Below are 1,153,433 nucleotides of genomic sequence, written 5' to 3'. Positions count from 1 at the left end.
ATTATTTTGCTTCTCACAATTCCACCTAATCTTTAGGTATTACTGCAGGCTGTAATGAGACGTGTTTGATACCTTTATTAGTACCTGCTGTGTACATTAAATTCACATTATGCACTTACATCAATAATCTCCCACAAAGCGGATTTATCTTACATGTTAAATCAGGCATTACATACCTTTACATTAACAGGCTCTGAAAGAGTATATACATTATAATTTACTCTGTGGCCAGTGTATTATATACACACTTAAATAGATCATTTAATCTGTGATTTATAGGATTTGATTCTTTTACTCAAAGCAGAAGTGGATCAAAAATCCAAATTGCATTGGAGGGCATGTGAAAAAATACTGACTTCTTTTTTAGAACTGTATAAAAAGTGTTAACAGGAAAGTTGTAACATGATTTTTATCTAATGATAATTTCCAATCTGGAGATCACTGAAATCATCTAAAGGAGTTTTTTTGGAATAAAGAAAAATAAGAGTAGGAAATGTGGTAAAATAACCAAATACTGTTTAACCAAAATCTGTTTATCCCTGGCACTTTAGTGCATTTTCTGCAATCCCCTCAGTGGTCTTCTGCTTTACAATGTAGCATCACTACTGACATTAAACAAAAAACTGTTCGGTGACCATAGCAGTGGTGGTGTACTGCTAGGGTTCCTAGGGTACAAATAAATGTACATAGCAGTCTCTACCTCTAGAAAATAGCTCAGAGGTATATCAATATCTAAAAGCACCTCTGATGAATCACCACAGTTGTGTGGTGTGGAAATGCAGTAGACGCCAATGTGAGTACTAGCTTCTGATGGAAACAGCACAATTGTGCACCATCTATAGCACTTCAATTGGAACTAAAGGACCTGAAGCGTCTTAGAGGTATATTAGGACCACACTAGATAAGGGAAATACAAGGTAGAACAAGAAGTTAATGATGAAACTAGTGTCCAGACAGTATTCTGGGCACTTGACTAAAATAACCCGATACCCTATATTGGTATACAATATTGGTCCTAATGCCCAACACCTGCTTTGCTATGTTGATGGGCTCTTATCCTTAATAGCCCAATGTTTTTCCCATTTAATAAAATTATAGTCAAGGATCTATTTTCTTAAACAAAGACCAGTTCAGTTGACTGAAATCAGCAAATCTCTGAGATGCCCCTGATATTTGGCATAGTTATTGGTAAGAGTTAAGGACTTATGAAGCAATAACCATCAGTTTTCTGTCATAAAAATGGGATTTTAGTTACTCCTTTTTATTTTTACATTGCTCATGGCACATTGTTAAATATTGGGTGCAGTTTGGACATAAAGGGGGGCATATCCCTAGCATGTTTGCAGTGCAAAGTGTGTTAAAGTGCCTACTAAATTTGCAACAGATCATATCAAACTCTAAACTGTAATATAGGCAAGCAAAGTAACCATAATTTTAGGTACAATATATGTGAGCTATGTCTGTTCTGCTGAATTATATATGTCACTAACAGGTTAGTTAGTAATAGTATGCACATGGTAGGTAAAGATTTTGTCTTTTGGCCAGGACCCCATTCCTGTCTGGTTGGTTTTTTTTAACACTTAATAAACATGGTAAACTTTTGGTTACAGTTATAATATCAATTGGAAAGCTTTAGCAGAAGTGTAAAAGGTTCCACAACAGTGGAAGGTTACTTCGGACTGTACAGTAACATTGAAGTACACTGCATGTTATGTAGACTTGTCTTGGACACCACTGTAGAACTGGACTATTCATTGTCCCACATGTACTATTACAATGAAATAAATCAAAGAAAAACAATATTGAAAATCAATAAGTGGAGTTAATTTGTGTTGTAAGGGATATTACTTGAGGGGGTACAGAGAAGGACAATATATAAATGGAAACAGCATATAGATGCTGCATGACTGGACTGTAGTCTCCAGTTGTACAGATCATGTGTATCAATCCAATATATTTTGTCGAACATATCATAAAACATACAAACAAAAAACTGCATGAAATAAGCGTAGAAGACTATACTTATCCATCACAATATCTCCCACAATATATAGAAAGACTGACTACAATTTTTTTTAGTAATTATAACAGATGGCTGTAGATTCAGCATTTGGCTGAATTTCGGACCCCGGACCTGATCCAAGGCAAGCACAGGGCTGGGAGGAGTAGGAGTGATGGCTCCTCACCCCTCCTCCCTCCACAAGAAGACAAGCAGCTGACAAAATATAGGACATATATATTTTGCGGTGCAGCTGCTCGCATTGTGACTAAGAGACATAAAACGGCTGTGTGAATAAGCCCTAAAGACCTGTGGTGTAATATATTGCCATAGTACCATCACATTTCTGAACTTAGGCCCAGTTACCATCTGAATTATTTACTTGTTTGTAAATGGGACAAAAAAACATCATAAACACCTCAGTTCTGAGGGTTAACAATGACCTCCTTGATCTTAATAGAGTGCTTTGAAATCCATGAACCTAAAACGGGACAATTGAAGTCATTATGTAGAGCAGGAATCTTTCAAAAGGTCAATTGGTATTAAATAAAAAACAAATCTTTGAACTTGGAGCTCAGAGCTGCTATTTTTGTTGTTATTATTCAGAACTTTTTAGGCGCACTCTCCGGGTGACCTGTGTTACATTTGTTAATTGTCTTTTTTAAAGATGTGGCTTAAGACCATAGAACATAGAACATTGTCAGGTGTTTTTTTTATTATGTTTAACACTAGCCAGGTGGAGATTGTATTCATAATGCTAACAACAAAGGCAGACTTGCCCCTGCATGAGGAGAACTTCAGAGAGTTGAGAGGCCAATGAAGTGCTGACACATGCAGCTGTAAAGTGTTCCGCCCGAGGCTAGACTATACCCAACATATATTTCAACAAAGTGATAAAAATATCACTTAGCATTAAACCCTTAAATCTACCAATATAGTTAAACTGTGGTGTCGCGGAGTGTGATATATCCTCTGTCACATATAATGAAAATGTAACTCGATACTGATTTTTGTAAAGTTTTAATGTACTCTGTTGACACATATCCTACAGGTTAATAAGGTGCTTTATATGGTGACTTTAATTTACAACTTTGCCCTATTGCATTGCAGCATCTTCACAACCAACAAATACTAAACATTTAACATGAACACCTTTAATTGAATTTTTTTTTTGGAATCTGGCACAAATTTACCAGATGTCCATGGACTTACCAATTTAACAATTTGGGAGACCATAATTGAGAACCAGGTATACACCAGTTGCAGCAGTCTTTGTACTGTTTGTTTCCTGAAATAGGTGTGTCTTGCAATTTAAAACGGATCAAATTATCAAATGCTTTTGTTTTTGGCACAATGTAACATCTGGTTTTATGAAAACACAGACTAATACTATTCACAATGATTACTGTTTCACATAAGGAACCTGATGTATAGAACTAAACTGAACACGAGTCATTTAGAAGAAAGCTCAGTGTTTTCATAGATGTCATTGTGTGAGTGGGAGAATAACATGATGGTAGACCATGCATGTCTCCTATAGTAGACTACACATTCATAGGATTTAATAAAGAACAGTAATATCTCAGATGGAAGGGGATTTTAGTAGAACTGCTCATCAATATGGAATTTCTTGAAGTTTCTTGAATGCTTGACTAAGAATATTGGGGCACATTTACTTACCCAGTCCCATGGAGTTCATGAAAGTACATTGTCCGACGATCATGCACTGTGCCGTGATTCACTAAGATTGTGCCCCCAATATCCTGCATGTGTCACTTCCCAGCTCAGGTCCGACGGAGTGCGATCAGAGACCATTGCTAAATAAGCCCCATTTTTTCCTTCAAAGCTTCCACCACTACATAGCCCTGCACAACTACATTGAAAGGGTTATTTAGTTTTTCTTCTATTCATTGTATAAAGGATCGTTATCTAGGACTCAAACAGCCCTTATCAGTTGTAGGGTGACTTTCGAATTAACTTTTATAATCAAAAATGGCTACCGGTAACGGGGTGAGAGCAGACACTAAGACACACCAGTCTCTTGGAAAATGCAGACTCACAATGTTTATAAGCATGCTTCTACATATATAAAACACAGAAAATAATCTGCATAGGTGCAGGTTTTTACTTATTGTCCTTGTGTTAGCTTAGTATAAGTCACAACATGGCCTTCAAACAAAGAAGCTGCAGAAAGACAAGGTAAACAGTTCACAAAAATGAAAAATGACATGGCTGGACAGTGGTCAGCCTGACCAAAATGGTGTCTATAGAGAAATATACCTCTCACAATTCAAATCAAAGGAATGGGGGGTTAGCATGTGTGTTATATGGAAAGAGAGTTTGACTCTGACACTGACACTGCTGGGAGATTACTTCCCTTGGAGGTCTAATGGAGCTATGCCTTTGCATGTATACCAGTACTATGTTCACATGGGGAACATGCAAACCCCCTGATCTCATATGTTCTGGGGTTTCCAGTGACTAAGCACCATCTTGTGGTTGAGGGATAAAGCACAGTAAATGAAAAGATAACATTAATTTACTATGTTTACAGTGTATTCACATTTACAGTTTTCCTTGCACGTCATGATCTACTGTAAACCCTGGCTACCTGTATATGTGTTGGACTTAAATGGTATACACAGTACATGACCTTATAGTAAATTAAATTTAATATTAAATCAAATTACAAAATAAATGAACAAAATTAAAGCTAGTTTTACAGATAACATGTTACATTGTACAGTAATGCATTCTCAGTTAGTTACAGTCTTTCCCTGCCAGGAAGCAGAGCCTGATGTATCGGAGCATTGGGCAGCACCAGTTTACACATCGGACCTTGGGGCTACAAGGGGAAGAATTGGATCCCCTGATAGATCTTTTGGGGGTCCAATCCAGGAGCAGAAGGTGCCTGCAATTCCCTTGTCCAAGAGATTAACACTCATGATCAGAGTTATCTCCAATTGGGGGTGTTACAGGAGGTTATCAGCTGTAATATACGATGCCAGAAGCATGACTTCATAGTACTGCTTGGGTCAGAAAGTCACTGTATTCCGTGTAGTATTATTACGTCCCACGTCATGAAGGGTTTAAGGGATTAAGTACAATTTTGAATGCAAAAGCATCCCAGAAACATTGTTCTATTGATTAATCTTAATAGGCATGCAGTCCGCTGTATTGAGCCTTTTTGAAGATGGGGTATACAATTGATAAACTGCCTGCACTATGAATGTCAGCAATGTGGGAGCTTCTTTTTCTCATTACAGATACTTGTGTGGAGGCTTATTTTTCAGGTAGTGCTCCTTTTTGGAAGAAAACTATAGAACTTTCAAAAATGTAACTACCAAACGGATGCTGTAGGATAATATATTGCTCAAGCTCACTTTCTATTTGTCATTTGTGTCAGCAATGTTTTCATGTATAGCAAAAGAATTTGTGGAAATCTAAAAAAAAACAAAAAATTGCTGCAATCAAAAGGCACACACATCCATGACACACATAATCAAGGGTTAGTTTTTTTCAGTGTAAGGCCTATGGTCTCACAGTAGAGTTAATTGGGAATATGCAAATGTGTTTTCCTGTAGAGACACTGAAGAATTCTGACACCTATTACAGACCACAATGTAGGAGTGTATGCAAACAAGCACTCTGGTTACACATCTCCTATATAGTCATCCTTGTTATAACACGTTCAGCAGAACAGACCTATGGCTGTTTGTCAAACCATAACTGATATGCACACAGCTCTGTAGATGGCATTAAGCCACGCACGAGCTAAGCCCACTTCTATTTATCAGAACAAGCAAAGCTGTAAGATATATTTAATTTGCCGTATGTGAAACACTTTTATTTCTACTACATTTTGTCACTGTTCCAGTTACCTTCCCACTTGAGATGAGATGGATTCAAATTACAATCTACCCACACATTCTCCAAAGATACTTCTATGTAGGTAGATGACCCAACCTCTATATTGAATCTCTAAAATAGCTATTTATCATATACAATAAATAAGCACAAACAAAACAAAACAAATGAATCTGTGGAGGACAAAGTAATGTGATCTTGGCATATTAATATTTAATTAGACCAAATTAGTCAAATTCATCTTGAATATTTACTGGCTAGAACATTAGCACATTAACTGTAATAAATGAAATTGTATTAGTGATAAGAATTTAGAGTTAGACCTTTACCACTGTATTTGAAGTCATTATTTATGTATCCATATAACATCATCCTTGCAATGTCTTTAACTGAACTAGGCCTTTATTGAGACTGTGAGGGAGGGGCCCAAAAAGGTCTGAATCAGTAATTTGGACATTAGGAAACTGTAAATACTGGTGGGTGACCACAGTGTCAGAGTGTGGCCTTTTTATGGCCTTTCAAATGGAAAACTGTCAGAGTTTTATTTTTTCCTTTCTGTGCCTCTTTTAACTAAATTTATGAAGTGTCAGCAGCACAATATTGGTGCTTTTCGACACTCTCAACTTGTTCTTTTTTTGGGCACATAATTTTGGCGCTTGTGAATCCAACAGTTTTCTGGCGCTTCTATTTGTCAGACACATTTCTTGGTGCAATTTGTGGCACAAAACGAGAGCAGCTAAAAACTGCTCTAAGGAGTTCTAAACCTTTTAGTCTGTGCGCCATTTAATTAATCCCTTGTGCCACAAACTTACATCCTACTGAAAAATGTTGCACGGTTTCAGTGCCACCCAGTGCCAAAATGAATACATGCCCCTCAATATGTGTGGAATGATTATAAAGTTCTAACTTGCTCTACTTATGGTTATATAGTACTGGGAAGACTTCTTATGAATGTAACAGCCACATTCACTAACTAATATTACTTTGATTGTCAGTAAACCAGAGCCATATGACGTGAATTCCTTCTCATTCATCAAGTGGAATTCACCATGTTCCAAGAAATGATAGCTGGTACAGGAAGTTAAACATTTTCATTGTAGATCTTAGGTGCTTGTTAATAGGACAAGTATAATATAGTTATATTGAAATGTTTGGCTTTTTAGCTGGCTGAGAATTGACAGTTTGCAGTCCTTGGATAGGCTTCTTTAGCACCAACTACTGTATGTCTGTCTGTCACAGCAGCCCCTCAATATATCAATGACATGTTGGTCACTGCCAATCTCTGGCTCACCTCCACTGGGCACCAATGCACTAGGAGTAACTACACCTCTGTTACAGTGTTGAACAATTCACGTTCTAGCTATCTAAGCACTGTATAAGGCAGGGTTCACATCTTGTTATTTGTATACGCTAAGGTAGAAATCGGGAAAGCACCCAACGTATACGCTTATACATAAAACGTATTAGTGTATACATTGACAAATAGTGGCAGACGGATGCATAGTTGTTGCCTCCATCTGGCCTTTGCAATCTGTATGTACAAAAATACTGGACGGAAAGACATAGCAACTAAATCGTTTTATCTTACATACAGTGGAATACATCTGTGCCATACAATGTAAGGAGATGTCGGAATCCTCCTGACCTGTCCATACAACATATGCTTATAACGTGGTGTGAACCCAGCACAACAGTCACTCAGTTTCAGTCTCTTAATTGTCTTGAGTATCTCTTACACGTAACCACTGACTAAACTCCGATGTGGCTACCTTGCCCCTTAGTAAGTGTTGAAGAGGAAAACTTGCATAAAGTGGAATTGTGAAGTTAAATCTGTTTTAACCTTTATTCCTCCATAACTTCTTTTTGGATTTGTAACAGCACATGTCTGTAGACCAAGTTCTTAAGAAATCATAGGTGCCCTGACCTAAGTAGCACCCATGACAGATATATAAAGCTTAGACCGGAACTATACAATTCCTAAGTAGCTGTAACACTAGGCCAGAGGTTGCAACACCCTGATAATGAGGTCCCCTTCTAACACCATAAAAGTGTCTTTTTCCTGAGCATTACCTCCTATGTGCCTGTCCTACTATCAGGAGGGCCACAATATATTCTTAGATGTTTATATGAAGCTGTCTGTATGATAATGCTTTACTTAGCAATGACTCTCTGAAGTCCAAATGCCCATCGTTTGCATTGTAAGAGGATTCAGATCCATTTTTAACTCTTTAACAAGTACTCTGCCAACATGTTACGTGTTCCCTTTCTCCTCCTCCTCCAAGAACCTATCACCACGACTCCAGTTCCTCTTGTATAATTTAGAGGCTATCTACGGAGGCTGTGGACCCTGAGTTATGAAAACTATTTGATTGCTAAATCTGACATTTCATTTATCTGGCAAGTTGAGATGTTTTTCTTATTTATTTCCTTAATTATTTGTGTCCTAAATTTAAAGTGTCTTTTTCCAGAAGCCACAGCAGAGGGTTATGTGTTATTCACTGATACCTTATGAATAGAGATGAGCGAACACTAAAATGCTCGGGTACTCGTTATTCGAGACGAACTTTTCCCGATGCTCGAGTGCTCGTCTCGAATAACGAACCCCATTGAAGTCAATGGGAGACTCGAGCATTTTTCAAGGGGACCAAGGCTCTGCACAGGGAAGCTTGGCCAAACACCTGGGAACCTCAGAAAAGGATGGAAACACCACGGAAATGGACAGGAAACAGCAGGGGCAGCATGCATGGATGCCTCTGAGGCTGCTTAATCGCACCATTATGCCGAAATTATGGGCAACAGCATGGCCATGACAGAGTGACAGAATGAAGCTAGATAGCATGTAAAACATCCAATAATTGACCCTGACACTACAGGGGACGGCATGCAGAGGCAGAGGCAGCGGCAGCAGGCTAGAGAGTGGCATGGCGACATACCCTAATTGGACTCAGGCTTCAAACCAATGGGTGTCAGAGAGGAACCAAAGGAGGTGAGCAAGAAGCGCTCAAATAATATCGGTACATGATAAAAGTTTGCCAGTATATTTTGTGGATTACACAGCAGGGTGGCGACAAAGTTAACATGGAAGCCATGAAAACAACCCAAAATTCTGCCTGACACAGCTCGTTTGATAAGGGGACCATGTATGCTTACAGTTCATGCCAGTCGCTGCACTGGCTGCCAGTCTCCTTTCGAATACAGTTTAAAATAATAATAACCCTCATCCATAAAGCTCTGTATAATGCTGCACCCCCCTACCTCTCCTCTCTTATCTCAGTCTATCGCCCAACCCGTGCTCTTAGATCCGCCAGTGATCTTAGATTAACCTCTACCCTAGTGCGGACCTCCCACTCGCGTCTCCAAGACTTCTCTAGAGCTGCACCAATTCTATGGAATGCTCTGCCCTGGACTATCAGACTAATACCTAACCTCCAAAGTTTCAAACGTGCTCTTAAAACCCATTTCTTTAGGCAAGCCTATAACACTCATTAACTGCATGAAGTTTTAACTCTTCTACTAACCCGTCCTGTGTCGTCCTCCCATCTGTTATCCAGCAACCAACAGGCACCAGACTTCTCTGCAGTCCCATTCACCCTGGACCTGGTATATAAGATGACGGCTGAGTGGTTCAAGCGACAGCAATTCCATTTATTACATTTTGTTCTATTCCCTAAGAAGAATGGCTTGACCGTTAAATATTCTTTTACCTCGTGTTACCCCATCATCTTCATAAACCGTAAGCTCTGGCGAGCAGGGACCTCACTCCTGTTGTTCCATACAAATGTTGTGCTCTGTTACAATACATTTGTATTTGTTTCCTATGATTTGTAAAGCGCTACGGAATATGATGGCGCTATATAAATAAAGATTATTATTATTATTATTATTATGGAGGCAGTGAACTAGTAGTAGATTAAAGGTGCTGCAACTATGTTAGTTGGATCTTGGGATGGAGCTGGCGCTCTGCAGCCAGGCGAGCTTTTGCCAATCCAAGCCCCTGTCTCTAGGCTACTCCCCAAACAGCACTTCTAAGAACCTTTTGTATAAGATCAAGTGTAGTAGCGTTCTTATAAGTTTAGGATATGGCGGGTGAGGGGAATGTAAACAGATGCGCAAGAAGCGCTGAAATAATATCCCTAAATGGTAAAAGTTTGCAAGTATATTTTGTGGATTACACAGCAGGGTGGCGACAAAGTTAACAACTTTGATGTGGAATGCCCTGTAATAGCTCTTGGGCGGTGTGCCTTTTATCGCCTAGGCTCAGCAGTTTCAGCACCGCCTGCTGTCGCTTAGCGATGGCACTGCTGCTGTGCCTAGAGCTACCGACTGATGGCGCCATGCCCACGGATGGTAATTCGGAGGAGGAGGAGGTGGAGGAGGGGTGGGAGGAGGTATAGTAGGCCTTTGAGACCTGGACCGAGGTAGGCCCCGCAATTCTCTGCGTCGGCAGTATATGACCAGCCCCAGGGTCAGACTCGGTCCCAGCCTGCACCAAGTTAAGTGTAGTAGCGTTCTTATAAGTTTGGGATATGGCGGGTGAGGGGAATGTAAACAGATGCGCAAGAAGCGCTGAAATAATATCCCTAAATGGTAAAAGTTTGCCAGTATATTTTGTGGATAACACAGCAGGGTGGCGACAAAGTTAACAACTTTGATGTGGAATCCATGAAAACAACCCAAATTTCTGCCTGACACACCTCGTTTGATAAAGGGACGATGTATGGAGGCAGCTATATGGACGACTTTTGGAGGTAGCAATGGAGACAACGTGTGGAGGCTGCTATGGAGACAATTTAATTTGGATAGTGCCTGTATGTGGCAGTCCCAAACATTTTTCAAACCAGAGGAGCAGGTAGGTGGCCCTCCAGTAAAATGGAATAGATTGAGTGCCTGTATGTGGCAGTCCCAAAAATGTTTCAAACCAGAGGAGCAGGTAGGTGGCCCTGCAGTAAAATGGAATAGATTGAGTGCCTGTATGTGGCAGTCCCAAAAATTTTTCAAACCAGAGGAGCAGGTAGGTGGCCCTCCAGTAAAATGGAATAGATTGAGTGCCTGTATGTGGCAGTCCCAAAAATGTTTCAAACCAGAGGAGCAGGTAGGTGGCCCTGCAGTAAAATGGAATAGATTGAGTGCCTGTATGTGGCACTCACAAAAATTGTTTCAAACAGAGGACAGGGTAGGTGGCCCTCCAGAAAAATTAAATGCATGAAGTACTATAGCAAGAGCCAGTGGGCCCTGTCAAAAAATAGCCATTTTCCTCTGCTTTACTGTACAAAGAGGAGGAGAAGGAGGAAAATGAGGAGGAGGAGGAGTGGATCAATTATTCAGGTTGAGCTTCCTTCACCTGGTGGAGATTGGAAATTCTGAGAAATCCAGCCTTTATTCATTTTAATAAGCGTCAGCCTGTCAGCGCTGTCAGTCGACAGGCGTGTACGCTTATCGGTGATGATGCCACCAGCTGCACTGAAAACCCGCTCGGACAAGACGCTAGCGGCAGGGCAGGCAAGAACCTCCAAGGCGTACAGCGCCAGTTCGTGCCACATGTCCAGCTTTGAAACCCAGTAGTTGTAGGGAGCTGTGTGATCATTTAGGACGATGGTATGGTCAGCTACGTACTCCCTCACCATCTTTCTGTAAAGATCAGCCCTACTCTGCCGAGACTGGGGACAGGTGACAGTGTCTTGCTGGGGTGACATAAAGCTGGCAAAAGCCTTGTAAAGCGTACCCTTGCCAGTGCTGGACAAGCTGCCTGCTCGCCTACTCTCCCTCGCTACTTGTCCCGCAGAACTACGCACTCTGCCGCTAGCGCTGTCAGAAGGGAAATACTGTTTCAGCTTGTGCACCAGGGCCTGCTGGTATTCATGCATTCTCACACTCCTTTCCTCTGCAGGGATGAGAGTGGAAAGATTTTGCTTGTACCGTGGGTCCAGGAGAGTGAACACCCAGTAATCGGTGCTGGAATAAATTCTTTGAACGCGAGGGTCACGGGATAGGCAGCCTAGCATGAAATCTGCCATATGCGCCAGAGTACCAACGCGTAAGAATTCACTCCCCTCACTGGCCTGACTGTCCATTTCCTCCTCCTCCAACTCCTCCAACTCCTCTTCTTCTGCCCATACACGCTGAACAGTAAAGGACTCAACAATGGTCCCCTCTTGTGTCTCACCAACATTCTCCTCCTCTTCCTCCTCATCCTCCTCCACCTCCACCTCCTCCGATATGCGCTGAGAAACAGACCTGAGGGTGCTTTGGCTATCAACAAGGGAATATTCTTCCCCTGTCTCTTGTGACGAGCGCAAAGCTTCCGACTTCATGCTGACCAGAGAGTTTTTCAACAGGCCAAGCAGCGGGATGGTGAGGCTGATGATGGCGGCATCGCCACTGACCATCTGTGTTGACTCCTCAAAGTTACTCAGCACCTGACAGATATCAGACATCCACGTCCACTCCTCATTGTAGACTTGAGGAAGCTGACTGACCTGACTACCAGTTCTGGTGGAAGTTGACATCTGGCAGTCTACAATCGCTCTGCGCTGCTGGTAAACTCTGGATAACATGGTCAGTGTTGAATTCCACCTCGTGGGCACGTCGCACAACAGTCGGTGAGCGGGCAGTTGGAGGCGGCGCTGCGCTGCCCTGAGAGTGGCAGCATCTGGGCTGGACTTCCTGAAATGCGCACAGATGCGGCGCACCTTCGTGAGCAAATCAGACAGATTGGGGTATGTCTTGAGGAAACGCTGAACTATCAGATTTAACACATGGGCCAGGCATGGCACATGTGTCAGTCTGCCGAGTTGCAGAGCCGCCACCAGGTTACGGCCGTTGTCACACACAACCATTCCCGGCTTGAGGTTCAACGGTGCCAGCCACAGATCAGTCTGCGCCGTGATGCCCTGTAATAGCTCTTGGGCGGTGTGCCTTTTGTCGCCTAGGCTCAGCAGTTTGAGCACCGCCTGCTGTCGCTTAGCGACGGCACTGCTGCTGTGCCTAGAGCTACCGACTGATGGCGCCGTGCCCACGGATGGTAGTTCGGAGGAGGAGGTGGAGGAGGGGTGGGAGGAGGAGGAGGCATAGTAGGCCTGAAACACCTGGACCGAGGTAGGCCCCGCAATCCTCGGCGTCGGCAGTATATGAGCAGCCCCAGTGTCAGACTCGGTCCCAGCCTCCACCAAGTTAACCCAATGTGCCGTCAGCGATATATAGTGGCCCTGCCCGGCAGCACTCGTCCATGTGTCCGTGGTCAGGTGGACCTTGTCAGAAACGGCGTTGGTCAGGGCACGGATGATGTTGTCTGACACGTGCTGGTGCAGGGCTGGGACGGCACATCGGGAAAAGTAGTGGCGGCTGGGGACCGAATACCGAGGGGCGGCCGCCGCCATGAGGTTGCGAAAGGCCTCGGTCTCTACTAGCCTATAGGGCAGCATCTCCAGGCTAAGCAATCTGGAGATGTGCACATTAAGGGCTTGGGCGTGCGGGTGGGTTGCACTATATTTGCGTTTCCGCTCCAGCGTCTGGGGTATGGAGAGCTGAACGCTGGTGGATGCTGTGGAGGATCGTGGAGGCGACGATGGGGTTTTTGTGGCAGGGTCCTGGGCAGGGGGCTGACTAGCAGCTGACACAGGGGAAGGAGCAGTGGTGTGCACGGCCGGAGGTGAACGGGCTTGTTGCCACTGAGTGGGGTGTTTAGCATTCATATGCCTGCGCATACTGGTGGTAGTTAAGCTAGTAGTGGTGGAACCCCTGCTGAGCCTGGTTTGGCAAATGTTGCACACCACAGTCCGTCGGTCATCCGGTGTTTCCTTAAAGAACCTCCAGACTTCTGAAGATCTAGCCCTCGCCGCAGGAGCCCTCGCCACGGGAGCTTCACTAGTTGACACATTTGGCGCTGATGCACCAGCTCTGGCCCTGCCTCTCCGTCTGGCCCCACCACTGCCTCTTCCAACCTGTTCTGGTCGAGGACTCTCCTCCGTCTCAGAAGCACTGTGTTCACCCGGCCTCTCAACCCAGCTTGGGTCTGTCACCTCATCATCCTCCGATCCCTCAGTCTGCTCCCCCCTCGGACTTCCTGCCCTGACAACAACTTCCCCACTGTCTGACAACCGTGTCTCCTCATCGTCGGACACCTCTTTACACACTTCCACTACGTCAAGAAGGTCATCATCACCCACAGACTGTGACTGTTGGAAAACCTGGGCATCGGAAAATTGCTCAGCAGCAACCGGACAAGTGGTTTGTGACTGTGGGAAGGGTCCAGAAAACAGTTCCTCAGAGCATGCCGGTTCAAATGCCAAATTTTCCTGGGAGGGGGCAGACTGGGGGGGAGGAGGCTGAGGTGCAGGAGCTGGAGGAGTGGCGATTTCGGTGACATGGGTGGACTGCGTGGAAGACTGACTGGTGGTGGACAAATTGCTCGAAGCGTCAGCAATCCACGACATCACCTGTTCGCACTGTTCTGGCCTCAACAGTGCTCTACCACGAGTCCCAGTAACTTCAGACATGAACCTAGGGAGTGTAGCTCTGCGGCGTTCCCCTGCTCCCTCATCAGCAGGTGGTGTCTCACCCCGCCCAGGACCACGGCCTCTGACCCCTGCAGTAGTTGGACGCCCACGTCCCCGCCCTCGTCCTCTACCCCTAGCCCTCGGGTTAAACATTTTTAAAATGAGAGTTATAACTTTATTTTTTTTTTTACTTTTTTTTGTTTTTTTTTGTGTTTTTTTTGTTTTTTTGTGTTTTTTGTTTTTTTTTGAGTTTTTAAAACCAAACAATGCTATCCTATTGCTATGGCTATTTTCTAGCCAAGTATCAAAGCACACTACTATGCCAGATGAGATGACACTGAGTTAGTGCCTAATTGAAATCCAACCCCTACTAAATTTTCCCACTTCGGTCTTTGCTATGGATATGTGCGTCACTAAGCGCAGAACACAGCGGTCGCAAGTCTCGTCACTACAAATTGCTCAGAATTGGCTAGTACATGCACTGCAGAAAGTACAGCCACCAGCAGATCAACCAGAAATCAAATATATAGAACGCTACTGTATGCGTAAGTAAGCTCTTTGTATTCTCCTATGGCTATTTTCTAGCCAAGTATCAAAGCACACTACTGTCAGATGAGATGACACTGAGTTAGTGCCTAATTGAAATCCAACCCCTACTAAATTTTCCCACTTTGGTCTTTGCTATGGATATGTGCGTCACTAAGCGCAGAACACAGCGGTCGCAAGTCTCACTACAAATTGCTCAGAATTGGCTAGTACATGCACTGCAGAAAGTACAGCCACCAGCAGATCAACCAGAAATCAAATATATAGAACGCTACTGTATGCGTAAGTAAGCTCTTTGTATTCTCCTATGGCTATTTTCTAGCCAAGTATCAAAGCACACTACTGTCAGATGAGATGACACTGAGTTAGTGCCTAATTGAAATCCAACCCCTACTAAATTTTCCCACTTCGGTCTTTGCCATGGATATGTGCGTCACTAAGCGCAGAACACAGCGGTCGCAAGTCTCACTACAAATTGCTCAGAATTGGCTAGTACATGCACTGCAGAAAGTACAGCCACCAGCAGATCAACCAGAAATCAAATATATAGAACGCTACTGTATGCGTAAGTAAGCTCTTTGTATTCTCCTATGGCTATTTTCTAGCCAAGTATCAAAGCACACTACTGTCAGATGAGATGACACTGAGTTAGTGCCTAATTGAAATCCAACCCCTACTAAATTTTCCCACTTCGGTCTTTGCTATGGATATGTGCGTCACTAAGCGCAGAACACAGCGGTCGCAAGTCTCACTACAAATTGCTCAGAATTGGCTAGTACATGCACTGCAGAAAGTACAGCCACCAGCAGATCAACCAGAAATCAAATATATAGAACGCTACTGTATGCGTAAGTAAGCTCTTTGTATTCTCCTATGGCTATTTTCTAGCCAAGTATCAAAGCACACTACTGTCAGATGAGATGACACTGAGTTAGTGCCTAATTGAAATCCAACCCCTACTAAATTTTCCCACTTTGGTCTTTGCTATGGATATGTGCGTCACTAAGCGCAGAACACAGCGGTCGCAAGTCTCGTCACTACAAATTGCTCAGAATTGGCTAGTACATGCACTGCAGAAAGTACAGCCACCAGCAGATCAACCAGAAATCAAATATATAGAACGCTACTGTATGCGTAAGTAAGCTCTTTGTATTCTCCTATGGCTATTTTCTAGCCAAGTATCAAAGCACACTACTGTCAGATGAGATGACACTGAGTTAGTGCCTAATTGAAATCCAACCCCTACTAAATTTTCCCACTTCGGTCTTTGCTATGGATATGTGCGTCACTAAGCGCAGAACACAGCGGTCGCAAGTCTCACTACAAATTGCTCAGAATTGGCTAGTACATGCACTGCAGAAAGTACAGCCACCAGCAGATCAACCAGAAATCAAATATATAGAACGCTACTGTATGCGTAAGTAAGCTCTTTGTATTCTCCTATGGCTATTTTCTAGCCAAGTATCAAAGCACACTACTGTCAGATGAGATGACACTGAGTTAGTGCCTAATTGAAATCCAACCCCTACTAAATTTTCCCACTTCGGTCTTTGCTATGGATATGTGCGTCACTAAGCGCAGAACACAGCGGTCGCAAGTCTCACTACAAATTGCTCAGAATTGGCTAGTACATGCACTGCAGAAAGTACAGCCACCAGCAGATCAACCAGAAATCAAATATATAGAACGCTACTGTATGCGTAAGTAAGCTCTTTGTATTCTCCTATGGCTATTTTCTAGCCAAGTATCAAAGCACACTACTGTCAGATGAGATGACACTGAGTTAGTGCCTAATTGAAATCCAACCCCTACTAAATTTTCCCACTTCGGTCTTTGCTATGGATATGTGTGCCACTAAGAGCTAAACACAACGGTAGCAAGTCCCCCTGCTAATTCCTCACAAAATGGTACTAGATGCAAATTAAAATAAAAAAAGTAGAACGTTATTGTAGCCCTAAGAAGGGCTGTTGGGTTCTTTGAGAATCACTCCTGCCTAACAGTAAGCTAATAGAACACCCTAACGCTTTCCCTGACCAGCAGCAGCTCTCTCCCTAGCGGCATCCAGACACAGAATGATCCGAGCAGCGCGGGCAGCGGCTAGTCTATCCCAGGGTCACCTGATCTGGCCAGCCAACCACTGCTATCGACGTGTAAGGGTACCACGTCATGCTGGGTGGAGTGCAGAGTCTCCTGGCTTGTGATTGGCTCTGTTTCTGGCCGCCAAAAAGCAAAACGGCGGGAGCTGCCATTTTCTCGAGCGGGCGAAGTATTCGTCCGAGCAACGAGCAGTTTCGAGTACCCTAATGCTCGACCGAGCATCAAGCTCGGACGAGCATGTTCGCTCATCTCTACTTATGAACAGAGGGGCTGCAAACTCTTGCTAGCTTTTGTACACATTGCTGGACTGGCACAGATTTGAACTAAGTCAATGTATAGTAAAAAGGAAAGTACATTTGATACATAGATGGAGCTCTGTATTTAACAATTTAAATATAATTACTGTATAACTCCAAATTCTCCAAAACGCTTTTTAAAAATTGTCTTATGTGATTTCACCTTTCAAAACAAAGGGGGCGAGTGAGAGCTACAGTGCAAATCTATTCTAGGCCACCAGATATATCATACACTGGTGCACGGGAGATACACAGAGAGCAGTATTACATGACTTCCCCCTCCCACAAGAGTGAGCAGAGAGCAGAAGCCCCTCCCCCCCAGCAGTTACAATCCTTCCAGTTTCTCATGCAAATACTCTATGGTCTCGCAGAGATAAGTAGCACAACCAGAGGAGAAAACTACCTCAGCTGTGTCACATGACAAGCTACTATAAGGACATCTACCATCAAAATTTAGAAAGGATAAACTTACAGGTTCACTTACTAATAGATCCAGGCACCGTGACTGTGGTAATTTACTTTATTAGTTATCCATGGTCTGCTCTCTTTTAAAACTAACGTTTAAAGTTATGCTAATGCTTTGGGGGCCTTAACCAAAGCCCTTTCACGCTGCAGCTTCACAGGCTATTACACTGTGCAGAATCATGTCTCGCTTTCCCCAGTTCCCTCAGCAATTCCCCCTACCTCTGCCTCCTGTAATCTCACACAGTGGGAGGAGAAAGTCCTGAGGGAGTAGGGAGTAGAGTTCCGAAGACACTCTAGAAACTGGGGCAAGGGCAATGATAAATCCCCCACTGACTGCAACATGTACATTAAGTGGTTAGTTTTCCTTTTTACCAACAATGTGATCATGAGGTACCCATGGTTGGTACTAGAACCTTCATATATCAGACCTTGATAGAAGTAGTGTATTATAGTGCATTCAGCAATTTTCTGAAAGGAATAATCATATATGCAATACACCAAAATGTGCTGGAAGCTGGCAGATCCTAAACCACCATGAAAACTATATAGCTATAAAGACACACAAATCTCAGTAATGACTTATTGATTTTGACCCGTCATGTTTTTCTATTGGTTTTATCTTAGGGTCACCTCCAGTGTTATCCCTTAACCAGCATGGTCTGCACCCCTGTAGAGAAATCTGAAAGATCACTAGAATTATTCTACTATACAGATATTATGTGCATGGCTCCTGTTTGTCTTCTCCTGCCCTCTTTTTCTCTTCTTTTCTCCTCCTCCCCACATGATGTCGCGTAATGATTTTTTGGTGATTTTTTTTTTTATAACACATTACTGTGTAAAGTGACAGTGAAAGCATGAGAAGAAGCTAAATGTTTGTTATCGTGTGTGTTTTGTCCCTCTGGAGTTACTGCAGACCATATACTATATGCAAGAGAATGTTCAGGGACAGTCCAAGGTCGGGGCAGGCAGTGTACTAACAGGTTGAGAAAACAAGCAGTGGGTCAAGTAAGAATTAAACAGGTAAATCCAAACCTCGACTTTCCCTTTGATTAATGCTGTAATGCCGGCGTTACTGAATTGTCTTGGATGTAAAATTGCTGGTTAACAATGATTTCAGTTGAAAGATAATTGCACTGATGAAAATATATTTTTGTCTTATTGATTTTTGCAAATATATCATAACCAATTATTGGAGATAAACATATGCCCAAGTATTCCACTCACCTTGGCAACCATGCATTGCAGTTTAATGGTATGACAGAGGGAAACCTTGCCCTCCCATGACTGGATTTACACATGTCAGTGGCCATTAATTGCATATTTTTTTTTTATTCTCAAATCAGCGCAAATAATGGTAAAAGTGATGTAAAATTCTGATTTGTGGATAAAAAAAGAATTTCTGCAACTGATATACATGAATGCACCATAAGAAGCTAAAAAGTCTGATGGTGCATCCACACGTTTAGTTTTTCAGATGCAGTTTTTGAAGCCAAAAGCAGGTGTGGATGATAATGGGTTGAGACAAATAATTGAAAGGTGCTGCTCCACCTCCTAATTTTATTCCATTACAGGTTTGGGCATCAAAATCCTGCATCTAAAAGACTGAACATGTGGTCAAACCTTGAATTATTTGGCTGTTACATTGGGACCAGTTGCAGGTAAGCTCCTGTTATGGTTTGACCACTTTTATGCACAGCAATTTTCAGGGACTCCACTTGTGGTGTACATGTACATCAAATGGGGTTGTTAAAAAATTTACCTTGTAACCCTGTGTATATCAATTTAATTTGCTACAAATGTTTCTATTAAGTACAATAGAGAATTAGTAAAAATTGTAAAAAAAAAGAAACAAGCAACAAAACCGAAATGAACCACAGCAAAATCTGAATATGTTGACACACATACACACACCTAAAAATCTGTGTTTCACCGGTGTTTTGGTAAGTCTCAGTGCATAATACTAGCTTCAGGCATCATCATGCCAATCACAAGACTCAACAGTCACATGTGTGTCATTGCTGTAGTCTGAAGAACAAATACAGGTTAGGGAAACAGAAGATCTATTTATCTATCTGCAGCATCTACCATACCTTTAAATGACTATATAAACTGGTCAACGAGGGTTTTATTGACTACAATATTTTGCTTATTCTTTAGATAAAAAATTGAAAGTGCAAATGTGTACGAGTAGACTAATAACTATTGTGTTAACATCTGTATTCAATATCCTAAATGAAAAAGTTCATTTCTTTTCTTTTTGTGGTTACACTTATGATGGTACAATTTAACATTTATCCCTTAATCCTCTGTAGCTAGATTGTTTTTCATCTAGTGCCCATATTATGCAGTCCAAACAATTGCCTATGTGTTTCTTGTGTTTGTGGGGGATTTTGCAAACACAAAATATTATGGTTACCTTGTGGGATACAATAATGTTTCTTAAGACAACCGATATCCTGTAAATCTCACAGCAGCAGAAAAAGAGTTCTAGCATTAATGAAAAGCAGCCTCCAAAATAACCAGGAGAACAGGGAATGCAGAGGATGGAAAGGGTCAGTTCATGAAGAGTTAATGGCTAGTTACCTTATCAATTTTCCTCAGCTTCCGTTACACTCGGCAAGCGTTCATATTACTGTATATAGTTTATTTGTTGGTTGCTAGGGAATGCTCCAATCCATTTAATGTCCATGTTAGTGAATTATGCCTGTCAAGAAAGAAAAGGAGCCTTTAATGGGAGATAAAGATATTGTAACATTGAAACCATGTGCAATAAATTTGATTTCACGTTTTTCTTTAGGAACAAAAAGATGGTGGAGATTGATGTTTAAAAGGCAACACATGCAGGTTTATGGGCCACTGGTGTCTTCATGATATTTTTATTCATCCCTCTGGTTTACAGCGGCCTCTATTACACATGGAAGTTAGATAGCATAGGAATTCGAAACCAATATGATAAGAGGACACGTTCTACAGTCTACACCAAATCGATCATAACATACAGAAACTCAGATTACTTGGACAGTTAAATGCAATGATTAAGAACATTAAAGGATTAGATTTGACTCCCAGGATTCCACATATTTTACCAATCATGGATTCATGAGAACTTAGCTGACTTTTTATGTTTTTTTTTTAATGCTGAGAAAAGCATAAAAGAGACCTGAGAATTAATGGATGGTATATATGGTTGATAATAAAGATCCTTGAGTCTTAGCTGTGAATTAATAACATATGATAGAAAAACAGATCCTGGTTCTGTCAGATGCCAGAATGAACTTTAGGATAAGCTTTTCGAATGAATGGGATTCATCAATGCAAAATGCAGAGCACCATATGACTGATAAACCATGATTAAGAGCTCGTTCACATTGGCGTTGTTTTTCACATCCGTGGTTCAGTGATTTCCACGGATGTCTCACAAAGCCATTTGGGGGAGTTTTATCTTTTCTCTTTCTAGTCTGGTTCCTTTTTTGTCTTGTCTAATTTGTCTTAGGTGGATTCTGTGTTAAATAGCACCTGTGCCTGTTAGGGCTTTTTCAAATTGGGGCATATTTATCTGGACCTCTGCGCCACGTCAGTAGCGTAGAAGCCCTGAAATAATCGCAAATGCTAGCTTATTGCTAGCACTTGCGATTATTTAGCCCTCTCCCCCACCTTCACTCCAGTTGGGTGTGAAGTGGGGGTGCGGCCGGCCCAGAGTGGGCCAGCATCGCCTGCCGTAGAAATAAACGCTGGACGGGACCCTGCTGAATACATCAAAAGGCTGAAGCCTCTTGATGTATCGCACTGCGAAATTGCAGTGGCGGGGCTATCATACGCTGGCGCACAAGTGCCGGCTTATGATAAATATCTCCCATTGGCTTTGTTTTTCACGTCGGTGGTTCAGTGATTTCCATGAAAGTCTCACAAAGCTATTTATTTCTAATGATCTGTTGTCTGGTGAAAAAATTATGAAACATGTCCTATTTTTTTCACAGATGCGGATCACGGAAGGCAATAGAAGTCTATGGGTCCTCAAAAAAAACCCCAAAAAACAGATGAGGCTGAAAAAGCAGTTGTGATGTTTTCAAAGTAATGTTAAACCTTCTGTTTCTTTTCTTCCGGACAAAACAGATCCGTTGTCAATGCACACCCAGCACCAACGGCAATGTGAAAGAGCCCAAAATCTGACATTGCTTACTGGCGTGGAAGATGCAACTTTTTTGCGCAAAAAGTTCTCACAGACAGCTGTCCGATAAACCTCCCCCTTTATTTATATAATGTTTTTTGTTATATTGTCTGTATATTGCAGCTGAAAGACTGTTCATGGGCAAGTTTTTTTTGTTTACAACTAAAAATGTCTTTATAAAAAAAAAGAATTGCAGTTTGTTCAAATTTTCACAACTTTTTATGTGTCTAAATAAAGCTTCTAAATCCAAAATGTTTTTTTTTTACTGAAGTTTTACATTGTTGACTAAAATTTTTTTTAAAGTCCCAGTTGGTAAATACATCTAACTTTAGTCTAAACAGCTGGATTTGTAATATAAATACAATGAATCTGGCATGGCTAACATCACTTCCCATCACATTCTTATACTCTCCCATAAGATTATTTACATTCACTTAATAAATCATAATATATTAATATTTCACAAATATATTGCACTATATATACATATACCTCCTTTTGTTTCTGTAGGGATAGAGGAGAACTAAAATCAATAATTTTATACAGGTTAATAAACAAATTATAGAGATTGATGACTTCATGACTTGTGATACACAGAATCTGATCTTTTATTTAACTTGCCCATGCGGCTGGGGGTATATAGGGCGGACAGGCAGGAAAATGAAAGCGAGAATTCATGAACATTGCAGAAACATAAGGAAGGGTATTTTTACACATAGCGGCACATTTACTAAGGGCTGCGCACCAGTTTTCCGATGGACTTTGCACGTTCTTTTAGGTGTAAACTGCTTTTACAGGTATTTAAGAAGTGTCCATGGCACTATTCTGTCGCATGTGACCCTTTTGTGATGCAGCTGCAGTAGCTTCCATTTGACACAAATTAGGGGGCATTCTGGTGCTCAGTCTGACCACGCGCCGGATTTCACATGCAAAGTCTGTTAAGGGCTATTGCAGAGGGAAGAATTTTGGTCAAAAATTAAAAAGAAGAGAAGGTTTTTGGACATATACATTAAGAACATTGGCACCGATGGGTTTAAATATGGATTTTGAATTCAAATGTTATTTTAAGGACTAGATGATGAGGTGTACAGATATCACAGTGGATATATGAGGGAGTCATTATAGATTTGCTTGTTTAGGATACTATAGATAGGCCTATACGTATGCACAGTGTATATATAAATATTCATTTTAAATTACATTGGTGGGGTTATAGAAATCAGAAATAGCTTTATAAACATAAAATGGGAAGTCTCTTAGAACATAACTATTCTAGTTTACCTCAGAAACTTACCTTATATACTCGAGTATAAGCCTAGTTTTTCAGCACAAAAAATGTGCTGAAAAACCCAAACTCGGCTTATACTCGAGTCAAAAAAATAAATATATCTAAACTCACCTTTCCGGTGACCCCTGTATATCTTCTGTGCGATCTGTCCGGCAGCGGCAGCAGGCTATATACACCGGGGCAGGGTCTGGCAGGCTATATACACTGGGGCAGGGTCTGGCAGGCTATATACACTGGGGCAGGGTCTGGCAGGCTATATACGCTGGGGCAGGGGCTGACAGTCTATATACACTGGGGCAGGGGCTGGCTATATACTGCATTTCCCACCCTCGGCTTATACTCAAGTCAATAGGTTTTCCCAGTATTTTGTGGTAAAATTAGGGGCCTCGGATTATACTCGGGTCGGCTTATACCGTATTTTCCGGACTATAAGGCGCACTTAAAAGCATTGGATTTCTGTGGAAATCCAAAGTGCGCCTTATAGTCCGGTGCGCCCTATGTATGGCGCTGGGCACAGGGCAGCGGACCATACTTACATAGGTCCCCGCTACCGGAGATCTCCAGCGGGAGATCTGCTGTCTCCGGTAGCGGGGACCTATGTAAGTATGGTCCGCTGCCCTCCTCCACCTCCCCCTCACCTTCCCCGCTCACCTTCCCCACGTTCCCCGTCGCGTCTCGGCGTCGCGTCTCGTCGCCGCGTCCCGTCGCCGCGTCACGTCGGGTCTCCGCCACGCCCCCGGACCTCTGCCACGCCCCCGGCCGCCGGACCCCGCGCCTTATAGTCCGATGCGCCTTATATATGTAATTATTACATATATAAGGCGCATCGGACTAATGCGCCTTATAGTCCGGTGCGCCCTATAGGGCAGAAAATACGGTACTCGAGTATATACGGTATGATAATTGCCCCCAAAATGTAATTTATGGCTACCTAATAGGTAATTGCTACTTGATTGGTGGATGCAGCAAAGCCTTACCAGCTATGAAGAGTAAGCCCCAATGTTTATGAATAGCACTAAGGATGGCTTTTGTGTGTGGAATATAATTGAAGGAATAGCACTAATCGAATAATAAGTGCAGGCCTTGGTGTACATTTCAACATCCACAGAACCTGTTTGGCCACATATGGCAATTTGGTAATGAGATGGTTATGTGAGGAGTATATCATAGTCTAGGGGCGGGATTGCAAGGGGCACGGGGAGAGTGCATTTTCTAGACCAGTGATTTTCAACCTTTTTTGAGCTGCGGCACACTTTTTATACATAGAAAATCCTGGGGAACACCACCAACCAAAATAGTACAAAATGACACTAAAACAGTCATATTATACATATAGTTAATAATATAGATTCTAAATTTATTTTACTCACTCTGTGTGAAACCTGGGCCTGTTTCGATAAACACAACAGGGATATCCTGGCAGGAATGGTGGAAAGACACACAAAGCTCTTCCTCAACAGTTCTCAGTTTGTCCCTGGTTTTAGTATATGATGCTGATTATTATGTGGCTCATATACAGCTAAATAAAGGGGTACAATGAGAAGTACTATGGCCATGAGGCCAGAGTACAAGTGCCAGCTCATATACTCAGCATATGAGCTGGTACTTGTAGTACTCCAGCCTCATGACTATAGTATTTCTCATTTTACATTTCTCTGGGAAACAAAACACAGGGGGCACCATAGTTTGGGGAACTTTCCCCTGCGGCACACCCGACCATGTGTCGCGGCACACTAGTGTGCCACGGGACACTGGTTGAAAATCAATGTTCTAGACCCACCCAGAGTTTGTCGTACCTTTGATAAATCCAATGTAAAATTTGAGATTTAGACCTGTATGTGTATTCCTATGGAATAGAGTGGAAAAAGGTTTTAATATTTTGAAAAATATTAAAACATGTTAATACCGATATAAATATGGTATCACCATCATCTAACCAAACCAAGAAATAAACATGAAACCAATGATCCAGGCACAGACTTTCAGGCAAAGATCAGGTGAAATTACGGTATCCATCTTTGTCCAACTGTTCTTAAAAGACAATGGGGCACATTTACTAAGGGTCTGCAGCCGCGAATCCGTCGGGTTTTTCCCGAATATTTCCTCTTTGCGCTGTATTTCACGGAATTGTGGTGCACGCGACAGAAATCAGGGGGCGTGGCCACCGGACAACCCGAAGGATTCGGAAAAACCGCAGAATTTAAAAAGCCATTTGTGTCGCAAGATCAAGCACTCACATACACCAGAAAAAAGCAGGTGAACTCCAGCGGACCTCGGCGCAGCAGCGACAACTGGTGAATATCGGCGCACGGACCTTAGTGAATCCCGGCAGAACCCGAATCAGCGCCGGAGAACCCGCCGCTGGATCACGACTGGACCGGGTAAGTAAATGTGCCCCAATGTATCATCATAGCTGACAGGTAATTGACCGACATGTTTTGACTGTAAAAGTTTTATTTCTGCTTTAAAGACTATGTGAATCCAGTGCTATATACAATGGCAGGCAAATGATCATGTGGTACCAAGTCTCTCCTCCATGATCATGTGACTTCCTTACAAAAATATGTAAAAGGAAATACTCTAGTGTAAGTGGAATAGAGCAGAGGTGTCATTTGGAATGAAAAGTTAAAGTTGAAAAAACAGAGCTTACCTGGTTTGGAATATTTTTACTACATATTGGGGCACATTTACTAAGGGTCCTGCGGCAGCGATTCCGTCGGGTTTTCCCGAATATTTCCGTTTTGCGCCGTTTTGAGCTGAATTGCTCCTGGTTTTGGCGCACGCGATCGGATTGTGATGCATCCGTGCAGGGGGTGTGTGGCCATAAGACATCCCGACAGCTTTGGACAAACCGCGGAATTTAAAAAAAGAATTGTGTTGCAAGATCAGTATATACATGCACCAAGAAGAAGAAGGTGAACTCCGGCGGACCTTGGCGGAGCAGCGACACTTACTGGACATCGGGCTCACGGCCTTAGTGAATCCTGGCAGACCCGAATCCTCGTCGGACAACCCGCCGCGGGATCGCGACTGGACTGGGTAAGTAAATCTGCCCCATTGTGTTATATTTCTCTGTCACTATCAGAGTATTGCGATGATAAGGTAAAAACCAGTAGGTTGCTTGCTGTGATTTCAGAAAAAATACCACCACACCTCCACCTTGTCCTTTTTTGTGGTCATTTTTATTGTGGTTTGAATTTAGAAAACTCTGCTGTTGACGTAACAGAAAATCAGCAGCGGAGCAACCTCTTATGGACCTAATTGTTTCTCTAAATATTTGGAGATGCACTTCAATCTATCAGTCGCTAAACCACTTTATACTACGGAGGATAGAGGTAATCAAACTACTCCACAGAAATGAAAGATATCTGCATGAGGGACGGATGTAAAAATGCTCATGTATGAGGCCTAAGGCCTTAAAAATAATTCTGGTTCTTCAACTAACTGAGTTAGCCATGGCGCCAGTGATCTAACACTTAGATTGCGAACACTCTTTTTTTTTACTTCTGATTTGATCACCCTTTTACCATATTCTAAATAAATATACATTCTGGTTTGCGGATGTGAATATTCAATGCTGAAAAAAAGGACAAGGAGAAACACAGATCAACATCAAAGAGCTCAGAATTGATCAGAGGTTCATGCATCAACCTCACACAGTGTATGAAACTAGTGCTTCAGCCATTTAACTTTGATCTGCTTCAATCATCTTGACAGCTTTCTCCTCTGAGTGATTGCCTGACTCTTGGAAAGTATTTTGTTTTTCTTTTGCATGCTGTGCTTGATTATTAAATACCACAAGCATAAATAATGCCAAGTAAACCATGTGTTATGCAAACGCTAATAAAAATAAAAATAAAATTTCAAATGTGTCTTAAAAAACACCAATATGATAAAGTAATGTTTAAACCCTGGTTCCCACATTTGCTATATATAAATACAATATTTACCATCTGTTTTAAAGCACATGTTACCATTTACAAATAACTATAATCCATTCATTACCAAATATTTGATGATCCATGATTCTCACTTATTTTGGTAAGGTTAATACATTTTCTTCTTTACTTATAATGTTCTTTGTTATACTGTGATCTATGTGTTAATTAAGGGGATCCTGGAAAACAAATTGGGGATATCATATTCCCCCTTCCAAACCTTCATTCCTTGTAGATTTAAGTTTATGTTAAAGGGAATTACAGATTTACTGGGGCAATATGGTAGTATATAGAACGACCAGGGGAAGAACAAGTTCTGTTGTTTCTCAAAATCATTGTTTCAGAATGCTTTCAGAATTTCACCACCTACAGTCCCTCAAGATCAGTATGGTAGGATTCATATCCACAATAATTAATTTACTTTATCCAACTACATCTTTCCCATCTTATATTTTCTTTTATAAAATCTAAAAATTGCTCCCACCTCCTTAGCAGAGCCCAGGGTAACCAAAAAGTTGAATGAATTGGTCCTTTGCTGTTCACAGGAAGGCCATGGGGCTGTAAGACAGCCATGATCCATGGTTCTGCCTCCACAGTTTTGATGCATGTAAATAAATATAGGAGCTGCTGTCCAAAAAAATGTACTGTGCCTATCGAAAGTTTGTCCAAGATGCTACAAAATGTATTTAGAGGAACATTCTACAGGAAAAAAAATGTTTTAGCATAAATGCACAACTTGAAAAAACACCATATTTGCATATACAAATATACAAAACATATTAAAAACTGTTCCATACTAAGTCATAAAGTGAACGAAATACAACAACGTAGGATGAATTTCACTGTGTGAAATTCTAAAACCAGCGTGGAAAATTAGGTACATTGTTACTGCTTCTTTAGGGATAAAGATTGCAGGTGATTGATAGCCCACAGGCGTATACCCGTAAGGATAATGATTGCTCAAAGGTGGCTAACAGTCAGAATGCAAAGAAGTGTGTTGCTTCACCCCCTCTCATCTTCATGTATGTGAGGCATATGTGCCAGGGGAGCTGGGCCATTAACGTGGGATGTACAAATGGTGAGCATTTGCCTAAATAGCTTCTTCATTGGTTTTCCTATGTGTTCTGCGCTGTTTGAGGATGCGTCATTGTTTTTAGTCGGCCTACAAACGATGACGCATCCTCAAACAGCGCAGATCACATAGGAAAACCATAGCTTTTTCAGCATGGCTGCTGCCACTTCTAATGGAGACCTCCACTGACGTTCCCAGTTCTGGACTGGCTCCTACTACCCTGCTCCAGGCTCTGGTAGGAGACACCACTGAGTCATCTCTCCTGGCTATGTACACTCTTAATTTGAGGGGTGAAATCATCTGCCACATTCGCTGACCTGGAGTGATTTACGTTTTTTCTCTTATCTGTAGTTGGTGTGGAAGAAATAATCCCAAGGACAGTATGGTACAGAGCTAAAGATGCAGCTGCTATAGAGGGGTTGCAGCAATACTCAGGTGTCATGATTTGTTTGCTCCAGAGTGGTGCTGCCTCAGATCAACTGGTTGGGGACATTTATTGATTGCTGCTACCTGATGGGGTCCATCTTTCGGACATCTGCCTTGACATCTTTTTGTCCAGGTTGCTGGTTGGAATGAAGATGAAGTGTTGTTTGTTGGCTGGGGGTTGGAGGGTGTTGCAGTTCAAGGGTAATACTGGCCTACATGCCATTAGATAAGGTTGGCAAAAATGTTGTTATTTGGTGTTATTTAAAGCTGAATGGTTAAAAGTGTATATATATATTAAAATATAGAAAAGCTTAAATAACTCATGGTTTCATTAAAGCCTGGGCTGATCCTGAGTCAACCTGTCAGGCACCTGGGTAGTGCACTCACTGGACCACTGCGGACGATGACTCAAGCCAACACCTGGGAGCGCAGTCTAAGTGGCACCCGGTTTTCACCAGAGCCCGCTGCAAAGCGGGTTGGACTTGTTGCGGCGTGGTACTACCAGGTCACTCCACAGGCATGACTTTGTCTGCGGTGGCAGCCAAGGTGAAGTATGGAATTGTGATGCAGGCTCGTGGTCGGGGATAGGCAGGAGGTCAAGACAGGCAGCACAGGATCAGAGTCAGGGGCGTAGCGGTAAGTCAGGGCAGGCAGCATGGAATCAGAGTCAATAACGGAACTGGGGCCACAACAGGAAATCATAATAACTGCACAGGGGATAGGAACAAAGCATTCTCTACGGCACACTGCCCGACGATCCAGGGGAAGGGGGGTGCAGGAAAAGGCTGGCTTATGAGGAATTCCTTCCTTCCCACCCTCCCTTACTTTTTATATAGTTTTTTTATTTACTTCTGTTACAGTGGGCAGTCTCTCAGGGGTAATACTGCCCTACATGCCCTTAGAAAAGGCCAACATACTGGGTGTTATCTGGTATTATTTAAATTTAAATAGTTATAAGTGTGTATGTATTCAAATAAAGAAATGGTTGCATTATTTACGGTTTCAATAAAGCTGTGGCCGACCCAGAGTCATAACCCACAATTTAAAATGGTTAACCAATGGTTTTCTGTGTGGTTTTTTTATATTTGTATGGTAGTAAAGAGCCAATCCTTCTCCCATTTAAAGAGCATTTATTATATCAGCAGTCTAGAAATCTAATGAAGTTAACAGAATACCAAGGAGGAAAGACATTAACAATGTCTTGGATCTTGGAATAAAAAAATGTGCTTCCTATAAACAATGGTAGGGTTCCATTTGCAAAACAATTCTAAAGTGAGAATGGCTCACAGTTGCCAATCTTCCCAGGAGTTAACAGTAAATTGACCCCAAAGTTAGACTGCAATGATCAAAGAAATTGTAAAGAACCCAAAAAGTCACATCTTGGACTCCAATGGGCCCAGGCCTAATCTGGTAAGGCTTGTTTGGAAAAGTTGCCAAGTTGCCAGCAGAAAGTCTGCCTTTTCTGAAAAATTAAAATACTAATAAATTAAGCAGAAAGCTATAATTTGGTAGAGTTACCTGAACAAACCACATGACTTCTGGAATAGCTTTATTTATGATAACTGTCTCATCGTTAAAGTATCCTTATTGTTGGAATGAACCAAATACCTATCATTATTATTATTATCATTATTATTTATAGAACAAGAGTAACTGGTAGAAGTCAGTGGACAAGATAGATGGTCCAAATTAGAGGCCCGTTTCGTCCTCAGAATCGCACTGGCACTGCCAGTGTTGCAGCGCAGTTCACAGCAGGAGACCATCTCTTACATACAGCCTGGTCCTGGGCTGGGAGACCTGCGATCGTTGTGTTTAGCTCTTAGTGACACGCATATCCACCTCAAACACCGAAGTGGGACAATTTATTAGGGGTTTGAGTAGAATTAGGCAGAGTCTGCTGATTTAATATTTTTTTTTATCTTTATTTCATTTTAAACTCAAACTCATCTTGCAAAGCAGTGTGCTTTCAGTGTAGGCTACAAAATAGCCACAGGAGAACCCCAACGGCTTACTTAGGCCTACAATAGCGTTATATTTTCCTTTTTTTTGCTTTCTTGTGGCTGGGCTTGCTGGCATTAGTTGTGCAGCTAGTACCATACTGTGAGGAATTTGCTGGGAGACCTGCGACCGTTGTGTTTAGCTCTTAGTGACACGCATATCCACCTCAAACACCAAAGTGGGACAATTTATTAGGGGTTTGAGTAGAATTAGGCAGAGTCTGCAGATTTTTTTTTTTTTTTACCTTTATTTCATTTTATAGCTCAAACTCATCTTGCAAAGCATAAAATCCAGTTGTGTGCTGTCAGTGTAGGTTAGAAACTAGCCATAGCAATAGGATAGCATCGTTTTGTTAAAAAAAATAAAAAACTAAAAAAAAATAAACACAAAAATTTTTTTTTTTCAAGTTTACACTTTAATTTGGAAAATGTTTAACCCGAGGGCTAGGGGTAGAGGACGAGGGCGTGGACGTGGGCGTCCAACTACTGCAGGGGTCAGAGGCCGTGGTCCTGGGCGGGGTGAGACACCACCTGCTGATGGGGGAGCAGGGGAACGCCGCAGAGGTACACTCCCTAGGTTCATCATGTCTCAAGTTACTGGGACTCGTGGTAGAGCACTGTTGAGGCCAGAACAGTGCGAAGAGGTGATGTCGTGGATTGCGGACAATGCTTCTAGCCATTTGTCCACCAGTCAGTCTTCCACGCAGTCCACCCATGTCACCGAAATCGGCACTCCTCCAGCTCCTCCACCTCAGCCTCCTTCCCCCCAGTCTGCCCCCTCCCACCAAAATTTGCCATTTGAAGCGGCATACTCTGAGGAACTGTTTTCTGGACCCTTCCCACAGTCACAAACCACTTGTCCTGCTGCTGCTGAGCTATTTTCCGATGCCCAGGTTTTCCACCAGTCGCAGTCTGTGGGTGATGATGACATTATTCACGTAGTGGAAGAAGTGTGTAAAGAGGTGTCGGACGATGAGGAGACACGGTTGTCAGACAGTGGTGAAGTTGTTGTCAGGGCAGGAAGTCCGAGGGGGGAGCAGACTGAGGGATCGGAGGATGATGAGGTGACAGACCCAAGCTGGGTTGATAGGCCGGGTGAACACAGTGCTTCTGAGACGGAGGCGAGTCCTATAGCAGAACAGGTTGGAAGAGGCAGTGGTGGGGCCAGACGGAGAGGCAGGGCCAGAGCTGGTGCATCAGCGCCAAATGTTGCCCGTAGTCAAGCTCCCGTGGCGAGGGCTAGATTTTCAGAAGTCTGGAGGTTCTTTAACGAAACACCGGATGACCGACGGACTGTGGTGTGCAACCTTTGCCAAACCAGGATCAGCAGGGGTTCCACCACTACTAGCTTAACTACCACCAGTATGCGCAGGCATCTGAATGCTAAACACCCCACTCAATGGCACCAAGCCCGTTCACCTCCGGCCGGGCACACCACTGCTCCTTTCCCTGTGTCATCTGCTAGTCAGCCCCCTGCCCAGGACCCCGGCCCAAACACCTCCCGTGCGAAAACCCCATCTTCGCCTCCACGATCCTCCACAGCATCCACCAGCGTTCAGCTCTCCATACCCCAGACGCTGGAGCGCAAAAGGAGGTATAGCACAACCCACCCACACGCCCAAGCCCTCAACGTCCACATCTCCAAGTTGCTTAGCCTGGAGATGCTGCCCTATAGGCTGGTAGAGACTGAGGCCTTTCGAAACCTCATGGCGGCGGCCGCCCCTCGGTATTCGGTCCCCAGCCGCCACTACTTTTCCCGATGTGCCGTCCCAGCCCTGCACAAGCACGTGTCAGAGAACATCCTCCGTGCCCTGACCAACGCCGTTTCTGACAAGGTCCACCTGACCACGGACACATGGACGAGTGCTGACGGGCAGGGCCACTATATATCGCTGACGGCACATTGGGTTAACTTGGTGGAGGCTGGGACCGAGTCTGACCCTGGGGCTGGTCATATACTGCCGACGCCGAGGATTGCGGGGCCTACCTCGGTCCAGGTCTCAAAGGCCTACTATGCCTCCTCCTCCTCCCACCCCTCCTCCACCTCCTCCTCTGAATTACCATCCGTGGGCATGGCGCCATCAGTCGGTAGCTCTAGGCACAGCAGCAGTGCCATCGCTAAGCGACAGCAGGCGGTGCTCATACTGCTGAGCCTAGGCGATAAAAGGCACACCGCCCAAGAGTTATTACAGGGCATCACGGCGCAGACTGATCTGTGGCTGGCACCGCTGAACCTGAAGCCAGGCATGGTTGTGTGTGACAACGGCCGTAACCTGGTGGCAGCTCTGCAACTCGGCAGACTGACACATGTGCCATGCCTGGCCCATGTGTTAAATCTGATAGTTCAGCGTTTCCTCAAGACATACCCCAATCTGTCTGATTTGCTCACGAAGGTGCGCCGCATCTGTGCGCATTTCAGGAAGTCCAGCACAGATGCTGCCACTCTCAGGGCAGCGCAGCGCCGCCTCCAACTGCCCGCTCACCGACTGTTGTGCGACGTGCCCACGAGGGGGAATTCAACACTAACCATGTTATCCAGAGTTTACCAGCAGCGCAGAGCGATTGTAGACTGCCAGATGTCAACTTCCACCAGAACTGGTAGTCAGGTCAGTCAGCTTCCTCAAGTCTACAATGAGGAGTGGACGTGGATGTCTGATATCTGTCAGGTGCTGAGTAACTTTGAGGAGTCAACACAGATGGTCAGTGGCGATGCCGCCATCATCAGCCTCACCATCCCGCTGCTTGGCCTGTTGAAAAACTCTCTGGTCAGCATGAAGTCGGAAGCTTTGCGCTCGTCACAAGAGACGGGGGAAGAAGATTCCCTTGTTGATAGCCAAAGCACCCTTAGGTCTGTTTCTCAGCGCATATCGGAGGAGGTGGAGGAGGATGAGGAGGAAGAGGAGGAGAATGTTGGCGAGACAGAAGAGGGGACCATTGTTCAGTCCTTCACTGTTGAGCGTGTATGGGCAGAAGAAGAGGAGTTAGAGGAGTTGGAGGAGGAGGAAATGGACAGTCAGGCCAGTGAGGGGAGTGAATTCTTGCACGTTGGGACTCTGGCGCATATGGCAGATTTCATGCTAAGCTGCCTATCCCGTGACCCTCGCGTTCAAAGAATTTATTCCAGCACCGATTACTGGGTATTCACTCTCCTGGACCCATGGTACAAGCAAAATCTTTCCACTCTCATCCCTGGAGAGGAAAGGAGTGTGAGAATGCATGAATACCAGCAGGCCCTGGTGCACAAGCTGAAACAGTATTTCCCTTTTGACAGCGCTAGCGGCAGAGGGCGTACTTCTGCGGGACAAGTAGCGAGGGAGAGTAGGCGACCAGGCAGCTTGTCCAGCACTGGCAGGGGTACGCTTTACAAGGCCTTTGCCAGTTTTATGTCACCCCAGCAAGACACTGTCACCTGTCCCCAGTCTCGGCAGAGTAGGGCTGATCTTTACAGAAAGATGGTGAGGGAGTACGTAGCTGACCATACCATCGTCCTAAATGATCACACAGCTCCCTACAACTACTGGGTTTCAAAGCTGGACATGTGGCACGAACTGGCACTGTACGCCTTGGAGGTTCTTGCCTGCCCTGCCGCTAGCGTGTTGTCCGAGCGGGTTTTCAGTGCAGCTGGTGGCATCATCACCGATAAGCGTACACGCCTGTCGACTGACAGCGCTGACAGGCTGACGCTTATCAAGATGAATAAAGCCTGGATTTCTCCGCATTTCCATTCTCCACCAGGTGAAAGAAGCTGAACCTGAATAATGTATGCACTCCTCCTCCTCATTGTCCTCCTTCTCCTCCTCTTTGTACACTAAAGCAGAGGAAACTGGCAATTTTTTTGCCAGGGCCAACTGGCTCTGGCTATAGTACTCTATGTATTTAATTTTTCTGGAGGGCCAACTACCCTGTCCTCTGTTTTAAACAATTTTTGGGAGTGCCACATACAGGCACTCAATCTATGTAATTTTCTGGAGGACCAGCTACCTGCTCCGCTGGTTTGAAAACTTTTTTGGACTGCCACATACAGGCACTCAATTTATTTAATCTTTTTGGAGGACCAGCTACCTGCTTCTCTGGTTTGAAAACTTTTTTGGACTGCCACATACAGGCACTCAATCTATGTAATTTTTCTGGAGGACCAGCTACCTGCTCCTCTGGTTTGAAAACTTTTTTGGACTGCCACATACAGGCACTATCCAAATTAAATTGTCTCCATAGCAGCCTCCACACGTCGTCTTTTTAGCTGCCTTCACACGTTGTCTCCATTGCTACCTCCACACGTCATCGCCATAGCTGCCTCCAAAAGTAGTCCATATAGCTGCCTCCATACATGGTCCCCTTATCAAATGAGCTGTGTCAGGCAGAATTTTGGATTGTTTTCCTGGCTTCCATGTTAACTTTGTCGCCACCCTGCTGTGTAATCCACAAAATATACTGGCAAACTTTTATCATTTACCAATATTATTTCAGCGCTTCTTGCGCATCTGTTTACATTCCCCTCACCCGCCAGAACCCAAACTTATAAGAACGCTACTACACTTGATCTTATACAAAAGGTTCTTAGAAGTGCTGTTTGGGGAGTAGCCTAGAGACAGGGGCTTGGATTGGCGAAAGCTCGTCTGGCAGCGGAGCGCCAGCTCCATCCCAAGATCCAACTAACATAGTTTTAACTGCAGCACCTTTAATCTACTACTAGTTCACTGCCTCCATACATGGTCCCCTTATCAAACGAGCTGTGTCAGGCAGAATTTTGGGTTGTTTTCATGGCTTCCACATTAAACTTGTTAACTTTGTCGCCACCCTGCTGTGTAATCCACAAAATATACTGGCAAACTTTTATCATTTACCAATATTTTTTCAGCGCATCTTGCGCATCTGTTTACATTCCCCTCACCCGCCATATCCTAAACTTATAAGAACGCTACTACACTTGATCTTATACAAAAGGTTCTTAGAAGTGCTGTTTGGGGAGTAGCCTAGAGACAGGGGCTTGGATTGGCGAAAGCTCGCCTGGCAGCGGAGCGCCAGCTCCATCCCAAGATCCAACTAACATAGTTTTAACTGCAGCACCTTTAATCTACTACTAGTTCACTGCCTCCATACATGGTCCCCTTATCAAACGAGCTGTGTCAGGCAGAATTTTGGGTTGTTTTCATGGCTTCCTCATCAAACTTGTTAACTTTGTCGCCACCCTGCTGTGTAATCCACAAAATATACTGGCAAACTTTTATCATTTACCGATATTATTTGAGCGCTTCTTGCTCACCTCCTTTGGTTCCTCTCTGCCACCCATTGGTTTTAAGCCTTAGTCCATTTGGGGTATGTTGCCAAGACACTCTCTAGCCTGCCACTGCTGCCGCTGCCTCTGCATAGTCTCCTATAGTGTCAGGGTCAATTATTGGATGTTTTAGATGCTATCTAGCCTCATTCGGTCATTCTGTCATTGCCATGCTGTTGCCCATAGTTTTGGCATAATGGTGCAATTAAGCAGCCTCAGAGGCATCCATGCATGCTGCCCCTGCTGTTTCCTGTCCATTTCCGTGGTGTTTCCATCCTTTTCTGAGGTTCCCAGGTGCTTGGCCAAGCTTCCCTGTGCAGATCCTTGGTCCCCTTGAAAAATGCTCGAGTCTCCCATTGACTTCAATGGGGCTCGTTATTCGAGACGAGCACTCGAGCATCTGGAAAAGTTTGTCTCGAATAACGAGTACCCGAGCATTTTAGTGCTCATCTCTAGCTGTAAGGTTTTATTGATCTTTCTGGTTCCCATTACAGCAAAAAATTTGGAAAATCCAATTGTCACTGGGACAAAAAAACATTGCCTGGAGCTATAATTCTAAAATATACAGTTCCGACTTACATTCAAATTCAACTTAAGAGCAAATCTAAAGAACCTATCTTGTACGTAATGGAATAGAAAGCGATCAAAAAGTCAGATATACCCTATAATAGTACCAAACTAACCATTACCTTTTCCTGCAGCAAAGAAGCCCTAATAATCCTCTTATGATTGAGGAAGGAAAATGTTATAGCTCTCAGAATATCGGGACACATATGCAAATGCGTTTTCCTTAAAAAGTTTTTTATTTGCTAAAGTAGTTAATCATAAGAAAACCTGTATATGTTTGTGTCTGCTAAATCATACTAACCTACAAAATAAACTTATTGGGGCACATTTACTAACCCGGTCCAGTCGCAATCCAGCAGCATGTTCTCCAACGCTGATTCGGGTCCGGCCGGGATCCACTAAGGTAGTGCGCCCTATGTCCACCAGGTGTCGCTGCTGCGCTGAAGTCCGCTGGAGTTCACGGAAGTTCACCGTCCTATCGTGGGTGCAGGTAAGCGAATGTCAAGAGACACTTTTTAAAAAGAATACGGCGGTTTTTCCGAATCCGTCGGGTTTTCCGATGGCCACGCCCCCGATCTCCGTTGCATGCATGCCGGCGCCGATGCGCCATAATCCGATTGGGTGCGCCAAAAAACCTAGGTAATTCAGGGGAAAACGGTGCAAATCGGTAATATTCGGGAAACCTGACGGAAAACCGTGATTCTGTGATTCTGTTCTGTTGATTCTGTTCCACAGCAGGAAAGAGTTAATAAATGTGATTTAGCTTGCTATTTTTACCATAAAACTAATGTAGATGCAAAAAAACAAGCCAAAATAAGGATACAAAATAAAACAAGTTCTGTCTTTTGGAATTTGAGCAGGGAAAAACAAAAAAAAATGCTGTGTATTGAAATCCATTTTAGGCTGTGTCCTTAAGGTGATAAAGGACATCTAATACCAGAATCAAGGATTGTAAACTAAGCACACTGACATACTGATGTGTGCCCCTTCTGGCATGAGCTCATCGGCTCTTCTTTTAGCTTCTTATTCCTTTTTTGGAATAAAAAAGATGTTACAATTATGCAAATGAGCCCGAGGAGCTCCAGATTCCATGGGTTTTAATGGAGCCTAGAGCCCCTCAGGCTCATTTTTATAATTGTTAAACCTTTTTATTCTTAGAAACAAGGATGTAAAAGGCTTATAAGAAAGTGAATCCTGCTAGATGGGGCACACACCAGTATGTCAGTGTGCTAGGTTTACAATCCTTGATCCTGGTGATAGATGTTCTTTAATTCTATGGTTCTGTACAAACAGTGAGTGGTTCACATAAATTACATTAAGACAAGAATAAATACAAGTACAAAAACTACAGGGATCTACAAAAAGTTGAAGGAGAACCCTGCCTGTGAGGGCAAACTATTTATGTGGGAGGTTGGATGGAGACACATGATGAGCATTGGGGTAATTTCATGTTGCAGGCAATACAACAGATTGGTTTTCAGGTTACCTTTAAAGGTTTGAATAGTAAGGGAGAGTCTGACATGTTTTGGTAGAGAGTTCCAGAGTATGGAGGATGTATGAGGGAAGTGAAAGTTGAAAATCCCGGCACACATGTGTAAAGACCGATGTAGACCTAGTGAAAGTAAAATAAAGATTCTTGTTTATTGATATACGTTAAAATACATGATCCATCCACATAGAAGAAATTACCTGCACGTTTCGGCACTGAACCTTATTCATGGTCTTAATGTATGGGGGAAGTCCTGACTGTTAGAAGAGTGGTTGGTAATAGCCTGAAGAAGAAGGTCTTGTGGGGAACAGAAAGTATGTGTGTGATATCAGCTGATTAATTGAGAGATATATAGAGGGGACAGGTTGTAGACAAATTTGTAAGTAATGGTTAAAATTAAGATAAGGCAGAGGAAGTGGAGAAGAGGAGAAGTGAGGAAAATAATGGATTAGGCAGGTATTAGAGATAAGAGTAGATTGGAGGGGCATAAGAGAGAAGTTAGGAGACCACAGGAATATTGCAGTACAGCAGTGTAACTAGGAGAGGCTGGCTCCCAGACGTACAGCATAAATATACACACAGTATATACACCACATATACATACAGCCTATACACACATACATACAGTACCACATACAGACATACAGCATTTATACACACATACATTATATAAACACCACACACACATAAAACATACACCCAAAACACACAGGATACCCCCCATGCCAGGGCCCCTTCAAACTCTGGGCCCCAAAGCAGCTGCTATGGATGCTACCACTGTAGCTAAGCCCCTTTTTCAATAGTTCAAGCAGGACATGATGAGGGCATGGACTAGGTAACAGAACAACATTTTTCCAGTTTTTCAGAAAAAATTGGAGAAATTCCTTAGAAGCCTACATAGAGCAAAGTGATAAATTCATAAGCGATAAATAGGACTTGGATAATGATTTTATATTTGATCCGCGTAGCTGTAAATCGTTTATTAAAAAGAGGAAAAACAAAATGAAGAGCAAAGACTATTGCACAACTGATTCTAATTCTAGCCTTTCAGATGAGGTTGGGCTAATGACTTCCCCTAGTCCAACCTCACAAAATCTGCACAGATTTGCCAGAATGTAGTAGTACTTTAAGGTTATAGTCAAAAAGAGACTACAAGAAAATAGGTGAGAAAGAGAAAACAAATGTCCTATATGGGATAGAGAAATTCAAAGAAACAAGTGGCCAAATATTTGTGAAATTAATGCATCCTGAATGCAACAAATGATGAGTTTCAGTTTAGTCCAAGATTTTGAGATGGATTTGTTTAAAGGGATTAGAAAGATGACTTTGGGGGAAAAATGTAACCAATATGAACAAGAAGTGTAAAGTTTAGGTTAAAAAGTAAGGTGAAATATTGTTCTACCCCTCCCTTCAGCCCTTATGAAGATGCAGCAAGATTAGGATAGGATGCAGAGTTTCTTCGAATGATAAGAGTAAAGGTGAGCATGAAAGGTGAAGCCAAGGATCTTAGATGGTTAATGGGAATTTCAGTTTAATTTTGAAGCATGCTGACAAGGGGACAAAGGTGGTTGTAATTTTATTAGATTATCACAACAAAGGAGCCCTAAAGCATTTGGGTAATACCTCTGTCTAACAAACGTTATAAGAGGAACCCACCATCAAAATAAAGAAACAACTCTATACTTTTTTGAGGGCAAACATAGAAAAAGGCATTCTGTGCAGAAGGGGGTAGGGTCGGTTACCAAACACCTCTCAAGATACATGGACTGGCTTTTGCACCCTACCCTTCTAAAGATTCCCACATACTTAAAAGATACATATCATTTTTAGAGACATATAAATGGTTTTGAATGCCAGGACAACTACATGTTGGCAACAATTGCAAGTCTGTGTCCTCATGTGTGGTTAGAAGCCAAATGTAGTGTCCTGGCCAATGTGCGTAACATGCAATATCTCACCAGCTTCATATGTGATGCTGTGTTATTCATCTTAAGATACCTTAAAGGGTGTTTAAGTCAGTGATCTGTTTAAGTCAGATCATTACTAAGATGCTGCAAGTCGGAAGGAATTGATTTTATTGCCCCACTGTACATGTTTTTGTAACTTTTGGACAAATAAAGAATTTTCACCCATCATCAAAGCTGAGTATGCTTCAGTGCTGGACAAAAAAATTTTCTTGGTGTTGCTTACTACCCTTGGACTTCGTGGTGTCTCTGTGCACCACAGGCATTTGAATTGGGCTAACATCAACCATCAAACGGGTGAGCTGGCTTTATTTTTTTTATATAATTGTATGTGCTGCTCACTCCTCAGCTTGCAGCCCCCACCTCTCTGCTGCTCCTTCACAGAGCTCACAGAACGGTGAGCTGACATCCCCTCTTATACTGACTTCTGTCCTCCATACTCTTCATATTGTGGCCCTCTGTCCTCCATCTGCCTCATATTGTGGCCTGCTGTCCTCGATCCTCTAAATTTTGTGGCACTTGTCCTCCATCCACCTCATTTTCAGGGCTATGAGTCTGTGGACCCTCTAGACCACCTCTGGACAGGATATGCTGGAGACACAGGATATGCTGGCAGACACAGGATATGATGGGAGACACAGGATACGCTGGGAGACACAGGATACGCTGGGAAACATAGGATACGCTGGGAGACACAAGATACGCTGGCAGACACAGGAACGCTTGGAGACACAGAAACGCTTGGAGACACAGGAGGGCTTTCTGTTCACAGGAATAGCTTGAAGATCTGTCAGGGAATGATGGGAGCTGCTAGATTAAATACCACACATTTTTTTAAGCTACTGAAGAAGAAGCGTCACGCTTCGAAATGCGTCTAGCATATGTCATAAGAATTGAGCAGCTTCATACCTTACAACATCTATGAGTCACATTGGTGGACTATTTATTTGAAAGTACAATATAACCTTGCTCCGGAGCTTCAACGCCGTGTGTACTACAAAAGCTGATAACACGTGACATCAAGATCAGCTAGTTTGGGCTGCGGGAGGTGAAAACCCACGATCCACAAGCCGGTCAAAAGCGTCATCAGCGGCGTCTTCAACGGCGTTCTGAACGCCACTACAGAACAAAGAACGCATCCAGCTTGTACAGCCCAAAGACACTCTACATAAAGTCCCCTGGGACAAAGCGGCGAAATAGACATAGCTGGTGATCGGAACCCGCAGAAGAAGGCAACGCGGTCCCGCTAAGAAACACCAACATCAGCCCAGCTGAATATCAACTAACCTTGAGTGCCAAATGACATAGCAAACAGTCGCATATTACAAACCATAAAGGTACCACATGAAGGCTAAAATTGTCTTAAAAGATTGAAAGCTGCTCAAAGAAACAAATTTTATTGTTTCTTTTTTTATTTTTTATTTTTATTTATAATTTTTCATTTTATTTTTCATTTTTTATTATAGAAAAACATGTATTACAGGCATAGGGCCCTATGACCTGAAAACATAAACCTCCTGGAATACTTACCCCTTGGTCGTAAACCTTAACACATATATGCTAATCAACAAATATAGATTTCATCTATCAAATATCTGTGAACTTTTTTCTTTCCAATTTGGGAATTTTATGAAAGTACCTTCAAAAAGGATTTCATGTTTTACTTCTCTGTCTATGTATAATCGTGGTAATGTAACTGGTTACAGCCTAATTGTATTTACTGATGTTTGGATACTTTGAGTGTATTTACCATGTATTGTGATATTTCAGACCACCGCCACACCTTTGTGGTTTTTATGTAAGTTTTTAACCGTGTTTTGTGATGACCGATTAAATAAAGACGCATATTGCTTATTGTGAACTGAGTATTTAAATTTATTGTAAATTTATTCATTTATTTGGGTATCCTATATACTTCCATTGGTATTCTATATGTATAATCGTGTCTTTTGTCTATATATAATCGCTATTTTCTATGCATGAATATGTTTTTTAATGTCTTAAATATTGGTCCTCAACTATTGTAATTGAATATTATATAGAGACAAGCAAATTAAATTAAATAGTTTTTTGTTAACAAGTTGTTTACAAATTCTTGTTAACAAGTTGTTTACAAATTGTTTAAATCGTTTTTTGTTTACAAATTGTTTACAAATTCTTGGTAACAATCTGAGACAGTTTCTATTTTAGTGCCCACATTCTTTGCAAAAAATCTGTGTAGATTAAATACCAACCCGGAAGTGGCCAGCCCCAATCACCTGTGCGCTGGCCCTTTAAATCTCTGAGCTCCGTCTCGTGTGTGCACTAGTGAGCGGACGGGAACAGCAGGAGCATGGAGAGGTGAGTCCAGAGCCGGGGCAGCAGAGTCAGCACAGTGGGCACGAGTGCACCCACGATCCGTGATTTGGATCGTTGGGGTGCCCGTGACACTCATATTGACACTCCTGACCTCCATCCACCTCAAATTGTGGCCTCTCGACCTAAATCCTCCGTTTACAGTCCTGCTTCCTCTTCAATCCCCCAACTGCCCGGGGTCAGGACAGTGGATAAAAACGGGGGGGGGGGGGTGGATTGGGAGCTACGTCTACACTGAACACTATGGGTGCAGTGTATTTATTTAATCAATTATATGGAGTTTAGTGATCTGGACAAAACCTCCATATCACTTTAGTATACTAATCCTACTGTGGCCCATCTCCAGTCATTGCTATAAACTAATCATATACTGCATATGTATGCTTAGGTGTCCCCTCCTTGTATATGGTGTTTATTTTTGCATTTGATGACTTCCATCTCACTGCTTCTCAGTAGTTATGGCAGCAGGTAGTATCTCGTTGTACATACTGTATAATGAGCTGCCCTGTGAATACCTTCTGTGCACTATTGTATATTACATGAGTGTTGGATGGTACAGTATTGTGGGGATAACATGCAGCCTCAGTCTATAATTGTGAAAAAGTATTGTGAAATTCTTTTACATGTGTCCCTTTAAATTATTGTGTTTAGGGCATGGTTGGAGATTGGTTACTGCTGCACTTAGTTCTATACATGGATCCTAAGGATACATCCAGGTCACCTGTGGTGAAAGTTGGATATTTCTGCTGTATGCCTACGTTCACATGTTGTGTTTCAATTGCGTTTTGGGAAGGATCTTGGACCAATCATATATACATTTCATTTATGCATTGCAAATTGGTGAAAAAGAATTTCACATATTTGGGTGCTGTTTTCCGTTACAGGGTTCACTGCCAGGAATACATTAGGAGGTGGGATGTATGCAGCGGGTAGCAATGCCGATGGGCAAGACTATACCAGTTATTGGGAGGGGAATGCACCATGCCCTCCCACTCCGCTGGCCACCTCACCCCTCTACACCCATCCACACCCACATAGCGTGGAGGTGGTGTAGTCACTGTAAAAATAGCAAATTTTTGCACTGTGCAAGAATGTGTGATTCTTTCACCGCTTCTATGTCAGAGAACTAGGACCCACAATGGTACTTTAACCCCGGAGGGTCATTCCTACCATAAACTGCAATACTTCAGTATTGCCATATATATGAAGAATTTGCTAAGGATCTATAATAGTGGGGCTCATTTACTTACCCGGTCCTGTCGCGTTGTCCGACGAGGATTCGGGTTCTGCCGGGATTCACTAAGGTCGTGCGCCCGATATCGCTGCTGCGCCGAGGTCCGCCGGAGTTCACCTGCTTCTTCCTGGTGCATGTGAGTGCTTGATCTTGCAACACATTTTGTTTTTTAAATTCTGTGCTTTTTCCGAATCTGTTGGGTTGTCCGACGGCTGCGCCCCCGATTTCTGTCGCGTGAAAGCCGACGGCAAAATTCAATCGCATGCGCCAAATCACGCCAGAATTCGGCGCAAATCAGAAATATTCAGGAAACCCGACGGAAATTCGGCCGCGGAGCAGTATTACCTACTGCCCTAATACTTTTATAATGATGAATTTGCAAGAGTAGTGTATAAACTGCTAGATTATCCACTATGTACCGCAAATAGTTGAATGTGCCTTTGCAGTTAAAAACAGTTAAAACATTACTTTGGGGGCCCACTCAGATTTGTTTGCCTCCCCTGTGCTAAAATCCTAGCTATGCCATTGATCTGCCTAGATCAAACCAACTGGGTAGGCATAGAAGTCACCATTGGGCTCCACTGAAAACACACACAAATTGAATCTTATCACAGCACAGGCATAATATACACAGAAAATGTCACAATATATCTTTATTAAAAGTGGAAAAGCATAATGCGTTATGCCTGTTATTCTGCTGTTGTAATTGTTATTACCTGTTATGGAGTAATTGTGAGGATCCACATATTAGAAGTACGCTGCACAGACCTTTAACAGTGACATCTCTTATCCTATCATAAGGATTTCTTTGAGGCTCTTTTTTTCTGCAGAGAAACTTTATAAATAGTTTGCTTGTAACACTTCAATTTTGAAGACTCAGAAAAGACATATGAATGATCAGCCTATTCCATAAACATTAAAGATATAAAAGCACACAGGTGGGAAAAATCCCACTTCTTCATATTTACGTATGCAATGGAGCCAGCAGGGTTCTGTGATTCATCTCAAATTTAAATTGACATCCCTTAAATAAGTTTTGTTCAGAAGTAATGTGGGTGTCTCCAGAACATTTCTATAATTTAGCAATGCTTTGAAAGGTTGACTCATGTATCTGCCCAATATTATGCCAGCAGTAAGAGTATGTAAACACCTAAGCTGGATGTAACAATATTAATATGCATCATCAGAAAGTTCAATATCCTAGAACAAAAAGAGTCTTTACTAAGTCTAAAGTTAAAAACTTGCATAGCTAAAATACTAAACTTGCTAAACTCTAGTTATAGGTTCATCAGGTTTCTTGCCCCTTATGGGGCTGATTGGCGCTGGCCATTTCCCAGATTTAGATAAAAGCCGGCTTCTCCCAGCATTCCCCGCCAGATCTTCGTGCTATAAGCCTAAGAGAAAGCTTGTACCCTTGCTATATTTTTGTGTATTGATTTTCCATTGTGACCACTCTGGACCTGTTCCCTTTTAGGCTCCTCCGCTGCCAGCCCTGACCTTCTGCTCCAACTATGACCCTGAACCTTTGCTGCCAGCCTTGACCTCCTGCCTGTCTCCGACCACAAACTTGCCTTCTGACTCTGTACCATGCCTTGGCTGGAACGACCTGGAACGACCTGGTGGTACCATGCCGCAGCAAGTGTAACCCACTTTGGTGAAAACTGGAAGCCACTTAGATTTCAGTCCCGGGTGTCGGCCTGTGTCTTCATCCATGGTGGTCCAGGGGGTCCACTACCCCTGAAGCCTGACAAGAATGTGTACATTTTTTGAAAAATACAGTTTACATAAAAATCGTGCTACATACATTGAGGAATGGATGAGGTAATGGTGTAATTTATGTGGTTTTACTATTATGTAGGCCTCGCAAAGTCACTTGAAAACCTCAATAGAATGATTTTGCGTTTCAAGCATTTCAAAGTTATAACTTATAGTGACACATATCAAATTTGAAAAAAAATGGGCCGTGTCAGGAAGGTGCGTTAAGGGGATTATGTATCACACACTCCATGAGTGAACCCCAGTACTTGCTCCTAAAATACAACTATAGCTGTATTACTAACTGTACAGATTATTCAGTACTTGCAATTAACTTGAAGCAAAGTGCATAATTGGCATTACAAAGATGGATCAGCGACCCTTTTGGTGCTGATACTGCCCGTCATGTATCCTGATCCTCTGCTCACTCATAAATCCATAACATTATTCTTCACAGGCTACTGTATAAAAAGTTTAATATGCTCACTTATACTAATTTTATGACTAGTACTAATATGGGCTCATCTCTGGTAGGAAAATTGTTGTTAATTGTACATTGTTGCCGGTATGTTAATAGTGATGGGGGCATTAAGTTACTCAAAAAGCTGATAAGACCCTGTAACATTTTAAAATAATTTACGAGCAAAGTACAACAACTTTCACATTTGCACTACTGCCATCCTTGTCTATTTAAATAAGACTCTATTAAGACTAGTCAGTTAAATTTATGGCTCATTACCAGATTCACGAACCCCAATTGTAAACATTGTAGAAGGCATCACTGATTCTGACTTGATTTTTTAAAGCTGTCCGCTGTCAAATGGGCAGAACCAAGCGTTCTGCTCCAGCCCAGGATCCTTCTAAAACTATAACACAGCATATTGCCTAATTAGCACAGTAAAATCAGAGTAGATTTAATAACCATCATGCTAATTTGGCCCTCGTATCTACTGTCACATTGATGGCCCTGCTTAATAAAGAAACTAAATAATTGACATTGGACATTGTCAGGAACTGGGGGAGGGGGCACCAGATTACAACTACTCTGGAATCAGTCTATTAGCACTTCTTAAAGGAGGCAAAGACAGGGTTTATGATGGTAGTAAAAGATGTTTAAAAAGAATATTTTGAGAAAAGATTTTAATAACACAGTTTAAAGCTGGTTAATATTGGTTTGTTAATATTAAAAATGATAGAACTGTTTATGGTCAAGCTGCGTTTAATTGTATGAATTATTACAGTACTTCCCTTGACTTCTTCTGGCATTATGTTATAACAAGAAAAACTTTTTGGCATCAACACTTGGATGCTGTAGTCAGTGAAATTAGTCTTACGCTGCAATGTGAAGATTGTTGCATGTCCCAGTGCAATCTACTATACACTGGGACCACTGTAGTCCTTTTAAGATATCCCTATAAAAGAAAGATGTCATACAATTTTTAAAAAAGTTGAAGGAAACCTGTCACCAGAAATGTAATTTTCAGCTGGTAACATGCTCCAATAGCCTATTCTATGCTGATTTTAAAAATATCTTGGTCAGCCTTCTGTATCATTTCAACAGTTTATATAAGTTTAATTCACATTACCTGGCTCCCTGCCAGCCGCATGCGGTGAGTCCCTGTGTCAGTCTCCTCTCCTTCATTCTTCACATTGGGCAGGCAGAGGAGGGAGATGAATTGTGTGGAGGAGAGGTTCAATGCATGAGGAAACCCAGGTACATAAAGGCTGCTGCCCCTCCCTGGGACTCACCACACGCTGTTGGCAGGGAGCCTGGTAAAGTGAATTAAACTTATGTAAACTACTGAAATTATTGAAAATGTTTACAAAGGCATCTTTAAAATCGCCATTGCATAGGCTATTGGAACCTGTCACCAGCTAAAAATCATATTCTTTACGATAGGATCGCTTGGCATCCGTTTACTGTAGTTCTAGTAACTCATAGAATGTAAGTAACATTTCAGACCTCTGTGGCATTTTGTGCTGCAATGGATTATGTAATTATGTAGAAGGACCATAGTGTTTCTTTAAACAGAACAGCTTGACAAATAACTATTTAGGTTAGAAAAATCTCTTGCTTGCTTTAGTATGCTGTAGCTACAAAATCCTAGCATGTTACAAGTTTTGTTCAGCTCTAAAGTACTTTCCAAGAAGCCGGACCAGATAGAGATTATGGCATGACATCACCTTCTGCAGGATTTGACTAATCAAAGTGTATGCGACATCGAAAACTCCAAGTGCCTTATTTGCAGTCAATCAAGCATTTTTAGCAAACTTGGAAAGTAATGCATTGACAAAGATAATACACATGAACTATACAACCACTTCACTATGAAATCTAATGCAGCAACCTTTAGTAACCCTTTTTGTCTGTTTTAGGTACACCACACAATTATTGTTTCAGTGACTTCTGCAATTAATTATCTTAAAAAAAATATAGAATTCATAATTATTCATTCTGAAAATGATACTCTGTGGAGATTCCAAAAAAAATGGAAGGAAAGATTTTCACAAGCCAGCTTTTTAGATCCACCACATTTCCAAGGAAGGAATATCAATCAAGGTGTACCATGGAACTAAACCCCGTCATAGGAGCCCTCTAAGAAAGATCTGGAGAAATAGTTAGCAGGGAAAATTTGTACCCAAAGCGCTTTTCTAATCACTAAACTACTCCAGTATATCCTTACTCCTGTTAAAAAACTATCAAGCAATCTTTTAGAAGCAGACTTCTGGCAGGTAACTGGGTCATATTCTTTATTGGTCACACATGTGAGCAACCATCTGCCAGATTAAATGAATACTGTGTACATCTGACTCATAGGTGGCAATTACTTGGGTGGCACAAGCATTTGGCATGTACAAGCGCTGAGTAAGAATGCTATATTAATAGAAATAGTGCTGATTACACCAGAAATGTAATACCAACATATATATAAAAAGATATTTTTTACAGAACCTGTCATCAGCTAAAAATGACAGTCCTGGTGACAGGTCCGCTTAAAAAAAAAAAGCTATTTTTTATTTAAGTTAAGCAGCTCCTCTGTGTGACATTTTTCTGTTATTTCTTTCACTTTTAGTGACAAGTGTTTCTAAAAAGATTTCTGAAGTACATATTTCTATAATAAAGACATTTTGTAACAAAGTTTAGTCACACTTTAACAGTACATTTTAACATTGGTATTTCTCCAATTGCTGAATGCTAACTGTGGTATATCATCTAAGGTAGATAAAAAAAGTAAAAAAAATTAATAAAGCTCTTAAACTTTTATTAAGCTTTAACCAGCCCCCCCCCCCCCCAAAAAGCCAAAAGGTTTTTAGGTAGCATGCAATATTAAGAGGATATGGCCCTTTAATTACAGAATTTTTGTATTTAGGGGTTAAAGCCTTTTCATTAAAGGGGTATTTTCATCTGGGCATTTACCGTATATACTCATGTATAAGCCGAGTTTTTCAGCACAAAAAAATGTGCTTAAAAACGTCCCCTCGGCTTATACACGAGTCAATACTGACTAAAATTGACTAAAAAAATAATAAACTTATATACTCACCCTCCGGTGGCCCCGATGCGCAGCGCTGCTCCCCCGATGTCATCGCGGCTCCTCTTCTGGCTTCCCGGCTGTTCTTCTTCCTTCAGCGTGCTGGGCGCCGCCATGCTCTTCTCGCGGGCGGCGCCTAGTATGACGTCAGCAGCGGCGCGTCATACTAGGCGCCGCCCGCGAGAAGAACAAGACGGCGCCCAGCAAGCTGAAGCAAGAATAGGAGCCGCGATGACATCGGGGGAGTAGCGCTGCGCATCGGGACGCACGGTGAGTATATAACTTTATTTTTTTATTCTGCTGGGGGCACGGCTGTATACTACTGGGGGCACGGCTGTGCTGTATACTACTGGGGGCAGGCTGGGCTGTATACTACTGGGGGCAGGCTGTGCTGTATACTACTGGGGGCAGGCTGTGCTGTATACTACTGGGGGCAGGCTGGGCTGTATACTACTGGGGGCAGGCTGGGCTGTATACTACTGGGGGCAGGCTGGGCTGTATACTACTGGGGGCAGGCTGGGCTGTATACTACTGGGGGCAGGCTGGGCTGTATACTACTGGGGGCAGGCTGGGCTGTATACTACTGGGGGCTGGCTGGGCTGTATACTACTGGGGGCTGGCTGGGCTGTGTACTACTGGGGGGTCTGTGACCAATGCATTTCCCACCCTCGGCTTATACTCGAGTCAATAGGTTTTCCCAGTTTTTTGTGGTAAAATTAGGGGTCTCGGCTTATACTCGGGTCAGCTTATACTCGAGTATATACGGTACATTCAATTTAATTAATTTGCCATTTATAAACTTTTCTTCAATTAGATTTTATTATAAAAATTTTACCTGGGTGAAGATAATTTCTCATAAATGTAGTCATATGGTCCCTTAGAAACAGGACTGTGTCCCTAGATATGGCCACCTCTGCTGGAGGGATTGCACAAACAAACAAAAAGCTTTTATATATGAAATGTCTGGAAGTTACTGCAGGTCCCGCAGCCGTTCTGTGATAATGATAGCTGAAGCCAGGTGGTCAGGCAGGGCTCAATAGCGCATGTCCAGCCACTGCTGCTGAAATGTGAGGTGGTCGTATCCGAGGAAGCTATCTCGTTTCTAAGTGACAACATTACTACATTTGTGAGAAATTATCTTCACACGGGAAAATTTTTTTTAATAACATCCAATTGAAGAAATGTTTACATATGGAAAATGAATTCAATGAAATGTGAATGGCCAGATGGGAATACCCCTTTGAAGGGCCTTGTCATTAAAGGGTTATCATTCAGATTCTATACCTCAATAAAATAACAATATATAGTGACATAAAATAGTTTTAGCTGGTGAGAGGCCTTGACAACATTCCCAACAATATCTGTATCATGCTACTGGCTTTTTCCTAGGCTATGATACAGCTTGGTATATCTATCAGTCCTTTATATAAAATCATATCAAGCTATTCCTGAAGTAGGCAGCACTTCCTGGTTGTGACTTCAGCTAAGGACCACTGAGGCCAGAGCCTTCATATGAATCAGGACAGCATGTTTATAATTGGAGAGAGCCTTTGACAATGATTCCAATGATTTATGTATCATGTTGCTTGCTTCTTCCTAGACTTAGTTACAGCTTCATATATGTAGCAAACCTTCATATAAAATCATATTCAGCTATTTCTAAAGTGGGTGGAACTTCCTGGTTGTGACTTCAGCTAAGGACCCTGAGGCCAGAGCATTCATTTGAATTAGGATAGCATATTTGTAATTTGACGACTTGAAAAATATGATGAGCCACATGCTTGTGGCATCACACTCCTGTTATCAGATAAACACCTGAAGAAAGCTAATTAAATAAAGTAAAGTAATAAAGTAAATTAAAGAATTACTTATCTCTGCTTATTGCAGAGTTAGGCAAAAGTTTTTATACTTTTATACTTTACAGTTGTTCTTTAATTCCTTCAAGCTCTGTGACGCATATATCCGCCACGGAACTGTGAAGGATGTATTAAGAGGGCTCACGGGCTGAGCCCTCTTCATATAGAGATGGGCTTTGCTGCATATTGCAGCAGAGACTCATCGCTAACACCTGTGGTCGGTGTTTGCAACAATCGCGGGTGTTAACCTCTTGTCCCCCGTCGGCAAGATTCTGAAGATTCATTATGAGCCAGTGGCTCAATGTAATGAATCCTATGCAAAAACGCCATATACTGAAATACAGTAGTATTGCAGTATATGGCAGAAACAATAAGACCATCTAGGATTAAAGTGCCCTAGAAGGTTTAAGAAATAGTGAAAAAAAGTTTAAAAATGTAAAAAATGTATAAAATTTTAAAAATTCACCCCCCCCTTTCCCTAGAACTGATATAAAACATAATAAACAGTAAATCATAAATATATTAGTTTTTGCCGCATCCCAAAATGCCTGATATATCAAAATATTAAAATGTTTATTGCCGGAAATCTACCACTTGCCTCTACTTACATGCTGGTGGCATGATCGTGAAACAGAATCTTATCTTCAGTGACACTAAAATTCATCAAATCTTGAGAAAATAGATTTATAAAAAATATGTAAATTAAGCTTGGGCACTTCTGTGAGTGTCATCCAGGCTGCTCAGCGCTCAATTGGCTTATAATTATTCACGCCTATTGCTAGCGCTTATTTCCCACTCCTCCTTCCCATTCTCCTGCCAGAGACCCAGTGACATCAGGAAGAGGAGGGAATAAGTGGCAGCAGAGCTGCTCACTTTTGTCGGACTGTGTGCCTTTTTGGGGGATTACATGGCTTGCACAGGTATTTAACAAGTGTCTGCTCTTGGATTTTGTTACATGCAACCCTCTTTTGGCGCTGCTGCGCTGGCTTACATGGGACACAAATTGGTGGGCAAGCCGTTGGACAGTCCGACTGATATGGACTGAGCGTGGGATTTAACATTCAAATTGTGTCGCAAGCCCTAGTACTTAGATGCACCACTAAAAAGATGGTGAACTCTGTCGGACCTGAGTGGGGAGGCGACACATTCATGAGATCTTAGTGAATAGCCGCACGCCGCATTATCATTAGACAATGAACTTTCGGTGAACTCCAGCGGCCGGGTATAATTGAGTTTGCTTATACTAATATTTATACATGCATTTTGCTGTTATTTGCTCTACATGATTGAGGGACATTGTCTTATTGGAGGACATTTATCAGGACTTATATGCCAGTTTTCTGGCGTACAAGTCTTGAAAATAATGTCAATTATTAGCAAACCGCCAGTCATGATTATCTCCCCATTAACACCACCTCAACGCCAAGTGGATGATCATGAAGGAGGGTGCTGCCGGCAACAGAGTAAGTCAAGCTGAATGGTCATTTATGGCAGTCCCTGGCATAGAATTATACTCTGCACAGCTCCACCGCCAGGTTCATCATGAGGCCAAGGCCTCCTGTTATATCTGAGGCCCCCAAAGGGGTGGGGACTTTATCATATGCCTGGACACAAGCATCAGCAAACAATGAATGTCCCAATCGACCCCTCACCATGTGCTCAAAAATAAACAAAATTTCTCATATCAACCAACCAGTTATTTTTCAGGCCGAAGTACGATAATTGAAGCATTGCCCTTTTTGGCCGAGGCTACGCCACCTTCTTTTCTTCTACACTGGCTGTGAAATATAAGGCTCAATGTACTTTAACAAATGTTAACACATGCACAGAATGTTCATTGTATGTATTTTTCCACTTCCTGACTGATGTTCAAGGAAATGTCATTTTCCCATGTGTGCGATTTAATCCACAGGAATTATTCTAGTAAATGCTACTCCAAAACGTGTAGCTTTATCTTCATGCAGGTGACATCATTCAAGGTTCTGCCTCCCACAATCTAGTCCTGTATGTAACATTAGACAAGAAGCAACACATCTCATAAACTACAGTCAGACACTAACCCTTCATACCTCAACCCTCAGTCCCATGATCTCATGCAGTGAAGGAAATCTGTTTATTTAATGCGGCAATACTAATTGCTTGAAGAAGCCAACATTTCACTGAAATGATAGAAAAGGTCAGTGTTATAGAAATAAGATATACTTTTTGGGCAAAATTTCAAATTATTTAACTTGTGAAATGTGCAGCTAGCTTGAATAACACGGCCTTGCACTGACAATATGAAATATGACCTACATTTCTAACATTAGGAAAATAGATATTACATTGAACTCATTTGTAATTACAAACTTGAACAAGACATTGTGCTGAATAGAGGAGGGAAGGGGAGATTGCCAAGAATTCATTTTATCAGCGTGAACCTATCATTCACACCAAGAAATACCTTTAGATTATTAAATACCAGTTTTCCCAGATATTACATACAGGTTCATAGTTGTTTAACTGAATTTAGTGTAAGATCTGTTTACAATGTATAGTGCTACCTTAAATATTACACTCTAGACTAATGAATTATTATACATTAATAATAACTTGGTCCATGAGTCAGATAGACTAACCACCCTAAACCCAGTACAGCTCATCTGAACTAACATGCAGAGTCAAGTTTGGCCTAGTTTATCTGGCCAACACATGTGTAGAGTCTACGGGACCAAACCCAACTGTGTACAATGGCATCAACTCTGTGCCTGTTTAATAGCTTGAATCTAATTAAGTCCATTACCCAGAACAGGAATAACTTACATCCCTCACTACAATACTCTTAATATATACAACCCCAATTACAAAAAAATTGGAGCATTGTAATATGTTTTGACAATCTCAAAGAAATATATATATATATATATATATATATATATAAACAACATTTGAAAAGTCCAGCAGCACCAAGATTGACAAAAAAAAGCCAATAAGTCAGTCTCAGAACCAACCCAGATAGCACACATCATCTATGTATCGCTACCATTCCAGAAACTTCTGAAAATGGGGCGACACATAGATGACATGCTCCTCAAGGTACATGCTCCTCAAGGACTTATTGGCTTTTTTTGAGGAACTAAATACATTTGATCCCACTGTTAAGTTTACTCTAGTATACTCTGCTGAAAAATTGCAATTCCTTGACACATTGATAAAGAAAGGTAATGAGGGTTTGGAAACTGAGCTGTATCAATAGCCTACTGATAGAAATAATCTGTTGGATTTCTGTAGTGGACATCCCAGGAGCATGATACGGAGTCTCCCTAAAAGCCAGTTAATGAGGGTGAAAAGAATAGTAAGTAATGAAGAGAAGGTTGAAGAGGCCATGAATAATAGGTGTATAAAATTCGAAGAGAGGAATTACCCCAAACAACTTCTTTTTCGACAAAAAGAGGTAGTAATGGATATGGATAGACAAAAACTGATTGAAGTTGAAAAACGGGAGTCAGGTGGTTCTAAGCGAATTCCACTGGTGAGTACTCTCACAGAGGATAGTAACCGGATAGCCAGAATTGTAAGAAAGCATTGGCCCAAATTGGGTAGTAATCATAATGACATACCAGAACTTAAAGAACCACCTCTTTTTTCATATCGGAGGGCGAAAAAATATCCGTGACAGGGTTGTAAAAGCTGACGTGGGGCCGGGCAAAAAAAGTGTCCAGATTTGGAGACCTTTACACATCCCACTGACGGTAGGGTATTTAATATACGCCATTTCTTAACATGCTCCTCTGAGTATGTCATTTACATTCTTCAATGCCCCTGCAAATTAGTCTATGTTGGTGAGACTATTAATGAATTTAAGGTGAGAATTAACCAGCATAGATACACCATTAGAAAGGGAAGAGCGGATTTACCGGTTTCATGTCACTTTAAAGAAGCGAAACACAAAGAGAGGGATTTGAGATTCATGATAATAGACCATGTCCCACCCCTGAGGTGAGGAGGAGACAGGGAGAAAATATTAAAACAAAAAGAGCTACAGTGGATTAAGATTGGGAACGCTCAAACCAGGTGGCCTAAATGTAGACTATTCATTGAAACCAGCCCTATAAGACCGTCCTCTAACAGTGAACCATTGATACCAATGATGACATCATCCAGAAAGTATAGCCATGTGATAAATCTATGAAATCAATTTTTTTTAAAAAAATTGACAAATTTTGTGAAAAATTTAAAAAATTTAAATTGACACTCTCATTATGTTTTTTACAGAAACCACATGAAGAAAAGTCACATATGTATAGAGCACTTATGGGTTATTCACAAAGAAGACACATGAATATCTCCAATGGCGCTATAGTTTCTTTTATTTATGTTATTTAAGATGGGGGCTATGTACTTTATCATCTATTCCATGAACCTTTAATAGTAAATCCCTCTTTGAGGATGTGTGTTTGTTGAGCAGGGGGTCATTTTTTCTTTCTTTTTACTGCCATAATGTATGAGGTACGCAGCAGTTTTACAGAGAGCACGGTGTGCTGTACGAAAGTATGACACACTGTATGCAACTCTATACTGCATTGTAATGTTTGGCTATAAGCCGTGGAACTGATGGGCAAGTTGCCCTTAAACATGGCGTTAGTAGGAATGATCATGTGATCTTGACCCTAGGTAACTGCTTAGTGATGGTGAATGAAATAGTAAGTGAATGCGCCACAATATGGCGCGTGCGCCAGAAATAGGCGGCTGCACCAAAAAGTGTTGCAGCGTGTTTTGAAGGAAGGAGGTGGTTACAATGTGGGGTATATGATAGGTAGATAGCTCTCTGACGTCATAGGGACACGCGCACATGCGCCCTTTGTACTTTTGAACGCCGAGGGAGATAGTATTATTGTCACCAAGTTACAAGAGGTAAAGAAATGAGGTTATTACACAGGACTATTTACTGATGTTTCTTAATATATCAATGGAAGCTGTTCACTGTGTCACATGTATGGATGTTTTGAAGTGTAATTTTGTTGTATAAATGCAGCTGATATGATCACATGACTTATGAGGTTGTCTATATATATGGAGTGTTGGATTTATCACATTGCTTGAAAAAGGATCCTGAACAGGGTCTGAAACGTTGCACTTGGGCTAATAAAGCTCCCATCCGTTTTTTCACATTTTACCTTGGAGTGCAGTCTCATTTTTTTCTTGGATATTTTTTTCTTTTATATATATATATATATATATATATATATATATATATATATATATACCGTATATACTCGAGTATAAGCCGACCCGAGTATAAGCCGAGGCCCCTAATTTTACCACAAAATACTGGGGAAACCTATTGACTCGAGTATAAGCCGAGGGTGGGAAATGCATTGGTCACAGCCTCCCAGTATATAGCCAGCCAGGCTCTGCCCCAGTGTATATAGCCAGCCCCTGCCCCAGTGTATATAGCCTGCCAGACTCTGCCCCAGTATATATAGCCTGCCAGACCCTGCCCCAGTGTATATAGCCTGCCAGACCCTGCCCCAGTGTATATAGCCTGCCAGACCCTGCCCCAGTGTATATAGCCTGCCGCCGCTGCCGGACAGATCGCACAGAAGATATACAGGGGTCACCGGTGAGTTTAGATATATTTAGTTTTTTGACTCGAGTATAAGCCGAGTTTGGGTTTTTCAGCACATTTTTTGTGCTGAAAAACTAGGCTTATACTCGAGCATATAAGGTATATATATTTTAGCATAATATATTATGGAACAAATAAGATGTTTAAAATCATAAATAAAAAGAGCACATTAGAGAGACTGAACCTCTCATAAGCAAAGATGATAAAGCTATATCATGCAAATAAGAAACCATATATAAACAATCTAGTGAATTGCGAATACACCGTATATTCTTGAGTGTAAGCGGAGTTTTTCAGCACAAAAAATGTTCTGAAAAACACACTCAGCTTATACTTGAGTAAAAAAAAACAAAGTTAAAACTCACCTTTCCTGTGTAAGTTTTCCCAGTTTTCCCAGTTTTAGTGGTAACATTAGGGGACTCGGCTTATATTCAGGTTGGCTTATACTTGAGTATATACGGTATATTCATTGGATCTTAAATTTGATACAAATATGGCATTTTCCAGGAAAAATGATTGTATCCAATTCTTTTGTAATTCACTTTGGACGAATCTTAATAAGTAATATTAATAATATACTTTTGTCATTCATCTCAGAGGGTAGGGGTGAGGGAAAATTAAAAAAAAATGTAAGCAATTTACAAAGTGAGAATAAAATCTGGGGAGCTATAAAATTTCCAAAACAATTGATTCAGGTCTGAATCCAATATGAACAATTTAGGAAAGAATCTACAAATCTAATCTTTAAACACCATCATCTTCTCTAGGCCAAATTTTATGAACTGTGAAAAATGGATTACTGTTCTGTGGTCAGAGGAAAGAAAACTTCATTTTGGAAATCAAAGATGCCATAACTGAGGAGCTAAGTGATCTTCTAGCTTCTTATCAGAACACAGTTAAAAAATGATTGCTTATGCGTGGGCAGCCACCACAAATGTAAACGCAGTACCAATGGGTATATATGATGTATGTTCAACATCCCCCACTGTGGCCTAGCCTTTTCTTGGGGCCTGGAGGCAGCCAGGGCCCGGAATACTGGAGTGGCTGGCTATTGCGGCCTAGGGCACGCTGATGTCACGGTGCTTGGTATGGGGCCCTACAGCCTGGCAGGTCTGCAGAAGGTGGTGTGTGCAAGAAATATGGAAAGGATGAAGTACCTATTCCTCCCTGGGGCAACTCCTGAGTGTCTGTAAGATATGTCCCTGGGTAATGGATATCGAAGCCTGTGGAGGTAGACAGCCCATTCCAGGGATCAGACTGAGGAAACATTTTGCAAATCAACTCACTGTTCTTTCTTGAACAGCAGATAGCAGGCAATGGGCCAGAATGGTCAAACAGCAGATTCGGATTCTGGTACTGGAGTGACTGTGAAGACTGGTCCACAGGAATAATGCACCAGCCTAGTATATGCAGGCTGGGATAATGGAGATGGAGCTGTGTCCATCAGCTCGGGATTAGAATCTCCTGACTCCTGGGATTGGTTTCTGTGACAGCACTAAAGGTGTGCTTAATACACCTGGGAATATTTACTTACCCGATCCCTGCGCGATCTGCTAGGTGCGTTGTCCGACAAGGATGAAGACGGCCGCGATTCAACAAGATTGTGCACCCGAGATCCTGCATGTGTCGCATCCCTGCTCGGGTCCGCAGGAGTTCAGCTTCTTCTTCCCAGTGTAAGTGAGTGCATGTCTTGTGACACAATTTAAATTTTAATTCCCGCTCTCAGTCCGAATCAGTCGAGTTGTCCGACAGCCACGGCCCCCGATTTGTTTCGCATGAAAGTCGGCGCGATTGGATTTTGGTGCAATCGCGCCGACTTTCATGCGAAACAAATGGCTGTCGGACAACTCGACTGATTCGGACTGAGAGCGGGAATTAAAATTTTCCCAATGCACAGGGGTTTTATACTCCCCCTGGTCAGGAGGTAGAACCTCTCCAATCACACGCCAGTTTACAATACAGTCAACTGATTGGATAACACTTTACACCATTTAACTGATGCCTTGCCAGGCAGAGTCTACTGCTGCAATTACATAATCTCTCAGTGCTAAAACTTTCTAGAGGGTTCATGACTCCCGCTGATTGCTCCTAACCTGGAGAGGGCGCAATTCGCAACTACCAGCCTTACTATATATTGGCAGGGATGTTGCATATGTTTAAGCCAAAACACCCTCACACCTGGAATACACACATATATTTTTTACAGTGGATCATAACTCCTTAAAAAGGAATCTATTTTCTGAATTAGTTCTTATGGTATATTCCCCCTCCCTGCAGCAGCTGCATCCCATTTTTAACTAATTCTAGGATGCAGCCCTTGCAGAAATAAACTTTAATCCTTAGTTATGCAAATTATTTTCAGAGGCTACTGGGGGTGTGGATTATCCTTAGAGAGCTTTGGAGGTGAAGGCAACATGCCCCCAGTAGACACTCCAAGACAGCGTTCTTCTGGAGCATCGCAAGCTCAGTAGCTCCTGTTCTAATTCCAGTGATGTGCCTGCTGCTGGGTAGCTCTGTGCGTGCGCCAGCTACTGCGCTCCCCAGAAGCAGGGGCGAGCTGGCAACAGAACAGGAGTTACTGCACTTGCACAGAGCTCGAATACTGTTGGAGATACACCAGAAGAACGCAGCCAAGCATGGTGGGCAGGTTGTGTAGTGGCATAAAGTGGAGGGGTGTGGAGTAGCCTTCGACCACAGAGCACTCTGAGACTACTCCACATCGCCAGTAACATCTGAAATTAATTTACATAATTTAGTATTAAAGTTTATTTCTGCAAAGGCTGCATCCCAGAAATAGGAAAAATGGGATGTAGCTGCTGCAGAAATGGGAAATCTGCCATGGGAACTACTTCAGAAAGTAGATTTCCTTTAAAGGGGTATTCCGGGAATATGAACGTCTGATACAAAAACCCCTAATGCAATGAAAAAACAAATAAAACAAAACTTAATGTTATTAGTCCCAAAATGGAGCTTAAATAGTTTGATTTTATGATTCACAAATTTTTATGGCCTCTCTAAAGTATGCAGAGTTATCTCCAAGATGACCGCCACTGGAAACTACAAGTCCCATGATCCTTTATTTCTCAGTAACCCCTCCTCCCTCTTATACTCTGCTCCCAGTAATGATGTAACAGACTGTCCTGCTCTGTTAGATAGTAATGATGTGTATAGCTGCCATCACTGCACGCTACCCCACTGAGATGATGTCTCACCAAAACACTGGCCATGCACTGCAACCAACCGACTACAGCCAAACATAGTGGTGATTATATGACCTGCCCAGGAAGGTGCAGGACATGTGATATGGACATGTGACCCGCAGGCATCTTCTGTCCTGTGTCTTGCGGAGGAAATCAACACATTGATTAAAGGGCCAGTAGCATTTTAATTCTTTATTATTGTGCATGTTAACAGCATTTTTCTGTTAATGGAAGCAAAATTTTAAATAACAATTAATTACATAAAAGCTTATATTTTACTCACCCAATTGTATATGAATTATGCTGATTCCTGGAATACCCCGTAAAGAAAAGAATTGGATTTCATGTTCACCCATCACTGATATTACGATTCCCTGGCAGGTGCAACAATCCATGACCCATTCATTATTTTTATATGTAGTAATTATACATTTCTGCAGACCTGCAAAAAATAAAAGTTTAACAACAAAGTGTTCTGAGAATTAGCTTTTCATGGTACCTGGTCATACATCAAATAGATGAAATGCCATAATTTGTGTAAAGTGGTTTCAAGAAAGCTTTGAATCACAAACTTATTTAAAATGTGTAAAATGTTCTTATGTGAGTTGTGTTTAGCAGTATTATGCTGGTATGTATGGTGATGTAGGCTTAAATTTTTTTTTAGAATGTATTGTTTTTATATGGTGCACTATTTGCTCCCCATTCAAACTTTACATCACTGTTATGGCATTTGACTTGTGTCAAACAGGTGCCAATTGACTGAACATGACCCACTCCACCCTAAGTAACTGCACTTGAATTGTAAGTAAAATACTAATCATAATAGAGTTTTTGTATATTACAGATTACCTCATATACCTGGAGCATCTGTCTCATAGGATATTTTTCCTCTTTGGAGGATATATTTGCTGTAATGATTTAATGGTTTTCTGCCTATAGTTCTCCTAAACTCACCTTTGAACAATGCTTGTTCACAGACTGGAGTAATATTGGCAATTGTCCAGTCATCTGGTACCCATCCTGTCTTTAATGAGAGGTTACATACTAATGTTATTAGAGCAAGAATTTCATGTGTAATTTCTCAGAGATGCCCCGTTGAATATCATCTGGGATAGGTGATTTGCTAATGGTTTTCATGTTAGAGCTTACATGCCCAAATGCTTTCTTTCTCTAATTTTTTACTAGGAAATTGATATTTAAACAAGTGGAATGCCTGTAGCTAAATGATAATTTAGATATAAAGTACTATAAAGGCAATAATTATGTAATACTACTCAAAAGATAAATCCTTGTAATCCACCATCAGTCACTGTAATCAGTGTTTAACCATGGAATTGTGTTGCAAGCCAGCTTTAGGTGGCCATAAATGGGAATATTAGTAAGAAAAAAAGTCGATTTTGGCTATAGTGAATTTATGTTATTACGCTTTGTTAATAGTAGTTTTTAGGGGAAAAATATGTCTTGGATTTCGGGAATGCGTTATTCTTGTGTTCTCAAGGAAGTTAAATTGCTGGCAGAGGTGTCTAGCAGCTACTTACTCATCTTTCCATATTGCATAAGAGTGTCGGGAGCAATAAATGTCGGCCTATCAACAGCTATCTTCAGTATGCAATCTGTGTTTTGTGAGTGTTCTGCACTGGATACTAATAAACACTTAGCTGGCAGTAATCTAAGCAAGTGTCAATCTTATTCATATTTAGACACTTCTAGAAGGGTCAATGACTTCTAAAATATAAAATTTCACTTTTAAAAAATATTTGCATTTTTATTTTCATTTTAAAAAGTGATGTTTATGATTTTTGCAGTACAACAGCTTATTTCTTAGCATCCTATGATAATTTGCTTGTAAATGCACAATAATAAAAGAGGTGTTGTTATCAATTTAATATATTTCACTTGTTTTTAAACAAGTCTAGATACTATTAACTAATTACAAAAGTGTATCATTTAGATTGGTGAGTGTGAAAAAGCCTTGTGACAAGACAACCAATTAACAGTCTCTGTTCATTCGATTAGATCAGAACTTCTGATTCTGAATAATGTGATGGATGGGGAGAAAAGTTGCTATCTTTAGACAGTGATCTGGATGAAATCGCAAACCAGAGTAAAGTAAAAGATGTAAAGTGACAACTAGTGATAAGTGGTTTGGTAGAAATTTGGGTTCATTGCATTTGTCCGAATATCCTTAAAAAAATGGTTTGGGACAGAACGTGACCCTGAATTTCACCACAAACCCTATTGAAGTCAATGGGTACCAGAATTTTAACAACCAAAAATGGCAGTAAAACAGAGTGAGTAAGAGGTAAAAAATTGTGGTAATAACAGGGCAGTTGCCATACCAAAAATAGGCTAGGAAAAGTACTTAAAATAATAACATAACATAAAAAATGTAATAAACAAAAATATTAAAACAAAAATTATATAATAAAATGCTGTTTATGTCATTGAGGTTAAAGGTTCTGGGTATTCAGACCATGTTATTCTTATAGTGGATTAAAGAAGCAGGTGAAAAAGCAGCAACCCTTCTACTCACTGGTGCTCTGAGCGTTCTCAGTTAGTGTTAAAAAAAGCAATGGGAAAACCACACACCATTCTTCTCACTGTGGTTAAAATCCCGTTACTACAGTATTCGATAGATTTCAATTTTGAATCTAGCTATAGCCTTTAAATTTTTCATCCAGTGAATGCAGAATTTGTACCTTAAGATAACACTGATGTAAATACTTCTAAGACTAGTACTGTAAGTTAACAGTAATGCAAATTTTTCTAAAACTTATAGTGTAAGATAACACTGATGCATATACTACTAAGACTAGTACTTTACATTAACACAAATTAAACTAGTTGTAAGACTTATAGTTTAACTTAACACTGTTTAAATTGCAAATAGTACTAACATAGGTCCTGCAAAATAATGGCATTTTATTATAAAACTGTTAATAGTACTAAAATGGCTTCTTTAAGATATTGCTCTATGATGTTGGAAATGCAAATTGTACTTACACAGGCTCTGCACTATAGAAGCCCTTGAATAGCAACATGCAGCTCTACAGAGTGCCCTAAAATGGGCAATTATTTCCGATGTCCACCTGTCCCTAATCATAGCAGCCTCCTCTCCCTACCTAACTGCCACGAAAAGGGCAATTGTTCATTTTTGATGAGTCTCTGCCTGTTTGACTAACCATAACAAAAGCTGAAACTGCTCCCTAGTCTCATACCTGTTATGGCACCTAAACATGTGAACATGCCTCTTAAACAACAGGATCACATGTCCCACCTAAGCAATCTCAGCCATGCTCAATTTGGTTAAGGCATTGCAAGCTGGTGTATTGGCTCAATCAATCAGCTTGCCACAAACCTGAAGCCCAAATGCAGGCTGTCTTTCGGGTCCAGGGTTGTGGGTGCTGAACCTTCTACGTTCAGTACTGATCTGAAGTTTGCAATTGAGATCCAGTCACAACCAGTTTTCAACATAGTATCAGGAGGCAGTGGATGGTCAAAAAACAAAGCAGAAGGTTATTTATTCTCAAATCCAGTCAGGGCAGAAAAAAAACTGCTAGTTTAGGTAAAACCAGATCACTGTCATTAAATTCCAACCTCAAACCACTCAAGGTTTTAACTCTTGCCTACAGTAACAGTATGGTGTTAATGTCTAGTCATTTTATATTTAGGCCTGGTAAGATTTATAAATATAAACATAATTTTATACAGATGTTATGATTATGTCAAAGGGGTGGAGTTTCAATAGCCTTCTTTGGCAATGTGAGGGAGTGGGTAATTTGGTAATGATGTATGTGAGCAAGGTCTTAAAGATCTGTTGCATTGTTATTAGGTGAACTCAATTGAGGAGAAATACGACTGGGGAGTTGGACTTTGCACTGGTCTATTCACCAACAGTTTTGACAAATCTCCCCAACCTCCTAAATGTAGGTTACATACAAAGTATACAACAGGGTACATTGAGCATGCTGTTACACTCGTTCAGCCAGGAATTACTACAATTAGTTGTACTCCCGGCAGGATCTGGCATAAAATTCAGCCAGGGCCTCTTAGTTTATCCGGCATGAACTACACCAGCGGGGGAAATATCAAGACTGGTCACAATGTGCCACCTCTTGATAAATTCCCATAATATTCTTATATGAGCATCTGGAGAATATGGAAATAACAATCGTATAACACAGCAGCCTCTGTTCAGAAAAGTCTAAACTCAATTCTAATAGATACATACCACACAAACTTTGAAAATAAACTATACTAACACAAGGTGTTTTGTGAAATGGAGATTATCTGTGCTGCGCACTTTTGTCAGTCAGACTTGAAATAATACAAAGAAGTGCAGAAGCCAAAACAGTTGATTTCCACAGAAGTGCTGTATAGTAAGGGGATTATTTATTTAGTGGTCTGTGATGAAATTCCTTCCACAGCCTGTCTTATCTGTGTACAATATGTTAGCCATTTAAAATAAATACCTCAGCCACATTTCTTCCCTCTTGTTTTCCTGCTCCACATTATCATATCCTATTGATTCTGTCAAACACATATACACAATGTAAAACACAAGTGATCAAGCTTTGTAGGACATAATGTTGTCTTTTCAATTTTGCAACTTATTGCATTTTTACACAGCTTACTCCAACTATAGAAAGCCACATCAAATGCAACTTGTGAAAATTGTGGCAATTTTACTCATCTGGTAGGAATTTTAGAACGTTGTGTAACACCTCAGGAAAGAGGAGCTAAACTTAAAGATGTGCCACTTTTATTACACTTCAGTACGATCTTTGATAAACTTCAGTACAATCTTTGATAAACAAATTACAGGAGCATAGTTGATAGAATTTACGACTTTAGAAATTGTCATCATGATAAAAGTGCCTGATCTCTAACATCTGTGACTATCCATGCTGGAAAGAGGGAACTGTGAAGTGATCCTGTTTTAGGCTTCATTGTTATGCCCTCTGTGGTATTAAATTTAAGCAATAGTTAAAGTGGGCAGTTAAAGTATGTCTTATCCTGTGTCTACACTTCAGGTACTTGTAGGTCGCCGGCTGTGGACAACCAATCACATAGCGCGAGCGAAGGCCGGTCGTCTATCCAAGCGGACCATATATTATGAAATTGCTCATACCTTCCCTCATCACTTGCCTTTAATTCTTCCATGTGTCAATCCGATTTATAAATCAAATTTCAGTGAAAATAACCACTCACCTCTGGACTACTAATTTGAAATAATCATAGTACAATCTATAATATTTATAACACTTAGTAAACACCTTATTCACCCAGTTTGAAATCTTTTGGATCCTTCTCTCAAGCTCTACAGAAGGAGTTGATATTTTGCACATTGTGTGAATTACTCATTATATTTTTTTATTTAAAGCATTTAAATGCTGCCTACCCTTTATTTGCATGTTTTTAGCGGCTGTGAAAAATTTCTATGACGCTCAACTGTTGGAATACTTGGTATTTGTCTTTTCTGTAGATATAAAGATAGATATGAGATAGATGAATAGATAACTAGATAATATATATATGGATAGAGTGTTAATAGCAGATCACTCAGGGCACTGTACAAACATGTAAATGTTATCATAATAATAATAATAATCTTTATTTATATAGCACCATCATATTCCATAGCGCTTTACAAATCATAGGGGACATATACAAATAAAATATTGCAATACAGAGTACACACAGTCATATGGAACAATAGGAGTGAGGGCCCTACTCACAACAGTCTATGAGGATGAGAAGGTAACACAAGAGATATAAGAGCTTGTACAATGGTCCACACATTCTTCATAAGCGAACAGTATATCATCTTATATCTTATACAGACATCTTATATACAAAGTCCAAGGTAAAAGTGACTGCATAGAAGCCTGGAGCTTGGTATATATCTGGTGTTTGCCGGATAACAGACGGAAGGAGGACACATGATGTGTTAGTAAAAAGGGAGTTGAAATTTCATACAGTTAGTGAGTGTTATAGGCTTACCTAAAGAGATGGGTTAAAAGAGCATGTATAAAACTTTGGAGAGTAGGTATTAGTCTGATAGATGGAGAAGGGCATTCAAGAGAATTGATGCAGCTTGGGAGAAGTCCTGGAGAAGTGCATGAGAGGTTTGATTTAAGTAGAGATTAAAGATCAAAGATCAAAGATCATGGGTTGGAGATATACTAAGATAGGTAGGGTGGTGCAATATAATGCAGAGCTTTATGGATGAGGGTTGTTATTTTAAACTGTATTGTACTGTATCTTTCAAGTGCAGTGACTTGCTCAAACTGGCATATCCGTGTAGTGTTTGGTCTTGTTTGCTTGCATAAAGATGCTAAAAGTGATTTATCAGGCTCTGTTGATATCAATGTGTTATACAATGCTGTAGATAGGATGTACAGGCCTAGCGATAGCTTGATTGTAATTCCATACATATAAGGTTCTGATTTCATGTTTATGGATTGTGGTATGTGCCCTTTATAGACTTTATCTTCTTATTTTATTGATTTTATACCTTTATTTATTTGTATACGCAAAAAATAAAATAGTGTTAGACCATTAACCTAAGCATAGTTTTTATGGTTGGGCTGGGACACGTGGAGCACTCTGGATTCTCCATTTCTTCTTTACAAGAACTTTGTGGTTACAGTTGAAAGAGAGGGGACTGAACGCCTGTCACCAGGCTCAAAATACAATTTTGAGCCTAAGTACCATCAAAACCATTGAACCATCGAATAGTTAGTTAGCCTCAAAAAGATACCGCCTGATTTCTTCACTCTCCTGCTCTCTATGGCTAACACAGTAAAAATCTACACTGCAAGCAACCTGAAATCACTCCAGGTTGTCATTTACCACTGCAGAGTCGGGAAACCACCTGTCCAAGGCTTCCCTGTATTCTGAGAAAATCTGACATTAATGGTCCTGGAAGACATGACACAAACCAGCAGACCTGCAAGGGAGCCTGATCACACTGTCAAGGAAAGCGTAGGTGAGGCCTTGTCTAATGTTGTGCTGTCAGAAAAGGAGGGAGAGGCCACAGAATATACCATAGTTAGTTCCCAGTTGCCTGTATTTCAGAAATCTCATAGGAGATAGTTAACTTTTTCCATGACATTACTACAGGAAGATAAACACATAAACACAGGGGTTCCCCCATCCATTAAACCAGTTTGATGTTGTGTCTCTGTAGAGGTGAAGGCTATGATAGTGATAGAAGATGAGAAGGTGTTGAGACTGGGGTGATCAAAAAATCTGAAATTGCATGGGCGTCAGCTGTAGTGCTTGCTTCTAAAAGGGACAAGTGACCCTGCGCTTGATGAACAAATGAGTTTCAAGGTTTAGCTCTTGCCTACTTGGACAGATTTGCCATGTTCCTTCAGATCTGGGAGGAGCACTTGATATGCCTGTCACAGGTGTCTAAGCCAGTAGATAGATAGATTTATTCAATAACAATACTTTTAATGCTAACATTTATCACATCATGGGTGCACCAGCCATAAGGCGGGTTTAACCTCTTGCCTCAGGCAGCACTGCCTGCAGCAATATGTGAGGCTGCATCAGGGGGATGTTATCTGCTACAAATAGTGTCATTGGTGTGAGACGCTGCATGGAAAACCCACTTTCTATAACTGTACAAGAACAGGTCTGCCTCTGTGCTTCCTGTCTCTCTACAAGAGTGTGTTTTACTAATATAAATTTATTAACAACATGACAAAAACCTTAGAGAAAAGCCTCATATTTATAATACACAGATAAGTAGTTGTTGCATTAACTACAGACATAAGTATTATACAAACATTTACATAATTTGATTCTGCAACTTAAACTCTATAACAAAATTGTCATGCACATGTAGAGAATAGAATGAATGCAGGCCTCCAAAATGTTTTTTTTCTTGTAGGCTAAATCTATTTGTTTATAGATAAATATAAAGATTGCTAGACAGGCTGCAGAAGTATATGACTTCTCTTGGAGGGGCAAAAGGTCTAGTAATGGCAGGAACCAATCAAAGTGTTACAAAACATACTCTATTTAGATACCAGGAAAGAGAGTAACTTCTCGATCTAGAAAGACATAATTCACAAAGTGCTTTAGTTTTATTTTAATAAGAGCCTATATAACAAAAGCATTGGAGATGTAGAATCATTAAATAAAGTAGTAAAGAAGCTTGTATTAAGTATATTCCATTAGAGGCTCTTGAGGCACAGATGCATCTTTTGCAGTCCGTCTAGCCCAGTATTTATCCTATTTTCATGGCATACTTGAAATTACACAGCTATCATTCCTATCAGATTGCTGGCAATGACTTTGGCACCAAAGAGACTCAACAACAGATTTTAGCACATAATGACCCCACATAAAATAGCAACTCCTATGTGGCTAACCTCATGGGAATGGACATTGAGAAATAAATATTTGAAGGTCAGTGTCTTTATAAAACAAACCAGTAGCTAAAAAAAAGTCTGGCATGCTGCTTGTATTTGCAATTCTACAGTCCTGGCATGTGTTTCACTGAGGTGAGTACAATGAAAGAAAAAAAAAATTCTAAATATATTTTAAAAAAAGACTTAAATCAGGGTTAATACATCACCATGTGATAAGTGTAGCAGTTTAATCCTCTGTGGGAGGCAAACCTATTTCTTTCAGACTTTGTTCAGACTATAATTTCTAGTTAAAGAGAACCTGTCAGCAGAAATTGACCCAATAAACCATTTTCAGAATGTTGTCAAACATATATATATACCTTCCAGAAGTTTTATTTACACCTACGCACACCTTGATGTAATAGTACACTCGAGTGGAAAGCTACTTTCCGCAACCAGACATACTATTATGTCCAGCTTCTGGCATGGGCTCACAACTGACACCACTCTGTAACATGCCGAGGTTACAGATGATCGCAGTGTGTAAGGGGATTCCCCCACGTACCACTTACTGGGGGATCCTATCCACTTTAGGACAGCCCCAAGTCATTTTCTTCCGCAGCCAGACCTTTTCCGGGTCTGACTGTAAGCTGTCTGCGCATGCATCTGCACGCTTAGTTAGTTTACACTGCGCTACAATACATTGGTTTTGCAGCAGCGATCAGAGCATTGCCGCTTCAAGTCCAAGTTTGTATAAAGTAAAATAAGTTAAAAAAGTGAAAAATATAAAAAAAAAAATAAAAAATAAAGTTAGAGACTCAAAATGACACATTCACTTATAAAAAATGAAAAAGACAAATACACACAAAAAACACAGATTTGGTATTGCTGCATCAGCAACAATCTGCATAATAAAACAGAATCATTATTTGACCTGCACGGTGAACGCTGTAAAAAAAAACTCCAAAAACTTTCAGAAAAAGATGATTTTTCATCAATACCCTTAAATAAAAAGTGATCAAAAAGTTGCACATCCCAAAATAAGACAGCTGAAAAGAACAACTCTTCTCAGAAAAAATAAGCTCTCAAAAAGATTTGTCAGCAAAAAAATTATTCATCTGAAAAGATGGTGATTAGAGATGAGCGAGCACTAACAGCAGGGGCAGCATGCATGGATGCCTCTGAGGCTGCTTAATCGCACCATTATGCCAAAATTATGGGCAACAGCATGGCCATGACAGAGTGACCGAATGAGGCTAGATAGCATCTAAAACATCCAATAATTGACCCTGACACTATAGGGGACGGCATGCAGAGGCAGCGGCAGCAGTGGCAGGCTAGAGAGTCTCATGGCGACATACCCTAAATGGACTCAGGTTTCACCAAAGGAGGTGAAATGATTTCCTATGTGAACAAAAGGTTGACGGTATATTTAGTCGATAACACAGCATGGTGGCGACATAGTGACCAAGTTCCATAACATATCTGGTGAAACACCCGAAAAATGAGCCTGACACAGCTCTTTTGATAAGGGGACGACATGTGGAGGCAGCCATGGAGACGACTTCCATGATTAAGAGCGACAGTATGGGGCATTCATATTGCGCTGCTATGATTGCACCTTCAGGTCTCCAGCATGGCGGCGACAGATGGGCCGAGTTCCACTATGTATCTGGTGAAACACCTGAAAATTCTGCCTGACACAGCTCGTTTGATAAGGGGATGATGTGCTGCATATCCTCTCGTGCTCCAGCGTCTGACTGTCCATTTCCTCCTCCTCCAACTCCTCCAACTCCTCTTCTTCTGCCCATACACGCTGAACAGTGAAGGCTCAACAATGGTCCCCTCTTGTGTCTCACCAACATTCTCCTCCTCTTCCTCCTCATCCTCCTCCACCTCCACCTCCTCCGATATGCGCTGAGAAACAGACCTAAGGGTGCTTTGGCTATCAACAAGGGAATCTTCTTCCCCCGTCTCTTGTGACGAGCGCAAAGCTTCCGACTTCATGCTGATCAGAGAGTTTTTCAACAGGCCAAGCAGCGGGATGGTGAGGCAGATGATGGCGGCATCGCCACTGACCATCTGTGTTGACTCCTCAAAGTTACTCAGCACCTGAGAGATATCAGACATCCACGTCCACTCCTCATTGTAGACTTGAGGAAGCTGACTGACCTGACTACCAGTTCTGGTGGAAGTTGACATCGGGCAGTCTACAATCGCTTTGCGCTGCTGGTAAACTCTGGATAACATGGTTAATGTTGAATTCCACCTCGTGGGCACGTCGCACAACAGTCAGTGAGCGGGCAGTTGGAGGCGGCGCTGCGCTGCCCTGAGAGTGGCAGCATCTGTGCTGGACTTCCTGAAATGCGCACAGATGCGGCGCACCTTCGTGAGCAAATCAGACAGATTGGGGTATGTCTTGAGGAAACGCTGAACTATCAGATTTAACACATGGGCCAGGCATGGCACATGTGTCAGTCTGCCGAGTTGCAGAGCCGCCACCAGGTTACGGCCGTTGTCACACACAACCATGCCTGGCTTCAGGTTCAGCGGTGCCAGCCACAGATCAGTCTGCGCCGTGATGCCCTGTAATAGCTCTTGGGCGGTGTGCCTTTTATCGCCTAGGCTCAGCAGTTTGAGCACCGCCTGCTGTCGCTTAGCGACGGCACTGCTGCTGTGCCTAGAGCTACCGACTGATGGCGGCATGCCCACGGATGGTAGTTCGGAGGAGGAGGTGGAGGAGGGGTGGGAGGAGGAGGAGGCATAGTAGGCCTGAAAGACCTGGACCGAGGTAGGCCCCGCAATCCTCGGCGTCGGCAGTATATGACCAGCCGCAGGGTCAGACTCGGTCCCAGCCTCCACCAAGTTAACCCAATGTGCCGTCAGCGACATATAGTGGCCCTGCCCGGCAGCACTCGTCCACGTGTCCGTGGTCAGGTGGACCTTGTCAGAAACGGCGTTGGTCAGGGCACGGATGATGTTGTCTGACACGTGCTGGTGCAGGGCTGGGACGGCACATCGGGAAAAGTAGTGGCGGCTGGGGACCGAATACCGAGGGGCGGCCGCCGCCATGAGGTTGCGAAAGGCCTCGGTCTCTACTAGCCTATAGGGCAGCATCTCCAGGCTAAGCAATCTGGAGATGTGGACACTAAGGGCTTGGGCGTGCGGGTGGGTTGCACTATATTTACGTTTCCGCTCCAGCGTCTGGGGTATAGAGAGCTGAACGCTGGTGGATGCTGTGGAGGATCGTGGAGGCGACGATGGGGTTTTTGTGCCAGGGTCCTGGGCAGGGGGCTGACTATCAGCTGACACAGGGGAAGGAGCAGTGGTGTGCACGGCCGGAGGTGAACGGGCTTGGTGCCACTGAGTGGGGTGTTTAGCATTCATATGCCTGCGCATACTGGTGGTAGTTAAGCTAGTAGTGGTGGAACCCCTGCTGATCCTGGTTTGGCAAAGGTTGCACACCACAGTCCGTCGGTCATCCGGTGTTTCCTTAAAGAACCTTCAGACTTCTGAAAATCTAGCCCTCGCCGCGGGAGTCCTCGCCACGGGAGCTTCACTACGTGACACATTTGGCGCTGATGCACCTGCTCTGGCCCTGCCTCTCCATCTGGCCCCACCACTGCCTCTTCCAACCTGTTCTGGTCGAGGACTCTCCTCCGTCTCAGAAGCACTGTGTTCACCCGGCCTCTCAACCCAGCTTGGGTCTGTCACCTCATCATCCTCCGATCCCTCAGTCTGCTCCCCCCTCGGACTTCCTGCCCTGACAACAACTTCACCACTGTCTGACAACCGTGTCTCCTCATCGTCGGACACCTCTTTACACACTTCTTCCACTACGTCAAGAAGGTCATCATCACCCACAGACTGCGACTGGTGGAAAACCTGGGCATCGGAAAATTGCTCAGCAGCAACCGGACAAGTGGTTTGTGACTGTGGGAAGGGTCCAGAAAACAGTTCCTCAGAGTATGCCAGTTCAAATGGCAAATTTTCCTGGGAGGGGGCAGACTGGGGGGGAGGAGGCTGAGGTGCAGGAGCTGGAGGAGTGCCGATTTCGGTGACATGGGTGGACTGCGTGGAAGACTGACTGGTGGACAAATTGCTCGAAGCATTGTCAGCAATCCACGACATCACCTGTTCGCACTGTTCTGGCCTCAACAGTGCTCTACCACGAGTCCCAGTAACTTGAGACATGAACCTAGGGAGTGTAGCTCTGCGGCGTTCCCCTGCTCCCTCATCAGCAGGTGGTGTCTCACCCCGCCCAGGACCACGGCCTCTGACCCCTGCAGTAGTTGGACGCCCACGTCCCCGCCCTCGTCCTCTACCCCTAGCCCTCGGGTTAAACATTTTGAAAATGAAAGTTATAACTTTAATTTTTTTTTAACTTTTTTTTGTGTTTTTTTGTGCTTTTTAGTTTTTTTTTGTGTTTTTTAGTTTTTAAAACCAAACAATGCTATCCTATTGCTATGGCTATTTTCTAGCCAAGTATGAAAGCACACTGCTATGCCAGATGAGATGACGCTGAGTTATGAAAAAATTAACGTAAAATAAAAAGGAAATGGCAGACTGTGCCTAATTGAAATCCAACCCCTAATAAATTTTCCCACTTCGGTCTTTGCGATGGATATGTGCATCACTAAGCGCTAAACACAGCGGTAGCAAGTCTCACTCCAAATTCCTAACAATTGGCTAGTAGATGCACTGCAGCAAGGACAGCCACCAGCAGATCAACCAGAAATAAAATATATATAACGCTATTGTAGGCGTAAGTAAGCCGTTTGGATTCGCCTTTGGCTATTTTCTAGCCAAGTATGAAAGCACACTGATGAGATGACGCTGAGTTATGAAAAAATAAACGTAAAATAAAAAGAAACTGCCAGACTGTGCCTAATTGAAATCCAACCCCTAATAAATTTTCCCACTTTAGTCTTTGCGATGGATATGTGCGTCACTAAGCGCTAAACACAGCGGTCGCAAGTCTCACTCCAAATTCCTGACAATTGGCTAGTAGATGCACTGCAGCAAGGACAGCCACAAGCAGATTAACCAGAAATAAAATATATATAACGCTATTGTAGGCGTAAGTAAGCCGTTTGGATTCTCCTTTGGCTATTTTCTAGCCAAGTATGAAAGCACACTGATGAGATGACGCTGAGTTATGAAAAAATAAACGTAAAATAAAAAGAAACTGCCAGACTGTGCCTAATTGAAATCCAACCCCTAATAAATTTTCCCACTTCGGTCTTTGCGATGGATATGTGCGTCACTAAGCGCTAAACACAGCGGTCGCAAGTCTCACTCCAAATTCCTGACAATTGGCTAGTAGATGCACTGCAGCAAGGACAGCCACCGGCAGATCAACCAGAAATAAAATATATATAACGCTATTGTAGGCGTTAGTAAGCCGTTTGGATTCTCCTTTGGCTATTTTCTAGCCAAGTATGAAAGCACACTGATGAGATGACGCTGAGTTATGAAAAAATAAACGTAAAATAAAAAGAAACTGCCAGACTGTGCCTAATTGAAATCCAACCCCTAATAAATTTTCCCACTTCAGTCTTTGCGATGGATATGTGCGTCACTAAGCGCTAAACACAGCGGTCGCAAGTCTCACTCCAAATTCCTGACAATTGGCTAGTATATGCACTGCAGCAAGGACAGCCACCAGCAGATCAACCAGAAATAAAATATATATAACGCTATTGTAGGCGTAAGTAAGCCGTTTGGATTCTCCTTTGGCTATTTTCTAGCCAAGTATGAAAGCACACTGATGAGATGACGCTGAGTTATGAAAAAATAAACGTAAAATAAAAAGTAAATGGCAGACTGTGCCTAATTGAAATCAAACCCCTAATAAATTTTCCCACTTTGGTGTTTGAGGTGGATATGTGTGTCACTAAGAGCTAAACACAACGGTAGCAAGTCCCCCTGCAAATTCCTCACAATATGGCACTAGCTGCACTACTAGTGCCAGCAAGCCCAGCCACAAGCAAACAAAAAAAAAAAAAGTATAACGTTATTGTAGCCCTAAGAAGGGCTGTTGGGTTCTTGTTAAATCACTCCTGCCTAACACTATTCTAATAGAACACCCTAACGCTTTCCCTGACCAGCAGCAGCTCTCTCCCTAGCGGCATCCAGACACAAAATGATCCGAGCAGCGCGGGCAGCGGCTAGTCTATCCCAGGGTCACCTGATCTGGCCAGCCAACCACTGCTATCGACGTGTAAGGGTACCACGTCATGCTGGGTGGAGTGCAGAGTCTCCTGGCTTGTGATTGGCTCTGTTTCTGGACGCCAAAAAGCAAAACAGCGGGAGCTGCCATTTTCTCGAGCGGGCGAAGTATTCGTCCGAGCAACGAGCAGTTTCGAGTACGCTAATGCTCGAACGAGCATCAAGCTCGGACGAGTATGTTCGCTCATCTCTAGTTAAAACTATGTTAGTTGGATCTTGAGATGGAGCTGGCGCTCCGCTGCCAGGCGAGCTTTCGCCAATCCAAGCCCCTGTCTCTAGGCTACTCCCCAAACAGCACTTCTAAGAACCTTTTGTATAAGATCAAGTGTAGTAGCGTTCTCCTCATCGTCCGACACCTCTTTACACACTTCTTCCACTACGTCAATAATGTCATCATAACCCACAGACTGCGACTGGTGGAAAACCTGGGCATCGGAAAATTGCTCAGCAGCAACCGGACAAGTGGTTTGTGACTGTGGGAAGGGTCCAGAAAACAGTTCCTCAGAATATGCCGGTTCAAATGCCAAATTTTGCTGGGAGGGGGCAGACTGGGGGGAAGGAGGCTGAGGTGGAGGAGCTGGAGGAGTGCTGATTTCGGTGACATGGGTGGACTGCGTGGAAGACTGACTGGTGGACAAATGGCTAGAAGCATTGTCCGCAATCCACGACATCACCTCTTCGCACTGTTCTGGCCTCAACAGTGCTCTACCACGAGTCCCAGTAACTTGAGACATGATGAACCTAGGGAGTGTAGCTCTGCGGCGTTCCCCTGCTCCCTCATCAGCAGGTGGTGTCTCACCCCGCCCAGGACCACGGCCTCTGACCCCTGCAGTAGTTGGACACCCACGTCCACGCCCTCGTCCTCTACCCCTAGCCCACGGGTTAAACATTTTCCAAATTAAAGTGTAAACTTTTAATTTTTATTTTTTTGTGTTTATTTTTTTTTATTCTTTTATTTTTTTTTTAACAAAACGATGCTATCCTATTGCTATGGCTAGTTTCTAACCTACACTGACAGCACACAACTGGATTTTGTGCTGTTCCTGATGACTTTGAGCTATAAATTGAAATAAAGGTAAAAAAAAAATAAATCAGCAGACTCTGCCTAATTCTAATCAAACCCCTAATAAATTGTCCCACTTTGGTGTTTGAGGTGGATATGCGTGTCACTAAGAGCTAAACACAACGGTTGCAGGTCTCCCAGCAAATTCCTCACAATATGGTACTAGCTGCACTACTAATGCCAGCAAGCCCATCCACAAGCAAACAAAAAAAAGGAAAATATAACGCTATTGTAGGCCTAAGTAAGCCGTTGGGGTTCTCCTATGGCTATTTTGTAGCCTACACTGAAAGCACACTGCTTTGCAAGATGAGTTTGAGCTATTAAATGAAATAAAGGTAAAAAAAAAATAAATCAGCAGACTCTGCCTAATTCTCCTCAAACCCCTAATAAATTGTCCCACTTTGGTGTTTGAGGTGGATATGTGTGTCACTAAGAGCTAAACACAACGGTAGCAAGTCCCCCTGCAAATTCCTCACAATATGGTACTAGCTGCACTACTAGTCACAAGCAAATTAAAAAAAAAATGTATAACGTTATTGTAGCCCTATGAAGGACTGTTGGGTTCTTGTAGAATCACTCCTGCCTAACACTATTCTAATAGAACACCCTAACGCTTTCCCTGACCAGCAGCAGCTCTCTCCCTAGCGGCATCCAGACACAGAATGATCCGAGCAGCGCGGGCAGGGGCTAGTCTATTCCAGGGTCACCTGATCTGGCCAGCCAACCACTGTGTAAGGGTACCACGTCATGCTGGGTGGAGTGCAGAGTCTCCTGGCTTGTGATTGGCTCTGTTTCTGGCCACCAAAAAGCAAAACGGCGGGAGATGCCATTTTCTCGAGCGGGTGAAGTATTCGTCCGAGCAACGAGCAGTTTCGAGTACGCTAATGCTCGAACGAGCATCAAGCTCGGACGAGTATGTTCGCTCATCTCTAATGATGATGCTAAAATTAAAAAGATCTTCTCCAAATTAGTTGTATTCAGTAAAATATATAAATAAATGCACTATATAATTCAGTATAGTTCATTTCTTACACCAAGAAAGGGTTAATAAAATCTGTTCAATTAGCTATAGATGCCACAAAAAGAATTACCTGAAAAGTCCATCTCATTTGGCAAAAAATAAGCCCCCATATGTCCACATAACAAAAAAGTTTAAAATCATACCCTTTGAAATGTGAGAATTCAAATCTGCTTGAATGGTGCTCCTTCCATTTTATGCATGGCCGTCTGCCCATACAGCAGGATATTACCACATACGGGATGTCGACATACTCAGGAGAAATTGGGTATCAAAGTTTGTAGTATTTTTTGTCTTTAAATCCTTTAAATCCATTGTGAATGTATACATTGACAAATGTATATATTGTCCAAAAAAGCTACAATTTCTAAATTGCGTCTCCATTTTGTTTTAACCCCAATAAAAAACCTAAATGGTAAACAGACTTCTTAGAAAGTGGTTTTGCATACGTTGAGGGGTGTTGTTTCCACAATGGGGGAATTTATGGCGTTTTAATATTATTTAGGTCTCTCAGTTATATGAAAGCTGAGCAAGTGCCTATAAATCTAGATTTTGGCTTTTTTTTTGGCTTTTTTTTCCCAAAATGGGAAAAATTGTAGCAAGCCTTATAACATTCTAGAAAAATGGATGCTTAAAAACACACAAACAAAAAGCAGACATTTGGGAAATGTAAGTTCTGAATTTTAGTTTTTTTATAACGTAACACAAAAGATCTCATCAAAATGTTTAAACTAATTTCAAGCACTATAACCCGGATTTATTTAAGCCCCTGCACCAGTTTTCTATCTGACTTTGCACATTTTTTTTAGTGCAAACTGCTTGCACATGTATTTATAAAGTATCCACAACACATTTGTGTTGTGGCTGCCCAACGTGACCCAAAAGTCTGTACTGAAAGGGGCTCAGTAGACCGTTTTCTACATTGATCGTGCAATGTCTGACAGATTGAGGGCTGTTTCACATAATCACCTAAAGAAATTGGAGCAAGTCTTATACTCTCTGATCATAAATTGCCCAATCCCCAGTTCATCACCGAATCTGTACTGGTAAATAATCACTTGGCATAGAATTCTGAGAAGCCTAAATGAGCTCTCTGAAATTGTATGTTTTACTGGATATTATTGCAGAAATTACAACAATTATCCTAAACAGAAGTTCCTCTGTTGTCTTTCTATATATAAAATAAGCATAAAATGTTGCTACAACAACAATACCAGTTGTAGATAAACTTGGTTGTTTTATTTAAGAGAACAGCAAGGATGAAAACAGCACAAATCTTGAAGAGTTCATAAAGTACTTCTAGGGAAATTCAGAAGAAAAATAATACTTCCCTTTACTTTCACATTCATCAGAGATATCTATTGTGGTTTAGTGTTAATTACTGTCAGTTTGAGGTGTTCTCTGGCCCAAACAAACCCAGCTACAATGGATACAGTGTCCAGGGAATGTATTGTAAACCATAAAATCATATCTGTAAAATTTTTATAAATAACAGCAGTATAAAAATATAACTATGGCCATGATAATGAAGAGAATGTGCTAGACATTATTTGCTATTTTTTATGTTATTGTTTTTTTATCCATAATTTGATGTTTTCATAGCTTTGTGTTTTATATTTTGAAGGGACTTTGTAGAATAATTAAATTTATGATCTATAAATCATAAATTTATAACAGAACAGTAATTTACAGTGCTCATCAGGCCCACCGATCAGCTTCCTCCCGCCAGCAGACATCAACAGAGAATAATAGCAGGAGTCAAGCTCCATTCTCTGAACAGGGGGCAGCACTTGGAAGTAAGGCTGAGCTCTTCTATAGGATAACTGCAGTTCCCAATGCTGGCCACTGTACAGAGAACAGAGCTGAACTTATAGCTTTATTCTCTGTTGTCCTTCTGTCATCCAGTGGAATCGGCAAACACGCGAGATTTCCATTCATCTGTTACTGACAGGGCTGGATTATAGAGGGGCCCCCACCACTTTGCCCTTAAAGGGGCCCCTACCAAATGTGGGAGATTCAGACGGTATTCGGCTCCGGGCTCCCTACTCGCAGAATACGACTTGATAGTCTTATATTAGGACAGATTTATCATCCAGCATTAGACACGTATATGAATCTGGTGCAGAATAAGACTGTCTGGTCTAACTCTGCAATGACGACCTTCAGGAAACTTTTTATAAATCTGCCCCAATGTATTTGAAATTAATTTATAAATGTGAGACTAAAACATTCTCAGTTTTCAAAGTACTAAATTCACTACTTTCCATGCAGATAGTCAACCACTCAAATAAAGTAAAAACATACATTTACTCAATGGGGACATGAATCATAGTTTTATTTTTCTTTGGTTTATAATTGAGACATTTGGCAGCTCTTTTTTGAGCCTTATGTATGATCCTGTCTTTTTTCTGATGATACCTGTTCAGTTTTTCCTATCCTGACAGGCACAAATTTTGGCGACTTTTTGTTGCAAATACACAAACTACCCCCCAGAAGGGGATCAACTTGACCCTAGAGGTGTATGCACAAGGTGGATAGGGGCATCAATAACACTTTAAATTTTCCAATAGTCGCCCGGCTAGCGACCAAAATAGCCTCTTTAGATCCACCAAGGCCAAAATATTAAAATGTAACTTTTATTAATTTTTACTTAAGAACAGTGCTAGTAGTGTATTAAGAATGCTAGCAGACAGTGTCCAAACTCATAATGGTATATTGATGCACAGGGATATAGGAGATACTATCCCTTGAAACATAAAGGTGATAAGGCCCAGGGGGGTGGATCATTTCCCCCCTGTAATTTTTAGGTAGGCATATTGACCTCAGACTTATGGATGGACCTATCCCTTTTAGTCCCTGTAGGAAAGCTGGATTTCCTAAACTCTGTGTTTCTCGTACAATTCCTAGAGAGTATTTCTGATGCTCGTTTTTCTTGTATAAGAGTTAAGGCTCACTGTCTACTGCTGATTAAAAATTTTTTAGATCAGCTATGCCCACCCGACATGTTTCATCAGGGCGTCATCAGGGGTATAGGGCTGACTATAAAATGGTGTGTGTCTACGGAGCTTATATAAACTGGGGATCATTACTCTGCGCCACTAGGTGAGGGGTATATCAGCCAATAGAGAGGTATTTTTCATTCCATCGGGGTACCAAAACTTTGAACAACCAACATGGATAGGTTAATTGGATTCGATCCATCATACCTGCGCCGGATGTTTACCTTCTTTCCAAAAGCGAATAGCGATGACATCACATTGCTTGTCGCACAATGATGTGTGGTATCGAAATGTCCACCCATGCGCAAAAAGGGCCAGAGTCTTCCAGCCGGATTGAAACTGGCGCCTGTGCATTGGAGTGCGGAAAGGAAAGGCGCACGTCTGCGGGGTGGGACCATTGGATTTCCCAACTGCAGTGTAAATGGCGCCTGCGCATTAACAAGGTTAGGTACCAAGTGAGAAAAAAAGAGGATGATCGGCGCTTGCGCAAATAAAAGGTATATATAACAAGCGCATCTCTACAATCTCAATATAATAACTTACATTGGGAATTATGCTAGGTATTGAGGTAAAGTATTTAGAAATTTGTTTGAAATTTTTGGATCCATAATGGCTTAATAGATGTACCTACAGTGTATATCCAAGGCATACTAGATACGCAGTTTAATGGCAGAGATAGTAAGAGTATTTCCACATATGTAAGAAAAATAAACCCAGGATGTAGAAGAAATCCTGGAAGTAAATTTATATTCTCCTAGAAATGCTGTTCTCAGCAATAAGCTATATCTGAAGTAAAATTTACAGTGGGGCGCACCGGTTATAGATATGGTTCATGGCTAATCTAGTACAATTTTAGGTATTTGTTATAAGCTCAGATCGATAGAGTATTAGTTAAAGGTCAAAGTTAAAGTTAGTTAAAGTTGCAAATGTCTCAAATCCACATGTGAGGGTTGTGGGGGGGGGGGGGTTATATTCAAGAGTGGACACTACTGTAAATATTGGATTTGAGGCCACGTAAATGCAATGTTGACAACAATGTAATTAGGCAATTTCCTCTCCAGCTGTTTAAAAACGCATGTGTTAAATGAAAACAAAACACTACAGTCTTAGAAGTAACCAGTAATTTTTTTTAAAAAGTGCAAATGTTAAAACAGGGTTCATGAATGAAAAAATTCTTCCTTTGCACCTGCCCTGGACCAGGTGAAGATTTGTGCCTAAAAAGTCGGAAAAATAACCAAAAAAGTGATACATAAGTGATAAAGTCACACGGAACATCTGGAAATTAAAGACACATAAGGCACTGCACAAGGTGCAGACCAAGGTGTACTTGAAAACAACAGCAAATGTTGCAGTGAAAAAATCGCAAAAATGACAAAAGTCGCAAAAATGAGACAATTCAACTAGCAGAAATAAAGATACATGTCCCCCAATGTCTGCTTTATGTTTCCATGTTTGATATCATGTAATTTTCACGGATGTCGTGAGGCTTTAAAATTTGTGTTCTATTTTTCACATTTTCATGAAATTTACCAAATCTTACATTGTGAAGGTCCTGCTCTGCTTCCAAGTGACTTTGAAAGGCCTAGGTAATAGTAAAACCCCATAAATTACCCCATTATAGAAACTACAACACTCCACATGTATAAAACAACTTTTAGGAAGTCTGTGAATTTGTTTCACAGGGTTTATAACAAAATAGTGGTGCATTCTAGAAACTGAAATTGTTGTTAAAAACGTATTGATTCCACTTTCACAATGTATTAAATGACAAAATGCAGCATAGAGTTTTAAACCCAATTTTTCCCATGTGTGCAAACACCCCATATGTGGGCACGTCAAAGGGCATTGATGCAAAGAAGCATCATTCTTTGCTTTGCCGCATTGTACCGGCTATAATTTTTTTTGCTAATGTGGACATTTAAGGGCTTCTTTTTTGTTGATCTACTTTGCAGATACTTTGTTTTGGGTCATGTATAAATAATTGATGAGATTTTATTAACTCTTTCTAGGTGAAAGAAGAGAAAATCATACATTTATTTAGGGATTTTTTATTTTATTTTTTTGCCCATTTGCTGTACCAAAAAATAATGTTTTTTTTATTCTTCACATGTATTAGTTTTTGCCAATTTTACTGAAAAAAAACTAATTTAAGGAACATTTCATTTGTTTTAGCCTCTGCATCTTTTCAGAGGCATACAACTTCTTTATTTTTTATTTGACAGAGTTGGTTTGGGATTTATTTTTTTCAAGAAAAGTTGTTCATTTGGGGTCATATAAATTTTGGATTACTTTTTTGAACATTTTTGTGACGGAATTTGGCGGAATCATCTTTTTGGCTAGTTATTCTGGTTCTTTTTTGACGGCTTTCACCGTCCATTTATACATCAGATTTATAGTACTGATTGTTATTGAGCAATAACAAATATGTGGGGGGGGGGTTGAGTTTGTGTATTTTACACTTTATTATTTATTTCTGTGGAAATGTGGTGTTTTGGGACCTTTTCATTATTCATTTATTTATTAATAGCTTTTAAAAAGTTAACTTTATTTTTAACATTTTTACATATTTTAGACTTGGGCTTCAACAAGAGTTCCATAAGCCACTGCACTTTAATGGTAATGTATTGTAGTGTAGTGTAACTGATGGAGCATACTGACGCATAATCAGTCAGTTACAGTCAGACCTGGAAGCTGAATATGGTGACTAGTGATATCAAGCAGCCAAGGGGTACACATTGGACCTCGGTGCTGCCACAAAAAGGACTGGATTCCCTGTGGGAATCCAATCCAGGGAGAAATATGCCAGAATCCCTTTACATGCAAGGTTACGCCAAATGTCGGAAAGGAGTTAAATAGTTGCCCCTGCTGTTTGCCACTCTGCTTCCTTTTCTGGCTGCTCCAAAAAGTCTTGTATACTTCCTGCAGATAAGAAATAGTTTATGCTCTTTCATGATCTGCTCCATCTACAGCTGGAGGACAACTGATGAGGTGGGGCTTGGGACTTCTTGTCTTAGTGCAGAGAGGACAAAGCAAGGAGGACCCTGCTCTAACCAGTTGTTTTACGGCCAGATAAATATCCATGAGGAGGAGACAGAACATGGCTGAGATCATGAGACATCTAAAGCATATTTCCTTCTACAGTGAATGTGTCTAGCAGAATGGGACTATTAGAAAAGTAAAGATAAAAAAGATACAACAGACATTTTCTTATTTATATTTTTCTATATTTTGTGAAGTTTTACTTTAATGGGAACCTGTCTGCAGAAATTGACCTAAAAAATCACTACCATTATGTTATGAAGTAAAGTAACAGTTTTCACATTATTTTATTTTTATGGCCCAGTATGGTAGAATCACCAAGAAAATCTACTATGAAGTAAGATGTAAATTAGTTATATAAAGTTATAGAGGCAGGTACGCATCAGGGCATCTGTGCCATGCTAGTGGCGGAGAGATCCTGCAATAATCACAAATTCTAGCTTATCACTAGCACTTGCAATTAGAGACCCCCACTGATCAGCATGTAAGGCCCGATCCCTTGAATAGGGCCTAACTTTGCTTTGTGGGAAAACCCCTTTAATGAACTATTGTCTCAAACTCATAACTTTTGGTAATTTCTACTTATGTTTTTACTATTATTTTTTCTTAAGAAGTACTTTATATTAAATAAAAGCTAAGCTATGGTATACATACACTACAACTATGTATTATTTTGACTAAGAACTGCTTGGTTCTTGTGTTATCCATATGGCAGCAAAAACCTAGTTAACATTTTTTGGAAGTGATGTGTTCTGTGGGTGTGGCCTGAAAAAGATTTTTTATTTTCATTTTAATGTTGCTTCATGTAAAGATTTAGTAAAGACACTTAAGAACAGTAAAGACGGTAACAAGGTTTAAAATACCAACCTTACTTAGAAATGACATTATTATTATTATAGGTTTCCAGCTTAATCCATTTAAAGTCCCAATTAAAGAAATGCTGCAAACAAAATAATAAAGCTTCAAGTCCAATAATATAACACACATTGATATGAATCATATAAAATATAACATGCTTTTGTTTTCTCGCAGTAACTTAGCAGCATACACTTTTTGACTTTTCCTTTTGTTTACCAGCTTTACCACGGGTATGTATTTCAAGCATTGCATGATACTTTTAAGTAACTTAATGATTTCCCAATAGTGGCTGTTTTTTGCTAAGAACATTATCTTGGTGTGTTGCTGATTCTGAAGCTGAGATAGACTGTTATCATTGTATATCTTTCCTTTTTTATCCATCTCAAGGTTTCCTTCATTTTCTTCTTTGAAAATAGTACTCAGGGTATACTGCCAATGTATTTGGACACCTTACCAGATTGCCAGTGAAAATTAATAGAAGACAAAGGGCTTTTGTGATTAGATAAATAGCCCCTTCTTAGCCTGGCATATGCAATCGTGTAGAAGTTCACCAAGTACTTGGGGTTTCTGCCAACTGCCAAACAGAAGAGCAAACAGTAGATACTAAAAGTGAAGCTCCTTGGGGCTTTCTTTGAGACATAAAAACTGACATACAGTATAACACTGTATAAATATATGGGTAAAACTATCAATTCTTTTTTTATTGACAATAATTAAATTACACAACAAAGCATACAATAAATCTTCTGATCTGCTGATCAGAAAAGAAAAGTCCAGAGCAGCACCACTTCAAATGAATGCAAAGCCGTAGATCCCAGGGTGAAATGGTCGCATTTGTAATTCCATTGAGTAGGCAGCATTGCAATCTTTATTCCATAGTACTACTATGCTACTACTACATAGCGCTGCTATGGAATATAGATTCATCCTACTTTCTCTGATATTGGAATGCTGCCTCTTCATTGCAATTACTGATCTAGCTATACATGCAATATTGTACATAACTGGAAGCCGTTGGATTCATAAAATATAACAATGGTTAAGACATCACAATTACGGAAACACTTAAAGTGTATGTTATTTTTAGAATAACATAAAAAGGTTGAGAAATCATATGAATAAATGCTACTCCTCACTTGTATTGAGCCTGGATTGCAGCCGGTTTCATTCACTCTTTAAATGTACTTTCCCAGACTTCCTTCATGACTCAATAACTGTCCTACTGCATTATAGGCTGCCACTAAGTTGTGTGGAATTTCATGTTGCTTAAAAGGGGGTTTCCAGGTAGGAAATAGCAAATAAACATTTGAAGCGTTATTTTTCCAGAAAAAATTCCAGAAGTAATTATTGCAGGTGAACAATATACAATGGAGATCAAAATTGAAGAACAATGTATGCTCACTTTATTTTTTATGAAATACAGGCAGTCCCTGGGTTACGACAAGATAGGTTCTATAGATTTGTTCTTAAGTTGAATTTTTATGTAAGTCGGAACTGTATAATTTATCATTGTAAACCCAGCAAAATATTTTTTGGTCTTTGTGACAATTGGATTTTAAAAATGTTGGGTTGTCATAAGAACCAGGATTAATAATAAAGCTTAATTGCTGACACCAGTGATAACTGTTATAGCTGTTTATTGTATCCTGTGACTAAAGTACAGTAAATTATTAGCATCCAGAGGTCTGTTTGTAACTAGGAGTCGTCTGTAAGTCAGGTGTTCTTAAGTAGGGGAATGCCTATAATGTACATTGATCAATATTTGGGGTCTTGTCTGAACACAGGGTTACGGTATCATGCTGTATTTTGGTCAATTGTTGTATTGTATGTCGACATTCTCGACTCGTTTTAACACACAATGTAACCAAAGCTGTGCGATGCTAATGAGCCGTGGACCTGTATGTACAGTATGTGCATGAACCTGTGTGTGTCCATGGTCACTTGACTATGGACAGGAGTTTACCTAGAGGAAGTTAAAAAATGACATCTTCTGTTGCATAAAAGCAAGAAGACAGCAAACAGAGATCTAGAACACCATGAAGAATTAATAAAAATGAATATTTTTCTCATTACACAAACTATATAAATTATTTGCTGCAATGTGCTTAAAGTGGACAACCCCTTTAAGGAAATTAGCACCAGGTGCCGGATGAACTCCAATAACTTGCAGGTATCTGAAAGTGTTCTCTAACTTCAGTGTTCTTTTTCAATTATCTCATTTACATTTTCTATTCTATGCTTTAGAATACATACAATTTCTGAATGAAGCGTAAATACAGCTATCTTACACACGTTAGGATATATTCACACAATGACCTTGATTCTTAAACTTTGTAGTATACTTCATTAACTCCCTCCTGACTACATCTTGTAAATATATGTCTGCTTTCAGTGTGCCAATTTGCAGTCCCCCTTACCCAGTCATCCGGGGTGTACTATTGGTGGAAGAGGGAAGGTATAGCCTTATTTAATAGCCTGCTGTCTTGTTGCCCTTACTGATTGGCTTAGATCCTGATAATAGACTCAAGACCAGAAGGAGTTAAAGGTGTTGTCCAAGTTTAAAGATTTTTTTTATACATGACTATGGGGGCTTAAAAATAATGAAGAATATACTTACCGTTCCTGTTCTCCCACGGTACTACCCATAACAGCGAGGCCTTTATTCTATGCAAGTATTTTCTATCAAATTTTTCACTTTATTTTATATATTCATTCATAATGAGGTTTTATGTTCTCTCCATGTTTCCACCGTGTCCTACGGTTTCCTCCGTAGGTTGATTAGATTGTGAGCCCCATTGGGTACAGGGACTGATCTGAAAAGCTCTGTGCAGCGCTGCGTAATCTGTGTGCTATATAAATAAAGAAATTATTAAAGGAATTATTATTATACTATATATGTATTCAATTATAGGCAATATACCTTGGGCCACATTTATCACTTTTGTGCGCCTAAGTGTAGTAGTTGCGCCTAAATTCAGGCGCACTGTTTTGCCAGAATTATCACAAGCTACAACCATCTGTGATAAGTATATTTTCTGCCTCTTATTAATCACTTTACTTTAACACAGTTAAGGCACAGTTTAGGCGCAGTTTAGGTGCAATGTTAGATTCAGGCACTTACATGTCATCCTGCTACAAGCTCCTCTCTGCTTCTCCCACAGCCCAGAATGAAGATAACACTCACAGCAGCACCCAGGTGTGTGACACCCAGCACCCAGTGACCACCTCAGCAGCACCCAGGTGTGTGACACCCAGCACCCAGTGACCTCCTCAGCAGGGGCTTCTCCTGGAGGGGATCCCCCAGTGCTGGTCTCCTGCTGCACCCCTGTAATTCTGCACAGTATCCCCCTCAGACATTCTGCAGAATTACATGGGGGACACTTGTATGTCGTATCTACAAGCTTCTGCAAACTTGTGCAAACTTCTCTTCTCTCTTGCTGTGAGCTCAGCGTTTTGCAGAATATTTAGTAAATAGAAGGTGATGAACTGTAAATAGAGTCTGCAGCTCCTGTCTGCAATGTATCTAATGTATCTATTATATGTTCCAGTGTCTGGCTGAGCTTTGCTGCTAGAAATGAGCTCTTCTGCAAAGGGGCTCAGTGCTTTCCTCTCAGATAACGCCACCTTCGGGCTGGAGTGTTTTTGCGCCCGTTTTTGCGCCTAAATGCAAAAGTCGCACGTGATGAATATCATTAGGCGCAGCAAAACATCTGGAATTGAACGATAGATGAGGGAAAGGTGGTTATTTTAGCTGCGCTGCTAATTTGACGTTTAATCGCAAAAATGGCACAAAAACGGTGCGCCTAAACGAAAAGGTGCAAAAACAACAGAAAAAACAAGTGATAAATGTGGCCCCTTGTATGCCACATGATTATGGTGATAGATCTAGATATTATGCATATGCATAATAGAATTTATACAGGCACAGTTAGTTTTTTGTATTATCTTATAGAAAAAATATGCAGTTACTGGGGTATTTTGTAATATAATGTAGATTTTAATGTTATATCATTTATGTTCTTAAGAATTATGTAATTTATATTGATTCACATTCTGCTTGATGTGCTTGCACATTATGGAGTATCCCATTTCCACCTGCTGCTAGATACAGCTCTTGCAGCGACAATGAACTGGTTAAAAAAATTTATGAAAAACTAAATACTTGTCGCTACATAAGCACAATTTCTTAGTCACTGTTGGGTAACCACATGCTTAATCTGGAAAATACCACATTTAATCCAATTGTTTAAATTAGGTATTAAGAAATGTTAAACTCCAAGGATTATTTTGGTTTGTGTTGACAACAGAGTCATTGTAGCTTTATGACTGTGCTTCCCCAGGTTTTATGTCATCTTAGAATGTTGAAAAAGATCATTTCTAAAATTCACAACATAGAAACAATAATTGAAAGTACTAGCACAGCAGTAGCCAATGTTTTACATGTATTTACAGCTCAGTTCAATAGAAATGGTAGTAGGTGAGTATATCTGCAGGTAAAGAAATCATTAATGAAATCCCACAAGCACTAGATACCAATTTACAGGCTACTCTTCAATCAATTGTAAAGAAAATGGAAATATGTATGGATATAATATATGGAGTCATTAAAGAAGGACCCTTATTAGGTATATATTGGATCAATGGCATTTATGCAACTGTCTTGATGCAATGGCCAAGATACCAGTACATATGCTTGTATAGTTTTCAAATATGGTGTGAACACTCCTTAATCCCAGGTAGGGTGGAAATACAAGGCATGGCCATAGAGTGGCTGAGATGGTGCCAGACACATCCAATGAACACATTTTGCTGATAAAACATGATCAGGGGTGTAATTACAAGGGTAGTAGCCATTTATTGCTATGGGGCCCGCAGTGTCAGTGGGCCCCAGCATCCAACCTAACCCTAAAAAATAGTGAATGTACACCATTATATACATGAAATGCTGCACATTGTACAACATAACATGGGTACGTTATAACAGTGCACATCTTCCCCAGTACACGCCCGAACCCTCTTTAATGTTTATTGGTTTCCTAAGCTTTTCTCCTTGGATAGATAACCAAGTATAACATCCTGAGGCCAAACATTTTCATTAATACAGAGGGGCGTGAGGAAAAATATATTAGTCGCTGCACTGTTAAACTAACTGTTGGAAAAGTGTCATACTGCACAATACATACATTACATAGTGCAAACCGGAACTTCAATAACATCAAGAAATTTTATTGATACACATAAATAACAAAAAAAATCTCTAAATGGTATGTAAAGGGTCATGATGGTAAATGAAGCTATATCTGAAAGCATGTATCCTAATATGTAAACTATTGATTCCTAAACCTAAAAGGTAATTAGAACCAAAATGAGGAAACCAAGTTTACCAATAGGTATGTTTGTGTCCTACCAACCCCAGGGGTTGTTACTGTTGGAAAAGTGACACACTGTACATTATGATATGTCTTGCTGACAATTCTTCAATGTACTCATTTATGGCATGCATCACTTTAGACATCTGAATCTGGATCCTGGTGCTTTGATCAAATTACTTCTAGAATGAATATCTGACTAAACAGTGATGTAATTTCACTGGGAAAAAAAAGAATGTAATTGAATAGATTTACATTTTAATGTCACATTCTGCATATCGCATTGGGGTATTTGGGATTAATAGAACATTGTACTACATGCAAAAATGGTTCTAGATATCTGGGGGAAGTAAAAAGATATAATTCTTAGATCAGCCTTCAGGCTGAAGAATGAGAAATTATTTCAGGCCTTTAATTCACATACAGCAATTTTGTATTTTGTTTTATGCTGCTCATGGTCACACAGATGCACGGCTCGTTATAACACACAGCTCTGATTACTCTCTGTGATAATGAGCTGTGCACCTGTGTAACCATGGTCAGATTTCTGTCCACTCAAAGTAAACATAGAGGCTTTTTATAGCAGGACAGCAAGCAGAGATCTAGAAATCTGTGAGGAATTGATACAGAAAGTGTAATGGAAACTTTTTATAATACAAACAATAACATTAATTTGTTGAAATGGAATACTCCTTTAAACTTTGTCGTATTTAATCCTATGAAATACTGCCATACTACAGTATGGCACTATATGGGGATTTTCCACATCATTTATTACAATATTACAAATTGCACATTGTAATAGGCTAAAATCAGACAGCCTCAGGTCTTTGTATGACCTGAAGTTGTTATGGTAACAGATCACCGCTCCCAGGGAGCAACAATCTAAGCCGATATTTTAATTCCGCCAGAAGCTTTAACAACAGCGTTCAAAGAGTTAACATCTGCGATCGGTGCTAATACCAATCAATGGTGTTATCGGTGGGTGTTTGTTGCAATAAGAGGGCACAGCCTGTATGGAGAGGGCACAGCCTGTGAGCCCTTATCTATATAAAATTAAAAATCAATGCAAAAATGAGTCTTTAAAGGGGTTGTCCGAGAGTTCTGGAAAAAAACAAAAGGTGGACGGGAGAGGGCTGCTTAAAAAAATAAAGTCCTACTTACCTTCCGGTGCCCTCCGGTATCCAGCGCTGCTGTCACCCCGGTCCGGGCGCCATGTAAACAAACATGGCCGCTGGAGCAGCGCAGGAAGGTTGCCGGAAGTTTGTTTACATGGCGCCCGGACCGGAGCGACAGCAGCGCTGGATACCGGAGGTCACCAGAAGGTAAGTAGGACTTTATTTTTTTAAGCAGCCCTCTCCCGGCCACCTTTTGTTTTTTTCAGAACTCGGACAACCCCTTTAACATCACCTAGGATTTCATGTCTAAATGCTGGAAGGAAAAAAATGTTGGAAATTGTATTTAGATATATTCACAGTATATATAAACTTGGACAGTATATAAAACAGTATTTAAATTACTCCCATTATTTTCAATGCAACTGTATCACATTTTGTAATTTTGGTAATCATTGGTTATAAGTAGTTACATAGTCACAACACTTTTTATGCCAAGTAAGAATTCAAAAAAATTGGTTTTGACAATAATATATTCAGTGTTTTATGTAGAATGGTCATTTCCCCTCCAGGAGGCTTACATAAAAAGGCAATATGGCTCAGGATCTAAAGATCACATTCCCTTTTATCCTTGGTAACTAATCAAATTACTGGCTAGAAAAGTACAATAAGAACAATTTCAAGGTTAAAATAAGATAGAAAAAGCATATATGTATTTTAAGTTATTTTATGCCAAGATACAATCTCTGCAAAATTCATTATCAAATTTACTCTTGCAAGATTCTCACTTGCTTTCTCATGTTCAATGTTCTTTTTGTTCTTCTGTTTATTTCCATCCTCATGGTACTACTCTGATGGAATATATGAAAGGGGGGAATCAAATAGATTACTGGGTGAAACGTATAATTATTGGCTTTTTTTCTTTTAGCCTTATGTTAGCTATTAAAGTAGGAGAATTTTTCAAAAAATGTGGTATGATTTAAAGAGTACCCGTCATTTCCAATGATTTTTGATATTGTGGGGAGGGGGCAGTTGTGAACATTTTTCTAATATATTTCATTTACAAATTCTCCTTAGTTTGTACAGTAACAGGCTGTAAAGTGCCCCCTAGTTACAATGTTACTTATACGTTGCTAGGGAGAATCCATCTACAGGGTTGAAGACAGATCTCTCCTGTTTTCTACACATCTGTGAGTGTTAACCCTTCCTGCACTCTTCCTGGCTGCAATATGCTTTGAGCTTAATTTTCAAACATCAAGCTGAAAGGGAAGGGGTTAATCCTCACTACCAGAGTTGTTTAACCAAACACAGGTATATTAGATGTCAGCTCATGCAGCCTGCATAGACACACACAGTACAAGCTGGAATACGCATCTCTATGGAAGGGTATAGCTTGAATTTTTTTTACAAACAAAGCAAAATTTGTACACAAAGTGTAAAAGAAAAATGTTCACTACATTCTCCTATACACAATGTAAAAAATTATTTCAAATGATGGTTTGAGAATGAGGAATCCATACAATCTTCTTAAACAGAAGAGTACAGCTATTTGGCCTTAAAATATATCTACAAAAAAAATATCACAAATTATAAAAAAAAAGAAAAAATATCAAATATCACAAAACTGCATAAATCAATAGTTCAGATAATGAAACTTTATAATATACTTTATTAAAGAAATATGTTCATATACTCTTCCTTTTTCACTTGCCTTTATTCCTTATTAAAGCAGTTTGTGTAAATCAGCTTTCTGTCCTGTTCTCCATTGACAGCTGAGAGATAGAATCTGATACTGTTTCCAATGAGCTAAAGGGGTTGGCCACTTCCTGTTTTTTGTAATAGTGTGTTTTGTAAAGTGTGGGGGCTGAATTTTAGGTAACTTGCCAATATACATCTATTAAATGTTCTGCACCAATTTCTTAATATGTAAAGTAAAGACCAGCGCTCTCAACCACTCACCCCCACCACTGCTCCCAAGCCAGACGTCATCCTTGCTTACAAGAAATACATGGGTGGATTTGATCTGTCAGGTCAGGTGTTGAAGCCACACAGGGCCCAATGGAAAACGAATATGTGGTACAAAACACTGTCTGTGTACATTGTACAGATGATGCTGTACAACTCTTATGTGCGGCCATGCCGTATAATTTCTTCATTTTCCAGAGTAGGTGAATATGGGACTAATGTGTGGACAAGAATGACAGGGCCCCAGTACCTCTGGATTAGATGCCCCCATGTTTTTTGCCAGGGCAACATTTTCCCTGCAAATTCCTAAAACCTGCTTCTAAAGGAAGAGTCTGCTGCAAAGGGAGGTTACGAAGGATATGATATACTATGACTAGACCTGTGAGAACGTATAATCAAAGACCTGACATTAACAGTGGCACAAACTGGGCAACATATAATGGGCACCAAACTTTTGCATTTCCAAAATAATTGCAATTTCCATCTTGGGCATCCATTGTACATCATATTTGGAAACCATCTGTATGTTCAAAATTCTCACTGCACCACTTATATTACACTACATTACATATTACACCTTCCGAAGTTATCCAGGGGGTGTGTGTTCAAAAATTAGTGTCACTTTTTGGGTTCTCCACTGTTTTATACCACTAGGGCTTTCCAAATGCATCCCGACACATGTAAAGGATTTCTGTAAAATTTGGCTTCTAAAAGGCTAATGCTCCTCTTTCCTTCTACTGTGTGCCCAGGGTCGGACTGGGGTACCTGGGGCCCACCAGTGAAATTGATTTTGGGGGCCCAACTACTACTACATAGAAATATTCTGGGATGAGGGAATTTCTAAGTACTAGCTGGGGCAGTGAAGCAGAGGATAAGCTTAGCCCTTTCTCCCTCCCTCTCTGCTGGTGCTCGGCTCTTGGTTTGTGCACAGGGCCTGCAGGGGTGACGTTATCTCAGGGCATTAATGCTAGGGATAGTACTGTATAAGAGTTACCCCTGGTATCCCGGGCTTTCTGCTGGTGGCTGGGCTATGGTTAGGGATGTAAGTGTTCGCTCTGCACCAACCTTCCAATAAGGAAATGCTGAAAACCTTTACAAGAACTGATAACAAGTCACACCTAGCTCTCTGACCCTATAGATATAACAGTACATAAGCTGAGCGCTGTCTTAGGCTACATTCACACTGCCGTTGCCTGTTGTACCATAGCACGGCGGGCAACTGCAGTGCACGGGGAGAGGAGGAGGAGGTGAGCGCCGCTCACCCCCGCCCCTCTCCATAGCAACATAAGACGCACGGCGCCGTACTATAGAGAAAGATAGGACATGTCCTATCTTTTTCCGGGGTACGGAGCGGTATGGTGCTGCACCGTACCGCTCCCGTTAGGCGCTGTGCGCCCATTGCCGTCTATGAATGTAGCCTTAGAAGGTAAGACCTACAAAACAGATCTGACACATGAAGAAGTAGCATCTAGTACCTCACAGGTGACTTGTCTTCTCCTTCACGTCCAGAATCGTCGTAAAATCTGGTTGCAGAATTTTCTGGCAGATGTGTTCAGCTCTGGGAAGCAGATCCCCCTTACTGCGCCCCTAAAAATACCACAGTTACTTACAGTATAATGTCACCTGGATAAAACAATGTCATACACCTTGACCCCCTGCAGATTTTAATAAGGCCTCCTTCATACACACTGCCACCCCTTCTATATTTTATTAAGGCTGCCAATGAACACTGCCATGCCACGCCCTCCAAATTTTATTAAGGCCCCCCTCCCTTCCATAATATATTAAGGGACCCCCTCCCCTTCACATTTAATTAAGGGACCCCCTCCCCTCCACATTTAATTAAGGGACCCCCTCCCCTCCATATTTAATTAAGGGACCCCCTCCCCTCCATATTTAATTAAGGGACCCCCTCCCCTCCATATTTAATTAAGGGACCCCCTCCCCTCCATATTTTATCAAGGGACCCCCCTCCCATCCATAATTTATTAAGGGACCCCCTCCCCTCCATAATTTACTCCCTCCACATTTAATTAAGGGACCCCCTCCCCTCCACATTTAATTATCGGACCCTCTCCCCTCCACATTTAATTAAGGGACCCCCTCCCCTCCATATTTAATTGAGGGACCCCCCTCCCCTCCATATTTAATTAAGGGACCCCCCTCCCATCCATAATTTATTAAGGGACCCCCTCCCCTCCATAATTTATTAAGGGACCCCTCCCCTCTACTATATTTTATTAAGGGACCCCCCCTCCATATTTAATTAAGGGCCCCCCTCCCCTCCATAATTTATTAAGGCACCCCCTCCCCTCCATATTTAATTAAGGTCTCTCCCCCTCCCCTCCATAATTTATTAAGGCACCCCACCCTCCATAATTTATTAAGGAACCCCCCCTCCCCTCCATATTTAATTAAGTGACCCCCTCCCCTCAATATTTTATTAAGGCCCCACCTTCTCCTTCCATATTTAATTAAGGGCCCCCTTCCCCTCAATATTTAATTAAGGGCCCCCCTCCCCTCCATATTTTATTAAGGGACCCCCCTCCCCTCCATATTTTATTAAGGCACCCCCCCCACTCAACTCCATAGTTTATTAAGGGCGCCTCCTCCCCTCCATATTTTATTAAGGTCTCCTCCCCTCCCCTCCATAATTTATTAAGGCACCCCACACTCCATAATTTATTAAGGAACCCCCCTCCCCTCCATATTTAATTAAGGGCCCCCTCCCCTTTATCAAGGAAAAAAAAAATCAACTCACCTGAACCAGCGTCTTCATTTGCTGGTGCTGCTGTGAGAGATGAGCAGCTGCGCGATGACGTCACTGCGCGGCCGGTCATCTAGGGCCTGAGTGAGGCGTGCGCCGGGAGGTACACGGCGATGTTCGCACTATCACTGCAGTCAGTGATAGTACTCGATGCGGCCGTTTCCGGAGCCACTGGCATCCGATCGGAGGCCCCTGCCATAGTGACAGGAGTCAGGGCCCACCGGGGGTGTTTTGGGGGTTATTTCATCCCTTTTATCCCTTGTGGTTTACAAATATTAGGGGTAAAAATCACCTTTATGGGCAAATGTTTACCTTTTTTCCTTTTTAGAGCCTAATTGGATCATACACCTGTAGGGCAAATATACATATTACATCTTGTGGTTCTCCTCTTTATTGTACCACTAGGGCTCTCCATATGCATCCTGACACATGTAAAAGACTTCTGTCAAGTTTGGCTTCTAAAAGGCCAACGCCCCTCTTTCCCTTGTGAGCACTACTGCATACATACAACATTTTATATGCAGAAAGGAGAAATAGTTTTACACATTTTTGGGGGTCATTAAATTTTTTTATCCCATGTGTCTTACAAAAATTAGGGGTAAAAGTGACTTTTTTGGGAAAATTTTCACCTTTTTCCTTTTTCGAGCATAATTGAATCAAACACTTATTGGGGCACATACACAAATTACACCTTGCTAAAGTTTCCAAGGGGTGTAATTTTCAAAATGGTGTCACTTTTTGAGGTTCTCCTCTGTTTTGGTACCAGTAGGGCTTGTTTTGGTACCATTAGGGCTCTCCAAATGCTAAACAACGCTCTTTCTCTTCGAAAGGCCACCCTGGGTATGTACAGCAGGGTACAGTGACAAAATGGGTATTGGCATACTCAGGAGGAATTGCACTAGACATTGTAAAATACATTTTCCTTTTTAACCCATTGTGAAGGTGCAAATGTTAGCCTTCAATGAATATATAGTTAAATAAAATTACATTTCTCTAATTTCACTTCCATTTACTTTTCACCCTCATGAAATGTCATAGTGTTAACAAACTTCCCAAAGGTTTAATATTTTGAGGGGTGCAGTTTGTGGTGTCATTTGTGGTGGTTTCTATTATATAAGTCTTCTAAAGTTACTTCTAACTAAATTGGTTCCTCCAATAGGTTTTGAAGATTTTCTTGATAATCGGAAAAAATGTATTATACCTACCTCATCAGTTGTCATTCCTGTCCATAAAATGACAACTGATGGAGGGCCATGTGATCCCTAACTGTCCAATTTCCCTTCCTGGACCTTAAAGCATAACTGTAAAAACTGTATAAAGATTTTTTCTGTAGCTGCAATAACTGAAAACTAAAACTTTTCCAAAATACATTCATTACCTTATTACACCTAATGCTCTCCTTTCTGCCTTTCAGACCCTCTCCCTTGACCCTGCATTCTTGCTGCCAAACATAATCCATACAGTGGAGGCAACAGGACAGACTCCATGGTAAGCAGGAGATGAAGAGATGGGACTTTGCACCATGCTTGCTCCCGAACCTCTGCTCAGTAATTACAGGAAGTCAGCAGCTGAGGTGCATGTTTACTCTGTCTTATCTACAATTTGCCCATTACATTCTCCCCCTACAGCTACATAATTTAATAAAGAATCTACTATCATCCATATGCCTGCTCTACATATCAACTCCTTCTCTGTAGGCTTTGACAAGGCCACATATAAGTCAGTGAGGAGAAGGGGTGAGGGTCAGCAAAGCAGTCTAATACACAGGACAAATGATATCTTGTTCCTATTGTGTTGTGTCTTCTCTGTGCTCCTGCATGTCAGAAGCTGCTTTCTTATCATTCTGTGTACTCTTCATCTGCTGAACAGTCTAGCTTATGCATCTATCGTGGCAGGTAGTGTGTATAGTTATCATTAGGCTGTATTAGACTATAGGTCTATCTGTATAATAGTGGATAGGTGTGTGTATATGTGTGTGTAATGATCTGTTTGTATATTTTACTGTAACTGTAATGCATGTTAGTATGCATGTGAAGATGTAAAACTGACATTGAATTTACCTGTCAAGTTATGGTCACATCTGTGTTTCAGCCTTATTGGCTCTGAAGAGAGGTTTTATTCTAATTTGCTGTGCTGTAAAAGCATGTAAAATGTTCAGCATTATGGGAATTGATGGAAAGCTGCCCTGGTCTCAATTCCCTTAGCTGAAGTCAAGCTGAAGCTGGAGATGATTTTCAAGTAGAGATGATAGATATATCTGTCTGGATCTCAGGCTACAAAGAAGCCTGCAGCTCTTCAAACCAGTAGCCGATTTTTCAACATGAAAAACCAGCCATGAGAACTTGTCCTAGTATTTACTCTTCAGTACCCTGTAAGAAAGCTCTATAACATTTTCTTATTTTGCAAGTCATTGATTGCAAGTTGTTTACATAGTTACAATGCAAGTAAAAACAGTTTATGCCAAATAAGACTTGCGAATAGTATTGACAATAATACATTCAATGTTTTATGCAAAGATATAATTTTCCCTCCAGGGACTTTACATGTCAAGAAATCGATGCAACTATCAATAGATTTATATATTGGAAAATGACCCATTATCAGACCCCACACTTGCATACATATTATAAAAAACATAAAGTAAAGTGACCAACCCCTTTAACGCTTAACAGATAGTCTAGTCTTCCCACAGAGCCCAATCATAAAGTGAAATATGCTTTAGATTTTGAAAGAGCAAAACATCTCTCTGGTGTAAGATGCCGAAAAGAGGCACAGGGAAGCAGTTTTACTTAATGAAGTATATTGCAAAGTTTACTAACACTTTAAAGCTTTACCTCCCCAAAAACAGAAAATTGACATGTGTGTAATTAAAAGAGTTTGTCCTCCAATGAAATATTATGATCTATTCAAAGAATATATGTTTTGAGGTGCTAGTTCCTCCTCAAATCAGGTATGTGCCCTTCCACTTCTATCTTGGTCTATGAGTAAAATTATAATGGAATATAGCACTTGGCTATTTCCTTAACATGCCTGACTACTTCTCCTTTACTTAAACATCACATGGAACCTCAAACTCCATAATATGTCACAGGCCATATGCTTTAGAAAAAAAAATATTGTGAAAACATTGTGAAATGGTACATTATGTATAGTGATTACTTTACATTATATTCCAGGTATATCTATTGCCTCAGTCACTCTGTTTCTATCATATGATGTATATAAATTATATTAAATATGCCACATCATCACTGTGTGATGTGGTTTCCTTTACCATTCCACATCAGGATATTTGATGACCAGACAACTGTTATATGTGTTTTTTACCAGCTAGAAAAATTTCTTTATTGTAACTCAAGGAATAGCTGAATACGAAAGCAAGATCTTTCTAAAGGAGACTTCAAAACTCTAGGCTACATCTGCAATCTAAGCTTCTAATATTCCAGGTAAGATACTTGGAAAGATCAACTATTGTGATAACTTGTGATTAAAGGAAACAATTGAAGTCATTCACATCGGCCACTGAATCTATCAAGTAGAGTCTAGAATGTGTTGCTAAAATTTTTCTTCCAAGATGCTATAGTAGAAAACTGATGGAAACTGGCACAGTGTACATCATCTAAATGTATAGAAGTGTTTTCATTTTTGCAATTAATACCAATTGGACATTTTAGTAAATATATAATAAACATATAAAGTGACAAAATGGAATGAGCTTAAATTCTTAAAGTAGCGACATCATTAGGGATTAAAAAGAAATTGTCTCAATACTGACCCTTTGGCAACTGACTGTGATAACTTTTTGTGTAGTATTCCTCCAATTCAAATCTCTTTTATCGAAATGTAAATGATTTTCAAACTTTGGGTTTTTCAGTTTAGTAAAACAGATGGGCTCTAGTAATAATGTACAAATATCTCAATGGGCAGTACAGGAGTCTTTCCAAAGGACTTTTAAGACCTGGGCCAGTGGTCAAGACAAGGGGTCATCCTCTTTTCAAGAGACGCAGTTATACTATTACCATAGACAGAGATTCTTTACTGTAAGGCTATATTCACACAAACGTATGGGGGAAGTATATAAGGCTGACGTATATACGCCGATATAGCTCCCCATAAATCGAAATGGGCTCATGGTACCCAATGGGAGCGGTACGGTGCAGCACACGTGTGGCACCGTACCGCTCCGTACCCCATAGAAAGATATGACATATCCTATTTTTCTCCGGAATATGTTGCCGTGCACTGTATAATCCTTTGGAGAGGGGTAGGGTCAGCGGCGCTCTCCCCCTCCTCCTCTCCCCGGCACTGCCATGTGCCCGCCGTACTATGGTACGGCAGGCAACGGCAGTGTGAATGTAGCCTAAGAGCAGTGAGACTATGGAACTCTCTGTTGCAGGATGCTATAATGGCTTGTAATCGTTTGTACAAGTTAAATGGGGACTTGGATGCCTTTCTGCAGATCAAAGATATAACAACTAAATTGTAACTAACTTGTTGATGGAACGTAAAGTATTTGGAGTTATAGGTCTTTTTGCCTACCTCTGGATCAACACTGTAGAGTTATAGTTTGATAGAGCTACATCTTTTTGATAGAATGTGAAAATAGAGAGCTACTGTCTTTATTCTGTAAAATGTATGGGAATGTCCCTGCAGAATCAGGTCTGAACTGCCCTGATGCATTATTCTATGGGAACTAAAGGAATATTTATAAGCCAACCTATCACCATATTCAAGCATTATTATTATTTATAGAGCACCATCAATTCCATGGTGCTGTAAAATCAGTAAGGGGTTCACATACATTACAGCATTTCCCCATGTCCCTATTTTTATAATGATGGAAAAGTCATGAAATGCAAACAATGCGGAATTAGATGCCCCTAGCACTGAGTGATGCGAGAGGACACGCTTTGAAATTATTTTACTCTGTCAGGCTTTGTGAAAGCCTTATGGCTACCAGGAAATCCCCCCCCCCCCCCCCAATCAGCAGAACTGGTCAGTTCTTACATTTTGACATTTCGGACAAGGGTGGAATGTAAGATAGACTCATCTGTATCAGTATTACCCATATAATTTAACTTTTCCATTGGTAGAATCTTATAATACATGTATATTTTCTTATTATGGCTGGATAGGATATAGATCATCCTGGCAGATTGGTGGATCCTTTTTTCTTTCTGCAAATAAACATCTTGACAAGTCACTTACTCCTCCTAAGTGTAGTAATATTTCACATCCAGGTGTACAAGACAAACTACACACTGGGAAAAATGAAGATTTAATTTATGATGTAGTTTATTGCAAATAATTATCTCTGTAAACTGGATGATCAGCAACTTATTTCGGAAGATTTCCACAATGTGATGGAGAAAGTTCACCTGTCATGGGGGAGTTATATATCAAACCTTTGCCCGACAAAGACATCTGGGGAAATATTATTTTATACCTTTGCTATCACACATGGAGATAGTTAGTTTTTTGTGGGTCATGGGAAGGTTGATCTATCTAATCTCAGTGGTCGAGTGTATCACAAGTGGATACAATGAACATGAACATGTCAGTATACAGATGTACAAACCTTTATGTCAGCAACAGTAAAGTTATATTGATAATTCATTGCAAGGTAAAATAATAGAGGCTGATCTCTACATCGGGACTAGATCTCATGCAATGGTGGACACATCATATCAGTGGCTTAACTAGGCTGGGCTCTATAGCAAACTTGCTCATGGAGCCCTTCTCCCCTTAAAAAATATATATACATATTTGTACAAACATGTCTATATAATCACACACATTTATACACTCATATACACACACATAAAAGGTCTACACTCATAAACACACATTCATAAACTCAAACATACATGCAGCCCAGTAGCTGCTGACCACATGGAAGTAGAGAGCAGGAAGCTAGAGAAAAGAGATTCCTACTCCTGACATCCCTTCTCTCTGACATTTCTTGTCTGAGCTAGCGACTCAGCAGTATTATATACATTTATGCTGTACCATGTGCAATATAAAAGTGCACATCCTCCATTTGTTAGCGTAGCAAGTTGGGTGGCCAGGCCTCCTGACACTGTGGGTCCCATAGAAGCTGCTATGGCTGCTATCCCTGTACCATATATGAAACCGCACCAGAGTTCTGCACAGAAGGGTCTTCCTTTACATTTCCTATTTGATGGATATGACTTCTGTGTGTTACAAGACATTATTGTGAACTCCTGCCTTTCATGGCTTTAGCCTGCATGTTGGGATATTACACTCACCGGCCACTTTATTAGGTACACCTGTCCAACTGCTCGTTAACACTTAATTCCTAATCAGCCAATCACATGGCGGCAACTCAGTGCATTTAGGCATGTAGACATGGTCAAGACAATCTCATGCAGTTCAAACCGAGCATCAGTATGCGGAAAAAAGGTGATTTGAGTGCCTTTGAACGTGGCATGGTTGTTGGTGCCAGAAGGGCTGGTCTGAGTATTTCAGAAACTGCTGATCTACTGGGATTTTCACGCACAACCATCTCTAGGGTTTACAGAGAATGGTCCGAAAAAGAAAAAAAACATCCAGTGAGCGGCAGTTCTGTGGGCGGAAATGCCTTGTTGATGCCAGAGGTCAGAGGAGAATGGGCAGACTGGTTCGAGCTGATAGAAAGGCAACAGTGACTCAAATCGCCACCCGTTACAACCAAGGTAGGCAGAAGAGCATTTCTGGATGCACAGTATGTCGAACTTTGAGGCAGATGGGCTACAGCAGCAGAAGACCACACCGGGTGACACTCCTTTCAGCTAAGAACAGGAAACTGAGGCTACAATTTGCACAAGCTCATCGAAATTGGACAGTAGAAGATTGGAAAAACGTTGCCTGGTCTGATGAGTCTCGATTTCTGCTGCGACATTCGGATGGTAGGGTCAGAATTTGTCGTCAACAACATGAAAGCATGGATCCATCCTGCCTTGTATCAACGGTTCAGGCTGGTGGTTAATGCACCAGGATAATGCGCCATGTCATAAAGCTGGAAACACCTCAGACTGGTTTCTTGAACATGACAATGAGTTCACTGTACTCAAATGGCCTCCACAGTCACCAGATCTCAATACGATAGAGCATCTTTGGGATGTGGTGGAACGGGAGATTCACATCATGGATGTGCAGCCGACAAATCTGCGGCAACTGTGTGATGCCATCATGTCAATATGGACCAAAATCTCTGAGGAATGCTTCCAGCACCTTGTTGAATCTATGCCACGAAGAATTGAGGCAGTTCTGAAGGCAAAAGGGTGTCCAACCCATTACTAGCATGGTGTACCTAATAAAGTGGCCGATGAGTGTATATTGAACTGTTTTAGAAGAAAGTACAGTATTTTACCAAATTTGAGAGATGCTCCACAAGTGGCATATCTCTCTACTAGCTATTGGTCTAGTTTCATATGTGTCATCAAAAATACAGACACTGTCCTTTTTCTTAGTCATTTATTATCTCTGGGAAAAATGGATGAAACACGAACAACCAATAACTGATATCCATACATAAAAGGTGAGAGTAGAATGCCAAAAACTAATGCTTTTAATGATAATTTTTTCTTGTGGATCAGTGTGAATGGCTTCATTGACTGTAAGGCCCCTTCCACACTTGCGTTGCAGATCACATCAGAGTTTGATCAGGGTGCGATCAGGGTTTGGTCAGTGAAAAACGCACATTTTGAATCAGTGAGTTGGTTCAGTGTCTCAGTTTTTCATGCGCGTTTTCAATGAAATTTCAATGCGTTTTTCACGTGCAGAAAATGCGTGTGAAATGGACTCAGGACTGAGCTCTATCTTTTCTATGGCAACTGATGCGTGAAAAACGCATTGCACTTGCATTGCACTTGCGTTTGTCTCAGAGTGCAATGCTTTTTTGATGCATCTCCATAGACTTGTATGGTGCATTTTTCACGCGCGTGACTTGCAAAAGTAGAGCATGCTGAGATTTTTTCATGCACACACGCCCATTTTTTTAATGCGCGTGTGTGCATGAAAAAAAATGCAAGTCTGAAAAGACCCATTGGTTACAATGGGTCAGAGTGCAATGCAAGTTCTGCCCGTCAAAAGCACACGCAGAAAACGTGCATGAAAAACGCAAGTGTACCATAATAGTATTGTCATATTGAGGCCGAGTGTACAATAGTGACCACATTAATCGTTCTCATGGTCTTTGCTAGATTAATAGGCACATTGGGGAACCACAACAAGAGCAATGGACGGACAAGCCTATAAAAGCTCATATTACATTTTGCCAGGGGGATCCTTTCTAGTACATTTCTGCCAATGATGGAAAATTGCATTACCTCTGATTTGGTTATTTAATTCTGATGATCTAGCATCTATGTTTACTGTTACTTTATATTACTTACTCTCAAGTATTTATGGCTTATGATGTTACAAATGATTTACCTTTTCCACTTCTGTGACTTTTTCTCAACGCTCTTTTCCATGAGTCACACAAAAGCACTGAGAGTTCTCAGCCTAAAAAATCCCATAAGTCAAAGGTGTCTTGATCGCCAAAATATATAACTTTGCATTTAGTCACTGTAAATCACAAATATCAAAAATAAAGCAATATCCTTTCGTACTCAATATGGATTTGATGACAGAACCTTTGGATATTTTAAACATATGTGTTTTTCATTTAACTCTGTCAGCTTATCAAGACACAACTACTTCCATGCTCATTTTATAAAATGAGTGATAAATATGGCTGGATGAGACTTGCATATTGATTTAATGGGAACAGTCCTTTCCGATTATATGCTTGGCTTAGGAAACAAGCAATGTTTTTGCACCTGGCTATCCCAGCTAATATATCTATGCTAAACAGGCCAGTGATGGCTAAGATTGTAATCATTGTGACTGATCACAAATCATAGCTACGTCAACTTCAATTGTGATCAGCCCTGGAATTGTGAGTTTCAAACCACCCACAAGTTTTACAGATTTCAAAAACATTGGTCTAAAATTGGAAGGATTAAACAAAACACTTTCACCACAGTACCAGATGTGAAAAAAACATGAACTGTTCTTGTAGAATATATTAAAGCTCCAGGGCTATAACCTTAAAAAATCTGCCTTAATCGTTGTGCCAATGTCATGCGTATGTATAAAAGAACTTACATACTAATGCTGAACAAGCAAATAAATAACAATGTATCATTAAAGATAGTCTACCGCTTATAAATTTACTTTAAAATCAGTTTTATGTAGAATGTTTCCTTAGCTTACTTAGTAAATACTTTCATGTAGTTTACCTTAAAAAAGCATTTTATGTTGTACAATATCTTCACAATTGCAAAGTGGTCAGTAACAACATATTTTTGTACAGACAGTATTATTATTCAAAACAAAAAAAATGCAATGAAGCAAATTTATACTCATAAGTTAGGTAAGTGATACAATTTTTGTTTCACAAAAAGTATTTGTAAGTACAATAAAGTATACCTTTATTTTTAAATTCATGAGTCAGGTGTAATGCAGAGTCTGGGAACAGACTGAACGACAATGAGCCATAATACTGCACCTACCAGACTGGCCCTACCAACTTACTAGAAACTATCCTAAACAGTGGCCAGTAACTGGGTGTCAACCCCTCCCACAGCCAAAGTGCAAAACACAGACACATGGACAGAACAAGACAAACAGAAAAGAATGGCCAGACCTGTGTCACAACAGAGGAAGCAAATGAAGTACCAAATCGATAGACAAAAGGGAAACCAGGAGACAACCCAAGGGAGCCAGGGATATCTTATATAAGCAGAACTGGAGCAGAGTACTGGGTGTGGTGCATTCAATAAACACAGCTAACAAACTTAAACCATTGTTCACACTAGGAATGAATCCTCATACACATTCTTTGATGTCATGTAATAAAACATATAGTTTTGAGTAAAAGAAAGATCACTATCTTTCAATTATTTCCTAACAGGACACAAAATAAAACAACTCTGGTCCTCAAAAGGTCTTAAAATGAGATAAATCTAACTTCAGGCGTACAACAACACACATGGACAACTTCTTTGGTTCCAAAACAATGCATAATGGTTTTAGTGTTCAAGCTCATTTTCACCAAATGTACAGTAGATATTCATTATGGCCAAACATATCTACTTTGGTGTCATCTGTGCAGAAAAAAACATGTTGCTGATGTCTAGTATTTTTTTCCAGACTAAAGCTAGGCTGCAATTGTCTTTCTCCTGGCAACTGTTTCAAACAAGCCCTACTTGCCAGTATTTTTTCTAACTGTGCCTTCAGGGACTTTTAATATATTAACTTGGACCCGTCAAGACACAGCGGGAATAACTTGTACCTTTTTGTAAAACACCACATCCAAATATAGAAATCATTCAGATATTCAATGGTTATAGAAAGACATGTTAAATTTTGAAACATTTTACATTTTCCTTGGGCTGAGTTCACATTTATGAGCCATATAATACAAGATCTAGGGACAACTGATGACTATCATTACGTCTCCAAAATTTTGCATGCAGTGTCCTGGCCAGGGAGATGTCATCCTATACAACTGATGGCACTAGACAAAATTTGTTCCCATGCCATATCTAGGGACAACTGATGACTATCATTATGTGTCCAAAATTCTGCATGCAGTGTACTGGGCAGGGAGATGTCATCCTATACAACTGATGGCACTAGACAAAATCTGTTCCAATATATAACTATGGAATAAAAATGTTGGTTATGTTCGGTCATAACTGGCTGAACATGTGTAAAATAACCCCTATTATAAAAGAAAAATCATAGGACATAACAGTCCAAAATGTATGTATTGCATAACAAATGATGGACAACCCAATCCAGTTGTTAACCATTTGAAAACATTTACTTCATCAATCATTTCTCTCTCTTTTTATAACCCATAGAGCCTAGAATAATCGGTCACAATTGATACTTCCAGGAACCGCTGCTTATTCCTTGAAATAAGAAAGAAACAATGCAAGATAATTATTTTCCTCATACAAATTCATGACATTTCTTGTTGAGGAACATTTGATTACAATAAACTGAGCTATACAGGAAATGCAGCTAAAATAAATTTGCTCTAGAACATATATCAACCAATGCTGGATTTCCGTAATATGTTTCCCAGCAGTTACTAAGGTTCTTAGCAGAATTCCTGTTATGGAACAGGTTTGTACAATTTAAAATCTGTTTAGTGTTTTGAAAGAACATCCAGACTGTTCTATAATTGATGTACAATGAAAATATGCTAGGCCTAATTTTTCAGGTGCGATTGAACATGAAACTACAGAATGAAAACCACTTCATTATGCAACCACAAATCACTCTGAACTACAGTGTCCAAGAATACAAGTCATTAATTTATATTGTAACATATGTAGCAGCTCAAGTCCAAAATGAAATAAAATATTACTTTGTGTGTGGTAGTGGGCAAAAAGTATTTATTTTTTTATATTTTTATGCCACAACGAATACATTTTTATATTCTTGCAACATAGCTGTCATAGTTTGAATTCTGTTTACTCATTTTCTTTGTTTTCCCTTGGCATCAGCTCTCCGTCCCATTTGGGGACAGCATAAAGTGGCCATCTACTTGCTCTCAGTCAGTTTCTGGGATCACCTGGAACGGTAAGCATTCAAGACTTGGTCACATAGTGCTCCATGCTTGTGGTAACCACCACTGAGAGACATGGGAACTTAGCCTGACAGTATGTGTATAGGGGTCTCTGCTGGTGCTGTGTTATGGTGATAGTGGATGTCATGTGATGATGCACCCACTAGAATGGGGACAAAGTAAAATAAGGTGAGTAATTTGATCAAAATGAAACCTTTGGTATGACTTTTAAAAAAATCATGCCGAACAGAAGAGATGTATAGATTTCAATACTGTAGGAGCAGTATCACCAACAAAAATGATACTATCTAAGAGCCCTACCCCAGGTGTAGCATTGTTAAATTGCTAGCTTTATCAGAACCTTCCGATAAAGCTAGCAAATACTACACTATGTAATAATAATAATAATTCCTTTATTTATATTGTGCATACAGATTATGCAGCGCTACACAGAGTTTGCCAAATCAGTCCCCAATGGAGTTTACAATCTAATGAACCTACCAGTATGTTTTGGAGTGTGGGAGGAAACCGGAGGACCCGGAGGAATTCCACACAACCACAGAGAGATCATAAGTAGCCCTCAGAACGCAGTGTTAAACATACCAATAAAGCTAGCAAACACCGTTGTAATTAACCCTCACCATAGACTGGTGGTGACTGCCAGGCTTCATGCGGCAGTCACCGCCTCCTCATGAATATGAGGGCTACATAGTGCAGTGTTTGCAAGCTTTATTGGTTTGTTCAGATAAAGCTAACAGTTTAACACTACTACACCTTGGGTAGGACTAGAAAGCTAGAAAGATTTTTTGGGGTGACAGCTTCTCTTTAATAGAGATGATTTATGAAAGGGAGATAAAGTTGATAAATTATTAATTTTTTTTTGTTCAGATATTAGTAAACATCTCTTAAAATTAAGGCACACAAGTAATTATTTTCCAGCTCAAATCCCACGTACCAAGGAATTGGTTAAAAACCTTTTTCTTTATTCATGCTGTGTTAAAATCATATACAGACACACCGATTTTCCAACACGTTTCAGACGCTAGATGCGTCCTTAGTCATGGATGATGTGGTTCTGATCTATGAGAACTCTACTAATCCTAATAGCCAGTGCTCCATCCCCTTCTCTCCATTCTCAAGCTATTCGGTACCACATATTTTTGAGGTAGACTTTTCTGATTCCATGGGAGAAATTCGCCTCAAGTGTCTGGCATTTTTTGCAAGGACAGGTTCCTACATCAACTCCCCCAGTTTTTTCTGGAGTGTATAGCTTAAGTGTCAATAATAAAAAATGCTCATGAGAAAAAACTGCACAGGGAGAAATATGCCTACTGAACTAACAGTGCCGATTTCTATTGACTGCAACAGGAGACTAGAATTTTCCACAGGTATTTTGACATTGGTAAGCCACCAATATCCACCTTTTAAGAAATTACTTATGGAAAAAACCTTACTGGGCATGAACATCGCTGCTGAAAGATAAAAAGCACTAATAGTGTAGCTTTGTATAGCTAAAAGATATTATAAAAATGACCATTTCCCGTAAGATGGCGGCTCACCTGGGGTAGGTTATGCTTCGAATTGTATATTAAGTCTGGCAGGACTGGCAGGAATCTAAGTGCCACCCGCTTTTCACCAGAGCCTGGTGCAAAGGGGGTTGGATTTGCTGTGGCCTGGTACCACCAGGTCGTTCCGCAGGTAGAACAGAGTCAGAAGGCAAGTTCATGGTCGGGGACAGGCAGGAGGTCAAGCCAGGCGGCAAAGGTTCAGGGCCAGAACCAGAGCAGAAGGTCAGTGTTAGGGTTGGGTAACACAGAAAACAGGGAATAGTGTGCCCTGAGCTTGCCCCAACCTCTGTCCCTTCCTATAGCCCCCCCACGTTAAACTGTGGGGTGACTACTTGAAGACTCGGAATACACTAGATACTTGCGGGAAGGGAGCAACACTAACAGACTAACAAACATAAAACACAAAAGAGTAGTAAACTAGCTGGAGTCACAATGAGAGAGTACATCAATAGTAAGTAAGCAAAAGGGTCAATGTCAAAAACTAGCCGAGATCACAACAATTCAGAATACAAAGTCAAACCTATAGCAAGGAGCAAGCGATGAAGGGATTTCAAACACTGGCATAGGTCACTAGTGAACCTGCAATTTATGCAGCCAGAACCCCACCTCCAGTACCTGATTGGAGCTGGACAACATCTGGGAATTAACCCCTCAAGAATAACAAAGCACAATCACAGACACCATGCAGTCTCCCAGCAGTCCAGAACACAACGCCTAAACAGTGTGAGGTCTTAGCAGCCGCTGCCCAGAGCAGCGAGAGGGGGAGTTTGCACTGAGACACGCAGGAGGTCAAAGAACGCTGCTAGCACCACCAGAAGGATCGGAAGAAGGACCATAAGTCCCGGCGTTCTCCCCTGCGAACCTGAAAGTCAGGTCTGGCAGTGGAGGAGCATAAATGGGAACAGGTTCAGGGTCACAACGGGAGATTAATACACAGGAATATAGCAAGGGTACAAGCTTTCTCTTAGGCATGTTGCACGAAGATCCGGCGGGGAATGCTGGGAGAAGCCGGCTTTATCTAATCCTGGGAAATGTTCAGCGGCAATCAGCAGTGTGCTGGCCCTTTAAATTTATGAGCGCCCTAGGAGACGGGGACGCGCGCGCTGGGAAGCCGGGATGGGAACAGGAGCGTGGAGAGGTGAATGATGCCGGGGGAGCCGGCGATGAGGAGAGGGGCACGGGTGCACCTGTGACCTGGGATGTGGGTCGCAGGAGCACCCATGACAAAGGCTAACTACTACCTGGGCTGCTGAATCCTGTTGGGGTGCCGATCAATGGCTGGAAAAAAGAATTGGTTCTCAAGTGTCTTGTTACACGGTCTTGAGTCACAGGCACAGTTTTATCCAATAAATCTTATCTTATCTGTATTCTTATGTGGATGACAGTGTGATGAGACACTCCAGCTCCCGTTTCTTGGATGCTTTTTTCTAGCAGTCGATTGTGCATGAAAAGATTTAGAGTTGAAAGAGTTACTGAAGGGCAAGAAACTGATCTCAAATCAAAGGCCTATTTGGAGGATTATAATTAAACGTATATGTACATATTAAAAAAAAACATTGATCCATCATGTAACTCATACAAGCATCATAGCATTAAAAATTGATGACTTTCTTAGACAAGATGGACTAATTTAAAGGATATAGTATATAGGAGGCAATGTGGTTCCTGTCCTATGGTAAGCTTTGATGAGCCTAATGCATCTCTTTTCTGGAGTACTGTTGTCCAATGACATAAAGGCTCAGGTCTCATGAGAAACATTTTCAGTGGAGATAGCTTAGAATCTTACTATCATCTACAAAAATGTACTATGTATTTCTAGACGGCAACATACAGAGAAATTAGAGTCATTTTATTGCTCAGCAGGTTGTCACATATCCCTTAACACCTTCAGCAGCACTCCTACTGCTTGGATCTTTCTGCCAGGTTTTAACATAGTAACAAAATAAACTGTCTGAGTTAAACAGTCAGGCAGCAGTTCAACCGTATTTGAACAAAAGTCAAAATGGAAAGAGATACCTTTTCAAATCAAACTCTTTAAAGATCAAAAGAAACATCCTACTCTTCTGTGCAGTGAATTGACTTATTTTCCCTTATTTCACTGGAAATCTATTTATGTTGAGAAATGGCTGTTTTTGTAATATAATTTTGGGATAACTGAGTTTCAAGCACTCTTGTGTCAAGCTTTTTTCCTCTCTCTTTTGTTGATTACAATTCTCCAATTCATTTAAAATGTCAACTTTTCTTATGCAGTGTTTATGCCCACTTTAACCTTATCTTCTTTTCCCTGTTGCATTGAATTTTCAGTTTTTACCATGAGATGTTCATATATGATTTGTAAAGTGCTACGGAATTTGATAGTGCTATGTAAATAGAGATGTATGTTATTATTATTATATATCTACACACCCCATGATATTTACAGTATCCTCAGAAACCAAGATACAAATATTCCTATATTTGCACTATATGCTAAACTTTTGTCAGCCATATTAAAACAAAAGTAAGCCATAGATTGGTTGTAGGTAATATAGTCTACTTCTAACAGCTAAACTAGACATACATTATACACAACTTACCTTAATCGGAGCTTTCATGTACATTACACATGGTATTTAATGATGCCACTAGGAAGTACAATTTTGACAGCAGATAGCCCACATATAGTAATGTGAATGAATAAAAAGGTTATGGATTTAGAAATTTAGAAGAGAAAAAATGGAAATACAAGAAAATGGGTCTAGACCTCAGGGGTTAACAATGCCTTACATAAAGGTAACCTTTACCAAGAGGGGCTGTCCTGAAATGTATAAGACCATGGCTTTATGTTACATTCACAGTGGTCACACTAATCTTTTAGTCCTTTTTTCTGAGTTATATGCATTGCTTTTCTATAAAAGCCATTAGCTATTTTACACTTGACTTATTGGTTTGTTGCCATTGAATAAGACATTGTACAAAATTGCTGTTTGTTGCTGTTTATGTTAAAGCAAGTTTTATACACACACACACATATTATTCTGTAAAATTATACCATTCACCATTTGAGCACACATTGGGGAAATGTATCATAGTTTGTTTTTGAGGCTGCGGTTACACATTGGGTTTTTAAATGCATTACAACAGCTGAGGACATGTGATTTGCCTAATTACATTACAGTTAACATTTGTGTTCACAAAATGCTTAGTAAACCCGATGTGAACGTATGTGTTAACATCACATTTACGTTGATTTTGTAAAGGCAAATGTTAATAGTAATGAAATTAGGCAAATCTCCTCTCCTCTGCTGTTGTAATGCATTTCAAAATGCAACCAAAATGCCAAGTGTGACCTCACCAGGTGCAGATTTGCCCCTAAAAAGTTGCAAAAATAAGCAAAAAAAGTGATACATAAGTGAAAAGTCACTCGGAACATCTGGAAAATAAAGATACATATGGCACACTGCACAAGGTGCAGACCAAGGTGTACTTAAAAAACAACAGCAAAAGTCACAGTGAAAAGTTGCAAAAACTACAAAAGTCACAAAAATTTGACAATTTGAATAGCAGAAATAAAGATACATGTCCCCCATTGAGTATTTTCCCTCAATTTTAACTAAGAGAAAAAAAGAAAATTTTACTTTACTTATAAAACAAATAATTAAGCTTATGAGATGTAATTGTGACAAGAAAAAACATCAAGAAGAATAAAATTGTTTCTTAATTCAAGCTGAGTTTATAATTTATTAAGTAGTCTTGGATCTATCAACATTTTATTCACAGCTACCATATGATTCCATAAACTATAATCATCCCTCTTACAAGCTGACTAGTGCTGAAGATGTATTAAAAACATATTTTGTTCCTAAGATGTTTGGACACCCACCATGAGAAGGAATTATTGAACTCGTTATTGTTGTATTGTTTTATGCCAGCACTGTGAATACTATGGTAATATATTCTTTTGTTTCTTTGGAGGAGGTTTTCATGAACTTCTTGGCCTGATACCATGTCTTACATTCTCAAAAGATTACAAAAACAACATTAGAAATCACAAAAAGTAAGTCCCTTTGATACAGATCTTCCATTTCCTTTCATGGGTCATGTTTAGAATACATTATGCACAATAAACATGATAATTGAAATATATATATAATTACTGCATTTTAGAACATTTGGTTCTACCAATAAGTTCATGAACACCAGTTTTGAGGTATAAAAAAAGAAACTTCATCATACTCAAAGTGTTGTATCCAACTTGCAAATTAGTTAAAATTTTAAAAGCACTTAAGTAGAAATCCAATTTAAAATTAATTTTTACCCCAAAGCAGATTTACCCCATATACCTACTGGTATTAAAGTTGATATTAGAGTGGATTAATTGGATGGTGCCTTGGCGGGTTTGGTGACTCCCATACCAGTGGTTCCTAGATTTAAATATTTGGGGATAGAGGTCTCTCCATGTGTATGGGACTTCTAAGAACTTAACTTGATGCTGCTTCTTATTAAAATTAGAACTAAGATAGCAGCTTGGTGTAAGCTTCCCTTGACGGTAATAGGTCACCTGAACCTTGTAGAGATGGTGGTGATGCCCAAGCTGCTGTATGCCTTGCACAACGCCCTAATATGGTTGCCCCTTAACAGGTTTCATAAGATCAATGCCCTATTCAGGGATTTGGTGTGGGGGCAGAAACACCCTCGCAGCAAGTTAGAAACATTGCAGCACTCATAGACGAACGGGGGATTAGCCATCCCCAATCCATGGCTTTACTATATGGCAGCGCAGCTCCAACACCTACGGGGGTGGGGGGCTGACAGAATGGATGGTTAGTTACTATTTAAGTACCACAAGGCTACTGATGACCTTGGATTGGGGGGGCTTCCACCGGAAATCTGATTGGCTTCCGACTATGAAACTTATTCACACCTTATGGGGGAAAGTGAAGCAGATCAGAGGGATTACAGGCTATACAGAATATACCCTTTTATGGCATAATGGAACTCTTTGCTAAATTAGAGGACAGTGAGTATTGGATTTCGGTGGGTTTGGTTAAACTGTCCCAGCTATCTGAGGATGGTAACGTTAAATCATTTCAGCAACTGCAGGAGGAGCCCTCCTTACCGCACAGCAGCTTCTATAGGTATCTACAGGTGCGCCACACATTTGATGCACAACAGTGACTAACTCCCTTAGAAATCAGGAAGGATCCAATTATTCGATTTGTGGCCAATGCGACTCATCTACCAGGATTGATATCCTTGATGTATCAACTTTTATTAGATACATTTTTGGACAGCCATCCCCTTAGTGTCAGGCTGAAGTGGGAAAGGGATGTAGGTGACATCACTGATGACCAATAGGAGGGGATACTGGAGGCGATCCCATCTATGTACATCAGTGAATCTGGTAGATCTCAAATCTATATTTTACAATGCGCCTACCGTACGCCTAAACTATTGCATGATATAGGTATCCGTCCTGATGATAACTGCCCAAAGTCTGGGGAAGCTCCCGCAGATATGGCTCACATGTTGTGGACCTGCACACATTTGTCATCCTTTTGGTCCGGAGTGCTGGATCTTCTGGATAAGGTTTTTCTACACATTTACATAGGAACATACTGCTGTGTGTGTTGGGAAGTAGTGAATTGGAGACTGTCTGTTATGGCACACACATTTGTTGGTAATCTCGGAACACAACGCGTCTCGGAGTATCGAGGACTCCTTTCTCAAGGGAAGTGAGACTTACAACTGAGGCCTAATCTGTTGTAATGCATGGAGGAAGTACAGTTGACTAAGAGATGTAAAACGGCTGTTGGTCACCTTCTATTGGTAGCGCGAAAGACAACAGCGGCCCACTGGATACAGCCTTTTTTGCCCAGGCAGAATTGCAGGCAGAATTGCTCACAAAAGCGCATGGGCTGTTGCTATGCAGTATTCCAAAAAAGGGGGAAACCAGAGAAATTTGAGAAATTGGGGAGTGAGTGGTTGAATACACCGGGACTGGCGTCACAAGCATTGCTGAGAGGAAGGATTAGCATGGGGGATACGAATGTCAGGGTATGATGTGGGTCTGGTAATGTGCTGAAGGGCTGGGGCATGGCCTAAGTGATAGGAGTGGGCAGACAAGGCCCATCCCAGAATCGCTGAAGGTGAAGCTTTCGGGGGGCCCGAACCAGGGGTGGGAAGGATGGGGAGGGAGGGGCTGTTTTTTCCCCAATTGGGGCATTGTTGGTGTTGTATTGTTTTCTTTAAAATGTAAAATCAATAAAGACCAATCAGATTTTTTTTTTTAAAAGTTGATATTAGACAAAGCGGGTGAATTTGTTGAAATTCGGTTCGACCCAATTAGCGGAACCTTTTGCAAAATATTAGGTTTGACCCGAATCGAATCATGATGAATCACGTTAAAAAACAGGTATTTCCTGGCTGCAGTGTGCCTGTAGGGTGTTGTAGAAAGTTGTGTAATGCTTAAATATGCATAGGGAAGGTGGTTTGGTCTTCAAACAATGCTGTGTTTTAGTATGACACGCACATGACAACCATCCATCTTAGAATCGCTTCACTCTTCAATTTCATGTGCACTTACAGGGGCCAAATTCACCAAATAAGCGAAGCGGGAACGCAGCCTGACAAGGTAACGTCTGTGCCAGCTTGAAAGGACCGAGCTGAGGGCCAAGATCCCACTATAACATCAAAGAGTGCACTCTTTTTACACTGACATCAGATGATTCTATAGATAATGACAGAACCTGTTCTGTTAAATGCGGATACATGTAGAAACCCCCCTTAAGACCCCCCCTTAAGAGTGGAGAGGTTGTCGGCAGTAATTCTGCATTGACGTCACTGATCATTTTGCCCTTCATTTCATCCATCAATGTCTGCTTTCAATCAGTCAATAATCCATCATCAGTATTGCTAAAGCCAAAAACAAACAGGAGTGGATCCAAAACAGAGATGACCAGTAAATGGGATATTTGCATGTCCTCTGTGTTCTGTATCCACTCCTGCTTTTGGCTATCAATCCTGACATTTTCACTCCTTCTGACAGATGAAATGAAGGGGAAAACTAAACATAGTGGCAACGTCATACAGTGGTGGAGGGTGAAAACAGCATTATGGCAGTTGGCAGCAGCATGAGTAGGCCGCAGAGTGGCACAATGACAGTATGGATGTGGCAGCAACATGCAAAGAGTGTACACAATGATAGAGTGTGCAGGTGGCGGCAACCTGGTAAGCCACAGAGTGGCACAATGATAGAGTGTGGAGGTGGCAGCAACCTGGCAGGTCACAGAGTGGCACAATGATAGAGTGTGGAGGTGGTAGCAACCTGGTAGGCCACAGAGTGGCACAATGACAGTGTGGAGGTGGCCGCAACATGGAAAGCCACAGAGTGGCACAATAATAGAGTGTGGAGGTGGTGGCAACCTGGTAAGCCACAGAGTGGCACAATGATAGAGTGTGGAGGTGGAGGCAACCTGGTAAGCCACAGAATAGCACAATGATAGAGTGTGGAGGTGGCATCAGCAGCAGCAGGAGCCCACAGAGTAGCACAATGATAGAGTGTCGAGGAGGCGGCAGAAGCAGCAGGAGCCCACAGAGTGTCACAGAGTTGTCTCTTTGTAATCGCCTCTTTCAACCACTTCTGGCAAGGAGAAGGAGCATCTGGACCAGGATATGATGTCAAAGACAAACAACTCCCTTTGGCAGAGGTGCTGGAGCCTTGACTGGCTGACTTCCACATCTGTTCCACGTTTCTCCCAGCCCATTAGATGGTGACTCTGCATGTGTTGACACAGGGCCATGGTGCCAATGTTTGCTTCCTGGCCATGCTTCACTTTCTGCCCCAGATTCTACGCATACACATGCTTGACTCCTCTGGTGTCTTAACAAAAAACTGCCACACCGCCAAGGTGGTGATTTTACCGCCAACACTCTGCACTGAGTGACTACTAACACCGCTGCCCTGCTGACCCCCTCTACCACTGCTTACTTGGACCTCTGAATCTGGATTTTGTACCACGCGGCCGTTTGGCTCCCGTCCTCGCACTGCTGCCACCCTGCTGACTCACGGCGACAGTAGCAACTTGCTGCCTGCTCCGCTGCCTGACGTGCAAGCTGACACTCTCTCTGCCCCATGTAACACATTGTGCTCATGGCCATTTAGCTAAAAAAGTGGGGAAAAAAACTTCCTGTTTCTCACTCCTTCAGTATGTCTGTCATGGCAGCCTTCATGTGTCTATTTTCTCTCGTCCTGACAGACACAGGGTAGTGGGAGGGGGACAGCAGGATGAGTCATCATCTCCTGCTGCAGGTCCCTCCTATTATCCAGGGTAGGATCTTTGTTTACATGTCTATGCAGAATGCACAGAGAGTCTACATACAGCAATAAAGGAAGCATCAGGGATGATAAATCAATTGGTCAGCATTCAGGGATTGTTATTATTAGGGCAGTAAAGGCACAAGGGCAATTTATGTTAAAGAGTGGCCAACCCCTTTAACATCAAATGTAACTGTTTAAATGCAACTGTTTTATCTGTCTGAGGGCTAGCTTTATTCATTTGGAATAAAAGTTGGCTGTGTTTTTACATTTTTTGTCAGATAGATGGAAGAAAGATCTTTAATACTTACAAACAATGTTTCTTCCTTCCATTCTATGCCCAGAAAGATTTACTGTATAATACACCTGGTGTCTTTCAACATATCTGGCTAGTTTGATATACTATCACAGCAACTCATAACAGAAATGTGTATGGTTGCCTCCAAGTGACACTCATTGGCAGTCAATAGTTTATTGAATGGTTGATCAACCATTTTGCTATTATTTGACCGCTATCTAATCTCTTTGGCCACCTCAAGAATTTTAAGTAGAAGAGAAATAGACTTGAACCTCTTCTCCGTTAAATCACTTATAGATGTAGTCAGTCTGATTCCAGAGATCACTAGCCTTTATCCTAGTTTTAATACAGTTAAAGGGGTATTCAAGGAATGAGCATAATTCCCATACAAATGGGTCATTAAAATTTAAGCTAATAAACCGATCAGGTTCCCTCAAGTGCTAGCTGGATCCACCCTCCAGCCCTTACGGTTCTTACAACCTAACGAACATCTCACCCCCACACACCACCTCCAATACAACCAACTTAAACACTTCTACGACTCCATTAAGAGCCACAATAATTTGTCACGCACCCTTTCTGACTTTGAGCAGGCGTGCCTCAACACTAACCCAACACCCCATGCCATCTCCTTTATTTATAAACTACTAATTGCCATACGCTCATCCTCGCTTCCCCCATTCTGCGCTGCATGGGAGACTGAATTGGGAAAACGCTTCTCCCAATCCCAATGGTTGAAGTGCTTCTGCCTCACTCAGAGGTCTGCTATGGCCACCAGACACCAGGAGACCAGTTACAAGATCCTCTCCAGGTGGTACAGAGTGCCCGTTCAGCTGCATCTATGGTACCCAAAGGTCCCTGATGTCTGCTGGCGATGCGGATCAGGGAGCGGCACCATGACCCACATTTGGTGGTCCTGTCCAAAACTCAACAACTTCTGGTCCACGGTTATTGCCTGCATCCACAGCATTACCGGCACTGTAATACCAAGCACCCCTGAAGCGACTCTTTTATTCATGTTTGATATGCCGACACACAAATATAAGAAGTCCCTCACCCGCCACCTACTTCAAGCGGCCAAGACAGTCATTCCAAGAAGATGGCGATCCGATTCCCCCCCCACCATATCTGAATGGTTATCAGAAGTATCCGCAACACACAGAATGGAGGAACTCATAGCACAATCCCCCACAGACTGTACCCGGCTTTCCAATACCTGGTTACACTGGCAATCATTCCTTTCCTCCCCTGAATACCGGGCACTCCAAGACTGAGTGACTGACGGAATCGACACACCCAACCCCGTGCCTCTGGCTGCCTCCCCCTTCCCCTTCCTACATTATCCTGTCCTCCCCTCTCCTCCCTACCCCTTCACCACTCCCCCCCCCTTCTTTTTTTTTTTTTTTTCTCTTTCTCTCCCTCTTCTTTAACCCTCGATTACCCTAAGTTTTATAAGTTTTATAAACGACTTCACAAATCGTTGTAATGCTCTACCATAGTTTGGTACCATGCCTATTTCAATATTTATGTTTGGCTTCGGTTCCACAATGCCCTACAAGGCGCTATACTGTCACAATGTCTTTGTTATGCCGCTGATGTTGTATTTATATCTGATGTTTTAATAAAGTTTTTCTTGAATGGAAAATTTAAGCTAATAAGTAATTAGTTGTTATTTAACCCCTTAAGGATGTCAGGGTTTTTTTTATTCGTTTTATGCTTTCCACTTTCCAAAAACCATAACTTTTTCATTTTTCTGTGTACAGAGCTGTGTGAGGGCTTATTTTCTGCATAACAAATTTTACTTCTCAGAGATGTTTTTTATTATTTCATGCCTTGCAATGGAAGCTGGAAAAAAAATTCCAAATGTGTTGAAATTGTCAAAAATAACTCATTACTCATAACTGTTACATCATCACTGGGAGCAGGGCATAAGAGGCAGGAGGAGTTACTGAGAACTAAACGATCATAGGACTTGCAGTTTCCAGTGGTGGCCATCTTGCTGATAACTCTGCATACTTTAGAAAACCCATAACATTTTGTGAATTATAAAATTCAAACTATTTAAGCTCCATTTTGTGAGCATTGAGGTTTTTTATATTTATTTATTTATAGCATTATGAGCTTTTGTATCAGACGTTCATATTCCTGGAATACCTCTTTAATTAACATACACTGCACTAACAATGAGGGAAGTGAAGATACGGGTTTCCCCGGGGCTGTATTGGCCACACCACGTATATTCCTGGAGCAGTTCTTAACTAGTACTTCTGCTGAATTTATCTGGAGCAGGCCTTAAAGGGGTTGATCACTTTTTGTTATTTTCTCACTTTATATTGGAAACATAATATTAAACAGCTTACAAATATATATTCAGATAAAATTCTGCCTTGGATAGGAGTTAACTGCTCACAGGATGCTTTAGAGGATTTAGTTCTCATTGGATTGTATGGTCACAAGACCCTCCATCTCTTGCCATTTTACGGATGGGAGCAGCAGTCTGCTGATCAGGAAAGCATTTCTGATGGAGGGCTGTGGCGCAGAACTTTATCTGAAGATATATATTGGTAAGTTGTTTCTTATCATGTCCCTAATACATAATAAAATATTAACATCAAGCGGCCAACCCTTTTAACTAGGAAACCAAATTTTTTGCCTAAAGGTATGAAAAGGTAAAAATCATGTTATTATTATTATTTAGTATTCAAACCAAATTGAAGGTAGAGAAAAATCTAAATTACAGTACATGATAACATATGAGAAAGGGTTCTATTCGTTTCATAATACATCTTCATTGCTCATGCAAATAAAACTGGGATGAATGGATTACTTGTCTGATTTAGGTTAAATTAAGTGTCTGGCTACATTAAATGTATGAGAAACCAATATATTCTATTTTAATATTAACAGAGCATATTTGGTTTCTCTTTTATTCACAATGAAACTATTTTGCAGAATTGAAGACAGTTAATTTCTTGGCTCAAGAATTAAGGTACAATTTACGTAGTATTTCCTAAGCCTTGCAGTTGTTAAAGAGAAACAAGGAATGGAGACTAATTCAATCCTCACAGCTCATGTAAAAATCTGTAACTTCCATGTTGATATGATTTACTTAGTGTCTTCCAGACTTGTACTGCCCAGAGGGACCTGATCTATAACCACAGAGGGAGGATGGAAAACTAGCTGGGACGCAAACCAATCTTTAAACTGACTGCTATAGTAATTTATTTAAATGCCCTTCAGAGTGACATTAGAACTCATACATCCTCCCACTAGAGCACATATAAACTCATGGATTTGCAATGAAACCTGAAGAAGGATTTTAAAACAGATTATTCTATCCTACAACCTTATATTTAAAAATTTTTGTAGGCACTCTAGAGTATAATTTCTTTGTAGAACATATATAAGCACACCGTAACATATGGCTTTTCAAACAGTGGGTGAAAAAAGGTATTTTACAATATTGGGTTATTCAGCAATACTTTCTCTGTGTTGTGGTTTCACACAACCAGGAATAGTGTTAAGTCACCACAACCACAGAAGCCCCTGGTAATAGACATCAAATGCCGAGGCTTCTTAATGTGGTAGGGGATATGGCTTTGTGCCTTTAAAACTCTATGTAATCTAACTACTAATGGTGACACATACTTACCATGAAGCTAATGAATCCTCAAACAATATTCAGAATGAGAATAAAATTATTTCTGTACAGGCCATTCCTATCTTCTGACCTATACAGCAGGTGATTTTCATGACTGTTCACTGCTTTTCCATTCACCATGAGTTACATAAATCATTGCATCAAACGCATAATGCAGCATTATGTGAAACTGGGCAAAAAATTCTTATGCCAGAGTCCAACCCCTCAGACCCAGCACCCTCTATATTGTTTATTCTGCTGTTGATCCTGTGTTGTTCAGGGGCAATTCAGCAACCTATCACAGGTCATTGCTGAGGCCCTTGATTGGGTGCAGCGGTGACATGAACAAGGGTCAGGCATATATTTAAAATAACCAAGCTCATTTGTGCCTTGATAATACAGAGAAAAACGAAACAGGAGGACAGCGCCTTGAGTGATATTGTGATGGCGGTGGTGAAGGGAGTGTGCAATACTGCTCACCTGATTACCACTTGCTGGTAATTGATAAAAGTGACAATAATACAAATAGATAATGGATGAATGCAAATGCACTACAATAATCATGTATTGCATTACATTAAAATTGTCAGCCTGTGCATCTGCATAGGCTGACAAGCAGCTACTCATCCAGCCAGGAGCAGGCAAATGCCGATGGCAGCCCCAGTGACCTTCATTAGGTCCCTGCCTGTAAAGACCGCACTCCAAGATCGCATCATGTGGGAGGAGAGGGAGGGAGCCCCCTTCCCTCTGCAGGTACATAGATTCCACGGTAACAACGTTGACTGTGGGATCTAACGGTTAACAGTCAGAACAGAACTCTGTTACAATACGGACTGTTAGAGCAGGGTCCTGGCTGCTCTTTCTTGCATGGGGGGCCCGTGCAGACCTTAGGTTAGGCCAACAGAGAAACCTGTCGACCTAGCCTAAAGCCTCTTAGTGACCGACGTAGAAACCTGTATAGGCTGCAAGATCTGTATTAAAAGAATACAATTAAATCCATGAATGATCCATGCATCTACTGAAAAATGGAATAATTTCTGCAAAAGATAATTTAGAAGATGTTAAGGTACATGACTTTCTTATATAAATTTATTTTCAATGATGAGCAAACCTGTTAGAATTCAGATCATGGGTATAAACAACAGGGATTTGAGCCAAAGCCAGACCTGAACTTACAATAACGTTCGGGGTCCGGTTCATGTAGGACCACATACCACAAAGTTCAAAACAAATCGCCCAAGCCAAAACTTAACCTCACATACTGAGTTTAGTTTGAAGAACTGCTGCTCTGTAAAATACTCCTAAATGTTGCCCTTTGTGGCTGGCAATAATTGATATATCCCCTGATGATTGCACCATACTAGTGCATGAAACGCTTAGGGATTTTTCTGTATATGTACACCCTGTTATAGACGTAGGGTCTATTAGGTCTGCAGGGTCAGTATGGACACTTTGTTAGGGCGGGAGTAACGTGGGGCTCAGGCACCAGTTTCACCAATTGTCCACCAATCAATGATTGGTGCAATCTTAGACTTTGTATTTACTATATCTTTTCCCGCATATGATATTTGACTGACACTAAGGCAAAGAGGTTTAGCTTATTGCACATTTTTAACTCTGTATTGGTTTGTTGGGCAGTTATGGCATTTTAATGTGATATCATTAAAAGTTATATTTAAGCTTTGTATACATCCTGCTATTAATAGAACCTGAATTGTGCTGTTCGGGTCCACTCTACACTAATTATGTGTAATAAACTTCTAAATGACCTAGTCAATATGCATAAAAAGCTTAGCTTTATTTTAGTTAAGATAATGTAGCATGGAACCAATTTAAAAGAATCTCACATCATGCAAATAAATCTCTGGAACTGCAACAATTCACAAAATAACTATTGGGTAGCCATGCATAGATACATATAGGATTTGACTTTTTGACACAAAATCACAAAGAAGACATCCATTTCCAATGCTTTTTTGGGTGATGTACTTACTAATACCTCCATACAAAAAGGCCCCTTTGACGTGTTTTATAATTTCAAATATAGACTAAGTAACTTTTCATTTATCAAAGCTTTATATAGGTCTCCAAAGAAAGAACACAATTTTTTAACACTGACCCTTGGGATAAAACAGACCCCTAAAACTACCAAAAACTTCACTATTATTGTCAAACCTTCACAGAAAGGATATAGCTAGTTTACATAATATCAATGTATAAAGAAAGTAGATCAGACAGAAACCCTGTGAATAACAGTCTCGTCTTTTGAATATAAACATTTAAGGGGCATTCCAGGAATAAGAATAATTAATATTAAAATGTGTCATTAAAATATAAGCAAAAATGTAATGTTATTTAAAATTTTGCTCCCCTAGCTGAAAAATCTTGTGGATATACATCATAATGAGGAATTAAAATGCTACTGGCCCTTTAATCAGTCCATTGATTTTGTCCAGGTGGACAAGACACAGTACTGAAAATGGCTGCTGGTCACATGTCCACACCACATGTCCTACACCAGCCTGGGCAGGACATGTGATCATCACTTTTTTGGGCTGTAGTTGGTTGCTTGCAGTTGGTTTGATGTCACAAGGGCCTATATTATTATTATTAGCTTAGAACTGATTTTGATTTTTGGAGACTTTCACTAAAGGATAAATACTGCATGTATTAATAAGGAAAAACTGCTAGGATACATTTGACCAGCAGAAAAGTCAAGAAAAAAACAGACAAACAAACCCAGACTTGCAATACATGTGCCCCATTGAATTTGTTGGAGTCATTTATTTGTAGCATTATGGGTTTTTGCATCAAACGTTCTTATTCCTGGAATACGCCTTTAATGTTTATTGCCAGTACACAGGTCTATCACTAAGTAAAAGGATGCATAAAATATCCCTCTGGGGTCAATGCTTTCTGTACTTGCACCTAAATACAGAATAATAAACAGTATAATAGAATTTATGAAATATGTGAAATACCAAAGTAGTCTAGAAATATACATTGAAAAAAAACTTGATTCAATCTATCAGTTTTAATTATGTGGTTCTCAGGTTTCACTTCTGCAAGAGTGTTGTGTGGATGAAGTCTCAAAGTGGATTGAAATGGATCATTTACAAGGGTAATAGAATCATTTCACATTTTTGCTTGAATTTATGTAGGCATAAATCACCCCTCCCTTTCTAAAAGTCGCCCATTTTATTTATGTCTATATAAACATATCCATTAAACTGCCTTCCGTGATGATTCACAAATATTTAATGCATACATAATGTAGATAAAAAGCCCATTTGTATATACATTTTCGTGTTCAAAATGTGCATTTTTCTTACTAGCAAATTATTAGCAGAACATTATGTAGAAAGTCATCTTATCAACTGTTTACATGACACAAATGAAATGTTGGAAGCATTTATTTTATTATAAATAAAGTCAGAGCACTAAAGCACTTGCAAAGTTTCCTGTCATGACCTATGATATAGATGGACAGTAGCCTATAGAATGTTATCACCTGGTCTTCTATCCAGACTTCCTTCTCTTTTGCACTTAATCAGCTCAGAATTGATAAATTATTTACAGTGGAAGAATGTAAAAGGACGCCAGTTTGTCTGTATGTATCCCTGACACCTCAGCAGAATAAATTTGCAGAGCACAAGGAGAGAACTTTGGGGAGTCAAGTATGAAATGAGTTCTAAGACTCATGTATTGTATTTCAGTAATAATAAGATTTTAAAGTGAATTAATATAATTTAGTTGTGTTTATTTTCATTTAGAACATTTCAAAACCCTAAGCTGATTCATTTCAATTTTAGCGACGTGCTAGAAGAAAGGGGCTTCTTAGGACAATGTGAAGCAGCAATATAGCATAGGGATGGAATCTGGTTGACCTATTTTGGTTGTACGTTGGATTCAACTGCAAATTTCCTTTACATTTTTATAAATAGCTCTTCTCATGTTGGACGACTTTGTCTATTACTTTCATTACCTGTCAATAGCCTAGGATTACTTAGCAATTGTACTGAGTTTAGCCTGTCACAGCAGCACAAGGGGAGAGGTTGCTTTTCCCTATATATTTTGGAGGGAGAGCGAAATTATGTAATTGTGCTCTCTTTCTAGCTTGTAGAAGAGTATTTTGCTTGTGCAAAGTCTCCTGCAATGTAGGACGGGTGGATCTTTCAGATTAGGATTTCAGAAAGCAGTGACCAATACTGTGTTCCACTAGTATCAACAAAAGTTATGTACATAGCATATTTGTCACTTTAATGCACTAAATATGGTCAATGCATTTTTGGAAATGTATTCTTATGATTTTAAGGACAATTTAATAATTTAATTATTATAAAAATAAAATTCATGTTGTTCTGCTGGGGAAAATTGAAGCCAGACATGTCTGCCAATTTGTCTTCTCATGTATAAGGTCAAAATTATCAAAAGGCTTTATATCTCCCTCAAAATCCTTCCTGTCTTGTCTGCTTCAGTGGAACCGCCTTTCTTGTAAAAATAAAATGTAGAATGCACAGATGCAACCTTTCCAAAGACATCTCAGTAAACAATCTAAATTGTTAAATTCCTACAGTCATTTTAATATGAGAGGAGGTTTTCATGATAACTGTTGCTGTCTGGAAGACCAGATGTATTAATAGTGGTCAGGCCACAATCAGATTGTATTGATATGCATTAGACTTAGCTCAACATCTGCCTTCCGGAGGATCAAAAAAAAAAAACGAGAGAGAGAGAGTAAAAAAAAAGCAACCATAGATGAGAAAGAGGTCAAGAAATTATTAACATGTTCTTAATTGCAAACTAAAGTAAATTATATGTCTCTTATGGTTTGACAGTTTGAGGAAAAAGAAATTATACTTTATGATGGTACTCTAATCTGTTCAGCTGTCAAGTTTTCTTACATAATTGTCATGTGTACAAGTGCCCTATGTTTTAAAAGTTTATCTCAGTCTAAGACCACCCCTGTCTCCAATGGAGAGTTGTCTTAAATAAGTCTAATATTGCAGACATCTGTGCCTGTATAACATGGATTGCCACTGATCTAAATACCATACATACTCAAGTATAAGTTCCCCCAATTATCAGCCGAGGCTTACCACAAAATACTGGGCAAACGTATTGACTCAAGTATAAGCCTTGGGTGTAAAATGCAGACACTGCAATTTAATAAAATGTCCAGCAGCCTCCTCTCATTGATAAAATTAACAGCAGAGTCCCCTCATTAATAAAATGTCCACAGCAGCCCCCTTAAAAATAAAATGTCCAGCTGAATGCTTTCTTTCTTTCTTTTATGCAATACCCGTTATTTTTTTGTCTGTTACTACATGTGAAATTCTGTACCCCCTATGGGTTAGCTATGATTATTCACAGACACCCCCTGGACACACGGGCTTAGGGATGAAGTGGAAGTGAGAGAGAGTAGTCAACACAACTTCTGGCACCACAATCACCCATTACCCTGAAAGGCTGAGAGACCCTCTTCAATTGCCTCAGTGAAACAGAGCCAGTAGTCTTGTCACTAACATCTTGTGAGAAATAAGCTCAGTCCATGAAGGGATTCTATAGGGCCAGAAGCCAACCCCAGCACTTCATATATGAGACCAAGAATACAGACTTGTAAGTTTGTGGATAAAGTAACAGAAGAACCTAAATGTAGATATTTAATTGTCTTAAGGGCACACTATGGAAAGTTGAGTACGACGGGTGGTTTTAGGGTTTCCTCCAGTACAATGTTCAGCATGACCTCAAAGGCCTCCTGGCTCTATCACAGAAGCCCCTTTTGTGATGTTGCCAGGAATCCATGAGGCTCATTTGCATATTTTTTTTAATACATTTTTCTCAAAAACTAAGCTATTAGAAGGAAAAAGTTTAAGTTTGTTTGGTTTAAAAGCACTGCATCCTTCAGTTAACCTGCTCCACTTGCACTGCTTAACCATGTAAATATGGTATAAAGAATAACAAAAAGGCAGGAAGTTTTCTACATATTGTGAATAAATGATTATTTATCTCTCATCTCAACAGAAAGACACAAGACATTTTAATTATGAACCATTCCAATGCTTAAGTAAACAAAAAGTAATGAGTTTAGACTAGATTAAAATCTTGGATGTATTTATTCATCAAAAATCTGCCCCACTAAATGTTTCCAAACATAACTTAGCTTTCATTGCAAAAGTCTTTTCATTTACTCCTAGCATTTGGATTTTCTTTAATAAAAGTGTACCTGAACTATCTTCATTTATATTTTCACTATACAGTAGCACCGTATTTTTCGGGCTGTAAGGCGCACAAAAAATCCTTTGATTTTCTCAGAAATCAAAAGTGCGCCTTATAGTCCAGTGCGCCTTATATACGAACCTTACTTCCAGACAACAGCTGCCTTGAACTGTGCACAGGTCTGCCACCTGCTGGTCATTCATCCTTATAATCAGGTGCGCCTTATAGTCCAGTGCGCCTTATATATGAACCTAGATGTTTTAGCAGGCATTTATTGATGGTCACATGTCCAGACACTATTACATATAAGAGATAGAGCTAGGGAGAGGTTACTGTTCATCATGTAAGTCAGATAGGCAGGGACTTCTCAAAAACCAGCAACTGTCCTTTTCAGGGCACTTAGGTATAGAGAAGAGGCTGTTATAAGGAAGAGGTGGAAAGCTGAAATAATGTCAAGAACTGCATTGAGCTACTGATAGGAAGCTATGGTGCAGGGATATTCTTACAGCTAATAGAGGATTATACAGCAATACTTGGAAAGACCAGACAGGAATATTAGCATGAACTGCATCATTCAACATTATCTTGAAAGTCCTGTCTCTGAATATTTTTCAGCTCCAGAAAAATCATAAAGGTACTGCTGTCAGTGAGTAGTGTCCAGTTATACCTTGATTGTAAAGCTGCTTCTGTCAGTGAATCGAATGCAGCAATACCTTGATCATAAAGCTGCTGCTGTCAGTGAATAGCATCCAGTAATACCATGATTGTAAAGATGCCCCTGTCAGTGAACAGTGTTCAATAATACCTTGATCATAAAGGTGTTGCTGTAAGTGAATACCTTCCAGCAATGTCTTTACTGTAATGTTGCTCCTGTCAATGAATAGCATTCAGTAATCACTTGATCATGAAGTTGCTCCTGTCAGTGAATAGTGTCAAGAAATTCCTTAATAATTCTTTATTTATATGGCACACACGAAATACGGAGGCTTGCCAAATCAGTGCCTTGATCATAAGGGTGCTGTCAAAGCATAGTTTGGTACTGAAGGTATTTTGAAATGAGGAAAGCAGGAATTAAAGAACAGGAATGTGCCCATGGTGCTGTTGGTGGTGAAGGAACTTTTGTTGCAGGAAGAAGACGTGTTCCATCTCTGTCTGCTCCAAGTTCCTCTGGTGCGAGTAGGCTTGAGAGTGTGGTTTTTGTCTTCGTAATGTTCGTTCGCAGTTGGAAGTGCAGAGCCCTCCACCTCACCCCCTTCAAAGTCACAAAGCTATTTTAGCCACAGGTCACGGAGCACACAATTTTGTTGTAAGATAACAAAAGCTGGGATTTCGTAGCCCCTCCACCTGCCCCTGCCCCAATAGCAGACATAGAGTTCTAAGATTCACAAGAATTTATATTGTAGTATAAGCGTAAGGATATCAATCATCAGAAGAGACCTATGATGATGAAACACAACCACCAATGGCTGTGTTGTGCAGACTGAGAAGGAGAGAAATGGTGAGGGCTCGATGTTAGAAGAAGTGAGGGGTAATGATTAGGTCCTAGAGCGAACATGGGTAGTAAGCAGTTTTACTTCAGATGAAGAGGTGGTGGTCAGGAAACCCAAAGCAGCTGGTAGTGAAAGGGGACCTAGGCACAGCAGTCAGCTTGCAGCCACGTTGTCACCTGCTACTGCCCGTGCCCAGGTTGTCTGCAGCATGCCATTATTTTCACAGAATTCAGAAGACAGAACATGTGTCATTTTAACGCTGTACCACCAGTCCTTAAAGCTTAGCCAAAGCCTTAACAATATGAACACATCATGTATGACCAGGCACCGGCAAAGTAAACATGATCTGCAGTGGCTGAGACACCAAAAAATCCTAAAAACATCAAAGGCTGCCCTGTTGCTTCAGTTGACTGAGCTTGTTCCACTACCATCACCACAACCATCAGCTCCCCCTTCACCATCACCAAGCTGAACCTTTGTTAACATTTGAAATTCTCCCATTCAGGCTTTTGGAGACCGACAGCTTTAAAGATCTGATGGCAGTGGCTGTCCCACAGTATGAAGCGGAAGGGTCAGTGTGGTTTGTTTTAAATCCTCTATTTTAATAACTGCACCAAAAAAAGCCCAGAAAAACAAATGATAAATAACCCACAAGGTGTTTACACTGCTAAAAGAAAAAGGAAGCTATGAAATGTTCTAGGATTATAGAGAGAAAAATAAACTTTGATGGAAGAACCTGGGGGTCATGGTGCAGGGAGATTAGGAAAGGGCCAATCTATTGAATGTTGCCTTCTCAACTGTCTTTATCCATTAAAATTCCATGGTGGATGACATGATCCAGTAAAATGTAATTCTATATTAAATGTTAATAGTTTAACCGAAGATGAAATGCAGCGCTACCTCGAAACACTTGACAAAACAATGGGCCCAGATGGAATACTGATGGAATTAAGTGCTGTGATGGATATAGATTTATTTTTAATATTGGAAGATTCCTTCAAGGAACCGGTGCTTTGTACAGAGTAATAATCTGAACACTGGCATACTTTCATGAAAGATAATCACCAGATGATTGATTATAAAAGTTCTTAAATCCTTATGTAAATTAGCCTGAATGGCTCGAGGGGCCTAAGAAGAGCACCCAGCTCCATGGCTATAAGCTCCCACAACTCTTCTAACTCACCAGCTGCTGCTTCATCACCTGCTCATGAACTATCCTGCTGGAGAGGGTGGTGGAGTTGAAGGCAAGAGGTGATTTAGAAGTGCTGTGGGGGGCATTTTGCCGAAGCCCGGAGAGTCTCTGCTTGTGCTCCCAGGAGCCCTTCAGACTAATTTACATCAGTTTTTAAGTATTTTTATCATCAATCAGACAGAAAGTATCAGAGTATCTACATTTTGTATGAATGTGGATAAAGGCATGGTCATTTTTTTTATTTAATTTTTTTATCATTTAAAAGTTATTTTAATTTTACAATCACTATGTAAAATAATGTACAATATTCTGAAATTACCACTCCTGCCACTTGGCTTAATTATATATTGCCACTTGTAGGGTTTTCTATGCAGCAGTCACTTTTGGGGGATTTATCACTGCTTCTGTTTCAGTTTTCTGTCATAAAAGCAATTAAATCATTGCAAATTCTTGTGCCCTACGTTACCTCCTCCCCCACGCCATGTAGGCATCATATTATCATATTATTATACAAAATTAAATTATTATTATTATTATTGTAGGCATCATATTATCTTATAAATATAAGAGAGAGAGAGTTACCCCTTCTAAGGAAATAAAATTCACATCTCTTGGCAAGATAATCTAGAAGGATGTAAATAATTGAATAAAAATAAATAATGAATTGAAAAAAGATTGCACATATCTGGTCACCTTTTCTCTTGGAAATAAAAAAGGTGAGAGGCATATGCTTTTGGAGTAGCTATCAAATGGGGAATAAAACAACAGCTATCTCATGTTAACCCCTTCCCATACTGTTCTATACATGTATGTTGAGGGGTTAGTTTAAAATGGGGTCTTTCTTTAAAGGTTTCCGCTGTTATGGTATTATAGGGCTCTGACATGGCAGTTGAAAACCACAGAAATGTGGCATCCAAAAGCTCCATTACTCCGTTGCCTTGTCTTTTACCCACAGCAAAGATAGGGCAAAATTTACTACCAAATAAAATGTGGTTTCAATATTTTTGCAACTTGTCAGTGAATGCAATGCATTCTCCTACATCTATGGCTCTCATCCAGCCAAATCAGTTCCCTACACTGTGCTGATGAGATGTGTGCTTTGGAGTGCCGCCAGAGTGGGAGCTAATATAGCATATTTTCCATATTCCAATGGGACCTATATGTGAAAATATCTAATCCAGGACATCCCCTTTAATGGAATTCTGTCTTGATATCTTGCTGGAGATCACTTAGGTATTAGATTACACAGAAACTTCCTTATACTCCTTATACAGGAATACTAGTGTACTCAACCATGTAAGGTATAATTTTTGCACGAAAAGCCAATTGTCAAAAGCCATTGTCATTGATGCCATTTTGTGGACTGAATGACCTTTTGATTACTTTTTAAAAAATATGTATTGGTGGTGAAATGACGATTCAGACATTTTTCCATTTTAGCTTCATTTTTAGCTTCACTGCATTAGATGATAATTTTTATATTTTTATTTATACTGCAGTACTCTTGTATTGCTTCAGGAAGCATCTTTCAGCAATCTTATTCTGATGTGATAGGCCTTAAGGAGTTAAACAGACTTAGAAGAAAACTATAATAATCCCAGAAGGAAATTAACCCCTTGATAACTTGGCCTTTTTTGTTTTTCTGTTTCACTTTCAAAATCTGTATTTTTTGTATTTTTCCATGTACAGCCATGAGGACTTGTTTATTGTGTAACAAGTTATTATTTCATATCCCATGCTATGGACTGAGAAGTAGGAAAAAATTCCAAACACCAAAAAATTGACAAAAAACATATGCGCAATTTTCTTGTGAACTTTTTCTGTGCATTCCAAATTACACCTCTTCTTTATTATTTGGTTAATTTTGCCATATTCTGCCATGAATAACTCTTTCAAAATACAGTGTACAGACCTGTGTAAGGTGTCATTGTATGAGGGTCATGGTGACATTTTTATTTAAAAATTACAAAATTGTGACATATATATATTCATATCTGCATTTTACCACCCAAACAGATTTCTATGTTGGTCATTAAGGGGCTTTAAGCTAGGCTAATGTGTTTCTCCATCGGCCTAGCCTTGGGAAGAGCATTGACCCGGCTGTCATAAGACAACCAGGCCCCTGCTCTAACATACCTGATCAGAATGAGTTCCGATTCGGACTGTTTAATCTGTTAGATCCTGCGGTCAAGGCTGTGACCTCGGGATCTATGTACCTGGTGAGGGAGGGGGCCCCTCTCTCTGTTATCAGCACCCCGCAACGCCCTAATCAAGGTCTGTCCACGGCATGTGCCTGCTCAATCCAGCAAGTGCATAGGCTGACATTCCTTATGTACTGCAAGACATGGATATTACATTATTATAAATAAGTGATCAGATGATGCAGCATTACAGTAGAAATAAAAAAGCAAAAAATAAATAAAAATGAAAAATACAACGTTAGCTTAAAATAGTATTAGTATTATCAAACCCTTTAATAGCTTTTGAGTCTATTTGAATATACATCCGTATATATATATATATATATATATATATATATATATATATATATATATACATACATATACACTCACCGGCCACTTTATTAGGTACACCATGCTAGTAACGGGTTGGACCCCCTTTTGCCTTCAGAACTGCCTCAATTCTTCGTGGCATAGATTCAACAAGGTGCTGGAAGCATTCCTCAGAGATTTTGGTCCATATTGACATGATGGCATCACACAGTTGCTGCAGATTTGTCGGCTGCACATCCATGATGTGAATCTCCCGTTCCACCACATCCCAAAGATGCTCTATTGGATTGAGCTCTGGTGACTGTGGAGGCCATTTGAGTACAGTGAACTTATTGTCATGTTCAAGAAACCAGTCTGAGATGATTCAAGCTTTATGACATGGCGCATTATCCTGCTGAAAGTAGCCATCAGATGTTCGGTACATTGTGGTCATAAAGGGACCTTCTACTGTCCAATTTCGATGAGCTTGTGCAAATTGTAGCCTCAGTTTCCTGTTCTTAGCTGAAAGGAGTGGCACCCGGTGTGGTCTTCTGCTGCTGTAGCCCATCTGCTTCAAAGTTCGACGTACTGTGCATTCACAGATGCTCTTTTGCCTACCTTGGTTGTAACGGGTGGCGATTTGAGTCACTGTTGCCTTTCTATCAGCTCGAACCAGTCTGCCCATTCTCCTCTGACCTCTGGCATCAACAAGGCATTTCTGCCCACAGAACTGCCGCTCACTGGATGTTTTTTCTTTTTCGGACCATTCTCTGTAAACCATAGAGATGGTTGTGCGTGAAAATCCCAGTAGATCAGCAGTTTCTGAAATACTCAGACCAGCCCTTCTGGCACCAACAAGCATGCCACGTTCAAAGGCACTCAAATCACCTTTCTTCCCTATACTGATGCTCGGTTTGAACTGCAGGAGATTGTCTTGACCATGTCTACATGCCTAAATGCACTGAGTTGCCGCCATGTGATTGGCTGATTAGAAATTAAGTGTTAACGAGCAGTTGGACAGGTGTACCTAATAAAGTGGCCGGTGAGTATATATATATATCTATATGTATATATAGGGTAAAAGCCAGAAAATATTTATAAATAATATATGTATGTAATTTCTGGCTTTTACAATTTGAGTCTGTAGAAAAAGAGTTAACTACCTTTGTTTTTTTTCGCTGTATTAGTATACTGAAAGATAACTGTCGTAGAGGAAATAACAGGATTGTTTTTCTCGCTGTTCATTGTTGTGTCTTTTGCTTTTGTAGAACCAAGAAGAAGGAACTTTTCAGTAATGACTACCACCCACTCTGAGCACTCTTATCTAATGTTGTATTACCTTGAACTGAAATGCACAAAGACATTTTTCAGGCTGAAGTTTCTAAATGATTGTACACCAATTGGGCAGACAAAAACAGTTAATAAAAGTTATGACTACATCTAACTGTGCTTGAAGGAGCCAATAAATTGTTTGCCTTTCGATTATAAATAAAATGAAAGTTTGGGTTTTAGTTCATTGAGGCTTGCCCAGTTTTTTCCAGTCAGTTGCAGAAGCATTTTCCTAAGTCACAGTAAGCACATTTCTACAGATTTAGTGCGTTCAGTCTAAACAGTTACATTTTAATACTGGATGAGATACATAAAAGTGGTCAGCAAAAATGTTTCAGATTTTTTCAATACCTCTGATCTCCATTAAATGTCTCCTGTATAACTTAAGAGGAAGTCGAGAGCCGCCTTAAAAGACTAAAAATAGGCTAAATCCAGATGGCTTACAAGTCTTGAGTTTTGTGGGAATTAACTACTGTCCAAGACAGACCTCTGTTTCTAAAATATTACCCTCTGACAATTCCTATGTAATGACGGGCAACAGATAACTGTATAAATATTAACATTGTGCTTGGACTAGACCAAAGAATCCTGTAGCATTTAATGCTGTTACTTTTCTCACTTCTTTGAATTTATGAACTTTCTATGTATATACAACAATGTTTATATACTAAAGCACACCTTGGGGGTTTCATTAACATAACTTTGTTATGTATATGTATATATGAGGTATATGTGTAATTTTGTAGATGACGTGCTAATACCTTTATGCTAATACCTTTTAAGTATTTCATTATCGGGCAGGTGCACTGTTTCTAAATTCTCTTTCCCTTTCTAAGGTTATCTGCACACAGACATTTGCAGCCCATCGATGGGAGTCCCACCCTGTGCAATGTGTGCTGTCTGTGGGATTGAACCAACATATGGTCAATTTCCACGGGCTCCACATGTTCATAGAGGAATATAATGTGAATATAATGCCTATAACAGTGGTGGCGAACCTATGGCACGCATGCCAGAAAGGGCACGCAGAGCCCTCTCTGCTGGCACGCACTCCACCGTGTGCAGTGGCGTAACAATCACGGGGAGTGCACTTGCGATCGGGCCCTTGAGAGAGAGAGGCCCGTAGGTCCTCAGTTTAGAAGAACAGCATCTGCCCCTTGCGCTCAGATACAGAGCAGACAGGTCACACTGCACGGGGTAGATGCAGTTCTTCTAAACTGAGGACCTGCGGGCCCCTCAGATGCAGCACTTGGCCAGGTGCAGGACAATGAACTGGCCAGTGCAGTGCAGTGAATTTCCCAGTGCAGCGCTGGGAGCAGGAAGCAGCGTGGTGAAGCTTGTACCTCCCCCTCCTACTAAGAGACCTAAAGAGGAGCCGGGACAGAGAGAGAGGGAGAGGGGGATGCTGTGACCCGGAACATCCAGAGGCTGCTTTGTGCCTTCCTAATAGATAACTGTAAGTTGAATAGTGTCTAAAATTTGTTTATACAGTTCACATACATATATACCTGTGCAATGCATATATGTGTGTGTATATGTGACATTTACTTTTAACATATACAACCGCCTAGGGCAGCGCCTTTTGGACGCTACTGAGCGCGAGTGTACCTATACGTGCAGCAAAGTGATAGGTTTCTGTGCACAACCAGGATCGTGTTCGATCTCGGATCACAGAACCAAATGCATCGGGTTTAAAAGATAACCCCCTGCATCTCATATTACTGGTACCTACACGAATCACTTCGCTGATATAGGTTCACTCCTTTTTGCCCCCCTACCCAGTGCATGTCAAGTCTAACTACTCCATGAGGATATCTCCTACCAGACAAAACCGCTAGTGATTATATTTGCCAGTCCCGGCCCAAATGTCGCCCCAGTAAGGACTCATAACTACAGCCATTTGTTTCCACGAATATTGTGTTCCACAACCACTCTACCTAGGATACCTGTGTTTTTAACATAATTTTCTCTCTCAAACTGAGCAGTCAGTAGTTATACTACTAGCACTTTTTATCTAGTATAGCAATAAAAGTGACGTTTTAATTGTATTTCATTTGTCCGGATATGGGTAATTTTGTGCTGCCTTAGGCGGTTGTATATGTTAAAAGAGTTTTCAATATCCCTGCCGAGACAATAGGTCCCATGCTTAGAATGAAATATATGGGACATTTACACACATATGCATAACACAGATATATAATATGTCTTTGTTATGCACATGTGTGTGTGTTTATGTCTGTTATGTGTATATAAGTATATGTGTGTGTCTGTATCTGTGCTGTGCATATTTGTGTGTATATGTGTATATATATGTGCCATGCATACTGTATATTTGTGTGTACTATATATGTCTGTGTTATGCATATTGTATATATGTGTGTACTGTATATGTCTGTGTTATGCCTACTGTATATATGTGTGCACTGTATATATCTGTGTTATGCATACTGTATATATGTGTGCACTGTATATGTTTGTGTTATGCATACTGTATATATGTGTGCACTGTATATGTCTGTGTTATGCATACTGTATATATGTGTGCACTGTATATGTCTGTGTATGCATACTGTATATATGTGTATACTGTATATGTCTGTGTTATGCATACTGTATATATGTGTGCACTGTATATGTCTGTGTTATGCATACTGTATATATGTGTGCACTGTATGTCTGTGTTATGTATACTGTATATATGTGTGTACTGTATGTCTGTGTTATGTATACTGTATATATGTGTGCACTGTATATGTCTGTGTTATGCATACTGTATATATGTGTGCACTGTATATGTCTGTGTTATGTATACTGTATATATGTGTGCACTGTATATGTCTGTGTTATGCATACTGTATATATGTGTGTACTGTATGTCTGTGTTATGTATACTGTATATATGTGTGCACTGTATATGTCTGTGTTATGCATACTGTATATATGTGTGCACTGTATATGCCTGTGTTATGCATACTGTATATATGTGTGCACTGTATATGTCTGTGTTATGCATACTGTATATATGTGTGTACTGTATGTCTGTGTTATGTATACTGTATATATGTGTGCACTATATATGTCTGTGTTATGCATACTATATATATGTGTGCACTGTATATGTCTGTGTTATGCATACTGTATATATGTGTGTACTGTATGTCTGTGTTATGCATACTGTATATATGTGTGCACTGTATATGCCTGTGTTATGCATACTGTATATATGTGTGCACTGTATATATCTGTGTTATGCATACTGTATATATGTGTGTACTGTATGTCTGTGTTATGCATACTGTATATATGTGTGTACTATATATGTCTGTGTATGCATACTGTATATATGTGTATACTGTATATGTCTGTGTTATGCATACTGTATATATGTGTGCACTGTATATATCTGTGTTATGCATACTGTATATATGTGTGCACTGTATATGTCTGTGTTATGCATACTGTATATATGTGTGTACTGTATATGTCTGTGTTATGCATATTGTATATATGTGTGCACTGTATACGTCTGTGTTATGCATACTGTATATATGTGTGTACTGTATATGTCTGTGTTATGCATACTGTATATATGTGTGTACTGTATGTCTGTGTTATGCATATTGTATATATGTATACTCTGTATATGTCTGTGTTATGCATACTGTATATATGTGTGTACTGTATGTCTGTGTTATGCATACTGTATATATGTGTGTACTGTATATGTCTGTGTTATGCATACTGTATATATGTGTGCACTCTATATATCTGTGTTATGCATACTGTATATATGTGTGCACTCTATATGTCTGTGTTATGCATACTGTATATATGTGTGTACTGTATATGTCTGTGTTATGCATATTGTATATATGTGTGCACTGTATATGTCTGTGTTATGCATACTGTATACAGGCGGTCCCCTACTTAAGAACACCTGACTTACATACCACCCCTAGTTTGGTAATTCACTGTACTTTAGCCCTAGGCTACAATAAACAGCTTTAACAGATATCAATGGTGTCTGTAATTAAGATTTATTGTTAATCCTGGTTCTTATGACAATCCAACATTTTTAAAATCCAATTGTCACAATAACCAAAAATTTTTTGACTGCGGTTACAATAATAAAGTATACGGTTCCGACTTACATACAAACTCAACTTAAGAACAAACCTACAGACCCTATCTTGTATGTAACCCGGGGACTGCCTGTATATGTGTGTACTGTATATGTCTGGTTTATGCATGCTGTATACACCTTTAGTGTTTTAGTTTGCCCTCCACTCCACAACACCCACTTTGCTCCAGAGAGATCTTGCCAAACAGGATTCCCCAATCCCCCCAGTGCCCTGCTAGTTTGTTTTATTTTACCAGATTTGGCTTAGACGTCATTTAGTCACCTTTCTTGTCACATTCAGTGCCTTCCCCTTTTTCCCCGCTCCCACTGCTCCCTGGCAATGCTGCTTTCACCTACTATATCTCTTAAATTAAACCTAAATTCTTGTGATCCAGAATAATCACCACATGTTTGACATGTAAACAATGGAAAACATGTGGTGTTCATTCATGGATGTAGTGTTGAGGGTGTGTTCACTTGTAGCAGTAATACATGTGTTTGTTAATGCTGCATTAACACATGCATTACTGCATGTGTTTTGTAAGCACATTGTTAACAGCTATGCTAATCTCCACTTCTCAGCTGTTCTGATGCGTTTGAAAACGCATGTTTTATTTCCCAGTTGAACCCACTCTGAGGTCTAATGGTGCAGTCTCTTGTACAGCTTTGATTTAGTTTAGAAACAGAATAAAAGTGCCCGGGGAGCGCCACGGCTCTATTGTATGTGAGCAGCAGCAGAATAAATATCTCTTACATTATGCCAAATCTTCACTGTATGGCACAAATATTTATAACTATATGGTGATAATGTTCAATATTAGCAATACAATCAATTACTGTATGGTGGTAATATTAAGCATTATGCTATTTATGTTGTTGTAATAGTGGTGGTAAACATGTGGCAGTATTATTTGGCCCTTATGTAGGTAATATTGCTCTAAATTACCATGTTGGCACTTTGCGGTAGATAAGTGGGTTTTGGCTTGCAGTTTGGGCACTCGATCGCTAAAAGGTTCGCCATCACTGCTCTATGCCTTGGGGGAGAGGCGGTTTGACCATCGCCATATACGGGTCCTTTACTGTAAGAGCAGTGAGACTATGAAACTCCCTGCTGCAAGTGGTTGTTAAAGCTGATACTTTGTACATGTTCAAGAGAGGCCCGGATGCCTTTTTTGAACATTACAGGGAAAAAAACATTTGTTTAATCTATTATGTTGCACTACAATGATACTACGGTATGTTACTGGCCTTATGGTGGTGGCGACATCATTGATCTTACAGTCTCCACCACTAGGTCAAAAATGCTGATGATTGATAGTTGGAGCTGTAGGGGCTCCATAACATCTTCATGGTCTGCATTCATTATAGCCCTGCCAATGGTATTGGGCCTAGCTGTTTTAAAAGGGAGCATGTCATGAGGATTAAGGCCCAAGTGAAAGCAGCGTAATGCTACTATTATATCAGGAATGCTGTGTATCACACCTGTACACTTTTATCATATGCCGGCGCTTGTGCGCCCACGTAAGGTCTGGCGCAGAAATAAACACAGATGGGGAATTTTCACATGTGAAAAGTCACCGGCTGCAGCGGGTGCGTTACTGTCCCTGCACTGGCCTACTCCCCCCCATTCATGCCCCTTTACTCCCCGCTGGAGAGAAGGTGGTATATTGGGCTAAATAATCACAAGTGCGAGCAAAACAAGCTAGCAGATTATTTTGGGTCTTCTACGCCACTGACATGGCGCAGAAGCCCTGATAAATATACCCCTTTGTGTTTATAAATAGATCTACACAGTTACAGAAAACAATAATTGCTCTGTGGTGTTCACTAATTTCCTTTAAACCTCTCACTTCCGGGGTTGTCTAGAAGTTGCAGAAAAAAAATGACCTCATTCATGAGATGTTTTCGATCTAAATGCCAAGTATCAGGTTGTTCCTGCTTGAATCAGGTGAAAAGAATGAACTAGTAAAGAGTTGTTGTATTACACAGTTCATGAAATAAAAATATGTGCGAGAGCCAGCAATACGTAATACAATTACATTAGATCACCTTCAGAAGGACATTATAAGAGTTATTAAGGAAAGAAAGGAAAATACATGTGCTATTATTTACACAGACTATCCAGTTTTATACTATGCATAGACTTTTATTAATAGACTTTTCAGAACAGATATGGTATTAACAGTAGTGATGAGCAGGTCTGTACTGAATTTGGCAGATTTGGCACTCCCGACGCCGAAGCTGCATCTTCTGCTGGCTATGTAGGATTTTGTGACTACCACATTTTCTTCCAAGCCATCATTACCATTGAGCCATGTTGGGTCTAGAGCAGTGGTGGCGAACCTATGGCACGGGTGTCAGAGTTGGCACTCGGAGCCCTCTCTGTGGGAACTCAGGCCATCACCAGAGGTACCAGGTATCTTCCTGTAGTCCCAGACAGCTGTGCACAGAGCTATTTTAAGTGACTGTGATACCTGGGACTACTGAAGGAGTGGGAAGGTGTGAACAGATCTGGATTATCATTGTAGCTCCTGCTCTGGGCCCAGGCAATTCTTCCTGTTTAGGGAACCCTGGTGGGAATTTACAATGATCATCCAAATGAAGGAGCTAAATCACAAATTAAATTACTGTGTTTGCACTGTTGCAATAAATAAGTGGGTCTTTGGTTGTAGTCTGGGCACTCAGTCTCTAAAAGGTTTGCCATCACTGGTCTAGAGCATCACCACCTCCGCTCAGATCTTCTTTCACTAAGCCCTCACCGCTGCCCTGATTGTCAGTCTCCACATTGCAGAAAGCGGTAAGGTTAGCAATTTCATCAAAATCATAATAGATGTCCTGCAATGTTTCACTGTCCACATCCTCATCCTCTGAAAAAAACGGATCTAGGAACACTATAGGGTACATGTATAATTTTTTGGTTTGCCTTTTTCTTTTTGAAACTTTTCATGGTGCCTGTTTACTTCTTTATTGTGCCTAAAACTGTTGCCCTTGAAAGTCCCCTATTGTCTAGTTTTCTGCAGTATTCCCTATGTTATCCCCCGAATCAATAAGGAAAAATGGGTAAGATACATCTGACCAGCAGAAAAGCCAAAAAAAGCCCCAAAAAACAGACCAACAAAGTCAGACTTATGATACATGTGCCCTTATGTCTGCAACTGGAGCAGGTAAATGTGGAATCGCAGCTAGGAGTGTTATCATCTGGCATTAGAGACTGCTCTATGACCTGCGATTGAGACATCCTTGCTGTTTTGAATGGGGGTTAGGAGGAGGGCTTTGCTTGACCCCTTAACGCTCTGCGCCGTAGCTCTACGGCGCAGAGGTACAGGGAATGTATGAAGAGGGCTCACGGGCTGAGTCCTCTGCATACAAAAGTGGGGGTTGTTGCATATTGCAGCAACCCCCCACCGCTAATAACCGGCTATTAACCCTTTGATTGCCGCCGACAAAGTCGCTGGCGGCATTTAAAAGACGGCGGCACGCCGGCGCCGCCATCTATATTTTGATCGCCACGCCCCCGAACATCATCCGGGGCGGCGATCGGTTGCCATGGTAGCCTCGGGTCTTCGTTTGTGGCCCATTGTAAAGAAAGAGCTGCAAAAATGCCATATATTGCAATACAGAAGTATTGCAGTATATGGTAGGAACGATCTGACCATCTAGGGTTAATGCATCCTAGATGGTCTAAGAATTAGTTAAAAAAAAAGTTTTTTTTAAAAAAAAGTTTTTTAAAAAATAAAAAAAAAATTAATAAAATATTAAAAATTTAAATCACCCCCCTTTCGCTAGAACTGATATAAAACATAATAAACAGTAAAAATCACAGACACATCAGGTATCGCCGCATCCCAAAACTCCCAATCTATCAAAATATAAAAACGGTTCCGGTCGGCGGTGACCTACGAGACGGGAAATGGCGCCCAAATGTCCGAAATGCGACTTTTACACCTTTTTACATCACATAAAAAATGGAATAAAAAATGATCAAAATGTCGCAAAGACCGCAAAATGGTAGCAATGCAAACGTCGGCTCATTTCGCAAAAAATGACACCTCACACAGTGCGCCAAAGTATGAAAAAGTTGTTAGCTTCAGAAGATGGCAAAAGGTTTTTTTTCTTTTTTGTACACATTCGTTTAATTTTTGAAAATGTATTAAAACACAATAAAATCTATATAAATTTGGTAACACAGCGATCGCACCAAACCAAAGAATAAAGCCGAGGTGTTATTTTGAGTGCACAGTCAAAGTCGTAAAAACTGAGCCCACAAGAACGTGGCGTTTTTTTTTTCAATCTTTCCACATTTGGATTTTTTTTTCAGCTTTGCAGTACACGGCATGTTAAAATAAATAACATTGCAGGAAAGTAAAATTTGTTACACACAAAATAAGCCCTCACACAGGTCTGTACACGTAAAAATGATAAAAGTTATGGACTTTTGAAGGTGGAGAGCGAGAATGGGCGAAAAAACCCTGCATCCTTAAGGGGTTAAAAGAGTTGGAGAAGACAATCCAATGGAACTTGAGTTACTCTTTGCAATGTAATTGACCAAAGCCTTAACTTTGTCTTGCCTATACATTCTGGGAATTCATACACAGTACTTTACACTGACTTGAAAATGCCAATTATTTAAAAAATCTAGCTGCCCCTCACTGTCATTCTAGCTGCCTCCTCTCCCATGAACAGTGCTGGTCAGATCCACTCATCATTAAAGGGGTATTCCGGGAATATGAAAGTCTGATATAAAAACCCATGATGTGATAAATAAATGAAGTAACAAAACTCAATGTCATTAGTCACAAAATGGAGCTTAAATAGTTTGATTTTATGATTCACAAATTTTATGGATTCGCTAAAGTATGCAAAGCTATCACCAAGATGGCCGCCACTGGAAACTACAATTCCCTTTAGTTCTCAGTAACTCCTCCTACCTCTTATGCTCTGCTTCGAGTGATGACCTAACAGGTTCTCTTGCTCTGTTACCATAGTAATGATGTGTAACTCCTATCACCAAAATACTGGCCATACTGAATGCACTGCAACCAACCGACTACAGCCATACACAGTGGTGATCACAGACCTACGGACTGATTAAAGGGCCAGTAGCATTTTAATTCTTCATTACAGTCTATGTCATCAGCATTTTTCTGCTAAGGGGCGCAAAATTTTAAATAACAACTAAATACATATTAGCTTATATATTAAAGACTCATTTGTATATGAATTATACTGATTCCTGGAATACACTTTTAACTATACTGTTTCTAGTGCACTGACATCAGAAGAATTTTAATTTCTACATTATATTGTAATTATTTCTTTGTTTTATGTAAGCACATTAACTCCTTCAGTCTCTGCATCAGGGGCCTCACTAGGTCAAAAGATCCGGGGCTCATGCCCCGGATCTTTTGGCCAGTGCCCCGGATCTCCCCGGGCATCCTACCCTCTCTCAACATGATCCATGGCTGGCACGGATCGTGATGAGAATGTTTGCTGTCACTGCTTTCCCCTGCAGCTCAGCCTCCGGTGAATAATAGTCACAGAGGCTGAAGGACCTGTGATGATGTCATGGTCACATGACCTGCCGGGGAAAGCAGTGCAGCATCTGTGAGGTAAGAGGGGAGACATGATAGGTAAGGGGGAGAATAAGGGGGGTTTGTGTGAGCACATTACTTAGTGGGGGGCTGTGTGTGAGGGACATTACTTAGTGGGGGGCTGTGTGAGCACATTACTTAGTAGGGGGCTGTGTGAGCACATTACTTAGTGGGGGGCTGTGTGAGGCACATTACTTAGTGGGGGGCTGTGTGAGGCACATTACTTAGTGGGGGGCTGTGTGAGGCACATTACTTAGTGGTTGGCTGTGTGAGCACATTACTTAGTGGGGGGCTGTGTGAGGCACATTACTTAGTGGGAGGCTGTGTGAGGAACATTACTTACTGGGGGGCAGTGTGAGGCACATTACTTAGTGGGGGGCTGTGTGAGCACATTACTTAGTGGGGGGCTGTGTGAGCACATTACTTAGTGGGGGGCTGTGTGAGGCACATTACTTAGTGGGGGGCTGTGTGAGGCACATTACTTAGTGGGGGGCTGTGTGAGGCACATTACTTAGTGGTTGGCTGTGTGAGCACATTACTTAGTGGGGGGCTGTGTGAGGCACATTACTTAGTGGGAGGCTGTGTGAGGAACATTACTTACTGGGGGGCAGTGTGAGGCACATTACTTAGCGGGGGGCTGTGTGGGGCACATTACTTACTATGGGGGGATGTGTGAGGCACACTACTTACTGGGGGGCTGTGTGGGCACCTTACTTACTGGGGGGCTGTGTGGGCACATTACTTACTGGGGGGGCTGTGTGAGGCACATTACTTACTGGGGGCTGTGTGAGGCACATTACTTACTGGGGGGGGCTGTGTGAGGCACATTACTTAGTGGGGGGCTGTGTGAGGCACATTACTTACTGGGGGGCTGTGTGGGGGCACATTACTTACTGGGGGGCTGTGTGAAGACATTACTTACTGGGGGCTGTGTGGGGCACATTACTTACTGGGGGGCTGTGTGGGGATATTACTGGGGGGCTGTGTGGGGCACATTACTTACTGGGGGGCTGTGTGGGGCACATTACTTACTGGGGGGCTGTGTGGGGCACATTACTTACTGGGGGGCTGTGTGGGGCACCTTCTTACTGGGGGGCTGTGTGGGGACATTACTGGGGGGCTGTGTGGGCACATTACTTACTGTTGGGGCAAGACAAAGTGTGAGCGCTGCCTTGCAGTATTTGGGGGAGATTGTTAGGGGCAGCAGCAGGATAATATTGCCGGGGAACCAAGATGTAGGGACAATGAGGAACATAAGATGTGGTGATGCCTAATGGAGAAGATGGAGGAGACGCCACCTGCAGTCACTGGAGGGAAAAAGTAGGGATTTCTCTGGTGTTTCTGTAGCTGTGTACACTGTCAGTAAAGTTGTTATGTGAGGGGTTATGTACAGGAGGGGGCATTACTAAAAGAGCGCTACATATGTATTGGGGCCCGTGCCCCGGATCTTTTACAACCCTAGCAACGCCCCTGCTCTGCATCATACATGTACGTGTGGAGGCTGTATGAAGAGGGGCCAAGGGTGAGGCATGTTGCAACAAATACCCACTGCTAATACCCAGTGATCAGTGCTAACCAACAAACAAATACAGGCGGCACAGTGAGACAAGAGGATTGTAATCCAGTGTGGGTGCAGGCTCCAAGGATTTGACTCAAAACCCCAGCGGATATCCAAAATTTGTAGACAGAAGAGCAGCACTCCTTGGTATTCAAAATTTATTCACAAGTGGAAAATACAGTGCAACGTTTCAGCTGGCTTAATGCAGCCATCTTCAAGCAATGTGAACAAGGTTACATGCCGGGTTTAAATAGCCCCGCAGGATGTGACATCATCAATGGTCATGTGATACAAACATTCAATGTAAACAACAAAAGTGCATAATGCAAATCTAAATATCACCAAAATATTGTGTAAAATACATCAGATTCAAGTGTACAATGGTGTACATGTATTTGGAGGAGACATTCACCATGTTGCGCTCAAAATAAATACCAAGCTCATGTTCAGTGGTTGCTAAGCAACCCGTCACACTGGGTATAGTAACGATCAGCTCGGCACAGCTGCGTCTAATATCCTCCACTAATCCGGGCCATACCTGTCTGCAGTGGTGACTCTTGATGGAGAAGACACCGTAGTGTCGGCGCTAACTCCGCAGTGTCACTGCAAGTATCGCGAGACCAACTCTCGGGCAGCCATCTTTGTGTGGGGAAAGCGCAGTGTGTGCCAGTAAGCTAGGGGGACACTGTTCGGTGGGTATCCAAAGTTGTGTCTGGGTACAGTATGTGTACAGGTCATATATGGTTGGCTTGTGTCTCCCAGGACAGTAAGTCCGGTGCAGGTAGAACCCGGGTATTGTGCACTTGGAATACCAAGGGCGTTACAATGGCTACCGCATGGAGGCACATCTGGCCACCCGGACCATATACATTGTACCGTATGCACAGGATCCCTCCAAGGATAGCGTACACCCCAAAAAATGGTAAAGCTTTAGAACATGGCCAAAAAACAAAAGAAAAAATAGTAACAAATGCATAGTCCAATATATATATACAACGGGCAGTTTTCTGGTGAGTGTCTCTCCGTATGGTGCAGGAAGTGATCTAGGTAAGATACCCACCGAACAGTGTCCCCCTAGCTTACTGGCACACACTACACTTTCCCCACACAAAGATGGCCGCCCTGACATGAGAGTAGGTCTCGTGATACTTGCAGTGACACTGCGGAGTTAGCGCCAACACTATGGACAAGGTGTCCCGCGGCTTGACCCTCGAGCTGCGTTTTGGTCATGATCGACCTACAGTGCCTTCTCCATCAAGAGTCACCACTGCAGACAGGTATGGCTCGGATTAGTGCAGGATATTAGACGCAGCTGTGCCGAGCTGATCGTTACTATACCCGGTGTGACGGGTTGCTTAGCAACCACTGAACATGAGCTTGGTAGTTATTTTGAGCGCAACATGGTGAATGTCTCCTCCAAATACTTGTACACCATTGTACACTTGAATCTGATGTATTTTACACAATATTTTGGTGATATTCAGATTTGCATTATGCACTTTTGTTGTTTACATTGAATGTTTGTATCACATGACCATTGATGATGTCACATCCTGCAGGGCTATTTAAACCCGGCATGTAACCTTGTTCACATTGCTTGAAGATGGCTGCATTGAGCCAGCCGAAACGTTGCACTGTATTTTCCACTTGTGAATAAATTTTGAATACCAAGGAGTGCTGCTTTTCTTTCTACAAATCAGTGATCAGTGCTAGTGCTAAAGGACAGCGGCGCGTGGGTTCCACAATCTTTGTTACGATCGTTGTTCCCCAAAATGTCATTGGGGAGTGGTGATTGGTTATCATGACAGCTTTGGGTCTTCTCAGATCCGAGGCTGCATAGACTGAAGATTTGTTACAATGAGCCAGTGGCTCATTGTAATAAATGCTATTTTAAAATGCCATATGTAATAGTATTGCAGTATATGGTATGAACGATCAGTCAATCCAGGGTTAAAGTACCCTAAAGGGTATAAACAATAGTAAAAAAAAAAGTTTGAAAAATATTAAAAAAAAAACAATTACCCCCCTTTCGCTAGAACTGATATAAAACATGAAAAACATGTTAGGTATCGCCACATCACAAAATGCCTGAAATCAAAATACAAATATATAAAGTTTTCTCCATAAACAGCTAACCCCATAACGGAAAATAGTGCCTAAATGTTCGAAACACGACTTTTACACCAGTTTACATCACATAAAAAATGTAATAAAAAGTGATCAAAAGGTCTCACAGTCCTCAAAATAGTAGCAATAAAAATGTCAGCTCATTACATGAATGATATCTCAATCAGCTCCATACAACACAGTATTAAAAGTTGTTGCATCAGAATATGGCGAAATTTTATTTATTTATACACATTCATTTAATTTTTGAAAATGTATTAAAACATAATAAAAACCTATACAAATTTGGTGCACTTTGTTGCATGATTTGGAGCGCTCAGTGAAAGTCCTTGAACTGAGCCCACGAGAAAGAGACACAAATGTGTTTTTTTGCCAATTTTACCACATTTGGAATTTTTTTCCAGCTTCCCAGTACACGGCATGGAATAATAAAAAATGTCACTGAGACATTGTACTGTGTACACTGCTCTGTACACAGAAAGTTATGGATTTTTGAAAGTGGAGAACAAAAAATTTACCAAAAAACCCTCCATCCTTAAGGGGTTAAGTATTAGCCCATTTTGCAGCCCTCTAACTACCCCCAATTTACAGTCATCTTTGGGTGTTAAAATTCGGGTCCCTATCTCAATGGGACTCATGTTTGGCTTCAAGTTCCTGCCAAATTCTCCCCTGATATTCGGAAAAACTTAAATGGAATTTTTGAATCCCCACATGGGGAAGGGATAGTAGCAAGCAATCACAATAAACAAAAAAATGTGGCCATTGGATTTGTGTGAAATTAACCTTAAAATGTCACCTTTTTAAACAATTTAACAAAAATGGCTAAATAAGTAGCGCAGATGATAATAATCCTTGTAATATTATTTTTTGTAATAAATAATGCAGATGATAATAATCTTTGTAATATTGTTTTTTGTAATAAGTAGTGCAGATGATAATAATCTTTGTAATATTGTTTTTTTAATAAGTAGTGCAGAAGAAAATAATCCTTGTAATATTATTTTTAATAAAGAAGTATCTTTCTGTGCCCTTCTTTTATTCCTGCCTTTCTACATTATTTAATGCATTTCTCAAATCAGTTTTCTGCCCGGTTCTCCACTTAAAGCTGAGAGATAGAGCAACGTGATAAAGGTTCCAATAACTAAACTGTTTTCATATAGTCATTGGATCGTCTAATCACCTCAGAAATCTGAATAATCAAGCGAAATAGGTAGGTATGGAAAAAGAGTCATTGGATCGTCTACTCACCTCAGAAATCTGAATAATCAAGCGAAATAGGTAGGTATGGAAAAAGTTAATCATTGTTTGTCTTGCTTGACCTTAGACAGTTTTCAGATATACTGCTTATTGCATGAGGATGAAGCAGAAAAAGGCGCAAATATACTGCTTTTATTTATTAAGTATTGTAATGGTAAGACACAAGCAAGGACATTGAGCCCTGGCACTGAGCCCCCAATCTGTCCCTCCCTGCTTATTGGGGCCCCCCTAAACCAAGGCCAATAACTACAGTAAGGTGGAAACATGTAAAAAGACAGACAGACAGACAAAACACAATAAGGCAGAGTAAATAATCCGGATCGGCAACAGCAGGATTAAACAATATCCGAATCACAATTCAAACAGAATGGTCAAGCCACTGGCAAGAGATCAGAAACTAAAGGCTACAGCATACAAGAGAAGAGCAAGTGAACACAACTAGATAGCACTTTGACCAACAAGGAGTGAAGGCTTAGCTTGAAACTTACAGAAAGACTATGCCCTGCCGCAGGTGAAAGCAATCACAGGTCCACAGTGTGAACTCCTGCAAGACTGAAGCAGAGTGAGAGGTGTGGCAGACATCAGGCAGGCACTAGAGCCCAGTTCAGACTGCAGGAAAAGACAAAACTCAACCTCTGCTAAAATCGGCTGGCATGGACAGAGGAGGAAACAGGCACAGATGTATTACAACTATATTTAAAAGATTACTATTATCACCTGCTCAATTCTTAATTTCTGAAATAAAAACGAAATGTACTTCAAAGGTTTGGTTTCAAACCCTTGTACTGTATCAGTGTTCAAAAAGTAGAGAGTTTTTCTTCATTGTAATCAATTTGCTTTTTAGAAGTCTTAAGGAGTTTTGCCATGGTTTACGCCAGCGGTGGCGAACCTATGCCACAGGTGCCAGAGGTGGCACTCGGAGCCCTTTCTGTTGGCACTCAGCACAGGATTTCCAAGATAAGGCTCAAGGCTTCCTCCTGCAGTGCTATTTTAAAGCAACACCTACTAGGTTGCCAGGACTACAGGAGGAGGAAGAAGGTGTAGAAAGAGATGGATTATCATTGGAGCTCCCCTGATTCTTCCTCTTCAGGGGACCCTGGAGGGAAGTTACAATCCAAATGCCTCCTGCTTTCTATTGTATTGGTGTCCTCAGTAATCATGTGATACAGCAGAGATCAATAGGTTACTGCTCAAATTGTCATGTAGGCACTTTGCGATATAAAAGTGGGTTTTGGTTATAGTTTGGGCACTCTGTATCTGAAAGGTTTGCCATTACTGAGAGATCATCATCCCGGCGGCTAGAATATAATAGAAGAAGTGTTATATCTAAGAAACATAGTGCAACTCCAGGACTGCGAACAAGGAACATGTCAGTAGCTCTATACAGGAATCACGCTGTTAGGAAATGCTAGTTGACAGTGATTCTTGACATGCACAGTATAATACCCAAGCAAAAAGCAAAAGAATCAGGCACAACATGCATTAATGAAATGTCCTTCAAATAGCTTCACTGACACTGATTGAACCTTTTTCAGGCCCAAAACAACTCTAACTATCCCCTTGTTAAGCAGTAAAGCAACCTTATCTCGGTTGGCCACTAATTCAACTTAAAGGTTTAGTATAAGGCACTGAGAAGGTCACCTATACTTCACTTAGGCTATATTCACATGACTGTATGGGGGGCATATATACACCCTAGACCAGTGATGGCGAACCTTTTAGAGACCGAGTGCCCAAACTACAACCAAAACCCACTTAATTATCGCAAAGTGCCACCACAGAAATTTATACTCCCTGCTCTGTCACAACTTTCATTCATATCAGCACCTGAGGACACCAATAAAGCAGAAAATAGTCCCAGGTAGCGCTGTCTCTCTAAAATAGCTCTGTGCACAGCAAGTCCTGGGTTTTCTGGGACTTCAGGAAGATGTCTGGAGTCCTCCCTGGTAATGGCCTAGGTGCCCACAGAGAGGGCTCCGAGTGCCACCTCTGGCACCCGTGCCATAGGTTCGCCACCACTGCCCTAGACCCATAGACGGCAATGGGGTCTTGGCGCTGTACGCGAGCATATCCTATCTCGGTGCTATGGAGAGGGGCGGGGGTGAACATTACTCATCCCCTTCCCCTGTTCTTGGCACCGACGTGTGCCCACCATACACCAATAGTGGTGACTGTATAAAAACCAATATACTTGTAAAGGATAGATACACAGATAAACGAGGTTCTGGGCAATAAATACAAATCAATAAATAACTGTAAAACTCTCTCATCAGTTATATACGTCCCCCATAGGCAGGCAATGGGCGCATGTGCGGCACCGTACCGCTCTGTACATGGGGAAAAAATGTCCTATCTTTTCCTGTGTTACGGCATCATGCGCCATGCATCACAATGGAGATGGGAGGGGTCACCACTCCTCTGCTCCATTGCAGTGAACATATAGCCTTAGTACACAGAGAAAGAGGGTCAGGGCCTTGATATATTGTTGCTATTCTTTTCTGCACCATATGAACTTAGAAGTTAGAATCCCCCTAACTTACATAGCCTTACATAGCCTCCTCTAGGTAGCACCACACAATGGGGGTAGGGGCCTACACAATGGGGGGATATAAGAGGGGGCCCACATTATGCAAGAGAAATTAGAGGGGGCCCACATTATGGTGGTATGAGAAGGTGCCTACATTATTGGGGTTGTGAGAGGGGGCTCACATTATGGGGGTGATATGAGAGGGGGCCAAAATATGGGGTGTATGAGAGGGGGCTATAATATAATTTCTCCGGCACAAAACCCCTTTTGAAACAAGGAAAAGAGGATGAGTGGGTGAGCCACAATATGGGGGATATGAGAGGGGGCCTAAAATATGGGAGGGGATTATAAGATTGGGCCCAAAATATGGTGGGATATGAGAGGGGGCCCACATTATGACGGGGGGTATGAGAGGGGGCCCACATTATGGCGGTGATAAGAGAAGGGGCCCACATTATGGGGGCTATGATAGGGCACCCGCAATCATGAAGGTTATGAGAGGGGTCCAAAATATGGGTCATATGAGAGGGGGCCCAAACAGGGCCGGCTCCAGGTTTCAGTAGGCCCCTGGGCTACAGAACCTCAGTGGGCCCCTTTGCAGTGAACTCACATGGCAGCATTTAAAATTCAGAAACTAAAACAGTCTCCTGTTACCTAAAATATTCCCTAATTTATCATCCCAAACAGCCGTATCACGGTCAGGGCAGTTTTGAGGTCATTTAACCAACAGGACAAGCCTAAAATTTTGTGCCCCTCTGCCAAGTAATAAAACTGAAGCTTCAACTCAGCTGCTGCGGAACCTCATAATACACCCCTCAGCTGATGCGGAACCTCATAATACACCCCTCAGCTGCTGCGGAACCTCATAATACACCCCTCAGCTGCTGCAGAACCTCATAATACACCCTTCAGGTGCTGCAGAACCTCATAATACACCCTTCAGATGCTATGGAACCTCATAACACACCCTTCAGCTGCTGCGGAACCTCATAATACACCCCTCAGCTGCTGCGGAACCTCATAATACAGATCACTGCTGCTGCCTAACATCATAATACACACTTCAGCTGCTTCAATACAGCATAATAACAGTTCAGCTGCTGCAGAACCTCCTAATACACAACTTTGCTGCTGCAGAATCTCATAATACACATCACTGCTGAAACAGAAGCCTCTCTCCTTCTCATGTATATACAAACAAACAGGCATTCACACATGCAGCAAGACATATATGCAGGCAGTCACACATACAGGCAAGTATAGCTACATACAGACAGATACATACAGACAGATACATACAGACAAGCATTGAGGCAAACACACACACTGACAGACAGATACATGAAAACAGATACACATGCAGGGAAACACATCATCACACATACCATACACTCATCATATGGATCAGTAATACACAGCCATACATGTGACATACCATTACACCCTATGGTGTCTGCAGCAGCCCTGGTATCACACTGAGGAGTCTTCAGGCTTCTCCTCCTCCTCCATCTCTTCGTCCCGATCTCTAAGTTGCCAGATCTCTGCTATGCTGCAGCTCCATGTGAAGAGGAGATGGGGGAAGGGTGGGTTAACCCATTATGTGCTGTATCTCCCAGGCTGCTCAGCAGCCTCTTACTGTCCTGTGCCTTGTCCGAGTGAGGGAGGAACAGTGCAGGGCACATGACACTTCCTCAGTCAAAACAGGGAGTGAAGATGTGCACAGCGTGTGTGGGCCCCCGGCAGCTCTCTGGGCCCCGGCACTTGCCCAGGTATGCCGGGTGCTGGAGCCGGGCATGGGCCCAAATATGGGGAATATGAGAGGGGGCTAAATTATAAGGGAGAGGTGAGAGGGGACACAATAAGAGGAGGAGATAAGAGGTCACAATATAAGGGGGAGATGAGAGTAGGCCACAATATGAGGAGGAGATGAGAGGTCACAATATGAGGGAAAGATAAGAGGCCACAATATAAGGGATATGAGAGGAGGCCACAATATGAGGGGGAGGTGAAAAGCCACAATAGTAGCTGGCAGAGGGAGTGATTGCTTTCAATAGGTTCTACCTAGTGCTGGACCTTACATCCATGTTCACAAGATTGAATTACATTTTAGACTCATCATGGGGAATCTCCTCCCTGACGTCTGAATGCAGACAATCCGGGAGGAGATTCTCCAGATGCATCTAAAATGCATTTTAATAAAGTCAAGGATTCAGCTGCTCTGGAAAGAGATCCAATCTCTTCTGATGCAAGTAGTAGAAATTCCAGTCACACTTATGAAATTAATTTCTTCTTGCTTTAATTAACATTCTTTTCACAGCAAACAAATATGTGACATTTCAGTCCTTCCTCAGACACAGTTTTCAGTATGGGGCATATGTGAAAACAGCCACATATAGCGGCGTGCAGGCCCTTTGTAGAATTGCGGCATTAACCGTTTAGGGAGATGTGCTCTCCCTAAGCAGCTAGTGCAAGAAAACATAAATTTCATAAATGTGATTTGATTTCAAAACACAATTCTTGTTATGTGGTTGCATTGCATTTTAAAATACATCGCAAAACACATCTCATTTACTGTCATTAATATTGATATGTTTTGGGATACATTTTACCTGATTCATTTCCCTTTGAAAACGCAATGAGAATGCATTCTATAAACGTGGCTTTAGAATATACCGGAAACATTTTCAGGTAGCTGTAGGTGGTATCCTTTCTTGACAGTTTAGTGACACATACTTACTTGTTAGGAAGCCCTTTTTTGTGGGTTCAGTAAATTTGCTCGACTAACCATCTATAAAGATAACATTACTCAATAATTTCTGTAATGCTATACCTCTTAGCCTTGCTTTGTCAGTATAATGGCTCACTAAAACTAGTACTGGGGGTCTATAATGTATTTTACAACCACAAGTTGTGATTAAAGCACATATAATACACAATGTCACTTTTACACATATAGTCAGTGTTCAGACTTCTGTGTAATGTCTTAAATATTTGTGACTGAGCAGCTTCCTATCTGGATGAAGGCATGAGAGCGGGAGCCGTGGCTGGACCTGAGGACTGAGGTGAGTATTACTTTATTTTTTTACTGACCACATTTAGTCCATAGGGGGATGAAGGGGGCTGCATGTAATTAATCCAAGATGGGGGTAAGAGGGGCTGCATATAATGAATCCATGGGGGATGAGGGGGCTGCATATAAGTAATCCGTGGGGAGTGAGGGGGCTGCATATAGATAATCCATGGTGTTGTAGGGGGGCTGTATATAATTTATCCATGGGGGCGAGGGGATCTGTATATAATTAATCTATGTGGAGTGAGGGTGGCTGTTTATTATTAATCCACAGGGGTTGAGCGGGGCTGTATATAATGAATCCATGGGGGGTGAAAGGGCTTCATATAAATAATCGATTGGCAGGGGTTGATAGGGGCTGTATATAATTAATCCATGGGTGGTGAGGGGGGCTATATATAATGAATCAATGGGGGTCTGTATTTAATATAACCATGTATATAATGTAATCATGCTGTATATAATGTAACCATGCAGGAGCCACATATAATATAACAATATGGGGATATAAATAATATAACCTTAATATGGAGCCTGTGCTCATTCCGCAACCCCACCTCTCATTGAGAATGGGATCCTCTTTCTCCAGATCATGGCGTTCACGTTTTTGTGATCCGTTGGGGTTCCACCGTTTGGACTCTTATCCTTTGGGTAGGTGATAACTTAAATACTTGGGACAAACCCTTTTATCATACTTTAACCAATGAAAACACAGCAAAATTAACTGTTAAATCAATGTAAACACATGTGGGTTTACCACAGTTTCATTATAAAATGCTGATAAACTGTAATGTAAGAGCAGGCCATCCCGGGCAGTGGAACACTCAACCTCCCTCTACTTGGTAAGGACTGCTTCTTTATTTGAGTAGACCTCCATACTACTTATTTATCGTTCAGGCACAGTATTCATCACCAGCATGTACTTTAGAGGTCCCCTCGGTATACATATTGACCCAGTCCTGTGTAACATTTTATACCACCATGTTCCTGTACTGTCCCGGTTCTTGACTGCTATTTTCCTGTGACCCACCGCACTGTGTGTTATGTATCTTTTTCATGTATTTGTCATATTTTAAGAAATTCTTTCTTGGTATAAATAAATTTTTTATATTTTATGCTATTGTCATAAATTAGTCGTTCCTCTCTTCCCTCCACTTTCGTTGGGGGGATATCATTGGTTTCATTAATTGTCTGAGGTACTAGACTTCATGCGTACACCATATGAGGGGTGCCACTTGGGCACTGAGTGAGGGATCCAGTACTATACACTTATAATTCACTGTTTTTCCCCCTTTTTCCTTCCCCTCGATCTGCTCCTTCTCGTTTGGTTCAGTGTAAGAGCATAGCCTAACTATGTCCACAGTATCAGTATAGTTGGACTGTACTATGTGTGTTTCTATAATTATAGATAATAAAACAATCAGACCAAATCATATTGGTAATTAAAACAGGCATCCAAGCAATTACAAAGGGTTCACTTCCTTTTTTTGCAACTTTATCCAGTTAATAAACATATAATGGAAAACCTAATTTGGATAGTGAAGTATTATATGTGAACCTACAGTAAATAGTACAATAGAGCAAATTATTGGCCTTGACAACGTAAAAGGAATGTACAGTAAGGAAACATGTTACCTCCGCTACTGGAAATGTGTGCCTACAGGAATCACAAAATTACTGGCATGACTCACACAGAAATCTGAAACAAATAATAGCATTTAAGTTCTAATGACAAAATTCCTCCAAACATTCTTCTACTACATCATTGCTTTGGAACCTGCATTCAACATCTTTCATTTTTGTTTCTTTGTCCTTCACCTTTTCACATTCTGTCGTGCTGAAATAAATGATCAGTTTAACAGGAAGTGGACATATAATCTGGCGTTGAGGAGTCATGAATGCTATGCATTACTACATTGCCACTCGTATCTCTCATTACACCGCTCTACAAAGAACACCTTCACAAGATGAGAACACTTTACACTTACATCATATCCTAGTGATAATCTCTTAAAAAGCAGCGCTTCCAATGACATCTTTTATCAAATATTTGCCTGTGTATTCTAGCGGCACAGGTACATAATCCAGGTACAAGCAAATTTACTTTTTCTACAGCATTTAAAAAATGTTTTTTCATGCTCTTCATAGAAACACGTTTAAATTACCATATTATAAAATCCCTGTAAAATCAATGATTCCTTACCTATGAAATCCGGGAGAACTAGTCAACAATGAGAATTTACTGTACAACTAGACCCGGGCTATGTACAAGATAGGTTCCTTGGGTTTGTGCTTAAGTTGAATTTGTATGTAAGTCAGAACTGTATATTTTATAATTGTAGTTCCAGACAAAATCGGATTTTCAATTTTTTTTGTTTTAATGGGACCAAGGATGATCAATAAAACTTCATTACAGGCACCTTACAGCTGATCAGTGCAGTCTGGGACTATAGTAAAGCTTCCAGAGAGCTTCATTAGACTTCACAGTGGCCAGAGGGGTCCGTCTGAAACCAGGGGTCATCTGTGAGTCGGGTGTCCTTAAATAGGGGGCCGTCTGTAGTTTTTATTTCTTATGTGGCAATGGGAACATGAAAGCTGCGCTGGGATTGATTACTACTGATCAAAATATTGTGACAAATAAAGCAAAGCGTTAGCACTGGTTCTTTTTAATGATCACATTGAGGGAGTTGTGAGGGGTGACAGAAGAAACTGAAGAACTGAAGGAAGACTAAGGAACTCAAAGGGAATAAGACCCAGGTGCATCATGATGAAGGCATTTTTAAGCATCTGAAGATATTTGTGCCTTTATTATCCTGAAATTACAATTCAAGATAATACTATTGCGTTAAAATGTGCCACAAAATGAAGTACTTAACGTGTCTATATTCACCCAACCATTGTTAGTGCTGTGAATTGCAGAAGTTTAATAACACATTGCAAAGTTACATTTAGTTGGTTTCACAAAATTTAAGAAAGTTTGTGAGTGGATTCACCTATACAGTCTAAATTACCCAAAAAGTGGTATATCCATGGGCACAGGACTAAAATCATCAGCATAGATTAATTTATTAAAATCATAATTTTGCAGGAAAACTATGTTCAGTAATCTGTTGCATGGAACACATCCACAAGTTACAAACTAAAACAGATGTACATGCAATCCACTTAACCCCTTCCTGCCGCAGCACTTTTTCTTTTCTGCGTTTTCATTTTTCACTCCCCACATTCAAAAATCTGTAACTTTTTTTATTTTTCCATGTTCAGAGCTGTGTGATGGCTTATTTTCTGCATAACAAATTACACTTCAAAATGGTGTTATTTAATATTCCATGCCATTTACTGGGAAGCAGTAAAAAAATTCCAAACGCAGTGAAATTGCCAAAAAAACGCATTTGTGCCGTATTCTTGTGGGCTTGGATTTCACTGTGCGCCCCAAATGACATTTCTACTTTATTCTTTGGGTAGGTACGATTACGGGGATAACATCATATTTTGATATATCGGGAATTTTCGGACACGGCGATACCAAATGTGTTTATGATTTTTACTGTTTATTTATATTTATATCAGTTCTAGGGAAAGGGGGGTGATTTGAATTTTTAGTTTTTTTTATTATATTTTTTTTTTTTTACTTTTTTACTTTTACTATTTTTCTGACTCCCTAGGGTACTTTAACCCTAGGGTGTCTGTACGATCCTATCATATACTGCCATACTACAGTGTGTATTTTACTACTCATACATTACAATGTGCTGATAGCACATTGTAATGAATGGGTTAACCCGAAGTAGCTTCGGGTCTTCATGAGACCCGAAGCTACCATGGCGACAGATCGACGCTCCACGATGACATCACGGGGAGCGACGATCCTCAGAAAGATGGCGGCGCCCAAGACTTACCGGCTATGGAGAGGGCTCGGCCTGTGAGCCCTCTCCATGCACCGGGACCCGACATGTGATGTACTATTACGTCACATGTCGCTAAGGGGTTAAAATTGGATTCATATTTTAGAGCATCAAGATCTTCATAAGCTCATATATAATATCATCATATATCAGACATAGGGAAGGCCACTGGGGAATCATTAATGGAAAATGAAATGCATAAACCAAGAGACAAAAAATTAAAAAATAGAGAATATACAGTGTTTACACACAGAGTTAAATCAGCCTTTTAATGGCACAATTTCCTTTAGTACATTGTTTTTAAAACTTTTTAAATTATGTACTTTTTAGTCCTGGAAGAAATCATATAATCATGAGATGAAAAGAAATGAATGAGAAGAAGAGAGAAAATTGAATCACAGAGAAAGATACAATTGCACAAAGTGTAGTAATAGAAAACTGTTTGAAATTGATGAAATAGGAAAGCAATGTACCAATGCCTTGTGTAGATGCATGTGAATCAGATTTTGTGGTCAGCAATCAATCAACCAATGACGTTCAATCTCATTCCCAAATAATGTATGATTGTAAAACACTGGTGACACAGGAAACTGAACAACATTAGTATCCTGTATATTGCGTGTTTTACTTGTAATTATGACTAATATGTGAAAATAATTTACCAACTCCCACCAATTCTTACTAAAGTGACTTAAAGCAAATGGTAAGGCAATTATATCTCCTAATTATTTCCATGAAATCGGCTACATCATTTCTATGTAAACATTTATAATCCTACATTTTCCAAATAAAATAAAGTTAAAAAAATCTTGGATGGAATGGAAATAAGATTGCACAATATTTAACCTATTCACTGTCCAAGGACTGCTGACATTTTATTTCTTAATTTATTTAATACCATTTAGACATTCAGACGATGTATGCCCGCTTTACCGTAGTACGGCGGGCATACATCGGCGTGCGGAGAGGAGCAGGGGATGAGAGCTGTTCACCCCCGCCCCTCTCCATAGGACTATACAGCGCACGGTGCACATGTCCTATCTTTCTACGGGACACAGAGCGGTACGGTGCTGCCCCCCCCCCTATTTATGATGAAAATATACACAATTTTTCAGTATACTTTGTGTATCAATTCCTCATTTTGTAAATCTCTGCTTGCTGTGATTCTATAGAAAGCTTCTTTCTATTTCCAGTGGACCGACTTCTGACCATGGTCACACAGGTGCAGGGCTCGTTATAAGACACAGCTCTGATTACTCTCTGTGATACTAACGAGCTGTGCACCTGTGTGACCACGGTCAGATTTCTGTGATTGGAGCTCACTCTGACTGCGGTTGTGACACAGGGATGTCAGCAGTAATGTACAGATCCCTCCTCCCCCACTGATGTCAGCTCACCAAGCCGGAGGGAGAGGATGTACAGGATCACAAAGGTGGCGGCTGAGAATTGAGCAGTCTGCAGCACAGACAAGTGACATGTTGTTTTTGCAATGCATCTTAACCAAAGCCCAACCCCTGGGACTATACAGAGGATTCTGTCAGGGTGCAAGGTAAGTTATAACATACAATTATATTGTAATGCAAATGCTTAGAGAAGGCAGACAGGCATATTTGTAATGCAGCTGTAATGGGCTTTTGCAACCTGTCTTTGGTGAAAATGAGGTCGCTGGTGACAGGTTCCCTTTAAGGAACTTGTGTGCATGAGACTTTGTTAGGAGCCTTTATAACAAGTACTGTATAACATTACCCTTAAATAAAAGTTAGCTGTTTGTTTAACTTAACTTTTTCTTTTGGCACGACATGTGCAGATATTTGAGTTTTAATGATATTTTGTTATATTACAAAATATATTACAAAATTATATCCATTATGTGTCTATATTCTCCCATCCCATTGTAAAATTGTGAGTTGCAGTCTTTTACGAATTTTGATAGGACTCATATAATATTGAGTTGGTTTCATCAAAAACTGATACACATATCATAATACCACATGCTTGCAAAACCATTGAAAGGCTCAAAGTTAAAAAACATGCAATGGGTTAAGAGAGAACATATCTGTAAGTCCAGTTACACTTTACCCAATACTGTAGATTTTCCCATATGAACCGGCTAGGGAACTGGAAATGAGCTTGTTGATTTAGAAAATCAATAAATGTCTAAATTAGATTTGGGACATTGACACTGGTTGACTTGAGCAGCAAAAGTCGTTTTAGGATTTTGACCCAGAGCAGGATTGTGGCCGATTGATTTGTCAAAGTCCTTTGTACACGCTTTCACTTAGCTGATAAGAGCATTACATGATATCTATGAAACTAAAAAATACTATAATGCAAATACTACATAATAAAAAAGCCTATAAATGCACATTGAGCTTTTCATAGTTTGCAAATTACAAAACATACCAAATGCTTCTGCATTCATTGAATGTGAAAACCAATATGCTTTCAATAAATTTAGTGTTAGGCTACCATTCTGGATACTTGTGGCTAGCCCTTACCTGATGAGGCCAATGCATGAAAGGTTAGCTATAAACCAATTAGATGATGAGGTCACTTGACAACTAGAAACAACAGGGGACAATTATCCACCAGGTCTGGTCTGGTGAAGATTGCTTTCTGACACACATGCTGAGCTCTATACTGACCTTCTTAGTAAAACCGATGTACAGTATGCACAGCCGGTGGGGGGTTCACACTAAGTGCCAGTCTAAACATATTCCCCCCAATGTTCACATGCAGCTGAAGCTTTCTAAAGTAGGTGTTCTACAGCTCAAACAAGACATACGTTGCATAACATGCCACCTCCAGTAACTGATCAGAAACCAATATAACACTAGTAGTGAAAATACAACTCACAGCTTGTCTGTATTTATAGCTAATAAAGCTATAGTCACCCTCTTTTAAAAAACAAAGCAGGTAGAACATAGTCTATACCTTCAGACAATCGCAAGAAATACAATAACTATATTCAATTTTCAACATGCAAAACAGTAAAAACTATACATGTTCCTGTCCTGTTCCTGTCGGATTCAGACTCATAATGTTTACAAGCTGTTATTTCCCTAGATATGCAATGGACAAGGACTGCAGCATCCTCCTGTGGTCAAGTAAGAAAAATGTAATTTTCCTAGATTAACTAAGTTTTTTTTACTCTATAATTAAACCGGAATTATATATATATGTATATATACAATGTTTACAAAAATTTACTCATAGGAATAAAATTAATGATTTTTTTTGCTTAAAACAAAGATGAGCTTTTAATTGTATCTAATCTGTTAAAATAAACTATTTACATGTTTTTACAAGTGCTTTAGATCTTGTGCATATAAATAAGATATCTTGTGCTGCAGAAGTTGAATTTCATTTTTTCATGGCAATAGGTAAATGCAGAATCCAGAATGAATCCAATAGATGCATAAGTTGCCATCAGTGTATTTTAATGTGTATTTTAATATGGAGACAAAGCATCTGTGCTGGATATCAACTCTGGGACAATACAGAGACCCCTATACCCATAATATAGTCTGCATGTAAGCAGAATAGAAGAGAACTTTTTTCTATTTTCTAACATTTTAGAATAGTCCTTAATGAGGACAGAAAACTAGGAGCGGTGGTTCTTGGGTCAAGTGAAACAAATATCTTTGCCCATCCCACAGTGCCACTGTGGACCTCTGCTGAGCACTTTCTATGCCATACCCTAGTATACCTAGGGGATCCTACACCAGAGTTCATGCAGTAAGAAATGCAGGCACTCCAGATTGGTTGCCAAAAGGTGATATAAATTTTAGTGCGGCATGTGTGTAATGTTTCAACCAAATCAAGGTCTTTGACAAAGACTTATCGTCACTCGTGGGTAGAAAAAAAGTAAGGCATGACTAGAATGGCACCTCTGTGTCCAGAAAAGATATGTCTAGTCAAGCCCAACTTCTTCTACCACAGGTGATCACTATTTAACAAAGACCATGATTAGGATGAGAATGTAGAACTGAAAAATTTGAAGGTGGCGTTAGAAGAATTAAGATACTGAAAAAGCAAGTTGCATGGGATCCATTCTTGTACATCTTAATGAATGTTAGGATAATCATGTTGAATGTAGAGAAGTGAATCCTCTTGTTAGTGATGACACCATTGGCAGTGCTGAAGCTCTGACATCACATTAGCCACAGGCGAGGACAGCACCTGCAAGACAAAGAGGCAAAGCTCTGGCCAAGTGTCCAATTTTACCACAACTCATGTGTCTCATGGCCGAGGCTGCCCAGACTCGCTTGGTGGGAGCTGTCTCCTCCTCTGCATCTCGCCAGCCATGCTACACTGATGTCCATGAGCTCTGGGTTTTCCCAACTACTTATCCTTTGCATCCTCCTGCACCAAAAGTCCCTGGCTGGACAGTGCGGTGACTACTTGTCTGGAAACCCACCCTGCGAATCTTGTGTGGACTATCCTATCACCTGTTCCTCTTCCTCATTGCCACCATTACATCCTTCATATCCTGAAGAGCTTTTTTAAGCAGTTTAACAATGGGGATGGTGGAGCTGATGATGGCATTATCTGTGCTGATCACATTGGTGGCATATTGGAAGCAGTACACCACTGAACAAATTTCCTGAATAGAAGTCCAGTCAGTTGTGAAGTAGGTGTGGTCACTACTTCAACTCACCTGGTGTTCTGGAGCTGTAATTCCACAATTGCCTGCTGCTATCATCAATGCGAACACATGGCACGCACTTCAAGCAGTAGATTTGGTAGGTTTGTAGTGTTGTCCAGGAACTTTTTCAGCACCAGCACAATGCATGGAATGTGCATCAAATTGGCTCAGCCAAAGCCGATTCTTGGTTCCGGCCGTAGATGTTCAGTGGCAGTTGGGAGACAGGTGGTCTTGTGACTAGAGAGGTGGGACAACTGAAGCAGCAGGGGAAGCCTTAGATGTTTAAAGGCTATGAGCTGGCCACTGTGCCTTGGCCCCTTTTTGCTTGTTCTATGGGCTGCCTATGGCTGCCTGGCCAACACCTCTTCATCCAAAGTATCTTGTCCTTCTACCCCTGTTGGGTCTAGGACCTCATGATAACTCATCACTTCTTACACCACCAAACCGTTACCGATGCCTACTTTGACCAGATGAACTTAGAGCAGACAGAGAAGGAATACATCCTTTCCCTGTCCATTCATTCCTGCTTTCCTCATTTTAAAAGACCTGCAGTACCAAACAATACTGTGAAAGCACCTTTACAATCACAATATTACTTGACACCATTCACTGAAGACAAGACTTTTATGATCCATGTAAAAAAATACAATGGGGCTCATTTACTTACCCGGTCCTGACGCGATCCAGCGGCGCATTCTCCGTCGAGGATTCAGGGCCTTCCGGCGATTCACTAAGGTAGTGCGCCCGATGTTCACCAGGTGTCCCTGCTGCGCTGAACTTCGCCGGAGTTCACTATCCTATTCCTGGTGTAGATAAGCGCCCGTCATGCGTTTTTTCCGAATCCATCGGGTTTTCTGACAGCCACGCCCCCGATTTCCGTTGCATGCATGCTGGCGCCGATGCGCCACAATCCGATCGCGTACGCCAAAAACCTGTGGCAATTCAGCGCAAAACGGTAATCTCTGGGAAACCTGAGGAAAAATAGCGATTGGTGCCATTAGTAAATGACCCCCAATATTCTCTAACAACAGGACTTTTCTGAACTACATAAAAATCATTATATTCTGTGACAACAGCACTTTTCTGAATTACGTATTAAAGCACAATATTCTCTAACAACAGGACTTCTAATTATGTATAACAGCGCAATATTCTTTATCAACAGGACTTTTTTGAAGCACGTAATTAAAGGGCAATATTATCTGACAACAGGATTTTTCCGAACTACATATAAAAGGACAATATTCTCTGATAAAAGGACTTTTCTGAACTACATATAAAAGCACAATATTAACTGACAATGGGGCCTTTCTAAACTACACATAAAAGGACAATGGGGGGACAACGCCCGATATCCTGTGCGCTCCCCGCTCAGGTTCGCTGGAGTTCACCATCTTCTTCCCCGGTGTATGTCGGTGCTTGATCTTGCCACACATTTGAATGTTAAATCCCGTGCTCATTCCAAATCAGTCGGGAATGCCCGACAGCCTGCCTCCCAATTTCTGTCGCATGGAAGCCGGCGCAGCTGCACCAAAATCCGATCGCGTGCGTCACAATCCCCTGCTAAATACCTGTCCCAGTGGTGCAAATCCCAAAAACGTTGGGAAGTCCAACAAAAATGTGATTTGTGGAACCTTAGTAAATAAGCCCCAATATTCTTTGACAACAAAAGTTTTCTGAACTACATATAAAAGTGCAATCTTCTCTGATAACAGGACTTTTCTGAACCATGCATTGAAACGTAATATTCTCTCACAACAGGACTTTTCTGAACTATGTATAAAAGCACAATATTCTCAGACAACAAGACTTTTCTGAACTAAGCAGTTTTAATTTGTCCAAGGGCATAAGAGCAGAGTTTGTATATTCTCCCAACACAAGGATTGCTTGGTATATGTTAATATCTTTTTGTGACTCAAGGGGGGATTTATTTGCAGCTATATTGTTATTGTTATTATTATTTTCATATTTTTTTGAAGCTTTTTTGGGTACATTTGATATATTTGTGCCTAGATTTCAGCACAAATAGAGGTTTAAAAGTCACAAATAAGCTCCAGTCCAGAGCATGTGTAGGAAAAACTTTAGAAGAACTTGCAGTAGAGTTTGAGACTTTTGTGCGACTTTGGTCCAAATAATAAACTGTTTATATTCATTATTTAAGGCTACCTCCTCTTTCATAATTCTATTTTTTGAATAGCTATTTCTGTATAGTCTGTGATGTGGGAGCGCCAAGGGCTAGCAGCTTCCCTGCTGTGTAGATAATGTGCCCAGAGAAAAGGGTCGCTGCAGATAATGAAGGAATAAGGATAAGGCAGTCTGAGCTGCAGTATGAGACACAGAAAGTTGTGCAGGTGCACAGACTGGTTTGGAGGAACATGTGAAGAACGGAGGGACCACTTTGTCATAAGGTATACCCTTCCTAAGATAAGGAACTATGAAAAAAAATATTTAAAAGGTAAAATGATAAACAAGCCAATAGTAAGGCACCACTCAATTTTTTTTAGAAAAAAAGACCAAGACAGAAAGATATATAAGATATGACCATTACAGAAAGAGCCTAAATAGAGAAATCCTTATGAAAAGCTGCAAAAAGAAAGACTAGTTAAAGAAAAATAACTTGAAACAATCTCTCTATCAACAAAGTCAGTCACGAGGCAACCTGCATGTGTGACCCTTTATTATTGATTTGCATTTCTGCATAAACTATAGACTTAGTGGCCGGGTGGAGAAGAGAGGGTTGACCTCTCCTCACCCCTACCACCTCCATCGGAAGCTGGGAGTCTAGGCTGCAAAAGGGCCAAAAAAAGGACATGATCTATCTTTTGTAATGTAGTCAATGTGTGGGGAGACATGGCTTGCTGTGACGGTGTATAATGTAAGTCTACAATGGAAGTCTATGGTGGCTGTGACTGCCAAAAATGGTTGTATGCATGAGGCCTTATAGAGTATGTTCTCTCATTTTCTATTTTGAATTCTCCTTTGTCTTACCCATCTGCAAATGTTATGCTTCTTGTATAGTATGCTATGCCATTGAGAATGGTTTTATAAGCCTGTGATTCAATTTCCAAGATCTATAACATTGTTGCTGGATGAAATCCATGAATGACCGTGCACCAGTGTTTTTGAAATGGCTTTATGAACATTAGGGAGTCAAACTGAGGACTTGCTCTAGAAGTGTGTAATCTGTATATTTGCTGTCAATAGAGAAGTGGTGTCAGTCTTATACCTTAGGAACAAGGTCCTTTTAAAAATGTATTAATATTTAAATATTTAATGTTATACCATTATTTGATGTTTCAATAGATTCTTTGGTGTGCATCTCACATATTCACATCACAAAGGTTAGTAAAATTACATCACATAAATTCTGACCCAGCAGTGAATCACAGGATGACGTACTCCTTTGTAAAAATGTTCTCCCGAAAGGAAATCATTTAGTTTTTTTATGGATCAAGAGTATACCTATAAATGGAAGCCAGTTATCCTTAGACATGCTAAGGCATTGTACACGCAGTTAGGATGACATCAGTATGGTATGGGAGCTATGCAATGATTTGAGAATGCCATAAAGATGTCCCTCCCTTTAGGGTTTTTTCCCCCTAGGACATGACAACAAAAGGAGAGATAAAAGCAAAGTCACTAGTGGTTAGACTCTTCATATTGTTTCTGAAGTTATAATTGGAATCTTAAAAAACACAGTAACATAATCTTTTAAGTGAAAGCGCAATTGTGAAAAAAGACAGAGCAACCTACAAAATAAATAAAGCGTTAACATATAAAGGAGGAGTGCGTTTAACTTATTATGCAATTATATAAATTATTATTTAGTAAATTTGATAAACTTGTCAAGTGCATACTATGGGCTTAATATATATATATATATATTTATATCTATATACATTCTTTTATATATATATATATATATATATATATATATATATATATATATACTGCTCAAAAAATAAAAGCAACAATAAAAGATCAATGAAAATCAAAATTAATATCCCATGGAGGTCTGGATCTTGAATGATACTCAAAATCAAAATGGAAAATCAAATTTCAGGCTTATTAGACTTCAGTAGAAATACCTCAAAATGATAAAATGAGGCTCAGTAGTGTGTGTGAGAGTACAATAGGTGGGTAACGTGTGTTCCCAACCTCATCCACCTAGTGGAGCATGAAAGAAGTACAAATGGTGGAGGAAAACAGTAAAACAGTGAAATAAAGTTTATTTGAACAAAGAGGTGAACAAAAAAATTACGCTGCAAGTGATCGAGGGAGTAGAGATCAATGCAGTGAGCCGACAAGGAGAGAAGAAATCTCTCATTGAGAGACAGTATAGGGTCGGTGTGCCCTAAAGGTGGGGCTGGGGGTCCCTGATGATCAGTAGTGTGTGTGGCCTCCATGTGCCTGTATGACCTCCCTACAAGGGACCTCCTCCCAGATATGGATTAAAGAATCAGTTCATGCCTAGTCTGTGGTGTAATGTGGCTTTGGTGGATGAAAGACATGATGTCTTAGGGCAGTGAAGGCGAATCTTTTGGAGACAGAGTGCCCAAGCTACAACCAAAATCCACTTATATGTCGCAAGGTGCCAACATGATAATTTAAGCAGTAACTTATTGATCCCTGCTGTATTACAGGTTTTAATTGTAATGGCATCCTGAGTTCACCAATACAATAGAAAGATGATGGAGAAATTTGGATTGTAGTTTCCCTCCAAGGTCCTGATCCTTTGTCTTCACGGGACTCGGAGCATGGGGTCCAATGACAATCCATCTCTATCCACACCTTCTCACTCCTCCTGTAGCCCTGGCAGCTAAATAGCACTGAACATGGCACGTCCTGAGCTGTATTGGATCACATGAGAAAGCTTTGAGTCCTAGCTGGCAAACTCTGTGTTGGGGTGAAGGCCTAGGTGCCAACAGAAAGAGCTCCGAGTGCCACCTCTGGCACCTGTGCCATAGGTTTGCCACCACTGTCTTAGGGAATAGGCAGGCTAGTGCATAGCGCCAATATCTCAACACCCTAAATCTACATGAGGCTTAAAATTGTAATGCATCAGAAGGAACCCAGGACCCACTGCACCAGCATATGGTCTCACAATGGGGCAGATTTATCAAGCCATCTGAAAGTCAGAATATTCCTAGTTGCCCATTGCAACCAATAACAGCTCCCCTTTAAAATATTCATGAGCATTGGTAGAATGAAAGCTGAGCTGTAATTGGTTGCCATGGCCAACTAGGAATATTCTGACTTTCAGACAGTTTGATAAATCTGCCCCGATGTGTCTGAGCATTTCATCCTGGTACCTTATAGCAGTCAGGGTACTTCTACCTAGCACATGGAGAGCACCTGCCTGATGTAATTTCACAGAAGCAAAGCAACTTTCAGAACATGGTGATGGCGTCGGGGGGGGGGGGGGGGCTTGGTTGGAAGAGCTTCTTGCAAACAGCAGCCTGTGAGCTGACTGTAACAACCTCTCTGTGATACTACAGCACATATAGGCTCTGGTAACACCTCCAGTAGCCCTTCAGGCTGATTAAATAAATTTGTTCAAGTTTATTTTAGGAGGAAGGAAGATAACAAATATAAGAAGAATGGCGCCTGGATCTATGAGTAAGTGTCCCTGATTCATCACGCTTTATTTTAATGATAGACTTTAAGGAAGAAAGACAGGGGAAAAGAAGGACACACAAACATATTTCTTTAATAAGTGAATTACAAAGTTCACCATGTTTGATGTATGCAATCCTGTTAAAAGTTTAGTTATGTTTTGTGCAGCAAGATAGAACCCTGAAACACAACCCAGTGGCATTTCTATCTTCCACCAAACTTCAAGGTAGATAAGTGTCATTACACCAATCCAACTGATGTTTGGCACTGTGCTTTGGCTTGCATACAACTACTCAGCCATAGAAAACCATGTTGGCATACAGTTTTTGTGCTGATGATAATGGCAGGTGGTTTGCAACTTTTATGCACTCTGCACCTTGAAGCTTGGTGAGAGAGCTGCAGACAATCCGTTTTTTCACTCCCATGGAGGGACTGGAGAAAAATAAATGCCTAATCACAATAAATAGAAAAAATAATTAAAAACTATCAAATACCCCTTGTACATATAAAATTGCCTTAAAATGATGAAAACTGACAATCCATAATCAAACACTACATAAATGTAAAATAATTATTGCATCCAACAATTAAAAAAAATGAAAATATTTAAAGTTACACCTCTATTTAAACAACCTATATATACAGTTATTTATTGATAGCATCAATTTTGTTTTGTAGATGATTGTTGATAAAGGTCTTGATCCTGATTTTTAGGACAGGAATACTGTATATACTGGTGTATAAGCCGAGTTTTTCAGCACAAAAAAATGTTCTGAAAAACGTCCCCTCGAATTATACACGAGTCAATAATTAAAAATGGACTAAAAAAAAATTAAACTTATTTACTCACCCTCCGGTGGCCCCGATGCGCAGCGCTGCTCCCCCGATGTCATCGCGGCTCCTCTTCTGACTTCCCGGCTCCTCTACTTGCTTCTGCGCCGTCTTCTGTCTTCTTTAACATCGTGCTGGGCGATGTTAAAGAAGACAGAAGACAGCGCAGAAGCAAGAAGAGGAGCCGGGAAGCCAGAAGAGGAGCCGCGATGACATCGGGGGAGCAGCGCTGCGCATCGGGGAGTAAATAAGTTTTTTTTTTTAATTTTGGGCTAACTGTATACTACTGGGGGCACGCTGTATACTACTGGGGGGACGCTGTATACTACTGGTGGCATGCTGTATACTACTAGGGGGAAGGCTGGGGTGGCTGTATACTACTGGGGGCATGCTGTATACTACTGGGGGGCAGGCTGGGGTGGCTGTATACTACTGGAGGCAGGCTGGGGTGGCTGTATACTACTGGGGGCAGGCTGGGGTGGCTGTATACAACTGGGGGCAGGCTGGGGTGGCTGTATACTACTGGGGGCAGGCTGGGGTGGCTGTATACTACTGGGGGCAGGCTGGGGTGGCTGTATACTACTGGGGGCAGGCTGTATACTACTGGGGGCAAGCTGTATATTATAGGGGGCTGGCTGGCTATATACTTGGCTGGGTCTGTGACCAATGCATTTCCCACCCTCGGCTTATACTCGAGTCAATAGGTTTTCCCAATTTTTGGTGGTAAAATTAGGGGTCTCGGCTTATACTCGGGTCAGCTTATACTCAAGTATATACGGTAGTTTTTTTTCCTATGGGGCCCCAAGATTTCTATGTAGGCCCCTGTTGAGATTGGCAGTTGCAGTAGCAAAGGACCCCACAGCACATAGATATGTTTACTCCACAGTCCATGAACACATTACTCCTCCTTTTTAAATAGTTTTACCACTATAGACTCATGAGATCCAAACTCCTTTAGATTTATCTAACCTTTAAATGTAACTATGATTACTTTTCCTCCTGTCTAACCCTAACCCCATAGCAACCAATAATCTCAACCTTCTAAACTTTGAAAAGAATGAAGTATGAACACCAAAGATCATTTTACTAACAGACAGTAATGATATATAAGGCCCAGGGTGAGTTACTATGATCCAAGACATTGGAAAGAGCCTATTCTAATGGATCATCAGTAAGGTTTTTGTGATGCTGTTGTTGTGGCTAGGATGGCTACTCCACATTTATTATGATATACGTTCTGTTATATTTACTTGTCGTTATGTGTGACAGGGAAAAAGCAGCTAACATAAAAACATACCAGTAAATAGCCAGACGAATAATGTACAGTAACATAAGGAAAGAAAGAAGCAGAACGTCATTACTGGTAAAGACATTTTTTACACAAATCCTGTCTAGTCCAAACTATGACGTCCATTGTAAATGACTTGGCATAAAGTAATCCAGCAGGGCCAGAGGAAATACAGTAGAAGTTGTTTATACTTGCTGAGAGCTATATAATCTATGGTGATGACTGAAGGCAGAGACAATGAATAATAAACAGGTAAAAAGTAAAGCAACATGAATGTGCCTTAAAGGGCTATTGTCCTAGTGAAAAAAAAGTTTACAAAATGACACTTTTGAATATACAATTTGGTCTATTTATAGAATGAAACAATATTTATGCTTACAATATGGCTTCACTGGCGTGCCATGCAAACTAACACAGATTCCAGCATTTCCACACAGTCATTCGGGAAAAATCTGCAGCATTCTACCTTTGCCACCAACCAAGGGGTTATTTATGGCATATATTTGCAATCTCAGCAACTGCTTTCTCCCTTTGCAGTGCAGCATAACATGTGTCATAACTTAAAATGTTTACAGTTGGAAACAAGAAATCACATTGGGGCCCATGTATTTTATGTCTGGCTTTGTATGCCCGTTTTTTAAAAATTTTGGGTCTTTCTGCTGATCCGATGTATCTTAGTGGCTTTTTGGCTTTTCATGCCGGTAAGATAATAATAATAATTCTTTATTTATATAGCGCACACAGATTACGCAGCACTGCACAAAGCATGTCAAATTGGTCCCTGTCCCCATGGCACTCACAATCTAAACAACCTAACAGTATGTTTTGGAGTGTGGGAGGAAACCGGAGTACCCGGAGAAAAACCCACACAAACATGGAGAGAACATACAAATGCTTTGCAGATGTTGACCAGGGTAGGAATTGAACCCAGGAACCCAGCGCTGCAAGGCAGAAGTGCAAATCACTCAGTCACGGTGCCGCAAGCACTTGTATCTTAGTGGCTTTTCTTTTTTAACACAAAGTTAAGAGGGAAGATTGATCGTAATTTTTTTACGTAGTATGCTAAATAAAAAGAGACAAGTTTTTGAGTAATGGGAAATTTGCACTTCAATTAATTGCACACAAGTCCAATGTCTAGATGTTTTGCTACATGTTAGTTGCATTGGCCAGGGTGCAGTAAGAATGAGCGAGGCATAACTCACCGATACGTTCAATGCTTTATTTCAAACTCCACCGTATCAATCAATATGCAAGCTGCGGAAGGCGACAGGCCCATGATAGCGCATCCTCCAGCCTTTGTCAAACGACTTGCGTATTGTTTGATTCGCTTGAGTTTGAAATAAATCATTAAACATGCCGCCTTGCTTATTCTTACTGCACCCTGGTTTTCTGCCCATGATTGTCAGGTGGTGCCGGTGAATTTCTGTATATTTAGATATTAGTTGCATTAACCATCAGCTTTTTTAAAAAAAAGTCTGCAAAAAAAGCACAAATGTTCACCTAGTATTGGAAGGAGAAACAGAACAACCAACTTTGCAAAACGTTTTTAAAAGTAATTTGCAATTTTTAAAAAATAAAGTTACATTTCTCATACAAGCCAAATATGTTAGAATGACAATGACAAGCAGAGGTCTTTAGTGAATATGTTGCTATTTTCACATCTGGAATCGAGTGATATCTCAGAGAACATAGAAGAAAACTAGACCCTGGTGAACACTAAAGGTAGATTGACACAAAAAAGTTGCAAGACATGCGCCCAAAAAGTCACAATATTGAAAAATAGCCAAGACAAAAATCAGATACATGTGCCCCAATGTGTGCATCAATACAGGGATGGATTTAAAGGAATATCTAAGGATACTCACCTGCACAGGGACAAGATGGGCTCTGGGCTGCTAATTATGCAAGCCCTCGCCATCTCCCTATCCCATGCTGAGAGCAATGGAGAGGGAGCTGACTTCAAGCAAGAGGCATCCCCGTGCTCCATGTTAATAATTATAAGTTTATTTTCAAGATGAAGCTGGTATGTCAAGTTTAGCAAAGACAACCACTCTGATCAAGATGAAGAGGAGTGCAGGTGAATATCATTAGATTTTTTTTTAAGTGGTTGAAACCACTTATCTGTGTCCCAAAAGACATTTTATTACCACCACTGCAGCACACATTGCTCTGTTGTAGAACAACATGTTGGCAGGTTACTACTAGACCACTTACTGGCTTCCTTCCATTCTCCTGGCCAATGCTGAGATCAATTTTTTTAAAAAGCTGGCACTTTCCGGCAAACTCAGAGTCATGAGGGGCATAAGTGACTCTCTGAAGAGAAATTTTTGAGGGGCAAGTTTTAGCTTGCACAACGTCTCCCTCAGTTCCTTCATTCCCCCCTCCCTCAGTAATTTCTATTGAATTTGTGACTTGGCCAACATTTCCCTCAACTCCTGCATTCCCCATGAAGAAGCTGAAGAAGATGTTAGATAAATCACATAGTGACTCACTGAAGATTAATTCTTGTGGGAGCTAACAAAGACGTTGGAGAAGAGTAAACACACCCCTTGTGAGTTTGTTGCCAAGTGCCAGCTACTTTTTTGATTTGATTTAATAAAGATATGAGCAATGGATTTATATAAAAAAAAACTTAATGGGAAACAGTGAGAAGACTTCTGTGGGAACCAGTAAATTAGGTTTCATAACAAATTTGTAAGAGGTTGCTTCCAAGAAAAAAGTACTTAAAATAAATACAAATGATAGACTGACTGATAAACTATTCTAGCCTAGTCAATGGGGCTTGTTTACTAAGGGTCGCGGATCGCACTTTCATCGGACTGTTCGCCGTTTACGGTTATTGAGCAGCTTTGACAGGTATTTAATAGGTGTCTGCGCTGGGATTGTGTCCCACTCAATAGTTTTTTAGCGCAGGATAGTGAATTGCAGTGTATGATAGCAACAACTTTGTAGGTTCTTGTTCTTTATGATCTAAAATGGCCCATGCATCAAAAATCTGAATGTGAGTCTGGAACCTAAGGCTATTTAACATTAGGCAATGATTCTTCGTATCAGCACCTACAGTATTCTGATTTCGCTAACTTCTTTGATTCATGTAAATACAGAAATCCTCTCTACAATAAGGAGTTCAACAAATTTTTAATCCGTAGTTGGCTTGCTTTTCGCAGTAGTTGTTTATTACGAACAAAATTCTTCCTAAATAAAATGCTTGTTTGTCAGGTGACCAATAGCATGTTTACCTCGGTCAGTTATAGAAAACAACCATTTATAGGAACAGTGATTTCTAACCCCTTATCACCGACACTAGCTTTCAGCTCAATGACCAGACTTGATTTTTCAAATCTGACATGTCTCACGATAATTGGTTATAACTTTGGAATGCTTTAACATATCCCGGTGATTTTGAGAATGTTTTCTCGTGACACATTGTACTTCATGTTAGTTATAAAATTTAAGTGATAAGTTTTGTGTTTCGTTCTGAAAAAAAAGGGAAAATTTGGCAAAAGTTTGTAAAAATTCTTCATTTTCCAAGTTTGAAATGTTCTGGTTTCCAGACAAGATGTAAAACTACCCAAAAAGTTTGATAATTAACAATGTCTTCTTTATGTTGGGATGATATTTTATGCTTCCGGTCATTTTTCTAGAATGTTATGAGGCGCAGAACTTTAGGTGCGATTTTTCTTATTTTCATGAAAATTGCCAAAGCTCACATTTTGAGGGGCAACTCAGCTTCCAAGTGACTTTGAAAGGCCTAAATAATAGTAAAACCCATAAAATTTCCCCACTATAGAAACTTCACACCTCAACGTATGTAAAACAACGTCTATTAAGTCTATTAACCCTTTAAGTGTTTCACATGGGTTAAAACAATATGGACCTGTGATTTAGAAACTATAGATTTTTTTTGGAAAATACATTCATTTAGGCCAAAACTGAAAGTTTCAGAATAAATTAAATGATGAAACGCACTGCAACGCTAGATTTCCAATTCCTCCCTAGTGTAGCGATATCCCATATGTGGTGGTAAACTGCTGTATGGGCGCACGGCCAAGTATAGAATGAATGGAGGCGCCCTTCACAGCAGATTTGTATTGTCACATTGTACGACCTATAAATTTTTTTTTTTTGGTAATGCGAACATATGAGGGATTATTTTTTATGGGATGAGATACAATGGGGCAGATTTATCAAGCAGTCTGAAAGTCAGAATATTTCCAGTTGCCCATGGCAACCAATCACAGCTCAGCTTTCATTTGACCAGTGCTCATGAATATTTTAAAGGGGAGCTGTGATTGGTTGCCATGGGCAATTGGAAATATTCTGACTTTCAGACTGCTTGATAAATCTGCCCCAATGTATCGATAATTCATTTTGGGAGTCTAAAGCTTATTCATGAGATTTATTAACTATTTCAAGGGGGACACAAACAAAATCAGCAATTTTTATTTTGGATTGTTAGCATTTTTTTTCCCCCGCTCACTGTAATGTAAAAATAATATTTTATCTTTATTCTCTGGTTCACTACGATTGCGGTGATACCTCATTTATATAGTTTTTCTTATTTTTTCTCAATTTTCATGAGCAATACCAATATTGGAGAAAATCGCATTGTTTTTACTATTGACAACTTTTTAGGGCCATAACTTCTGTATTTTTCTGTTGTCAGTTCTGGTTGAGGGCTTATTTTTTGCGAAAACAGTTGTTCTTTTCAGTCGTATCATATTAGGGAACGTAACTTTTTTTGATCACTTTTTAGAACATTTTTTGTGATGGTGTTTGAGTAAAAATGATATATTATGGGAAGTTTTTCGATTTTTTTTTACGTCGTTCACCGAGCGCGTTCAATATTGATTTAGATTTATTGTACAGATTAATACGGATGCGGTGATACCAAATATGTACGTGTTTTTGTGTTTTATATACTTTATTTGCATTTTATGTGGCACTGGGGAGATTATGGGACTTTTATTTTATTTATTTATTTATTTAATTATATTATAAAATGATTGAATTTTTTTTTTTACATTTTCTACTTCTTGGCTTGAACAAGCGATCATCCGATCGCTTGTTCAAGCCTTTACACTGCAATACACTTGTATTGCAGTGTATAGTGTAAGTAACTGAGCATGCCGCGCAAGCTCAGTTACTCACAGCCGGGTCCTGCCAGGAAGGCAGAACCCAGCGGGGAGAGAAGCCTGCATCCTCGGATCACTCGTCGGGACTCGGGGCAGCGGCAGGAGGGAGGGGTCCGATCCACGTGGGACATACTTGCATGCCGCGGTCATGTTTGACCGCAGCGTGTAAGGGGTTAAACACCCAGGATCTGAGTTTTTCCGATCCCGGGTGTTAGTGCCGGGTCCGGGCTGTGAGATCTATATTTAAGAACTATATTTAGTTCGAAACGCGTAATTTTTTTTCACCATGGTACCGTTTTAATATTTTTAAAGGATGAAATGAACTTCAACTTTTTTATTCACAATTTTGTCTTCATACCTGCCTGGCTGCTGGATTACCATTTGCATTCTTCCAACAAAAGCCTAACTAGTTTGTAACCGAGGCACTGCCTGTATTGGAAAAAATTAAGTAGGAGCTTTATAAATATGGTGCTCCGGCTATATATATATATATATATATATATATATATATATATATATATATATATATATTTATTTATTTATTTTCATCTCTTTCAATCCCAACATAGTGTCATAAATATGTTGAAGAGTCAACAGAAATAAAAAAAAAAAATACATATATATTTTCAAATTATTTTAAGAAGCATTTTTAAAGGAAACGAGTGATAAAGTCTTTGGGAACTGTTCAGTATCTATTACTGCCTAAATAACCTGTTTGACTTGGCAAAGTACTCATTTACTTAAGTGCTCATTTGGAGGGATGTGTAACACATTTCCTATATCATGGATTTACAACTACAAAATGGTTGTGTATTTTTCATTAAAAAGCATTCTTAAAATGATTACTGTACAGATGTGAGTAGAGATCAGTATCACCCATGCCATGATGGAAGCTGATGAGAAACACGTTGTGACTGGCAGTAGTTAGCTCTGGTCGCACAACACTGCCTATATCAGATAAATATGACATTGAGATAAGTGGATATTATTAGATCCTGAAATTACTCTGCACTTCTTCAATTACACATTAGATCTGCTTGGCTGACCAAGTAATTTAGGACAATTATTAAAACAACATATAGAAAATTGCTATGTACACATGGGATGCTGGAAGAGAAAATATGTGACATTGTAAAAAGAGAACATATACAGTAGCATAGAAGGATTTGGCTATGCTTATTGCAGGAAGGAAATTGGTTCATTATGCACATTCAGATGCAGCATTTATTGTGCTTCACATGTTAATGGAAGTACATATTACACAGGGCATACTAGAATATTGGATCTTCAATGTTTATTAACTTGAAGCAGGGAAAAGCGGATACACTGTAATGTACTAAATCTGGTTCAGGGTGGGTGAGGGGTCATTGCATGACACATCAGTTCTCCCTGTTATGTGTGTTTAAACATGCAGAACACACCCTGCATTATAAAAACCTTTTCATTGTTCAGTTATCCTTCTACCTAGAGGTGTGACTAAAGATTCACAGGCTTCATACAGTACTCTTAGTCAGGTTCATTGTCAGTCTTTAACAGCATGCATACCATAGCTCAGCTCCATGCATGGTAGACCCCTCTATAAAACTGTTTGTACCCCAACTGTCAGGGCCGGATTAAGGTTGGTGGGGGCCCCTGGGCGCAAAATGTGGTGGGGGCCCCCATTAAATGTAGTCCAGACAGGGAACAGAAATCGCTATACAAAGGCCCCCTATTATTATATACAGCTCCCAGTAATCACTATATCCAGCCCCTCAGCAATCACTATATAAAGCCCCCCAGCAATCACTATATACAGCTCCCCCAGCAATCACTATATACAGCTCCCCCAGCAATCACTGTATACAGCTCCCCCAGCAATCACTGTATACAGCTCCCCCAGCAATCACTATATACAGCCCCCCCAGCAATCACTATATACAGCTCCTCCAGCAATCTCTATATACAGCTCCCCCAGCAATCACTATATACAGCTCCCCCAGCAATCACTATATACAGCTCCCCCAGCAATCACTGTATACAGCTCCTCCAGCAATCACTGTATACAGCTCCCCCAGCAATCACTGTATACAGCTCCCCCAGCAATCACTATATACAGCTCCCCCAGCAATCACTGTATACAGCTCCCCCAGCAATCACTATATACAGCTCCCCCAGCAATCACTGTATACAGCTCCCCCAGCAATCACTATATACATCTCCCCCAGCAATCACTATATACAGCTCCCAGCAATCACTATATACAGTCCACAGTAATCACTATATATACAGCTTCCCCAGCAATCACTATATATACAGCTCCCCCAGCAATCACTATATATACAGCTCCCCCAGCAATCACTATATACAGCTCTCCCAGCAATCACTATATGTACAGCTCCCCGAGCAATCACTATATAAACAGCTCCCCCAGCAATCACTATATACAGCTCTCCCAGCAATCACTATATATACAGCTCCCCGAGCAATCACTATATATACAGCTCCCCCAGCAATCACTATATATACAGCTCCCCCAGGAATCACTATATATAGAGCTCCCCCAGCAATCACTGCATACAGCTCTCCAGTAATCACTATATACAGCCGCAGAGTAATCACTATATACAGCTCCCCCAGCACTCACTATATACAGCTCCCCCTGCACTCACTGTGTACAGCTCCCCAGCAATCACTGTATACAGCTCCCCCAGCAATCACTATATACAGCTCCCCCAGCAATCACTATATACAGCTCCCCCAGCACTCACTATATACAGCCCCCCAGCACTCACTATATACAGCTCCCCCAGCAATCACTATATACAGCTCCCCCAGCAATCACTGTATACAGCTCCCCCAGCAACCACTATATACAACCCCCTAACAATAACTATATACAGCTCCCCCAGAAATCACTATATACAGCCCCCCAGCAATCACTATATACAGCTCCCCCAGCAATCACTGTATACAGCTCCCCAGCAATCACTATATATAGCTCCCCCAGCAATCACTATATACAGCTCCCCCAACAATCACTATATACAGCTCCCGCAGCAATCACTATATACATCTCCCGGCAATCACTGTATACAGCTCCCCCAGCAATCACTGTATACAACCCCCTAACAATCACTGTATACAGCTCCCCCAGCAATTACTATATACAGCTCCCCCAGCAACCACTATATACAACCCCCTAACAATTACTATATACAGCTCCCCTAGCAATCACTATATACAGCTCCCCCAGCAATCACTGTATACAGCTCCCCCGGCAATCACTGTATACAGCTCCCCCGGCAATCACTGTATACAGCTCCCCCAGCAACCACTATATACAGCTCCCCCAGCAATCACTATATACAGCTCCCCAGCAATCACTATATACAGCTCCCCAGCAATCACTATATACAGCTCCCCCAGCAATCACTGTATACAGCTCCCCCGGCAATCACTATATACAGCTCCCCGGCAATCACTATATACAGCTCCCCCGGCAATCACTGTATACAGCTCCCAGCACTCACTATATACAGCTCCCCCAGCAATCACTATATACAGCCCCCCAGCAATCACTGTATACAGCTCCCCCAGCACTCACTATATACAGCTCCCCCAGCAATCACTATATATAGCCCCCCAGCAATCACTGTATACAGCTCCCCCGGCAATCACTGTATACACCTCCCCCAGCAATCACTGTATACACCTCCCCCAGCAATCACTGTATACAGCTCCCCCGGCAATCACTGTATACAGCTCCCCGGCAACCGCTATATACAACCCCCTAACAATAACGATATACAGCTCCCCCAGCAATCACTATATACATCTCCCGGCAATCACTGTATACAGCTCCCCCAGCAATCACTGTATACAACCCCCTAACAATCACTATATACAGCTCCCCAAGCAATCACTATATACAGATCTCCGAGAAATCACTATATTCAACCCCCTAACAATAACTATATGCAGCCCCCTAGTAATCACTATATGCACCCCCAGCATTAACTATATAAAGTCCCCCTATAACAACTATATACAGACCTCATAATAACTATAAACAACTCCTATAATAGCTAACTATATACAGTTCCCTATTATAACTATATACCCCCCATAATAACTATATGCACACCCCTACAATAACTAACTACATACAGTCCCAATATTATAACTATATACATAACACCTCCTATAATAACTAACTATATACACCCCCTATAATAACTAACTATATACAGTTCCCTATTATAACTATATACCCCCCATAATAACTATATGCACCCCCTATAATAAATAACTACATACAGTCCCATTATTATAACTGTATACAGACAACACCTCCTATAACTAACTATATACCCCCCATAATAACTATATGCACCCCCTATAATAAATAACTACATACAGTTCCATTATTATAACTATATACAGACAACACCGCCTATAACTAACTATATACCCCCCATAATAACTATATGCACCCCCTATAATAAATAACTACATACAGTTCCATTATTATAACTATATACAGACAACACCTCCTATAACTAACTATATACCCCCCATAATAACTATATGCACCCCCTATAATAAATAACTACATACAGTTCCATTATTATAACTATATACAGACAACACCTCCTATAACTAACTATATACCCCCCATAATAACTATATGCACCCCCTATAATAAATAACTACATACAGTTCCATTATTATAACTATATACAGACAAAACCTCCTATAACTAACTATATACCCCCATATTAACTATATGCACCCCCTATAAAAACTATCTACTCCCTTTAATAACTAACTATATACCCCCTATAATACCTATATACACCACCCTATAATAACTAACTATATACTCCCTATAATAACTAACTATATACTCCCTATAATAACTAACTATATACTCCCTATAATAACTATATACACCACCCTACAATAACTAACTATATACAGTTCCCCTATTATAACTATATACACAACACCTCCTATAACAACGAACTATATACCCCACCAATGATAACTATATACAGTTATATACAGTTTATTGTATAAATAAAATTGCACATCACCTTCCTCCGTTCCCCGATGCGCGCCGTCCTCGTCTTCTTCCCTCTCGGTTATCTTCGGAGGTGTACCAAGATGGCGGCGCCCTGATAGCAGCCGGCGCCGTGACATCACACACGGCGCCGGCGCCGTGATGTCACACACAGCGTCAGCACTGTGAACACAGGGCGCCGCCATCTTGGTTTCCACGGATCGTCAAATGGCAGAGCAGGGAACTTATTGTTCCCTGGCTCTGCCATAGCATTAACCATTAGTATGCCCCATGCGTGGTAGTTCTAACGGTCAGCCCTGACCCAAATACACAGTGGGCGAATCGGGCGGTCATGCGACCGCTCGAATCGCCCACATTTGGTGGGGGCCCCTTTAAGGGCAAAGTGGTGGGGGCCCCTGGGCTCGCGCCCCATGCGCCCCCCCTATGATCCGGCCCTGCCAACTGTAGACAGTGAGATGAAACATCCAATGATATAATCTCTTACATTAGTGGAGTAAAATGGAGTAGTAATCCTGTAACATTTGTAGCAACATAACTCTATGGCCTTAGTTACTTTTTATATACTTAAAGTATAAGTAAATCCAAGCACTCCGTATGGGTTTTTTGATGCCAGAAAGTGATATTTTATTTACACAGAAGTGATCAAAAGGTGTGACGTTTCGACCTACACTCAGGTCTTTGTCAAACACGATCAGGGTGGAGATCAGGGCTTGGCTGGCTGTGCTGGCGAGCATCAGGTATTGACACTATGGGGCAGATTTATCAAGCAGTCTGAAAGTCAGAATATTTCCAGTTGCCCATGGCAACCAATCACAGCTCAGCTTTCATTTCACCAGTGCTCATGAATATTTTAAAGGGGAGCTGTGATTGGTGGCCATGGGCAATTGGAAATATTCTGACTTTCAGACTGCTTGATAAATCTGCCCCTATGTGTCTGTAAGGCGGTATGCACAGACACATAAGGGCAGATTTATCAAGCTGTCTGAAAGTCAGAATATTTCTAGTTGCCCATGGCAACCAATCACAGCTCCCCTTAAAAATATTCATGAGCACTGGTAAAATGAAAGCTGAGCTGTGATTGGTTGCCATGGGCAACTAGAAATATTCTGACTTTCAGACAGCTTGATAAATCTGCCCCATAGTGTCAGTACCTGATGCTCGTCAGCACAGCCAGCCAAGCCCTGATCTCCACCCTGATCGTGTTTGACAAAGACCTGAGTCTTTGAAACGTCACACCTTTTGATCACTTCTGTGTAAATAAAATATCACTTTCTGGCATCAAAAAACCCATACGGAGTGCTTGGATTTTATTGGGGTGAGAACCCTAATCCCTAACAGCACCCAACATCGATGTGCGACCGCACAAATTAGATGATTTTTATATACTTAGCTACTACTACTTCTGTCATTTCCTATGGACATCGGCACAATGTCTCACCTCCCTGTCTCGTGCGCATCTGCAGTAAACTTCTTTTTTTAAAACTCATTTATTGCAGAGTCTCCTCACACACCCACCATGCGAAATTATCTGATTGCTCTATCCTGTCAATAAGTATCATCATGTGGCTTTGCATATTATATCTAGCCAGGCCTATCCAGTTTGCACCTTTCGCATAGCCATCCTAAATCTAGGGGGGGAATAGTTGGTCACTAACGAGTCACACCAGCTACTCCACATGTGATCAAATTTATATCATATACTTTGACAAATAGTGGCAGACGGAGGAATAGTTGTTGCCTCTGTCTGCCCACTAAATGTTCTTTCAGCCAAAAAAAAAAGGGTGAAAAGAAGTAGGAAGCTAAGTCTTATCATACTGCAGCCCCCTCCTGAGCGAAGAATATGCTTAGCGGAGGCAATGGACGGCTATGAGGAGTGGATGCAGTGTATTGCATCTCTCCCCACAGCCCCGCCGAGAGCATAGGTTGCTCGACAGGAGGGAGGACCCGGGGGTGTCACTGTCCATATTAGGACAGTGACATCACTGGGGGAATACCTGTGATTGGTTGCTGTCAATGTAAACTCCTCACCTACATTCAGGGGGAAGGGAGGTCCCTGGGCATAAAGTGGGATATTTTTATATATAAATTTTAAATATCTTGTCTAGAGCTACACCGACCAATGGAGAGTGTAATATGTTTCTATTAGTTGTTTAACATTTTAACCCTCTGCGTACCTGGGTGTTATAGTACGTCACTGCAGCAAGATACTTCCCACACAAGAAAGTTCTATTATGCCCAGCTTCTGGCACCGGCTCACGAACGGACCCCTTCCCCCGGCTTACGGGGGGATATGATCCTCTTAAGGGCAGCCCTTAGAAAAATGCTCTAAAAAGTGATAAAAAAAGGTTATGCGCTCCAAAACAAAACCGCTAAAAAGAACAACTCTTCTTGCTAAAAATAAGCCCTTAACCAGATTTGTCAGTCAAAAAAGGTTATGCTTCTGAAAAGATGGTGATTCTAAAATTGGGAAACAAATATCAGTACACTTGGAATTAATTTGGTATCAAACTTTGTGGAGATTTTTGTAATTTAATCCATTGTGAATGTGTAATGTTTTGCCCAAAATAAATCTATCATCCAAAAGTATTACAATTTGTAGACCGCACCTCCTTTTTTTCCCTATGAAACACCTTAAGGGTTAACAAACTTCGTAAAAGTGCTTTTTCATATGTTGAGGGGTGTAGACTCTATAATGGGGTAATTTAAGAGTCTTGCTATTATTTAGGCTTCTCACAGTCAATTGAAAGTTGAGCAGGTCCCGAAGTGGTTAAAGATGCAACCCTTTTCCCTTTTTTGTGTTTCTTTTATTTTAATTCCACATCTTCCAGAAGCCATGGCTATTAGTCCTGTTTCTGTAATTATATATCAATATATAAAAATAACAAAATATTTTAAGTGAACAGGTGAATATATTGTAAATTTCAGCGAATGTGGGAGTAGTATGTGAACATAGTTATTGTTCTGTGCCTGCAACGTCCTGAAACAATCACTGCATAATATTTTCACTTCTTATTCCATAAACGTACTTCCAAAAATAGTCTTTGTCTGTTTTTTATTTATTACAAGATTCATATCTAGTTTGACATTGTCAATAGGAAACATTCTTTGAATGACTCTTAATGTTTATTGCACAATAGTGTTCCATTGTAGCACATTTATGTTTTTTAATAGTTTTCAGATTTTACTTGAGCTTCAAATGATCTGCTCTTATGTATTGCTTCACTTACTACTCTGTTTTTGTTCATTATTGCCAGTGACTTCAAAGTCAATGAATACAAAGTCACTTGTATGGGATAAGAAGTCAAAATAATCTAGACTTTGAACATATTTCAGAATTTCTTCAAATGACTAGCTCTCTAAACTAGTAGAAAAAAGCTCAATAAAAAACACTGTTGCACCATTTTCCTATGAGCTATGTTTACTGCTTGGTCTCAATGGCAAATTTTCTTTATTCTTTCTCTTTATCAGCATTTTCTTACACCTGTAACTTTTTTATACCTAAGTGATCAGAGCTGTGCAAGGTGTTATTTTATTTAGGAAGAGCTAATGCTTTCATGGATAGTGTTCTAGTACTGTATGACCTTTATCAATTTTTACTAAAATCTTTTGGGCGGTAAAAGTGCAAAAAAAAGTGGCAATTTTTTTGTTCCATCATGAGGTGCCTTGTATAGGATAATACTTTTAATTTTTTCATACTACACAGGGATATCTAACATGTTTATGATTTTGTTTGTGTATGGTAATGTGCGATCTAGGAAATGGGGTCTATTTCAATATTTTTATTGAATTTTTTTGGCAACAGGAATAGTAATGGTTGAATGGCAGCCAGGTGAACCTCTTTCCATTTTGTGGTTACTGAGTGAAATTAATAGGCTTCCATATCTTGTTTATATGATTTTTATTCAATGTCAGAGCTAGGAATTTGGAAAGGGGAAAAGAACAGAACTTGAAAAAGCTCATATATACTGTGATACAGTGTATATAGCAAGATTGGTTGATGTCTGTTATAAAGCTAACTTGCTAAATAAAGTACAGGAAGGAAGTTTTGAATTCTAACAGAACTTTAAAGTGAAGGAACTTTTCCAAATACTGTTGCTAAGCTAACTGTATTGTGTTGATAATGACATGTTGCGGGGGAAGTGGTGGTTTTACTTGGATGAAGAGCGAAGGAGCTTTGTTTGATTGATGTAGCATATGGGGGTCAAACCACAAAATCACTAAGTTACTCACTGGCCAACTGAGTAGAGTTGGGTTACTCAAATTTCCAAAAGTTACTTCAGATTTGTAGCGAGTGGCAGTATTTCACAAATTAAATATGTTTCCTCCTGAGGGCTTCCTCTACCCGTAAATTTACTTTCCACTTGTTTGTAATAGGTTTCACTAATCTCATGCTGAGTCCATGGTGAAAGTATAGATTGCAGTTCTGAACAGGCCACCCATGCTAATAGTGAAGTGCAGCAGAAATTGAAAGCAAAGGTCACATTTTTATGACACAAGTTTGTTAACAGATTGGAAACAAAAACAGATGTATAAACTTTACTCAATTATAATATTAATTAGATTTTATTTGAATAATTCTGAATTATAATTTATTTAAAAACATGAAACAAATAAAGTTATAGATTTGCAACAGATAATAGCTAAAATAATAGCTTTGTTTAGGTAATTAAAGGGAAACTGTCACCAGATTTTACCCAATAAACTACCAGCCCCCTCGGGTAAGGTATGAAATGTCCTTTTTTCCTTATAATAAAATTTCCATTTTTATGTGTAATCTTTTTCACATGACTTTGGTGAAGATTTTTTATAGGTAAAGAGGGGAGATTTCACATAAATACCACATTTCATACCCTACCTTAGGGGACTAGTAAAATGTATGAAGTAACTAAATGAAGTAAAATCTGGTGACAGGTTCCCTTTAAAATTTTCACAAATTCATACCAATGTTTTTATGTTCAGAATGCTGTTTAGGTTTATTGTTTACCATAAATATGTAGGATTTCTCATGATAGCAATATAACAGGAGTAAAATAATTCATTAATTGGGGTGGGGCCTAAATCAGCAGATTCTGCTGGGGCTTTTAACAGTCAATTCTCTATGGCACGCTTAAATTGTAACCTTTAGCAAAAGCTGAAATCTGCACCTGAATCGACAAAAATAACTGACACGCTGCATATTCAAAACTTTATTCAAAAGTGTTTATTTTGTACAGCATGTGAATTGAATTTGATAAAATCCCATCTACTATGTTGAGACTGTTAATCCCTATAGCTGGGCTATTGGCCTTTTCACAGCATCTAACCCACAGCGATCTGTCCCCAGCTTTACCACAAAATAAAGGATAACTGTATGGTGAGTGATCAATTGCTAAGGTCCCAATGATAAGAAGTACAAGGGTAAACAAGTACTGTTGTCCAGTATTTCTATGTCCGAGACCTATGTATGTCCGGGTTACCAGGCAACACCAAATACGACACGCTACAGGATCACGTGACCAGTCATGTGATTCAGGTCACATGACTAACTATGATCCGCCTACTATACCGGGACTGTGCTAGATGGACTTTCCAAGAAATAAGACAACATGCACCTGCGAGCTGCTCGTACCTTGACCAGAAATTGCAGCGCCATCGGATATTAGAAATGGACAACATTTTATACTATTGTCACATTTTTCTGTGGGTGGGCGGCAACGGAAGTGGGCGGGAAAAGGGGAGGTACCTCTAATTGTACTGGGCTTTAAATGTAGCAACTTATGTCTGTAATGTAGCCATGACTAAGGACAGGGATACTGTCCGAAACGCGTAGGCACTACTGTCTATCTGAGTGGATCACTGAAATTTTGCATATGCACTAAATAAAATCCTTGGTGTTTGGAGCCTGGCTGGACCGTGAATTCTTCATTTCTTCGACATTGTTGTGCCCCAGCAGAAGGGTGGCCCGTGCCGAGTTCGACACCGAAGGGGGCAGGTGAGCTGGCATTATCTTTTTTGTTCTCACCAGTAAACAAGTACCCCTGAATGCCCCAGGTGAATAGATGGGGATGAAGATGCTTGGTTTTAGTTTAGTTTAATAAGATCTCCACTTCAGAATCACAATAAATCTAGTGCCAGGAGAAGAACTCAATGAAGCATGTGAAGGAAACATTTACTGTAAAATAGACCATAAAAATTATGAAAACAATAGATAAGGGAAATTTGTATAATAGATTTACTTGAGTTACCTTATCATTTGTGTGAGATAATGTCAGTTTAACATGACCCTTCACCCTGCAACTTGACAATCTCTCAGCTGAGAGCAGTCATCCGGCAACCTGTAACTTCGAGGGGTAACAAGAAACAGTATTGCTAGAAATACACTTTTCTTCTTTCCTTCTGTAGGAGAGTTATAATGTGCACTTTTTCCTAATGCTTTGGTGACTTCATACTAGATGGATTTCCACAAGAGAACCCATAGCTCTTAAGAGGCTCTTATTATTTGTGACCCAAAGATGTATGCAGTTTGAGGGTAACATACAGATGTGTACTTCCTTAAATTCTTTTTTATTGGCTCAAGATATCCCAAAATGAGACAATCAACTTTGAAAATAAAAAATGACAATTAGCCAGCATTATCAAGGCTATTCTGTATGAGCCTGTGTGATAATGTTCTGCGTTGTTGTGGGGAACACAATGGAGGAAATTTAAAACACGCAAGCAGCGCTGTCGTATGATGAAACTCTACGGCCTCACATTCTTTTGCACTATTACCATGCCCTCTCCACTCCAGTGCTGACTGTGCCCCCTTCAATCCCCTATATCTCCCTCCATGCCCTCTTGACATAGAGGTGGCATTAAGGGGAAAATAATGGCAATGCTTGGTGGTTCTCAAGGTAATGTGATTATTTCAAAGCTTGTATGACAGAAAACTGTTCCCCAATAACTTTATAAAGTGATTAAAAGAGCAAGGGTGGACACATCAGTGTATTAAATTTGACTATTAAGACAATCATATATCTAACTATAGAGCATTGACATCTTCATAGGTGTTAAGCAAACATAGCCTCACTCTGGCAACTCTTTCCATTGCTGTGTTTCCGACCACAAAGCTGCATTATACCTAGGCCTGTAACCAGGACAAGGGGGCATCCTCTACGCCTAGAGGAGAGGCGATTCTACCATCACCATACACAAAGGTTCTTTACTGTAAGAGCAGTGAGACTGTGGAACTCTCTGCCATAGGAGGTTGTTATGGCGGACTCTATGTACATGTTCAAGAGAGGCCTGGATGCCTTTCTGCAGAGAAAAAATATAACGGGTGATGGGGATAAAACATTTATTTAATTCTTAAAAGTTGGACTTGATGGACTTGCGTCTTTTTCCGGCCTTATGTACTATGATACTATGACTATGATACTATTATCACATTTAGCATTGTATTCATTTCTGTTCGTTGTTTCTGTTCATGCAATATTGCCTGTATATTCTAATGATGCAGATCTCATGGTACCTAGAACTCCTCTATTTTCACAGCTGTTAAGTTTTGTGATAATTAGTAGCATATGGACCTCTGGGAAAGATACCTTTTGCATCTGGTGATCCTTGGAGACCTGAGAATGAATGTTTAATGGCTTTCAAACCTCATATTGTAATTATGATTTCCATTTCACACTCTTCTAATTCCATTGGTAATATCTCAGTAAGTCAGCCAGTGTCAGCTGTATGGAACACATAACAAATGCCAAACTGGTGTAAAACCTGTCCTGTCTCTTTCCATGTGGAAGGCAATACGGGATGATTGTCTAGGACATTAATTCTTTTTTTCCCAAACACTGAACTTTAGGAAGGGTTGACATATAAATCTACTTACAAGGAATCCTAAGTAATAGAGATCACAGTGCTTTGGGAATTACACCTAATACTGTTTTCTTCATTTAACGTTAAGAGTGCACACACATATAACAAGTAATAAATTTTGTGACTTATGTTTTCCTTGGACTAAGTATAATACAACACTATGTATTTCCTCTTATTAACACGGTATGCTTTAAACTGTATCAAGGTCCTTTAAAATGCAATTTATGGCTTCCTGTATTAAGAGGACCTGGAGCTGATTTCGGATTTGTGTTACTGATTCGGTATGGCCTTCTTTTTGTATCAAGAATAAATGGCGCAAATGTGCAGTTGCATGTTGTATCCTATTATTAGGTCTCAATGTCGTTTCAAAATTATGTGCTCCATTGTATTTATATGGCATTGCCATTGTTCAATAGTTATTAGTACACAAGAGAAAATTGCAGTATTGCTTTGGTGACATTTCTAGACAAGTCCTTGTTTCCATTACAGGCCATGAAGCAATAGCTTAAAGGGCATCAAGCACCAGGATGAAGGACTGTATGCAAATGAACCTGAGGGGCTCCAGGCTCCATAGGTGTTAATAGAGCCTGGAGCCCCTCAGGCTCATTTGCATACATCCTGGTGGTAGATGTCCTTTGAAAAATCCCCTTTAGCAGCAATAAAACACTTTTATCAGACACAAATCCCAACTTCAATAAAGGGAAAACAAAACGAGCTTTAGTTATTAAGGTCTGGAAATCCTGTTTCCCCGTAACAATATAACAGTAAATTTCTCAACCAATCACGGAGCTGGAGAAAATCAGTCAATAGTCCATAAATGCCAAGTTAAGAACCACAATAATAATAATTATTCGCTGCTATGATGATTCAATTTCAAAAGTATCAACAGAAAAGTTCCTCTGTGGCAAATCCACCTTTGGAGTAGAATTCAAAGACGGGCAAATAAAGACCACTAGTAATGATCACTATCGAGCATTCCAACATCCAATGTCCAGTGTGTCACACAGAAACAAGTATCTCTGAAAACTGACATTCACCTCCCAAAGGTTTGTGGTTCACTCTTGGTTTTCTTGAACTGGCTTACGCTCATCATCTTTTCCCTTGAGCATAAGCCAGTCCAAGAAAACCAACAGTGAAGAAGGAACAATGCGAATCCCCAATTTCCGGAGAGACCTTTTCTGTTGGAAATTGAATCATCATAGCAACGGAAACCACATTCCAACTGGTAACACCCATTTGCCCATTTATCTACACATTTCTAGTAGGAATAGAAGAACAGCATTACAGAAGATTAAAAGAAAAGATGCCCCAGAATCATTATTATACGTTCGACAAAAAACTTTTTCCATGTTGTATTTATGCCATGCATGTAAATGCCATGGTGGCTTGAATACCAGAGGCACATTTACATTATGGCACAATGGGGGTTATTAATCAATGTGCAACAATGTGCAAAGCTATATTCATCTACTTTTGCAAAAAGTACCCATAAAAGTCTCATAGTTACTCCAGTCCCTTAGTGGTGCATATGGTGGGAATTTTAGGCATTTTGAGACTTTCTGGGACTTTTTGGAAAAAAATCCCAAACAGAAAGTAAACCATAAGAACATTTATTAAGGGGCCAAAACCACTTTAATGAATCTGATGGGCAGTGGAGCTCTAAAAATAAACATAGAACTGTTCCATGGTGCTCGCCTAAAAATAAATAACCCCAATAATTTTTTGTAGTTGTCAGCCATATCCAAATCATCACAGACTTTGATTATAGTGATTGACCTCTGAAATAAAGAAACTGGTAACAGCACCATCAATTGCAGCATCCCAAAAGTTAAACATGAGGAGGGAGATCCCTATTTCTTCCATCATCCTCACAATGGCATTCAGGTATGAAATATTACATTGTCAGACAACAAAACTTCTATACTGAGAAAACAGTACCAAAATATTAAATCCACAAATAAAAAAATCTCATTGTGTTATCCACTAGTAGTCCACAGTGAAAACTCAGTTAAAAAAACACAACTAAACAAATAATATTATTATTTGTACGATAAAAAGTCATATAATTTTCCAATATACAATCTATATGAAATTCTCAATTTTCTAGATCTCTGTTGTAATACGATACAAACATTTTATATTCACTTTCAGTGAGTAATCTGTCCAAGGTCATTTGTGTGACTGTGTGATATCACATGACCATGGACAGGTTTCTATCCACTGAAAGATTTCTATAGAATGACAGCAAGCAGATATGTAGAAAACTATACGGAATTGATGCAGAAAGTATATTGGGAAATGATATAACTTACCATTTTACAAACAATAAAATTTAGTGTAATGGGTCTACCTCTTTAATATGAACACATGGACCCACATTTATTAAAGTGTTTGCACCAGTTTTCTGTCTGACTTTGCACTAAAAGAACGTGCAAACTGCCTGTTCATGTATTTATAAAGTGTGGAAATCTTTTTGTTCAAAAGTTTTAAACCATAAAAGTCCATGCATATAGTATTTGGTACCAGCCTATTGGTAGAAATCAATAGGGGAATACCCAGTTTTATCCTCACAACTCCCACAAAAAGGGTTTGGAAAAGTTAATCAATTTGCTTTTCTGTACTAAAAACAGTATGGATCTTTGATTTTAAAAATGAAAACATGACATAACTGCTTGGTCATAAAGGCCCAAAATAGGCTGGTCCTAGAGTGGTTAATGTATTTATGTGGGTATTGTATATGCAATGGCATTTTTAACAGCCATAAAGAATTAAAAAAATCTTTCTCAAGCTGAATTCAATGGTGAGAGTCAGTCAATAAACATATTTTTCCAACTTTCTCACAAGGCAGGCAGATGAGAATGCTACCACAACCTTATTATGAGAAACCACATATAAAGGCAGACTAAACATATAAACAGTCTGTCAGTACAACAAGATCAGTGTTGTAATTATTTTTCTTTTTTTCTCTTCATCACTTTTACTGTAAGATCTTTTGATAAGAAGCTCAGTACTCCCTATACAGCTTGAAGATGAAGGACAGACAAATAAATATATTTTAGTCAAAGTCAATGGACCAAGTAAGTAGTTGTTCGGTGTTTGGAAGAATGAGAGGAAAAGCCTTCTTAGAAATGTAATAAAAATGACAAACTTTGTCCTTGCTTTCTAATATGGGAAATTTTAGAAGGAGTTGAGTTGACTCCAAGTATGGCATGTGTTCAATGGGTTGTGGATCAGAAAATATGTTTTGCAGGATGGAGAATGAATTTCTTCCTGACCCATGTAGGTGGCCTCTCTCTCTAGCCAAATGAGTTCTCTATACTTTAATGAGTCAATGTAGTAGCATTGAAATATTTCAATGAAATATATATGGGAGTCTATTCCCCACTTCACAGCAAAGCACACTTCACTTCATGCCCCTCACTGCCCACTTCGCATATAGGTGGCATAAACTGGGACAAGGCTTGTTTATCAAGGGTTGTATGCCAGTGTTTATTTGAATCTCCAGCCAAACATACATCAACTTTAACACGCTGTATACCTGTAAAGGTGACTTGCAAAGAAATTCTCCATAAGGAGAATTAATTCCTAGCCTTAAAAGGTAGGAAGGTAACTTGGAATAGGAAGGTAAGGACTAATTGAACAATCCTATGTTTTATTCTCACAACAAATGTATGTGTCAGGCTTGCAGGTGTGGATCCTCTGGACCACTGCAGACTATGACACAAGCCACTACCTGGGACCGGAGTCTAAGTGGTACCCAGTTTTCACCAGAGCCCGCCGCAAAGCGGTTAGACAAGCTGCGGTGTGGTACCACCAGATCGTTCCTCAGGTGTGACTTGTCTGCAGTGGCGGCCAAGGTCGAGTTACAGAGATGGCAGACAATCTCGAGGTCAAAGTCCAGGCACAGGGTTAGTCCGATCCGTGGTCAGCAACAGGAGGTCCAAGCAAATGGGTACGGAACACGGCACACAGGACAGCTGCACGGAGGAACACTGGTACACAGGAACATGGAGGAGCTCAGGTAACACAGGAACATGGAGGAGGTCAGGTAACACAGGAACACGGAGGGACACAGGAATGCTGGAGACACAGGAAGGCTGGGGACACAGGAACGCAGGCGACACAGGAACGCAGGTAAATCACAGGAGACACTGGAACGCAGGTAAATTGCAGAAGAGCTTTCTCTTAGGCTGTTAGGTACAAAGATCTGGCAAGAGTGTAAGAAATGTGGAGGGTTTTTAAAGGGGAAGAGATCAGCCAGTGCACCAATTAGCGGTGCGCTGGCCCTTTAAATTTCCTGAAAGTGCCACTGCGCGCCCTAGGAGACAGGGACGCTCGCGGACGGAACTCGGCAGGCATTCCGGAACGGGGAGAGGTGAGATGCGCCGGCACCGCGCCTGCAAGCCCCGGGGAGCACGGGTGAGCCCATGACCTGCGATATGGCTCGCTGGACCACCCATGACAGTATGTATGAACCAGCCAAGCCATTATTCACATGTCTGTACCTTTGGTACAACCTTTACCAATCACAAATAAATAGTTAAACATGTTTGCTTTCTTAGACATCATAAGAACGAGAGATTACGTTGTTAACATTGCGTCTTACAATAATGTTTCTGTCATAAGATGGAACATTATAATCTACCTATGTACCACACATAATTTAATAGACTTTAAAACAATTTACTCCATATTTATCATATGAACCCAGATGTCCATGACAGATTTATGAATTTTAAATTTTCAAAAAGTGGCAAATTTAGGTGCAAATCCACTCCAGTCTCCTCCTGCTGCTCAAAAAACATAGAAACTAGTTGCACCAAATTTGCAATTTCTTTGCTACTTTTTAGTTAAAAAGTCACAAATCCACTTCAGACATTAACAACTTGTGTGTAACTTTTATCAGGCTCCCACAAAAATAAATCTGATGTGAAAATAAAGCACCTAAGACACTCTGAAAACTGAAGTAAGATACCTACTTAAAGGAAACCTGTCATAAGGAGCTGGCAGAAAAGTAAAAGGTCATCAGGTCAGGAGTCTCCTCCATGCCCCCATAGAAAATAGGGTACACGTTGCCAAATAGTTTTGTTAGTGAACTGTCTTTAAAAAGAAAAAGATATAAATTAGATCAAAGTTCTTTCATGCAATAGTCCTAATAGAACCTTTCTGAACAACAAGGTATATTTAATTGTATATAATTGCTAATAAATATTATTAGATCTATTCTCCAAGCACACCATTAAAGCTACTCTGTTAAATATTTTTACTAAATGTACAGGCAGCAAGAATGTTAAGGCTTCAGAAAAGAACTACAATCCACTAAAAGCTTTCTGTAGAAGTTTAGTTTGGAAATAGTTTATCTTTTTCTGCCAAATGTGATTGCAGCCAGTAGGAAATGTCTGAACTTTTCCTTCATGGTGGCCACATTGATCCTTTTAATTTTTCTCTCTTAGACTTTTATTTCCCAATGGCTTATTTTAGAGTTTGTCTTAGAGAGGAAAGCCAGATAATTGGCTTGTTAGTAAGGATGTCCCTTTAACCTATTAAACCGTGCTGTAAAGTGTATTAGTGACTTCCTGATAGGGGAAATGACATCATCTTACAGAACGATAACGTTGGGACCAATACAATGCTACCTCAAGTAATTTTTTTTTTTCCATAATTCTAAGCATGCACCACTAGAAGTAAGGGAACAATAAATCAGTAAAAAATGACAATTGTTTGAAATGTTTTTGACTGGAAAGTCAAATAAGAAAATCTTATTACTTGTCCTCTTGAATCACAGATGCTTCATCTGAAATTATAGCAAAGCGTGGAAATATAAAATATAAAGCAGGGTTGTAACTAGAAGGGATGTGGAAGCTATCACATTTAGCCTCCAAAGCCTGAGGTCTCTTTAAAGTCTTGCTATTGAGCAGTTAGGGCTTAATTTGTGCAAAATTGTGCCAAAAACTGTTATCTTAAACCTTAGACCTATGAAGAAGATGTGGTATTTATGTATGTGTTTTTATAAACTATAGGTTTATGTGTCTTTTGTACACACAAAATCATGTTTTCAAATATGTTATGTGTGTATGCTCATCTGGCTATTATGTAGTCAGCTGGAACATGGACCTCTGATAAAGTCATATAAACATGCTTTTAATCTTCTCCATCGTGGAGAAGAAGGCTAGAGAAGTGGATTGACTTTGCCTATGGAGCTGTTCAATCACTCAGAGCATAAGGAAAGAGAGAAGCGAAAGATTCATGTATAGGTTTAGTAGATGAAAGGGTTAATGTCAATCAGTATTTGGGGGCTCACCTTCTCTGTAACTTGATATACAGAATGTAAAAAAAGGGAAGTGCTGCCAAAGGTCTGGTAGTAGTGGGACTTAAGTCCGGTGTCAGAGGCCCACCGATACAATGGAAGTGCTATAGGCTCACAAGAAAGACTTTTACTCTATAAGGCCCCTTCCACACTAGCGAGTGTGATGCGATGAACTCGCATCACACTCGCAACGCAAGCTGCCAGGAACGCACGGCCCGAACCCTGCACCGCGGGAGTGAACTCAGCATGTCAGTTCACTCCCGCGGTGCAGGGTTCGGGCCGTGCGTTCCCGGCAGCTTGCGTTGCGAGTGTGATGCGAGTTCATCGCATCACACTCGCTAGTGTGGAAGGGGCCTAAGGGTGGCATATTTTATACGTCTAAAATACATAAACATTTAAGGTGTCTTCAGGTCTGTGAAAGTGTGAAAAAGCATAGAAATACAAATACAAAGAATACAAATAGTAAACTAGCCTTTTTAGAGCTTATTTTTTGCCTTTGATTGAATTCAGTGGGAATAAAATCAGTTTTTTTTAATGCTTCAATAAGTGACTTATCACTAGTGGTTTATACATGGTGTGTATTTTAAGTAGGTAGTATTATATTATGCGTCATATGAACAATTGCCCATATTTCACATTGAAATCAATGTAGAAGAGATGGACAATCCCCTTTCACCACTTACTGAGTGAAATCATGTTCATTTCAAGTAGAAGACTTGAAGAAATTAATTGGACTAGGACCTTAATCAGGTTTACATTGAAATTTTAAGGTCTGTTTAATGTAGTGTAGTTTCTACACTACATTAAAGATTTTAGAGAAACACTTCTTTGGTTGTTCCTCCACTGATCATAAATAAAATTGGCCATGCATACCATAAAGGCTAGAATCTTATTTTAAGTCTTAGGGTGCTACTAAATGGTGCAGTTTGGATGAGGCTGTGACATGGCTGTGTTGTGGCCAACCGCATCAATTAACTGTGACCATAATTTATAACGAAAATATTATTTAGTAACAGTTTCATGTACTTTTAATATGAAACTGTTACTAATTTATAATTTTGTTCTGAATCATAGTCACAATTACTTAATTGATGTGGCCGGTCACATCAAAGCCACATCTCAGCCGCGTCACAGCTGTGACAAGCCGCATCGTTTACTTGCACCATTTAATGACATCTACCTCCAGGATGAATTATTGTAAAGCAAGCCCACTGACATACTGGAGTGTGCCCCCACTGGCAGAATATGTTCTTCTTTTATCTTCTTATGTCCTAGTTTTTAAGATTAAAGAACTTTAAAACGTAGGGCTTCAGGTTAAATTAACACCTATTAAGCCTGGAGCTTCTTAGGATCATTTGTATGATTTTAAAAGCCTTTTTTGTGGGCTTGGCTCACAATCCTTTATCCTGGTGGTAGATGTCCTTTAATCTCTAAGCACATACAGAGACTTATTTTTTTCATTATATTTTTTTATTCATTTATGTTCTGTAATGAGGTGTTGTTTTTGTAGGCCCATATTTTAATGGCAAAATTGTTAAAACATATTTTTTTAGCTTTTATTAAACTATATGGCCAACTATGTTTTTCGGTTAAAAATACTCACAATTTATCCCCTGGTTAAAAAAAAATATTCCATTATACACTGTAAAAAAGCAATGTCCAACTGTGTCTTATGAAAAAATGTATATCGTACCAATACCATAAAAGAAAAGCCTTCCAGTAACCAGACTCCTACTTTGCATCCTTATACCACCTGTATCACAAGTATCAATCTAGTAATGAAGTGCTGCTAATTTAATCAGATAATCTTCATCTTGAAAAAGCAGACACACATTAATTTAAGAAAGCAGCTTTCAGGCACAGGTCATCATACCTGGTTGTCACCCTGTGCAGGTCTGCTCCCTCTGCAACCACATGATCACCCATGGTGATGCTCGGCCATGTTTGTATGTTAAAGATTTCATTTTCATTATTTGTTGAAGGTATCAGCTAGTTCCATAGTTAAAACATGTTTATATTCCTTTTCAGATGCTTTCAAAAGAAACAGTTTTAACTTTAAAGTCCTCTCTTCCCTGCAGAAAAAAACCCTAATACATAAATTGGGTCAATGAAACAGAAGCCTCCCAGTTGCTTTAGGTTTTAATTGAATGTTATTTTTTTCCCTAGCAAAGCTATTTGTGAGATGGCCTCTCTGCATGTCTTCTCTGAGCACTTGCAGATACATAAATAATTAACAACCGCCTCATATGCTCCCCCGACCCTAAATAAGCAGCAGAGGTCACTACACAGGGTTTCCTAATGCTCCTTCTTTGACCCAGAATTTCATGTAACAACTTTACAGCTGTTCCATCCCAGTAAAGCCAAGTTTATAGCAAAAAGAAAAAGAGTGAAAAATCAGTATACTCTATCATAATCACTAAATAAAAACTTGTTTGAGAATTATAAGTAAAATAGTATTGGAATTTCGGGGACGGTATATATCTCCGGATTAGCCGGCACAGATCATTTGATCATTGTATTCAATTCCATTACCTCCATGTGATCACAACATTTTACATTTTTCATATGGTCTTATCATTTTTTTATTTTCATCCTTAGAACACAAATTAGATGATTTCTTCTGGAATAATTTATCTCACTTACATATAATCTACTGTAACCAGTTAGAGTAATGGAAACCCTTGCATGATGTCTATTGAGGACAGGTCACAGGGTCCAATCATTCTCTAAATCAATAGGGGGTCCCTTCTTCTGGTATGAAATATCTGATTGACATATCATCATCTTTTAGAAGAAAATGTCATTCGCACATTTCTCTGTATTTTTTTTGGAGTTCCCTTATTTAGTTGAAAATATTACCATCATGTTCTACTAGGTATCAGCACTTTGTGCTGTAGATACAGTACCTAATGTACACATCAGGGACATATCAGGATGAATTTATGAAAAAGTTTTGTAAGGTAATAATTACACTTAGACAGTCTTATTCTTCACAAGATTCATGTAAGTCTTCTGCTTGATGATAAATTTGTCCTAGTTTAACACTGTCTAGTCGTTCTTTGCACCTCCTATTAGTTGACTAACTTTACACTCAAAGACTAGGACAAAATTCTGTTGAGTCAGTATTATTTTTTATTGATTAATAAATCTCCCCCCCCCAGTATGTGCAAGCCAAAACAATAAATTAACACCATAGTGCAGAATATAAATTTATGCATAATTTGATTATGTTTCTTCCTCTGCTGCAGTGAAATTATGTCAGGCAGAGGCAGTAAAAATGCTAAGGGAGCGGGGGAAGGGTGAGACAGTGTAACAGCCTGTAAATCTGCGACATGGAGAGGCTCTGGTAACCCCCAGGAGCCTTTATGGCTCATTAGCATGATTTAAAAAGTTTATTTTAGAAGGAAAGACACAATGGATTACAAATATAATTAGTAATAATTCATACTTAATAAATCTAAGCCATTTAGTTACCTTGTTTATGACCAGGCACAACTTTTATAATTGTAGATTGTTGATTTTCCCTTTGCTGTGGCTTAAAAACAAGTCCTATTTTGGGATAAATATAGGTTATTTAGATGCTTGTAGAACTTGAGCTTTTACAGTGTCATGAAGCAGAAAACACCATGGCTGCTCAATAATAGGTATAGACGTCACCATATATAAATTATCAATTTTCCCAGACCTTTTTACGATTGACTGATCTGAACCACTTTGGGTCTCTGAAGGCGATGACAGGAGCCACAGTACTCGTGTACGCCACAAATCTCTAAAAGTTGTGTCTCAACTATCACAACACCGTTTGCCCTATAAAAGTGATGTCAGTTACTGCTACCAACTGTATGTCATAGTTGCCATCTGTTTTTCTTTTGCCCTCACTGATTTAAATGTAGACCACAGAAATATACCATTTCTGCCTCCTTTTAGCGGAGGAGAGTTCAGTTGTAAGGAGCCATGTAAACAGCAATCTTTTAAGAGGTTGGGAAGTCAGCAAATAGTTAAAATATTTAAATCTTGAAATTTCATCTTTGTTGTTCATATAATTCTATAACTTTTTTCTGTCATTTATATTCCAAATCATTCAAGTATTGAATACTACATGTAGGGGCATTTATCCTAATTAAGGGTATAAATCCTTAATATAAGTTCTGTCATGGAAGACAAATACCAGATTCCCATTTTTAAAGTGATCAAACAATAATAATTTTAACTTAAAACATAAAAACTATTCACACGTACACCGATGAGATAGATGGGTTCGGCCCTTGAAACAACATCAGATGAAAAACAAATAGCTGTAATTTGACTGCATTTGTTTTTGTAACCTCTACAATATCTGAGATTGTGTTGCTGTTTTAGCCTTGTAGAAAAACATTTCAGATGTCTAACAACTTAAGCGTTGTTTATACAGAAGAGAAGTGAGTGAACACGTTATTAATAACATATTATAATGATTCATTCAAAATAACGGCCTTACTACCCTCAATTACATAAAAACTACCAGCAAGAAGTTTGCTCCGGTACTTATTAGTTCCGAAAAAAACACTTGATAATTCCAAGATTAAACTAAACAATGGATACATGGGGGGAGGTCAGTTGAAATTTATCACTGAATTTATGTCAGTTTACTATCTTCAAAGAATCTTAAAATTTTCAAATTTGAAGATTTGTGGCAAATTTGCACCACATTTGTAATTTTTCTTGCCAACCCACTTTCCTTTTCCTTTTAGTCAACTTACTCCAGATTTATCATGCGATATATAAATAATAAGTTTTCAGAAAGCCGAGTTCCCAAGTGTCACTGAAGCAGTTTGGATTAGGTCTACTCTTAGGTCTTCTTTACAGACCCAATCAGATTTCACCCTCCAACCCTATAAATTGATTTGACTACAATATTTGAGTTATGGATTTAAATCCAACCAAGGACAACATAGTATTTTTATTATACTTTCCATGTGGGATAGGATTTATTTTGGGTGGTTCAGTTTCTTCGCCCAATTTGATAGGGGGAATTAAATTGTGAGCTTCACTTGGAACTTGTGCTTTTGGCGGCCTTTGTAAAGACTAGCCAAACATCGTGGTTCTTCATAAGAAAGGGGATATGAATTGAACATTGGTGTACAAACATCACATGATTTTATTTGACGTGATAATGAAAGCGATTTTGAGTTTTACTACTTATAAATTATAACTTCATAAAGTAGTATTGAAGATAACATTGGAAGGGGAGTGCCCATATGCAATTTTGGCTTCCAACTTAAGTAAGTAGTGTTTCTCACGAAGATTGGTGTATGTAGTTAAAAACTCATTCCCATGTGACATGTTTTGCTTTCTAAATGAAACTTGCTGTAAGGATTAAAATAAGCAGACACAGTTTTAGTATCAATTTAATTGGAATACATCTTTAAAATTATTTGCACTCTGTTCACTTGCCTGTCCTAACAAATCCCCAATGGTAACAACTTGCATATTTGATAAATGAAGCCCGTGAGCCTCTTTAAACTGAAGTTTACCTTTAAGAGTAGCAGCTGTAACTGAGCCAGGAATTTTGATTCTTCAGAGAAAGAACACATTTCTAGAGATGCAGTGCAGGTTGCTGAGAGCATCTGTTTTATATATATATATTATATTAAAAGTGAGTAAAGGTAGATACAGCTAAATCTACAGGCAGTCCCCGGGTTACGTACAAGATAGGGTCCGGAGGTTTGTTCTTAAGTTGAATTTGTATGTAAGTCGAAACTGTATATTTTATAATTGAAGTTCTAGACAAATTTTTTTCTTTTGCCCCAGTGACAATTGGAGTTTCAAAATTTTTTGCTGTAATTGGACCAAGGATTATCAATAAAGCTTCATTACAGACACCTTACAGCTGATCATTGCAGCCTGGGACTATAATAACATCCAGAGAGCTTCACCGGAGGTCACAGGGGGCAGAGGGGTCCGTCTGTAACTATGGGTTGTCTGTAAGTCGGGTGTCCTTAAGTAGGGGACCGCCTGTACTATTTAATCATAATAAATGGCAAATATGACAAGTTGAAAAAATTACCGTATTCTATAATATTAATCATATAGAGGTTCCTAAAATATTTAAGTTTTTTTTTATTAAAGGGGCATTCCCGTCTGGGCATTCACATTCAGTTTCATTAATCTGCCATATATAAACATTTCTTCAATTAGATGTTATTAAAAAAAATGTTCCTGTGTGAAGATAATTTCTCAAAAATGTAGTGATATGGCCCCTTAGAAACAAGACTGACTCCTTGGATACGACCACCTCTGCTGGATGGATTGCACAAAGAAACAAAAGGTTTTTGTATATGAAATGTTACTACATATCCTACAGCTGTCTTGTGGTAATGAAGAAAGTGGAAGGAGGAAAAGTTTTACACAGCGCAGGCAATGTGATGATTTGCAGTCATAAGTGAGTGGGATGACAGAATACAATTCAAGATGAGGTTTAGCACATAGATAGAGCTGCTGACCCATTGTCAGGTTTGAACAATGGGCATGACACAGTTGGGTTCGGGTAAAGAAAAAAATACTCAGGATGTTCGTCGCGCTGCTCTAGTTCAGTGAAGAGTTTATTTCGATCGTTGTGGACAACGCGTTTCGGAGGTGGACTACCTCCTTCATCAGGTCCAAAATTACAAGGTCTAAAATTAATGTAGTATACAGACAATAAAAAACAGTTCTTTACAGATAATAAATATTTAAAATAAATACCAGATGGATACATGAAGATAAAAAATGAATACTTGTGTCTCATTACAGGATTAATATATATAGACTCTTTTAGTTGATAGAAGAGTGGTTAAAAGGCTGGCATACAACGATTGGACTAAATAAATCAACATTGATAAAACACATATATGATAAAAAGCCAGAGAGTGTGCAAAGTAGCTGAAAGTAAAAGTCAATATATATATATAAAGGGGTAAATATAGAGATGACAGGAGAAATAGTAGTGGAGGGAGTGTGCAAGTGTCCTAGTTGCAATAGGTGCAATGGTGAATGTGGGCCTAACATATGTATTGCCTAACATGTGTATTCACCTGTAGTAGGTCCGTCCTGAGGGTAGACCTGGATGGTGTCGGAGGGATATGAACAGGTTGGAGATACCAACAGGCAGACCTAAGTGGACATGGGTATTAGAGGAAGCGTATGGTGGATTGGTTTGAAAGGCATGTAAGGGGGATGTAGGTTACCTCGGGGTACAGGGACCGGAGCAGACTTGTCAGAGGTCTGTGGGAAGAATGACGGACCGGTTATTAGGAGGCTCCGGAGGGGGTGTGTGACCGGTGCTGGGGAGTTGCTACTTACTTGGTGTAGTGACGCGAGTCTGCACGGACGCTGTGTCTAATGTCCGTGCCTACTTCGCGGTTTATATGACAGATGTCATATGACTGCGCGTGCGCAGGATTTTGACAGTTCAAGTGTAACTGCGCATGCGCCAGAAGAGTTTTTTGGCGCACGCGCGTTGGGGAGATGTTACGAGAATGAAGTGTGAAAATGGAGCGGATAGAATGGAGGTGAGTGAAGAGTACTATGGGGATGGAAGATGGATGTTGAATGAGAGAGGTATATACAGAAGTATATGCAGAAGGGGTTGCTGGAAGATAGATTGAATGGAATGTATGGGAGGTGGTAGGTGGGAGAGGAGGAAGTTATGGAAGGGGGGGGGGGGAAAGAAGTATTGTGGGGGAGGGGATTATACACGTTCTAAGGACTCATTCAAACCGTACGGACACATGGAGTTTAATTTGAAAATCCAGAAATTCTCTCTCTTTATAAGTTGGTTGAGGCGGTCCGGGTGTTCCTTGGGTATGTGTTCAATCGGAATAAGGGATAAGCTATTGATATCGTTGCTGTGATGTTGATGGCAGTGTCGGGAGACACTGTGTAATTGGTAGCCGTTTTTTATCTTTCCTCTATGGGTGTTGATCCTTTCCCTGAGGGATTGCATAGTTCTTCCTACGTATTGTAGGGGACAGGAGCACTGTAGGAGGTATACCACGTAGTCTGATGCACAGTTCATGAAGTAATTGATGTTGAAGGTTTCTCCAGTGACTGTGGAGTGGAAGGAACGTGTGCGATGTGAAATTATATCGCATGTGAGGCATCTGTTGCTGTTACATTTGAAACTGCCTTTGAGGTCCGGGAAGAGGGATTTGGAGTTTTGTACCCCGAGGTAACCTACATCCCCCTTACATGCCTTTCAAACCAATCCACCATACGCTTCCTCTAATACCCATGTCCACTTAGGTCTGCCTGTTGGTATCTCCAACCTGTTCATATCCCTCCGACACCATCCAGGTCTACCCTCAGGACGGACCTACTACAGGTGAATACACATGTTAGGCAATACATATGTTAGGCCCACATTCACCATTGCACCTATTGCAACTAGGACACTTGCACACTCCCTCCACTACTATTTCTCCTGTCATCTCTATATTTACCCCTTTATATATATATATTGACTTTTACTTTCAGCTACTTTGCACACTCTCTGGCTTTTTATCATATATGTGTTTTATCAATGTTGATTTATTTAGTCCAATCGTTGTATGCCAGCCTTTTAACCACTCTTCTATCAACTAAAAGAGTCTATATATATTAATCCTGTAATGAGACACAAGTATTCATTTTTTATCTTCATGTATCCATCTGGTATTTATTTTAAATATTTATTATCTGTAAAGAACTGTTTTTTATTGTCTGTATACTACATTAATTTTAGACCTTGTAATTTTGGACCTGATGAAGGAGGTAGTCCACCTCCGAAACGCGTTGTCCACAACGATCGAAATAAACTCTTCACTGAACTAGAGCAGCGCGACGAACATCTTGTGGTAATGAACACTGAATCCAGGAGGTCAGACAGAGCTTAGTAGGCCATGTCTGGCCACCGCTGCCAAAATGTGAGGTGGTCATATCTGAGGAAGCTGTCACGTTTTCTAAGGGACAACATTTATGAGTAATTATCTTCACATAGAAACATTTTTTTTAAATAACATCCAATTGAAGAAATGTTTACATATGGCAAATGAATTTAATTAAATGTGAACGCCCAGATGGGAAAACCCCTTTAAGTCTAGAAAATTCTGAGAGCCTCTTGTAAAGCAAGTAATGTCTTGTATTGAAAAACAACAAGACCTGGTCCTGTGTTCTTTACTTCTTCATCAGCAAATGTTATAGGAGCTCTTCAAATAGAAACATCAACTTCATGTAATCCACTGTTTATAGGTTTTCACGTTGTTGTTTGCCATATGAATGAGGATCTCTGGGAAACGGTCTTGAAAACGCAAATTCCTGAGAATTCACACTGACAATGTATAATTTACTCCTCTGATACAACCTGTACATGTGCAGGTTTCCGCCCCCCACATAAGCTGTGTGGAGGTTAAACAAACGTATTCTTTTTAATCAAGGCTACAAAATTCCATTAATTTATAGTTCTGCATTGTTCTGCAAATGGGATTCTGCCTTATTGCAAGCAATGAAATGAAATGTTTTATGGAGTAGCAGAGATGGACAAAAGAGGGAAAAGGTATGTGCCAGAAAGTAGAGTCTTCTTAGTAACCCATGATTACATCTAAATTCCAGAGTAAATGCTCTGCAATACAGCTCCTTTTGCAAAAGTCAAGAGAATACAAAAGTGTTTAACATACAGCATTGCACAAAGAACAAGACATCGATGGCAGATGCACAAGACAAAATTGGACAAGTTCTGAACAGCTCATGGCTGCACTAAAGACAATAAAGCATATTTACTTACCCAGTCCGAGGAGTTCACCGGAAGTGCATTGTCCAACGATAATGCACTGTGCCGCGATTCACTAAGATTGTGCGCTCGATATCCTGCATGTGTCGATTCCCCGCTCAGGTCCGAGGGAGTTCACCTTTTTCTTCCTGGTGCATGTAAGTGCATTGTCTTGCGACACAATTTGAAATTTAAATCCCACACTCAGTCCGAATCAGTCGTATCGTCAGACGGCACCCTCCCTGATTTCTGTCACATGAAAGCCACAATCCGATTGCGTGCAGCCCAATCCCAGCAAACCCCTGTTAAATACCTGTCAAAGCTGTGCAAATCCCAAAAAGAGTGTACAGTCCAATCAAAGTGCGATCCACAACCCTTAGTAAATAAACCCCAATGCTTTTGATGGATCAGTGCTCGGCCATTAAGTTAATTAATTAAACACATGGTTAAAAAGTATTGCATTTAGAAAAGCAGGCACTCATAGGGGGATGTATCATATTCTTTTGTCTTTTTTGTTGCACTTCTTTTTGCAGCTTTTTGTGGCACACTAGTGGATTTGGGAAATAATTAGTTACATTTTACAATTAAAGGGAACCTGTCACCACATTTGCACATATACAGCCAGTGACAGGTTCCTATATTGCTCTATTAACTGACTGACATCCTTTTTTTAGCTAAAAATTATTTTGCTTACATCCACAGAAATCACCTTTTATCTTATAATACCTGGCATCAGAGGGGGGCATGTTCTGCTCTGACAGCCCCTTCCATCTAATCCCCACCATGCCTTATGCCTCTTTACTGGTCACAGGTCATGTCATGTGTCCATATACGATCTCCACAGGCTTCCCTAGAAACAAGGTATATTTAATTCAATTAAATACATTTTTATCCAGCCTGGGATTTGAACCCACAACCTCCACACTCCACCTGCCATAGAGAGACATAGCCGCTGTCCACTAGGCTGTCTATGTGGTTATTATTATTATTATTATTATTATTATTATTATCATTATTATTATTATTATTATTATTGAAAAAAGCTGATGGGTTTCTAATTTACTAATAACCATCTCCATAATAATAATAATCATCTAATTGATAATAATAATAATCATCATCATCTGAATAATAATAATAATAATAATAATAATAATAATAATCTCTAAAAGATTCCTCTCTATATACCCTCTCAAATTCCTGGGCTGGGCAATAAAATTATTTAATTGAATTAAATAGATAATTGTCTGGGGAAGCCATGGGAGATGTAGAGACACCATATATGGACAGGTGGTGATATCTCCCTGATGAAGTAAAAAGCAGTGGGTGGAATTGTTTTCTTTATAACTAAATGTCCTTTCTAGTGATGGTATTAAATATTCCATACCATGTACTGGGAAGCTGGAAAAAAATTCAAATGTGGAAAATTTTACAAAAAAACCCCACAATTCTCTTTTTGGTCCGTTTTTACGGCTTTTACTGTGCGCTCCAGTTGACACCTCCCCTTATTCTTTGAGTCAGCACAATCAAGGGTATACCAAATAAAGATAGCTTTTATTACATTTTAGTAAATATTTTCTGAGACCAATAACTTTTTTACACTTTTCTGAAAGTAGCTGTTTAAAGTGTCATTTTTGCAGTACTCAGTGATCGTTTACATTAATGCCAATTTTATGTGTTGCAAAATGGAAAAAATGGGGTTTTGGACATTTGGGTACTATTTTCCGTTACAGGGTTCGCCAACGGAAAAATCCATTTGAAAATATTGATATATCAGGACTTTTGGGGAATATAATGGAAGGACTCCCTGTCTGCTGGCCGAATTGCAGTGCTCACACAGTAATTATGGTGCTTGCTGGTGTAAATTTGGGGCATGGCTAGGGCGTGATTAGGGGTGTGGCTTAGGGGGTATTTGGTCCCTCTTTCTCTTCTGTAAATCTTGGGAGGTATGCTAAAGTACATGGCAGCTTTGAAACCTGGAACATTGTAAGCTACTGTATATTTTAACTACATTTTTCTGCACATTTGGGTTTGACACATTTGATAACCAGCACAAACAATGATGTTGTACAACTTAAAATAATATAAAATCATAAAATAAAGAAAATTGAGATAATAAAAGAACATGTAGAAAACATGCAGAAACAATTATCATATATAGAGTGATCTTTAAAATGCATACTTCCTGAAATAGTTTGGATAACCAACAGCAGTGCAAAAACCAGCAAAATCCTATCAAAGCAATATGAGATTGTGAGATGTCTACTGACTTATTAAAGCAGACATGCATACTCTAAAGACAATATAACCAGAAAATTTAAGACAGGGTCAGCGAGGACAAGCAGAAAGAAAGAAATTATTTTGAGCCGATCAAAAAGTTTCCAAACAAGTCATGCCAAGCAGTCTGCATCATTCCTTAATTCCCTCTTGAGGGTATTGATTAAAATGTCAAGATTCAGTAAAGATAGTTACCATGAACAAAGTATTTCAGGGGCAAGATAAATAATGTAAAATATTACTGAATAAAATACTAAGTATAAGATGTTAGAGCTGTGGATTTGGATTCATAGCCCTCAGGGTTCGTATTGTGACCAGGTTTTTGTACGGTTAGGGAAAAAGGCTATGGCATTTTAGAACTGAAAGATCTTGTTTGTCTTGTATTGTAATGTTACAAGAATGTGCTTATTATAATATTAATTAAATGGGATTCATTTTAATGTATTTCTCATGTTAAAGGCACATTCAGTAGGCATATCATGATGGATAATCCTTTGCACCATTACCATCAGGAAATATGAGAACTCTTGCCTCTTCAATGTATTTCAAGGCACTGTAAGTGAACATTTTAGTCCGTAGTACCATACCGTACCAACAAAAATGGCATACATTGGTGACTACCTACAACATCAATAAAGTTATCGATAATGCTATCTTTTATTTATTTCAGAAACACAGAGTGCCAATTAGTATGCCTGTCACATAGTAATGATATGTGTGATAAATCGTTAACTCTAATGTGGGCCATTTGAGCAGCTGTGCAGGGCTTAAACATCCCGAAAGGCCACAAACTGCATGCCAGACCTGCTGTGAGCAATTGATGAAAAAAGTCGTGGGACCCCTGGAAGTTAAGTCAATTTTGTTTTACTCCTGCCCACAGCCTAGTGAGGTGTTTGAGTTACATTACAAAATAATGCTCAATGGAGGATATGTATCACTCCTACTGGGTTCTTTTTCATTTTTGTGCAACTTTTTAGGCGCAGAATAAAGCAGCGTACCAATGTTAGCTGCCTCAAGATTTAGTGCAGTGTGCAGGTTTTATCTTTGTAGCCCAGATGTTTGTTCCACTTGGGCTCTGAAATTGTCCCCTCCTTGTGCCCAATAAGTCGCAAAACAGAGCATGCTAGACCCAGACTTACTTTTGGAGATTCTATTTGAAAATAAAATGTTTCACATCCAAACAAAAAGTCCCAAAAGTGAGACTAAACAGGCAACTCATCACATGTTTCACAAAGGGAAAATGATTAAGTAGGCCAAATTCAGCAAACTTGAAAAAGCAGCAGCCGAAAAACTATGATACATGAGCACAATATCTTTAAAGAGAAAATTAGGGGGCACTGTATACAAAATAAAAACATAAATAAAATGGGGGTACTGTACATAGAGGTCTGCAGTATGTAAATTAACAGTAAGTGCTCCTGTATACAAATTAGGGGGTTACCCCCTAAGCTACCTAAAGGATCCAAACAAGAGACCTCAGGGTTTTTTTTCTCAGTCTATTTTTCGACAAGTTTAAACTATCTAAAAGGCAAACTTTACTGACCATAGCAACTAATAATAGCAATGCTTTCATTTTTTTTAAACAACAGAATAAGTCATAAAAGTATGGTTTCATCAGTACTTTTACTGGTAGGGTAGTATCTTACTATCAATTCAAGTTCCCACAAGACATCTCATATTGTAGCCGGTATTTTTACTTGCAAAATGGGCAACCCTACATTAAAGCCATGCTTGTTTGCAAACAGCAACAAAGAAAGTTTTTCCTATTGTGACACCCATATAGAACATATTTAGATTGGGTGTAATCTTTGGGGCTCATTTATTTTAGGAACAGTTAAGAAATCCCAAAACCCCAATATAATTTGTACATTTGTATAGAATTAGTTGTAGGATCTTTTTGTTTCCTGTGTATTTCCTGAGAAATGCCAGTCACACTTACCGTTATGATGCTAGTGATGAGCTCACTTGTGGACCCTGTTTTCTTGTACTGATGTTGCTATGTTTTCATCTCGACTGTATATTGTGCTGTTTTTAATCAGCAAATTACCATATTGTATCCTATTTTGGTCAACATCTGTTCAGAACAGAAGAAGAATGTTACGAAAAATAATGTGCAATGTGTGGGCAGACAAAAGATCCTTTTTGTAAGGGGATACCACACTGCTTATGGTTGGTAAATGTCTTTTTCCCACATAACAATTGCACATTCTGAGTCTACCAGTATATGTACTTAAAAATAATTTCTTATTAGAAACAGCTGCAGCAGTGGCTACTGTGAAATGTCAGATTGTGTTCTGTAGCTTCCTCTTTCTGACACGCTGCATTACTGATTCTTCTAAAATGAAAGTTAAACAATTTGGGATGATTTCCTAGAAAATTATTTTCAGGGTTACCCTGGTGGGGCTTTTCAGATTCATTCCATATTTCCTCCCTGGTAATTGAAAAGACCAAAAATGAATCTCTAGTTATAATCAATGCTCAACTATTGCAACTTTTAAAGTGAAATACCGTAGTAAGTCTTTTGTTAGACTACAAACACACTGTTTAGTGATTTATTGTTTTTGTAGATTGTGGATAAAACTGACAAAATATCATTGACTATAGAAATTAAATTATTGTTGTAGTTTAGAAATAGAAAAGGAAAATCCCGGCACTTCGAGGTAGGTGAAAATCAAATATCCTTCTTTTATTTCACAAGACATCAAGTATAACACGCAAGGAAAACGCGTTTTTTTGGCTCCACCTGAGCTGATGAAGGCTCAGGTGGAGCCGAAAAAACGCGCTTTCCTTGCGTGTTATACTTGATTTATGATGTCTTGTTAAATAAAAGAAGAATATTTGATTTTCACCTACCTCGAAGTGTCGGGATTTTCCTTGTCTATTTATAAGCACCATTTGTCCACAAGCACGAGGCGCAGGGGACCGAGTGCCGAACCATCACAACTAAACTTATTGTTGTAGTTGTTCAGCCGAAACTTAATTGGGGACATAACTCCTAGACAGCTAATTAAATTATAGAGGTTTCTACTTTCAGCATTCATATTATATTTTAAATATAAACATATTATATTTTAAATATAAATATTATATTTAAAAAATTATGAAGCTTCCTGTTGAACATCAAGAAGCCTAGTTCTATAAAACAGTGAGGAATTGGAAAATTGCATAACTTGTTAGGTCACGACCATTAAGAGGGTTGTGTTGTGGCCAGATCTTGGCCCCCATAGAGGTCTATTGCAACCGATCACAATGTGATGAGCACACTGGGGCAGATTTACTTACCCGGTCCATTCGCGTTTTTTTCCGAATACGTCAGGTTTTCGTTAGGCCACGCCTCCCGATTTCTGTCGCGCGCATGCCGGCGCCCATGCGCCACAATCCGATCGCGTGCGCCAAAATCCCGGGGCAATGCAGGTACAATTGGTGCAAATCGGAAATATTCAGGTAACACGCCGGGAAAACGCGAATCGGGCCCTTAGTAAATGACCCCCACTGTGTCTCACCACATCATCATAGTTTATCATAGTTTATAGAGTTGAATAAAGTCACAGGTCCATCAAGTTCAACCAAGGGAAGGGATTGGATGAGGAAGAGATTTATGGGAAACAATTCTATATAGCATAACCATCAATGTTATTTAGGTGTAAAAAGGCATCTAGGCCCTTCTTGAAGCTCTCTGCTGTCCCTGCTGCGATCATTGCCTGAGGCAGGCTATACCACAGATTCACAGTTCTCATAGCAAAAAAGCCTTGTCGCCTCCGGTGATTAAACCTTGATTTCTCCAGATGGAGACAGTGCCCCCTTGTCTTTTGATTTGATTTCATCTGGAACAATTTGCCACCATATTTTTTTATGGACCATTCATATATTTATATAAATTAATCATGTCCCCTCGTAGTCATCTCTTAGACCTCCACCCCCCTTATTATTGTTGTGGCACCCTATCCAGCTCCAGGGCATCCTTTATATGGGCTGGTGCCCAGAACTGGACGGCGTATTCCAGGTGAGGCCGAACCAATGCCTTGTACAGTGGTAATATTACATCCCTACTCGAAGAAACCACTTTTGATACATGACAAGATCTTGCTGGCTTTAGAGGCAGCTGATTGATATGACCTGACTATTGAGCTTTCTATGGAGAGGGGAGGGGTGAGGTGCACTCCCCCCTCCCTCCAGCCCTGTGCTACACCTGGGTTATTGCCCAGCTGAGAAGACACGACTGTGTGCAGGAAGCCTAATGAGAAGGGGTGCAATATAGCAACTTGCATTCTCCCAACTGCTGTGTTAACTGTATGGCCGAAATACATGGCATATGTATTGAACAGGAGTTTTTAGTACAGCGTATGGTGTAGCAATTGTCTACCACTTAAAGCAAAAGTCAAACAGGTTTCTCAATAATGAATATTATTTTGTCTTTTTTTTACACATAAAAAAGCTAATACAGTATACTGAGATAGTCCACTAATAATGTTAGAATAGCAAGCCTTGTTTTATTAACACCTTAACGACAAGCAATGTATATGCACCGTGTTGTAAAAGGCTCACAAGCTGAACCTACTCCTCATAGGGCCATTAACACCAAGTACCAATCTCAGGTATTAATTATGTAATATTCACTAAGTTGGATTTGATCATCACTCCCTGTGACCATATCAGGGATAGGCAATTGGTTGCTATTTCAGCCAGGAGCCATTATTAAACCCTACAGTGGCATTGTAGTATATTGTATAAGCAATAAGACCCTCTAGAGTTCAAAAAAATATAGTAAAAAATACAAAAAGTTAAATCCTCCTCTTTCCTTAGAACTCAAATACAAATAATCCATAAAAATCACATGCTAGAGTCCCAAAATGTTTGATCTATCAAAATGTAAATATAATTATTCCATAGGGTAAATGCCATAAAAATCCCCTTCTAAAAGTCCAACTCACATTTTTAACCAATAAAAATTTGAATAGGTGATTAAAAGGTGGCACAGTCCACAAAATGGTCTCAATAAAAATATCAGCTGTAGACTGAAACATAAAAAAAAAGGTTTAAGGTGTTAGAATGTGACATCGCACAATGTGGACTTTTTTGCAATTTTACTGACTTGAAGGATAGAGTAAATGTGTCATATGGGCTGCACAGCAAGGAGGCGTAAAAATCAAAGAAATCATAAGAAAATAGTGCAACTGTACAGTGTATGTGCAAAATAGTAAAATAGTTTTATTTTCTGTAGAAATTTAGCTGATATTATCATTATAAATGTAAGTAAACCACAGACAGTGAATTATTTCAATGATAGAATAGTAGAGTATAACATTGAACTCATAAAAATAGACCTTTGTAAAGTTCAGGCTATGTCGTTGAAAGGTATTGAGTGCAGCTTTTAGCAGTTACCTAATACAGACTCGCAGAAGAAGTCTGATTCCAGACTCAATGGGTCATAGCAAATACTCAAAGTAGATGATGAAGTAGACACACAAGAATGTTGAACATGTATTAGTGTATTATCATGTCAAATCCAGTCAAAGAATCCAGACTCGATAAAAATTATTCACATTGTTGTAAAGAAGCAAGCTTCCAATTGTGGTTTTCTCTGGAGAGACAACAATGAAACATTAATAATGTAAAACATACTCTGAAGATCGTGTTTGTTACTTAAATTGCACAACCTCATGATAACTAACAAATAATGTTCTGTCTCTGAACTAGAACTAAAGCGTAAGCATTACTTAACGCTGATGTAAATTCCACAGCCTGACGTGGAACCAGAAACAGTATGTGCACTATATGTATAGGTGTTGGAGCGGGGTCTATTTCAATGCTTGTATTGGTGCGCTGGCACACCAGCTATAGTCTTTGCCCATTCCTGGCACAGGTTATTGTGCAATTGCAGGGTCTGGCATAAAATTAATGTTTCCCCAGGCAGAACCTGGCATAGAATTGTCTGGCCACATGGTTGGCCACCACATAGACTAAGAGAGTGGAGCCTCTTGATATATCCAGTGGACCAAAGAGGCAGGGGGAACATCGAGCACTGCCATATGATGCAGAGAACTTGATCAGTCTCCCATTTGGTGTTTTGATTATTAATATGCTGAAATACATTGTGAATTTAAAGTGTATCTCAATATCTCTGTGTATATGTTTGTCATATGATCTTTTTAGGTTGCTTATAATTCCCCAGTGTTTGGATTAAGTTAAATCCATTAACATGATAAGCTGTGAGATGGGTAACGCTTATCAATAGCAGCCAACATATTGATATGGAGCAGATGATGTGGACAGAGAGCAGTCAAAATAAGTCTTAAAAAAGTTAAGGTTCATCAAAACGCTACCCAATGAAAAAATCTTAAAACACAGATAACAAAAAAATTGTTGTTTTATGAAATAATAAATTCAGCAGTTGGAATTACCACATCGGACCATTAAGCACAACAGGTTTCTTATTCACCTAACTACTTTAATGTTGTGTCTGCCTTCTATAGTTTACCTGCCAATGTATTCAAACAGTCACAGAGCTTATTTAGTCCAAAAAGAAGAACCATTTACATAATTCAATGATTATGCAGCTTGGACTATTCAACCCCTGAGGAAATCTCCAGTTGGAGAAGTAATGCGTAGGGAGCCCTTCACCTCCTGTATAGTCACCACCCCTATTTGATGCTGTGATATCTGCATGCTTGCTTGATGCTATGTGATTTATAATGTATACCAGGGATTTGATTTGTGTACTGATTATGTTTCATGACCTTTATCATTCACTTATAGGCTTATGTTTATGTGTCCAGCCTTGGTAGTGTTTCTCTATGCCAGGGGTCCCCAAACTTTTTAAATAGGGGGCCATTCATTGTCCTTCTCAGACCGTTGGAGGGCCGGATAAATATGTGACCGCATCTGTAGTACACTGCCCCCCCCTCAATTAATATACTGCATAATATACTGCACCCCCTTGTGAGCTATTTTAAATATTGGCCCAATGAATAAATTAATTGGGTCAATTAATTATTAAATATACTGGGACCCCTCTCCATTAATTATTGAATATGCTGCCCTATTAATTACTAGACTGTCCCTCATAATTAATTATTTCCTATACCCCCCACAATTAATTATTTCCTATGCTGCCCCCCACCATTAATTATTTCCTATGCTGCCCCCGACCATTAATTATTTCCTATGCTGCCCCTCCACCATTAGTTATTTTATATGCCCCCCAACATTAGTTATTTTACATGCCCCCCAACATTAGTTATTTTATATGCTCCCCACCATTAGTTATTTTACATGCACCCCAACATTAGTTATTTTATATGCCCCCCACCATTAGTTATTCTATATGTCCCCCCACCATTAGTTATTATTTTTTTATATGTCCCCCACCACCACCACCATTAGTTATTTTATATGTCCCCCACCACTAATTATTTTATATGTCCCCCCACCATTAGTTATTAGGGACAATGTTTTTACTGCTGTTTAAAAAAAAATTAAAAATCCTATACTCACCTCTGGCTCCTGCGTCTTCTTTCTTCTTGCGGCTGCCGGAAAGGAAAAGGTGCGTGGCCGCATGATGACGTCATGCAGGTTCAAAGAGCGATGTGCGCCGGGTTGGTTTTCCGGCCACATCGCTCCGCCTGCAATAATAGTGCTCGAGCGGCCGTTTCCGATCGCATCGAGCACTACACTGTGATTAGGTCCATCTCTATCTTCATGTTGCTTATCTCTGACGTCCATTAAAAATCTGGGCATTAGGTATAGATTTTGTATAGTCTGATTGCACTGATGATGTAAATTTCTCTAGTCTTAGAACTACTGTTGAGGACAATGTGTAGTTAGTAGAGATGAGCGAGCACTAAAATGCTCGAGTGCTCATTACTCGAGTCGAGCTTTTTCCGATGCTCGAGTGCTTGTTTCGAATAACGAACCCAATTGAAGTCAATGGGAGACTCGAGCATTTTTCAAGGGGACCAAAAGGACCAATAAAATGAGTCATTTTATTGAGAAATAAGGAAGTCAGTCCTGTTTCTTCGTTTATTTCATTCAATGGAATATTCCTGGAACTTCAAAAAGGAGAATGACCCATGTTAAACATCTGCAATGTGTTCTTCACACAAATTGTTCTTCACATACTATTGTGAAGAACACCTTACTGCACTAATATCTTCTGATAAGTTAGCAGATGTATGGAAACATCTGCAATGTGTTCTTCACTGAAGAACACATTGCAGATGTTTCCGTACATCTGCTAACTTATCAGAAGACATGAGTGCAGAACAGTGTTCTTCATAATAGTATGTGAAGAACAATATGTGTGAACTTTCTTCACATATATTGTTCTTCACATACTGTTGTGAAGGACACCTTTCTGCACTAATGTCTTCTGATAAGTTAGCAGATGTACGGAAACATCTGCAATGTGTTCTTCACTGTGTTCTTCACTGTGTTCTTCATTTAAATGATCCTTAATGATCCTTAAATGATCCTGTGTTCACTGTGTTCTTCACTGTTCTTCACTGTGTTTCCTTAAGTGAAAGCTTGTTCTCGAGCAAGCGAAATACTCGTCCAAGCAACGAGCCGTTTTGAGTATGCTAATACTCTAACGAGCATCATGCTCGGACGAGTATGCTCACTCATCTCTAGTAGTTAGCAATCACGTACAACATGTGACCATAATAATACTTACTATTTCCTTACTACTTAGTAGATAGCAGAGCTTTATTGACAAAATAAATCTATTTCAAGCTAAATACTCCATTGGAAAAAGAACAAATGAAAACAGATGGTTTGCCATCAGCCAAGAACATTTCAGGCAAAAAATAAAAAAAAGAAAAAACATAAATCAAGACTACTTCAGAAACTGAATGTAAGAAACACCATGTAAGTCACTATTATGAGGATTTTAATTTTTTTATGTTTTTTTATTTTTATTGTGTCATCATCAATATCACGTTTTAGTTGATTGCTCCTGTGTTTTGTTACAACTAATAAATAAATGTTCCTCCCAACAAAAACAAAGAAGTCTTGGGTAAAAACATGAAAACATTAGGATAGGTCAAATCTTATAGAGAAACATCACACAGTGTTGTCTATTGACTCCATAGCTACAGACAATGGCACATGATGCTTAAAGTGGTTTACTGAAACTGTTATTTTTAAGCCATTCTTCCTGTCCCATCAAACTGCATTGGCTGCTCATAAGGTCTCCTACCAATGAAATCAATTCTTGTAAAAAGTTAACCCCTTAACGACTTGGCCTTTTTTTAGTTTTTTAGTTTTTTCACTTCCATTTTTCACTTCAAAAATCTATAACTTTTTTATTTTTCTTATAAAGAGCTGTGTCATGGCTTATTTTCTGCGTAACAAATTGCCCTTCGTTGTGATGGTATTTAATATTCCATGGCGTGTACTGGGAACCGGGAAAAAAATTCTAAATGCAGTGAAAATGGTGAAAAATCACATTTGCAACGTTTTTTTGTGGGCTTGGATTTTACAGCTTTCACTCTGCGTCCAAAATGACACGTCTACTTTATTCTTTGGGTCGGTACGATCACGTGGATACCAAATTTGTATAGGTTTTATGTTTTCATTGTACAAAATATTTTTTTTTTATTTTGCCATCTTCTGGCGCCAATAACTTTTTCATATTTTGGTGTACGGAGCTATGGGTAGTGTCATTTTTTGCGAATTTTGATGGCATTTTCATTGCTATAATTTTTGGGACTGTGCAAACTTTTGATCACTTTTTATAAATTTTTTATATTTTTCAAAATGGCAAAAAAAATGCCATTTTAGACTTTGGATGCTATTTTCCGTTACGGGGTAAAACGCAGTGAAAAACCGTTATTATATTTTGATAGATCGGACATTTTCGGACGTGGCGATACCTAATGTGTTTATGATTTTTAGGTTTTTTTTTTATAATTTTTTTTTTCACTTTTTTTCATTTTTACTTTTACTATTTTTCAGACTCCCTAGGGTACTTTAACCCTAGGTAGTCTGATTCATCCTATCATATACTGCCATACTACTGTATGGCAGTATATGTGGATTTTACTCCCCATTCATTATAATGTGCAATTAGCACATTGTAATGCATGGGTGAAAATGGAGTAGCCTCGGGTATTCGGAACACCCGAGGCTACCATGGTGACGGATCGCCGTTCCCCGTGACGTCATTGGGGAGCGGCGATACGCGGGTGTTACCGGTAAGCCGTTGCTGCAATATGCAGCAAAGACTTAGCGGCTATGGAGAGGGCTCGGCCCGCGAGCCCTCCCCATGCACCGGGACCCGACGCGCGCTGTACTAGTACGGCGCGCATCGGGAAGGGCTTAAAATCAGCCCTTTTCCATTTCTGCAATTCTATTTTTCACTTCACACCTCCATGTAATGAGCTTTTGTTCTTTAGAAATTTTACTTACTAAGAGCACCATGAAATATTTTGTGTTATGTACAGAGAAACCTGAGGAAAAATTCCAAATGGTGTGAATTGGTGAAAAAACACATTAGTGCCATATTCATGTGAGTTTTGTTTCACAGCTTTTATTGTGTAGACCAAATAACAGATCCCCTTTATTCTTTGAGTAGGTACATTTACAGAGATACCAAATGTATGTAGTTTTGTTTCAACGCCTTTAAAAAATGTGAAATTTTCAGGAAAAATTCTGTATTACCAGATGTCATGGGTGCTCCCGCGATCCCTATCTCGGAATCGCAGGCACACCAGTGTCCATCCGGCTGTCTGGAATTTAAAGGCCCAGCACACCGTTTATTGGTGCGCTGGCTGAACACCTCCACCTTTATTAATCTGCAACTCCCTTCCTTCCCCACCGGATCTTTTTGCCTATGCCTATGCTTTTAAAGGACACCGATTCTCATCAAACCAATTCCAGGTAATATTATTGGGTCAAGTGGGGTGCCATGTTTCCTTGTTTGCAAGACTGATAATTGTAGGTAAGCTGAAACGACCAGTAAGCTTTCCTTTGAATTCTGGGCATGTCAAGAGTAATAAGGAAAGATTCATCCAACTGTGTATTAAAGGGCTTTTCCAGCAATTACAACGTGTTTATTTTTTTTGTTTTAGTATACAGTGTCCTTCAAATTTCCAAGAGATGGCAACTATCTAGTCTGTAGGGATTCTGTTCTATTTGTCCTTATATTTTTATATACATAACCAATATTCAAAACTGAAAAGAAGCAAATGATTTCAGTAAGTGAAACTCCCATAGAATGGACCCATACTAACCTGTTTCCTCTAAAATAGGACATCCCTGAAAATAAGACCTAGTTCAATTTTGTTCAAGCTTAGAAGTATAAGGCCTCCCCTGAAAATAGGACCAAGTAGCAATTTCCCCAAGTCATACATTAACATTAAGATGCTGCATGAGGTTGTGACATTGGTGAAAAATTCATGGGATAAAATCACTGACTGTTGCATTGCAAATGCGATACAATCAACTACCCGGACAAGAAGGACTCATTTAAAGAGGACATGTCCCCCAGAAATTCAGCACTAGGAATTGCTTATCCATCGTACCGCCCCACTCGCTCCATAGCTCATGCGGCAGTCACTGCCCATATTCCCGCCCACAATCCCGCCCCCCTAGTGAATACGCTGGACTGCTTTGAGAGCAGTCCAGTGTTTCTATTGTACTCTGCAGTGGTGTTAGAAAGCGTTATCAGAGGTTTCTGATAACGCTATCATTGTAACACTGCAGCGCTTGTTTTAGAAGCTTAGAAGCTCCTATTGCCGAATTTCTGGGTGACAGGTCCTCTTTAAGGAAAGTGCTATTGCTAAACAGAGAGATTAGAGCCCAAGATTCCAATAGAAATGGAGTCACAAGAAATTCAGCATGAAATTCAGAGTTTGGAGAGTTATAAAAGTGATAGAGAAGTTGATTTTCTGTTCAACAATAAATGTGAATTCTTGTTCATAGATATAAGACATCCCTGAAAATAAGACTTAGTGCCTCTTTAGCAAAAAATAATAAGACACTGTATTATTTTCAAGGAAACCTGATAATAACAAAGTGATGGATATCCTTATAGAATTCCATTACCTAATAAGGTATGAAGACTAAGTTGTAATCTAGAGAGGAAGCAGTAATAATAAATCACCAATCTCCAGCATAAAAAATGTGGACAGGGCATTCTCTTTCTATCCATTGGCAACCACAACTGGGACATTGATCACCACATAGAACCACTGGCTTATAACCTCATGACTGGGGTGATTGTAAAAGTGCTTGTGGCTGTATTGATGTTTGACATAAGTCATGATGACTACTAACTGATGACTTAATTACTCATTTTCTTAAGTGTGTAAAGCTTTGATACATGGTTTCCTATGAGCCTCTTCCCTACTGTGAGGTCTCTTACGAGACGCTTCCTCTTGGAAAGTTGAATGAGTAGAGGATGGATTACTATACAAAGCAGACACCTATTACTTTACTGACACAACTCATACAGAAAGGTCAGACTTTGATCCATGTCCTACAGATGTTTCTTGGCTTTATGACATCACCTCAGTGAAACTTATGCGTGCTCTTGCTTTTCATCTTAGGACTTTTGATTTGCAAGTGAAAGCAAAATATGTAGTGTACATCTGTTTCTTTCAGTTTGCGATTAACAAGAACAATGGGCATAATTCCTGTATATTTCTTCCAATCTATACAAAGTATTTCTTGTGATAGTTCAAATATCAATATGTCTTTTCTATATTCTGCACCCCATGCCTAGTTACATGCAAACGTCAAAACGTAATCACATTAAATAAAGAAAACCACATATCCCAATATTATTTATAGGTTTTAGATGAAAACCTTCTGTATTTATTTACGTACATTATTACAGCACAATGTATATACTTACCAGTACTTTTTACAATGTTGCAGGTGGGAAAATGTATTTTTAAAAAAAATAAATTGCTCGAAATTAAAAACACTTATAGGGATATTTTGACTTGTCTATGACTAATGATTTAAAACTTAATTAAGTTTTCAAAATGATGCTTATAATTTTGCATAATTTTTAGCATAATAGATTCAGCTGCACAGGCTATTAAACAGTGCAGGATTACACTTCATAGTATAATAGTTTATAAGGTTGAAAAAAGACACTTGTCCATCAAGTTCAATCAAGGAAGGGAAGGGATTGCAGGGGTTTCAGGGGAAACAATTATATATAACATAACAATCAATGTTATTTAAGTGTAAAAAGACATCTAGACCCTTCTTGAAGCTCTCTACTGTCCCTGATGTGACCAGCGCCTGAGGCAGGCTATTTCACAGATTGACAGTTCTCATAGTAAAAAAGCCCTGTCACCTCTGGTGATTAAACCTTGATTTCTCCAAATGGAGACAGTGCCCCCTCGTCTTTTGATTTTATTTAATCTAAAACAACTTGCCACCATATTTTTTGTATGGACCATTCATATATTTATATAAATTAATCATGTCCCCTCATAGTCGTCTCTTTTCCAGACTAAATAAATCTAGTTGTTTTAATCTTTCCTCATTACTGAGACCCTTCTTACCCTTTATCATTTTTGTGGCTCTACGTTGAACCCTCTCCAGCATCAGGGCATCCTTTTTATGGACCAGTGCCCAGAACTGGACAGCATATTCCAGGTGAGGCCGAAACCACTGTGTGTAGAAATGTTGTCTGCTCCAGTGAGATCAAGCAAAAGGAGGGGTAAGTGCTGAGGAAGCAGAGGGGGTGGGCAGACAGTCTAATAGCATGTAATGTTGCAGGAAGGAGGGGCCTTAGTAGCAGGATGCAGTAGGATCTAGTAGCAGAATCCCATAGCAGGATCATTAGCATAATTTAAAAAGTTGATTTTAAAAGGAAGGAGGCCATGGATAACAAATATATGATTATTATCTATGAATTACTGTTCCTGGTTTGTCTACCCTGGTCATCCTGCTTTGTATGTGTATTTGTATAGTGCACTTGATAAAGGATGATGGCCGCACTTTTTTTGCTTTTTGAGTTCATTTACCGTTATGGTCATCTGATGATCACCAGTTATCCTAAATCAAAATAGAATCAATTGGCATCAGATGTGTAGTGGGTCAGACACATTGGGGCTCATTTACTAAGGGCTCCGCATCCGAATTCCGCCCAGATTTTGGCGCAATCGCGCCGGCTTTCACGCAACAGAAATCGGGGGCGTGGCCGTCGGTCTATCCGACAGATTTGGAAAAAACGCAGAATTTAAAAAGCAAAATGTCACAAGATCAAGCACTTACATGCATGGGGAAGAAGCAGGTGAACTCCGGCGGACCCCGGCGCAGCAGCAACACCTACTGGATCTCGGGCACACAACCTTAGTGAATCCCGGCAGAACCCGAATCCATGTCGGACAACGTGCCGCGGGATTGCGACAGGACCGGGTAAGTAAATGAGCCCCATTGTAGTGTATCACTGGGCTGTTCCAGGTAATGGATCTCACCAATGTGACCGGATAAATATAAATAACTTTATTACATCAAATTAAAAGCGAAGATGTTCAATAAATACTGTTGACGCGTTTTGGACAAATAGTGTCGTAATTCATAAACAACACTTACGATTAAAGACATTGTTTTTCCGAAGAACATCAACAATGTTTATAGTGCAACTTTGCTTTTAATTTTAATGAAATAAAGTATATTTTTTTTATTTTACCTGGTCACTTGTGTGGATCCACTTTGTCTGTATCCTAAATCCGCCTCTGTCATATCTTTGGTACAGTGTTTAAATGCCAGTGCATTTCACTCAGACTTTATATAAAAATGAGAAAAGTAGTTTTCACATTTATTAACACTTCTATATATTTTCATTGTCTTTAGCACATTAACATTTTGAAATAAAAGATAACAGGCACACACAACAAAGCAAAAGTTTTCCCACCACAGCTTTCTTCTTTTCGTTTATCAGATTTTTATTAAACATGTATATTGTTTCCTGTCCCACCCCATATTACATGTGCACAAGAGGAACGTGCATTAGATCATCACAAGGTTTCCCATGTAAAAGTTTTCATCACACCGTATTTGGCCATGTGTATAAAATCTGTTTACAGTGCCGGGAAAATTCCCCTTATGTTTAAGTTTCACTTGTTCCTAGCAGGGATACAAGATTACTGGAAGTTCTATTGACGTTATGGGAAAATATGGAGACATATACCACTTTGGTGGCCCTGTACTGGATGTGTGCATGGTGCATTGGTAAACAGTATGAAGACATGGGAAAATGGCAATTTTGGTGGCTCCCTGTCATTTTGTGTATTTTAGAAGAAACCCACAATGGACTCAGCTTCCTGAATGGATCCTAATGTTGTTTGCATGGAAAAGGAATGAGTAAGCTTGGCTATAGAGAAAGTATTTATACCTGGATGATTCACCTCACAGACATGCAACCAGTTCACAAAGGTGTTTGTCTGCAGTAGTTGGAAGCAGATTGAATCATCTTGTGAGTGTCTGTCTGCTTGGTTCTAGTGGTAATTTTCCAGAGTCGTTTAACAAAACAGTCCCATGTGCTTAAATTCCATAAGTGTCTTTATTGTGTCTGCTTCCACAATTACATGTTTCACATCAATATGAAGTCAGCTGTCTACATTATTTGTAAAATCATACTTTACATTACAAATTCTTTTCCACAGACATTTCAGAATTTGCTGTATTACAGAACATTTTATTAGCCACCTTTTTTATTATTTACTGCTATTTACTGGGTATTGAATGGTGAATCGTGAAAGTTGCTAAAACATGTTTTACAGGTGGATAGAAATATTTTAGTTCATTGGTTTTGGGCCAGAATAATACCTATTTTCTATATATTGAAAATAAAATGATGTGTGCACAGATGAAGAGTATGCTGACATTATTTAGGGTGTTTTTAGTATTTTTATCCACAATAGTGGGAGGCAATACCCACCAAGGTGACATGTAGCAATATTTAAAGAGCTTAAGGCAGCAGTATATTTTACAATATAGTGGAATCACTGGGCAATATTAATGTACTGTATAGTGGAATTATGGGCACACTATAAGGCAACATTAGTAATAATAATATTGTATGTAGCTCTTGTGCACGTGTAGCTAAGCAGATCTTACGGCAATTTCATGCAGTGTATGGAAGTATTTATTGGACAGGGTTTCTACATTTAGGTTTTAACATGGAGGTTCTGAAACCAAAACCAGTAGTGCATTGAAAAAAGAGTAGCACCTATAATTCACCCTGTTCCTTTATAATTTACATTTGTTTCAGCTTCAAAAACTACATAGGAAAGACATACAAACACACAAGGACAGGGACACGGATTAAGGGCAGCACAATTGCACAATCTAACCCCAGTGATTAACATTAGCTGTGAAAGGGGAGTTACCATTTTTTTCTGTCCGTTCCTGGCCTTAGACAGACTAATGAGTAAATAAAGGCTGTGCTAATGAAATGCATTCATACACAAATGCATTCATATTTGTCTACAACAAGGGAATAGGCCTCTTTGAAGTTTCTGGCAGATTTTATTACAGGATGAGAATGGTATCCAGAGACAGTAAGACTTTACACACCTAGGCCTGGACTGTGCCAGCTTCAAAAGAAAGACAACTGGACAACTCCCCCACCACTCCTGTATCTGGACTCTGGAATTTGGACATGAGACAAAGAACTGTAACTGTATTATTTCTGATTTTTACCCTTTATTACTACACTGTCCAGTCATGATGCCTACATTCATTTAATAAATTAAAGGGATGTGCTGAAACTTGAACCAAAAACATAAATAACAAAACTATGTGTTTTACTAGAAGCCTTTGATCACACTGGCGTGAAAGTGTTCCTCAATTCCCTCTTATCCTAAAGGTAACACAGGGATTGCAGTTTTAAGTCACTGCTACTTTCTCCCATTTGAATTTCTAAATGGTTTATGTGTTTCATAGTTTTATAGTTGGAAAAGATGCAAATCTATCATGTTCAACCAGTAGATTTTAGAGTCAGACAAAAAGCCCTACAAAGATGGTGCCAATTGGCTAAAAACAGGACCAATGTAGCAAGCAAAATAACTCTCTAGATCAACATCAAATAAACAACATGTTTTGTCTATAACATTTTGTTTGTCTATAACATTATATATTTTTGTTCCCAGAAAGGAATCAAGGCCTCTTGAACTTATACAAATTATCCACCATAACAACCTCTTGCTGCAGAGTTCCATAGTCTCACTGCTCTTACAGTAAAGAATCCTTGTCATGGGGATGGTAGAGCTGCCTCTCCTCTAGAAGTAGAGGTTGCCCCTTTTCCGGGCCACAGGCCTAGGTATAAAAAGATCTGTGGAAAGATCCCTGTACTGTCCATTGTATTCTTACCCATGTACACAGATATTTCCCCTAGTCTCAGCAGTCTATGCAGTATGCAGTATGCAGTAGAGTGCCTTGGAGGAGTCTAGATATACAACATCCAGAACCTCAGCTAGGTCCACTCTAGAACTTACTTCCTCATATAAGACGATAAGATTAGTTTAACAGGGCCAATCCCTCATAAACCCATGCTGATGCTGGGTTATAAGGTTATTTAAAGTGAGAAGCTCCAGGATAGCATCGCTAATAAACCCCTTAAATATTTTCCTGAACAACTGAAAAAGAATTTGCTTAAATTTGTGGCTTATATCAAAGCATCAGACCATAAAAGAAAATAAATAGAAATATTGTCTCATCAATAATCTAGTTAGTCGTGAAACCACTGTTAGAGTAGCCAGCAGAAATTGTGCCATGAGACATTTAAACAGCAAGGTACTAAAGCATTCAATAAATAAAAATAAGAACAGATCTTTGCAACATCAGATGGGATATGGTAATCTACAGAAGCTAAATAGTATAATGGAAAAAACTGACGCATTATAATGTAAAATGTACCTTCATACAGCATCAATACACACATTAATGTCATGAGGGGAAGTCAAGCCACCGGAGCATGGACAGGCTGGATTTGTAGGTCAGCCAAGGGGACCAAGTCATGTGGAAAGAATCATACTGGTCATGATCTTCAGCAACCATTTTCTCCATTAACATGATATAATACAATTCGCATATCCATTCCAAAATGGAAGGGGGCACATCAGATTTCCAATGTCTTGGTATTATCAAACAGGTAGCCGGCAAAAACAGGGAACACAGAAGAAGGGAAATCTCTGAAGATCCTGAAAGGCACCTTCCTGACATCTCAGAGTAATCTTGAGGTGCAAGTAAGAACACCCCCACCAAATGTGGGCGATGAAGCCAGAGGGGGCACTGCAACGTCAACAGATTTCAGGCACAGAGGGGTACATTTTATGCAGAAGTGCTGGCACCCTGTGCCACCTGGAAAGTGTTTTGAAATCAGGTCCCAGACTCTCATCACCATCTTCTCACAATATATAAAATAAAAACAATGTATAACCTGTAATTGTGAACTGTGTCATATAAACTTCAAATTGGGTGTTATCTGTTTTACTCTAATTCAATAAAGCAAGAATGATAAAGAAATCAGGTCCCAGAAGCTGTCCCAAACAAGGCCAAGAATCACACTTTCAACATAGAAACTGAGAACTCCCAACAGTTGGTGAAAAATGAAAGTTGTCAAACAGAGGGGAAAGCAGCCTAAAAAGAGAAGAGAACTTGAGGGACCTCAAAGCTTGAGTCCACATTGTAATTGTCTCCAAATCTCAGCAGTAGAACACTGCATAGCACTGAGAAACCATGATGTGTCTGCTCAGCTAGTTACTGCCCTAAGTGCGGAATCTTACACTATCCATAACTGAGGGATTAAAATTTTGAGAACTTTCTTTCATGGGCAAACTCCTTTAAGGAATCTTCAAATAGGTTGATGTTGTATTTAATTATATAATGAGTCTTTTTTATAATCCTCGTTGTAAGCAATGAGCCCTCTTGTATTGTTAGTGGTAACTGTGCAAGCTTAGTGGAAAATGCAAGAATAAATTACCTATTGCCGTCGAAAACACATAGCATAACAGGACAGGACTATTAAGAACAGATTATTTGTAAACAACAAGAATCATAAATCAAGAAATAAAAAGTCAAGTTATAAGTTTATCCTCAAGTCTGAGGTTAATAATAAGTTATAAGCATATCCCCAAATCTGAGGTCAATATGATAGTTGTCATCAGTATAAGAGTAACTTCCTGTGTATCATTCCAATTATAAAATGATATCACAGAAAAAACTGAGGATACTTTTTATATTTGTACACTACAGTATGACCAGAAAACTTGGTCCAATGGCTCTAAAATGACTGACTATGTTGCAAATGTATGTCCATTGCTGCAGCAGAATGGAGACTTTCAAGTTTTTAAAAATTTTTTATTTTTTTTTTTTTCAAAAAGATCGGTTCTTGAGAACAAAGTCGTTCCTTCATATTTTTTAATTCTGTTCTAACTGTGGCTCAAAAACCTGCATGAAAAACATCAGTGTATTTTCCAAAAGCAATGATGCGTGTAACTACCCTATAGCAACTTCAACTGTATTAGAATATTTCCCCTAGCAATGTAAATTACAAAATGCTTTTTCTCACTATCATTCCTATATCAAGTTCCATGGGAACAGTCCTTCTAAAGTAGCAGTCATTTCCCAGACATTGTACAGTATGTCATTCTAACAACACAACATTGTAGCAGTGGACAATCCAGTCATGTAGACTCACTCAGTGCAGGAAGTGAAGCAAAAGAACTTAGATTATCCTAAATGTATGGATTAAGGAACTGAAATATTACAAAAATTCTGTGGTTAACGTGCCAGTAGTAGAAAACAAAAAGCCAATTTCATGATTTCTGGGGTTTTCTTTCCATAAATGAATTTTAGTTATTTCATCCTGTTTGTTACTTTACTAAAATTAGCACTCAAAAAAAATCTAAAACATGTGGTCTCCATGAATTGGACAGTTTGATTTTGTAGCAAATAGCAAAGTCCATATTCAGTAGGCCAGATGTGCAACGATAATGTGACTTTAGATGCCATTGGTTTAATTAGGTTACAGATTTTTTCAACACTGAAAAAAAGGTCACAGCGAACTCTGCTGATCCTGTGAATAATGAAAGGACTGGTCAATATGTTTACACACACAAATGTAAAGAGTTTATGAAAACAATATAGAAAATGTTTAATATTAGCATAGTGTCTAAAGAGTACCAGCACTCTAAAACTGGTTCTTGTAGTTAGTGGAAAAAGATTCTGTCAAGTATGAAAAATGCATTTCAAGTATTAGTATTATAGTTCAGAACCAAAATTCTGAATTGAATGCAAGCTACTTAGCTGTGGCATCCAACTTAGAGCCTGCTACAACTCTCTCCCAGCTTTGACGGAGGAGCCCTGGAGGATCTCAATGCAGAGAGGATATATCTCTAAAATTTGAAGCTCCTCCAGATGTGAATATTTAAAGAATATTTGAGATTGGAACCAAGCAGATCCCAACAGAGTCGACATCAAATATCAGGATATGCTAGTTCCATCAATCTTCTACCCCCAGTGGAGTGGATTCCACCTTTTTGGTCAGAAGATGAGTATATATTTTCTACAAAATGTCTTTGTCCTTGTGTTTGCAGTATTCCAATTAATTGGCATTTGGAAATAGGGGTCTTTTACGAGCAAATTATTGCTGATGGTCCTGGAAGGAAGACAATACATTTTGATGGTAAACAGTTTGAAATTTTACAAGCGTGTTCCCCCTCCAGTTCAGACAGTTGAGGCAAATTTAGATTGTGTCTTACGAAAATCTCTGCAGTATCAGTTGCAAGGAATTTAGCTTCCCTCCAAACCTAAATGACTAATCTATGAAGTAGTAGTTAAGGTATTACCTCAAGGAAGGACCGCTGCGATTTGAGTACAAGTGGCGGCAGAGATGTTGTTCAGAGTTTGGCACCCAGATGGCTATTCCAGGCTCAGTGTTTGGTCGCTGTAAGGTAGTCAAGTTCAATTTGGAGAGGATCCAAAGGTTCTTGTATGGAAAAAAAACAACTGTTAGTTGTTTTATATGGGGTCTGTGAGATTTTGGTAAGTTTGTGTATACTTTAGGATTGTAAATTCCCTGCTACTGTATATACTGGGTACAACAATGGTTTTCTATTGTAGTACTTTAGAAGGTTTCCACCACCCAGAGTACAGATGTATATATGACAGCTGCTAAGTACTTCTGAGCAGTTGAGGTATACCCATAATCAGTGATTACTACATAGAATACAGTGACATGCCCGCACCAGATATAGGTTCTATAGACAGATAAGCACTTGTAACAACACAGGGATTCATGTGATTGCAAACTCATTGGTTATGAAACAATCTTAAAAAAAGAAAAATGTTTTGGTTGTGCTACACAGATTAAATCTTAATAAAATCTTAAGTTATTTCTGCAATGTAAAGTAAATCTAGGAGGCATATGCATACATCAGAAACCTTCCAGAATTCCAAAACAAAAATCAAACCAGATTGAGACATTGTTGGAACCATCAATTAACTTTGCCAATGTAAAAGAAAAAATACTCTCAATTTGTATCTTCTTGAAATGTTATAACCTTTCATTTTTGCATGTTTCTGAATCCACAAAAATGATTAAATCCTTTAATGAATAGAGGGAGGAAATGTTTTAAAATTTGGCCCCTTTCCCAGTTTCTCAGCTATGCAGAATGCCTCCTAGCAAACACATGTGCATACAGATGTTGTCCTTCTTACGCAAGTCCTTTTTCTATTTCATAGATGCTCTTTGGCTGTTTATGTTTATCCAAATATAGGATATGTGCATTTTGGGATGATAATCCTAAAGAAAGACTGATACTCTTGTCTCATTTCACATCCTGAGACGCTGGGCATCTCCAGTCTGTATTACCCTCAAACTCACTTATGTAGACATGACATCATTGCATATCCCCTTATGCTGCTGTAACATGCTGGGAGATTTATACATGCACATCATTACTTTCGCTTAATGGGCTTAGGTATATAGTGTATAATTTTACATTAAACTACTATAATTAAAGTATCCAATGACTGTAAAGTAGGTAAATTGACAAATTATTGCTATAAATGTGACTGCTTCATGTTGACCTATTATGAGTCCAACGATCTTGCCTGGAATAGTGAACAACTTTGGGATAAGCAATTACATTGACTGTAGACTCCTGGTGATTGAATTGGCTGTGCCCATTACCTATTGTCGATGAAGAATCCAGTTGTATCAGTTTTAATCTTTACAAGATCAGTGAACATGCAGCTGTGAATGTTTGCCTGTTTTTTATAAAACCTATGCCAGGTTGGACCTGGCGTAGTTTTATCCACCAGCCAAAACACCCAGTGGATACATTATGGCTGCAGAAGTAGTCAGGTATCGGAGGGTTCTGAGGGTTGGTTCTATGACATACTGTAGATCTGACAAGGTTCAGTCGTCTCAATTTGAAGGAGGGGGGGATATACATGTGCCTAAGGTGCCTATTGTAAGGCAAGTGTAGCTGTCTGTAGCAGCTGCATATCCATCACACTGGAGTGCTGCCTCATAGCATTGTACAGTATATACAATTACTCTGCATTGTATAGTATATACTGCTACAATGTATTCAGTATAGCATATTTGTACAAATAATGCTACTACAGGAGGTCCACTAATTCAGAACACCCTACTTACAGACGACCCCTAGTTACAGATGGACCTCTCTGCCCACTGTGACCTCTGGTGACGCTCTCTAGATGCTTTACTCTAGTCCCAGGCTGCAATGATCAGCTGTAAGGTGTCTATAATGAAGCTTTTTTTAATAATCCGTGGTCCCAATACAGCAAAACATTTTGAAAATCCAAAAAATATTTAGAGCTACAATTATTAAATATATCTGTTCCCACTTACGAATTCAATTTAGGAACAAATACGAATTCAACTTAGGAACAAATGTAAGGAACCTATCCTGTACATAACCAGAGGACTGCCTGTATAGTATGTGATGCTACAGTAGCTGTATACCATATGGAAATGACTACATGTACAGCTAGAGAGGATGTACACAGTCAGTGCTGCTGTATGACATATACATCTCTAGTTTTGGAAGTTTTCTTGAGTAAATGGCATGAAAAAGTTTCTCCTGCTGATCCCTTCGCAAAAGTGTGTGTGATGGCCAAACTGTTAGGACACCAGTGTGAGAGGATAATAAATAGGAAAAAAACCCAAGAGGGTAAATTCATTATACCTTCTATATTGTTTTCTGGCAGAGAAGGCACATGAATCTCCCTCTCCCTACCATTTCCATGCTTCTCCCACGTAAAAATCCTCCAGAGAGTATAGGAATACACTCTGCTAGTTCAGACTTTATCTACAGGTCTAAACTAGAGAAATTGGCCTCTTAACCGATATCTTCATAGGGGGAATTTTAAGACTGGCGTTTAAAATACCAGTTTTAATGAATTTCCCCCAATATGTTTAATACCTAGTAATACTATCATCTTTGGTAAACAGAAAAGGATACACAAAAGGTAACGAAATAAACATGTCATGTGACAGAGAATAAACACCAAAGAAGCCAAAAACCCTCTCAGAGTATAGCACAAATTACCAAAAAAGAAACAAAAGAGGAAAAAACAAGGCTTGACAAGAAACTGGTAATGTAATAGAATAAACCCAAAGATGGCTGAATAATGAAAAATCCTCTCACACTATGTATAAGGTGCGTGCCAAGGGCAAAAACAGTAACGCAAGTGTGGAGGATAGGGGCACAAACTATTACCTGGCGAGCAACCCCGACACGTGTTTCAACCGCAGCTGGTCTTTTTCAAGGGATGAGGATTTTTCATTATTTGGCCATCTTTGGGTTTATTCTATTTTACATACTTACGCCACACTAGCATATAGCATATATATATATATATATATATATATATATATATACACCTATACCCTTTTACATATAAAGACCTTTTTGTATGTTCTTCTTTTGGCTGTTCTAACACGTGGTATTTTATTACTCTGTTACTGTTTTGGTAGACCTATTACCTGGCTTGCACAGTTTTTCCTTCTGAGATGCCTTTTTCAGTTTTACATATAATTTTTTAATCTTTTATAATCTATCTTTTAATCTATTTATAATAAAGATTGTTCACATTGCCAGTTTCTTATCAAGCCTTGTTTTTTCCTCTTTTGTTTCTTCTGTACTATCATCTTTGGTTTGAATTCACTGGGACATGTGCCCACTGATCAGAATGTGGTACATAAGCTACTAGGCTAAGGCAACGGATCTTTTAAAAACCTAGCAATGCTCCTGGTTAGCACCTTCCTTTTTAATACCATAAGTAATAATAATGATATGATTACAGAAGACTGTTCTCTACTGAAAGTTAAAAAATGGCAGCTCTCCTTACAAAAAAACATTTATTCTAGAATGCAACATTTTGGCTTACATGTCTGAAGCCTTTCTTTTCTTCAGACATGTAAGATAAAACAATCACAATTCCTGACTGTGCTCCCAGAATTGCAACTATTTCAAATGCTGCTCACACCGCCAATGTCCATTGGATGCACCACGCTGTAACCGAGCCCTATAGAAAGTAATGGGCTCAGGCAGTGGCTAACTCACAAAATGGGGCACATTTAGTTACCTGTCCGACGGAGTTCACAGAAAGTGCTTTGTCCGACGATAATGCACTGTTCCCTGATTCACTAAGATTGTGCGCCCAATATCGTGCATGTGGCGCTTCCCCACTCAGGTCCGACGGAGTTCATCTTCTTCCTGGTGCATGTAAGTGCATTGTCTTGTGACACAATTTGAAGTTAAATTCTGTGCTCAGTCCGAATCAGTCGATCATCAGACGGCACGCCCCACAATTCCTGTCGCATGAAAGCCAGCGCAGCTGCGCCAAAAACCGTTCATGAGCGACACAATGCCAGTGCACACACCTGTTAAATACCCAAGTCCGATGAAAGTGTGATCTGCGAACCTTTGTAAATAAGCTCCAAGCTGTTCAATCCCAGAATTCCTATATTTTCTACTTAACACCACTTAACATTAAATAACACTAACACTTTAGAGATGTTTAATTTCTCCTGTAAAATCTTTAGCTTGTGTATATTCGTCAGGGTAACATGCAATAAACCTTATTTTTTTAAGAAATTATGCTTCACTGAAAATTTGTATAAAAAACAAAAATTACACCCAAAGATTGATGATAATGATTTAAGTGCATGATTTAGACTGAACTAACAATTACGCTTTAAAATAGTGATTTCATTGTACAGCCTATGGCAATATTTCATTAATATTACAATATTCTATTCATGGGGAAGTGAATCGCTTAGGCATAATTCATGGATTTATGTTGCCTTTGGTCGCAATAAACATCAATGTTTTCCTTGGAAATTTGTCAGTTACTTCTCATATCTATTACATAGTTGAAAACTATTGTTCAATCTCTTTAGTTCACGTCTATTTCCAATTGTTTAGCATGCCAGTGGGAAACATAATTGTCAGTTCAACTTGGAAATGTTTCATAGTATCTTTTCTATATAAAGCATTTTATTTTGGTGATCTTTAGCAAGTTTAATATTTATGCCTGTTCCAAAGTTATTTTTCCTGCTTCTTAAACACTACACAGTGTATCACATGTCTGACAGCAAATGGCAACAACTATAAAAGCGGTGATGGGCTGATCTATGATAAAGATGAGAGCTGGAGTGGAGTGACTATCGCATGTTTTTTTTATTTTCAAACTCCCCTGGGCCAATATAGATAAATACCTCATCTTGGACAACCCCTTTTATTTTCTACAAAATTGTTAACACATTGGAGTTCATTTACTAAGGGCCCGATTTGCGTTTTTGCGACGGTTTAACCGAATATTTCCGCTATGCGCCGATTTTCCCTGTATTGCCCCGGGATTTTGGCGCACGGGGGGCGTGGCAGTAAAAAATACCTGACGGATTCGGAAAAACCGCCGCATTAAAAAAAAAAAGTGTCGCTCAACTCACGTCACACCTGGTGGACGTCGGAGGAACTTCCTTAGTGAATCGCCGGAAGACCCGAATCCACCGCAGAGAACGTGCCGCTGGATCGCGAATGGACCGGGTAAGTAAATCTGCCCCATTATATAAACTTGCAATAGGGCTACTTTGCAGTGGACTACTGATAGATGTTTTAAGCGCTACCTAATAGCATACAAATTTTTGAGATACGTGTCTGATGATCACATTTTGTTATTGAATTGTAAAGACATCATAGTTTTCATTGTCTCCTAAATGATAACAAGAACCTTCCTGCTGGTAATAAAAAGATTGGGAAAAAGATTGTGCTAATCCTTATTCTTGGCTTACCAAGTGAAAAAATGCAGGCATATAATTATGAATCACATAGAATTTACAGTCTAGGTCTTTCCTTGGTACAACGGTCGATATCCCACCCCCATGTTTTCTAAGAATGGAAATGGGAGTTCTATAAACAGCATTTAGAATTGAAGATGATAGGATCAACCCACAGCTCAATAGGTGTATTGCAGCTCCAATGTCTAAAACCATAGTACTGTCTGTACACCCTGAGATATATATAAATATATATATATATATATATATATATATATATATATATATATATATATGGAAATCCTCTAATGATAAAAATGCATTCATATAAAGAAAGCATTCCTTATGCAGTTGGCTTCCTGTTTACCAGTTTTTGAAGGACACCTATGGGTGACACATGAAACCACAAGGCACAATAGCTTACATTATCAACAAGCTAAAGTACAAACAAAGTGTGGTGATTCATACTGTTCCCATGTGAAAATGAAAGATATTCACTGTCTCCTTTGTTTAATAGTATTAGAAATAATATCCAGGTAGATTGTTTAATGTGTCCAAAAGAGAAACTGTCCTCAATAACCATCACAACCTAACACATAAGTGCTTTTAGTTCACATTGAAACATATGAGCTTATCATTGATTGGTTGCACGGGACAACAAATATCTTTTTCTTTTAGTCAGTTTCATGGTGGTGAACACACATTCTCAGTCATGCCTCTTTCTCTGCATTGAGCTGGTATAGTCTGAGGATGTAGGAGATGCTCATCAAGGAATAAGAAAGTATTACAGTATTACTGCTACTCAGTTACATCTCCTCTGATATTTAAAATCAGTTTCTTTACCAGGCGCAGCGTAAGACTGGCCATCCAGTGTACCAATGGATCCTCCAGGACAGGACTCTAACTTAGTATTGGACCCTCTTTGTTCCAGGAGCAAACATTACAGTTAGCAGTAGTTTGGTAGGGTTTGTCTTCTTGCTGTGGACAGCACCAGATAACTTTATTTGGTAAATTGAAGGAACCCCAATCTGACACTGACAGTATTCATGACATAATAATCTCTGTTTTTTCCTATGAACTGACTGGGTTACATTTACCACTGACTTTCAAATGAGAACCTGTCTGAAAGTCTTTTTTTCCCCTGCTGCACCTTTTGTGCCTTATTTATAAAGAGGAGGCGCCACAATATTGGTGCTTTTCCGACATTCATGAGTTGTTCATTTTTTGGGTGCAAAATTGTGTTGCCCCTTGTGAATTTGACATTTTTCTGGTGTTTCAATTTATCCAACTCATTTTATGGCACAATTTTTGCTGCCTAATTACAGAAGCATAAAGCTGAGTCTAGGTAATATTATTTCACCTTCATTAATGGGGAGATAGTTCTAAACCTTATTGTTCGTGTACAAAAACATTAATCCCTTGCACCACATACTTACATTCTCCTGAAAATTATAGCACACTTCCAGTGCCACCCTGCACCCAAATTAATAAATGCATGAATAATTCTGAATAAAGTTTTATTATGATTTTATTTACTGTACAAAAATGTATTATGAATATATGTACGAAGATTGATTTTGATTACTTTACATGCCACTTTTCTTTTCCTGCTGAGCTTTTGACCTTTAATTCTCCATTTGCAGACTCATAGGAGAGCTGCTAATTGACCACTATTTTCACTTCATTAAAAACACACATGGGGGCATATTATATTTATTGCATTGTAAAGTCATCTTCATTTACAGACTATGGGGCATATTTATCATATAGCACCAGATCAGTGGTGTAGAAACCCTGAAATAATTGTTAATGCTAGCTTATTGCTAACACTTATGATTGTTTAGCCCAACCTGCCATCTTCATGCCAGTGGGGCGTGAAGGAGGGGGCGTGGCTGGCTGAGGAGAGGGCCACGGCCGGCCTTGAGTGGGCTGGCGTTTGATAGATATTGCCCATAGTGTGCATTTTCAAGAATTAGAGATAATTTAAAAAGATTTAGTATGTAGACAATAGTATGTATTTTGTAGCAATGTAATAGTTTTTATTACTATACTGATGTAAAGCTGCTTTAAAGGGAACCTGTCAACAGGGACCTCCTTTTCACTAAAAACTGGTTGCAGAACTCCATCACAGCTGAACTGCAAATATGCCTTTCTGCTTTTACTAAGCATGTGCATTACAATACAATTGTGTGTTTTACCTTACCTGGCTTCCTGTGTTTAGTCCCAGGGTTGGATTTGATATGCATGTATTTCAAATAACAACATGTGCCTTGTCTGTGCTCACTCCTAACCTCTGAGCCCCCACCTTTTTGATCCTGTACATCTCCTTCCTCCCCCACTGATGTCAGCTCACTGTGAGGAGTAGGAGCTGTACAGGAGCACAAAGGTGGGACTGAGAGCTGAGGAGTGAGCAGCACAGGCAAGGCAGGTGTTGTGTTTTGAAATACATGCAAACCAAATCCAACCAGTGGGACTAATTTGTCAAGAAGTCAAGTAAGTTAAAACACACAATTGTAATGCAAATGTCTAGAGAAAGCAGAAAGGCATATTTGCAATGCAGCTGTGATGGACTTCTTCAACCTGTCCCTAGTGAAAATGAGGACCCTGGTAACAGGTTCCCTGTTCTATCAAATTTAAAGCTCATTGTCTATTGGCTGTTACAGCATGGACAACAAAGACAATTTTACATTGGCACAATGAGCCATAAGTGCAGTGTTTGTACAGATCCTCAATGGAGTTACATGGGCTTTTTGCATTGCAGTGCTGGTTTCATTTGGCACCATTTTGTGGCAGAGTGTCAGGAGAAGTGATGGATGCGGTGTCCAAGCTTTCTCATGTTTTCATATAGGATGCATAAGGATTTTGTGTAAAACCCACTATCAGCGACTGTATTTCTCAAGTGTGGAAGAACAGATGTGCCCCACTCAATTTAGACAATACCAGTTTTGGGCTGACCTTTTTCATTAGTCCACAGCTATCCTTTTCAAATTTATGATCAGGATTTCAGACACACGGGGCTCTCTATGCACTTAAGAAAAATGATTGTGAGTTACCATTGTACTTTTGGGAGGTTGTGCAGTAGGTGCAGTCTATTGGCGGTGCAGAAAACCCGTTGTTTAGTTGTTGGCCAGGCAGCCTAGGATTTTTGTTGTGTATTGTTTTACTTTGTTTATTTTCTGCTTTTAAAGCAAATAAAACTTGTTGTAACAATCATGACTGAAATGTCCTGTGTCCTTGTCCTACAACAACAATATATAGAGTAATATACAGTCATAGAAACTATTCTATTCATAAGGTGTTTGCTTGGTAAAGAGAACCTTTCTTCACCTTTTTGCATCTGATTCTTGTACAGTTACATTTTTTTTAAAAGAGAGACATATTGAATGTTGGCATATTGCAGTACATACAGTGTCACCATACAAGTGCCTTATTTTGGATTTATAAGTACTGTGTGTTCTGTATTAAACATGGTATCACTATGTGGCCTTAATGCAAAGATAGAACAATAATTATTAAAATTGATTTTTTTGTGTGACAATATTCACCAGTGTTATGACCTGGCACCATTTCAATTGTTGATGAGGAAACGGGATCACTGGAGCAGAAGTTTACACACATTTACAGCTCCAAAATGTAAAACATAAATCTGAACTTTCTGTCTTCACCCGGGCGTACATTTTAACTGGCAGAATCATAGAAGGGTGTTTCTTCCCTTTTATTCAGCAAACATTCTAGTCAAAATGATTCAATGTTAAAAGCATCCTAGTGGCTTTTCTGTAACTAAGAATGTCCAATAAATAAGGAATTCTAATGACTTTTCTTCAAAGTAGAAAAGAGTGTAGTAAGATGTATACAATGCAAGAAGTAGTCCAGCAACCACAAGAAAATTCATAAAGCATTCCATTGCTCCTACCAAATTCATGGAACAGCTGACTGAGGTATACCATTCCACTGACTACATTGATATAAAGCAATCTGTATATTATGTTAAAACTAAAGGGCTATACCAGGTTCTTAACATAGGAAAACAATATCTAAATGGCAGGGGTCTACCAGCAGTCAGCACCAGCTTTAGAGGTTGTCATGTCCATCAGTCCACTTAGAGCCATTATACCATATATGTGATATGTGAAAGGGAGCGTTATCGTAAGTCATTCCTCCCCGCTGCCATCAGGCTGTTCAACAAACAAGGCCCAAACAGAAGTAACCTGCGTCCCCCACCTAACCAGTCCCTGCAGGTCCCATCCACAGACTAAACATCAAACTGCTGATCATTGCTTGTCTCTTTTTTGTCTTTTTATCCCCCTTTTCTTTTTGTTCATTTATCCCTAATATTATTGTTGTCATAGTTTGTACTTCACTCTCTGTACCCTCTCTGCTGCTGTATTGCTGTGAATTTCCCCACTGTGGGACTAATAAAGGATTATCTTATCTTATCTTATATATGGCCCTATGAATGGTAGACTATGAAGAAGAAACAGTCAGTGATAACTGACCATTTGGCAATAAATACCTATCTCAAGGATAGGTGATCAATATAAAAAAATGAAATAACCATTTTAAATCATTCCAAGGGTTTTGGACCAGGCAACCTACTCTAAGGATACATGATCAATATCAGATTGTGTAGGTCTTAATATTTGGGGAACTTACTGTGGACATCTAAGGCCATGTTAACACTTTGCTTGTGAATTCTGATGTAATAGGGAAAGGTTACACCCCAACACAGATTTGTTTAGAGCTAAACTCTCGCATTCAGTAAGTAACAAAATGTGTTTTGCTGGTTAACAATTAAATTCATTTTTTGCTTCTTCCTGATTGCAACAATTTAGGTCTAAGCATGTCTGCTATTGGGGATAACTCATCGTCAATGTGCTTGAATTGCATTTTAAACTCAGCCTCAAACTACTACTTAATCTATTAAAATCCAACCTTTTTTACTCATAGATCCAGGCACCGTGACTGTGGTAATCTTATGTTTGTATATGTATTTCTTATATACTTGCGGTAGCTTCCAGCTGTTACAGTGTGCAGGAGCACTTATCTCCCTTCAATGTGTGCTGAAACTTTCTCTACTACAGTGATATTGAATTAGCCATAGAGAGGGGGAAAGTGCAGAAATGGAGCAGGTCATTTTTATCTATAGCCTTTCCTTTTTTCTGTTCTGTCAATTCATAAGTCTGAAATCTTGAGTCCAATGCCCCATCATTTCTATAAAGATCATATCTAGATGTTACTGAGTACCATTACATAACAACTTTGTCCTTGTTACAAATTTGTTACCGAATTTTACAAATGTTTTTGCAGTATTTATTACAGCCTGTGCAGATGTGAAATACATCCAATTAAATGTAAATGGTGATGATAGCATTTTTGTATTTATTCATTAAATAAAAGGTCCTATTTCCTAAATATGTATTACAAAAGGGTGTACGGCATCATTTAGCTTTAGAAGTATTGCCTTCTGAAGGTTTGTATAAGTAAAAGGGATGAATTTTATGAGAAAACCATATGAAGATTAATGCAGGTAATAGAGATGATCAGGCTGTGTAATTGCCATAAGGCAGTTTGATAATAGTTTCTTGCGGTTCAGCTGGTGTAGAATGATGTGAGTAGTCTTAAGGATGTGTTTTCCTGAGAAGTATATCAAAGTTTAGAATTTAATTAAATTTCCTTTCATAATTCCACATATGTTTTAGCTCTGTGATGAATACGTATCGTGACCAGAAAGCAACAACATCAATGTAATTTATTAAAGTGTTTAACATATGTACAATTCACGTGTTTGGAAAGTCCACTTGCAAGCACCTGGTGTGTTTTAGGGCAGAATCAATATGTTATAGTAGAAGCTTCACACCCAAGTTATTTAGCATCCGCTTCCTTGAAGCAATAAGTAACCACATCCGAGGTGCAGGAAAATACTTAAAAATCCTTGGGATTTACATCCAATAATTGAATACAGGATTCCTCCTACACTAATTTTCTTTGCCTTTTGATATTAAGAGCCTGTTTATATAATATTTATGAATTTAATATCTATATTTATGTAATTGATTAACACTTTATAATTTCTTTAAACAGTTCTGCTTCAAAGCATACCAGCGATCCTAAAATAACTTACACAGGCTCAAAGCTTTACAGGCATGATGGCAGCTAATCCTTTGGAAGTTCAGATCAGATTCCTGTGAGAAGTTGCATCATTCCCATAGGTGGCATATGCATGGAAAGCATGTTGTAACAAGCAGCGTGTTGGGGACCCACTGTACCACTAGACAAGTTTGGTACTGGGGGTGGTTGGCATAGGCAGAAGAGAAGACAAGGGAGAGACAGGGATCGACAGGGTGAGCTAACCCAAGGTCCAGACAGGCAGAGTTTGAGCAGTCTAATAAATAGGATGAGGTCACAACAAGTAACACAAATTAAAAGCAAAACCTTGGAAGCACATTAGCAATCGATGAGCCTTTGCTGAGGCTTCTTTTTACAGAAGTGGTTGTATTTAATAGCCCACAGGTTCAGCAGATGGGTTGGAAGCAAAAGACAGGGTCTTCAGATTCTGAAAGGACCAGCACTTTCTACTAGCAAAAGCAAACTAGAAAGCATAATGCAGCTGGTAACAGGGGAACTCTGCCAAGAAGAGCCAGGCGGCATTACAATGTTTTCTAGCTTACTTTCACATTATGGCAAAAAACAGGCAAAAATAAATGGGAGAGTCGATCCTTTGCTATATCAATAAGTAACATAGAGTATTTATAATGAACGTTAAAAATATCAAAGAATTAACAAAATTATTAAGTTTTAAAGTGTATATAAGAAGTGACTTAAATCCATCTCCAGCTATTCCCATTATCCAACAAATACAATGGTTATATACATCATATCTTTAATTGAAATCTCTTCGTTGTATAAAGTTCAAGTGATATTATTCTGCACGTGGACACTGTAAAATAAAAAGTGTTCAGTTATTCTAATAACAGTACAGGCAGTCCCCGGGTTACATACAAGATAGGGTCTGCAGGTTTGTTCTTAAGTTGAATTTGTATGTAAGTCGGAACTGTATATTTTATTATTGTAATCCCAGCCAGAACTTTTTTGGTCTCTGTGACAATTGGATTTTAAAAATGTTGGGTTGTCATCAGAATCAATATTAACAATAAGGCTTCATTACAGACACCTCTGATAACTGTTATAGCTGATTATTGTAGCCTGGGACTAAAGTACAATAAATTACCAATATCCAGAGGGCCGTTTGTAACTATGGGTTGTATGTAAGTCGAGTGTTCTTAAGTAGGGGACCGCCTGTATTATTTTATTAAATACTGCAGATGTACTGCAACTTAGCTTATATTGTATGGACTTCACAGGTGCAGACATGATACACCAAGTCAAATTCAAAATTCCACCATCCTGTTTAATCACATCCTCCCGACAATGACGCTCATCAAACAGTCGTCTTCCCAGAAGCCTTGAACACGTCAAGGAACTTTAGAATTCCACAAATACAATAATCACAAGTTAATTTATGACAAATGCTTTTGTACGGACTTAAAAATGTCTGTGTTTACTTCAGATGATATCCTCATGGAACTATAAATAGCAAATATCCCACAAACATTTGGGAAGTAAATTGATTAATGCCCTTTCCTCTTCTTGCACTGTTTCCTGTGTAAAATAGGAAAAACCACGTTGTTAGAGGTTAAAACTAAAAAAGGGCAAGAATAACTCTAGATTTTGGATGATGATCTGGCTTTATTTTTGTTTTCCCTTTGGTGATTGTTCCAGATTTCAGTGTTTTTAGCACAGGTTGTAGCTCTTACAATGTAGGGTACAATGATATAAGTTATATAACACAGAGTTCAATTTAACAAATACAGCTTTTTCATAATAAATGTAATATTTAATGTAGTGTTTCTATGGAAAGTATTCAGACCCTTTACATGTTTCACTATTTGTTTAATTGCAGCCAATTGGTAAGATCAAAAAAGTTCAGAAAAAAAACAGAAATGTAAATATTTTTGCTAATTTATTAAACAAGAAAAAAATAAAATATAACAAGGACATAAGTATTCAGACCCTTTGCTCAGTATTGAGTAGAAGCACCTGTTGAGCTAGTACAGCCATGAGTCTTCTTGGGAATGATACAACACGTTTCCCCACACCTGGATTTGGGAATCCTCTGCCATTCTTCCTTGCAGATCCCCTGCAGTTCCTTCGGGTTGGATGGTGAACATTAGTGGACAGCCTATTTCAAGTCTCTTCAGAGATACTCAATTGGGTTTAGGTCATTGCTCTGCCTGGGCCAGTCAGGAATGGTCACTGAGTTGTTCTGTAGTCACTGCTTTGTTATTTCAGCTGTTTGCTTAGGGTCATTGTCTTGTTGGAATGTGATCATTCAGCCCAGTCTGAGGTCAATACAATATCTACAAAAAAAAAAACATCCATTTAGAATCCATTTTGTGCCGATCTGGCATCCACAACCATTTTTTTACATTCATATGGCATTCATTGATGATTTTTGTTTATGGTTTACAAAAATTACATATGAGAACATGTGGTTCTCCAGCATGGACTGCAGATATATATCATAATAAGTAAGATAACTTATGAGCAGTACATGCACTTATCTATCAATTTTTCCTCCTTCGCCTCAGTGAAATAGTGAGAATTATTGGGTATGGTACAAAGGTTGGATAAATTGTAGCAGGTTGTTTATTTTAGCTTCCATATTATTAATTTTATGTGTTGTTTATAAAATGATAAAAATAATTTAAGGGGAAAAAAGAAAAAAAGAAAAATAATGGACACATGTGTATCTGATCAGTGGATCTGGCTGATGAAAAACCCATTGGAGCTGATTTACTGTATGGATGCCAGCATTTTGTGTTGAGACATCACATATCTTTCTTGCATGTCTCTTCATAACACTGGCACATTTAACATAACCCCCCCCCCCCTAAACCATCCTTTCCCCATTAAAATATTGAATTATGTAAAAACAATAAAAGCATTACATACTATTATCACTGCATATGTAATGACCCAACCTAATTAATACATCATTTAAGCTGCATAGTCAACTGGTTACAATAATTAAAAAAAACTTCTCTAAAAATATAAATTCTAAAGCAATCAAAAAGTAATATGTACAGAACTGAATTAACGGAGATACAACAAACAACCAGAAACATCAAGCTGTAAACTGGCTAAAATTTTTCTCTGCTTCCATCACGGGCGTAAATACAGGGGTAGCAGCCACAGCAGTTGCTATGGAGTCTGCAATGTAAGGTGGCCCTAGCCCTGACACAATAAAGAATGGGGCGCTGTCCACTGGATTGGAGTATCAACGACAGTATACTCTGGCTCAGCTCAACGTTATATGTGTTTTTATATGTATAACTTTTCTATTTTTTTATGTAATAGTCTTTTATGTAGATCTTATGATTAAAATTGCATATTTCCTTTGGAGTTGAGCCAGTGTATACTGTCGTTGATACTCCAATCCAGTGGTCAGCTCCGCACTTTTAGCCTGGACGTTTTATGTAGTACGTGTAACCGTCCCAATATTTTGCAAACTGTTAATCCCCCTCTTTTTTTGGCTAAAGGAGCTGCAGACCATGTCCTGAGATCCATCACTGAGAAACCATGGAACGCCTACCCGTAAAAGGGTTATATGCACAACAGCCAAGTTTGTTTTTGGTGACGCCATTGGGTCTGATGATATTACCCGAGGCCCCGCCCACTGTTTTTTGCTTTTTTTTTTAAATTATACAATAAAGAATGGATGATTTTCACCATTATATGCATAATATACAGTGTATATTGTATACATAATATGTATATGACATTGCACATCATCCATAGTAACTTGCTGAGCCAGCAGCTCAGATAAGAAATGTCATGGGGAAAGGGACAGCAGGATGTATAACTGGGAATTTTTTATCTCTATGTCCTGCCATGCACTTCCCCCATGTGATCAGATTCCTACTGGGACAGTACTGTATAATTGTATAAGTGTATATATCAGTGTATAAATGTGTGAGTAAAAATTGCATTAGCAAGTGATTTTAAAAATAAAAAATAATGTGTATACATTAGGGTTAGGGTTAAAAAATGAAAAATAAAGCTGTGTTGTGAAGGTAAAAAGTGTTCTTAGGTGTATGCTTCTTGACAACTTTGGTTTATTTTGGTCAGAAAATGAGCGTTTGTAAACCACACCTACTGTACTCACTGTAAAACATTCACCTCTGTTAGCATTTTTGAAAACAAAAGCCCTGTGCTATGAATTTGGGGGAAAAAAACTGCTTCTAACTATAGTTTTGGTCACCTCTGTCTTTCAAAGAATTAAACTAGTGTCCCTAATAGAAAAATAGCAAGAAGTGATGGAATGCCAGAATAATTGGTACTTGGCCTCACAGGAATGACATTCAGTATTTCCTAAACATGTTGAAATAATGGTAATACCTTATACATCTGGTGTTATTGCCCTTGGATCAGGCAGTTTTGGAAGCACTTTAAGCAAATTTTGTGTGACCTTATTCCAGCAGATGAGTTGGCGCTTATGGCGGCTTATTGTCTGTTGAGTCTAAGCCCAGGTGGACTTGGATAGAAAGGAACACATCTGACATAAATTGTGTGCGAAGTCGAAAAAATGCACATGACTTACAACAGGAGGTTTCCCCTCTGTTTATATCTCAGGTTGTTAAATAATTGACCATATCTGGAGAGAAGAAACAATAAAATACCAGAACACCTGGCTACTCTCTAGTGCTTCATGCATTGCTTCTACTTTTGGCTTCTTTCCTTTTATCTTTTATCGGGCTTGTGTTTACCCACTTTATTGCATTATGTTTTGAATGTATTATACCTATAGCGCTTTATATTTTTACATTGGAAAAAAAAACATTCCATTGACTAGTGTTATGATGGTCAGGCTTCCTTTTTAATACAATCTTTATCCTTATTTATCTAACATGTGTTGGGCAAATTCATCTTACTACCCTAAAAATAAAACAAACTTGGTAGTTTATAATATTTTATTAAATCTGATCCTATATGATATGGGTATGGCTGAAAATGTTGATGGATTAAATAGGGCAACTGTTAGACATTTACTTTTAGAAACACAATTACATGCTACAGACAGAAATGGGGAAAATTCATTAAAGGGGTTTGTCCATGAAAGAAAGTTCTCAAATGTTAACCCCTCTCAAATTTTCTAAAATTTTAACCCCTTACTTTTCAATTTTACTTAGTTTTATTGCTGTTTTCGTTCATATAACTCAGTGATGGTCAGTGTAAAATTCCAGAGTGTGGCCATGGCTCTCAAAGCTAACACTTTATTATTCTTCTGTGCTATGAGATGCTGTGTGCTGACAATGTTCTTAGATTATCAGGGTCTGGGGTTTATCTACACTTTTATTTAGATTCTGAATAGTCTACAAGTATCTCATTCATAGAAAAAGAGAGATGAGACAGATCAAATATGAGAATTGATGAGATCCATGAGATGGACATAAAACACAATGACACTCTCAGCTCGACTAACTTACCTATAACACACACAGTCAGCTCTGCTATATGCCTCCCTCTTGGATAAAAATCTTATCTGTCTGTAACTTGTAGAGTAAGTCTCTACACGCTGCTGCTGATTGCTGGCAAGAAGTGCCTGTGTCTGAGCTGCTATTGTAATGCAGGGGGGAGGGGCAGGAGGCATAGAGCATTGCAGTGTGCAGACAAGAGAATAATCCTACCAAAATTGTAAACACCAGAATTGATAGAGACAAATTGGAATTGTATGTGAAATTCTTTATTTTTGTTAAAAACAGTAGATTTTTGTGTATCCTGAGTATACTGTATCCTCTCCCCTTTAAGATACTTGTGCTGTCTATTGGATATGTTGTGCTTTGTTGCAGAATAACTGTCTGGCAACAGATTTATCTATTGCACTATGCCTGTCATTATTCATTTAGCCTACATTTATTATTTTTGTTTGGAGAAAGAGCTCCAAACAAAATTGGGCCAATGTTTAAAGACTTTCTGATGTGCAACATTTAATAAATACTAAGAGGTTTCGTCCTCTTAGTTATTCTAATGTAGCACTTGAGTGCTGGAAATGTAAACTACACCAGCTCCAGGCTGGCATAGATTTTTGATGCAGATTATAGTATAAGTATAGTATATACAGTGTATATAGTATAATAAAGTATGCAGGTTTCGGAAGTTTAAAAATAAAACTAAGAAGTTTAGAAATTTGTTTTAGCCTGCAATTAACTGATATTAATTTATTTAATAACGTGACAGGTGGAAGGTAGCTCATTGCTCTTAGATGAGATTAGTATTGTCATGCTAGTCATATTGGTTTAATGCTGGCATGTTCCTATGCACCTTTCAGTATTGTCATGCTCTTTTATGTCTTTTATGTTTGTCATGTCTATTTATTGTACTGTAGCGAAAGCAATTTCCTACTTGGGCAATAATTAAAGTTTTATTGTATCCTATCATATAGTAGTAAATTTGCCTGGCCAAAGCATCCCAACTATTGCTTGTTTTGTTGGTCACCCCACCATACCCATTATTTTTAAAGTTGCACATGTGCTCCAGAAGCCACAACTTCTGTGTGCTTTTTATACCTACATATATATACAAAATGCTAAATGCAGAAAATAGTTGCATGGAAGTCCTCAAGTCTTTAGTCTTAGATCATTAGATGATCACTATAAAGCCACAGACAAGATAAGACTTTTTTAAATAGTGGGATTGAGCAGATAAAAACAAAACAACAAATACTTACCTCTCTCCCCATCTGGTGCTGCATGATGGTTCACATTACTGCTGGTCTTTGTTGGTTTACAGTTGCTACAGCCAAATGCAGGGGCAGGTTGAAGCAGCTAATGAGACAACCCAATGCAATCCCTTTAACACCTTAACGATATATGAAGTACCTGTACGTCACATGTCTGTTAAGGCTGTATAGAGTAGAGCCCACTCCATATACAGCACATGCTAGCTGATTTATGAAGCTCACATCCACGCTGACACGGTGTGCTGCCATCAAACACAACGTCAGCACTTAAGTGTGCTGCCATCTTTGATCCGGCCTGCACCCCATGTGATGCTATTGAAGGGTTTCAGCCTGTTACTTTGACAACCATGACCCTAACCAAGGCTTCCATAGCTTCTTTCAGAGATCCAGCAGGCACTTAAGAGATAAAGTAATTGTACAATATACTGCAACACAGCTCTAAGTGCAGTACATTAAACATCATCAGAGCACCTAGGGTGCAAGTGCCCTAGGGATCTAGAAATACAGTAAAAAAAAAGGTTTTCAAAAATGTAAAAAATTAAAAAAAAAATTAAATTCAACCATAGAAAACAAATAAAAATAAATAGGCAAACAAACAGAATACATACAATACAGATGGTTCCAAAAGCTCCTGGGAGTGTGAGCTTATCAATAGGAATGCTACAGAAATGTACATACTGTATACATTAGTATAGGGTACACAGCCGTATATTAGCTTCCTATGTTATTGTTATATAAAAACGCATATATACAGTATGTATGCATATATACAACTGGACTGAACATAATGATATCATTTAAAATAAATTGTTTATTCATAAACATATTACATAAACTGTACATATATGGTACACATAAAAAAGTATCTATCTATCGATACATATGTATTTTGTAGATTTTATTTCTGAGAGATCTGCATATTACAAACATTAAACTCTATGAATCCCTAGTCATACTTTTTAAACTAAACAATGCATTGCTATACATCTTAAATGTTGAAACTATAAATTTGATTTCCTTTTTTGGTAAGAAGTTTTCTTTAGTAGTAATTCTCAATGATCATTTCTCTCCAAATGAATCATATGCCTATGAGGTCACGGTACAAATGGTGAACATTTCCCCAAGTTGTCTGCAGATATTAAGTCAAACATTGACAAAGGTAAGCAGTAAAGCAGCGGCTCTAAACAAGCACTATGATTAGTCTCTACTTCCTGCCCTATGTGTTGACTCATGAATACTTTTTACCATTAGTGAAACATTGGTCAGCTTGCACAGGAAACACTGTTACACTTCTACCAGATCTGTTAAGATATGGCTCTGGCTGCAAGGTCTCCTTTTCTTTGTACTGCTGATACTTATGACTGATATTCCATTTCCTGCCTTCCAGATAGGAAACAATTGAAAATTCAAGTGTTTATCTTCATTGAATCGGGAGTGGTTTGTTGTAGCTGAATTATGTAACAAGCCAAATATTAAAACCTTTGACACTTCAGAATTCGGTGAATCATCTGTTATGTCTATTATACTTCCACTCCTACACAGTTTATTGTTTAGAAAGCATTGAGGCTGGTTAGGTTAAAGTGCGTAACTTGTCTCCTTAGAGACCCCTAATAGATTGTGTTAATATACTTGAGGTCAGATAGGACAACACATTCCTAGAAAAGGTCTTCTATAGTTTATATGAAACCTAGAGTTTTCTAAACTAGTTACATGTAGTACTAATCTTTGATTTGATGAGTTTATATTTCTGTTGTTTTTTTTTTTAGTTTTTATTTTGCTTTTAGTGGCATTAGACTTTGACCTGCACTTATAAAAAAGGATAAATATATACTAATATATAATTGAATCATATCTTATTTATAGATTTAGCTAACAAAAAAAAGTAGTTTTGGGTAGGCACTGTGAAAAGTAGGTAAACACAATTCGAATTTGACTGGATTCTATGATCTAATATAATCACAGGGACAAAACCGAAGGAAGAGGCACTCGTAAAGAACGTGGGAATTTATTCACCTTTGATGCAGTGCAAAACTTCTGCTGGATCCCGTTGCACTTGAAAATTGCACTAAATAGGAGCTGGAATGTTGTAGTGCATCAAGAGTACAGGAGGTCCCCTACTTAAGAACACCTGACTTACAGACGACCCCTAGTTACAAACGGACCTCTGGATTTTTTTAAATTTACTTTACTTTGGTCCCAGGATAAAATAAACAGCTATAACAGTTATCAATGGTGTCTGCAATTAAAATTTATTGTTAATCCTGGTTCTTATGACAACCCAACATTTTTAAAATCCAATTGTTACAGAGACAAAAAAATATTGTCTGGAGATACAATTATAAAGTATACAGTTTCGACTTACATACAAACTCAACTTAAGAACAAACCTACAGAACCTATCTTGTACGTAACCCGGGGACTGCCAGTATATATATTCCCACTTTCTTCAGGAGTTCTGTTTCTGTGGATTCTGTTTTGTCATTACATGATGAATGACTTTCTGATTTTAACAAGCATATTTCCATTTTGCGCCGAATTGCCCCGGGATTTTGGCGCACGCGATTGTATTTTGGCGCATCGGTACAGGCTTGCACGCAACAGAAATCTATGGATTCAAGGTGGGAAGCTCTGAATGCCCCATTGACATCATGCATCAGCCTTTAGAAGATTTGGTTTGTGATGTCTCTGGATGCAAGACAATGAATTGATGACCAATCAATTACAATGAAGGAGGTATTCTGAGGAAGAGAGAGCAAGATTTTTATGTTAAAATTCACGCCTCCTTGACTTTATACAACCAAGTTACATCTCACTTTAAGTTGATTTTCTGGATGATGGCACCACACTGGGTCATGAAAGAAACACAATCTTGAAGGTGTTCAGCTGCTTGGCAACGTAGTGGTACTGGTTTATTAGGTCAATATCTACTGACAGGTTCCCTTTAAATTTTTGAACAGTTTCAAGAAATACATTCTAGCACCCTCTCCTTTGGCTAAAGACTGACAATTACTGCTTTGCTGCTCCATCTGTGTACTTGACAAACTGACTGGCTATTTTTTTAAGTGCTGCGAGTACTGGGAGATGGCTATATGAGCCATGATGAAGGTTTTTTTTACTTGAAACATGTAGCTGTTTGTGGATACCACTATGTGCTGATCGATTTTATATGATGATTTAATAAAGAAGCAAGAATTTTTCATATAAAAAGTGCTGGATCGTTTGAATCTTTTTCATTGTCTCCAAAATCCTGCAACCAGAGAGTGTATCCTTTTGCACTTTCAAGAGGACGGGGAGGATCACCAAATGCTCACAGGTGTAAGGATTTGCTTCAAAACACACTTGCCTCATGTACTTATCTTTTGAGACGGCTATATACTCGGATGGAAAATGGGCTGGCTATCCACTGAGGGATGCTATGTACTCAGAGTATGGGCTGGCTATATACTAGGGGCTGGTTATATACTAGGAGCTGGCTAGCTATATACTGGAGAATGGCTGGCTATATACTTTGGGGGCATAAGCTGGCTATATACTGGGTGCAGGCAGGGGGCTGTTTATATACTAAGGGCAGTTTGGCTGGCTATATACTCAGGGGCATAGGCTGGCTATATACTAGGGGCTGCCTGGCTAGCTATATACTGGAGGTCATAGGCTGGCTGGCTATATATTGTTGACTGGCTATGTATGTACTGGGGGCATGGGCCTGAATAGCTGTCTATACAATGGGGGGAATAGGCTGGCTATATACTAGGGGGCATAGGCTGGCTATCTACTAGGAGCATAGGTTGGCTATATGCTAGGGGCTGGCTGGCTATATGCTGGGGGATAGTTAGCTTTGTACTGGGGGGTGGCTGGCTATATACTGGGTGGGTGGCTAGCTATATACTGGGGGATGGCTATTAATGGGGCTGGCTATATAATGGGGAAGGGGCTGGCTATATACTTGGAGGCATGGTCTAACTGTATAACAGGGACAGGGCGCTGGCTATCTATATACAGGGGGCAGGAGGCTGGCTAGCTACATACTGGGGGCATGTTCTGGCACCAAGACATATCAAACCCTAGGCTTTTACAAAAAAGTTAGGTAAAGTTAGGTATTTCAGCTTATATTTGGGTCGGCTTATACTCGAGTATATATGGCATTTTTTAAAAAAAGTTCCCGTACATATGATGAATAAAGTCATAAATTCCCATTTACTAAAGAAAAACAAAATAATTTCCTTTATAACCTTGTTTGCGATAGTGTACGCTTTCTTATGCAGTTGGTAATTAGAAAAAGTATACAACACAGTATTGTTATTTATTAACTATTGAGGCTAGTTCTGACAAATGACCCTGTGTGAACAAACCACACATATTTGTGATACATTGATTTGGAAAGTGGCTTGAATGACAAAATTAATGAGGGTTGGGTGGCTGGGGCGTACCTTAAAGAGAACCCGTCAGGCAAAATAAAACCCCTAAAGTAAATATATTTTCATAAACTGCCATTAGAGAGCATTGTCTCTATACCTGCATTGTCCCTCTACATGCCTGTAAACTTAAGCAATGAGGTCCTAAAGCTGTATGCAAATGACCTGTGAAATATCTAATGAATCATTAGCATATTCAAGCTGTCCAGCTTATTCATGAGTGGGAGGTACAGCCACACCCCCAGTACATGACTCACAGCCTGTATCATGATGTGAGGCTGTATAATGATGTGCTTCCTGGTGCTGGTGGCCACACCCCTGCAGCCTGTGTGTATATGAGATACTCCTATAGACATGACTGTAAAATGCTGTGATGTTTGCTCCATGTGCTTGCTGGTGGCCACGCCCCCTGCAGTTTGTGTGTGTGTGTGTGTGTGAGATACAACAGTTCCAGGCAGCCATGTTATAGCAGAACACAAGTACCTGATATCTGTCTCTCACATGTGTATTAGGAGGATACAGTAGATAAAGCACACACACTAACTATGCTTTACTATACATTACACACAGACATGAGCAGGGGGAGGAGAGGGGAGGGGTAACAGGGGTGATGTCATTGCCTCTGACCATGTGACCAGCCTCATTTACATAATAAAGAAAAGATGATTTTGCAATGATTAATGTATGAATTGACTAGATAAAGGCTGGGATGGGATCCTTGTGAGCTGCTCCAACAGGTGTCCTTTAAAGTTCACCATTTAACCAACACTTAATATACTTTATATACGGTATTTTATTGGTCATACAATAGAACAATATTAAAGGGAAAATCTGTCAAGCTATGTAAAATACAGTAAGAAATGCAGGGTCATATGAGTTCTTTACTGCCTAACCTTCAATCTATGATTCATACAAAATGAAGTTTGAATTCAAGCATAATGTATATTTACCTAAAGGCTGTCTGATTGCATCAGTGCATAGGATCTTAAAAAATTGAGACATTATTTGAGGCAACTACTGTTCAAAACAATAAATTGAGTTCAGCATTACCTACATATTTAGAAGGTAAATGTAAAGAGATTTTAATGTTATAAAATAAGGTATAACGTGTCACAGAAGGTAGATGATGATTGTTTTACCTTACTGGTTTAGAGTGAACTGTTTGACACCATTTTAATATTATGTCGGGCTCAATGTTTTGAACATTTTGTTTAGTACAGACGAGTGACATTTTTTCTTTTTTAAAACAAAACTAACAGCTCTGATACTAATTCCCAATTTGCTTTTATAATTAACATTACTGGCTTCATTCACTTTGGCAGAAAGGAGGGGGGAGGAGGGAGAGAGGAAGAGCTTGCAGAGCAGGAAGATAACAATGATGCTAATCATTATTCGATTTTATAGATGTTTGTTTTTATATGTGAAAAGACATGGATATCTACATCTATATTTGGATGATAAGGATTCAGAACTGCATCAAGGAGCTCCAATAAACAACTTCATTAGTCTTGTCATCCAAAGTCTTAGATCAGATTAGATTGGTTAAAAATTCTATGCCTCCTTATAAGGTTTTAAATAAAGCCTGCATTAAAGGAAACCTACCACTTTGAAATGGTCATATTGACCCACACTAACCTGCCCATAAGGTGAGATGAGCTGGTGCAGGCACATACACTCACCGGCCACTTTATTAGGTACACCTGTCCAACTGCTCGTTAACACGTATGGGGGCAACTCAGTGCATTTAGGCATGTAGACATGGTCAAGACAATCTCCTGCAGTTCAAACCGAGCATCAGTATGGGGAAGAAAGGTGATTTGAGTGCCTTTGAACGTGGCATGGTTGTTGGTGCCAGAAGGGCTGGTCTGAGTATTTCAGAAACTGCTGATCTACTGGGATTTTCACGCACAACCATCTCTAGGGTTTACAGAGAATGGTCCGAAAAAGAAAAAACATCCAGTTAGCGGCAGTTCAGTGGGGGGAAATGCCTTGTTGATGCCAGAGGTCAGAGGAGAATGGGCAGACTGGTTCGAGCTGATAGAAAGGCAACAGTGACTCAAATCGCCACCCGTTATAACCAAGGTAGGCAGAAGAGCATCTCTGAATGCACAGTACGTCGAACTTTGAGGCAGATGGGCTACAGCAGCAGAAGACCACACCGGGTGCCACTCCTTTCAGCTAAGAACAGGAAACTGAGGCTACAATTTGCACAAGCTCATCGAAATTGGACAGTAGAAGATTGGAAAAACGTTGCCTGGTCTGATGAGTCTCGATTTCTGCTGCGACATTCGGATGGTAGGGTCAGAATTTGGCGTCAACAACATGAAAGCATGGATCCATCCTGCCTTGTATCAACGGTTCAGGCTGGTGGTGGTGGTGTCATGGTGTGGGGAATATTTTCTTGGAACTCTTTGGGCCCCTTGGTACCAATTGAGCATCGTTGCAACGCCACAGCCTACCTGAGTATTGTTGCTGACCATGTCCATCCCTTTATGACCACAATGTACCCAACATCTGATGGCTACTTTCAGCAGGATAATGCGCCATGTCATAAAGCTGGAATCATCTCAGACTGGTTTCTTGGACATGACAATGAGTTCACTTTACTCAAATGGCCTCCACAGTCACCAGATCTCAATCCAATAGAGCATCTTTGGGATGTGGTGGAACGGGAGATTCGCATCATGGATGTTCAGCTGACAAATCTACGGCAACTGTGTGATGCCATCATGTCAATATGGACCAAAATCTCTGAGGAATGCTTCCAGCACCTTGTTGAATCTATGCCAAGAAGAATTGAGGCAGTTCTGAAGGCAAAAGGGGGTCCAACCCGTTACTAGCATGGTGTACCTAATAAAGTGGCCGGTGAGTGTATTTTGGTTAATCAAATAACGAACTGGATGGATTATAACTCACATGACGGCTGCGCCTACTATCGCCAAAGTCTCATGACGACGACAGCGAGACTTCGGCGGTCTCCTTGCCAAAGTCTTGTGATAGCACGCGCAGCCGCTGATTGGCTGATAGGTCTGCTGATGTCATTGAGGGTTTTCCTTTCTCCCTCCAAGAGTTCTCTGCCCCATGTAACACAATGGGGTAGATTTACTTACCCGGTCCTCTCGCGATCCAGCGGCACGTTCTCTGCAGTGGATTCGGGTCATCAGGCGATTCACTAAGGCAGTTCCTCCGATGTCCATCAGGTGTCGCTGCTGCGCTGAAGTCTGCCGAGGTCCGCCGGAGTTCACGATCCATTGCTGGGTGCAGGTAAGCACGTATCCAGCGAAACTTCTTTTTTTTTAAATGCGGCGGTTTCTCCGAATCCATCGGGTTTTCGTTAGGCCACGCCCCCAATTTCCGTCGCGTGCACGGCGGCAACGATGCAGCACAATCCGATCGCGTGCCGCAAAAACCCAGGGCAAATCGGAAATATTCCGGTAACCTGCCGTAAAAACGCGATTCGGGCCCTTAGTAAATGACCCCCATTGTGCTCACGGCCATTTAGCTAAAAAAGCGGGGGAAACTTAAAACTTTGATTCACCCATCTCTACATATAATATGTACAATACATAATAACCAATTCAGGTGGTTGTTAGATGACACCTGCCCATTGGTGGTCATGACAGTTCTGTTCAGCTGAGGTGAGAAGCTGACCCTCACAATATAACATTTATCCAATTTTCATTTATTGAAGAAATACATAAGCAATTGCATGGACACCCCAATGACTTGATTCAGTTTGCTAGCAGGGAGCCAGGTATACTTTTAAAAGCAAATAGAACCAGTAATGTTAATTATATGAGCAGTTTGGGAATTAGTTTTCACAAGGCTATGGGAACCTGTCATTAGGTAAAAATCCTGATGACAGGTTCCCTTTAAAGAATACTTAGGCAGAAAGAGAACTGGATAAAAAAATACTGGTAAGATGTAATGATCAAATAATTTCATGAGACAGTTTGGCTGCTGTATCTTTCCCTTACTTGTTCCTCACCTATGCCTTGCTACCAGTTTACTGTTCTCATCTTGCCCTTACAGTAAAATGTACTTGACTGCTTACTTCCTTGCCCCTGGTGCATTAAATTGGTGTATCTTTGCCATAATCAATCCAAGGAGGGAACAATCTGTACAATAAATCGGAAACATTACTGGACCCACTCAGTGAACACCATGAAAATAAGAACTTCACAAAAATGTTCTTAAAAGTGATCAAAACATGTTACGTGCTCTTAAATGGTACCACCGCAAAGAAGAACTTGTCACACAAAAAAATAAACACTCAACCAGCTCTGTCAACTGAAAATACTAAAGTTATGCCTCCGAAAATTGGCAATACCAAACCAAATGTTCTATATATTATTTTTTCTTCAGTAAAACTGTAAAAATATATAAAAAACTATTTAAGTAAGGGTCACCAAGCCTCATAACATTGTACAAAAATGAGAAGAAGCATAAAAAACCATTGCAACATAAAACAGACATTTGGTTAATGATACTTATCAAGTTACTTTGGTGTTATGATCATGTGTCAGAAATGTAGAAAATTTAGATATTCAAAAATGTTGGATTTTTTGCCAAATGTTTTCATAAATAAATGCAAAACATATCAACCACATTTTTCAACTAACATGAAGTGCAATGTGTCACGAGAAAACAGTCAAAATGACCTTGATATGTTAAAGCGTTCCAAAGATATAACCACTTACAGTGAAACCTTTAAAAAAAAATGGGCCCGGTCAGGGCCAAGTCATTAAAGGGTTAAAAATGGAAATTTTCAAAACAAGATTTATAGTCGACAATAAACATGTAGACAAGCATAGCCTAAAGTAACAAAAAATCCTAGTCTGTCTGTGACTGCTTACTAAGAGTTACCCAAAAAAAAATTCTGCTCTGTCAGTGTTTGCTGACATGTTGCTGTGCACGCTGTACTGATTCATGGTAGTCCTACTCATAGCTATGAGCAACCAAATAAGACATGAGTTAAACGTGTTTGATAAGACGTGTCACATGGGTCAGGAGGGTGTGTGCTCCATGGAGACAGACTACTTGTTTTAGCCATGCTTGTGTCACTTTCTCAGCAGACAAATAAATCTGCCTGGAAGGAGTGAATATTTCTTATGAAGGACTATTACAGGCAAGGAAGTGACAGCTGTGGTATTCACACTGTCAATGAACCATTACGTATGGTCTTAGAACAGGGTTTCCCTAACGCAAACACAATATACCAGTGAGGGAAGACAATTAGGAAAAAGACTTTTCTCATAGTTTGTTTCCTGTTTTGCTCAACAAGTATACGTCATAGACAAAGTTCACATTATCCTTCCCTTCAGTGAATCACAAGTACTGTAGATAACTTGTAATGCTCACTTCTAATATCATAAGCAAATCTTTATATCTGAGAAAAGTAATTGACTAACGATAAGTAACAGGATGTGTTGCTGTAATACGGTTCATAATATACTGATGTGTAGTATTACGGGAATCCAGCCTAATAACAACAACATTTACATTGTGATTTGATGTATGACAGACACGTTATTGTGCAGAGATATAATTTAATGACAGTTGTAATTGTGCAACAATCACAACAAACAGGGAATTTTTATAAAGATTTTTGATAATGGAGACAGGTGAACCACCTTACTGCAAATACTCAAAAGCAAAAACCTCCAATGGCTAACCAATACCTTTCGCTTGATGCAGGTACACATGCGTACACATACACTACTCAAAAAAATAAAGGGTACAGAAGGGACTAAAATGCAGCATCCTAGATCCTAATGAATGAAATATTTCAGTTACAATTCTTTATTTATTGTTAGTGTTTGAGTTGAGAACAATAAAACATAATAATAAATAATGAAAATCAAAATTAATATCCGGTGGAGGTCTGGCTTTTTACTGATACTCAAAATAAGTGGAAAATCAAATTTCAGGTGATTCAACTTCTGTTGAAAATAGCTCAAGACAAGAAGATGAGGCTCAGTAGTGTGTGTGGCCTGTATGTGTCTGTATGATCTAACAACAGTGCCTGAGCATGCTCCTGAGGAGGTAGCAGATATTTTCCTAAAGGGGCCTCCTAGACCTGTAATAAAGCATCAGTATATGCATGGACAGTCTGTGGTGCAGCGTGATGTCCCAGATATGCAGTCAGCACCTATCCAGCAAACCGCGCAACCACAACCAGGCTTGGTGCTAGCTGTCAGACTAGTCCCTGCAGGCTAAGGCCCTGCCTAAAGCAGATAAACCACCCTGGTAAGGGCGAACCCACTATCAGGAACCTAACTGACGGTCCCTGAGCGACCCTACAAGATGGCAAGGAAGAATTACTTCGTCTGGCAGCAGCTGGATGGTGGAGCGGACAGGTAACTGGAATACAGGTATAGACCAGACACTGGTGCACAAAATACTTACACAGGTCTGAGACAGGAAAAGCGGGATAACACTAGGAGGTAAACAATACTGAGGGACAAACAACAGATACAGGAAGACAGGCGGGATATACACAGGTCAGGTCAAGATCAAGCAAATTATAGACAGGTCAGGTCAAGATCAAGTGGGTTATATACAGGTCAGGTCAAGATACAGGCAGACAAGCAGAGACAAACAAACCAGGTCAAAACCAAGATGGCTGCAAAGGTACAGAATCGGGAACAAAACACAGAATACCAAACAAGATAGCAAGAACACTAGATAGACAGGTAAGACTTAAAATAACCAGCAAGGTATGATGGCAATAGGCAGGTATATAAGGCCGTTCCCGGAAACGCCTCCAGCAGCACACTGAGGAAACTATCAGGCTAGTAACCCTTGCTGGGCAGGACTGAAATGCAAGGAGCAGGGTGTGGCTCAGTTAATCCAAACACAAAACTAAGCCACATTTCACACACAAATAAACTACATCTATTCTGCCAACTGCGGATAGAGCGAAGTTTAGGCGCGGACGTTACATATGCTGAATTGGATTCAGGTCTGGGGAACAAGTGGGCCAGTCTGCAGAATCAATGCTTTAATCATGCAGTAACTGCTGACGCATTGCAGCCACATGAGGCCAAGCATTGTCATGCATCAGAAGGAACCCAGGGCCCACTGCACCCTACAAGATGGCAAGGAAGAATTACTTTGTCTGGCAGCAGTCTGATGTCAAAATGGGTTCGGGGATTTCCTCTCAATATGTGAGTTCCAGGAAGGGTTCCTCTGGCTAGCACATGGTGTGCTACCCTCAATAAAATGCCCTGCACACCATTACTGACCCACTACCAAACTAGTCATACTGGAGGAAGTTGTAGACAGCAAAACCTTCTCCACAGCGTCCCCAGACATTGACATGCCTGTCAAATCTCATCCATGAGAGCAGCATGGTGGCTGAGTGGGTAGCACTTCTGCCTTGCAGTGCTGGGTCCCTGGGTTCAAGTCTCACCCAGGTCAACATATGCAAAGAATTTGTATGTTCTCTCCATGTTTGCGTCGGTTTCCTCCCACACTCCAAAACATACTGGTAGGTTGTTTAGATTATGAGCCCCATGTGGACTGGGACCAATTTGATATGCTTTGTGCAGCGCTGCATAATCTGTAGGCACTATATAAATAAAGAATTATTATTATGAGCAAAGCAGAGGGTGCCAATGTTGTATGCCTGGTGCCAAACTTGGTGTTCTCTGGTAATTGTGAATCGCCCTACACCATAATGGGCTGCACGCATAACACTGACTTGTGGACATTGGGCCCTCATACCACCCACACTGTTGGATCAGATGCATGGATATTTGTGGCCCTGGAGGTCATTTTGCAGGTCTCTGGCAGTGCTCCTTCTGTTCCTCCTTGCACAAAGGAGGAGGGAACAGTCCTGATGCTGGTTTGTTGCCCTCCTGTGGCCCCCTCCACATCCTCTAATGTACTGGGCTGTCTCCTGGTATCTGATCCATGCTATGGACACTGTGTTGACAGACACAGCAAACCTTCTAGCCACAGCTCGCATTGATGTTACATCCTGGATGAGCTGCACTAACTGCGCAATTTCTGTGGGTTGTAGACATCCCTCATGCTAACTTTAGGGAAGAAAGCAATAACAACATGCTAAATTTACCTACAGCCTGAGAAAAGCATGAGAAAAGAGAAATGGTCTGTGGTCACCACATACAAAAACACTCCTTTCTGTCTTCCATATTGCTTCCTTTTACCAGTATTAATTTATAACTGTACAGTTTGATTTCACTGAAGTGTTATTGACATGGACTTACAAGTGTTCCCTTTATTTTCTTTGAGCAGTGTATAAATGTCTGTGTTACAATGAAAGAATCTTACACAGCAGCTTTTATTAATGACTCAATCAAAAAATAACAATTCAAGTACCCCTCATAAAATGATGGGGCACATTTACTTACCCGGTCCCTGCGCGATCCCCGAGGTGCGTTGTCTGACGAGGATGAAGTCTGCTGCGATTCAACAAGATTGTGCGTCCGAAATCGTGCATGTGGTGCTTCCCCGCTCCGGTCCACTGGAGTTCACCTTCTTTTCCTGATGTATGTGCATGTCTTGCGACACAATTTTAATGTTAAATCCTGCGCTTAGTCCAAATCAGTCGGTTTGTCTGACGGCATGCCCCCCTGATTTGTGTCGCATGAAAGAAACATATAGCAAGCTTCAGGAGTCACTTTCACCTTGAACCTTGTATATAAGATGACGAATGATGGTTCGTCCAAGAGGCATTTTTATTTATTAAATTATTTTATTCTGTTCCCTTATAAATAAGGGCTGGACTATTATATAATTGAGTCACCCGATCATCCTCATAGACTGTAACCTCTTGTGAGCAGGGCCCTCAGTCCTATTGTTCCATATGACTGTTTGTACTCTGTTATGTAGTATTTATTTATATATATCCCCTATGATTTGTAAAGCGCAACAGAATATGATGGTGCTATATAAATAAAGATTATTGAGCTGCAGTATTGAGGCAACTCTTACACAGGGTAAGGTACTTTCTGCTTCTAGCTTAGCACAATGGAGCAGATTTACTTACCCGGTCCTGTCGGGATCCAGCGGCCCGTTCTCTGTGGAGTATTCAGGTCTTCCGGTGATTCACTAAGGTAGTGCGCCCGATGTCCACCAGGTGCTGAAGTCTGTCGGAGTTCACTGAAGTTCACCGTCCTACCCTGGGTGCAGGTAAGCGCGTGTCAAGCGACGCTTTTTTTAAAAAAAATAAGGCGTTTTTTCCGAATCCGTCAGGTTTTCTACTGGCTACGCCCCCCAATTTCCGTCACTTGCATGCCGGCGCCGATGCGCTACAATACGATCGCGTGCGCCAAAAATCCAGGGCAATTCAGGGAAAATTGGCGCAAAATGGTAATATTCGGGTAACCCGATGGGAAAATGCGATTCGGGCCCTTAGTAAATGACCCCCAATATGTTTTGCCTAGCTTTAATAGCTATCTTCTCCTCCTATCAGATATTGATGGCCTATTCTAAGGATCGATCATAAATATAAAATTATGGAAAATCCTGTTAATATGCCTATTTTACATTCAATATGTTTTTATTATAACAAAAAAACTTGTAATAAAACACAAAAACAACCATAGGGACAAGCACTACCAGCGTGGAATACCAATCAAGAAAACAAGAAAACAGAAGGATCCGTATATTGGACAAACAATATAGTACAAAGTTTATTGAAAAATAGAACATACAGTATACAAAAGACAAGACAAAAAAATTATTAAAAACACTTAAAATATACACCTCCAGTGTAACTAGCTACCAGGGGCCAAAGTGAGACCCGCTGCTCCCTAGCTCAATCTGCCAGCAAAGTTAAGCATATGATAAGAAAAGACCTAGAAGCACTACAGTTTAAACCTAGTGGTTGCGGTGACCAAAAAGGTGCATATCGCTAGTGCATGCAGACACGCTATGCGGCCAAAATATATGATGCCAAGAGGTGACTCATTAATCCATTTGTAAAGGGCTGTAAGGCATGGTCAGAGAGCGGGGGAGGTGGTAGACCCCACGAGTATCGTCACCACGGGTTAAGTCACTTGTAATACAACAGATATGTGTAACAAAAGGAAAAAGGTTATGCAGAGCAGTCATATTACTGTCAGCCATATCTGTCTGAACATATACAAAACCAAAAAATTAAACCAAGCTGTCAGAACTCCCAAATTGCTTTGATAAGATCAGGTTTCAGGCTTCCTGCTCTAAAACCACACACAGAGCTGCCTGTGATTGATAGCTCCCTTTCTGATCTTTGGGAAAGCTGGGTGTGTCTTTGATCTCGTTTTGTCTCCAGCTGCGGTTTGCGTGATGGATGGCTGAGCCAGTCAGTGCTGGAGGTAGTGTCTATTACTGCCTTATATTTTGCCCAGCCCCTTGATTGGGTGCTGGTTATTCAGCATTGTATCTTGTGCTCTTGTTATCTTTGCTTGCTATTCTGTGTTTCGACTTCTGCTTTGCCCACCAACTATTCAATTGCTATACGATTCTGTACCTTTGCTGCCATCTTGGTTTTGACCTGGTTCCGTCCGAATCTGCTTGTCTGTCTGTTTCTGTTGTTTGTCCCTCAGCGTTGTGTCTCTCCTGGTGTTATCCTGCTTTCCCCGTCTCAGACCTGTGTTAGACTTCTGTGTACCAGTGTGAACACTGGTCTATCTCAGTATTCCGATTAGCTGTCTGCTCCACCATCCAGCAGCTGCCAGATGAAGTAAGTCTTCCCTGTCATCTTGAAGGGTCACTCAAGGACCGCCAGTTAGGTTCCTGAAAGTGGGTTCGCTCTTGTCATGGCGGTTTATCTGTTGTAGGCAGGGCCTTAGCCTGCAGGGACCTCTCAGGGTGAGTTCACCACCATTTACCTAGTCTGACAGCTAGCACCAAGCCTGGTTGTGGTTGCGCGGTAGCTGGACAGGTACTGACAAAAGCTTTACAAGGTGATCACTTCTGCTAAATCCATTTTTATTCTATTTTGTGGGAGGAAAAATCAAAATACAATAATTCTCACATTCTTCTTAGATTTTATTTTACACAACCTTCTTCCTGGCAAAAAGCTAGATCATTTTATACAATAGTTTAGGTTGCAATGAATGCATCAATGTCAACTATGTGTTTTGTTTGTTTTTTGTTTAAAAAATAAGATTTGGTAAAGGGGAAAACTTTTTTTTTTAACCTAGCATTCATTAGAATTTCACTAAGAAATTAATGAACTTGATGTTCTGAGAAACTGTCAAACTTTCAATTGATTCTAGTTATGAAATAATAAATGATCCAAACATATAAAATAATCTTATTTCATATGTGGTAATCTTAGTCAGTTGGTGAAGTCTTACTTGAATGACTTGTTCATACATATAATAACCACAGAAAATAAGTCATTTATTTGGAATCACAGATAGGGGAATGAATATCCAAACTATTCTAGGGATAAAAAATAAGAACTGAAGCTCTAGGTCATACAATAAGACTCCATTGAGAAGTATTTTTGGAAATCATGTTTCATGAAAACATGCATTTTCTGTGTGCGTCATCGGGTAATAAATTTAGCAGTGGGTGTACTTTATGCGGCTTAAAATGCTAATAGTGAATGTACTGTTCTAAAGTAGAACTCAAAGTAATCAGTTATCTCAGAATTACTCAAGATTTTTAAAATTTAACCTACAAAAAGTCTACAGATTTAGATGGATCATCGATGAATTACTGCAACTACGTTACCCTAAAATATAATATTACAGAAATAAGCCTTGTGCTGCAAATCTTTTTTTTTTAAGTGATTTATTAATAGTAAATCTTTCAAGGAATGAACATGCGGTTCTTAGTACACAGTTTAATCAAATGGAATAAGCCTACTGTACCTTTCACTTCACAGCAGCCTATATTAATGGACAAGTTAGTGTAACAGTGCATGGTGATGAATGCCAGCTACCCAACTTCACCTTTACTGCCAGGCTATGTCTCTATTTCAGGGCCACATGCTACTGCAGGCAACACGCCAACAACAGAGGCCGACACACAGCATCACTAAAAGACGAACAGATCATATATGGCTACATTTCTATGTATCCTCAACCAATGGAACAGGAAAGAATTGGGAATACATCCTTATTTAGTCTCTTGTACATAATGAACACTTAGGACATCTGGTCACCAAGGCAAACCTGAGTGTAGCTGTGGCTGCACAATGGTTGATACCTAATTGCTCTAAGTCTATAAACTTCATGGGGAAAAGTGAGATTATTTGATATTTTCAGTGGTGTTGTATTATAGTCTTTGTGCTAAAGTGTTGTGCCGGTGAAAGCCAAGAAATTGATATGGCAGTAGAGTTATTGTTTAATTGCGAGTAACAACCCCTTCCCATGCTCTTTACTGCATGATGCAGTGTTGTGTTCTATGAAGAAGGGATCCACTTGAAAGAGGTCACCATGTTGTGCAATTACAATTTAATTACAATATGTACTAAAATCCTAATGCTATCTGCAAACGAATGTTACAAAAATCAGCCTTGAAAAAAAAATATTAACCCCAAGGGAAGCATGAAGGGGGCTAAAGTCCCCAAAATGAAAGATGTCAGCTCATCCCACAAAAAAGACACGTTATACAGCTCCATACACCAAATTTGGCATCCCAGTAGTTGTACCCACCTAAAGAATTAATGAGAAGCATCATTTGGAGTGCAAAGTCAAAGTAGTAAAAACAAAGCCCAAAAGAAAATGGTGCTAATGTGTTTTTCAATGTATTAATCAATTTCACTGTAGTTGGATTTTTTTCCAGCTTCCAGTACTCAACATGGATTATAAAATACTGTCACTAGGAAGCAAAATTTGTTACACAGAAAACAAATCCTTATACAGCTCTGTACACAGAAAAATGAAAAGATAAGAACAGGGATCAAGAATAGAGATGAGAGAGTATACTCGTCCGAGCTTGATGCTCGTTCAAGTATTAGCATCCTCGAAACGGCTTGTTGCCCAGATGAGTATTGAGCTTTTACTTAAGGAAACACAGTGAAGAACAGTGAAGAACACAGTGAAAACAGTGAACACAGGATCATTTAAGTGAAGAACACAGTGAAGAACACATTGCAGATGTTTCCGTACATCTGCTAACTTATCTGAAGACACAAGTGCCGAACGGTGTTCTTCACAATAGTATGTGAAGAACAATATGTGTGAAGAACACATTGCAGATGTATGGAAACCTCTGCAATGTGTTCATTATTCGATACGAGCACTCAAGCATTGGGTAAAGTTTGACTAAAGTAACGAGCACTCGAACATTTTAGTGCTTGCTCATCTCTAATCAAGAACCTTCTTGGCCAAGAGAGCCATAAGCACCACATATTTTAAATTATAATTCTGTGAGAGCCGTACAATATGTTTATACAGTATATTGCCAGCCAGCCCCCCAGTATACAGCCAGCCAGCCCCCCAGTATATAGCCAGCCTGCCTCCCAGTATATAACCAACCTGCCAGCCAGTTTAAAAAACTATATAAATGAGGTATCACCATAATCATAGTGATCTATAAAATAAAGATTACATATAATTTTTATGTTACAGTGTATGGCCCAAAAAATACTAAAAGAAAGGAAACCAGAAATCATGATTTCTTCATTTCTTCTTCTTGATTTCTTCACCTCCATACATTCAAGAGTTGATAATATCTCATCAATAAGCTAAACACTAAAATGGGTCACGTTTTTTATGAAAATGTGAAAAATCGCACCTAAAGTTCAAACATAACATCCTACAAAAATGAGATGATGCATAAAAAATGCTGTTATACCTATGTGTAAAAAAGTAAAATTTTGAATTTTGAAAATCAAGATTTTTTAAAAATTTTCACCAAATATGAGTTTTTCATAAATAAATGCAAAACATACCACTAAAATTTTTCATCTAACATGAAGTACAAAGTGCCATGAGCAAATAATTTCAAAATCACAATATTTTAAAGCATTCCAAAGTTATAACCATTTATAGTGACACAGGGTAGAGTTGGAAAAAATGTCAGAAAGGTGAAAAGTGGCTTTGGCGGCAAGGGGTTAAAGATGGATGTCACCATCCATCTTTAACAAATGGATAGCACCAAGATGATTTTAACTGTCAAGCATCTGCTTCTTTATAATTTTTGGGCAGAAATAGGTCACTGTAAAAATGCATGTGGTCGTTTTTTTCTGCAATTGTGGATCACCTTAAACTACTGCATACGTATTTTCCCTCATAAACTTCTCACATTTTGTCAAATAATTATTCTCCTCTTATCCGTTTAACAAATAAACACTATTCAATGCAGGCATGTGAGAACCACGAGACACATAAATCCCCAATCTGATAAATAGACAGACATCTTTTTAGTGGGATTAACTGTACATTTTTGCTTTACATTATCGCTCTTTGATGATAGCATTTAACAATCTATCCAGTTTACTTGACACATAGATCTAAGTAAAACTCAGAAGGGCAAATTCATTTACTGTGAAGGAATATATAGAGAAAAAAATAGAATATTTTAAAAATCAGATCCATTTTTGTGTTTCAAGATATTCAACAAGGAGACTACTTTTTTTTTTTTTTTTTTAATTTTAACCACTTAGGAACTAACCCTGCTTTGGTATAAAGGACAAAACCTTATTTATTTTTTTCTCCTATAGAGCCATACATTTTCCTTTGATGGAATAATACATGAGATGGTTTTCTATGCAGAATGAGTTGTATTGTTTTAATAGAAAAATTTTAGGGTACAAATTTATTATTGCGATAGAAACATTTGTACCATTAAATTTTGCCCTATAAATTTTGCATGAAAAATAATATTTTGAAATTATGCAGTATATACTGCACGCCAAGTTTCAGGCTGTTCCCTGCATTACAAACGTTCTATGAACTTACCATACGGGATATTCGATCACTCCCACTGGATAGGAATAAGATGGAAAATCTCTCGAGACCCGAACGTACAGCCCTCTCTAATCTCAAGAAACATAACGACTTCTTAATAAAAGAAGCCGATAAAGGGGGAAATATAGTAATCTGGCCCACAGATATGTATTTGGAGGAGGTAAAAAGACAACTCACCAATACCGAGTTCTACACAACTTTACCCTCGGATCCTACTGCCACTTTCAAAAATAAGATAGATCGACTTTTGGCGGCAGCCTTACATGCAGGGATTTTAAATAAAGGGGAATCGAGATTCCTCACTACAGAAAAACCCGTAATCCCCACGTTTTATGTACTGCCAAAAATCCACAAATCTATAGAAAAACCACCTGGATGCCCGATAGTATCAGGGATAGGCGGGCTGAACGAAAAATTATGCATGTATCTTGATTTTTACCTGCAACCTTTGGTCAACAGATTGGCTTCCTACATAAGAGACACCACGCATCTGATACAAAAAATTGAAAACTTACAAATTTCGACTCCAGTGATCCTGGTTACCCTAGATGTGGAGGCCTTATACACGATAATCGAACATAAAACAGGTATTGAAGCAGTCTCTTATTTCCTAGACAAACAATGGTCTACGGACAGGAGGCATGATTCGTTTCTTTTGGACCTCCTCTTCTTAATCCTTCACCAAAATTACTTTGTATTTGATCGTGTCTTTTACAAACAGGTCTCAGGCACCGCTATGGGGGCCAAATGCGCACCCTCATATGCGAATCTATTCTTGGGGTGGTGGGAGGAAAATGTGGTATACCGTTCAATCAACTTCCAAAATAAAGTGATTTGTTGGTCTCGTTTCATAGATGACATCTTATTTCTGTGGACAGGAACTTTGGAGGAATGCCAGGACTTCATCAAGGACCTAAACATCAATCCATGGCACATTAAACTTACCTCACATCTATCAGACAGGTTTGTAGAATTCCTGGATATTAAAATCCTAAATACACGCCCCACTTTAACTACCACACTCCACAGAAAGGAAACAGCCACCAATAACCTTCTTCATTATTCCAGCTTTCACCCCCACCACCTCAGGAATGGAATTCCAACCGGACAATTCTACAGAGTGAAAAGAAACTGCAGCGCGGAATCGGATTTCAGAGACCATGCATGTGATCTAACAACTCGCCTCAAAGACAGAGGATATCCACGCAAAGTGATTTCCAGATCGTTTACACGAGCAAAGAATAGCGAGCGCAAAACACTATTACAGACCAAAACTCGACTGGCAGACTCAAAGCCACGAATAATAACTACCTTCAACAACCAATGGAGTGATATTCGTACCATTTTGGGACAGAATTGGCGTATCCTACAGAGTGACTCCAGACTTGCACCCTTCCTTAGTGAGAAACCACTTCTGACAGCGCGACGCTCCAGGAACCTAAAAGATCTACTCACGTCAAGCCATTTTCAACGGATTAATCCCTCTTTGGGAAGAGGCACCCGATTACAAGGTTCCTTTCCATGTGGAGAATGCTCGGTTTGCCCCTACATGAATCGGACGAAAGAATTCACAGACCCGAACCGAAGAGATACATATCAAATCCGGGATTACATCCACTGTAAAACTAAGGGCGTGATATACGCCCTTATATGTCCATGTCCGAAGTTATACATAGGTCAAACTACTCAAGAATTGAGAAAAAGATGTCAACAACATCTTTCAACAATAAACACAGCAAGATCGGACCTGCAGAAGGGAAAGACACTTACCTCTGTGGCCTCACATTTTCTCCAACACCACAACGGCCGGACCCGGGACCTGAAAATTATAGGACTGGAAAAAGCATCACAGAATATTAGAGGAGGCAATCTAACCCCTTACCTACTACGTAAGGAGTCCAGATGGATTTACAGACTAGATACAACGGCGCCAAGGGGCCTGAACGAGGAGTTACTTTTTACAGGTCATTATAAACAATAGATTTTTCTTCGGTTTTTGACACAGTCATTAATTATACATCTACTGAATTCTCTCCCTATATCCTTTACTGTCACTTATTGTAAGAGCTTCACTCACCAGTACACTTATCCCCTTCACAGTCACTTTGAATTAACTCTTGGACCCCATAAATAGTATTGCTTTGTACCCTGGGCCCCTTATCACTTTAAGTTTTTGAGTTTTCTTATTAACACTATTCTTTATCTTTACAGGATCAGTTTACCACATTTAGCCTCCATTGATGAAACACGTCTCCACCTAACTTTTGATTCTTAGCACTTCACTTCTAAGAAGAAGCCATTGAGAGAGATCCAGTCTGTTGTTCAAAGTGAATTTTGATGTCAACTTCTTCACTGATAAGACTTCAACCTAACCTTCTATTTTTTCTTTCAATTTATATACATTCTTTACATCCACACATAAATCAACATCCCTTACCTCCCATTCTGTGTATTTCCTCTTCTCCTCGCTAAAACCAGTTATTATGGATTACAACTTGACATACACCGATACCTGTGTGATAGTCAGTGCTCACACTAATGCTACTATACATCTTCTAAAATTGTTTCACACTAATTTGTATTATACAGGCCTCAATATCTGCCAGTCCTTGTGAGATTAAATATCTGTCACCCCCTTTTCTTACTAGACTTCATCGAGGATATGCTGGAATTTACATAATTCATCCAGTCTGGGGTGAATTACATCTATGTATACTTTACTTATGTTTGTGACCCATGCTTAATTGATTTCTTATGTACTTGATATTTGTAATTGCATAATTGCTAAGAATATACTATTTGAATTACATAATTTTCGTGCTTTTGTTTAATGTTTGCTCTGTTGGGACTGAGGTTGGCTCAAAATCCCCCCCTTTCCTCCCCTCCTTTCCCTTCCCTTCTTTCCTTCCCCTGCTCACCTAATATGCGCTTGCGAATACTACAGAAACCCTTCTTTATTGTTAGGTTCTTGTTGCCCCTAAGGCTAACCAACTACTACTTTTTAATGTATTATCAGTTATTGTTTTGAGATATTACTTTTGCATAGAAGTGCTATTAATATTGAATATTGAATAAGAATTGTATATACATAAGATTATGATTATGATATGAACTGTCACCTAATTTAATTTATTATAAATAGATCACTTATTAGTAATTGCACCATTTAAATGTTTCATCTATGTTTGTATATAAGCTTTGATACCCAAGCACTTATATTCTTTAATGGAGTTTACGATCTCCATAAGATACCTATCTAATCTTACCTGACATTATATCATTACGATGCTGGAACGCATCGGAACTGACTCAATGCACTTTACTTCCTTGAATCTGACACGCACCCAATGCAATATGGGTATGACGTACTTCCCGTTCGGACCGGAAGTCTGCGCATCGCGCCCCGCCAGCCGCGTCCCATCAGAGCAAAATGCAGGTATTTAAGGCGGTGGATGTATCCTTACACTGTATCCCCTGATGAAGCCCGTTTAGCGGGCGATACGCGTGGGGCTTTCCTACCTCCTCTCCCCCAGGACTCAAATTATCGGTAATATTATTCTACAAAATTCTCTTGATTCATGCACTTTATCTATTTATTTGCTCACTTGCACTTTAGTGATTAATTGACCTGATAGCACATTTTACACTTTAGCTACCGTGCAGCACTTTATAACATTTGATGTTTTATATAAACAAATGTGTATAATCATGGAATATCTGTTTGTTGTATAATCATGAATTTTGGTGACACTTGTTTACATACCTGGGGGTCCTGAGTTTTTACCCATCTCTAGGGTATTTTAAGTGGTTTTATTGTGTATCTTGTATTTTGAATAAAATTTACATTTTTTGCAAATTTCATCTGTCTTCTTTTTATTAAGTGTAGTCATATACTGATATAAAATACATAGTGATATTAAATAAAGGATCGGAACAAAGGGGATTGGTTGCAGGCACCCGTCATGGGATGGGGAATGTGATAATTCAAAACCTAAAACATGTTCTGGCTTAGTCAGGATAAAATGATAGGTAGTGAACTTGTCAAAATGCCTCACGGATGCAGCAACCCCCCTGTGGGGACTCGAAGGGATGAAGGATACTTATATTTTGCAAAAAAACAGAAATATCAGGTGCGCTTCCAGGTATGATTGGAATTAAGTGAATCCAGGAAAATCATCTGAACACACCGGAATACACCGAACTGGACCAGTTGAAGGTAAGCGCTTCCCAAGCGACACATTTTCGTTTTTTAAATGCGGCGATTTTTCCGCATACGTCGGGTTTTCGTTCGGCCATGTCCCCCGATTTCCGTTGCGAGCATGCCGGCGCCGATGCGCCACAATGCGATCGCGTGCGCCAAAATCCCAGGGCAAATCAGGTACAATCGGCGCAAATCGGAAATATTCGGGTAACACGACGGGAAAACGCGAATCGGGCCCTTAGTAAATGACCCCCTATGCGTTTTTGAACAGAAGTCTTCATCAGGTGTGTTCTGCAAACTACAGATGGCTCTCTGTTCCACTGACAAAGAGGACGAATATAGAGGACCCACACAATTGGCTCCTGCAAGAAAGACCATTTGTGTATAGGAAATGATTACAGGTCTCCTGCTATTTGTTTAAAATGAGAGGACTATCAGTCAAGCTGGGCTGGGCTGGTAGAAGTCAAAAAAGCCATCCTCCAAATTCCTTTCCATGCCTCCAGATTTTTTAAAACAGTGTTTTACCTGAAACATGGCAACATCATAGAATAATACATTGTCATAATGTGAAGGCTATCTACGTTTAATTCTCTCTCAGGGTAGAGCACCCTGAATCTAACAGATTTCCTTTAGTAAGCATAATTCATATTCAAATTTGTCTTTAAAATATAAGCTAATATATAATTAAATGTTGCTTTAAATTGCGCTCTCTGTAGCATAAAAATGCTGTGGACATACACTATAATGAACAATTAAAATGCTACTGGCCTTTTAATCAGTCTATTGAGGTTGTCCTTGTGGAGGAGACACAGGAAAGAAGATGGCTGATGGTCACATGTCCACATATTCTGCACCTGCTTGGGCAGGTCATATGATCATTAATATGTTTGGCTGTACATCTAGTATGGACAGTGTTGTGGTGAGACCCATCTCAGTGGTGCTATTAGGTCTCTTAGACTATCAATGGTAGCAGAGCTTTAGAGGGAGGAGCTGTTACTGAAAATTGTTGTGGTTGTAGATAGTGGCCATCTTGGAGATAACTCTGCCTACTTTAGATAGCAAATAAAATTTTGTGAATTATAAAAGCAAACTATTTAAGCTCCATTTTAAGATCAATGATAAGGGGGGTTATTTATCATTCGCAGGCACTCAAACGGATCCCAGCACCAGGTTGCAAAATGTTCTTTTATTTCTTATAACACAACCAATTTCATAAACATTTCAGAATGCATTTAGGCCTTTTGAGCCTCTAAAAGCTGCAAAGGCTCAGGAGAGCCGAAACACATTCCCAAATGTTTATGCAATTCCGTGTGTTATAAGGAAAAAAAGAACATTTTGCAACCTAGAGATGCCGGGATCCATTTCATATTGAATGGATATAACCATGGGCTTTACTTCTGGTTTCTTGAGTGGGGAAGTTACATAATGGAAGATGTTGTGAATTATGATCATAGATATGTAAAAGGGCAGTAAGGTACCTTGAAGTGGTTATGATTTCATATTCCCCCATAAATACCAAATTGATGAAAAGACTTTCAAAGCTTTCTTTCTTTGTATTACTTTCAGGGACCACATCTTAGGACACTTTCATCAACAGGATGTTTCAAAGGAAAGAGGTTATTTTATGTGTACTGTATTACTCACCATGAACCTCAAGCAATGACCTTTCAAATGAATGTTTGCTACAAAAATATGCACTAGGTTTTGTAGGTAGACATGTTATTCACCTCAGTAGATTAGAGGAAATGTTTTATAATCTCAAGTTGAAAAATCTGAAAAATATCTTTTTCTAGGACGTTTAATATCAGATGATGTCTATTCTGTGCTTATATTGTGTTTTTTAAAATGTAAAATGCATGTATTTTTAGGTGGTTTAGTAACAATTTTGGGAAAACATCACTGTCTAGGCTGCAGGATATGTGAGTCTCTGTCTTGTTGCCCAATTAAACAAAACTAAATGTTTGATTGACCATTAGAAATCTAAGGTAAAATATTAAAGAACAAAAAGCTACTGCATTAAAGTAGTTGTGCCATGAACAAGTCTTTACCAATAGAACTTTAATTAGTGGGGTCGAACTATTGAAAGCTCCACTGACTGTAACCCATAGTCCCCTCATTTGAATAGAGAATTGGTCACAGACTTCAGGCATACAGAACAATTTCCTCTCCCATTCAAGCTGAAGGGGGAGGGGATGACCCAGTTTAAGACCCAGGGGTTTGGATTATAGCCTAGGGTGGCTGGGGTATCAATTCACGTATTAGAAAAAACTCTCATAGCCGCTCGGCCAGCGGCCAAAAATATCCCTTATGCCACCCGGGCAGGTGATAAAATATAACTTTTATTGGTTTATAGATATAAGAACAACTGAACTAAAGTATTAAAATACACAAGGGGCAGTAACTCGGAGGTCGAGTATAGCAAGACTGGGATGCTTAATTGAGACTGGGATTTGTAAGTAATTGATGCTGGGGGGATTGATCAGTTCCCTCTCTTGTTGCAGACGGCACTACAGTAAGCGTCTAAATGCAGATGAGGATTATTCTCAAAGTCATCCCTGCACTACCTGCTCAGTTCAACACTCCTCTAATTCTTTATCTTAGGCCATAGCCTATATATAACTTCGACCTAGGTATATCCTTTGAACTGCCCTATGCTAATTAAAATGTATCGCTCAACCAGACCCTCCCGACATGTTTCGCCAAAACTGGCGTCATCAGGGGTTTTAGGGGTTTTAGGGCTGACTATCACACACTTCCACTCCATTCTGTATTACAAAACTATATCCCACTGAGACTTACAGAGAGCAGCCGAGCTCCGCACTGGGCCATCTCCAACCCAAGCTGGTGATAGGTTTTGTTCAAGTTACAGTCTTCTGACCTAATATGCAAGGTTTTTTTCTTAGTCAAACTATTAAAATACATTAAAGGTAAGAACTTCATTTTACTGACAGCTGTGTCATGAACACGTCTACACCAATAGGATTTTAATTAGTAGGGTCCGACTATTGGAACCCATAATATTTTTAAGGAGACCTCTAGCCCCCCTTTTTAAATGGAAAATTGGTCACACAAACTTTCTCTCCTTTCTATATTATGGAACTATATCTCCCTGAGACATACAAAGAGGATCCAAGATCAGCACTGGCTCCTCTCTATCCCTAGCTAGTGATGTCTTGTTTAGGGTATACTATCTTAACCTAATAAGCAAGATTTTTTTCTTAGTCAATCAAGATTGAATATATAATTATGATCTGTTTTTTATAGTCAAACCATTCCTTTACTGTGGCTTAGACGACTGAAGAGTTTCTGATAAACTGGTGACTCCACGATTAAGAGTAGATAAATACATACACCGAAACTACACTGAAAAGTACATTTTCGGATTTCTAGTACACATTTCTCAGATAAATAAGAATATACAGTGCCACCATGATAAAAAAAGATTGGGGCCATGTGTAAAGAGATGCATGTGTAAAGAAATGTATAAAACTTGATAACAAGTATAAAAGTCCAATTCTAACCTTTGAAATCCCATTGTTTTCATACTCCTGGGGTACACAGAAAGCCACAATATGGCACAGTAACACATTCAGTATACTATAATAATATAAAATACTAAGTAAAGAACAGGAAATGTGCTTGCATTCAATTTGTAAAATTCTAAAATGCTTTCTCACTCAACATAGTCACAACCTGAAAATCTATTTAGCTGAGAGGATTTGGACTCAACATTTTGATCCTTCTTCTTGCTGGTGGCCTAGGACAATTCATTCAAAGCATACAAGGAATTTGGATATGGGCTTACAGATGAAATCTCAGTGTGGTATTGTTATTTCTCAATAAACATTCTTAAAAATGAGAAACATGACATTATAAAGTGATAAATCGGTTCCACAATGTGTCACATAAAAGAAAGAGCCAGAGTTATAATGGCATATTAGACGTGCACTATCCATTTCCTTGCACACTGCATACCAGCGAAAAAGTGGATACATGTGGGCGGATGCAAAACATTGTCCACATACCTACGATTAACCCTTCTTTTTGTTTGTAACTTTGTGACTGCTTTTTAAATAATCTGCATGAATCTTCATACACAAGAACTGTATAAAGGAGCCCAAGTAGAGCACAGATTTATTTTCTGTAACCCTATGGTAATAAGTAAATACATGGTATGAATAGTTATGCGTTTTTGTCTTGTACAGTGTATGGTTTAAGTACATTTCCGCAGCAAATTTTTTGTGCTTCTACAAAGCAAAAAAACTCATGGCACATTTGTAGACTGTATGCATTGCATGATCTAACTACACAGATTTAGGGATCATTCACACGGCTGTCTGGGGGGACGTACATGCGGCCGCAAATTTGCGGCCACATATACATCCCCACAGACAGCAGTGGCGGCCCGGCGGCAGTACAGTGCCACACTCGTGGAACCGTTCCGCGCGGAACACTGGGAAAAGATAGACCATGCTCTATCTTTTTCCATGTGGTCGGCCATGCGTCGCTGTTTTCCATGGAGGGAAGAGGGGCCACCTTCTCTTCTCTGCAGCACACGGCGGTATGCCCGCACGGTGGGTATACCGCGTGTGAATGAACCTTTACAAAGAAAAAAATTTGTTTATTTAGTTAATATTGATTGGTGAAAATACTGTAGAAAAAGACAGTTGCAGGTGCTGATTTCTGGTTTGCTCAAAATAAAAGTGTGTATTGGCAGGACAGAATAGAGATAATGTAGGGAGCACTGTACCCTATTTTTACAGTGTGAATTAAAGGGAACCTGTCATCAGAAATTGCCCTAATTTCTAGTTTTTGTTTCTTTCATGCTCCAGTGTAGTGGTATCAACCTGAAAATCAACAGTGAAGTGAAATGTAAATTGGTTGTATAAAGCCAAGGAGGGGGAGAATGTAGGACCATCAATTACAGTAAAGGGACTTTCTGAAGAAGAGAAAGCTTGATTTCATTGGTAAAATCTCCACCTCCTTGACTTTATGCAATCAATTTACATCTCACTTCAAAGTTGATTTTCTGGATGATGCCACCACCCTGGGTAATGAAAGAAACACTATCTGGAAGGTGTTCAGCAGCTTCAACATAATAGTAATGGTTTATTAGGTCAATTTCTGATGACAGTCCCCCTTTAACCCCTTAACGCTCTGCGCCGTAGCTCTACGGGTGGTTTGACAATAACAGCCATGCATAGTTTCTAGGGGTGTAAAGCCACCTATTTGCAACAATGCCCAAAGGAGGATGCCAAACCTAAAGTTCAGGTCTACCTGTGAGACAATCAGGGCAACCCTCCCCCCAAGTGCATACAAAAGAAGATAGAATTTAAGATGTTCCAGATGCTGGAACTATTTAGTTATATGTAACCTGTTCCTTTTGCTCACATGCATTATACACCACAGGTTGCTTGGATCCATATGAATCTGCCATTTTCCCTGGGATCAAATCAAGGATTCAAGTCAAATCAATTCTGCAAAATGCAGACTGGTACTATTTCAATAGCACGAAAGCATGCATAGTCATGAAAGCATGCATGGCAACTAGTATATATTCAAGAAGATATGTGATCTCAATCCTCGTCATGACTCATATTGCAACCCCGCTTCGTGAGGTCACATGTGTTAACTCGACATAGTAAGGAGATGCAAATCTCCTACCCAATATCATAGTCCAAGTCCATTGCTGCGATCGCATCGGGATTAAATATGAAAGATGATGGTCATCAAGGAAACACCAATTCCACATAATCCCATCATAGCAAGTTAAGTATGTTTATAATAAAATAATATATGTTGTAACTGCATAAATATGTCTTACTTTATATAATAGTACAAACATGTAAGTATATGTATACAAAGTGTAAGGAAGTGTCTGGGAAAGTCATCAATGGCCTCTATGGCTTGGTGAAGGGTTGGCCCTTGATGATTAATCCAGGTTCTGGGGCATCCTTAATGCAGCTCGTTAGCCTGCACCTGGACCAGGGCTTTATAAACCCTAGCTGCACCACCGGAGACCAGAGCTAGAGGTGATGCTCAGAGTGAAGCAAGCCTAAAGGTAAAGACTGCCATTGCGTTAGTTTTGTATTTAGTAGCTAGAGAGGGCAAAGCTACTGGGCCACATTTACCTATCTGTCCTGTTGCGCTCAATATCCTGGATGTGTCGCTACACTGCTCAGGTCCGCCAGAGTTCACCTTCTTCTTCCTGGTGTATGTTAGTGCATTGTCTTGTGACACAATTCGAATCTTAAATCCCATGCTCAGTCTGAATCCGTCAGATCCTCCGGATTTCTGTAGCATGAAAGCCAGCGCAGCCATGCCACAATCCGATTGCGTGCGACACAATCCCCAGTTAAATACCTGTCACAGCCACGCATATAACCTAAAAATTAGACAAAACGACAAAAGTGAGATTCGTAGACCCTTAGCTAGCACCCGGACGGGCAGGTGTTTTGTTTTCTATTTTGTTTCTGCTTGTTATGAGCCTATACATGTTGGGCCTGTAAATATACCTGATAATAAAGAATAAATAAAAAATTGGTCTGACTCCGCTTCTCTGTGAACTGTTTTGGCTCTCACCAATGAGCTGAACCCCTGGTTCAACATTTGGTGGAGGCTGCGGGCAGTTCCTTAAAGAGAGAGAGATTTGTTTTTCAACAACAAAATGGAGAAACCTCTAAAACGGCTTGTGCAAGCTCATGTTAACCTCCAAGAGGCCAATGCCATGCAGCAAGAGGCAAATGTTTTACAGCAACAGGTGCATGAGGGAGCCATGAAAGCTCAGCGACAGACCAATCATCTGTTGGTGAAAGCTCAGCAGGTGAACCAATATCTACAGTAGCAAATCCAAGCCTTGGCCAAGAAACATGAGGTGTTGCAGGCACTGCTGCATGCACCATGGCAGCTGGTGCAAAACCTCATGAGGAAAATGACCAAGGAGGATGATGTAGAGGCTTTCCTGGGCATCTTTGAGAGTCTACACCTGGGGGTATGATCCTGCCAAGCCAGCCAGGTCACAGGTGTATGATCTCTTCCACCTGACTAATAAATGGCTGTTGTGGAGCGGGTTGTTGGTGACTGCTTTGTCCATGCCCTGCCAGCAAAAATACAGAGGTGTGTCGGGTACTCAGACCCATATACAAAAAAGTGGAGTCCTGCACCACAAGTGATGTTATATTTAGGCCATAGACACTATAATAATACATATTGCGAAAAAGAAAGAGAGTGTCATACCAGCCCAGCAATTGTCAATAATAATAGCAATCTTTATTAGAACAAATATAACGACACAAGACCTCAAAAACATAAAAACACTTAAATGGTGCAATGAAGCACACTGTACACGATTCGGTGAGGTGAGTACAATATAGTCAACCTCACAAACAAAAAAGTTAACATGCAATACAAGAGTATAATAAACAAGTGAAGCAACCCTCACTATATAACCTGTCAGAAGCCTATGTCACAAGGTAAGTAGGTCCAAGCACAGGCTAGGTATAACAGGAGGGTAAGAAACACCAAGTACAGCCATGGGGCCCAGGTAATCACCCCACGCGTTACGTCGCTAAATGTGAATTTATCAGGGGAAGAAGTAAGCATTGTGAGTCTGCATAGCTGTTATCCAATCATACCTGGGCATCCCCTGGGCATCCCCAATCATTCAGACAACCTCCACCTGTGTCCACACTCGCACTGTGTAGTTCCTGGGCCGGAAACTCAAAGTAACAATAAATATGGCACATGCAATGGATTTAGTGGTTTGTTAAAAAAACTTTGCAAATAAATACAAAAGGGAAGATGGTATACTAGTACTATAAAGAAGTGTCCCTCACCCACAATAAAATTAAGAAAAAATAAATAAATAAAAACGACAAATTACACATGTAACACAACCCAGACATCAATGGTGAAGGACTTTTCCATCACTAACTAGAGTGATCCAATGAAGTGTTATAAGTAATTAATATCAAGTGAAATCAACCAAACATATATATACATATATATCTATATATATACATACACACACATACATATACACATAAAATAGTTCCATGATGTATGAAAAGAAGAAGAACATCCATAACCCAAAATAATATACTGATGCGGCAAGTTACAAATGTAGCAAAGCGCCACGCATGAATAATCCCAAACACCCAAAATGAAGTACAATACTGTAAATTATCCTTTACTAAACAAAGAATACTGTGAAGTGCTATAAAGTAATGTCTCTCACACACAATAAATAAATAAGGCGACTTACAGATGTAGAATAGCCCGCACTATAGTGATTCCAGATATCATTGGTAGAATAGTTGACTTTCAGAAATCCAAAGAAGTGTCATATAAAAATATTTTATAACAAATGAATAATGAAAATATGTATACAAAAAAAGGGATTATGAAAAAAATCATTGTGTGTTAAAAAGGAATACCCCTGACTCAAAGAAATACGGCGAATTACAAGTGTATCAGAGCGCCGCACAAAAGTAATCAAAAAACACCCAAAAAAACAAAAGTTAAAAATAAAATAAATTATTCTTCACTGAATAGAAGATATCAAGAATGAAAAAAGCATTTCATAACAAATGGCACAAAGTGCAAGATACATATAATGGAAATATAATAATTAAAGTAATCAACACCCATAATAATTAAGCTAGACGCAGTAATACAGAGTGTGTATGTTTGTGAGTGGCAATTCAATCAAAAAATATTAATAAATATATAAGATGCTCAGACCCAAAAACTGTGGATGATCTGGTCTCCATAGCGGAGTGCTTTACAGCTACAGAGGAGTATCTTCAGGTGTTGTGTCCCACATCCCCTAGGAACAACAGGAAACCACAATTTGGTAAGATTGTTCCTTTTTCTAAAGAGGTAAGACTGCCATCCAAAGAGGGTGGGTCACACTCTTGTGATCCTAGTGACAAGCCTTCAAGTCCAAAACAGGATTCTATGGGGCAGATTTACTTACCCGGTACATTCGCGATCCAGCGGCGCGTTCTCTGCGCTGGATCCGGGTCCTGCCGGGATTTATTAAGGCAGTTTCTCCGACGTCCACCAGGTGGCGCTGCTGCGCTGAAGATCCCTGGAACGCACTGGAATACACCGAGCCGGGCTGAGTGAAGGTAAGTGCAAGCTCCGCAACACATTTTTTGTTTTAAATGCAGCGGTTTTTCCAAATCCGTCGGGTTTTCGTTCGGCCACGTCCCCCTTTTTCCGTCGTGTGCATGCCAGCGCCGATTCGCCACAATCCGATCGCGTGCGCCAAAATCCCGGGGCAATTCAGGGGAAATCGGCGCTAATCAGAAATATTCGGGTAAAAAAGCAAATTGGGCCCTCAGTAAATGACCCCTGTGTCTTAAAATCTGGGTCAGGTAGTCTACTGGTGCAGCCAAGGACTGGGATATATTGCTGCTAACTGCCTGGTGCTAGAAGAACCTATGGAGTGTGACTTGGGAAGGCGTGTGTCCTTGTTTGCTAGACCTTCTTGTGCTGCACATATGGACAATGGGGGTCATTTACTAAGTGCCCGATTCACGTTTTCCCGACGTGTTACCCGAATATTTCCGATTTGGACGATTTTCCCTGTATTGCCCCTGGATTTTGGCGCTCGCGATCGGATTTTGGCGCATCGGCGCTGGCATGCACGTGACGGAGATCGGGGGGCGTGGCCGAACGAAAACCCAACGGATTCGGAAAAAACGCCGCATTTAACAAACAAAAAGTGTCGTGGAGCTTGCACTTACCTTCAGCAGGAATAGGCCGATCTACTTGAGTGCATTTCACCGGACTTCAGCGCAGCAGCGTCACCTGGTGGACGTCGAAAGAACTACCTTAGTGAATCCCGGCCGGACCCGAATCCACCGCAGGGACTTATCCGTGGGAGAGTATGCCATCCATACCCTGCCTCAGAACTCTCTTGGTACGATCCCCTGTCCACGACATTTAAAAAAGGACTCTCTTCTCAAGTTAAGGACGCATTGGCTGCTCATAACCTGCTGTCTACCCTGAGTGGTCTCATCACGTTAGGCAATCAGATTGACGTGTGGTTTATCGAGCATGCCGAGGAGTTATGTCACAGGCTTCCCCAAGTCCATCCTCGACGTGTATATCGCCTGGCTCCAGCCTGCCAAAAGCCGCTTTAGCCTTCAGCCGTACCGTCTGCAGAGGAGCCCATACAGGTGGACAGAGCCAGACTCTCCTCCCAGGAACGCTCCAGGCGATGTCAGGATAATCTTTGCCTGTATTGTGCCAGTCCTAAACACTTCATTAGGGCTTGTCCAGTCCGTCCCCAGCATCCGGGAACCGCCAGAACCTAGGGTTATTGAGAAAAGCGTCCCTAGGTGTGAACCAAACTTCTCCAAGATTGACTATTCCTGTGCTCCTCCATTCCAGCTACCATTTGGAGATTCAAGTTTCAGCTTTCTTGGACTCGGGGGAACTTTGTGTATGCGGCCCTGTTCTCCGGCCATCACATTTCGTTGGTTCCTCTCGTTATTTCCTCAGTCGGTGGACAATTCCTGTCTGATCCGGAGCAGTGAGCCAGTCTCTCTGCAAATAGGAGCCCTCTACAAGGAAAGACTATCCTTCATGGAGTTCTTTAACCATCTGCGCGGTTCTAAGGGCTCCAAGTTGGATCTGCATCCGGATTATAATCTCATCCGGATCCGCAAGGGTGATGAGTGAAAGACAGCGTTTAACACATGTGATGGATATTTTGAGTATCTCGTGATGGCATTTGGACTATGTAATGCTCCTGCTATCTTACAGAAATTTATGAATGACATCTTCAGAGATCTGCTGTATACGTGTGTCGTGGTCTACCTAAACGGCATCTTGGTGTTCTCCCCTGACCTCGAGACTCATCAGTCCCACATACAGCAAGTTCTTGGCCACCTCCGGGCTAATTATCACTTTGCCAATCTGGAGAAATGTAATTTTCACCAACGCAGTCTTCCTTTCCTCGGCTATATAATCTCAGACAGAGGTCTCCAGATGGATCCTGCTAAACTGTCTGCAGTGCTACAGTGGCCACACCCAGAAGGTCTACGAGCCATACAGAGGTTCCTGGGTTTTGTGAACAATTATCGGTAGTTTATTCAGCATTTTTCCATTCTGGTGTCTCCCATCATGGCACTCACTAAGAAGGATGCCAATCCCTGTACCTGGCCCTCAGTGGCTGAAGAAGCCTTCTCCAGGTTGAAGTCCACATTTGCCAAAGCTCCAGTTCTCTCTAGGCCTGACAAGGAGAAGCCCTTTCATCTTGAGGTTGATGCATCCTCTGTAGGTGCTGGGGCTGTGCTCATCCAGAAAGGCCTAAAGGCCGTTTTTTTTACTCCAAAACTTTTTCCTCTGCAGAGAGAAATTATTCTATTGTAGATAGAGAACTGTTAGCCATCAAACTTGCTCTGGAGGAATGGTGACATCTACTGGAAAGACCCCTCCATCCGGACCATAAGAACCCCCTGTATCTCCAGACAGCCCAGAGCCTTAATCCCAGGCAATCCCGTTGGTCACTTTTCTTTCCACGCTTCAATCTGTTGATCCATTTCCGTCCAGCAGAAAAGAAAATAGAGCTGGATCCTATATCCTGTGCCTCTAACGTCATTGGAGAAGAGCCGGTCCCATGGCATATTATCTCTCCTGAACAACTGGTTGTCAGACTTATGTCCAACCTGCACTCCGGAAGAAGATTCTGTCTTGGGGACATTCTGCGCGTCTGGCTGGGCACCCTGGGATGCAATGCTCTGTGGCCCTGATTTCCCACTACTACAAGTGGCCTGACCTGGTCAAAGATGTCCAGGATTTCGTGGGATCCTGCACCTCCTGTGCCCATAATAAGCCTTCTCACCTGAACCAGCTGGCCTGTTGCTTCCGTTGCAAATACTCAGTAGCCCACGGTCTCACGTGGCTATGGACGTTGTCACAGATATTCTGCTGGCAATATCGTCATCTGGGTGGTGACTGACCTGTTTTCCAAGATGTCCCATTTTGTTTCTCTTCCAGGTCTTCCCATTGCTTCATGTCTTGCTAGTTTTTTCTTCCAGCACATCTTCCAACTGCATGGACTTCCTCAACACATCGTCTCTGACTTAGAGGTCCAGTTTGTGTCCAAGTTCTTTCATTCCTTGTGTAACCAGCTGCAAGTGAATCAGGACTTTTCTTCTGCCACCCACCCTCAGTCAAATGGTCAAGTATAAAGGGTGAATCAGATTTTGGGCTTTTACCTCCGCCACTTCGTTTCAGCACATCAAGATGACTGGTCCTATCTGCTACCCTGGGCTGAATTTTCCTATAACTCCCTGTATTCTTGGTCTGCTGAAGCAGCGCCTTTCTTTGTGGTCTATGGTCCAATCCCTTGTCCTCCTCTTTCTCTGTCTACTCCTTTGGAGGTTCCTGCAGTAGAGGAACTGGTTCAGGATCTCAAATCGATTTGGGAACAGACCCGTCTGTCTCTTATCTGAGCCACAGACCACATCAAGACACAGGTTGATAAGAAGAGTCGGACTCCTCCTGTCTTTTCTCCGGGTGCTAAGGTTATCTTCCAGATACGTCCGGCTGAAGATACCTAACTACAAGCTTGGTCCATGCTTCCTTGGCCCTTTTGAAGTCATTAAACGCAAACGCAAACTGGTGGCGTACAAGCTCCACCTTCCTCCTACGATGTGCATCCCGAACTCCTTCCATGTCTCCTCCTAAAGCCTGTCATCTTGAACTGCTTCTCTCGGCTATCTCCTCCTCCTACTCCAGCAGCTGATTCCACTGATTTCTACAAGGTTAAAGAAGTACTGGACATGATGACCGTGAGAGGTAAGCAGTTCTTCCTCGTTGACTGGAAGGGGTTCGGGCCTGTAGAGAGATCCTGGGAGCCAGAGGAGAATATTCTGGACTGTAGTCTTACCCAAAGATTTCTTGGGACGAAGAAGAGAGGGGGGCCCCTCTCCATGGTGGCACCCATTATGGCCCTCACTTACCTCTCCACACCCCTGGTAAATCTGGTTGGCGTGCACATCCCTGCTCCCTAGGGCATGCACGTGTTGGCTCTCTTAGATTTAAAGGGCCAGGTCACCGCTGATTGGTACTGGTCACTTCTGGGTTTTCCATATAAGTCGGCTGCTCCCATCAACCCCCGCCGGATGTTTTAGCTAAGCGCCATAGAGAAAGCTTTCCTTGCCTTTGCTGCTCCTGTTCCCATTGTTGACCCTGGACCTGACCTAGACAAGTTGCACCTGTGGAACGACCTGGTGGCACCACGGCGCAGCAGGACAATGCTGCTTTGCTCTGGTGAAGACCGGGTGCCACTTAGATTCCATTCCCAGGTGTCGACTTGTGTCATCATCCGCAGTGGTCCAGTGGGTTCACTGACACCAAGCCCTGACATCTTGTTAATTATTCTATTCTTTTTGTCTCTTTTAGATTATAAGATTAAGGAAATACTTCATGCCTCATGTACATACCATACCGTATGTTGTCAAGCAGCTGAGCAGCTTCTAGATCACGTTTATTTCATGGCCTGGAGTGGTGGCATCATCCAGAAAATCAACTTTGAGAGAAGTGGGATGTAAATTGGTTTTATGAAGTCAAGGAGGCGGTGAGTTTAACACTGAATTCAAGCTTTCCCTGCCTTAATATTCCCCCTTTACTGTAATTGATGGTTCTGCGTCCAGGGACATTACTAAACACAGCTGCTGAAGTCAGGTGCATGATATAAATCACATGGGAGAAGGTATACAGAGGCAGGGAGAACATGACTTCAATGTTAAACTCTCCGCCATCCTGACTTTATATATCTCATCTATATCTAACTTCAAAGTTGATTTTTGGATAATGCCTCTGCACTGGGGATGTGTCGCATTGATAAATTGTGTACTTCCTAATGCTTCTTTTATAAGCCACCTTACACCTCTTTTGAGTTTTTCCCTTACTAGCAGTTTGGGGAACTTTTCCTGGAAAGTACAACATGTGTCACCTCGCTTCCAGAAGTACTGTCACTCCCCACTTCCTGGTTTCCAAAAAGAAAATGTTTGATTACCAACTCTTGAAACTCCAGGAAAGTTCCCCTCTGCACTGCATATCAATGTAACATGTATTATAGAGTGCTATCTGCATGATGTTCTAAGCCAGCTTCTATGACTGAAGCACCAAGTCCACCCCTCCCATGTACCTTTTATAATCCAGTATGCAGTCAGGTTTGGGGGTTTCTGTACTGCTACCTTGTTCTGGGACAGGGGTGCTGGTGTGACCATGTATTGTGGTTAACACAAGGCCCTCTCTCTGGTCCTAGTACCTAACACACAATACAGAATTGCTGCATAGTGCCCGATGCTCACGTTTTTCCCAAAGCAGAGACTATGGGAGACTTTTTTGATTTCTATTTACCTCATTGCAGGCAGCAGTATTTCTGGAAAGGAAGCACATGAATAGTGCAACACTGTTAAACAAACTGTCCAGGTAGAGGTTGTAGCCCTTTTCCAGCTCCTTTGCAGTAATACCCAGGAAGGGGGAACATTCTGGGGGCACTATAGAGGAGTTCTTCCCTTTATATACCCTGAACTTATATATATACACTCACTGGCCACTTTATTAGGTACACCATGCTAGTAACGGGTTGGACCCCTTTTGCCTTCAGAACTGCCTCAATTCTTCGTGGCATAGATTCAACAAGGTGCTGGAAGCATTCCTCAGAGATTTTGGTCCATATTGACATGATGGCATCACACAGTTGCCGCAGATTTGTCGGCTGCACATCCATGATGCGAATCTCCCGTTCCACCACATCCCAAAGATGCTCTTTTGGATTGAGATCTGGTGACTGTGGAGGCCATTTGAGTACAGTGAACTCATTGTCATGTTCAAGGAACCAGTCTGAGATGATTCCAGCTTTATGACATGGCACATTATCCTGCTGAAAGTAGCCATCAGATGTTGGGTACATTGTGGTCATAAAGGGATGGACATGGTCAGCAACAATACTCAGGTAGGCTGTGACGTTGCAACGATGCTCAATTGGTACCAAGGGGCCCAAAGAGTGCCAAGAAAATATTCCCCACACCATGACACCACCACCACCAGCCTGAACCATTGATACAAGGCTGGATGGATCCATGCTTTCATGTTGTTGACGCCAAATTCTGACCCTACCATCCAAATGTCACAGCAGAAATCGAGACTCATCAGACCAGGCAACATTTTTCCAATCTTCTACTGTCCAATTTCAATGAGCTTGCGCAAATTGTAGCCTCAGTTTCCTGTTCTTAGCTGAAAGGAGTGGCACCCGGTGTGGTCTTCTGCTGCTGTAGCCCATCTGCCTCAAAGTTCGACGTACTGTGCGTTCAGATATGCTTTTCTGCCTACCTTGGTTGTAACGGGTGGCGATTTGAGTCACTGTTGCCTTTCTATCAGCTCGAACCAGTCTGCCCATTCTCCTCTGACCTCTGGCATCAACAAGGGATTTCCGCCCACAGAACTGCCGCTCATTGGATGTTTTTTCTTTTTCGGACCATTCTCTGTAAACCCTAGAGATGGTTGTGCGTGAAAATCCCAGTAGATCAGCAGTTTCTGAAATACTCAGACCAGCCCTTCTGGCACCAACAACCATGCCACGTTCAAAGGCACTCAAATCACCTTTCTTCCCCATACTGATGCTCGGTTTGAACTGCAGGAGATTGTCTTGACCATGTCTACATGCCTAAATGCACTGAGTTGCCGCCATTTGATTGGCTGATTAGAAATTAAGTGTTAACGAGCAGTTGGACAGGTGTACCTAATAAAGTGGCCGGTGAGTGTATATACCCAGCTTACACATCTTCACACCATACCTTTCCCTTATTGGAACACTTTTTGGGACATAGTATTAGCATTATATGCGATATGCACTCAAGGATACGGCACATCTAATAGATGGCACACAGAAAAAAATATATGAAGTTCACCTAACTATACCGTGTATCTAATAGATGGCACACATAAAAAAATTATATGAAGTGCACTTAACTACATGGAACACCTAATAGATGGCACACAGAAAAAGGTTATCAAGTGCACCTAACTATATGACACACAGAAAAAAATTATATGAAGTGCACCTAACTATATGACACACCTTATAGATTGGGTTCAGGGAAAAATTATAGCAAGTGCATGCTGCACCTAATAGATGGTGCACTGGAAAGAGTTATAACAGGCCCAAAAAAAACACTTATGTGCACTGCGTGTAAAGGTTACAAACGCACCAAGTTAGTAATCAAGATACCTTACTACCACTCCAAAAAGTACTCACATGGCACACTGAAGAGTCCTTCCAGTCTAAATAGTGCTATCACAGCACAATAAAAAGTGCTAACAAAAAACTATGTACCTATGAAGCGCTAAAAGGCGCTACAAATGTACCTAGCTAATAATCAGGATATCTAACTACCACTACAGAGAATACTGTGCAGCTCTATTCACAAGGGGCACTGAAAAGTGCATGCAGTGTTGAATAACGCTAGCACAGCACACTGAAAAGTTTGGGTTCAAGACAAATGATGGGAGGAGAGGATGACAAACTGATTGCACAATGTGATCACACAGGTATTAGACATGAATTCACTTTTTGCTGATCTCCATTTAATAATAGTATGCCATAGAGCGGCGACAGGTCAACTCTATCGGAAGATGAGCAAGTAAAAACGTTTAACAAATTTGTTGCAAACTTTTTTTTGTCTAATACAGTTTCATTTCCTTGGGGAAAAGAAAGACAGCAAGGAAGCCTAATATATTATATAAATGCTGACACTGCTAAGTAAACATGGTAAAAGTAATAAGTGTAAGAGACACCTGTTTCCATAGCACCTGAATAGTTTTTGGTCCAAATTAAGGTAATTTTGACATACTGCCAGTATAATAGAAATGTAATGGATCTGTTAGCTAAGCATATTTTGTGCCAATATATCTGTGCAGTGTAACCGTGAGTTCAACATGTAACAATATATATTATTTCACATGTCACTATCCTTCTCCAAAGTAATTTCCAGAGGAGAATGCATTTTGGTATGTATATACATATCTAAATTTCAACATGCTTCATGGAATATGTAGCAAATTAACCTTAAGGTTTGACTTCAATACTAGCTGAAAAACAGCTGCTAGCTACTAGAGAAGACTCCCCTTATGCCAAAATATGTGAGGTTGAGAGGAAGTTGAAATGAGAGATGTTTAGCTCTTTAATGCTCCTGTGTGGGGATAAAAGGGTGAAAAGAAGGGAATCTTCTTTGGCATGGAGTTTCGAAGCAGTTCTGGAAATTTCTGTTTTTATAGAATATGATCTCCTCATATGCCAGATGTAAATAGTGAAAAAGGCTCAGGCATATGTGATGATGTAACACAGGTTAAAGGGTCAGGCACCTGTGACTTTGTAGCCACATTAAGTGGTTCAGAAGCTGTTTTTTGACTTAACAGTGTGCAGTTTTCCATCACATATGTATAAAACATTCCGCCCAATACTAGTCTCCTTGACTGTAATGTTTGTATTCTTCTATTTACATTCACAACATTTTTTTTTATTTAAAAATATATTATGTGACTGGTTTCCATTGCAACAAATTTATAAAGTTTATAGTTGTATTATTTATTAAACATTCAAATTAACGTACTGCAAATAAACTATAAATATTGTGGACCAAACTAACTGTAATTTATGTAAAACCTCTTTTTTGGGTCTCAAAATTTTTATTCTTGAGTATTTTTAAAACAAAGGTATATCATATTTTCTATGTACTTTTCATTGAAAATAAAACAGGGTCTTTTATTAGGTTTTTTTCAGAAAAATTGGGCTGCACCTAAAATTCAGGTGATATGTTCTTTCTTTTCATGAACAGAAATCCATATTTATTCCTGAGCAAAACATCAGCATGTCTTTGGCTCATGTGCAGTATGCCTGTGTAGTGTGCAGAGGGCGCCAGATTTATAAATTGTGGCGCCCGTTCTTCATGAATCTGGTGCCCTCTGCAGTACTCTGACAGCGTGCACCAACTTTTTTTGGTGTGTTTGGTGTTTGGCATGTGCCACACTCTGCATGATAAATGTGTTACAAGCACCGACTGTGCACCGGAACGCTCCCTTCAGTGTTGAAATTTGTGTCATGTGTTGAATATTGCAGCCGCGATAAAAAAGGGTTGTGTGCAACACATATGTGGCTCTGACTTTTCTTAAATACCTGCGCAAGCAGTTTGCAGATTAAGAATCTGTCCGCCAGAAAACAACGACCTTAGTAAATGTGCCCAATTATCTTCTGAATCATCATAATTCTCCAAATTCTGAATTTCATTGTGAAATTCTTGTGACTCTTTTGTCTTTACAAATAATTGGCCACACATTCTTGGGTCTAGCAATGGTACCTAAATGAGCACCTCTTTGTCTATATAGCTGCTCGTAGTACATTGAGAAAAATATACAAAAGATGTTGGTGAATAGACCAGTGCAGATTTAGATATCACTTCATCAGCCAGACATTCTTGACCATAAAATGGCTGCAGATTGATGTGATCTCTATCTGTCCATTAACAATCACACTGCTAGGACCTGGATTTTATAGTCATGAAGATTATCAAAAGGTCCTGGCAGGGCAATTGCTCATGGACAGATAGAGATTGTATGACCCTCCATCTGCGGCCATTTTATGGTCCCGGATGGCTGGATGATGTGGTAAAAGACAGGAGACTTCAATTTAAATATTAAAAATGCAGTGCAGAACTATTAATAGATGTGCATTGGTAATATCCTGCCTCCCACACTCACACACATTACAAAACGAACCCCTTGAAAGAGGAGAATGTCTTCTTTAAACGGGTATTCTCGTCTGGGAATTTACATCCAGATTCATTAATCTTCCATATATTAACATTGCTTCAATGAGATGTTATTAAAAAAATTTGAAAAAATTACCAGAGTGAAGATAATTTTGATTAAAAGTAGTGATATGATCCCTTCGAAACAAGACTGTGTCCCTGGATACGGCCACCTCTGCTGGAGTGATTGCACAAAGAAACAAAAAGTTTTTGTATATGAAATGTCCGGGAGTTACTGCATGTCCTACAGCTGTCCTGTGGTAATGATTGCTGAATCCTGGTGGTCAGGCAGGACTCAATAGCACATGTCTGGCTATTGCTGCCAAAATGTGAGGTGGTCGTATCCGAGGAAGCTATCTGGTTTCTAAGGCACAACATGACTACATTTATGAGAAATTATCTTCACACAGGAACATTGTCAATAATACGGACTATGTGCAGCATTTAAAATACAAATTGTGTTGCAAGACACACACAAGCACCGGGAAGAAGAAGGTGAACTCCAACGGACTTCAGCGGGTAAGCGACAGATGCAGGATTACAGGCGCACGAGCTACGTGAATCGCGCCAGACTTCATTTTCAGACCATCCAGATCGGCAGTAAATTTTCTCCACTCTGTTTGACCCATAATGTCACTTATGAAACAAAGATGATCACATTTTTTTTCACCATAAATTGACTGAAGTGCTGTTCATTTTCTTGTTTATATCCCTGGAGGACCCAAGGCCCAGGCCTGTGTAGCTTGCCCCCACCTTTCCTTATCTGCTTATTTGCTGCTTGGACTTTCCTGTCATAGTAGTTGGATAGAAACATACAAAAACAGATGATCAAGTAGTACACTTAGGGCCAAGAGACAAAAAGAATAAAAACAGGTGCACATTACCATTTTCCATAAAAGATCAAATTAAATGAAGACCACATTGAAAGAAAATGATCCTTAGAAGGTCTTAATTAAGCAAATACAAGATGTCCCCTACCTAAGAACACCCAACTTACAGACGACCCCTAGTTACAAACGGACCTATGATAATTAGTAATTTTCTGTACCTTAGCCTTAGTTATTAAGTTAAGTTATTAACAATTAAGCTTTATTGTTAATCCTGGTTCTTATGACAATCCCAGATTTTTAAAATCCAGTTGTCACAAAGACCAAAAAAATTTTGTCTGGAGTTACAATTATAAAATATACAGTTCCGACTTTATACAAATTCAACTTATGAACAAATCTACAGAACCTATCTTGTACTTAACCCGGGGACTGCCTGTATAACCTCATACCCAACAACACACAGAATCCAATGTGTCATTATTTCTTTACTCAAACTAGGCAAAAATGGTAGACTATGTAAAAAAAATGAAAGACTCCACATGAATTAATAGCTCAATATTAGAACTATCTTATGTACTTGAAGTAATAGTTTTCCATATGACATTATTATTATCTAACATTGTTTAACCTTTTAATGTCAGTAGTAGCAGTAGATCCATATAATGACAATTGATACATTGTTCTTTTTTTCCTCCCGAGGATGTAACTGCACTTTTCACTCTGTACAATTGGCATCTAAACTTTATTATGGATATGTCTACCATAATGTCTACCATGTCTACCATACAAAGAGCTGTATAATTATCATGGAATCTACAATACTCCAAGCTGATCTACTATTATAAAGAATCTACTATAGATGGACTTCTGTATCTAATATACCATGTTAAAAAGTTATCTAATAAATATACTCCACATACATGAGATGTCTTGGGTGAATGGGACAAAACAGATATTTTGTGCATTTGTCCCTATTTACTTTTTTGAAGATTTAGCCACACACTGGCTGCAAGTACTGCATCAATGGCCCATGGCACAAGTCATGAATTTTTTTGGTCTTTGTTTCTAGAGAATACATCAGAATTATGTAACCCACTGAACCACCACGGATAATGACGTAAGCCGACACCTGGCAGCGGAGTCTAAGTGGCACCTGGTTTTCACCAGAGCCCTTTGCAATGCGGGTTGGACTTGCTGCAGCGTGGTACCACCTGGTTGCTCCACAGGCACGACTTTGTCTGCCCTGGTGGCCAAGGCATGGTACAGAATCATGAGGCAAGACAGAGTCGTGGACAGGTAGGAAGTCAGGACAGGCAGCATGGGATCAGGGTTGGGGACGTGGCAGGAGGCAAAGCAGGCGGCAAAGAATCAAGGTCACAACGGGAAATCACAATAATCACAGAGAACACAGAAGACAAGCTTTCTCCAAGGCACGAGGCACCAAGATCTGGCAGGGGTCACAGGAAGAGGCTAAGAATTTATAGGTTGTCAGGTGGCCACCGGCAATAAGAGGTGCACTGGCCCTATAAATTTCAGTGTGTGTGTGCGCCCTAGGAGGTGGGGTCGAGCGTGCTGAAGCGAGGAGACCGTCACTGGAGTGCGGCAAGGTAAGCAAAGCTGCTGCTGGCGTGAGGGGGCACAGGAACACTCACAAGTGTGCCTGCAACCTGGAACATGCGTCGCAAGTGCACCCTTGACAATTTGGAGTGTACAGGGAAAGGTTTAAAAAAAAAGTGTTCAAAGGAAAGTAGCACAAATGAGCTTGAACCTCTTGGTATCTACAACAGCTAATGCCAGTGCCAAATTCTGAAGCAGTAAATATTGTCGAGGGAAATATATGTCCTTTACTGCCCACTCAGTTAATATGGCTGAGAAGTAGGCACACTAGCAACCCAGTGTCTGGGTTCAGAAATGTTCTAGTTGCTCATGGCAACCAATCACAGCTCCGATTTCAAATTCCAACAACTTATTGTTGAGCTCTGATTTGTTTCCATGGACAATTAAAACATTTTTACCTCAGACACTTCAGATAAATCTCCCCCCTCTTCTTGTTCTGAGAACCAGCATCCATATACTTTACCTTGTCCTCACTGTAGGCACCATTGGAAGTGGTCCTCTGGATTACAATCAGTGCATGGTTTGGCCATGTCATGCAGTTATTCACCTGACTATCCTGGGCAGAAGCTGTCTCACAGGGAAGAACCTTTTCTGTGTGCTTCAGAAATAAATCTGGCAGTCTTGTCAATAACCTTGTCAACAACATATGCAAATGAGTAGACATGATTCAACTTTTCTGAGAAGTTATCAAGAGAAGAGTCAAGTTTTCTCCCAGGCTGCCAGTGAACCATGCTCCTTCTTTTGTCTGCCAGCTCTATGTCTCAAGATCGCAACAGTGGTGACCGATAGCAGGATGAACATTCTGTCAGCACTGTCTTTAGGAGGCCTGACCCTATTCCTCTGCATGGTTTAAGTGGGTGTTAAACAATTCCCGAAGTCCAACATATTGAAATTGTACAGAAAACTGTGCATGCACTCAAGCCATTCAAATCATGCTAAACAGACCCTTCTTGACCTGCCAAGGCAGAACAGTGTCCCCTAACATCAGCTCATACGCTCAACTTCAGCTACACCTACTTGACCAGTTATATTAGCAGTGGAAATGTAATTTTTACTTAACTCAACTGATGCTTGACACCTGCCGTTTACTATGTTTCCTTAAAGAGGCCACTATATTTAGAGTACGGTATGAAATAGGTTATTCCACTTCAACACATCCTGGAGATGATGCTGATAAACCTGGGTGGCTTGTGGATACAGAACCTGAGCTTCCATTCACTGATGAACACCTTCCTCCACCCACCAGAAGAGGAAACTGGCCGGCTGCAGCATGAGCAGAGCCTGAACCAGCAGGTGTTAGCCTACTTGGAGCACACCATTTCAACCCATATTCAAGATCCCCTAGACATCTGGGCAGCTAGACTAGAATTGTGGCTACAACAATTTGCCCTGTGATAACTTTCCTGCCCAAATAGTAGCAGGTGTTAAGTGTGACAGAACATGCTTTTACACACTGTCTGGAATGACTAACAAGGATCCAGCAGGACTTTAACACACCTGTAGTTGATGCCAATGATAAGGTTATTCTGTAAGTCTAAATGTCCCATTAATGAGTCATGTGAAACAAGCAGAGATCAAGTGGGAAAGCAGCCAACTGTACACAGACATCTTTATGGTACATATAGACTGGGCATTTTAGTATGCCTTCTAAAGGGGTCAGTGTCCTAGGCATACAGGGGGAATACTCTTTCACTGTTAAACTAGCACAAGAATCCCAAAAAAAGGTTATAGAAGATGCATAATTTGTAGTATGGTAAAAATAGGGCAGCAATGACCTGAGGTATGACTCTGGAGTGTACAATCATAGACCTATATTATGGATACTCCTCAAATATACCTTTGATTAACAATGCAAACACAGATGAGAACAGTCTTATTATGTACTTGTAAACTGTAAATCACTCGTGGGTAATGTTACTTTATAATGCCCTAATAGGTATGCTTATATCCCACAGAAAACATTTTAGATTACATAATTGCCCATAAATACAGCATTCTATTAGTCATATGCAGACTTTCTTTGCATGGGATTCTTACAGGCAATACTATAAATTCTGATGCTATGTTTTTTTTTTTGTTTGTTTTTATAGAGGAATGAATCACTGACACTGATTTCTGTATCTTTTTAGTCTTTTCAGTTAACACACGTTTGTCATCAGGGGATCTCTTCCACTCTTTCATCAGTTTGGCTTGTGACGTTTGAGGGATTCATCTGACCTCTAGATCAAGGCTTCCCCACAAAGCTGTCTCACGCAGAGAAGCTGTCAAAGTTGATACTCTCAGTATGAAAGTGCTCATCCTTCCCACACACTGATTTAAAGTTACGATGAAAATAGCTATTAACCAGTGTGGAGGGCATCAGGATTGCAGCACTAGTCATTCTCTGACCACATCTGATCTTTTCAGTTAAATACGTTTTCAAAGGACACTCCAGACAGGCAATATACATTTTGTTTATCCTAGTATAAGTCACTGTATGGTTTGTTGGCTTGGAGTCAGTGACACAGTTTTGGCCTGTGTTGTCTGATGACACATTAGGTCCTGCTTCTGTAGTTAAGGCCAAACATTTTTACAGGGCTTCAGTAGTTCACAGGGGCTTGCCATTATTTCGGATAAGGGGAAATCATAAGAAGATCCTGTTTAGGATTACTATTTGTGCTCTAATGAGTTACAATATGCTAGATTCATAAGAGCCAGATGTCACAGCTGACCCAGACAAAGTACTCAGACAGATCCCACGCGTTTCATGTGTCAGACTCACATCCATTCATGAAATGGTCTCCTCCCAAAATATAAGTCTTGGGAAAATTTGAAATTGTTGCGCAATGCTAACATTTATTTCATTGATTCCTGAGCTTCCTCTGCTCCAGACTATGTTTGCTATGTTGTGGTACAGACAAGACAGGCAGGAAATCAGGTCCTTACATCATTCTTAAAGATAGTTAACAAAGGTTTAAGGTAAACAGACGAGGAAAAGAGCTAATATTATTTTTCCCCCTCTATAAATTTTACAGGGAGAGAAAGAATCTCCTTTATGCAATCCAACAGATGGGTGGGTTTTTTTCTCCTTCTTTTCGAGTAAACTTTTTTTTTTTTTTACATAAAGACTTTCTCAGTCACACAGCTGAAATGCTCTCAGAAAAATTTAAAAAAATGAAAAAGTACAAAACAGCAGGCGTTGGAGGTGTCTGGAGCTGTGGATTACTGCAGTTTTTTAAGTTGGCTTCCCTTGTCAGAATTACAGCTGCATAAAAGATGGTAGAGCCTATCAAACCAAAAACTCAGAAAGACTTTTTCCAGCCCTTGCGAGCCGTACAATTTTGACATCCTGCAGCTGTAGTCAACACAGCGTTGTTAAATGTTTGTTATCAATGCTGTATTGTTATGTGCAGATCTATTACTAAGGATTACAGACTGATACCTCCCTGCTAATGTTTACAGAAGACAAACACTTTATGATTTCCTTCCAAGTCTAAAAAGTCCCTTGCTGGCAAGCTCCAGAAAAGTTATGCAAATCCTAAAGGATTTTTCAGCAGTAGGAGGGTTAAAATGGTACATAGTTACTTTGTCCAAATTTGTTCCTCTCTTTATATTATCCCACAAGAAAATCTTTGAACACAGTCCAGAATATTTGCCATTTTCTCACTCCTCTATTTTATGGCTATAATCTGTCTTCTTAGCATATGTGTGACTTTTTTTTTTCATTTTATTTAATTGTTGCCTCATAAATCCAAATACAGTTTAGGGCATTTCATAACTAGACTCTAAGCAAACACTAAATACTACAGCACATATACACTACGTCCTGACTAGATATAGGTTTTGTACAACGTTTAGGAAAGAATGCACGTAGCAATTCCAAACTATTTACATTCATTTTCAGTTAAAAAATCTATGACATATTTTAAGAAGCCTATAAAATGTGAAGTCACTTTAATAGAAAAAATACAAAACACAAAGTAATTAAATAGCACTACATTACCGGTCTAGGTAAATTGCTCCTACCTTTATACAAGAGAACTTCTTCAAACAATACTACTACTACCAAAGCAAAATGAGTTACACTGTTCTTTTAATTAAAATGAAAGAATATATATGTCTTTATTTCATATATTAAAAACGTAAACAGATACAGCTAATGCAATATAGAATAAACCAGTATATGTAGTCTAGAGCAGCTACCTCCCATTCATAATATACAGTGGTGGCCAAAAGTATTGGCACCCCTGCAATTCTGTCAGATAATACTCGTTTTCTTCCAGAAAATGACAGAATCACAAATTATTTGGTATTAATATCTTCATTTATTTTGCTTGCACTGCAAAAACACAAAAGTGAATGAATAAAAGGGAAATCATTTTACACAAAACTCCAAAAATGGGCCGGACAAAAGTATTGGCAGCCTAAAACTTGGTAGCACAACCTTTTGACAAAATAACTGCGAACAACCATTTCCAGTAACCATCAATGAGTTTCTTACAATGCTCTGCTGGAATTTTAGACCATTCTTCTTTGGCAAACTGCTCCGGGTCCCTGAGATTTGAAAGGTGTCTTCACCAAACTGTCTTTTTGAGATCTCTCCACAGTTGTTCTATGGGATTCAGGTCTGGACTCATTGTTGGACACTTTAGAATTCTCCAGTACTTTCTCTCAAACTATTTACTAGTGCTTTTTGAAGTGTGTTTTAGGTCATTGTCCTGCTGGAAGACCCATGATGTCTGAGGGAGACCAAGCTTTCTCACACTGGGCCCTGCATTATTTTGCAAAATTGGTGGGTATTCTTCATAATGCCATGGACACGGTCAAGCAGTCCAGTGCCAGAGGCAGCAAAGCAACCCCAAAACATCAGGGAACCTCTGCCATGTTTGACTGTAGGGACCATGTTCTTTCTTTGAAGGCCTCTCCTGTAAACTCTATGTTAATGCTTTTTCCCATAAAGCTCTACTTTTGTCTCATCTGACCAGAGAACATTTTCCCAAAACATTTTAGGCTTTCTCAGGTACGTTTTGGCAAACTCCAGCCAGGATTTTTTATGTTTCTGTGTAAGAAGTGGGGTCTTCCTGGGTATCCTGCCATACAGTCCCTTTTCATTCAGACACCAACGGATAGTACAGGTTGCACCCTCGGACTGCAAGTCAACTTTAATCCATTTCACCTAGCTGCAAGTATGATTTAGTTATTAACAATATAAAAATATAGGTTTTGACCGCACTCCTTACAACTGTGCCCAAATAATAAAAGTTGCAGGCACGTACCTACAGTCCTCTTCTGGTGATAACTTACCGGTGGTTGGATTTAGAGTCAACATCGCAGAACTATCAACAAACAAACACTTTGCGTTTCGTATCGGTGTGGCCCTGGCTACCGGCCACTTCCAGATACCAACAAAAAAATGTGTCTATGGATCGCTCTGTGGGACAACTTCTGATGCATTTTTGAAGAAAATCGTCTTCCTTCATCAGGGCATGCTGTCTCCTGTACCGTTGATTCCGTATATAGCCTCAAGTTGATTGAATGGTTACATCTTTTTGGTCAGTATATTCATCTAAACGCAAATGTTTCTAATTCACTGTTTAGTTTGTTAGGAATAAAAGTATTCAAATTACAGATCCATCTACTCTCCACTTGGGACATTTTGTTACTTAATCCCCCCCCCCCCCCCCTCCAATCTGGTTTAACCCTTTCTAGGCCTAATATTATGGAACCTGTTATAGTGCCTGCATGTTTTTCTGCAAAATATAAAGGATGGCCTTTAACTTTCTTCTCTATATTTCGTAGATGTTCTCTAATTCTGCATGCCATTGTGCGCTTGTTTCTGCCAACATAGATCTTATTACATGGACATTTAAGACCATAGATTACACCTTTTGTATGACTGTTTAAATGGTCCTAAATTGTAAAAGTTTCCTCACAGGCATTAGAACTTATCTAATCTAGTTATCCAATTTTAGTAGCCAACAGGCTTGACAGTTCTTAAAAGGTGTTAGGGATGGACGTTCCTTCTCTTTCTCATAGTCCTTATCATTTTTATTTTTAACTGTGGGTGCCTCCCAATTCCCGATATTCCTAGCTCTTCTGAGTACAAATGATGGATTTTTAGCTAAAAATCCACTAAATTTTCAATGCCTGGAGCCATGCGCTCATAAGTAGTAACCATTTTGATGACACTCCATAGCCATTTATGTAATTCAGTCTCTAGGGCCCCATATAATTTTTGCTAAACCACGTCAAGCTTTTTTTTCCGGAAGCTTTTCCAATTCAGCTTTCATTTTCCACCACTGCCTCACTTGTTTTTCGTAAAAAAAAATTTCCTGCTTGCAATACTCTTATTGTTTTCTTCTTCTCTGGACACAACCCTAAGTTTGAAACCAGCTATGTATGACCTGTGTTTTTGTTTTAGTCCAGGAAACGTAGTATTGATATCCACTTCTAACAGGAGAAAAAAAAGACTTTAAACAAGAATGTCATTGGTATCAAATTCCAATATTTCATGACATGACTCTGTGCATAGAGCAGCCTGTCTTAGGGCCAGGGGCATTGCTAGGGTGTTAAAAGATCCGGGGCACGGGCTCCAATGCATGTGTATCACACTTTCAGTAATGCCCCCTCCTGCCAATAACAAGGTTACTTCTGGTATATACAGCGAAAGACAACACAGGAGAAATCCCTACTTCTTACATCCAGTGACTGCAGGTGACGCGTCCTCCATCTTCTCCATTAGGCATCACCACATCTTATGTTCCTCATTGTCCCTGCATCATGGCTCCCCGGCAGTGTTATCCTGCTGCTGCCCCTAACAATCTCCCCAAATACTGAAAGGCAGCGCTCACACGTTTATCTTGCATTTAAACAAAACCAGGTTCATGTTACCCATCACAGATGTAGTACTGGAAGCGCAAACAAGATCAAACCGAGGCCTGTCTTAGTGTCATGTGTGAACACGCACCAAGAAATGTGACCCATGCAGCCCCCAGTAAGTAATGTGCCCACACAGCCCCTCAGTAAGTAATGTGCCCACACAGCCCCCCAGTAATTAAGGTACTCACACAGCCCCCAGTAAGTAATATACCCACACAGCCCCCCAGCAGGTAATGTGCCCACACAGCCCCCCGTAAGTAATGTGCCCACACAGCCCCCCCAGTAAGTAATGTGCCCACACAGCCCCCAGTAAGTAATGTGCCCCACACAGCCCCCAGTAATGTGCCCCACACAGCCCCCAGTAAGTAATGTGCCCACACAGCCCCCCAGTAAGTAATGTGCCCACACAGCCCCCCTAGTAAGTAATGTGCCCACACAGCCCCCCCAGTAAGTACTGTGCCCACACAGCCCCTAATGTTCTCCCCTTTCCCTAGTCCCTATCATGTCTCCCCCCTCTGATGCAGCTCTGTACACTGCTTTCCCCCGGCATGACATCATCACCGGTCCTTCAGCCTCCAAAACTACTGGAGGCTAGGTCCTTGCAGGGAAAAGCAGATCTTGATGAAAGAGGGAAGGAATCTCCCGGGCCATGGGGCAGATGTCCTGCTGACCCAAGGAGATTCGGGGCACTGGACAAAAGATCCGAGGCATGAGCCCCAGATCTTTTGACCTAGCGACGCCCCTGTTTAGGGCTCAATATATACTGTACATGCTATGTTGTATATGCACTGTGCTGCTGCAAATGTATGGAAACGCAACACATGCAGTAACACAATGTGCAACACATGCAGTAACACAATAATAATCCAATGAATATTATAAGCTCGAACACAGGTTACATGTCATGTGCATATCTTGTTTTCCATACTGTGAACTGGGAAGCTGAAAAAAAAAATTAAATACTGTGAAATTGATGAAAAAAAACATTTGCACCTTTTTCTTGTAGGCTCCGTTTTTACGGATTTCAATGTTTCCTCCAAATGACACCTCTCCTCAGAGATAGATTAAGACTGCCATGGGCCCTGGGCTGTATGAATAGCCCCTACAAGTCCGGAATTCAGTTCCTACATATGGTACTCGAAGCTTCTTGGGGAATAGGGGATGTGTCCCTTACACTTGCTTTCAATCTACGTTTTCAGGTACTTTGGAGGACCTTAAAAAGTCTTGAAATGGCTCTTGTGTACATGTGTATTGAAAGCAGGAACAGATGTACAAGGATTTCATGGGTGAAAGTCCTTCTCAGAATAAAATTTGGTTGGTTTTTTGGTGGCAATGGGTCCCCTAAAAGGCTTGGACTCTGGGCTACCGCCCAGATCACCTATATTATGATCCACAACTCTATGGGTTGGTACAATTACAGGGATGCCAAATTTATATAGGTTTTACTATGTTATGTTTTAGTAATGTATTAATTTTTTTAAATCTTTCTCCAAAAAAAGTTTTGATTTTGTTCTTGTTTGTGATGTTTCGGTCAGACAATTGACATTCATCAGACTCTGTAAATATATCATATAAGTGCAATTTAGATACAAGCCTGTCTATACAAAAACAGAAATCAAATATATACATATATACAAAAATTAGCAGAGCTCATATCATAGAGTCGAACATATTGTTAGCAAACCTGAATTACTAAACACTAGACTTGAAAAAATGCAGACCAAATTCACTGAGAGAGGATATACACAAAACACTTTATCCGAATACAAATCACAACAACCACGACCAAAACACCACAACAACCACTCCTGTATTCCATTTGTGAACTCTTACCATCCATTTGCATACAAGATTCATAAGTCAATTAGAAGATACTGGTCAATTCTCCAGAAAGGGCATCCATCAGTTACTGAATTCCAACAGCCATACCTATCATGCTTTAGGAGTGCACCAAACCTACAAGAAAACTTGTCAATGCAGACATAGGCATAACTTTGAAATTGCAACAACAGATGTTCTTACGTACACCCAAAAAAGGTATCTTCCCTAGTATCAATTGTGCTCAGGTGACTCATTCACTCACACACTATCAGGCAAACTATATCCCTTTAACGTCAACAATACTTGTGATTAAGACTTTTCTATCTACCTCATCAAGTGCCCATGCGGCCTGGGCTATACAGGCGGTCCCCTACTTAAGGACACCCGACTTACAGACAACCCATAGTTACAGACAGACCCCTCTGACCTCTGGTGAAGCATTCTGAATGATTTTGCTATAGTCCCAGATTGCAATAATCAGCTGTAAGGTGTCTGTAATAAAGCTTTATTGATAATCCTTGGTCCCATTACAGCAAAAAATGTTTAAACTCCAATTGTCACTAAGGCCAAATTTTTTTTTGTCTGGATCTACAACTATAAAATATACAGTTTCTACTTACATACAAATTCAACTTAAGAACAAACCTCTGGACCCTATCTTGCACGTAACCCAGGGACTGCCTGTATTCGCGAAATAACACAACATATCCGAGACAGAAATTCTAAACATAAATCCACCATCCGTCTTTCCAATACACTATTCCCCATACCTGCTCACTTCGAAAAGGCTAGACATTCCACCAACCAATTAAAATGTAAAATTATCGAATAGATAAGGATGCCGAAAAGATGGGGGGAACGAGTGGTATTACTTAAAAGTCTTGAATCATATTGGATACACACTGTACAAACGTCACATTTTCTTTCAGAGACAATATTGTAGCCTGAATAAGGTCGTCTGGACATCATGATTGATAATGAGTATAATTCCCCATCCTCCATGTGTTCTGAATGTCCAGGTCAATATTTGACGTTTTGTGATGTGCTTCTTTAAATGACAATATCTCTGAAAAAGCTTTAGAAATCATAACAAAGTTTTTTCATGACATATGAGACTAACTTGATAGTTAGACTAACTTGATCGTTTTATTAAAGGGCTATTCCCACGCAAGTTTCTTAAATATATTCAGGATAACAAAACATCTCATTCTCTAATTCACTGTTATTAACAAAAATACAACATTTCACAGACTTAGGGGCTTATTTACTAAGGGTTCGCTTTCATCGGACTTCCTGACGCTTTTGGATTTTGCGCAGTTGTGACAGGTATTTAACAGGGGATTGTGTTGCACACGATTGGATTTTGGTGCAGCTACACTGGCTTTCATGCGACAGAAATCGGGGCAGTGCCATTGGACGACCCAAGGGGTTCGGACTGAGCACGGGATTTAACTTTCAAATTGTGTCGCAAGACCAAGCACTGACATGTACCACTAAGAAGAAGGTAAACTCCGTCAGACCTGAGCAGGGAAGCGACACATGCACGATATCAGGTGCACCATCTTAGTGAATCGCAGCAGAGTGCATTATTGTGAACTCTTCCGGATGGGTAAGCAAATGTGCCCCATAATTTTAACCTGTCAGGGGGAAAACAAAGGCTCAATCCTTGAAACGCGCGTCGGGGAGGGTGCCATCCCGGACAGTGGAGCGTGACTTTTAATACCTGGGTAAGACATATGTAATACTGTAATACTGTGATGGGCTTTTTTTCCGCTTGACCTTTGTATTTAACTATGTATGTGACACAGCCATATTATTCGCCCACATTGAAGTCCTAGTCTGTACCTCTTCATACAGTATATGTATTGACTATCCTCCATATTGTGTCCGGTAATGCCCTATTTCTTCCTCTGCCACTACCTAGATGTTTTAAAGTTTTAATGTACTGTATGCAATAAAGTTTTTCTACATTCATACATTTTTCTTAGTTTGGCTTTCTTCCCTTAAAGGGATCTTTCCCTTTTGAGGACAATAGGTTCTATGCATAGCTAGCAGCCACACCTATAGGTGCAATATTCAGGGATCCACACTAGTGGTGAATAGTAATGTGATGATCCCATCTTCCCTGTTCCAATATTGTCTTTTTTGGAGTCCTGCATATAACCTCCTTACATGACTTGTGTCAATTCAAATTTGGAACATTTGCAACAAAGAGTCTCAAAAAGAAGCCAAAATTTGTGCTTGCCAGGATAGGAAAAGCTGAACATGTATCACAAGTAAAAAGACATGATCATACATAAGACTCAAAAAAGAGCTGCCAAATGTCTCAAAAATTCACCACAGAGAGACAAAACTATGATACATGTCCCTCACTGACTTCCTGCTGGAAAACAACAGCAGCAACAAGAGGAGAACTACAAGCTACAGGCAGATAAGTTATTTATCCGGGGAAGGGGATAGTATGATACAGCAGAGATGTAGCTGACTGTGTCATTGTGTGTAATATGTATCTCATGGAAGTACATGCACCCTTTGCTTCTTTATTTACACAATAAAAATAATTTTTAACCCACTACTATATCATTTGACTCAATTTTATTGCTGTTGCTCCTATCTCTTAGTGATGGTCAGTGTAAAATCTAAAAGTGTGGGCAGGGACTCTCTTAGCAGACACATTATGATCCCTCTGTGCAATTAAATGCTGTGCACTGGCAATGTGGTCAGATTATAAGGGTACAGGGTTTATACACACTTTCATTTACCTTCTGAACATTCACTAGTAGCTGACACATAGAAAGAGAGAGGAGACAGATCAGAGATGAGATGGTGAGATCCATGAGATGCATATGCAACATCCCCCACCGGGGCCTAGCCCTTGAGGTGAGGCCTGGAGTCAGCCGGGGCCCGTGGTACCGGAGTGGCTGGCGGTTGCGGCCTAAGCACGCTATGGTCACGGTGCTTGGTACGGGGGAACCGGAGGGCTGTCCTACAGCCTGGCAGGTCTCCAGCAGGGTGGTGTTGGCAAGAAAAGAAGAGGGAGCGGCTGCTATAGCGGATCTCCCTGGGGCAACCCCTTAATGTCCCGAGTGTGAGTCTCTGGGTGATAGACAGGGTGCCGGTGATGATGGTAGTTGTAGTAGCAGGGACCAGACGGAGACAGAAGTTGAAGAAAACAACTTACAGTTCGTTTATTGCAACCGGCAGGAACTGCAGAAAACGGGTCTTTAACAGGTGGAGTACTGGAGAGGTATTTGGAGGGAGCCACAGGATGTATTTCACCAGCCTGGATGTATAGAGCAGGCTGGGAAGCAGCTGTGTCCTTAGAGGAGGCTTCAGCTCGGTCCTGGATCTCTTCAGGTATCACCCTTGAAGGTAGGATGATACCCCTTTTCCTCACTACACTAGCTCTAGTCTAATCTTCCACTTCAGGCAGGGGCTAGGCTCTTCCTGCACTGGTCTGGTGTGCTAGAGACTCTGAGCTGCTGCTCAGCTAACTACTCTCTGCTTTCGTCCTGCAGACCCAGAGGGCCTGACTAGGACCGGTCTATTCTCCCTTCTGGGAGAGACTGCTCTCTTCTCTCTCTTGGGAGAGACTTCTCTAGAACATTCCTGGCCAGAGGTTTTATTACCTTCCCTTGGTCAGGTGGTGGCTGCTCCTCCAATTACCTCTCAGTGCACAAAGACAGGATGTAACACAGACATTGGTTGACATAATTACATCACAGATTAACATCTGCCTTGCCAGGCAGGATTAACCACTGCAATTTCCCCTTGATCCTATAAGGACCATGTAGTGTAATGTGGTGTTACCTACAGGTGGGACGTATTCGCAAGCACTACCTCGCCATTGCATCGGCGAGGGTGTTGCATACCCCGGGGGCAATTGAAAGAGCCGCCCTCGGCTCGACTACAGATGGTTTGGGGCACAGAGGGGGCTAAGGGCACTTCTGGGAAGTGCAGGCTATGTGAGGTGTAGGGACAAACCGCCCATGGTCCTGGAGACAGGCACCTGGGTTGGTGTCGGACTAAGACAAAAATGTAGCTGTATGACAGTTGGTCGCTGACGCCATTAAACCGAACTGTACAGTAGGAAAGGTGTGGTGTCATGTCCTGTAATCCACTCCTTGCACCAAGGCCTGTATATTTGTTTGATCAACGCTTCTTCCCTGGCGGCAATTATATGGTGTCTATCTGCATTGCATGAGCATATGCGACACGAGTACCTCCTGACTGACAACCTTACCCATGTATGAGTGGCATCCAGGTGCTATCTGTGTAACACCCCCGGTCCCCTAAAGACCCGCAGTTTACGGACTACCCCCATGTGCAAACCTCAGTTTGAGGGATCAGGTAGCGGTCAGTGTTTTACATAGAAAGACGGTCCGACACAGCCACACTACAACCTGAAAAGCCTATGAAAGGGTTAATGCAGACTACTGGCATATATGACAGTGTGCAAACAGGTTAATTCACATTGGCTTAGGAGCCCAATGGGTACACATCTTGAACGTTACAAACGTTACAGAGGTGGATAGGCTACTCAGGGTAGCACGGTAGTAAATGTCTCTTTTCCTGCAAAGAAAAGGCATAAAGAGTGCAAGCAGAATGTCCGTACCTAAAAAGGAAAGGCATTAAGTGCAGAATGATAATAAATTACATAGCAACTTTTCCTTGAGGTTGGCAAAAGTCTCTCAGAAGGTCTCTAGTAACAAAGTCCATCTTCTGAGTACAGCCCTTGATGTGGGGAAAAGTGCAATGGAAGAAGCAAAGGGTCTCCTCTATGTGTAGAGGGACAGAGTCCTTTGAAGGAATCTCTGCTGTGGCAGAGGAAGAGGTGCTATCATAGCACATGACAGTGTATAATCTCTTGACTGAGATAAATAAGGGTAAGAGTCTCAGGAAAGTCTCTGGCTCTTTGGGGAAAGGACAGAAATATACAATATGTACACAGTACCTGGAGAGGGCTACAGCCCTCCAGGGGTTACTCTGCATCTTCGCTGCTCAAGAGCAATGGCTGCAGGCATGGGAGCAGGAACTGCAGCAGGGACATCATCAGCCTGGGTGAAGAAAGCAGTGTTGAAATCCGTCACCTGAAGACATCTGGTGGTAGACAGTGGAACTGCTGACATGGAACACCCAGAAGCTGGAGCTGGGACAGCAGGGAGGTCATCTGCGGCGGCAGGCATCTCAGCAAAGGAAGGAGACAGGCACTTCTCTGGCTGACCTTCTGTAGCTGGGGGCGCTGTGGAGCGCATGATGATGACCGCAGGAGCTGTAACTTCTTCACTGCTGACAGCTGAAGGATTGTTGTTCCTGGACTGACCTGCAGCTCTTGGGGGCGCTGTTGCGCTGGCGGTGGTAACCTCTGTAGCTGGCAGGGCGTTCTCACCGGACAGCCTGGGCCTCTTAGCAGGTGGTCCTGGATACTCCGCAGGACGATCAGCAGCATTAGATAAGGGGTCAGGCCCCTTTAAGAGAGTCCCTTTTGTAGCCGGGCCTCCTATGGGGAGATGTTGACCCTCTGCAGGGAGGCCGGACTGTACCCCAGCCGGGGCTAAGGGAGATATAGTCACAGTCACTGTGATATAGGCCCTGGGGGCCATGGTACTCACATGCGCGGTGGTCCTCTGAAGGTCCGGAATCGGAGGAGGCAGCCGCTGTGGAGAATCCGCCATTGGAGACTGCGTACAGGAGACAGCAGTAAGCGGTGCAGCAGAGGAAGGGGCCCGAGGCTCGTGGGCAAGCCATGTGACACTTGGTTCTTCATCTCGGAGGCTGTGCGGCATGTCGGCAGGACAGGAGACAGCACGTGGAGAAATCCAAGATGGCCGATTAACCTCTTTGATGCTGGATGGCGGCTGCGCTGACTCTGAGGTACCTCGTGGGCTCTCACTGGCGTTGCAGCGCGGGAGAGTTTCGCGCCAGAGGGCGGAGCTTGAGTCTTTCCCGCCAGGAGCTGTGGCGGGCTGAATTTTCTGCTGCGCCACAGCGCGCTAAGGCAGGATTCGCGCCATGCGCAGGGGGCGGAGCTTGGCGATGTCTCTGGGTTTCCCGCCAGTGAAAGTTTTGGCGGGCTGGAATTACTTGCTGCGCCACAGTTTCTGAGGTAAAAATCTTCAGGCGCGGCAGCGCCGGATGTAGCAGAGCTGGTACAGTTCTTGCAGGGATTAACCTCTTGAGTGCTGGAGCGGCGCTCGACAGCATGTGGCAGCAGTATAACACAGTTCAGTCCAGAAACACACAAGTACTTGGGCCTAAACCCGGATGGCAGCAGGGTTAGGCAGCACAGTCTTTTTAATAATAAAGTACAGTCTTTAGTGCCAGGATAAGGCACAGAAGTATGTATCCTGTGATTCGTGACGCCACTTGCAACATCCCCCACCGGGGCCTAGCCCTTGAGGTGAGGCCTGGAGTCAGCCGGGGCCCGCGGTACCGGAGTGGCTGGCGGTTGCGGCCTAAGCACGCTATGGTCACGGTGCTTGGTACGGGGGAACCGGAGGGCTGTCCTACAGCCTGGCAGGTCTCCAGCAGGGTGGTGTTGGCAAGAAAAGAAGAGGGAGCGGCTGCTGCTATAGCGGATCTCCCTGGGGCAACCCCTTAATGTCCCGAGTGTGAGTCTCTGGGTGATAGACAGGGTGCCGGTGATGATGGTAGTTGTAGTAGCAGGGACCAGACGGAGACAGAAGTTGAAGAAAACAACTTACAGTTCGTTTATTGCAACCGGCAGGAACTGCAGAAAACGGGTCTTTAACAGGTGGAGTACTGGAGAGGTATTTGGAGGGAGCCACAGGATGTATTTCACCAGCCTGGATGTATAGAGCAGGCTGGGAAGCAGCTGTGTCCTTAGAGGAGGCTTCAGCTCGGTCCTGGATCTCTTCAGGTATCACCCTTGAAGGTAGGATGATACCCCTTTTCCTCACTACACTAGCTCTAGTCTAATCTTCCACTTCAGGCAGGGGCTAGGCTCTTCCTGCACTGGTCTGGTGTGCTAGAGACTCTGAGCTGCTGCTCAGCTAACTACTCTCTGCTTTCGTCCTGCAGACCCAGAGGGCCTGACTAGGACCGGTCTATTCTCCCTTCTGGGAGAGACTGCTCTCTTCTCTCTCTTGGGAGAGACTTCTCTAGAACATTCCTGGCCAGAGGTTTTATTACCTTCCCTTGGTCAGGTGGTGGCTGCTCCTCCAATTACCTCTCAGTGCACAAAGACAGGATGTAACACAGACATTGGTTGACATAATTACATCACAGATTAACATCTGCCTTGCCAGGCAGGATTAACCACTGCAATTTCCCCTTGATCCTATAAGGACCATGTAGTGTAATGTGGTGTTACCTACAGGTGGGACGTATTCGCAAGCACTACCTCGCCATTGCATCGGCGAGGGTGTTGCACATATTACACACAATGACACAGTCAGCCCTGCTACATCTCTGCTCTCACACTATCAGATATGATGTGCCCCCCTCTCCCTTCCCTGCATAGTGAATCCATCTGCTGTAGCTTGTAGCTTTGATCTCACTGCTGCTGTTGTTTGGCGGCAGGAAGTTAGTGTGTATCAGTGTGAGCTCGATCTACAATGCATGGGGAAGGGGCTGCTGCAGGGAGCAGAGAAGAGCTCAGCTCCATGGTGTCAGACAAGTTGTCTGCCAACTCTAAAGTCAGAGGATACAGGGTCAGAAACCAGGAGCAACTGAAATTGTATATACCATGACTGATAGAGAAAGTTTGGAATTATACCTGTGAAATGCTGTATTTGTGTTGATAACATTAAATTAGCAAATATGTTATTTTGTTATTCTGAGTATATTTAAGAAACTTGTGTTCATGGGAATACCCCTTTAAACAATTCTGAGATAATCATTTCCTTGAAGAAGGCTATTCGGGCTACACCCCTGAAAAGAATTTCAGCTTCTTTAGTAAAATAATTTTTAATTTAATTTTACCATATTCATATTTATATTCATGAAGAAATATTTTTATATTATATCCTGTAATGCTTATGAGTAAGTGTTATAGTTCATGCTAAATCAAATACATATGGCTACACTTTAGGGATCATCCAGTTGTATTTTGGAAGCACAGATAGATTGTATACATAAAATGAAATCTGAAGATTATGTTTTATTAACTTGATTTGCTGGCTGGTATTTCTTGGCCCTATGGGAATTTCTACCTTTCTATATAGTATGATGTGACTATAAAGGGTTCATCTATGCACAAGAGGTAAATTCTGAGCCAATGTAAAGACAAGGTTGTCATATTGAATTATTTCAAGTGCTTGTAATGTGTGTATTGGCACTGCGGCTTGTTTCCGGAGCATTTATAGTATTTTAAACATGGTCTTGCAAAGGGTATATCATATTTGCATATTTGACCTTATAATAGACAAACTTTGCAAACATTTTTCCATTGTACAAATTTACAACTACCATTCTAAAATCAGATAGAGCTTGATAAGATATAGCCCAAAAAATAGAAAATAAGAAGAGGAGATAGTTGCGTTGTCTAGATATTAATCTTAGCAAGTCTCTTCCCTCATGCTGTATACAAGTTGTAATTATTCATGATTTTACTTCTGTCAAGCTTTAGAATCTTGTAAGACTACATTACCTAGTAAGTATTACACATTACAATTCCCATTTTAATTATATTTGAACATAGTTCTGTTATTAATAGATACATCTTATAGATTGTAAGCTCTTTTGAGCAAGACCCTCACTCCTAGTGTTTATAAGAATAATGTATTCATCTGCAATGTGTTATTTTGCTATTTTGTATACGTTTCCCATCATCTGTGAAGTGTTACATAAATTTAGAGTTGTTATTATTATTAACTTACACAACCTATGCCACAAAGAAAAATCTGCTACAGGGCGTTCCAACTATCATGTGTTTCTCATATGGTAGAAACATTTTGGTTCCATAATTACAGGCAAACCCCGGGTTACATATAAGATAGGTTTGTACTTAAGTTGAATTTGTATGTAAGTCGGAACTGTATATTTTATAATTGTAACTCCAGACAAAACATTTCTTGTCCCGGAGACAATTGGATTTTCAAATTTTTTTGCTGTAATGGGACCAAGGATCATCAAAACTTCAATTACAGACACCTTACTGCTGATCATTGCAGCCTGGGACTAAAGTAAAGCATTGAGAGGGCTTCACCAGAGGTCACAGTGGTCAGAGAGGTCTTTCTGTAACTAGGGGTTTTCGGGTGTCCTCAAGTAGGGGACTGACTGTACTTTAGTCCTGGCATTGCATTCATACCCAGCATAAAGGAACGGCATTGATTGCATATCCTAAGGCAATTCACCATTCGACAATTGTAGTCTCAATGGAGCCCTTCTATAATGTATCATTTAGTATATATAATGTATAATGTCAATGAATTCAGTAAAGGAAAATGTTTTAAAGAAATGGTAAGTGGCTTTTCTTAAATAAATTGTATTTTTTTTCTTTAATTGCCATTTACTTCAATAGTTTTATAGAACAAAAAAATGTCATGAAATCAAGAAAATAAATGTCATCTAAGTTGCTTAGATAGTGGAAGAAAATTCCATGGAAGCTGTTCTAGGGACATTCTTCACATGACAAAGGCAAGAAGTAACACATCATGAAGATGGAAAGAATGCTCTAGATGCTGAAAAGTGCACTGATATTAATTTAGAAACCAATTTACGTAAATCTGGCAGTTAAGGATGTGACTGGCACTTTTATATGCAGTGCCAGTGGTTAAAAGCTTTCACGAATGTTTACTAAGACTGTCTGAAGTTAGGAAAGCCAGGATTAGCGGCACAAAGGGATGGGACACTGCCTTTGTTCCCACATAATCACATGCAGTAATATGTTTTTATGGCCCTTTGTACATGAGGACAGATTATAAAGCTATACTTCATCTGTGAATAGTTATCTGTGCTACCAAAATGTGACAAGTATGCAGTGTAATTCTGGATGCCCTAACAATTTGCTTATGCCACCAAACAATTCTTTAAAATAATTAAGAAATGTTCCTTATTAACATTTTTCAAGCATTAGTATACATAAGCATGCTAAGAATGGTTGTCTTGACTGCATGGTTGCCAACCTTAAATTGCTTTTCTAGACATTCAAGGCAAAATATGACCTTTTGTCCTCTTTCAAAAAACCAATACCAAATTTTAAGTTTTTTTTTATTACCTTCATTTGCATAATGAAGTCCTTTTAAAGAAAAAAACAATTTCAGACATCAACTTCAAAGCACCATAATTTTTGAAAGCACATCATTTTGTTTTTCTTAGGCCACTGAATGGACTTCTTGTGTTTTTTGATCATTGTTCTGCGCTTAACCCAAGAATGCTTCAGCTTGAGGTGTTGGTAGACAGAAGAATTCATGGTTCCATTTATCTCAGCAAGTCTTACAGATCCTGAGTCAGCCCCAAACGAAGACACTACCACTGTTGTGTTTGATTGTCCGTATGATGTTCCTTTGCTGAAAAGCTTCTATGTGAGATGTAATGGAAAGTACACCTTCCAAAAAGTTCAACTTTTGTCTCATCAGTCCACAGAGCCTTCTCCCAAAAGTCTTCATCAAGATGTATTGTGGCAAAACTGAAACAAGTTTATATTTTCTTTTTACTCAGCAGAGGCTTTGCCCTGTCTTATGGTGGAGTCTCTTAACTGACCTGCCCTTAACTGAGGCAAGTGAGCCCTTCAGCTTTTTGGATGTTATGGGGGTTTTTGCGATCTCTTTGATAATTCATTGCTGTGCTTTTGGGGTACTTTTGGATAGCCTATCAATCCTGATAAGGTTCACTACAATTCCTGCCAAATGATCTATAAAATTTCTAGGCCTTCAAAATATAACCAATTTTTACAAAACTTTCTAAACTTTCAAAATGCAATCAAATGTATAATAATAAATCATAATTTAATCCTCGATAACTATATTTGTTTTTTCAGAAGAAACCACATTACTAAAAATAATTATGATGTATTCATGTGTATCATCTGTAAATGACCTGAGATTATTACTAGGATATTCATTGTTTTTCTTCAAGGAATTCCCTTTTATTTCTATTCAAGACCAATATACCTAATTATCTAGGTTTGTTATCACTACATTCATGTCTCAGTTATGTTATCAGTAAAGGAAAACATTATAAGAACTGGGAGCATAAGGTCGGTAACCTTTACAATGCGTCAGAAGATCTGGCAAGACCTACCTCTTTCTCACTTGCTTCCTTTACAGCACATAGTAACTTTTATAGAGTTTTGTTAAGAAATATAATTCCGAGTCAGGATATCGGTGGCCAGTTGGCAAATAATCAGTACATTAACTTTTGGTTTTTACAGTCTGTTTGGATGAAGTCAACAATAATTTCCCTTGAGAATGGTCTATTTCTTACTTCTGAATTTGAATGCAATGCATAAAGAAATACAGTATTTTGCCTATAAGCTAAACTGCATAAAAATCATAGTATATTGCTTAAAGTTAAAAGTTACTGAAATTCCCATGTAATTCAAAATATGGGACTGTCCTAAGCCTCTAATAGCCAATACTTAAAGAGAACCAGTCAGGCAAATTAACCCCCTAAACGAAATATATTTTCATAACCATCCATTAGAAAGCATCGCCTCTATCCCTTCATTGTCCCTATACACGCCTGTAAACTTAAACAATCAGGTACTAAAGCTATGTCAGGAATACACTCACCCGAAAGCATAGTGATGGGTGGTCTATGGGAGATCAATGGGGGCCAGTTGTACACCTCGACGTGCGTTTCGCACTGATGTTACGTCAGGAGGTAAAGTAATTGTGCCATGTCTCATGAAATATACCCACTGCCAGCAATTATTATACAATACTTATACAGAAACTGCCCATCATTCTTACCATAATACAATATATCCAGAGATCCTAATGTCACAAATTATTTTCTACAACACAGTACACACATTTGCATCATAAATAGCAATTACAATATTTCTGAGGCATAGAACGCCGACTGGAAATCTCAAGGAAGTATATGTAAACCAATATTATTAAGTTGCCATAGGAATAAAAAGTGCCAAATACTTATGATAATGACAACCTCCTATGACAATCAAAAACACTAATCACTGACCTGGATGTACATATAACAATGTGTAAAGCGCACAGCTATTCCCATGTGGCAAACATGCGGAATGCAATGTTGCCCATGTGTTGTTAGTTATATACAACTAATTACAAAATACAATATAAGAGAAACCCTATATAAAGTGCTAACAGTGGAAAAGGGCAATACAGACCATTGCATACACAACCCTCACTGATGTCTGTGTCTCACACATGTGTATGGGAGGAGAAAGCATGTCAGCTGATAAAGCAAAGACACTAGCAATGCTTTTCTATACGTTACACACAGACATGAGCAGCGGGAGGAGAGGGGAGGGGTAACAGGGGTGACATCACTTCTTCCTCTCCATTTGCAGAGCCTCATTTACATAAAAAAGGAAATATGTTTTTAGAAAGATTTTTGTACAAATTAACTAGATAAAGGCATGGATGGAATCATTGCGAGCTGCTCCAACAGGTAATGGTGACAGAATTAGTTACAGAGACCTGATGACAGGTGTCCTTTAGGCAATTTTCAGATTTGGTCAATGACTGTAAAATTCTGCAAATTTAGGCAATGTGCTAATGGCTAATTACTCAATTATAAATTACTAGTCTTCCCAGAGAACAGGGATGTAATTAACAATATTAATATAAATATTTAACAAATGGCTATGCATAAGCTTTGTTAGCACTCTCTGTAACCATCATAGATTTCAATGTGAATAGAGATGTGGCTGGTTTAGCTAGCAATGTAGTTGCAGAAGATGCATTGAACATGGAGCAAACTAGTCCAGGTTGTCTGCGTTTATTTTAATATAAAAATAAAAAATAAAAATTATATATAAAAATAAAACCCATTCTCCACAGGCCACATAAAGGTGTGGGAAATAAAGATCATTTGACACTTATGAATTATCAGAGCCCCCCTCCATTCAAATCAGTTCTTTTGGCTATGGAAATAAAACAAACATATGCACACCTTTCCCTGCTCACCTAAAGCAGCAACCATCCTCTTCTCTTCTGTGCAGTGGTTGTACATAGGGGCACGTAGATGGATTTGATAACACAGGGGCACAAGCCAGATTTAGCCTATGGGCCTTTTGCTTGACTCCTGTGTTGTACAGGGTGAAAGTTACTTTCTTTAAAACAAAATGCTTATAGTTTTCAGAAGACTTTACATTGACTACATTGTTGTAGAATTACTGATCTTCACTATCATGTTAGCTTTATTTCCAAGTATACATGCAGAACAACAGTCTGTACTTGTGTAATTCATGTTATTTCAAAAATATCAATTTTGTCATACTTGAGAGTTGTAACAAAAGCAGTATACTTTGTATAGTGTGGGATCACTATAGCACCGAGGCAGCAGGCCCGCTGTCTTGGGGTTGTGCTGGACTCTGACCTCTCCTTTTTACCATATATTCAATCTCTTGCTCGCTCTTGCCGTATGCATCTCAGAAACAGCTCCAGAATCCGTCCGTTTCTGACATTTGAAACTTCTAAAATGCTAATTGTTGCACTTATTCACTCTCAACTAGACTACTGTAACTCCCTACTAATCGGTCTTCCACTCTCTAAACTCTCTCCTCTTCAATCTATTCTTAATGCAGCAGCCAGGCTCGTCTTTCAGGCCAAACGCTGCACGGATGCCTCCAGTTTGTGCCAATCACTGCACTGGCTGCCTGTCTCCTTCCGTATTCACCTTAAAATAATAACCCTCATCCACAAAGCTCTGAATAATGCTGCACCTCCCTATCTCTCTTCTCTCATCTCAGTCTATCACCCTTCCCGTGCTCTTCGATCTGCCAGTGACATTAGATTAATCTCTACCTTAATTCGAACCTCCCATGCACGTATCCAGGACTTCTCCCGAGTTGCACCAATTCTCTGGAATGCCCTTCCCCAGACTCTGAGACTAATACCCACCCTCCAAAGCTTCAAACGTGCTCTTAAAACCCATCTCTTGAGGCAAGCCTATCACACTCGCTAACTGCATGAAATGTCAACTCTCCCTTTACTAATCCATCCTATCTCCCATCTGTTATCTGGCAAACAGCTGATATATACCAAGCTCCAGGCTTCTCTGCAGTCTTTTTCACCTAGGACCCTGTAAATAAGATAGCGGCTGATGGCTGGTTCAAGCAGCAACATCGTTGTTTAGTAAATTATTTATTAAATTATTTTATATTGTTCCCTTATAAAGAATGGCTGGACCATTATACAACCTCTTGTGTCACCCCCTCATCCTCATAGTCTGTAAGCTCTTGTGAGCAGGGCCCTCACTCCTATTGTTCCATATGACTGTTTGTTCTTTGTAATGTAATATAGTTGTATATGTCCCCTATGATTTGTAAAGCGCTACGGAATTTGATGGCGCTATATAAATAAAGATTATTATTATTATAGTATTGACATTGCAGGGCCTATGAAAGCCTGTATTACAGTAATGGTGCATCGAGCAGCTGAATAACATCATGGAATGATGTTTCATTGGATCACAGTTTTATAGCTTTGTAAATGACTTTTCACATTCCAAACATCAAGGTTAGCCAGTTGCCAATTTTGTATATGTCTAATTGCTTGCAGGCCAATTTACAAGTATGAGGCGTTCTAACAAAACTGAATAGAGCATCTAGGAAACAATTAAAACATGAGGGGTTGTTTCTACTGTGGTTTTTGTGTTCTGTCAAATAAACCAGGTAAATAATCCAAAACATTTTTTTTATTTCTTTATATATAGTTTATGCATGGGAAACAAAACAATGGGTCACAGCACTTATATATCTTGTGTGTGCATAGCAGACAAAAGGACTAATTACCCCATGTGACATACCCCCACTCTCAGTGCACCTACACTACGGCACCTCACAATTTACCACATAAAACCACCCAACTTTCTAAGATGGCATATTTGTGCTAATATCTACTCTCTTAGCACCTGTACCTTCACAAATTTGTATTGGGCTACATTCACACCACGGCGCCAGAGAGAGGAGGAGGGGATGAGTGCCGATCACCCCCATCCCTCTCCATAGTGATGTATGTCGCCCGGTGACATATTCCAGAGAGATAGGACACACTGTATTCCTCCCGTATGGCGCCGTGCACCCATTGCCGTCTATGTGGGATGTATATATATATATATATATATATATATATATATATATATATATATATATATGGCATACATACATCCCCAATACTGTTGTGTGAATATAGCCTTGCTTTTTATACTTTCTTACTGATGCAATTGCGGCCTATCTTATATAAATTCCTTAGCAATTTAATAACCCATAATGACAGATAGCTATATTAGCTATAGAATCCCTGAAAAAACAATAACAGTGTTATCTCTTTCAAAACTAAAATTCTTTAAGACTAAAAGTAGAAACTTGGGTGTATATGCAAACATAAAAAAACAGTTGTCAGATAAAAAGATGAAAAAATTGTTACAAAGAATGTACACACAATACAGATAAAAACAGTTAAAAGGATTAAGCCTTACTAATAAATAGTAGAATTACTCCTGCTAGGGGGAACAGTATGAAATTATTTGGGTAGCCCTTCCAAATGAAAAATAAACAATTTGGGCATTTCCCAGCGCACTATTTTAAGCTCAGTGAGTTTTCCCTGTAACTCCATGGCTTGTGAAATCACTGAGACTAGGTCAGGGGTGGCGAACGTATGGCACGGGTGCCAGAGGTGGCACTCTGAGCCCTTTCTGTGGGCAGCCAGGCCATCACCCCAGAATGAAGTTCACCAGACAGAACTCAAAGATTCTGCCTGCAGAACCTTCCTACAATGATAGATGAATTTGCCCTCCTCCTTTCAACTGCGTTGGTGTCCTTCGGAGGCTAAAGTATTGAAAGTTGTCAATGAACAAGGAGAAATACATTACTACTTAAATTGCTGCACTGGCACTTTGCAATAAATAAGTGGCTTTTGGTTGAAGTTTGGGCACTGAGGCTCTAAAAGGTTCGCCATCACTGGACTAGGTTGTTTGCATACTCATGTGGCTTACCCCTCTTCTCAGTGTGGTACATTTTGGCAACAATATTTATTAAACTCCATAACTCTTGAAAGGAGAATGTCATAATTATACAATTGCATCCAATCAACTGGGAGCAGGCAGTCCCCTAATTATGGACACCTGACTTACAGACAACCTCTAGTTAAAGATGTAACCCTCTGCCCCATGTGATCTTTGGCGAAGCTCTCTGAATACTATACTATAGTCCGAGACTGCAATGATTACCTTCAAGGTGTCTGAAATGAAGCTTCATTGATAATCCCTGGTCCAATTTCAGGACTCCAATAGTCACTAGGGCAAAAATCAGAATGGTCAGATTGGGGAGCAAAGATAGGGGAGACACTGGGTAGAGGAGTAGGGAAAACAAGGACACCACAGAAAACAAGAACAAAGAATTGGGGGGGGTATACGAACAACTGTCATGAATCACGTTCCGTGACCACGTACAAGTAGAGGAGCCAAATGAGGCAGACTTCTATTCAGTCGTCCGTGGAGTCCTGGGGTGTCGGGCACAAAGTATCCCACTTAACCACAGAACTTGAGGAATCGTATTAAACTAACAGTGAGTAATCAATAATAAAAACAAATAGTGCAGGAGACTTATCTTAATGATGTTCAGAAGGGAGAGGAGAAAAAAAGTTCAAAGGCCGGCACTGCTCACACCAAAATTAATAAACACCTTCTGCAGACCAAAGGCAGGAGACTGGGCATTAGGGAAAACAAAGCAGTCCAGGGTGCACATCCAATATGTGCAGACAGATGAGGCAAAACAAAAGAGTGAAATGCGGCACTCACCGGAATGATGTGAAAATGCTTCCTTTATTATTGTAGAGGTACATAGGAGAATGAGGAGCTGCCTTGCCAAGGCGACGGGCCGTTTCGCCTGCAAGAACGCTTTCTCAAGCCTTCACAAGGCTACAATGGAAGCGCGTTAGCAGGTGGAGAGCATTGTCTAGCTGCTTGGGGCCAAATGATGTGATGAGTGCTGAGGCAAGAGAGGGGAGTACTGATCTGGGATTCCCTCTGCTCCAGGATGGTTCTGCCCTCAGCAAGAGTGCAAACTGTGTACTGTTGGTTTTGCAGGTGAAAGGGAGAAAGGAAAACCCCAATGGTAACATATTCCTGCTCTCTGAAGTACTTCGGTAAGTGGCCAGAGAGAGCATAGCTTGAGGAGGCTGGAAGGGGCCAAGCTGAACCGAAGTATGGACTCTCAGGAGTTACGCTACGTTCTGTGCAGTTCGCAGCATTTGGCCTCTCGGATTTTCTGGTTTGGTGAGAGCTCTATTTATGCGGTCCATGAGGAGATTATTTTTTGCCACTTGCGTCAACAAGACATTGAAGCGGTTAAAGGCAGCTTCAGGTAGTATCGTGATAGACTATGGCAGCCCTTTAGCCCTGATGTTCCCCCTCCTATTAAGGTTTTCTAGATCCTCACATTTCACCTCTAGCAGGTCTACATGAGACTGAAGCCTATATATCATGGTTCTCTCTATCTGCAAAGCATCAGCAAAGTCATCAGTTTTCTGCTTAATATCTGTCTTTCTTTGCCCACGGTCTTGAATTTAGGTTGAGATATTTGTGCCTGCAGCAATGAGTTTCCTGGAGAGTTATCACGTCATCCAGAGAAGCTAGACCAGATGAGGCAGAGGGCCAATCATATACTAATGATCCAGGCCAAGTGAGTCAGGGCACCTGTCAGGAGGTTGCGCTGGCTTATGGCAAGAGGATGCAAGAGGATGCCCGAGTCTTAGAAAATAAGTCCGTGATTTGTCCCCTTGGGGGTGCCTCTGCATTTTTGGAGGATTTTCCCTGCTTGCTTGACATTGTGTCTCAAGGAGAAAATGCAAAGAAGCTTAGAGATTTACTCACAGGATCTTCTTATGGCTGGATCCATGTGGCAATGGGCATGGTGTCTATGGAGATATGGTTGTCACTCCACTAATGTAATAAATGACAGAGTGTGGTTTTCTGTTCCTGAATACTACAAACTGAGCTATCTAGACAAGGTGATAAGCCTGTGATGTTAAAAAGGTATTCTCATCTAGACATTCATATTTAATTTAATTATTTGACCATTTCTTCAGTTGGATGTTAAAAATTTATCTTTTTGAAAATAATTTCCCATAAAAGCAGTCATATGGTCCCTTAGAAACAATAGTTGTCCTTGGATATGACCATCACTGATGGAGAGATTGCACAACCAACAAAAATCGTTTTTGCAATGTTTTTTTCAAATGTCTTCGATATGCTGAATGTCCTGCATCCGTTCCGTGGCAATGAACATTGAATCCAGGTGATAAGGCACCTCAATAGTGCATTTGTGGCCACAGTTATAAGAGTGCAGGGTGGTTGTTTCCAAGGACAGCTATTTCATTTTAAGGGACAACATGGCTACATTTATGAGAAATTATCTTCACACAGCTAATTTTCTTTTAATAACACGCAATTAGAGAAATGTATACACTCACCGGCCACTTTATTAGGTACACCTGTCCAACTGCTCGTTAACACTTAATTTCTAATCAGCCAATCACATGGCGGCAACTCAGTGCATTTAGGCATGTAGACATGGTCAAGACAATCTCCTACAGTTCAAACCGAGCATCAGTATGGGGAAGAAAGGTGATTAGAGTGCCTTTGAACGTGGCATGGTTGTAGGTGCCAGAAGGGCTGGTCTTAGTATTTCAGAAACTGCTTATCTACTGGGATTTTCACACACAACCATCTCTAGGGTTTACAGAGAATGGTCCGAAAAAGAAAAAAACATCCAGTGAGCGGTAGTTCTGTGGGCGGCAATGCCTTGTTGATGCCAGAGGTCAGAGGAGAATGGGCAGACTGGTTCGAGCTGATAGAAAGGCAACAGTGACTCAAATCGCCACCCGTTACAACCAGGGTAGGCAGAAGAGCATCTCTGAATGCACAGTACATCGAACTTTGAGGCAGATGGGCTACAGCAGCAGAAGACCACACCGGGTGCCACTCCTTTCAGCTAAGAACAGGAAACTGAGGCTACAATTTGCACAAGCTCATCGAAATTGGACAGTAGAAGATTGGAAAAATGTTGCCTGGTCTGATGAGTCTCGATTTCTGCTGCGACATTCGGATGGTAGGGTCAGAATTTGGTGTCAACAACATGAAAGCATGGATCCATCCTGCCTTGTATCAATGGTTCAGGCTGGTGGTGGTGGTGTCATTGTGTGGGGAATATTTTCTTGGCACTCTTTGGGCCCCTTGGTACCAATTGAGCATCGTTGCAACGCCACAGCCTACCTGAGTATTGTTGCTGACCATGTCCATCCCTTTATGACCACAATGTACCCAACATCTGATGGCTACTTTCAGCAGGATAATGCGCCATGTCATAAAGCTGGAATCATCTCAGACTGGTTTCTTGAACATGACAATGAGTTCACTGTACTCAAATGGCCTCCAGAGTCACCAGATCTCAATCCAATAGAGCATATTTGGGATGTGGTGGAACGGGAGATACGCATCATGGATGTGCAGCCGACAAATCTGCGGCAACTGTGTGATGCCATCATGTCAATATGGACCAAAATCTCTGAGGAATGCTTCCAGCACCTTGTTGAATCTATGCCACGAAGAATTGAGGCGGTTCTGAAGGCAAAAGGGGGTCCAACCTGTTACTAGCATGGTGTACCTAATAAAGTGGCCGGTGAGTGTATATTTGGCAGATGAATTAATTTAAAAATGAATGCTCAGGTGATAATACCCCTTTAAACATCTGTATTGCTGTTTATTCCGTCATTTCTGAGAAATTCCTATTTTAAACCATATGCTAATAAAACAGTTGGCAGTTGGTGTAGTAGCAGGGTGCCAATAGTTGCTATAGCAACCAGTGGCCTTGCTGTGGTGCTCCAGGACTGCTCTGAGTGCATAGAAAAAAATGGATGTTCTGTTCCTTCAGGAGAGGTAACAGATGTCCGTGACCACTACATTACCAAATGGTTTCATAGCTTGATCTCATGACTTCTCAGAGGGGTCTATAGTGGTAGGAGGGGATTTTAATTTCACACAAGACCCTTTACTTGACACATCTTTTGGACAGAGCTAAGTGCCTGTTAGACAGCATTTAAGAGTGAACTCCATACTCTTCAGTTGATAGACATCTGACTGGTTCTAAACCCCTGTTATATTGATTATTCTTACAACTCCCCATCCCACAACTTCTATAGTCATACCAATTATTTCTGGATCCATCATGTAGCCTTGTCCTGGAACCCAAGCACGACTATAGGGAACTGTGCATTCTGACTATGCCTTACATTTACCCTACATTTACATTTTCCAAGCCCGCCCCAAAATGCGTAGTCCAAAATATTGATGTCACTCCACCCGATATTGCTTCTTTGAAATAAATAAATTGCCTGATTGAGAAGCGCGTCTTTGAATCCTGCTTTCTTTTCTCATTTCCATACTATAATTTCTGAAAGGAAACATCACAGTCATCCCTAAAACTGGCAAGGACCCACTGTCGCCGGATAGTTATCACCATGTTTCGCTCCTTAAAATCAATATCAAAGTGTATTCAAAGATCCTAGTTGACCGGCTGACTCCTCTCCCCTCTCTCATCAACTCCAACCAGGTGGGCTGTGTCAGGGGATGCAAGGCGAGAGATAATTTGAATAAAACCTTCCTGCTGATGTTTCAGGCCTTATCTCACTACCTTCTTGTCTTCTGTCGGTTAATGCCAAAAAGACATTTGGCTGGGTTCATTGGGGCTTCATGACAACAGTATTTAAACAAGGCACTTTCTTTTTGGGAAAGGTCCTATCCTTGTACTCTGGACCTACTGCCTGAGTCCAGATCAATTGGTCTTTGAGTGACTTAATTTCCCATCAACAATGGCATTAGACAGGGCTGCCTTCCATCTCCCTTTTTGTATGTTGTCAACATGGAGTACCTTGCCAGTGCAATCTGTAACAACCCTGACATTCAGGGAATCCAGATTGGCATGGCTCACTGTTAAAGGGGTTATGCCACGAAACAATTTACTACAAAAAGCTGTCAAAGAGGTTAAAATATTTCAAAAATCTATTTGTAATGGTTACCTGGAATTAAAGATACCTTTCTATTTGTTATTATGCTGCTTATTCAGCCTCTATTCTGCTCCACACAGAAGCAGAAGTGGGAGGGGCCTATCCAGGCACATGCACTCCTTCCATCTGCTGTGCTCAAATAGTCCCTGCATTTACTGATCCCCAGCACAGCAGCAATCTGCTATTGGTGTCACCTACACTGCTTCCTCTCTAAGCTCAGTATAAGGTGTGTGTGTGTGTACATACCGTATATACTCGAGCATAAGCCGACGCAAGTATAAGCAGGCTTTACTACTAAACTTTTGTAACTTTTGTATTTTTGTAGGTTACTTTGGGGCCGTTAATTACATCTCTTTCTGTGTATTTTGTAAGGAGTTGCAACTAAATCACAAGATAGATAGATAGATAGATAGATAGATAGATAGATAGATAGATAGATAAATAGATACATAGGAGATAGATGATAGATGCAGCCTCCTGTGTGACCTGACTAATGGTGGAGGGAGGAAGGGCTGCTACATTGCCATGATCCATGTTAAGGGAGGACTCCTCTGTGCAGCAGATAGCCATGTCTGGCTGCAGTTACCTTGTATCTGCTGCTGTAGGCTCCTGTGTGACCTGACTTATGGTGGAGGAAGGAGAGGGCTGCTGCAATGCTATTATCCATGTTAGGGGAGGACTCCTCTGAGCTGCAGATAGCCATGTCTGGCTGCAGTTACCTTGTATCTGCTACTGTAGAGCTGGTAAACAGTGGACATCACCTGTCTGAGCTCTCTGCCCCTCCTCATCTGTCACTTCCTATTAGCTGCAGTGTGTCAGCTCATCTCTCAGTGTGGAGAGGAGCTGTGAGCCTGTTGAGTGATCTGTAGTGCAGAGCAGCTGGGGGAATCCTTGTGCGCAGACTTGGCCAGATCAGCTGTAACTCAGGACGGGACACAGCTACCAGCAGGGGGTGCCAGCAACCAGGACAAAAAAAGTTTTCTCAGTAAGGCTGCAGATTTTGTAATAAGTATAAATGGTGAAAGTAATTGTCACAATGCATTGGACCCAATTACAGCCATGTGCTATGGTGACACAACCCCTTTAAGCCGCTTTCACCTCTCATTTTATCATAAGAAACTACTCTCATGGTTTTGTCACATTAACGCATTAAGGGTACATTTATACAGCTGTATGCGCTGGAGAGGAGGTGACCTCCTCCCCCCTACATAGAGAAAAGCGGCGCACTGGTGCACACACAGGGAAAGATAGAGCACATGTGTGGCACATGTGTGGGTGGGCTGCATGACTTTAATTCATTCCATAGTCACTCTTGTTCCATTTCTTGGACAAGCAATATCACAAAACACCAATCAGTGGGTATCAGTAGAACAGCGCGGCTCTCCAGCCCTGCTGAGACTTCCCCTTTTGCTGCCTCCCACATCCATTCTGTCTGCCTCCCCACCTGTGACTTTTGCGCACTATGTTGATGATTTGGCAAGAATTGCTGTGGCAAAGGATACTCTCGAGACCTCTTGCCATTATTCCGCAACCTGAAATTCCCTCCAACACTGACCAGAGATTTATTCTTGAATTTCAATCAAAGCAATGACCCCAGAATGGTCGACATCTTTGGAGGCTCTCCCCTTTCTTCTTTCAGTGACATGAGCTCCAGTCCAGAAGCTAGTAACTTGTCCTGGCTAGAATAATCTCTCAGGCCTCTTCCGCATGTCTCTCCCTCCAGAACACTTTTTAAATATACTCTTTACTGGTTAAAGAGTGTTACACTTTTTCCTTGTCATATGTAGCTGATTGAGAATGGGAATTAAGTACATTGTTTTCCTCCGAGGTTTGGCAAAAGGCCTTTCTATATTGTCATAAACACGCATCGTCTTGCTTAGCGCAGGAAATGCATTACAAGATCCTTCTGGGATCAGGTGTATACAGCATACGGTTCCATCTCGGGAGTCTCTAATTTTGATGGCAGATTTCCTTTTTGGTAAGAATTACATCTACATTACATTAAATACTGTAAAATAGTAAAGTACATTTTGTATTAACTTAAAGGGGTATTTTAATCTGGGCATTTACATTCAGTTTCATTTATCTGCCATATATAAACATTTCTTAAATTTGAGATTATTAAAAAAAAAGTTCCTGTGTGATGATAATTTCTCATAAATGTAGCCATGTTGTCCCTTAGAAACGAGATCAGCTTCCTTGGTTACGACCACCTCACACTCTGGCAGCAGTTGGCAGGCCATGCCACTATTGAGTCCTGCCTGACCTCCTGGATTCAGCAATCATTACCCCAGGATGGCTGTGGGACCTGCAGTAACTCCCGGACATTTCATATCCAAAAACCTTTTGTTTCTTTGTGCAATCCATCCGGCAGAGGTGGCCGTATCCAGTGACACAGTCTGGTTTCTAAGGGACTGTATGACTAAATTTATGAAAAATTATCTTCACACAGGAACACTTTTTTTAATAACATCTAATTGAAGAAATGTTTTTATATGGCAGATTAATGAAACTCAATGTGAAACTCAACAGATGAGAATACCCATTTAAATATAATATAATATAACTTAGACAGAAGATGTACAATTTAACCTAAACTCACACTTTTCTAGACAAGTCGAAAGTATGATGACTGAAAACAAAGCTTAGTATTAAGAGTTTTACTTTAATTTTGGCTTCTTGACCATGGATTAGCTGTACTGTTTTTTATCATCACAATAAACACATAGGGGGTCATTTATTAAGGGCCCGATTCGCGTTTTCCCGACGTGTTACCCGAATATTTCCGTTTTGCGCCGCTTGTACTTAAATTGCCCCGGGATTTTGGCGCACGCGATCGGATTGTGGCGCATCGGCGCTGGCATGCGCGCGACGGAAATCGGGGGGCGTGGCCGAACGAAAACCCGACGTATTCGGAAAAACCGCCGCATTTAAAAACCGAAAATGTGTCGCATAAGGACCGCTTACCTTCACCTGGTCCAGCTCGGTGCATTCCGGCGCGATGAGTTTACTTTCAGCGCAGCAGCGCCACCTGGTGGACGGCGGAAGAACTACCTTATTAAATCCCGGCCGGACCCGAATCCAGAGCGGAGAAGCCGCCGCTGGAACGCGAATGGACCGGGTAAGTAAATTTGCCCCATAGTGACGTAATACTCATAGAAAATGCAAGAAAAATGTTTCAGAGGCACATTTTGTGGTTTAAGTATTCAATTAAACAACGTAATAAAGACCACATAGAAACTAAAATATTAAAAGAAGTTAGTCTACAGATTCATAAACTTAGGGAACATTTATCACAGTTATACTTTCTTTTCTCTCTATGTGCCTTTTTAAGCAATTTACACCAATCTATTTCAATGGTTGTAAAATTTGGAGAAGTTGTTTTTTATGTTAGGGTTGCCATATTTATCTTAGCAGGGCAGATGTGTTCGCTTGATTTAGATCGGCTAAATTGTGCCAAAAATAGGCGCAAAACCATGCCAGAAAAACCTTGGCATTAGAAAGATTTCATAGAAGAACAAAATTGTGCCTTTTTGTTTAGAGGACTTGCACCTGTAACATAAAAATTAAATAACAATGAAATTAAAAATAACACCAAACACAAAATTGAACACATTTAACATAACAAAAAACCCTTATGATGAATAAGCACCATAAAAAAATGGAAAAGAAAAACAAACAACAAAGACACCCCACTATGATAAATGATCCCCTTAGTCTTGTTTATTGTATACATAAAAAAGGGGAAAAAAAACTGAAATTGTACTTGTAGACACAGTATGAGCCATAAGCCCTGGGACTCTCTTTTGGTTCAGAAATGAATATGAATTATGAAAGTGGCCAAATTGGATCAAGGGAACATTTTTACAATGGGTAGGTGGCCATGAAGCATATCAGAAAAGATATATATTATAATTGTGATAATATTACCACTCTACAGTTTTTTAAAATTGACACCTTGGGCCAACTTGTATTGAAAGACACAGGATGAAAGACTGCGTGGTATTTTCCCTCCAAAAACCAACAGACAAAAGAAATACCGTAGCTGGGGAATAATTCATAATTATGGGTCAGCAGTTACACGGGACAGCTATGGGGTCCAGATAAACTCTTGGACCGATTTTCAAAAGCCGATCTGCAGGGGAAGCCAGCCAATGGCAGAACACCTAATACTAGGCTTAAGCACCCCAAGCTTGGTATGGAGTAAATGGTAATAAGGTACTCGGTTGATTGGAAGCAATGGCACGGTTGTGCCATCCTCCAGTCAAAAGTTATGGGGTTTTAATAAAACCCCAGACCCAGAAAGTCTCTCACCCTCTCGGATGGGAAGGGGGATTGTCAGGTCCGCTAGGGAGAATGCTGGGACTTCTGGTTCTTCTGGTGCTGCCAGCAGCGTTCTCCAAACCCCGGCGCGTATCCGCGCAAACTCCACCTCTCGTCCCGGGCAGCGGCTGCTAAGATCTCGCGCTGTCTAGGAGCTGTTCGGAACTGCTGTGACTTGTGGTACCTCTGCATGGTGCTTGGTTGTTCTGCACCATGAGGGGTTAATTCCCAGAAGCTGTCCAGCTCCTATCAGGTTCTGGAGGTGGAGTTCTGGCTGCATAAATTGCAGCTTCACTAGTCACCTGTGCCAGTGTTTGAAATCCCTTCTCCACTCGCTCAGCATTAGGTTTGACTTGCTCTGTATCTGTATCTGTATCGTTGTTGACCTCGGCTCGTTTTTGACATTTGACTCTTTGCCTACTGATTTTGCTATTGACGTACCCTCTCATTGTGACTCCGGCTAGTTTACCATTCTTTTGTGTTTTATGTTTGTCAGTCTGTTTGTGTTTTCCCTTCCCACACTTAGCAGTGTATTTCAAGTCTTCAAGTAGTCCCCCCACGGTTTAGCGTGGGGGGGCTATAGGAAGGGACAGGGGTTGGGGCAAGCTCAGGGCACACTATCCCCTGTCTTTTGTGTTACCCAATCCTAACAGGGATAGAAAAATTCCCCCTCACAATGACATCACAGTCAGGTGGGGGGGCAAAAAATCCCCTGGGTTTTTATCTGACAATATTGTTTTGAGTGTACTGTATTTTTTATGCATATTAAAGTTTTAACTTAACTAAGCCTCTTCTTGTAGCCTTAAAGAATCTGAGTCTCCGAAGGTAATTTTTTAGCATAGTATATATAGTAAGCAATTGCATGGGCTGTGTGAATTCATCATTTTAATATAGTATAAGTAGTGCATGCATGTGCTGTGTAAGTCATCAGTTTGCACTGTCTGTGTGGTTGAGGTGCCTACGGCCTTCTTTGCGTAAGTAACTTGTGGGTAATGACAGTTAGGACTGGATTGACTGGATGCCGAGATTGTGTGGAGTAAATTTAACATTAGGACATCATTTTGTGCAAGTGGGCAGAGCTTAAGGGCTAAATTATGGGACTCCATAGAGTAGGTGCACCTGGTATTTGGACTGAGTGGGGTTCGTGACAGACTGATCCATTTGATCCATCACAGGAATGGACTGCTGAAATCAGATGGGCTAAAAAGATATCAACACAGATATTCTCCACATCTTCTCATGCCTGTTCATAATGATCGAATTTGTGCCTGAAGCTCTGTGTTTAACACCATGGACAACATGTTATATAGCTGTGCATCACAGGGAACATTCCTGGTTGTTGTTCCAATTTTCTGATTGATAACGTTTTTTTTTTCCATTTGAAGATTTGTGCTAAAAAGAACCAGAAAATTACAAAGTTATGTGACAATTCCCACATACCCACTTTCATATCCTGTCGTGCAATGGCCTTTTTCTTCAAAATTTGTTTTTTTTAAAAAAATATAACACTAAGAAAAAAAAAAAACATCCCCTTGTGAATATACTTTAACCCCTTAAGGACGCAGCCTGTTTGCAGGTTAAGGCTCGCAACTTTTTTTTGAAATTTGACCTGCGTCTCTTTATATGGTTATAACTTTTGAACACTGTTACTTATCAAAGCGATTCTGATATTGTTTTTTCCCCACATGTTGTACTTCATTTTAGTGGTAAATTTTGACTGATACGTTTTGCGTTTATTTACAAAAAAAAGAAAAAAATGATGAATTTTTAGAAAAATTTGCCATTTTCGAAATTCAAAACCACCGCGTTTTCAGGCAGATAGATTTAACACCTAAATAACTTGCAGAATAACATTTCCCATTTGTCTACTTTACATTTTCATAATTTTTGAAATGTTTGGATAATTTATTTTGACGTCACGCGGCCTACAAATCGAATAGCGATTTTCCGTATTTTCGGAATTGACTATTTTGGGGATAAATACTGTTTGAAATCAAATTTTACATATTTAGCAACAAAACCGCCTATATAACCAACCCATTTTCAAATCTGCACCCCTCAAACTATCAGAAACAGCATTTACAAAGATTGTTAACCCCTTGAGATCTTCATAGTAATTGAATCAAAATGGCGGTGAAATTTAGAATGGTCAAATTTTGACGGTTATACGTTCATCTAGCCCTAAAATTTACACATTTCCAAAAGATAAAAAGAGAAAACTCACCATAAAATTTGTTCTACAATTTCTCCTGAGTGCAGCGACCCCCCACATGTGGACATTACTTGTGTTATGGGGGCACAGCAAGGCGCAGAAGGGAAGGAGCACCCTGCAGCTGCCAGGATTTTAGTTTTCTGGTTGCCCCCTTTTGAAGGCTATAACATTTTCGCTTTTCCGTTATTTGGGCCATGTGACAGCATTTTTTTTGCGGGACGAGATGCTTTTTCCAGTGTTACCATTTTGGGGTTGGTATCACCTATTGTTGAAAATTTTGGAACTTTTTTTGAGGTCATGAGTAGAAAAGCATCAATTCTGTACTGGATTTTTTACTTTTTTTTTTTTGTGTTCACTGTATAGCCTAATAATCATGTTATCTTTATTCTATGGGTCGATACGATTACGGGGATACCAGACATGAATATTTTTTCTTATGTTTTACTAAATTTGCCAAATAAAACCCTAATGTGGAGAAAAATCTATCATTTTTGCATCGCCGTCTTCCAAGTGGCATAACATTGTTACGTTTTTGGCGACAGAGCTGGTTGATGGCTTGTTTTTTGCGGGACATGTTGTTCTTTGCAACAATATCATTCTGGAGTACATATGTTTTGTTGATCACTTTTTATTGCATTTTTAGTGGGATATAATAGGTAAAAATCATAATTTTTGGCGGGTTTTTAACGTTTTTTTTTTACGGCGTTCATCATATGGGTTCAATAGTTATTTAGTTTTATTCTATGGATTGTTACGGACGCGATGATACTATATATGTGGGGTTTGTGTTATGATTTAGACTTTTTTGAGTGTTATATGTCTCTTTATATGTTTTGGGGCTTATGGGCATTTTTAGTGATTTATAAAGTAATTTTTTATTGAAAAACATTTTTTTTTACATTTTTTACATGATCCACCATGGGATATGAACAAGCAATCATCTGATTGCTTGTTCTTGATAATACTCTGCAATACTAATGTATTGCAGGGTATTATCAGTGCCAGCCTATGCAGATGCATAGGCTGACACTTTGCCTTTAAGATGACGTCACAGACGCCATCTTAAAGGTAAACCCTCCAGGCTTCTCTGGGGTCCCGATCGGACCCCAGAGGTGGCAAAACAGCAATCGGACCCCCCGAAAACGGTGCGGGGGGGCCGATTGTGATGTAAAGACCCCCAGAAGGCATGTTAAATGCCGCGGTCGCGTTGACCGCGGCATTTAACGGGTTAAACACCCGCGATCGGAGCCCACTCTGACCGCGGGTGTTAGCCGGGGATGTCAACGGTAGATTACCGTTGAAATCCCGCGGCTAACGGTGCCGGTTCGGCTGCTATACAGCGCTGAACCGGCATCGTCTCTGCGCAGTAGCTGTACTGCGCTGAGCGCTATTCGCGGGACTCAGCGCAGTACAGCTACGGCGCAGAGCGCTAAGGGGTTAAGAAGCTTATGGCAACGTCAAGGCACTAGAGGCCATTTGGATTAAATCCTCCATGTGATCGAATGCCATTGTCCTTGTTCACCGTATTTTCCCTACATGATGCTGCTCATCTATTCTGTCTAGTCCTTGTCTGCGGTTCCTGCTGCCCCCTTGTAAAATTGGGCTACAAAATCTGGGTCCTGTTTTTCCAATACTAATTAGTTTCTTTCATCCAGTGTTGATAACTTTTATTACAAATATTGAAAAAATGTATACAAATAAATTATACAGTTACCTTCTTTTTATTGCAAAATATTACAATATTTTGTTATATAGTTGTTACAGAAACTGATGGTTTGTTGATGTGATCTAGAGAAAATGATGTCATGTTTAGGGACACTTTTTACAAAACTGCTGCTAGTGAGCATCAACCCTTTTTTGCCCTGGGACCTCTACAGATCTTGATTCAACCAAGAAGGAAATTTAAGTGATTAAGATAAAAAGTATGAGTAGAAAAGTTATCTTTAGAATTACTTGACCAGTTGATGATTTACATATGAACCATAGATTGTAGAGGTCTCTTGAGGGCTCTTCCATTGAACACTACAAAACAAATTGCTGTGGAGCATGTGCTGAACATCATATCTTGTTTACATGTGCGAGGACAACTCATTTATAACTGACATATCATGCAGCGCTCCAGCCAGGGTGTATTTCTACTAATATTCGATGCTTTAGCTGACATCCAAAGGCCAATGAGACGTTTTACTTTATGCGTCATAATGTTATCTGGGTAAGTTGTTTGATCTCATTCCTGCCTTTAACACTGGATTCTTAACTTTCCAGCAGATTCATCCCCCTCGGGAGTAAAGTGGAAACTCAGTAACAAAAAATGTCAGTGCTGCAAATGTATTTAATTATCTCATAATCAAAAGAACATGGGCTAAATTAATGTACAACATTTCTGCATACTCTCACATTCCAGTTTCTATTGAGTTGCCAACACTACAACTCTCGATGGAATTCAGTGTTTAGATGTTTCAGATTTTTTTTTAAAACTCTGCCCTGAACAGATCATGACATTTCATTGGTACGTTCTGTTACTCGCTTTGGATCTTCTTGAATTAACAGTTTATTAATGAATGATTGTTTTAGTGGGGACGTTTTAAACTGCAAAACTGATGGTCAGATGTCTATGAAAGAAAATATACGTCATTAAAATTTACAGTGTATTTAACACATTTTACATTCTAATACTATTTATTTTTCTCCTACTTTCATATGATTATGCGATGCTGTACTCATATCCCTACCTTTCCTATCACACATATGCATAGTGCAGCCATGTTTATTGGAAGACGTTATCAATGTGTTCTTTGACCCCTGGCCTGCACTGCTGGGAGACAACAGTGATAAACAATAAGGATAGCCATACACTTTGGATTTCTGTTGACCTATCCTTACACACACTTCCATGTGTTAAGAACTTAAACCAGGCTCCACTAGCAGCAGCTTACCTCCCCTTAGAAAGAAGGCATAGGGCCAATTAAAATCTGACTGTTGGGGAAGAGTAGAGATCTATGTATATAAAATAAGGTAAAGCCATTTTTAAGGTAGTGGGAGTAAATGTCATATTAAATCCATTACAATTTACATTATTTATAACTCCATACTGAAACCTTTGGAACATCAAATTATGATGGATGGCAAATTATCCTTTAAAGGAAATCTGTGATCAAAATCAAGCATGGATAAACCAGGGATGCTTACTCATAGACCAGGCACGTTGACTTGGCAATCTTCATATATTTGTTATCCATGGCCTCCTTCCTTCTAGAATCAACTTTTAAAATTATGCTAATGTACTAGAAGGGCTACTGGGGTGGTTTCTAGAGACCCTGCTGTAGCTCCACAGGCTGATGGACTGCCTCCTCCTCCTGCCCTGCTCCCTTGGCACTCCCCACAACCTCTGCCAGTTTTAATCTCATAGGAACAGAGGAAGTTTCAGAACACAGAGGGAGGGGGAAATTTATTTTAGTATCAACAGAAATGTGAATTTCAAAATCTTGTTTGTGGTCATAAGGAAGACAAGATATTCATCAATTTTCAGATTGCATTTTAATTACGCATATGGTAAAATATCATACATTAGGCCCAGATTTCTGACCTAATAAGGTAGATCCCATTGTAGTTTCCTGCCATAACATTAATCCCTATGGTTTTTTAAATTATCCATTTAATAAATTGTAACCCCTTAAAAATGTAATCTTTATGTTTATATAAATTAGGGGTGGAAGCTTCTGGAGGGTGGCATAGCCAGTAGTACAGGCTAGTCCACGTCTCAGTAGCCTGTATCGACACTGCCTACCAGCTCCTTTTCAGCACCCAGCTCCACGCAAAACTGGACCTGCTGTGCATCCACAGAAAATCTGGTAGGAGGCGTTGATACAGGCTACTGGGTGTGAAGTAGCCTGTACTCCTGCTCCAATGTGCAGATATTCCACACTCAAAAAGTCTCTGGAGCTAATTTACATCAACATAAAGAATACATTTTTAAAGGGTTATACTGTATTAAATAATTAATAATTTTAAAAAAACATATGGATTCATGTTGTGACAGGAACCCAACATGGGATATACCTTATTAGCTAGACATTTTATGAATTAAATTTGAATTATCAATATCTCATAAAGTAACCTTTATTTTCTTCTCATCACCACTAGACTAACCTATACCAGTGCAATCAAATTTATGCACTAAAAATATATGTGATCTGACAAACTTTCATCTTAGTCGTTATTCACTATAAACACCAATTGAAAGAAATCACTTAGCAGGTATGCCTAATGATTTATTGTGGGTCTCTCTTTTTAGAAGTCTTTTCACTTGTCCTGACATCCAGTCCACATCTTAGTATAGGATGTGTATAGTGGGACATGTATACATTAATCTCGGGAGGAAACTTCTTATGGATATCCTATATGTGTTCTTCTTTTCTTTATTGTACACTTGCCCCAGACACATTTAATAATAATAATAATTATTATTATTAAATTAATCAGTCCCTGTCCCCATTATGTTTTGGAGTATGGGAGGAAACCGGAGTTGGATGACCTGATAGTAGTGAGGATTTTGACAGATTTATTAGAAACAAACATAACTGATGGTACAAAGGGACCTTTTACCAATCTTAAAGAGATCTAAAGAGATAACATCCATATAGAACTCTTTACACATTTGGTAGTGAGAGATCTGGAGGCAATTGAGGGGAATGTAAGAGAACATTGGAATATTACTCATTTGGAACATGAAGCCCTGAGTCTCGGAGAGAACAAAATGATTGTTCTAAAGGGGGTAATGTGGTGATTCTAGACATGGATAAATACAGGGATTTGTGCATGACAATCTTATCAGATACAACAAGATACACTCACCGGCCACTTTATTAGGTACACCATGCTAGAAACGGGTTGGACCCCCTTTTGCCTTCAGAACTGCCTCAATTCTTCGTGGCATAGATTCAACAAGGTGCTGGAAGCATTCCTCAGAGATTTTGGTCCATATTGACATGATGGCATCACACAGTTGCCGCAGATTTGTCGGCTGCACATCCATGATGCGAATCTCCCGTTCCACCACATCCCAAAGATGCTCTATTGCAGGGGTCCCCAAACTTTTTACATAGGGGGACGATCACTGTCCCTCTCAGACCATTGGAGGGCCGGACTGAAGTTTAAAAATAAAAAAAATATAAGAAATTACAGTGCTAGCGGTACATGCGACCGCATCCGTAATACACTGGGACCCCCTCAATTAATTATTTAATATACTGCACCCCTTTGTGAACTATTTTATTTATTGGCCCAGTTAATGAATTAATTGGGTCAATTAATTTTTAAATATGCTGCCCCCCCATTAATTGCTAGACTGCCCCTCATAATTAATTATTTCCTATGCTGCCCCTCATAATTAATTATTTCCTATGCTGCCCCTCATAATTAATTATTTCCTATGCTGCCCCTCATAATTATTTCCTATGCTGCCCCCTCATAATTCATTATTTCCTATGCTACCCCTCATAATTCATTATTTCCTATGCTACCCCTCATTATTAATTATTTCCTATGCTGCCCCTTATAATTTATTATTTTCTATGCTGCCCCTTATAATTTATTATTTCCTATGCTGCCCCTTATAATTTATTATCTCCTATGCTACCCCTTATGAGGAAATAATTAATTATGAGGGGCAGCATAGAAAATAATTAATTATGAGGGGCAGCATAGGAAATAATTAATTATAATTAATTATTCCCTATGCTGCCCCCTCATAATTAATTATTTCCTATACTGCTCCTCATAATTATTCCCTATGCTGCCCCTCCATTATTATTTTCTATAATGGCCCCAGAATCCATAATTTCATATATTAGGGCAGCCACAATGTTTCTACTGCTGTTTTAAAAAAAATAAATAAAAACCCTGTACATACCTCTGGCTCCCCCGTCTTCTTTCTTCTGGATGCTGCCGGACAGGAAGCGGTGCGCGGTCACGTGATGATGTAATCACACGGCCGCGCATCCAGGTTCAAGGAGCGATGTGCGCCGGGGTTGTCTTCAGGCCACATCGCTCCACCTGCAATAATAGTGCTCGAGCGCCCGTTTCCGGCCGCATCGAGCACTATTCAGTGACGGGCAGGAGCTTCCTATCCGGATGCACGGAGGCTCCTGCCCGACTGCCGAAGGCTGTGGCCTAATCATTGGCCCTACTGGAGCACCAGCCCAGGGGCCCCCAAATAACAGATCTGTATCCGGGGGCTCGGCGCTGGATGGGACGGGGGCCGGATAAAAACGCGGGCCGTAGTTTGGGGACCCCTGCTCTATTGGATTGAGATCTGGTGACTGTGGAGGCCATTTGAGTACAGTGAACTCATTGTCATGTTCAAGAAACCAGTCTGAGATGATTCCAGCTTTATGACATGGCACATTATCCTGCTGAAAGTAGCCATCAGATGTTGGGTACATTGTGGTCATAAAGGGATGGACATGGTCAGCAACAATACTCTGGTAGGCTGTGGCGTTGCAACGATGCTAAATTGGTACCAAGGGGCCCAAAGAGTGCCAAGAAAATATTCCCCACACCATGACACCACCACCACCAGCCTGAACCGTTGATAAAAGGCAGGATGGATCCATGCTTTCATGTTGTTGACGCCAAATTCTGACCCTACCATTCGAATGTCGCAGCAGAAATCGAGACTCATGAGACCAGGCAACGTTTTTCCAATCTTTACTATCCAATTTCGATGAGCTTGTGCAAATTGTAGCCTCAGTTTACTGTTCTTAGCTGAAAGGAGTGGCACCCGGTGTGGTCTTCTTGCTGCTGTAGACCATCTGCCTCAAAGTTCGACGTATTGTGAGTTCAGAGATGCTCTTCTGCCTACCTTGGTTGTAACGGGTGGCAATTTGAGTCACTGTTGCCTTTCTATCAGCTTGAACCGGTCTGCCCATTCTCCTCTGACCTCTGGCATCAATAAGGAATTTCCGCCCACAGAACTGCCGTTCACTGGATGTTTTTTCTTTTTCGGACCATTCTCTGTAAACCCTAGAGATGGTTGTGCGTGAAAATCCCAGTAGATCAGCAGTTTCTGAAATACTCAGACCAGCCCTTCTGGCACCAACAACCATGCCACGTTCAAAGGTACTCAAATCACCATTCTTCCCCATACTGATGCTCGGTTTGAACTGCAGGAGATTGTCTTGACCATGTCTACATGCCTAAATGCACTGAGTTGCCGCCATGTTATTGGCTGATTAGAAATTAAGTGTTAACGAGCAGTTGGACAGGTGTACCTAATAAAGTGGCCGGTGAGTGTATATGAGGTTGGATCATAATCATAATACTTTATGAAGGAACTTCAGGAGATTCTGAAGAGGGCACATAAATATTGAAAATAATAAGCAATGAGGAATTGTATTTTCTATGACCTGAGTACAACTGCTCACTCCCGATAATTCACATGGGCCTTGAACCCCTTAAAGGCAGAACTATTGTTTGGGGAGTGAATAGCCTAAATCAAAACAAAGGCATATATATATGTGGATGAGATTCTGAGACCCTTTGTGGAAACTCTTTCAGCATGTATCAGGGACACATCTGAGGAGCCCATGTGCTCCCTTATACGCAAAACTACTCCTGGGCTGGTGGGAGGCTAATATGTTTTTTTTCAGAGGATTTGCTCAATTGGCAGGAATATATTCTAGTCTGGTACTGCTTCATGCTGTGGAGGGGTACACGTACGGAATTTGACCAATTCATAGGGACCCTTAATACTAAGGATTTGGGCCTATTCTTCACCTCTGAATGCGACCCTGACACCTTATGCTTTTTTTGGATATTACAATACGGAAAGGGGATAATGGCTAGCTCACAACAGAGACCTCGAACCAATAGCCTTCTAAGGTGGGAGAGCACACACCCTTATTCCCTAAGGCAGTGATTTTCAACCATTTTTGAGCCGTGGCACACTTTTTATACTTAATCCTGGGGCACACCACCAACCAAAATAGCACAAAATGACACTAAAACAGTCATATTATACATATAGCTAATAATATAGATTCTAAATTTATTTTACTCACGTGGGCCTGTTTCGATAAACACAAAAGGGATATCCTGGCAGGAATGGTGGAAAGACACACGAAGCTCTTCCTCAAAAGTTCTCAGTTTCTCCTTATTTTTAGTATATGGTGCTGATTATTATGTGGCTCATATACTGCAAAATAAAGGGGTACAATGAGAAATACTATGGACATGAGGCCAGAGTACAAGTGCCAGCTCATATACTCAGCATATGAGCTGGTACTTGTAGTTCTCCAGCCTCATGACTATAGTATTTCTCATTTTACATTTCTCATTGTTATATGCAGTATACTGCTGGAGTACTAAAAGTACCAGCTAATATGCTGAGTATTCTGCCAACAGTTCATATACTCAGGCAAAAGCTCATATAGTCAGCATTATTGGTGGGCATTACCTTGGCGGTGGGCAAATACGAGAGCCTTTCTGCTCTCAGGATGATGCGCCGGCCTCGGTGACGTCATTTTGTTACGCGAGGTTCAAAGCTTGCGCATGTGTTATTGTACACGTCTCCTGCATTGTAAGAAGCCGTGACTGGGCATCGCTGCGCATTGCCGGGAAACAAAACACAGGGGGCACCATAGTTTGGGGAACTTTCCCCGTGGCACACCCGACCGTGTGTCACGGCACACTAATGTGCCACGGCACACTGGTTGAAAATCACTGCCCTAAGGAAAGGTATCCTGAGGGGACAGTATCTTCATATTTAGAGAAATTGCTCCAAAACCTCTGTGTTTAGAGATCAAGCAGCTGAGCTACGGCAGCCCTTTCAAAGGTGGGCTACCCTGACTACTGCCTACAGGAGGCATTTAAAGGGGCGATCTTGAGAGACAATCTCTCCTAGCCCCCAAAAAAATACTGTCCCAAAAAATGCATACATGTCCCACTATACACATCCTGTACTGGATGTCAGCACAAGTGAATAGACTTCTAATGAGAGAGAACTACAATATATCCCTAAGCATACCTGCAAGGTGATTTCTTTTAATGACTAAGACGAAAGTTTGTCAGATCACATATATTTTTTATGCATACTTAATAAAATTGATATTTTAACTGTTTTGTAAATACCACCAATGAATTTTCAAAACTAGATTTCTGATGGTAGGTTTCCTTTGAAAGATCTATCTGCAGTTAAGATCTTAGTGCCTCATACAACAGGACACAAAAAAGAACACAGCTAAAGAAGTCCAAGTCTTTATTGGATATAGCTGTTTTAGTAGCAGAGAACCAATTGCACCCAATATTAGGATAAGGCTTATTTTAATGCTGTGGTTGATTTAGCATAGTATAAACAACAATATTCCAGAACCCAAACTATGTTTGTACCATAATAATAAACAACTTGAGGAAAAAATTAGCTGCAATATTTTAATCCACATCAATATTGACCAGACTCATGAAGTTTATAGATCATTTTGTAGTTTGCATTCCCTTGAGTCAATGAGTTACTTGTTCTTTACTGTACATCTGGTCTAACGTCACTTTGACCTCATCTTACTACTCATGTCTTGTGGTTTTGCCAACCTGGGGTTAGGATGGTGTGAGTAAAAATATGATGTGATAGAGCTCTTTTTAAAATATTCAAATTGAAATGTCCTTGCTTACTACTTACATGTATACACAAAAAAGCTGTGGATGACATAGACATTTGTAAAGATCTTACAGTAATAAGTGTGATATACAATACTTTGTCAGTTGGATGTAATGCAGAGAAGGGGTTTAGAAGTGTTTGAAACCACTGGACTGAACTTTATGAGCCTGTAGCAATTTAAAAAGATGCAGGTGCAAAGACAAATTGTTACAGTATATACTAAATGTATATGATACATACCTGTGAGTGGTGTTCTCCACAAGAGGTTAGCCCTGAAATGTAGGCAATATTAGGAGCATAGGCATAGAAATTAGACTTGGCAGATAGTATGCTTATTTATTTAGGTGGGTCATTTTGTAAGTAAAAATATTCAAGGATTCGGTTGGGCTGCCATAATAGGTCATGAAAAATATCAGAGGGATACAGGCGGTCCCCGGGTTGCGTACAAGGTTCTACATGTTTGTTCTTAATATACTACCACAAAAAACGGAGTTACAACGTTCTTTTGTAAAAACAATAAATATGAACCTTTATTTATTACACAAGACAACACATAGTTGTATTATCATAAAATCATCGGTATATTTTTTACTGAGGAAATCCAAACAAATAGACAGACAAAAAACATATGACTGCATTGCAGGGTATATTACTAAATTGTATGGTTCACACAGCAAATTGTTTACTGTCATTACCACTACTAGTCAAAAGTGAGCTTGGAGTGTGCCCCAAATTTTGAGATTCACAAATAACAGACAAGTGTCCTACCCATTTTGTGCCGTCTATGGCTGCCTCTCAGACTCCCCAACGCGCGTTTCGCCCACGCTTCTTTAGGGGGTGCGAATGAGGATGCACTGTTGTCTATTGCATGTTGGCTCTATTTCATGAAACAGTTGTTGCTTGTGATTTAGGGCAGACCCAGCAAGTAGGCAGGGACAGAGGTTGTAGAAAGCTCAGGAATCACTCTCTATGTCAGTGGTTCTCAACCCTTCTAGTGCTGTGACCCCGCAATACAGTTCCTCATGTTGCGGTGACCCCAAACCATGTACAAGAATATTGTATTCGTGCCAAATAATGCAATATAATCGTGGCTCCCGTGGCTTTAGGCGACCCCTGTGTTTTGGTCATTCGACCCCCGCTGGGGTCGTGACCCACAGGTTGAGAACCACTGCTCTATGTGATGACAGGAATAAAAGGGTAAATTGAAGGTGATTAAAACTAATACTCCACCGTGTTGCTAAGGGAAAAGGAGTCAAAGTTTATAGATAAAAAAGGACTCTTGTTGCTTGAATTTTTAAATCTATTTGGGGTGGATGCAGGGTTATATTCAATATTCTGTACAGAGCACATTGTAGTAGCACTCCCATGTCCCTGGCCAATGCCAGCAAACTGCATTGAGTAAGGGGTATCTTACTCAATGAGTATCTTACTCATTATCTATATGTGTCAGTTTTTCTGTGTCAGTTTTTTTTTTCCAACCACTTCCCCCCACTATTAAGGAGCTGAAGAAACGACTCAATGAAGTAATTAGACTTGAAAAGGGAGTATATAAAAAAAGAAAGGCTATGAAGAAGTTTGATGCTGTGTGGGGCCCATGGATTGCTACACCAGGTCTCCCCTCCAGGTTCTTGATAAGTGCTCTGTCCTCTTGAGACGACCATACTATGCTTGTGAGAAGGTATACAAATAGTCCCGGCGGTGTCTAGTGTCGGATTGAGTGATGCATGTTTGCGGTAAATTGGATGATTAAGATGATATCCTGCAGTTCATGAAGACGGATACACAATAACATGAATGGAATTACCTCCTTGGCAGAAGTCCAAGTTATGGACTTATATGGAATTGTACTTGGGTGGGGGGGGGGGGGGGGATGTAATAGGGGGAAATGTTTGTTGGGATTTGTCTTCAATGTTGAAAATGGAAAATGTGATGGAGAGGTTTCAATAAAAATGATCAGATTTTTTTTAAAAAAGGGTGAAAAATGTAGAGGAAATTAAATACTTTCCGTACCCACTATATGTATAGGTATTATCCAATATTTTTATAGGTATTAAAGGGGTATTCTTGTCTAGGCATTCACATTCATATAGTCCCTTAGAAACAAGACTGTGTCCTTGGATATGACAGCCTCTGTTGGAGTGAATGCACAAAGAAACAAAAAGTTTTTATATATGAAATGTCCAGAAGTCCCTGCGTGTCCTATAGCTGACCTGTTGTAATGATTGCAGAATCCATGGACACATAGGGGGTCATTTAGTAAGGGCACGAATCGCGTTTTACCGGCGGGTTACGAGAATTTTAAAGTTTTGTGTCGATTTTCTCTGGGATTTTCCCCGGGATTTTGGTGCACGCAATCGGTTTGTGGCGCATCGGCGGCAGCATGCACGAGATGAAAATCGGGGGCGTGGCCGTCCGAAAACCCATCGGATTCGGAAAAACCGCTGCATTTAAAAAAAAAAAATCCACCTGGTGGATGTCGGAGGAACTGCCTTAGTGAATCGCCGGAAGACCCGAATCCACCGCAGAGAACGCGCCGCTGGATTGCGACAGGACCGGGTAAGTAAATCTGCCCCATGGTATATATAGCCACAGACCTCACCCATCTCTCCTGTAGGTGAATAGCAGATGTAATCTCTGCCTGCTGCACCTGTTGCACTCCACAACCCCATCAGTGCTTGTGCACAAGGTTGTCTACTGCCTACGCCTGCGCTTTCTTCCCTTCCTGGCTATTTCAGCCTCGGCAGCCTTGGGAATTAGTTGTATCACACAGGGCTCCCATGGCCACAAATACAACCAAACAGTACGGGACAAACCTCTCCCAACTTCCTGCCCCTACTATTGCATAATAATACCTAAAAACTCCACCAATTAATCTCTACCCTTCCTTCACCTTATCAGTGAACCAAGAAGTTTTATATCTAATGGTTTAGGTCATTTCTTCTTCTAAATTAATAAAGACCTCAACTCAGAACAGATCACAACATTTTCAGGTGAACAGCTCCAAATGTGAAGTCTCTCCTACCTACTACTAATCTGGGTAATCATCCGCCTAGAATTTCTAGGCTCATTAATAATTTAAAGGGAACCTACTACCACAAATCTACCTTTAAAGGTAGATCGGGTGGTAGGTGGATCAATAGGACGTGAGGATAGCCCTTTTAAGATGATATCCTGCAGTTCATGAAGACGGATACACAATAACATGAATTTGTGAACTTATATTAAAGGTTTATGCTAATTTTGTTATGCGGCTACTGGGGCGTGGAGTAGCTGCAGCTGTGGCTACACGGCGCGGCTACTCCACGCCCCAGTAGCTACTTTACCCCTCCTACCCACAATCTTCGGCGCGCAGCTCCTTGCAGCTGCGCGCCCTCGTCCGGCGATCCAGCCGTCTGCGCAGGCGCAGAACAGCAGGCCCACGCCTGTTTCGGAGCAGTGACCGCACAGGCTCGGGCCTGCTGTTCTGCGCATGCGAATGCTAGCTGTGAGTTTGAATTTGTTTTGTGTGCAGCTGATGCTTTACTGATAAATAGCTGAACCAGTCAGCTGCTGGGGGCAGCATCCATTACTTCCTTTATTTTCTGCCTATTTCCATAATAAGATTTTGGTTAATTCTCAGCCTTCTGACACTTGTGTATTTGCTATTATTACTGTTTTTGCTACTTGCTTTGCTTTTCTGTGTATATGACCTCTGCTTGTTTGCTTAACTAGGCTATTGCATTGTATTTCTGTGCTATGCCACAGACACAGTTTTGCCTGATACAATTTGTTCTGTTTTCTATGTTGTTTTGTCCCCCTGTGTATATTATCTTTCATGTGCACCCAGTTAGCGAAGGGTACGGCGATCAGAAGTCCTTAACTTATAGGGTTTGCGAGGCTTCATAGGTAGTTGACAGGGGTTGCGGGTGAGATTAGGGTTTGCACTCCTTCCCTACCATGACAGATATTATTCATAGTTAATTGTTTTAAATGACATCTATGGAGTGTTCACAAGAATGAGGTCATGTATTACAAATCTCAAAAAACACCATGAAGAATTTTGAAAGATGAATAACTCTCTTAGTCTATAAGTATGTTTCTAATTAAACAAAAACATTGCCTGTTTTAATTAAAAAAAATATAATTCGTTTTTTTTTAGCTGCAGTTAATGAATTATATATTTGAAAACATATGCGGCAAGACTAATGATAAAGGAGGTTACAACAATTTGTTTGTAAAAATTGGTACTGTACTGTTAAATATCCTTGTATCATGTTTCTATCCATATCAAGCTGTAACTTCACTTCAAGTCTTCTGGGGATTACTGTATACAAACTGTCTAAAAACTATGCTTAATAAATCATAAGAGAATCACCTAAAACTTTAAATGGAGCAAATACACATTTGTGACAGTATCTGATGAATAGCTTTAGTACATATTGGTCAAGTTCTCTATGTATGAGGGCTTTAAGGATCATTGCACAGCTCATTTAAATTCCAGAAATGAGCCTTGGGATGTGTCTTACTGGATGACTACAATGTAGATTTATGGTTTATCAAGGGGAAGATGATAGAGTCATGGGGTGTTTTTCCATTTATGGGAAGTGCTTGACATATTTAGTGTTATGTGATGTCCTTTCATTTTACTCAAATGCTAAAATGTACAGTACATGGTAGCTCCATGAATGTGCAGGAAACGGGCAATTATTTTACCAAAACGTAGTGTTGCCCTCATATTGCATTCTATTAATTACCTCACTACTACATCCATTTGTGTTAGCCACACAATTGCATTAAATAGTAAAACCTATGTTAGACATGACATAAACATTGATTCAAGAAATGCCATCTTACCATATTGAAGGCTGAAATGTGAAAGCAACTGTGTAAAATGTCTTTAAACGCTTGCATCACAGCAACGGATATATATCCGTTACTGAATTCTGCTAGTTAATGCTCATTGATGGATATAAAAATGTGAAAAAGCCACAGCATTTAGCAAAGTGAAGAAGTGGGTATTTTATTCACCCAAGTATAACTTCTGCAAAGTTTTGATTCTCCATGAATTTTTGACAAGCATAAACTGCACATCATGTGTGCAATATAAGATGTAACGTTTCAGCTCATCTATACAGCCATTATCAAGCATATGTATGCTTGATAATGGCTCTATAAATGAGCTGAAACGTTGCACCTTATATTGTCACGGGTGAATAAAGACCACCATTATACACACTGGAGTGCTCATCACATATTTTGTATATTTGACCATACAAACCAGCTGATCGGGAATGTTGGAGGTGTGCACCCACCTTTGGACTTGATCCACTCGCTGTGCTGCTCCACAATCGGACTGTTTGCTATACATATATATATATATATATATATACATACATATATATACATACATATATAGATCTGCCTCAATTCTTCGTGGCATAGATTCAACAAGGTGCTGGAAGCATTCCTCAGAGATTTTGGTCCATATTGACATGATGGCATCACACAGTTGCCGCAGATTTGTCGGCTGCACATCCATGATGTGAATATCCCATTCCACCACATCCCAAAGATGCTCTATTGGATTGAGATCTAGTGACTGTGGAGGCCATTTGAGTACCGTGAACTCATTGTCATGTTCAAGAAACCAGTCTGAGATGATTCCAGCTTTATGACATGGCGCATTATCCTGCTGAAAGTAGCAATCAGATGTTGGGTACATTGTGGTCATAAAGGGATGGACATGGTCAGCAACAATACTCAGGTAGGCTGTGGCGTTGCAACAATGCTCAATTGGTACCAAGGGGCCCAAAGAGTGCCAAGAAAATATTCCCCACACCATGACACCACCACCACCAGCTTGAACCGTTGATACAAGGCAGGATGGATCCATGCTTTCATGTTGTTGACGTTAAATTCTGACCCTACCATCTGAATGTCGCAGCAGAAATCGAGACTCATCAGACCAGGCAACGTTTTTCCAATCTTCTACTGTCCAATTTCAATGAGTTTGTGCAAATTGTAGCCTCAGTTTCCTGTTCTTAGCTGAAAGGAGTGGCACCTGGTGTGGTCTTCTGCTGCTGTAGCCCATCTGCCTCAAAGTTGGACATACTGTGTATTCAGAGATACTCTTCTACCTACCTTGGTTGTAACGGGTGGTGATTTGAGTCACTGTTGCCTTTCTATCAGCTCGAACCAGTCTGCCCATTCTCCTCTAACCTCTGGCATCAACGAGGCATTTCCGCCCACAGAACTGCCGCTCACTGGATGTTTTTTCTTTTTCGGACCATTCTCTGTAAACCCTAGAGATGGTTGTGCATGAAAATCCCAGTAGATCAGCAGTTTCTGAAATACTCAGACCAGCCCTTCTGGCACCAACAACCATGCCATGTTCAAAGGCACTCAAATCACCTTTCTTCCCCATACTGATGCTCGGTTTGAAGTGCAGGAGATTGTCTTGACCATGTCTACATGCCTAAATGCATGGAGTTGCCTCCATGTGATTGGCTGATTAGAAATTAAGTGTTAACGAGCAGTTGGACAGGTGTACCTAATAAAGTGGCCGGTGAGTGTATATATATGATATATATATTTACATCATTTCCTGTTCCAGTATAATATTGTTGTATCTTTATAAAAATTAAATATTAAATTCTATAAATACATTATGGGCTAAAATACATGTATACAATTATATAAAGTGCACTTATTACATTAAAACTATATCCCAAAATATACAATTCCACGAGCAAAGATACAGGAAGTAGAAAATCAGACCCAGCTATGTTGCAGATCTATTATTCATTGCCCATGAGCCGCTTTCTCCATTGTTAAGACCTCAATGCCTCATTGGTGTATTCCCTGCGCATGAGCCTCTATCTCCATTGTCAAGACCATGATGACTAAGTCGTATTTTTGCGGGATCACGGAACTCCGCTACTTTCATATAGAAATATACATGCAGCATAATTCAAAAAGGTATATATAATGGGCTACATTATATAATAAAGAAAGATAAGATAAATCAGAGAAGCTGACTTCTAATGGGGATCCAGACATATGTTCATATATACGCTGCCTCTATTAATGCTAAAAGGAAAGAGGGGGGAGATACATCTCAGACCCAAAGTGTCAAAGAATAATCACCCCCGTATCCTCATACAGCACTACACTTGGGGCACCCGATTAGCGTAATATTAATAGGTTATTGGTACAGTTAACTCCCACCATAAGAATAATTCCCATTATAGGAATATCTTGTGACTAGAGATGAGCGAACACACTCGTCCGAGCTTGATGCTCGTCCGAGCATTAGCGTACTCGAAACAGCTCGTTGCATTTTCGCCAGCTCGAGAAAATGGCATCTCCCGCCGTTTTCATTTTTGGCGGCCAGAAACAGAGCCAATCACAAGCCAGGAGACTCTGCACTCCACCCAGCATGACGTGGTACTCTTACACGTCGATAGCAGTGGTTGGCTGGCCTGATCAGTTGACCCTAGAATAGACTAGCCCCTGCCCGCGCTGCTCGCATCTTTCTCTGTCTGGATGCCGTTAGGGAGAGAGCTGCTGCTGCTGCAGGGATAGCGTTAGAGTGTTATATTAGCTTACTGTTAGGCAGGAGTGTGTCTACAAAAACCCAAAAGCCCTTGTTAGGGGTAGAATATTTTTTTTTTCTTTGCTTGTGGCTGGGCTTGCTGGCACTAGTAGTGCAGCTAGTACCATGTTGTGACGGATTTATTTAGCTCTTAGTGACACACATAACCATCTCAAACACCTAAGTGGGCCAATTTATTAAACTTAAAGTCACAGGCACAGCACAAAATCCAGATGTGTGCTGTCAGTGTAGGTTAGAAACTAGCCATACAAGAACCCAACAGGCCTTCTTAGGGCTACAATAGTGTTATATATTTTATTTTATTTTATTTGCTTGTGGCTGGCCTTGCTTGCACTAGTAGTGCAGCTAGTACCATATTGTGAGGAATTTGCAGGGAGACTTGCGACTGTTGTGTTTAGCTCTTAGTGACACACATATCCACCTCAAACACCGAAGTGGGACAATTTATTAGGGGTTTGATTGAATTAGGCACAGTCTGCCGATTTTTTTTTTACTTTTATTTTTTTTTCAAAATTAAAAGTCATCACAGGCACAGCACAAAATACTGTTGTGTGCTGTCAGTGTAGGTTAGAAACTAGCCATACAAGAACCCAACAGGCCTTCTTAGGGCTACAATAGCGTTATATATATATATTTTATTTTATTGGCTTGTGGCTGGCCTTGCAGGCACTAGTAGTGCAGCTAGTACCATATTGTGACGAATTTTCAGGGAGACTTGCGAACGTTCTATTTAGCTCTTAGTGACACACATATCCATCTCAAACACCTAAGTGGGACAATTTATTAGGGGTTTGATTGAATTAGGTACAGTCTGCCGATTATTTTTTTTTTAAACTGAAAGTCATCACAGGCACAGCACAAAATCCTGTTGTGTGCTGTCAGTGTAGGTTAGAAACTAGTCATAGCAATCATCGTCATCTTCTGTGGTTGCTGTGTGATTTCTTCTGATCGTTTTGTTAAAAAAAAAAAAAACACAAAAAAAAATTGACAGTTTACACTTTAATTTTGAAAATGTTGAACCCGAGGGTTAGGGGTAGAGGACGAGGGCGTGGGTGTCCAACTACTGCAGGGGTCAGAGGCCGTGGTCCTGGGCGGGGTGAGACACCATCTGCTGATTAGGGAGCAGGGGAACGCCGCAGAGCTACACTACCTAGGTTCATGTCTCAAGTTACTGGGACTCGTGGTAGAGCACTGTTGAGGCCAGAACGGTGCGAATAGGTGATGTCGTGGATTGCGGACAATGCTTCTAGCCATTTGTCCACCAGTCAGTCTTCCACACATGTCACCAAAATCAGCACTCCTCCAGCTTCTCTACCTCATCCTCCTTCCCCCCAGTCTGCCCCCTCCCAGGAAAATTTGGCATTTGAACCGGCATACTCTCAGGAACTGTTTTCTGGACCCTTCCCAGAGTCACAAACCACTTGTCCGGTTGCTGCTGAGCTCTTTCCCGATGCCCAGGTTTTCCACCGGTCGCAGTCTGTGGGTGATGATGACATTGTTGACGTAGTGGAAGAAGTGTGTAAAGAGGTGTCGGACGATGAGGAGACACGGTTGTCAGACAGTGGTGAAGTTGTTGTCAGGGCAGGAAGTCCGAGGGGGCAGCAGACTGAGGGATCGGAGGATGAAGAGGTGACAGACCCAAGCTGGGTTGATAGGCCAGGTGAACACAGTGCTTCTGATACAGAGGCGAGTCCTCGACGAGAACAGGTTGGAAGAGGCAGTGGTGGGGCCAGACGGAGAGGCAGGGCCAGAGCTGGTGCATCAGCGCCAAATGTTTCACGTAGTGAAGCTCCTGTGGCGAGGGCTAGATTCTCGGAAGTCTGGAGGTTCTTTAAAGAAACACCGGATGACCGACGGACTGTGGTGTGCAACCTGTGCCACAGCAGGATCAGCAGGGGTTCCACCACTACCAGCTTAACCACCACCAGTATGCGCAGGCATATGAATGCTAAACACCCCACTCAATGGAACCAAGGCCATTTACCTCCGGCCGGGCACACCACTCCAGGACCCCGGCCCAAACACCTCCCATGCGAAAAACACACCTTAGCCTCCACGATCCTCCACAGCATCCACCAATGTCTCCATGCGCAGCGTTCAGCTGTCTATACCCCAGACGCTGGAGCGCAAGAGGAAATACAGTGCAACCCACCCACACGCCCAAGCAATCAATGTCCACATCTCCAAATTACTCAGCCTGGAGATGCTGCCCTATAGGCTGGTAGAGACCGAGGCCTTGCGAAACCTCATGGCTATGGCCGCCCCTCGGTATTTGGTCCCCAGCCGCCACTACTTTTCCCGATGTGCCGTCCCAGCCCTGCACCAGCACATGTCAGACAACATCATCCGTGCCCTGACCAACGCTGTTTCTGACAAGGTCCACCTGACCACGGACACGTGGACAAGTGCTGCCGGGCAGGGCCACTATATATTGCTGACAGCACATTGGGTTAACTTGGTGGAGGCTGGGACCGAGTCTGACCCTGGAGCTGGTCATATACCACCGAGGCCGAGGATTGCGGGGGCCTACCTCGGTCCAGGTCTCTCAGGCCTACTATGCCTCCTCCTCCTCCCATCCCTCTTCCTCCTCTGAATTACCATCCGTGGGCATGGCGCCATCAGTCGGTAGCTCTAGGCACAGCAGCAGTGCCGTCGCTAAGCGACAGCAGGTGGTGCTCAAACTGCTGAGCCTAGGCGATCAAAGGCACACCGCCCAAGAGCTATTACAGGGCATCACGTCGCAGACTGATCTGTGGCTGGCACCGCTGAACCTGAAGCCAGGCATGGTTGTGTGTGACAAAGGCCGTAACCTGGCGGCTCTGCAACTCGGCAGACTGACACATGTGCCATGCCTGGCCCATGTGTTAAATCTCATAGTTCAGCGTTTCCTCAAGACATACCCCAATCTGTCTGATTTGCTCACGAAGGTGCGCCGCATCTGTGCGCATTTCAGGAAGTCCAGCACAGATGCTGCCACTCTCAGGGCAGCGCAGCGCCGCCTCCAACTGCCCGCTCACTGACTGTTGTGCGACGTGCCCACGAGGTGGAATTCAACATTAACCATGTTATCCAGAGTTTACCAGCAGCGCAGGGCAATTGTAAACTGCCAGATGTCAACTTCCACCAGAACTGGTAGTCAGGTCAGTCAGCTTCCTCAAGTCTACAATGAGGAGTGGACGTGGATGTCTGATATCTGTCAGGTGCTGAGTAACTTTGAGGAGTCAACACAGATGGTCAGTGGCGATGCCACCATCATCAGCCTCACCATCCCGCTGCTTGGCCTGTTGAAAAACTCTCTGGTCAGCATGAAGTCGGAAGCTTTGCGCTCGTCACAAGAGACAGGGAAAGAAAATTCCCTTGTTGATAGCCAAAGCACCCTCAGGTCTGTTTCTCAGCGCATATCGGAGGAGGTGGAGGAGGATGAGGAGGAAGAGGAGGAGAATGTTGGCAAGACAGAAGAGGGGAGCATTGCTCAGTCCTTCAGTGTTCAGCGTGTATGGGCAGAAGAAGAGGAGTTGGAGGAGTAGGAGGAGGAGGAAATGGACAGTCAGGCCAGTGAGGGGAGTGAATTCTTGCGCGTTGGGACTCGCGTTGGGCGCATATGGCAGATTTCATGCTAGGCTGCCTATCCCATGACCCTCGCGTTCAAAGAATTTATTCCAGCACCGATTACTGGGTATTCACTCTCCTGGACCCACGGTACAAGCAAAATCTTTCCACTCTCATCCCTGGAGAGGAAAGGAGTGTGAGAATGCATGAATACCAGCAGGCCCTGGTGCACAAGCTGAAACAGTATTTCCCTTCTGACAGCGCTAGCGGCAGAGGGCGTACTTCTGCGGGACAAGTAGCGAGGGAGAGTAGGCGAGCAGGCATCTTGTCCAGCACTGGCAGGGGTACGCTTTACAAGGGCTTTGCCAGTTTTATGTCACCCCAGCAAGACACTGTCACCTGTCCCCAGTCTCGGCAGAGTAGGGATGATCTTTACAGAAAGATGGTGAGGGAGTACGTAGCTGACCATACCATCGTCCTAAATGATCACACAGCTCCCTACAACTACTGGGTTTCAAAGCTGGACATGTGGCACGAACTGGTGCTGTATGCCTTGGAGGTTCTTGCCTGCCCTGCCGCTAGCGTGTTGTCTGAGCAGGTTTTCAGTGCAGCTGGTGGCATTATCACCGATAAGCGTACACGCCTGTTGACTGACAGCACTGACAGGCTGACGCTTATCAAGATGAATAAAGCCTGGATTTCTCAGGATTTCCATTCTCCACCAGGTGAAAGAAGCTCAACCTGAATAACCGCCATAACCAAGCCAATTACTTATAAGAACAGTAATACACTTGATCTTATACAAAAGGTTCTTAGAAGTGTTGTTTGTAGCCCCTGCCTGCAAAGTAAACACTTCTAGCCCCCAGGCCCATTTTGGGTGGGGAGAAACCAAGAGGCAGGGGCTTGGACAGGAGAAAGCTCGCCTGGCAGCGGACCGCCAGCTCCATCCCAAGAGCCAACTAACATAGTTTTAACTGCAGCACCTTTAATCTACTACTACTTTACTGCCTCCATACATCGTCCCCTTATCAAACGAGCTGTGTCAGGCCGAATTTTCGGGTGTTTCACCAGATACATAATGGAACTCAGCGCATCTGTCGCCGCCATGCTGGAGACCTGAAGTTGCAATCATAGCAGAGCTATATGGATGCCCCATATTGTCGCTCTTAATCATTGAACCATTTCCGAAAAAACTATTAAAAATAGAACCACTATGCTATTCCATTATTCCTAGATGAAATATTCAAACGACCCTGCCTGCTTTGAAAATTCTAATTTTTTCAAAGTAAACGCTTCTGGCCCCCAGTCCCATTTTGGGTGGGCTTGGACAGGCTTGGACAGGCGAAAGCTCGCCTGGCAGCGGACCACTAGCTCCATCCCAAGATTAGGCAGCCTCAGAGGCATCCATGCATGCTGCCCCTGCTGTTTCCTGTCCATTTTGCCTCCACGATCCTCCACCAATGTCTCCATGCGCAACTTTCAACTGTCTATACCCCAGACGATGGAGCGCGAGAGGAAACACAGCACATCATCCCCTTATCAAATGAGCTGTGTCAGGCAGAATTTTCAGATGTTTCACCAGATACATAATGGAACTGAAGTTTCAATCATAGCAGCGCAATATGGATGCCCCATACTGTTGCTCTTAATCATGGAAGTCGTCTCCATGGCTGTCTCCACATGTCGTCCCCTTATCAAACGAGCTGTGTCAGGCTCATTTTTCGGGTGTTTCACCAGATACGTTATGGAACTTGGTCACTGTGTCGCCATCATGCTGTGTTATCGACTAAATATACCGTCAACCTTTTGTTCACATAGGAAATCATTTCAGTGCTTCTTGCTCACCTCCTTTGGTTCCTCTCTGCCACCCATTGGTTTGAAGCCTGAGTCCATTTGGGGTATGTCGCCATGCCACTCTCTAGCCTGCCCCTGCTTCTGCATGCCAACTTCTATAGTGTTAGGGTCAATTATTGGATGTTTTAGATGATATCTAGCCTCATTCAGTCACTCTGTCATCGCCATGCTGTTGCCCATAATTTTGGCATAATGGTGCGATTAAGCAGCCTCAGAAGCTTCCCTGTGCAGACCCTTGGTCCCCTTGAAAAATGCTCAAGTCTCCCACCGACTTCAATGGGGTTCGTTATTCGAGACGAGCAATCGAGCATCGGGAAAAGTTTGTCTCGAATAACGAGCACCCAAGCATTTTAGTGCTCGCTCATCTCTACTTGTGACCCAATCACCCAAGGTAAACGTATTTGTCAGGTATAACTTATATAGTCTACAGGTGTAAAGTAACCATGTGGGCAATCCCAACAAGGGAAATCCCACCATGTAACTTTATTAATACCTGTATTACATGCATCACCCCTACAGAGAGGACACTGGGAAAACTAGAATTAAATTGGATTTATGAACTAGATGCCTTGGAGCCGAAAGGTAGAGAGTTTAAGATGGTGGATGTTATCTAAGTGATGGACGTATATATATCTCTCTGCATAATGTCTGTACATATCCATTAACATAAAATATATTTCCAGGATTCAGAATGCAGAACATATTACAAGACTTTGCGTGCTACCCATAAACCAAAGCTTTTTTTCCTCCAGCTTGCTAACACATGGAGGGAAAGGGTGGGTCATTTCCTGAAAATGTCCAGTAACCCTTAAAACTATGACATGTGCTTTTATTAATATTTGGTATTAATAGAAAGAATGACACACTAAGGATGATAGCATGATTTAAGCAGTGAATAGCTTTGTGAGCTTTTACATAGAAGAGAATGTAAACTGTTTTTTTTATGTAATCAAGACATTTCCTAACCAAATCAAGTTTTTATGAGTTGTATATTCTGAATTCAATTCACTTATCACTGATTTATTGTTATCTCATTGTCATCAGACAGAAATGCAATAAAAAATTTTACCTATACTATATATATAGATAACAAATAAACCACCATCAACTCTATGTAAAGTTCACCACCATCCCTTCCCAGCATAGTGAACTCCCATCATAGTAACCTACCCTACAGGTTGCAGCAGTATGGCAAGAGGTTCTAGCCTCTTAGTATATCTGGCTTGCGACCATAGTAAGATAATTATACATCAGGTGCTGCACTTATGGCTGACTTGTGGCACGGCCTACTCCATGCACCATGTGGAGGTGGCATTAGGGGGAGAATAGTTTCAATTCCTGTATTCATATCAAGCACTTCCATTTTAAAAGTTGCACAGGTTAAAGGGATTTTCCAGCAAATTGAGGACAAAAAGACAAGAAAAAAACTCACCTCCCCCTGGCTCCCAGTTCCTGCACAACTCTGTGTCAGATGTCAAATGACCATTGAGGCTACGCAGTGTCAGGAGGGTGAACAACCTGGAAATCAGGTTAGGTCTTGAACAAAATAGAGAATCACAGGGAAGAATTGTTGAAGTCAGTGGCATAATTTTAGAGAATTTTAGAGCCGGATGCCTATAGCTCCCTGCTTCACCACGCACTTCAGCTATATCAATGTATCAGTCTGCAGTCTCCATCTATTGTAGGGCATTTATATATCAAATTTCTGGCTTGGCTTTTTCTTTAATTTTTGAGACTTGAGTCTCATTTTCGTTTGCCATTGTCTAATTTTCTGCAGTGTTCCCTGAGTTATCACCTGAATCCAGATGTGAAAGTTGTGACATTTTTAAAAACATGCAAAAAGTCACAAATTTTGGTGCAAATGTAATGCTGCCCCTGACCAGGCACAGAAAATATCTTGGAACCGACTTTTGGAGACTTATTGTGACCGAACTCCACGTGTATCAATAAGGAAAAACTACTAAGATACATCAGACTAACAGAAAAGCCACGAAAAGACCCAAAAAACAGATGGACAAAACCAAACTTATGATACATGTGCCCCACTGTCCCCTATCTGTCTCCAGTCTAGTGTGACCACTGCCATCATTCAGTCTTCAGTCTAGTTTAATTACTGTCACCAGTCAGTCTACAGTTTAGTATTTAGTGAAAGACCACTGTCAATGGTCCATCTGCGGTCTACACTACACAATATCTACTGTCAGTCCTCAGGCTTAGTGTATGCCACCAATGGTTAGTCTTCAGTCTAGTGTAATCGCTGTGAATGTTTGGTCCACAGTTTAATGTGATGTCTGGTGTAACTAAGTTGTTACTTGAACACTGCAGTAAGGCACAGATAAAGCTATATAAGACCTGTATATGGAACTAATGTATGCAGATTTGTAGCTGTTTTTACAGGTGAAACAGAATGTTTGCCTGTAAAAACAACAGCCACAGAATAAAATAAATGTATTTTATTATTGTTTTATTTGGAGCTTAACATCATCTAACTGCATTGTGTGTAGATAATCTAATATAGTAGTGTGGAATTTGAAACGGTTGTGCGGGCCTGACATTGGTTTTTATTTAAAGACAACCATGGGGCATGGGGTAAATTGCTGCTGGTATGGGACACTGACAGGTGGCAGCACTGTGTGATGCTTCCACCTACTGACCATAATTATCTGCCCCCCTACAGCAGAGGAGAGGTAAATATTGAACTTGATGAACAGATCCCGGAGAACCACTTTTCCTATGCATAAAGACAGACACTGACTGACAATATGAGTGGATTTCCAAGTGCCTGGGCCTGGTGCAATGGCCCCTCTTGCCTCCTTACTAGCTGACCCACTGGTTGAAGTACAAGTACAAAACACAAAGCTTTTCTTTGAACTAGCACTAGAAACTTTTCCTCTTAGACACATCCCATCAGGGAAAATGCTTTTTATCACTATGAGGGTACACTGATTGATCAGGGGCACTTTACACATGGGCACACTGGTCCTTTAAATCTCCAAATTAAGTATGTGTGCTGCATGCAACCTCAGGAGACACATGGCCAGAGGGAGGAGAACCCTGAGGGGCCATGAGCAGAAGCATGCCAGAGAGAGAACTATGTCAATTGGTCCAGATATATAGTGCATTGGATAGGTGTGGACATTGGTTGCTTTTCCAGTGCAGGCACCGAACAAGCAAAATGATATGATAGCAAACCTCAAATAACCCCCACCCCTCATGAATCCTGGTTGTGATTTTTAAATGCTCAAGAATCAAATGGTTGACAGTTAGCAGGCAGCTCACAGCCCTCTTGCCTTAAAAGTTTCATGTTTAATAATAAAATAGTGAATGCAAACTTAACTAACTAGGCCAGTTATGGATCTGTGTGCAAACTGGGAGTACTCCAGTCTACGGATACTAAAACTCTGTTTACAAAGTCTGAACATCAGACATCATTAAAAATTCCCTTTAAAAATAGATACCCAACATGTAATCACCTTTATATTACCACAAACATTTGTGCTCACTGCAGTTTCATTGCTTTTACTGTAAATAATTTATTAATAACTTTATAGGAAAACCTTCTAGATATAGTAAATCTCACACATGAATGGCTTTTTGCTCAAAACCAACCAAAGTAACATCTGTACAAAATGTCTATCCTCTTATGCTTCCACAAGATTCCGCTGACCTAGATCCCACCCACATGATGACAGGTTATCCACCCCCATAGCGAATGAGTGACTGTAATCTTTGATAACACTATGTAACAAATTGGCTTCTATAATAATTATAATAATAATAATCGTTATTTATATAGCGCCATCATATTACGTAGCGCTTTACAAATCAATAAATCAGATTAACTATTTTAATGATAATCTTGGTAAAAGTTGCTTTCTATTTCCAGTGTTTTGCAACAGCTCTGTCAATCCATCAATATAAATATAAAATCAGTGGCCACTTGTGCTTTGGCTGCATGACCTAATGATAAAAACATATTCTGCTCTACTAATGATTGTCAAATATAGGTGAATAGTAAAAATGAATGTACAATGTGTCAGAATGTTATTGACAGCCCAGGGATATTGATACTTCAGATGAGTTGTAAAAGAATTGAATGAATAAATAAAACACCGGGGATTCATAATCGGAAACATGCATTTTCTTGGAAGACTGGACATAGCAGATGCTATCAGAGGGAATTTTTAAGATAAATTGTCCTATGTGGTATGCTTGACCTGAGTCACCCCCTTTTCCTTCCTTCAGAAAGTAGAGACGCTGCTTGACTCTGAAGCTCTTCCAATATTTTACAACTTTACAGCTGCTTAAAACCAATTTAAATGTTATTTCTAGTCAATGTCTTGTAAATTATGGCTTGACAAAAGCTTGCTGTAGACTTAGATGGCTCCTGCCCTCCCCCTTACACAGATTATATTTCATCTTGAATGACCAGCGTTCCATATTGTTTGTTGATTTTGGAAAGATTATTTAAACACAAGATGTTTCACAAAAGAGGGACCTATTGACACACCCTTCATCAGTGTGCTGAGGCTGGACAGACACACATTGTTTAGAATCGTAGAGTAAGAACCTCAATGAAAGCAGGGCTGATTACAGGGGTCTTACGATAGGAGATCAGGACCTGGTCTTGTTCATAATAACTGGAAAATCAAATGGCACAACTATCTCACTACCTTATATAAATATGTAACATGACTAGTGTGTACAGAAAGTTTTCTGACCTTCTCCTGCAACTGATGTTTTTCCTATTAAACACCACTGCATAATCAATCTTGATCAAAAGGCAACATGCTGAGTGAGAGGGAAAACTTTGCTTCCTCCCCAAGGTGTAATGCTTTTTCTCACTGCCTCTGAAATAAAGTCACTTCCACATGGTATGACCCCCACTCTTAAATTTTGTTCAATTACGTCCAAATTGTCTGTGCCTGCGAGTAAAGCAGAAAGTAGTAGCAAAGATTTCCATTTCATATTTTAGAAAGATTCTTTGTATGTACAAGTATTTTCAGATTTATTTTTAAATATCGACAAAAATGGTGAACAAGCAGAATAGGATTTTAAAAAACTTGTTCAAGTGTAACTTCACAAAAGATTTCACTTTTCATTGATACACTTCAAAAGTAAAAATAAAGTGGTGTATGCATTTTACTGAGCTCAGTCTCTCCTCAGCAGCTTAAGTCTCCAATGATCTCCTCACTGCTAAATCCAAAGGTGACTATTCTGTTCTCATTCTTATCGATCTCTCGGCAGCATTTGATACTGTGGGCCATAAGCTCCTCCTCAGGATGCTTCGCTCCATTGTCCTCTTCTTAAAACTTCCCCTATCCGAGGAAGCTATCTCGTTTCTAAGGGACGAAATGACTACATTTATGAGAAATAATCTTCACACAGGAACATTTTTTTTAATAACATCTAATTGAAGAAATGTTTACATATGGCAGATTTATCAAACTGAATGTGAATGCCTAGACGAGAATACCCCTTTAAGGTGAAGGCTAAGAGCCCCAGCAGTGGTCCTTCTGGAAGGGATATCCCAAGCGCTCACAAACAGGTGTTAGGGTGAAATGGGGCTAACCAGAGTTTTTCTATTTCCATCCACTTCGAGTAGGTCCACAATGTTGACCACACTGGGATATGTCTGAGATGTATTGCCCAATTATATTTAATAAGGTCCAGTACTGATAGTCCACCCTAAGATCTATGAGACAGTAAAACGGATTTGGCTACTCCATGTTGCTTGTGGGCCCACACAAAGGAGGAAAGTCATTTTAATGGCTGCTATCCTGCCAAAAAATGATATTGGTAAAGCATTCCATGTATTTATTGACAACCTAATTTCTCAAAATGGTTTTGGGAAGTTATGTTCATACGTTGAGCTATAGGTTGGCTTTATATTTACTCCCAGATATTTAATAGTCTCTGTTTTTCAACAGAACCTGTAATTAGCTTAGCCTGTAATAGGTCTATCACCTGTGCAGGAATATTAATTGGTTGAGCTTAAGTTTTTGAGGCAGTAACCTTATATCCTAGGAGGCAAAAGGTTTTTAATTGGCTTTTAGGTTAGGCCGGATATATGTGGTTGGGTCAAGGTAAGGAGGACATCATCCACAAATATTGACAGTTTGAATTCTTTGCTCCTCACACTAACCTCGTGAATGTTCGGATCTTGGCATATTATAAAGACTAGGGGTTCTATGCATACCACAAATAGAAGAGGGGATAGGGGGCATCCCTGTCGCGTATCATTCTTGATGCATATGGGGCTAGAAGAGGCACAAGGGAGTTTTATTGTCACTGTAGGTCTGGAGTAGAGACCTTTAATTTGCTTCATAAATGGGCCCTGTATACCTATAAATTCTAGTGTTCTGAACATAAATGATCCGTTTAATCTGTCGAAGGCTTTCTCCACGTCTAAACTAAGGATAAGCGCTTGTTCCTCTTTGTTTAGGACCTCTATCAGATCAATCGTCCTCCTTGTGTTATCCCCCACTGACGGCATCGAATGAAGCCCACTTGGTCCTTGGTTATCATGTGAGGGAGTAAAGGGAGCAGCTGATTTTCTAGAATCTTGGTGAAAATCTTAAAGTCGGTGTGAAGGAGTGTGATTAGCCTGTAGTTGGCACACCCTGCCGCTTCCTTAACCGGTTTGCAAAAAAGGTTATGTATAAATGAGTAAGGGTAGGGGGAAGGGATAGCCCTTTTAAAAAGGCGTTAAACAGGCGGTTCATATGAGGGAGCATGACCTGTAGAAATACTTGATAGTATAAATACGTCAGGCCCTGGTGCTTTGCCAATGGGCAGCACGTCCACCACCCCCTCTATTTCTTCAAGTGACATAGGGTCAAGACCTCACAGCCTTTCTGGAAAAGTTGAAAAACAACCAGAAAAAATAAATGCTCAATAAATGTGGCACAGAGCATTTCAGGAAGAAATGACTCCACAGTTCTGGTGTAGGCAGGTTAATGCATCCCCATAAAATAAAGTATGTTTTCTAAGTAATCTACAGGATCAAAGCTCCATGATCAAAGCTCCATGATTTTCCATGAATTGCCCCTGGATTTTGGTGCTCGCGATCGGATTGTGGCACATCAGCGCTGGCATGCACATGACGGAAATCGGGGGGCGTGGCCGAATGAAAATCCAACAGATTCGGAAAAACTGCCACATTATTTTTTAAAAAAGTGTTGTGGGACTCGCGCTTACCTTCACTTGATCCGGCTTGGTGAAGATCAGTGCATTCCGGGGAACTTCAGCGCAGCAGCGCCACCTGGTGGACGTCAGAGAACTACCCTAGTGAATCCCGGCCGGACCCGAATCCACCGAAGAGAACGCGCCGCTGGATCGCGAATGGACCGGGTAATTAAATCTGCCCCATAATTTTATTCACACTACTCGGAGCTATCCAGCAGCATTAATGGTTGATCTACCATGAACAAAGTTGTAGATTATCTTTAATTAATAATAATCTGTATTTATATAGCGCCAATAAATTCTGCAGCGCTTTACAAATCATAGGGGACATTTAAAAATATAACACAAGAGCTTACAGTCTATGAGGATTAAGGGGGTGACACAGTAGGTATAAGAACTTGTATAATGGTCTAGCCATTCTTTTTAAGGGAACAGTATAAAATTATTTAATGAAAATGCTGCTGCTTGAACATCAGCCCACATCTCATATACATTTGAATGATGAAAATGACTGCAGAGAAGCCTGCAAGCCTGGTATTTTGGTGTTTGCCAGTTAACCGACGGGAGGAGGACATAGGATGAATAAGTAAAGAGAGAGTTAGCATTTCATGTAGTTAGCGAGTGATAGGTTTACCTAAAGAGATGGGTTTTAAGAGCATGTTTGAAACTTTTGAGTCTGACTCAGAACTGATCTATTCACCAACATTGTTCATACATGTCCCTCAATGTATTGCAATTTGAATCATATCTCCTTCTGAGTCTTTTTCGTTCATCAGGAATTGGAAAGATATTGTTAGCTATAACAATATTTTGCTCTGTGGAACCCTAGATGACACAGCAATTGGTAACATAGTTACATATTTACACAGTTTATATGGTTGAAAAAAGTCACATGTCCATCAAGTTCAACCAAGGAAGGAAAGGGATTGGATGAGGAAGAGAATTAGGAGAAACAATTTTATATAACTGTTGATGTTATTTAGATGTAAAAAAAACCCATCTAGACCCTTATTTAAGCTCTCTGCTGTCCCTACTGGGACCAGCGCCTGAGCCAGGCTATTTCACAGTTTTCATAGTAAAAAAGTCCATTCGCTCTGGTGACCAAGTGGACCATTCATATATTTATATAAATTAATCATGTCCCCTCTCAGTCAACTCTTTTCCAGACTAAATAAATCTAGTTGTTTTAATCTTTCCTCATAACTGAGACCCTCCATACCACTTATAATTTTTGTGGCTCTTCATTAAACCCTCTCCAGCACCAAGGCATCCTTTTTATGGACTGGTGCCAAGAACTGGACAGCATATTCTAGGTGAGGCCAAACCAGTCCCTTGTACAGTGGTAATATTACATCCCTATCCTGAGTGTTCACACCACTTTTGATACATGACAAGATGCTGGCTTTAGAGGCAGCTGATTGACATTGCATGCTGTTATTTAATTCATGATCTACTAGTACCCCCAGGTCCTTCTCAACAAGGGACCCTCCTAGATTTACTCCACTGCGACCAGTAACTAGGAGAGCTTGGGCCCCATAGCAGATTTCTGCATGGGGCCCCCCTTCCCCTTGGTGGCTCTATGGGCAGCTTTACGTTAGGCACATCAGACGGGGACCCGTTACATTGCACATAATGGAACACCTGTTACTACTGCACTACAGTACTCCAGGCAAAGAGGGGCCCGCACTAATGAATTGTTCTGCCATCCATCCCTAGTCCCTGTGTACCACAAGCCTGTAGCAGCCACTACGGCTGCTACAGCTGTCGTTATGGTCCTGACCACGACATATGTTGCATCTGATGGATTACTCGCCTCCAGGTGCATAACCTTACATTTATCAATACTGAACCTCATTTGGCAAATGGATGACTAAACACTTGACTGTCCAAGTCACCCTGCAGCCTATGAACATCCTCCATAGACTGTATTACACTACATAGCTTGGTGTCATTTGCAAAAATGGACACAGTGCTATTAATTCCTACCTCTATATCATTAATAAATATATTAAATAATAGTGGGCCAAGAACAGAACCCTGGGGTCCACCAATTATAACTGGTGTTTATTCCGAGTAGTAATCATTGGCCACAACTCTCTGGATACAATCCTTGAGACTCTTTTCAATCCAACTGCAAATGTTTCCTGCCCAACCTATAGACCTTATTTTAGCCATCAGGCTTCTATGTGGGACAGTGTCAAATACCTTTACAAAGTCCAAGAACACAATATCCACAGCAGCTCCTCTGTCCAGGAATCTACTTATCAAGGCTGTCACTTATAATACTATTCGATGTCACATACTCCTGTATGCAGTCTTTTAGTAACCCTTTCAATATTTTCCCCACATGGCACCGTACCAGTCATTAGGAAATATCTCAAGATTTTAAACAGCAGCAAAACAATGACAGAACTGAGTTCTTTAAGAACTGTGGGGTGTAACCCATCTGGTTCAGGAGCTTTGTACGTATTTATTTTATTGAGCTTAGATTGGATCATGTCTAAATTCATCAAGTCATGCATATTACAGGATTAGAGATAAGCGAACATACTCGTCCGAACTTGATGCTCGTTCGAGCATTAGCGTACTCGAAACTGCTCGTTGCTCGGACGAATACTTCGCCCGCTCGAGAAAATGGCAGCTCCCGCCGTTTTGCTTTTTGGCGGCCAGAAACAGAGCCAATCACAAGCCAGGAGACTCTGCACTCCACCCAGCATGACGTGGTACCCTTACACGTCGATAGCAGTGGTTGGCTGGCCAGATCAGGTGACCCTGGGATAGACTAGCCGCTGCCCGCGCTGCTCGGATCATTCTGTGTCTGGATGCCGCTAGAGAGAGAGCTGCTGCTGGTCAGGGAAAGCGTTAGGGTGTTCTATTAGAATAGTGTTAGGCAGGAGTGATTCAACAAGAACCCAACAGCCCTTCTTAGGGCTGCAATAACGTTATACTTTTTTTTTTTTTGTTTGCTTGTGGCTGGGCTTGCTGGCACTAGTAGTGCAGCTAGTACCATATTGTGAGGAATTTGCAGGGGGACTTGCTACCGTTGTGTTTAGCTCTTAGTGACACACATATCCACCTCAAACACCAAAGTGGGAAAATTTATTAGGGGTTTGATTTCAATTAGGCACAGTCTGCCATTTACTTTTTATTTTACGTTTATTTTTTCATAACTCAGCGTCATCTCATCTGGCATAGCAGTGTGCTTTCATACTTGGCTAGAAAATAGCCAAAGGAGAATCCAAACGGCTTACTTACGCCTACAATAGCGTTATATATATTTTATTTCTGGTTGATCTGCTGTTGGCTGTCCTTGCTGCAGTGCATCTACTAGCCAATTGTGAGGAATTTGGAGTGAGACTTGCGACTGCTGTGTTTAGCGCTTAGAGACGCACATATCCATCGCAAAGACCGAAGTGGGAAAATTTATTCGGGGTTGGATTTCAATTAGGCACAGTCTGGCAGTTTCTTTTTATTTTACGTTTATTTTGTCATAACTCAGCGTCATCTCATCAGTGTGCTTTCATACTTGGCTAGAAAATAGCCAAAGGAGAATCCAAACGGCTTACTTACGCCTACAATAGCGTTATATATATTTTATTTCTGGTTGATCTGCTGGTGGCTGTCCTTGCTGCAGTGCATCTACTAGCCAATTGTGAGGAATTTGGAGTGAGACTTGCGACCGCTGTGTTTAGCGCTTAGTGACGCACATATCCATCGCAAAGACCGAAGTGGGAAAATTTATTAGGGGTTGGATTTCAATTAGGCACAGTCTGGCAGTTTCTTTTTATTTTACGTTTATTTTGTCATAACTCAGTGTCATCTCATCAGTGTGCTTTCATACTTGGCTAGAAAATAGCCAAAGGAGAATCCAAACGGCTTACTTACGCCTACAATAGCGTTATATATATTTTATTTCTGGTTGATCTGCTGGTGGCTGTCCTTGCTGCAGTGCATCTACTAGCCAATTGTGAGGAATTTGGAGTGAGACTTGCGACCGCTGTGTTTAGCGCTTAGTGACGCACATATCCATCGCAAAGACCGAAGTGGGAAAATTTATTCGGGGTTGGATTTCAATTAGGCACAGTCTGGCAGTTTCTTTTTATTTTACATTTATTTTGTCATAACTCAGCGTCATCTCATCAGTGTGCTTTCATACTTGGCTAGAAAATAGCCAAAGGAGAATCCAAACGGCTTACTTACGCCTACAATAGCGTTATATATATTTTATTTCTGGTTGATCTGCTGGTGGCTGTCCTTGCTGCAGTGCATCTACTAGCCAATTGTGAGGAATTTGGAGTGAGACTTGCGACCGCTGTGTTTAGCGCTTAGTGACGCACATATCCATCGCAAAGACCGAAGTGGGAAAATTTATTAGGGGTTGGATTTCAATTAGGCACAGTCTGGCAGTTTCTTTTTATTTTACGTTTATTTTGTCATAACTCAGCGTCATCTCATCAGTGTGCTTTCATACTTGGCTAGAAAATAGCCAAAGGAGAATCCAAACGGCTTACTTACGCCTACAATAGCGTTATATATATTTTATTTCTGGTTGATCTGCTGGTGGCTGTCCTTGCTGCAGTGCATCTACTAGCCAATTGTGAGGAATTTGGAGTGAGACTTGCGACCGCTGTGTTTAGCGCTTAGTGACGCACATATCCATCGCAAAGACCGAAGTGGGAAAATTTATTCGGGGTTGGATTTCAATTAGGCACAGTCTGGCAGTTTCTTTTTATTTTACATTTATTTTGTCATAACTCAGCGTCATCTCATCAGTGTGCTTTCATACTTGGCTAGAAAATAGCCAAAGGAGAATCCAAACGGCTTACTTACGTCTACAATAGCGTTATATATATTTTATTTCTGGTTGATCTGCTGGTGGCTGTCCTTGCTGCAGTGCATCTACTAGCCAATTGTGAGGAATTTGGAGTGAGACTTGCGACCGCTGTGTTTAGCGCTTAGTGACGCACATATCCATCGCAAAGACCGAAGTGGGAAAATTTATTAGGGGTTGGATTTCAATTAGGCACAGTCTGGCAGTTTCTTTTTATTTTACGTTTATTTTGTCATAACTCAGCGTCATCTCATCAGTGTGCTTTCATACTTGGCTAGAAAATAGCCAAAGGAGAATCCAAACGGCTTACTTACGCCTACAATAGCGTTATATATATTTTATTTCTGGTTGATCTGCTGGTGGCTGTCCTTGCTGCAGTGCATCTACTAGCCAATTGTGAGGAATTTGTAGTGAGACTTGCGACCGCTGTGTTTAGCGTTTAGTGACGCACATATCCATCGCAAAGACCGAAGTGGGAAAATTTATTAGGGGTTGGATTTCAATTAGGCACAGTCTGCCATTTCCTTTTTATTTTACGTTTATTTTTTCATAACTCAGCGTCATCTCATCTGGCATAGCAGTGTGCTTTCATACTTGGCTAGAAAATAGCCATAGCAATAGGATAGCATCGTTTGGTTTTAAAAACTAAAAAACACAAAAAAAAGTTAAAAAAAATTAAAGTTATAACTTTCATTTTCAAAATGTTTAACCCGAGGGCTAGGGGTAGAGGACGAGGGCGGGGACGTGGGCGTCCAACTACTGCAGGGGTCAGAGGCCGTGGTCCTGGGCGGGGTGAGACACCACCTGCTTATGAGGGAGCAGGGGAACGCCGCAGAGCTACACTCCCTAGGTTCATGTCTGAAGTTACTGGGACTCGTGGTAGAGCACTGTTGAGTCCAGAACAGTGCGAACAGGTGATGTCGTGGATTGCCGACAATGCTTCGAGCAATTTGTCCACCAGTCAGTCTTCCACGCAGTCCACCCATGTCACCGAAATCGGCACTCCTCCAGCTCCTGCACCTCAGCCTCCTCCCCCCCAGTCTGCCCCCTCCCATGAAAATTTGGCATTTGAACCGGCATACTCTGAGGAACTTTTTTCTGGACCCTTCCCACAGTCACAAACCACTTGTCCGGTTGCTGCTGAGCAATTTTCCGATGCCCAGGTTTTCCACCAGTCGCAGTCTGTGGGTGATGATGACCTTCTTGACGTAGTGGAAGAAGTGTGTAAAGAGGTGTCCGACGATGAGGAGACACGGTTGTCAGACAGTGGTGAAGTTGTTGTCAGGGCAGGAAGTCCGAGGGGGGAGCAGACTGAGGGATCGGAGGATGATGAGGTGACAGACCCAAGCTGGGTTGAGAGGCCGGGTGAACACAGTGCTTCTGAGACGGAGGAGAGTCCTTGACCAGAACAGGTTGGAAGAGGCAGTGGTGGGGCCAGACGGAGAGGCAGGGCCAGAGCAGGTGCATCAGCGCCAAATGTGTCACGTAGTGAAGATCCCGTGGTGAGGGCTCCCGCGGCGAGGGCTAGATTTTCAGAAGTCTGGAGGTTCTTTAAGGAAACACCGGATGACCGACGGACTGTGGTGTGCAACCTTTGCCAAACCAGGATCAGCAGGGGTTCCACCACTACTAGCTTAACTACCACCAGTATGCGCAGGCATATGAATGCTAAACACCCCACTCAGTGGCACCAAGCCCGTTCACCTCCGGCCGTGCACACCACTGCTCCTTCCCCTGTGTCAGCTGATAGTCAGCCCCCTGCCCAGGACCCTGGCACAAAAACCCCATCGTCGCCTCCACGATCCTCCACAGCATCCACCAGCGTTCAGCTCTCCATACCCCAGACGCTGGAGCGGAAACGGAAATATAGTGCAACCCACCCGCACGCCCAAGCCCTTAATGTCCACATCTCCAGATTGCTTAGCCTGGAAATGCTGCCCTATAGGCTAGTAGAGACCGAGGCCTTTCGCAACCTCATGGCGGCGCCCCTCGGTATTCGGTCCCCAGCCGCCACTACTTTTCCGTGCCCTGACCAACGCCGTTTCTGACAAGGTCCACCTGACCACGGACACGTGGAGGAGTGCTGCCGGGCAGGGCCACTATATATCGCTGACGGCACATTGGGTTAACTTGGTGGAGGCTGGGACCGAGTCTGACCCTGCGGCTGGTCATATACTGCCGACGCCGAGGATTGCGGGGCCTACCTCGGTCCAGGTCTTTCAGGCCTACTATGCCTCTTACCTCCCCTCCTCCACCTCCTCCTCCGAACTACCATCCGTGGGCATGGCGCCATCAGTCGCTAGCTCTAGGCACAGCAGCAGTGCCGTCGCTAAGCGACAGCAGGCGGTGCTCAAACTGCTGAGCCTAGGCGATCAAAGGCACACCGCCCAAGAACTATTACAGGGCATCACGGCGCAGACTGATCTGTGGCTGGCACCGCTGAACCTGAAGCCAGGCATGGTTGTGTGTGACAACGGCCGTAACCTGGTGGCGGCTCTGCAACTCGGCAGACTGACACATGTGCCATGCCTGGCCCATGTGTTAAATCTGATAGTTCAGCGTTTCCTCAAGACATACCCCAATCTGTCTGATTTGCTCACGAAGGTGCGCTGCATCTGTGCGCATTTCAGGAAGTCCAGCACAGATGCTGCCACTCTCAGGGCAGCGCAGCGCCGCCTCCAACTGCCCGCTCACCGACTGTTGTGCGACGTGCCCACGAGGTGGAATTCAACATTAACCATGTTATCCAGAGTTTACCAGCAGCGCAGGGCGATTGTAGACTGCCAGATGTCAACTTCCACCAGAACTGGTAGTCAGGTCAGTCAGCTTCCTCAAGTCTACAATGAGGAGTGGACGTGGATGTCTGATATCTGTCAGGTGCTGAGTAACTTTGAGGAGTCAACACAGATGGTCAGTGGCGATGCCGCCATCATCAGCCTCACCATCCCGCTGCTTGGCCTGTTGAAAAACTCTCTGATCAGCATGAAGTCGGAAGCTTTGCGCTCGTCACAAGAGACGGGGGAAGAAGATTCCCTTGTTGATAGCCAAAGCACCCTTAGGTCTGTTTCTCAGCGCATATCGGAGGAGGTGGAGGAGGATGAGGAGGAAGAGGAGGAGAATGTTGGCGAGACACAAGAGGGGACCATGGTTGAGTCCTTCACTGTTCAGCGTGTATGGGCAGAAGAAGAGTAGTTGGAGGAGTTGGAGGAGGAGGAAATGGACAGTCAGGCCAGTGAGGGGAGTGAATTCTTACGCGTTGGTACTCTGGCGCATATAGCAGATTTCATGCTAGGCTGCCTATCCCGTGACCCTCGCGTTCAAAGAATTTATTCCAGCACCGATTACTGGGTATTCACTCTCCTGGACCCACGGTACAAGCCAAATCTTTCCACTCTCATCCCTGGAGAGGAAAGGAGTGTGAGAATGCATGAATACCAGCAGGCCCTGGTGCACAAGCTGAAACACTATTTCCCTTCTGACAGCGCTAGCGGCAGAGTGCGTAGTTCTGCGGGACAAGTAGCGAGGGAGAGTAGGCGAGCAGGCAGCTTGTCCAGCACTGCAAGGGTACGCTTTACAAGGCTTTTGCCAGCTTTATGTCACCCCAGCAAGACACTGTCACCTGTCCCCAGTCTCGGCAGAGTAGGGCTGATCTTTACAGAAAGATGGTGAGGGAGTACGTAGCTGACCATACCATCGTCCTAAATGATCACACAGCTCCCTACAACTACTGGGTTTCAAAGCTGGACATGTAGCGCGAACTGGCGCTGTACGCCTTGGAGGTTCTTGCCTGCCCTGCCGCTAGCGTGTTGTCCGAGCGGGTTTTCAGTGCAGCTGGTGGCATCATCACCGATAAGCGTACACGCCTGTCGACTGACAGCGCTGACAGGCTGACGCTTATTAAGATGAATAAAGCCTGGATTTCTCATAATTTCCAATCTCCACCAGGTGAAGGAAGCTCAACCTGAATAATTTATGCACTCCTCCTCCTCCTCATTTTCCTCCTTCTCCTCCTCTTTGTACACTAAAGCAGAGGAAACTGGCTATTTTTTGACAGGGCCCACTGGCTCTAGCTATAGTACTTTATGCATTTAATTTTTCTGGAGGGCCACCTACCCGGTCCTCTGTTTTAAACAATTTTTGGGAGTGCCACATACAGGCACTCAATCTGTTCAATTTTTCTGGAGGGCCACCTACCTGCTCCTCTGGTTTGAAAACTTTTTTGGACTGCCACATACAGGCACTCAATCTATTTCATTTTTCTGAAAGACCACCTACCCGCTCCTCTGGTTTGAAAACTTTTTTGGACTGCCACATACAGGCACTCAATCTATTTCATTTTTCTGGAGGGCCACCTACCCGCTCCTCTGGTTTGAAAACTTTTTTGGACTGCCACATACAGGCACTCAATCTATTTCATTTTTCTGGAGGGCCACCTACCTGCTCCTCTGGTTTGAAAACTTTTTTGGACTGCCACATACAGGCACTCAATCTATTTCATTTTTCTGGAGGGCCACCTACCTGCTCCTCTGGTTTGAAAACTTTTTTGGACTGCCACATACAGGCACTCCATCTATTTCATTTTTCTGGAGGGCCACCTACCTGCTCCTCTGGTTTGAAAACTTTTTTGGACTGCCACATACAGGCACTCAATCTATTTCATTTTTCTGGAGGGCCACCTACCTGCTCCTCTGGTTTGAAAACTTTTTTGGACTGCCACATACAGGCACTCAATCTATTTCATTTTTCTGGAGGGCCACCTACCTGCTCCTCTGGTTTGAAAACTTTTTTGGACTGCCACATACAGGCACTATCCAAATTAAATTGTCTCCATAGCAGCCTCCACACGTTGTCTCCATTGCTACCTCCAAAAGTCGTCCATACATTGTCCCCTTATCAAACGAGGTGTGTCGGGCAGAAATTTGGGTTGTTTTCATGGATTCCACATCAAAGTTGTTAACTTTGTCGCCACCCTGCTGTGTTATCCACAAAATATACTGGCAAACTTTTATCATTTACCAATATTATTTCAGCGCTTCTTGCGCATCTGTTTACATTCCCCTCACCCGCCATATCCTAAACTTATAAGAACGCTACTACACTTGATCTTATACAAAAGGTTCTTAGAAGTGCTGTTTGGGGAGTAGCCTAGAGACAGGGGCTTGGATTAGCGAAAGCTCGCCTGGCAGCGGAGCGCCAGCTCCATGCGCATCATGCGCTTCTTGCACATCTGTTTACATTCCCCTCACCCGCCATATCCCAAACTTATAAGAACGCTACTACACTTAACTTGGTGCAGGCTGGGACCGAGTCTGACCCTGGGGCTGGTCATATACTGCCGACGCAGAGGATTGCGGGGCCTACCTCGGTCCAGGTCTCAAAGGCCTAGTATACCTCCTCCTCCTCCTCCCACCCCTCCTCCACCTCCTCCTCCTCCGAATTACCATCCGTGGCCATGGCGCCATCAGTCGGTAGCTCTAGGCACAGCAGCAGTGCCGTCGCTAAGCGACAGCAGGCGGTGCTCAAACTGCTGAGCCTAGGCGATAAAAGGCACACCGCCCAAGAGCTATTACAGGGCATTCCACATCAAACTTGTTAACTTTGTCGCCACCCTGCTGTGTAATCCACAAAATATACTGGCAAACTTTTATCATTTACCGATATTATTTCAGCGCTTCTTGCGCAGATGTTTACTTTCCCCTCACCCGCCATATCCTAAACTTATAAGAACGCTACTACACTTGATCTTATACAAAAGGTTCTTAGAAGTGCTGTTTGGGGAGTAGCCTAGAGACAGGGGCTTGGATTGGCGAAAGCTCGCCTGGCAGCGGAGCGCCAGCTCCATGCCAAGATCCAACTAACATAGTTTTAACTGCAGCACCTTTAATCTACTACTAGTTCACTGCCTCCATACATGGTCCCCTTATCAAACAAGCTGTGTCAGGCAGAATTTTGGGTTGTTTTCATGGCTTCCATGTTAACTTTGTCGCCACCCTGCTGTGTAATCCACAAAATATACTGGCAAACTTTTATCATGTACCGATATTATTTGAGCGCTTCTTGCTCACCTCCTTTGGTTCCTCTCTGCCACCCATTGGTTTGAAGCCTGAGTCCATTTAGGGTATGTCGCCATGCCACTCTCTAGCCTGCCGCTGCTGCCGCTGCCTCTGCATGCCGTCCCCTATAGTGTCAGGGTCAATTATTGGATGTTTTAGATGCTATCTAGCTTCATTCTGTCACTCTGTCATGGCCATGCTGTTGCCCATAATTTTGGCATAATGGTGCGATTAAGCAGCCTCAGAGGCATCCATGCATGCTGCCCCTGCTGTTTCCTGTCCATTTCCGTGGTGTTTCCATCCTTTTCTGAGGTTCCCAGGTGTTTGGCCAAGCTTCCCTGTGCAGAGCCTTGGTCCCCTTGAAAAATGCTCGAGTCTCCCATTGACTTCAATGGGTCTCGAATAACGAGTACCCGAGCATTTTAGTGCTCGCTCATCTCTATACAGGATGCATCACCAGCACTGGCACCACCCAATCCAGATGTTCTTTCTTTTATTGTATAAACGGAGCTAAAAAACCCATTCTCTTGTCTCCAGTCACTAAAGCCCCATTTTCAGAATATGGGGGTCATACCTGCTCTGACCCATTTTTTTTTCACATTGATATACAGGCAGTCCCCGGTTTACGTACAAGATAGGTTCTGTAGGTTTGTTCTTAAGTTGAATTTGTATGTAAGTCGGAATTGTATATTTTATCATTGTAGCTCCAGACAATTTTTTTTTTTTTTGCCCAAGTGACAATTGGAGTTAAAATTTTTTTGATGTAATTGGACCAAGGATTATCAATAAAGCTTCATTACAGACACCTTACAGCTGGACATTGCAGTCTGGGACTATAGTAAAGCCTCCAGAGAGCTTCACCAGAGGTCACAGTGGGCAGAGGGGTCCGTCTGTAACTATGAGTCGTCTGTAAGTCGGGTGTCCTTAAGTAGGGGACCGCCTGTATTTAAAAAAAATCTTGGGATTTGTTTTGCTATCTTTGACCACCTGTCTTTCACTTTCTATTTTGGCTGACTTTATTTCCTTCTTACAGATTTTGGTAGGTCTTCTGTAATTATTGAAGGCTTCAGGTCACCCATCAGATTTATGTTTTTGGATTGCTCTCTTTTTATCATTTATAAAAAATGCTGGCATCTTGTTTTATTGTGGCATTTCAAGGGAGCCTGTCAGAACATTTTTCATAAATACAACTGTGGCAAGTTTCCATATTGCCCTATTAACTAGCTGACACCCTTTTTTTTAGCTAAAAATTGTTTCCCTCAGATCTCCATTATAAACTTTATAATTTTACCTGGTATCCAGGGATAGCTATAGCAAGTTGAGGGTGGGGGTGACCTCCTCAGGCTGAATCCATCAACTCCCCATGCTTTCCCATGGTGACATCATCTCAGGTGATGTTAGCCTCGTAACATTACCAAACTGGACACCTCTCTATGCCTTCATTTAGGCATGCTGTGATTTCATGTGATTAGGTATATGCATTTGTAAAAAATGTGGTGATCGCTTCCCTTTAAATTACATAAACATGGAAGGTATTTCCATGTGTGAAAATGCCCAATAAATAAATAAAATAGGTTATTACCGGTCAAAATAACCAATTGAATAAAAAGGGAACAAAAGCCTTACAGTTCTCAAAATGGAAGCAATGAAAACTTCATCACGTCTCACAAAAAATGACTCCTCACACAGCTCCATACGCCAAAGTATGAAAACTCTGGCAGTGATTGTCACTGACCATCTCTTTGAGTGACTGTCACTGACCATGTCTTTCAGTGACAGAGTTTTATCTCCGTCATTTATAAAACATCTCCCTATATCTCTGCATCCCTATCCATCTTACCTCACACATAAGGGTCTTATACTGATTGCGTATAGTAAACAAAGCTCAGAGCTCATATTAAAGAGAACCCGTCATGCAAAATAACCCCCCTAAACTAAATATATTTTCATAAACTGCCATTAGAGAGCATTGCCTCTATACCTTCATTGTCCCTCTACATGCCTGTAAACCTAAGCAATGAGGTCCTAAAGCTGTATGCAAATGACCTGTGAAATGTCCAATGAAGCATTAGCATATTCAAGCTGTCCACTCTATTCATGAGTGGGAGGCAGAGCCACACCCCCTGTGCATGACTGACAGCCTGTGTAATGATGTGAGGCTGTATAATGATGTGCATCCTGGTGCTGGCGCCCCCTGCAGCCTGAGTGTGCATGTGTGTGTGTTTAGGAGAGATACAGCAGCTCCAGGCAGCCATGTTACAGCAGAACATGTCAGATTCATGTGTAGCTGATGTCTGTGTCTCTCACCTGTGTATTAGGAGGATGCAGCATGTCAGCAGATGCAGTGCACACACTAGCCATGCTTTACTATACATTACACACAGACATGAGCAGGGGGAGGAGAGGGGAGGGGGAACAGGGGTGACATCACTGCCTCTGACCATGTGACCAGCCTCATTTATATGATAAAGAATAGATGATTTTACAATGATTAATGTATGAAATAACTAGATAAAGGCTGGGATGGGATCCTTGTGAGCTGCTCCAACAGGTAGTAGTGACAGGACAAGTGACACAGACCTGATGACAGGTGTCCTTTAATGACCTGTGGCAGAAAAGCAACCAATCACGGCTCAGCTTCCAACTGCCACAGCAGCAGCAGACAATGGCTCCTGTATCCGGTGGCTAATAAGTGATTTTGGAAAGCGCGGGATGAACATTTCAGCCATGTCTGATATTCCCTGATTCACAGACAGCGGCTGTGCAAAATTTGGTGATTGCAAACGCGACGGTGCAGATTCCATACACACACATACACTCAGCTTTATATATTAGATTATAATATTTTATTATAATATAATATAAATACATAAGATTGTTGAGATACTTTGTGCTGAATATGTTTTCGAAGTACAGTGAATATACTCTAGAATGAAACTCAGGGGCCCTATAGCTAATTCTTTTGTGCACCTAGGGGCTACCCTGGTAGAATGTTAGATATTTGCATGTCTTCTGTGTTCTGTATCCGCTCCTGCTTTTGGCTATCAATCCTGAAGCTTTTCATTCCTTCTGACAGATGAAATGAAGGGGAAAACCAAACATAGTGGCAACGTCATAGAGTGGTGGAGGGTAAAAACAGCATTATGGAAATCACAGGGTGTTCCTGGGAGACAGCGGTCAGTTGGCAGCAGCATGAGTAGTCTGCAGAGCGGCACAATGACAAATTATGGTTGTGGTAGCAACATGGTAGGCCACAGTGTGGCACAATGATAGATTGTGGAGGTGGTGACAACAGCATGAGGTAAGAGAGTGGCACAATCACAGTGTGTGTAAGTGGGTGGCAGCAGTAGCAGCAGCATGAGGCCAGAGAGTGGTACAATGACAAATTCTGGTGGTGGCAGCAACATGGTAGGCCACAGTGTGGCACAATGACAGAGTGCGGCGGCGCCGGCAGCAGCAGCAGGAGGTCAGAAAGTGGCACAATTGAGGTGGGTGACAATTCCAGTCCCTGGTAAAGATGGAGCAACTGGCAGCAGATGTGTGGCATCAGGCGGGTGGCAGCATCAAAATAGTGGCTGAGGCAGGTAGTTAGAATCCAGACCTATTTCTCAACATTTGGGGGATGGCCCCCGCCACACTTGACACCTGCTCTAATGCCACACTAATGGCCGGGCAGGAGAGCTTCTCTACTGCAAACTCCACAAGTTGCAGCCACACATCAGGTTTGCAATTAAAAAGGCTTGTTATACTTACAAGATGCCAATGTACCATATTTTCTCAGGGGAAAACATATAACATATCTTATCAGAAGGGAACGGTGCAAAGAGGGACAAAAGTGGTAGGGTCCGTCAAAAAACCACAGGAAACAACAGTCACACAAACAATGGCGTTCCTCTGCTTCAACGCTCCGCTCTTCAATACGGTAATAATATATTCCGGGAGAATGAAAGGAAATGTACAGTACCTCTTTCACTGCACACACAAGTCACAAGTAGGAATAAATACCATGGTTGATCTCCGCATCCTACTGAGTTCTCCGGCCGGGGAGCTCCGAAGGAGTAGCGGCAAGGTCTCGTGTAACCGCTGGTTCTTCCAACTGGGAACAAAAGCTGATTCAATGTTGGTTCCGCTTTCTCCCGGTCCGTATAGATCTTAGGCTCAGAGGAGGAGAAAAGAAGATCGCGATAGTGCAATAAGGTTTTGCAAAGTTAAGAAATGTATTTCTTATAGTATACTCACAAACATAAAAGTTAAAAAAGCTTTTAAAATTGTATAAGATGCACGCTCCGAGTTTCGCCAGGTACGGCTTCTTCTGAAGCCCCAGAAGAAGCCGTAAAGGGGGGAAAAAACTTTGTTAGAATCGATTCGCCCATCTCTAAACATAATATTCTGCACAATTAAGCACATGCTAAATAGTAGTCAGTCAAATTTAGGTATGAGATAGACAAGATGCTTGTCTATAAAATAATGGTAGCCTCACATTCAGATCTGTATTGGATGGTGAGATATGGACCTGGAATTCAAATGTTTAAAAAACTGTTTCTCTTTTGCTTGTCAATGAAAATGAAAATATTTTAACCGCTCCCAAAAAATGCAAATTGATCAAAAGTGGTAATTTATAAAATTCTATTCACATGGGCAGGCAAAATAGCACTTTTTAAAATGTTGTATGTATTATACAAAATTCCAGAGAATAAGTTTACATTAGGAGGTACTCAATGCTGTACACAATTAATGGTAATGGCCCTCAAATATAAAATACTGAGATCTATGTCTCAAAGGTACTTACCTTTATACATGCTGCCACTCCTAAAATAATTCCATTCTGGAATAATATTTTTGAAGCCAGCAAAAGATTTTTCAAGACATATCTTCAACTCTAGAACTGTCACTATGCATTTTGCAGACTGATATATTACCCCTTCGATAAAACATTTACACTTAAATAAATGCACTCTTTCTCACTTTTTGCGACTTTTATTTTTAAAAATTCAATAAAGACCAAACGCCACATGTACCAATAAGGAAAAACCACTAAGATACATTTGACCAGCGGAAAAGCCAAGAAGAGTCCCAAAAAACAGACAGTCAAAGTCAGACTTATGGTAAACGTCCCTTTATGTATTGCATTCCATTGGTATAATCTTCATAGCTCAGTGATGGCGAACTTTTTAGAGATTGAGTGCCCAAACTGAGACCCAAAAAACACTAGCTTTGCCCAAAGTGCCAACATGGCAATTTAGGCAGTAGCAAACTTATTGCTACCAGAATTTTGGTGCTCCAATCTGACCCTGTCCACACCTTTTCACTCTTTGGACAGGACCAATCAGCACAGGATGGGTCACTTTAAAATAGCAGGGCACTACTTGGACTGCCTGAGACTGCAGCAAGATGCCATGTCTGGCAAACTCTGTGTCTGGGAGACAGCCCGTTTGCCAACAGAGAGGCCTCCGAGTGCCATCTCTGGCACCAGTGCCATAGGTTCGCCACTACTGTCATAGTTGGTGTACATTTGTTCTAACTAAACTACTGTAACTGTCTGCCTCTTAATCAGTTTGCCGTAACGCGGAGACCAGGATTTAATCTTAAGTACTCCTAAAATGTCTTCTTCGCCGGTAAATTCTTTGGAAAGAAGTTACATAGAGAGTATATTGCTTTACTACACCATTTATAAATAACATCTTGCTTTAAGAAAAGTTAACTTCTACTGATACTGTTTTTTGTTCTTCCTGTTACATGTTTGTCCCTGATAAAAGATATTTCCATAAAAAAAAAAAAAAAAAACATTTATCTCCTGTCATGAGAAGGCCCCATTATATACTAGACAATCCCACAATGAACCCAGGAAGACATCACACATGTAAATACATACATATGCAAAAGGTCAAGTAATGAGTTATAATCTAGTTGACAATTTGATTTATTCTTTTATGGAATCCAAAGGATGTATCCATTCCTGATGAGTGACACCGGCATCTCCTCCACAGCTCCTGCTAAATGTCATTGCTATTCCAGCAGCTACCGCCTAGGATATTAATGATGTCCTGCAGAAAGACGAGTTAATCCAATCAAATCTTCATTACATTATAATGATGATTATGTGGTAAAGTAGTCAGAGATATGTGGACACAAAGGAACTTATATTTATGTGTAGCAAGCATTTAAAATGTATCACACCATGGCTTGGTGAATGTTAAATCTATCATAGAAGAATAAATACATATTTGTAGTAACTTGGATTTCTCAATAAAACATAGCAAAAAAAACCACCCCACTTAAAAAAATCTACATTCACAATCAAGCATGATAAACCAGTGATACTTACTCATAGATCCAGGCACTGGTCTGTGGTAATCTTCTTATTTTTGGTATGCATGTACTTCCTGCAAAAATCTATTTTTTAAATTCTGGTAATGGGCCAGAAGGACAATAGATCATCTATGCTGCAGCTTTAAAGACTGTTACAATGTGCAGGGAGCATATCTCCACTCATCCCTGCTTCCTCATAACTACCCTCTGACTGCTGTAATTTTATGGTAGCAGCACAGAGTGAGAGGGTAAAGGCTCCTGCATGGTTCAGCAACCTCTGAGACTGCAACATGGAAGGGCTCTGATAAAGGCCACAGAACCCTTCTAGCTCATTAGCATAATTTTAGAAATTGATTTTAGAAGCAACAGATAACAAATATAAGAAGATTAACACAGTCAAGGTGCCTGGGTAAGTAAGTGTCCCTGGTTTAGCATGCTTGATGTTGATGGTAGATTTCTCTTAAAGGACATCTATCACCAGATCAAAGATTGTAAACCAAGCACACTGATATATTAGTATGTGCCCCCTCTTCTTTTAGTTTCTAATTCCCATTTTTTACAAAATATAGGCTTTTACAATTATGCAAATGAACTGAAGGGGCTCCCTGCTCCATAGGAGTTAATGGAGCCTGGAGCCCCTGAGACTCATTTGCATCTTTTTTTATTAAAAACAAGGGCAAAATAAGCTAAAAAATAGAAGATCCTGCCACACATAGAGGGAATACACAACAGCATGTCAGTATGTTTGGTTTACAAACCTTGATCTGGTGATAGATGTCCTTTAAATACGGAGCTTGAGGTGCTTTTTCCCTAAATTTTCTTACCAGGCAGTGCGAAAACAAGGGCAAAAGAAGCTAAAAAATAGAAGATCCTGCCACACATAGAGGGGATACACACCAGCATGTCAGTATGTTTGATTTACAAACCTTGATCCAGTGATAGATGTCCTTTAAATACGGACCTTGAGGTGTTTTTTTCCTAAATTTTCTTACCAGGCAGTGCATGCCTGTGACTTTGAGGATGTCAGGCTGAATCCAGCACTCATCTGACTTGCGGACATGCTACTACCGGGCTGAACATTTCTATATATAAAATATGAATATGTATTTAAATGTTTGTCAGATACATTCTCAATTTTACTATACAGTATAACCTTATGCACTGTCTGTATTCTCCACATGTTTATCTCATTTATGCTTGTTTTATTATTATACTTTTTTTAAAAGCAGAATATATTCTATTTTAAAGCAGAATATATTGTGACTGGTATAATCAATGGATCTATATTTCAGCACCACTATTTCCAATTTTTTTATGTATGAAAACAGGAATCCATTCCAGTACCATACATATAGTTTTTTGAGACATGCATTCCCAATATAAAGCAGAGCTAAGAGTTGCAGTACACATAAGCTATCACTGAGGAAGGAAGTGAGAAACTTCTGAAACGTGTTTGATTGATTAAACCCGTAATTCTATTCCTTGTTTGTTGTGAGTAGACCGGCAGGTCGTGGAAAAGCATCTAGAAACTGCACTTAAAATGTTGTTTTTCTGTGCTGGATGACACATCCTGCAAACCAGTCTTCCACTCACCAAACTCTCACCTCTCCAATCTACTCCTAATGCAGCGCCAGGCTTGTCTTTCAGACCAAACGCTACACAAACGCAGACACAAACACTACACCAAACGCTACTCTGCATAATGCTGCACCTCCCTACCTCTCTTCTTTCATCTCAGTCTATCGTCCAACCCGTGCTCTTCGATCTGCCATTGATCTTAGATTAATCTCTATCTTAATTCAAACCTCCAACTCGCGTCTCCAAGACTTCTCTAGAACTGCACCCATTCTATGGAATGCTCTGCCCCAAACTATCAGACTAACATCCAACCTCCAAAATTTCAAACATGCTCTTAAAACCCATTACTTGTTAACTGCATGAAGTGTTAACTCTCTGTACTAACTCGTCCTGTGTCCTCCTCCCATCTGTTATCCAGCAACCATTTCTTTGCAGTGTCATTCACCTTGGACTTTGTATATAAGATGACGACTGATGACTGGGTCAAGCGACAGCACTTCTATTTGTTATATTATATTTTGTTCTATTCCCTTATGAAGAATGGCTGGACCATTATATAAGCTTTTTACCTCTTCATCACCCTCATAGACTGTAAGCTCTTGTGAGCAGGGACCTCACTCCTTTTGTTCCATATGATTGTTTGTGCTCTGTCATGTTTTATTATATTTGTATTTGTACCCTATGATTTGTAAAGCGCTATGGAATATGATGGCGCTATTTAAATAAAGATTATTATTCTAACTACCAACTGCTATCGTATATACTACGTGGATTACAACAAGTTTTTGTGTCATAATCATTGCAACAATTAGCAGCCCCTTACGGCTTTTGTAGTGCAACAGTAACATCAACTGCGCATGTCTGCTTGTTTTTGGACTGCCGGAATGCCAGGGACCCACCAGGTGCTTTCCAAGTATGATGACCTTATACAAATCTATTTGTTTCTTACATGGTGGATATATGGACAATCCTATATATGACATGCCAATATCCCTGGGACATTTTAAACATTTTATCTATGTGGAAAGGATTATCAGATTTGGACTTTATATATCCAACCGAAGAGATCCATTTTTACATATAGTCGAAAAAAAATGTCTTTTGTGCTGTTTCAATGTCACTATAGTATACAGGATGAATAGAGGGTTAATAACCTGTTACTTATATCTATAATTGTATAACAAATAGTTTTTATCTAACTACTTCCTGGAATCCATAAGTGGTGCTGAATTATTATTAGTTGTTCATATTTGACTACCGGTGATATCCTGGTATTATATTCAAAGCATACTCAATAATTTTGATTAATTTCAAGAATAATGTTGTGCTTCAAAGCCATGAATGTATAGGGGAATAAACTGTGGGAAGTCATATTCTCTTATCATTTGTAAAATTGCATAAGCCATATATAGAAATCAACAGTAAATTATTCATTTCAACTGGAAAATAATATTATCACCAAGGTTTTGAGTTTTAATGCTTCTTATTCCAAACACATTTTTTAAAAAGATCTCCTGCCAACTTCTTTAATGTAGTTGAGGTAAAAGAAATCCTTGTGTCCAAGATAAACTCTATACAATGTAGTCTGGCAGCTAAAATTAAGAAACAAGTAGTTATTGTAAAGAGAATCAACTCCATTGAGAACAGAATACATATTGCTATTTATATTATTATGGGAGAGGTCAACATAACATAGATGAAGTTTGAAAAGATTCTTATTGCAACAGAAATCCCCCTTAAACCTTTCTGAATGATTTTATATATCAATGTTCTAGTACATTAGAGTTTGGCTTCTTACACACAAACGTATGCTACACTCGTGCTGGGACCCGGACGTAGCATACGCTCGGCTGGATGGGAAGGCTTTCGACTGGACTGTTCTTACCGCAAAAGATAAGGCAAGCTTTCTTTTATCTGGCAAAGCCATATTACACATGTGTGTGCTCACGGTTACCATGCCGTGCACAATGCACTGCTATGGCAGCCATATGCTAGCTACCATTCATACAGCTAGCATACGCTCACCATATCTGGTCATGTGCAAGTGGCCTCAGAATATGTGGTAAATGGATGTTCTTGGAAGTTTCATAGACATCTTTGGAGGATTTCTAATGAGAAGAATGCTTGAAAATTGCTCCAATAGGGAGTTGCAACGTTTTAATAGTTGAATAAAAGAATATTTTATCACCAAGATAATACTGGAGTGCTGCTTTCGTGGAGATGGCTGCGTTCAGGTCTGTTGAGGCATACCCCTTTGTTTGTGTGCATAAAACATAGTAAAACATGCAATGTTGAAAAACCATGGCAAAATTTTAAATTGCATACAAGGTGGTATCTGGTCCCCGATAGATTGGCAAATATGTACTAGGGGTATTTGTATTTATGTTGGCAAGGATTTAACCAATCAGCAAATTTACCCCATATATGGTTGAACTGGCTGAAAATAACTACATTTTGGAGAGAAGCATTAAAGTTAATAGAGGGTTTATGCGACGGTGCAATATTATTAACTCCTTCTATTACTTATTATTTTTTCCAGTTGTTTATTGAAAGAGTGTAATGAATATTTTTGGGTCCTTAACAGGATAGGTTCTGCAGTTAGGGCTGCCATTATTAGAAATTGGAAAACTGCCTCATGTCCAACAATCTTTAAGGTTATCTGTGGGGTCAATGAAAATTGGAGAACAGTGTATCTGGAAATATGGAGTAATAAACATTCAAGATCTTGATAATAAATGGAAATCCTGCCTGCATACATAATGAGTAATAAATGATAATAGATGTATAATGAATGGAGGTTATATGTGTATTACATACAATATATGCTCTTTCTTTCTTTTCTCTTTTTTATTGATTTTCCTTTTTTCCCTTAATCATTTATTCTTCTTTCTGCTCTTAAAATTGTCATTTAGATTGCTATGAGTGATTTATTGAACAAGTATTACGTATTGTGATTTCTGAAATTTAAAAAAGAAGAAAAACCATGCCCATAACCTTAATGTCTGAAATAAATATTTATCCCTTTAGTAGCCACATCCTCAATCCCATCGCCACCAGTGTCTCTAAAGTGAGTCTACCAGCTTCCAAAGTACTCCACATGTAAGAGCAGCATTGTGCGTGGCACTTCATCAGATTTCCAGGTAAACCTTTCTTCTTTACATAGCTATCTCTCCTTTTAGAGAAATTCTGTTTTATCTTTACGCCAAAAACTTCTTGTGGGCTATCTGCTAGCGCATAATATTTTCTTCTTTCTTTGACTTCTATCATTGACTTATTGTAAAGGGTGTCAAGCATTGTGTCACCATTTGCAGCTGAGAACAGGTTCACAAGGTGAGGAGGCCATGTATTTAATTGTGAGATGATTTGGAGCTGGGTAGACTCTCTTTGAGGGGTTAAACTCAGTTACATCCTTCTTTGGTTCCTTATGTTGAGGAACCTATGATGGAAAGGAATCCTGATTTAGTTCACAGAGTTCATGAAGAAAGAAGATGGAGAAAACTTGGGCTGCTCAGATTTGTAAAATAATTGAAAATGTCAGCAATGAGCTAAGATTATGAACATGTCTGTAAAAACTGATATTTTTCTCATAGGAAATGATGCACTACTACATGCCGGTTGTAATACGGAATTCACACAATTTCATAATAATGAAAATATTTTTTCGACAAAAAAAAGAGGATGTGGTAAATGAGTAGCATTGGTTAAGTACATCATTAAACAGTGTTTTGAAATAAATAAGACTTTTTATGCAATGTATGCCCAACGTACACAATCAGCAACAATTTCTAAGACACTATAGACACTGCAAACCAAAATAAAAAGTAGATGTTAATGTCAAAACGTAGTATCTTCTATGTGAAATTAACCATGAATAATAGTCATATCAATTATTACTGGAAGAATCCCCCCTCCAAAACAACCATGATTGCTAAATATCTTAGCAGCAAGAATAAACATCCTTTACAAGGAAGATCGAAGTCGCCTCTTACTGTCAGCTCCCAAAAGCAAACAGTAAATCCCAATCTATACTATACTTAGAGTCCATGATTCCTACAATTTCACGGAAGCAAGAGCCGTGTCCTTACCTCTTGTATGAATAATAATCTTTATTTGTATAGCACCATCATATTCTGCAGAGCTTTACAAATCAAAGGGGACATAATTACATTACAGAGTACAAACAGTCATATGGAACAATAGGAGTGAGGGCCCTCACCTTTCTCTCTTAGATCCAAAAATCTTAAAGTAGGATTTCTTCCATTGACTAGTGTCAAGTTCCTGTACTATCTATCCCACAGTAGCTTCATACATACAATAATAGGCCTTAGGAATGGTTTCTGCACCCTCAGATGCTGGTCACCCTTGTGCCAGTAGACTTATTGGGGGAGATTCATTATGGCTTATGAAACCATACGAATCTCCCTCTCCCCACCAGTTTCACCAACTATGGGCATGTCAGGACGGAGAGGGGCGGAGACTATAGTAGAAAACTCCACCAGTTCTGATCTTGTCTTCCATCATCTGAAGGAGTTTTAAGACTGGAGTTAAAACAGCAACTAAATAAGCAGAGATATTAGAGCAATACTCTTACAATCTTTTTTCATCAGTAAAAAAAAATAAAATGATGTATTAACATTAATACATCCCCATTAATCAATCTCCCTTTCCCCACCAGTTTCTCCAACTATGGGCATGTCAGGACGGAGAGGGGCAGATACTATAGTAGAAAACTCCACCAGTTCTGATGCCAGTCTTAATGACTCTTCCCCTCTATGTTCTATGTCTAGTTACCCCACAGAGAGACCAATGGACCCAGGGGGAGGTTAATACAACGGCCCAGATTTACAAAGCTCCAAGCGCCAGTTTTCTGTTGGACTTTGCATGTTTTATGTATAATCTGCTTGCTCGGTTTTCAACAATATTTTATGTTAGTGTGGGTTAGTTTAAATGTAAAGTCCCCTTTAAACAACACCTAGTGATAATAGAAAACTTCAAACTTTTATAAAAAAAATATAATTCTTACTATTTGCAAGGCTTTTGGCCCAGCAATTTGAACACTGTTTATCATATTAACCCCTTAACCCCTTATAGGGAATGTATGAAGAGGGCTCACGGGCTCACGGGCATATTGCAGCAAACCCCCACCGCTAATAACCGCCGTCGGTGCTTGCACCAATCGCGGCTATTAACCCGTCCGTTGCCGCCGGCAAAGTCGCCGGCAGCATTTAAAAGATGGCGGCGCGCGGGCAATTAGTTGCCATGGTAGCCTCGGGTCTTCGTTTGACCCGAGGCTTTATGGCTTCTGCAGATTCGTTACAATGAAAATCACCCCCCTTTCGCTAGAACTGATATAAAACATAATAAACAGTAAAAATCACAGACACATTAGGTATCGCCGCATCCCAAAATGCCCGATCTATCAAAATATAAAAACGGTTACGGCTGGCGGTGACCTCCGAGACGGGAAATGGCGCTCAAATGTCCGAAATGCAACTTTTACACCTTTTTACATCACATAAAAAATGGAATAAAAAATGATCAAAATGTCGCACAGACTTCAAAATGGTAGCAATGAAAACGTTGGCTCATTTCACAAAAAATGACACCTCAAAAAGCTCTGTGCGCCAAAGTATGAAAAAGTTATTAGCTTCAGAAGATGGCAATTTTTTTTTCTTTTTTGTACACATTCGTTTAATTTTTGAAAATGTATTAAAACACAATAAAACCTGTATAAATTTGGTATCAATGCGATCGCACCAAACCAAAGAATAAAGCTGAGGTGTTATTTGGAGCGCACAGTCAAAGTCGTAAAAACTGAGCCCACAAGAACGTGACGCACGTGCCATTTTTTAAAATTTTTCCACATTTGGAATTTTTTTTCAGCTTCGCAGTACACGGCATGTTAAAATAAATAACATTACGGGAAAGTAAAATTTGTTACGCACAAAATAAGCCCTCACACAGGTCTGTACACATAAAAATGAAAAAGTTATGGATTTTTGAAGGTGGAGAGCGAGAAATGAGCAAAAAAAACCCTGCGTCCTTAAGGGGTTAATACAGTATACTGTCCAGTTGTGTGAAGAAGATGCTTTGAATTTTTCTTCATTTTAATCTAAAAGACATATTAAGATCCTCACAACCCTTAATTTATTCCCTTTTTCTATCATATTAGTTTGCAGACATATTCAAGATTTGAAAGTAAATTTTCAAGATTTTGAAAAATATTGTTTCCTATTACAAATAGTTACAAATTACATTGGCGTTTAATGGATTTATAAGAATTAAATGTGAAGCAGCAGTAGAAGAGAAAATGTACAATTTCATCAACATTTCAAAACATTTTTAACTAGCCCATAAACAATAAAAACAATCAAAAATGTTTGGCATATGCTGAAACAAAGAACAAGAAGACAGCATACGTTTACAATTCCATAATTCCACATCTGATGTCAATTACATTCATGTCAAGTAGTTTTATTATTTGACAAAACCATTCCAAGGAAATAAGCTTTGTCGGATGCCTTGAAATATCATTATGAGACAATATACATAGACACGCAAGGAAGTCACGTTTTCCACCTTACACAGTGAAGGCAATCGGATGGGAGCTTTAAGGACACAGCCCTCATTAATCAATTTCACTACATTCATTCTTGAGTAAATCATTGTTTCCTTTTAACAGACCAAAACAAATAGACAGGGATTAGCTTTTGTTAATACTGTACATCATTTATTTTTTTACTGATGACAAGAAGTGGTTCTCAGGGATTGTAAAGGTATTGCTCTAACATCTCTGCTTATTTAGTTGATGTAAATGTTTCACTTATATTATATTTCAATTATAATCAGATAATGATCAGATTTTTTCTAATCTATTTTTATTTTTGTATTGCAGACTTTTTCATTTAATCTATATACATTGACACAGATCAGTCATTTTGCCGAAACTGGTGTTAACAGAATTGAGGGATATACTTTACAGAATCCACATGGACTATAGACATAAAAGGCTAATATCTAGTGGAAAGTTTTGTAATCATGCTTTGTGACCTGTGCAGAGGCCATTTTGCAGTAGATGAACTAAGATCATTAGCCTGTATTTACATGACGGAACCAGTTCCTGGTCGTGAAAAACAAAAGTTTTCATCTGCTCATCAGAAGCATGGTCTTCAATAGAGATGAGCGAGCACTAAAATGATCGGGTGCTCGTTATTCGATAATCTTTGGTTCAAACAGCATTCTTCACAATCTATGATGCAAAAAGTCCAGCAGGTTCTAAGAGAGACAAAGACTAAATATTCAGGAAGTGGCCTCAACAAGGTGGAAGGAAATAACTTTAAGAGAGCCCAGGAGTACCGTTCTGTGTTATCTGTAATGTGCAAAACATAAGTGGTACAAATCCTGGAGAAATGACAATGGAGATTTATGCCTCCATGGCATATTTGCAAAGGTGTTGAGTCCCTGCTGCTTTGAGTTTTCCTAACATTTTAAAGGGAACATCACTTGTGATATTTTGGACCCTTTACAGGTTTCCAAGTTCAATTAGTTATTGACTTAGACTTTCCCTAAATGCAAGGATTCCAGGAGGCACAGGAAGTAAGATGGAGTTATCTGCATAACCCCCAGTTTGACATAAAACTTACCCACAAAATCCCCTTTCTGAAACAGAGCCTTATCAGCACAGTAGTGAATGAAAGTCTATTACCTTATGCTGCATCAATGGGGAGGGATGGCCAGCACCTTCAGTTTCTTCGTCCCTTTTAATGAGGTCTTGATATAATTATAATCCAGGAAATAGAGAAAAATGGACAAGGAAACCCAGTTGCTTTTGCAAAAACACACACCCTGCCCCTAGGTGGGTGTGGAAATGCCTCCCAGAATCTTGAATTGATTCTAACTTTTCAATAGGGGGAGTGTGGGGGGGAGAGGTTTCTATGATGACTCGTCCGAATCTCCAGTGTCTTTTGAGACTGAACATGACCCATTTACTCTTCTCCTATTGAAAGTTCTATGTATCTCCTCATCCGAGGCCTCCAGAATAGATAGAACCAGGTGCATGTTTGTCCCGCTGCCCCATTTCAAGAAATATATCTGGTGTCTGCAGGGGTGGCCCATAATTCAATAACTGGCATATGAAGTTATCATACCCCATGGAGTTAATTACCCTATACAGCCTGTATTCAGGATAATGCTGGGGGAGGTGAGGGATATTTATGACAGCTCAAAAAAAGAAAAATAAGGAGCAGCACCGTGTTGGGGAGAGGAAAACTCGTGTGCAGGTCTTCACAGCAGGGTCCACTAAGTACCCTCGTATCCAAGAAAGAAAAAAATACTGAAGCAGCACTCCGTAAATGTGTATTTATTCCACCTTCATGATGCGACGTTTCGTCTATTCAATCAAGACATTCTCAAGCATAGTGAGGTATCCGCCTGGCGCCTTAAATGGCTGTCAGGTAATTACCTCCACATGTGTGTACAAGGTTAACAACGTGAAAACATTACAATAGAATATATTAGTAATAATACATGTGTCTCCATACCAATACAATACAGAGTACTGATAATGGTACATCAATAAAGTGCATAATATAAAGTGAACAGAGGTTAAGAGGTAACACACTCTCCACACGGTAGTCATGGTTACCAGTAACGCTTCGCATATGCTCCCAGACCAATCGCTCAAGCCTGGAGCAAAGTGCTTAAGTGCAATAAAGTGCAAAACAAATAAAGTAAAGAAAGTCTGGGGTATACAGAAAATATACATATCTATTAAGTTCTTTGAAAATACATCAATTATGTGGCTTACAGGCTTCTCAGTTCGGGTCAATCCCCAATCGGGGGAGGTAAGACCGCGCATGCGTGAAGAGCATTTGTATGTAGATGATAATCATCCTGTGTGCTAGAAGAACTACCACCGTGTAAGCCCATGCAGCTTGGGACAACTAGGTGACCAGGGACGACCGGGACGAGACATCGAGGGACGTCACGGGAAGGTGCACGGTGGCCCAATGGTAAGCAAATATTCGTGGGGCAAGGACGTCAACATGATGCCTAATGGCCAGAGGATGTCCTGCCTATCATAAGTCCCATCCGGGTGCACTGCTCCCTTGTAGGGCTCCACCTGCTCCATTTTCACCCAATCGTCACATCGTCATCGTCTGCTGTGGAAGTCCACAAGGTCCCAAATTCATGCCCATTAGATGCTGCGGGATGAAATAAAACGGTATTAGCACACGTTGGATGTTATATACATAAAGAATTGGAAAATCAACTATTATACCGTAACCCCAGACCTAAGTAAATTGGGACTGGTAAATCAATTTTGTTGGTGCGTATACTAGACTTGTGGTTGTTTAGTCGTAGTCTGCACTCCGTGGTCGTCTCACCAACATATAACAAATTACAAGGGCACTGGAGAACGTATATTACATAATCACTTCTACAGGTAAGTGTATGGTTTATCTTAAACCTTTTACCAGTTGTTGGGTGGCAAAACATGTCGCCTTTCAATAGTAAAGGACAGTTGTCACAGGCCATGCATGGAAAGCATCCCTTGCGGGACACTCTATCCTTTCTTGCGGCTATATCCGTTTTGACCAGCAGATCTTTTAAGTTTTTACTCCGTTTATAGGAGATTAAAGGGGACGATTGGAAGTAAGGTGAATTTTTATAAAATGTTTTTAAAATGCACCAGTTATTACGAATAATAGAGGCAATATGCTGACTGTGATGGGTATATGTGGTAATAAACGGAATGCGAGTATCAGTATTAGTTACCCGTTTATGCGTAAGTAAAGTCTGGCGGTCTAGTTGTTGGACCTTCTGTATCTGTTTGTTCACAAGCCCTTTTGGATATCCCCTATCGACAAATTTACTGCCCATCTTAGATAACTCAATTTTTTGGGTATCAGTATCATCAACAATCCTTTTAACCCTCAGCATCTGGCTGTAGGGTAAGGAGCGTACCATACTCCGAGGATGTTGACTCTCGTACCTGAGAAGAGTGTTACAATCTGTTTTTTTAACATGAAGGCTAGTCTGTAAGCGGTTGTTCACTATATAGACATTAGTATCTAGAAATTGTAGGTTGGAGTCCGACACGACCATGGTAAATTTTATATGCGGGTCCACACTATTAAGGAATTCCAAAAACGTGTCAAGAGAGGGGCGGTCTCCCACCCATATGGGGAAGACGTCGTCAATGTATCGCCACCACGACAGCACTTGACTGAAGTGGTGGGACACAAAGACGCACGCCTCCTCCAGGTCGGCCATCACAATATTGGCATAGGCCGGGGCCACATTGGACCCCATGGCCGTGCCACGTAACTGCACAAAAAACTCATCATTGAGCCTAAAATAATTGCACGTGAGGATCATCTCCAAGAGACCTAATATGAATTCTTTTCCCTCCCTTGAATAATGTGAATTAGATAAAGCCTTGCCCACACTTGTCAAGCCTTGGTCATGGTTGATGGACGTGTACAAGCTCGTAACGTCAAAAGATACCAGAAGAGCCCCTGTTGGTACATAAACAGTAGAAATTTTGTTTAAAAAGTCAGTGGTGTCTCTTACATACGATTTAGCTTCGGTCGCGTAGGTTCGCAGTACTTTGTCAAAAAAAATAGCTGCTGGGCTAAAGAGTGAATCTCGCCCAGACACTATTGGTCTGCCAGGGGGGGGTGACAGACCCTTGTGTATTTTGGGCAAGCAGTATAGTAATGTGGTCTTCGGGAATTTGGGAATGAGGAATTCATGTAATTCCTTATCAATAACATCCATAGCAAACGCATGGTCTACCAGAATCCTAAGTCTCTTAGAAAACATCAATGTAGGGTCTGTCTCAACCTTTCTATACACCTCAGTCTCACCTAATTGTCTATAAACCTCATCTAAATACATGGTGCGGTCCATAACGACAATCCCTCCCCCCTTATCGGCGGGTTTAATCACTAGACTGTCGTTATGGACCAGCCCCTCAAGGGCACGCTTCTCAGCAATAGATAAATTGTGTCTGATAGACATAATGTCTGGAGTCTGTTTGTAAACCTCAATGTCCCTCGTCACCGTGGTAATGAAGGACTCCACTGCGGAAGAGGTGGTGGGTGGACAAAACCTGCTTTTTGCATACAAATCACAATCTTTCAATCTGAAATCCTGTATAATGTTACCCTTCATAGTGTCACCTTGCACCACTTTCCCCTTAGTTATATCCCCTTCTTTGTGGGAGTGTTAGACATAAACCAGGTTTTCAGCTTAATAGATCTAAAAAACGCATTAAGTTCAATATCTAAATTAAGCCAGTCCATTGCAGTTACCGGACAATACGACAGTCCCTTACTCAGGACCTGAATTTCATCGGAAGTGAGAATATATGAAGAGATATTTACCACAGGATGTTTCATTGTTTCTTCCTCGCAGTCTGTGTCTGTGTATTTGAGGATCTGCCACTCCTGGTTTTTAGATTGTCGGTGATACTTGCGTCCTCCCCTTCTTCTTGCGGCACCGGGACCTGTTGTACCGCTCTGTGTATGTACATTATTTTACAATTATGTTTGTTTATTTATTACAATTTAATTAGGTCTGGGGTTACGGTATAATAGTTGATTTTCCAATTCTTTATGTATATAACATCCAACGTGTGCTAATACCGTTTTATTTCATCCCGCAGCATCTAATGGGCATGAATTTGGGACCTTGTGGACTTCCACAACAGACGATGACGATGTGACGATTGGGTGAAAATGGAGCAGGTGGAGCCCTACAAGGGAGCAGTGCACCCGGATGGGACTTATGATAGGCAGGACATCCTCTGGCCATTAGGCATCATGTTGACGTCCTTGCCCCACGAATATTTGCTTACCATTGGGCCACCGTGCACCTTCCCGTGACGTCCCTCGATGTCTCGTCCCGGTCGTCCCTGGTCACCTAGTTGTCCCAAGCTGCATGGGCTTACACGGTGGTAGTTCTTCTAGCACACAGGATGATTATCATCTACATACAAATGCTCTTCACGCATGCACGGTCTTACCTCCCCCGATTGGGGATTGACACGGACTGAGAAGCCTGTAAGCCGCATAATTGATGTATTTTCAAAGAACTTAATAGATATGTATATTTTCTGTATACCCCAGACTTTCTTTACTTTATTTGTTTTGCACTTTATTGCACTTAAGCACTTTGCTCCAGGCTTGAGCGATCGGTCTGGGAGCATATGCGAAGCGTTACTGGTAACCATGACTACCGTGTGGAGAGTGTGTTACCTCTTAACCTCTGTTCACTTTATATTATGCACTTTATTGATGTACCATTATCAGTACTCTGTATTGTATTGGTATGGAGACACATGTATTATTACTAATATATTCTATTGTAATGTTTTCACATTGTTAACCTTGTACACACATGTGGAGGTAATTACCTGACAGCCATTTAAGGCGCCAGGCGGATACCTCACTATGCTTGAGAATGTCTTGATTGAATAGACGAAACGTCGCATCATGAAGGTGGAATAAATACACATTTACGGAGTGCTGCTTCAGTATTTTTTTCTTTCTTGGATATTTATGACAGGTGTAATGAATTTATGTACATGAAAACTCCTTACATGTACCCGCCTTGCTGCATATCTCTATATATCTTTCTTGAAGGACAAACTGGTGCTGGGGTACAGTAGGGCTAGTGGCACCATAAAATTAGTTTGGCACTTGGTAAAGCAATTGTAAGTTTCCAGTTCAAGTAGTATTTTTGTTTTTTAGTTCTCTTTAAAAGTGGGAGATCTTGGTTTCTATTCGGTAGTGTATTAAACTTTTAATTACATTAAATAATTTGAACAGAACCCATCTCTAGGGATTATCATGACTTTTATAGCACATCTTCAATTAGGCACTTTACTAGATTACACAAATCAAAAAAATCTGTTAGAAGAGAAAAACAGATATCTTCATTTGATTTTTTTTTTACGATGGCATCTCTGGTGCATGAATTGGGCAGTTAACATAAAATGTCATTGGAGCTCTTTGTGGTTTCAGTTCAGGCTTTATGTGCTAAAAAGGCCCAAATGTGCTGAAAGGAGTCAAGAAAAAAATAAAGTAAAAACGTACCTTTCCGATGCAAAGACCCCCTCCCACTCCGCACAGGTCTTTTGTTCTTCGGACCAGCAGCGGCAGGTCCATGAGCACCAGATGCGCAGATTATGATGTCAGCCGCAGCTGTCATCATATTGTGTGTGCCAGCTGAAAAAGAGCATGGCTGGTGCGCCGGAGCGTCACATCGACCTAACGCTGCCAGACCGAAGAAGAGAAGACCTGCGGGCGGCGCCGGAAAGGTGAGCTCTAACTTTATTTTTTTTAGGAAATGGGCAAACGGGGGCTGGCTGACTACAGCGGCATAGGGAATTGCTGACTACATGAGCGGGGAACTGGCTAACTACAGGGGCAGGGGGCTGGCTAACTACTCAGGCATGGGACTGGCTAACTACTGGGGCAGGGGGCTGTCTAACTATTGGGGCAGGGGGCTGGATAACTACTGGGACAGAGGGCTGGATAACTACTGTGGCGGGGGGCTGGCTAACTACTGGGCAGGGGGTTGGCTAACTACTTGGGCAGAGGGTTAACTACTGGGGCAAGGAGCTGGCTAAGTAATGGGCAGGGGGCTGGTTAACTACTTGGGCAGAGGGCTAACTACTGGGGCAGAAGGCTGGCTAACTACTGGGGCAGGGGACTAGCTATATATTTTGGCAGGGGACTACTTATATACAGAGGGCAGGGGCTGGATTGCTAAATACTAGGGTAGAAGGGGACTGACTAGCTATATACTGGCTGTGACCAATGAATTTCCCACCATAAGCTTATACTTTAGTCAACAGGCTTTCCCAGTTTTTTGTGGCAAAATAAGGGGCATCGCCTTATATTTGAGTCGGCTTATACTCAAGTATATACGGTTACATAGACTTCTTTTGAATAGTGAAATTGTGTCGCAAGACAATGCACTTACATACACCGGGAAGAAGAAGGTGTCCGTCGGACCTGAGCGGGGAAGCGACACATGCAGGATATCGGGTACACGATCTTAATGAATCACGGCACAGTGCATGATTGTCGGACACTCAGTACTTCAACTCCTCCAGACGAGTGAGTAAATGTGCCCCAATGTGCCAGTTTAGATGAAACTGACACACTCTGCACACTCCACAGGCAAACTGCACGTAGTACAGACTGCACTAGTTTTGATAAATGTGCGCCATGGAGTTCCTTTACAACTAGGTCCAGAGTTTTACCATCTGGGCTCTAAATATATGGAAGATAAAACTATCTATTTTGCTTCATCGTTCCCCTTTTTATATATAGTTATCTAAGCTTAGAAGTGTCTTTAGTTGAGACAGAATCCAAGCAGACAGAGCTATTTATTTATGGTAATATTACTCAATGTGATAGAGCAGGTCATCCTGATACAAGAGCATTACTAGCTGGAAGAATGTGGTAAAGGAGAAACTTCCATTTTAATAGTTAAGCTATTAATGAGGCCAACGTCTGAATCTTCACTATCTTCAATCTTGTAATTGTTCTCAGTGCTAGTGCTAATATGATATTATCATTATATATTGTTTATCTATCTATCTATTATCTATCTATCTTGTTTATCTAAAAAATAGGCAATTTATATATTTGTATCTAATTCCATTAATACAGTAGCCAAACATTGTCATTACTTACTTACTTTCTGCACAAACTATTTTAATGTCACTATAAAATATTTGCATTCCAAGTCTTATCTTATTTTAACTCTGCAATTTAATGAGGGAAACATATTAAATCAAATAGGCAACACAAACTCTCTTTGTGTCTCCCGGGTTCGAGTTCTGCTCCTGCCCAACCCTGCTAAACCTTTAAATTATAGATCACCAGTAGAGATGGGTGAATTGAATCAAACTAAGTGGAATTCAGTCCGAATTTCAGGGCAAATTCGATTCGTTCTAAGTTTACGGTGATTCGTGTGTACAAAAAAATTTTCCCCCCTTTTTTAGCTAAATGGGCACAAGAACATCGTGTAACATGGGGCAGACAACTGTGGGAAGGAGAAAGGAACACCCTCGATGACATGTGCAGACCTGTAAGCCAATCATTGACCTGCAGGCTTATGTGATGTCACACAGCCCTATAAAAACAGTGTGTAAAATCCACATATTTTCTGTAGTGATTTCTGCTCCAATCCTAAGGTGTCTGTTTTTGGAGATCTGTATACCCCAAATTGCAGGTTATTTTTGTTGCTGAAGTGAATAGGAAGAAATATATGTAAAATCTGCATAGTTTCTGTAGTGATTTCTGCTTAAATCCCAGGGTTTCCATTTTGGGGGGTCTGTAAACCCCAAATTGCAGGGTTTTTTTTGTTGCTGAAGTGATAAGGAATAAATCAATGTAAAATCCACATAGTTTCAGTAGTGATTTCTGCTCCAATCCCAGGGTTTCCATTTTTGGGGATCTGTATTCCCCAAATAGCAGGTTTTTTTTGTTGCTGAAGCGAATAGGAAGAAATCTGTGTAAAATCCACAGTTTCTCTAATGATTTCTGCTTCAATCCCAGGGTGTCCATTTTAAGGGATCTGTATACCGGAAATAGCAGGGTTTTTTGTTGCTGAAGTGAATAGGAAGAAATCTGTGTAAAATCCACAAAGTTTATGTAGTGGTTCCTGCTCCAATCCCAGGGTTACCATTTTGGTAGATCTGTATACCTCTGGCATCCTCCGGTCACGGCTCCACACATGAAAGTCCTGCCTCACAAGGGAATGCAGCTGTCTTCCACCATGTCTCAGCCCTGCATGCACCAGCCCCTCGACCTGCTCGTGGGACTTTACGACTGCTGTACATCACTGCATGAATGCCTTGCTCTCTACTTGCACTGACTGTCTGAATGGATGGGAATGATTGACTGACGTGTACACACACTCTTATCACTCTCTTCCTCCATGGCACATCACCCCCCCACCCTAATGTTCAAATTCAAACTGAAATTAAAAATTTCAACTCCAAATTCATTTCAAACTTCACATTCATTTCAGACTTCATCATTGTGCCACACCGTGGCCTACCATGTTGCTGCCACCTAAAGAATTTGTAATTGTGACACTCTCTGATATCATGCTGCTGCTGGCACATCCATACGCTATCATTGTGCCAAACTGTGGCCTACCGAGCTGCTGCCACCTCCAGTATTTGTCATTGTGCCACTCTCTGACCTCCTGCTGCTACCACCACCTACACGTTCTATCATTGTGCCACACTGTGACCTACCATGTTGCTGGCACCTCCAGAATTTGTCATTGTGCCACTATGGGACTACTCATGCTGCTGCCAACTGACCGCTGTCTCCCTGGAACACCCAGTGATTTTTATTATGCTGTTTTCACCCTCCATCGCTCTATGACATTGCCACTATATTTGGTTTTCCCCTTCATTTCATCTGTCAGAAGGAATGAAAAGCTTCTGGATTGATAGCCAAAAGCAGGAGTGGATACAGAACACAGAGGACATGCAAATATCCCATTTACTTGTCATCTCTGTTTTGGATCAACCTCTGTTTGTTTTTGGCTTTAGCAATACCGATGGATTTTTGACCGATTGAAAGCGGACACTGACGGATGAAAAGGTGCCAGGTTAGGAACCATAACTGATTTAATGAGCCATTCGCAGTTTCAGCACACTCTCTCCACTCTTTTGGGGGGTTTCTACATGTACCAGCATTTAACAGAACAGGTTCTGTGGTAATCTATGCAATCATCTGATGTTAGTGTAAAAAGAGTGCACTCTTTGATGTTATAGTAGGATCTTGGCCCTCAGCTCAGTCCTTTTGAGCTGGCACAGACGTTACCTTGTGAGGCTGCGTTCCTGCTTCACTTATTACATAGATACTGGTAAGTGTATTGAAGGTCGCTTGATGACATACAATGAAATAATGGAATAACAATACATTTATTGAAAGAGCGCAGCTACAAATTTTAACAATGGTAATCTCTAGTTCCTTTTGAGCACATTGAATATTGCATTGTCCTCACAGACTGAGCTCTCTCCATACACAGCAGGTGTCAGCTGTAAAACACAGCTGGCTCCTATATGCAACTGCTGCAGCCTATTATGTTAACCTGGCACCTAACAGAGCTCCCAATGGGCACTGCCATTTTGGATGGCTGATCACCTCCCCCCATGACATCATCAGGGGCATTAATCAGTTACCATGACAGTCTAGAGTCTTATAGAGATAGCCAGCTGACAGACTATAAGAGATCAGCAGTAAAATGAACATATACTAAAATACATTAGTATAGTGTAAGCAGTCAGACCCTACAGGGTTAATTGCCCAAGAGGGGCTGAAATAATAGTAAAAAAATTTTTTAAAAAAATATTTAAATTTTTTTTTTAAAGTAAAAGTTTAAATCACCCCCATTCCCTAGAACATATATAAAAATAAACAGTAAAAATCATAAACATTTTAGGTATCGCCACGTACCAAAATGCCTGTTGTACCGACCCAAATAATAAACGGAGAGTATCATATGGAACACATAATGAAAGCCATAAAAACAGAGCCCAAAAGAATATGCAGCAAATGTGATTTTTTTTTGTCAATTTCACTGCACTTCGGCTTTCCAGTACATTTCATGGAATAATAAATAGTGCTACTAAAAAGTACCTTGAGACCATGCGTAAGAACAGACATACAATTGTTCGAAATGCGTAGGTCGCTGTATATTATGCACCTTGTTTTATGGATATGGAATAAAGCATCAAGATTTTTTAGCAGATTGGAGTGCCGGTCCTATCTCTACTATTTTCAAGTTTACATGGAGATCTCCGACAAATCTCTTTGGACGACTAGTGCACCGGACTACACAGAGGATTTGGCCTCCTACATATAAAGGTTGATGTAAGTGAGCGGGCAGCTCAAAGCATTTTCTCTCTACAGTGGGCACATGTTCTTCTGAATGTAGCCTAAGTAGTAGCGTAACAGATACTGGTAAAATACTTAGCAAACTATTCTATACTCTATGATTTTGTTGAACGTTATAATATCTTGCAATCATATAAGAGAGATCAAGGTTGATGTGCAAATTACCCTCCGCCCCGTTATGTCTATCCAGGGTCCGATGGAAGTCAGTGATGGGGAAACATTTATTGTGTCTGGGTGATATAGTTATGTCTGTGGCAGTATTCTAGAGAGTGAGTCTTGGTATCTACGAGGAGAGTTAAATTAGAGATTCATATGGTAGCATCTGATTGATATTGGATTTCCACATCCTCACAGTGGATGTAATGGAATCATATCATCTTAAAGTAACACATTTTAAAGTGATTCCTGTAAAAATATTCTATGATCGTGAAACCAGGCATCTTCTGATAGTATCTCAACTAAACATGTTTCAGGAGTACAAGGGATTTGCAGGGAGAGTAAATAGGAAAGCAGTTACCCTTTTTCAGAAGTGAGAAAAAGAGTAACACTTCCAGTACGGCTTTCTGGGAACTACATACCATTCTATACAATAGTATTTGGGTAAGATATACAGTACAGGGTGTACTATATAAAGTTGCATCATTCTATTGTTCACTGAGGGGGCCCTAAGATGAGAGGATGATCTCATCTATCTCATCCTGAAGAGTACAGTTGAGTTCATTCCACCTGTTGAGTGCCTGTAGTGGAAATGTTTAAATCTTTTGGATATGAGGTGCGTGTAGACTATGGAGTCTTGACCTTTTTATATACCAATAAGAGGATATTTAGATAGGGGTGGGGGGATTTCAGGAAATTGTGCTTACTATGCATGTCGCAGTGGGAGATACCTATAAAACCAGAGCCTGCCTAAATCATATTTATCTCGCAGCACTAAAGGAGGCCAATACCCCATTTGTGTAAATATCTAATAAAAGGCTTATACTCATAGTTTTCCACCCCTGCACTCCCTTCAGCCTCTCCAGTTGGAGCAGTGCTGCATTATGCCATAAAAGCATGTCAGTTATGATGTCAGTGAAGTGAGGTACAGATTTAGCTGCTTTCAGACCTGAATTGCCATCTGTGCAACAGCAGCATAGGAGGCTGGGGGGAGCCTACCGGTATAGACCACAAGGTCCAGAGCTGCAAGTAGAGACATATATGATCTTCTGAAGGTAGTACTAATTAAAATCTTGGAGTGCTAAACCAGCAAAACTGCTGAAGGGTTGCCGGACTGAGTTTTGACCTAGAGTTCCCCCATATAAATCTACTTGTACATGAATGCAGTTCTTTGAAGAACATTTTTGGGAATCTAACTATCGGGAGTGCTGGAGCAAATAGATTCACTTGGAGAACATTCGATCATTTCTTAATAAAGGAAATTGCTGATCGAAGACAATCGCATAGCATCCTTCTGGGTCCGTTTGACATAGCAAGGATTAGCAAGCAAACCCCTCTAGATGCCGAGATGTGGTATGAATGCTGTGCCGATTGAACCCAAGGAAACAACATGGGTTTCCTGCAGGCAAACAACATGAGGGTTATGTAACCTATTTGGTTCCAAACCATAATGCACTTTTTAGAGGTGGTCAAGCCCCAGACGTTCCAAGAAAATGGCTGAATGGGGAGTCATTTCAGGAGAAGTCGAGAAGGACTGTGGGGGCAGATGGACCCTTTAGTAGCTCACGTACGGAGTGACTGCAAAATGCTAGTGACATTCGAGAACATAGTAACAGAGTCTGTAGAATTAATCCTATCTAAACATAACTAAAAAATACCAAACATGAAAAAAATTGGCCTATTTCCCTGGCCTATTCTGCCCACCCGAGAATTTCGCCAGGTATAACTGTAATCTAGATATTCAGAGATACCCTTTCCAGAAAGTCATGTTTAGCTGGCAGAGGGTATGAGCTTGACAGCCCACCTTAACATATTTTTAATAAGGAGCACCAACCTATTAGAAGTATATATAACACATAATAGGTATATAGTAGAAGAGAATGTTCAGATGAGAATAAACCTGCACACAAAAATTCAAAATTTGAGAAAACAATGCGTCACATCCTCGGCAAAGTCGCCATCATAATTTGAAACCTGATCGAGAGGGCACACGATACTTAAGCAGACGCTTCTGTATGAGGCTATAACTAAACAAGAGGGGCTTCAATTGTTTTATCAAATGACAAGTATATTTTATGTGAAACAACTATATCACAGACAGAAATGTAATCTATAAAAAGCATAGCTCTACATTTTGAACAGCATTTCTCTTTTGCTATTAGTATATTCAGCACATTCTGACACTTTAACATGAAGACATTGGGACACATTTACTAAGGCTTTGCGACACACTTTTTTCGGACTGTGCCCTGTCTTCAATGGTAAAATGGTTTGCACAGGTATTTATGTAGCGGGTGAGTTGCGATTGTGTGGCACACAACCCCTTTTTTGGCGCAGCTGCGCTGGCTTCGATGCAACACAATCAATCAAATCCGATTGATTCAGACTGGATGCAGGATTTAACTTTCACTTAGCTGCACCACTAAAAGATGGTGAACATTCTCAGGCTCTAAATTCCGGTGACCAGGTAAGTAAATGTGTCCCATTATGTCTATGCATTGCTTCTATACTATGGGGCAGATTTATTAAGCTTTCTGAAAGTCAGAATATTCCTAGTTGCCCATGGCAACCAATCACAGCTCAGCTTTAATTTTACCAGTGCTCATGAATATTTTAAAGGAGAGCTGTATTCTGACTTTCAGACAGCTTGATAAATCTGCCCCTGTGTGTGCTTGTTTCTTCAATGGACAATTACACATAACATTTCTGCTTACTTCACAAAATAGATGGTATGATGAGTCAGTGATTTTCAACCTTTTTTGAACTGCGGCACACTTTTTATACTTAGAAAATCCTGGGGCACACCACCAGCCAAAATAAGGTGTACAATGAGAAGTACTATGGCCATGAGGCCAGAGTACAAGTGCCAGCTCATATACTCAGCATATGAGCTGGTACTTGTAGTACTCCAGCCTCATGACTATAGTAGTTCTCATTTTACATTTGTACATGTCAGTCACTTGTAAGGGAGGATGGCAGAGATAACATGCTAGATAAATGACAGGACACAGGGCTCTGCAGCTTACCAGATGGAGTTCTTGATTTTCTATTGCAATGCATAGGCCTTTGTGCCCTGCAGTCCTGTCATCGGAGCTGGCAGTGCTCCTGGTGACGAGGAGGGCAGCTGAGGGAGCTTGGGGCAGCTGAGGGAGCTTGGGGCAGCTGAGGGTGCTTGGGGCAGCTGAGAGTGCTTGGGGCAGCTGGGGTTGCTTGGGGCAGCTGAGGGTGTTGGGGCAGCTGAGGGAGCTTGGGGCAGCTGAGGGAGCTTGGAGCAGCTGGGAGTGCTTGGGGCAGCTGAGGGTGCTTGGGGTAGCTGAGGGTGCTTGGGGCAGCTGAGGGAGCTTCTGCACATCTTGTTGTTGCTCCTCTGCCATGAAGATCGCTGATGCTGGGCTCAGTGTGTGAGGGAGGGGTAGAAGCAGGATGACGGACGCAGCTCTGCACACTTGTCCTTTACCCCGACCTCCAGTATATCACCTCCCATGGCTGTAGGGACATGATGGCGGCAGCTTGTCCGGGGGAGGGGAGGAAGGAAGGCAGCTTGTGCCATACAGCAGTGTGCAGCAGGGTGTGCTTGGACTGGAGGACAGTAAAGGGCCAGGTGATAGTAGCAGGATGGGATCTGGCAAATGGCTTTTTTTTATCTGGATCTGCAGTACTGTGGAGCATGGGAGTGTGTGTGGCTGAAGTCTGGCAGCCGCACAAACTAATGAAACATGTGCAGACTCCAGTGCACTCAGCCATTGACAAAGCCCCTTACATGCTGCTTTATACTAACAGCATGAAAGGAGCTTTGTTATTGGTCTTGTGGACACTGCATCATGTGCTGAGCAGTGCCCGCGCGCTGCGATCACAGTGATACTTTCCTCCACGATCGCAGCGCGCCGGTCTGCTTATCCAGGACTTTACAGGGTATAATTGCCAAGCGTACTTTTAATAGTAATAGAGTAATAGTGCCTCATCATGCGTCTATGACGCTTGGTAAGGCGTTAATGAGACCTCTGGGGGGCACCATAGTTTGGGGAACTTTCCCCGCGGCACACCTGAGCATGTGTCGCGGCACACTAGTGTGCTGCGGCCCACTGGTTGAAAATTACTGTGATGAGTAAAGAACATTATGTGGCAATACTGAAGCAACATCTCAAGAAATCCGCCAGGAAGTTAAAAGAGTTTTGACAAAGATAAGAGAGGGGTCCAAAGGAGGTACGTGGGACCCCATCTGACCCCTTGGTTTCATGATCTGTGGGGTTCTCATCACCTGGGGGTTCGTGGGAAAACCCCTTTAAAGCTTGGAAGAAAATGGGTCTACCAAATGGTCAATGACCCTAAGACAATGCCAAACTGGTTACAAAGTTACTTAACCCCTTATCTCTGCACCTGCGTTAATATATTTATATATTTCCACGTTAATGCCCATGCTTAACCTTTTTTAACCCTTTCTGCGCAGTATATTTTAAAAGAATGCAAATCTGATGTATTTTCTGCCTTAATCATTGAACCTATGCATCGATACCAACACATTTAATTACATTTTTGTATAACGGATGATTAAAAACTGTTAATTTTGGCATTGCTTGTCTTTTTTTTCCAAACTATTAAAGATTTGTAGCCTGGGTAACTTTTTTTTCTTTTAAACAGTTGGACGATATGTGTATTCTTGTGTTTTTTGCAACTTCTTTTTCCTTTTATTTGTATGAAGCTTTTTCAATTTTTTTTTTACATTTTTTATATTACATTGTCCCACAAGGAGACACTCACATAAGATTGTTTGATCTGTTGTATAATTCATTCTACTACTTATGTGTTGCAGGGCATTATATCTTCCCTGCCTCCCACCTGGTCCTTCAGTGGACCCCAGGCTACATTGCGACACTTTCCGCACCCCACAATTGCAGCTTCAGGCTGCTGTTGGGTGGCAGAAAGAGCTAACTCCCTCTGCAGCTTATTAGACATATCAGACCATGGTATCTAAGCAAGGGTTGGCTCTAGGTTTCAGTAAGCCCCTGGGCGACATAGTCTCAGTGGGCCCATTTGCAGTAAATTCACATAGTGGCATTAAAATTTCAGAAACAAAAACAGTCTCATGTTCCCTAGTTTATCGTACTGGGTATGGCCAGTGCTGGCGCCAGCCCTGGTCTAAAGGGGTAAGACACCTGGAATCATAGCTTTTCTGATCCCAGGTCTTATTGTTGGCTCAGGCTGTGAAAACACACGTAGATTTTATGTGGATTTTCTGTATGACAATCCGAAACGTACATATAGCTTAGGAAAATAACAAACACTAGTATAAGGGCCAAGAAGCACTTGGCAAAGTAAAAAGAGTTAAATATAAGCAAAGAAATAGGATAAAATACACAGATGTTAAACTACAACAGGCAACTCAATGTTGAAGCCAGTCATTCTATATTTAAAGAGTGGATATCTAGTCCAGAATGCTTTCCTAAACAAGACTGAGCTGCATTAGAATGAAAACTGACCACTACTGGATCAAACAGTCAAACAAAAAGGTTAACTGTCATCTACACCATTACTATTTCCTATCAATCAGGGATATCAAGAATTTCGGAACACAAGAGGAAATGATGCTGAAGATCCGGCGAGGAGGGAAGCAGGCTCAAGGAGAAGTAAGTCCGGCTGGGGGAGGGTGCTGGGCCACACAGAGAGGCACGGGTGTGCCCGCGATCCGCGACAAGGATCGCGGATACATCCGTGACACCCGTCTCGTTAATTTATATACAATGCTCTCTTTTTTGATTTATATACAGGGCTCCCCTTGCTTTACAGAGCCCTACTCATTAATATACATAAAGGGCCCTTCTCATTAGTTTTTATAAAGCCCAATATTATAATAAAATAAGGACGATGAGCATACCAGTATTGAGAAGAATATAAGATTATATTGTGTAACATGGACGAATGAGAGTTGATGACTGTAAAGACTGTTTTGACACACTTGGGAAAACAAGCTTTAACATGATTAAGTAGATCAATAGCAGGGGACTATTCAATTTTTCCTTGACCTAAACAGGAATAAATTGTATGTTTACCATATGTGAGATGAAAACTTATGAGAGCATTCAGAACTGGAATTACTAGAAAGCGCTGCATTTTCAGAGTACAGTCACTATGATTGTTTACATTAAGTGATTCAGATGTAACTTATACATCCAAAGGATACGACTACACCAAATCACATGACAGCAACTGGAAGAGCAGAATGTGTCATAATCGAAAAACATGACTTATTGCTGAACCTCTTTTACTAAACATGTTCATTTAATTAGTGTGCATGTATGGTGGGTTGTAAACAAGATTCTGATGACAGGCAACATCTGGAAGTTTTAAAGCTATATGAGGGATGGGACTACTTTTTTGAACATCATGTTTGTATGATAGATAGGCTGTTCATACAAGGAGGATGTAATCAGTAAATGATGTAATTACAAAAAGTGTTTATTCTTAAATAGATTTACAATTGTTAAATTATAATTTTAACTAATGAATAATAATAAATAGTTTCCCCCTACACTTCCCAGCTAGATATGTTTAGATATGTGTCACAATATATTTAGCTTTTGAAGGAAAATGATTGTGTACAATGGTATCATTGTGGAGAATCATTAGGTACTTTATCACTATAAATCTATTAATAGTTCTGCACAAGATTCTTGATATTTAAAGAGAGGCCTCCTTTCTTTCACCTCTTCAACCAGCCATTTCTGTCCATAAAATGTCCACAGATGGAATGTTAGAGGTAAAAGAATGGAGGCTTAACTTCACATATCAAGAAACCAGTGCAGAACTTTAAATAGATGTGTATTGGTACCTAATATCCTGCCCCCCACACTTACACACATCACAAAAAAGGTAAAGTGGTCCACACCTTTACGGTAACTTATAATATATTGAGGACAAAATGATTATAAAGTACATTTTACTAGTTGCAGGTCCTACCCAGAGGATATCTAATATATAAAGATGAGTCAAAATTTTCGCTTTTCAAAATACAGTTATTAACCACCTTATACAGGAGTCATCAACTGTTGGCTGCTGTGACAGTTAGCAACCAATCACAGCTCACATGACATCAATATGCACTCTGAGCTCTGATTGGTTACTATAGGCAATCCGTATAAGACATCTTATGTGTGAGGTAAAATGGATAGAGACAGAAATAGAGAGACAAAGACAGAGAGACCAAGACAAATGACACACAGAGACAGAGAGAGAAACATACAGATATAAATACAGGCAGAAAAAATCTGACAGATACAGAGAGAGACACAGAGAGAAACAGACAGACAAAGAGCAATAAATAGACAGTAAGACAGACAGCTGGACAGAGAGAGACAAAGAGACAGACAGACAGAGAGACAGACCGAGAGAGAAACAGACAGAGAGAGACAGAAAGAGCGACAGAGGGAAATAGATGAATATATAGGTCTCTCTGCCTTTATTGATACCTTTCTGGTCTGCCATTCTTCTCCCTGGTTCTTAACCGTTATTCATGACGCCCGGACGTAAAATGTCTAAGGCTCCAGAGAAGCTGGAGTGCTTCAAGAGGCTGGAATCAACTACCTCCTCCCCTGACCAGGTGGTTGGGTCGCCTAAACAGCCTTCAGCTCCAAAACATACTGTTAGGTTGTTTAGATTGTGAACCCCATGGGGACAGGGACCAATTTGACATGCTTTGTGCACCACTGCATAATCTGTAGGCCGTATATAAATAAAGAATTATTATTATCAGCTCCTAACTTAGAAACACAAAAGGTCCTCCTGGCAACTGAGCAGTGTCAAATGTCCCTTACTGCAAGAATTGATGAGGTTAAGGTGGACATTGCTCTAATTAGGCAAGATGCCCAACATACCAGGGACAAGTTACTGATGTGGAAAGCTGTGTGGGAGATATGGAACCCAGGATGTGACTGTTTAACTGGAGAGGTTGCACAAGTGCATCAAAGAGCAGAAAAACTGCCTGTGCAGATGTAAAGTCCGTTTTGTGGGTCTGTCTGGGCGCTCGGAGGGTCAAGATCCAGTCACATTCCTGGAAAATCTGCTGACATCTACCTACAGGCGTGATAGCTTCTCCTCCTCCTTTGTGGTGGAACAGGCGCACCGTATTCTACCTAAACCTCCTCCACCTGGCGCTCCCCTGCGCACGTTTGTTGCTAAATTCCTCAACTATAGGGATTGAGATGCCATTCTCAAGAGAGCATTCATTTGAGAGAGCAGGGTAACCTAAGAGTGGATAATGCAGAGGTCATGGTAATCCTAGACTTCTCTGTTGAGGTGTAGAAGAATCTGGCACAATATGTGCACGTTAAAAAATGCCTATGGGAGTCCAACTTGAAGTCCGCCATGCTCTACCCTGCTAGGATCCGTATTGTTGGTGGGGAGCAAGTTTGGTTCTTCGACACCCCGAAAGAGGTCTCCATGTGGTTGAACACTAGAGGCCGCTACACTCAATACTCCCCTCAAAGAAACTGATCCTGTAATGGCTGGCTGCGCTACTGCATGGTTATAATAATAATTCTTTATTTATATCGCGCCTACAGATTATGCAATGCTGCACAAAGCATACCAAATTGGTAGCCCTTTACATGGGAGCCAGTATCCTTTTACTGTTCATTGTGAGGGGGAAGGGAAAATCCCCTGCCCCTACCCCTCTGGAGCTCGTCTAAGGAAACATAAGTGCTTATATTGGTTGTATGTTCTTTCTGTTTTTCTAGGTACAGAACTGGTTAGCCCTGGACATGCTGACTTCTGAACCTGCCACTGTTCTGCTTCAGGTTGGGATTTATGCCAACACCCTTTGTAGCTGGTATATGGCCTGGGGTGGGGTTGTTTATGCCTATATTTTTTCTGGGTTTTTTGCACCTACTGCATCTATGTTTTGCACCAATGACCACTGTTGATTTGTTACACCTCAACCCAGGGTTCTACTGCCCAATATACTATTTTGTACTAATATGATATGGCGATTAGGGACCTAATGATTGCCTCTTGGAATGTCAGAGGGATAAATGATAAGTGAAACATTTCCTGGTCCTTTGGTACCTTAGGTAACATCATTTCTATATCATGTGCCTACAGGAGACACACCTGAAGGGGGACCGGCTACACTGGCTAAAGAAAGCTTGGATGGGGCAACCACTCTGTTTTCTCCTTTGATGCTAGGGGAGTTTCTATTTTTGAGTGCAGGAGTGTGTCTTTTACCCTGCTGGAAGTGTCCATCAATCCTGATGGCCGGTATGTCATTCTCTATGCTTTTTTACGGAGCCCCCCTGATATTGGGCAATATCTATATCCCCCTCCCATTCAGGTGCGATCTCCTCCTCTATCCTTGACTTTATGTTACTGCATACAGGAGACTGTAATGTGGATGGTAGACTTTAATACTGTTTAAAATAGGTCCTTGGATAGGAACTTGGCGGGTGACCGGAGGTCTGTCCGATGCTCCCCAACTGCGCTCCATGCCCTTGTTGAGAAACCGGGGCTGGAAGATGTTATGTACTACTTTAAGACTTTTGCTTCCACTGAGATTGTGGCTGAAATCACTGTGTTACAACTTGAGCATTGTTTAGAAAGGGAGATCACCCATATACCTCCCAGATCCACCATATACCTCCCAGATGCTCCTTCATTTCTGTGCATCCTGAAATTGGAGATCGACAGCTCTATTAATCTGAGGGAGTGTAGCACACTTGTGCATGCGCACACTCACTAGGAGGACCCTGAGATAATCACCATCATTTGCAAGGCCCGCACAGCGAGGCATCGGACCCCAAGGAGGATACTGTGTCATTCAACTAAACCATGAGTGTGACTGTATACAATGAAAAAACTAAAGATCTGACGGTCGTAACAAAAATCTATTGTTGGACCTGTATCCTAATACCACACAGGACCATTTTTTGTTTACTCTTTCCCGCAATATATCGCAGAGACATTACCATCTAGTCAGAGCGACACGGACAGTGTAAAAATACAAAGCATTGACTTAACTGACTTTGGTAATCAACAACTAAACAGCAAAAATAAAGAATAAAACATTACAAGAACTCAAAACAATCATAGTATCCACGGACCACGTTTTTGTAGTCTATATTTTATTTTTAAAAGGCAGAAATGTGCACTTGGGCCCTATTAGTGCCATTTCTGCCTCTTTTTTAGCCCAGCCTGAGGTCTTAAAGAGTGTGTATATTTATATGTATAATAAATTATTTTTATTTTAACTGTTAGGCTATATTCACACTGCCGTTGCCCGCCCGTACCATACCGTAGCGGGCAACGGCAGTGTACGGGGAGAGGAGGAGGAGGTGAGCGCAGCTCACCCCCGCCCCTCTCCATAGCAACCTATGGCGCACGGCGCCGTATTACGGGAAAAGATAGGACAGGTCCTATCTTTTTCCCAGGTACGGAACGGTACGGTGCCGCACGTGTGCTGCACCGTACCGCTCCCGTAGGGTGCCGTGCGCCCATAGAAGTGTATGGGGGACGTATATCGGCCGTATATACGTCGCCGTATATACGTCCCCCATACGTTAGTGTGAATGTAGCCTTATACTTCAAGTTTTTGCACTAAGGTATACCTTTTAAGTGGATGAATATCCCGGGAATATTTGTGAAAGTGAAAAATAATTTTTTTTTACTCATACATCTATAGCTACAGTGTGGCTTGGTGCTTTGTGCTACTTTCTGTCTTCTATTGCGATTCCTATAGGCCCATTTCCCTTCTTTAGATGCATACTGAAGTGCTGCAAAAATGGTGCACACTTCCAGGGCAGTGCAGGGGGTGTAAATGAAGACAGTTCTGATGAACCTGGCACACCCTGCACACTCCACAGGCAAACTGCACATAGTAAAGTTTTCACTAGTTTTGATAAATGTGGGCCATTGTCTACCAATTTATTACATGCTGCTGCATTTTTTGTATTAGTTGATAACACAAATCTATATGAGTAAAAAATCATATATGCATAAGACATTTATTTAATGGGTATTTTTATTTTAACAATTTACACACATTTTCTACTTTGCTATTTTGTTCTTAATTTATAACTCACATACTTTAGTAATGAGCCACTTGTGATGAATGCATACTGTATGAATAAATAGAGGTATAAAAAGTCTAAAATTAGATATACCCACAAACATTCACATTCACTGTTCGATTTCTTAAAAAATAAGCATTAGAAATATTACTCATACACAATTTACTAACATGGTAATCTACATGGTTATCTTACATTTTGGGAACTGATTGGTTTTTTGTTTCTTCCTATTGATTTTGATAAACATTTATTTCTTAAGAAATTCATTTCTGCTGTAGAGCTTTGTCTTTTTTTTTCAATAATAACTTTGGCAGTCTCTCTATAGCCAAAATAATTTCTTTTCCGATTGCATGTCAGTTGGGACAACCTCCTTGGAATGTGTACTGCTACTTCCCTTACCTCCTCTCAACACTGCAAGCCTCTGTGGAGTTCCAATCTCCCATTCCCATTCCCCCACCCAATCAATTTCTTTCCAGTTTTCCATTTGGCAGCCCCAGTAAAAAATGTTATAATTCTCACACCCTTCTCCCCCAGCCGTCAGCTGAAAAAACAACCGCACTATACAACCAAATTCCCACTGATATCCTATACTGAATCCAACAAGTTCTACTGATTTAATACCACTATAGAATCTCATTGAGAACAATAATTACCCAGTGATTGGTGGTTTACACACTGTAGTCACAAATTGTTATAGTATCCATAATACATCAAATAACTTAGATTCACACTTCAACTGTAACAGAACATTTTCCAAATTCACTGTATAAGTAACAGAAGATTTAACTGAATAGCTGGGTTTATCAAAATAATAATAATAAAATATATATATTAGATAATTCAGTGTTCTTTTTAAAAGAAAAAAAAAGGAATCCATGATGCATATGCACTATGTCAGTTAAGCAGCTGCTGCACTTTTATGTGTTGGATCCTTTTGCTTTGTTTTTTTTTTCTAACTCATAAAAATGTTTTCATGAACTTGAGGAACTTGGAGATGGTGCCATCTACATAATATTTAATATTTTTTTAAACTGTTGACCTCAAATTATTCAAACACTTTCTTTTGCACTTTATTTTAATTCCTAAAAATTTAATATTGGTTTCAAATGTTATTTTACACTATAAAAGAAAAGGGTTTGTCATTGAGGTTAATAATTGTTTTCAAGGATGTCGATATTTTTAAACATAAGCAAAAAAAATATTTATTGCATCAACTGGAATTCACACTTTGGATCAGTAAGTGATTGAAACGCTCCATTGAGCTTCCCAATCCTGTTACCACAGACACCCAGACAAACTAATGGACACCAGTTCACGTGGTAATAATAAATCATGAACCTATTATAAATCACTTTAAATAATATACAGTTAAAGGGAATTTGACCCCAGATTTTACCCCACTTAACACACCCTCAGTAAGAATATGGATTGTCTCTTCTAGAATTCCCTCTGTTATGGGAAATATACCTGTTTGGCTTTTAAAAAAACCCTCCAAAATCATGTGAAAATGAGCAGAGAATAGTCATATTTGTCAGACTCAATTCAAGTGAAGAGACTGCAGGGGGAGTGTCATCCAAGATAGGATGACACTCCCCCTGCAGTCTTTTCACTTGAGTTATATTGGGTTCACTTGGGTTATATTATACCTAAAAATATGCTTTTGGTGTCATATTAAAGAGAAAAATCTCAACTTTAAAAAAGTTATGGAAATTGGATTTTTATGTGGACTTGCATTTCCAACGACAGTATTTTTCGGACTGTAAGGCGCGCCATAGTATAAGGCGCACCATCAATAAATGAATGCTAAAACATCTAGTTTCATATGTAAGGCACACCGGATTATAAGGAGCACCGGATTATAAGGATGAATGACCAGCAGGTGGCAGACCTGTGCACAGCTCAAGGCAGCTGTTGTCTGTAAGTACAGTTCATATATTGCAAGTACCTTCAGTTCTGTAGATTCCAAGAACGACACCAAAAAGTTGAGTTTCTTATTTTTAACATGGCACCAAAAGCATGTTTCTAGGTACTATAGAATCTGCAGCCAAAAGTTCACTCAATTCTGGCAAATATGACTCTGCTCATTTTCACATGACAAGTGGAGGAAATTCTTTTATATATAAAAGATAGAAAATTCTTATAAATACTAAAAAATAAATCTCATAACGTACCTGAAGTTGTTCATAGCTTAATGGGATAAAATCTGTTGATAGTTTAAAGCATAACTTTTATATGATATAAGTTATTATATTGTGTGTGTGGGGATGTGGTGAACATTTTTCTAATATACTTCATTAACAAATTCCAGCCTGTCCAGTGTTTGTCTATGGAGGCTGCATGAGCTCACATCTAATCTCCATGTGTTTAGTTAAACAACAAGGTGTCAATTACTCTATGCTCTGCCATAACTGGATGCCAAAACTGTTTAAAGCACATAAGAAGGATATGGGTCAGTATTCTGCCTTTGTCTTGTTACTCTAAATAGCATTTTTTTTTTAATAACCAGTCTGGAATAATTGGCTGAATCCCACTGCTACCTGGGGTCCCAAGTAATAGCATGAGTTACATGAGGGCTTAGTTGGTCATAGTTTATACGGTTGAAAAAAGACACATGTCCATCAAGTTCAACCAAGGAAGGGAAGGGATTGGATGAGGAAGGGATTTAGGGGAAACAATTCTATATAACATAACCATCAATGTTATTTAGGTACATGACCAAGAAAGGAACAAAAGGGAGTGTGTATAGGCCAACAACGTCTATATACAAATCTTTATTTATTTATAATTATACACATAACAAAACATGCATGTTCTTAAAGACACCTAAAACGTACAAAAAGTACATACAATTTGACCCATGTATATGACCGTAATAGGTCTATACATAACACATGACCCTATATAGACAAAAATGCTAATCGGTTGCCTGTTTTTTGCCCTGTGAAGACAATATCTGCAAAAGGGGAGCTGGTATGGCACAATACAATGTCAAAGTCCACTACTAATGGTTCCCTCAAGTATAATGCACATGTTAAGACACAAAATTGGTAATCCTATATCAGCAACTTATCTGTATTTATCTTGAGTGTGCTTTTGTTATTTGCTCTTGTTTGTGTCTTAACATGTGCATTATACTTGAGGGAACCATTAGTAGTGGACTTTGACACTGTATTGTGCCATACCAGCTCCCCTTTTGCAGATATTGTCTTCACAGGGCAAAAAACAGGCAACCGATTAGCATTTTTGTCTATATAGGGTCATGTGTTATGTATAGAGCTATTACGGTCATATACATGGGTCAAATTGTATGTACTTTTTGTACGTTTTAGGTGTTTTTAAGAACATGCATGTTTTGTTATGTGTATAATTATAAATAAATAAAGATTTGTATATAGACGTTGTTGGCCTATACACACTCCCTTTTGTTCCTTTCTTGGTCATGTACTTGTAATTAGAGTGTGGTGGCCTATTAAGGCACTTTGTCGAATATATTTTTGCTGTGCGGGTTTCTATCTTCCTTAGCACAATGTTATTTAGGTGTAAAAAGGCATCTAGACCCTTCTTGAAGCTCTCTCCTGTCCCCGCTGTGACCAGAGCCTGAGGCAGACTATTCCACAGATTGACAGTTCTCATAGTAAAAAAGCCCTGTCGCCTCCGGTGATTAAACCTTGATTTCTCCAAACGGAAACAGTGCCCCCTCGTTTTTTGATTTGATTTAATCTGAAACAACTTACCACCATATTTTTTGTATGGACCATTCGTATATTTAAATAAATTAATCATGTCCCCTCGTAGTCGTCTCTTTTCCAGACTAAATAAATCTGGTTGTTTTAATCTTTCCTCATAACTAAGACCCTCCATACCCCTTATCAGTTTTGTGGCTCAACGTTGAACCCTCTCCAGCTCCAGGGCATCCTTTTTATGAACTGAACAGCATATTCCAGGTGCAGCCGAACCAATGCCTTGTACAGGGGTAATATTACATCCCTATCACAAGAGTCCATACATACATGACAAGATCCTACTGGCTTTAGAGGCAGATGGTTGACATTGCATGCTGTTATTCAATTTATGATCTACTAGTACCCCCAGGTCCTTCTCAACAAGGGACTCTCCCAGATTTACTCCTCCAAGGACATAGTTTGCCTTTGGATTATTGGCCCTCAAGTGCATAACCTTACATTCATCCACATTAAACCTCATTTGCCAAGTGGATGACCAAACATTCAGTTTGTCCAAGTCACCCTGCAGCCTATGAACATCCTCCATAGACTGTATTACACTACACAGTTTGGAAAAAAGGAGGGTCTGAAAAGTATGGCTAAGCCAAAGGGGCCTTAACATATAAACATCCCAAATTTTAGTTATAAAACACAGAAGCAAAGCAGGATGTATATGAACATATGAAAACTTTATTAAGTCAAGAAGGAAGCACCCCTGAGGAAGCCTGCATAGACAGGCGATACGCGTGGGGAATCCTTCCTCCAGCTCCCTCCCTGACGGCACTATGCACTTTAGGTAACTATATCTACCATTATCTTTATGGCTAAAACACTTTGTCTATATTATATTGTATAATTTGTACTTTGAACATGATAGCATAAAATGGTTGTTGGTGTTTCTAGCCATAATAGGCTTTATTTCCTAGAATATCTACCATACATTTTTTTGCATTGAACTCAGGGATGGCTGCTGGACTTTAGCACATGCAGTGCTTTTTAATTGCTTTTATGTTTCCTTCTTGACTTAATAAAGTTTTCATATGTTCATATACATCCTGCTTTGCTTCTGTGTTTTAACACTACACAGTTTGGTGTCATCTGCAAAAATAGACACAGTGCTATTAATTCCTACCTCTATATTATTAATAAATATATTAAATAGCAGTGGGCCAAGCACAGAACCCTGGGGTACACCACTCATAACTGCTGACCATTCCAGTTTTCAATCCAATTGCAAATGATTTCTGCCAAACCAATAGCCCTAATTTTACCCATCAGGCGTCTATGAAGGACAGTGTCAAATGCCTTTGCAAAGTCCAAGAACACAATATCCACAGCTGCTTCTCCATCCAGGCACCTGCTCACCTCTTCATAGAAGCAGATCAGGTTAGTTTGACAACTTCTATTCTTAGTAAACCCATGCTGGCTGTCACTTATTATTCTATTTGATGTCACATACTCCAGTATATAGTCTTTTACTAACCCTTCCAATATTTTCCCCACAATGGAAGTTAAGCTTACAGGCCTGTAATTGCCTGGCGGTCCATAATGGGATTGTTAGTGGCTCAAACCCTTTAACCCCTTTAAGACCTGGCCCTTTTTGTTTTTTCATTTCCATTTTTCACTCCTCACTTTCAAAAACCTATAACTTTTTTATTTTTACATGTAAAGAGCTCTGTGATGGCTTGTTTTCTGCTGCATTTACGCCGTTTTCTTGTGGGCTTGGATTTTACAGCTTTCACTGTGCCCCCCAAATAACATGTCTACTTTATTCTTTGGGTCGGTGCATGGGGATGCCAAATTTGTGTAGGTTTTATAATGTTTTCATACATTTATAAAAGGTAACCTTTTAATACTTCAATGTACTGTGTGGTGTCTTTTTTGCAACTTTTATGTTTTCAATGCTATCATTTTTAGGACTGAACGGCTGTTTGACCACTTTTTATTGAATTTTTAAAATATTATTCATAATGGAATAGTTTGGGCGCTATTTTCCGTTACGAGGTTAAACGCAGTGAAAAAACATTATTATATTTTGACAGATAAAGCCTTTGCAGATGTGGCAAAACCTAATGTATCTATGATTTTTACTGTTTATTTATATTTATATGACTTCTAGGGAAAGGGGGGGTGATTTGAATATTTATGTTTTTTAATATTTTTTTTTACTTTTACTATTTTTCAGACCCCCTAGGGTACTTTAACCCTATGTTGTCTGATCTATCGTACCATATACTGCCATACTACAGTATGGCAGTATATGGGAATTTTCCTCCTCATTCATTACAATGTGCTAATTGCATGCGTCGGTAAGGGGATAAACAGTCACAAAAACGCCAATACTTCTTGCCCAGTCAGTATCATAGAAACATAGTTTGGAAAATGACACAGGTCCATCAAGTCCAGAATATAAGATTACACAAATGTTTTATCCTGTATCTCTGGATATTTTTGTTCTCAAGAAAGGCATCCAGGCCTCTCTGTGCCCGTGGTAGAACTGCCTCTCCTCCAGGCGTAGGGGATGCCCACTTGTCCTGGTCAGAGGCCTAGGTATGAGAAGATCTTTGGAGAGATCTCTTTACTTCACTTTTAGGTATTTATACATTGTAATGAAGTCTCCCCTCAGCCGTCTTTTTTCTAAACTGAATAACTCATTAGTAAAGATATTAAAAAGAAGGGGACTTCAAAACTGACTCCTGGGGCACTCCACTGGTAACTTCAACCCAAACTGAGAATATATACTAATTGCTTACGCAAATACACAAATTTTCCCCTAGTCCCAGCATACAATAATTTGGGATTACTTTTACTCTACTTGGCAATATTTCTTTCAGTCTCTAATTTTGCTGCCTTTATCTGTTTTTTACAGAATATATTTTTCTCTCTATAATCTTGTAATGATTCATCACTACCTTCTTGTTTTAGCAACTTAAATGCCTTATCCTTCTCGCTTACTGGTTGTCTTACAGTACTAGTGTTTTGTTCTTCTTTTTATTATGCTTTTTTTGGTATGTGTGAGGAAAGTATAGAAAATATATGTACCTGGGGGAGTGGCATTATAGTCATAACTGCTACTAACAGTCACACACTTTCACCTGCCTCATCTTGAATAGCTTCATTGAGTTCAAGTGTCTTTAAGTCTCCGGGAGGATTTCTTGAGACATACTGACACTGACTGTTTCAGGAGGGTTGCCTCCACTTTCAGACAAAGGGTTATATAAATCCCAGACCAATATTTTGGTTATGGACCATAATGGAGTTATGATCAATCTCAGCCCAAGGTCAAGTACTTTTTTGGAATCAGGATAGCCAGGATATCGTACAGCTATGGCTAAATAGGTTCTAACATTCTTGGACAAAGAGATATAAATATCTCTGAATGCGAACATAGCAAAGACGTCATGTCTGGTATCAATGTGATCCAGGGATCAATGTGATCCAGGGACTCATCCAGATCCAATGAGACCAGAATCCTGACCCTATGACATCCCATTGAGAAGCTAAAACTCCTCCGAGGTCCTCGATCTGATCCCAGGTAGGAGGGGCCCTAGAATAGTGTGTCTACACCTATTATAATCAGAGCACCACTTGTGCCCATAGTCTGAAGGAACTTTTCACCATCTATGTGCAGGAAGGATCATCCGGTGTGGACTACCCAACCCGATTAGGTCCACACAGGGTAATTAACTCACTGCGTGCTGATACTTGTAGTCCTACACTTGTGTATCTGGTGCTAACTGTTATTTAAACTGTTAATGACAAATGATTGATCTCTACATCATGGTGTCATTAAGGGGTTATGGAAAGAGATCATGAGCTAAGCCCTCTACATATATAATGGTTGATTTAAGGGTAACACTCTTATCTAGTAATATTTACTTTTGGTCATTTGGTGGTAATTTGGTATTAATTTATATGTACATCATTTTTATAAAATATTTCAAGTTTATTGTGTGTATATGAAGATTTACATAGTGCGCCAAATTCAGATGAGGTGAGGCATCAACATTCTCTGTTATTTTATTTTCATTGAATCCAGGTGCAAGATGATGTGGTAATAATTTATGCTGTTTTATAGGCATTTTTATACTATTTTGTGCATAACTGCTGCAAAGATAACAGATGTTGTTAATCAGTTCCATAGAATAAAGTAGAGTCTATATAAAAGCCACTTAAAATGAAAATCATTGATGCACTTTACCATGGAATATAGAAAAGGCAAAACCTTCTGGTCCCATGTTTTATTCACCTGTTAAGGGCAAGTCAAAAATGTATTCATAGGGAAAAAACACAACTATTTATAAGCTACCTAGAATACTGCAAGCAGACCTATACTGTGTGATATCCAGTGGACCTGTTTGGTGGAATATGTTAAACCAATAGCATAAGTCCCTTGACACCCTATATAGTGTGTAGACAAATAATGCTAGAAAGTCAGTTTTACACTTACTCCTTTCCCCAAAATTTAGTCCAAAATGTGAGAAGTCGACTGATGGTTGACTTCAGTAACCTGTAATAGAATGGAAGGAGGTTTTCCCTGCCTGCTACGTGTAGACCTGTAAATTGAAAAGTGCACCCAGTTTCCAACATGTTAATGTCAGGCCTGCGTGACTTTCTAAGGCTCATGATAGTTGTCAGGCTTGCAGGTGTGGATCCTCTGGACCACTGCAGATGATGACGTAAGCCACTACCTGGGACCGGAGTCCAAGTGGTACCCGATTTTCACCAGAGCCCACTGCAAGGCGGGTTAGACAAGCTGCGGTGTGGTACCACCAGGTCATTCCTCAGGCGTGACTTGTCTGCAGTGGCGGCCAAGGTAGAAGTACAGAGATGGCAGACAATCTCGTGGTCGAAGTCCAGACACAAGGTCAGGGCAGGCGGCAGAGGTGCAACGTCAGAGTCCGGTCCAGAGTCATCAACAGGAGGTCCAAGCAGAAGGGTACAGGAACACAGCACACAGGACAGCAGCACGGAGGAACATTGGTACACGGGAACACGGAGGAGCTCAGGTAACACAGGAACACGGAGGAGGTCAGGTAACACAGGAGACACAGGAATGCAGAAGACACAGGAACGCAGGAATCGCAGGCAAATCGCAGAATAGCTTTCTCTCAGGCTGTGAGGCACAAAGGCCCTTTAAATTACCTGAAGATGCCGCGCGTGCGCCCTAGGAGGCGGGGACGAGCGCGTGCGGAACCTGGCAGCGATTCCAGAGTGAGGAGAGGTGAGTCGCGCCGGCACCGCGCCTGCGAGCCCCGGGGAGCACGGGTGAGCCCGCGACCCGCGATATGGGTTGCGGGACCACCCGTGACAATAGTACAATGAAGTAATATCTTAAATTGAATTAAAAACTAATTAAAAATTTATTTCTAGGCCGCAATGCAGAATCTATACAAGTCTCCCCCAAATACAATGTATTGTTTATACTGTAGTACCGTTATCCTTATCTGGAAAAAATTACACATTATGAGCACCCTAAGGCACCTACGACCAGATGCAACAACAGCCTCTGCACCCCTCAAGTTATACACATTATTATTAATATTATTTTTGCTTAGTTCTGCATACTTTTGCATACTTCTATTTCATAAAAAAATGTTAATAACAATAACATTTCTAATTATTCATTTACTTTTATCTTTTTACTGTCTGTCAAGCTGAATAAGTTCAAAGACATTGAATAAGTAAAATCCTGAAGCATCTTAATGTGGAAAACCAGAATTCAGCTGCCTGGGTAAATGTCATAGAAGTCCTGTACACTATATCATACTCATTTACACAGGGGTGGAAGGAGATCTAAAACAGATAATGATCTGAAAAACATACAGTAATGCATTTCAGAAATTATTCACAATAACCTTCCATGGTTTGTAGAATTTATCGGATACATGGAGGGTTTTTAAAGCTTAAGGGGAAAAACATGAAAAGCATTTGTGGTTTCCTTCCAAGAAAATTACTAGTTACAAAAGTCATTTTGAAGAAAAATGAAATTTGCTTCCGACCATAGAGATTTTTAAAGGTCTTACTCTGAATTTACTCATCCTACCTGAACAAGAGGCTTTTGTAGGTTTGCAAGGCATTTTAAAGAAAAATGTTACCAATTTAATTATGAAGCATAAAAAGGTCCAAAAATAGCTTCTATAAAAACGCAACCTGTTTTGAGTACATAGTTTCATGTAGTCTGCATACTAAATACTAAAAATACTAAATATAGTATACTTCTTTCTTAAATGTGGAAAAGAATTAGATTGCATGCCAAGAAGGCCTGAAATAAATCTGTCACACATACCTACAAAGCATTGTGCAAAATGTCTGCTTTCAGTGATCTACGCAAATTTACAGTTGAGCTTGATGGTAGATTAAAACAACCTGTGCTGGATAATCAGTCCTTTTCTCAATTATTGTAACAAATACCTTTATGGTAAGAAAAGAGCAGAAAACATTATTTGACAAGTTATATTCTCCACTGTAAACCATCTCCTTAAGAACGCACAATTTACAGACTGCTCCTAATTAGCCATGGATCTCTCTGCCCATTGTGACCTCTGGTGAAACTTTCTGGCTGCTTGTAATCTACTGATCTTTAGTCCAAGTTTGAAATGGTGACCTTAAGGTTTATGCAAATATCCTGTATTATTATTTCACAACCCAAAAATGATCAAAATCCATTTACACAGGGACCAAAAAATACTCTTAGAAGATATACCTATTCCGACACACACAAATTCATCTTAAGAACAAACATCCAGAACCTATCTTGTGCATAACTTGGGGATCTTCTGTTATTCCTCTCCTCTACTGGGTACCTTCATCTTTACTGTGAACCCTCTCTTCTAATAGGAGCACTCATCTCTATTTGAACTCTCTGATCTACTATTACTAATCATCTGCTTTAATGGAAAGACTCCAATATGAACCCTGTCTATCAAAGGCACCCAATTCCTTCAATATTAACCCTCTTCTTAAAGGGGTATTGCCAATTAATCTGACATAAATATACATTTCTTCAAATGGTTGTTATTAAAAATAATGTACCTGTGTTCAGATAATTCTTCATAAATATAGTCATATTGTCCCTTAGAAACAGAGGACAGCTATTCATGGATTCGACCACCTCTTCTGGAATGTGTGGGCAAAGAAACCTATTGTTTTTACATATGAAATGGCCGTTATTACTGCATGTCCTGTGATAATAAAGATTGAATCTGCGTTTTAGGCTGCCTCAATGGAGCATGCCTAGCCACCACTGAATAAATATATATATATATATATATATATATATATATATATATATATATATATATATATTTTAGGTACAGTTCAAGTCAGCACAGTTAAAAAGCGGGCAGCACTCCAAAGTTCAAATCAAGCGTTGGTGATGTTTATTGGAACAAGTGGCGACGTTTCGGTGTTATACTCCTTTTTCAAGGCCTTTTGTGTGTATATATATATATATATATATATATATATATATATATATATTAGTAAAAAGCAGGCAGCAGCACTCCGTGGTTCCAATTTCAAAATAAAGGGTGAACTTTATTGAACAAGTGTATGACACCTTCATCAAGCAGGAGCGCTGCACCCCTCCTTATTATGACTGTATAAGATTGTGCTGACTTGGACTTTACATATATATATATATATATATATATTGTGAGACACTGAAGGGGTTAACTGTGGATGGGCGGTATGTTTCCCCTAGGTTTTGCTTCTATGCAAGGCCTTAGTGCTGAGGTGGGTTTGTCCAGCACCTTGGACACAGGTGATGGGAACAGCCTAATTAGCCTGGATAAAATGACTCAGCAGAGTTGAGTGGGTTGTCTCTCTCTGTGGAAGGAGGCTGAGAGGACACAGCTCTGACCTGTGTGTCTGGAGCAGCCACGTGATCTTTGGTTAGTGTGAGCTAGTGGACTATGTGTATAGTTAGCACCCTGACGGGTAGGTTTTCTTTTGTTTATTCAAATACCTGAATGTAAAGGCTGGTTTTATTTTGCTGCAATAAACGCAGGCGAGACCTGTTTGGACTGTACCCTGGTGTCCCTGTCTTGAACTGCATCCCAGCACCCCGCTACCACGGTCTCTACTGGGCCAAATCCTCCACATATGGTGCTTCGGATTGCGGGCAGTTCAAAAGACACACACCTGAAAGGCTCGCTACATCCTGCAACATTGCATGGCCTGGGTGAAAGCAGCAGGCAAAGTGCAGGATAAAGCCAAGATGGAGGACATTATTAAATACCTGCAAGAGGAGGCCAGAGCTAATCGGCAGCAGCAGCAGGCCATGCTCCAGCAGCAGGAGGAGAGGTCCCGCCAGCAGCAGGAGGAGGCCAGAGCTAATCGGCAGCAGCAGCAGGAAGAGTCCCTGGCTAATCGGCAGCTGCAGCAAGCCATGCTCCAGCAGCAGGAGGAGAGGTCCCGACAGCAGCAAGCCATGTTCCAGCAGCAGGAGGAGAGGTCCCGACAGCAGCAAGCCATGCTCCAGCAACAGCAGGAGGAGTCCCGAGCCATGTTCCAGCTGATGATGGAGAAGTTTTCTGGCATTATGGCAGCACCGCAAGCGTCGGCTACTGAGGGGTCCCATACTGGTCTGCAAGGGTACCCGGTTGTCCAGCATTCCGCACGGGCTGCAGTACAAAAGGCTTTACAAAAAATGGCGGCGACCGACGACGTGGAGGCGTATCTCACAGTGTTCGAGCGAGTAGCTGAGCGAGAGGAGTTACCGGCTGAGCAGTGGGCAGATGTCCTGGCACCGTTCCTGACCGGAGAGTCGCAGAAGGCTTACTACGACCTGAGTGAAACGGAGGCCCGTGAGTACCCCCAGCTAAAGGCGGAGATTCTGGCTCGTCTTGGGGTCACCGTTCAAGTTCGCTCCAGCCGGGTCCACCAGTGGGCTTACTCAGAAAAATTACCCCCACGCTCCCAAATGCATGACCTGATCCATCTTGTCCGGAAGTGGCTACAACCAGAGGACTGCACCCCCGCACAGATGGTAGAGAGAGTGGTCCTCGACAAATTCACCCGTTCTCTGCCCTCTCGGCTCCAGCGGTGGGTTGGACAGGCCGGTCCCACAAAAGCTGAGGAGCTTGTGTCCCTAGTAGAGAGGTATCGGGCTACGGAGGACCTGCTACTTACCTCTCCGACACGAAGCAGTGCCAGTGACAGGGTCACCAAACCAGCTGGTAAGACTGCTACTGCGGAAAAGGGGAGACATGTCAGGTTGGGAGGGGGTTCATTGGGGGGCGTGGAAACCCAGAAACCCAGTGAGGCTCGTGACAGAGGTCATGGCCGCATCCAGTGCTGGCGGTGCCATGAAATGGGCCATATTGCTGCCAACTGTCCCCTGTCAGTGGAGCCAATGGACTGCAACCAGACCCGGCGAGTGTCACTGTTTGCCCGGCCAGTTCTGGCGGCTGAGTCAGTCACGGATGCAGAACCCCAAGTATGCATGGTCACAATCGGTGGTCACACAGTGGAAGCCTTGCTAGACTCAGGGAGTCTGGTCACCCTGGTGCGGGGAACTTTGGTTGATCCTGGACTATACAGTGGGCGGAGAGTGGGAGTGTTGTGTATACATGGGGACACTCGCGAATATCCCACTGCTGTCATCAACCTACATACCCCTTGTGGTACTGTTACCCATGAAGTGGGGGTGGTGGGGACCCTTTTTCATGAGGCTATTATCGGCAGAGACTTACCGGTGTTTTGGGACCTCTGGAGACGAAGACCCACCTCAGGTGCTGTTGCAGATAATGGACATCAGGTATGTCCGGCCTTGGCCCCTGAACCCTTTGAGGCCGATGTACACACACCAGCAGTAGGGGTGACCCCATGTGATGAATTCTCTCCCCTAGAGGTCCTAGCTGGTGAGGTCGAGGGCCACGAGGAGGTGGCCGACATGCCGGACTTTGAGATTTCCCGTGAAAATTTTGGGGCTGCACAGCTACAGGACCCTACCTTGGTTAAAGCACGGGAGAACGTTAAGGTGATAAATGGGGTACTCCAAATACCAGGGGCTGATAAAATATACCCCCGAATGGTGATTATTGGGGAACTGTTGTACAGGGTCGACCAGATACGGGGTGAGGAGGTTGAGCAACTTGTAGTACCCCAATCTCACCGTAGGCTGGTGCTAGAGTTGGCACACAAACATGTGCTGGGAGGGCACTTAGGTGCTGAGAAGACCCGAGAAAGGATCCTGCAGAGATTTTTCTGGCCCGGGGTGTGGGAGGAGGTAAACCGGTATTGTAGCTCCTGCCCTGAGTGTCAACTTACTGCCCCGGTCTCCCACTTCAGGAGTCCTTTGGTCCCACTACCGATCATAGAAGTGCCCTTTGAAAGGATTGCAATGGATCTGGTTGGCCCCATAGTCAAATCCTCCAGGGGGCACCAATACATCCTAGTTATCCTGGACTACGCTACGCGGTATCCCGAGGCGATTCCATTAAGGAACACCTCCTCCAAAAATATTGCTAGGGAGCTGTTCCAGGTGTTCTCACGCACAGGCCTCCCCAAGGAAATCTTGACTGACCAGGGTACCCCATTCATGTCTAGGGCAATGAAGGAGATGTGCAAGTTACTACAGGTAAAACAGCTCCGCACCTCTGTGTATCATCCTCAGACAGATGGCCTGGTCGAGAGGTTTAATAAGACCTTGAAGGGGATGCTTAAGAGGGTGGTCAGCAAAGATGGGAAGGACTGGGATTGTTTGTTGCCCTATTTGATGTTTGCCATACGTGAAGTTCCCCAGTCCTCCACGGGTTTCTCACCCTTTGAACTGTTATATGGCCGTTCCCCACGTGGGCTTTTGGATGTAGCCAAGGAGACCTGGGAACAGGAGAGGACCCCCCACCGTAGTGTGATAGAACACGTCTCCCTTATGCAGGACCGCATAGCGGCGGTAATGCCCCTTGTAAAGGAGCACATGACAAGGGCACAAGAGGCCCAGTCTAGGGTCTACAATAGGTCAGCCAGACTCAGGACCTTTAACCCAGGCGACAGAGTGCTAGTTCTGGTGCCCACCGTGGAGAGCAAGTTCTTGGCAAAATGGCAAGGACCATATGAGGTCATGGAGAGAGTGGGGAAGGTAACCTACAGGGTATCTCAGCCGGGGAGAAGGAAACCCGAACAGATATACCACGTGAACCTCCTAAAGCCATGGAGGGAAAGAGAGTCCCTGATGGCCATGGGAGTAGAGAAGGCGTCTGTCCCCAAGAAGGGGACACCGGAGGTAGGTGTACCCGATGCCAAGGTGCCTGAAGTACGGATCTCGGAGTCCCTCTCCAGGGCCCAGATTCAGGAAGCGAAGGAGTTTGTGCTCCGAAATATGGATGTGTTCTCTAAGTTACCGGGACGTACTTCAGTCATCAAGCATGACATCATAACCGAACCCCACATCCGGGTACACCAAAAACCCTACCGGGTCCCTGAAGCGCGCCGGCTTGCCATATCCGAAGAAGTCAGGCAGATGTTAGACCTGGGGGTTATCGAGGAGTCTAAAAGTGACTGGTCGAGTCCTATTGTGTTGATTCCCAAGCCTGATGGTTCCCTACGGTTCTGCAATGATTTTAGGAAGTTGAACGAGGTGTCCAAATTTGATTCCTATCCCATGCCCAGGGTTGACGAGTTGATAGAACGACTTGGACAGGCTAGGTTCTTCTCCACCCTTGACCTGACGAAAGGGTATTGGCAGGTACCCCTGACTGACAGGGCTAAAGAGAAGACCGCTTTTGTTACCCCTGATGGGCTTTTTCAGTACGTGGTACTCCCCTTTGGGCTACATGGGGCTCCCGCCACATTCCAGAGGTTAATGGATCTCGTGCTAAAACCCCACCGGAGTTATGCCTCGGCCTACTTAGATGACATCATAGTCTATAGTAGCGACTGGGAGAGTCATCTAGCCAAAGTACAAGCAGTGGTAGACTCCCTGAGGGCAGCAGGGCTGACAGCGAACCCCCAAAAGTGTGCACTGGGTCTGGAAGAGGCCCGTTACCTGGGGTACCGTATTGGGCGAGGGGTCATCAAACCCCAAGTAAATAAAGTAGAGGCGATCCAGCAGTGGCCACGACCTTTGAGCAAGAAGCAAGTGAGGGCTTTTCTGGGCATAGTGGGCTATTATCGCCGATTTATCCCCGATTTTGCTACCATAGCGGCACCCCTGACTGACCTGACCAAGGGTAGCAGGGCGGTGATGGTAAAGTGGAGTGAAGAGGCTGAGGGGGCGTTTCAGCGACTTAAGACGGTTTTGTATGAGGGACCGATACTGATCACCCCTAACTTCACCAAGACCTTTATTGTGCAGACTGACGCTTCTGACGTGGGCTTGGGGGCTGTCCTGTCCCAAGTAATGGAGGGTGAGGAACATCCTGTAACATTCCTGAGCCGCAAGCTCACACCTCCTGAAAAGAACTACAGTATAGTTGAGAGGGAGTGCTTAGCGATCAAATGGGCTCTGGAATCCCTGAGGTATTATCTGGTAGGGCGGCAGTTTACACTAGTGACTGATCACTCTCCCCTAACCTGGATGAGTCAGGCCAAGGAGAGGAACGCCAGGGTCACAAGGTGGTTCCTAATGCTCCAGAATTTTAAATTCACGGTGGAACATCGAGCAGGAAAGCTGCATGGGAATGCCGATGCCCTATCCCGTACCCACTGTCTGATGGCCAAAAATGTTCGTCCCCACAGGGTCAAACAGAGGGGGAGGGTATGTGAGACACTGAAGGGGTTAACTGTGGATGGGCGGTATGTTTCCCCTAGGTTTTGCTTCTATGCAAGGCCTTAGTGCTGAGGTGGGTTTGTCCAGCACCTTGGACACAGGTGATGGGAACAGCCTAATTAGCCTGGATAAAATGACTCAGCAGAGTTGAGTGGGTTGTCTCTCTCTGTGGAAGGAGGCTGAGAGGACACAGCTCTGACCTGTGTGTCTGGAGCAGCCACGTGATCTTTGGTTAGTGTGAGCTAGTGGACTATGTGTATAGTTAGCACCCTGACGGGTAGGTTTTCTTTTGTTTATTCAAATACCTGAATGTAAAGGCTGGTTTTATTTTGCTGCAATAAACGCAGGCGAGACCTGTTTGGACTGTACCCTGGTGTCCCTGTCTTGAACTGCATCCCAGCACCCCGCTACCACGGTCTCTACTGGGCCAAATCCTCCACAATATATATATATATATATATATATATATATATATATATATATATATATGGTAGAATAATTAAATTAAACGTGAATGCAAAGATGGAAGTCTTCTACTTCTGGGCAGGAAGTGTGGTAGGTAATTCTACAACAGCACAGCACGTGTCTATTGCTGTCTCTTTACCATTTTGGTAAGGCTGAATTCACATTACATTTTCTTACATAATCCTCACTGTAAGAGTAAGTGTTGTGAGGTAAAAATACATTCCCTGTAAAGATTTCATAAAACAATGCCTAACTCTCTGTAAACTTCATATTTTAAAATTTCCCAAAATTTCCACGCTTGATTTACAAGAGTCAATTCCAATCCCACATTTGATTTGCAGATGGAGGAACAAAGAGAAAAGGAAATGGAAAAAAGCAAGCAGAGAACCAGAAAGGCAGCAGTATTGATTGCTGTGATTTTACAGTACATAGTATTACTTCTGAAATAAACACTTTCAGGAACATCTTGATACTTGCACTGCTCCATGGCAAAATAATGTTGTATCATCCACTTTCCTTTATGAAGTTACAGAAGTCGGCTCTGGTTTGGATCTTAAAAAGATCACCGAGTTCTAATCAACTGGAAACAAGAGTTTCCTTTTACTAATACATAAACTATGTAATTGAAACTTATCTTACACAAATATGATCATATCAAACCTTTTTATTTATTTGAGATTTCAAGCCTATTATTATTAAAGAAAGCAAATAACATGCAGTCAACTGATCTTCTCTTTTATTTTAATGGTATGGTGACCTTCTGCATTATGGAAATAATCTTTGCATGCCTAAAGCAACTGTTGAATCTAAACGAAACAACCTTGCCTGGCCACACATATTCTTAAAGCAACAAAATTGCTAATTCCCTTGTGCTGGGGGGTACCCTCCAACCTTGAAGGAGAAATAGAGTGAGGAACACAATAAATTTTGAGTAATCTGGGGATTCTGCTTCTCTTTTGCTTCTTTGGCGGATGATTGCCAATGTATTCTACATCTACCAAATTAGAAATCCATGTAGCTTCCATGCGAAATCTATTGACACATTACTGACCACATTCTGCATCTTTATTTGGTTTGGGACCTACAATTCGAATCAAACTTTGACCCGAACAAAAACCCCACTGAAGTCAATGAGGATCCTGATTTTAACATCCAAAAATGGTTGTAAAATTGGGTTACTAAGGGATAGAGGGCTGAAAATGATGGGAATAACAGGGCGGTTGCCCTGCCTCAATTGGCTAGGGATACTTGAATTCTTAAATTACTAACATATCATAAAAACACACACAAAAGAAACAACAAAAAATAATAATAATAATAAAATGCTGTTAAAGTCACCGCAATAAAAGATGGCATGGGTAGTGATGAGATTTGGTTCTCTTTGCTGTTTCGTGGTCTAAACCTCCACAACTGCCTCCCAAGTGACAGGGCCACCTGTCTCCCAGCAAAGGGAGGATATGACACCACCAACACCACCAAGCCTGCCAAGCCATCCCAGGGAAAGGTTTAGCTTTATATCCACCAAACAATGGAGAGAAAGCAGGAGTTTGACCCATCTCACCAAAAATCCCTGGTGCTGACTGGGACAGTTTCAATATTGTTGGCCTTTGATAAAGCTACCATTCCAGACAGCTTTAAAAAATGTTATGCCTGGGCTGTTGCAAAATATGTAATTTCCAGCCACCACTACTTCTCTGGGTAGGCCATCCCCGCTCAGAACCAACAGGTTGTGGAGACAATTATGGTGTGGATGGGGCAATGCCATTAGTCGCATGGTATACATCAAAAATGATATGTGTACAAAGTAAGCATGGGCAGGGACATTACATCTCTTTAACTGCCCACTGGGTTAATGTAGCGGTGTCTGGAGCTAAGGCAGGAAGCGCTAAGGCACATATACTTTCACCAGTGAGTATTGCCAGATATCACCCCTTGCTTCTATTTGCCTCCTCCTCATCTTCTCCTGCCTCCTTAGCATCGGCCATCCAGTCACAACACCAGCTTTAGCACCACTATGGAGAAACTCATCTATCAGGGAAAAGGCCACACACCACCCAAATTAGAGAAAATCCATCCTAAGAATTGCAGTAACTCCCTGGATCAATTAAATCTTTTTTCGAATAAAAAAAAAAAAAAACAATAGAAATGTTTTGTAAAACAAAAACAGCTTAATTGTTTGGCTGTGTACTTTAGCAACCAAAAATGATCCACATGATTAGCATACTGCAGAACTTAATGAATATTAACTGGTAACTGATAAAAACAATTCTGGCACAGAAAATGGCATGCAAACACTATTCACTGAGAAGAAAACTTTTATGACCATTGTGTTACTGCACGCAACTCACTGAGAAGAGCACTTTTATGATCCATGTATAACTGTGTGCTATTCACTTAGAAGACCACTTTTATAATCCATGCATTACTGTGTAATATTCACTAAGAAGAGCATTTTGGTGATCCACATATTGCTAAGTAATATTCACTGAGAAGAGCGCTTTTATTACCCACTTATTACTGTTTGCTAGTCACTGAGAAGAACACGTTCATGATCCATGTATTACTGTGCGCAATTCACTGAGAAGAGCAAATTTATGATCCCCGTATTACTATTGCTATTCACTGAAAATTCACTGAAAAGAGCACTTATATGAACATATAAGTGGATGTTATTTACTGACTGGAGCATCTTTACAATGAAAGGATTTAAATATCCAAAATAAGAGTAAGAAAAGCCAAAATGGCAATCACCAATCTTCAGTAACATCTTCAAACTTTTGTTTCTTCAGAATATACTTACATAGATGAACAATACAAGGGAGGGGATAAATATCGCTGGTAGCATACTAAGGCAATGGCCATTTCGTGCATACTAGAGTTTCATCTGGCCTCTAATATAGAACCTCCACTGTTAGACTTTGCTGGAAACAGTTATTTTGGTTTGAATTGTTTGTGATACAATAAAAATAAAGGGAAACAATTAATAGTGCGATTATCTTTAAATGGACTTTACAATCCAATGTTTTTACTATCATGATGGTTTATGATTTTTTTAGAGCTGAATCTTGCTGGATGATGCATTGAATTCTAATATTCCTATCAGGTCTTTCCAAGCATTGCTGTATAATCCTCTATAATCAGTAAGAATATCCTTGCACCAGCCTAGCCTACGAGTAGCCTAATAAACTTATTCGGAATGCTCAATAAGAGCAATTATTTCAGATTTCCACTTGTTCCCAATAAAACCAATAACCCTATAGACCTATATGCCCTGGCTATCTGACTGGCCCTATGATGAACATCAACCTCTCCCTAGCTGTCTCTTTTGTCTCATGGCGTCCAGATATGTTAGCCTGCTCTTATACAACAGAGTCACATGCCCAGCTTGGTCAATCACAGGCATGCCTACAGAGGACAGACCTGTGATTGCTAAGGGGTTGTAAGCTGCTTGATTGAGTGCTTCTGTACCCAATCAAGCAGCTTGGCACTTCTTCCCAAACAATGACCAGGATCCCAAACAGCAGCGCTTGTTTGGTTGCAGAGCCTGTGGGTGCAAAACACACAAAATTTGGTAGGAACCCAAATTGTACACTTTGGGTTGGTTCATCACTTTTGCCAACCCAAAGTGCACTATTGACCATTGCCAACCAGAGTGACACCTACATCTACACTCTTCTCTCCCATTCCTATGTTCCATAAAAACAAACCGTAAAAGAATAGATAAAATAAACCACCCACAAAAATAGATAATGTAAACCACCCACATTAAACACATTGTCGGCTGGGCAAGGTCCACCCACCACCTCATCTTTTGCCGCCTACTAAATCTGATGTATGTAAAAATATGATTCAGCTTTTACATGATATGATGCAGCTTTTACAGTGGTATCAATCTGTCTATGCCAGAAAATGCCAGTAATTGCACCTGAAATGAAGGGAGTCACCTTTATTAAAGGATTAAGAATTTTTGGGCAGTTTTCCTATCCGCCCGCAGTCAGTCAATGCACCAGAAAATTCAACATTGTGGTTCAGCAAACTAGGCCAACTAATAGGTGTGTTAGAATCAGTGGATCCTCTGGACCACCGTGGGAGATGTAACTAGCCAACACCCGGAACCGGAGCCTAGCAGCACCTGGTATTCACCAGAGCCCGCCGCAAAGCGGGTTGGACTTGCTGCGGCAGGATACCACTAGGTCGTTCCCAGGTGTGACTAGCCCACGGTGGCAGCCGAGGTCGAGGTACCTTAGCGGATGACAATCTCGTAGACAGGTCCCGGCACAGGGTCAGGGCAGGCGGCAGAGATGCAACGTCAGGTCCAAGTCCGGGGTCAGCAACAAGAGGTCCAGGCAGGTGGGAACGGGAACACAGGCACACGGAACACAGCAGCACGGAGGAACTCGGGTAACACAGGACACAGGAGCGGGAACACACAGGAATACACGGGAACGCAGGAATACACAGGAACACAGGAATAATCGCTTGGAAGCTTTCTCTAAGGCTATGAGGCACAAAGATACGGCAATGGTAACAGGAAGAGGCAGGCTTATGAAGAATTGGGTAATATGGCCAGTGCCAATTAATGGCGCGCTGGCCCTTTAAATTTGGAGAAGGTGCCGCGCGTGCGCCCTAGCAGTCGGGGACGCGCGCGCACAGCGGAGGGGAGCGAGCCAGGAGCCGGGACGGGTGAGATGCTCTGGCGGCGCGCTGGCGGGGGCAGGGCGGCACGGGTGAGTCCGCGACGGACCACCCGTGACAGTACCCCCCCCCCTTCGGCCTCCCCCTCCTCCTAGGCTGGAGGAACCTCTGCAAAAGACTACGATCCAATATGTTGTCCTCTGGCTCCCACGACCTTTCGTCAGGCCCGAACCCCCTCCAGTCAACCAAGAAGAACCGCTTCCCCCTCACCGTCTTCATGTCCAAGATCTCTTTTACCTCATAGGTGTTGGTAGAGTCCGCCACTGGAGTAGGAGGAGGATCTTGCTGGGAGAAGCGATTCAATATGAAAGGCTTGAGCAGGGAGACATGAAAGGAGTTCGGGATGCGCATGGTGGGAGGAAGGCGCAGCTTATAGGCCACAGGGTTAATACGCTTCAGCACCTCAAATGGACCCAGATAGCGAGGGCCAAGCTTGTAGCTGGGAATCTTCAACCGGACATATTTTGAAGACAGCCACACTTTATCCCCTGGAGAGAAGATGGGAGGAGACCTGCGTTTTTTATCGGCCTGAGTCTTGGTGCGGGCAGAGGCCTGAAGCAGGGACTGACGAGTCTGTTCCCAAATAGCTTTAAGGTCCGTTACCAACTCTTCCACAGCAGGAACATCAGCAGACACTGAGAGAGGTAGGGGTGGACGTGGATGTCTTCCATATAGAACAAAGAAGGGTGATGCACCAGCAGACTCTGAATCCAGGGAGTTATATGAGAACTCTGCCCAAGGTAGCAAAGTGGACCAGTTATCCTGACGGGCAGAGACAAAGTGACGCAGGTAACAGCCCAAAGTCTGGTTAACTCTTTCAACCTGTCCATTAGACTGAGGATGGTACGCAGAAGAGAAGTCCAGTTTTATCTGCAGTTGTTTACACAGGGCTCGCCAGAAGCGGGAGACAAACTGGACCCCTCGATGTGCAACGGAAGTCCATGTAGGCGAAAGATGTGGGTGAAGAACTGGCTGGCAAGGTGTGGAGCAGACGGCAGGCCTGGCAGAGGAACAAAATGAGACATTTTGGAAAAGCGGTCAGTTACCACCCAGATAACGGTATTGCCAGATGATGGTGGCAGATCTGTAATAAAGTCCATAGCCACGTGAGACCACGGGCAGGTAGGCACGGGTAACAGCAACAGAAGACCAGCTGGTTTTTGTCGTGAGGGCTTATTACAAGCACAAGAGGTACAGGACCGCACAAAATCCCGAACGTCCTTGACCAAATCAGGCCACCAATAGAATCGGGAAATTAGGGCCACAGAGCGCTGCACCCCAGGGTGCCCAGCCACACGAGAAGAATGTCCCCAGGTCAGAACCCTCTTTCGAAGTCCAGGTCGCACATAAGTCTTGCCGGGAGGTAATTGCCGGAGGTCCACCGGTGCTGCCAGCACAAGTCTCTCAGGAGGAACGATGTATCTCGGGGCACAGTCCTCCCCCATAACATCCGTAGCACGGGACAAGGCGTCAGCCTTGATGTTTTTCTCGGCAGGGCGAAAATGGATTTGGAAGTCAAAACGGGAAAAGAAGAGAGACCACTGGGCTTGACACGGGTTCAACCGCTGAGCCGACTGTAGGTATTGGAGGTTCTTGTGGTCAGTGTAGATGCTGACTGGAAATCTGGCTCCCTCCAACAGATGACGCCACTCCTCCAAGGCAAGCTTGATGGCCAGAAGCTCACGATCTCCAATAGAATAATTCCTCTCTGCAGGGGAGAAAATTTTGGAGAAGAAGCCGCAAGATAGAGTTCGGCCCCTAGGCCCCTTCTGAGTAAGGACCGCTCCAGCTCCTACGGAGGAGGCATCAACCTCCACAAAAAATGACTTCTCGGTATCTGGTCTGGTAAGGACAGATGCAGAATAAAAAGCAGACTTTAGTCTCATGAAGGCCTCGTCAGCCGCTGGGGGCCAGGGGGTACTCGGAGCGTAGTTCCTCAGCGCGCTCCTTAAACCGCACATCAATTCGAGTGGCCAGGGTGATTAGACCACTCAGAGTTGATGGCAGGTCCCGTGCTGCCAGCGCGTCCTTGACCTGCGCAGAAAGTCCTTTCTTGAAGGTAGCAATGAGGGCCGCATCGTTCCAGGCAAGTTCAGAAGCCAGGGTGCGGAACTGAACTGCGTACTCTCCCACAGATGAGTTACCCTGGCGCAGGTTCAATAATGCAGACTCCGCAAAGGAAGCTTGGGCCGGTTCCTCGAAGACTGACCGGAACTCTGGCAGAAATTCCGAGAGGGTAGCGACAACCGGGTCATCCCTGTCCCAAAGAGGAGTAGCCCAGGCCAGGGTCTTCCCGGAAAGGAGGCTGAGGACAAAAGCCACCTTGGACCGCTCTGTGGAAAATTGTGACGGCATAAGTTCTATGTGCAGGGAGCACTGGGTGATGAAGCCCCTGCACATCTTGGGATCCCCGTCATACTTGCCGGGCAAAGAGAGACGTAGCCTGGGTTCAGCAGCAGGAAGATAAGCCGGGGTAGCAGGAGTCGCAGCGGCCACCTCAGGAGACTGTTGCTGATGCTGGGTAGCTAGCAGCTGTTGCAGCATGGCGGTGACTTGCTCCAGTTGATTCCGTTGTGCAGCAATCTGCCGGGACTGGTGGATCATGATGGTGGCGAGATCAGGCTGACTGGGAGAAGGAGCCTCGGCGGGATCCATGGCCGAATCTTACTGTTAGAATCAGTGGATCCTCTGGACCACCGCGGGAGATGTAACTAGCCAACACCCGGAACCGAAGCCTAGCGGCACCTGGTATTCACCAGGGCCCGCCGCAAAGCGGGTTGGACTTGCTGCGGCAGGATACCACTAGGTCGCTCCCAGGTGTGACTAGCCCATGGTGGCAGCCGAGGTCGAGGTACCTTAGCGGATGACAATCTCGTAGACAGGTCCAGGCACAGGGTCAGGGCAGGCGGCAGAGATGCAACGTCAGGTCCAAGTCCGGGGTCAGCAACAGGAGGTCCAGGCAGGTGGGAACGGGAACACAGGCACACGGAACACAGCAACACGGAGGAACTCGGGTAACACAGGACACAGGAGCGGGAACACACAGGAATACACGGGAACGCAGGAATACACAGGAACGCAGGAATAATCGCTTGGAAGCTTTCTCTAAGGCTATGAGGCACAAAGATCCGGCAAGGGTAACAGGAAGAGGCAGGCTTATGAAGAATTGGGCAATATGGCAAGCGCCAATTAATGGCGCGCTGGCCCTTTAAATTTGAAGAAGGTGCCGCGCGCGTGCCCTAGCAGTCGGGGACGCGCGCGCACAGCGGATGGGAGCGAGCCAGGAGCCGGGACGGGTGAGATGCGCTGGCGGCGCGCTGGCGGGGGCAGGGCGGCATGGGTGAGCCCGCGACCCGCGATGTGGGTCGCGGGACCACCCGTGACAAGGTGCTGAGTATGACTTGCCAGTCTTATACTTCCCTAGAAGAATCATCCAGTATCAGACACAATGATTAATCTGGCACAGCAAAGAACTGCCTACTCTGCACTAGAGACAAATTGATACATCTCCCCGATTTTGTGTCCAATTGCCTTTAGAAGTACCTAATTAGTAAATACATTACATCTGTATTCAATTTATTCTATAAATAACTACTGTTTTGTGAAGGGTGCGTTCATACATGGCGTTAACGTAAACGCATTACAACAGTTGAGAAGAGGAGATTCGCCTGATTACACTGCTGTCATAATTGTGTTTACAAAACGCATGTGTTAATGAAATGCATGCGTTAATGCGACGTGTGAATGTACCTGAAGCCCACAGGAGTTTATAAGAAAACGTTATTGAACCAACAACATCATGAACACCAGGGAATACAGCAGCTAAGGGATACATTTGTGGGAAAGTATACTTCAGGATTACAGGGTAGTTTAAATAATAGTCCAAGCTCTGGAAAGCTCAGTGTTCAATCCATCACACGTGGATGATGTGGGGTCCAACTGCTAACCTGTAAAGTCATTGCTGTCAACCTAAAGTGACTGCCAAGACAAGGAAAAGCAAACAGAAAGCCCAGGGTCACAGATGAAATTATGAAACCTCCACTACCACTGTATGAATTCATTTTCTAAAATGATTTTTGGATTTGACAATGGAATCAACAAAACATCCTGGTACTCATTTGTAAGCAATGACAAGGGACAATAGAATTGTATAAATAAGAGGCAAAAGATGAGTTGTTTGCTGGGCAAAGTCTGGGCAAACAATAATTACTTTTCATTTTATATGTGTCACTATATAAATTCTTTCCTGGACACCCATGTCCTCCTTTAGCAATTTTCCATTCCAATGGAATATAAACACCAAAGAAATACATTGCTCTGGTTGCTTTTAAAACAAAATGAAAATTCTTTACAGATTACATTCTTTCCAAATGATGAGGAAGAAAACTTCTTAAAAGTGAAAGGGACAAATGTTTTAAAAATCCATTCAGCTACTGCCTTTAATTATCTTACAAAAGAAACATTGTTATTTCTATGTAGTGCAAAGAAGCGTCTTCCCTTATAGCGTAAAGGAACAAGGGATTGAAGAATAATTTTTTTTTTACTTTTTTCCAGTAAACACTTTGACGTGTTATTCCTTCCCTATTCTCATGACAATTTAGACTTGGGTCAATAAGTATACTCAAGTCTCCTTGGTTCCATCATTGTATGCCATATTTCACTTCCTATTACTTCCCCAGTGTAGGCAAGGCAGGTAGGCAAGCACAATGCACTTGTTACCTCTTCCACTGTGTTTGGGTCCTCTTCCAGAATTGTGGGCCAATGGTTTGATAATCATATTGGGAAGTGGTGACTGAAGAGTAAGCAATGGCACTGCAGCCCAAGCCTGCAAATGAATGCTTTACCCTTGTCTGACCACTACACTAAAGCTTTCAGCTTTGTCTGCTTTGTCAGCTTTCTGTTCCAATCTCTGTTTATCAGCAGCCGATCTGTTGTGGTACTTGGTTATAGACTCCCTTCCCCCTAAAGCTGATATTAAAGACCTATTCAATGTTACAATTGTATTTATAATAACAATGAATGCACAGTTTTTGGCTTTCACTTTTCAGGAAATGCAAGTATCTAAGATATGTATCAATACAAAAGTAAATTTACCATTTTTAAAATATTATTTTAATATTCAAAGCTACTTACAAGACAATATTACAAAAGCGTGCATTCTGGTAAGCCCTGATGTTTTACAATGTTTCAAACATGTGTTGATGTACATACTGAATCTCACAATTTGAATCTGAACATAAAACAATAGCTCCATATTTGGCATTGTCTAATGTCACATGTTAGAGACTCTGCCAGCATTCCTGAACTTTAACATTACTTTCCTGAACAACTATTTTAGAAATGGATCTAAAAATATACTCCAAGTCTCAATACCACTTATACGGTCAAACAATAACCACATTTGGTCCTATGGTTGCTGTTGATGCTACTAAAAGCACATGCCTTTTATTCTAAAAGCAACAGAGTCCTGAATTAAAGCAAGCAGCTAAAGTATCTCAGTGACAGAAGAAAAACATTGGAGAAGGTCTGTAATTTAGTTTCTGCTGTCTCCCAAGACCTCACCTAACCTAGCTTCATTGTAAATAAACTACTGTGGGAAAGCTTGTCAAAGGTGACAGTTATTTTACTAGTTCCTTTGTTATTAGCATTGTCAGCAAACGGAGTTCCATAAATACCTCGGCATAAATCCACCCATGGCTGCTGCTCTCTACAGAACTGTTTAAAATAAAAATGGAAATATTTTGCTTATGTGATCTTTGAGGATATGAGTCAGATGTTAATAAAAAAAACCTCACAAGATGAACTCATAGCTAAAAAATAATATTAAAGTCTCTCAAAACAAGTCAAGGTATCTCTTATTTCTCATAGTATGGGAGTTCTTCATGTGTTTTTTTGCAAACTGTATGCTGGTTTTCATATGTCTTGCACTGAGGAGAGGCTTCCGTCGGCACACTCTGCCATAAAGCCCCACTGGGGGCAGCAGTGATGATTGCTTAGTTTGGCAGGACGGTCAAGGAAGAGTTGTGGTCGTCTCAAACTTCTTCCATTTAAGGATTATGGTTATTATAGGTCACTGTGCTCTTAGGAACCTTGAGTGTGACAGAAATAATGTTGGCCAGATCTCGAAATGTTGCCACAATTCTGTCTTTGAGCTCTTTGGGCAGTTACCTCATGATTCTTACGTGCTCTGACATGCACTGTGAGCTGTGAGGTCCAATCTGCTTTAATAAATTAGCAAAAATATCTACATTTCTGATTATTTTCTGTCAAGATGGGGTGCAGAGTGTTAAAAAAAATAAGTTTTTGGATCTTACCAATTGGCTGCAATGATACAAAGGGTGAAAAATTTTAAGGGTTCCATACCCATTGAATAGTTCCTTAAAATGCTCAATAGCGATCAGCAAACCCCACTTTTCTGGAGCTACAGGTCCCAAAGTTACAATAATTCTCACATATAAAACATATGGAGGATTATATCATGAATTTTTAATATGACATAACATGATACCATTACAATACACGAGAAGCTGATAAACTGACCGTTATTTTTAATGGTGGTTTTGCCCGAGTAGGCAGGAAAAAGCTACTCTTCATATATATCATTTATTGACCCATTTCTATTTTTGTAGTAAAAATGTGTTCTCATCTAGTATTTGATTTTCTCACTAGTCTCTGCCACATGTAAAAACATCACCATTGTATAAGATCACCATTAAGGATAATAAATAAAAAGGTGGAACATCAAATTGGATATGTTGTATAAGGCAATCTGCAGAAATAACATTTACATGTGGGGGACTTGTGGAAATTATTCATAAACTAGCAACATGTACCCCCTATCCTGTGATTAGTGCACATGAGTAACTAGCAATAAATTAACTTTTAGGTGAGTGAAAAGGTACTATTACTCACTTATATTTGTCAGTCCTATAAAATAAGTACCGTAAATACTCGAGTATAAGCTGACCCAAGTATAAGTCGAGACCCCTAATTTTAACACAACAAACTGGAAAAACCTATTGACTCGAGTATAAGTTGAGGGTGGGAAATGCATTGGTCACAGTCTCCCCAGTATATAGCCAGCAAACACCCTGTAGTATATAGCCTGCCAGCCCCCTGTAGTGTATAGCCTGTCAGCCCCTATAGTATATAACCTGCCAGCAGCTGTAGTATATAGCCTGCAGCCCCTGCCCCCAATATAAAGCCTGTAGGAAAAATACAAACAGTGTACTCCTCTTCCGACACCCCCCCAACAGGTCCTCTTCTATACAGCGATGTTCCGGCATCGGCTCTGTGTCGCTTCTCTGTCCGTTGCACCATGACGTCTGCCACTCGCCAACATCATAGTGTGTGCCGATGCCGGCACACATAGTAGAATGTCAGGGAGCAGCTGATGTCACAATCCCTGTGACGGACAGTGTGGGGACATGGAGCCGATGCCGGAGCATTGCTATATAGAAGAGGACCTGTCGGGGGGTGGGGTGGTTGGGTTGGGAGGTGAGTACACTGTTTGTTTGTTTTCTTGACTCCAGTATAAGCTGAGGTGAGATTTTTCAGCAAATTTTTTTGTGCTGAAAAACTCAGCTTATACTCGAATATATATATGGTAGTTTATATTTGCACTATTAGTGTATAGAGGTCATCAGGTTCCATTACCAATTTTTCCCATTGTGTAGATAGGGGATCAATTATTTTAGTGATAAATCTGTTTTTTATTTTCATTTAATAAAAATCAAATGTTTAGTAGCTCATCTTTTAGTATCACTAGTGGATTCAGTAGGTTTGGAGAAGTTTTTCATTGGCAGGTTCTAAATGTATAGTTGATGTCCCACCCTGCTGGTTCTGTCTCGGGGGTACACAGCTGAATAAGCCATAGAAAGCTGACAAGAGACACCTCATTGGGGCACATTTACTAATGGTCTTTAGGAGGACTTTGCACATTCTTCTAGGTTTAAACAAAAACAAGGAATAGAACTGTACGATGATGTTAGACTTTATCAGTGTTACTTTTTATATTTTTATATTGTAGCTGTTATCATGTACACATTGTAAGCTATTTAGTATGTATAGTGTTGTATATGTATTTAAACAAATATTTGCGCACATACACATAATGGGACATTTTCTCATCTCAAGCAGTTCAGTTATGTACATACATAATTTTAGAGTATCAATGTAAGAGGACTGAAAATACCGGTAAACCTCTAGAAAAAAAAAGAATAAAGGGAATCACCTTTCATATAATTGCCCACTGGAAACACTAAACTATAACTGCATTTTGTAAGTACAGCAGAGCCAGACGTTGTGCATGTAAAATCCAGAAGAAAGAGAAAGCTTTTACTTTGGTCTTATTTTATTTATAAATTAGACTGTAGTTGGTGCCATGCTGACTATGCTGCTAGCTACTGGTGCAAAAAGGCTCATTCACCATTCAAGTCATTAACTCTGAACTTATGTTCTACTTTACAGTCAATAAAAAGTTAAAGCAGCGCTTGATTTAAGCAACACAATCTGAAAATGCCATAGAAACACAATGTAAAGCAAATATTTACACAACAAAACTGGGTAATGGATCCAAGCGTTACAGTGACACCGTATTGTTAGGCTCCTTGTTTATTTTACTGATTAAAATAAGAAAACTATATGATCAAAGTGCATTCTCATGTTTAGAATAAATCACCAAGAGAAACATCTGGTTTATTATCTTATTAATGCTGAAATTATGAATAGTTTGGGGAAAGTAGACATCTATGGAAAAATGCACATTTTCAATAATCTCTTTGTCCTGTAACTGTTTGCTCAACAAACTTGGCAAAAGGAATCTCAGAATGACTTATTTTTTTCCCAGGCTGTGTGGATAGCATCAAACACCATATTTCTGTTCTTGAAGTCATCTCTTCTTATTTTAATTCTCAATTATTCTTCTTTATAGGGTTGGGTATTGTTTGCATTTATGGGGATATAAGTTCTAATAGAATTTAGAAATATTTACAGGATATGAGGCTTGCTTTTCTCCACTGCTGTCAAAAGTATAAATCCAGAGGCCAATGCTCATTTTACATGTTACACAATTTAATAATGCTTTACACATTTAAGGGGCCAAAATTATCAGTTCATAAATTTGATAATATATCCTAAGAACAGTCAGAGCTACTGTACATGGTTGCTCTAAGTTCCTTGCATAGTCACATAGATCAATTATGTTTTGTAATGTAAAAACTTTAAAAATATATTTGAATTAAAAAAAAATATTATATTGTGCTTTCTTCCTATAGAGCAGTGATGGAGAACCTTTTAGACACCGAGTGCCCGAACTACAACCAAAACCCACGTATTTTTCACAAAGTGCCGATGCGACAATTTAAGCAGTAACTTATTACTCCCTGCTCTGTCACATGTTTAAATTGTATAGGCACCTGAGGACACCAATACAGTAGAAGGAAGGAGAAGAAGTTTGGATTATCATTGTAGCTTCCTTCTAGGGTCCTGCGCTGCCTGGGAGTACAAGAGGCCTTGAGTCCTGTCTGGCAAACTCTGCGCTGGGGTGATGGCGGGGGTGCCCATATAGAGGGCTCTGAGTGCCATAGGTTTGCCACCACTGCTATAGAGGGTGCCAAGGTATTTATTGCATGCTTCTCTATTAAATATATGGATAGATCCCTTTATATTAAATTAAAGCGTCCTAAAAGGAAATCTACCATCAGATTTCCACTTTTTAACAGTTAACATTGATAAGAAATATATGTCTATAAGGAACTCTGCTGCTGGAGTATTATCCATGTGCTGCCTCTATATTTTGAAGCTGGGAGGCGGGGGAGGAGGGCCTCAAAGTGCCCAAAGCATTTGTGTTTCATTAACATAAAAATAAAATATTTTTTTTTAAAGTAAACTAAAGATGAAGAGCTCCTTATAAATATATTTATATGGTATTTATCCAGCAGCTTTAATGGTTACTAGATTGGAAATCCAGCAACATATTTCCTATAAGGTCAAGGAGACAAAGGCAATTGTAATTTGATTACTACAAAATTATAATGGTTTGCATTCTCAATATGGCGGATGATATTTATATACATTTGTGCCCCTTAAGTAGCGGACCGCATGTACTCTATTTTGTTACTTCACACAGAAAGGAAAACAATGATTTTGGAAACGGGGTAATTTAGAGAATTTCAATGAACCCCAACCATCGCTATCAGTCTATTTGTAACTATCATTGGGAACAGTGTTGAGCACTAGCATGTTTATCAGTCTATTAAACATGGGTACAGGATGAAGCAGGACATGCAGAATAGGATTTATGCAGATTTATTGTAAAACAATATCATTATATAAGACCTTAATAATAAGTTAACAACAGCTTTCAGCAGGATTCATTACACATTCCATAATTCATAGCAAAAAATAAATGGGCAGCAGCACTACATTTTGTTTCTGCCATTAGTAACAGGGGCTTAAGGAGGACCTGAAATTTGTGACTCTAAATTAACTACAGGCCTTTACAAACCTTTGGTTTAGGGTCTCAAATTGACGTGGATTAAAAAAAAACCAAACTTTTATACTTACCTAGATGTAAATCCACTGAGGCACATCAGAATTGCATCTGAAGATCCCTCGCCAGTGCCTACTCTTTCAAAATGCAAGAAGTGAAGCTGGAATAATGCCCATGCGCCATTGGAAATGCGCAATACCTATGGGATATGTGCAGTGAAGTCGGGGTGTACTGTGTACTGTGTTCTTAAATGCCTGCTTAAAAATCATACGGGGCAATTTGGGACCTGTGGGTGGTTTAGTGTCCTGAATTGGCATAGCTAAGCTTAGAGAATAGAATGTGAACATTTTAATTTCTCTTACGCTCTCCCTAAACGTAAAGTATGGATGCTGGTGTAAACTATGCCTAAAAATAAAATTAATTGATTACAGCTGGATAGCAAACTGTACATTGAAAATTCAATTGGATTAATAAGTGTCAACATTATCTAGTATTGTTTGTAGGTAGAAACAAAATGCAACTACAGCATAGATATAAGCTTCTAAAATAATGAGAAATGATAGTGAAATAGTTAAATGTGCTTTTTAATTGTTCATTAAAATATGGAGTAATGCTACAATTTATTTCAATCTGTCATTTGAAATGAACAAAGAAGGAATTACATACTGACGCTGTCAATGGTTTTAGGTCATTGGACCTCATTCTGAGATACTGTCTTATCTTCTATCAGTTCAGCTATATAGTTGTCCTCATATCCCAAAACACTCTTCAAGACCTCTACTGTGTGCTGTCCAATGACCGGAGGTGGCTCAGGTGCACCTATGTTGAAATTGTTGAATCTTACAGCAGGACCTATGAACATACAAAAATATATCTTTAGCTTACTGATGATAGATGTTTTTTACAATACACTCCCCAGCAAATAAGCAGTTCTGCAAGGAGCATCTAACTCCTTGCCTTTTTTTGACTGGTGAATAAAATATTTTTTTTCCCTGAGGAAGCCACACAGGAGCTTTGCGTACAATCTGATTTCCTTGGTGTGGCGTAACACTGGAAATTTTGCTGTTCCGGGTACAGAAATGTTCTTATTAACCATAGATGACTAATAACTAGTGACTTGTGTATATTTGAAAAATTCTAAAATTTATTTTGAACATAACAACTTGGTTTTAAAATAGGGCATTTTCTGGTGACACATATCCTAGATCTGTTCAGTACTATATAAATAGCAAAAGGAAAATTGCCGAGATAATCTGAAGTCTGCAGAAAGCCTTGGAATTAGATATATTTCCCGATTTAATCTTACATATAGTACAGCACATTATTTTTTTTTTAGTTTAAAACCTTGAATGTTGTTTGTTTGTGCACTAACTTCCATGGGATTTTGCGCACTTGAACTGATGGCTTTGAGGTTATATGAAACAAGCTTAAATATATTCCTGTGACATTTTAGGTAAACAGAGCCAAACCAAAGCATCAGGCCTCAGAGTTAACTATTTCAGAAAATGTCCTTGGAAACCATTTTGTGGTGTGTTTAATTAAGACACAAATCAAACAGTTTCTGAGGTGATGCAGTACTTATCCATAGTGGACTACCATGATAGCAAAAGTAAAACAGATGAACTGTGATTTAAGAAATCAATTACAGTTACACCAAAGCACCTTGTGCAGCACGCCATAAAGTTTTCTGGTTCGCAAATACTGAATGATCCATAGTAATCTAAGTGCAGGTAAGGAATAACAGTTACACATCTATGGATAAATTAAGCACCATGTTATAAATTATGTTTTACACATATTTGCTTCAATTCAACAAAATACTGAATGTGTTGTTTCTGCGGCCTAAGTAATGCTGCATGATAAACAGAGTGCACCTTTGTAAAGCACCCGAGACAGCAAAGCTATAACAGAACGAAAGCTGCTGTGGTTTCTGCAAAATATGTTTTACAGTCATACCAAGGCATAAAACAACGTTGTTAGTAAGAACCCCCATGATAGAGCCCATTCCCTGAAGTCATGAATACTGTTGATGCAATCAAGAATAAGCCCTGTTATAGTGAAAGGCCTCTCTTTTATATTACAAAAACAACTTGCATTTCAAACATTTAATTGGAAGGCAGATGTTGTTAAATTTTTACTTTTTAAGCAACCTCTCTCTTTAAACTACTTTCGTTTAGGCTGCTAGAGCCAGAATAAACTGATTTACCTTGAAAAATATTTCATTTTTGCTCTAAACGTTTGATAGAAGTGACGTACGTAATATCTACAGTCTGTGCTAGAATTAATATCAAATAATTAGCAAATAATTTGGCCCAAATGTTAATGCAAAATGAACAAAAGTAATGTGACTTTTTACATAAAAAGGAAAGAAAAATAGATGAACAAAGGTAAAGGACAAAGGCACTTCCATAGTAAAAAAAAAAAAAAATATTACAGTGTTATTAAAAATTAAATATAAAAGTGAGCAAAAAATTTATTAAATACTCCTTCAATTGCATCGACCCAACAGCTCACAGTAGTTATTGCATGGCAATTAATTATGAAAAGCTTATCATATAAGACACATAGCACACCTACTAATTGGTCTTCCACTCACTGAACGCTCTCCTCTCCTATCTACTCTTAATGCAGCTGCCAGGCTTGTCTTGTTCTCCTCCCATCTGCTATCCAGCAACCTCCAGACACCATGCTTCAGGCTTTGCTGCAGTTCTATTGACCTTGAACTTTGTATATAAGATAGGGGCTTGTCAGGCTCTTGGGGTAGTGGATCCACTGGACCAATGTGGATGATGACGTAAGCCAACACCTGGGACTGGAATCTAAGTGGCACCCGGTTTTCACCAGAGCCCGCCGCAACAGGTTGGACTTGCTGTAGCATTATACCACCTGGTCATTCCACAGGTGCGACTTTGTCCACGGTGGCAGCCAAGGTGAGGTACAAAAATGTTAGGCAGAATCGTAGTCAGGGACAGGCAGGAGGTCAGGACAGGATGCAAGGGAACGGAGTTGAGGGCGTAGCAATAGGTCAAGGCAGGCAGCAGAGGAGCCTAGTCAGGAACGGAATCGAGGTCACAACGGGAAATCAGGATAATCGCAAAGGGCATGGAACAAAGCTTTCTCTTAGGAATAGGAGTACAAAGATCCAGCAGGGGCACAGGAAGGGGCTGGAAATTTATCAGGGAAGGCGGCTGGCCAGTGCCGATTACCGGCACGATGGCCCTTTAAATCTTAGCGAGCCGGGGCACGCAGGAGCCGCAGAGCACGCCGCTGGAGCTGAGAGAGGTGAGTTACCTTGCAGGGAGGAACCGGAGGCACCAGGAGGAACATGGGTGCACCTGCCCAGGGCCACCCATTCCTATGACACGACTGATGGCTGGTTCAAGCAGCAGCAACTCTATTAATTATATTATATTGTTCTTTTGCCTTATAAAGAATCACTGGAGCATTATACAAGCTTTTTACCTCTTCTGTCCCCCCTTCATCCTCATAGATTGTAAGATCTTGCAAGCAGGACCCTCACTCCTTTTGTTACAGATGAAGGTTTGTGGTCCGTCATGTTTTATTTTATTAGTATATTTCCCCTATCATATGTAAAGCGCTATGGAATATCATGTTGCTATTTAAATAAAGATTATTATTATAGTTACAAAAGCTATATTGTACAAAGCCTTATAACCCATAATATGATCACATCCAATAAATAGGAGCAACCTACAGTCCATACTCGAAAGACAATAAACTATTAGTAGAAGAAGATATCACAGAATCCTGATATTTTGGAAGAGAAATGTGGAGGATCTTGCACATATATACAATTATTCTGTACACAAGCATTAACACTATGGGGCACATTTACTTAACCAGTCCTGTCACAATGCCCGATCCGGACGAAGATGAAGTCCGGCGCGATTCGCCAACATCGTGCGCCCAAGATCCTGCATCTGTCGCTTCCCCTGCTGAGGTCCGCTGGGGTTCACCTTCTTCTTCCGGGTGCTTGTAAGTGCGTGTCTTGCGACACAATTTTCGATGTTAAATCCTGTGTGTTGTCCGAATCCGTCGGATTGTTCGACGGCTCGTCCCTCGATTTGTGTCGCGTGAAAGTTGGCACTGATGCGCCATAATCCGATTGCGTGCGCCAAAAAACCCCGGTTAAATGCGGCGCTAATCGGAAATCATAGGGAAACCCGTCGAAAATGTGCTCTGCGGACCCTTAGTAAATGAGCCCCTATGTCTTCTGTGATGTTTTTCTGACAGAGAAGACATATAAAAATCCCATTTGGACAAACAAGGACCTGGGGGGCAGAGCGTGAACGCCCTTGTCTGGCCCGCTGCATTTACTATAATCTCTGCAGAAAACCCAGTAGATCCTATAGCTGGATCCTCCTCCAGGATAGACCTGGTCTAAACTGGTCTGACCTCATGGAGATTGCTTCTATTAAAAACACTAGTCTTAATAAATTTGGTCTACACTTCATACGACTTGACAGGTCGGTGGTCACTTTGTATTGTGGTTGGAACAAGACATATCAGAAAAGATTCAGATTTAGTGCCCACAAATGCTCCAAAAGCTCAATGAAAAATTTTACCTAAAAAAGGGCATGGTGACCCTGCGATCAATATCCCAGGTCCCAAATGCACCCATGTGCCTTCCTGTGCCCCTGGAGCCAGCCTGCATGCTCACTCACCTTTCCTGGCTCCAGTGGTGGTCTGGCACCCAAGCTCCCATCTTCTAGGACAAGCACACGCCAGCTCTGTAAGATTTACAGGGCCAGTGTTCCGATAACTGCCACTGGCCGGCCGCCTGCCCTCATAAACTCCTGCCCCTTCCTGTGTTCCCTGCTGGGTCTTTGTGCCTCATAGCCTAAGAGAAAGCTTACTCCCTATGCCTTGCGACTGTTTGCTGAATTTCTATTGTGACCCCGGTTTCGTTCCCGACTCTGCTCCTTCACTGCCTGCCTTGACCTTTTGCCTTGCTCCTATCCTGTGCCGCCTGTCCTGACCTGCTTGTCCCCAGCCACGACACTGTCTCACGATTCTGTACTTCACCTTGGCCGCCACCACAGATAAAGCTGCGCCTTGCCACAGCAAGTCCAACCCACTTTGTGGTAAGCTCTGGTAAAAAACCAGATGCCACTTAGATTCCACTCCCAAGTGTCATCTTAGGTCTTTGTCTGCAGTGGTACAAAGGATCCACTATGACTGATCCTGACAGCACCACATAGTAATTAAATAAAGTAATCTCAAGTCCTATTCTTTGTCATATACAGAAAATCAAAATGAAAAAGACAATGTGCGAGCTACAAAAATATACAAACTTTATTGCAAAAAAAAAAAAAACATACCAACATACAAATATATTAAAAAGAAAATAGAAATAGGCATACAAATAATGCCACCAAAAATGTGGTTCAAAACCAATATGGACGCAGATACCACCTCCCCCTACAAAAGGTATATACAATATTGCCAACAGTGTAGGTAAATAAATAAATCACAGGTAAACATCTACATAATATATCCTAGTGCATACTGTTATAAAGTTGGAGCAATGGAGGGTAAGGAAGGGGGAAGAGGAGGGATAGGTAGCAGTCCATACACGTATCACTGCTCTACTGGCAGCTTCCTTTAGTGGGAAGACAAAATACCTGAACTAAATAGAAATTGGCTCCCTGGCATCTGGTTCTGGTTTCTACATGAAGGGGCTTAGACCTCAAAAACATGGCAGTTTTCACCAATCTGTGCATGAATGTGCAGGTGCCATGAGCCAGCCAGTGCAATCTTTGAGCTTATAAAATTTGTTTAATTAAAATGAATACTATTTCCGTTTCTCTATAAAATGAATACTATTTCCGTTTCTCTAAAAATGAATACTATTTCCGTTTCTCTATAAACCGTTTCATCGAGAAACAAAATAAAAACATTTTAACAGATAGCAATTTCTAATACCATTATTGGCCCATACCACCTTGTATCCCAATTTTACTAAAGAAGAATCAGACACTTTCCCCTAAACACAAAACAATGCCTAAAAAGGGTATTTTGGAAGCATTAAATTGTTGTATAAATTGATACATATGGTCACAGATGATGCTTAGAATTCAACCATACAGGGGGGCGTGGCTGGAGCCTGACCGAGATGGCCGCACATTAAAAGAGCTCTGCAGCCCCGGTGCCGATATAACCCCAAAGGAGGGGTTCTACCCTGGCCACTAAGCCCAAAAGGACCCCCAGAAGGGGAAAGAAGCCACCAGGACCACAAAAAGGAAAAAAAGTGGGTGAAACACCGCTCACCCGGTTCCTTTTGCGCGCCGCAGACAGCTCCGGAGCAGGACCACGTGTCAGGCGGAGGTCCGGCACCACACACGCCGCGGACCAGCACCCGGAGGAACCGACCAATATGCCTCCGAAGCCGACGGCAAATAAGCGCGGAGCGGCGGTGTCCTCCGCTCCACCGCCCGCACATAAGGGCCGCAGCGCGCCCGAGGAAGCTTCCCGGAATGCGCCGAGCCGACATCTTGGCGCCCAGCCAGCAGGGCAGCGCGGCTCCCCTGAGGCGCAGCAGCGCCAGAAAACAGCAGAGAGCCCGCAGCAGCGTGATTTGGGCGCATGCCAGCGCCACAATGGAAGGGGGGACCCCCCTCAACCTAAAGGTACTGTTTCACCTCCAGCACAGTCCCCAGATCACAACTGCAGCCAGAGGTTGCCAGGCGGAGAGGAAGAGGACGGGGTTAGAAGATCCTCTGGGGATCCCCTGCTAAGATCCCCCCACTTACCGCTACCAGGAGAATTCATCCCCGGTTTCCCATATGTCCCCAGAACACAAGGGATGGAAGACGAGTTAGGTGCTACCCCCACTCTCGCCCGCTATGCTGCACCTTCTCCAGAGTGGGCGTCTTCACCTGAGCAATATAGTAGGGACACTATGCCAGATAAGAGACCATCGACATCAGAACCACCCTGGCACGCTCACCTCCAGAATCTGCCTACTAAAGAGGACTTTAAATCTTTAATTGCCGAAGTCAAAGAGGCATTCAAGTCTGAAATTTCGGAGATACGGCGTGATATTCAGGGTATGACACAAAAGATTGATAACTTAGAAGCTGAACAAGTAGACTCAAGGCGCCAGATTACGCAGACGCAACATGCAGTCCATTCTCACTCTGTCGCAATGCAGGACATGGCCAGGCACCTGGAGGATCTCGACAACAGAGGCAGGCGCAACAATATTCGGGTGCGGGGTCTATCGGAAGTGGAGGGTAAAGAGGATGTTCGGAATACGCTACAAGCTCTCTTTTCAACATTATTAGGAGAACCGGACACACAGGTGAAGCTCGACAGAGCTCATAGAGCATTGAGGCCTAAAGTGGCGGGGGCGAATCCGAGAGACATCATTTGTTGTGTGCACGACTTTGAGGTAAAGGAACGTCTCATGCTGGCGGCGAGAAAGAAGAAGAACTTGGTCTTCAATGGGGATGCTATACAGCTCTACCAGGATCTTTCGGGGATCACCCTTCAAAAGAGGCGGATCTTACGACCATTACTAGATATCCTGCGCGAGAACGACATATCCTATCGTTGGAATTTCCCCTTTGCCCTGTCTGCCACCAAAGATGGAATAACGGCAACGCTTTCAGTAATGGAGGAACTGCAGGAATTCTGCGCCATCTGGAACATCCCGACCCCACGATTGGAAGATTGGGGGAGTCTCCCCCCTCAACTGCGCCAATCGCAAAACAAGAACCAACCGCAACAAAAGAGAAGACGACCACGAACCAGAGCCCTGTCTCAGGACTCTTATGAATAGAAGAGAATGCTCGCTGAATACATATCCTTTGTGGTTCTTGCATCTGAGGGTCTGATGAGGGTCCTATGTTAGCTTATGTTTGCTTATGTTACCCTATGTTTGCATATATTAGGGGTATCTATCCCCTCCTTAGTTATATAGGTAGTAATGTGCATTTAGGCACCGGGGTTAATCTCTGGATAGATAGTAGTATTTTTTACATTTTCAAATTTTGTGTGATATTATAATTGAAGTATTTCCCCCCTTCAAAAGGGTTCCATTGCCACGTTATCCCCTAACTGGTGGGTCTCTGCTGGATCTCACCCTCTGGCCCTGACCAAGGGTTTATACGGGAGGTGGTGATTCCAGACCAGCCGACTATACTTCCGGCTGACCGGCTGAGTAGACCTACACCAGGGTCAGGAGGTTTCTCCTCCCCTTGGTTATACAACTAGGAGTTTATCCTTGGTTTTTTTTTTTATTACTTCCTTATTACTTTTTGACTTGTTTCTTATTTGTTTTAATTGTTTGTCTTGTGGTGTGTAAGTTTTGTCCCCCCATTGTCGAACCCCCGTGTCTTCCCCCCCCTACTGACATATTAGGCCTACACACACGGGTACTCTCCTCCACTCCCATACCAGAGTCTTATTGTGTAAGCTACACATAACTCGTGTAACCCCCTCCCCCCCCTAGGACCAGTTTTACTGCATATTACATAGAGGCGTACCGGACACCTTGGTCGGGAACTTTGCCTGGCTCATCCATCATGGTCCAGCTATTGACACTAAATGTAAAAGGGCTCAACTCGGCCCGGAAACGCCGACTTACACTCAACGAGCTTAAGAGAAGTAGGGCAGATGTAGTGTTCTTGCAGGAGACGCACTATGATACGACGGGGAATTTTAACTTTGCTAAGCATCTTTACCCAGTATCCTATATGGCGTCCACCGAGAATAAAAAAGCGGGAGTGGCGATCCTATTTTCAGCCTCATGTCCCATAGTACCTGACATTGTGACATCAGATCCCATGGGTCGCTTCATTATTGTGCAGGGTAAAATGTTCGGCTCGCCGGTGCTCTTATGCAATATATATGCCCCCAACTCATCGCAGGTCCGTTTCATCACCAAAGTCCTGAATAAAATAGCTAAACTCCCAGCGGCACCTTTACTGATAGGAGGGGACTTTAACGTTATTTTCTCAGAAAACATGGACCGGCTGGCAGTCAACCTCTCCCCTGCCAATAGATCGCAAAGCACTACCTCAGCGGCTTTTCGCAGAGTCATCAGGAGATTTGCTCTGTTTGACTTATGGAGAGTGGGCAACCCAGGGGACCGTTCTTTTACCTTTTATTCTGCCCCACATGGCACCCATACCCGTATAGACTACTGGTTTGGAGATATACAATTCCTGCGAATGATGCATACTGCAGAGGTGGGAGACATATCGTGGTCAGATCACGCACCAGTTTTATTACGACTTAATGAAGGCCTATCTACAACTAGGGTATGTCACTGGCGCCTCAATGAATCCCTTCTTAAAAAAACTCTGATTCAGGAGGAGTTGACTGGAGCACTGAGGGAATATTTCCAGTTTAATGAGGATTCCATCCCTTCTGTCCCTATAATGTGGGAGGCACACAAAGCGGTTTTCCGCGGTCATTGTATAGAACAGGGAGCTAGACTAAAAAGAAATAGGGCCCATCTAGAAAAGGAGTTAAGAAAACAGATAGCCAAACAGGAGGCAGCCTTGTTAGCTAATCCGACTAGGAGGAGACTCCAACAGTTAATTGAGGTTAGGGAACAGCTGCGAGAGGTCCAGACGCAAGCAGTAGAGAAATTGTTGGTGTTCACTAGACAAAGATACTACGAGCAAGCAAACAAACATCACTCTCTTCTGGCAAAACAACTAAGGGAGAAGAGGGAACACCAAACCCCCCATATTATACGGGATTCTGGGGGGAATTTACTACATGACCCGAGAGCGATCGCCTCTTGCTTCCAAGAATTTTACTCAAAATTATACTCCCTACCAAATACCCTGCCCCGGGACGAGACCCTTAGGAAAAAATCGCTAGTAGATTTTTTGAATTCTTGCTCCATTCCTGGAATCCCCTCGGAGGCTATAGAGACACTCGGTTCAGAGTTCACATCGGAAGAGATTGAGGAGGTCATTAAGGGAATGCCCAATGGAAAATCCCCAGGTCCAGATGGACTTACGTATCTTTATTATCAAACCTTCTCCCCTGTGTTGCTGCCACATATGACGAAAGTGTTTAATGCATTCCTGCAAGGCGCACCTATGCCTACAACCTTTACTCATTCTTACATTACTCTTATTCCCAAACCCGGGAGAGATGCAACTGACTGCGCCAACTATAGGCCGATTGCATTACTGAACGCAGATTTAAAAATTTTTACAAAACTGCTGGCCAATCGTTTGATACAGTGGATCCCTCAAGTAATCCATAAAGATCAGGTAGGCTTTGTACCGGGACGGCAAGGTGGTGACAACACGAGGAGAACAATTGACCTCATAGATGTGGTCAATAAACAAAAAGACCAAGCTCTGATCCTTAGCCTAGACGCTGAGAAGGCGTTTGATCGCCTTAGTTGGCCCTTCATGTTCCAAGTACTTGAGCACGTGGGAATAAGGGGTCCCTTCCTGCAGGCCTTGAGGGGACTATATTCAAACCCCACAGCTGAAATTAAGCTCCCACATGCGTCCTCCCCACCTCTGCAGATAAGGAACGGCACCCGACAAGGTTGTCCACTTTCTCCTCTCCTGTTCATACTTTGTATTGAGCCTTTGGCATCCATCATCCGACAAGACCCTAATATCCATGGTATTATGGTCAGAGACAAGGAATTCAAACTGTCTTTATTTGCGGATGATATCCTACTAACGATAACTCAACCTTTAATCTCTCTACCCAACTTACAGGCACGGTTGCAGCAGTATGGCCGCCTTTCCGGCTATAAAGTAAATACCTCAAAAACGGAGGCCTTGCCCCTTAACCTTGACCAACCCCTGGTAGATCAACTGAAGGCCGCGTTTAGATATAACTGGAAAGCAGATGCTATAAAGTATCTGGGGATACTACTGACCCCCTCTTATAATACGCTTTATGCGCAGAACTTCCCCAGTAGTTTTCGGGAAATAAGGACTCTACTTGACAATTGGAATAGCCTCCCCCTCTCCCTTTTTGGTAGAATAGCGGCGGTCAAAATGACCATCCTACCCAAGCTGCTTTATCTTTTTGAAACCCTGCCAGTCCCTGTCCCGCTGGGCGTTCTGAGGGCCCTGCAAGCATCCATAGTGCACTTTATTTGGGCAAAAAAAAGACATAGAATCTCCAGGACTGTCCTAGTCGCTCACAAGTCTAAGGGGGGCCTATCGGTACCGGATATCACCAGATACTACTGGGCAACACATCTGCGGCGCATTCCAGCATGGTCCACCTTGCTGGCATTCTCCAAATGGATGGAGATAGAGAAACTGTGGTTGGCCCCTTTCCATCCCAATTCTTACCTCTGGCCCAAAGAAGCACCTGCGCTGCCTGACTCCCAACTAGGCCCCATCTCTTTCACGATTAAACTGTGGAGAGCTTGTCTGGCTAGATTCCCATTGGTTTCTAAATGCTCTCCCATGCAATCTTTCTTACACACCCCCCTTATGCAACAGGCAGGAGTCGGGCAGGAAACTAAACCTTGGCACGAGAAGGGGTTGTTTAGGTTTGCAGACATTGTGGACTATCGAGACAGGAAGATTTTGCCTTTTGCAGCTTTGCAGGATAAATTCCATCTCCCGCACGCTGCAAATTTTCATTACATACGAATTAGGCACCTTCTACAGGCTTTGAACAGCACTGAAACGGTTTCGGCACCCACTACATTTGAACACATCTGCAAAACCGCCACCCACACTTCGGGTCTCATATCCGACATTTACATGATCCTACTACACCCGAAAGCAGATGAACCTATGACGCACCCATACATGGCCAAATGGGAGAGCATAGTGGGGAGCCCAATTTCTCAGGATACATGGCAACTAATCTGGAACAGAGCGGCTAAGACCTCCTTGTGTGCTACACACAAGGAGAATCAGTATAAATTGATGTTGCAATGGTATCATACCCCATCCGTGCTACACAGGCTCTTTCCCGATACGCCGGATACATGCTGGCGATGTGGCTCGACTGGGGGCTCTCTTCAGCACATCTATTGGACATGCCCATTGTTGCAGCCCTTTTGGCAGGAGGTCAAGTCTCTCCTCAAGGAGGTCGTAGCAGTAGACATTCCACTCTCCCCACTGTACTACCTGCTGAACGTCTCCCCCCAACCCATGGCTAAGACGGTTACGAAATTGAGTCTGCACATACTTACAGCGGCAAGGTGCTTGATAGCACAATTCTGGAAAAGACAGGCCCCCCCCTCCCGAATGGACCTCCTCTCTAGAGTGAGGGAAACACGTAGTATGGAGTATCTGACTGCCTCTTTGAACAATCGTATCCCACTATTTGACAAGACCTGGGAACGGTGGGACCGATACTGGTTGGAGGAGCGAGCGGGAGGTGAAGAGTGATGTGGTCCTCCCCTTTTGTTTTTACCCAATTGTTACCTGTCGTGGTGAGTGCGTATGACTGTCCTTTGTTGATATCCCCCTCCCCCCCAAACCCACCTCAACCGATTAGGCGTAAGACTGAGGCCATACTGAGCAAGTGTGTAAACACAAGGAAACACTGTATGGTCAGGCCTAGTGTCCTGATACACAAATGGATGATATAGGCTGTTACTGTATATTGAAACACAACTTGTCTTTCGGTTGTACTGTTATTTGAAATACTTTATTGTAAAATATGCACCTATTAGCTTTGATGTTAAATTTATTTGGAAAAACGACAATAAAAATACAATTATAAAAAAAAAAAAGAATTCAACCATACAAATCTAGTAAATTATGTTACTATTACCTTTTCAGGAAAACATTCATTTGGAAGATCCGAACTGTATAGCTGAAAAACAATGCATTGTTCAGCATACAAGCGGCCGTATTGTACGCCCAGCTGTTTGGAGCAGTCTGGTGTAATGTAGCCATGAGGTGGTTCTGGAAAAGCTTACTAGCGCAATAGCAGTTTAGAAGTCAAGTACATAATTGTACAAGTAGTTATCATACTTTCTTGCTTGGACAATACACATCTTTAATAATTTTAAATACCAATTTGATTGCAGACAGCCGGTAAGACATGTGGAATCAATTACATGATAGTCTTTTAAATAACACTTTTGGAGCACTATTGGAATGCTATACTCTGCAACAAGTGCCTACAAGTGTATATATTCAGATATACTAGTTATTAACCCATACAAATACTAAAGACAATTTACTTTGTAGCTTTTTTTTATAAAAGCACTTAAAAATAAACCTTTAATTTTTACCCAACCAATGTTTCAAGTCAAAGTTCTTGGATCTCAAGACAAGCCAAAATGACATGTGTGAAAAGGGGTCATTAAAGGGACTCCATAGATTTTACCCCATTAAAAATCTTAAGTAGGGTATGAAATGTCCTTTGTAGAATTGCCTCTTTTATGTGAAATATCACCCATTTGCCTATGATAAATCTCCTCCAGAGTGAAAATGAATGGAGAATCGTATTTGCCAGAAATGAGTCAGATTTAGAAACGCCTTTAGTAGCATTAACTTTAGTAGCATTAAGTTATAATTTTCAGTTTGACCATAACAGATCTCTCAAATCATTTTGGAGGAATTGTGGCCCACTCTTCAGTATATAGGTATAGGTTTGTGGACATGCATTCTGAACAGCTGTCTTCCGGAACCACATAGCATTATAATCAGGTTAAGGTAGGGACTGGATTTTTCAGCCGTTCTGTTGCAGGTATAATGATGTGCTTGGGTTTTTTGTCCGGTTGCATGATCCAATATATTGCAATTTTAACCAAAAGATATATTAAATTCAAGGGGGGCTCTGCTGTGGACATTTCTTTAAAGGTGGGATCAGCTGTGGATATGCCTTTAATGGGGGAGCCTCTGCTGTGGACATTTTATTAATGAGGGGTCTCTGCTGTGGACATTTTAGTAAAGGGGGGGTTTGCTGTGTACATATAGTGGGGGAGGCTGCTGGACATTTTATTAAAAAATAGCGGCTATATTTCCCATCCTAGGTTTATACTCCAGTCAATATGCTTTCCCAGTTTGTTTGTGGTAAAATTAGGTACAGTACGTATACTTTTTTTTTCATCATAGTGAAAAGGTCAAAGGCCAAAATGGGGAAATTATAGGTGTATGGGGGAGCTATAGAAAAAGGAGTATTATAATATCCCCTTTTCTGTAGCCCCCATCTTATATAGACAGAAAAAGTGGCAGAAAAGGGGGCAGCTGCAGCTAAGGGGACATTTTAGACAGGGGGCTGCTGAAAATGGTATACTATTATAGTGTACCAAAAGCCACTGACTCAAATTCAACTACACAGTGCTAATTATATTTATAATTTTTTAGAAAAAATTCTTTGAATATTGAATGTTACCTCAGATAAATCATAGATTTTAGAAAATGACTAGGATCCCACATGTTGTAGCGTGTTATTTAACTAATGACAGGAAGTATTTATTACATTTAGAGTAATGTTTTCTGTAGTTTTTTTTTCTGTACTTTAATTTTCTCACCTAAAAGCAGCTGAGCAAAACATCTGCCTACTATGTCTTCATCTTTCCTTATTCCGTTATTCCGGTGACACTTGGGGAACTGTACAAATGAGACTAATAGAAACCAATGACATAAGAGGAGATTCCAACTTGATAATTACCGTTTCCTCCCTGCATTACTTCAATCTCTCAGTGTTAGTAGGCATTGGGACATTTAGTACACACTTTCCAATATTGTACATTGTGTATAGTAATATTTCACCTGCTTCCATCTTATCCTTTATCTGGTCTACTCACTATGTAAACACTATAAGGCAACAGCCCTGCATGAGATGTGAAGCTCATTCATAAGATGAGCTCCTCTGGCCTCTAGCGGAATAATAACATCATACTACAACAATACACAGCTGCCACCACCACACCCTTCCTCCCGGAGAACAAGTGCCTATACTGCTTGTTTACATATGCATGCTGAGATGTAGCATCATCCACTACTTTGACTTGTAGCCAGCAAAAACATGCTACTTGTAATAAGCTGTTCCTTATCTGAACTAAAAAATGCATAGTGTACAGTATTCAATATACTTTATTTATTCATCTATATTTTTATGTGTTAATTTATTTTTAATAACTCATTTGTATTAAATTAATAGTGGCATTTTTATTAATGTGAATGGTTTATTTATAGGTTTTTTTTCTGTAATTTTTTTATTGCATTACATAGTTGCAAAAAAACGGAACGTGATAGAATAATATTTTTCTACTGTCAGCCACTACAGGAAGCTTCAGCTGTTACCTGTGTCAATGCACACAGAACACAGATCATAGGGCAGTAGGGACTGGAACAGACCCTCTTTCATATGCTGAAGCAGTGAACAGGACCTATGATGACATCAAGATAGGGGAGCCTGAGTCCAGCGATCCATTGTCTCATACCTAGCATTGTCTGCATTGTTATAGGCTTCTGTACTGATCTGCACCGTCCAAACAAGCACAGAACCATGTACAATATGTTCTGCTTTCAGGAGAACAAGAGCAGGAGTCTTACTGCTACCCAATTATGACATCTTAAAAAAATGAAGCTCCATTTAGTGACTAAAAGTTTTATTTGTTTAAAAAATAAAATGTAATTTTTCACATTTCCCAAACTGATGCCCTAAAAATCGTTCAATAAACATTAATACATGCATACATTTTATAATATTAGAGATACATGCCCCTAAATCCCTTCCTGACTGTGGGTCATCGGTGTCTGAATGTGTCTGTGTCACCTAAAAACACAGTCTTGATATTATATTAAAGCGGAGATTATTCTCTCCTCCCCTCTTAAATAATGGCATGGTTAAGGAGATATGACCGCATGAAGTTTGACACTGTCATGAAATATATATATATATATATATATATATATATACATATATTATGCTATCTGAACAGGACATGTGCAAGTAGGACGTTTATTACGATATGGCATTCGAAAACCCCAAATAAGGGTATGCTTATAGAGCATGGGTACGCAATACCCAATATTCAGTCTGGAGTGTAATGGGTTACATCTGAGTGCCATCTTTTCATTTCTGCCAAACACCAATGTGGCAACCAGCCAAAAACAACGGTGGTTACAGTTCAAAACCAGCTGGAGAGCCACATGTTGCTTACACATCTACAGCATGTTACCTAAATAGTGTTAATATTATGAAATGATGTTTAGCAGGAGAGACATTTAGCAGCTAGGATGGTCGGCAATTTAATGTTTGCTTAGTTCTGGCCTCTAAGTAACGCTGGAAATTTCCTAACCACACATGTGGCAGAAAATACATTCCTGACATCCATTTTATTCTGACAGCTTTTTATTTCAGTAAATATTTATGGACATTATCTCTTATAAAAGCAAAATGTTTCTAATATTACCCGAGCAGCCCAAGGATAGGATTTACACACAGATATCGAAACATCTGATAATAATGCAGAAACATATGGGTGATGGCATTTAATAAATGTGTTTTCACTTCATATACAAATAAATCCTTTTGTTTCTCTTTACTCCATGTTGTAAATGTTGAAGCATCTTTCTCTTCTTATCTGTCCCTAGCCCATTGGCTACAGTTAGGTTTTGTTAGCTGTATATATATCAGGATCAGTGGTAGTAGATTCTCTGGACCACCGCAGACGATGGCGTAAGCCGACACCTGGGACTGAAGTGGCACCGGTTTTTACCAGAGCCCGCTGCAAATCGGGTTGGACTTGCTGCGGCATGGTACCACCAGGTCATTCGACAGGCGCAACTTTGTCCACGGTGGCGGCCAAGACGAAGTACAGAATCAAGGTCACAATGGGAAATCAGGATAATCGCACAGGGCATCAGGAAAGCTTTCTCTAAGGCTATGAGGCACAAAGTTCAGGGAGAGGCAGGTTTATAAAGAATTCTGGAAAATGGCCAGCGCCAAGTAATGGTGCGCTGGCCCTTTTAATTTTCTGAAGCCAGCAGGGAGTGGGGGAGAGATAAGCAGCTCGAGTGCCATACTTGAGAACACAGAGGGGCAAAGTGAGCCCGCGACCAGAGATATGGGTCGTGGGAGCACCCGTGACAATATATATGTACAGGCAGTACATATAAGAATTACATACTTAAGTTTTGTATGTAATTCGGAACTTGTATATTTTATAATTGTAGCCCCAGGCAACATTTTTTTTGTCCGTGTGACAACTGGATTTTCTAAATTTTGTGCTGTCATGGGACCAAGGATTAGAATATATAGAAATATATTTATATTTTTCATATTCAAATTTCCATTCCCCACTTGACTCCCTCTAAATTAAATATTGATTTCACATTAAATAACACTAAGGCCCATATTTATCAATAGTGAAGCAAAAAGCAGTTTGTCTCACCCTGCACTTCTCGGGAAGTGTGCACCATCTTTTTTAGGTGTACATTCAACACAATTCTGTTGAGTATGTATTAAATATGTCGCAAACTCCAACTAAGCACTAACACGCCCCTTTAGGTGCACATTTTTTCTGTCTTGTCAGACACATTGCAGCCGCGACACAAAAGTGCCACAGACACTTCTTAAATACATGTGCAAGCCCCAAAGACATTCTTTTTAGTGCAAAGTACGACATAAAAGTGGCACATCCAGATTAATAGATCTGGACCTAGGTTCTTTATCGTTCACTGAAATATTAAACATTTAGTATTAAATAGAGATGAGCAAACACTCAAATGATCGAGTGCTCGTTACTCGAGTCGAACTTTTCCAGATGCTTTAGTGCTTGTATCGAATAACGAACCCCATTGAACACATTGAAAGAACGCTGAAGAACACATTGCAGATGTTTGCAGATGTTTTCACTGAAAGAACACATTGAAAGAACACAGTAAAGAACATATTGCAGATGTTTCCGTACATCTGCTAACTTATCCGAAGACACGGGTGCAGAACGGTGTTCTTCACAATAGTATGTGAAGAACAATATGTGTGAAGAACACATTGCAGATGTTTCCATACATGTTAAGGGCTACTGTTGAGGGGTTGGGAAGATTTATCTAAAATCAGGGACAAAGTCTCTAATGTGGTGTCCCAAGTTAGGTCCCTGGAGCGAGAGACTAAAAGCTTGAAGAAGGACGTGGGAGGACTGTCTTAGGCACAGGTATCTCTCAAGGATAAACTGATTGACCTGGAAGACCGCTCTAGGCGCTCTAACACCCGGATCATCGGTCTCCCAGAGGACCTAGGGAATAACTCTCTTGATGCTTGGATACAAGCCTGGCTCTTGGAACTTATGGGGGCAGATGGTCTCTCCCCACTGTTCATGGTGGAGAGGGCCCATCAAGTCCCGACCAAGCCTCCTATCGCCGGCGCCCCTCCTCGAGTAATTCTGGCAAAAATTCTCTGCTCCCAGAACCGAGATAAAGTCATAAGATTTTCGCGTTCTAGACAAGATATTACTTATAATGGGGTTAAGATCTTTATATTTCCAGATTATTCGGTAGCTACACAGCAAAATGAGTAAAATTTAAGGATGTAAAACAACGTATGAAGGAAGCCGGTTTGAAGTTCTCATTACTGTACCCAGCCAAGTTAAGGGTGGTCTTTAATGGAAGGGTGGTTTGTGGGGGAGGGTGGGAAGCAGGGGGCAGGGAGGAGGAAGAGAGTATATTAGTTGTCTTTTTCTTTTCTCTCTTTTTTTCTCTTTTTAGAATATGTCAATCAGAATTTTTTTTTGGAATATAAGAGGGCTTAATAACTGGCGCAAATGCTGTATAGTCAATGATATTACGGTTCGGCATCTCCCGGGTATTATTTTTTTGGTTGAGACGCATCTCACCCCGGATTCCACTTACCTATTGGATCGGAGATGGGCCTCTTTGTCGTTTCATTCTTGTGGTTCCGCATTCTCCAGGGGAGTCTCTGTGTTGGTCCATAATAAAGTGGACATTAAAATCCTTACCCAGTGGGCGGACAAAAAAGGCCGATTTGTCTTCCTATTTTGTTGCTTATATAGAGTCCCGTGTATTCTTGCATTTATCTATGTCCCGCCCCCCTTCTCTTTCGAGGTTTTGAATTCTTTAATTCAGTTTGCCTCTGATAGGGGCGATATTCCGATATTGATAGTGGGGGATTTTAATGCAGTGTTTGACTCCGCTATGGATAGATGTAAGCTGGGAATTCCTCGGGGTTGTCCAGGTAGGGGTACCCCAGGATTTTGTGATACATGGCAGTTCAAAGATGTATGGCGTATCAACTATCAGGACAAACCAGCTTTTCCTGCTTTAGCCGTACCCACTCCACGTTGTCCAGGATCGATCTATGTTTAGCCAATGACGGTTTTATTTGTTACATCTCAAAAATGAAGTATGAATCCATCTTAGTTTCAGATCATGCTCCTATCTCCATATCTTTAGATTGGAGAAAAGGCAAAGGTTGGTTAATGGGGGGTTCTTCCAATTAAACCCTCATTGGCTCTCGATCCTGGACAGCGCGGAAAAGATTTATGGTTTGATTCAGGAATACTGAGATCATAATACTAAAAGTGGGGATCCGAGGCTGATCTGGGACTGATTTCTCAGAAATAAAATGGAAAAAAAAGGAATTCAGGAAGAAGGAAACAAATTTAAAGAAGGCCTTAGATCTCAGACAGCAGGAATGGGCATCCTGTCACACTGAGTCAAACAGTGACTGTTTTATAGAAGCCAAGTGTGCTTATTACTCATATATGGAGGAGAAGGCCCAACATAAAATCCTATTCTCAGGTCAAAAACACTATACAGAGCGGGGCAAACCAGGCAAGCTCCTGGCAAATATGCTAAAAAAGGGCAATAATAATAAGGGAATCCATACAGTTGTTAATCTGGGCGGAAACCTTGTACAAGATCAAGGGGAAATCCTAGACAGCTTTAGGTCTTTTTACCAGTTCCTATATCAATCCGAGGCAGAATTCACGGACACTCAACTAGATCAATATTTGGATTTGGTATCAATCCCGAGTCTGTCTGAGGAACAGAGGGCTCTGCTGAATACCCCAATCACTGCTGTGGAAATTTATGACACCATTAATAAGCTGTCCAGGGACTCTGCTCCGGGTTTAGATGGCCTGCCCTTTGACTTCTATGAAAAACACTCTAAAGTCTTAGTCCCAATCCTGGTAAAGGTGTTCGCCGCTATATGCAAGGTGGGGGCCGTATCCGCCTCCATCTCGGAGGCATCTATAGTGTTGATTCTAAAAAAAAGAGAAAAATGAAATCGAGACGGGCTTGTACAGGCCCATCTCGTTGTTAAATACAGACGTAAAAATTCTAGCCAAAATCCTTCCGGTCCGGTTGGAAAAGGTGATTTCCCTCATTATACAACCGGACCAAACTGGGTTTATGCCTTCGAGGGGGACGGGTTTTAACCTCCACAGGATATTTACGGACATCCAGCTGGGTAGGGGATCCATCCTGTCTTTAGATGCAGTTAAGGCATTTGACAGGGTGGAGTGGCGATATCTCTGGAATGTTCTGGAGCGATTCGGGCTTGGTAGCGTATTTATCGGACTGGTTAAGTCTATGTACTACTCTCCTACAGCTAATAACCAAATTTACCCTCCAACCAAGAAGGGAAAGAAGAGACACTAATGCACATAGTTATGAATAAAAGTATTGACATAACCTTTATTAATGATACAGGGTATAATACACTTTAAAAAGAAGGACAAAAAACCATGAAGACAAATTATGTGGCCTCACAGTGGAGGGTATCCACAGATTACAGCATTGTATAGGGTGGTAAACACAAAAAGACCAAAGAAGGGGCGGTAGCATTCCAGGCTAGGTGGAGCTAATGCCTATCTATGTAGGGTATGAATGACTGGTAGCCAGAGGGACAGTGCCCGAAGTATGTGGTGCCAAGGGACTTGGCTGTAAGGCTGCCAGTGCTTACCTATTAAGTGTGGTATGCTCCACCGCCCGGGAAGCCCGCCTCCCCGACACGTGTTTCGGCTCTAGCTGAGCCTTCGTCTGGGGGTAGCGTCTTCCCGGTCCATGGCCAGTATTTAACCGATGGCCGGACCAATCAATGTGTCCGAAGGTAGTCACATGGCCGCGGTCTCGCGAGATCTGTGACGTGTCAGTCACGTGACTCCAGTCCCGCGAGATCTGTGACGTGACAGTGACACCTGGTTGCGAGTCACGTGTGTCGCGGCTCTCGGGCTCGCAGTGAGGGCACGTAAGTATTCAAGATCTGTTAAGGCGCATGCGTGACTAACATGTTGTATAAAGATCTGTTAAGGCGCATGCGTGACTAACATGTTGTATAAAGAGGGGGAACAAGTAATTGCATTTACATAGCCAGCATATTGCATATAATTGGGATAGGGTAAAACATTAGGAAGGTAGAAGGTTAGTTGTATTCATAAAAAATATGGGCTGTTTCTGTAATTATTACAGTATATGGGTCAGGATAATTCTGTAACTATTACCAATGTATAAATGTGGCTATACCGTGTTAGATGTACGTGCGGTGAAGAAGGTGACATATATATTGAATATGTCAGGAATTAAGGTGCATTTGTATTAAATATCAGCAGACGAGGTGTGAACACATACAGCGACCGCATGTAGTCACAATCCGTCTACCGATGTGAAATCGCATAATTAAAATGAAAGAGTACAAAAGTGAGCCAGTGAACCAGGTATCTGTATATACATAAAGTGACATGTGCATCAAATTAGAACAATGTTATATCATACTTGCTTAGAATACAAAAGTAGATCAAATCTCTGTATATACATAAAGTGACCTGTGCATCAAATTGGACATGGTTGTATCTTGCTTATCATAGTACGTGCTAGTATGTGGACATATGCCCATAGTGCGTCTCGTAGTACTTTTCATATGATTTGTTGTTACAGGACAATGCAGTAAACACTAGTACATGTGGAATATAAAGAATCAATTTTTCCATCCATAATTATCTGTCCAGTACATGATATTAATATGAGTGTTGGTTGGTGAGATGGGGCAGTGAGGGGTGACCAGGACGACAGTGAGGAAGGGAGTGGTGATGTGCAGGAAAGTGAAGGACAGGATATGATGTAAGCATTGTGGTGAGGAAAAACGATATATCACACTAACCATAATAGAGGAAATTATTGTAAACCCACTAAGTGGGTGAATATGTATGCATATTAAATATCAATAACATTTTAAAAACCATTGTTGATACTTATCCACTTAAGGAGTGGGTCGGCAAATTGCCGATTAACCCCCAATCGATCTGTATTACTTAAATGGTGGGAAATTATATTGCATCGTTGCCCATTACTCTTCCCATATTTCTTGTTTCCAATTGTTTTTATCCTCCGTCATTGTGAGTGTCCTGCCGTTATTGTTCCCAAGGAAGGGGTCCATAATTGTCCGATGATGCCATCGAGGTGACCATAGACCAGACAAAAAAGGATGATATCTGACTAAAATAATGAAATGACAAATACAAAACATGGTTAGTTAAAAACACTTAAAAACTGGTGTATAAAGACGCCAGTGCGCATTTGCAAAACACGACCCAGAACGGAACCTAGGAAATGTAGGTGGCCCCTAACTTATGGGGAATAGTATGGTGTATGGAATGCCTATTGGAGAAAGGGAGCAAAACTCAGGGTCTCATTGAGTCCCATTGGTTTGAGGGTGTTGAGGGTCCAAATCCATTGAGCTTCGCATTGCGCCAATCTTTTTTGAATTGGTCCACCTCTAATACCCAATTCGATCTTGTCTATCCCACGTACTCTCAGGAGCTTTGGGTCTGAGTTGTGTTTCGCCCTGAAATGTGCTGCCACTGGTTTTCCCTCAGGGTCGAAATCTTGCTCCATAGTGGCCCTGATATCCCGCATATGCTCTCTGATACGGGTCTTCAGTGGGCGACTTGTCAATCCAACATAGATCAGGTTACAGGGGCACGTTGCATAGTATACAACTGCCTTTGTGCTGCATGTGATGCTATGTGTGATGTTGAACACTCTATTGCCGGATGAGTCTGTAAATGTATTTGCCCGTTCCACATTCGGGCATGCGATGCAACGCCCGCAGGGTTTGCATCCCCAAGGTGGTCGTTTGGCCCCAAAGATTGTGTTGGTTTTGCCCGATGTGTAGTGACTTCTCACTAATATGTCCCGCAGATTTTGTGCTCTCCGGGCTGTCACCGATGGATAGGGTGTAATATATTTATTTATAGTGGAGTCACTTTGGAGTATTGGCCAAAAGCGTGTCAATATTTGGCGCATATCTTGCCAACGAGAATGAAAGTTTGTGACAAACCTTACCAAATCTGTTGTTGGACGTTTCTCTTTAGGTGTCAAAAGGGTTTCACGTGGTGTGTTCCTTGCGCGTCTATAGGCCCGTTTCAATGATCTGTTGCTGTAGCCACGTTGCTGGAATCTTCGTCGCAGGTCTGCTGCTTGTACTTCGAAATCCTTTTCCGTAGAACATATTCTTCTGATTCTGAGGAACTGTCCTGTAGGAATTGCTCTGATCGTCTGGATTGGGTGAGCTGATGTGGCATGTAATAAGGAGTTAACTGAGGTTTCCTTTCTATAAACATCCGTTTGTAGATATCCATCCGCGTCCTTCCTAATAGCCACATCCAAAAAAGAAACATAGGATTTATCAGCGGTATATGTTAGTTTGATATTGTACTGGTTGTTATTGAGGAGTTCAAAGAACCTTTGTAGTTCAGTCAAATCACCTTTCCAAATAATCAGGATGTCATCTATGTACCGGGTCCAAAGTAGGACCCGGTCCATAGCGACATCGCAGTTGCTGTCCAGGAGGTCCCTCTCCCACAGCCCCAGGAACAGATTTGCATATGAGGGCGCACAAGACGCCCCCATAGCTGTTCCCTGGAGCTGCAGGTAAAAGGCACCCCCAAAAACGAAAAAGTTGTGGTACAGGATGAATTCTAACAACTGTAGGATGAATGAGGAGAACTGATGTGACAAGTTTTCCATGGAAAGGAAATACTTTACCGCTTGCAGACCATCCTGATGTCTGATGCATGTGTAGAGGGACTCCACGTCGCAGGTCACCAGATAGGTGTCACTGTCGACGTGGAGTCCATCTATTTTGCGCAACAGGTCCATAGTATCGCGAGTGTACGAGGGTAGAGTTTCTACTATTCTCTTTAAGTAGTGATCTACAAACTTACTGGCATTTTCAGTAAGGCTTCCTCTCCCCGAGATGATCGGACGCCCGGGTGGAACTTTGGGGTGTTTGTGCACCTTAGGCAAAAGATACAGCGTTGGGATAATCGGATCTGGGTTTTTCAGACATTCACAGAGTTCGCCATCAATGGTTTTATTCTGGACCGCCTGTAAGAGTAGTATATTTAGATCCTGTGTAAATTTAATCAATGGGTTATATGTGAGGCGTTGGTAGCATTGCTTATTTCCAAGTTGTCGAAACGCCTCAGCCTCATACATTTCTCGTGGCCAGAGGACCACGTTCCCCCCTTTGTCTGATTGTTTTATGACAATCGTCTTATCCCTCTTCAAGTTATTAATACTTCTACGTTGGACATTAGAGAGGTTATCATAACTCACCTGTTGATTCATTTTACAAAATTCGTTTGTCACTGTCTTGACAAATTGGTCACCCGCTGGACAGGATGCTAAATTGGGAAATTTCTTGGATTTCCTCTTAATGCATTGTGGGATTTGTGTATCCGCATTATGTTCTTCTTGTAACTCCTCTAAAATCCGTACAGCCTCAATTTCCCTCTCTGTTTCAAATATCTCCTCCGGGTCGCTTGTGTGAAACCACTTCTTAAAAATCAGGGATCGCCCAAATAATTGAAGGTCTTTTACTGCAGAAAAAACATTGAATTTAGCACATGGAGAGAACGTCAAACCCTTTTCCAACACTTCCAATTCGTGAACTGTTAGTGTGCGATTAGAGAGGTTAATTACCTTTAGTTGGTTGTCATTGACAACACTTCGGGTTTCCGGACGTCTTTTGTTATTGGCCTGTGCTTGGGTATATTTCCTTTTCGTCCCTTGGTTTCCTTGGGTTGATGAGATGTCACCTTGATCATTCTGCGACCTTGTTGACGAAACCGATGAGGACCGACTGAGTGTCCGTTCCGAGCGGTTCGACCGTTTGTTTCTGCCGGGGCGTCCCCAGTGATAGATCTTCTTTTGCAGGTAATCATTCTGATCACGTTGGTATTTCTTTATCTTTTTATCACATAGTTCAACTTCCCATTTCTCGAATTCTTGTTCGAGATCCAAGTCAAAAGTCTTCATTTCATCCTGAGTTTGTAGGGATGAAAGTTTTGTACGAACCTCCTCAATCTCTTTTCCAATAGAATCTAGGGTGGTTTTGTTATCACTGATCAGGAGATTCATAAAGGTCTCAGAGCATCGGGAGCACGCTGCTTCCCATTGTGTTATAAATATCTCATTTTCAATGGGAAAGGAGGGAAAGACTTGTATTCTAAGTCCCCGGGGGATTAGTTTGTGCTCCAAGTATTTCTCCAAAAAGGCCCCATTCCACCATATTCTCATTTTTTTATGCATAAGATTTTTTAGGGTTCTCTGGGTCGCGTTTGCGCTTGCGGTGATCTCTGTGCTCCCACCCGGAGCTGAATCTTTGAAGACATGGTTTAGTTTGGTTCGCCAGGTCTGTTCCCTGGACGAAAAACTCATGGTGCGTCGTGGTCCTTAAATCTGTGAAATATGACACAGCAAAACAAAGTAAATGCAGACTTACGGATAGGATCAGATTTGAAAGGGGGGGGGGGGGAGGCCTAAGTAAAAAGGCTACGTATCATGTCATGAATGCTATTTCAGCTAAACCCCTTACTTCGTGTGACCGCACCTGAATAGTGCCACTACAAACACTACTAATAACCAAATTTACCCTCCAACCAAGAAGGGAAAGAAGAGACACTAATGCACATAGTTATGAATAAAAGTATTGACATAACCTTTATTAATGATACAGGGTATAATACACTTTAAAAAGAAGGACAAAAAACCATGAAGACAAATTATGTGGCCTCACAGTGGAGGGTATCCACAGATTACAGCATTGTATAGGGTGGTAAACACAAAAAGACCAAAGAAGGGGCGGTAGCATTCCAGGCTAGGTGGAGCTAATGCCTATCTATGTAGGGTATGAATGACTGGTAGCCAGAGGGACAGTGCCCGAAGTATGTGGTGCCAAGGGACTTGGCTGTAAGGCTGCCAGTGCTTACCTATTAAGTGTGGTATGCTCCACCGCCCGGGAAGCCCGCCTCCCCGACACGTGTTTCGGCTCTAGCTGAGCCTTCGTCTGGGGGTAGCGTCTTCCCGGTCCATGGCCAGTATTTAACCGATGGCCGGACCAATCAATGTGTCCGAAGGTAGTCACATGGCCGCGGTCTCGCGAGATCTGTGACGTGTCAGTCACGTGACTCCAGTCCCGCGAGATCTGTGACGTGACAGTGACACCTGGTTGCGAGTCACGTGTGTCGCGGCTCTCGGGCTCGCAGTGAGGGCACGTAAGTATTCAAGGTCTGTTAAGGCGCATGCGTGACTAACATGTTGTATAAAGATCTGTTAAGGCGCATGCGTGACTAACATGTTGTATAAAGAGGGGGAACAAGTAATTGCATTTACATAGCCAGCATATTGCATATAATTGGGATAGGGTAAAACATTAGGAAGGTAGAAGGTTAGTTGTATTCATAAAAAATATGGGCTGTTTCTGTAATTATTACAGTATATGGGTCAGGATAATTCTGTAACTATTACCAATGTATAAATGTGGCTATACCGTGTTAGATGTACGTGCGGTGAAGAAGGTGACATATATATTGAATATGTCAGGAATTAAGGTGCATTTGTATTAAATATCAGCAGACGAGGTGTGAACACATACAGCGACCGCATGTAGTCACAATCCGTCTACCGATGTGAAATCGCATAATTAAAATGAAAGAGTACAAAAGTGAGCCAGTGAACCAGGTATCTGTATATACATAAAGTGACATGTGCATCAAATTAGAACAATGTTATATCATACTTGCTTAGAATACAAAAGTAGATCAAATCTCTGTATATACATAAAGTGACCTGTGCATCAAATTGGACATGGTTGTATCTTGCTTATCATAGTACGTGCTAGTATGTGGACATATGCCCATAGTGCGTCTCGTAGTACTTTTCATATGATTTGTTGTTACAGGACAATGCAGTAAACACTAGTACATGTGGAATATAAAGAATCAATTTTTCCATCCATAATTATCTGTCCAGTACATGATATTAATATGAGTGTTGGTTGGTGAGATGGGGCAGTGAGGGGTGACCAGGACGACAGTGAGGAAGGGAGTGGTGATGTGCAGGAAAGTGAAGGACAGGATATGATGTAAGCATTGTGGTGAGGAAAAACGATATATCACACTAACCATAATAGAGGAAATTATTGTAAACCCACTAAGTGGGTGAATATGTATGCATATTAAATATCAATAACATTTTAAAAACCATTGTTGATACTTATCCACTTAAGGAGTGGGTCGGCAAATTGCCGATTAACCCCCAATCGATCTGTATTACTTAAATGGTGGGAAATTATATTGCATCGTTGCCCATTACTCTTCCCATATTTCTTGTTTCCAATTGTTTTTATCCTCCGTCATTGTGAGTGTCCTGCCGTTATTGTTCCCAAGGAAGGGGTCCATAATTGTCCGATGATGCCATCGAGGTGACCATAGACCAGACAAAAAAGGATGATATCTGACTAAAATAATGAAATGACAAATACAAAACATGGTTAGTTAAAACCACTTAAAAGCTGGTGTATAAAGACGCCAGTGCGCATTTGCAAAACACGACCCAGAACGGAACCTAGGAAATGTAGGTGGCCCCTAACTTATGGGGAATAGTATGGTGTATGGAATGCCTATTGGAGAAAGGGAGCAAAACTCAGGGTCTCATTGAGTCCCATTGGTTTGAGGGTGTTGAGGGTCCAAATCCATTGAGCTTCGCATTGCGCCAATCTTTTTTGAATTGGTCCACCTCTAATACCCAATTCGATCTTGTCTATCCCACGTACTCTCAGGAGCTTTGGGTCTGAGTTGTGTTTCGCCCTGAAATGTGCTGCCACTGGTTTTCCCTCAGGGTCGAAATCTTGCTCCATAGTGGCCCTGATATCCCGCATATGCTCTCTGATACGGGTCTTCAGTGGGCGACTTGTCAATCCAACATAGATCAGGTTACAGGGGCACGTTGCATAGTATACAACTGCCTTTGTGCTGCATGTGATGCTATGTGTGATGTTGAACACTCTATTGCCGGATGAGTCTGTAAATGTATTTGCCCGTTCCACATTCGGGCATGCGATGCAACGCCCGCAGGGTTTGCATCCCCAAGGTGGTCGTTTGGCCCCAAAGATTGTGTTGGTTTTGCCCGATGTGTAGTGACTTCTCACTAATATGTCCCGCAGATTTTGTGCTCTCCGGGCTGTCACCGATGGATAGGGTGTAATATATTTATTTATAGTGGAGTCACTTTGGAGTATTGGCCAAAAGCGTGTCAATATTTGGCGCATATCTTGCCAACGAGAATGAAAGTTTGTGACAAACCTTACCAAATCTGTTGTTGGACGTTTCTCTTTAGGTGTCAAAAGGGTTTCACGTGGTGTGTTCCTTGCGCGTCTATAGGCCCGTTTCAATGATCTGTTGCTGTAGCCACGTTGCTGGAATCTTCGTCGCAGGTCTGCTGCTTGTACTTCGAAATCCTTTTCCGTAGAACATATTCTTCTGATTCTGAGGAACTGTCCTGTAGGAATTGCTCTGATCGTCTGGATTGGGTGAGCTGATGTGGCATGTAATAAGGAGTTAACTGAGGTTTCCTTTCTATAAACATCCGTTTGTAGATATCCATCCGCGTCCTTCCTTTAGTTGGCTGAGGCGTTTCGACAACTTGGAAATAAGCAATGCTACCAACGCCTCACATATAACCCATTGATTAAATTTACACAGGATCTAAATATACTACTCTTACAGGCGGTCCAGAATAAAACCATTGATGGCGAACTCTGTGAATGTCTGAAAAACCCAGATCCGATTATCCCAACGCTGTATCTTTTGCCTAAGGTGCACAAACACCCCAAAGTTCCACCCGGGCGTCCGATCATCTCGGGGAGAGGAAGCCTTACTGAAAATGCCAGTAAGTTTGTAGATCACTACTTAAAGAGAATAGTAGAAACTCTACCCTCGTACACTCGCGATACTATGGACCTGTTGCGCAAAATAGATGGACTCCACGTCGACAGTGACACCTATCTGGTGACCTGCGACGTGGAGTCCCTCTACACATGCATCAGACATCAGGATGGTCTGCAAGCGGTAAAGTATTTCCTTTCCATGGAAAACTTGTCACATCAGTTCTCCTCATTCATCCTACAGTTGTTAGAATTCATCCTGTACCACAACTTTTTCGTCTTTGGGGGTGCCTTTTACCTGCAGCTCCAGGGAACAGCTATGGGGGCGTCTTGTGCGCCCTCATATGCAAATCTGTTCCTGGGGCTGTGGGAGAGGGACCTCCTGGACAGCAACTGCGATGTCGCTATGGACCGGGTCCTACTTTGGACCCGGTACATAGATGACATCCTGATTATTTGGAAAGGTGATTTGACTGAACTACAAAGGTTCTTTGAACTCCTCAATAACAACCAGTACAATATCAAACTAACATATACCGCTGATAAATCCTATGTTTCTTTTTTGGATGTGGCTATTAGGAAGGACGCGGATGGATATCTACAAACGGATGTTTATAGAAAGGAAACCTCAGTTAACTCCTTATTACATGCCACATCAGCTCACCCAATCCAGACGATCAGAGCAATTCCTACAGGACAGTTCCTCAGAATCAGAAGAATATGTTCTACGGAAAAGGATTTCGAAGTACAAGCAGCAGACCTGCGACGAAGATTCCAGCAACGTGGCTACAGCAACAGATCATTGAAACGGGCCTATAGACGCGCAAGGAACACACCACGTGAAACCCTTTTGACACCTAAAGAGAAACGTCCAACAACAGATTTGGTAAGGTTTGTCACAAACTTTCATTCTCGTTGGCAAGATATGCGCCAAATATTGACACGCTTTTGGCCAATACTCCAAAGTGACTCCACTATAAATAAATATATTACACCCTATCCATCGGTGACAGCCCGGAGAGCACAAAATCTGCGGGACATATTAGTGAGAAGTCACTACACATCGGGCAAAACCAACACAATCTTTGGGGCCAAACGACCACCTTGGGGATGCAAACCCTGCGGGCGTTGCATCGCATGCCCGAATGTGGAACGGGCAAATACATTTACAGACTCATCCGGCAATAGAGTGTTCAACATCACACATAGCATCACATGCAGCACAAAGGCAGTTGTATACTATGCAACGTGCCCCTGTAACCTGATCTATGTTGGATTGACAAGTCGCCCACTGAAGACCCGTATCAGAGAGCATATGCGGGATATCAGGGCCACTATGGAGCAAGATTTCGACCCTGAGGGAAAACCAGTGGCAGCACATTTCAGGGCGAAACACAACTCAGACCCAAAGCTCCTGAGAGTACGTGGGATAGACAAGATCGAATTGGGTATTAGAGGTGGACCAATTCAAAAAAGATTGGCGCAATGCGAAGCTCAATGGATTTGGACCCTCAACACCCTCAAACCAATGGGACTCAATGAGACCCTGAGTTTTGCTCCCTTTCTCCAATAGGCATTCCATACACCATACTATTCCCCATAAGTTAGGGGCCACCTACATTTCCTAGGTTCCGTTCTGGGTCGTGTTTTGCAAATGCGCACTGGCGTCTTTATACACCAGTTTTTAAGTGTTTTTAACTAACCATGTTTTGTATTTGTCATTTCATTATTTTAGTCAGATATCATCCTTTTTTGTCTGGTCTATGGTCACCTCGATGGCATCATCGGACAATTATGGACCCCTTCCTTGGGAACAATAACGGCAGGACACTCACAATGACGGAGGATAAAAACAATTGGAAACAAGAAATATGGGAAGAGTAATGGGCAACGATGCAATATAATTTCCCACCATTTAAGTAATACAGATCGATTGGGGGTTAATCGGCAATTTGCCGACCCACTCCTTAAGTGGATAAGTATCAACAATGGTTTTTAAAATGTTATTGATATTTAATATGCATACATATTCACCCACTTAGTGGGTTTACAATAATTTCCTCTATTATGGTTAGTGTGATATATCGTTTTTCCTCACCACAATGCTTACATCATATCCTGTCCTTCACTTTCCTGCACATCACCACTCCCTTCCTCACTGTCGTCCTGGTCACCCCTCACTGCCCCATCTCACCAACCAACACTCATATTAATATCATGTACTGGACAGATAATTATGGATGGAAAAATTGATTCTTTATATTCCACATGTACTAGTGTTTACTGCATTGTCCTGTAACAACAAATCATATGAAAAGTACTACGAGACGCACTATGGGCATATGTCCACATACTAGCACGTACTATGATAAGCAAGATACAACCATGTCCAATTTGATGCACAGGTCACTTTATGTATATACAGAGATTTGATCTACTTTTGTATTCTAAGCAAGTATGATATAACATTGTTCTAATTTGATGCACATGTCACTTTATGTATATACAGATACCTGGTTCACTGGCTCACTTTTGTACTCTTTCATTTTAATTATGCGATTTCACATCGGTAGACGGATTGTGACTACATGCGGTCGCTGTATGTGTTCACACCTCGTCTGCTGATATTTAATACAAATGCACCTTAATTCCTGACATATTCAATATATATGTCACCTTCTTCACCGCACGTACATCTAACACGGTATAGCCACATTTATACATTGGTAATAGTTACAGAATTATCCTGACCCATATACTGTAATAATTACAGAAACAGCCCATATTTTTTATGAATACAACTAACCTTCTACCTTCCTAATGTTTTACCCTATCCCAATTATATGCAATATGCTGGCTATGTAAATGCAATTACTTGTTCCCCCTCTTTATACAACATGTTAGTCACGCATGCGCCTTAACAGATCTTTATACAACATGTTAGTCACGCATGCGCCTTAACAGATCTTGAATACTTACGTGCCCTCACTGCGAGCCCGAGAGCCGCGACACACGTGACTCGCAACCAGGTGTCACTGTCACGTCACAGATCTCGCGGGACTGGAGTCACGTGACTGACACGTCACAGATCTCGCGAGACCGCGGCCATGTGACTACCTTCGGACACATTGATTGGTCCGGCCATCGGTTAAATACTGGCCATGGACCGGGAAGACGCTACCCCCAGACGAAGGCTCAGCTAGAGCCGAAACACGTGTCGGGGAGGCGGGCTTCCCGGGCGGTGGAGCATACCACACTTAATAGGTAAGCACTGGCAGCCTTACAGCCAAGTCCCTTGGCACCACATACTTCGGGCACTGTCCCTCTGGCTACCAGTCATTCATACCCTACATAGATAGGCATTAGCTCCACCTAGCCTGGAATGCTACCGCCCCTTCTTTGGTCTTTTTGTGTTTACCACCCTATACAATGCTGTAATCTGTGGATACCCTCCACTGTGAGGCCACATAATTTGTCTTCATGGTTTTTTGTCCTTCTTTTTAAAGTGTATTATACCCTGTATCATTAATAAAGGTTATGTCAATACTTTTATTCATAACTATGTGCATTAGTGTCTCTTCTTTCCCTTCTTGGTTGGAGGGTAAATTTGGTTATTAGTAGTGTTTGTAGTGGCACTATTCAGGTGCGGTCACACGAAGTAAGGGGTTTAGCTGAAATAGCATTCATGACATGATACGTAGCCTTTTTACTTAGGCCTCCCCCCCCCCCCCCTTTCAAATCTGATCCTATCCGTAAGTCTGCATTTACTCTCCTACAGCTCGGATGTGCGTACACAGTTTATATTCTGATCCCTTCGCGCTGCGAAGGGGCACTCGGCAGGGATGTCCCCTCTCCCCCCTTCTCTTCGCCCTGCTTCTCAAGCCCTTGAGTGGGCTGAGGGAGTGGGGGGGAGAGGGATAAGATATCCCTGTATGCAGATGACATCCTGTTGACAATCCAGGACACCAGTCAAATTCTAACGGACGTACTTGGGCTAATAAATGGCTTTGGGATCTATTCTACTCCCTCTGGATGATATTGCTCAGGAGGCAGGTTCAGATCTATCAGTGCTCAAAAAAGAGGACTCTTTCAAATACTTAGGGATAAGGATTTCAGTAGACCCAGGTAAATTTGCAGACTTAAATATCGCTCCGATCATTGACAGGATAAGAAAAAATATTACGAGCTGGTTGAAGATGCCCTTCTCCAGGTCAGATAGAGTGGGGATAATAAAGATGATCTTGCTCCCCCAGCTGCTATATCCACTTTCGGCATCCCCAATATGGCTCCCTAATAAATGGTTTAGAACTTTGGAGGGGTTACTAGGGGATCTGATCTGGGGAAAGAGGCGCGCCAGGATTAGTATGTCTTCCCTATACTGTCCTATGGAATCTGGCGGTCTAGGGGTGCCATATCTTTTTGGCTATTTTATTGCTGCGCAGTTAGCTTTTCTTTCCTCTAGAAGGAACTGTAGTGCCTTTGATAAATTTCTTTCTCAGTCAGGGAGACAGGGACTCCATGTTTTCTCTTTTGGAGAGCGGGGAGCTAAGGACGAATCACCATAGAGGTATTCACATGGCAGGGTTGTTAGATAAATGTTGGGTTGCTTATAAGAAAATTATGGGTATTTATGGGATTTTGCGGTTCACACCGATTTGGGATAATTTTCACTTTAGAGAATTTTCATCTATCCCCGATAGTGGATATTGGATTCAAAAGGGGGTAAGATTTTTTCACAGATCTTTAGAAACATTCGCTTATATGATAATGAGGAGTTCACTACTCGTTTTGGGGGATTTGATTCTGTTTTTTTTTAGGTATTTTCAGCTTCGACATGCATACGACTTAGTTGAAGATAAATGTAGGTTCACTGTACAAAACAATTTCAGTATAGAATTTTTGCTCAGTAGCACAGGGTGTAAAAAGGCGGTCTCCTTTTTATATAGACAGATAATTTTGGGATTAACAAAAAATGTAGCTCACCCGTCAAAGAAAAAATGGCAGGCACTATTTGGCCCCCTGACCAATGATTCTTCTTTATCATGGAACCACCAAATGGTGCAATTTAATTTTGTGCACCAGCTTTGTTACTCCCCGAAACTCCTGTTTAGGATGAAATTAAAAGAGTCCTCAGGCTGTCATAGATGCTCCCTGGAGAATGCGGATTTTGTTCATGTGGCATTTGGATGCCGGGAGGAGTTTACTGGGAAAAGGTTTTTAATTTTATCAGTTTAAGATTATCAGTGACTCTCAGCGGCTCGGCTCAGGTTGCATTGCTTAGTCTTTTTGAGTTAAATAGAGAGAATCTGGGGAAATGATATGTTATATTCAAAATTCTTTTTCTGGCTAGGCTGATGGTTGCTCGTAAATGGGGTAATCCGTTGGCTCCTTCGTTCCATGAATTTTTAGTGGAGCTTCGAAGGTGTAAGCATTTTGAAAAAATATTGGCTAAACAGAATGGGAGCATGGATAAATGGAGTAGGATATGGCTGGTCGGAGAGGCTAATTTTCAAGATTTATAAGTTATGAACTTTTTTTCCCCCTCTTTCTCCTTTCTTTTACTCCTCTGGTTCCCTCCTCTCTCCTTGCGGTGGGTGGGTTGGAGCGGGGGGTGGTTTCTCGGTTTTAGGCCTTCATAGTTGTACTCCGGTACATTCTCAATTTTTTCTTCTTTTTGGACGTTGTATACAATTGGCCATCTGCTATGGAAAACTGTTTATTTATTCGCGGGGGGAGGTGGGGAAGGGGGGGAGGTGGGGAAGGGAGGGAGGGGGTGAAGGGAGGGAGGGGGTGAAGGGAGGGAGGGGGTGAAGGGAGGGAGGGAAATGAAAAGTGAAAATGCAATGTAGATTTTTTTTAATGAAAGTATTTTGTACTGAATAATTGTTAATAAAAAAAAGAAAAAGGGAAAAAAAGAAAAGAATGGTTCAGTAAGGCATTCATGAAAAATCACTGAAGCCAGAAAGAGAAAACCAATCTGTATGTGTCCATAAGCCAAAATGGGTTTAGTGAGAAATCACGGATATGAAAAAGTGCCAATGTGAAACCACCCTTAAACTAATACAAATACCTTGACATTTAAAAAAAAAAAAAAAAAAGATGAATTGAGCCTCAAGTGGCACAAAATAGCAACATTATGATCTACCACTGGGTAAGGACTCATTGTGCCAAATAACTCATCCAAATCACTAAAATAGCAATCCTCAAATCTGGTCCTCTCTGCAGAAATGTGCAGAGAGGGGTTCTTTTTTAACCCCTTAATGCCGCAGGCCTTTTTTTGTTATTCAGTTACTATTTTTTGCTTTTGACCCTTAAAAATCTATAACTTTTAGATTTTTCTGTGTACAGAGCTGTATAGGAGCTTGTTTTTTATTCAACATTCAAACTGTCCTTCCTAGTGACGGTTTTTAATATTCCATGCCATGCACTGGAAAGCTGAAAAAATTCTAAATGTGGTGAAAAAACACATTTGTGTCATTTGCTTGTGGGCTCTGTTTTTCTGCTTTAACAAGGCATGGCACCTCAAATTTATTCTTTGGTTCGGAACAATCACAGCAATACCAAATTTATATAGGTTTCATTATGTTTTAATAGGCCTTAAAAAATGTAAACCTTTTGTACAAAATAAATCTTGATTTTGCCCAATTATGATGCTAATAAACTTTTGCATACTTTGGTGTACAAAGCTATGTAAGGTGTAATTTTTTGCAGGATGAGTTTTCATTGCTACCATTTTGGGGACTGTAATACCTTTTGATCACTTTTAATTTAAAATTTTAAAAGATGCAAAACGGTGAAAAAGTGGTGATTCTGACATTTGGTTACTATTTTCCATTATGGGGTTCACCACTGGGAATAACAATTTTTATATTTTGATGGATCAGGCATATTAGCAGCGATACCCTGTTAATGATTTTACTTTTCTCTACAGAGCTGAGTCCCATGGGAGTGGCCAGTGAGGAGTGATCCCCCCCACCCTGGAGAAACCACTCCGTCATGTGTCTAATTTAAATAGGAGGGATATGGATATGAAATTTGAAATAGATGCATGACAGAGCCGTTTCCAGAGAGTGGGGAGAAAGCGCTTTTCACTGGCCACTCCCATGGGGCACAGCTCAGCCGAGAGAAAGGTAAACTTTCATCTAACTTTTCTTTTTAGTGGATAAAGACTATTCTCTATGGGAACATGGGGGAGCCAGAAAAAGGGTTCCTAATTACATGTTCCCTTTACAGTGCATTTTATGTGTTTTGTGGTGCATGTAGAAAGATGAAGCAACCCTGTATATGTCACCTAAATTCAAATTACATTAGGAAAGATATCTATGACGTACATAAAGTATGAATTTTGCCAGTAAAATACAAAACTGTTACTCATGGCCTTTCTTCAAGGTGAGGTTTCCTTGTAATTGGGTATGACAAATTCTTTCAGTTAGATTTCCTTGTTAGCCAGAACTTTGATTTGTTCTGAACTACTGGCACGTATTCTCAAAGCTACAAAAAACAAATATTTACATTAATATTCGCTGTAGAACGTTCTCAGAAGAACAGGCAGTTCCCTTTACCTTATCGTCCAGGTCAAACAATCATCTGTTTTCTATCTTTTCATTCATTTGTAACACACCGTGCAGAATTCGCATCTAGCAACACGCAGAGAACAAGACCCATAGCACTGATAAAAGTGACTGAAGAAACAAAGCAATAGTTGTTTTGTTTCACTTTATCAACATATTTTATTTTACTTTCACTAGAAACAAAAAGAAAGAATAAAACTCAGCAATATTTCATTTTAAAAATCAATCACCAACAGGGCATATATGTTGCGAGGGAATACAGTCTATGGCAATATGCTTACTATTAAAGCCACTGGGATGCTGTAAAATGAAATGTCCTGAGACACATTGCACCTGTTACATAACTTACTGATCTTTGCAATAACTCTTAATGCAGTACTGCCCATAGAGACCAAATGTACAACAAAAAACAAGGTCAATAACATTTCCTTGGTAGTAACTGCTCCAGCTGCAGGTTAATGTGGTTGCCTGAGATTAGGGTCTGTCCCCTTTCCCAGCAACAGCACCACTGTTTTTTTACAGGCTGTGCCTGGTATCACAATCATTTAAAATGGGCTGATCTGCATTTCCTGCATGTACATAAACCATATGTAAGTATATAGCTGTTTTAGAGGGACAAAACAATACAATAGGGAACTTATTAGTATGTTTTTGATATGAAACCTTTTTGGTGCCAGTAAGTATCCAGAGCCGAAAAGTGACTAGCCACATACCTTCACATACATGAACCTTCACTGAAGGAAGATACTAAACAACCTCTGAGTAATACAGGGCTGTAATAAAATTTGGTATAAAGCAGAACAAGCTTTATTTTCTTTTCCAATTTTACATGATAATGGTATACCTCTTTTTTTTGCCAAATATGAGGTCTCAAACTCCAAATTCCTACTTTAATGCCTTAAAAAGCAACAAGGCCAAGACAGCAATTGGAAATGCGAGGTGAGTGCTTCAGCTGCCAAGACAACATGTAAGTAGAGGGCTCACAATGAAAAAATCTATATACACACTTGTTTTTAATTTTTTTCAACTAAACTTAACTTACAAATCTAATATAGAACGCTAAGTATACTGTAAGTGTGTGTGTATGTATGTACACTCACCGGACACTTTATTAGGGACACCATGCTAGTAATGGGTTGGAGCCCCTTTTTGCCTTCAAAACTGCCTCAATTCTTCGTGGCATAGATTCAACAAGGTGCTGGAAGCATTCCTCAGAGATTTTGGTCCATATTGACATGATGACATCACACAGTTGCCGCAGATTTGTCGGCTGCACATCCATGTGAATCTCCCGTTCCACCACATCCCAAAGATGCTCTATTGGATTGAGATCTGGTGACTGTGGAGGCCATTTGAGTACAGTGAACTCATTGTCATGTTCAAGAAACCAGTCTGAGATGATTCCAGCTTTATGACATGGTGCATTATCCTGCTGAAAGTAGCCATCAGATGTTGGGTACATTGTGGTCATAAAGGGATGGACATGGTCAGCAACAGGTAGGCTGTGGCGTTGCAACGATGCTCAATTGGTACCAAGGGGCCCAAAGAGTGCCAAGAAAATATTCCCCACACCATGACACCACCACCACCAGCCTGAACCGTTGATACAAGGCAGGATGGATCCATGCTTTCATGTTGTTGATGCCAAATTCTGACTCTACCATCCGAATGTCGCAGCAGAATTCGAGACTCATCAGACCAGGCAACGTTTTTCCAATCTTCTACTGTCCAATTTCGATGAGCTTTTGCAAATTGTAGCCTCAGTTTCCTGTTCTTAGCTGAATGGAGTGGCACCCGGTGTGGTCTTCTGCTGCTGTAGCCCATCTGCCTCAAAGTTCGACGTACTGTGCGTTCAGAGATGCTCTTCTGCCTACCTTGGTTGTAACGGGTGGCAATTTGAGTCACTGTTGCCTTTCTATCAGCTCAAACCAGTCTGCCCATTCTCCTCTGGCATCAACCACAGAATTGCTGCTCACTGGATGTTTTTTCTTTTTCGGACCATTCTCTGTAAACCCTAGAGATGGTTGTGTGTGAAAATCCCAGTAGATCAGCAGTTTCTGAAATACTCAGACCAGCCCTTCTGGCACCAACAACCATGCCACGTTCAAAGGCACTCAAATCACCTTTCTTCCCCATACTGATGCTCGGTTTGAACTGCAGGAGATTGTCTTGACCATGTCTACATGCCTAAATGCACTGAGTTGCCGCCATGTGATTGGCTGATTAGAAATTAAGTGTTAACGAGCAGTTGGACAGGTGTACCTAATAAAGTGGCCGGTGAGTGTACGTATGTATGTCCACTAAAGGAATTCGCACCGTTGCGTTAACAATCACGAAATTTTGAACAGCCACTTTCTATGACTCAGGGAATGTCATAGACCGGGTTTTGAGCTGACATTTTCACCCCACGGTTTCCAAAATACACTTTTTAACCACCATTTACAGGAGCTATTGTCTGCTGCTGTAGCAGTTGGAAGCAGAGCCGTGATTGGTTGTTATTCTGCCACAGGTCGTTAATATGACAGAGTTGAGTGACAGACTGTCTCTCTGTCACGTTGAGTGACAGGGAGACAGGCAATGAGTGAGAGACAGACAGGGAGAGTAACTGAGAGACCAGCAGGAAGAGTAAGTGAGTGAAAGACAGAGAGACAGGAAGGGATAGTGAGTGAGTGACAGACCGGGAGAGATATATACATAGATAGATATAAAATATTTTTTTGTTAACTGATTCTACTTTTTATAGCTAAGGGCAGTTATTTATTATCCCAGGCAATACCAGGATCTACAGCTAGTTATACTAGAGCTTGTGCTCCTGTGATAGATGCACAATATGTGAAGATGGAGTAAAAGTGGGGAGGAAGATTTGTGCTTACCCTTGTGTTGCATTAAAAGTTTGAAAAGAAGACACTATCTATAAGGGGCGGGAGGAGCAAGAAAAATGGGTGGGGGAAGGCGATAGACATTCAACGTCAGTGTTTCTTCGTTACAGATGGGAAGAGTAATTAGGTAGCATGCTCATTTCTTTTGTTAGTACATTCTAGCAGCACTCTAGCCAATAAGCATTTATAGGAGTTAACAATGTTAACATTGATGTCACTTTTCCTTTGAGGAAGCCAAGACCCATCATCCATTCAATGAATTGAAACTTAACGTGTATTATAGTATACCCCTATGCCATTAAACCCAAAGATTGTCTGAGTTTAATTGAGTCACAGAATCCTCAGTCACCTCAATTGAAAAGCCAACCAATACACAATACATTGTCCCAGGCACATGGAATGGAGTTTTGCATTTTAAGCCATTTCTTGCTAAGCATGCCAATTTTTAAAAAAGGACAGGGGAAATAGGGGCCAGTCATATTTCTTATAATTCGCACCGAAGTCGGACCTGGCTTAGATTTCAATTTCACACGATTGCTGCAATGGAATTACTAAGAGGTTGGAACCTAAGTTCTCATATGGTGCAATGCATGCAACGATTTTTAAGAGGTGCACAATGGGCCAGTGTTAATAAATGTTCCCCATTATGTATTATAGTCACTGACATTAGTATTTGGTACTTTCCCTTGTTGTTGACATATTCGAAACTGCAAAGCTGGATCTGGAAATCCTACTAGCAACACCGGAAACCTTAACAGGCACACCCTGAACAAAGAACGAGCAAGCAAGTTATAAAACAATTTCAGAAAAATTTCCTTGTTCTCTTTCTGGAACAGTGATCTCTTTTTCCATATGACAACTAAATAGCTCATGAAATTAAAATCATATTGTTCAAAGAAAACACACAAAAAAACATTGTGCAAAGCTCTTGGGAACCGGCTTGTATGCATTCATCAGATGCCAGTATCATTTCTCCCATTCTCATTGCTACCATCTGAATGCTTTTGCCATGCTCTTTGCCTCTTCCAATTGTAATTCTCCTGAATATTTTAAGAATTCTAAATTGCTGACCTTTAACAGCAGGTGCTTAGATTTAGACGTTTCTGCAATTTATTGGGTGACTAGGACATTCCACAGCAGCATTAACTCACACTAGTAGGACTACTGAAAAGCTGTCATGCACGAATTTAAACCTTTTTTGAGATGTGGTTTGTTTCTTAGTTTTCTACTTCCAGTCAAGTTAAAGAAATTAATGGGTTAAGATACACCTTACACAGACACTATTTTTGTTCATTGTTATTATCGGAAATGTATCTGTTATCAAAGCAGCAACAACACAATAGAATACATCTTAAAATATATCAAAACATCATGTAAACACTACAGGGGTAGGGGTGTAACTGCAGGGGTAGCATCCATAGCAGCTGCTACGGGGCCCGCAGTGTCAGGGGGCCCCAGCATCTGACCTGACACACTAAAGAATGGAGGACGTGCACCATCATATACATATTGTATAACATATTATGTATATAAGAGCAAACAGTATGAATCTGCAGCTCTGATAAGAAATGTCAGGGAGGGGGAGAGGAAAGAAGAATAGCAGGACTAGGGGGATCTTTCATCTCTAATTCTTGCTGTGTACTTTCCACATGTGGGCAGCAGCTACTTTGACAGATTTGTGTAAGTGTACAAATGTATTTATTGGTACATAAATGTGTGCACATAAGTGTATAAATGTGTGTATGTATGTGTGTAAGAGTATCACACATCCCTCCCACCACACCTAAACATCACAATTCATGGCTCCATACTTTCCCCGATCCCTAAAGTCCGCTGCCTTGGAGTCATCTTTGACTCTGTTTTACCCTTTTAGACTCACATACAGGCCCTTACTACAACCTGCCGCCTTTATCTCAATAAAATATCTCGCATCCAACTCTTCCTCAATACAGAGTCTACACAATTGCTAGTCCATGCCCTTATCATCTTCCACTTGGACTACTGCAACATTCTTCTCTGTGGTCTCCCAGTCAACTCTATAACGCCCCTTCAGTTTATCCTAAACTCTGCTGCCTGGCTAATCCATCTGTCTCCTTGGTTCTCCTATGCCTCTAATCTCTGCCAGTCTCTCCACTGGTTATCGATTGTACAGTGAATTCAATTTAAAATACTAACCATGATATACAAAGCCGTCCACAACCTGTCCCCTCCATATATCTCTGAACTCATTAGGCAAAATTGCCCCACTCGTAATCTCCACTCTTCACAGGACCTTCAGCTTCACACTATTACCATCCGCTCTTCTCACAACGGTCTCCAGGACTTCTCTTGTGCATCTCCCATACTCTGGAACACTCCACCAAAATGTGTCGGACTTTCAAACCATCAAACGTAACCTAAAAAACCCACCTGTTCAGGATTGCCTACAATGTACAATAACTCCATCTTCCCTCCTATTTATAACTTGAGTCCTCATGGGCAGTGTTCTCCTTCCACTTGTCTCCTAATCACTATAGTTGTATCTATGTATGTATTTTGTACTTGCATTTGTTTTTGTCTTAATGTAATGTATGTGAACCCTTTAGAGCACCATGGAATCAATGGTGCTCTATAAATAAATAATAAGAAGAATAATAATAAGAGCGTATATGTGTGTATGTGGGTAAGATTGTTTAAATTTGTGAGTATACAAAAATATATATATTTTCTGAGGAGATGGGGGTGCATTCAAAAGTCTTCTTTGGGGTCTGCCTCTCCTAGTTATGCGTTGCCTTGTGCCAAAGTAAACTAAGTGGGTAAACGGAAAAGAGAGACAAAAAAATTAAAGACACATCTAACTATATCATAATATACAATACGAACGTCCCAGCAGCACAACATTAAATTATCTACAGGTGAGTGCACTCTAAATGAGCTGTTTGTAAGCCACCCTCCAATAATAATAGTAGAAAAAAAGCAGCACTTCAAAAGGGATCGTACAATAAGTTGCCTTTTATTCCATAACAGGCCGCATTTTGAGAGTCTTAAGAACGGATCATAGATTGGAAACATTGCAATAAAGGGATTTTTTTTAGCATGAAGCATGGGGCTTCATATTGGTTCCACAGAAAAGAAGCTTGTAAGTTGCTTCCGAATATGTAAATGTGTTGCAGCTCCGGTGTCAGGGTGATCTGGCATTCCTGGCTCGGCTATATAGCCTGGTGACTCCCAGCATCCCCTGTGGATCTTCAGGTCATTCTACTGGAGTGAAACCCTTCCTGAGTGTTTCCATATGCCTCCGTGTTCCTGTGGTGATTCCTGTGTTCCTGTGGTGATTCCTGTGTTCCATTATCCTGTGGCGGTCCTTCTATCCTGTGGTGGTTCTGCAGTCCTGTGGCGGTCCTGCAGTCCTGTGGCGATCCGGTATCCTAGTGGTCTTCTAAGGTCCTGCCAGCCATCCTTCTGAGGTCTTGCCAGCCGTCCTTCTGAGGTCCTGCCAGCCATCCTTCTGAGGTCCTGCCAGCCATCCTTCTGAGGTCCTGCCAGCCGTCCTTCTGAGGTCCTGCCATCCCGAGGTCCTGCCTTCCCGAGGTCCTGGCATCACGTGGTCCTGCCTTCCCGTGGTCCTGCCTTCCCGTGGTCCTGCCTTCCCGTGGTCCTGCCCTGTGTCCCTACCTTGGCTGCCACCGCGGGTCTAGTCACATCCGTAGAGCGACCTGGTGGCTCCCCGCCGCAGCAAATCCATCCCGCTTTGCAGCGGGCTCTGGCGAAGACCAAGAGTCCACTTAGACTCCGCTCCCGGGTTGCGGCTAAGGTTGTTATACCCTGCGGTGGTCCAGGGAGTCAACTTACTTAGTCCTAAGGGACTAATCCCCATAGACTGTGACAGTAGATGACTATACTGGCAAAACATCATTGAGCTGTGAGGTATATGGTATGCATGTAATTATTATGCCATTCATGTGATAATATATTCCCACCAGTCCAGAGGACATAACGGTCTGATTTCCTCAGTACAGGTAAATTCATTTAAGTTGAAGACAATTAGATTGTCATAATATTTTGAAACAAGCCTTGACATTTACTATAATCAGTATGTTTAAGATTATTGTATTAAGCAAACCACTCTGAGTGCCAATGATTTTCAGCGGGAAGTGTAATACTAGGTCTTTGCTTAACAATAAGACAATGGTTTATTTTACTTTGGGTGCTAAGACTGTGCTGCATAACTTCACAATAACAGTGTAAGTAAAAAAAGACATCAATCAAGCTCAACCATTCATTTATTTACTGTGATTGAAAAAATAAATCCTAATGTGGATCTTGACAGTCTCCCATGATACCCTGATGGCAGATAAAATGGAAGCAGATATGAGGAGTTGGTGTGTATTTATTGTGGTTTATTATACATGTGTGGCACATTTACTAAGATCCTTGCACCAGTTTCCTGTCGTACGTTGCTCGTTCTTTCTTTGTTTTTAATCAAACATTTTTATTAAAACATTTTCCATCTTTTATGACATAGTAGGCACAAGACAAAAAACACATTTCAAATTACATAGAATATACATAACTCCCCCCCTAACCCCCAAACGTGCAGGTATAACGACATGGCAGGATATACATGCATATGTACAATTCGGTTCTGACTGTGGCACAGGACTAACAGTGTCTGCGGGCAGAAATATATATATATATTCAGCAATTCCACATTTTTCCTAGAGCACAAGGGTCACCATTTACTGGCCTGACAGACAATAAGACTTTCACGCAAATCCATCTACTCCACAATTTTTCTAACTGTTTTGGGCATTTTCGTTTTAAATATACACCCCACTAAAGTCTAATGATGTTATTGACCTTTTGTACAAATTCCTTTATAGCAAACTCTGGATCCATCTGCCAGCTATAGCTTTACGGGCCAGATATAGCAGCTTCAATATGCATTGCTTAGTCACTTTATCCACCTCCTTTGGCTCAAGGTCAACGGATAGGACTGTTCTAATTACTTGAAGTACCTCCTTCCAGAATCTGCCCAACCTCCCACATTCCCACATCATATGTAACAGATTGGCCTCTGGGCTGGAGCAAAGAGGGCAGTTGGAATCTGAACGGACCCCTATTTTAAGAAGCAAACTCGGGGTTTTATATACTCTATGTAAAAAACTAATTTGAGACATTCGTTGAGCCTTGGATGGGGATAACAAAGAGAGAGTATCTTCCCACTACTCATCCGTCGACGCTCCCACATCTGCCTCCCATTTTTATTTTACTGAAACAGGGTGGCCCTTTAGCTATTCCTACAAAAGCCGTCTATAAACTACTGATATTACACCCTTACTTGTACCATCAACCACAATAAACTTTAACAGGTAGTTGGATGTGCAGGTAACTGGTGCTTCCCTTATCATTGTGTCATAAGCATGTCTAAACTGAAGATATTTGTAAAATTGTGCATGCAGAATATCAAAGCTCTCTCTCAGTTGGTCAAAAGATTTCAGGTCTCCGTCATTAAGAATCCTCCAGTCCAAATATTTCCGTAAGTTTGGTATTATTCCATAATTGCTCATTCTTTCTAGTGCAAACTGCTTACTCGTGTATTTAAGAAGTGCCCGCACCACATATTTGTTGCATGCGACCCTTTTTCTGTAGCAGTTACAGCAGTTACACTATTCTTCACGCAACACAAATTTCATCATTGAAAGGAGCGTTCTGGTGCACAGTCAGATCGTGTGCCACATTTATCATACAAAGTCTGACAGAAGTATGTTGCACATCCTTTGTTAAAGGTGCACCAAAAAGTGGAGCTCTCTGCCTGGGCAGTGCATGGAGTGACAAATTCATGAAGAATGGGCACCACAATTCACCCTGTATTCACTACACAGGCAAACTGCACATTTTTGGTAAATGTAACCCTGTGCAGCTGGCCACCGAATATATCAGGATGTCTCCTGATACATCCAGTGTAGCGGGAGGGGCTGTGTTTAATCATACGCAGATGCACAATGTGCCAGCATATGATAAATCCCTCCATGATTATATAAGTCAGACCAAACCTATGCTGATGCTTACAATGTTATAATCATTAAGATAATCCTGGACAGTCTCACTAAGAAATCCCATTAATATTTTAAATATAACAAATGTTGTACTGAAAGTTCTGTAGCTTCCTGGTTCACATTTGACACATTTGCTCAGTTTTAGTCCTTCCAAAAAGTATTAGAAAGAAGGGTATATTCATCACAGCTTTTAATTGCTGGAAAACCCAAAAGTATATGCCATCAGAACCTTAGATGGCCCTGCTTTTCCTTCATAAATTAACCCTTTCATGACCAGTCAAAGTCCAGCCATGAAGGGGTGTACGCAGCATGTGTCAGCTGTATTAAAAACACTTAATCTACACAGCACATCAGCGTCGTCATCTTAGTTACCAATGGACAACCATGAAGGGCCACAATCAGTTGTCATGACAGTTGTGAGCCTGTAAGAGGTTCTCATATCTTACATTAGGCATTATGTAGTACAGCCTATCAGAGGCAAACTGTAATAAGGAAGCAGTATATTTACAATATACCGCGTACAGTTGTATTGCAGTAGATTGTAGAAGTGATCATAGCCTAAGGGGCCAGATAAAATAGAAAAAAATAAGAATGATACTCAGAGGTAACCCACTGGATAGAGCTTAACTTGCTGATCATTCGGGGTCTCAGTGATGTCCCATGTACCTTTGTCGCACCTCATTGCTCCGTCAGACTAATGTTGCAGACGGACACTCATGATCGTTCTGACCCCATCCGACCCCTCTTTTTCATGAGGGGGTATCTGCACTGAGACTCCCACTGATCAGCAAGTTAGGTCCTATCCCCTGGATAGGGCCTAACTTTTGTTCCTGGGAAAACCCCTTATTTTTTAGTAGAAAAATAATTTAGAATACTGTTGTTTCCACCTGTATTTGTCATTTAATTTGTCCAATTAGATAACAGAAAACATAGTAACACAGCTACATAACATACAGTAATTCAGTGTTATTGCATAAAATGGTTTTGTAGCATTTACTTTATTTACATTTTTGTGGTTTTATTTCATACTTAATTGCGGTTTCTGAAGAAACTAAATAAATCATGTTTAACCCCTTCACGCTCCGCGGCGGATATATCCGCCACGGAGCGCAGTGACTTAGCGCTCAGTGGCGGATATATCCGCCACGGCGCTTATGCCGGCTCGGCTCTGGATCAGAGCCGAACCGGCATCGGGAAACACGGGGTGCCGGCTGTAACTAATAGCCGGCACCCCAGTGTAACACCCGCGATCGGAGTTGTCTCCGATCGCGGGTGCTTAACCCTTTAGATGCCGCGGTCAGCGCGACCGCGGCATCTAACAAGTATCTGGGGTGTCTTTCCCCCACGATCGGCCCCCCCGAACCGTTTTCGGGGGGCGCCGATCGTTGCTATAGTAACTCTGGGGTCCGATCTGGACCCCAGAGTTACTAGCAAGAATTGCCAGTAAGATGGCGTCTGTGACGTCATCTTACTGGCAAAGTGCCAGCCTATGCAAGTGCATAGGCTGACACTGATAATACTCTGCAATACATGAGTATTGCAGAATATTATCATGAACAAGCAATCAGATGATTGCTTGTTCATATCCCATGGTATAAAAGTAAAAAAGAAAAAAAAAAAGTTATTCAATAAAAAAATAAAGTCATAAATCACTAAAAATGCCCCAAACCCCCAAAACATATAAAGAGACATATAACTCAAAAAAAAAGTCTAAATCATAACACAAACCCCACATATATAGTATCACCGCGTCCGTAACAACCCGCAGAATAAAAGTAAATCATTATTGAACCCCCACGATAAACGCCGTAAAAAAAAACTGTTATAAACCCTCCAAAAATTATGATTTTTACCTATTCAATCCCACAAAAAATGCTATAAAATGCGACCAAAAAACCATATGTACTCAGACATGATACTGGTGCAAAGTACAACATGTCCCGCAAAAAACAAGCCATCAACCAGCTCCGTAGCCAAAAACGTAACAAAGTTATGCCACTTGGAAGATGGCAATACAAAAATTATAGATTTTTCCCCACATTAGGGTTTTGTTTGACAAATTTAGTAAAACGTAAGAAAATATATTCATGTCTGGTATCCCCGTAATCGTATCAACCCATAGAATAAAGATAACAGGATTATTAGTCTATACGGTGAACACCAAAAAAAAAAAAGTCAAAAATCCAGTACAGAATTGATGCTTTTCTACTCCTGCCCTCAAAAAAAGTTCCTAAATTTTCAACAATAGGTGATACCAACCCCAAAATGGTAACAATGGAAAAAGCATCTCATCCCGCAAAAAAAATGCCGTCACATGGCCCCAATAACGAAAAAGCGAAAATTTTATAGCCTTCAAAAGGGGCCAATGAGGAAACTAAAATCCTGGCAGCTGCAGCGCCCTCCTTCCCTTCTGCGCCTTGCTGTGCGCCCATAAAACAAGTCACAGCCACATGTGGGGGGTCTTTGTACTCAGGAGAAATTGCAGAACAAATTGTATGGTGGGATTTCTCTTTTTATATTTTGGAAATGTGTAAATTTTAGTGCTAAATGAACGTATAAGGGAACAGTATGACCATTCTAAATTTCACCTCCATTTTGATTCAATTACTATGAAGATCTCAAGGGGTTAACAATCTTCGTAAAAGCTGTTTCTGATAGCTTGAGGGGTGCAGATTTGAAAATGGGTAGATTATATAGGGGGTTTTGATGCTAAATATGTAAAATTTCATTCAAAACTGTATTTATCCCCAAAATAGTCAATTCTGAAAATCCGGAAAAGCGATATTCTATTTGTAAGCCGCGTGACATCAAAATAAATTATCCAGACATTTCAGAAATTATGAAAATGTAAAGTAGACAAATGGGAAATGTTATTCAGCAACTTATTTAGGTGGTAAATCTATCTGCCTGAAAACGCAATGATTTAGAATTTCGAAAATGGCAAATTTTTCAAAAAATGTATCATATTTTCTTTTTTTTGTAAATAAACGCAAAACTTATCTGCCAGAATTTACCACTAAAATGAAGTACAACATGTGGGGAAAAAACAATCTCAGAATCGTTTTGATAAGTAACAGTGTTCAAAAGTTATAACCATATAAAGCGAAGCAAGTCAGAATCCAAAAAATCGGGCTGAGCCTTAAGCTGTAAAATGGCTGCGTCCTTAAGGGGTTAATCATATTTGTTGTCATGTGCAGCTCATTATAATTTCACAAAAGGACGTAAACAGTTAACTAATAATTGATATATTGGAAATAGTATCTTAATATCATTTAGATGAGTAGCAATTCCTGAGGAAAATACATATTATAGTTTAATGTAGACAGGATTATGAAATAAATCTTAAAAATGGCTAGTAAATACCATAATAAATAATATTACATATATAATGCAAATACAGATATAAATCTAGATAAATCTTGGAACCATGGAAAATAGGGAAAAAATGGGAACCTGAAAATTGCATAAAGCTAGCAAAAATAAGAAAAGAAATCTAATTTTAAGTAACATACCTTTCTTAGATTACACTGATTCTATGAATGATTTGTAAGCCATCTGTGCTCTTCCTGATTTAATATGCAGACGGTTGTATAAACCACTGAATGTTTCCTCATAACCTGACATAAAATTTGGGTCTTACAGGTGTACAGCATTGAAGGAATTTTGGATTTAAAAAAATCCTGAAATTGAATTGCTGGGCTATTCTGGAATTTACGTCTTATTGTCTCCTGACTCCCTAAATTTTTTAGAGACTACATCAAATCTAGCTTTCCAAAAATGACCTCATCCCGTTCTTATATACCTGTTAAACATTTTACCAATTTCATAATTAATATCAAGGCCAGATGTTCCGTTTAAAAAAAAAAAACGGAAATTCACTCTTTCCATTTAATTCAACTGGAAAATGTATGTTTATTTTTATTGAAAAAAATAGTAGAAGTGCACCACACAAATGTCACTATTATTTTATAAATGATACTAAACTGCTCTACTTGACTGTGTCAAGATTTGTCCAGAAATAAAATGACAGTACAAAAAGAAAAAAACGTTATTAAATCTAATAAAAAATCTACAAAATTAAGATAAAGAACAGGAAGCACTTCTATATGAAATGTGAATTATTTCATTAATTTATATAGCTACATATACCTAATTAACAACTATTAGTTGATAAAAATGGTCTACTAAAAACAAAAATCATGATATCGGAAATTTTGTTTGTCTCCCCGTTCCAAAAATGAATTTCTATATTGGTAAGATTCCATTTGCCAAAGTAAATATAAGGACAGTGACTTAAAGAGAACCTGTCGGCAAATTAACCCTCCAAAATAAAGACTTCATCAAAAATAAGAATTAACTCTTACAGGACTCAGTCCTTTTTTGTGTTTCTGTGTTTTACTAACATCATTCCAAAATCGATAACTTTTTTATTTTTACGTTTACAGAGATGTGTGAGGGCTTGTTACCTGCTAGACTTTTACTTTTTAATGGCCTCATTTAATATTCCATGCAATGTACTGGAAAGCAGGAAAAAAATTTGTGGTGGAAATTCTTGTGGGCTCTGTTTTTATTGATTTCATTCTGTGCTCCAAATGACAACTCTCCTTTATTCTTTGGGTTGATAAGATCACAGGAACATCAAATTTATCAAATTCTGAGGCCAATCATTTCTTCACACTTTGGTGTATAGACAGACCTATGTAAGGTTTAAATTTTTTCATCCAGACATTTGGAAACTAATTTTGTTACCGTATTCACAGCCAGGAGTAATCTTTTTTATATTTTGATAAAACGGGCATTGTGGGATGTAGCAATACCACATAACATTTTTATGATTTTTACTGTTTATTTTCTTATGTGTTTTAGGGAAAGGGGGGTGATTTAAACTTACATTTTCTTTAAATTTCCTAAATATTTTTTTAAAGATTTTTACATTTTTTTTATATTATTTCAGACCCTTTAGGGTACTTTAACCCTGAAGGAAATGATTGCTCATACTAAATACTGCAATACTAATGTACTGAAGTATATAGCAATTTTACTAATAGCCAGCCATTGTTTGGCTGTAGGAGATCAGTATACATCATAAGCCTACAAGTCTCTATGAGACTGTAAGCTGTCATGGCAACTGATCGCCACCCTCCGATGACGTCACAGGGGTGACGATTGGTCATCCAAGATGGCAGTGCCCCTGAGAAGCTATTTTAGTTGCTGTGTTCAGGTTAATTGTCACCAGCACTGACCCTGGCAGTAACAGGCGGGTGTCAGTTATATTATACAGTTGACATCAGTGGTGTATGGAGAGAGCTAAGCCTGTGTGATCTCTCCATACACCCCCTGCAGCTCCAGGGCGTTATAATATGCCCTGTGACGCAAAGGGGTTAAAAAGCATTGCCCTTATCCCTAAATGGTTCCTTTGCATGGCTGCAAAGTAGCAAATTACAGTTTATAAACTTATATGCAATTCACCTGATATGAGCCATGTACTAAGTAAGCAACACATATTAAAATTTACTTGCATTCCCTCCACATCTAATTTATGTTGGAGAGGGTGCGGACATACAGGCACCCTCCTTCACATCCTTTGGGCATGCCCAGGCATCCGTAGTCTATGGGAGGCAACAGAGAGAATCATATGTAGAATAACCCAGACTAGTACCATTTTATCCCCAGCCACGGCCTTGCTTTTAATAGATGTTAATAAACTTCCCCCACCTAGCAGGAATGTTATCACACATCTATTAATGGCCACTAAGCTCACCATCACTAGACACTGGAAAGAGACAAACGGTCCGAAGATAGAAGAAGTTATTTCCTTGGTCAATACTAGTTGCAGGTATGAAAGAGCTATCTCATTCCAAAATCATACAAAATACCTAAAGATCTGGAACGTCTGGATAGGCAGCCCTTACTATACTGAATAAGAGGATAGACACGAGTGTAGAACAGGTCGTTGTTTTAAGAATTTGTATGGTTTTTAGAATTTGTATTGTTACACATGTTGTTATGGTTGGAAACCACTCACAAAACCCGACTAAAGGATCCTGGGAAAAACAGGACACTTTTTGTTCATTTCACATCTGGTTCTATATACATGGGAATACTATTAGACATCAGGACAGCGTCGACTACCTCCGGCAAGAAACAGAACTCTGGAGATTCGCAAAGACCTTACGTAACATTGAGATATGCAATAGAATTATCCATGTTAACATCTGTAACATTATGGTCTTGGAATATTGATATATTTTCCATGTATGCTTGTTTTTGGAAAATTTTATAAAAAAAAAAAAAAAAATTTACTTGCATTGCCCAGCCTCCTTATACCGGATTGAAAAGTGCTATGATATTCTGTTATATGGAACACTGAGTGAGAGCTTTGTTACATCATTGGGCACTTAAAGTCATGTGACCAGGAAGACATTATCAAAGGTCCTGTTACATCTGCAACGTCTACCCCATGTATGTATCCGATCACATGAAATCACAGCATGCCTTCATGATTGATCGGAAGAAGTTGAATGGAGGATGGTTAGTAGTAAAAGTCCATGGAGGCATGCTGTTATTTTATTTGATCAAATAAATACTAGGTGTAGACTTTGCAAATGTAACAGAACATGATATCACGCTGGTCACATGACATCATGAGAAGAGGCATGTGACATGAGGAGGAGTAGATGGGAAGGGCCGCCAAGCAGGACACGCTCCCTCTGATGCCAGGAACTATAAAATAAAGTTGATTTATGAGGATGTAAGGAAAACCATTTTAGCTAAAAAATGGTGTCAGTTACTAGGGCACTAGCTATATTTGTGAAAAGGTGGTCAAATGTTTAAGCTATAAGTTTGACAGAAGCTAGACCTCCATTCACTGTCAACATATCATCACAACCTGTTCCTCCAATTCAGCAAAACAGTGGTTCATACTAGCCAGAGTAGAGTACTAAGTATGCATGAAACGAATAATAAAAAAAGATTTGTCACAGCACCTATAAAAAAATAAATAATTTAAAAATTATTTTTTAAAAAAAAATCAACACACTGGTTGCTGCTGTTGATTTTTAATGTTAAGTATATTTGCCTGTCCTGCATTGGGCAGTAAAGTTCCTCTTTGGGATTAACCCCTAGGCGCACCACGACGTTATACTACGTCCCCGGGGCTAGATGCTTAGCGCACCGGGACGTAGTATAACGTCTAGCTTCTGGGACCGGCTCACGAACGGAGCCGGTACCAGAAGCAGCGGCTGTCAGCTGTCTATCACAGCTGACACCGCACTGTAACACCCGCGATCGGAGCCGGCTCCGATCGCGGGTGTTAACCCCTTACACGCCGCGGTCAAGCATGACCGCGGCGTGTAAGGGTGTTCCTGCTGTGGATCGGATCCCCCGTGCCGCTTACCGGGGGATCCGATCCTCTTCCGGGCAGCTCCGAGGACTGGCATGTGCCCCGGAGCTGCCCGGTCTCCATGGCAGCCAGACCCCTTCCGGGTCTGACTGCAAACTGTCTGAGCATGCGCAAGCTTGCTCAGACAGTTTACACTGCTCTACAATAAAATAGTATTGTAGAGCAGTGTATTGAACTTAAACCAGTGATCAGAGCATCACTGGTTTAAGTTCAAGTATGTATAAGTAAAAAAAATGCAAAAACACTTAACACTACACATTATAATAAATAAAAAATAAATACATAAAATATAAGCCCCTAAAATGTCACTTTCCCATAAAAAACTTAATAAAGTATAAAAAACATAAAAACACAAAAAAAACCTGCATATTTGGTATTGCCGCGTCCGTAACAATCTGCATAATAAAACAGAATTGTTACTGGACCCGCACGGTAAACGCCGGAGGAAAAAAACGCAAAAAACGTTCCGAAAAAAGATAATTTTTAATTAATACCCTATAAAAAATGCTCTAAAATGTGATTTTAAAAATTTTATGCACTCTAAAATAAGCCCACTAAAAAGAACAACTGTTCTCGCAAAAAATAAGCCCCTAACCAGATTTGTCAGCCAAAAAATAAAAAAGTTATGCATATAAAAAGATGGTGATGCTAAAATGAATAAGATTTTCTCCAAATTAGTTTTTATTCAGTACAATTGAATAAAATACACAAAACCCCCACATATTTGGTATCCCTGCGTCCGTAACAATCTGCATAATAAAACAGAATCGTTATTAGATCCGCAAAGTGAACCCCGTAAAAAACAACCTAAAAAAACTCTCTCTGAAAAAGATGATTTTTTATTAATGCCCTTTAAAAATGCTCTAAAAAAAGTGATTTCTAAAAAGTTACGCAATCTAAAATAAGACCACTAAAAAGAGCTATCATTCTCGCAAAAAATGAGCCCTTAAACAGATTTGTGAGGTGAAAAATAAAAAAGTTATACATATGAAAGACGGTGATGCTAAAATTAACAACAATTTTGCCAAATTACTTTTTATTCAGTAAAAATGGTAAAAAATAAAAAATATATATAAATGAAGTATTTTCATAATCGTGGCGACCCATAGAATAAAAATAATATACTATTTTTATGGTATGGTTAACGGCCAAATAAAAAACACATAAAAATTTTCCTAAAAATTGATGATTTTCATTTCCTCCACCAACAAAGAGTTAATTAAATCTCACCAATTAGCTGTAGATGCCCCAAAATTACATACCAGAAAAGTGCATCTCATGTGGCAAAAGAAATAAGCCCCTATAGGTCCTCATTAAAAAAAAGAAAAAAATTATAGCCTGTACAATGTGACATAGCAAATCTGATCTGCATGGCGCCTCCTTCCCTTCTATGCCCGGCCGTGCGCCCATACAGCAGGATACCACCACATATAGAGTATCCGTGTACTCGGGAGAAATTGGGTATCAAACTTTGTGGAGCCTTTTTTTAATTTAATCCATTTTAAATGTTTAATTTTCCACCCAAAATGAGTGTATTGTGAAAAAATATTACAATTTGCAGACTGCACCTCCATTTTGTTTTAACCCCTATAAAACACGTAAAGGGTTAACAAACTTCTTAAAAGTAGTTTTTCATACGTTGAGGGGTGTAGTTTCCACAATGGGGTAATTTACGAGTCTCACTATTATTTAGGCCTCTCAGTGTCAATTAGAAGTTGAGCAGGTCCATCTAAGTACGGGTTTTGGCGATTTTACAAAAAATGTGAAAAATGGCACCCAAATTCTGAGCCTCATAACATTCTAGTAAAATATGTGGAATCTTAAAAAACCATGCCATCATAAAGCAGACATTTGGGAAATGTAAGTTATGAATTTATTTTGTGCTATGACTATCTGCATCAAAAGTAGAGAATTTAAAACGTTGAAAATAAAGAATTTTTCAAAATTTTTGCCAAATTTTGTTTTTTTTCATAACTAAACGCAAAAGATTTCATCCAAATTTTTAAACTAATTTGAAGTACAATGTGTCACGAGAAAACAATCTCAAAATCCCCTGTATATCTCATAGCGTTCCAAAGCTATAACCACTTATAGTGACACAGGTCAGATTTGAAAAATGGGACCGCGTCCTTAAGGCCAAAATAGGCTGTGTCCCCTAGGGGTTAAGGTGGTGAATTGAGTAAAAGGTAAATGTTTACATTTAGGAAGTAACAATTGCAGTTGGATTTCCAGTGTTTCCGATCTACAAATTAGCTACTGATTATGAAACAGTACAACACTGATTGTACAACAGTTTCTTTAGTATCTATATCGCTTGCCTTATAGTAAGAACGCAGAGACCTTTCTGTTTGTTTTTTGTTCTTTTACAAAAATAACTTTCAAAATATAATAAACCAAATCCAATTAGTGTGTGCTTGTTTAATAATATCAAGCTCTGTAGAATGCTGGGTGCTGTATGGGCATCCCATAGTCCCACAGAAGTTAATGGAAAACAAGAGAAAGCTCCTGTGGGACTTCTGGTCAGTTAACAGAACAGCTAAAACCCAGAGTCTCTGTGATACTCTTAAGCACCTTGCATTTATCAAATAAACATTTTAAAAGTCAGTTAAAAACAGTAATTTCTTTACACTATCTCATGCAATTTTTGTATGCAACATTTTGACAAAATTTGCTGCAGTTTCCCTTGACAACAAGGCAGAGAAAGCAATGAACATTATCTGATTCAGTGTGTTAGTTGGTAAAGTGCACCACTTTTCTGAAGAAAAGATTTTTACTGAATAATAATAATAATAATTACGCAGATTACGCAGCGCTGCACAAAGCATGTCAAATTGGTCCCTGTCCCCATGGGGCTCACAATCTAAACAACCTACTGGTATGTTTTGGAGTGTGGGAGGAAACCGGAGTACCCGGAGGAAACCTACGCAAACACGGAGAGAACATACAAACTCTTTGCAGATGTTGACCTGGGTGGGATTCGAACCCAGGACCCCAGTGCTGCAAGGCAGAAGTACTGAAGATTTAGTATCCGCAATAAACAATATCTGGAGTATATTTAGTTTTAATTTATTGCAGTAGAGGCAGAATTTGACATTTGCAATACAAAGGTTGATCCCCCCCCCCTCCTACTCAATACCAACCCTTTCCCCCATTTTTTGCATGAAAGATAAACAAAGTAATGGATTAGTTTCATGTACTTGTTTATTTTGAACTGATTAAATAACTGTGATAGATAAACATATTATATGTTTAAAGAAGAAAATATTAATTAGAGATTATTATTGCTTATCACATTGGAAGTATAGATTACTTCACTGTTGGAGAAGACATCATATACTAAAAGATGTTTCAGTGCAGTAAATGTTAAATATCAAACATTCCATTAATTTAAACTGGGACATATACAATGTGTAAATTAGTTGCAGATAGCCTAAGGACACTATGATGCTATTAGGACATTTTGGATATCCTCACTAGTTTTTATCTGTTTATGCAATATTATTTTTCTTAAAATATCTTAGAAATTGCCCAAGCAGAAAAATGCTACAAATTCAGGTAAAATATAAGCTATCATTAAAAAACACTTAAACACTTAAACTTACAAATTCCATTCTTAAGTTAACACTGTCTATTAGAGTTACTGTAGAGCCAAGAGTTGGAAACGAACACTTTACTCATCATATATGATTGTGAACGACAGTAAAAACCTTCAACCAACACTACTTCACAGACAGCTCATTTGGAATGGAAATTAAAAGCAAATATATTCTCTAAAAAGGCAAGTCAAATGGAAATGTCTAAATCAATAAAAATAGTAAAGCGCTAGAGAGCCTGCGAAAATATTCCTCCTTGTATATAATGTCTGTCACAGAAATTTTCTTGGCTGACTTTTCTAATTTTTGTTTTTGTATCAACTTTTATTTTTAATCTTTAAAAAGTATGTGGGGGACATGTATCATAGTTTTGTCTTTCTGTGGTGAATTTTTGAGACATTTGGCAGTTCTTTTTTCGCCTTATGTATGATCATGTCTTTCTTATCCCACTCTGGAAAATGTATTTATATATTTCCAACCCCGCAGCAGCACCCTCTACTAATGTGCATGCCCCCTTTTACACCCCTTGAATCCCACTTGGCGTGGAGGTGCTGGAAAGTGGGAACTCATCTCAATTCCTGGTGTTGCACCAGGAACTGCGATGTTTTTTTTTCAGGGCTTGAACACCAAAAACATACAAAGGCTGGATAAATATTCCCCAACATATTAAAATGGACGTTACCTAATTTTTTACATTTATAAAATACACAGCTATTTCAAGGGTAGCACTGCATGGAAGCAACAATATCAACAATACATTCAGCAATATTAAAAAAAAAAAAACCTAAAATTTGAATTGAGCTTGTGGGAGGTGGGCTACAATGGCTGTTAAGATTTAAGACCAGATTTGCTGTTTCAAATTAAAAGCATGAAAACCACCAACATCTTTTGTTCAATAAGTTAACTCCCGTTTTTAAAAAGAATTAATAATTAGGTCTCCTTACAATTGAAATTGCATGTTACACCCATGGAAGCGCAAAATAAAGTAAATTCTTTACCAAGTTAACAAGACCCAGAATTGTTAACAAATTAAAAACAGGACTTTGTAGATCTGGAGACTTAAAACAGCAATTATTGTGCTTTGTCTAGCTGCAGTCTTCTATCATTAGGCATAATCTACTTCCATGTTTTCGGAAGGCATGAGAAAATGAAGCCAAATGGCAAAATTACCACAGACTTTCAATTGATGCTACACAAAAATTCAAATCAAGTTGTGTTTACAATGTGTGTTTTATGTAGGAGGCTGCCCATGACTAAAAGTGAAAACAGATTGACACAAGGAATGTAAAACAACGGAAAACAAATGGTTGCCCCAAGGTAATAATCTAAGTCTCAGCCTACTCCACCTCTTTAATTTATCTTTTACATTATAGCACATTCATTTCAACCAGTTTCATTATGTGGAACAGCAGCTTACAGTAGATACAATTGTGGCCCATATTATTGCTGGAGAAGTTCAGATTCATCTATTTGGATGAACTATAAAGCATGCTTTTCTAAAAATTTGGCTAATTTCCCTAAAACTTGTTCATTATAATTTTGAGCTACATTGTAGAATGTTTGGGATCATTTTTCCCCATAGATCACATTGCATTGTGTGCATTGCATTTGTTTTCTTAGATTACATAAGATTACACTACTTTAACAGGGAGTGAGAGCCCTTTCTAGTCATCACTGTAAAATTAAAAGAGGAGTAAAGAGGAGTCACCCTAAGGATCTTTAATTTCTATTGGTACAAATCCCATCTCAGGGCTGAGCTAACTGTAGCCCTGAACTGAACCACTTTAAATCTAAGATAATCAAAATGACCTCCTTGATAAGTATTCTGCTGGTGGCCAGATTGGAGGGAGTGTATCAGGCTGTTTCAGAATGCTTAATCACCAACATGCTTTGTTAAACTGAGGTTTATGGTCCTAAGCACATTTATTGGTCAACACAAGGCTTTCGGCACATGCACAGTTTGCGTGGTGAATCTGGAAAAAACTTTATTGCATCCGATTTTTGGCGAATATGCTGGGAAGCATGGTTTAGTGCCCTCGTCAGTCACCAGCCCGTATCTTCAATATCTCCAATTTGTGGCAATGACCAGAGATAAACTAAATATGTATGGGACACTTGACCCCCAACAGTATAACAGTAAAAAGGCTTCCTGGCAGTTCAGTGGTCCCAAACAACCTGACAGGTTCCCTTTAAACAAAATCCAGGATTCAAGCATATTACATACTATTCTTGCCTTTCAGTTGGGGTTTGACACATTTTGGCATACAAGTGTTGTTATTATATGTAGCTCTACAAAGTTTAAAAAGAAAAAACTACACTATGCTATAGGTTTTCCCTTTAAAGCAGGGTGCAGGAGGCTATTTGTAATAGACTTTCAAGGTAGTATAGAGTTACAATAATCACCCCACATAAAGTACTGCAATTCATTGGACATATTTTGTTGATGGTTTTGTCGCACATGTGGTTGCAGGGCCCAGTATCAAACTACTGGGCTACAGCGATGGAGTTGGTCTACAAGACCACTGGTCTCTTCATGTTTTTTAGTTCCATGTTTACTGCATCAAGAACATGTATCCCGCTACACTGAAAAATAACTTTCTTCTTACTATAACTAAATGGTTTCCAGATATTGTGTACTTGCAAGAAATGGAGGGAGTGGTAGTTCAGAAAATGCTCCACTCAAAATTATGAGATCTGGACCAAATAGACAGATTTTCAATCCTTGCCCGATTACAGTACGCATAACATGGACCAAGGTTTGTTGAGACCTTAGGAAAAACCATTCATGTTTAGGTTACAGGTCTATAAGTTTCAACTACATCCCCAACATAATACTCAAAGCGTCTTTTATCTATATTCAAATTAATCTTTTTTTCTTGGACTAACATGTTGGTAAATTCATAAATGAAATCTTTATTTTCTATATATAACAATTGTATTCTTCTGTTGCTCAAGAGACATACATGTGGCTTCATATATACCGTATATACCGGCGTATAAGACGACTTTTGAAGACAGAAAAATCTTCTGTCTTCTCTGGGGTCGTCTTATATGCCAGTAATGTTTCTTCTCACCTTTTCCGTGATCCACCGAAGCTCCGCTGCTACGCTCCGGCCTCCGGTGACAGCTACGTGGGTGCCGGTGTCGCAGAGAATATGACGTCGGCACGCGGCTGACGTCATATTCTGTGAGCCGCCAGCGCTCAATGAGCTGTCACCGCCGGCCGGCGTGTAGCAGCGGAGCTTCGGTGGATCGTGGGAAAGGTGAGAAGCTGTTTTATTATTAGTGTGCCAAGCAGGCTGGCTATATAGAGGGGGAGGCGGCAGGATGCAAACTGGGGGGGCCGGCATTCTGCACAATTGGGGGCCGCCAGGCTGTATAATAGCTGGCTGTATACTGGGGGTACAGGCTGGCAGTATACTAGGGGGGGCAGTTTGGCTATATACAGGGGGGCTGGCTGTATACTGGGGGTACAGGCTGGCAATATACAGGGGGAGCTGGCTGTTGGAAAAGGGGTAGTCTTATATGGCGAATATATCTTAAACTCTATATTTTTAACAGGAAAGTAGGGGGGTCGTCTTATACACCAGGTCGTCTTATACGCCGGAATATACGGTAGTTAAATCAAGGCCAAATTGTTTGATGTATGGTTCTCTTCAGTAATCATGAAATTCATGAAATCATCTTAAGTCCAAAATTAGTTCTCAATATATATAATCTATAAAAAATAAACTGCTGCACACATTAAAATAGATTTCATTTATTATTGTAGGAAGTGAGGAATGAAGTTGTATTTGACTCTACCTAACATTTTCTCATCTTTAAATCATAATTATGACACTTTCCAAACATAGCCAACATATCATTAGCCAATCTTCCCTGAGAAATTTATTTCCATTGCTGAAGGAATATTATACAGTAGTCTATTGATTCTATACTTTGTGTTCTACCAAGGAAAATGATTTTGCCTTAAGCAGGCTTAGTCAGTGTGGCTCAATAAGAAGTAAATGCTACAAGATGTGTTAGGATAGTTCATTTTTCTAGATATTCCGGGATATCATAACAGTTCATCTATTCTCTAAGTAATACAATAATCAGGCCAGAATTTCCCAAATCAACTAAGCCTTCTTTACTAATCCATTGTGCCTGAACTGACAAACTTAATAAACTACAGGATACAAACATTTCAAAATTAAGTGAGGATTTTTATTTCACGTCTGACAAGAGTTACAGGGTAGAAACACTGAGACGTACAGAGTAGTAAAATAGTAATCCTTTGCAATTTCCTATTTTTCTCAAATGAGAATACCTTGTGAATGGTAAGTGTCTCAAGTGTCGGCCAACTGTTACACCGATACATTAAGAAAAACACAAATCTGTAACTTTTAACCCTTCTTGAATAGCACAGCATGTCGAATGGAAACTGTGTTCTAACATAAGTGGACCAAGTAGTCTCTCAGAGGGAATGCTGAGTTGGAAACATAACATGGTAGCCAGGAAAAAGATTTGTCCACTTAAATCAACATTTTATAGCCTAGGAGCGGCAAAGGTTTAGTATTGTATAGCAGCCAAAAAAGCTTTACTTTTATCACCCCTATATTGTATAACTATTATTAAGCTTTACTTCAGGATAATTGTAAAATGGACAGGGTGGATATTTCTGTCTGTCTAACAAGGTTTAACAACATAAAAACATATGGCAGCCAAAAGCCATATACAAAAATAAAGGAGAACATATTATCCATTGACTCAGTCTCATCTGGTTTCATTTGTTGAGCCCTTTCAGGTGTTTGGTTGTCTTCAGTTCTTTAGCTTAGAGCCAGCTCTCCACTACTGAAGTCTGCGATAATATCTCTGTTTCCAAGTTATTCAGAAAGAGTTTCTGCTTATGTAGTGTGTCTGTCCATTGAAAAAAAGAGAGCCTCTTTTATCCATGAAAATATATTACTGTCTTGTCTAGTGAGGTCTCTGAATAAATAAAACAGTATTCCAAAGAAATATTCGCACCTTATTTGCAGAGAGTTTCTGAAAGTGAAAGCTAATACTGTATTTGCAATTTCTCATAAATCACTTGGTTTTCTGAACCAGAAAAAAATGCCAAATAGTCTATAAGACAGTGGCACACACTCTCTGGTGCATACAAACTAAAGTGCCACAGAAACTCATTCATCGACTTTAGATTTTAGGGTAAGATTAAATATCTCAAAGGGAAAGCGAAAATAAGTTTGTACTTTGTATTCTTTTTGAAGTCTAGACTCTCCACTGAATAATCATTTGGTCCTGCCACACACTAAGTAAATGCCAAAATGTATTTGGGCTGCTGAGACAGAGATCTGCCAGTGTCATCAACCGTCAATACATACAATACACATTTGTCAGTGAACTTAGAAATAGGTACAGCTTATTCTTATACTGAATGCAGTGGCAGATGAGTGATCATTTAGGGAATCTTCATAGACATGCTATACAAATTTATTTCACTTACCTTTTGGCTGGCTTACTGTAGACTGCTGTTTTTTGCCATCCATCACATTAATGGACCAAGCATGTTTAGACATTTCTAGTTTCTTAGCCATAACCCATTTTTAAACACTTTTGAAAAATGTCTGGTGAGTTATCTTACACATCAAACAAATTTGTTCCACGGCTGGTAAGACAGTTTTGTGGTAAGCATGGAGACATAATTGTAATACAGTAAATCTGTCTCATTGGATCAAAGGAAATAATTCATGTATTCTTCATTTATATATTAATAATAGAATATATTTAGATTCTTTTTAAGTTTTATTTATCATTATTTACCTAAAAAGCTAAATTCACACTAAGGATTCATGCACACATGTGAGTCCTCATATACAATGGAGTCACAAGAATTTGATTGCAACTATATAGTGTCTCCCCCAGTGAATAAGTGTGTAATGCAGCAACCAATTATCATAACAGATATTATAATAACCATTTTTTGTTAGAACTGGTTTCAAAGCAGCTCAGAAGAACTTCTCTTGGCTATTATCACACCCAAGTCTTTTACTCTGCAGAGGGTCAAGCATTCATCTTGCTATATTTTATTAGCTGAGTGTGTGTCTCAGGTGCTGTTGGAGTGATGGAAGGCTGAACCAATCATCTACCATTTCCATTTATACGCAGTCCTCACTCTATCTCCTTATACTAGTCTCCTTTTACTTGTAGTTAAGCATTCTCTATTGTATAACCCCTTGCTTGGCCTGATTTGCCTCACAATTCTGTTCCCTTACAGCCATTTTGGTGTTGGCCTGAATATTTGTCTCTGTTTATTTGTTTAATGCACATACCTAGAGTGGGCCCTATTGTCCAGTTGTCAACTGCGGGTTAGCAAAGTGTGGACAAGAAGGCAGGGACAGAGGTTCTGGGAAAGCGGAGGGCCTGCACCTCTTCCTTGTCCTGACACCTTTCCTATGAAGGTTGGGCTACAAGAAGAATATAGTCTAGAGGTCTTTTTCCCACTATAAACACTAATCTTGCTTTAATGTATATTTAAATATGTAAATATGTTAAATCACTATTCTAGATGTACAGGAAATTTTAAAAAGAATTTATAAAAAATATTGGACACAGTTATAAAGCACACATTGCTAACAGCTGTGCAAAACAAAAGGAAAACCAATTCTGGATGCCACCTTTAAATCGCATGTCAATAGCATATGCGAGCCATTAAACACCATTTTACATTGTTTTGAAGTTGCAAAACAAAACTGTGGCTTAATGTCTCAGCTTTAGCTATCATTTAATATGTCTAAAATGTTAACAGAACTGCAGCAAGATCTAAGTTTTTCAGAATGTGTATTAACATTGTGATGACAATGCTTGATAAAAATATGATGTATTGTGACCAATGATGTAAGAGTAATGATTAATGACTTGTGTAGATTCTAAAGACGTCTGAATTTCCTCTGTTATTAGATCTCTCATGCTATCAGCTGCATACTCCATCATATACATGTATGACCAACATATCATGACCAAGCTGGGCGTATACACTAGATGTGTGTGGGAATACTCTGGTGATCTCCTGGCTCTCTCTTCCAAAGGTAGATGTTAAGGAAGAGAGGGGCTAGGCATTTCAAAATCTCTCATCCTTTTGTTTTCCAGAAATGTACAGTGGGTACGGAAAGTATTCAGACCCCTTTAATTTTTTTACTCTTGTTTCATAGCAGCCAATTGGTAAGATCAAAAAGGTTATATTTTTTGGTTATTAATGTACACTCTGCACCCCATCCTGACAGATAAATAGTAATGTAGATATTTATGTTAATTTATTAAACAAGAAACACTGAAATATCACATGGTCATAAGTATTCAGAATGATTTGACAAGCTTTGTGCAGCGCTGCTTAATCTATGTGTGCTCTCTGCCCTTCTTCCTTGCAGATCTTCTCCAGTTCCCTCAGGTTGGATGGTGAACATTGGTGGACAGCTTATTTCAAGTCTCTCCAGGGATACTCTATAGGGTCTAAGTCGGAGCTCTAGTTGGGCCATTCAAGCATGGTCACAAAGTTTTTCTGAAGCCATTGCTTTGTTATTTCAACTGTGTGCTTAGGGTCATTGTCTTGTTGGAAGGTGAACCTTCTGCCCAGTTTGAGGTCCAGAGCACTCTGGAATAGTTTTTCAGCCAGTATATCTCTGTACCTTGCCACTTTCATCTTTCCTTCAATTGCAACCAGTCGTCCTGTCCCTGCAGCTGAAAAACAACCCCATAGCATGATGCTGCCAGCACGTTTCACAATTGGGATTGTATTTGGCAGGTGATGAGCAAAGTCTGGTTTTCTCTACACATACCGCTTAAAAATAACACTAAAAAGTTCTTTCTTCATCTCATCAGACCAGAGAATCTTATTTCTTATAGTCAGGGATGTCACAATCTCAGGGGAATAGTCCCTTGGGAATAAAGTCTTGTGGACTCCCTGGACCACCGCGGGAGATAACAATACTAGCCGCAACCCGGGAGCGGAGTCTAAGTGAACTCCTGGTCTTCGCAAGAGCCCGCCGCAAAGTGGGATAGTCTTGTTGCGGCTGGGAGTCAGCAGGTCGCTCCGCGGGTGCGACAAGGCCCGCAGCGGCAGCCAAGGTAGGGACACGAGGACCACATGAAGGCAGGACCTCGGATGTCAGGCAGGACCTCGGATGGCTGGCAGGACCTCGGAAGGCTACTGGATTACCAGACCGCCACAGGATACCAGGATCGCCACAGGATGCTAGGACCATCACAGGATGCCAGGACCGCCACAGGACACCAGGACCGCCACAGGACACCACGGAACATGGGAACACCACGGAACACGGGAACACCATGGAACACGGGAATCACTGAACACATGGAGGCGTATAGAAACGCTCAGGAACACGGAGGGCTTTCTCTTCAGTAACAGGACATGAAGATCCGGCAGGGGATGCTTGGAGTTGCCAGGCTATATAGTCGAGCCGGGAATGCCAGAGCCAATAAGGAGGATGTTGGCCCTTTAAGGCTGGGAGAAGTCCGCGCCTAGTCCTAGTGGCAGGAGCGCGCAACTGCAGGGAAGAAGCATGCGGCCTACACGCTGGGAGCCAGAGTACAGACCAGAGCCCGGAGAGGTAAGTAAGGGCAGGGGGAGCAGGGACCGCGGCAGCAGGCACGAGTGCACCCGCGATCCATACCGAGGATCGCGGGTGTAACCGTGACAAGGGATTTCTTCCTGTGTATTTTTGCAAACTGTATGCAGGTTTTCATATATCTTTCTCTGAGGAGAGGCTTCTGTCGACACACTCAGCCATTAAGCCCTGACAGGTGGAGGGCTGCAGTGATAGTTGCTTACTTACTGCTTCTCTGGTGCTCAGCCACAGTGATCTTGAGGTTTCTCTTAATGAGTCTCACCATGGCTTTTCTCCCATAATAGCTTAGTTTGGCTGGTAGTCCCAAACTTCTTCCATTTAAGGACCACTGTGCCCTCAGGAGCCTTGAGTGCTGCAGAAATTCTTTTGTAACCTTGGCCACATCTGTGCCTTGCCACAATTTTGTCTCTGAGCTCCTTAGGCAGTTCCTTAGAACTCATGATTCACATGTGCAGTGACATGCACTGTCAGGTCGTATGTAGACACGTGTGTGCTTTTCCTAATCAAGTCATTTACATTTAATTTAACACTGCGGAACTCCATTGATGGAGTAGAAACATCTCAAGAGGGATCAGCAGAAAATGGACTGCATGTGAGTTAAATATAAGTGTCACAGCAAAGGGTCTGAATACTTATGACCATGTGATATTAAAGTTTTTCTTGTTTAATAAATTAGCAAAAATATCTACATTTCAGTATTTTTGTGAAGATGGGGTGCAGAGTATATATTAATTACCAAAAAAAGAACATTTTGATCTTACCAATTGACTGCAATGAAACAAAGTATCCAAAATGTATAGGGGTCTGAATACTTTTTGTACCCACATACAGGGCTAGATTAAGGGTGGTGGGGGCCCCTGGGCGCAAACTGGTGGGGGCCCGTCCAACAATGTTTTTGTAGGTATATAGCCTGCCAGCCCCCTGTAGTATGTAGCCTGACAGCCCCTGTAGCATGTAGCCTGCCAGCCCCCTGTAGCATGTAGCCTGCCAGCCCCCTGTAGTATATAGCCTGCCAGACCCCTGTAGTATATAGCCTGCCAGACCCCTGTAGTATATAGCCTGCCAGACCCCTGTAGTATATAGCCTGCCAGACCCCTGTAGTATATAGCCTGCCAGACCCCTGTAGTATACAGCCAACCGACCCCTGTAAACTTTAGCCACCAGTCCCCTGTAGAAAATGGCAATCTCGGCGATCTCCCCCAGCGAAGGCAGCTGTGTCCCACTGACACAGCTGTCATCCCAGACCCCTATGTGTTACAGGTGGCCACAGGCCACTGCGCATTGCACACAGAGACATTCAGCGACTCAGCTGAGCTGAGTTGCTGACCCTTCGGAAACTGGTGGGGGCCCCTTAAAAAGTGAAAGTGATTTGACCAGAGAATCTTGGGTTCAAACAACCCAACATTGACCAAGAGAATGTTGGGTTCATACAATCTATTTGTAAAAGAATGGATTACGTATTTGAAAAATAGCCAGGTGACCAGGGCAAATCATATGGCGTCCTAATAAAGAGCAGAGGTGAAGATCATTTCACATAAATACTGCCTCTTCCAGCCACCTGTGCTTTTTTCTTAGGACTTATTTTCCCTAGTTACCTCACACTTCTAAACAACTGGGGGGCCTCTAGTAGATGATAGGGGACCTGAAGAAGGGAATGGTCCGTTCCCAAAATGTGTACTCGATTATCCCCATATCCTCTTGGCTATTTATTCAGTTAATCAAATTCAACCTGTTTTTTCTGTATACTATCTAAATTGCCTCTTTCCCTTTACCCATTAGGATCCAGGAGACCCAGCAACCACTTCTACAATCTACAAACGTATTCCAAATACAGGCAGTCCCCGGGTTACATACAAGATAGGGTCTGTAGGTTTGTTCTTAAGTTGAATTTGTATGTAAGTCGAAACTGTATATTTTATCATTGTAATGCCAGCCAGAACTTTTTTGGTCTCTGTGACAATTGGGTTTTAAAAATGTTGGGTTGTCATAAGAATCAATATTAAAACTAAAGCTTCATTACAGACACCTGTGATAAATGTTATAGCTGTTTATTGTAGCCTAGGACTAAAGGACAATAAATTACCAATATCCAGGTCCGTTTGTAACTAGGGGTCGTCTGTAATTCGAGTGTTCTTAAGTAGGGAACCGCCTGTATTATTATACTAAGGAGCACTGTGTGTTCTTTGTAGTTTTTTGGAAATATAAGCCATCATCAGAAGTATCAGGAAAGCTCCTTCCTTTCCATCGCCATTTAGAAAACATGGACATTGGGCCATGCCAAGTCTGTACTTGAATGGAGTTATCAGGAGAAATCATTGTAGTGTTTATAGTCGACCTGAGTGGCTGCCATGCTTGTCATGTGTCACCTAACTTTAGAGGAATCAATTAAATGGTAGGGTTTCATTTGAAGGCTGTTGGATAGACCCCATACATAGGAGGTTGTTGGAAGAACTTACTGAAGTCTAATATAAATGATAACGTGGATATGTTTTTGCACAGTGAATACACATACATTACATTACATCAGTTTTACTCTATCCAGAGTATTTAGCTACTTGCTTTTTGTCTATCCACAGTTGAAAAGAATATTTGTGCTATAATCATTCATGCGTGAACCACAAAACTAGAATGAACTAACCCCTGAATATGTAAACAGTGAATCTGTGAAATCTCACATTAGGCAGTATATGTTCATAGTCTTTTGTCTTCCTTAGTAGCTCTTAGTTCTAGGGGAAGATTTATGTCTCCCAGGATTGTAAACAGTTTAAATGTTTTGAACAGAATCAAGGTTAAGTGAATGACTAAATACAAGTCAAACCAAGGCAAACCTGTTCCAGTGATTTCCTGCTGTCAATGGGTGCACAAACGCAGGGAACACACTGTGTGGTCAATGGATCATCCAACCTTACTTTATATTTGACGTTTTATCGGGGCAAAATGATGGTCCGGCACGGACCACTTTTAGGCTGGTTTCATACACAGGGTGGAATTCATTTTGACTCATTTTGAATCCCCCCCCCCCAACTGGCTGTCCTGCACCCATATCCACTAAGAGGTATTGGCCTCTCCTCCACCAGTTGTGGAAGAGTTTTCGGTGTGTTCTCTGCCCGTTTTTTTGGCTGAGACTATTGTAAATGTGACAGGGCAGGCATTCACACCTCTGTCTGCCCTCCGCCCACCCCGCTCTCGTTTAAGTCCGAGAGGCTCGAAAACTGGCAGGGAGTATGTCTTCTATGCCAGAAAACTTGTCAGAGAAGGCTTCATGAATCTCCTTCAGAGTGTTTTTCTAGAGCTTGAGTTTTTCTGGTAGATTTTTTATGCTGTATTTTATGACAGATCCAAAAGTGCTTTAAAAATGAATGGGGAATATTAAAGAAGGATTTCTCCTTCTGAATGGGGAATAAACCTCTGACTTGTTTGTAATGACCCAAACAAAAGGTGGAATATATCAAGACTGCGCGGTGAAAGCAGTTAAAATAAAATCTGCATTTTTTGACATTACAATTGGATAATTTTTATATTAAATGGTGCCATAAGGAAGTTACAGCTTTTGAAATACAAATAGTAACTGCAATGGAAAAGAACTGTACTATTAAAGGGTAAGGGCACAGAAGAGTCAGTGATTATAAAAGAACAGTCTTTATATTAAATGTAAAATGACAAGACAGTCAGTAAATTGTATTAAAAGTTTTATAAAGAAATATCATTAGTATTGCAGCTGTGGTATAGCTGCCAAATGTACAGATCAATATTTGTTTAATATAGTCTACATAAAAGCAAGGTCTGGCATGAGTCAAAAGAGAGTTTAATTCAGATGGACATTGTCTAGAAGTCTAGCAACGTGCATAAAAAAACAGCCTGAACATCATTGACTTTAGAATATACATTCAAGTATTCATCTTTTAAGAAATTTGAACATAATTTACATTGTACCCCTCATTGAGGTTTGTAGTATTGAAGGTCCACTTTTCTTTTTAAAGGAAATCTACTGTCAAAAACAAATATGATAAACCATGATAAAATGATGCTAATGAGCCCGAAGGACTGGCTGCCGTTACCAGAGCCCCTCTGGTAACAGCTTTACAGGCTGTTAAAGGGAACCTTTTTTTAATTTTCAATAAAAACAGGTTGCAGCCCATTATACCTGCATTGCAAAGATGCCTTTCTGCCTTTTCTGAGCATTTGCATTACAATATAATTGTGTGTTTAAATTACCTTGCTTTCTGACAAAATCCCCTGGTGAGAAGCCTGTTTTTTGTTGGTGTGGATGCATTTAAAAAAAAAAACATGTGACTTGTCTGTGCTGCTCACTCAGCATTTCTCAGCCCCCACCTTTCTGCTCCTGTACAGCTCCTCCTTCCTGCTCCTTCACTCGAACAGGACAGAGCTCATGGCCTGGTGAGCTGACATCAGTGGGGCAAGGCGGAGTTGTACAGGAGCAGAAAGGTCGGTGCTAAGGAGTGAGGGAGCAGCTTTTTTTTAAATGAATCAAAACCAAAACATACCTTGGAACTCACCAGAGCATTTTGTCAGGAAAACAGTTAAGTTAAAACACACAATTGTATTTTAATGCAAATGATCCGAAAAGTCAGAAAGGCATCTTTGAAATGCAGGTGTAATGGGCTTCTGCAAACTTACTTTAGTAAAAGATTCAGGCCTAGTGACTGTGGTAATCTTTTATTTGTTATCAACGGCTTCCTTCCTTATTAAAAAAAAAAAAAAAAGAACATTATATTAACGAGTCAGAAGGGCTTTGGGTAGGACACATTGTTTGCAGACAGTGTCTTGGAGCTCCGTGGACAATATGTAGATAGTATAAGTCCTTGAAATATAAGGTCTTTAAGGCCACGTGTGAAGGAAACTGACGTTTCGGACCCCTGAAGGTTACACAAGGTCACTTAATTATCCTTTTATGACACGCCCAAAACACATGGGTTCTGAGAGGCGCAGAAAGTGATTTAAAATTGTCCACACAGCTTCCGGATATTGCGCAATAATAAATCACAGCCCTGAATGGTTATAAGACTCCTTTCAGTAGCCTCAGTGAAACAGAACCTTATCAACCCAATTTAAGCTGCTACCAGTTATCCTTTAATATAAGCCCAGTTCATAACGGGAAAATATACGATGAGGAGCCAACCCAGTAGCATGTATATAAGCAAGACTTGGATGGGTGATTCATAGATTGAGATAAAAGAGCAAAACAAGTTAAGTTTTATATTTAATTGCCTTAAGGCACACTAGACAAAATAATACATACAATAGAGATATATACAGTTAAGCAGAGCACACAATACAAAGGTAGAACTACAGTAGAAGTTCAGTAAGTTAGTTACCTTGTGTGTGGGACTAATAGAACCTGATAGTCCACACCTTAAGATCTTGCTCTGCACTTGATGTTAAAATGGGTTCCTAGACAAAGACAAAGTGGCCTCAGAGGTGTCTGATTATATCAGGTGCAGACACACCTCTGCTCACCCCAAGAAGGGGTCATGGGTCCCGTGTTGGAGCTTTATCTGTGACCCACTTTAGTGGTTGTAAGGTTGAACTTATCTGTACTAATTTCTGTGTATGTGTGTGGTAAATAGATATGACTGGGCCCCATAGGAAAGTTTTAAAGCCCACCAACTCAACAGCTGCCATGGCAGCTCATTGATATCCCAGAATTACATTGTTTTACTCAAATGCTCATAGCTGCAATGACTAGGGATTGTTACATGTAAATGGAGACATCAGTTCATGTCAGCTGTATACATTATTATAGTCTCCCCTTGGTATATAATTCTGATAGAATACTGTGCAACAGGGGCTTTGCTAGGGTTGTAAAAGATATTTATTGAATTTTTAGTAGTGGCCATTCCTGTGCATAGCCTCCCTCAAATAATCTTCCACCAAAAACCAATGAAAATACAATAGAGATTGATGTCCCCCAAAGCCCCCAGCAATTCAAGTCCTTAGCAGTTCCCTCAGCAATGGATGTCCCCCCACAGGCACCCAAGCAATTGATGTCCCACCAAGCCCCACCCCCATTAATTGATGTCCTCCAAAACACGGCAATTAATGTCCTCCGCGATCCCCACAACAATGGATGCCTCCTCTCAGCAATTGATGTCCCCCACAGCCCCACCCCAGAAATGAATATGCCACAAAGCTCCCCCCAAGAAATGAATGTTCCTATTAGCTCCCCTGTAATTGATATCCCCCCACTGATCAATTGATGCCTTCCAACCCAATCGACTGATGTCTCCCTAGCCTTCCCAGAAATTTATGTCCCCCACAGGTCCCAAGCAATTGATGTCCTTTGTTTTCCCCCTCATAATCGCCTCAATGGGCCAACTTCCTACACTCTGAATTTTAAAAAATAACCTAATGGTTACTTGACTTCCTTCCTGCTTCTCCTCTTTTTGTTGGTGTGTAGTATGAGATGCAGTGATAATCATTATAACGCGTCTCCGGCTCCCAGCTGCTGGAAGCAAGAGACGGGGTATAATGATATCTCCTGCAATCTGTTGTGAAGGATGGAGCTGGCGGCTCCTTTCTCCATTACCATACTCACTTCTATCTACTCAAGGAGGCCACAGGGGGAAGATGGCCAGACAGTGATCTGGGGCACAGACCAAAAGATCATTTAGCCTAGCAATGCCCCTGCTGTGAACCATAGTTTAATTCCAATGATTTTCTTGGTATTTGTTGACAAGTATATATAAAGTATCAGCAACTAGTCAGCACTAATGTATGTATGTAATGTATGGGTATCAGCACTCAGCATTGGAAGTTACAATGCTAGTAACAGCATCTAGTAATATTGGCCACTAATTATTAATGGTAATCATATGTTGTCTATGCTATGCTGTGTATCCCATGCCAAGAGCCAGCAAATTCCTTGCAAGTACAGTTCTAGCTTTTTAAAGTTCACCAGCAGTTTTTATCTTCTACGAATAAATAAAAAAAATATAAAAATATGTATGTACTGTGGGAAAATATGTATTCGGTACACTGTTGATTTTGCAACTTTTCCCACTCAGACCTGTTAGTTTTTCTTTATGAAGCTTTACCTACATTGCAACCTGTATATAAGACACCTGTCCACACACTCAATTAAGACCAGTTAGACCTGCACAAGGCTGGGACTGCAAGACAATAGGCAAGCAGCACATGTCCAGGCCTGTTTGAAGACCATCATAGTGTGGGGGGCTTTTGTGGAAAGTGGACAGAATGACTGCTCTGTATTGAAGGGAGGGTGGATGGGGTCATTTACTGCGAAAGTTGGGCTAACAACCTCTGTCTCCCAGCAAAAGCATTGAAGATGGGTCATGGCTGGGTCTTCCAATATGACAATGACTAGAAACACATAGTGAGGGCAACTAAGAAGTATTTCAAGTTCCAGAAACAGCCCTGAAAACCTGAAAGATCAGGAGAAGAACTGTATGGAGGAGTAGGCCAAAATCCCTGCTGCAGTGTATGCAAACTTGGTCAAGGGCAACAGGAAACATCTGACCTCTTTATTTGCAAGCAAAAGATTCTGTACCAAATATTAAGTTATGTTTTTCTATTGAATCAAATACCTATTTATGCAATAAAATACAAATTCATTATTTAAATTTTTTTTTTTTATATTCTATCTCTCACAGTTGAAGTGTGCCAACGATTTTACAGACCTCAGCAGTGTATCAAATACTTATTTTCCCAACTGTATCTGGACACAAACAGTCAAGGTGAGGGGTAAGAAACGGCACACCAATATTTAGATTCTGTATATGCATTGAAATGTTACACAGAAATAACAATTAATGAACAATTTTTTGAACAGATATTTAGATGAATGGATGCATTATCTATAAACTTGAATGTAGAAATATTATACACATTGGGGCACAGTTACTTACCCATCTAGAGGAGTTCACAGAAAGTTAATTGTCCAACGATCATGCACTGTGGTGCGACTCACTAAGATTGTGCACCCGATATCATGAATGCATCGCTTCCCCGCTCAGGTTGGCAGGAGTTAACCTTCTTCTTCCTGTTGCATGTAAGTGCTTGATCTTGTGACACAATTTGAAAGTAAATCCTGCACTCAGTCCGAATCAGTCGGATTGTCCGACGGCCCTCCCCCCAATTCTGTTGCATGAAAGTTTTGAAATGTTTTTAATAATGAATGCATGCTTCTACTGTACTATAACCAAGTTTGGTATTATGTACTTTCAATAGGAAATATTTGCTTCCGGCCCGTCCTGCATTTGTATTATTACCTGGCACTTTTTAAATGACAAGCCTGATAAATATTTTTTTGAAAATGCTAAGGTCTTTTTTTCTCAAGCAACTAGGAACGTTAAGTCCTGCCAAAGTTTCCTCCCTGCCAAGTCCTATTAGCATAAATGAAAGGTTTATTTTCAGAAATGCCTGATAAATTACTTACACAATCAGTAATGAGGGTGCTGTCAGCAAATGAGAATCATTTCCAAAATCCCCCTGGCATCAGTGAGTGGTTGTCCCCTTGATGTTAATATAGCCCTTATTCAACTCCTTCAAAGCTTAGAGTGGGTGTCAAATTCCAAAAACTACAAAAGTTCCCACTAAAACTTTTATTAATTAAAGTCTTTGGGCGGTTAATGTGGCGTTAGGCTTTTCCTGTAGGCATTAAAAACTGTATATAGACATCAATTTAACATCAAATCTCACGATTATATGGCTATCTGGCCCTAATAATATCTGTGAGAGGATTCTCTTCTTACTCCATTACTCTGGTGTATCAATATTTCTATGCTAGTAATAGAAATAAACTGTGTTCAAAACACACTACTGGGGAATAGTATGGATTAAAAGATAAACAGGATAAAAAAGCAGCGTTTAAGAAACAGTGACCAGTACCAAAAGTACCTAACCTATATGAGTAAAAAGGTACTAGTACCTGCATTTAGCCATTTTCAAATATGTGTACCGCTCAGCAGATGTGGACCATTTATTCACCTATTATGTTTCCGGAATAAAGGGATTATCGCTGTATTCACCATTTGAAGAGAACCTGTCACCAGGTTTTACCCCACTAATTTACCAGCCCCCTCAAGTAGGAGATGAAATTCCGTCTCCGTTTACCTATAAAAAAAAATCTCCCTCAAAGTCAGTCAAATATGACCTCATTCTCACCTCATTTTCACATGAGATGAGTCAAGTTTAGTGGTTGCAGGAGAAGTGTCACTATCTTTGGTTCTATAGCACCTACAATCATGTAGCTGATGCTGTTATATTAAAGATAAGCATCTCATCTTTTAGATAATGGTGAGCTACAGAACCGGAGAAACAGTCAGCTAAAGACATAGGGGCAGATTTATCAAGTTGTCTAAAAGTCAGAATATTTCTAGTTGCCCATTGCAACCAATCACAGCTCAGCTTTCATTTTACCAGTGCTCATGAATATTTTAAACGGGAGCTGTGATTGGTTGCCATGGGCAACTAGAAATATTCTGACTTTCAGACAGCTTGATAAATCTGCCCCATAGTTGAAGATGTGAGCTGCAGATAAAGATCCAGTTCTCGGGGAGTTTTTAACTGACTGTTGCCCAGTTCTGTAGCTTACAGAATCGTAAACTGAAGTGATCTGAAAGATGAGATCCTTATCTTTAATATGACACAAAAAGCATGTTTAAATGTATTGTAGAACAGAAGTTAGGCACTTAAGTCATCACTTGTGAAAATGGAATGAGAAGAGTCAAATTTGCTTGACTTTGGGGCATATTTTTTGCAGGAAACATGTGCGTCTTTCACACACCTGGGGGAATGGTAAGGGACATTTCATCCCCTACCTGAGGGGGCTTCTAGTTTAGTGCAATAAAATCTCATGACAGGTCCCCTTTAACCCCTGTACACTGATCTAAACTTTGCTGAGAGGAGGTCACCAGGGAAATCATGGACCTAAGTCCAACTGAGGTCAGGGTTTTGTGCATAATCAATCTTTCAAGCAATTGTTCAGGGCAGTTCCTTATGGTTCCTCGTGGCCTTAAGGTGCCCTACGTAGAAAAAAATGACTTAACTTCCCATACGCCATAAAATAACATCAGAAAGATAACATCATTGGTATAGAGGAAGTTAATTGGAACCTGTCAGCAGATTCATGATGCTCATACCATGGGCTGATAAAAGATAAAGATAAGCTCCTTATTATAACTATGTAATTATCATTGCACGTTTCACAAAAACATAGTTTTATATAGAATGACCATAGGCTTGTGGACCCACCAGTCAGGGACTCCTTCTCATACTGTGTACCCCAATTTTCCTCTGCTTCTCACGCAGCCTGTCCCTGTAAGTACCCCATGTCTCCTTTTCCACACAGTCAGGAGCCCATGTTCCCCGTCCATATCATACAGCTACCATCCCTATAGCCTATTCATCCTCACACAGTTATCACATATCCATCAATTCTGCACTACTTAGCCACTAAACTATGAAAAAAATCAACTAACATACTACAGCATTGTATATTATGTTTGCTAATTCCAAAATCAAATGCATTTCATCATGTGAACCCTCCAGACCAGTAGACATTGCATTCCCAAAGCACTACTTCACACACATCTCGCTTCAAGGTTTTATAAGCTACAATTTACTGCAGAATGTTTTTATTGCAATTGAGAGCTTTAACTAATGCCAAAAACTCTAAAACTGCAATTGTTCAGAATCACTGCAATATCTGGTTCTCAGAGACTCTACCAACACATTTTGTAAACATGTGCTTGGCGTATTATATTCTTTCTATTGGCATCATGAATAAGCCGTTTGTGAGTAAAAGTTATTTATTGTGTTGCCAGTTGAGTAAATAGCCAAAGAAAACACAGAAGTTAGATCAGGCCAAAATAAAGGAAGGGGATACCTACATTTAAAGGACAAATGCCAAAATGAGGCTAAAAATGAAGGAGGCTAGAAAAGGGTTTTCTAGAGATAATAAGAATAATAAGTTTAAAACCTCCTAATGCATACAAGTGCTTCTTTACATTTTTCACTACTTATTTTGAACCTTAAAAGTTATTTAAGAATCAAGGGAGGGGGAGATCTTGCAGGTAAACTGATTTCGATTCAGAGAGAAATGTGTGTATAGAGCAGTGATGGCGAACCTTTTGGAGACAGAGTGCCCACACTTCAACCAAAACCCTCTTATATATTGCAGAGTGCCAACATGACATTTTAAGCAGTAACTTATTGATACCTGCTGTTTTACAGGTTTCAATCATAATGGAGTCCTGAGCTCACCAATACCATAGAAAGATGATGGAAAAATCTGGATTGTAGCTTCCTTCCAGGGTCCCCTGAAGAGAGGAATCAGGGTTCCCAGAGCAGGAGCTTCAAAACTAATCTATCACTATCCACACATTCTTGTTCCTCCTGTAGCCCTGGCAGCCAAGGATGTTGCTTTAAAATGGTGCAGGGCATGGCACCTCCTAGGCTGTATTGGACCACAGCAGGAAGCCCGAGTCCAGTCTGGCATACTTTGTGTTGGGTGGAGACCTGGGTGCCCACAGAAAGGGCTCTGAGTGCCACCTCTGGCACCCGTGCCATAGGTTCACCACCACTGGTATAGAGGGTGCACACTAAAGCCCTCTGGATGATATAATGTGCCCACAGAGTGCCTTGCAACGCTCTTATAAGGTCAGCATCATCCTTCATTAGTCCCTTGGTAGCATACTCTACATTAATGTGACAGTACCAGGGGAAAACCTATATATGTTTCCCCAAGATTTCTCTCCTACACGTTCTTGGAAGAAATAACACAGTGTGCAGGACCTGGCTGCAGCAGTTTGAGAGCAATGGGCTTGGTCCCTACTTAGCTTAGTCACACAAGGTAATGGAGATGATTGGGGCTAACCACCAGCACCTATGAGGTTTTGCTTTAAAAAGTCAGAAGGTGCACAAAGGGATGGCTATCTCTGCTCCTGGGGAAACCTTATATGTCAGTTGCCAATTGCTGTGTTCTGTGAATCTCTACATTAGGTTACAGGGTCCTAGTAGTGAGGTAACTATGACATTGTATACAGGGCCGAATTATCATTGGTGTTCTTGGGGCACCAGCACTCTGCTTTTTGCGATTTTTTAGGGGGGGGCCCGGCCTGGAGCTCCAATGGTGATCCAGGCCTGGTTTTCAGTCTCTAATAACTTGAATAAGTGTTTATAAGGTGTGCATTCAAACGATTCTGACGGCAGTGGGGCATATTTCATACCCTGTCCGTAAGGCCTCTTTAAGAAGCAGGTGAGTACTTTTTTATTTACTGTGTGCTGCCTTGGACTGCAAACTAACTGGAAGGGGGGGATTACTAAGGGGGCCCTGCCTAGTGAATTATAAAGGGGGGTGTCTAATGAATTAGTGGCTGTGGCTCCCTGCTTAATGAATTACTAAGGGGCCCTGCCTAATGAATTACTTTGGGGACCCTGCCTAATAAACTACTTAGAGGGGGCTGTCTAATTAAGTACCAAGGGGTGGTCTTTCCTAATGAATTATTAAGGGGGTATAATCAATTACTAAGGGGGGTCCCTGTCCATTAAATTACTAAGGAGCTCCCTTCCTAATAATTTAATAAGAGGACCCTACCTAATGAATAACTGAGGAGGGACCCTGCCTAATAAATAACAAAGGTGGCCTGTCTTATGAATTACTAAGGAGGGGCCTGGCTAATGAATTACTAAGGGTGGCCCTGACTAATGAATTACTAAGGAGGAACTCTGCTTATGAATTACATGACCTGCCTCATGAATTACAGAGTAGGTGATTGCCTACCTAATAAATTACACAGGGGGTGGCCTTATCTATTGAATTGTAAAGGTTGGTTGACATGCATAATGAATTACAGGAGGTTGTGGTCCCTTTATGTGGGTCAGAGTTTGAAGGTATCATTTGGAAATTGTGGTGTTATTGTACCAACCCCTGCTTAATGAATTACAGTGGTGGGGTGGCCTGCCTAAGGAATTACAGGATGGGGTGTTCAACCTAATTAAATACAGAGAGGGGGATTTGGCTGTCTAATGAATTACATGGAGGGGGGAGGTGGCCTGTCTAATGAATTACAGAAGGGGGTTGTATATTACATGGATTATTGACTGAGGGGGGCTATATATTGCTGGGGCGTGTGGTGTTATATATGAATGGAGGTTTCTCAGACTGTACATTCATTTAGGGATGTTGTCACTGTATAAAATTATTGGGTGCTGTATATGAAGAAGGAGCTAACGTGTATAATTCTTAGGGAAAATGTATATAATACAATTAGGGGGCCCTTTATGTAATTCAAGGGGGCTCTAAGCATTGAATATGTGGGAAGGAATAATAATGAAATAATAGGGGACTATAATTTAGTGACTAAAATAAATATTTATATTCAGGGAATATACAATACATCTGTCACATTATGGTCAGTTGTGATGTGATGGGCATATATGATATATATGGGGGGCAGAATGTGTTTATTTGTGGTGTGAGGGGTACATACAGTATGATATATGTAGGGGCACAGTGTGGTCAGTTGTGGTAGAAGGGGTGTATAGGATAAAATGGATGCACAGTGTGGTCAGTGGTGTGAGAGGTATATATGATGTATGGGGCCATAGTGTAGTCAGTGGTGTGAATGGTAAATATGCCATACAGGTATATGGGGGAACAATGTGCTTAGTTGTGGTGTGAGAGTATATATATTATATAGGGTTATACTGTGTGATCAGTTATGGTATGAGGAGTATACATGATATCTGCAGGGGGGCACAGTGAGGGGTAAGGAGTATTTATGATTTATGGGGGGGCACAGCATGGTCAGTTGTGGTATGAGTGGTATATAAGATATATGTGGGGTTCAGGTGTGAGGAGTATATAGGATGATGCCAACCATGCCTGTTTTATAAACCTGCAGAGACGAATTGTGCCTGTAATAAGTCACCTGGAAGATCAGACACAAACAGAGAGCGGGTTTTGGGTTATAAACAAGGATCCAGTGTCTAGAACCAGACTCCAAATGGGGTGCTCACCTGGGCTTCACTTAACTTTTATGCATCAAACCCCACTCATGGGTAATAGGTTCCCATAGCTCCTCTGTGACAAAAATTCACCATTGAGATCCACTTGTGTTTGTGGGGTAGCCTGTTTTTGTTGTTTTATATTATATTTATATATATATATTACTTTAACCCCTTATAGACGCAGCCATTTTGTAGCTTAAGGCTCAGTCCCATTTTTTGGATTCTGACTTCCGTCTCTTTATATGGTTATAACTTTTGAACACTGTTACTTATCAAAACAATTCTGAGATTGTTTTTTCCAACATGTTGTACTTCATTTTAGTGGTAAATTTTGGCGATAAATTTTGCGTTTATTTACAAAAAAAAAAGAAAAAATGATGAATTTTTAGAAAAAATACCACCTAAATAACTTGCTGAATAACATTTCCCATAAGTCTACATTTTCAGAATTTTTGAAATGCCTGGATAATTTATTTTGACATCACGCGGCTTACAAATAGATTATTGATTTTCCGTATTTTCAGAATTGACTATTTTGGGGATAAATACAGTTTTAAATGAAATTTTACATATTTAGCATTAAAACCCCATATATAATAAACCCATTTTCAAATCTGCATCCCTCAAACTATCAGAAACAGCTTTAAGGAAGATCTTCATAGTAATTGAATCAAAATGGAGGTGAAATTTAACCTGGTAAAATTTTGACGGTTATACGTTCATTTAGCGCTAAAATTTACACATTTCCAAAAGATAAAGAGAAAACCCACCATACAATTTGTTATGAAATTTCTCCCGAGTGCAGAGACCCCCCCCCCCACATGTGGCCATTACTTGTTTTTTGGGCGCACAGCGAGGTGCGGAAGGGAAGAAGGGACCTGCAGCTGCCAGGATTTTAGTTTCCTCATTGGCCCCTTTTGTAGGCTATAAAATTTTCGCTTTATCGTTATTGGGGCCATGTGACAGCATTTTTTTTGCCGGATGAGATGCTTCTCCCAGTTTTACCATTTTGGGGTTGGTATCCCCTATTGTTGAAAATTTAGGAACTTTTTTTGAGGTCACGAGTAGAAAAGCATCAATTCTGTACTGGATCTTTTACTTTTGTATTTTTTCATGTTCATCGTATAGCCCAATAACCATGTTATCTTTATTCTATGGGTCGATACGATTATGGGGATACCAGACATGAATATTTTTTCTTATGTTTTACTAAATTTGCCAAATAAAACCCTAATGTGGGGGAAAATCTATCATTTTTGCATCGCCGTCTTCCAAGTGGCATAACATTTTTACTTTTTGGCTACGGAGCTGTTTGATGGCTTGTTTTTTGTGGGACATGTTGTACTTTGCAACAGTATCATTCTGGAGTACATATGTTTTGTTGATCACTTTTTATTGCATTTTTAGTAAGATTCAATAGGTAAAAATCATAATTTTGGCGGGTTTTTAAATTTTTTTTTTTTGCGGCGTTCATCAAACGGGTTCAATAGTTATTTAATTTTATTCTATGGGTTGTTACGGACGTGGTGATACTATATATATATGTGGGGTTTATGTTATAATTTAGACTTTTTTGAGCGTTATATGTCTCTTTATATGTTTTGGGGCTTATGGCCATTTTTAGTGATTTATAAACTTATTTTTTATTGAAAAACATTTATTTTTTATTTTTTACCGATCAGACCCCAGAGATGCCATAGCAACGATCGGTGCCCCCGAAAATGGCGCGGTGGCGCAGATCATGGGGGAAAGACCCACGGAATGCATGTTAAACGCCGTGGTCGCGTTGACCACGGCATTTAATGAGTTAAACACCCGCAATCGGAAGCCACTCCGACCGTGGGTGTTAGCTGGGGATGTCAGTGGTAGATTAACGCTGACATCCTGCAACCCCTGATGCCGGCTCGGCTCCTGTACAGAGCTGATCTGGCATCATCCCTGGGCAGTAGCTGTACTGCGCTGAGTGCTATTCGCAGGATTCAGCGCAGTACAGCTACGGCGCAGAGCGCTAAGGTGTTAATAAATATTTTAAATTTACAAGGAGTAGAATCCGTGTAATGCTACTGATGTAGACACTCCACATTTTGTACAATTAGCCAGCTATCTTTTTGGAATTTTATTTTATTGTCAGACTAAAGATTGCAGGTAATCAAGATCTAACTGATCAAATGAGAAGATGCAGTCGTCATTAATCCGTTAGACATCAATAAACGCAAAGAAAGAATTACCAATGGAGAAGACTTACTATTAGAGATGAGCGAGCACTAAAATGCTCGGGTACTCGTTATTCGAGACGAACTTTTCCCGATGCTCGAGTGCTCGTCTTGAATAACGAGCCCCATTGAAGTCAATGGGAGACTCGAGCATTTTTCAAGGGGACCAAGGCTCTGCACAGGGAAGCTTGGCCAAACACCTGGGAACCTCAGAAAAGGATGGAAACACCACGGAAATGGACAGGAAACAGCAGGGGCAGCATGCATGGATGCCTCTGAGGCTGCTTAATCGCACCATTATGCCAAAATTATGGGCAACAGCATGGCCATGACAGAGTGACAGAATGAAGCTAGATAGCATGTAAAACATCCAATAATTGACCCTGACACTATAGGGGGCGGCATGCAGAAGCAGCGGCAGCAGCGCCAGGCTAGAGAGTGGCATGGCGACATACCCTAAATGGACTCAGGCTTCAAACCAATGGGTGGCAGAGAGGAACCAAAGGAGGTGAGCAAGAAGCGCTCAAATAATATCGGTACATGATAAAAGTTTGCCAGTATATTTTGTGGATTACACAGCAGGGTGGCGACAAAGTTAACATGGAAGCCATGAAAACAACCCAAAATTCGGCCTGACACAGCTCGTTTGATAAGGGGACCATGTATGGAGGCAGTGAACTAGTAGTAGATTAAAGGTGCTGCAGTTAAAACTATGTTAGTTGGATCTTGGCATGGAGCTGGCGCTCCGCTGCCAGGCGAGCTTTCGCAAATCCAAGCCCCTGTCTCTAGGCTACTCCCCAAACAGCACTTCTAAGAACCTTTTGTATAAGATCAAGTGTAGTAGCGTTCTTATAAGTTTGGGATATGGCGGGTGAGGGGAATGTAAACAGATGCGCAAGAAGCGCATGATGCGCATGGAGCTGGCGCTCCGCTGCCAGGTGAGCTTTCGCCAATCCAAGCCCCTGTCTCTAGGCTACTCCCCAAACAGCACTTCTAAGAACCTTTTGTATAAGATCAAGTGTAGTAGCGTTCTTATAAGTTTGGGATATGGCGGGTGAGGGGAATGTAAACAGATGCGCAAGAAGCGCTGAAATAATATCGGTAAATGATAAAAGTTTGCCAGTATATTTTGTGGATTACACAGCAGGGTGGCGACAAGGTTAACAAGTTTGATGTGGAATGCCCTGTAATAGCTCTTGGGCGGTGTGCCTTTTATCGCCTAGGCTCAGCAGTTTGAGCACCGCCTGCTGTCGCTTAGCGACGGCACTGCTGCTGTGCCTAGAGCTACCGACTGATGGCGCCATGGCCACGGATGGTAATTCGGAGGAGGAGGAGGTATACTAGGCCTTTGAGACCTGGACCGAGGTAGGCCCCGCAATTCTCTGCGTCGGCAGTATATGACTAGCCCCCGGGTCAGACTCGGTCCCAGCCTGCACCAAGTTAAGTGTAGTAGCGTTCTTATAAGTTTGGGATATGGCGGGTGAGGGGAATGTAAACAGATGCGCAAGAAGCGCATGATACGCATGGAGCTGGCGCTCCGCTGCCAGGCGAGCTTTCGCCAATCCAAGCCCCTGTCTCTAGGCTACTCCCCAAACAGCACTTCTAAGAACCTTTTGTATAAGATCAAGTGTAGTAGCGTTCTTATAAGTTTAGGATATGGCGGGTGAGGGGAATGTAAACAGATGCGCAAGAAGCGCTGAAATAATATTGGTAAATGATAAAAGTTTGCCAGTATATTTTGTGGATAACACAGCAGGGTGGCGACAAAGTTAACAACTTTGATGTGGAATCCATGAAAACAACCCAAATTTCTGCCTGACACACCTCGTTTGATAAGGGGACGATGTATGGAGGCAGCTATATGGACGACTTTTGGAGGTAGCAATGGAGACAATGGAGGCTGCTATGAAGACAATTTAATTTGGATAGTGCCTGTATGTGGCAGTCCAAAAAAGTTTTCAAACCAGAGGAGCAGGTAGGTGGCCCTCCAGAAAAATGAAATAGATTGAGTGCCTGTATGTGGCAGTCCAAAAAAGTTTTCAAACCAGAGGAGCAGGTAGGTGGCCCTCCAGAAAAATGAAATAGATTGAGTGCCTGTATGTGGCAGTCCAAAAAAGTTTTCAAACCAGAGGAGCAGGTTGGTGGCCCTCCAGAAAAATTGAATAGATTGAGTGCCTGTATGTGGCAGTCCAAAAAAGTTTTCAAACCAGAGGAGCAGGTAGGTGGCCCTCCAGAAAAATTGAATAGATTGAGTGCCTGTATGTGGCAGTCCAAAAAACTTTTCAAACCAGAGGAGCAGGTAGGTGGCCCTCCAGTAAAATGGAATAGATTGAGTGCCTGTATGTGGCAGTCCAAAAAAGTTTTCAACCCAGAGGAGCAGGTAGGTGGCCCTCCAGAAAAATTGAATAGATTGAGTGCCTGTATGTGGCAGTCCAAAAAAGTTTTCAAACCAGAGGAGCAGGTAGGTGGCCCTCCAGAAAAATTGAATAGATTGAGTGCCTGTATGTGGCACTCCCAAAAATTGTTTAAAACAGAGGACCGGGTCGGTGGCCCTCCAGAAAAATTAAATGCATAAAGTACTATAGCTAGAGCCAGTGGGCCCTGTCAAAAAATAGCCAGTTTCCTCTGCTTTACTCTACAAAGAGGAGGAGAAGGAGGAAAATGAGGAGGAGGAGGAGTGGATAAATTATTCAGGTTGAGCTTCCTTCACCTGGTGGAGATTGGAAATTATGAGAAATCCAGGCTTTATTCATCTTAATAAGCGTCAGCCTGTCAGCGCTGTCAGTCGACAGGCGTGTACGCTTATCGGTGATGATGCCACCAGCTGCACTGAAAACCCGCTCGGACAAGACGCTAGCGGCAGGGCAGGCAAGAACCTCCAAGGCGTAAAGCGCCAGTTCGTGCCACATGTCCAGCTTTGAAACCCAGTAGTTGTAGGGAGCTGTGTGATCATTTAGGACGATGGTATGGTCAGCTACGTACTCCCTCACCATCTTTCTGTAAAGATCAGCCCTACTCTGCCGAGACTGGGGACAGGTGACAGTGTCTTGCTGGGGTGACATAAAGCTGGCAAAAGCCTTGTAAAGCGTACCCTTGCCAGTGCTGGACAAGCTGCCTGCTCGCCTACTCTCCCTCGCTACTTGTCCCGCAGAACTACGCACTCTGCCGCTAGCGCTGTCAGAAGGGAAATACTGTTTCAGCTTGTGCACCAGGGCCTGCTGGTATTCATGCATTCTCACACTCCTTTCCTCTCCAGGGATGAGAGTGGAAAGATTTTGCTTGTACCGTGGGTCCAGGAGAGTGAACACCCAGTAATCGGTGCTGGAATAAATTCTTTGAACGCGAGGGTCACGGGATAGGCAGCCTAGCATGAAATCTGCCATATGCGCCAGAGTACCAACGCGTAAGAATTCACTCCCCTCACTGGCCTGACTGTCCATTTCCTCCTCCTCCAACTCCTCCAACTCCTCTTCTTCTGCCCATACACGCTGAACAGTGAAGGACTCAACAATGGTCCCCTCTTGTGTCTCGCCAACATTCTCCTCCTCTTCCTCCTCATCCTCCTCCACCGATATGCGCTGAGAAACAGACCTAAGGGTGCTTTGGCTATCAACAAGGGAATCTTCTTCCCCCGTCTCTTGTGACGAGCGCAAAGCTTCCGACTTCATGCTGATCAGAGAGTTTTTCAACAGGCCAAGCAGCGGGATGGTGAGGCTGATGATGGCGGCATCGCCACTGACCATCTGTGTTGACTCCTCAAAGTCACTCAGCACCTGACAGATATCAGACATCCACGTCCACTCCTCATTGTAGACTTGAGGAAGCTGACTGACCTGACTACCAGTTCTGGTGGAAGTTGACATCTGGCAGTCTACAATCGCTCGGCGCTGCTGGTAAACTCTGGATAACATGGTCAGTGTTGAATTCCACCTCGTGGGCACGTCGCACAACAGTCGGTGAGCGGGCAGTTGGAGGCGGCGCTGCGCTGCCCTGAGAGTGGCAGCATCTGTGCTGGACTTCCTGAAATGCGCACAGATGCGGCGCACCTTCGTGAGCAAATCAGACAGATTGGGGTATGTCTTGAGGAAACGCTGAACTATCAGATTTAACACATGGGCCAGGCATGGCACATGTGTCAGTCTGCCGAGTTGCAGAGCCGCCACCAGGTTACGGCCGTTGTCACACACAACCATGCCTGGCTTCAGGTTCAGCGGTGCCAGCCACAGATCAGTCTGCGCCGTGATGCCCTGTAATAGTTCTTGGGCGGTGTGCCTTTTATCGCCTAGGCTCAGCAGTTTGAGCACCGCCTGCTGTCGCTTAGCGACGGCACTGCTGCTGTGCCTAGAGCTACCGACTGATGGTGCCATGCCCACGGATGGTAGTTCGGAGGAGGAGGTGGAGGAGGGGTGGGAGGAGGAGGAGGCATAGTAGGCCTGAAACACCTGGACCGAGGTAGGCCCCGCAATCCTTGGCGTCGTCAGTATATGACCAGCCGCAGGGTCAGACTCGGTCCCAGCCTCCACCAAGTTAACCCAATGTGCTGTCAGCGATATATAGTGGCCCTGCCCGGCAGCACTCGTCCACGTGTCCGTGGTCAGGTGGACCTTGTCAGAAACGGCGTTGGTCAGGGCACGGATTATGTTGTCTGACACGTGCTGGTGCAGGGCTGGGACGGCACATCGGGAAAAGTAGTGGCGGCTGGGGACCGAATACCGAGGGGCGGCCGCCGCCATGAGGCTGCGAAAGGCCTCGGTCTCTACTAGCCTATAGGGCAGCATCTCCAGGCTTAGCAATCTGGAGATGTGGACATTAAGGGCTTGGGCGTGCGGGTGGGTTGCACTATATTTGCGTTTCCGCTCCAGCGTCTGGGGTATGGAGAGCTGAACGCTGGTGGATGCTGTGGAGGATCGTGGAGGCGACGATGGGGTTTTTGTGCCAGGGTCCTGGGCAGGGGGCTGACTATCAGCTGAAACAGGGGAAGGAGCAGTGGTGTGCACGGCCGGAGGTGAACGGGCTTGGTGCCACTGAGTGGGGTGTTTAGCATTCATATGCCTGCGCATACTGGTGGTAGTTAAGCTAGTAGTGGTGGAACCCCTGCTGATCCTGGTTTGGCAAAGGTTGCACACCACAGTCCGTCGGTCATCCGGTGTTTCCTTAAAGAACCTCCAGACTTCTGAAAATCTAGCCCTCGCCGCGGGAGCCCTCGCCACGGGAGCTTCACTACGTGACACATTTGGCGCTGATGCACCTGCTCTGGCCCTGCCTCTCCGTCTGGCCCCACCACTGCCTCTTCCAACCTGTTCTGGTCGAGGACTCTCCTCCGTCTCAGAAGCACTGTGTTCACCCGGCCTATCAACCCAGCTTGGGTCTGTCACCTCATCATCCTCCGATCCCTCAGTCTGCTCCCCCCTCGGACTTCCTGCCCTGACAACAACTTCCCCACTGTCTGACAACCGTGTCTCCTCATCGTCGGACACCTCTTTACACACTTCTTCCACTACGTCAAGAAGGTCATCATCACCCACAGACTGCGACTGGTGGAAAACCTGGGCATCGGAAAATTGCTCAGCAGCAACCGGACAAGTGGTTTGTGACTGTGGGAAGGGTCCAGAAAACAGTTCCTCAGAGTATGCCGGTTCAAATGCCAAATTTTCCTGGGAGGGGGCAGACTGGGGGGGAAGAGGCTGAGGTGCAGGAGCTGGAGGAGTGCCGATTTCGGTGACATGGGTGGACTGCGTGGAAGACTGACTGGTGGACAAATTGCTCGAAGCATTGTCGGCAATCCACGACATCACCTGTTCGCACTGTTCTGGCCTCAGTAACTTCAGACATGAACCTAGGGAGTGTAGCTCTGCGGCGTTCCCCTGCTCCCTCATAAGCAGGTGGTGTCTCACCCCGCCCAGGACCACGGCCTCTGACCCCTGCAGTAGTTGGACGCCCACGTCCCCGCCCTCGTCCTCTACCCCTAACCCTCGGGTTAAACATTTTGAAAATGAGAGTTATAACTTGAATTTTTTTTTTAACTTTTTTTTGTTTTTTTTGTTTTTTTTTTGTGTTTTTTAGTTTTTAAAACCAAACGATGCTATCCTATTGCTATGGCTATTTTCTAGCCAAGTATGAAAGCACACTGCTATGCCAGATGAGATGACGCTGAGTTATGAAAAAAATAATCGTAAAATAAAAAAGGAAATGGCAGACTGTGCCTAATTGAAATACAACCCCGGGCCCTAATAAATTTTCCCACTTCGGTCTTTGCGATGGATATGTGCGTCACTAAGCGCAAAACACAGTGGTTGCAAGTCTCACTCCAAATTGCTCACAATTTGCTAGTAGATGCACTGCAGCAAGTACAGCCACCAGCAGATCAACCAGAAATCAAATATATATAACGCTACTGTAGGCGTAAGTAAGCCGTTTGGATTCTCCTATGGCTATTTTCTAGCCAAGTATGAAAGCACACTACTATGCCAGATGAGATGACGCTGAGTTATGAAAAAAATAAACGTAAAATAAAAAAGGAAATGGCAGACTGTGCCTAATTGAAATACAACCCCGGGCCCTAATAAATTTTCCCACTTCGGTCTTTGCGATGGATATGTGCGTCACTAAGCGCAAAACACAGCGGTCGCAAGTCTCACTCCAAATTGCTCACAATTTGCTAGTAGATGCACTCCAGCAAGTACAGCCACCAGCAGATCAACCAGAAATCAAATATATATAACGCTACTGTAGGCGTAAGTAAGCCGTTTGGATTCTCCTATGGCTATTTTCTAGCCAAGTATGAAAGCACACTACTATGCCAGATGAGATGACGCTGAGTTATGAAAAAAATAAACGTAAAATAAAAAAGGAAATGGCAGACTGTGCCTAATTGAAATATAACCCCGGGCCCTAATAAATTTTCCCACTTCGGTCTTTGCGATGGATATGTGCGTCACTAAGCGCAAAACACAGCGGTCGCAAGTCTCACTCCAAATTGCTCACAATTTGCTAGTAGATGCACTGCAGCAAGTACAGCCACCAGCAGATCAACCAGAAATCAAATATATATAACGCTACTGCAGGCGTAAGAAAGCCGTTTGGATTCTCCTATGGCTATTTTCTAGCCAAGTATGAAAGCACACTACTATGCAAGATGAGATGACACTGAGTTATGAAAAAAATAAACGTAAAATAAAAAGAAACTGGCAGACTGTGCCTAATTGAAATCAAACCCCTAATAAATTTTCCCACTTTGGTGTTTGAGGTGGATATGTGTGTCACTAAGAGCTAAACACAACGGTAGCAAGTCCCCCTGCAAATTCCTCACAATATGGTACTAGCTGCACTACTAGTGCCAGCAAGCCCAGCCACAAGCAAATAAAAAAAAAAGTATAACGTTATTGTAGCCCTAAGAAGGGCTGTTGGGTTCTTGTTGAATCACTCCTGCCTAACACTATTCTAATAGAACACCCTATCGCTTTCCCTAACCAGCAGCAGCTCTCTCCCTAGCGGCATCCAGACACAGAATGATCCGAGCAGCGCGGGCAGCGGCTAGTCTATCCCAGGGTCACCTGATCTGGCCAGCCAACCACTGCTATCGACGTGTAAGGGTACCACGTCATGCTGGGTGGAGTGCAGAGTCTCCTGGCTTGTGATTGGCTCTGTTTCTGGCCGCCAAAAAGCAAAACGGCGGGAGCTGCCATTTTCTCGAGCGGGCGAAGTATTCGTCCGAGTAACGAGCAGTTACGAGTACGCTAATGCTCGATCGAGCATCAAGCTCGGACGAGTATGTTCGCTCATCTCTACTTACCAGGGGCGGACTGGGAATTTAAAATGGCCCTGGAAAAAACTGTAAAAGCGGCCCCATTTTATGGGCGGAGTCAAGACAAGTGGGTGTGGTCAGATAATATGGGTGGGGTCATAACCGACAAATTGTTGGTATATATAGAATAACACATTTAATCCTGCCTACTAAAATACGTTTTCCCATATACAAGCTAACTATCTATAACTATCCTACCCCCTATGTACAAATATAGAACTACCGTACTATAATACTGCCCCCTATGTACAAAAATAGAACTACCGTACTATAATACTGCCCACTATGTACAGGAATAGAACTACTATAATACTGCCCCCTATGTACAGGAATATAACTACTATAATACTGCCCCCTATGTACAGGAATATAACTACTATAATACTGCCCCCTATGTACAGGAATGTAACTACTATAATACTGCCCCCTATGTACAGGAATATAACTACTATAATACTGCCCCCTATGTACAGGAATATAACTACTATAATACTGCCCCCTATGTACAGGAATATAACTACTATAATACTGCCCCCTATGTACAGGAATATAACTACTATAATACTGCCCCCTATGTACAAAAATAGAACTACCGTACTATAATACTGCCCACTATGTACAGGAATAGAACTACTATAATACTGCCCCTATGTAAAAGAATATAACTACTATAATTCTGCCCCCTATGTACAAGAATAGAACTACTATAATACTGCCCCCTATGTACAAGAATATAACTACTATAATACTGCCCCCTATGTACAAGAATATAACTACTATAATACTGCTCCTATGTACAAGAATATAACTACTATAATACTGCCCCCTATGTACAAGAATATAACTACTAGAATACTGCCTCCTATGTACAAGAATATAACTACTATAATACTGCCCCCTATGTACAAGATTATAACTACTATAATACTGCCCCCTATGTACAAGAATATAACTACTATAATACTGCTCCTATGTACAAGAATATAACTACTATAATACTGCCCCCTATGTACAAGAATATAACTACTATAATACTGCCCCCTATGTACAAGAATATAACTACTATAATACTGCCCCCTATGTACAGGAATATAACTACTATAATACTGCCCCCTATGTACAAGAATATAACTACTACAATACTGCCCCCTATGTACAAGAATATAACTACTATAATACTGCCCCTATGTACAAGAATATAACTACTATAATACTGCCCCCTATGTACAAGAATATAACTACTATAATACTGCCCCCTATGTACAAGAATATAACTACTATAATACTGTCCCCTATGTACAGGAATATAACTACTATAATACTGCCCCTATGTACAAGAATATAACTACTATAATACTGCCCCCTATGTACAAGAATAGAACTACTATAATACTGCCCCCTATGTACAAGAATATAACTACTATAATACTGCCCCCTATGTACAAGAATATAACTACTATAATACTGCCCCCTATGTACAGGAATATAATTGCAAAAAAACTGCCTCCTATGTACATGAGCACTTTACATAGAGGGGATGGCAGCAGTCCTGTGTAAGAAAACAAAGGTGGTCAGGCTGCAGCAGGCCATCGTAAAGTATGGACCTATGGGGTGCAGCAGACCTGTGTAATTTATCCACATGGCTGCTGCACCCCATGGCAGCATATTATATGCAGGAATGCTGCGCCAGGCCTCCCTATCTTTCCTTCCACAGGACTTCTGTTTCTACCTCGAGTAAAGCAGAAAGTGTCACACTTTGTACAGGATTGTCAGAAGTGACATTTAGCTACTCACAGGTGATGATCATCTCCATCAGGTATAAAAGTGCACTGATTCTCCAGGACATCACTTGTCGATAAAGAATTCGCGCTCACGTTTAGTTGCTTCCTTGCAGCTCCTCTGTGAGCCTAAAGACACTACAGTCACTTACACTATAGTGTCACCTGAATAACACTGTGCTCCTAAGTAATATCATATATACCCCTCACACCACAACTGACCACACTGTGCCTCCACATATATCATATATACCCCTCACACTACACTGACCACACTGTGCCCCCACATATATCATATATACCCCTCATACCACAACTGACCACACGGTACCCCCACATATATCATATATACCCCTCACACAACTGAACGCACTGTGCCCCACAAATATCATATATACCCCTCACACCACAACTGACCACACTGTACCCCCACATATATCATATATACCCCTCACACAACTGTACACACTGTTATTCTCGGTGTTGAACCCAGTAATGCAAGTGATCAAAGGCCGCACAGATTTCAAAAAGGTAGCAAAGAAAACATCAGCTCATCCCGCAAAAATTCACATCTTTACACAGTCCCGTACACCCAGAGGTCGCACTAAGATATTTCCAGAAGGGTAATATTACTCCTCTTACTACTTTTGAGGAGTATATTTGGCCGGGAGGAGTATGAAATTTTCAGTAATACAAGTATATAACTCCTGGCGGTATAGAATGTTGATAGACGCTATTTATATATTCATGTGTCAGTGTCTTCTGTGTTTAAATTGAGGCAGTTGTAGTGATGTTACATCATGCATTGCCCAGACTGGAGCTGACGCCACCAACCCTTCCCCCCCCCCCCCAACCAGACTGAGACTGCAGCCACCGAAACCTCCCACCACCAAACTGTGGCTAACGCCACTGACACCAAACACCAAGACTGCAGCCGACGCCGCCGAACCCCAGTGGCCAGACTGCAGCTGATACTGCACATCCATGATGGTTGCTTTGTAAAAAGCTTCTTTTTTTTTTTTTTTTTAAGAAATTTAATTTAATTTTTTTTTGTGTGTGTGGGGGGGGGGGGGGGGCGTTTTTTCATTATTTTATTAATTGAATTTGCATCTTTGTCATTTTTTGCCACCTGTGCACCCGCCAGACATGCAGCCCCACGTAACACACACCTCATGCCACCTGAGCACCCGCCAGACATGCAGCCCCACGTAACACACACCTCATGCCACCTGAGCACCCGCCAGACATGCAGCCCCACGTAACACACACCTCATGCCACCTGAGCACCCGCCAGACATGCAGCCCCACGTAACACACACCTCATGCCACCTGAGCACCCGCCAGACATGCAGTCCCACGTAACACACACCTCATGCCACCTGAGCACCCGCCAGACATGCAGCCCCGCGTAACACACACCTCATGCCACCGGAGCACCCGCCAGACATGCAGCCCCACGTAACACACACCTCATGCCACCTGAGCACCCGCCAGACATGCAGCCCCACGTAACACACACCTCATGCCACCGGAGCACCCGCCAGACATACAGCCCCACATAACATACACCTCATGCCACCGGAGCACCCGCCAGACATGCAGCCCCACGTAACACACACCTCATGCCACCTGAGCACCCGCCAGACATGCAGCCCCACGTAACACACACCTCATGCCACCGGAGCACCCGCCAGACATGCAGCCCCACGTAACACACACCTCATGCCACCTGAGCACCCGCCAGACATGCAGCCCCACGTAACACACACCTCATGCCACCTGTGCACCCGCCAGACATGCAGCCCCACGTAACACACACCTCATGCCACCTGAGCACCCGCCAGACATGCAGCCCCACGTAACACACACCTCATGCCACCTGTGCACCCGCCAGACATGCAGCCCCACGTAACACACACCTCATGCCACCTGAGCACCCGCCAGACTTGCAGCCCCACATAACACACACCTCATGCCACCTGAGCACCCGCCAGACATACAGCCCCACATAACACACACCTCATGCCACCTCAGGACCCGCCAGACATACAGCCCCACGTAACACACACCTCATGCCACCTGAGCACCCGCCAGACATGCAGCCCCACGTAACACACACCTCATGCCACCTCAGGACCCGCCAGACATGCAGCCCCACGTAACACACACCTCATGCTACCTGAGCACCCGCCAGACATGCAGCCCCACGTAACACACACCTCATGCCACCTGAGCACCCGCCAGACATGCAGCCCCACGTAACACACACCTCATGCCACCTGAGCACCCGCCAGACATGCAGCCCCACATAACACACACCTCATGCCACCTCAGGACCCGCCAGACATGCAGCCCCACGTAACACACACCTCATGCCACCTAAGCACCCGCCAGACATGCAGTCCCATGTAAGATACACCTCATGCCCCCTCAGCACTGCCAGACATGCAGTCCCATGTAAGATACAGGTGTTCCCTGACCTTACTACAGCCATCCTATCCCCTCCTGTGAAGCCCCCTCACCTCCATACACATGTTTACACAGTCCCCCTACCAGTTCTTCTTGCAGGCAGCCATTACAGCTCCACTTCCTGCACTGTGAGGAGACTGTATAAAGTCACGCCCCTTTCCCGGAGGCTCCGCCCCCTCCCGTGACATCACTGCTGCACGGAGCAGCTCCAGTAAGATACAGTGTGAGCTGAGCGGTGCCGGCCTGCGCGCTGTACAGTATATACCTGTGCGCTCCGGACACTCAGCTCACAGGCAGCGCTGCTGCTGCACTGCCTCTGTGTGTCACTAGTACCCGCATCAGTTATAGGATGTGGGTACTATGATTACAGTTGTAGGAAGTCCGAGGAGGGGGAGAGGAGACCGGCCCCAGACAGAGGAGATCGGCCCTGTCCAGCCAGAAACCGACCGGCCCACCGGGAGAATTCCCGGTGAGTTCAATGGCCAGTCCGCCCCTGCTACTTACTATGCCTTCTCTACCAGTTTTCTGGTGTAGAATACATGTAATAAGCCCTATCTCTGCCTCCGAGGTGAACGCCTCAGACCGCCATATTAACTTTAGTCTCTGCCGGAATACTAATGGTGCCTTAACAAGTCTGAACTGGTGGAGATTGCATCCGTATCTACTATGAGGTCAGAGCCTCTTTGTATATATGCAATCCGCCAGTGGGGGAATATTAAGAATGGTGTTTAAAACAGAAATAGATGCGTCCATCACAACATAGAATGTTCTGTACCTCCAATCTTGACAGACATTCATTTGCAATCATTTTAAAATATCTGCCAAAAGAATTGAAATTTAAAGGTAGAGGCTACTTATTATGCATTCTTTGTCGGCAAGCTTTTAAATATAGGTTATGTCACCAAGTAAGGATTATTTTTCTCATTTATAAAGCAGTTTTAAATATTCAAATATTGTTCTAGGATTTTCTATAGTTTGGCATTCATTTAAAGGAACAAACAAATTCCATATGATTTTTATAAGAAAAATTAATTCAATATTCATTGGCTGGAAGCCTACTTGGGGTGAAAAAAATGGCCATAAGTTGTATATTATCAAGCATCATGAGATCTAAGCGTAAAATCTTATTTTGGTTGAAGAAAGTGGGTTGGTTGAAGAAAGAGAGCTTCTCAGGACCAAGTTATTTATCTAAGAGTTTAAAAGTTCCAAACTCAAAATGCTTTTAAAATTCTACTTTTTTTCAGATTAATGAAGAAAATCCTGGCAACGAAATATGGTGATAAAGTTGTATAAAAAAGTCACCTGTGTTTGACAAAAATCAATGATGTTCAATGATGTGTATGTTTATGTATGAAAAACTATAGGCCAGGGATGGTTGCAATACAGTTGCAACCATCCCCCATAAACTATTATGGCCCCTACTGAGCATATACATTGCTCAGCAGAGAGTTGTACCAGGCTGCCGAGTGGTAGAGTTCCTGCCAAAGGTTATAGTACAGTTCTATGCAAGGCAGGGCCTGCCTTATAATTGTCCAGCCTCAAAGTCTAGTGTTGGTAGTACTAAGATACCAGAGTCTCTTGGTAAATATCCAGCAAAACCTGCGGCATGTTGTAAACCTCAAGCTCCAGTGCAAGATGAGCCATGGCTTGAAAATATTTTTAGATTGGTTTGCCTAGGTACCCTGCTATACTTTTTTGGGCTATAACCTACACTCATCTATTTAATAAATCCATCCTTTTTTTTAAACTTGGCTAGCCTATGTTGGGATCTTCAGCAGAGCACAATACGGACAGACGGAGCTGAAACAGAGTCGGAAAACAGAGAATCAAATAACCAAAACACCAGGCACCTTCTAGTTGGGGAAATGCCTTTTATTAGCAGAGGTAAGCAGTACTTGGTGGGACCAGATAAGATAAGCGTGCACTAGCCCTTTATATTACGAATGACCAGGATAGTGTGCAAGGACCAGACCATGCCGAGGGGCATGATGAGCAGCAACTGGACATTGGCAATATCAGGTAATATGGCGATGGGCACGGAGTGCCGTCATTACTTTAATGTTTAGATTATTCACCATTTGACTTTTGGTTTCAGGTGGGGTAAATCCTAAAGATGCTAAGAACCTCTTACTGTTTTTAGAGTTTTACGTAATTAATTAGAGGAAATGTAGCCCACGATGCCATTAACGTGTTTGTTTTATTTTTAACTAGCAGGAGGATGAGAAGAAAGATACAGTAGACAGATACATAGATAGATGGATATACAGTATTATATAGACTTAGAATGATATTAATACATCAAGCATTCTATATGTTCTCTTATCGCTGCTACCAGCAATATCAATTGATCAGAATAAAGCAGGGTACAGTAAAATATAGGTTTGAATCTACAGCATGTGAAAGATCATGGTAAGTACACCTGTGCACACCTCCCAGAAAATGGACTGCTTCTAAATCAAAGGACAGATGACAAGAGACGGAATCTTCTCACTATTGCCACACACACTACTTCTCATCTTCCTATTAGATCCTTTCACAAACAATCCTTTAAAGGGAGCTTTTAAGTGGTTTTCAACTTATTCTTCAGCCATCTGCAAGCTGAGTACACAAATTGTGTCAAATTAATGAAGTCTTCTGTAGAACACCGCTTCATTTATCACACTCATTATGAGTATTTTAAGCATTCATGTGTATAGTCTTATGGTATTTGGCTTGCAATGAATAGAAAGACATTTTCTCCAAGCCACGGTATCAAATGCTTATTACAGTACTCAAAACAGAGATATGTTTTTAAAATCCTCAAATGATAGATTTCAATATAAGCTTATATCAACAGAAGCGCCTAATATAACTGCCTACACAAGCAAACAGGATGTAGTAATGGACTGTCCCAGTAACACATAGGGGGCAGCACAAGACTCATGAGAAAAGTATGAAGGCAATATTGCCTAGCTACCAACAGTAGGACCTACACACATTCTGAAACTATAGCTTTCAATTTTATATTGGAGTAAAGTTGGTGCAGTGCTAAGGCCCGTTCCACACTTGCGAGTCTGATACGATGTACTCGCATCACACTCGCAACGCATGCTGCTCGGATCTCCCGGCCTGAACACTGCAAACTCAGCATGTCAGTTCAGTCCCGGTTTGCAGCGTTCGGGCCGGGAGATCCGGGCAGCATGCGTTGCAAGTGTCATGCGAGTTCATCGCATCACACTCGCAAGTGTGGAACTGACCTAAGTTTGGTGTATGAAGGTGTATTCGGCAACCCTTTTTTTACTATCATTATGTGGTGACCTGCTATTCGGCATAGAAATGCATGGAAATGTAAACCTGGATGTTACTAGTTGGTATGGACTGTTCCGTTCATGTATAGGGACACATCTTTTAGTTGATTGATGACTTCTTGGTGACATCAAATGTCAGGCAAACCAGCAAGCAATTTTGCGATGACCTTATAAAACATCACTGCAGAGTCTGTAGTTGATCAGAGAATTAAATGGCCACTCGATAGAGAACTATTCCTGGAACAGTAACACTCAATAGTTCAGTGGACAGTCTACCCCTTTACTATTCACTAACCCCATCAGGGGTGTAACTAGAAGAGGCAGGGCCCCATAGCAGGCTTCTGGAGGCCCCCCTTCCCACTTAAAAAATACACATATTTGCAATACTCACACATGCGAGTTACAATCACACATTTATACACTCAAGACCACACATAAAGAGCATATACACACACATACAGTGCTATATACAAAAGTATAGCATATATATACACACAATTATTTAAAAACCCAAGTGCCTCAATCATACATTACCCCCAGACGAAGGCTAGCGCCGAAACGCGCTTCGGGGCATTTGTTTCAGGCCGCAGGTGAACCTGCAACAATGGGTATGTGCAATATGCAATAACGAATTTATGTGCTTTTACAGTAAGGTATGCCCATTTAATGTAAATTAATATGTGAACTTGTCCTAGGTTATATCTGGGCACCATGCACTTTAAATATTTGATACTGATCCCAGACTACCACAGAGACATTTCCTTTTTGGACTCATAGCATATCTCTCTGGGCACACCTCTCTCAGGAGAGTAGCACCTACCCCCATATATTACCCTGCAATATTTGTCTGATTTTGTGTAGTGTCCTTGTTTTCCTTTTATGTGACCAGCTTGTTATCTGTTTTTAAATTGTGTATCATTTGATTAGCCATTTTTTTGGCTTTTTTTCTTTAGATAGGTGTCGTATATATACACACAGTATATGCACCATAGACACATACAGCATATATACATCACATATATGTGATGTACATATTATGCTGTACAATGTGCAGCACATTATGTATGTAATAATGCACATCCCTCACTCTTTAGTGTGTCTGGTTGGATGATGGGGCCCCCTAACACTGTAGTTACGCACCTGAACCACATCATTCTAAGTCCTTCTCAGAATGCTACAAATGGTTTTTTAACAGAAGGTTTAACTATAAAATTATGTTTTGTAATGAAGATGTTAGGTAAATTTTAGGTCAAATCTTTAGATATTTTGATGTCCATATGAATATCTATATTTAATAGCTATATGCATTAATTTTCACTTGTTCAACTTACTGTTATGTTACATGGCTGTATGGGGGACGTATATACGGCCGACGAATATACGCTGTATACAGGCAGTCCCCGGGTTACGTACAAGATAGGTTCTGCAGGTTTGTTCTTAAGTTGAATTTGTGTGTAAGTCAGAACTATATATTTTATAATTGTAACCCCAGTCAAAAATGTTTTGGTCTCTTTGGCAATTTATTTTTTTTAAATGTTGGGTTGTCATAAGAACCAGGAATAACAATAAATCTTAATTACAGACACCTTTGATAACTATTGTAGCTATTTATTGTAGCCTAAGGCTAAAGTACAATACATTACCAAAATCCAGAGGTCCATTTGTAACTAGGGGTCATCTGTAATTCATACATCGCTATGGAGAGGGGCGGGGTGAGCAGCGCTTACCCCCTCCTCCTCTCTCAGGCGTCGGCATGTCGTGTAAATGTAGCCTAAGACTGACAATTCCAAATTCTGTAGGGATTTACTATACAGCAGTCACCGCATTAAATCAAACAGGATGCAATAGAAAAAAAACACTTATAAAGGAAACTCTATCTTTGTGTCTTATATTAACAATAGATGACGTCACCGTTAATTTACATGTGCACAGAGTAAGGCTAGAAAACTCTTCATAGACCTCAAAGAGTCACTAAATGCTGTTATTAGAGATCATACAATAATAGAAGAAAATTTCATACATAAGCAAAAAGTGATCTGAAATGGTTAAACAGGCAAAAAAGAAAACAATTAATACATTTCCTATAAGGGGTTTTATAGCTTGAAATACATAATAGATATAAAATCTTAAATCTTTTTTCACAGTGTAACAAAGGCGGATGCCATAATGTAGTGCTGAATATTTATTTAATGCTTGCGTACAAAGAGCTCAATTTTGTAATCTAATTCTCTCACAGGTTTTAATGACTACTGAGTGGATAATCACCTATTATTGGTAATAAAAGAAACATTCATCACTCCATACATAAAATTTGTTGTATAAAACGATAATCAAAGCCCCCCTCTTGTATTTCTTTCTTTTGTGAAACACAGCAGTTTCATGTTTAAATACGTTCCGGTCTACTGAGTTTACAGCACCTAAGGTGCACTGATGTACACAGAACATATGCACATGTGTGGCAATGCTTCCACTTGTGGAATAAGCACAAAGGAAACACTTGTACACACGGGATTAAAACATAAGGCATCAAAGTGATTCTTATTTGAACTTTGAAACCACCAAAGCTGCTGTGTGTTTAGCCCAATGGTAGGTGTGGTGAGCAATGAGAGATGGGTTTGAAGTCAAGTACAGTATGTGTTTATGAATGACTGATTTTCTATGCCAGATCTTTCTCATTATTGTGGTTTCCTTTAGTCATCTTTACGCTTTTGACATTATTGTAACTAAAGATCTCAGTCCTGTATATAATAAAACCATTCAGCGCAACACGGCATCATAGCACATTCATCACAGCATCTTTGTATTATTTTTAGATTGTTAAAGGCTATTGGTTATAAAACCTACCCTATATGTACTAGTATATGTATCAGTTTACCTCCAAAGAAGTTTCACTATTATGTAAGAAATTGTAACACAAAGATTAGAAAACAAAGATTAGAAAACAATATATAAACCTTCAGCTTTGTGTGTAAAAGATGCAAAAAACCTTTTAAAAATTAGAAAAATAGACTAAACAAACTACATTAGTTATCAAAGCATCCAATGCTGTATTATTAATCTGTCACATTGTTTTGAGTTTACATCTCCTATTACCAAGGCACTTAGGCTACCTGGCAAAAATAAAATATCTGGCACTGGTGGGGGGGCATCATATGCTGATAAATTGCTCCCGATCAGTGAAACAGTCTAGGACTTGCTCTAGTTTTTAACAAATCGGTTGCACTTTCTAACTCATCCATTAAAAAGTATTGCACTTATTGCAGTCATATTACCATCCGCTCAAACAACCGTGGCATAGGTACGATTTCCGTGTCGTGTGCCACCAGCCTTAGGCCCCATTCAATTTACAAAATAGGTTATGCCTCTTTTCTGTATAAGTTCCTAAAACGTCTAAAGATGATCTAAAACTGTTTTTTAAATGTTGCACAGGGCTATTATTATTATTATTATGACACCCCAGGTGGGTTCACAGACATTCTGCGGCTTTTCTAACCATGGCGGAAATATATGGTTAAAACCTCAGTTACCACTTCAGGATGTGTACAGGAATCCCTTTCCATTCTGCTGCCAATGTCATTTTTCTTAGAAAGTTTCAAACGGCTTTATTGTTATTATTGTATTTGATTGCGTACTCCCTTCTACTAATGCTTAGTCTCTAACTACATCCTTAATGTTTTTCCTTAACACTTTAACACTTTCTTGAAGCATTTACCAGTGGAGATACACAAAATTAATAACAATAGTGGGAATGAGATGTCTGATGATTTCTAAAACACTCCAAGGAAAAATCATTCAAACATTCACTACCTTGTATTTTCCATACTTGTAAAATTGGCACATACTTTTATTGAGTTCATTAAATTATTATTTGATTTTACTGTTGGTGTAATATTTGGCAACAATGATAAATACTTGTTCTCACAGACTATGGAAAACACACATAACTCAGGTGGCTTTTTCTTTCCTCTCTGCTAAACCTAATTTTACAATATTTCAATATAATGTAATATCCAGTTATGGATAACAGTTAGATGAGGGAGCTCAGAAAGTGAGATGTGATTAGGAAAAATGTTTTCCAATGACAAAAAAGCAATTAGAAAGCCATGTAGTGAATATTGATTTCAATCTACCAAATAGTAAAGAGTGGTATGGCATTAATTGATTCCAGGTAACAATTCATTGTGGGATATTTATCATAAGCCGGCGGGCCATTGCTGCATTTTCGCAGCGCGATACACCAAGAGGCTTCTGCCTCTTGATGTATTGGCAGGCTGCTGCACACCGTTTATTCTATGCCAGGCCCTGCGACATGTTAAAAGTCGCCGGCAGCAGAGAATGCGTTGGTACGGGGAAAAGAACGCCCTGCGCCAGCCCACTCCCGGCCGGCCGCGCCCTCCGCTTGCCCAGCTGCCCCCCCCCCTGGAGTGAAGGTGGCGGATTAGGGCAAATAATAAGAAATGCTCACAATAAGCTAGCCTTTGCGATTATTAGTATTCTTTTAATTGTAAGACTTATTCAAAATGTATTCAAAGTATAAAGTATTTAAGCAAACTTGCCAGGGTCTCGCGTACTCCTCTCACAAAGCATGTGGCAGCATTCATGTATCACTGTGAAAATTAGGGGAGTTCCCATCTGCATTCAGATTTCTGTTTTGCAATTTGTTTAAAAAGAGGATGAATAACTGATCCATTTTTTTCCCATTGATTTCAATGGACTTGCAATGGTGTCAGTTAGCATCCGTTAAACCTTACATTATTTGAGTAGATAGTAGGAATTAAAAAATGGGTGGATATAAAAAAAATTAAAAATAGAAACTAACTGACACTAATGGAAAGCAAAGTATCCATTCGTTTAAACTGATCAATTAAAGGTATCCATAAAAAAACGCAGACGAGAACTGGCACTTAATCTGTCACTAAGATATTTATTTGACTATATGAGAGAATAAATACTTCTATTATTCTCACAATGGATGAATAAAAGTGAGGTTCTATAAGACAACCTTGATTATGCTATGGAATCAGTGAGGACAAATGAGAAGACAATGGAGAACATTAATAAAAATAACCAATAGAAGTATAGAAAGGGGTCAGTGTATTTTTGGGTACCACTAAAGTGATTATTTAAAGAAAATCTACCACTTTTTAAAAACACAACATACCTTTAGACAGCGTTTGGTATGCTGATGCAGGAACTGATCTTGCCGTTTACTGTAATTCAACATTTTTGGCAAAAGAAATTGATTAGAAGATTATGCTAATGATGCCCCCACACAGGTGGCTCTGTGCTCTGGTCTTAATTATACACACCTCCAGCATGTATGTCATAGCATGGCCCAGTCTCTCTCATTTCCCCTTCCCACCCTTCCTTTTCCCCTTCCCGGGAGCTGTCTAAAGGTATGTTTGGTTATAAAAGCATCTTAGAAAGTGGTAGATTTACTTTAAGATCATCATTTCTGTTATCTAATCTTTTCATCCAAAACTAAACAAAACATCTAGTTATTTCCAGTGAAAAGCTTAGAGCAACAGATTTGTGATCATTTAGACACAGTCAATTGTTTTTGTTTCACGGTTATATATCAGATAAGTATTATGATTGACGGCCATTAGGGTAATTATGTAAGTGCTCAATTAGGCCAATGTTCAGCTGTGAGATAGAAATCTAAGCCATGGTTTATTTTTCAGTATGTGAAACACATTTACAAGTCAAGATCTGTATCAGATTAATGAACAGCAAATACTGCTTATGTGCTTTACAACCATAAGAAAATAAATAGCCCTATACCCCTTATACTATAATATCAGTGTCTGACCGAGAAGCAATCTATTAAAGGGGTTGTCTGGAATTTGATAGACTCGACTGGCTTCTTCCATGAATAGCACCACACCTGACTTAAAGCTGCATAACCACCAACTACCCACGGTCAGGGGTTTATAGAAGAAAGCAGGCTTTTCCAAATATTGTACAACCCCATTCAGCAATTACATAGTTCTGGTAATCCCAGAAGTGTTGGCGTGGCTTCCAGCTGTCATGACAACTAGCTGCACAAATAACTGTAACAAATAAATTGTAATAAAATTGTTCATTTTTCCACAAATGTGAGTGAAATTATGTATAAGGTTTGCATTAAATAAATTAAATTGTTAACCCTATAACATTTAAATTTATTTTAGTGTGATAGTAACATACATTTAACAGGGTCTTTTTTTGGCATTTTATTTGTGTTTCAGGTCGTATCATCTTTTTGGACTATAAGAAGAACCTTAGTACATTATAAGAAACGCCCCAAATTTAGATCTTCAAAAAAGTTAAAATATATTTGACACCAATTAAAAATTTCCTGGTGGTCACACACATCTTTTCAACATACAGTGCACACAAGGACAGCTCTACTACGTACACACACAGAAAGCGCTGCTATATACTCACACAGATATATACACACACACACTCACCGGCCACTTTATTAGGTACACCTGTCCAACTGCTCGTTAACACTTAATTTCTAATCAGCCAATCACATGGCGACAACTCAGTGCATTTAGGCATGTAGACATGGTCAAGACAATCTCCTGCAGTTCAAACCGAGCATCAGTAGGGGGAAGAAAGGTGATTTGAGTGCCTTTGAACGTGGCATGGTTGTTGGTGCCAGAAGGGCTGGTCTGAGTATTTCAGAAACTGCTGATCTACTGGGATTTTCACGCACAACCATCTCTAGGGTTTACAGAGAATGGTCCGAAAAAGAAAAAACATCCAGTGAGCGGCAGTTCTGTGGGCGGAAATGCCTTGTTGATGCCAGAGGTCAGAGGAGAAAGGGTAGACTGGTTCGTGCTGGTAGAAAGGCAACAGTGACTCAAATCGCCACCCGTTACAACCAAGGTAGGCAGAAGAGCATCTCTAAACGCACAGTACGTCGAACCTTGAGGCAGATGGGCTACAGCAGCAGAAGACCACATCGGGTGCCACTCCTTTCAGCTAAGAACAGAAAACTGAGGCTACAATTTGCACAAGCTCATCGAAATTGGACAGTAGAAGATTGGAAAAACATTGCCTGGTCTGATGAGTCTCGATTTCTGCTGCGACATTCGGATGGTAGGGTCAGAATTTGGCGTCAACAACATGAAAGCATGGATCCATCCTGCCTTGTATCAACGGTTCAGGCTGGTGGTGGTGGTGTCATGGTGTGGGGAATATTTTCTTGGCACTCTTTGGGCCCCTTGGTACCAATTGAGCATCGTTGCAACGCCACAGCCTACCTGAGTATTGTTGCTGACCATGTCCATCCCTTTATGACCACAATGTACCCAACATCTGATGGCTACTTTCAGCAGGATAATGCGCCATGTCATAAAGCTGGAATCATCTCAGACTGGCTTCTTGAACATGACAATGAGTTCACTGTACTCAAATGGCCTCCACAGTCACCAGATCTCAATCCAATAGAGCATCTTTGGGATGTGGTGGAACAGGAAATTCGCATCATGGATGTGCAGCCAAAAAATCTGCGGCAACTGTGTGATGCCATCATGTCAATATGGACCAAAATCTCTGAGGAGCTTCCAGCACCTTGTTGAATCTATGCCACTAAGAATTGAGGCAGTTCTGAAGGCAAAAGGGGGTCCAACCCGTTGTACCTAATAAAGTGGCTGGTGAGTGTAATATATATATATATATATATATATATATATATATATATATATATATATATATATGAAAATATATATGAAAAAGGCTCCTTATTCAGGAGCTGAAACGTAGCACTCTTGGAATAAAGTAATTAGTTTTTTTTCACTAATTTGGTGTGCCACCATTTTTTGATTTATATATTTGTAGGACTTAAAGGAAACTTACCACTTGAAGTGGTAGGTGCAAGATGCATATACCGAGCACCAGCTTCAAGTGGTAGGTTTCCTTTAATGAACCCGGGGGTTGAGCACCCACCTTTTCCAGACTGTTGCAGCTGAATTCTTTATGAATATATCACACACAGAAACAAAAAAGCTCTATTACATTCACATGCATGCACACACAGCTCTGTAACATTCATATACATGCACAACTATGATGCATTCTCATGCATGCAAGGACACACAGCTCTACAAAATTGAAATGCATGCACACACAGCACTGCTACATATACATGCACACACATCCCTGCTTCTTCTACATTGATCCCTCTTGCCACGGTAGAATGAATGATTATTGTCCCACCCGTGGCTTCTCCCCAGCATGTGACTGATCACAGCCCTTTACCCAATCTCCAGGACAATTGTCAGAAGGGTCTGGCAGTGCTCGATCCTCCTGACTTCAGAATATAAAATGCAGCACCTTTTAACAAGACTTTTTATCTATTATATTCTGAAAGTCCTTATGTTATACTTAAGTTATACTTATGGTATAAACTGCTTTAAAACAACAAGCTCATACCCCGCGTAACCTAACTCCAACAAAGATAACAGAAACCAAAATCATCAGTGTCAACAATAAATGGAAATGTTTTCTGTTGGATCAAAGAGTCTAATATTGTGTTATGATACAGCAAGGATAATTCTATTTTGGTCATTCTGGATACTGCAAGACAATGCTGACAGAATCTGAGAGGTAAAATACTATTAATATCAAGCAAAAGGTGCCTGTGTTCATAAGCTTGCCGTACACTATTAGAAGAATACACTGAATGTTGAAACAATATTTGCCAACGGAAAAGGGTTAAAAGGTTTTACAGAATAGAGGGCCCATGGGAAAAATTAATAAATCCTTCTCAATTTGTGTTATTATCAGATATAAATCATTAATTATTAAACATATTGTTTTCAATTAGAAGCTGAATAGAATATGTTGAAGGGTTTTAAGGTGTATCTTCCCATTTCCTGTCTACACAGTGATGTTTCACAGCCTAAACACAGCTTGGACCATAAATCCCATTCTTTGGTGGTATGGAAGATATCTCCTAGTTAAACATAAAGTATGTTTTACCTGCGCTGTGCAGCTTAATTTGTAGTTTCCCCTGACATCCATGGACATTTCTTTCAACTTCCACATCTTGCACTTGCATCTGTCCCTGAAGGGGTATACTCTTTCTCAAAGATAAATTAAGTAATGTATGCAGAATGATTGCAAGTTCCCTCTGAAACCAAAAAGCTTTCCTACCTGCATAAAAAAGCTCAATGTCCAAGTCCCAGACTGCCAATAATTTCCAGATGTGTCTAAGTGTCTACAAATATGTGTAAGAGTGTATATGTGCAAGCAATGATACATATCTAAGGGATACATTATTATTCAACTACTTAAAACCCAAAATGACATTATTGTAAAGTGTCACAATGGATATTAGTTACTAAAAAGAAGTATTTTTAATATGTTAATCCTATTTCTTGATAATGTATGGTTTAGTTTCATTCCTACTATTACACTACGTTTTTCTGAGAATTATCTGTATTAACCTTTAGTTTACAAGAACTGCTTTAGTCAACACAGTGTTATGATGACCTCACACAAAGGGGGTCATTTATAATACACTGGTGCTAAGTGCTGAAATCCCTGCCCCTCCATCACACCGGATATATCAGGAGGCTCCAGCTGTGTTCAGGCTTCAGAAGCCCAGGACAGGCCATAATAATTGACCCCAAAGACTTTTTTTAAGCATAACTGAACATATGATTGGGTGTTTAGGACTATGTGTACATATAATACATATTATTTACTTTGTGTTTAATTATTGGTGTAAACTACACTTTCTACAACTTTTTATTTCATCCCTTAGCTTCTGTTTGGGGTGGAGGGAGGGCAGTGTGCTGCAGTCTTATGTTAGCAGGGGTAAGAAAGGGCTTTCTTACCCCTGCTTCTATGGACGAGATCTAGTATTAAGAAATACAAAAGCGAGATTGCGCACCTCTGTGGTCGATAAAACACAATCAAATGGTGTAGACCCCAATTTACCTTATTAACCCCTTAACGACCTGGGCCATTTTTATTTCCATTTTTCACTCCCCTCCTTCAAAAACTTTTTTTTACACGTAAAGGGCTCTGAGAGTTTGTTTTCTGTGTAACAAATTGCACTTTATAGTGACATTATTTATTATTCCATGCCATGCACTGGAAAAGAAAAAATTCCAAATGCAGTGAAAATGGATTTTTACTGTTTCTTGTGGGCTTGGATTTAACTGTACACTCCAAATTACATGTCTACTTTATTCTTTGAATCAGTGCGATCACAGGGATACCAACTTTGTATAGGTTTTATGATGCTTTCATACATTTACAAAAATTAAAATCTCCTGTATCACAAATTTTTTTTTTGCAATCTTCTGGCGCTAATAACTTTTTCATACTTCGGTGTACGGAGCTGTGGGTGGCATCTTTTTTTTATGACTTTTGATGGGGTTTTCAATGCTACAATTTTTGGACTGTACGACCTTTTGATCACTTTTTATTGAATTTTTTTATATTTTTCAAAATGGCAAAAAAGTGCCACTTTCAACTTTCGTGGTTAAATGCAGTGCAAAAACGTTATTATATTTTGATAGATCAGGCATTTTCAGATGCGACAATATCTAATGTGTTTATGATTTTTACTGTTTATTTATACTTATATCCGTTCTAGGGAAAGGGGGGTGATTTGAATTTTTATGGTTTTTTTTTTACTTATTTTTCAGAGCATCTAGGGTACTTTAACCCTAGGTTGTCTGATTTATCCTACCATATACTGCCATACTACAGTATGGCAGTATATGGGGATTTTGATCCTCATTCATTTCAATGTGCATATCGCACAATGTAATGAAATGGTTAAAACGCGACAGCCTCGGATCTTCGGAAGCCCCGAGGCTGTCATGGCAATCGATCACCTCTCCCTTTTGAGCATTCAGGCAGCTTTGCCAGTGGTGACCGACAGCAAAGTATGCAGCAAAGACTTACTGGCTATGGAGAGGGCTCTCCTCCTCTCCATGCACCCACACCCGATGCGTGCCGTACTATTACGGTGCACATCGGGATGGGGTTAAAGCTTTGTTTCAAGCCTTTCATTAAATATCAAGGAGGAGCTGCCCAAAAGTCATAAACTGCACTTGTTCGTTAGTACTTGGGGAGACCGGGGAGGGGTGACTGGAAAGGCGCTAGTTGTATGGTAAGATGGAAGAGAGAGCAGCAGCATGGGCTCTGTCAGTGCGCAATCCCTGGGCTGGTGGTGACAACAGCGCTCCCCCACATCCCCCCATTACTACCACTTGTACACAATGCAAAGCGAACAATGATGAATAGCTGTAGGAGCAGAGCGTACATTAAGCACTGTGTCCCTGCCAGTGGTACAGCAAAGGATGAGGGACCGCTGGGTGGCATGTGGCTTTATTGTAAAGCTGTCCAAGGAATACTACAGACAAGTTACAGTGCTGCCCTAGCAAGTGTACCACAGTGACCACAGAGGGGAGACATGGTAGAGCTATTGTGCATATGCAAGAATTTAGTTAGGTGGGAACCCTGGCAGCGCTCAAATCCTTAGCATATGTAGTCACTATGGCAGCCTAGCCACTGAAGATGGCCGTTAAGAAGCTTAAACAGCTTTAACAGCATCTACTGTATGCAATAAGTTACAGAAAGTCTAGTCTAACCCCACAAATACGCCAAAAGTAATCAAATACATTTCAAAAACTATTTTCCAGACGCTTGCTTCTAGAGAAGCAATCAAAGTTAATCAAAGGTTAGTTAAAGGGGTTGGCCATTCTTTTACATGAGATGCCCATGTGCCTTTAATATAATATTCCCTAAATGTTCAAGTGATTCCGTATTTCTGCTAATTTAGTGATGTCTGCGGACCCTCTGTGATTCTTTGTTTACATGTTCTGATGAATAGGAGGAGGAGCTGCAGCAGCAGATTTATGACTCATCCTGCTCCCCCTCCCCTCTTCTGGTATCAGTGAGGATGGACAACATGAAGAGATACACAGTGGGAGATGCCAAAATGACTTCCTGGAGCAGGGAGAGAGATTTAAGCTTAGGGTCAAGAAGAGAATTAAACTAATTTATGGTGAACTTTAAAAAAAAAAAAAATTATGGTGATTTCCACTATAGGAAATGTTTCCATGCATGCACTCCTGAGGATTCTTTGAAAGGAATATGTCAAAAAGTTTTCCAGGGAAAAGGACTACTCTAATATACCTTAAATAAATGACAACTTTCAGGATGCCTGGTCACAAAATGCTTTGAAACTACGACTGTCTCGATACCCATTTAAGCCTAGCCCAGTGATAGCGAACCTTTTAGAGATTGAGTGTCTAAACTACAACCTAAAGCCATGTATTTATCGCAAACCCACTTATTTATCACATCTTTCATTTGTATCAATGTCCTGAAGATGCCAATACAGTTTGGACAGTCTTTACAACCTGGCCACAGCCTTATTTTACAGAGCCCATGTCCTTTTCCATAGGTCACACAACATTTGTCAAACGAAGCGAAAAAAGGGGTTTTATGGCACAAATTATACCAAACTTGTATAATAAATTACCCCCCAATGTATCTGTTTTGCGAATGTTACATTAAATAAAAAACATTATATGCAATATACCATAAGTGCCATTAAGCAAAACTTTCTAGCATGTTGACAATCAGAGTTATGACTGTAAGTCAGTGCCCTAACCGCTTCCTTTATGATTATGTACAGCTCTATATATGGGTCATGTTCAGTTTTCATTTCACAGTAGCTACACAATTCTGTATCTTCCTACCTAGAAATTACTTAAGCATGGGAATAAAAGAAACTAAATGTGATGTCAATAAATCGCTGTAAGTATACAACCAGACTGGAATTGGGAAGGTTTTTAAATATGATATCTAGGAAGAAGCAACATGAAACACAATAAAGTGGTGTATTCTTTGCTTTATAAGGTATACCTAATACATAACAAATTTATTGCAAATTAGAACAAAGTAATGGTCTAAATGGAAGCTTCATCTGCAGATTTGATGAAAAGAATAGCACAACATTCAGCACATAAATGGATCCTATGGCTTTCACATGCTGCTATGGGTATTTTGTATCAGCCTGGCAATTGTGGGCAACTTATGATGTAATGCAGAAGTGAGAGATCTCCCTCCTGGTGTTGTCAAAACACATTGGTTTGCTGAATTTACTCCTCAACTGAATGAATCCAATGATTAAAGCCCAGTGAAGAAGAGGTGAAGTAATGATATGTAAATAATTTTGGACTGACACTAGTTGACACTCCTACACTCATTGATGGGAAAGAGAATAACATGTACTAGTAATTGGGCTCTCTATGAGAGGCTTTGATAGCGGCATCCTTTATAGATAAACATTATTATATCTCATTATTAAAAAAAACTAGTTACAAAAAATCTTATTTATGATGAATTGTTAACCAACCTGGCACAGATATCTTCCCTGCCACTGGATGTTCCATCTCAAGGATAAGGCCATTGTGGGCAACCTGAAAAAAAATAGCTGTTATTAATAGAGCAGATAAAAAAACACTGGCCATATAAAGTGGGAAAATACATATTTGTATTAAGCTTTATAAATCCCTAAAAATTTATGTTTTGTCAGAAAATGTTGCACCTCAAAGAACGTGCAGAGTCTGATGGAAAACTGGCGCATAGCCCTTGTATGTAAATGTGCCCCAACGTGTTGAAAATACACTGTATGACTTTAGTTTGATCAGAGTTTAGTCAAAGTTCAGTCCAAGTGCTGTGCAACAATGCCGTTTTTTTGTAGTTCTAATCATCTTTTAGCTGTGTCACATTTATCTGCTACTTGCTTGCTACTGCATCCTAGTGTTGTAATTTTTTTGTGCACCCAAAGAATACAATGGATGTTTTTCTCGACAGATTCGCATCAAAGTAGGACATGTTCTGTTTGGCAAAAGGAGGATAGCACTGCTTAGGACGCTTTTGTTCGTTTTATGCCTGCAAACTGCAGGAAAACTGCTGTAGGATACATCTGATATCTCCACCAGGTTTCAAACATAGATTCACACAAAATATGCCTTAGCCAGGGCAACACATACAGACACGTGCTGTAGAGGAGGAGGGATGAGCACTGCTCACCCCTCCCCTTTCCTAAGAGAAGCAAGAGGCGCGGTAACAAGGCACAATATATGACATTTCCTTTTTTTCTCCGAAGACGGTCACAGCACAGCAACTGGGCGCCATAGATGTCAATGGACCCCGTATATGCCCCCCCCCCCCCCATTACGTTCCTGTGAATGAGCAATAAGAGGCCGTAGCCACTTAGTATATCTGGCGTGCGCTTGTCTTAATAAATAGTATGTTATCATTTACAAATCTATAAAGGGATTTGGAGCTAATTAGTTGAAGGACAAATTGCCAATATGAAATATATCAGTATGAAAATATTTAATGCTAAAATTTTGCACCTTAAGGTGAAACCTCCCAGAAAATTTCTTGTATATGTAATCTTTCAAATAAAGTATGGAGATGAGTATATGTTTTAGTTGCTAACGATATTCCTTTTGGGAGAGAATATTAGTTCTGCAGCGCTATGAGTCATCTGTCTGGCAGGATGTGCTGGGACTTCTAGCTCCACAATAACTGGAATGCTACAGGTTATTTTAATCTGGAGGAGAAACCATAAGACTTTAGCAAAATATACAAGTGGGAAGTCTTGAGAGGTCAAGTAAAGTTTTCCTTTGTAGCTTTGTGAAATTAACACACTTAGTTTTTTGAACAACACACAGAGAAGACAAACATTCTCATGTACTATGGAAAAACTGGGAATTGAAATAGTCAATAACTTTTTAACAATACTGTACATTGATAAACAAGTGCTTCTTTATACACTTAGGGGGGATTTATCATGGCTTGTCCATGGCTTTTTCCCCCATTATTTCACATCCATGCCTAGTAAGCAGAGTGGGACGTGCCAGGGCAAACTCTGGTACATTAGCTTTATCGTCTGTTGTATAATTAAACCAGGTGCATTTATTAAGGGTTGCGGATCACACTTTGATCAGATTGTGCACCTTTTTCGGGGATAACAAAGCTTGCACTGGTATTTAACAAGTGTCTGCACTGGGATTTTGGCGCACACGATTGTTATTTGGAGCAGCTGTGCTGGCTTCCATGCGAAAGAAATTGGGGGCGTGCCGTCGGACGATCGGACTGAAAATGGGATTTAACTTTCAGATTATGTCACAAGCCCTCGCACTTACATGCACCACGAAAAAGATGGTGAACTCTGTCAGACCTGAGCGAGGAAGTGATACATGCAGCATATAGGGTGCACAATCTTAGTGAATCGCGGCACAGTGCATTATCGTCGGACAATGCACTTTCTGTGAACTCCCGTGGGAATGTAAGTAAATGTGCCCCACTGTGTGGAGCAGGGAAAACATCAAAGGCTGGTGCATAATGCACTGCCTCTTGACATATTCCCCTCTTACTCTATCTTACTATTGTTCAATCTTCCCTACAGGTCACTCCAAAATGTCTGCTTTCTCTCAATTACTGAGATGCAAAATTCCATAAATGCAGAGTGGGCAGTAATCAATTGGAGCAAAATCACCTCCTAGTTAGTCCTATTCACACCTGCATTTGGACTCCATCACTAATATGTTCATAACAGAAGTGTATTTGATCTGTTGATTTCAATGTACTTTCAGTGACTTTCGTTACCGTACGTTTGCACAGCTTTCGGTAGCCTTTTGTTTTTCAGAAAAAAATAGCACTGCAGCTTCCAACCAATTATGTTCTCTATTGATGGAAACACGAAAGATGATAATATATTTTAAATTCAGGTGTGATCCAGGGGGTGTAATTAGGTCGCGTCAATTAGGCTGCCCTGCTCCTACTTTTCTTGGGATCATTTTAAATTTTTGTAAAAAAATTTGATCAATGTATGTTCTTTGTTTTAATATTAATGCAATAAAAAGTACATTTTTTTAAATATATGATTTATGAGTTCCCCTTTTTGTAGGGTGTTTGGTACATATACATGTAGAGATATTTCTAATAAAACAGATTTATTGAAAAGTGGCCAACCCCTTTAAACGGAAAATAATCAATCTCAATTAAGTTATTCAAATACAACATACGTGATTGTATCAAGTATCCCAAGTATCCAAGGTTTCCACAATTGCTTATATTTTCAGCAGGTCATCATTTGGGATCCATATTTCCATATGTATGCCTTAAAAGGTTTCCAAGCATATAAACTAAAAATATCCTTGAGAAATGGTTTGACCTCTCACAACAAAATTGCTTAAGATCCAGATCTTTGTTTTTAAATAGTTTGCATTATATTTGGGCCAAGTTGTGAAGGCTGATCCAAATATATAAAACATCTATTTCATAAAGTAAAAGCTAAAAACCTTTCATTTTTCATAACAAATCCAACATAATAAACTTCAGTAAAATTGGATTTCTCATCCTTTCTTTATCATGCAACATTTATTTGACCAGATTTAATAAAATGAATGTTTAAAATATGAATGGGTAGTCAAAACTGTATATTTTATAATTGTAGATCCAGACAAAAAAAATGTTGGCCCCAGTGACAATTGGAGTTTCAACATTTTTTGCTGTAATGGGACCAAGGATTATCAATAAAGCTTCATTACAGACACCTTACAGCTGATCATTGCAGCCTGGGACTATAGTAAAGCATCCAGAAAGCTTCACCAGGTCAGAGGGGTCTGTCTGTAACTATGGGTTGTCTGTAAGTGTGGTGTCCTTAAGTAGGGACCGCCTGTATATATGTATGAATAATGTCTCTTAAAGGGGTTGTCCCAAGTTTAAGAAACATAACCACTTTTTCCAAAAAATGCCACTGCAGCCAATCAGAGTCTCAAATGTGCCATATGTGTATGGATTCACCAGTGAGCCTGTTGATTGACTGCAGCCTTGGCCTGTCTTTGAGCAGCAAATCTCAGCAACACAACAGGACACAAACTACAAGAGCCTGGCTGGTACTGGAATAGAGGGGTCAAGTAGGACAACCTTTAAAAAGACTTCTCCTATCAAGGAATATAGGAGAACCACATTCACAGTGTAATGTCACTAATTCTACTGAGGATTTAAAAATATATGAATATAAAAATAATAATATATTAAATAATATATAAAGCAATAATGCTGTTCATAATAAATATTGTTACTAATACATTGAACATATGGTCCAAATTTTTCCAGCTGCAATGAAAAGCAATGTGGAAGGCTCTCTTTTCATGAAGTATAACTGGTTTATCTAAGAGGTGTCATAAATATGAGGCACAAAAACACTATAAATAAAGTGTTTATGGTATTTCTAACATAAAGATAAAAGTTTTTCACATCTCACATTGCTTATAGTCATCCTTACTGTATTATTTTATCTAGGACATAGTGTGAAATAAATGTGCAATATATGCATTAAATGGATATAAATCTTACCCTATCTGCTGGATTGTGATGTACAGGACAAAGTTTATCTCAAGTATGAATGGTAGTTTTGCCAGTTGTCTACATGCTATTTTGAAACATGAAATAGTCTAAGTCATAACTGATATACTTCTACTTGCACAATTAAAGCAAAGGGTAACAATTTCAAAGCACATTATTTGCTTTTTAGAGAAAGCTAATTGTAAAAGGACATCCACTGTAAATGCTCAAGAACAAAGCTCTATTACAGTTCTAGGTTTTAGGATCCATCATACATGTGGCTGTTTTATGTGTAGACTTGTACCCAGGGCCGCTTCTGCCATGAGGCGGGATGAAAATCCCGCCTCAGGCGGCAACTGACGGAGCCCTCTTGGAAGCGGCATAATTGCAATGTAGGCGATTCGGCAAGTGCCCGAATCGCTCACAGTAAGTCCGTGCAGCGCGATAGATATCCATGGCATCGGTGTCTTAAGACATCAATGCCATTGATATGAAGAGTGTCGCAGCACCGACCTGTTTCTATGCACCGCTCTCTTGATCCAGGAATCCCAGGCACTTCTGGTCGGGTCGCGGGCAGCGAGTGATGACGTCACCACGACCCGAGCTGAAGAGTCTGGAGGAGAAGTAAATGATTGCGGCAGCGCGGGAAGACAACAACATGTAAGTTTAAGTTTTTCTTGTTGAATCCTGCTTCTAATACAAAACATTGTAGTCATTTATCTCAGTTTATATTTTCTAACTGCGCTGTAATGCATTGTCTTCATTATGTTAGCAGCGGCTATTTAACAATGAGATTGGGCACTAGGGTAAAAGTGGGGATGGGGAAACTTTACAATTAGACTGCAACATAATTAAATGAGGAGTAGGAGACTTTCTGGGGCTGCTTACATAACTAAACAAGGTCTGGGAGGCTGTATATGTGGACAAGAACATACTGTATATAATTAAAGTGGGGTGGGATCTGTAAATAGGGGACAGAATTTCATTAAACTTGGGGGATGGGGATCTGTATGTAGAAGGCTGTATGTACAGTAATTTCAATGGGGGAAAATTGTATATAGGAACCTTAGAAACTGGTGTGGGAGCTGTATATGGTTTACTTTATATAGTTATGCGGGGAGGATCTGTATATAGGGGCCTGGCTTTAATAGAACTGTGGGTAGGGGATTGTATATGGGGGCCAGATTTTTATCAAATTTGGGGCTATATTGAAGGGAGCTGTATATAATGTAATTTGGGGGGCTCTGTACCTTGAAACGAGTTGTATATAAATAATTATATTTGTATAACAAATAAGAGGGGTCTGTGCATAAATGCATTAGGGGGTTCTATATACATTTTTAATGTGTCATTGTCATTGTCTTTATATTATTGTAACTAAGAGGGGGAAATATATATGTATTAGATTAGGGTGGCAGCGTATATAAAATCATAAGAGGGGCTCTATGTAAATGAATAATAATAGCGGGGTGTATATTAAAAGGGTTGGCCGAGACCTGGAAAAATGGATATGTGACCGGGAGGAGGCTGCTAAAAAGAATAAACATTCACTTACCTCCTTGGTCCCCATATACAGTTCTGAGACATAGCGTTTTTAGCAGCCCCATCCAGGGCACATTTAATTAGAGGACAGACTAATGCATTTATACTATATTTTGATGCATATGCATTTTGTAAACAGCAATGTGTGTTTTGCTTTATGGTGGCTTAGTAGGGCTAGCACGGTGGCTTAGTGGTTAGCATTACAGCCTTGCAGAGCTGGGGACCTGGGTTCAAGATGTTTGCCTAGGTTTCCTCCGGGTCCTCTGGATTCCTCCCACACTCCAAAAAATACTCGTTGGTGATTAGATTGTGAGCCCCATTGGGGACAGGGACTGGTTTGGCAAAACTGTGCAGCGCTGTGTAATCTGCAGGTGCTATATAAATAAAGGAGTTATTATTATTAAGGCTTAATATTAATGTCAAAAGGGAAAACACATGTTATCGGGGAGGGGGGGGGGCGCATTTCAGTTTTTGCCTCAGGCAGCAAAAGGGCTAGAATCGGCCCTGCTTGTACCATGTGAGCCAAAGAGAGCAGAAGAAGAGTGAAGAAATCAGGTGATACCTTTTTGAGGTTAACTGAGTATATTTGTTGGCGAGCTTTCGAGAATACTAGTTCTCATTGTTAGGCTACATTCACACTGCTGTTGGCCGCCATACCATAGCTAGCGGGGAGAGGAGGTGAACGCTGCTCACCCCCGCCCTTCTCCATAGAGATGTATGGCACAAGCCGCCGTAATAGGGGAAAAGATAGGAAGCGTGTGCTGCAACGTACTGCTCCCGTAGGGCACAGTGTGCCCATTGCCGTCTATGGGGGAAGTATATCGGCCGTATATACGCCGGCCATATATACGTCCCCCTTGCGGCAGTGTGAATGCAGCCTTAGTCTGATTAAGAGAACTAGTATTCTCGAATGCTCACCATCAAATATACTTTGTTAGTCTCAAAAAGATATCGGCTGATTTCTTCACTCTTCTTTTGTTTTATGTGAATATTTTGTTTTGTCATTGCTTTTTGGGTTAAACACAGTGCCTTGTGACAATTATTCTATAATATTTTTCTGTTTAAAAAGGTTTTAGATTCTTAATAAATAAAACACAATGGGGGACATGTAACTTTATTTCTGATTCTAATAAAATTGTCTCAATTTTGCGACTTTTCACTGCAACCTTTGCTGTCATTTTTCAAGTACGCCTTGGTCTGCACCTTGTGCAGTGCCTTATGTATCTTTAGTTTCCATATGTTCCTGTGTGACTTTTCACTTACATATCACTTTTTTTGCTTATTTTTGTGACTTTTTAGGCACAGATCTGCACCTGGTCCAGGGCAGGGGCAAAGAAAGGATTTTTTTTTATCATAGACCTTATTTTAACATGTAAAATGGAATTATTTCACATGCTTTAAATGTTTAAAATTTTGCACAGAAACCTCTTTTTTAAAAATTCAGAAATTTTTGCAATTGAATTTTTTAAAATGTATTGGTTACCTCTAAGTGTGCGGTCACATGTTGCGTTTTAATTGCGTTATGAAACACATTACAACATCTGAGGAGAGTTGTTTTGCCTAATTACATTACTGTTAACATTTGCGCTTAAAAACGCAATGTAAATGCGATGTTGACGCATGCATTAACATCACATTTACTATGTGTTTTGTAAATGCAAATGTTAACAGTAATGTAATTAGGCAAATCACCTCTCCTCAGATGTTGCAATGTGTTTCATAATGCAATTAAAGTGCAATGTGTGACCTCACCCTTAACATCATGTGTGACTGTAGACCCATATGTCGTCATCTCCCTGGGGTGTGACTACAGTGCTTAAAAATGCAGGACATGGCCTCAAATCCAAATTAACAGCAGTGTCCGCTCCCGCATATAACCCCCTCAGATGGCTTGTGTCCATGTGGATTTGAGACATTTGCAACAAAAAGTCTCAAAAAGAAGCCAAAATTTGCACCTTAACATGTATCACAAGTAAAAAGACAGAATCATACAGAAGGCGCAAAAAAAAGAGCTGCCAAATGTCTCAAAAATTCACCAAAGAAAAAAAAACTATATTACACGTCCCCCAATGACACAACATAATCATTTATTGGCTGGTTCCTGGTACCTTTATGCATACCCTTTTTTTCCTGGAAACCAGTTATTTCCAATAATCAGTCAAAAATCCTATAACAATTATATGTATTAACCAGTGAGTTACTTCTTCCTGGCACAGTGTACTGCAACGTTCTGTCATGTTATGTCATGATTATTCCGTCAAGAGACTAAATGACTCTAGGTGCTGAATCTACTGGATGTGAACCCAACAGGTATTATCAAAATGAGGGTTCTACTAGAATAAAGTATTGAAAGCCTGTTCCTTAACGCCTTCCCGCAGCTTTTTCGTTTTTGCGTTTTCATTTTTCACTCCCCACATTCAATAATCTTTAACTTTTTTATTTTTCCATGTACAGAGCTGTGTGATGGCTTATTTTCTGCATAACAAATTGCACTTCAAAATGGTGGTATTTAATATTCCATGCCGTGTACTGGGAAGCGGGAAAAAAATTCCAAATGCAGTGAAATTGGTAAAAAAACGCATTTGTGCCGTATTCTTGTGGGCTTGGATTTTACGAATTTCACTGTACAATGACATGCCTACTTTATTTATTGGGTTGGTACGATTACAGGGATACCAAATTTGTATAGGTTTTTATAATGTTTTCATACATTTAAAAAAAATTAAAACCTCCTGTACAAAAATTTTTGGGGGGATTTTTCCATCTTCTGGTGGTAATAACTTTTTCATACTTTGGTGTATGGAGCTGTGGGTGGTGCCGTTTTTTGCGGATTTTGATGACGTTTACAATGTTATCATTTTTAGGACTGTACAACCTTTTGATCACTTTTTATAGGATTTTTTATTTGTGCGCGATTTTCCGTTACGGGGTTAAACGCAGTGAAAAACCGTTATCCTATTTTGATAATGGGGCATTTTCGGACACAGCGATACCCAATGTGTTTATGATTTTTACTGTTTATTTATATCTATATCAGTTCTAGGGAAATGGGGGTGATTTGAATTTTTAGGTTTTTTTATTATCATTTTTTTTTTAACTTTTTTTTTATTTTTACTATTTTTCAGACTCCCTAGGGTACTTTAACCCTAGGGAGTCTGTATGAGCCCTCTCCATGTACCGGGACCCGACATGTGACGTACTATTACGTCACATGTAGGTAAGGGGTTAATTAACCATGCATGTCCATGGGTTGTGAATAGTGATAGCTCATCTTAATTCATGACCTTCTAGTGGCGGGTTATCTGTTATGGGAACGAAAGATTGGGCTTGTTGAAATATAATATGTCCAATTGTTCTTTCTCCAAGATATAACATTAAGAAGAGTCTGTACAGAAGATAATTAACCAGGTTCTATTGATGTTGCTCTTATGGGTACAGGAATAGCACAAATCCGTTGTAACAAGGCTAGTTTATACAGTGTATACAGAAGAGTCAAAATATGCAAGAAAGACAAACTAATGGCCTAATGAGAATATAAAAACTGAACATTCCAATTCTTCTTATTTATTCTGTAAATAATAATTTGTAATACTGGATATACTGTACATTTACAATAAACAAGTTTGTCATGGATATTTTGATTAAAATATTTTTTATGATCACACTGTAAAAATAGATCAAAACCATATGTGCTTGCTGATCTGATAAGTTGGCAATATGAAAAAATAATTCTGCGCTTTGCCTCATTTTTAAAAAACAATTGCAAAAAATACAGCAGTAATTCCAGTACAAGAACGGAGATCACAGACATTACAAGCACCCTTTGGAATGTATTATGTACTTAGAAGTATCCAACTTAAGAAGCATGTTAGTGTAACCCTGCAGAACGTGCATAAGCACACACTATTAGTATGTCAAGCCAAAGAACAGAGGTCAGCAATCTACTATAGCACAATTTGGTAAGTTTACATATGACTGTCTTCCTAACACTAGAGAAAATGTGGCTAAACTGTGAGAGAAATGATCAGCTGATCAAAAATAAGTAAGCAGTGACAGAAAATATATATCAAGTTCAATTTTCCTATAGAGGTAGATTTTTGACAGTTACACTGCATATTTGAGCACACAGTATATATCCTATTCTCTAGATGTAAGAGTGGTGGAGGTCTGACCGATGGGATTCTTACACATTGCTAAGATTGGTAGAAGTGTCCTTCTCTAATATCTAATATATAAAACTGAGTATGTGTGTCTGTCCGCTAAACACATTGTGTTTAAAATCACCAAATTTTGTACAGCCGCTCTCTGTGACTCAGGGAACGTCATAGACTAGGTTTTGTGTCGAAATGTTCACCCACCCTGCACTTTCCAAAATACACTTAAGAACCTAATTAATATAGGAGTAATTGTCTGCTGCTGCTGTAGCAGTAAGAAGCTGATTGATTGTTATTTTGCCACTGGTAATTAATATGATTGGTTACTATAGGCAATGAGTATAAGACAGCTTATTTGCGAGGTAATATGGATAGGGAAAGAGACAGAAAGACAGACAGGGAGAGTGTGAGACAGGCAGGGAGAGTGAGTGGTAGACAGGCTGGGGGGTGAGGGAGAGGCAGACAGCGAGAGTGAGAGAAGGGTAGAGAGTGAGAGACAGGCAGGGAGAGTTAGTGAGAGACAAAGAGACTGACAGGGATAGTGAGCGACAGGCAAGGGGAGTGAGGAAGAGACAGATATAAAATATGTTTTTATTAACCCATTCTATTTTGCTATAGCCCAGAGCAGTTATTTACTATCCTGGGAAATGCTGGGATCTACAGCTAGTACTGTATGTTTCTAAATGTCTTGTTAAAGAGGGCTGTTTTAAAAGTTAGCCAAGATGTAAAGTTTCCCGGAATAACCAGTTGAGCATGAATAGCTTGTAAGTCTCCACCAACCTGCAAAGGTGGCCTTCAATGAAAATGCATCAAAACAGCCCTGCCCCCAGTTGGGAGTCTGTTCCTTTTGGAATATATATATGGGTTTTGGCCATAATCCCACTTGATGTTAAGGGGACTTTGTTACAAGAAAGCTAATTGGCAAAGTTTTTCTTATCCCATACTGGAAATATATTTCTCCTGTACTTTTTTTAAGCACATTTGGAAATTTGCGTTTAAATTTGCGATATTTTCACTCGACTAGCAAAATTAACCTGCAAGAATTTTACAATGTTGCTCCTAATATATGTTTAAAAAACGCAGATGTCTTTGAATGAAAAAAAATCAAAATTGTGGTGCAAATGGTGGTTAAAAAGTCATAAATAAACTCCAGTCCCAAACAGATGTAGGAGAAACTTTAGATGCGGTTGCAGAAGAGTTTGTGAGTTTTGCGCAATTTTTTAGCCCCTATGCGCACAAGGGCATAATAGTATGCCCCTGCCGGAAGATACTTTCCGCACCAGGACGTTCTATAACGCTCGGATTCTGGCATTGGCTTACGAACTGAGCTGGCACCAGAAGCAGCGGGTGTCAGCTGTATATTACAGCTGACACCGCGCTCTGACACTCGTGATCGGAACCGGCTCCGATTGCGAGTTATAACGCCTTACACATCGCAGCCATGCATGTTCGCCTTAAGGATTGGTCCCCCTGTGCCACTTACCCAGGGATCCGATCCTTTTCTTGGCAGCCCTGAGGTCTGCCGAATGCCCTGGGGCTGCCTCAGCAGTCCTACTTTCAGATCCCTTCCGGATCCAACTGTAACCTGTCTGAGCATGCATTAGCATTAGTAGAGCAGTTTATTGGACTTGAACTAGTGATCAGAGCATTGCTTGTTTGAGTTCAACTAAATAAAGTAAAAAAAATGTAAAACATTGAAATTAAAAAAAAATATATATATATATATATATATGCCCCTTAAATATCAACAACCCACGCAAACACTTAATAAAGTATAAAAAAATAAAATAAAACAAACCAAACAGAATAACAATATAACAAACAAAATAAACAGAATCATTACTAGGCTTGCACAGTAAATGCAGTAAAAAAAAAACTCCAAAAACACTTCAAAAAAACCCATTGTTAAATAATACCCTTTAAAAATGCTCTAAAAAGTGATGTATAAATGTTACACGCTCCAAAATAAGACCAAGACCACAAAAACAAACGGACAGGTGTATCCCATACATCCTCAGGGTGCCGGTGTGACAGAGAAGAGAGTATAAATAACTAATTATATTTCTGTGTTGGCACTTTGAGATAAACAAGTGGGTCTTGATTGTAGTTTGGGCACCCTGTCTCTAAAAGATTCGCCATCACTGCATTAGACTATGGGCTAGCTAAGAGCTGTCAGAGTGCTACACTGTTACAGAAGCTTAATGCACTAGTACATAGAGATGTATCTTCTCAAGAGATCTCTCTACATATAACTACATAATCACTTTTTTAACATATAATTAATACAGTTTAATTGAATCAATGTATAAAAAATAAATTATATATTTTATATTAACATTACTAGGACAACCTTCAAAGTACATATAATAAACTGTCATTAAAAAACCAAAGCTCTAGTCACAAAATGTTGGATGATCGCTACTGATCGCGGGTGTTTTATTGGAATCGCATATGCGATTGGGTAGTCTTGCCCAGAGACTTTTGCATTGCGTTTCTAAACACAAGATAAACACCCATTTGACTGCACCCTAAACGTTGAATTCAGATAATACTTTTTTCTTTTCTTGAAAACAGTGGCCCACATTTACTAGAAATAGTGCAAAAATGGCGTACGGTCTGCATGAATGTGGCGCCCCCTGCACTACGCCGGTCGAGTGCACCACTTTTTTAACGTACAAAGTCCACAAGAAAACTGACAAAAGGTCTTTGGTAAGTGTGGACCATTCTATTGGTAACAAGTGTCGTGATACTTCTAAAGATATCATATCATTCTCAAAATTCTGGTAGAGTGCAACCCTAGTTTACATGCTTTGCTTCCTGAAGGGGCATCATTTTGACACATACATGATCCAACCCTTTCTCATTCCTCATTCCTTAGATCCATTTACACTGAACTTAACTTAATTCATAAGATAAATCACATTGTTAAAGTGTTATTTCATAGTTTCAAGCATTTCAATGTCTATTTACCTATAAACAATGATCTCGTGGTGTCATATGTCAACATGACTTGTGCCTGCAGCTATTTCTAAATTATGACCATGGTGCTTAATTCTAGTGTGGAAAATGTATATCTTGTTTCCCAAAATATAGTGGAACTTGATAAGAAATAAATACAGGGCAGCTGATAACCTCACCTTTCAAGATCAAAAGGAAAATTAACAAGCATGAATAGCATTAGTGAAGCTTCACCTGTAAACAGCAAGCCAGAAAAGGGTCACATTAATCTATGCTGACAAAACTCATTTACAATAAGGAAAAGTGTCCAAGACCAGGTACATGGCAGGTATGTCATAAAGAGCTTAACTCTGGATTATTACTCATAATTGTTACATTGTTACATTAATAACGATTCCATTTTAAAAAGCTTCAAATAGTTGTGAGATGTGAAAACTTTAATAGAAGAACTGAAGGGCAAACTTTATGTCACATAGTAAAATTAAGGGGAACCTGTTACAAGGATTTAGGACCACAATCCATTGCTTACATGTTATCCAGGACAGTGACATGATCCCAATGATGGCCTCCTATAGTCCAGGAAAGGCAGCATTACACAGAAATAGGTTCTAATAACCTGTAAAGAGTCATAGCAGTAGGGAGTCACCTTTTGCAGACGGTATCCATCAGTTGATGCAAGACATGTAACTTGGCCTATGGGATATTATTCAAGTCAGGCCACGGTGACTCTTCTCTCTTCCCTGTAACTCCTTACAGATTATTTAAATGCAGTGATCAAAGCTCTTTTTCTGCATAATGCTGATCCCAAGAATATACAGCATCATCACTGGGAACCAGCCACCAACCCATATATCAGGTTGCTGCCAGTTCTACTGCCTACATTCTCATTTAAGGTTGGACACATGTATATGTTCTATCCTCAAATTCTTCGTATTTGCTTTCGCTCTTCCACTTTATTCAATCTCAATGTCAACGCTATAGCCAACCTCACCTTTAAGACATGTAAGAAATATAATGAGATGTACATATCTCTTTAAAGCTGGGATTTTTTTTATTTATTTCTGCATTCGCCTGGGGGGAAATTCATGCCCAACAGATGGCAACATTTTCCATATAATGGTCTATGGCAGTGATGGCGAACCTTTTGGAGCCTGAGTGCCCAAACTTCAACCAAAAGCCACTTATTTATTGCAAAGTGCCAGCACAGCAATTTAAGCAGTAATGTATTTCTTCTTATTCTGTGACAACTTTCAATTGTCGTTCAGTCTCCTAAGGACACCAACCCAGTTGAAAGGAGGAGGGCAAATTTGTCTATCTTTGTAGGAAGATTCTGTAGGAAGATTCTTTGAGTCCTGTCTGGTGTACTTCATGCTGGGGTGATGGCCTGGGTGCCCACCCGTGCCATCGGTTCGCCACCACAGGTCTATGGCATCTAGCTGATGTCTCCCTGTGCTGAACAAGCTTGCATACTATGGGCCACATTTGACACTACTTTTACGGCTGAAAATAGGCGTGAAAAGTGTAACTTTTCCAACCCTCTACTTAAGTTGGTTGTGGAGAGGGCGGTGCCGCGCAGTGCAGTACAGCCTGTGTACTGCCTATAGCCACTGCTCTGCTCAAGCACAGGCTATGGTGCAATTCTAGGTCATATCTGGTGTAGAGGTGCCTAGACATTGTTGTGCGGTGACAGCCACCGAGACAGCCACCAAGATTTATTAGGAAGCTGGGACCTCCTGATAGATTTGGCATGTGCTGGAGAGTGTGTGCACATACACTAGCGCACATAGCAGCAGCCTAAGATTAATATGTACCTATGTTATTTCAATTGATTGGGGTAAATGCTTGAAAAAATATCTGCTACCCCTTATTAACATAAACCTTACATTTTTGTTTTAAATGTGGAGACTATGACCCTTAAACATATATTATAAAGTAACTATAGCGCATTCCAATTTAATACTCTTATTTATAATATGTTATATATCAGTGTCAAGTACACAATTGAGACAGGTAACATGTATGCAACAACGCCTATGGCTACTGAAAGAAAGCCTTTGAAAATGTTGACTGGAAAACTCAATTCAGCCATTTATATAAATGTACACAATATATCAAAGAGCTACAAATATGCATTCTAGCACTTTCTTCTGTAAAGTCTCCATATTTTACATGGGAGTACATATTTAAGTTCTATGTCACATAGAAGGCTATTAAAATAATGAAATTTATTTTAGATAATTGGATAATTAGATAGATAATAGGCCCCCTAGAAAGGCAGCAATTTTATCTATTTCTCAAGAAAAGATCCACTGTAGAGAATTTCTTTACAAAGTTTTATGTCATAATTCTGCCCTAAAAAATGTAATCCAAAATGAAATAACAGTAGAGAACTTTAGGCTAGAGTCATAATGGTAAAGACTGCCAGTTTAATAGTTAATATCACCATTGCACATAATAAAATAGATCTCCTGATGGTACATACCTTGGCAAATGGCACAAACTGGCAAAATTAAGATTTATGTTCTACAGGAAAGGAAAAAAGGTTTGGATGATTGCCACCTTATCTCCACATATTGCCTGTCCTCTTCTCTACTGATCAAGTCCTTTCATGTTTATTGGGAAATAGCTTTTTACCTCTTGTTTGTTTTCATGTGTGAAACACTTAGCCCTTTTGTGTGCAGAATTGTAATGACTGTAAGAAACTGTGCACACAAATATCTTTGTATAAGGATTATCATATTTACAGAGGCAAACATACGACTCTTGGCATTACATAAAAAGATTACACAGCACTGGGAAAAGGTACAAGCAGAAAGCAGAGATCAATAGAGTTTTTGTAATATAACATTTTCCACAACAGCCACAGAAATAAGACTACAGGGAAAAGAACATTAATATCATTTACATCATTTTTGTGCTTTATTGGCCTTTACAATGTGATTACCAGGATGGGTTTGCTAAACTGTCCATTAATAGGGGTTGTCTAGGAAGTAATATAAATGCTACAAACCTAGAAAATAAATACCAACTGACACAGTTGCATTTAAAGTTGCACTGAAAGTTACTACATTACATATCTTTTTTTTTTTTTTTTTTTTTTTTTTTTAAACCTACTTTTTATACAAAAACTCTTTGGCACTGTATGTACTATCCTATGTGGGGACTGGGTTGGTGCTAAAAATGTGTCTCCTGGTGACAGGTTCCCTTTAAGCCAAAACAGTATCCTCTTCAATGAGGAGTGTTTCTGTAAGACGCTCTGATGTTTGTACACGGTAACCAAATAAGGTAAGGTGGATAAAGGTTATCTCCAATGTAAATAACTGACACCATCATATAAGGTCGTTGACAGGGTCTATTTAGACACCACAGGTGATTTTTCATATATGAAATTAAGCTCTTTGCAGATTACTGTAGATTGATTTCCATTTATAGCAATAGCATGTTTTCTCATAGACTTTATTGCAGAGCATATAACATGAGTAGTATTTGCTATAGTATGAAATGCTATTGTATAAAACAGAGATGCAACTGGTCTGGTCAGTGGTGACTGAAAGGAATTTTTACAATAAATAAAACCCCTTTATGCGTATAGACTAAGCCAATAATCATGATAGGGCAGCAAAATGATGTTTTTGTCATTTATAACCTTCCATCATCACATTCCCAATATTGCACAACGAGCATTCCATCTCTTATCTTATTTTGTTCAGACACAAAAATATTTAAAGGATTAAAAATAACGTGACTTTGCTGTAGTAAGTCATTATGGGACAATGGAAAATGCATTTCCCTTGAAGAGACATGGAGTAAGCTTGGTCTTGAGTTAATCTGGACATGTCTTTTCAGTATAGCAGACTGCGGTCCTGAGCTGGGCTGTCTTTGATTAAGGCAACTGACTCCTTAGTGGCTGTTTTCTGTTTTCATCCATCAGCACATGCTCCAAGTGAAAGGAATGGCTACACACTGTCGCCAGTAAATATCTACAAGTTCTTCTGCCAGAATCACAGAGTTCTTTGGCCTCTTTCTGTTGTATAAACAGAGTTTATCTAAGCAGGGAACATCAAAGGCAACTAGCTGTCATATGCTTGCACCCTTCTTGTCTAGCATCTAGTATTCCAGCAATTAGCCTCACTACTAGCCCAAGCAGGTACGCCTTTGAAAGCGGAGTAGTACTTAGCATTGTAAAAAAAAAGGAAAAATTTTCTAAAAGATATTTAACATTGACCAATGAAAAAAGAAAAGGAATACTGCTGGTAGTGGATGTGTAAACTAAGGTCTGCTCTATTAGGGATGGAATAATAATAATAATCTTTATTTATATAGCGCCATCAAATTCCGTAGCGCTTTACAAATCATAGGGGACATATACAACTATATTACATTACAAAGAACAAACAGTCATATGGAACAATAGGAGTGAGGGCCCTGCTCACAAGAGCTTACAGACTATGAGGATGAGGGGGTGACACAAGAGGTTGTATAATGGTCCAGCCATTCTTTATAAGGGAACAATATAAAATAATTTAATAAATAATTTACTAAACAACGATGTTGCTGCTTGAACCAGCCATCAGCCACCATCTTATTTACAGGGTCCTAGGTTAAAAAGACTGCAGAGAAGCCTGGAGCTTGGTATATATCAGCTGTTTGCCAGATAACAGATGGGAGATAGGACATAGGATGGATTAGTAAAGGGAGAGTTGACATTTCAAGCAGTTAGCGAGTGTGATAGGCTTGCCTAAAGAGATGGGTTTTAAGAGCACGTTTGAAGCTTTGGAGGGTGGGTATTAGTCTCAGAGTCTGGGGAAGGGCATTCCAGTGAATTGGTGCAACTCGGGAATGATTTTGCATGTTTGTTCCTAGAGGTTCATTTAAGCCATGGGTAACTGCAGTGGCGAATCAAGTGCCCTGGGCTGATTACGCAATTAGGGCCCTACCCTCCATCGAAAAAAATGATTATCTAATATGGTGAAAAGTGATCAAATGTTCGTTTACGACCACAATGATTGCAATAATAATGTCAGTTTGTCCTGCACAAAATGACAGACTACGTACGCAAGCTGTTATTATCACACATCTCTGTTACTCTCAGTGATAATAACAGCTCGTGCGCCTGCATGTCCATTACAACACTATGGACAGATTTTTATCCACTGGAAGTAAACATAGAAGCTTCCTATAGAAGGACATCAAGCAGAGATCTAGAAAAGCATGAGGAATTGATACAGAAAGTATATTGGCAAATTGGATAACTTTTTCTTGAACAAACAATATCAATTATTTGCTGAAAGTGGGCAACCTCTTTAACCCCTTAGCGCTTAGCGCCGTATCAGTACTGTGCAGGCTCCCGCTATTAGCGCTCAGCGCAGTACTCGTAGGGCGCTAAGCTGATGGCATCCGGCATCAGGAGTCGCCGGATTTCAGCAGTAATCTATCGCTGACATCCCCGGGTAACACCCGCGGTCGGATTGGGCCGACATTGCGGGTCTTTAAGCCGTTAAATGTCGCAGTCAGCGCGACCGCGGCATTTAACATGCCTTTGCGGGATCTTTCCTCCACAATCTTCCCCCAAGCCGTTTTCGGAGAGCGGCAATCATTGCTATTGCAGACCCAAGGTCCGATCAGGACCCCAGGGCTGCTGCCAGGCGGTGCCTGATAGATGGCATCTGTGACATCATCTTAAAGGCACAGTGTCAGCCTATGCATGTGCTAATACCCTGCAATACATCAGTATTACAGAGTATTATCATGAACAAGCAGTCAGATGATTGCTTGTTCATTTTACATGGTGGAAATAATAAAGTAAAAAAAAATGTTGTTCAATAAAAAATAAATTAATAAATCAATAAAAATGCCCATAAGCCCAAAACATATAAAGAGACACATAATGCTCAAAAAAGTCTAAATCGTAACACAAACCCCACATATATAGTATCACCGCGTCTGTAACAACCCGTAGAAAAAAAATAAATTGAAGTAATTATTGAAACCGTACGTTGAGCGCCTTAAAAAAAACTTTAAAAACCCACCAAAAATTATGACTTAACTATTTATTCCAGCAAAAAATGCAATAAAAAGCTATCAATAAAACATATGTACTCCAGTATGATACTGGTGCAAAGTACAACATGTCACGCAATAAAAAAGCCATCAACCAGCTTTGTAGCCAAAAAAATTTAAATCTTCTGCCACTTGGAAGACGACGATGCAAAAATTATAGATTTTTCCTCGCATTAGGGTTTAAATTGGCAAATTTAGTAAAACATAAGAAAAAATATTCATGTATGGCATCTTCGTAATCGTATTGACCCATAGAATAAAGATAAAATGATTATTAAAAAAAAAGAGAAAAATCCAGTATAGAATTGGTGCTTTTCTACTCTGGACCTCAAAAAAAGTTAGTAAAGTTCTAACAATAGGGGATACCAACCCCAAAATGGTAACACTGGAAAAAGCATCTCACCCCGCAAGAAAATGCCATCACATGGCCCCAATAACACAAAAGCTAAAATTTTATAGCCTGCAAAAGGAGCCAATGAAACTAAAATCCTGGCAGCTGCAGGGCACTCCTTCCCTTCTGCGCCTCGCTGTGCACCCATAAAACAAGTAATGGCCACATGTTGGGGGTTTCTGTACGCGGTAGAAATTGTATAACAATTTTAAGATGGGTTTTATCTTTTTATCTTTTACAAATGTGTAAATTTTAGGGCTAAATGAACGTATAACTGACAAAATCCGTCCATTCTAAATTTCACCTCTGTTTTAATTCAATTACTATGAAGATCTCAAAGGGTTAACAATCTTCCTAAAAGCTGTTTCTGATAATTTGAGGGGTGCAGATTTGAAAATGGGTTGATTATGTAGGGTGGTTTTAAAGCTAAATATTTAACATTTCATTCAAAACAGTATTCATCCCCAAAATAGTCAATTCTGAAAATACAGAAAATCGATATTCGATTTGTAAGCCGCACAACATCAAAATAAATTATCCTGACATTTCAAAAATTATGAAAATGTAAAGTAGACATATGGGAAATGTTATTCAGCAAATTATTTAGGTGGTAAATCGATCTGCCTGAAAAGACAATGATTTAGAATTTAAAAAATGGCAAATTTTTCAAAAAATTCATAATTTTTTCTTTTTTTCTTGTAAATAAACACAAAACCTATCAGCCAACATTTACCACTAAAATTAAGTGCAACATGTGAGGAAAAATCAATCTTGGAATCGCTATGACAAGTAATAGTGTTCAAAAGTTATACCCATATAAAGCAACGCATGTCAGAATACAAAAAATGGGGCTGAGCCTTAAGCTGTAAACTGGCTGCTTCCTTAATGGGTTAAGCAAACTATTTAAGAAAAGTCTATGAGTTGCCAAGTCATTCAGATAAAAGTAATGTTGCAGAGGGGTATGGCCGCTTCTAGCCAGAGGTGTCAACAAGGTACCAGAAGTACCATCACAGGAATAGGAAGCTTCTTTTTCCCACCTGCTGGCCAGGGTTTTTTTTTTCGGATAAGCATTTCAGACATATCTTTTCTGTTTTCTACTACAATAACGCAATGATTGACTTACCCTATAGAAATATAGTTAACCAGGCACTCCATAACTCTTGAGGAGGGCTTATTATCTGCGGGACAAATTGTACTTTCTAATGGCACCATTCTATATTTTGTTCATTGTATAAATTGCCAAAACACACACTTTCATCATATTCCTATGTGCTTTATTTTTACATCTTTTCCTGTGCAGTCCAAATAACACACCTCCTTTATTCATTGGGTTAGTTCACAGAGACACACAATTTATATAGGTTTAAGTGTGTTTTCATGTTTTAAAAAAATTTAAATCTATTGTCCAAAAAAAGAAATTCATAGTTTTGCCATACAGGCGGCCCCCTGTAAATAGCGCACAAAGTAGAAAATTACAACATCAACAGCTCCGTACACCAAAGTTTGAAAAAGTTACTAGCACCAGAATATGGTAAAATTGAAAAAAAAATGTGTACAGGAGGTTTTCATTTTAGTAAATGTATGAAAACATTATAAGACCTTTACAAATGTGTTATCTGCGTGATTGCACGACCCAAAGAATAAAGTAGAAATGTCTGATAATCTGCTAGTAAGTGAATTCACTTACTAGCAGATTATCAGAATATGTGGACATATTCTTACAGAAACATGTAACAAAGATGCAATCATACTTACGTGATTCCCAACAGATTATCGAATTATTAAAACGTACGGAACTGCTGAATTATAACATTATATTATGCAGTTGTGATGTATCCTCATTATATACATATATCCCTCAAGAAAAAGAATTGACGGCCATTGCAAAATTCTTAATGAAATATGTAGAGATACAGCGCACAAAAAAATGTATTCTAGATATCATAAACTAGTTTAAAAAATACTTATTTTTGGCACGATGACTGTTATTACAACCAAGAAAAGGGAGCGAAATTTGCTCCAAGTTTCGCTAACTTATATATGCAAGATTGGGAAGATAATTTTATTTTCTTAGAAAGTAACTCTTTTGGGCAACACATCCTTTTATACAAACGTTACATAGATGATTGTGTCATTATCTGGGCAGGGAACAATGAAGAGCTTAAGAATTTTTTAAGTACATTAAAAAGATCAGAAACAAAGATCAGAAAAAAGATCTGAAAAAGATCAGAAACAAATCCAATTTTTGGATTTAGAAATCTTTTTAGAAAACAAAAATTTCTATACCAAAAACTACTTTAGGCCTACCAATGTGAACAGTTACACCTGGGACCCGAATCTAAGTGGCACCTTGTCTTCACCAGAGCCCGCCGCAAAGCAGGGTGGTCTAGCTGCGGCGGGGTGCCACCAGGTCGTTCCACAGGTGCTACTAGCCCACGGTGGCAGCCAAGGTCGAAGTACAGAAACACAATTCAGGCTCGAGGTCAGGCACAGGCTGGTAGTCAGGGCTGACAACAGAGATGCAAGGTCACAGGTCAGGTCCGGGCTCACAACAGGAGATCAACGCAGAAATAGAACACAGGAGCAAGGGAATCACAAAGGAAGCTTTCACTAAGGCAGGCAGCTCAAAGATCCGGAGGGGAATAATGGGAACAGTCGACCTTTAAGGAAAACCTGGAAGTGCCAATGCCAATCAGCGGTGCGCTGGCCCTTCAAATCTTTGAGAGCTGGCATGCGCACGCACCCTGGGGAGCAGGGACGCGCATTGCCTAGGCAGCACGGGAGCATAAGTGTGGAGAGTTGAGTGCAGGCCGGGGGATGCAGTTCCATGGAGAGGGGCATGTCTGTGCACGCGATCAGTGACATGGATTGCGGAGGCACCCGTGAAAGCAGGTTTAGTGTTCCAAGGCATTGAAGGTGTTAAAAGAGATTGGCGGTGTGAAGACATAAACAAAAAAATAAATAAAAGAGAAGTCTTTTGGATTTTTCATTTAAAGACCCTCACACTTGGAGGTCTGAAGGTAGAATTTGAAATAAGAGGTTTTTTATAATAAGTCAGCATTCACACTTGTGAATAGTCAGCCTGAGGATGGATTCAGAAGGCTTAACCAGCATCAAGTTTTATTAAAAGGTGTGTCTACCTCAAATAAAAGGAATTGGCTCCTCCATGTTAAGAGATGGGTTTAGCATTTTTAGTGGGCTTTCAAAATGTTCTAAATATAATCAAGGAGGAACACAAAGTAGTCTTACTTTTCAGTATTATTTTATAAACATAGGTAAAAGGGTTTTTTTTAGATGTTTTGAATGTAAACTTCTGCAACTGTGAAAACGTATAAACGGAGACATGTGAGCGAAGGGCAAGCCCCGGAAGAAGCTGGAATCAGCGAAACCCAGGGTCGGACACATGCCTCTTTGGCTCAAGTTTTTTTAAATGAAAATCTGTCTTGCTTTATCCTGTTTTAAAATCTTGGAGATCCTGCTGATACAGAGAAGGTTCATTGCCGCAATCCCGATCAGTGTGAACAGGACACGAAAGAAATTATACCGGAGAAGTGTGGACAGATTGGAAACTTGTCTGTGGTCTATTTGCAACATAAAGAAGACACTGTTTTTTTTCTGTAATCAATCTGGACAGCAATTGGAGGTAGTAGCTTAGTGTTTTCACTACACCGACAGCACATGGCTATATTAAAAGGTTTGTGTGAAAAGGGCCTAAGTATAATTCTCGAAAGTTCTCTGCAATAAATTTACACAAAACAACAATTACAGGGAACTCAACCATGTTAAAAGTTAAGGACACCTTTTATGGGGAAACCGTGTCAGGTCGATATCTCCCAACAAGGCAGAACTCACTATAATTAGTCTACAGTCAGTGGATTCTACTGGGTAGCACAGCTGCAAGTTCACGGCCAGAAATTTTGCCAGGTGCAAATTTAGTTGTCAGACAAGTGAATACTTCATGTGTACTGATGGTGGCATGTACAAGAATATGTTAGGTAATTGTAAGAAGAAAAGAAAAATGGAGGAGAAAAAATATTATCTATCACTGTACCTATTCTTGTCCAAGCTCTTCTGATCTAAAGTGAACAGCAACACAAGCTCCTTTCCCCTCTGTCACAATCCCACAAATGCTGTGTACCCGGGGTAAGCAGCAGTCTTGTATTTTAGGAAACCTGCAAACATAAAATTCCATCCCTAGAACCCTAGACTGTGGGCTAAATTGGTGTTTGTAAAGAACTATTTTCCTATCTCTAGTACTATCCACTGCATATTGAGAACAATGTATGAAGCCGGCTGATTTAAAGATGCTCTGACCCAGTTGTCTCATCATCACAACTTGCCTTTTCCTAAAATTGCTCAGATACTTAGACTTGCTAAATATTTCTGTTTTCTAAATATTAGCTTCCAAAACTGACTACTTGTTGTGTAGTATATTTTACCCCTTCAGGTAATACAATAATAACGATAGAGAGATAGCACACAGAAAAAATTAGTTTTCACTCCAAACTTTAGGACTTTATGGAGGTAGAGCATCCCATCCCTCAGGCAGGGAGCATTTGTGAACATATACCTCAGTAATATACTTCAGGATTGGCAGATAGATTCTGGATAAAATTAGGGCAAATCCAAGGAAATTGAGCAACAAAGAATCAGGATACAGAATGATTATTCTATGAAAATAAATATATGAAAGAGGAAGGGTGTTTCACTTACATATAGAAATACGTAGGACATACCAGGACTTTCAATTTACCAAGACTAATGTAGACCAGAATGATATAATAGTTCTGCTTTCAAAACCATTACAGTGTAACAAGCAATGCCTGAAAGGAGTATTGCCATCTGTTACATTACCATTTTTAACGTATAATTATCTGATAGATGTGGGTCCCACCTCTAGGAAATATGTACATTCTCACCTTGTAAAGTGAGGTATCAGAGCCTGTCCAGGTGGGTGCTGACCTTCAGACCAAACCTCCATAACAAGGTTGCACTTGAAAGTAAAGGCAATACGGATTACATAAAAATCCATGCTTACTCTGCCCCATTATTATGATAACTAACATGAAAGTAACAATGTAATATAGTGAGCTTTGATGTTTCTACAGTGCTCAAATAAATAAGGGGAACACTTTAAGGGGTATACTCATCTGGGCATTTACATTCAGATTCATCTGCCATATATAAACATTTCTTCAATTAGATGTCATTAAAAAAAATTTATCTGGATAAAGATAATTACTCAGAGCTGTGGGAGGGCTTATTTTATTTTATTTCTCAGTGACGTTATTTATTATTCCAAGATTGTGTTGTTGGGAAGCTGGAAAACGAATTCCAAATTGGTGGTGAAATTGGCAAAAAAACACATTTGCGTCACTTTCTTGTGGGCTCAGTATTTCCGGCTTTTACTGTACCCTCCAAATAACACCTCTGCTTTATTCTTTGGTTCAGTACGATCACAATGATAACAAATTTATACAGGTTCTATTGTATTTTAATACATTTTCAAAAATTAAATGAATATTTACAGAAGAAAAACATTTTTCACCATCTTCTGACAATAACTTTTTCATACTATGGTGTACTGAGCTATGTGAGGTATAATTTTTTGTGAAATGAGCTGACGTTTTCTTTGCTACAATTTTGAGGACTGTGCAACTTTTGATCACTTTTAATGTGATGTAAAATGGTGTAAAAGTAGCATTTCAGACATTTGTGTGCAACCAGCAATAACCGTTGTTATATTTTGATAGACCGGGCATTTTGAGACGCGACAATACCTATTGTGCTTACTTAAGTAAGCAGCTACTAGCACTACCCCATTTTTAGCAGTGATAAACTGGTAGCTTTATCGGAACCCACCAATACAGCTAGCAAACACTGCCGGGAAGTACAATAGTAATAGGATACAATAGGAACAAAAAGGGCGGTGCTCAAAACCCGGTGTATTCATGAGGGGGCGGTCTGAGTCACTGCTTCTTCCCCAGAACGCACCTCCCACACCATAGGCCTGCTGTGAATGTCGAGCTTCATGGGGCAGTCACCGCCTCCTAGTCCCCATGAATACAACAGACCGCTTTGAGCGGTTTCCAATAAAGTTAGCAGTTTATCAATGCTAAAAATGGGCTAGCGCTAGGAGCTGCCTACTTTCAGGTTTTTTTTTTTGGTGACAGCCAGAAAGCATTGGTACCGTTAGTACCAATTGCAGGTATTAAAGAGGACCTGATGTTTTGGTCAATTTTGAAGGTTGGTGGTGTTTCAGCATAGCAGCATGAGATGGACTCTACACAAGTGCATCCAGAATGGCACAGCAATGTGTGCTGTGGCCAGAAGGTTAGCTGTGTCTGTTAGAGTTGTGTCCAGAGGCTGGAGACACTACCAGGCGACAGCCGGTACACCAAGAGGGGTGGCGGGGGCCGCAGGAGGGCAACAACCCAGCAGCAGGACCACTACCTCCGCCTTTGTGCAAAAAGGAAAAGGAGGAGCACTTCCAGAACCCTACAAAATGACCTCCAGCAGGCCACAAATGTGCATGTGCTTGGCCAAACGGTTAGAAACAGACTTCATGAGGATGGTATGAGGGCTTGACGTTCACAGATGGGGGTTTTGCTCACAGCCCTACACTGTGCCGGATGCTTGGAAATTGCAAGAGAACATCAGAATTGGCAAATTCGCCACTGGTGCCCTGTGCTCTTCACAGATGAAATAAGGTTCACACTGAGCACATGTTCACACTGGAGACACCGTGGAGAGTGATCTGCTGCCTGCAACATCCTTCAGCAAGACCAGTTTGGCAATGGGTCAGTGATGGTGTGGCATCTCTTTGGAGGGCCACACAGCCCTCCATGTGCTTGTCAGACCTCCATGTGCCTTGTGAGACCTTGTGGTGCAGTTGGCCCTGGGTTCCTCCTAATGCAGGATAATGCTAGATCTTATGTAGCTGGAGTGTCAGCAGTTCCTGCAAGATGGAGGCATTGAAGCTTTAAACTGGCCTGCTCTTTCCCCAGACCCGAATCTGATTGAGCAGATCTAGGACATCACGTCTCGCTCCATCCACCAACGTCACGTTGCACCACAGACTGTCCAGGAGCCGGCAGATGCTTTAGTCCAGGGCTGGGAGAAGATCCCTCTGGAGACTATCCTCAACCTCATCAGGAGCATGCCGAGGCATTGAAGGAAGGTCATACAGGCACGTGGAGGCCACAAACAATACTGAGCCTCATTAGGACATTTTGAGTTGGATCAGCCTGAAGTGTGTTTTTCCATTTTAATTTCCAAATTCAGGTCTCCATTGGTTAATAAATTTGATTTCCATTGATGAATTTTTGTGATTTGTTTGTCAGCACATTCAACTTTGTACAGAACAAAGTATTCAATGAGAATATTTAATTCATTCAGATCTAGGTGTCGTGTCTCGGGTTGCAGGCGCACGTGTGTATCCCCGGGTCCAGGTACCTCAAAGCGGCAGCTGGAGGCTCACTAAGCTGTCCACGCTCCAGCAACGGCTCCTGTGGTCCGTGCATCCCAGCTCCCTAGTGCACACACGCCGGCTTTGTGAAATTTAAAGGGTGCTGGCAGTCGCTTCCCTGATATATAGACTGCCTCTTCCCTTGTCCCCTGCCAGATCTTTGTGCCCTGTTGCCTTAGAGAAAGCCCTATATTGAGACTATTGTGATCTATCCATTGTGACCTCTGCTCCGTTTCCTGACTTCGAGTCTCTGCCACCTGTCTTGACCTTTTGCTACGTCCCCTACTCTGATCCTGTGCCGCCTGTCCTGACCTCCTGTCTGACCACGACTCTGATTCTGCCTGCCATTTCTGTACCTCGCCTTAGCCACAACAACGAGTAAGTCGTGCCTGTGAAGTGACCAGGTGGTATTCCACTGCAGCAAGTCCAACCTGCTTTGTGGTGGGCTCTGGTGAATACCGGGTGCCACTTAGACTCCGCTCCCAGATGTCAGCTTATATAATCTTTCACAGTGGTTCAGTGGAACCACTACCTCCATCTCTGATTCTGACACTAGGATGAGTAAGTGTTAAGTGTTCCCTATATTTTTTTTGAGCAGTGTATAATATTGATCATCTCTGCTTTTAATTGGAGAACAGTTATAGCAGTCAGCAGCCACAACAACAAGATACCAAACCCTTTCTACTGCTATCAGTTTAGGAACATGAGTACCTGCATCTATGAGATTATTTTGGAATATTCTGATAATTTTTATAAAATATCTATAATATTTAACAGTCTAATCTATTGTGTACTACTCCTTTGTTTTTATTTACAGTATTTATTTTCTGAAATGGGACAAGCCCTTTAAACCTGCATAAAGTCCATCATGCATCCTTGGGCTAAAATATACTCATACATTTCACAAACATGTAAAAATGTGGCGTGTACTTATTTATAATACAGTACTTAACTTTGTATTTTATTATATTAACTTTACAGCTCATATCTGATTCCTTTCAAAACAAAAGGTAGGTACACAGGTACAACACAAGAAGAGCCATAGACCTCCAACTGAATTGGGGTACTCAAGGTAGTTCATAGATTTGGTTAATGATCTCTTATCTTCGTAAGACAAACTATTTTCTGTAACATAACAAAAATATTTTCATAACTTTACTGCTTTGGCTACTAATTTGTTTTAAAGGAGCCCAACAAATGCAAAATCCTGATGTGCATGAAACACAGCTGCTAGCAGCCTAATGCAAAAGATCACACACCTGTGTTATTATTGCATGGATGACTTTTATTGATCCTTTTTATAGTTGCTCTGAGGGCAACAAGGGGGTGTTAGAAATTTATTTTTAATAGAAATTCAGAGCTGCAAATACCATTTATTTAAAAATGTCACAATGTCAAATGTATAAAGGTCACTAAATGACTGTTATAGATCAAAAGTACATTTTCCATTTGAATATTGACCCCTTTTTTGATCCATTTAAGCTTCCCAACACAACGGGGACATGTATCATAGTTTTTTTTTCCTTTGGTGAATTTTTGAGACATATGACAGCTCTTTTTTTGCGCATTATGTATGATAATGTCTTTTTACTTGTGATACATGTTCAGTTTTTCCTATCCTGCCAGGCACAGGGAGATGACGACATATGAGGCTGCAGTCACATGTGGTGTTAAGGTGCGGTCACACGTTACGTTTTGATTGCGTTTTGAAACACATTACAACAGCTGAGGAGAGGTGATTTGTCTAAATACATTACTGTTAACATTTGCATTTACAAAACGCATAGTAAACATGATGTTAACATATATGTTAATGTCACGTTTATATTGTGTTTTGTAAACATCTCCTCTACTCAGCTGTTGTAATGAGTTTCAAAATGCAATGATAATGCAAGGTGTCCTCACCCTTAGAAGTAACCAATAAATTAAAAAAAAAAAAAAGTAAAGGCAAAAATGTATGAATTTTCAAAAAACAGGTTACTGTGCAAAAGTTTTAACATTTAAAGCATGTGAAATAATTCAGATTTACATGTTAAAACATGGTCCATAAAAAAAATCCTTCCCACCCTAGAGCAGGTACAGATTTGTGCCTGAAAAGTTGCAAAAATAAGAAAAAAAAGTGATATATAAGGGAAAAGTGGCAGGGAACGTCTGGGAAACAAAGATACATAAGACACTGCACAAGGTGCACATACAAAATTACAGCAAAAGTTGCATGGGAAAATTCGCAAAAAAGCCAAAAGTCACAAAAATGAGACAATTTGACAAGCAGAAATAAAGATACATGTCCCCCAATGTTTGTTTGTTGTTATCAGGCAGTAATCCTGGGGTCTGAGACAATACTTCCCTCCCATGAGTGACAATAAAGAGGCAAAATATACACAATGGGGAAAATATACACAAAAGTAAGTGGTAGGAACAAACTGTTCAGAATGTAAGTAGAATGTTCTTTAAAATGTCCACATGAACATTAGGGGAATATACAAATTCCATTCAGATGGTACTCTGGTCAGAATCAAACTCACATAAACAGCAATGCAATTGTGATGGGATGAACAAGTATCTGGAATAAACTTACATATGTTCGGTTCTATAAATATACTGTATATACAATATTACAACTTGGCAGTCATTAAGTCTAACTTTGTAATTGTCTTCACATACATATAGAAAAAGTATCACTCCAGAGAAGTCCTAAGAAGACTACTTGGGTATTAGGCTACCCAGGAACCCAAAAATAGACAGGCATATTTAGGCAATATCAGCTCAAGTAATTTGTATGAGATGTCCTAGAAACAGATTTAGGGTAATTTCAGATATTTTTAAATCCATATATTGCTGGAAATTGTTCTGCAAATTCACCACAGATTTCATCCCAATACAATGGAGTTGAGAATTCTGCAGTGAAAATCTTTTGTATTTCTGCAACAGAAAGTGCATTCAGTGGATATGAATGTAGCATGATCCATTATAGCATGATCCTATTGTGTTTCTTTGTGTATACTTTATGATACATGTAGCATGGCATTTATAAAAACTTAATGTACAGGTATTGTATTGCAATATGTTGTGAATTGGTACTGTGGACTTTACATTGAAAAGGTGGAGTAAATCTTTCATGCCACAATAACCATTGACTGCAAACTGCTGCTCCGGAGGTAGAGTTAGTCTCTCACTTATTGTAGATTATGTCTAGCCACATGTAATAATAGTATTTCAGTGTTATAAATCCATAGAATCACATAAAATGTTAGAGTAGTGGCTTGTGCATAGGTTCATGGTCTAGGTCAGGGGTCAGGAACCTTTTTAGCTGAGAGAGCCATAAACGCCACATATTTTAAAATGTTATTCCATAAGAGCCGTACAATATGCACATGCCCCAAGTAGATAGCTGGTCCCAGTGTCACAGGTGCCCCTGCGATCTACGTCTTGATCCTGTACCTCAACCTTGGCTGCCACCGTGGAGAAGTGGTGCCTCTGGAATGACCTGGTGGTACCTGTTAGGATTGGTACACAAAAGACAGGGGATAGTGTGCCCTGAGCTTGCCCCAACCTCTGTCCCTTCCTATAGCCCCCCCACGCTAAACCGTGGGGCGACTACTTGAAGACCCGAGATACGCTGGATACGTGAGGGAAGGGAAACACAAACAGACTGACAAACATAAAACACAAAAGAATCGTAAACAAGCCGGAGTCACAACGAGAGGGTACGTCAATAGCAAAATCAGTAGGCAAAGAGTCAAAGTCAAAAACTAGCCGAGGTAACAACAATACAGATACAGATACTGAGCAATACAACCTAGTAGCAGCGAGTGGAGAAAGGGATTTTCAAACACTGGCACAGGTGACTAGTGAAGCTGCAATTTATGCAGCCAGAACTCCACCTCCAGAACCTGATAGGAGCTGGACAGCATCTGGGAATTAACCCCTCATGGTGCAGAACAACCAGGCACCAAGCAGAGGTTCAAAGTCCCAGCCACTCCTAGACAGCACGAGACCTTAGCAGCCGCTGCCCAGGACGAGAGGTGGAGTTTGCGCGGATACGCGCTGGGGTTCGGAGAACGCTGCTGGTACCACCAGAAGAACCAGAAGTCCCAGCAATCTCCCTAGCGAACCTGACAGTACCCCCCCCCTGACGGGGGGCCTTCGGACCCCTAGATCTTAAAGACGGCTTCTGAGGGTAGGTCTGATGAAATAACCTGAGTAACCGTGGAGCATGAACATCTCTAGCCGGAACCCAAGACCTATCCTCAGGACCAAAACCTTTCCAATGGACCAGGTACTGCAGGGAGTTACCTACCCATCTGGAATTCACCACCTTTTCCACCTCAAATTCCTGATTCCCCTCCACAATAGATGGAGAAGGAGGGTCAGAAAGAGGCAAAACAGGCTCAACATAGCGCTTCAGAAGACTCTTATGGAAGGTGTTATGGACCCGCCACCCTGCTGGAAGTGTAATCTTGAAGGAAACCGAGTTAACAATATGAGTAACAACAAACGGACCCACAAACCTTGGCGCAAACTTCAAAGAGGGGACCTTCAATTTAAGGTTTTTCGTGGATAACCACACTTTATCCCCCACCTCAAACGTATCGGATTTAGTGCGCCTTCTTTCAGTTTGTTGGACCATAGAATTTTGTGCCCTCTGAATATTCTCCCGAACTTGTGACAAGAGCGAGCGCAACTTGGATGTAATAGCTTCTGCTCGAGGAATATTAGAGACAGGCACAGATGAAAAAGAGAAACGAGGATGAAAACCATAATTGCAGAAAAACGGAGATACCTGTGTGGACGAACTACAGTGGTTATTAATAGCAAATTCTGCCAACGGAAGGAATTTCACCCACTGGTCCTGACTGTCCGAGACAAAGAGTCGCAGATATTGAATCATCTCCTGATTCATTCTCTCGGACTGACCATTAGACTCAGGGTGAAACGCCGACGAGAACGACAAATTAACTTCCAGTCTAGAACAAAATGCTCGCCAAAATTTGGAAACAAATTGTACGCCCCTATCTGACACAATATCATCTGGTATACCATGGAGGCGCACAATATTCTGTATAAACAATTCAGCTAATTCTTCAGCTGAAGGCAACTTTTTTAATGGAACAAAGTGTCCCATTTTAGAGAAGAGGTCCACTACCACCCAAACCACTGAACAGCCTTGAGATGCTGGCAGATCAGTGACGAAGTCCATAGACACGTTAGACCATGGCCTGGTGGGAACTGGAAGCGGAAGAAGAGGCCCCTCAGGACGTCTCCTGGGAGTCTTTCCTCGCGCACAGACCTGACAGGCTTGGACAAATGCGTGCACATCCTTAGTCATGTGAGGCCACCAGTAACTTCTCTTTAAGAGATCCAAGGTACTCCGCATTCCCGGATGACCTGCCAATACCGAGCAATGCGTCTCCTCCAACACTCTCAAACGACAAGAAAGAGGAACAAATAATTTGCCTTCCAGAAGGTCTTTAGGTGCAGATCTTTGTCCTGCTAAAATTTGAGAGGAGAGGTGGGAGGAGACAGCTGCCAGCACAACCCCTGGAGACAAAATATTACTGTCAGCAGCCTCTGGAAGCTCAGGAGTCCCGAAGCTACGGGACAAGGCATCAGCCTTCACATTTTTTGACCCAGGTCGGTAGGTGACCACAAAATTGAAGCGAGAGAAAAACAAGGCCCACCTAGCCTGACGTGAGTTCAAGCGTTTAGCCGTATCCAAATATACTAAATTCTTATGATCCGTGAGCACAGTTATCGGATGAAGAGCTCCCTCCAAAAAGTGTCGCCAGACTTCAAATGCCCACTTAATGGCAAGGAGCTCTCGATTACCAATATCATAATTCCTCTCACAAGAAGAAAATTTTCTAGAGAAATATGCACAGGGCCTAAGTCTGGTGAGAGTGGAAGACCCCTGAGACAACACTGCACCTACTCCTACCTCGGAGGCATCAACCTCCACAACAAACGGTAGAGAGAGGTCAGGTTGAACCAAAACCGGGGCTGACGAGAATGCCGCTTTTAAAGTTTCAAACGCTGTGCACGCGGCAGGGGACCAATTGTTCGGATCAGCACCCTTACGGGTCAGATCCGTGAGGGGTTTGGCGATCACGGAAAAGTTCTTTATAAAGTTCCGATAATAGTTAGCGAAACCTAAAAAACGTTGTAGGGCCTTAAGATTGGTAGGCCGAACCCAGTCCGTGAGCGCCTGAACCTTACTCGGATCCATCTGTACATCAGAGGGAGTCACAACATAACCTAAGAAGGAAACCTTCTGGACGCAAAAAACACACTTTTCCAGCTTAGCGAAGAGGTGGTTTTTGCGCAACCTGGTAAGTAGTTGGCGGAGATGTTGCTGGTGAGAAACCATATCAGGAGAGAAAATCAAGATATCGTCTAGATACACCACCATAAACACACCGATGTAATCATGAAAGATGGAGTTCATAAACCCTTGAAAAACCGCTGGGGCATTACTCAAACCAAAGGGCATAACCAGGTATTCAAAGTGCCCCAAAGGTGTATTAAATGCGGTTTTCCACTCATCCCCTTCTCGGATCCGAATCAGGTTATAAGCCCCTCTGAGATCTAATTTAGAGAAAACTTGGGCCCCAGAAACCTGATTTAAGAGATCCGGGATCAAGGGGAGAGGACCTGAGTTTTTTTACCGTTATCTTATTTAATTCTCGATAATCAATACACGGCCGTAAACCACCATCTTTTTTCTCAACAAAAAAGAACCCGGCCCCAGTGGGCGACTCAGAGGGACGGATATGTCCGATTGCCAAACTCTCATCAATATAACTCTTCAGTGCCTCCCGTTCTGGTACTGACAGGTTATATATACGACCCTTTGGCAATCTAGCATCAGGAAGAAGGTCAATTTTACAATCAAACTCCCTGTGAGGAGGAAGGACTTGGGACAAGGGTTTTGAAAACACATCTGAGTAATCCGAGAGAAAACCTGGAAGACTCTGATCTTCCGCCACTACTGTACATAATGAAACTTTGGACAGGTGATCCTTACAGTGAGGACCCCAATGAACCAGCTCCAGAGTTTCCCAATTAATTACCGGATTATGGATCCGGAGCCAGGGAAGACCAAGAATGACATTTTCAGACAAGTTTTCCATAACTAGGAAAGAACACCATTCTTCATGCATAGCTCCTACCATAAGCTTTATCTGCGGGGTTCGGAATTTGATCAACCCTGCCTGTAGAGGGGTCAAATCCGCACCCGACATCTGGATAGGAGTGGACAATGGAATCAATGACATGCAAAACTGAGAGACAAAATTATAATCGATTAAATTAGACGCAGCACCTGAATCCAAAAAGGCGCGACCAGTGCAGGAAACAGACTGAAACTTAACCGTACAAGGTAAATACATTCTAGACACAATTGGGAGTACCTGAGCTCCTAAGCAGTCCCCCCGACTACTGCTTAGGAGCGGAAGTTTTCCTGCTGCTGCCTCTTGGAACAGGTGTTGACCAGATGATCAGGACTTCCACAGTAGAAACAAAGATGACGTCTCAGTCGATGTTGCTTCCGCTGTGCAGGAGAGATGCTATCCAGCTCCATGGATTCCAATTCTGGACTACCTGGAGACAGACTGGCCGCTGGCTGACAGTCAGAGGACACCCGAGGTGATTGCCTCGATCTTAGGCGACGATCAACTCGGATGATCAGAGTCATAGCATCATCTAATGTCTGAGGCTCGGCATAAGCTAAGACTAAGTCCTGTACTCGGTCTGACATTCCGGACATAAATTGGTCTTTTAGGGCGCAGTCATTCCATTGCGAGTCAGTCACATACTGTCTGAACTGGGCACAATAATCTTCTGCTGTCCGTTTTCCCTGACACAGAGATCTAAGGTGGGAAACTGCAAGTGCTCGGCGGTCAGGTTCGTCATAAATCTGGCCTAAAGCAGAAAAAAAAGCGTCAAGAGAAGAACGGGATGGAGAGTCAGGTGGGAGAGAAAAGGCCCAATTTTGCGGATCCCCACGCAACAGGGAAATTACCACGCCCACTCTTTGAATCTCTGTGCCCGATGAACGAGGACGTAAAGAAAAATAAAGTTTACAGCCCTCCCGAAATGAAAAAAAATTCTTATGGTCACCAAAAAACACGTCAGGGAGAGGAACCTTAGGTTCAGGTGTGGGTGGCAGTGGATCCTGCGGTGATGTCTGCCGTGGAACCTGCATAGATTTCTGAATTTGGAGGCTAGATCTTGAACAAGCTGAGTTAGGGTCTGGACCTGAGCGACCACAGCTGACAAAGGCTCCATGGGAGGAGAGAATGTAGCAGGTCGGATACAGGATGCAGACCTATGTGTGGCCAGTGTTTCTGTTAGGATTGGTACACAAAAGACAGGGGATAGTGTGCCCTGAGCTTGCCCCAACCTCTGTCCCTTCCTATAGCCCCCCCACGCTAAACCGTGGGGCGACTACTTGAAGACTCGAGATACGCTGGATACGTGAGGGAAGGGAAACACAAACAGACTGACAAACACAAAAGAATCGTAAACAAGCCGGAGTCACAACGAGAGGGTACGTCAATAGCAAAATCAGTAGGCAAAGAGTCAAAGTCAAAAACTAGCCGAGGTAACAACAATACAGATACAGATACTGAACAATACAACCTAGTAGCAGCGAGTGGAGAAAGGGATTTTCAAACACTGGCACAGGTGACTAGTGAAGCTGCAATTTATGCAGCCAGAACTCCACCTCCAGAACCTGATAGGAGCTGGACAGCATCTGGGAATTAACCCCTCATGGTGCAGAACAACCAGGCACCAAGCAGAGGTTCAAAGTCCCAGCCACTCCTAGACAGCGCGAGACCTTAGCAGCCGCTGCCCAGGACGAGAGGTGGAGTTTGCGCGGATACGCGCCGGGGTTAGGAGAACGCTGCTGGTACCACCAGAAGAACCAGAAGTCCCAGCAATCTCCCTAGCGAACCTGACAGTACCATGCTGCAGCAAGACCATCCTGCTTTGCGGCGGGCTCTGGCGAAGACCAGGTGCCACTTAGATTCCGGTCCTAGGTGTCTGCTTACATCATCATCATTCGTGGTGGTCCAGGGGGTACACTACTCCAAATCTTGACACCCACCACATGCCTTCCAGTAGATAGGTAGTCCCTGCACATGCCCCCAGTAGATGGGTAGCCACAGCACATGCCTCCCAGTAGATGGGTAGCCACAGCACATGCCTCCCAGTAGATGGGTAGCCACAGCACATGCCTCCCAGTAGATGGGTAGCCACAGCACATGCCTCCCAGTAGATGGGTAGCCACAGCACATGCCTCCCAGTAGATGGGTAACCACAGCACGTGCCTCCCAGTAGATGGGTAGCCACAGCACATGCCCGCCAGTAGATGGGTAGCCACAGCACCCATCCAGTCCAGTGATCAGTCTAAAGATCTGTCTGAGAGCCAGATGCAGCCAACAAAAGAGCCATATCTGGCTCCCGAGCCGTAGGTTCCCTACCCCTGGTCTAGGTTCACCAAGGGAAATACTGGGGCACATTTACTTCCCCATCCGAGTCGCAATCCTCAATCCAAAATGTCCGCTGGACTGCACATCTGCTGCGATCCATATAGATTGTGCACCTGATATCCTGCATATGTCACTCCCCGTTCAGGTCCGCCAGAGTTCACCATTGGATGCGACACAAATTTGAATGTTAAATCCTGTGCTTAGTCCGAATCCGTTGGATCGTCCAACAGCCCGCCCCCTGATTTGTGTCACCTGAAAGCCGGTGCGATTGCAACACAATCCCCGGCACGATTGTCGAAAAGTTGGGAAACCCGACAAAAACGCAGCCACGGGACCTTTAGTAAATAAGTCCCACTGTGTTTGAATACGTTTTCTGTAAGCTTCTAGTCACTCTCCAAAATTAGCTGAAATGTCTTAATTTTGGGGAATCTTGTGTGTGTGCAAAATCAGAAGAAAAAGGGGACAGTTCTAAATTGATGAGATTAGAAAAGACCACGACTAATTGGTGCACAGTATTTTTGATTAATTTATGATGTTCTTTCTCCTAATTTTTTGAACTTATTTTCTGCCTTTTGTTTTTCAGAAGAGGAGATGTATTTCATTTGGAAATTTCCTATACAATTACATATACAGGCGGTCCCCTACTTAAGGACACCCGACTTACAGACAACCCATAGTTACAGACGGACCCCTCTGCCCACTGTGACCTCTGGTGAAGCTCTCTGGATGCTTTACTATAGTCCCAGACTGCAATGATCAGCTGTAAGTTGTCTGTAATGAAGCTTTATTGATAATCCTTGGTCCCATTACAGCAAAAATTTTGAAACTCCAATTGTCACCGGGGCAAAAGAAAAAAATTTGTCTAGAACTTCAATTATAAAATATACAGTTTCGACTTACATACAAATTCAACTTAAGAACAAACCTCCAGACCCTATCTTGTATGTAACCCGGGGACTGCCTGTAATGATTTTAAAACTATATGAATTAATAAGGATGTATAACCATGGATTTAGAATGCAGAACTGTTAAAAGTATATTCTTAAAATTTTACTATTACACTTGAGAGAAATATAACATATTTTATTAAACATTGTGGAAGGTCCACTTTATAACATTTTCTTTATGTTCTCAGTTTATTTTTCTTCATCCTCCCAATCCTATATGATATCGCTCTAATGAGAGGATTAATATATATATTAAACTTTTCCTGAATTTATTGGTCCATATTTCTTGCTGTCTCTTCCATCTGAAATATAATATTTTGCATATTTTCCATATTACCTTCTCCAAAAATAAGCCAACTCAAACAGTAAAGTCTTTCAGCAATCACTTTTACATATACTAGCAGGTACATCTTATAGGTCCAGAGAGAATCTTTTCTTTTCAAAAGATTTTGAGAAAATGGGCAATTGTTAGACATTCAAAGAAACCTGAAGCCAGCAAGTTATTGTAAAGACAGACAGACATTCTTTATTAAGTAGACAGACATAGCACCTTTAACCATTAGTTTATTACAGAAAAAGAAAGTGTTTCCTAATGACCGGATTATGTGGAAACTTTTTAAAATAAATATCATTCTATTCTGGTTAAGTTGGCTTGTCTTTCCCAGGTTCTCACCTTAGTAAATACTTAGATGAGGGAAGGAAACCAAGTGCAGATTTGATATTGATAGTGACAGATGTGGCAGACTTCAGTATTTCCAGGCGATACATGGATGGAAATCCCCATTGCTGCAGCAAGGTGAAGAGAGGCTCAAACATTGAGATTATGTTAACACCTTGTCAGCCTGGGCAGATTGGCGAATGTTTCCTAAAATAAAGCTCTATGTCCATAAACACTTGCTAAAGTACTGTACCTTTACCTTACTTGTATAATTTTACCAATAAGAAAAATAAAAACGTACTTTATAATGAGATGTATATAATATAATAAACTTATATAGATATACCGTAGATATATATATTATATGTAAAGATCAAGTGGTAAAAGTTATTGAAACTTTTGCCCTATAATTTAAAAAGTAAGGAAGTTTTCTTCCTTTTCAGAGGATAGCAGAATAGTACTACTCATATCCTGTATATATAGGCAGAGCACAGTACTACTATTAATATCCAGTATATATGGACATAGCACAGTAGTGCTACTGCTATCCTGTATATGTGGGCACATCACAGTATTACTACTCCTATCCACTATATATAGGCACAGCACAGTATTACTACTGCTATCCTGTATATGTAGGCACAACACAATATTACTACTGCTATCCTGTATATATAGGCACAACACAATATTACTACTGCTATCCTGTATATGTAGGCACAACACAATATTACTACTGCTATCCTGTATATATAGGCACAGCACAGTATAACTATATAGGCACAGCACAGTATAACTACTCCTATCCTGTATATATAAGCACAGCACAGTATTACTACTCCTATCCTGTATACTGTATATAGGCACAGGACATTATTACTACTCCTATCCTGTATATATATGCACAACACAGTACTACTACTCCTATCCTGTTTATTTGGGAACATCACAGTATTACTACTCCTATCCTGTATATATGGGCACATCACAGTATTACTACTCCTATCCTGTATATACAGTATGGGCACATCACAGTATTACTACTCATATCCTGTATATATGAGCACATCACAGTATTACTACTCCTATCCTGTATATGTGGGCACAGCACAGTACTACTACTCCTATCCTGTATATATGAGCACAGCACAGTATTACTACTGCTATCCTGTATACACTCACCGGCCACTTTATTAGGTACACCTGTCCAACTGCTCGTTAACAATTAATTTCTAATCAGCCAATGGCGGCAACTCAGAGCATTTAGGCATGTAGACATGGTCAAGACAATCTCCTGCAGTTCAAACCGAGCATCAGTATGGGGAAGAAAGGTGATTTGAGTGGCTTTGAACGTGGCATGGTTGTTGGTGCCAGAAGGGCTGGTCTGAGTATTTCAGAAACTGCTGATCTACTGGAATTTTCACGCACAACCATCTCTAGGGTTTACAGAGAATGGTCCAAAAAAGAAAAAACATCCAGTGAGCGGCAACTCTGTGGACGGAAATGCCTTGTTGATGCCAGAGGAGAATGGGCAGACTGGTTTGAGCTGATAGAAAGGCAACAGTGACTCAAATCGCCACTCGTTACAACCAAGGTAGGCAGAAGAGCATCTCTGAACGCACAGTACGTTGAACTTTGAGGCAGATGGGCTACAGCAGCGCCTGAGCGTCAGCGTATGATAAATATGCCCCTGTATGTTAATATCTATGCAGCCATTGTCGCCTTTCAGCACAAACTGAAACACACAATTCCATACAATCATCTAAGAATTCTGTAAGCATCCATATTAACTCTTTGTTTCTCTTTTGTTTCACATGTCTCTCATATATTATTTTCATATATAAGCTTGATTTATCTCACATGCATTTCCTTCCGGAAAAATAAAAGTCACTTATTTCCTCACATTCTCTAAGGATTGTTTTTAAAACTCTTTTTTTCTAGGTATGAATTACTAACCTCTCTTGAAAGGTAAAGAAAGGAATCAAGACGTTATTCATTAGGTTTTCCGTGATCTATTTTACAGACCTGGATTTCCACACATTGCTTCCTTTTCAAAATACTTCTGCTGTCTTGCAGTTCAATTTCCTGTAGCGCTGGTCATGTGCTGCACAGAATCTTCTCATGCAAAATAGTACTATACAGTGTGCTTGGGAAAACTCAAGACAGATGCATCTCCTTAAAAGCTTCTTAGAGCTTTAATATGATAGCAAAGGAAGTTGACTTCTCAGCCATCACTACAGCTATAGTATGTGAACTCTATACTAAGCAAATGCTTTCTTGCTTGTATGAGAACTTGGGTAGACATCAGCAAAACATAACAATACAAAGAGTTACCGTGGCTTGGTCTCATTAGCCACTCTAGTGTCAAGGCTTTCATTTATACTGGCTACAGATGATATCTGGAGGACTGCATGGATTTCTAAAAGAGGTTTGATGTCATCTGTTGGAAAGCCAGAAATCGGGATGCCCTAATGCCTTAACTACTACTTTTATTAAAGTTAAACTTTTACATAAGTTGTCCATGTGCCTTTACTGCCTTTACTCTCTTCAGACGTCAGGGGGTGCAGGTCCGTAGTCTTTAGATCTCACTGTAGTTTTCTACTGCACCTGCGCTAGGCCGAATGAGAAGGGAGATCCGGTTTATTACCGCTTCTACCTTCTCAGCTCCTCACAGCATCGCGCTGAAGTAGCGGGATGCATAAAGGACCACATCCAGCACCGCTGCCGGCTCTATATACTCTGCGGTCACGTGACTGCTGGCTTTGAAAAGTTAATCAGAGCTGCTGGATCCAATCAGACCCAGTACAGCTCTGATTAACATCAGCCCTCACAGGTGGTCGTTTCCCTCTGTAACGGTGGCTCTTATAGATGTTTTCAAAACTTGTTAAAGAAAAAAAAAATGTAAAAAAAAACTGTGAAAATGTCCTCAGGGGTCTTTTATGACCTCATGGAGGACATATATAGTTAAAACACACCCAAAAAACGCACTATGCCGCAATTCACTAAGATTGTGCGCCCGATATCCTGCATGTGTCGCTTCCCAACTCAGGTCCGACAGAGTTCACCATGTTTTTAGTGGTGCGTCTAATTGCTTGGGTTTGCAACACACTTTGAAAGTTAAATCCTGCACTCAGTTCGAATCAGTCGGATCACCCCCTAAATTGTGTCACATGGAAGCCAGTGCAGCCTTCCAAAAAAAGGATCCCAGTGCAAACACTTCTTAAATACCCGTGCAAGTGTGTAATCTCCGAAAAAGGTGCACAGTCCAACAAAAGTGAGCAGCACGACCCTTAGTAAATGAGCCCCAATATATATCAAAATGACTGAAACACAATAGGGAATTCATTAACATTGTTAATTCTTAGTTAATTTGAAAATTTAAATAAATATGTACGATAAATTAAAAAAAAACACAGCAAAAAATTTTAAGGTAGCAGACAAAAAAAAAAACTGCCCCTAAACCGCCGCATGCAAAAATTTGCTAAAAATGCCTGGTTACTAGAGCCTTTTCAAGCCACGTCACTAAGGGTTGAATAATAATTTGTATGGGACTTTGTAAGTAAATGTGCCCTATTGTCTCCAGGTTCTGCAGTGAACCTTCCATATTCACTTATTAATAACCATACAAAATAGTTTTGAAGACTGCAATTCACCCCTTGGGCCACACGTTTCGCCATCTTAAAAATATGAAATACTTGAAATATGAAATTCTCCTTCACTTTCTATACATCTGCTAATTGGCCTTGAAAACAGTATCTGCTATAGACACAGTAAGCTATCTAGATGATTCTGGAATGTAAACAAAAGCATATAATTGCTCATGTCAGCATAAATGTAGTCAATGTTATCATGTTCCTGTCTGTAAAAGTCAAATTCACAAGATTCCTACAGTGTCCTAGTGTTGACAGCTGGGTTCTTTTCTCTTTGTTTATCTCCTTGAATACAATTTTCTCCAGGATTCTACAATGTGCTGAAAACTGAACTGAAAATGTTGACAAATACAATTATACATGTTATTACCCCAACATATCAAAACCATGGTGCCGTATATGCTTGAGTATAAGCCGACCCGAATAGCCAAGGTATCTAATTTTACCCAAAAAAACTGGGACAACCTTTTGACTCACATAAAAGCTTAGGGTGGGAAATGCATTGGTCACAGTCTCCCCTCAGCCAAACCCTCAGTATATAGCTAGACCGACCCCTTCCCCAGTATATAGCCAGCCAGCCCACAGTATATAGCTAACCCATGCCCCCAGTATATAGATAGCCCCCAGAACATAGCTAGCCCACGCCTCCAGTATATAGCCAGCCAGACCCCAGTATATAGCTATCCAATGCCATCAATATTTAACCAGCTAACCTCCAGTATATAGCCAGCATATGTGCCCCAATATATATCCAGCACCTTGCACCCATTATATAGCAAGTTCATGCCCCCTGTATGCCCAGCACATAACGAAATAAACATAATACTCCGCACAATATGGCTGCGCACACACTATCATTTCAGCAGTCTAATGACATTAAAGTGTGTTCACATGCAGTGACAGGTCCATCTGTGCTGGCTGTGCATACAATATGTTGTCAGGTAGATCAGAGTGTGTGCATGGCCAGCTTGCACAGACATGCCGCTGAAAGCAAAAATTGGATCTGTGTTGGGGCGTCAGAAAGGTAACAATTAGTAAACATAGTGTCTATGACATTTACAGGGATTGTTACAAGTGAAACGCAGTAAACATTAGTACAGGCAGTCCCCGGGTTACATACAAGATAGGGTCTGGAGGTTTGTTCTTAAGTTGAATTTGTATGTAAGTCAAAACTGTATATTTTATAATGGAAGCTCTAGACAATTTTTTTTCTTTTGCCCCAGTGACAATTGGAGTTTCAAAATTTTTGGTGTAATTGGACCAAGAATTATCAATAAAGCTTCATTACAGACATCTTACAGCTGATCATTGCAGTCTGGGACTATAGTAAAGCATCCAGAGAGCTTCACCAGAGGTCACAGTGGGCAGAGGGGTCCGTCTGTAACTATGGGTTGTCTGTAAGTCGGGTGTCCTTAAGTAGGGGACCGCCTGTATAAGCTTTTACATAGTATTTCTAGGGGTGCTCTGAAAGTCGTCTGGGGATCTACCGAAATGGAGTCCAGGGTGAGATTTGGAGCTGCGGGTTAGTGGTGTGATGTGTTCGAGATATCTGTAGATTAGTAGTATGTTAAAGGGGAGTCGCACCATTCATCCTAAATCTTATGGTATTTCTCAGGACGATTCCTAAGTTTATATAGCACTTTACAGTAGCAGACATTTCCATTGTGATGCCGTAGGGTGTCTATCGCCCATCCAATGGATCACTATGGATTTCCTTGCAAGGAATAAGGTCTTTTTCAAGAATAATCGCTCATAGCAAGACCATTGTTACTTGTCTAAAATACCAAAGATACAGACAAGAGGTGAACAGTGAATTGGTCTTTTCATAAATACAGATATAAGCACACAAACACATCTTACCAGAAGGAAGACATAACGGGGCACATCCAAATCATATGCCCGAAATCGGCAGGAGTATGGTTACTGTAGATAATGCAATACGGTGTTGTCATGCTACCCATCTTGTGCAACCTAAGTGGTGTCAAATATCTCTGGTGTATTGTGTATCACTTGGTTACTTTATTATTGACAGCAGGAGAGACAAAACTGTGCAACTACAGTAGTTCTGTTAATTTCTCATCATCAATCTCAGAAATAAGGAGGTAGGAAGAAATGTGTGAAGAGTGTCCTGGAACTGAGTTTTTATTACATGTCGTAAGTGTAAGTATCTATAAAATTGTGTTGTATGGGAGTTGAAAAACTTCTTACAAGTGTTCAAAAAACAAAAGTGTGCATCCATATACACTCACTGTCCACTTTATTAGGTACACCATGCTAGTAATGGGTTGGACCCCCTTTTGCCTTCAGAACTGCCTCAATTCTTCGTGGCATAGATTCAACAAGGTGCTGGAAGCATTCCTCAGAGATTTTGGTCCATATTGACATGATGGCATCACACAGTTGCCGCAGATTTGTCGGCTGCACATCCATGATGCGAATCTCCCGTTCCACCACATCCCAAAGATGCTCTATTGGATTGAGATCTGGTGACTGTGGAGGCCATTTGAGTACAGTGAACTCATTGTCATGTTCAAGAAACCAGTCTGAGATGATTCCAGCTTTATGACATGGCGCATTATCCTGCTGAAAGTAGCCATCAGATGTAGGGTACATTGTGGTCATAAAGGGATGGACATGGTCAGCAACAATACTCAGGAAGGCTGTGGCATTGCAACAATGCTCAATTGGTACCAAGGGGTCCAAAGAGTGCCAAGAAAATATTCCCCACACCATGACACCACCACCACCAGCCTGAACTGTTGATACAAGGCAGGATGGATCCATGCTTTCATGTTGTTGATGCCAAATTCTGACCCTACCATCCGAATGTCGCAGCAGAAATCGAGACTCATCAGACCAGGCAGCGTTTGTCCAATCTTCTACTGTCCAATTTCGATGAGCTTGTGAAAATTGTAGCCTCAGTTTCCTGTTCTTAGCTGAAAGGAAAGGCACCCGGTGTGGTCTTCTGCTGCTGAAGCCCATCTGCCTCAAAGTTCGACGTACTGTGCATTCAGAGATGCTCTTCTGCCTACCTTGGTTGTAACGGGTGGCGGCTCGAACCAGTCTGCCCATTCTCCTCTGACCTGTGGCATCAACAAGGCATTTCCGCCCACAGAGTTGCCGCTCACTGGATGTTTTTTCTTTTTCGGACCATTCTCTGTAAACCCTAGAGATGGTTGTGCGTGAAAATCCCAGTAGATCAGCAGTTTCTGAAATACTCAGACCAGCCCTTCTGGCACCAACAACCATGCCACGTTCAAAGGCACTCAAATCACCTTTCTTCCCCATACTGATGCTCGGTTTGAACTGCAGGAGATTGTCTTGACCATGTCTACATGCCTAAATTCACTGAGTTGCCGCCATGTGATTGGCCGATTAGAAATTAAGTGTTAACGAGCAGTTGGACAGATGTACCTAATAAAGTGGCCGGTGAGTGTATAGGTCCCCCAGTGTGTTGATTCCGGCTTCTTCCTGTAGCATCCTGGAGATTGACTCAATGGAGTAGAGTGTCGTTACATCGTAAAGGTGTCTCTTTTGGTATATCTGTGAAGGGAAATAAGCCTTTGGAATGCCTCCAGACCTTTTTAGCAGTTTGGTGAACCGATAACGAATTTCCCGTCCAGAACAGGCCACAATAAGACAAGGTTTAGATGATCTACTATGTGTTACTCTGGGTAGAGCAAGGGGTTCGGGGAGAGCCAACATAAGTACTTAAGTTGCCCAGCCATGTAGTACAAAAATAGGTCTGGGACGGCACTGCCTCCTATCAATAGGCCAGCACTTTGGGACTATGTCTGTCTTTGGAGCTCCACTACCGCTCAGATTCACTAAAGTGGCTTTGGCACTTTAATAAATGTTCTTATGTTTTACTAGCTGTCTAAAGTTTTTTTTTTTTTTTTCAAAAAGTCCCTGGACATACACCAGCAAGGGACTGGAGTGACCATGCAATTTTATAATGAGACTTTTCTTTACACCAGAATAGTTAAGGGAAATAGTTCTGTGTGAAAAGTGAAAAAAGTGAAAAGATGCAAAAAACCTCAATGCAACTTTTTAAAGCCAGAAAAGCCTAGCGAAACATAAGATAAATAATCCACATAGTGTCTAATTGTTCAAACCAAGGTTTATTGTGAAACAGTCCAATTAGGGGAGTTACATTGATATCAATGGAGTCACAAGGGATTCTGGTCAGAGTCATTCCTAGGTACTTAAAGGAGTTATTAATAGTCAAATTGCAGGTAATGGGTGGTAGAGCATTCACTCTGGAGAAAGCAAGAAACATAAGACAGGATTTTCCCAGTTAATATATAAACCAGAGTATATGTCAAAAGTGTTAATAATGTTAATAGCCCATGGGAAAGGGGTGTCAGTTTAAAACATAAACAGCAGAAAATTGTCAGCACAAGAGCCAAATGCTCCTGTTCCTGCCCTTGTGGGACACCTGAGTATATACAGTCAGTATGTATTTGAATGGCTAGGGGTGTGAGTGCCAACAGAAGAGTGGACAGAGGACACCCTTGACAGGCACCTCTTACCAATGAAAACATGGGGGAAAGCTGGCCTTTAAACACAACTGCTGCATGCAGGGTTATCCATTTAAGAAATATGGGACCTTTACCACATCTCTTCAGAGAGAAGAATGTTCCAGTCAACTGATTGAAAGGCCTTGGCTCATCTTGTGCAACTTTTATCAAAAATTATTACCTGGGCATGAAACCAACTTGGTTAGTTTGAACTATAGTGGTGATAACTTTATCCAAACGGGTGGCTAATACTTATAATAATTAAACTACCACATAAAAAAACACATATGAGATGAAGTAAGAATAATGTAAACACAGGTTAAAATATACTGGTCATCATGGATAGAGATCAGTTATACATGGACTGTAAAGTCTTGATGGGACTAATGTTGCTCTGGTCTTTTGTAGTCTCGGAGAACTCCAGGAATGGAAGGTTATGGGGTCATTCTTCCCGGATTCTCTGAGAATTACATCTCAGTCTTTGCTGCTGCATAAATGGGCAAGCATGGGTCTCGGAGCAGTTCCAGGGGGCGGTGGTCTGGCCAGGACTCTGTGAGCTCTCTCTTTTGCATATAAAGGTGTAAAAGAAGCCTGTGGTATAATCTCTTTGAACCAACTCTCAATAAAACAGACAGGATCTACTCTGGGTGCCAAGTCAGTAGCAAGAGACAGGTCAAATGCTGTGTGATGGAGAAGAGGTAGGGTGTTCAGCGCGTGCCTCTGATGGTAGGCCCCAGGGTCAGTAGTTTTGCCACAGCAGGCATCTGACGCTCAAGTCACCCATCTATCTTTACCAGAAATCCTGTGGGGATTTTGGGTGTTTCTGAGTGGCTCAGTGATGGAGATGGCTACAGATTGAGGTGAATCGCATGGAGATCCCACACCAAATGTTGGTCTCGGTGCTCAGCTAGCCACCCCCACTTCCTATTATATTTCATTATGTAAAGTTATAACTGTCTAAAATATTTGATACTTAGATAAATAATATTCAAAATAGAATAGGAATAGTGTGTTTTGGATAAAGTAATAAAAACCAATTGAAAATTGTGGGCCTCCACCTGGCTAAGTTTATTTTAATGGTTTGATATTTACTGCCTATAAAGAGATACAGAACCAAGCTTTTTGGGAAAGAATGGGATGGGGTTATGTCGGCTTTCAGTTCTGCAGATTAAAGCTCTTTGGAGGACCCTCAAAGGTCCTGGAAGAGGTCTTCTATAGAAGTGTGGCAAGGACTGACAATTTATTATGAGGAATTTTGTGCTGGTGGTCCCTTAGAAGGACAGTTTTAAATTTTCTGGGAGGACTGCTGATCATGGACCGCCTTGAGGCTTTGGCCCCAGCCTGACACCCAATCTACCCATATTATAATCCACTACTCATATAATAACCACAACTTCTTCTAAACTGGCAAAATTAAGATTAAGGAATAGAAAATTCATAGCTCCAGCTGATTCATAAAAGAATGTCAAGCTTTATTTAAGACATACAAGTTGAGCCATGAACACCCTCTAGTTTTTGATGAGCTTAATTTGTATTTCATAATAAAGCTGTAAATCTAGTACTTCTAGTCATTATCTGATGTGGTGCATCTTTTTTTCATTAAGAAAGGCACCTGGAGTTATACATAGTTCAGACAAGGTAAGCTGATCTTGAGCTGCACATTTGCTATGAACTGAGATCAATAAATGTTATATGGAGGTATCTAGTGTGAAAAATATCTCCAGTTATAAATCTACACATATAGTGGTCCCTATTACTTTGTACAATACAAAAATAAGAATAAGAAAAGAAAAACTATTTCTGGCCCTGCAAGGCTCATGGTATCAGAATATAAGGAGCATGCTGCAGGAGCACTGCTTGAAGACTGAAATCCTCTTTTCAGGTAATAGTTGCAGCATTTAGTTTTTCTTATATATTGCCAGCATGTGAACAGCTTTGACTCCTGCAGTAGCTGTATAACATGATTATTAGCCTTGCAGCTGAAATGTCACGGACATTATTTCAGCTCATTTATGACGCTTGTATGGTTCACTTGTGCTGGCACAATGTTTTATGATAGAGAATTACAGTAGAGAATTTAGTCAAGTCCCTAGAGAACCAACACTGCTGCCCTACTGAACAAAGCTGCCTAAGGCTTCTGTCCACCTCCCTGCTCTAGGTTTCCACATTTTTCTCTTACCACACATTAAAGTTACATTTGACTACTGTTTCTGATGAAAGAATCATTAATCACTGTTGAACCGCACAATTTCTTCACATATAAATAAAGATTAGGTTCACATTTCCTAAAAACATATATATATATATATATATATATATATATATATATGTGTGTGTGTGTGTGTGTGTGTGTGTGTGTGTTGGTGTGCATGTTAATATATAATATTATAATATAAAATATTAATAATATAAAACATTTGTAAAATTTTAAATATTATAATGCATCTAAAAGTTTTCTGGTCTCGAGAGCTTAACACTGTAGAGTCCCTTCATCCTGGCTATGCAGGGTCATTTACACTAATGTTACAGGTATCAAACCAGATTTATTAACTCAGAACTTATAAGAGTGAAAGTCTGTTTTTTTCCCCCAAATATACTGCCCTTTTATCAGCTGACCATCATCCTATCCAACCTAAAACTGTTTTCTTTGTGCAAAATTTTCAATAAGAAACCCTTTGAGAAGACCACACATTGGACAGGAACTGTATAGCACTGCACTCCAAATTCCAGCTTAAAAAATAGAAAAATATAGTCTTTCCCCTAAATTATATATCTTTTTAGATTTTTACACCATACAGTCGACTCCTAAAAAGTGTGGGGGAAACTTGGTGTAGTTTACCTCCCTAGATATCTGTACATCAAGAAATATACTGACAGTAACTACAGCATCACATGGATTAAAAACAATTGCATTTAGGATCTGATATAGATCTATATACACAAAAAAATAACCAGCACAAGCCATTCATCTGGAATAAATTGACAACCCCTCCAGAATCAATTATCTCATTTATGTTTTTATACACACTTATCGTTTATATGTGTTTTGTATGTATAATTATATGGATAATTTATTCATAATTGTTGATATTTATATTTACTATTTGATTGATGTATTTTATTTTCTATGAGGAATTGATGTTATAATGTTTAGATATTAAATTATATTTTAATTGTAGATTTACCAAATGTTTCTATAATTTTTTTCTGCAAGATTAAGTGATTTGTGACTATAACTAACTGATCCAATATACATTCCCTTATATATCCTGTGCATACCCTGGTTTGTACAGTTAGAGGACACACAAATCAACCAACAATTCCACACACTGGATTTATTTCATATCCCTGCTAGAGTTCCTCTATACCCTTACCCTCCTCTTACCCTTAGCTCTTGAGTTACCCCCTTCATCCTCATAGACTGTAAGTTCTTGTGAACAGAGCCCTCACTCCTATTTATCCAGGATACTCTGTAATGTTTCATTTAATTTGTAGATTTCCCTTATGAGTTGAAAAGCAATGAGGAATATGATGGAGCTATGTGAATAAATTATTATTATTATTACAATGTTTCCACTGTGTTCTTTGCTACTTTTTCAATACATAGCTCTATCTATATTTTATATATCTTTATATTTTTATATATGGTTATATATCTTTATAATGGTTACATTAATATTTCTACATGAACAACCAACTTTTGTCAAGTTGGGACGTGCAAAGGTGACTTAACTTTATCAGCGATCATAATGCAGGTTACAATCATTTCAAACGTCTTGAAAAGTGTCTACTCTCACTTAACCTTTGTTAGTACCACACAGATTAGACACCTAATAGATGAGATCTGGAGTACGGAGCACTAAAGCTTAAGTGTATTTTATCTTCTTTTCACTTTCTCTTTACCCTTTCTTATGATTGATCCCATAAACAGTTCAGCATTCCTTCTTTCTGCCTTCAGGTAACCAGTTTTTATAAATCACTGACCCAAGGCTCACAGCTTAACCTCCAAAAATTCCTTTCACAGAAAAGAGGACTAATACCCTCTCAGTTTACCACACAAATAGTGTGTGGTGAAGTTCAAACTAGATAAAAGTTTCTACTAGAATCAGGATATTTGTTTAACCAATTAAGACTTTAATTCCTTTGCCTGAGGTGGTAACAAATTGAATAACAAAATGTTAACCACAAATAATTAGAATCTGTCAATCCTTTACTTCTTTATGCTCATTACTGTCATGAGCTCTCATCATACAGGGCAGGTACAGTGGAGTAACTACGAGAGGCAGGACCCCATAGCAGGCTTCTGAATTGGGCCCACTTACCCCCCTCAGGGAATATACATATTTGTATACTCACACATTTACACACCCAGATCCAATAGCTGCTAACCACATGGGAGAAGTAGACAGCATTAAAGATGAGAGATCCCTAGTTTTGTTGTTCTGCTGTCCCCTTCTTCTGCCCTGACATTTCTTATCTGAACTGCCAATTCATGCTGTGTAGAACACATAAATGTTCAGCATAATATGTATATAATGGTTCACATCCTCCATTCTTCAGTGTGTAAGGTTAGATGCCAAAGTTGCCTCACATTGTGAGCCCAATAGCAACTGCTATGGCTGCCACCGCTGTAGTTATGCCCCTGGGAAGGTATTTGCTGTGTTATATAGCAGTCACCTGCCGATAACTGCCACGATCAGTGCCGGTACAGGGAAGACTGCTGAAGAACTACATATTCCTAACAAACTGCAATACTTACTATTCTTATCTACACTGTTCATTTATGTCAAAAGTTTAGTTATGCTTCTAGGTGCAGAGTTTACATCCCTAGAATTTCAGTCCAGAAAAACACAGATCAAGGTATTTGGCATTCAGGATGTAATACAAAGTACAGCTTAAAACACCAGGTGTTTAGCCTAGTACTCTGGGCCCTGCCAGGCAGTCTACAAGCACATAAATAGTAAGCCTTGGAATCACTGTCAGAACCAGTGGGAGGCATGTGTTCAATGTAAGATTTTACATCCACAGCATGTCACTTTAAAGGAAACCTACCATCTCGAATAAGGTAGATTCAGTAATAGGTTCAGCTAATAAATGCCATTGAAGCCCTTTTTGGTGCTAATCCTTTATTGGACACTGCGTTTGGAAATTTTTTTTGCCCTAATATGCAAATTTCTGAAAGAGGCTACTGGGGAATGGAGTAGCCGTGCAATGTAGCCTCAGCTCCAGCTACTCCACTCCCCAGTAGCCTCTTTCACAAATTTTCATATTAGGTCAACAAAACTTTTCCAAATGCAGCGGACACTAAAGGATTAGCCCTAAAAGGGGCTTCAATGGACCTACCACCGGATCTACCTTAATAGGTATATCCGAGATAGTAGGTTTCCTTTAAGCTGGGGGAATTTTTATGTGAATTTCAACCCTGATAATGCATGGATGGAAATCGGTGGGGATATAGCTGTTTTTGCAGTGAGCATTTCTGTCAGCTGTGTCTCTAGAGCAGATTTTGTGATATGCTGCTGTAAAACACCTCATGTACTGACCTAGGAAGAAGTTTGCAAAACTGTTTCCAGCAGAGAACCGACTTATTATGCAGCTTATGAGCAGATGCAAGGTCACACCCGCCATTAGGCAAGTCAATCCCCCCAACCTCAGGCAGCACCCCATGCTTTATTATGGAGGGGGGCATCAGAGTGGACTGGTAAAGTAACCCAAGGGGTCGGTGAGCCACTAGTCTTTCGCCGCTTAGCCCTCCTCTCCCTGGAACAGCGAACAGTGATTGTGAAAGGCTATGTGTGGAGTGAATCATTTAAGTAAACATGAAAGGCTTTCACCAATGAGTATCGAGGAACAAAACGACCAGTTAAATGTTGCATCCAGAGTCTGGAAATGGCATCAAAAGCAACATTATCACAAACAAGAAAACCACTGCCCCTATTGGTCGTGACAGCCAGAGTTGTGAGTGAAATTCAGAAGGACTCGGCAAGTTAGTTTATCATGAACAAGTACCTTAACCTGTACTAAGCAATGTACACTCACCGGCCACTTTATTAGGTACACCATGCTAGTAACGGGTTGGACCCCCTTTTGCCTTCAGAACTGCCTCAATTCTTCGTGGCATAGATTCAACAAGGTGCTGGAAGCATTCCTCAGAGAGTTGCTGCAGATTTGTCGGCTGCACATCCATGATGCGAATCTCCCATTCCACCACTTCCCAAAGATGCTCTATTGGATTGAGATCTGGTGACTATGGAGGCCATTTGAGCACAGTGAACTCATTGTCATGTTCAAGAAACCAGTCTGAGATGATTCCAGCTTTATGACATGGCGCATTATCCTGCTGAAAGTAGCCATCAGATGTTGGGTACATTGTGGTCATAAAGGGATGGACATGGTCAGCAACAATACTCAGGTAGGCTGTGGCGTTGTAACGATGCTCAATTGGTACCAAGGGGCCCAAAGAGTGCCAAGAAAATATTCCCCACACCATGACACCACCACCACCAGCCTGAACCGTTGATACAAGGCAGGATAGATCCATGCTTTCATGTTGTTGACCCCAAATTCTGACCCTACCATCCGAATGTCGCAGCAGAAATTGAGACTCATCAGACCAGGCAATGTTTTTCCAATCTTCTACTGTCCAATTTCGATGAGCTTGTGCAAATTGTAGCCTCAGTTTCCTGTTCTTAGCTGAAAGGAGTGGCACCCGGTGTGGTCTTCTGCTGCTGTAGCCCATCTGCCTCAAAGTTGGACGTACTGTGCATTCAGAGATGCTTTTCTGCCTACCTTGGTTGTAACAGGTGGCGATTTGTGTCACTGTTGCCTTTCTATCAGCTGGAACCAGTCTGCCCATTCTCCTCTGACCTCTGGCATCAACAAGGCATTTCCGCCCACAGAGTTGCCGCTCACTGGATGTTTTTTTTTGGTTGTGCATGAAAATCCCAGTAGATCAGCAGTTTCTGAAATACTCAGACCAGCCTTTCTGGCACCAACAACCAGGCCACGTTCAAAGGCACTCAAATCACCTTTCTTCCCCATACTGATGCTCGGTTTGAACTGCAGGAGATTGTCTTGACCACGTCTACATGCCTAAATGCACTGAGTTGCTGCCATGTGATTGGCTGATTAGAAATTAAGTGTTAACGAGCAGTTGGACAGGTGTACCTAATAAAGAGGCCGGTGAGTGTATAATAAAATAATAATCCACTTGCTCCTTCATCTTTTCATACTATCTCCAGAGCCTTACTGCTTTTCCACAGGCCATCTTGTACATAATTTAAGGGACTTGCCAACATCAGCTTCATTTCTTCATTGTGCAGCAGACAGCATATCAAGTATGCCAGCTGTTGCCCATTAACCCCCATTTTTTACTCTGATGAAATGTATACAAAAGCTTTGGTGCTGCTTCCAGACATGAGTACTAATGAAAAGTTATGTGGCATATCCATCAGGTGTCTCTTTTAACTAACATCGCAGGTGGTTAAAGAAACAAGCGCACACTACTGTCCCCAGTGTCAATAAAGGTCATTGAATGACATGACATATGATGGTTTATTAGAAACCACGTTTGGATTTAGCTCAGGAGCTTTTTAAAGGGGTATTCCCATGAAGACAAGAAACTTAAATATACTCAAGATAACAAAATAACACTTTCTCTAATTCAATATTATTAACAAAAATACAGCATTTCACAGATATGGTTTCAACCCATCTCTATTAGTCCTGGTGTTTTTGATTGTCATATTTTGGTTGTCCATGCATATAACCATAAACTCCTGACTATGGTCAAGCAGATTCTTCTGGGATGAATAGCTTCTCTTGTATTGCAGGGGTAGGAGGAACAGAGCACTACAGACAGAGGCACTTCCTGTCCATCAATGTGCAGAGCAGACACCAACTCTACAAACTACAGGCAAGATAAGGTCTAGCTCCAGGGAGCATAGCTATGATGAGACTGTTTTATTGATTAGTTGAGATGGCAGAGCTCAGTGTGTCATTGTGTCTTATATCCATCTCATGACTCTGATCTGTCTCCTCTCTCTTTCTCTATGTCTCAGATATAAGTAGAATTTTTTGAAGCTAAATGAAAGTGTAGATAGACCCTTTACTACCTTATGATAAGCACATTGTCAGTACACAGCATCTCATAGCACAGAACAATCATGAAGTGTCTGCTAAGCTAGTTCCTGCCCACACTGCTGAATATTACCATCACTTAGCGATAGGAGCACAAACAGCAATACAACTGCAAATAGTTTTTTTTTTTATTGCAATTACAAAATTGCAAAGTAAGGGGTTAAAAATTATCTTTATTGCGTAAACATCACTTAGGGATTAAAATTTAAGAACTTTCTTTCATGGGCGAATCCCTTTAAATCAAATTGAGAGGTAGCTGTATTCAGAGAGGGCCAGATGGGCAATAATTGAAGCATCCATAATAAATAAAATTATGTGCTGCAAAATATAGAAATTAAGCTTAAACTAGCCCATCCTTTAAAAACATTGTACACCTCCTAATACATTAGAGACATCCTATTGCACTGAACTTCAAATTAAGACTGGCATATAAAATACTGGCCTGAATATTTACCCCCTTTGAGCATGTATTTACCTACTATACTATCATACTATACAGTAGGCTGTAATGTTGCACGGAGCATTAGTGAATAAATTTCACTTGGAATGGAAGCATTAAGAGGGTAGTGATTTTTATATTTAAATATAAATATTGATACATATACAAATATCAAAAATATTGAATTGAGCACAGGATAGGTCTAAACTCCATTACATTACATTACCATACCATTTTCCCTATTTAAACACCAGGTTTTGCTAAGTGTCATTAAAGGAGTAGTTGATTATCTAAGATTTCCAAAGTGTTTCAACAGAAGAAGAAAATGGATGTTTTATAGTGTGCGTTATTTCAGGAACTGATGAAATGGGGAATATGTCATCAGTCTATCCCTTTCTAAGGGTCTGGTAGAAATTAATGTATAAAAATATGTCAGTGCATATATATGTACACACTAAAGACTGTATTAGTAAATTTTATTGAAAAGAAACCCTGTCGGAGTCTTCATATAGTTCATCAAAAATGACCAAATAAAACAGCTGGTCTTTAAATATTTATGGCCTTACAGAAACACATATCAACTTCTAACTACAATTATTTAATCACCTTCCATGCTTCCTAGGGGAGCAGCTATCAAGATCTCACTTATGATATCACACATGCTTTAGCCCTGTAAGAACATTTGTTTCTGGCTGTTAATTAGGCTCATACGGCAGATCTCGCTGTTGGCAATGGAAAACGATGTAACACTTATTTAAGATGTTGTACTAGAGCGGGCTTCAGAGTAGAGTATAGACATTGAAATAATAAGAGGAAAGTTATACTTGCTGCAGCAGTTCATTTTCCTAGTCAAAGCAAATCATTACTAAATACAATGAAATGCTTGCCTGAAAATGATAAAGAGAATAGTGCAGAAGTTGTAAATTCTACCGCCTGGAGATACAGGCGCATGGTTCAAAATTGGTAACAATGTAATATTAACAAATGTAAGATGTGACTTCATCTTTGTTAAATCTACTGCTATAGGGTTACAAAAACATGTGTTGCTTGCTGCACAGAGAGATAAGAAGAGAGGTGATTGCATAAATTAATGAGGTTGGCCTCTTTCAAAGTAGAAGTGTCTTATGCTTGATAAACCGTAATCCCACTTCTGAACTAAAAGGAACCTGTCCGCAGAAATTGATCCAACAAAATGTAAATTGGCTGCATAAAGTCTCAGCGGCGGAGACTTTAGCGCTGAAGTCAAGCTCCCCTCACCTCAGAATTCCTCCTCTGCTGTGATTATAATACTAATCTTTATTTACATAGCACCATCATATTCCATAGCACTTTACAAATCACCAGATTTTTGTAGAAATGGCTAGTGGTGTACCTGCAGGGGCGTTAATTACAGTGATGGGGACATTCTTAGGCAAGGAGAGCTTGAATTTACTGCTAAACTCTCCGCCTTCATGACTTTGTACAACCAAATTACATCTTACTTCAGAGTTGTTTTTTTGGATGATGCCAACACACTGAGCTATAAAAGAAATATGTCCTGAAAAATGTACTGCTTACCGGGAGATCCGATCCTCTTCTGGGCAGCCCTGAGGTCCGCCAAGTGCCCAGGGACTGCCCGAGCAGTCCTATAGTCAAGTCCCTTCTGGTACTGTATAGTATTGTAGAGCACTGTATTGAATTTGAATCAGAGCATCGTTGGTTCAAATTCAAGTTTTTTTTCAGTAAAAAAAAGTAAAAAAAAAAGAAAAAGAAATAAACATTTGGAAAAATAAAATATAAGCCCCTAAAATGTCACTTTCCCATACAAACACTAATAAAGTATAAAAAAATACATGTACACAAAAACAACCACATATTTTGTATCCCCACATCCGTAACAATCTGTATAATAAAACAGAATAGTTATTGGAAAAACTTTCTGAAAAAAGATCATTAGGGTTAGGGTAAACAAAATGCTCTAAAAAGTGATAAAAAGGGTACACACTCCAAAATAACACCACTAAAAAGAACAACTCTTTTTGAAAAAATAAGCCCTAAACCAAATTTGTTAGACAAAAAATAAAAACTTTATGCCTATGAAACTATGGTGATGCTAAAATTTACAAGATTTTCTCCAAATTCTTTTTTCATAATTCATTAAAGTTGGGAATAAAAAGAAAAGACATATAAATGAGTTATTTTGGTAATCAGGGCAATCCATACATATCTGCTCTGAATGGTGCTCCTTTGATTCTGCACCCAGCCTTGTGCCCATACAACAGTTTACCACCACATATAGGGTATCGGTGTACTCTGGATAAATTGGGTATCAAACTTTGTGGAGCCTTTTGTCATTTAATCCATTGCGAATGTTTAATTTTGCACCCCAAATGAATGTTTTGTCCAAAAATATAACAAATTTGAATACCGTACCTCCATTTTGTTTTAACCCCTACAAAACACCTAAAGGGTTACCAAACTTCTTAAAAGTGCTTTTTCATATGTTGAACGATATGATATGTAGTTTCCATAGTGGGGTTATTTATGAGAATTGTTATTACTTAGGCCTCTCACAGTCAATTGAAAGTTGAGCAGACATCTATAAATACAGGTCTTGGCGATTCTCCAAAAAATGTGAAAAATGGCACCCAAACTCAGAGCCTCTTTAAATTCTAGTAAAATATGCGCAACCTTAAAAAAAACATGCCAACATAAAGCAGACATTTGGGAAATGTAAATTATAAATTAATTTGGGTGCTCTGACTATCTGCTTCAAAAGTAGAGAATTTAGATTTTTGAAAGTGAAGAATTTTTCAAAATTTTTGCCAAATGGCCATTTTTTTCATAACTAAACACAGAACATATCATCCAATTATTATTATTTAAACTAATTTGAAGTATAATGTGTCACAAGAAAACAATCTCAAAATCCGCTGGATAATTTACAGCGTTCCAAAACTATAACCACTTATAGTGACACAGGGCACATTTGAGAAATGGGGCTGTGTCCTAGAGGCTGTGTCCCAGAATATTTCTGTTTACCCACGGCAACCAATCACGGTTCCCCTTTAAAATATTCATGAGCACTGGTAAAAATCAAAGATGAGCTGTGATCGGTTGCCATGGGCAACCAGAAATATTCTGACTTTCAGGCAGCTTTATAAATCTGCCTCATGTGTTAATTAGTGCAGGATTTAAAGTGTTGCTGTATGAATCAGGTACAGTATATACTCTAGTATAAACCAAGTTTTTCAGCACAAAAAATGTGCTGAAAAACTTCACCTCAGCTTATACTCGAGTCATGAGAAAAAACAAAAACTGTACTCACCTTCTGGCGCCCCCTGGCAGGTCCTCTTCTATACAGCGATGCTCCGGCATCGGCTCTGTGTCCCTGCGCTGTCCGTCGTGGGGATCGTGGCGTCGGCCACTTGGCACAAATTATGATGTGAGCAAGCGGTTGACGTCACGATCCCTGCGGTATAGAAGAGGGCCTGCTGGGGGGCGTCGAAAGGTGGGTACAGTGTTTGTTTTTTTTTCCTACAGGAATTATATTGAGGGCAGGAGCTGGGCAGGCTGTATACTAAAGGGGGCTGGGCATGCTGTGTACTACAGGGAGCTGGGCAGGCTGTATACTGGAGGGGGCTGGCATGCTATATACTACAGGGGCTGGCAGGCTATATACTACAGGGGGCGGGCAGGCTATACACTACAGGGGGCTGGCAGGCTATATACTACAGGGGCTGGCTATATACTGGGAGGCTGTGACCAATGTATACCTACCCTCGGCTTATACTCGAGTCAATAGATTTTTCTAGGGGTTTTTTGTGTTAAATAAGGGGTCTTGGCTTGTACTTGGTCGGCTTATACTCGAGTATATACAGTATTTTCTCATATATTTGTGTCTTTCTCCAGGCCCTGGACTTTGCAGCTGTGCACTAACTGTGCACTACATACCACTATACAGTATGTACATCATGACTTTGTAAAGCACAGTAAAGATATGTTAATTATAGTTTATGGTTAGAGTGATCTTTGCTACCTAGAGCAGCACAGAAAATGTGTGCATTTCAGACTTGGATATAAATTAAATGTTAGAACTTGAAAAGCAGATTGTCAATCTATATTTCCCTTGCAGAGTATCTTTTATGTGCTTCTTCCTAATGATTTGTGATTGGAATTTTCCATTAATTATCATATTTAGTCATAGAGTGACTACATTTTTACAGATACTCTCAAGTGCATTTAGCTAACGCATTTTGGCGGGAGTGTCATTCACTGTAAGGAAATGTGTAACCTAAGCTTTTCCATTTCCAGCTTGATTGATTATATTTGTGACCTAATAGGTGATTAGACATCCTTTCATGACACAAGTTGTCTTTCCATATGTCCAGATTTACCTAGAGCAGTTTTACTGCACTTTTTGAAAGATTATTTCTCAGCTTAATCCAGATTGAATTGAAAATACAACTATATAATTTTACCTCTGCTCAGGACTTACTTTCTGTATAAATGTTCTTAAGGGCTTCTTTAAGGTCTAGTAGAAAACACTTTTTCATTAAACTAAACAGAATGTCTTAGGCTATATTCACACTGCCGTTGCCCGCCCGTACCGTACCGGGCAACGGCAGTGTACGGGGAGAGGAGGAGGAGGTGAGAGTAGCTCACCCCCGTCCCTCTCCATAGGAATTAATGGCGCACGGCGGTCCTATCTTTTTCCAGGTACGGAGCGGTACGGTGCCGCATGTGTCGTGCGCCCATTGCCGTCTATGGAGGACGTATATCGGCCGTATATACATCGGCCGTATATACGTCCTCCATACAGTCGTGTGAATGTAGCCTTAGTCTTAAAGGGGTTGGTCACTTTACCTCATGTTTTTGTTATGTGTGTGTAAGTGTGGGGGGCAGGATATTAAGTATTTTACCAATATTAATAGTTCTGCACTGGTTTCATGATATGTAAAGTGAAGCCTCCTGTCTTTTACCTCATCAGCCGGACATTCCTGTGAATAAAATGGCCGCAGATGGAGGGTCATGTGATCTATAACTGGTGATCGTTCATGGACAGTTAGATCACATGGCCCTCCATCTGTGGCCATTCATGGTTGGGAATGTCTGGCTGATGAGGAAAAAACAGGAGACTACACTTTACATATCAAGAAAGCAGAACTTAGATTTATATTGGTAAATTACCTTATATCCAGCCACCAACACTTACACATACATTACAAAAAGATGAGGTAAAGTGGCCAACCCCTTTGATCTAATAAATTACAGATAAATACCCACATTTATTAAAGGGTTTGTGCCAGTTTTCTGTCTGACTTAGCACTGAAAAGAACATGCAATCTGCTTGCACATGTATTTATAAAGTGTCTGCATCTGCATGTCTGAACTATGTCCGTCAAGACAGAAAAAATATGCACATTAAGGGGCTTGTTAGTGCTTAGCCTGAGACTGTGCCACATTTATGACGTGCGGCACTATTCTGTCTACGCAACAACATCAGCATCAACAAAGTGCACCAAAATAGTGCACATTTTCAGAGCAGTGCAGGGCCCACCAATCAATGAAGAGTGTGTGCCAGTTTTGATGAATCTGCCGCACTCTGCACACTCCACAGGCATACTGCACCTTGTACAGTTTGTACTACCATATTTTTCGGCCTATAAGGCGCACCAAAAATCCTTTAATTTTCTCAGAAATCAAAGGTGCGGCTTATATATGATCTACAGATAAGATGTACTGTACATTTACCAGTGTTTAAAAGCTCCATCCCCAGAAATTTCCTGCACCTTCCCACACAGTATACAGGGTCCCTGGCTCCTGAAGTGCCCTGGCACCACAACTAACATTGTGCCCATCCTGCCCTCCACTAGCACAGAGAGACCGGAGCTGCCATCATCAGTAAACAATCCCCCATACCTGACAGCCCTGTAACAGGGGGAAGTGAAGGAGCCACAGGGAACCCCACAGGAATAACACCCTGGCTGAGGAGGGAAGGATAAGGGGCAGAGGGAGACCACTTAACCCCTGCTGCATCACCCTGCATTAACCCCCAGCAGCCATACCCAGTGGCGTAACTAGGAGAAGCAGGGCCCCATAGCAGATTTTTGCATTGGGCCCCCCTTAAAAATATTCATACATACACACACGTTTATACAATCACTAACATTTACACACTTAAATACACAACATAACATTCTACACTCACTTTTATACACTCGTCCACACAAACATACGTATACACTCATATGCACACATTTATATACTCATATATACATTTATACACTAATACATACAGTATATACAAACTCCCTGTACATACATACAGTATATATGCATCAAAGTTGCATGCATACTGTTTATATACACACATACTGTGTATATATACAGTATATACACACACAAAATGCATATACATACAGCATATAATCACACATTCAGTATATGCAGCATATACACACAAACAACATATACACACAGCATATACACACACCATATACACACACACACAGCATATACACACACACACACACACACAGCATATACACACACACACAGCATATACACACACACAGCATTAACGCAGCATACACACACACACACACACATATACACACCCACCCACCATATACTGTGTATATATACAGTATATACACACACAAAATGCATATACATACAGCATATAATCACACATTCAGTATATGCAGCATATACACACAAACAACATATACACACACACACACCATATACACACACACCATATACACACACACAGCACACACACACACAGCATTAACACAGCATACACACACACATATACACACACACACACCATATACACACACACCCAGCATACACACACACCCAGCATACATACACACACACAGCATACACACACACACAGCATATACACACACCATACACACACACAGCATACACACACGCAAACAGCGTACACACACAGCATATACACACACATACACATATATAGCATACAATCAATAACTATACACACATATTTAGTGACTTACATTTCTTGCAGACCGGCTGATGTGTAGTGGGGTGGGTCGGTTAGGCATCCTGCCAGCCTAGGAAGTGTGCCGGCCGGGCAGCCACGGCAGCAACATGGCGGCCGAGGAAGCAGTGTGGAGGAAGGGCGGCCGCGGGACCAGGGTGCCAGGATGGGCGGCCGCGGGAGCAGTATTGAGGGCGGTGAGCCGCGGGAGCAGCATTGAGTGCCGGCGGACAGCCCCTGGACCAGTGTGCCGGCCGGCCGGCTGCAGGAGAAGTGTGCCGGCCGAGCAGCCGTGAGAGAATCATGCTAGCCGGGCAGCAGTGTGCCGGCCGCGTGGCCTTAGGACCAGGCTACCGACCGCGCGGCCATGAGTACATTATGCAGGGCAGGCAACCACAGGAGCAGTGTGGAGGGCGGATGGGCAGCTGCGGGAGCAGTGTGTCGGGCGCGGAGCCAGGGTACCATCGTGGCGGCCAGGCAGCCGCGGAAGCAGTGTGGAGGACCGGTGGGCAGCTCCCGGACCAGTGTGCCGGCTGGGCAGCCGCGAGAGCATCGTGCCGGCCAGGCAGCCGCGGGAGCATTGGGGAGGACCGGGCACCCGCGGAAACAGCGTTGCGAACAGTCAGGCCGTACCGGCCGGCAGCCGTGGGAGCAGCGTAGTGGGTGGCCGCAGTAGCAGCGGGGCGGGCCGGATGGGTCAGAAACTCCGGGGCGGGCGGGATAAAGAGGGGGCGGGCCATGGGATTGATCTTTAAATTAATGCACCGTATAGCAGGGCCCGGGCGGCGTTCAGACCCGGTACGGAAATGCAGCGCAGTTGCAGACATTGTGATTGTGCCACTGCCCGGGCCCCTGAAGCTCACGGGCCCCGTAGCAACCGCTACGGCTGCTACGGCCGTAGTTACGCCACTGGCCATACCTCTGAGATCGGAGCTCTCCGACACGCTGAAGACAAGTTTCCCGGGAAGTGTAGCTGGCTTGAACAGTGCACAGGTCTGCTACCTGCTGGTCACTTTTAGGTACTGCATTTGATCCTGCGCCTTATACTCCAGTGCGCCTTATATATGAACCTAGATGTCTTAGCAGGCATTTATCAGAGGTGCGCCTTATAGTCCGGTGCGCCTTATAGGCCGAAAAATACGGTAGTTTTGATGTGGATGTGGACCAAACTCTTAATTCGTTTGAAAGCATCTGAGGTAGGACAAAAATGTAAGAGAGACAAAGCAACTAGCCACAATATTCCTCCCACATAATTCAAAAGTACACTGTGACAATTTATTTGAAACTGGAATAACCCATTTAAGCCAGAATTCTGCTACCTTAAGCTTAGTAAACCCTTCCTACGGTCTATATACTTTATCTACCTTAATTAAATGTGGGAAACTAAATAAGGGTTGCTGTAGATATTCTTATCTGAAATACAGTTGTTATCAGGTAGCCACTAAGCTATAGCGTTAAAAACATTAATTACTTACAGGTAATGTTGTTTCCTCGAACCACAACAGCACCACCTGAGAGCTCAGCAAACCTTTACATTTTAATTAACTTTTTAAATATTATCTTTAACATATACCAACCGTTCTTTTTGCACCTGTTGTAACCATCACCAGATAACCAGAACACCAGGGTGGGAATTACCATGGTGATGTTGTGGTTCGTGGAGACAACATTACTGGTTAAGTAATTCCTGTTTTCCCCTTTACCACCACCTGAGAGATTAACAGAGAAAAAAAATTCATGGAGGGATAATAGACGACAGGACTTTCTTGCCAATAGACAATGCTGCAGTAGAGACATTGACATGTAGACTTTTGCCAAGATGGCAGATAGCTTCCCTTTATACAAATGCAGTACAGAGGAATTAATGGAAACATTGGGCACCCTCAACCCTATTGTTCCAGATGACTGTTTAGACTCTGCAATATATTACTCTATCGGCATGACCTGAAATTCGCCACGGAATATGATGACGCCATACAAAAAAAAGACCATCATCATCAATACCCTGATTTGTTCTACCTTTGTGACCCCAAGTTTTGAAGGGAGGCAGAATGCCGGTTTTAAATCAATATCATCAATCAACCATCAGGGAATCATATCTCATTGGGAAAAATACCCTAAGGCTACATGCACACGATGTATGCCCGCCGTACCGTAGTACGGCGGGCATACATCGACGCTGCGGAGAGGAGCAGGGGATGAGCGCTGCTCACCCCGCCCCTCTCCATAGGACTATACAGCACACGGCGCCGTATCATATAGAAAGATAGGACATTTCCTATCTTTCTACGGCTATGGAGCGGTAAGGTGCCGCACATAAGCGGCACCGTTCCGCCCCTGTACGGTGCCGTGAGCCCATAGAAGTGTATGGGGATATATATCGCCCGTATATACACTCACCGGCCACTTTATTAGGTACACCTGTCCAACTGCTCGTTAACACTTAATTTCTTATCAGCCAATCACATGGCAGCAACTCAGTGCATTTAGGCATGTAGACATGGTCAAGACAATCTCCTGCAGTTCAAACCGAGCATCAGTATGGGGAAGAAAGGTGATTTGAGTGCCTTTGAACGTGGCATGGTTGTTGGTGCCAGAAGGGCTGGTCTGAGTATTTCAGAAACTGCTGATCTACTGGAATTTTCACGCACAACCATCTCTAGGGTTTACAGAGAATGGTCCGAAAAAGAAAAAACATTCAGTGAGCGGCAGTTCTGTGGGCGGATATGCCTTGTAGATGCCAGAGGTCAGAGGAGAATGGGCAGACTGGTTCGAGCTGATAGAAAGGCAACAGTGACTCAAATCACCACCCGTTACAACCAAGGTAGGCAGAAGAGCATCTCTGAATGCACAGTACGTCGAACTTTGAGGCAGATGGGCTACAGCAGCAGAAGACCACACCGGGTGCCTTTCCTTTCAGCTAAGAACAGGAAACTGAGGCTACAATTTGCACAAGTTCATCAAAATTGGACAGTAGAAGATTGGAAAAACGTTGCCTGGTCTGATGAGTCTCGATTTCTGCTGCGACATTCGGATGGTAGGGTCAGAATTTGGCGTCAACAACATGAAAGCATGGATCCATCCTGCCTTGTATCAACGGTTCAGGCTGGTGGTGGTGGTGTCATGGTGTGGGGAATATTTTCTTGGCACTCTTTGGGCCCCTTGGTACCAATTGAGCATCGTTGCAACGCCACAGCCTACCTTAGTATTGTTGCTGACCATGTCCATCCTTTTATGACCACAATGTACCCAACATCTGATGGCTACTTTCAGCAGGATAATGCGCCATGTCATAAAGCTGGAATCATCTCAGACTGGTTTCTTGAACATGACAATGAGTTCCCTGTACTCAAATGGCCTCCACAGTCACCAGATCTCAATCCAATGGAGCATCTTTGGGATGTGGTGGAACGGGAGATTCGCATCATGGATGTGCAGCCGACAAATCTGCGGCAACTGTGTGATGCCATCATGTCAATATGGACCAAAATCTCTGAGGAATGTTTCCAGCACCTTGTTGAATCTATGCCACGAAGAATTGAGGCAGTTCTGATGGCAAAAGGGGGTCCAAACCGTCACTAGCATGGTGTACCTAATAAAGTGGCCGGTGAGTGTATGTCCCCCATACATGTGTGTGAATCTATAAGTCTGGAAACACATTCTTATTTGGAGTTTGCTGTACCAGTTAGACACCTGCTCCCAGCAAGAATTCTGGTACCATTCACATTATCTCACTTACCAGTGGAACAGGTTTGTTTCAGGTTTCAATAGACCCCTGGGCTAAAAAGCCTCTGTGGGCCCCTTTGCAATAAAGTCAGCTGGTGGAATTGAAAATTCTGAAACTAAAACAGTCCCCAGCATCCTAAAATATTACTTAGTTTATCATCCCAAAAAGCCCCAACATAAGCTGCTGGGGACTGAGATTGGCCATGTGTGCTCCTTCAGCAGCTCTGGGCCCCAGGTACGTCAGGTGCTTCTAGCAGGGATTTTGGCACCATTCCCCTATTTTGGCCTTGTAGCACATCTGCACACAAAACCCCAGCCTAGAACTACTGCCTTTAGAATCAAATAGCAGATAAGATTCCTATCTTTCAGAGCACTGGCGCTCAACCTAACCACATACTATTGCTGGTCATGACTTTACTGTAGCTAGTAGCTCAAGGAAAACCCAAAACCTGTAATATGGATATTCTTTTCATCCTTTCAAATTTCATGAATGTGGATAACACCTGTGCACCTCCCTAACTATGCATAATGTATAGTGACAAATGGTCATATGTTGTGTGGCCCTGCAACCACAATGTATCATAGGAATAAATGTTTAAGAACCTATAGCAGTGGTGGCGAACCTATGGCACTGGTGCCAGAGGCGGCACTCAGAGCCCTCTCTGTGGGCACCCAGGCCATCACTATAGCATGAAGTTCACCAGACAGGACTCAAAGAATCTTCCTACAGAATCTTCCTACAATAATAGGCGAGTTTGCCCTCCTCCTTTCAACTGCATTGGTGTCTTTAGGAGGCTGAACGATTGAAAGTTGTCAAAGAACAAGGAGAAATGAATTGCTGCGCTGACACTTTGCTATAAATAAGTGGGTTTTGGTTTAAGTTTGGGCACTCCGGCTCTAAAAGGACCGCCATCACTGACCTATAGTATGTATGTAGATGCAAATCTGCCTTGCCATCAAATAAACTATAATACAATAATAACAGTACATTACCTATTATAACACTACATAGGTAACACAGGAACTAAGTGGACCACACAAGTAATAGGTACATAAGGCTTAAAGGCTGCATCCGCTATTTTCTTTCAAAAGTTAAGAGAGTAGTCTGAATTAAAACTTGACAGCTTTCCATAGCAGCACCATAATCTGTGTTTTTGCTACTTCTTGTACTTTTGAGTTGCCAGACGACCAATGTTGATGGGGAACTCACTTGTTTGGTTCAAGCAACTTTGGGAAAGCAGCATGTAGCTCTTTTATCTCAGACTCATATGTTACGTGGCCCCAAGGCTATCTGAAGAGCAACAGTGTGCTCTGTGAGGTGCCCCAGCAGTGAGCTTCTCTCCATACCGGGAGGAGAGTATAACCTGCAAGTCGTAACATAATTAACTGAACCTTCTAGAGTAATTAAATAAAGCTGTAACCTGAGGTATTGAAGCCTCCCCAATATGTCCACAGGTTATCCAGAATCCATATTACACACCACATATCATGAGAGCAATAAAACAAAAGCAGACTTACTGCCATTCATATGGGTGCAGAGGTCCCTTTTGCTCCACTTAGCTGTAGAGGACACTCATAGGCCATATTTAAGAGCATGCTTGTGTACAGAATTTATGTAGCACCTCTTCAGCCCCCTGAGGTTATCGGCTCAGTCCCACAGAAACAATGCAATCCAAACAGAGGTGTGATCTGTGCGGGATGCCAATACAGGCCCAAGTCCTGCTGCACCAGAAGTCCCGTCCAGCCAGCGCAAAGACAATCACCGACTGGTGAGGTGCATCTGGAGAGGAGGAGTTGCAGCACACTTGCACACTTGCTCCCACACTGTGGACAGTAGCGTGCCGAAGGAAACCAGAACAAGCTCATTTCATGGGACACAACATGATACTTCTGAGGCTAGGTCACACCCCATGGCGGCTGTCGACACTGCTGACATTTAGCCAGGACACACAGCACCTCAACTGTGCTGCTTTGGACTAGATCTAGGTCTCCAGATCTGGATGACCTCCAGCTCGCAGCTCGGTAGTAATCCTCTTCACACTCAGTTTCCCGTCAGGGACAGCAAACCACACCGAGGCTAGGAAAGATGCGTGTCCTTTTTATGCTCAGGTTTCCTGTCCCTGGGGGCAGATCCCTCTCTCAGGTGGTACTGTCATGGTAAAGGGGAAATATAGTTAAATAAATAATATAGATAGTAAGATAATGGAAACAGATTTCTACAAGTTTGACAAGTAAAGGCACATGATAACAAAACATCACAGTACTAAACTGCATCAATGTATAACAAAATAAGGGGAGTCCTAATGCTACTAAATTGTAATTATTGGTTTTGGTACCAAGAAACAAATATCTCTTCAATACTCAAACCTAAAAAATATTATATACTAGAAAAATGGAAATGGAATGGAAATCTTGTCACTTATACAATGATTATCAAAATTAGGATTGTTCGCTCTACTATATAAAAGTCTGGCTTCAATATAAATAATCACTCACAACCTCCAGAGTATGTTCCAGTACCTCACTTCTGGGAGTGCATTAAAGCTTACAAGAGCCCAAGCCAATGGGTTAAATTGAAAGCAGTGCTGTAGAGAGGTCAATAGTTTGCAGTTATTAAGGCAATGACATTATTAAAATGTGTGTATGTGAAAAGAATGTATGACATTTGGGAAAGGAAGTACTAGTGGACATGGAAGGCTGTCTCCAAGTCCGTTTTCATCACCACCTACACACACTTTTGGCAGCAGAGATTATAATAAGTTTCCTTGGGAGGAGAGCTTTTCAGGAAGAAGCAAGTGTGATAACCATTAGGGTCCTTCATTAAAGCTTAATAAAAAGTCATACACTGTACATATTTCTATAGGCGCAAGCTGTCAGACTACAGGCAAAAAAGCATTGTAAGTACTGGAAATTAGCTAAAAGATACAGCGTTTAACCACAGCTTGATAATTATCATATTTGAGAATACATTAAAGGCATTTCTAGTTATGCTGGAAAACCCTGGACAGCCAGATAGGGGCAAGAAAACATAAAGTAATGGTACTTAAAAGGTACTCTCCAGCTTTCCACTCCCTCCAATATATCAATAAAACCCTTGTAATTATATTGTAAGATATTCATGTTAGGATGTGAACCAAATATTGTGTTCTTTATCTTATGTTATTTCTCTGTAATGTTTAATTTTGATTGTATATGTACCTCATGATTTATAAAGCGCTGCAGAAAATATTAAAAACTACGTACATTGCTGAAGCTATTCATAAATTTACACATGCTAACCAATATGGGGTTGGCTGTTTAATAGAAAACCATGGACCTTTAGGAGTGAGGACTTGTGATTAGAGTTAAGAGACTCAATCAATGTGACATTTTGGCACATGGTAATGATATGTGAGAAGGTCAGTTTTATGGAAGTTTCTCCAGCATAAGCCTATTGTTCTATAAATGACTCAAATAAAGACATGTTTTCCATTTAGATGTATAGATTTAAACTATAAGAGGGATTGAAGTTTCCCAAACTGGAAACAGGATTCTATCCAGTGAGTTTACAGGAGGCAAAGAAAAATAGAACAAGATGTAACTAGAAAGAAACTGCCTGCCACATGACTGGTTGCTGCGTTATTTGTTTAGGCATTACAGCTTCAATGACCTGTGGAGTGTTTGTCAGGGAACTGGCTCTTTGTTTAGAAGCCACAATAATTTACAAATGTTTCCCCTTACTGAAACGGTCATGGCTGCTTAAAGGGAGTGTAGAACAATAGTTCAAGAGAATTTATGAGATTAGAAGACATTTCAAAAGGAAGAATAGCTGTGTTGAAATTCTTAGTAGCTCAGTTAAAATAGTTTTGTACTTTCTCTAAACTGTACAATGGAAATCTGTACCCATAAAGAAAACAATGTCTCATAAAAATGGTAACTGAAACCTTTTTTCAAAAAAAATTTCATTAAAATAAGGTTGGCTTATCAAAGTATGAATTAACCAAAATATCACCAAAAATAAATAAATTTTTTCTCAAAGAGAAACACTGCATCATTGTACTATGCTAAATGTATATGCCAAGAGAAAAAAGACAGAGGGCTATAGCAAAAATATGTTTCATGTGGAATACATGGACCTCTCAGACGTACTTTTCCTAAGCAAATTGTATATGGACCTTATTAGAGGTGAGCGAGTATACTCGTTTCAGCTTGATGCTCGTTCGAGTATTAGAGTACTCGAAACGGCTCGTTGCTCGGACGAGTATCTAGCTGGCTCGAGATCGAGCATTTACTTAACGAAACACAGTGAACAAAGGATCATTTAAGTGAAGAACACATTGAAAGAACACAGTTAAGAACACATTGCAGATGTTCCGAACATCTGCTAACTTATCCAAAGACACGAGTGCCGAACGGTGGAGTAGCAGAGCGGGGGCTGGAGGGCTGGAGCAAAACGGAGCGGGCATCACGGAGCAGAGGCTGGATCAGGCATGCAAAACCGGAGGCTGAAGTGGAGTAGAGCAGAGCGGGGGCTGGAGCGGGCATGGAGGAGCGCAGCGGGGGCTGGAGCGGGCATGGAGGGAGTGGAGCGGGCATGGAGGAGCGGAGCGGGGCTGGAAGCGGGCATGGAGGAGCGGAGCGGGGGCTGGAGTGGGCATGGAGGAGCGGGGCTGGAGCGGCATGGAGGAGTGGAGCAGGGGCTGGAGCAGGCACGGAGGAGCGGAGCGGGGGCTGGAGCAGGCATGGAGGAGCGGAGCGGGGGCAGGAGCGAAATGGAGCGTGCATGGAGGAGAGGAGCGGGGGCTGAAGTGGAGGCTGGAGCGGAGCGGGCTGGAGCAGGACCAACAGTCCAACCCTGATCACATCACAGCCCAGCCCGAGCACAGAAAGAACACAGTGAAGAACACATTGCAGATGTTCCGTACATCTGCTAACTTATCTGAAGACACGCGTGCAACGGTGTTCTTCACAATAGTATGCAAAGAAGAATATGTGTGAAGAACACATTGCAGATGTATGGAAACATCTGCAATGTGTTCTTCACAAATACTGTTCTTCACATACTGTTCTTCACATACTATTGTGAAGAACACCGTTCGACACACGTCTGCCGATAAGTTAGCAGATGTACAGAACATCTTTATTGTGTTCTTCAATGTGTTCTTTCAGTGAAAACATCTGCAAACATCTGTAATGTGTTCTTCTTTAGTGTTCTTTCAATGTGTTCTTTCAGTGAAAAATGCTTGAGTCTCCCATTGACTTGGGGAGACTAGGGGTTTGTTATTCGATACGAGCACTCGAGCATCGGGAAAAGGTCAACCCGAGTAATGAGCACTCGAGCATTTTAGTGCTCGCTCATCTCTAGACCTTATTTGTAGACAGTATTATGTAAAGTTTGCAGGTTTATCTTTGTTACTAAAGCATCTGATTTGCCTGTGGAGGAATCCTATTCCACAAGTAGGTGGGGTTAAAAGTCATACATCCCTCTGAGCACAAAATCTTAGACTGTCTATTTTTTCTAGAAAGTCTGAAGTAGCTGTCTGATTTACAGTAATCACTTCTACAAGACAGAGAGAAGCCATTACTATTATTATGTTGTTTTTACTTTATGTAGATGAATAGTCCCTGATATTATTCAAGCCACTGATCTTCAGCTGCTAATCTGTTTAAATTTTAAGTTTTTATTTTTGCTTTTAAGAACAAGCAAGAGTGGACAATCTCTAATCGCCAAGTACATACAATGAAAATCTCATACACAGAGATAATGCTCAGTCCTTTCATGTAATTGCAATATCAACGATTCCCATAGTCATTTCATCATGCAGTAAAGTTAAGGTCACCATGTTCTGCAATCCTTGCTACTTACATTGCAACCGTTCACACGCATGTGTTGTTCTAGAGCAGTACAGTCTAAGATGCTGGTGAGAAATTTTTGTGGTCACTGATCTTTACTTACTAACATTTCAATACATGCAGGAAATGCTTGAACTTTTCTACATAGAAAAATTACTCGTTATCAAGAGTCACTGCAGTAAGAGTGGGATTTGTACCTTACGTTTTTAGAAAAGATGGCACTTGACTACACTTAGTGCAATACTTTTTAATGGATCGACACCCACAGCCTTTATTTTAACTGACTGTGCAACTGATCCATTGTGCAACTGTACCAAGCATGTTCTGACCTAGTCAGAACATTTTTTACAAATCACTCATAGACTATTATTTATGAGGATCCATGAAAAAACAGATGACAGACTGATGCAAATCAGCTGTGATAAATGGAAGAAAATGTCAATTTTTCATGGCCAAGATCCTGTACATTTGTCTGCAGGTAGCCTTAGGCTACATTCAGAAAGAGTATAGCATGATACAAAAGCTACATGCTACATTTTCCTGTAGAAAAAAGATCCATTATCTCCTGTGTCCACAGCCAGAAAGGCTCCTTAGGAATTTTAAGTTTTGCTCCACACCATGTTTCTACACCACCCTATAAGGAAACTGATAAGGTGGCCAGGCAATTTAATTTTAGTGCATATATTTTTTATCGATAAGTAAGCACTCAGAATGATGCAAAATTTTAAGACATAAAAACACTCTTTTGTAGAAGTGAAAGAGAGAAGAGTGAGAAGCACCAGCTTAAAAAGGTCCTAAAACATAGTAAAAAGAAAGGGTTCCGCTTCATATTTACTCCATCTATTTTAGTTTTTAATCCAACAGAAAAGCTTCGAATACAATCAATCAATGTTCTGTAAATACCTAGCTCTAAAAATAAAATCTGTATATCCCTTAATCGTTTACAGTCTTCACTTTCTTATGTTTCACTCTCTTTTCTCTAACGTTTCTGCTTCCTACTCATTCACCACCATTGCATCGTAAGTAAAGTGGCTTCATTTTTAACCAGCAAACTAACCATTAATTGCTAATTTAAGAATGATTTATATAACATTAGACATTAAAAGCCATATATTAGAAGACAGCGGTTCTGGATTTCATTAGCTATACTGCAGTTTGCTTGTTGGGAAAACTGGCACATGTGAAACTAACTTGTTGTGTTAAAATGTATCACCCACCCCTCAGCCATACCGAAAATGTATGTATAAATTAGAGCTTTATTTACACAAAACCCCAAGGAACCACAATGAACACTCTTCAAAAGCGTCTATGGATTATTCAGTGGTCAAGGTCTGCCACAGGCAACACAGCAGAGACACATTAATATGCTAGATCTGTGGCTACTTTATACTGACAAATCCCCAAACAATTTTGCCTCACCCCTAAAGGAACAACTCATATGTTGCTATTACAAATGTTCTCCCTATGAGAGGTTCTCCAAGCACAAGGTCACTACATGTATGAGGTACACAGATCAAGGGTCAGCATAACATAGGAAAGCTTATGTTGCATCCTATTAAACTGTACATTTGTCACACAGCTACCTGGACAGGCTGCTAGGGAAAATGCATATTTTCTATGTAAATTATTTGATATTGAAACCTTTAATATAATTTTAAATACCAGAGTTGTCAGCAACTTTTGCATCTTAGATGAATAATTAAGTTATATCTGTAGTTCAGACCTTGACGACTGAACTTCATTTACAGAGAATACACAGAGCAGGTTCGCAATATAGTTCTTTTGGGGCTTGTTGTATCGCCATGTGCACAGGTTTGTGACTGGGATTACACTCACCTCTAATATAATTGCCCAATTTTTAGTCTGTATTAATTCAAGATAATTAATGAGTTTGAGGGTCTAAATGACAACTACTTTATCCCAGAAACAGGGCAAAGTTTCAGTGGACAATGCATGCTATTTGTACTTTACTGAACATGAAAGTGGAAAAGTAATGAAAAATACACACTGTGAAGTACAGTTTGTGAAGGGTCCCAAATAAACTTAATGGTTATGCTCACCCTGTTAATGTAGAGATAGAAATCAATGTAGTGGATGGCTGGTTGCTGCGTCTCCTCGGTGCCGATGTGCATCGGGATGTAGACAAAGGTAGTCATGAAAGGAGGAAATCCAACTACTCGCAAGCAACTTAAAATAAAAATTGTAATTCGTTACTCTAATGATTAAAATCCATAGTAATAAGTCCAGAAAAAGAGGAACAGATAAGCAGAAGAAAGCCTATGGGGCACAATTACTTACCCGGTACGGCGCGATCCCCAAGATGCGTTGTCCGACGAGGATGATGTCTGCCGCGATCCAACAAGATTGTGCGCCCGAGATCCTGCATGTGTCGCTACCCCGCTGAGGTCCGCCAGAGTTCACCTTCTTCTTCCCGGTCTATGTAAGTGTATTCTCTTGCAACACAATTTGCATTTTAAATCCTGCGCTCAGTCCGGATCAGTCGGGTTGTCCGACAGCCCGTCCCCAGATTTGTGTTGCATGAAAGTCGACGCCATTGTGCCAAAATTCAGTTAAATGCGGCACAAAACGGAAATAGTTGGGAAACCCGACGGAAATGTGTGACGGATATGTGTTTTTGAATCAAACATCTTATTCTACCCAGGAAGCTTGGAAGCTTCAGTGAAGAGACTGGCGTTGTTCAGGTCAGCTGTCTCTTCAAAGTTGTTTGTACTTAGACAATGGTAGTGGTGCAGGCAAAAGCCAGGATGGTTGCTGCCGCACTACCAGAAATGACAACGTCTTGTGGTAATGAAGAATCAGTGTACAGTATTTTATTATTCTTCATATCAGTTGTCTGCAGTCTGCTTAGACACTTTATTAGGTTCCCTTATGTCTCAACTGCCAATGGAATATGGGACAGAAAGGATATGATCTACAGAAACTGTTTAAATGTTATTTTCTGGGTACATCATCTAGTGACATTCAGACATTGAGAGTCTCAGTGGGAATGGATAGAATATTGACAGTAAAAAGAAGTGGAGTATGTTAAGTATTGCATTAATAGCAAAAATCATATTTAAATTATGAACAAATTTGAAAATGAAATCAATAGTATTTTCATAAAAGGTTTCCCAGATCCCATCATTTTATAATACAGATTAATATCAAGGTTTTGTTCATTACGAGAAGAAGTCTTAAAATTACCCTTTTAGAGAACATATAGAGGTTAGTCTTGTAATGTATTGAACCTTTGACATCAGTTTTAGGTTTTCCACAACTTTCCACTTCCACCTCTGTTTCACATTATTGCTGTTAAGCATGTACTTTGTACAAGTGCATTGTTTTTTTTCATGTTCTTTTTTCTTACTTTCTTATACTATGTGGTCACGACAGCAAACGTCCTTGCCAGCTAAGTTATAATGAACATATGTGGCCTAACTAGGTAGCTGCTGGAAAGCGTTAAAGAAGTTCATACTGAAACACTTTTTAACCCTTCGGTACTTTAACACATTTGTTAAATATGCTTTTTTACAAAACCACTGGAGTAGGTTTTATTACAGTGTAGTGTGTCCGCCTTTAACTTAGGATGAATTTGGTTAAGTACTTAATTTTCTCATGAAACCAATTCAATACAAAATTGTGGCAAGAAAACAAAGCTCTTAAAAGCCACAATACACAATAAAGGACAGCCACCCAAAGAATTATAAAGGGTGTCACTTTGTGACACAATATTTGGGCACATTTACATACCCGTCACGATCCCCATTGTGCGTTGTCCGACGAGGATTCGGGTCTGCCGCAATTCACTAAGATCGTGCATCCAATTTCCTGCATCTGTTGCTTCCCCCGCTGAGGTCCGCCGGAGTTCACCTTCTTCTTCCCGATGCATGTGAGTGTGGTGAGTGCATGTGACTGCAGTGACACTATGAATTAGGTTGGGTAAATGTTCCTATTTTGACTACTGTGGTCGCATTGTCACTATATTGGCTACTGTGGTGACCCTGTTATAATATTAACTTTTTTAGGGGGCACATTTACTGTACTGCTTACTGTGGGGGCATTGTTACTGTGGGGGCATATTGACTACCCTGGTGGCACTGCTACTATACTGTAATCCCAAAAGCACATACCTAGATGCAATTAAAATACAGTACAGGGCTTGTGATATTCTTAACTTATGTTTGTGATATGTTTTACCCTGTTTCCCCCAAAATAAGACATTGCCTGAAAATAAGACTTAGTACAATTTTTTTCAATCTTAAAAATATAAGGCCTCCCCTGAAATTAAGACCTGGTGTCATTCATTGATACATCTATCCTAATGCCATACATTGGTATTAGTAGATCATTCAGATACTGCAAGAGGTTGTGACATGGTGCAAGTGCGCTGTAAGCAGCAATCCAGACAAGAATTGATCATTGAGAGAAAGAGCTAAATATGAGATATTGTGGCCAATGATTCAAAAAGAAATGAAGTCACAAGAAATTCAGCATGAAATTCAAGGTTTGTAGGATGTTACAGAAGTTATTAACATGATGTTCTTTAATGTCCTATAAATAGTTTTATATGCAAATACAGTCACAAGACTTTCTTGATGGAATTCAGATGTTTATGCTGATGTGTTTATATCACTACAGTACATATATTAATAAATGTTTATCTTCTGTTCAATAATAAAGGTGAATTTTTGTTCATGGAAAAATAAAACATCCCCTGAAAACAAGACCTAGTGCTTCTATAGGAGCAAAAATTAATATAAGATACTGTCTTATTTTAAGGGAAACATGGCAGTAGTATTAGATGGGAAAATAATGTGCGTTGGGGGGAGGGTGGCAGGGGAGGGGGCAACCTTGAGTATACAGCAAGTAAATAGATTCCAACTTACCCTGTGCCTGACAAAATAGTGTCCTGCCACTAGTAGAAAAGACCAGCTCACAAAACTGCGTATCATTACACCAGGACTGTACAGAAAGATCTCGATGAATAGTGAACTCTACAGCGAGTCTGAAATGAACAACATCACTGCAGTAACATGCAAAGACCCAGTGTGTGGTAACAGCAGGGGCACCAATCAGCTGGTACTGTCAGAGCTATAGATGATCATCACAACATTCATTTATTTTTAAGGTACCAATTAGTAAAATGCTCAACTTAATGAGATGAATCATGAGTGAGAATGTCATTTAAGCCTCAACCAACAATCTGAAAGCTTTGAATGCCCCTCAAATCATATCTATATAACAGATGAAGTATTTGTTACTGCTATATGCATTAGGAACCCAACTAATCTAGACCATTATGAAACATGAATAAGTATTACCCCAGCTTCCTTAAACTTGCCCCTGGAATTTGTAAGTAAATGTCATCAAATCTGAGAGCTCTATAAGGTGAGATTTATTGATAAAAAAGTAAAAATTAAGTATCCTTCAGAAAAATAATACACCTTGGGTATACTTTAGAGAAAACCTGTCTTAGAGAATAATTACATAGGGTAAAAGCTTTCATCACAGGATATTTTCTAGGAAAATCTATAGTTAGCCTCGTGCTCTAAGCATTTTGTTGAAATTCAACTCCTGTCTTGACACTTCCCTTTCAACAAAAGGCATAGGAGAGCGGAAGCTACATCACAAGAAAAAAATCATTGACACCATGGCTATCATTGACAAGCCTTACAAAATGTCTCAGAATCAAAACGAAAGCTTTTTTTATCAGCTGTTGCTCTGTATAATTGTAAGAAGATGACTTACTGAGTTACGATTCTCTATTAATAAAAATATCAAGTGAAATACTGACAAGGGAGGGAAGCAGGAAAGAACAAAGTCTGAAAAAGACACATTTATAAAGAATAAGATATTGTGCCCAGTTCCTTAATTGGATATTGCAGAATTTGTGTTTACAGAAATGTGTCTCTACATATATATATATATATATATATATATATATATATATATATATATATATATATATATATGTATAATTTACCTATTTCCATGTTTTCAGCAAAGTGCTGAGATGATAATATCGCAAATTCCAATTTTATTTTTAATTCAACATAATGAATCAGTTCAATGAAACCACCTTCCCCAACTCCGAAAACCCCATGGGAGAAGCATACAAAGTGGACATGGCTTGCTAGCTGCAAACTGTGTGACTTATTTCACAAAGGTTTTTATCACTTTGTATGAGCTTTGGTGAGTGACATAGGTATAACCTGACATAGGTCTGTACCATCCGCAGTATTCTTCAGGGCTGTTTGACATTGAATAAGCCAATGCTACAGTAACAATGATGCCCTGGAAGAAGCTGAGAGGTGAAACCCTGGGTTGGGCAATGACTGGCGTCCTTGTGGGTTGATTGAGTGATATGCACATTTTTATCTTGTTTTATGTAGAACCAGAAATAAAAAGTTTTTATACTGTTTGAAACCGTCTACGCTACGTTCGTATATATCTTCTTTATAGTAGGCTGAATTACGGAGGATATTTGTTGAGAGAAAAAATTGCAGCGGTTTCTTGTCTGAATGGTGGCTTATTGGAAACATTTGAACAAAAGAAAGATCTTTATGTATATATATATATTAGAATGGAACGGAATTAAAAATCTTTTTAACCCCTTAACAACTTGGCCCTTTTTAGTTTTTTCACTTCCATTTTTCACTCACCACCTTCCAAAATCTATATCTATCTTTATTTTTCCACATAAAGAGCTCTGTAATGGCTTATTTTTTGTGTAACAAATTGCACTTCATGGTAATGGTATTAAATATTCCATGCCGTGTACTGGGAAACGGGAACAAAATTCCAAATGCAGTGAAAATGGTGAAAAAATGCATTTGCAACGATTTCTTGTGGGCTTGGATTTTACGGCTTTCACTGTGCGCCACAAATGATATGTTTACTTTATTCTTTGGGTCGGTGGAATCATGGGGATACAAAATATATGTATGTATAGGTTTTATAATATTTTCATACATTTACAAAAATTAAAACCTCCTGTACAAAATTCTTTTTTTTTTAATTTTGCCATCTTCTGGCACCAATAACTTTTTCATACTTTACTGTACGGAGGTGTGTGTAATTTTTTGTGACTTTTGATGGCGTTTTCATTGCTATAATTTTTAGGGCTGTGCAACCTTTTGATCACTTTTTATTGATTTTTTAACATTTTTCTAAATGGCAAAAAAGAGGCATTTTCCACTTTGCGTGCTATTAAAACTCAGTGAAAAAACGATATTATATTTTGATGGATCGGGCATTTTCGGATGGGGCGATACCTAATGTGTTTATGATGTTTATGGATGTTTATGATGTTCACACTATCAGCTATCAGGGATAGCAAGAGAAGTTTATATAGTCAAAGATGTCAGTTCTCTACTACATATTAGTAGCAATCGATGATCAATCTCACCACCTCTTCTTAGGTTAAAATAGAAGATTTTCCTTGGTTCCTCGCATCTCCTTGCATTGCACTCCACTATGTCTCAGTGTGAACCCCGTTTCACTCCCTTGTCTGTGGCCCACTTCTGATCCTTTTGTGGGGGCAACCGGTAGATAGTGTAGAACACCAAGGTAAAGGGAAATTGTTTTTTTTATTGCATATTCTCGCAAAATTTCAATTAAAAATTTTAAATACAAATTTCCATATGTTCATTAAAAATTCTAAAAACCAGATCCAAAAGGGAGACATATCGTACTGATGTTATTTCATGACTTAGTCCGATGTTATTCTGATAATAGAAACAAACTATTATGTTTATGTCAATCAATTCAAAATACATTTATGCATAGCTATGCAGAGTTAATACAGCTATCCAAGTTGGCCATTCCAAGTCTGTGATTTTTTAGAATATTGCATCTTTACACATCACAAACTCATTCAAACTCATTCAGGCCTAAGCCCCTCTTGATGTATGATAAATCTCCCCCAATATGTCTGCTTAACCATTAGGGTTATAATCATTGGATTCAACCTAGATTACTTTATTTTTCTCCACTGGAGTCAACAGAGGGCAACACTATTGTAATAAATTCAGATTACACAGGTTCCTCCCCATGGCTCATGATATAGGTGGTAAAGTCCTCTTCTTTTAAGGCAGCACAAATTCTAAATAAGAAACTACGCAAGACAAAACTAACTTTGGTGGAGGTAATGTTCAGGCTTGTCACCTGCATTTTGAGATAAAACAGCAAAGATGACTTAATTAATACAAATAACTTTCTTGGCTATTGTTGATGACTGCTAAAAGATTAGTTCTTGTAAGTTCCTCAGTAACTTGGCTCAATCAGATGTGCATGCAAAAAGACTTATGGGAAACCTTTCACAATTGCATCAAACAATAAAAAAACACAAATGTTCTACACACAATTATTTATCCTATCAAGAATGTGCAATGTTATGCAACATTATCATGCAATCGGAGGATTTGATAATAGAATTATGCTTGTATGATGTGGAAAAGTATCTGAAAGTAAAATTTATCTATTTCCAAAACATATACATAGAAAGAAATGTATCTAGATTAATCTAGATGAAAAGTTTCAATGTATTTGCATGTAACTAGTGTGGTTAAGTGCAATATATGGTCTCACAAACTGTAGGTGTACAAATATAGTTTTAGATTCCTATAATAATGTCAAGGGCTCCATCTTATGGCTCTTCGTACTAATACATCCCTGGGACAGATACAATACTTCTGCTTTTTTTTAAACTATATATTTACATCGACATTAAAAAAAAAAGGCTGTATAAGGGTCTAGTCTATGTAAAGTACAAAACTTTATAATTTTTAATTATGCATAGTACCTCTAAATATTCAATTTAGACCCTTCGATAGCCAGTTTCTCTCGTTCTGTAGGTCTCACCTATTGCAATTCCTCTTCTATCATGTGGTGGCATTACAGTATAACTGTACACTTATGACCAGGTTCTTTACAGATAATAGCCTACTGGGCTTCCAACCAATTGCTTTTGAACAGCTCACTATTTAGGGGCAAACAAACAGCCACTTGGAGAAGACCAGGCTAAGGTACTATGTTTTATGTTAAATTTTCAACTATAGCAATATAGCAATAACTAAGACAATTAACAATCAGAGCTAGTCCAGGAAGCAACAAACGGATTTAAACAATAGACCTGACGGGATAGTGAAAATACAACTTAAGGGTCACCGGGTTAATAGTCACCACAATATAATATTGGACAGTTGGTAAAGGTGCTCCAAAAAGAAGAAACTTCAGAAAGGCCTAAAATAACATAAACACAATGGAAAAGGCATGAAAATTTCCCAGTCACGGGCAGTTTTCCTGCTATTCCCACTTGCAGATGAATGTGGGCCAGTCTTAATAAATTTCTCCCAATGTCCTTAAAGATTTAAGTACATAAAATCAATGGGCCATTAAAAAAAACTAGTATATAATAGTATAAAAATAAGACCTGTGATATAGATTTACCATAAGTGAACAAGCAAATCATAAGCCAAATAGAAACAATGAGGTAAACTAACACAGTAGGGTCTACTATAACAATAAGGGTCTTGTACACAATGTAGGCTATGCCTACAAATATATTTGGCCAGAGGGCTGATAAATATGCCCCATAGAATGGGATATAAATAAATACATTGATAAATACATAAAAGAGATAATTTCATGGGAGAAAAGTTTGTACCAGATTCCATTCTAGGACTCCATTACCGATCTGCAACCCTCAACCATATATTTGCCTGATTATTGTTTGTCTGCTACTTGTCTAAAACTATAGCTTGCAATCTGGATTTAGCTTTGCCACCGCCAAAACAGGAAGGTCCCTATTTTCTGTCTGACTTGTGACTCACCTCGGCCAGCTGTCATCTACAGCAGGAAAACTCCAATGGCCTTGTGTCCTTGTGACTGCTGCATAGGATTTAAAGCTTTAATACAGTCACAGTAGGTCAACATCCCATTGCTTGTTATAATTGTACTAGGATTATTTTGTTTACATAGGTAATAAGAGGCATGCTTTGTTATGGGATGATCTATATGTATTGCTTCATTCAAAGTATATTATTGTAATGGAAGAACTCTACAGAAAGAAAATACATTGAATCTGAAGAGGGTTCATTTTAAACTGAATAGGTCTGAGAACAAAGATTTAAACTCAACATGGAACACATGATATTACTTAAAAACATGTAACCAGGGAAATGGCTTTTAGGAAACTCTATGAAGCATGCACGTTAACCTCACTGAGCAAAAGAGAACATTGTTTTGCAAGTCACAATCTTAATGCTTTCTCAGTGAGTCATGCCTATTAAAAAAGTTCATTTTCCGTTTTTGGAATTTATTCTACTTAATAAACTTCCATTTGATCCAAACAACTTTGCAGAAATGTCACTTAGCTAAACAAAGGAACCTCTTCAAATCCTATGAAATAAAAGCATATGCAATTCAAAATTTAGCACAGGAAAAAAAAAAGACAGCAGTGCAAATGCCTTTGACTATATGTGTTACACAGCCAGATGTTTCAGAATAAACTAAGAGAATATAGAAATTGGATGATGGGCTTATAAGCACGGCATTTCTGATGCCTAGTTGTGGTCTCTTAGTGTGTGAAGACAGGGGTAACGCCCTTATTACTGATATAATGACACACACAACATGGGAAATGCTTGATGTGGTTCAGCATTTGTGCTTGTTACAGTCTGTTCTGTTTATAAACATCCCAGCTGTGTAAATAATGTAAAACTAGGAAAAAATCCTGTCTGAATCCTTTTCTGATGCACTTGAAGAAAAAATGGGGGAGGAAAAAAGCGGAAAAAAAACTTGTCAGTGATCAGTATCCCAAAAATGTACTACTGTGTGGATCGGATGACAGGTGCTGGCAGATGACGAGAACATTTCGTTTAGCAACGACAAACACTTTTGTGCATTCCCCTAATTCAGACCAGATTTCAACGAGAGCTTTTTAATTGTGTTTATCATGCTTTCGATTACAGCTGGGAGGTGAAAGGAAATATGTTTAATTCTGTGTCCTGTCCATGTCTTCCATTTACAGAGCCTAAGCCAGCTCTAGAAAACAGCAGACATTCTCTCTGATCCCTTACATGTCGTTGCGGCCTGCTTGTTGCGATTGTGATATTATTTCAGTGGCTGGAATTGCTAAATATTTATGTGTCTTCTCCAGTTCAAATAGTTGCTTTTGCTTTAGAGATTCACGAGGGATAATTACATTCTTATGTTTTGATAGAAAAATGTGAACTCTCTCAATCACAGAGAGATGGTTTCCACCAAGCTTATCTATCTCTATCTGGTCCAGTAAACACTGGGACAGACATTATACAAGTGTTAAAGGAAAGAGCAGTGACAATAAATAAAGTATTTGGGGGATGTCTTGCCCAATCACAGCCCTGGCTGGTATCTAGGGTTGTTAAATGGCAGGATTGGGTGTTCGGCAGCCATTCCATCAATATGTCCAAGTCGTACAGGGCACACCTGAACCCCTAACCCGAATTTGAAGTTTGGGTCCACTCATCTCTACATAAGACACTCCGTAGAGTGTGTCCGTAATGTCAGTTTTACATGACAGTAGCATGCTAAATAGTTTATATCAGAATTAGAAAGCCAAAATCAAAATGGATCATGAACTCAGAAGAGTCCATTATACTTTTTCTTAGGAGGAAACCTTCCTGGTTGTGGTATTCACTTACTGATACAAAATACTAACTGAAAAACTGCCATGTGAACTTCTCCTGAAGCTTGCTAACCAGGCAACACAAAGACACTACAGCAAAAAATAAACATTGTATAGGTAGTTTTATTACAATATTATCATAGTCTCCTATTGTCCTAGTCATTAATATACTATAGGATGTTTATGAGGATCTGTGAAAAACAGCTGTCAAGGAACACTAAGATGATGTGGGGTCTTTAATAGGCAGTGCATCAACATTCTGTTTTCAGAACACAGGAGTGGCAATGGGGTGTCCTTAACCCTATAAACACTCACAGTCACTACCAATTGAGGGCATCTAAGGATTGAAAGAGCAATTCCAACAGGGGATCAAGTTTATGTCATAGCTGACACTTACTGCTGCACAGTTCAATTCCTATCTCAGCACCATCTACAAGTCATAGTACAGCACATTGCATTACAACTACCTATCACTAAGGTGAGGAGTGGTTAAAATTTCATGTGTCTGGGGTTCTCTGAATTTAAAAAGTTAAAAAAGTTAAAATATACTGTTGATAACATGGCGACCACATTTATTAACAAATAATAAGCTCCAGGTCAGCAACAGGTCCATGCACACGGCACTCAAACTATTATTCCATTCTAGAAAGTCATCTAGGTTCTTCCTGAACTCCTCTAGAATCTTAGCCATCATAACCATCCTGTGCCAGCAAGTACAATAGGCTCACTGTTCTTCCAGTAATTACAGTTGATAACTATCCATAGCACAACTGGCACAATACTGACTCCTATAGAAACCCATAGTAACTGTTAACCAATCAGAGGGAAGTTGGAGATAAAAATTCCAAACGCGGAGAAATTCACAAAAAATTTTCATTTTCTTTGGGGCTCTATTGCTTTCACTGTGTGTTTCAAACAACACCTTCCCTTTATTCTTTGGGTACAATCAGGGAGATAACACACTTATATAGGTTTCATTATAGCAGATTTAAAAAATGTCAATCTTTTGTACAAAAACAATTCTTCATTTTTCCATACTCTGAGGCCTACTTTTTTATACTTTAGTGTGCAGAGTTGCGTAAGGTGAAGGGCAGGGTTTTCACTTTTAGGTTTTTATTAAAAGTCTAGATTTTTAGCTGTATTTTAAGACGCCCCCCTAGGGTACTTTTATTGCAAAATATGGGGTTTTTCCTATTGATCTATAACAGTATGCCGCCACCACACTATTAGAGATTGTGGTGAACAATATGCCAGGGAGTATCACATGGACGATCTGGCCCAGGATGGCTGCATCGATCATAGGTGTTGGGTGGTGGGTGTTTTTTGCATTAAAAAATTTTAATAGAAAGTGCGCCCTCTTCATACACCCACGGCTGCACTATGACATTGGGGAATGTCATGGTGCAGTAAGGAGTTAATGACAACCCATTGTTTTCTATCATTAAGCAAATTGTTAACCCAGTTACACATGTTTTCCCCTGGTTACACTAGTCTCTTATTATGTAGCAACCTTTATGTGGCCCAGTACAAATGCATTGGAAAAGTTAAGATACACAACATCCTCAGCCTTCACCAAATCCCGTTTTGATCTTACCTCCTCATAGAAGCTGATCAGGACTGATCCCTCATAGATCAGTTGGGATACTGTGTTATAAGGGTATGTGCATGGAGATACTATGGTCTATCTAGCATGGTACTTAATTCCAGTCCTTTAAAATCAGTAAGATGAGCTAACAATAATGGCAAAAGCACAGAAACCAGTCCAAAAATATATAAATCATTTAATAAATAATACAGTATACGGTAAAGTTTGTCAGTAGGAGAATACAACAAGTCTTGTTAAAAAGTTAAAAAATAATTATAGCAGGGTCATAAATGGTTTGTCACTACTGGCATGTAACTACAGTCAGAAAACAGTAGCTCTTTCATTCTACATTTTACACATACCCAGAGAGGACATTGAGTACAGGTCCAATCAGGACAAAAATTTACAAGTGTATAAAAGCAAGCTGTTCTGCTGGCAAGATGCAGAGTAAGAAACACAAGAAATTATTCCAATTATTTTTCTTCTACTTACATTATGTTAAGACTGGTAACAGAAGATAATATTCTACAAACATAGACAACAGTCTGATGTTACAGGCTTGGCTACCAAAAGACACATACTGTATATGTATATTTGCAATTAGCAGCACAACTGACAATTTATGACTCATTTACTAACTCCTTTTTGTATTGTAAGGGCTTTCTTGTAAGTATGTCCGTGGAAAAAATGTTCAGTACTATCATAGAAACACAAATTTTATTTAGTTTTTAAGTCTTAAAAGTTTTACTTTAACCCCTTAATGACCGCCCTATCGGGAATCTACATGGGTCATTAAGGGTACTTCTTCTGACGCGACGCCTTTCTATGGCGGCGCATCAGAAGAAGATTTCGGGACACCGGGTCTCTCTGGTGCCGGTGTCGGGCTTTGATATCACAGCCCAGACCAGGCAGTAACACCCGGGATCGGAAAAACTCAGATCCCGGGTGTTTAACCCTTTACACGCCGCGGTCAAGCATGACCGCGGTGTGTAAGCGTGTCCCACGTGGATCGCACCCTCCTGCCACTGCCCCCGGGTCCGGCGAGTGACCTGAGGTTTCCGGCTCCTCGTCTCGCCGGGTTCTGCCTTCCTGGCAGTGCCCGACTGTATGTAATTGAGCATGCGCGGCATGCTCAGTTACTAACACTATACATTGCAATACAAGTGTATTGCAGTGTAAGGATTGAACAAGTGATTGGATGATCGCTTGTTCAAGCCAAAGGATGGAAATTGTAAAAAAAAGTAAAAAAAAAAAAAAAGATTAAATCATTTTATAATATAATTAAATAAATAAAATAGAAGTTCCATAATCTCCCCAGTTACACATATACCGTATTTTTCGGCCTATAAGGCGCACCGGAGTATAAGGCGCACCTCTAATAAATGCCTGGTAAGACATCTAGGTTCATATATAAGGCGCACTGGAGTATAAGGCGCAGGATCAAATGCAGTACCTAAAAATGACCAGCAGGTGGCAGACCTGTGCACAGTTCAAGCCAGCTACACTTCCCGGGAAACTTGTCTTCAGCGTGTCAGAGAGCTCCGATCTCAGAGGTATGGCTGCTGGGGGTTAATGCAGGGTGATGCAGCAGGGGTTAAGCGGTCTCCCTCCGCCCCTTCTCCTTCCCTCCTCAGCCAGGGTGTTATTCCTGTGGGGTTCCCTGTGGCTCCTTCTCTTTCCCCTGTTACAGGGCTGTCAGGTATGGGTGATTGTTTACTGATGATGATGATGATTGCCTCGGGGTCGGCACTATGGCAGCTCCGGTCTCTCCGTGCTAGGGGAGGGCAGGATGGGCACAGCGTTAGTTGTGGTGCCAGGGCACTTCAGGAGCCAGGGACCCTGTTTACTGTGTGGGAAGGTGCAGGAAATTTCTGGGAATGGAGCTATTAAACACTGGTAAATGTACAGTACATCTTGTCTGTAGTACATTTCTGTATAAGTTCATATATAAGGCGCACCGGCCTTATAGGCCGAAAAATACGGTAATGCAAATAAATTGTTTTTACTATTGTTGTCAATAGTAAAAACAATGCGATTTTCTCCAATATTGGTTTTGCTCAGTAAAATTGAGCAAAGAAAAGAAAAACTATATAAATGAGGTATCACCGCAATCGTAGTGAACCAGAGACTAAAGATAAAATATTATTTTTACGTTACGGTGAAAAAAGTGCTAAAAATCCAAAATAAAAATTGATGATTTTGTTTGTGTCCCCCTTGAAATAGTTAATAAAATCTCATGAATAAGCTATAGACCCCCAAAATGAATTATCTATACATTGTATCGCATCCCGTAAATAATAAGCCCTCGTATGTTTACATTAACAAAAAAATTTAAAACTTATAGCTTGTCCAATGTGACAATACAAATCTGTTGTGAATGGCGCCTCCATTCATTCTATGCCCGGCCGTGCGCCCATACAGCAGTTTACCACCAAGTATGGGGTATCAGTACACTCAGGAGAAATTGGGCATCAAACCTTGCAGAGCGTTTCATCATTTAATTTATTATGAAACTGTCAGTTTTGGCCTAAATTAATATAATTTCCAAAAAAATTGAAAAGTTTCTAAATTGCAGGTCCATATTGTTTTTACCCATGTGAAACACTTAAAGGGTTAATAGACTCAATAGAAGTTGTTTTACATACGTTGAGGGGTGAACTTTCTATAGTGGGGTAATTTATGGGGTTTTACTATTATTTAGGCCTTTCAAAGTCACTTGAAACCTGAGTTGTCCCTCAAATTGTGAGTTTTGGCAATTTTCATGAAAATGAGAAAAATCGCACCTAAAGTTCTGCGCCTCATAACATCCGAGAAAAATAGCAGGACGCATAAAATATCATCCCAACATAAAGCTGACATTCCGTAAATGTTAATTATCAAGCTTTTTGGTTAGTTTTACTTCCTGTCTGGAAAGCAGAACATTTCAAACTTGGAAAATGAAGAATTTTTACAAACTTTTGCTAAATTTTCACTTTTTTTCAGAACGAAACGCAAAACTTATCACTTAATTTTTTCAACTAACATGAAGTACAATGTGTCATGAGAAAACATTCTCAAACTCACCTGGATATGTTAAAGCGTTCCGAAGTTATTACCAATTATAGTGAGACATGTCAGATTTAAAAATCGAGTCTGGTCATTGAGCTGAAAACTAGTGTCGGTGATAAGGCTTTAAAAAAAATTACTTTTTTAAATGTTTGAACCCTAATGGGTCTGATTGCTTAAACATATTCTTTTCTGTTCTGTACAACTTTATACAGGCAGACCCCAGGTAGCGTATAAGGTTTAGGTTTGTTTTTAAGTTGAATTTGTATGAAAGTCGAACAGGTGCAGTTGGTATGGAAATTATTCAGGCCTCTTTAAAAATTTCACTCTGTTTCATGGCAGCCAATTGGTAAGATCAAAAAGGGTTTTTCTTTGATCATCAATGTACACTCTGCACACAATATTAAAAGAGTAACAACAGCAATGTAGATATTTTTGCTAACTTGTTAAAAAAGAAAATCTGAAATATCCCATGGTCATAAGTATTCAGACCCTTTTCTCAGTATTGAGCACCTGTTTTAGCTAGTATAGCTATAAGTCTTCTTGGGAATGATGCAACACGGTTTTCGCACCTGGATTTGCGGATCCTCTTCCATTCTTTCTTGCAGATCCTCTCCATTTCCCTCAGGTTGGATGGTGAACGTTGGTGGACAGACGTTTTCTCTCCAGAGATGCTTAATTTGGTTTAGGACAGGGTTCTGGCAGAGCCAGTCAATAATGGTCACAGAGTTGTTCTGAAGCTACTGCTTTGTTATTTTAGCTGTGTTCCTGGGGTCATTTCCTTGTTGGAAGGTAAACCTTCTGCCCAGTCTGAGGTCCAGAGCAGTCTGGAAAAGGTTTTCATCCAGGATATACCTTTACTTGGCCACATTCGCCTTTCCTTCAAATGCAACCAGTTGTCCTGTCCCTGCAGCTTTAAAACACCTCCATAGCATGATGCTGTCAGCACCATGCTTCACTGTTGTGATTGTATTTGGCAGGTGATGAGTAGCAACTGGTTTTCTCCACTCATACCATACCAATCTCCATCTCATCAAACCAGAAAATCTTATTTCTCATAGTCTGGGAGTACCTTTATGTGTTTTTTTGCAAACTGTATGCAGGTTTTCATGTCGAGGAAAAGTTGTGATCATCCCAAACTTCTTCCATTTAAGGGTTACGGAGGCCACTGTGCTCTTAGGAACCTTGAGTACTGCGGAAATTATTTTGTAACCTTGCCAGATGTGGGCCTTGCCACAATTTTGTCTTAGGGCTTCTTGGGCAGTTCCTTAGATCTTTTAGATCTTATGATTCTCATGTGCTTTGACATGCACTCTGATTTGTGAAATCTTATATATTGTATTTCCAAACTTTTTTCGCTGTTATGGGGACAAATATTATCAATAAAACTGGGGGCCTCTTAGAGACCCCCAGCCAGTGCACCAGAGCTTTAACCCTTTCTCTGTCTGGCGTTTCTGGAAATTTTGTAGCGTTATTGGCCAGAGCAATTTCTATAATTTTGACATGTAGAAATAAAACTGAAATTACAGCAAACTTATGCTAAACAACAAACCATATATTTTCTTAAAGCAGACACTTGCCCAGTTTTCAAAAACGTAATCTTAGATAACAACCACTTAATCAGGTTTTTACAGCCGCCTAATTTTTTTTTTTTGGAACATCTTAACAGTTGACAGCTCACACCAGCCTTATGCAACTTTGTGGCAAACATAAATTATTATTTTTTAAAAAAATGCTTTGAAACATACATTTTTACATAAAACTCAAAACAGAGATTTATAAACAAACAGGGAAGAACCGAGGCTTTCTGGTTTCAACCTATTCATTACAATATGCAATTTGCACATTGTAATGAATGAGAATAAAAATCCCCATATACTGCCACACAGTGGTATCGCAGTATAGGGTAGGTTCAAACAGACAACATCTGGTTAAAGTACCATGGGGGTCTGCAAAATAGTAAAAAAAAAAAAAACTCAAAAATGTAAAAATAACTAATATTGAAAAAAACTAAAAATTCAAATCACCCCCCTTTCCATAGAAGTCAGAAAAATATAAATAAACAGTAAAATTCATAAACATGTTAGGTATTGCCATGTTCCAAAATGTCCAATCTATCAAAATATAAAACTTTTTTTTCATGGCGTTTAACCCCGTAATGGAAAATAGCCCCACAAAGTTGAAAATACCATTTTAAATTTTTGCCATTTTGAAAAATATAAAAAAAATTCAATAAAAAGTAATTAACCCCTTAACAACTTAGCCCTTTTTTACTTACGTTTTTCACCTTCAAAAATCTACAAGTCTTTATTTTTCTGTGTGATGGCTTATTTTTTGCATAACAAATTGCACTTCAAATAACATTCCATGCCGTGTACTGGGAAGTGGAAAAAAAATCCAAATGCAGTGAAAATGGTGAATAATCGCATTTGCGACGGTTTCTGGTGGGCTTGAATTTTACAGCTTTCACTTTGCGCCACAAATGACAGGTCTACTTTATTCTTTGAGTCGGTGCAATCATGGGGATAACAAATTTGTATTGGTTTTATAATGTTTTCATAAATTTACAAAAATTAAAACCTCCTGTACAAAATTTTTTTTTTTTCATTTTGCCATCTTCTGGCACCAATTACTTTTTCATACTTTGGTAAACGGAGCTGTGGGTGGTGTCATTTTTTGGCGACTTTTGATGGAGTTTTCAAAGCTATAATTTTTAGGGCTGTGCAATCTTTTGATCACTTTTTATTGATTTTTTAAATATTTTTCAAAATGGCAAAAAAGTGCCATTTTCGACATTGGCCGCTGTTTTCCCGCTACGGGGTAAAACGCAGTGAAAAACCGTTATTATATTTTGATAGATCAGGCATTTTCGGAAACCTAATGTGTTTGTGATTTTTACTGTTTCTTTATATTTATATCAGTTCTAGGGAAAGGGGGGGGGTGATTTAAATTTTTAGGTTTTTTTATTATAATTTTTTTTAAACTTTTTTTATTTTTACTTTTACTATTTTTCAGACTCCATATGGTACTTTAACCGTAGGTTGTCTGTACGATCCTATCATATACCACCATACTACAGTATGGCAGTATATGGCGTTTTTCCTCCCCATTCATTACATGTGCTAATAGCATAAAATGAAGGCTTTACCGAAGGCTACCATGGCGACGGATCGCCGCTCCCCAATGATGTCACGGGGGCGCCCATGCACCGCCATCTTTTTGAAGCCGCCGGCACCATTGCCAGCGGTGATCTTAGGGAAAACACCCGTGATGGCTGCTAGCACCAATCACGGGTGTTACCAGTAAGCCCTTGCTGCAACATGCAGAAAAGACTAACCGGCTATGGAGAGGGCTTGGCCCGCAAGCCCTCTCCATGCGCCGGGACCCGGCTGGCGCCGTACTAGTACAGCGCTAGTCGGGAAGGGGTTAAAAGGTCACATAGTCCTAAAAATGGTAGCATTTAAAACATCATCAAAAGTCACAAAAAGTATAAAGTATAAAAAAATTATTAGCGCCAGAAGATGGCAAAAAAAAAAAAATTGTACAGGAGGTTTTAATTTTTGTAAATGTATGAAAATGTATTATAAAACCTATACAAATTTGCTATCACCAGGATCAGAATGACCCAAAGAATGAATTAGACATGTAATTTGGGGTGCACAGTGAAAGAGGTAAAATCCAAGCACAAAGAACACTAGGCAAATGCGTTTTTTTCACGATTTTCACTTCATTTGGAGTTTTTTTGCGCTTCCCAGTACACGACATGGAATATTAAATACCATTGCTATAAATTGCAATTTGCATACCGCTCTTACATGGAAAAAAAGAAAAGTTATGGATTTTTGAAGGTGGGGAGTTAAAAAAATGGAAACAAAAATTAAAAAGGGCCTTGACCTTTTTTACACTGCCAAGTATGTATACAAAAAACTAGTACACACAACAACCCACAGGAATGTGTGTGTGTTTATAGCACATAAGGCTAAAAGGATCAAATGTTCATTCTATCGCTCCATTATATAAAAAACAATCAATCAATATATGACAAGTGTGCTTGTCAGGTTCGTTAGGGAGATTGCTGGGACTTCTGGTTCTTCTGGTGGTACCAGCAGCGTTCTCCGAACCCCGGCGCGTATCCGCGCAAACTCCACCTCTCGTCCTGGGCAGCGACTGCTAAGATCTCGCGCTGTTTAGGAGTGGCTGGGACTTTGAACCTCTGCTTGGTGCCTGGTTGTTCTGCACCATGAGGGGTTAATTCCCAGACGCTGTCCAGCTCCTATCAGGTTCTGGAGGTGGAGTTCTGGCTGCATAAATTGCAGCTTCACTAGTCAACTGTGCCAGTGTTTGAAAATCCCTTTCTCCACTCGCTGCTACTAGGTTGTATTGCTCAGTATCTGTATTTGTATTGTTGTTACCTCGGCTAGTTTTTGACTTTGACTCTTTGCCTACTGATTTTGCTATTGACGTACCCTCTCGTTGTGACTCCGGCTTGTTTACAATTCTTTTGTGTTCTATGTTTGTCAGTCTGTTTGTGTTTCCCTTCCCTCACTTATCCAGCGTATCTCGAGTCTTCAAGTAGTCGCCCCACGGTTTAGCGTGGGGGGGCTATAGGAAGGGACAGAGGTTGGGGCAAGCTCAGGGCACACTATCCCCTGTCTTTTGTGTACCAATCTTAACAGTGCTTTTTTATTGTCCTGGGTAGGAGCAAGTTACTAACATGGACATTAGTTCATGTTATTTGTTTCCAAAATATATCTACAGATAAAGTCAATATTAATTTTATCCGTTGGCTGTGAGAAGCTTATCTGTGCACCCCTCTCATTTTCCTTTCTGTGGTCTGCTTACTAAAAAGCTTGAGGGTGGGCACACTACTGAGGGCTATAACTTTGGATCCCAGTTATCTAGAAACTCCTCTTTCATAATCTAGGATTAGGTTTCTAGGATTATGTGCCAGGGAACCGGAGATATTAAATGTAAAAGTGACAGTTGGGAGTGATTTATAAATGTAAAAAATACACCCGAAATTGTCACTCTAAAAGTAAATATCTGTGGATCCCTCAACCATTGAGGTGCCACCATGTGACGACGTATGAGATAAGTCCTTGGTGGTAAAAGGGTTAAAGGTTCTGTGGGTAGGTTCCAATAAAACAGGTTAATTGTCGCAATCTGTGCCAGCACAGATCACGGAGATTAACTGCATGCAAATTCAGTATAATGCGACAACTACCGTGTATAGAGAGGGCTCAGCCCATGAGTCCTTTCCATAGAGTCTTTACCATATTATGATGTAAAGGCATACCATGGTGGGTTAAGGAAAATTTTCTTAATACCATGTTAATTTGATGGGCTCTGTCAAGCCCAGTGTAGGTGGAACTCCAAGCTCTGTCCCAATAGCAGATGAGCATTTGGATTTCATAGTATGTATCCCAGGGAATAAGCCAAGATAATTTCTGGGAATTGAACTTTTGGCCAACAGCTATAAACACATGTATGGGCAACTTCAGCCAGCAGTTTTGTATACACTAGAAACTATTCTTGCAGTACTTTAACACAAAGTTTTAAATACATATTTTAATCAATAACGATAATTCATTTTATTACCCATTTATGGGACAAAATGCATGTACCGTAATTAAGTAGTTTTTGATCATTCTGAGAGAAAAAGGAAAAACAAGTGGAGTCTGCTAGACACATTTAACAGACAGTGAAATGCAGAAATCCTTGAAAATATTCTGCTAAGAAGTATGTTTGGTATTTCTAAAGCACTTGAAAATCTAATAAACACATACCATCCCTCTTCAAAGGCATGCATACCAAATGGCTTCCTAAAAAAGTACCATAAAATGAATCTTACTGCTACAGTTTTTCTACTATAGCGGCTTGAAGGAGTGAGTTCAGAGCAATGTGTGAAGTTTATATTGTTTATTAGATTATTAGAAATCATGACAATGTGGCTTAGCATGAAAGGATACCTTACTACCAACAGACATAAATTATAGATGATAAAAAAATAACAGAAACCGATAAATGTTAGTGACCTCTAGAGAGCAGAACTTGCATTACATTAACGCATCTGTCACTTTAAAGTGCTATATGATGTAAGATGAAAAGGACTTTCCCATGACAGTAGCTGTTCCATTGGCTCAGGTTTAAAGAAAATATGCAACAGGTATTTGTGTTACGTTTTAATCTCGCTATTGACATGGAAGTGAAAGGCTTTGAAAATTATCCTTTCATATGATGGTAAGGATCTAGAGTGCTCTGTGAAAATGGGTGTGAGAAATTTGTCAGAATGCAAAGGGCAAAGAGATAAAGGCAAAAGTGTACAATGTTCTTGAATGTTAGTGTCATCAGCAATAACGCGCGTATCTAATAGCGCAGCTTAGTGTCAGATCAGCAGATAACTTTCAAAGGCTACCTTGCTTTCTTGGTTGAAAAATGTGGCTATTCACTACCTGCAAGATGTGACCTGTGGTATCAGTTATGAGATACACCTAGCAGATTCTACATAGATAGTTCAAACAGCAGCAAATCCACAAATGATCACCTGAAAACCTGTTATTAGCATCGGTAATGAAGATAACAATTAAGCTTCAAAATGGAAAATAAAATACTAAATTAAAATAAGAAACCACAGAGATGTCCTTTATAGGAAATCAAGATGTGATATGTTTATTTCTTAACTAGAGATGAGCGAGCACTCGTTATTCGAGACAAACTGTTCCTGATGCTCGAGTGCTCGTCTTGAATAACGAGCCCCATTGAAGTCAATGGGAGACTCGAGCATTTTTCAAGGGGACCAAGTGTCTGCACAGGGAAGCTTGGCCAAACACCTGGGAACCTCAGAAAAGGATGGAAACACCACGGAAATGGACAGGAAACAGCAGGGGCAGCATGCATGGATGCCTCTGAGGCTGCTTAATCGCACCATTATGCCAAAATTAGGGGCAACAGCATGGCGATGACAGAGTGACTGAATGAGGCTAGATAGCATCTAAAACATCCAATAATTGACCATGACACTATAGAAGATGTCATGCAGAGGCAGCGGCAGCAGCGGCAGGCTAGAGAGTGGCATGGCGACATACCCCAAATGGACTCAGGCTTCAAACCAATTAAAAAAATTCCTTTTGGCAAGGAGCGTGTAGCACTGTATGTATCAGTATTTTGCCTGGTTAAGGCAGCAGAGAGGATCCAAAGGAGGTGAGCAAGAAGTGCTGAAATGATTTCCTATATGAACAAAAGGTTGACGGTATATTTAGTCGATAACACAGCATGGTGGCGACATAGTGACCAAGTTCCATAACGTACGAAACACCCGAAAAATGAGCCTGACACAGCTCATTTGATAAGGGGACGACATGTGGAGGCAGCCATGGAGACTACTTCCATGATTAAGAGCGACAGTATGGGGCATCCATATTGCGCTGCTATGATTGAAACTTCAGGTCTCCAACATGGCGGCGACAGATGGGCCGAGTTCCATTATGTATCTGGTGAAACACCTGAAAATTCTGCCTGACACAGCTCATTTGATAAGGGGATGATGTGCTGTATTTCCTCTCGCGCTCCAGCGTCTGTGGTATAGACAGTTGAAAGTTACGCATGGAGACATTGGTGGACGTTGTGGAGGATCGTGGAGGCGAAATGGACAGGAAACAGCAGGGGCAGTATGCATGGATGCCTCTAAGGCTGCCTAATCTTGGGATGGAGCTGGCAGTCCGCTGCCAGGCGAGCTTTCGCCTGTCCAAGCCCCCGTCTCTCAGCTCCTCCACACCCAAAATGGGCCTGGGGGCCAGAAGCGTTTACTTTGAAAAAATTATCATTTTCAAAGCAGGCGGGGTCGTTTAAATATTTCATCTAGGAATAATGGAATAGCATAGCGGTTCTATTTTTAATAGTTTTTTCGGAAATGGTTCCATGATTAAGAGCGACAGTATGGGGCAACCATATTGCACTGCTATGATTGCAACTTCATGTCTCCAGCATGGCGGCGACAGATGGGCCGAGTTCCATTATGTATCTGGTGAAACACCCGAAAATTCTGCCTGACACAGCTCGTTTGATAAGGGGACCATGTATGGAGGCAGTAAAGTAGTAGTAGATTAAAGGTGCTGCAGTTAAAACTATGTTAGTCGGATCTTGGGATGGCCAGAAAATGGGCTCCTCCCCACCCAAAATGGGCATGGGGGCCAGAAGTGTTTACTTTGAAAAAATTATAATTTTCAATGCAGGCGGGGGCTACAAACAGCACTTCTAAGAACCTTTTGTATAAGATCAAGTGTAGTACTGTTCTTATAAGTAATTGGCTTGGTTATGGCGGTTATTCAGATTGAGCTTCTTTCACCTGAGAAATCCAGGCTTTATTCATCTTGATAAGCGTCAGCCTGTCAGTCGACAGGCGTGTAGGCGTATCGGTGATGATGCCACCAGCTGCACTGAAAACCCGCTCAGACAACACGCTAGTGGCGGGGCAGGCAAGAACCTCCAAGGGCAGTTTGTGCCACATGTCCAGCTTTGAAACCCAGTAGTTGTAGGGAGCTGTGTGATCATTTAGGACTCCCTCACCATCTTTCTGTAAAGATCAGCCCTACTCTGCCGAGACTGGGGACAGGTGACAGTGTCTTGCTGGGGTGACATAAAACTGGCAAAGGCCTTGTAAAGTGTACCCCTGCCAGTACTGGACAAGCTGCCTGCTCGCCTACTCTCCCTCGCTACTTGTCCCGCTAGCGCTGTCAGAAGGGAAATACTGTTTCACCTTGTGAACCAGGGCCTGCTGGTATTCATGCATTCTCACACTCCTTTCCTCTCCAGGGATGAGAGTGGAAAGATTTTGCTTGTACCGTGGGTCCAGGAGATTGAATACCCAGTAATCGGTGCTGGAATAAATTCTTTGAACGCGAGGGTCACGGGATAGGCAGCCTAGCATGAAATCTGCTATATGCGCATGAGTCCCAACGCGCAAGAATTCACTCCCCTCACTGGCCTGACTGTCCATTTCCTCCTCCTCCAACTCCTCTTCTTCTGCCCATACACGCTGAACAGTGAAGGACTGAGCAATGCTCCCCTCTTCTGTCTCGCCAACATTCTCCTCCTCTTCCTCCTCATCCTCCCTCACCTCCTCCGATATGCGCTGAAAAACAGACCTGAGGGTGCTTTGGCTATCAACAAGAGAATCTTCTTCCCCCGTCTCTTGTGACGAGCACAAAGCTTCCGACTTCATGCTGACCAGAAAGTTTTTCAACAGGCCAAGCAGCGGGATGGTGAGGCTGATGATGGCGGCATCGCCACTGACCATCTGTGTTGACTCCTCAAAGTTACTCAGCACCTGATAGATATCAGACATCCACGTCCACTCCTCATTGTAGACTTGAGGAAGCTGACTGACCTGACTACCAGTTCTGGTGGAAGTTGACATCTGGCAGTCTACAATCGCTCTGCGCTGCTGGTAAACTCTGGATAACATGGTTAATGTTGAATTCCACCTCGTGAGCACGTCGCACAATAGTCGGGGAGCGGGCAGTTGGAGGCGGCGCTGCGCTGCCCTGAGAGTGGCAGCATCTGTACTGGACTTCCTGAAATGCGCACAGATGCGGCGCACCTTCGTGAGCAAATCAGACAGATTGGGGTATGTCTTGAGGAACTGCTGAACTATGAGATTTAACACATGGGCCAGGCATGGCACAGTTGTATGTCACTCTGCCAAATCAGTACCCTATGCTGTACTGAAGAGACCCAACCAGATTAAAACACTGCTGTCTACAGTTGAGAATCTCTTCCTTCTAGAACATACTGGTTTGGTTTAATCCTGCATCATGTCATAAGGTTTTCAGAAGGTCATGCTTGATGTCAAGGGAGCTGCCTTACCAGGTAGCTAAACGAGGCAATGTTTTCCTTATCCCATCCTGGAAAACCTATCTGCATATATTCTGCAATGGCTTCAATCCCAAATCAACTCACTAGGGTTTCTGAAAGTCATTCATGATAATAAGAAAGGGCAGCCTTACATGGTAGCAAAAGGGGCATGCTTTTTCTTGTCCCATGATCAAAAAAATGTGCATATTTCAATGAATCCCCTTGTGGGGCATCAATGTCTCTGAACCCCTGAATGGTGACCTTAATTGGCAAAGTCTCTGTAAGGAGAACTCTTACTCCCTGACCCATGATGCACAGTACTATGTTTGGTGAAAGCCAAAACAACATATCAGCAAAACTATTCCATATAGACTGTTAAAATCTCCGGTGGATATGTGAGAATTTGGGCTGGGGTTGCAGCCACAAAACCTTGTTCTTACTGTCATTCAATTGACCATGAATGCAAATAGAGCCAACCATTGCAATACTTTACTGAATACATTCATTAACCCTTACTAAATGACGGTTCCAAGTACCCATTATTCACTAACTATCAACCAAGGTTTGTACTTAAATTTATGTGCAATCTACAGACCTTCGATGGCCATTTAGCTCTTATTTGGGCAGTTGCGGAAAAGAGCTGTTGTGGTTGCTCTGCTATGTCACATATGGTACCTATTGACACTGAATTAAAGGAAGGTGTAATAGACTTCTAAGTCTACTTACAGATTACCCATTATTAAGAGCCGAATGGTTACTATACATTTCATATTGTAATTTTTATAATATTGGTATAAAATGTTTAAAGAAAACTAAGATTAGATGAGCTGGTCACTTAGGTCTATTGAAATTAATTACTTGCTAAACAAAAAAATCTGAGTAATTTCAAGGCTGTGTGGTTCTCTGAAGCCATACAAGAATGTGTCAAAGATGTCATGAAAAGAGTTTTTAGTTGTTTTGCAACTGTATCTTCATACTTTTCCTATAAATGAAACATTTGAACCATGTCTGTACGATCACATGATCCTCCATCCACAGCCATTTTATGGACAGGGATGTCTGGCTGATGAGGTAAAAGACATGGGGCTTCGCTTTACATAACAAGAAAGTGGAGCAGGACTTATAATAGATGTATATTGCTAAATTACTTAACCCCTAGGCCAGTGATGGCGAACCTTTTAGCGACCGAGTGCCCAAACTGCAAACCCATATCCCCTTCATTTATCGTGAGGTGCCAACCAAAATTAGAGCAGTATGTTATTGCTCCATGTTCTTCAACAACATTCAATCTTACTGGCCTCCTGAGGACACCAACACAGTAGAAAGAAGGAGGGAAAATTTGCATGATTTTAGCTTCTTTCCAGTGTCCCTCTCTACACAGAAAATCATGGGGCCAGCAGGAGGTCCCTCATAGATAATTAGGCCCTGTCTACACATTCTCCCTCTTCCTACAGTCCCAAGTAGCCAAGTAAGTTACTTTAAAACATCACTAAAAGCAGCATCTTTTAAGTTGCTTGGAACTATAGGAAAATTCTTGTCCTGTCTGGTGTGCTGGAGCGATGGTCCGGGTTCCCACAGAAAGAGCTTGGAGTGCCATAGGTTCGCCACCACTGCCCTAGGCGCACCTGGACGTTATAGTACTAGATATAGTACTAGATACTTAGCGCACCAGGACACACTATAACGTCCTGCTTCTGGCACCGGCTCATGAACAGAGCCGGTACCAGAAGCAGCGCGCTGTAACACCCGTGATCGGAACCGGCTCTGATCGCGGGTGTTAACCCCTTACACGCCGTGGTCATGCATGACCGCGGCATGTAAGGGTGTTTCTGCTCTGGATCGGATCGGATCCTCTTCTGGGCAGCCCCGAAGTCTGCCTAGTGCTCCGGAGCTGCCCGATCTCTGAGGCAGTCAGATCCCTTCCGGGTCTGACTGTAAACTGTCTGAGCATGCGCCTGCATGCTCAGACAGTTCACACTGCTCTACAATAAAATAGTATTGTAGAGCAGTGTATTGGACTTGAACCAGCGATCAGAGCATCGCTGGTTCAAGTTCAACTATGTATAAGTAAAAAGAAGTGAAAAACACAAAAGTTAACACATTAGAATAAATAAAAAATAAATACATTAAAATATAAGCCCATAAAATGTCACTTTCCCATAAAAAAACGTAATAAACTATAAAAAACGCAAACACACAAAAAACCGCCACATATTTGGTATTGCCGCGTCCGTAACAATCTATATAATAAAACGGAATCATTACTGGATCTGAACGGTAAACGCCAGGGGAAAAACCGCAAAAAAAGTTCAGAAAAAAGAAAAAATTTAAATTAATACCTTTAAAAAATGATTTAAAAAAGTTACGCACTCTAAAATGAGACCACTAAAAAGAACAACTCTTCTCGCAAAAAACAAGCCCCTAACCAGATTTGTCAGCCGAAAAATAAAAAAGTTATGCATATGAAAATATGGTGATGCTAAAATGAACAAAATTTTCTCCAAATTAATTTTTTATTCAGTAAAATTGAATAAAATACACAAAAACCCCACATATTTGGTATCGCTACGTCCGTGACAATCTGCATAATAAAACAGAATCAATATTTGACCCGCAAAGTGAACCTCGTAAAAAAACAACTTCAAAAAACTCTCTGAAAAAAAGATGATTTTTAATTAATACCCTCAAAAAAATGCTCTAAAAAGTTATTTTAAAAAGTTACGCACTTTAAAATAAGACCACTAAAAAGAACAATCCTTCTCGCAAAAATAAGCCCTTAACCAGATTTGTAAGCTAAAAAATAAAAAAGTTATGCATATGAAAGTCGGTGATGCTAAAATTAACATTTTTGACAAATTACTTTCTATTCAGTAACAATGGGGAAAAAAAAATTAAAAACCCTATATAAATGAGGTCTTTTCGTAATCGTGGTGACCCATAGAATAAAAATAATATACTATTTTTACGGTATGGTAAACTTTGTGGAGCCATTTTTCATTTAATCCATTACAAATGTTTAATTTTCCACCCAAAATGAATGTATTGTCAAAAAATATTACAATTTGTAGACTGCACCTCCATTTTGTTTTAACCCCCATAAAACACCTAAAAGGTTAACAAACTTCTTAAAAGTGGTTTTTCATATGTTGAGGTGTGTAGTTTCCATAATGTGGTAATTTACGAGTCTAGCTATTATTAGGCCTCTCAGTGTCAATTAACCCCATAGCGCAATAAGACGTACCCTTACGTCTTGCTGTGCATGGGGGAGTATGAAGAGGGCTCACGGGCTGAGCCCTCTTCATACTCACCGGGCATTTGCTTCATAATGAAGCAAATGCCCGTCGCTAACACCCGCGATCAATGCTTGCACTGATCACGGGTGTTAACCCTTTGATCGCCGCCAGCAAAGCTGCCGGCGGCGTGTGGGCGCCGCCATCTTGGCTCCGATCGTCACTCCCCGTGACGTCACCTGGGAGCGGCGATCCGTTGTCATGACAGAGGCTGTCATGATCGAGGCTATCTATTACAATGTGCGATGGTATGTAAAATCCCCATATACTGCCATACTGTAGTATGGCAGTGTATGGTAGGATCAATCAGACAACCTAGGGTTAAAGTACCCTAGGGAGTCTGAAAAATAGTAAAAAAAAAATTATATTAAAAAAACCATAAAAATTTAAATCACCCCCTTTCCCTAGAACTGATATAAATATAAATAAACAGTAAAAATCCTAAACACATTAGGTATCGCCGCGTCCGAAAATGCCCGATCTATCAAAATATAATAACCGTTTTTCACTGCGTTTTACCCCGTAGCGGAAAATAGCACCCGAAGTCGCAAATTGTATTTTTAGCCATTTTGAAAAATAGAAAAAATTCTATAAAAAGTGATCAAAAGGTTGTTTTGACCCCCATAAACACCTAAAAGGTTAACAAACTTCTTAAAAGTGGTTTTTCATACGTTGAGGTGTGTAGTTTCCATAATGTGGTAATTTACGAGTCTAGCTATTATTTAGGCCTCTCAGTGTCAATTAACCCCATAGCGCAATAAGACGTACCCTTACGTCTTGCTGCGCATGGGGGAGTATGAAGAGGGCTCACGGGCTGAGCCCTCTTCATACTCACCGGGCATTTGCTTCATAATGAAGCAAATGCCCGTCGCTAACACCCACGATCAGTGCTTGCACCGATCGCGGGTGTCAACCCTTTGATCGCCGCCGGCAAAGCTGCCGGCGGCAGTAAAGAGCCGGCGGCGCGTGGGCGCCGCCATCTTGGGGGAGCGGCAATCCGTTGTCATGACAGCCTCGGATCACACAAAGATCCGAGGCTGTCATGATCGAGGCTATCTATTACAATGTGCGATGGTGTGCAAAATCCCCATATACTGCCATTCTGTAGTATGGCAGTGTATGGTAGGATCAATCAGACAACCTAGGGTTAAAGTACCCTAGGGAGTCTGAAAAATAGTAAAAAAAAAAAAATATATAAAAAAAAACATAAAAATTTAAATCTACCCCTTTCCCTAGAACTGATATAAATATAAATAAACAGTAAAAATCCTAAACAAATTAGGTATCGCCGCGTCCGAAAATGCCCAATCTATCAAAATATAATAACCGTTTTTCACTGCGTTTTACCCCGTAGCGGAAAATAGTGCCCGAATTCGCAAATTGTATTTTTTAGCCATTTTGAAAAATAGAAAAAAATCGATAAAAAGTGATCAAAAGGTTGCACAGTCCTAAAAATAAAAGCGTTGAAAACGTCATCAGAAGTCACAAAAAATGACACCACCTACAGCTCTGTACACTAAAGTATGAAAAAGTTATTAGCGCAAGAACACTGTAAAATGAAGATTTTTTTTTCTGTACAGGAGGTTTTAATTTTTGTAAATGTATGAAAACATTATAAAACCTATACAAATTTGGTATCCCTGTGATCGTATTGACCCATTGAATGAAGTAGACATGTCATTTGGGGCGCACAGTGAAAGGTGTAAAAACCAAGCCCATAAGAAATGGCGCAAATGTGTTTTTTCATCATTTTCACTGCATTTAGAATTTTTTTCCCGCTTCCCAGTACACGGCATGGAATATTTAATACCATCACTACGAAGTGCAATTTGTTACGCAGAAAATAAGATATCACACAGCTTTGTACATGGAAAAATAAAAAAGTTATAGATTTTTGAAGGTGGGGAGTGAAAAATAAAAACCCAAAAACGAAAAAGGGCCTGGTCCTTAAGGGGTTAAAAGTTAAGGAGGTCCATCTAAATACTAGTTTTACTGATTTTCCCCAAAATTTTAAGAATGGCACCCAAATTCTAAGCCTCATAACATTCTAGTAAAATATGTGGAATCTTAAAAAAACATTCCAACATAAAGCAGACATTTGGGAAATATAAGTTATAATTTATTTGGGTGCTATGACTATCTGTATCAAAAGAAGAGAATTTAGAACTTTGAAACTAAAGAATTTTTCCAAATTTTTGCCAAATTTTGTTTTTTTTCATAACTAAACACAAAAGATATCATCCAAATTTTTGAACTAATTTGAAGTACAATGTGTCACGAGAAAACAATCTCAAAATCCCCTGGATATCTTATATCGTTCCAAAGCTATAACCACTTATAGTGACACAGGGCAGATTTGAAAAATGGGACCGCGTCTTAAAGGCCAAAAGAGGCTGAGTCGTGTAGGGGTTAATATCCTAGCCCCCACACTTATACAAACATTACAAAAACAAGGTAAAGTGGCCAACTCCTTTAATGTGTTGGTACAAAGCCAGAAAGAGTACAGAATGTAGGTCTAAAATATCTTTATTTCAGTTGCGCATTTATGATTTATTTACCATGTATACTCCATACATAAATGTTGGTTATTAATATGTAGCCTCAAAACATATGACAAGGTGATTAAATACAGATTTTGATAGGAGATTTGTTATTAAAATAATGTTTATATGTTGCCATCATATTCATAGACATTGTATGAGAAGTAAAATAACCAATAATCATGGGCATAACAATAGAGGTCGAAGGGTGTGCAACTTCCACCCGGCCCAAAAAAGGCGCAAATCTGCTGGGAGGCAGATACGGGCCCAAAAGAAGGGATAGACAATAAATTATCAGTCAGTATCAGTTTTGTAACTGATAGAGAAGAAATGTCATGTGTTGAGAAGTCCAGAGGTAGAAGGTTGGAGTTGCTAGGACTGAATTATACAGTAAATTATGATATCTAGCACGTCTATGGCTGCCTAGACGTGCAGTAATTTTTTGGTGCTATATAGTAATGTGCAATATATTCCCAGCCGGGAATGTATTCAGTGTATTTATTACTACAATATTTCTAGTATTGTACAGGTATGTGGTAATTGGTGAGTGTATATATATATATACATATATATATATATATATATATATTTGTATGTGCTGCGTATATATAGTGTGTGTATATATGTGTGTTATACATATCTAATGTATTTGTGCATGATTGGGCCAGCAGAAAGGGTTTAGGTATGTGGACCCCGATTCCAAGTTCCCACTGGGGCCTTGTTATGCCACTGACAGCCCTGATTGTAATACCTTGCAAACCATAAGGAAGAAAGAGCACTTGCTTTGTCTCAAATACTAACAATAAACTACAGTTACAACACTTTTATAACAATGCCAGCTAGTTTTCCGTTGAATAATAATTAGTGACACCATGGATAATGTTAATGGTGCTCTCTTATTAAGTTAGGGACACATGGGTCAGAATCAATGAGGAATATCTGCAGCAGACATTCTGCAGTTACTCCAAACATGGCAAACCCCATTCAGAAAGTGATGGTTTCTGCCACAGTTTTGAGTTGCAACTTTGCTGCAGCCAGTGGGTGAAGCTCAAATTTTGCATTGTAAAGGTTCAAATAGAATAAATAGGCTACATTTTCTGCTTATTTTTTCAGAATGTGAATGGGATTTGTATAAATACCATACAAAATGCTGCTAAAGTAAGTCACTCCAGGTTAGGTGTAGATAATTGTGCTGTGACTAACCTGGAGCAACCTGCTGTGTACACAAGAATTTTTGCTGACGTAACTCTATGCTACAATGATCAAAACAATGTGGTTTTGCTACCCATATTAGAATAAATTTAAGGTACCACCAGGGGTCAGATAAACGCCTATACAAGTGCCAAAGCTGCTTCTAAAAGCAATTTTACACCGTGGGAAAGGTCTCATGCATATTAATTCATGCAAAAGGTCTCATGCATACTGCTGTGATAGGTGCTCAGCTACACTGCACAGCAATACATCATGTGCAGCGCTGAAGGCAGTGCAATGTCTTTTGGCAGGCCATATGTCACTGTAAGGGGCGGAGCCTCTCAAAGAAGGGGTGTGGCTTTCCAAATTACAAGGCAATGTACAATATAGATAGAAGTAATGTTTATTTACATGTGTGTATATGGAGGAGATAGGATGTGCAGTTCAGGGAACAGGAGTAATGTGCAGGAGAGGACTGGATGTTTCGAGGATTGAGGTCAGAGAAGAAACAATTCTCCTTACTAAGAGTTTGCCATTAGAGGTCAACTTTGTAGGTGTACAGAGACTTAGAATCAATTCATGCTTCACTGGGGATTCTGGGAAATAAGAATGTAATTCCATTTTCCAACGTATAAGAAAATGATGCTTCAAAGCCACCTTAAAGGCATTCTCCTAACCACTGAGCATGACTTTTTCTAGAAGTGTAGCGACATAATCCAGGATAATAGCCCTAACTGTGGAAAGTGCTGTTTTGATGTTTTGCTGTCTGCATGTTTTTTTTTCTGGTGGAGCAAGCATAAACTAACGTGTGACAAAGGTAGCCCTTACTTTCTTCTATTTAATTGCAAGGATGGCCTCTTATCCAGCTAAACCAATTACATACACTGTGCTGATGAAATGCAAAACATTGGCCCACATTTATGAAAACTAGTGCAGTCTGTACTATGTGCTGTTTGCCTGCGGTGTGTGTAGAGTGCGCCAGATTCATCAAAATGGTGCAAGGTCTTCATTATTCTCGTGTCCCCTGCACTGCACTTTAAGTTTGCACCATTTATTTGTGGTGTACTTTGTTCAACCTACAGAATTGTGGCACACGTCAGTAATAAATTTGGCGCAAACTCTAACTGAGCACTAACAAGTCCCTTAAGATGCACTCCAAATGTATTATATTTGTCAGTTTTTCACTGACATTCAGCTTCTCTGGTAGGGACTAATAGGCTTCCATTCTCTGAACACCCAGCAATAGTATGGGCAGCCGTGTTGGAGGCAGAAAGAACTCCTTCCATGTGCCTGTTTTCTTAGCTGCTGCAATCATAATTGATCACGGCAGTTAGAGGGTTAAACTCACTTGCACAGAGATTTCTCCATTCATGGGAGATCCAGCCTGTGTGATACAGACAACCTACCTCTGCTGATCACAACAACTACCAGTGTACCCATGCAAAACATGCATTTTCATCCTGGGGTCAATCTGTCCCCTAACAAACATGCCTTGCCGTGGGATATTAACAGGTTAAGATATAATTATTGAAAAAGAAAAAAATTCACTACCATTCTATTAATATCAAAATTTTAAATGTGTCATTTTAAGATCTGCTAAGTTCACATTGCATTATGGTCTAACCCTGAGGTTGAAAGAGTGGTAAAAATTAAAGTTTCCTAGTTTTCCAAAGGAAATTATTGCTTATAAATGACATTGGATTTAGGTTTCTCTCTTTCTCACAGTCGATATGAGCATTGCTATTTTTACATACATCTGATAAATTTAAATGGTTCCTGTTAAATCTGTTACAAGCATAGTTCTGCTTTATCAGCCAATCTTCTCAGCAGTTCTTTTATATAGCCTTGGTACTAAAATGAGATTACCTACGCTGAACAGATCTGCAGCTGGGTTTGTCTTTATTTAATTCATCTGAACTTTGGTCTGCAACTTAACAAAAAAGACTCCCCTGGGATGAACGGTAAAGAAAAACTGATGCTGTGTACAATAACTGAGCAATATGGAAAGCAGCAAACATTGACAAAGCAGATATATGATACAAGGCAGAAACAGGTTACCCCAACTCTACTGTATCATAGATAATGTATTCTGATACAATGGGGCACATGTATTGAACGTTTGGATTGCCGTTTTCTTTATCTTTTGTAACTTTTCATGGCTCATTTGAGACTTTTTTTGTGCCTAAGTCTCCCTTCAAAGTTCGCCATTGTCTAGTTTTCTGCAATGTTCCCTGTGTTATCATCTGAATCTAGATTTGAAAGTTGAGACTTTTTTAAGAAGGCGCAAATGTTGGTGCAAATCTACGGCTGCCCCTGACCAGGTGTAGGAATTAGCTTAGATCTGATTGCGACTTTTTGTGACTTTTGTTTTAAAAAGTTGCAAATTCACTAAACAATAAACACCTGAATAAGGAAAAAACCCTAAGATACACCTGACCAGCAAAATAATCCAGAGAAAAACAAACAAACAGACAAAGCCAAACTTATGATACATGTGCCCCAATGTGTCTTCACGCCATATACAGATATGGGGGGATATTTATCAGGAACTCTGCTCACCGCCAGTGGCTATTGCTAGCTTTTGCGATTATTTTCCCCAATCCGCCACCTTCACGCCAGTGGGGCGTGAAGGGGAGTGAAGGGGGGGGGGCGTCGGGAGTGGGCCGGCGCGGGGACGACGTGAAAAGTCGCCGGCTGCGTCTTTTCCTACGCCAGGCCCTGCCTGGCGTAGGATGAACGCTGCGCAGCTGGCAGCCTGATACATGAAGAGGCAGAGCGCCAGCGTATGATAAATATCCCCCATGCTGTTTGTTTGATGTAGCAAAATTGTCATGGAATCCAGTATTGCAGTTCCTGCTCTATGTTGTGATGTGTATGGCATTTGACCTCTGCAGATAATCTGTGTGTTTTAACCTAAGGAATTAGTATTCTCAGTGGGAAAACTATCATTAATTAGACATTTCCCTCCACATCAATGTCTTACTTTCAAGAAGCCTAATGATATGACAAACTGTACACGTTCTCACATGTCCAGCCACTATAATAAATTTGGTTCAATTTATGACTGGTGCATTTTTAGCATATGATGTAACATCTTAAGCCCTGTACCTTTCTAGAGGAGCCATGCCTCCTTATGCAAAGTCCATAATGGTCTTTGGTCTTGACTTTGAATTTTAGCAAAGCTTCAGGACACATTTGCCATAATTAGTACTAAAAACATATAAGGCAGTCCCCGGGTTATGTTCAAGATAGGTTCTAGAGGTTTGTTCTTAAGTTGAATTTGTATGTAAGTCAGAACTGTATATTTTAGAATTGTAACCCCAGACAAAATTTTTTTGGTCTCTGTGACAACTGGATTCTAAAAATGTTGGATTGTCATAAGAACCAGGATTAACAATAAAGCTTAATTGCAGATACATTTAATAACTGTTTATTGTAGCCTAGGGCTAAAGTACAGTAAATTACTAACATCCAGCTGTCCGTTTGTACCTAGGGGTTGTATGTAAGTCGGGTGTTCTTACGTAGGGGACCGACTGTACAAGGCACAGGAAATATATTATCAAATTGATTTTAAATGTTTTAAAAATTATAGTGAATCAAATTTGGCAAATGTAGAGTTTTTTTAGGTATACTTTATGCAAATAGGAGGTGGTGTCAACATTATCAGTAGTGAATGTAGCAATGGTGTTTTATACAGAGGTATGCTTTGACAATTTAGGGGACAAGGAATTACATATGTGGGTCAAACACTCAAAAAATCATATGTAACTACCATGATAGGAGAATGTGCAAAAAGATGAAAATGTGTGTTTTCCAAAACTTGATTATGATATAAATCAACACATAAAAACCAGAACAATTAAAACACATGTAGAAAGTGCACAAGGGTCTGCGGACCGGACTATCGTCAAATCCTACATAGTAGGAAATGAAATATACAAATAAGTATTTTATTCTTTTGATATGACTTTTTGTTGACTGCTTGATCTAGTAATTGTTTAATATTTTTCTGTAAATCTGTAACAGATTGATGTTTATTCTCTTATTATATTGGTGACCAGACAATATATTCATAGTTTTATTTCAATATGCATATGTCATAATATGCATATTACAAAGGTCCGTGTCCTGGGCTTTATGCATGGTACCAGAGGCAGCATCAACCGGGAGCCATTTTTCAACAATGTGGCTCTGCACATGCACTATGCTTCAGAGTTGTTCGTCAGCTCACTGAGTGGAGATTCAGCTGTAAACGCTCACAGCACAGCAAAAGCTACTTTGAGGGATTGCGCACAGGACCAGAGGAACGTCCTGTGGACAGGACAGACAGCAAGGAGAGGAAGAAAGAAGATGGAGAAGAGGCTGACAGATCACCAATCAAGAATGGAAAAAAAAACTGGAAAATTCCTAATAAAGGCAAGTTAGAAAAATGTTGATAATCATGGCCCCTCCCATGCTTAATTTTTATATTGAAGAGACCAACCCCTTTAAGGGCTTTTACATATATACATTTCATTTTAATCCCAATTCTACTGATAATTAGATGACTGTGGCAAAGAAATTTCCTACAGAACAGGAAATATCACATGTATTGACCAAAAGTGAAAACAGTAAGATTTTGTTTCCACTAAAAATATTAACATGTAAATTTTAAAAACACCTAATGCATTTTTTAAAAAGTGTGCTTCTAGCTGACTTCTAGTGGTCAAGATGCACACAAATGTTATTGCTTTAACATCCATCTTGTAACACTACCATCACGTCAAGTAATATATTTCATTATTGACACACTGGTGGTTTTAGTCATATTGTTTTATTATTATAATACAATTTTTTTTTTCTTAATATTTCTATAAAAGGTACCTGTCAGGCACATCTATTCCCCCAAACTGAAAGTCCTGCCTCATTTAATAAAGTAAGTTGCTCCCCCACATTGCATTGTAATTCCGTGAATCCTGAGCGGAGCTATGTCAGCCTGCAGCACCCCCTTCCTCCTCTGTACCTCCCGAATATGTCATTCATACCCCTATCTGTGCTGCAGCTTAACTGGAGGCGTGTAGGGACATGCAGGGGGTGTGTTTACAAGAGGACAGAGGAGGCAGTGTGTGTTGCATACTGTCCCAGTACAAATAGGGAACACCGGGCTGACTCTATTCACAGGATCACAATGCAAAGTGTGTGTGTGTGTGTGTGTGTGTGTGGGGGGGGGGGTTATATTAAATTTCACAGGAGCCGCTGACTCATTTCAATATCATCATGCAGAGCAACTCACTAAAGTAAATTTGCTAGGACTTTCGGTTTGGGGGGGATAGATGTGCCTGACAGGTTCCCTTTAAATTCTAATTTTTGGTCTGGCATCTCTCCTGTAGTGCCTCCAGCAGGAATTGAGAGCTAGACTTTAAATGTGTGTTGTTATTGAAATCAATTGGCTACTGTGATATTACAACAGTTATGGCCACCAATATAACACTGGCAAATGAGTGTTATTTTTTTATAGTCTACTTAGACTTTTATGATATTTCCATTCTGTTATTAATCATAAGGTAAAACTTTTCCAATTGATTTCTGCATGTGAAATGTGGAATTTACTAGAAACCTAAACTTCCATAGATTAGCTTTTGTTAACTTTTAAAATTATGAACCAACTAAAAAAGTAAGTTGAAACCCAAAAAACAACTCACATTAACACCATTTTATAGCTATTATTTTACAGTTACAAAGTTGGTTTTGGAGACTGAATATATATTCTGTTCTAACATTATTTTAATGATATATTGTTTTAGTATTAAACAAAACTGAAATCCTACAAAAGAATCCTGGATTCCTTTTATTTTACAGAATATAAAACTGTCTGCCTTTTCTATTATGAGGTTCATTGTTTAAAAATTCCAAGATGACCAATCCAGATACCTCTTTTACATCCTTCTATAAACTAATCAAACCATAAAATCGTTACTACACGTAAAAACAAAAAATGTAAATACTGTTTGATGGGAGCGAAACCATTTCCTCTACATTCCAGTAATGTAAAACCACTGTTTAAGGTAGAAAATCATTTTTCAATCTCAGGAAACAGCCCTAGTAGCTGCCAAAAGTCCGCACATATAACAGCAACTATTTGCTAACGTTGAACACCTGCAGTTTTATAGAAGGCCTCACAGGACAGCTGAAAATAAGTGTATTCCAGTCTACTGATACAGCAGCCAATCAGAACTACAAAAGATATCATAGACATAATCTGTTTAAGGCTACATTCATACAGATGTGTGCCTGCCGTACCACAGCACGGCGGGCACACATCGCCACCGGGGAGAGGAGCTCCCTCCCCCCCCCCCCTCTCCATAGCAATGTATGTCCGCGGCACCGTTTTATAAGAGAAAGATAGGACATGTCCTATCCTTCTCCCGACTACGGAACGGTATGGTTCCACACGTGTTCTTCACCGGACCGTTCCCGTGCGGCGCCAGGCGCCCATTGCCGTATATGAGTCCCCTACATGTGTGTTTGAGTGTAGTCTTACATCTTTTTTAATTCAAATTATTTGTCATGTTAACCAAAAACTCAACTTCAAGGTATAGGCAATCACAGCATTCGAATCCAAACAGCGTCCACGGATTATACCCACAACATTGTGCTGCCAAGGGCCACTCCATGGTAAGCAGGGCTTTCCATATCCATGGTTTATCATCCATTTTTACTAGGATGTCGAACTCGAATTATTGTGATGACTTGCAATGTGTTCACCTTATAACTATTAATGTTGTGCGAGGCGGGGGAGGAGTCTTGCTCACACCCCCCCCCCCAGATCACATGATCGGAGATACGGTTCGCAACACCTCTTATATTAACAGATGAGCTGGATAGTTATTTAAAGAATTAATATAAAACAAAACAACATCAATATCATAAAAATGCATTAACAGTAGCCGCATAGATCGCAAATGGTGCACTGGGGACATGCTGAGAATAGACAAATACATGCATGTCACTAAAACATAATAACATGTAGAAAAGTCACATAAAAATGAAACATGAAAAAGGTGTTCTATATCATGGAGCCACATAAATGGAGTCTTAAAAAAGAGGTGTGGAAGGACAGAAAACAATGAATAATAAACAAATGAATAATTCAGCCACGTGACAAAACCTGGCATAATATAGTCCTATAGGGGCAATTGAAGAGATCGCAAGGGAGAACCAAGGTCGTTAAGTACAAAAATCTAACTATACACCTATAAACAAGGATTGATGCCTAAGGATCCAAATGAATGTACAATACTTCCAATGCTCCAAATATCCGAGACTCCACTATGTGGTGCAATGATACAATTATATAACAAATGAATACCATATTATTATTGCAAAAAACTATAAATTTTACAGTATATAGAATATAAAGATATCCGTGTCAGCTGGATAAGATCCTCATAAAGTGCAATACTTCTTAATATGTAAGGATAAGATCATGCCTCTTATTCAGACCCTGCGGTACCCTGCTCTCCATTAACAAAAATCCCAAAAGTTTCTCGGTTGAGAAGTTTTCTTTTAATGTCGCCACCTCTAATTGGACGTGTAACCTTTTCAATGCCCATCCACACAAAGTGACCGGTCGATTTGTTGTGTACTTCCCTAAAATGTTTGGAGGCTGCAGAGTTAAAAATCGTGTCAATTGGGATGTCAGACAGATGACGCCTGATTGTGACTTTGAGAGGCCCTGTAGTGTGTCCTATATATTGTTACTTGCATTCCCCGCACTTGATCATATAGATTCAGAGCCGGATTAAAGGGGGAGGCGCACGGGGCGGGCGCCCCGGGGCCTCCACCACTTCGCCCCCTAAAATGGGCCCCAACCAAGTGTGGCGATTCGGACGGTCCCATTGCCCGCAATCGCCCACTCGGTGCTCCGATATTCATCCCGCTTGCCGCGCGGTAGCGGCAGCTGCCAGTACATGTGTGTCTATGGCAGCTGCCATAAAACACAGCGCACGGGATGTCGGCTTCGCTGTGCGGGCGTCGCGGAGTGTGACGTCACACTCCGCGCCACCTGCAGGAGGAAGCAGATTTCCCGTTTTATGGCGGCTGCTGTAGACAAACATGTACTGGAGCCATCCCGAAAGAGGAGCAGAAGGTCGCCGCGCATCGTGGGAACGGGAGGTGAGTACAGATTAATTATTTTACTGGGGACTTGTTATGAATTATGGGGCGCTGTATTTATAACTGTTGGGCTGTATATTCATGGGGGGGTTGTATATTCATGGGGGGCTGCTGTATATTATTGGGGGGCTGCTGTATATTATTGGGGGGCTGTATGTATGACTGGGGGGCTGTTTATTCATGGGGGGATGCTGTATATTATTGGGGGTTTATGTATAACTGGGGGGTCCCTATATTCATGGGGGGCTGTAGGTATACTGGGTGGCTGTAATTATAAATGTGGGGGCTTTATATATCACCAGAGGGCTGTATAAATAACAGCAGGCTATATATATATAACTGGAGGGCTGCATATAAAACTGGGGGACTGTATATATTAATTACTGAGGGATGTATGTTTATGAATTACTCTGGGTTGTATCTATTAATTACTGGGGGCTTTATATCTAATACTGGGGGATGTATATATTATTACAAGGGACTGTATATCTTTTAATTACTGGGGGAATGTATACAATAATTACTATGCAATGTACATTTATATATTACTGGGGGCTGTAGACATCTATGTCAAATTGTGCGATCATGGACCCATTTACATTTTTGTGCATGATGCCTAAGGGGGAAACCTGTCTTACATGGATTACTGACTAAGGGGGGACCCTACCTATTCTATGGATGCTAAATGTGTACCCTGCCTGGGCTACATTCTGTAGAGGGGCCCCCACCAGGTTTTCCGCCCAGGGGCCCCCACCAATCTTAATCTGGCCCTGTATAGATTGCATTATGGGTGTTGCAATGAAGGTAAGATTTAATGGAATAACTGATATTGGTGGAACAAGAAACAAAATTTTCTCACACTGAAATAAATAAACATGCTCTGCATATTTAAAACATCCTACAGTACTGAGCTAAGTATGATTGGGGCTTAGACTACTAAAAAGGCTAGGTGATAACACACGACCTAAAGTAGGGGCTTTTCTAGCCACACATCTGATCCCTTCATCCAAAACTTTAGAGAAAGATCGATCTTGTAACAAAATAGGAGTGTATTTGTGAAGTATCCCACTTTGTTATGTCTGTTTTGTTTTTATCCATCAGCAATGCGTGTTGCTCCATATCCTTGGTTTTACCATCTGCCTTTTCCACAACAAATATACCATATCCTCTTTGATATAACCTATCCTTAACCCTTTAACGACTTGGCCTTTTTTAGTTTTTTCACTTCCATTTTTCACACCCCACCTTCAAAAATCTATAACTTTTTTATTTTTCCACATAAAGAGCTCTGTTATGGCTTATTTTCTGCGTAACAAATTGCACTTCGTAGTGACGGTATTTAATATTCCATGGCGCGTACTGGGAAGCGGGAAAAAAATTCCAAATGCAGTGAAAATGGTGAAAAAACACATTTGCGACGTTTTCTTGTGGGCTTGGATTTCACAGCTTTCACTCTGCGTCCCAAATGACATGTCTACTTTATTCTTTGGGTTGCTACGATCATAGGGATACCACATTTGTACAGGTTTTATAATGTTTTCATACATTTAAAAAAATTAAAACCTCCTGTACAAAAATTTTTTTTTTGATTTTGCCATCTTCTGGCGCTAATAACTTTTTCATACTTTGGTGTACGAAGCTGTGGGTGGTGTCATTTTTTGCGACTTTTGATGGCGTTTTCATTGCTATCATTGTTAGGACTGTGCTACCTGTTGATCACTTTTTATTAATTTTTTTATATTTTCCAAAATGGCAAAAAAATGTCATTTTTGACTTTGGACGCTATTTTCCGTTACGGGGTTAAACGCAGTGAAAAACCGTTATAATATTTTGATAGATCGGACATTTTCGGACGCGGTGATACCTAATGTGTTTATAATTTTTACTGTCTATTAATATTAATATCAGTTCTAGGGAAAGGGGGGTGATTTGAATTTTTAGATTTTTTTAATATAATTTTTTTTTTTTTAAACTTTTTTTTACTTTTACTTTAACTATTTTTCAGACTCCCTAGGGTACTTTAACCCTAGGTTGTCTGATCGATCCTACCATATACTGCCATACTGCAATATGGCAGTATATGGGGATTTTACTCCTCATTCATTACAATGTGCTGATAGCACATTGTAATGAATAGGTTAAAACGAGACAGCTTCGGGCCTTCGTGAGGCCCGATGCTGTCATGGCAACGGATCACCGCTCCCCGTGACGTCATCGGGGAGCGGAGATCCGCGCCAAGATGGCGGCGCCCATGCGGCGCCATCTTTTTGAAGCCTCCGGCAGCGTTGCCGGAGGCGATCGCGGTGAAAGCAATATGCAGCAAAGACTTACCGGCTATGGAGAGGGCTCGGCCCGCGAGCCCTCTCCATGCACCGGGACCCGGCGCGCGCCGTTCTAGTACTAGTCGGGAAGGGGTTAAGTGTGACCTAGTCGTACTAGTCGGGAAGGGGTTAAGTGTGACCTTTTCTCAGTTGAAATCAATATTATCTGAACAGTTTCTCCTTAGTCTCACAAATTCACTGAATGGTATGTTATTGATTACATGAGGAGGATGGCACGAAGATGCCAACAAAGGGGCATTCCTTGCCATCTCCTTTCTGTAAGGAATACTTATAGCCCTGTCTTTATCTCCAATCAGTGTGACATCCAAAAATGAAATTGAATCACCTCCAAAAAAGGAAGTGAATTTCAAATTTATGGAATTATCGTTGCGGTATTCAACATAATCACAAAAAGAAGATTCAGAATCCCTCTAAACCCACACCACCAGGTTGTCTATGTAACGGCCAAACAACACTATAGACGCCTGGTGTGTGTTGGAAGGTGAAAAGATGGCAAGTTCTTCCCATTGGGACATGTATATATTTGCAAGGGAGGGGGAAAATTTGGCCCACATTTTTTTTAAATTTATTCTTTTAACGCAGTACTAAATATACTAAATCTTGGTGTCTGCGCAAAAAATGTAGCCCCAAATCATGGGGGATGGACGAATACGTCACAAGACGTATCCAACTGTAGTCGTTATGCCACTCAAAATCCTTCATGATTCTTAACAAATGTTTCATGTCCTGTAAAAACAAAGGGAGTTACCCTAGTAAAGTGCTATAAGAAATGGTCAAGCCACCCCCCCCCCCCCCCCCGGGTGGAAAAGTATTTTTATGGACCTTGTGGAGTGAGTGAAAGACTGGTGTGACTGGATCCTCAAATATTCTCTCATTTTCTCTGACAATATTCCCATAGAAACCACCTCATTTAATATTTTAAATAGACAGTTTTGAACCAAAGTTGTAGGGTAGGAGTCTAAACAACAATATTTATCCCTATCGCCCAACAAGTATAACTGCTGTACATTGTTAGCGACTAAGTAAGCAATAAAGAGACTGCAGCACTAGTTCAGCCAGGTTCAGGGGGGCTTCTTGTGTTGGGCACCAACCAATCTACTACCAATAACCTGTACTAAGGATAGGTCTACAGACGTTTATCCTCAGAAAACCACTTTAATAGATGTGTGTGTGTATTTTAAAGGCAAAATATACTCAAGCTTAACCAACCTTTCCCACCTTGCTTTCCCACCAGAATGGCACTATATAATACATAACTGATACATAACTGATTAATAAACTATCGCTTTTACTTTCCCGGAGACAAGATGGATGAAAGAAAAACTAAAAATTGAAGAGAAAATATTGTAATTTTATCTGATTCTTAAACAAGCACTGATCTTTATACACCTGATGCAGCACATAAATCCACTCACTCAACTAGAAGTCACAGCTATTAAATGAAAACAACCACTTAGAAGATAAAAAAAACAAACTATAGACTCACCTGTACTTCTCTTCATTTTGATTCCGCCGCTGGTGTTCTTTAACTTTGACACGCCGTAATCACCTAAAAAAAGAATTATAATTAGCATGCCGGAATGCAGAGACAAAATGCCCGGCGCTCCGGACTGCTAATTATGCACGCCTGCGCCACCTTCCTCTCCCATTCTGAGAGCATGGGAGAGGGAGGTGATGTCACACGAGAGGTAGGAATTCACGCATCTCAAGATGTCCTCTCCCCACATGGAAGAGAGAGATAGCAAGCATAATTAGCAGCACAGAGAGTCAGATATCTCGTCCCCTTGCTCCAGACTGCTAATTATAAGTCTTAATTTCTAGGTGATCCCGGCGTGTCAACATTAGGGAAGAACTGTTGGGATCGGGATGAAGAGGAGCGCCGGTGAGTATGTCTGGTTTGGTTTTTGATATACTAAGTATTTTTGTTTTTTCTTTAAGAACTGATAGCCCTAATGTCCACAGGCAATTACTAATGCAGGCTTCCTACTCAAGAAGTGTAATGACACTACTTTTAAACAAAACACACCTCAGTTCACTTTTGAATATGGAATTATTTTGACATCTTGTTGGATCATGGAGTTTTTTCTAATCTTGGATGCTAAATCAATAACATGTTGTTATACCAAATCCCATACATATATAATGTAACTTCCTATTCATCTTTTACAACTGCATTTTATTGGTTGTGAATAAATGCCCAAGACACAAGGTTTACATCATTCCAATTTAAATTTGTCCTTTTGCCAGAACATTTGAAATAAAAATGTGCCATAGTGACCCTTTATGCTTAATAGTTTGGGTTAGATGGTCTTTTTAATAGTAATTAATGTGAGAAGATATTTCTTTCATATTATCCATCACATCTGATCTTGCTATACAGACATATTTAAATTTGAATTTTATTTAAAGTGCTCAGGGACCAAACAATGTGTTAGTTTTTTTTTTTAATATAAAAGGCTATTCTTTTATGAAAAAGAAAAAAAGAATCATTTACAGCAAAAATGATATTGGGTTTAAAATATTAGTTCTGAGATTAAAGGCTTCCGAAAATAACAGTGCACAAAGTAGGTATCAATCATGCATTGAAAAAGGAAAATCTTTCAATAAATTCATCTCTCTTTATAACATTGTTCTCTGAATATAGTTTACTGTATATAATCAAGTATAAGCCAAGATTTTCAGCATAATTTATGTGCTGAAAAAGCCACGTTCAGCTTATACTACGGTATATAAAAAATAAACGTAGTGCTCACCCTCCCGTGCTCTCCCCAGATGTCCTCTTCTCCCTGCGGCACGTCTTTGGCTTCCCGGCCGTTTCAGCAAACGCGCGTCTATGCGATCTGCTGGCACAGAACTATGACGCGGCAGGTCATCGTCTGCTGACGATAGCACCAAAGGTGCACTACACCTACATTTATTTTTTTTTAAGGGGGCTCTATGCTGGAAGGTTAATCTATGGAGGTACTCTCCTGGAGGGTTAATCTATGGGGTCACTCTGCTGAACATTTTATTGATGAGTAGCGGCAGTATATGCTTGGGTCAGCTTATACTCGAGTATATACGGTATGTGGAGAGCAGTACAGTTGCCAATACAACCAAACAAAATTAGAATGGGAATCTTTAACATATATTGCAAGGATAATCTTCAGGGTATGGAAATAACTAGAATATAGGTAGCTTTTCAACTTTTCTTAGCTTTGCGGTGAGCCCTTTATATCTAAAAGCCAACCAACAAAAGTTAAATATATATTTGGAAAAAATAAAAAGGCACTAAAATGTTAAATGATTTAATGAAATAAATCACAGCCCAACAAAATTACCAAACCGAATGTATCAAGCTTTATAAAATTTACACATTTTGCTTGTGTGTAATGCCTTCTTTGAAATATTGTAATGAATATTACAAAATATACTGGGGCACATTTACTTACCCGTCCTGTTGACGCTGCCAATCTGCATTGTCCGACTAGGATTCGGAGCTGCCGCGATTCACTAAGATCGTGTGTCCAATTTCCTGCATGTGTCGCTTCCCCGCTGAGGTCCGCCGGAGTTCACCTTCTTCCTCCTGGTGCATGTAAGTGCTGATCTTGCGACACAATTTAATTTTTAAATTCCGTGGTTTCTCCGAATCAGTCGGGTTGTCCGGTGGCCACGCCCCCGATTTGTGTCGCATGAAAGCCGGCGTCGATGCGCCACAATCCGATCGCGTGAGCCAAAAACCCCTGTGCAATTCAGCGCAAAGCAGAAAAATTCAGGAAACCCAACGGAAATGCGTCTGACGGACCCTTAGTAAATGTGCCCCACTGTATTTTAAGTCAAAGTGTATTCAGGTTGGAAGAGAATGCTTGTATTTTTCATGGGGAAAGTCGGCTTGGAAAAAGAAAATAATTTTCTGGACTATAAAATGCATCTTAATATAAGCCGCACCACCAATTTAGTCAAGCAAAAAAAGGAAATACCAATGAAATATGCCGTGGTGGTCACAAACAAGTTACATCCACTCACTAGCGTATACAGCTCTACTACATCCATAAACTCACACAGCTTTGCTACATCCATTCACTCACAGTTTAATGACTTTGCAGTCATGTAGGAAGGATGTGTTCAGTCACATGCTTCAGACATCATTCTTAAGGTCCTGCTGGTAATACTTATGTCTGGATGGTCTGGAGATTTAAAGAGCAGTGCAGAGGTTTTGCTCTCTCAGATATCAGGTAAAAAACCCTGCCAGTGTTTCACCGAATCTCTTAGACAGTGGTCAGGCGGTTCTGGCAGTGCTAGATCCTCCTGATTTTCAGACTATAAGATGCAGGCACTCTTTAGCAAGACTTTTTCTTGTTAAAAAATGTGTCTTATGGTGTGGAAAAATACAGTATCTGCTGAGCTTAAAATTACCATATATACTCGAGTGTAAGCCTAGCTTTTCATCACAAAATTTGTGCTCAAAACCCCTAAATCGGCTTATACTTGAGTCAACTAAAAAAATAAAGTCAGAACTCACCTTTCTGACGTCACCCGTAGGTCCTCTTCTGATGCTCCGGTGCCACCTCGGGTCCTTAGGATCCTCTTCGGGTTCTTCGGCTCCTCTTCCGCTCCTCTTCGGGAAGTTCCGCTCCTAAGATGAGCGGAAGAATCCGAAGAGGACCAGAGGACCCAAGGCGGCACCGAGCATCGGAGACAGAAGAGGACCTACGAGGGACGTTGGAAAGGTGAGTACAGTGTTATTTGCTACAGGGGCTGGGCAGGCTGTATACTACAGGTGCTGGGTAGGCTGTATGCTACAGGGGCTGGGCAGGCTGTATGCTACAGGGTGTGAGCAGGCTGTATGCTACAGGGGCTGGGCAGGCTGTATGCTACAGGGTCTGGGCAGGCTGTATGCTACAGGGGCTGGGCAGGCTGTATATTACAGGGGCTGGGAAGGATATATGCTACAGGGGCTGGCAAGGATGTATGCTGGGAAGCTGTGACCAATGCATTTCCCACCGTTGGCTTATACTTGAGTCAATAAGTTTTCCCAGTTTTTTGGGTTGAAATTAGGGGTCTTGGCTTATACTCGAGTCGGCTTATACACAAGTATATACGGTAAAATGAAATGTATATATGTAAAAGCCCTTAAAGGGGTTGGTCTCTTTAATATAAAAATTAAGCATGGGAGGGGGCATAATTATCAACATTTTTCTAACTTGCCTTTATTAGGAATTTTCCAGGTTTTTTTCCATTCTTTATTGGCGATCTGTCAGCCTCTTCTCCATCTTCTTTCTTCCTCTCATTGCTGTCTCTCTTCCTCTCATTGCTGTGGTTTAAAGGGGCAATGCCCCTATTGTTTCTTTGGTGTTGGAGAATGTTTTAAGATGGGGTTTCTCCTTTGATCTTTGCATAATGTATACATTTTAGGACTAAATGAACGTATTATTAGCAAAAACAGACGATTCTAAATTCCACCTCCATTTTGTTTTAGCTTATATGAAGCTCTCGAAGGGTTAACAAGCTTTTCAAAATTTATTTCAAAACTCATTAAAAACAAAAATTCAATACAGAATTCAGTGAAAATCCAGAAAATGGCTGTTCGATTTGTGAACCATGTGATGTAACCGTAAAGAATTGATATAGAAAATAAATTGAAAATTTCTATGACTTTTCATTTTTCAAACAATATCAATTATTTTTGTAATAATTGAATCATTGTTGAAATGGGAATACCCCTTTAAAGCAACGCATGGCAGATTACAAATAATGGGGATGAGCCATAACATACAAACTGGCTGCATATCGAAAGGGTTAATTTTGTGTTTTTCCCTCAGTCTTGTATGGATTATAGTAGAAACAACAGCATCAGTGAAGGAATCTAATTAAAAACTGATACACTTTATAAACTTTCCCATTATAAATCTGATCAGAAGCAGGGTATTTCATTTGATATCAATCGCCAAAGGGCAATATAACTGTTTTTATATTCTAGGTATTCAAAAAAATATAACAGAAAGTCATTATAATTTTTTTTTTTGGTAACAGGAATTCTCTCAGGAGAGGAACATATGAGTCATAGTAGAAAACATCTGCAGTAAACAGGAGATGCAAGATCTTCATAGTGTTACAGAGATTTTTACATTTAGTTGTACGTGAAAAGAATAAAGCTGATATCATCTGAAGTAAGCACTTTCTATTGAATCTAAACTAACACTGGTTTAAAAAAAAAACCTCATTTGTGTCCTGTTTTGAGACGCCACTAACTGCTAAACATAGTTGCAGAAGCTACCCGTCTTCTTCCATGGTGCTGAGCTGATCACTTTTACCCATTCATTCTACTGATGACTGAAATAAACTGATATAGAGTCCCTTATGTGTATGCAACACATAAGGGACACTATACCAATATGCATTCATTTTATGGTTAGTCTCCTAAAGTTTATTGTGAAGGAAGTGGGAAATTTTTTCTATCATTCCTGAGGAAGTGAATTCCCATTTTACAACAGTTGTAGTACGTGTTCGTCTGGGGAGGAAGATGCTCGTACATGGTAAAAAGTATGACCCATCAAAAAACTAAATGGCTCAACTGTGTCCTGTATGTAGAAAAAGCAATATCATTCTACAAGCAATATCTAGAAATCCCAGAGAAGTCTTATGGGTATTATTATAGGATATTGCTCAAAAGTTTTAAATATCTATTCTGCATGCAAGGAAATAATAGAAAATCGGAAGAAGACCGAGACCGTGCAGTATTGTTTCAGGGAGCCTTTTAGTTTCTAACAAGGAGCTATGGTCAGAATTACAGTCTTCTATGTCATTTGACCAAAAAGGATCACTGCTCCCCAGCAAAGAACACGAGCAAAGAGTAAGGGACAAGCTGACAGTACAGTGCAAATTTGCTTACAGACACTACACAGTTTAGAGCTACTCAAAAATGAAGATAATCAGTCACGTAATGATCAGAAACAATATAAGGCTTCATTTCCACCTGGTTTTTAGCCCCATGTCGTATGGATACATAGGACGCATTCTGGCACCCTTCTGTTACATCACTGGGGACCTCCCAGTGCAAACTCTCATCAGAGGCTGAGGGGCATACATTACTGTTGCATCCATCCCCCATGGGCTATTATGGCCTCCACAGAGCATACACGTCGCTTGGCAGCAGGATAGAAAACCAGAACAAAGGATGCAAAAAGGATGCTGAGAGCTTTCCTGGAGTGTACGCTCTACCTATCCAGAGAATGTGATGTGAATGTAGCATTACTCTTCATGTACACAAAATGGACAACAAATTTTGTTGAAAGGTAAGATAAGTAAGTGTGTGAAACAGATCTGGGAAAATACATAATAGAATAAGTCCCATATTTACATCCTTGTTCTTGAGATGATAATAAATCATGAGTTCACATAAGTTGAGCAATGTTGCAAAGAGAAATACATGATATTCCATGATAAGGACTGATGTGAGTGCTTGATTATTCTTGGTAATTCAATCCAAAAGTGCTGCCAGTGGTAAACTCACTTGCTTAATCTGAGCACTACAACAAATGGACTTGATTAAGCCATGATAACTATATGATTAGGTTTCTTGGTTTGTTTGATTTCCGCAGCTAACCATAGAAATCTGTGAGCGAAATGTGCTGGCCTGGGATGCCCTAGACACAGTAGGAAATTAGTGATCAGAAATCAACACTTTGATATATAGTGTACATATTGGCCCAGATTTATTATTAGTGAGGCAAACTGCATTAAGTTACCGACAGAAAACTAGCGCACCCCTGCCAGTTAATAAATCTGTACCATTATAAATCAAAATTCATTAAAACTGATGTTCTACAAGCCAGTTTCTCCCACTGATGCTCCAGCGCCCGCATCTACTAAGAGGCTTCTAAATAAATATCAGTACAAACTATGCTGGTTTGGACCTGTAGACCAGATCTGAAGTAACAGAGTTTCTTTTGCTATAGTCTCTGCCGGTTTACGGGGAAAACTCAACCTCCACCTACCCCGCTCCCTGCCCAAAGTGGCATGTGGGTCGGACAAACCTGAAAACTGATGGAAATGGGGAGATTCATGTGCTTTGTCTGCCAGAAAACTGACAGAGAAGACATAATGATTCTCCCCAAATGTTACTTATGCATCTGAATGATGAACAATTGTACGCAATTGAATGGAGCAAGCAACATACAGAACAGGTGTCAGTTGCACCTGTGATCGGGGGCTTCCACAGCTTACTCAGTGGATTACATAACACAGTGCACATTACATCTGTATGCACTGTTTTAGCTCTATTTGAGTTTGAACCAGTGATCAGAAGATAAAAAAAAAGTTAAACCAATAAAGTTTTTAAAAAAAATAAAATTAAATAATAAAAGAAAAAATAACAATAATAATACAAATAATAAAAATACCACAGTTCCCCATACACAACTAATAAAGTACATAGAACACTAAACCACAAAAAAAAACCACATATTTGGTATCGCCACATCCAACAATCTGTACAATAAGTAATAATCATAATTGTATATAATAATAAATGTACATTTACAAATTGCTTTAGAAAACATGTTCTAAAAAGTGATAAAAAAAAAAGTTACAAGCACCAAAATGGTACCACTGAAAAGAAAAATAAGCCCACAACCAGCTCCGTCAACCAAAAAATACTAAAGTTATGCCATTGCAAAAATAGTGATACTAAAAAAAAAAATTTTCTATTCTAGTTTTTCTTAAACAAATCTGAATAAAACTATATAAACAAGCTATCACGTAATTGTAGATCGTATCCATAGAATGAAGACAATAAATTATATGTATGCTACAGTGAACACCAACCCCCAAAAATGCTAAAAATCCAAAACAAGAATTGATGATTTTATTTTTCTTAACACATTAAAGAGTGAATAAAATCACTAAGCTAAAAATGAAGTTTTTTTAAGTGCATCTCGTCTCGGATTATGCCACCTCCCAGAGAGCTCCGATTGACCGATCTGTGCACTCACTGCTGGATAAGGGTTTTATCCCTTTTATCCTATCATTCCATTATTCCAATCCTTCAGTTCCAGAGGTTCTGTAGCATGCGGAACTGTATGCAAAAAACAAAGAGGTCCCCTGGAACCCATGTTAGGCAGCCACAGAAAGGGGGACATCAAGGCACTCAGCAATCAGAACATTGTGTTGGTGAAGTATAAGGACTAACGTGATGTCCTTGTTCTGACCACAATTCATGACTCCAGTACCCTCACCCCTGTCCAAAGTACAACCACTGCCTCCTCCAGGCCACACTGTATCCTGGCTTACAATAAATACATGGGTGGGTTTGATCTGTCAGATCAGGTGCTGAAGCCATGCAGGCCCCTATGAAAAATGAAGATATGGTACAAAAATGCTGCCTTTGTATATTGTATAGATGATGCTGTACAACTCTTAGGTGCTGTTCCAATGTGCAGGTCATGCTGTGTCATTTCTCCACTTTCAAGAGGTGGTGATTAGGGAACAAATATTTGGACAAGAAAGGCAGGGCCCCAGTACCATGTCCCCCTATTTTGCCAGGACAGTATTTTCCCGGTGAATTCCGCTGCTTCTAAAGGAAGGGCTCAGAAAAGAGTCTGTTCCAAAAGGTGATGTTAGAAAGGGCACTATATACTACTACAAGACCTGCAAGTACTCCAGAGTGACAAAATTTCAGTTGGTCCCCTGGTATATTCCACCACCTTATATGCAACGCATTCACAATTCACGTCCAACCTTTGTTGTGAATTCATTTCGGTAAAAGGAATTATGTAACAACTGTTAGGTCAAATTGCGCCCTATACCCCTCCATTATTTCATTGTGGCAAGTAGTTTGCAAACAAGGTTCACTTGTGGGTTTTATGTTTTTTATTTAGGTTTTCTATTTCCCCTCCAAGTCTCTGGATTTGTTAGCAGATCCTTTATAATTCTAAAAGTTCTTTATTTATTATTAATTATTCATATTCTAAGTGCTTTATAATTGTGGAGCTCTGCTGTATTTTCTGGCTTGTGTTTAGGATCACATGTAGGGTCTTGCTCACTTCAGGAAACGTGGCTTCCTAATGAGAGACCTGCCATTTCACAGTGGCACAAACTGGACGTCACATGATGGGCACCAAACTTTCCAGAAATAATTACAAAAATTAGGGGTAAAAGTGCCTTTTTTGGGAAAATTTTAATATTTTTCCTTTTGGGGGTATAGTTGAATCAAACACTGTATGGGAAAATTCACATATTACACCTTGCTAAATTCTCCAAGGGGTGTTCTTTCCAAAATGGTGTCATTTGTTGGGTTTCTCCTCTGTTTTGTACCACTACGGCTCTCCTAATGCATCCTGACATGTGTTAAGAGTTTCTGTCAGATTTTACTTCTAAGGCCCCTTCCACACTTGCATTTTTCACACGCGTGTTCTGCGCATGCTTTTGACGCGCAGAACTTACATTGCACTCTGACCCATTGTAATCAATGGGCTTTTTCAGACCTGAATTTTTTTTCACGTGCGTGAAAAATGCACCATACAAGTCTATGGAGATGCATCAAAAACGCATTGCACTCTGAGACACATGCAAGTACAATGCGTTTTTCACGCAACAATTGCCATAGAAAAGATGGACCTCAGTACTGAGTCCTTTTTGCGCGCATTATCTGCGTGAAAAACGCATTGAAATTGCATTGAAAATGCATGTGAAAAACTGAGACACTGAACAAACTCTGACTGAAAACTGAATGAACTTTGATGCAAAATGTGCGTTTTTCACTGACCGAACCCTGATTGCACCCTGATCAGACTCTGACATGATCTGCAACGCAAGTGTGGAAGGGGCCTAAAAGGCAAACATCCCATTTTCCCTTCTGACCCCTGCTACGTACCCATACAACATTTTATATGCACATGTGGGGCAATTTTACACTTAGGAGAAATAGTTTTACACATTTTTTGGGATTGTTTCATATTTTAGCCCTTGAGGCTTACACAAATTGGGGTTAAAGTAACCTTCTTGTGAAAATTTTCACCTTTTTCCTTTTTGGGGCCTAATTGAATCAAATACCTGTTGGGGGAATATACACAAATTACACCTTGATAAATTCTGCAAGGAGTGCAATTTCCAAAATGTGTCTCCTGTTGGGGCTCCCCTCTGTTTTGGCACCACTAGGGCTCCACTAGGGCTCTCTAAATGCATCCGGGCACATGAAAACTTTTTCAGCCATATTTTTGTCCTCCAAAAACGAAACAACGCTTCTTTCCCAAAGGTTGTTTTGAATATTTTGAGGGGTGCAGTTTACAAAATGGTGGCATTTGTGGGGTTTTTTTGCATATAAGCCTTATAAAGTCACTTCTAACTAAATTGGCCTTCCAAAAATAGGTTTTGATGATTTTCGTGAAAATCTGAAAAATGACACCTAAAGTTTTAAACCTCCTAATATCTTAAAAAAGGAAAGGGATTTTTGAAAAAGTTATCAAGTTATTTTGGTGATCTGACTAACTTTCCAAAAAGTAGAACATTTTCAATTTGGAAAACAGTTGTTTTCAAAATTTTTGACAAATTTTTATTTATTTGATAAATAAATACTAAACATATTGCTTAAATTTCTCCACCAACATGAAGTACGATGTGTCACGAAAAACAATCTCAAAATCAACTGGATATGTTAAAGAATTCCAAAGTTATGCCCACTAACAGTGACACGAGTCAGATTTAAAAAAAGGGTCATGTCAGGAAGGTGGAAAATGGCCAAGTCATTAAGAAAACTTTTAACAGTTTTGTCTTAACTATTTTTAAAACTAAAGAAATAAACTCATGCAGTCCCATGCATATTATTTCCCAAACAAATGTATAAAAAAAATACTGAGGTACAAGTGATACACAATAAAGAATAAACAATAACCAGATTATTATTGATAATCTGGTATACAGGCATAAAGCAACTATTAAGGATTAAGACAATTTAAATGTACTGGGAAGCTGGAAGAAAAATTCCAAATGCAGTGGAATTGAAATTTTCTTACAGGCTTCATCATGTTACAGGTAATTTGTTGTGTCTTTAACAAAGGGGGTGAGTATTGGTGAAAAATATTCACCATCACTGGCAAACCTCTTCATGACATGGTGGGAGGAGTCCGTGATTTATGGGAATGACAATCCTTTTTCCGAGGCTGCGGTGTGGTATGGCAGATCAACGATCTGCTATTTATTTGGCAGAGTGACTTGTCTTTTGGACCTCCATTTTAATGGGATTCCTGATGTTGGAGTGATAACGACTACCTATCGCTAATCAATATTGGGAAATACCATATTACATGCAAACAGTCAGCATCTCCCACACTCCGTTACATCTATTCCAGTGAAAGAATTAATATATACTAAAAGAGACTGTACTGTAGCCGGACATAGAGCTTTTAAACAGAAGCAAGGGTGGTTACAGACAGATCACACAATGGCGGTTATCCAAAATCAATGCTTAACAGAGCAGAGGATATTGTTTCTCAAAGACCTTGGAGTGATTAATACTAAAACACAGAGGAGGAATGATACATACAATAATGTCCCTATCCTTATCCTGACATATAGTTTAGAGTTTAAAAATTAGTCTGTTAAAAGAGGAACCACATTTGGAGATTAATCTAGGGAATGACTGTAAAATTATGTCAAAGAGAGATTTTTCTTTGGTCAATCAATTTCCTCTCTCTTACCTTAAACCAAAACAGAATATCACTTGACTTAAGTATAATGGTTCATCAACATGTAAAACATGAAATTTTGTATGTCCTAGAAGGATATTTACTAATCATTTCAAATTAAATGTCACATAACATGTAACTCATCATATTTTGTATGTAGGATGTACATAATTGATATTGATGATTATTAAGTTCAAAACAAGTATCCTAGAACCTCTAGGGCAGTGATGGCTAACCTATGGCACTGGTGCCAGAGGTGGCACTCAGAGCCCTTTCTGTGGACACTCAGGCCATCACCAGAGATGACTCCAGGTATCTTCCTGCAGTCCCAGGCAGCCCAGGACTTGCTGTGCACAGAGCTATTTTAAAGTGACAGCTGTACCTGGGACTATTTTCTGCTTTATTGGTGTCCTCAGGTGCTGGTATCAATGAAAACTGTGACAGAGCAGGGAGTATAAATCACAAATTACATTTCTGTGTTGCACTTTGCGATAAATAAGCGGGTCTTTGTTGTAGTTTGGGCACTCGGTCTCTAAAAGGTTTGCCATCACTGCTCTAGGGGATATAGAGACGTCAAGAAAAAGAAAAATTTTGGGTGCCACTCAGCATTTCATGTCTCAGATAGAACAAATTAAAAACAACAGAGAGTAGTGATAAGAAAACCAGATAATCAAGCTAGAATCATGTGGCTTAAAACTCATGAATAAAAAACACACAATTGTTATCTTTATTACGTATAAGTATTATAATAAACAAAGTGAAATAGTAAATTTTCATGCCGAATATAGTACGTTCCCTGCAAACAGTAAGTATTTGATATTACACCTTCACATATTTCTAGTTGTAATTCATTCATTTCCATGGTACACAAATGTCTCTTTTTTAATCATTTTTTTAATGGGCCTTTTGGACATGGGGATCCCTAATTTGCTTATTTTTCTTCATTATTACCATGTCACTGGCCCTTTAACAATGATAGCGTCCTGTTGACGCCTTTCTCATTTTACTGAAGGTAGAGTAGTCCTACTAGGAAGTCTCTTTAATATAACTGTTTACTCTGTAATTGCAGCAATATAGAGTTATAAAAATTATGCTATTTATTTTAGGGCCCTCGGGCTATGTCACTAGAGCAGCTCAGAGCACATAGTCTTTTAATTTTTTAATTTATCTACCCCCCATTCATTGGGCAGGACTGCTAGCTCAACAGGGAAGTTAAAAAATTAAAATAGAAGGAACTCAATGTTACTCAGGTAACGTAGCCTGAGCTCCTAAGGCTATTTAGAATAATTTTTATAACTCTATATTGCACTAATCGTGGCTTATAGAATTATTATAATAGAGGTCCAGAGAAGTATCATTCCCCAGAACGTATTAGTAGGACACGTATATCATCAGTAAAACTTATGGTAGCTGTCCTTTAAAGGACACCTGTCATCAGGTCTGTGTCACTTGTCCTGTCACTGCTACCTGTTGGAGCAGCTCACATGGATCCCATCCCAGCCTTTATCTAGTCATTTCATACATTAATCATTGTAAAATCATTATTTCTTTATTATGTAAATGAGGTGGGTCACATGGTCAGAGGCAGTGATGTCACCCCTGTTACCCCTCCCCTCCCCCTGCTCATGTCTGTGTGTAATGTATAGTAAAGCATTGCTAGTGTGTGTGCTGCATCTGCTGACATGCTGCATCCTCCTAATACACAAGTGTGAGACACAGACATCAGCTACACATGAATCTGACATGTTCTGCTGTAACATGGCTGCAGCCTGGAGCTGCTGTATCTCTCCTATACACACACAGGCTGCAGGGGGTGTGGCCAGCAGCAAGCACATGGAAACATTACACCATTATACCTCACACCATTATACATCACATCATTGTAGAGGCTGTCAGTCAAGCGCTGGGGGTGTGGCTGTACCTCCCACTCATGAATAAGGTGGACATCTTTAATATGCTAATGCTTCATTGGACATCTCACAGGTCATTTGCATACAGCTTTAGGACCTCATTGCTTAGGTTTACAGACATTTAGAGGGACAATAAAGGGATAGAGACAATGCTCTCTAATGGCAGTTTATGAAAATATACTTAGGTTAGGGGGGTTATTTTGCCTTACGGGTTCTCTTTAAGCACAAGTTACAGCACACAGTTAACATTCCCATTCAAGTAGCCCCCATCATGTCTCCATTAGTATAGAATAACTCATGTGCACTAAAACATAGCTTAAACAGATGTACCAGAAATAGTACCCTGCTTGTGCTCAAGTCATCGGTCATCCATACAATGTATGTAATAACTTGATAAACACTACTGTACCATATGAAAGTTGCAAAATAGGGGTTTAGCATGAAAGTGCTCCTTGTTGAATAATTCCATATGGTCCAATGACATGAAAAACTAATTTTACTGAACATGAACAAGAGGGAGCTTGCAATGTGCTTGCATGCATGCTATTAATTTGTATTACATATCTGTAAGTAGTACAACATGGGAATCCTAATAGGTACAGTTTGTAAAAAATATATAATCATATACAGATGGATATCTTGTTAGTACAGAAGATTTGTACATGTCATCCTAAATTTAGTGCAGTAGCGCACAGGACGGAGAGTAAGCGTCCCAGTGCTGGCAGTGTATTGACGTCACTACGTGTGTAGAAGAAAAGAAGCCATGAGCTTTGAGCTTTGAAGTGTGTTTATTTATTTATTTTTTTAATTTGGTCCATGTCCCCGCTGTCAAAGCGCGAGCTTCCAAACTCCGCCCGCTCCCACCCCACCGCCAACCCCCCGCTCGAACTCTGGAAGCTCTGACGCTCCCCCTCCCCTCCGAATGACGCATATGACCCCCCCCCTGCCCCAACTCCGGCCGCCCCCCCTCCCGTCTACTCTACCTCCCCCCTGGAACTCCGGCCACCCGAACGCCTGCCAACCAGCACGCCCACCACCTTGGGCAACCAAACAGCAAATGACACTTTAAGTATTTGTATGTATATATAACTATTTTTATATGTGAATATATATACATACATACATATATATATCTGTGTGAGGGCTTATTTTTTGAATAACTTATAACCTTTTCATACTTTGGGGTACGGAGCTGTGTAAGGTGTCATTTGTCAATGAGCCGTCATTTTCATTGCTACCATTTTGAGGACTGTGCAACCTTTTGATAACTTTTTATTACATTTTTATCTGATGTAAAATGGTGTAAAAGTAGTATATGAGACATTTGGCTATTTTCCGTTAAGGGGTTCACCGCCGGTAATAACCATTTTTATATTTTGATCTGGTATTTTGGGACTTTGTGATTTTTACTGATTATTTAGTTATATATCAGTTCTAAGGAAAGGGCGGTGATTCGAATTTTTAGGTTTTTGCAGTATGTGGCATTTTTACATAGGATTCATTATAGTGAGCCATTGGCGCATTGTAATGAATCTCCACAAGCCATATAGCAGACCAGAGGCTGTCATGGCAACCAATCGCGGTTCCCCGATTATGTCACAGGGAGCAGCGATCTCAACAAAGATGGCGGTGCCCTCTTCATAACACTTTGTAGCTCTGTACGGTGCAGAGCGTGAAGGAGATCTAAGTATATAAAAGTGTGTGATTGTATAAATATGTTTGTACAAATATGTATAGATTTTTCAATTCAAGGTAAGGGGGGGCCCCATGAAGAAGTTTGTCATGGGGCCCAGTCTCTCCTAGTTACACCACTGTATATATCCACCATATCCACCCAAACTCGGCTTATACTGAAGTAAAAAATAAATATATCAAAACTCACCTTTCTGGCTTCCCCCACTGCTGGCTATATACTGGGGCAGGGGACTGGCTATATACCGGGGGATATGGGATGGCAGGCTATATACTGGGGGGATGGTAGTGGCTATATACTATGGGGCAGGGTCCGGCAGGCTATATACTGGGGAGGCTGTGACCAATGCATTTCTCACCCTCGGCTTATACACAAGTCAATAGGTTTTCCAAGGTTTTTGTGGTAAAATTAGGGGCCTCGGCTTATATTTGGGTTGGCTTATACTCGAGCATATACGGTATATATATAAATATTAGTACCTATAATGCAACTTATGATAACATATGGGGCATGAAAAGGAGCCCTCTTCAAGTGTATTCACTGATGCTAAACATGCTGTCTAAATTCCTGTCACTAAAAATGATTTCCAGAGACATCAGTGCACAGTTATTGAATGCAGTTATTTCAGCAACAAGTGCACAGATAACCAGACATATGAAAAGGCTCAAAAATATTTGGAACAAATGGCAAGTGTGAAATTGCCTTTAGTCATTAGTTACTTTACACCTGTTATCAGGTGTACAATTTTTGTAGCAAAATTTACCTTTCTGACCTAAATGAGCCATTTATAGATGTATTATAGCATTTAGAGATAACATTTAATATATGTTAAGCTCATTTTAGTTGTAGAACTATACATCTACTGTATATAAACAGCCAGCACATACCCCAATATATAGTCTGCCCATGCCCCAGTATATAGCCTGCCAGCCCCCAGTATATACCTTGATCACTACTCACCTCTCCGACGCCCAATGCAGGTTCTCTTTTTTCTTACAGTTGCAGGTCCATGCGCGCTGGCAGTGCACAGACTATGCTGTCAGCCGCTTGCTGACATCATTGCCTGGGCGCCGGCAGACCTGCAGGGGATGTCAGAAAGTTGAGTATTGATTTTTATTTTTTTTACAGACTAGAGTAGAAGCCGAGTTTGGTTTTTTCAGAACATTGCTTATAAACGAATATATACAGTATTTATATTTCAACAATGTATAGGTCATATTACAGGTAAAAGTGTTATTCTACAGACAAAGTATTTATCTTAAGATGGGAAATCACCAAGTATCGCATAGGATTGTTTGTAGATATCAAGTACACTGTGTGCAGGTTTCCGCACACAGTCTTGAACTAAAACACATTACAGGCAGATCTTTTCAAGCTCTGGGTTAATAAAAATCAAGCATGTTGAATTTCCATGCCTATTTTTTTTCTATATGGAGATATGTAGTTATTAGCCCTCACTCTGTCCCTAAAACATTCATACAGTCAGGCTGCACATGCATGGTTACAAGAATGTGGTGAGGAATAGCTGATGGCCGAATCAGCACTAATCCAGCTTTGAATGTTCATGGCCACCCTTAGGCCCTCTCACATGGATGTTGTGGGGACGTATATACGATATACAGAACCTCCTCATAGATGCCTATACTGCCCGGCCTTGGTACGGAAGCACGCACGTGTGGCACCGTACCATGACTAGGAAAAAGATAGCGCATGTTTACGGCAGGGCATTATACTTAAAAGTCCATAACCCAGCATATCTCACTTTTAGATGTTGGCACCAGTAGAGTAACTTGAAGTTTATGGGCCCCAGTGCAAAGTTTAGGCCCGGTTGCAACGGCACCCACTGCAGCCACCTAAATTACACCCCTGGTTGGGCACAGAGATTCCTGAAATGACTTTGTTACGTGGATTTATGCAATCCTTCTGTTCAAAAATGATGTTTTAAAAATATGTAAAAGAGGTGCTAAACCATAGCATCACCAAAGCCCCTCCAGGCTCCAGCATCACTAGCTTATAAATGGACCCAGCAGCAGTTCTAACCTGCCTCCTTCCTCCTCTGGGCCTTCTTCACAGCCGGTGTCATCGTTGTGCAGCTGTCTGCGCAACCTAACTCACACAGTGCAGTTGCACGATTTGACAAGTAAATGGTGATATAACTAGGGAAAGTTCTGTAGGAGAAGGGAAGCGGGCTAGAAATACTGGGGTTCACCCTGTACCCATCACTATTCAATCATGTACCATGACATGGATGATGAATAGCTAGAGGCAATAATGCAGATGGACTGAAAGAAGAGACACAAGGTTGTGCTCTATGGACTATATTCAGACATACATTATTATGTTGGAGCCTTTTAACTGTGTTAGAGGGAGTAGCTTTCAAGGAAAGGCTTGTGTAGATGTAGAACACAATGGCTGGTCCACAGATTGCTCAGAGATAATTCCATCATGGACAGACGTAAAAGAATTTATACCTCATCATCCTCTTTATGTGTCTCTGTCTATCTTCAATTAGGCATCGGGGCTTTGATTTCTCCCTTGCTTTCCTCTCCCTCAACCCAACTACTTGTTGATTGACATTGTAATATTGTGAAGGCTTAAAGGGGTTTTCCCCACAAAATTTTCACATCTCAATCCCCTAGTGATGTTAACACAATAAAGATCATTTTAACCCCTTACTTTAAAATTTACTCAGTTTTATTGCTGTTTTAATTCCTATCACTCAGTGTAAAACCCCAGGGTGTGGGCAGTGCTCACTAAGCAAACACATTATGACCCATCTAGTTCTGAGGGGTGACAGTGGGGCACATTTACTTACCCGGTCCATTTGCGTTCCAGCGGCGGCTTCTCGACGAGCGTTCGGGTCTTCCGGCGATTCATGAAGGTCCTGCACCCGATGTCCACCAGGTGTCGATGCTGTGCCGAAGTCCGCCGAGGTGCTCCGGAGTTCATCGTTTTCATCGTGGTGCATGTGAGTATGGCCCATGCGACCAATTAAAAAAAAAAATATGGCGGTTTTTCTGAATCCGTCGGGTTTTCCGATGGCCACGCCCCCTGATTTCCGTCACGTGCATGCCAGCGCCGAGGCGCCACAAACTGATCACGTGCACCAAAATCCCGGGGCAATTCAGGGAAAATCGTAAAAATTCAGGTAACACGTCAGGAAAACGCGAATCGGGCCCTTAGTAAATGACCCCCAGTGTGTTAGATTATCAGGGTACAAGGTGTATATACACTTTCATCTGGCTTCTGACATTGTACTAATACACTGACATATAGAGAGAGCGATGAGACAGATCAGAGATTATGAGATGCCTATTGCTCACACAGCTCTACTACATCTCACAGATCACGAGATCCATAAGATACACAGCTCTGCTACATTTCACTGACATGTGCCTGCCTCCCCAATCCCCCGGATCACTTATCTCCTTGTAGTTTGCAGCCTCTCTCTCTGCTCACCTTGTGTTGGCAGGATGTAATCAGTGAGAGTCTCTGAGCTCCGGACAGGGGGCGTGGCTACATCCACACAGCAGAGACAGACAGAAACTCAGCTCCACAATCTCACACAGAAATGCAAGATGGATGCCACCTGACCCTAAGTCAGAAGGTACAGGGTCGTGTCATGGTCAAACTGAAATTGTACACAGCAGGACTAATAGAGACAGGTTGGACTTAAATCTGTGAAATGCTTCCTTTTTGTTTATAACTGCGATTGAGAGAAAGTGTTATTTTCTTATGCTGAGTACATATAAGAAACTTGTCTTCAGGGGAATACCCCTTTAAGGGAAATCTACCATCAAAATCATGCATCATAAATCAAGGAAACTTATTCTGTAATCCCCGTGATTGGGGTAATTGTTTTACTTTTGTTATCCACGGCCCCGTTCCTTTTAAAATCAACTTTTAAAATCTAATTATGCTAATGAGTCAGAATGGCTCTGGGGAACGTTACTTTAATTGTTCTGTATTCACAGGTTGTTATACTGTGCAGGAGTACTTTCCCTTCCCCCTGTGTCAGTTTACAACAGGCAGAGGGATAAAGGTAGTGGTGAAGGAGCAAGTGAGACCTCCTCAGTTATAGGCTGAGTAGTTCCACAACCTTCTGCCTCTACTAATATCTTTCAATTATTACCAGAACCCACCAAGACAAAGTCACTGAACATGTACAGAATAATTAAATTTGAATAGTGAATTATTTGATTAGTATTTACTACTGCCTGGTCCCTCAATATATGTCATGGTGTATATTACGCACTCTGATGCTTATTTACGTAGACCATATGATATTCTGACATCTGAAAACTTTAGGAAATTCCACAGTATACTGTCTTAACCAAATGATACTTGTAAAAATGTGTAAAGACCTCTCAAGGGCACCTTAAATTCACAAGTTTCGATAAAGTGTTTTCTGTTAACTTGACATTCTCTTCAGAGACTATTATTTGCATTAGCAAAAGTTGTATCCCAGGTCAAGGAGAAAGCAGATTTCCTGGTTTGTTTCTCGTATCTAGCTATAAAGGGAGAGTGGTTAGAAACAAACTAGTTTATACATCCCTAGTCACCAACAAATGGATAAAGCAAACTTGCTTGAACAGGTACTGAATATCTGCAAGGCTTAAATCTAACATTTAATGAGTTAAAAGGAAACAAAAGGATTTACAGCTGTGTTACTAGACAACATCAATGACCCAATGCATAAAATGTCCCAACTATCTTTTTAAATCTAGAAGATTGTGAGTATATTATAGTCTCTGTAAAATAGTAATGACCTATGAGGGGGAGAAAGATGGGCAATTTTGGGAGGTCACCAGCATTTCCAACAGGTTTTAAAAGTTAATGGTCAACAGTTTCCATTGTAAAAAAAAAGACCAAAAAAAATAACAAAATATGTCTCCCACGATATAGATATAGTGGCAATTCTGAAGTAACAGTATAGTGACAGTGGAGTATTTACCTTTAATCGAGCAATTATAATACCGTCCTAGGAAAACAGGTGCAAGATAAATATTCAGTGGCGAGTATATTTTAGAAATACATAGCCCTGAGTTATTTTATCTAGTTCATACAGCTAATCAATGCCTGATTTGTGAATCACAGTGACTAGACACTGCCTTTTTAAAGTGAATAAACACCTTATGCAGGGAGGGGGGGGGGTGTATGGAGAGAGCTCACGGGCTGAGCTCTCTCCATACACAGCATTTGTCAGCTGTATAATACCGAACCTGTTAAGTGCCACAGTCCAACCCAACCGTCACATCTAACTTACCATCCCATTGGCGCCACCATCTTGGATGGCCAATGGCCACCCCCCAGGATGTCATCGGAATATGGCAATCGGTTGCTATGGTAGCCTATAGTCTCATTGAGATCAGGAGTAAAATTGCTATGTAATATTATATAGCATTAGCAATCCGACTCTGCCGGTTTAAAGTACCCTGGAGAGTCTGAAATAATGGTCATATTTAAAAAAAAAAATTTAAAAAGTTTAAATCACCCCCTTTTCCCAAGAACACATATAAAAATAATTAAACAGTAAAACTCATAAACATTTTAGTTATCGCCAAGTCCCAAAATGCCTGTTCCATCAAAATATAAAAAAAGATTATATCCGGCCTTGAACACTGTAACGGAAAATAGTGCCTAAATGTCCAAATCACCACTTTCTCCACATTTTTACATCCATAAATATTTGAATAAAAAATTATCAAACAGTCATATAGGCCCCAAATTGATTTAAATTAATACGTCAGATGGGCTCAAGAGATGTTGGTACTGTCCCGGATGGAAGAATTGGCAGCAATAGAGCCAGACGCCTACGAGAGATATCTGAAGGTGTGAGGCGCATGGCTGGTATTTCAAGATTTACAAGGGTTCCGGGATCTGTTTGGGTCCAGGTAACTAGCTGACCCTTGAGTCTTTTAAAGGGAACCTGTCACCAGGAGATCCCTTTTTTGCAACCCCCCTGTCCTCATAGAGCATTGCACATACACTGATAAACATTTTTTGTATGAAAAATCGGTATTACAGAAGAAAAGATATCTTATATATTACCTTTCAATTACATGTACTGTGTAACTAGTCTAGTCGCCCACTGGGCGGAGCTAAAGAGGAGTAGTTTCCCCCCACCCTTGGAAAACCAGCCCTCTGTGTGTGAGATTTTCAAAAGTATACTCCCGCCCCTCATCCCCCCTCCTCCTTTATTTTTTCAGCCCCTGGCTTGCCCCGCTACCCAGATCCAGCCCGCTGTCCTGAATTCTCGCTGAGTGGTTCCCTTTAATTTCAATAATCCACTTATGTTGTTATTCTTTGTAGGATGTCCCCCCCTTTTTTTTCTTTCCTAATGTACTTTCCCTAATGCGTGTATTTCTGTAGAATTGTTATTTCTTCATTTGGTCCTCAGTTAATTGAACTGATAGTTTATTGGCAAGAGGCACTAGAATCACTATGGCAGGGGTTGTTTTCCTCACCACGACGCTGGGATAATTTGAAGTCCACTGGATGCTTAGATTTTTGATGCAGGCAGTGAGTTGGAGTTTAGTCACAGTAGTAGTCATCTGTAGCTGGTTCCATGCAATATCTTAAAACAGAGGGAAGAAGGAGATACTTTCTAAGGCTGTTGCGCCCTAGAGATCTGTAGCGCGAATGCTCACGAAGGAGCACTACACCCATTAGCAATAAGCACCCCATAAAATGACAAGATCCAGGGATCACACGTAGAGATGAACTTCCTCCTGGCAAGTATTTTTTATATAATAAAGATTAAAAATTTTTTAAAAATCTATTAAAACCTAATAAAACCTATATAAGCTTGGTATCCCTGTGTTCGTAGCGACCCAAAGAATAAAGAGAAAGTGTCATTTGGAGCACAGAATAAAACCTGTCCACAAGAAAACTCCACAAATGTGGGGTTTTTTTCAATTTCACTGCACAGATCTTACCTAAAATCTTCTTGCAAATTTTTACGCTAAGGTGGTTTGATTGGGGTCCCGGGCCCATTCAATCCAAATGGCTGATATCTTCAGGTGCGAAATTACGCCACTTCTCTCGGCCTTGATTCCCAACTATTGAAACCAACCACATTTGAAACTCTACATTTGGCTACCACAACACCTACTCACACAACTTCCTTGGTCTGCTCATTGTTATTGAGGGTGGAGATAGAGGACGACATACCCCACAAAGTCAGCAACTGGAGAGGGCTTTTATCTTGATGCACAAGACTTCTATTTCCTCCCACTTATAGGAGTTGTATTATAAGATCCTTACCCAATGGTACAGATAACCAATAAAACTATGCAAAATGTTTCCAGACTAACTATCCGCTTGCTGGCAATGTGGAGTTGCTGAGGGATCCATGCTCCACATATGGTGGGAAAGAAAACCCATCAAGGATCTCTGGAGAGATATTTTTTAAATTATACAATGACCTAAGCCGTAAGAATGTCACCCCTGCCCCACAAGTAGCGCTTTTGTCCATGTTCCATCTCAAAATGTAATAAAAAACTTATTACACCACAGTATGACTCCTGTCAATCTGTCTGTTTGTCTATTAGATGTGGTTAAGTTTCATAGTTACTGCTGACCAAGTTTGGTCTTGCAATTTTTCTTCTACATTTCCATAGCTATTTGAATTGGATATTATATTTATTGTTGCATGTACTAACGTGCATGCACTATGGATACTCTTGTTTATGTATAAGAATTATTATGCAACTGCTGTCAACGTATTATGTGTGCAATATCTAAAATAAATATTGTTGAACCTTAAAGTGAATTAGACATATTCTTTTGGCATTCTTTTCAGACATTATTATAAAAAAAAACAGTATTCCGCTATGAAAATACTGTTAGGCACCTGTTCCCCAAAACTTTCCCATTAAAATTTGTCCAACAAAAGAGTAAGTCCTCATACAGTTCCATTGACAGAAAAACGATAAAAATTTGCAAATTGAAAAGCTGTGTGTGGGAATACAGGGGAAATGAGATACTCTGCCTTGAAAATGATTATACAGAAATGTCTTAAGTGATCATCGATGAATAAATTAATGAATAATTGATTTAGTAAAATGAATAAGCATCAGAATATCTATTTTTTAATATATTAAATTAAAGGGTTTGTCACATCAAGATATGGGGGAATATTTATCAAGGCTTCTATGCCAGAAAACTGGTGTAGAATCCCTGAAATACTGACAATAGAAACTGAACCACCAGCAATTATGATTATTATCCCCTTTACGCAATCCCATTGCCATGGTAGAAAAACTAACTTAACTAATCTAATTGCTTGTCCAGTTTCCAGTGTCCCAGAATAGCTGATGCACACTGGGTTGCAAAAGTATTCACACATCTGGAAGTTTTCTTCCTTTTTTAAACATACAACCACAAAGTTAAAAGCATTTTTTGATATTTTATGTATTAGGACAACACAAAGTATCATGTATTTTTAACAATGTTGACATGAAAAGTTTTTCAAAATCTTTGGAAATTTAGAAATACAAATGTATTCAGCCCACTGTACTCTTAAACCTTAAATAAGTTTCAGCATGGCCATTAAAGATTAAACATGTGCCATAAATGAATGCACTATTACGTTAGTGGATGCCTCATGGGTCCTTATACAGCTCTGTACATTGAAAATTAAAGAGTTATGGATTTTTAAAGGAGGGGAGTAAAAAAAAGGCAAAAGAAAAAAAATGAAATTGAACATTATCGGGAAGGGGTTAATAAATAAAACACATCTGTATTTGATTTATTCTCAGTTTCATATAGCTCAACATCCCAGCACTTCACTCTTCCATGTGTAGATGAAAGGAGTATGGCACACGTGATTACCTACCAAGACATGGCCATCCACCCAAACTGACAGCCCTAACAAGGAAGGCATTCATTAGAGAAGCCAAGAGGCCCTGGGTAACTTTGAAGGCACTGCCGAGTTCCATAGCTGAGGAGGGAGAATCTGTCTACAGGGCAAATATTTGTCATATACAGCAAAAACCTGGGCTAATGGAAGAGGGGCAAGAAAAAGTCATTTTTGAAAGGAAACCATAAAAAGTATCATTTCCAGGTGTAAATATAAGGACAATCTTATTTACCAGACAAAGATTTTGCCTACAAATCTATGGCTTTCAAAAGGAAGCATGTTCTCCGGTATAAGTGATTGCTAATGTGTGCTGTGGGCTGATGGATCCATGTACCAGGATGTCAGCCACTGTTAATGTCCCAGGTTGAGTCGCAGCTGCCATGTGTTTACCGCTTTCTGCAGGTGTCATTTCTTTACTAGCCTCGGGTCTAATAACAACTGCTGTTTTAGCTGCTTTTTAAATACGAGCCCCTTAACAATCACATCTGTCTGGAATCTGACAGCTCTGGTTTTCTCCTCCTGTCAGTCAAATAGTGAAATTTGTTTCCCAGTCTTCTCTCTAAATCCCATTTTCACAACTCATCAATAATGACGGTGAAACACCTACATAGTTTTTCGGGTGTGTATAAATGCATGTACTATGACAGTGGCCCCCAACTTATGTGCTTAAGGTGTTCTAAAATTGATACATCCTTATTTACATAGTTCATGTAACTCTATAAATTACATCTATTTACAGTACTTTTATTAACTCTATGACATGGAATGCTAATAATAACAGCCCAATAACACACATATAAGGTAATGTAGTTTTGAGGTCAGAGAAGTTGTACCTGCATGATACCCTATAAGGAGATAACTCGGTTCCCAAAATTGAATCATTTAGATGCAACTGTCTAAGCCACCACAGCATCTAAGTGGCCAGACAAAAGGAGTTGTTTCCCCCATTTAGCTCACCAGTGTTCCTGTACTGCAAGTGCAGGGTGCCAATGGGTTGTCAGAGTAGCCTGAGTTGTAATGAAGGCTCCAATTTCGATCATGCATAAACTCCTACAAGACCCTGCCAGAATACTATATAAAGTTGGCATAGCCATAGAAGTAGTGAGTATAAAAATAAAAAAGGTTTCTAAAATTAGATAATAATTTGAATAGATCCATCCTATGTTGGCGCTAGGTGAACTTTAGGTCTATGCTTTAAAGATTCCAGCAGCTGTGATCTTTAGAGACCACAGAAAAAAAGCATTACACAAAATGTGCATACTTTAGTCTACAATACATTTACAATGGTGAGTGTACTTTCTAATGATTGCAGGACACATCAGAACTGTACTGTTCAGCAGCATGAGCTCTTCCACCGTGTCTCCTCCTTATTCACTGGCTTGTGTTGCTGTGTTTTGTCACTCACTGTACTTTATCTCAGCCTGTGTTATATTTTCCCCAATTGTAATCTTGTAAAGCACTGTGGACGCGGGTGGTGCTATATAAATAAAATTGCACAGTTACATACATATGGGTTTTATGCATCCCCTGCAGGTGTAGGTCTCACAAGGACATTAAACGATAACATGTGAATTGTGATCTCACATTGAGCCTACTAGGAAAAATACATTACTCATTACAAAGTATTAATTTCAAGTGCGTTATCTATGAAACACATGCTTTACGCGTCTTGTGTTTAACAGCAGAACTGTAAGCTAAATATTCCACATAACAATGTTTTAATAGTAAATTAACAGGACCACGTGTTTTCCAACAGATAAAATGTTTGCACATTTTTCTATGTCTTGTTCACACGACTTGTATACTGATATTAACCAATGGACAGTAATTTGTGCTGATTATTAGACTACTGGCTTTGGTTAAAAAAGATCTCTAAGATTACAAAAAAAAATTAAAAATGGCAGGAGGTTGTTAAAACAATAAAAAACTTATGAGCACCTTTCTCTGTGCTCGGTGCCTGTCACTGCTGATCTCTAGTTGTATTTAGAGGCCGGCAGTAATGTGCCTTCAATAGAGTGCTTGCCACTAAGCCCGAATCTCCCGCTGTAGCGGAACGCCGTGTCGACCCTGCATAAGGCCAACAGCACCGCAAACACAGCTTCAGACGTCAGCTCTGCAAGCTGTGTAGGCATTGCCGACAGACTCATACAGGTTCGGTGGGCACACATAAATTACATTCGAAACGCCCAAGGCTAATTTGAATATTTAACAAACGTCTATTTCTTCAAAATGCAGCCATTCAGTAATAATAAACTAAGATTGCAACACAGGGGGACAGGATGGGGGTGAGTATTAATCATTTACCATTAGTAAATATGATGGTAGCTGTCCTTTAAGTGCAACAGTCCCCTATAGATTTGCCTATTCCTTGGCTATTCATGCTACACTAAATGTATTCCTATCCCACTGTAAAAAGGCTTCAATCATGTATTTTTGACCTAAAATAGCAATATGTTTATGTTGGCAATTAGTGCCACACTGTGTTAAACTGTGTCATATTGTACTACTGTAGTGAAACTGCACATAACTTCACCAATGTGTGGCCAATGTATTAGTAATTTACACTGTAGCAAAGTACAAGTGCCACAGGGCATTAATATTTTGTTAAACATAGGGCTCTTTCCTACAATCGTGTGCAGCCTGTGTAAACATACTGTGTGGTGGCACAATCCCACAATACTGCACACAGTGAAGTGAACAGGAGTCCCTGCATTATATAGCATTTATATGTATATAATGTAGGCAATGGCGTTTTAGACCTGAGGACTTTTGGGGATCTATGGTCATCCATACCACTCCATATCTTTTGCATCTGCTTGACTGGAGGTGGAAGCTTTGTCTCAGGATCCACTTGCACTACGCTAGAAACAGGTTGCTGGGACCGGCCTTATCTTTCAGATGTAGTGCTGCCTTAACCTGTGGTGTAGAGGGGCCAGCGTCGGCTCCAGGTTTCAGTAGGCCCCTGGGCAACAGTTACTCAGTGGGCACCTTAGAAGTAAACTTACATGGCACCATTAAAAATTCAGAAACTAAAACATTATCCTGTCCTAAAATATTCCCTAGTTTATCATACCAAACAGCCCCCTCATGGTTATTTTATATACAGCCCTCTCATTGGTATTTTATATAAACATACCCTCTGATTTCATTAGATACAGCCCCCTTACCTGCCTCATACAGTTCCTTATGTACAGCTCATGTGGGCCCCACAGCGGCTCCTCAGCCTGGCACTTGCCAAGGTATGCCCAGTTTTGGAGCCAGCCATGAGAGTGGCCCTCACTGCTTCCAGCCCCGATGTCAGTCACTGCTCACATAAAGAATTTGAAATCCTTGCAGACCCTGCTCCTGCTGCCAAAGTGCAGAATAAATCTAGTGATACTAGCTGGAAGCAGAACATTGCAAGCAGCAATGCCCTACTCTGCAATCCAACCCTGCCTCCTTCTTCTGTGTCATTAGCAAGAGAAGTGCGACTTGTTAGTGAGTCCTATGGGCACGTTTACAAATCTCCATCCTCTGCCATATCTTATCTTTCTGCTGCTGAGTCGGAAGGTGGGGGAGGTAGTCTGCAGGTAGCTGGAGTTCCTGGTGAGACCGTACCCAAGAAACTGCACCCATCATGGAAAAAAGTTAGTGGATCTGTGTTTAATGTGTACACTTTATGTCTGTAAGTTTAAATTTTAGTGAGTATATATACTAGCCAGTGGGATCATTTGGTCTTAGGGTTGTCAGGATCGGTGGTGGAATGTCAGAATCGGAGGTGGTGGACCCAATGAGCCACTGTGAGCGATGACTTAAGCCGACATCTGGGAGCAAAGTCTAAATAGCACCAAGTATTCACCAGAGCCTGCCGCAAAACGGGTTGGACTTCCAGGTCACTCCACAGGTGAGACTTGCTTGGTAGTGTCCAAGGCGAGGTACAGAAACAGCAGGCAAAATCAGAGTTGTAGTCAGGCAAAAAAAGGTCAGGCAGGTGGCACAGGATCAGAGTGGGGGACGTAGCAGAAGGTCAAGATAGACGGCAGAGAATCGAGGTCAGGAAATGAAGCAGAGGTCACAACAGATAGATCACAATAGTCTCAATATAGCATTTTCTCTCAGGCATTAGGGCACAAAGATCCGTCAGGGGTCGCAGGAAGAGGCAGGCTATATATCAGAGCAGCGATCGTCCGCCTCCAATTAGTGGCGTGCTGGCCCTTTAAATTTCCCAGAGCCGGCGCACATATGCCCTTGGGGGTAGGACCACACCATAGGAAATGGCGCTAGAGTGCAGACAGGCGAGTACCACACACGGGTATGCCTGCGACCCGAAACAGTACCCTTCCCTCTTCAGCCTCCCCCAATTTTTTGTCAGAAGGAACCTTTGAAGAACACTGCGGTCCAGAATTTTGTCTTTAGGCACCCAAGATCCCTTCCAGTTGATGAGAAAGAACCACTTCCCTCTAACCGGCTTCATGTCCAGGATCTCTTTTACTTCAAAGACATTGGTGGAATCAAAGGCTTGCCGGGAGAAGTGATTCAGCATGACAAGCTTCAGAAGGGAGATGAGAACCCTGCACCGGCAGGAGAAGACTACTAGCATATAAACCCCTTTTGTAGATTCTCCTTCACATAAGCTGACATAGCTGCGGTTTCAGGCACGGAAAGTGGATACACCTGACTCCGTGGAGGAGACTTGCCTGGCAAAAGTTCTACAGGGCAATTGTGGGGTCGGTGTGGAGATAGAGTCTCTGACTGCTAATAAAATCAGCAAAGTCCATTTAAGAAGCAGGAAGACCCACCAGGGGCTCGGGAGACACCGGAGAGATCAAAAAAATCCTTTGTTTGCACCTGCCCTGGACCAGGTGCAGATTTGCGTCTGCAAAAATAAGCAAAAAAAAAGTGATACACAAGTGAAAAGTCGCACAGAACATCTGGAAAACAAAGATACAAAAGGCACACTGCACAAGGTGGAGACCAAGGTGCACTTGAAAAACGACAGCAAAAGTTGCAGTAAAAAGTCGCAAAAAAGTAGCAAAAACTACAAAACTCACAAAAAAGAGACAATTTGACTAGCAGAAATAATGATACATGTCCTCACACGCCTACTATTAACAGCAATATCTGCATAGTTTAGAAATGAGAGAAAAGACAGAATAAAATCTGCTCCCAAAACATGGTGTGGGCTAGTGTCTATATTACATCTATATTACAATGTAAAACTGTCACAGTAAATTATGCCAGCTATGTGCACTACATATTATAGGTAACAAAAAAGTTTAAAAATCATTCACTATGCATATAAGTGGATATACTGCAATGCATGCAATTGCAGCAACAGGAGCACCGGGATAGCAGTGGCAAGCTCATTGGCATATTTCAAAGGCAGTTTAACATCATAAAGATACCATTATGCTCAGTGTGGAGGACCCAACATTACAACCCAATGTCATTTACAGGGATTTTTTTCTTCATGTTGAAAAACTCCCTTCAATATTATTCCAAAGCAGCGTGAATATACATTTACAACTTATCTTAGCCAAGTCCTATGTTTGCTATACAGCCCAAACTTATCTTTAGTATACAGTAGGCCCAACCTAAATTTAAGAGACTGTTCATAAAAAAGGGAACTATACATTAGAAATCTATTTAGTAACTGTGTTAGTAAATTGTCAAGTAAGCTATTCAACACAGGATACAGGTGATATATGGCTTATATATGTAGCATGCATTAAATGTACTTAACATATTGACCTCCAAATAATTTATATTCCCTTTCCTTTACAAAAAGAGCATTGTCAAAGTCTGTGTACAAGTAGGTCTGCCCATAAAAAACCACAAAAAGGTACTAATGTCACCAAAACATTATACACAAGAATTTTAATTAATGAGCCTATTAAACTTGCAGAAATATTTCCATATAAATTTCTCTGATCCATGACACTGTACAGTGTTCAACCCTTTAAGGACCACGTCATTTTTGTTTTTTGATTTCCATTTTTCACTCCCCATCTTTAAAAATCCATAACTTTTTTTATTTTTTTGTTTACAAAGCTTTTTTTCTGCCTAACAAATTGTACTTCCTAGTGTCAGCATTTTATAAAACATGTTGGCTACTGGAAAGTTGGAAAAAAATTCCAAATGCAATTAAATTGTAGAAAAAAAAAACATTTGCAACAATTTCTTGTGGACACAGCTTTTATGGCTTTCACTGTACACTTCAAATTACACCTCTAATTTATTCCTTGGGTCGATTTGATCACGAGATACAAAATTTATATAGGATTGATTATGCTTTTATAGATTTTAAAAAAATGAAAACCTTTTGTACAAAAAACATTTTCTTAATTTTGTCCTAATCTGACTCCAATAACTTTTTCATACCTCAGTGTACTGTGCTGTGTAAAATGTAATTTTTTTGTGGGACATCATGCAGTTTCATTGCTACCATCTTGGATGCTTTATGACCTGTTGATCACTTTTTATACATTTTTTGTGTGATGCAAAATGTCAAAAAGTGGCACTTGGACAAATGGGCGCTATTTTCAATAACGGAGTTCACCACTAGGTGAATTATAGGTGAATTATATTTTGTTAGATTGGGAATTTGGGACTTGTTAGATTTGGGATTTTGCCTAACATGTTTATTGTATACTTAACATGTTTATTTATTTATTTTTTTAAATGTATTTGTTTGTTTTTTTACTACTTTTAACCCTTGGGGGGCCTGATTGTTCCTACTATGTACTGCAATGCTACAGTTTTGCAGTGTATGGAGAAAGTGCTATAGATCTATAATGGTGTGCCTCGGGCACACTATTAAAGATCATGCCAAATGACAGATCCTGGAGTCTCATACAGACTATAGGCGGTCATGAAAATTGATTGTCACTCTGCAATAAGGTCATGGGGAGCAACAATCTTAGAGAAAATAGCAGCACTTCTGGGTGAGATACCTGCTACTTGGATATTGCAGTGAACTGTACCTGACCTTGGTATCTCTGATCTTAAAAACAAAAATTTGACTTGATATCTACAAAAGGTATAGCACCCAAAAAGGAAAATCCAAATAAATTAGTACTAAAAAATTTTAAATAAAAATTCATGATAATGTACACTTGTTACACTTTTTTCCCTTTTCTGTAATACTGCAATGCTCGCTAAATTACATCACAGACATCAATATTCAGTACGATAACAACATCTAAGCAGCATCTTAATCATAACTAGTAAATAATTATTGACAAATATCATGAGCCCTTTCTTTAAATATTACTCAGCACGCCAATGTATAAGGAATATATGTAAACACAATTCAGTAGGTAAGTAATTAATACCTGGGATTGGTGCTTGGGTGTTTGCTGCATATTGCAACCCATCTTGTATGAAGAACTTGGTGAGCCCTCTTCCCACATTCTTAACGGCATTATGACATACATGCATGTCATAATGCGTTAATGGGTTAAAAAGAGAAAAAGGCATTGGACACCTAGATGATTCTGTACTGTAAACCATAGTCAACAATTTAAATAGGAAAAGTAAATGGTGTAGTCTCTATATTCATCAAATTTCTACAGTATGTAACTGGCAAATGACTTAGCAGCATAGCATTACCAATGCTATATCTTTTTTGCATTCACTGACTATTAATATCTCAAATGAGAGCATTTATATATATAAAATTTCTCTGACCCCTAAAATACACTTAAACATATGGTTTGTATTGCTGAAGAAAGATCTTATTTGACAGCTAAAAAATAAAGAAATCTGCAACTGGGCCTGTTTTCACTTTATGCCAAAAGTTATGGAAAAGTAAATTCCTGTTCTCATTAATCATGAGGTTTGTGAATTCAATTGGTTCTATTTTAGTTATCAAACCAAAGATTAATTTATTCCCATTTTGTGAAAGAGTTGTCTGATCCTTTTCAAACTAACATTAGTAATAAATAGTATTTATGGTTAACTCCAACATCGCCAAAATAAAGTATAACAACAAATATTTCTATAGTGTGAAATATCCTCCAGTGGCAAGGCTACGGTGCCTCAGCAAGTCTCTGAACCTGTCCTACCTGATGACATTGTGGCCACCAATCTGCATTATAGGTTGGATATTATGACAGAAGGACAGCGGAGACCAGTGTTTTATTAAAAAAATGTCATGGACAACCTCTTTAAGAGTTGCCTAATTATAACAATTAACACATTCCCAAATGTGTACCTTTGTTAAAGGGGTATTCTTGTCTGGGCATTCACATTCAGTTTCATTAATCTGCCATATATAAACATTTCTTCAGTTAGATGTTATTAAAAAAAAAACGTTCCTGTGTGAAGATAATTTCTCATAAATGTTGTGATATGGTCCCTTAGAAACGAGATGGCTTCCTCGGATACGGCCACCTCTACTGGAGGGATTGCACAAAGAAACAAATAGTTTTTGTATATGAAATGTCCGGGCGTTACTGCATGTCCCACAGCCAACCTGTGGTAATGATCGCTGAATCCTGGTGGTCCGGCAGGGCTGCCAGAATGTGAGGTGGTCGTATCCGAGGAAGCTATCTCGTTTCTAAGGGACAACATGACTACATTTATGAGAAATTATCTTTACATGGGAACATTTTTTTTTATTAACATCCATTTGAAGAAATGTTTACATATGGCAAATGAATTTAAGTAAATGTAAATGCCTTGATGGGAAAACTCCTTTAAAGTACCTTTGTACTGATACATGTGCAAGGACCCTGTATGGTTAAAATCAGAGTGATGATAGGTCCAAATTAAGATACATGGTGCCTTTATAAAGATTCCAAGTAAAAATGTGAGAATAAAACCATAACCTGCATAAAATCAGATGCATAAGGTACATTATAGAGGTCTATGAGTAGATGAGGTTGTTAAATTGTTCACTTGCAAGTTAAACATAATGATACTAACGATTTGTGCACCTCCAGTGGAGTCAGAACTATTTGGCCGCTGAAAGAGATATTCTCCCTAGAAAAACGAACGGCTTCCCAGTCAACGCCTACCAGAAGATATGGGAACCCTGGAATTCCTTTTGCACACTTAATGGCATGTAGATGTGATAGGTCCTCCCTGGGCTTGACTAGTACACCACGGTAGAGCCACTAGCACTGCAGTTCTGGTTTCCCCTCCCCAGGTCTTATCTTTCCTAATGTGTGTAGTTCATTTGGTCTAGTCTGTTATATTGGTTACTCATTACTTGAAGTGGGTATTGTAGCATTAATCCAAATGAGGAACTACTGGAGATCCTTAGCATGCTAGGACAGCTTTATTTAACTAAAAAGATGCAGTTTTACAGTACATTGCATTGTAATGATGTCCTCCACTCCAAATACTTTAACTTGAATATTGACTTAGCTGTTGTTTAACATCCTGTACACCACAAGTATAGATTAATGCACAAATCAGCAAGCATTATATGCATTATCCGCTGTATTCTATTGTGTTTGTAAAATTTATAATAAAAATTTACAGTTAAAAAAAAGATACTAAAGATATAGAGCATAGTGTGAACGTTAGGTCCCGAAGTTCTCATTTCAGTCTGTTTACCAGGTTGAGAGAAAGGAGAATAGATTTTTCAGACTGTCTCTTTAAATCTGGTACACATGACTCGAATGAGGTGGCTGAGGATAGTGTTGGTTTGCAGACATCTGGCTGTCAGTTTGGGTTGTGGAAAATGCCAGATGGCATGTTTAGTTCATCTCTTAAATAGTATATAAAGTGATATACTTGCAAAGAGCAAGGTGAAAAAACTAAAGTTTAAATTATCTGTTTACATATGGTGCATAAAATACTTTCTCCTGAAAGCCGGGGTCAAAACATGGCAAATGCATGCATCCACATAGCAATAGTTCCATAACCAAAATATATAAAAGCAAGATACTCTTTGCCTTCAGTGCTGTCAAGTCTTAAACTTTGTAAAAAATTATGCTCAGGGTTAGGATTTCCCACATAGTTGTATTAGTTCTACTGTATGGGATACAGCTTACAGTTCTACAGTGGCATCCAAAATATTTAAACAATGATAGTTGTGCATTTAATGTATTGTTGCGTTGATGTTTTAGGCCTCATGCTCATGAATGTGGGCTACCCGTAGTGTACCCTTTTCACACAGGTAGCACATTTCCACATCAACTATAATGGGCAATACGGTCATCCATATAAATGCAAGAACTTCTCACTGTACTGTCCCGTGAACAAGACACAAAAAATATAGAGCATTTTTCTATTTTCTCCTACATTTCCGCTCCGTACTGCCCAAAGAAGTCTATAGGAACCTGAAAAAAATATGCAACATACATCTTTTACCGTATGCTTACAGTGGGTAGCAAAGGAGACCTGGAGTAGTATGGATGGAAAATGTGTTATATTTATAGCCAAAATACAGCTATATAAACAGAACAGAAAAAAAACATTCATGTGAATGAGGCCTTGGTTGTGGTAGGTGGTTAATCTAATGACAAGGATCATTGATCACAATGAAAATCAGCCACTGAACAAAGACTGTGAAAAAGGAATCAAAGGACTGAGCGGGTACTTAGTGAGGATGACCAAAACATGGTTGAGTAGGGTGAAGAATGTTGGGTCCGTAGTGCCAGTATAGAGTTTAAAAATGGTGAATTTATGTTTACTACAAACATCTATAGAACCCGTTTTTGTGAATAGTGAGTGAGAAACACTTACAAAACATCAAGTCCAAAAATTTAAACCAACTTACCATGACAGGAAATTCTGATCAAATACAAAACTCTTAAAGAAAATGCTTTTCAACTGTTTATCCCTTAATAGAGACTGGCTAATTATGTGCTAAGATTGGCAAGTACAGGTCAACTATTATTTACATTCACAATCTTACTTAAAATCACAAATCTTGCCATGTGAAATGTTTTTAGGATACTCAGAATCTGACTCGTACTCATTTCTAAGCAATAAAACTGCAAGGAACAAATTATTATAATCTGGCGCTTAATAATGAAATCTATGAACTGGAAGGGAAATGGTTTCGCTTGAATTATCACTATACAGAGGTGCAAATGTGAACTTAATAGGCATGTGAGATATTATACAGCTGTGCGTACTCCTTTATTTCCAAAATGCTTGCGAGCACAACATGTTACATGGGACAGAGAACTCTGGGAAGGAGAAAGGAAAATCCTCAATCTCGGCACTTCACACTGCATGTGCTCTCTGTAGCTCCAGCTACAGTCCAGCTGCTTGTATTGTACTGTGCTGCAGTTATTGGGGGATCTGTATACCCCAAATAGCAGTTTTTTTTTTGTTGCTGAAGTGAATAAGAAGAAATCTGTGTAAAATCCACATAGTTTCTGGAGTGATTTCTGCTCCAATCCCAGGGTGTCTGTTTTTGGGGATGTGTATACAACAAATTGCAGTTCTTTTTTGTTTCTGAAGTGAATAGGAAGAAATCTGTGTAAAATCAACATACTTTCTGTAGCGATTTCTGCTCCAATTCCAGGGTGTCCGTATTGGGGGATCTGTATACCTCAAATGGCAGTTTTTTTGTTGCTGAAATGAATAGGAAGAAATCTGTGTAAAATCCACATAGTTTCAGTAGTGATTCTGCTCCAATCCCAGGGTGTCCATTTTGGGGGATCTGTATACCCCAAATATCAGTTTTTTTTGTTGCTGAAGTGAATAGAAAGAAATCTGTGTAAAATCCACATAGTTTTCTGTAGTGATTTCTGCTTGTATCCCAGGGTGTCTGTTTTGGGGTATCTGTATACCACAAATTTCAATATTTTTTTGTTTCTAAAGTTGATAGCAAAAAATATGTGTCAAATCCATGTACTTTCTGGAGTGATTTTTGCTCCAATTACAGGGTGTCTGTTTTGGGGGATCTGTATACCCCAAATTGCAGCAATTTTTGTTGCTAAAGTTAAAAGCAAGAAATCGGTGTAAAATCCAGATAGTTGCTGGAGTGATTCTTGCTCCAAGTCCAGGGTGTCCATTTTGAGGGAGCTGTATACCCCAAATTTCAGTTCTTTTTTGACAAAGACATTATAATGAATGATGCATGTGGCGTCTCAAATCTTCAAATTTAAGTAAAAAATTTCAAACTTCAAATTCCTTTCAAACTTCAAACTCTGTCATTGTGCTACACACTGGCCTACCATCTTGCTGCCACCTCCAGAATTTGTCATTGTGCCACTCTCTGACCTCCTGCTGCTGACGCCACCTCCACACTCTATCATTGTGCCACTCTGTTGCTTACCATGTTGCTGCCACCTCCACTCTCTGTCATTGTGCCACTCTGTGGCCTACCACGTTGCTGCCACCTAAAGAATTTGTCATTGTGCCACTCTCTGACCTCACGCTGCTGCTGCCATCTCCCCACTTTGTCATTATGCCACTCTGTGGCCTACTAGGTTACTGCCATCTCCACACTGCTGCTCCTCATACTGCTGCCAACTGACCGCTGTCTCCCTGGAACACCCTTTGATTTCCATAATGCTGTTTTCACCCTCAACCACTCTATGACGTTGCCACAATGTTTGGTTTTGCCCTTCAGTTCATCTGTCAGAAGGATTGAAAAGCCTCAGGATTGATATAGAGTGGATACAGACCACAGAGGACATGCAAATATGCCATTTACTGGTCATCTCTGTTTTGGATCCTCTCCTGTTTGTTTTTTGGCTTTAGCAATACTGATGGATTATTGACCGATTGAAAGCAGACACTGACGGATGAAATGAAGGGCAAAATGATCAGTGACATCAATGCAAAATTCTACCAACACCCTCTACATTCTTTTGGGGGGTTTCTACATGTATCTGCATTTAACAGAACAGGTTCTGTCGTAATCTATGGAACCATCTGATGTCAGTGTAAAAAGAGTGCACTCTTTGATGTTATAGTGGGATCTTGGCCCTCAGCTCAGTCCTTTTGAGCTGGCACAGACGTTACCTTGTCAGGCTGCGTTCCCACTTCACTTATTTGGTGAAGTTGGCCACTGTAAGTGCCCATGAAATTGAAGAGTGAAGTGATTCTGAGAGCAGCGGCTGTCATGTGCATGTCATACTAAAATACAGCATTGTTTGAAGACCAAACCACGCTCCATATGCATATTTAGCATGGAACAACATTATAAAACACCCTACAGGCTCTCTGCACCCAGGAAATACCTTTTTTTAGCATGATTCATCATGACTCAAGTCCAATCAAATTTTTTCGAAAAATTCAGCGAATTGGGTCAAACCGAATTTCAACTAATTTGCCCATCTCTAATTATGATTTCTGACAGACTCAAAAGCATAATCAGCTTTTTTTACTAATAGTTTTGAAGATAAATTCTGTTCAGCAGAACAAGTTGAGCTTAGGGGGTCCAAAAAAGGTATTACACCACAAAAAGATGGTGTTAATTCAGAGATCAACACAGAATAACATTTTATAGTACATTTTTTCAAGCATTTAACAATTGATCTTGTGAGAATTGTAAATTTTGTGTGCCCAATCACATCACAGATTTATGGAGCTGACAGGTTGTGGTTAGCCTTGTAAGTCATGGTTAGCATGTGCACATGGGTACATGGTTAGTTTCGGCAGGCAGTTGGCGAATCAGATGAGAACTGGTGGGAGAGAGGGATTAAAAAGACATAAATAAGGATGGACTGAAGGGTTGTTAGAGATTTAGCTGGGAGACCACAGAGAAAAAAGTTGCAGTTATCCATAAAGGAGATGATGAGACTAGTAAGGATGACTCCAGGATGAGAAAGGTGTTGAAAGAGCCATTTATTGTGATCAATAGGTCTGGAGGAAGGGGTGCATAGCAACGAAGAAATGAGCTTGTTTTTATCCATGTTGACTTTCAGAAAGTGGGAAGAGAAAGTGTAAGACATGTAGACACTATAGAACTGTGGCTAACAAAGTGGTAACGTCATGGCCAGATATGTAAACATGGGAAGCATCAGCCCAGTAGTGGTATTAAAAGCCCTGAAACTTAATTAACTAACCTTTACCAGAGGTGTACATGGAGAATAATAGGCTTCAAAGTGGTACTATAAGGGTGTTTAAAGAGTAGAAGAGCATAATAGAACTTCATTCCATTCAATAATAGCCATTTTAATCCGTATCTGTCACCTACATCATACTGTCCTCTCTTTCACTTTCAGGAAAACACTCAGTTTTTTGGAAGATTTTTTTAAAACAACATGTGTCACCTGATCATTTAATATTAAACTATTATCAGCAGGGATATTACAGCTACATAATGGGAAACAGTTTGTCTATAACAGAGTTGTCGTTAGATTTCAGCTGTTTGATCTTAATGGAATTTACCTCTATAACTTAATGCATAAGTAATGTGATCTTTACTAGGTACTATATAAGCAAACTGTTATACAAATATAGGGCTCCAAAAGGAAGGGCAGCGTCATCTTTGTTACTGACAGAAGACAGCTGAATTTCAGCTATGCTCACATTTCATTTCAGGTGGCTCCACTTTTATTACCGTGTTGCATTTAGTAGTAAAATATTGTTTAAGTTGAAATCTAATACAGTAAAATATGGTGTCAACTGCTTGATTTTATTTTAAAAGCAATAATTCATATGCTTAGATTTGGAAAGGTTTAGGTTGTCACTGAAAACTTGAAGGAATGTAAACAGGTTTTTGTGTAAAAGACATTCTTAACTACCGTATATGCCGGCGTATAAGAAGACTGGGCGTATAAGACGACCCCCAACTTCTGCCCTAAAAATATAGAATTTGGTATATACTCACTGTATAAGACTACCCCTCTCCCAAATGAAAAAAAGTCTGCTTAAAACTTTGCAAAACAAACAAGAGAGCAAGTGCCTGGTGATCATAACTGTAAGCTGCGATATTAATGAAGATCCGACATGCTTCTGTAAGTGCCGCCTGTGACCCCCAGCTCTGTGACGCCGACCGCTGTGACAGGGCGGCTGCATTAGCATACAGCGCGCCGCCCCGTCAGCGCGTACTAAGCCTCTTCTAATGACTGTGAGAGGCGGACTGCCGCGCATGTGCGGCGGTCCCAGGAAGCAGCTCTCTGCGCGCTGACGGGGAAAAAAAACACCTCACAGAGTGCGGCCCCCGTATATCCGGCGTATAAGACGACCCCCCACTGTAGCCATTATTTTAAGGGGTTAAAAAGTAGTCTTATACGCCAGTATATACAGTAATGCTAATTCATTATTTGCAAAGATAAGAAGTCTAGATTTACAGTATACCAAATAATAATATACACTCATGCCTGTGAATTACAGATTTTTCAGTTCCAATATCCTCTTTGGTTACAATTTATACTATAGCTAGCCTCTAGATCTAGCCAGTGCAGTTCCCACCTCAGGCTTATACTTGAGTCAATATGTTTTCCAATATTTTGTGGTAAAATTAGGTGCTTCGGCTAATATTTTAGTTCATACTCAAGTATATAACAAATAGCTTACACTCAAGTATATAACAAATAGAAAAGGTACAGATACAAAACTACATATGTGAAAGTAGTGAACTAAATAACCAAAATATACAACAATCTGTAAAGGAATAAATAGGTATACGAATAAATAGGTATAAGAATAAATAGGTAATGAATAGCAATTAAGAAAAAAAACAAATGTTTTTGGTTTCAGTGACAATTGTATTTTAAAAATGTTGGATTGTCATAAGAAACAGGATTAACAATAATGCTTCATTAGACACCTTTGATAACTGTTACACCTGATCATTGTAGCCTAGGGCTAAAGTACAGTACATAACCAACATCCAGAGATCCGTTTGTAGCTAGGGGTCATCTGTAAGTCAGGTTTCTTAAGTAGGGGACTGGCTGTACATGCAAACATTTAACAACAAGAAATTACCATATATACTCGAATATAAGCCTAGTTTTTCAGCACAAAATTTGTGCTCAAAAACCCTAACTCGGCTTATACTCGAGTCAACTAAAAAAATACCGTAAAAACTCACCTTTCTGACGTCACCCGTAGATCCTCTTCTGTCTCCAATGCTCCGGTGCCACCTCGGGTCCTTCGGATCCTCTTTGGGTTCACAAACAATGACGTCGGCAAGCGCCTGACGTCATTCTGTGTGCCGAAGAGGACCGTCAGCCGAAGAGGACCGAAGGACCCGAGGCAGGTTGCTTACTACAGGGGCTGGGCAGGCTATACACTACAGGGGCTGCGCAGTCTGTATACTACAGGTGCTGGGCAAGCTATATACTACAGGTGCTGGGCAGGCTGTATACTACAGGGGCTCACCAGGATATATGCTACAGGGGCTGGCAGACTATATAGTACAGGGGGCTGGCAGACTATATACTGGGAGGCTGTGACCAATGCATTTCCCATCCTCGGCTTATAGTCGAGTAAATAGGTTTTCCCAGTTTTTAGTGTTGAAATTAGGGGTCTCGGCTTATACACGGGGCGGGTTATACTCGAGTATATACGGTAATTAAGACTCTCACAAATCAGCATAATCATGGGCCTATGTAATGAAACACATACCCATACCACACTTGACACAAAAATAAAAATACATAATTAAATACATGCTACAATGCTGACAGGTGCGAGGTTTCAGCTCGTCAATGGAGCTATTGAAAATAGCTCCATTGACGAGCTGAAACGTCACACATGTCTCAATGGGTGAATAAAACAACTTGACTATATTGGAGTGCTGCCTCATTTTCTATTTTTGTGGAGTATCTTTGCGAGAGAATAAAATACACAACAGGATCTGATAAACATGTGAAGCTAGTTTAGCATAATAAATAGAGATGAGTGAGTATACTCGTCCGAGCTTGATGCTCGTTCGAGTATTAGCGTACTCGAAACGACTTGTTGCTCGGACGAGTATCTCGCCGGCTCGAGATTGAGCATTTACTTAACGAAACACAGTGAAGAACAGTGAAGAATACAATGAAAACAGTGAACACAGGATCATTTAAGTGAAGAACACAGTGAAGAACTCATTGCAGATGTTCCGTACATCTGCTAACTTATCTGAAGACACGCGTACCGAACTGTGTTCTTCACAATAGTAAGAACACTTTGCAGATGTATGGAAACATCTGGTAGGCATGCGCAGTACAGACTGCGCCTCCACAGCGTAAGTGCACTGACGTGCGCAGTGCTGAACATCCTTCGAACAAATGTCAGCAGGCATGCGCAGTTCAAAATCCACTGAACTGCCGTCTAAGTATACTGACATGCACAGTTCTATCTGTATGTACAACTATCCAAGTGTGCGGACATACGCTGAATTTTGACAACTGGTAAAAAGCTGATACGTCTGATCAGCTGACCAGCTTTGACAGGTGACATAGTAACAACCCAAGTTCTGAATCAGCGATATGATTGGACCATCTAGGTATATGGCCTTGGCTATGGGAGGCGAGAGCAACTATTGGCCACCAATCATGATTGGTCTGACAGCATGTCGATTAAATATAGAGGTTCTCATGGATACATTGTCCTTGTGGGGGTTGGACATTTTTACCTTATTCATTGGCTGTTAGCCTTGAAGGCGGGAGTGGCCTCATCTTTATACCTCCGGCATCCTCAAGCCTTGACCAGTATGAGCCCTTGCCCCCGATGAAGCCAGTCATACTGGCGAAACATGTCAGGGGGGTTAATGTTATATTGTTTTAATTAGCAGTGTTGGTAGCCTAGTAGTTCTCACCAATATTAATTCTAACATTGTACAAAAGAGCTTAGTAGAGATGTTGTAGTGACATTAGGTCAATAGAGGGGTTTATGTGACACTAGATGAGTACAGTGTAAGGCTGATAAAGCGCAGTTATACAAGTGCTGTCCTGCACATGCAGGAGAGTAGTCACAGTACAGGGATACAGGACAATACCCTGTACCCACTTGTTCAGAGAGGCACCACTCTAGCCAAACCTCTTTCTAGGGCTTGCACACAGTACAGTATAGTACTACTTACCTTATTGTTATCTTTGACCTCCTAAGCATGCAACCAAGGTCTATTAGAGATGTGGGGTTCAAGAGAGCTATCCACACATTGCACAGTGTCATAGCAGTACTGTGGTAGTGTTGATAACAGCCTTTGGATGATCAGTCTAAGCTCTATGACATATAAAGGGCACTCATTGACCATATATTTACCATTCTAGACGAGACTCACTAGCCTCAGTGAAAAAGAACCTTATCAGCCCAATTAAGCTGCCACCAGTCCATCACATGTACCCCAAAGGGGTTGATACATGGTTGAAATAAAATACTGCTGAGCAGAATGTCTTCTAAATAAATTGTTAGTGGACATGATATAGAAGGGGATAAAAGGAAATGTATATATGTATTTAAACTCAAGAACAGTGGAGCCCAACAATCTATATACAGCCAAAGGTCCACATGAGCCTTAATCCGTCACCACAAACAGTGAATTGTATTTACACAGTTTGACAGCTAGATGATTGTCCACATTTCTGATGACAATATGTTGTATTTCTAAAAATGAAATACACATATTTTATCACAAAAAGATGATTACATCAGGCAGACACAGCATATCCCTAGTATATTTTACTGGTCACTTGGCCAAATGATCATTTACACCATACTCTGACCTTTCAGAGAATTATAACTGGAGTGTTTTGAGTTACCTTACCAGATGTGCTGTTATTATCTAAGGAATATGTGAAAGAAACCATCTGTCTGTCTGTATGCTTGTTTACGTTTTTATGCTGTGGTATATTTTTTCTTAGGACAAACATTTTGATTGCATTCTCTGTCATATTTCCATACACAAAACACCACATATATGTGTAGATACAATCTCAATAAAATAGCAAAGATCAAAGTGATCAAACCTAAATAGCTGTATATTGTATATATCATAAAGTGCATCAGGTTTTTTTGTACATTGTATGCAACACGCAATATAAATAAATTTTTATACCTGAAAAATTTTTATATAGTCATTGTATGTTCAGTTGTATAATCCGATTTGAAAACTAATTTAGCTTTATGTCACATTTGCAGGGTTTCTAAAACTGAAAAGTGCTACGCTCATTTTATCACTGGAGATGAAATGCAAGGCCAATAAATCTATGGAGCTCTAAGGGCAGAATTTCTTGAAAAGTGTTTTCTTTTAATGCAATTAGTTTAACTCCTTTCCAACAATCCCCTTTCTTGTTTATGCTTTTCCATTTTTTGCTCCCCTCCTTTAAAAATGCATAGCTTTTTTATTTTTCAGTGTACATAGTTGTAGGATCACCCTCCCCCCTTCTCCTTCTCCACCTGATTGGTTGCTGTTTTTAATTAAGGACTTTTGAATAAAGATTGTGGACTTTTAATTGGTGAGTGCAGCAGTATTCTTCATGCTTCACATGCCTAGGCTCAGGAGTTGTATAAGTGCTTGTTTTCTGAGTAACAAAATTGTTTTAACTAGTGACAGTATTTTATATTCCATGCCATGGAATTGACAAAAAAAGCATTTTCACCATTTTCATGCGGGCTCTGTTTTTATGCCTTTAAATTTGTGCTCCAAATGATACTGCCCCTTTATTCTTTGGGTCTTTGCCATTTTGGGGACTGTATGACCTATGCATGATATTTTATTTAATTTTTCATGAGTTGCAAAACAACACTAAAAGTGGTTATTTGAACTCTATTTTCCGTTTGTAGGTTCAACACCAGGACCATTCTTGGGATACAGCGATATCTAACATGTTTATTTTTATATCAGTTGTAGGGAAAGTGGGGTGATTTGTTCCTTTTTCTTTTTTTTTACTATTTTTAGGGCCTTGTAGGGTACTTTAACTCTTCTGGTGTCTGATCAATCCTGCCACACACTGCAATACCACTGTATTGCAGCATCTGGCTGTATTGTACATGATCTGTACATGGCCTGCACAGCTAGTCCATTACAGATCAGTGCTCATAGACTGAAAGCGCTTATGCTCACCCTCACTCCTATTGTTCCTTATGACTGTTTGTACTTTGTAATGTATTATTTGCATGGACTTCTATATGTCCCCTATGACTTTAAAGTGCTACGAGATATGATGGCACTCTATAAATAAAGATTATTATTATTGATAGGTCATAAAGGCTCCAGGATGTCATGGTGACAGATTGTCAACATCTGATGACGCACCAGAGGGCAACATTCTGATCCAAGATGTGCCCACATGCCGCTGGCTATTACATGGTGCTGACAGCATTGCTGCCGACATGTAAAGGCACCGATAGTGGGTGTTAGCTGCAATATTCAGCGAATACAGTCTGTATGAAATGCGCTCAGCCTGCAATCCCTCTACAATTTCCCCTTGCAGCAGGCCAAGTTTTTTTGCAGCAAGGGGTTAATGCTGCCTAAAATTATTATTCTCTCCTAATTAATTATGATGTCATTCACTAGGGATCTCAATAAGGATATTCAGTCTTTGTCAGTTAGACACATAAGCGATGAGGCACAAAACAATAGTCACTCAGAACTTATCAATAAAAACAAGGAAGTACACAGAACCCAAACATGCCAAATCTCCCCCCCCATCAATTAGCATCCATTTGATGAGGCAACACTGCATGGTTACCAACAAGATAATCCAAAGCAGAGGTGCTACAGCAGAAGACATACATAAAAGGCACTTAATTTAGAGGGATTAGGGTTTAGGCAATCTTTTGAAAACTTCTGCCACTATTTTCTGGTGATCAGTCAAAATCAAATGTTCCTAATTAAAATGTTCCTGATAACTGTGGATCCCAATGCTAAGATTCTCACTGTTCATGAAAGTGGGGTCTCCTGTTCCCCTTTTGTAATGGTGTAGTGGTTGTGGCTGGCAATGATAAATAAATTCTAATTTACAAACCTATGTGATGCTTTGTCTAACTAAAGAACGTTGAGTAAAAAGGTAAAGCTTCTCTAACAATGGCAAAGGGTTCCGCTCCTGCACACGCCTCCTGTTGCATGATTTCTTCCAGCTACCTTACTGGACCATATCGCAGCAACCCCCTGTATTATACTCAATTCTCTGTTAGGTATCATAGCTTCTCCTGGCTCAGCTCCCATAGGGTGCAGACACCACAGCACTCACCTGTATCTATATAGTCTGCTCCCCAGCACCTGAGCAAAGGTTTTCTAGCTCGTATAGTCCTGCTGCATGGTAAATCTGCTATACTCACTGGTATGATCCTCACTAGCCTTATGATTAACCCCTTAGTGATGCTGTCTGAAAAGGCTCTAGTGACGGGCATTTCAAGCAATTATTTTTTTCCTTTTACAAGTTTTCCCGTAACGGAGGCATCTGTAAGAACCTCACTGACAGGGGAAATCACCATCTGTGACTGGGGATTCTGATCAGAGCTGCACTTGGTTTAATTAGACCCAACAGCTATGTTTCACATGACCACCTAGTCTATGGAGCCGAGTGTTCATTCAGCGCGATACTGTGAAGTGCGGAGAAGGAAGAAGTAGTAACAATCCCTTCTCCCTATGGTCGTCGGGTGCCTCTGACACCCGGAGACTGGGTCCTGCTTCCATTGCTAGCAGTCCCGATGACGCTAGCAGTAACGTCTAAAATCAACGGACAAGCAGAGAGGAGTTAAAGCTGGGCAAGATTTCTTTTCAAGTTTGGGTGTGTATTGCGCAACATGGAGATATTGCCAGATCGGGTGTTAGCTGCAGCTAGATAAAGCACTTGTATAACATGAAACAGGCTGTTGCTTGTGGTACACTACCCGTGATCAGCTGTTGTTTTCTACATAGGACTTTTAAATAAAGATTATACTTTTAATCGGTGAGTGTCGCAGTTTCCATCGTGCTTCATAGGTTTAGTACATAGAATTAATTATTGTTCCTTTGGTAGTAAATAACCTAATCAAAGACAACGCTGTGTACTCAGCGGGTGACAATACCACTCTATGAAAACATGATCAGGCACAGTTGTCTATCCTTATTGGGTTATTTCTACTACTTGAGTGACACGGGTTGGATTAAGATAAGGCACATATCAAAACAGAACCACACTTAAATATTTTAATTGTATTAATTTATTAATGTAAATGTTTCCTGCATATCACCATATCAATAACCAATTGGCTACAATATACATTTCTTTTTTACCCTTTTGGAGCAATATGCAGACATTTTTCCTCTCTGATTTAGATTGAAGGAAAATTATAGCTACCACCCAAGTGGTAAATCATTACTGTTTATGGAAACAAGATATGAGGCTGAATATGGTTTCTGTTCTTGGCAAAATATCATAAATATAAATGGCTTATTTTAAGATTTCCATTGTATATGTCAACAATTATATAAAGAAAAAAAAATGTAACTTTGCTTGGCTCCAACTCCCTGTTTAACTATTTAGCAAAGATTTTCCTTTTACAGGATGGTTGTAAATAAATTCCCATGACAACATATAACCTTTCTCATCATAAAATAACATTCACTTTTGCCCATAGAGTATTGTTACAGAGCTGTGTTTTGGTATTATCAATCACAACTTTTATTCTGTGTGAAATTATCCCTGTGACCTTCATATCACTTGTTAAAACCTGAAGATCCTGTGTTTCTGTTTGCATTATCACACAGCTGTTCAATCTATCAAGCTGTGTGCAGAGTTGTTGGTGGCACCCATGACTTTTATATAGTGCACCAATGATATGTCTACTACTTAGATGTGTTGCACAGGAATATCCATGGGAAATACATAAGACAGAGCATCAATATGTGATTAGTGGGAGTCTGCCATCCAAGAACAATTATGAGGTATTGGCACCAGGCGCTGCTGCATATACAGAATAATGGTGATAAGGCTAATTGTGTTTCTGGGTGTTAATCTAGTCATTTTTTCTACATAAACACTCATAAAATACTTAAATGCTGTTGGTTGAAAATAAGTAAGTAATATAGCTTCAAACTCGGACAGCTGTGTGTGAAAAGCAACCTCTATAGGATATGTGAAAGTGGTCTATTGTTGGGGTCCAAAAAGATGGCGCACACAGAGGTGAGTATACTAAAAAAATTTATTCAAGGTCTTTAAAACACAACACGTTTTGGGGTGTTCTACCCCTTTCTCAAGTGAACAAAAGACTGAGTACAGTGACAGAAAATAAGAATATAAATAAGTAAATGAGTAAAAAAACAAACAGATAAAAAACATGGTAAGTATTGGTTGCGTTCTTAAATTGTGAACATGGTTGTAAAATTATATCATATTGGCAGTATCACATCTGTGTATCAACTATAAAAGCAACCTGTCATAGAGGAGATGCTAAAAAACATAAACCCTTAAGGACACATCCATTTTGTGATTTAAGGTTAACCCCCTTTTTGAAATCAGATATGTGTTAAATGGTTACAACTTTTGAACACCTTCACTCATCAAAGTGATTTTGAGGATGTATTTTGTGAAATGTTGTATATATGTTAGTGGTAAATTTTATTTGATACAGTGGGTATGGAAAGTATTAAGAACCCTTTAAATGTTTCACTCTTCGTTTCATTTTTTTAATTTTTTTGCTCATTAATGCACACTCTGCACCCAATATGGAGAGAAAAAAAAACAGAAATGTAAAACGATGAGTCTTCTTGGAAGTAATGCAACAAGTTTTTCGCACCTGGATTTGGGGATCCTCTCCAGTTCCCTCAGGTTGGATGGTGGACGTTAGTGGAAGCCATTTTCAAGTCTCAACTTGGTGTAGAACATGACACTGGCTGGGCCATTCAAGAATGGTTCTGAAGCCACTGCTGTGTTATTTTAGCTGTGTTTGAAGGGTGAACTTTCAGCCCAGTCTAAGGTCCAAAACACTATTGAAGTGGTTTTCAGCTGCAATATCTCTGTACATGGCCACGTTCATCTTTCCTTCAATTGCAACCAGTCACCTTGTCCCTGCAGCTCCACACATAGTGCTTACAATTAACACCGTTAAGTTTGATTTTCACCTCATAAGACCAGAAAATCTTATTTCTCATAGTCTGAGAGTGCTTTATGTGTTTTTTGTAAACAATATGCAGGTTTTCATCCCAAACTTCTCCCATTTAAGGATTATGGAGGCCACTGTGCTCTTACCAATTGGCTGCAATGAAACTTTTCTCAAGAGTAAAACATTTAAAGGGGTTTGAATACTTTCCATACCCACTGTATGTTTTGGCGTTATTTGTTTAAAAAAAATTAATTACATTTGCCAAAATTTTTAAAAACTTACAATTTTCAAAATTCTAAATTGTCTGCTTTTCAGACAGATATTTTTACCACCCAAATGATTTACTAACTCACATTTCCCATATCTCTGCTTTCTGTTATCATCATTTTTAACATGTACTTTTATACAATGTTAAACAGTTTTCAAGTCAATCAGAGGTTTTCTGTATTTTTAAAGTAATTTTGTCATAGAAATATTTGGGGATCATTTTTGTTTTTAACTGAGATTCGAAAAATATAATATTATAAATCCACTATATCATCCCATTTACAACAGTGCACCCTCAAACAGCTTTTAGAAGGATTGTTAAACCTTTTAGCGCTTCATAGTAATTAACCCCTTAAGGACGCAGGGTTTTTCGGCTCCTTTCTCGCTCTCCAACTTCAAAAATCCATAACTTTTTCATTTTTACGTGTACAGACCTGTGTGAGGGCTTATTTTGTGCATAACAAATTTTACTTTCCCGTAATGTTATTTATTTTAATATGCCGTGTACTGCGAAGCTGAAAAAAAATTCCAAATGTGGAAAAATTGAAAAAAAAACGTCACGTTCTTGTGGGCTCAGTTTTTACAACTTTCACTCTTCGCTCCAAATAACACACCTACTTTATTCTTTGGTTCGGTGCGATCGCGGTGATATCAAATTTATATAGGTTTTATTGTGTTTTAATACACTTTCAAAAATTAAACGAATGTGTACAAAAAAGAAAAAAAAATTTTGCCATCTTCTGACGCTAATAACTTTTTCATACTTTGGCGCACGGAGATGTGTGAGGGGTCATTTTTTGCAAAATGAGGCAACGTTTTCATTGCTACCATTTTGAGGTCTGTGCGACATTTTGATCATTTTTTATTTCATTTTGTATGTTATGTAAAAAAGTGTAAAAGTCGCATTTCGGACATTTGGGCGCCATTTGAAATGTCCATCTTGGGTGCTAAAAGCGGGCTTCCATTCGTCACCCTTGCGAATACGAATGAGGTTGTAGGACGGGCTTAAAGGTTTCTGGGACTTGTTTGCACTGCCCTATGAATACTACTTGAGTTAATTTCTTAAATACCTCTATGCTGAAGGAGTAGGGTTTGAGATCACAGGATCCTAGCATCCCCCTGTTGTCAGGATTCAGGGTTATTGGACCTACTGAACCACCGCAGACGATGATGTAAGCCAACACCTGGGAGCAGAGTCTAAGTGGTACCCGGTTTTCACCAGAGCCTGCTGCAAAGCGGGTTGAACTTGCTGCGGCGTGGTACCAACAGGTTGCTCCACAGGCACAACTTTGTCCGTGGTGGTAGCCAAGGTGAGGGGCAGAATTGTGAGGCAGAGACGGAGTCTGGGACAGGCAGGAGGTCAGGACAGGCGGCACAGGAGCAAAGTCAGAAACGGAATCAAGGTCACAATGGGAAATCACTATAAACCCACAGGACTTAGGAAGAAGCTATTTCTAAGACACAGGGCTCAAAGATCCAGCAGAGGACACAAGAAGGGGCTGGCAATTTATCAGAGAGGGCTGCCAGACAGCACCAATTATCGTCGCGCTGGCCGTGTAAATGACTACAGAGCCAGTGAATTTGTGCGCCCTAGGAGATGGGGACACGCGCGCTAAAGCACGGAGACCGACGCTGGAGCAAAGAAAGGTGACTGAGGCTGCAGATTGGCTCCGGGGGCACATAAAGGCACACGGGTGCGCCTGTGACCTGGGGTATGGGTTGCAGGAGCACCAATGACACCTGTAAATGAGTGTAGCAACTAAATTATGTTTTTTGCTAATCTAAAGATTTCCATATCAACTGGAAGGACTACACCTATGGTACAAAGATGAAGATAAGTATATATTTTCTGACTTCGAATGGCAAAGAAAATTCTTGCCTATTACAATTGAGCACAAATGAGGGAAAAATTACAAAAACGATCTAGTTTTTGATAAATACAGTTACTATTTTTGGGTTTTCTTTATTCAGGTGTAATATCATGTATTGGGTGATAGGTGTGCTGTTTTGATGATTGATACAATACGCTAAATTAGGAAATGATAAAACAGCACATTGAATTCACAGGCTGATATTTTCGGTTTACAAGAGGTATCAGTTACTGGGAACTTTTCAGTTACCAAGCTTAGAGAAAACAAGTGGTTGTTGTCACAGCAATGGCAGGTGTATTTGCAGCTGGCTATCCTGCACCAGGACATTTATCTTGCTGTCACTACCTGTGGCATTACTTGATTCCTACTCTTGATTGTCAACACTTTCCTCATGTTCATTCTTCACTTTGTTCAGCGTATTCTAACTGCATTGTAGGGGTCAGTTCATAGAAACATTCTGAATCAATATAAGTCACATCTAATCCCTTTGAACATAGATGAATGTGGAAAACATAATTTACAATGGGGAAAACCAAAAGCTTGGTACATCAAAATGCCCAGTGTTCACTAGGCTGATCTGTTCTATTAAATATACATACATATTACAATGAGGAACTTGTTATTGTTCTTGTTCCTTAACAACTTCTGTAGCTAATAACTGAGGCAATATTCATTGAGTTCACTGACCAGTCAAACTCCATTCATGTCTTAATTGGCTTGTTACAGAGCTTGCTAACAGAGACTCAGTTCAGCAGTTAAAAAAATAATCTCTTCCAAAAACCAAATCTAACCTGCAAGCAGGCAAAAAATCTATACAAATGTTTCTATGTCTATGAATATTTACTGCCAATCTATGGCAACGGTTATACATACATATATACATTCACTTCATACAGTAGTTATGTTAATGGATTGAAATATTGTTCAATGGATAAGGGTCTGATCTCTGATGTTCTATACTATGGTAGACACATGGCTTTGGCAAAGTGACACTATTTGTTCTGGAGAAGAAGAGCTAGAGTGATTCTCATATTTCATTTCACAGACAGCTACTGTTTTCACTGATCCCTGACGTATAGTGTGAGGTGCTCTGGAAATTTGTCAGCTTTCTGCTTTGCTTCAGAAGACAGTGCTTTATAGATGCCTGTCAAGAATACTTCATTTGGAATATGTTTCACTCATCTCCAGAAACCAGTGGCTTCAAACTTCAATCGATTCTCAATGATCAAAGGGACAGCGCTTCCTTTGGTGTTGAACCCCCAAACTTCAATAATATATTTTTTGTATTAATACTGTGATGCCTGACAATTGGAGTTCATAAGGTTTAATGTGATTACCTCTGCAATGGAAAACATGTTATATTTCAAGAAAGTGACAGCACTTATATAAGTGTTTTTAATGGAGCATACCGAAACAGATAAAGTAAATGAGAGGCCTCACTACATTCCAAGTTTGTCAACATACATAGTGATTGAAAATAAACATTGAGTCTAAAAATATGCCTTTTATGTTCTCAAGAAGAGTATATAAAATGTTTAATTTTCAGATTGTGTTGCCAATGATGTTTGTATATACTCTTAATCTTATAGTGTGACTCTTTGACTTTGTACTTGGTAAAATCCCATGTTAACTAAATGTACTTATTTAAATGTTAATCCCTCTTGTGATGTGAATGGATGTATGTTTAGAATCGCTATGCTATTTTGCACAATCCACACATGTGGTTCTAACCAAGGTACATGTTTAAAACCTGATTTCTATACAAAATCCTTGCACAAGACTGTGCTTCGCATAATCTAAGTCCACCTCTAAGTAAAGTGTCTAGATGAGATTGAGTTATCATAAAGAAGCTTTATAAATCACCTTTTAAGGCAGCAGCCGATTCTCATTTTTGTGTCTCAAGTTTTACTCCCTGCCTTCCAAAAGCCAGAACATTTTAAAATTTTACACTTAACAAAAATGTATTAGGGCCTGTTATTTGTGAAACAAATAGTATTTTCTAGTGGTACCAGTTAATATCCCATGCAATCCAGTGGGAAGCTGGAAGAAAAATCTTCATGCAGTTGCAGTGACAAAAAAAGCACAGCTGGAACATTTTCTTTGGGGTTCTTCCAAGGTCACACCAAATGACACCTAACCTTTATTCTTTGGGTCAGTACAATCACTGAGATATATAAGTATATCTCTTATATACTAGGGGGAGCATTGATGGCTATAAGACTCCACACGCCTACACAGCAGCCTTAATTGGCAGTCTCTATAAGGAGAACTCTAAAGTTCCCGACCCTAGTCGCATGCCTCTCACTCAGCCAAACCGATTCCCTACGCTGTACTAAAGAGACCCAACCAGGTTGAAACAGCGCTGTCTACAGTTGGTAGCTTTTTCCTTATGGAATAGATATACTGGTTTGGTTTTAATCCCCCATCTTGTCATAAGGCCTCTTGTAGGTCATGTTTGATGCCAAGGGAGCTGCCTTGAAAGAGACATGGTTTTCCTTATCCCACCCTGGAAAACGTTGCATATTTCATATAAGTCTGTGACAGTCAAGCACAAGCAGATCTAGTCTCTTAGTCAGGATGGGGAATGGGATTCTCCTTTAAGGGTGAGTGATGCAGAAAAAATAACCAGTATTAATGCCATGGAAGATCACCTCCAATCAGATCCTAGCCATATGAGGTTATCAGCTGTGTGCCTCCTCTCTGCTGCAGTGTATTTTCTGAGACTGATTGAAGGAGCAGTGTAGTACCCATTTTAACTTTGTGCCATATTTTTGGGAGGTGAAGCAGGTTTCTTTTCTTCTCAACCCCCATTGTCCATGAAAATAAATAGGGGTAGCAATCGCATAAAAGGCAGCTTAACCTCTTTACACTCAATGAGAGATATATACGTCATGGATCCATTAAGAATGTATGAAGAGGATTCATGGGCTGGGACCTCTGCATATATACCGGGTCAGTGCTGGCACCGATTGTGGGTGTTAAGCCGTTACAAGCTGCAAGCAAATTTGGAATAAAAAGTGATCAAAAGGTTGTATAGTCCTAAAATGGTAGAAGTTAAAATGTCCATTCATCCTGCAAATAATTACCCCTTACACAACTCTGTAGACTGAAGAATGAAAAAGTTGTGACCGTCAGATTTGGGAAAAATTAAGAAATCTATTAAAATGTCATATCCCTGTGATCACTCCGATCAAGAGAATAAGGCAGAAGTGTCATTTGGAATTTTTTTTCTAGCTTCCCAGCACACGGCATGGGAAAGACAACATGTACACAACATGGCTATGCTTGCATAGAGTAGTCTGTGTTAGGGCTTATAATAATATAGGTTGTGTTGCGTTAGCACTTCCCACACATATGCAGTAAAGTAGCGCTTGCATACACATCGCAGTGTGTATATCATGAGCCCTAACACAGGCTGCTCTATGCAAACAAAGTCCTGCTATCACATACCAAAAATCATTCTTGCCTTTTATCCTGTTAGAAATGAATCTCAATGCTTCTAATTCCAGACAAAGACAAAATTGCAGGACATTCGAAGCTGATTTCAGATTGTCACCACTACATGTTGGAGCAGCTCACAAGGATTCCATCCCAGCATTTATCTAGTTAATATATACATTAATCATTCTATACTCATTATTTACCTTATTATGTAAATTAGCCTGGGCACACGGATAGAGAAAGTGATGTCACTGCTGTTACCTCTCTCCTGTTCTCCCCCTGCTCGTGTCTGTGTGTAATGTATAGTGAAGTGCTATTGATTGTGCTTTATCTGCTACCTGAGGGATAAAGACATCAGCTGCACAAGTACCTGACATGCTCTCTTCTCCCATACACATGAGAGACACAGACATCAGATACACAAGTAGTGTATAGGAGTAACAGCAGGTCAGGCTGCCAGTCATGTGTATAGGAGTATTTCATATACACAGGCTGCAGGGGGTGTTGGAGCCAGCACCAGGAGTGTCACATCATTATACAGGCTGTCAGTCAATCACTAGGGGGTGTGGCTGTGACTGACACTCATGAATAAGCTGGACAGCTGAATATGATAATGCTTCATTGGACCTCTCTCAGGTCATTTGCATACAGCTTTAGGATTAAGTTTACAGGCAGTCCCCGGGTTACATACAAGATAGGGTCTGTAGGTTTGTTCTTAAGTTGAATTTGTATGTAATTCGGAACTGTATATTTTATCATTGTAATCCCAGCCAGAACATTTTTGGTCTCTGCGACAATTGGATTTTAAAAATGTTGGGTTGTCATAAGAATCAATATTAACACTAAAGCTTCATTACAGACACATTTGATAACTGTTACAGCTGATCATTGTAGCCTAGGACTAAAGTACAATAAATTACCAATATCCAGAGGTCCGTTTGTAACTATGAGTCGTATGTAAGTCAAGTGTTCTTAAGTAGGGGACCGCCTGTACAGGCATGTAGAAGCACAATGTAGAGATAGGGGCGATGCTTTATAATGACAGTTTATGAAAATATATTAAATTTTGGGTGGTTAATTTACTTGACAGGTTCTCTTTAAGGTTGTATCCAAAGCAGAAAAAGCAATGAGGGAAGGGAATTTTGTGTTGATGATAAACAAGTTAGGGAGTGGCAAAAAATGAAAGCTTGACATTGTTTGATGACTTCATATGGGGCTCTAGAGACTCAATTGCATATATTTATAGCGTGTCATCAATATAGTTAAGACACATGGGACTTCATTTGCATGCTCTTAAATGGCTAAAGATGACAAATTAAAAGCATCAGGCATTGAACAACTTGTTGGATGTGTACCCGATTCATGAAAAGGTTTGAGCTAGGTTTGTGGCAAAGAATAAAGATTTCACAGAAGTTGCCAAAATTCCTATGACCTTTGATCTTAGTTTGGGAGATAATTTTATTTTTACTCTGAACCATTTGAAATGAAAAAAAGCACTGTTTATCTGTTATGTTTGGCTAATGGAACTAAACTGTGGCCCATCAATATGTTTAAAAGAAAGACCTTGCCGAAAAAGGTCAAATTCCTACCTTGAATAAGGCTGCATGTACACGAATGTATGCCTGCCTGGCTAGCATACATCTGGCGCACTGGAGAGGAGGAGGGGTGACCACTCCCCTCTCCATAGAGATGCATGGTGTACGGCAGTGCACACGGGGAAAGATATGATTTCCTATCCTTTTCCAGTGTACAGAGTGGTACGATGCCACATGTGTGTGGCACCGTATGGCTCTATGTAGCCATACATATGTCCCTGAAACAGACAATCAGGAGCAGCCTAAAGAATAAAAAGCATCAGAAAAAAAGTGGCAAAGTCTTTCAAGGGGTACATGTGTATATACACTTTCATCTATTACACATAGGCTGACAGAATTTTACACAGTTACACTTTTAGCCCTGCTACATCTATATGTGCCTGCCTCCCCTTCCCCCAGATCACTTATTTGCTTGTAGTTTGTAGCTCCTCTCTGCTCACCATGTGCTGACAGGAAGTGATCTGTGTGAGTTCCGTGCAGGGGGTGTGGCAACAGGCTCAGAGCAGACACAGAGAGGAGACACGGCAGTCACACACAAATCCAAGATGGCAGCCACCTGACAGTAAATTAGAGAATGTGTTATTTTGTTATCCTGAGTACATATAAGAAACTTGTCTTCGTGGGAATAGCCCTTTAAGTCTATTCAGGCATTGACAGTTAGACAGTCTGTCACTTAGCTCTACGCTACGTGAATCACAGAGCAGCTTCCCTTATTGACCCACACGGTATTTGAAGGATTAGTGTTCTATGATTGGTCTCGTCTCTGAACAGAGACCAAAATGAGTTGTTTCTGCTGTGTAAAACAGCTGAGATTCAGTGCCTGAATTTTAGGAGCTTAGTGGGTGCCATCTTTAAACTTCTGATGGCTGCCATTCATTTACAGCAGCTGTCATTAACAGGTTAAAGAAATAGAAACTTCTAGTGACCATACTACCATTATCATACATTCTTATTAAATCATGTCAGAATGATAACCTTCACTGACACAGAGTGACAAAGTATCAGTGCAGTGGATACATAGTTGTTTGTGTACACAGGGAATCACTTATACTGCATAAATTGTATGCATTCAAGAAATGTTCTTCAATGTTTCAAACAATCCAAACCTCAAAAGCACCTGTGACCTATAAATAGACTTTTCTAAATGGGTTTCTCCCAAGTGGGTAACTCATTCTGAGAAGGAAGCTAACCCTATTAAGCACTGAAAACTCATAGCAATCTGTAACTAAGAAGCTGCCTGCAGCCACACACAAAATATTCCAGGGCCCTATTCTACTAAAAGGTTCATCATGTAATACATGCATGTAGAGGATAAAAAGATACGGTAAAAATTGTGGCGCTATTGTCCAGGAATGTTAGCCAATCACCAAGGAGAATTAAACCCAGAAAGTGAAGTAAAGTCGATTTATTGTAAAATACAGGCAGTCCCCAGGTTGCGTACAAGATAGGGTCTGTAGGTTTGTTCTTAAGTTGAATTTGTATGTAAGTCTGAACCATATTCTTTATCATTGTAACTCCAGACAAATTTTTTTGGTCTTTGCGACAATTGGATTTTAAAAATGTTGGGTTGTCATCAGAACATTAACAATAAAGCTTCATTACAGACACCTGTGATAACTGTTATAGATGTTTATTGTAGTCTAGGGCTAAAGTACAGAAAATTACCAATTACCAGAGGTCCGTTTGTAACTAGGGGTCGTCTGTAAGTCGGGTATTCTTAAGTAGGGGACCACCTGTACATAAATATATTACTATACTATAACAAAGATATTAAATGTTCTTACTTACCCATTTCGGATATAAAACCCTTTCTCAAAATACAGGACTGAAATTAAATGGATTGGATTTTAATTTCTGTCCTGTATTTTGAGAAATGGAGTTATACCCGAGACACTTCAGTAAGGACTTTTAATATCTTTCTTATAGTATACTTTTATATGTATGTATTTTAATTTGAAATAAAACAACTTTACCTCACTTTCTGGGGTTCTTTCCCTTTGGTGGTTGGCTAACTTTCCTGGACAATAGTGCCACAATTTTTGCTACATATATGCATAGTGATCCCAAGTTCCTATTTTTTAGAACCTTTGGGAACTTTTTGGCTAGTGGTTGCTGAATTACGTCAGGATCCAACATATTCATACAGAGAGACCATCGTCATTCAAGCACCACTGCCCGGGGCTTTTGGCCATACAACAAGTCGTCACCAGGTGAGTACCCCTATTTAGGGGCTTGTTATATTTCTTCTATTCTGAGAGGTATCACCCGAGGCGCCACCCTCTGTTTTCTGTTTTTTTCTTTTTATTTATACATGAAATACATGTCAATGTCCATGGCAAACAAATAAAGGGCTATATTCTGAGAAGACGGCATGCTGCAACCAATGAAGACAACTACTTTAACTAAGGTCTATTTCACTATGCCCTTTTTTTCACATTAGTGATTTTTCACTGAAGCCATTTTGGCTTAGGCTCCTTCAGCACAAGCGAGTGTGATGTGTCCAAATCGCATCACATTTACCGCGTGTGCTGGTTGGAATGTACAGAACTTTACTGACACTGATTTCAGTTGGGGTTGCTCAGCCTGTGGGCCTGACGTTCCTGCCAGCACATGCTGCAAGTTCAGTATCCATCTATTAACTTAAACTTACAGTGTAACATTTTGAATAAAAAAAACTAATTCAGCTCTAAGTGCCCGTGGGAATTATTACTTAAAGTATTTATTCTTAGTCCCCATTAAGTACCTTTTTGGTTCATAGCAACCATGTTTTCCCACTCTGAAAAGACCTACAATCAGCAAGATAGAGGGGCGGAACCTGCTTCCTGTGACATCATAACAAGCATGTGCCGCTGACCAATAAGACCATAGCTTCTGCACCTTAGCTACAAGCTCCACAGATGTCTGTGTGGGTGTGTCTAAGAGGCTGAATCATGTACACAAAATAAGTGAAAATGTGAAGGTTTATTCAATGACAATTTTAGGAGCTTAGTGGGTGCCATCCTTAAACTTCTGATGGCTGCCATTCATTTACAGAAGCTGTCATTAACAGGTTAAAGAAATGGAAACTTCTAGTGACCATACTACCATTATCATACATTCTTATTAAATCATATCAGAATGATAACCTTCACTGACACAGAGTGACACCACATCAGTACAGTGGATAGATTGTTGTGCCCCTGACCAATAAGACCATAGCTTCTGCACCTTAGCTACAAGCTCCACAGATGTCTGTGTGGGTGTGTCTAAGAGGCTGAATCATGTACACAAAATAAGTGAAAATGTGAAGGTTTATTCAATGACAAGCAAAGTTATTGGGGCACATTTACTTACCAGGTCCAGTCGCGATCCTGCGGCGCATTGTCCAACGAGGATTTGGGATTCACGAGGATGCCGGGATTCACTAAGGTCCATGCGCCCGATATCCAGCAAGTGTCACTGCTGTGATACAATACTTTTTAAAAATTCTGCGGTTTTTCCGAATCCGTCGGGTTGTCCGACGGATAACCCAAGGGTTAATGCAGACATGTGGTAAGCAGGAGAAGTCTGTTTGGTCTATGTTGGCCTAGCTAGCATATACACCTTTGTAATGTCCGTACTGGGCCTGCTTATTATGGAGTAGGGGTAGGCTGGTAGTGGGACTCCTACCTATCATTCTTCCCATCTTCAGTATTTATCTCTCTATTCTATCCATCTATTTTATCCATCTATTCTATCTATCCATCTATTACATCCATCTATTTCATCCTTCTATTCTATCTATCAGATCTATTTTATCCATCTATTCTATCCATCTTCTTTTTTTTAAAGTGTATTTTAAATGTATTTTTAAATTCCCAATTACTATTGCTACAACCAATCCACATTGGATTTATTTTGAACTGGAACAATGGGCAAAACAGAACAAAGGTTTCAGTAAATTATGTTTTATTTTGTCATCAGGTGATGACACAACCGTAGAAACAGCACAAAATGTGTTGGCCTGTATTTTATCCTATGTTGTTTTAAAATATTTTATTAAACCTTTTATCAATATATAGACATTTCACAATGCCTGACTCCCATTGATTCCCATAATTCGTTTCAATGGGCTTTTTCACACTTAAGTATATTTCCAATGATCCAATTTTGTCGGTGAACACAAGAACGACAGGTTTTAAAGTGATTTTCTTTTTTCCGGAGAACCTATCACCACATTTTCACATATACAGCTAGTGACTGGTCTTATTGAGTCCTACTTATTAACTAACACCCTTCTTTTAGCTTAAAATTATTTCACTTACATCCTTATAAATTTACCTTATGTTATATTCCCTGGCATCAAAGGGGTGTGTCCAGTTCAGCCAACCCCTCCCATCTACTTCTCAGCATGTCATGTGACCAGATTGACATAATCAAAAGTTCTTTAGCCTCCTAAGATTAGAAAACCGTACACCATACATATAGCTAATCACAAGAAATCACAACATGCCTCCATGGACTTCAACTCCTCCCCATCCATTGAATTGTACTTCTCTCCATCCTCCATGCAGGCATGCTGTGATTTCATGTGATCAGATACATACATGAAGCAGATGTTGCAGATGCAACAGGAACTTAGATGATGTCATCCTTGTCACATGACTATAAGTGCCCAATGATGTAACAGAGCTCACTCTCTCTCTCTCAATGTTCCATATAGCAGAATATCATAGTATAATAGCACTCAGACCTGCCAATCAGTAACAAGGAGGCAGGACAATGCAAGTAAATTTTAATATTCATGACTCAGTGTGAATGACTCACATTAGGTGAGTTGCATATGTGTTCACAAACTGATTTTGTAACATTGCAGCCATGGAACCATTTAGGGATAAGGGAAATCCTTTTTTAAATATAGTTTTTAATGAAGCCTTTAATTTGCATGACAGGTTCTCTTTAACCCTTTCATGACCCGTGACGTAATAGCACGTCACGGGTCGGCAGCGGGTGCATGGAGAGGGCTCACGCCAGCAAAGACTTACTGGTAACACCCACGATCGGTGCTTCAAAAAGATGCCGGCGCATGGGTGCCGCCATCTTGTAGGAGATTTTCGCTCCCCGTGACGTCATCGGGAATCAGCAATCAGTTGTTATGACAGCCTCGGGTCTTCTGAAGCTTCTGAGGCTGTCTGGATTTAACCCATTCATTACTATGTTCTAATTGCACAATGTAATGCATGAGGATGAAACTCATACAGTAGTATGGCAGTATATACCCTAGGGAGTCTGAAAAATAGTAAAAGTGAAAAAAAAGCTAAAAAAAATAATAACAAAAACCTAAAAATTCTAATCACCTCCCTTTCCCTAGAACTGATATAAATATGAATAAACAGTAAAAATCACAAGCACATTAGGTATCGCCGCATCCGAAAATTCCCGATCTATCAAAATAAAATAACGGTTTTTCACTGTGTTTAACCCGTAATGGAAAATAGCGCCCAAAGTTGAAAATGGCACTTTTTTGCCATTTTGAAAAATATAAAAAAACAATAAAAAGTGATCAAAAGGTGATAACGTCCTATAAATGATAGCATTGAAAACTTCATCAAAAGTCGCACAAAATGACACCACCCAAGGCTTTGTACAGCGAAGTATAAAAAAGTTATAAGTGCCAGAAGATGGCAAAATAAAGAAAAAATTTCAATTTGAGTTTTTAATTTTTGGAAATGTATGAAAACATTTGCGTTTTTTCACCAATTTCACTGCATTTGGAATTTTTTTTCCCCGCTTCCCAGTACATGGCATGGAACATTCAATACCATCACTATGACGTGAAATTTGTTACGCAGAAAACAAGAAAACAATCAAAAGTTATAGATTTTTGATTGTGGGGAGTGAAAAATGAAAATGAAAAAACAAAAAAGGGCGAGGTCCTTAAAGGGTTAAGTGTGAAAAAGTTCATTTAAAAGAATGGTTCAATACGTCATCCCTGAAAAATCACTGATGTGGAAGAGCTATAACCCAGAGGTACTGAATTAAAATGGACACTTAGGCAACTATTGGAGGCTAAGGGTCAGGCTAAATGAAATCATATGTTATGGAAATTGCCTGTATTCTACCAGCAGAACTAAGACTACTATAAATGTATGTGACATATAAATTACCTTATATATTTCAGAATTTACTGATAACCACAAAAATATTGGATTCAAAACTCACTTGTCAAACCATCCACCAACATCTGTTATTCAGTACAAACCAGTACTCCACTACTTTATGTTTAGGTTCAAAGATGTATGTAACCTTATATAAGAAACATAGTGAATACTTTTAAGGAAATAAATGTACTCATGTAGCATGCCAAGAAATCCTTGCATTCCTCCTAAAATGTCAACATTCCAAGTGGAAAAGCTGATCTTTAAATCTGTATAAGCAATAGAAAACTAACATTTATCATGACAAATATAGATCATCTGATTCATACATTGCCTCCTGAAGCAGACGGTGAAGCTAATTTGGCTGAGTATTTGTTTGAATATGTGTTAAGAATTTACTGGTTTAGAATGTAAATACATGGGTCTGGAACAGCGCAGATTTGGGAAGTATACGGAGACCTTTCTCTGTATCATCTATGACATTCTCCCTCCTTTTACATTGTTAAATAAATTGGTTGCAGTTATCACAGGTGAAAATGGTTTAAACATAGCCTTTTTAATTCAAATGTATCATAGTTACCAAGGCTGCCGTGAAATGTAGATAGTAGTCAAATGATCTAACTACATTTATTGTAATTCTTACAATTACAAAGTAATTCTTACAATAAATTCTGTACATTTTATTATAACCATAACACTATGATATAATAAAGTTTAGTATCCATCTATTAAGTTAAATTAAGGACCTGTCACCCAGAAATTTGGCACTAGGAGCTGCTTACTCTAGTGCTAAAACAAATGCAGCAGTGTTGCAATGATAGCATTACCGCAGATCTCTCAAAGTGGTCCAGCATATTCATGAGGCAGTGACTGCCACATGATGTGCGGAAGTCACCGCCGAGCTATGGAGCGAGCGGGGTGGTCCGGGGAAGGGGCAGCGCCACGGACCATCCCTTCATGAATATGTTTCTATTGTACTCCGCGTACTCTGTGTTTGTTTTAGCACTAGGAGCAGCTCTTAGTGCCAAATTTCTGGGTGACAGGTCCTCTTGTAGTATATATATTTAAATTTCCACTATTACTAGTGCTACAACCATTCCCCATTGAACTTATTTTGACCTGGAACAATAAGAAATACAAAACAAAGGTTTCAGTAGATTCCGTTTAATTTTTTTTCATCAGGTGATGACACATCCTATATTGTTTTTAAATATTTTATTAAGCCTTTTGTCAAAATAAAATCATTTCACATTGTCTGACTATCACTCATTGGGGATTATATACCAGCACCAGAAGAAGTAAATTTTTTGGTACCGGAAATCTGGAAGGCGAGATACCCTCACTCCAGACCCGGTCTTCATTACTGTTCACTTCGGAAGAATACAGTATATACGGTACAAAAAATGTGCTGGGCTTATTCACAAGTCAATAAAAAAAATAAACTTACATACTCACCTTTCGGCGCTCCCGATGCTCCTGTCCCCATGGCTCCTCTTCTGTCTTCTCTCTGCTGTAACAGCCGGCAGGGATGCAGCCATGCGCTCTGCCAGCCAGCGCACACTATGATATGGCAGTGTCATCACTGATGACATCATATTGTGCGCTGGCCGACAGAGCGCATGAACGTGTTTCTGCCGGCTGTTACCACAGAGAGAAGACAGAAGAAGAGTCACAGGAACGAGAGCATCAGGGAACCGTATCAAGCATTTGGGAGTGCGCGAAGGTGAGCATGTAGAGTTTATGGCTATATACTACAGGGGTCTGACTGGTTATATACTACAGGAGGCTGGCTGTATCCTAAAGGGGGCTGGCTATAAACTACAGGGGGCTGGCTAGCCATATACTACAGGGGGCTGGCTGGCTAGCTATATACTACAGGGGGCTTGCTGGCTATATACAGGGAGGCTGTGACAAATGCATTTCTCACCCTGGGCTTATACTTGAGTCAATAGGTTTTCCCAGTTTTTGGTGGTAAAATTATGGGCCTCGGCTGATACTCGTGTCGGCTTATACTTGAGTATATATAAGGTAATCCTTGCTGGATAGGCCAGACATTTTTTAAATATTAAATACTTAATACAGGTGGTCCCCTAATTAAGGACACCCGACTTACAGATGACCCCTAGTTAAAGAAGGACCCCTGTGGCCTCTGGTGAAGCTCTCTGGATGCTACAGAGACTACAATAATCAGCTGTAAGGTGTCTTCAATTAAGTTTGATTGATAATCCTTGGTCCCATTACAGCAAAAAATTTGGAAACGCCAATTGCCACTGGGGCAAAAAAAATATTTTGTCTGGAGCTACAATTATATAATATACAGTTTCGACTTACATACAAATTCAACTTAAGAACAAACCTATGGACCCTATCTTGTATGTAACCTGGGGACTGCCTGTAGAATGATTTAAACATAAAACTATTTATTTATTCTAGAATAGAAGGGAATGTAGAAACTTCTTGTTAAAATAGCACATAGAGATAGACTTATCTGTATTCTTGATATATCGTCTGTACGGAAACTTTAACCTGTAAAGCAGCCCGACTGTTTGACCCCGAGAATGGACCTGATATTCTGACTGCAGTTCAGGTTTTGGTCTGTAAACCCAAACCTACCAAATTTAGCACTGACACAAACTTTAGCGTTCGAGTTCCGTCAACACTAGTGCTCTATTTATGGCACCTTTTCTGAAGCTGCTGGATGGTGGAAGAGACAGGTAACCGGAATACAGGAATAGACCAGTGTTCACACTGGTGCACAGAATACTAACACAGGTCTGAGACAGGGAAAGCGGGATAACACTAGGATGTAAACAATACTGAGGGACACACAATGTTATAGACAGGTCTTCAGACGGGATATACACAGGTCAGGTCAAGATCAAGCATGTTATAAACAGGTCAGGTCCAGATACAGACAAGCGGAGACAGGTCAAGATAAAGCGGTTTATAAACAGGTCAGGTCCAGATACAGACAGATAAGCGGAGACAGGTCAAGATCAAGCGGGTTATAAACAGGTCAGGTCTAGATACAGGCAGACAAGTGGAGACAGGTCAAGATCAAAATGGCTGCAAAGGTACAGAATTGGATACAAAACACAGAATACCAAACAAGATAGCAAAAGCACTAGATACACAGGTAACACTTGAAGTAACCAACAAGGTATGATGGGAATAGGCAGGTATATAAGGCCGTTACCGGACACGCCTCCAGCAGCACACTGGGGAAACTGTCCATCAGGCTAGTAACCCTTGATGGGAAGGGCTGAAATGCAGGGAGCAGGGTGTGTGTCTCGTCCCCGTCCCCCTGCCCTCATTTACCTCTCCGAGCTCCTGTCTGTGCTCCGGGTCCCGGCATGCGGGCCGCACACCTCCTGCCTCCAGGCCACGCGCGCGCTCACTTCCCTGAACTTAAAGGGTCAGCGTCCTTGCCATTGGCGCTGGTCACTTACAGGTTTCCCATACAACCTGGCGGTTTCCTTCACTCCTGCCCGGATCTTCAAGTCTTCCCACTGAAGTGAAAGCCTCCTGTGTGTATTCCAAGGTCCTGTTCCTGAGCGTTTCCAGACGCCTGTGGTCCACATCCTGTGGTCCGTGTCCGATGGTCCGTATCCTGTGGTCTATATCCTGAGGTCTGTGTCCGGTGGTCTGTAGCCTGTGGTCCGAGTCCGGTGGTCCGTATCCTGTGGTCCGTTCCCGTACGACTGTGCTCCTGCTGTGCCATCCAGGGCTCCAGCCCAGTGTTGACCTCCTGCCTTCCTGTGCTTCTGGCGTGCCTTCCAGGGTTCCAGCACAGCAGTGTCTTAATTCCGTTTCAGCATTTCCAGTGCTCCTCTGTGTTCCTGCTGTCATCTCAAGTTGTGACTGTTTCCTGCATCCATTGTCTTGGTCGCCAACACGGGTCCCATACCAACCCCCGCGGTGGTCCAGTGGGCCCACAGACTCTGCCCTCAGAGACTTTTCCCGCTTGTCCCCCTCGTCAAGCATGACAGTAAGATCCGGCCATGGTCCCTGCCAAGGCCATGAATTCCGCCAAGGTTTTGTTTCCTGCTAAAGCCATAGACTTTGCTAAGGACTCACATTTGTTTCTGGACAATTTTTCTGGAGCACTTGCCCAGCAGTCCCGGCAGCTCTTTTTTTCGGGAAAAACAATTAAACGGAGTTGCCTCCGTGCTTCTACAGCTGCTTGACCCCCAAGCAAATACAGGCTCCGCTTTCCCTAAAGCTTTCCCAGCCTGTCATCTTGCATCAACAGCTGCCTGACTCCCAGCAGTCTCAAGCTCGGCTTCCACATCACCCTCGCTTGGCTCCAGTGCTCCAAAAGCAACCAGAGTCCCCGGCTCTCCCAGAAGCCACTCCAGAGTCCCGGGCTTTCCCAGAAGCCGCTCCAGAGTCCCGGGCTTTCCCAGAAGCCGCTCCAGAGTCCCCAGCTTTCCCAGAAGCCGCCCCAGAGTCCCCATATGACATGACTATAAACGCGTCCACAATCCCACCCCCTCAAGAATACACTGGACTGCTTTAAGAGCGTTCCAGTGCTTACATTGAACTCCGCAGCGGTGTTAGATAGCATTATCAGAGGTTTCCGATAACGCCATCATTCTAACAATTCAGCGTTTATTTTAGCACTAGGAGCTGCTTACTTTAGTGAGCAGCTCCTAGTGCCAAATTTCTGGGTGACAGGTCCTCTTTAAGTGACTTAGAGAGGCCTAAATAGCAGTAAAACCCTGTAAATTCTGCCATTTTAGAAACTACAACCTTCAATGTGTGAAAAATCAACTTTAAGAAGTGTGTTAACCCTTTAGATGTTTCATAGGTTAAAACAAAATGGAGGTTAATTTACAAGCTGTAATTAGAACGAAAGCAGCGGCATTCAGAGCATATCAGAATTGTCTCATTGTACAGGCTATAATTTTTTTTTTTTTTTTAATTTGGACATATGGGTGATTATTTTTTTTGTGGGTGTGATCTACTTTTCAGGTGCATCATTTACAGGGGGTTTAATAGCTAATAATCAGATTTTATTAACTCTTTCTGGTCAATAAAAATCATTCACCTTTTTATAGTTTTTAGCATTTTTTTTTCCTGGACGTTCACTGTACCATAAAAATAATATGTCATCTTTATTCTATGGGTCATCACGATTATGGCGATACCCTATTTATATAGCTTTTTTATGGCAAACTTGTTTTGCAGAATATAGAACGCATTTTGTGAGAAATTTGCTAGTATTTGCTCCGCCATAACAATGGGCATAACGTTTATATTTTTTTGTTTACAGAGCTGTGTTAGAGCTTATTTTTTGTGGGACAAGCTGTACTTTTTCCTGGTATCATGTTGTGGTAAATGTTACTCTATGATCACTTTTTCTGGGCTTATTATGTGAGTATTTTGTGGTTTTTTTTACGGCGTTCACCGTACGGGTTCAATGACAATTTTATTTTATTATATGCGTTATTACGGTCGAGGTGATACCCTATATGTTGTGTTTTTTTGGTGATGTTCCCTTTTTTATGTTTTATTTGATTATTGCATGGGATGGGGCTTCAGGGGACTTTTATTCTTTTTTACATAGTCAGCCTATGCATTCAGCGATCCTGACAGGCTGCTACTATAGGCAGCCCTGGGGTCCTTATCGGACCTCAGGGTTGCCAGGGTAACGATCTGCCCCTCCGTGCCTCGTTCGTCACGCCGATGGACTATAGACGCCGCAGTCACTATGACCACGTCATCTATAGGGTTAAACAGGCGGGATCGCGATAGTTGCGATCCCAGCTGTTACTACGGGCTAATAGATAAATGAGGCTATCTGTAAAATCCTCTCAACTTTTCCTGAAGTGGGTGGGTTTTCTGGGTTGTGACAGCTAAGGGCAGTGATGCCAAAGCACTGAGGGCAATCTCAAAACCAGAAATATCTCATGACCAGATATAGATATACTGCTAATGTTGCTCCTCCATTAAGTACTGTAGCTGGGGTATGGCGCATGTCCCATAAATTATGCATGGTTGAGAATATGGAGACCCACTTCTTATGTACCCCACATTGATTTTACTTGTTGCCTGACCTTAAGTTTCTCCCTAAAGCTAAGATGTGGACAGATATAGATATTGGCCAGATACTTTAAGGGGAGGGAGATTGCAGAGAACGGTTTGATTCAATGTCTTATGTGTTTTTCTACTATATGCAACTGTACAGCACCTTAAGGACACAGTTCCACTCCCTTTCTGTTAGAGTGAGTATTCATTGTATGGGAGGAACATAAAGAGCCAAGAGATCAAGGTCTAACATCTTTTATTATGTCTCAAACATCAACGTTCCCCTTTTAAAAAAACAAAACAATATCCACAGTGTATGCAGGAGAATCTTTTAGGGTGTCCTTCTCCAAGATTGAGGTCCTCTTAGAAGCACCTGATGTCCCCAAACCTCTGATGCAGTCATATGCCCTTCTGCTACAGTGTGGTCATTGACACTTTGACAGAGTTTGACAGTAGAGCGCTGACATCAAGGGACTTGATGAAGAGAAGTGGAAGGAGATTTAAAACTCCTTTTTCCCATCATTAATGAGTGTTAGAGACTTTTTAATTTAATCCTGCTTCTTGCATTCCATGCTGGTCAACCTGCATCGGATGGGGGACTCTTCTACAGAGGCTTGCTTTTGTTAACTTTTGTAGGGACTTGCAGCATATAAGAATATTTTAAGGCATTTTTTTAGGAAAAGGAGACCATAAAAAACTATTACAAGGCTAGATTCTGGTTGCAAAGTTGATTCAGTCAGGGATGCCGCTTTATAAGGTATGAATCAAATGGTAGATTTCCATTTTCCATTTCTAGGGTACCACGTATAGGGTAACACAAATTAATTAAATGACTGCCCTTCCCATACTGTAAAAATGAAAAATGATCATGAATGACAGCCATGGGAACCAATCGTTGATCCTTCTTTCCCTTCATGACGTCACGATCAAAACAAAAATACGTAACAACTAGTCAATTTTTCATAAGCAGGGAAATTGTCTTCTGTAAAAATGTACCAATATTCATTGGTTAAAAAATCTGAATTAATAAATGCTGTACGCAATACGCAAAAGCATATTGTTGGACTAAGCCACAGAGGATTATCAATCTGCAGAAATCATACAATGCACTGCATATGTGAACAGGAAGGATAGGCAAGGATATCCAATTTCTAAGTAACCAAATGTGTATTCATTTATTTCCATATTCTTAAATCATATGTACTATTTCAGGTTTTTCCTTAACCCAAAGGAAAGGTTAATAATGACTGACTTGTTAAATATATCCCTAGAAAGAACAGTCAAATAATAAGTCATTGTGGCTGCTAGTCAGTCCTATGCCAGGAGGCACTATGTTCAGGGCTTGCTGTTTGTCATCGTATGTATATCCAGCACAATACTCATTTGTGTTATTTTTATGACAATAAAACACAGATGGGAACGAGATTTTATTATCTGTAATACAGAGCTAGGAGACAGCAGCTATTTCCTGACAATCAATCCTCCAATTGTTAGTCAAAACATTATTTTAACTTAGAATAACTTCTGCAACCTAGACAAAGAAAAATACTCTTAACTAGAAAACATGCTTTGTACATGAGAGACTATCAAATGCTCTGTCTGTTGATCGCAGACGCTGAAAAATTGCTATGTAATATTTGATAAAGATGTGAAACACGATCCACGTTTTCTTTTATGCCACAAAACAATGGCTTGTTCATGAAACAGAACAATCAATCATTTATTAGTCATACTTTGGCCTTAGGCTCGCATACATTCAAACCACAATCCGCAATGCATAAAGGGAAATGTTTATACAACCCGGGGAAGCCAAAGCAAAATGAACAGCCCATTCTATTAAAACACAAATTACTTAGAGCTACTTTATATTTAATTGAGTTGGTGGGAATGCAAAGCAAAATTTATAACATGTTTCTTAGCTTCTAGGTCGTCGCAAAAAAAGACAACCAACAGAAGTCATGTAAGGAGAAATGTCAAAGAGCAATTCAGAACACAGGGTTTTTTTCAATTAAAATATCTGGTACTAGTTTTTAAATGGAATTTAATTTCCCTTATGTTCTGTACACACATCAACACAAGGTTATGTGGGCTTGAAAACAAAAGGGCCACAACACTGTACATTTTAGCAGAGCTATCAAAATGTAAAGCATTATAAAGAAGCATAGTGTCCAATAGTCCACACTCCTTGCAATAAAGTGGTAAGGGCACTTAATGTACCTGTCTGGTGACAGTTTTATTTTTAAAATATTTGTTACATGAATAAACCCCAAAATAACATAACATATTTTGAATTAAGGATAAAAGTATTTGCAAACTTATATGTATAATAAGTAAAAAATATAATATAATATATTAGTATAAGTGTAATATAATAAAAGAAGTCCTGAGAAAGAATGGGAAGATTTATCAAGCTAAGAGTAAGAATGTTCTCAGTTGCCCATGGCAACCAATTACACCTCCCCTTTAAAATATTTATGAACACTGGTAAAATGAAAGCTGAGCTGTAATTGGTTGCCATGAGCAACTAAGCAGATTCTTAGTCTTAGCTTAATAAATCTGCCCCAATGCTCCTCACAAACTTCTTTTTAGGACACAACTACCATCAGTAAATCTAACTGATGGTAGATTTCCTTTAAATAGATTGTAACTAGGAAAGGTTCGGTTCACCCCAGAGTCAGGGTTTTCTGTTACACTCTCCATAATGGAACCGTTCCCCATTAACTTCCATACAAGAAAGGCTGAACGCTGGTATATCCATTTTTATGTTCATCTGCGTAGCACATCACACAAGGATGGTGTTTACAAGTGAAACCATGTTTACTTGTTACTTGTAGCTAATTATGGTTACTAGTAATAATAAATTAACCCTTACAGGACTCAGCCCTTTTTTGTTTCTGCGTTTCTGTTTTTTTACTCCCCTCATACCAAAAGCGACAACTTTTGAAAATTATGTTTACAGAAATGTGTAGACACTAGTTACCTGTGGGACAAATTTTACTTTTTAGTGGTACCATTTAATATTCCATGCAATGTACTGGAAAGTGTGGCAAATTGACAAAAAAGCACATTTGCAGCATTTTCTTATGGGCTCTGTTTTTACAGCTTTCATTCAGTGCTCCAAATGATATTTCCTCTTAATTGTTTAGGTTGCTACAATCGCAGGGATACCAAATTTATATAGGTTTTATAAGGGTTTAGTAGATGTTAAAAAATTTTAATCTTTAAAAGAAATTTGCCATTTTTCCAAATTCTGAAACCAATAACTTTTTCAAACTTTGGTGTTCGGACCTATGCAAAGTATTTTTTTGCATTTTAACTTATATCAATTTGGGACCTCTATGACCTTTTGGTCATTTTTTATTCAAACATTCATAGATGGAAAAATGACAAAAAAATGTTGATTCAGACATTTGGGTGCTATTTTCCGTTATGGTGTTCACGTCTGGAAATGATCTTTTTTATATTTTGATCGAATGGAGAATTTGGGACACGGCAATATCAAACATATTTATTTATTTTACTATTCATTTAGGTTTTAAACTTTTATTTTATTTTATTTTTTTTAATTTACTATTATTTCAGACCCTCTTGGGTATTGTATTGCAGTATATCGCAATTTTACTGATGATTTATAATAGCCTGTCATTCTCTGGCTTTGCAGATCATTATATATGGCAGTCCAATGAGTTTCTATGAGACTTCAGGCTCCAATGGAAACAGATCGCCACCCTCTGATGACGTCACAGGGGTCAGCGATCAGCCATCCAATATGGCAGCACCCATCGGCAGCAATGTTAGATTTGATCCTGGCACTTTTGAAATTAGAAATAGAACTAGGCAGGGCTGCCTGATATCCCTAATTCTCAAATTTTATTAGAATAAATGTGAATCTAAAAACAATTAAAAAACCCTATCCAAGAGGGTGACAATGCTATAATACTCCCCAGCGTTGGAAAGTCAATTGTATAATACCAATAGTACAAGTGTAACAATAGTATAAATACCTGCAAACACGGCAAGACAGTAAATGCGGCACAATAACATCTCTGCTCTCCCCAGCTCTACATCCACTACACGGTAATATCATTTTGATCTTTTGTACCTTTACTGATTTATTTTTTGTGGACACTCTCGTGTTTGTCATCCAACACTACAATATTATTATATATTTGAGTGCCCCCTTCAGTTGGTTATTGTACCGCATTTACTGTCTTGCCGTGTTTGCAGGTATTTATACTATTGTTACACTTGTACTATTGGTATTATACAATTGACTTTCCAACGCTGGGGAGTATTATAGCATTGTCACCCTCTTGGATAGGGTTTTTTAATTGTTTTTAGATTCACATTTATTCTAATAAAATTTGGTATACAATTTCACCCTCATACATCTGCCTTTTCTGCTTTTGTTGTGCATACCCTTTTCAGATGTGGGTCATATATACTTTTTGTATTCATATCTCACCCCAACCCAATATATACTATATCCCTAATTCTCTTTATACTCACTATGGAATTACTCTCATAACGAATTTAAGAAAACTCTGCTATCAAAGGTGCTAAGGGGGATACACATACTAACAAAGCAACAGCATATTCTGGCGACATTCCCTTAATTTTAGACAATCCCATGAAGTCACTTAAAGTAGCACACCATCAATCTATACCACTCCATCTCAAATTTCAATAAGTGTTCATGATACAGAGTGGAGAGAAGTGATAAATAACTCAACATTCACTCACAATAGCTTATAGATCACCTACCTAGAAATAAAATTAAAGAGGACCTGTCATCCTAAAAAAAAACACTAAGAGCTGCTCTGTTATAGTTAGCAGACACTGCAGTGTTGTACCCTAGGAACGCCGGACCAATCTCACAGCAGTCCAGAGTATTCATGAGGAGCTGCTTCTTCCCTGGACCGCCCTTCCCACGCCCTCATGAATACGCTGGACTGCTATAATACGCTGGACTCTGGCATTCCTAGGGTATGGCACTGCAGTATCTGCTAGTTTTTTTAGAGGGTTCTAATACAGCTAGCAGTTTAACACTGCTAAAAATGTGGTAGCGCTAGGAGCTGCTTACTTTTACCTTTTTAAAGCTTTTTTTGGGTTATAGGTCCTCTTTAAACTCATTCAAGGCCTTTATAATCTAAATGATATCCCTATACTAGAAGATCCTAGTTTGGGAGAAACAATGTTAATAGAATGATAATATTACTGCAACTACTTTATTTTTACAAGTTCTGTATACAATACTTTACACCTCATAAAATGTTTTTCCCTTATCTTTGCACTGCTATTTAGATTAAAATGTTATCACCACTTTTCCCATACTCGTTTAGGCTAAATTCCTGTACTGACAACATTTGATAATTCCAGATTTCACTGTCATTTTGTTTTAAATACTGTAAAGCTCTTAAGGGTTAACAAGCTTACTAAAAACTATTATTAATAGTTTAAGGGGTGAAGTTTTCAAAATGGAATACTTCAGAGCAGTTTCTAATATTTAAGCTTTTCAATGATTGAGAACAAAATTGATCCATAGAAAAAAATGCCTAATGACTTGTTTGATTTGTGAGTCTTCTAACATCCTAATAAAATTAATAAAAGTGTTTTTGTTAATGATGCCAGAGAGAAATTAATCTTGTTGTTAACCTTTTCTATCTGAAAAGCAGAAAATTTGTATAATTTTGTTTTTTTTGCACCTTTTTATTAGGGAAGGGGAACAGTGCAATATAGATGATATAAAATGTGGCAAGGCTGTGGTTTTACTAATGACAGTTTGACTGTCAGTAAACTTATGGATGGTTTGAAAACCCTAAACATATTTTACCTTAAAATATGGATAAAAAGTATTGGTCATTTTAACAACTATATTGTTGCTTTACAAAATTGTTAATCCTTTTATTGTTACCAATTTTAAAAAAATGCAATAATAAGAATAACTATGCATGTGTCACCAAAGATTCCTACATGATGCGTTAGTTCTTATGGAAATGACTTAATATAGCAAGGAAATTATGAGGTAATTTTTTTTCTCTTGGAGTAAGGTATAAGAACATGGCATGCTAATTTTTGTATCAAAGAACCTAATGATCCCCTGTAATTGGATGCTATAAGGCAACCAAAGCTACAAGTAACTTACGGTCAGCATAAATCACATTTTAGTACACTATTTTACACTATTCTTATGGATTTTTTTTTCATCATATATTTTATGATCTCCTAAAGAGGGGAATCTGTATATATAATATTATTGTTACAGAAAATATAATGCCTAATTGCCATATTTTAAAAAGTCATTTTCAAGTATGGCATGAACTACAGTCTTAGGCTACATCCACACTGCCGTAGCACGCCGCACCATAGCCTGTTCACCCCGCCCCTCTCCATAGGCATAAATGGCGCACGGTGCTGTATTACGGGAAGAGATAGGACCTGTCCTATCTTTCTCCCAGGTACGGAGTGGTACGGTGCCGCACGTGTGCGGCACCGTACAGCTCCCGTAGGGCGCTGTGAGCCCTTAGAAGTGTATGGGGGACGTATATCGGCCTTACATAACACATTATGGTAGATAATATAGAGGGAAAAAAACAGGTTGTCTATCGCTCAGTGGGCGATTTTTTTAGCCACACAGTTACAGTATATACCGTAGTTGCTATGGCTTGCTATGACTATGTTGGACAGAGGAAAAAGTGTATCACACACATTATGGCCTCCCGTGGCGTGCATCACCCCTGTCCTGACTCCTTCCACAATAAAGTTCTCCTGCTTGTGATCGGTGAGTGCCGCTTTTTCTTTCTATGGATGTTACATTATGGTGAAACTTTATTATGTGGGTAACTATTCTTCTATTACTGTATTTGGAAACACTGGCATAAAGTGTGTATTTCTGGTGTACATGCTAAACTCACATGATGAAAGATTTTGTGGACAGAGCCTTATTGCAGCTGGATCACAGAGATTCTGGAGCCTTGGTGAAAGCTACATGAAATGGAACTCTACGGTGCTAAAAATTAATGAATACAACCCACAGCAAAAGGGTAACATCCTATCTGAATTTATCAGTTTTTTTTTTTTTAAAACAGTGATATGATTATCTTGTTCTGGACCATCAGTTGTTTGGATGAAAGGGATTTTGCTGTATATCCTTTTTCATGATTGGTATATTTCCAAGTAATTGAGGCATGCTTTTATAGTACACATGCTTAACATTTGTATCGCATCGCATCACAGTTTTTTGTAACATAGACACTGACTAAAAAATTATTCAAGGCACAAATCATCTTTCTTTTATCCTTCAGTAAGCTGTTTTGAATCATATTTGTTCTCCGTAAATTTCACATTGCATATTTCAGTCCTCAATTAATAAGTGTTTCTTTCTACACTAATAGTTTCGTTAAATGGATTAAGACATTTTTTATATTAAATCATCATTCTGTCTTTGCTATTACTACCCTGTTTCACCGAAAATAAGACAGCACACATAGTTACAGATCCCCCATGCTATATATTAGTATTAGCAGATCTTTTAGATACTGTAAGAGGTTGTGACATGGATGAAAAATTAATGGGATAAAATCACTGCTAAAAGCAACTACCTGACAAGAAGGGGTAATTGAAAGAAAGTGCTACACAGGAGAGATTGGGGTCAATTAAGGCAGATTTATCATAAGTGGTAAAATTGGTCTAGTTACCCATGGAAACCAAGCAGAGCCCAATTTTATTTTTATAAACAACAGTGGGAAAATTAAAGCTGAACTCTGATTAATTGTCATGGGCAACTAGAACAGAACTGCTCTCAGACACTTCTGATAAATCGTTCCCAATGATTCAATAGAAATGGAGTCACAAGAAATTCAGCATGAAAGTCATGGCTTGCCAGGGCATATCAACAAACGTTCAACAATAAAAATGGGACAAAGACATCCCTTGAAAATAAGACCTAGTACTTCTCTAGGAGACAAAAATGAATTTAGGGACTCACATTTTACAAGCATAGTATTATTGTTTGCATGAACACTTCAGTACTAAGCAGGCCATGCATTAAAGGGGTATTCTCATTACAGCAATTCAATGTTATTGTTTGTATAATTAATAGCTATACAATTTTTCAATATACTTTTCTGTATCAATTCCTCACGGTTTTCAAGAACTCTGATTGCTTTAATTTAAAAGAAATCTTCTATGTTTACTTCCAATGTACAGAAATCTGACCATGGTCACACAGGTGCATAGCTCGTTTTAACACATGACCATGATTACTCTCTATGATACTAATGAGCCAAGCACCTGTGTGACCATGGCCAGAGTTCTGTCCACTGGAAGTAAACATAGAAGCTTTCTATAGAATGACAGCAAGCAGAGATCTAGAAAACCATGAGGAATTGATACAATTTTCCAATATACTTTCTGTATAACTTTTCACTATACAAACAATAAGATTAATTTGCTGAAATGGGAATACCCCATTAAGTCACTTGCTCAATTACTTATCCTTACCTACTTTTATCATATACACGCCCATAAAATACTAATGAACCAGTGACAAGCACATTTCTCATCCATAGTAGTCATAAAGCTTGTAAGATTCAGGAAGCCATTTCTGATAGTATGGGTTCACTTAACTGCAACTGGAGCTCTCAACTACAACTAAAAGGAATGTTCCAGGGGATGCACTTTAATGAGAAGTGTAATTTTTAAATTCACTACATATTTTATACCTAACTTTGCATTTCACATGCCTGCATATACCTGATCTTCTAAACACTGTTGTCTAGTTTAACTATTCCATAATTAAAAAAAAAAAAAAAAATATTAAATTACAATGCTTCCACTTTATTGAATCCAAGAGCCCAAAAAGTGTGTTGGAGATTTGTAGATATAACATACTCAAGACATAGCAATAACACTTCAAGTCATCTATAGAATGTCTGTTTTATGGTTAATGATAGTAGTTTGTATGATATGATATAGTCATACATGCTGTATAAGGAAGTGTCAGGTTAAAACTGTAAACTGCCATTTTGAATATATTTTACCCAAGGTCAGGACCCCAACAGCATTTTCATGGGCTGTCATGTCTATAGTTAGACCCATGGGTACAGAAAGTTCCAATCTTTTTGTTTATGGGATTTTTTGTGCATTGCTCCAAGTCTACAACACAAACTGCCAATGTCCACATGAAACTCTTTTCCTCTCTGGTTTGCATTTTCACGTCTGTTCCTATTTTGCGGTTTGCATTAATTCTTTTGTATGTCTCCATTGTAGCATTTATTCTAATTTAAGTATCTACGACCACAAGAATGTTAGGATACAATTTTTGAACTGTCTTTTACCTTAATTCCTTACTTTCCTACATTTTCCTATAAGTCATAAATATCACTTTTATCAGATTAGGAAACAAGGCTTTGATATCCATTTCTCCACTGATTAGTGCTAACATTTCTGCTAAATCTTCTTGCCTTGTGTTTTTACCAGCCATGTTGCCAGGTAAAGGGTTATAAGAGGACAAACCACTGTTTAAAGATGCTGTATTCCACCCCAAGCCTCTTAAGAAAATGAGCCCTTTTTAAAACAATTGCTATGCACATCACACTGAGCATAAAATATTACATAAAAGATTACAAGTTAAATGCTCTGAAGTATAAAGGAGGCTGTTTAACACACAGCACCATATAGGATTAATCTGGATGCATTGAGCCATACCTCTGCAATCTAATATGGTTAATCCAGGTCGCTGCACTGACCTTCTGTCCTCTAATGCTCTGCGATCCTCACTATAAAGTTTCAGTAAAACCATAAAAAGCAAAAATCTAGTGACTGGTCTGCCTGTGATGACTCTACTTACACTTATTTCCATTGCTGCTGCTTCATAAGGTCATGCAGACTTATTATTTGACTCAAAAGGAAAAACTTGATTTTATAGTTAACAAGAAAGAAAAGATTAATATGCTTTTTTCCTTTATAGGAATAGGCATTAAATTAGACTGTGGATGTAAAATTCTAGCAATGCTAAGCTTCTTCAAACAATTCTATATTGGAGAGCAAAACTAGAAAACAACACAAAATGTACTGCCATGGTGATTGTGTAGTCCTATGTGAGAAAACTTGCACCTGTTGCTAATTTCCCTAGTTAAAATTTTCTAGTTTTTAATGATTTTTTTTTTTAAAGCTGTGCCATTTCAGCAACAGGTTGTCCGGACAAAGACAAGGGGTGACCCTATCAGCCTTTGCAAGAGAAGTTGGCCGTTCCAAGTTTGTTATTTCTAGAATATTGCATCTCTATAACATCACAAACTTAGTCAAGTCCCCCAAGAAGGCTGGTCCCCTTTGAGAAGCATGTTGTATGGAGAGAGGAGAGTGGTAAAGAGGAGAAGCAAGTTTAATTTATTTGGGTCTGAAGGTAAACATTATGTTAATTGCCAAACTGGAGAAGGACTGAGCCCGAAGTGTGTAAAGAAGTCAGTGAATGGTGGTGGAGGAAGTATCATGGTTTGGGGAATGTTTTCTGAAGCAGGGGTTGGACGTCTCATATAGCTACATGACAGAATGAATGCAAAACCTTTTTCAACAACACATTTATTACGCAATCAGCCAGTAATGTTCATGCAGGACATTGCCCCCTTGTCACACACCAAAACAGGTAAAGCAGTTCCTTTAAAACATTAAAACAATCAAAAGGGCAGCTCAGAGTTCTGATCTAAACCCAATAGAAAACCTTTAAAAAATCTTGGTGACAAAGCTATGTCCAAGAAACCCACAACTGTGGGTGGACCATGAAAATTGCTGGCTGATTGAGTGATGACTGCAATGGAGGAACCACATGTTCTTGTAGAAGATTCTAATACACACGTGTTCCTATTTCTATAATGAAACCTCAACTCTGCTAATCAAGTCTTCCTCTGTGTTTTAAGGAAACTGTAACATCCATGCCAAAACTTCCCTCTATCCGCAGTTGTCAGAAAAGGTGCCGTTAATCTATGTTTCTTATGTGTGAACGGTGGCTTAGGGTTCTGTGTTTGGACTGATTGAGCCACACCCTGCTCTTTGCAGTTCGGTCCTGTCCAGCAAAGGTTACTATCCAACTAGACTGATGGATAGCTCCCCCAGTCTGCTGCCAGAGGTGTGTCCAGAAACTGCCCTATAAACCTGCCTTCCCCTTTAGACCGTGCTGGTTATTCAGTCTCCTGTGTTCTCTATTGCTCTTGCTATTTTGTTGTTTGTAGTCCATGTATTTTACTTCTGATTTGCCTACTGACCATTCTATTTTCTATACGATACTGTAACTTTGCCCCCATCTTTGTTTTCACATGGTTTGTCTAACTGAGCTTGTCTGTCTGTATGTGTTATTTGTCCTTCAGTGTCGTGTATCTCGCAAAGGACCCGGCTTTCCCTATTCTAGACTTGTGTTGGTTTTTTGTGTGAACACTGGTCTATACTCGAATTCCTGTTACCGGTTTGCTCCACTATCCAGCTGCTGCCAGACGAAGTAACTCTTTGCTCTCACCTTGTAGGGCCTCTCAGACCATTAGTTAGGTTCCTGATAGCGGGATCGCCCTTGTCAGGGTGGCTTATCTGCTGCAGGCAAGGCCATAGCCTGCAGGGACTTAGCAGGGTGAGTTTACCACAACTTACCCAGTCGGACAGCTAGCGCCAAGCCTGGTTGTGGTTGCGCTGTTGCTGGACAGAAACAGTGTAAACCTGAGCTATTCTGTTTTCATAAAACCTCCATCCTGACCTAGAAACCAATTGACGTTAGGGAAACAAATTATCTCAATATTGTATGATGTTTCCTTCATTCTTATGTAGCTTAGTTCTACTCTGTGTCGCAGAAATAGAGATTTTACTTGTATACTTCTAACTTTGAAGGTGTCAGCCTGTTCCTTAATGAAAGATTCCAAATCCAAAAACATTCATAACCATTTCAAGATGCAGCCAGTTTGTATGTTAAGGCTCAGCCTCTTTTTTACCAAAATGATTTTGAGAATGTTTTTTCGTGACACATTGTACCTGATGTTAGTAGTACATTTGCTAAATTGTTTGAGAAATTTTTCATTTTCTAAATTTGAAATGATCCATTTTGATGGACAGTTTTACCACCCAAATTAGTTACTTACTAACATTTCCCATATCCCAACTTTATGTTTTAATGATTGTTTTATTCTTACATGACGTTAGACAGCTAACAAATTACAGAGTTTACAATTTTTTTCTTAAAATTTTTGGGATCATCTTTGTTTTAAATGAGTTTGAAATATTAAATTATTAGAATCCTCCTAAAAATCCCTCCATTTTAAAAAGTACACTGCATTAAAAACTTCTTTTAGGAAGATTTTTAACCCTTTGAGCGCTGCAAAGTAATTAGAATGGAGATGGAATTTAAAATGGTCTAATTTTGTCGGTAATTCATTAATTTAGCCCTAAAATGTACACATTTCCGAAAAATATAAAGAGAAAGCCCATCTTAAAATTTGTTATGCAAATTCTCCCTAGTACAGAGACACCCCACTTATGGACGTTACTTGTATGGGCACACAGCAAGGCGTAGAAGGGAAGAAGCTTCATGCAGCAGCCAATTTTAGCCTATATAACTTAGTGGAATTTAGTTTCCTCATTGGCGCCCTTTTGTAGGCTATAAAATTTAACTGCTTTACAAACTAAAAACTTCAAATGGACTGTAACAAGTCCTGGAGCCAACAAGAGAGAAGGCACTGTTGGACCTTACCCTAACCAACAGACCTGATAGGGTATCAAAATTACGGGTTTGGGGGAACCAGGGTAATAGTGATCATAATATCATTGATTTTGTATTATGCTTTACTAAGAGGGTTAGTGGAGGGGCAACCACACTCTAAACTTCAGGAGGGCAAATTTTCAGCAACTAAGGGAAGACCTTATAAGCATAAACTGGGATAATGTTCTCAAAGACAAAAGCCCCCTCCCCAAAATGGGATTTTTTCTCATATATTCTAAAAAGTCCTGTGATTAACACATACCATATCGGAAAAAGCACAAGAAGAACAAGAAAAAGCCAATGTGGCTAACTAGTCTTGTAAGGAAAGCAATAAGCGAGAAAGATAAGGTGCTAAAACATAAAGATAGCAATGAGGCATTACAGGATTATAGAGAGAAAAATAAATCCTGTAAAAAGCAGATTAAGGCCACAAAAATAGAGACTGAGAGAAATATTGCCAGGAAGAGCAAAAATAATCGCAAATTATTTTTCAAGTATATAAATTATAAGAAACTAAAAACGGAGAGTGTAGGCCCTCTTAGGAATAACATGGGGCTCATGGTGGAAGGGGAAGAGATAAGGGCCAATCTACTGAAAGTCGCCTTCTCGACGGTACCCAGGAATGTCAAGAGTTTAACCCAGGAAGAGGTACGGCACCGCCTCGCAACCACCAAGATAGATAAATCACAGGGGCCAGATGAATAGAGAATAGAGAAGCGTTTATTAGTTGGTTATATTGGGTTGGGTATATTAGTTGGGTATATTAGTTGACAGATATCAATTTAAAATGCTTAATAGTAACTTCATTTTAGTCCTTCAGTTTTGAATTAACCTATTCCTGCTCACTCTGGGTTCATCTACAATAATCACCAACTTAGACTACCCTATATACACTGTGCTTTGATAGATTGCAACATCTCCCCACTGTTGTGCACATGCTGATGCCCGCACTGCTCTAATTATAAAATAAAAACCCTCTTTAAACTTTATAATATTAATTTATTTTGAATGCTTTTCCACATTGATACTGTTTCTACTTGGATTCAGGTTACCTATATACTTCGTTGATGACATGGTTGTCTAGTTATCTTTATAATTATTTATTCATTCAATAAAAAATACAGTTTTACAAAAATAAAAAAAAGTTTCATCCAGCTTGACCTGAAATTCTGCTTAAAAGGTCAACATACTGTATATCTACAGGACGGATGCTAACTGCAGATAGGCACTTTATTACCAGCCCATCACAGGTTAGTCTTTTATGTACAGAATCCCCTGCTAATAGTAGTTCTCTGATGCTTCCCAATGGCTTTCTTCAGTAAATATGAAAATACTTTAACATGACATTTTAGATAATAGATCATAACTTCTTCAAATCTTGCTTTGTAATTATCAATCTTTTGTGGCATATGCCCCACAATGAAGCTTTTCTTTGATGTCTTGGAGGAAAAAATAACATTTCTGAAGATCAAATCTTCACATAAATGTGTGGTGTGTAATGTAAGATGAGCAGTAGTAGAATAGGCTGCATTATGCAGCCACCTACTGGTAGAAGGTTACAACAACAAACTGACTGGAGAAACTTCCTGCTGTCCGTTGGAGGCTAAGATCTGGAAAATATTGGAAATATCGTAAACATAGATTTGGCATGTTATCCATATTACGTAATGTTACTGACTGCTGTTTACTAAACTAGTTGAAGTGAGAAATTCTTCCATTTATCCTTCGAAAAGGTTATGTGACAAGAACAATTAGATCAATGAGACAGGTATTGCATCAATAAAACCTGATCGGGCCAGATTATCTGTCATTTGGGATTATTGAAAAGTCATGTAAAATTATAATAACAAACTGGTCTGGATACATTGAAAAAATAGTCTACTAGAACTTAATCAGATTGAGATGATTACCAAATGGAGGTAGTATTGGTCTTGTGAAATTTTATTATGACATCAAGATTATCTGCTGCTGGAATACAGGAATGTTCATCCATGAATGCTTAAATCTGTAATAAATTGTGTAATAAATATTTTCCGAGAAAAATACTGCAAATATAAAAAAACACCTTGAAAGGTAAACAACACTTATAGAGTACAAACCCTGTTCCATAGGGAAAAAAACCATTCTTGCTTCATTTTTAAGATCATTCCCAAACTGTGGCTCATGTATTTCAAAGGAGAAGCATGTGTGCTTGTTCAGAAGTTTCACTTATCCATCACACTGCTGGGAGTTGGTATCCCCAGTGATGACAAGAGGATTCCCTTTGATTGACAATTGCTGCATTCACTTCTGTAAAACTGAGGTAGCAGAGTATAGCACTCTATTAGCCCTATAGAACTGAAAGAGTTCTACTCCACACTTTACAATACCGACTTCACGTGGTCCCCGCTTCAAGGGTGGATCTGACACACTAGTCAAAAGACAAAACTGTCCCGTCCCTTTGCTTATCCATAAAAGTATGATTATCTCTGCATGTCTGCTTGTGGTCACAATATTATGTTTATGCTCCTAGAAATGCTATAGACAATGACAACCATTCTACATCCCCCATGCTCAATGAATGGGATCAATATGGTAAGGCAATCTGCTTTTATATTAGTTTCATGATGTAGTCAGTACCATTCTTAAAAGATTAGGAAACTATTGTAATCATGTTTTATTTGGTTGTCATCAAAAGCTTGTTTGAGAGAAGTCAGGGCTTAGAAAATGATATCAATGAATAAAAACACTTGTTTCATATTAGCGCTGACAATAACTGGCATCCTGTGAGTGCCATGACAAATTCCAAATAGATCAAAGAAGTGCATGTGATGCCAATTGTTTGTTTTCATTCACTTTAACTAAACAATCCTTATTTCTGTGAATTAACTACAGTTACCATATGTGTGCACCATGTCGGATTGTCTGATTTAACATCTGTCAAGACAGAAATGTTTTCTACTTTTCTGCTACTCCAAAAATAAGATATATTACTGCTTTTTATCATAGGCATTAAAAAAGTAAGAAAAATAACTCACTACGTTTCTGACCAATTTTTATGTATATTGTGGAACTAAACCTAAAAGTATGAAGTTCTAAGTTTATGATACATTTCCCAGACCGAAGCAGTTTGATGCCAGCACTGACAGCTTCTTTTCAGCTGCTCCCATTTAACTTGCTGCTCAGGGCAGGTCAGTACTACAGCCAACACCTTTCCTTAGTGGTGTCCTATACACTAATGGGCATTTCACTAACTGATCTCACCACAAAGACAAGTGATTGCATGTAGTAGTCAGTGACATAACTAGAGTCCACTGGGTCCTGAGGCAAAATCCCTAATGGGGCTCCCCTCTCATTATACCCAAAAAGCATTGAACCCTAACCCCCCAGTTTCAGTATTTAGTACTGCAACCCCAATGTCAATAGAGAAACACTGCACAGGCCACAAGGGAAGACAGAATTAGGACCATCTCTATATTTTGTGGCTCTGGCATTTGGCTCACACATGGGGCTATGGAATTCACTTGTGCATGAGCTCATAGAAATTAATAGGGCCACCTGTAAGGGCCCCTTCCTTGTCCATCTAAATTCATATTTAATCTCCCCTTTCTTAGTAAGTGCCCACCTTATTGGCCCAATATTCAGTGTCTCCCTTCTTAGAAAATGCCCCTTTTATTTGTCTCTAGTGTATAAAAATAGTAATAAAAGAAAACTTGCTGCATAGACACTATAGCAAAAAGAAACATATGGCATTGGGACAGTACTAAACCAATTTAACTACATTGATACAGTACCAGAACCAAGCTTTCTACATAGATACATTTCAAGAACCAAAATTACTACATAAATACCGCAGCGGAACCAAGCGCCAGATTTATCACAGTGTCTGATGGTAGATGATAAATATTTTGTAGTATTCAACTGTTTCCCTGTAGGTTTCCCTCAATTGAGAAGATAAAAGAGAATCACTGTACAGGGGAGATGCTGCAGAATTGTGAGCTCATGGGAAATATCAGCACTTACTATCAATCTGATGGCAGATGACATCTTTGATTAGACAAATTACTGCCAATATGATCACAGTGCCCCTACAGTAGTCAAGTAATAGTAGCTAAGCCCCAGTGATCGCCAAAATAACCAAGTCCCAGTGCCTCCCTAAACTAGTCGAGACCAGTTTCCCCCCACATTAACCAGGTCAGTCCCCCCCCCTCCAGAAGTCAAGTTCCCATGCCTACCCACAGTTGCCAAGTCTCTGTGCCCCCCACAGTGGGAGAGTTGACACCAATTGACAAACTCAGGACAAAATAGGAATCAAACTTTGCAGAGCTTTTTATCATTTAATTGATTGTGAACGTGTAATTTTTTGGCCAAAATGAATGTATTTCACACCCAAAAAAAAATGTCACCAAAATTGCACTTCTGTTTGTTTTAACCCATGCGCAACACCTAAAGTGTTGCTTCTCAGAAGTAGTTTTACATATGTTGAGGGGTGTAGATTCTATAATGGTAATTCATGGGTTTTTACAATTATTTCGGCCTTTCGAAGTCATTTAAAATGCAAAACATATCACCCAAATTTTTAAACTACCTTGAAATACTATGGGGCTCATTTACTCATTTAAGGTTCCAGACGCCGCACTTTCGTTGGGTAACCCGAATATTTCCGATTTGGGCCTAATTGTCCCGTGATTTTGACCACACGACCGGATTGTGTCGCATCGGCGCCAGCTTTCACGCGGAAACACAGCGGAATTTTAAAAAGAATTTGTGTCGCAAGATCAGCACTTGCATGCACTGGGACGAAGAAGGTGAAATCTGATGGACCTCAGCGCAGCAGCGACACCTGCTGGATATCGGGCGCACGGACCATAGTGAATCCCGACAGACCCGAGTCAGCGTTGGACAACGCTCCGCGGGATCGCAACTGGACCGGGTAAGTAAATGTGCCCCAATGTGCCACGAAAAACTCAAATTCTGAGAAAAGGACTGGTTCAGGAACGTGAAAACTGGCTTCAGTGGCAAGGGGTAAAAGTCCTGAGTGGTTTTGGCTCAGATCGATGCTTCTCAGTAAACTCACAAGCCAGCTATAAAACCTATTTCAAGCTGAGGTTATGTTCATGTATGGCATTTACGTCGCATTTTGAAATGCAATACAACAGCGGAAGAGAGGAGAAGATTTGCCTAACTACATTGCTGTTAATGACATGTTAACACAATGTTAACATGATGTGTTAATGGCAGTTTAATTAGGCAAATCTCCTCTCCATTTCAAAACACAATATAAACACCACGTGTGAACGCAGCAGAAGGCTTCAACTACCACCATCTCAACTGACAGGGAGTCATAACCATATATTAACATATGATAACAAAATGCTCGACATGTTGTATGCTGAACATCTGTATGGAGTATATTGAGTGTACTCCAATGTGTGCCAGTCATAAAGGGGCTGGGGCCCCATCTAGCTCATAGTTCTGACTGTGGATATACCTATTGCCTGTGATACAATTTGCTTGTTTTTTCTGAATGCTCTGTGAATTTTTACTCAATGTGCTGTACACTATTTAAATTGAATCACATCACCTATTCATACTAAAATACATGTCACAAAAAGCAGAAATCCCATCATTAAGGCATACTAAAAAAAGCTAGAAAAAAGAAAAACCTATAAGACGGCAGCAAACTGGATTACACCAGTTGGTAACTAATTAATTTGCTGTGAAAATAAACTTCATGAAGTCCATTAATAATAACTGGATTAATATAGAATATTAGAATGCAAAAATTATCAAAGAAACTGTAAATATTAAATAACAAGGAAATCCAAGGTCAAGTTCGTAAGTGGTAAATTTAAACATGAACGTTAACAGGGCAATTTGCCTTCAAAGGCACCTCATTTAAAACAAATGACAGAAAACCTATATGCTTTTATCAGGTTCTAATGTTTATAGAAGCAATACAAAACAGGATTTTGTAAATGCATACTACTACATCAAACTGTAACCTAAAGCAGCTGCATCCAAAGTAATCCCTGACAAAGAATAGAGTTTATTTTACTGGCGTGTTTCCTTTTGTCTATTATGTGGCATTCTAGGATAAATTTCCCCACATTTTTCATTGTATGATAAATCCTTGGCTATTTCCTCATTTCAATACTGAAAGAATTGATACGTACATGATGACGATTTCCATGTAGTGTGTGAAAATTGACAATTACCCTCATACAGTACTTATTTAAACAGTCCAGTTCAAAGTAAAAACTTTTACAATAAATGCTTAAGCCATTCTTTTTATTTGGGGCACAATACATTCAATTCCTAATCTCCTATTTTTTTTCTTGAAAGATGTTTACCAGCTTCTAAGATAGCTCTACGATCTTTCTATATGTTTTTGACTAGTCCGCTCATATTTGGGGGTGTGCTAAGACTAATAATAATCATAATTCTTTATTTATATAGCACTCACAGACAATGCAGCACTGCACAGAGTTTGCCAAATCGGTCCCTGTCCCCAATGGGGCTCAAAATCTAATTAACCTACAAGTATGTTTTGGAGTGTGGGAGGAAACCGGAGGAAACCAATGCAAACACGGAGAGAACATACAAACTCTTTGCAGATGTGGACCCTGGGACTTGAACCCAGGACCCCAGCGCTGCAAGGCTCTGGTGCTAACCGCAGGACTAGCAAAGCACAGTGCATAGAAAACAATAAACCTGGATCTTCCAATCCACAATGTGTAAAATCTGTATATTTTAAAGCAAACTTGTAATCCAGATTACACATTTTCACCTAATGACATAAGATTTGTAATACTGATTTTAAATTTGCTTTTATAATTAAATGGTTCATTATAATTACTGGTTCCAGTCACTTTTAAAAGTTGCTACAACTTTTCCTGGCTCCTTGCCAGCAAACGGCATTGAGGCAGGGGTGTCTGTTAAATGGCTAAAATCCTGTACACGGCTCTCACAACTTCCAACCTCCCCACTCCTCCTCCCTCCCTCCTGCAATGGTGAGCGGACAGAGATTTGCTTGCAGCACAGGGTCAGTTCAGGGCTGCATGAAAGAGGAAAGATAAAGTAACTCTGACACCTTCATGACTCAATGCAGTTTGCTGGCAGGGAAACTCTCAATAGTGAGTTGAACCAGTAATGTTAACCCCTTACCGACATTTGACGTAATAGTACTGCATCGCGGGAGGTGCGTTTCCCGCAATTTGCAGTACTATTACGTCAAACTTCTGGCACCGGCTTCTAAACGCTCTAACACCCGTGATCGGAGATTTCTCAGATCGCGGGTGTTAACCCCTGACACTGACCGCGGCCTGCAAGGGGCATACGACAAGAATCGAACCCCCCACGGCATTTACGTTGATCCGATTGCAGTCCCGGGACTGCCAGTGCCCGGGGCTGCGCGATCCTCTTCCTGGAACCAGGTCCTGCTTTCTGGCAGGACCCGGCTATAACACACTGAGCACGCGCAGTATTACACATTACATTACACAGTGTAATACATCTGAATTACACTGTGTAAGGTGAAGAAGAGCTTGAACAAGCGATCAGTGGATCGCTTGTTCAAGCTAACCTGTAAAAGTAATTAATAACAGTTAAAAACATTGAATAAAAACATTTTTTAATAAAAATTATTAATTTAATAAAGTTGAAGTCCCCTAAACACAAACATTCCCTATACACATGTAATAAAGTAAAAAAAAACACAAAAATCGCCAAAAACCCCCCACATATTTGGTATCGCAGCATAAGTAACAATCTGTACAATAACTCAGAAACATTATTGGGCCGACTCGGTGAACGCCGTAAAAACAAAACACGAAAAACTCGCCATTTTTTATCAAGTCTCTTCACAAAAATGTTCCAAAAAGTGATCAAAAAAAGTTATGTGCGCCAAAATGGTACCACTTGAAAGGACAACTCAACATGCAAAAAATAAGCCCTAAACTAGTTCTGTAAACCAAAAAATATTAAAGTTTTCCTCTATATTAGTTTTTTTCCAGTAAAATTGTAAAAATAAATGAAAAACTATATAAATGTGGTATCACCGTAATCGTAGTGATCTGTAGAATAAAGATAATATAGTATTTTTAGTGTACGATGTACGATCCCCAAAAAATACAAAAAGAAAGGAAACCCAAATTGACAATTTTCTTTCCTCCATACATTCAAGAGTTAATAAAATCTCATCAATAAAATAATATTTGTAAAGTGCATCTAATGTCGCAAAAAATAAACCCTTATATGTCCAAATTGCCAAAAAAGTAAAGTTGTATAGCCAATAAAAAGTGACAATCCATAATCTGCTCTCAATGGTGCAGCTTCCTTTCAATGTCCTGGCGTGTGCCAATACAGCATGTTACCACCACATATGGGGTATTGTTATACATGGGAGGGATTGGGTATCAAATTTTGTGGAGCGTTTTGGTATTTTATCCACTGAGAATTTGTACATTTTTTGAAAAACACATTAATTTAGCGCAAAAAAAATTTACTTTCAAAATTGCATCCCATTTTGTTTTAACCCCTGTAAAACAATTAAAGGGTTAACAAACTTCATAAAAGTTGTTTTACGTACGTTGAGGGGTATCGTTTCTATAACGGGGTAATTTATGGGGTTTTACTTTTATTTAGGCCTCTCAAAGTGACTTGAGTTAGTTATTACGTTTTTTTGCGGTTATGACTATGTGTGGAAAAAGTAGAACATTTTGAAGTTCGAAAATCGAGAATTTTTCCAAATTTTCACCAAATATCTAATTTTTTCATAAATAAATGTGAAACATACCACGAAAATTTTTCAACTAACATGAAGTACAATGTGTTACGAGAAAACAATTTTAAAATCACTCGGATATGTTAAAGTTTTTCATAGTGACACAGGGCAGATTTTAAAAAATCGGCCGTGTCAGGAAGGTGAAAAGTAGCTTCGGTGTTAAGGGGTTAATTATAAAAGCAGATTGGAAATTAGCATTAAATAGGCCATGCGAAACTGTCATTAGGAGAAAATGTGAATACCTGATGACAGTTTCACTTTGATGGGGTTAATCGAGTTTAAGATATAATTTAGGGCCGAGCTCGGGCGGGCGATTTAAAAAAAATAAATGTATACTTACCTGTATTGCACCATGGTCCGTGTGATCTTATTTGCTTGGCCAGCCGGAAGCTCCCATCTGACACCATATCCGTGTGCCCTACAAAGCTGAGAGATAGGGAAGGATGGGAGTGGCTGGCCAGAAGCTTCTATGCAAACGAAGGCATGGATCAAACGGACTGCTGCCTGGGACAGCAGCACCAGAGGTGGTAAGTACCTTTTTTTGAATAGCCCTTGAGTTATTTATTAAACTGGGATAACCCCTTTAAAAGTACTTGGACTTTAGTCGTACTCCCTCCTAACGTGCACACCACTGTAATATTTAACCTTAATTTTTGGGCAGATTCAAAATTTTATTCTCTATTTATTTTTTGTCTTTTTACCATTTTCTTTCACCAATTAGGGTGTTTTTGCTAAAAGAGTATGAAGTATGAGTATATTTTGTAACCCCTTCCCACCAAGGCCCTTTTTCATTTTTCCATTTCCATTTTTTACTTCCCACCTTAAAAAATTCTTCTTCTATAACTTTTTTTTATTTTTCTATGTAAAGATCTGTGTGAGGCCGTGTTTTCTCCACAACAAATTGTACTTCATAGGGATGGTGTGTAATATTCCATGCCGTGTACTGGGACAAGGGAAATAACTCATAGTATTATACGGTTGAAAAAAGACACATGTCCATTAATTTCAACCAAGGAAGGGAAGGGATTGGATGAGGACTCTTCCTCATCCAATCCCTTCCCTTCCTTGGTTGAAATTTATGGGAAACAATTCTATATAACATAACAATCAATGTTATTTAGGTGTAAAAAGGCATCTAGACCCTTCTTGTAGCTCTCTGCTGCTCCTTCTATGACCAGCGCCTGAGGCAGGCTATTCTACAGATTGACAGTTCTCATAGTAAAAAAGTCCTGTAGCCTCCAGTGATTAAACCTTGATTTCTCCAAATGGAGACAGTGCCCCCTTGTCTTTTGATTTAATTTAACCTGGAACAACTTACCACCATATTTTCTGCATGGACCATTCATATATTTATATAAATTAATCATGTCCCCTTGTAGTCGTTTTTTTTTCCAGACTAAATAAATCTAGTTGTGTTAATCTTTCCTCATAACTGAGACCCTCCATACCACTTATCATTTCGGTGGCTCTTTGTTGTTTCCTATCCAGCTCCAGGGCATCCTTTATATGGACTGGTTCCCAGAACTGGATGGCATTTTCCAGGTGAGGGCAAACCAATGCCTTGTACAGTGGTAATATTACATCCCTATATCAAGAGTCCATACCACTTTTGATACATGACAAGATCTTGCTGGATTTAGAGGCAACTAATTCACATTGCATGCTGTTATTTAATATATGATCTACTAGTACCCCCAGGTCCTTCTCAACAAGGGGCTCTCCCAGATTTACCAGCCCAAGGACATATGTTTCCTCTGGATTATTAACCCCCACGTGCATAACCTTCCATTTAACAACATTCTACCTCATTTGCCAAGTGGATGACCAAACTCTCTGTTTGTCCAAGTCACCCTGCAGCCTATGAACATCCTCCATAGACTGTATTACACTACACAGCTTGGTGTCATCTGCAAAAATAGACACAGCGCTATTAATTCCTACCTCTATATCATTAATAAATATATTATATAGTAGTGGGCCAAGCACAGAACCCTGGGGTACACCATTTATTACTGGTGACCATTCTGAGTGGGAATCATTGACCACAACTCTCTGGATACGATCCTTCAGCCAGTTTCCAATCCAACTGCAAATGATTCCTGCCAAACCTATAGACCTTATTTCACCCATCAGGCTACTATGTGGGACAGTGTCAAATGCCTTGCAAAGTCCAAATGCAGTGAAAATGGGTGCCGTATTATTGTGGGCTTTCAATTTACGGCCTTCACTGTGCACCCCAAATTACATGTCTACTTCATTCTTTGGGTCGGTGCGATCATGGGGATACTAAATTTGTATACGTTTATAATGTTTTCAGACGTTTACAAAAATTAAAACCTCCTGTACAAAAAATTAAATTCTTCATTTCACCATCTTCTGGCGCTAATAACTTTTTCATACTTTGGTGTACGCAGCTGTGTCATTTTGTATGACTTTTGATGATGTTTTCAATGTTTTCATTCTTAGCACTGTATAGATTTTTGGTTTTTTATTGAATTTTTAATATTTAGCAAAATGGCAAAAAAAGTGGTGTTTTCAACTTTGGGTGCTATTTTCTATTAAGGCGTTAAACACCAGGAATAACCATTATTATCCCCTTAATGACTGCCGTATCGGGATTCTACGGCGGTCATTAAGGGTACTGCTTCTGATGCAACGCCTTTCGGCGGCGTGTCAGAAGATGATTTCGGGACACCGAGTCTCACTGGTGCCGGTGTCGGGCTGTGATGTCAGAGCCCAGACCCGGCACTAACACCCGGGATCGGAAAAACTCTGATCCCAGGTGTTTAACCCCTTACACGCCGCAGTCAAGCATGACTGCAATGTGCAAGTGTGTCCCCCGTTGAACGGATCCCCCGGTGAACTTACCGGGGGATCCGATCCCTCCTGCCGCTGCCGCGGGGTCCGACGAGTGCCCAGAGGCTTCTGGATCCTCTTCTTGCCGGGTTCTACCTTCCTGCTCTGATTGCTCAGTTACTTACACTATAGGTGTAAGATGAACGCTTGTTCAAGCCCAAATATGGAATGGGTAATTTTTTTTTTTTTTAAAGTAAAAATCATTTTATAATAACAATTAAATAAATAAAATAAAAGTCCCATAATCTCCCCAGTTGCACATAAAATGCAAATAAAGTATATAAAACACAAAAACACCAAAAAACTACATATCACCGCATCCGTATTAATTTGTACAATAAATCTAAATAAATACTGAACCCGCTCGGTGAACGACTTAAAAAAAAAACACAAAAAACTTCCCGAAATATACAATTTTTCATCAAACATCATCACAAAAAATATTTTAAAAAGTGATCAAAAAAATTTATGTGCTTTAATATGATACGACTGAAAAGAACAACTCTTTTCGCAAAAAATAAGCCCTCAACCAGATCTCACAACAGAAAAATACAGAAGTTATGGCCCTGAAAAGTTGTCGATAGTAAAAATAATGCGATTTTCTAAAACAGGGGTAGGGAACCTATGGCTCGGGAGCCATATGTGGCTCTTTTGATGGCTGCATCTGGCTCTCAGACAAATCATTGATTAATACCAATCGGCAGTGTGTACATCTAAGACACACAAGTTGCTTTTTTTTGCCGTCACTACCTATCTACTTGGGGCATGTTTTGGCGCTACCTATCTACTGGGGAAATATGTGCTGGCACTACCTATCTACTGGGGAACATGTGCTGTGGCTACCTATCTACTGGGGAAATATGTGCTGGCACTACCTACCTACTGGGAGGCATTTGCTGTGACTACCTATCTACTGGGACCTGGGGGCATGTGATGGGGCTACCTGTCTGCTGGGAGGTATTTGCTGTGGCTACCTATCTACTGGGGGCATGTGCTATGACTACCTATCTACTGGGGGCATGTGCTTTGGCTACCTTTCTATTGGGGAGCATGTGCTGTGACTAACTATCTTCTGGGGGGTCATGTGTTATGGCTACCTATGTGCTGAGGGCATGTGCTTGGGCTACCTTTCTACAGGGGGCATGTGCTGGGGCTAACTATCTACTGGGGGAATGTGCTATGACTACCTATCTAATGGGGGCATGCGCTGTGGCTACCTATCTGCTGGAGGGGGCATGTGCTGTGGCTACCTATTTACTAGCAGGCATGCGATGGTGCTACCCATCTACTGGGGGGCATGTGCCGTGATTACCAATATACTGGGAGGCATGTGCTGTGGCTACCTATCTACTTGGGGGCATATGCTGGGGCTAGCTGTCTATTTGGGTGGATGTGCTGGGGCTACATATGTACTGGGGGGCATGTACTGGGGCTACCAATCTACGGGGGGGCAAGTGCTGTGGCTACCTATCTACTGGGGGCCATGTGCTGTGGCTACCTATCTTCTGGGGGACAAGTGCCGTGGCTACCTATCTACTGGGGGGCAAGTGCATATTGTATGGCTCCCCACAGAATTACATTTTTAAATATGTGGTGTTCATGGCTCACTCAGCCAAAAAGGTTCCTGACCCCTGTTCTAAAATATTGGTTTTGCTCAGTAAAATTGAGCAAAGATAAGAAAAACTATATAAATGAGGTATCACCATAAACATAGTGAACCAGAGAATAAAGATATACCGGTAATATTATTTTTACATTATGATCAGCAGGGGGGAAAAAAGAGCTAAAAATCCAAAATAAAAATGTATGATTTTGTTTGTGTCCCCCTTTAAATAGTTAATAAAATCTCATGAATAAGCTGTAGACCCCCCCCAAATGAATTATTTTTACAAGTGTTTCTCACCCCGCAAATAATAAGCCCTCATATGTCCACATTACCAAAAAAAAATAATAATTTTATAGCCTGTACATTGGGACAATACAAATCTGCTGTGAATGGTGCTGCTTTGATCCTATGCCCGGCCTTGCGCCAGTATAGAGGTTTACCACCACATATGGGGTATCAGTACACTCGGGAGAAATTGGGCATCAAACTTTGCAGAGCATTTCATCATTTTATTTACTATAAAACTGTCAGTTTTGGCCTAAATTAATGTATTTTCCCCAAAAATTCTAAAGTTTCTAAATCGCAGGTTCATATTGTTTAAACCCATATGAAACACTTAAATGGTTAATAGACTTAATAGAAGTTGTTTTACATACGTTGAGGGGTGAACTTTCTATAGTGGGGTAATTTATGGGATTTTACTATTATTTAGGCCTTTCAAAGTTACTTGGAAGCTGAGTTGTCTCTCAAAATGTGAGTTTTGGCAATTTTCATGAAAATGAGAAAAATTGCACCTAAAGTTCTCCACCTCATAACATCCTAGAAAAAGGTGAGGACGCATAAAATATCATCTCAACATAAAGCTGTTATTCCGGAAATGTTAATTATCAAGCTTTTTGGGTAGTTTTATTTCCTCACTGGAAAGCAGAACATTTCAAACTTCGAAAATGAAGAAATTTTACACACTTTTGCCAATTTTTTTTTTTTTTTCAGAACGAAACGCAAAACTTATCACTTAAATTTTACAACTAACATGAAGTAGAATGTGTCACGGGAAAACAATCTCAAAATCACCTGGATATGTTAAAGTGTTCCGAAGTTCTAACCAATTATCGTGATACATGTCAAAATAGAGTCTGGTCATTGAGCTGAAATTTAGTGTCGGTGATAAGGGGTTGAATTTTGATAGATTGGACATTTTGGGATGCAGCAATACCTGACATGTTTATCATTTTTACTGTTTATTTATACTTATATCCAGGGCCGGATTAAGGTTGGTGGGGGCCCCCAATAAATGTAGTTCAGACAGGTAACAGAAATCGCTATATACTGTTCCCCAGCAATAACTTTATACAGCATCCCCAGTAATCACTATGTACAGTGCCAAGTATTCACTATATACAGCCCCCAGACATTACTATACAGGCGGTCCCCTACTTAAGAACACTCGACTTACATACGACCCCTAGTTACAAACGGACCTCTGGATATTGGTAATTTATTGTACTTTAGTCCTAGGCTACAATGATCAGTTGTAACAGTTATCACAGGTGTCTGTAATGAAGCTTTAGTGTTAATATTGATTCTTATGACAACCCAATATTTTTAAAATCCAATTGTCACAGAGACCAAAAAAGTTCTGGCTGGGATTACAATGATAAAATATACAGTTCCGACTTGCATACAAATTCAACTTAAGAACAAACCAACAGACCCTATCTTGTATGTAACCCGGGGACTGCCTGTATATAGTTGCCCCAGCAACTACTATATACAGCTCCCCAAGCAATCACTTAATACAGTCCCCTATAATAACTATATACAATCCCCCTATTATAACAAGTATAACAGGTATACCAAATATATATAGGTTTTAAAGTGTTTTAATACATTTTAAAATATTCATCTTCTGGTGCTAATAACATTTTCATACTTTGGTGTAGAGAGTTGTGTGAGGTTTCATTATTTTACGGGATGAGCTGATGTTTTCCTTGCTAACATTTTGTGGACCATACAAATGATCACTGTTTTGATCACTTTTTATTATTTTTTTTATTTGTTTCAAAATAGCAAAAAAGTTTTGGACATTTGGGCAATATTTTCCATTATGGGGTTCAAAGCCATGGACAATTGTTACTAAATTTTGATTGGACATCTTGACAAGTGTTTATGATTTTTACTGTTAAGGGAAAGAGGGGTGAGTTTTTATTTTTTTATTTTTCACTTAAAAGAAAATTTACTAATTTTTCATACCTCCTAGGGTACTTTAACCCAGGGCTGTCTGACAGATCCTACCACAGTGATGGCGAACCTTTCAGAACTCGAGTGCCCAAACTGCAAGCCTACACCCACTTATCTATCCCAAAGTGCCAGCATGGTAATTTAGACCAGTAATACCCACAATAACACTATTTAAACGCCAAATAATACTGCCACATGATGAGCATCACTATTACAACAACATAAATGGCATCATGCTTAATATTACCACCATACAGTAATTGCTTTTAATGCCAGTGATGAACATTGGCGCCATATAGTGATAATTATCACCGCCATACAGTGAAGATATGGCATCATGTAAGAGGACACCAATGCTACTGCTACACCAGTTTTAGCGTCCCCTTTCTTGCTTCCTCTTAGGATTAGTCCTCTTCTTTAGTCCATGTTCACACACTGTGATTGACTGAGGGTGCGATCAGATGCACCACTTTCATTCTGTTTAGAAAGAGCATTAACAGTGAATGGGGGGGGGGGGGCGAGCCATGGCCCGATCATATATGCATTGCTATGGAAGTGCATTAGATTGTCAGCTAGCACCCAGTGTCTTGCTTTCAACAAGACATAGAAACACATATATAAATCGAGCCATGGTTAGCCCCCATGCACTTTAATTCTGTTTCTAAACTTAATCAGAGCGGTACATCTGACTGCACCATCGCATCCATGAACTCGCACCACATGTTTTCCATTATTTACAATCCAAACATGTGGGGATCTATCTCAATCACAAGAATTTAGGCTTAAACCCCCTTCCACGCTTGTGAGTGTGATGCGCTGAACTCGCAGCATGTGCTGCCTGGATCTCCCGGCCTGAACGCTGCAAACTGGTACTGAATTCAGCATGTCAGTGCAGCTCTGGCTTGCAGCATTCAGCCCGGGCAATCCAGCGCATGCAAGTTCAGCGCATCACACTCGCAAGTGTGAAAGGGGCCTTAATCTATCAAAATTTAGAAGGTGAAAGCAGCGCTGCGGGAGAGGGAAACAGGGGCAGGGACTGAAAGTGCCAGGAAAAGTGAGTAAATGAGGTCCAAGTCGCATCTGGTACAATAAATACAAACTATCAGGCACTGAGGGGATGGGGAAACCTATTTAGCAAGATCTCCTCACTGGGGCAAACTGGGTGTTGTGAGGTGGAGGGCACAAAACACTGAAGTCAATTATTTAACACTTTACCTGCTGCCTGCTTACACAGACAGCAGACAATGCAGTACCTGGCTTCCCCTGCGTGTAGTGAGGGACTGCATTCCCTTATCTTCCTTATCAGTGATCTTGCTGCTGTGAACTCCTGGCTGCCGGCTGCCGGCTTCTGGCTTCCCGGGCTCAGGTTCAGTGAGGAGGAGGGGGAGGGAGCAAAGAGAGAGGCAGTGACACGCTGCTGCTGCTGCTGCTTCACAAGTTATGGCAGGACAGGTCAGCTGCTGCCTGCACTGTGAAGCCGACAGTCCGTCCGAGGGCTGAGGTGTATGTAGCAGAGCAGAGAGTGTGTTACCCTCTGCTCTGCCTCTCCGATGCTTATTGAATCACTGGAGCTCCGGCACGTAGCAGCAGCTTGTAGCCTGGCCGGAGCTCCATTAATAAAACAGACATGGTGGAGGCAATGGTGCGCGTGCCAGCAGAGAGGGCTCTGCGTGCCCTGTCTGGCACGCGTGCCATAGGTTCGCCACCACTGTCCTACCATATACTGCTAAACTACAGTATGGCAGTATATGTGGATTTTGTACATCATCTGTTACAATGTGCCACTAGCACATTGTAACAGATCTTCTGTAAAGACTGCCATGGCGACTGTTATGTCTACCCCAACAAAGATGATGTCACACCACATGTTGGCGGCTTCTGGCTGCCTACAGCGGCTTTGCCAGCAGCAATCGAAAGGTTAACATTCGTGATCAGTGCTAGCACCAATCACTGGTGTTACCAGTGGGAGTTTGCTGTAATATGCAACAACCACCAAGCTTGTATGGAGTGGACTCAGCCCGTAAGCCCTCTCCATACACCTGTAGCCAACGTGTGTCCATTCTAAAATGCTTGTGTTTTAGAAAATAATGCAACTTAATTTTCTCTTAGTAAATAAATAAATATATATATTTAATATTCCCTTTAAATGACCCCCTACACTGCACTAAAATTAATTTGGGACAAACTCAACCTGATGGACTACATATAAAGTATCAAGTATTTCTAAAACTGACATTTCAAAACATTTTTCAAACAATGGTAAATTTTTTTATAGGTAATATTGTCCTTGGTTTACTAGGCTACAGTAATGATGTGTTGTGCTTTACATGTAATATCCCCAAATAATCAGTGTGTTCACATGTTCAGGTCTGACACATTATTGCTTTAGCCAAAAAAACATTTAAAAAAAACCCACAGGACCATTAGCTATGGAGATGCCTGAGATTTCTAATAGTTTATACCTTTACTTTTATCACCAATAGTACCTTTACATCAAACTGACAAAGTATTAACAATGCAACAAAGATGACATTAATATCAAAAGCTATATTAAAGATTTATAGACACAAACTGTAAAAGAGAATGGGAGGAATAGTTCAGGTAACATTAAATTCTTAATCTGTTATCCTGTTTTGAAAGATGCGAAGATTCAATTGTAAATGTTTGTATGATAATACGTTTAGTCTGTGGCATGTTTCCACTGATAATATAACTTTTTAAGGTATGCTGACATATTTTATTTTTATGTCCTGTAACTATCCAGATGTTTTGTAGCTTTTTCCAGCTTCCATTAAATGAAGTGCCTCAAGCAGGAGGCATTATCTTTTCAAATAAAACATAAGAAACCATGACTTTTAAAGCTAATGTCATATTTATTGAATGTTTTCTTTATAAACATAATATATCTTGTTTAATTTAAATTCATACAAATAGGGATGATGTAGCATTTTAAGAATAAGGTTAGTACTCAACCATTTGGTGACCTTAGCAGATGTGATCTAAAATTAATTTTAATATGTAGTGACCGAAGAATGCCTGCAGAACTAAACAGAGCAGCAACTACCAGACAAAGCAATTAAAGATTTTAAGGCTTTATTTATTACTGGTTCTCAACATATTCAATTGACATTATGTTTAAAAGCCAGATTTAAATTGGAAAGTTAAATGTTATACTTTAGGGGAATATAATAGACCTGTAGTGAGGTGTGAGAGTCAAATAGACACAGGATTTGGCAGATAACCAGCCCACCTTTAAATCCAGACCAAAAAAACATGTGACAATATGCATATGTATATATAAGCATAGCACAAGGTTAAGAAAAAAAAATCAAAGGGGTATGTCATTCTCTCAATTTTACTGAATTTTTAACTACAAAACCACCATAACCATTAGGTCAACAGACACTCTTAAGAATTTGGAGACACTAGAGAAGTCAAATGTAAAAAGTCCTACTTCCATCTTTTATAGGACAAGTAAAACGGCTAATAAATATTGTGTGGCCATAGATATTTTGAGTAGACCTCAAATGCCTACAGATATAAGAATGATAGATTGCGTTAATGATAGTCTGAGAGTAAATGATGGTCCCTGGTTTAAGCTTAGCCAAAGAATGCCAATACATGCTTCATATAAAATAACAGATTATTCTTGGAGTCTGTCAGCTAAATAACAGAGAGGTTGGTGTTATAAATCTGATTCCTGATTATTCTGCTTATTGAATACTACAACTTCCAAGTAGCCTTTATATCCACAACTGGGGACAGCATAGTCACTATTATAAACCATGTCTGAAGTAGAGATTGGTCTTCCCATTACTCATTTGAAAGATATGCCTCTTGGCCACCTATATCTATATAGGAACACTTGGCTTCTCTCAGTATCCATACTGCAGATGTGTTTTAGGAAATTGTGTGAGGTGTTTTAGTCATACTTACATCTGCTTTAAAAATTCCACCTCAACAGATGAACAAATAACTTGTACTTTATATGTTTACTTAGGATGCTGAAATCACCAAGTGCAGGAGAAGTGAACTATGCAAATTAACATTTGCTGCCAATGGAAAAGCTTTATATGTAATGTTAATTCTATTCAGACTATTAAGCATTTGGCAAATATATGCCAAAATAATATAACACAAATATCTGAAAATAGTTATGACAGCTTCAAGTTGGTGGGAGTAATTACTAAGTCAAATATAGATAAAAAGTAAGTAATATAACTTACTAAAAATATTGCAAATACAATAAGACTTCCTGGAGATGGCCAATGTACTATGCAAAACAGTGGGGCACATTTACTTACCCGGTCCTGCACGTTCCCCAATCCGGAGTGTCCGACAAGAATGCAATGTGCTGCATGTGTTGCTCTCTACTCTGGTCCACGGGAGTTCACCATCTTCTTCCCGCTGCATGTAAGTGCACGGCTTGCAACACAATTTTAAAGTTAAATCCCGCGCTCTGTCCGAATTAGTCGAAAACATCAGAAAACCCGACTGAAATGCGGCCGCGGGACCCTTAGTAAATAAGCCCTAGTATCTTTACAAGAGCTAGTCTCAATAAAGTAGTGGCTTTTGTTTTACTATATTAGTTTTTTTGTTCTGCATAATAAATCATCTCAGACTTACAAATGTACATGGACACAAGCTATGTGACCGGGGGGTTATGAACAGAAGTAGACACTACTACACTACATTCTGTATTTTAAAATGGCCAGCATTTTTAAGCACTTTATACCCACACCCTAGGGAGGTAACCACATATGAGGGAGCACTCACTTCTGCTTTATGATGCATTTTTGAAAGCATTTGCATATTTACCATGCGTTTGGCTGGTTTGAAAGTGTTTCTCTTCACTGTTGGAAGTGTAAGCAGATATGTTAACATTTTCACAGCTGCTTTCACTTCCAGCAATGAAGAAAAATGCTTTCTAACTAGCCAAAAAATAGCATCGCAAACGGCATGTGTGACCACACCATTAGAAGTTACCAATAAATTTCAATAAATCATGAATGCAAATATGTACAAATTAAAAAAGAAGGAGCCCAAACTTTCAATGCCAAGCAGATTTATGTGCAACATTTAAACATTAAAAACATGTTAACAATACTCTGTACAATACCCTTGTGGGGCAAGTAGCTGTGCAGCTGTATTTCAATAACGGACGCAATCATTTCTCTGCACCTGCCATGGACCTGGTGAAGATTTATAAAGTTGCAAAACATAGAGAAAAGAAACGATAGTCAAGGAAAATGTTGCATGGAGCATCTGGAAATCAAGATACCTAACGCAAACTGAACAAAGTGCAGAGCAATTTGTACTTGAGAAAAGACAACAAAAAGTCAAAGAAAAGTCACAAAAATAAGAAAAGAAATGCAGAAATAAAGATACATGCCCCCCTTGACTGTAAGGTATAAATTATAATTATTAAATCAGTCATTTCAGCAATACATTAATTGACAACAAGTACACTAAGATGGGCACCCTTTGTAGCATGATTTTGCTACCTGATTGCATATAATCCTGCTATGTACTGTTATACATTCCTCTGTTCATCCCACATTTATGGATTTTGTTTATTGTACATACCCTCACATGCGTATTAACCCCTTAAGGACCCTGCTCATTTTAACTTGAGGTTGATGTAAAAAAAAATGCATTTATTTATTGAAAAATTTTAATTTTGGTGAACATTTGGAAAAATTATCGATTTTCTGATTTGTAAATGTTATGTTCATCATACAATTAGTCCAACCCCTCAAATAGGTTGCTAACAAGCAATTAATTATTTCAGAGGCCTATTCATATATATAGGGGTTTTAAAAATTCTAAAAGTTTAACTATTTGAAAACTTCCCACAAAGTACCACATTATTAAATTGCCCTTAAACTATTCAAAACAGCTTTTGTTAAACTTGTTAACCGTTTAAGCATCGAACATGAAATAAAACAAAATGGAGGTTCTATACGGAATAAAATATAGGGCAATTAAGGGTCTTTTATTATATTTTTAATTTCTTTTATTTGTAAAAGTTTTTATCACTTTTTCTTTACATTTTCTTACTGTCCCATTCTGGGACTTAAATAAGCGATCATCTGGTCGCTTGTTCAAACTAATACAGTGCAATACCGATGTGTGGTGGTGCATTTGAGCACTCAGCCTATTCAGATGCATAGGCTTCCATGAACAGTGACAGATAGCTTGTAAGTGCCTTGTATGCTGGATTTTGATAAATGTGTGGTACACAGGACAACGCCAGTCAGTTTCTTTCACTAATTTGTATAGCGAGAGCAGTAAGACTCTGCAAAGTTACTGTATAGAAATTTCACATGTGCTGAAGGAGCCAGTCAGAGTATATCTACAAACACAATAAAATCTATACACCGAATGCAGAGAAATTAATAAAAATAACTGAAAATATGCATTTAAGCCATGAGGTCCAGAGCACACTCCCTCCTAAAGTTTCAACATCCAACTACTACTTTCCTCGATTGACAGCACTCTACCCCCATTCCTTTATAAACTAGAGAGGTTGAATTTTGCAGACACATCCTTGGTGCAAGAAAATGCTAATAATAATTCCTTGTTTTGTATAGCGCCTACAGATTATACAGCGCTGCACAGAGCTTGCCAAATCGGTTCCTGTCTCCATTGGGCTCACAATCTAATCAACCTACTGGTATGTTTTTGGAGTGTGGGAGGGCCCGGAGGAAACCCACACAACCACGGAGAGAACATACAAACTCTTTGTAGATGTTGACCTGGGTGGGACTTGAACCCAGGACGCCGGAGCCGCAAGGCTACCCACTGAGCCACCATTCTGCTCCATCTATGCATATGGATTTTTAAAGATAGCAATGAAGATTTCTAATTTTCATATAGTCCCCAGATTTTCTAAATAAAGTCATGATTGTGGTTTCTAAAAGGGGAAATTTGAAGTTAAGAGTATTCATAGTTACATATGTGTGGTATTATTCACTGTGATTTATTAAAATTAAATAAAAGTCATTAAACCTATTTTAAAGCCTTCTTGCAAGAGCATAACTGATGCTTAAGGTCCCAGGCTAATTCATGCCATTTTACTCAAAGCCAAAAAATAAAGTCTTGTATGTTTCAGGCAGACGAAGAAAGCATTTGTCTTCACACAGGATGTAATAATACTGTTAACAGAGATTAGAAAGAAATCCAGTTTTGTTATATACATGTCATTACAGGCATCATATTTAGAGCCTGCCTCATTGACTTGTAAAAAAAGCATACAATGTCAAACATGAGCAGGAAGTAAAACTATTACAATCGATAATAGCAATTGACATATCATCTTTGTACAGGGCTCAGTGCTGATTTAATTTCACCCAATAGCAACAATGTATCTGCAGTGAATTCTAAAGATACGTAAAGCCTTCAATAAACCTGTAATCACATTCTATTGTAATACTGCTCTAAGCCCCATTTCTAACGAAAAGTAGTCCCAGTCTCCCTTCTTCTATTTTGATTACAGGATAATCATTGCCACATGTTTTGTTGCTGTTCCTGCCCTGACGTTTTGTAAACCACCTAAATACTGTTATCTTATTTCCTCAGAGAAACATACTGCTACCTTATAAATATAGCTTTGTAACTTTATTAAATGCTATCCTATTCAATAAAGGTAGATTTAAGTAATTCACTCTAACATGGCTAACATTTGCATGTTTATATGAGTTTGTAGTTATGGCAGCCATGTCTGGGGACGATATAGAAAATACATTAGGTTGAGGAAAGTCCATACAAGGAATTGGAGAAGATGGAACTTAAAGGGAACCTGTCACCAGGAGACCCATTTTTAGCACTCCCCCAGTCCCCACAGAGCATAGTACATACACTGCCAAAGTGTTTTTGTATAAAAAATTGGTTTTACAGAAAAAAAAGATATGTTATATTGTACCTTTCATTAGCATCTGCTGTGTGACTAGGCAGTTGCCTAATGGGAGGGGCTGGAAAGGAGCAGTTTCCCCCCACCCTTGGGAAACATGTGACCTTTTCAAATATTTGAATAACTCCCCACACTTGGAATTGGCTGTAGAGGAGCAGGGGGCGTCGCTAAGCCCAGTGATGGCTGTTTTCATATATTTGAAAAGGGCAGATGGAGTAGCTGCTCCCCAAAGGTGGGGGGAACTGTTCCTTTCCAGCCCCTCCCAGGGGACAACTGCCTAGTCACACAGCAGATGCTAATGAAAGGTACAATATAACATATCTTTTTTTCTGTAAAACCAATTTTTTATACAAAAACACTTTGGCAGCGTATGTACTATGCTCTGTGGGGACTGGGGGAGTGCTAAAAATGGGTCTCCTGGTGACAGGTTCCCTTTAAGCTGAATTTGTATTTAAAGGGAACCTGTCACCAGGAGACCCATTTTTAGCACTCCCCCAGTCCCCACAGAGCATAGTACATACACTGCCAAAGTGTTTTTGTATAAAAAATAGGTTTTACAGAAAAAAAGATATGTTATATTTTACCTTTCATTAGCATCTGCTGTGTGACTAGGCACTCGTCCACTGGGAGTGGCTGGAAAGGAATAGTTCCCCCCCCCCCCCTTGGGAAACATGTGTCGTTTTCAAATATATGAATAACTCCCCTCACTCGGGATTGGCTGTAGATGAGCAGGGGGCGTTGCTAAGAAAGTGATGGGTGTTTTCATATATTTGAAAAGGACACATGGAGGAGTGGTTTACCAAGGGTGGGGGGGGGGGCTGCTCCTTTCCAGCCATTCCCAGTGGACGAGTGCATAGTCGCACAGAGAGGTACAATATAACATATCTTTTTTTCTGTAAAGCCTATTTTTTTTATACAAAAATACTTTGGCAGTGTATGTACTATGCTCTGTGGGGACTGGGGGAGTGCTAAAAATGGGTTGCTTGATGACAGGTTCCCTTTAAGTCGGAACTGGTATATTTTATAATTGTAACTAGAGACAATTTTTTAATAGACACCTTACAGTTGGTCATTGTCGCCAAGCACAGCATCCAGAGAGCTTCACCAGAGATCACAGTGGGTAGAGTGGTCGGTCTGTAACTAGGGGTCATCTGTACGTTGGGTGTCTTTAAAGAAAATCTACCATTTGATTTCATGCATTATGAAACAAACATACATTGAGAATGCTGTAGCTACACAGATGCAGAACCATATCTTGTTTAATCCCTGAGTTGATTGGTTTTGCTGAAAAAAAAATTCTAAAATTCAGGACCTTGGGAAAGCTGGATCCACATTGCACACAGGGTTTTCTGAACAGCCAAGACAGGACTAATCAACCTAATCTGGATCACTTATACACAGCAGCTGGAGGATGGAGCAGTAATTGCTTATTCTGCTTGGCAGGGAGAACAGTGATTATGTTATCCTCTGAGAAGAGAATAACTAATGTGAAAGGAAAAGCGTGGAGCCCAGGCACAGAAGAGACAGAGCGACACAATTTTATGATTGTTTTTTCAGCAAAGCCACTCAGTGCAGAGATTAAACAAAATATATTTCTGCATCAATGTAGCTACATCATTCTCAATGTATGTTTGGTTCATAATGCATCAAACCAAATGGTAGGTTTCCTTTAAGTCGAGGACTGCCTGTAGTTTTTTTAAAGTATAACTTTCACAATACAGGTATAATAATGTAATAACTGCTTGACCAAAGTCGCTAAGTATGCAGCACTACAGTAAACAATCATTACAGACACCTTAAAGTTGGTCATTGCAGCCTGGGACTAAAGTAAAGCATCCAGAGAGCTTCACCCTAGGTCACAGTGGTCAGAGAGGTCTGTCTCTAACTAGGGGCATCTGTACGTTGGGTGTCCATAAGTTGAGGACTGCCTTAAGTTTTTTATACCTTTCACAATACAGGTATAATAATGTAATAACTGCTTGTCGAAGGTCGCTACTTATGCACCAATACCAATTTTGTGTCTGTGTGGGGTTATTAAAAAAACAAAATAAAATTATATATAGGGAAATGGGTGATTTTTTTGATATGTTTTTTGTTGTTATTTATTTTTACCAAACAACTTTATTTAACTTTTTTTATTACTCTCCCACTAGGGACTTACACAGGGAATACCTTGATACCTCTTACAATACATTGCAGTACTTTTGTTCCCTCTGTCTCTCTCCTTAGCTGGAGGTGGCAGAGCTCCTCCATAGCAGCAGTAGCAGGAGCAGGGGCGCGCTTCTGGCTGCTCTGTGACTGCTAGGTTAGTGGCATCAGTACAGGGTCTGCTAAATGCTGTAGGTATAAAAGAGATTTTGTACATAGGGTGGGAGCAATGTATAAAGGGGAAGAGGGAGCCTCGGAGGGGGCGGGGTTAGTATAAATGGGACACTGTGTGGGTGGATTGGGGTGCTGTATAAAGGGGGAAAAGGAGCCCTGCAGAGGGAGGTTGAAATCGGACTCTGTATGGGGGTTGGGGGATGTAGAAAGAGGAACATGGAGACCTGACCAAGGGAGGGGGTTAGAGGGTGCTGAACTATATAACGAGGGGAAAGTGCCCTTGTATAAAATGGGGGTGGGGTTGTGAAGACCCTGCATAAAGGGGGGCAGGGATCACTGACTGTATAAAGGGGGGAGAAAAGGTGTACTACATAAAGGAAGGGAGGCTTTCTTGTATAAAATGAGGGGGCACTGTGTAAGAGTGGACTGATGTACAGTGGTGGGTGCTGTATAACGGGTTGATCTGTATAGAAGGGAGTATGGTATAGTAGGAGAGAGTTGGTGTATGTAAAAATATGATGCTTTAAATAAATTAACGAGGGAGGCACTGTAAAGCATGGCGGGTCTTTATAGTCATTGCTATGTAATCGGTCATAGGCTAAAGATTTTTGATTTTGAAACAGTATGCCTTCAGTATCAGCTTTTAAAAATATACTGGTGGTAGTAAAAGCATTTTATTTTCTTGGTGATGGGGGGCCAAGGCTGATACTTGCTATGGTTCCCCATGATTTAGATGTACACAATCCTGATTCCCAGGATCAGCAGAATGAGATAGATCATCCTAATGAGGGAAGTACCTGCTAATTAGGATGATCTTTCTTATCCTGCATTGTTAACCCATTTATGGCACTATTTATTATTTTCTGTAATATACTTGAAAATTCTAAAATGCAATGGAATTGAAAAAATATAAGAGGGTATGATATTTCTACAGGCTTTGTTTATTCCCAGCTTTCACTGTCAAAATGACATGACTCTTATTATTTACACCATAAACCAAATTATTCAGTTATTTATATAGTTTTTTTATAGTTTAAAACCTTACAAAAATAAATGAATGTCTATGGTAAGAATAATTACTGCTTTGTCATGCCTATGCTTTTGAAATATGACAGCTGAATAACAGAAACGCAAAAGCATATAATGGTGTTCTCCTGAAGAAGTTAAAAATGTAAAATAAATGATAAATGTATGTAATGTTCTTATGTTACCATATTGTGCATTCATTACATTTAGCAAGAAAACACAGCTTTACATAAAAATGGTTAGCAGAAGGAATTAAACTATTCAAAATTGTGCATCAAACAATCTCTGATCAGGGCCTGAAATCTTAATTGATGATCTCAATCTGTTATTATTTACTACAACCTCAGTAGCATGAGCAAATACCAGAAAATGGCCAGAAAATGATCAATTCCACAATAATTATATATTAACAGAAATGAAGTAACTTTTAGCCATACTAAAACCTGTAAATAATAAAAGAAATTACATGTTAAGGAATTTAGTAGAAAGGCTTTCAGCTAATAAATTCAAGGAAATTGACTTATCATTCCAACTGTGTGGCTAATATGTTTTAAGCATACAATAAGGTATACTGTGTTGCATTGTAGACATTGATGTTACTGGAATTTAATGAATGATGAATAACCCCATATTTGCCAGAGAGGTCATCAGAATAGCGCTGCAGAGTGTATTGCTGATTCCAAAGGCACTGAGGGGATTAGGAAACGCTTCCGGGTCAGGACTCTACAATTTATTACAAATGTCAACTTCAGTACTCGGCAGTCAAAAAGACAATTTTGAGCATATGTATTGAATTTACAACTATGCGTTTGTCTAAGATCAAACAGTGTTCTGTGCAGGTTTATATCCCTGTCTGCCTACGACACTTACTCCAGCATTCTTGGCAGTGATAAAAACCACCAAGGCTGCCAAACAGGGCACTGTAATGTCTGCCACACAAGTGGTGGAGGATCAGGTGGAGGATACTGTTAGTGATGCATCACCACTGAGAAGTACTGGGATGGAATAATCAGCAGTGAAATATCACAGCTGGTCATGATTTCTGCCTTTGCCAAACACCTGCAAACTCTAAAAGGATATCAAAACAAAACTCCACCCAATGGCAAAGAGCCATCCCTTAACAACCAGTCGTTGACTCTACATCACCATAAAAATTAATTTAACATTTCTACAGAAACAGTATTCTTCCTGTCCCAAAAGGCCCTTCCATTTCCTTTCACAGTTCTTTCGGCTAAGATAAATATGCCACAAAAAACAAACAGAAAATAAAGAACTTAAATATTTGATGACTGGAAAAAATATCTGTTGGTTACAACTGTTTATTTGTAGAAGCCTGTGAAGTTAGTAGGTTTTATTAACCTCCAAACTAATTCATGATGCTTATGTTCCTCCATCTTTAATAGGTATTCTGCCACATCTGGTTACACTGTATAGGACACACTTAGAGAATTTGAAGAACAAGTCAAACCCAAGGTCACCACAAGATGTTTGTTCCATTTACTCATGTGATCATATGACAAGAACCCGAATGGCAATAACTAGAGTCAGAAAATACTAATACTAATAAATCATCTCAATAGAGTTGAACTTTTACTTACAGCATAATATGTAACATAGCTCTATATAGATCATTTACATTTAGACCATTTGTCAGTCGTTGGGAAAATCTATCATGGGTCTCTATAGTCTATTATCAGCAAATGTTCCATGAATAAAATATGCATTAATGTATGGCATTATACCAACACAATTGAAAAAGCAAAGATATTTACAGTGAGATATGTATTTTGTGCATCTCTATCTGGATGGGTGGAACACTAGTCAGATAAAGGCTTACTTTTTGCATATTTTCTATATTCTGAATTAAGAAGTGGGCTATCCAGGCAGCCCCTTCTTGAGGATGTCTGCTCCAAACTAACATGAAGAACCCCTTTTGCTGGACATGGTCTATCCTGATATGGATTACATGGAAGGCCAATGGTTTAAATGGCTTGCATGTAACCCTATCATGAACATCTGTCTGACTAATTACTGAGCGTATATATTTTATGCATGTCTACCGAAAGACACCATACTAGTGAAGTTTGGAGGTGAGAACATGATGGTGTGGGCCTGTATTTCAGCATACACTGGTGGACTTCACTATTACATATACTGTAACTTCATTTCTGGACATCTATGGCTTGATTTGTTAGCATCTGGTGAGAATTTCATGTCAATAACACCTTTAGAAATAATGTCACCCACTCTACATATATACACACATGTGTATATACTGTACATATCAACAAATAAGTAAAGAATAAAATTGGATGCATACCGTACAAGGCCATGCAATAGGTCCTTCAATAATAATACAAACTAAAAAGCAGAACCCCAAAGTCACAAATGTGATACCTAAATGGTCGTCTTTATTCCATACAATTGTGCAACATTTTGGCAGTGTTCAGCTTTCCCAAACATAATTTTAGTGACAACAGGTATTTCTAAGAATCAGCAAGTCACATGTAGACCATCCCTTCATATATGTGAGAAGTCACAGCAATTTACATATAATAACAAAACAATGGTATAAAATTCCTAAAAAAATCTTTATCAGTGCATGATAGATATTTATAAATAATTGACGTGGCATATAAGACATAGATTTATAAATAATTGACGTGGCATATAAAATATGGCTTTATAAATAATTGATGTGGCGTAAAAAATATAGCTTAGTACATTAAAAACTATGAAAAACTATAAATGTAAACAGTGCCCTTTGCATAGAGTGCTTCAAACCACATATCGTGATGGTTAAAAACATACTATTAGGGTAGTTCATGATGCCCCTGATGCTTCTGCATTAGAAAACGGAAATGGTACTAGCCAGAGAGTATCTATAACTGCAGCAAACATTTGAAAATGCTTGTGTTAACGGTGACATGTCTGTAAACAAGTGGAAACTGGTCCCAGCGTTGGAAAAACATAAGATAACTATTACAAAGAAGAAAAGAAAGACCAGCAATAAATAAACTGTATAATTTGGGAAAATTAACGTGTTAATCCCATTTGCTGATATTGGCCAAAAGGATCCATGGCATGAGCCAGTAGGTAGAAACTTCAATGTGTATTGTAAAAGGGTCTGTTTAGGCTGTGGTTAAAGCCTAGTAAGGCCCATATAGAGTGGACAGTACAGATGGCCATCACCCTCATTTATGAGGAGACAGACCACTGTGAACACATGTCAACCCAGATGACAAATGTCAGCAAAGGAGGAACAATGAATCTGTGCCCTTGCCTAAACTAAAAATAGTTTTTTTCAGAATAGCAGACCTATATGCAGAAGTTTGTTTGGATTTCATGTAAATACAGAAATGCCATGGATCAAAAAGTAATTTTGCTTACAGGATGATTCTTGGCTTCTTATGTGCCTAAGTACTTGCAAACATGAACAAATAAAGTTTATGCCGGTGTGATACTGATGTATCTGTTGTATTGCTAAATGTAGCCCTACAATCCCTACAAAACAATAATTCATATATAATAAAATAAGTAATCTCAGACTGACCTGAGGTTCAGAAAATACTTGCTGGATACTGTTGATTGGCCCATATGGGATACCACTTCCTTCAAAGAGATCAAGCCATTCAGCGGTTGATTTTTCTGAGAACCTAGGAACAAACAAAAGATTGTGGTTAAAATTCTGTCTTTTAAAAAAAATCCAAAGGATGTAAAGCACTACCACACTGATTTATTCCCAGACAGCCAATATTGTAACACAAAATGTTCAGCGGAAATGCAAAAGCTTAAAGCCCTAGGCAAAGAACATGGTTAAAGAGCCTTGTAATTCCATCTGATTGTCTTAATATGAGATGCAAACCGAAATTATCAGCAATTTTATATATGGTCAGAGGATTTCCTCAAGGCCTTTTGCACTGTAATGATCATCACATTTGTAAGACAATAGCATTAACATTCTATGGGAAAAAAATGAAACACTCGATTTGATCTTAAAAATCTGATATGAAGCGGTCTTGACTTGTTCCTGCCTATCATATGTGAAACATATGTCGGAACTAACAGCCACAACTGTTAAATAGCTAAACGATGTTCACATTTATTAGCAACTTAATTTTGAAATATGGATTAGGGAGGTCACGGGGTCATGGACCCCAATGCACTTCACATATCCTGAATAGAGGCAAAATTCTTGTTTCGTAGTGTTCTGAAAATTCTGATCAGAGCACATTTATCTTAAGGTTGCTGTTTCAGTTAGCAATAAGATCCTTGCATACAAACTGTTAGCTGATGTGACCTTTTGATAAGTGAAGCAGGAAACAAAGTTGTATGATTAGGGTCTATGTACAGGGGTGCTGAGCCAAAACTTGTTATATAATCCTCTTACAATTACAAGCCGTTAAGTGTAAAAGAAAGGGTATATTCTGCTGAATATGATTCATATTTCTCAGACCATTTCTTATTGTAAATCACCATTTAATTCTTTTTGAGAAGAGTCATGGCATAAACACGATAACAGAAAATCATTGGATACCAAGTAATTAAAAGTATACTGTACAATTTTTTTTATAGTGCAGTTTTAAAAAAACAAAACAAATAAATAATGTGGTAGATTATCCATCAATAAGGTCACGTAAGGCATAATAATTGTGTAAGGCGATACACGGCATTACACACACTAAAAAGGTAGCAGTCTTGGCAATATGGTATGCATTAGTATTAACATTTAATATTACATAAATAAAGAAAACTCAAAATTAAGCTTTGAAGTATTCAAAGTATTTTTTATTAAAGAAACGTAAAATGTGATGCACTATACACTGCAGCTAAAGAAATCCCCACACAGAGAGTCAAAGAAGACAATGAGAAGAGAGAGAGAGTATGGACCGTATTATAACCATACTAGGGAAATGCACATAGATACATGACATATGCAAAGACAGTTTAAAGAAGACCTGTCACCAGATTTTTACCACCCTGACTAACATTTAGCTTTTCTGACTTGTTTTCATGGCTTGGACTCTTCTCTCTACTGGGCTGCCAGTGAACTATGCCCCTTATCTTGAATGACAGCTCTGTCTTGTGCTATATTCATGTCATGTGACCATAGTGACATCATCACAGGTCCTTTAACCTGCTAACATTAGCATACTGTATGCATACTGTACTGTACTGTATGTATATGATGACATAAAAGCACAGCAGCCTCCATAGAGGATGGGAAGGAGTAGAAGTCCATTGAGGCTGCTGTGATTTCATTTCATCAGATGCATACGTGGAGCACATTATTAAAAGCAATACCCTAATAACATTGTTGGGGTAGGATTTAAGATATCCTCTTTTAATGTGCATTGGCTGCGTGTTTCTAATCACTCATCATGTATGCACATGGTAAGGAATAATTCAGACAACAGCTGATTTAAATCTCACTCATGCTATCAATGCCTGGGGCAAATCTGCATTGCACAAGCTTTATTTGGATCCACAAATCTATATAGAAATTAGGGATGAAGGGGGCGGATAATTCCCAGCTCATGTAGTCTCTTGATTGGAGAACTTCCTTGCTGTCACATATTGATGTCAGGTCAGCATTCCTTAGCTCCAAAACTTTTCTGTCTCGGCGCCATCTTGAGTTCATTATTTCTATTACAGTACATTTTAGGAAAATAAGAAAAGTAGAAATGACAGGATTTGATCTATTAGCTAGGTTTACCTTAACAAAATGACATGAATAGTAAGGAGTCAAAAGGCATGGGGAGGAGTAGATGGGAGGGGCTCTCCAAGCAAAACATGCCCCCTCTGATACCAGGTAATATAAGATGAAATTGATTCATGGGGATGTGAAGGAAATTTTTTTTAGGTAAAATAAGGGTGTCATTTAGTTAATAGGGGTCTATAGGAATTCTATAGGAATATACATAGTTGTAAATGTGAAAATGTGGTGACAGGTTCCCTTTACGTCTCAATAACTCAATACACAGTAGTCCAAAAACAATGAAAAGGCTAAATGAATAGGTCATGTAGCAGATTGGAATAATTTAATCTCCAAGGGAGAGGGCCCTAAGCAATGTTGGAGGAGCAGAGTAAGTTACCTACGGTATATATTTTTGAAATGTTCCAATATATCAGTCCTTACAACCTTAATACGTTCATATAGCCTTGAGTATCAGGTATTCTGTAACAGGAGGGAAACACAGCCTATCTTATTGCCACCTAGCTGCAATATGTATTTTTTTTATAAGGCGCACCATCAATAAATGCCTGCTAAAATGTCTAGGTTCATATATACGGCGCACCTGATTATAAGGATGAATGACCAGCCTGACCTGTGCACAGTTCAAGGCAGCTGTTGTCTGTAAGTTCGGTTCATATATAAGGCGCACTGGACTATAAGGTGCACCTTTTATTTCTGGGAAAAGGATTTTTTGTGCGCCTTACGGTACATCACTAAAAGTGAATAAGATGATGTATCTTAATATTAACTCAAGGTGGTTTATCCCCAAGTAGTAAAACAGTGAGAGCTAAAGAAATATGTTGATATTTCTTATTAACTTATTAACTGACCAAATGAAGGCTGATAAAGTGCAGCAACACAAATGCTTACTAGTCACCATGAGAACAACACCCTCTTAAACAAAGTCCTGTTATATATTGATAGTAACGATGAACCTTTTTTGGTACATGGTAAATTCTAGGCAGCAATATAAGGTAGGTTTCTATAAGGAAACATGATACCTCTGGACAGCAATGGTGCCACCACGTCAAAGAGTACCCCAGGTTAGTGTGATGGAGACGGCAACATAGAAGCTTCAACTCGAATATAAATAATTTTCCATTGATTTAACATCTGGGTTTGCAGCCAGATCTTGTTGCAGTGAGCTCAGCAGAGTTTTGTGGCAAATTACCTTTAAAAAAGCATCAGAAAAGCGAGTGTGCATTGATCCGAAGTGTGTGCAGAGTCCTAAGTGTGACTTAGGTTTAAGGGACTTAAGTTTTAGGGGCTTTAGCAGGTAATTGCTGTATTTTGTGTTACTTTGACTGTAAATTCTTCTTTCTGTGCATATTTCTATTGTAATCCCCATTAGAATAATGGACTCCATAAGTGCCATTGCTACACGGTGTACATCCTGTGCCATGTATGCTTTCCTTGAACAGCCGTTTGAGGGGGAATACTGCTGTGTGGGATGTGTGAAAATTGCTCATCTGGAAGCCCAGATTCTGGATCTAAATGAGCAAGTTTCAAGGCTGCGGGCAATTGACAATATGGAGCGAAGTTTGCTGCTCCTGGAGCACAAACTCTCTGGGGAAGATGGGTGTGGGGAGGGAAGTATGGAGGTGCAGAGTGAGGGGGCAGCTAGTTGGGTAACATGTAGATGGCGGGGTAGAGGGAAGAGTTGTAGGGAGTCTAGTCCTGATCTGGTGCACCCCAATAAGTTTGCCAGGCTGGCAGATGAGGGGGATATCAGCTCTGGGGTAGCAATGCTGCAGCAAGACATGGCCTCTAGCAACCAGGGGACTGCCTGCTCCAGTAAGAATGGTAATGGGAGCACAGGCAAGGTCAGACAGGTGCTGGTAGTGGGAGATTCGATTATTAGGGGAACACACAGGGCAATCTGTCACAAAGACCGTGCATACCGAACAGTGTGTTGTTTGCCGCGTGCTCAGGTTCGGCATGTTGCGGATCGGGTTGACAGATTACTGGGAGGGGCTGGTGAGGAACCAGCGGTCATGGTCCACATTGGCACTAATGGCAAAGTAAGAGGTAGGTGGAAGGTGCTTAAAAATGATTACAGGGATTTAGGCCATAAGCTCAGGGCAAGGACCTCAAAGGTAGTTTTCTCCGAAATACTGCCTGTACCACGGGCCACACCAGAAAGGCAGCGGGAGCTCAGGGAGGTAAATAAGTGGCTCAAAAGTTGGTGTAGGAAGGAGGGTTTTGGGTTCATGGAGAACTGGGCTGACTTTTCTGTCGGCTACAGGCTCTACAGTAGGGATGGGCTGCACCTCAATGGGGAGGGTGCAGCTGTTTTGGGGGGAAAAATGGCTAGAAGGTTGGAGGAGTGTTTAAACTAGAGACCTGGGGGGAGGGCAACTACACTTGTGCAGGGAAAATAGACAGTGTAGATAGAGAGCTGGGAAGAGTCATAGTCCATGGGGGAGGAAGGGGGGCTGGAATGAGATTGGGGAATAAGAACAAAAGGAATACAGACAGGGAAAACCATAAAAAGTGTATGTACACAAATGCCAGAAGCCTCACAAACAAAATGGAGGAACTGGAACTCTTGATGTTGGAGCGGAAATATGATATAGTGGGTATCAGCGAGACATGGCTGGACAGTAGCTATGACTGGGCTGTTACTATAGATGGTTATAGTCTTTTTAGAAAGGATCGTATAAATAAAAAAGGGGGAGGGGTTTGTTTATATGTGAATTCTTGCCTCAAGCCTGTCTTGCGAGATGACATCATTAACGCAAATGCAAATGTGGAGTCCCTATGGGTGGAGATAAGGGGAGGGAAAAAGAATAATAAAATATTACTAGGGGTTTGTTATAAGGCTCCAAATATATTGGAGGCAGCAGAGGAAACGCTGATAAGTGAAATGGATGCGGCTTCAAAGCATGGTGAAGTACTTATCATGGGGGAATTCAATTACCCAGATATTGACTGGGGGGCAGAAACATGCAGGTCGTTCAAAGGTAGCAGGTTCTTGTCAACAACAAAAGACAATTACCTGTCGCAAATAGTCCTGGAGCCAACAAGAGGGGGGCACTGCTGGACCTTATCCTAACCAACAGACCTGATAGGGTATCAAAACTACAGGTTGGGGGGAACCTGGGGAATAGTGATCATAATATCATTGATTTTGTACTACGGTTTACTAAGAACTTTAGGGAAGGGGTAACCAACACTCTAAACTTCAGGAGGGCAAATTTTCAGCAACTAAGGGAAGACCTTAAAGGCATAGACTGGGATAATGTTCTCAAAGACAAAAGCCCCCCCAAAAATGGGACTTTTTCTCATATATTCTGAAAAAGTCCTGTGAGAAACACATACCATATGGGAAAAAGCATAAGAGGAACAAGAAACAGCCAATGTCGCTAACTAGTCTTGTAAGGAAAGCAATAAGCGAGAAAGATAAGGCGTTTAAGGTGCTAAAACGTGAAGGTAGCGATGAGGCATAACAGGATTATAGAGAGAAAAATAAATGCTGTAAAAAGCAGATAAAGGTTGCAAAAATAGAGACTGAGAGAAAAATTGCCATGGAGAGCAAAAATAATCCCAAATTATTTTTCAAGTATATAAATGATAAGAAACTAAAAACAGAGAGTGTGGGTCCCCTTAGAAATAACATGGAGGTTATGGTGGAAGGAGATGAGGAAAGGGCCAATCTACTGAATGTCACCTTCTCAACTGTCTTTACCCAGGAAAATCCCCTGGTGGAAGACACAATGAGGAATAATGTAAATTATTTTTGGAATGTCAACAGTTTAACCCAGGAAGAGGTATGGCGCCGCCTCGCAAGCACTAAGATAAATAAATCACCGGGGCCAGATGGCATACACCCCCAGGTTCTGCATGAACTATGTACGGTGATAGACAGACCGTTATTTTTAATATTTGAAGATTCACTGAGGACTGTTTATGTTCCACAGGACTGGCGCATAGCAAATGTGGTACCAATATACAAAAAAGGATCAAATAGCGATCCTGGAAACTACAGACCCGTGAGTCTAACTGCTGTGGTGGGGAAAATATTTGAGGGGTTTGTTAGAGATGCTATCCTGGAGTATCTCACTGTGCACAACTTTATAACCCAGCGTCAGCATGGGTTTATGAGAGATCGGTCCTGTCAGACTAATCTGATTGGTTTCTACGAGGAGGTAAGTTCAAGACTGGATCTGGGGGACGCTGTGGATGTTGTATATCTGGACTTTTCAAAGGCATTTGACACCGTGCCACATAAAAGGTTGGTATATAAAATGAGACTGCTGGGAATAGGAGAAAATCTGTGTATTTGGGTAAGTAATTGGCTTAGTGACAGAAAACAGAGGGTCGTCATTAATGGCACATTCTCAGATTGGGTTGAGGTTACCAGTGGAGTGCCACAGGGGTCAGTATTGGGGCCACTTCTTTTTAATATTTTTATTAATGACCTTGTAGTGGGTTTACACAGTCAGGTTTCAATATTTGCAGATGATACCAAGCTGTGTAAAGTAATAAATACTGAGGTCGATAGTTTAGCATTACAGAGGGATTTGTGGAAGCTTGAGGAGTGGGCAGAGAAATGGTTGATGAGATTTAATGTAGATAAATGTAAAGTTATGCACTTGGGCCATGGAAACAAAAAGTATAATTATGTTCTAAATGGTCAATTACTTGGTAAAACTGGAGCTGAAAAGTACTTGGGGGTATTGGTGGATGGTAAACTTAATTTTAGTGACCAGAGCCAGGCGGCTGCTGCTAAAGCAAATTATGGGATATATCAAGAGAGGAATAGATTCTCATGATAAAGACATAGTTTTGCCCTTATACAAATCCCTGGTCAGACAACACTTGGAATATTGTGTACAGTTTTGGGCACCAGTGTATAAAAAGGATATAGTAGAGTTGGAACGGGTGCAGAGGAGAGCAACCAGGATTATTAGGGGAATGGGGGGATTAGAATACAATGACAGATTACAAAATTTGGGATTATTCAGTTTAGAAAAAAGACAACTGAGGGGAGACCTCATTACAATGTACAATACCTGAATGGACAGTACAAGGATCTCTCCAAAGATCTTTTTATACCTAGGCCTGTGACCAGGACAAGGGGCATTCTCTGCGCCTGGAGGAGAGGCGATTCTACCATCAACATAGACAAAGGTTCTTTACTGTACGAGCAGAGGATATTTTTTTATGTAATATGAACTGAGTTTTATGCTTGTAGCTGTACTGTACAAAACAATTTCCAGAAATAAATAATAATGTTTAATTCTATTCTACAAGGTAAATGCTATAATGCAAAAAATCGTCATCTGAAACAATACTTTTTCACCATACATAAAAGATTCTAATAAAACGTAGCACTGATCCCAAAATGTTATCTAGAAAAACATCAGCTGGCCCCACAAAATGACCTTAACACAGCTTTTATATACCTAAGAATAAAAAAAATGATTTGGGTGTTAGAATATGATGATACTATTTTTTAAGGTGTTAAAAACAAAAACCATATCAATTTGGTATATCTGTGATTTCACTGACCCATAGAATGAAAGTGGCACAATGCTGAAATTTTTATGTACAATCAATTGGATGCCATGTTTCAGCTGAAGATAATTTCCAACTGGTTCCCTTTAATGAAGTCATAATGAAAGGTGCCTGAATAGAGGAATAGACTGTCATCCACTGTTTTCAATAGGATTTCACTGCAGACCAATGTGGTTGTAGGTTGCAGTGCATTCTGATACTGATAAACCAACCATTTTGGTTACATAAAGTTACATTATAAAGCTAACAGGAAAAAAATAATAATGATTTTCTATGTAACTATAATATTGATACTGAGGAAATAAATTAGAAAGCAACATAATCAGAACCTCTTCAGTCAGAATATCAATAATTCATGGTAGGCTTAATAAATTTTCAAGGCAAACACATAGATCAATTCTGTAGTTACACAAGTGGTTTCATTGAAGCTCTGTGAATAAATGGTAAATAAGTATCAAACATGCCTTTAGACTGTTCAACATCCCTAGAAATCACTGGGGTGCATTTAAGACTTCAATGTTTTTGTATCCATCAGTCTCATCCCCCAAGAACTATAAATGGATTAATTCCTTTTTATAGAAAATAAAATATATGTCATGATATAATTTTTTTACACAACTGCCGTAACTAATGTCTGCTTTATGCAATGGGAGATGAGATTGAATACATTTAAGCTCAACTAGTCAGAAACAGAACATTTTTGCATTGCATGATCAACATAGGAAACATTAATCATGATCCATGGAAACAAAAATTCTTGACCTAAAGTTGAAGTCAAATGGCTTACTCGGTCTGTGAAGAAGTCATTGCATGCAAGTTTATTCAGTTTAGTTTATAGCATTTCCTATATTGAGGTACTTTTACTGTTACATATATCTACAGTCATTCAGCACCTGGCTAAATTGTGGATCCTCATGGAGGTCACTAAAAGGCAGGTGGACACTACAGCAGCCACATGACACATATTTCAACGGCTTAGAAATGTAATCTCTGGCAATCTCTCCGAAGACAATGACAATGGATGCTAGACAATGGATGCTAGGTTCAGGTTCCAATAGAACCACAGACTGATCCAAAATGCAAAGTATTAGGCAGAGTCCAGAAAAAGTGCAGTGATATCAGTAGCAAGCAAGTAATAATTAGTGATGTGTCACCAGAGCGTAAAGGAATGATGCTGGGACACAAAGAAGAGACTGTGTAGAATGAAATCCTATTTGGGGGTCACCTAACAAAGTTTGCCACAACCTCATTTGAGGTTGAGTTGTATGCGGCAGAAGTAGTGGGACAGAGCGAAATCCACAGAAGGTGCATCATAGTAAAGTGTGTTTTTATGCCATAAAATCAAAAGATGGAGTGTAAATAGGACATAATAGACCTGTTTCAGCAGCCAGTGCCTTCCTGCGTCCCAGACCCCTGATGAAGGCTAATTTTCTGAGCCGAAAAACATTGCCAAATAAATTATTATCTGCCTGAAGATTAAAACGATCATCAGAAATTTACTTGAACACGGAGTGTCACATAGGCCGCTGTTTACTGGGTCATTTACGTGTAATATTTGTGCAAAAAACTCCACTCCACAAATTCTCAAGAATTTGTTTGCTTTGTAAAAAAAAACTGATACAAATGCCAGATCTATCAACAAGATAAATCAAATATAATATCATAATAACATAAATAAATTGATAAATCAAAAACTTACTGTTATAGAAACAATTTGTGTGGAGAACACCAGGAACTTCTCGTACATCCTCTCTAGTCATTTATTGCCCGTATGACAAATGGGGCATTCCCAAGAAGATCATAGTGATACATAGCGGCAAACGTGTGCCTCCTGAAAACTTTTTCCTCAATTTGATTTCTAAATTGGTGGGATATTTTTCTGTCATAACCAATGCTAACATACAAGGCAAAGAAAGAATGCAATTTAAGCCATTAATTTCATTCAAAATAGTGCTTCTCTAATGAATTTAAACTCATGGTTTACACAGTTCTACTCTTTAGGATACCTGTACAACAATATTTTATCTAAATAAATATGTATGTCTTTATTAAATATGACATCTTTTAATACTTACCCAAACCCCTTACTGTATAAAATTATGCAATATGTTCAATTCGGTATGTTGCCACAAAGTTTGCACACCTGCAATTTATGGATTTTTTAGTTCAATCTTCTCTACAGATCCTCTTATATCCTTTCAGGTTAGATGGGTACATTTGGTGGAAAATCATATTAAGTTCTCTATAGAGATGTTTAAGTGAAGGCTCTGGATAAAATTGTCCATATGATACTCATGTATTGTATTGTCTGTGTGTGTTTCATCTTGATGGCATCCAAATAACTGGGCCAGCTGTTGAAAAATACCATACAGCATGTGGGCTTTCACATACCACACTCATGTGATGTTCTCCGAGGAGAGGTTTCTTTCTTCTGGAAGTTTCTCTAATCTATTCCTATTCTTATAGATTCCTAAAATTGTAATTTAACATTCACTTTATTGCTTATTGAATTCACATATAATGTTATTTTTTCATAATAGCACAAGGCCACAAGATAACAAAATGTGAAAGGGTCTAAAGATTTTTGAAAGAATTCTATGTACTTGTAAATGAAACACTAGATATATGGTACACATAATTTTATATGTAATAGCTGCCAGTGATTTATTTGCATGTACATAGACACAGATGTAAAAGGTATAAAGGGTAACATGACTGTGACCCCCAATCATTCACTGTAAATCTCACCCGAACTAAAAAGACACCTGCAAATAATCTGCTGGGAAACATCCCAGGTGCCTTAATTCACTTAATGAAATTTAACGTGATGAGTTATTGTAGAACATGTATATAACACTGAAAAAACTAGGAGAACTATACCATTTAAACAAATAAATGGGTGCAAATTTAATTTCTACAGTGTAGAAATTACTTACAGTGTAAGTAACAGGAATAGTTTCTAAAAAGCCACTGATAGAGTTTGGCCAACAAAACAGTTTGTAATAAATGACTGACCAGAAGGTAAAATGGCAGCATAAAAGGCAATTGAAACCACAGATATCTGAAGAAACTTCTAACTAAAGGCTGTTTGTTTCTTGCATACCTTCATTACAGTCATAATGTACCATCAGAGGACAACGTTCCTTTCTTCTGTGCTGGTAAAAGGATTGTCTGTTTGTTTAAAAAATGTAAGACCCAGGCTGGGGAGGGCTTGTATAAAAAAAAATAAGCATGTACTTACCTCGTCTGGTGCCCCTATATGTTTACAGGTACAATGAAGCTCTGCTCCAACTACTTCTGGCAAAGAGTAGGGAGTTACAGTAGTCTAGACAAGCAATAATTACCATTTAATAGGTGTTAGGTGAATGAAAAGGGCAAATTTTACAAATGTGATGCATGTGACAAGAGCATGAAAGTGATTCAATGTACGGTGCAGAAGAGACAATGAAGTCCAGAAGAACCTCAAGACAGTAGGCCTGAGTAGTGAGGTGAGAAGTGACTACTGGGAAGAGGGACTCTAAGAGATGTGGGGTCAATGATGCATGCAGTGGGGTGAGCAGAGGAAAGGAGTCTGAACACTTCTTCATCTGTAGTTAGTTTAAACGGGGATTAATGGATTTGGAAATTGGCTGCGTCTTTGTGTTAGTAAGGAGTGATGAGTATCATCAAAGCATTTTAGGATTATGAGAGATAAAGGATATTACATTGGTGGTATATACAGGCAGTCCCCGGGTTACATACAAGATAGGGTCCGGAGGTTTGTTCTTAAGTTGAATTTGTATGTAAGTCGAAACTGTATATTTGAGAATTGTCGATCCAGACAAAAAAAATTTTGGGCCCCAGTGACAATTGGAGTTTAACATTTTTTTGCTGTAATGGGACCAATGATTATCAATAAAGCTTCCTTACAGACACCTTACAGCTGATTATTGCAATCTAGGATTGCAGAAAGCATTCAGAAAGCTTCACCAGAGGTCAGAGGGGTCTGTCTGTAACTATGGGTTGTCTGTAAGTCGGGTGTCCTTAAGTAGGGGACCGCCTGTATAGATATAAACCGCTTTGGCAAGGTGAAGTGCCGATTTTGAGGTTCTAAGCATAAATGTAAACTGAAGAAAGTCTGTGTCTGTGCGCTATTCAATGGACACTTCTACCACCAGCTCAGGGGCAACGCGATGGGTTGGCCCTGCGCACCAACCTACACTAACTTGCCCCTGGGCTGGTGGGGGAGACTCTTGTCTTTAATGAGGACAGTGGCTTAGACTCCAGGAGGGTGGAATCCTGGCACAGATACATCGACGATGTGCTAGTGGTCTGGAGGGGCTCCCCCCTGGAGTTCACATTTCTAAGACAGGCAAGAGATCTGCGCCACAGGTTTAAGGATAAAGACTACCCGGATCACTTGCTGAGAACTACGTTCCAGGATGCCTTGCATAGGGAAAGGAATGACATCCTGCAAAAGCAGGAGGGGGTCATCTATTGGACCATTTCCGAGTGCAATATTGAATACATTGGGAAAACTATCTGCCAATTTAGGAGGAGTATAGGTGCCCACCTAGGCGATATTACTCACAAGAGGGACACCCCGCTCACCCGCCATGTCATTTCGGTTCAAAATGGTGATCCCACAGTGATCCGTTTCCATGGTATTGAGGCAATCCCTAGACCTCTCAGGGGAGGCAATTGGGACAGGACCGTACTGCAAAGGGAAGTGAGATGGATATTTGTACTGGATACAGTAGCTCCAAAAGGTCTTAATGAAACACTCAATTATGCTTGCTTCCTCTGATTTACTCCTGTTACCCCAACTTCTACCTTCTTTACCTGTTTTCTCTATGGCCAACCCGCCCTTCTGTTTGAATCCGTTGAAGACATTCCACCTTTAATAATATCCAACATCGTTCTGATTTGTAAGCATCTGCTGGACTTGATTCAGTCTAGCATCCATGCTAACCTGTATCTATTCATTCTTTCGGTTCGGATATATCCCCTATTACATTGCCTTTAAGACTAACAAAATGGTATCTTTAACATTCTTTGCACCGCAATGAACAGTATTAGTATGTATTGATCACCAACCAGCCAGAAATCGTAATCTCAGGTGTGTCATAAACCTCCTTGATCCACGATCATCCTTTGATCTCTCAAGCCACTGCACATTCGAAGGTTAGCATTCTACCTCCTGATATCTAACCCATACTTACCCTCTATGACTGGGGGTTGGGTCAGGAGTAGTGACGTAAGCTGTGACATCGGAGGAGGCGGGTGTGTAGCTCCGTACCCTCTGATCGCAGACTCCTCCCACACCGTTACGTATTATCCCCCGGCTTCTTTGAACATATGGGGGCGTGTTGTGGGTTGGTACCTTTCTGTCTATTTGTGGCGCACACGCAGTGGATCTGGGGCCATCCGTCTGCATTACTAATATGGACCACTGTCCACTTAGTTTCTATAAGTACAGCAGCACTTATCTTTTTGTTTAGATTCCCCTGATGAGTGTGCTTTCACCAAAACACGAAACGCGTAGGGAATTATTGCTAGTACATATGGTTTAGCTTGAGGGTATACTAGCCGGGAATAGGGGCAGTCTGTGGACCGCCCTTGTAAAGGCTGGGAACAAACTTGTGGGGTTAGAGAATAAGTTATACTAGGGTTTACTAGGTAATACTCTTATTTGGATTCCTGTACCCCCACAGACCTGGATGAAGACGGGTGAGATCAAACCTATCTTATTTACCGTTCTCTCTCTTTGCCCTAATGCGCTATATGGAATCTCCATTACCCTCAAGCTTTGTTACATGGAGTTGATCTAGTATGAGCTATCCGTATTGATTGCCCGTAACTGTCTGTTCTAGATCACATCACACTTACGGATGACAAAAAGTTTTTGTTGTGTCCACCAATGCTGAACCATTTCAGTAGGATATATCAGACTATGTGATATTTTTATTAGAGCATGTGTTATTTGTGCTTTTTATTGCATTATTATTAAAAGCTAAGTTTTAATTTATCTAAGGCATTATGCTTCCCTACCCGATTCTACTTTGATGCCGCAATTCACAACTGGTCTACCGCTGTTGGCTCACTAGTTGGGGGTGTGTATTGACTGGTAGCTTCTTTGTTCTGTAACACTTGCAGCAGACAGGGCAACTAAATCTCTTGATGTTTCTTAAATTCACCTGCCAAGTCATCCATGCACGGAGCTTTTTCATTGGGGAGAGAGGCTAATGCTTTCTAGCTCTTAAACTGAAATGGATAATATCAGTAAATCTGATGCTGGCTCAGCTTGCGCAAGTTATTAGTAGTCAGTTTCTCTTAATTCTCAGACACCCTACACCCTACACCCTACATGTAACTTTTATAAAACTCCTGGTAAAACAAGTGCAATACACCAAGAATGTCTTTATCGCTGTCAGCCATAGAATTATAGGGAGCATAAAGCTCTCGTACATACCTAAGACCTTCATGGGAGTTAACAGATGTGTCACTGCCTCTCTCCAAACAAAGTATTTCTATTTAAGCAGAATACTCTGTCTTCTGCTACTTTTATCAGAGGTTCCTTTAAGTGGGTTTGAGATTCAATTCTGTTACATGGGAGGGATTCTGGATGAACTCCCATTCAATAGTGAGTACCCTCTGTTGCAAGTATGCACTAAGTTGTGCCTACTAATATAGATACCTCTAATACACATTTTCATTGCATCCCATACACTGTTCATGAAATTTTGTATTTCTGTTAAAAAAAAGTCTCTGGAAAAAGTCACCATTATCCACCATTTTTATCCAGAATAGATTTATGCACTAGCTGCCAACTTGTCTGATAATGATTATTTGAATTGTGAATTTGACCAAAACTGGGTAGTAATCAGGTACACTATGTGGTAGATATTCCACATCAGAGATTTGATTATACATAGTAGCGGACACAACATATCAATCCTTGATAACATACCATGGGAACATGAGTAGCAAGAGTACTGTTTAGTATCAGGGGGTTTCTTTCTCTAGCAGTTGCACCATCCAAGTGCCTCAAACATTCTAGCCCGGATTGTGGGATTGTTGTGTACAACCTGCTCTACACCCCTGAATGTAACTAGTTTAGTGGGAAAGAACCATGTTGTAATCACCTACCAAAAGAACTAGTAACTGAGGCATACTGAGCACCTCACACTTAAACAGGGGTGGTATATATAAATCAACAAATATTTGAGGGGCATACAAATGTACCTCTGTATCAGTGATGGAGCAGTGGCAGTCAAAGGGTATTGTCTAAGGGATTAGTATACTAACGCCTCTAGCATGGGTCAAATACTGTAGGTAAAATGATAGCTACGTGAGGCCCATCCATAAGTTTCTATACTTCATCCAATCCCCTTGTATTTTATAAAAAATTACATTGTATTGCTCATCCATATTCCCATTTAGAATATACACTCACCGGCCACTTTATTAGGTACACCTGTCCAACTGCTTGTTAACACTTAATTTCTAATCAGCCAATCACATGGCGGCAACTCAGTGCATTTAGGCATGTAGACATGGTCAAGACAATCTCCTGCAGTTCAAACCGAGCATCAGTATGGGGAAGAAAGGTGATTTGAGTGCCTTTGAACGTGGCATGGTTGTTGGTGCCAGAAGGGCTGGTCTGAGTATTTCAGAAACTGCTGATCTACTGGGATTTTCACGCACAACCATCTCTAGGGTTTACAGAGAATGGTCCGAAAAAGAAAAAACATCCAGTGAGCGGTAGATCTGTGGGCGGAAATGCCTTGTTGATGCCAGAGGTCAGAGGAGAATGGGCAGACTGGTTCGAGCTGATAGAACAGTGACTCAAATTGCCACTCGTTACAACCAAGGTAGGCAGAAGAGCATCTCTGAGCACAGTACGTCGAACTTTGAGGCAGATGGGCTACAGCAGCAGAAGATCACACCGGGTGCCACTCCTTTCAGCTAAGAACAGGAAACTGAGGCTACAATTTGCACAAGCTCATCGAAATTGGACAGTAGAAGATTGGAAAAACGTTGCCTGGTCTGATGAGTCTCGATTTCTGTTGCGACATTCGGATGGTAGGGTCAGAATTTGGCGTCAACAACATGAAAGCATGGATCCATCCTGCCTTCTATCAACGGTTCAGGCTGGTGGTGGTGGTGTCATGGTGTGGGGAATATTTTCTTGGCACTCTTTGGGCCCCTTGGTACCAATTGAGCATCGTTGCAACGCCACAGCCTACCTGAGTATTGTTGCTGACCACGTCCATCCCTTTATGACCACAATGTACCCAACATCTGATGGCTACTTTCAGCAGGATAATGCGCCATGTCATAAAGCTGGAATCATCTCAGACTGGTTTCTTGAACATGACAATGAGTTCACTGTACTCAAATGGCCTCCACAGTCACCAGATCTCAATCCAATAGAGCATCTTTGGGATGTGGTGGAACGGGAGATTCGCATCATGGATGTGCAGCCGACAAATCTGCGGCAACTGTGTAATGCCATCATGTCAATATGGACCAAAATCTCTGAGGAATGCTTCCAGCACCTTGTTGAATCTATGCCACGAAGAATTGAGGCAGTTCTGAAGGCAAAAGGGGGTCCAACCCGTTACTAGCATGGTGTACCTAATAAAGTGGGCGGTGAGTGTATATTATTAATAAAGAGAGCACAAAAAGGGATTCCTCCAGGAGGCAGTGCAACTCACCCACTGATCCCCCCAAACAAAAGCCTCAAACGTATAAACATCAAAGCTCTCTTGAGACCTCTTCCCAGAGGTAGGAGAACAGGACAATAAGATTTTTCCAGAGCCTATGGTATATAATTAATTATGTGGTATTGTTTTACCATACAAAATTAACAATGGTATAATTGGAGCTGCTGCCACAAGTCACTAGTTAATACCAAACCAGGGAGTGGAGGCTAGCAGAAGCACATTAACAGTATAAAACAAAATCTGCAAATTATTTGGAAACAAATGAAAAAAATATAGCATGGTACAGTGCTAGAACAAGGTGTGCAATTGGAGCAGCAAGCACTACAGGTTGTGCCACCGTCTAGTGAAAGCACCAGTAATAAATTACAATACAGTATGAGACTTTGCTTTAAACAGTATGGTCAGAAACATGTACTCAAGAAAGAGCATTGTGTAACAGGATGATGTTTCAGGTTCTATGATGAACTACCAACTGTTCCCACCGTTTAGTATGTCAATGTGACATATACTCACTGTACAACTTTTAAATGTGTCCCAAATCTTGTGTGGGAGATAGGTCACTGTATGGGTTAAGCTGACAACTGTGCTAGAGACATCAGGAAGAGTGCTATGCATCTGCTACTTATGTCACATGGTGGTGATGATGTTACAGTGTGGGCAGGTGTGTCTAGCAATATAGAACTGCCCTACACTTTATGAATGGTACAGTAAAAAGCCCATGTTACTTAAAACCCCTAGGGGACACAGCCTTTTTTGGCCTTAAGGACGTGGCCCCATTCTTCAAATCTGACCTGTGTCACTATAAGTGGTTATAGTTTTGGAATGCTATGAGATATCCAGGGGATTTTGAGATTGTTTTCTCGTGACACATTGTACTTCAAATTAGTTTAAAAATTTGGATGATATCTTTTGTGTTTAGTTATGAAAAAAAACTAAATTTGGCAAAAATTTGGAAAAATTCTTTATTTTCAACGTTCTAAATTCTCTACTTTTGATGCAGATAGTCATAGCTCCCAAATAAATTCATAACTTACATTTCCCAAATGTCTGCTTTATGTTGGCATGGTTTTTTAAGATTCCACATATTTTACTAGAATGTTATGAGGCTCAGAATTTAGGTATCATTTTTCAAATTTTTTGTAAAATCACCAAAACCTGTATTTAGATGGACCTGCTCAACTTCTAATTGACACTGAGAGGCCTAAATAATAGTGGGACTCGTAAAATACCCCATTGTGGAAACTACACACCTCAACGTATGAAAAACCACTTTTAAGAAGTTTGTTAACGCTTTACGTGTTTTACAGGGGTTAAAACAAAATGGAGGTGCAGTCTGCAAATTGTAATATTTTTTCACAATACACTCATTTTGGGTGGAAAATTAAACATTTACAATGGATTAAATAAATAAAGGCTTCACAAAGTTTGTTACCCAATTTCTCCCGAGTACACGGATACTCTATATGTGGTGGTAACCTGCTGTATGGGCGCACGGCCGGGCATAGAAGGGAAGGAGGCGCCATCCAGATCAGATTTGCTATGTCACATTGTACAGGCTATAATTTTTTTCTTTTTTTTAATGTGGACCTATAGGGGCTTATTTCTTTTGCCACATGAGATGCACTTTTCTGGTACGTAATTTGGGGGAATCTATAGGCTAATTGGTGAGATTTTATTAACTCTTTGTTGGTGGAGGGAATGAAAATCATCACTTTTCAGGAAGATTTTTATGGGGGTTTTTTTTTGGCTGTTTACCATACCATAAAAATAGTATATTATTTTTATTCTATGGGTCGCCACGATTACAAAAAGACCTCATTTATATCGATTTTTTATTTTTTTCCCATTTTTAGTGCATAAAAAGTAATTTGGCAAAAATGTTGTTACTTTTAGCATCACCGTCTTTCATATGCATAACTTTTTTATTTTTCGCCTCACAAATCTGTTTAAGGGCTTATTTTTTGCGAGAAAGATTGTTCTTTTTAATGGTCTTATTTTAGAGTGCATAACATTTTTTAAATCCCTTTTTAGAGCATTTTTATAGGCTATTAATTGAAAATGATCTTTTTTCTGGAGCTTTTTTTTGTTTTGTTTTTTACGGGGTTAACTTTGCGGATCTAATAACGATTCTGTTTTATTATGCAGATTGTTACGGACGCAGGGATACCAAATATGTGGGGGTTTTGTGTATTTTATTCAATTGTACTGAATAAAAACCAATTTGGAGAAAATCTTGTTCATTTTAGCATCATCATCTTTTCATATGCATAACTTTTTTATTTTTCGGCTGACAAATCTAGTTAGGGGCTTATTTTTTGCGAGAAGAGTTGTTATTTTTAGTGGGCTTATTTTGGAGTGCATAACATTTTTTAAATTACTTTTTAGAGCATTTTTTTATAGGGTATTAATTAAAAATTATCTTTTTTCGGAACGTTTTTGCGTTTTTTTTTCTACGGCGTGTGGGTCCAGTAATGATTCTGTTTTATTATACAGATTGTTATGGACGCGGCAATACCAAATATGCGGGGTTTTTTGTGTTTTTTATACTTTATTAAGTGTTTTTATGGGAAAGTGACATTTTAGGGGCTTATATTTTTATGTATTTATTTTTTATTTATTATAATGTGTAGTGTTAAGTGTTTTTGCATATTTTTACTTATACATACTTGAACTTGAACCAGTGATGCTCTGATCACTGGTTTAAGTTCAATACACTGCTCTACAATACTATTTTATTGTAGAGCAGTGTAAACTGTCTGAGCAAGCTTGCGCATGCTCAGACAGTTTACAGTCAGACCCGGAAGGAGTCTGACTGCCATGGAGACCGGGCAGCTCCGGGGCACATGCCAGTCCTCGGAGCTGCCCAGAAGTGGATCGGATCCCCCGATAAGCGGCACGGGGGATCCGATCCACAGCGCAAACACCCTTACACTCCGCGGTCATGTTTGACCGCGGCGTGTAAGGGGTTAACACCCGCGATCGGAGCCGGCTCCAATCGCGGGTGTTAGCGCAGGCTGTCAGCTGTACTAGACAGCTGACAGCCGCTGCTTCTGGTACCGGCTCCGTTCGTGAGCCGGTGCCAGAAGCAGGACGTTATAGAACGTCCCCGTGCGCTAAGCATCTAGCCCCGGGGACGTACTATAACGTCCTGGTGCGCCTAGGGGTTAAATTACATCATTAGTCATTGCGCCTCAGCATCAACATCACAGGTTTCATGGACCACAATGTGACAACTCATAAAGGTCCCATTATTAGGAAATGGCCGCTGGAGACTGGGGTACCTCGAAAGGAGTGACCTGCACTTTCTCCAAACTTGTAGAGAACTGCAATTACCTGAGGGCCACTGTTTACAAAGGGTGGGATGCCATGCATCACCAGACAATTAGTCAACTTAAGAAACAACAAAAAGGCATCATTGTCAAATAGAAGCCAGTGTCAAGATTGTTAGGTAATCTTGACAGTGAAGTGAATGTTGGCGAATACTCACCACTGTTGTTGGCTTTTGTTGCAATACTTTTTAAAACGTTCCTAATGGTTCAAACAATATATCCTTAAGATAAAGATTTACATACCGTGCAGTTAAAACTTGAAGAAGTTCTTTTCTGTACTGTACTCTTAGCTTGTTAGTCTTGAATCGGGGATCATCAATGAGTTCTGAAAGATCTGTAATCTAAATCAAACAAATCTATTATTTTTCACAAAATTAGATTTATACTATGAATTGAAAAAAAATATTTTATAGATTCTTTAAAATAACAAAATAAAAACACTTTAAGGAAATTTCATAATGTACCTGACAGACAAGACAAACAAAATGAAGTAAATATATCCAAAATGTACTATACAAAAAATATGAGTTTCACAGTTAAAGAAATAGAATCTGCAATACTGCACTAATATTAGTAACAACATAAAAATAACCATACAATAAGTAAATTAAGCAAAATCACATTTACCGTAATAATACAGTTTCTCAAAGTAAATGGTAGGAGTTGTCATAGAATCAAAACAGAAAAACAAGAACAGAATAAATAGAAAAAACAAGGACAACACATAGTAGAAATGACCATTCAAAGCACCTACTGCTTAGAACAAAACAAATTCAGGCATGAATTGGAATTTTTATTGCCTACTGTAGCATTTTTACTCCTACCACGTTATCCTGAAAAATATTTATCCAATTCCATGCAATATGTAACACTTCTGAGATGCATAATAATGTCTTGTACAAAGTCAATGTGAATGTTAAGGACATGTAGAGCTCATCAATAATCCTCCCATTAGGGAACTCAGATGACAACTTGGTATATCTAAAAATGGTATAAAGTCGGTTGTAAAACATACCGTTCCACAAACCAGGTAAACTAGACGCTTGAATAGGGAAGCTAAGGAAGACCTACAGTGCCTACAAGTAGAATTCAACCCCCTGCAGATTTAGCAGGTTTGATAAGAAGCAAATAAGTTAGAGCCTTCAAACTTCAAACAAGAGCAGGATTTATTAACAGATGCATAAATCTTACAAACCAAAAAGTTATGTCACTTATATTTTAATAAATTTTAAACATAAAAGTGTGGGTCAATTATTATTCAACCCCTAGGTTTAATATTTTGTGGAATAACCCTTGTTTGCAATTACAGCTAATAATCATCTAGATCAGGCCGGCACAGGTCTCTGGAGTTATCTTGGCCCACTCCTCCATGCAGATCTTCTCCAAGTTATCTAGGTTCTTTGGGTGTCTCATGTGGACTTTAATCTTGAGCTCCTTCCACAAGTTTTCAATTGGGTTAAGGTCAGGAGACTGACTAGACCACTGCAACACCTTGATTTTTTCCCTCTTGAACCAGGCCTTGGTTTTCTTGGCTGTGTGCTTTGGGTCGTTGTCTTGTTGGAAGATGAAATGACGACGCATCTTAAGATCCTTGATGGAGGAGCGGAGGTTCTTGTCCAAAATTTTCAAGTAGGCCTTGCTATCCATCTTCCCATGGATGCGGAGCAGATGGCCAGGCCCCTTGGCTGAGAAGCAGCCCCACAGCACGATGCTGCCACCACCATGCTTGACTGTAGGGATGGTATTCTTGGGGTCGTATGCAGTGCATCCAGTCTCCAAACGTCACGTGTGTGGTTGGCACCAACGATCTCGATCTTGGTATCATCAGACCAGAGAACCTTGAACCAGTCTGTCTCAGAGTCCTCCAAGTGATCATGAGCAAACTGTAAACGAGCCTTGACATGACGCTTTGAAAGTAAAGGTACCTTATGTGCTAGTCTGCAACGGAGACCATTGCGGTGGAGTACGTTACTTATGGTATTGACTGAAACCAATGTCCCCACTGCCATGAGATCTTCCCGGAGCTCCTTCCTTGTTGTCCTTGGGTTAGCCTTGACTCTTCGGACAAGCCTGGCCTCGGCATGGGAGGAAACTTTCAAAGGCTGTCCAGGCCGTGGAAGGCTAACAGTAGTTCCATAAGCCTTCCACTTCCTGATGATGCTCCCAACAGTGGAGACAGGTAGGCCCAACTCCTTGGAAAGGGTTTTGTACCCCTTGCCAGCCTTGTGACTCTCCACGATCTTGTCTCTAATGGCCTTGGAATGCTCCTTTGTCTTTCCCATGGTGACCATGTATGAGTGCTGTTCACAAGTTTGGGGAGGGTCTTAAATAGTCAGAAAAGGCTGGAAAAACAGATAATTATCCAAACATGTGAAGCTCATTGTTCTTTGTGCCTGAACTACTTCTTAATACTTTAGGGGAACCAAACAGAATTCTGGTGGTTTGAGGGGTTGAATAATAATTGACCCATACTTTTATGTTTAAAATTTATTAAAATTTAACTGAGCAACATAACTTTTTGGTTTGTAAGATTTATGCATCTGTTAATAAATCCTGCTCTTGTTTGAAGTTTGAAGGCTCTAACTTATTTGCTTCTTATCAAACCTGCTAAATCTGCAGGGGGTTGAATACTACTTGTAGGCACTGTACTTGAGGGATTGGTTACAACAAGCTGGGGTTTTTTGATTCACGGGAGAAGAGTCCATTGAGTGGTTGGTGTACAGCGTGACTTGCTAAATGAGGAAAACTACCATCTGGAATTCACCTACTGATAGGTCACCAGTGGCGCTGCAAAGATGCCTTCTTGTACCTCAGCCAGGATTGTGAACCCTGCACGGGCCCATGCATGTGCAGTGTATCCCATCGCGCCACCTTCTTCAGGGAAGCTCTCGAATTGTGGCGTAGCTCCTGGTCCCATCAGATTTAGCAAAGTTGTTCACATGCACTCTGCGCAGAGGCATACCTTTGCAGAACTGTTAGTGGCTTCAGTAATCTGTATATTCAGGCATGGGTCCCGGTCGCCACGATGATAATTTGGCCAGATGCTCAAGGAGGCATTGTTTGCAGGGATACTGGGGTTGTGGAGTAGCCATGCCCCTGGTAGCTTTTTCAGAAAATCAACATATTAATAAATAATGTTTTTATTCACAGGCTGTATACTAGGAAATGTAAAAAACCGATGGTACCACCAATATGGAAAACTTCAGATATCAGCCTGGTGCTGAAAGTCATGTCCCCTTAAGAGATGAATGACGACGGTCCCACAGCGCTCATGTCTCAAATAATGATTTCTTTAAAATGTTAGTGCTTAGGTGGTTAAAGATAGCTACAGACGCAGTAATAAACCTCCTTTAATGAGTCTATTCACATCCACCGTTTCAGTAATGACACAGTGATTGTGGGCAGAGCGGACAATGTGGGGGAGGGGCCTTATCGTGAGAAAATTGAAAAGTAAAAGAAAAGGCTTATGACTTCAAGGGAGCCTTGGCATTTGTCCAGGTATACCGAGTGCAGGCATCAGCCGTGATCACAAGCCCTTTTCTTTGTTACCTTATGTCCCCATAGAGAATAGTGTGCACATTGGCAAAATGTTTTTGTAGTAAAACTGGCTATTTCTTATAAAAAGAAAAGTTAGATGGCAATGGTCAGTGAGAAGCTGTCCCGCCACCCACCCACCCTCAGGAAACTGCTCCTTCATGTGTCTATTTCAAATAGGAGGGAGATGGGCATTCTTTATTTAAAATAGACGAATGATGGAGCGGTTTCCTGACGGTTTCCAACAGCTTCTCACTGGCCACTCCAATGGGACATGGGAAAAGTAAACTTTCATCTAACTTTTATTTTTATCCGAAAAAGACAGTTTTATTATAAAAACACTTTGGCAATGTGCACACTATTCTTTATGGGGACAAGGGATCCAGGGCTCCTGATGACAGGTTACCCTTTGATGGAAATCTAACAACAGAATCAAGCATGGATAAACCACGAGAACTTACTGATGCATCCAGACAGCATGACTACGGTAACCTTCTTATATTTGTTATCCACTGTCTCCTTCCTTCTAAGAAAAAAAATTTAAATTTTGGTAATGAGCCTCACAGGCTCTGGTGGGTGTTTTCACAGGCTGTTACACTGAGCAGAACATATCACAACCTCCCTCTGCTCTCTCCCTCCTCCCTCTACCTCTGAAATAAAGCAGCAACATGAAGTGGGTGAGGGGAGATGTCTCAGCTCATTGTACCAACCAGTAAAAAGACATCACTGAGAAGGTCTTAAAACACAACATCCACTTAAATGCAAACCATCATTTTAAAGGTTGATTTTAGAAGGAAGAGAGCAATAGATCACAAATATTAGTAGATTACCAGAGCCATGGTGCCTGGATCTATGCGTAAGTGTCCCTGGTTTATCATGATGGATGTTGATGGTAGATTTTCATTGATGTAAAAAAAGCAAAACAAAAAATGTACATTAACATCGAGTAGATGTGAAACATTTCTTAAGTAAATAGCCATCCATAACATTTATACACTGAGTTAGTATCTAAATATAAAGAAGCTCTACAAGAAGTTTTCTATGCAAATTACACTCCTTCAATGTGTGTAGTAAACTACTTTACATGATTTACAATACTGGTGTAGCTAGTTGTTTTTCGTATGGAATAGTGTGCTTCAGGTCAAAATAAGACAGACAAAAGGAAATTGGAAAAAATAATCAAAAGAGCAGGAAATGTGAAAGGGACCAAATTAGACGGATTGGTGAAATTTATTTGCACAGCAAAGAACCAGTCCCGCTCATTTTATTATACACTGCTCCAAAAAATAAAGGGAACACTGAAATAACAAATCCTAGATCTGAATGAATGAAATATTCTCTTTGAATACTTTGTCCTGTACAAAGTTGAATGTGCTGACAATGGAAATGGAAATCAAATGTATTAACCAATGGAGGCCTGGACCTGGAATCATACACAAAAGTGAAAGTGAAAAAACACTACAGGCTGATCCAACTCCATAAATCATGTCAAAATGAGCCTCAGTATTGAGTGTGGCCTTCATGTGCTCGTATGACCTCCCTAAAACGCCTCTACATTCTCCTGATGACGTTGCTGATGGTCTCCTCCCAGACCTGAACTAAAGCATCCGCCAACTCCTGGACAATCTGTGGTGCAAGGTGACGTTGGAGGATAGAGGGAGACATGATTCCACAGATGTGCTTAATCTGATTTGGGTCTGTGGAACAGGTCAGTCCATAGCTTCAATGCTTTCATCTTGCAGAAACTGCTGACACACTCCAGCCACATGAGGTATAGCACTGTCCTGCATTAGGAGGAACCCAGGGCCAACTCCACATGCATATGGTCTCACAAGGGGTCTGAGGATCTCATCTCTGCACCTAATGGCAGTAAGGCTACCTCTGGAGAGCACATGGAGTAAACCTTCAGGCCACAGTTCGCATTGATGTACAATCCTGGATGAGCTGCACATCCTGAGCCAGTTGTGTGGGATGTAGAGTCTGTCTCATGCTACTATGAGTGTGAAAGCACCACCAACATTTAAAATTGACCACTTCAGCCAGAAAGCATTGGTACTGATAAGTGGCTGGTGGTTCCCACCTGGAGAACCACTCCTTTATTGAGTGTGTCTTGTTAATTTCCAATAATTTCCACCTGTTATTTATTCCATTTGAACAACCATGTGACCAGGGTGATGTTGTCTTGTACCCTATACATTTGCAAAATTTGCAATGATCTGATGACAGGAAATCACAGCAATCTCCATGAACTTCTACTCCTATCCATCCTGTATGGAGGCTGCTGTGATCACATACATACAGTACAATACAATACAGGTACAATTTGCTTATGTTAGGAGGCTACAGGTCCTGAGATGATGTCACTCTGGTCACAAGACATGAAAGTAATGCAAGGCAGAGCTGTCAGTCATACTAATGGGACATGGTTAACTGGAAGCTGGCAAAATTCTGATGACAGGTCTTCAAGTGTTCCCTTTATTTTTTTGAAGAGTGTATATAACCTATAGCAGGTTTGTGTTTGAATTCATGTGAGGCCGGCACTGCTAGAAATAATCACGGTCATGCATCAGACAATAGTAGCAAAACTTGAAAAGAAAAGATAATGCATCAAATAACCAATATCAAAACACTTTTATTCAATAATAAAGGTATACAGCAACAACACAAAATATAAAAACCCTTAAAAAAGTGCCAAATCAGCACCTAGAGAGTTGACAGGATGAGTAAAAGCCATGTCCCTCAATTGCTCTCCCTGTTCCCTGCCATGAGAAATTCCAGTGTCAGGTTTCTAGGTGTGGATCCTCTGGACCACTGCAGACGATGACACAAGCCACTACCTGGGACAAGAGTCTAAGTGGTACCCGGTTTTCACCAGAGCCCGCCGCAAAGCGGGTTAGACAAGCTGCGGCGTGGTACCACCAGGTCGTTCCTCAGGTGTGACTTGTCTGCAGTGGCGGAGGTCAAAGTCCAGGCACAGGGTCAGGGCAGGCGGCAGAGATGCAATGTCAGAGTCCGATCTGAGGTCAGCAACAGGAGATCCAAGCAGATGGCACACAGGACAGCTGCACGGAGGAACACTGGTACACAGGAACATGGAGGAGCTCAGGTAACACAGGAACACGGAGGAGGTCAGGTAACACAGGAACACGGAGGGACTCAGGAACTCTGGAGACACAGGAAGGCTGGAGACTCAGGAACGCAGGAGACACAGGAACGCAGGTAAATAGCAGGAGACACTGGAACTCAGATAAATTGCAGAAGAGCTTTCTCTCAGGCTGTTAGGCACAAACATCCGGCAAGAGTGTAAGGAAGGTGCAGGGTTTTTAAAGGGGTTTTTAAATTTCCTGAAGGTACCGCGAGCACGTCCTAGGAGGTGGGGACGCGCGCAGACGGAACTCGGCAGGGATTCTGGAAGGGGAGAGGTGAGCTGCGCCGGCACCGCGCCTGCGAGCCCAAGGGAGCGGGACCACGCGTGACATCCAGACAGTAAAGTACTGAATCCTATCCATGCAGTAAAGCACACATCAAATCAATAAGGCAACAAATAAGTCATGAAAAATTAGCACACTGGTCCTCAGTAAGTGCAAAGTGCTCTGGTAGGTAATCTCAGTAACCACCCAATGAGACCTAATCAAAGAAGGAGGATGAAGCAGCACTCCAGGAGTAGTGAAAAAAGTGAATATTTATTCCACCATTGCCGTTCCACAACCCCTTCGTTTTTCTACCCAATGAGACCTGATGTAAACAATTCTACAAAGGTGCAAGTTTGAAATACTTAGTTGCAGATGGATAGGAAAGATGCAGGGCACATTCTTCCAAGGTGCAAGTTTGAAATACTTAGTTGCAGATGGATAGGAAAGATGCAGGGCACATTCTTCCAAGGTGCAAGTTTGAAATACTTAGTTGCAGATAGATAGGAAAGATGCAGGGTACCCTGTGTGGGTTACTGAGATTACCTACCAGAGCACTTTGCACCCACTGAGGACCAGTGTGCTGATTTTTTATGACTTATTTGTTGCCTTATTGCTTTGATGTGTGCTTTACTGAATGGATAGGATTCAATACTTTACTGCCTGGAATTTCTCATGGCAGGGAACAGGGAGAGCAAATAAGGGACATGGCTTTGTACTCATCCTGTCCACTCTCTAGGTGCTGATTGGGCACTTTTTTAAGGGTTTTTATGTTTTGTGTTGTTGCTGTATACTGTACCTTTATTATTGAATAAAAGTGTTTTGATCTTGGTCATTTGATACATCATCTTTTCTTTTCAAGTTTTGCTACTATAGCAGGTTTGCAGAGCACCATCAGTAACACATACCTAACCCCAAAAATGGCCAGTGGCATAAAATATCTTTGTTGATGAACAAAATAAGATTATATAATAAGGTCTTGGGAGGTGTGGAAATTGTGAAGGTTGGTTATTTTGTATTTTATCTGTTGTGTATGTTTCTGTTTTTATAGGAATGTCATTTTTCCATTTTAATATGTTACAAATGTGTTTTTTGTTAAGCTGTGGTACAGTGATTTCCCTCAAGGATATATAAAGTTCTTATCTATCTATAGCTAACAATGAAGCTTTGGAACAGGACATGGCAAAAGCCAAAAGTACAGTTAGTAATTTACCATCATATAAATATGGCCTTTTTATTTGAGTGTAATAGTACTTCTGCTTTTATTACAAATTGGTTTCCAGTCTCCATTGTTTCTATTTTTTTTTAGTGATGTGATATACTTCACACGTTTTATCAATAAAATTACACAGTGCAACTCTTGTACTCTTGTACAATACATAAAACACACACAGAATGGAACGCAATATGAAACAGCTTTATCTGAATAGGTTCAAAGCAAAATTGTTGGGTGCTTTGGGTGGCCATGGGGACCAAAGATTCTTAGGACCTTGAGTGTCCACTTTAACTGCTATATTTTAATCTGCTATTTGTTAAATAATATAAAACCATGGAAAATATGTCTGTAAAACTACACTGCTAGCCAATGTTGGTTTTGAACAACTAGAAGTAATCCGCTCCATTTAATAGGAGTTGGAAATTCTGTATGTTTGCACTGATCTTTTCATGAAAATTAGTAACAATATTAGTCTTAGAGGCTTACATTGAATTATAGAAAACACAAGTCTACCCAATATGTCATGTTATTATTTTAATTTCTAAAAAGATAAATGTGCGTAGTACATTAAATGTGTTTTCCTTTTCTAGGTCACTAGGTCAAACTTAAACTTAAAAGTCCTCTAATGTTCCAACAGGTGGACCATAAATGAATGCACAATAAATTATAGAAACTTGGGATACATGTTAGCAAATGTATATTCTAGTGTCTGGTCTAGAGGACAAAACTTATTTCATTTTTTTCTACGTTTGTTTTATGTCATCTCCATCCACATCATGACATAAACCCACTGAAGAATTAAGTTTAAATATACACACATATTGCCAGTTAGATATTGTACTTTTTAGGATGTATGACTTGATTATTAATAAATGAGGTGTTTACTACTCTTTTACTTATTGATGGACTAAAAACCCTGGCCGTAGCAAAGCCACTTTTGAAGCAATGGTGACATCCTGTGGTGATAATATATACCGGGATCCATTTCTACTGGCAACACTATACAATCCAAAATATACTCTTGCATTCAGTTTGCCATCTGTGTAATGTCACTAGGAAACATTTACATATATAATAGTGAATGTTTTAACTAAATGACAGTAACATTTAACATTTCATCTTGGCCTACTTAACATGTCACTCAACTTGTGTCAGAAGATAACTATGTTCGTATATCAATATCACTCAAAACATTGGGGTACAGAGTAATGAATTTGGGTTGAGGGTTATATCAAATTATGGTCAATATGTAAAAATATAATAATTCTTATGATAAGGTATTTGTGAATCAGGAAGAAGAGGAAAATGATTTGAGGGAAATGAAATTAATTCATGGGTGTAAAAAAAAAAATGGCTAACTGTTTTAGGCGAGATTAAGCCGTTTTACATTACATCATGAAGAACCAGTTATGGTTCTCTTATAACATAACACATAGAATGACATAATATTACATCATTCAAAGATTACATAGAACCCAAGAATTGGATATAAATTTGATGGCAAGTGTGAACAGGAAAAGTGGGAAAAATGTTTTGGAGGTGTCCAAGGTTGTACAGATATTGAGATTATAAACACTACTAATTATTCTTATAATTGTTTTTAATTGCAAATTCATGGATATGTGTATTGCGATAAATGGAGAAAAAAAGGAAAAAGTAATTATACAGTTATTATTGTTGACATATTGGATATCAAAACCGGTCCTTACACGGTTCTTACTAGGAAGAATAATTTTGCCTTCCGTGTTCCCAATTTTTCTTCCTCTCCCTGATGGGTATGGAAGGGTGGATTTAGGGTATTAGGTGGATATTTTAGATTGTAATAAAATAAAAATGATTTTAAATAAAATCTATGACTGGCAATGCTGTTTTCTCCAAATACTACCCCTGCATTCACTCTGCCATCTGTGTAATGTAACATTGTAAAACTAAATAAAATTTGCATATATTACAGAGAATGGGGGTCATTTACTAAAGGCCCGATTCGCGTTTTCCCGACGTGTTACGCGAATATTTCCGATTTGCGCCGATTGTACCTGAATTGCCCCGGGATTGTGGCGCACGCGATCGGATTGTGGCGCATCGGCGCCGGCATGCGCGCGACGGAAATCGGGGGGCGTGGCCGAACGAAAACCCGACGTATTCGGAAAAACCGCCGCATTTAAAAACCGAAAAAGTGTCGCTTGGGGAGCGCTTACCTTCACTTGGTCCGAGGTGGTGAATTCCGGCGCGATGAGATGACTTTCAGCGCAGCAGCGCCACCTGGTGGACGGCGGAAGAACTACATTCATAAATCCCGGCCGGACCCGAATGCAGAGCAGAGAACGCGCCGCTGGATCGCGACTGGACCGGGTAAGTAAATGTGCCCCAATGTCTTTACTAAATGACAGTAACAGCTAACACTGCAACACTGGCTACTTAACATGTCAATCAACTTGAGTCTAACATGAGACAACTATGTTTATTTATCAATATAGGTCAAAACCAATGTTTTGTTATAAATTATTGTGTAAATATATTATATATACATACACAAAATATGAGGGCTGGTAGAAAGTACCAAAAAGTTGAAGATTTAAACATTTTTTTTTATTTTTAGGATTAAATAGAAGCTTGTCAACAGGGTAACTGTATATTCATGGAAGAGTTTACTCAAATCGAAAAGTTGAAAATTGTGCAATAAAAGGTATAGTTACCGTAAAGGAATGGCTACATTTGGATCTCGTTTTTTTGTACAAGTGCACCGTATATGTATATGTTGAATGTGTCCATAGAATTATACTGACAGAAGCATCCTTTTTGCCTCCACTTGCTAGGTATATGTTGCATTGAGCAGAAAACTCTAAAAAAATTGGCCAGGGCAATTTATACAATTTTGACATGTACAAATAAAACTAAAATTACAGCAAAATTAAGATTGATCGCAAGAAACAATATATTTTCTGCACTTGCACCATTTACAAAATTGCATTAAGGAGGAAATAGACATAGGCACCTTCATGCAATTTTGTAAAAAGGAAAGTTTATTAAAACAGTGCATAAAACTTTCATTTAATTCCCAAAAAAAGCCCCAAATAGAAAATTATTTGTTTCACATCTCCTAAATGTAATAGATGAACACGTGAAGAGTTCATAGATACTGAATAGTCATATGAATAAATCATCATAAAATAACTAAAACTAAAGTACCATATATACTTGAGTATAAGCTGAGTTTTTCAGCACCAAAAAAATGTGCTGAAAAACCCTAACTCGGCTCATACTCGAGTCTATGAAAAAAAAACCCTCTACTCACCTTTCAGACACCCCCTGCAGGTCTTCTTCTGAAGGTCCAGCTCTCTAGGTCGTATGCTCTGCGTCGCACACACCATGACATCAGCGCTTGCCGACAGCATAGTGTGTGCGCTGCCATTGGCACACAGAAGACCTGCATGGGCATTGGAAAGGTGAGTACAGAGAGGGTTTTTTCCAATAGGCTATCAAAATGAGTGCAGGGGGTTGCAGGCTATATACAAGGGGACAGGCACTGGTTATATACAAGAAGGCAGGCACTGGCTATATACATGGGGGCTGCTGGCTAAATACAAGGGGGCAGGCACTGGCTATATATATTCAGGGGCTGTTGGATATATGCTAGGGTCCTGGCTATATACTGGGGGACATGGGCTGATGGCTATATATTAGAGGCAGGGGGCTACTGGCCATATACTAGGGGTTGGGGCTGGCTATATACTAGGGGACAGGGGCGGGCAATATACTGGGGGGGGCATGTGCAGGCTGGCTATATACTGGGTGGAGGCTGTGATCAATTCATTTCCCACCCTAGGCTTATACTGGAGTCAATAGGTTTTCACTGTTTTTTTTGTGTTAAAATTAGGTACCTCAGCTTATACTCTCGTATATATACGGTAACCAGAAATCTGCTTTTCAGCTAAAAATTTTAAAACTGTTCCAACCTGCAAAGTATAGTGATTTAACAAATTAAAAAGTAAAGGCACTCAAAAACCTATATATGTTTTGGAAAGTAGACGACCAGGTGATTGCATTAACAGTTGACAGCTTGTACCACCATCAAGAAACTTTGGGACAAACTATTATTTTTTTTACAAATTATTTTTAAAAAATGCAGTAAGACATACATTTGTTTATGCACAAATAGGGATGTAAACATAATGGGGCACATTTACGAAGGGTCCACAGACCGCATTTCTGTCGGGTTTCCTGGTGTTTTCCGTTTTGCACCACATTTAACAGGGGTTTTTGTCACACACGATCAGATTGTGTCGCAATCGCACCGGCTTTCACATGACACAAATCGGGAGGCGGGCCATCGGACGATACGACGGATTCGGACAACTTTAAAATTATGTTGCATATAATGCACTTACATGCCCCGGGAAGATGGTGAACTCCGGCGGACCGGAGTGTGAAAGCGACACATGAAGGATATCGGGCGCACTCTGTAAGTGAATTGCGGCAGCTGTGCGCTGTCGTTGGGGATCACACCTCAGGGATCGCACAGGGACAGGTAAATAAATGTGCCCCAGTGGGGGTTTCCCGAATATTACCGATTTGCGCAGTTTTTCCCTGAATTGCCCCGGGTTTTTAGCGCACGCAATCGGATTGTGGCACATCGGCCCCAGCATGCATGCGACGGAAATCAGAGGGGGGGGGGGTGGCCGATGGAAAACCCGACGGATTCTGAAAAACTGCGGTATTTAAAAAAAAAAATGTGTCGCTGGACACGCGCTTACGTGTACCCAGGATAGGATGGTGAACTCCGGTGGACCTGAGCGCAGCAACGACACCTGGTGGACATCGAGCACACTACCTTAGTGAATCGCCGGAAGACCTGAATCCTCGACGGAGAAAGTGCCGCTGGATCGCCACAGGATCGGGTAAGTAAATGAGCCCCATTAAGTCAAAGTGCTGTATATATATATATATATATATATATATATATATATATATATATATACATATACATACATATCTCAACACACAACATCAACAAGGATTTAAACTCCCAAAAACATAGCTAAAACAAAAGCCTTGCAATGTTTCGTCGATATACACAAATGTGTTTAAAAATATTGATGCACAAAACATAGAACTACTGGGGGGCATGGCCAGGCTGTTGACCAGACCAGACGTGCCATCAGGTCACTCTGAGCTGAGCAATTAAATCTATTCCCATCAGCACCATCCTTCCGCTTATCAGCATCAGCCTACTACCCATCGGGCTTTCTCCGAGCCCTGTGACACCTTCTGGCATGTACCCTGAGCCCCAGGGAGCATTTTGGGCAAGTACGATGGTCGTGGCCTAGCGAGGCATACACGAGGCCTAGAAGACGGCACCTCAATTTATCAGCCCGGCCGCGGGTGCTGCTCCAGAGGCCCGTATTGGCCCATAGCTTTCCCATCATCTCCAGAGGCCCTCCTGTCCCGCCTGCATGTCGTGAGGCCTAACAGCCTGGAGAAGGTTAAAACATTAAGTTTTAGGGGTGTTAGCCGCTAAGGACCCAGGACTACTTCACACCATCAATGGGAGAATGGATAGAGAATGAATGGAGCCATGTACCGTAAAATCCTGTGACAACCTCATTTGCTACACCATAAAATTATAAACAGGTCGTAAATAAGAATAAATCCGTTTACACACACCCTACATACACTGATTGGCCAGATCTCTCAGTTATGTCTCTTAGGTACATTACGCTTTGCATGTGGGAATGCCGACGTCACGCCCATTAATCTCTGATGTCACCGTCCAAACAAGGGACAGTGATTGCAGAGTCCTTACCAGCACCTGATTCACTGTCTCCCGTCATACCTTCCTCCTGGGACGGTACTTCCTCTTTTTACACTCCTTATTTCCTGTGCAATTCACCGGCACAGAAGTGCATGACTACTCACATGCTGTCTCTTTGTTTTCTCTCTTCTTCCACAGTGGCACAGGGTAAGCCCAGGTCCTCCATTCATTACCTTTGCTAGACGCTCAAAGCTATGGATTATGCAATCATAGGTCATGTTGATTTGTTTCAGTCTCTTTCCTTAATGCAACTTGACAGATATCAAAACCAGAAATTTTATTGGTAGTTATGCCATTTTTCTGTTCCTTAGACCCAGCTTGATATCTCACCTGCTAACAATGTCCTCTGTGTATGTCATACTGTGTACAGTATGAACTATACTGTGAACCGTGTGTATGTATATACGATTGACTCTTGACAACTTTATATGTCATTCAAAAATACTGATTTCTCTTACTTGATTGTTTTTTACAGCATTTACCAAAGGCTCACACTTAGCCGAAACGTTACATTTTCTGTAAATTACCGCAATAAAGACTGTGTTTCAGAATGTTACACTTCTAACTTGTGTGCCTGGAATTTTTCATTGGATGACTAGATCTACCACCAGAGCCGAAACAAAACTCATATAAAAAAAAATTGGCCCTTGAATCAGCCCTTAAATATACAAAGACTCTGCCAGAAACAGATTTCTCATAAACTGAAAGGGTGACAGGCAATATAATTTTCAAAACTGGTTAGGAAAATACCTGTGTGACCAAGTTGCCCTCCCAATCGTGACATAGCCGCTGGTAGTTCTTTGGCACAGATGATTGGATTTACCTCAGTAGAAGCACAGCGAGTTCTTAAAGTAAACCTGTCATCAGCAAGTGACATAATAAACCACTACCAGAATATTGTCAAGCAGCCTAACAACTTCTATTATTAGTTTCTTTCATGATCCAGTGTGGTGGCATGATCCAAAAAATCAAATTTGAAGTAAGCTGTAGATAGATTTACAGGGGAAGGGCAGCTCTGAACGCCTACTCCTCTGTGATATCATGCATCAGACTTCAGGAGATATGGTTAGTGATGCCTCTGGGTGCAGCGCCATCATTTACAGTGAAGGAGGCTTTCTGAGGAAGGGAGAGCTTGACTTCAGTGTTAATCTCCACCTACTTGGCTTTTTACAACCAATTTACACCTAACTTCAAAGTAGATTTTTTTGGATGATACCACCACGCTGGGTCATGCCAGAAACATGATCTGGAAGGTGATCAGCTGCTTAAAAACAAACTGGTAGTGGTTTATTAGGTCAATTTCTGCTGACAGGTTCCTTTTATTACAATATTCCTTATGATCACTGGGTGACATTGCTTGATCTTGCATGGATTCTTCAGCATTTAATGGTGTCTTTTTAGATGGACAGGAGGAGTAGTGGAAGAAGACAGAGAAGAATGAAGAGGTAAATATATCTAACCTGCCTGCCAATGATATGGACTCCTCCATGGTGCTTTTGACAATCCTAGTCTGAACTGGTACTTAAGTGCATGGTCTTTCCAAAATGAAGGAATACAAGATTTTCTGAAATCACTGCAGTATTCTTGCAGCTGGTGTTTCTCTTGGTGTAAAGCTGTTAACGGATGTTCAGCATACCCAGTTTTGTCAGGATCCTCATATAATAGCCCTAAATAAAATGAATCCACAAAGGACAACTCAGGAACATCTGAGATAAATGCCCATATAACTAACTATGCCTACTTTCTGGGTATTGTTACTTGAGGACTGAAACCTGTGGCGGAAATATAATTTACAACTCTCCCCGAAGGAGATAAGAAATTCTTTATCACCGTTCAACAAATCAGGCAAATTTGACCGTGGGCTCTGATACAGTTTGGCCTGAAGAAGGAATGGGGCGCCGTTCCTGCGCTTAAACCGACTTTGCAAGGTTCTGCATCATGTGAACAAGACTCTGCAACTGATTACCAATTGCATTCAAGAAAAAAGTTTTTTATGGCTGGTTAAACTGTAATGGGGACATTGCTCTATGGGACAGCAGACATGCCCCCAACAGCCCACCAGTTTTTCTCTGCGTATCCTAGGCAATACAAGACAACAACAAAAATGGCCCTCCTTGTGCCAAAGATTGGAGACGTAACAAGTAGGACAAAAAATAACACAAAGGTGAAGTTGAAAATCTGTGTCACTACTCTAATGTGCATATAAAGTACCAGGTGGCCCCCTACTTAAGAAGACCCAAATTACAGACGACCCCCATTTACAAACGGACCTCTAGTAATTGTTAATTTACTGTACTTTAGCCCCGGGCTACAATAAACAGCTGTAACAGTTATTAAATGTGTCTGCAATGAAGATTCATTGTTAATCCTGATTCTTATGACAACCCAACATTTTTAAAATCCAATTGTCATAGAGACCCAAAAAATTCTGTCTGGGGTTACAATTATAAAGTATACAGTTCCAACTTACATACAAATTCAACTTAAGAACAAACCTATCTTCTACGTATATATAAATCCAAATATTAAAAAAACACAATTATTGCAACCGACAGCACAGCAAGCACGGACAAGAAAGCTTGCAAGAAAACTTTTAACCAGGAATCAGGATAGTGCACATAGGGAATTTATTAAAGTAGGGAACAAGTTTGGACAAAAATATTTTTGCTTCAGAAAAATCTGCTGTCAACCACCTGACCAAACCTTTACTCTACCAATTGTGGACACTGGGGGTCTATTACTGTTAAACTATCATTTACTAAGCAAAATTTAACAAAACCATAAATCTAAATTGCTCTGGACTCACAAAGGACAGTAGGACTGTATATATTAACTATAAGTAAATGAAGAAAGTCATATGAATTGTAATTTGAAACACAGTCCTGGGAGTAAGAACAACAGACTACCAGCACCACCTTCCGCAATACCACACAACAGGAGTTCATCTGGGAAACAACGGCATGCATGACGGCAAATATATGGGATCAACTGGCGAGGTGCATGCAGAATAATAGAACATGCAAGTCTAAAATATAGAGGAGACGGCACTGACCGATAAAGTCGATCAAGTCTCAGACTGACGCTTGAGAAAGCGCTTCTGGCGTGAAACAGCCTGTCGTCTAGTTGTGGTGTACACCTCCCCTGTATCTTTTATATCCCCTGTATAATTAGAATTCCTTTAATTATATAGCGCACACAGATTGCGCAGCACTGCATAGAGTTTGCCGATTCAGTCACTGTCCCCAATGGGGCTTACAATCTAATCAACCTAACAGTATGTTTTGGAGTCTGGGAGGTAACCTGCACAAACACGAGGAGAACATACAAATGTTTGACACCATTTCAATAAAGACACGATCGACTTCATCGGTGAGTGCCATCTCTTCTATATTTTGCGCTTTGAAATATATTCATTTAAGTGTATGTTGTATGTATGTTTGTAAATGAAAAAATAAATAATAAAAAATGTATAACAACAAAAGACAGGAGTGATATGTTTTTTTATGGAGCAGGAGATATCGGCAATCCCTGCAAACAAGAACTGTTACATGAATACATGATATGAAATCTTATGAATATCTAAAATTTAAAATACCGTAATGATTTTTCACAACTTGTTTAATAAAATGGTGCCCCTTTTCTTCTAAAAGCAGATACACAACTTTCCTTTCATAGAATCAAACATTCCATACCGTACACTACATTCAACATGTCTGCAACCACTTAGTACATTTATCCTGGGCACATATCTCTGAGGCAATGTAAATAACTTCACAGGCAAAGCTCTATGTGTGTTTAGTATGTATGCCACTGGCCCCTCTAAAGATAAATTCTTCAAAGATGAAAGTCTTAAATTCATTTTCTACATACTTATTTAACCCCTTAATGACCGGGCCCTTTTTTGTTTTTTTCCTTCTCCATTTTTCACTACCCACCTTCAAAAATGTGTAATTTTTTTATTTTCTTATGAAAAGAGCTGTGTGAGCAGCTATTTTCTGCATGACAAACTGCACTTAATAGTGATAGTATTTAATATTCCATGCCATGAACAGGTAAGTGGGGAAAAAATTCAAATGTAGTGAAATCGGTGGAAAAACGCATTTTGTGCTCTTGGTTTTTACCTTAGCTTTCACAGTGCACTCCAAATGACAAGTCTTCTTTATTCTTTTGGTCTGTATGATCATGGGGATACTAAATTTATATGGGTTTTATAGTGTTTTAATACATTTAGACAAAGTAAATCTTCATTTTGCCATCTCCTGGTGCCGATAACTTTTTCATACAGAGCTGTGTGACATGTCATTTTTTGCAAGATGAACTGACGTTTTCATTGCTATGTCCCATTGCTAAGGGTAGGTTAATTTTAACATTGAGAGTTAGAATATAAAAATTGGAGACCTATTTTTAATGTCCAGGCAGAGGAAAGGAGTTGGTCACTTAGGATTTTATGGTACAGGACACCATCCATTCTCCCATTGGTGTGGTGAAGTAGTACTGTGCCCTTAGTAGAGAAACAACTCTAAAACATAATAGGGTACTTTTACTAAGGACCTTGCACAAATTTTTTGTCAAACTCTGCACATTCTTTTCTGTGCAAACTGCCTGTATATGTATTTAAAGGAAATCAACCACTTAAAAAAAAAAAAAAGGCTACAAATACTCACCTTTGCTCCTCTTCATCTTGATCCTGGCGCTGTCCATCACTAGTCTTGACACGTCGGTATCACCTAGAAAAGAAAGTTATAATAAGCAGTACGGGGGCAAGATGTCTGATGCTCTAGGCTGCTAATGATGCACACCCTCGCCACCTCCCTCTCTGCTGGGAGAAAGAGGTGCGGCGGCATGTGTAACTAGCAGCCCGGGGCACCAGACATCTTGTCCCTGCTGTCCGTGGTGCTTATTATAACTTTCTTTTCTAGGTGATCCTGGGTTGTCAAGACTAGCGACGGACAGCACTAGGATCAAGATACAGAGGAGCAAAGGTGAGTATTTGTAGCCCATTTTAAGTGGTTGATTTCCTTTAAGAAGTGTTTTGCGCCACATGTGTCGCACACTACTCATTTGTGTCGTCGCTGCACTATAACCAACGCAACACAAAATTCTGTACATAAAGGAGAATTTTGGTGCACAGTCGGAGTGTGTGCCAAATTTATTGTGTGTTTGGCGATAATCTGGGTCTGGTAGGGCAGAGGATAACGTTGGCACAGATGTTACAAATGTCTATTGGTAATGTTAATGGCTTTTTTCTTTAAATATTTTCTTCATTTTTGCAAATGCTGGGGACATGCCTTGTCCTTCCCCTCCATGGTTTTATGGTGGCAGTTTTTTCCAAAAAAGGAGCACCCAAAAAAGTTGGTGCACTCTGTCTGAGCAGTGCAGGGAGCGGCAGATAAATAAAGAATGGACCCCAAAATTGACCCCATGAATTGGGCGCACCCTGCACAATTCACAGGCTAACTGTATAGATTGTTTTTAGTAAATGTGCCACAATGTTTCCTCTTTCATAGTGGGGACAGTGTTCTTTGGGTAATAGTCAGGATTTGTCTTCCTCCAAAACATGGCAAGTTGAGTATATGCCAAAAAGCAAAATTTTTGGCTCATCTGACCTCAACACCTTTTCCCAATCATAGAATCATCCAGGTGTTCTTTAAATACGAGCGCCTCATCTCTCCAGCGGGAGCACCCGCTTTTCATCCGTGCCTGATGAAGGTCTGAATTTGTAAGACTGAAACGTTGCATAATAATAATTTTTGTTGGATTGCTATACTGTTTATTCTGGATTAAATAAATTCTCCTCAATTTTTGATCTATGAGGAGTGCCAAGTTATCTTTTCTCTATATATATATGGTGTAGTAACCTACTTGTGCACCCATATACTCCGAAACATCGAGTGACGTGTATTTTTTCCAATACGTCTCACAAAAACCTCCACGCTTAGCATCTCTATTGCCAGGATCCTTCCAGACCTGGTGGGACTAATGAGGGTTCAGTGGCCCCACAGAAAAGGGTGGTACATTAAAATCTGTGTCCTCATCATCCTCAGTTTCTCCCCATTCTCCTTGCTACCCTCTCTGATGTCAGAGATCTGATCCAACCTTATGGGGCTATTTTATCTCATAAAATGTTCTCTGGACCAATGCTCTTTGCCTGCCATTGTACTGTACTTAGTAGACCACCTGTGTTTATTCTTTCTTCTGGTATCTTTGACCCTTTGCCTTGGGCTATCCAGTTGCCTAGGAAATTCTTACTACATTGTTCTTTTAGTACAACATTTGTTCTTACTCATATTTGGTTACTATCCCTCTTCGTTGTAATGTTTTGCCTTTGTTTCCATGTTTGTACTTTGGCGCAAAAAGGAAATGTTGACCAGTTGTCACTTACCACTTAAGGTAAGCTGGCAAATTAGGCAGGGATAGTTGGGAAGGGGGTTTAGTCTCAGTGCCCAGTCTTTGTCTGTTCCCAGACATTACACACAGCATAATACTGTTATGCAAAGTTAATTATGTAGAGCATAGTTTTGAGTCATTTCAAGAATAATAAAAAATGATCAACAAACACTTATCGCTACTATTTGTGTTTTAAGAACTTAGTATGTTTAATTTTAAAAAGACAATGAAAGAAGTATGCATGCTGTATATATATTAAATCACTACAATACTTACCCTACAAACAGTAGAAAACTGTTGATCGTTGCCTGCTCCAATTACAAGGTAACCATCCTTTGCTTTAAATGACTGAAAAAAAAAACCATCAGCATAAAAATATGTTCAAAGAATAACAAAATGTTACAAAAATGTTTACTTTGCAATTTATATTTTCATTATTACCCTGAAAAAATATCCTTCTGGTTAAAGATGTTGGGCTTACTACAAACACTGCTTAGCAATGATGATCAAAGTTCACATAAGGCTGTGCCTTAAGATGAACTCCGCAAGTGGATAAATTCCAATTGTTTTTGTATGGGTTACTATAAAAGTATCTTAGTATGTTTTTTTGGGAAGACACAAAATGCAAAGTACTCTCTAGTACATTAAGTAATTTAGTAAGTTTGAGATATATATTTATATATATATATAAAGAAAGCGGGCAGCACTCCGTTGTAGATAAAAGTAAAAAAGTGTCTTTATTCCATAGTGAGCAACTGTGACAGCGACGTTTCGGCTCTGCAAGAGCCTTTCTCAAGCCATTCAAACAGTGAAATGGTGGCCATATTTAAATACAACAGGTGATCACATGACAAATTGGGATACTCCCACCATTTTTGTATAACTGTGATATAATGCATATTACATAGTCAAATTACATATCGTGAACATTAAACATAGTGCACAATGTAAAATACATGTATATGTATGTGATAGACATTAAAATTGTGTTATATATAACAAACAGCTTTATTAGTGACACAGATTAGTCCAGCCATTGGTCTTGTCTGTGTAAAGGTGCTCAAGTGCTTCTGTGTTGACAGCAATGCTTCCCAGTTGTTTCCACGTGTCGACCTTCCCTGATCAGCAACAATGTACTCCGATACATGTAAAAAAAATTTCTTTGAAAAAAAATTTTTTTTGAAAAAAGGAAAAAAGGAAGAAAAATGCTACATGGAACGCAAGCTGAGCGCCAAAATGTGCGCATAAAAAATATGTCGCACGGTGGGACACACACTATGCGCCTGGTTCTGCGCATGTGTATTATGCCCCAGCAAGAGCGTCTGGTGCTATGGAAACTAAAAATGAAAATTTATCAGATAAAACATAGATGATTCTGGAATGCAATATTCATGCAATTTACATAAAGGAAAAGTCCACGATGTGTCAGCCATAAATCAGGACCAATTGGCTGTGATAACAACCATGTTGGATGCACGTTGATATTGATTCACCAACGATTGTATAACTCGCAAATATAAGGGACGACCTTGCTATATATATTCAGCAAGGTCGTCCCTTATATTTGCGAGTTATACAATCGTTGGTGAATCAATATCAACGTGCATCCAACATGGTTGTTATCACAGCCAATTGGTCCTGATTTATGGCTGACACATCGTGGACTTTTCCTTTATGTAAATTGCATGAATATTGCATTCCAGAATCATCTATGTTTTATCTGATAAATTTTCATTTTTGGTTTCCATAGCACCAGACGCTCTTGCTGGGGCATAATACACATGCGCAGAACCAGGCGCATAGTGTGTGTCCCACCGTGCGACATATTTTTTATGCGCACATTTTGGCGCTCAGCTTGCGTTCCATGTAGCATTTTTCTTCCTTTTTTCCTTTTTTCAAAAAAAAATTTTTTTTCAAAGAAATTTTTTTTACATGTATCGGAGTACATTGTTGCTGATCAGGGAAGGTCGACACGTGGAAACAACTGGGAAGCATTGCTGTCAACACAGAAGCACTTGAGCACCTTTACACAGACAAGACCAATGGCTGGACTAATCTGTGTCACTAATAAAGCTGTTTGTTATATATAACACAATTTTAATGTCTATCACATACATATACATGTATTTTACATTGTGCACTATGTTTAATGTTCACGATATGTAATTTGACTATGTAATATGCATTATATCACAGTTATACAAAAATGGTGGGAGTATCCCAATTTGTCATGTGATCACCTGTTGTATTTAAATATGGCCACCATTTCACTGTTTGAATGGCTTGAGAAAGGCTCTTGCAGAGCCGAAACGTCGCTGTCACAGTTGCTCACTATGGAATAAAGACACTTTTTTACTTTTATCTACAACGGAGTGCTGCCCGCTTTCTTTATACTACTACTGGAGGACCTGAGGCCCGGTCCTAGGTTGCCTGCACCCAATTTTCTTTTTCTTTTTCTCTGAAGGTTTGTGCTGCTTGGACTTTCTTTTTGTATATATATATATATATATATATATATATATATATATATATATATACACAGTACAGACCAAAAGTTTGGACACTTCTCATTCAAAGAGTTTTCTGTATCTTCACGACTATAAAAATTGTAGATTCACTCTGAAGGCATCAAAACTATTTATTAACACATGTGGAATTATATACTTAACAAAGTGTGACACAACTGAAAATATCTTAAATTCTAGGTTCTTTAAAGTAGCCATCTTTTGCTTTGATTACTGTTTTGTACACTCTTGGCATTCTCTTGATGAGCTTCAAAGGTAGTCACCTGAAATGGTCTTCTAGCAGTCTTGCAGAAGTTCCCAGAGATGCTTAGCACTTGTCATCTAACCTAGCAACCCACCACTCTCCTTCCTGGTCAAATAGCCCTTACACAGCCTGGAGGTGTTTTGGGGGTCATTGTCCTGTTGCAAGAATAAATGAAGGTCCAACTAAATGGAATAGCATGCTTCTGCAAGATACTGTGGTAACCATGCTGGTTCAGTATTCTTTAATTTTGGATAAATTCCCAGCAGTGTCACCAGCAAAGCACCTCCACACCATCACACCTCCTTCTCTATGCTTCATGGTGAGAACCAGGCATATAGAGCCCATTCGTTCACCTTTTCTGCATATAAAGCTTTAATTTATGAAAATTGGACAGAAAAAATTTTTTAGGTGATAATATAGCAGAAAATATTCTATCAACAAAAAATAATTCCCAACTTGTAACGCACATCATTTTCTTCCATTATCTCAAAATTCTGGAATTAATCAACAGTTTAAACATTTGCCAAATGTATCAACCAACATCAGTAATTATGACAATTATCAGAAAATTAACATTACACTTTTTAGCCTAAAATTATACGTTCAAACTATTGCATGGTTTTAGTAAATCTATGCGCCAGGTTTTACACAATAGGTAATGGATCAATTATGGAGCAGGAGTAGCATCCTCTGTTAGTTTGTACATACATGAATTTCATGAGTAACATCAAGGACAGGGTGTAGTGAAATAAGAAGATACTGGGAGCTATACAGGGTTAGGGTAAACTCCATCCTCTAGTGAAGACAGTAAAAGGCATCTTAGTACCTAGTATCTCTTTCTGTATCTTTAGATTTTAGAATATAGGCAGTGTTTTCTGTAACTTAAGGAATAGTCTAGAATACTGTAGTACAGTTGAAGATTTATGTAAAATAAAGTCATAAACCCCTATGTCACCCATCTTATTTTTTTAAATTACAGTTTCTACCCCTAAAAAACTCACACAGTGGACTTTTTTTCAGAGAACATACTAATCAATCAGAGTGGGGTACATTTATCAAGATTCCTAAGTGTAAGAATGTGCCCATGGCAACCAATTATAGCTCAGTTTTCATTTTAACAGTGCTCATGAATATGTTAAAAGGGAGCTGTAATTGGTTGCCATGGGCAAATAAGCACATTCTTACTCTTAGGAAGCTTAATAAATCACCAGTGTGTTTCTCTCTATTGTTCATTTGTCTAACTGTTCTTAAAGTACAAATCACAGACACACATTGTGAAAATTATTTTACAATTTATTTTATTTATTTAGAAATAATAAAAGTTAAGTTTTACTCACCCCAGCAAACTATTTATTATTTGAGCTCTGAGCAGGGGACACCATTTAGACTGCGCTAGTCATCAATCTTATTTATAAACTCAATATACTTCTGCCCCTCTCTCAAAATATTTTTTGAAAAGTGGTTGTGGCGTGGAGGGGCACAGGATGCCCTTGCACACTACATTTGCTATAGCCTGAAAATGATTAAAATACGAACATTATGTACTTAACAAACTAATCTTGCCTGCTTAAACTGGCTGATCTTTACATGCATGTTGCTATATTCAGGCTAGTGATGGGTGCACGTGGAGATGGAATTTTCCAAAAACTATGGACGGCTTAGGAGTAGATTTCCTATGAAAATAAACTGTCCAGGCTATCACTTTGCTTGCCTTGGCAAATGTGTCTAACTAGAGCACAAGTATAGAAATAGGTCTTGCCAAGCATATGCAGTAGTAATTCTCTCATTTGTGTGGTTTCTGTGATGTGTGGGAAAGCAGGTCATTCCTAATGGTGTTGTAAATTTAAAAGACCAAAAAGGATTATGTCATATTTGCCAAACAAAGCTGCCTCGTGATAAATGCAGGCGTTTCTGCTTACTATGTAGCTCTGCACAAGGCTCTTTGATGGCTATTTTAAGGTTTCATTTTAAAAACAGTGCTTTAGGACCGCTGATAAAGCAGAAACATCATTAGCAACACATTTATCATTTAAACCTAAAAGCCGAGGCTATGATTTCATATCCTATCTGAAGGTGCTCACACAAAACACATGCTACTACAATGTACTATCAAGCTGCACAAAAGGCCATCTATGTTCAGCCCACACACAACTCATGGAGATTTTGTTTTGATAAACATAACTATTGCATCTTATCTCAATTTGTGGTAATCTTCAAAAACAAAGGATGACCAAAGGGTCGTTTCTGTTCAGCTTTAATCCACCAAAGACTTGAATTGTACAATAAATTCAGTTTATAAGCATGCAACTCTTGTTGATCTAAAACTAGTAAAAAGAAAAGCCTGCATTACTACAGTTAATATATGCAATAAATATATCTCTTCACACTTTATTCTATTGCAGGAAGTTCCTATCTACTAGCAAAGTTATTACAGTTCTGAGACAACGGGATTTACTGTGGACCAAAAGCTACGCATTGAGACCACTTACATAGCTCTGCAGTAAATTTGTTATCATTAAGTGAGACAAAAAGAATTTATTGTAACAGCAAGTGACAATTGTCACATATGTACTTGCAGAGTAACACTGTTTCTAGCAATTATAAGACTTATAAATGCAAATTTTCACAAGTTTTTCATCATGTATGTACATTACCAGATATCTCTTAACTTTATAAAAGGGTTGTCTTGGGTTAATATTATTTGCAAAGTTGAGAAGAGGAGATTTGCCTAGTTACATTGCAGTCAACATTGCGTTTATGCAATTTTAACACATATGTTAACATTGTGTTAACATATATGTGTTAGCAACTGTTAACATATATGTTAACATCAAGTTGATGCTTGTGTTTTGTAAATGCAATGTTGACAACACTGTAATTAGGCAAATCTCCTCTTCTCAGCTGTTGTGATGCAAACTAAACGCAATGTGTGAACACAGCCAAAAAATGCAATGTGTGAATACAGCCTAAACTTTATTCTATTCATTGCCTACAGTAACCTATCAAAGCTCAGAGCTCATATTAATGACATGTGGCAGAACAGCAACCAATAACGGCTCAACTTCCAACTGCCACAGCAGCAGCAGACAATGGCTCCTGTATATGGTGGTTATCATAATACCTCATATTACCTCACATATTACTTCAAATCTTACCTCACACATTAAGCTGTATTATACTCATTACCTATCGTAAGCAATAACAGCTCAGAGCTCATATAAATGCTGTGACAGAATAGAAGCTGAGCTGTGATTGGTTGTTTATTGCCAAAGCAGACAAAGGCTCCTGTATATGGTGGTTATCATATTACCTCACATATTACTTCACATCTTAACTCACAGCTAAGCTGTATTATACTCATTGCCTATAGCAGTGGTGGTGGAGGTGCCGGAGGTGGCACTCAGAGTCCTCTGAGTGGGCACCCAGGCTGTTGCCCCAGAGCAGAGTTAACAAGACAGACATTGAAGGCCTTCGTGGTGAAACCCCACGGATCACAAGAACGGGGGGTCCGATGTACCCTCGTTGAACCACCGAGATGGCCGGAGCAGTCGGTCGCACATCTCTATGAAGCTGACAGACATTGCTGAGCGGCATACTCTGCAATCTATGTCAACTCCATAGAGTTGACCGGGGCAGCCTGGCCATGAACTACGGCTGCTCCGGCCATCTAAGTGGACCCCCGTTCTAGTGATCTGTGGGGGCATCCTGGTCTACTTAAGACCAGGGCCGGTTCTAGACAAAGTGGGGCCCTGGGCAAAACTAAAAGTGGGGCCCCAAAATAAAACTATTTTATGACCAGTCACAGTCAGCAAGAGGCTCCTTTAGTATGGTAAAACAAACTGTAATATGGGAGAATTTTATAGGAGATAGATAGATGATAGGGAGATTTATGGGCAGCATGGTGGCTCCGTGATTAGCACTACAGCTTTGCAGCGCTGGTCAACATCTGCAAAGATTTTGTATGTTCTCTCTGTGTCTGCGTGGGTTTCCTCCGGGTCCTCCGGTTTCCTCCCACACTCCAAAAAATTTGAGGAGGGGAACCGATATTTTCTGAAAGCAGACACTTGCCCCATTTTCAAAATTGCATCAAAGATTTTATAGACATAGGCGCCTTCATGCAATTTTGATTCAAATTGAAACATTTTATTAAAAATACTTAAAATTTGACTTTGATGGCAAAAAATTTGATCCAAACAGAAAATATTTACCTTCACATCTCCTAAATGTAATACATGGACATTTGTAGAGTTCACAAATGTGCCCTATTGATATGTTCACATGAATAAATCCACATAATATCACTAAAACTGTAATAACTAGATATCTGCTTTTCAGCTAGACATTTTTAGACAGTCACAACCTGCAAAATATATATATAAAACAGAATAAAAAGTAAAGGCGCCATAAAACCTATAGAATTTTGAAAGCAGACAACCAGGCGATGCATTTGGCAATTAACATTCAAAATGTCCTCTAAAATATGTACAAATCCAGAATACTCTACTTTCCTAAAAAAGTAAGATGTGAGGAGATCATACAGACCCCACATGTGTATATTCACCAAAACATGCAGCAAAGGGAACTGCAGAAAATTCACACAGATCTATCATTGTCTGTTCCTTACACAATGGTAACCCAAATAAATAACTATATATCCATAAACCTCTCTAATGAGATAATAAAAGTCACGTTTAGATGTGCGCCATTGTATTAGCCGCACAATAACAGAACCCTCCGCGCTTCATAAGAATGAGAGTGAGAACGTCATAACATAGGTGTAAATAATGGAGGATGATGGGAAATAAAAACTTTATTCCAGGACATGTGTGTGTTTTTGGTGTTACATATAACTTTATGGACATGTTCTGGTCGCGGTGTAGTCACATTAGGCGAAGAGGATTGAATGTTCATCGTATCAGTCAATTTTCCCAACAAAAAATAACTATCACAAAATAAAAGGGAATAAGAGAGAATGGGCCACATTTATCACTTTTGTGCGCATAGGTGTAGTAGTTGTGCCTAAATTCTGGTGCACTGTTTTCCAGAATTATCACAAGCTACAACCATCTGTGATAAGGTAATTTCCTGCCTCTTATTAATCACTTTACTTTAACACAGTTTAGGCACAATTTTGGCACAGTTTCGGCGCAATGTTAGATTCGGGCACTTACATGTGATCCTGCTACAAGCTCCTCTCTGCTTCTCCCACATCCCAGAATGAAGATAACACTCACAGCAGCACCCAGGTGTGTGACACCCAGCACCCAGTGACCTCCTCAGCAGGGGATTCTCCTGGAGGGGATCCCCCAGTGCTGGTCTCCTGCTGCACCCCTGTAATTCTGCACAGTATCCCCCTCCACTGGTGATACTGTGCAGAATGACATGGGGGACACTTGTCAGTACTATGTGCAACATTCTGTAAAGTTCTCTTCTCTCTTGCTGTGAGCTCAGGATTCTGCAGAATGTTTTGTAAATAGAAGGTGATGAAGTGTAAATAGAGTCTGCAGCTCCTGTCTGCAGAGTATCTAATGACTGTATTATCTGTACTAGTGTCTGCAGAGTATCTCATGTCTGTATGATCTGTTCTAGTGTCTGCAGTGTCTGGATGAGCTTTTCTGCTAGAAATGAGCTGTTCTGCAAAGGGGCTCAGTGCTTTCTTCTCAGTTAACGCCAGCTCCGGGCTGGAGTGTTTTTGCGCCCGTTTTTGCGCCTAAATGAAAAGTCGCAAGTGATGAATATCATTAGGCGCATCAAAACATCTGGATTGCTAGGATAAATGAGGGAAAGCTGGTTATTTTTTGCTGCGCAGCTAGCATTTAGTTGCATTTAGTCGCAAAAATGGCACAAAAAATGGTGCGCCTGAATGAAAAGGCGCAAAAACAACAGAAAAAAACGATTGATACATGTGGCCCAAAGTGTGTTCTTAGATTTGCATAGAGAAGGGTTAAAAACATGAATATTAGTTGATATTATCCCTTCTCAAAATGTAGTACTAGTAACATATAAAGTGAATATTTCCATTATCTGTGAGGTGCAGCAGCTCCTGTGTGCAGCTAATTCTCCCTGCAGCCTGATGGCTAAGAATCTGGAGATGGGGGAGACACTTCAGAGGGCTGTATCTCTGGTTCTGTGACTCATAGAACCTCACTTCTTTTTTCCTATGAAAGAAGAGAGTCTCCTCTTTTATATGAATCTAAATTTGTGTTTCTAAAATGCAGAAAAACTGAGATATTAACTGTTAAACTGCCGTCGGAAGTGATAATTATATATAAAATATGGCACCTGATATTCTCACTTTAAACCTGAATATCTCTGGATCCATAGCACCTAGAAACAAAATTCAAGATTCATTTGAAAGAAGAGATTCTCCCCTTCTCCTGGGCAATTGCCACCTTTGCCTACCCATAGCGCCGGCCCTGCTTAAGACTACAGGAAGAGAGAGAAGTTGTGAACAGGGTCAGATTATAATTGGACCTCCTGCTCTGGGCCCCATGAGAATCTTCACATAGGGGGCTCCCAAGAGAAGCTCCAATAGAAATTAAAATTTCCCCTTTTGCTGTCAGCGATATTGGGGTTCTCGGGACCTTAAGAAGAATGGAAAAAGTTACTACTTGAATTTTTGCATTGGTGCCTTGCAATACATAAGCAGGTTTTGGGTAACAGTTTGGGAACCCGGACTATTAAAGGTTCGCCATCACTGGCCTATAGTAACCTGTCAAAGCTCAGAGCTCATAGTAATGACCTGTGGCATAACAACAACCAATCATGGTTCAGTTTCCAACTGCTACAGCAGCAGGTGGTTAACCTGGTGGTTAATAAGTGGATTCTGGAAAGTGCGGGGGGAAAATTTCGGCTCAAAACCTGGTCTAAGATGTTCCCCGAGTTACAGAGAGCGGCTGTGCAAAATTTAGTGACTGTAAACGCGAAGGTGCAGATTCCTTTAGCGGACATACATACATACACACACACACATACACTCAGCTTTATATATTAGATAACACTGAGGACAAGACACATTGGGGCAGATTTATCAAGCAGTCTGAAAGTCAGAATATTTCCAGTTGCCGATGGCAACCAATCACAGCTCAGCTTTCATTTCATCAGTGCTCATGAATATTTTAAAGGGGAGCTGTGATTGGTTGCCATGGGCAATTGGAAATATTCTGACTTTCAGACAGCTTGATAAATCTGCCCCATTATGTTAAGTAACCACAGTTCACTCATTCAAATGAATCCAGATATTGTACAGTTTCAGCACTGTTTAACTTTTGGTAGTTTCTAGGTGGGGGTTGTTCCTAGGTGTCTTGGATTCTGCATACTTTTAGTGCCTGGAAGATTAGACATAAATTGGATGCCCCTAGAAATACACTGTCCCTTGCAAGTCACCCCGAAATGTTGTAAAGTCAATCCTTATTAAACTCCAAAATATTCCCTAGTCTATAATCCCTAACACCCCCATGTGCTTATTGTATATACAGCACCACATGTTATATTATATATGGCTCCCACATGGTTATATTATATAAGCCCCACATAGTTATATTAAATGCAAACCCCTGCAGATTAATTATATACGGCCACCCTCACACCCATGGATTTATTATATGCAACCGCCCCTCACCTACCATGGATTCATTATATATAGCCTGCCTTCCCCCATGGATTAATTATATACAGCCCCCCTCACCCTCCATGTGAAACATCCCCCACCGGGGCCTAGCCTTAAAGGGGAGGCCTGGAGTCAGCCGGGGCCCGCTGTACCGGAGTGGCTGGCGGTTGCGGCCTATTGTCACGCTATGGTCACGGTGCTTGGTACGGGGAACCGGAGGGCTGTCCTACAGCCTGGCAGGTCTCCAGCAGGGTGGTGTTGGCAAGAAAATGATATGGGAGCGGCTGCTATAGCGGATCTCCCTGGGGCAACCCCTTAATGTCCCGAGTGTGAGTCTCTGTGGAATGGACAGGGTGCCGGTGATGAAGGCAGCCGTATTAGCAGGGACCAGACGGAGGCAGAAGTTGAAGCAAACAACTTACAGTTTATTGCAACCGGCAGGAACTGCAGAAAACGTGCCTTTAACAGGTAGATGGAGTGCCGAGATGTGAGTTGGAGGGAGCCTCAGGAGATAGTTCACCAGCCTGGATGGTAGAGGGCAGGCTGGGTGGCAGCTGTGTCCTTATAGGAAGCTTCAGCTTGTCCTGTAGAGCTTCAGGTATCACCCTTGAAGGTAGGAATGATACCCCTTTCCTCACTACACTACTCTAGTCTAATAGCTCCACTCTTCAGAGGCAGGGGCTAGGCTCTTCCTGCTCTGGTATGGGCCAGACTGAGATTACTCACTCACTCACTGATTCTCCTACAACAGAATCTCTCTCAACTAGAATCCTTGCTGAAAGAACTCTGGAAAGACTTTCTCCTGGAATCCTCCAGAACACTCCTGGGCCAGAGGTTTTATTACTTCCCCTTGGTCAGGTGGTGGCTGCTCCTCCAATCACATCTCAGCTACAGAGCACAGGATGTAACACAGACATTGGTTGACATAATTACATCATACATTAACATCTGCCTTGCCAGGCAGGATTAACCACTGCAATTTCCCCTTGATCCTATAAGGACCATGTAGTGTAATGTGATGTTACCTACAGATGGGACGTATTCGCAAGCACTACCTCGCCATTGCATCGGCGAGGGTGTTGCATACCCCGGGGGCAATTGAAAGAGCCGCCCTCGGCTCGACTACAGTTGTTTTGGGGCATAGAGGGGGCTAAGGGCACTTCTAGGAAGTGCAGGCTATGTGAGGTGTAGGGACAAACCGCCCATGGTCCTGGAGACAGGCACCTGGGTTGGTGTCGGACTAAGACAAAAATGTAGCTGTATGACAGTTGGTCGCTGACGCCATTAAACCGAACTGTACAGTAGGAAAGGTGTGGTGTCATGTCCTGTAATCCACTCCTTGCACCAAGGCCTGTATATTTGTTTGATCAACGCTTCTTCCCTGGCGGCAATTATATGGTGTCTATCTGCATAGCCTGAGCATATGCGACACGAGTACCTCCTGACTGGTATCCTTACCCATGTATGGATGGCATCCAGGTGCTATCTTTGTAACACCCCCGGTCCCCGAAAGACCCGCAGTTTACGGACTACCCCCATGTGCAAACCTCAGTTTGAGGGATCAGGTAGCGGTCAGTGTTTTACACAAAAAGACGGTCCGACACAGCCACACTACAACCTGAAAAGCCTATGAAAGGGTTAATGCATACTACTGGCATATATTGACAGTGTGCAACAGGTTAATTCACATTGGCTTAGGAGCCCAATGGGTACGCATCTTAAACGTTACAAACGTTACAGAGGTAGAGAGGCTACTCAGGGTAGCACGATAGTAAATGTCTCTTTTCCTGCAAAGAAAAGGCATAAAAAGGTGCAAGCAGAATGTCCATACCTAAAAAGGAAGGCATTAAGTGCAAAATAATAGTCAATAGACATGGCAACTTTTCCTCAAGATTGGCAACAGTCTCTCAGAAGGCCTCCAATAGGAAAGTCCATCTTCTGGGCACAGCCCTTGATGTGGGGAAAAGTGCAATAAAGTTGCAAAGGGTCTCCTCTTTTTGGGTAGAGGGACAGAGTCCTTTGATGACATCTCTGCTGTGGCAGAGGAAGGGTGCTATCATAGCACATAATCTCTTGACTGAGATAAATAAGGGTGAGAGTCTCAGGACTGTCTCTGGCTCTTTGGGGAAAATGGAAATATACACAATATTTACATAGGGCATAGTACCTGTAGAGGGCGACAGCCCTTCAGGCCTTACTCCGCATCTTCGCTGGGTTCCACAGGGACAGGATCCAGAGTCAATAAGGAATCCTGTGCTTCCTCAGCGGGAGTAGGTGCCGGCTGGGGACACCCGGTGGCAGCAGTGGATACTGCAGGTGCAGCAACATCCTCCGGACCTTCAGGGGGAGGAGCGCTGTCGCCCGGGGTGTCGGCTGTTCCAGCCGGGGGCTCAACTGAGCCAGGGACCACAGAGGGGTCCAGGAAGAAATAAATGGGAACCTGCGGCAGCGCCGCAGCTCCTTCCGGCTCCGGTTCTTCTGGGGCCGGGTCATCACCCCACTGGTAGGTGACAATTGGAGAAGAGGGCCTAGTGGAAGCCTCCGGACAAGGCTCACCAGCCGGGATGTCCTCACCCACGGAAGAGCCGCGGGACCTGGCTATGCTCCCAGCAGGGGAACCGTTGGGGGTGGCGCCCTGTATCATGCCCGGCCCATGGATGGCAATGGGACCCGTACTCACGATTACCGTGGATGGGGCATTCACATGGGTCACCGCCCGGGGACTCGCAGCCGAGGAAGAGGAGGTGTTCGGGGACTCCGGCCACTCGTCGTCCTCATACCAGTCATCCTGCGGGTAGTAGCGGTCCTCGTCAGAGTCGGGGATCCGGATCACACCAGCCGCCCAGGGTCCACGCGGTCCTTCCTGCAGGGAGAACTCTATGCACTCGCCTGGCTTGAGGTTGTGCTGGCTCTCCGGCAGATCAGGCCTCTTGACGGACCGGCGGGGTATAAATACTTCCCGTCCGGTATAGTCCTGGGTAGCGAAGCCATAGCCCTTCCGCTTGTCGAAGAACCGGACCATGCCGGTGGTGCGATTCTTCTCGACCCAAGCTCCAGCTGTAGATCGACCGGCCATGTACCGCTGGGCCTCCTTTTCTCGGCGTCGCTGGTCCGAGACAGCGTCTCGGAGTCGCCGGCGGGCGGCCTCACCTCGGCCTCGAGGCTGCGGAGGTGCCGGTGCTGGGGCTCGTGGCTCCGGTGCAGGCTCGGATCTCCTGGGGCGACAGGTAGGTGCCGGAACAGGAGCAGGAACCACCGGAGGGTCAGGAACCACCCTAGCGGGGCTAGCAGGCCGCGTAGCCGGAGGGGTAGACCTCGGAGCAGGTGGAGCGGTCGTACTAGGCCCAGGCGTTGGCTCCGCCGGAGTCGGGGCCTCTCCACGTGGCGCCTCCACGTGGGCCCGCGCTACCGGGATGGCAGCCGGGATAGGGACCAGGATCCGCCCGGGAGGAATCGGGTAGTGCGTCACCGTCTGGTAGCAGGTCCGGGTGACGAAAGCCCGAGTAATTCCTCGATGCAGCCGATGTCCAGCGGAAGGTCGTCGGACGGGCTGTGCAGAGACGACCACCATCGTTTCAAAGACTTCGTAGAAGTCTGGTCGCTCCACAGGAGGGAAGGGCGGAGGACCCCACATGATGCAGTCCTCACCGCTCAACATCCACTTGAGAACTGGCGCTTCTCTGAGGCAGGGCAGGAAGTCCGCCTCGGGCCAGGGGGTGGAGTCTGAGTCCTTCCCGCCAAGAGCTGTGGCGGGCTCTAATTTTTCCTGCGCCACAGGAGGCGGGGTTCGCGCCATTCGCGCGTGGGTGGAGCTTTGTGCGTCATCTGGATTTCCCGCCAGTGAAGGTTTTGGCGGGCTTGAATTAGTTGCTGCGCCACAGTTTCTGAGGTAAAAATCTTTAGGCGCGGCAGCGCCGGATGTAGCAGAGCTGGTACAGTTCTTGCAGGGATTAACCTCTGGAGTGCTGGAGCGCCGCTCTACAGCACGTGGCAGCATTAACACAGTTCAATCCAGAAACTCACAAGTCCTTCGGCCTAAACCCGGATGGCAGCAGGGTTAGGCAGCACAATCTTTTTCCAATAAAGGAAAGTCTTTAAAGCCGTAATAAGGCACAGAAGTATCAATCCTGTTCGTGACGCCACTTGAAACATCCCCCACCGGGGCCTAGCCTTAAAGGGGAGGCCTGGAGTCAGCCGGGGCCCGCTGTACCGGAGTGGCTGGCGGTTGCGGCCTATTGTCACGCTATGGTCACGGTGCTTGGTACGGGGAACCGGAGGGCTGTCCTACAGCCTGGCAGGTCTCCAGCAGGGTGGTGTTGGCAAGAAAATGATATGGGAGCGGCTGCTATAGCGGATCTCCCTGGGGCAACCCCTTAATGTCCCGAGTGTGAGTCTCTGTGGAATGGACAGGGTGCCGGTGATGAAGGCAGCCGTATTAGCAGGGACCAGACGGAGGCAGAAGTTGAAGCAAACAACTTACAGTTTATTGCAACCGGCAGGAACTGCAGAAAACGTGCCTTTAACAGGTAGATGGAGTGCCGAGATGTGAGTTGGAGGGAGCCTCAGGAGATAGTTCACCAGCCTGGATGGTAGAGGGCAGGCTGGGTGGCAGCTGTGTCCTTATAGGAAGCTTCAGCTTGTCCTGTAGAGCTTCAGGTATCACCCTTGAAGGTAGGAATGATACCCCTTTCCTCACTACACTACTCTAGTCTAATAGCTCCACTCTTCAGAGGCAGGGGCTAGGCTCTTCCTGCTCTGGTATGGGCCAGACTGAGATTACTCACTCACTCACTGATTCTCCTACAACAGAATCTCTCTCAACTAGAATCCTTGCTGAAAGAACTCTGGAAAGACTTTCTCCTGGAATCCTCCAGAACACTCCTGGGCCAGAGGTTTTATTACTTCCCCTTGGTCAGGTGGTGGCTGCTCCTCCAATCACATCTCAGCTACAGAGCACAGGATGTAACACAGACATTGGTTGACATAATTACATCATACATTAACATCTGCCTTGCCAGGCAGGATTAACCACTGCAATTTCCCCTTGATCCTATAAGGACCATGTAGTGTAATGTGATGTTACCTACAGATGGGACGTATTCGCAAGCACTACCTCGCCATTGCATCGGCGAGGGTGTTGCACATGGATTAATTATAGGCATCCTCCCCACCCCCTATGGATTTATTATATGCGGCCCCCTCCACCCCCATGGATTAATTATAAACAGCCCCCTCACCCCAATGGATAATTATATACAGCCCCCATCACCCACCATGGATTTATTATATGAGTCCCCCCTAACCCCTATGGATTAATTATATGCAGCCCCCCTAACCCCTATGGATTAACTATATACAGCCCCCCTCCCCCCCATGGACTAATTATAGGCAGCCCCCCACCCCCTATGGATTTATTATATGCGGCCCCCACCACCCCCATGGATTAATTATAAAAAGCCCCCTCACCCCAATGCATAATTATATACAGCCCCTCTCACCCTCATAAATTAATTATAGGCAGCCTGGTCCCCCCTCAGACCTTATGGATTAATTACATGCAGCCCAGTCCCCTGTCACCACCCAAGGATTAATTGTATGCAGCCCAGGCCCCCAATGGACTAAATGTGGTCAGTAAAAAAAGAAAAAAACAGTAATACTCACCTCAGTACTCAGGTCCAGCCAGGACCTGTCTTAACACTTAATGGCTGTTTACTTCAGTGGTGTACAAAGTAATCATGGGGATCCTAGCAAAATGTAGGTTTAGCCCACACCACCACCACATAAATAGTTTAACTGTAATATTATGAAAAGATCTATAGCATTTGGGGTACAGACTCATCTCTATATTCTACTGCCATACTATGAACAGCATATATTAAAGGGGTATTCCAGGAATAAGCATAATTCATATACAAATGGGCACTCAAAATATAAGCTAATGTGTAATTAGTTGTTATTTAAAATTTTGCTCCCTATTGCAGAAAATGCTGATGACATAGACTGTCATGAAGAATTAAAATGCTACTGGTCCTTTAATCAGTCCGTTAATTTCCTCTGCGCGGAGCAGACACAGGAGAGTAGATGGCCTCTGGTCACATGTCCACATCACATGGCCTGCACCTGCTTGGGCAGGTCATGTGATCACCACTACGTTTGGCTGTAATCGGTTAGTTGCAGGGCATGCAGTATGGCCAGTGTTTTGGTGATGGCAGTTACACATCATTACTATGGTGACAGAGAAAGAAAGTCTATTATATCATCACTGGGAGCAGGGCATGAGAGGGAGGAGGAGTTACTGAGAACTAAAGGATCATGGAACTTGTAGTTTCCAGTGTATTTCCAATGTATTTAAGCTCCATTTTGTGACTAATGACATTGAGTATTGTTGTATTCATTTATTTAAATCATCATGGGTTTTTCTGTCAGACGTTCATATTCCCGGAATACCCCTTTAAGGAATAACTACTGGACACACACTGGGAAAGATTGGGGCTGTGGATACAGAGCTCCACTTCCCCTCCCAGAAGCCAGCATCCACAACACCCCTTCAATAAGCTGCCATCTTGTAGACAGGGCTACCACAGCCATTGGAACCAAAGAGGCACTACAGAAAGTTAAGTACAAAGGTAAAGCTTTGTCAGTACAATTCTACACATGGTTTACTTTAATGGGACACATTTGAGTGCACCAGAAAAGGTCACACAAGGATCTATCATTCACTGCCAAAATCTCTAACTTTGGCTCGCAGTTGATCATGTCTTTCACAGCACTCAGTTAAGGTGTCCAGCACACTTTCATGTAATCCTCTTCTTCCTCTAGTTCTGCTTATTGAGGTTCCTGCTTTAGAATATGTACATGTTCTATAAACTATTACAACATAAGCAAAGCATTCTCATTGTCATCCAGGTATTGATACGCTGAACTCATATTTCAACACATTGCAGTATAGAGTGTTGACATTATTAAAACAGAACTTACCTACATCTTTTGCTGGTTTCAAAAGGGTCTTTAGAAATCGAACAGATCGCAGACTGAAATTAGTGTATCGTAAATGTGACTTACCAGTGCCAGAATTTATTTTTATATGATTGTCTGATATAATTCCATATAACACACAAATAAATAAAAGAAATTGTAAACATATTACATATCCCCACATCCTAAAATTCTGTATATATTAACCTTGTAAAAATAATGCATTCAGTGAAAGCCATAATGAGAAAAAACATTGAACCGTCAACATTTACATTTTTAACACAAGATCAAAAACAATATAAGTTTTGTATATTTGTGTTCGTACAAACTTAAAGAATAAAGATACGGCGGGGGGGGGGGGGGTATTTATCATAAGTTGGCGCTTACGCGAGCGTATGTTAGCCCTGCCGCATATCCGATGCAGCTGGATACACTAAGGGGCTTAGGCCTCTTGATGTTTCCGGTGGCCAGCTGGAGTAGAAATAAGCACAGCCAATGACTTCTCACCTTTGATAAACTGCATAACAAACTCATGCACATGAATGTGGGGAAGCTGTAGATCCTATTCCTGTGTTTGGGGACTGTGCCTTCTAGAAATCTTTGAGAACATGGTGCCACATGGATGACACACAGTTGACAAGTTGCTATTGTAAGAGATATATTCCTCTGCAGAAGTGATTTTGGACGAAGGGGACGCCATCTTTGTCTCAGCCGGGGAGGGGGGGGGAGGTATGTTGACCAGTGTCAGCTATATTGTAAAATGTCTATTCCTCTCATGATTAAAACTTCATTTTGTGTGAACTATTTAGAAATTACTGTGTCTTCGCTATTGCTACCTTATCTTTTCGGCAGCTTCTCTGCTTGTAGGGCATGTTGTGACTTATACAAAGCTAACACAAGGACAATTAGTATAAAAATTCTGTTTATACGAGAACAGGCCTCTGGAAGAAACGGTGTAGATTCATAAACATTTTGGAAGAATGTTTTAAAGAGGATGTCCTGGTATATTCGTTATGGCCAATAGCATTGTAGTATTTTATCACCTTTTCACGCCCCTATGCAGATGATTTTCTGTGTTTTATATATGTGGCTGTGCGCTAATAAACATTGTGAGTTTTGCATTTTCTAAGAGACTGGTTGTCTTGGTTCCTGCTCTCATCCCGTTACCGGTATAAAAAGGGTTAATACGAAAGTCACCTTACAACAGATAAGGACTGTTTTGAGTCCAAGAAAAAAATCTCTTACACTATTTAACACAATCATGTGATCCATCAAAGGGTTGGGGCAAGCTAGTGTTGAGACAAGCTAGCTGATGCCCTCTGTTTGTGGGGGTAAAGGGGGCAGATTGAGGTTCTCAGTAAGTGTAGTAAGAATTGCCATCCTTTCAATTGCATCTGCAGTAGACACAGAAGCAGATATAAGTAGGACGAGAGAGGGAAAGGCATGGCACTACTATACTACAAGAGCAGCTAAAGAATGCCATTTCACATCCTAGGAATAAAGAGAACTTTATATTTTACTTCTGCACAAAAAATGTGGTTTATTTTCAATATTTTGGAAACCCTTCTTATTCACTTGTTTAAATGGCAATGCGATAGCTAATTTTCAGATTCTTATTTAGACACAGTGGGACATTTCTTCTTGGAAAAATGAAAGAAATATAAGGGCCGTTTCCAAGTTCTCCGTTTCCTAGACACATTTCATCAACAGGTATCGAGTGACCAAGTAAGCTTTTCAAAAAGTTTTTCTCTGTTAGAAGTGGCTTAGTGAACAGCAAATAAAATATATCATACCATCATATGAAATCCTAAAATCAAATACTGTTCCCAGGAATAATATATTAAACGAGATATCCAAACAAGGGTGGAGGTAAAAAAAAGAATTCAATAATTTGATCATTAAAAAGTATATATATATATTTTACATAGTTTAGAATGTAGCAATACGAAATGGATTAAGGTTCTAAATCATTATTTAATATAGGAGTCTAAAATGGGGTTCTAGAATAATATTCTACATATTTTTGAATGTAGCACTACGAAAGGGATTAAGGTTTTAAATCATTATTTAATATAGGAGTCTAAAATGGGGTTCTAGATACAGGTAATTAGGATAATTCATTGTGTGACTTTATTGTAATTTATTGATATGTTTAGATATGGTCGAGAGTAAACCTTTTGGAATTAAGTAGAAAATATAATATTTAGAGATATGAGATAACAGAATTCTGGTATATTATGTATAGTAAACTGCTGTTATAAATATACATCTTGAACAGCCAAGAGCCAAGAGTAAAGAGGCACTGCACTTTTGGAAATTGTTTATTGCAATTTTTTACTGTAATCCACTGTACGACCTTATTGTAATTTATTGATATGTCTGAATATATGTTGTTGAGAATAATTCTTTAAAATTAAGCAGGAAATACAATATATAGGGATAGGAGATAACAGAATCCTTTTTATATTATATCGAACAGCCAAGAGCAACATTTGGAAATTTAATATAGGAATAAGGATAGGTAGAAATAGATGAATATCCTCCTGCACCGATGTACCGTAAATATGAGTAGAATAGAGCATTAGTATCCTCATGTAGTGAATGGAGCACATCTGCGAGTTGATTGGCCAACACCCACGTGATTTTGAAGAGCAGGTTTGTGGGTTTGCCTTAAAAAATCCCTGTCATTGGACGATGGTTAGAAACCATTAGTTGATTCCCACGTGGGTTAGGGAAACCAGCAAAAAAGAATCCACAACACACAGGTACATTTGGAATTGTTTCTTAAAAAGATATAGATATATTGTGAAGATTGAATTATTATTCTTATGTATTTTATATATAAGTTGTAGTTTATGTTGGACGTTGAATATGTATAAATTAGACTAGAGGCCCCGGAAGAAGCTGAGAGGTGAAACCCTGGGTCGGGCGGAGATTGGCGTCCTCGTGGAAAATAATTTTGATATGCGCATTTTTATCTTTTTACGTGAGTAGAACCTGTAATAAAAGCTTTTAAAATTCTGAAACTGTCTACACTATGTCTGGATATGTCTCTTATACACAATGAATGGAGGAGACTGGGACAGAAGTGAAAATATTGCGGTTTCTTGTCTGAATGGTGACTTATTCCCGAAAGTGATCTCTTGTGTTTGGAATGGTTCACAAATAAGGAGGAATTGTGCAGTGATCGATGTTGGAATTATGAGCTCCGGTCATTGAAAAAATAATTCCTAGAAATACCCGGACCTGTTTCTTGTTAAGTGGGTGGGGCCAATTCTGAATAGCTTCCACTTTATTCAGTTAGGGTTTAATTTCTCCACTTCCCAATATGTAACCCAGGTACCTGGTTTCGTCCATTCCTCGGGCACATTTATTTGGATTAATCGTAAATCCAGCCCTTCTTAGAGAATTCAGGACAGCCTGAAGCTTAATGAGGTGACTTTCCCAGTCATGACTGAAAATAACAATATCATCAAGTACGCTGCTGCATATTTCCTGTGTGGACATAGAACCTGGTCCATGGCTCTCTGGAAAGTGGCAGGGGCCCCCTGCAACCCAAATGGCATTCAAATGTACTGGAAACTTCCCTCAGGTGTGGAAAAAGCAGTTTTTTCCTTAGCCTCTTTAGACAATGGAATCTGCCAATATCCCTTAGTAAGGTCTAGGGTGCTGATGTACCTGGCTGGCCCTAATTGCTTAATTAGCTCATCCACCCTGGGCATGGGGTAAGCATCCACTGTGGATAGCTCATTGAGTCTGCGGTAGTCGTTGCAGAATCTCCATTCACCATTTGGCTTTGGCACTAACACTATGGGGCTGGACCACCCACTTTTGGACCTCTCAATCACTCCAAGTTCTAACATCCTGAGGACTTCTTTGGAGATTACCTCCCTACGGGCCTCAGGGATCCTGTATGGCTTTAAATTTTCCCTGACATGAGGCTCTATGAGGATTTCAAGTTCTATCACATTAGTACAACCAGGGCTTTCTGTGAAGAGATCCTTGTTCCTCTGCAGTATTTCCCTACAATGTTGTTTTTGGGAAGGGGATAAGGTCTCTGAAATTTTTACGGCTTCGATGGCTGACTCCGATTGAGTCACTAGACAAGAAGCCTCAGAGGGGTCTCTCTCCTTCCAGGGTTTGATCAGATTGACATGATAGATCTGGAAGGGCTTCCTCTTCCCTGGCTGATGGACCCTATAGTTGACCTCCCCAACCTTTTCCGCTATCTCATAGGGCCCCTGCCATTTTGCTAGGAACTTGCTTTCCACAGTAGGGACTAACACCAGTATGCGATCTCCTAGATGGAACTGTCTCACACGAGCAGATCTATTATAGACCCTGGCCTGTGACTTTTGGGCTTGGAGAAGATGCTCTTTTACAATTGGCATCACCCTGGACATCCTTTCCTGCATCTGAGCTACATGCTCAACCACACTCTTATATGGTGTAACCTCACTTTCCCAAGTTTCTTTTGCCACATCTAAGAGACTTCTGGGGTGCCTGTCATAAAGTAATTCAAAGGGTTAAAACCCGGTGGAGGATTGGGGCACTTCTCTAATTGAAAACAAAAGATACGGTAAAAAACAGTCCCAGTCTCGCCCATCCTTCTCTACCACCTTTTTCAGCATGGCTTTCAGGGTCTTATTGAATCGCTCCACAAGACCATCTGTCAGGGGGTGGTACACTGATGTGCGCAACTGGGTGATTTTTAACACCTTACACAGTTCCCTCATCACCTTTGACATGACTGGGTTCCCTGGTTCGTTAAGATCTCCTCCTGTACGGGAAAAAACATAGAACAACTCCCTGGCAATATTTTGGGAGGAGGGGTTCCTTAGGGGGACAGCCTCGGGGTAACGTGTTGCATAATCCACAATGACTAGGATGTACTGATGCCCCAGAGCTGACTTCACTAAGGGTCCTACCAGGTCCATTGCTATTCTTTCAAATGGGACCTCAATAATTGGCAAGGGAACCAGAGGGCTGCGGAAATGTGCCACTGGGGATGTGATCTGGCAGATAGGGCAGGATTGACAGTAATCTCTGATTTCCCGGTAACAACCTGGCCAATAGAATCGTTGTAGTACCCTCTCAAGTGTTTTGTCCACCCCTAGGTGACCTCCCAACACGTGTGAATGGGCCATATCCATAACCATACGTCTATATAGCCCTGGGACTAGTAGCTGCTCCACTATCTCATCCCTTATTTTAGTCACCCGATATAAAAGGTCCTGATTCAGGGCAAAATGTGGGTACCGGTTGTCTGCCCCAGGTTCTTGAGCAGCCCCATTTAACACTAACATTCTCTAGCGCCCTTTTTAAGGTCATGTCCCGGAGTTGGGCTGTGCAAAAATTTTCCCTGGATACATTTAAGTCAGGGACAGCTGCCTCCTCTGAAGTTGAATCTTCCTCATTCTCCCCTATTAGGACATTCAGAGGAAACCCTGGTGTTTCCTCAGGATTTCCATCAACAGAGTTGACTGGGTTCTCTGGGGAACTTTGCAAAGCTGCCTTGGCCCATAGGTCCCAGAACAGAGGGCAATCACATCCAACAATTACCTCATACATCAGTTGTTTAACAACCCCCACATTGTGCAACACAGTACCCTGGTCTGTCCCAAGCATAACCTGAGCCACTGGGTAAACCTTGGTGTCCCCATGGATGCATGTGACACCCAGAGTTTTCCCGAGGGCCATAATGTGAGGGAGAGTGGCCGAGATGAGAGTGACCAAACTCCCTGAGTCCAACAGTCCTGAAACAAGAGTCCCATTAACCATCAGGGTACACATCTGTGGTCCCTCCCCCTTGGCTGGTATGGCACTACATGCAGGCTGGGCAAAAAGGGAACTGCGGCGACCCACATAGCAATCCATGGGCTCAGTGGTGAGGGGACACTGGGCCGCCATATGACCCGGAGCATGACATCTCCAACAGATTACCTCCCGGGGTATCCCTTTGGTCACTGGTTTGCACCCCCTTTGTCCTTGGTGCGACCATCATGAGAGGTTTTAGGCTCCAGTCTCTGACAGTTCCAATCTTTTTGGGGCTCCCAGTATACGGATTTCATATCCCCTGGCCCTCCCAGGGATTTCTCCATAGTGTGGAACCTCTCCACCAATCCCACTAGATCATCTGCATTCTGGGGGTCACCCTGTACATCCCAGCACTGTATGGCACGGGGAAGCGAGTGCATAAATCGGACCACAACCACTCGTTCGACAATCAGGGCTGGAGAGCAGGTGTCTGGTTGCAACCACTTCTGGACTAGATGCAAAAGGTCAAACAGCTGTGATCTTGGCGGCTTGTCCAGGCTATAGGCCAGTGGTGGCGAACCTATGGCACTAGTGCCAGAGGCGGCACCCGGAGCCCTCTGTGTGGGCACCCAGGCCATCACCCCAGAATGAAGTTCACCAGACAGGACTCAAAGAATCTTCCTGGAGAATCTTCCTACAATATTAGACGAATTTGCCCTCCTCCTTTCAACTGGGTTGGTGTCTTTAGGAGGCTGAAGGATTGAAAATTGTCAAAGAAAAAGGAGAAATAAATTACTGCTTAAATTGCTGTTCTGGCACTCTGCTATAAATAAGTGGCTTTTAGTTGAAGTTTGGGCACTCAGGCTCTAAAAGGTTCACCATCACTGCTATAGGCCAAGTGGTGCACCCTCTGTGCTTGGACTGCTAAGGTGGCACCAAGCCGTGCCAGTATCTCAGCTTTGAATTTGGGGTACTCCTTGGCATCCTGCAGGGCCAGGTCATAATATGCCTTTTGGAGCTCGCCAGTTAAATATGGAGCCAGTACTTCAGCCCACTGACCTGGCGGCAGCTTCTCCCGGTCAGCCACTCGCTCAAATACTGTGAGGAACGCCTCAACGTCATCCTCCGGGGTCATCCTCTGCAATGCTTCCCTTGCAGTCTTTCTGACACGATGACCATCATTTTGGTTTGGCAGAGCTGGACTCTCCCGCATGCGGACGTCGTCTGTCAATACTGCCATCTGCTGGACAAGGAGCTTGTTGGTCTCCTGTTGGGCTTGCAAAGCCTCAGCATGTGCTCTCTGTTGCTGCAAGTTTGACTGCACAAGGTGCTTGATCACCTCCTCCATGGCAGCTGCTGTGTGCTGGCTCTGAGCTGAAGCCTGCTTGCTTCAGCATATAACAGAAAATACAGTCCATATAAAAAGGCTTGACTCACAGTCCTTTGTAGGTTGTGTATCCATCCAGCAGCATAACCAGACAATGTCAGTATTGCTGGTCCTTGGCTGTGTAACACCTCCAGCTCTGCATGCAGTATAGCAGAGACTTCCAGACTGCAAAAACACATCACCCAGCTCACCTGAGCTTCCTGGCTTTATCTGTCAGCCAAAACCTGGCCTGGATATGTGGGAGTAGTCACCCACCCTGCTCTTGACTACTCCAATGAAAGCCGGCCCGGATCAACTGCATTAAGCAGCTTTGCTACATTAACAATTGTCAGAAACCTAAAGGTTCCTGACTAAACATTAACCGGCTCACTTCACTGAGGCCAGGCACCTCGGTGACACATATCTGCCATCAATAATGGCCCCTTGTACCTTCTCACAATATATTATAGAGAGAGAGAGAGAAGGCCCCTAGGTGACTGGGTCTCAGTAGGCCCCTTTGCAATGAACTCACGTGGCGACATTAAAAATTCAGAAACTAAAACAAAAATAGTCTCTTGTACCCTAAAATATTTCCTAGTTTATCATACCAAACAGCCCCCTCATGGTTATTTTATATAAATCCCCCTCACCCCCTATGGATTCATTAGATACAGCCCCCCATGGATTCCCCCTACCCACCTTCTGGCGATCCCTACGTCTCCTCTATCTTTAGCAATCGAGCTACTGCTGAATATAGAAGAAGAGCCACGTGGAGAACACCAAGGTGAGTACTTTGTTTATTATTTTACTGGGGGCAGGGGATGGTTGCTGGCGTTGTGTGCTGGGGTTACCTATATACTGTGTGAAGGAGGGCTCCAGTGTGCTTGATATTTATATACTGTGGGGGGTAGGGAGGGGGTTGCAGTGTGCTGGCTACCTATATACTGGGGGGAGAAGGACTTCAGTATTTTGACTACCTAAATATTGTGCGGGGAGGGGCAAGCAGTGTGCTGGATACCTATATACTGGGGGGCTGCAGTGTCCTGGCTACCTATATATTGTGGGTGGAGAAGTAGCTGAAGTGTGCTGGATAGCTACATACTGTGGGAGGGGGCTGCATGTGTGCTGGATATCTCTACAGTGTGGGGGGAGGGGGACTGCAGAGTGCTGGCTACCGATATACTGGGGGGTGCAGTATGCTGACTGCCTATACACTATGGGAGGAGAAGGCTGCAGTGCACAGGTTATAGTGTGAGGGGAGGGGGGGCTGCAGTGTGCTAGATACCTATATACTGAGGGGAGGCTGCAGTGTGGTGGATATATAATATTGAGGGGGAGGCTGCAGTGTGCTGGCTAACTATATACTGGAGGGCTGCAGTATGCTGGCTACCTATATCCTATGGAGGGAGGGGGCTGTAGTTTACTGGCTACATATATAATGTAAGGAAGGGGTCTGCAGTGTACTGGATACCTATATAATGCTGCAGTGTGCTGAATATCTATGTACTGAGGGGGGTGGGGGTGCTGCAGTTGCTGGCTACCTATATATTGTAGGGGGAGCTGCAGTGTGCTGGCTACCTATAAACTGGGGGGGGGGGGCTTGCAACCTAGATACTTTGAAATGGGCTGCAGTGCGCTGGCTACCTATTAACTGGGGGGCTATAGTGTCCTGGCTACAAAGTGATGTGTACATATCGTTTTTTCTGGACTATAAGACGCAGTTTTTAGCAAGAAAAAATCTTGCTAAAAAGGGCCTGCACCTTATAGACCGGAGGTCAGGAGGATCCAGCACAGCCAGACCATCCTGACAGCTGTAATGGAGATCGGGTGATGCCCTGATATAGAGCTGCACCCAGTCTCCCAGAGAGGAGCCTCCGTACTGCTCTTCCCTCTCCCCGATGTCCTACAGGTCCAGGACCTGCGGTGATGTCAGAATCGTGTCTGATCACATGCTTCATACATCACCACAGGTATCATACTGCCATGCTGCCCTGGGACAGTGAGAAGAAGAGGAATGGGGAAAGTATATGTGTGTGTGTGTATGTGTGTGTGTCACAAAGAACGGAATGGAGCATGCACAGCTGTAGTATAGACTGGTCCGCACACCAACAAGAGACAATATACACTAAGGAGAAAAGAAGTGTGCTATTCCGGACCAAGAACTGATTTTCAATACAATTCAATCTTTATTAAATAATTCATGAAATACACAACTGCTAGTTTAAAATCAATTAAAAATATCAATAAGGACACAGGACAGAGTGGGTGCATCACCCTACTCCATCCACCACCCCTTACCACAAGTGTATGGATGATAGGATAAGATGAAAAAGTGCCAAAGTATACAATATCTAAATAGCAATACGTTTCTGTGGCTAGGATAGGCAAGAAGGTGCAAACAATGCAAATAATAATAATAATAATAATAATAATAATTCTTTATTTATATAGCGCACACAGATTACGCAGCGCTGCACAAGCATGTCAAATTGGTCAAAAAATATGTACATCCAGATAGCATATATATAAAGGTACGAACCATATAATGTAACCTGCCAAAAAAACAATCAAATACTTATAAACCTTCCTCAGGGGTTTGAAGCCTCTAGAGTGGATAGCTCACCTTTTATGCGCTGAACTCTGGCCTAGAATGATGAGATACCTGTGCGTTCGTGACCGGAAATGACGAGCCGGCAAAAATGGCCGGGGATGCGCATGCGCCAAATTTTTGTCGCGCAAGCAACACTTTTTCTCTTCACTTCCGTTTTTGCCGGCACGTCACTTCCGGTCACGAACGCACCGGTATCTCATCATTCTAGGCCAGAGTTCAGCGCATAAAAGGTGAGCTATCCACTCTAGAGGCTTCATACCCCTGAGGAAGTCGCTAAACAGCGACGATACGCGTGGGGAGCCTCCCACCCCTACCATTGTTCTGTGTATGCTGTGCATTGTGGCTTAGGTTTGTGGATGGGAACACCTGGGCGTTTGGCCAGGCCCAGGTCTACCCGGTTTTGTCTATACTCCATTATTATATGGCACTTGCACTTTCTACATGTGTATTCATGTGTTATGCTTTATAGGTTTGTAAGTATTTGATCGTTTTTTGGCAGGTTACATTATATGGTTCGTACCTTTATATAAATGCTATCTGGATGTACAAATTTTTTGCATTGTTTGCACCTTCTTGCCTATCCTAGCCACAGAAACGTATTGCTATTTAGATATTGTATACTTTGGCACTTTTTCATCTTATCCTATCGTCCATACACTTGTGGTAAGGGGTGGTGGATGGAGTAGGGTGATGCACCCACTCTGTCCTGTGTCCTTATTGATATTTTTAATTGATTTTAAATGAGCAGTTGTGTATTTCATGAATTATTTAATAAAGATTGAATTGTATTGAAAATCAGTTTTGGATCCGGAATAGCACACTTCTTTTCTTCTTAGTGTATATTGTATGTGTGTGTGTGTATAGCAGTGCTGAGTGTGTATGTATGTGTATAGCAGGGCTGAGTGTGTATGTGTGTATAGCAGGGATGAGTGTCTATGTGAATGGATGATGCAGAGCTGAGTGTGTACGTGGATGGATGATGCAGCGCTGAGTGTGTACGTGGATAGATGATGCAGAGCTGAGTGTGTACGTGGATGGATGATGCAGAGCTGAGTGTGTACGTGGATGGATGATGCAGAGCTGAGTGTGTACGTGGATGGATGATGCAGTGCTGAGTGTATGTGGATGGTAGATGCAGAGATGAGTGTGTATGTGGATGGATGATGCAGAGATGAGTGTGTATGTGGATGGATGATGCAGAGCTGAGTGTGTAACTATGGATGATGCAGAGCTGAGTGTGTAAATGTATGTCTGTGTGTGCTGTGCTTTAGTGTGACCAACAGGGATACTTTAATTGTTGTAAAATATATTTTTCCTTTTTTTGGAAGCCTAAATCTTTGTGCATCCTACAGTAAGAAGCGCCTTATAGTCCGAAAAATACGGTATATACGGGGAGGGGGTGCAGTATGTTGTCTACCTATATACTAGGGGCAGCATGCTGGATACCTATATACTGAGAGGTAGGCAGTGTGTTAGAAACCAATACACTGGGGGGCAGTGCGCTGGCTATATATTTGGGGGGAGGGTTCTTACCATGTTTTTTACGCTGCCATTGTGAATATTCATTGTGTTCTTAGTTTAGTTTTCTCCCTGTGGTTACCAGCACAGCGCTCCAGTCCTGTAGGGATGATATCTTAGTGGTATATGGTGTGTGATAATTAATATGTATACAGATGCATCATATATATATATATATATATATATATATATATATATATATTAGAGAGGGGTACAGCATATATATTTAATAAAGGGAGGGTGGTATTTAATACAGGGGTGCAATATCTATCTATATTTATTACAGGGTGTACATTATTAACTAAAAGGGGGGATGCATGTATTCATTCATTACGGGGGTACTGTATATATGTAAATTAGATGGCTCTGTACATGTGTAAAATCATTTGGGATACTGTGTACTATATGAATACAAGATCGGGAATTGGTCCTGGTGCTGTGTTTCTGTATGAAGTTCTAGCACTGTACTTATGTATTGAACTCCATACTGGTGCTGTAATAATAATTCATGACAGGCACAGATTCACCTTGTACAACAAATTACCTAGAAATAGCCCTGGTTTCAACTAATCACTGAGGAAGTTGTGAAGTTTTCTCCTTCTCTGTCTAAAATGTAAGTCTCCGATGCACACACGAGAGAAAACTAAACTGTAGGGGGCAGCAAAACTGTGCCAGATTTATCAATGTGTCTAGTGGTGATATATAAATCTAAGTTTAACACCTTAACAACAACCATTGTATTATTAAGGTGCAGTGTCGTTAAGGACATATGGAGATGGCTCACAGATAGCAATAGTTCTGTCTGTGTGTATGTAACACTTGTTACCAGAAGGGGTGAGGTATTGTTGGTCAGTTACTAGAAATTGTTAATATCAGACATCACATGCATATTGCTTTACAGTGAAAACTACTAAACTTTTAAACTACTCTGTTAAATTGTGTGATACAATCTATAAATATTAGAGAATTATTTATAAAATATCTCTCAATTAATTACAAATGCTTAGTTTCATGCCACATTAAAATATCTGACATGTAAATATGGAAAAAAAAAGCAGAATCCAGTTTCCATGTGTTTTTGTGACTTGTATCTGGTTCCACGTTATCTTGTTTTCATGGTTTAACCCCTTTCCCGCTCTGCGTCCAATATATCAGACGCTTAGTGCAGTGACTTAGCGCTCAGCGTCCCATATATGGGATGCAGAGCCGATGACGGTTCAGCTCAAGATCTGAGCCGACATTGGAAAACATGGGGTGCAGGCTGTAACATATAGCCGGCACCCCAGTGTAACACCTGCGGTCTGTGTGCGCTCCAATCGCGGGCACTTAACCCGGCCAGCGCGACCGCGGCATCTAACATGCCTCTGGGGGTCTTTCCCCCAACAATCCCCCCCGAACCATTTTTCGGGGGGCGCCGATAGTTGCTGTGGCATCACTGGGGTATGATCCAGTGTTGCCTGCAAGAACTGCTGGTAAGATGGCGTTATCTTACTGGCACAGTGCCAGCCTATGCATATGCATAGGCTGACATTGCTAATACCCTGCAATACATGAGTATTGCAGAGTATTATCATGAACAAACAATCAGATGATTGCTTGTTCATGTCCCATGCTGGAAAAAGTGAAAAAGTTAAAAAAAAAAAAAAAAAAAAGTTATTCAATAAAAAATAAAGAAAGAAATCAATAAAAATGTCCAAAAGCCCCAAAACATATAAAGAGACATATAATAAGACAAAATCATAAGACAAACCGCACATATATAGTATCACCACGTCCGTAACAACTCGTAGAATAACAGTAAATAATTATTGAACCCGCATAGTAAACACCATTAAAAAAAAACTGTTATAAACCCTACAAAAATTACTCAATTCCACAAAAATGCTATAAAAAGTGATAAAAAAACCCATATGTACTCCAGAATACTGGTGCAAAGTACAACATGCCCCGCAAAAAACAAGCCATCAAACAGCTCCGTAGCCAAAAAAGTAACAATGTTATGCGACTTGGAAGACGGCAATACAAAAATGATAGATTTTTCCCCACATTAGGGTTTTATTTGACAAATTTAGTAAAACGTAGGAAAAAATATTCATGTCTGGTATCCCCATAATCATATTGACCCTTAAAATAAAGATAACATGATTATTAGGCTAAATGGAGAACACCAAAAAAAAAAAGTAAAAAAACCAATACAGAATTGGTGCTTTTCTACTCCTGGCCTCAAAAAAAAAGTTCCTAAATTTTCAACAATAGGGGATACCAACCCCAAAATGGTAACACTGGAAAAAGCATCTCATCCCACAAAATAAATGCCATCACATGGCCCCAATAATGCAAAATTTAAAATGTAATAGCCTACAAAAGGGGCCAATGAGGAAACTAAAATACTGGCAGCTGCAGGGAGCTCCTTCCCTTCTGCGCCTCGCTGTGCCCCCATAAAACAAGTATCAACCACATGTTGGGGGTCTCTGTACTCAGGAGAAATTATAGAACAAATTGTATGGTGGGTTTTCTCTTTTTATCTTTTGGAAATGTGTAAATTTTAGAGCTAAATGAACATATAACCGGCACAATTTGACCATTCCAAATTTCACCTCCATTTTGAATCCATTACTATGAAGATCTCAAGGGGTTAACAATGTTCGTAAAAGCTGTTTCTGATAGTTTGAGGGGTGCAGATTTGAAAATGGGTTGGTTATATAGGGGGTTTTGATGTTAAATATGTAAAATTTCATTCAAATCTGTATTTATCCCCAAAATAGTGACCATGGTTTGTGCTAGTATCAAAACTTAACTCTATTTTTGACGGCAAAGAATAGGTAAACTCTAGAGAACCCAAGTTCTATAAAGATTTACTCATTAGTTTGAAAATGGACCTGGAATACCGTAGCAGCAATATAAAGACTGTTCCTGAAGCTGGTATAATTTCACACAAAAAGTAAATAAATGAAATTAAAACAATAAACAATTTAACAATAGTGCATACATGAAAGAAGCAAAGGACATAAGCTTCTAGTTTTATTAAGCAAGTGGTAAGACAACTGATCAGAACATCTTTGTTTTATTGAGCTGCTTAATGGCATTCTGCTGTTTCTGTTTGTTGTGATGAACAGTGCAAAGAGTGTCAGGGAGGTTTAACAATGACATGTGTTGCTCAGAAGAGCATGCTCATATTCAATGTGATATAAAACTGCATGCTTAAAGGGGACCCGTCACTTTTGGAGGCTAAAGAGGGAGTGTGACTTCAGATGCCCATATCTTCAGCTGTATAGTAACTATAAATACCTAGAATCATGCAAGAACTGAGATCCAGATAGCTGTATTTTATAGATAAACCAGAAAGTTTATTGCTCTTGAAACATTAACCCCTTAGTGACAACCCATATGGGTTTCTACGTCGGACCTAAGGTCTGCAGGGCCCCCTCTGGTAGGGAAGAGCAGTGCCCCAGCTGTCATAAGATATAAGACCCTGCTATAGCAGTCCGGATTGGAACAGACCTGTTAACCCGTCCGTCCCTACGGTCAATTCTGTGACCGTGGGATCAGAGGGAGGGGGTTCCCTCTCCTCCTGGCACCCTGCGATCACATCGCACCCCTTCTTCGCCAAGCAGCCGCGGACCTAATGATGGTCCCGGGTCTGCCATCAACATCCGCCTGCTCGGTCCAGCAGAGTAACTGCCTGTCAGCCTATGCAGATGCATAGACTGACACTTCTAATGCACTGCAATACATGGTTATTGCAGTGCATTTGTATGAACTAGTGATCACATGATCACTAGTTCATATGTGAAAATGAAAAAAGTAAAAAAAAATATATGCCTACTTGGATTATTGTCAGAAGAGATCTAGTCACACTATCATAGAATCTTTCTACAAGAATCCCTTTTCATGGCCAAGAAATGTATTGCTCTAAGATGGTACGATCCCAACACACCTACACTGAGGATGTGGAAATCTAACATCAATCAGACGCTCCTCTATGAATTTCTAATTTTCAAGCCAGGAACTGCCCGAATAAATTTTCTCATATATGGGGAACATGGTGCGGTTCTAACCGTACCAATTACTCCCCTCGCAGATACGGAGATGAACTCTCTAGCCTATTGCCTTAGACATAATCTCTGAGATTCCCCCTTCCAATCAATGTAATTATACACGTCTGATGGGAGTGAGGGTCCCAGTACACATTACCTTAGGTTCTTATTTAGTGTCTGCAGGATAAGGTCATGTCGGAAAACCACAGAGTTTAAACTTGTTTGTTAAGTTTGTTTCTTTATAAGACGTTTTTTGTACACATTTTAATCCAACACGTTTCACACATGTTCTCACAGTGTTGTATGTAGGATTCTGTACATTGCATTGCTCATTGTGTACGATGTGCTCGTAATGATTTCAATAGTGAATTCAACAGTAAAAAAAAAATAAAAATCAAAAATAAAAATAAAATTCATAAAAATGTCCCAAAATCCCCTAACACATATAAATAAACAAATAATAAAAAAGTGTATAAAGGTTTTTAAAAAAAAACACAACATGTTAGGTATCATTGCATCCCAAAATATCTATAAAGATATAAAAAGGGTTAATCCCCGGTGGTGAACCCCATAACAGAAAAATGCGCTTAGATGTCCGAATCAACACTTTTTTTTGCCATTTTCCAACACACAAAAAAACATAATTAAAAGTCATCTAAAGGTCGCACAATGAAAATGTCAGCTATTCCCAGAAAAAAAGGAATATGGTAAAGGTAATAATTTTTTGGGGGTACATATGTTTTTAATTTTTGGTAAAATTTATTAACACCTAATAAAACCTTCTAGAAATTTGTTGCCCCTGTCATAGTACCAAACCAAAGAATATATTAGAGATGTCATTTGGAATGTACAGTGAAAGACGTAAAAACAGAGCCCACAAGAAAATGGCGCAAATGCAGTTTCTTGTCAATTTTACCACATTTTTAATTGTATTTCCACTTCCCAGTACAAGGGATGGAATATAAAATCCTGTCACTAGGAAGTACGGTTTGTCACACAGAAAACAAACCCTCATACAGCTCTGCACACAGAAAAATAAAAAAGTTATTGATTTTTGAAAGTAGGGAGCGATAAACAGAAAGTAAAATGGAAAAAGCCCATCAGTGGCAATGGGTTACATAAACATTTTACAAATTCTCTAGGATAAAGGTTTGTGGTACCTGAGGCCAAATTCACACGTGGAATTTTGGTTACATTTGGAAACACAATCCAAAGGCTCCACTAGTGATCACATATTTTGTTAACATTGTGTTTCCAACACGTTAACTAAACACACAGTAAATGCAATCTTACCGCAACGTGTGATTGCAGGTTGAGCCTTTTGATTTTTTTTCAAAACACAACCAAAATGCCACGTGTGAACGCAGCCTCAGGGTCTCTACAAACACATCATGGCACCTGAAAACTATCCTTCCCTACAAAAGCTCAATGGCTTCTTCCGTGCCGCCATGTGCCCTGACAATGGGTTACATCTACATGTGGGGTGTCCTCTCACTCAAAAACAAAAATTGCACAATATATTCCTAGATGCATTTTCCACTTTTATTCAGTTAATGTTGGTAAATTTTGTTGCTAAATAAATGTATTAATGATAAATATTAGTGAATTCCAAATCAAACCTTCATTTTGTTTGAATATCTCTAAACAGTTAACAAGCTACCTAGCTGCTGTTTTGAATAGTTTGATGGGCGAAGTTAATAGAACGGGGTGATATGTGGTGGTGAGAAGGGGGGGTTTTTAACAGAACTTCCAAAGCCCCCGTAGAAATGAAATGGTCCCTAAAATAATTGATTCCAAAATTCTCTTGAAAATCTGAGAGAATGCTGTTCGATTTGTGATCTTCCTAGCGTCATGATAAAACAAAAGCACAAAAGCCAACACAAAGCTGAGATAAGGTAAATGTTAGTTAGTAACTAATTTGGGTAGTAAGACTATCAGTTTGAAAATAGCTAATTTTTTAAAAATGTTTACCAAATTCACCTTTTTCATAAATAAATGTTAAAAATATCAATATTTTTTTTTTCAAAATACAAAATGTAACGGAAAAACAAACTCAAAAACACTTGGGTACTTTAAAGCCTTCTAATGTTATAACACAGATAAAGTCTGCTGGTTTTGAAACATAGGCCTTGGTCATCAAGGCACAAATGAGTTTGGTCACTAAGGGGTTAAAGGGAATTCCCAAAAGTATATGTCATACTTTACATGAGGTTTAGTGGAGTAAAAGTTGGTGACAATGTCCTTTTAAACAATAAAAATATATCATTAGAAAGAAGGTGCAAAGCACAGGAAATATGTGAATGACAGTAATACCACTGTAAAAAGGCAGGAAAAAAAGACAGAACAAAAAGTTAGAAGTGAGAAATTTAAAGCTCTACAAAGGGAAAAATAAAAAAAATGTTACAGCTTTTGAGTGGAGGAAATAAATGAAAAACTTACAATGGAATAGCATAGCTGGGAAATGGTGAAACAGACTTCCTGATGTGTATAAATGAAGCAGCAGTTTGAGCATGCACACGTCCACTCCATTCACAGACTTTGGCACTAATGGAAGTAATGAAGTTCTACACTCGACCATCTCTATCAATGTTGACGGATCCCAGTTTGTATAAGTTTGTTCTCATGACCCAAATGGGCAAAAGTGTGCTAGTTTGTAACCAGACACTGAACTCAGAATTTTGCCTGGCTGTGTCGAGGGAATGATTTAAGTCTCTTACTATTTGTGTGTACCAATACCACTGGGGAAGGCAGGAAGAGGGAAGCTCCTCTCAAAATCTCAGAGCTACATATAGCTAAAATGAGCAGTCTGTTTGTATTTAATTCTACCTTGTTTTTCTGTTACAGTATCACTGTTATGAACACTGTTGTAATCCTGTATTTAGGGTAAGAGCATTGTCCTGGTGCTGTTTTATCTAGTAATGTATTTACATTCAAGCTTGGTTGTGGTGTTGTATATTTGGCATGATAATTGTAATTGGTACTGTAATTATGATTAAGTCTTGGTTGTGGTGCTGTATTTTTGTATAAACATATAGTGCCATATTTTTGTAAAAGCTGCTGTATCTATCAAGCGGCCATATCCCAAAGCACCATATTTTACATTGGTTTGCAGCAGTCTTACACCACTTTCCTTATCAATGTTATGTTCCCATTTGTTGCAGGGCCTCTGAAAGGAGCCTCCATTGAACATTACTTAGAAAATAACAGATGAAAAAGTCATGTACACAGCAAAAGAACATGAACCAAAAGGCTTCCATTATAGTTTGTGACATTATGTAAAAAAAAAAATTGGAAATGCCTAACCTCTTAAGGATGCAGCGTTCTTTCGCTCATTTCTCGTTCTCCACCTTCAGAAATCCATCATTTTTCCGTGTACAAAGCTGTGTGAGGGCTTATTTTGTGGGTAACAAATTTTAATTTCCCATGATGTTATTTATTATAACATGCCGTGTACTGGAAAGCAGTGAAAAAAATTCCAAATGTGGAAAAATTGGAAAAAAACACATGTGCGTCAAGTTTTGTGGGCACAGTTTTTTACGACTTTAACAATGCTCTCCAAATAACTGCTCTACTTCATTCTTTGGTTCGATAAGATCGCTGTGATACCAAACAGGTTTTATTGCGTTTTAATACATTTTCAAAAATTAAAGGAATGTGTACAAAAAGAAAAGAAAACTGACATCTTCTGACACTAATAACCTTTTCATACTTTGGGGTACAGAGCTGTGTGATGTGTAATTTTTTGCGAAATGAGCCGACATTTTCATTGCTACCATTTTGAGGACTGTGCGACATTTTGATCACTTTTCATTACATTTTTTATGTCATGTAAAAAGGTGTAAAAGTCGCGTGTCGGACATTTGGGCGCCAATTCACGGAAGTTATAACAGTTTTTATATTTTGATAGATCGGGCATTTTGGGATGCGGTGATACCTAATGTGTTTGTGATTTTTACTGTTTATTATATTTAATATCAGTTCTAGGGAAAGGGTGGTGATTTAAATTTTTAATATTTTATAAATGTTTTACATTTTTTAAACTTTTTTCTTTTTATTTCACTATTTCTTAGACCCTCTAGGGTACTTTAACTCTGGATGGTCAGATCGTTCCTAGCATATACTGCAATACAACTGTATATACAGGTGTAATGTGTGAAGTTTGTATAACATTTAATAGGTGTGTATATAGGTGTAATATGTGATGTGTAAATACTGGTATAACAAGAAATAGGTGTATATATAGCTGTAATGTGTGATGTGTATATATACACTCACCGGCCACTTTATTAGGTACACCTGTCCAACTGCTCGTTAACACTTAATTTCTAATCAGCCAATCACATGGCGGCAACTCAGTGCATTTAGGCATGTAGACATGGTCAAGACAATCTCCTGCAGTTCAAACTGAGCATCAGTATGGGGAAGAAAGGTGATTTGAGTGCCTTTGAACGTGGCATGGTTGTTGGTGCCAGAAGGGCTGGTCTGAGTATTTCAGAAACTGCTGATCTACTGGGATTTTCATGCACAACCATCTCTAGGGTTTACACAGAATGGTCCAAAAAAAAAAAGAAAAAACATTCAGTGAGCGGCAGTTCTGTGGGCGGAAATGCCTTGTTGATGCCAGAGGTCAGAGGAGAATGGGCAGACTGGTTTGAGCTGATAGAAAGGCAAAAGTGACTCAAATCGCCACCCGTTACAACCAAGGTAGGCAGAAGAGCATCTCTGAACGCACAGTACGTCGAACTTTGAGGCAGATGGGCTACAGCAGCAGAAGACCACACCGGGTGCCACTCCTTTCAGCCAAGAACAGGAAACTGAGGCTACAATTTGCACAAGCTCATTGAAATTGGACAGAGACCAAGGGGCACTCTTTGGGCCCCTAGGTACCAATTGAGCATCGCTGCAACGCCACAGCCTACCTGAGTATTGTTGCTGACCATGTCCATCCCTTTATGACCACAATGTACCCAACATCTGATGGCTACTTTCAGCAGGATAATGCACCATGTCATAAAGCTGGAATCATCTCAGACTGGTTTCTTGAACATGACAATGAGTTCACTGTACTCAAATGGCCTCCACAGTCACCAGATCTCAATCCAATAGAGCATCTTTGGGATGTGGTGGAATGGGAGATTTGCATCATGGATGTGCAGCCGACAAATCTGCGGCAACTGTGTGATGCCATCATGTCAATATGGACCAAAATCTCTGAGGAATGCTTCCAGCACCTTGTTGAATCTATGCCACAAAGAATTGAGGCAGTTCTGAAGGCAAAAGGGGGTCCAACCCGTTACTAGCATGGTGTACCTAATAAAGTGGCCGGGGAGTGTACAGGTATAAAATGTAATAGGTATATATTTAGGTGTTATGTGTGTATATATAGGTATAACATGTCATAGGTGTATAGAAAGGTTTTAAAGAGAGATATTTTTAGCTAGTTACTTAGTGGTATAGGGGACATAACTTTTTTTCTTCTGTGTGCCTTTTTTTCATGGGACCTTAATGACTTGGCCCTTTTTGTATCTGTGTTTCCATCTTTTCAAAAATCCACAACTTTTTACATTTATCCATGTACAGAGCTGTATAAGGACTTTGTTTTTAGCTTGACACGTTATATTTATTGCTGGGGGTGGGAGGCTGTATCTAGTGATTGCTGGGGAGCTGCATATATTTATTGCTGAGGGGCTGTATATTGTGATTACTGGTGGGCTGTATATAGTGATTGCTGGGGGGCTCTATATAATTAATGCTGGGGGACTGTATATATTTATTGCTGAGGGGCTGTATATTGTGATTTCTGGTGGGCTGTGTGTATACATTGCTGGGGGCAGTATATAGTATTACTTTTCCCTGTCTGGACTACATTCAAAGGGGGCCTCCACCAGATTTTGCCCCCAGGAGCACCCACCAACCTTAGGAGAACCAATGGTATAGTATTTATATTGTGATGACTGGTGGGCTGTATATAGTGATTTCTATATAGTTATTGCTGGGGGGCTGGTCTATATCTGTATTCCGTTTACTTGTCTGATCCAGCAGCCAGTAACTGCCAGACGAAATAAGTCTTCTTGTCACCTTGTAGGGTAAATCAAGGACCCTTAGTTAGGCTCCTGATAGCTGGTTCGCCCTTGTCACTGCGGCTTATCTGCTGCAGGCAAGGCCTTAGCCCGCAGTGACATTGCAGGGTGAGTTCGCCACCACCTACCTAGTCTGACAGCTAGAGCCAAGCCTGGTTGTGGTTGGCGGTTGCTGGACAGGTACTGACAATACAGTTTTGTAGAAAGAAGGCAGTATTGTAATAGTTGCTAGGCGTGGGGGGGGGGCTGTATCTAGTGATTGTATATTGTGATTGCTGGGGGGCGCTATATAGTGATTGCTTGGGGGCTGAATATTGTGATTGCTGGGGGACTATATATAGCAACCGCTAGGGGCTGTACATAGTGACCACTGGGGGCTGTATATAGTGATTGCCATCGGCATGCACTATGATGTCAGCAAGTGGCATGCAAGGGGAGCCGAAGATGGAGCTGAAGACAGAAGAGGACCTGCGGGGGGCGTCGGAAAGGTGAGTACAGAGTTTTTTTGAGTTTTTTTAGGCTGGGGAGGGGGCTGTTGGCTATAAACAATAGAGAAGGCACTGGCTATATACAAGGGGGCAGGCACTGGCTATATACGGGGGGCAGGCACTGGCTATACACAAGGGGGTTTGCTGGCTATATACTGGGGGGAAGGGGGACGATGGCTATATACAATGGGGCAAGCACTGGCTGTATACAATGGGGAAGGCACTGGCTATATACAAGGAGGCAGGCACTGGCTATGTACAGGGGGCAGGCACTGGGTATGTACAGGGGGAAAGGGGCTGCTGGCTATATACAATGGGGCAGGCACTGGCTATATACAATGGGGAAGGCACTGGCTATATTCAATGGGGAAGGCACTGGCTATATTCAATGGGGAAGGCACTGGCTATATTCAATGGGTAAGGCACTGGCTATATTCAATGGGGAAGGCACTGGCTATATACAAGGGGACTGGGGGCTGACTATATACTAGGGGACTGCTGGCTATATACTAGGGGACTGCTGACCTTATAATGGGGGCAGGGGGCTACTGGCTATATACTAGGGGGCAAGTGATAGCTATATACTGGGAGGCTGCTGGCTATATAATGGGGGGCATGTGCTTGCTGGCTATATACTGGGGAGGCTGTGACCAATGCATTTCCCACTATAGGCTTATACTCAAGTCAATAGGTTTTCCCCATTTTTTGTGTTAAAATTAGTTTCCTCGACTTATGCTTATAATCAAGTATAAACAAGCATATAAAAAAAAGTTGTGTCTGTTTTTTATCTGTCAATAATGTAACCACTGTCAACTCCTATTGTTGACTCCGTCCAGGCATAGGGTCAGTTTTAGTTTATTTTTCCAGCTTTTATAGCCACTTTAAGCTACCAGCACACCCTGACAATAGGGAGATGTCAATAAGAATGCCTGGTCTGGCAGCTCATGCCTATGAAAGAGTCCAGTTATGTTTTCATTTAGGAAGAGGTACTTATTGTGACAGTTGATAAAAGACACAACCTATATGTAGTATAATAAGAATATAAAACTTTATAAGAGACATAATTTCCAAGAATAACTGACATCAGTTTTACAGATAGAAAGTTCAAGCAGCACACCTACAATCAATAGCGGGTGGGTGCAGGCTTCACAGGACAAGGGCTTGAAAAAGGCTCCTTTGAGCTGAAACGTTGCTACTGTTGTTACCAATGATGGAATAAAGAAGAAAAACACTTTTTCATCTTATATGCAGTGCTGCTCGTTTTCTTGGACTTAATGACATCAGTTTTAGTTTTTCCTTCCTGAATCAATAATCCTCTGATCTGGAAAAGTTACATCAGAAAAATATATTGCCTGATTCAACAGCCTTTTTAAAAAAATTATATTGGTCTGATCTTTAAAAAAGTTATATTAGAAACATGACTAACCTTTAGTTTGACTAATCTTATGCTCCCTACATCTGTTAAACCTAGCACTCCTCCTAAAACCCGTGCAACTTTCATTTATTTTTCCTCTAAGGATCAAACAAAGAGAAGAGTAAAAGGAGTAACGGAATGTGAAACACAGGTTCGCTATAACCTTCCTACCACCCAAGTTAGAAAGCAAGTATCTAAAGAATATTCAAAGCTCAAATGAATTCAAATATTATTTGAAGGCTCTAATGAAAACCATGAGAAGGATTAGCTCTGCAAACACAACTTAGGCTCATGTAAGTTAAAGTAAATGAAAGTAATGAAACTGAAGGAAACATAATATATAAATTGGAAAGGACATCAATTTATATTTGTTAATATGATAATCCTTGAAAAACATAATATAAGATTAAAGGAGCAGTTACCCAAATGCCATGTGTTCATGTAAGATAAAGCATTCTTTAAAAATAAAGGCAACTTTATTTAAAATGTTTTTATCTTTAAAACATGTATTGAAAACAGCTGTTTAATTTCTGTATCTAGGACAAAACATCTGAAGACACATAAACATATATCAGGGCCATCTAATATGTAAGTAAGCTTACTTTTTTATTAGTGAATCAATATGAATAAGCTTGAAACAAGGGCACAGTATGTTTCATGCGTTTCAGAAAAGGATCTGTGTAGCCCTAACCAATACTTATTTCACTGTATAAGATGGACAAGAGTGGTGTTGTTTAGCAAGCCTACATATCTTACTCATCAAACAAAAAGAACCCTTGCAGTAAAAATGAAGTCTTCTAATAAAACCTGAATTGAAACCTGTAAATGCATACCCCACATTTTTATAGTAGCATGATAAATGCAGAAAACAAAGACGTGCTTTTCAATAAACAAAGGATTGTAAAATAGTCAATTTTGGTTACCTAATTTCCAAGCATAGTTTACAAAACTACTACCAATCCAACATTAACCCCTTGATGACCAGACCTAAAGATGTCTTAATAACGATAGTCTTTTTAGTCTTTTAGTCTATTAGATCATAAAAGACCCCTACAGTTGTACTGTAAAAAGTTATGTTTTATAGTTGTGGATTCTATAAAATCACTAGTCACAGGTGATAAAAATACCATATTGGGAAATTAGAGACTTTCAGAGCTTACTGGATCTGATAAGACCATCAGCTATGTTCTGAAAGCATCTAATCTATCAACGGGTCTAAAGAAAGCAGAACTGTCACCACCTCAATTCACTATATGCTAGTATAGTAAATTCAGCATCACCCTGCCCTGTGCCCTGCTCTATCACACCAACGTTTCAGAAAAGTGCTGTGAGTGGCAAAAAGTCCCAACTGCCTTGCCATGATCTAGCAATGGTGACTTTTTCATGCCTTGATCGCGAGAACACTGGTGTATAAGGCATGATAAATATAATCCCTTGGCAAATGTATTAATCATGCAATTGAGGAAAAAAGGAATGAACGGCACTCGGCAGTCTTCAGTAAAGTTCTTTTTCTCTTTATTCAGTTGAGAAACATGACATACTCACATAGAAGCGTGCAAGTAAGGGGGGGGGGTGGAGACAGAATGCCCGTTAGACGGCGGCAACGGCCATTTCACACAACACACTGCTTCTTCCGGCCTCCAAACTGCAAACGTGTCAGTCTTTAGACCTGTACGAGTAAGACTAGAAAGTTCTCTGCTGTGCCAGATTAATCACTATGGGGCAGATTTATCAATCTGTCTGGAAGCCAGAATATTTCTAGTTGCCCATGGAAACCAATCACAGCTTAGCTTTCATTTTGCCAGTGCTCATGAACATTTTAAAGGGGAGCTGTGATTGGTTGCCATGGGCAACTAGAAATATTCTGACTTTCAGAGATGATTAATCTGGTGCAGTATAAGACTGGAAAGATGGATTGCATAAGTTATATGGAGCTTGTATTACACACGGGGCTTAGTCCACACAGGACTAATCAACCTGAGCTGGATCACTCATACACAGCAGCTGGGGGATGGTGCATCAATTGACTATTCTGCGTTCAGGCACAGCCCAGGGATTACATCATCCACTGGTGCAGTGCATAAATAATGTGCTAGGAGAGCCCAGCCACAGAAGCGACAGATCTTCATTATCATAATTTTAGAATTGCTTTATCAGCAAAACCAGGGGTTTAACTCAGAGATTAACCGAGATATGATCCTGCATCAGTGTAGATACAGCATTCTCAAGGTATGTTAACAAATAACAGATATACTCAAATTACAAAAACACTGCACATGATATAAAATCTTTCAACCCCTTAGGTTTGACAGTATCCAAGGTATGTTGCCGTTGTGCTTGAGAGCAAAATCTTTTGCCAAAGGAGCATCTTTATTATTTATAAGGTCTCCTATGTGATCTTAAATCCGCTTCCTAAACGTCCTGTACAATTTCCTACATAATTTGCAGGACACGGGCATGTGGCTAAAAAACAACCCCTTCAGAACTACAATTTATGAAGCCCCTCATCTTGAAATGTTTATTATTACTCACACTTTCAAATGTATGGCCAGTTTGTATGTATTTGAATTCTTAAAAGACATTGGGGGTCATTTACTAAGGGCCCGATTCGCGGTTTCCCGACGTGTTACCCGAATATTTCCGATTTGCGCCGATTTGCGGATTCGGAAAAACTGCCCCATTTAAAACAAAAAATGTGTCACGGAGCTTGCACTTACCTTCACTAGGAATAGGCCGGTGAACTTAAGCGCGTTCCGATGCTCTTCAGCGCAGCAGCGCCGCTGGATCGCAAATGGACCGGGTAAGTAAATCTGCCCCATTGTGTTAATGCATGAAGAAGCTCCCATAAGACAAAACGATAGTACCACTGCTAGCCACTATAGGCCCAAGTATGGGATTGATTTCTGATGACTAACAATTTTTATAATTGTCACGGGTGCTCCTGTGATCCCCCTCTCGGGTTGCAGAAGCACCCGTGTGCCTCCCTGTGCCCCCTCAGAATTGCAGGCTCACTCAACTGTCCTCGATCCAGCTCTGTGTCCCGCAATCCGTCTAGGAGGCAGGTATGCGCACGCCTTCTTCTTAAGATTTAAAGGGCCAGCAAGCCGCTAATTGCCACAGGCCACCTGGAAATCTAATAAATGGCCAGCCCCTCCGCTTATGTCCCGCCGAATCTTTGTGCCTTGTGCCTTTGAGAAAGCTTTGCTCCTTATGCCCAGTGCACCATGTTGTGAATTCCCATTGTGACCCTGATTCCGTCCTTCACTACGCTTCTTTGTGCCTGCCCTGACCTTCTGCTTTGCCTTTGACGTTGATCCTGTGCTGCATGCCTCAATCTCCTGCCTGTCACCGACCACGGTTCTTCCTCACAACTCTGTACCTCACCTTGGGCCCCACCATTGACAAAGTCGCACCTGTGGAGTGACCTGTGGTACAACGGTGCAACAAGTCCAACCTGCTTTTCAGCGGGCTCCGGTGAAAACCGGGTACCACTTCGACTCCGCTCCCAGGTGTCGGCTTAACTCATTGTCCTCGGTGGCACAGGGAGTCAGTAAGATCCTGCCATGGATCTGGCCAAGGTTCCACTACCTGGCCTGGCTGATCTTACCAGTAGATTGCCATACAAGGTCAGCAACTCGGACAAGTCACCACCATGTTGCAGCAATTGATGCCTATTCAGCAGCAGTGTCAAGTTCCTGTTACTCCTCCTGCTACTTAAGTTTGTCTACATGCCATCCAAATATGATGGGGAACCCAAGTTGTGCAGGTGCATTATCAGCCAGTGCTCCTCTGCCAGTGCATATTGAACTTATATGCCAACATAATTTGTCACGGAACAGTCTAAAGTGGCTTTCATCATCAGCCTGGCATGGGCTACTCCTCTCTGAGACAGGAAAGACCCGGTCACACGTAAAATTATCTCCTTCTTTGTTGAGTTCCGGTCCATCTTTGAGGAACCTGCTGGGTGACTTCTGCTGAGACAGTACTGCTGAACTTGCAACAAGGGGACTCATCTGTCAGTGACTATGCGGTTCAGTTCCGTACCCTGGCTTCTGAGCTAGCCTGGAATGTAGCAGCCTTGGTCGCAACCTTTAAAAAGGGACTTGCTGGACAGATTAAAGACGCATTGTCAGCAAGTGACCTGCCGTCTACACTGTGAGGTCTCATCTCTCTGGCCACTCAAATTGATATCCGGTTTACTGAGCGCTCTGAGGAGCAGAGTCTGGAACAAGTGTAAGTCACGATCTGACGTCTGCCATGCCTGACTCCTGTCTTCCAAAGACCATGTCAGCTACCTTCTAAGTCAGCTGCAGAGGAACAGATACAGGTAGATGGAGCTTGTGTGACTATCCAAGAGCATTCCCAACGTAGGCAGGAGAATCTATGTCTCTAATGTGCCAGCCCAGAACACTTTCTCCAGACTTGTCCAGTTCCTCCTAAGTGTCTGGGAAACACACGCACCTAGGGCTCTTGGAAGAAGAGTCCCTAGGTGAGAAAAAAAAGCTTTTCCACACCTGAAAGTTCCAGTTCTACTCAGCTTTGGAACAAGTGGTCCGGTTCAAGCCTCAGACTTCCTGGACTCTGGCTTTGCGGGGAACTTTGTGGATGCTGCCCTGGTCTCCCAGCACACTTTTACCTTGGTTCATTTAGAGATGCCGCTGGTCATTTCTTCTGTCAGTGAGCAGATCCTCTGTGACTCGATCCAGTATCGCACAGAGCCCCTGTCTCTGCAAGAGTCGGGGCCCTGCATAAAGAGAGACTGTCGTTCTATGTCCATCCCCAATGTCTCCAGTTCTACTGGGTCTCCCGTGGTTGCAACAGCTTGCTCGTGAGCTCAACTGGCCTACTCGTGGTGCTTTGTTCCATGTCAACCGTGTCTCTCCAATGTCCTCCAAACCTCTGGTGGGTCTCTCCGCTCCATATAATGTCTTCACGGAAAAGCAAGCGGAAACTCTGTCACCAAACCGTCCCTACGATTGCCGTATAGGCCCACTAGTCCCATGTACGGGAAGTTTTCAGGTGCCTAAGGGCCAATCGCTTATATGCCGAGCTCGAGAAGTGCAAATTTCATCAGAACAGTCTTCCATTCCTGTGATACATTATCTCTCACAAGGGACTACAGATGGACTCTCCCAAGTTGTCTACAGTACTTCAGTGGCCTCGCCCAGTGGGACTACAGAGATTCCTGGGCTCCGCTAATTGTTACCGGCAGTTCATCTTCCTTTCATCTTCTCTTCCCTCGTATTTCTCAATGTGGTGCTGACCAAGATGAAAACACCAATACCTAAACTCTTGCCTCCAGCGGCTGAAGAAGCTTTCTTTAAGTTGAAGTCTGCCTTTGCCTCTTCTCCAGTGCTCACACTTTCGATTGTTAGAAAAGAACATTAAGGCTGATGCCGTCTATTGTGCCTCTGATGTTATTGGGGAAGAACTGCATCCTCGGCATGTCATTCTTTCTAAGTGACTGATTGTTGCCGCTCCAGTGGACCTTCAGCAGCTTCCTCCTGGCAAGACCTACGTCCGACCTGCTCTTTGGAAGAAAATACTGATTTGGGGACAATGCTCTCGTGTGGCTTGACACCCTGGGGTGCAATGCTCTGTCATCCTCATTTCCTGTTTCTATTGGTGGCCAGATATGGTCAAGGATGTACAGGATTTTAAGGGGTTCCTGCACTTTTTTTGCCCAAACAAGCCATCTCATCTTAAAACCAGCTGGTCTTCTCCTGCCATTACTGATACCCAGCTGCCTGTGGACTCACATGGCTATGGACTTTGTCACAGATCTTCCATCTTCCTCGGGTAATACTGTCATATGGGTGGTAACCGACCGTTTCTCCAAGATGTCCCAATTTGTTTCTATGCCATGTCTGCTGCCAGCTCCACGTCTTGCCAGCCTGTTCTTTGTCCACATCTTCCGGTTTCATGGACTCCCTCTGTTTATTGTGTGCGACTGAGGGATCCAGTTTGTTGCTCGGTTCTGGCACTCTCTGTGCATCCAACTGCAAGTGAAACTGGACTTTTCCTCTGCGTACCATCCGCAGTTTAATGGACAAGTGGAAAGAGTTAATCAGATTTCAAACAAGAGATGAGATGCAACGTGCCACATCCAGGAATGCACATATTCTTGTACTTTATTGTGGGTTCATAATCCCATACATAAAATCACAGTCATAGTCACAACATGGTATATTATGGGATACAAGAGATAGCTCTCTCTGGCCAATGTGTTTCTAGAGTCAACCGACACTCTTAATTATGGCCATGATTAAGATGGTACAGTGGTCCACTACCACTGATCCTGGCAATTATTTAGAGAATTTAAGGAAGCATGCATATATGGATTTATTTTTCCATGCTACAATATCATAGTTAACCTCTTTAAGCTCTGCACCGTACATTTACGGCGCAAGGGTGCTGAGGCTGTTTGAAGAGGGCTCAGGGAGTGAGCCCTCTTTATACAGAGGTGAGGTTTGCTGCACATTGTAGAAAACATCCACTGCTAATACCTGCGATCGGTGCTAGCACCGGTTGTGGGTATTAATCTTTCTGATACCGTTGGCGGCATTTAAAGACACTGGCGTGTGAACGCCACCATCTTTCTTCTGACCGTCACTACCCGGGATGTCATCCTGGAGCCGCGATTGGTTGCCACGACAGCCTCGTCAGACCCAAGGCTCTGTGGCATCATAAGTTTCGTTATAATGAGCCTGTGGCTCAGAGGGTCTAGAAAGTAGTAAAAAAAAAAGAAGTTTAAAAAAAGGAAAAATATTATTTAAAAAAAAAAATGTGACCATGGTTACACAGGTGCATGGCTCATTATCATAGAGAGTAATCAGAGCTGTGTGTTATAACGAGCTGTGCACCTGTGTGACCATGGCCAAATTTCTGTCCACTGTATATAAACAATAAGGCTTATTATAGAAGGACAGCAAGCAGATATCTAGAAAAACTATTGAAAAAGGATGACAACCTAGTCATAAGTTAGCTGTACAGCAGATTTAAGTAGCCGGTACTCAAACTACAAAACACTGAAAAAGGAAAACATAGAATATTTCACATTCATTAGTCACATTTTTATAAAAATAAACATATTAAAAAAAAATAAGATAAATTGGACTATATTTATTATAAACAGACAATAGACATTATAGATATTAAAATGCTACATTGGCATCTACAACCTCTATTTTTTTTTTACCTCAAATACAGGTTGTAATGCCAGTATAACATTTTACTATATATAATGTCTATTTATAATCAATATAGTACAATTTATTAAATTTTTTTTTAAATATGTTTATTTTTATTAAAATGTTACTAATAAATGTGAAATATTCTATGTTTTCTGGTTCCAGACTCAAATAGTTTTTCCTTTTTCAGATATCTAGAAAACCTTGAGGAATTGATACAGAAAGTTTATTGGAAATTTGTATAACTATTCATTACTTGAGAATACCCCTTTAATTTTTTAAAATGTATTAAAACACAATAAAATCTATATAAATCCCCGTTATTGGACTGAACCAAAGATTTGAGAGCATATGCAGAAAATAAACCCTCACACAGCTCTGTACACAGAAAACTGAAAAAGTTATGCACTTTTGAAGGTGGAGAGCGAAAAATTAACAAAAAAAACGCTGCATCCTTAAGGGGTTAATATACAAAGGCTCTGTGCTTATCACATATCCAGCAAGCACCCAGTACAGCCAAATACAGCCTGCAGACTAATGGGAGGAGTGATGCTAAGTCAGAGGTAAGGGCCAATTCCCTTGAGCCCTCTCCATATAGCCTTTATATTGCTGTGCTGCATTGTTAAAGCGTGCCATGTTAATTCTATGATTTGTTTAAACGTCATAAAACTGTATGGTCTGTGGAATGCTGGATATTCCATAAAATAGCACTATACCCAATGATGGGGTTACCAATTGAACAGAACAAAGATGAAACATCTATGTACTGGCAAATTAGTTTTTTAGTTTTACTTTTTGGGGATATTAAAACACAATAAAAATGCCCACCTTTATTATTTTCTTGTAGGCATTAATTGACAAACAATATCAATTATTTGCTGAAAGTGGACAACCCCTTTAGCCTCTTCTACCCATGTTAGTATGAAGTGACAATCCATAAACAAGCACTTCAATCACTGCCAAGATTTTTGCTCCCAAGAAAATTACACACGAGACAGAGAATAACCACCTGCTCTTCACCTTTCCCTGCAGTAAAATCCCAAATGTTTTCTTGTGTTAGAATAAAAGATTTAAAGAGCAATTTGCATGAGACCTTAAGTCAGAATTTAACAACTCAATCCCTAAAACATTAATTGGAAATATAAGTTTTATCATAAATTAGATTTTTCTATGCTTCTGCTTACTTTGCAAAATACCATATATACTCGAGTATAAGCCTAGTTTTTCAGCACAAAAAATGTGCTGAAAACCCAAACTCGGCTTATACTCAAATAAAAAAATATATATGTTTTACCATATTGTGGTAACATTAGGGGCCTCGGCTTATACTTGGGTCGGTTTATACTCGAGTATATACGGTATATGAAAAATCTAAAGTAGTCATTAGTCAGTGACAAAATTCATTTGATTTATCCATTGACAGAATGTAAATTACAAGATGGTTTTCAGAAAAGTTCATATAAAAGATTCCTATGTTCTGGTGATGACTTGCTGTGAGAAATGAGAAGCTGATGATAGTTAACAACAAAGTTGATGATCTCTCCAGCTACCATGTAATTCTTCATATTTCATTCTGCCAAACGTTAAGGTCAACTGATTACTAATGAATTCATCCTTGTTGGTGGTATTTCTACTGATTTCCCTTTGACTCATTTCAGACATAGGTATTATTATACACGGTTTTAAATGTGAACTTTGACCTGCTCATATAAGTCTCAAATAATCATATTGTACAAACCAACCTGACCTTTAGTCTGTATTTCTCATAAATTAAAGTTTTAGTAGAAAAAGCCTTGATTCATATTTATCGGAGTAACTAATATATTTTGCCGTTATTCACCAAGCTGTAAAATGTATGTATATTGGATATAGAGCATAAAAAAGCATAAAATAAGTCTGCTTGATACAACTTAACAGCTTAGGGCCCATGACACAGTTAATTTGCCAGTACCTAATGGGCATAGCATATTCCTAATTGTACGATTCTTATTCATTTTATAATTTGACAAATAGCATCATGAGTTGAGCCTCCATAAAGACATTCATTCCAAAATTTACTCTTCAAAAGACTAGTGCGGGTTGCAAACCTACCACACAAGCATATGTTTTAAAAAATTATTTTAGATACAACAGCACAGTTATAACATTTTTCATCCAAAGTACTGTACAAACGACTTTTCTAATTTTCATACAGGTTCATACAGGTGGTGTAAAGAGGGAAATAATCACAATTACTGTTAGTTTTCTAGTAATTGTGATTATTTCGGTGTGTGCGACTTTTGTTTTACATTGTATACACTGGTACATCCCGGTGGGGTGGCATCAACATACCACATACAGTAATAACATCAACAGTCCCCTGAAGTATGAAACAGACGTCAGCACTCCCAGTCTGGCAGGACCAGCATCGAAGACCAGGAGCCTATTTGTTTTAAAACTGATGCAGCCATGGTTGCTATGCACTGCGGCTTCTGAGTGATTAAATATTGCTTCTGAGCTTGCAATATATTTCCTCCTCCTGCCTTGCGTACATGTACGGCAAACATCAGAAAAAAATTAGCTTTACTTTGTATGAGTAGGAAGACCTAACATGTACACCATACATTAAGAGAATATTGTTTTGATTCACATTTGCTTATTAGTCTTATACAGTATAGGTTTTTTCCCCATTCACCAATCCAAAACATATTTCTCCAAATGTCAAGTGGCTACTGTGCTTTTCTTATTTATTTGTCTTTGGTTGTGATATTTATAAAACTGGTTGCTAGTGCATGATTCATTCATTAAATAAGTCTGCAAGAAAATAAAATCCATGTTGTTTCATACAAAGAGGACTGAAATAATAATGTCAAATGTGAACTTTCAAACAAATCTAATTTAATGTTTTTTTCCCCGGTAATATATTAAAGCCATACATTTCTAGTGCAATATAATTTCCTTTCATTTGAATTTTTATATTATCTGACAGCACTCAAAAAGAGCAAGAGGAGAATAAAGATCCATCCAGTGCTCAATCTGATTAAAACTTTTTTTATGGGTTTTTTTTTTTTTTTTAGACAATTTCGAATTAAAAGTGAATGTTTAATGTAAAACAGCATTTAATCTTAACTAAATTACCTAATCTTTTCTAAAGTAATGCACATTTAAAAAAAACTTAAACTGACCCCTTGCAATATGTCCAGCCATTTAATCTCCAATGGGAGGAAACATTTTTTCTTATAACAATTATAGTTATATAAGACCTTGTCTTTTAAAGGAGACATAGTATTCTTGGCACCATTTGAAGATACATTTGTTATAAATTATGTGGAAATAGTATTGGGAAAACCACATTCTACATTGAAAGAAAATGTAAGCATAACATTTTGACCTACAGTGCAGCTAATCAGCTATGGATCATCTCTATAAAGTTTTGGAATGTATCTGTAAGAATTTCTCCCCTTAATTTGGAAGAGAATTTGTCAGGATATGCACTTATGTAAAATGTTTATTTGGCAAGCATTTAACAAGTTAGGGCTTTGTGTGGACCAGTGATAATCTTTCACACCCAAACTCGTCAACCCATGCCTTTTTATCTACCTTGCTTTGTGCACCATCATGCTGACACAGAAAACAGCTTTCCCCAAACTACAAGCAAGTATTCTTAAAGGGGTTGTCCACTTTCAGCAAATAATTGATATTGTTTGTGTTCATAAAAGTTATAAAACTTTCCCATATACTTTCTCTATCAATTTCTCACATATTTCTAAATCACTACTTGTTGTCCTTCTATAGAAAACTTTTATGTTTACCTCAAGTGGATAGAAAACTGTCCATGGTCTTGTGATGGACACGCAGGTGCATAAGTCGATAGAAAGTAAGCATAGATGTGCGATACTAACTTGAAAACCATAAAGAATTAATACAGAAAGTATATTGGAAAATTGTATATCTTGTCATTACACAAACAATATCAATTATTTACTGACAGTGGGCAACCCCCTATAAGAATACCTGCTTGTAAATAATTTCTTCAGTAAGCGGGTTGTGTAACCTCTGTGCTATCCAACCATTTGACTATGGGCCACACAACAAGAGTGTTTTGTTTCACAAAAAAAGCTAGAAAACTCTTGCATCAAGAGTTCAATCAGTTTTCAGTCAGAGTTTGTTCAGTGTCTCAGTTTTTAACGTGCATTTTCAATGCGTTTTTCACGATTCAGGACTGAGTTCTATCTTTTCTATGGCAACTGATGCGTGAAAAATGCATTGCACTTCCATTGGACTTGCATGTGTCTCAGAATGCAATGCATCTCCATAGACTTGTATGGCTCGTGTGCGTGAAAAAAAATGCAAGTCTGAAAAAGCCCATTGATTACAATGCAATGCAAGTTCTGCGCCTCTAAAGCATGCACAGAACACGGGCATGAAAATGCAAGTGTGGAAGGGGCCTTAGGCCTCAAACACACAACCACATGCCATTTCTGGGCAACAAGCAATGCGTCAGTCACCCTGTTGATGTAAAAGACCGACCCCTCTGCAAATTCTGGCAGCAACAGGATTTGTTATGTAATTTGTAGAGCAGCCAGTCATCATGTTCATGTTGCGGTGAGGAATGGCGCAAGCAACACACTGTGAACATTCACAATAGATTTAATTGGTGACATGAATTTAGTTCATTTTAGTTAATGGCACACAAATAATGTTGTGTGCATGAGGCCTTACATTGATGTAAAAATAAATTCACAAAAATAAACCTACCGTATATTGAAACTGTTCCCCTATTACACACTCCCCCCCCCCATATGAATGATAATCATTGGGGCCTCTGAGAAGCTCTGTCAAGGCCGTGGATATATGCTCCTCAATGAATTGGAAACATCTTTGCCAAAAATTACCAGCTAGGCTCATGTATGAATTTCAGCTATAATTTAAATTAGTTTTTGTCAAAATTCTACAAATGCTCTGACCCAGCATGACATGTGGTTAGAGGGGGGCTAATCGATCTAACGAATCGGAATTTGTTTAGAATTTCAGGAAAACTTCAGTTCTACACGAATCCAAAGTTTACGATGATTCGTGTAAGCAATTTTTTTTTTCACCTTTATTAGCAAAATGGCTTAGAGCACAACGTATTACATGAGGCAGAGAACTCTGGGAAGATGAAAGGATTACCCTTGATCAAATGTGCAGACATGTAAGTCAATCAGCGACCGGCAGGCGATGTGATGTCACAGCCCTCATTTGCAATCCTGTCATTTCATGCTGCATGTGCTGTCTGTAGCGTCTATCTGCTTGTGCTCAGTAGCTGCTGGAGTGATTTTTTTCTCAAAGTCCTGTCAGTTCTTGTGGTTCTGTATACCCCAAATTTCAAGTGTTTTTTGTTGGGAAAGTACTGTAGATATCAAGAAATCTGTGTCAAATCCACATAGTTGCTGTTTTGATTTTAACTCAAAGTCCAGGGTGTCAGTTCTTGTGGTTCTGTATACCCCAAATTTCAAGTGTTTTATGTTGATAAAGCATATATCAAGAAATCCTTGCCAAATCAACATAGCTGAGTAAAAAATATGTCAGACAGAGAGGTGTCAGGTAGAGCAGGCACAGGTCGCAGCACAGTAAGGGGACGTCACAGCAGGGGAGATTCTGTTAGGCCAGAACTGTCGGTGTCATCTAGTGGCAGTGGGTTAATTAACAACCCAAAGGTTCTCGATTGGTTGACTAGGTCATCCACTTCCTCCCAAATGACATCTGAAAACCTCAGCCAAAAATCCGTGGGTTCATCAGATACAACCCTTAGTTGGCATGGCCCAGGAGCAGGTCAGCGGCCCTCACCTGTCTGCAACCCGCTTCTGTCCTGTCCGTTTCCCTCAGCTAGATATCTACTAGGTGGTCTGGGCTCAGAGTCACTATACATCAAGGATGAATTCTTTAAGGACACTCAGTAGCTAATTGGCAGTGAAGAGGTGGGGCAGACATCCGCTGCTTTGTGCAGTAGGCGGGAAAGTGGAGATGTGGAGGGTGGTTATGTTGCACTTGCTAGTCAGACTGTGCATACTGAGACCGCTAAGGAAAATAGCAGTGACAGGGAAACACAAATCAATGATGATGTAGCAGTTAGCCAGGGCTTCATCATCATCAACATGAGAAGAGGGTGTCAGCTTGCGCGTCAGGTATCAAGTCGCTACAAAACCCCGCTTCGCTGGTCCAAGTAAGCAGTTACAAAGGGGCTCAGTGAAGAGTGTTGGCGGTAAAATCACCTTCTCGGCAGTGTGGCAGTTTTTTGTTAAGACACCCGAGGAGCTGAGCGTGTGTAGAATCTACTGGCAGAAAGTGAAACGTGGGCAGGGAGCTAACGTTGCCACAACGTCAACACATGCAGCGTCACCATCCAATGGACTGGGAGAAACGTGTCTCAGATGTGGTGGTCCATTCTTCCACCGCAGCAACAGCAGCAGCACCTGGTGGCACACATGCCATTTCAGCCAGTCAAGGCTCCAGCACCTCTGCCAAAGGGAGCTGTTTGTCTTTTTGACAACATCTTCCCCTGGTCCAGATGCTCCTGCTCCTCGCTATGCATGGTGGCAGCAGCTGTTGAAGGAGGCGATTACAAAGAGACAACTGTATGGGTCTAGCCATCCTAAGGTGCAGAAGCTGACCATGCTCCTGTCCAAGTTGTTGGTTCTTCACTTGTTGTTTCCAAGTTGTGGCTTGTGCCAAAACGAGGTGGAGGTTTTCAAGCCAAAATTTATTTTCCAAAAAGCCCTTCACAAATATGTAGAACAGAAGTTGGGCCGGTCCTTGAGCTTATCGGTTTCTTCCAAGATGCATGCCAGCGCGGACATGTGAAGCTGTAACTATGGTCACGGCCATGACATGTTCTCTACGGCCTACTGGGTGAATGTGCTTCCTGCCCAGACACACCGACAACTTGAACAGGAAACGCCGCTTTCTCCTCCACGTTGTCAAACTGCTGCTCCTGCGCCAATGTCCGAATCCTCCTCCTCCTTCTCCACCACCACCTCAGCCTCCACAAGTCTAAGTGCTGCTCCATCATACCAAATGTGCAGGGCACAGCGGTGTCATGCAGTTCTAACCCTGGTTTACCTGGGCGAACAAAGTCATACAGGGGAGGAACTGCTCCGCATCATGCAAGAAATCAATGTGTGGCTTTCTCCATGACAACTGCAAATCAGAACCACGGTGACAGACAATGGGAGGAACATGGTGTCCACGCTGCACAGAGGAGGGATGGTCCATGCACCCTGCATGGCGCACGTGTTCAATCTGGTTGTCAAAAGGTTCCTGAAGTCTTCCACCCATCTGTAAGACATTATAAAAATGGGCAAGAAACTGTGCATACACTTCATCCATTCTTACAAAGCCAAGCACACCCTCCTTATCAATTTTTTGATGATGCAAGGGGACAGGAGTACTCCTCTGTTTAACTTTTATATCCGCCACTGGCAGCTCATGCGTGACACGTGCCATTTGCTCAGGCCTCTTGAAGAGGCCACGTTAATTATCAGTCGCCAGGACTACGGGATGAATAACATTACCCCAATGTTTCATGTCCTGGAACAAATACTGCAAAATCTGTCTGGTCAGGGCACTGGAGAAGTGGCGACTATATCTCATGGCCACATGAGTCCAGTGGGGGCTTAACTGGAGGAGGAAGACATTGGAGCAGAAGCAGAGTCTAGTGAAATTAGTGGTTTTTATACTCAGATGACAGGAGAGGAGGAGCAGGAGTATCCGGAGGAGGTAGATAACGAGGCAGAGGACCCAGAAGAACCGTGGCAGTATACAGCGGAGATGGAGGCCGGGAGTCCCTCAGAGTCATTTGCACAGATGGCCCGCAGCATGCTGCTTGCCTACCTAGTGACAGCCGAATAGTTAACATCCAGCATAGGGATGACTTTTGGCTCTTCACCCTCTTTGACCCTCGCTACCGCTCCAAAATGGGTGCCTTTTTTCCAGCTGCCGAGAAGGAGCAACAACTGGCGTACTATAGAGAAATACTTTGCAGACAGTTGGCCTCTGCCTATGTGCGCCATCCTCCATCCTCTATCAGGTCTGACCAGGGGATTTTTCAGAAGGAATGAAAAGTTTCAGTATTGATAGACAAAAGCAGGAGTGGATACAGAACTCAGAGGACATGCAAATATCCCATTTACTGGTCATCTCTGATTCGGATCCACTCCTGTTTGTTTTTGGCTTTAGCAATACTGATGGATTATTGACCGATTGAAAGCGGACACTGACGGATGAAAAGAAGGGCAAAATGATCAGTGAGGTCAATACAAAATTACTGCCGACACCCTCTCCACTCTTTTTTTTTTGGGGGGGGGTTCTACATGTATCAGCGTTTAAAAGAACAGGTTCTGTCGTAATCTATGGAATCATCTGATGTCAGTGTAAAAAGAGTGCACTCTTTGATGTTATCGTGGGATCTTGGCCATCAGCTCAGTCCTTTCAAACTGGCACTGGCGTTAACTTGTCAGGCTGCGTTCCCGATTCACTTATTTGGTCAAGTTGGCCCCTGTAAGTGCCCATGGAATTGAACAGTGAAGCAATTCTAAGAGCGGCGGCTGTCATGTGCAAAACACAGCATTGTTTGAAGACCAAACCACGCTCCCTATGTATATTTGAGCATGGCACAACGTTCTACAACACCCTACAGGTTCTCTGCAGCCAGGAAATACCTGTTTTTTAACGCAATTCAACATGATTCGATTTGGGTCAAAACTAATTTTTTCATAAAATTCAGCGAACCTGGTTGAATCAAATTTTGATAAAGTCGTCCATCTCTACCTGTGGTGTTCAGGAAGCAAATGTGAAAATATGGTCATGCACAATACTTTTTACTTTTATCATACATTTTTCACAAGAAGTTAAATTTATGATAAATTACCACATTGAGGCTGTTGAAGAGTCTTGTTTTGGTCATGTGATATAGCTCAAGACCAGAAGGGAGCAGACAGCTCCCTTCAAATAACAATCTACCATGAGATTTACTATTGGTAGACAGTCAGGCCATAATCTAAATGTTTGTCATCTGCTGTAGGAGATGGTACTGTTTTTATTATGTCTACAGACGGCACAAATCTTCTTAAAACAAGTTTACAAAGTCATGTAAATGATGTCTTTTAATAGATTACCTTCAGTAGATGTACCTGTCTAATAGGCTTAAGAATAAAAATTTTGCCCCATGCAGTTCCATATGACACAGATTAGAAAAAGTATTATGGGTTAGAAACAGTATTTAAAAGCCTGCAAACTTAATAGAACCCATCTTTGTCTGAACAGTTTCCTGTGAATAATTCCACTGGAACAAAGTGTAACTTGTTTAGTTTTCCACAATCTGTGATTATGACACAATGTTTTTTGAACAAACTCAAAACTGACACCAGGGCTTTGTAAATATGTATATTTAATTACAAGTGACTTTCCAGATGAAAGTTACTGCTTTTCTGTCAATAATAACACTGAGGAGTATATAAATACAGTTTAAGGCTACAAAAGTCAGTAAAAGACAGTGCTTTGGAAAATGTACCGTAATTAAATTTAGAAACAATTTAAATGAACTATATATATTTAATAAACTTTTTGTATTCAGTTTTCTCTATCAAAAGCCACATTTGAAGTTACCTCGAAACACCATAAAAATATCCACCACCAAAATTTCTAGACTGAAGAGGTTATTCTTATTTTCTGGGAAGCTATTTGTGGAGGACTTATCAAACCTGGCTAAAACTACCTAGCGCAACCATGGTTTAAATTTCTTAGCTCTACAGGTGATAATACTAGCTTAATCAAGCCACTTTTTCTGCCCTCCACAGGTCCCTGCCACTTTCTTCCCCTTCCCTTCTCCATCCCATCTTATTTTATTATGACTTTTTATTTTAGGACATTTAAAAAATATGTCTTATCTGGACATCCCTTTTATCAGATCAAGTACAGAGGTCTTTATAGATCTTATCCTCTTAACGCTCCATGACTTAGCAATCTATGCAGTCCATATGCATGGAGCTTATGGCAGCTCAGCTCATCACTAGAACAGAACTGTATAGTGAAACACAGGAAGTCAGCTGTAACTTACAGCTGACATCCCTTTGCTACACCCATGGTCGGAAATAGCTCTGATCACAGGTGTTCACGGTTAAACTGTTAAATGCTGTGGTCAAAGTGACCGGTGCAATTAAATTTCAGGGGATTCCCTTAATGATCACAGTATTCTCGGGGGTGCTGATTATTGCTATGGGGTCTATGACTTTAGTTTGGCTCTATGTCTTTAGTAAATGCCTGTAAGATCCTATCACAGACAGGACTTTACAGGCACTGTTTCAGCCTATGCATAAGTTGACAGTTCTAATGCCCTGCAATGTGCAAGTAAACAACATTTATAACATTAGAATTATAAAAAATGGCTCTGAGCCATAATCTTCAAAATGGCTGCGTCCTTAAAGGGGTATTCCCATTTCAGCAAATTAACGTTATTGTTTGTACTATAAAAATGTAAACAATTTTTTCAATACATTCTCTGTATCAATTCCTCACAGTTTTCTAGATCTCTGCTTGCTTTCGTTCTATAGAAAGCTTCTATGTTTACTTCCAGTGGACAGAAATCTGACCATGTTTACACAGGTGTACTGCTCGTTAGTGTCATACAGAGTAATCGGAGCTGTGTGATATAACAACGAGCCGTGCACCTGTGTGACCATGGCCAGATTTGCCAAAATGTGAAGAATTGAAACAGAAAGTATATTGGAAAATTTTATAGCTTTTTACAATACAAACAATAAAATTAATTTGCTTAAATGGGAATGCCCCTTTAAGGATTTAACAATATGAAAAGCTAGTAATCGGTTTGAAGGATTTCAAAATGAGAGGAAAATCTGTCTCATTCTATGTTGAAAGAAGCCTCATTCTATGTTGACAGAAGCTTGGCCCGACATGTCAGATTATTTAAGCTACTACTTGGCTCTGCAGCTTTTGTGACACAGAAATTTTGGGTTTTCACGCTATCCATTGTCTACTCCACTTTCTTAACACAAACAACTCACCCTTTTGCTGTCTCTAATAAAGTTCTCTTAAGTTCTTCAATATACACTCCTGCTAAAACAATTTGTGTCATATAGTTTCCTCAAAGCTAACTGTGCCAACCACAATGCACTCAGCAGCAATACTTATTCCCCATAATGTTACTAAATGCTACAATATCATGGCACTCTATTGTAAAAGTTTCCAAAAATGCAACCCATAGTATTAATTCTCACTCCATAGTAATAGTGCCCTGTCACCAGTAGCTATGACCCGACAGTGTCTCCAAACAATTATCCCTCTTAGTTTCCAATTAGTAATTATGTTCCCCTACTCTTCAATAAAAAAAAATAGTGGATTACTATTCACTTAAACATTCAAATTAATACTTGTGCCCACTATGTGATCCCTTTAGTAATAGTGCCAATACTGTTAATACCGTTGCCTTTTTTCCCTCTAAAGCTACAATGCCTCCATAGTGGCCTAAATAGTATGAGTTCCTGTTTAGTGGCTAAAGTAGTTTCAGTGCCTTCCCATTAGCAAAGTAGTAACAGTGCAATACCATAGCCAAAGCAAGATGTGAAGATGTAAAAATAGAAGCATGAAGGGTCTGCATACAATACAAAAGGAAGTAGCAGGGCTACTGAATCACTTGATAAACATTCAGGTATTATCTACAAGGCAGTAAAGGCACATATGCAACTTATGTAAAAGTGAAGCCAACCCTTTTAAGTCCTCTTTTGTCCTGTGAGAGATACTGAGACTCATTAAAATCGGGGGGATGTGTGTCAGAATCCAGCATCTCTATGGTTCTCAGAAGTATCTGTAAATTACAGTTGCTTTGGAGGAATACCTGGTACCCCCACAGAAAAAGAAAATAAAACAGGAAGCAAACAGCTTCTTTCTCAGTGTAGTGGCTAAATCAAATCCCCATAATTTAGATTCTATTCAAATAAATTATATGTAGGGGTGCTGAGTGTTTTACAGCAAAAGCTTACCAGTAAATTTTTGTAAATGTATGAAAACATTATAAAACCTATTCAAATTTGGTATCCCAGTAATCATACCGACCCAAAGGGGCGTACATCCTTTGGGGCACACAGTGAAAGCCGTAAAATTCAAGCCCACAGGAAAACTGCTCAAATGCATTTTTTTCACCATTTTCACTGAATTTGGAATTTATTTCTTGCTTCCCACTACATAACATGGAAAATTAAAAAAGTAAAAAGTTATAGATTTTTGAAGGTGGGAAGTGAAAACAATCCACTACCTAGCAGTCCTTACTGTGGTCTGGCGTATTCATAAGCATACCATATGCTAGCGGTGACTGCAGTCACCACCTCCTCAGACCGCACCCTCATGAATAAGCCAGTAGTGGATTGTTTCCTTGCTTATCAGTATGTTCCGTTAAAGCTGCAGATTTAACAATGCAATAAACAGGGGAGGGCTGGGAAGTTGCTTACTTTAGTATGAGCAGCTAAAGTGTTTTAAATACCTGACAGGTCCTATTTAACATTTGTTATAACACTAAATAATATTAAAATAGATAGTTCATTACAAGAGCCTAAAAGGCTAGTCTTTCTGTCCAAGAAGTGGTCTGCAATTAAATGGATACAACTGACCTGTCTCCGAGAACATTATCCAAGTGGAGGTCTCTAGTGAGAGCTCAGCGGTGTTCTCACCTCAGTCCCTCAAAATCTATAGACCTCATCACTAACAGCACACATCATTCATACTACTGGCAGCTGCTTCAAGGAGCAGGCCAATATATGATGTGAACTTTCAGTCACCCTGGGTTTGCTTTTACTAGAAACACAAAACAACAAAAAAAGAGTCCATAACTGCAGTGTAAGGATTTGTTATCCAAGAATACATATTAAAAAAAAGTAAAATAACCTAGTTAGTAGATGAGAATCAAATCAATGCATATGGGATACAAAAGTGATGTCTGCATGCTTAGTCAGTTTTAGTGTAGTTTTCAAAAGCCAAAAAAAGGATAACCAATATTCAGGAGTTGAACACTTTTTTACAAACTTTTTATAATGTCACTGTATTATTCAATGATTTTATCTATTGATTTGTGTTTGCTTTTTTACATTATTTTTATTGTTTTGTTGCCCTTGTCCTGAAGGTACCAGGAATAACATGATCTGTGTTCATTGGTCTTGCTCACCATTAGATTGGTACTGGGAGGACAGTACCGCTCCAGCAAACAACCTCTGACGATCAGACTACTGGACCTCTAAGAGACCATCAGGACAGGTTTCCATGACAATGATAGAGGACCAAAATCACACCAGCCAAGTGTGAGATTCTTGTCCTATGGTCGCAAATGTAATGAATTCATTCAAAGCAAAGGCCTGTATACCTCCTACTATCAGTGACTGTTGTAAACTTCAGAAAATGTAATAATCTTTCTCTGTCATTTCATTTATTTCAGTTCTCTAAGTCATCAAATGTTGATCAATGGAGATAAATTTTTTTTTTAATCAAGTGATTATACATTGTTCTTTAATTTTAATCTACAGTGTATATATGTTAGCATTATTCATTCTGACTGATTACAACTGCATATATTTTTCTTCAATTGTTAAATGAACCCATTTACCAAAACTTTTGCAGCATTGTGTTGTATCTTTATCTCCTCCACTTTTCTGCCATCACTGCCCTTTGACCAGCCCAGCCGACAAATTAAGGATAGGCATTTTGGGGGAGATTTATCAGAAGTGTCTGAGAGTAGAAATGTTCTAGTTGCCCATTGCAACCTATCAGAGCTCAGCTTTATTTTATTTTTATAAACAGCTGAGGGGAATGTCAGCTGAGCTCTGATTGGTTGCAATAAGCAATTTGAACAGTTCTGCTTTCAGACACTCCTGACTAAGAGTCTCCCCCAGTGTGGTTATTTAAACCCCTGGCCAAAATGTCCAAGCACTTTGTGTTGTTTCTCTCACCTTCAACTTGCAAAGTGTTTTCATCATAGCCACACAAGGTTTTGTTTTTTGTAGGTTACATTTTTTCTAGCACTATTATTAAATATATGTGGGCACAAAACACAAGTTGGGTACTTTTTGATATTATTAACCAATAAATACTGCAGTCCTTTTCATTTTTTGCATTTTCCTCCCCAATTTTAAAAATCCATAAACTTTTTATTTTTCAGTTTACAGTAACTCAGTGTTTGTTTTCTGTGAGACAAGTTGTACTTTCTAGTGGCTCCATTTCATGCTCTGTGCTAAGTTCCCGAGAAACTGTACAAATGCGTGAAAAATACAAATGCATTAAAATTGATGAAATAATGCAGTTGCACCATTTTCTTTAAAGCTTGGTTGTTAACAGATTTCACTGTGCGGTCCAAATGACACATGCCTTTGATTCTTTGGATCATTCCAGTCACAGAAAAACACATTTATATAGTTCTATTAGGTTTTAGTACTCTAAAAAAAATTACAAACTTTCTGAAAAAATTATATTCACTTTATCACCATTTTCTGACAACAATATACTTCAACACAAGTGCATTGTAGTATATTGATAATACCTTCTTACCTGAAGGACACAGATTCCTTCTTGAGGACCGTAGAGAACATTCCTTGGCGGGAAGACCTTAAACTTGCGTCTATAGACGTCGAAAGCCTTTACACGCGGATTCCACACCAAGAGGGAGTCGAAGCAATATGTTTGGTTCTGCAAAAAGCGGGTAAAAGTGGGGCGCTTGTCGGGTTTGTCCGTGAAGCTCTCATGTTCATCTTGACCCATAATTCCTTTTTATTCAATAATCAATGGTTTAACCAGATCACGGGGACGGCCATGGGCACACCAGTCGCATGTACCTTTGCAAATATATTTTTGGCGGTCTTCGAAAGTAGATTTATTCTCAATACCACCAACCCATATATAAAGTATATACATACATACTTAAAGTACATCGACGATGTGTTCATGGCCTGGTCCGGATCTGAGTCTGAGTTCCATGATTTTGTGAAATTTTTAAATGAGGGCAACAAGATGAACATGAGATTCACGAGCAATTTCGGCAACAAACACCTTGAATTCTTAGACGTCCAGGTGGACATTATTGTGGACCGTATTCAAGTTAGTGGCTACCGAAAACCGACAGCCACCAACGCGCTGCTGCATTTTGACAGCGCACACCCAGACCACGTTAAAAAAGCCGTACCATACGGACAATTTGTCCGACTGAGACGTATTGATGACACTGATGACTCTTTTCAGAGACAAGCACTTGAACTGAGGGATAGACTTAGAGCTAGAGGGTACCCGGATGAAATCATCGGATCAGCATATGAGAAAGCCCTACGACTCGATAGGAGACAACTCCTGTACAGGGAACGAAAGATGCAGGGAGAGAATAAAAAAGATAGATTCACGTTCACTTTCGATTTTGGACCCAATGAGGAAAATATTAAGAAAGTAATACGGAGAAATTGGAGGATTTTAGAGAGAGATCCCGACCTAGAAAAGGTAACCAGAAATGCACCCATAGTAGCCTTTAGACGGAACCCAACCATGAAAAATTTGTTGGTTAAAAGTAGATTCGGGGAGAATACGACCACTTGGTTGGATAGAGAAATTCCGAAAGGTAATTTCCAATGCCACAACTGCAACTTCTGTAAATTTCACCTTACTACCAATACCCTCCAGATTGGGAGTACCATAACGACAGTGAAACAATTTATCAGTTGTAAAACAGACCATATAGTTTATGTCATTTTTTGTCCCTGCAAACGTTTCTATATAGGAAAAACTATTCGACCCCTTTTTATTAGGTTTAGGGAACACCATCGCTCTATACATACAGGGAAAGGGTCTTCAAGACTCATACAACATGTTAGAACGGCTCATGCAGGTAACCCAGATGTGCTTTCCTTTGCAGGCATTGAACAGGTCCTGATCAATATCAATGGGGGAGACAGACATAGAGAACTGTTGAGATGTGAGGCACGATGGATTTTAAAGACAGAAGCAGAGGGCCCAATTGGCCTTAATGATAAGAATGACATGGCAGTATTTCTATGATTCATGATCGAGTTGACAACAATATGCAAAAATAACACTCATCATTCTGTTTAGTATCACATTGTTCATATGGAGTGATTTTAACATGTTTTTGTTATGTTAAGTTTATGTCACGATGCATTTGTTTACCTTTACCTCTGTGGTTGTGGCAATCACGCAGGTCCGGAGTGTACGCGCATCTAATTGCGGTCACATGACATGACCGGACCACGTGACACCCACTACGGATGTACACACCCTCGGGATTCCCCACATCACATGACACTCCTTGACGGGTGACGTCAGCGGAGGGTGTATATACGCCCACATCCGCCCACGCCCCCCGTACGGCCAGACGAAGCGCAAGAGAGCGCAAAACGGCCCGTTGCCGGTTGCACAGCGTGTAGCACCTCCCTGCCCCATGCTTTGGTGTTGAATAAAAAGAAGATTTTCCTATTTGGGTGAGTGCCGCCTCCTTTTTACCTTTCTACTTATATGCATACTCCTCTCTGGTTGAGCACCACCCGTGTATTAGGAATGTGCCCCGCCTGAACGCCACAACACGAGGCTGTCCGAGAATTTCCCATGCGAGTATGGTAGTGCCGACGCTTCTTTTCAGATGGTAATTACACCATCTTTCGGACTTTGTTGTTATTTCAGTATATTGATAATATCCTGCTTCATTATATTAGGCTGCCTTCCATATAGACATGTTTTTATTTATAGTGATATACTAATATTTAGGCATTGTCTTAGCATCCAGTGTCTTACTGCAGCTTCTGCCCGGACACTACTTCACAACCTAATAAACAGAATATTTCATTTTTAGTTTTAAAGGAAGTTAAAATATTTTCTGATTGCAATGAGATATATATTTCCTTATAGGTTTGAGCTGATACTTTTACAAATGATCCTATACAAAAAAATTGAATACTAATAAAAAAAAAAGTATTAGCTTATACTGAAGCAATTTTATATTGCTACATGTTAAAATAAAAAGGTGTTTACAGTTTAGTGGCTTATTTGTCGTACACATTTCATCTTCTCTACAAATGGCAAAACTGGAATGCGGCACTCCTAAAAATAACTATTGTATATCCTCACAAATCACTTACAAAGGTATATTGTCCGCTGATGTCCTCTCTTCATCTGTTCTTTTAAAGCTTTGCTTTTCAACATGATCTTTAAATGTCATGGGTGTATCCACTGACATCATTCACTACTTTAATTACTTTTAAATGTCACCACAGTTTGGGTTGGATTCCCTCCTGGACTATCAACTCTAATACAATGAATGGAGCAATAATTTAGGATGTAGTATTTAAAATGACTAAGAAATTTGTCTAGCCAGAAACTATTCTAGCACTTGTTAAATCATTTATGTGAACAGTGTTAGGCTGAATTCACACAGCAAGATTGCATCAAGGATTTCTGTCACTGTCTCATTCATCAAAAAATTACCCTCACATGCTGGAAAAGCAAACCCATGTGCAAAGTGCAATGGATATTCCAGTCACCTAAATATCTGCAAGATATTTTAGGATATGAAAAAAGACCTCCACAATCCCACCTTCCCTCATGAGTCCTCACAGTGTCTGACACTCACATGATTGCTTTTATGTAGCCCAGGTTTTCCGGGTTTAATCACAAACATATAATCAGCCAGCGGGGCTAAGAATACAAAAAAAAGCTTATGCTTACCTTTGCTGGCGCATGCGTTGTCCTTTGAAGTCTCCCGTCAGTGCCGTGCCTCTGGTTGTTTACAAAGGTAGGGTACCCTGACCACCAGACACAGTATTAGTTTAATTGCTGAAGGAAGCAACGGAAGTTGTTGGGTCATCATGCCCTCGCCCTCACAGGAGACAGCTCAGGACAACAGGAATGCCGATGAGGGTAATTCTTAACCCCCCTCCCCCTCCCACAGCAAGATATATGTTTTGATTAAACCCAGACAACACCTTTAACCCCTTAAGGACCAGGCCCTTTTTCGTTTTTGCGTCTTTAATTTTTTTTTGCGTCTAACTTTTTTATTTTTCCATGTAGCTGTGTATGGGCTGTGTATGGGCTTCTTTTCTGTGTAACAAATTGCACTTCATAGTGGTAGTATTCAATATTCCATGCCGTGTACTGGGAAGCGGGAAAAAAATTCTAAATGCAGTGTAAATGTTGAAAAAACACATTTGCACCATTTCTTGTGGGCTTGGATTTTACAGCTTTCACTGTGGTCAATACGATTATGGGGATAACAAATTTATATAGGTTTAATAATGTTTTCATACATTTACAAAAATTAAAACCTCCTGTACAAAAAAAAAAATTCTTCAATTTGCCGTCTTAGGGCGCTAATAACTTTTTCATAATTTGGTGTACATAGCTGTGGGTGGTGTCTTTTGTGACTTTTGATGACGTTTTCATTGCTTCTATTTTTAGGACTGTACGACCTTTTGATCACTTTTTATAGAATTTTTTATATTTTTCAAAATGGGAAAGAAATGCCATTTGCGACTTTTCTGTTACGAGGTTAAACACAGTGAAAAAACATTATTATATTTTGATAGTTCTGGCATTTTCGGACGCGGTGATACCTAATGTGTTTATGATTTTACTGTTTATTTATATTTATATGACTTCTAAGGAAAGGGGGGTGATTTCAATTTTTATGTTATTTTAATTTTTTTTTTTTTACTATTTTTCAGACTCCCTAGGGTACTTTAACCCTAGGTTGTCTGATTGATCCTATCATATACTGCCATACTACAGTATGGCAGTATATGGGGATTTTACACACCATCTTTTGCAATGTGCAAATCGCACAATGTAATAGATAGCCTAGATCATGATAGCCACGAATCTTTGTGTGACCCGAGGCTGTCATGGCAACAGATCCCCGCTCCCCGATGACGTCACGGGGAGCGATGATCGGAGCCAAGATGGCGATCAAAGGGTTAACACCTACGATCGGTGTTTGCACCGATCGCGGGTGTTAGCTACAGGCGTTTTCTTCATTGTGAAGCAAACGCCCGGTGAGTATGAAGAGGGCTCAGCCTTATGTCTTGTCCCCCATGCGCAACAAGACATAAGGGTACATCTTATTGCACTATGGGGTTAAGGGATAGTACCAAACAGAAAAGTTTTTTTCAAATAACCGTCCACAAATGTACTGCATTTTGCTCTACCAGTGTGGTCTTCCTATAGAAGATGGGCCAGGGCCGGTTCTAGACAAAGTGGGGCCCTGGGCAAAACTAAAAGTGGGGCCCCAAAATAAAACTATTTTATGACAAGTCACAGTCAGTAAGAGGCTCCCTTTAGTATGGTAAAACAAACTATAATATGGGAGAATTTTATAGGCGATAAATAGATGATAGGGAGATGATAGGCAGCACAGTGGCTCAGTGGTTAGCACTACAGTCTTGCAGCATCTGCAAAGAGTTTTTATGTTCTCTCGGTGTTTGTGTAAGTTTCCTCCAGTTTCATAGTCTATACGGTTGAAAAAAGACACTTGTCCATCAAGTTCAACCAAGGAAGGGAAGGGATTGGATGAGGAAGGGATTTAGGGGAAACAATCCTATATAGCATAACAATCAATGTTATTTAGGTGTAAAAAGGCATCTAGACCCTTCTTGAAGCTCTCCGCTGTCCCTGCTGTTACCAGCGCCTGAGGCAGGCTATTCCACAGATTGACAGTTCTCATAGTAAAAAAGCCCTGTCGCCTCCGGTGATTAAACCTTGGTTTCTCCAAACGGAGACAGTGCCCCCTCGTCTTTTGATTTGATTTAATCTGGAACAACTTACCACCATATTTTTTGTATGGACCATTCATTTATATATATAAATTAATCATGTCCCCTCGTAGTCGTCTCTTTTCCAGACTAAATAAATCTAGTTGTTTTAATCTTTCCTCATAACTAAGACCCTCCATACCCCTTATCAGTTTTGTGGCTCTACGTTGAACCCTCTCCAGCTCCAGGGAATCCTTTTTATGGACCGGTGCCCAGAACTGGACAGCATATTCCAGGTGTGGCCGAACCAGTGCCTTGTATAGTGGTAATATTACCATAATATTATGGTTTGTTCCTCCAACAAACCATAAATTAACTCCAACAAACCACATAATTTCTGGAAGCAGACACTTACCCCATTTTCAAAATTGCATTAAAGAGTTTATTGACAGAGGCGGCCTCATGAAATTTTGATTCAAACTGAAACATTTTATAAAAAATACTTAAAATTTGACTTTGATGGCAAAAAATGTGCTCCAAACAGAAAATATTTCCCTTCACATCTCCTAAATGTAATAGATGGACATGTGTACAGTTCACAAATGCCCCGTATTGATATGTGCGCATAAATAAATCAACATAATATCACTAAAACTGAAATAACTAGACAGTCACAACCTTCAAAATATAGCAGTTAAACAGAATAAAAAGTAAAGGCGCCATAAAACCAGGCGATGCATTTGGCAAATAAAAAATTTCTTCTAAAATATGTACAAATCCAGAATACTTATATAAAGAAAATATACTTTCCTAAAACAGTAAGATGTGAGGAGATCATACAGACCCACACGTGTATATTCACCAAAATATGCAGCAAAGGGAACGTTAAATCCACATGAGGCACCAAACTAATTTTGCAGAAAATTGCACTGAGCGTCACACAGATGTATCATTGTTGATCCTTACACAATGGTAACCCAAATAAATAACTATATGTCCATAAACCAAGCTAATGAGTTAAGAAAAGTCACTTTTAGATGTGCGCCATTGTATTAGCAGAACAATTATATAACCCCCCGCGCTTCATAAGAATGAGAGTGAGAACATAACATAGGTGTAAATAATGGAAGATGGTGAGGTGCAGCAGCTCCTATGTGCAGCAAATTCTCCCTGTAGCCTGATGGCTAAGAATCTGGAGGTGGAGACACTTCAGAGGGCTGTATCTCTGACTCTGTAATACATAGAGCCTCACTTCTTCTTTGAAAGAAGAGAGTCTCCTCTTTTATATGAATCTAAATCTGTATTTCTAAGTGTTAGGAAAATGGAGATATTAACTATTAAACTGACGTTGGTAGTGATTTTTATATATAAAAATGGCACCTGATAGTCTCACTTTAAACCTGAATATCTCTGGATTCATAGCATCTAGAAACAAAATTCAAGATACATTTGAAAGAAGAAATTCTAACCTTTCAAGGGGCCCTGGGCAATTGCCCACTTTGCCTACCCATAGCGCCGGCCCTGAGATGGGCAATATGCATAATAGATTATGTAGTGAAGATAAAAAACTTGTCACATAAAAGGTGGTCTTTTGTAGAGATGTTTACAATTTCTGTGAAGCGCCAATACATCTATTATGATAAGTGATAGTAGTGTAAATAGGCATAAAGCACAGTTCTATAGAATGCAAAACAACCCTCTGCAATTTTGAAGTGGATTGGGATTACGACCAATGCTAAGGATCTCATGTAGTGTGGAATAAGGACAGCAGAGAATAGTGAATAAAAAAAATTAAATGTGTAAATGATTTTTTGGTAAATGTTAAATAAAATGGACTGTATATGCGTACATAAAGAATATGTTACAGCTGATTGCAATAGATACATATATATTACAATTCAGAATTGATGAATTCAGATAAATCCATTCACTAATAAGTATATAAAATAGGCTAAAAATTAAAGGTGGAGGTGGGCACAGGGGAATTCTAACACTCTTGGCTGCCATGGAGGAAACAGGTTTAAAACTTTTTCTTAAGTTGGTGAAAACACCTTTCAAACTAATGCATTAAAGTATCCTCTAGTGCATGTCTGTGGCTTTAATTCTCAAACAATATGTAATATTTTGGCAAACAACCAAAGAAGGCAAAAAAATACTTAAGACATGCACTTTTCTGCTTTTTTTTTGCTCTGTTTTAGATTGGAACCTAAAATATGCAGGAAGTCATGCTCTACTTAATTCTACCAAGCTGCTACATTTTAGTGGCTTAGCGTACTGAATGGAATCCTAATGTATATATCTTATATATGTTGTTAGTGCATGTGGGGAACAGCTGCACGGAAGAGGAGAAAAAAAAAGCATTTGTATTTTACCTCAGAAAGCTAAATTTCCTGGCTTACCCGGTGAGACATTAGAGAGTTGTGACCTAAAGAGACAATTAAGCCATACAGAAGTATAAACATGTGTCAGCTTTACAGTTGTTACACCTGTAAAAAAAAAATTCTTAGCGATTTAGAAAAAGAAAAATTATACTGATCTCAATAAATCTCAAACAAAACTGTATATCATTTCAGGACAATGATAAACTATACTTTTTTTTACTCGAGTATAAGTCGAGTTTGGGTTTTCAACACATTTTTTGTGCTGAAAAACTAGGCTTATACTCGAGTATATACTCTAATGAGGCTGAAGTGCTTGGGTGGGTGTTTTCAGAGCCCCTTAGTCTTATAGATTCCTCGGGCTGTTAAAATGAGACAAGCAAATCTCCCCTCCACCTGCAATTCCTTCTGCTGTCAGATTACACAGGCAAAGGGTGAGAGCAGTGGATTGTGTGAGACCTGCCCTGCTAATTGTAACAGCCTGTGTATCTGGGGGCATTACCAGACTCATTAGCATATTTTTTAATGTTTTTAGAAAGTAAGAGGTCATGCATAACAAATATACAAGAAAATTACCAAAGTGCCTGGATCTACGAGTAAGTGTTCCTGGATTATCATGATGGATTTTGATGGTAGATTCCTTTAAAGGGAACCTACCACCCCGATTCTACCTATAAAGGTAGAAGGGGTGGTAGGTGGATGGATGGGACGTGAAGATAGCCCTTTTTTGGGCTAATCCTCACGTCCCTGGTGTCTTTTACAAAACTTTATTACATGTATATGCTAATTTTTTTATGCGGCTACTGGGGCGTGGAGTAGCCGGACATGAGGCTACTAGTCCTGGTGTCTGCGCCCCCCGGCTACTGCGCATGCGCAGTAGTTCCGACCCCGGAGCCGCGGACGCACAGCCGAAGGCCTGCGCTCTGCGCATGCACAGAACGCGGGGGACCCGGACGAAGATTACCTGGTAGGCGGAGTAACACGGCTACTGGGGCGTGGAGTAGCCGCGACTAGTAGCCTCATGTCCGGCTACTCCACGCCCCAGTAGCCGCATAAAAAAATTAGCATATACATGTAATAAAGTTTTGTAAAAGACACCCGGGACGTGAGAATTAGCCCAAAAAAGGGCTATCCTCACGTCCCATCCATCCACCTACCACCCCTTCTACCTTTATAGGTAGAATCGGGGTGGTAGGTGCCCTTTAAGTTATTATGTGACTGGGGTCTGCTTGATAACCTACTGTTAGGTCTGCATCTGTATAAGCTATTGTCTGATCTGGGGTATGTATTATTGACTATTGTCTTCTTTTTGGTCTGTATTATTAATGACCGTTTGGTCCAGGGTCTGTATTATTGGTGGGCTCTGTTGGTCTGCATAATACTATATGGTCTCACCAAAGTTGTGCATTATTAATTACAGTTTGGTCTGGGGTCTGTATTTTAAGCTATTGTCCACAATGGTGTCTACATTGTTCTTTATCATCTGCATTGGGATCTTTATTTGGAAGGTGATGTTAGCATAAACTCTAATGTGTTCTTTAAAAGTTTTACATCATGATCAATATTGTGTGTAATATTTTTTATTCATCATGCATGTTCTGCTTGACATTTAAATGTCATTCAAGTAGCCTTTTTGTAGTCATATTGGAAATTATGGTGAATTTGTACCATACAAGTAAATACCTAGATTTTAATTGCAGGGGGTACCCTACTTAAGAACACCCAACTTACAGACAATCCCTAGTTACAAGCAGACCTACAAAGGTGTCTGCAATGAAGCTTTAGTGTTAATCCTGGTTCTTATGACAATTCAACATTTTTAAAATCCAATTGTCACATAGAAATTTTTTTTTCTGAGTTTACAATAATAAAATATACAGTTCCGACTTGCATACAAATTCAACTTAAGAACAAACCTGAACAAAATTGAGAGGCCCCCCTACTATAATAGTTATTTTCAATTAAGCCAAGCCTGCTATAGGCATTAAGGAGCCTCTCACCAGGACACCTTTTTCCAGTTTCTAGTTTGTTTTAAAACTTTCTTTTCTCTGAAAAAACTAAAGGCCTGTCATGGTAAAGCTTGTTGGAATATAATACTTCTGCTATTTCATTTGGTTGATATCTAAGAGATTCCCATTGATAAAAATGGTCAGCAAAACACTATCTTTCTCTTGTATGTAACTGGAAAAACAGAAATGCTTAAAGCACCTGCTTTTTATACAAATCAACTGTTACCAAGGTCATATGAAACACATGCTCAAAAACGCAATTATTGCACTTTTTACATATGACTGTTTTTAAACACCTGACCTTCTACTTTAAATAATTTACAAATAAAACACTACCTTCTCTTCTTATGAACAGATGTTGTGTTTTACAGCACAAACTGCTTATAAAACCTCATACTGCAAAATCAGGTGTCAGTTCTATTCAACCTACACGTAAATTGTTAAAAACTGATTTTCAAGACAAATATGAGTTTATTCCTTATCGATAAAGAAAATATGCATGAAATTGAAAAAATGCTCAGCATGTATTATTACAACACAGGCAAATACAAGCATGTGCTACTTTTATCAAATTTGGCCAATAGACATCTAATATGTAGGGAGTGCTATAGCTGTATGGATACTATGTAAAACCAATCCATCCCCACCTCTGTGTACAGAAATATACACCAATCTTTCAGCTCCTGAGGAAAGAGACAATTGCTCCAAAATGTGTTTAGAAAAAATAGGGTCATGTATGAACACAATGAAACACTACTGCAAAGAAAATTTGCCTGTCTTAAGAGAAAAAGACAACACTGGCTCTACCATTCTGGACTATTACAACAACTCAACTCAATTGTACTACTGCAACATCTATATAAAGCTATAAACAGTTAAAGGGCACCTACCACCACGAATCTACCTATAAAGGTAGATCGGGTGGTAGGTGGATGTATGGGACGTGAGGAGAGCTCTTTTTAGAGCTAATCCTCACGTCCCCGCTAGCGTCACATAAACTTTATTGCCCTAATATGTTAATTTAATTAAGCGGCTACCTGGGCGTGGAGTAGCCGGACACGAGGCTACACGGCGCGGCTACTCCACGCCCCAATAGCTGCTTTCCCCCGCCTACCCTGTGATCTTCGGCGCGCAGCTCCTGGCAGCTGCGCGCCCTCGTCCGAGAAGCCGGAGTTCTGCGCATGCGCAGTAACTCCGGCCAAGATGCGCGATCTCGGGAACGAGGCCGGAGTTACTGCGCATGTGCAGAACTCCGGCTTCTCGGACGAGGGCGCGCAGCTGCCAGGAGCTGCGCGCCGAAGATCACAGGGTAGGCGGGGGAAAGCAGCTATTGGGGCGTGGAGTAGCCGCGCCGTGTAGCCTCGTGTCCGGCTACTCCACGCCCCGGTAGCCGCTTAATTAAATTAACATATTAGGGCAATAAAGTTTATGTGACGCTAGCGGGGACGTGAGGATTAGCTCTAAAAAGGGCTATCCTCACGTCCCATACATCCACCTACCACCCGATCTACCTTTATAGGTAGATTCGTGGTGGTAGGTTCCCTTTAAGTAGGTGAAGAAACCAAGCTGAACCAAATGACCTCTAATTGCGCACGTTGGCAACGATGCATGTGTGGAAGATCTAACAAGCCGCTTGACCAGCTGAGACCACAAGTATACACAACAAGCAGTGTATTCATTGCTGAAGTCTTGGGACGAAGGGCAATTCAGCTATACAAATAAATAGTGTGGCAGTAGAGGGACTAACAAAGCTTGGAGTGGATAATGAACAGAAGCACCTCAACAGAGTGTCAACCATTGTAGCCCTACACTGTTGCAGAACATGTGTTCAGGCAACAATGAACACATGCAGATACCAGTCCAACGTATTTGCATCTCTTCATTGTTGCCTGAACCCTGGCGGGATGGGTGCAGTGTGTAGGAATATATTTGTTGGTTATATTGTAGCCATTCCCTGAACTTATACATAATTTGGAACATGCATTTTAAAGTGTTTTCATTGGTGTTTCAATACATTTTGTGGATTTTTGCAATGAATTCTATTTGATGAGGACTTTTTTTTTTTTTTTTTTTTTACACACCACACTGATTGTTTGGAGTTAATATTTGTTTCATGGTTAAAGGAAACCTACCATCTCGGATCTACCTATTAAGGTATATCCGGTGGCAGGTTCCTCTAATGAATGGCATTGGAGCTTTTTTCAGGGCTAATCCTTCAGTGCCTGATAAATTTGTAAATCTTTGATTGCCCTAATATGCAAACTAGTGAAAGAGGCTACTGTGGTGTGGAGTAGCCAGAGCTGAAGCTACAACACGCGGCTTCTCTAATCATACTTCTGCTTTCATCTGCTGCAATGCTTTATTCACACGTGTCCAAACACTACGTTTCGGCTCCTCAGACCTGGAGCCTTCTTCAAGAAGGCTTGAAGAAGGCTCCAGGTCAGGGGAGCCGAAACGTAGTGTTTGGACACATGTGTGAATAAACTAGTACGCTTTTTTCACATTAAAGACTCGGTGTCATGCCATTTTTTCTTTTACTTACATGTGGATGGACCTTTATTGATGTGGAGAATTACAGTTGCCTTTTATAAATTATAAACAAAGTTATGCTGTCCTTTACTATGGCATCAATTCACTCATGCTATTGTGTAACAAATCACAAACACTTCAGGGGATTTATTTATACTTTTAGGTGCTAGAAGATGGGGGGGGGGTCAGGTAATTCATGCAGATGATTACTTTCATGGTTTTCCAAAAATATTTTGGACAGGAGCTGAATGAATTCATTCACTGTCCAGCACATGCACATGTGGGTGACTTATGAGGTCATCTTGGACCTTGTGGACAATATTAGTAGCTTGTTGTCTTTAGGGAGCATATGGATGGGGACCCAGGGCCTTTTGCAGAATTACTGGTATAAACAATCAGGGTGTTACATTAAAAATGTTGTAGCTGCTTGATGTATTTTAGGCAAAACAAGTTTAAATGGCATTTTAGTGTATTTATTGTGGTTTCATCAACACCATTTTTGTCTTAGCGTCACCAAAAAAAAATATGTCCAGGATTGCTATTTATACGTTTTATACTTATTTATTCTTAGATAAAGTATTCATTAATCTATAAAACTGTTTTAAATGCAAACTACAGATTAGATGTTTGAAAATATAACCAAATGATCTAAATATGAAAGGCAAGTATGTTGGCTAAGTCTTGAAGAGTAGAATATTAGATGTTTTATATCTATATAAATGTGTGCACAACTAAGACACACACCGTCAGAATTTTATTAATGTAATCTCACTGAATGGTGGTTTTTCTGCATATATTTTCCCACAGCTTTACAATATAATACACAGATGTCCTTAAAGTACCATCTCAACCTGAACTGACTTGGCTGAAGGCTTGCTGAATGAATAGAAGAGTGAAACAGTATAGGGATCCTTCAGCCCACTTCATCATAGATTATTGAATCCTAATCTGCTAGCATTACTTCCAAACAATAGAATGCATTTTGTCAATGATAACTCCTTTTATTATACCATCTAACAATCTACACCTACTATCTTTCTGTTTGTCCTTATCTGTCGAGGGTGCTTTGTGTTACAGTATACTATATACCAAAGATTTAATCCTAGCCTTTTTTTGAAGCTTTTATATCAGGCTAATCCCAGTTTCTAGCTAGTGTATTATGTGACATCTCTACCTTGTGAACAAACCAATCCAGTCATACTTCACATGTCTCTTTTACCTTGTGGTGCTGTATTTCAAAGATTAGTTCCTACATTTGTCTGTACTGGGAATCGACACACTGAACAGTGTAATGGTATCACTCTTGTTTTTAACATTATTTGACAGGGTTTTTTTTAATGTGCCACTGCTGTACTGTGTCACTTGCAAATAGATAAATATTAAGTTGTTATTGCATGTAACAGTATTATTTATAAACAGTAACAAAACGGTAACAAATGACAGTTGGCCATAATATTCTGGTAACTTTCTCAAAAACTAAGCAGACCTGAATCTTCATATTGGGAGTAAAAGCTTTTGGGGACTTGAAATTCATTTAAGGACAACAAACAAGTCTTCCTACTTGTTAATTACATTCAGAGAATGCATTTTTATTATAACCCACCCTGGCTGGACAATTTAATAAAAGAATGAAATTAAAGAGTGAAAAACAAATCTATTAAATCTCATCAGCTGCAATTTATAAACAGACTGTTAAATGCTTCCGATTTATAAGGTTTCATGTCTGCTCCTTAAAATCTAATAAGTCATGGAACAAAGCAAACACCAGTTTCCAAATACCACAAACTTCTTAAGCCATTCATTTTTTTTTGTTTCATGCAATAACTTGGTCACCAGCAGGGAGAGAGAAAGAGAAAATAATTCAATTGTATTCTATACACACAAGGAGCGAACCATCACAACCAATCACAGGCTAGTTACTACAGGCCCTATGCAAGTATTGTGCAGAGCACAGAATTACATGTGAAAATAATAAGTCCTTATTCATATGAAAGTGAATAATAGCACATGGCTACATTAAAAGGAATACAAGTCTATGGAAGTATTCACACAACCTTTTTTCAAATCCCTGTGTGAGCACATACAAATATAGATTAAAGTCTGTGAGGATGCATGAAAAACAGATGCCACACGGATGCAAATAGACCATCTGTGAATCAGCACGGATAAGTGAATATATATGCGAGTCTACACTGTATGATAAACATTTCCACTACAGATAATTCCATTTTCATCTCCAGTAAAACAAAAGCAGACTTATTTCTACAATATACAGTAGGTTTAATTGTATTCATAATAAATACAGCAGTGCCACCGAGTGGAGTATCTGAAAATAAGTTCTTCACTGAATGGAATACACTAGATTGTCTATGCTATTAGCGAGTTCATTTAATTTTTAAATGCATATTATAAGTGATAGTTAAATCACATTGTATAAAAAAAAGAAGAATTTGGACAAAATACAACAACATAGAAGCAGCAAAGATACAGATTTCTACTCATGTCCTAATGATAAAAAATATATCCAAAAATTATAAAGCTGAAAGTATGGGCAGAAAGAGAGGATATAAATCTCCAAAAATGGAATAATTAAAATCAGTCTTTATTAATGAATAAATAAGAACACTACAAAGAAGTGGGCCACTAATAGATAAAAAGTGTGTGTCCAAAGTCCTCAGTAAACAGTGGGTAGGTAAGATATCGCATACAGAGAAAGGCTTTACCAAAAACATCACAATAAACTTGTACAATCATAACACGGTGGAAGACAACAGATATTAATACCATACCAAGTAAGGGATCACACACTGTATATCCCGACCCCCTCTCCAGCCATTAATGCCGCAATCGTTAGCGATGACTCTCCCCAAAATGGCGGCACACAGCGCCAACTTTGCCAGTCGCATTTAAATTGTTAACACAGTGCAGGAACTGTTCATAGGTGTCACTGGGTTAAGTACCAGAACCCTGACTTGTTTTAAAATTTATAATTTTTAGGTTTGGAATTTTAACGGGTCTGCCCATCACTACTAGTGAGTGTTAAAGTGTATTTGGGTTATTGTCCAATCTAAGGTGTTTTATCAGCCTTATATGTTGTGGTTGAAGCCAAAATCACTTGTCAGAAGAAAAAATGTGCTGCCAGAGGACTGCCCAGTGTGACCCACCAGACTCCCTTCCAGAACCTAAGTCTGCAATTCTGACAGGGCTCTATATTTACATACTGAAAATGGACATAATATGCAATCACTTGTTTAGGGAGAAAATCCTGGTGTATAAGACTCCCTACTGCAACATGTCAATTTGAACCAGAAGAAACAGTCGCTGCCAAGCCTCCAGCCGACATGCTATGAAAAATTAAATATAAATAGTGATTGTGATACATACATCACTTCGAGCTGCGACTTCCTGCAGGGAATAGAGGTCTTTCTCCTCTTCAGACACAGGATTGGCCGATCAAACAATAGGTGGAAATGCTTAATGTACAGTTCACATGATATTTAAACTTGCTCAGCATGCACATTCGGGCCATTGACTAACCAAATTGCTGCCAGTCATTCTACTGTTCTACTGGTCCTCCCTGTTTGTCCTTAGAGTCACAATACTAGATGTGATGAAACACTTAGGAAATGCAGTGCTGATAAGGCAAGTGTGCAATCAGAGGAACTAAATGTGAATTGGAACTTATATGTGTTCAGAATTGGCCGGGTATTCAGACTGTGGTGAAATCTGGGCATCTCAAATCCCTCCAGTCTCATAGTCAGTCATAGTACATAGTCAGACTTGCGGAGCCAACAAGTTCGTTATCCTATCCAAATCAAATTAGGTGGTCGTATGATTTAAAAAGTGCATTATAAAATCACTTTAGACCATACAATAAAGCATTAAAATGGGAGTGAGCTAACAACAACACTTTATGGTGAATCCAATATGGTAAATCCTTTTTATATCTCAGTTATGTCAATTTATACAAGAAGTGGAGAGGTGTCGCAGAATTAAGGCTTACGCCTCCACACCAAAAAATATCTTATGAAAGAATACAAGAAAAAAGCCAGTGCGTACAGACTCGAAAATATATACATCAGATTTGATTAAATACTACAAAAAAGACAATGACATACATCAAATGTGTTAAAACCAATTAAAACATTCCATATGCACATCAAAGACTATCCAACGGACCAATGAGGGTGACAGGTCCATAAACCATCACAATTGGGAAAGGCAAATAACTGTCCTCCTACACATACCGTATATTCCGGCGTATAAGACGACTTTTGAAGACAGAAAAATCTTCTGTCTTCTCTGGGGTTGTCTTATACGCCGGTAATCGCGACCGCCCACCATGTATTCACGGCGGCGGTCGGGTCGCGCTGCATGGAGAGGGCTCACGGGCTCATGAGCCCTCTCCATAGCCGGTAAGTCTTTGCTGCATATTGCAGCAAAGGCTTACCGGTAACACCCGCGCTCGGTGCTAGCACCGATCGCGGGTGTTTTCACAGCGTTGGCTGCCGGCAAAGCTGCCGGCAGCCTCAAAAAGATAGCGGCGCATGTGCGCCGCCATCTTACCTGGGATCGCCGCTCCCCGTGACGTCATCGGGGGCGGCGATCCGTCTCCATGGTAGCCTCGGGTCTTCCGAAGACCCGAGGCTATTTCGTTTTAACCCCTTCATTACAATGTGCTGATAGCACATTGTAATGAATGAGGAAAATCCCCATATACTGCCATACTGTAGTATGGCAGTATATGGTAGGATCGATCAGACAACCTAGGGTTAAAGTACCCTAGGGAGTCTGAAAAATAGTATAAATAAAAATAAAAAAAAGTTAAAAAAGAAAAAAAAGTTATAATAAAAAAACCTAAAATTTCAAATCACCCCCCTTTCCCTAGAACTGACATAAATATAAATAAACAGTAAAAATCATAAACACATCAGGTATCGACGCTTCCAAAAATGCCCGATCTATCAAAATATGATAACGGTTTTTCAATGCGTTTAACCCCGTAACGGAAAATAGCGATCAAAAGGTTGTACAGTCCAAAAATGATATCATTGAAAATATTATCAAATTTCGCAAAAAATGGCACCACCCACAGCTCCGTACACCAAAGTATAAAAAAGTTATTAGCGCCAGAAGTTGGCAAAATCAAAAAAATAATTTTTGTACAGGAGGTTTTCATTTTTGTAAATGTATGAAAACATTATAAAACCTATACGAATTTGGTATCCCCTTAATCGTACCGACCCAAAGAATAAAGTAGACATGTCATTTGGGGCGCTCAGTGAAAGACGTAATATCCAAGCCCACAAGAAAATGGCGCAAATGCGTTTTTTCACCATTTTCATTGCATTTGGAATTTTTTTCCCGCTTCTGAGTACATGGCATGGAATATTTAATAAAATAAAAATTTAAGGTACAGTATGGTAACATTTACAGTAAAATGGACGATGGTAATGTTGTTGTTGTATGCCTTATGTTTATAAGCGACAGTTTTCCTGCTATATACCTGCATGTCATAAGAATTTAAATTAAAAAAAGGACCATGTTAAATTCAAATCTGTTTTTTTTTAAATTTTTACCGGTGTTTTGTATGCGTTGGAAAAGGGGTAGTCTTATACGGCGAATATATCTTGAACTCTATATTTTAAACAGGAAAGTAGGGGGGTCGTCTTATACACCAGGTCGTCTTATACGGCGGAATATACGGTACTTAAATGTAACAGTGGGCATCGGGGGCGTTGCTAGCTACACAAAAGATCCGGGGCACGGGCCCCAATGTATACCTACCAAATTTTCAGTAGTGTCCACCTACATGCTCTACGCCCAAATGCACTTGTTCACAACAGTAGTACTAATAATATAAAATACCTACTTGTTTCATTAGTGACAGCAGGTGACGTGTTCTTGGATTGTAGTTTTCTGCTTTCAGACCCACCTTAATTTTCTCATTATACCCTCTACTGTGGTCCCTTAACATTGTCATCCTGCTGCTACCCCTAATGCAGCTACCCCAAACACTGCAATAGGGTTACATGAGAACTACACAAATAATACTCTAAAATGCTCCCTATTCTACCTTGTACTGTAAAATGCCCTTTTGTGAGCTGACAATAATGCCAACAACACCAATATTGCCCATTTTTCTGCCCCCAACACTGGAATATTCTCATATATAAGTGATATTTCTACGGCACCAGAGGAAGGCCATCCACCTGACTTGAAAAAGAGAGACCCCACTGTACTTGTTGCAGATTTCATGCAGATTTTCCACATTAATTTTTTACCTGTTTTGTTTCACCTGATCTGATGTCATTTCAAGCAAGAATCTGCATCACATTCCGCAGCATGGTGTGGACTTGACGCAGATTTGTTCCGTATGTTTTCAATTTAAAAAAACGCTTGCAAAAATCTTAGAGGATGCACAAAAAAAGTAACACAATCATTATTTATTTTCCACACTGAGGAACAATTTCTTTGCGGAATTCTTACGCATCATCTACATGACTTTTTCCAAATCCCATTAACTTTACTGATACTGTATTACGCTGTATATTTTCTACACGAAAATCTGCATGTAAAATCTGCAACCTGTGCAAATAGCTTTAAAGGGGTATTCCCACAAAGACTTAAAGGGGTATTCCAGGAATCAGCATAATTCATATACAAGTGGGCACTCAAAATATAAGCTAATGTGTAATTAGTTGTTATTTAAAATTTTGCTCCCCTTAGCAGAAAATGCTGGTGACATAGACTGTTATAAAGAATTAAAATGCTACCGGCCCTTTAATCAGTCCGTTAATTTCCTCCACGCGGTCCGTCGCAAAAAAGAAGATGGATGCTGGTCACATGTCCACATCACATGTCCTGTACCTGCCTCGGCTGGGTCATGTGATCACCACTATGTTTGGCTGTAGTCAGTTGGTTGCAATGCATGCAGTATGGTCAGTGTTGTGGTGATGGCAGTTACACATCATTACTATGGTAACAGAGCAAGAAAACCTGTTACATCATCACTGTTAGCAGAGCATAAGTGGTAGGAGGAGTTACTGAGAACTAAAGGATCATGGAACTTGTAGTTTCCAGTGGCGGCCATCTTAGTGATAACTCCACCTACTTTAGAGAGGCCATAAATTTTGTAAATCATAAAATCATATTATTTTAGCTCCGTTTTGTGACTAATGACATTGAGTATTGTTGTATTCATTTATTTATATCATCAAGGGTTTTTGTGTCAGACGTTCATATTCCCGGAATACCCCTTTAAATATACAAAATAGCACATTCTCTGTTAATAACAAAAATACAGCAAGTCCAACCTGTCTATCAGTCCTGGAGTACACAATTTAATTTTGCCCCTGGTTTCTGACCCTCTATCTTCTGACTTTCGGGTTGGCAGCCATCATGTCTGATGCTGTGGAGCTGACCAGTTCTCTGTAGCGGCCCGTACCCCCTGCATTCTAGGGTATACAACTATACCCCATTACCAGGACACAGCAGAGATGCGATGTGATGCAGCCGGCCACATGAATTAATGGATTGTGCTGATAACCTATAACCACATTATTATTTAATAACCGTTTCATGTCCTGTTAACATGAAACGGTTTCTAAATATTTTTGTTATGAATTATTGACACAATCCATTAAAGGGGTTTTCCCATCTGGGCATTAACATTTAATTAAATTCATTTGCCATATGTAAACATTTCTTCAATTGGATGTTATTAAAAAAAAAAGTTCCTGTGTGAAGATAATTTCTCATAAATGTAGTTATTCTGTCCCTTAGAAACGAGATAGCTTCCCCGGATACGACCACGTCACACTCTGGCAGCAGTGGCCAGACATGCGCTATAGAGTCCTGCCGGACCACCAGGATTCAGCAATCATTACCACAGGATGGCTGTGCGACATGTAGTAACTTCTGGACATTTTATATACAATAAACTTTTGTTTCTTTGTGCACTCAATCTATCAGACTTGGCCGTATCCGAGGAAGCTATCTCGTTTCTAAGGGACAACATGGTTACATTTATGAGAAATTATCTTCACACAGGAACATTTTTTTTAATAACATCCAATTGAAGAAATGTTTATATATGACAGATTAATGAAACTGAATGTAAGTGCCCAGATGAGAATTCCGCTTTAATTGATCCGGCCCACTATCACATCGCATCTTCGCCGTGTCCTGGCCATGCGGTATATTCGCACCCTTACAGTGTTTATGACATATCCTGTGTCCCCTGAAAACTGCTCACATCTCCTAATCACCCATCCTGACCCCTGCTCACATCCCCTGACCCATGCTCACACCTCCTGCTCACATCCCCTGACCCATGCTCACACCTCCTGCTCACATCCCCTGACCAATGCTCACATCCCCTGCTCACACCTTCTGACCCCTGTTCACACCTCCTGATGCCTTTTCACATCTCCTGACCCCTTTTCACATCTCCTGACCCCTGCTCACACCTCCTGACCCCTGCTCACACCTCCTGACCCCTGCTCACACCTTCTGACCCCTGCTCACACCTTCTGACCCCTGCTCACACCTTCTGACCCCCGCTCACATCCCCTGGAGCCTTGCTCACACCTCTGATCCCTGCTGACACCTCTTTTGATTCACCTGTTTAGGTGTCACTCATCTGCTGGCTTTCTCCTCCTTCCTTCTTCTTAGCTCCGCCCACTACTCGCGGTCCCGACATCTTCTCCTTCTGCAGGTGAGAGGCTGCTGTTCCTTCCTGTCAGACTCCGAAGTGGGGGAGGGGCTGGCGGTGATTACTCCTCCCCCCTCACCACCAGCCACAACAGCATGATGCCCTGCCTGCTGAGCTCCTATCCTCTGCAGGGACCTTGTAGCGGTGCACGGAGCTGACTTCTCTGTGCTCCTCCACACTGCTTAACTCTTTCTGCATCCTGAGGATGCAGGAAGAGGTGATATCGGCTGATGCAGCACAGGGAGATTCGGGGCAAAGGAAAAAAGATCCGGGGCATGGGCCCCGGATCTTTTGACCTAGCGACGCCCCTGGTGGGCATATAGATAAAGTACAATAGAGAACAAGCCATGTTAGCCACCAGCAATTAGAATGGTATGTGCCCTGTGAATATAAACTGTAGGTATATCAAACAAATACTGATATCTAAACTACAAAAGGGCAATACCAAGTCAAAAGATACAAAAGATAAGGTACACAATGTCTAATGCCAGTGATACACATGCCTGCTGACCCCAAACCTGAGTTGGAAAGAAAAGTATATCAGTAAGAGGAGAGTGTCCCACACACGTGATTGAAGGTACTTCACGTGTTACATCGCAGCCATGCAACTTCCTCAGTTATGTAGCGTGCACAAGGACATTGAACACATTGGACATTGGTGGGAGTCTAAGACCAGCAATTTGCCATTGAATCCAATAGATAATTGTTGAACTAAATCTTATTTTTAAAAAACTCTTATGATGTTTACTTTATACGAAAAAGTAAAATGAATTGCATTGATTATATTGGAAATAGAGAATGGATTCTTTCCCGAAAAGCAAGTGAATGAATAACTTACATTCCAAACTGAATGACAATGACTTTCTGGAAGCCTTAACACTTGCTTGATGAGAAAAACAAAAGTGAGACTAAATCACAGCTGCATAAAGAACCTGCCAATGCTTTCGGCTTCGAAGTTTCCATTGTCCACAAATTACATTACTTTTTTTAACTGATACTATTTACTAAATCTACCATTTGTAATCATTTTACCGAGTCACAAATGTACCTTATCTAGCCTGTTTTGTAAAAGTGTTGGATAGTAGCTCCATAGATATTTGCAATTTTGTGTTTTTGAACTAGTGACCAGGTGTGGTATTAAACATTTAAAACAGGCTCCCTACCTTGGGAAAAAGATGTCAGTTCTATTGTGTGGCACGTGGAAAAAAAAAATACCTACTCTAATGAACAATTATAATATTTAAAATAATTTTTATATTAATATAATATTTACATTCACCTTTTTTTACATCTAAAATCTATTTAATATGTAATTTCTTCTAATTGAGGCCTTATGCACACCACCATAAATGGCGGACCGACTTCTATAGTGTGCAGATACGGGTGGTGATCACATCATGTCTCACCACACCCTGATTCAGCCAGGCTTCTGTGAACATCACCGAGACCGAGTCATCTGGCTCCAGTGGAGATGGGAGAGGGACACAGCATGGACAAGAATAGCTTACTTCATTTCACATAGTTTTCTCCTCTTTGTCCATCTCTCTGATTGACAGCTCCAGGAAGCAGAGCTTTCACTGAAGAGGAGAGGATTGAAGAGGAGGATGAAGTAAGCCTACACTTATTCCCCTCACTGCTGTGCCCTCTAGTATGTGCTGTTTGGACATGCAGGAGAGCTGCCACACTGTTAGTTGACTACTTGTGGGGGGCGAGAGCTGGCTTTCTGTCATGCTCCTTCCTAGCAAGCTGGCTGGATTCCACCCCTTCTTGTGACTTTAGGACACTAAAATTGCAAAATGATAAGGAATTTATATTCAATACGGTTTATTTAATTGAAAAGTGTTAGCATACATTTCTAGAAAAAACAATGTAAAACATTTTTGGTACAAATGACAGTATGCATCATAACAGCAATGGGACACGCAGGCCCAATAATGACAAATGTGGATCGGGAGCCTCCACACGCCACAAACAGACTGCAGCAGGGTGGTAACACACCGAACCTACACAGAAAAAACTGACTCTAGAGACCGGTTATGACAAGTGATGAATTAGAGTAAAAGTGGAACTATAGAGTCAGGAGTAATACATATTACTTATGTTAATAACGTTTAATGCAGGACCGGCTACACAGTCCTTAATGATAAGGAATTTAACCACATATTTGAAACACAAATAAATGAATGTTATAGAGCTGTTATATGTGCAATGTATGCATGATACTGATATTAATAACATCTCCCCTGGAACAGAAGTGTCGTACTGTGGTCCAAGAAATATATTTACTTATCCATAGATAAGGTATTTGATATGAGATGGATTGAGGTCCAATACCCAGCATACAAACAGATCAGCAAGTTTTAACAGCTGGTAAATAGATAAGTGAGTAGGGCTCAGACCAAGTTCCTGCAGATCAGCTGCCATTCTTTCAAATGGCAGCTTGGCTGAAGTTACTTGCTTCAGCCACTACATTGAGATCGGAGGTGGATTCTTTCTTTTCCATACTGATTGGCAACTGATGTGAACAGCATATCTGTTCGGGTGATTGAGAGGTCATCAATATTTTATACTTAAGATTTCTACCCCTTTTAATTTGAATCAAACTCACTGCATAACAACTATGGCACTGTAAGTTTTTAGCCCAGGCATACACATATACTATACACATATTCTAGATTGCGAATGGCACAGGATGTCCCAAGTTTATGCAAGTAATCTATTGCATGGACCGTTCACTCAGACCAAACAAAAGGGGTTCAACTGCTGAATGATCAATTGTTAACCCCTTAAAGGGAACCTACCACCACGAATCTACCTATAAAGGTAGATCGGGTGGTAGGTGGATGTAAGGGACGTGAGGATAGCTCTTTTTAGAGCTAATCCTCACGTCCCCGCTAACTTTAGGTACACTTTATTCCCCTAATATGTAGATTTCGTTATGCGGCTACTGGGGCGTGGAGTAGCCGGCACGAGGCTACACAGCGCGGCTACTCCACGCCCCAGTAGCCACATTACTCCTCCTACCCGGTTGCTTGCGGCGCGCAGCTCCTCGTAGCTGCGCGCCCTCGTCCGACAAGCCGGCTACTGCGCATGCGCAGTAGCTCCGGCCTCGGAGCTGGGACTGCTCAGCCGTCGGCCGGCGTTCTGCGCATGCGCAGAACGCCATCATGACGGACGAGGGCGCACAGCTACGAGGAGCTGCGCGCCGCACGCAACCGGGTAGGAGGAGTAATGTGGCTACTGGGGCGTGGAGTAGCCGCACTGTGTAGCCTCGTGCCGGCTACTCCACGCCCCAGTAGCCGCATAACGAAATCTACATATTAGGGGAATAAAGTGTACCTAAAGTCTGCAGGGCCTTCATTACCCAGTGCTCATTGCACTTTGAACTTATGCCAACTCAGTTTGTCACCAAACGCTATAAGGTGGCATTCATCCTGAGCCGCCTCTGCGGGAAGGCCCTGGCCTGGGCTACTCCTCTGTGGGACAGAAATGACCCAGTCACGGCCTCCCATGCTATGTTTCTGGCTGAATTTCGCTCTGTATTTGAAGAACCTGCTTGAGCCTCCTCAGTTGAAACGGCCCTGCTGAACTTGCGCCAAGGACATTCTTCTGTGGGCGAGTAAGCTTTCAAGTTCTGCACCCTCGCCTCCGAGCTCTCCTGGAATGATGCGGCCTTGTCAGCTACCTTCAATCAAGGACTGTCCCTCCAGGTGAAAGACACACTGGCTGTCTGTGATCTGCCAGCTACTCTGAGTGGTCTCAGCACCCTGGCCACACGGATAAACGTACTATTCACAGAGTGTGATAGAGAATTGCGTCACGTATGCCACGCTTGGCTCCGGTTTTCCAAGAACCGCCCCAGCCTCCAGCCACACAGTCTGAAAAGGAGCCTATGCAAGTCAATAGGGTTTGTCTCACCGTCGAGGAACGTTCTAGACATCTTAGGGAGAGACTTTGCCTCTACTGCGCTAGCTCCAAACACTCTATTGGGGCTTCTCCTGTCTGTTCTCCCACATCCAGCAAACCCCAACACCTTGAGCTTCTAGGAGGTACACACAATTCTGTGTCTCCACGTCTGTCGGTTCCTGTGCTTCTAGATGTCGGTGCTCGCTCTCCGGTGCGAGTCTCAGCATTACCCTTGGGACTGAAAAGAAGAAGAGGAGGTCGAAGAAGAAGAGGGGCCCTAAAGGGGGGTACTTTCACAGATGCACCCCCAATCCTTGTTGCGGATCGCGGGCACACCCTTGTATCTCTAAGCGCAGTGGTCCCCGCTGTTGCTGTCCTGCTCCAGGGCCTCTCCATGCTTATGGCTGCAATCCTGCCACGCCGCGCTCCCGCTGCTAGGGTGCGCGCCGGCTCTTTAAGATTTAAAGGGTCAGCGTCCAACCAATTGGAGCTCATTAATCCAGCTCACCTTTATAATCCATCACCTCCCTTCACTCCCCACCGGATCTGCAGCATCATTCCCTGCTAAGTGTAAGCCCTCCTGCATTCCTTGTGTTTCCAGTGTACCTCTGTGTACCTGAGTTTCCAGAGATTTATATCCCCCACAGAGAATCTTCCAAGCCGCTATAGTATCTTTAATAATTATCAACCTTTTAATTGTAGCTGGTTGCTTACCCTGCGGCACATGCAGAGAGCGATTCCAGCCCAAGATCAGATAAATTGTTAAACCTTGAGCCAGTCTTCAACATGTCTAAAAAGACACACCAGTTTGTAACATCTCACATGTGGTAAATTCATCCCACCACCAACTTTCACTGCCATCAGCTTCCACAGACCATATGAGGTTGTTTTCCTGTTGCATATATTATAGTTACACACCCTTACCTCACCACCCTACCATCACTTTTCACAGCTCACTGATGCAGCTGCATCAGTCCAAGATGGCTGACCCCACTCTGCCAAAGGACTACATTTTCCCGCCACAACTCCACAGCAGGGAACAAGGAGCTGACTGCTCATGCCCAACTGTAGAGCAAAGAAAGAAAACAGGTTGTTTCTGTGGAAACTGTAAGTGTAGAAGGAGCTTGCAGTGCACCGGAATCCCTTAAATTTTCTGCCCCCTTTTCATGAAATTAAATGACACAGAATTAGTGAAGTGATAAGCGTGGGGAGATAAGGTCAATCTTTGTCACTGGAGAACCCATTTTAGAGACATTACATCTATATGTTTCAAAAGGATTAGCAAAGTTTGCATTGGATGTAGCAATTTCAAAATGCTCATCATTTTAGTTTAGCCCCAACAGTGAGCGGGGGAGGTCAAGCAGTGCAGAGGTTCTGCCTATTTTAATGCCCAAGTATTTGACACAATGTGGCGCTACTGGTATATAAAAGATACTAGAAGGTTCCCAACCAGAGGTCGCACTAACATTTTTCCAGAAGGGTAATAATACCCCTCTCACAATTTTTGAGGAGCATTTTTAACCGAGGAGGAGTATGAAATTTTCATTAACAAATATATAACTCCTAGGCGTATATATAGTGTTAAGAGACGTCTATTAATACAAGGAAAAAGTTACAGCTCCTGTTTTCTATGCTTAAAAGGGTTTTCCCACAAATTCAAGTTAGGCCCTATCGACGGGATAGGGCCCAATTTGAATTCTTGGAAAAACCCCTTTAGGGCACATTCACACAATGCGTTGCGTCACATTTTTTATGCATCTTTGACGCATTCCAAAGGTTTCACATGTTGAATGTGCATCGTGTGAATGCGCCCGCAAATAGCAAGTATGTATAAAACAAGTGGTGCACAACATTTTTGTGGTGTCTTCACACATGGTATTTTCATCAGAAGTTTGCGGCTATACATATGTCCCCAATAGACGGAAATGGGCGCACGAAGCGATACCGCTCCATACACAGGAAAAAGACATGTCTTTCCTTGTGTTATGGCCCGTACCCTATGCATTTCATTGGGGAGGGGAAGGGTCAACACGTCCTCCTCTCCATGGCACCGAACGCATGCCTGCATGTTTACGGCCTGGCGGGCATACGTTTGTGCGAATACTGCCTTATTGTCTACAGAACGGACTATGGCTGGCGGCGGCCCCCAAACCAGTCTGGGGCTGATGCTGCTGAATTTTTATTTAATTTATTTTCTAGGGTTTGGGAACTTAACTCTTTTTTTTTGTTTGTTATTTATTTTTTTTACAGGGGCACATTTAGAAATGGAACATATAATATACTTAAATATATATCACAGATAACAGTGATCTAATGGTAAGAGCCCATTGGATCACTGTCATCAGTGATCTGTATACAGAGACATGCAGAGAGGGTACACAGCACTTCCCTGCAGCCTCTCACTACATACAGGGGCTGCTGTAACAGGGGGCCGATTATTATCAGTCCCCTGTCACAGTACACGATCGGGCTGTCACATAGACAGCACGATCCTGTTACTGGCTGTGTGCACGATCACACACAGATTGGAAGGGGCAGATCGGGAACACAGCAACGGCAACAGATCTCCCTCCCCAACTCCTCGCTCGGCTTCACCCCCATTGCTCGCTTGGTTCCTCTCTCATCTCTCACCTATCTCTCGGCGCCCCGCGGGAGAGACTCGGACGGTGAGCAGGAAGTCCCTTCCTGTCCTGCCTCCAGTCACTCAGCGCTGCGATCCTGCAGAGAATATTTTGCAGGATCGCAGCCGGCGCCGCTCGGAAGCGGCAGCCCACATTCAGGACAGGAAAATCACCAAGCGTACTTATACGCTTGGTGATTTTTTGGGGGAGTAAATCAGCCTCTTAACGCGTCTATGACGCGTGCAGAGGCGTTATCGCGACCTCTGTTCCCACCCATTACCATGCGTGGGATCCAAAAATCTGAGAACTGTCCAAAATGCTCAAAATGGACCAGAACTGCTGGCAAGTTACTAACTGGTTCCCTCTTAATTAAAATGAGATCATCAGAAAACAAAGCTTGGCGTAAGGCCTTTCTGCCGACTGCTATCCCCTCAAACTCAGGAGTGTTTACCAATGCACGCACCAGTGGCTCCGCCGCCAAATTGAACAGTAAAGATAGCAAGGGACACCCCTGCCGCGTGCCCTTCTGTAATTGAAATCTCATGGAAAGAAAGCTGGAGGTACTAACCGTAGAGCAAGGGTTGCTAGATAATTACAAAATGAACCCCAAAATACCATGCACTTCAACATGTTATCAAACACATTCTCAGCATTGATGGTAACCTTGGCAGATGCCAGAGCCTCAGGTACTGGACGGGCTGTTACATCCAAAGTTGATTTGGCCCTCCACACATTGGTCACCACAGAGTGTCCAATAGTGAAGCCCACCAGTAGAGGGGAAATCAACGACGACATAAATACAGCCAATCGATTCCATAAGATCTTTTAGAGAATATTGACGTCCACATTCATTAACAATATTGGACGATCTGAGGATGTATAGTCTGGGTCCTTCTCCTCCGTGAGAAGCAGTTTGATATGTGCTGTATTCATATGTATAGGCAATTTAGAATATAGCCTGGATAACTATGGGCAACCTGTTCATGCAAGACCTTATAGAATTCCCCAGTGTAACTGTCTGGACCCAGGGCCTTGCAGCTGGAAATGTACCTTGCTGATATTGGTGCATTAAGGGACTGCAACTGCTCAGACGATAGCCTTGGTAATTCCAAGTTGCCCAAGAAAGCCTGGCCCAGAGTGCTGTCTACAGGGGTGTCAGAATACATGGGATTCAAAGTAATTCCCCATCAGATCATTGGTCCACTGTATCATATGGTCTTTTTATCATTAAAAAAAACATCTGATAACGGAACCACTTCGTCATATTCACATTTGCCCGACTACCCCTAAATCTACACAATTATGGCTCAATCTTCCTTCCTTTTCACACAAATCCTGAAATCCTCCTTAGCTTTACCTCAGGCTTCCCTAGTACTCGCCGAAGGCTTCTCCAAAAACTCGAGTATGCCTGCCACACATTAACAGCCTTCCTAAATTGCTCCCTGATAGTCCTCTTGAGGGCCCACACACGATCCCTTATATCTGTTGCATGACTTCCATTCTCACAAATCCTCATCCTTTGTCAGGCAAGTTTTAAATCTCCACAAAATGTCACTACCTTTTGGGTGGCTTCCATTAATCAAAAAGGACCGATGCATGGTCAGATATGACCATGTCTTCTATCTGTATTTGACCGACCTTTGGCATTAGTGGGGAAGTCAGAAAAAAATAATCAATGCTTGACCAAGTGTCATGTGGGAGGGAATAGTACTTAATTCCCTATATTGCAGGTGCATCATGCGCCAAGCTTCGAAGGCCAGGGACAGGGCCAGGGCCAATTCCCTCAAAAGCACGTCTATTATCCTCCCCTCTCACTCCTATCTTCAAGTTAAAATCTCACCCCAAAATCTTCATGGGCTTCTATCTGCCAGAAACCTAGCTCTTAACCCATCATATAAAGGCTGTTGATCTGTGTTAGAAACAATTGTCTCTGCAGCAAAGAAACCTAATATGTACTATTCTCCATTCTATCTTGTGTTATACGGATAGGATGCGATGGCAAGGCCCAATTGATTAAAATAATAACCCCGCCTTACGTTCTACAGCTGGTGAACCATACACTTTCCCCAATCTAAAGGTTCCATATTCTGGGTGAATCAGATTCAATCAGGAAAATTTCCTGTAGTGTAGCTACATCTACCTGCAACCTATTTAGGTGATGCAGCATTTGGGGAGAGCAAAACCACTTAACATTCCAGGTAATTACCTTCATTTGCACCATCTATAAAAGTGGACCCCTAGAATCCCTAAGACACTAATGAGCAAATGAAGGAAATCTACATGACCCTATAGCAAGCCCCACCCCTTATTACAATGTAACTAACCATTACAATCTAAATATCCTCCACTCTATCCCTCAGAATACAAAGTGTCCCCAACTCCAATATTGAATACCTACTCTTATCTTGACTCCCTTTTAATGGCACTCCACCGGTACAGAAAGGAATCATGACACACCCTTCTAAACTAACTACTCTTCCTCACAGCAATGAAATAGCAAGAGATACAAAAAACATTTTTCACCCATCCCATGATTTAGTCAACCCCACTGAGATCACATAAGGGTCATTACTCTGTCCATAGTCCCAGCAAACATTTTCTTACAGTAGAACAGCAGAGGGGTATACAAATAGTGGAAGATCATCTTCATCAAAATAGTTCAAATATTTCTCTATTACCTGCCTGGGTCCGGGCTGCGTTTCACCAGAGCTCGCTTGCACTGGGAGTAGGACCCATTTGGTGCACTTGCTCCACCAACTGCCTCTTAGAAACACCCAGAGCCTGATGCAGTTCCTCCTCATTTATTTCCCTAAGGCGGCTGTTAAGAATGTCTTTGTGCAGGCCGACTTATCTCAAATTGGTCCTACGAGAGCAATTTTGTTTGTCCTCTTTTCGGTCTAGCAAAGAAGCAATGAAGGATTGTAGCTCTTGATATTGTGTTTGGAGCATAGCAAACCTCTTGAAAGACTCTCTGAACACTGTAAGAGAGCTCTGAAGTGTTTCAGTCAGAGTAGTCACTTGGTATTGGACCATATAACGTGCCACCTCCCTGGCAAGGAGCTGATAATCCGGAGCAGTCATCTCGGGTCACCCCCCAGGATGGTGGATCTTTATGCTGGTGAGCAGTGTGCCGTCAGCGACTGATTCTTCTCCGGCACCTCTGTGCCTGTGCTGGACATACTGCATGGAGATTGTGGAGGGTTGCTGGCTATATGTGTGCCAGGCTCATCATCCATTGGCACCATGACAGTGTGTCTGAACCTTCTGCCCCCTTCTGCAGCAGATAGCGTTCCATGCACAGTAGAGCCAGTATATCAGGCCCCTCTCCTCACTTTCTCCCAGCCAGGTGAGGTCTCCAATGGCAAGCTGGGAGCTGTCAACGACGTGGGCATGCACAAGCCCCTCAGTATGCCACCATCCCCATTATTAAAATTGTAAACATCATTGCATTTATGGTATTTAATCTGGGTTTAATGAATAGAAATTTATACTATGTACTGAGAATAAAGTACTATGTGAAAGGGAAGTTTAATCACATAATTTTTTTGCAGTCCAATTAAATACTACAATCATTGTGCAAGTCTTGTGCGACTGTGGTCCAACATTTGTCATGCACTGACATGCAGATGTTCAAAATCATTTACATTCTTGCTTACCAAACAGCAGACATCTGTGCAGAGAAGCTAGTAGGAAAATACTAATTTAAATTTAGAAGAAATAGACCACTCCTCTTCATTGTAATAAGTGACTTACCACTTTAAAACATCCCAAATGACTGCTCTAATTTGGTGCTAATTTCCTGCTAAATGAATGTAGGGAAACGGAACCTCTCTGATTATTTATTCATCATCTGGGTTGAACTAGTGATAAAAGGTTGAGAAATATGTTTGCAAAAGGAACACTTAAAACACATTGTGCCATCAGCAAGTATAATGTATGCACAGGCCAATAAATGGCAGATGTTTTTCTTTAAATGTGCTCTACACTGAAAACACATGGACTAAGGAAAGTACTCAAAGGCATACGCTGGAATGTTTTAAAAGCACGTCTACTGAGCAGTGTGGTTTATCAAGCCAAATAAAAGGTCCAAACAGTCCAATGATGCTCCTCCAAGTGTGATACCTCCTGTTGAGCAAACGGATGTACAACAGACATGTTGGCGAGCTGATGTTCTAAAATCACACAGCTTTTATTTTTGGTTTGGATGTGATGTGAAGCTTGTCATTTCAGTGCGTGGTTACTGATTGTTTAATTCCCAAACAATATTGTGATGTAAAATGTCAGCTTTTAACCCCTAACCGACAAACATAACAAATTGCACTTTGTGGTGACAGTATGTAACGTTCCTTGCAGTGTACTGGAAAGCAGGGAAAAAATTCCAAATGCAGCACAGCATTTACTTGTGGGAGTTTTCTACGGCTTTCACTGTGCAACCCAAATAACATGTCTTCTTTATTTTTTAGGAATTTATATAAATTTGAATATGTTTTAATACATTTAAAAAAATTCAAACCTTCTGTACAAAAATAAGCCTGCATTTCGACATCTTCTGGTGCTAATAACTTTTTCATACTTTAGTGTATGGAGATATGACATGTAATTTTTTTGTAGGATGAGATTAAGTTTTCTACCATTTTGAGGACTGTAGGGCCTTTTTTTCAAATGTGGCAAATTGTGAAAAAGTGACGTTTTGGACATTTGGGCGCGGTTTTCTGTTGTTAAATGCCGAAAATAACTATTATATTTTGATAGATTAGACATTTTGGGATGCAGCGATACCTTACATGTTTATGATTTTTACTGCTGATTTGTTTTGAAATCAGTTTTAGAGGAAGGGGGGTTGATTAGAATTTTTAGTTTTTTCAAATTTATTTATTTTTATTTTATTTTTCAGACTCTCTAGAATACTTTAACCCTAGGTTGTCTGATTGATGCTACCATATACTGCCATACTACAGTATACGAGTATATGGGGATTTTACTTCTCATTCATTACAATGTGCCACTGGGACATTGTAACAAATGGCCAAAATCATACATTTGTCCTGAAGACAGATTGTCGCTCCCTGATGACATCACAAGGAGTAGCAGTCTAAGCCAATATAGCGGCTCCAATGGGCCAAAGGCTTGTTACCGCCACCAGCACCGATCAGGGATTTTACCAATGGGTGTTTGCTTCATCTTTAAGGCCTGTGACCCTATCCATATACTTGCAGCCGACATGTAAAGTCACACGTCGGTAAGGGTTAAATCAATTTATTCTATGTAATATATGATCACTTAACGAGAACCTGTCAACAGCACCCCCCCCCCCAAACCGCACACCGTACCTCTTCGGTGCTTTTATAAATGTTCCAATGATGCCTCTATCCATTAGATAAGAGCCACCATTCTTGTAAAAAAGACTTTTATCAAAACAAAGCCACTGCCTTTCTCACTTCCTCCTCATCCCTCAGGACATCTCTTCTGCAGGATAAGCAGTGTCAGAATCAGGGAGGGGGCAGGGAAGCTTGACTGTAATACTGCAGCTCCCCACCTCCATCGCTGGAACACAGGACAGAAGAATTATGGCTCTAATCCCATGTATATAGACATCTGAAAGCTACTGTGGTACTGTGTGGTTTATGGTGGGTGTAACTGACGACTGCCATATGGTACACATACTATTTTCTATACACATACTATTTGGCCAATATGGTATTACACTGTGGTAATGCAAATAAATAGCCATCTATATATTTTAAAGATAGCTTATGTCATCCAAAATGGCAGGAACTGTAATGCAGAAGCTCTATTTTCTAGTCTATAAAAGAAGATCTTCAGGGGCGACCCGCTAATTCCCTAATAGGGCACATGAAAAGATTTTATCTTGCAACAACCCCCTTAACAGAATTTAAATGTGTTATATATTAAAATATTGTCAACAATGTTCCGGAAATAATAATGTGATAGATTTGCACCATTCACAGTCTACTTGTGACTGCTGAGCAAAGCCCAATATGTCACAATGAATAAGTCCCAGAAACAAATTGTGAATGCGCAGACTAGAAGTGAAAGCATGAAAACTGGAGAGCAGGAGCACTGTTCAAAAACCTGCACATTTAGAACTGAAGTAAGCAATATTACCATGGATAAGGCAAGATTAGATGCACTCTTAGGAGCACACAACAAGAACTCAATCAAGCTGGAACAAAAGACCAAGCAAACATCTTTATGTGGAATTCTAGAGGAAAAGTGAAGTTAACAAGGAGAAGAATGAATGCAGAACACAAACTTACATAAACCAAGCCACCAGCAACATCTGCATGTGCTCCACAGATGCACAGGATTGGAAGCATTTGAATTCAACTTCTTGTCAAAATGCATTCAGGTCAAAAAATTAAGGATGTGTGTGCTCAGGATGAAATGCTGATACCATTCATGAATACATTGTTTAAAAAAGGAAGAGCTGCTCTAATTTTGTAGATTACATTATAACACTTAATACAATCTAAGTACAGTATAAGACTTTCTGTTATCTACCTGATATGGTACAATGCTTCCATGTGCTGTTCCCCAACGTTTTGCTTCAATCCCTCCATTAAGGTAGTTCGCAGCTATGTGAGTCAAGCAAGCAACCTGCAACACAATGAAAGAAATACCTATAAGAGCCTGGAGCTAACAAATTAACAGTGTCAATATGTGAGACTTTTATTTTCTGGGAGTAGGATAAGGAAAATATACTTTAGACCGTAGGGTAAACCCTTCATAACTGGTGACGATTCAGAGTAGGAATCATTGACCACAACTCTCTGGATACGATCCTTCAGCCAGTTTTTCAATCCAATTGCAAATGATTCCTGCCAAACCAGTAGACCAGTGGTGGCGAACCTATGGCACGGGTGCAAGAGGTCACACTCAGAGCCCTTTCTGTGGGCACTCAGGCCATTGACCCCAAGACAGAGCTCACCAAACAGAACCAAATCCACCGAATCTTCTTGCAGTCCCAGGCAATTTAAGAGATGCTACAATCAGCGCTATTTTAAAGTGACACTTCATTGGCTGTTTGGAACTGTGGGAAGAGTGTAAACGTGCTGATAGAGCTGCATTGTCTTTGTAGGTCATCATACTGGACCCTTCATTCTTACTGTACAGAGAGACCTTGGTGTGAATCTACAATGATAGTCTGAATGTGCCCTCCTTCTTTCAACTGTATTAGTGGCCTCAAGGGGCCGATACCATTGATAGATGTTGAAGCAATAAGTTACTGCTTAAAATGCAATGTTGGCACTTTGCGTTAAATAATTGGATTTTGGTTATAGTTTGGGCACTCGGTCTCTAAAAGCTTCGCCATCACTGCACTAGATCTTATTTTACCAATCAGGCGACTATGTGGGGCAGTGTCAAATGCCTTTGCAACGTCCAAGGACACAATATCCACAGCATCTCCTCCATCCAGCCATTTGCTCACCTCTTCATAGTAGCAGATCAGGCTAGTCTTCTATTCTTAGTTAACCCATGCTTGCTGTCACTTATTATACTATTTGATGTCACATACTCCAGTATATAGTCTTTTACTAACCCTTCCAATATTTTCCCCACAATGGAAGTTAAGCTACTATTCTACGAGGTGACTCATTTTTTCACCCTCACACTGGACAACCCTTTAAAGTAAAAGGTTATTATTCATGAAATGTTTGCAATGTAATCTAATGAAATATCCTTGCACATTCCTCTATATTGGAGAAACAATACAGCCCGTAAAAACAAGGATAAATAAACACAAATCCACTATCAGATGCAATAACCGTTTATGCTCAGTTAAGATTTCAAGTCATTGAGCATATCGAGGTACGAAGGAGAGGCAGTAACATCAAAACCCTTCTTCATCGACAGGAAGCCTATTGGATTCACACTCTCAGCACATTAGAACCGAGAGGGTTAAATCGAGACTATGATCTCAGAGACATTTCATAAAATATCTTTTCACCCGATGATGTTCACTTTGGAGTTCATATATGCCAGAGACACTTAATGATATTATGACTCTTAATTTTGTTTTATTTTTCAAAAATCAAAAATGAAGAAAACACCTGAGAACACTACATCAAACCATCATTCCAGTAGGATGTGATGTTAGTGGGCCGGGTTAATATGTTACTTTGTATTTAGTTGTGTCGGTTTGCAATTGTATATTGTAGTTGAGAAAGGCTCGTGACATGAGCCGAAATGCATCATATTTGCGATTATGCTGTATGATGCACAATAAACCTTTATGCTGATGAAGAACATGAGTGCCGGGATTTCTACTTCTATATCACATACCGAGAGTTATAAATATTTCCTGTTTATTTTTCTAATAATATAGCCATGTGAGCCATTTTGTGGATGAATTGTAGTTATTATGCACAAATTTAGAGTATGTTTGAACAGTGTCTACCAACAGTTTTGACTATGCAATGCTGTAGACAGTGTTAGGCAGAAGTCCTGGAAATATATGCTAGCATTTTTTCCAATTTTCATTGGACATATTTTTACAGAACATACAAACCAGAATCTCCCCCATGCCCTGTCCATGCAATAATCATGTGTTGTGCAGCAACCAATAGATAGCCGTACAATAAATGTTCATATATTACATAAATATACATCTTACACAAATTTCCACTCCATTTAGAGAACCCTTCAGCAGTTAGCGGTTGTTCAGCAACCCCCCTGGCGCCCCAAATCTTCTCAAACTTTGTCAAAGCATTAATTTCAAGAAATATCCCTTTCTCCATCTTAATAAGAACTCCCATTTTCCCCTTTAACTCCTGGGTGGGTTCAGGGTCAGGGCTTACTAGATTGATATAAGGCTCTCTCAAGAGCTGGTAGCTAATATCTCCTCTAGGTAACCCAGGAGACATTGCAGTGGACTAGTGGGTACTGCATTAAATAGAAATTAATTACGTGGATATATAGTAGCGAAATCAGGCACTTATTGTCTCCTACCTTAGCTCTAAGAACATTAACTGGAAATGTCCACCCTGTGAACACCATATTTGCCGCTGACGGAAGAACTCTGGGAGCCTCGGGTTCCACCATGTTGGTGTAAAAGGAGTACATTAACCTCCATTAATGGTTTAGCCTTATCCCACACTTTCCATATGAGAGACAAAGTAGAATTTCTATGATTATTGTGAACTAGAAAACCAGCCTTTACTGCTGAAAAAAGGGGTTTATGCTTCATCACCGAATTCAATACTTTTCCCACTGGGCCCCACCCCATCCTCCCCCATCCATTGAAATGCTGGAGCTGAGAGGCCAGGTACCAAAGATAAAAATATCTTAGTGGGAACCAAATTGGGGTATTATGAATCATATACATAAGTTGTGGCATCAAAATAATTTTTGTTAACTTAGTGCTACCAATAACGGACAATGGTAATTTGCATTCAAAGAAATAAAATTTGTAACTCCAGTTCAGACCTGAATCCCTAGATATTTAAAGGATTGAACCACCTGCAAAGGAGTATTAGCTACTGCTGAGGTCTCTGGTAGAGGGTCAATCGGGAGAAGAACGGATTTACTCCAGTGAATTCGGAGCCCTGAGTAGTCACTGAAACGACTGATGACCAACATGGAAGGATAATTGGGTAGATCCAGCACTCATAGCAAGTGAGTTAAAACTTCATATTCTTTATTTAATTCCATGAAAACAAAAAAGCAAAGAAAAACATGGGGTGCAACATACGTGCTAGATGCTTATAGTGCTCTCTGTTAAAAAGTACATGGTAGCAGATCTACGCGTTTTGGACATAACCTGGCATTTTGTCCTTATTCATGGTCAGACCATGGAATTAAATAAACAATATGAAGTTTTAACTCACTTGCTACAAGTGCTGGATATACCCAATTATCCTATTATTCTACACCTGGAGAGGCACAGGCTTTGTTTCTATCAAGACCCGGGCACCGTTCACATTGGTCTGTGGATACCGAACATAGGACTATTACCTAGAAAATTTCTGCTGGAAAGGTGGCTGAAGGCTTCTATATTTTTTACACCTACCTTTTGATGACCAATATGGTCTGCAGAAAAGAGTGTTCTGTGTCCTCTAAAAAAAGTAGAAGGTGGTTAGAATAAAGAGCTATTTTCTCGTTATGCTTAAGACCTACAATTGAGGGATCACCCCCAATCAACTGAGCTAATGGCTCCACCACAAGGGCAAATAACAGGAGCAACAACAGGCACCCCTGTCTGGTCCCCCTGTGTTAGTCAAAGGGCGAAGAGAATATGCCATTGGATCGGATTCTGGCTTTTGGGTTAGTATAAGGAATCTTGACCCTCTTCCTAAATTTGGGTCCCAGGACTACCTTCTCCAAAACTACCCAGAGCTACTCCCACTCTATTCCCAAAGGTATTGAATGCCTTCGCTGTGTCGAGTGAGAGCACCGCCCTGCTAAGTTATCAGGTTTAAAAACAGCCTGTGCAAATTTATCGCTGTAGACCTTGGCAACATAAAGCCTGACTGATCCTCATGGATCATTTGGGCGATAACTCAGATCAGCCATCTCGCTAAAATGTTTGCCAGGACTTTACCATCCACTTGAATTAAGGATATGGGTCTTTCCATAATTCCGCCAATTATGCATTTTCCCCAGATTTGAGTATGACCACTATCACTTCTTCTTGCTCAAATGCATTCCAATAAACCTCTAAGAGCTTTGGCAGCAGAAACTTCCTTAGAGAATTCCATCAGATAGCCATCCAGGTTAGGGGCCTTATTGTTTTGAAAGGTATTGAGCATCTCTTCAATCTCCTCCAGAGTCAGAGGGGAGTCCAATGACTCTTTCTGCTCCTCTGTTAATGAATGGAGAGTTGTGGTACTGAAGTAGGCTTTCATTTCTTGGCTAGATTTGTATAACCTTGGAGAGTAAACATCTCTATAGAATCAATGAAATTCAGCCATAATTGCTACCCACTCTATCAATAACATGCCTTCCTGGGACCTTAAGCAGGGAATATGTGAGATACCGCTCTGCGCTTTGACCACAGAAGCCAGTAAGTGTACCGCTTCAATAAAATATTGTTGCTTATTGAAAAAAAAATGTTTGTTTGCTGCTTGTCAAATTAGATGTTATGACAGGAGCCTCTGTGACTCTAACCACTTAATTTTAGCGGTCTCTGTAGAGGAGATAACAAAACCAGCCTCCGCTGCATCTACCTGCTGTGTCAGGGCAACAGTAAGAGCAGTGCTTCGTTTCTTAACGCTACTGATATGTTTAATAAACTAGTACAAAATTGATTAGTCCTCCGCCTCTACGTTCATCCACTCCACATTTAGGAAAAAAGGTGCAGTACCTAGATTTTTGGTACTCACGGGGATTCACCAAAAATCTCTGGTTGGAAAGGTACTGCACCTTTTTTCCTAAATGTGGAGTGGATGAACGTAGAGGCGGAGGATTAATCAATTTTGTACTAACATTTACTGGTTATTTTTTTGGATCTTTTTAACCTGTATCCTCCTTGCGCCGTTTTTTTCCATTCTTTTTTGCGAGTAAGGGTAAACTGAATATCGTTCTTCTATATGTTTAATAAACTACAACTCAATTGCGATTTTGCAGTATCCCACAGATTAGCCATAGAGACAGAATTCTATCATATCAGCCTGAATCTCAGGGGTATTAGTCAATACTGGCAACCCATATGCATTTAGCTTCCACACATCCGGACGCCTACGCCTCAGATCTCCCAGTGCTAGTCCTACCCGTATCAGGGCATGACCAGAAAGGGACCATGTTATACATTATACCATGGGTGACCAGTTGCAGAAATTTATCATTTCCAAAAGCTAAATCTATACATGATAAATGATACATGTTTTAAAACAGGAATATCTCCTTTCGTCCATCATTATAACCCGCCACAAATCCACCAGACCCATTTGTGAAAGCAGACTTGCAAGAGCTGTGGGGGAACTGTGAGATGGAGCAACATCGCCATGGTATTTGCCAAGATGAGAATATAGCCAACAACTGAAATTGTCAATCATAAGAACTGAATTGTCAATTTGAATTCTCTGCTATTTTGTAGATCTCTTCATGCTGTTATTCAATATAAAAAAAGCTTCATTGTTTACTTTCATGTCCCTGATGTCACACATGGTGCATGGCTTGGTAGAATCACAGAGAATAATCTCTCTGTGTTATAATGACAACGGGCAGATTTTTATCCACTGGCATAACAGCTAGCAGTGATTTAAAAGTGTTATAATTTGACATGGAAAGAACTGAACTACTTTTTGTAATATAAAGGCATTTATTTACCGGTAACTTTCCTGTTTAGAATAGTGCTATAATGCTTCCTGGTGTAGGCTATAGTTAATGCACCAGGCAGGGGTATCCCTGCTCCTCCATGCCCTCTTGGTGCAGAGGTGGCTTAGTAGGAAAAAAAAGAAAACTGGTGTACAAGCTGGGATAAATACCGCCCATTTATTGAACATATATTGTAATCGGTTTTTTTCCAAATGCAATTACCGTATATACTCGAGTATAAGCCAAGTTTATCAGCACAATTTTTGTGCTGAAAATTCCCCACTCGGCTTATACACGTGTATATAAAAAACATAAACTCAATATTCACGATTCCAAAGGCCCGGGCTGCTCCGTTTCGATCTTCATGTCCGCGGCGGGCCCGCGGCAGCTCCGTCTGCAGCGCCTCTTCTCTTCTCAGCGCGACGTCACAGTTGCTGACGTCACAGTTGTGTGCCGGCCGGGCCGTGCGTACGGAGACATCCAGGTCCTAGCGCCGGCCAGAAGGAGAAGAGGCGCTGAAGACGGAGCTGCCGCAGACATGAAGATGGAAGCTGAGCTGCCCGGGCCGTTGGAATGGTGAGTACTGAGTTTATTATTTTTAAGGGCTGGCAGGGCTGTATACAACAGGTGGCTGGCAGGCTGTATACAACGGGGGTCTGGCAGGCTGTATACAACGGGGGCTGGCAGGCTGTATACAATGGGTGGCTGGCAGGCTGTATACAATGGGTGGCTGGCAGGCTGTATACAACGGGTGGTTGGCAGGCTGTATACAACATGGGGCTGGCAGGCTGTATACAACATGGGGCTGGCAGGCTGTATACAACATGGGGCTGGCAGGCTGCATACAACATGGGGCTGGCAGGCTGTATAAAACATGGGGCTGGCAGGCTGTATACAACATGGGGCTGGCAGGCTGCATACAACATGGGGCTGGCAGGCTGCATACAACATGGGGCTGGCAGGCTGTATTCTTCTGGGGGCAGGCTGGCTGTATACAATGGGGGGCAGGCTGGCTGTATACCAGGGGGGGCAGGCTGGCTGTATACCAGGGGGGGCTGGCAGGCTGTATACAACTGGGGGATGGCAGGCTGTATACAATGGGGGGCTGACAGGCTGTATACAACGGGGGGCTGGCAGGCTATATACTGGGGAGGCTGTGACCAATGCATTTCCCACCCTCGGCTTATACTCAAGTCAATAGGTTTTTCCAGTTTTTTGTGTTAAAATTAGGGGTCTCGGCTTATACTCAGGTCGGCTTATACTCGAGTATATACGGTAATTGCAGAAAATCTGCAGCAAATCCTCCACATTTGTAGGGAGCCTAACCTGTCAAAGATTATGCACAGATTTGCATGTATAAAATGTACCATTTCAATCTATGATTTAAAAAACATTTTATGTCCACGCTGGCACTTTTTCTTTAACCCCTTAAGGACATAACCATTTTGTAGCTTAAGGCTCAGGCCCATTTTTTGTATTCTGACATGTGTTGCTTTATATGGTTATAACTTTTGAACACTTCTCATATGTTTCGCGTTTATTTACAAAAAAAAGAAAAAAGAATTATGAATGTTTTGAAAAATAAGCAATTTTCAAAATCATCGCGTTTTCAGTCAGATCTATTTACCACCTAAATAAGTTGCTGAATAACATTTCCCATATGTCTACTTTACTGGGATATATACATATATGGTTCTTTGCTTTAGACTTGCAGAACCCTTCATACATAAACCGCGTACAGCTGGCCCCAGAATACATGTATACATCCAGCTGATGAATTCTGCGATATGTAATTTTTGTCAATGCAGATTTCAATTCCGATATTTGTAATTTTGGCCAGTTGTACACATCTGGGGTCTACCTTGAGTTCTAAGCCTACATTAGGGGAAAATAATCTATAGGGCTTTTGTACTAACTAAGCCTAACTTTTAAGAGTATTTTAATAAAAATGTATATGTTTTAACCCCTAGGCGCACCAGGACGTTATAGTACGTCCCCGGGGCTAGATGCTTAGCGCACGTTCTATAACGTCCTGCTTCTGGCACCGGCTCACGAACGGAGCCGGTACCAGAAGCAGCGGCTGTCAGCTGTCTAGTACAGCTGACAGCCTGCGCTAACACCCGCGATCGGACCGCGGCGTGTAAGGGTGTAAGCGCTGTGGATCGGATCCCCCGTGCCGCTTACCGGGGGATCCGATCCTCTGCCGGGCAGCTCCGAGGACTGGCATGTGCCCCGGAGCTGCCCGGTCTCCATGGCAGCCAGACCCCTTCCGGGTCTGGCTGTAAACTGTCTGAGCATGCGCAAGCTTGCTCAGACAGTTTACACTGCTCTACAATAAAATAGTATTGTAGAGCAGTGTATTGAACTTAAACCAGTGATCAGAGCATCACTGGTTTAAGTTCAAGTATGTATAAGTAAAAATATGCAAAAACAGTTAACACTACACATTATAATAAATAAAAAATTAATACATAAAAATATAAGCCCCTAAAATGTCACTTTCCCATAAAAAAACTTAATAAAGTATAAAAAACATAAAAACACAAAAAAACCCTGCATACTTGGTATTGCCGCGTCCGTAACAATCTGCATAATAAAACAGAATTGTTACTGGACCCGCACGGTAAACGCCGGAGGAAAAAAACGCAAAAAACGTTCCGAAAAAAGATAATTTTTAATTAATACCCTATAAAAAATGCTCTAAAAAGTGATTTAAAAAATGTTATGCACTCCAAAATAAGCCCACTAAAAAGAACAACTGTTCTCGCAAAAAATAAGCCCCTAACAAGATTTATCTGCCAAAAAATAAAAAAGTTATGCATATAAAAAGATGGTGATGCTAAAATGAATAAGATTTTCTCCAAATTAGTTTTTATTCAGTACAATTGAATAAAATACACAAAACCCCCACATATTTGGTATCCCTGCGTCCGTAACAATCTGTATAATAAAACAGAATCGTTATTAGATCCGCAAAGTGAACCCTGTAAAAAACAACCTAAAAAAACTCTCTCTGATAAAGATGATTTTTTATTAATGCCCTTTAAAAATGCTCTAAAAAAGTGATTTTAAAAAGTTACGCAATCTAAAATAAGACCACTAAAAAGAGCTATCATTCTTGCAAAAAATAAGCCCTTAAACAGATTTTTGAGGTGAAAAATAAAAAAGTTATGCATATGTAAGTCGGTGATGCTAAAATTAACAACAATTTTGCCAAATTACTTTTTATTCAGTAAAAATGGGAAAAAATAAAAAAATATATATAAATGAAGTATTTTCATAAACGTGGCGACCCAAAGAATAAAAATAATATACTATTTTCATGGTATGGTTAACGGCCAAAAAAAAAAAACACATAAAAATTTTCCTAAAAATTGATGATTTTCATTTCCTCCACCAACAAAGAGTTAATTAAATCTCACCAATTAGCTATAGATGCCCCAAAATTATGTATTAGAAAAGTGCATCTCATGTGGCAAAAGAAATAAGCCCCTATAGGTCCTCATTAAAAAAAAGAAAAAAATTATAGCCTGTACAATGTGACAGCAAATCTGCTCCGGATGGCGCCTCCTTCCCTTCTATGCCCAGCCGTGCGCCCATACAGCAGGTTACCACCACATGTAGGGTATCGGTGTACTCGGGAGAAATTGCGTATCAAACTTTGTGGAGCCTTTTTTCATTTTATCCATTACAAATGTTTAATTTTCCACCCAAAATGAGTGTATTGTGAAAAAATATTACAATTTGCAGACTCCACCTCCATTTTGTTTTAACCCCTATAAAACACGTAAAGGGTTAACAAACTTCTTAAAAGTGGTTTTTCATACGTTGAGGGGTGTAGTTTCCACAATGGGGTAATTTACGAGTCTCGCTATTATTTAGGCCTCTCAGTGTCAATTAGAAACTGTGCAGGTCCATCTAAATACAGGTTTTGGCGATTTTACAAAAAATGTGAAAAATGGCTCCCAAATTCTGAGCTTCATAACATTCTAGTAAAATATGTGGAATCTGAAAAAACCATGCCAACATAAAGCAGACATTTGGGAAATGTAAGTTATGAATTTATTTGGGTGCTATGACTTTCTGAATCAAAAGTAGAGAATTTAGAACGTTGAAAATAAAGAATTTTTCAAAATTTTTGCCAAATTTTGTTTTTTTTCATAACTAAACGCAAAAGATTTCATCCAAATTTTTAAACTAATTTGAAGTACAATGTGTCACGAGAAAACAATCTCAAAATCCCCTGGATATCTCACAGCGTTCCAAAGCTATAACCACTTATAGTGACACAGGCCAGATTTGAAAAATGGGGCCGCGTCCTTTAGGCCAAAAGATGCTGTGTCCCGTAGGGGTTAAATTATCCTCGATACAGGCAATTTTTGTTTATTGAGTTTTTCAATATTTGTTTAGGGACATAAACCAAATTTTGGAATCTTGATTTCCTGCTGCTTAATTTTCTTGTTCATGATAATACTCTACAATACTGATGTATTGGCAGGTATCAGCTGTGTCAGCCTATGACACTGTGCCTTTAAGATGATCAGATACCTGGGCTGCCATAGAGCGATCGGCACCGCTGAAGACGACGAAAGGGGTGATTGTGGGGCAGAGACCCCAGGCAATCAACTTAAATGCTGAGGTCATGCTGAAGATTGGGGGAGGAGAACAAGGCAGAGACTAAAGGGGACAGGTCAGAGAGGGGGGGGGGGGCTTATGCTGGTGGCGAAGTTGGCTGTGAATGGTGGAGTAAAATATAAATCAAATTAAAATAAATAACTGTGGAAAATTAAAGTGTATGCTCACAAATGCAAAAATGGGTGAGCTTGAGACATTCGTATTAGAGGAGCAGTTAGATGTAGTTGGTGTAGTGGAGACATGGCTAGATGCATCACATGATTGGGGTGTTAATATTCAAGGTTATACACACTTTCAGAAATACAGGGAAAATAGGAGAGGAGGTAGTGTATGTTTGTTTGTTAGAAGAGACTTAAAAATGATTGTGAATGAGGCAGTGGTCAATGAGTGTGAGGAGGCTGAAACTTTGTGGGTTGAGAGCTTTGAGAAAATAAATTTTGATGTAATAGAGGGTCACCTATAAAAAACAGATGGAGCGGGCTGCACAGGAGGGGGCAGTAGTGATAATGGGAGACTTTAAGTTTCCAAATATAAATTGGGGTCTGAGCTCTTCATCTGTGTAGGGGAGACATTTTATCAATTTTCTGCAGGATAATTTTTTTGGTACAACTTGCAGAAGGTCCCACAAAAGGTGATGCTGTGTTAGACCTTGTGATTTCAAACAATGCAGAAACTGTCCAAAATGTCACTGTCTGGGAAACCCTTGGGAACAGCAATCATAACAAAATTATTTTCCTCTGAACCTGTAAAATGCAAAAACATGTTGAAAAATCAAAAACATTGAATTTTAGGAATAGGCTAGGCTACAGAAATTCAGGGCTGCACTACAGGATATAGACAGGGATCAGATACTGTTACATGATTATACGAATGTAAAATGGGAGACATTCAAATCTATACTGGGTCATTAGACTTCTAAATTTATTCCAATAGGTTAGGTAACAAGTATAGATGGGCTAGAATACACCCCGTGTGGGTTACAGCAACAGTTAAAAAGGTAATTAACCCTTTACCGACATGTGACGTAGTATTACGTCACATGCCGGGTGTGGGTGCATGGAGAGGGCTCATGGGCTGAGCGCTCTCCATAGCCGGTAGGTCTTTGCTGCATATTGCAGCAAAGGCTTGCCAGCACCGATCACGGGTGTTTTCCCGCTGATCACTGCCGGCATATACTATGGGGCAGGGTCCGGCAGGCTATATAATGGAGAGTCTGTGACCAATGCATTTCCCACGCATACTCGAGTCAATAGGTTTTCCCAGGTTTTTGTGGTAAAATTATGGGCCTCGGCTTATACTTAGGTCGGCTCAGGCTCGGACTGGCCTGCCGGGATACCGGTCAAACCCCCGGTGGGCCCTTATCATGAGTCACCATCTCCTATCTGTGTCTGCTAGCAGGCACATTCAGCTGAGGCTGGAGGAGGGGGGCAGCAGGGGGGACTATGACATCCTGCAGGAGGGAGAGACAGGTTCTCTGCTCTTCCTACAGCTGCGCTGGGGCAGTGAGCGAGACATTTCCTCCTCCCTGCACTGAGCACCTCAGCCCCTGCGTCACTGGAGAAGAACATGGCCCCTGATTCACTGGAGGAGCAGACAGTGAGCTGTCACTAATTACAGACCAGAGGACGTGGGTCCCCTAGTTGTCACAGTGGGCCCCCTTCCTCCTGGTCATGACAGACATCAGGGGCCACCAATCAGCTAGCAGCTGCTGCTGGAGTGTCCCTCCCCTGGCACAGCACAGGCTGCACTCACATGTGCAGGAGCTCAGGATGGATGAGGAGCTGCTGCTGGATTGTCTTCCCCCTGGCACAGCACAGGCTGCTCTCATGTGCAGGAGCTCAGGATGGATGAGGAGCTGCTGATGGCTTCCAGCACAAGAAAAAGGTACAAAATAAAAGTGCATCACAATTACACACACACAGTGCACCTCATGACATCCCTGCAATGTGTATATACATATAGAATAACAGTGGGCTCAAGAACTACAACTCCCAGCTGTTGAATGAGATGCTGAAAGTTGACTGTATTAAGTATTGATGCAGAATAAGGATTGATATCACACGTAACGCACTGACTGTTTAGAAATGGAATCAAAGTGAACTGTGGGGCAGGTTGGGCTTCTATGCAAACGCATGTGATGGATAACCCACACGCAGTGTCTTGTATTGTCCAAATGCAGGGGCTGGAGGAAGCGTTACAGGTGACCACAGCCTCAGTATTACCAGCATACCCCGCGTTACATGTGACCGCAGCCTCAGTATTACCAGTATACCCCGCGTTATGTGTGACCGCAGCCTCAGTATTACCAGCATACCCCGCGTTACGTGTGACCGCAGCCTCAGTATTACCAGCATACCCCGCGTTACATGTGACCGCAGCCTCAGTATTACCAGTATACCCCGCGTTATGTGTGACCGCAGCCTCAGTATTACCAGTATACCCCGCGTTACATGTGACCGCAGCCTCAGTATTACCAGCATACCCCGCGTTACATGTGACCGCAGCCTCAGTATTACCAGTATACCCCGCGTTACGTGTAACCGCAGCCTCAGTATTACCAGTATACCCTGCATTACGTGTAACCGCAGCCTCAGTATTACCAGCATACCCCGCGTTACATGTGACCGCAGCCTCAGTATTACCAGTATACCCCGCGTTACGTGTGACCGCAGCCTCAGTATTACCAGCATACCCCGCGTTACATGTGACCGCAGCCTCAGTATTACCTGCAGACCCCACGTTACATGTGACCGCAGCCTCAGTATTACCAGCATACCCCGCGTTACGTGTGACCGCAGCCTCAGTATTACCAGCATACCCCGCGTTACGTGTGATCGCAGCCTCAGTATTACCAGTATACCCTGCGTTACATGTGACTGCAGCCTCAGTATTACCAGCATACCCCGCGTTACATGTGACCGCAGCCTCAGTATTACCTGCAGACCCCACGTTACATGTGACCGCAGCCTCAGTATTACCAGCATACCCCGCGTTACGTGTGACCGCAGCCTCAGTATTACCAGCATACCCTGCGTTACATGTGACTGCAGCCTCAGTATTACCAGCAAACCCCGCGTTACATGTGATCGCAGCCTCAGTATTACCAGCATACCCCGTGTTACGTGTGACCGCAGCCTCAGTATTACCAGCATACCCCGCGTTACGTGTGACTGCAGCCTCAGTATTACCAGCATACCCCGCGTTACGTGTGATCGCAGCCTCAGTATTACCAGCATACCCCGCGTTACCTGTGACCGCAGCCTCAGTATTACCAGCATACCCCGTGTTACGTGTGACCGCAGTCTCAGTATTACCAGCATACCCCTCGTTATGTGTGACCGCAGCCTCAGTATTACCAGCATACCCCACGTTACGTGTGACCGCAGCCTCAGTATTACCAGCATACCCCGCGTTACCTGTGACCCCAGCCTCAGTATTACCAGCATACCCTGTGTTACGTGTGACCACAGCCTCAGTATAACCAGCATAGCCCGCGTTACGGGTGACCCCAGCCTCAGTATTACTAGCATAGCCCACATTATGTGTGACTGCAGCCTCATTATTACCCCCCCCCCCATCCGTCATGGTGTCCAAATTGCAGATTCATCACCATTTCAATGCACTGATATCACTGAAAATGTCAGCTTCTCCAGCTCCGTACATCAAAGTTTCAAAAAGTAAGAGGTGTGTGAAAGTTGTGAAACGGAGCCTGTAATAATAATGCAACTTTTTTTGTCATTTATACCACATTTGGAAAATTCTCCAGCATCCTAGTACACTGCATAGAATATTTACCCTTAAAGAGTTAAAGGCCAGACCATTTTCATCTTTGATTTTCCATTTTTACCTCCCCGTCTTTATAAATCCATAACTGTGTTATTTCCATGTACAGAGCTGTATGGGGCTTGTTTTCTGCATAACAAATTGTCCTTCCTAGTGATGGTATTTAATATTCTATACCGTGTACTGGAAAGCGGGAAAAAAATCCCAATGCGGTAAAATTAACCAAAAAAAACGTACTTGTGCCATTTTCTTGTGGGCTACGTATGTATGGCTTTCACTGTGCGCCCCAAATCATACCTCCCCTTAATTCCTTGGGTAAGTGTGATCACGACGACACCAAATTCATAAAGATTTTATTCAGTTTTTATATAAAAAATGAAAACCTTTGGTACAAAGAAAAAATGTCTTAATGGGGTTTTCCCACAAAGACAAGTTAGGCCCTATCCACAAGCAGATAACAAGCGTCAGGCCCCATTCACACGTTGCAGTTCTTGATCTGTTTTAATTAAAATCGCAACAGGGAGGGGCTCATTGCAGAACAAAAGTGTTTCAGTAGAATCTCATATGTGTTCTGGCAAAGCCCCTCCCTTTTGCGGTTTCCATTGCAGTTAAAACTCGTCAAAAAACAAAAAGGGTGCATGGGGCCTGAGGCTGCGGTCACACGTACCACTAGGCGGTCCTCGGCCCGAGGAACACCCCCTGTGCGCTAGCGTTGCATTATGAACGGACGCCTAGTGGTACGTGTGAACGCGGCCTGAGGCTTGTTTTCTGCAGCATTGTCATTCACTTCTGTGGGCTCCGTTTTTTTTTTGTTGTGTGGGCTCCTTTTTTTTTGGTGTAGAAACTTAAAGTTTGTGTGCTGAATGGCAAAAAGACCTGCATTCAAATGGAAGAGGAACAGATCGTCTTTCCAAAGCGTTCAATATGCAACAAAAAACGCAATGTGTGAACATGGCCACAGGCTGCATTCACACCTTGCATTTCCAGCACGTTCAGAAACGCAATGAAAATATACATGGGGGTGGCTCGCACGTATCCATGAAGCAGCTGGTGGGCCCCCAGAATTGATTTCACTGGTGGGCCCTTGGCACCCCAGTCCGACCCTGGGTCGGCTTATATTCGAGTATATACGGTAGGGGTTTTTTTAGCTCTATTTATACAATAAAAGAAAGAGCTTTTGCCATGGGTGGTGGCAGTGCAGGTGATGCATCCTGTAATATACTAGACTGGCTGAATGTATACATGATCCAATCTAAGTGGGCGCTGAACTGAGGACACATTTCCTAGGGACCAAAACCAATAAACCAAGTGAATATTAAAAATTTGAATTTGCACAAAAGACAAAATGTAACCATTTCTGGGGTGGATCATATGCAAACATCTGTTTTTACCCCCACCTGAATCAGTTAAACCCTGGAAAGCAGCAAACATTTTAACAAACATATTACGATAATGATGGCGGATGATGGCTTAATTTCAACAATTTATATTACATACATTTATTAATATGAAAGGTTGAGCAGCTTGTTCCAATTCTGGCCCGAATTAGCTAATGTCTGATAGGGAAATTAAATATGAAATGTCAAGTGGCCAGACAGTAAAAACAGACATAGGTTTCTAAATAAATACCAGAAAACACATTAAAGATCTTTAATGCAATATACTACCTGACTCATCCAATATGTAATGTATCAGAACAATGGGTTTACAATTTATAGTAACTTGCTAAGTCACCAGAAAGTCATAAAAATAGTTACATCTAGACTTTTGACTTTTGTATTTGTTATTGCTTTTTATACTTAAAAGGGTGTTCACATCTGTGCATTCAAATTTAATTTAAGCCTTCCATATACGTATACCATAATTTTTCGGACTATAAGACACAACTAACTATTAGACGCATCCCAGGTCTGGTCCTTTTTAAAAAAAGGAAAAATCAATTTTACACCAATTAAAGTATCCCTGTTGGTCGCGCAACAGTACATCACAGCACACACAGCTTTGCTACATATAAACATTTACACACATAGCAATGCTTCATCCATACATTTACATAAATAGCTGTGCTACATTCATACATTTACCCGCACAGCTCTGCTATATCTTTTCAATCACACACACACAGCTCAACTCAGCTATACACACACATGAACAGAAATAGGAAGACACTCCACACTGCTATACACACACAAAGGAACACACTGGCACTGATACATGCACTGGGCCCTGCTATGCACACACAAACACACGCACTAACTGGGCACTGCTATACACAGAAACACACACAGCTATGCTTTACATACACACATAAGGAAGAGACTGGGCACTGCTATACACAGAAACACAAACAGCTATGCTTTACATACACACATAAGGAAGAGACTGTGCACTGCTATACACAGAAACACACACAGCTATGCTTTACATACACACATAAGGAAGAAACTGGGCACTGCTATACACAGAAACACACACAGCTATGCTTTACATAAACACATAAGGAAAAGACTGGGCACTGCTATACACAAACACACACAGCTATGCTTTACATACACACATAAGGAAAAGACTGGGCACTGCTATACACAGCTCTATTATACACACATATAAGGAAAACACTGGGCACTGTTATACACATAAAGACACAAGTGCTCTGCCTCAACCTCGGCATGAGGACCTTGAGTGATCACATTCTTCTGACATCACTCCAGGTCCTGTAGGTAACAACCATGTCAGGACATCCAGAAGAGAGAGAGAGCTGTGCGTTAGTGATGGGAAGTCCGGCTCTTCTTCATAAGCTGGATCATTAGGCTCTGCTCACTAAGAAGAGCCAGCTGTTCTGGCTCCTGAACGGCTCCCTATATAAATATATAATTGGGAGTCTCAGGTCAGTAAGTAACCCCACACCACTCCACTTTTACCCTGACTTTATCGGGTTAAAGGGGGCGTGGTGAGCTGATTAGGGGCATCATTAGGTGAGCTATGTGCTCACTGAGGGGAACCGAATTCAGGGACCCATCACTATTGTGCACAGGCTCTCCTCTCTGAGAGATGGTATGTTTTATATTCCAAAAATATGGTGTGTACATATATATTATATACATACATACGCACAACCACTGCTGTACTCTGGCAGTGGTGTTCATGCGTGCAATAAGCAAAATCTGTTTGTTTATTTGAGCAGTCACTCCAGCAGCAGAGGTCATATTCAAGGACAGTTGTCTTTCATTTCTAAGGGACCATGTCACTTCATTTATGCAAAATTATCTTCATGCAGGTAAAAAAAAATTAAGAACATCCTATTGAATAAATGTATGTATATGGCAGATTAATTAAATTAAATGTTAATGTCCAGCTGGGAATACCCCTTTAATGTCAGTTTGAAAAGAATAGTTTTGCCAACTTAAACAAGTATACCAAGCATCCAATGTGATCAGAATATTAAAAGAATATCACATCTGAATGCAAGAAATTAAAGAACAACTGCAAAGTATAAAAACAGTTGCTTAACTCTGCACTAAGCTAAAATAAGCAATTCTCTAATTTGCTCTTATTAGCTACCAGAAGCCATTTTCCTGGTTGCCATGGGAATCTTTATCTGTACATTGGAGATGAGAGGAGGATGGGTGGATCTTGTTGGGAGGGGCACAAGGAGACAATGATGAGTAGCTGTTAGGTGTGGGAGAAGATCTGTCCTCACTGTGCCCCAAACATAAAATATTTAGATTCACGTGTCCTAAATAATATACATGAGCACATGTAGAGTTCATAGATACTTCATAGTCATAAGTTTACATGAATAAATAATCATAAAATCACTAAAACTGAAATAACCAAAAATCATCATAATGATTAAAAAATAAAAAAAATAAAAAGGTGCAGTCACCCCATAAACCTATTTTTTAAAGCAAAAAATCCACCAAAATTGTTCCAGAAAATAAAGAACCCAAATAAAAAAAACTGATTGATAATCGATAAACCAAGCTGATGAGATAACAAAAGTCACTTTTAGATGGATGTATTATCTGCGCCATTGTATTAACAGCGAAATAACGGAAGCTTCTGCAGTTGATAATAAAATTTTACATAAAATAGGTATAAATAATTAAGGGTTGGTGTGAAATAAAAACTTTAAATCAGGAATGTGTGTGTTTTCGTGTTGCATATGACCTTTTGGACAAGTTCTGGGTCGAATGTTCATCCTCTCACTCAATTTAAGTTAAAAAAATGATCACGCAATGTATGACAATAAGAGAGCAAGTGTGCACTCAGAATGTTGTGGGTAAGTGAGGGTTAATAATATAAACATCCCTTAGCAAAATTTAGCAACAGATAATATCTGTTTTATTTTATAAAATATATTCCAATAAAAATACAAATACAAAAAATATTTACTATATCTGTGAGAAGCTTCTCTGTGCACCCTCCTCCAAGCTTCTCCTAGCAGCTTGCTGGCTAAGAAGCTGGAGGTGGCACTTATGATCCCTGGCACCTAGAATATCAGCTTTCAGCAATCCAGCTTTCCCAAGGTTCTGAATGTCATAATTGTTTTTTCAGCAAAACCACTCAGCTCAAGGATTGAACAAGATATGCTACTGCATCAGTGTAGCTACAGCATTCTCAAGGTATGTTTGGTTTATAATGCATGAAATCAAATGGTAGATTTCCTTTAATGCCTGTACAGGGATCTTGAATTTGCTGCAAAAAGATCGCAAAGCCGCTGCCTCTTTGGGTGGTCCCAATAGGGATAGCAGCTGGCCCAGCGGGCACATGGACAAGTAGTACAGGTAAGTCTGAGGTCAAGGCAGGCAGCGTTCAATCAGTCAAGAGACAAGAAGAGTGTCATGGCAGGCAGCACAGGTTTGAGATACAAGACGGGGTTGTATACCAGGGAGTACAATACAAAACCGAAGTCACTGAGCAATACGGAGTCAAACACAAGAAGCCAATGGAAGCCAATACCTACACCGGAACTAGACGAACTAGGAACCCTTTCTCAGCCACAGGGAGCAGGGCATGTTGGACTATATGGCTGTTGGCTGGGACAATCTTTCTGGTATATGCCCTGCTCCTATTTGAAGGAGAAAGAGGCGTTGTTCACGCCGTTAGGGACCTGGAGCATAACCAGGCACAGCGGCTGAAGGTGAGCTTGCGACGGGGAACAGGACCAGGGGTGCAACCCGTTGCATGAAGGATTGTGTTTCAACTTGAAGCACAATTTTAGAATCATATAAAAGAGAAGATTCTCCTCTGTCAGATGTAGAAAGTGAGATTCAAGATGCCATAAATTCAAAGTTATGGCTCCTAGAATCGAGGATGTATCTCATACATCCTAGGCAATATAGGTGCTACCCTGTGAGGATGTATGAAATGCATCCTTGGCAGGAAAAGGGTTAAGAAAATATAATACATACAGTCTGTTCCTGACCTCAGATTTGATATTAATCTGATTGGTTAAAGGGATGCAGTCAATATATTGTACCCTATTAAACTGCTTTGAATTTAATGGGGTAAAATCTGGTGATGGAGTTCTTTTAAAATTGGTAAGGATTGGGGGCGTGTCTGGATGTCAACAGAGAAGGGCGTGCATTAGCTGTGCTCCGTTTAACTCAGTCGTACAAGCTAGTCACCTGCTAATATCCCACCATCCATGATCAACAGAAGAAAAGGGAAGCAGGCGGGCATCTCACCCAATCGTCAGTAGACCCTAGCCCTGAGCATGATGGCAGATTTTCTCCTTTGGGGGATGAGGGTCTCTACAGCCAATATGGCGCTGGCGAGAGCTTCAGCAGGCAGAGCCCCGCCTCTACCTGACTTTCCTCCACTGACTCCGCGTGGAACTACCCAGCAACAAACTCCACCAACTTGGCCTCACCTCGGCAGACTGTACACAAGGTGCAGGTACTCCTCCCCCACACATACACAGCCCTGCTGTGCAAACAGCGAACACCTGCCGTCCATATCGCAGCAGCAGAGCTGCTTATTGCTCTGGCCCCACCAGAGTGCCCAATAGGCCTGCTATCCAGCAAAGGGCCTGTCATAGTGGGCACACAGTCTTTCCTGCCCCCTTCCCTACCACAGTGTCAATCTCCACAGTGGATGCAGCAGAATATAACTCTACTCCACAGGCCTTTCGTCCCTCTGGCCGTTCCCAGGCATGGTCACCTGCTTCTGAACAATTCAAACGTAAAATGGCAACTGATGTTACAGGAACTGCGGCAATTAGCTCCTGACATCGCATTCTTACAAGAGACCCACTACAATTCATTACGCTCCTTTAGGATTTGCGAGACACTGGTTCCCACAGCATACTTAGCTTCAGCTCCAACTAAGAAAACGGGTGTCGCCATACTTGTGGCTGGAAACTGCACCTTTACAAGTCATAAACACAGTGATAGATATCGCTGGGAGATACCTGATAGTACGGTGTACCCCCCAAAGCAAACTAGTAACCCTTTGCAATATTTATGCCCCCAATGCGGCCAGTTGACATTCCTCTCCGACGTACTGCAAAGATTGACCTCATACAGGGATTCCCCCTTACCTTAGATGGAGACTTTAAGGCACATTATTTAGAGATTAGAGACAGACTTTCAGTGGCTGGCCACCCCCAAACTGGACAGTCAAAATGCCTTGCCACAGATTTTCGCAGACTGATTCGCCACTTCGACTTATATGACTTATGGAGAGTGGACAATCCGAGAGCCTCAGCCTATTCCTTCTTCTCCCCCCACATGCTATCTATTCCCATGTTGATAATTTTTTTCTGGGACATATCCATACTGCAGACATTAGATGACACATCTTTGGGTATCATAAACTGGTCAGACCACAATATCTATAGACCTCTCTTACTACCCCCTCCCCCAGCCACTGCACTGGAGATGGAATGAATCACTATTCTCTAACAAGCTTTCCCATGCAGAAGCCAGGTAGGGACCCCCTTGACTGCGCTGCTTATCTACCTAATTTTTACTAAGCCGCTAATGATTTTCCCAACTAGTACATAAAGACCAAGTGGGCTTTGTCAGATATAGACAGGTGGAAGATAAATCCCTGTGGGCGGTGGGCCTCCTGGACATTCTCTACAGGCGTAAAGAAAAAGCAAAACTTACAGGAATCCACGACTGCAGTACGTCTTTTAAGGTCTCCTTATTCGCAGACGATGTCCTCCTGTCGCTAACCAACCCAGTAGTGAGTCGCCTGAGCCTACATGTTATCCTAGATGAATATGGGGCACTTTCCGGTTATAAGATAAACAAAACTAAAACAGGAGGCTCACTCGATTAAAATACTGTTGAAACTGTTTAATAAATGGAAACCCCTACTTATATCCCTCCTGGGCCAGGTGGAAGCCATCAAGATGTCTATATTACCTAAGCTCCTTTATCTATTTGAGAGTAAGAGTGCCTATGCCAGTCTTGAATAGGTTCCAATCTACATGCCTTGACTTTGTATGGAATGGTCAGAGACATAGGATACCTATGTCGGTAATCACAGCAGGGATTACTCGTGGGGGTCTGGCATTTCCTGACTTGAAGTTGCACTATTTTTTTGCCCACCTCCGTCACATAGCATCCTGGTCCACGTTATACGCTTACAATAGGTGGATGGAACTGGTAAAACTATGGCTAGCACCTGCCCTCCCTGCCTCCCTGATATGGGGCCCTCCACCACATACCCAGTTGACCTCCCTTCTAGGACCCATGACCTTCACTAGGGACATTTGGCTAAGATGTAGGGTACAGTTTCACCTGGCTTCCCTTTGCTCCCCCCTTACGCCCATCCTCTTTACCCCACACCTTCCTGATAGTATTGCAACATCCGAGTTTAAGGTTTGGTTCCAGGAGGGGGTCTTTCAGATAAGGGACCTACTGGACCCACACATGAGAATGCCCTGTCCTCTCTCGACACTAATTGAGAAGCACCCTTCATTTGCTGTAAAGCAATACTCATACTGCCAAATCAGACACTTTGGGGCATATTTTTTCATGCGCTCCTGCGCCAGCGTATGATAGCCACGCCGTTACATGTTCGCAGCCCGATACATCAAGAGGCTTCCACATATATGAAAAGTCGCCGGCAGCAGCGAGTGTGCAGGCGTGGAGACAGTAACGCCCCGCACCTGCCCACTCCCGGCTGGCCGCACCTCCCCTTCACGCCCCACTGGCGTAAAGGTGGCGGATAGGGGAAAATAATCACGTTGCGCAGAGGTCCTGATAAATATGCCCCTTTATCTCAACTGTACTAGGCTCCGAACCAGCACCTTGCACCCTTTTTGAGCTGATATGTGCCCAGGGCCTATCCATTATAGGCCTCATAATCTATATATAAATAATATACTTAATAATGGCCCCAATGACTATTCGCCTATACATTTTTATATGATTCATTGAGAGACCGGGGTGGGCTGTCAGTTTACTCCTGAACAGTGGTAGACAAAATGGGCTAGAGCCAGGAGGTTGTCAATTTGTACTCTTTTCAAAGAAACCACTTCATCAATATCTTGATCTGGTTTCATACTCCAGAATTACTTCATAAATTTAACCCAGCCCTCCCAAATGTCTGCTGGCGATGCAGTACTGGAAATGGCTCCTTATTCCACCTCTATTGGGACTGCCCGATTAATCGGCCCTACTGGGAGGAGGTCAGAAGAAGATTATGTCTCTGTTCAATGTAGACATTCCTCTCGAATCCGCTACATACCTTCTAAACTTGCTTCCCAGCTCAATTAGAGGAACTGGTGGCAAACTGCTCCTGCAAGTGTTGACGGCCGCTAAATGTCTTATTGCCTTATTGTAAACGCTTTCTACCACCCTCCACTATGGACCCGCACTAACGCATAAAAGATGTGAAGACAATGGAACACCTGACGGCAACAATAAGGAATCAAAGAGAAAAGTTTGACTCCATATGGAAGAGGTGGGATGCATATTGCATGAGACTTTAATATTCTTAAGAGGGGTGGTGCCAGAATGTCTCTTTCCTTTCCTTCTTTATAATGTGGTGCACATGCTCCTCATTTAGTAACCCCTACTAGATATTCAGGTGAATGTTTATCTTGTTAATCTATGTTACCTTTTCCTGTTTATGTAATAATCCAGGATAATGTACTGCTGAAATGTCCTGTACACTTCTTTAAAAATGAAAATAAAGAAAAAAAAAAGAATTGGTAATAACACAAAGAATACTTTATTAAGCCATCAGGTGTAAATCCACATTCTTGTTATGCTTGTGAAATTTATAGAATTGTTATCTCTATTTAACATGCATACTTTTTTTTTTTTTAAATAGAAGTCTATAGGAGCACTAGGTAGCACTGCTGACACTAATAAGAGAGGGTGTAGCTGCATGTAGGACTGCTGATATTTATAAGAGAGAGTATGACAGAGGATGATATGAGAGAAACTTCTAGAAAGGGGGGCTTAAGTGCACCTGGCTAAAACCCACAGTGTTATTTACTAAGGGTCCTGTGGCCGCATTTCCATTGGGCGCACAATCTTAGTGAATCGCGGCAGAGTTCATTCTCGTTGGACACTCCAGATTGGGGAACGCCTAAAAACGGGTAAGTAAATGTACCCCACAGTGTATGACACCTGTTCCTTGCTTATTACATTTTGGAGTCTGGCCAACTCTTGGGCTTGGTAACCATTGGAGAAGAATGTCTTAGCTGATAAACAGTTAAGGCCTGCATGAAAAAATGATTCAAAGAGTTAATAATGCTAGAAAAAGTAAGGGGCTACCAAGCCATAATGGAAGTATGTGAGCCACAAGATATGCTTTGCTGTCAACAATTATCCGTGGTTCTGAAGGACAAAGGATCTACAGCCACCCAAGCATGTTTCTGACATTGCTGGCCGTATGAACGTATCAGCCGTAGGAGTGTTGTGTTCAGTCATATGCACGCTGGGTAGGTAAGTTGACATTCAATGAACTGCCATTGGGGTTTAGTTGGTAGTCATGCCAGAGTAGTTGTATGTGAAGGACATAGGATACGCTTGAGATAATTAGAATAGTGGTATATGAAGAATATACTTCCGAGTTAGTCTAGACATCACACGTGGAGTACGTTTAAGATGAAGAATGAAGAATTTTGTATACTTATTGTAATTGAAATTATTTATTTTGTTTGTTTGTTTAGTTGGGTTCAAAAGTCTCATTTGATTGAACCAATAAAATTGATTTATAATACCCAACACTGGGTTGCAGTACTTCCTTTATGGTGTGAATCTAAACAAGGGCTCCAAATGTGGATTCCTGCTTAATTAGTGACTAGTAATTTCCTGAACCAACCCTGATTGGCAAAACAGTCTACACACAAAACAAAAACAAAATAGAAAAAACATGTTCAATAACTGTGTAAAATCAGAATAAGTCAATGGGGCTCATTTACTTACCCGGTCCAGTCGCGATCCAGCGGTGCGTTCTCCGACGAGGATTCGTGTTCTGCCGGGATTCACTAAGGTTGTGCGCCTGATGTCCACCAGGTGTCGCTGCTGCGCCGAGGTCCGCCGGAGTTCACCTTCTTCTCTTTGGTGCATGTAAGTGCGTGTCAAGCGACACAAATTATTTTTTAAATACCATGTATTTTCCGAATCCGTCGGGTTTTCCGACGGCCACACCCCCGATTTCTGTCACGTGCAAGCTGGCGCCGATGCAACACAATCCAATCGCGTGCGCCAAAAATCCGGGGCTATTCAGGGAAAAACAGCGCAAATTGGTAATATTTGGGAAACCCGGAGATTCGGCCCCTTAGTAAATGAGCCCCAATGTTATTGTTTAGCACCACCCAAACTGGCAACCTCAACCATGAGTAGACTTCTATCCTCAGGTCCATCCCACTCTGAAAGACTGCAGCAACAGTCCACAGAGCAGACCCACAAGCTTTTCACACTTCCATGTAACTTTGACACAGTCATCCCATGCAAGGAACTTACAATCCAAATACTGTATTTAGCACCACCAGCACCACTAGTAGCAGAGAAGCTACCATAGCTGGAACCACTGTCACAACGACTACCTGACCATTGAGAGCTTGGTTGAACATCCAACATAACATCAATGTAACCCTATATCAGCAGTTATGACCAGAATTGGTTAGCTTTGGCCCTAGGACTGTGCCCATTTTACCCCATTGTCACACATAACTGTGTTCTGTCTCATGGTTGATGACAGTTTGTGTCTCATGCTAACAGGATTTTCACCCTTACCAATAGACATGTGTTATTCCATAGCAGCTAACACTGTATCACACAAATGCTAAGGACACTTGTATTTCTCTCTCTGTTAGTTAGGCCCTATACTTTCTTGTTGAACTCATATGTTTTCTCTCTCACACGCCGCATGCTCCATGCAATATGATCGGGTATGTCACGATCTGTTGTTTCTGTTATCTGTTCAAAAGAAATAAGGTGGCACTCAAAACGATGCTTCAAGATTCTTCTTATATTTCAAAGATGGTGTTTAAACATAAAAAGCTTTTCAACTCACCCAGAGCCTTTGTCAACTGTCTTAGATTACAAGGGCTCTTGGTGAACTGAAACCCTATGTTTAAAGGGGTTGTACGGGTTAAAACAAAAGGGGATATATAGTCAGTGGGGCTATAAAAAAAAAAAACCCTTATAATCCCCTTCTCCGACGCTCCTGTTGTCCATCGTTGTTGTGCCTCTGTTTAGAGGCAGGCACTTCCATCCAATTACTTCCAGTAGCCGGATACAGCATTGAATCTAATGTGGCAGGGGACAAGAGGAGCACTGGAAAAGGTAATAGCAACTTTTTTTTTTTTATAGCCCCCATGGCCATAAATATATTTATTTTAGACCCCTAAATGTGATCTTGGAAATAAAAGAAGAATCTTGAAGCATCATAGTGAGTGCCAGATTATTTTTTTGGTACAGCAAAGTTCTAGCACGAGTTCTGCCGTCTGGTTTATCTTCCCATACTCCTTACAAAGTATTAAAACATAACAAAGCTATATAAAATTGATATCTCCATGATTGTACTGACTGAAAGAATATAGGGGATATATTATGTGGCCATTCTTTGAAAGTTATAAAACAAAGTCTGTGAGAAACTGTGTATTTGGAATTTTTTCCAAAACTTTATCCTGCAGATAAGAAGCCCTCATAGAACTCTGTAAATGGAAAAATAAGTTCTGGATTTTGGAAGGAGGGAAGTAAAAATGCAAATGAGAAAACAGAAAAAGGCTGTGGTATTAAGAGGTTAACGCAGGTACACCTTCTCTCACACAAAATTAAATCCTAGCTGAAAAAGTGACAAAGCAAATCATCATTGAAGGATTAAGTTAACAAATTCTCATTGAGCATAACCATGGCATTTAACAAAGAAAAGGGAATTTATTTCACTTTTATGCTTTCCATAATCCAACTGATACTTTGCCAAAATCTTTAACTGAATGCAGTGTAATCAATATGCTAAATAAATACCAAATGGATCTTCAATAGCAGGATGGCATGACATACTTACTCTACTATAACACAGGCATTTTTTTTACATCACTGAAACCATCTCCAGATGTACGCAGCAAGGTGTCCTTAAAATCTCCAGGATTAGTCATGTAGTTTGTCAGACACGTGAAAGTGTTTTGATGATTCATAAAAAGAGAAAAGGTTTTGCGGGCTAGTAGGGTTTGCAGCATGCATTTCAAAACTGTAGGGGTACTAACCTGCCCTGTTTTGTAAACAAGTGATATGGACTATTCTGGGAAATATCTACCGTATTCTGCAGTGAAGTCAGATTCTGTACACAGACACTTATTTAATGGTGCTTTCTCACAAACCAAATACCTTATACTGATCACAAGTAATATCCAATTCAATATAAATGCCCATTAGGTTTTATCAAAAGCCTAAGCCTTCTGTGTTTGTATATGATCCAGCTCCTCCTGTGCTTGTGGTTTTGTGTAAAATGTGGACAGGTTGACCCTTGGACTTTCCTTCATATCTCCATGCTCCTCCCCCCCCCCCCTCCCCTCACACACAGACTCACTCTCTTCCTTGTTTTGTTCTACTGTTCTATACATTGTTGTTTTCAAATGCTACTATGCACTGGGAGCTCTTACAGAACTTGAATATTATCTTGAGAAACCGTGAATATGTGATTATTTTATTGTTTCCACTTGTAACAGCAATGATAGTTGTACTTTGTATATTTGGATTTGTAACCTGGCCTGCGTGCTATGATTATGTCGTATGCACTCTTTTGCTGTAACTAGAGATTCTAACAAAGTGGAATTCAATACGAATTTCACTAAAAATTCACAAAGCCGAAGTTTAAGCTGATTTGGGAAACAAAGTTTTTTTCCCCCTTTTTTTTTAGCTAAATGGGCGCGAGCACAAGGTGTTACATGGGGCAAAGAACTCTGGGAAGGAGAAAGGAACACCCTTGTAAAACCTTGGCAGCCATTTACAATCCCGGCATTTTACACTGCATGTGCTGTCTGTAGCGTCTAGCTGCTGCTACTGTACTGTGCAGTAGCGAATCCTGCTCCAATCCCTGGGTGTTCTTTAAGGGGGATCTGTATACCCCAAATAGCAGCTCTATTTAGTGACAAAATTGAATAGGAAGACATCTGTTTCACATTCATGCGTCTGCAGTAGCGATTCCTGCTCCAATCCCTGGGTGTTCTTTAAGGGGAGTCTGTAAACCCCAAATCGTAGTTCTTTTAAGTGACAAAATCGAATAGAAAGAAATCTGTTTTATATTCATGCAGCTGCTGTAGTGATTTGTGGAACTCTCAGTGGGTGTCCGTTGTGGGGTATCTGTATAACGCAAATTCCCATACTCTTTTGTGGATAAAGTTTAGAGCCAGATTTACGTGTCAAATCCACGTAGTTTGTACAGTGATTTTCACTCTAATTACAGGGTGTCAGTGGTGGGGTATCTGTATAACGCAAATTCCCATACATTTTTGTGGCTAAGGTTTAGAGCCAGATTTACGTGTCAAATCCACGTAGTTGATTAACCACTATGTCAGATAGAAAGGTGGAAAATGGAGCAGGCAGAGGTCACAGCACAGTAAGGGGATGTCGCAGCAAGGGTGAATCTGTGAGGCCAGAACTGCCATTATCATCTAGCGGCAGTGTGTTGATCAACAACCCAAAGGTTGTTGAATGGTTGACTAGGTCATCCAATTCCTCAAATATAACATCTGACAACCCACGCCAAGAGTCCGTGGGTACAACAACAGATACAACAATTAGTTGGCATGGCCCAGGAGCAGGTCAGCGGCCCTCACCTGTCCTCAACCAGCCTCTGTCCTGTTATTTTCCCGCAGCCAGAGAGTCAGCAGCTGCTTGGCAGTGAAGAGGTGGGGCAGACTTCTGCTGCTTCTTGCAGTAGGCAGGCTGTGCATACTGACACCAATGAGGAGTCTCAGTGACCCGGAAACGCAAATTGACGATGATGTAGCCGATCGCACTTGGGAGTGTCAGTTTGCGTGTAAGGCAGTGGAGCAGGCAGCATGTCGCTACTGTGGCCGTGAGTCAGCAGGGTGGCAGTAGTGCGAGGACGGGAGCCAAACGTCCGCGGGGTACAAATCCTAATTCGCAGGTCCAAGTAAGCAGTGGCACAGGGGCTCAGCAAGGCAGCGGCGGTAGTAGTCACTCAGTGTTGGCGGTAAAATTAACACCTCGGTGTTGTGGCAGTTTTTTGTAAAGACACCAGAGGAGCCGAGCGTGGGTATATGTCGTATCTGCGGGCAGAAAGAGAAGCGTGCCCAGGGAGCTAGCGTTAGCACCACGGCCCTGCGCCAACACATGCAGCGTCACCATCCAATGGCCTGGGAGAAACGGGTGTCAGATGTGGTCCATCCTGCAGGCGCAGCAACAGCAGCATCACCTAGTGGCACACATGCTGTTTCAGCAAGTCAAGGCTCCAGCACCTCTGCCGAAGGGAGCCGTTTGTCTTTGACATCATCTCCTGGTCCAGATGCTCCCGCTCCTCGCTACGGATGGCGCCAGCAGTCGTTGAGCGAGGCGATTAAAAAGAGACAACTGTATGCGTCCAGCCATCCTAAGGTGCAGAAGCTGAAAGTGCTCTTGTCCAAGTTGTTTGCACTGCAGTCCCTCCCTTTCCAAGTCGTGGACTCTGCACCCTTCAGAGAACTAATGGCTTGTGCCGAACCAAGGTGGAGAGTTCCAAGCCGCAATTTATTTCTCAAAAAGGCAGTGCCAGCCCTTCACCAATATGTACAACAGAAGGTGGGCCAGTCCTTGAGCTTATCAGTTTCTTCCAAGGTGCACGACACTGAGGACGTGTGGAGCTGTAACTATGGTCAGGGCCAGTACATGTCCTTTACAGCCCACTGGGTGAATGTACATCCTGTCCAGCCACACCAACAACTTCCACAAGAGACGGCGCTTTCTCCTCCATGTTGTTAAACTGCTACTCATGCGCCAGTGTCCGCCTCCTCCTTCTCCACCACCATCTCAGCCTCCACAAGTGCTGCTCCATCATACCCCATGTGCAGGGCACAGCGGTGTTACGCAGTTCTACACCTGGTTTGCCTGGGCAAACGAAGTCACACAGGGGAGGAACTGCTCCGCGTCATGCAACAAGAAATCAACGTGTGGCTTTCTCCGCGACAACTAAAAATCGGAACCATTAAAACAGTATTAGTTGTGTTTAAAAAATCAGTTAAAACTCGGGGGTACACATAGAACATCCATAGAGTTTCTTATACATGAATATGTTATTCCTTGAGAAACTCTATGGATATTCTATGTGTACCCCCAAGTTTTAACTGATTTTTTAAACACAACTAATACTGTTTTAATGATCTATTAGAAACTACCATGTTAGTATTAAATATATGATAGGTGTTCAATTCTTTTTTACCTGTATGGAGATTCATTCTTGTATTGGTATATTAAGTGTTCAACTATGGCATGTTATTTATATGTATGTACATTTGTCCAAAAGAAATTTGACACAACACTATTACATGTTACAGAATCTTGTGGACCTAAAGAAGGGGTCAATCCGCCCCAAAATGCGTTGTCCTACTTCTATAATTAACCTTCTATGCTAACTGTTTTAAGATGTAATAAATGTCCTTTACATTACTTATCTGAATGTTTGTGTACACTTATTGACCCAATTCTGCATCATACAAATTTATGGTACAAGCAGCGCGCCCAACACACTGGTAACCAACCCTAAAGCTCCTTGCTATAATCAGGAACTTTCTCCTGCAAACCAGAGGACACAGCAGCTTTATACAACCATTACTTTCCAGAGAAACTCACATCCCACCAAATTCCACATCTTCCTTCCTTCCCCATGGAGCGCAGTGCAACTCTATAAAAAAAAACCACCCATCTGCATTCTAAAAATGGCCAGGACACTGTGCATGCACTTCAGCCATTATTACAAAGCCAAGCACACCCTCCTTGAGTTGCAGCGTCAGAACGGCCTACTCCAACATAGTCTGATATGCGATGTTTCCACCCGTTGGAATTCAAGCCTCCATATGTTAGACTGCCTGTATGAACACAGAAAAGCCATTAATGATTTTTTGATGATGCAAGCAGACCTGAGTACTCCCCTTTGTAACTTTGATGTCAGCCACTGGCAGCTCATGCGTGACACCTGCAGTTTGATCAGGCCCTTTGAAGAGGCCAGATTATTTGTCAGTCGCCAGGACTGCGGGATGAATAACGTCACTCCACTGCTTCATGTCCTGGAACTCATGCTGCAAAATCTGTCTGGTCAGGGCACTGGAGAAGTGGAGACTACATCTAATGGCCACATGAGTCCAGTGGAAGCTGAACTGGAGGAGGAGGAGGACATTGGAGCACAAGCAGAGTCTGGTGCAATTTTTGGTTTTTCTACTCAGATGACAGGAGAGGAGGAGCAGTAGCATCCGGAGGAGGTAGAAGACGTGGCAGATGACCCAGAAGCACCGTGGCAGTATACAATGAAGATGGAGGCCGGGAGTCCCACAGAGTCACTTGAGCAGATGGCCCGCAGCATGCTGCCTTAACTAACTAGTGACAGCTGAATATTAAACATCCGCCATAGGGATGACTTTTGGCTCTCCACCCTCTTGGACCCTCACTACCGGTCAAAATGGATGATTTTTTTCCAGCTGCTGAGAGAGAGGAACAACTGGCATACTATAGAGCAGTGGTGGCAAACCTATGGCACTGGTGCCAGAGGCGGCACTCTGAGCCCTCTGTGTGGGCACCCAGGCCATCACCCCAGAATGAAATTCACCAGACAGGACTCAAAGAATCTTCCTGGAGAATCTTACTACAATGATAGACGAATTTGCCCTCCTCCATTTAACTGTGTTGGTGTCCTTAGGAGGCTGAACGATTGAAAATTGTCAAAGAAAAAGGAGAAAAAAAATTACTGCTTAAATTGCTGTGCTGGCACTTTGCAATAAATAAGTGGCTTTTAGTTAAAGTTTGGGCACTCCAGCTCTAAATGGTTAGCCATCACTGCTATAGAGAAATAGTGTGCAGACAGTTTGCCGCTGTCTGTGTGCGCCATTGTCCATCCTCTGTCAGGTCTGCCTGGGGGATTCCTGGCAGTCATCGCTCACGTACTACTGCCACGGCTGCTGTGGGAGCTGGGGGGGGGGGGGTAGGAGCAGTAGCAGTTCCATCAGCAGCAGCTTATGTCTGGATTCCTTAATGAGCTAGTTCCTTCACCCACCTATTGAGGAGGGTAGCCACCAGCAGCAGCAGGACATGGAGCAGACCCTGCACCAGCAGGTGGTGGCCTACTTGGACATTACTTCACCACCTCAGGTAGAGGATCCCATGGACTACTGGTCAGCCAAACATGATGCGTGTCCGCAACTTGCAGAGTTTGCAGTAGAGAAGCTATCCTGCCCGGCCAGTAATGTGGCATCAGAGCGGGTGCTCAGTGCAGCAGGGGCCATTCTTACCCAAGGAGAACCCACTTGTCCACCTGTAATGTGGAGAGACTGACCTTTGTCAAGATGAATCAGGCTTGAATCGGCCAGGATTTCAACTCACTAATGCCTAATGCATGCAGATTAGATCAGCCATGATGCCTCCTCCAAATGTAGAGAAATGAGTCTGGGTTCTAACTACCTGCCTCAAAGTACAAAATATAAGTCTCAGCAGTCAGAGGTTGAATACCTGGTAATCCTAACAAGGTCACTGTCCCTCTCTGTTGTGTCCCCACTAGAGCAATAATGACATAACCGGTTTTGACTATATGGCTTTGCAACAACTGATGACATTACAAGAGGGAAGGCAGTCTAAAAATTGAATAAAAGTTGAAATAACCCTAGAAATGAAAGAACTTTGTGTACCCCAGATCTAGATTAAAATAACAGGTACAATCGTTTGCATGTATAAACCTAATCTATGCATAGAGTATAAAAACAAACAAAAGCTACAAGTTTTTCTATATACTATTCTGAAAACAAATTTGCAAATCAGAGAATGGGTGCTCAGTCACATAAATGAAAGAACAAGTTGTGCTTTGAGTTTTGTAAATGACCTATTATATCTAATATATAAAGCTGAGTGTGTGTGTGTGGGTCTGTATGGGGATGCATGTATGTATGTATGTATGTATGTATGTACCACGCAGTCCCCGGGTTATGTACGCGATAGGTTCCATAGGTTTGTTCTTAATTTGAATTTGTATGTAAGTCGAAACTATATATTTTATATTGTAGATCCAGACAAAAATTTTTTTGCCCCAGTGACAATTGAAGTCTCAAATTTTTTTGCTGTAATTGGACTAATGATTATCAATGAAACTTCATTACAGACACCTTACAGCTGATCATTGAAGTCTGGGACTATAGTAAAGCATCCAGAGTGCTTCAGAGGTCACAGTGGTTTGTCTTGAACTAGGGGTTATCTGTAAGTCGGATGCCTTTAAGTAGGGGACCCCCTGTATGTCTGTATGTATGTCTGCCAAAGGAATCTGCACCATCTCGTTTACAATCACCAAATTTTGTATAGCAACTCTCTGAACAGTCACTCAAAGAGATGTTCAAAGAAAGAAATGTCAGTGACAGACACTTAAAGAGGTGGTCAGTCAGAGGCAGAGAGACACAGAGTCAGAGAGATAGATAGATACATATAAAATATTTTTTGTTAACCCATTCTATTTTGTTATAGCTAAGAGCAGTTATTTCCTATCCCGGGCAAAGCCAAGATCTACAGCCAGTAGAACTACAGTATAAATTGAGCACCAAACTGAAGGAAGCAGTCAAAAATCTGAACAACTAATTAATTATTGTCATCATTAGTTTTTAGTGTTGTGTGTTACTGTTGTTCATATGCTTACTGCACATATGTATAACATAACTATATTTGGATTTGTTATAGAAAATCTGCATAACATACTTGAAATGTGGTCCCCTGCATGATTCTACTGCTGTAATGCTCTGTACAGCCCTCATGTGTTTGTGCCAAAATACAATTATTTGAAAACTAAACCACTAAATAGAAGCAACATTTTAGTTACCTGTGAGGAAAGTAGATTGCAGTCAATGTGCATCCCTTTCCCAGTTTTAGTCCTGTGCAGTAAACCAGCCATAATGGCTCCATGAGCATATAATCCTGTTGCAAGATCAGTCATAGCTACACCAGGACGTACAGGATCTCCATCCTGAAAAACAACATTATTTAAAATAAAGTAATGAAAAAACTAATTCTGGATAATCTATTCTTATAATTAAACATTCCCAGTTGAGGCGGAAACTGATATGGCCAGGGCCGATTCGGTAAGTTCCAGTTTGCAATTCATAGTCATTTCACAGTAATTTCATAATTTTTTATGAAAAAGTTTGACCGCACAGAAAAGGTGCCTCTCTTTTCATTATACCTTATAAAATATCTGAGATGTAAACTGACAAGTACTACATTTCTAGTAAGGATTACAAACCGTTCAGTATAAAGTTATCAGAAAACATATTTCACAATTGTTCATTATTTTCTTGGTGATATAAGGTCCTTTTTATAGAAAATGTTTTATATATTTAGCCAATTAAAAAAAGGTATAACAGATTGTGAAACATTTATTTCTAAACTTTTTTTTTTTTTTATGTTTTAGCTTATTCAGCTTACTGTATATTTTTACAGGGGCAGACACACTGTCACGAGAGAGGGTTCTAGGCATGCTTTGTCACATATGCTCAGGTCACAGTGCAGGAAAAAAGAGGATGTAGTCATGTGACCTTATCTTTTGCCAGTAATGCAATCCTAGAAATGGTTGACTAAAGCCAATGTCTCTAGATATCCAATAATAACATTACAGCTCGGACATGCTGGGAGTTGTCCTTGCCCTTATTCAACTTGTAGGATATGACATGTCTAAACATACTGGGACAACTTCCGTCTATGGCTGGGGATGTCTACAGAATAGAAAATATGTGTAATATTGATAGGGTTCTGATTGTTGCGACTCAGTTATTAGAAATCTGATTTAGACTTTTGTGTTCAGTTACCAGTTTACAAGAAGCCAATGGAAAAACTTAATTTTTTTGTGTTTAGTCATTCCAAATTTGGGTATTATGGCAACTCTACTAAACACTTGCTAACAACTTAAATAATATATTCCTTATGTCTGAAACAGTGGATTTCCAATGTGTGTAATATGTTTGTAAACCTTTTTGTTGTGACATTTTATAAAAAAAAATTTTTTAAATTACCTCAGGTCCTGTGATATGCATCAATCCAGACATTGCACATGCCACAGCATCATAACCTGCTCTCTTAAATAAAGGGCCAGTCTGGCCATAACCTGCATGAAAAAGACAGACTTTAAATGCTTACACAGCCAATCCAGTATTTCACTATTTCATAATCATATTTATGATTTAGGACCAGATCACGGCCCCCATAGACTTCTGTGTCTCCCGGTGACTGTGCGGTGAGCACACAGTGGGGCAGATTTATCAAGCGTCTGAAAGTCAGAATATTTGTAGTTGCCCATGGCAACCAATCACAGTTCCTCTTTAAAATATTCATGAGCACTAGTAAAATGAAAGCTGAGCTGTGATTGGTTGCTATGGGCAACTAGAAATATTCTGACTTTTAGACACTTGATAAATCTGCCCCAGTGGAGGGAGGAGGGTTGAAGAATGCTTACAATTCCCCCTTCCTCCTCCCGGCACTGTGCTCACCCGGGATCCAGTCTAGGCGAGCACATGGCAGTTTGAATGAGGCCTGACACTGAGTTATATAATAGACTACACAGATCATTATAACACTGGTGCTGTCTTCACACATGGCATTTACAACAGCGTAGGAAAGGAGATTTGCCTACTTACATTTCTGTTAACATTTGTGTTTACAAAACACAATGGGGGAGATATTATTGAGTATATCTTAACACCAGAGCAGAGCAGAAGTAGACACTTCTTTGCTGCACCAGATTAATCATCGTGTCTGATACTAGATGACATAATACTGGCGATTCATACTTTGCACCTCCTATTAGATGGTCTATTAGTTTTCTTGTGCACTGAGTGAAATTGGTGCTTGGGATATTTTCTGTCCAATTATGCCCCCAGATACTGAGGATACTCCCTTTTTCAGGGGAGTAAAATTAACAGCCTAAAAATGGTCTAAAACCGTACCTGTACATAATGGAGCTCCCACCGCTATCACTGCTAGCAGTGGCACACTTTTACATACCTATAGCAAATTCTCCATATACTGCAATACAATACAATGACAGTAAATGGTAGGAGCAATAAGACTTTCTAGGGTTAAAGTCTAAAGGGTCTAAAAAAAAAAAAAGGGTGAAATTTTTTTTTAAAACCTAAAAAGTTCAAATAACCCCCCCTTTTTCTAAAATTGACATCAAACTAAACAAATAAAATAATAAAACATGTGCCAAAATGGTATCAATGCAAACTTCAGCTCATCTTGCTAAAAACACCTTACACTCTTCCATACACCAAAGTATTAAAAAATAATTAGCATTAGAAGATGGCAAAATGATTTTTTTTTTTCATACACAAGGTTTTCATTTTTTAATTGAATTAAAACACAATAAACCTGTAAAAATTGTGTATGCCCCTGAATGTATCTAGCCACAAAATAAAAGTAGACATGTCATTTGGAGCACACAGTGAAAGTCGTAAAACTCGAGCCCACAAGAAAATATTGCAAATAAATGTTTTCACCACATTTGGATTTTTTTCCCAGTTTCCCAGTACACAACATGGAATAATAAATACTATCAGTTGCAAGTAAAAAAGTTTTAAACAGAAGATAAGCCCTCACGCAGCTCTTTACACAGAAAGATTGAAAAGTTATAACTTTTTGAAGGTGGAGAGCAAAAAATTAAAGGAAAAAGGCTGCATCCTTAAAAGTTTAAAGCGATGTTAACACATGCGTTGACAGCAATGTTCCATTTTTCCAGATTCTGTATCCTAGAAGTTGGAGAAGATTTGGTTGACGTGGCTGGAGTCCTTTCAGATAGCAGTTTCAGTCCTATTCTCTGGACCTGGGGAGGAGGGAGGTATGAGGGTGTACATGTGTTTTTGGTGTAGAATGGTAGGTTTTTGCATGTGTCTTCTACTTTACAGAAAAAAGGCTAAATTACAATAATGACAAGATAGGATGTGGTAGATGATGAGGACTTGCAGGTAACAAATTCTGAAGCACATGCTTTGTGATGTTTATGTTAGTGATAATAATAAAATAGAGCAGTCATTCCAAACGAGAACATTTTCTATTCGATTCTACCTAGTCATACGTAGAGCTAAAAGGAATTGTCAAAAGAAAATATGCATATATTCTAAATTATATGCTGGAAATATATGTAAAATTTTTGTTTAATTCTTGTGGTATATTGAAAGATTCGATTAATTTGATACTTCTCTATATGAGGAGAGAAACTGCAAAAAAAAAATAATAATAATAACATTCAATTTGAAGCAGTTTCCCAGCACTGGTTGCTACAGGTGCTGTCAGTGTTTGAGACCTCAAGTTATTTGGGCTGATGAAGAAGCCTGTATGGTATCGAAACATGTTGTCTTCACATCACTTGATTTAAAAAAAAAACCCAGTAATTTCCTATAAAATGTGGTGTTTTTTCTATTATGTTTTGATGAGTGTTAATTTACCTGAACCTTTTCATTTTCGACTACCAATGTTCCTTTCTGTTGCCTACTGCAACATCAAACACAGGAAAGGAGCAGCATCCTAAGATCCTATCAATGTACACCGCTAATTTTTCAGGGTAGGAAATGGAAAATTTTGTCTCCAGCGCTACCCAAAATAAGGAATTTCCCTCTACATCAATGTCTTTGAAGATGACATGGGTACTTTAGGCTGGTGAAAGTAGGAATAAAACCACTGTAAATTATCCAAACATAAAAAAACATGAAGTACTTTTGATAAGTTTTTTAAGAAAATAGATTACTGCAACACAAGACTGTTGTGTTGACGTGTTATTGAATGAAAAATAAAATACAATTAACATATTAGCAAGAAACTATATGGTTATATATAGAAACTATATATACACTTTTTCAGTACATATGGTAAAATGTAGCAAAAAATGTTCCTATTATTTCTTTTTAGAAAAATAATCCTTGAAATCATCATCATGAAACAAAAGTTAAATGGTTAAATGCCGCTCCAGTTTTAGATGACACTGCAGCTCCATCTACTGCTGATTTACAGAAATTGAATGTTAAAAGCCATGGCACTCCAATGTCAATTCACACTGCTTTTCAGGAGCTAGCCCCAAACTTTTAGTTTAATAAGAACTTAGAAAAGTATATAAATGGTTCTAAGTAGCCTGTAAGCAAACACTGCAATACACGGACAACCAATTGATATAGACTAGAACTTTGGCACTAGAAGGTAAATTGAATACTTGCTGCTTGGTCACCAGACTTGGGTGAAAGGTGACTCTCCATGTGCACCCTTCTTTTGCGGCATGGCTTAATCTACTACAGGATTGCAAGTTTTTTTTTTTTAATTTTAGAAAAATTTCAGTAGAGCAAGAAAAAAGGGATCCCAAACATACAGCCTTCTGTTTTCTGTATGTGTGTAAGTGTGGGGAACAGGATATTAGGTTATTTCTTGATTTGTAAAGTGAATCCTCCTGTCTGTTACCTCATGAGTCAGACATTCCTATCCATAAAATAACCACATATGGAGGGTCATGTGAACTGTCCATGAGCAATTGCCCTGCCAGGGCCTTATGACAGTTTATAAGTGCCCAACCCCTGTTTATGTTGATCCCATGTGGTGTTGGATGACTTTTTTTTTTTAATTGTAATTTTATTGAACAAGTTTTTTTTATATTACTAAACATAAAACTCACAGGATATACAATCAGATATAAGCATACACAGATTAGCTCAACATGCTGAAGACAAGTGGCATATGACAATGCATACAGTAAAGTACAGATATAACAAATGCAAATCAAAAAACAAGAGCTTAAGTAAGGCGGACCTAATAGAAGGACCTTGTTTTTGAATACCCCAGTGGTCGGGGTAGACCTCCATACAATGGGAACAAATGAAAAAGAAGAGATAATAACAACAAAAGAAGGTAAGAAAACATAACGCCTACAGGGCATATATGAACAAGACAAGAAACAAAAGGGAAAAGGGTATTAGGGGGAAGCAGGCTTTATTTCAAAGGTCTTTATGAGAGAGGCAGTACAAATCCCAGGGATCACATATAAGGTGAAATTTATCTACTTTGCCCTGGAAGGTGCCGGATAGGCATTCAATGGATCGAATGTCCTTGATACATTCATTATAGTTCATACCTAGAGCGAGGGGAAGCTTCACTGTCTCCACTGTTTAGCGATAAGGTATCTGGTAGCAGTGAGAAGTTTTAGGGCCAATGTGAGAGTATGTTTCCTAAGGGGAAATGGGAATGCATTCAGCAAATATGATTTAGGGCATAGGGGGAAGTCTAAGGAAAATACTTGTTGGAGGATCTGTTGTACGTGCGCCCAAAAAGTTGGATTACTTTTTAATAGATATATTTTGGTTACAACATAATATGGCTTAAGCATCTTTTTAGTATATGTATTTACTATAGATAATCCATGTACTAGTTCGACATTTTTATTCTGGGGTCTTAGAATGGTTCATATGTGAGTTTACATTTACCATATGGCTGGCTAAATACTACTAGGGGCTGACTGGCTATATACTGGGAGACTGTGACCAATGCATTTCCCACCCTCGACTTATAGTCGAATCAATAGGTTTATCCACTTTTTGGTGGTAAAATTAGGGGTCTCGGCTTATACTCGAGTATATACGGTATATATCCTTTCAAATTTATGCTTCACATTTAATGCTGTTGAGTAATCTCTTAACTACAATGAGTAATGGCCTAACTACAATGTGAACGGGATGGAATGTGTATGGGGGGCCTAACTACAATATGAAGGGGGGTGGAAATGTGTGTGGGGGGGGGGGGCGCTAACTACAATATGAAGGGGAGTGGAAATGTGTTTGGGGGGCCTTCATAGAATCTTAAGGGGGGGGTGGAAATGTGTATTGGGGGCCTTATTAGAATCTGGAGGCGGATGGCAATGTGTATGGGGGGCCTTACCAAAATCTGGAGGGGGGCAGTGTTTATGGGTGGGCCTATTTAAAATCTGGAGGGGGCCAAATGTTAAATTCTTGGGAGGGGGTGTATAATAAGGGGGTGGGGCAGTGTGTATGATGGGGCTTAATGTAAAAATTATGGGGGGTTCAGTATTTGATGAGAGGGCTCTATGTAAAATTCATTGCGGGCCCATTATCCACTTTATATAATATAATTAAATAATGTGCGTAAACTATGTATAAATGAATAAATAGGAGGAAGTTGTATACGGTAAATGTATAATTGAAGGGATGTTATATGCTCATTAATAATTTGGAGGGGATTATATGTATAATAATAATTAGGACATGGTATAAAAATGTATTAGTACATTTTGTATAAAAATAGTAAGTAGATTGTTATATAACACATTTTTTAGTAGGGTCAATGTATAAAAAAATTAGAAGGGACATTGAATAGGTAAATTCATTTATAAAAATAATTCACAGGAGAACCATATATTATGTTATTAATGTAGGGGACATGATTTTTTTAGTGGTACATTATAATTTATTCAGGGACTGTAATATAGTAATATATTTGGAGGTAACAATGTAATTTTTGATATTCTGGGGGCACAGAGGGGTTTCTTATGTAGATTTTTTTTAGAAGTACAGTGTGAGACATGTTTTATCCAAGTGACATTATACTGTAAGTAACTGTGGTATTTTTAGGGGCACAGTTAGGGGGATATGCTTCCCAGAGCTGAACACATCTGTCAGAAAATTCTGTGACAATTCTGGCAGTGAAGGAGAAGACATGTCACCTGTGAGGTACTAGATCCTACTTCTTCTTGTGTCAGATCACTATTGTATTCACTAAACTACCTTCTAGTGCGAGACAGCTCTCAGCTTTTGTACTGTTATATCTGTAGGGTCAGAGAGCCTGTTATGACTTGTCTATGTGGTGCATGGATGCCAGAGTGGGGTTATTGTCATCAGTTCGTATAAAGGTTTTCAGCATTTCCTTATAGCAGTGATGGCTAACCTATGGCACTTGTGCCAGAGGTGGCACTCAGAGCCCTTTCTGTGGGCACTCAGGCCATCACCAGAGATGACTCCAGGTATCTTCTTGCAGTCCCAGACAGCCCAGGACTTGCTGTTTTAAAGTGACAGCTGTACCTGGGACTATTTTCTGCTTTATTGGTGTCCTCAGGGTGCTGGTATCAATGAAAACTGTGACAGAGAAGGGAGTAGTAATCACAAATTACATTTCTGTGTTGGCACTTTGCGATAAATAAGTGGGTCTTTGTTGTAGTTTGGGCACTCAGCCACTAAAAGGTTTGCCATCACTGCCTTATAGGAAGGTTGGTGTGCAGTGCAAACACTTACACCCTTACCAAAGCCAAGCACTAGCAGAGAATGAGGGAGAAAGGGCTTACTTTATCCTTTGTTTCACTGCCCCAGCTAGTGCTTAGAAATTACCTTATCCCAAAATATTTCTATGTACTAATAGGTGGGCCCCTAAAACCAATTGACTGGTGGGCCCCAGGAACCCCAGTCCGACCCTGGTGTGCGCTATATATATAAAGAAATTATTATTTTTAATGTCTAAGACTACTAAACATTGGCAAAGTATATAAGTCTGACTGCCTATTCAACCACAGCGAGAGAAGCCAAGAGAAGCTTCTGGAAACTTGTGTGTGAGGTCGCTGCAAAAAAATGAGCCAACCAAATTTGCCCAAAAGTGCCCTAAAATCCCATATTAACACCTTAGCGCTCTGCTGATGCCAGTTCAGCTCAAGATCTGAGCCGAACCAGCATTGGGAAACACGGTGTGACAGCTGTGACTGATAGCCGACACCCCAGTGTAACACACAGTGTGAGCCTATGCATGTGCATAGACTGACACTAGTAATACTCTGCAATACATAATTATTGCAGAGTATTACATGAACAAGCAATTAGAAGATTGCTTATTCATGTCCCATGGTGCAAACAGTAAAAAAATTAAAAAAAAGGTTATTCAATAAAAAAATAAAGAAATCAATAAAAATGCCCATAATACCCATAAGATATAAAGAAACATAGAACGCAAAAATAAGTCTAAATCTTAACACAAACCCCACATATATAATATCACCGCATTCGTAACAACAGGTAGAATAATAGTAAATAATTATTGAACCCGCATGATGAACACTGTTAAAAAAAACTGTTATAAACCCTCCAAAAAATATAATTTTTACCTATTCAATCCCACAAAATATGCTATAAATGGTGATCAAAAAACATATTTACTCCAGAATGATACTGGTGTGAAGTACAACATGTCCCGCAAAAAAACAAGCCATCAACCAGCTCCGTAGCCAAAAAAGTAACAATGTTATGCCACTTGGAAGACGGCAATGCAAAAATGATAGATTTTTCCCCACATTAGGGTTTTATTTGACAAATTTATTAAAACATTAAAAAAAATATCCATGTATGGTATCCTCGTAATCGTATTGAACCATAGAAAAAAGATAACATACACTCACCGGCCACTTTATTAGGTACACCTGTCCAACTGCTCGTTAACACTTAATTTCTAATCATCACATGGCGGCAACTCAGTGCATTTAGGCATGTAGACATGGTCAAGACAATCTCCTGCAGTTCAAACCGAGCATCAGTATGGGGAAGAAAGGTGATTTGAGTGCCTTTGAATGTGGCATGGTTGTTGGTGCCAGAAGGGCTGGTATGAATATTTCAGAAACTGCTGATCTACTTTCACGATTTTCACGCACAACCATCTCTAGGGTTTACAGAGAATGGTCCAAAAAAGAAAAAACATCCAGTGAGCGGCAGTTCTGTGGGCGGAAATTCCTTGTTGATGCCAGAGGTCAGAGGAGAATGGGCAGACTGGTTCGAGCTGATAGAAAGGCAACAGTGACTCAAATCGCCACCCGTTACAACCAAGGTAGGCAGAAGAGCATCTCTGAACACACAGTACATCGAACTTTGAGGCAGATGGGCTACAGCAGCAGAAGACCACACCAGGTGCCACTCCTTTCAGCTAAGAACAGGAAACTGAGGCTACAATTTGCACAAGCTCATCAAAATTGGACAGTAGAAGATTGGAAAAACGTTGCCTGGTCTGATGAGTCTCGATTTCTGCTGCAACATTCGGATTGTAGGGTCAGAATTTGGCGTCAACAACATGAAAGCATGGATCCATCCTGCCTTGTATCAACGGTTCAGGCTGGTGGTGGTGGTGTCATGGTGTGGGGAATATTTTCATGGCACTCTTTGGGCCCCTTGGTAGCAATTGAGCATCGTTGCAACACCACAGCCTACTTGAGTATTGTTGCTGACCATGTCCATCCCTTTATGACCACAATGTACCCAACATCTGATGACTACTTTCAGCAGGATAATGCGCCATGTTATAAAGCTGGAATCATCTCAGACTGGTTTCTTGAACATGACAATGAGTTCACTGTACTCAAATGGCCTCCACAGTCACCAGATCTCAATCCAATAGAGCATCTTTTGGATGTGGTGGAACGGGAGATTCGCATCATGGATGTGCAGCCGACAAATCTGCGGCAACTGTGTGATGCCATCATGTCAATATGGACCAAAATCTCTGAGGAATGCTTCCAGCACCTTGTTGAATCTATGCCACTAAGAATTGAGGCAGTTCTGAAGGCAAAAGGGGGTCCAACCCGTTACTAGCATGGTGTACCTAATAAAGTGGCCGGTGAGTGTAATTATTAGGCTATAGGGTGAACACCAAAAAACTCCTACTCCTGCCCTCAAAAAAAAGTTCCTAAATTTTCAACAATAGGGGATACCAACCCCAAAATGGTAACACTGGAAAAAGCATCTCATCCCGCAAAAGAAATGCCATCACATGGCCCCAATAACGAAAAAGCAAAACTTTTATAGCCTACAAAAGGGGCCAATGAGGAAACTAAAATCCTGGTAGCTGCGTGGCGCTCCTACCATTCTGAGCCTCGCTGTGCGCCCATAAAACAAGTAAAAGCCACATGTGGGGGGTCTCTGTACTCGGGAAAAATTGCAGAACAAATTGTAAGGTGGGTTTTCTCTTTTTATCTTTTGGAAATGTGTAAATTTTAGGGCTAAATGAAGGCATAACCATCAAAATTTTAAAATTCACCTCCATTTTGATTAAATACCTATGAAGATCTCAAGGGGTTAATCTTCCTAAAAGCTGTTTCTGATAGTTTGAGGGGTGCAGATTTGAAAATGGGTTGATTATATAGGGGGTTTTGATGTTAAATATGTAAAATTTTATTCAAAACTGTATTTATCCCCAAAATAGTAAATTCTTAAAATCCAGAAAAGCGATATTCTATTTTGTAAGCTGCACGACATCAAAATAAATTATCCAGACATTTCAAAAATTATGAAAATGTAAAGTAGACATATGGGAAATGTTATTCAGAAACTTATTTAGGTGGTAAATCTATCTGCCTGAAAACGCAATGATTTAGAGTTTTGAAAATGGCAAATTTTTCAAAAAATTCATAATTTTTTCTTTTTTTTGTAAATAAACGCAAAGCTTATCAGCCAACATTTACCAATAAAATGAAGTACAACATGTGTGGGAAAAAACAATCTCAGAATCGTTTTGATAAGTAACAGTGTTCAAAAGTTAAAACCATATAAAGCGACGCAAGTTAGAATCCAAAAAATGGGGCTGAGCCTTAAGCTGCAAAATGCTGTGTCCTCAAGGGGTTAAGGAAAGCCTTGAAAAAGTGGTACTGTCTTTAATGAAGGAGATTGTGAATGGAAAGTTTGATCTGCTACAATTTACATACAGTAACAAATTAGGTATGGATAAAGCTGTTCTCTTTTCCTACACAAGGCCTACTCCCACATAGAACAGATTGGATCTTTAGTTGGGGTCGCCTACTTCGACTTTTCCAGTGCTTTCAGTGCCTCTTATGTGAGATTAAATGACTAGGTTAAACATGACTAAACATAGACGCAATGGTAGTCACCTGCACATTTGATTATCTAAGTCATAGGCCACAATTCTTTCAAATGAGTAATGTGTTATCAAGTCAAGGGTTTAGCAAATGTGGGGCTCCCAAAGCTACTGTTCTCTTCCCACTCCTATTCAGCCATTATACATTGGAAATTAGCCATAAATCAGAACATAGTCACCTTCAAAGGTTCTATGTTGACACAGTAATAGTTGGCAGTATAAAAAATGGTTATAACCATTACAGAGAAATCATTACCCCCTTCGTTGAATGGAGTGATGACAACGACCTCATATTGGGTTTGCAGCCAGATCTGGTTGCAGTGAGCTCTGCAGAGTTTTGTGGCACATTACCTTTAAAAAAGCATCAGAAAAGCGAGTGTGTGAGCTTGGTGGCGAGTGTGCATTGATCCGAAGTGTGTGCAGAGTCCCAAGTGTGACTTAGGTTTAAGGGAAGGAGTACTTTTTGGATCCAGCAACAAATAGATAAGTGCATCTACATTTTTATTTCCTGATATTCATTGTGTGAGTTTTATTGCAACCAAGTAGATCTGAAGGTATTTTACTTGCATAATCTGTTTATTGTGTGGGGGGTATAGGGAGTCATTCACCTTATCTAGACAGTATAGTCACAGGTGCTGCCTAATTAATAGTGGGGTGTGGCTATCTAATTAGCCGCCTTTATATACTTATATATACACTTATATACCTGTGGTCAGTTTGTTTGGTGGTTTGCAGCCAGATCATGTTGCATTGAGCTCTGCAGAGTTTTGTGGCACATTACCTTTAAAAAAGCATCAAAAAAGCGAGTGTGTGAGCTTGGTGGCGAGTGTGCATTGATCCGAAGGGTGTGCAGAGTGTGACTTAGGTTTAAGGGACTTAAGTTTGAGGGGCTTTAGCAGGTAATTGCTGTATTTTGTGTTACTTTGACTGTAAATTCTTCTTTCTGTGCATATTTCTATTGTAATCCCCATTAGAATAATGGACTCCATAAGTGCCATTGCTACACAGTGTACATCCTGTGCCATGTATGCTTTCCTTGAACAGCCGTTAGAGGGGGAATATTGCTGTGTGGGATGTGTGAAAATTGCTCATCTGGAAGCCCAGATTCTGTATCTAAATGAGCAAGTTTCAAGGCTGCGGGCAATTGACAATATGGAGCGAAGTTTGCTGCTCCTGGAGCACAAACTCTCTGGGGAAGATGGGTGTGGGGAGGGAAGTATGGAGGTGCAGAGTGAGGGGGCAGCTAGTTGGGAAACATGTAGAAGGCGGGGTAGAGGGAAGAGTTGTAGGGAGTCTAGTCCTGATCTGGTGCACCCCAATAAGTTTGCCAGGCTGGCGGATGAGGGGGATATCAGCTCTGGGGTAGCAATGCTGCAGCAAGACGTGGCCTCTAGCAACCAGGGGACTGTCTGCTCCAGTAAGAAGGGTAATGGGAGCACAGGCAAGGTCAGACAGGTGCTGGTAGTGGGAGATTCCATTATTAGGGGAACACACAGGGAAATCTGTCACAAAGACCGTGCATACCGAACAGTGTGTTGTTTGCCGGGTGCTCGGGTTCGGCATGTTGCGGATCGGGTTGACAGATTACTGGGAGGGCCTGGTGAGGAACCAGCGGTCATGGTCCACATTGGCACTAATGACAAAGTAACAGGTAGGTGGAAGGTCCTTAAAAATGATTTCAGGGATTTAGGCCATAAGCTCAGGGCAAGGACCTCAAAGGTAGTTTTCTCCGAAATACTGCCTGTACCACGTGCCACACCAGAAAGGCAGCGGGAGATCAGGGAGGTAAATAAGTGGCTCAAAAGTTGGTGTAGGAAGGAGGGTTTTGGGTTCATGGAGAACTGGGCTGACTTTTCTGTCGGCTACAGGCTCTACAGTAGGGATGGGCTGCACCTCAATGGGGAGGGTGCAGCTGTTTTGGGGGAAAAAAATGGCTAGAAGGTTGGAGGAGTGTTTAAACTAGAGACCTGGGGGGAGGGCAACTACACTTGTGCAGGGCAAATAGAAAGTGTAGATAGAGAGCTGGGAAGAGTCATAGTCCATGGGGGAGGAAGGGGGGCTGGAATGAGATTGGGGAATAAGAACAAACGGAATACGGACAGGGAAAACCATATAAAGTGTATGTACACAAATGCCAGAAGCCTCACAAACAAAATGGAGGAACTGGAACTCTTGATGTTGGAGCGGAAATATGATATAGTGGGTATCAGCGAGACATGGCTGGACAGTAGCTATGACTGGGCTGTTGCTATAGATGGTTATAGTCTTTTTAGAAAGGATTGTATAAATAAAAAAGGGGGAAGGGGTTTGTTTATATGTGAATTCTTGCCTCAAGCCTGTCTTGCGAGATGACATCAGTAACGCAAATGCAAATGTGGAGTCCCTATGAGTGGATATAAGGGGAGGGAAAAAGAATAATAAAATATTACTAGGGGTTTGTTATAAGGCTCCAAATATATTGGAGGCAAAAGAGGAAATGCTGATAAGTGAAATGGATGCGGCTTCAAAGCATGGTGAAGTACTTATCATGGGGGACTTCAATTACCCAGATAACGACTGGGGGGCAGAAACCTGCAGGTCCTTCAAAGGTAGCAGGTTCTTGTCAACAACAAAAGACAATTACCTGTCGCAACTAGTCCTGGAGCCAACAAGAGGGGGGCACTGCTGGACCTTATCCTAACCAACAGACCTAATAGGGTATCAAAACTACAGGTTGAGGGGAACCTGGGGAATAGTGATCATAATATCATTGATTTTGTACTACGGTTTACTAAGAACGTTAGGGAAGGGGCAACCAACACACTAAACTTCAGGAGGGCAAATTTTCAGCAACTAAGGGAAGACCTTAAAGGCATAGACTGGGATAATGTTCTCAAAGACAAAAGCCCCACCAAAAATGTGAATTTCTCTCATATATTCTGAAAAAGTCCTGTGAGAAACACATACCTTATGGGAAAAAGCATAAGAGGAACAAGAAACAGCCAATGTGGCTAACTAGTCTTGTAAGGAAAGCAATAAGCGAGAAAGATAAGGCGTTTAAGGTGCTAAAACGTGAAGGTAGCGATGAGGCATTACAGGAAAAAAAATAAAATAAAGAAAAATAAATCCTGTAAAAAGCAGATAAAGGCTGCAAAAATAGAGACTCAGAGAAAAATTGCCAGAGAGAGCAAAAATAATCCCAAATTATTTTTCAAGTATATAAATGATAAGAAACTAAAAACAGAGAGTGTGGGTCCCCTTAGAAATAACATGGGGGTCATGGTGGAAGGAGATGAGGAAAGGGCCAGTCTACTGAATGTCGCCTTCTCAACTGTCTTTACCCAGGAAAATCCCCTGGTGGAAGACACAATGAGGAATAATGTAAACTCTTTTTGGAATGTCAACAGTTTAACCCAGGAAGAGGTACGGCGCCGCCTCGCAAGCACTAAGATAGATAAATCACCGGGGCCAGATGGCATACACCCCCGGGTTCTGCATGAACTATGTACCGTGATAGACAGACCGTTATTTTTAATATTTGAAGATTCACTGAGGACTGGTTATGTTCCACAGGACTGGCGCATAGCAAATGTGGTACCAATATACAATATGGTACCAATATCAAATAGCGATCCTGGAAACTACAGACCCATGAGTCTAACTGCTGTGGTGGGGAAAATATTTGAGGGGTTTGTTAGAAATGCTATCCTGGAGTATCTCACTGTGCACAACCTTATAACCCAGCATCAGCATGGGTTTATGATAGAGATGAGCGAACATGCTCGTCCGAGCTTGATGCTCGGTCGAGCATTAGGGTACTCGAAACTGCTCGTTGCTCGGACGAATACTTTGCCCGCTCGAGAAAATGGCAGCTCCCGCCGTTTTGCTTTTTGGCGGCCAGAAACAGAGCCAATCACAAGCCAGGAGACTCTGCACTCCACCCAGCATGACGTGGTACCCTTACACGTCGATAGCAGTGGTTGGCTGGCCAGATCAGGTGACCCTGGGATAGACTAGCCGCTGGCCGCGCTGCTCGGATCATTCTGTCTCTGGATGCCGCTAGGGAGAGAGCTGCTGCTGGTCAGGGAAAGCGTTAGGGTGTTCTATTAGCTTACTGTTAGGCAGGAGTGATTCTCAAAGAACCCAACAGCCCTTCTTAGGGCTACAATAACGTTCTACTTTTTTTATTTTAATTTGCATCTTTTACCATTTTGTGAGGAATTAGCAGGGGGACTTGCTACCGTTGTGTTTAGCTCTTAGTGGCACACATATCCATAGCAAAGACCGAAGTGGGAAAATTCAGTAGGGGTTGGATTTCTATTAGGCAATAACTCAGTGTCATCTCATCTGGCATAGTAGTGTGCTTCCTTTGATACTTGGCTAGAAAATAGCCATAGGAGAATACAAATAGCTTCTTGAAGCCTACAGTAGCGTTCTATATATTTGATTTCTGGTTGATCTGCTGGTGGCTGTAGTTTCTGCAGTGCATGTACTTGCCAATTCTGAGCAATTTGTAGTGAGACTTGCGACCGCTGTGTTCTGCGCTTAGTGGCGCACATATCCATAGCAAAGGCTGAAGTGGGAAAATTCAGTAGGGGTTGGATTTCTATTAGGCAATAACTCAGTGTCATCTCATCTGGCATAGTAGTGTGCTTCCTTTGATACTTGGCTAGAAAATAGCCATAGGAGAATACAAATAGCTTCTTGAAGCCTACAGTAGCGTTCTATATATTTGATTTCTGGTTGATCTGCTGGTGGCTGTAGTTTCTGCAGTGCATGTACTTGCCAATTCTGAGCAATTTGTAGTGAGACTTGCGACCGCTGTGTTCTGCGCTTAGTGGCGCACATATCCATAGCAAAGGCTGAAGTGGGAAAATTCAGTAGGGGTTGGATTTCTATTAGGCAATAACTCAGTGTCATCTCATCTGGCATAGTAGTGTGCTTCCTTTGATACTTGGCTAGAAAATAGCCATAGGAGAATACAAATAGCTTCTTGAAGCCTACAGTAGCGTTCTATATATTTGATTTCTGGTTGATCTGCTGGTGGCTGTAGTTTCTGCAGTGCATGTACTTGCCAATTCTGAGCAATTTGTAGTGAGACTTGCGACCGCTGTGTTCTGCGCTTAGTGGCGCACATATCCATAGCAAAGGCTGAAGTGGCAAAATTCAGTAGGGGTTGGATTTCTATTAGGCAATAACTCAGTGTCATCTCATCTGGCATAGTAGTGTGCTTCCTTTGATACTTGGCTAGAAAATAGCCATAGGAGAATACAAATAGCTTCTTGAAGCCTACAGTAGCGTTCTATATATTTGATTTCTGGTTGATCTGCTGGTGGCTGTAGTTTCTGCAGTGCATGTACTTGCCAATTCTGAGCAATTTGTAGTGAGACTTGCGACCGCTGTGTTCTGCGCTTAGTGGCGCACATATCCATAGCAAAGGCTGAAGTGGGAAAATTCAGTAGGGGTTGGATTTCTATTAGGCAATAACTCAGTGTCATCTCATCTGGCATAGTAGTGTGCTTCCTTTGATACTTGGCTAGAAAATAGCCATAGGAGAATACAAATAGCTTCTTGAAGCCTACAGTAGCGTTCTATATATTTGATTTCTGGTTGATCTGCTGGTGGCTGTAGTTTCTGCAGTGCATGTACTTGCCAATTCTGAGCAATTTGTAGTGAGACTTGCGACCGCTGTGTTCTGCGCTTAGTGGCGCACATATCCATAGCAAAGGCTGAAGTGGCAAAATTCAGTAGGGGTTGGATTTCTATTAGGCAATAACTCAGTGTCATCTCATCTGGCATAGTAGTGTGCTTCCTTTGATACTTGGCTAGAAAATAGCCATAGCAATAGGATAGGATTGTTTGGTTCTAAAAACTCAAAAAAAAACAAAAAACACAAAAAAAACACACAAAAAAAAAAAAAAAAGTAAAAAAAAAAAAAAAGTTATAACTCTCATTTTAAAAATGTTTAACCCCAGGGCTAGGGGTAGAGGACGAGGGCGGGGACGTGGGCGTCCAACTACTGCAGGGGTCAGAGGCCGTGGTCCTGGGCGGGGTGAGACACCACCTGCTGATGAGGGAGCAGGGGAACGCCGCAGAGCTACACTCCCTAGGTTCATGTCTGAAGTTACTGGGACTCGTGGTAGAGCACTGTTGAGGCCAGAACAGTGCGAACAGGTGATGTCGTGGATTGCTGACAATGCTTCGAGCAATTTGTCCACCACCAGTCAGTCTTCCACGCAGTCCACCCATGTCACCGAAATCCCCACTCCTCCAGCTCCTGCACCTCAGCCTCCTCCCCCCCAGTCTGCCCCCTCCCAGGAAAATTTGCCATTTGAACCGGCATACTCTGAGGAACTGTTTTCTGGACCCTTCCCACAGTCACAAACCACTTGTCCGGTTGCTGCTGAGCAATTTTCCGATGCCCAGGTTTTCCACCAGTCACAGTCTGTGGGTGATGATGACCTTCTTGACGTAGTGGAAGTGTGTAAAGAGGTGTCCGACGATGAGGAGACACGGTTGTCAGACAGTGGGGAAGTTGTTGTCAGGGCAGGAAGTCCGAGGGGGGAGCAGACTGAGGGATCGGAGGATGATGAGGTGACAGACCCAAGCTGGGTTGAGAGGCCGGGTGAACACAGTGCTTCTGAGACGGAGGAGAGTCCTCGACCTGAACAGGTTGGAAGAGGCAGTGGTGGGGCCAGACGGAGAGGCAGGGCCAGAGCTGGTGCATCAGCGCCACTGTCAACTAGTGAAGCTCCCGTGGTGAGGGCTCTTGCGGCGAGGGCTAGATCTTCAGAAGTGTGGAGGTTCTTTAAGGAAACACCGGATGACCGACGGACTGTGGTGTGCAACATTTGCCAAACCAGGCTCAGCAGGGGTTCCACCACTACTAGCTTAACTACCACCAGTATGCGCAGGCATATGAATGCTAAGCACCCCACTCAGTGGCAACAAGCCCGTTCACCTCCGGCCGTGCACACCACTGCTCCTTCCCCTGTGTCAGCTGCTAGTCAGCCCCCTGCCCAGGACCCTGGCCCAAAAACCCCATCGTCGCCTCCACGATCCTCCACAGCATCCACCAGCGTTCAGCTCTCCATACCCCAGACGCTGGAGCGGAAACGCAAATATAGTGCAACCCACCCGCACGCCCAAGCCCTTAATGTGCACATCTCCAGATTGCTTAGCCTGGAGATGCTGCCCTATAGGCTAGTAGAGACCGAGGCCTTTCGCAACCTCATGGCGGCGGCCGCCCCTCGGTATTCGGTCCCCAGCCGCCACTACTTTTCCCGATGTGCCGTCCCAGCCCTGCACCAGCACGTGTCAGACAACATCATCCGTGCCCTGACCAACGCCGTTTCTGACAAGGTCCACCTGACCACGGACACGTGGACGAGTGCTGCCGGGCAGGGCCACTATATATCGCTGACGGCACATTGGGTTAACTTGGTGGAGGCTGGGACCGAGACTGACCCTGGGGCTGCTCATATACTGCCGACGCCGAGGATTGCGGGGCCTACCTCGGTCCAGGTGTTTCAGGCCTACTATGCCTCCTCCTCCTCCCACCCCTCCTCCACCTCCTCCTCCGAACTACCATCCGTGGGCACGGCGCCATCAGTCGGTAGCTCTAGGCACAGCAGCAGTGCCGTCGCTAAGCGACAGCAGGCGGTGCTCAAACTGCTGAGCCTAGGCGACAAAAGGCACACCGCCCAAGAGCTATTACAGGGCATCACGGCGCAGACTGATCTGTGGCTGGCACCGCTGAACCTCAAGCCGGGAATGGTTGTGTGTGACAACGGCCGTAACCTGGTGGCGGCTCTGCAACTCGGCAGACTGACACATGTGCCATGCCTGGCCCATGTGTTAAATCTGATAGTGCAGCGTTTCCTCAAGACATACCCCAATCTGTCTGATTTGCTCACGAAGGTGCGCCGCATCTGTGCGCATTTCAGGAAGTCCAGCCCAGATGCTGCCACTCTCAGGGCAGCGCAGCGCCGCCTCCAACTGCCCGCTCACCGACTGTTGTGCGACGTGCCCACGAGGTGGAATTCAACACTGACCATGTTATCCAGAGTTTACCAGCAGCGCAGAGCGATTGTAGACTGCCAGATGTCAACTTCCACCAGAACTGGTAGTCAGGTCAGTCAGCTTCCTCAAGTCTACAATGAGGAGTGGACGTGGATGTCTGATATCTGTCAGGTGCTGAGTAACTTTGAGGAGTCAACACAGATGGTCAGTGGCGATGCCGCCATCATCAGCCTCACCATCCCGCTGCTTGGCCTGTTGAAAAACTCTCTGGTCAGCATGAAGTCGGAAGCTTTGCGCTCGTCACAAGAGACGGGGGAAGAATATTCCCTTGTTGATAGCCAAAGCACCCTGAGGTCTGTTTCTCAGCGCATATCGGAGGAGGTGGAGGTGGAGGAGGATGAGGAGGAAGAGGAGGAGAATGTTGGCGAGACACAAGAGGGGACCATTGTTGAGTCCTTCACTGTTCAGCGTGTATGGGCAGAAGAAGAGGAGTTGGAGGAGTTGGAGGAGGAGGAAATGGACAGTCAGGCCAGTGAGGGGAGTGAATTCTTACGCGTTGGTACTCTGGCGCATATGGCAGATTTCATGCTAGGCTGCCTATCCCGTGACCCTCGCGTTCAAAGAATTTATTCCAGCACCGATTACTGGGTGTTCACTCTCCTGGACCCACGGTACAAGCAAAATCTTGCCACTCTCATCCCTGCAGAGGAAAGGAGTGTGAGAATGCATGAATACCAGCAGGCCCTGGTGCACAAGCTGAAACAGTATTTCCCTTCTGACAGCGCTAGCGGCAGAGTGCGTAGTTCTGCGGGACAAGTAGCGAGGGAGAGTAGGCGAGCAGGCAGCTTGTCCAGCACTGGCAAGGGTACGCTTTACAAGGCTTTTGCCAGCTTTATGTCACCCCAGCAAGACACTGTCACCTGTCCCCAGTCTCGGCAGAGTAGGGCTGATCTTTACAGAAAGATGGTGAGGGAGTACGTAGCTGACCATACCATCGTCCTAAATGATCACACAGCTCCCTACAACTACTGGGTTTCAAAGCTGGACATGTGGCACGAACTGGCGCTGTACGCCTTGGAGGTTCTTGCCTGCCCTGCCGCTAGCGTCTTGTCCGAGCGGGTTTTCAGTGCAGCTGGTGGCATCATCACCGATAAGCGTACACGCCTGTCGACTGACAGCGCTGACAGGCTGACGCTTATTAAAATGAATAAAGGCTGGATTTCTCAGAATTTCCAATCTCCACCAGGTGAAGGAAGCTCAACCTGAATAATTGATCCACTCCTCCTCCTCCTCCTCATTTTCCTCCTTCTCCTCCTCTTTGTACAGTAAAGCAGAGGAAAATGGCTATTTTTTGACAGGGCCCACTGGCTCTTGCTATACTTCATGCATTTAATTTTTCTGGAGGGCCACCTACCCGGTCCTCTGTTTGAAACAATTTTTGTGAGTGCCACATACAGGCACTCAATCTATTCCATTTTTCTGGAGGGCCACCTACCCGGTCCTCTGGTTTGAACAATTTTTGGGACTGCCACATACAGGCACTCAATCTATTCCATTTTACTGGAGGGCCACCTACCTGCTCCTCTGGTTTGAAGAATTTTTGGGACTGCCACATACAGGCACTCAATCTATTCCATTTTACTGGAGGGCCACCTACCTGCTCCTCTGGTTTGAAACATTTTTGGGACTGCCACATACAGGCACTCAATCTATCCCATTTTACTGGAGGGCCACCTACCTGCTCCTCTGGTTTGAAGAATTTTTGGGACTGCCACATACAGGCACTCAATCTATTCCATTTTACTGGAGGGCCACCTACCTGCTCCTCTGGTTTGAAACATTTTTGGGACTGCCACATACAGGCACTCAATCTATCCCATTTTACTGGAGGGCCACCTACCTGCTCCTCTGGTTTGAAACATTTTTGGGACTGCCACATACAGGCACTCAATCTATCCCATTTTACTGGAGGGCCACCTACCTGCTCCTCTGGTTTGAAACATTTTTGGGACTGCCACATACAGGCACTCAATCTATTCCATTTTACTGCAGGGCCACCTACCTGCTCCTCTGGTTTGAACAATTTTTGGGACTGCCACATACAGGCACTCAATCTATTCCATTTTACTGGAGGGCCACCTACCTGCTCCTCTGGTTTGAACAATTTTTGGGACTGCCACATACAGGCACTCAATCTATCCCATTTTACTGGAGGGCCACCTACCTGCTCCTCTGGTTTGAAAAATGTTTGGGACTGCCACATACAGGCACTATCCAAATTAAATTGTCTCCATAGCAGCCTCCACACGTTGTCTCCATTCCTACCTCCAAAAGTCGTCCATATAGCTGCCTCCATACATCGTCCCTTTATCAAACGAGGTGTGTCAGGCAGAAATTTGGGTTGTTTTCATGGATTCCACATCAAAGTTGTTAACTTTGTCGCCACCCTGCTGTGTAATCCACAAAATATACTTGCAAACTTTTACCATTTAGGGATATTATTTCAGCGCTTCTTGCGCATCTGTTTACATTCCCCTCACCCGCCATATCCTAAACTTATAAGAACGCTACTACACTTGATCTTATACAAAAGTGCTGTTTGGGGAGTAGCCTAGAGACAGGGGCTTGGATTTGCGAAAGCTCGCCTGGCAGCGGAGCGCCAGCTCCATGCGCATCATGCGCTTCTTGCGCATCTGTTTACATTCCCCTCACCCGGCATATCCTAAACTTATAAGAACGCTACTACACTTGATCTTATACAAAAGGTTCTTAGAAGTGCTGTTTGGGGAGTAGCCTAGAGACAGGGGCTTGGATTGGCGAAAGCTCGCCTGGCAGCGGAGCGCCAGCTCCATGCCAAGATCCAACTAACATAGTTTTAACTGCAGCACCTTTAATCTACTACTAGTTCACTGCCTCCATACATGGTCCCCTTATCAAACGAGCTGTGTCAGGCAGAATTTTGGGTTGTTTTCATGGCTTCCATGTTAACTTTGTCGCCACCCTGCTGTGTAATCCACAAAATATACTGGCAAACTTTTATCATGTACCGATATTATTTGAGCACTTCTTGCTCACCTCCTTTGGTTCCTCTCTGCCACCCATTGGTTTGAAGCCTGAGTCCATTTAGGGTATGTCGCCATGCCACTCTCTAGCCTGCTGCCGCTGCCTCTGCCTCTGCATGCCGTCCCCTATAGTGTCAGGGTCAATTATTGGATGTTTTACATGCTATCTAGCTTCATTCTGTCACTCTGTCATGGCCATGCTGTTGCCCATAATTTTGGCATAATGGTGCGATTAAGCAGCCTCAGAGGCATCCATGCATGCTGCCCCTGCTGTTTCCTGTCCATTTCCGTGGTGTTTCCATCCTTTTATGAGGTTCCCAGGTGTTTGGCCAAGCTTCCCTGTGCAGAGCCTTGGTCCCCTTGAAAAATGCTCGAGTCTCCCATTGACTTCAATGGGGTTCGTTATTCGAGACGAGCACTCGAGCATCGGGAAAAGTTCGTCTCGAATAACGAGTACCCGAGCATTTTAGTGTTCGCTCATCTCTAGTTTATGAGAGATCGGTCCTGTCAGACTAATCTGATTGGTTTCTACGAGGAGGTAAGTTCAAGACTGGATCTGGGGGACGCTGTGGATGTTGTATATCGGGACTTTTCAAAGGCATTTGACACCGTGCCACATAAAAGGTTGGTATATAAAATGAGACTGCTGGGAATAGGAGAAAATCTGTGTATTTGGGTAAGTAATTGGCTTAGTGATAGAAAACAGAGGGTCGTCATTAATGGCACATTCTCAGATTGGGTTGAGGTTACTAGTGGAGTGCCACAGGGGTCAGTATTGGGGCCACTTCTTTTTAATATTTTTATTAATGACCTTGTAGTGGGTTTACACAGTCAAGTTTCAATATTTTCAGGTGATACTAAGCTGTGTAAAGTAATAAATACTGAGGTCGATAGTTTAGAATTACAGAGGGATTTGTGGAAGCTTGAGGAGTGGGCAGAGAAATGGTTGATGAGATGTAGATGTAGATAAATGTAAAGTTAATCACTTGGGCCATGGAAACAAAAAGTATAATTATGTTCTAAACGGTCAATTACTTGGTAAAACTGGAGCTGAAAAGGACTTGGGGGTATTGGTGGATGGTAAACTTAATTTTAGTGACCAGAGCCAGGAAACTACTGCCAAAGCAAATAAAATTATGGGATGTATCAAGAGAGGAATAGATTCTCATGATAAAGACATAGTTTTGCCCTTATACAAATCGCTGGTCACACCATAAATGGAATATTGTGTACAGTTTTGGGCACCAGTGTATAAAAAGGATATAGTAGAGCTGGAACAAGTGCAGAGGAGAGCAACCAGGATTATTAGGGGAATGGGGTGATTAGAATACAATGACAGATTACAAAATTTGGGATTATTCAGTTTAGAAAAAAGACGACTGAGGGGAGACCTCATTACAATGTACAAATACCTGAATGGACAGTACAAGGATCTCTCCAAAGATCTTTTTATACCTCGGCCTGTGACCAGGACAAGGAGGCATCCTCTACGCCTAGAGGAGAGGCGATTTTACCATCAACATAGACAAAGGTTCTTTACTGTACGAGCAGTGAGACTATGGAACTCTCTGCCGCAGGAGGTTGTTATGGCGGACTCTATGTACATGTTCAAGAAAGGCCTGGATGCCTTTCTGGAGAGCAAAAATATCACGGGTAATGGGGATAAAACATTTATTTAATTCTTAAAGGTTGGACTTGATGGACTTGCGTCTTTTTCCAGCCTTATATACTATGATACTATGATATTAAATGTCGAGAAAATTAAAGACATGATCAACGAACTACGGAAAAATAAAACAATCTGGGAACCCATCACCATTAAAGGCTAAATCCTTTCACATCTGTAAAAAGATCCTGATAATGTTTTATGAAACCACAATTGCGAGCATCATTTTTCCTGTTTCTTGTTGGAGAGGATTAATCAAAAAGAGGGAAGGAAATAAGATTGTGAAGATTATATTGTGGGCCTAGAACACAATCATTTAACTGCCTATGGAAATTTACATCAATTATAGGAAAGAAACCACACCCCATATTTCCAGTCTTAGCCAAACAACTAAGTACAATCAGCGATTGTTACAGCCAGATGAACTGTTAGACAGAGAGGTTTCAAAACTACTTTATACATAAATGAATTGACCTAATTAGTAAGTCAATTAGCACCAATAGGACATGGAGTGTGACCAACCCAACCTTGTTGCAACTCAACCAAGTAATATAGTCCTTTGTGTTCCTGTCTGCTTGGATGTCATTTTATGCTCATACAGCTTGTACAAAGCAATCAATAAAGTTGCATTGTATTGTATAAATATGCCTCGGTGACTTCTCACCTCGGTTTTGCACTGGAAAGGATTCAGCTGTCGTCCATTACAAAAAGCCTAAATAAAATTCCTTTCCCATTAAACATGTTTATCTATTGTTTAGTTTATTGCATTCTTATTCATTCAAGTGAATACTTCCTGTCACAACCTCTTATTTCTCAAAATACTTGACCCGTAGACACCAGTTTAATCAAAGTAAAGGATCCGGTTGCCTCTTTACCAATATTAAAAGGCCGCCATATTTGAAGGTATCAAATGTCCCTCTGCACAGAATGATCCCGCTACCATGTTATTCCCATAAAATCAATCATTATATACTGCAGTCCCAAGATAGTAACACTCTTAAATATGTGAAAATCTGCAATGTGCACCAAGGTCTATTTCTGGTAATGCACAGATGAATTTGTTTCCACATGTTTACAATACCAAAACAGATGTTACTACTGCTCCAAAGACACTTAAAGCTTTGATCATACAATAGTTGAACTTTTTTTTCTGTGTATCTTGGAGGTCGCTTGCTAACCACAAAAGAAACATGTTAATAACCAGCTGCTACTAATAATGATCACATATAGTGCAAATGAATGGAATTCTTCCACCTGCCATTTGGTTGCAAGACCCGAAGGCATGGCTGAGAACTGATGGAATTAAGAAGGAACCTAACATGCAAATTAACCCATCCAAAACAAATGCTTCATTAAATACTATGATTAAAAAGTATTGCCCTTATCCCTAAATGGTTCCTTTCCATGACTGGAATCTTAAAAACCAGTTTGTAAATTTATATACACGCTGCCTTATGAAACTAGTACTTAGGGACCGTCTGCTTATATTCAACTAGAGACAAATACAACTCCATTTAATTTCCCTTTCAGGGGCAGTAGGAAGTTATACACAATCCCTTGCTGGAAAAAGAAGGAGAGACTCAGATGGTGATTCGGCACTACTACATCATAAAATACTCCCCCAGAAAGGTGGGGGCTGAGAGAGAGGCCTGGCTTTGTGAAGAGAAATCAACCTCATGCTTCTCTTGGGAATTCTAGGAAAATAGGCAGGATGGGATAAGGAAAACCACGCCTCTTTTAGGTACCTTCTAAGGCAGCTCCCTCGACATCAAGCCTACAAGAGGCCTTAAAACGCTCCCATAGTAAAACGTCCATGGCTATAAGTATCCACAGGCCTACACAACAGGTGTGGAGGTAGCTCCTCCCTTAGCTGGCCCTGCCCCCTCCTCCATTATCTCATTTCTTCCAGGAAGAGGAGGGGAGATAGAGGAGGACAGGAGGCCACTATATGAGGGGAGATGGAGGAGGAAAGGAGGTCACAAAAGTAAAGGGAGGATAAAATAAAATTATATGTTGCACCTCTGTGAGGTGGTTGACAACAGGAAGTGGGCACTATGCTATGTGGGGGCCATGTAGGTTGATATTATACTATGTTTGGGGTGGGAAAAGGGGTGATACAATGGGTATGGTTTCTGAAAAAAAGGACTTTTTGTCGCTCTTTCTCTAGCCCAAAAGTTGGGAAGTATAATAAAGCATTTCATCCTATCTCCATGAGAAAATTGCTTCTGCAATTCTCTCTCCCTGCAGCCCTGACTTGTAAGGCACTAGGACCTGTAATTATGTCATCGGGTCACGTGCCTCATACTAAATCACCTAGAGGCAGGGCTTTGATTATGTTAGTGCTCTGCAGCTACAGGCTGTGATTAGCTGGGGAGCTGCAGGAGAAGGGAGGCCAGCTGCACAGAGGGATTTAAGAGTAGATGGGTTGAGTGGATTCATAAAATATAGGGGGTTGAAAGTTTTTGCTATACCTATAAGTGTTTGTTTGGGAAGGTATGAGGTAAAGTGAGGGCACGTGGAGCTGAGTCTATCTAGGGGGAATAGTACTTATAAATTGATGTTAGCTAATGGTATGTGTGGGAGATAAGGGAGATTTAATGTAGCAGAGCTGTGTGCATGAAACAGAGCAGTTTGTGTGGGAACTATTGCAGAGGAGTGTGTCAGGAGTGTGACAATCAGGAAATTTAAATAGGTGTGAAATGTACGGTAATTTTTTCTTTTTTTGAGGTTCAAATCTGGGAGGACTCGCCCCTCCACCCTGCTGTGTGCTACATTATGGCCTGTGTGTAAGGGGCCTAAATCTGTGAATGATTTCAAATCTGTTATTTCCAATCTGGTTCACCATAAAAATAATCATATTTAGTTGCAGTTGAAATGTTGCAGTTTTCATGCCTGGGTATATAAAAAGAACTTACTTATTATACTAGAATCCAAGGAGTGCTTAAACTTGTTTATATGGAACCTGGATTACCAGATGGCGTGCACCCTCTAATATGCTATAACCTCTAGTTACTACCTCCAGTCAGGGCCAGATCATATGGGGGGCTCCCGGGGCACGAGCCCCGGGGCCCCCACCACTTAGCCCTTATAGTTATTATAGGGGACTCTATATAGTCAAAGGGGGGTATATAGTTATTATAGGGGGACTGTATATAGTTATTATAGGAGTATATAGTTATTATAGGGGGACAGTATATAGGGGAGCTGTATATAGCGGTTGCTGGGGGAGCTGTGTACAGGGGAGCTGTATATAGTGATTGCTGGGGGAGCTGTATATAGTGGTTGCTGGGGGAGCTATATACAGTGATTGCTGGGGGAGCGGTATACAGTGATTGCTGGGGGAGCGGTATACAGTGGTTGCTGGGGGAGCTGTATATAGTGATTGCTGGGGGAGCTGTATATAGTGATTGCTGGGGGAGCTGTATATAGTGATTGCTGGGGGAGCTGTATATAGTGATTGCTGGGGGAGCTGTATATAGTGATTGCTGGGGGAGCTGTATATAATGATTGCTGGGGGAGCTGTATATAGCGTTTTCTGGGGGAGCTGTATATAGCGGTTGCTGGGGGAGCTGTATATAGCGATTGATGGGGGAGCTGTATATAGCGATTGATGGGGGAGCTGGATACAGTGATTGCTCGGGGAGCTGGATACAGTGATTGCTCGGGGAGCTGGATACAGTGATTGCTCGGGGAGCTGGATACAGTGATTGCTCGGGGAGCTGGATACAGTGATTGCTCGGGGAGCTGGATACAGTGATTGCTCGGGGAGCTGGATACAGTGATTGCTCGGGGAGCTGGATACAGTGATTGCTGGGGAAGCTGGATACAGTGATTGCTGGGGGAGCTGGATACAGTGATTGCTGGGGGAGCTGGATACAGTGGTTGCTGGGGGAGCTGGATACAGTGGTTGCTGGGGGAGCTGGATACAGTGGTTGCTGGGGGAGCTGGATACAGCGGTTGCTGGGGGAGCTGGATACAGCGGTTGCTGGGGGAGCTGGATACAGCGGTTGCTGGGGGAGCTGGATACAGCGGTTGCTGGGGGAGCTGGATACAGCGGTTGCTGGGGGAGCTGGATACAGCGGTTGCTGGGGGAGCTGGATACAGCGGTTGCTGGGGGAGCTGGATACAGCGGTTGCTGGGGGAGCTGGATACAGCGGTTGCTGGGGGAGCTGGATATAGTGATTGCTGGGGGAGCTGTATACAGTGGTTGCTGGGGAGAGCTGTATACAGCGGTTGCTGGGGGAGCTGTATACAGTGATTGCTGGGGGAGCTGTATATAGTGATTGCTGGGGGAGCTGTATACAGTGGTTGCTGGGGGAGCTGTATATAGTGATTGCTGGGGGAGCTGTATATAGTGATTGCTGGGGGAGCTGTATACAGTGATTGCTGGGGGAGCTGTATACAATGATTGCTGGGGGAGCTATATACAGTGATTGCTGGGGGAGCTGTGTATAGCGGTTGCTCAGGAGTGGCATGTAGCGATTGCTGTCTGGACTACATTCAATGGAGGCCCCCACCATATTTTTTGCGCCCAGGGGCCCCCACCAACCTTGATTCGGCCCTGCCTCCAGTGCTTTATCCTTTATTGGATTTATCACCTGTCACTGCCAGCTTCTGTCTTTATACAGCTGCTCAGCTATGAAGCAAGTCAACAGTGGTTGACATAATGTCAGCCTCTATAAATGAATACAGTAAACCTATACACAGGAAAGATGTGGTTATAACTTGTTTATTATTTTTTTTTACCCATCTGGGAAACATATAAAAAAACATACTCTTGGACAACCCCTTATAGGACTTACATTGTACCATTGTGTTAAATCTCTATGCACAGTGGCTATGGTCCAAGCTGCTGATGAGTAATAGTATGTAGACATGATACAGAATAAAAAATAACCTGTCACATCTATCTGTACACTTATATTTGGTTTTATATGATATTTTCAAGCAAAAAGACTCACTGTAGCATGAATTTACAAAGTCTACAATTAGACTATTTTCTTTCAATAGCAAAATGAACAATTTGCAGAAAATGTTACCTGTAATAGAGCAATATATAATATGAGGGGATGTTTCCATAAGATCTTCATAACCTAAACCCATTTCAGCTAGCTTTCCAGGAATGTAATTTTCTATGAGAACATCACAGGCTTGTGCAAGCTGAAAAATAAATAGAGATATACAGTTATTGCGTAAATAGGGCAGAAAATTAGCCTTAACTGTATATACTGCAGCTTTAGGCCAGTGATGGCAAACCTTTTAGGCACTGAGTGCCAAAACTACAAGCAAAAGCCAGATATTTTTTACAAAGTGCCAAATTCCAATTTAAAGTAATTCACAGGTTTCAAACATATTGGCGCCCTGATGACACCAAAACAAGGGAAAGAAGGAGAAATTTGGATTGTTATTGTAGTTTCCCTCTAAAGTCCCCTTAACAGGATGAATCATGGGTCCAGAGAAGAGGCTACAATGATAATCAAGCTCTGTACACACCTCATTGATTCAGGTTTTGAGTCCTGAATGTTGACCTTTGTGCTGGGCGATGGGTGCCCAAAGAGAGGGTTCCGAGTGCCACCTCTGGCACCCGTGCCATAGGTTCGCCACCACTGCTTTAGGCTGTATGAACCTTCAAGTGTTGAAACTATCACAGCTGTTAAATATCGCTTTCGAAGACTATTGTAACAGACAAATTAAAAATAAAGAACCATTTCTATAAATACTAGAAACTTTATAAAAATAAAATGCAATGTTGATTTACTGTACTTAACATGAGACAGCATAAACAGTTGTAGTAAAAAGGAGAGTGCAACTTGCAAGTGATTGTATTTAATATTCCATGCCATGTACTGGGAAGCTGGAAAAAAATTCCAAATGAAAATTGTAAAAAAAAAAAACACATTTGCACCGTATTCCTGAGGCTTGGATTTTACGTCTTTCACTGTGCGCCCCAAATGACGTGTCTACTTCATTCTTTGGGTCGGGGCGATCACAGGGATAACAAATTTGTATAGGTTTTTTAATGTTTTCATACATTTACAAAAATTAAAAACCTCCTGTACAAAGAAAATTCTTCATTTTTCCATCTCCTGCCGCTAATAGCTTTTTCATACTTTGATGTACGGAGCTTTGGGTGGTGTAATTTTTTGTAACTTTTGATTATGTTTTAGATGCTATCATTTTGTGCATCTAGATTTTTCAAAATGGCAAAAAAGTGGCATTTTTTACTTTGGGCGCTATTTTCCGTTATGGGATAAACGCCGGGAATAACAGTTATTATATTTTGATAGATCGGACATTTTGGGACCCGGCAATACCTAACATGTTTATGGTTTTTAAGGGGGTTTTTTATGGTGTTTAAGGGTTTTTTTAATACAAATTATACCTTTTTTTTATTTTTGTTTTTACTATTTTTCAGACCCCTTTGGGTACTTTAACCCGAGGTTGTTCGATTTACCCTACCATACTACTGTATGGCAGTATATGGGGATTTTATACATCATTCATTACAATGTGCAAAATCGAATCTACAGACCCGAGGGCTGTCATGGCAACAGATGGATCCGATATCCGCCCCTCCCACGTGACGCGCCCAGGATCTAAAATCCTCTGGCAGCTTTGCTGAAAATGTCTACAAGGTTAACACCCGCGATCGGTGACAGCATTGGTGTTACTGGTGGGTGTTTGCTGCAACAGGGCTCTTAAAAAGTGAGCATGAATATTATCAGGGACAGATTTTCCATTAATCTCATATGCAATCTGAATAGTGATCCTGATCCACAAAGCAATGGATGTGGAGAGGCTTTATCCCTTTTATTCTATCCTGCAAAGAGAACAAACAAGCTATCCAAACTTCTCCAGGATGAAAGATAGTCTAAGTACTGGATAATGCTTCTCCTCACGTCTAAACAATGAAAAGTCTTTTTCCTCTCTGATTTGGGATCATTACAATATTAGGAAGGGTTATATCCTGAGACCTATGGAAGTTGGAAACCACCTTAGGAAGCAAACCTGGATCTGGCTTAAGGATAACCTTGTCTTCTAGAATTTTGAAATACGTAGACCTACAAGATAGGTCAGCTAACTCACCTACCCTCCTAGCAGATGTAATAGCTGTAAGAAAAAATGTCTTGTAGATAAGTAATGTTACAGAGACCTCACTCAGAGGCTCAAAGGGATGGAGATTTTTTACCTCCAGGTAGAAGATAGGGCCCTGAATTCTGGGAGAACCCAAGGATCCGTAATCGATAATTCGCTGAGGCAGGAGAACCAAGCCAAACGTGGCCAGAAGGGGGCAATTAGGATTAGGGCTTTGTCCGGTCTTATCTTTTTTATAGTTCTGGGTATGAGCATCATAAGTGGAAAAGCATACATTAAATTATGACCCCAATCCTGGGAGAAGGCATCTACAGCTAATGGATTGTCTGTCCTGTTTAGAGAGAAGAACCTTTTCATCTTTAGTTTTTCCTTGAGGCAAAAAGGTCCACCACCGGAGGACCCCATATCTTGGTGATCTTCTGGCTGATTTAGGGGAGCCCATGAAAGACCTGCGCCTAGATTTTCTGTATCTATGTTTTTAACAGTCACTATTGTGTGTTGTATTGTTCCCATGGCAGCATCCACCGGCGTCTGTGCATATATGCCACAGGATGAAGTCATTGGCTTGAGAACGCGCTAGACAAGCGCGAAACGGCCCGTCGCCAGGCCCCGCTCCGTTGTTGTACCGCACCTCAATAAAGGATCTTGCACGCATCGGTGAGTGCCGCCTCTTCTCCACATTTATGTTGTAGAGGCCTTACTGCGGGCCGAGCACCACCGGCATCGTGCATATTGTAAAGGGACTTCTCCACTCCTGTGACGTCCTTGCCAGACATAGCTGAGAAACACTTATAGAAAAAAGAAAGTCCAAGCAGCACAGACCATTTAAATGGGGTGGGTGCAGGCGTCCTGGGACAGGGCGTAGGTCCCTCAGCAATATATTGAAGAAAGCGGGCAGCACTCCAAATTGTAGTGAAAAAAGTGTAAGTTCTTTATTCCATAGTCAGCAATCAAACAGCGACGTTTCGGTCCCTAGGAACCTTTCTCAAGTCGTCTATACAGTGTAAATGGCAGTGTTTTATACAAATCCCCGTGGTCACATGACCCAATCAACCACGCCCACCATATTACCATATTCGTGATACAAAGAATTCTACATAAAATTCATTGATATACATTGATAAAGTGCATACAGTGAAATATATAAATACAATTGACATATAAGAAGTTAATATTAGTTAAGAAACCTGGAACAGTGTCCTATCGCATGTGGCAAACTCTAGCCTCATAAGTGAACATAAAGTGCGAACGTGCTTCTGTGCATAAGAATTGAACGATGTGTGGAACCTCCAGCTGTCTCCCCATGTTGATCGTGTCCTCCGATGTCCACAAGTTTAATTCCCGGAACAAAGATTTGAGTGAGACGCATGCTGGAACGCACGCTCTGTGATCTTCACTGCGCATGCGCAGCCTGATGTGATCTGTCTGTGCGATAACTAGGCAACCACGGAGGGATACATTGTAACTGGCTGGTTTAACCAGCTTCTACAGGGGTAAGTAATTGTTGCATGTTAAGCGATTGTATGGCTAACAAGTAACGAGGCATCAGCCATTATGCAGGACAAAGTGCTGTAATAACAGTTATGGTCACAAAACGGGCCAGCAGTCTATTAACCCCTCCCGGGGAAACAGTCCGCTGAGGGGAACAATATTATCTGTTAAATCCCTTTTAATATTTGGGGACTCGGAAATTGAATCCCACTCCCTATGTGTGCAAAGTTGGGTAACAACCCTATTAAAGGAAACCTACCATTTCAAATGGTAGGTTTAAGCTGTAAACACCGAGCACCAGCTCAGGGTGAGCTGGTGCCGGTGCTTAGTTTCGTTAGTGTTAAAACCGCGGTATCGCGGTTTTAACACTTTTTAAACTTTATAGCAGAAGCCGCTTCGGCGCTGCGCCGACCGTGCGCGCGCAACGCCTGCGGCATTTCCTATGTAGGCGCGCGCACGATCGTGCGCACGCAGCGCCGAAGCAGTTTCTGCTATAAAGTTTAAAAAGTGTTAAAACCGCGATACCGCGGTTTTAACACTAACGAAACTAAGCACCGGCACCAGCTCACCCTGAGCTGGTGCTCGGTGTTTACAGCTTAAACCTACCATTTGAAATGGTAGGTTTCCTTTAAGTCCTTGGCTAGAGCCTCTAGTCATATGGAGACATACCTAGATGTGATATATAGAATGATATGAAACCGTGGTGCCTGCGGGCGCATGATTCGAGGATGACGGGTCTTGTGTGGAGAGACACTTCACAGGGAGACATCCAGAGAAACACTTATGCTATATTGGATGGTGCCAAGAATTCTGTTCTACTTTGGACCTAATCTTGTAATTTGATCTAACACTTCCTACTCTGTAGACCATAGCAGTAGGAAATCATCCAAATACGGAACAAACTGCTCTTCTGTTAAATGGGCTGTCATTTCTGAGATAACCTTGGTGAACACCCTTGGAGCAATACTTACCCCGAAAGGAATAGTCCAGTATTGTAAATGAAAAATTTCCCTTCTCACCTGAATAGCCACCCTGGCTATCTGGATGGATGTGAATTTGGCAGTAAGCATCCGTAAGGTTGGTGGAGGCCATGAAGCAACGAGGAAACAGAAGATTTACGGGGACCCTCGCGTCGTGAAGGGCTCGGATCCTGACGCTTGGGCTCTCTTTTGGAATCCTGTTATACGAAAGGAGCGAGATGGTCTAAAAAGCGGAAAAGGACCTCTTGTTATCCCCTACTTTGTATAATAGGTTATCCATCAGAGGACCAAAAAATAAATTCCCCACATAGGGAATACCACACAGTCTATTCCTTGACCCAATATCACCAGGCCAGTTCTTAAGCCAGAGAGCCCTCCTGGCGGAATTTGACAAGGCAGCTGCTCTAGCTGACAATCTGAGTGCATCTATGGAGGCATATGCCAGAAAAGCTGCACCTTTTTGGATATTAGACACAGCAGCTTTTTCATAAAACCTTCATGCTGTGAAAGTATTTAGGCCCTGTCTGGTGTTATCACTGGAAATATTAGCTTGCAACAGTGCAAATTTCTGGCACATTGGGAACCGAGACACAGACATGGGAATTCGTAGATCGAGATAAAGGAGCAACACAGGTTAAATTTTATATTTAATTGCCTTAAGGGCACACTGAGCAAACTGTACACACACATAATATATATATTATACACAGTTAGTAGAGTACAAAGTACACGGGTAGGACTACAAATATCAGTATGCAGTATGTAACCTTGTGTGGGACTAATGGAAACTGATAGGCTGCACTTAAAGGGGTTCTCCGGAGATAAAGATTGACCTCACTATAGCTTATCTCCCCACACTCATTACTTGACTAATTGCATATCCATAAACAAAGGGACGGCACAGCAGTAGATAATTAAAGATTTATGCCAAGGGAAAGCGATGCAATTATAATGCAACAAATGAATTTTATTAAGCCAAATATGAAAATACACACACGAAGAGATACAAAATCAGATAAAAACACTTAAAATAGTGCTGACAAGAGCACAACTGTCCCCCAGGAGGGTCAGGGAACAAAGTACCAGACCCAGGGGTAAACCACAGCGGACAAGTACCCTCCCTAAGTGGACCCCCAATCCTGCATGGATGAATCAGCAGTAACCTAGACAATGCTAGTGTAAACAATCTACAACCTCAATGAAAAAAGTTCAAATGCAGTGAGTAAACCTGAGTAGGTATGAGGCAGAGCAGACGGGGGAAGAAGGGTAAGTCGGCTGTGGGAAGAGGAACCCCACGCATTGCGTCACGTCCTTGTGACTTCCTCAGGGGTAATGACCACAATACATTGTGTCCCGCTTATATGCCCGGTAACAACCCCAAAAATTACCTCACAACCAGGTGAAGAGGCAGGGGCAATGTAATGTTTGCATGTGCATCTTGCCCGGAATCTTAAAGTACCATTATGCGCATGCGCTGTACAAAAATACAAATCCTATTATGGCGAATTATGGAGCATGGGCCAAGCAGAAGCTGACCACTGATGGGATATAGTTCACTATTCCCAAAACCATCAGTATGCGCATGCGCCTAAAAAGATTATGCGCACGCGTCAATGTTGCTATGGTGACCAGGCCAGAGGCACTGATGGAAGATACAGCGCAAGCAATTGTGCCTGTATGCAAACAACAAGGTATGCCTGTAGCTTCAAATAGAAAAATCAAAGAAAGTATATGTATACTGGTCCAAATAATACAATGCTGCAATTATTCATGTGAGGCATGGAGGTGAAGGCTTGAGGGAAAGGGGGGCATAGAAGCGGGACATAGCGGGGACATAGACATAATATGCACGACTAATACTTGACTAATTGAGTGTCATTAAAACTTCTGCCCCCGTTTCATGAAATCAAAGTCATTCCTGTGCACTGCCAGCTCATGTATTTAACAGTTTCCACAGAAACGTATTGTTTGCTATCTCTACTCTACAGTTGGCATGAGCAGTCAGCTCCTTGTCCCCTGCTGTGGGGTTGTGGCTGCACGTTACCTTGTATGAAGACGTTATCCTGACCAGGAGAATAGTGGGAGATGTAGTGGGGGCAGCCATCTTGGAGTGATGCATCTGCAGCAATCAGCTGTGAAGTGACAAGTGAAGGAAAACACAGCATACAGCCCAGAGTGGTGAGGTAAGGGCATGTAACTATAATATATGCAAAAGAACTGGTCAGTTAAAAAACAAAAAGTACATATATTGACCAGAGAACCCATATAAAGATCCTTCCCAGGGTCAGGGTTCTGGATCTGGGTGAATCCCTGGATCACATTGATAACAAACCTCACCCAATTTTTGGTTCCGTTCAGAGATATTTGATATTTGTACCTCGGTGTACAGGAATGCTAGAATCTAGTGAGACATAGCTATGCAATCCCCTGGCGATACAAATTCCAAAAATGGATTTGCCCTTGGGCTGAGATGGACCATAACACCAACATGTTATAATGGGATTTTTTATAATGCTTTGTCTGTTGCCAAACAAACTGGAAAGCCTCTTAACTCCTTAACACTCTGCATCGTAGCTCTACAGCGCAGAGGTGCAGGGAATGTATGAAGAGGGCTCACGGGCCTCTTCATACAAGGGTGGTGGTTGTTGCATATCGCAGCAAACCCCCACCGCCAATAACCGTGGTCAGTGCTTGCACCGATCGCGGCTATTAACCTTTCCGTTGCCGCCGGCATAGTCGCCAGCGGCATTTAAAAGATGGTGGCGCGTGGGCGCTGCCATCTTTATTCCGATTGCCGCTCCCCGAATGTCATCGGGGGGCAGCGTTTGGTTGCCATGGTAGCCTCGGGTCAAATGAAAAAATAAATAACGGGAAAGTAAAATTTGTTACGCACAAAATAAGCCCTCACACAGGTCTGTACACGTAAAAATGAAAAAGTTATGGATTTTTGAAGGTGCCAGGCTGGCTGAGGGAATCCTTTGAGACAAAACCTCCTGTGGGGTTTATGACACTTCTAGCTTAAACTCAATTAGTCTATTTGGGATGGGGCTGGAGAAAAAGAGGCATTTGTGCCAACACTGAGGCATATACAAGGCCTTATTTATCACTCCTCCCACCTATAGAGGGGGAGAGCTCAATATCAAGTCAGTCACCTTAGGGAAGACCTGGTTTTCAGAAAACAGGGTTGGGTTTTGGTCCCCGAGATCCATGTGATGGACTGTCAACAGGTTCCTCCTTGTTGCTGAGAAACTCTCTGAAGGGGAGTAGGGTTGCCCACAACTGGGACCGTTGGTCCACCCGGAGCTGCTGACAAACCTCCCCAGTCCCCATGGATTCCTCTGCCCAAACCGGACAGGGAACCATTATCTGTAGATCACTGGGCCACACCTCCTGTGATATCTGTTGGACCGTCCCCTAGCACAGTCGTCCTTGGTCCCAGACCCGCTTAGAGTCGGAGTCCAAGGAAGACTCTACCACCTGTTCCTCCTGAAATTTCAGGCAAGCGTCAGTGTCTAACGCTGCGTGAAACCCCTGGCTGGACGTGGCAAGAATTGGCATGACTGCCACATGCTGGCCTCCAAGGATCTGTCTTCTGGCCTCTGTCTGACTTGGCAGCCACTAAGTCAAAAGGGAGGTCAGAGGACCTTAAAGGGACCGTATCACCGTGGCGATGGTCGCCGTGACCACAGGCAGCATCTGCTTCCTCTCAGCTTCCAACCTAGTGTCCAAGACAGGCAGACCAAACCGGTCATGTGATATCGCGGTTGGGCATGGGTCCTGCAGCCTTCTGTTACCTAGGAGACCTACCTCTCCTGGCACTTTCCTCATTTGCAGGCCCTCCTGACTCGATGTGGTGAGAATGGAAGAAACCCCCACATCTTCTGCCAGTTTCCCTGGATATGTCTCCTGGTCTCTGTCTGCCTTGACAGCCACTTGGTCACAAGGGAGATAGTTGGCGGGCCCCCGATGTGGTTACAACTTTCCAACTACGCATCACAACGAGGATGGTGGCTGTGACCAGTGGTAGCATCCACTTCCTCTCTGCCTCCGACCCAGTCTCCAAGGCAGACGAACAGGCACTGTCCTGAGACAGAGTAAGCTTTGCATAACCCACAATCCTGACCGCATGCTAATCCTCTACTTTAAAAAAAAAAAACAGAGCCATAGGACAGAAGAGTACCCTAAAAAAGGAGGATAAACTAAATTATCTACCATAGTAGAAGAGGTGTAGATTGCCAACTAACTGCTTAATTTTGCAAGTTTCAGAAAACTACTTTAAAAACTTCCATGTGAAGAACAAAGTACTGAATACGACCAATCCTGCAAAGCAAGTAGAACTTCAAAATCAACAATCCAAATCAATCAAGAAACCAAAAACTTTGGCCCTTACTTGAGCGTGTTTAGAATTAGAACCAATAAAATGAATGAACTTTTTCTGAAATACCCACTAGAGGGCACTCTTTCACCTTCAATGATCTCTTCAAACCAAACTCGCCTTCTCTATCACAATTTCCATACTCCAATTCAGATTCTATGGAGAATTCAGACTCTTTGGAGTTGACTAATGCAGCTATTTGCCAAAGAGACCAGAATGTCACCTTCATTTTCATCATCTAACAAAGGTCCAGTAATTAAAAAGAAAAACCATCACAGATGCATCAGACAACTCAAGTGTTCAGAGGAATCTCTCAAATTTCCTTGCTTCAACCTGAGTTTACAGCCTTAAAAGGGATGCTGAGAGGTCTGCAATTGCATTAACACTAGTGTTGATTATTGGTCCATTAACCCCTTAAAGGGGTTTGCCACCTTCACAGTAAAATTGTCCTGCTAAGTCCCTGTTGCTAAACTAGTGTCTTAATGCCCTATTCCAGTTGCAGGTGATAAAACATACTCACCCATCCTCTTGTCTCGGTCAAGCATCCCTTGATATGGATGCAGCAGCATCCCTGACTAGATGGGATCAGCCGCAACATCTTCTTTGTGTGTAGGTACGTACCTTGCATTTCCTCCCCTGCCCCCCAGGACATAGCCGGCAGCCCCTGCCCAGTATTATATAACCAGTGCCTGCCCCCTTGTATATAGCCAGCAGCCCCATAGTATATAGCCAGTGCCTGCCCCCTTAGAATTTAGCCAGCAACCCATGCACAGCCTATATTTAAACAAAAAAAAACTCTGTACCCACCTTCCCGGCACCCCCGCAGGTCTGCTGTCTTCTGAACCTCGGGCCCCATCTCCAGGTTGCCGATGGCACACACACTATAATGTCGGCAAGTGGCTGAAGTCATGGTCTGTGCAACGCAGCAGGGACCCGAAGACGGAGCCAGAGCTCCAGAAGACAGAAGAGGACCTGCGGGGGTCCTACTTGTGGTATAAGCCGATTAAAGGGGTATTCTCATCTTGGCACTTACATTCAGTTTCATTAATCTGCCATATATAAACATTTCTTCAATTGGATGTTATTAATAAAAAATGTTCCTGTGTGAAGATAATTTCGCATAAATGTAACCATGTTGTCCCTTAGAAACGAGATAGCTCCCTCGGATACTGCCACGTCTGATAGATTGAGTGCACAAAGAAACAAAAGGTTATTGTATATAAAATGTCTGGGAGTTACTACATGTCGCACAGCCGTCCTGTGGTAATGATCGGTGAATCCTGGTGGTCCGGCAGGACTCTATAGCGCAAGTCTGGCCACTGCTGCCAGAGTATGACGTGGTCGTATCCGAGGAAAGTATCTCGCTTCTAAGGGACCATATCACTACAGTTATGAGAAATTATCTTCACATAGGAACATTTTTTTTAATAACATCCAATTGAAGAAATGTTTACATATGGCACATGAATTTTATTAAATGTAAATGCCCAGATGGGAATACCCCTTTAAGGCTTATGCTTAAGTATATATGTTATACTATATGCACTATGTTTTGATATTAACTTCTTGCTGCCTAACCACTTTTAACCTTCCTAACACCATGGGGATTACTTACTAAGGGTCGTCGAACTTTGCACCGTTTTTGGGTTTTGCGTGGCATTGACAGGTATTTAACAGGGGTCTGCGCTGAGATTGTGTGGCACACAATCAGATTTTGGTGTAGCTGCGCTGGCTTCCATGTGACAGTGGAGATAATACCAAAACGCTCCCCAACGTCTGATTAGGAAATTTTTCCTAAGTATGTCAATACCTCATATGTGGTGGTAAAGTGCTGCATGAGCACACGCCATGACATTGAAGGTGCGTCATTCAGAGCAGACTTGAATTGTCACTTTTAAAAGGCTATACAATAGCTATGACAATTTGGACATATAAAGGCTTGTTTTCTGTGAGATTAGGTGCACTTTAGAAACATTTCATTTTAGTGGGTCTTAATGAGATTTTATTAACTCTTGAATGTGTGGAGGGAAAGAAAAAAATCAAATCTGGTTTCATATTTTTTTTTTGCATTTTTTTTTTGGGGGGGGGCTGTTCACTCTACCTTAAAAATAATATGTTATCTTTATTCCATGGATCACTATGATTATGATGATACCCTATTTATATAGTTTTTTTTTATATATTTTTACAATTTTACTGAAGAAAAATCAATATAGACAAAATCTCATTTGTGTTCATTGTGTTTGTATCGACGTTTTTTTGTAGACATAACTTTAGTATGTTTCAGTTGGCGCTGGCTATATCCCAAGGGGGCAGGCGTAGGCCATATACTGGGGGGCAGGCATTGGCCATATATACAAGGGGACTGCTGGCTATATACTTGGGGGCAGGCACTGGCTATATACTGGGGGACTGCTGGCCATATACTAGAGGGAAGAGGGCAACTGGCTATATACTAGGTGGCAGAGGGCTACTGGCTATATACTAGGTGGCAGAGGGCTACTGGCTATATACTAGGTGGCAGAGGGCTACTGGCTATATACTAGGTGGCAGAGGGCTACTGGCTATATACTGGGGGGCTGCTGGCTGGCTATATACTGGGGAGGCTGTGACCAATGCATTTCCCACCCTAGGCTTATACTCAAGTCAATATGTTTTCCAAGTATTTTGTGGTAAAATTACGTGCCTCAGCTTATACTCGGGTTGGCTTATATGGTAATTATTTTTATTAAAAATACTTTATTAATTGTTTTTAAAAAAATTTTCTTACAGGTTAACTTGAACAAGCGATCCTCTGATCACTTGTTCAAACTCTTATTCATCCAACACAGTACAATACAGATGTAAAGCACTGTGTGCGCAGGCCAAGTCTCCAGCCGGGTCCATTCCTCAGTCATGTGTGATCATGGGGTGTAAGGGGTTAACACTTGCGATCGGAGGAATATTGGTTCTAGATCACAAAATAAGATCTAAAATAATAAATAAGAATTAATCTTTTTCAAAGAGGGTCCAATTTCAAAATGATAACCAATAAAAGTAAACTAACTTACAAAAATCATAAATTAACATTAGAAAAGTAATTTAAGACACATTGTTTTAGTTGTTTATTTACCTGTTTAATAATTCTGGTCCCTTTGGGTTTCTTCATGTTGACAGCTATACTCTGACAAAATAAAAATAAAAATAACTATAACATGAATATAAAAATCAAAACTTCTATTCCATACTCAATACATGTTATAGTGTTATGCTTTGAGAAAGTACATACTGTTCTTTAACCCCTTCCCGATGCGTGCCGTACTATTACTATCACGTGCTGAGCCCTCTCCATAGCCGATAAGACTTACCGGTAACATCCGTGATCGGTGCAAAGTCTAAAACAATCTGGTCTAAAAGTGGTATATAATTTGCCTGGAAAAGCCTAGAGACCGGGAAAGTTAACTGCACCCTCAAATATGGGATCTTCACTCTGTCCAAACAAATGTCTTGGGATACCCATATCCAGTATAAGGGATGTATTAGTATTTAGTTTGTAGTATAACACTTTGCCAAACTGTTCCAAGAGAATATTCATTGCTGCTAGCAATTTGATAGGCTTGGTTATGTTGAATACTCGTTTATAAAAAAAATGTGCTGAAAAACCTCACCTCGGCTTACACAAGAGTCAATTAAAAAAAATTAAACTTACATACTCACCCTCTGGCTGATGCTCGGCGCGGCTCCTGATCTGTCGGCACGGCTCCTCTACTTTCTTCTCCTTGCTGTATTAGCCGGCAGAGACACGTTCACGCGGTAGCACCGCTGACGTCATAGTGTGCGCCGGCCGGCAGATCAAATGGACACGTCTCTGCCGGTTAAAACAGCAAAGAGAATAAAGAACAGGAGTCGCGGGGACTGGAACATCTGGGAGCTGCGCTGGACATCGGAACCAAAGGTGAGTATAAGTTTTTTGGTCTTTTTTATGTTTTGTGTGCTGGCTGGCGGTATACTACATGGGGGCTGGCTGGCTGTATACTACATGGGGGCTGGCTGGCTGTATACTACATGGGGGCTGGCTGGCTGTATACTACATGGGGGCTGGCTGGCTGTATACTACATGGGGGCTGGCTGTATACTACATGGGGGCTGGCTGGCTGTATACTACATGGGGGCTGGCTGGCTGTATACTACATGGGGGCTGGCTGGCTGTATACTACATGGGGGCTGGCTGGCTGTATACTACATGGGGGCTGGCTGGCTGTATACTACATGGGGGCTGGCTGGCTGTATACTACATGGGGGCTGGCTGGCTGTATACTACATGGGGGCTGGCTGGCTGTATACTACATGGGGGCTGGCTGGCTGTATACTACATGGGGGCTGGCTGGCTATATACTACATGGGGGCTGGCTGGCTATATACTACATGGGGGCTGGCTGGCTATATACTACATGGGGGCTGGCTGGCTATATACTACATGGGGGCTGGCTGGCTATATACTACATGGGGGCTGGCTGGCTATATACTACATGGGGGCTGGCTGGCTATATACTACATGGGGGCTGGCTGGCTATATACTACATGGGGGCTGGCTGGCTGTATACTACATGGGGGCTGGCTGGCTGTATACTACATGGGGGCTGGCTGGCTGTATACTACATGGGGGCTGGCTGTATACTACATGGGGGCTGGCTGGCTGTATACTACATGGGGGCTGGCTGGCTGTATACTACATGGGGGCTGGCTGGCTGTATACTACATGGGGGCTGGCTTGCTGTATACTACATGGGGGCTGGCTGGCTGTATACTACATGGGGGCTGGCTGGCTGTATACTACATGGGGGCTGGCTGGCTATATACTACATGGGGGCTGGCTGGCTGTATACTACATGGGGGCTGGCTGGCTATATACTACATGGGGGCTGGCTGGCTATATACTACATGGGGGCTGGCTGGCTATATACTACATGGGGGCTGGCTGGCTATATACTACATGGGGGCTGGCTGGCTATATACTACATGGGGGCTGGCTGGCTATATACTACATGGGGGCTGGCTGGCTGTATACTACATGGGGGCTGGCTGTATACTACATGGGGGCTGGCTGGCTGTATACTACATGGGGGCTGGCTGGCTGTATACTACATGGGGGCTGGCTGGCTGTATACTACATGGGGGCTGGCTGGCTGTATACTACATGGGGGCTGGCTGTATACTACATGGGGGCTGGCTGGCTGTATACTACATGGGGGCTGGCTGTATACTACATGGGGGCTGGCTGGCTGTATACTACATGGGGGCTGGCTGGCTGTATACTACATGGGGGCTAGCTGGCTGTATACTACATGGGGGCTAGCTGGCTGTATACTACATGGGGGCTAGCTGGCTGTATACTACATGGGGGCTGGCTGGCTGTATACTACATGGGGGCTGGCTTCCTGGATACTACATGGGGGCTGGCTTCCTGGATACTACATGGGGGCTGGCTGGCTGTATACTACATGGGGGCTGGCTGGCTGTATACTACATGGGGGCTGGCTGGCTGTATACTACATGGGGGCTGGCTGGCTGGATACTACATGGGGGCTGGCTGGCTGGATACTACATGGGGGCTGGCTGGCTGGATACTACATGGGGGCTGGCTGGCTGGATACTACATGGGGGCTGGCTGGATACTACATGGGGGCTGGCTGGCTGGATACTACATGGGGGCTGGCTGGCTGGATACTACATGGGGGCTGGCTGGCTGGATACTACATGGGGGCTGGCTGGCTGGATACTACATGGGGGCTGGCTGGATACTACATGGGGGCTGGCTGGCTGGATACTACATGGGGGCTGACTGGCTGGATACTACATGGGGGCTGGCTGTATACTACATGGGGGCTGGCTGTATACTACATGGGGGCTGGCTGTATACTACATGGGGGCTGGCTGTATACTACATGGGGGCTGGCTGGCTGGATACTACATGGGGGCTGGCTGGCTACTACATGGGGGCTGGCTGGCTGGATACTACATGGGGGCTGGCTGGCTGGATACTACATGAGGGCTGGCTGTATACTACATGGGGGCTGGCTGTATACTACATGGGGGCTGGCTGTATACTACATGGGGGCTGGCTGTATACTACATGGGGGCTGGCTGTATACTACATGGGGGCTGGCTGTATACTACATGGGGGCTGGCTGTATACTACATGGGGGCTGGCTGTATACTACATGGGGGCTGGCTGTATACTACATGGGGGCTGGCTGGCTGGATACTACATGGGGGGCTGACTGGCTGGATACTACATGGGGGGCTGACTGGCTGGATACTACATGGGGGCTGGCTGGCTGGATACTACATGGGGGCTGGCTGGATACTACATGGGGGCGGGCTGGCTGGATACTACATGGGGGCGGGCTGGCTGGATACTACATGGGGGCGGGCTGGCTGGATACTACATGGGGGCTGGCTGGCTGGATACTACATGGGGGCTGGCTGGCTGGATACTACATGGGGGCTGGCTGGCTGTATACTACATGGGGGCTGGCTGTATACTACATGGGGGCTGGCTGTATACTACATGGGGGCTGGCTGGCTGGATACTACATGGGGGCTGGCTGGCTGGATACTACATGGGGGCTGGCTGGCTGGATACTACATGGGGGCTGGCTGGCTGGATACTACATGGGGGCTGGCTGGCTGGATACTACATGGGGGCTGGCTGGCTGGATACTACATGGGGGCTGGCTGGCTGGATACTACATGGGGGCTGGCTGGCTGGATACTACATGGGGGCTGGCTGTATACTACATGGGGGGTGGCTGGCTGTATACTACATGGGGGGTGGCTGGCTGTATACTACATGGGGGCTGGCTGTATACTACATGGGGGGTGGCTGGCTGTATACTACATGGGGGCTGGCTGTATACTACATGGGGGGTGGCTGGCTGTATACTACATGGGGGGTGGCTGGCTGTATACTACATGGGGGTGGCTGGCTGTATACTACATGGGGGTGGCTGGCTGTATACTACATGGGGGTGGCTGGCTGTATACTACATGGGGGGTGGCTGTATACTACATGGGGGCTGGCTGTATACTACATGGGGGCTGGCTGGCTGTATACTACATGGGGGCTGGCTGGCTGGATACTACATGGGGGCTGGCTGGCTGGATACTACATGGGGGCTGGCTGGCTGGATACTACATGGGGGCTGGCTGGCTGGATACTACATGGGGGCTGGTTGGCTGGCTGGATACTACATGGGGGCTGGTTGGCTGGCTGTATACTACATGGGGGGTGGCTGGCTGTATACTACATGGGGGGTGGCTGGCTGTATACTACATGGGGGCTGGCTGTATACTACATGGGGGGTGGCTGGCTGTATACTACATGGGGGTGGCTGGCTGTATACTACATGGGGGGTGGCTGTATACTACATGGGGGCTGGCTGTATACTACATGGGGGCTGGCTGGCTGTATACTACATGGGGGCTGGCTGGCTGTATACTACATGGGGGCTGGCTGGCTGTATACTACATGGGGGCTGGCTGGCTGTATACTACATGGGGGCTGGCTGGCTGTATACTACATGGGGGCTAGCTGGCTGTATACTACATGGGGGCTAGCTGGCTGTATACTACATGGGGGCTAGCTGGCTGTATACTACATGGGGGCTGGCTGGCTGTATACTACATGGGGGCTGGCTTCCTGGATACTACATGGGGGCTGGCTTCCTGGATACTACATGGGGGCTGGCTGGCTGTATACTACATGGGGGCTGGCTGGCTGTATACTACATGGGGGCTGGCTGGCTGTATACTACATGGGGGCTGGCTGGCTGGATACTACATGGGGGCTGGCTGGCTGGATACTACATGGGGGCTGGCTGGCTGGATACTACATGGGGGCTGGCTGGATACTACATGGGGGCTGGCTGGCTGGATACTACATGGGGGCTGGCTGGCTGGATACTACATGGGGGCTGGCTGGCTGGATACTACATGGGGGCTGGCTGGCTGGATACTACATGTGGGCTGGCTGGCTGGATACTACATGGGGGCTGACTGGCTGGATACTACATGGGGGCTGGCTGTATACTACATGGGGGCTGGCTGTATACTACATGGGGGCTGGCTGTATACTACATGGGGGCTGGCTGTATACTACATGGGGGCTGGCTGGCTGGATACTACATGGGGGCTGGCTGGCTACTACATGGGGGCTGGCTGGCTGGATACTACATGGGGGCTGGCTGGCTGGATACTACATGAGGGCTGGCTGTATACTACATGGGGGCTGGCTGTATACTACATGGGGGCTGGCTGTATACTACATGGGGGCTGGCTGTATACTACATGGGGGCTGGCTGTATACTACATGGGGGCTGGCTGTATACTACATGGGGGCTGGCTGTATACTACATGGGGGCTGGCTGGCTGGATACTACATGGGGGGCTGACTGGCTGGATACTACATGGGGGGCTGACTGGCTGGATACTACATGGGGGCTGGCTGGCTGGATACTACATGGGGGCTGGCTGGCTGGATACTACATGGGGGCGGGCTGGCTGGATACTACATGGGGGCGGGCTGGCTGGATACTACATGGGGGCGGGCTGGCTGGATACTACATGGGGGCGGGCTGGCTGGATACTACATGGGGGCTGGCTGGCTGGATACTACATGGGGGCTGGCTGGCTGGATACTACATGGGGGCTGGCTGGCTGGATACTACATGGGGGCTGGCTGTATACTACATGGGGGCTGGCTGTATACTACATGGGGGCTGGCTGGCTGGATACTACATGGGGGCTGGCTGGCTGGATACTACATGGGGGCTGGCTGGCTGGATACTACATGGGGGCTGGCTGGCTGGATACTACATGGGGGCTGGCTGGCTGGATACTACATGGGGGCTGGCTGGCTGGATACTACATGGGGGCTGGCTGGCTGGATACTACATGGGGGCTGGCTGGCTGGATACTACATGGGGGCTGGCTGGCTGGATACTACATGGGGGCTGGCTGGCTGGATACTACATGGGGGCTGGCTGGCTGGATACTACATGGGGGCTGGCTGGCTGGATACTACATGGGGGCTGGCTGTATACTACATGGGGGCTGGCTGTATACTACATGGGGGCTGGCTGTATACTACATGGGGGCTGGCTGTATACTACATGGGGGCTGGCTGGCTGTATACTACATGGGGGCTGGCTGGCTGTATACTACATGGGGGCTGGCTGGCTGGATACTACATGGGGGCTGGCTGGCTGGATACTACATGGGGGCTGGCTGGCTGGATACTACATGGGGGCTGGCTGGCTGGATACTACATGGGGGCTGGCTGGCTGGATACTACATGGGGGCTGGCTGGCTGGATACTACATGGGGGCTGGTTGGCTGGCTGGATACTACATGGGGGCTGGTTGGCTGGCTGTATACTACATGGGGGGTGGCTGGCTGTATACTACATGGGGGGTGGCTGGCTGTATACTACATGGGGGCTGGCTGTATACTACATGGGGGGTGGCTGGCTGTATACTACATGGGGGTGGCTGGCTGTATACTACATGGGGGGTGGCTGTATACTACATGGGGGCTGGCTGTATACTACATGGGGGCTGGCTGGCTGTATACTACATGGGGGCTGGCTGGCTGTACACTACATGGGGGCTGGCTGGCTGTACATTACATGGGGGCTGGCTGTATACTACATGGGGGCTGGCTGGCTGTATACTACATGGGGGCTGGCTGGCTGTATACTACATGGGGGCTGGCTGGCTGTATACTACATGGGGGCTGGCTGGCTGTATACTACATGGGGGCTAGCTGGCTGTATACTACTGGGGGCAGGCTGGCTATATACTACAGAGGGCTGGCTGGCTATATATTAGCAGACAGTGACCAATGCATTTCCCACCCTCGGCTTATACTCGAGTCAATAGGTTTTCCCACTTTTTGTGGTAAAATTAGGGGTCTCGGCTTGTACGCGAGTATATACGGTAAAAACAAAAGTATATGAAATCAGGTTTCTTTCCTGGTCTTGGTATCTGATATCGCTATTCTTGTGAAATGGCCTTGCATAAAGGCTTTATGTGTATGCCAAATATTGATAGAAGATAAAAGAAAGAGAGGACCGGAGCTCCGACAATCCTTTATAAATTATTTATGAATCTAACAATCGATCCTTTTCAATGAGTATTATACGTTTCCATAGATTTCTGACAAGAATAGGTCACCATTCAGACCAACTCCATCACGTTTCCTAATCCTCCTTCATTGCCATCTCTCTTTAAGACAATTTCACTAAAAGAAATACGCTTATGGATAGTGTAGTATATTCTTTGTTGTTTAAAATTTTATTTAAAAATATACTCACAAAATATTTGTAAAAATGTGCACATCTAGACATAAGCAGGACGCCAGTCACACATGTCCACCCGACCCTGGGTTTCGCCTTCACAGCTGCTTCTGGGGCGTTGCCCCTTTTAAACTGTAAAGAACATGCTACACTATCCATACACTATCCGTATTTCTTCTAGCGAAAATTGGTGAAAGAAGATTTTAGTAGCCTAAACCACTGATAACATTTTGAACACCAGTTGATTGTATCCAATAACCTACTGTATAACTGTAGTTCACTTTAAAATAAACATTTTAACACAGGTTGAGTACAAGAAAAATGAGGTATATTTATACATTTGCTCAACTTATGCTGTAAATCAGGGGTGTCAAACTCATATTCACCGAAGGCCACATCTGCCTTGTGGTTGCCCTAAAAGGGCTGAATGTAATTTTAGTTATGTTTAAAATGATCTACTTTGGTCCCCATGTCAGCCAGAGTGCCCCCATACCTCCTAGAGTGCCCACACAGGGCTCCCATAGCAACCATACTTGCCAGTATGCCCCATGCCAGCCATAGTACCCCTATGTAATCAGATTGCCCCCAGAGTGTCCCATGCCAGCCATAAGTGCCCCATGCCAGCTGTGCACGCCGGCTCTGAAGCCAGCACACATAATGTGGTCATCACATCATATGTGCTGACTTCAGAGCCTGCGCATACACCAGTTGTACCCAGGAGAAAAGAAGACTGCTGCTTCTTTGGGAAAGTGAGGCATGGTGAGTATCCAAGAGACCTGCCCCTATTCTGTGCTCCCAACAAGCACAGCAAAGGAGTAGGGAGAAAGGCCGGCTAACACAAGGCCGCAGGCCGGATTTGGCCCGTTGACTTTTTGTTGGACACTTGTGCTATCAATGATACTGTACATAAATTAAAGTACAACTTGGATGGTCCCAACATGTTACAGGAACGTTTTCAAAATAAAGATTAGGCTAAATGTTAACTGGAGTTTGAACATGTGAATACCTTCTTATTCCTATTCACACTCAGAAAGTAGGCACTCTCGCTTGCCACAAATGGAGGCCCCCAAGATCTTGTATCATCACCAGACCCTGCAAAAATAGATGGCAATAAAAGGTTTATTAACGTAAAACTCATATAGAAAGTAAATTCATTATGCCACCTGGTGAAAAACAGATTGTATGAGGACCCTATTCCCTTTTTCCATTCTGTATCCCAAGGTTGAAGAATCAAAAATAAAGAATTTCCAAAAAAAACTGTATATTGACACTTACTTTTTTTTTAGGGCCAGTATGCACAAAGAAAACTTTTCGAATCTTTCCCCAAGCCTACAGTTCTGTCAAGTCCATGCTGATGGATAGTATATTAGACACTGCAAGACAAGGGAACTAGTAACCTAATGCTGTATCTCTTCCTGTTTAACGTTATAAGAACTTGTGCCACTGGCCTAGACCTCTGTCTGAATTATGATATTCAACAACACATGCCCTGATCTCAGGCTATGTAGGCTAATAACTACATTATTGCCATTCCTTTCAGTTACACAGTGCCACAAACTAGTGTTGCTTGGTGTTTCTAGGTCTTTGTCAGACATTTTCTGAGGCAGTAATCTGGTGTTTTCCTGAAGTCAACTACAGATGCCTGTATGAGATTAAAGGAGGAATAGTTCCAGAGGATAATCACGCCAAATGATTTATGACCTTTTACACTGGTTACACAGACTGCTCTCCCTCCATGAACCTTTTAAAGGGAACTTGTCACCAGAGGGCCATTTTCAGTAGTGCCCAGGTTCCCATAGACACAGTAAAGCATGATGTAAAACTGTTTTCACAATATCTCTGACTTTTATGGTAATGAAATAAACTACCGTAGATTAAAAACTTTAAACTGGCTCCCTGCCAGATTCCATCTTTGAGTTCCAGTAGCTAATTCTAAATCAAAAGGTACACACTCATCTTCACTGCTCTCTGTGCATGGTCCCCTTTAAAAAGGTTCACAGAAGAGAGGGGGGCAGGCTACCTACCACCCAAGCCAGATGCACATCTGAAGAGCTCTGCTACCCCCTGAGCAATCCATATCCATCTCACCTCATCTGTAATAAGCTCCAAGCACCCCACAATCTGTGCCAGGGGCTACCATGAGTGGCCAGAAACCAAGGTTGCAGGGGTTATTGGAGCCACAATCGGGCCACACTTGACAAAAAGCTCTGCCGGATCTCCTCCACCATCATCTGGAGACCAAGGCCATACCAGCTGTCCTCACTGTAACCGTGGCTGTCCACATCCCATCTCTGGGAACTTCGGCGGGCTTTGGAGGCCCCTTCATGTCCATACCTGGTTGCAGTGCCCAGGGTGAACTGCATTAGACCTGGGAACCCTTCAAAAGCCCCAGCCTCGGTTTTTTTTGCCTGCCCAGCCTGTAGCACAGGAGGCGGCTTGGTTACTTGGAATCCCTCCCACCACTTGCTGAACCCTGACCTTGCATCCTTATAGCGCACCTATTATCTATGTGCGACAAAACAAACAGAACCAGCACATATGAATAATTGTAGAAATTGTAGTAACCTTTATTATAGCTTCATTATCATTAAAGGAACATAAAAGGCAGACACAAAGGGAGAGACAGACTAAAATGCAAAATGCAGTGCACACGGTTCAGTGCAAGTCACATAAATAAGGTTTCCCACATGTAAAATTGCTGCTTATGTGAGTGTGGATCACAGTAAGTCCACACACACTAGTACCAACAGCCAACACCCAAAATCCCATAACAGAGATCCCCACTTAATAAAGGGGATACCGGTAAATCCCAGGCATGGAAGGTCAAGGTAAAGGAGAACCTGTCATTAATACAGACCGAAGTCGCATGGGGGTGGTGCAAGCGACTTCGGTCTGTATTAAGATTAGACTTTTGCATTAAACGACTTATGGAACGGTGCATGCTGTCATTGCAGATGTCATTCATTTACTGTTGTCTAATATGACCCTGGATCCATGTTGAGTACCTTTGATGTCTACAGTGACAGGACAATTTAATTTTGAGTTCTCTCCATGATGCCTCAGTGCACGGACTTATTGCCCATATGTTCTCATTTCCCAGGTTGTTTTTTTCTCCCACTCTTTCCCTACCCGTTTACCCCAAGTTAGTTCTGAATACAGGGAGGATCTTACAGCATCACCACTAGGTCTATTACTGTGAATTTGACCCGCATAGACAATTAATGTGAAGGGATGCATAATGTGAGGGGATTTAACTCCCAATCAAAACATTATAGAGCCATAATCGATTACTCTAAACACCACCCAGAATCAACGACACTATATTACCTACCTGGGGGTACGTTTATCTTCCCTTAAAGTAGACCTGTCACCTATAACAAAGGCACTATGAGCTGTTTACTAAAGTAGCCTATTTTTATTAGTGATAAACTGCTAGCTTTATTGGAACCTCCGATAAAGCTAGCAGACACTGCCGCAAAGGACAATAGGCGCCGCTTCATCCCCGGACCGCCCCATTCATGCCATAGACCAGCAGTGACTGCCGAGCTTCTTGTAGCACTAACCGCCTTCTAGTCCAGCCCCCTTAAGAATACGCCAGACCGCTTTAAGCTTGGTTCGGTGTTCCTATTGTACTTCATGGCAGTGTCTGCTAGCTTTATCAGAGAATTCTGATAAAGCTAGAAGTTTATCACTGCTAAAAATAGGATAGTTCTAGGAGATGCTTACTTTAGTAAGCAGCTCCTAGTGCCTTTGTTATAGGTGACAGGTCCTCTTTAAATCCACAATGTTCAACTGGAACTATAACCCACTGATACAGCAATTATTAACGGACCTCTCAAAATGGCTGAAACACTCCTTATCATGACTAGGCCGGATTCATATCATAAACACCTTAACCCCTTAGGTGACACATTAGTATCAGTAAGTACTAGTATGTGTGACGTATCAGCCCGTATCAGCACGTATCCTCTCAAGGTCCATACAAGGTGGGTGTTTGTTGCATATTGCTGCGCTCTGGTGACTGAATACGTTTCAATGCAGTAGCAGGAGCATGGCTGTATACACGTGTCACTGCCAGCCTCTACATGTAAGCTGTAGACGCACATTGCCACCGGCCTCTGTATACAAACACTAGCCTGCAGTGACAGGCACCACCACAGGAGAACAAGATTGGGGAAAGTGGACAAACCTCCTAGCCATAAATTAATAAAAAAGTGTTCCCGGAATACCCCTTTACTTTTCTCTAGAATGACAGATAAAATCCTATCAAGTTTATTAACCGCTTAGCGCTCTGCCTCCGATATATCAGACTCTGAGATCTGATGCTCAGCTCGAGATCTGGGCCGAACCGGCATCGGGATACATAGGGTGCTGGCTGTAACTAACAGCCGACACCCCAGTGTCACAACCGCGGTCGGAGTGGCCTCCAATCGCGGGTGTTTAACCTCTTAAATGCCGCGATCAGCGCGACCGAGGCATTTAAACTGCCGTCTGGGGGTCTTTCCCCCACAATCGCCCCCCAACCACACACACGCCGTCTTCGGGGATACCGATCATCCACTAGCAGCACTGAGGTTCGATCAGGAGGCTGACACAGCTAATACCCTGCAATACATCAGTATTACAGGGTATTATCATGAACAAGCAATCAGATGACTGCTTGTTCATGTCCTATGGTGGAAGTAATAAAAAAAAGGGTAAAAAAAATTAAATTAAAAAATAAATTAATAAATCAATAAAAATGCCCTTAAGCCCCATAACATATAAAGAGACATATAATGCCCAAAAGTCTAAATCATAACACAAACCACACATACAGGCAGTCCCCGGGTTACGTACAAGATAGGGTCTGCAGGTTTGTTCTTAAGTTGAATTTGTATGTAAGTCAGAACTGTATATTTTATCATTGTAACTCCAGACAAATTTTTTTTGTCTCTGTAACAGTTGGATTTTAAAAATGTTGGGTTGTTATAAGAACTAGGATTAATAATAAATCTTAACTACAGACACAGTTAATAACGGTTATAGCTGTTTATTGTAGCTTTGGACTAAAGTCGTGTAAATTACCAATATCCACAGGTCCGTTTGTAACTAGGGGTCGTCTGCAAGTCGGGTGTTCTTAAGTACGGGACCGTCTGTATATAGTATCACGACGTCTGTAACAAACCCTAGAAAATCCACAAAATATGTAATAAAAAGTGATTTAAAAAAAATATGTATTCCAGAATGATACGGTTGCAACCAGCTCCATAGCCCAAAAAAAGTAAAAATGTTATGCCACATTAGGGTTTTATTTGACAAATTTAGTAAAACGTAAGAAAAAATATTCAAGTATTGTTTCCCTGTAATCGTGTTGACCGATAGAATAAAGATAACATGATTATTAGGCTATACGGTGAACGCAAAAAAAAAAAGGAAAAAAATCCAGTATAGAATTGATGCTTTTCTACACCTGCCCTTAAAAAAAAAAAGTATAGAGGATACCAACCCCAAAATGGTAATACTGGAAAAAGCATCCCGCAAAAAAATTTCTGTCATGTGGCCCCAATAACGAAAAGGCTAAAATTTTAAAGCCTACAATAGGGGCCATTTAGAAAACAAAAATCCTGGCAGCTGCAGGGTTCTCCTTCCCTTCTGTGCCTCGCTGTGCGCCAATAAAACAAGTAACTGCCCCATGTGGGGGGGTCTCTGTACTCGGAAGAAATTGCATAACAAATTGTGAGATGGGTTTTCTCTTTTTATCTTTTGGAAATGTGTAAATTTTAGGGCTAAATGAATGCATAACCGACAAAATTTGACCATTCTAAATTTCACCTCCATTTTGATTTAATTGCTATGAGGATCTCAAGGAGTTAACAACCTTCCTAAAAGCTGTTTCTGATTGTTTGAGGGGTGCAGATTTGAAAATGGGTTAATTATATAGGGGGTTTTAATGTTAAAAATATCAAAAATTGAGGCAGCACTCCCAAATAAAGTGAAAAAATGGAAGGGTTTATTCACAAACCGGCGACGTTTCGGTGTTTATCACCTTTTCATTCAATCATTTCATTCAAAACCGTATTTATCCCCAAAATAGTCAATTCTGAAAATACAGAAAAAATTATATTCGATTTGTAAGCTGTGTGACATCAAAATAAATTATCCAGACATTTAAAAAAAATTATGAAAATGTAAAGCAGACATATGGGAAATGTTATACAGCAACTTATTTAGGTGGTAAATCTATCTGCCTAAAAACGCAATGATTTCAAAAATAACAAATTTTTCAAAATATTCATAATTTTTTCTTCTTTTTTTTTTAATAAATAAACTCAAAACTTATCAGCCAACATTTACCACTAAAATGTACAACAAGTGAGTAAAAAACAATTCTTATAATTGCTTTGATAAGTAACAGTGTCCAAAAGTTATTACCATAAAAAGCGACTCAAGTAAGAATACAAAAAAATGCTACAAAATTGCTTCATCCTTAAAGGAAACCTACCACTCAAAGTGGCAGGTATAAGAGGGAACTACCGAGCACCAGCTCAGGGTGAGCTGGTGCCGGAGCTTATTTTTGTTAGTGTTTTAAACCGCAGTATCGCGGTTTAAAACACTTTTTAAACTTTATGACCGAAGCTGCTTCGGCGCAGGGAGGTACACGCTCGGCGCACCATGCGCGCGACCGTGCCCGTGGCTCTCATTTACTTCCTATGTAGCCGCGTGCACGATCGCGCGCATGGTGCGCTGAGCGTGTACCTCCCTGCGCCGAAGCAGCTTCGGCCATACAGTTTAAAAAGTGTTTTAAACCGCGATACAGCGGTTTAAAACACTAACAAAAATAAGCTCCGGCACCAGCTCACCCTGAGCTGGTGCTCGGTAGTTCCCTCTTATACCTGCCACTTGAAGTGGTAGGTTTCCTTTAAGGGGTTAAACGATTCTTTTTAGGCTGCAATTTAGGAGATAGTAGACTCCCTCTAAAATCGGTTATTAGTGCTACAAATAGCAAACAGTGTAGCGCTGAAAGTTTTTAATTATGTTCACAGGTTGAAAATGCCCTTGCTCTCAATATAATGTTGATTCTATTGATAATCCAAATTGTTAAAAATTGTTATTGCATTTGTAATTCTAACCTGACCTGTGTGACCCTAGATATATCAACTAAATCATTTCATATTCTGCACTCAAGATTCTTTTTGTCTTTTCCATATCGACAGACTTGACCCAAATAAAAATAGCTATCCATTTTAATTAGATGAAATAGCTATTATGGATTGTTTTGGGTGTTTTACTTATTATATTACACAATGTTCAAGACATGTTTTTCTTTCAGCTACAATGTGTCTCGATCAATTATACCTCATAAGTATGAGTTTAAACATTCAGTTCTTAAGGCAAAACTGGTCGAACATGACTGTCGCTGCAATGACCATTGAATGCAGTACTGAAAGCACAAGACTTCTACAGCCAATTGCAGGCTGCGATGCATCATAAGCACGGGCAAGGTGATGCAGATGTGAACAAATAGAGACAAACTGTGACAGTAGGCACTGTGCTTCTGGACTGTAATGGAATTTGTTTGTTCAGTCCTTGCCATTAACAAAAAAAAAATCTATTATCCAAAACTAGCCCTTTAACCCCATAGCACAATAAGACGTACCTGTATGTTTTATTGCGCATGGGGGAGTATGAAAAGGGCTCACAGGCTTAGCCCTCTTCATACTCACCGGGTGCTTGCTTCCGGCGAGTATGAAAACATTATAAAACCTATACAATTTTGTTATTGACCCAAAGAATTGCACCGACCCAAAGTAGACATGTCATTTGTGGCGTACAGTGAAAGACGTAAAATCCAAGCCCACAAGAAATGGCGCAAATGTGTTTTTTCATAATTTTCACTGCATTCAGAATTATACGGCATAGAAAATTAAATACTTTCACGATGAAGTGCAATTTGTTACGCAGAAAACAAGCCGTCAAACAGCTCTCTACATGGAAAAATTTTAAAAAATTATAGATTTTTGAAAGTGGAGAGTGAAAAATAAAGGACTCAAAAATGAAAAAGGGCCTGGTCCTTAAGGGGTTAATGGACACATTGAGGGTTATTTATCATCACATGGCTTCCTTGGGCCAGTTCTAGGTCTATTTGTGGAGCTCTGCTGTGCATCACATGCATTAAAGTGACTTTGTCCCTTAAATAAATTTTCTTTTTTTTAAAAAGTCCCCCCAAAAAAGTCTCAAACTGCATTATAAGTCCCAGCACATACGAGTAACTATGAGACTTTTTATGGGAATCTTGCGTTGCACCAACAGTAGTTCTATGTTTACTCCAGATTAATGTATAGAAGGAAATAGTCCTGTGAGATGTTTTAGCAGTGAAAAGTCCCAAAAAACCTCAATATGAATTTTTGCAGACTTTTTTACACTAAAAAAGCCCAAGAAAGCAAATGATAAATAACCCCCATAATATAATGATTGTATATATACACACACATATACATTGTAAGGACAAGATGAGCCCAAACATATAAATGGATTACCAGGTTTTTCTACTTTTATGACTTCAGCACCAAGATCCCCAAGAATCATTGTAGCGAAAGGTCCAGCCAAAACCCTACAAAATATAACACAGATACATAAATAATACATAGTTATCATAGGGTATCTGAATAGGGGTTGGATAAAACATAGCTTTTATTGCAATTCTTCAATTCTGAATGTTACTTACCTTGTTAAGTCTAGGATTTTCACTCCATCCAAAGGCTTTTTACTTCCAGAATCTATTGATTTATCAAAAAAACATAAACATTAAAGAGCTTGCATCTCAGACTTGTGTACACAATACCTACAAAATTCATCTCTACCTACAAAAACCTATGACTTAATCAATGGCAAATTAGTTTTTCCTTCTTTTTGTTGGGACATTGGGCATGTCTGGTTGTGTGGTTATAACTTTTACATTTTGCTTTATTTAGCATATTTTCCTCTCCATTCCTATGAGATGGGCATTGAGTCTATCATTGGAATGAATTGGGAAATGAGCTTCTAGTCCACACATAATATGTAGTCTGATTTGGCGAGTCTATTTGACTCGGAAATGATTAAAAACAATAAAAAGGGGGAGCTAAATAAAAGCAAAAAAAAGAAGGCTTATAACAACAAAACCAGACATGTTCTGGTTCCGTACAAGTTTTAGAAACCTAATTTTTTTCTTTCCCCAAATTGAAATCTTGTAGCATAACCGAGTTGTGCCAATGGATTGCCATTGCAGCAGGTGGCAGTTTAGCAATGGCCCATAACTGAATTCACCAGTGGACCCCTCAACCCCTCTACAAGTGGTGCATGACAAAGAGCCCTCATTGTACATCATACAGAAATTTAGAAACTAGCATTTAAACCATCCTTAGAATTTAGATAATAATATGGAACAATTTTTTATAATATTATACTGTAGATGCATTGGGTGACTAAAAGGACATCTAGATACAATGTCAAGCCAACCAGTATCATTCCTTAAATAATAAATAATAATTCCTTTATTTCTATAGCGCACACAAAGATTACGCAGCGCTGTCCCCAATGGGGCTCACAATCTAATCAACTTGCCAGTATGTTTTAAAATGTGGGAGGAAACCGGAGGACCCGGAGGAAACCCATGCAAACACGAAGAAAACATACAAACTCTTTGCAGATGTTGGCACACATGTTTGGGCATGTATTCCTGACTCACAGAACCAAGAGAGCACAAGTTCAAGAAAGGAGCCAGTTAACAGGTTACTGACAGGACCCCCAGCACAATATCATTTCGAGGCAAGGGCTAGAAAGCAAGCTTCTAGAACCTGCATGTAGCTATACAATTATTAAATGCAGCCTAATAGATTGTTTCTTGTTTTCAGTCGATGCTTTGGTATACCAATGACTCATATTAGTGATCTTTCAATAGTATTATGAAGGCAGTTATAACCTATTACAGTAACACATGTCAGATTTGAAAAAATGGGCCGTGTCAGGAAGGTGAAAAGTGACTTCGGCGGCAAGGGGTTAATAAGCAGTAAATGTTATAAACCTAAAGTGAAATATGTACAGTCCATAATCATTTTCCAGGTTTTGAGGCAGAGGGTGCATTTGCTATTGCAAAGTGACTTCTGCTGCTCCTTATACTTTATACCAGGGGTCAGGAACGTTTTAAATGTAACTCCTTGAGAGTCATACATTATGCACATACCTCCCAGCAGATAGAGGCCACAGCACATAAAAATGAATACTCGCCAAACTGTACTCCCTGCAGCCAGCTCCTCTTTGCTCCTGTACGACTTTCTTTGACCCACGCTCCGACATAACATCACTGCCTGTGTTTGAAGATCAGATGCACACAGCATCTTAGACAATGGTCTTAGACGCACACATCGCATATCAAAAGAGCCACATCTGGGTCCTGAGCCACAGGTTCCCTACCCCTGCTATATGCCTTGAGACTAAAGGAGGACACATTTCCAACAGTCATATCTCCAATTACAGAGGAGAATCTCCCTTTTAATGTCATAAAAGGACTTAATATCATAAAAGTGTTTGTAGAAGAAACAGAACTGGAAGTATCCTCTGTTAAAGGAAACCTACCAGTTGAAGTGGTAGGTGTAAGATGGGAATACCGAGCACCAGCTCAGGGTGAGCTTATTTTTGTTAGTGTCCTAAACCGCTGTATCACGGTTTAACCCCTTAACGCCGAAGCCACTTTTCACCTTCCTGACACGGCCCATTTTTTCTAATCTGCCCTGTGTCACTACAAGTGGTTATAACTTTGGAACGCTTTAACATATCCAAGTGATTTTAAAATAGTTTTCTCATGACACATTGTACTTCAGGTTAGTTGAAAAATTTTGGTGGCATGTATTTATGAGAAAATCAGATATTTGGTGAAAATTTGGAAAAATTCTTGATTTTCGAACTTCAAAATGTTCTACTTTTTCCATACATAGTCATAACCGCAAAAAAACGTAATAACTAACATTCACTAAATGTCTAATTTATGTGGACATGGTTTTTTGTGCATCCTCTCATTTTTGTAGGATGTTATGGGGCTTTGAACGTTAGGTGCGATTTTTCACATTTTCATAAAAAACGCAAAATCCTGCTATTGAGGGACCTACTCAGGTTTCAAATCACTTTGAGAGGCCTAAATAAAAGTAAACCCCATAAATTACCCCATTATAGAAACTACACCCCTCAACGTACGTAAAACAACTTTTATGAAGTTTGTTAACCCTTTAATTGTTTTACAGGGGTTAAAACAAAATCGGATGCAATTTTGAAAGTAAAATTTTTTTGGCTAAATTAATGTGTTTTTTAAAAAATGTACAAATTCTCAGTGGATAAAATACCAAAACGCTCCACAAAATTTGATACCCAATCCCTCCCGCGTATAACAATACCCCATATGTGGCGGTAACCTGCTGTATGGGCACACGCCAGGGCATCGAAGGGAAGCTGCGGCATTCAGAGCAGATTATGCATTGTCACTTTTTATTGGCTATACAATCTTTATTTTTTTGGCAATTTGGACATATAAGGGCTTATTTTCTGCGACATAAGATGCAGTTTACAAATACTTCATTTTAGTGGGTCATTAGCTTATATATGAGATTTTATTAACTCTTGAAATTTGGTTTACTTTCTTTTCGTATTTTTTGGGGGTCATACATCGTTCACTAAAAATTCTATATTATCTTTATTCTATAGGTCACTACCTCATTTATATAGTTTTTCATTTATTTTTACAATTTTACTGGATAAAAACTAATAGAGGAAATCTCATTTGTTTTTGCATTGCCATCTTTTCGGAGACGTAACTTTAATATTTTTTGATTGACAGAGCTAGTTTAGGACTTATTTTTTACGAGTTGAGTTGTTCTTTTCAGTGGTACCACTTTTGCGCACATAACTTTTTTTGATCACTTTTTAGAACATTTTTGTGTAGAGATTTTATGAAAAATGTAAATTTTTGGGGAGTTTTTTCGGGTTTTGTTTTTACGGCGTTCACCGAGCGGGTCCAATAATGTTTCTGAGTTATTGTACGGATTGTTATGGACGCGGCGATACCAAATATGTAGGGTTTTTTGGCGATTTTGTGTTTTTTTCACTTTATTGCTTGTATAGGGAATATTTGTGTTTAGGGGACTTTAACTTTATTTAATTAATTATTTTTATTAAAAAATTATTTTATGTAATGTTTTTAACATTATTTATTAACTTTTACAGGTTAGTTTGAACAAGTGATCCACTGATCACTTGTTCAAGCTCTTCTTCACACACTGAGCATGCTGCGTCCCCCCTGGTAAGCGCCGCGGGGGGGCGTAAATCTCCGATCGCGGGTGTTAGAGTCAGGTGTCGGCTATAATATATAGCTGACACCTGCAGCTTCTGGCGCCGGCTCCGTGCCGGTTGAATATTAGCAGACAATATTAGCACAAGGAGGCAAGGTAGTTATTTGAGGAGACACATAGATGTCAGTCACAATAATGGGGCATGCTTCAAAACAATTTTACTTTCAAAATTGCATCCAATTTTTTTTAACCCCTGTAAAACAATTAAAGGGTTAACAAACTTCATAAAAGTTGTTTTACGTACGTTGAGGGGCGTAGTTTCTATAATGGGGTAATTTATGGGGTTTTACTTTCATTTAGGCCTCTCAAAGTGACTTCAAACCTGAGTAGGTCCCTCAATAGCAGGATTTAGCGTTTTTTATGAAAATGTGAAAAATCACACCTAACGTTCAAAGCCCCATAACATCATACAAAAATAAGAGTATGCATAAAAAACCATGTCCACAAAAAGTAGACATTTAGTGAATGTTCGTTATTAAAGGGCACCTACCACCACGAATCTACCTATAAAGGTAGATCGGGTGGTAGGTGGATGTATGGGACGTGAGGATAGCCCTTTTTAGAGCTAATCCTCACGTCCCCGCTAGCCTAGCATAAACTTTATTGCCCTAATATGTTAATTTAATTAAGCGGCTACCGGGGCGTGGAGTAGCTACACGGCGCGGCTACTCCACGCCCCAGTAGCTGCTTTCCCCCGCCTACCCTGTGATCTTCGGCGCGCAGCTCCTGGCAGCTGCGCGCCCTCGTCCGAGAAGCCGGAGTTCTGCGCATGCGCAGTAACTCCGGCCTCGTTCCCGAGATCGCGCATCTTCTCGGACGAGGGCGCGCAGCTGCCAGGAGCTGCGCGCCGAAGATCACAGGGTAGGCGGGGGAAAGCAGCTACTGGGGCGTGGAGTAGCCGCGCCGTGTAGCCTCGTGTCCGGCTACTCCACGCCCCGGTAGCCGCTTAATTAAATTAACATATTAGGGCAATAAAGTTTATGCTAGGCTAGCGGGGACGTGAGGATTAGCTCTAAAAAGGGCTATCCTCACGTCCCATACATCCACCTACCACCCGATCTACCTTTATAGGTAGATTCGTGGTGGTAGGTTCCCTTTAAGTATTTTTGCGGTTATGACTATGTGTGGAAAAAGAACATTTTGAAGTTCGAAAATCGAGAATTTTTCAAAATTTTTACTAAATATCTGATTTTCTCATAAATAAATGCAAAACATACCACCAAAATTTTTCAACTAACATGAAGTACAAAGTGTCACGAGAAAACAAATTTTAAAATCACTTATGTTAAAGCGTTTCAAAGTTATAACCATTTATAGTGACACAGGGTAGATTTTAAAAAATGGGCCGTCTCAGGAAGGTGATAAGTGTTTTCGGTGTTAAGGGGTTAACTCAATATAAATCACACTTCTGTGAAATCAAACTTTCTACTTAGGAAGCAACACTGTTTGACAATCTATTTCACATTCTGTTGTGCAAATGTAATATACAACTGTGGACTGCAGCTGGGACCACAGACCATTTCTCAGTACCTATGCTTTCTTGCTAATGTGTTGGTCAATTTTGAATGTTGGTGCTGCTTTCCATTGAGACAGGCTCTACAACCCACACAAGTGGCTCAGGTAGTGCAGCTCATCCAGGATAGCACATCGATGCAAGATGTCCAAGAAGGTTTGCTGTGTCTGTCAGCGTAGTGTCCAGAAGCAGGAGGCTATACCCGGAGACAGGCCAGTACACCAGGAGATATGGAGGGGGCTGTAGGAAGGCAACAAGGAGCAGCAGGAACGCCATCTCCACCTTTGTGCAAGGAGGTACAGGAGGAGCATTCCCGGAGCCTTGCAAAATGACCTCCAGAAGTCGCAAATGTGTATGTATCTGCACAAAGGGTTAAAAACAACTCCATGAGGATGGTATGAGGGCCCGACGTCCACAGATGGGGGTTGTGCTCACAGCCCAACACAGTGCAAGACAGCACTGCATTTGCACTGCATGGCATTTGCCAGAGAACACTAGGACTGGCAAATTCGCCATGGGAGCCCTGTGCTCTTCTCAGATGAAAGCAGGTTCACCCTGAGAACACGTGACAGTCTGGAGACGCAATGAAGAGCAATCTGTAGCCTGCAACATCCTTCAGCATGACCCGTTTGGCAGTGGGTCAGTAATGGTATGGGGTGGCATTTCTTTGGAGAGACGCACAGCCCTCCATGTGCTTGCCAGAGGTAGCCTGACTGCCGTTAGGTATCAAGATAAGGCTCCTCAGGCCCCTTGTGAAACCATATGCTGGTGCGGTTGCCCTGGGTTCCTCCTAATGCAGGATAATGCAAGACCTCTTGTGGCTGGAGTGTGTCAGCAGTTCCAGCAAGATGGAAGATATAGACTGGCCCAATCGTTCCCAAGACCTGAATCCGATTAACCACATCTGGGACATCATTTCTCGCTCCATGCTTTAGTCTAGGTCTAGAAGGAGATCCCTGAGGGCGCGTTCACACAATGTGTTGCGGTTTTGGCGCATCTAAGAGGCTTCAGCGTTGGTCACGTGCTAAGGTTACATTGCATTTCCACTGCATTTCCTAAAACACAATGTAACCTCAGCATGTGATCAAGCCTGAAGCCTTTCGAATGCATCAAAAACGCATCAAAAAAAGTGAAGCAACGCATCGTGAGAACGCGCCCTCAGGAGACCATCTGCAACCTTATCAGGAGCATGCCGAGGTGTTGTAGGGAGGCCAAACACAATACTGCGCCTCATTTTGTCTTGTTTTATGGACATTACATCAAAGTTGGATCAGCCTGTTGTGTGTTTTTTGACTTTATTTTTGTGTGCGACTCCAAATTCAGACCTCCATTGGTTAATAAATTTGATTTCTGTTGATGATTTTTTTGTGCTTTTGTTGTCAGCACATTCAGCTTTGTACTGAACAAAGCATTCAATGAGAATATTTAATAAAGTCAGATCTAATATGTGTTTATTTTATTAGCAGTGTATGTGGTATCTGCAAATAGGATGTATATAACCGTATGTCAGTCGTGAGAAGGTTATAGGAGGCAAATCGATGGTGAGTGCTGTTGGTCAAAGAAAAGCTTGGAGATGTATTTTAATGCTTGTAAATCATTAGAAAACCATAAAATTAGGAATAAAATAGTAAAAAGGAATGTCAAAACTTGATGTATTTTAATTATCAGGAATTGTGAAGAACCCTCTTTTGGAGTAAAGTATTTGGTCTTTCAAGCTAGATTTCTCTGAACTGGAATTAGATCACAGGAAAAATAGGACGTAGATTTCTGCCATAACCTCTGGCGGTAAAATGGCACAGGCTATGGTAAAGTCAGCAGTTTGTGAAAAGGGGCAAAAGGTTCTGGGCTTCTCCTTGACATATTACCTCCTGTGCCCCGGGCCACTAAAATGTCAACTATCTCCTGTCTGCAGTGTAATGCTGCAGGGTGTCACCTCCATCACTGCCCCCTGACCCTTCACCTGAGGGAGGGAGAGGACACAGCCAGCCTAGCGCGGAGGCACCGTGTAGCATTTCCTGCCCCTGGTAACTGCCGTCTGCAGAGAATTGTACACATCAGAGAGTGGAGATTAGGAGACGGTGCCTCAGCGCTGCCTCCATTCCAGCGCAGGGAATGTGTATGTGACTTATGACGGCCCGGCCCTGCACACATGGAATACAGGATTGCTAACATGTAATGCTTATGAGCAGGGGATTAACCTTCTATAGAAAGCCAGGACAATTGTATGTGACTAGTTATACACATGCTACAAGCTACCTGTCTGGCTCTGCCGTAGCTGGGTGCACACAGGGTGCTGCTGGGAGAGGTGGGATGTGAAGAGGGAGGCTCCACACTTCGCCCTCGTGTTGCTCCTCCTCATGGCCTCCAGTAGGCGCGCTGTGCCGTGCATGGCCGGGTCTCTCACAGGACACCACCGCGCGGGTTTCCTCGATAGTGTGTGGGATACGCTGGAGCCCAACAACGGGGAACTTCCGTGGGAGGGAGGAGGGAAGCGGACAGTCTTGTCCCTGACTGATTCCGTGACCCTGGTTATTATGTAACAAGGAGGTGTCACAGTCCATGATACTTGGACTCGTGTCCTCCGAGCAGTGTTTGGTCTTTTCATCTAGTAAAATCTGCATCAAAGTTTTTCTTTCTTAAAGGAAACCTACCACTTGAAGTGGCAGGTTTCAGATGGAAATACCAGAGCTTATTTTTGTTAGTGTTTTAAACCGCTGTATTGCGGTTTAAAACACTTTTTAAACTTTATAGCCGGCGCAGGCAGGTACGCGCTCGGCGCTTACCATGCGCGCGGCTCTCCTTCACTTCCTATGTGGTCGCGCGCATGGTAAGCGCCAAGCGCGTAACTCCCTGCGCCGGCTATAAAGTTTAAAAAGTGTTTTAAACCGCAATACGGCGGTTTAAAACACTTACAAAAATAAGCTCCGCCACCAGCTCACCCTGAGCTGGTGCTCTCGGTATTTCCATCTGAAACCTGCCACTTCAAGTGGTAGGTTTCCTTTAAGTCATTTAATAATGCAGAATTTTCCCTCATGATGTGCCTCATGTGAAGGGGCCCCCATAGTTCAGAAGTGGAGCCATATATTAGTAGCCAAATACATTAAACATTATAAACAATGCTATACATTTCTTGTGTGTGTCCGTTTTATGCGGATACACTCACAGCTCCGGACGCGTGAGGCAAGTTATATCTGGGTGCGAACCCCTGTTTGCACATACGTGGGGAAAAGAACCGTCACAAAGGGGGTTTAGGCTACGTTCACACGTTCTGTCTGGATTGTGTTTCAAAACGTGATCCGGACGTAACCTGGGAGGGGTACTTCCCGGTAAGGCCTTTTTTTTTTCTTCATTGCATCATTGAAAAACGCATGATATTTGCATATTGGCTTTTTCATGGGTTTTAGGTTAAAGTATCTTAACTTGGCATTTTCTCCCCTGAATTTTTTTGTCTGCGTTTTTGAGGTGTTTTTATTGCGCTTTTCAAAGTGGTTGTGTTTTTGAAAACGCATGCGTTTGTGGTCTGCGTTTTGAAACGCATGTGATTACATGCACAGACCGCATGGAAAACAAGATCACTGTGTTTTTACAAATTCCAAGAGACACAGCTGCATGCAATTACTGCACATCAAGCATTGTTTTTTTTAAATTTTATTTTATACAAACGCAGGCCATTTGTTGCATAGACCACAATGGTCCCATCAACTAGGTATCTGACTCGCAGGTCATATGGTGAACAGGAATATTTTCCATACACAGATAAAAAAATTTGTGAAAAAGATTTCTATTGGTCCGATATGTCTTTAATAGTCACAAACTAGATTATTGACTCGCAGGTCATATGGTTAACAGGCAAACTTTCCATACACAATTGAAACATTTCATACCCAAATAGGAACATGCCTATTGGAATTGCTACTGGTCAGATATAACTGTTCTTGTCCCCTAAGCCTAGTCCACTAGGTGCCTTCCCTCCCTTCCATCTCTCTAGCCAGGCAGACGCCAGAGTGTTGCTCCATCAGGTACCATTGTGCTAGAGTAAATGGTTGGAAGATACTGGGGCAGATTTATCAAGCTGTCTCAAAGGCAATATAATTCTAGTTGCCCATGGCAACCAATGACAGCTCCCCTTTAAAATATTCATGAGCACTGGTAAAATGAAAGCTGTGATTGGTTGCCATGGACAACTAGAAATGTTCTGACTTTCAGACACCTTGATAAATCTGCCCCATTGTCTCGGTCAGCTTGGATTTGGCCTTTTCCGCTTCAAACCTCTCCAATTGAAAGAGTTGAGTCAATTGTTCCTGTACTTTGGACACCGGGGAATCCCTGGTTCTAACCAATGCTGCAGTAGGCACCTCTTTGCCACCAGACTGACTACATGGAACAACTTTGGCAGTACACCCTATGTGGGTTGAGACTCCTCTTCCTGCCTAATGTCATAGTGGAACAAGTACGTGATGGGGTCCTTGCGGATCTCTCTGCCCCACAATGAGGTACCTAAACCTTGCACCTCTGTCCAAAAAGCTCTGCACTGAGGGCATTCCCATAGTCCATGATACAAATTGGTGCCCGGCTCCTGACACTTGGGAAACTCCACTTTCCTCTCTGGAAATGCTGGGGATGGGGGTAGGTTGAAATCAAAAATTGCCATGTGCATGAGGCGGAACTGAGTGTCCCTCCACCTCTCATTGAGCACATTGCTCCTGACAGCCTGCCAGCCCTTGAGAATTCTCTCCCCTATGTCATCCACCCCAAGCTGTCTGCTCCAGCTGGTGAAGGAGAATTCCTTGTGTCCAAGCATTTTACAGAGAAATCGGTATAGGATGGTTATTACCCACGTTTGTATGGCAAATTTCAGAATTCGGTCGAATTCATTGTCTGTCACTTCCAGTGTCATGTCTAGATAAAATGTTGTCAACAGTGCAAACTGTATTGCTTGATCGCCCCTCAACTCGTATTTCTGTATTAGTTCCAGTTTCGTCATCCATCCATGTTCCTGCATGTGCAATAAGTCCTTGACTGTGTGAACCCCTTTCTCCCTCCACACTACAGTCTGCTTTAGCGGCCTTGCGGGAATCCAGGGTGGTTCCACAGTGGCAGGTACTTTGAAACCGTCCACGGGAGATGGAAGGCTTTTCTGACAGCCTTCAAAGCCGCCATTGTGTCGCCGAGAATGACCGAGGATTTGATCTCGGGTAGTAGAGAGCTTATCTAGACGTGTAACAGGGTGCGAAGACAGTGTCGGACTGGGGTTCCTTAGGCCTACCAGAGAAAATCAATTTGGGGGCCCACCCTTCATTATTTCCCAGTAAATATACCCTAGCTGTCTCCAAATTGTGGTGTTTTCTGATGGACCTCTGGGGTTCAATATTGGGTTGAGCCAGGGCCCACTGGAGGATCCTCTGGTGGGCAAGTCCGACACTGTGCGAAGAGCCCAAGGGGAGCAGTAGTCTGATTCAAGCTTCGTATCTGAGTAGCAGTTGCTGTCTTTAAGCCAGTCCAGTACATGTCGTGTCAGGCAGGCCAAGTTGTAGCATCTGATGTCAGGCAGGTTCATTCCCCCCTCGTCCTTTGTCATGGTCAAATTTGAAAACCCAATTTGTGGTCTTTTTCTCCGCCACAAAAAATGTGATATCTCCTTATTGAGGCTCAAAATGTCCTTGTGCTTTAGTAAAAGTGGAAGCATGGGGTACAGCAATGTGGAGATGCTTATCATCCTGACCAAATGATTTCTCCCCAATAGTGATAAGGGTAACGACTTCCACTGTCGTAGCTCCTGCGATATATTATTGAATGGAGGGGGGTAGTTAAGGCGTTACAGGGAGTCTGGGGTCTTGCCTATTTTTATCCCTAAGTAGGTGATCCAAGAGGGGGCTACTGGGATGCCTCCAATCTCATAGACTTGTGCGTAGTCAGAGAATAACTATGGGAGTACTGGTAACTGTGCTTGTGGGTCTGCCATGAACAGGACAACGTCGTCCGCGAAAAGGGCTGCCCGCAGTGACAAACGGGCTACCCTTATTCCCTTGAAGAGTTGGGATCCTGTCAATAACCTTGCCATCGGTTCCAAGGCGATATTAAAAAGGAGTGGCGAGAGGGGGCAACCCTGCCGTGTTCCTTTCTGTAGCGGAAAGGGTTTTATACAGAAAGCCTGGGGTATGTATCCTGGCCCACAAATTCTGGTAGAGCACCCCCAAGTATGTTCGAAAGGACCCCTTTGAAACCCATAGCATCTAGCACCTGCCCTAGCCACTCCCAGCGCACATTGTCAGATGCTTTTTCTGTGTCTAAAATGACCAGGGCAGGCGCCAGAGCCCCCGGAGGTTGTCTCGAAGACTTATCCAGGGCCACCAGGACCCTGCGTAAATTGGTAAAGATGCTCGGCTATCACCCTAGTGAGTCTAGGTGGACTCCTGGTCTTCGCCAGAGCCTGCCGCAAAGTGGTATGGTCTTGCTGTGGCAGGGAGCCACCAAGTCGCTCCACGGGTGCGACTAGGCCCGCGGTGGCAGCCAAGGTAGGGGCACAGGGTAGGCAGGACCACACGAAGGCAGGACCTCGGAAGGACGGCTGGCAGGACCTCGGAAGGACGGCTGGCAGGACTTCGGAAGAACACTGGGATACCGGACCGCAACAAGATAACCGGACTGCAACAGAATAACCAGACCGCCACAGGATTACAGGACCGCCACAGGATTACAGGACCGCCACTGGAACACCACAAGAACACGGGAACACCACAGGAATCACGGAGGCGTCTAGAAACGCTCAGGAGGCTTTCACTTCCGTTAGAATGACTTGAATATCCGGCAGGGGATGCTGGGAGTTGCTGGACTATATAGCAGAGCGGAGAATGCCAGCGCCAATTAGGAGGATAGTGGCCATTTAAATTCTTGAAGAGGAAGCAGACCCACGACCTGGATGGGACCACAGCCTGGAGCCTGGACAGGTAAGTACGGGTCGGGGACGGGGTAGCATATATTGGAGCACGAGTGTACCCGTGATCCGCAACATGGATCGCAGGGACACCCGTGACAAAGGGCCGGGGCTGCACAACAGAGCAGAACACAGGTGCACCCGCGATCCGAGACATGGATCGTGGGGTCACCTGTAACAATGAAACCCCGTTTCACATGGGTTTGGCTGCTTCGAACCTCTTTATCTTTATAGATAGCAGTCAAACGCATGGTAAAAAGAAAAAACTGATATGTCATTAAACCGACTGAAAAACCATGCTTAAAAACGGACCAAAAACGCCACATATGGCATCGCCTTGAGCCCTCTTCAATTAAAACAGATTAACACCTCCTAGCACCCCCCATTACGCGCTGTCATCTTGGCTCGGATTGCCACTCCATGTGAGACCAGCGATGACAGCCTGGGGTCACACAAAGACCCAAGGCTTTCTTTTTTCCACAGTGTATTGCAATGTGCTCCCGGGCACCTGTACACCATCACCTTTCCTAGGCAGCCATCCTCCGCCTGATCGCCCTCCACCTTGTTCCCAGGTACCAGCCTCTCTGTGTCGGCACAGTCTTGCAGAGGTACCACCTTCATTACAACCCGCTGTCACCCAGCTGCCCAACCAGCCCGGTGACCTGCTGCAGGTGCCACGTGGGCACCGAGGCATAGCAAACCAGCGGCTTCCTGCTGGCGCTGCCCCAATCACCCGAGTGCCGCTCTCCTGCAGCTCGAGCCTTCCGCCTCTGTGAGCCCCACGACCTTCCTGCGGCCTGCATCGTTGGAGGCGCCATTTTGGAACATCCCCAAACTTCCATCAAACTTTGCTCCAGCACAGTATACTGGAAGAGGTATATTCCAGTTATCCTCCTCACCCCTGGAGACCCAAGTCTCTGCACCCCACCAGGCATTGGCTTGGTCCATGCCAGCTCCAAGCACCACAAGGTTGGTCCTGTCTTTACTGTTCCTGCTCTCCTCCTCAGGTGTTCTGTCATCGAGAAAAATTGGAGGAGGTTAGGGAAGAAGAAGAGGCGGAAGAAGAAGAGAAGAGGGGCCCTAAGGTGGGGGGGGGTACTGTCACATGAGATCCAACGGATGTCTCGCGGATGCACCCGTTCTCTGCCCAGCCCCGGTCTGTAGTCATGGCACGGGTGCCCCCGCGATCCACGTTGAGGTTCGCGGGTGCTCCCGCTGCCCCCGCTTGCCCAGGTCAGTACTTACCTCTCCCGGCTCCTGATGGCTCCATCGCGGTTCCGTCGAGGCCGCACGTCCGCCTCCTGAATTGGCCGCACGCTCCCGCTGCTAGGGCGTGCGCACGCCTACTCTATAAGAATTTAAAGGGCCAGTGTCCTCCTTATTGGTGCTGCCATTCCCGGCTCAGCTATATAGCCTGGCGACTCCCAGCATCCCCTGCCGGATCTTCAGGTCATTTCTGAAGAGAAAGCCTCTGAGTTTCCTGAGTGTTTCCAGACGCCTCTGAGGTTCTTGAGCGTTTCCTGGCGCCTCCGTGTTCCTGTGGTGTTCCCGTGGCGGTCACGTATACCTGTTGCGGTCCGGTAATCCTGCGGCGGTGCGGTAATCCTGTGGCGGTGCGGTAATCCCGTGGCGGTCCTGTAATCCTCTGGCGGTCCGGTAATTCTGTGCTCTTCCTGAGGTCCTGCCAGCCGTCCATCCGTGGTCCTGCCATCCCGAGGTCCTGCCTTCCCGTGGGCCATACCTTGGCTGCCACCGCTCTGGCAAAGATCAGGAGTCCACTCAGACTCCGCTCCCGGGTTGCGGCTAGCATCGTTATTCCCTGCAGTGGTCCAGGGAGTCCACTGGCTTGAGTCCCAAGGGACTATTCCCATAGACTGTGACAATACCACATGTGATTTATGGGAAATGTAATACCCTGATTGTCACTTTTCTATGACATTTACTACTCCTGTGATGTGGTTCTCGCATCACGAAACATGGCTTCCTAATCAGACACCTGACATTTCTGAGTGGCACAAACGGCGTCACATAACGTGCGCCACATACAGGGAATTACATAATGGGAATCACAAACTGGGCATCACATAATGGGAACTGAACTTTCCAGAAATAATTGCAATTTCCATCTTGGGCATCCATTGCACATCATATTTGGAAACCACCTGTATGTTCAAAATTCTCATTTCACCATGTGTATTACACTACACCACATATTACACCTTGCTAAATTCCGCAAGGGGTGTGCATTCAACAATTAGGCTCACTTTTCTGGTTTTCCTCTGTTTTATACCACTAGGGCTCTCCAAATGCATCCTGACACATGTACAGGATTTCTGTCAAATTTGGCTTCTAAAAGGCCAACGCCTCCCTCTTTCCCTTCTGAGCCCTACTGCATACCCATACAACATTTTATTTGCACGTGTGGGGCAATTTTATACTCGGGAGAGATAGTAGTACATATTTTTGGGGGTTGTTACATATTACACCTTGATTAATTCTCCAGGGGGTGTCTTTCCAAAATGGTGACACTTGTTGGGGTTCCCCTCTGTTTTGGTACCACTAGGGCTCTCCAAATACATCCTGACACGTGTAATTTAGCTTACAAAAGCCATACATCGCTCTTTCCCTTCTCAGCCCAATTCTATGCTTAGGAGAAATAGTTTTACAAATTTCTGGGGGTTGCTTCATCTTTTAGCCCTTGTGGCTTACAAAAATTTGGGGCAGAAGTGACTTTTTTGAGAAAATTTTCAGCTTTTTTCTTTTTAATTGAATTAAACACCGGTTGGGGCAAATACACAAATTATACCTTGCTAAACTTGGTGTCTCTTGTTGGGGCTTTCCACTCTTTTGGTACCACTAGGGCTCTCTAACACATGAAACACATGAAAACTTTTTCAGCCATATTGGTCCTCCAAAAACTAAACAACGCTCTTTCCCTTCCAAGTGCCAACCTATGCACGTACAGCAGGGTACAGTGACAAAATTGGTAGGAAGGATTGCACTAAACATTGTTAAATGCATTTTTCTTTTTAACCTATTGTGAAGGTGCAAATTTTAGTGGACAATTAATATATTGTAAGATAAAATTACATTTCTGTAATTTCACTTTCATTTATTTTTCAACCTCATGAAACACCCATAGGTTTAACAAACTTCCCAAAAGGTTGTTTGAATATTTTGAGGGGTGCAGTTTCTAAAATGTTGTCATTTGGCGTGGGGGGGTCTGTCATGTAGGCCTTATAAAGTCACTTCTAACTATATTGGCCCTCCAAAAGAAACTCAGAAAATCAGAAACATCACACCTTAAATTATAAGCCTCCTAACACCCTAAAAAGGGAAAGGATGTTTGAAAAATGATCCCATGGAGCTGTTAAATGAGGCTATTGTGTGTGGCTTCTTCCAGGGCATGACACACACGGCGAAACTCTGCGTCGGGCATGGTTTGCACTGCTTGTGATTTTATTGAAGGCCTGTTTTAATCATAGGTTTGCAAGTAAAACAAAAATCAAAAAGGGTTTTTAATTTTAAAAAAATCAGTCTGTGCTGTGTTTGCATTATCTTTATACAGAGCTACCGTGTGAGGCTGTGATATTATGTGAGTGGCTCCATTGTGGACTAAGACATAGAAAGCTTACAAGAAAGTGGACATGGAAAGCAAATGTTCTACATTGGGGTTGATCCATTTGGGGGAAAAGCACTTGTTATTTCTGTACTAAAACCCACTGTTGAAGGAGATACAAAAACACTTTGGACTGAGCCTGGATAAAAATACCAATGATGTCACCTTTTTCCTGGAACCAAGCGACTGACTGGTTCATGTCTGGGACAAATTATTGTATGTTTGTGTTGAACAGAAAGGACTACTAGTGGATGTCAGTTGGGCATAACTCACATTGATGACTGCCTAATTGTGAACAAACCCCTCTGGGACTGGACAATGAATGCTATTCAACTCCAGGCACATTTATGAGAGGTGAGAGGCACCCAAGTGTAACATCAGATCATTCAAAATAGTTTATACCAGCACGGTCTGCCTGTTGGATGACCTGCAATGTTTTCTGCCCGCACAAATAGGCACAGGTTTCTTTGTCGTGCATCGGCCTGACATGTCTCATGGGTGTACTAAGGAAATGTAGATGACTTCTTCTAAATACCGAGTATCTCCGGTGTACTATTTCAGGCAAAGAAGCTTTTGGTGTAGCATTGAATACACCCCAAATCTCCTACACCTGAATATAAATTACATAATATGTTTGCGGAGAGTCTAAGAACAGAACGGCACTCACTTTTCTCAATCCACGATTCATTTATTCAAGCATTAAAACATCAGACATCTGAGGACGCCGGGGTCCACAAGGTAACAGCCTGTTTCGCGCGTATAGCGCTTTGTCAAACCTCCTCGTCATGTCCAGGACTCCACCCTTATAAAAGCCAAGGGGGAGGTGCCTGTATCATGGCGAACAGTAAAAGTTACATTCATTAGTGCACAATAATTTTTTTTTTTTTTTTTTGTGAATTCCTAACATCCACCTTTCTATCACTAAAAACAATGTAAACTACAGTGCAATGAGTAGGTATGCATCAGACATAATTTTCACAGAAATACGCTCAAGTCATTTTTATCATTAAGTCTGCTCGGACCCATAGCCCCCGTCTTCATAATCCATCTCGCTTCTTCTCTTAGCAATTCCCTCTGACGGTCCCCTCCCTTTGGGTTATTCCTCACATGTACAATTCCTGCAAATTTCAAAGAACGTGCATTACCACCATGGGATGCCATGACATGCTGAATCAATCTTGGGGAACCTTTTAGGGTCGCAATAGAGTTGCAATGCTCCCGGAATCTCACAAACAGGTTACGTATGGTTTTACCAATATAAAAATGTTTGAACGGGCAAAAAATTACATATACAACAAATGACGATCTACAGTTTATGAAATCATGTACTTCATGTGTAACACCACCTATTCGTAGAAAATTACTGGTTAGCATTTGAGTGCAAAAATTACAGTGTCCACATCTAAAGTTGCCTTGTGGGGTACATGTATCTAGCAATGTTCCCCTTAGGTGTACTGAAGCGACTATCAACCAATAGACTTCTAAGGGTTTTACTTCTTCTAAAGGCTATTATTGGTTTTTGAACCGCTAGTTCTTTTAAGTGTGGATCCTGTTTAAGAATACCCCAGTTTCTGTTTATGGTCGAGCGGATCTCCGCTTCAAAAGTATTATACTTGAAGGAAAAAACAAAGCGATCCTGTTTTTTGGTGATATTTCTACTTCTCACTTTCCCCCTCAGGGCTTCTCATCTCGAAATGGAATAGGCTGTCTGAGCTGCCCCCTCCACAATATGTTTGGGGTACCCACGTTCCTCAAGTCTCCTCATTAATTTTGTAGCCTGGTCTAAAAAGGTGGAATCGTCACTGTTCAATCTACGCAGTCTGAGGAATTGACTATAGGGGACCCCTGATTTTGTATGTTCCGGGTGAAAACTTTTAAAATGCAATAAGGTATTGGAGGAGGTAGGTTTCCTGAAGCATTCTGTTTTCAAAGAGTGGTGGTGATCAAAACATCCAAAAATAGTTTCTTATGCCCAAAATTAGCTGTGAAGAACATATTGTATTCATTAGTGTTATTCAAAAAATTTACAAATTCAGCAAATTGCGCCGCAGAGCCTCTCCACACAATGAACGCATCATTCATATATCTGAGGTATGTATGTACATACCTCAGATAAGGGTTTGATGTGGAATACACATGTTGTTCCTCCAGAGCGGCCAAAAATAGATTTGCTAGGGCACAGGCAACGGGGGTCCCCATGGCCGTACCACTTTTCTGGACGTACCACCTATTGTTAAAGACAAATGCATTATGTGCTAGTATGAACTCCAATGATTCACAAATAAAGTCCACCAGAGTATCCTCTTTGGCAGTATTAGTAAGAATCCTTCTAATGACTTGTACCCCTAACTTCTGTGGGATTTTTGTATACAAACTTTCCACATCTATTGATGCCAAATGAAAGTCCTCCTGCCATACAATATCTTCAAGTGACAAGAGGAACGAATTGGTATCCTTGATGTATGAAGGTATGTCCTGCAACAGTGGTCTCAACAACCAGTCTATATATTTGGACAGGCGTTCCGTTAAGGAACCAATTCCTGCCACTATCGAGCGACCCGGGGGTTCTTTTAACCCCTTGTGCAATTTAGGTAGAAAATACCATGAGGGGTAAGTTGGGCATTTTCAGCAAAACGCTCAGAAAAGATACCTCTTTCCACCCCTGTTCTCAGTAATGTTTGTAATTTTCCCTTAAACCTCGTGGTGGGATTAGCGGACAAAGGGATATAGGTGTTCACATCATTTAACTGTCTCTCCGATTCTTTAATGTAATAGTCCCTCAACATCAGTACCACATTGCCCCCCTTGTCTGCCGGTTTTACCACTATGTCTTTTTTTTACCTTTTAGAAGTGGTATACGTTCTACATATTTCCCCCCTTTGTCTGCCGGCCACTTAGATGAATTTCAGAATAGAGTTCTTAGTGACCTTCGTGCGCTCATTTACCCAAGCAATCCTTCTAACCTTACTAAAGAGGAATCTTGCGCCCTCAAGTGGCCAAAGGTAAAAAAAAAAGCCATAGTGGTAAAACCGGCAGACAAGGGGGGCAATGTGGTACTGATGTCGAGGGACTATTACATTAAAGAATCGGAGAGACAGTTAAATGATGTGAACACCTATATCCCTTTGTCCGCTAATCCCACCACGAGGTTTAAGGGAAAATTACAAACATTACTGAGAACAGGGGTGGAAAGAGGTATCTTTTCTGAGCGTTTTGCTGAAAACGCCCAACACCCAACTTACCCCTCATGGTATTTTCTACCTAAATTGCACAAGGGGTTAAAAGAACCCCCGGGTCGCTCGATAGTGGCAGGAATTGGTTCCTTAACGGAACCCCTGTCCAAATATATAGACTGGTTGTTGAGACCACTGTTGCAGGACATACCTACATACATATGTAGGTGCCCCACATATTATTGAAATCTACACAACCTATGGTACCCCTCAGAAGGAGGGGAAAAGGATATGAGGCAAAAATAGAAAGTCAAAGAGGTTATAAAAGTAACAAAATTTTATTGTATACATGGTAAGAACACATAACCACAATTGGACATTTGTTAAAAATTGTATGACAAGGTTAAGGGGTGAACATACAGCAGAGAAAGAAAGCAGTCATACCCGGACACAGCAAATTGCACATAGGGTTGAAACATTTTTCTCTGCTGTGTGTGTTCTTACCATGTATACAATAAAATTTTGTTACTTTTATAACCTCTTTGACTTTCTATTTTTGCCTCATATCCTTTTCCCCTCCTTCTGAGGGGTACCATAGGTTGTGTGTATTGTTTTTAAGTGATAGAAAGGTGGATGTTAGGAATTTACGGAAAAAAAAAAAAAAAATTATTGTGCACTAATGAATGTAAGTTTTACTGCTCGCCATGATACAGGCACCTCCCCCTTGGCTTTTATAAGGGCGGAGTCCTGGACATGACGAGGAGGATTGACAAAGCGCTATACGCGCGAAACAGGCTGTTACCTTGTGGACCCCGGCGTCCTCAGATGTCTGATGTTTTAACGCTTGAATAAAGGAATCGTGGATTGAGAAAAGTGAGTGCCGTTCTGTTCTTGGACTTTCCACTACTGGCTTCTACTCTATTGGGAACAGAGCACCACAATAGATCCCATTATACCAGCGATTGGAGAAGGTACCGTCCCGTGCTATTGGGGAGAGTTCACACTGTGTTCACAGTATGGAGAGACTCGGGTAGTGCCTGTTCTTCTGCATCTTTCTATATTTGAAATATAATATGTTTGCACCAATCTTTCAAAGTGTCATTCAAATCTTCACGCCTTCCCTTTAGGTTGATACTGTTAGATAGAATGCTATCCATAGGTATGGCTGCCTTCCCCCTAAAGCTAATATACCTACCACTTAGAAGGCTAAGATAGAAATTGTAAAAGTAGAAATCCAGACTATATGTTGTATTTGTGGAATAAAGCACTATTGTATTTCATATTGCAGTTTAAGCGGGATCTCAAGGTGCGCTTCTTGGAAATGTCTTTATGTGTAGTGCTGCTTTTTAGGGAGGAGGGTTCATTTAGAACAATGTTATTAATATACAGTAGGGGTGCTTAAGGTAAGCTTAACATTGTTTTTCCAGGCACCCCTCGGAAAGATAGTGGCTCATGCTCACTCACAACCCTGAAAGGCTGAAAGACTCCTTTCATTAGCCCCAGTAAAACTGTCCTTTTGTCAGTCAGTAGGACTGCCACCATTTTCTCGTATGATAGTAGCCCAGTCCATAGTGGGATTATATTGAGAGCAGAAACTAGGTGAGGTAGTGTAAAAAGTAGAAGAACATGGATGTGTGGATTCAAGAAAAAGAGCAGCCCGGTTTAAATTGAATATTTTATTGCCCCAGACAAAAAGCTATACACACATTGGAAATATATACATAATGATCAGGCAAAATATAGATGGTGGCACAACTAGTATTGATGAGTGTGCCCAAACTGCAAAGTTTGGATCTATACCTAGCTGGCAAGCTGGTTAATTGCGCCAAGCAACTGGATTAAAAATTGAAAGTCAAAAATACTGCAGTAGCCGGATTTCAACCGCAGTGAGAGAAAGGGTTTGTGGTTTTCCCATTGTTATTTTAACGCTAAGAGAATAACTGCACTGAGCACCTAGAGCACAGTCATAAAGGTGTCAAGCTTTTAAACAGAGGCAATTAGCTCAACAGTACTTATACAATAATATTTTGGACCCGACTCCTCTTTATTTTCCTTTTTTATCATGTTGGTCGCTGTACACACTGTCTTTAGGAAACAATTGTGGTCCCTTGGTTAGTTAGTGACAGATGAGCTCTTTTTAGAGGAGATCTAATGGTGTAGATCAATAAGACTCAGGTAGAGTTTAAAAGTATTATACTCACAAAGATACGTCAAAAAGGACTTTATATGTTATAGAGCCCCTTTCACCCCATCACTGATATGGGGATTACCATGCCATTATGTAGGGGCTGCTACACAGATTCAGGGGCATTTTGAATTTTCCTTCTGGCCCCCGGGGTTGTGGAGATATCAGTCTCACTATCTGACCATTGTAATCTATGTTCTGTCAGAGAGGTGGAGCTGGGACTGAAGATGGAGGCATGTGTTATGCTAATCTCTCATACTGTCGAATTAGCAGCAGGCAATGTCAGAGAAGCTAGTATGAACAGTAGTGAGCTGTGATTTGTCTATGTACCGCTAATATTCCGCAAACCTGATGTAAATGCAAATGACTACATGATGTAAACGTGATGTAAACGCAGATGCAAAACCCAATAGGTATTTACATTACATTTGCACAATCATGTTGTTTCATTTGTGCTTACATTTCATTTAGTTTATGTGGTGTTTGAGTTTACATGGTGTTTGTATTTAGGACCGCTAGGAGTCCGTGCATAACGCGATGCTAGCACACAGGGGGCGTTCCTCCGCCTGAAACGCATGCGATCGGCTTATCAATTGCATGCGTTTCCCTGGAAACGCATGTGCGTTCGGGCCGAGGACCTCCCCCTGTGTGCTAGCGTCGCTTTATGAACGGACGCCTAGCGGTACGTGTGACCGCGGCCTTACATGTCATTTGCATTGTGTTTGCGCAATGCTTACATTGTATTTGCGATCACGTGGCACTTGCATTGCATTTGCCTTTGCATGGGGTTTGTGTTGCAATTGCTTTCATGTAGCATTTGCGTTTACATTACGTTTGTGGTGCATTTGCATTTACGTTAAAGTGTTCCAGGGTTATAAGCCCTTATAGTGACACAGGGCACATTTGAAAAATGGGGCTGTGTCCTTAAATCCTGAAGGGGTTAACCACTTTGAGGGCGCGTTCACACCTTGCGTTTTGACCTGCGTTTTCATTGCGTCTGAAACGCATATACAACAACAGCTGAGGAGAGGTGATTTGCCTAATTACATCACTGTAAACATTTCAGTTTACAAAATGCATCGTAAACGCGATGTTAACGTATTTGTTAACAACACATGCGTTAACATTGCGTTTACAAACGTAAACGGCAATGTAATTAGGCAAATCACCTCTCATCAGCTATTGTATATGCGTTTCAAACGCAATGAAAATGCTACCAAAACGCAACGTGTGAACGCACCCTGAGGCTGTGCCCAGATGTTTCGTTTTGTTTGCGTTAACACATGTGTTTTTAACCCCTTAGCGCTCCGCGCCGTAGCTGTACTGCGCAGCTTCCGACGATTAGCGCTCAGCGCAGTACAGCTACGGCGCGAGCGCATAGGATTTTAGAATTGTCACCACGTCTCGCGACATGGTGACATCGGGACGAGAATTGGGTGACAGAGGCAGGAGGAGTTCCTGTCTCCGTCACCCGACCAATCAAATCGGTCCCGCCCGCCGATCGCCGTGATTGGCCAGTCAAACCTGACTGGCCAATTACAGCGATTTTGGGCTAAAAAACGTGGTTTTAGCCCCTTCCTCTTCCTCCAGCGGCACCATTTTGGTTTGGTATCGCTGGAGAGAGGAGAGAGCGTTACTGTGTGCACCAAAATACACTTTTACACTATAAATAGTGTTCTGATCCTTATCTGATCCCTATTGTTCCCTACAAATTCCCATCCCTATCTGTTTTTTCCTGTGTCCTGTGTGTTCCCTGTGTGATCGCCTTGTGTGATCCCACGTGTCTTCCGTTTTTCCCTGTCTGTCCCTTCTGAACCCAAACGCACTTTTCAGTGCGCTGTGTTAGCGTTGTTCTGCACTGGACGCACTTTTCAGTGCGCCGTGTGAATAGCGCTGCACAGAATCTTTAGCAGTCTTAGCGGTAGTTAGTTTGTCTTAGGGCAAGCTAGGTGCATTTGTAGCGCCTTTTTGCGCGGTGCACATAGGTTTTTTTTCGGTGCCTGGTAATATTTTTTTCCAGAGCGCCCGTACGTAGCTACTTTTTGTGTGTGCCATCTGTGCGGCTGGTCCGTGTGGTTTGGTGTGCATTATCTTTTTTTTTGTGTGCTATCTGTGCGGCTTGTCCGTGTAGTTTAGTGCGCATTATTTTTTGTGTGCCATCTGTGCGGCTGGTCCGTGTGGTTTGGTGTGCATTATCTTTTTTTTTTTTGTGTGCTATCTGTGCGGCTTGTCCTTGTAGTTTAGTGCGCATTATTTTTTGTGTGCTATCTGTGCGGCTTGTCCGTGTAGTTTAGTGCGCATTATTTTTGGTGTGTGCCATCTGTGCGGCTTGTCCGTGTAGTTTGGTGCGCATTATCTTTTTTTTTTTTGTGTGCTATCTGTGCGGCTTGTCCGTGTAGTTTAGTGCACATTATTTTTTGTGTGTGCCATCTGTGCGGCTTGTCCGTGTAGTTTGGTGTGCATTATATTTTTTTTTTTGTGTGCCTGCTAGACGGTTTATCCGTGTAGTTTGGTGCACATTATCTAATTTTTCTAGTTCTCTATTTTTTTTGTGTGCAATGTCTCAGAAGACGTACACCGTGTTGGAGGCATATAACATGCTTGCCTCTGACACCGAGTCAGCTAGTGGGGATGATGGTCCCTTTTACCTATCATCATCCTCCTGCTCATCTTCCAGTGACCTGGAAGGACCCCCAAGAAGGCGCCGTAGGGTTCCAGGGACTTCTGCAGGAGAAGTGCCTGGGACTTCTGCAGGAGAAGTGCCTGGGACTTCTGCAGGAGAAGTGCCTGGGACTTCTGCAGGAGAAGTGCCTGGGACTTCTGCAGGAGAAGTTTCTGGGACTTCTGCAGGAGAAGCGTCTGGGGCTTCCACTGACCCCACATGGGTAGCCCCAGATAATTATACCCCTCAGGTCCCTGACTTTTTGGGCCATCCTGGAATTAACTTTGACACGACAGGGCTCAGAGCTGTGGACTTTTTTAAGTTTTTTTTTGATGAGGAGCTGTTGAATTTAATTGTAGTCCAGACCAATCTCTATGCTGCACAACATATTGCCCAAAACCCCACGTCCTTTTATGCACAACCCTACAGGTGGACCCCTGTCACTGCAGCAGAGATGCACAAGTATTGGGGCATAATACTCCTTATGGGGATAGTAAAGAAGCCTTCAATCAGGGACTACTGGAGCACAGACATACTGTACCACACCCCCATGTTCCGCATGGCAATGAGCAGGATGCGCTTTGAAGCCATCCATAAGTTTTTGCACTACACTGACAACACACAGTGCCCACCCAGAGGTGACCCCAGTTATGATCGGTTATTTAAGGTCAGGCCCATATTAGATCATTTTAGTGCCAAGTTTGCCCAGGCATATACCCCCGCAAAACATGTAAGCATAGACGAGTCCCTAGTACAATTCAAAGGGAGACTTCACTTCCGCCAGTACCTGCCCAATAAGAGGGCAAGGTATGGTGTGAAGATGTATAAGCTGTGCGAAAGTTCATCAGGGTACACATACAAGTTCAGGATATATGAAGGGAAGGACTCCACTATAGTGCCCCCAGAATGCCCCCCCTTCCTGGGTGTTACAGGGAAGATAGTGTGGGATTTAGTGCACCCACTGCTGGACCAGGGCTACCACCTCTACCTGGACAATTTCTACACCAGCACCACCCTGTTCAAGTACCTCACTTCTAGAAATACTGCGGCATGCGGCACTGTACGCAGAAATCAGAGAGGTCTCCCTAAGTCGCTGCTTGGGCAAAAACTTAAAAGGCACGAAAGCAGGGCACTATGCAGCGACTCTGTATTGTGTGTTAAGTACAAGGACAAGAGAGAAGTCCTTGTATTAACCACAATACATGAGCACACCACCACCCCTGTCCCAGTACGAGGTGCCAGTACAGAAACCCCCAAGCCAGACTGTATTTTAGATTATAACAAATGGGAGGGGTGGACTTGTCTGACCAGGTGCTTCAGCCGTACAATGCCATGCGGAAGTCGAGGGTGTGGTACAAGAAGCTGGCCGTGCACATGATGCAGATGGCATTGTATAATGCTTATGTGCTGCATCGATATGCCGGCCAGAGGGGAACTTTCCTGGAATTTCAAGAGGTGGTAATAAAGTACTTTCTTTTTGGAGACCAGGAAGGGGGGAGTGCTAGCACATCTGGAAGTGAGGCCCCAACACGTATTGTACCAGGGCAGCACTTTCCAGGAGTAGTTCCCCAAACAGCCAGCAAGGGAAGGACACAGAAGAGGTGCAGGGTGTGCTCCAAAAATGGCATTCGGAAGGACACCATTCATCACTGTGAGACATGCCCAGAAAAACCAGGGTTATGTATGAAAGATTGCTTCCGAATTTATCATACATCCCTGGATTTTTAGAGTACTCTGTTGCTACCCTGACGCACAGCTTATACATCATGCCACATGCCGCACCTTCCCTTCTAAGCCCTGCCATGTGCCCAGCCTGTAGATTACTGTCCCGTATGCTTTACCCGGGAAAACATGCATCATGATTTTTAGGGTGTTTGTCTCCCATGGCAGCAGCTGGGCACAAAATGACATAATAGATATTTTTTACTATGCACTATCCATTATGCACTTTTTCAGGGGTCCACCTGTGGGGTTAAAATGCTAACTATACCCCTAGATTAATTCATGGAAGGGTGTAGTTTCCAAAATAGGGTCAGTTCTTAGGGATTTCTACTGTACTGGCCCCTATTGGCATCTACAAATCTTTCATGATGCCAAAAAGAAAAAAAAAATGTACAATGTCTGTGCTCCAACAAGTTATTCCCTTTTGAGCCCTACCGTGTCTCCATCCTACAGATTATTGCCTCCTATGGGGTATTGCCCTAACCGGGGTAACCCGCAGAATGATTTTTGATGTGTTTTTCCCCAGTGGCATGAGTTGGGCAAAATACTTTTGTCACTTCAATGGCATATTTGATAAATTGCAATACAATTGTTTCTCTGCACTACTCACTTTGTATTAAATTTTAGCCAGCACCTTAGGGGTTAAAATGCTCATACAAGCCTACATACATTCTTTGAGGGGTGCCCTTTCCAAAATGGGTTCACTACTTGCGGGTTTCTATTGTACTGGTACCTCGGGGGTACCCCCCATTACCAATCTAGTGAAAACGAAGCTTGAAAACCAAAATTGTGCTTCTTTCTTCCTGACCCCTGCCGTGTGCCCAGCCTGTAAATTATTGGCACATGTGTGGTATTGCTGTATTTGGGACAACCCGCAGAATGATTTTTGGGGTGTTTGTCTAAAGTGGCATGGGTTGGGCACAGTACACGAGGCACTAAAATGACATTTTTGAGATAAAAACACAATTTTTACTCTGCACCCTTTACTTTGCATTCAATTTTGGCCAGCGTGTTGGGGGTTAAAATGCTCATACAAGCCTACATACATTCTTTGAGGGGTGCCCTTTCCAAAATGGGTTCACTACTTGGGGGTTTCTATTGTACTGGTACCTCAGGGGTACCCCCCATTACCAATCTAGTGAAAACGAAGCTTGAAAACCAAAATTGTGCTTCTTTCTTCCTGACCCCTGCCGTGTGCCCAGCCTGTAAATTATTGGCACATGTGTGGTATTTCCGTACTCGGGACAACCCGCAGAATGATTTTTGGGGTGTTTGTCTAAAGTGGCATGGGTTGGGCACAGTACACGAGGCACTAAAATGACATTTTTGAGATAAAAACACAATTTTTACTCTGCACCCTTTACTTTGCATTCAATTTTGGCCAGCGTGTTGGGGGTTAAAATGCTCATACAAGCCTACATACATTCTTTGAGGGGTGCCCTTTCCAAAATGGGTTCACTACTTGGGGGTTTCTATTGTACTGGTACCTCGGGGGTACCCCCCATTACCAATCTAGTGAAAACGAAGCTTGAAAACCTAAATTGTGCTTCTTTCTTCCTGACCCCTGCCGTGTGCCCAGCCTGTAAATAATTGGCACATGTGTGGTATTGCTGTATTTGGGACAACCCGCAGAATGATTTTTGGGGTGTTTGTCTAAAGTGGCATGGGTTGGGCACAGTATATGAGGCACTAAAATGACATTTTTGAGATAAAAACGCAATTTTTACTCTGCACCATTTACTCTGCATTCAATTTTGACCAGCGTGTCGGGGGTTAAAATGCTCACCACAACCACCGATAAATTCTTTGAGGGGTCTAGTTTCCGTAATGGTATCATTTATTGGGGGTTTCTATTGCACTGGCACCTCACAGGCCCTGCCAACATGACATGGCACTCTAAATCCAAACGTGTGAAAACGGAGCTGGAAAATCAAAATTTCACTCCTTCCGTTCTCATCCCTTCTGTGTGCCCAGCCTGTAAATTATTGGCACATGTGTGGTATTGCCGTACTCGGGACAACCCGCAGAATGATTTTTGGGGTGTTTGTCTGAAGTGGCATGGGTTGGGCACAGTATATGAGGCACTAAAATGACATTTTTGAGATAAAAACGCAATTTTTACTCTGCACCATTTACTTTGCATTAAATTTTGACCAGTGTGTCGGGGGTTAAAATGCTCACCACAACCACCGATAAATTCTTTGAGGGGTCTAGTTTCCGTAATGGTATCATTTATTGGGGGTTTCTATTGCACTGGCACCTCACGGGCCCTGCCAACATGACATGGCACTCCAAATCCAAACGTGTGAAAACGGAGCTGGAAAATCAAAATTTCACTCCTTCCGTTCTCATCCCTTCTGTGTGCCCAGCCTGTAAATTATTGGCACATGTGTGGTATTGCCGTACTCGGGACAACCCGCAGAATGATTTTTGGGGTGTTTGTCTGAAGTGGCATGGGTTGGGCACAGTATATGAGGCACTAAAATGACATTTTTGAGTTAAAAACGCAATTTTTACTCTGCACCATTTACTTTGCATTAAATTTTGACCAGCGTGTCGGGGGTTAAAATGCTCACCACAACCACCGATAAATTCTTTGAGGGGTCTAGTTTCCGTAATGGTATCATTTATTTGGGGTTTCTATTGCACTGGCACCTCACGGGCCCTGCCAACATGACATGGCACTCCAAATCCAAACGTGTGAAAACGGAGCTGGAAAATCAAAATTTCACTCCTTCCGTTCTCATCCCTTCTGTGTGCCCAGTCTGTAAATTATTGGCACATGTGTGGTATTGCCGTACTCGGGACAACCCGCAGAATGATTTTTGGGGTGTTTGTCTGAAGTGGCATGGGTTGGGCACAGTATATGAGGCACTAAAATGACATTTTTGAGATAAAAACGCAATTTTTACTCTGCACCATTTACTTTGCATTAAATTTTGACCAGTGTGTCGGGGGTTAAAATGCTCACCACAACCACCGATAAATTCTTTGAGGGGTCTAGTTTCCGAAATGGTGACATTTTGGGGGGTTTTCTATTGTACTTTTACTTCAGGGGCTCTTCAATTACACTGTGGCACCACAAAATATTTCCACTCCATTTTCATATGCTTCCGGAAAAATAATTAAAGGGTTAACAGACTTCTTAAATGCTGATTTGAATAGGTTGAGATGTTAGGTTCATAAAATGGTGTTACTTGTGGGGGTATATAGTACATAAGCCTTTATAGAGCACTTCCAAACTGAATTGATCACCAAAAAGTTCGCATTTTTCAAATTTCAAGAAAATCTGAGAAGTTGCTACTAAAACTTCAAACCTTCTCACATCCATAAAAAAAATGGAAACTTAAAACAAATAATGGATATAAAAAGAAGACCAATGGCAAAAGGTTTCTATCAAAAAAAATTTGTGGTATCACTTTTTGTCTAAAAAGTATAACATTTGAAACTTTGAAAATAGTCATTTTTTTCAAATTTTTCCTAAATTTTTGAATTTTTACCCCCCAAAAAAGGAACGGATCACCGAAATGACACTACTAACATAAACTACAATGTCTCACGAGAAAACAATCTCAAAATCACAGAGATATCTTAAAGCGTTGAAAAGTTATTACCACAGGAAGAGACACTGGTCAAATTTCAAAAAAAAGTTGCGAGCCTTAACCTGCAAACAGGCTGCGTCCTTAAGGGGTTAAAGGCATCACAACAGCTGAGAAAAGAAGATTTGTCTAATTAAATTGTCGTCAACATTGCGTTATCAAAACACAAGTGTGAAAGCAATGTTAACTGCCACATTTGCATTTGCACCCTGAGGGCGCATTCACATGATGCGTTGAATTTTTTAATGCGTCTTTGACACATTCCAAAGGCATTCAGCCTGGATCACATGCTGAGGTAACATTGCTTTTCCAAAAACGCAATGTTATGTAAGCATGTGTTCAAGTCTCAGGCCATTGGAATGCGTCAACCCGGAGTTATCCATCGGGATAACGATTGCATATGTTTCGCGTTATGAACGGACTGCTAGCGGAAAGTGTGACCGCGGCCTAATAGGGAGAGAAGACAGAGCAGCAGGACGCTCAGTGGTGTTGTGTGTGTATGTAGTGCAGCTCCAATGTGCCTTGAGTAGTGTATTCTCATGTATATCTACCTCATTAGCCGACTATATACTATACCAATAAGTTTTAACGCAATGTTAATGGACACATATGCATTGCATAATCAGATGCTATGTTAACGTTTCAATGTCTGAATACAGCCTGATGCGTTGCATTTTTTAATGCGTTTTCGACACATTCCAAAGGGATTTAAAAGCATTCAAAACGAAAGTGTGAGGGGGGGGGGGGGGGGGGTCTGCCTGAAATTGCAAAACGTTTAAAAATGTGAGAAAACTGCCAAGTGGGAAGGTACCCAAACTCTTCAGCCTGGATCATATGCTGAGAAAACATTGCGTTTCCATTGCATTTGCTAAAACACAATGTTACTTAAGCTCGTGTTCAAGGCTTAAAGGGGTATTCCAGGAATCAGCATAATTCACATACAAGTGGGCACTCAAAATATAAGCTAATGTGTAATTAGTTGTTATTTAAAAATTTGCTCCCCATAGCAGAAAATGCTGATGACATACACTGTAATGAAGAATTAAAATGCTACTGGCCCTTTATTCCGTCCGTTAATTTCCTTCGCGCGGTCCGTTGCAAGACAGAAGATGGCCGCTGGTCACATGTCCACGTCACATGTCCTGCACCTGCCTGGGCAGGGTCATGTGATCACCACTACGTTTGGCTGTTGTCGGTTGGTTGCAGTGCATCCAGTATGGTCAGTGTTGTGGTGATGGCAGTTACACATCATTACTATGGTAACAGAGCAAGAAAACCTGTTATATCATCACTGGGAGCAGAGCCTGAGAGGTAGGAGGAGGAGTTACTGAGAACTAAAGGATCATGGAACTTGTAGTTTCCAGTGGCGGCCATCTTAGTGATAACTCCACCTACTTTAGAGAGGCCATAAATTTTGTAAATCATCAAATCAAATTATTTAAGCTCCATTTTGTGACTAATGACATTGAGTATTGTTGTATTCATTTATTTATATCATCATGGGTTTTTGTGTCAGACGTTCATATTCCCGGAATACCCCTTTAAGTCTTTGGAATGCGTCAAAAAGGCATCAAAAAACATTGTTTGCATAATTACCAATATATACTATAATAAGTGGTATTTTGTGGAAATCTTCTTCTCAATTTTCTACTTCCAGCTTTAAAATCATGTGAAATGAATTAGAAATGAATGGGATAGTCAGTCATACTTGAGATGAAATCAATGAGAGAGATAGAGAACACTCGTCCCCAGGAACCTTTGTTCCGTGCCGACAATAGGCCGGAAGTCTGGGTGTTGTGTTGCACAAGCCGGAAGTTCCGCTCTTGTAGGTACGCAGTGTGTGTGTGAGTACGCAGTACCACCCTATTGGAAGCCGTGCAAGATTTGACCGGGGCAGTTGTTTTTAGCCATGCACAGACAGAATTACAGCTCCCCGAACTCCTCCGGAGCGGGCGGCGGTGAAGGAAGTCCGGGGTCTTTCCGAAGCCCTCCACCCTACACAGGTCCTGGGGGCCCCATGCTTCCTCCACCGCTGCCGGCCTGGGGATATGGCTCTCCGCACACACCCACCTATGGACACAGGCCTCAGAGGCCGTACGGCAGCGGTGGTGGGCCCTTGTCGCCCTCTCAGAGCCCTTATGGGGGCAGGTACGGCGGCCCCTCCCCAGGTAACACACCGCCTCGGCGGCCAAGTCCTCGCTACAATTCGTCTCCTTACGGCAAGTCTCCTGGAGGGAACGCTCAGCATTACCAGCAGCACCATGGCCGCGGCTTCTCCTCTCCCAGACAACCCATGAACTACCAGGTAATAGGGAGAGAAGACAGAAGAGCAGGACGCTCAGTGGTGTCGTGTGTGTATGTAGTGCAGCTCCAATGTGCCTTGTATCACTAGTGCATTCTCATGTATATCTACCTCGTTAGCCCACTATATACTGTAGCGGAATTTAAAAGTATTTGTCTGTATCATGTATAGAGAAAGCTTCCTTATTTATGGTCACTTATTCTATAGCATAAATTTAATAAAAATGAGCACATAATAGTCAAAGCTAGGCTCATATTGTGTGTTGAACACGTTTAGCATGTATTCCTGGAAAGCTCTTGATGTACATGCCAAACGTGTCTATATACATGCCACCTTCTGCACCATGTACCCTGCATCCAGCAGACAATGCTGCACGGAAAAAAATGCAACTTCTGCTGAACATACGCAAGGGGGAGGGGGATTGATAACAGCTTCTATGCCATCATTCTGGCAGTGCAAGAGTTTGTAATTGCAATAGCGACTACGCCACCTCCATGCTATGTGGGCATAGAAAGGAGTGGTGGAGTGGGCAGGCATGGGGCTATGCCAGGTTGGGCCTGCCGTAGTTTTGCCCGGCGACCACATCAAAAGGGCTATGCCTTCTTGATATATCCAGTGCGACAAGGGGACGTGGCCGCAATCATGCGCATGAGCGCCGGCATATGGTAATTCTTAAGGGGATGTTTCTCTGGAGATGTAACTGCCAATTTGGGAGGAAGGGATTCTACTGCTGATAAAGCAGGGAAGTATCCTACTGTATGAGCACACGCTATGATATGTTGTAAGGATACGTCAGCAGGATTACCAACAGAAGGGATGAATAGGATGTGAATCAAGTCTAAACAGGCAGGTGATGTTTAAATACACATTGAAGAATCCCTTAGGTTGGTTGTAAACAAGCAAGTTTGTTCCAAAAATTAGAAGCCATAAACAAGACTTCAATAAAGCCAGTACATATACAATCTCTTTCAATATACAAAATGATTAAAACAGTACCACTGTTAGTGGTACTAACAGTTAAAAAGTATACTTTTCTTATCAATTGCAATAAAATTGGAACACCACATACCACTTGTTACCGTGCATTAATTAAGTGTAAAAAAAACTCATAACCCACAGCTGGCAGGGGTATAACTGAGCAAGGGAATGTTTGGGGACCGCTTTTGTAAAGGTGGGAGCAACTGTGCTGTACGAGTATTTTTTAATGTATGTTATGAAGCAACAAGAATGGCTTCACCAGTGTCTTGATATACTGAATAAGCCATGTGAAGTCTCATTTGATGAACCGTTATCTATCTGGATAAATACATTGGAGGAGATTTATCACTGCTTCTATGGCAGTTTTCTGGCGTAGAAGCAGGGAAAAAATAGCAAATTCTTGCATATGGCAACCTCCACGCCATGTGGGCGTTGAGCGGTGCGGGACCCTACACATGCATGTGGCGAAGGAGCATCGGCATATAAATTTCCCCCATTGTTGTAACTTGGTTTACTTCTATGTTGACCCTTGGTCAAATTGTCATGCAAAAATTGTCCTATGTAGCTATGAGTTTTTCTACCCGTGATGCATGAAAACTAGTGGTATGAGGTGTTTCTATTTTAATCTAATTAATGGTTAAGGTAATCCTTTAAAGTAAACTGTTAGTACCAATATACAATTTTGCTTATTTCAAAAATTAGAACTTCTAAACTGAACTTGACTTTTTGGTGAGTGAGTTTATAAAACCAGCCTTAGAACCTAATCTATAAAGAAGAAGTTGAGAATATTGGCTCATAAGTCCACTGTTTGTAGTACAAGAAAGTTGAGGATCGGCACTACCGACTAGGAATAACTTTGGGGTTGTGTGGGTAATACACTTAAGGTTGCACAGAAGGATTAGGTAGTCAGGTGGTGCTCAACTTGGACAGGAGTAGACATACAATCTGCAGGACACAAAAAGCAGCATTTGCAGGTGAAGTCAGTTTTTATTTTGCAGGGTCATGGTTTACAGGATGGGGCAAGGCAAAATACTTACATTCCCCTTAATGACATATGTACACCCTAAACCTCTGCTTTGCGCCACCTTAAAAATGCAAAAATATGGCTTAATCATTAACAGCTAAAATAGACCAATATATTAAAGGACTACCACCAGGATGAAGGATTCTACATCAAGAACACTAATATACTGGCGGTCCCTGACTTAAGAACACCCGACTTACAGACAACTCCTAGTTACAAATGGACCTTTGGATGTTGGTAATTGACTGTACTTTAGACTTAGTTCTTACAGCTGATTATTGTAGCCTATCAAAGGTGTCTGCAATTGATATTTATTGTTAATCCTGGTACTTATAAAAACCTTTGGGTTGTCATATCTAATATAAATTTGGTCACGGAGACCAAAAAAATATTTGTCTGGCGAAATATACAGTTCCGACTTGCATAAAAATTCAAACCTACAGAAACTATCTTGTAGGTAACCGGGGACAGCCTGCACTGGTGTATGACCCCTCTGGCAGGATCTGCTTATGCCCTTGTTTTTAAGGAAAAAAAACTTTCAAAAATATGCTAATGAGTCAGAGAGAATCCAGAGCCCCTCAGATTCATTTGCATAATTTTACATTTTTGTGTGAAAACCAGGACATGAGATGCTAAAAACAGATCCTGCCAGAGGGTTCACACACCAGTATGTATGTTTGTGTACAATCCTTTATTCTCGTGATAGATGTCCTTTTAAGTATATTAGAGAAGTCGCTTAGCTGTTTCTTTTTTTTCCCCCTCACACCTCTTGTATCGATGATGTAGCCACTTTTCCACATGACCAGTGCAGACAATTCCTAGTATCCGTTCTATATATTACTGTTCAGAGAGGTCCAGAACTGCTGGGAAGAGGAATAAAGGTCATTCTTTTATCACATATTTCCCTTCGGGTAATTTGGAATCTCTTTAATTTGTAAAGGATTTTAATTGTATCCTCAGAATTAAAATTTTCTGATTTTAGAATTGTAGTTATATAGTTATAATTATTGAGTTATACAGCCATTGATTCTACCCTTGGTCTCTAGCGTGTCTGATGTTTAGTTTGTAGTTTTGAGGAGTAGATGTGTGTATGAGGCAAAGCATCAGAAGATACAGTAGATTCCAAATTGATGCAATTATAAGAGTTCCTGACTTGCATTGTCTCAACCATTTCCTGTTACTCCACTGCCTTTTATGTCCTAATTTGGAGTGCCATACTGCAATTACCGTATTTTTCGGACACAAAAAAACCTTTGATTTTCTCAGAAATCAAAGGTGCGCCTTATATATGAACCATACTTGCAGAAAACAGCTGCCTTGAACTGTGCACAGGTCTGCCACCTGCTGGCCATTCATCCTTATAAATAGATGCACCTTATATATGAACCTAGATGTTTTAGCAGGCATTTATTGATGGTGCGCCTTATAGTGCGAAAAATACTGTAGGTAGTGCTGGATTTAGCATGAGTTGTGCTCAGTGGCTACTACTTCTAACCTCGCTACTGGCAGGGAGCTGGGTAGGTGCTTGCCAGCCGCTGTTAAACCCAGGAAGTCAAAGAGTATTTAGAAAGTTCATTATCTTTGATGTCATTCTGCAGGGCTGTAGGGACCTAATAAAGGCATACTATTGTCAGATCTGTATCATGGTGATTGCACAGGCTCCGAAGCGGAGCCCTGCATGTACTGACAGCCAGGTTCCTGCAGCAGTGACCACAGTTGGTGTACTTGCTGTCATTTAACCCCTTAGATGCTGCATTCAGTAATTTTTTACTATTTAAAAAAAAAAAAATCTGTACATGTTTGGTGTCTCCTTAATCGTACCAACTGAATAATTTTATCAAGTACAGTGAACTATGTTAAAACTTTAAGAAATAAACAAGGGGCAAAATATGCATTGTATTCTTGTCCCAAGTATGAAAGTTTTTTTCAGTATGCTATTTTGACCCTACAAATTTAACTCCTTAATTAACTCTGCTCACAAAAAACCCTAATATGCCCCAAAAACTGGGACCATTTGGGAGTCAGTGAGTTAAAGTTTGGGATAGATGTTTTGCGGGATACCTAGAGAGAATTGTCATCCCTGTTAATACATATAAAATGTAAATATTACTATATATGGTTAGTTGTGCTCAAACACTGGAGAACATATATTGAATGTCTCTTTACCTGATGATTTTTTTTCAAAGGGCTCACCCAGGACATCTTCACCATATGGTACACCGCATGGCAGAGAGAAAAGAGTGTCTAATGATGTGGAAAGCTATTACAGACCTTCAATGCTTGAGGACCCCTGGGCTAACCTAAAGCCACTATCCCTAGCTGACATAGACCAACAACAGAGCAATGAGCAAACAACATATACTGGTAAAAAAGGGCGGTATTTTAGCTAACTCCTAAAATCCAATCCTTTTCTGAATAGACAAACACAACAGTTGGTCAAGGACACAGACTTGCACCTTTTTAATTTTGACAACAATTTTTTAATCAGATTTATTTTTTTATCAGTAAATAACTTTTGGAAGTCTAGAGCTTTGGTAAACAATGAAACGACACCAGCAACGAAGAACCAGTAGTTCTCTTATCACCAGCGTAAGTCCTGTGACTGTTTTTCATGGGTTTTCAGATTCCAAGACTTGTTACTACTCAGCAAGAGTTAGGCTTGTATCTGAAGTCTAATTTTTTTTTACTGTTTCTTTCAGTGGATTGCTTTTATTTTTAGGGATTGGAATACAAAATGGGTTTGTATTTCTTTTGTTCTCTGCGAATTTCAAATTTGATGGTTTTATATATACAGAAATGTCCTATGACATCACCAGATCCCTCAGTTTAATTTTTTTCTTTTTTTTTTTTTTTTGTTTAATTTTAGTCCATTACAAAAGCTTGCTATACTACATCAGTTTTTGACATGTACACCTGCTATTGATCAGTATTGTCGATCAGATGTGGGTACTGGTTGTGTGTACATATGTGCTCTCTTTGTTACAAAAAAAAGCTTTACGTTGAGATGATTGCAAGGTTAAAGTTTATCGACATTTTTAATTTATATAAAAACAAAGGCTAAATTCACACCACCACTAGTAGTGTCCACTGCTCATTTTCATAATGGAATAGAAAGTTTTTACCATCCGCTCTGTGTCCATTATTGTTCATGTAGGCAAGTTTCTCTTCTGTTATGCTTTTATTTGTAACGGCAAATAAAGCGTTGGAATTTAGCAAAAGATGCCACAAATAGTGGTGTGAACTAGGCCTAAGAAATGTTTTGTTATAAAACAATACTGTTCCTTTTGGTTAATTATTTTTTAAAATTTTAAGTTAATTTAAAGTAAATCTGCCATCAATATTAAGCATGATAAACCTGAGCCAGTTACTCATAGATCCAGGCACTATGACTGCGGTAATCTTCTTATATTTGTCATCTATGGCCTCCTTCCTTCTAAAAGAAACTTTTATAATTCTAATTCCAGAACCCCGTAGTACCGCAGCTTCGCTGGCTGTTGCAGTGAGCAGAGCAGGTCTCCAATTCCCCTGCATTTCCTGCTGCTTCTAGATTACACAGGCAGGAGGTTGGGTGAGAAGTGTTCTGCTTGTTGTAATGGCCTGTTAATCTGCATCACTGAGGGGCTCTGGTAACGCCCCCAGGACCCTTCAGGCTTATTAGGAAGGAACGAGGGTATGGATAACAATTGTAACAAGATTACCACAGTTATGATGCCTGGATATATAAGTAACTGTCCCTAATTTCATGATGGTTTTTGATGGTAGATTTCCTTTAAACATTAAAGTGTTCAAAAGTCTTATAAAAAAAAAATTAGACATGTTAATTTAAAAAGTTGTGTTTTAATTTGTTACAAATTTAACATTGGACACAAAATATCTGTCAGTCATAATTTTTTATGAAAGGAATGCTGCCTAAGTCAGAGTAATTTGTTAAATAAAAGCAATTTTAATGATGAATGTCTGCAAAATAAGATTATTATACAAGTCTCAATTCGGGATGGCAAAATGCATAAAACAGAGTCCAGTGATTTTCAACATTAACACATCATCTTCGTCTAAGGAGAGAATCTGAAGATTTCCGGAACAATTGCACTGAATGGTACAAGACAAAATTACTTAAAATATAAATTGCAAGATTATTTATAGATTACCTTGTGCTGTATTGTACACCGGTGGGGAAGAGAAGTCCTAAAGGTTTACTGTCGTTATTGTCAGATGACCCCCTTTCTTGTTTATCCATAGCGAAAGTATATTAGGGAAGGCCCATCAAAGAGGCCCCCATTTATCACAAGAATGTAGATGATGTACCCCTAATTTCAATAAACAGATGTATATGCACAATGCCACTTTATCCATCATTGAAGTGAGCAGCACCAAGCATGCATCACCATTACTCATTTTAAATGGGGAAAATGCTATGTGCATTTTTGTGATGGGGAGGGGGGGCAGCCAGCAATAAGACACTCAATTAGATCAAGAGATTGACTTACATTCACAACTTAGTGGCAGTTTCACACCGTTTGTGATCAGCCCATGATCACAGACCATGCAGAATCTTGTGGCACAGGCGGATCACACTGCTTATGGAGTTGCATAGTGCATTTAGAAAAAAGATACAAGTTCAACCAAGGGAATACAATTCTATTTACAGGCGGTCCGCTACTTAAGAACACCCAACTTACAGACAATCCCTAGTTACAAACGGACCTCTGGATGTTAGTAATTTAACATACTTTACTTTACTACAATAAACAGCTTTAACAGTTATCTAAGGTGTCTGTAATTTTTATCGTTTATCCTGGTTCTTATGACCATCCAACATTTTTAAAATCCAATTGTCATAGATGCCAAACAAAATTTGGCTGGGGGTACAATTATAAAATATACAGTTCCGATTTTCATACAAATTCAACTTAAGAACAAACCTACAGAACCTATCCTGTACATAACCCGGGGCCTGCCTGTAATGATGTTCCATAATCGTCTATGTTGTTTTGATGTAAAAAGGCATTTGGACCTTTTAGAAGTTCTCAGCTGTGGCCAGCTCATGAGGCAGCATATTCCACAGATTCGCTGTTCTTATAGTAAAGATGCCTTGTCTCCTCTAGAAATGAAACCAGTGCCCAGTGTCTTTTCTTTTGATGTTCAAGGTTAAAGGACATCAAAAGACAAGTTTTCACCATATTTTTTTTCATGGACTGGTGCCCTGACTTGCAGTGGTAATAATGCATCCCTATCCCTAGAGTCCATACCTGTTTTGGTACACGACAAGAGGTGATGGCAACACAGTATAATGTTAAGTCTATTAAGTTCTGTGTCCAGGCATCTGCTCACCTCTTCATAAAAGTAGATCCTGTAGGTATGACAACTTTTATTCCATGCTGGCTGTCATTATATTATCTGACGTCACGTACTCCTGTAGGTAGTCTTTTAGCATTCCTCCCAATATTTTCCTCACAATGAAAGTAAAGTTTACAGGCCTATAATAGCTTGAAGCTATAGAGCTTGGAATCACACAGATTGAATGGGTTTGCAGCAGCAGTCTGCTTCCTAGCTAAACACCAGGGCTGTGGTAGTCCTCGTTTAGGAATGCAAGCAATCCCATCTCCAGTTCAGCCCTTGACTCTACATGATCACAGATATTGTGAAACTGCCCTAACAGCGACCCCCTAAAAAAAAAAAAAGTGAACGCATGGCCAGGTCATGGTCATTTTCAGCATTTTAAGAAGGTCACACAATCCTTGGTAGCGGTCATGGCACGTTCATGCCATTTGTGTTTTTTTTTCCCTTTAACAATCACATTTTTGCAGGCTATATATAGTTGGATAGCTATGGCTCCGTGTACCCGATATTATAGATCAAAATAAAAATTTGCTTATGTATTCTGGTCCTCTTAATGTGTGACTACTTAGCCAGTCACTGGCTGCACGGGCTACTTGTCTTGACCAGTTATAAATTGTGCTGTTTTAGTAGAAGCAGGACTGTAAAACATTTTCTTTTTCAGGATTCTAGCTTTTCTGTGTAACGCCATTCATCCTTACACTACTGTACTATTAGATTGCACAAGGCTGAAGGCTATGTGCACACAATTGTGTAATGGCTCCGGTATTTACCTCCGCAGAGATTTTGGGGTGCGGTCACACATGGCACTTGAGCTGCATGTATAAACGCAGCACCCGGTGGCAAGCATCATTATGATTGCTTATGCGTTTCTGTGGAAACAAACCATACAAGACGCCAGGTGCTGGTTACTAATTGCATATGTTTCCATTGAAAAGCATATGGGTGAGTGTGTGCAGTGTTCTGTGTGCGCATTGTGTGCGTGTGCATGAGTATTTTTGTTTTCATTGAACCATTGGTGAGCTGGGTTTAGTTACTTTTAAATATAAGACAGAATAGGGACACAATTCATGAGAATTAAAAGTTAAACTCTTTTTTTTTTTTTTTTTTGCTCTTTAAAATTTAAGTGGCCGAGTGGCCCTATTCTGTCTTATATTCAGGAGTATTTTTAACCTTCTGGAAAAATGTTAATGCAACCTTTGACCGCACCCTCATTCATCCCGTTAACCTTTAGAAACCACCAGCAATTGGCTGGCTTTTGATGCAAATAAGGCTGCATTGTTTTGAATGAATGCAATTAGTTTTTTTCTGGATGATGCCACTGCACCAGATCATGAAAGAAAACACGATCCAGAATCTGCTAAGCTACTTGACAACAGTGGTTTATTAGGCCAATCTCTGATCATAGATTACCTAGATTATGTGAAACCGTCTTTCTCCAGAAAGTTTGAATAAGTAAGCTACAAAGGCTACATTGTGTTGTAGTTGACTTTATATTATATTATAATTTAAAATGACTGAGAAATAATATAGCTGTTCCCAGATAAATACAACTGTAGCCCCCCCCCCACACACACACAACAGCAAGTTTAAAAAAATCTAAATATGTATGCAAACATGAATGAATACACATACACATTGAAATATATAAGATGCATACAAACCCACGGCTTTTCTTTTGCCTCTAGCTTCTGGGATTGTTAAAGGTTAAAATGAGGTAGATTTGGAGACCAATCTGTTAAGTATTCCGTAATGTGTTCTTCTGTAGCTGCTAATACTATAGACTACCATAAAGCTACCGTCAAAGCATGATAGATCCAGGCACAGTGACAGTGGTAATCTTCTTATATTTGTTATACATTGCCTCTTTCCTTCTAAAATCAACTTTAGTATGCTATTTAGGCTGTAAGTCTCTGAGGGGGTGTTCTGTGCTCTGGTTTCACAAGCTGTTACACTGTCTTACCCTCCCCCCTTCCTGCTGCTAGATTAAACGGGAAAAGGGAGGAGAGACCTGCTCTGCTCATTGTAACAGCCTGTGAGGCTCTGCTAATGTCCCCAGAGCCCTTCTGGCTCATTAGAATAATTGTGAGACTTGATTTTAGAAGGAAGGAGGCCATGGGTAGCAAATATAAGAAGATTACCAGCATGGTGGCTCAGTGGGTAGCACTTCTGCCTTGCAGCACTGGAGTCCTGAGTTCTAGTCCCACCCAGGTCAACATCTGGAAAGGGTTTGTATGTTCTCTCTGTGTTTGTGTGGGTTTCCTCCGGGTCCTCTGGTTTCTCCCACACTCCAAAACATACTGGTAGGTTGTTTAGATTGTGAGCCCCATGGGGACAGGGACTGCTCTGACAAGCTTTGTGCAGAGCTGCGTAATCTGTGTGCGCTATATAAATAAAGAATTATTAATACCGAAGTCACAGTGCCTGGATCTATGATTTCCTTTGAATATGTGGTCCTAAGATTACATGCCATCTGCATGATGGGGAATAAGCTGCTGAAAGGTGAGTATCTAAGGGCCTTGACTCATGGTACCAAAAAGAAAGGATTATATATTGTGAAGCTAAATTAGGGGCGCAGACTTCAACCATTTTGTCACATATTATTATTCCATTGAACTGGGGCAATATGCCTTTTCTGGAGCTTATATGTTGGTTACAGACTACCACAGGGAAATGCCTGTTTAAGCTGTATTTTTTTTTAATTTGAGCAAAAAATTTGATACTCAATTTCTCCCGAGTTTGCTAATGCCCCATATGTGTTGGTAACTGCTCTATGGGCACACGGCCGGGCATAGAAGGGAAGGAGGCACCATCCAAAGCAGATCTGCATTGTCACATTTTGCAGGCTGGTTTTTGGTAATTTGGACACTTTTCAGGTGAATGATTTAGGGGGATTCAATTGATAAGATTTTTATTAACTCTCTTGGTGTTTATTCTCTGGCTCACCACAATTATGGCGTTATTCACTTGTTTTTCTATCGCCATGTATTAATGGGCATAATATTTAAATTTCTTTGCTTACAGAGCTGTTTTGGGGATGGTTTTTTGCAGGGCAAGATGTACTTTTTATTGATATCATGTCAGGGTAAATATTACCTTTTTGATAATTTTTTTGTAAGGTCAAATGTGAAAATATCATAGTTTACGGAGTTTTTGTTTATTTTTTTTTGTTATACGTGTGTGGACACGGCTCAGAGTTAACACCTAACGCGTTTCCCTGCTAATAGTCGGCGTAGCAGTTCATCAGAGGTGTATATTGGCGACACGATATACACGATGTATGGTGACACGGCGCTCAGAGTATTTCTCCATAATTGAGCCTTGACGTACATATAAAGAGTGTAGGGACATTCTATGACTGTCTCCACTTATGCACTTTAGTGGGTCTCTCTCTGGCCCGAGTAGTGGGAGATATACACTCACCGGCCACTTTATCAGGTACACCATGCTAGTAACGGGTTGGACCCCCTTTTTGCCTTCAGAACTGCCTCAATTCTTCGTGGCATAGATTCAACAAGGTGCTGGAAGCATTCCTCAGAGATTTTGGTCCATATTGACATGATGGCATCACACGGTTGCCGCAGATTTGTCGGCTGCACATCCATGATGCAAATCTCCCGTTCCACCACATCCCAAAGATGCTCTATTGGATTGAGATCTGGTGACTGTGAAGGCCATTTGAGTACAGTGACCTCATTGTCATGTTCAAGAAACCAGTCTGAGATGATTCCAGCTTTATGACATGGCGCATTATGACCACAATGTACCCAACATCTGATGGCTACTTTCAGCAGGATAAAGGGATGGACATGGTCAGCAACAATACTCAGGTAGGCTGTGGCGTTGCAACGATGCTCAATTGGTACCAAGGGGTCCAAAGAGTGCCAAGAAAATATTCCCCACACCATGACACCACCGCCACCAGCCTGAACCGTTGATACAAGGCAGGATGGATCCATGCTTTCATGTTGTTGACGCCAAATTCTGACCCTACCATCCGAATGTTGCAGCAGAAATCGAGACTCATCAGACCAGGCAACGTTTTTCCAATCTTCTACTGTCCAATTTCGATGAGCAAATTGTAGCCTCAGTTTCCTGTTCTTAGCTGAAAGGAGTGGCACCCAGTGTGGTCTTCTGCTGCTGTAGCCCATCTGCCTCAAAGTTCGACGTACTGTGCGTTCAGAGATGCTCTTCTGCCTACCTTGGTTGTAACGGGTGGCGATTTGAGTCACTGTTGCCTTTCTATCAGCTCGAACCAGTCTGCCCATTCTCCTCTGACCTCTGGCATCAACAAGGCATTTCCGCCCACAGAACTGCCGCTCACTGGATGTTTTTTCTTTTTCGGAACATTCTCTGTAAACCCTAGAGATTGGTTGTGCGTGAAAATCCCAGTAGATCAGCAGTTTCTGAAATACTCAGACCAGCCCTTCTGGCACCAACAACCATGCCACGTTCAAAGGCACTCAAATCAGGGAATGTGTGAAGAGGGCCGAGTCCTCTTCATACAAGGGTGGGGGTTGTTGCATATTGCAGCAAACCCCCACCGCTAAAAACCGACTGCGGCTATTAACCCTTTGTTGCCGCCGGCAAAGACGGCTGCGCGCGGGCGCCGCCATCTTTATTACGATCGTCGCTCCCCCGAACGTCATCGGGGGGCGGCGATCAGTTGCCATGCTAGCCTCTGATCTTCGTTTGACCAGAGGCTACTTGGCCTCTGCAGATTCGTACAATGAGCCAGTGGCTCATTGTAATGAATGAGCTGCAAAAATGCTATATATTGCCATACAGTAGTATCGCAGTATATGGTAGGAGCGATCTGACCATCTAGGGTTAATGTACCCTAGATGGTCTTAGACAGTGATGGCGAACCTTTTAGAGACCGAGTGCCCAAGCTACAACCAAAATTCACTTATTTACCGTGAAGTGCCATGGCATTTTAAGCAGTAACATATTGCTACCTGTTATTCCACATCTTTCAATCATATTGGCCCCCTGAGGACACCAATACAGTTGAAAGAAATAGTGTAAATTCAGACTCTTATTGTAGCTTCTATTCAGGGTCTCTGTGTAGAGGAAGAATTAGGGGTTCAGCTAGGTAACTCAAAAAGATACTGCAGCCCACACTTTCTCACTTTTCCCGCAGTTCCAAACAACCAATGAAGTGTTGCTTTAAAATAGCGCTGAGAGCAGCATTTCTTAAGTGGCCAAGGTTGCAGAAAGATTCGGTGGATTTGTTCCTGTCTGGTGAACTCTGTCCTGGGGTGATAGCCATAGGTTCGCCACCACTGGTCTAAGAAATAGTGAAAAAAAATAAAAAAGTTTAAAAAATAAAAATTAATATTAAACATTCAAATCACCCCCCTTTCCCTAGAACTGATATAAAACATAATAAACAGTAAAAATCACAGACACATTCGGTATCGCCGCGTCAGAGAATGCCCAATCTATCAAAATATAAAAACTGTTACGGCGGTGACCTCAAAGACGGGAAATGGTGCCGAAATGCAACTTCTTTACACCTTTTTACATCACATAAAAAATTGAATAAAAAGTGATCAAAATGTCGCACAGACCTCAAAATGGTAGCAATGAAAACGTTGGCTCATTTTGCCAAAAAATTACACCTCAAACAGCTCCGTACCCCAAAGTATGAAAAAGTTATTAGCGTCAGAAGATGGCAAAAAAAATTTTTTGTACACATTTAATTTTTGAAAATGTATTAATGCAATAAAACCTGTATAAATTTGGTATCACCGCGATCGCACCGAACCAAAGAATAAAACTGAGGTGGTGTTATTTGGAGCGCACAGTCAAAGTCGTAAAAACGGAGCCCACAAAAACATTTCCACATTTGGAATTTTTTCCATTTTCGCAGTACACGGCATGCTAAAATAAATAACATTACGGGAAAGTAAAATTTGTTACGCACAAAATAAGCCCTCACATAGCTCTGTACACGGAAAAATGAAAAAAAAGTTATGGATTTTTGAAGGTGGAGAGCGAGAAATGAGAGAAAAAACCCTGCGTCCTTAAGGGGTTAATCAAAATATTAGAAATTAACTTTTTTTTTTACAACTATTTTATTTGTACAGTTACTTTTGAGACCGTGAAATGAAGGGAATCTAGTTCCTCACATTTTTACACAATCCTTTTGTTTAATGCACCAAAATAAAGCCGAAAGTCTGAACATGCATTGAAATGGTTTTATTTAAAATTCATTGTAGTAATGTACAGAACCAAACTAAAAGGGGTTGGCCACTTTACCTCATGTTTTTTGTAATGTGTGTGTAAGTGTGGGTGGCAGGATATTAGGTAATTTACTAATGCACATCTATTAAAAGCTATGCTGCACTTTCTTGATATGTAAAGTGTAGTCTCCTGTCTTGCCTTATCAGACAGACATCCCTGTCCATAAAATGGCCGCAGATGGAGGGTCATGAGATCTCTATCTGTCCATGAACGATCGTTAGTTAGAGATCACATGACCCTCCATCTGTGGCCATTTTATGGACACATTACAAAAAACATTAGATAAAGCGGCCAACCCCTTTAAAGGAAACCTACCATTTGATGCATTATGAAGCAAACATACCTTGAGAATGCTGTAGCTACACTGATGCAGGATCATATCTAGGTTGATCCTTGAGCTGAGTGGTTTTGCTAAACAAACAATTATAACATTCAGGACCTTCGGAAAGCTGGGTCAGGCTGGCTGAACACATTACACACAGGAGCTTGTAATGACAAATGGAGAATTAGACAAGACATGACCAATCAACCTGAGCTCGATCACTCATATACAGCAGCAATTGATTATTCTTCCTTCAGACACAACCCAGGGATTACATCATCCTCTCCTGCAGTGAATAACTAATGTGCTAGGAGAAACGCTGAACCAGCCATAGAAGGCACAGAGCTTCATTATCATAATGTTATATCTGTTTTATCAGCAGAACCACTCAGTACAGGGATTTATCAAGATATGATCCTGCATCAGTGTACTTACAGCATTCTCAAGGTATGTTTGCTTCATAATGCATCAAATCAAGTGGTAGGTTTCCTTTAAAGGAAACCTACCATGTGAAATAGTAGGTGTAAGCTGCAAATACCGAGCACTAGCTCAGGGTGAGCTGTTGCCGGAGCTTATTTTCGTTATTGTCATAAACCGCTGTATTGCGGTTTAAACACTATTTAATTTTTTATATGTGAAGCAGCTTCGGCGCACCAAGCGCGCGCCTACATAGGCCGGTCGCGGGCATGGTGCGCCAAAGCTGCTTCACAGATAAACATTAAAAAATGTTTAAGCCGGAAATACAGCGGTTTATGACAATAACGAAAATAAGCTTGGTATTTGCAGCTTACACCTACTATTTCACGTTGGAGCTTTCCTTTAAGCTCATAAGTATTTGTACACAAACTATATATACAAAAGAATGGTGTCAGGGAGGTAAGGATTGGTGATGAAGGGGGGTGGGGGTGCGCCGAGTTGTTATGGGACTGGCCTTGGCCTCAAGTTTTACCTAGAAGAGAGTTGTATGCTCCCAATATTATGCGAACCTATGTAAAAAGTCCTTTTCCCTTCCAGAAGTGTGCACAGGCATGAGTAGGGAGGTTGTACGGAAAGAACTTAATTGGCCTACACAGAGGCCTACTCCCCACTGCACTTGACCACCACTGGGTGAATGGCTAGAGATTACAAGCACAAATGCTCTTTCGTAGACACGCTCCAAAGTCTGCAGAGATGACAAAACTGTTTTAACGGCAATGGGGAATCTGCTCTATAGAAATACTTCTAGATTTAGAATGGGCCAAAAATTCTTGTAGGTTTATGCATATTTGTCAATTTGGCAAGCTTTGTGCAGCATGATCTGTAGGCGCTATACAGGCGGTCCCCTACTTAAGGACACCCGACTTACAGACAACCCATAGTTACAGACGGACCCCTCTGCCCACTGTGACCTCTGGTGAAGCTCTCTGGATGCTTTACTATAGTCCCAGATTGCAATGATCAGCTGTAAGGTGTCTGTAATGCAGCTTTATTGATAATTCTTGGTCCAATTACACCAAAAATTTTGAAACTCCAAATGTCACTGGGGCAAAAGAAAAAAAATTGTCTAGAACTTCCATTATAAAATATACAGTTTCGACTTACATACAAATTCAACTTAAGAACAAACCTCCAGACCCTATCTTGTATGTAACCCGGGGACTGCCTGTATAAGAATTATTATTATTACAGTACCTTTCTAATGTTATTCACTACATCTCCACCACCAACTACTGACGCTAAACCTGTCCAGGTGCTGCAGTCGCACCAGAAGATCAGCTGAGAGCATAAATTCCCATAAAAATGGTGAGGAATATTCATATATATTTTTTTTTTAGGTAACTATGTAACATTCTAGAGCAATATAAATTAAGTGCACTTCTATTTACAAAAATTTCATTGTATATAGTTATTGATTTTCTGAAGCTACAGCCACTCTTGTACCACCATTTCACAGAGCAGCGTACAGATTATTCGGGTTTGCTGGTCCTGGTTTCATTCCCAAGACTTTATTAAAAAATGGATCAATTATATAAACATGTAGGCTCTTCTAATGTGCTGTGGCTGCTATACAGTGAAAAAGTTGAGTCTAGTAAAACATTTCATGTAAGATCAGACTTCAGAATTTGGCGTTTTAATCAACATTTATTTCCTTAACCTTTATAGAAAGAAAACAGTTGATAAAACGTTTGCATCACAAGAATTTTTTTTTTTTTTGTCTGAAATGAGCACAAAGTTTCACAATGACACAAAGCTGTGAAAGAACGGACAGTGACCTTTGACTAGGTACTTTTGTACAAAGAAACATCAAGGAATTAAAGCACTGCCCTGGCGTTACCAAACATTGGTCCAAATGTACAAAAAATAAGCATGAGTGTGCCGATTCTTCAAAATTTCAGCAAGTGCAAGGGGACAAAACTAAAAAGGATGTCCTTAAAATGGATATCAAACTAAAAAGGAAAGTACAAAATAAAGTTTTCTGCTAGTATTTGTCAATGTGTCAATTACTTTGCTCTCAAAATGCAGACTCAATTGCAGTCATCCCTATATCTCCCACTGTCGTCGTATTGCAAGACCATTTTTTTATTTTATTTTTATACATAAAAATAAAGCTGTTGTCCAATCAATTATCAAGTCTACTATTTGGCTGCTGTAAAACGCAGCCAGGCGGAAAAGTAAAAAGTCATTCCAGATAGAAATATTTTGCCTGAGGGAAGAAAAATTAGAATGGTAAACCCCTCCCCCGACCTCTGACATAGGTGCCCATATGTCCTCCGTGTCCTTGAGAGAAGGGGGGGCCCTGGTGAGGGGATGTCCATGCAGGTCTGTGCATTATGGCAGGTAAACCAAGATGCTCTGGTATATTAGTGCCGAAACCAAAATTAGGCATTTTTGTTGGCAAGTTATGATTGTCCAAACCTGCAGAAAGATTGTTTCCCAGAAGTACTGTCGGACTTTGACTATACTCAAATCTGTGGTCTTTGTCGCCACTGAACATATTGGAGCCAGCACTGAGGTAGCTGTCCCTGTAAGTGGTGGCAGAGTTACAAAAGGGTTCAGGAAAAGCCGGGTGTGCTGGGAGCAGGTTACCAATCTGAGATGAAGAAGTACTGTAGTTGTCAACAGGCTGAGTTTCAAGGTGCCCTTCCAAAACTGCAACACCAGGCATGTTTGCTGCCATGTCACTGTTATAAGTGGCTGGCAAGAAAGTTTGTCCGAAATTTTCTGTGCAGTCCTGTGCCTTCAGAAAAGATGCTCCCCCAGTGTAATCTGTACCAGTTTTATCCTCTTCCTGAGCCTGGTGCTGAGCAATTATCTGTAAGAGTGCTGCCTTCACTTGTGCATGAGGGTCACCAGTAGAGGGAACGCTGGCACTTGGTACCTGCTGCATTTCTGTCCGATAATCAAGGTCTTCCTCACCCACTGGTGGCGGTTCTGGTGGCTCAGGAGGCCGTTGATCTGGAGGCAAAATGTGAGGAAGGTTTTGTTCATTTGGTAGATCTTTGAGTGTTGGCTCTGGGCTGGCCTCACTGGCATTTTCATCTAGGAAAAAATTAATAAAATTAGATATCGTTCTAAAGAATTAGTACAACTTATGTCAAATTTAGGACAGGTTCAGTTGCTGCAGGATTTATATGCAGTTTCTACACTACAAAACCACCAATCATCAATTGCCCTTCCTGACCTGCATTTTATTTTGTCTAGTCAACCTGCTCTACACAGACAAGAAGCAAACCGGATTCACTCATATGCCAAACTTTCACAGGTGGCAGCTAGTGGCCAAATCTTTATTCTTTTAGTATAAAGGCAAAAATCTGATCTAAAATGAACTTTAATGATTCAATTTGTCATTTTGGCTGTTTTTAATTTTAGACAATCGAGGTGAGCTGAAAATAACCATAATTAATATGATAATATCAAATGGATGTGTATATCCAGCACGTCTCCCTTTCCACAATACATCTGTTTTTATTGGTAATATATAAACTCACATAACCTATGTGCACAGTGCAATGCATGCATAGTGTATCACCACATTCGGCACACTTCCCACACTGCAATTGATAGAGCAAGTCCTATTTCTGCCGCGGGGGCAGTTACTTCAGTAAGTTATAGGTGGGGTGAGTGGACATGTGCATGAGGCCTAGCATCGGTGACTGCACTAGGCAGCTCAAGATGGTCCAGAGCAGCTTGACCAATTAAAAGAAAGATCGGCCAAACTAGTATACATGTATCTATTACTTAGCCACATTACATACCGATAGGTGCAGGGCTGGGTGGTCGCCTGGGTTTCAGAGTCTCCTCATTTGGCTTATTTTCAGGAGCCACTTGTACTACCTCAGAGCTTTGTTTTTGTTCCTGCTCTTTCACCAGCTGAGACAATAAGACGGCAAAGGTGCTTTGAATAGAAGCTTGAGACGCTTCTGCTGAAGTCTTCGTCAGCTCAGGAGTAGGTGCTGCAGCAGGAAGAGGAAGCTCTTCTGGTGGTTCTGGAGGTTTATTAGTGGATGCAAGAATACCAGCTGGAAGATTCAGATTATTCAGCTGCTGCTGAGTTTCTGGGTTCACCTTAATGTCCATAACTTGGGCAAATTGTGCCATACTGACACTGCTCTGCGACTGCAGTAAATTCAGCAATATAGCCACTTGACTCTGATTCAGCTGCTGTCCAATGCTCGAGAAACCTTCAAAAAATATAAAGTAAAACCATAAATTATGACAAATCACCTGTGCAGGTAGACAAATATTTGTCAAAAACTTTGTTTTAATCCTTGCTTTTGTAACACAATGTCCTTCTCAGAAGTTACATAATAACAGCTTGAGGAATATATGTACATTCTCCCAATGTACAGTACATCCGAAATGGATAGTAGATAATTAACAAGGGCTAGTTAATAGAGATGTGTGGTAAGGGACAACGAATATTGTACACAACAGAAACTGGGGCACCAGGTCTTAGACTAAATTATTCTTGTTTCTCTGATACTAGTCTTTGTGTTAAATACTCTCCAAAGATGTGTGGTGTGTTCAAAGACAAAACTGGAGAGGATAGCCCCATTGGGGGCAAAGGTAGTACAAAATGGGCTGTATAAAACCACTTAACCTCTTTTATATCCAAATATTTTGGGCCTTTAGGACCTTGCAGTTTCCCAACCCCATCATTAAAAGGTGAAGGTGTATTGACAGGGCTATAATATCTTTTCCATTTGTACTACAGGTAGTCACTGGGTTACAATTAAGATAGGTTGAATTTGTATGCAAATAGAAACTGGCACATTTTCTAATTGCAGCTTCTTTTATTGTTCCTGTGACAATTGGATTAAAAAAAAAATGCCGTCATATGAACAAGGATTGTCAATAAAGCTTTATTACAGACACCTTGCAGCTGATCATTGCACCCTGGGACAAGATTGTCAATGTTACAACATTACCATCCTTTAAATATTTTAATTCCAGGGGAGCTTCCAATGCTGTCCATGCCTTAGAGTACATTCACCCCTGTGCCAAGCTACTTTAATATTATATTTTGACCAAGATAAGTTTACTTCTTTGCACACCATCTTTAAATAGGGAAGGCAAACTGTTTTCCTGCTCAAAGGCCCTGTTGTTTTTGTGCTCTTACCTAATCCAACACCAGGAAATCCCTGAGTTTTCTGACAAGAAGCCGGCAAGCTCTGGGGTGTGCTACTTCTGCTATCATCCAGGCCCACAGATAAGTCTTTTCTTGGTATTTTTGGTGCCGTTGCATCATCGGGCATGCCCATTTGTTTCTGTCTTCGGCGTTTCTTACTCCACAACTCATGACAATCTTGCCAGAGAGGAAGGCTGAAAGAAACAAACCTCATTTAATAAACTTAAGTGTTGAATCCTAAAAATGGTAACCATGGTTCAATGTACTTGGGTATACAGCAATGAGGCGGAACCATGAAATTGAATAAATAATGCTAGCGGAAAACTGGATATTGAAAGCAACAGGTTAGCATATTGTCCTTGCGAGCAACACAGCTGAAGGGAGTGCCAAGTATTACTTACTCAGGTGGTGCCATTTTTGATGGATCCACATCCCGAAGGAACTCGCACTGCAGAGCCTGTTCCGCTGTGCACCTTTTACTGGGATCCAGTGCTAGCATATGATCAAACAAATCTAATGCTGCTGGAGGAACGCTGAAACATAATCAGAGGATTTTTCTGTAATAAAATTGCCTACATTTCATAGTAGAGTGAATCCGTCTCTCATTATTTAATATTACTAATGTATAAGAAATCAAATGGTATTCTTACAAAGCAAATTCTTCTCTGAGTTTTCGGCGGTATTGCTTCTTTGGTTTCATGGTGTTGAAATACGGTAACTTTATCACATCAGGCCATACAGCAGGACACGGACTTCCACACATGCGGCTTAGGGAGGAATGCAGAAAAATACAGCAGGTAAGTACAGATGCTAATTTATACCTCAAGCACACCTTAATTTAGGATATGGAAATGCAAGTTATTACAAAGTTACAAAATATTGCAGCATGGAGTAACACAGTAAACACAGACCTCCTACAAAATAAAAACACTTCAAACAGCTAATCGGCGGCATGCAAGTGTCACAAGTGGATTTGTCTGCTGCCTTACACCATTAACACCCACAGCGGGTTTAAGCGACAGAAGTCACCCACTGTGTAGGGGGGATGGTAAAAGAGGCATAGTTTATTTTCTTTTACCATCTTGATAAACTTATTTACCTCCTTAGTAACGTGGCCTGAAAAAGCTCTAGTGACTGGCCAGTTTTACCAAATTTTCATTTGCGCCAGTTTAAGGCCCATAACTTTTTTTTTTTGCGGTACACAAAGCTAATTAAAAAGGTAATAAACGTTTGGACTTTTCATTTTTAGTATAATATAATTTATAGTACTTTTTTAAATTTTCAAATGAACTTAAACTGAACATGCTTTTTGTAGTGTAGCGGGGGATTTTTTTTTTATTATATGGAGAAATGTCATTGTGTTTTTATGAATATTATTTTTTTTTGCGGTTTTGTTTTTACTTTATTTGTCCCCCATGAGGTCATAAAAGATTTTACTTTATGTTTTCTCTTTTACAAGATTTTCCATGTAAGGCCCCTTCCACACTAGCGTTGCGTTTCACGTCAGGGTGCAATGCGTGAAAAACTGACGTTTTTGGCTGCGTTTTTGTTCCATTTTTCCTTGGAGTAATTAGCGTTTTTGGCGCATTTTTCACGCGCGAGTCAATGGGAGAATCGAGCATTTTTCAAAGGGACCATGGTTTGGGATTAAAATGTGTTATTTAATTAAAAAATAATGTCTTCTGATAAGTTGCAAACATCTGCGATCTATTCTTCACTGTTCCCCGTGTATATTATCTCCCGACAAGTTAGCAGATGTGAAGAACAGTGAAGAATAGAATAAAAACAGTGAACACAGGATCATTTAAGAGAAAAACACAGTGCAGAATAGATTACAGATGTTCGGCACATCTGCTTACTTGTCGGGAGATACGCGCGGAACGGTGCGCACAAAAGAGCATGTGAAGAACAATATATATGTGTGTGAAGAACACATTGCAGATGTTTAAATACATCTGCAATGTGTTCTTCACACACATATATATTGTTCTTCACATGCTATTTTGGGCGCACCGTTCCGCGCGTATCTCCCGATAAGTAAGCAGATGTGCCGAACATCTGTAATCTATTCTGCACTGTGTTTTTCTCTTAAATGATCCTGTGTTCACTGTTTTTATTCTATTCTTCACTGTTCTTCATTGTGTTTTTTTAATTAAATGATCGTTCGCGAGCAGGGGAAATACTGTTATTCTGGTCACCTAGCAACCCTTACGTTTAAAACGCATTGCACTCGCATTGCACTTGCAATGTTCGCGAGTGCAATGCGTTTTTGATACGTCCCCATAGACTTGAATGGGGCGTGAAACGCAAAAATAGAGCATGCTGCGATTTTGACGCGCGTGCAAACGAACGCAAGCACGCGCGTGAAAAACAATGCTAATGAAGAAAGAGCCATTGAATACAATGGGACAGAGTGCAATGCAATGCATTTGACGCGCAGAACTCGCGCGTGAAAAACGCCAGTGTAGAAGGGGCTTAACTGAGGCATCTGTAAGAGCCTCATTTACAAGGGAAAACCATCACCTGTGACTGGGGATTCAAATCAGAGCTGTACTGGGTCTAATTAGACCCAGCAGCTCTGATTCACCTCTTTAGACTCGGCGGTCACATGACCACCGAATCTATGGAGCTGGTGGCCACGCCGGCTTTGCTCCTCTATGCATCGTGCTTGTTCAGCGCGATGCTGCGAGGAGTGGAGAAGCGGTAACAAACCGCATATCCCTTCTCCCTAGGGTCTTCGGGTGCCTCTGACATCCGGAAACTGTGTCCTGCTCCCGCGGCTGCCGAGGGAGCAGCAGAAAACTACAGTGACGTCTAAAGACGTTGCTGCAGACTCTGAATAGAGTTAAATATGCCTTTCACAGAATTCTTGGTGGGGAATGCATAACCTTTAAGATTGAAAATCTATAAAGTGGCCTCCAGAAAGAAACTGAAATATTCCTATTCACATTTAAATAGTCCACATTTAAATTAGGAGATAACAAGGGACTTCTCTACATACAGTGCTCTATGTAAAACTAAAGTTTAAAAGCATGCCTCACTCTCACCTTATGAGTTCAAGTTGTGCTAATTCTTGATTTGCTTGGAAGATCGGTTTCTTTGTAAACAGCTCACCAAGAATACACCTATCAAAATGAGAAAAAAAAAAATACAAAAAAACTTAAAAGTGTTGCTCTTCAGAAGTCAAATGAAATATGTTATAATGGGCAAGTTATTAGGTCTCAATCTACATAGATACTACATTATGTTATACTTCAAAAATGAAAATATAAAAATATATTATGTGTGTGCACCTTTATTTACACAAGACCACAGCGAAATAAAGGTAATGGTAAGGTTTTTTGCTGGAAACCTTGGAATGTTGCTATTTTTCACACACATATTATATGTATATACTCGAGTATGAGACAAGTTTGTCACCAAACAATGTACTGAAAACCCCAACTTGGCTTATACTGAAGTCCATGGAAAAAAACAAAAGACAAACACTCTACTCACATTTCCAACGCCCCTGCGTGCTGCGCCGCACAGGCGATTTCCGACATCATAGTGTGTTTGGCGTTTCGGCTGTGCAACATTTGGTGATTGTAAATGCGACTTGCAGATTCCTTTAGCAGACATACACTCAGCTTTATATACCAGATAGTGAGAAGTGTAATTTGGGCGGACAGGGTACCTGATGTACAGGTAAAACCCCTTGATTTGTCTGCTGTAACATGAGGGTTAAAGTAGACATGTGGTAAGCAGGTGTCTACTAGGATGTCTATGCTGGCTCTGCCAACATAGACGAAACAGAAAAGTCTGTATTGGGCCCGCTTACTGTGGAGGAGCGGTAGGCTGGTAGTGGGACGCCGATTCTATCCTGGCTTTGGTGATTTTGTATATCCCACAGGGACGGGTGCATACAAAGTTAATAGAGAGCCACCTCATCTTTCTGGTCACGTGCAGGTGCCTGGCAGCCAGGTACACGTTTAGAGAGGGGCCTGAGCCTGCATTAGTTATTGCTCAGCCAAACAGGATTTGTTTTGTTTATGCCTTTGCATAGGCTGAATTTATATTGTTAGCTTCAGTGTGCAAATAAAAAATGGACTATAACCTGTGAGTGTCCCCGATTCCTGCACTACTACCAAAGGAATGCCACAGGACTAGCTATTTATGAGCATACGGAGATAAGCTGGCCCTTTACGGTTTTTTTGTTTGTTTTTTTTTTTTAACTAAAACTGTTCATAAGCCCTAATTTCTATCTCCAATGCAGCTGCCAATCACCCATAAGGTATAACTAGAGGATACAAACTTATATATGAAGAAATGACAAAAAGTAAATGGAAAAAATCCAAAATCGTCACATTTATACTTTCCATAATAGATGCTTTCACTCACCCACAGCTCCAGACATCAATAGCAGGTGAATAACGTTCTTCTCCAAGCAATAACTCAGGAGGGCGATACCACAGTGTGATGACCTTATTTGTGTAGGGCCGACTAAACATGGAAATGATGAGAAAAAAAAGAAATCTCTGACATCACTTATTGAGAGTATGTAATGATCTACTACAAAGTAGATTTAGCTCTACTTATTTCTGAGAGCATATACATTATTCATCATTACAGTAGCTTATCCGATATCTAGCAACATTTTAACATCTTGGGTCTTCGTCAGACCCCAGCTGCATGGTTTCTGCAGTTTTGTTACAATGAGCGAGTGGCAGAAATGCCATCTACTTCAATACAGTAGTAATAAAGTACAGTATATGGTAGGAATGATCAGACCATCTAGGGTTAATGTACCCTAGAGGGTCTAAAAAAAAAACCCCTGTAAAATAAAAAAAAAAAGTTAAATTTTTTTTTTTAAAATAATTAAAAAAAAAATGTTAAACATAAAAGTTCAAATCACCCCCCTTTCCCTAGAACTGACATAAAATGTAATAAAACAGTAAAAGTTGATATGTGTCTCTCTCCTACAAAAGTCAAAGACACAATAGGTATCGCTGTGTGCCAAAATGCCCGATCTATCAAAATATAAAAATGGTTATTGCCAGTGGTAACCCCCATAACGGAAAATGGCGCCCAAATGTCCGAAACGCGTCTTTTACACTATTTTACTAAAAAATGGAATAAAAAGCGACCAAAATGTCGCACAGTCCACAAAAAATGGTAGCAATGAAAAAGTCGGCTCATTTTGCAAAAAATGACACATCACACAGCTCAGTGCACCATAATATGAAAAAGTTATTAGCGTCAGAAGATGGCGAATTTTTTTCTTCTTTTTTGTGCACATTCGTTTAATTTTTGAAAATATATTAAAATGCAATAAAACCTGTATAAATTTGGTATCACCAAACCAAAGAATAAAGCAGAGATGTTATTTGGAGTGTACAGTGAAAGTCGTAAAAACTGAGCCCACAAGAACGTGACACGAACATGTTTTTTTCCCAATTTTTCCACATTTTTTTTCCAGCTTCCCAATATATGGCATGGAATAATAAATAATGTGACTGAGAAGTTAAAATTGTTACGCACAAAATAAGCCGTCACACAGCTCTGTACACAGAAAAATGAAAAAGTTATGTATTTTTGAAGGTGGATAGCAAGAAATGAGTGAAAAAAAAACCTGCGTCCTTAAGGGGTTAAAGGAAACCTACCACTTCCAATAGGGCTTCTAAGCAGCAAATGCTGTGCACCAGCTCAGGGTTCTTAAACAGTTTAAAAGCTTTTAAACGCTTTAGTAATCTTTATATACGAAGTAGATTCACCATGTGCACCGTGCGTGCGCCTGAATAGGAAGTGATCTTGTGCGCATTAAGAACAAAACGAAGATAAGTGCCGGCACCGGCATGAGCTGCATTTGCTGCTTAGAAGCCCTATTGGAAGTGGTAGGTTTCCTTTAAATAGAGGCACAAAGCAAGGAAAATGTAGTGTTCCACCTCCACCTAGAAGTAACAGTGCAGTGATTTCTGGAGTGAATTTATGGACTAAAAATCATCAGCATAAATACAGGCAAAGTAGACAATGGAAATAAAATGACTCATGCACACTGACCTGCAGAGCAGATTTACACAAGTGTGGGTAACGTAAGAAGCAATTTCTCTATGGATAATAACGCTTTTTTTTACAAAAGTTAGCTACTGAAACTGCTCTTTCTATCAAGTAGTCAGATCAGTGAAAACAAGAAGAATCCTTTAAAAATACCCATTAAATGCTTTCTATAGCCCAAGGGCTCACCTTTCTTCTGAACTGTACAATCTTGCAAGTCCAAAGTCTGCAAGCTTGATCTGCCCCCTATTGGAAAGAAAACACAAACACGAAATATATAGGAGGGATTGGGAACAATAGTGCACTTTACACAAATGAATGAATCTTGTATGGCAATGCGTGTGGAACAGAAAAACAAAGTAATAGGTTGAAGATACAAGCTGTGAAGTGAAGACTATTAGAATAGTTCTGGTGACAGGTCTTCATCAAGTGGAAATATGCCAAACCATAGAGTTTCAGTCTTGGAACCAAAGCACAGAATTCATGGATTCCAACATAAAAGATCTACTGTGTGAAAAGAGCCCAAGAGGCTAGAATCCTTGGTATCATATTAAAATCCAGAATATTTTCCATAAAGTATACCCAAAGCTATAGGCACAATATCTAGATCACTCCATGTGAAGATCAACAACAGTAAAAAATGTGTTGTGTGGTGGGAAGCTACAAGTGACAAAAAAGAGGTTTGTTCTCTTCAACTATGTGAAGAGCGGCGGTGTAATAGTTCTCCTGGTGACAACCTTCAGAAAATATTTGGGTCAAGGTCCTACAGGTCACGTCACTAAGAAACAGTACAATTGAACATTAATTACCTGTTGTTTAGTAAAATATTTGAGCATTTTATATCTCTGTGCAAAAAATTCTTCTTGTGACAGTAGTCCAAACCTTCCATAAGTTGCCTCATGAAAGACTTAATGTGAAGTTCATTGAAATGCACTAGTCCTGATTCCAGCAGACCCATCAGGTCGTGGTCCATATATTCAAATACCAAATAAAATGCACCTGCAATCAAGAAAGCAGAACTGGGTTAATAGTTGTATTACAAATAAATTAAATTGATGTAGAAATGCAGATTCAAATTCCCATCTACATCAATAATCATCAAATGCACTTATAATGGAGTCCAACAGAAATACACAGCTGAATGTAGTCCTGCAGAAGTCAACAGGAGCTTGATGTGCACTGGCTCTCTTTGTGGAACTGGCACAACCCGTTCTATTTATGATGGAAACACAGACATGCATTCAGATATTGTTGAATTTAGTATGAGTTTCATGAAAATAATGCGTAAAAAAAAAAAAAAAAAGAAACATACATTGCAATAACTAAAAAGTAAAAACAATTAAATGTGGTGGGGAGGCAAGGTGGTGTCAAAGGTCAAAGACAAGTTACAGCTCAGTATCTTATTTATCAAGCTAAAAGGACATGTTGCATGTTTTTAAGTTAATCACCTGTAAATTCCCTTCACAGTTTTCACCCAGCGGAAAAGAGCAAGTAACACAGAAATAACAGTGGACAATACCCTTAAACAAGAATGCCATGATATCATAGCAGGATCTGTAATAGACCTAAAATGGTTTCAAGTGCCAATATACTACAGTACAGTACAATAGTACTGCAGTATATTGCATCAGTGATCAGACCCTCTAGGGTTCAAGTACCATAGAGGGCCTGAAATAATGGTTTAACCCCTTCCTGTCGCAGCTCTGTTACAGCTTATTTTCCCCGTAACAAATTACACTTCAAAATGTTGGTATTAATATTCCATGCCGTGTACTGGGAAGCGGGAAAAAAAAATTCCAAATGCAGTGAAATTGGTGGAAAAAAACGCATTAATGATGTATTCTTGAGGGAATGGATTTTACGGATTACACTGTACGCCCCAAATGACATGTCTACTTTATTCTTTGGGTCGGTACGATTACGAGGATAACACATTTGTATAGGTTTTAGAATGTTTTCACACATTTACAAAATTTAAAACCTGTACAAAAAATTTTTGGGGGATTTTGCCATCATCTGGCGCTAATAACTTTTTTTATACTTTGGCGTACGGAGCGTTGGGAGATTTCGTTTTTTGGGACTTTTGATGACGTTTTCAATGTTATTGTTAGGACTGTACAACCTTTTGATCACTTTTTATCGAATTTTTTTATAATTTTTAAAATGGCAAAAAAGTTCCATTTTCGACTTTGGGCGCTATTTTCCGTTACAGGGTTAAACAGTGAAAAACCGTTAATGTATTTGGATAGATCGGGCATTTTCGGACGTGTCGGTACCTAATGTGTTTAGGATTTTTACTGTTTATTAATATTTATATCAGTTCTTGGGAAAGGGGGGTGATTTGAAGTTTTATGGGGTTTTTTAATAATTTTTTTTTAATTCGTAATTTTACTATTTTTCAGACTGCCTAGGGTACTTAAACCCTAGGTTGTCTGTACGAACCTATACTATACTGCCATACTACAGTATGGCAGTACATGGGGATGTGCTGATAGCACAATGTAATGAATGGGTTAACACGAAGCAAGGGGATGTGCTGATAGCACAATGTAATGAATGGGTTAACACGAAGCAGCCTCGGGTCTTCGGAAGACCCAATGCCGTTATGGCGACGGATCACCGCTCCCCGATGACGTCACGGGGAGCGACGATCCACGGCAAGCTGGCGGCACCGCTCGGTGGAAAACCTCCCACGATCGGTGCTGGCTGTTACTGGTAAGCCTTTGCTGCAATATGCAGCATGAAGCCCTCTCAGCCCGTGAGCCCTCTCCATGCACCCGCACCCGGTATGTGAAGTAGTATTACGTCACATGTCGGTGAGAGGTTAAAATTGTACGGCTTAATGAACATATTTTTGTCAAATGTCAAAAAATTCCTAATATTCAAATCAGATACAGAAATAAATTTGTAGTTGGATTTGAAACCCTTTTCCGTCATAATAAAAAAAAAGGACATTTAGAGGATGATGGAAACATAACAGACATATGGTAAGTGTTGGTTTGTAACTAATTTGGTTGAATCTTTGTAAAGGAGAAAAATTAAAATGATAAAAATGCCAAATATTTCCACGAATATTCAAAAAGTGGATCAAAAGTTACTGAATAAAGTGATCCATCTGATTTGCAAAATCACCATTGGTCAGAATTGTATATATGAACCTTTCTTTGGAAAATATCTATGATTGCCAAACAAACAAACTGAACGTATCACATGTGCAAAAAGGTATAGCATGTAGATATGTATATTCTGTTCCCCTCTCATTAATCTTACTATCAAGCTACTACTTGGTGTTTAACTGAATGAGAAAAAGTACAAACTGTGAAACAAGTGCACCTTTATCTTTCTTGAAATCCACAGCATCCTCTTTGTCTGTGACAATCTCTTTCATGTTAATTATACTCTGGTGGGTGAGCTGTCGGAGAATCTTTATTTCACGTATAGCAGTGATCGGGAAGCCTTCTTTCTCATTGTCCAAACGTACCTTCTTTAAAGCCACCATTTCACCTGCAAACAAAACAACATTTTAAAAAGGCCACTTGGGACACGTGATCAGTGGAAATATGCATTTCTTTCATTTAAATTAAGTCAGAAAGTCAATCGCTAAAGCAGCTACACTGCACAGGTATAAATATCACCATCCTCCTCCTCTTACTGGCTTGTGGTCTCTAAAGCCTTTGCTTTCAAATGGTTGTAGAGTTTCCACAGTTAGATCAGAAAAACTGACATTCTCTAACAGTTTTTAATAAGGGTTTGTTCAGTGCCAATTTTTCACGACCAGTTTTGCTCAGTATTTACTGCGTTTTTCATGTGCATTGTAAAAAGCCTTATGATTGTGGTAATGGATCATGGAAAAACACATTGCACAGGAGTCCAGTGCACTTCCCACACATCAGAAAGACTCATGTGAAAAACACTCATGTCAAAAGGCCCTAAATAGGATAACGTTCCTCAAAACCTACATGAGGGGCAGGGCTTCACACGGTTCTTCTACCAGTACTGCATCTGTGCCTGAAATACAGCGGAGATGTACCCATTTTAAGATTCTTACCGGTGTCTTTATCTCTGGCTTTGTACACCTGTCCATAGGTGCCTTCCCCAATTATTCCAATTATATCAAATTTGTCCACACAACGCTTTCCCCAGTCAATCTCATTCTCATGGATTTCACCACATCGGGGACCACAGATCCTTTAAACAGATGGAAGTAGAAACCATAAAAATCAAATCCTCCTTCAACTCGTCATAAAGGTCAAAACAACATATTTTATTAGTATATTATTATGGCATACTATATTGCAGTTATCCTCACAGAGGTAACAATTTTCAAGTGCCGTGACCAAATCTTAATCGACAGTATTGTAGCAAGTCAGTGTACGGGAGTCCTTGCGTCATAGAAATATACAATGCAAGGAGTCCCTTTCTGCTGGACGATTGGTAGTGGAAACCCTGGAAACGCTACTTATTTTATAGATGCTCAAACACTCAGATTTTCTGTGGTAGAAACTGTAGGTTGCTGAAGTGTTAACATTCTTGAATGAAACCTGTGGTTAGATACCAAAGGAGTGCAATAAAATATACAAGCTAGCAATATAGTATGGAGACAAATTTACACATAAGAATATTGCACCATTTTCTCATGAATAAGAGGAGAAATCGCTAGAGATGTAATTACAGAGTTATCCAGCATTTTGTTTGAGTTGGGAGACCCCTTTAAAGGACATCCACCATCAGAATAACTTGTAGATGCTTATATTCACTTCCCCTGCCCTATTGCCGATGTGCAGTACGCCTCTTTAAGTTTGTCTAATAAGCGCAGCATTTCTGAGAAATAAGGCTTTTAAAAACATGTAAATGAGCCTGAGGCCCCGTTTCCTCCGAAGTGACATCACCGTCTCTCCCTCTACAATTCTCGCTCTATGTATGATCATAGAGGGTGTACAGATGTAACGCTATGATTGTGTATAGTAAGAACTGTATAATACTCTGACCGAAGAGCAGGCAGAGCCAGCCGGGGCGCCATAAATAATTACCAATCTGCCAAGGACCTCAGGCTCATTTACATATTTTTAATATCAAATGGTCTTTATTCAAGCATATACATTACTATCCATTTTGAAACATACATCAGTATGTTTATGGATACAGTAATTACGGTGTATGAGCATAACATTATCCTGGACAATGCAGCCATTTACACCATTGCTTTTCAAACTTCCCCAAAGCATTACGCTCGAGGTAAACCCCTAGTTCCACTAAAAGTGTAGCATGTACCTTTTTTTTTTTTTTTAACTTTCGAAATACCAGGAGATGCATATTTACATATTTTAAAAATCCTTATTTCTCGGAAACGCTGCACACTAAATGAAGATTACTGCACATTGGCACAGGACGGGGAGGTGAGCATAAGCATCTATCAGGTATTATTCTTCAGTAAGACAAGACATCCTCACTATACACTATATTGATGTTCTCATACTTCGGTCTCTTTCTGTTTTTCATTTGTGTTTTCTTGCCCTCTGGGCTACCAGAGGGGTCCCCACTTCCAGTATGGAGAGGTGGGAGGGGCAGGTCAGAGAGCAGGTGAAGAAGTTTTCTCTCCATCTCCTTCTTGACAGACTTTCCTGGTATACAACTTCGAAAACTGTAAAACAAAAGTAATTAAAATTGGTTTGATCTCTTCAAAAACAAATATTAACCCTTCATTACCAGGCCAATTTTGTGCTTTAGTGGCCATGATCATTTTCTTTCATTGTTGCCTTCCAAAAGTTCAATATTTTTCATTTTAGCTGCATAGGAGCATCAGACATATTTAAAGAAAAATATTTGAATACACACACAGGCTGCAGGGGGCGTGGCCTCTTGCACCAGTAAATACATAGAGGAGCCAGCACCAGGAGTGTCACACCATTATACAGGCTGTCAGTCAAGCACTGAGGGGTGTGACTGCCTCTCACTCATGAATAAGCTGGACTGCTGCATATGGTAATGATTCAATGGACCTCTCTGGGTGGGTTCACACTTGGCGTTTTGGATGCCTCAGGACACAGCCATCAGAACGCATGTGTTTTTAAACGTTACAATGCTTTTTGCTACACTAGAAGCGGTTTTCTTCATTGCTGGAGGTGTAAACAGCTGTGTAAACATTTTCAAAGCTGTTTACACGTCTAGCCATGAAGAAAAAACGCTTCCAGAGTAGCAAAAAGCATTGTAACATTTAAAAATTCATGCGTTCCGATGCCTCTTGTAATTTTCATACAGCTTTAGGACATCATTGCTTACATTTGCTGGCATGTAGAGGGACAATGAAAAGATGGGGCAATGCTTTCTAATGGCAGTTTATGAAAACATGTTTAGTTTAAGGGGTTAATTTGCCTGACAGGTTCTCTTTAATTAATGGGTATTTTTTGCAAACTTGCAGACTTAGGTTTTCATTTTTAGTTGTTAAAAGTTAAAGGTTAAAGTTAGCAAGCTTTTTTTTTTTTTTGTTTTTGTTAAATAATTTGTAACCAAGATAAGATTATAAACTTTATCAATAAGACTGTTCTCTTGGCTCTCAGACTCTAACAGGTTATTACAGCACTAGGGCTGTAATAACCTGTTAGAGTCTGAGAGCCAAGAGAACAGTGGAGGGGAAAAAAAACAAAAACAAAAAAAAAAAAACACATTCTTCTGCATTTATTCATTAACTTATTTGCTCTCTGTTCTGCCGGAACTTTAAATCATATTGACGTTTTGATAACACCAATACAATTGAAAGAAAGAGAAAATTTGGATCACCATTGTAGCTTCTTTGCAAAGTTCCCTTTATCCCTTTACCGTCGCGTGCCATAATAGTACGTCGCACGCCAGGTGCGGGTCCATGGAGAGGGTTCGCGGCTGAGCCCTCTCCATAGCCAGTAAGTCTTTGCTGCATATTGCAACAAAGACTTACCGGTAACAACCGGGATCGGTGCTAGCATGGGCAAAGCCATCTTGGTGAGGATTGTCGCTCCCTGTGTCATTGGGGAGCGACGATTGGCCGCCATAATAGCCTTGGGTCTTCCGAAGACCCGAGGCCGTTTCGCTTTAACCCATTCATTTCATTGCGATGTGCACATTTTAATGAATGAGGTGGAAAACTGTAGTATGGCAATATATGGTAGGATCGATCAGACAACCTGGGGTTAAAGAGAAAAAAAAAAAAAAATTTATAAATTATATATAATTAAAAAAATAATAAAAAAACAAAAATTCAAATCACCCCCCTTTCCCTAGAAGTCATAAATAAACAGTAAAAAAAAAAAAAAAAAATCATGCACATTAGGTGTCGCCGCATCCGAAGATGCCCGATCAAAATACAAATTTGGTACTCCAGTGAGTTTTTTATCATTTTTACATAGCATGGAATATTCAATGCCATCACTATGAAGTGTAATTTCTTATGCAGAAAACTAGTCATAACAGAGCTCTTTATGTGTAAAAATAAAAAAAAGTTCTAGATTTTTTAAGGTGGGGAGTGAAAAATGGAAATGAAAAAACAAAAAAGGGCCAGGTCGTTAAGGGGTTAATGGGAATCATGGGGTAGGAGCTCCAATGATGGCTACACCCAGCACCCCTTGTTTAAGGCAAGATTACTATAACTGCCTTAAAATCCAACTAACAACATCATATATGAATTATTCGTGTTGTGCGACTATGACAAATGTTTTTCTGTAGTGCGGGCAGGGGATTTTATTGGGAAATATTAATGTGTATTTTTATATATTTATTAATAATGTGCATGTTTTATCTTTACTTAAAAAGTTCCCCATGAGGTTATATACAAACCGATTGGGGACATTTTCTTTTTTTTCTTTATTTAGAAGCTTTTCCCTGTAACTGTGGCACCTATAAGGGTAGCTACAGGGGGAAACAACAGAGGTACTGATCAGAACTGTTCTGGCAGCCATGATTAACTCTTAAGCCCAGTGATCACGTGACCGACGGGCTATAGAGCCAATAGTGTTGCTGCCTCATCTATTCAATACATTCTGAGCTATGTAGTGAGGAAAAAAAAGAGACAGAGGCAGTAATAGAGCAGAGTGGAAAAACTTGCACATCTACGGTCAGTGGACAGTAATCAGTGAGAGAAAATGGGATAATTAGAACCTCAAGATGAACAAATGAATTCATAACAACTTACATCTAAAATCATTCGTCTTTCCTGCAGATAGGGATTAAATGTCTGACCCCCAGAGACCTACCACAATTGGGGAAATGCAAGACTGAAAGTCCCACTCGACGTGGCCAAAACGGAATAAGACTTTCCCAGAATTCCTATATTCTAAGGGTCAAGTAAGAGGAACTCTCCGTCACCTGTGTAGGGTGTACCCGGACTAGAACTTGCTTTTATTTCCACCTATTTTTCTTGTGCTATGTGTGCATGTCGTTTTCTATTTTCCACCCACATATATTTTACATAAATTTGCTGCAGATTTATGAAGGCTACTTCATTGCAAACCTTCCAACGGTAAAATTATCTAACATTCATCTTCACTTGGACATGTGCTTCTGTTTCTAGTACAAAGTCGTTGCTTTTCTAAAATAAAAGTACAACTCTTACCTGTTAACATCAGTGGAGAGGGCAATGGGGAGAGGTAGTGCTGAAAAAGTTGCTGGTGAGGACCCTGAACTTTTTGCCTTCTCTGTGCTTGATGCCACCTTATGGACCTTGCTTTTCTCTTTCTGACTTGCCACATCCTCTTTAGCCGCGTCCATCTTGCCCGGCTTTCCACCAGTCTTAGCTGCTTTATCTGTACTTAAATTATTATCCAGGACCGATGTCTGGCCCGAGGCCTTCATTCTTCCTTTGTCACTTTTCCCAGTAGGAGATGGTGCACTGTCCACTTTTGCTTTCTTTTGCTCCTTGGCATGGTTTGCTTGTTGTGCATTACTGGCAACATCTGAATGTCCTTTTGTAGGCGTGGAGGTGCTGGAAGCCTTTGCTAGGGCTCTGGCAGCCTCAGCTTCCCTAGCTTTTTTGTTCTTGTTTAGTTCGGCAGCTAGGCTGCTCTTCAGGGTCAGAGTACTTGGTGAAATGCTCGACTGTCTGCTGCGGGACCGCGATACTCTATGACGGCTCCGAGAACGAGAGCGCCGTGTCTTGTAGGGACTTCTACTTCGTGATCTTTGAATACGCCTGATGGACAGAAAAGATGATACACAGATAAAGTATCCATTTTACAAAACATTTATTTCTGTATGTACCCATGTAAAGAATGAAACTACTAAATTAATTTAGAAGTCTAACAAATGAGAAATTCATTGGGGGGCACATTTTTGGAAGCATTTGTGCCTCTCACAGCCGGGTGCTTGGAAGTTCGCCAGTGTGCGTGTCTGTTGCAGGGTTCCTAAATTATATTTGCAAAACATAAGTTGTCTTTGATTTACGGTTTCTTCACCTAGTATTTTTAAGCAAATTAAATACTATTTAGGCGCAAATCGAAGTACAACTGAGCTATACATCGATCTAAGCTGGTGGGTCATTCTTCCTGGAATTTTGAACCTACCTTTATCATGCCTAAAACGCCTGTAGGATTTTTACAAAAATCGTAATTTAAAAATCTGCTAATAAGTGACGGATGCTCCTAGTGACGCCACACAGCGGCTGGTGCGCTTTCAATTCCTAATTATGCACGCCTATCGCGTGCCCTATCATACCCACTCTGCCCTACAGATTGTGATGTTATTTGGCTCTCGGGAAGCCTCGCGAGTGGGAGCTGGCTGCTTAACAGGGACTGTAGGTGTGTATATTTAGGATGTGAAAGAGTGCCAGACTGCCGGTGTGACATCCACAGGATGATCCGACACCAATGAGCATATTTTACAAATTTTAGTGTTATACAGACATTTCAGGCATAATAAAGATATGATCCGGAGTCCGGAAAGAAAGGCCCATCTGTAAGTGTATTTCGTTTAAATCATGTCTACCCGAGTTATACTTTCCTTAAAGGTCACACAAGAAAACAAAAACAAAAAAAAACCACATGTTCTTATGCATCTCAGCCCGAGATACAAAAGAACATACAAGTGTAACAACAGCAGACAACTTTGAAAAGAGTCAGCAGAAATACAATGATACATAATAATCTATTTACATAGCACCATCATATTCCATAATGCTTTACAAATCAGGTACCCCATAGTCCAGCATTTGGGAGCATAGGATTTATAGCTGTTACTTGTTGCACTCTTAAAAAATAGTCATAAGTAGAAAACCTGTAAATGTTATATAGACTGCAAACTAAATATTTACCCATAAATTTCAGCCAAGTTGCTTTAACCCCTTAACCCCCTGGAACTTCTTTGTTTTTGCATTTCCATTTTTCACTCCCCACCATCAAAAATCTACAACTTTTTTATTTTTCCATGTAAAGAGCTGTGTGACGGCTTGTTTTCTGCATAACAAATTGCACTTCATAGTGACTGTATTTAATATTCCATGCCATGTACTGGGAAGCGAGAAAAATTTTTATACAAATAATGGGAAATAGGTGAAAAAATGCATTTGCAACGTTTTATATGGGCTTGGATTTTACGGCTTTCACTGTGTACCCCAAATGACATGTCTACTTTATTCTTTGGCCCGGTACGATCACAGGGATAACAAATTTACATAGGTTTTATAATGTTTTCATACATTTAAGAAAATTAAAACCACCTTTCCTTTCCTTTTTTTTTTTGCGACTTTTGATGACGTTATCAACAGTTATATTTTTAGTACTGTACAGCCTTTTGATCACTTTTTATTGTTTTTTTTTTGTTTTTTTTTTAAATAGTTTTCAAAATGGCAAAAAAGTGCCATTTTCAACTTTGGGCACGCTGTGAAAAACCTTTATTGTATTTTGATTGATCGGGCATTTGGGGACGCAGTGATACATGCGTTTAAGATTTTTACTGTTTGTTTATATTTATATGACTTATAGGGAAAGGGTGATCAGAATTTCCGGTTTGTATAATATATATATATTTTTATTTTTTTTTACTTTTTTTGTTTTTACTATTTTTCAGACTCGCTAGGGTACTTCGCACATTGTAATGAATAGATTAAATCCAGACTGTCATGGCAACCTATCATGTCATGGGGAGCGACAAACTTCACCAAGATGGGGGCGGCCAAGCTTTGCCGGCCAGCGATGGACGGGATAACACACTGATCGCGGGTGTTACCAGTAAGTGTTTGCTGAAATATGAAGCGAACACTTACAGGCTATGGAGAGGGCCCAGCCCTCTCCAAGCACACGCAGCTGACGCGTGCTGTCCTATTAAGGCGCAAAGAGAACCTGTCATACAAATTAAGCCACCCAAAATAAAGACCAGCCCTTATGCCTAAATGGTTCCTTTCCATGGCTGCAATGTTGCAGAAATCAGTTTGTAAACTTATATGCAAATCACCTAATGGGAGCCATTCACACTAAGTGAGTTATGCATATTAAAACTTACTAGCATTGCCCCTCCTTGTTCCTGATTGACAAGCTATAATATTGGAGAATTGCAAAATGGAGAGCTCTGTTACATCATTGGGTACTTGAAGTCATGTGACCAGGATGACATAATCTAAGGTCCTGTAACATTTGCAAGATCTACCCCATGTATCTGATCATATGAAATCACAGCATGCCTCCATGGAGAATGGATGGGAAAGAGTAAAAGTTCATGGAAGCATGCTGTGATTTCATGTGATCAGATATATGCACGGTGGACAGTTTGCTAATGTTAGGAGGTGAAAGAACCTGTGAGAGCTGATTTATGTGGATGTAAAGGAAACAATTTTAGCTAAAAGAAGGGTGTCAATTAGTTAATAGGTATCTAAAAAAAACCTGTCACTAGTTATACATGTGAAAATGTGGTGACAGGTTCTCTATAAGTATTAATGCCACATAGTATAATCAGATTCATGACCATGACCCAGATTATTCTAAGACTTTGCATACTAGGCATAGCAGTAATACAACATTATTTAAACTCCAGCTAATTGCTATATACACTTTGCTTGTCCTATATGTTACATGACGTTGATGCCAAGTGTGTCCCCTGATAAATATATACACACAAAATTTTACACACCTTTTTCTTTCCTAAAGGAAAATTTTTGCACTTGTCTTTACCAAGTGTCACTTAAAAGGAGTCAAGTTAAAATAAAATTAAAATACATAGGTATAAAGGCCTAAAACAGAAAGAACTGTAAAAATTATTCAGGGTGCACAGATCTCCAGATGCTCAGGAAGGTCCTGGCTGGTCAACACATTTTAGAACAGTGTACACAGAGGCCCGTGTAATGCCTCATGTACCCGACTGTGTGCCGTTGCTTGCCATCAGGAAACCGTAATACAAAAGAAAACACAAAAAAACAAAAACACGCCTCTCCATTTAAGATGTCTGTCCACAAATCTGTGTAGGAATAGGACCCTTCCCAATACTCCACGCCCCGGTAGCCTCTTTTCCCCTCCTCCTCACCATCTTCGGCGCGCAGCTCCGCGTAGCTGCGCGCCCTCGTCCGGCGATCCTGCCGTCTGCGCATGTTTCGGAGCAGTGACCGCGCAGGCGCGGGCCTGCTCTTCTGCGCATTCGCAGACGGCAGGATCGCCGTATGAGGGCGCGCAGCTACGCGCCGAAGATGGTAAGTAGGAGGGGAAAAGAGGCTACAGGGGCGTGGAGTAGCCGCCTCGTGTAACCTCAGATGCGGCTACTCCACGCCCCAGTAGCCGCATAAGTAAATTTGCATACAAGTTTAATAAAAGTTAACAAAAAAGTGTGGGGACGTGAGGATTAGCCCTTAAAAGGGCTATCCTCACGTCCCATTGATCCACCTACCACCCAATCTACCTTTATAGGTAGATTTGTGGTGGTAGGTTTCCTTTAAAAAAAATAAACGAAAATTAAAATCAACCCCCTTTCCCTACAAAGGATAGAAATATAAATAAACAGTAAAATTCATACACATATAGGTATCGCCGCGTCCCAAAATGTCCAGTATATCAAAATATAATAACTGCTATTCCTGGCGTTTAACCCCGTAATGGAAAATAGCAAAATACTCGAAAATGCCACTTGCCATTTTACAAGTGATCAAAAGGCCATACAGTTCTTAAAATGGTAGCATTGAAAACATCATCTCATCCCACAAAAAATGACACCAAACACAGCTCCATACAATGAAGTATGAAAATGTTATTAGTGACAGAGGATGACAAATGACATTTGGGAGCGCACAGTTAAAGCTGTAAAATCCAAGCGCACAGGAAAATGCAGTAGATGCATTTTTTCACTGCATTAGGATTTTTTTCCCTTCTTTCCAGTACACGGCATGGATTATTGAACACGGTCACTATGAAGTGCAATTTGTTAAGCAGAAAACAAGCCCTCGCACAGCTCTTTACATGGAAAAATAAAAAAGTTTTTTTTGAAGGCGAGGAGTAAAAAGTAAAAACGCAAAATGAAATTTACTTAAATTTACTATTTTAGCCATAGAAAAATCTTTCTAACTTAATAAAGTCTCCATTTACAAAATCCAGCTACATCATTGGTAGAATTAGCTCCAAATTTATTATGACTAGTGATATTTTGGGTAAGGTCAGTGTGTGCATAGCAAAGCAGCTGTCACAAGGATACTGTTCTTTGTGGCAAATGAATTTAGCAGCTGGCTTACAAGTACAGCAGATCACCTGTTGGAGATATAACTACTACACTCCAATTACTACATATGAGCAGTCAGAACGTTATCACTAGTGGGAAAGATTTGCTAAGCAAAAAAGCTGTCAGACTAAATGTTTTCCACAAAATGAAAGGACATCTACAACCAGGATGAATGACTGTAAACCAAACACACTGGCATAGCTTTTAGCTTCTTATGCTCTGGTTTTTACAAATTATGCAAATAGTGGCTCCTTGATCCATAGCTGTTAATTGAGCTGATAGCCCCCCAGGCTCATTTCCATAATTCCATAAGCCTTTGAATGTAAAAGAATGTTATAAGAAGCTACAAGAAGTGTGGACCATGCCATTTAGGGCACACACCAGCATGTAAGTGTTCTTGGTTTACAATCCTTTATCCTGATGGCAGATTTTGTTTAACACATTTGTAACTGTACAATTATATGCAATGCGATTCATCTCTATGTCACAGCAGAATACCCTAACAGAGAATAAAAATAAAAGCGTGCTATGTTGACAGTCAATAAGAAAGAGTGGACGTCCAGCAATGTTGATATCTGTCGGGAAGAGTCTCTCTTTCACCAATGATTGCACTGACTAAAATACGGATCAGCTTTTTACATTATGATTTAAAGCTTTACAGTTTTTCTGGGACATTGCAGTAAACCACAAAAACATAGGGGACAGAAAGACAAGTTCAACAGACTCTGGGCAAGTAGATACTGCTGGGAGTGGTCCATAAAACAGCTTCACACATTGAATGCTGATATTTTATAAAATGGTTTTAAAAAGTTGTATATTCAGCCATACTTTTTTCTTTTTTTACATAGCCTATGTCCATAGCATGTGTTACAGCTTTATGTACAGCCCAGTAAAACCTAGTTTCTGTGTGTCTGTGATATAGGATTGAGGCCTATGGGGATCAGGGATAAGAAATATGGAGATGCTGTAGCAGTCACTGGAAATAATTATGCACAATCGACATACAAGACAGTTAAACTTGTATTGATATTTATGTTTGTTACCTTCTTGCTGACTACTGATACCAGACTAGATGCCTAAAGGAAATACAACCCCCGCAATCACTTATTAGCCTGACCTCTACTTGTCCTTCTTGTGCTGACCAATGGCCCTCGCACGTCAAGGAGACTATTCATCCGCACTGCACGGTACTGTACAAGGCCCATGTGCTCTTTAACCTCTTGGCGCTCAGCGTCCGATATATCAGACGCAGCGTTGATGCCGGATCAGCTCAAGATGTGAGCCGAACCAGCATCGGGAAACATGGGGTGCCGGCTATAACTAATGACCGCAGCATTTAACTTGCCTTGGGGGGGGGGGGGGGGGGGGGTGTTCCCCCACGATTGCGCAATTCACCCGCAAACACCCCCCCCCCCCCCGCGCGCAGTTTGGCGCTGATTGTTGCTATGGCAGCCCTATTGTCCACTCAGGCCTGCCTGAAAGATGGTGTCTAGGACGTCATCTTAAAGGCTGACACTGCTAATACCCTGCAATACATCAGTATTGCAGAGTATTATCATAAACAAGCAATCAGATGATTTTTAACCGATTAAATCCCACCAAAAAATGCAATAAAAAGTGAAAAAAAACATATGTACTGTACTCCAGAATGATACTGGTGCAAAGTACAACATGTCCCGCAAAAAAACAAGCCATCAACCAGCTCTGTAGCCAAAAAAGTAAAAAATGTTATGCCACTTGGAAGATGGCAATGCAAAAATGATAGATTTTTCCCCACATTAGGTTTTATTTGGCAAATTTAGTAAAATTTGGTATCCCCGTAATTGTACTGACCCATAGAATAAATATTACATAATTATTAGGCTATACAGTAAACACCAAAAAAATCCAGTACAGAATTGATGCCTTTATACTCCTGACCTCAAAAAAAACATACCTAAATTTTCAACAATAGGGGATACCAACGCTAAAATGGTAACACTGGAAAAAGCATCTCATCCCACAAAAAAAAAAGAATACTGCATATGAACAGAGAAATTAATACATTTCACCCCACTGCCAATTTTCCCCAAAAGGAAGAGCCATCACCAGGATTCTCCAAAAGATGCCAGTGCAAAAGCTGCTTTTTTATGCTACTGCATCAGATTTTGTTGCAGTAGCTTTCCTGCTAGAATTAGAGTTTCTTCTTTCAATATTTCCTCTGCAGTGAAGTTTGTGGTGCAGGATTTTCTCTCAGAAGGATAAATCCCATTCACTATGGTACAATAGCTGCCTGTCATATTTGCCTTTTTGCATATGATGAAACCCATAAAACTGAAATAATGAGGTTATTCTTCCCTGGAGCACAGGCTGATGGGTGAATATATAAACCTTTAATTACTCAAGATATTTCCGAAACAAGCTCATCTGGTTCACTGTGAAAATGGTCACCCTCAGTATTTACATGGCAGCTCCTCTTCTGGAGACACCTTCCCATGACCTAACTATTATCCAAAAAATATTCAAGTATATTTAGGAGTCTGTACGTGCTGTACTGGAAGCAGTTTTCTACTGTTATCCTTCTTAGAAGTGTAAATATAAATTGACAACTGGGAGTCACTAGTGACTGCACATTGTGACACAGGCAGAACTAAAAGCTAGACTGTACATGGAAAAAGGCCTATGACACTGTACAAGAATGCCCAATCTATTAAAAACCATTTAGGAGGAATAAAGTCAGTGGCTTTTGGGGTACTAAATCTGTCACAGGTCCTTATGGACTGCTGGTTTATGGCTCCAAATAGTCCTATGCTAGCTCTGTCTGATGCCATATTAGAATAATTAAAAAAAATTGTACACTAAGCATGTTCGTGGGCAGCCGTCTTATCCCTGTGCCTTCCAGCTCCTTTGTGATTACAGTGAAGTAGGAGAAGCAGAGCTATGCTTTACTGTGCATTTACAGGATGTCTATAGCTTGTGCAGTGCAGCCACGGTGCACCACTCCAGATTCAGTAAAGGGTTTACCAAGGTGCAAGGAGTTTCAGGGAGGAGACAAGTTTTATGAGCATTACCTATCTATAACTAAGTATAAAGGTTTCATTCTCAGCGATAGTGGGGCTCCGGAGACACTCAGCCAACAGCTACAAGGGATGTGAGTGGTAGGAGTGTAGGACTATTTTCTTATACTACAGGCAAATTTATTAAAAAAATTATAAAATTTCACAAAACTGCAGCAAAAACATTACCATGTCTGAACTGTGTGAGCAGAGCACAAGGAGACACTCTGGGCTATGGAGAACTGCTGCGGGGAATCCTGCTCCTAGCAGCTGCTCTCTCCAGAGCACCAGCAGCATATCTGCACGGGGTAAGAGAGGATCGTCATGGCCACTAGGGCTCTGTAACTACCCCCATTCTCTCCTCACTGACAATACAGGATTATTACTATATTACACCGTCTTATAGGGCCTGCCATGGCTGTTATCCTGCAAGGCCATTTATAATGAATGTATACTTAGTAGCAAAGCAGAGCCTTCAGGTATAAACCATGTATGGACTTATTATTTACATTTCTCCCTTTCCTGGAAAACCAGCCCTACTGGGAACACAGCACATCTGACGGGACTGGCATTTATAAGATGGCCTTAGGCCTATTTATTTTTCAGTTGGGTCATAGAGCCAAATCCACAACCAATCTGAGGATCTTACCCCACTGTCAGAGGAAAGCTGGGCGATAAGTATTATTACCCAAACCGATGCCAGCTTTCCCCACTTTCTGCTCAGTAACTTCTGTATGACCAGCATTTCATGCCCACAGCGCTCTATTTGCATATGAAAAGAAGTTCAATTGCACCAGGGAAGATTTACTCCTATACACAGAAGTATTTAGACCGAAGAGCAGCTGTGTTCAGGAGTAGCTCCTCCCCAATTACAAAACGCAATTCAAGTGCAACGCGTGAACACACCCCCATGCACACGACTGTATAAAAACAACCCTATATACAGCCCCATGCACACCAATGGGCAATACCATCCATGTACATGGCCTTATTGTCCACCATACCGTACGCGAGCCGTATTAAAGTATAGAGCACGTCCACCGTATTTCCGTTCCGTACAGAAGTGAATGGGAACGTATAAAATACGGGCTGCATACAGCTGTGCACCGTATGCTGCCGTATATACGTGTAGTATCCAGAACCAGTGGGAGGAGCATTGTGTCAGCCAGCCAATAGTCAGCCATCATCTGCCAGCCCACTGTATTTTATACGGATATGGTATGAATACAGCGCAATATGTTGCCATACTTTTGTATTATGTCCCCTATCTACGGCCAGTATACAGTAATATATATATATATACACATCAGAAAAGACCATACGGCATGTGTATGAGGCCTAAGACTATATGCACACTTTGCGGGATGTCTATGGTAATACCACAGCCATTCTGCAAGGATCTGGTCGTCAGCTGCTAATCTCCTTTTTCCATGCGTTTATGGCTCACTTTTGCATTGCATGGGTTAATTTGCACATCATGATCCTTAGCAATTACATGACAAGCTGCGAGTAGCCATCGCAATACATGGCTTACACCACACACTTCCACATAACAAATCCGCTCCATGTTCTATTCCCTCATCACAGGTCACAGTTCAGTGTGGACTGACCCCGCATAAAGTACTGTGCACGAGTGTATACGTGACCTCTGGCAGCAGGGCCTGTAATGCCGTGTCCTTACCTGGTGGCCGGGCTGTACGGGCTGCGGGAGCGGCGCCTGGCCGGCGGGGACGAGTTGTCTCCATAGTTGGGGGAGCGGCGGCTGGCTCGGTGCCCGCTGTAGCCAGGGCTGGGTGAGCGGGCAGGACTGGGGGATTTTTTGCGGTGGTTGCCGGGAGAGGACGCCCTGTACGCCCGGTCCCCCCTGTAGGCCTTGGGCGGCTGCTTGCTGTGCGCTGCGGCCTCCTCCCGTTTGGGCCTGTACGAGGCCGCGGCCCTGAGTTCCGCTCTCTTGGTCGTGTCCTCCTGAGGCCTCCATGTCGGGGCGAGCAGCAGAGGCTCTGGCAGCAACAGGTTCCCAGCCCCCGGTCTACTCCTCCGCTCGTCGCTGCGGCCTCCAGCGCCTCGCGCTTCCTCCCTGCGCCGGTGTCCGGACTCCTGCCTGCGGGAGCCCCTCTTCCGCTTACTGCTCCTATCAGCGTCCCCGGCCTGCCGTAGTAAAGATAGCGGGGCCTGGTGCAGTCCGGGAGAGGGGGGGCATCTATCCGGGGTCGGGGATGGGATGAGGCCTAGTCCTAGCACCGGAGGAAATGCATTCCCCGGGCCCTGCTCGCCCCCCGACAGGCCGCCCTCAGACAGGGAGCTCACGTCGTCGTATTCCACGGTGCTGGCGGCGAGCGCCCCGACCCTGCGGAGCATGTCCCTGCGGCGGTCCTTCTGCCGCTTCTTCCTGGCCCGGTGGCGCCTCCCCGCCCGGGGAACAGCAGGGACCTCTCCTTCTTCCACCAAGCCCATGCTGGTGGCCAGCGCCTCCTGGTCCCGCAGCCTGCGCCTCTTTCTTCTGTGGCGCTCCCTCCTCCGCCTGCTCCCTGAGGAGTCCCTGGGCCTCTGCTGGTGCCCGGACACTGACGAGGCCGCTGAGGAGGAGGTGGAGAGGGCCGGCCCGGGGGGCTGTGTGAGCGCTGAACTCCCCGGCATCGGGGGGCACAGAGGAGAGAACATCCCGGCCGCGGCTCCCCCTGCGCCCCCTTCTCGGTGACGCGCGATACCCGGGCCGCTGGCTCTGGTGCCCGCTACCTGTTGTGGCCTGGCCGAGCAGGGCAGGCGCAGTCACTCAGCGGTTCCCGGCTGGAGGAAATCACACGGTGCCCTTGTAGTCCACAGTCAGCCCATGATCAGCCGCCCCAGAAGAGACAGATAACCCGGAGAGGCTGGAGGCCGCACACTTTAGCAGCCTCCTATGTGAGAAGAGGCAGGAGGCAAAGTCTCTTCATGGTGCACAACTAGTGATTGGCAGCTGCCCAGGAAGCGAAGTCATTAGCCAGGCCTGAAACAAGGAAGTAGAGCCGGCTCCATGGTCCTCATCACATCCCCATACACACACCTCCCACCCCAGCACATGGCAGGGAGGGGACTGCTCGTCACAGCTCGGCCTGGCCCTGGAGCTATCCCTGCACTCATGTGCCTGCAGCCGAGTGCTCACAACTATTCCGGATGATCCGGAGAAGAAGCAGAGGGCCATATGGCTGCCATATTCAGTATATAGAATGCTTTATTAAAAAAAAAGTCAAGGAACCTAACATGACATCTACCTTCTGCAGGTGAACCTAGACTGATCTTCTCTAAACTTTTGAATATAGCCATTTTTTTTAATGTCCAACCTTTCAATGTTTCTTTACCCTTTCTCTAAGAAGGAGAGAAGATAGAGCCTTGCTGATTGGTGGAGGTCTTAGTGATGAGATGAACCCCGTTAGACCTCTCATCAAATCTAGTAACTATAAGCCAAATTAAACTGAAAATACTCACCTATACTTTTCATCTTGATCCAGGCGATGGTCTTCTTTAATCTTGCATGAAAAAAAGACTTCTAAAAAGCAGGCTAAAGCGCAGGGACATGATGTGTGGCGCTCCGGGCTGCTGATTATTCACGCCTCTCACCACCTACCTCTACCATGTTGGCCACACAGGAGGCATGAATAAATAGTAGCCCAGAGTGCCGGACATCACGTCCTGTGTCAAAATTAAAGGAGACAAGCACGGGATCAAAATAAAGAGGAGTATAGGAGAGTATTTTCAGTGTAATTTGGCTTATAGTTACTAGTAGATTTCTTTTAACAACAATTGTCTTATACATTTCCTGGTTAAATTAAAATTGTTATTAAAGCAAAGGCCTTAGGACTGTTCACTAATTATCGATTAATTCTAAATGATGGCCACCAACACTGTTGGAGATGAACTATCAACCACTGTTGTCACCAGATGAGTCTCTGGTGGTGGTGTTTCCGTGTGAGCAGCTGTGTTTAGTCAATAGCATACATGGATTATTCATTTTTAGGGAGAACTTCCCTCTTCATCAGATCCAAGCACCAGCTGATAAGGAAAAACTGGTGTTTGGATCTGATGAAGAGGAAAGTTCTCCCTTGAAACACATAATGGCTAGAAAAATAAAGATTTGATGTACAGTGACAAGCCCATACTACTTGAACACCATCATTAATCCGGTAATTGTGCCTGAAAAGCAAAAGCCAAATTTCATCTTTATTGACAACAATGTAACAGTTCATTGAGGTTGCATCATTAGAGAATGCAGACAAACTTTTTTGAGCTAGCCACTCACTCGCGTTGACCAGTGTGGCTATTGAGGCGTAATTTTCTCTGCAGTCCGGTGCTCGGGTCTTCAGAAAAGGGCTGTCGAGAGGCCCTGGTAGTAATCAAGAGAAAAGGTAAAATGAAACCAGCACTCCATTCGGTTAAAATTCTTTGTCTATATTCTTAATCCATGCTCTAGACCAGTCATTGCAAACCTTTTAGATGCCGAGTGCCCAAACAATAACCAAAACCCATGTATTTTTCGCAAAGTGCTGATGCAACAATTTAAGCAGTAATTTATTACTCCATACTCTGTCACATGTTTAAATTGTATAGGAACCTGAGGACACCAATATAGTAGAAAGAAGGAGAAGAAGTTTGGATTATCATTGTAGCTTCCTTCTAGGGTCATGGGCTGCCTGGGACTGCAAGAGCCCTTGAGTCCTGTCTGGTGAACTCTGTGCTGGGGTGATGGCATGGGTGCCCATAGAGAGGGCTCCGATTGCCACCTCTGGCACCCGTGCCATAGGTTCGCCACCACTGCTCTAGACCATGACTAAGAACTTAATATCTATGTTCGAAACTTGTAGGTCTTGTGGTTGATGCCATGTAAATCTGCTCTTTTAATGGATTTGGAATAAAGACAAAGAATTTTAGCCGAATGGAGTGTCGGTCTCATCTTACCTTTTCTCTTGATCATTAGAGAATGGCTGCATGAAAATAGGATACCTCAAATGGAGTTGCCAGCACTTTCTCCAGAACTGAATCCCATTAAAAACCTATGGGATAAGCTGGGACGCCGTATAGAGGCTGTTAGGGATTTTTATGCAGGGCCCCAACAGCCCTCTTGATTTTTGTAAGGTGAGTCCTAATTAACCCTTTGAGGGAGGATGAGATAGCTGCCGGCAGCGAGCTGACAGAGTAAATGAAAAGACACAGTCGGTCTTCCCATGCACTCAAATCAAACTGTTCATTTCAAACAGATACAGCTATATTTTAACACATAGAGATCAGCATTTGGGGTGTTGTATGAATGGAGATAAGTAACTTAGATTCTATTGGCCATTATGTTTTTGTACCAGCACATTCTGGGAAAAATGACCAGGCCTTGTTTACAGCCATGCTTATCTACACAATGGCTCCTAGAAGCTTCTTCATAACCAAAATAAATAACAAGAATACAGAGGCCCGAAGGACGGTAAGAAATGCCAAGGATATAGTGAAAAGGCAAACAACAGTTTAAATGAGAAAAATAGCTGAATTAAAACATTTAACTCTATAGCTTCTAAGAGGGAAGCAAACCCCCCCCCAAGGTGGCCGCTGTATCTAAAATGGCGGACAGTAGTCAAGATGGCATCCGAAACCAGTGCGATCTCCTTAACAATTCCCCCCTTTGAGCTTTGCTGGCCTGTAACTCCATCCTGAGCGACCTCCTCAAGCTCCAGGTACCCACAGGTAGGCTAAGCCCGTACCTGCTGGACTTGTTACCTCTTCACCAGATCCCCTGGAGGCTGGTCACTCAGGGGTTACAGGCCTGCACACTCACATCACATGACTGAGTTCCCATAGTCCATAGGTTTGTAAACAGGCAGCATCATCCTCCGCTCCGGGCACTTCTCCTGTCGTGGTTCTTACCGCTTGGACGGCCATCTGGGACATGGTGGACTTGATGAGGGGGACCACACAGCACGCCATAAGTGACAAGAGCAAAATCACAATCCCCAATATCACCCCCACTTAAAGCAAACCCTTCCAATCCCCCAACCACAAAGTGAAGGGCAAAGTGTCCACCCCAGAGTTTCTCTTGAGTTCCCTGGACAGTCCTTCAATCTTTTCACGAGCATGGGTAATGGATCCATAGGGGGCCGATGTCATCCGGGATGTATATGCGACAAGCCACTCCCACCATCTTACAGACTCCTCCCTTCTCAGCAAGGGTCATGTCCAAAGCCATGCGGTTCTGGGAAGCATCTCCGGTATAATTCACAAATCTCTGTTGATTACAATAAAAAACAGTTACCCAACCAACATCTTTGCTCATAGCTCTCTGGGAAATAATGATCTGTCATGGGGAATACCTGTCCATATCTGATTGTGGGCATTGTACTCATCTGGGACCCCCCTTGGTGCTCCCACTGTATCTATATAAACGTTGTCATCTAGGGGCTTCTCTCAGACCTCCAGAATCCTTTGGGATTCTCCACCTTTTCTTATGTGTCTGATCAAACTCATCCCAGGGGATCACGAGGAAGGAATGCACAAGTGTTATCACCGTACACTCACCTTCCCAGCCTCTAGGCCTGACCTGACTCTCCTATCCCCACAAATCCTGTACACATCAGACACTGCTAATACAGGGTTACCTGTGCTGTCAATGTTAAAGAAGGTCACTGTCGTGTTGCACCAAGCGTAGGTAAAGTCTCCTACCCTGGTCGGTCCTATAGTTACAGTGATAGTCATGGTTGGGGTGTCCCTGAGCATACAGTCATTTAGAAGAGGCCAGCTAGCAAGAAGAATAAGTTTGTAATAGAAAGCATGGAAGCATGCTGACTTCCCTCTAGCTTCAGACGTGGCACTGGTCAGCAGGACTTGGAAAGGACCGTCGTAGCGAGGCTCCGGACTCTCACTCTCTTTCTCTGGTGTCTCTCTTCACCACCACGTAGTCTCCAGGCTTCAGGTTATGCGTCCTGAGGTCTCTGTTTGCATCTGAAATAGGAATCAGAAACACTTTTGCTGACCTTTTCCAAGGCCTGGCTCAACTGTGTGGCATGTTCCACCTGGTTTCCTGCCATCATCTCTAGGGTCTGTGGGAAGTAGGGGCCTGGTCTGGGTGCACAGCCAAAAAGTACTTCAAAGGGGGACAATCCCATCTTTCTAGTGGGTGTGGTCCTAACTGAATGGTGGGCAGCAGGAAAGCACTCACGCCATGGTTTCCCTGTTTCTTCCATGGCCTCCCGGATCTCTAACTTAAGAGTGCAGTTTAAAGTATCTCAAACGCACTACCAACTTGGGAAGCTTATGGGGTGTGTAGGACCTGTTCTACACCCAGGAGGGACAAGGTTTCAGGTCTTTACCTGTCCAGTGAAGTGGGTTCTGCGACCGGACTCTATGGTCTCCGGAAGTCCAAACCTGCAGAAAAATCTCACTCACCAACTTCTTGGCTGCGGCTCTGGCAGTAGCCTTGGTCATGAGAGAAGCTTCTGGCCACCCTGGAAAGAGATCAATGCACACAAGCACGTACTCCCACGTACCACTTTTTGGTAGCTGGATAAACTCCATCTGCAGTCTCTGGAAAGGATACAGCAGCTTGGGTGTCACCTTCCGTGGGATCTTTACCACCTTACCCGGGTTGTGGCGGGCACAGACTATACAGGCTTTCACTAGTCTAGTGACAGGGGTAGTAATGCCGGGGCAAACCACTGGCGGTTTATGAGCACTAGCATGGCCATTTGGAATATTTGTGTGTGTCCGTAGGCTACTTGACTTACTGTCGGGTGCAGGGCTCCGGGCAGGCACACTCTCTCTCCCAGCATCCAGGTCCCATTGGCATCTGGGCTCCAGCTTTCCTCCACTCTTCCTTCACTTCTGATGACTCTCAGGCCACCAGGGACTGGAACACCTGTGGATCAAACTTTTTGCTCAGAACTCACCGCTGAGACTTCAGGACAGTCTCCCAGTCTCCAGGCTCCATCTGTGCAGCTGCCTCCGCCATACCATCGGCCACATACTTGCCCTTGGCTTGTGGAGTCACCAAATTGTGTGTGCTTTTCCTTTTATTATCCCCACCTCTTGTGGAAGTAAGAGAGCATCCATGAGCTCTTTAACCAGCGTGCCATGCTTAAAGGGGGTCCCTGCAGAGTTGAGGAAATCTCTAGCCTTCCATAAGGGTTCATAGTCGTGTTAAGACCCCAGACCTATACCTTGAGTATAGATGTTTGCCCTTTTACCTTCCACCAGCTGTAGCACTTCCCTGAGTGCCGTCACTTCACCTCCTGCGCTGACCTGTGTGGAGGGAGTGGTTCTGCTTGTACTACCTCATGTGCGCCACTGACCACTGTATATCCAGTGTAGAACCGTCTGTCTTCTCCCGCAGACCTGGAGCCATCTATGAGAAAAAACTCAACATCTGGGTTAATCACCCTTCTCTCCCCCCCCTCTCTGAATCCTGGAAGACTGGTGATAGAATGAAGGATTCAGAGCTGTGCACCTTATCAGTGTATCCTGGGGAATCAGGAGTGCACACTGGAGTCTGAGCTGTCTGGCCTTTGCTCAGATGCTTGGGCTGTACTTGGGTGAGGACACTGTGCAAGGTATGTGGGGTTTGCACTGTAACTGAGTGATCTCGGGTCTAGGATCAGCTCACTGGCCTTGCTGAGCAGATTGCTGGCTGCAGCTACTAACACATGAGGGGCTCCCCACACGACTGAGTCTAATTGGGCCTAATAGTGGGCCACTGGGGAGGCCACCACGTTCCTGGGCTAGGACACCTGTGGCCTAGATACTCCGTGCAAAATAAAATAAAAGGTCTGGTTCAATAGGATGTGCCTGGGGCCAGGGCAGACAGGATTTGCCAGCTTAAGGCTATGGAATGCATCAATTGCCTCCTGACTAAGGGCAAATGGGGAAGAGGCAATTCAGTCAGAAAGGGGCAGCAGACCTTATACCAGGCCTGCAGGAGCTGGCCAGTCCTAGAAACACGTGAAAAGGCTTAGGGCCTCAGGGCAGGGGCACATTCTGGACTGCCAGCTTTCTTCCCTCTGTCAGGTATCTGCCTGTGGCTGAGAAGCAGTGGCCTAGGAAGACCACCTTCTCCTGGCAGTACCGGAGTTTGTCTCTGGAAACTTTACAACCCTTCTGGAACAGAAAACACATAAGGTCAATAAATGCGTCCTGGCAAACAAAAACAGTAGGTCCTCCGCATACTGAAAAGGAGAACATCCAGTAAGGGGCTAGTCTGCCAGTCTACTCCCTGTAGGGCCGTGGGGTATTGGCTGGGTGAGTTTTACCCCCCTTGTGGGAATCTGCACCAGGTGTACTGGAATACTGAACTGGTAAAGGCAAATAGGTACTGGCAATCCTCATGTAGGGGCACAGAGAGGAAAACATTTGCCAAATCAATAACAGTGAATAATATGTCACTCTCAGGGACTGCTGCCAGTTTGGGCTAGGGACCACTGGGCTTCAGTGCACTCATTGGCAGCTTAGAGATCATGGACCATCCTACATGTATCCGGCTGTTCTTTCTGAGTCTTTTCTTGACCGGGAATGGGCTAAAATAATACTAGCAGGGGAGAGTTCTACAATGAAACGTAGAGCGATAACTCTGTGTGGGGGGTTTGTTCAGAAGGGGGACTGTTCTCGCAAACATCCTTGTCCGTAACCACCCCCCCCTTGCCCTGTGTGGGCCTTCTCCGCCACTCACTACAGTAATGTCTCCTCCCCGCAACGCCCACTTGGGTCGGTCGGTTGAGACTTCCGGAGATGTTGTCAATCTCACTTTGGCGTGGTCTGTGAAACATCCTCATTTTCCCTCTGTACGTCAATGTGTCAGAGTCCCTCCACCACATCTCCAGCCCAGTGTTCTGTGCTACCTACAAAGTTCTGGCCAGACTCAAACGTCTCAATAAAATCCAGGTACACTTAAGATGGTTTTTAATCAAAAAGGAACAAAAGTCAGTTCATAGGCTCTGTGATACAGTTGGGGGGCTCGTTCTTTCTTAGTCTGTTCATGGGGTACACAGGAGGACATCACATCATACTGTATTCTTGTTCCTTCAAGTCTTTTTTAGATTGTCAGGGAGAAGTCTAAACGCAGCGATCTACCCCTCCCAAATGTAAATGTTCTCACTAGCCTGTAAACCACGAGATAACAGAACACAGATTCCAAGCAACTCAATATGGAGAAATTCAGTTTTCCGTGAACATCAAGGTCACTATCGTCTCTCTCGTAGATAAGACAGACACAGCACATGTCAGTTCTTCACAAAACAAAACGCAGCTCCAACAGCCCCCACCCTTTTGTTAACCCCTTAAATGCCAGAAAGCAGGTACCAGAGACATTGTAACACTTTTTCATAGTAATTTTTCTCTAATTGTCAGGATCAATAAATTTTAATAATACTCAAACAACCTCCCACACTCCAAGACCCCCAGCAGACGCCCCAAGCATGGTCAGCTGTTATCCTACAAAGCCCCACAACAGCTTTTATGGCTGCCAACAGCAATCAACTTTCAGGGACTTGAAGGGAATATAACTTAAAATAGCCGCCACTGAGAAATAAACTGTCTTAAGATGGCCGCCACTGAAGAATGGTAGGGCGTGTCATCTTCTCTAACCACCAGCTACAGGGGTGGAGTCTGGGTTACAGGGGCCATTTTTCACTCCAAGGAAAATATAATAAAATCTCTTTTTCCTCAAATTCTTTCCACAGCAAAAACTTTGAAATGTCCCTTATCGCCTGTCTCTTTCTTCATTGGGCACTCTGAAGGATTCCTGTCACTCTGTCCTGGTCCGTCCTTCAGTCAGAGTCTCTAAGTGTCTGTTTTGCAAATCTGATCACCTGTACAATCATCAGATCATCTGACACATCCCAAAACCTTCAAACCTTCAATACTTTTTACTTCAAACCCAAAACTACCAGCCTTATGTCCGATCATGTCAACTTGCACTTTTCCATCAGTCCTACTTAACTCAACAACCTTTTGTCTACTTACATCATGCCAATCTTCTGTCAACCTACATCTTTTTGTCTGCAATGCACTTGGCTCAATTCCAATTCACAACTCATCATAAATGCCTACTACTGCAACACAACCAAACTTGTCCCCACAGACACAGCGAATGCCAACACCTCGATTTACTGACCCCAAAGAAACTAGATACCAGACTTCCACAAAGGACTCTACACCAAGTCAACTCTGACCCGTCACTACTCTTTCACCGACTCTACACCAAGTCCACTCTCTTACCGACTCTTTACTAAGTCACTACTAGTTCTTACAGTCCCACGAGGCTGTTCAGACTCCCAAAAAAAAAAGAAAGCTAAACACACACTTGATCAGAGCGGGTCTCCGCTGCACGTGCACAAATTGAGCTCTATACCTCTATGGGTAACCCAATTGGCACCAGTCAAACAGTACTAGACACTATGATAATCACAACAGAATATCTCCCACTCTCCCACTCTAGCATTGCAGACATCTAAGGGTTACTACTTCCCGTCTCACTGCTTCAGCTAACATCACAGACTGTCTGACCATCCGTCACTGTCCAGTCTCTGTCCATCACCTTACAAAGTGGTTCTTTGCCAAAAACTATGAGCTTAGGTTACAGTGAACAACAGTGGCAAATACATAACACAGAGACAGTCTTACCCGGTCCCTCCAACCAGTGAACCAGAAGTGACATATCAAGGTAGACAATAAAAAACATCTTACCCTGAGAGCTCTCTGGTCAGTTCTGTTCACCGAGCCGGCTGGGACACTTCACGGAGGCTGTCTCGGTGTTGTTGTTGCTTACTCCTAAGCCCACCTAGGAAAGGACGCCAAATATTGTTAGGGATTTTTATGCAGGGCCCCAACAGCCCTCTTGACTTTTGTAAGGTGAGTCCTAATTAACCCTTTGAGGGAGGATGAGATAGCTGCCGGCAGCGAGCTGACAGAGTAAATGAAAAGACACAGTCGGTCTTCCCATGCACTCAAATCAAACTGTTTATTTCAAACAGATACAGCTATATTTTAACACATAGAGATCAGCATTTGGGGTGTTGTATGAATGGAGATAAGGAACTTAGATTCTATTGGCCATTATGTTTTTGTACCAGCACATTCTGGGAAAAATGACCAGGCCTTGTTTACAGCCATGCTTATCTACACAATGGCTCCTAGAAGCTTCTTCATAACCAAAATAAATAACAAGAATACAGAGGCCCGAAGGACGGTAAGAAATGCCAAGGATATAGTGAAAAGGCAAACAACAGTTTAAATGAGAAAAATAGCTGAATTAAAACATTTAACTCTATAGCTTCTAAGAGGGAAGCATACCCCCCCCCCCCCCAAGGTGGCCGCTGTATCTAAAATGGCGGACAGTAGTCAAGATGGCGTCCGAAACCAGTGCGATCTCCTTAACAGAGGCTCTTTAGTCTGTACCCCAAGACTCGTAGTATTTGACAAGAGGAAAGAGTTGGCACTCACCATATATTTAAAACATCTTTGTTTTTTGGGGGTTTTTTTTAGGAAGAAATAAAGACATTCGAGCGAAAGAGGGAGGGATATTCTTAGCAGGATAAGGGAAAGTGTGAAGGACTACTCGTTGCTAAGAGCGCTTCATCTTGCCTCCTTGTACCCTAGGACCCCAATGAGCTAAGGGTAGCCTCTAAAGCAGAGTAGAATGATGTGCCTGAGTAAACATTTACGTGACTTATGAACGGGATATTTCTGGAGGGGTATTTCCACCACTGTTTTTGGCTTTTGTTTCAATAAATTGTTTCTAATTAGGAAATCACCATTCCATGGTGAATGGTATTAGTGATACCACTATATATCACTATCACATATCACTATAGCATTAATTTTTTACATTTTACATAGTTCATGGTGCATGGGCATGCAGAGTAATCTGTTCAAGTTAAACCAACTCCTGTTAAACCATAGAATGTACCTTATGTGGCAGGATTAATGTCCTGGTGTTATCTTTAAAAAGGCCCAATGTTGCCTGATGCCAGAAAAATTATGTAATATTCACAGCAGTCAAACAGGCACCCCTCCTCACAGCAGATTGGCAGAAAATCCTTCCTTTGCCAGGATTCTGACTCATGTGCAGTATTTTTCTGGCTCTGGCGTACCCGGCCAGAGACACAGGTACACTGTACATACATCACTGTTCAGCCCATCAGCCTGAGCTAGCCAGCCCGATTGTCCGAGCTCAGAAGTGATCCTGTCTATCATCCGGAAGAATGTGATAGCTTTGCCTTAAGAGATGGTTATTTACATGGATTATTTTGCACTACCAGGAAAATGATTGTGGCCTGGAGATCATATTGTGGAAAAATAAGTAAAAAAAAAAATAATAATAAGTTAAGACAACCTGATATTAGTATATCCATCAGAAGGGTAAACTAGCATATATGAAGAGATGGGAAGAAAAGTCTGGCAAAAAATTTCTATTTGCAGACAGACTGGTTAGGTGCTAATTGGAATGGGGGAGAAAATCTAGAGTAAAAGAGAATAAAGTTTTAAGACTATTTATTTAGCACACATGAGATAATAATGTCATATGCATACAGCCCTATCCATTGGTTCCATGCATAGGTTAAATATCAGGGGAAAAAGGGGTCACCCGCAATCCCATTCCAGCCACAAGGGCCGTTGGTCTTGAGTATAGGGATAAAATAGTTTTCACAGAAGTATCAGGAACCAGATGGAAAAATCTGCAGTGGACCCTGTCAAAAGCCTTTTTGGCTTCAATAGACAGGAATTCACTGGGGACCTTACCCGGGTGGTAATAAGATCTATCACCCATCTTGTGGCATCCCTGGTTTGTTCTTTTGGCACGAAGCCCACTTTACTGTCTAAAATAAAACTAAGAATTATATTTATGCTATTCTACTTTCCCTGAAGTCCAAACAGCAGCACACACACAAAAGGGGTTAATTCCCTGCTACTGGTAGGTCAGGTGACAAGACTAACTGACAAGTCTACTTACCCCACCTGAATCCCTCCTACATGTGTATAAAAGAGACAGTAGACACAATTTGCTAAATAATTATTTCTTTTAAAGGGAGGGGAATAATCTTGTGCTGCTGCTTGGACTACAGAAAAGAAGAATAGTAGGTATAATTCTCCTTTTCCTGGTCATCCTGTGCAGCAGCACACAAAGGGTATGTAGCAAGATTAAATGGGAGGGTTCAATGATGAAGATAGTACAACTTGTACTCTTAGGCCCCCTGCATCTACCCGATAATTCTTGATGAAAGTGTCAACTCTAGACCAAGATGCTGTGCCATAGATTCTTTCTACTGGAAATGTTCCTCTTTCTTCCAATGAAGCTGCTATTCCTCTTGTTGAACAAGCCACTATCTTTTCAGGTTGAGTTATGCCTTTGATACTGTAACATAAAGATATTGGGGCTTATTTGCTAAGGGTCCGCGGATTACATTTACACCGGACTTCCCAACCTGACCTGACCTGATCGGGGAAGCGTCACATGCAGGATATCGAGCGCACAATGTTACAGAATTGTGGCACAGTGCATTCCGGTCGGACAATGCACATCGGGGAATGCGCCAGGGACGGGTAAATAAATATGCCGCATTGTGTCTTAACCATCTCGCTAATGTGGCTTTGGAAGCCTTTTGGCCTTGATTTCTCCCTGTAAATAGTACAAACATCTTTTCCATCTTCCTGAAGAATTCAGTTCTTGTCGTGCAAGTCTTCTCCTACCCACATCTAGTAGATACAAAGCTGCTACTGACCCGGTCTCATCCGTTGAAAAAGAAGGCAGGCAAATCTCTTGATTGTTATTTGCTGAAGTTGGTACTTTAGGGATTTAGAGGTCCTTAGAACCACTCTTCCTGGAAAAAAGGAAATATATGGCTCTCTACATTAAAAAAGCCTGTATATCACTTTCTCTCTTCGCATGTGATTGCGATTAAGAGTAAAACCTTAAAGGTCAACATTTAGATCTCAATAGATTCTAATGGTTCCAAACTAAGTCTCTTCAAGACTATAGGCAAATCCCATTTGGTGTAAGGTTGAAGCACCCTTGGTCTTAACCTTCTGATTATTCTCATAAATCTCTTCACAATGGGTTCTCTGGACCATACTTTCCCTGACCAAGCAGATAGGGGTGAGAACTGAACAGCTAAAGTGTTGGTTTTGACCCTTGGTCAAAACCTTTCTGTAAAAAAGATAGAATACCCTGCATAAATGGCTTCTGGCCATCCTTGTGCTCTTGTTTACATCATCTAAGAAAGGCATGAACATATCTCTGATATACCTTAGAAGTTGCTGGTCCACAAGACTGCATTAAGATCTGTATTCCGACAACCCTAGGTTATTACGCAGCTGTCAATTTGCAAGCTGTTAGTATGAGAATCTTCAGATTGTTGCATAACAACTTGTCTTGAATAAGAAGATCTGGACGTTGAGGTAATTCCCAGAAATTGCCTACACTTGTAGCCAAAATGGTATGATTATTATTACTGAGGATCCCTCCTTCCAAATCTTCGTCAGCACTGTTATGATCATTGCTGCAGGAGGAAATATGTAACCTAGGCTGAATATCCATGGTATTGATACAACAGCATCTACAGCAATTGGTCTGTCGAGAAGATATACGGAACAAAAACTGCCACTTTCTTGCTCGTCCCGGTGGCCATCAGGTCTATAACTGGTTGACCCATTCTGCATGATATTTGCTGATAAACCTCCCGATTTAGTTTCCGTTCCCTGTATTGGCCTGGCAATTACTCAATCTGTCTGCCCATATATTGCAAATATGTCTTCAGCCCATTCTATTTTTTGGGCTGTTTCTTTCATTAAATGCAAGCAACTTGTGTCACCTTGTCGGTTTTTGTAACTTACTGTTACCATATCGTCTGCATTTCCACCTCTTTGCCTCTCAGCAATTTGTGAAAAATATAACAGTGCTTGAGACAGTGCTTTCAGTTCCAGAAGATTGGAGGAGAAATTCTTCTCCTGGTAGTTCCAATACCCCCGAGTCCTCTGACCCATTGTGTGGGCACCCCTGTGTGGTCTTATTGACTTTCCATTCACTGCACTCATCCACCAAAGCTGAGAATTCAGGGTGAGGTCACACGTTGCAGTTAAAACTGCATCGCAATCAGTTTTAAGGTGGTTTTAGGTACAGTTTTGTCATTTTCACAGGTGAAAGACATAAACTGAATGGTTGAATTAGATTTTGAAGGAGAAAACTGTTCAACAAATGTCATTCACCTGTTGATTTGATGTCTTTCACTAAAATAAGTAATACCACCTAAAACCAACCCACAACTAATTGCAATGCAACGCGTGACAGCACCCTCAGAGTCTCTGTTGAAATAATTATCTGCTTCTGCAGATTGCTCATTGATTGGTTCCAGTGCCGTAGTAGCTCCTGCTGTGTCACGGGTGGTCCCGCGATCCATATTGCAAGTCGCTGGCTCGCAGGGGTGGCGCCAGCGCAGCTCACCTCTCCCCGTTCCTGAATCTCAGCCGAGTTCTGTCCTAGGAGACAGGGACGCGCACGTGGCACCTCCAGGAGATTTAAAGGGCCAGCTCACCGCTAATTGGCTGATCACTTCCCTTTTAAAAATCCAGCACCTTCCTTACTGCCAAGCCAGATCTTTATGCGTCACAGCCTGAGAGAAAGCTCTTATGCGATTTACCTGTGTTCCTGTGTCTCCTGCATTCCTGAGTCCCTCCGTATTCCTGTGTACCAGTGTTCCTCCGTGCTGCTGTCCTGTGTGCCGTGTTCCCATACCCATTTGCTTGGACCTCCTGTTGCTGACCCTGGATCGGCAGTGGCTTGTGTCATCGTCTGCAGTGGTCCAGAGGATCCACACCCGCAAGCCTGACATGCTGTAATGGTTTCATGTGACCCCTGGCCCGTTGGATAGCCTCTATTGTAGAGAAGATGAAGCATAGGGTCCTCATAATGATATAAAGACTCACCAACCTCCTTTGCCACATAACTGTTACTTGAGTTTTTAATGTTTTGTGTCTCTTCTGAGAGTACAGTTAACATTTGGTTGGATTCGAGGATGTAACCCAGAAATTGCCACTTCAGACGTTGGAACAAATTTGAATTTTCTTTAATTTATTAGCCATTCTAGGGAGACTAAAAACTTAACTACCAACTGGATATGACTTATCAGCTTCTGAATGTTCATTTCTATTAGCAGCCAATTGTCCAAGTAGAGGATTATAGTAACTTCTTGTAGCCTGAGGACCGCCGTCATCGCTGAGAAAAATTTTGTGAAAATCCATGGAGCCGTGGCCAGTCCAAATGGTAGGCATGTGGATTGCAGATGCTTCATCAGGGACCAAGACCCAGCACCAGCATGGACCAAGACACTGTTATCCCCAGCACCCATGGCTCTAGGCCCCAGGTCCCCACTAACACCACACCACAGAAGCAGCAGATGTCATGTAATATTGCACCAAGTGAACAGGTCTTGAATACTCACTGTTCCTTGTGGTCTCAGACACTGGCTGAGAGGAAGTAGGCAGCAACTGTATGCAATCTCCTGACAATTTAAAAACACCTGCGTTGAATGGGGTGGAGAGCTGGTACCAGGCAAAAACACAATAAATGAAGGGAAAGACTAGACTAAACTAACAGAATAAGGGACACATACACAGGTCTCCATATACACATACCCCTGATGACGCAACAAAACACGTGTCATGGGGTCCACCCTTGGGTGTGTCCCTTGTCTTCTGCTATTCCATTGGGTAATGTGCAATACTTGTTTGTAAGCAAATACCTTGACTTGTTCTAAGGATTATACCTTCCATACAGGTTACTGTGATCTATGTATTATGTATATTTAGTTGTTTGACCATTGCTGGACTTTTCTGTGTGTGTTGTCTTTTTAAATGGATTTTTGTAAATTAATCTAATAAAGTGTTATTTTTACTTTCTACATTATCTTTTTTGTTTCCTTTTTTTTGCAGTATAATAACAAACTTCCCATCCCTCCCCTCGATCCATCACACCTTCTACTTCCTCCTACGTCATCTATCTCCTATCGAGGAAAAAAAAAAAAAAAAACGCTAACTTGCTGATGCTCCCAAAAAAGAATGATGATGTGCAAAATCCACATATACTGCCATACCAAAGTATGGCAGTATATGGTAGGATCAGTCAAAAAACCTATGGTTAAAGTACCCTAGGGCATGGGTGTCAAAAACAAGGTCCACGGGCCACATCCAGCCTGGCTCTATGCATCCATGCTAAGCTCGAGAGTGCAGTATAGAGGGAGGGTCCGATACCCACTTTTCCTTGCTCCAGCAAAGTAGAACTCCCAGCTGTACACGCGGCAACAGAGCCGCTGCGTACAGCTGTTGCACCCAGGAGAAAAGACAACTGCTGCTTCTTCAGCTGGCCAGAGGGATACTGCAGGGCACTCTGGCTGGCCAGGGGGACACCGAGGGGGCACTCTGGCTGGCCAGGGGGCACTGTAGCTGGCCTGAGGGCACTCTGGTGGATGTAGGGGCTACTCTGACTATTGGCTGTGTGGGGGCACTTTCACCATTGGCTATAGTGTGGCAGCACGGTGAATATTGGCTACTACAGGGGCACATCCTAACCATGCCGGTGTCTCAGGTTTTTTTTAACAATATATTTAGCTTTATGGTTGCCCTCAAATGGCTGAATGTAATGGTAATACTGTATAAAATGTAACTACTACAGATTTATACAGTAATAAAATTAGTCAGCTTTTTTAGTGCAACCACTAGGCTGATGTGGCCCCCAGTGAAAATGAGTTTGACACCCCTTAACCCCTTCCCAACATTTGGCGCAATAGTACTGCATCGCGTTCCCGCAATTTTCAGTACTATTACGTCAAAGTTCTGGCACCGGCAATCGGAGTTATGGCGCCGACACCCACCACTAACACTCGCGATCAGAGATTTCTCCGATCGCGGGTGTTAACCCCTAACACGCTGATCTCGGTGTGCAAGAGGCATGTAACAACAAATGGACCCCCACTCTGCAGCTCTTACCGAGGGGGTCCGCTGCTCCGTTTGCAGCCCCAGGACTACCAGTGTCCCGGGGCTGCGCTATCATCTTCTGGGAGACGGGTCCCTGCCTGCGCAGTATGCTCAGTGTGTTACATTACACAGTGTAATACATCTGTATTACACTGTGTAAGGTGAAGAAGAGCTTGAACAAGCGATCAGTGGATTGCTTGTTCAAGCCAACCTGTAAAAGTAAATTAAAAAAAGTTGAAAACATTAAATAAAAACATTTTTTCAATAAAAAGAATTAATTAAATAAAGTTAAAGTCCCCTAAACACAAACAGTCCCTATACACATGTAATAAAGTAAAAATACCACAAAGTCGCCAAAAACCCCCCCACATATTTGGTATCGCCACATCCGTACAATAACAGAAACATTATTGGGCCCGCTCGGTGAATGCCGTGAAAACAAAACAAAACACGAAAAAATCCCCAAAAATGTACATTTTTCATAAAATTTCTTTACAAAAATGTTCTAAAAAGTGATCAAAAAAAGTTGTGTGTGCCAAAATGGTACCACTTGAAAGGACAACTCAACACGTAAAAATAAATGAAAAACTATATAAATGACGTATCACCATAATCGTAGTGATCTATAGAATAAAGATTATATAGTATTTTTTGTACGGTGTACGAACCCCAAAAAAATACAAAAAGAAAGGAAACCAAAATTGACAATTTTCTTTTCACCCATACATTCAAGAGTTAATAAAATCTCATCAATGAGCTAATGACCCACTAAAATTAAATATTTGTAAAGTGCATCACATGTCGCAAGAAATAAGCCATTATATGTCCAAATTGCCAAAAAAATAAAGATTGTATAGCCAATAAAAAGTGACAATGCATAATCTGCTCTGAATGGCGCAGCTTCCCTTTGATGCCCTGGCGTGTGCCCATACAGCAGGTTACCACCACATATGGGGAATTGTTATACGCGGGAGGAATTGGGTATCAAATTTTGTGGAGCGTTTTGGTATTTTATCCACTGAGAATTTGTAAATTTAAAAAAAAAAACACATTAATTTAGCCCAAAAAAATTTTACTTTCAAAATTGCATCCGATTTTGTTTTAACTCCTGTAAAACAATTAAAGGGTTAACAAACTTCATAAAAGTTGTTTTACATAAGTTGAGGGGTGTAGTTTCTATAATGGGGTCATTTATGGGGTGTGGGAAATTGCTCAGGTAGATGCCTGGTAGTAGTAGTGCAGGAAGCAGGGACACATGCAGAGTTAAAGTCCAAATAACGTGTTTTATTCACACTTCAAAAAAACAACATAAATTCAGGCTTGGTTTTGGCACATACACTCACCGGCCACTTTATTAGGTACACCATGCTAGTAACGGGTTGGACCCCCTTTTGCCTTCAGAACTGCCTCAATTCTTCGTGGCATAGATTCAACAAGGTGCTGGAAGCATTCCTCAGAGATTTTGGTCCATATTGACATGATGGCATCACACAGTTGCCGCAGATTTGTCGGCTGCACATCCATGATGCGAATCTCCCGTTCCATCACATCCCAAAGATGCTCTTTTGGATTGAGATCTGGTGACTGTGGAGGCCATTTGAGTACAGTGAACTCATTGTCATGTTCAAGAAACCAGTCTGAGATGATTCCAGCTTTATGACATGGCGCATTATCCTGCTGAAAGTAGCCATCAGATGTTGGGTACATTGTGGTCATAAAGGGATGGACATGGTCAGCAACAATACTCAGGTAGGCTGTGGCGTTGCAATGATGCTCAATTGGTACCAAGGGGCCCAAAGAGTGCCAAGAAAATATTCCCCACACCATGACACCACCACCACCAGCCTGAACCGTTGATACAAGGCAGGATGGATCCATGCTTTCATGCTGTTGACGCCAAATTCTGACCCTACCATCCGAATGTCGCAGCAGAAATCGAGACTCATCAGACCAGGCAACGTTTTTCCAATCTTCTACTGTCCAATTTCGATGAGCTTGTGCAAATTGTAGCCTCAGTTTCCTGTTCTTAGCTGAAAGGAGTGGCACTTGGTGTGGTCTTCTGCTGCTGTAGCCCATCTGCCTTAAAGTTCGACGTACTGTGCGTTCAGAGATGCTCTTCTGCCTACCTTGGTTGTAACGGGTGGCGATTTGAGTCACTGTTGCCTTTCTATCAGCTCGAACCAGTCTGCCCATTCTTCTCTGACCTTTGTCATCAACAAGGCATTTCCGCAAACAGAACTGCCGCTCACTGGATGTTTTTTCTTTTTCGGACCATTCTCTGTAAACCCTAGAGATGGTTGTGCGTGAAAATCCCAGTAGATCAGCAGTTTCTGAAATACTCAGACCAGCCCTTCTGGCACCAACAACCATGCCACGTTCAAAGGCACTCAAATTACCTTTCTTCCCCATACTGATGCTCGGTTTGAACTGCAGGAGATTGTCTTGACCATGTCTACATGCACTGAGTTGCCGCCATGTGATTGGCTGATTAGAAATTAAGTGTTAACGAGCAGTTGGACAGGTGTACCTAATAAAGTGGCCGGTGAGTGTATAAAGCAACACAAAAATAAATCCTGCCCGGCTAGGCACTGCCTAATACAGTACAGTGCTACTGTTTCTGGCCTGCAGATTAAATCAGGCTCTAACGAGGCCTGGGAACCACCTGTGGGCTATCCAAAAGCCCAGGACCGAAGCCCGGGTGGAGTAGGAGTCCCACTACCAACCTAACCCTACTCCATAATAAGCAGGCCCAGTACGGACATTACCAATGTGTCCATGTTAGCTAGGCCAACATGGACCAAACAGACTATTCCTGCTTACTAGATGTCTGCAGTAACCCTTGGGTTACTGCAGACAAATCCAGGGCTTTTACCACTTGCATTTTATCTGCCTGCAAGACAGATAGCGGTTTTCCCACACAACACCTCTTAGGCCTGTTCCACACTTGCGAGTGTGATGCGATGAACTCGCATAACACTCGCAACGCATGCTCCCGCGAACACACGGCCCAAACGCTGCACACCGGGAGTGAACTCAGCATGTCAGTTCACTCCCGCGGTGCAGCGTTCGGGCCGTGCATTCCCGGGAGCATGCGTTGCGAGTGTGATGCGAGTTCATCGCATCACACTCGCAAGTGTGGAACGGGCCTAACTTTCTCACAGTGGTTTTACTTTTATTTAGGCCTCTCAAAGTGACTTGAAACCTGAGTAGGTCCCTCAAAAGCAAGATTTTGCGTTTTCTATGAAAATGTGAAAAATCGCACCTAACGTTCAAAGCCCCATAACATCATACAAAAAATAAGAGTATGCATTAAAAAACCCATGTCCACATAAAGTAGACATTTAGTGAATGTTAGTTATAAAAATTTTTTGCGGTTATGACTATGTGTGGAAAAAGTAGAACATTTTGAAGTTCGAAAATCAAGAATTTTTCCAAATTTTTTTACCAAATATCTGATTTTCTCATAAATAAATGCAAAACATACCACCAAAATTTTTCTACTAACATGAATTACAATGTGTCACGAGAAAGCTATTTTAAAATCACTTGGATATGTTAAAGCGTTCCGAAGTTATAACCACTTATAGTGACACAGGGCAGATTTGAAAAAATGGGCCGTGTCAGGAAGGTGAAAAGTGGCTATGGCGTTAAGGGGTTAAATTAAATAAAACCTAAATGTTCAAATCACCCCCTTTCCCTAGAGCTGATATAAAAGTAAACCCTTGTTAGGTATTGAGAAATTTCATATAACACTGGTTATTCTCGGCATTGAACCCCGTAAACAGAAAATAGCAATTTTTTGCCATTTTGCTACATAAAAAAATGTAATAAAAAATAAAACGGTTATATAGTCCTTGAAATGGTAGCAAATAAAACGTCAGCTTGTCTTACAAGATTTATGAAAACACTGTATATAAGACACTAGTTTGCTCATAAAATTGGAATACGTCCTCACACAGATGTTCGGTGGCAGATGCCAAATTACTTCATATGATGTTAGTAGAATTCTGGAAACAGGTATTATACCAGATCCATAGAGTACTGTCGGTGGATCTTGAGCCGGACCAAAAGGTTTGTCTGCTAGGTCTGTTTGACACAGGCGCCATATAAGACGTTACTTTGCTCTGTACACAGAAATTAACACTATTTGGCATGCCCCGTTGGATCCAGGCCTCAGAAACAACTGTCTAGGATTGTATCAATAATGTCAATACTATTATCAGGTTGGAATGGGGGGTATACGTAAAATGATTTGTCGCAGGCATGGTGACGTCAGCCGCACGCTGACATTCCAAATGTGTGCGCTGTAATTGGCACACACTATGATGTCAGCGAGCGGCTGACCATGCGGGGACACTGAGCCGATGCCGAAGCTGCGATGGATAGAAGAGGACCTGCGGGAGGGCATCTGAAGTCGAGTACACTTTTTGTTTTTTCCTACCGGCATTATACTGGGGACAGGGGCTGGTAGGCTATATACTATACTACAGGGGCTGGGCAGGCTATATACTACAGGGAGCTGGGCAGGCTATATACTACAGGGAGCTGGCAGGCTATATACGGGGGCTGTGACCAATGCATTTCCCACCCTCGGCTTATACTCGAGTCAGTAGTTTTTCGATCTTTGTGTTAAAATTAGGGGTCTCAGCTTATGCACTTCATAGTGATGGTATTGAATATTCCATGCCATGTACTGGGAAGCGGGAAGAAAATTCCAAAGGCAGTGAAAAATGGTGAAAAAATGTTTTCTTGTGGGCTTGGATTTTACGGCTTTCACTGTGCGCCTCAATCCACAAAATACACTTTTACAAAACCTGTAAGAGAATAACACAGCGGCGTACTTTTACACCATAATTCTTTTCTAGGGGATGGGGTTAATGTGGTCACTATTATAGTCAAACACAACATAACTAAAGTAAAGCACACATAGTTGTAATGTTCAAGAGGGGTACATATTAACCAAGTTGTTTTGGGCCATCATGGACAGAGCTAAAATTTCAACAGAGAGGCTTCTGGCTGTCATAACAACTGATCACCGCCCCTGATGATAAACTAAGGAGTTTAAAGCAAAAATGAAAGAGACCATGCAACATTCAGTGTGCTGCTGTATGCAGTACAGTATTGGCATACTTTTTGTGACAAACCACAGTTATACACCATGGAAAAAATAAAACATTCCTAAAAAATATGATTGGTGTTAAAACTTGGTATTAAAATTAATATAGTTTTCTGGTAACACCTTCACTTTAAGAACTGTTTCACTGTTGCAGCCTTAGATATTTTTTTCTATGCTATTTGCTACAGAAAGGCGTTGCCATTATTGCTATTGTTATTCATCTCTGTCAATTAAATTAACCCACCCAAAATACTTCATTAAAAACTATGATAAAAAAGCATTACCCTGGTCACTAAATAGTTAATTTCCATGGATGTTCTAAAAATCAGTTTGTAAACTTATATGCAACTCACCTGATGAGTCCACTGGCCCTAAGTGAGTCCTGTATAGCAAGTCCCTGCCTCCTTGTTTCTTATAGACAGGTCTCACTGCTAGGACATGTTGCTGGGTGATGGGACATGGGGAGGAGGAGATAGGAGGGGTGAGTCATGCAGAACACGCCCCCTCTGATGCCCAGCAAAATAGCCAAGTGAATTTTATGGGGATATAAGATTTTAGCTAAAAGAAGGGTGTCAGTTAGTTAATAGGGCTCTAAGGGAACCTGTCACTGGTTGTGTAAATGTGGTGACAGGTTCCCTTTAAGTATAACTATGCAATGAATTTTGTAGACTCGGTGTGAATTCCTCATTGCTAGACTACATGCACACAGACATATTTGTTACTACGTTTTTGACTATGTACTTGGGTTGCACGATACTAGAATTTTGGGTGCGATATGATACCCAGAAAAGTATTGCAATACTCGATACCGGCAATACGATACTTTCAAGAAAAGAAAAAAAATATTATCTGAATGTTTAGGGTGCAGTCACATTGGGCGTTTACTGTGCCTTTAGAAATGCAATGCAAACGTCTGGGGGCGGAGCTCAGCCCCCACATGCGATCACATGCAAAACACATGCGATAAGTAACGGTCACCAGTGATTTGCCAGGAGCTTTAGTGCCGACAGTGTAGAATATGTGTTGTAAAGCTTATCCTGGTGATGTTAACATAAAATCCTATACTAAATAGTATAATTCAGGGCTCATGAAGACAGGGGGGGTTCGATGTCCGTATGCTATCCTTTTTTGTTTCCTATGAGACTGTTTACATGTACACTTTTATCACAGATGTGCAGATCGTGAGGAAAAAAGTTGCAGCAGGTATTATTTTGACTTGCATGCGGACCACACAGTTCCGCAAAAAAAATGGACGCCACTTGCATGACCTCCTTATGCAGACTGTTTTTTTTCTTCAAATTTCACTAGGCAATCAACTGGGCAGGGCAAGAAGTAGATTAGAAACCCATCAGCTTTTCTTGCATATGTGAAAGAAACGGATGGCGTATGAATACATTACATCTGTATTTTTTGCAGATAAATTTAACTTTATATGTTTAAAATATCATCTCCATAATAGTCATCTCAATAATAATAAAATAATCTCAATAATAATAATCTCCGAGAAGATGCCTCTCTATATACCAGTGCATGAAGCCTATGTAACAATGAAGATCTTGGTTACATAAAATCCTTCCAGTGCCAGCCAGTGAGCCCATAGCCTAGTGGATAGAGACCATCTATATTGCAGGTGGAGTGTGAAGGTTGTGGGTTCAAATCCCAGGCTGGGCAAAACATTATTGAATTAAATAGAGACCTTTTGTCTGGGGAAGCCCTGGGAGATGTAGAGACCCATATATGGACCGATTGTGACATGAGCTTGATGACAAGGTCCCTGCTCTGCCACTAACTTCTAGGCAAAGGATTCCATGCCCGATGTCTCCTCTGAAGAAGCCCTGGAAGAGCTGTACAGACACCATATATGGTCAGATGGTGATATCTCCTTGATGATGTGGTTCCTGCTCCGCTGCTAATCCGACACTTCTATGCAAAGGATTCCCTGCCCAATCGTTGCTCTGCAGAAAGATACAAGGAGTCTGTAGAAGTCATTCAGTAACGCAAGTAACAGAAACCTGGAACTGAACCGTTCTGGCTTTGAAAGTACAAAGATTTTGATGCATCGTGCAGCCCTACTACATACTAGCCATCATTTCAAGGCTAGCACCCAGAAGAAATTGTCTATGTAAAATGCAGAGAATGCTCCATACCTGTATTTTGCTATTTAAAAAAACCAAAACGTAGAGTGAGCATTTAGATTCTGCCCCCATGATTTAAAACAATGGAGAACCAACTTTACTTGCAATAACAGCTGCAAGCCTGTTGAAATAAGTCTCTACAAGCTAGAAGCCTGCAGCACTCACAAAGTCCCTAGTCCTGCTGCCCAGGGTTAATGTGACCCAAGGCTCCCAGTGGGGAACACCAAGCTTTAAGAGGGTGTTCCTATTAGGAATTAATACTTACCCTGTTACAGTTTGGTATAGCTGGCAAACCCCTTCAAGGTTAAGTTGATATTTGAGTCTTTGAAAGTCTTCATCTTCTGCAAAATAAACCCCTGCATCATTGATTCTTCTTTAGTAATCTACAATGAATTTTTGTATGTGAGTTTGGATGCTTTTCGTATAAAGAAAAGCTTTGGGCAGATGTTAGAATTAGACATATACAACTACTACACATTTAGAAAAATGAACTTTATTTGACTTGAAATGGCTCCATGGCAAAAATATAAAGCTGGGCTGTGGAATCAGCCTATCTATTGTTACAGAAACACGTAGCTTCATAATACCACAGTACCCAGTGTCATAGCTGCAAAACTATTATAAGTGAACTCTTTGCCTACACACTGGGAAGGCAGCCATTTTGTGTGTTGAAAAGATAGTCATGAGAAAGCAACTTATCAATTTACTAGGGTTTAATCAAATATCTAAAACACTTCATGGATTACATGCATGAGGCACTTGTTCCAGCTCAATTCACAGGATATATCCTCATGAATACTGGTCCACCAAACAAAATGATTGTCGCTAACGTGTGCAGGCATCAAGTACACTTCAAGGCTGAGGCTACACAGATGTAGTCTGATGTAGAAATTTTAAACATGTTCTCATTGGTATTACATATAGACGCCCAGAGAGTTAAGTCTACAGAAACATATAGTAAATGTATTTTATTCAATCCTCTGTGTAGTATCAGCCTAAAGTATTAGTGGTCAAAAACTTTAGAAAAACAAAGAAACAATCACAGTAAGTAAATGAAGAGGTCTCCACTGACCTCCAGTTTCATGTAATGCTTCCTGGATATGGGATGTGTGATGGACAGCAAAATTACTCCTTATATACAACAGAGAAGTGGTAGGTTGTTTTATGCTTGAATGCATTTAGCATTTCTTGGCTTATTAAGACGATCAAAAATTCACAGCAATTCTCTAGAAAGAAAAGGCAGTATACTTTCTTTATTTCTCCACCTTGCTGTCTGAAGAACACATTGAACATCAGTTTCATTCCCTCATGTTATATCTACTATGAAGAGCGGACCACACAAAAACTGTGCTAATAAATGTGTAAAGGATATTTCTATAGAGAGTGGACATAGGGATATGAACCTAAAAATTGTGACACAGGTCATAGTGTTCAGGTCAAGGAAGGATCAAGGATTTACTGAAAGCTATAAAAGTAAGCCCTAATAAAAGCATAAAAATAGCAAGTAATTTGCCAGGTTAGTGTTTATGTATTAAGAGAATTTGCAGAACGTTAGGTCTGTAAATTCTCATCTTCAGATTTACACATCCCCCCCGTCTGCTTCATACTGCAAGTAGGAAATGTGAATATTACAGTACATCTAACTGCTCTACATAAAGCTTGCAAGGCCATGTGAAATAATTCCTTAAGGGCTGGATCAGCGTATACAAGCTTCCACTCACATTATAGAAATATACACTTCAAGGGGGAGATTTAGCAGTGCTACTATGCCAATTTGCAAGAAATTGCAATTACTCTTGCAACACATTGCATGGAGGGGGCAGGACCACCAGAGTGGGCCGTTCAGTCACTAAAGCCAGTCATCACTGAATGTTCGCAGGCGGTTATGTAAAATTATGCTAGGTCAGACCGTGCTTAGATTTGCCTGGCAGTGCAGCCGCCAGATACATCAAGGAGTCTTAGCCTCTACATGTGTTTATCCATATCCTTACAAAATATTAAATGGCGATATGACCATAATGGGATGTCTTGCGAGATGCCCTCGGTAATACAGCACCTCTTCCAATTTATACTGATGGCCTTATAAATTGTGCGATGCCAGCTAAATGATTCCAAGGATATCAGTTCAATAGAATTGATGTGTGTCCTTGGATATTAGTTATACATGGATATATGGTGAGCTGTATCCTTTTTTCTAGTTTAATAGTAGATTTGCCTATTCGAAGATTCTATTTTTTTTTTATAACGCAGAACAAGAGTCCTTAGTTACAAAAAAAAAACCTGTCATTTTACACTAAAGGGTGCAGTCTAGTATTTTTTTTTTCTATTAAAAAGGGTAGAATGGGTAAAAACAAATGAAGGATTTATACATCATTTATCCCCCATTGCTGCTGATCCCAGGTCTACTCTTCTTCTTAGTCACTCTAAACAATGGGAAATACTTGCTCGTTCCAGTTTGACATCAAGGACTAGGAAGTAGAAAGTAGCTGGGATTTAAGTAATAAATAAAGATATTTTAATTTTATCCCATTCTGTCCCTTTTACTTTTAAGCCTTTAAAATGACTGGAACCAGGTGGATACAACTATAAAAGTTAGATACTCAAGGGAGTCTCTGCTAGCAACAAAATCAGGCCACAAATAAAAACAAGGGAATCGAATCAGCTTTCCATACCCACTTTTCCGGTTTCCTAGAAATCTGTTCTATCGAAAATTAAATTTTTTATTTAATCTAAATGAGCTTCTCACAGCTATACATTGCTACTGCTGGTGCACATTGTTTATGGTAAAAAAAATAAAAATAAAGTGCCACATAATGCATTTTTTTTTAAACTCGTGGAGTGATTGAGGAGCTTGTAGACTCTGAGGCTGCCATCACTTCATTTGTCAGTTGATATTAAATACTTATTCCCATCTCATGCATTTATGACCATAGCCATAGTTTCTGTGATGTATAATATATATATATTTATATTATACACGTATACATATACACCTGATGGGCCTCATCCATAAAACAAAGGTTTTTTGACCTCTGTCCCACTCTCTTGAATCGACCATTGTCCAGACTGACTGCATTCTCTCCATTCAAAACAATAGGAAATGCTGAAAATACCCAAAACTGCAGACGTGAATGGAGAGCATGCGGTCAGCAAGACCAACACTCTCTATTCAATAAAGTGAGATAGTACAGTCAATGGACCTCTGTTCTCAAGGTAAGTGTGGGTCTCAAATGGTGGGACCCACAGCTACCAAGCTTAATGACATTCTATGGATACATCATAAATACATGTGTGGGACAATCCCGTTACATATGGTTAGTCTTTAGAATGGGACATTCACTCTGCAACAGATCTACTGGCATTTTTAACATATACGAAGGTATGACAAGAGGTGGTATGGCCTAGTTACATATATTTCGTCTAGTACAACAGCTTCTACATTGTTATGTTTTTACCACAAATAACATGTATGACAGTTTGCTACAGACTGCTGTTGATCGTTCCGAGAAGGAAACGGATACATACAAAAGGACATCTCCTCATCCCAGCTACTATGGTCAGTGTTCATAGACTACTGCTGCTTCTTAAAGAATGTGTATATTCAGAAACCCTGTAGAAAATCATAGTATGTCTTGGAAAATGGATTTACAAATTACAGTTATTTTCTCTTCCCTTTTTAGGTTAGTGAAGGTCTGTCCAGAGCAGCGTCCTTATCATGCGTAGGGTATATGGTAATGTCTCTGTAATGATGAGCACAGCCGATTAGCTGAGCTGCATGGGGCATGCTTACAGGTTATGGTTCAATAAAAGACAAAAAGAAAGTGGGAGCAATAGGGCCTTCATTATAAAATGCAGCATCTTTCCCTTATCCTCTTGGCTAAGCTTTTCCTTTTCTTCTTCCCATTTTTTTCTTTACTATCTTCCATTTTTCGAGCACGAATTTCTCTCATCAAATCAAAGAAAACCTGCAATTAGAGGAATCACATTATATTCTATGCTTTGATACCTTTCGAGTTAAAAAAAAAAAAAAAAAAGTTATAGTAAATAGTTGTTGTAGAGGCCAGTTGAAGTACAGAGGGCACCCCTATCAGCTGAATGCACAAAAACAACCTTAATGGAGATTAAAGATGCAGTTAAGTAGAATAAGTCATACTGATCGATCAGATGCTACTCGATTTTGTACCTTGTCAACATTAGCCCGTGTCTTTGCAGAGGTCTCAACATAGTTAACATTCCACTGATCAGCTCTGCTCTTCGCTTCTTCTACAGAAACTTGTCTCTTATCTTCCAGATCCGATTTGTTTCCAACAAGAAGGAAAGGAACATTCTCATCTTCTTTTACACGTAAAATCTGTTCCCTAAAGAATAACACACATTAGTTTGACAGGAGTTTTTTCCAGTATACCACCGTAGATCCTGGTACCGGAAATGACCGTTCTATAACAATTTAACTTTGTTTCCACCAAATTTTATTAAATAAAATCCAGGTTCAACAATGGGACCCTATGTTGGGTAAATACATTACGACTTACAGTGTTGAACTACTTATTTCACTTTTCTGTTCAATTAAACTTTATTGAAAATAGTAAATAACAAATCAAAGTTTACTAATGAATTAAGTACATACCAAAGCAATATTGTATCTTAAAGCATGCATACACAGAAATAATGCGTCCAGTATATGTCAGGCTAACTCCTTTGATGAAAAGCATGAAGAGAGTGTTAAAGACCTCTGTGTCTCTAAGGAACAAAAACTAAACAACATTAACCATATTAAACATATACTACACGAGAAGACAAAGGGAAGCACATTCGGGGATGAAGGGGGGGGGGAGGAAAATAAGAGGCACTGGGAGAGGACACACAAGGGAAAAAGAAGAGGGGAAGATGGGATGAAAATCTTTCAAGCCGATTCCCGATTATCCACTGCTAATTGCACCTGGGAGGAATTTGACATAATAGGGATCAATGGACTGCCCCAGCTCCTGCTATCCAAGAGGCAAATTCCATCAAACTGTGGTAGTCGATCCCTGGAGTCCAAACCTTGGTGAATCTATCAAGCTGAGAATCCACCAGCCCTTCCATAGCTCTCATCTCCTCCATTCTCATTATATGGAGGGGGAACACTTGACTTCTAGAGTCTGGGAATAATCTGACGGTTGGCGGAAATGCATGGTCTCAGAAAGCCTTCCTTTACCACTGAGATAGATCCACGAATCATAGACAATAGCCCAAGTTCTGGAAGTGGTGTAATATTATCTGACCATAATTTATTATAAAGTGCGAAAACCGCTCCTCGCAAGTCTCCAACAGGTGTCAGACACCAATGGAAACATCCTATGCACCTTCACTGGGGTTCGGTACCACCTTGCCACAATTTTAAAATTTGTCTCCTGGATTTGTGACGAGACAGAGTTTATGAGTCAGGACAGCTGCCTTATCCCACTCCTCCTCAGAAAAAGTTTTGTTCAATGCTCTCTCCCATGCCGCGCATGTAACAGTGTAAAAAACGCCAAACACCTCGTCCGGGCGAGGTGTTTGACGTTTTCTACACTGTTACATGCACGCTTTTTAACTCCACTTTGTGAGTATATACAATAAAATATCCTTCTTGAACCTTTGGATTCTGCACTATTTGTTCGTTTATCTTCTGACACAGGACTAAGAGTGCACCACTGACACGGGAGTGGTTCAGGGGTGCATTGAATCCAGTGTTCGGGAGAACGAAGAAAAGGCAGGAGAAACCTAGGAGATCCTCAATTTCTAAATGAAGGGAAGGTGGCGAGATTACCTACTGAATGTGAATTGTGACTTAGAAGAGTTGAGCACTGACCTTTTTTATCTGCAGAGATCATACGTCTAGGAGCAACTTTGTTCGTGAATATCTGTTCTATATATGTCAATTCCCGTGTGAGGGATAGTAAGGGACTGTATAAAACTACTCCATTGGTTAGCCATAAACCATCTACTGTCTCTCATGTCTGCAGGGAACCACCCTCTTCAAGGAAGTGTATGCCTTCCAGTGCATGTCGCACCTGCACCACCGCGATCAACGCACTTATTTCACTTTTCCAGGCCAGACGCACTGTCCAACTAGTTATGGCCTATATCTCATAGTTCGACCTCATCATCCTGAAAACATATTTTGCTTATGGCCACTCGGTACTTCTTGACATGGAATTTGACTACATATAATGTGGCTCTGCATGACATATGCTGCCTTTTGAAGTTCAAGAGTAGCCAATCAACAGCCAAACTTAGAAAAACACAAATAGACATAAAACGTAGGGGGAAGGTGGGAAGGGTTACAAAGACATGGTCAAGTCAGGCTCATCCCCCTTATACAACACTATGGTTGTGCTTACACCCATCTCATGTTGTTATAGAGTCTGGTAGCCATCAGGGATCTAATGGGAGAATCTCCAATTTTGCTTTCCAAGGGTTCCATATTTCATCAGATTCATTCAGTAGACTTCTCAAGTGATCATCAACCATGATCCATGATAGTTTAGTGGTGACATTTGTAAACAGGATTGTGGCGATTTCCATGCTTTCTCCATTGCCATTTTGGCTGCCAACAAGATATATTGTATCAGTTTGCAAGAAGCCTAAGATGTGTCAATGCGCTCGCCACCATTCGAAAATTTGCATAGGTTTTCCAGAATGGTCATTTATATGTATCCTATATTATTGAGAGCTGTACTGGATATATTTTATATGAGGGCATAGTCGGTTTTTCTGGTCATTTATATGTATGCCTGGCCTTCCACGCTGTCATGAAGTTACGGATTTGGAGGCATCTATGGATTTCAGGAGGCGGGATTCTATGGAATCCTTTATTCACCCACCATTGAAAATCTCTCTTCTGCAAGCCCGGTACAAACACTGGGTTACAACAGATAGTGACCAGAGGCCTATGGGACGAGGCTAAAGAATGTCTTCTCAATAGGGCATCCCACAGAGCCATCATTTGTGATAGTACAGGAGCCAGAAGAGTAGGTCTGTTCGAGGGGCGTAGCAATAGCATGGTTTTGAAAGGAAATTGGGTAGCATGTTGCTGCTTCAATTTGTACCAATTGTGATCTCGGTAAATTGATGTCATGTTCGCTAGTCTGGCAGCATTATAGTAATGAAGTAAACAGCACGATTGTGGAGAAGCATATAATGGAGTATAATGGATCAAGTCCAATGGAGGGTACACGCCTCCAACAAACCCGATCCACCGGTTTGTAAGGTCAGATATCCAAAAAAATGCAATGAGGCAGCACTCCGGTAAGTATAAAGGTGATCTTTATTCACCCATGGCAAAATAAGGTGCAACGTTTCAGCTCATCCATAGAGTCATTGTCAAGCATCTATCTCTATGAATGAGCTGAAACGTTGCACCTCATTTTGCAATGGGTGAATAAAGATCACCTTTATACTTATCGTTTTTTTTGGATAGTAATGAAGTAGATGCAGTGTCCCCAGACCTCCAATTGTTCTCCGGGCGTACATTGTACTTTTAGGTACCCTAGAATGCTTCCCTCCCCAGATAAATAGTTGTATTTTGGATTGTAGATTCTTTATATGGCTTGTGACTACGCGTATAGGCAGGGTCCAAAACAGATAGAGTATGCGCGGTAACGGGGTGATTTTGACCCCTACCCTCCTGCCAAAGCATGGCATAGAATATTGTGACTAAAAGGAGAGGTCCGATTCCAATCTCTGGATCATGGGTTGGTAGTTTGCTCCACGTATGGTAGCCATTGAGAACGTAAGTCCCCAATTAAGGTAGCACCCTTGTGGCCCAGGAGAATTTAAATCCAAATCCAACTTGGTGGAGGACAAATGTAAGGTATTCAGGTTAAGGCTCAAGATCATTGCCTTTCTCCTACCCCCTCCATCCCAACCGGATTCAGCTAAGGAAATGAGCTCTATGGCTCTGCGCGTCTGGTCATTAGCTTTTCTGCCTGGGACAAACCCTGCCTGATCTCGGAGTATGTATTCAGATAGGAAGGTGTTCATGCAGGTGGCTAATTTTTTGGTCATGACTGAAATTGGTCTCACAATTTATCTTTGGAATTGTTTCAAATGTATTTATGAAGCAATACATTTAATGCCTGAAAATGGAAGCTTAAAGGAAACCTACCACTTTAAAATGACCCCTCTGACCCACAAATACCTTAAGCTAGCTCAGGATGAGCTGATGCCGGACCATATTTTCAATTAAACCAGAAACCGCTGTATTTGTAGAAACATTATTTTCTTGTGGTAGTAAAATCTCTCTTCGGCGCTTCTATAAGCGTCATACAGCGCGCACCCCGGACCCTGCTCCGCGATCACGCTGTCGTCAGCGCCGCTCCCGTCACTAATTTTGCTGTGCCCGAGAGCCGGTGACGTCACCGAGCTCTCGGGCACACTAGCGCATGCGCACCACCTCCTCCTGGCGCGTCGCGGCCGGATCCCATTGCGCATGGGCGAAGTATAGCGGCGAGCATAGTGGAGGTGGTCTTCTGGGTCTTCTCTCCGAAGCCTCGCGATACTACGAGGCTTCGGGACTTCGCCCATGCGCAATGGGATCCGGCCGCGACGCGCCGGGAGGAGGTGGTGCGCATGCGCTAGTGTGCCCGAGAGCTCGGTGACGTCACCGGCTCTCGGGCACAGCAAAATTAGTGACGGGAGCGGCGCTGACGACAGCGTGATCGCGGAGTAGGGTCCGGGGTGCGCGCTGTATGACGCTTATAGAAGCGCCGAAGAGAGATTTTACTACCACAAGAAAATAATGTTTCTACAAATACAGCGGTTTCTGGTTTAATTGAAAATATGGTCTGGCATCAGCTCATCCTGAGCTAGCTTAAGGTATTTGTGGGTCAGAGGGGTCATTTTAAAGTGGTAGGTTTCCTTTAAGTGAATCCCCACCAGAGGGCACTACAGTACCATAAGCTTGTTGGCCCTTTTAGGACAAAGTCATTTTCCTTACTGCATTCCAAGTGCAATAACTTTTTAAGTTTTCCCATTTATAGTACAATAACACAGATTTACAGGTAGTACATCAAAACATGAAAAAATATACATGTAATATGTATACATTTATATTGCCATTTTTGGTTGCCATCATCTTTTTCATTCTCTGGCATGTGGAATGGTTAATGGCTCATAGCCCATGAGTGGGATTGTTTAGACCAACTCACTTAGTGTATGTTCAGGTTTTACCAGACAAGCCTAGAACCGATATGCTGGTTCAGACTGTTAAAGTGAACCCGTCAGGCAAATTAACCCCCAGAACGAAATACATTTTCATAAACTGCCCTTAGAAAGGATTGTCCCTGTCCCTGTCCCTTCCAACAGGTAGAGGTGACAGAAAGTCCCACACACACACAATCAGATGGGTTTTTTTTTTTTTTTTAGAACCAACTCGTGGACAAAGGGGCCTACTTTTATTGATACTTTTTTGGGAACTGGACATTTTGATGACTGTTCCTACAAATCTGTGGGTGGCAAAACAGTATGACATTTTGATAACTTTGGCAGAAAGAGCAGTGTAAGGTGTAATTTTTACAGGCCAAGTTGGCATCTTCATGGACATTTTCAGGGGGTCTACTACTGGCCAATCACAGCCATGGCCGGTAGGTAGGGGTGTGAATTTGCCGGATTGGCTGCACCTATAGCAATCTGGCAATATGACTGGGTTGTGTGGGATGCACCTGAACCCCGGACTCAAAGTTTGGCTCCGCTCATCTATAAAAAAAATAATTAAATAAAAAAAATTTTAAAAAGTTTTTTTTTTTAAATATTTAAATTAGCCTGCACCTCTCGGCTCTTACCTGCATGTAATTTATGTACTCACGTGGCACCACCTTCACGATTGCAAGAGGATTCCATTCCTTGCAAAGCTTGCTGGGTAACAGTGCGGCTGCGCAAGTAATGTAACTATCTTGCATTTGCAAGATTCGTAGACAACTGGTATTGTCACCAGCTCTATGCAAGCTGTGTAGGTGGTGGGCATATGTGGCCACAGTTACAAGGGGATGGGAAGGGAAGGCGAGTACTAATCATCTACGGTAGATGATCTTTAAGATGTAGTTTGTTTAGTAAAACTCGCTCCATCGGCTTGAATATTGAACAACTGAACTCAGTTCAGCTGAAAATAAGAAAAGTTGGATAAATAGTGAAGTCTTTACTTCACTTTATAAAAAATTGATCATTGTAAAATATAGATATGCACGATGGAGAGTGAAGGAGAAACAACTGAGCACAGCCTTTTGTCTTTCACCCTCTATCATGCAAACATTGTTTCCCCATGTGTGAGCCTATTTTGATTTTTAATGAGATAAAATATTCCACTGTTTATGGGTGAGAGCTCCGATTGAGGAAGTTAAAGAGGACCTGTCACCTATAAAAAGGCACTAGGGGCTGCTTACTAAAGTAAGCAGCTCCCAGTGCTACAACAGATGTAGCATTGTTACACTGATATCGTTATCGGAACCCTCAGATAACGTTAGCAGACACTGTCTGGTGTATTCATGCGGGGACTAGGAGGCAGGGACTGTCGCATCAAACCTGGCAGTCACCACAGGCTTATGGAGTGGGAGGGGTATCCCAGCCTGCACCTACTACCTGGCTGGTGAATATACTCTTAAGGATCACTCTCCATGACCACTCCAGTAATCCAGAATCTCCAACAATCCGGCTTCTGTAACAAGATCGTTTGGCCCGTTGCCTGCAGTTCTAATAAAGAACCGCAAGTTATTTTGCACAACGTTGCCTCCATCTGTTCCCTGGATACGGCTGTAACACCAAGGGCGCCCCATCCATTACCCAGGGACTTATACTACAGACACCAAAGGGGTTGCCCCAGGGAGATTCAGTAAATCAGCCTCTCCCTCCATCTTTCTTGCACACACCACCTACTGGGGATCTGCCAGGCTGCAGGACAGACCTCCGGTCCTCATACCAAGCACCAGCATGCCTTAGGCCACAACCGCCAGCCACTCCGGTATTCTGGGAAGCGTCTGCCTCCAGGCCCCAAGGATAGGTGGGGGATGTTGCACAACACTGGTTGTAGCCCTAGGAGCAGCTTACTTTAGCAAGCAGCTCCGAGTGCCTTTTTTATGGGTGACAGGTCCTCTTTAACAAAAGGTTCTATTGTGATGTCTCCAACAAGTTTTCCTCCATAATTGCCTTGCATTTAGCTCCATCTATGTTCCATGCATCTGTTAGCTACTTCTCACATTAGCTCTCTCCCATTATGGGCTGGCAATTTAGGCAGACGGCCATGATTTTGCTAGGTTAGCAGTTGTACCATATTCCTTCCATTTACAGATGATGGATTGAACACAGCTTTGTCAGAACAACTATATCCCCAAGCTGTCTGATGTGTTCCTTGGTTTTCATCATTATGTTTGTTCACTAATGTTTCTGTAAAAAAACAGCTAGTTATACTGAAAATAAATTACGTACTATTAAGTAGTTGACTTCTGAAGGCAATTTGGCACAATGGATTTATTTGGTAATATCAGCACGTGGGAATGAAACCCATGTACATTTTTTTTTGTTTTACCATCACAAAGTATCAATGAATAAATCTCTATATGCAGTAAGCAAAGGGTTTCACAAAGAAGTCTGTTGTACTAGGCATCAGTAATAGAATGTATCACTAGAGAAAATAGGTTCTCATGAGAAGTTATTATTTTTGCCTCTGAAAAAAAGCTGCTTTGTATCCTCAAATTCCTTCATAATGAAGTGTGTCAAATGAATTTCCCATATGTTCAAGAGCAACTTTAATTCCCTTTGCTAATACTTCTGACCAAAAAAAAAATTAATAAATCAGACATATTGCATACTCACCTGAAATCTGCAGTGGCTGCAAAGGATTCTTGTTCTGTGATTGAAAAGACACAAAGGAAACCCTCGCCACTTCGGAAGTAATTGTCTCGGATAGCTGCATAGTCCTCCTGGCCTGCAGTGTCCAAGATGTCAATCTGGACTTCTACTCCATCCAGCACAACTTTCTTGCGGTAGCTATCTGCCTTGGTTGGTTCATAGTCTTCTACAAACTAAAAAAAAACAACAAAAAAAACCCGTGAAAGTATAAGGCGACCCAAGTATAAGCAGAGGCCCCCGATTTTACCACCAAAAACTGGTAAACCCTATTGACTCGAGTAGAAGTCGAGGGTGGGAAATGCATTGGTCAGAGCCCTCCTGTAGTGTATAGCCAGGCAGCCCCCCTGTAGTGTATAGCCAGGCAGCCCCCCTGTAGTGTATAGCCAGGCAGCCCCCCTGTAGTGTATAGCCAGGCAGCCCCCCTGTAGTATATAGCCAGGCAGCCCCCCTGTAGTATATAGCCAGGCAGCCCCCCGTAGTATATAGCCAGCTCTGCCAGCTGGTACACACTATGGAGTCTTCAACCGCATCATAGTGTGCGCCGCCCAGCAGAGCGCATAGCCGGGCTCTGCAGGCTGTTACAGCAGAGAGAAGAAGAGGAGCCGCAGGGAGCCACTCTGAGCATCGGGAAGACGTGCCATGCTTGCAAGTTTTTTTTTTTTTAATTGACTCGTGTATAAGCCAAGGTGAGGTTTTTTAGCACTATTTGACTATGTTTCATACGCTGCTCATGGTAATTTTGATCTTTGATCTGTTATGCATCAAAACTTTTTGCAAATAGGTTGCATCAATTTTTGGACCTAATGGGCTAAATAAGCTCTCTGTCTTCTCCAGCCCAGAACCAGCATCATAGAAACTAATGTGCATCTGTTAGCTACTTCTCACATTAGCCTTCTTCTTGTATGGGCTGTAAGTTTAGGTTGGCGGCCATGACTCTGTAGGTTAGCAGTTGTGCCATATTCCTTCCATTTACGGATGATGGATTGAACACTGCTCTGTGAGCTGTTCAGAGCTTGGTCTTTTTTCCCCTTTTAAAACCTAACCCTCCAATAATACGACTTAGTCAACTAGTCAAAACTCTTAGCAGTAATTCCTAGGCAATGGACAAAGGTGGAGGTTATACAATTTCTAATTTATATCACAGAAAATACTACACTTGATTGCCATTAATATGCTGCTGCAAAAACTTGGTCAGGTCAAGACATTCAAAAATTGTATCCACTATACTACCTTACAATGCCAGCAGCTCCAGCAGCTAAGTGACTACCTGTATGCCCCAAATTAAATTACTGTTCTCTCTTCCTACGGTCAGTGTGCTGTCTATACGGTATATGTATATACAGTACACTGATAACAATTCCAAGATGCAGTAGGGGTTCACTCACTTACCTCATCATACATAAATTGCAGGGTTAAGGCGGACTTTCCTACACCACCACTTCCCACCATGATAACTTTATGCAATGCCAAGGAGTTCTGTCCTTTTGGTTTATTTGCAGCCATCTTTAATTTTCTTTTAAACGTTCAATTTCAAGAATTATCTGTTTCTAGATAGAAAATAGAGATAAATTAGGTGTGGAAGCTTGTTGTCATATTTTTGTATTTTAACAGTAACATTTCTTTCAAAGATATCACTATGCATCTGTAAGGTAGTCTGGAGCATAGAAAATATGGAGGACAAGTATATTTCACGTACAAATTTTACAGTGCATAAGGCTTCTATATACAATGTTAAATGCCCACAGACATACATCATAAGCCAAACGCAACCATGCAAGGGTGTGAAAACACTCCAATATCAAAACTGTGTCTACGTCAACAATATGGACCCAATGAACAAGACCTAACACCAGTAGAAATATAAAGATCAAAAAATTGCTAAGATCTGGTGTTATATCACAGGCTGATAATCAAATACTCTTTATAAAATCCATACAAATTTATTGATATGCATTAAAAACACACTGGCAATAGGTACAGGATAAGATAAGTGCATATGCAGTATAGAAAGATCAATATCACCACCATGTGTGTACCCGGGGGAAGACAAGACACAACACACCATTATTATAAGAAAAGTATTAGAAAGTCTGTACAGAGAGTATAAACATGTGACTTCTCTGTAGCTCTGTAATATTCCTCCTGTAAGTGCTGCCATGTCTACAAAGAGATCGGTTGCCATCACAGCCTCGTATCTTCGGCAGACCCGACGCTGTCTGGTTTCTGCAGATTTTGCCAGTGAAAAAATGCCATATACCACAATACAGTAGTATTGCAGTATATGGTAGGAACAAGCAGACCATCTAGGGTTAATGTACCCTAGAGCGTCTAAAAAGAGAGCATATATACAGACACACACATATACATATTAACATATTTATATACACAGTTAAAAATAATATCAACCCCTTAAGGAGACAGCCATTTTGTAGCGGATCCGATTTTTTGGATTCTGACTTGCGTAATTTTATATGGTTATAACTTATGAACACTGTTACTTATCTAAACGATTCTGAGATTGTTTTTTCCCCACACATGTTGTGCTTCATTTTAGTGGTTAATTTTAGCTGATAAGTTTTGCGTTTATTTACATAAAAAAAAAGAATAAAAAATTATGAATTTGTTTGAAAAATTTTCCATTGTTGAAATACAAAATCATCACATTTTCAGGCAGATTTACAACCTAAATAACTTGCTGAGTAACATTTCCCATATGTCTACTTTACATTTTCATCATTTTTGAAATGTCTGGATAATTTATTTTGATGTCACGCGGCTTACAAATAGAATATTGATTTTCCGTATTTTCAAAATTTACTATTTTGGGGATAAATACCATTTTAAATGAAATTTTACATATTTAGCATAAAAACCCCCGTATATAATCAACCCATTTTCAAATCTGCACCCCTCAAGCTATCAGAAACAGCTTTTAGGAAGATTGTTAACCCCTTGAGTTCTTCATAGTAATTGAATCAAAATGGAGGTAAAATTTAGAATGGTCAAGTTTTGTCGGTTATACGTTCATTTAGCCCTAAAATTTACACATTTCCAAAAGATAAAAAATAGAAAACCCACCATACAATTTATGAAATTTCTCCCGATTTCAGAGACCCCCCACATGTGGCCATGACTTGTTTTATGGGCGCACGACAAGGCGCAGAAAGGAAGGAGGGACCTGCAGCTGCCAGGATTTTAGTTTCCTCATTGGCCCCTTTTGTAGGCTATAAAATTTTCGCTTTTTCGTTATTGGGGCCATGTGATGGCATTTTCTTTTGCGAGACGAGATGCTTTTTCCAGTTTTACCATTTTGGGGTTGATATCCCCCATTGTTGAAAATTTAGCTGTCCTGCACTGAGCACCATTCACAGGACTTGGCGCAGTACAGGTACAGCGCGAAGCGCTAAGGGGTTTATATAAACTATAAATAAACACTAAAAATCATAAACATGGTACACGCCACGTACCAAAATGGCCCATCTATCAAAATATAATAACTAATATTTCTGGTGCTTATCCCCGTAATGGAAGATAGCATCCCAAAGTGAAAATACTACTTTTTAGCCATTTTGAAAAATATACAAAATTCAATAAAAAGTGATCAAAAGGCCATACAGTCTTACAAATTGTAGCATTGAAAACATCATCAAAAGTCACAAAAAATGACTCCAACCACAGCTCCATACACCAAAGTATGTAAAAGTTATTAGATCCAGAAAATGGCAAAATGAAGCATTATTTTTTTTTCTCACAGGAGGTTTTAATTTTTGTAAATGGTTGAAAACATTATAAAACCTATACAAATTTGGTATCCCCATGATTGCACCATCCCAAAGAATCAAGTAGACATGTCATGTGGGGCACACGGTGAAAGGCGTAATATTTAATCCCACAAGAATACGGCGCAAACACGTTTTTTCACCGTAACTGGAATTCTTTTTCTCGCTTCCCAGCACACAGCATGGAATATTTAATACCTTCACTTTAAAGTGCAATTTGTTTCGCTGAAAACAAACTTATGGATCTTTGAAGGTGGAGAGTGAAAAATGAAAACGCAAAAACAAAAAAAAAAAAAAAAAGGTCCTCGGCGGCAAGGTGTTAAGGGAAATAGCTTCTCTAAACATCTTTTCTACTTCTTTCTCCTGTAGTGAGCAGTGCATCAGAAAAAGAAATTAACGTATATACTCGAGTACAAGCCGACCCGAGTATAAGCCGAGGCCCCTAATTTTACCACCAAAAACTGGGAAAACATATTGACTCGAGTATAAGCCGAGGGTGGGAAATGCATTGGTCACAGACTCCACCAGTACACACCCAGCCTGCCCCCAGTAGTGTACAGCCCAGCCCAGCCCAGCCTGCCCCCAGTAGTGTACAGCCCAGCCCAGCCCAGCCTGCCCCCAGTAGTGTACAGCCCAGCCCAGCCCAGCCTGCCCCCAGTAGTGTACAGCCCAGCCCAGCCCAGCCTGCCCCCAGTAGTGTACAGCCCAGCCCAGCCCGCCCCCAGTAGTGTACAGCCCAGCCCAGCCCAGCCTGCCCCCAGTAGTGTACAGCCCAGCCCAGCCCAGCCTGCCCCCAGTAGTGTACAGCCCAGCCCAGCCCAGCCTGCCCCCAGTAGTGTACAGCCCAGCCCAGCCTGCCCCCAGTAGTGTACAGCCCAGCCCAGCCCAGCCTGCCCCCAGTAGTGTACAGCCCAGCCCAGCCCAGCCTGCCCCCAGTAGTGTACAGCCCAGCCCAGCCCAGCCTGCCCCCAGTAGTGTACAGCCCAGCCCAGCCCAGCCTGCCCCCAGTAGTGTACAGCCCAGCCCAGCCCAGCCTGCCCCCAGTAGTGTACAGCCCAGCCCAGCCCAGCCTGCCCCCAGTAGTGTACAGCCCAGCCCAGCCCAGCCTGCCCCCAGTAGTGTACAGCCCAGCCCAGCCCAGCCTGCCCCCAGTAGTGTACAGCCCAGCCTGCCCCCAGTAGTGTACAGCCCAGCCTGCCCCCAGTAGTGTACAGCCCAGCCTGCCCCCAGTAGTGTACAGCCCAGCCCAGCCCAGCCTGCCCCCAGTAGTGTACAGCCCAGCCCAGCCCAGCCTGCCCCCAGTAGTGTACAGCCCAGCCCAGCCCAGCCTGCCCCCAGTAGTGTACAGCCCAGCCCAGCCCAGCCTGCCCCCAGTAGTGTACAGCCCAGCCCAGCCCAGCCTGCCCCCAGTAGTGTACAGCCCAGCCCAGCCCAGCCTGCCCCCAGTAGTGTACAGCCCAGCCCAGCCCAGCCTGCCCCCAGTAGTGTACAGCCCAGCCCAGCCCAGCCTGCCCCCAGTAGTGTACAGCCCAGCCCAGCCCAGCCTGCCCCCAGTAGTGTACAGCCCAGCCCAGCCCAGCCTGCCCCCAGTAGTGTACAGCCCAGCCCAGCCCAGCCTGCCCCCAGTAGTGTACAGCCCAGCCCAGCCTGCCCCCAGTAGTGTACAGCCCAGCCCAGCCTGCCCCCAGTAGTGTACAGCCCAGCCCAGCCTGCCCCCAGTAGTGTACAGCCCAGCCCAGCCTGCCCCCAGTAGTATACAGCCCAGCCCAGCCTGCCCCCAGTAGTATACAGCCCAGCCCAGCCTGCCCCCAGTAGTATACAGCCTGCCCCGTGTAGTATACAGCCACCCCAGCATAAAAAAAAAAAAAATAAACTTATATACTCACACTCCAGTGGCCCCAATGTGCAGCGCTGCTCCCCCGATGTCCGCGCGGCTCGTCTTCAGGCTTCTGCGCCCATCTTCTTTCTTCTGCTAGCCTGCCAGCCACTGCCCCTAATATAATGCCTGTAGGAAAAATAAAAAAAAAGTGTACTCTCCTTCCGACGCCTCCCCCCCCCCCGGCAGGTCGTCTTCTATCCATCGCGGCACCGGCTCCATGTCCCCGCATGGTCCGTTGCAGGCATCATGAAGTCAGCCGCACGATGACATTCTAGTGTGTGCGCCGGCATGGATAGCCATGGTGGATAGAAGAGGACCTGCCGGGGAAAGAAGGGAAGGGGGGGGGGGGGGGGTGTTTCGGAAGGTCAGTACAGTTTTTGTTTTTTTTCTTGACTCAAGTCTAAAAAAAACTGCTTATACTGGCGGTACCCTACTTAAGAACACTCGACTTACACACCACCCCTAGTTACAACCGGCCCTCTGGATGTTGCTAATTCACTGTACTTTAGCCCTAGGCGATAATATTTTTCTGTAGGAGTTATAAAAAGTGTCTGCAAATAAGCTTTATTGTTCATTTCTGGTCCTTATGACAACCCAACATTTTTAAAATCCAATTGTCACAAAGACCAAAAAAAATTCTGGCTGGGGTTAGTTATAAAATATTCAGTTCCGACTTACATACAAATTCAACTTAAGAACAAACCTACGAAACCTATCTTGTAAGTAACCTGGGGACTGCCTGTATCGTATGTTTTTACTTTTTATCTATGGAAGTACTGGAGAACATTGTTTCTTTTTTGTATCCATTATGTGGCTTCTGATGTAGGTCCTATTGCCTCCTATCTGTGAACTCTTAATGGAGTCCAAGATCACATATGGATATGGTGAGCTGACTAACCCGAGTGAAGTTGGCCTCCCCACCTTGATCAAATAAAACAAAATTCATATCAAACGTTTGAGCTACGTTTGTGCAGCAGAAACTCTTTGGCAATGTGTATACTATTCTCTATGGGGACATGAGGGAGCCAGAAAAAGAGCTCCTGATGACAGGTTCCCTTTAATACTTCACACATAAGGAGGTACACAGGCCAAGTCCTTTCCATGTATTATACAGCAAACAACTGCCGTTACCGGGAACCCCTCAGCAGATATTGACCTAATAAACCAAGACATGCATGTTATCAAGCAGCTAAACACCTCCCAGATCATGTGGCTTGTATGGTTCAGCATGGTGGCATCATCCAGAAAATCAACTTTGAAAAGAATTGTAAACTGGCTGTTTAAAGTCATGGAGGCAGAGTTCAGCACTAAAATCACGTTCTCACCATTTAAGAATGCCTCCTCAGGGACAACTGAAATCTAGTTTCTTAAATTCCAGATTATTAATAGAGTAAAGATACAGGACATAGGCCAAAAAGAGTCACTGCCATTGTAAAAACCTAAGAAATAACAGCATTTCTGACTTTTGTCAGAAATCGGAACAATTTACATATTTTCACTCTGAATTAGATATTTTATAGGCAAGCTATGACAAAAAAAGGAGAATTCTAGATATTTCATATGCTACCTGTAGGCGTTGGTAGTTTAGTGGTGTAAAAGCTGTTGAGTTTTTCCCGGTAAGCCTTGTTTTATAAGACAATTCTAAGTACGGTTATTTTGTCGTTTTTAATTATATAGAGATATTTTTTATGGTGGGAAATCTCATGCCATTGAGGAGGACTATGGAAAATCCAATTAAAGAGGACCTGTCACCCTGGAAAACCCACCCACCAAATGTGCCCCCCATAATCCTCCCCCCAGACCCTTTCTCCCTAGCCATTTTTATTTTAAATTTATGTGCAGTAAATTTATTGAAACCGATCCGACCTCTTACTAAATAAGAGGTCGGATCGTGTATCTGGTGCGGTCACATTGTAGGAGAAGCCGGCAGCATCGCAAGGTGGCCGGCCGGCTTATTCACATGGCCGGCTGGCCACGCCGCACTGTCAGCGGCTGTGGCCGGGCTTACTTACTGGAGCTTCTCCTACAATGTGACCACTGGCGGGGGCGTGCTGGGGGTGTGTTGGCACGCCCCCTAATGAATAAGCCCGACTGCCAGCACACCAGATACTAAATAAGAGGTCGGATCGTGTAAGAGAAAGGGACTGGGGGAGGATTATGGGGGTACATTTGGTGTGTGGGTTTTCCAGGGTGACAGGTCCTCTTTAAGGATTTTAGGGTGGGGAAACTGCTGACTCTCCTCCCGAAATAAAGAGCAGGGTCAGGACCTATATTTAATTTGCAGTGTCTAAAGAAAGTAGAAGGATTCTTCCAGCTGCTCAGCAAATCTGTTCTATAGACACAGATGTGTCTGCCCAGGAGGTTGATATCGCTCTAGTTGAGTGGACCATCAGTTTTGCAGGAATGGGTAATCCTGGTAGGATAAAGATATGGTGGATTTGATCCATACAGGTAGTGTCCTTGCTAGTGGGAGAACAGTTGCGATTAGCCTGGAATTGAATAAAGAGATGGTCTGATTTCCTAAAGCTCTTGGTAACTTCAAGATATTCCAGAACACATCTTCTTACATCCAAGGTGTAGTATTCTTCTTCTCTTTAAGAAGATGGTAGGGTAATCTCTTGTTGAAGGTAGAGCTTGAAGACCACCTTGGGTAGGAACCCTGGATGGTTCTTCAGGATAACCCAATTATCTAGGATGCTTCAGAGAGATTTCAAAGGGATTACCACTGATAAGACCCAAAACCATTCCTCCTTGAGACCTATTCTTTCTGAAGCTCTGCGGAACCTTTTAATCCAAGAATTTTCTGACAAGTTGGTGTCTAGAAAGAGGCTTAGGGCAGATATGTGTACTTTCAAGAGTACTTGGCATTTAACCCATTTTAGAGAAAATCCAGAATTGAAGCTATATTGGGTGAAGACGTACCTGCTCTTTTAAAGGAAACCTACCACTTGAAGTGGCAGGTTTCTGATGGAAATACCGGGCACCAGCTCAGGGTGAGCTGGTGCCGGAGCTTATTTTAGTTAGTGTTTTAAACCGCGGTATCGCGGTTTAAAACACTTTTTAAACTTTATAGCCGGCGCAGGCAGGTACGCGCTCGGCGCTTACCGTGCACGCGGCTACATAGGAAGTGAATGAGAGCCGCGTGCACGGTAAGCGCCGAGCGCGTACCTGCCTACGCCAGCTATAAAGTTTAAAAAGTGTTTTAAACCGCGATACCGCGGTTTAAAACACTAACTAAAATAAGCTCCGGCACCAGCTCACCCTGAGCTGGTGCCCGGTATTGCCATCGGAAACCTGCCACTTCAAGTGGTAGGTTTCCTTTAAGGAGGTTTTTGTAAGCATTCCATGCTCTCAGGTATATTTTGGATGTGACCTATTTACTGCCTTTCAGCAAAGTGGATATGACTGTGTCTGATAGGCCCTTCCCTTTTAACATCAACCTTTCTCCCTCCAGGCTGTCAGTTTGTGGTGTTGTAAATTTGGGTGGTAGATTGGGCCCTGGATAAGTAGGTCTGGTATTTGAGGTAGCGTCAAGTAATCCTCATTTGATATCTGTAGGAGTACTGGAAACCAAGCTAACCACTTTTTGCCCAAAACGGAGGAATGAATATTACTGAGGCACTGAGTTTACAAATCCACCCCGTAAGGGCGATCTGTATGCAGCTTGTTCTGTCTTGTAGCGGACATGTTCACATGTCCATATCTGTATCCAACTTAAGAATTCTGCGTTTTCATGGCGAGTCATGCTTCTGGTGCCCAGTTTGTTCAGGTAAGCTACCATAGTGGCATTGTCCATCAGGATTGTCACATCTGAGCTAGATGTTTTCCTAGGTGTGCACCCCAGAGCCTGCTGCTGGCATCTGTGATTATTTACTGAGGGGAAGGTCTCAAAGGTACTCCCCTCCTTAGTTTTGTCTTCAAGAACCACCAATTTAAACCAGTTTTTTTTTTTTTTAAACTTATTTTTGGGATGGACCGCCAGTGGGGTAGAGGTCATGAAGCCTAGGATTTCCATAATCTGCCTGATTGAACAAGCTTTCTCTTTTTTAAGACATTCGTAGTAAAGATTCTCTTTTATTGAATATACGATATAAAACTGAGAACACGTATCCAAAGAGTCCAATACACAGACCTACGCGTTTCGGCGGTCACGCCTTATTCATGGTCATGGCTGACACGAATATCGGCCCTATTTCCACAACGCTGCAGGTCAGGATTCTCATGCTTTCTCCGATAGGGAAACGAAACAAATGGAGTTCAAGGGGGAGAGAACCCTTTTATTGGCTTCAAATGGTTTCCTGTCTCTGTCCTGTCAGTGTCGTTTTGGAGAGAAAGGAAAATATTTTTTTAAATCAAAGAGACAATTTTTACATACATTATGGTCATTTTTTTCTGGCCTTCTACAAACCCCTGTAGGACTTTAAAACAGAGCACAAAATGCAAAATCAGCTGTGTTGGTTGATAAACCAAATATTGAGGCCTCTAGGGTGGTAAAACACAGTGCGGCCAACCAGCCGGTAGAGCAGCTGGGATTTGGCCAACCACACCCAATGAACGCATTTTGCCAATAATCCATTACAAAACTATTAGATAGCGACTTTATCATGTTAACAGTATATGATACAGTTACTAAATATTAACTATGTCATGAATTATCAGCAAAATGCATTAATGGGATATTGGCGGCAACATCATAACCAAGGCTGGCTGCTTTCTTTGGCCATCTCTTGCTCCAAAACACCTGTCCTCAGCTCCATTTCACAAGCACCCACTGATTTAAATTTAGTAAAGCTTTACATTTATCAACAGTTGCCCAGGCGGGAAACTAAACACTAAGGCTATATTCACACGAACGTATGGGGGATGTATATACGGCCGACGTATATACGGCCGATATACGTCCCCCATACACTCCCATGGGCGCACGGCACCCTACGGGAGCGGTACGGTGCAGCACACGTGCGGCACCGTACCGTTCCGTACCCGGGAAAAAGATAGGACTTGTCCTATCTTTTCCCGTAATACGGGGCCGTGCGCCATAGGTTGCTATGGAGAGGGGCGGGGGTGAGCTGCGCTCACCTCCTCCTCCTCTCCCCGTACACTGCCGTTGCCCGCTACGGTACGGTACGGGCGGGCAACGGCAGTGTGAATATAGCCTTAGGGATTCGACAATACTACATTCAGGCAATAACCAACACACCAGAGGTCGCACTAACATTTTTCCAGAAGGGTAAAAATACTCCTCTCACCATTTTTGAGGAGTATTTTTACCCGAGGAGGAGTATGAAAATTTTGGTAATACGCCGTGCACACACTACACACAGAACACTGCACACTACACAGAACACTGCACACTACACAGAACACTGCACACTACACAGAACACTGCACACACTCACCCGGAGTCCCGACATAGACGCAGGCAGCTGTGGGCAGGTAGGGAGATTGAGCAGGAAGGGGAGCAGCTGCCCCGCTGTCCACAGGTATCGCGGGACCTGCGCTCTTGCTGTGGAGCGCTGCTGACACAGATCACTGTGTCATGTGTCCCGCTGAGCCGCCCGGCGCGCGCTGCGATCGCGCTACTGACGTGTACCTCTTTTGCAGCGCGCGCCAGGCCGCTCAGCCTGCGCGCTACAGGGAATAATTGCCATGCGTAACTTTACGCATGGCAATTATTTTGGGGGGTAATGGCGCCTCATCACGTGTCTATGACGCGTGGTGAGGCGTTAATGCGACCTCTGCAACACACACATCCCAGATGACGGAAATTATAATATTACAGACCTCAGGCTGGGCAATAAATAATTATGCACATCTCAGTGCCCAAACCCCTTGAGTGTATAAAATAATGGAGACCCCAGAGCAGACAATAACAATACTGGAGACCCCAGGTCAGACAAATGGAAAAATTTAATGACACCCCAGAGAAAAGAAAAAAATATCTTCTGCTCCCTGTGACATAACTGAGCTTTATTCTATGTGCTGTATTCGGTCTCCAGTTGTATGTTTCCAAATTAATATGCATGATTGTAAGCTCTTGAGAGCAGGGCCCTCATTCCCATTGTTCCATATACTAATAAAATAATACAATACAGAGTACAAACATAGTCATATGTCCCCTGTGATTTGTAAAGGGCTAAGGAATATGATGGCGTAATATAGATATATAATAATAACAACAATAATAATAATAATAATAATAATGAGGCAGCTGGTGCACCTAGGGCTTGTTCTCAGCAACTGGAGCACTGCTATATGTGCCTCCCAGTATTCTCTAATGGATAGAGGAGTGGCCTGGGCAGTTTTAAAGGCACAACCTTAATGCACCAATTTAGCATACAGATAATTTCTCAGATGCAAATGCAGATGTAAATACAGGTATTTTTTTTAAATCATATTACATTTCTCTACAAAATGCTGCCAACAAGTTATAAAGATTGGGGAGGAGGTAGACTGCCTTTAACCCACACCTTTCATTGTATTCACGGGAAGCTGTCAATTACTAACTGATAACTGAGGGAATACCATCAGTCACTGAGTGTGGGCGTGTTAATAGGACTAACAGGTTAGACTCTGCTTTTTACAAATAAATCCTTTTTTAAATCATGTAACCTAAACCAACAACTTTCCTAGCGACTAGCCCAGAGCTCCTCAGGCTAGTCGCCTCATTTTTAAAGCTTTTTTTTTTTTTTTTTTTTTTTTTAAAACAAGGCAATAAGAAGCTAAAATAAGAGCATGTCTGGTAGGGGCAAACATCAGTATGTCATTGTGCTGGATTTATTATACTAGATTCTGGTGGTAGATTTCCTTTAAACCCTTAGTGCCATGGGATTTAAACTTGTCTGGCCAGGGGTCTCTGCCCCACGATCGCCCCCCCTCCTGCGCCGTCTTTGGGGGAAGCTGATAGTTCCTATGGCAGCCCTGGGGTCTGGTCAGGACCCAGGGCTGCCTGCAGGCAGTGCCTGTAAGATGGCGTCTGACATCATTTTAAAGGCACAGTGTCAGCCTATGCATGTGCATAGGCTGACACTGCAATACATTAGTATTGCAGGGTATTATCATGAACAAGCAATCAGATGATTGCTTGTTCATGTCCCATGGTGGAAGTAATAAAAATGTAAAAAGAGGCATATAATGCACTAAATCAGAACACAAACACCACATATGTAGTATGACCGTGTCCATAACAACCCATTGAATAAAAGTAAATAATGATTGAACCCGTACGATGAATGCCGTAAAAAAAAACAAAAACCTTAAAAACCAGGGTTTTTTTTACCTATGTAATCCTACAAAAAATGCAATAAAAAGTGATTTAAAAAACATATGTACTCCAGAGTGATACTGTTGCAAAGTACAACATGTCCTGCAAAAAAATAAGCCATCAACCAGCTCTGTAGCCAAAACATTTTAAATGTTCTGCCACTTGGAAAACGACAATGCAAAAATGATAGATTTTTCCCCACATTAGGGTTTTATTTGGCAAATTTAGTAAAACATAAAATTGATACATTTCTACTCCTGACCTCAAAAAAAGTTCTTACATTTTCAACTATAGGGGATACCAACCCCAAAACGATAACACTGGAAAAAGCATCTCATCCCAAAAAAAAAAAAAAAAAAAAAAAATGCTGTCACACGGCCCCAATAACGAAAAAACTAAAAATTTAAAAATTTTATACAAAAAGGGCCAATGAGGAAACCAAAATCCTGGCAGCTGCAGGGCGCTCCTTCCTTTCTGCACCTCACTGTGTGCCCATAAAACAAGTAACGGCCACATGTAGGGGGATCTCTATAATCGGGAGAAATTTCATAACAAATTGTACGATGGGGTTTCTCTTTTAGAAATTTTAGGGCTAAATAAACGTATAACCGACAAAATTTGACCATTCTAATTTCACCTCCATTTTGATTGAATTACTATGAAGATATCAAGGGGTTAACAATCTTCCTAAACGCTGTTTCTGATAGTTTGAGGGGTGCAGATTTAAAAGTGGGTTGATTATGGCGGTGGGGGGGGGGGGGGGTGTTTTGGTTAATGTTAAATATTTAAAATTTCATTAAAAGCCGTAATTATCCCCAATTTAGTCAATTCTGAAAATACGGGAAACCGATGTTTTGTAGGCTACGCAACATAAAAAAATAAATAATCCAGACATTTAAAAAATTATGAAAATGTAAAGTCAGCTCTCCCTTTGCTAATCCATTCAGTGTCCTATCTCCCGTCTGTTATCCGGCAAACAGCAGATATAAACCAAGTTCCAGGCTTCTCTGTCTTTTTCACCTTGGAACCTGTAAATAAGATGGCGGCTGATGTCTGGTTCAAGCAGCAGAATTTTTATTTATTAAATTATTATATATTGTTCACTTATAAAGAATGTCTGGACCATTATACAACACCCTCATCCTTATAGTCTGTAAGCTCTTGTGACTGTTTGTTCTGTGTAATGTAATATTATATTTGTATATGTCACCCATGATTTGTGAAGCGCTACGGAATTTGATGGCGCTATATAAATAAAGATTATTATTAAAGTAGACATATGGGAAATGTCATTCAGCAACTTATATTGGTGGAAAATTGATCTGCCTGAAAGTGTGAAGATTTCAAATTTTGAAAATGGCACATTTAAAAAAAAATTCAGCATTTTTATTTTGGTAAACTCAAAACTTATAAGCCAAAATTTACCACTAAAATGAAGTACAACATATGATGAAAAAAAAACAAACAAACAATCTCACTATCGCTTTTATAAGTAACAGTGCTCAAAAGTTATAACCATATAAAGTGACGCATGTCAGAATACAAAATATGGGGCTGAGCCTTGAGCTATAAAATGGCTTTGTCCTTAAAGAGGACCTGTCACCCTGGAAAACCCACCCACCAAATGTGCCCCCCCATAATCCTCCCCCCAGCCCCTTTCTCCCTAGCCATTTTTTTTTTAAATATATGTGCAGTAAAATCATTTAAACCGATCCCACCTCTTACTAAATAAGAGGTTGGATGGTGTATCTGGTGTGCTGGCATTCGGCCTTATTCATAAGGGGGCGTGCCGACACACCCCCAGCACACCACTACCAGAAGTCAGGGTGAGCTGGTGCCGGAGCTTATTTTAGTTAGTGTTTTAAACCGCGGTATAAAACACTTTTTAAACTTTATAGCCGGCGCAGGCAGGTACGCGCTCGGCGCTTACCGTGCGCGCGGCTACATAGGAAGTGAATGAGAGCCGCGCGCATGGTAAGCGCCAAGCGCGTACCTGCCTGCGCCGGCTATACAGTTTAAAAAGTGTTTTAAACCGCGATACCGCGGTTTAAAACACTAACTAAAATAAGCTCCGGCACCAGCTCACCCTGAGCTGGTGCCGGTATTGCCATCGGAAACCTGCCACTTCAAGTGGTAGGTTTCCTTTAAATGAATTTACTGCACATAAATTTTTTAAAAAAATGGCTAGGGAGAAAGGGGCTGGGGGGAGGATTATGGGGGGCACATTTGGTGGGTGGGTTTTTCAGGGTGACAGGTCCTCTTTAAGGGGTTAAGGATAATAAAGTTAATGTTTTGGAGCGACCATCACAAAGTCCTGATTTCAATCCTACTGAAAATTTCTGTCAGGTGGAATGGGACCCAAATGCCTAACAACTATTGTGAGAAGCTTGTGGAAGGATTTCCAAAATGTTTGATCCACATCATAGAGTTCAAGGACAATGGTACCAAATACTACTGAAATGTATGCAAACTTTTCCCTTTGGAGAAAGTCATAAAATGGCATAAAAATATTTTCTCTAATTCTTCTGGCATTTGGCAAATATAAATAATTTTGGTAATCCTAGTTGACCTAAAACAGGAAACTTTTAACCTCATTTCAAGTCAGATAGCTAGACAAACATGCCCAAGTGTCTTTATATAGTGTATGTAAACTTCTCATTTCAACAGTAAGCACAATGTATATTATATCTATTATCATTCAGTATATTCTCAGGGATTCTATCTAGGGTTTTCTAATCACAGAGATGAGACCTCATCGCTACTTTTCTTATGCCAGTACAGTTGTATCATGTGAAGGTCACATATTCCAGATAACAAATGAAGTAGGCCTCACACTGAGTCGTTTCTACATTAGCTCTCCTAGCAGGCAGAATCTCATAGAGACTCCTACCTTTTATCCACCACAGCCTGTAACATGATCTTGGGAATTATACAAAACACCTAGGAAAATATGGAGGAGGGTGCTGACTTTATGAATAGGACACCTATACAGGTCCTGCTTCCGCTACATCTCATGAACAATTTACCCTACTGCCTCAGGCAACATTGATATCAAACAGGGAAAACTATAGAACTGGGCTGCACCACACCCCATCTCCAAGGCCTGCTCCTCACCTAGGCTGCAGTAACCCTACATGTCACATAGACCAGAAACACAGCTAGATCACACACAAAATACATCTACCACTATAGCCCACTAAAATAATCAGACCATGTAATATACAAAACATGCGCATATATTTTTACCCTCAGCTGTGTTTATAATGTTTACATAAAAGTTACATACAATGCAACCCATGTACAGTCAACATTTTCATAACTGTATCCCTAGTCATAACATCAGCCAACGTGAATATAGTTTAGTTGTAAATCACCATTATAAATAAACACATTTTTAGTACACTTAAAATTTACATAAAAGAAATATATTCACCATTCTACTCGTAAAGTAGTATATGATCTTCACAGTTTGACATATCAATATATACAGGCATATGACATGTGATCCATGTAGCCGGTAGGTGTCTCATTATGTATTGGCATGTTATAGAGAGATACATAGTACAGGTTATCCTTGTAGTAGGTAGGTGTCACTATGTACTGGCATGTTATACATACATAGTACATGTGATCCCTGTAGTAGGTAGGTGTCACACCATGTACTGGCATGTTATACATACATACATACATACATAGTACATGTGATCCCTGTAGTAGGTAGGTGTCACACCATGTACTGGCATGTTATACATACATAGTACATGTGATCCCTGTAGTAGGTAGGTGTCACACCATGTACTGGCATGTTATACATACATAGTACATGTGATCCCTGTAGTAGGTAGGTGTCACTATGTACTGGCATGTTATACATACATAGTACATGTGATCCCTGTAGTAGGTAGGTGTCACACCATGTACTGGCATATTATACATACAAAGTACATGGTACTATGAGGTACAGTAAGAAGATGACAGGGTGAATAATAGGTGTCAGTGTCCATCCTACACATCAGAGGGATGAGGTGAATTGGATCACTCACCTGAGGACAGCACACACGTACATATACCATACAATACAGCTCGGCGGGGACTGCCCCTGGTTACAGACTATATGTGTCGCCCACAGGAAGCGGCATTGTTGTTGCCTGTGATGTAATAATGGAGCGGGCGGCAGAGCAGTCACCCTGCACTCACCTCAGGGCTCCAGGCTGGACCTCGGCCACACTGAGCGCTCCTCTGGTGAAAACCTTCCCTCTCTCCACACCCCGGTTGGTCGGGGCCCTTATCCCCCCTGCCTGCCTCCTTGTTTCTCCTCCCTTCCTTGTATTTCCACTTCCTCCTCCGTCCCGTGTGGATTGTTTTGCTGTTCTGGGATGTGGGGGTCGGGCAGGCGGGAGAGCAGTGTCGGGCGAGGGCCCAGCAGCTGTGTGTGAGGAGAAGGGCGCTGGGGAGAGGAGGGTGTAGCTCTTACAGATGATGAGCTCACACAGCAGTGACCGCCCGCTGGAGGCTCGTTTTGCAGCTGTTGTATCTGAGGAGACCAGGGAGCAGGGGACCAGACAGACATTGTGTGCACGAGCTTTGTTATCCTTTAAGTTTTTCACTATCCGTCATTGTAGGTCCTTAGGAACAAAAGGGCGGGAAGAGCCTGTCACCAGCAGCTGGACTATGAGATATTACATGTCTGGGTGTAGTACTTCATCAAGGATTTCATCGCTTGTTCCACAACTTTTTTTGGATGCGACATCCGGTCACCATGGGGTGTAGCTTGCTCTCACCTGTGTTGTCTCACACTAATGAAATGCTTGGATCATTAACTCGAGAAATGTGGACATCATTGGAAGGTATAGAAATACACTATAGAAATGTGTATCATAATGAGTGAAAACTGCATCTGAAAAACTGAACGTATGAACACACCCTTATACACACTGGGGAACAACACACCATTTCCTAAATGGCAAGATCATTAACCCTTTCACGACCTGTGACGTAATAGCACTTCACGGGTCGGCCGCGGGTGAATGGAGAGGGCTCACGGGCTGAGCTGTCCCCATCGCCGGTAAGGCTGCATATTGCTTGCACTAATTGCGGGTGTGAACCCGCACATTGCCACCGGCAAAGCTGTCGGCAGCTTCAGGCCGCGGTCACACATACCACTAGGCGTCAGTTCATAACATGACACTAGCACACGGGGCGGTCCTCGGCCCGAACGCACATGTGTTTCCAGAGAAACGCATGCAATCGGCTTATCAATCGCATGCGTTTCCCTGGAAACGCATGTGCGTTCGGGCCGAGGACCTCCCCCTGTGCGCTAGCGTCGCGTTATGAACGGACGCCTAGCGGTATGTGTGACCGCGGCCTCAGAAAGATGACGGCGCATGGGCGCATTTTGCTGAGGATCGACGCTCCCCGTGACGTCATCGGGAGCAGCGATCCGTCACTGAAGACCCGAGGCTGTCCCGTTTTAACCCTTTTATTAAAATGTGCTATCACAGTAGTATGGCAGTATATGGTAGGATCAATCGGACAACCTAGGGTAAAGTACCGTAGGGAGTCTGAAAAATAGTAAAAATTAAAAAAAGGTAAAAAAAAATTATAATTAAAAAAAATTAAAATTCAAATCACCCCCCTTTCCCTAGAACTGATATAAATATAAACAGTGAAAATCACAAACACATTATCACCGCATCCGAAAATGCCTAATCTATGAAAATATAATAACGTTTTTTCACTGCATTTAACCCTGTAACAGAAAACAGGGCCCGAAGTCGAAATGGCACTTTTTTGCCATTTTGAAAAATATAAAAAAAATCTATAAAAAGTGATCAAAAGGTCGTAAGTCCTAAAAATGGTAGCATTGAAAACTTCATCAGAAGTCGCAAAATATGACACCACCCACAGCTCTGTACACCAAAGTATGAAAAAGTTATCAGCGCCAGCAAATGCGTTTTTTCACCATTTTCGCTGCATTTTGAATTTTGAATTTTTTCCCCGATTCCCAGTACACGGCATGGAATAATAAATACAATCACTATGAAGCGCAATTTGTTACGCAGAAAACAAGCCATCACACAGCTCTGTACATGTAAAAATAAAAAAGTTATAGATTTTTGATTGTGGGGAGTACCTCGCGTACTACAGTTAATTCAATCCCTAACTCCACAATTTTTCAATGCATTATTTTAAAAAAATTACCTTTATTCCCGTAATATACTGTGTATGGAGCTTACCTGCCACCTAGTAACGGCCCTCTGTGGACACTAATTGCGGTGACCGCCGCTTGTCAGTGGCAAGGCCACGCAGGCGCTGAAAATATGTGAATGCATATATCTAGCGCATGCACAGTTCACATATTCCTTGCCTCATCGTTTGCTAGATCTGGATGACAGCAGGGCATGCGCAGTAGCTTTACAGCTGTCTTGATCGTTTCAGCCTTACCGTGGGACATCTGTGTACTGCAGCAAGATGACACTAGTAAGATCTCTTCATCTAGTAGTGCTGGCTTGCTGCAGTACACAACTGTCCCGCGGTAAGGCTTGATCGATCAGGACAGCTGTAAAGCTACTGCGCATGACCAGCAGCCGTCCTGTTCTAGCGAGCGAGGTATATGTGAACTGTGCATGCGCTAGCTATGCACATTCACAAATTCCTGGCAGGTTCAGAGAAGCCTTATTCTAAGCGCCTGTGCGGCCACCACTGCTTACGGTCTAGTGTCAACAGTTGGCCGTTACTAGGGGGAGGTAAGCCCCATTTACAGTATGTTATGGGAATATAGATAATATTTTTAAAATAACAGCTTTTTCGTTTTTGTGTTTCCATTTTTTACTCCCCATTTTAAAAATTCCATAACTTTATTTTTATATTTCCATGTACAGAGCTTCATAAGGGCTTGTTATTTGCGTAACAGATTATACTTGCTAGAGATGGTATTTTATTTTCCATGAACTTGAAAGCTGGAAAAAATGTGGTGAAATTGACAAACAACCAGATTTGCGTCATATTCTTTTGGGTCCTGTTTTTATGGTTATTATTTTTTTAATTATTAGTATTTTCTCAATGATCTAAACAGTGGGCCACTGTAGCTGGGCATTGCAGACCTAAAAAAGCAACTGACATAGTGTCACACAGGAAAGCTAAAAAGTGGGTGAAAGTCATGAGGTATTGAGTTATGTTAGGTGATCCCCTGAACGTGCAATGGTGAGAGACTGCACCGATCTGAAAATTTTAAAATTTTAAATATATCTGTCACCTCAGATACGAGACTAAAATGTTGCCCCCTCCCAGGCTGCTTGGCTTATTGTCATTTGTCTTTGTGTATTGTGTATACTTGTTAATGTATTTGTATTTTTGTATAATATAATAAAAAAAAAGACAAGAAGTGGCACACCCAAGCAGAAGGTTGGCTTGATGTTGTTGAAGTTGGAAAAGAAAGTTAAAGGAGAGGAAAGTGGATGGGGGTGATTACTGGAGACTTAGACCAGTGAGTACTGACGGACCAGGACAGAGTGACAGAACTAGGAGTTCCCGCTGAAGTGAGAGACGGGCGATAAGGGATGTGGAGCGGAAAAAAGAGATTCTATTATATTTTCCTCCCTGTAAAAAGGAAAAAAATATGGCGCCTAGGAGCCGGACCAGCACTCTCTTAGACTCCAACCCTGTACCTGGTGGTTAGAGAAGATAACATGCCCTACCAACCTTCAGTGGTGGCCATCTTGTTTATTTTCTCTGAAGTAAATTGCCTATGACTCTATTCTGTCAGCCATAAAGGTTGTTGTAGTTTAGCAGCTGAGCACCCGTGGAGAGTCTTGATAGATGTCTGGAATATAAGCCAGCAAAAGGTGATTTCACCTGATTCCAGATTTCTGCTAAGAGGATTCTTAGAGTGGGAAATTGTTTCATTATGGTCTAGTTAAAGCTTATTTGATCCTGACAATAAGAAAAAAATTACTAAAAAAAGTGTTGCAATATCTCTGCTACCTGCTTTTTGGAGTTTGTAGCGTGAACGAGAGGGAGAATTAGGGGGCACGAATCTGCGTTTTGTTATCTCGTAGCAGACAGGCTGGTAACCGTGTAAAATGTTTACAAAAAGTGGGGGGCGCAGTGCTGCATCCAGTGTCTGACAGCCTTTGAAGGTTTGAGGGAGTCTGCTTGCGATGCAAGATAATGCACTGTGCCCTGTGTACTCCACGAACAGACTAAGCAAGGACAAGACCCCAACCCTATGATAGAACCTTTGATTTTTGTTTTCTTTTTGACTAGACACGAAAACACTTCATTTAAGTGTACCAGACTTTTGTTGAGACGTTGGAGTCTGGCCAGAACCTTATAGATAGCACGAAATGCCGGGCTAGAAGATAGTTAAGGGAGAATCCCATATGTCTAGATGAGATATAGCAGAGATGTAAACGGTCAAGGAAAGAGTTCCTTGGGAACTGTTTACAGCTTTTGGACACATGGGGTATGACCTGACAGTGTAGTGTTTAACTAGTGCACTTTGCCAGCTGTTTTGTAACAGGTTGTTACCAAAGGTGTTAACGGACTAGAGACATCTCTGCCAGACTTGCGTACAGAGGGAATGATAAGACTGTGACAGAAAGCCAGGGGGAACAGAGACCATGATCGGCAGTTTCACAGACCACTGCCAAAGTGAGACTGAAAGAAGTTCCGGTCCCATGAGAGCCCAGCTTAAGGCGGCGTGTTTCAACCTGCGGGGAGGAGACATTACCGAAGTGACTGAAGTCAGTGACCACATCCTAGGAAACAGAAACGCCCCCAACAGGGAGGGACTGGGGGGGTGGTAACGGAGGAGGACGTCAGCAAGCACACCCTTCCCCAAGACAAAGTTAGCTCCTTCCATTGTAGAGCTGATGTGGGACTCCTCCCCTGATAACCCAGGGATGATTTAACCTGTTCCCAGTCAAGAAAAAGACCCAGAAAAAACAACTGGATACATGTAGGATGGTCCATGACTTTTGAGCTGTCAATGAGTGTACTGAAGCCCAGTGGTTCCTAACCCACACACCTCACTGGCAGCCATCCCCTAGAGTGCCACATTCTCCACTGTTATCGATTTGGCATATGTCTTCCTCTCTGTGTCCATGAAGATTGCCAGTACATATTTGCCTTTGCTAGTTTAGCATTCCAGTTCACCTGGTGAAGATTCCCATAAGGGGGGGGGGTAAGACTCACCCAACCAGTACTCCACGGCCCTACAGGGAGTAGTCTGGCAGACTAGCCCTGCACTGGATGATGTTCTTTTACAGTATGCGGATGACCTACTGTTTTGTGCCTCTATTTTACAGATGTGCCAGGATGTATCTATTGACCTTATATGTTTTCTGTTCCAGAAGGGTTGCAAAGTTTCCAGAGACAAACTCCAGTACTGCAAGGAGAAGGTGGTCTTCCTAGGCCACTGCTTCTCAGTCACAGGCAGACACCTGACAGAGGAAAGAGAGCTGGCAGTCCAGAATATGCCCCTGCCCTGAGGCACTAAGCCTCTTCACGTGTTTCTAGGACTGGTCAGCTACTGCAGGCCTGAGATAAGGTCTGATGCTGCCCCATGATGACTGAATTGCCTCTTTCCCATTTGCCCTTAGTCAGAAGGGAATTGATGCATTTCACAGCCTTAAGTTGGCAAATCCTGTCTGCCCCGGCCCTAGGCAGACCCCACTGGACCAAAACTTTTGTTTTGTTTTGCAAATTTGAGTATCTAGGCCACGCCACAGGTGTCCTAGCCCAGGAATGTGGTGGCCTCCCCAGTGGCCCACTATTATGCCCGGTTAGACCCATGTGTCAGTAGCTGCAGCCAGCAATCTGCTCAGCAAGGCCAGTGAGTTGATCCTAGATCACTCAGTTACTGTGCAAACCCCACATGACTTGCACAGTGTCCTCACCCAAGTACAGCCCAAGCATCTGAGCAATGGCTAGACAGTTCAGACTCCAGTGTGCACTCTTGATGCCCCAGAGCGTCACACTGACGAGGTGCACAGCTCTGAATCCTGCCATTCTATTGCCAGTTTTTCAGGATTCAGAAAAGGGGGGGGGAAGGGTGCTTAACCCAGATGTTGATATTTTTTCTCGTAAATGGCTCCTGGTCTGCAGGAGAAGACAGATGGTTCTACACTGGATATGTAGTGGTCAGTGGCGCACATGAGGTAGTAAAAGCAGAACCACTCCCTCCACAGAGGTCAGCGCAGGAGGTGGGGTTGACGGCACTCAAGGAAGCGCTCCAGCCGGCGGAAGGTAAAAGGGAAACTGTACTCAAGGTATAGTTCTGGGGTCTAAACACGACTATGAACCCATATGGAAGGCTAGAGATTTCCTCACCTCCACAGGGACCCCCTTAAAGCATGGCACACTGATTAAAGAGCTCATGGATGCTCTCTTACTTCCATAAGAGGTGGGGATAATAAAAGTAAAAGCACACACAATTTGGTAACTCCACAAGCCAAGGGCAAGTATGTGGCTGACTGGGTGGCGAAGGCAGCTGTACAGATGGAACCCAGAGACTGGTAGTCTCAACGGTGAGTTCTGAGCTGAAAGGTTTGATCCACAGGTGTTCAAGTCCCTGGTGGTCCGAGTGTCATCAGAAGAGAAGGAAGTGTGGAGGAAAGCTAGAGTCCAGATGCAGATGGGACCTGGATGCTGGGAGAGAGGGTGTGCCCAGAGCCCTGCACCCGACAGAAAGTCAAGTAGCCCACTGACACACACACATCCAAAATGGCCATGCTAGTGCTCATAAACTGCCAGTGGTTTGCATGACTACCCCTGTCACTAGACTAGTGAAAGCCTGTATAGTCTGTGCCCACCTCAACCCAGGTAAGGTGCTAAAAACCCCACAGAAAATTACACCCAAGACGCTGTATCCCTTCCAGAGACAGATGGATGCAGATGGATTTTATCCAGCTACCAAAAAGTGGTACGTAGGAATATGTGCTTGTGTGCATTGATCTCTTTCCAGGGTGGCCAGAAGCTTTTCCCATGACCAATGCTACTGCCAGAGCTACTGCCAAGAAGTTGGTAAGTGAGATTTTCTCCAGGTTTGGATTCCAGTCAATATAGAGTCAAATTGCGGAACCCAATTCACTGGACAGGTAAAGACTGAAACCTTGTCCCTCCTGGGTGTAGGCCCTACACACCCTTTACCACCCCCAAGCTAGTGGTAGGGCTGAGAGACTAAACGGCACTCTTAAGTTAGAGATCCAGAAGGCCATGGAAGAAACAGAGAAACCATGGCCCGAGTGCCTTCCTGCTGCCCTCTATTCAGTCAAGACCACCCTCAACAGAAAGACTGGATTGCTCCCTTTGAAGTGTACCCAGACTAGGCCTCTACTTCCCACAGACCTTATAGCTGATGGCAGGAAACCAGGTGGAATATGCCATACAGTTGAGCCAGGCCTTGAGAAAGGTCAGTGAAAGTGTTTCTGATTCCTTTTCAGATCCAAACAAAGACCTCAGGACGCATAGCCTGGAGACTACATGGTGGTAAAGAGACACACCAGAAAGAGGGTTTGGAGCCTCGCTATGACAGTCCTTTCCAAGTCCTGCTGACCAGCGCCACGTCTGTAATGATAGAGGGAATCCAGCATGCTTCCACGCTTTCTATTGCAAACTTACTCTTCTTACCATGACTATCACTGTATCTATAGGGCTGACCAGGATGCCCCTGGGGTAGGAGACTTTACCTACGGTTGGTGCAACAAGACCAAGACCTTCTTTAACATTGACAGCAAAGGTAACCATGTATTAGCTGTTTCTGATATCTACTGGATTTGTTGGGATAGAAGAGTCAGGTCAAGCCTGTCTAGAGGCTGGGAAGGTGAGTGTGCTGTGATAAAATTTGTGTATTCCTTCCTTGTGATCCCCAAGGATGTTTGATCAGACACATAAAAAAAAGGTAGAGAATCCCACAGGATTCTAGAGGTCTAAGAGAGAAGCATCTAGATAACAGCATTATAGATACAGTAGGAGTACCAAGGGGGGACCCAGATGAGTTCAAGGCCCACAATCAAATATGGACAGGTCTAGAGTCCATTATTCACCAGATAGCAATGAAAGAAAATGTTGATTGAGTTAACGGTGTTTATTGTAACCAACACAGATTTGTGAATTATATCTGAGATGCTTTTGGAGGTGTCGCTGAACAGCTGAATGCAACCTCCATCATGGCGTTCCAGAACCGCATGGCTTTGGACATGACCCTTGCTGAGAAGGGAGGAGTCTGTAAGATGGTGGGAGTGGCTTGTTGCGTGTACATCCCGGATGACCGCCCCCTATGAATCCATTACCTATGCCCTTGAAAAGATTGGAGGACTGTCCAGGGAACTCAAGAGAAACTCAAGAGTGGACACTTTATACTTCACTTGCGTGGTTGGGGGATTGGAAGGGTTTTCTTTAAGTGGGGGTGATATTGGGGATTTTGCTCTTGTCACTTATTGTGTGGTCCCCCTCATCAAGTCCACCATGTCCCAGATGCCCGTCTTGGTGGTAAGAATCATGACAGGAGAAGTGCCCGGAGTGGAGGACACTGCCTAGCTGAAGAACCAGCCTGTTGATAAACCCATAAACTATGAAAACACAATTAGGTAATTTGAGTATGCAGGCCTTTAACCCCCATGTGACTGGCCTCCAGGGTATCTGGTGAAGAGTTAACAAATCCAGCAGGTAAGGGCTTAGCCTACCTGAAGGTACTTGGAGCTTGAGGAGGTCGCTCAGGATCGAGTTACAGGCCATGCAAGACTCAAAAGGGGGGAAAAGTTAAGGAGATCGCACTGGTCTCGGATGCCATGTTGCGTACTGTTAGACATTTTAAAGACTCAGCATTCATTTCACACTACTTGTCTAGTGAAAACTAAAGTTTGGTTGGGGTTTCTATTCAAACAAAGTAAGGTAGAAAACACAAAGATTTAGCGCTCGCTAGCACTACCTAAGGGAAGGTATTCACGGGAGCACCTGGGCATTTTGTTTGTGTGAAGACAGCCAATGGTTCTACATTCCTTTGTGTGCTTGCATCCAATAGTGTTGCATTTCCGGGGTCAAACCACCCAATAGTATTGCCACCCAATAGTATGCCCTATGCAAAGTGCCTTATGATTTTCTATATAAGTGTCGCAGTGCCACAAATAAACACTGTTTTTGTCGTAAGCTAATCTTCAGTAAGGACAGTTTGTCTTTTCTGTGTTACTCAATCCATCCCAGCGCTTAAAACAAACAATCCTATAATTCGAAAATCACCTTGCAACGCTGATGGGGACATTTGAAGCCTCATGTATCCAAAGAGCCTTATGGTCATCTTTAACACTACTGATGTATCTGACATGCAAGAGGGGTGGGTCTTTCATTATACACCAGTGAATGATGCACTAGTTATGATAAATGTCTTCTATTGTGTGTATATATGTAATAGACTGCACAAAAAAACAAAAGGGACACTCAAAATACACATCCTAGATCTGAATGAATGAAAAATACTCATTGAATACTTTGTTCTGTACAAAGTTGAATGAGCTGGCAACAAAATCATCAATGTAAATCAACTTTATTAATCAATGGAGGCCTGGATTTGGAGTCACCAACAAAATTAAATTAGAAAACCACACCTTATCTGGGACCTTTAAAAAGGGACTGTCCGCATGGATCAAAGATGCATTGGCTGCCCGTGATCTGCCAGCTACTCTGAGTGGTCTTATCAACTTGGCCACTCGGCTAGACGTGCAGTTCTTGGAACAAGCTGAAGAGTTGCGGCACGAGCGACCTCTAGTCCGGCTTCCACATCTGCCCCGGTTGATGCTGTCTTCCAAAAGCCGCTCCAGCCTCTGGTCGCACAGTCTGCAGTTGAACCAATGCAGGTCAACAGACTCACCGACTCACGCCTCAAAAAAGCCTCTGCCAGTCTGTGCCAGTCCCAAACACCTCATGTGGACTTGTCCAGTCCGTCCCCAACATCCGGGAAACGCCTAGGGCTTCTGGGAGAAGCGTCCTTAGGTGTGAATTCAGCTTCTCCATGCCTGACTGTTCCAGTGCTCCTCGATGTTGGTACCGGCCCTCCCTTGCAAGTTTCAGCATTCCTGGACTCTGGTTCTGCGGGGAACTTCGTGGATGCCGCTCTCGTCTCCCGCCATCACATTCCGGTGATTCCACTCAAGTCACCCCTGGTCTTTTCTTCGGTAAGCAGACAGCTTCTTTCCAATCTGGTCCGGTACCGCACAGAACCTATCCGTCTTCAAGTTGGAGTCCTACATCAAGAAAGACTGGTCTTCTATGTCCTGCCTCGCTCCACATCAGCTCTTTTTCTGGGTCTTCCTTGGCTTCAACTCCATACCCCGGTCCTCAATTGGAAGACTGTCGAGATCCTGCGTTGGGGCCCTGAATGCCAATCTCGATGCATGGTGGCACCACTTCCGGTCCTGACCTCTTCTGTGTCTTCCAAGTCTCTGGAGGGTCCGCCAGCTTGTTACTGGGACTTTTCTGGACTTTTGCTGACGTTTTCTCGAAGAAACAAGCAGAGACTTTGCCACTGCATTGTCCCTATGATTGCCCTGTAGATCTCCTTCTGGGTGCCACTCTTCCCAGAGGCTGTGTCTCTGCTTTCTGTTCCCGAGACGGCTGCCATGTCCAAATACATCAAGAAGAACATGCAGAGGGGTTTCATACGCAAGTCCTCCTCTCCAGTTGGCATAGGTTTCTTCTTTGTCACAAAGAAGGACGGCTCCTTACGTCCCTGTATAGACTATCGTGGGCTGAACAAGTTAAAAACCGCTACCCCCTGCCGTTGATTATGGAATTCTTAGATCGCCTACGCGATCTCCAAGGGGTGTTCTCCAAGCTGGATCTCCGTGGCGCATACAATCTCATCCGGATCCGCAAAGATGACAAGTGGAAGATGGCTTTTAATACCCTTTACAGGAATTTTGAATGGACTGTGTAATGCTCCTGCTGTCTTTCAGGAATTTGTTAATGACATTTTCCGGGACCTTCTCTATACGTGGTCTACCTTGATGACATTATGGTGTACTCGCCGGACCTTACATCCCATCAGACACAAGTACGTCAAGTTCTTGGTCGACTTTGTGCCAATTATCTCTACACCAACCTGGAAAAATGCTAGTTTCACCAGCACAGCCTTCCATTCCTCGGTTATATAATTTCTGACAGAGGCCTCCAGATGGACCCCACGAAACTGTCTGCAGTTCTTCAGTGGCCACGCCCAGAAGGCCACGGAGCCATACAGAGGTTCCTGGGTTTTGCAAACTATTACCGACAGTTTATTCCTCATTTCTCCACTCTGTTGTCTCCCATCATGGCACTCACCAAAAAGGGTGCCAATCCACGTGCCTGGTCTCCTACAGCTGAAGAGGCCTTCTCCAAGTTGAAGTCCACTTTTGCCTCGGCTCCATTACTCACTAGGCCAAACAAACCCTTTCATCTTGAAGTGGATGCGTCCTACGTAGGAGCTGGTGCAGTGCTCACCTAAAAAGGGCCGAACTTCCACATGCGGCTTCTTTTCCAAGACCTTTTCTCCTGCTGAGATAAATTATTTATTTGAGACAGAGAGCTGTTGGCCATCAAACTTGCTCTGGAAGAATAGAGGTATCTTCTGGAGGGAGCTCTCCATCCCGTTAGTGTGTACACTGACCACAAGAACTTACTATACCTCCAGACAGCCCAGCGCCTGAATCCCGGTGGTCATTGTTCTTCTCCCACTTCGTCCTGCTGATTTTCGTCCGGCTGACAAGAATGTCAAAGTTGATGCCCTGTCCTGTGCTTCAGATATTGTGGGAGAAGAACCGGCTCCTCGGCACATTATTTCTCCTGACCAGCTTTTTGTGCAGCTCCAGTGGATCTTTGGCAGCTACCTCCTGGCAAGACATATGTTAGATTGGGTCTCCGGAAGAGGATTCTGTCTTGGGAACATTCTTCTTGTGTGGCTGGGTCCCATGTTGGTTTCATGGGACTAGAGGAGCTCCTGCTCCCTGTTCACAGGGGAGGAGTTCATGTGACTGTGTATGTAGCACTGAATAGTGCTCCTGCACAGAATAGTGAGGTACAAGATCTCCCTGTTCTCTATCAGTCCCTCCATCCCAGTCTGTGATTCTACAGAACTTTCTCTGTCTCTGCTCTTCATGCTGTTCCCTATCTCCACCTTGTCATTTGCAGTATCAGCTCTGTCCAGATAAGCGATTAACCCTTAGTGCTCACACATCACAGGCTATAGACTTCATGTACTAATGATTTCTACCACTTATAACATGTTCCCAGATCCTCCATGTGATGGAAGCTGCTACGCTTGTCACCATATACATTCTGTATGTGTACTGTGCAGTGTTCAGTGGATTTACATGTGGGAAACTAAATGAATTTAATGCTACGTTACTTTGAGAATGAACACAAGGCATCATTGGATCTGTGGGCAAGCTAGCTGGCCTCAGCCTGAGGGCATAGACTGACAGATATAAGTCTCCATCCACTTCCACTCTGATGAGACAGATCTTTGTCAAACACTTTCAGAACAGAAAGTGCCATAACTTTGGAAAGAAAAGGACGAGCAGCACAAAGTAGGTATCATTCTGTTTGTATTCAAAGGGAAAATCACATATAATAATTTGGTAAAGACACTATAACTTTACAGTTACGCTTTAAGGTGAAAATTAGCTTGGTCCTTAAGGGGTTAAAGCTGCATGCTCTTCTAGAATTTCAAGGCTGCTGTTGTTTTACTAATGAGCATGTGGTGAGTGTTCATAATGTGTATACAATAGGTCTGTTGTATAATTGTGAAACCTTTCGAATATGTTGTGGTAACCTTCTGTATTGGCGCAGGCGGGCATAGAATGGAAGGAGGTGCCATCCAGAGCAGATTTGCATTGCCACATTGTACAGGCCATAATTTTTTTAGTTTTTTTATTTTGGACCTATAGGGGCTTATTTTCTTGCCACATGAGATGCACTTTTCTGGTACATAATTTTGGGGCATTTATAGCTAATTGGTGAGATTTTATTAACTCTTTGTTGTTGGAGGAAATGAAAATCATTAATTTTTAGGGACATTTTATTTTTTTGGCCGTTTACCATACCATAATAATTATTTTTATTCTATGGCTCTCCACAATTACAAAAAGACCTCATTTATGTACTGTAGTTTTTTAAGTTTTGTTTCCCATTTTTACTGAATAAAAAGTAATTTGGCAAAAATGTTAATTTTCGCATCACCGACTTTTTTATATGCATAACTTTTTTATTTTTCGTCTGACAAATCTGGTTAAGGACTTATTTTTTGCAAGAAGGATTGTTCTTTTTAGTGGTCTTATTTTTGAGTGCGTAACATTTTTTAATCACTTTTTAGAGCATTTTTAAAGGGTATTAATTAAAAATTAGCATTTTTTTCGGGGCGTTTTTTTCGGTTGTTTTTTTACGGGTTCACTTTGCGGGTCCAATAATGATTCTGTTTGATTATGCAGATTGTCACAGACGTAGCAATACCAAATATGTGGGGGTTTTGTGTATTTTATTCAATTTTACTCAATAAGAACTAATTTGGAGAAAATCTAGTTCATTTTAGCATCACCATCTTTTCATATGCATAACTTTTTTATTTTTCGGCTGACAAATCTGGTTAGGGGCTTATTTTTTGCAGTTGAAGAGTTGTTCTTTTTAGTGGTCTCATTTTAGAGTACCGTATATACTCGAGTATAAGCCGACCCAAGTATAAGCCGAGGCCCCTAATTTTACCACAAAAACCTGTGTGAGACACTGAAGGGGTTAACGGTGGATGGGCGGTATGTTTCCCCTAGGTTTTGCTATTATGCAAGGCCTTAGTGCTGAGGTTGGGTGTCCAGCACCTTGGACACAGGTGATGGGAGCAGCCCAATCAGCCTTTTTTTTTAAACCGCTCAGCAGAGCTCAGTGTGTTGTCTCTCTCTGGAAGTTGGCTGGAGAGCACACAGCCCTGACCTCTGTGCCTGGAGCAGCCAAGTGATTTTGTTAGTGGTGAGTTAGTGAACACCTGTATAGTTAGCACCCTGACGGGTAGGATTTTGTTTGTTTAATGCCTGAATGTAAAGGCTGTTTTATTTTGCTGCTACAATAAACGCAGGCGAGACCTGTTTTGGACTGTACTTTGGTGTCACTGTCTTGAACTGCATCACAGCACCCCGCTACCACGGTCTCTACTGGGCCAAATCTCCCACATATGGTGCTTCGGATTGCGGGCAGTTCAAAAAGACACACACCTGAAAGGCTCGCTACATCCTGCAACATTGCATGGCCTGGGTGAAAGCAGCAGGCAAATTGCAGGATAAAGCCAAGATGGAGGACTTTATTAAAGCCATGCTCCAGCAGCAGGAGGAGAGATCCCGCCAGCAGCAGGAGGAGGCCAGAGCTTATCGGCAGCAGCAGCAGGAAGAGTCCCAGGCTAATCGACAGCTGCAGCAAGCCATGCTCCAGCAGCAGCAGGCAGAGTCCCGAGCCATGCTACAGCAACAGCAGGCAGAGTCCCGAGCCATGTTCCAGCTGATGATGGAAAAGTTTTCTGGCGTTATGGCAGCACCGCAAGCGACGACTACTGAGGGGTCCCATACTGGTTTGCAAGGGTACCCGGTTGTCCAGTGCTCCGCACGGGCTGCAGTGCAGAAGGCTTTACAAAAGATGACGGCGACCGACGTCGTGGAGGCTTATCTCACTGTGTTCGAGCGAGTAGCTGAGCGAGAGGAGTTACCAGCTGAGCAGTGGGCAGATGTCCTGGCACCGTTCCTGACCGGCGAATCGCAGAAGGCCTACTACGACCTGAGTGAAACGGAGGCCCGTGAGTACCCCCAGCTAAAGGCGGAGATTCTGGCTCGTCTTGGGGTCACCGTTCAAGTTCGTTCCAGCCGGGTCCACCAGTGGGCATACTCTGAAAAACTACCCCCGCGCTCCCAAATGCATGACCTGATCCATCTTGTCCGGAAGTGGCTACAACCCGATGACTGCACCCCAGCACAGATGGTCAAGAGAGTGGTTCTTGACAAGTTCACCCGTTCTCTGCCCTCTCGGCTCCAGCGGTGGGTTGGACAGGCCGGTCCCACAAATGCTGAGGAACTCGTGTCCCTAGTAGAGAGATATCGGGCTACGGAGGATCTTCTACTTATCCCTCCCACACGAAGCAGTGCCAGTGACAAGGCCATTAAACCATCTGGTAGGACTGCTACTGCAGAAAAAGGGAAACAGGTCAGGTTGGGAGGGGGTACACTGGGGGGCTTGGATACACAGAAACCCAGTGAGGCTCGTGACCGAGGTCATAGCCGTATCCAGTGCTGGCGATGCCATGAAATGGGCCATATTGCTGCCAACTGTCCCCTGTCAGTGGAGCCAATGGACTGCAACCAGACCCGGCGAATGTCACTGTTTGCCCGGCCGGTTCTGGCTGCCGAGTCAGTCACGGATGCAGAACCCCAAGTGTGTATGGTCACAATCGGTGGTCACACGGTGGAAGCCTTGCTAGACTCAGGGAGTCTGGTTACCCTGGTGCGGGGAACTTTGGTTGATCCTGGACTGTACAGTGGGCGTAAAGTGGGAGTGTTGTGTATACATGGGGACACTCGCGAATATCCCACTGCTGTCATCAACCTACATACACCTTGTGGTACTATTACCCATGAAGTGGGGGTGGTGGGGACCCTGTTTCATGAGGCTATTATCGGCAGAGACTTACCGGTGTTTTGGGACCTCTGGAGACGAAGACCCACCTCAGGTGCTGTTGCAGATAATGGACGTCAGGTATGTCCGGCCTTGGCCCCTGAACCCTTTGAGGCCGATGTACCCACACCAGCAGTAGGGGTGACCCCATGTGATGAATTCTCTCCCCTAGAGGTCCTAGCTGGTGAGGTCGAGGGCCACGAGGAGGTGGCCGACATGCCGGACCTTGAGTTTTCCCGTGAGAATTTTGGGGCTGCACAGCTACAGGACCCTACCTTGTTTAAAGCACGGGAGAATGTTAAGGTGATAAATGGGGTACTCCAAATACCAGGGGCTGACAAAATATACCCCCGAATGGTGATTGTTGGGGAGCTGTTATACAGGGTCGACCAGATACGGGGTGAGGAGGTTGAGCAACTTGTAGTACCCCAATCTCACCGTAGGCTGGTGCTAGAGTTGGCACACAAACATGTGCTGGGAGGGCACTTAGGTGCTGAGAAGACCCGGGAGAGGATCCTGCAGAGATTTTTCTGGCCCGGGGTGTGGGAGGAGGTAAACCGGTATTGTAGCTCCTGCCCTGAGTGTCAACTTACTGCCCCGGTGTCCCACTTCAGGAGTCCTTTGGTCCCGCTACCAATCATAGAGGTGCCATTTGAGCGGATTGCAATGGATCTGGTTGGCCCGATAGTCAAATCCTCAAGGGGGCACCAATACATCCTGGTTATCCTGGACTACGCTACGCGGTATCCCGAGGCAATTCCATTAAGGAACACCTCCTCCAAAAATATTGCTAGGGAGCTGTTCCAGGTATTCTCACGCACAGGCCTCCCCAAGGAAATCTTGACTGACCAGGGTACCCCATTCATGTCTAGGGTAATGAAGGAGATGTGTAAGTTACTGCAGGTTAAACAGCTCCGCACCTCTGTGTATCATCCTCAGACAGATGGCCTAGTCGAGAGGTTTAACAAGACCTTGAAGGGGATGCTAAAGAGGGTGGTCAGCAAGGATGGGAAGGACTGGGATTGTTTGTTGCCCTATTTGATGTTTGCCATACGTGAAGTTCCCCAGTCCTCCACGGGTTTCTCACCCTTTGAGCTGTTATATGGCCGTTCCCCACGTGGGCTTTTGGATATAGCCAAGGAGACCTGGGAACAGGAGAGGACCCCCCACCGTAGTGTGATAGAACACGTCTCCCTTATGCAGGACCGCATAGCGGCGGTAATGCCCCTTGTAAAGGAGCACATGACAAGGGCACAAGAGGCCCAGTCTAGGGTCTACAATAGGTCAGCCAGACTCAGGACCTTTAACCCAGGCGACAGAGTGCTAGTTCTGGTGCCCACCGTTGAGAGCAAGTTCTTGGCAAAATGGCAAGGACCATATGAGGTCATGGAGAAAGTGGGGGAGGTTAACTACAAGGTATCTCAGCCGGGGAGGAGGAAACCCGAACAGATATACCACGTGAACCTCCTAAAGCCATGGAGGGAAAGAGAGTCCCTGATAGCCGTGGGAGTAGAAAAAGCGTCTGTCCCCAAGAAGGTGACACCGAAGGTAGGTGTACCCGATGCCAAGGTGCCTGAAGTACAGATCCCGGAGTCCCTCTCCAGGGCCCAGATTCAGGAAGCGAAGGAGTTTGTGCTCCGAAATGTGGATGTGTTCTCTAAGTTACCGGGACGTACTTCAGTCATCAAGCATGACATCGTAACCGAACCCCACATCCGGGTACACCAAAAACCCTACCGGGTCCCGGAAGCGCGCCGGAAAGCCATATCCGAAGAAGTCAGGCAGATGTTAGACCTGGGGGTTATCGAGGAGTCTAAAAGTGACTGGTCGAGTCCTATTGTGTTGATTCCCAAACCTGATGGTTCCCTACGGTTCTGCAATGACTTTAGGAAGTTGAACGAGGTGTCCAAATTTGATTCTTATCCCATGCCCAGGGTTGACGAGTTGATAGAACGACTTGGACATGCTAGGTTCTTCTCCACCCTTGACCTGACGAAAGGGTATTGGCAGGTACCCCTTACTGACAGGGCCAAAGAGAAGACCGCTTTTGTTACCCCTGATGGGCTTTTTCAGTACGTGGTACTCCCCTTTGGGCTACATGGGGCTCCCGCCACATTCCAGAGGTTAATGGATCTCGTGCTTAAACCTCACCGGAGATATGCCTCGGCCTATCTGGATGACATCATAGTCTATAGTAACGATTGGGAGAGTCACCTGGCCAAGGTGCAAGCAGTGGTAGACTCCCTGAGGGCAGCAGGGTTGACAGCGAACCCCCAAAAATGTGCTCTGGGTCTGGAAGAGGCCCGTTACCTGGGGTACCGTATTGGGCGAGGTGTCATCAAACCCCAAGTAAATAAAGTGGAGGCGATCCAGCAGTGGCCACGACCTATGAGCAAGAAGCAAGTGAGGGCTTTCCTAGGCATAGTGGGCTATTATCGCCGATTTATCCCCGATTTTGCTACCATAGCGGCACCCCTGACTGACCTGACCAAGGGTAGCAGGGCGGTGATGGTAAAGTGGAGTGAAGAGGCTGAGGGGGCGTTTCAGCGACTTAAGACGGTTTTGTGCGAGGGACCGGTACTGATCACCCCTGACTTCACCAAGACCTTTATTGTGCAGACTGACGCTTCTGACGTGGGCTTAGGGGCTGTACTGTCCCAAGTAGTGGAGGGTGAGGAACATCCCGTGACATTCCTGAGCCGCAAGCTCACACCCCCTGAGAAGAACTATAGCATAGTTGAGAGGGAGTGCTTGGCGATAAAATGGGCTCTGGAATCCCTGAGGTATTACTTGATAGGGCGACAGTTTACACTAGTGACCGATCACTCTCCCCTCACCTGGATGAGTCAGGCCAAAGAGAGGAACGCCAGGGTCACAAGGTGGTTCCTAATGCTGCAGAATTTCAAATTCACGGTAGAACATCGGGCAGGAAAGCTGCATGGGAATGCCGATGCCCTATCCCGTACCCACTGTCTGATGGCCAAAAGTGTTCGCCCCCACAGGGTCAAACAGAGGGGGAGGGTATGTGAGACACTGAAGGGGTTAACGGTGGATGGGCGGTATGTTTCCCCTAGGTTTTGCTATTATGCAAGGCCTTAGTGCTGAGGTTGGGTGTCCAGCACCTTGGACACAGGTGATGGGAGCAGCCCAATCAGCCTTTTTTTTTAAACCGCTCAGCAGAGCTCAGTGTGTTGTCTCTCTCTGGAAGTTGGCTGGAGAGCACACAGCCCTGACCTCTGTGCCTGGAGCAGCCAAGTGATTTTGTTAGTGGTGAGTTAGTGAACACCTGTATAGTTAGCACCCTGACGGGTAGGATTTTGTTTGTTTAATGCCTGAATGTAAAGGCTGTTTTATTTTGCTGCTACAATAAACGCAGGCGAGACCTGTTTTGGACTGTACTTTGGTGTCACTGTCTTGAACTGCATCACAGCACCCCGCTACCACGGTCTCTACTGGGCCAAATCTCCCACACCTGGTAAAATGTATATATTTTTTACTCGAGTATAAGCCGAGTTTGGGTTTTCAGCACATTTTTTTGTGCTAAAAAACTAGGCTTATACTCGAGTATATAAGGTACGTAACATTTTTTAAATCACTTTTTAGAGCATTTTCTTAAAGGTCTTAATTAAAAAAAATTTTACCGTGCAGGTCCAGTAACAAATCTGTTTTATTGTACAGATTGTTACGGATGCGGCAACACCAAATATGGGGCGTTTTCTTGTGTGTTTCTGTTTTTTATAGGGGCTTATATTTTTATGTATTTATTTATTCTAATGTGTAAACTTCTGTTTTTTTTTTTACTTATACATACTTGAACTTGAACCAGTGATGCTCTGATCGCTGGTTCAAGTTTAATACACTGCTCTACAATACTAATTATTTGCATGCTCAGACAGTTTACAGTCACTTCTGCGAACATCGGGCAGCCCCGGGGCACTTGGGAGACCTCAGGGCTGCCCAAAAGTGGATCGGATCCCCCGGTAAGCGGCACGGGGGATCCGATCCATAGGAGGAAGACCCTTACATGTCATGGTCATGCTTAAGTGGGTGTTAGAGCGCGGTGTCAGCTGTACTAGACAGCTGACAGCCGCTGCTTCTGGTGCCGGCTCCATTCGTGAGCCTGTGCCAGAACGGTACATTATAGCATGTCCCAGTGCGGGAAGTATCTACCCACAGGGACGGACTATAATGTCCAGGTGTGCGTAGGGGTTAAAGCGGAAAAAAATAGTGTTAAAGAGAACCTTTTACCACCCCAGACTTCCCAAACTGAACATACCAGCATGTAGGCTCTCGCATACTGATTCTCGGGCACTGATTCTCGAGGAATTTTCCTCCTAGCCCCCTCCGTTCCAGAGATATAAGCCCCGTGATCTGACGATTCCGAGGGCTGTATGGTCAGAAAGGAGGAGCTGCAGCATGGGTCCAATCAGCGTCGGATGGTGTCAGAGAATAGACTCCTCTGTAATGGGCTGGGCACATGCCGAGCAGCGGCTGTGCACTCCCGGCATCATGAGTATGCAGTGCTGGTGTGTGCAGCTGCTTGTCTCTGTGCAGCACACAGAATTGGATGGTGTCAGAGGATTTTAGCATAGTCACACCCCCTACCTGTGCTGCAGCTCCTCCTTTCTGACCAAACAGCCCTCAGAATCGTCAGATCCAGGGGCTCATATCTCTGGAACTGAAGGGGCTAGGAGGAAAATTCCAAGTGCCCCAGAATCAGGATGTTAGAGCCTACATGCTGGTATATTCAGTTTGGGAAGTCTGGGGTGGTTAAAGGTCATCTTTAAATGACCTTTTCTTTATAGAACTGTTGACAGGGACAAAAAGTTACACAGTCCTACAACAGATGAATATGTGTGATGCTTGTCCTGCTTTGGCAATTTTTTTTTTTTTTTAAATCTTTTAACAATTGGAATTCACCATACCAATGATAGCTTAAAGGAGCCATTTTCAACTCTTTGGGGCACATTTACTTACTCGGTGTCACACTTGAGGAGGAAAAGTGTGTAAAAGTATCTTGGAAGAGTGTGTGCACCCTCTGGACCACTGCGAGAGATGGTATGAGGCCCGCGGTGGCAGCCAAGGTAGTACGGCAGGAAATGCAGGAAACAATCCAAACCTGAGATGACAGCAGGAAACACAAAGGAATACAGGTAATGCTGGCACACAGAGGAACACTGGTGACGCTGGCACGGACTGTAGATTCCACTGGACAGGAACCCTGGAAGGCACAGGAGAACAGGAACCCTGGAAGTCACAGCAGGTCACAGGAATGGTAGAGACACAGAGGAACACTGGTAATGCTGGAACACAGAGGATCACTAGAAACACAGGGAACACTAGAGGGCTTTTTCTTAGCAGGAAATGATGCTGAAGATCCGGCGGGGAGTGAAGGGAGGTGTCGTACTATAAGATTGAGCCGTTTTAGTAAGAGCCAATCAGGAGGACGCTGGCCCTTTAAGTCTTAAAGAGCCGGCGCACGAGCCCTAGCAGTGGGAGCGCACGGCCTAGCAGGAGTACAGCCAGGAGCGGGGGAAGAGCGGGGGAAGAAGAGGAGTCGCGGGGAAGACAGAAGAGGAGCCTTGCCAACAATGGGGAGCGACGCTGAGCATCGGGGTTGCCGAAGGGTGAGTATACAAGTTTTTTTTTTTTTTTATTTACTTGTGTATAATCTGAGGTAAGGGTTTTCAGCACATTTTTTGTGCTGAAAAACTTGGCTTGTACACGAGTATATAAGGTATATATTTTGGGCAAAGGATATCTTGAGAATTGACTGGTTTGATTTATTAAGTCAGCATTATGACCTAATGTTTAGTGGCCATAAACTGGGAACTTTTTGAATGTTGATACCTTGGTATTATTAATTTCGCATCAATATATCTTGTTTCATTGCTATCTTGTTTAACTACATGTGTCAACTCAGTAAATAATGATGGATCATTTCAGATTTAACAATTTTAGGCTTCTCCTTGCTACACCCATAGCAATAGCTACCGACACATTACACACACCCTTCTTAAGGATTAATGAGAGGAGAGATGAAAAATTTGGCTTTTTCTTTACAATGCATTCTTTTAGAGTTCTCTATTGTGGGTATTGATTTATTACAATTAGTACAAACACAGTCCCTTGTTAGCAGAACAATGTTTCTTTTTTAAATAGATTCTGTATGTGTTTTCCAGAAGCATTTTATTACACCTTGTCAAATACTGAAGACAGACTTGGTCATTAAAGTTAAGGCCCTTTTAGATGGGTGGATGATCAGGTAATGACTGTGAACAAGTCTTCAGTGTACAATAGATGTCTTCCAGGAAATATTGAATCTGCTGCAAACAAGTACAAACTCTATAGAAGTAATTGTTCACATGAATTGTATACAAAGTTATGTCTACATGTAAGTGTATGCTAATCAAAATGCATTATTATTGATCAGCTTGCTTGTTAATGGCAGACAATTTAGCCAAAATATTGATCAAACACTTCTTATTTTGCAATGTCACATCATAGGAATGAGTACACACAATGTAGCACTGGTTGGTGTGACAGAAAGCTAAAGTTCTTCACTCTCCTTTCAGCATACCTGGCTGATCCAAGTTTACTTGTGAATGGCATTTTTTAAATTACTGTCAATCAAATAAGCATTGACCAACAGCCAGGGTCGTTGCTAGGGCGGTAAAAGATCACGGGCATGGGCGCCAATACATATGAAGCGCTCTTACAGTTATGCCCCCTTCTGTACATAATCCCCTCACATGTGGTTGTGCCAATAACAACTTTACAGACAATATATACAGCTACAGAAACGCAGGAGAAATCCCTACTTGTTACATCCAGTGACTGCAGGTGACGCGTCCTCTATCTTCTCCACATCTTATGTTTCTCATTGTCCCTAAATCTTGGTTCCCTGGCAGTTTTATCCTGCTGCTGCCCCTAACAAACTCCCCCAAATACTGTAAGTCTGTGTTCACATGTTTTTCTTGCAGTTAAACAGCTTGTTACCGATCACACGTGGGGGTGGGGTGATGTTACTGCAAACGTAAATGAGATCAAACCAAAGCCTATCCTAGTGCCAAACCAAAGCCACGCCCCATGTAATGTCCCCCACACAGGCCACAGTAAGTAATGTGCCCACACAGCCCCCCCAGTAAGTAATGTGCCCACACAGACCTCCCAGTTAGTAATGTCCCCACACAGCCCCCCAGTAAGTAATGTGCCCGCACAGTTCCCCCAGTAAGTGATGTGCCCACACAGCCCCCCCAGTTAATAATGTGCCCACACAGCCCCCCCCAGTAAGTAATGTGCCCACACAGCCCCCCCAGTAAGTAATGTTCTCACACAGCCCCCCCCAGTAAGTAATGTGCCCACACAGCCCCCCCAGTAAGTAATGTTCTCACACAGCCCCCCCAGTAAGTAATGTGCCCACACAGCCCCCCCAGTAAGTAATGTGCCCATGCAGACCTCCCAGTTAGTAATGTCCCCAGTAAGTAATGTGCCTCACACAGCCCCCCCAGTAAGTAATGTGCCTCACACAGCCCCCCCAGTAAGTAATGTGCCCACACAGCCCCCCCAGTAAGTAATGTGCCCCCCCAGCCCCCCCAGTAAGTAATGTGCCCACACAGTTCCCCCCATTAAAGTAATGTACCCACACAGCGCCCACAGTAAGTAATGTGCCTAGTAAGTAATGTGCCTCACCCAGACCCCCCAGTAAGTAATGTGCCTCACCCAGACCCCCCAGTAAGTAATGTGCCTCACACAGCCCCCAGTAAGTAATGTGCCCACACAGCCCCCTGTAAATAATGTGCCTACACAGAGCCCCCAGTAATGTGCCCACACAGCCCCCAGTAAATAATGTGCCAACACAGAGCCCCCAGTAATGCCCCCCACACAGCCCCCCCAGTAAGTAATGTGCCCACACAGCCCCCAGTAAGTAATGTCCCCCACACAGCCCCCCACTAAGTAATGTCCCCCACAGCCCCCCACTAAGTAATGTCCCCCACACAGCCCCCTCTGTAAGTAATGTCCCCCACACAGCATTCTCCCCATCCCTAGTCCCTATCATGTTTCCCCCCTCACCTCAAAGATGCAGCTCTGTGTGTGCACTGCTTTCCCCGGCAGGTCATGTGACCATGACATCATCAAAGGTCCTCCACCTTCTGGGGGTATTATTCTCCTGGAGATGCAGCTACTGTTGGGGAAACCAGTGAGTGCAAAAATTCTCATCACAATCTGTGTCCTGAGGACACACAGATCGTGATGAGAGAGGGGAGGATGGGCACGAGCTCCGGATCTTTTGACCTAACTGCTAACAGCTATCTAAAATGCTTGGCCTGCTGTACTGCAGTGAGGGGTTTACTTGGATGGACTGGAAGGGCTGCCATGGACATTGAACCCTAAGGCTAAACCCCTTTGCAGCTGTGCTTCCTAATTGTCCAGCCTACCATAAGCGGTAGATGGCAACTGCTCAACATTTTCTCCATGTGCCAACATGCAAACATAGAGACAAAGGGTATATTTATCATATGCTGGCGCACAATAGCCCTGCAGCTGCTCTTGTGTAGCACGATACATCAAGAGACTGAAGCCTCTTGCTGTATCTAGCAGGTCTTACGCAGTGTTTATTTCTAGGCCCTGTCTGGCAAAGAAATAAACGCAGTCACCGAATTTTCACATGTAAAAAGTAGCCAGCTGCAGTGAGTGCGCAGGCGTGAGGACAGTAACGCCTCGCGCCCCCCCCTTCACGCCTCATTGGCGTGAAGGTGGCAGATTTTGCTAAATAATCACAAGTGCTAGCAATAAGCTAGCATTTGCGATTATGTATATCCCAAATACTGGACAATACAAACAAAGAAGAGTAGTCAACAAATATTGGTCAGAACAAAGAGGACAATGCAGTACAGAATCAATTGGTGAAATGGATAGTCAGAAAAGAGACAAACGGTCAAGGAACCCAAAATACATCACCTCACATCCAGATAAGGTAGCCTAGCTGGAGAGGAGTATTAGTGGTGGAATATTTTGTCCATCTCAGCTAACGTAACTGTTTGCAACCCAGTTACAGATGGGTGTGGTTGAAATCTATTAAGAAATTCAGGAAAGGAGTAAAGTAGTAGTGTTCAGGCTAGCAAGGAGAGAAGAAAACTTAGGACAGAGGATGGATCTGGAGTCTGAACAGCTACAGATGTAACACCAGTTTAAAGAGATTTTCCATGTAAAGCAAATTTTTTAGACACATAAAATTTATATTTAACCCCTTAAGGACGCAGCCATTTTACAGGTTAAGGCTCAGCCCGATTTTTTGGATTCTGACCTGCGTCGCTTTATATGGTTATAACTTTTGAACACTGTTACTTATCAAAACGATTCTGAGATTGTTTTTTCCCCACATGCTGTACTTCATTTTAGTGGTAAATTTTGGCTGATAAGTTTTGCGTTTATTTACAAAAAAAAAGAAAATATGATAAATTTTTTGAAAAATTTGCCATTTTCGAAATTCAAAATCATTGCGTTTCCAGGCAGATAGATTTACCACCTAAATAAGTTGCTGAATAACATTTCCCATTTGTCTACTTTACATTTTCATAATTTTTGATATGTCTGGATAATTTATTTTGATGTCACGCGGCTTACAAAAAGAATATCGCTTTTCCGGATTTTCAGAATTGACTATTTTGGGGATAAATACAGTTTGGAATGAATTTTTACATATTTAGCATCAAAAGCCCTATATAACCAACCCATTTTCAAATCTGCACCCCTCAAGCTATCAGAAACAGCTTTTACGAAGATTGTTAACCCCTTGAGATCTTCATAGTAATTGAATCAAAATGGAGGTGAAATTTAGAATGATCAAATTGTTCCCTTATACGTTCATTTAGCACTAAAATTTACACATTTCCAAAATATAAAAAGAGAAAACCCACCATACAATTTGTTCTGCAATTTCTCCTGAGTACAAAGACCCCCCACATGTGGCCGTTACTTGTTTTATGGGCGCACAGCGAGACGCAGAAGGGAAGGAGCGCCCTGCAGCTGCCAGGATTTTAGTTTCCTCATTGGCCCCTTTTGAAGGCTATAAAATTTTCGCTTTTGCGTTATTGGGGCCATGTGATGCCATTTTTTTTTTGCGCGATGAGATGCTTTTTCCATTGTTACCATTTTGGGGTTGGTATCACTTATTGTTGAAAATTTAGGAACTTTTTTTGAGGGCAGGAGTAGAAAAGCATCAATTCTGTACTGGATTTTTTACTCTTTTTTTTTTTTGGTGTTCACCGTATAGACTAATAATCATGTTATCTTTATTCTATGGGTCGATACGATTACGGGGATACCAGACTTGAATATATTTTCTTACGTTTTACTAAATTTGTCAAACAAAATCCTAATGTGGGGAAAAATCTATCATTTATGTATTGCCGTCTTCCAAGTGGCATAACATTGTTACTTTTTTGGCTACGGAGCTGGTTGATGGCTTGTTTTTTGCGGGACATGTTGTACTTTGCACCAGTATCATGTCGGAGTACACATGGTTTTTTGATCGCATTTTATAGCATTTTTTGTGGGATTGAATAGCTAAAAATCATAATTTTTGGAAGGTTTATAGCAGTTTTTTTTTACGGCGTTTATCGTGGGGGTTCAATAATGATTTACTTTTATTCTACGGGTTGCTACGGACGCGGTGATACTATATATGTGGGGTTTGTGTTATGATTTAGACTTTTTTTTTAGTTATATGTCTCTTTATATGTTTTGGGGGTTTTGGGCATTTTTAGTGATTTATTACTTTATTTTTTTATTGAATAACATTTTT

The 1,153,433-nt window shown here is 41.2% G+C and overlaps 4 protein-coding genes and 2 long non-coding RNA genes across 10 annotated transcripts; 3 read left to right on the top strand and 3 right to left on the bottom strand.

Moving 5' to 3' along the window:
• Positions 1-436,010: 436,010 nt before the first annotated feature.
• SUGCT (succinyl-CoA:glutarate-CoA transferase) lies at positions 436,011-1,006,073 on the bottom strand. Of its 3 annotated transcripts, XM_072153330.1 has the most exons (14): positions 1,005,770-1,006,067; positions 998,349-998,400; positions 998,161-998,234; positions 990,648-990,733; positions 982,418-982,468; positions 970,404-970,524; positions 942,768-942,859; positions 941,582-941,725; positions 907,928-908,023; positions 811,958-812,029; positions 791,566-791,663; positions 771,582-771,684; positions 545,607-545,670; positions 436,011-436,294 (listed from the first exon to the last, which is right to left on the bottom strand). In XM_072153330.1, the coding sequence occupies exons 1-14, from the start codon at positions 1,005,900-1,005,902 to the stop codon at positions 436,131-436,133; spliced, it is 1,350 nt and encodes a 449-aa protein (XP_072009431.1). In that variant the 5' UTR covers positions 1,005,903-1,006,067; the 3' UTR covers positions 436,011-436,130. The 3 variants fall into 3 exon arrangements, with proteins under 3 accessions (XP_072009431.1, XP_072009432.1, XP_072009434.1); XM_072153331.1 differs by lacking the exon at positions 941,582-941,725 and having other exon boundaries at positions 1,005,770-1,006,069; XM_072153333.1 differs by lacking the exons at positions 436,011-436,294; positions 545,607-545,670 and adding an exon at positions 770,717-771,007 and having other exon boundaries at positions 1,005,770-1,006,073.
• On the top strand, positions 550,167-666,303 carry LOC140133308 (uncharacterized). The gene is made up of 3 exons (XR_011855864.1): positions 550,167-550,276; positions 662,080-662,140; positions 666,271-666,303. It is a non-coding gene; the product is annotated as an uncharacterized lncRNA (long non-coding RNA).
• LOC140133309 (uncharacterized) lies at positions 920,088-944,825 on the top strand. Its single transcript, XR_011855865.1, has 3 exons — positions 920,088-920,200; positions 926,657-926,724; positions 944,489-944,825. It is a non-coding gene; the product is annotated as an uncharacterized lncRNA (long non-coding RNA).
• A 23,079-nt stretch (positions 1,006,074-1,029,152) lies between the features above and the next one.
• On the top strand, positions 1,029,153-1,035,665 carry MPLKIP (M-phase specific PLK1 interacting protein). Its single transcript, XM_072153329.1, has 2 exons — positions 1,029,153-1,029,712; positions 1,033,898-1,035,665. The coding sequence occupies exons 1-2, from the start codon at positions 1,029,317-1,029,319 to the stop codon at positions 1,034,099-1,034,101; spliced, it is 600 nt and encodes a 199-aa protein (XP_072009430.1). The 5' UTR covers positions 1,029,153-1,029,316; the 3' UTR covers positions 1,034,102-1,035,665.
• Positions 1,035,666-1,045,134: 9,469 nt separating this feature from the next.
• CDK13 (cyclin dependent kinase 13) lies at positions 1,045,135-1,075,050 on the bottom strand. The gene is made up of 14 exons (XM_072153328.1): positions 1,073,630-1,075,050; positions 1,063,842-1,064,417; positions 1,060,737-1,060,901; positions 1,059,309-1,059,448; positions 1,058,594-1,058,764; positions 1,056,070-1,056,259; positions 1,055,450-1,055,506; positions 1,053,608-1,053,709; positions 1,052,275-1,052,352; positions 1,049,878-1,049,994; positions 1,049,629-1,049,760; positions 1,049,219-1,049,421; positions 1,047,855-1,048,280; positions 1,045,135-1,047,138 (listed from the first exon to the last, which is right to left on the bottom strand). Exons 1-14 carry the CDS (start codon positions 1,074,607-1,074,609, stop codon positions 1,046,318-1,046,320), a joined length of 4,158 nt encoding a protein of 1,385 aa, XP_072009429.1. The 5' UTR covers positions 1,074,610-1,075,050; the 3' UTR covers positions 1,045,135-1,046,317.
• A 23,592-nt stretch (positions 1,075,051-1,098,642) lies between these two features.
• RALA (RAS like proto-oncogene A) lies at positions 1,098,643-1,127,544 on the bottom strand. 3 transcript variants are annotated; one of them, XM_072153325.1, is made up of 5 exons: positions 1,127,150-1,127,544; positions 1,111,420-1,111,577; positions 1,109,995-1,110,203; positions 1,102,349-1,102,523; positions 1,098,643-1,102,130 (listed from the first exon to the last, which is right to left on the bottom strand). In XM_072153325.1, exons 2-5 carry the CDS (start codon positions 1,111,531-1,111,533, stop codon positions 1,102,008-1,102,010), a joined length of 621 nt encoding a protein of 206 aa, XP_072009426.1. In that variant the 5' UTR covers positions 1,111,534-1,111,577; positions 1,127,150-1,127,544; the 3' UTR covers positions 1,098,643-1,102,007. The 3 variants fall into 3 exon arrangements, with proteins under 3 accessions (XP_072009426.1, XP_072009427.1, XP_072009428.1); XM_072153326.1 differs by lacking the exon at positions 1,127,150-1,127,544 and adding an exon at positions 1,126,996-1,127,142; XM_072153327.1 differs by lacking the exon at positions 1,127,150-1,127,544 and adding an exon at positions 1,115,696-1,115,716.
• Positions 1,127,545-1,153,433: the final 25,889 nt, after the last annotated feature.

Source organism: Engystomops pustulosus, chromosome 5, assembly GCF_040894005.1.
Source record: "Engystomops pustulosus chromosome 5, aEngPut4.maternal, whole genome shotgun sequence".
Taxonomy (NCBI): domain Eukaryota; kingdom Metazoa; phylum Chordata; class Amphibia; order Anura; family Leptodactylidae; genus Engystomops; species Engystomops pustulosus.
Note: the sequence above shows the minus strand (reverse complement) of the source record. Positions and strands in the feature narration are given on the sequence as shown.

Excerpts from the sequence above, each read along its gene's own strand:
- MPLKIP (XM_072153329.1), top strand. The coding sequence starts at position 1,029,317 with ATGCACAGACAGAATTACAGCTCCCCGAACTCCTCCGGAGCGGGCGGC. Across the intron at positions 1,029,713-1,033,897 it reads GACAACCCATGAACTACCAG|GGCTCACCCAGGACATCTTC; the intron begins GTAATAGGGAGA and ends TTTTTTTCAAAG.
- RALA (XM_072153325.1), bottom strand. The coding sequence starts at position 1,111,533 with ATGGCTGCAAATAAACCAAAAGGACAGAACTCCTTGGCATTGCATAAA. Across the intron at positions 1,110,204-1,111,419 it reads TGCAATTTATGTATGATGAG|TTTGTAGAAGACTATGAACC; the intron begins GTAAGTGAGTGA and ends GTTTTTTTTTAG. Across the intron at positions 1,102,131-1,102,348 it reads CACGGGCTAATGTTGACAAG|GTTTTCTTTGATTTGATGAG; the intron begins GTACAAAATCGA and ends CTCTAATTGCAG.
- SUGCT (XM_072153330.1), bottom strand. The coding sequence starts at position 1,005,902 with ATGCACGGCACAGCGCGCCTACTGGAGGCCATGAGGAGGAGCAACACG. Across the intron at positions 998,401-1,005,769 it reads GCTACGGCAGAGCCAGACAG|ATTCTGGAAGTAAAAAGCCT; the intron begins GTAGCTTGTAGC and ends ATAAATCAATAG. Across the intron at positions 941,726-942,767 it reads TGCATATCACAGGACCTGAG|GATGGAGATCCTGTACGTCC; the intron begins GTAATTTAAAAA and ends GTTGTTTTTCAG.
- CDK13 (XM_072153328.1), bottom strand. The coding sequence starts at position 1,074,609 with ATGTTCTCTCCTCTGTGCCCCCCGATGCCGGGGAGTTCAGCGCTCACA. Across the intron at positions 1,055,507-1,056,069 it reads AATATTTTACTAAACAACAG|GGGGCAGATCAAGCTTGCAG; the intron begins GTAATTAATGTT and ends TCTTTCCAATAG. Across the intron at positions 1,049,422-1,049,628 it reads TCAAAAATGGCACCACCTGA|CCTTCCTCTCTGGCAAGATT; the intron begins GTAAGTAATACT and ends TGTTTCTTTCAG.